This window comes from Dermacentor andersoni, chromosome 8 (assembly GCF_023375885.2).
Source record: "Dermacentor andersoni chromosome 8, qqDerAnde1_hic_scaffold, whole genome shotgun sequence".
Taxonomy (NCBI): domain Eukaryota; kingdom Metazoa; phylum Arthropoda; class Arachnida; order Ixodida; family Ixodidae; genus Dermacentor; species Dermacentor andersoni.
Window position 1 is genome coordinate 121,932,781 of NC_092821.1, and position 1,153,433 is coordinate 123,086,213.

At 46.5% G+C, this 1,153,433-nt stretch overlaps 41 protein-coding genes, 5 long non-coding RNA genes and 2 other non-coding genes across 89 annotated transcripts in view; 24 read left to right on the forward strand and 24 right to left on the reverse strand.

Annotated features, from left to right (window-relative positions):
* The window catches only part of LOC126529066 (acetylcholinesterase-like), a 36,106-nt gene extending 10,573 nt beyond the window's left edge, over positions 1-25,533 (reverse strand). For 2 of the 3 annotated variants that reach the window (XM_055069588.2, XM_055069587.2), the window contains exons 1-6: positions 25,317-25,533; positions 22,807-22,946; positions 21,525-21,671; positions 14,135-14,277; positions 9,197-9,422; positions 1,153-1,365 (exon numbers count right to left, since the gene is read on the reverse strand). In XM_055069588.2, coding sequence (XP_054925563.2) covers positions 1,153-1,365; positions 9,197-9,422; positions 14,135-14,277; positions 21,525-21,671; positions 22,807-22,946; positions 25,317-25,326 — 879 coding nt within the window. In that variant the 5' untranslated portion in view covers positions 25,327-25,533. Of the gene's footprint in view, positions 1-1,152; positions 1,366-9,196; positions 9,423-10,734; positions 10,832-14,134; positions 14,278-21,524; positions 21,672-22,806; positions 22,947-25,316 lie in introns of those variants that run through there. The other variant, XM_050176667.3, reaches the window with a different exon arrangement.
* Positions 25,534-28,315: 2,782 nt separating this feature from the next.
* Positions 28,316-40,447, reverse strand: LOC126529065 (uncharacterized). Its single transcript, XM_050176666.3, has 8 exons — positions 40,260-40,447; positions 39,372-39,514; positions 37,824-37,908; positions 37,541-37,707; positions 36,764-36,852; positions 34,150-34,199; positions 31,694-31,831; positions 28,316-28,406 (listed from the first exon to the last, which is right to left on the reverse strand). The coding sequence occupies exons 1-8, from the start codon at positions 40,404-40,406 to the stop codon at positions 28,338-28,340; spliced, it is 888 nt and encodes a 295-aa protein (XP_050032623.2). The 5' UTR covers positions 40,407-40,447; the 3' UTR covers positions 28,316-28,337.
* Positions 40,448-44,772: 4,325 nt separating this feature from the next.
* LOC126529419 (lysosomal alpha-glucosidase-like) lies at positions 44,773-51,619 on the reverse strand. Its single transcript, XM_050177020.3, has 4 exons — positions 51,103-51,619; positions 50,008-50,130; positions 47,941-48,116; positions 44,773-44,920 (listed from the first exon to the last, which is right to left on the reverse strand). Exons 2-4 carry the CDS (start codon positions 50,083-50,085, stop codon positions 44,773-44,775), a joined length of 402 nt encoding a protein of 133 aa, XP_050032977.2. The 5' UTR covers positions 50,086-50,130; positions 51,103-51,619.
* A 4,057-nt stretch (positions 51,620-55,676) lies between these two features.
* On the reverse strand, positions 55,677-68,333 carry LOC129384390 (uncharacterized). Its single transcript, XM_055069837.1, has 7 exons — positions 68,212-68,333; positions 65,157-65,250; positions 63,103-63,262; positions 60,621-60,787; positions 58,299-58,447; positions 56,503-56,677; positions 55,677-55,895 (listed from the first exon to the last, which is right to left on the reverse strand). The coding sequence occupies exons 1-7, from the start codon at positions 68,331-68,333 to the stop codon at positions 55,758-55,760; spliced, it is 1,005 nt and encodes a 334-aa protein (XP_054925812.1). The 3' UTR covers positions 55,677-55,757.
* A 484-nt stretch (positions 68,334-68,817) lies between these two features.
* LOC129384389 (uncharacterized) lies at positions 68,818-86,807 on the forward strand. The gene is made up of 9 exons (XM_055069836.1): positions 68,818-68,922; positions 70,817-70,945; positions 73,149-73,272; positions 75,043-75,342; positions 76,546-76,858; positions 79,817-80,060; positions 82,787-82,929; positions 84,970-85,135; positions 86,772-86,807. The coding sequence occupies exons 1-9, from the start codon at positions 68,818-68,820 to the stop codon at positions 86,805-86,807; spliced, it is 1,560 nt and encodes a 519-aa protein (XP_054925811.1).
* Positions 86,808-86,880: 73 nt separating this feature from the next.
* Positions 86,881-107,746, forward strand: LOC126529418 (lysosomal alpha-glucosidase-like). The gene is made up of 14 exons (XM_050177019.2): positions 86,881-86,972; positions 88,373-88,743; positions 91,074-91,184; positions 92,198-92,314; positions 93,699-93,901; positions 94,327-94,460; positions 97,664-97,815; positions 98,663-98,811; positions 99,789-99,873; positions 101,124-101,305; positions 101,897-101,985; positions 103,380-103,429; positions 106,171-106,317; positions 107,621-107,746. Exons 1-14 carry the CDS (start codon positions 86,909-86,911, stop codon positions 107,684-107,686), a joined length of 1,920 nt encoding a protein of 639 aa, XP_050032976.2. The 5' UTR covers positions 86,881-86,908; the 3' UTR covers positions 107,687-107,746.
* A 2,679-nt stretch (positions 107,747-110,425) lies between these two features.
* Positions 110,426-114,991, forward strand: LOC126529060 (uncharacterized). Its single transcript, XM_050176659.2, has 2 exons — positions 110,426-112,340; positions 113,822-114,991. The coding sequence occupies exons 1-2, from the start codon at positions 110,461-110,463 to the stop codon at positions 114,126-114,128; spliced, it is 2,187 nt and encodes a 728-aa protein (XP_050032616.1). The 5' UTR covers positions 110,426-110,460; the 3' UTR covers positions 114,129-114,991.
* A 16,202-nt stretch (positions 114,992-131,193) lies between these two features.
* LOC140219863 (uncharacterized) lies at positions 131,194-609,748 on the forward strand. The gene is made up of 2 exons (XR_011896126.1): positions 131,194-131,406; positions 609,584-609,748. It is a non-coding gene; the product is annotated as an uncharacterized lncRNA (long non-coding RNA).
* On the reverse strand, positions 148,371-148,443 carry TRNAS-GGA (transfer RNA serine (anticodon GGA)). The gene has a single exon. It is a non-coding gene; the product is annotated as a tRNA-Ser (tRNA).
* LOC129384220 (uncharacterized) lies at positions 170,955-174,646 on the forward strand. Its single transcript, XM_055069440.1, has one exon. It carries the CDS (start codon positions 171,236-171,238, stop codon positions 173,327-173,329), a length of 2,094 nt encoding a protein of 697 aa, XP_054925415.1. The 5' UTR covers positions 170,955-171,235; the 3' UTR covers positions 173,330-174,646.
* On the forward strand, positions 175,992-176,095 carry LOC126529509 (U6 spliceosomal RNA). The gene has a single exon (XR_007599246.1). It is a non-coding gene; the product is annotated as a U6 spliceosomal RNA (small nuclear RNA).
* On the reverse strand, positions 233,753-261,861 carry LOC126529417 (uncharacterized). Its single transcript, XM_050177018.3, has 15 exons — positions 261,596-261,861; positions 261,213-261,508; positions 254,718-255,070; positions 250,833-251,057; positions 250,372-250,617; positions 249,537-249,707; positions 247,866-247,985; positions 246,971-247,117; positions 244,988-245,212; positions 240,662-240,831; positions 238,192-238,540; positions 236,806-236,910; positions 236,587-236,730; positions 235,609-235,824; positions 233,753-234,214 (listed from the first exon to the last, which is right to left on the reverse strand). Exons 1-15 carry the CDS (start codon positions 261,859-261,861, stop codon positions 234,020-234,022), a joined length of 3,228 nt encoding a protein of 1,075 aa, XP_050032975.3. The 3' UTR covers positions 233,753-234,019.
* Positions 307,893-333,836, reverse strand: cta (Guanine nucleotide-binding protein subunit alpha cta). The gene is made up of 4 exons (XM_050176657.3): positions 332,584-333,836; positions 331,620-331,670; positions 328,883-329,083; positions 307,893-311,416 (listed from the first exon to the last, which is right to left on the reverse strand). The coding sequence occupies exons 1-4, from the start codon at positions 333,064-333,066 to the stop codon at positions 311,042-311,044; spliced, it is 1,110 nt and encodes a 369-aa protein (XP_050032614.1). The 5' UTR covers positions 333,067-333,836; the 3' UTR covers positions 307,893-311,041.
* LOC129384218 (uncharacterized) lies at positions 340,880-347,941 on the forward strand. The gene is made up of 3 exons (XM_055069438.1): positions 340,880-341,070; positions 342,102-342,275; positions 347,704-347,941. The coding sequence occupies exons 1-3, from the start codon at positions 340,901-340,903 to the stop codon at positions 347,786-347,788; spliced, it is 429 nt and encodes a 142-aa protein (XP_054925413.1). The 5' UTR covers positions 340,880-340,900; the 3' UTR covers positions 347,789-347,941.
* LOC126529473 (uncharacterized) lies at positions 349,640-358,407 on the forward strand. The gene is made up of 4 exons (XM_050177067.3): positions 349,640-349,896; positions 353,701-353,874; positions 356,494-356,757; positions 357,650-358,407. The coding sequence occupies exons 1-4, from the start codon at positions 349,730-349,732 to the stop codon at positions 357,924-357,926; spliced, it is 882 nt and encodes a 293-aa protein (XP_050033024.2). The 5' UTR covers positions 349,640-349,729; the 3' UTR covers positions 357,927-358,407.
* LOC126529057 (progestin and adipoQ receptor family member 3-like) lies at positions 363,926-365,888 on the forward strand. Its single transcript, XM_050176655.3, has one exon. It carries the CDS (start codon positions 364,003-364,005, stop codon positions 364,888-364,890), a length of 888 nt encoding a protein of 295 aa, XP_050032612.1. The 5' UTR covers positions 363,926-364,002; the 3' UTR covers positions 364,891-365,888.
* On the forward strand, positions 373,207-375,154 carry LOC126529058 (progestin and adipoQ receptor family member 3-like). Its single transcript, XM_050176656.3, has one exon. It carries the CDS (start codon positions 373,568-373,570, stop codon positions 374,453-374,455), a length of 888 nt encoding a protein of 295 aa, XP_050032613.1. The 5' UTR covers positions 373,207-373,567; the 3' UTR covers positions 374,456-375,154.
* Positions 387,422-394,331, reverse strand: LOC126529055 (uncharacterized). The gene is made up of 3 exons (XM_050176654.3): positions 393,823-394,331; positions 391,528-391,759; positions 387,422-389,459 (listed from the first exon to the last, which is right to left on the reverse strand). Exons 2-3 carry the CDS (start codon positions 391,751-391,753, stop codon positions 389,344-389,346), a joined length of 342 nt encoding a protein of 113 aa, XP_050032611.1. The 5' UTR covers positions 391,754-391,759; positions 393,823-394,331; the 3' UTR covers positions 387,422-389,343.
* lwr (ubiquitin conjugating enzyme lesswright) lies at positions 413,465-417,973 on the forward strand. 2 transcript variants are annotated; one of them, XM_050176653.3, is made up of 6 exons: positions 413,465-413,646; positions 414,054-414,110; positions 414,204-414,279; positions 415,041-415,124; positions 415,702-415,964; positions 417,701-417,973. In XM_050176653.3, the coding sequence occupies exons 3-6, from the start codon at positions 414,214-414,216 to the stop codon at positions 417,765-417,767; spliced, it is 480 nt and encodes a 159-aa protein (XP_050032610.1). In that variant the 5' UTR covers positions 413,465-413,646; positions 414,054-414,110; positions 414,204-414,213; the 3' UTR covers positions 417,768-417,973. The 2 variants fall into 2 exon arrangements, with proteins under 2 accessions (XP_050032610.1, XP_050032608.1); XM_050176651.3 differs by lacking the exon at positions 414,054-414,110.
* On the reverse strand, positions 422,041-547,970 carry l(1)10Bb (BUD31-like protein). Of its 13 annotated transcripts, XM_072289885.1 has the most exons (9): positions 547,731-547,900; positions 542,583-542,789; positions 541,628-541,684; positions 541,501-541,551; positions 532,018-532,110; positions 487,430-487,510; positions 425,940-426,062; positions 425,239-425,405; positions 422,041-422,172 (listed from the first exon to the last, which is right to left on the reverse strand). In XM_072289885.1, the coding sequence occupies exons 2-9, from the start codon at positions 542,773-542,775 to the stop codon at positions 422,122-422,124; spliced, it is 816 nt and encodes a 271-aa protein (XP_072145986.1). In that variant the 5' UTR covers positions 542,776-542,789; positions 547,731-547,900; the 3' UTR covers positions 422,041-422,121. The 13 variants fall into 13 exon arrangements, with proteins under 13 accessions (XP_072145986.1, XP_072145987.1, XP_050032605.1 ...); XM_072289886.1 differs by lacking the exon at positions 532,018-532,110 and having other exon boundaries at positions 547,731-547,898; XM_072289887.1 differs by lacking the exon at positions 422,041-422,172 and having other exon boundaries at positions 425,269-425,405; positions 487,416-487,510; positions 547,731-547,909.
* LOC126529029 (uncharacterized) lies at positions 433,052-509,773 on the forward strand. 8 transcript variants are annotated; one of them, XM_072289876.1, is made up of 6 exons: positions 433,052-433,321; positions 434,104-434,211; positions 442,269-442,343; positions 442,405-442,475; positions 488,955-489,161; positions 495,971-497,272. In XM_072289876.1, exons 3-6 carry the CDS (start codon positions 442,318-442,320, stop codon positions 496,873-496,875), a joined length of 1,209 nt encoding a protein of 402 aa, XP_072145977.1. In that variant the 5' UTR covers positions 433,052-433,321; positions 434,104-434,211; positions 442,269-442,317; the 3' UTR covers positions 496,876-497,272. The 8 variants fall into 8 exon arrangements, with proteins under 8 accessions (XP_072145977.1, XP_072145976.1, XP_054925555.1 ...); XM_072289875.1 differs by having other exon boundaries at positions 442,269-442,475; XM_055069580.1 differs by lacking the exons at positions 488,955-489,161; positions 495,971-497,272 and adding an exon at positions 447,312-449,413.
* LOC129384310 (uncharacterized) lies at positions 551,286-566,300 on the forward strand. Of its 3 annotated transcripts, none has more exons than XM_055069584.2 (4): positions 551,286-552,248; positions 560,205-560,411; positions 563,317-563,445; positions 564,508-566,300. In XM_055069584.2, the coding sequence occupies exons 2-4, from the start codon at positions 560,249-560,251 to the stop codon at positions 565,326-565,328; spliced, it is 1,113 nt and encodes a 370-aa protein (XP_054925559.1). In that variant the 5' UTR covers positions 551,286-552,248; positions 560,205-560,248; the 3' UTR covers positions 565,329-566,300. The 3 variants fall into 3 exon arrangements, with proteins under 3 accessions (XP_054925559.1, XP_054925557.1, XP_054925558.1); XM_055069582.2 differs by lacking the exon at positions 551,286-552,248 and adding an exon at positions 552,263-552,574; XM_055069583.2 differs by lacking the exon at positions 551,286-552,248 and adding an exon at positions 552,265-552,574 and having other exon boundaries at positions 563,320-563,445.
* Positions 573,724-605,279, reverse strand: LOC140219861 (uncharacterized). 5 transcript variants are annotated; one of them, XM_072289890.1, is made up of 5 exons: positions 604,674-604,919; positions 604,015-604,221; positions 598,055-598,273; positions 583,448-583,834; positions 573,724-577,129 (listed from the first exon to the last, which is right to left on the reverse strand). In XM_072289890.1, exons 1-5 carry the CDS (start codon positions 604,702-604,704, stop codon positions 577,005-577,007), a joined length of 969 nt encoding a protein of 322 aa, XP_072145991.1. In that variant the 5' UTR covers positions 604,705-604,919; the 3' UTR covers positions 573,724-577,004. The 5 variants fall into 5 exon arrangements, with proteins under 5 accessions (XP_072145991.1, XP_072145992.1, XP_072145989.1 ...); XM_072289891.1 differs by lacking the exon at positions 573,724-577,129 and adding an exon at positions 577,389-580,231 and having other exon boundaries at positions 604,674-605,274; XM_072289888.1 differs by lacking the exon at positions 573,724-577,129 and having other exon boundaries at positions 582,063-583,834; positions 604,674-605,275.
* A 440-nt stretch (positions 609,749-610,188) lies between the features above and the next one.
* LOC129384307 (uncharacterized) lies at positions 610,189-624,352 on the reverse strand. The gene is made up of 3 exons (XM_055069574.2): positions 624,269-624,352; positions 620,377-620,583; positions 610,189-613,198 (listed from the first exon to the last, which is right to left on the reverse strand). The coding sequence occupies exons 2-3, from the start codon at positions 620,567-620,569 to the stop codon at positions 612,366-612,368; spliced, it is 1,026 nt and encodes a 341-aa protein (XP_054925549.1). The 5' UTR covers positions 620,570-620,583; positions 624,269-624,352; the 3' UTR covers positions 610,189-612,365.
* LOC129384308 (uncharacterized) lies at positions 621,049-653,585 on the forward strand. The gene is made up of 4 exons (XR_008612040.2): positions 621,049-621,724; positions 623,277-624,895; positions 650,214-650,323; positions 650,533-653,585. It is a non-coding gene; the product is annotated as an uncharacterized lncRNA (long non-coding RNA).
* Positions 635,460-647,640, reverse strand: LOC129384305 (uncharacterized). Of its 2 annotated transcripts, none has more exons than XM_055069571.2 (3): positions 647,399-647,640; positions 646,091-646,297; positions 635,460-638,639 (listed from the first exon to the last, which is right to left on the reverse strand). In XM_055069571.2, exons 2-3 carry the CDS (start codon positions 646,281-646,283, stop codon positions 637,492-637,494), a joined length of 1,341 nt encoding a protein of 446 aa, XP_054925546.1. In that variant the 5' UTR covers positions 646,284-646,297; positions 647,399-647,640; the 3' UTR covers positions 635,460-637,491. The 2 variants fall into 2 exon arrangements, with proteins under 2 accessions (XP_054925546.1, XP_054925547.1); XM_055069572.1 differs by lacking the exon at positions 647,399-647,640 and adding an exon at positions 646,631-647,386.
* Positions 653,586-654,034: 449 nt separating the features above from the next.
* Positions 654,035-675,528, reverse strand: LOC129384306 (uncharacterized). Its single transcript, XM_055069573.2, has 3 exons — positions 675,193-675,528; positions 674,526-674,732; positions 654,035-656,951 (listed from the first exon to the last, which is right to left on the reverse strand). The coding sequence occupies exons 2-3, from the start codon at positions 674,716-674,718 to the stop codon at positions 656,056-656,058; spliced, it is 1,089 nt and encodes a 362-aa protein (XP_054925548.1). The 5' UTR covers positions 674,719-674,732; positions 675,193-675,528; the 3' UTR covers positions 654,035-656,055.
* A 21,356-nt stretch (positions 675,529-696,884) lies between these two features.
* On the reverse strand, positions 696,885-781,443 carry LOC126529030 (uncharacterized). Of its 4 annotated transcripts, XM_055069570.2 has the most exons (9): positions 781,093-781,443; positions 776,374-776,580; positions 765,755-766,141; positions 744,644-744,751; positions 742,803-742,835; positions 727,401-727,607; positions 721,218-721,310; positions 699,175-699,381; positions 696,885-697,413 (listed from the first exon to the last, which is right to left on the reverse strand). In XM_055069570.2, the coding sequence occupies exons 1-9, from the start codon at positions 781,121-781,123 to the stop codon at positions 697,286-697,288; spliced, it is 1,401 nt and encodes a 466-aa protein (XP_054925545.2). In that variant the 5' UTR covers positions 781,124-781,443; the 3' UTR covers positions 696,885-697,285. The 4 variants fall into 4 exon arrangements, with proteins under 4 accessions (XP_054925545.2, XP_054925543.2, XP_054925542.2 ...); XM_055069568.2 differs by lacking the exons at positions 696,885-697,413; positions 699,175-699,381 and adding an exon at positions 706,293-710,110 and having other exon boundaries at positions 766,049-766,141; XM_055069567.2 differs by lacking the exons at positions 696,885-697,413; positions 699,175-699,381; positions 742,803-742,835 and adding an exon at positions 706,293-710,110.
* A 101-nt stretch (positions 781,444-781,544) lies between these two features.
* Positions 781,545-809,680, forward strand: LOC126529031 (uncharacterized). Its single transcript, XM_050176636.3, has 15 exons — positions 781,545-781,678; positions 782,748-782,914; positions 783,969-784,108; positions 784,255-784,323; positions 787,121-787,281; positions 791,024-791,125; positions 798,700-798,978; positions 799,617-799,760; positions 800,297-800,463; positions 801,607-801,687; positions 803,360-803,662; positions 806,340-806,415; positions 807,390-807,534; positions 808,963-809,036; positions 809,494-809,680. Exons 1-15 carry the CDS (start codon positions 781,581-781,583, stop codon positions 809,645-809,647), a joined length of 2,160 nt encoding a protein of 719 aa, XP_050032593.2. The 5' UTR covers positions 781,545-781,580; the 3' UTR covers positions 809,648-809,680.
* Positions 809,681-812,626: 2,946 nt separating this feature from the next.
* Positions 812,627-844,944, reverse strand: LOC126529027 (VPS35 endosomal protein-sorting factor-like). The gene is made up of 21 exons (XM_050176631.3): positions 844,654-844,944; positions 838,798-838,894; positions 837,756-837,878; positions 835,501-835,663; positions 834,668-834,741; positions 834,256-834,384; positions 832,463-832,547; positions 831,906-831,983; positions 830,268-830,412; positions 828,566-828,659; positions 828,413-828,490; positions 825,374-825,655; positions 823,224-823,340; positions 821,268-821,321; positions 820,188-820,664; positions 819,038-819,115; positions 818,449-818,563; positions 817,835-818,167; positions 814,992-815,110; positions 813,666-813,812; positions 812,627-813,082 (listed from the first exon to the last, which is right to left on the reverse strand). The coding sequence occupies exons 1-21, from the start codon at positions 844,665-844,667 to the stop codon at positions 812,981-812,983; spliced, it is 2,904 nt and encodes a 967-aa protein (XP_050032588.1). The 5' UTR covers positions 844,668-844,944; the 3' UTR covers positions 812,627-812,980.
* A 158-nt stretch (positions 844,945-845,102) lies between these two features.
* Positions 845,103-847,483, forward strand: MED9 (mediator complex subunit 9). The gene is made up of 2 exons (XM_050176637.2): positions 845,103-845,208; positions 847,246-847,483. The coding sequence occupies exons 1-2, from the start codon at positions 845,147-845,149 to the stop codon at positions 847,481-847,483; spliced, it is 300 nt and encodes a 99-aa protein (XP_050032594.2). The 5' UTR covers positions 845,103-845,146.
* Positions 847,484-847,491: 8 nt separating this feature from the next.
* Positions 847,492-849,370, forward strand: LOC129380086 (uncharacterized). The gene has a single exon (XM_055069563.2). The coding sequence runs from the start codon at positions 847,492-847,494 to the stop codon at positions 849,202-849,204; it is 1,713 nt and encodes a 570-aa protein (XP_054925538.1). The 3' UTR covers positions 849,205-849,370.
* Positions 849,371-849,627: 257 nt separating this feature from the next.
* Positions 849,628-864,386, reverse strand: Sirt7 (sirtuin 7). Its single transcript, XM_050176638.3, has 6 exons — positions 864,096-864,386; positions 863,870-864,007; positions 860,289-860,467; positions 859,309-859,717; positions 858,204-858,391; positions 849,628-852,027 (listed from the first exon to the last, which is right to left on the reverse strand). Exons 1-6 carry the CDS (start codon positions 864,189-864,191, stop codon positions 851,709-851,711), a joined length of 1,329 nt encoding a protein of 442 aa, XP_050032595.1. The 5' UTR covers positions 864,192-864,386; the 3' UTR covers positions 849,628-851,708.
* A 1,337-nt stretch (positions 864,387-865,723) lies between these two features.
* LOC126529035 (lysophosphatidylserine lipase ABHD12-like) lies at positions 865,724-879,472 on the forward strand. Its single transcript, XM_050176639.3, has 4 exons — positions 865,724-865,857; positions 869,607-869,887; positions 874,456-874,660; positions 875,130-879,472. Exons 2-4 carry the CDS (start codon positions 869,607-869,609, stop codon positions 875,781-875,783), a joined length of 1,140 nt encoding a protein of 379 aa, XP_050032596.2. The 5' UTR covers positions 865,724-865,857; the 3' UTR covers positions 875,784-879,472.
* A 4,446-nt stretch (positions 879,473-883,918) lies between these two features.
* On the forward strand, positions 883,919-933,570 carry HDAC6 (histone deacetylase 6). Its single transcript, XM_050176650.3, has 30 exons — positions 883,919-884,243; positions 887,055-887,213; positions 888,604-888,644; positions 892,325-892,424; positions 894,652-894,723; positions 895,848-895,978; positions 898,825-898,893; positions 901,484-901,610; positions 902,790-902,855; positions 902,927-902,986; positions 904,105-904,194; positions 906,499-906,608; positions 908,476-908,799; positions 910,083-910,170; positions 912,236-912,276; positions 914,093-914,189; positions 915,207-915,278; positions 916,862-916,992; positions 919,039-919,107; positions 919,276-919,402; positions 922,469-922,534; positions 922,600-922,659; positions 923,200-923,289; positions 924,218-924,321; positions 925,196-925,263; positions 925,971-926,010; positions 929,334-929,394; positions 929,918-930,067; positions 931,947-932,075; positions 933,463-933,570. Exons 1-30 carry the CDS (start codon positions 884,193-884,195, stop codon positions 933,526-933,528), a joined length of 2,859 nt encoding a protein of 952 aa, XP_050032607.2. The 5' UTR covers positions 883,919-884,192; the 3' UTR covers positions 933,529-933,570.
* Positions 933,571-935,216: 1,646 nt separating this feature from the next.
* LOC126529036 (uncharacterized) lies at positions 935,217-946,748 on the reverse strand. Its single transcript, XM_050176640.3, has 7 exons — positions 945,776-946,748; positions 944,067-944,311; positions 942,233-942,387; positions 941,344-941,413; positions 940,824-940,889; positions 938,511-938,689; positions 935,217-936,211 (listed from the first exon to the last, which is right to left on the reverse strand). Exons 1-7 carry the CDS (start codon positions 945,887-945,889, stop codon positions 936,069-936,071), a joined length of 972 nt encoding a protein of 323 aa, XP_050032597.1. The 5' UTR covers positions 945,890-946,748; the 3' UTR covers positions 935,217-936,068.
* A 160-nt stretch (positions 946,749-946,908) lies between these two features.
* LOC126529042 (ADP-ribosylation factor-like protein 4C) lies at positions 946,909-948,149 on the forward strand. The gene has a single exon (XM_050176646.3). It carries the CDS (start codon positions 947,047-947,049, stop codon positions 947,650-947,652), a length of 606 nt encoding a protein of 201 aa, XP_050032603.1. The 5' UTR covers positions 946,909-947,046; the 3' UTR covers positions 947,653-948,149.
* Positions 948,150-965,131: 16,982 nt separating this feature from the next.
* Positions 965,132-966,592, forward strand: LOC126529415 (uncharacterized). Its single transcript, XM_072284122.1, has 2 exons — positions 965,132-965,273; positions 965,665-966,592. Exons 1-2 carry the CDS (start codon positions 965,132-965,134, stop codon positions 966,393-966,395), a joined length of 873 nt encoding a protein of 290 aa, XP_072140223.1. The 3' UTR covers positions 966,396-966,592.
* A 5,386-nt stretch (positions 966,593-971,978) lies between these two features.
* Positions 971,979-1,003,333, reverse strand: LOC126529043 (large ribosomal subunit protein mL62-like). 5 transcript variants are annotated; one of them, XM_072289893.1, is made up of 6 exons: positions 1,003,126-1,003,331; positions 1,002,524-1,002,650; positions 975,984-976,043; positions 973,647-973,729; positions 973,022-973,194; positions 971,979-972,526 (listed from the first exon to the last, which is right to left on the reverse strand). In XM_072289893.1, the coding sequence occupies exons 1-6, from the start codon at positions 1,003,249-1,003,251 to the stop codon at positions 972,439-972,441; spliced, it is 657 nt and encodes a 218-aa protein (XP_072145994.1). In that variant the 5' UTR covers positions 1,003,252-1,003,331; the 3' UTR covers positions 971,979-972,438. The 5 variants fall into 5 exon arrangements, with proteins under 5 accessions (XP_072145994.1, XP_050032604.1, XP_054925541.1 ...); XM_050176647.3 differs by lacking the exons at positions 1,002,524-1,002,650; positions 1,003,126-1,003,331 and adding exons at positions 978,988-979,030; positions 979,095-980,002; XM_055069566.2 differs by lacking the exons at positions 1,002,524-1,002,650; positions 1,003,126-1,003,331 and adding an exon at positions 979,450-980,002.
* LOC140219864 (uncharacterized) lies at positions 984,520-989,870 on the forward strand. The gene is made up of 2 exons (XR_011896128.1): positions 984,520-984,900; positions 987,935-989,870. It is a non-coding gene; the product is annotated as an uncharacterized lncRNA (long non-coding RNA).
* Positions 1,003,334-1,009,100: 5,767 nt separating the features above from the next.
* Positions 1,009,101-1,015,821, reverse strand: LOC126529041 (18S rRNA aminocarboxypropyltransferase). Its single transcript, XM_050176645.3, has 6 exons — positions 1,015,601-1,015,821; positions 1,015,321-1,015,516; positions 1,014,401-1,014,594; positions 1,012,489-1,012,659; positions 1,010,998-1,011,040; positions 1,009,101-1,009,234 (listed from the first exon to the last, which is right to left on the reverse strand). The coding sequence occupies exons 1-6, from the start codon at positions 1,015,719-1,015,721 to the stop codon at positions 1,009,120-1,009,122; spliced, it is 840 nt and encodes a 279-aa protein (XP_050032602.3). The 5' UTR covers positions 1,015,722-1,015,821; the 3' UTR covers positions 1,009,101-1,009,119.
* Positions 1,015,822-1,017,903: 2,082 nt separating this feature from the next.
* On the reverse strand, positions 1,017,904-1,025,693 carry LOC140219865 (uncharacterized). The gene is made up of 4 exons (XR_011896129.1): positions 1,025,605-1,025,693; positions 1,021,890-1,021,968; positions 1,021,107-1,021,234; positions 1,017,904-1,018,178 (listed from the first exon to the last, which is right to left on the reverse strand). It is a non-coding gene; the product is annotated as an uncharacterized lncRNA (long non-coding RNA).
* A 7,013-nt stretch (positions 1,025,694-1,032,706) lies between these two features.
* On the reverse strand, positions 1,032,707-1,071,177 carry ebo (exportin ellipsoid body open). The gene is made up of 19 exons (XM_050176632.3): positions 1,070,702-1,071,177; positions 1,068,346-1,068,461; positions 1,067,084-1,067,196; positions 1,063,144-1,063,332; positions 1,060,651-1,060,813; positions 1,058,283-1,058,455; positions 1,056,503-1,056,672; positions 1,055,080-1,055,203; positions 1,054,759-1,054,992; positions 1,052,512-1,052,663; positions 1,049,760-1,049,837; positions 1,048,585-1,048,693; positions 1,044,045-1,044,191; positions 1,042,766-1,042,919; positions 1,040,887-1,041,033; positions 1,038,566-1,038,828; positions 1,037,158-1,037,403; positions 1,036,381-1,036,656; positions 1,032,707-1,033,967 (listed from the first exon to the last, which is right to left on the reverse strand). Exons 2-18 carry the CDS (start codon positions 1,068,446-1,068,448, stop codon positions 1,036,387-1,036,389), a joined length of 2,835 nt encoding a protein of 944 aa, XP_050032589.1. The 5' UTR covers positions 1,068,449-1,068,461; positions 1,070,702-1,071,177; the 3' UTR covers positions 1,032,707-1,033,967; positions 1,036,381-1,036,386.
* On the forward strand, positions 1,042,926-1,054,877 carry LOC129384304 (uncharacterized). The gene is made up of 4 exons (XR_008612039.1): positions 1,042,926-1,043,299; positions 1,044,012-1,044,147; positions 1,054,588-1,054,686; positions 1,054,789-1,054,877. It is a non-coding gene; the product is annotated as an uncharacterized lncRNA (long non-coding RNA).
* A 3,090-nt stretch (positions 1,071,178-1,074,267) lies between the features above and the next one.
* LOC126529038 (small ribosomal subunit protein uS2-like) lies at positions 1,074,268-1,083,332 on the reverse strand. 3 transcript variants are annotated; one of them, XM_050176642.3, is made up of 7 exons: positions 1,083,227-1,083,332; positions 1,081,834-1,081,998; positions 1,081,036-1,081,235; positions 1,079,537-1,079,830; positions 1,078,754-1,078,876; positions 1,077,280-1,077,471; positions 1,074,268-1,074,845 (listed from the first exon to the last, which is right to left on the reverse strand). In XM_050176642.3, exons 2-6 carry the CDS (start codon positions 1,081,964-1,081,966, stop codon positions 1,077,280-1,077,282), a joined length of 942 nt encoding a protein of 313 aa, XP_050032599.1. In that variant the 5' UTR covers positions 1,081,967-1,081,998; positions 1,083,227-1,083,332; the 3' UTR covers positions 1,074,268-1,074,845. The 3 variants fall into 3 exon arrangements, with proteins under 3 accessions (XP_050032599.1, XP_054925536.1, XP_054925537.1); XM_055069561.1 differs by lacking the exon at positions 1,083,227-1,083,332 and adding an exon at positions 1,083,130-1,083,220; XM_055069562.2 differs by lacking the exon at positions 1,083,227-1,083,332 and adding an exon at positions 1,082,579-1,082,651.
* Positions 1,083,333-1,086,386: 3,054 nt separating this feature from the next.
* LOC126529037 (small ribosomal subunit protein uS2-like) lies at positions 1,086,387-1,093,577 on the reverse strand. Its single transcript, XM_050176641.3, has 6 exons — positions 1,093,474-1,093,577; positions 1,092,905-1,093,069; positions 1,092,157-1,092,356; positions 1,090,558-1,090,851; positions 1,089,902-1,090,024; positions 1,086,387-1,086,635 (listed from the first exon to the last, which is right to left on the reverse strand). Exons 2-6 carry the CDS (start codon positions 1,093,035-1,093,037, stop codon positions 1,086,441-1,086,443), a joined length of 945 nt encoding a protein of 314 aa, XP_050032598.1. The 5' UTR covers positions 1,093,038-1,093,069; positions 1,093,474-1,093,577; the 3' UTR covers positions 1,086,387-1,086,440.
* A 196-nt stretch (positions 1,093,578-1,093,773) lies between these two features.
* Ntan1 (N-terminal amidohydrolase 1) lies at positions 1,093,774-1,121,345 on the forward strand. 3 transcript variants are annotated; one of them, XM_050176644.3, is made up of 11 exons: positions 1,093,788-1,093,936; positions 1,098,586-1,098,673; positions 1,100,096-1,100,198; positions 1,103,211-1,103,276; positions 1,104,570-1,104,678; positions 1,107,782-1,107,855; positions 1,108,405-1,108,458; positions 1,109,205-1,109,258; positions 1,111,243-1,111,343; positions 1,113,163-1,113,276; positions 1,115,730-1,121,345. In XM_050176644.3, exons 2-11 carry the CDS (start codon positions 1,098,590-1,098,592, stop codon positions 1,115,898-1,115,900), a joined length of 930 nt encoding a protein of 309 aa, XP_050032601.1. In that variant the 5' UTR covers positions 1,093,788-1,093,936; positions 1,098,586-1,098,589; the 3' UTR covers positions 1,115,901-1,121,345. The 3 variants fall into 3 exon arrangements, with proteins under 3 accessions (XP_054925535.1, XP_050032601.1, XP_050032600.1); XM_050176643.3 differs by having other exon boundaries at positions 1,098,589-1,098,673; XM_055069560.2 differs by lacking the exons at positions 1,109,205-1,109,258; positions 1,111,243-1,111,343; positions 1,113,163-1,113,276; positions 1,115,730-1,121,345 and having other exon boundaries at positions 1,093,774-1,093,936; positions 1,098,589-1,098,673; positions 1,108,405-1,109,020.
* Positions 1,121,346-1,124,615: 3,270 nt separating this feature from the next.
* The window catches only part of Ca-alpha1T (Ca[2+]-channel protein alpha[[1]] subunit T), a 410,459-nt gene continuing 381,641 nt past the window's right edge, over positions 1,124,616-1,153,433 (reverse strand). For both annotated transcript variants that reach the window (XM_055069559.2, XM_055069558.2), the window contains exons 25-35: positions 1,152,036-1,152,162; positions 1,150,156-1,150,281; positions 1,148,999-1,149,088; positions 1,146,517-1,146,861; positions 1,144,530-1,144,639; positions 1,141,742-1,141,872; positions 1,140,323-1,140,472; positions 1,140,105-1,140,226; positions 1,138,610-1,138,858; positions 1,136,514-1,136,616; positions 1,124,616-1,133,116 (exon numbers count right to left, since the gene is read on the reverse strand). In XM_055069559.2, the coding sequence (XP_054925534.2) occupies positions 1,132,362-1,133,116; positions 1,136,514-1,136,616; positions 1,138,610-1,138,858; positions 1,140,105-1,140,226; positions 1,140,323-1,140,472; positions 1,141,742-1,141,872; positions 1,144,530-1,144,639; positions 1,146,517-1,146,861; positions 1,148,999-1,149,088; positions 1,150,156-1,150,281; positions 1,152,036-1,152,162 (2,308 nt within the window). In that variant the 3' untranslated portion in view covers positions 1,124,616-1,132,361. The remainder of the gene's footprint in view (positions 1,133,117-1,136,513; positions 1,136,617-1,138,609; positions 1,138,859-1,140,104; positions 1,140,227-1,140,322; positions 1,140,473-1,141,741; positions 1,141,873-1,144,529; positions 1,144,640-1,146,516; positions 1,146,862-1,148,998; positions 1,149,089-1,150,155; positions 1,150,282-1,152,035; positions 1,152,163-1,153,433) is intronic.

The following is a 1,153,433-nucleotide window of genomic DNA, read 5'->3' on the forward strand; positions in this document are numbered from 1 at the left end:
CACTGGTCGATTTGGACCAAACAACTCCGCGACAGAGCCCTTCTCTATGAACCGCCGAGGAGAGACGGATTTCACCGGAACTGCGGCGACGTCACTTCCGGATTGGCCGGGTGGCTTGGCCGTTTTCAGCTCTTTCTGATGTGTTGTCTGATACATCGGGATGATTCGGAGTCCACAGTGTTTCCCGCAGTAATTACTAGGGGAATCTTTCGCGATGCGATCGGTCGATCAGGCACCACGGAAACGATGGTTAGCACTGGGCAGTACATGAATATGTCTCATCTTCGTGCTTGTGGCTTCAGACGTTCTTGTGGCTTTGTTTGTTGCGCTTTATCTGCTTCGCTGTCCTATAGTTCAGAGCAATCTACACTTTTCTAAGTGCAGGAAGTTTGAGAACGCGCACAATCGCTACAAATTGCAGCGTTCCGGCCTGTCGGGACGGCCAAATCGAAACGCGCCAAGCTTCGCAACTCGCTGGCCTGTCCGCGAAAAATTCGCAACGGCATTCTATGTCGCCTGTCGATGCATGCGTCTATGTGGAGTAATGCTTTCGATATCGAGCTACCGAGCTAATGGTCATGCGTTGTCAAGTCGTGCCGTCGGAAAATTTTGATAACGTTCGTTTAATGAAGAATTACGCAGCCCCATGTCGAGAAATGACGAAGTTAGGAAGCCGTTTGAAGCCACAAGGACGAAGTTTTAGGCAGATATATGAACTGCTTGCTCATCGTTTCCATGTTGGCTGAACCGCTCAGGTCGGAGCTCTCGTAGAAACTAGCGCCACGTTTCTCTCGGTGATTGTATGAAAATCTATGGCGGGGCCGCAACTTTCCACTGCGCTCCCACCCGGATCACGTTTATTTTTCACTGGTCAATCCGGATAGAGTTGGTTTCTCGTGGATTCGGCACACCTCTCTAGATCGGCCGGTGGAATTTAACCGTAAGCATTTCTCTATTGTCTCCCATTAAAAGACTTTTTGCCCGTTGAAAAATGCGCAACGCAGCGAAAAGGTCAACTGAGTCTGCAAGAAAGACAAAGCGATCTACCAAAAAAATAAAAAAATAACGAATTGTGGACGTTCCTTTGTGCATTGCGTAAAAGCACACACTTTTGAACGGGTGCTCAAGTGACGAGACGTAAGGGAAGCTCACCACGATCTTGTCCGCTTCGACGCGCCGCAGGCATGATATGATCTGGCGAGAGTGGGTGGTGATGGTCATCCCTTCGACGGCGCATCCGACCAGCTTGGCGAGCTTGTCGGCCAGCTGCAGCGTGTCGGCGTTCCGCGCTATGATGGACACGCACGGACTTCCGCTCTGGATGATGGCGCGCTTGATCATGTGCCGCGTCATCGGCGACGTGGTCTGCAAGTCGCGATCGGGTAGCGTATGACGTTCACCTACAGTCACTGCACTAACTGAAACGAGAAGTCGATAGCCTATGAGGAAGGCGGACAAGTCCCTTGCTTGGAGTATGACTGCATGGACCAGATTTCTTTTTATATAGCCTCGTATACCGCGAGTGTCGGCCGCTCCGCTATATACCCTCGAGACCAGGCGCTGCCTTCTGGTGAGGAGCCAAGGTCGATTCAAATAAGTCGCAAAGCTTCGGGCGAAAAGCGGTTCAGTACAGATTGTCACCGACATCAGCATGGGGGGGGGGGGGGGGGGGTTATGGGAGCAGCGATTGAAGCGCGACTATGTTTGGAGGGAACAAACATTCAGAATGAAAAACGCATTTTTTAATTCAGACGAGACACAGTTAGATTCATTCAACGAAAATAAAATTCCTAGTCAATTTGATATATTCGTGACGAGTTAAGAAAATACAAGTTTAATTTTATTATTATTAATAAATGCATTTCTTTTCAGCGCCCATCGCTACAGGGGGCGTTGACGCCACTATCACTCGCAATGCAATGCACGTCTTGAAATGGGCAGAAAGGCGCACTCGTATCACGTGTTGAAATACGCCCCCCTCACAGTTTGTGCTTTCTTGCTTGTCGAAGTTTGTCTGAATTTGGTGACGCGGGTAGCTTCATTGCTTTTTAATCTGTTCAGTCAAAAGTAGTGAGTTACGACCACCAGATAATTGTGTAGTTGTTTTCGTGCGACTGCGCTGGCCGACGGGCTTGGCATCCAACAATAGGATCAGCACTCTACACCTGAAGCTTTCGTCGGCCTCCAAAGAAAGTATGTTCTGTGCAGGGATGCGATTTCGACAACCGTACGGCTGGCCTTTTCCTGCATCGCTTTCCACGCTGAAAGCTCGAAACGCCCATCAAATCGAATGGCGGGGCATTTGAATATATAGCTCCAAAGGAAGAACAACAAAACCAATTTCGCGCCTTCGAAAACATGACGTCACTTCTGCTTTTAACGGATATGGCGTCACATTATTTTTTTTTCCGCCGGAAGTGTTCCCACCACATACAGATGGCGCTAAGCCCCATGGACCGCCGATGGACCGCCATGTTTTGAACGTATGGGCTCCTATGGAAGCTTCGCTACCAGGTATATTTACCGTGGAGGAGCTGCGGCGACAGTGCGGGAGAGGGGGAGAAAATGGCTTCACTTGGAGTGTGCGTTGCAGACGATGCAGACGATGTTCTTGCCGCATCTGCTGATGTGTTTGCTTTTGGACGCGTTCTTAGCGCGTCTGCCGAGCAGGACGTACAAAAGGTTATTCGTCCCGGATTGGCGCTGCGGCGTTGCGGACTGCACCGACAAACCGCGAAAAAAAAAAAAAAAATGAAGCTGCTCGTACGAAAGTCCCGCGATTGACGACGTTCACGGAGATAACAAGACTGTCTTGTGCTCGTGTGTAGCGTAATCGCTCCACGCAAGCTTTTCTGCAGCGCCTGACAAACGACACTGTGGGATATAACGGCTCTAAATGGTAAAACGTCTTCGTGCACGGTAAGCTTTTGCTCGGGTGGGTGTTCGTTTTGTCGTAAACTACGAAACAGTGTTTGGTGTTGCCTTCCCCGCGCCGCGGGTCTGCGATAACAGCCGTAACAGTGGGGCTAGTTTCGGTATCGCCAATGAAGCGTCGCCATGACACTGGTATGTACGCAAAGGAAAATTCGATAACCTTTGCATATGGGGTCCTATCTTTTCAACTTAAATGGCAATAAGGTAACGTGATGCAGTGACGTGTGGAAATAAAAATGTGCTTTTGGTTATTTTATTTTTTCGGCTTCTCATATCTTTATTTTAGACGCTTCCCTTGTTGCGCCAACGAGCGGCGCGTTTGCTCTTGTCGCTTCGACTGACAGTATGTTCGTCTGCTCCTGCCTCCTGCCATGCGCGTGCACGTTTTTTTTTTTTAAATTTTCGTAAGCTCTGCAGCTAAATAGTTTCTTTCTGTGCCCCCGGAACGTTCCAGCAATGTCGGAAAAGGCTGGGGAAAGGGCACGAGGCCTGCTGCGGTGGCTATGCGGTGAGGCGACTCGAGGGAGGAATCGCAGGGCGAAAATTTTCCGCTTCCCAGCAGACGAGGTAAGCACGGTTTTTCTGCAGTCCTTAACAAAGTAACAAGCGCTATCCTCATCAAAACAGCGGAAAAATGTAACGAAAGATCTTCTGCGGTCGTTTTCGAGTGAATATCCTTTCTTTTTGCGCTTTGGCGCGGCGCATTTTTAGTGGTGGTGTAAGAAAGTGAAGCTATTTGTTGACAGTTGCACACGGGCCGATTGATGCTAGCTGACGAGCAGACGGAAATTTCACTTCGCTATATGTTAGAAAACTTACGATTTATATTTGCCGAAGATATTTGAATGCTTGTTGCACAAGCTAATTACGCTGGAGAGCATTTCGGTGATTAGATTTTGTTGTGACAACACCGCCTTCGAATGTGCGTGAACACGGCAGAAGCAAGAAAAAAAAAAACATTTCCGCAGCAGTCACCGTTTGCGTTGTGAATTACGAGATCCATTTACCTGCGCGACGACCAAGGTGCGCTTCTCTTTTCAACCTGTACGGTACAGGTTGAAAAGAGAAGCGCACCTGTCACCTTAGGCTGTGCCTAAGGTGACAGAATATTTCCGTCGCTTCTTCGTCCTCTCAACTTTGGTTTCGCTTTGAGGTGTTCTTTAATCATGACCACGCGGTGTTTTGCCCATCTTTAAGATGGAACGTACGGCGAAATTACGCTAACGGCGAAGTCCTGGCGGGGCTGACATCGGAGCAGACGTAAACCACATCTGCGCGGACCCCTCCATAGGAAGGGACTACGTCGACCCGGCCAAAACAAGACCTCTGTGGTCGGCCTTGCCGACTGTTGGGAGCGGAAGAGCGGACCCTGATCGATGAAGGTAACGAAAAGTTATTAGTGGTTGCCAATCTGTCCTTCTCTCGTTCGTTATTCTCGTACAGAAACCACTTGACAGGGCACGGCGCAAGTGGCATGAGCACGGTGAGCGCTGTCTTTTCCACGTCGTCTGCTACGGCGGCGGGAGCCATATGCGACGTGACGCAGCAAAATTTGGTCCGCGTTCGTCAAGAAACCACATGCTTATCAGTTTATCGCTTGCTCGTCTGCGGTGTGCGATGTCCGATATTATAGGCTGAATTCAAAGGCCGAACAGTTATCTCTGACAATGTGCGAATTCACGTTCGTAAAAAGTCGTGCCGTGCTTGGTGCTATGGCATACAATACAGCGAAGACAGTTCCTGCCTAGCACTGCCGTGTTCTCCTTACGCATGGCTTTCCGCATTACAGCAGGAATTCTTCCGGAGCAAAAATTACAATGCTCCTCTGTCCAGCGGCTTTAAACTATTTGTAGTTTTCCACGTGCGGGTATTTTGCAGAAAAGTGAAGCCGAAGTAAATAAAACACTCGATTACCGAATCCTTAACGAGATGAATTTAAAACATTCGTCGATCAAGAAAACTAGCTCTAAAAAGCTGATTCCTAGTATTTTCATTAAGCTATTGAGAAACCAGCGATGCTTAACATGTTACATGAATATGTAGCAGCACTAGAACTTGGAACTACGCTTATGAAATTTTGGAGGCGTACTTATACTTGAAATCCCGCAACCAAATATAATCAGAACTGACCTGCATGGATTGAAAGCACTATTTAACGAAAACAATTATCTTTTTGTTACGTGCACTAGAAAATTTGATATTGAACGGGCTTCTCGTGTCGTGTTTCCATAAATGTGAAGCGATGCGATATGACACGTTTTCGTCGCCAATGGAATTCGCTTTACAATGGAGCATGATGCTCGAGCATAGACAGGACGCTGCGCTTATCGCGTGTGCCTGTGCGTAGCGTTTCCTTGACACAACGTGCAAATTAGCCAACTAGCCTGACAAGTTGTTCTAATGATGTATACGTCTTTACAGGTTCTACACGGCCGCAGCGAGGCCAGAAGCGGAAAGCATGACTCCAGAGACCAGAGGCATAATCAAGGGACTGAGAAACGATACACAAAGGTATCGCAAGTAAGCGAAGTTAAAGGGACACTAAAGCGAAACAATAAATCAGTTTAGACTAATGAAGCATTGTCTGAGAACCCTGCAGGCAGTCATTTAAAAAAAAATAGTTTGATTATTAGATGAGATAATGAAGGCCCAAGTCTCAGTATTTGAATTTCGCGCCGAAACCCCAGCGCCGGTACGTCAGCGTGACGTCAGGTATTCTAAAGTATGTTTTCGCATTTGGGCCGCGTTGGCTGAGTAAAGGTTCCCGAAACTTGCCATGTTTAATATTTGGTTCCTTTAGAACACAATGTAGTCAATCTGTACCGCTATGTATATTTAGTAGGCCGTAGAAGATGTCATCAAAATCCAAGACGTCACAGCCCCCAAGTGCGGGAACTTGTGTAGGCGTCGCCACCCGTATTTCGTTCTTGCGCTCTTTCTGGCTTACCAACCGTCTTATCGTTGTAAGAGTGGTGTTTTTGGTGTTGTAGAACGGTAATTTACTGATGCAGAAGAAATCAATTTTCACTTTAGTGTCCCTTTAAAGAGCAGCTCGAGGGTTACCACGGCGGAAGCACTAGAGAAGTTGATGTATGATGTAAGCCCAGAGTTCTACCAACTCTTGCAGTGCCAGGTAACGCTCCATTATGGCAAGAGGAAGGGAAGGACACGGACAAATGTCTTGTGGAGCACGTTGGTGTGGTCGCACAGTTGTGCGGAGTGGTTCACTGTACTGAAAGAGCACCTAAACAGCAGTCTACCACAAGAAATGTTTTGGTCTAATAAGTGCCGCATATAACTGCCGCAGTAGTTCTGCTATGCGTGGCTTATGCTGCACATAAAAGACATCACTCTGAATCTCAAAGAAAAAGAAAAGAGAAAAAGACAGCGTGAGAGAAAACCCGCTCAAATAAAAAGCAAGCTCCAAAAGCTTGAAGAGTAAAAAACATTTTCGCAGTGATATTTTACTATTTTTATAATTCCGATCGCTCTTAGGGCGGTCTCCTGATTAGCCTTCCCTGAGAAAATATTTCGGCATAATTCAATATTTGGACAAACATCATGCAACGTATTCTTTGTGCAGATAGTCACTGCTGCCAAACTTGCACACTCCTCTTCAAAGGTGATTGCATAGCTACCATACACGGATCTTGTGATGCTAGAATCTTCTTGCGCTCACTGCAATAAAGTCGTGCAAGTACTAATGTGGCTCAGCACTCTTTAAGTGTTTTCATAAATATGGCGAAAGTGGGAGGGGGTCTCCTTTCGGAAAAATTACAATCTAAATAAGCAAATTAAGCGTGCCGTGCCAGAAACGCGTGTTCTAGAAAAGTTGAAATGCTTTCACCTCCTTATTGTGTCGACACCGAAATTCTCATGACGGCTGACCTCCAGACAATGATGAAACTCGCAACGTAGCTCTAACATCTATCCTATGCTTGAAACAAGTCGCACGAAAATGAACTGAGTTTATAGGCTCTGTTAGAGATAGCGCATAATGTACATTCAGCGTATCAGAGGAAGGTCATGAAAGCCATTCAAAAGAGATTTGTTCTGAGCAGGTTACCCGGATGGATTGAATGCAGCCGACTTGCGTTTCCTTTAGTAAAATATTTCTCCATGACCCGAAGCTACGTGTTCAACAGTACCCTTGTGCATGACTCTGTCCTTGCCCAACCTCTACTGACGACCAACCGCCAATTAACTGACACATGTTTCTCCTGCATTTGCCGTTTCTCAAAAGAAAGCTTAGCCTTATTTGTTGTTATTGTCTTGGAATTGTGCCGTTTATGCCCAGGCGTTGATAGAACAAACGAAGTGCATTTCAAATTTCAAGAAAAATCTGCAATATGCTCGCGAGGAATTTCGTATTGATACCTTGTCCGCAATGCTACAGATCTGAATGAACTTCTAACGGTCTCGCACGTATTGCGAGACGAAACCACATATAAAAAATGACAATACACATTTTTAATATAATTTCCTGGATATTTATTGGCCCATTAGCACAAGGAGAGCTATGCAGAAAATTTACCAGGTATAGCATATTTTTGGGACTGTGAAACATACTCTTTTGTATGGAATTTAAGTTGTTTTTCAGGTATGCGAGAAATGTGGATGTGCTGAGCTACAACGTGAAGCGTGGGCAAAAGATAGAAAATAACTTTCTTGTACTCATATCGATCGTCGTGTGGCAAGAGCACACGGCGATTGAGATGACAATGCAGGGTAAAATGCAGCACAATGTACGGTGGTATAGCACGTGGCACAAATGAGATAATCTCCTTCAGACAAAATGTGTAGTCTTACATGTCTTCCAGTATTTATCACGCATTTCTCCAAGCACTCCCAAACTACGTTTATAGTTACGTAGATCTCGCAGAAAAAAAAAGCAAAAAGCTTAGTCGATTACACGACATTGCAACAGCTGTGAAGCAGACGACGCTGCAGCTTCGTTGAAGCAGACGGTGCCACTAGATGCTATCACTAAATTATCTTCGTCCTATATTTTGGTGATCTGAAATGGTATGTTTCCGTGACGGCATTAAAGCAGTCACGCTTACAGGGGATTGAGAGACAACAAGGCTGCAGCGCTTTCGGAATCGGTCATCGCAAGCGACTGGTAACCGCTACAGCCCGCTGCCGCCCACGCGCCGTTCCCGCAGTCCAATCATCATCATCATCATCATCATCATCATCATCATCATCATCATCATCATCATCATCATCACCACCATCATCACCACCATTACCATCATCATCACCACCATCACCATCATTATCATTATCATTATCATTACCATCACTAAAACATGGCGGGCGCCTACAGGAGCTAGAAATTCTGGTTTATAATGTGTTGGAACTCCTATATATACGAAAAGAAATATACTCGTTAATGTTGCCTATAGACAGTCAGCATCCTGCTTTTTTGGCAGCTAGAAAGACTGGTTTGCATTCACAAGGCAAACCAGTCTCCGATTCGAAGCCTACCGATGTTCTATGCAGTGTCCAAGTTTATTTTTATAAGGGGTACATGGAGAAATTGACGGAACCCCAGTAGCAGTAAACCAATGTCTGATGGAAGTTGACGCTGAAACTTACAATTTACGCATATATTTACGTATTTGTAAAGCACAATTGTTTGATGAGACTATATTCAGATATGGCTGAAGCAGATCTAAACTCGTTAGCATCTCAACAGCCACCTCTGTAGGAGCTGTTGCACTTCCGCTTCTCTCATCCTCAAGCGTCTGACGTCATTGCTTGTCCTAGCGTAGCTGAATTGAGAGCTGTGATAACGCGCTAATGCTGCGAGTGGAACTGCACGGTCAGCGGCTAGTCGTCGCTCCTTCCATCTCGCAGGCCACGGGCGGTAAGTTAAGGCAGAGCACGGCCTCCGAGATTGGCCTGACAGCAAGCTAAACACGTTGAAGCAGCAACGCACATGCTGCTCATTTATTAACCAGGTTCGCCGAAGTGTAATTTCGCTAGAATAGTATTTAACTGAGCTAGTTCGTTCACAGTTTCGGCGAGCTTGAACCGCGGAAGTGAAATAAAGAAAGGGCTAAAAAAGACAGGAAGAGGGCGTCGCTGTTCTAAGTTGTTCGGACAGCGACGACATTTTTCTGTCCTACTTGGTCATTTGCTTCTTTCAGTTCGGCTGTTGAAACCAGGCTTAGAAACTTCGTTGTTAAAGCTGTTTCACAACTTTTATGAGATCGTGGAGTTTCGCGTGCCCAGCGCGAGGCCACACCTCGCTCACCATGAGGCCGATGGACATGGCGCCGGCGCTGTTCCCGAAGGCGGTGATCCTGTCGGGGTCGCCGCCGAAGAGCGCGATGTTGTCGCGGACGAACAGCAGGGCCAGGTATTGGTCGTAGAGGGCCATGTTGCCCGGCGCGTGCTCCTGGCCGCTGTAGAAGAAGCCGAACGCTCCCAGGCGGTAGTTCATCTTCACCACGACCACGTTGCCCAGTGCCGACATGTACCTGCGACGAACGCCTGCGTCATGCACTTGCGTGGTCACGCGCCTGCACGGATGGTGCACGCATGTATGTATGTATGTATGTATGTATGTATGTATGTATGTATGTATGTATGTATGTATGTATGTGTGTATGTGTGTATGTGTGTATGTATGCATGTGTGTGTGTGTGTGTGTGTGTGTGTGTGCGTGTGTATGTGTGTGTGTGCGTGTGTATGTGTGTGTGTGCGTGTGTATGTGTATGTGTGTGTGTGCGTGTGTATGTATGTGTGTGTGTGTGTATGTATGTGTGTGTGTGTGTATGTATGTATGTATGTGTGTATGTGTGTGTGTATGTATGTACGTATGTGTGTGTGTATGTGTGTACGTATGTGTGTATGTGTGTACGTGTGTACGTATGTATGTATGTACGTATGTATGTATGTATGTACGTATGTACGTATGTATGTATGTACGTACGTACGTATGTATGTATGTACGTACGTATGTACGTGTGTACGTATGTATGTACGTGTGTACGTATGTATGTACGTGTGTACGTATGTAGGTATGTGTGTACGTATGTAGGTATGTGCGTATGTATGTATGTGCGTATGTATGTATGTGCGTATGTATGTATGTATGTATGTATGTATGTATGTATGTATGTATGTATGTATGTATGTATGTATGTATGTATGTATGAGATTGGATGGAGTACCCCTGTTGCCGTCGATGAGTGCGAGAAATTGTCTGACTCAGTGGTAACTGGACGTAGGCCTCTAAAATTTGTAGAGTCACTGTAGAATTGAACTGTATACCTCTGCGATCAACAGCCACGTTGTTTACTTGCCATATTTTGTCGTGTACAACTTTTGTATGATTTTATTAATTATGGCCTGCGTGCCAAGTGGCTATTCCTTTTCCGCGCATTTATCTGATATCGTCGTTTTTTGTGTCCTGTCGAAGTTTTTATATTTAGAATGGCTACCGGGGACTCTTTTGCGGACTTTGCACAATTCAGCGCTATGATAGCGGAGGCACGGCCGGAGGCCAGGGAAGCTATCCCATGCGATGACACTGCAACTCACATGGATATGCACCTTGCAAATCTATGGCGGAAGGTCGACCGACTCACACAGCAATACCGGTATAAAGGAAAGCGTCACAAAGATCTAATGCGCCTTAAACATCAATACCGACTCATCAAGGAATACCAACAACAACTCGAAGCAGACACGTGGCACAATACGTGCGCGAAGCTTGGCGCCGGGAACCCGGCCTAAAAAGGCTATGGCAGATTTTAAGGAGCCTGCTTGGGAGCAAAAAAGGCGCACCTCCTCTCGCGGAGCTCTTTTTGCGAGATGAGCCTGCCGTGCTGGAGGACCGCGTCATCCACACTTTCTTCCCACATGCTGCCGAGGCGCCTCCTGAACCGCTGCCTTCTGCAACGATAGAAAACGCGAAAGAGGAGCTAGACACGCCCTTTACGCCGGGTGAACTCGTAGCAGCCCTTGCAGAAGGCAAAACGAAATCAACTCCTGGGCACGATGGAGTGACTTGGCAACAACTTCGAAACCTCAGCAATGAAGCTCAAGAACAGCTCTTAACAATTATCAATGAATCCTGGGAATCCGGACTAGTGCCAGATTCACTAAAACTATCTCTCATCTACCCCATACCGAAGCCGGGCAAAGACCACACGAAACCAGCTAACCTACGCCCCATAGCTCTAACGTCAACTGTCTGCAAATTGATAGAAAGAATGCTACACACAAGAATGCAGCACTACATCGAATATGTACAGCCGGGTTTGCATCCTGCGCAGGCAAGTTTTCGGCCGAACATGGGCACACATGACTGCCTCTGGTTGCTCCGCAGAGTGATCAACCGTAAGTCTCGCAAACAGATCCCTGACTATTTTCTTGCAGTCGATATGCGTAAAGCATTCGATAACGTGAAACAAGAGGCCATCTTACAGGAACTGGCAACCAGGTACCCTAGCCAAAGAACATACAATTGGATACGTAGCTTCCTCCAAACCAGACCAATTCAGCTCCATGGCAAGGCACCGGGATGGAGTCCGAAGACCTATTACTTGGATAGGGGAGTGCCCCAGGGCTCCATCCTCGGACCTATGCTATTCAATCTGGCCATGACACGTGTGGCAGAAAGTCTTGAGCGAGACACTTCAGCCCGTTTTACTATTTACGCCGACGATATAACAATATGGACGGAAGCGGCGGATTATTCCGACATACAGAGCATGCAAACTGAGCTGCAAGCAGCGATCCTGAGCCTTAGCAACACTTTAGATAACCTCGGACTGCAACTCTCGCCAGAGAAGACAGAATTGATCAGCGTAGACGGAAAGAAAGCAACCAATGTAAACAAGCAGATCACTTTACACATCGGCCAAAGCGATATTACGTCGGCCAATGGACAAATTAGGATTTTTGGAGCACAGATTGCTAGCTGCAACAGCCCCCAGCTATGGATTCGCACACTAAAGCAAAAATGGAGACCGCTGTTGCACGTGGTTAGACGAATATCGTGCAAGTATGGCGGAGCGCGTCAGAAAGCGTGGCAAACGCTTGCAAAAGCGGTCGCGGTTGGAAGGATTCTTTACGGGGCACCCTTGTACGAATTCTCTGAACGAGACCTCGGCGACATCGAAAAGTTGCACAGGGCCACCCTTCGTACGATCACTGGGCTACCAAAGCACACGAGGAACGAGGACCTGCTCAAGCTCGTCGCGATTCCACCCATACGGGACATAATCAGTGAAGCACGAATTCGAATGCGATCCCGGTTGGAAAACACGACCCAAGGAAAACAGATCATGGCATGGGATAAACAAGTCCATGCGAAGCCAGAGCCCGCGGAAGCGACCATAACGCCACCATGGGAAGCACCACTGGGCATACGGAGGCAACAACGCCCTATCGCCAGACGAAACGCGGAAGCTAGAAAAATATTTGAAAAGAGATTGGGATTAAGCACGCCGCAGCACACCACTGGCATCTACACGGACGCTGCAATCACAAACGACATAGCAAGCATGGCCTGGGTTAGCACATCTGCACCCCAACACAATGGCTATCACACATGTCAGCTTCCTGGAGGTGCAACCTTGCACGCTGAGGTCTTAGCTATATGGGGAGCGGTCAACACCATTCCCATTGACATGGGAGGCATTGTAGAGCAGAGTGTGCGAAATAATTATCGGATCCTTACTGATTCGTACGAAGCAGTGGCCGAATTAACGGGGCCTACGACAGATGATGCGGTGGCCAACGACACCAGAAAAAAGCTAAAGAGAATACAGGACAATGGGACAAATGTTGAAATCCTATGGACACCGGGGCACACCGGCACGGATGGGGGAAACGCAGCCGCTCACGCAGCTGCCGCGCAAGCGGGTGGGCTTGATTACGCGTACAGCTCCCCACACTCCATTTCCTCGCCAAACCCCGCGGACCAAAATCCATACCTAAAGATATTGGCCGCAGGCTCTCCTAGCAGAGCACTGATGCATTACATTCGTACTAAAATAAAAGCAGACAGTAAACGGAGATTATTAGAAGCTACACCAGTACATGTGTTTGACGACAAGGGCGGGCTTACCCGCACGGAGGAGGTTTTCTTGAATAAGGTTATGGCCAACGCTGCATACACACCACACATACTTGAGAAATGGCACCAACCCAGACAAGCTACGATTGCGAAGACTTACACCCGATGTACACATTGCCAGGAGTCATGCAGAGCAGACTTGCAACACCTCATTTGGAGCTGTGCAGCTTTTTCACAAGGGAGATCCAACATTCAGCATCTACTACACGGAGACATTAGAACACTAGGAATTGCACTACAAAGTAACCCTGAAACACAGAAAGCCATTGCGACGTACGGCAGACAAAGTGGCCTGTTTCGAGTAGTGTAGAAGGGGTCGATCAGCCCATTTGAGAGCGGCGGACCTGAACATGCACCTGAGCCTGCATAAAGCGGAAGATCCCAGACTGAGATGAAGAAGTGTTTCAGCCAACAGTCTGGGTACCCACATTCCCTTCCCTCCTACTCCCCATCAGCGGCCTAGAGCCGTCCCCTTCCTTAAAATAAAGGCTTTATTCATTCATTCATATTACGTGGCTGCCCATGAATACTGTTATTTTCGTCGTGATGATCCCCTCTCCCCCATGTTTTAATGCTCGGTAGAGACCCTTAATGGTAAATAAATAATGAGGTTGACTGATGTCGGATGGTTATACGGGTTTTATTATGCGAGTGAGAAGGGTGCATGGAGAAATTGTGACAGCATATTTTCATTGAAGAACACCTCAAGGAGGCTGTTTCACTGCCTCAGAAGGGCTCGATACTGATACAGTCCGACGCGGGATTCTAAGTGGTGCAGCAATTCGTAAAAACGAAAAAGAAGCCGAGACGAACAATGTATTTTAGAAATGACATCCATCACTTTTGCCATGAAGTGTGCCTGCACAATGTATTTTAGAAATGACATCCATCACTTTTGCCATGAAGTGTGCCTGCAGCACTGGTGCGCATGCGAAGTACGTAAACAATGGCGTAAACAATGTAAGCAATAAAGGGGTTAATCGTTAGTGTAACGAAGGGTACATATAGTATTCCTTCTCTTAATTACACTACGAGTAAGGTGCATACATAAACAAAACTAAACGTGCTAATCCTTTGGTACAGTGAAGCTCGTGGACATACCGGAGGTCTCTCTGGATAAGCGGTCTCTCGAAGGAGAACGCTCCCCCGTGGAAGTACACCATGACGTCAAGCTTCCGCGAGGTATTCATGGTTGGCGTCCACACGTTCAGGTAGAGGCAATCCTCCCTGCTGACAACGCCTTCCTGCGAGCAGGAGACGTTACGCGACAGGTGAGATTTGGTCATCGTGGAAGTGGTATACTGAGCGCGACAGGGTCGAATACGGCCACAATGCGAACGTTGTTTAGAGTTGCTTGGAAACTACCACATTTGGACGTTGAATAGAAAACCAAGAGAGAGAGAGAGGAAAATATATAGAGAGAGAAATAGAGAGAGAGAGACAGATAAAGTAAGGAGAGGAAATGTAGGGAGGCAGGGATAATCAAAGTGACGAGAAATGTAAGCGCAACTTTGGTCTGTTGGCGTCGTCGCAAAATGGTGCCCTTCGCAGGTGATCGGTGTTCTCACCTCCTATATGAACACAACAATCAAACCCCGGCCCTCAGTCCCCAGCAGCTGCGAAGCAACTGACCACGGCGGTGGTCAGACCTGCGACGCTGCAGAGGGTGCTAAGAATCTCTGGCTCCGGACAGGCCGCCATTGGAATATGAACCTGGCAACGTTTAACGCTAGAACGTTATCTAGTGAGGCGAGTCTAGCAGTGCTATTGGAGGAATTAGAGGGCAGTAAATGGGATATAATAGGGCTCAGTGAAGTTAGGAGGCCAAAAGAAGCATATACAGTGCTAAAAAGCGGGCACGTCCTGTGCTACCGGGGCTTAGCCGAGAGAAGAGAACTAGGAGTCGGATTCCTGATTAATAAGAACATGGCTGGTAACATACAGGAATTCTATAGCATTAACGAGAGGGTGGCATGTCTTGTTGTGAAACTTAATAAGAGGTACAAAATGAAGGTTGTACAGGTCTACGCCCCTACATCTGGTCATGATGACCAGGAAGTCGAAAGCTTCTATGAAGACGTGGAATCGGCGATGGGTAAAGTCAAAACAAAATACAGTATACTGATGGGCGATTTCAATGCCAGGGTAGGCAAGAAGCAGGCCGGAGACAAGTCAGTGGGGGAATATGGCATAGGCTCTAGGAATAGCAGAGGAGAGTTATTAGTAGAGTTTGCAGAACAGAATAATATGCGGATAATGAATACCTTTTTCCGCAAGCGGGTTAGCCGAAAGTGGACGTGGAGGAGCCCGAATGGTGAGACTAGAAATGAAATCGACTTCATACTCTGCGCGAACTCTGGCATCATACAAGATGTAGACGTGCTCGGCAAGGTACGCTGCAGTGACCATAGGATGATAAGAACTCGAATTAGCCTTGACTTGAGGAGGGAACGGAAGAAACTGGTACATAAGAAGCCAATCAATGAGTTAGCGGTAAGAGGGAAACTAGAGGAATTCCGGATCAAGCTACAGAACAGGTATTCGACTTTAACCCAGGAAGAGGACCATAGTGTTGAAGCAATGAACGACAATCTTATGGGCATCATTAAGGAGTGCGCAATAGAAGTCGGTGGTAACGCCGTTAAACAGGAAACCAGTAAGCTATCGCAGGAGACGAAAGATCTGATCAAGAAACGCCAATGTATGAAAGCCTCTAACCCTACAGCTAGAATAGAACTGGCAGAACTTTCTAAGTTATACAACAAGCGTAAGACAGCGGACATAAGGAACTATAATATGGATAGAATTGAACAGGCTCTCAGGAACGGAGGAAGCCTAAAAGCAGTGAAGAAGAAACTAGGAATAGGCAAGAATCAGATGTGTGCGTTAAGAGGAAGCTTTAGCTCGGGTGCTCCTATCTAAATACATGTAAAAGGAGAATTCGTTTTTCTCGGCAACCACTGCACCAAATTTGACGAGGTTTCTTGTTTTTAAAAGAAAAACTTAAAATCTAGTGACTGTTGGTTTCGAATTTTTGATTTAGGTCCTTAATTTTTTATTAAAGATTGACAAATATCGCAAATTTAAAGAAAAAGAAACTATCAAGTTTACAACTTTGTAACTCTAAAACGAAAAGCGATAATACAATTCTTTGAATTGCATCTAATAGTACATCTAAAGCGGACAAAATTGGTATGCTATACATGAATCTAAAAAAATTTAGTAACATGGAAATACAGCTTTTGCAGAACCTTTGTAAACAACGTAACAAATTCACGCAAAATATAAAATGACATATCAGATTTGTCCGCTTTCAATTGTCTAATGGATGCCGTTTACAAAGCCGCGATATCTGTTTTTGATGCAGAGTTATGAATTTGTAAACTTCGTTCTTCTATTTCTTTCGATATTCCAAATTTTTGAAAATTTTTTTCACAAAATCCAGGACCTAAATCGAAATTCCGCTTCCAACAGTCACTAGAATTTAACTTTCTCTCTCAAATGCAACAAACTTCATTAAAATCGGTGCAGGGGTTATCTCAGAAAAACGTTTTTGCGTTTTACATGTATTTGAATAGGCAACGTCGGAGTTGGGCCCGAGCTAAAGCTTCCTCTTAAGAGACAAAGCCCGAGCTAAAGCTTCCTCTTAAGAGACAAAGCCGGCAATATCGTTACTAATATGGATGAGACAGTTCAAGTGGCTGAAGAGTTTTATAGAGATTTATACAGTACCAGTAACACCCACGACGTTCCTCTAGAATAGTCTAGAGGAACTTGAAATCCCACAAGTAACAGCGGAAGAGATAAAGAACGCCTTGGGAGCTATGCAAAGGGGGAAGGCAGCTGGGGAAGATCAGGTAACAGCAGATTTGTTGAAGGATGGTGGGAACACTGTCCTAGAAAGATTGGCCGCCCTATATACACAATGCCTCATGACCTCGAACGTACCGAAATCTTGGAAGAACGCTAACATAATCCTAATCCATAAGAAAGGGGACGCCAAAGACTTGAAAAATTATAGACCGATCAGCTTACTGTCCGTTGCCTACAAAGTATTTACTAAGGTAATCGCAACTAGAATCAGGAATACCTTAGACTTCTGTCAACCAAAGGACCAGGCAGGATTCCGTAAAGGCTACTCAACAATAGACCGTATTCACACTATCAATCAGGTGATAGAGAAATGTGCGGAATATAACCAACCCTTATATATAGCCTTCATTGATTACGAAAAAGCATTTGATTCAGTCGAAACCTCAGCAGTCATGAAGGCACTACGGAATCAGGGTGTAGATGAGCCATATGTAAAGATACTGGAAGATATCTATAGCGGTTCCACAGCCACCGTAATCCTCCACAAAGAAAGCAACAAAATCCCAATAAAGAAAGGCGTCAGACAGGGAGATACGATATCTCCAATGCTATTCACAGCATGTTTACAGGAGGTATTCAGAGACCTGGAGTGGGAAGAATTGGGGATAAAAGTTGATGGAGAATACCTTAGCAACTTGCGATTCGCTGATGATATTGCCTTGCTTAGTAACTCAGGAGACCAATTGCAATGCATGCTCACTGACCTGGAGTAGCAAAGCAGAAGGGTGGGTCTGAAAATTAATCTGCAGAAAACTAAAGTATTGTTTAACAGTCTCGGAAGAGAACAGCAGTTTACGATAGGTAGCGAGGCACTGGAAGTGGTAAGGGAATACATCTCCTTAGGGCAGGTAGTGACCACGGATCCGGATCATGAGACTGAAATAACCAGAAGAATAAGAATGGGCTGGGGTGCGTTTGGCAGGCATTCTCAAATCTTGAACAGCAGGTTGCCACTATCCCTCAAGAGGAAAGTGTATAACAGCTGTGTCTTACCAGTACTCACCTACGGGGCAGAAACCTGGAGGCTTACGAAAAGGGTTCTGCTGAAATTGAGGACGACGCAACGAGCTATGGAAAGAAGAATGATAGGTGTAACGTTAAGGGATAAGAAAAGAGCAGATTGGGTGAGGGCACAAACGCGGGTAAATGACATCTTAGTTGAAATCAAGAAAAAGAAATGGGCATGGGCCGGACATGTAATGAGGAGGGAAGATAACCGATGGTCATTAGGGGTTACGGACTGGATTCCAAGGGAAGGGAAGCGTAGTAGGGGGCGGCAGAAAGTTAGGTGGGCGGATGACATTAAGACGTTTGCAGGGACAACATGGCCGCAATTAGTACATGGCCGGGGTAGTTGGAGAAGTATGGGAGAGGCCTTTGCCCTGCAGTGGGCGTAACTAGGCTGATGATGATGATGATGATGATGACGACTATAGAAAACAACAGTGCTTGGTGCTGTGTTGTGCGCAGTAAAGTTTCGCAGTGATGCCTCTCTTCTTTTTGTCCGAATCGTTCTGACAAAAGCATAATTATGCAAACACATTTGTGAACGCAAAAAAAGAGGTTGTTACTCTGTGATTATCGTGCAGAAGAACATGTAAAAAGTTGCGCACAAAAAGAGCAGAATTCCGTGCTTCTAGTCTTCACAAAAGAAAAAGATGTAGAGTTGAGTTAAAAATGTAAAAATAACAAATGAAACTCTACCCATCATTGCGTGTCTTTAATGTTGGGAATATTCAAGTGCTTTATTATGATACGATGAGCAACATCGATAAATCAAGTGCGCACGCATCGAGGCAGCCGTGCATGTGTGCAGGAGAGGTTCTTCGCGTCGGCCTCGAACGAACGAACGAACGAACGAACGAACGAACGAACGAACGAACGAACGAACGAACGAACGAACGAACGAACGAACGAACGAACGAACGAACGAACGAACGAACGAACGAACGAACGAACGAACGAACGAACGAACGAACGAACGAACGAACGAACGAACGAACGAACGAACGAACGAACGAACGAACGAACGAACGAACGAACGAACGAACGAACGAACGAACGAACGAACGAACGAACGAACGAACGAACGAACGAACGAACGAACGAACGAACGAACGAACGAACGAACGAACGAACGAACGAACGAACGAACGAACGAACGAACGAACGAACGAACGAACGAACGAACGAACGAACGAACGAACGAACGAACGAACGAACGAACGAACGAACGAACGAACGAACGAACGAACGAACGAACGAACGAACGAACGAACGAACGAACGAACGAACGAACGAACGAACGAACGAACGAACGAACGAACGAACGAACGAACGAACGAACGAACGAACGAACGAACGAACGAACGAACGAACGAACGAACGAACGAACGAACGAACGAACGAACGAACGAACGAACGAACGAACGAACGAACGAACGAACGAACGAACGAACGAACGAACGAACGAACGAACGAACGAACGAACGAACGAACGAACGAACGAACGAACGAACGAACGAACGAACGAACGAACGAACGAACGAACGAACGAACGAACGAACGAACGAACGAACGAACGAACGAACGAACGAACGAACGAACGAACGAACGAACGAACGAACGAACGAACGAACGAACGAACGAACGAACGAACGAACGAACGAACGAACGAACGAACGAACGAACGAACGAACGAACGAACGAACGAACGAACGAACGAACGAACGAACGAACGAACGAACGAACGAACGAACGAACGAACGAACGAACGAACGAACGAACGAACGAACGAACGAACGAACGAACGAACGAACGAACGAACGAACGAACGAACGAACGAACGAACGAACGAACGAACGAACGAACGAACGAACGAACGAACGAACGAACGAACGAACGAACGAACGAACGAACGAACGAACGAACGAACGAACGAACGAACGAACGAACGAACGAACGAACGAACGAACGAACGAACGAACGAACGAACGAACGAACGAACGAACGAACGAACGAACGAACGAACGAACGAACGAACGAACGAACGAACGAACGAACGAACGAACGAACGAACGAACGAACGAACGAACGAACGAACGAACGAACGAACGAACGAACGAACGAACGAACGAACGAACGAACGAACGAACGAACGAACGAACGAACGAACGAACGAACGAACGAACGAACGAACGAACGAACGAACGAACGAACGAACGAACGAACGAACGAACGAACGAACGAACGAACGAACGAACGAACGAACGAACGAACGAACGAACGAACGAACGAACGAACGAACGAACGAACGAACGAACGAACGAACGAACGAACGAACGAACGAACGAACGAACGAACGAACGAACGAACGAACGAACGAACGAACGAACGAACGAACGAACGAACGAACGAACGAACGAACGAACGAACGAACGAACGAACGAACGAACGAACGAACGAACGAACGAACGAACGAACGAACGAACGAACGAACGAACGAACGAACGAACGAACGAACGAACGAACGAACGAACGAACGAACGAACGAACGAACGAACGAACGAACGAACGAACGAACGAACGAACGAACGAACGAACGAACGAACGAACGAACGAACGAACGAACGAACGAACGAACGAACGAACGAACGAACGAACGAACGAACGAACGAACGAACGAACGAACGAACGAACGAACGAACGAACGAACGAACGAACGAACGAACGAACGAACGAACGAACGAACGAACGAACGAACGAACGAACGAACGAACGAACGAACGAACGAACGAACGAACGAACGAACGAACGAACGAACGAACGAACGAACGAACGAACGAACGAACGAACGAACGAACGAACGAACGAACGAACGAACGAACGAACGAACGAACGAACGAACGAACGAACGAACGAACGAACGAACGAACGAACGAACGAACGAACGAACGAACGAACGAACGAACGAACGAACGAACGAACGAACGAACGAACGAACGAACGAACGAACGAACGAACGAACGAACGAACGAACGAACGAACGAACGAACGAACGAACGAACGAACGAACGAACGAACGAACGAACGAACGAACGAACGAACGAACGAACGAACGAACGAACGAACGAACGAACGAACGAACGAACGAACGAACGAACGAACGAACGAACGAACGAACGAACGAACGAACGAACGAACGAACGAACGAACGAACGAACGAACGAACGAACGAACGAACGAACGAACGAACGAACGAACGAACGAACGAACGAACGAACGAACGAGCGAGCGAGCGAGCGAGCGAGCGAACGAGCGAGCGAGCGAACGAACGAACGAACGAACGAACGAACGAACCTATTGGTGGATTTGCAGCTATCTCCTGCCTACTACGTTAAACGAAACAAAAAAGGATTCGGTAATTAATTAAACATGGTGTTGTGTCGCGAGCCAAAGGATGCACATGTACGCGGTTAACACCCGCCTTGGCTTAAAAAGTCGAGTTTCACACCCAAACACACTCGTGGTTAACTCGGTGACTGCGAGCACTAGCTGCCACGACACTGGCATGATCAGGAGCCCAGTCACACAGGCATGCGCAAAGAAGCATGTGTACCTGTTTGCAGCGGGGTGGCATCTTCATGGCGGCACGCACATTCGTCCAGGGAGCGATAGGAACGGGCCTGCGGAACCGCAGTCGCCCCACTGGAGGCATGGCGAACGGAATGCCGAGGAAAAAGTAGATCGTCCTGTTCAAAACCACCTGCGCGCGACGTCGGACGACGAAAATGAAGAAACAGGAGTGTTTTCTAGGCACACAGAATATCTCGAAACGCGAAAATTATTGCGCCATCTCCGAGCCCAACTTTTTCACGTGACTATGTTCGCTTTTCCGTTTCGCTTGATGTTTTATTTGCAACGGGAACAAATACCGAACGTTTGTACTGATTTGTTAAATGACTTTTGTCCGAAGCCTCTTGCGTGTCATATGTGCCTCCGAGGTCTGTATTAGCGCCAAGCTTTAGTTGCAGTGCGTGTTACTGATACGTGTCATTGTCTGAAACCTTTTGTGCATCATGTGTACTTCGGAGATCAGCAATCAACAAACTGTTACTTGCGATGAGTCGTATCAGTGTTTGCGTTGGCTTGTGCCATCTTGTATGAATCATCTGGCGCGTCATGCCTGGTTCTTGGATGCTTAGTCACGCAAAATGTTGAGATCTCAGTTTGTGTTTTTTCCCGTGAAATGTTATTTCTCTGTAGTCTCTCGAGAGTTATATCGGTCGCGAGATGTCACGACAGAAAATTTTGACTTGCTGAAGGAAGTTATACTTGTTGTTTGCACCGATTCGTTTCATTGTCTGAAGCGTCTTGTGCGTCACGTGCTCAATGATGCGGGAAAATACGCAGGGAAAATCGAATTGGTAAAAAAAAAAGCACGAGCTATACTGCACGGCGAATGGTTGAAGACAGCGGCTGTAATTTGCAAAGTGCACACTAGATGGCAGCGCCATCTTGCATTTTTTCTTGCATTTCGCCACCACAGAAAAACGGGCGCCGGGGTTTCGAACGGAACTTGTGACCTCGTGCTTAGCGGCGCAGTGACACAGCCGCTAAGCCACGGCGGCTGATTCCGAGATAAAGCTTCCTCCTAAGCACTACTGCAGTCTTTGGGATTTTAGTTTTAACACGTACAGTCCGTAGACAACTCTTTGAGAAGGGAAAACGCTTTATTCGAAGACGGCAGAAAGTATATAGGCTGAGCGAAGCTCTAAGGAAGATGCGAAGAATATGCCCGGGGACGCAAGTAGAGGTCGATAACCAGTGAAAAGTTAACCAATTATTGGAATGCGACCGCACACTCAATAAATTTACGCGTCAAAGTTCAGACTCCTTACCTCGTGGAAGCCCTGCACAGGACCCAGCGTCGTGTTGACAATTTCTGTCCGGTTGATGGTTTTGCATTTTAGTGCCAGGACGGTGGGTACGGCGACTAAGGCCAGGATCCAAAACAGTACGCACAGGAGGGTTCGTTGACCTGTAAAAAACAAACAAACAAACAATTGCAGCAAATATAACGCACCTTCTCGGAATCTACATACAGCGAAGCTTTGTTCAAATGCACCAAGAGCGTAACAACGACAAGAAAAGAAAGCTGTGTTTGTTTCGCTCTTATTGCAATGCCAATGCAAGGTCACATCGAAGGCCCCTCGCCCACACCACATCGTTCACGTTACGAACTGTCCAAATTGCAGCCCCTTTCGCACCTGCTCGGGTGAGCGCGCATCCGTATCCGTGCTACACAGTGTGACGGCCGTGGCGATCACATCAAAGTGCTAGTTAGTGTCGGCGCGACAGAAGTATGCGTGTGGTCGGGGTCTAATGGTTACGGCATCGGGAAACTGTGCTAGGGGACCGAGGCTCGATACCATCGTAGGGCACAAAATTACTTTGGCTGCGAGCTCTTTGGCCAGACAGCAGTAGCACCCAGCAGCCACGCTCTGGAAAGTCCGGAGAGGGTCCACAAATAAAATTTCGCTTTCGTAAAAGTGGGGTGTGTGGTTTAGTTGTATCTGACGCCGGATCAAGGCTTGCTTGAAAGCTTAAGTTCTTCAACGTTTAGTCTAACATGAGAGTGGTTAGTAGAGGTTAAACGTTACCTTGCGTGCACCACTGATGTTTGTCTGCGTAGTACACAGCGCATAGGGAGAGGTGTTTGCTTAAGGCGTTGTTTTGCGCCATATCTCATAACCTCCGACAGGGATGAACATAGTCATTGCCTCACCCGGCTCATCGCATCGTGGCAGGAGTGTCAAACTTGAATTGGATTAAGGGGCTGTGCATGCTAAAGCCATAATCTTATTTGGAGCACGCCGTAGTGGCGGAGTGGTGGACTCCAGATTAATTTTGCCACCGTGATGTTCTTTAACGTCTCGCAAAATCTAAGTGCGCGTGCGTTTTCTATTTCGCCCCCATCGAAATGCGGCTGCCGCGGTCGGGATCAAATTCGCGACCTCTAGCAATGCCATAGCCGCTAAGCTACCGCGGCGGGCACAGAAGTGTGTATTTGACGGTCGACTGCTTCCGGTTTGTCGTCTGGGTCCTGCGGTGCGTTCTAATTAATGCGGTTCTGCTCCTGCATGCCCTCTGTAATTTGTCCGCTTGACATATTTGCGTTGTGTTTATTTTTCAGAAATAGCAGGAACGTACTATACCGTACCTTGAACTTAAGCTTATGCAGTTTCCCCGCAACCGCTGTCGTATAGTAGTGGGGTTTCCTTGCCTTCTCATGTCACCCCCCCCCCCCCCCCTTGTGTGGGAACTGCGTCTTCTCCTCCCTCTTCTCTACAGTTCTATCTACGTCTCCTCTGGACTCGCGCGTTAGTAGAAAGGGAAGCGCTGAAGTTTCCTCAGTGCTTTTGAAGTGGATCACGGATAATTACAGCTATCAAGAGGCTAATGTGGCCACGCCCGGACTTCTCCAGAGGGCATTGTGCACATTCGATGCGGTGGGGTCGAAACGAGTTTCTCGCGTCACCTTTCGTCTCTGACTCGCTCCTGCGATATATACACACGCTCTAAACTACCCCCCGACGTGGTGTGCCAGACAGCAGCAGCAGCAGCAGTGGGAAAGTGGAAGGAAGAGGCAAAGAAAGCTTCGCTTTAAAAGAAACTATCTGTTTGAGCGGAAGCAGTAAATAATTATTTCCCAATCCACAACGATTCCGAATAAACATTCCCCATGTGCACTTGAATAATGGTGCGTAAAACGCGTGGCCCTAACGACGCAAAGGTGGGGAGAAAATAATATTGCGGGATCTGCGAGCGCATTCGACTCTGCGCTCTACAAACACGTCCACTTCTGGCCAGCATGCTGTGGGATTGTCAGTGATGTCATCGTCATCTCGACGAGCGCAGGAGATTAGCGTTATAGGCGAGCGGGTGCCTGTTTAGAACGCTGGAGCGTGCCGTGCGCCGTTGCGCGGATCTCGGGGGCAACGCGACGGGATTTGCGTCATATCCTCTAACAACCATGGCCGCGCGTCGTCTGCTTGGGCGCCGGTTTAAAGGCTAGTAACGCGAACATTAGACATTAGCCTTGCGGCTTTGCCAATACGGCATCAATAGCGATTACTATACGTATGTTTATAATAAACAATTCATCGGATATAAAGCTTAGCTGCGGTTGGTCTATAAGAGGGCGTGTCGTCTAAGGTGCAACGAAAACTAATCGACAGAGTTCCAACAATCCAAACCGATCTCCGTGTTGCATTCCTATTGCTAGTGAAGATCCAAGCTGCGTGTTATAGGTAATTTTTTAATGGACATAATTTATGCCTGATGGGATCACGAACTTGTCCAAATAATTGCTTCTGCAATAATATAAAACAGAGCAGGCAACGCTTACCTCTGCCCATCCCGACTACTAAATCTTGCTTCTTCCTGCTATCTATGTTAACACCTCATCAAGGAACTGCCTCGAATTTCGATGCTTGTCGGCTGCACCCGGAGAGCTGTTTCGTCCCGTTACGGTCACATGGCGACCGACGCAGAATTTTGGCATGGCCGATTCGGCAGGCCTCCGAGTAGTCGCAGGCGACTACTCAGCAGCTAGTCTTCGTCAGGCGTCCATGTTGTTTTTTCGATTTACAACGCTGCGGATGGCCCTGTCGATGGCGACGAACATTCGGCAAAACAAACCACGTGCAATGCGAAGAGAATGAAAATTTAGGCTAGTTTGATTAGAACGAGTGTTATTCCGGTGATTACATGTGCTTTCCTTCGTTGAAATCAAATAACAAGTAGACGTATTCCTCGCATTCTAGAACATTTCTACAATCGATACTCCATCTGCACTCAAGACAGTGGCTGGTAGCGCTGCCCTTCGACAGAAGAGGTCACTGCGCTTCATTGACATTCAATGGTAGTGGCAGTATAAACTTCATTGGTTGTTCCGTTTCTGGGCAGTGGGTTGAGTCCTCAGATCAGGGCTCCCCTCATTGATATGATGAAGACAAGATGTATTTATTGATACAAAAAACGTAGCGTCTAGAAAAGCAGTCTGTCTGTCTGCGTCTGTCGCTGTCTCTGTCTGCCTGTCTGCCTGCCTGTTTGTCTGTCTAATCGTATGCCGACTCAGTGTGTCTAGCAGCGTGGGCCACCATTTTTGTGTTTTTAATCGTGATGCCGTCGCGGCTTCGTAATTCTGACTCGCGTCATGCTGTCGTCGTCAAACTTTCTACGTCGATCCAATGGCTCAAGTTTAATAGCTTCGGCCACAAGGTATGACCTCGGGGTCGCGATGCCGTCACGTTCGTTCCATCGCCGTCATTCCAGCTTCGTCAATCAACTCTCGTGATGCCGTCTTCGTTACGGCATCGTCGTCATGCGGACTTCGCGATACAGTCGTCGTCGCCCCAATGTCGTCACACATCGTCCTCATCTCATCGTACTCATACCTTTGTCGTGCCATCGGCGCCATTGTGTCGTCGTCATACAGTCATAGTCATGCATCGGTGCCATACCGCCATCGCGATGCCGTCACGATCATTCCGCCATTGTCGTTGTAACTTCGACATCCCACTATCGCCATGCCATCGTCGTTCGTTTAGCCGGGTGCGCGTTTTATCGCGTTTTGCTGGACCCAATAAAATTGACCCAAGTTGGCTTGATGGTTGGTTTCAAACTCTGTTTCCCTCAGCACAGCAGCCCGATGCGCCACCCGTGCGACCACGGACTAACCCAAGGATTCGGGAAGATGTAAAAACGGTTAGATACAAACATAGATAAGTTGGCTTCCGGGAAGTGTGTGAAATACGATAAGAAAGCTAACGCATTAGAAACTGTATCAAAAACAGATGCTTTTTTTTCATTAATATGACAGCGCGTTGAGGCCTGTTTCATTCCTGGTATGGGAGACCAAAGGTATGCTCGCGCATATGGTGCGCATGCGCGAAAGTTCGGCGTCTTCTGTAATCTCATGTGTGATACGGCCTTGGTCTTTGTTATATAAAGGATGGCGCATTCATCAAACGGGAGCTAGCAAGCGAAGTCGTGGCAGTGGAGGCGAAGGCTCCCTTTAAAGCTGTACAGTCGAACCTCAATATAAAGAACACCGATTAAAGAAGCAAATGTGAAATTTTTCTCGTCAGTATTAGTGTGTTACGAATATGTGATTATAACGAACATCGATTCGATATAACGACGACACAGTTCTGCCGCATGCGGCTTGGTTATGACCAGTTCTGACTGGAAATCACTTTCCTAATCTATTGTTATTACGTTATCCATTTTCCACATTGGATGCCAAGGTGGCCACTCGCAGCTTTGAAAGAGTTGTACAGTCGAACCTCAATATAACAAATCATGGGATAGAACGAAGTAAATCCAAGGTGTTTCTCGCCGGTATCAGCGTTTAACCTAAATGTGCTTACATCGAACACCACGGCTATAACGAGGACGCCTATTATGTCGAATGTGGTTCTGTTGTAACCAGTTTCGACTGCAAAAATTTGGAGGACGCTTAAGATTCGCCTTTAAGAGTGAAACGCGATAGCATTCAAAGATCCCTGACTACTTCTTACGCTTCCCGGCAATTGGAGCGGATGTAACCGTAATGTTTACCGGAAAATGCTGGCCGCGAACGCTATGCACGAAGGCGGGCTTTGCGGTAGAAGCGCGTCCTCTTGCGTGGGCTGCAATACGGCGGATGCGAGTGCCAGCTGGAGGTATTGTAAGGAACCGGGCGCGCCGCTCCATGGCCCCCGTGACGCCTACGCGCCGGCGTGCGCAAATGGCGGACGCCGCAGCCTGTTTGTCTGTGTGGTTTCTTTGAGTTTTTGCGTAATACAATTATGTTTTCTCATATAGTCAAATTACAATCAGAGAGCTACCATATCTGTAGGTTGCGTGAATGACGTAGTTTACGATTTCTCCAAGTATTTTAGCTTGACAAATCGAATTAGTCCAGTACATTCCCTGCGTCACATGGATGGCCTGGGTATGGGTGGTTCGATAACCCTTTTTTTTTTTGCCGAGATGACGTCGTACGCTAGACGCCATCGCCAGATTTTTTTTGCAACATGGGCTCCTTAACGCTGTCGTGTTAACAATAGTGCTCTCTCAATATTCTGTGCAATAATCAGCTTGTGCAACGCACCTTGGATCGCCCGAGAATGGCGCTATATACACAAACGCCCTCGGAGCATTGGAAGAGCTTCGTTCAACGTTATTGGTCCCGACGAAGTACTTGTGCCACCAGGATTCTTCGTCTGGCGTTTATCATCTCAGAATATAGCCGCGCTCATCGAACACTCTCGATGTGCTTTCAAGTCACAAGCATCCCAGTAATCACTATTTTCCAACATTGAGTGCTTGACTACAGGGCATCATCAGTAGATGGCGGTTACGAGCACGTTTATTGCGCTCGTCAGAGCCGTCCCACGGTAATGGCGAAAGGTTTTCGCAGGTTGTGGCCGATGTCGAAAAGGTACAGCGTCTGCGAGGGAGAGAAGGAAAGCGGACACATGAATAAATCGCCGAACATGGGGGCACTCTTCCCCGTTTAATATCGCAGCGCATTAGGTATGCTGCTGAATCGAACATGCGAGGTTTGTATTTAGGCCCTGTACACTAAGCAAATTTAGAGAGCGTATGTACATCACTGAGATAGATAGATAGATAGATAGATAGATAGATAGATAGATAGATAGATAGATAGATAGATAGATAGATAGATAGATAGATAGATAGATAGATAGATAGATAGATAGATAGATAGATAGATAGATAGATAGATAGATAGATAGAGAGGCAAACGACAACATGAGAGGCTAGTCAAGTCAGAAGTCCGACATGCTGAAAGGGTTGACTAGAGTGAACGATGTAATAAAAAAGACGAAAGAAACGAAGAGAATCCTGCTAGACTGATGTAAGCATGATGTTTAGGTAGGTTACCATTTATGCACCGTTGACCGAATTTTAAACAAATTAGGTTGCATAACAAGGTATGTCGTTAAGAGGTTTCGGAGATGCGAAGTTGATGCGAATATTTTTTGATAGATTTACCGGTTTCTCGATATATTTCCCAAACGTTTAGTCTCTTGACCAGAAAGCTGTCTGTAATGCAACAAATACAGCCTAAAGCGCCTAATCGACCTAGCTGTCACAGGGTACGGAAAATGTTATATTATAGTTCCCATTATTAACCTAACGGTCACGGTAGTGGCGTGCTTTGCAACAATAGGTAAAAATAGGAGTGCTGATTGCAGGTGCGCGAATAATAATTTTTTGAAACTGAATCGAATACGAACTGAGTAGTGCCATAAGCGAATCGAATAGAATACCGCACACCGTTGAAATAGTTGTATATGGCCAAACATCTGTGCAGTCTAAAGCAAAACATCCTGTATAACAGGATATATAGATCAGCAAAGTTTTGATGTAAGATATATAGGGTGTCCCGCAGAACTTGTGCAAAATTAAAGAAAAATATCCGAGCGCTACGTAGTTGGACACAACCAAGGTAATGTTGTTTGCCGTTGCCTAATTAAATAATTACTTACTATTATTTAATAAACTTCATTAAGCAATACATTCAGATCAAAATCGAACATAATGAAATTGTAGACCATCCTGAAAAATTCCCGGTCCAGCTTTCTGTTGTTTTGTACGTGCTACATAAACGTTTTTTTCTGAAGCTTGAAAGAAAGACCGCGAAACACGAAGATGGATCGGGAATTTTTCATGATGGCCTACAATTTTCCATATCACAAGTTCGCTTTCGTTATGTTTGAGACGTTAATTAATGTTGTTTAATTAGGCGAAATACAGCGACGGCAAACAACGTTACCTCGGTTCTGTCCGGCTACGTGGCATTCGAATATTTAAAAATTTTTGAGACATATCCTGTCTAAAAATTACGCAGATTAATCGTAATATGTGGTTCAACATTTTTGGAAGCATTCTGCAGCTAGCTGGCTGCCCAGCTTTGTTTGGGGATTCCGGAAAGGGGATTACCACGAGGACCAAGATGTTTGTTAAAGACTAAGACCTATAGTGCAAGGCCAGCAGCAGCAAGACGACGACGGAGGTGATAACGATACTATAGGACTTAAAATAATTCTGGGGTGTTTACGTCTCAGAAGCACGGTACGAGGCACACCCTAGTGAGGGTTACCGCCAGTTTGCTTTGACCTCTACGGGTTCTTTAACGTGCACCCAATGCATGGTACGCGGTCGTTCTCTCTCTCTCTCTCTTTAAATTTCCCCCATCGAAACGCGGCCGCTGTAGTTGGGGATCGAACCCCCCGACCTTATCGTACGATCGCCTACTCCGGCGGTTCGCTGCGAGCAGAAGTGCCGATTGTTCTGTTCTGCATAGCTTATGAATGAGCCTAAGCGAGAGAAACGAGGATTGTGAATACCATTCGTTCGATAATTCTGTTCGTGCTTATCTCAGTCCCTTATAATATATTAGCCTTACACAGCAGCAGTGAATATGTGTATGTTTGTATGTCTGTGTCTCTGCATGTTTTATCTTATGCATTTTTGTGAGTAAATATTGTGTTATTCTCTTGTTTCTTCTGTGTACTTCCGTGTGCCCGTCCCTCATCTGATGATACTACTCCCCCCCCCCCCCCCCCCCGCGCTCATAGGGGATCCTTGAGATAAACTGAAAGGAAATGAAATCTGCGTCGAAGCGATATGGAATTGTAAGTGTTTATATGATGGGGTGTGTGCTGAAACGACAATTTACATTCGTACTCCAGCGAAGAAACATTGAAACTTGTTCGACCTGAGCCGATCGTAAGGGCAGTTCGATCTCGTACTGCTTCTACGCAGAGTTAGCTGCCGCTATAGAAGGAATGGGGAGTTTGGGCCGATCCCGAAAGGGGGGAGGGGGGCAAGGTGCAGTCTATCGCGGATTGTCAAACCACTAGCTACCACGAGGGTAGGACGCGGGAAGCTGGTGGTACGTGACGCACGCGGCAAACGTCTCGAAGAGCTGCTCCGTTGCTCCGCGAGAGGGATACGCGTGCGATTGTTTGCCAAATGGTTAGAGTACTGGGCTGCCTGTGCCTTAAACCAGGAGTTTCGATCCCACCATCGGCCCCGCATTTCCTCTTACCGACCGAAACGAGACGAGTCGGGAACCCTCCTACCCCGTATACCGCAAAGTGCCCGGGATGAGGCAAATGGGTGTTTCGCACTGAGAGGAGATACGTCGCAACGTTTCACTCACGTTCAGTGCTTTCATAATCAGCCTGGCTATGCCCAACTGCAGGGCAAAGGCCTCTCCCATACTTCTCCAACTACCCCGGTCATATGCTAATTGTGGCCATGTCGTTCCTGCAAACTTCTTAATCTCATCCATCCACCTAACTTTCTGCAGCCCTCTGCTACGCTTCCACTCTCTTGGAATCCAGTCCGTAACCCTTAATGACCACCGGTTATCTTCCCTCCTCATTACATGCCCATGCCCATTTCTTTCTCTTGGTTTCAACTAAGATGTCACTAGCTCGCGTTTGTTCCCTCACCCAATCTGCTCTCTTCTTATCCCTTAACGTCACACCCATCGTTCTTCTTTCCATAGCTCGCTGCGTCGTCCTAAGTTTAAGTAGAACCCCTTTTCGCAAGCCTCCAGGTTCTTGCCCCGTAGGTGAGTATGCTAAGACACAGCTTTATTGGGGCTCTAATAACAGCATCCGTGCGTTTCGTGCGCGTTTACACACAGAAAAAAAAAATCGAGAAGGGTGCAAGGCGTGACTTTCGGGACCCGCTCACCGATCGCGCGAAGGCGAACTTGAGAGGCCTCTCGTTGAGTTGCACGCGTGTGGGCGCAGGGCCTGGGACGCCGAACACGGTCGCCGCTCGGAGCGTAGTCCCCCACCGGCACACCGAGCAGTGGCCCGTCAGGATGCCCTGGGAGGTGATCGACAGGGCACCCGATGAGAGCTTTTAAAGGCGCGTACTGGAGTGAAAAAACTAAGTCAACGCAGACGGATAACGATTTCTTGCAAGACTTTATTTTCGTTTCTAGAAATAGAGGAAAGAAAGAAAGCAGCGAAGCAACAGGGCCAATCAAAAACAAGACAGCAATGGTGCTCTAAATTGTAGTTTTATTAAGTGGAAGGCCTTGTGCATCCAATTTGTAATTTGGGGATAAAAATGAAGTGATCGTTCATCGGTTCTGTTTCTGCGCTTTAGCCTCCGTATATTGCTCAACTAAGTAGTCCACGTTTGCGCTCTTGTACGGTACATTTCCCTTAGTTTCGCCGTATGAGTCTGATCATCGAAAGAAAGAAATGAAGACCGAGCTTTCGCTTCTCGAATTCTGCGCCAGTACAATCACCGTTGGTACGTCAGTGGGACGTCACAGATTTCAATGTGCTTTCTCGTGTTCGGGACGTGTTTGGTGTCCTTGTAAATGGCCCTAGAAACTTCTCAAGATCAACTTTGGCTCATCTAGAGGACACGTAGTCAGTCGTTAACCATAAACAATTAAACGGGCGTGAGAGGACGTCGCCAATGTTTGTGGCGTCACAGATGAACTGGTGGGGAACGTGTCAAGGCGTCGTCGGAATACGTGTTGCGTTTTCACCTCTTCTCTTGCTTAGAAAGTAAGAGCGGCTTTTTGACTATTGTAGAAGCGTACTTGGCTAATATATCGATGCCGAAGCTTATTTTTCTCCTTATTGTGTCTTTAAGCTTGGATTCGTTGGTGACGTAGGATCGCAGCTTTCGAACTGGAATACCACAATAACTTATGCTGTTTTTGTTCTTGAAAATACAAGTTATATGCGATAGTTTGCGAAGCATCTAGTCCGAAGCCTCTTGTGTTTCATTTGTGCCTCTCAGATGTCTAATGGCGCGAAGCTCTACTTGCAATAGCAAGAGATAGCTTGTGTTGGCATTGGTTAGTGTCATATTGTCTGGAGCCTTTTGAGAGTCATGTGTGTCTCCGAAACACCTAAGTGAAAATAATCTAGAAATTAAAAAAAAACGAAGAAAACCATGACTCGATGCCGAGACAGAGAAGATGACACTTAAGATATGTGATTAAACTTGGTGTTTGCGCTGTTGTGTGTGATCTTGCATGAAGCATCCTACGAATCGCATCTGCCACTGAGTTGCCTGGACAAACTAATTTTCCCTTGCGGTAGCAAGTCGTGCTGGCCCTGACGAAAGCAAATTTCCTTTTCTGTATGGTAACTGGTCCCAGCCGGAGACATTGCCGTTTGCGCTGCACGAGAACCTCTTCGTCTATACGCAACATTTGCATAATTTGTATTATATACAATACGTTTGCGTGTGAATTTAGTTTGTGTCTCCTTGTCTGAAGCTCTCTTGCGCGTAACGTGTCTCAATACCGAACAACGAAAATCATAGAAAGAAAGACCGGAAAAGTTGCGACAGTGTGTGGCAATATCCAGAGGCAATCATTCTGTCATTCGCCGAGTACACGTTAGATGGTCCTATAATATTCAGCGCCGCAGCAAGAAGGTAGCTTCCAAAAGTTTTTTGGTTGTTGTTTTTGAGCACAAGCTCGCCGATGTGCATTTGAAGTGGCCGTTGGTGAGGAAGAACATTTATGTCAGTTGCGTCGTGTGCAAGGGAGAAGCGAACTTTTGGTCGCCGTTTGATAGGAAGTGACGTTCAATTTTCGTTTATTCATTCAAGCAGTAAGCTTAGGGAAAACGAAGATGGAGGTGCATAGATTTATGAAACGGGAATTACCAACCTTACTTATGTATTACTTTAAGATAATTGTGCGCAAATTTATTATATCTACATGATCTTGCAAATAATGGTGCGCGCACGTTAGATATTCATATCGCTGCATCATATCAGGTGGGTCTGGCGCAAGCTTGCATTCGTTCCTTCCTTACTTGAGGTCTCAGCAGAGAGACGTCGTCAGAAAGCTTGACTGGTTGTATTTTGATTGCATTTGCCAAACGTGGCTCTGACACGGAATATCCGAAAAAAAAGTATAATTTGTACCAATTGCGATAACATAAACAGCGCCGAATTATCGCTCCCAGGTCCTCACGAAGTTGAAGTTGATGGACACTACTCAAAAGCAGATGATAAACCTCAAAAGAATATGTACGCAACTAATATAAACAGCACCTAATTATGGCTCCTAGGTCCGTACGATGTTGAAGTTGGTGGACACTACTAACAAGCAGGTGATAAACCTGAAAAGGATATGCGCGCAACCGAAGGTTTTGTAAGGTTACCTTCATGTAAGAGAAGTGAAACACCGAATAGCTGCCGGCATCAAATGTTCCTGTAAAAAAAGAAGAATGTAAAAGACAAAGCGAATAGCGTTAGGTAGAGAACTCACAGAACTACAAAGAAATGTTAGGGGAGTTTTCCGCCGTTTCTCAGATGACTGACATTACTGAAACGGCCGTCTTGGGCCATCGCATGCTGTTGATCGAAGCTGCCACAGACATGGCTTGGCAAGAGCGATAAATACGACATTTGTCAACTGTAGCGAATGTTTGTTCAAACATTAACGATGCGTTTCCTAGACTATTTTTCGTGGAGACTTTCTCACGTAAATATGAACAGGGGAGCGGAGGCAATTTTTTTTGTGGACCAAGCTTTACAGCAGTCACGGACATTAAAAAATCGAGTAATAATAGGGATATGTATATGAACTTTATTTCACTGGTTAACCTTTTTTTAGTTCCGAACTTATCGGACATCTGGTATTTGCAGAATTGAAGTAAGCGAACATTTGAAGCGTGTAGAATTTCACCGAAAAATTCGTGCCTGGAACTGATCTCCAGGTATCAATAGTCGCGATGGCATTGGTGATCTAGTAAACAGACAAGTTAGCCCTTTGAACAGAGTACTTGTAACTTATGAGGACTTAAGAGGAAGCTTTAGCTCGGGCCCAACTCCGACGCGGCCTATTTAAATACATGTAAAACGCAAAAACGTTTTTATGAGATAACCCCTGGACCAATCTTGATGAAATTTGTTGCATTTGAAAGAGAAAGTTAAATTCTAGTGACTGTTGGAAGCGGACTTTCGATTTAGGGCTCGAATTTTCTTAAATCGATTTTCAAATATTTGACCGTTTGAAAAAAAATTACCGACGATTACGTTACTTCCTAATGCGAAATTTGAGCGCAGCAAATAAGCTGTTTCACCTTTTCGATAGATTGAGGCAAAGAAATCGAGCAACACATGTATGCGCTATCACATAATTTTTTTTTTATTTTTCACACGTATTCCTTTAACAAAGACTCCACTAACAGTTCTTGACAGTCATGAAGGAAGCTTTGTGGTCGGAGAAATAGACTGATATATGTTCGACTTGGTACACCAATGCTTGATTCTCAAAGACGAGATCTATACAAGTGCCTCGCGAGGTTGTCACAGCCGTGGGACGCGTTACGAGCGAGAGGAACGGGATGTTCTCCCGCATAAGTGTTAGGAAATTGCTGTTTGTCTTTATGTCAAGCCGCCACCGATCTGGCTCTCTGATTGCCACCGCACAGGGCGAACGGCAGCGGCAATTTCGGCTCGGGCGGTGCACATATACAGATCCGCCGCCACCGATCTGGCTCTCTGATTGCCACCGCACAGGGGTTGCATTGGAGGAGGAGCGAAGAAAGGAATTAAGTTCGAGCCGGCGCTTTGACAACCGGAGACTCGCAGGAAGAGGGGGGAGGGGGGCGGCGTGTACACCCAGCGGCAAACGATGGGGGCAGAAGCACGCGCAGCAAGCGGACAACACGATAAAGGGAGGAGGGAAGAGATAGCAGCGACTGACTGATGCCGCTGACGCCGATAGTGAGTCAACCCCAGCTGCGGAGTTGGTTTCAGGGACAACGCCGCCGATGCCGACACAAACAATATGATACCCTCGCTTCCGCAGCGCTAAGAACCAGGTCTAGCCGTGGGAAGGTGGTCACGTATTCGTCGACGTGCCGGGGCCTACGTGAAATAACCGGCGCGTCGGCAACTGAAGAGCACCCTATCCGCCACACAAGAACAGGGGGGGGGGGACCCTTTCCTCCTCTTTCTGCATGGCGGCGACGGTGTTCTATGCAGTCACGTTTCTTGACTCTCTAGCGGCGTCAGCGGCATCCAGCGGTATCAGTCGGTCGCTGCTAGCGCTGGGGGGATGAAAGGGGGGCGGAGCTGGTTACGAGGCCGACGACAACGCCGACGACAACGCCGACGACGACGCGAAACCCAGGAACGGACGCCAAAGAGCTGCGCTCTAAAACGGAAGCACGAAGTTTACAAATTCATAGCTCTGCATAAAGAACTGATATCGCGGTTCTGTAAACGGTATCCATTAGATCATTCAAAGCGGACAAATTCAATGTGTCATTTTACATCTTACGTGAATCTGTTACGTCGGTTACAACGGTTTTGCAAAAGTTGTATTTCCCTATGATTAAATTCTTTCTATATTCATGTGTAACACATCAATTTTGTCCGCTTTAGATGTACTATTAGATGCAATTCACGGAATTGTGTTATCCTGTTTAGTGGTTGAGTTACAGAGTTGTAAACTTGATAGTTTCGTTTCTTGAAAATTTTCGATTTTTGGCAATTTTTAATAAAACATTCACAACTTAACTCGAAAATTCGAAACCAACAGTCACTAGATTTTAAGTTTGTCTTTTAAATGCAACAAACCTCGTCAAATTTGGTGCAGTGGTTGCCGAGAAAAACGAATTCTCCTTTTACATGTATTTAGATAGGAGCACTCGAGCTAAAGCTTCCTCTTAATATGGGAAGCATTATATGGGAGCGCATCTTTAAGTTACTAGTTCGTCTTAAAAAAGCTTTCGCGCCGTTCATGCGCTTCTGTTAGTGTCTCACCTGCATTGACACCATTATCGCTGATCAGCTCCCCGTATGCGTAGTCGGAGTTGTCCGGCGACACTATCAAATGGATGTTGGTGACGGAGCTGAAAAAAAAAAAAAAAAAACCAAGCGTTTAAAATGAGTCCGCAGCAGTCATTGGCGGCAAACGTTGTCTGTGGACGACCGTCCCAGCTACCGGAGCCCACTGACGATGCTAATGTCCGTATATCGACACTACTTGTGGGCTTTGGGCTATAAGTTGTATGAACAGAGCTAAGAGTGCCTCAGACAGGCTGGCCTGTCTGTCTACATGACTTCATCCCTGTTTACTCAGATTTTATGCCACATCTGTCGCCCCCCCCCCCCATCCTGATTTTCGATTTACTTGTGTCCTTGTTACTTGTGTCTCGTGGTTCTTGGTCTTTAACAGCAGTGGCAGCAGCTACAGAAACTCTCACTCACTCACTCACTCACTCACTCACTCACTCACTCACTCACTCACTCACTCACTCACTCACTCACTCACTCACTCACTCACTCACTCACTCACTCACTAAATCAATCAATCAATCAATCAATCAATCAATCAATCAATCAATCAATCAATCAATCAATCAATCAATCAATCAATCAATCAATCAATCAATTGAGCAACAGCGATAACAACAGCAGCAGCTGCAACTCAATCAATAAATCAATCAATCAATCAATCAATCAATCAATCAATCAATCAATCAATCAATCAATCAATCAATCAATCAATCAATGAAAAGAGCATTAGAGCTCGCATACCGGTTGAGCGCTCTGCCCGCGATAATGGTGCCGCCGCGGGTAAACATTGCAGCCGTGGCGTTTGGCGACGGCACAAACACCGGCTGTCCGAGGCTGTCGACGCGCTTGCTGTTGTACCAGTCGTACCAGCGGCCCGCAGGGAAGTACACCTCCAGCAGGGAGGCGGCCTGCGCGGGTTGGTTAACCGTCGTTCACGTTAAAGTGTAGCTACCGCGGGTACATACTATGTGACATGCCGCCGCAGACTATATATATATAAAAAAGGCGTACTACATACACGCACCGTTTCTATCTGCGGGGTGACTAGGAGGCTCGGTCCGAACATGAACTGTTTAGGATATGCGTGGGTCTTTGAATCTCTTGGGAAGCTGCGAGATAAATGCGCATATAGAGGCAGATAATTAGATAATGGTAAATACATAAACACAGAGACATTGTGAGCGGTAAAGCGAAACAGATTGAGAAAGTGAGAGACAGATAAACACATACTAAACCGATATATAGAGAAGAAAAACACGCGCGAGAGGAAGTTTAGGTAACGAACATCGAATCATAATCCGGGGACAAACCAAGACGTCCCTGCGTCTATGCCTCTTCAATACATGTCTATTGCGTGGGAAGTCGACTGCCTTAAATGATTTGAGCACTCAAAGACGCCCGCGTCTTATTTCTACCTACACACTTCCGTGTTCCCCGGGAAGAAAAACGAACCGAAATCAACGATTTATGCACCCGCCGTATTTTCTTTTTTGCGCCATTGCCTGTCGCAGCTAATAGCTACACAGCAAAGTAACGTTCGCTCATGCAAACCGTGTTAATTATTGAAAGAAAACAAAATAAACAGGGATAGCATTCACAAAGTTCTTTTTTGTAGTTCGTATACGCCTTCTTTGCTGCTGGTCCGCTGCCACCGCTAAAGGACAAACATTTATGGTGCTCATGAGGACGAAGTGAGACACGAACGACGTACTATACACAAACGACATGTGTCCCACCTCGTTCTCGTCTGCTTAGCGTCGCAACTTTTTGTGCTTAAGAGGAAGCTTTAGCTCGGCTGCTCCTATATAAATACATGCAAAAGCAGAATTCGTTTTTCTCGGCATCCACTGCAGCAAATTTGACGAGGTTTGTTGCATGTAAAAGGAAAAACGTAAAATCTAGTTTCTTTAATAAAAATGGGAAAAACTAGCAAATTTTCAGAAAGCGAAACTATCATGTTTACTACTCTGCATCTCAGCAATGAAAAATGATATGTTAAACATGAATCTAAAAAAAAATTGTAATATGAATATACAGGTTTTGCAGAACCCTTGTACGCAACATAACGAATTGACGTAAGATTTAAATTGACATACGGAATTTGTCCGCTTTGAATGATCTAGTGGATGCCGTTTACAGAACCGCGATATCTGTTCTTGATGCAGAACTATCAATATGTAAACTTAGTGCGTCTATTTTTTTTCGTATTTTAGAGAATTCCCTTAGCAAAATTCAGGCCGTAAATCGAAATTCCGCTTCCAACAGTCACTGGAATTCGACTTTCTCTCTCAAATGCACCAAATTTCACTAAAATCGGTCCAGCGGTCATCTTAGAAAAGCGTTTATACGTTTTACATGTATTCGAATGGGCCGCGTCGGAGTTGGGCCCGAGCTAAAGCTTCCTCCAAAGCCACGAACCAGCTGTAGCTCGGCGACAAGTTCTGTCAAATCGCCTCCGCCAATGTGTCCCGCATCTCCGATTGGCTGGAAGTTCGCTCTTACGAAAAACCTTCTAGCGTAAGAGCTGTTTGCGAATACCGGTCCAGGTGCGTGTAGGTAAGCGGAGGCTCACTCGATGTAGGTGGGGCGCGCCAGCGCGCCTCCACTGCGCGATGCCTTCACCAGCTGTGTGTAGACGTACGGCAGCAGGAAGTGGCGCAGGGCGGTCGCCCTCGACGCCAGCGCCGCCACACGCCTCTGGATCGGCGTGGTCGCCTGGTGCGCATGCGCAGAACGGAGGGACGAGAGTGGTTAAAGAGAGGACAGAATTGCGCCGGCTAGGAGTGGGGGACTGCGCGGAAGGCTCGTTGTTTCACAGGGCGCGCTATGTGGAAGCACACGCGCGAACACACGCACGGCCACAAACACATTACAGACGCCCTCCCACACACGCTCTCCCACACACATAATTTTCCAATCACACACACACACATCGCCTATGTCACGCATGTCACGTACGTCACGTATATATCACGTACGTCACGTATGTCACATAAGTCACGTACGTATCACGTACGTCACGTACAGTCACCCGCAAAAGATTACGGGGCACGGGTTTCACGACAAATGCGGATTTCTGCCCTGGTAAGGTGTAGCACTTCTAATTTAATGGATCACAGCGCGGTTCGCAAGAACTGCTACGGATCAACGCTTTTAATTGGAGGCTACGTGCACAGGCTTCGCGACAATTTGCCTCTGTCGCAAATCTCGCGTCTCGTAAACTTTTGCGGCTGACTGTACATCACGTACACCACGTACGCACACGCACACGCACACACACACACGCGCGCACAGACGCTCGCATGACACCTAAATATGCGAAAATGCACCTCTCTATAAACATTTCGGCGATGAGAGTACGCTAGTCTATTCTGGCTGAACACCGATTCTGTACGTTTCTGCCGATTTTCAAGCAGTAGGTGCGCGGTAGACATAGCAAGAGGAAGTGGTTCGCCAGCACCTGTCCAAGAGTCTGGTGCACCGGGAAGAACACGGAGAGGGAGAACCAGCGCAGGCAGAGCTCGGCCTCCGCCTCCCTCGTTACGCTCGCCAGGTGGCAGGCCCCGACCCCGTACAGGTGGACACCCAGCATGCCGAACGTCAGCATCTCTGCGTTCGAGCGCTGGGATTGAACCGGCTGATCTCGAAACCGTTTTCATTATCCTTGGCCGTGATCCAGTACCCCTGGATCGTGACCACGCGCTGAAAGCAAGGACAGCGTGCTGCAAGTTTAACCAGTTCAAATGAGCGAGCACGCAAGAACACATATGCACACACAGGACCAGCACTGCGTTCTCGCGACGTCGTGTATTTGCGCTGGTTAAGCTTGCAGTATGTCGCACCAACTGGTCCATACTGATGTACTTCTCAACGAGAGCATTAATGCGGTACCTTGTGAGCAGAATCAGGTGTGCTCTAGCGCACTCTAGATCAACTAGTGATCGCTCTCTTCCTTTGTTTCTCCATTTAAACCTATATTATCCAATCACCCCATTATAGGGCAAGGAACCGAATGCTTGTCTGGTCAGTGCATCTGTCACGGTACTGTAACTGATCACAGTATCACCACAGAGGCTCCCATCCCAGCGCCTAGCGCTATAAAAAAAATTGTGCGAGAGAGGCGTGACAAAAAACAACAAACGCCATGTGCAGCCGCGTTAAACGTGAGCTGTAAGGCGGTGTATGCGTTTAAAAAAAAAAAAGAAACTGCACGTGTTCATTTTCGTGCGACCAAGCACGAAAACAGCTGAAAGAGCGAAAGAAAGCCGTTCGGTTTAAAAATATTGCACTTCGAGGCAACATGTTCCCTGTAAGAAAACTTCCCGAGCAAGTCGGAAGTAGGGTCGGCCGTGAGCGCCTTGGTCTCGCGTTGAACTCAAGGAACATGCCACTCAAATAAGATACCAGACAGCAAAACCGGCCAGTAGGCAGTGGTTGGGTTTGCCTCCCCTGCCTTTCCTCTCTCTCTCTCTCTCTCTCTCTTTGCGTTAGCCTGGGTGGCAAGCAGAGCGGCTAGTGTAGGACAAGTCGACTGGATTACAAGGAGGAGGAGACAAAGGAGAGGAAAGACAGGGAGGTTAGCCAGTGTAAGTACCGGCTGGCTACCCTGTGCTGGGGAAAGGGGTAAAGGGAATAAAAGGAGAAAGAAGAAGAAGAGGAAAAAAAATGGAAACTAGAAAATGCAAACAGTATCGCGAAACTACGCGCTACAACATTCAAAGGCGGTCGCACAATTCGCATGTCCTTAAAAACTTAAGCAAAGCCCTTAAGGCCTTGAGTGCCGAAGCCCGTCTGGACCAATGTCCTAGAGCTTTTCCCTCTGGTAAAGGGGCGATTGTTCAGTTTTTCGAGAGCGGTCACGAGCACCTTTCTTGGCACTTTGTAACGGGGACAGTCACAAAGGAGGTGCTCAATGGTCTCTTCGCAGCCGCAGGTGTCACAAGTAGGGCTGTCGGCCATTCCAATACGGAATGAGTAGGAGTTCGTGAATGCCACGCCGAGCCATAGGCGGCACAGAAGTGTTGCTTCCGCTCGTGGCAACCCTGGTGGTAGGCGGAGTTGCAGACGTGGATCCAATCTGTGGAGACGTGCGTTCGTGAATTCACTGGTGTTCCACAGATTCTGTGTAAGCTCGCGGGCGAGGGAGCGAAGACTTGTGGCTGCATCTGTTCTTGACAGCGGTATGGGTATAATCTGGGCACCATCATGAGCCGACCGGGCAGCGTCATCCGCATTGACTGGATTACAAGCTAAATAAGCTTGCATGCCTCGGCGGCGTATCTCGTGCCAAAGGGATAATCGTTTGATTTGCTGGCGTCGCCTTGCTTGAATGCTCGGCGCTCGCTGCTTCACTGTCACATTTGGCATGTTCCGCTGACAATGCGTATGTCGTTTGTAACTTGGAAGTACCGGCCGCGCAGCTCTAAAGAAAAGAAGGGCATGCATGACAGGTGGCGAATAGTGTTTGGGGACAAGGTGAGCCTCAAATTGTGCCGATTTTCTTCATACAGTTAGTCAATTGCCAGTCAATCGATCAAACAATCGATCGATCTTCGATACTTATGTGTAAAAAAAAAACACTGAGAATAACTCATGGGATGACGATGACCAAAGTCAAGCGACAGCTTTCTTGTAGAGCTACTGAGATATGCCCCGCGGCCCACTCGTTGGTCACCTCTATTGGTTAACGCCACGAGGCTTCGGACCGATTCAGATAAGTTTCACAGTAGCCAGTTGAATACAGTGTTCGGTTGTACGTGCGTAAACACAGTGTATTTAGGCGGTGTCCAAATTAACGCCTCATGGCGCGGCGCTCCTAGGATTCAAAATTACGGAACTCAAAGGCTATGCCATTTGGTGGTCGAGTACAGCGGAATCAATTTTCGGGAGCCGGAAACAAATCGTAGACGTCGGGTTTTCGACGCCGCCCATAAGCGGAATTCAAGCGCTTGGGCAAGACGGGCGGTTGACGAGGTAGAACAAGAACTTGAATCTGGGATCCTGGTCGTCGCCATCTTGCATTCGCGATTTAAGCTCGAATCATTACAGATTACCACCTGGCCCGCTTCAAAGCATAGGTACAAGTGGATTCTTAGACCCCCCCCCCCCCAAAAAAAAAAAAACAAGATGGCGCTGGTCCGTGGTCCGAGTGTACGGCGGTTGTACGAACTACACAGGCGATTTCTCTCACTCGTGGCGCTACAGTCACTTAAAAAAAGCTTTCTCGTCATATTCGCACGCTTGGAAGACAGGAAAAGGCAGAAGTGATTAGCAGTGGCGGAAACAAGGGATGCCGCAGGCTCGAATCAACGTTTCGACAAGGGCACATCGTTCTCGCCAGGGCGAGTTCATTGCCGAAATCTTGGCATGAGCCGGGGACATCACTTGTTGGACCACTACGGTTAATTTGCCGCCTTGGAGGATGCAATAATGCCGGTACATTAAAAGGGACAATATACTTCTCTGTTTCCCCATGATTTATGAACTAGTCGCCACTTCGCAATATTTGCCATACGCAGCTCAACGTCTTTGTTGAATGTTGCTTTTTTTATACGAGACCCCAGGAAGCAGGTGCCGCCGGGACGAATAGACGGCAGAAAAGAAAAAAAAGGAAAATATAAAACGCGAAAGGGACAGCTTATACGCCACGGATTGTCTTCCAACGTCAACCGTTGAACTCGAGTAAACAATGTAAATATACTTCGCTCCCCAACGCAAAGAATGCGGCGTGTTATTCTACAGGCCTAATTACGCTGCTACTGCCCTCCCTCTGAATACCAGCGAACCTGGGCCCAAACACACTTAAAACTTGCTGCGACTAAGTGCCTTGCTACGCGACAACGGACTTTCGTTTTGTTCGCGGTGGTTCTAAAGAACTCGATTAAGACATGTCGGTTCAGACCCTGAATGGTTCCGTACAGGCCACCTCTTATCCCAGTACATTTCTTTATTTTTGCATGCACTATACAAAGTTGGGTTATTTGTGAGCGGACACTGTTCGCTATGTGTACCAATAGCGACCGGCTAGTAGCACCGGATAAGTACCATACCTTTTCTTGCTTGGGTATTTCTTTCTTTTTGTAGTTTAACAGTGAGTAAGCCCCTCGTAAGCATTACGGACTGGGACCACCGAGTAATTCAGGCTTGTATCCATGGTTCACCGCCACTGGTAAAAGCACTCGACGACCTTGTTCTCGCGAGTCCAAATATGGCAATATAAGAACAGCTAGGTTCACTTGATTCCTGGCGATTTACCCAGCCGAAATCCTGAGCTGATTTCATTTTAAAGTGTTTATTAGCCGGCGTCTAAGTTCTTTTTGAAATCAATAACTTCACAATGCTTGCTGCTGGGCTAGATGTGTACTTCAGCCTTGCCCGTGTCCTTTTCTTGCGCGGTTTTAATTTTAATATATTCAGTTAACTTTTTCGACCGTTTCAATTTACTTAACCAGGTGCCTGTATTTTTCACATTTGTACTTTCGGCTTATTGTAGTTTTATTTTGCTGCTGCAAACTTAAACTTATGCTCTATATTTGTACCTGTTTGTACCTATAAGTACGATTTGTACCTATATTGAGATGCTCGTTTGTTATTGCGATCTAAGATATTCTGGAATTTGTCAAGCCACTTGCGCAGCTCACAGCTTTAAATTACCAAGAGACATTATTTTTTTCTGGCAATGAATTTGACGTATTGATTTGTAAATAGAGTTGACCTACTTGAGTGACTATTAGGTAAACTTAGCCACATGCCATGGGGAGGGGAAGCGGCCTCCTTCAGGAGCCGGCACGTTGAAAACGCATTTAAATCTTTCTTTTTTGTCCTGGCCCCCTTCTTTCTCCACCAGACGGGGTTCTGCCTCACACTCGACTTCATGCAATTTACGTACTTAACAATAGAGGCCAGCCTAAATGAGAAATTTCGACTGTATGTTGCCTCGACCATTTGTGGCACAAGTCATGGACTGCGCGTGTTCATTTCCTCTTGCCTGCCAGAGTGTCTCCGAGTTCGGCCCAGTTGCGAGGGGCCTGTGAACGCCAGTAGCCGCTCCATTTTCCCTGACCAGCGAAGGTGACATCCGACAGAAGCTTCTGCCGTTGTGACGTCTCCATCGTTCGATACCTGCGGCAGCACATTGAACCAATGTTTAAGCCTCAGAGACGCACAGATAAACAGCATGCTAGGCTCTAACCGTTATGCAGCGTGTCCCACCTAACGTTAGCCAAGCCGTCGTAAGGGAAAAACGAATATTTTTGGAAGTAACGGTGCAAAATAGAAAGATACGACCTATGGGGTTTCTAAGGTCTGACCACCGAACTCCGTAAGTCTTAAATTTTTTGTTTTCACCGTGTTCTTTTAAACAATTATTTTCTGTGAGCGGCTTGGCTAGCGTTAGCTGGGTCGTCGTTTGGAGTGCTGTCATTGCTACCTAAATAAGGCAGGTTAGCCCAATAAAAATTTTTGCAGCTAAAAAAATGAGACATTAAGAGAACGAAAGCAGTTTATCTTTTAAATTGGGAACAAAGCTTTCGTATGGAGTATTTTCGAGGTGTATGATAGTAGTTAAAGCCCTAATGGTTTTGCCTCTCGAAATTGAATAATATCCTTGCAGAGGCGCTTTCGTATTTGTATTTCTTTCTTGCCGGCAAAGATTGTGATACGCTATGCTATGCTATGTAGTGTGCTATGACCGTAATAAATATAATTCGATGAAGCTACCTTAGCCCTTACCTTTGTTTAGGGAATGGTGCATCATGGTAGTACAAATCTTAGCCTACAGCATTTGTAATATAAGTACTGTGACACGGCACTAATACTCATAACAAAGGAAAGCTGTTGAAGATTGGCCTGCAAAGGATGCAAGTCAATCGTGGTGCCGAAGTACTCTGTTTTGGGCTAGTTTGTTTGCAATGAAGTATTGTACTTACAGAAATGTCGGAATAGGTACTTACGACAAAATGAAGATTGTCAAAGTTTTCGGTTGTAAAAAAATGTCGTCTAGTGTCGTCTTTCTCGTTGCGTTTTGCTCTGTACACTGCTTGTTTTGCACGGCCGAACATTTTTTATATCCTGTAAAGGTTGCACAATAATACTATTATACATAATATGGCGAAGATACATCCAGAGCTTTATCCCTGTAAACAATGCACCACTGCGACTGCCGAGTTATCAAGCTGTGAATAATAGCGCACTATGGGCAATATTTATCCTAATATGGCGAAATTACCCAACGTGCATGCGCTTGCCGTGTAAAACCGGCGCCGTTGTAGTAAAAGCGCCGCATTTTGTCTGGAAATATTGCACTATAACAATCATTATTATAATGGCCCGAAGCTCATTTACTTGGAGACCGCTGTTATGTAATAAGTGCTGATCTGCAACTTCCACATTTTTCTCCTGTAAAGGGTGCACCATGGCAGTAGTTATCACACTGCGGCGAAGCTGATTTACACGGAAACCATTGCTATGTAATAAATGCTACTTTGCAACTTCCACATTTTTCTCCTGTAAACGGTGCACCATGGCAGTAGTTATCACAGTGCGGCGAAGCTGATTTACACGGAAACCATTGCTATGTAATAAATGCTACTTTGCAACTTCCACATTTTCCTCCTGTAAAGGGTGCACCATGGCAGTAGTTATCGCAGTGCGGCGAAGCTGATTTACACGGAAACCACTGCTATGTAATAAATGCTACTTTGCAACTTCCACATTTTTCTCCTGTAAAGGGTGCACCATGGCAGTAGGTATCACAGTGCGGCGAAGCTGATTTATGCGGAAACCATTGCTATGTAATAAATGCTACTTTGCAACTTCCATATTTTTCTCCTGTGAAGGCTGCACCACGCTAACAATAATAATGACAGTTCGGTGAAGCTGTTTAACTAAACCGTTTCTATGAAATAAATGCTCCTCTACAACTTCCACATTTTTCTCCTGTAAAGGGTGCACCACGGCAGTAATAATCATAGTGCGGCGAAGCTCTTTTATTCGGAAATCATTGCGATGCAATGCTACTGCTGCAACTTCCACAATTTTCTCCGGCAAAGGGTGCACCACGGCAGTAACAATCGCAGTGTGGCGAAGGTCTTTTATGTAAAATGTTTTGCCTTGTAAGGGGTTTAGTCAGGCGCGCACCCAGTTTTTTTTTCTAGGGAGGGGGGGGGGAGGCAGTTTGACGTTGAGATGATGATTATGATCAATAATAATAATAACTTTATTCGCATCTCAGTGAGCATTTCAAGGGCACATTAATTTTTTATCAAGAAATGTTGGCATTCAAACATGACTCTTCTCTGCTAGCCCCGATGCTACTGATTTCCTGAGGCATACAGATACAGCAATAACGGATATCCATGTCAGTTTTGGCTGGATATATAAGGAACAAAGATATTTTAATGTTTAGGTACGCAAGCCAGCGGTGTGTGCTCAGATAGTGAATGGCCAGTACTTGATATAGTCAATGTCAAATAGCATTTAAAATATTTTAGCTGGGTCTATCATCCATGCCAGCTCTCTTGACGGTGATTTTTTCTTTCCCGCTGCTAAGTTTTCTCCAATAATGATTAAATGCTTTTTGTTTCTCCAGAAGTAAGGAACTGTCACATCTGGGAAGGACTTAGTGAGTTTGTCACGTGCCATACGCTGGCGCTGCCCACAGAAACTTTATTGTAGGAGGAGGAAATCTGGTCATCCGGACATTTCCCTCCCCTTGGTCCGCGCATGGGTTAGTCACAATAGCAGTGCCAATTTTTTTATTTTTGTAAAGGTTGCAAGCCTTCAGTAGTAATTGTATTGCGGCGTGGCTACCTCCGCGCCGAAGCCTTTGTGAGGTAAGGAGTCCAAAAATGTAATATCAGAGCCGAGTAATCGTCCTGTATTAGGCGCACCAGAGTAATAATCTCTCTTGTGCGGCGAAGCTGCTTGACAGTGAAACGCTTGCCTTGCGATGAGCGTGGCAGCTATGAGTGCCAGTGAAGTCATATGAATGCCGAAACCTTGTTCATTGAAATATATCATATTATAACAACACTTTCGTCACCGAGTTACAAATGCGCCGTCTCTACTGGCATCCATCTGTCGTCAGGAGAACGGGCATTGCACTGTCTGGTTGGCGTCGTTTACCCGCACCGTATGCTTACCTGTTCGTCATTTCGGCCAGCATGTAGGGGTAGGAGTTTCTGAGGTCTGCGTACGTCGACAGGTGCAGGCGAGCCGTACCGCATATCTGATCAGTAGGCGTGGCGACGTCTCGTGGTGCGTGGGGGCACACTGGCGTGAGGGAGCCTCTGATCTTGCAACGGGGTGCCTCCAACAGCTGTCCAGAGAGAGAGAGAGAGAGAGACGCTAACAGGCTGAGCCACATAACGTATAGGCGGCGTTGAGATGGCAAATTCTTTTGGCTTGAGAAGAAGCTTGGGCTCGGAAACTGCTATCGGAATACATGGGGACGAAGACATCGTTCTCCTCAGCAACCACTGCACCGAATTTAATGAACCTTGACATATTTGAAAAAAAAAAGTTGAAATATACTGCCTGTTGGGGACACATTTGTTTATTTCGGCCGCCAATTTCCAGGTAAACATCGCGAAACACAGCAAAAGAAATACACTGATGCATGAAGTTTAGAAATGTGCATCTCACCAATAAAAAAAATGCGGTGATTCCGTGAACTCTCCTTCTTGAAGCATCTGACGCGGTCAGAATTCAAGCAGTATACATGGCTTTCAAACATACCATTAATATGCGAGGAGTACTTTCGCGAAATTTTCGCAAGCGTTGTGACAATTATAGGTAAGCTATTGGAGGAATAAATCATATTCTTTCTCGCTTCAGATGCTCCAGCAGATGCAGTTTGCAGAACTTCTGTGTTTAGTGCCGAGTACCGATTTATATACTTCCTGCCAAAGCTCCTTTCTTGAGGTTACCCATTTTGGGCAGTCCTTGTAGTAAACGTGGGCCACAAATGAAAATTCTCCAGCTTGAAATCGGTCGAGCTCGCATTTCTTTATTGAATGCAACAAATGTATTCTAATCAGTTCGGAGGTGATCGAATGAGAAAATTTATGCTCTTGTGAGGTATGTGAATGGAGAAATAGGAAGTGTCCCAAGCCCGCGCCCCAGCGACGGTTCTCACTGGACAACTGCGCCGGAAGCAGTTTTGGAGCCGGAAACACATAGAGGCCACTCTTTAAACACTATCTAACTGCAGTAGGCCTCACGGTAAGACACATTCTGAAGAGGAAACAAACTTCGAAACTAGCTTCGAAACCATGCAGAACGCTGATATGCTCGATTTGGCGACGTTGGATTAACAATCATGATACTTCTTGCGTTTAATGAAGAAAAAAGATCGAATGATGTTGGCTGTTAGGAGCAAGAATTTGATTTACGTTGTCGAAAGGAAATTTTGTCGCATCCACGATCTCCCGTTTCAGTTCGAACGCCTTTAAAGGTGGCCTTTGAGTCAGAGCTACTAACCACAAGTTATCTTCTGCAAACCAAGGCGATTGCATTCTTGCGAGAGAGGAAGAAAAATCCGAACGTGATCTGCATTCGGGTGGTCCCCCTCTAAACGTACACCCCTTCTGCGCGTCAAATTACGCACAACGTACGTCGTATCACATGCTTATCGATCGGCACATCGAAAATGTAATCGGAAATTCACGTAACTGTACGTATCCAAAAAATGCTCAGATTCACCGACATATTTCAGAGCCAGCGATAGCGTTTGGTAGTTAATTCCACACTTCCAGTCACATTACCGGGAATAATGAGCAGCAGGTTTGTCGCCACGAGCTATGCATGGTTAGATAACGTGATCGTGGTTAACTTGCGCATTCCTTTTTGTGTGGTACGTATAGATATTTATGGTTACTGATTAATTTGACCCTGTATAACCTAAACAGTTTTCTTTCGCCCGCAACGCAGACCACTGGAACGCGTTTCCTGGTCTTGTCGCAACTTTATCACCCTGCCGAATTCTTTTAATAAATATTACGAACCATTTGTTCTACAAAGCTTTTTGTTCCCACATTTACAGTATTTGAATCTCGTACTCTCCGTTCTCGCGATAGCCTGCACGCTATGGCAAGGGCCTGCAGTATGTCTGAATGAATAAATAAATAAATAAATAAATAAATAAATAAATAAATAAATAAATAAATAAATAAATAAATAAATAAATAAATAAAACGAGCAACACAGACCAGGTAATTGACGGTGTCGTTCACCACTTCGGAAATCTTGGCGATTCGTAGCGCCTCGTTCCAGTGTTGCTGCGCCATCGGATGCGTGAAGTCCACGAAGTACACCGCTTTGTTGTTCTTGTCCTGCGAGGATGGCGACGGGGGAAGGACAGGGCGTTCCGATGGAAGGAGGACAACGAGATCAGGAGAAAGATTAAGGGCAACGAAGCGCGCATGCCGTTCGTACGACTCTTGCGGGAAACATAAATCCTGTCGGATTCCACTAGTATTGGGGTTAGGGTCGGTTCGTTTAGGTTGGGCTAGGTTAGATTGGGTTAGGCTAGGTGAGCTGGGGTTGAGTTATGTTTGGTTAGGTTAGATTATGTTAAGCTTGGTTGATTTATATTGGGCACCCAACCGAACCAAGCCTAATCTAACTTGAACTCAGTTTGAGAGATTTAGAGTGGATTTATTTAGAGGTATTTGGGGGGGAGGGAAGAATTGCTGTGAAATTAGCTTTGCCGCTGCGAAGAACCATCCGCTGTTTGCTAGGCGCACGCTCCTCAATCGGCAGTAGTTAAAGGAGTACTGACACAATATTTCCAACTCTGCAGTTTTCTTTCATTTCTGGACAGAGAGAGGGAGGGGGTGTCAAACGAATGCCTGGGAACCTTACAACAACAAGAGAAAGCCAGGAAGCTTCGGAGCGCCATGAGTAATTAAATATTTTACCGTTTCTGAAGCCACTTTGGCTTTCGTTTCGCACGATGGAACTCTGTGGTGACGTCAAAGTGCCGCATATGGCACGTTTTTGGCATTTGTTCTGCCTCCCTCGGCAGTCTGTTGCTCTAGCTCGTCGTGAGGTCCGACGTAACAGCACAGCAGACGACTCAGCAATGCGTCATGACGTCACCACACAATCGCCTCATGCGAAACGAAACACAATCTGGCTTTTGATGATGGGAATGATGAGGAAGGAAATTTGATTATGGATACTATTGTTCTATGATTTAGAGGACTCGGAGCTTTACTGACGGCAGAAAAAAATGTATAACTTGAAATACCAGGTATGTAGTGCTTTAAAGAATTGCGAATTGCGGATAAGCGGAAGCTCACGTAGCAGGTGTAGGGTCGTTTTCCGGTGCTCTCCTGGATCACGACCTGGGGTGTGATGGTGACCGTCAAGTTCTGCTTGAGTTTGTAGAGGCCCAGTCGATGCACCGCGCGCTGCGAATGAGGTACTCGTTTAGACAACCTGCGGTATGCTAAAGCTTTCCATAGGCTACGCAAAGCCCACCGCCTTGCGGTAATGTAATGATTTAGGAAACGCAATGAAGCCTGGAGGCGTGGCTTCGTGTCGTCTGCTGCACCATAGCGTCACCGCATCGCAGGCTTGCGGGTCCAGACAACGTAGCAGACGACATGAAGTCACACTTGTAGGTGTAACTGCAGCTGCGTAGGAAAATAGCGGCTGAAAACGCCCCGCCTTAAAAAAAAAAAGAAAATGTGGCACCTTCGCGCCCGGGTCGAATCATCGAAAGCGATAGCAAGGTTTAGCGTTGAACTTGGACTCGTTTGTTTGGGGTGGTCCAGCGTGGGATTCAGCCACATGGGTATCTGTTCTACAGTCCAGGAATTCCTTTTGAAGAGCAACTGAATGGCCGTGCTTGATTTGTGCCTTTTTGTGCGTGTGTGTGTGTGCTTTTCAATTAGTAATTATTGATTCTTCCTACTATACTGTTTTCATCTTAACATGTAATTCCACCTTTCAACAGGCACTTACCCCCCCCCCCCCCACACACACACGCACACACGCACGCACGCACGCACGCACGCACGCACGCACGCACGCACGCACGCACGCACGCACACACACACACGCGCACACCCACACACGCGCACACGCGCACACGCACACACACACACACACACGCGCACACGCACACACACACACACACACACACACACACACACACACACACACACACACACACACACACACACACACACACACACACACACACACACACACACACACACACACATAAAATCACGTGGCGCCATTAGGCAAGAAAGGGTGCTCCATATCCGCCCACCATGGCGCGGAGTGGCGTTGGCTAACGCTCCCAGGGCTAGATATAGTACAACATAAAAAAACCCAAGTCACTGGACGGATTTACAACCGTAGCATTATATATATATATAATACACGACGGTGACGTCGAAAATTCCTCAAGCGCTGCTTCAAGAAACGCTCCCGTCGCCACTCACCGCCAGCTGCGCATTGGTGACGACGGTGTCCAGCCTGACGGGTCCACCGGAGGGCACCGAGTGCAGCAGGGTGCGCACCGAGGGCATGCCGGGTCGACCGACGAGGCCGTGGTACTGTTCCAGAACCGACTGCGGCGTCGGTCCGCCGAACACGAAGAAGTCGAGCTGGCCGCCGTCGACGCGGAATGTGAGCGTCCCTCGTGGCGACGTCACCAATTCTGGGGTGCGCAGTGAGTGAGAGAGACCTTGTAGACCTCATCGACAACTGCGACGATGATTGGCGGATGCCCTTCGAGACGGGGCTGTCGCACATGGCCTCAAAAGCCGGTTCGTCATTAGCCTTCCTGCTTGTCGTGAAAGGATCTCGAAACTACAGAGCAGGAATATGCTGGAAAAGCTCAGACCGCGACAAATTAATTTTATTTATTTGGTACGTACTGCCGGCCTGAGTGTCAGGCCTTGGGCAGGAGTGGGCATATATGAAACAATACAAGAATAAATGATCAACACAAGGGTACAAAGATTCATTATCAACACCATCCTAACATTACGCGTAACAGTACTTGGCCCTGCGCATAACAAAGTGAGCATTCGATATCGCAGCTCATATATGTAAAGCAAGAAAGAATGCAAGAACAAGTGAAACAATACAAGGACACAAGAATTCCGCATAAACAGCATCCCAACGTTGCGCATGACAGCCCCCGGCACTGTGCATAACAGAGAGAGAGAGTATTTGATGCCACAGCTAATTTACTATGATAGCTTGTCTATAGCCAGTTTAGCATTTGTTTACAAAGAGGTCACCTTGTGAGCGGGGGAGGGAAACTATGTTAATGCGTGCGGGTGAAGCTGGCGCGGGCGATCCCGCATTTGAGTCACTTGACAGCGCGGCGTCGTCCTTTTGTCTCAAGTTTTTTTTTTTGTCACTGTCACAGAAAATACCTCGCACTGGGTTTCACGAAACATGCCAGGTTTATTAAGGAGTGAACGTTTCACGAGAGGCGGCAGACTGATGCAATCCTACATCTTTCTTGTCCCGGTGGTGTTTGTCCGGACTTGCCTGTCTTCTTTTGTTGGGGTGGTTGTTGTTATCCGCTCCGTTGCTGCCGCGTTGATGCCGTTGCCGCTCCTCTCGCTTGGGTCGTTGATCCCGGCGGCTTAAGTTTACGATATTTTTCTACACACTTTGTGAATCCAGTGAGGTGGGCTCCTCCGCAGATCATGCAGGATGGTGCGCACTCATGTCCTGCAAGTCCGTCCGTTGTGGAGCCGGCTTGTTTGCCACGGAAGCCGCATCTTCCTTCCTCTGGGTGGGGGCAGTTATCCACCCAGTGGCCCGCCGTGCCGCATCTGTAGCACGTGGGTATGGCCTTCTCATACTGCCTGACCGGGACGCATTCATAATTATATTGTATGTAACGGGGGAGTCTTCGGCCTTCAAAGGTTACCACCGCCACGTTGGTGGTTCCCAATTTTCGGACCAAAGCGATTTCGCCCTCCCTGCAGTAAAGCTTGGGCTTGAGAGAGGCAGAGGTTTCATCCTCTCGGACGTTGATCACCCCCTTGCATACCTCTCCATTCAGCTTGAGATGACCGCGGAAGGGATATCAGTGTCCCCCTACTTGCAGGTAGAATTCTTTGATCAGCTTGTCAGCTACCGGTGTTGTCTGGGTTCCACACACGATAACGTTCTGCTCCCATGCGGGCCACACATTGAGATCCCCGGCGGCCACTTCACCCACGTATTGGGCCACCGCCGATCCCACGTCACCATGCTTGAAGGCCATTTTCAGGTCTAGGGTGCCTCGGGGCTTCAACACCACGATTAGGTCTTCTGAACGGAGTATTGGCGTCTGTTTCGGGCGCCAGTTGCGAGCCGTCTTCATTTGCAGCAGTGGCACAGCGCGAGCACCATCGGTATTCCCGGCGCGGAGGGAAATCCCCGCCGCCGCCCTTGGTAGCCATGTTCGCTTGTTGCTTGCGTTGCCGCAGGCGTACAAGTGCTTGAAGACACTCACTTTCGGTGGGCATGATGTCTTCATCTTGGTGTTTATGTTCGATTTCGGTCCAGTTCATGGATGTCGGGTCGTACCCGGTGATCTTCTGCGTCGCCATGTCCGGAGAACTTCCGACGCCGGCTGCGTCGAGCTGAGCCCTCATTAGGATCAGCTCAACCGCGGCATGATGAGATCTTCAGATTGGCGTAAGAGCTCTCAAAATTGGTCCACCTGCCTCAACTCGGTGTCTGCAGGATCCTTGCGATGTTCGGCATCGGATAAGACCAGAATTTGCGGTGTACCGTGTGTTGATTCGCGGTTCCAGTCGAAAATCAACGGAGCCGATGTGTAGCACGTCCGACCTCACGGAACCCTCCGTAGGGACGCGTTCCCAGCAGCTGGCGTTCCCCTTCGACCGCTCCGCATCGTCGAGACGCGCTAGGCCGGCTGTTCCGGTTCGATTGGTACATTTGCATTGAAGGCGTCGCATGTGACGAGAAAAATCTGACGATTATCTACTAAAGCCTCAGCATTCGTTGCCAACGGTAAGGCCATGGATAGCCGTGCAAAACCAGGAAAGCTAAGTAAGCAACACTAAGCGAAATCTTGAGTCACAACCTAGTCAAACAACGCTTACGCTTTAGTAGACAATTATTGTTATACAGTCACATAAGTATGCCACAAACACTGCGCACCACGTCTGCTTCGTTGACATAAACGAAAACACCTACAGCGTACACCGCCACAGTTGTACCATATCCGAGCGGACCTCCAGAGTGGAGCCGGTGTAACGCGATGCGACACAAAAATTGTGGATCACTGGCTAAAATAAAGCGCTCGAAATGTTGTCGTCCATTTGAGGGAGCCGTCCGCAAGGTAACCTTTATCACAGTCCTCTGCTATACTTTTTAATCAAATGACTCTGCCTTTATTTTATAATCTTTTATAATTACATTTCAAAGGAAATTCAAGGGGGCAGCGACGCAAATTACGTTCCCGTCTGCGTTTTGGAACAGACGGCAACGTTTGGAGCAGATTAGGAGGACGCTTAAGCTTCGGCTTTTAAGAGTGGAGCGCGATAGATTTCAAAGACCACCGACTGCTTGTCATGCTTCCCGGCAACCGCAGTTTTCTTGCGGATGCACGGAGCCGAGCCCGATGTTGTTTTTGCCGCGCTGCTCGAAAAAAAGGACCTGCGTTTGAGCTTCCGCGTAACAGAATTCCGTTTTCTCGTATATACAAATTAAAATCCGACGCTATCATGTCTGTAGGTGGTGCCTAAGCCGTACTTTACGATTTTCATGAAGTATTTTACTTTGACGAGTTCAGTTAGTTCAGTAACGCATCTGCGCTACGTGGAGGAGCCTGCGTGATTGTGGTTCGGAATAATTTTTCGCCAAGCGACGTCCGACGCTGACACCAGGTTTCTTGCTACACGGGACCCTTAACGCTTTCGCATTAATACACCGCCCAGCACGTCGCGCGAAGACATTTGTTTCGCTATACAAGACCAGACTCCAGCCACCCACCGATCTCGTTTGCGTTGTGTAGGTACACTCCGTGTGCCGTTCCTTCAGCGGCTGATGCCAGAAGCAGGAAGGGGTGGTCGGCCAAGTACGTCCCCTTGACAGCTCGGTTCTGCGCGGAAGAAGATGCCGATTCGGTACTGTGATTAAAGCGGCAAATTAATTTACCACACACAGAATAGGTGGGAACGTTAAGAGGCTCTCATATAGATTGAACGTGTCGTTTTCTTATTGCCTGCTAGTCTAGTATAGCCTGAGCCTTGGCGGTGAACCAACTGCCATGACGGCACCAATGACTCATGGTGCCGTCATCATTTTACTGATACTGTTCATCATTTTACTCTTCTATATAGAGTACGTTTTCCTCGCTGACCACAGTGGAATACAGCGTAGATTTCTAGGCGGCGGATGTAGAGACCTCCTGATGTTCTGCATGATTGGTTAAGCGCGTAGATTAAGCGCGCATTGTTTTACTCTCTCTCACACACTAGAAAAAGCAGAAAACCAATGACCTGAAGGTTCTCTACCTTTGATACGGGTCACGTTTCAGTAGTGATATGCGTCCCATATATTTAGTCGATGCATAACAAAGCAGACGCGGCAGCGCTGCAATAAGACGCCACGCGACGCCTGAAATACGCCGGAAATGCGCTTCAATGTGGCTCGTTATACAACTTCGGCAGGCGAGAATCTCTGGCAAGGGAGTGTAGTTGGCGCACCTTTGCCGAGCCGGAGCCCGCATAGAAGAGGTGTCTCGCCGATTCCGCGCTCAAATCGAGGAACGGCCGTGCTGACGGGGTGCTTCGGATTCCGTAGGCGTACCGGGCCTTGGGTCGGAGCGTCACGTACTTGTCCCGCTCTGTGTAGTACAGGTGCGGGAGGTCGAACTCCACCCTGCGGAAATTATCGAAACGAGGTGGGCGCCTCCAGCGAGAGCGGTGATGAGCACCTGCTTCGCTCATATTAATGAGCGAATGCTCATTATTAATGAACGTATTAATGCTTTGACGCAAATTAAAGCATATTAAAGCATATTAATGCTTTAGCATTAGCTAAAGCAATATATGATTCCAGAGGCGGAAAAATCCGGCGTTGGCGTGACCGTACGGCGATCCGAAAAAACGCTACGAACCCTCGATCTGTTGGTGGGAGTCGAACGCACGACCTTTGGTGTTAATTAAGGCGAAGTTAAATTAAGACGACTGAAAGAGTGTAGTTATCGAGCGGTGCCCACAATGCTTCGCATTCATCCACGTACATGGACAGCTAAGTGCCCGTTCAATTTTTTTAATAAGCAATACTTAGTACAGGCGAGACAGCCAGGAAGAACAGACGAGATAGGGCGTCTTCCTGTATCCCGTAATCTGTGTCCTGTATTCCGGAATCTGCGCGGTGTCCTACACAGTGAGAGAGGGCGCCAATTTATTTATCGCAAAAACTGTTTATCTCGAAGTCTTCCCGCAGTCTGTACACGGTTTCGTGGAAGCTACGTCATCGAAAGCACTGTAGAAAGACTGCAGGGTGGACGCTTGGAATTCTTTCACGATACTGCCGTGACGTAACCGATTTTGGGCGCGGTATGCCGGGGCGTAGTTCTATATTTATCGATAAAAATAGAATTCACGGTATTCTGAAAGAGCCAAGGCTTAAATTTATGAGGTTTCAAAGCGTTTTACTGAACCACAACGGCGCGAATATGACAAAAAAATTATTTGAAATTCATAGCGTCGCACTAACGTAATGGTTCTGGGGCTTCTGCGCGAAATTCAAGAATGACAATTTGACCGCAGTTTTTTTCTCCTCCAATAATTAACCCATAACGGGAAAATGAACAAAAGTAGATTTCAGGAACATTTTATCAATCTAAACGGATCCACTGTTTCCGCTTGTTGTCCTTTTAAATATATGCGAGCGCCTCCCAATGTGCACGAAGTCGCAAGCTTGTAGGAGATATGACGTTATAAACGTCACCTTGTGATGTCTCGACAGATGGGCATGCGCGCGCAGCTGTCGCGACATCATAATTATTAGATTCTATGTATTCTATCGGATACTTAATTAGCGATGCTAGGTTACAGCACTTTTTTTCATTTTCGAATTAATATGTCCCATCCACGGCACTGAAAGTAGCATTCTATCCAATCAGCTGCTCGAACAGAGCTGGCTGAAGACCGAGTAGAGGGAAACAACAGATGAGAGGACGGTGCTTCCTTGCCGTTCTTCGTTCCCACAATTTGCGCTGGAAGTATAGGAAGTTTTCCAATCAGCTTTAACCGTACAGCGTTGCTACCGAGACAGACGAAAAATTTATAGCTGCTGGCGCTAACAGACGACAACAGGTGCAGTTTGTTATCGTCTGCTCCGTACTTTGCGCTGAGAGTAAGTGTGTATCCAACCGGTCGGCAGCACAATTTTGCTTTCTCAACACGCGAATAAGAGAGAGAGAGAGAGGCAATCAAATGGGTGCCGGGCGCAGCATCTCATTTACATGGGTGGGGCCAGTCGGCTTACTCACAGAGCTCTGCGGGTCTCCTTGGCTACGATGCTAAGGATGTTCTTGTCGCTAAGCCTTGCCGTGTAACCACACGGCAGCGAAAGGTCCACGTATTCCTCTTCGATCACGGGCACCGGAGGCACGAACTCACGCCGACTTCTGTCCCTGATCTGTGTCATGTGAAAAAAAAAGAAATAAAGAACACAGATCTTACGCGTCGACGGAATGAACGTTATGCGATCACGTTGAAATGACGTCGCTGCTGTATACATAGTATGCACGTGACGTCACATCCGCTGCTGTCGTCTGCTTCCACTACCTTCCGCCATCTTGGGAAACCTTATCAACAGGCGCGCGCATAGGCCTATAGGTTCCCCAGCAGAGCGCCGCCGTAAACCGGAAGTCGATGAGTATCCTTGAATGACGTACGTGCATACTATGTATAGACGCCAGAAGTTTCCATCGTCGGTGTCGTCATCTCCTTGACCTCTGCACGAGTCCGATTTGTTGCCACGCTTCGATTTGTTGCAGCTTGTATACTATTATTATTATAATTATTATTATTATTACTAATATTATTATTATTATTGTACATGCAGATGACGTCAATTGGTCTTAGAAAGCTCACGCTGTTTATGACTGTCGCATCGTGTAGTCTGACCTCCTTTCTTTTTTTAAATGCTGCAAAGATAATAAACACGCCTTGAATCCTGCTAAGGTCGAACTCATGACTTTCAAACGCAAGTCAGCAAGCATTTCCATTTCTTATATTCTGTGTCATTACATATCTAAGGAAAGTGGAGTCAATGGTCTCGTTGTATATTTTGGTACAATCTTAACACTTTTCTGCTCCCACTCAACGCGTTGCAAAGCACGGTATGCACTTTCTTGGCTCTGTTTGCAGAATCTCGAGGGAATTCCATTTACCTACAACATTCTGCAAGCTGTGCACGATAATCTGTCTTCCTCAACTCGAGTACGAGTCGGTCGTCTGGAATGGCATTTCTAGATGCAACAGTGACATTGTAGATCGGGCCCAGGAAAAGTTTGTAAGCATATATCATCCCTACTTCGCTAGCACAGACACTAGACCTTGCTCTAGCACTGCTGGATTATTGAAGTTGCCCCTTACTTCGCTGCCGACGTAATCCCTCCGACCTGCTTCTTTCGAAACTCCATCATGGTATCCTCACCTACCCCGAACTTCTCAGTTGTATCATGTTTTGTACCAATTCAATTCAATTCAATTCAATTCTTATTTTTCCGGAAATAATAGGTCCTGGAAAGGGTCAAGAGCTAAAAGCTGTCTCGACAGCTTGACTAGGCCCATGACCCCCTCTACAAGGCAGTATTGATGTACAGCAACAGGTAGTGTCCATGACATCAAGACGCCGCGCAAGATCGCCAGAGAACATAGATTTTTCCGTGTTCTTGCCTGTCATCACCAACACTCAGCCATCCAGATAATACTGAGTCCTTATAACGCTTATTTTGATCATCTAGACATTTTTCATAACCTGCTGTTCTTTTTCGAGCTTTCCGTCGTTTTCGGCTGCTTGACGTTAATATCACGCGCATCATTAGGCAATCTTTCGACCCCACTCTTCTCTATACTTATGCGCCACCAATGTTCCAAGCGTCTCTTATGTTTATTGCAGCGATGCACCCATTACTTTCCTTAAACCCTACATCTGCATGGCAATGATGCGCCATCAAGTGAGGAATCGTACAAAATAAGGCGAGGTCGGACAGCAAGACAAACCAACCAAGAAAGGCCAAAGAATGCAATCGCCTAAAAAATGGCTAATCTATCAGTATTTCGGTATTCCGCTTAAACGTTAACGCTATTAAGTTTGCGTATACTGAGTAAAGCCTGGTATGACAAAGCTTTAACTTGTTTTATAATGTGTTAAAGTTTGTGGGATACCGCAATGGCCAACGACGCCAATGTCAGCAACCGCGTCTTGTTGCGTCGACTTTTTCCGAGTCCTAAGAGACCATGCGGAACTCTAGGCCGAGTGAGCGGCTATATTATATGGGGGTTTTTCGATAAAGACTGAGGTTGATGCTCTGAGATCTTTACAGAGCAACCTCGTTACAACGAAACGGGATATAAGGAAATAATGGATATAGCGAAGTAATTGAAATTCCCCTCGAAATCCTCATAGATATTCATGTTACAGTAGATGCGATAATGGATACAACGAATTATAGTATATAACAAAGTAATTGGCGGCGGCCGCCGCCGCCGCCACCACCACCACCACCACCGCCACCGCCGCCGCCGCGGCGGTGGTGGCGGTGCTATTGCGTTAAAGAAATTCGCAGAATACCGGAACTCACGCGTATTCGGATCGTGTCGTACGTGACCCTGGTGATGTCCACGGTGACAGTGGCCGACTCGCCTGGCACCGGCCTATCCGAGCGGTTCAACGACAGCCTGGAAGAGGTGCTTGTGACGTCACTATCGAACACCACGTACCGAAGGTACGACGGTGGCATGAAGCACCCTGGAGACGGCGAGTGAACGAAGAGGGGGAGAAAGTTGGAGCTTGGTGCATAATTATCTGGCGCGTATTTAATTTCGCTAGAATAGCAGCTTGGGCTTGTTGGTTTTCCATCCTGCTAGTAACAGCGCGAAATGTAGACAAGAGACGAGACAAGAAGACACCACAAGCGCTGACTTTCAACAACGTTTTTTCCGAAAGAAAAACGGCTTCTTATAACGATTGCCCACACGTGTCGCAGTCACGTGATCGCACATCATGTGAAACATGCACTTTTTTTTTGCACTCAAGATAGTGGTTGCACATGCAAAAGCTCAAGTTCTTTTTTTGTCAGTAACAAGGACAGCGTGCTAACGCATTGGTCACGAAGTCTGGTAATCTCGGCTGCCTCAATTATCTCCCGAATAAACGTTGTTGAAAGTCAGCGCCTGTGGTGTCTTCTTGTCTCGTCTCTTTTCTACATTTTGCGCTGTTACTAGCAGGGCGTATTTAATGTATTCTTCTGTGTTCGTTTATCAAGATAACTACATGCATACGGGTTTACAATATTTGCAGCAGGTATACGTTATGAACAAGGTGAGCACAAGAAGAAAGGGTTGAACAACCATATTAGAAAAAATATAGTGGAACGACCGTATGAGTGCGCAAAGATCACGCGTGTTAGTGAATTGTAGAAAAACGCAAAAATGATAAATTTACTGGGCGCCAGCGTGGTTACACATAGCTCTACATCATGATTGCGTTATAACACAGATGTCGCTTCGGAGAGGCGGCAGACTACTTGCTCGACCTACTAACTAGTGCTCCGACAAGTTGTTCTACTCATATAGTGCGTGTTTAAAAAAGGACGATTTAAATAATGCTGTGCGGTGTGGAATCTGTCTTATGTTCTTGCTGTTATATCTTCGTTGGGTGCAGTATGTCCGAGCCTTCAAGTACTCTGGCGTATGATTAAGCTTGCCAGGGTCTAACTGGTTGAGGAAGAAAGGCCTGAAAAGCACATAGACTATATTCCTTTTCGAGATATAGACTTTAAATGCTTTACGTTGAATAAGCCTGTAACATGTCCATTTCTTTTGGCCTGATCACCGCCCATGGATATCCAAAGACGATTCAGAGGACATGAAGACTATTCCGGAAATCTGCAAGGCGATATTTGGCCATTCTATCCCATTCTGTCCCGTTACATAGGCTTTATAAAATGACGGCTTTAAAGTCGCTTTTACACTGCTCAGAGAAAGTTTCTCAAGGGTGGAAACGCTTATTTTTTTCGACTTACGAGCAAGAACACCAGATGTACAGGGGCGGACACAGCCTGTCTTATGTTTCAGCGTTACACGTTTAAAGAGAGGAATAAGCGTTTTCACCCTCCGAAAACATTACGTAGGCAGTTCAGGAAGAGATTATAGACATATTTCTACGACATCTATAAGAAGTCCGTTGGCAGACTGGAAATATTGCCTTTCAGTTTTTTGTCCACTAATGTCTATAGCTTCTACAAACCTGCTTGGAGGTCCGTAGGCTAGGATTAGAGATATTGAAGGTAGAAATATTCATTCCCTTTTCCATATACCATTATACATTATGTTCCGAAAAGAAGTGTACAGGATAGCTCAAATATGTCTACTTGATGTCTATAGATATCTTAACAACTTTAGAATCGATGTTACATGGTTATAGAGTGCGCTCTGGCAGCTACAGATCTACCAGGCGTGCTCTCTCCACCCCAGTACACCACTTGACGGTACGTGGTAATACATAATAAGAGGGCCCCATTCAATGAATCGTAAGTTTAATAAATTACATTGTGGAGTATTTTGTGCCTTGTCGTTATTTAAAACCGAGTTTTATGTTGTGGTGTACCCCACTCAATAAGATAAAACCTAATCGTCGACAGAAAGACGTACACCGACGACTAAAAAGCTGATTCTTCGGCTAGTTGGTACGGTTTACTCATAATGGCGAAGTCGTTAGCGCAATTTAAAAGAAAAAACAGAGACATGCCAGAGACACAGGAAAGCGCTAACTTTCAACTGACGTTTAACCTGGACGGTAATGTACGTTTAACAAGGACGGTAATGGCGTGCGCATGCGTAGAGTGTGATTTATCTTTTGCATTTTTATATCTTTTGTATCTTTCATACCTGCTTCCCTACATATCGGCCTCTGTGTTTCAATAAACGTCAGTTGAAAGTTAGCGCTGTCCTGTGTCTCTGTCACGTCCCTGTCTTTTTGAGTTGTGTTTAAGGCTTTGCCATTATGAGTAAGACGTCTAAAAGTTGTCGAACTTCGACCTGTTCTAGACGTTAAAGACTTGCCTGCCTGTTGCCCTGCTCTGGCAATCCAGCAGCAACCACGGCGCCTGCAGTCTTGTGCGTCGGTGCCAATGTGGGGTGGACACTCGACGAGATCTTTTTGCTTGCTGAGCGAAGAGCAGACGGCGTCCAGGTCGGCTTTCGCGTCGTTGGCGGCATTCGCCTGCGGGGGCTTGAGACCAGGGAAATGATCGTGAGGACATCGCCATAATGAGAGAGAGAACAAAGGTGCTTGCGGCGCGCGGTAGGAATGAGCACGGCACCTTAGCAAAACTCTTTCTTTAGCTTAAAAAAGAAAATTTGAGACTTCTGCAAGCTCTTTGGATTCCGACATGACTAACTGCGAGAGCAGCAGACTCTCACAGCTGGCACCGCCGTCTACCGACGATACCAACACATCGCGACGATGCACGATACGTGGTATTCGTCTGCTGTAGAATTGGCTAGAAATTGGTATAGAAATACCAGCGCAGACGACACTACCTTCCGAGCATGCGTGGGGGCGGAGCACTTTTCGCAAACTTTTCGCGAATGTTCCAGTGCACGCTGGTTGGCGCGTCCCGCAAAGAGGTGCTCTGTTGCTGCACAGACATCGTTTCGGATTTTAGGGGCAGTTGTGGGTAATATCTCGTTTTACCTGTGCGATAGTTTATCTGGATACCGTGCACGCGTTTTTGTGGACGTACGTACTGCCTAATTAGCTGAAGTAATGCGATAGCTGAATATCACTACGTTCTTCTCACTAACAGATCTGTGTGCTTCGTAGATCTTTATGATGCGAATGTATGAAGGAAGAAATTATTAATGATTTATCATTTGATTTCGTGGAACGGAGAAAGCGTTCATTGTTACAACAGAACATAACGCTCTAGATGTATTGCCACCCCTTCCTGGCTATTTATAGAGTGTAACACCATGTGCCTGCGGTGCCTCATAATGGCAGGGTTGATATAGCTGAAGGCAGCATATTCGCCTATGTACAAGCAGAGGCATTGAGGGAGTTGGCGCTGACGCGTCGACCTACGGAGTGGCTCTACTTTGCAGTTCAGTAAATCATGCTATATGAGCGTGTTTGCGGTGGCTTGGATTGCCAGCGATCCCAGCCATGCAGTGATTTCGGGCGCTTTATTTACCCCTTATATAATGCCCCACTTGTTGGGCCATTTGATCTATGGAATCAACTTGAGCCAGCCTCTCTGACTGGCTCAAAAATGCCGACATTAAAAGGATTAGATAATCTGGGGAACTTGACGATGTCCGGAATGTCGCCCCAGCGTCAGGTTTCCCTGAGACAATTTTTTGTAGTAAACTTTATACAATAGCAGGCAGTGATGACTGCCTAGAAATGCCGAGCATTTCGCCTATTTACCTCGACAGATATGGCTCTGCGATGCGAAAGACAATTTTTTTTTGCGATGGCAATTGTGCGGACACTCCAGGCGAATTTCCGTCGTCGTCGTCGGCGTTGCCGTGAGGTTGCGCATATATTTAGTTAAATACACGCCACGTGTTTACGCGTGCTGTGTATGCAAAGTATTCATGCTATATATACCACTCAACCACCCAAGCTGCTCAAACCAGGTGTTACTTTCTCGAGCGAAATTATTGCTCAGAATTTTTTTTAGGAAGGTAGCCCGCTAAACAAATGTCACGAAGGGTAACATTCACAGGGCACGGCTTTTATCTCAATCTCGGACTAACAAATATTACAAAAAAGTGCAAAACAATAGCGCCTATACCTGAAAGTGACGGCAATTTTACTCGCGCGGTTCTTTTTTTAGGGGAAGCCAGCGTATATGGGGGGGGGGGGGGGGGAGGTTCCTGTGCGATGCCATTACAGGTCCTGCACACGGCGTGTTAAAGCTGTGTGCCAGAATATTCCAACGCAAACCTCAGCACACCGTCCGAGAAGCTTAAGCGCTATGGTAAGTCTTGCTATCTCTGTCACTGCTTCACGCTTGGCGCGAAAATGCCAATTTTTTTTTTCGATCGCTCGCTAATAATTAAGGCCCCGATACGAAAGATGGAATGGTGCAACGCACGCTGTGCGGGCTCACCATCGTAATCTCCTGCTTTACCGGGCTATCAGTGAAAGATTTTAGCTCTTCCAAAAAACGAGCATTCGGGATTTCTTGTCTTCGTTCTGGATTTCTGAAAAGAAAAAAAATGAAACAAGGGATAAAAGCGCTTATGCAGAAATCACACACATTGATTTTTAAGATTTTTTTTTGGCAAGTTTGGTATCAGATCCTTAAGAAGACGTGAACTAAATTCGTACGCAGTTCTTGTTATTCTCGCGCAAAAGTAAGTAAGAAATGTGCGTTTGGGAACATATTTTTAGGGATTGCCTACAAATTACTTGAAAAGGGCGTTCGATGTTAACTAATGAATGAAGCTGTTGCTCGGGGCCAGGCCTGATGCGTCCATTGTTACATGCAAGCCGAATAAATGCTTTTACGAGACAACCGCTTGGGGCCGATTTAAATTAAGCTTGCTGCGTTTGCGAGATAAATTTACGTTCTATGTACCACAAGAACCAGAATTTGAGCATTTGTGGCCATGTTGTCCTTGAAAACTTCTCAATCTCACCTGCCGACGTAAGTTTCTGCCGCCACCTGCTACGCTTCCCTTCTCTTGGAATCCAGTCCGTAACCATTAACGACCATCGGTCATCTTCCCTCCTCATTGCATGCCCTGCTCATGCCCATTTCTTTTTCTTGATTTCAATTAATTTTTCATTAACCCCCGTTTGTTCCCTCACCCGACTTGCTCTCTTCTTATCGCCCCTTAACATTACAAAAATAATTCTTCTTTCCATAGCTCGTTGCGTCGTCCTTAACTTAAGTACAACCCTTTTCGTAAGCCCCCAGGTTTCTGCCCCGTACGTGAGTACTGGTAAGACGCAGCTGTTATACACTTTTCTCTTGAGGTATAATGGCAATCTGCTGTTCATGATCTGAGAATGCCTGCGAAATGCACCCCATCCCGTTTTTATTCTTCTGATTATTTCAGTCTCATGATACGGATCCGCAGTCACTACCTGCCCTAAGCAGATGTATTCCTTTACCACTTCCAGTGCCTCGCTGGCTGTCGTAAACTGCTGTTCTCTTCCAAGACTGTTAAACATTACTTTAGTTTTCTGCAGATTAACTTTAAGACCCACTCTTCTGCTTTGCCTCTCCAGGTCAGTGAGCATGCTTTGCAATTGGTCCCCTGAGTTACTAAGCAAGGCAATATAAGCGAATCGCAAATTACTAAGGTATTCTCCATTAACTCTTATCCCCAATTCTTCCCAATCCAGGTCTCTGAATACCTCCTGTAAACACGCAGCATTGGAGAGATCGTATCTCCCTGCCTGACACATTTCTTTATTGGGATTTTGTTGCTTTCTTTATGGAGGACTACGGTGGCTGTGGAGCCGCTATAGATACCTTTCAGTATTTTTACATACGGCTCTTCTACACCCTGATTCCGCAATGCCTCCATGACTGCTGAGGCTTCGACTGAATCAAACGCTTTCTCGTAATCAATGAAAGCTATATATAAGGAATGGCTATATTCAGCACATTTTTCTCTGACCTGACTGACAGTGTCAATATGGTCTATTGTTGAGTAGCCCTTACGGAATCCTGCCTGGTCCTTTGGTTGACAGAAGTCTAAGGTGTCCCTGATTCTATTTGCGATAACCTTAGTAAATACTTTGTAGGCAACGGACAGTAAGCTGATCAGTCTATAATTTTTCAAGTCTTTGGCGCCCCCTTTCTTATGGATTAAGATTATGTTAGCGTTCTTCCAAGATTCCGGTACGCTCGAAGTCATGAGGTATTGCGTATACAGGGTGGCCAGTTTTTCTAGAACAATATGTCCACCATCCTTCAACATATCTGCTGTGACCTGATCCTCCCCAGCAGCCTTCCCCCTTTGCATAGCTCTCAAGGTTTTCTTACTTCTTGCGGTGTTACTTGTGGGATGTCAAATTCCTCTAGACTATGCTCTCTTCCATCATCGTCGTGGGTGCAACTGGTACTGTATAAATCTCTATAGAACTCCTCAGCCACTTTAACTCTCTCATCCATATTAGTAATGATATTGCCGGCTTTGTTTCTTAACGCATACATCCAATTCTTGCCTATTCCTGGTTTCTTCTCCACTGCTTTTAGGCTTCCTCCGTTCCTGAGAGCATGCTCAATTCTATCCATATTATAGTTACTTATGTCAGCTGTCTTACGCTTGTTGATTATCTTGGAAAGTTCTGCCAGTGCTATTCTAGCTCTAGGGTTAGAGGCTTTCATACATTGGCGTTTCTTGATCAGATCTTTCGTATCCTGCGATAGCTTACTGGCATCCTGTCTAACGGAGTTACCACCGACTTCTATTGCACACTCCTTAATGATGCCCGTAAGATTGTCGTTCATATCTTCGACACTAAGGTGATCTTCCTGAGTTAAAGCCGAATACCTGTTCTGTAGCATGATCCGGAATCCCTTTATTTTCCCTCTTATTGCTAGCTCATTGATCGGCTTCTTACGTACCAGTTTCTTCCGTTCCCTCCTCAAGTGTAGGCTAATTCTAGTTCGTACCGTCCTATGGTCACTGCAGCGCACCTTGCCGAGGACGTCCACATTCTGTATGGTGCCAGGGTTAGCGCAGAATATAAAGTCTATTTCATTTCTAGTCTCGCCATTCGGGCTCCTCCACGTCCACTTTCTGCTATCCCGCTTGCGGAAGAAGGTATTCATTATCCGCATATTATGTTGTTCGGCAAATTCTACGAATTCTACTAACCTAACGTCACCTCACGTAAACTAACCTAACGCTGCCTAAGGTCCCTTAACGTAAACTAACGTAACGTAACCTCACGTAAGCTAACCTAACGTAACCTAACGTCACCTCACGTAAACTAACTTAACGTAGCCTAACTTAACCTAACGTAACGTAGCCTAACGTAACGTGAACTAACCTAACGTAACCTAACTTAACATAAGGTAATCTAACCTAACGTAACCGAACCTAACCTGACCAGATCAATATAGGTGCGGTAGCTGGCGAGATTTTGCTTCATTCACACTTTACTTGGGTGGCAGCCGCCAAACTAAGCGTTACGTCACTCACGCCGAGAAGATTCGCAGCGTCAGCACCGCGAGAGGCACGAGGCATAGCAGCGGCAGGCAGCGGCGGATGACCAGGCGGCGTCGCACGAGAGACAGCGCCGCTGACTTGAGCGTGAGGGCCATGCCGCAAAGGAGCGGACACTCTTAACTGAGGCGAGACACTGCAATGGGGTGCTTTCGTCAGAATTCTGACTTCGATCACTCCAAGATAAGTAACTAAATAGAGCACTAAATCTAACACAGAAAAGTGAGCCCAAGAGCACATGTTCTCGACAGCCAAGGATGGCCTAGGAATTTCCTTTTTTTTTGACGACGTAGACGCAACTTACACCCCTATAAAAAAGTTGACTGTAACAAGGAACCTTGCAGTAGTGGTGATTCTTTTCTCTCTCCCTGGGGCTATACGTTCCAGAACCATAATCTGATAATGAGGCACGACTTTGGTGGGGATTACGGAATACATTTGATCCCCCTCGGATTTTTTAACGTGCGCCCAAATATCCATCCAAACACGAGCATTTTTTTTTTGTGGCATTTCGCCACCATCGAAATGTGGCCGCACTGGCCGGGTTCGAATTTGTGACCCCGAACTGAGTGCTGCAACGCCATGGGAGCAGGACTACAGCTTTGGGTCGCAGTCCTCGTGATGGCTTATTTGGGCGCCAATTGGTTTCGTGTCATCTTGGGCGTCTTGCACCTCGAAGTGACGAGGGTCGGGACAAGAAGACGACATACACGGCCCTGTTCGAGACAAACAGTCCGGTTTCAAAGTACAATATGGAAACTTGTCATTCCTTCTTTGGGATGGTATCACGTTTTATTATGTATTTATTGCGCGAGGTTTACTTAAGTACAGCATTCTGAATGTCTCGTTGGCCTTTTTATCAGAATACTATATTTACCACTTAGGTCACTGAAATCCGCCTTTTTCTCTATTCTCGCTTATTAGAGAATATTTGTCGTGGTTTCTGTCATCTTTTTGGATCCCCTCCCCGCCCACATAATGCCCTTTTGGGCTTTAGTGTACCTGCATTATTAAACAGAGAAGAACCTATCCATAATGCCTGTGATTAATCTGCACAAACTTTGCGAAATAACTGCTCCCATGTTTCGCCAGAATGACGTGTAAATTGTGTTGGCACCGTCCAGGTTAGTGCGCAGTACGCAGCTGTTTCGGACGCTGGCCAGATTGACGAAGGCCGTCAAAAGAAAAATAAAAGCGTAGTTTTGAATGCTTGGAAAGGCTGTGTTATGAGTTATCCTTGTTCTCCTCCGAAAATGCTTTAGTGGATCCACGCATAAAAAAATGACAGTCACTTAAGTAGTCTTACGTGATTTGAATGCGTCAGCTTTATGAATTTTCTAATTAATTGGTTACGTCCATGATACGTGAGGCCATACGTTATCCCATGTCCTTCCCAACTCTACCTTATTCCAGTTTAATCCACTTTTATCCACCTTAATGCACACTCCTCTAATTTGTATCAACCTCAATCCGCCTTAATTCACATTGCCCTAATTTGTAACAACCTTAATCATTATTAATCCACCTAGATCCACCTTGTTCTGATTTGTACCAACCTTAATGCACCTTAATCATCCTTGCCCTAATTCGTACCAACATTAACGATTCTTAATCCACATTGATCCACCTTGCTTCAATTTGTACCAACCTTAATCCACCTAATCCCCTTTTATCTACCTTAATATACTTTACTTCACCTTAATTCACTTTACTACACCTTAAGTCACCTTACCCTAACTTGTTTTAACTTCAATTATGTATTGCTGCTGCCGTCATACAAGATGCTGATGACGTCACTGATGATGATGATCTTTGTTAACACTCGTTACGGACAACGTCGGATTTTCTACCTCGTGGGACATATAATGCTTTGGCATTAATAAATGATGTGCGCTTTGCCAGACGCATCAAGATGGCTGAACTAACTTACTAGGTTACGGAAATGTGAAGAAGAAGGGACAGAAAAGGACACCATGTTCGGGGGAAGGCCATAGAACAAGATAGAAAACAGGAAAAATCAAGAGAAAGACTAAGACAAGGTATAAATCCAGGGAAAACACGGGGAATGCGGGAGATGGAAATTCAAGACGATGTGTAAAACGTGAACTACGTGAACCTTGTTCACGTTTGGTCATCGTCTAAGACAATGTATGGGTTTCTGCCTTCCTCTCCTTCCGACTTTCTCCTTCCTCACATTCCGGTCTTAATCTCGGTTTTCGTATTTCCCGTATTCTGTCTACTGATATTCCTCTGATTAGAACGATGTACCCACTCATCCCACAACATATACCGTCACGAAAACAAAGACATAACTGGGAACTTACCGGCTGGATGAAAAGCAACCTGCTGTACCTTGTTCTTGATCTTCTTCCTCAGCGAAATGGCGCAACCCACTCTGGGCGATCGGCCACGAATCGGGTGGTGAGAAAACTGTGATTATTACCTTTTTTTTAGGAAAACAAAGTGAGGCGAAACCAGCGTTTCGTAACTTTATTCAGGGCTCAGGCCCTTATTTTGCTTCTTCCTTTAGAATTCCCACTGCACGTTAAATTGCTCAAACCTTACTTCCCCCAAAATTCAGATCCGAGAAAGAAGAAGCAGGGGGCAGGCTAGCGCGAGGAGCATACCGGCGGTGCGTGGCTCGGGGCCAAAGGAAGAAGAAGCCGTCGCGCATCCCGGCCGTCCATCTCTAGGCCTCCGCCTCGAAACGGTGAGCGCGCGAAGCTAGGATTCCAGCCCGGAACGATTTCTGAGGAAGTCACTTCGGAGGAAAGTGATCGGTGATCACTGGGACCGAGAGAGAGAGAGAGAGAGAGGGAGAGAAGAATATAGGAAGGCAGGGATGTTAATCAGTCAAGGGTCTGGTTATCTACCCTACGCTGGGGGAAGGGAGAAGGGGAAGAGAGAGAAGGGAGGGAGAAGGTGTAGAGATGTCTATGGACAGTACTTGAGTTGGCTTTACGGCACGCGATGCGCATGGTGTTGCGAAGCCCTCTGCCTAACACTGGGCCGATGACGCAATGCGTAATCTAGGGCCTATCGGCGTCAAGCACAGGGACGGCAGAAGGATTTTGCTCAGTTGGAGGGGGTGGGGTGGGAGGGGGCAGAGCGAAATGTCGGAGTGGCAGGCGCAGTGTGACGTATCGATTGCGACGAGGCTCGAGCATTGCGAAACATTGCAGACTGACTGATGACGGTTGCTTTCAGCCACACAATTCGGTGGATAAAGAGCCTTTCGAGAGCCGATTTTGCTTTTGATCGGTCTTTGTTCAACCACACAACATCCAGAAATCGCAGCGGCTTGCTTTATTTCCGGCGTAACATTAGTCGCACAAATGTGTACGCACAGCTTTAGTTAAAAAAAAGAGGGCTCGGGTTCAGTGCCAGCGACGGCGAGTACGATGCCGTTGAGTTAATTGAAATGGTTTGTGCGCATCTCCTCCGAAATATGCGGCTGGCAGGAAAGAAAAAATTAGGAGAGCCCTTTTATGTGCCCCGTCATTAAACATTTTGGCTGACAGCTGGGATAGTTGAAGCTACAACCATATGAAAGCCCACAGATGACGCCAAGGAGAGCACAAGGGATGTTATTTGTTTGTTTTTTTAACTGTAGAAAGGATAACGTAAAAAGAACCTAAGATGGACGAAAAAATACTTGCCACCAGCGAGTGCCTAACTCGCAGCCTTCACATTTCTCGACTGAAGTTTTCCTTTTCCCCTCGTGCCCTGGAAAGGCCAGATATGTCTCGCTTCTGTCGTCGCTGGCATGACATGTAGCGCTGGTTGAACGGCAATGTACACATGAAATTGTCTCTTCATTTCGTTCTTTATTTTGTTTTACTTATTACATCACTGCCTGCACCGGTTCCCGAAGCCTCTCGGATGTCATAAGCGCCTCCGAGATGCCTAGTCAAGCAAAACTTTACATACTATAACGATGTACACTATTGAAATAGTGTCGCATCATATTGTGGGTAGGCCTATTGTGCGTGTAAAATGAGGCAAACAAGCGAAAAATTGACAAGAAGGTCGAGAAAATGCAGATATGTTAGTCGAAATCTCGGAGGCAACGTGTGTCATTTGACTAGCGCCTGCTAGACGGCACCGAAATAACACCGGCACAACAAACGTAATAGCTTCACCAAGGGGCGTAGAATCTGCGCCTTGATAGCGCTCAAGTGTTGAGACGTGCACCTGAAGCGGCGATTTGTAAGTAACAGCAGGAATACGACAGCGGCACCGTATCCAAGAGTCCTTTCTGTTACACTTCCACATGAATGACCTTCAGGCAACACTGCAATAGTCGCAGCCAACGGCGATGTAGATGGTAAAGCGATCAGCGTCTATCTTAAGTCTCGTTCTAATTCTAATCAAGACATCAAAGAAGACAGCTTCGTGAAGACAGCATCGAAGTCAGAAACGATGCAGGCTAGTTTTTCGTTCAAAATAAGATGGCGGCTGGGAAGGAAGCTTGAATACTCGATGGGAAGGTCGTCCGCGCAGAAAAAGAAACATAGCCACTCTTTCCTATGTGCTTAATGTAAGTCGTGTTTTTCATAGGTTTGCGCAAGCAAAAGAGTTAAAACACAAAAATATGAGCACTTAACTTTTTATTGCCACCGCTAGGTGGCGTCAAATCACATAACCGCCTTCCCAGCGTCTCCCAGACGGTTTCAGACGCGCTGCAATACTTGAGCTCGAAGGTGTCTCTTTAGCTACCTTTACGTAGGCTGTATCCGATACTCGCCAGAGTTGGGACGCACCTTAGTGTTTTTTTCTTAATGGCTCAGCCCAGACGCAACAGCAAGTGTACACGCGCATCTCGGAGGCCACTTGAGACCAACCTGAGCACTCGTAACAGATGGCGCCACTCGCAGTATGACGTCATCCTCTTTCTGCACTCACCTGCGCAGGCAGCGCAGGAGCAGATGGAGCGCAGGGCGTCTCGGCGCAACGTCGAAGACGCCAACGAAGGCGAGATCTTCCAGGAGGTGCGCCTGGATGACAATGGCAACATGGAGGAGGCACCCATCACCGGTATGATTGCACCACTGTCTTCTCGCTTTCTTACAATCAGACTCGCTGTGTAAAGTGATTGCCGTGTTCAACCTTGCTCGTAAAATTCAACTTAGACTAGCCGTAGGACAAACTGGGGACCCTTTGACTTCGCACAATCTGTCGTCAGCCTCGCACTTAAGATTGCTGGCGTATGAAATGTTTTCATCATGCAGTAGTCTAGTTTCTTTCGAAGATCAATTGGGGCTGTAGATTCATTGTTGTCCCCTTAACATCTCGCACAACTCTTTTTTTTTGGCTACGTGAGTGCTCGTAATCATCATCAGACGCAATTGGTCAATAAGAAGGGCGCTTTCGGCATGATTATTACTTTTCATAGACTTCGAGGGGCAGGGGGAGGTGTTGCGTAGAGTTCAGAGAGGCCATTTTTTGACATAACTGCCTATTTTTGGGCCTGTGGGCTGATGCGTCCGTGGCTCCACAGACTATAATGGGAACAATGTATTCATTTATCCTCGAATAATATCTTTACAGACTTCGTATATACATATAGTACTGTGGAAATACTTTTCAAGGGCTAAAAAGTTTAATTACAAAGTCGAACTACGTGCAGCAGTGCGAATTGGACAAGCACAATGTGATGCACAGATTGCACAGGACACGTGAAAAGTTCAAGCGCAGTAGCTTCAACCGTGAAATACGTAATAGCATGTTCAAATATTGTGAACCAACACCCAACATTGAAGGTGACGAGTCCGCAGAAGTTCAGAGGCAGCCTGTCTTGGTTCACGTATATATGCCCTGTGGGAGGGAGCAAACCGCGCATTCATTTGGGGCTGGTGTCTAATTATCTCGTGTGTACGTAGTCTAACTGCAGACTCTGCCACCCGAAGCTGCTTGGGCCGACGGTCATTGTTGCCTTTTGCGGGTTCTCCTTCGTGGGGGCCTTCCACACTGCTGGAAAAAAACTTAACCGCTAGAATTGTGCTTGACGGCTTGCATTGCATGTTTCTATACATCGTCACGCATTTCCGTTGGACGTAAGCCTTTGTCACAGCCAGAGAAACAGAGTATTTTGCCAAGTTCGAGTAGGTGGCGATCTTCAAGTGATCGTGGCCGGCGCAAAACGCGAATAGTGCGAATCCATCCCCTGCGTCCCACTGGAAGCAGCTGCCCAGAAATAAAAGTGCTAGACCCTCTGTCGCCTTCTCCAGACAGAGGGTCTGGTGAAGGCGACGTTAGGCGCCTATAGACAAACGGAAGGATGATATTGTTTTTGGCCCAATCGAAGCCGTGTCCTCAAATGCTTCGTGCTCCCTGTAGGACCTGGGTCCGCTGACTGCCTGCAGAGATGGATGGACTGCACAGAAAAGAAAACGTGCGTCCAGAATGTGTAAATGAACTCTGGGGTTCTACGTGCCCCAATTTTAGAAACACTGTCTAATACGTTTCGAGGGCTATGTGATAACGGTGCTTGTAATTTGGGCATGGTTCATTAATAAATATAATAATCTTGAAATTTACATTTGACATTTGACAATTACGTCAAAAATAAACGAATACAATCCGAGGCAAGGCCGAAACCGGACAAGCACCAGCTACAAGCGTATAGTATACGATTCCCTCTTCTAGCCCCACTTCCTTGGTCCCGTTGCAGCTAAGCTGCGTGATAACTGTCGCTGTAGTTTGCACATGGTTGGCGCGGAAGTTGAGATCGATGCAGAGGCGCGAAGCGTTAAACGCTATTCGCAAGGTGCAATGGGGGACAACGCCTCCTCGTCGCCGTTGCAGGTAAGCTCCTTTCGGGCGACGACAAGTCAGTGGGCGGGGCGCTGCGCATCCCGACGGCGGTGATGTACTCGTTCGGCGTCGTCATGCTGCTGTCGTCCTGCGTCATCCTGGTGTCGCTCTTCTACATCATGTCGGCGGGTCGGCCCTTCTCTCCGCGGGACAAGCCGCTGCCCAAGCCGGAGCCCACGATGACCATCAAGCTGCGCGTGGCCGACCTGCCCGAGAGCTTCCTGGGCGCGTTGCGACAGCGGGGCGCGGGACCTGGAGCGGGCAACGGGTCGGCGGCCGCCACAGCGACAGGTGGGCGCCATTTTTAGAAGAAAAGGGTGGATATATACAATCTGTGGACCTTCTTAATGCTTCCGCATTAGGAGTGTCAGAGTGGATGGACATATACATTCTGGGGTGGGGGGAGGTATACCTTCTTGATGCTTTCGCATTAGGTGTGTCAAAGTGGATGGATATATACATTCTGTAGACCTTCTTGATGCTTTAGCATTAGGAGTGTCAAAGTAGAAGAAGTGCGCGTATGGGTGCGTGTGCGTTTGTGATTTTCTACGTAATCGCCCATGAGTTTGCCGATCGCGCTAGATTTGTTAACGCCGCGCTCCGAACTTGAAACATGCCTGTTTTTCAAGTTTTGTAGTATACAACTTACAGAAGGGAAGTGATATCGTTGTACCTCGTTTGCGTTGTGGCTAAGTTGTGACCAAGTCTTCAGCTTCGAAATACTTACGTAGGTTATGCCAAACCGCTAGTTGGTCGGTATATTGGTCTCTAGTGAGTGGTGCCACGTCTAATGCGTGACTGTGAGTCTCGGTGAGTTTTTTCGGTGAATGAGGCTGGACGTGAGCGCGGAGGCCGGCGAAATAATATTTTACACGTGCGAGCGAGTGATTATACTAAACTTGCGGTGCTGTCATTTGCTGACTGGATTTCGGGTAAGCGTAACGTGCAAGGAGGCGTCTTAGAAAACGAACATTTACCTTGAAGAGATTTCCAGCTAACCCGAATAATAGCGACACACCACGTCCACCGATTTACACCCTTAAAGATCCTTAAATGTGCAGATTCGTCCGTAACTCACGTCCTTACGCCCTTTGGGTACAAAAGCCTGAGTTATAGGTACAATACATCCTTAATTGCGTTGCTCGGTTTAACAGTGCTGAAGTGACTAGCGCAAGAGTGGACACGGGACACTAAACAGGCGTCAAGGACGAGCGCTTGTCCTTGACCTTGCGCTTGTCCTTGTCCTTGTGCTTGTGCCTGTCCTTGTCGCCTTTTTAACGTCCCGTGTCCACTTTTGCTCTAGCCACTTCAGCATGAAATACCAACTAGCCTGGTCTGGGACCCTGTAACAGAGCTGTCGCCGTTTGCGGGGGAAAATGTTAGCGTTAAAAAAAACACAAGAACGCACATTGTTCGTCTCCTGAATCTGTTTGGAGATTGTGATAGGTTAGCAAAGCGGGTGGGACATGCCGGTCGTGATTTCTTTTTCGAAAGCCACCGACCTGAGTCGCGGTCACGGAGATGGTCGTCGGCACTCGCCGGCAGCGCCACCTCGCGTGGCCGGCAGCGCCAGCGATCGTCGCGCCGCGCCGGACCGTTCGGGCGAGCCGAGGATGATGTCCCAGGTGTACGGCGACAACGCGGTCGTCGACGACGAAGGCTACGCGAACATTGGCAGAGTTGGCCCAATGTCCAGGGGCGACGTCAAGGAGATCGTGGTCATCCAGAGCCCCATATGCAGCCAGGTGTGGGAGAGCCAACGCGTCGACTGCCACCCGGAGTCGGCTCCGAGCCACGAGTCCTGCCGGTGAGCCGCAGACCCTTCGCTGGGGGGTGGAGGAAGGGGAGGCAGCCTATAGGCCACTGATTCAATGCCTCTGTTTGAATGGCGTTTCTTCGTTGCACTTTGAGTGTCTTCATATTCATGGTCGTGATTTCTCGTACATAAATGCCACAGAACTGAAGGTACACAGTGCCGGCCAACTGGGAAGGACCCGGGGTGCTAATCTGGACACTCAGCTTTCGTCATGTTGTCGTTTCGTGTAAATGTGGGAGGCCGCCGCAATCTTTCCAATCCGTCCGATTGATCTAATCAGTTCAGTCGATCTGGTTCGATCAGAGGAAGATACATTATTTACGAAATGCAAGAGTAAAAGGTTTGAGGTTGACTTCTCTAGCTTGCTGTTCTGCGCGCGCTAGGAGGGGGAAGGAGCAGTGCGCATACCCTCCTGTACTCCGTCTGTGGCGGCTGAGCGCGGCCGACCATCTTGGAGGCAGTCTGTCGGTGGATTCGAAGGCTACGGAGCCCGAGATGACTGGTGGCTTCATGTGCGCTGTGTTCTCGCACGCCAGGTTCGCATTGAGGTAGCATGGATGGGAATTCGCTCGCCGCTGCTGCCGCTCTTCATCACGCCAGCTTTCTGACTTCGAGCGTCTGCGGTCATCAATTGAGATATGGTCGTGTTTGCTTGTGCACGCGTGACGGCAGCGTGCTCGGTAAATTCAATTTCTAAGCGAATGTCCACAGCAATTTATGCACCCGATCAAACTGCTAACCTTACGTCGTATAGCTGTCTAATAATTTGCTATCGCAATCAATGCGCCGCCTTTCAGGCGAAAACTGCAACTTTTGTGGCACAACTATGGCTAAGGATTTGATGGGTTTTTATGCACTTGTGTCGTGCTGTAACCGGTTAAATCGGGAATTAGTTGAGGAATACCGTATGCGAATTAGCTACAAAGCTTCCTTAGTCAACTTTCGGCAGCTTCGCATTGTAGGACAGGGAAGGAAGAGAAGAAACATATTTCAAACCGTTATCTGTTATCCTGAATATCTGTGAGGCCGGTTTTCTGAACCAATCTGTTACTGTTGCCAAGCCGCCAAAGCTACGGTAGAACTCTTCTCACGGTGAACTTCGACGTTAATGTGATTAGCATTGAAACAATCTTGCAATGCCGGAATGACACGCTGCGCCATCTTACGGCGCCGCCGAAAACATTGCGCGTCGGGTGTTTCGGAATATATATATATATATATATATATATATATATATATATATATATATATATATATATATATAATATATCAGATACTTTTAGTCTGTCGGTAAACGCCCTAACGTTTGCGGATTACCGGGTCACCGAAGTCGTGCGCGCAGTAGCAAATGTGGGAGTGACATCTTATGGCCTTTTGTCTAACCACAACGTGTTCGAGAAATGTTTGTGTCGAGCCAATGCTATCACCGAAAAGAAAACACGGTATAATTGCCGCACGTTAACCATTATGGTGCAACCAACACTCTTCACCAGCGCTGAAGCAAGAGATTTAAGTCACTGCAGTATTAGTTTTGCACGCTCTCTTGTCAGCCACTGAGTCAGCAGATGTCGCTACCAGCGTCATTGCTGCCCTACATCTCTGCTGAAACCCGGTATCCGCAAATGCTGAGATGGCGGGCTCACTGAAGCTCTCCATTGAAAGAAGAATGTCTGAATAGATATATAAGCGGATTCAATACCACCCAGCACTGGATAATATTTGGAGACCCTTTTTCTTTCGTCGTTGAAGAGCAGCGCGTACCCAGAGGTCGGTGAACCCAAGTTGGCGTCAAAGAAGTTCATTCAAGAGCGGCAGTGGCAGAGACCCAGTGGGACATGCCCAGAGCCCCAAGTGGGCATGAAAGGCGAGCGGTTAGTTGCAGGCACAGATGCAGGAAAGTGGTTTCAAGTGTCCTAAGAACACCAAAGTAACATAAGTTGCAATTTCTGTACCGGTAGTCATGCCAACGTCCGGTCGTTGCGGATGCGTGCGGTTTGCTCAGAGTTTGCCATAAGGGCTGCAGAAGCGATCGTCGCAATCGTCATCATAACTGACCGTACCATTAAACGATTATGCCTGAACTTGTGAGGTGCAGTGGAAGAAACGTCAGCAGCTGAAGTTCCTAGGAGATTTTACCCACAACGACTAGCGAGGCACATTGCTGCTTAGCCTAAATGATGTTTTCGAGACGTTCCGCGTTCAGCAACGGCATGGACCAATCAGAATGAACCAAGCCAAACACAATGTCACTTAGGTAATCTGGTGATGACCAACGCATTCAGCTATGGCTCGGGCTGATGACCGGACGATCGAAATGCATGTGACCACGAGCAAGCGTGTCTCGTTGCGTCAGAACATCGTTCGCCAAGTCTCGCGTACGCACCACAATTCTGAGCTCCCACTCCAGTACCGCATTATTTCGAATAAGTCTGTGAAAGTGAACCGAAAGGTAGTAAGTGTTTATTGGCTGAGCGTCCCCATCCCATGACCGTGCTACATTTATTGGTGCCGTAATACGCGCAGATCGTCACTGCGAAACCACGCGAAGTTCGGGTGAAGTAAACGTAGGGTCAGACGAGGATTACTGTAGTGGACGGGAGCGTTGTGGTTGTCTATTTATTTATTGACCCGAGCTGAGGTACTGTTTCAAGACACACACGCGCGCGCGCGCCCGCGCGCACACATACACACACACACACACACACACACACACACGCACACGCACACGCACACGCACACACACGCGCACACACGCACACGCACACGCGCACACACACACACACACACACAGAGACAGAAACACAGATACACACACACACACAGAAACAGACACGCACACGCAGACACGCACACACACAGAGAGAGAAAGGTAAGCGTCAACCTGCGCAAATTATCGCACTGCCTTCGCGAAAGACCTCGTGCTCGAACCACATGTCGCACGGTTTGCAGAACCCGTGGCTGCTGCTTCGAGCCCGTGAACGCGTCGGCCGAGAGCCTGGAGCCGGGTTTCCAGCTGCCGCCGGCCTGCTTTTACCCGGCCAATTACTTGGGCTACAAGGTGGACACCATCCAGCGGTCGCCCACGAGGACCGTCGTACGCGCGGTCCGCGTCACGCCGTCGGGGCTGCCCGACGACCTCCATGCCGTCCAGGTCGAGGTCATCAACTACAACGACAACACCGCCCGCATCAGGGTAAGCGAGCGTCCTGCACGTGCAACGGGCGCGTGCGTGCACTGTAAACCGATTTACGTCCTCAAGTGTAATTAAGGGTGCAAATCGGCCTATGGCTCGCACTCTTACACCAGTAAAAAGCGTAATGGTGGGAGTTATAGGCAGAAACACCCTTAAGGGTGCAAATGGGCGTATGTCGCCCACTCTTCTACCCGCAGAAAGTGTGATGTTGGGAGCTCTAGGCACAAAGCAGCCTTAAGGGTGAAAATCGGTCCATGTCTCGCACTCTTACACCAGCAAAAAGCGTAATCGTGGGAGTTATAGGCAGAAACACCCTTAAGGGTGCAAATCGGCGTATGTCGCCCACTCTTCTACCCGCAGAAAGTGTAATGTTGGGAGCTCTAGGCACAAAGCAGCCTTAAGGGTGAAAATCGGTCCATGTCTCGCACTCTTACACCAGCAAAAAGCGTAATCGTGGGAGTTATAGGCAGAAACACCCTTAAGGGTGCAAATCGGCGTATGTCGCCCACTCTTCTACCCGTAGAAAGTATAACGGTGGGAGCTCTAGACACAAAGCAGCCTTAAAGGTGCAAATCGGCTTATGTCTCCCATTCTCATGCTCGTAAAAGGTGTAAGGGTGGGAGTTATACACAGAAAGCACCCTTAAGGTTGCAAATCGGTTTACGGTGCACGGGAAACGGTAGGCTAGAAAAAAAGACTTAATTTGGACTCAAGAGGACCCATTAAGTGTGGGCTTCAGACTTCAAATAAGATTCCTGAGTTTTACGTGCCAAAAGACCATGATCTGATAACGATGCAGCCCGTAGTGGGGGACGGTGGAGTTATTTTGATCACCTGGGTTTCCTTAAAATTCACCTAGCGCACAATAAACGACCGTTTTTTATTGCTTTTCGCCCCGAGCGTAATGCGGCCGCCATGACTGGGACACGAACCCACGGCCTTCATGTCTATAGCAGCGCAATGCTGTAGCCAATAAGCCACCATGGCTAGTGGGTGTGAGCCTCTCGCGTGAATATGCGACACAAGAAACTTTCGAGTGTAACTCGTGCGTTCATCATTAACATTCAATCTCTATATATGGCGCCTCGAGCGAAAGCTTAAGAGGTGCCTCATCACGCGAATACACTCCAATTCAAATTAAGGCAATTGTCCGTAACGTTGCCCTTGGGCCCGCGAACATTGTGCAAGTGAAGGTCGACTTTGTTCTCTAGCAAGCAAGACGTTACATGCGAACTGTTGATTGGAAGATGAAATATGTTTGCACATCGCGCAGTTTGACTACTGAACACTAATCTCGCGTAATTTATTTGTATTTGACACAATTTTTTTCATCAGCTGTGGCCACTTGAATGCAGATATGGCTGTTCTCCATCACGTTGTTTTTAGGGTTATAAGCAACGTTGCTGGAAGCTACACAGTGGTTCCACCTACCCGTGGCCCTCCTAAAGGGTGGCGCGAGCGACTAACATAAGTTTCCATCCTTTCGCTATTTCCTGGCTTTAACTGACAAAAATACTGTTTGAAGTGGGGTTTTTTCGCTTCGTTTTATAACTGCGACTTGCTGCAGTGGCTGAATCTAGTGTGTAGCTTATTAGTCTCGTATGGCATGAATCTGCTTTGCAATGTTAGTTTCTATATAAAAATAATAAAGAAGGATATGAAACACAATTTATCTGCAGCGTTGCTGCACTGCCGAGCAGTTCCGTGAACGGCGTGGACAACAAGAACATTATTTTTGAACCTAGCGTTTTGTTGTAAACCACGAACATACACACAATATGCAAGAAAATCAATATCGCACCAAGTGTAAGAATAAGAAATTCAGGAATACCAAAAGTTCAGAAATGATTTATTGTGGTCCGGGCATATTTCATCGGTTATACAGAGCAGCCAAACAGATAAAGAAGGCATGTTTATTAAGATTCTTTCAGCAGTTTGAGTAAATTGCGCTTGACGTTGTATAGATGCTTCGCGTTTACATCTTCGTGGCCGGAATTTTAGGGTACGGGCACATCGAGAAGCTGCGTAAGCAAAAAACACAACCGTGCGACAGCATTTGACAATTGCAATCGTGAGTGAGTGAGTAGAAGGCACGGCTCGGTTGTGGAAAGGGCGGGTCTCTCTCTACCACCGGACACCCACCAGTTTATAAGACAACCTGCCGTGGTTGGTCAGTGGCTATGGTGTTGGGCTGCTGAGCACGAGGTCGCGGGATCGAATCCTGGCCACGGCGACCGCATTTCGATGGGGGCGAAATGCGAAAACACTCGTGTACTTAGATTTGGGTGCACGTCAAAGAACCCCAGGCGGTCGAAATTTCCGGAGTCCTCCACTACGGCGTGCCTCATAACTAGAAAGTGGTTGTGGCACGTAAAACCCCATACTTCTTTTATGTTTAAAAAACGAGTCACCCTCCCCCCCCCCCCCCCCCCCCCCCCCCGGAGGCATCCGGCGTTCCAGCGGCGCGTTGTAAGGGAGAGGTTTGTTCGAATCGCTAAGCTTGCTGGACCTCAACCAAGACAAAAAAAAAGGAAAAAAGTCCAGGATGGCTAATCGACAACAGGGATAATCCGTTGAAAATCGGTTACCGCCAAAAAAAAAGCAGAACAGAGCACCGATGTCAACGTGGCCACCATGCTCGAGTATTATTAGCACGATGAGAAGCAGGCGCGTCCATGACGTCACGTGAAAAAAATCTATCTATGCTCCGGCAACCATGCCCGCAGGTTTACGACCCGAGGTCGTCGCGGTACGAGGTGCCGCTGCCCAACGTGCCGAAGAGAGACCACTACTTCCCGGTGATGTACGACACCTCGGTCAGCCCGGCTGGAGACGTCGAGATCATCCGGCCAGTGTCCAGAAAAGTGGTGTACGTATCTGTTCGCTACGGTGATCCCCCTTGTGGATAGCAAACCTGACTGACGTGAAGGCCGACTTTCTGCATGAGTTGGACCGGGAAGGCAAAAAAATAATGCCGTTCTGCCAGCAGCTTCTAAAGACCTCTACCCGCTGCAATTTTTACATTAGATCGCAAGTACTTGTGCTATAGTTGGTAGAGAATCGTCAAAGAAAGTTGAAACAGTTTAAAAAATTGAGGTCGTGAGGAAAGTTCTGAAGATCTTGTCATCCAATGCAGTCTTTCGCCACCCTCATGGTGCATTCCCTCTGTAATGATAGAAATTAATGAGCTCAGTCAGTCTAGATGTATGGCGTCTCGTATTCACCAAACCACTAGATACGACCGCATAGGGGTAGTTCCACATGGAAGATATTTACATGAAGGTCCTGGATCTTGCCACTTGAACGCATATTCATATAGGAAATGTCTCCAACGTCAAAGAGGCTCACACAAAAAAGGCTTCTATCTCAATCCACAAGAGCTCTTAAGAGTAGGTCTCGCTGCCTGAACCGCAAAGGGACAGTGCACAGAAAGCTTGAAACCTTTGAAAATAGTGCAACAGCACTCGAAGGTGATGGTCAACATCCTCACAAATCGTTCTTCTTTGCTGGGACTCGAAAGGGCCGCAGGGTTGACATTGAACGCGTCCTATGGAAATAGTACACGCTAAGGAAAGGGTGTTTTTGCATCTCTGTAACCAACTTCCTTACACTGTGAGCTATGAACGTCGCATAATTGAAAAGGGTGTTTAAGCGAATTTATGCACCCGTTTGAAAGGGTGACTTTTTTTTTGGAATTGCAACTTTCTACCCTGATATGTGTTTTGTCGAAATGCACACTGCCTTTTATTTTTACGGAGATATCTTTTATTCTATCGAAGCCCAAGTCTTCTCCGACATCTGTATAAAGTAATCCCGAAGTGTCTTCCGAGGTGTGTATCAAAATATGAAGCGAGACAGAAAACTGGCGCAGCCTGCATGCAAGACTCGAACCTGCATATTCCCAGTTGGAATTGTTACCCCTGTAACACTCGGCCCACACAAACACGGAGAATAATACAGCACCTTAGTGGCGCAGTGGTGCCTCTACCTGCTCTGATAGGCTGACGTTACGCTTTCCAGTGCTTCAATTTATATAAATCCGCACCGAGGTTAAACAATTCAAGCGAAGTTAGCAGTGAGATTTGAAATGCAGGAAGGAGAGAAGAGGACAAAGTGGTTGCGTCTCATTCCAGTTTACGACCAGGGCGCACCACCCCTGCAAAATAAATGTGTTCGTATCGGTAGTAGTTTGTTCCTCGGGCACATACGAGCGTTCATTCAAACCGGCATTACATGAATCAGCGCAAGAATTGCTGACCTTAACACTGCGCCGGCGCCGATGCTGCACCTGAAAGAACGTGCGTCTGAACAGCTGTGATTGGCTGACGTGCTATTATTCGCGTACGATTCCCAGCTGGTCTGTAAAACATCGCCAAGCTAGAACTTAAACGTAGCCACTGGTAAAAAGTCTCGAAAGGGATGGTACAGGATGTAAAAGAAAACGCCGCGTATTTTCCACTTCACCGCCGGGGCCGCCATGTACATGAAGTAAGAGGCTCACATGCATAGACTACCGTCTACATGACGTGCTCTAACTATGACTTGAGGCAAACTGCTGGAAAATAGGAACGTGTACCTTGTTGTTACTTGCTTGAGAAGTGTAAGTGTCCGAGCACCCTTAAATTCCGCAAGGTGTGTGTTCCACACAAAACACCCTTCTAGTGCCATACAATTAATGAAAGGGTGCACTAAGGGTGTTCTGCTAACAAATACACTCATTTACGAGATTTTCAGGGAATGTGGGGATGGTGTGCAAAAATAGCGTTTCGACACGCAATCCACCCTCGAGGGTGGTATTCGTCTCAGCGTGTGTTGTTCTGGTACAACTAAAAAAAGTTTTCACATTGCGTTTGCTTCTGTCTTGGCATCTAAAAACGTCACGCGAAAGTTTACACGTCCACGCTTACAGGTTCCACACAAATTTGTCGACGCTGGTATTCGCCGACCAGTTCCTTCAGATGTCCACCTACATCCCGTCGCGTTACGTGTACGGAGTCGGAGACGTCAAGTCGCCGTTGCTACGGAGCACTGACTGGCAGAAGATCACCCTCTTCAACGCTGGGAGATCACCCACGGTGAGAGAGAGAGATTTTATGGATACCGGAGAGGGTTGCCTGGAGCCATGCCCAGCGTGATACTCCAGATGGAACGGATGCGAAAAATGAGATGACGTGCACAATTTGCAGCGGAGATACGCGACATACACAAAACACAGCACTTTAACACCCAAGTGGCTCATTGACATTAGTGTCTCTAAGAAAGCACAAAAGCGCCTTCGTTGCGCTAGGTTAGGCTGGGTTAGGACAGGCAGTGCTGGGCCAAGGACGTCTCTTGGTTCAAAGGATGACATGTGGCGAATGTTGAGTCCGGACATTAGGGCTATCCTTTGTAGTAGACCCACGGAGCGCTCGGTTTGTTACTGTACGCCTAGCACAGTTAAAGCGTGCTGCGAAACCCGGTGAGCTAGGCAGACGGCAAACAAGACCGTTTGACAAGTGAATGAGGAAACAGTGAAAGCACTGGTTGGACACCACGGTGGCGAGAGTACTTACGAATGCTACTGTCCCGGACGCGGACAGCATACTGTGATACGTCGAAAGCATTTTGTAATTGCACCTATTTCCAGGTAATTTCCGCAGACAGAGTCGACCTAACTTTGCGTGAAGGCAAGCCGGGTCACCAGACAAACATGCGTGGCGGGAGTTCGCCATTACCCCACACTTGACGCTACTCCAGCAGGCGCTATAGCATCTCGACTTTGCAGTGTCTGCCAAAGAATTTGTGTAAGCGCGGAAAGTAGATACAGTGGGCTTCGGTTGAACGAGAGTGGCTTAAACAGAAGTGCCAGATAAACGGGACGAGGGCGCCATCTTGGGTTGGCCACGCATAGGAACAATATTAACAAATTCCTATTAAATGGAACAGGAACCGAAACTTCACCTGCCTCATCGGCTGTCATGCTCCGTATGAACCAGGATTACAAGAAGTTCGATTGGTGATGCCAAATAGCCAGGAAAATTTAATGCATCAGTTATTTGCGCTGTTGTGGTATTCACCGCTGCTCGTGGAGCGTTCGCGTTGCCTAGATTTCGCTTTCTTTTGTGCATCAAGGTTGCGCTCGTCAAAAAAACAAACTGAGCAGCTACTCCGGGAATGTAGCTTTGATACTCCAGGCAGAGTACAATAGGTACAATAACGTCTTTTCTTTTCATCGGCAGGGAAATAAAACACCCGACGCTTTCGAAATAAAACAACTTTTCGTAATTCTTGTTTTTTTTTCGTCCTTCGCAGAAACTAAACTTCCGATAAACGGAACTCTATTTTCTGTCTCTTCAACTTCCGCTTCAGCCGAGCCTGCATATGTATGCTGTGTCTCGTGCTGCGCTGTTAAAACAAAACCGATGACTCACTGAGCCTTTTTTTGCAATGAATCCTCAACTATAGCCGTATCGTCTATGGATCCAGATGCTGACAGATATTTTTGTAGGCCTTTTACTCCAATACGATGAGCAAAACGAGAACAAGGTTGAAAGCGAGAGCCAACGTTCCGACAAGTGGCCTTGTCTTTTCCAGGGCCTTGGAAAAGACAAGTCCACGTGTCGAAACATTGGCTCCCGCTTTCACCTTGTTCTCGTTTTGCTCATCGTCTTCGATTTCCATCTCCCGCTTTCTCCTGTTTTAGTGCGATAAAAATTCTTGTTCTTCAACCAGTTGAAGAAGTCAGGTTACGAAGACCCTTCCAGGTGAGCGTATAGTTCGTGCAGGCCCAAATGACGGGTGTCTTCTTTTTTTTGTGTCTGTGTGTGTGTTCGCAGGAGGGCAAGAACTTGTACAGCAGCCACCCGTTCATGCTGGTGCACGAGGAAACGGGCGAGAGCTGTGGCATCTTCCTGCTCAACAGCAATGCCATGGGTGAGCGACGGGCTGGCACGTGGCGCAAAGGCCACCCTCGTCACAGCTGCTACAGACATCCCTGTTGCCGAGTGAATGCTTTGAAGAATGAATCCTGTCGACGTCCAATAGTTTTCTGGCGTGGTGTAGGCGATTTATTCACATTGCCACAAGATATATTACCCGGATCTTCGGAAAAAGAAATGTTGGGGAATAACCACTCGGCCCGTGCACACGGTTCGCAAGGTTAGGCAACTTGAAAACAATTTCGAGTGACAAGTTAACTTTTCTATTGTGATTTCGCAATTTTCAACAATTCTGGTGGAAAGGTTGCTGGCCCAAACTGTGAAACCGGCTTTCTACAGTCACATTCGCAGTTTTTTTCTTTAAATGCAGACATTTGTTTTCGTTAACATCATCATCATCCTATTTCTTTATGTCCGCTGCAGGGCGAAGGCCTGTCCTAATGATCCCGAATTGCACCTCTTTTGCGCTAGTTCGTTCCAACTTGCGCCTGGAGATTCCCTAATTTCATCACACAACGTGATGATCTGCCACCCTCGACTGCGCTTCCATTCCCTTGGCATTCTGTGACTCTAATGGTCCGCCGGTTACCTACCATACGCATTACATGGCCTGTCCAGCTCTATGTATTTCTACCCGCCGCGGTTGCTCAGTGGCTATGGTGTTGGGCTGCTGAGCACGAGGTCGCGGTATCGAATCCCGGCCACGGCGGCCGCATTTCGATGGAGGCGAAATGCGAAAACACCCGTGTACTTAAATTTAGGTGCACGTTAAAGAACCCCAGGTGGTCGAAATTTCCGGAATCCTCCACTACGGCGTGCCTCATAATCAGAAAGTGGTTTTGGCACGTAAAACCCCATATATTATTATTATTATTCTATGTATTTCTCTTAATGTCAGCTTGAATATCGGCTGTCCCCATTTACTCTGATTCGCACCATACTCTTCCCTCGCTTAACGTAATGCCTATCATTTTTCATTCCATCGCTCTTTTCGCCGTCCCGAACATGTTCGCGAGCTTTTTCAACCTCCAAATTTCTTCCCCATATTTAGCACCAGTTGAATACGATGATCGTAAACTTTCTTTTCAACAACAAGGGTATACGCCCCCAGTCAGCATTTGGTACTGCCTGCAGCATGCACTCCAACCGATTTTTATGCTTCTGTGAATTTCCTTCTCATGGTCAAGGTCCAGTGTGAGTAATTGACCTAGATAAACGTACTTCTGCAAATACTCTAGAGGATATGTTACAACAACTGAACAATGCAACAAATAAAGACTCATCAAATCAGGGGTGCCGAGGAAAACGTTTTTATTTCTTCTTCCCACGTAGACAACAGCTCCAAGCTTGCGCGACGCTTCCTCTCAACAACGTCCCGACGGTGACGTCTCGCAGACATCCTGCTCAAGCCGAGTCCCTCGGTGACCTTCCGCACGACGGGCGGCATTCTGGACGTGTTCGTGTTCCTGGGGCCCACGCCGTCCGAGGTGGTGCAGCAGTACACGGCGCTCGTGGGTCGGCCGGCCATGCCCCCTTACTGGGCCCTGGGCTTCCACCTGAGCCGCTGGGGCTACGCGAGCATCGACGAGGTCAAGGAGACCCGGCGTCGAAACCTGCGCGCTGGCATACCCGTCGAGGCGGTGTGGCTTGACGCCGACTACATGGAGGCCCTGCGGCCCTTCACCTACGACAAGGTCCGCTTCGCCGGTCTGCCGGAGTTCGCGCAGGACCTGCACAAGCGGGACATGAAGTTCGTTCTCACGCTGGTCAGTGGTGCGACCTCTTCGGACGGGCTGGCGACTAATTCTGGCCGCTGAGCTTAAACGGATACTAAAGAAGCAGCACTTGAATGGGACCTCAGGACGTTCTAGGCTTACCAAGCTAACCTAAACTAATTTTCTTTCATGTGGGGGGTGGAAGGGTTCGCTGTTACTGGAGAAGAAATTTGCGGCGTTTAACAGCGGTGCCTTGGAATAGGGGCCCGACCACACGGCGTTACCCCGTTTTAGGGGCAACGAAGTTCTTTCTACCAATAAAGTTTTGTTCTTCTTCTTAACGTCCATGGAAGAGCGCAGTGGGGTATGATGACACCACACGCAGTGGCAGTCTCCGGATTAACTTGACCAGCTGAATTTTTTTTATTGCGCACCCAATGCCCGATACTTGAGCGTTGTTGTCGTTGCCCCCCCTCCCCCCCCCCCCAAAAAAAAAAGAAAGAAATATCAAACTTACCTTTCCTGAATTTTTCGGAGAAACGCGAGTACGGGCACATCCCTCTGACGTCGCGGATTTCGCTGTATTTTCTCCTACTTGAGCCATTTTAGCGCAAGTTTAACGTGCTGGAAACCTGGAAACTAAAGTGCGGCAGGCCGAGTCTTTCAATCCTCCTTAACATGAAACAGTTTTCTCAGCGGTGTAAAGAAGCTGGACTCTAGCAGGTGCCGTGAAAGTTGATGACGTCATGGCGATATGGTCTAAGAACTTTAGAGCGGCGTCGGATCGTTCATTTCTGCGAATTTTTTTTGTGGCCTAACCAGGCATTTCTAGAATGGTGACAGAGTGTTTTACTAGTGTAAGAAACGTAGTTCACTATCAGGCCTGGACTAACTACTCCTCTTAACTTTTTAACTTAACAAGCTTTAATTCGGGAGCTCCAAGGGAAGAATCGTTTTTCTCGTTGTCCGCTGTGAGAAAAAAAAAAAAAAAAAAACGAAGTTATAGTGTAGTAACTGTAGGAAGCAGAATCTTGCCAACTTTTTGTGTGCATGTGTGTGTGCGAACGAGCTGTCTAAAATTGCAAAATGAAAAAAAAAAGTACTTACGTATCGACTTTACAACTATGCAACCCTGCAATTAAAGAACGATAACACAGTTTTGTAAACGACACATATTGAGACATCTAAAGCGGGAAACACTGATGCGTTTTACATCGCTCTGAAATATACCACTAATTTAAGCCCCAGCACTCAGTAGATTTAGACCTTAGCAAAACTATTGTAACCGTTGCAACGATGTTATGCAAGTTGTACAGTTATTACACCACCACCTGTAGGCTTTATAGACTCTAACGGATGTATTTTGCTGATGCTTTCTTTGCCGAGATACGGACTTGTGAAATGCGTACTTCAGTTGAACTTACAACATTCAGAAATTTTTTTGTGAAACTGTTCAGGCCCTAAATCAGAATTCTGCACCCTGCAACCGGTAGAATTAAGTATTTTCTTATGTTCAAAAATATTGTTCAAATTCGTTTTGGTGGTTGGATGCGATAGTAAAACTTTTTCAACGTATTTGAATAAGGATGTCATAGTTGACCCCGAGCTAAAACTTCTTGTTTAATGAGCTGTTACCACATTGCATTGCTGGAATAGTGAATTTTCGGTCATGCTAGAACGTGGATTCGTCTGCGCGTAACATGGCCAATGGCTGTGAAAATGAATGTTTATTTCGATCAGATCCCGAGGGCGGGCATTAGGTTCTCCGATAAGACATCTTGCATACAAGAGTTTCTGCCCCCATATAGCATAAGACGCCAGCGACATAAAAAAGTAGCTTGTGATTGGGAGCGTTCCAGAACACGATAAGCCCGGGTGCGCTCGTCTTTCTTGCAAACGTCTTCGAACACCTAAAACATTCCAAATATTTCTCCTCCCTCTTCCAAAACCTGACGTCACTGATATTGCAGGCGGTTGCGACACGATCAAGCACGAAACAGGTGATCGTCTTGTTCTTTTTGTTTTTGAGCGTAAGCGTAGAAATTTCGCATAGATGAACAAACGTACGTTAAGGCCACGTCAGTCAGGTGTCTAGCTGTTTTGTCACGCAGTTTTGCTTTAGAGTTATTGAATTTAGGGAGCAATTGCGTATACTTAATAGATTGCTAATCATGGCAACCATACTCCATCACTTTATGCTGAACGAGAAGATTCTCACTGCTGTGCCACGTCTCCGATGTAAAGAACTGAAAGAAATGATGGCAGATGGCGACGAGCGCCTTTTTTGTCGAGCATGCGATAGATAACGGCGATGGAGTTGACGACTGGGAGCTGACATTCTTAGCGTACGATCTGTCACAAACTGTCTCTTTATCCGTTAGCATCCGGGCATCGACGCGAACCTGGAAAGCGGCTCCTACCTTCCCTTCGACGAAGGTCACAAGACGGCCGTGTTTGTGAGGTCGGAAGCCGGCGACTACAACTACGGCATGGTGAGTGGTCATCGGGACTGAGGCGCAGTCCCTGTCCCATCTGCGACGGATAAGCGTGGACCCTTTATTAATGAGACTTGAAAACAAAACAAAAAACACTAGAACAAAACGCTTATTTTCTTTTAAGCTCGCAAGATGCACCGATAATGACGTTATCGAGTGTTCGACGGAAGCCCGTCCGGTCGGGAATAAACATGACAAGGTAAGACATACACCAACCAAATAAAACTCTTGCTTTTATCGTTTTGCTTTTAAGGTTTTATTTGGTCGGTGTACGTCTTTCTTTTGTCACGATAATGACGTTATTCAACGAAAAAAAAATATCTCGTGGGAATGTGGATAGGTGGGCAACCCCAGGCAGGACTGTTGTCTGTTCCCAGGCAATTGTCTGTTGCGATTTAGAAATCCGGAATCAGTATATATGCAGAGAACGCACCGTGACTGGTTAAAGGAGTTTACAGCTTCAAGACAGGAGTTTACCTATAGTATTCCCCAAACGGCCTCAACCTATGCCCTACAATAAGTAGCAGGACACGTGCTAGCAAAGCTAACATACACAATGCTAAGTTCCGCTAATGCCTTTACTTTAAACGGCGCATGGGAGGTCCCGATACAGTATTTGACTATGGGACCGCCTTCTCTATATGCTAAATATATGTAATATAACCCAGATTTTAGATATAAATTGATTCCAATAATACACCAACGCGTAGTATTGATGTCCGCTAACTTCGTCCGCGTCCTCTGTTAGGCTTCAGCACTGTTCAATATGTTTTATGGACAAAGTTGAACCCCTACGTTTATACCTCGAAAGTCTTGACACTCCGTCTAACCCTCTGCCAACCTCAACAGCCGTTAACCCTCCCTTCTTTGCAGTTCATCAAGGTTGCGATTAGGTTAGGCTGGGTTGAATTGGGTCAGGTTAGGGTAGATACGTAGGCCCTAGGTTGCTCGTGACGCGCCATTTTTTTTGAAGCTCTCGTGGCACCATTTCGCTCACGTTTGCACCGCAGGTGGGCAACCGCAGCCGATTGGTGTTTCCGGATTTCACGCATCCGGCAAGCGGCGAGTACTGGACCAAGATGTTGTCCTACTTCCACGACGTGGTGCCCTTCGACGGACTCTGGCTGGTAAACGGCCGTTCTGCGTTTCCTTCTTTCATCGAGAACGCCTTGGAGAAGCGCATAAATCGACATTCTACTCACTTGAGTTGATCCCCAAGAGTGAGAAGTGAAAAAGCTTGTCGACTGAAGAGATGAGATCGAAAAGAAAAGTCCGTCTTTACAGAAGAAAAAACACACGCGGCTGTTGTAGAGAGGAATCTGGATAGTTGAATTTCCATGGACTTGTTGTAAACAAACTTTTTTTACTTATGTAGGATGATTTCTCTTGAGAAACTCGTCTTTCTACCCACCGCTTTAGCTTATTGGTTTTGGCGCCTTCTGCTGCTGCGTGCGCAAGGTCAGGGTTTCGTCTCGGCCGAATATCGATGGGAGCGACATACGAAAATGCACCTGTACGTGGATTTAAGCGCACGGTAAAAACCACGTGTTTCCGTAACTAGCCGGAGCCCTCCACTACGACGTGCTTTATAGCCCCAGAGTGGATTTGAGAATATTAAACGTCATGACCCAATCAATCGATCAATAAATAAAATAAATAAATAAATAAATAAATAAATAAATAAATAAATAAATAAATAAATAAATAAATAAATGCTTCTATTGTTGCGAGAAAAGAAAGCATAATTAGGACATCAGGTTTGACGGGAGTGAGGTTCGCTTAGGCCGCACGCTCGCAGTTTACTGACGCCAGCCCCGAGACCGAATCTGCGACGGATGCTGCGTTCCCTGCAACGTTGTGACCGGAGGGCTTGTCATTCCCTTGCCGGTGCCCCGTCATCGACCAGCGCGTCGTTAAGATATTTCTATCGTTAGGGCAAAACATTTCGAGCTGTTATTCCACTGCAGCAGCTGACTTCGTTGCCTCGCATGACGTCCCTACACTATGCGTCGCCAACGTGTTCACGCGGAGCGGGAGACATGCGGAGTTATGGCGTGGGGTTCAAGTTCGCGCCTTTCTCGGGTAGCCTCGAGCAAAAGTTTTGGAAGTTGCAAATGTTGTTGAGAAATGACTCATTGATTAGAAATGACGGTACGAGTTGCCAATTATTTCAGTTCGCCAATCTTTTACTCCCCGTCTAGTTGTGGTGCGCGCAAGAAAATAGCATAATATAGCTACTTTAGATGTTCGCAGATCCCGCAACAATCGGAGACTGCACCCCCCCCCCCCCCCCACACACACACACACACGGCCTGTCGTTTGCCGATTAGCGCGGCCTCATTCTATCACGTAGATAACTGCCGGGGAACATCGGGATGTGGAGGGGGGAGGACGGCGGAGTTTCGCCACTAGTGTCATTGAAGAGTTATTTTTGTCTTTTACTGAAGGTGTCGCGATAATGGTGGTGTCCAGTCGCGCCACATGCTTTGCGCTCTGCCGTTGCGTTGTCAGGACCTGAACGAGCCGTCGAGCCTGTACAACGGCTCCGAGCGCGGATGCCCGGCTTCAACGCTGGAGGAACCGCCGTATCTGCCCGGCGAAGGCAACGAGGCGCTTCGAACCAAGACGCTATGCATGACGGGTCGCCACTACCTGTCCAGGCACTACAACTTGCACAACCTGTACGGGCTGACCGAGGCACTGCGCACATACGAGTGAGACTGACTGTTCGGAATCTATCCGCGACCTTGTTGAATCTTCTCTCGACTTTTGTTCATGTCTTAAGCCTCGTCTTCAGATGGATCAAATCCCGGCCGTGGCAGACACATTTCGATAAAGTAGAAAAAAAAAAAACGCCCTGTCTCGTGCATTGGGGGCGCGTTAAAGATCCCCTAGGGATCAAAATTAATCCGGAGTTCCCCCACAACGGCGTGCGACCGATTGTGACGTCGCGACCAATTGTGACGCCCCGACGTATGCCATTTCTCTTTTCATTCTTCCGGTAGTTCAATCCCATTGTTATGGTAAGAATACCACGGCTTGCGAGCATGGTATGGCCTGTGACATTAGTGCAGGTGTCATCTGCAGCTGTTTAAGGGACGTGCAAAACTAGAACCCAATTCTGCTTTTTTTTTTCCAGCTCCCTGCGTCAGATTCTCCTGCGGAGACCGTTCATCATATCGCGGTCAACGTTCTCGGGGCAGGGTCGCTACTCGGGTCACTGGAGCGGAGACATCGAGTCTGACTGGGACGCCATGCGATCGTCCATTCCGTGTACGTGAGAGCATAAGAGCTGTGGAAGTCTTTCTCACTTCTTTTCTTTTTTTGCTTCTAGACGGTCGCTTTCCCCCCAAAATATGCGCGCCCTTAAAATAATTTACACCCTTTTAAGCGAATATTTTTCGGCACCCACCATGCGTGCAGTGGGTGTGCAGCAAGCGAGGGAACAATTCTTAGCAGTCGCACGCACCGGCGCGAAAGGAGAAAAAAATAAAGTTAACTGTGGCCAACCCGCCTGCAGACGGTCTTGTCCCCGTCGTCTGCAGCCGCCCCTTCTCGCCTGCAAGAGCCGGCAGCGGGGGCGAGTTGTGACCGTGACCACGAAGAATCCTTGCCTTAACTTTGGACGAGGATACATCAGCGGCCAACCGGGGTCACACTACCGCAGTCCACCCAGCGAACAGCCCGAATCGGGGTGGCTATGAGGCCACCCCACCACAACACTAATCTCGAACCTTCCGCCTACCGACCAGACGACGTCGTGATCCTTGACCACTCAGTTACCGATCGGGTGATGACATATTACTCTTCGGCGACCAATATGCGTACCCAGTGTGCACTCGGTGTGTGGCAAGCGAGGGAACAATTCTACGCACTGGAGCGATAGCAAAAAAAAAAAATAAATAAAGTGAACTGTGGCCAACCCGCCGGCAGACGGTCTTGTCCCCGTCGTCTGCAGCCGCCCCTTCCCGCTTGCAAGAGCCGGCAGCGCGGGCGAGTTGTGACCGTGACCGCGAAGAACCCTCGCCTTTGGACGAGGATGCGTGAGCGGCCAACCGGGGCCACACTACCGCAGTCCACCCAGCGAACAGCCCGAATCGGGGTGGCTATGAGGCCACTCCACCACAACACTAATCTCGAACCTTCCGCCTACCGACCAGACGACGTCGTGATCCTTGACCACTCAGTTACCGATCGGGTGATGACATATTACTCTTCGGCGACCAATATACGTACCCAGTGTGCACTCGGTGTGTGGCAAGCGAGGGAACAATTCTACGCACTGGAGCGATAGCAAAAAAATAAAATAAAAAATGAAGTGAACTGTGGCCAACCCGCCGGCAGACGGTCTTGTCCCCGTCGTCTGCAGCCGCCCCTTCCCGCTTGCAAGAGCCGGCAGCGCGGGCGAGTTGTGACCGTGACCACGAACAACCCTCGCCTTTGGACGAGGATGCGTGAGCGGCCAACCGGGGCCACACTACCGCAGTCCACCCAGCGAACAGCCCGAATCGGGGTGGCTATGAGGCCACCCCACCACAACACTAATCTCGAACCTTCCGCCTACCGACCAGACGACGTCGTGATCCTTGACCACTCAGTTACCGATCGGGTGATGACATATTACTCTTCGGCGACCAATATGCGTACCCAGTGTGCACTCGGTGTGTGGCAAGCGAGGGAACAATTCTACGCACTGGAGCGATAGCAAAAAAATAAAATAAAAAATAAAGTGAACTGTGGCCAACCCGCCGGCAGACGGTCTTGTCCCCGTCGTCTGCAGCCGCCCCTTCCCGCTTGCAAGAGCCGGCAGCGCGGGCGAGTTGTGACCGTGACCGCGAAGAACCCTCGCCTTTGGACGAGGATGCGTGAGCGGCCAACCGGGGCCACACTACCGCAGTCCACCCAGCGAACAGCCCGAATCGGGGTGGCTATGAGGCCACCCCACCACAACACTAATCTCGAACCTTCCGCCTACCGACCAGACGACGTCGTGATCCTTGACCACTCAGTTACCGATCGGGTGATGACATATTACTCTTCGGCGACCAATATGCGTACCCAGTGTGCACTCAGTGTGTGGCAAGCGAGGGAACAATTCTACGCACTGGAGCGATAGCAAAAAAAAAATAAAGTGAACTGTGGCCAACCCGCCTGCAGACGGTCTTGTCCCCGTCGTCTGCAGCCGCCCCTTCCCGCTTGCAAGAGCCGGCAGCGCGGGCGAGTTGTGACCGTGACCACGAAGAACCCTCGCCTTTGGACGAGGATGCGTGAGCGGCCAACCGGGGCCACACTACCGCAGTCCACCCAGCGAACAGCCCGAATCGGGGCGGCTATGAGGCCACCCCACCACAACACTAATCTCGAACCTTCCGCCTACCGACCAGATGATGTCGTGATCCTTGACCACTCAGTTACCGATCGGGTGATGACATATTACTCTTCGGTGCCCAATATGCTTACCCAGTGTGCGCTGGGTGTTGGGCAAGCGGGGGAACGATTCTTAGGGTTCTCACGCATTGGCGCCAGAGCAAAAAAAAAGTGGACTGTGGCCAACTCGCCTGCGTCTGTAGGCGAGTTGGATGCATGGCTGAGCCCCAGCTGGGGCTCAGCCATGTGAACGGTGAATGGCTGCACCATGCAGGCCGTTCACCTTTGCTGGGGCTCAGCCATGTGAACGGTGAATGGCTGCACCATGCAGGACGTTCACCTTTGCACCTCCGCTCATCCGGTGAAACGCCCAGTCCGCTTGCGGTAACAGGAATACCGGCCACGGTAAATCTCTCTAGTGGCTGACGCTCCTTCCACGCTTGAAGCCTGTTTCCGCTTGTTTCATGTCGCGTCGCTCCCGCCTATTCCGAAGCCTGTTTCATTCGTTCAGCATGGCGCCACATGCCAATTACACAGCCTTATCTACTCCCCTCACCCATCCCTCCCCCCTCAAAGTCCAGAAAGAACATCCTCAGTATCTCACTCTTGATAATAAAAAAATATTTCAATTCGACGTTTCGGATAATTCGACCACAGCTCGCGGTACCGCAAGGGTCGAATGAGTGGCAGTCGACTGTATTTATTTAATGCGATGGTACACCAGACAAGTTAACGAATTGCTTCCATTTAAAAGCTCCTTAGTTGGCCGGACGTCCACGCCGGTTGCACGCATACATCGAATGATGAAAATGAACCAATTCTTTGCCACGTAAATTCCAGGCAAGGTTTCAGTTCTACTTTGTTTCAGAGGAAGAAACCTATTTCGGTATCCAATTCGGAAATTTTGCTGTTCGAACACCCCTGTTCTTCTATGAATGTGGCACTCGTACCAGGTGTATAAATGTCAAAATATGCACTGTTTTCACCTCTTGCGTCAATATAAAGCTTATATATATTAGCTACAGTAACATTAGCATGGTGCAGTGTGTTTCTTTCCAAACTAGGAGTGAAGAACACAAAGATACGTTTGTTTGCGGTGACCATCGCAGCGATGCTGACTTTCAACATACTGGGCATCCCGCTGACCGGCTCGGACATCTGCGGCTTCTGGGACAACACCACCAGCGAGCTGTGCAACCGGTGGCAGGCCCTGGGCGCCTTCTATCCGTTCGCGAGGAACCACAACGCCAAGGGGAACCTCGTGAGTGCAAGCTCGCGGCTACGGGAATCCAACATAGTCTTATTAGATTATTGCAGTCCGGGCTACGTGTGCGAAACTTTTCAGCGGCGTTATGTGTGTATAAAGGATGCTTTGTTAGTGCCACGACTAACATCCTTTTTTTTAAGAACGTTTTCCTTTTTATTGTCCGCTCTTTGTGGCGCTGTTTGCTGCGCTGTTGTTTGACCTGTGCAGTATCCTGGGCAAAGCCTGACTACAGTTGACATGAGAGATAATAGAAGTCGTTCATATTCAGCACTTAGCTGACAAGTACGTTAGCACTGCACCCCTGTCACTACGCCATAAGGACCTGGCTTACTTAAAAGGCCATGTACGCGTACCGCCCTTTCCATGGTGTCACACCTCGGCGTACATGCGTAGAAAGTCCGTCAAAAAAGACACGTGCCTTTTCCGAAATAAACAGTTGGAAGTTAGCGCCATGTGCGGTCGTGACTGTGTCTGTCTCTGTCTTTTTTAGCGCTATTGAGATTCTCACTGTGATATATCAACAAGGCCGAATCAATGCATTTCTGGCAGGTTAACATGACGCCGGTCTCTTGATTAATTCTGACCATATGGCTTTCTTTCTACCATCTACGTCTACAGAGCTGATAGAAGCGCAGTTTCATCGCGAAGTTTCAGTAGATGACGAACCTCGTGGTGTTTTTTCCCGTCTCTGGACCAGGATCAGACTGCGTGAGAACCACTGTTCCACGAGACACATATATGCACCAGCCAATCACGTTCGCCCATTTACGTGACGTCACGGCAGAGACGGGCCTTTGGTTTCACTGTAAAGGTAAACCTTGTGCACTTGTTTCGGTTGCAGGACCAAGACCCGGCGGCCATGGGCGGTGCCGTGGCTGCCACGGCAAAGAAGACTCTCAAGATCCGATACTGCTTCCTGCCCTACCTGTACACCCTGTTCTACCGCAGTCACGTGTTCGGCGAAACGGTCGCCCGACCTCTGTTCTTCGAGTGCGTTGTGGTGATCTGTTGCTTTCCCAGCGCCCCCCTTCTAGACGAAGTGAAAAAGAAATTTGGGGGGCGGGGGATCACGGTCGGAGTTCACTCAACAGTTGCGTACCGTTGTAGACAAATATCGCTATCACAACTCTATATAGAGATATCCCTACTTGTTCCATGTAGACCGGACTCTGATACTCTGGAACACGCGTTGCATGCAAGTGCACTTAATATCGACGCCCGTGTTAACAGTGGTCCGCGCAGCCTGCGTTGGACTGCTGCAGGAGCGATGACGGGGCAGCTCACGTCAGAGCCACGGCAAGCGAGCGCTGGCTCAAAGCGTGCGATCAGAATAGGCTTAGCGTCGTCGCGGTTGTTCTTTACCCGTTTCCGGCCAGTTCCCGCTTTTCCCGGGAAAAGATGGCTGTCCCCCAGGGACCCTGCTGATTCTACAGCGCTGAATTCGCAAAGCCTTTTGTTCCCGAGTGTCCTTTGTCCATTGGTCGGCCGCCAATAATACGTCTGAGGCTACCATTAGCTGTCGATTTGCACTCGCGATCAATTCATTCTAGCGCAGTTGCGTTTTGTTAATGTGGGCTTCTCGTCTACACGTGAGCCGAAGGTGGTCACTGTCTCTTTCACTACTCTGTATTGATCTTTCAACCGGATCGCGCGATAACCAGGTAATGAGGATACATTATCAAGTGGCATTCCTGGACACGTGTTTTCAGCTATCATTTCACCCACGCGAACGCCGATCGCAATAATTCGATTACACTGACGATAAACATCCCCGAAGGGATGGGTTCAGCCCGAATTTTCTTATACCATGTAAGTTTCCACTTCCTTGTGGTTCCCTGGAGGATGCGCCCTATTGGCCGTTTGCCTGCATGGCTTGTTGCGCTTGTGGTTATGGTTTCCGGTCACATACGATGACCAGCGAATATGAGAGACTGGCGCTCTACCCACTTGTCCTTCACTGCACGCAGGTTCCCCAAGGACGTCAACACGTACGCCGTGGACACGCAGTTCCTCTGGGGCAGCGCCCTGCTCGTCCTCCCCATCCTGGAGCCGGTCAGTTGCGTGCACAAACTCTTATCGCGGATGGTCGGCCACAAACAAAAACGCGATCGAGTCTTCAAGCGAGCGGTCCCGTTTCTTATGTGAATCTCTGTAATAGAGCCCCTTGCGATCACTGCACTGATATTCCTGCTTCTCGCTGGCATTGTTCTACACTGCCTTGGCACGAGTAAACACTTGCGTTAGCCGTAAACGAGAAAATAAAACAATTACAGGCATCTTGGGTCTCTCTACCTAGCTTTTTGATCGAACTTATAAAAGAAAGCTTCGCCTGGCATGAATTAAAACGAGCGTGCTGTATGTGCCATATATTGTTGGAATATGTATATATATATAAATATATATGAATTAAATAAAAACCACCGGAACGAATTACCCGACGATTACGATGCTCTCTAATGCGAAACTTGAGCGCAGCGTTATATGTGCTTTCATATCGCAATATATTGAGGCAAAGAATTTGACATAGACATGCAGCAGAGTCGGAAATCGTCGAAAATCTGATCTGCAGATCCATCGCTTCGGCTTTATACATGACTCGTCGAAAGTTCCAGTGTAATCGCTGGTGCTGCGTGGCTTCCATGAAGTACTACACAATTGGCGTCGCCCTTACAATGGGATTACAAAACACTAGCAGACAATGACAATCGAAACAAGCGCGAGCAAGACCAAACCAAGCAAACTAAAGAAGTGCGAGCGAGGACTGATGTAAGCAGACGATATTACGAAACTAGCGGTCCGGCTGAGACCAGATACAAGTACGCATCGGGCGGTCGGGCGGGTCCGCGTGAAACCAGTTTTCCCACGCGCACGTCACTGAAGGGTGGCGCTCACATTGGTGTCTGCCGTTCGCAGCTCGCGTCTTTCATCTGCCGCTCCGCGTTCGCTCTTTCATCTTTCGCTGTTGTGCTGGTTCGCTCGGTTACGCCGCCGACGCTCCACGCTACGGGCAATAAAGAGCTGCGCTCTAAAGGAACCAACAAAAAAGGTGGTGGTACACTTGTAACTTGCCGCATTCGTTGCAATTTCCCAGAACGCGACGAGCGTGAAGCCGTACCTGCCCCGTGGCATCTTTGCTGTGCATCTTTGTTTCATCTTTCGCTGTTGTGCTCGTACGCTCGGTTACGCCGCCGCCGCCCACGCTCCACTCTATGGGCAATTAAGAGCTGCGCTCTAAAGGAACCAACAAAGGAGGTGGTGGTACACTTGTAAATTGTCTTGCCGCATTTGTTGCAATTTCCCAGAACGCGACGAGCGTGAAGCCGTACCTGCCCCGTGGCATCTGGTACGATGTGATGCTCGGCCTGCCCTACCACAGCGCCGGCGAAGACTTCCAGATGTCGCCGCTCAACGACTCTATCTGCCTGCTCATTCGCGGAGGTCATGTGGTGCCATCGCAGGAACCAGCGCAAACCACTGCCGCCAGGTGGGGGTGTTTTTTTTTGTACTGGAATGTGGGCGAAGATGTGCACGTGGGATCGTCACAGGCGTACGTGGGTAACCTTTTTACGAGATAATGCAGATTGGCAGAGAGTGCTAGATTACGACAGGGCAGGACGTGCACGGCTTATAAAGGCCGTATAAGTGACGTATTTGTCGCCATCCCTTCCTTAAAGGCAATGGTATTAGATATCTTCGTGGGTGGGGAAAATGAGAGCAGTGGTGATCCTAAAAAAAGTTGAAAAAAAAGGATGACTATGTGTGTGTGTGTGTTCGAAATGTCTTTTTATTTCTATTGTTTGTTTTTTCTCTGCGCAAGCGTCTCTGCCCAGTCGGAACGTGACTGCAGGAAAATCTAACCCATGTGCTCAGTAGGGCAACGGCATAGCCACTGAGCCATGCGCGGCGAGTGTGCCGATGATGAAGGGTATAGTTGTGACGGGATAAACGCCAGGTGTTGCAGAGGGTCAGTGACTGCTGGCCGCATCCGGGCCACCTCAGAGAAGTGCCTACACATTGAGGCGTTGCGACGTGGACAACGTTTAGCGTAACAGTGTCTTTCACTGTGTACGTGCAGCCGGCTGAAGCCGTTCAACTTGCTCGTGGCTCAAAACCATGACGGGCTGGCGACGGGCGAACTCTACTGGGACGACGGGGAGTACGTCGGTAAGCACCGGATTACACGAACAGACGACGAACGCTTTTATCCCGTTTCACTCGGATCATCGACGAATGGAAGTTTTTCTACGCTGGGATTTCAGGGTTGAATTATGCATGACGTGCTGAACGTGCGGTGATTTCACTGTGGCAGCTGAGCTGATTTGAATTACCCGGTTTTTTACTCGAATGAAGAATTGAGTCACTCTGCATTGCCTGTTGGTAGTGCAGTGGTGAGCAGCAATATTTTTTTTATTTAGAAGCAATCACTAAAATCTCTCGGAGGTGTCATTGCACGCCTGTTGGTGCAAGTATAGAAGGTGGATCTTTCAGAACCTTGACGCATAGGCGGGAGGACATGTTAGGATGTGACGTCATGACATTTTGCATTATTTGAGCGAACCATGTTGCAAATGGATGCATGCAATTATAGCAGCATTATATACGAGCCCGCATATCATTTGTTTGTATTCGCATACGAATGGGCTTCAAACACCAAGTGTTTTAAATTACGGCGGTTTACGTGCCAAAACCACGATCTGATTGAGGCACGCCGTAGTGGGGGACTCGGGAAGTTTGGACCACTTGGGGGTCTTTAAAGTGCATCTAAATCTAAGTTACACGTATGTTTTCGCATTTCGGCCCCCATCGAAATGCGGCCGTCGTGGCCGGGATTCGATCGCGCGGCCTCGTGCTTAACAGCCCGACACCATAGCTACCAAGCAATCACGGCAGGTAAACAGAAAGTTTTGGTAGGAAGACTTGATTTAGCCAATAGCTTAGGAATTTGTACTTATCAAATTATTAATAATCTTAGAGGGGACACTTTGCGAACTCGAGGAAAGCAAATGCGAATGAAATGGGGTGAAAATGCCAGGAAAAAATCGAAACACTACGTCGTGGCCTCATACATTACGGAAACAAATAATTGGTGCTTCAAGTCGAGATAAAGAACGGGAGTTTCTTTTGAGAAAATAATTTCTTAGCTGAGCGATGACCTATATTTGCGTGAACACTGCAAAACAGGTGATGTCACGTGATTATGTCATCGGTCACCTGGTTTGATCGTAACAAAACCAATAAACAGTAGTTCAGTCGCTCGTATATCGTTGTCCCGCGCAAAGTTTGGGCAGTTTGAACAGAGACAGGCCTGTTTTGTCGAATTCTTAGGTTACTTGCTGCATTAGATTTCAGAACAGCCGCTAATGAAGAGTGCGAATGGAAACCTAAAGCACCTTGTTTCCTTCATAGTATTTTTCCTTGGTGTTGGCTGCGAAATTGATACATGCCTGTTCGCCCCTACTGTTCCTCCACACATAGATTTCCTTTTCTGTCGACAACGTATTCTTTATCTGCGACAACAATTGAATTCTTAACCTAATCGTCGTCACGGTGTTTGCCAGGTTCCTACGAAAAGGGCGAGTACAGCCTCATCAAGTTCGTCGCAGTCAAGGTGAGAGCTCTTCGCGATGTAACGACTGAATTGAGAGAAGGGGTCGCGGGTTCGAATGGCCTGCTCACACGGCCTCAGAGATTTGCAGCAGACGCCACGTCGTGCGCGTGATGTTTTCACAGGTTAGAAGCGCCTGCCCATTAGACCCTGGGTCAGGGTTGCCAAAATGCAGTCATCGCCGCGTGTTCGGAAGCGTAGGTTACATCTGAGCCCGCCGCAATGGCATTTGCACGCAAGGATACGCCACTTCGATGCCTGCGAAGTTCAATCATCGCCACCAAAATGTTTCGCGTGCTATAAGCAAAACAAATCAGTACACATGACTTTCGGGGTAACGTTACGTATGTTTAAGTGCATGGCATCATTCCATAACGTTCATTTCACCCAACAAAGTGGTGTTTGGCAGTATACGTATACGTTTTCGAAAAATAAGGGAATGCTGGTAACAACTCCTCTTCGAGAAAGACGCTACTTGTCCCATGTTTACTTCGCTTTAGAAAGAGTGCTGGCAAGGAGTGTTACGAGCAATCACCCCCGATAAAGCAGTCACCAACAAGTGCTTTGCACTGTAAGAAGAGTCATTACAACATTCATTACAGTTGATGGACATCACAACATTTGATAAAGGAGTCACCGGCATTCGCTTTAGAATTTACTCCCTTAAGTACTCCCTTACTTACTCCCTTAAGTAAGGGTAAATATGTTTAAAACTCGTATTCTTACATCTTTTTACGGGTGTAATGGTATAGCTTATATACCGACTTACACCCTTATGCGTCCTGAAGGGTGTAAATTAGTCTACAGTGTGCTCGATCGACCGTAGCCAGTTGTGACAGTAAGGGAGCGCATCGGGTGGCGTTAACATTGCTCCATGTTAGACAGTTCACATATACTGCCCAGTGGGAGAAAGTTTACTCCGATCGAGTAGGCTGACTGCGCTCATTGATTGGCTCCATCAGCGTATCGGGCGCTCATTGATTGGCTCCATCAGCGTATCGGAGATGTGTCGAAGATGAAAGGTTTCATTTACAGCTGCAAATATGTAACCCGCAATATGAGTTACACCCTGTTGTTTTTAAACGCATCGTACTTCTCAATATGCAGTACTAGTAAAACCCATTTGCAGGAGTAGTCGTTGCTCCGCATTTCTAGAGCTCCAAGCAGAATTTACGTTCTTTGGTACTTAAACAAAAATTGGAATCTCTGTGGCGTCCGTTTCCTTTCTGAACCTCAGCTCTTCCCACTTTCATGTGAGTAACGCTGTGTCACGCTGATACGTGCATGCCATTCACAACCTGAAAGCGCTAGGATCGTAGTATTAGATAATTTTCATATTGCGTCAAACGCCTGCGTTAGGTTTAGCGTTGCGTGCGATGCAACGTTGACGCTAAGATAGGCTGTGCCGCGCGGTGCAAACTAGTTCTTTTTGACAAGCGGAACGGAGCGAAAAGCTAAAGCTACTGCAAACATATACGCCGCCGTCTTTATGTCTGTTCGAATGAATTGAACCCGAACATTTCCTTCTGGAGGTTGCTGTCGTCTTTGGTCGTGAAGCACACCCGCATCGTGCCCAAATCACCTACCACACTTCACTTTGTTTTGCCTTGGAAAATGTGGCACGCTTTGGCCTAATTTTTGACTGTATTATTTGCAACGGAGCGAATGAACGAAAAACTAGACGCAGGTTTTGACGCCATCTCGACACGGTATCGGCAAACATGAGCTAAACTCTCTCGTTAAGCCTAACTTCTGCGTGGCTAATCGAAAACGTATGTAAAACAGTGCCCATTTGCCACCAGTACGTCACTGCGGAAGCATTGTTACGTAAATCTAAAGCAAATACGAGCGTTAGTAGAGGGGAACGAACGAGCCGAACAATGCGTGCCGACGACTTGATAGCTCCAAAGCGGGCGGCTCTCGCTTCGACAAGACGCTACGTAGGCTACGTTTGCGTGCGTTAACGGGGAATATTAAATCCCGAAAAATCCCCCAGCAGCCTTTACGTACAGCGCATGCATAGTGTGCAGCACGCAGTGCTAACACTAACTCCTTGTGTTTGCTGCTGTACGCTGTACTAAAACTCAATATTATAGCAAGGAAAGGCAGGCAAAATAATGATTATAACGAGATAAGTCCCCAAAGGTATAAATTAGAGTATATATTTTCCGAAAGAATACGCAATTCTTAAACTCTCTGCTAAAGCAAGGCAAGATACGGGAGATAACGATTGGCGTTTCTGGACACGATAAGCACCAAGGGTGTAAATTAGAGGGTACACTTTCCAAGACAATAAAGCTCGCACTCTTCTGACGAAGCCGCCTCCCTCTGCCTGCGAACATCTTTCATCAGAAAGTTCGAGAGCTGTAGAAAAAGGGAGTCAGTTACGGTGTGAAAATGTTGCTCTTTTCAACGTAGCAGAATTGCAACACGTGGTGAGTACCTCCAACTCCTTTCCGTAGAAATAACCTGCAGTGCCATATTTAACCGCATTTCGAATAGTTATTACATATTCCTCAACGGAGCCTGCTTTGCTCTCCATAGGGTGCAGGTGGACTTTTCTTCTGAAAGGTATTTATCAATGAGTTGGAGGCAAGTGCAAAAAAAGTGAGTTAGAAATTCTTTAGGAGCACTTGCACCCCAAGAACCCACCAGCCCTCCACCTCTTAGAACGTAGCAGTCTGTGACAGGTTCGCCCTCGTTAAACGATTGTGACAACGATTCTGCGACACTGTCACGTGCAGAACACGGTGTCGAGCATGTGCGTGCACTGCGGCTACGACAGCATCATGCTGCTGAACGCCGTCACAGTGTACGGAGTCACGGACAAGCCACGGGAAGTGCACTTCAACAGGTTGCCCACCAACTTCACCTACAACCCAGCCGGACAGGTGGGCAGCCGATCCGTTTGTGCACGGAGAGTACTTACTACTTCTGCGAACACTGCTTAGGGAATTGCAGTGCTCCACACATAGTGCGCCGCCTCTTACAGTTCAGGCTGTGATGGTTCCTTGCAGCCTGAAGCACTGAAGTCGAAGAAATCGAACGAAGGGTTAGCGAAAGGAGGACAATCGCAAACCCTTCGTACTGTTTCTTGCTGCATTTCAGCGATTCCAGCTGCAAAAATCACACGGTGAACTTAGGCTATGGGGGGTATTCTGTAAGTGCCCACCTAGCGGACAAGTTCATCTCGTCTGCAGCTCAAGTTCTGATTAGCTGGGCTTAGAGTACGCGTCAGAAGGAGACCGGCGCCCCAGACAATCAACACTTCAGCAGCAGACGAAATGGACATGTCGACTGGGTGGACACCTGCAGGATATGTCCTAATACCCACTACTATATAATATAGAATAAATTACACCATTAAAGTGAGTATACGGGTGTAAATACGTCTAAAACGCACACCGTTACGCCATTTTTGGTTGTAAGGCTGTGAGTTGAAGACACACTTACACATTCATTGAGTTTTATGGGTGTAAATATTTCACTTTATACACGCAGAAGCGAGAAACACCATCGACGATATCTGCGCAGAGCCGCCCGTCTCACTGTCACGTCAGTACATGATTTCTGAGGTGCTGCCATGCAACGTCCGCGAAAAACAACGGCGCCTGAAGCAGACATGAACATCAAGTTGTAAAGAAAAGAACGTGGAGACTACCACAGTTTGGATAAATACAGTATGAAGTTCGCGCACTTTGACAATTATCTTCAACAGCGTACTCATAAGTTGCTCTGTCTTATGCAGTGAATTATCGACGAAACGAAAGCTTGAGAGATTAATTAAGGAAAAATGAAACATCCACCCCATCGTAGCAATTGCTACAAAGGGAACCCGTACGGGTTCCTCGAAAGAAAAACACCAGGCAGTTGAATAAAAATTCGTACTGGTCCGGGACTCGAACCCGGGACCGCCGCCTTTCCGGAGCAGCCGCTTACCATCCGAGCTAACCCGGCGGCTAGCAGATGGCAGGGTGAAGAATAAATCCTCAACAACTCGAAGCAAAGGCAAGAGTTGGACGTAATAGACGTAATAACAGCGAGATACGGTATACGGACTGTTCCCAAATGCGCAGGTGTCCCCGCCAACGCAATCTGACTACGGAGGGAGATTATCAAAAGTAGCCAAGACAATGTGAAATATTCCGCAGGAGGAATTCCCTTAACTTTTGCTGCTGTTCGTGTTCGTTGCAGTTCATGAAGGTGTCGAGCCTGCACTACCAGCTCACCAAGCCATTCGTGCTGACGTGGAACCGCTGAGAAAGCATGGCACACCGCACTCCTTGCATTTTGGCTGGTCGCAATAAAAGAGCCTGTGTTCCGCGCGCATTATGGGAAATGTAGTTCAAGGAACAGGCTGCGGCTTCTAAGCCTGGCTGTTCCAAGTAGAGCATGCCCTTTTTTCGATCAAGTGTAGTCTATAATGTATCTACAATTGTGCATCGCGTATTCCTCTATACATCTTTCGAGAAAGCTCTTTCGAGAAAGCTGCCTGCGGCTAAACAATGCGCTAATCCGTTCTGGAAAACGCAAGTAAACGGAGAGCGTTTTTACAGTCAAGCTATCTAGGACTAGGATCTGGAAAAACGTGTCCGGGATGCTGTCAAAAACATCATGTGGGCCGATCCTGCTGATAGTGCAGAGAGGGTCCAAGATCAATGGCGCATACCCCTGGGGGCTCGGAGACCTGTAAAGCGCCATTGAACTACCCTTGCCACACGTGGGACTCAAAGAGATCCCAGGCACAAAAGCATGAACACATGTTTTTAATGGTGATGATGATGATGACCTTCATGTGTTGGGCGCATGCCCACTCGCCGCACAAACGCGCTAGTGCCTCGGGTCACGCGTTCGTCGTCGTAGTCTTCTTTCACAGCTGGTTCCGTTGTGTGAAAAAGCATCATAATCAGCTATGACTCGGGCGTCGTCGTCTTCCCCAGCTGGCTCCGTTGCCGCTCGTCATTCCAGCGTAGAATTTCGCTTACGTCGTCGTAATGGGGAGGCCGCGTTTACGGGGGTATGAGCCATTGCTTAAGGGGGTATGATCCATTCGTTGTCGTACGTCACGGACCCATTAGGTGGTACAAGAATGTGAGTGCGTACCTATATCGCCACGATGACCACAGATTAGGACACTCAATATGTAGGTACCTTTGTGCAGTATTCTGAGTCACCTCTGTGTCGTGCGTTAAACAGCTTCGCTGGTCATCCACCTTCATAGAGTGGAATGGCGGCAGATCTTTTTTTTTTTCATTACATACATTAGTGTAATGGAGCGCAGGCAAAGGCTCAAGTCAGCGAGTGGGGGAATAAAAAGGATTTTCAAGAACTCCTGCGGCTGCCGACGTTCAAGAGGGTGGAAACTCGCACTGTATGAGTATCTTGCCACACCGTGGTCTTGTTCTTACGTAACCACTTCCCCCTCCTTACCTCACGAGCACTCTTAAATCTTGGTATTTTTTTTTACCATGGTCTCTTCGCAACGACGCATTTTTGATGACCGATCGATTTTAAAGAGAACTGCAAGTTTAATGCGTCCGTCGGCAGCCATTTGATGTCGGGGGGAGGGGGGAGTGGAGTACATCGCTGTCACGTCAGACAGATACCCACATTGCCTTCGCGACGTTATCCTCCATGTAACGGTGACAGATTGACACTTACGTCAGTGCCAAACGGGGATGGCAAGCAATATTTGTGGAATGAATGCATCTTTCGAAGTACACGTGGTCACAGATGCACGCCGAACAGGTTATATTTGTGGAGATATTCCGTTTGATGAATCCACCGTATGCTCGAGGTAAAGAATAAGAGTTAATTATTATTGTTATTGCTGTTGTGAATTCGTTTTTGTGTTGTTTGAATCTTACTAGTTATTGAAGCAGAAACACATCAATCGTGGAAAATGGGAAATATTAGTAGGACAACCGTTTTGGGCCGCAGAGGTAGTTATATATATGGCTCCGCAAACATTTCTGTGGCTGTATCCTGCTGCCGATGCTCCAAGTGAGAGTAGATGAGCCCTACATAAATTCAGCCCGTGATTGCGAAGAGGTACGTCCAACCATCGTGTTTGCTGAGCGGAAAACCGCCGACACGATAGAAAAAAAAGCGATGATGCTGATGATGCCTAGAACCAAAGTTCGCTCGCTTCACTTCGTCTTTGTCTTCGGTCAAACGAGCAACGTGATCCGCCCATACTTTACTAATCTGTCGTCGCTTTTAACGTGTCATGTAAATAAGTTTGGCGGTCAGAGGAATTTCCTCAGTCACGCTCACAATACAACTCTTTATTTTCTCGCTTTTCTGAATCACAAGTTTAAAAATTCATCATAGGGCAGAATATAGCTGGGCGACGCGGCAAGAGGGCTCATCGAAAAGAATAAGACGAAGAAGACGAATAATTCCTAGCACGTGTGTGGTCTGCCATTCCAAGTGGTTGCAATTACCGACGCCCTTTTTTTTCGTACTGAGGAAGGTAAGAGCCACTGTATCGATCTTACGTTCTTAATGCAACAGGAGCAACATTGGTTTGAAATTCCCGGAATAACAGCGCCTGTCAAGACGTTACAACCAATTGCTCGATAGCGCGAACTTAGCTTTCTACCCGTCACAGTGCCATAAGAACAGTTGAGCAAAAGGAGGAAAGGGAGTTATAGTAAAGTGCAGTTTGCGTTCAACTAAGCGTTCCACTCACATAGATACAAGCGTGCTTACTGCTAGCAGGCCAGAACGCTCTTTGTCAGGCTGAGCTCAGTGCCTTCCATGGAGCAATTCCACACTTTCGCCTTCCTTCTGTGCCTCGATGTCAACAAAACTACAAAGCTGGGGGGAACTGCAGTCACGTAATGCTTACGTAACGCTCTCCAGGAGAGCCAGCTATGATAGAACAATTAACGTTGTATTGTGACTTGCCATCCACGAGCGCATGTCGGGCTGCATCCATCGCACCAGCTATAGCAAATGTATACCCACTTGTTTATTTTGTTGCCACACTAAATTGACGAAGCTTGACGCTCTTTCTCAACGTAGCTAAGATGGTGGACACCGTTGGAGGTGCAAGAAAGGCACTGCGACCAAACAGGGTGATGCCGAACTTGCGCGGCGTTCGCCTGGCCGACCTGGAAGGAATGAGGGGCGTAGTCACCGGCTCAACCATCGACTACAGGTCGCCTTGTACGGCGGGCGAGCACCGGACATGCCGCATCGTCTGCCAACTGTCCGTCTGGAACGACGTTCTCTCGGACGCGAACTTGGAACTGCGCAAGGATCCAGGCCGAGCAGGGTTCCTCTCTCTGGTGACCCTCGAACAGACTTACCCGTCCGCCGTCGAAGACCGCAAGCTGCACCGATGCGCCACGCTAGTTTACTGGCTGCTCAAGACGCACCGCTGCGTCGCCAGCGTGGACGTCAACTTGCGCAGTCTCGGCGCGCACTACGCGCTTGTCTTCGCGGCACTTCGAGGGAACCCGTCCATCAAGCACCTGAAGCTCGGCCTGTGGACTTACTGGAGCGATCACCAGGAGCCCCGCGCCATCGCCTCCTGCCTGGAGAACATCGAAGAGCTCGAGTGCCGCCTCTTTCCCGACTGGCCGTCGCAAATTCTCTCTGCGCTGACGATCCTCCTGAGGAACGCGACGTCCTGCTCGCTGAACTCAATCAAGATTCCCAAGTTACCTCAGCTGAACCACGAGGCCGGCGCGTTGTTGGAGGTGCTGGTGACGAACAAAGCGCTGAAGAAGCTGTCGATGCGCGGCTCCGACCTGACCACAGCTTGGATCAACCACCGCCACAAGTTTCGGAGGCACCTGGTCAACACTGGCTCATTAACAGCGCTGAGCGTCTCGGACCTGGTCGAAATGCCCAAGGACGTCTTCAAGTGGCTTCTCGAATGTCTGCGGGAGAACCGGACGCTAACGCACGTCGCTCTGCAACGCATCGTCGTCGACGAAGACAGCGCGACTGTCGTGGCGAAGATTCTCGCCGAGAATGGCGTACTGCGCTGCTTCAACATGTTAGAAATGCGAGCGGATTCCGCAGCCCGGCGGGTAGACTTCTTCGACAGCTGGCTGCCGGCGCTCGCCGATAACGAGACGTTGGAGGAATTCACGCTGCCCCTGAGCGCCTGGAATCAGCAGCTGTGGAAGCGGTTCTTCGGTACGCTACCGACGAGGAGGGTCACGAGAAAAATCACGATCGAAATCGCCCAGGACGACTACCATTCCATGCCTACGGTGTACGGAGTCCTCGAAGAAACGCCGGGAGTGGGACGCTTGGTCTTTTTCAAGCGCCTGAACCCGCTGAGTAGCTCCGACACGATGTGGAACGAGCCGTCTCAGTGTCACGCGTGGTTGTTCCACAACACTCGAGAAGTCTTCTCGGCGATTCTGCGGCAGCTGCCGTCGCTCAGTCACGTGACGTGCGCACAGTTTCGCATATCCGCCGACCTCCTCGATCAAGCCACGTCCGCGTCCATCTCGTCCTACGTCCGAACGACCCGCACTCTGAAGAGGCTCTGTCTCGCCTGCTTCTCCCTCGAAACCGGCGCCGACAATGCGGTGGGTTTTTGGAGCGACGTTATCGAGTCGCTCGCCGCTAATACGAGCTTGACGACGGTGGCGTTGAAGCCCAGGTACATTACGGAAAGCGCCATTCAGAGTCTGGCGAACGTGCTCAAGTCGAGTCACTACATCCACACGGTGCAGATAGACTTCGAGGAAAGCGCGGACGCTGACGCCTTCGTGCGGGCTTTGTCTGCCGGATTGGCGGAAACGTACGTGCTGCTCGGCATCATCTTGAGCGGCTACTGCGACAGCCGAGTTCCGAGAGAGTGGTTCACCGTGCGTGACACTGCTCGCAGGAACTCCTGCTTGGTGGCGCTAGCTGCCGAATTCGTGAGCGGCCATCGACGCGACAGGTACGTGAAACGTACGTGGGACGCGGGAATAGCTCCTTTTAGAGTGGGGCTGTTAGAACGTCCCCGGGTTTTTCTTGACGTTAGCAGCTTCGCCGAGCGGAGGGAGAGAGTGCTGAGAGAGAGTGAAAGCAGAGTATAAAAATAGCATCGCGTGACGCGGCGAGGGTGGGTGGAGCCTAGCGGGGTAGAAGGAGCGGTGTCCACCCGAGCGTGGAACGCGGCCCGGATGCGTGCCTTCTCCGGCGGTGCGCGAGGCAGGGGGTCAGGCGAGGGAGGAGCGGCGTTCTCCGGCAGCTACTACACTCAGTTTCAATCAAACATCAGGGGGGGGGGGGGTATTCTGTAAGAGTCTACCTAGTGGACTGTCCATTTCGGCCGCTGCTGATTGCCTAGGGCCGCTCGTCTCCTCCGCGCTCGCACAACTGCATCCAATCATCAACGGCCGAAATGGAGAATCCACTAGGTCGACTCTTACAGAATACACCCCACCAGGTGCAATGCTCTGGAAGGTACGCACGAAGTTCGGTGACGAAAATGTATCACTACACGCGTTCCGTTCATGCCTCGCTGCACGCCAAAGGCCTATGCTCACGTGAGCGTGCACATGAGGCTGCCATGGGGTTGGCAATAAAAAAAAACCCGAAAAGATACGCAGTTAAAGACAAATTGATCTAGAACAAAGCATTAGATAACCGTATACCACAGTGTGTTTTTTTCGAAGTATTAAAACGTTTTTTTTTCAACGCTGAGCCACTTTAAAGAACAGTTTCGCACAATTACAATCAAGAACGTCAAGTTATTTCTCAGTGGCCACGTGGCCACTGCAAGAAGCGTCTATAGCCTCCACAGCACTGCACCTGATGTCTCAAACGGAGTAGAGTGTGCTTTGCCCGGCCAACGCCACCTACGTTCGCCCGGCACTCCGTACAGAGTGGAGACAACCGCGGCGTCTACAGCGGTGTTGGCCACGCGAATCGCGGGTGCCGTAGGGACGCGTTGCCGGGGCTCGTGTGTCTTATGTTTGGTTGGGCACTACTTTACTGGCCTTCGCCCAGTTCCGCTCGTCTCTGGTGTTTGCGATAGCACAGCCACACATAATTTTCTTTACAAATCTAAAAAAACCGTTGGGGTGGGATAAAATGGTAGTTTTCCCAGAAGCACGTTGCACCACGCATCGCCTTTGCTATTATGTCGGCGGGAAGGTTATCGCACGTTGCAATCGTTATCATACGTTGCACATATTTTTGATAAGTTAGTGGAACACTTATCCATTAGGAATAGTTAGGAATAAAGAAAAGAACGTAATAGGCAGTTCGCCGCTTTGATTTAGCGTGCTAGGAGACTTCTGAAATGGCTAGGCTTCGCCACCACCACCACCACCTCTACTACTACTACTACTACTACTACTACTACTACTACTACTACTACTACTACTACTACTACTACTACTACTACCACTACTACGCGTGCAATTCCTGCAGGTACTGCGCCGGAGCCCTGGAACGCGTGCACAGCCACCCCGCTCTACTCGGACAGGTCGCCCAGCTGTCGTCCGTCGGCGAGGTCGACGCAGCCGCCTTGGTGCGCGAGGCCCTCGAGAGCATCCAGGGCATCCACGCGTTCATGAGGCTCGCCGGTGTGGTCAAGGAGCGGGTGCAGTGCCGCCCCGGCACGGAAGCCGGCGGCGCACAGCTGGACGGCCTCGACGACAACTGCTGGAGGCTCGTGAGGCGATACCTGAGGCTGGAGGACGTCGCGGACTCCGCGCCGTTGCCGTCGAGTTCGTAGGCTATCGCTCAAAGCCCAGCGGCGAGCGTCCGAGCTGGCAGCCCGACCGGACGCGTATATTCTATTGGCTAACAGCTCTCTCGCCTCTTCGTGTTTTTGTTTCTTCGTTTCTAATGAGAGGTAGACGCTTTGATCGACATTTACGACTGTTACGTGTGTCGCGTACGGAGAACGCCTCGGCTAATGAAGGCCTGTAGTCTCCGAATGTAGGAAACCCTTTAAATATGACACCCAAGGGGCACGCAATCAGCAATCCGCCCCATTTCAAAGGAGATGCCAAGCAACCGCCATCATCATCATCGCTGTGGAGAGCACGCGAGGAATTGCGGGTCTGTGTGACAGACGCGGGAGCCTGCAGCATCTCGCAGCTGCCAGAAGACAGCCGTGCCTGGCATGGGTGTCTCGTGCAACCGGTGTGAGACTTTCTGAACAAAGCGGTACGGACCCTGCGGTGCGAAAGCGTTTGTCAAAAAAAAAAAAAAAAAAGAGAAAGAACGAGCACCGAATGAAATAGCCTCCGCTATTCGATTCGTACTTGATTCGGGAATTCCGCATTTAAATCTGCCGAATATTCGTCTAGGGTAAGATCACGGATGTCGCATGGTTAACACCTGTTGTGTAAGCATGTCTCATCTTGGTTAGCCTATAAATTTGTTCTCTCGGTTTAGGAAACAAGACGCGATCTATTTTTTGTTGAGTCTCACCATGTTTGCATTTCATCTAAACTAGTCGCTGTGCTTTAGTATTGTCCTTAGCTATTTCGACAAGCACGACATTCTGCTGCTGCACCTGGGACGTTCTGTTCCATTTTTTTTTACTTTTTGCATTACTGTCATTACAACCGTGCTACAGATGTGATCGTACTTCGCTTTGTTTCTCATTTACAAGGTTCTCAGTTCACCTGACATCTAAGTGTTATCGCCATTACATGTATCGCATAATGTTAGGACGCCTTTCATCTCAGAACAGACTCCTCAACTCTTTTCAGTTCCCTCTTTTTCTTTCCTTACTTTTGAGAAATTGGGAATATTCTATTCGATATTCAAAGGCCGGTTTTTTCAAACATTCGCACTTGGTCTTACTCAATGATATTGCTATTAGAAGTCCTATTTCTGTACTTTCGCCCGTAGACGCTATGCCTGACAGGAAAAAGACACGCCAGAAACAGGAAGCGCAAAAAAAATTCCGCGGCGATTACGATACTCATTAATACGAAATTTGAGCGCAGGTGTATACGTGTTTTTATTTCGCGATACACTGGCTGGAGCGGACAATGTCTTGCGCGGCACGTCGTAAACAGAGCAATGTGTGGCGCGACTGCCTCACTAATAGTGAGACTGCGAGAGGCGGTGCGTGGGGGACTCGAGGGCGCAATTGACAGCAGACAGACGGCCACTCATGCAGCGCTTCGTTTCCGTATGGACGGCGCGCGCAATTCTGGCGCCAACTCGTGGCCATCGTCGCCGCGAAGCCCGCCTTGTTAGGCACTACGCTTCGACTGGTACGTGGGCACTTCTAGCTTGTCCGTGGAGCAGGCGGCATTCCCTGTTTTACTTGTTCGTCGTCTGCTACAATCAACCTCAAGACGCACGCACGCGTGATGGCAGCTGTATTAACAACAGACATGCAGTCAGAAGGCAGCGAAGCACCAGCCGCTTCATGCGCATGCGCGCCATCTTGCAATAGATTGTAGTCGGCAACGCAAAAGTGGATGCAGGAACTGAACCCGATGAATGGTGAAACTTCGCCTTCGCAATTTCTGCCTGCTCTTTCGAACGTCATGGGTCGATGTACAAATGGGCACCACAAAATGGGTAAAGATGCTGTGTGTGTCAAAAAGTAATGTATTATATGCGACGAAAATATGTCACATGCGTATGCCGCAAACTGTTAATGCCAGACTGGCCATAATCTAGGGGATCATTATTTTTTTCTTATCTTGCATAACGGCCGCAACCTTCTTCAGCACTTTCCTCCTCTCCTCCCATTATCCTGTACTTTGTCATGCGGAGTCATGCCGAGGCTTGACTGTGGTCGTTTACATTACCAAGGAACATTCTTTTTTCTTCCATTTATTTTCATCCAACAACGAAAGGCCGTTTTTTACGATGGTCTGATATATCTTCCTTTTATGTCTCGCAGACGCAGGCTAACAACACAACGAGTGTTCTAATAACTTCGCTTTTAGCAACTTTAGTATCCGCTAGGACATTGCAAGACTTAAAGATCCGACGCGACATTCGTCCCAGCGTAATTGCTCGTTTTAGTTTAAATAAAAATTTTTTCGGAATGTCGTCTGCTGATTACGCTGGAACGTGCACGGCCGGTTCGTGAGTAGTCGATGGCAGCCTGCCTCCCAACGTTCCAAACGGTTGCTTGATGCAAAGCCGGGAAGGACCACAACTTAACAGGTAATCTTTGGCACATCCGCATTCTCTCAGTACCCGCACGTCAGGATCGACGTCAGCTGACGGATGACCCCAAGTTGGCGCGAAAGCGGTTTTAAGAGCTGCACGTACCGTTGCACGTATACGCAATGACCCAAGTTGGTCTTTACTTAGACAGCTAGACAGTAAGCTAGATAGCCGGAAAGAAAACTGGTCTGACGATCGAAATAACGTTATTTGCGTTGAACGCTTAAGGAGTTAGGCCCTGCATCCGTCTGTAGACATTCTATGCAATTCTAAAGTTTTTTTTCTCTTCTGTTGGTATCTAAATAATCGCTTTAGTGGGACTTGTTGACCGTGCATGAAACAGCTTGAAGAACGAGAGACTATACAGATTGCTAATGCAAGAACCTTGCGCTTGGCGTTGTTTCTTTACGTTCTTTAGTGTGTGCTTGGCATGTTCCATTATAAACCTAAAGGGACTGACTACTGGCCCCAATGTGTTGTGATACGTTGATGGAAATGACCATGATTTATAGATATATAATTCAGCATGGTGTTCGCGCTTTAAATAGGAATTATAATATTAAATTGGCAAGGAAAGCTTCAAAAACGAATCGGTGGCCAGGCCTGGCAATGAAATTTTGGTACTTCGGGTGTATTCTATGACATTCGTGTACGTAAGTCGACTCTCATTAAGTACAGCAGAATTATTTGTTAGAATGGAAGGTGTTATATTTTATTAGACAGTGGCGCTTTATTCTAAGCTTTGGAAATCGAAAGCGCACGCATGGCTACGGCAACACACTCAACTGCGTGACACGTGAAAAAGCGTCGCGTCGTTCTCGATCCAAATGGCTTCGGTTAGGAGTGCTTAACCACCAAAGCAATCGGACGGAAAACCACGAAAACACGTAGCTATTATCGCAGATATACTTTTAACACTTCGGAAAACACGAATCGCAGGAACATCGAGTTGATAAACAAAATACTTTCTCACGGCTACGGCCGCCCCTGTCGTCTGCCACTAACTAATCTGCTTCTCTCTCTTTTGAGCATGCCACCAGTGAATGGCTACATCTTCACGGCAGATCGCAAAATCCTGATAAACATCATCGACCCTTCCAGACCGGAAAGATTATCGAGCAGCGAAGCTGTGTTAGTTACACCGAGTGTTGCACCCTGCAAGTCAAACTTCTCAAGCAGTCTACGCTGTAAATATTTTCTTTCACCATTCTTTCACCTCATTTTCGCTCCTGCAGTAGGCAGATTCTTTCTCAGGAGCATGCGCTACTCGTGGTGTTCCCATAGTTGTAGCTTCGGTGAAATGTGCGGATGCATTATTATTCAGAGCTCCATATTTTGGGCGCAAGGCCCACCACTACCCCCGGAGATGCGGGGTGCTGCAATCATTTTGACGATTGGTTGGATTGGTTTGACGATTGACGTGGCTGCCGGCACTTTTTGCGCCAGCAACAAGTTCCGTTCCAGGCAAAGAACAGACGTCACAAGCAAAGAGCAGACGTCACAAGCAAAGAGCAGACGTCACAAGCAAAGAGCAGACGTCACAAGCAAAGAACAGACGTCACAAGCAAAGAACAGACGTCACAAGCAAAGAACAGACGTCACATGCAAAGAACAGACGTCACATGCAAAGAACAGACGTCGCGACCATGCACGGCGAGCAGCGCGGCGTCGAACTCAAAAGGACGCGAACGCGGTCGCGGACGCTGATTTGATCTCGATCGTGCAACGGCGCTCTTCTTTGCCTGTTTAGCAATATGCGCTTTCCCTGTGGCACACCAGGCGTCGCACCATCGATTTCAACGTATATATCTGCGTTTGCAAGTTGACATAGGCGGCCTTACGCTCCCGGCACCGCTGAGTCCGCTACCTTGTATTCTAGTACACTGTAGCTTGGTGCTAGTAACAAAGAAGTTTCGACGCAGTCTATAATTTCTGCACCCCAATAGCATCCGAATAGCTTTCGCCATACCGTCCTCTTCCGCTTTCCACTCCACTCCGACGCCGAAGGACGACGCCGACGCAGACGCTCGCCGCAGGATGGGGCGTCTAAGAGCTGCGCTCTAAGGGAACTTCAGCAGTCAACCTTTGGCAGGACGGTAAGGTGTATGCAGTAGGAAGTGTTTCGCTGGCTCACTCGTAAGAAACAATATTTATCCACGATACAACAATAGCGATTTTCACTCCCTTGCGACAGGAATCCCCGAACCATTCAAGCTATGACGAAAATCAAAGCATGCATCAGCTGTTTACTCGTGCTGCTCCACTTCACCGGCTTGGAGCAAGCCTAGGTGTCACCGTTTTTATTCCGACCAACATTGTAGGAACAAGCAATGGCGCCGCTTCGAGCCAATGTTTTGTCAAGAGGAACTGCCTTCGATGTCCGGGCTCTGAAGAAGGCAAGTACAGCTTGGCACCAGACTGTGGCTTCCCTCTTACGTCCTGTGCTGATCGATTCGAGTATGTAGTGCCTGTGACACCTTGGTCTTGTGGGTAAGTGTTGACCTTTCTTTTAATTCTTCTTGCCTTGGTTTCAGTGACAGGAATACTGCTCCTGTAAAGAACTTTCTACGTGAAACGACAAGGTGCTCACGTAACCGTTTTTCTTTTGCGGGTAACGTTTTTGAAGAAAACGGTCACAGGTTGTCGCTCGCGAAAAACAATGCAACGAAAACGTGTTATAGCATTATTCGCTCACATCTTTGCAATCGTAATGCCCACGTACCTTTCTTAGGTCGGTACCTAAGATCTTTACCTTTCGGATCCTTTATTTAAGATTTAAGATTTATTTAAATATAAGATCTTTACCTTACGACCTTTTCGATCCTTTATTTCCATCTCGCCGCCCATACCGCAAATCACGGGACGCGGATGCAATCGTCGTATATGTTGGTCTCGGGGCGGTCCTGGTGGAGGAAATCGCGTAGCCTCAGCAGGAAGCGGAACCGAGACCAGGTACCGTTGATCCACACGGAGTCGCACGCAGTGGACCTTCGGTCGTAGTTGACGTCGTACACGGCCAGGCCCAATCTGATATCCGTAGCTGCGGGAGTCCAGGTGTCGCAGATCTGCGCAAGGTATGTGCACGTGGTTCCCTCGAAGCACTTTTATCCCTCAGACGTCGCCAATGATGCGGTCAGAGCTGAGTGCACTGTACGCAGATGGCTGTGTGCTCTTGTTGCACCTCTGTGAAGAGCAATTTTTAATCATGCACAGCCTTCTCCTTCGCTTTTGTTGGATAGTTTTGTTGTTATTATTATTTTGTTGGCGTCACCGACACCACTGTTCCCTAGTTTCAAGATGATTGAACCGGTTCAAATTCACAAATCAACACAGGAGCTGTCAGCGACGTCCTCCGTTTATATGGCAGTTTTCCGCTTTATAGCCAAAAATCTTATGGGTGTTGACCTGGCCTAGCTTCTTAACAAGCACTGAAATAATAATAAAGGGAAAATCAGAAATCCAGCCGTTCGTAGGATTTACTACAAAGGAAACCCATACGGGTTCCTCGAAAGAAACGCCTCGCAAGAAAAATTCGTCCTGGTCCGGGACTCGAACCCGGGACCACCGCCTTTCCATCGCCTCTAGCACCACCCGGGACCACCCGGGACCACCCGAGACCACCGCCTCTAGCATCTGAGCTAACCAGACGGCTAGCGGACAGCAGGGCCAAGTCAAATTTGTCAACAACTCGAAGCAAAGGCAAGAGTTTGACATAATAGTTCTCCGGAAACCCGCAAGGTGGAGTCCCGGACCAGGACGAATTTCTCTTCAACTGCGAGGCTTTTCTGTCGAGGAACCTGTATAGGTTTCCTTTGTAGCATTTGCTACGAACGGGTGGATGTCTGGTTTTCCCTTTATTAATTACTTCCCTCCACCTTGCGGGTTTCCGCAGAACTATTACGTCAAGCACTGAAATAACGGTGCGTATCCCCTTTTACTTCAAATTGTACTCAGTGTTCGCGCTGGTTCAAGTCGCTTTTGCCTATCACCTGTACACTCGAGATATCTACGGTCACGAAAAACCTTACGTACAGCAGGAAGTCGTATTTAGTATTGGTACTCGCTTCATAACCTAACCGTTTCTGACGCCTCTCGTGTACGACATACTATGGAGGCTTCGGAAACAGACGTTACCAGCGAGAGCTCTCAGAAAGTAGAACTTTCTGTCTAATCTGCTTAAATGGTTTAATCAGTGAGAAAGTAAACTGGGGAACAAAAAATAAAAGCCGAATACATGCCAACTGAAATATCGGAGGCAAGAGCCGTCATTCACCGACTGTGGACGAGATGGCGCTACAATACATGCTGTCTGAATGCAGCATATATTAGCCTGCACAGTAACCCTAAAGCCGCGGTAATCACAGAAGCATTAAGGTCAACTGTAACAACGTTGCGGACCGTGTAAGAAGTCTTGTTTCAGATAGTGTAGTTAAGCCACCGTGCCTAACTTCGCGTTCGAAGTACGAGTGGCTGCTTCAAGGAAAAGAAAAAAGAAACCAGATAAAACAATACCGAAACTTAATACCGAAACTTAATACCGAAACCTAATACCGAAACTGATACCGAAACTGAATAAAACTCCGCCATCACTGCTCGCCGGAAGTGACGTACGACCGAGAAGGTTGAGAACCAGCGCGGCTTCTCTCTACGACTTCGGAGGTTGGCTTGACCGCGGTGCGGTGAAAAAAAAATTTCGGTGGGGTGGGGACATTGAAGCCCTCACCGAGATGGTCACACAGCTTGCCAGCCAAATCGGCTTGATAACGTCCAAGATGGCCAAGTTCGACGCGCTAGAAGCTAATGTCAACCAGCTCATACTAACCACTCAAAAAGCTAAAAAGGGAGCCCCGTATGGGAAACCGTGCATGGGGAGTAGTCTCACGACTACCAACCTGAGCCAGGATTGCGGCCAGGCGTAAAAATAGGAAGGAAGATACCACGATCTTAGCCCAATGGAACTGCCGAGGAATTAAGGACAAAATAGGCGAATTACAGCAATACATAGATAATGCGGAACACAAACCGGATATCCTTGCAATTCAAGAAACGAACTCGCGACCAAAACTCGCGGGGTACGTCACATACACCGATCCCAGTGAGAAAAGCACAGCCATCCTAGTCCGAAGCAACATAGCTGCAACGCAGCACATTACCACCCAGAGAGGGTGTGAACACGTTCTCTTGGAAATTCACAGCAGAGGCATAGGAAGCAAAGACAACATCTTTATACTCAACGCATACTGTCGGCCCTCCAAGAAGAACCTCGACATAGAGGGCACATTACTCGACAGCAAGAGAGAGGCGGGCAGCCGACCCCTATTGATATTAGGAGACTTCAATGCGCCTCACACAATATGGGGTTACAAATTTTGCTCCAAGAGAGGCAGGGTGCTGGCGAACCTCATGGATCAGCACACATTAGCCCTACTCAACGAACCAGACACTCCCACCCGCATGGGCACAAGTACGACCCGGGACACCAGTCCAGACCTTACCCTGCTGAGTGGAACCTTGGACGTGTCGTGGCAGAACACAGGCGCGAACCTGGGGTCGGACCACGATATCCTCAATATTACGATCAGGGGGCCCGCGTTCAAGGCCCGAATGGGAACAACAAAGATAACTGACTGGGACAAACTTCGAAAAAGGCAAGCAGCCGATGAAGATGAGGACACGAACAGCACCAAATCGTATGGGGAATGGGCTAAGGAACAACTCGAGCTCGTAGAAAAATACACCCAGAAAATTGCGACCACACTGCAGACACCCTGTGTGGACGCAAAGCTTGCCCACCTTTGGGAAGCACGACACAGCCTCACCAGACGCTGGAAGAAACAACGACACAACAAGAAACTTCGCAAACGCATCCATGATCTCAACAAGCAAGCAGCTGAATACGCGTCCAAGCTGTGCAGAGAGAACTGGCTGAGCGTGTGTGATGGACTGCAGGGCACCCTTTCTACCAGGAAGACGTGGTGCCTCCTTCGTCACCTGATCGATCCTCTCGGCAGCAAGAGTGCCACTAATCGAAGCCTCACGCGCACCCTCAACAACTATACTGGGGGTGCCGACAAACTCATCAACGACCTGAAGGCCAAGTACCTGAAAACGGAGAAGGGTGATATCGCACCTCCCGACTACGCAGGACCTACCAATGAAGCGTTAGACAAGCCATTCACTGACACCGAGTTGATATCGGCAATCTCCGAGAGCAACAGGGGCAGCGCGCCGGGACCCGATACCATTACCTACAAGTTACTTAACAACCTCGGGCACAAGGCCCGCAGACAGCTGCTCGAGTATATGAACCGGGTCTGGGAGTCTGGCAATCTTCCACACGAATGGAAAGAGGCAGAAGTCCGCTTCATACCCAAGCCTGGGAAGACACCTCACATCGACAACATGAGACCGATATCCCTCACGTCCTGCGTGGCGAAGGTCATGGAACGTATGGTTCTTAAGAGGTTGCAGCGACATCTTGATGCCACCGATCAGATGCCAGAGACAATGTATGGCTTTAGGCAGCACCTGGGCACCCAGGATGTTCTCGTACAACTGAACGAACTGGTAATTAAGCGAGCAACGAAGCAATCGCCACGAGCGATACTAGCGCTAGACCTCACAGGTGCCTTTGATAACGTCACACATGAAAGTATCCTCCGCAACCTGCGCAACACGGGTTGTGGAGTGAAAACTTACAACTACATCCGAGACTTTCTTCGTGACCGAACGGCAAGGATCAGAATAGGAGAGGAGACATCCCAACCGATCTCCCTGGGGGATCGAGGAACGCCGCAAGGTTCGGTCCTTTCCCCCCTCCTATTTAACATGGCTCTCCTGCCGTTGCCCAAGCTTCTCGAATCAATAGATGGTCTGGGCCACGCATTATATGCCGACGACATCACCCTCTGGACTGCGAGGGCAGGGTCGGATGGCTGGATGGAAAACACGCTCCAAAAAGCGGCTGACACGATCAACAGCTATGTGAAGACATGTGGCCTTTGCTGTTCGCCTCAAAAATCGGAGCTGACAATAGTCAGACCACGTGCATCAAGGACACAAGCAGAAAACATAGAAATCACTTTGGAAGGGAACCGGATCCTCCCGGTACCTCAACTCAGGATCCTGGGTCTCCTGATCCAGGCAGACGGCAAGGCAACAGCCATGATTAGAAAAATGAAGCTCACGTCAGACCAAATCTTGAACATGATCAGACGAGTGGCCAACAGGCAGAGGGGTCTGAAGGAATCGGACACCTTGCGCCTCGTTGAGGCCTTTGTTATCTCACGAATCGTCTACGCAGCGCCGTACCTGCAGCTCCTCAAGAAGGACGTCTTACAACTTGACGCAATAATCAGGAAAGCCACGAAGCAGGCCCTGGGTATTCCCATAAATTCATCCACGACAAAATTACTTCAAATGGGAGTCCACAACACAGTAGCCGAGCTCGTAGAAGCCCACCTATCCAATCAAAGGGTACGCCTTAGCCAGACCAAGGCGGGCAGAAGCGTCCTCCGCAAGCTAGGATGGCAAGAATCGCACTACACCCGCCACGACCAATTACCCGAAAAGTTCAGTGAGAAGTTGCAATGCAAACCGCTACCACGCAACATGAACCCCACAAGGCATGTCGGACGACGCGACGCCCGGGCAAGAGCCATCTCCAGGACCCTGGAGGAAGACGACACTGTTTTATATACAGACGCCTCTCTATCGAAACGCTCCACGAGGGCAACAGTCGTGGTCACCGGGCTAGAAAAGCTGGTCACCTGCGCATCAATCTACACTCCGTCTTCGGAGGAAGCAGAAGAAGCAGCGATAGCTCTCGCACTCCTACAACCAAACGTCACCAAGATCGTCACGGACTCACAAGCTGCATACAAGAACTACAGATCTGGCTGGGTGTCCCTTGCGGCACTAAAAATTCTTGGTAAAGCTACGCCTCCTAAACAAGCGATCGAATTAGTTTGGGTCCCGGCTCACTCCTCAGTTGAGGGCAATGAATATGCTCATCAACAGGCCCGAGCGCTAAACTCCCGGGCCAACGAGGAGGAGGCAAGGGGATGGCAACCCATCACAAATTATAGAGATATAGTCAAATATTACAGGGACGGCAGGAAGACATTCCCGCACCCCCACCACTCCTTGACCAGAGCCGAACAAACAATATACAGGCAAATCCAGGCAGGATCCTTTCCCCACCCCTGCCTCCAGAACAAGATATACCCAGAGAGATATAAGAACACATGTCCTCACTGCAATGCATTAGGAACCCTTCAGCACGTCATAGGAGAGTGCAATTTTTCCATACACCACCCCCCACCTATACCCATAACTAACCCCCCTGCTATCCCCACCCTTTACGAGCGATGGGAGATCATGCTGTCCAGCCCCGCCCTGGAAGACCAGCTCAGACTGATCCACAGGGGCCAGGCGGCCCTGGAAGCATATGGAGCCCGCGAAGAGGGAGCCACCCCATCAGACGCTTAACGCGTTTCATTTCATAATGGACCAGTAAAGTTTCTCTCTCTCTCTCTCTCTCTGCACGGGCCGTTCGCTTAGGCGTTGTTTAAAGGTAGTTAGTAAAGAATTTGACAATAACCGCGCCCTGCAGCTTTGGCAAGATCTCTTTACCAGGCTATACTGCGCCACTCATTCATAACCAATTTAGTGAAAGTGAAATTTAATTGATCTGGACTTTAAGAGAGACGTGCAATTGGCTTCACCGTCTAACACAAGTTCGTAAACTTGCACACACCGAGGCTACTGATGAGCAAGAGCAAGTGCGTTCGGCGGTACAATGTGCAGAAAGGTACCTCAACTTCCTTAGACGTGAACTTTTTTTGTGATGAGAGTTGGGTGTTTGCTCCTCTTCACTAGGTTCTTTTATGAATGTAACTTGGACATTTAGTGTTACGCGACCATTGTGTAACGCAAAGCGAGATAACGGGGGTTTACTACTTGTTCGGTAGTCGTGAAGATTGATCTTCGTTGAATTTCTCAAAGCTTGTAGTATTTGCAAATTTCATTCCAAGTTGATCTGCTTCGGAAACTCCACCTGGGCTAACCAGTGCAGAAATTCACATTCAAACAAGAGCGCAAAGACAACGTACAAAGGACCATTTTTACGTCCTCATATGAATGTGGATTTCCGTTCTGATTAGCTGATTTTGCAATTCCATCTCACACTGCTCAGTACTTGATAACCCACCGGCATGAATTCGTTAGTCCCAACAGCTCTCATGAGGCGATTAGCCCAAGGCTAATGAAATACTTCTAATTAGCTAAACCATAAGAGCAACTTTTTTGTGCAAGCGATATCCACCTTGCGTCCACATCATGCGCTAGAATTGCGTTGTCTGCCACAGGCTAGATTTAAAATTTTACGGGTTACATCGCCTGCGACTGCTGAGCTGACTACAGGCTGGCTGTGATAAATCCTGCGTGAGCCATAACATCCCAACTCGGCGGGAAAGTAAAAGTAAGCAACTGTCATTCTCAAACATCCAGATGTAGGGCGTGCCGCGAATGCCCCGTGAACCATACCACACAGCCGAAGAACATAGAGGGTGAGAGCGCGGAATAGCCTGCACACTTTTGACAAAGACTGTAGTACATATCGGTGCCACTCTTCGACGGTGTGTAGCCCATTCTAGATGGCCCACTATACACGGCGTCGTTATACTCACCTTCCCACGTAAGGACACTCGGTTCTCAAACGTGATGGCGAAACCGCCCGCATGGTCGTAAGTGATCGCGGACTGGAAGTTGTGGTCGTAGTTTATGTTCCTACTGTACCCAGAATCCGGGCTGTCACAGATCTAGATTTAAGAAAGAAAGGAAAGTATGTGGACAAGATAAGTAGTTCCCCATAGACCTGAAATGATTAAAGTCAAACATTGTTCTACGCGCGCATTGCATAATTGTTACTCAACTCTATGGATGAGTCACGCGCTATTACACGCCGGCACTTCTTTTATCTGAATGTGGTCGATGGGACATTGAGTGAATGAGGGAGTGAGTGTTGACTTGGTGCTGGCGGTTACAGCATCGCGTATCGCTGGCAGTTAAGTGTTGTGAGGGACTCCTTCGCGGTATACTATGAGCTAACAAGTGACGAATTAACACGAATCCTAACACGTGACAAGTGATGAGGCTCCTTCTCGAAACATTGGTTCCGAGCTGCGTTTCCGAGCCTGTGGTACATAGTATATATATATATTGTGGGGATGCGTGACTCTCACGCCTCCCCTGAGATCTAGTTTTCCCGCATAGCTCGTCTCCTGCAGGGCGGCTTCGCCCGCCGCTTGGCCTGGCGCCCGCGGTGGTCGGAGTGGTTGAAGCGCAGTGCGAGAGATGGCGCTAGTGTTGCGCTGCGGCGGGGTTACTTAGGCGCGGGAAAGAAAGGCGCTGGGTCTTTCCCGGCGGGTCGGCGCACTGCGTGGACATTCCGCGCGCGCGCGGCGACCCATGCTTCTGCGAGACCGCCTCGCGTGGCCGCCTTGGAACGCGCCACCGTTGGCGTGACTGTACACGCGAACGACCAGGCGTTGGGATCCAGCATGGGGCGAACATATTCGCTCACAATGCGGTCGCGGTAAGTCGGACTTCTAGATTTGTCGCGCGCCCATCGGCATGTTTTGGGGGATAGCAACTCGGCTAGCAGGCATTGATCTATGAAAGGTGCAATAAATGCCATTGTGATTGTTTGCACTACTGTACTGTCGTTCCTTTGTCCCAAGAGTACGGAGGAGAACACCCATGTCTCCCACAATATATATATATATATATATATATATATATATATGTTCTTTCCTCCTCTCTCATTGATCGTGTTTGTGGCATTATAATTCGCCCTGTACTAACTTGCCCAACGGCAAATAGTGCAACCGTCATATCCAATATCTCACCATGTCACACTCATTTGCTACTGTTACGTGCGACATTACATCATCACGCACAAAATTACACTTTTTCCCTGTCACCGATTAAGACAGTGTCTGGCGAGTTTCTATGGCAATAGAAAGGTGCCAACACTACCGCGGCCATTAGGGCTCGCTCCTGTGTCCTCGGATGGTGCGCGTATGTCTACGATAGCGATCATGCGCTATGTGAAATCTCTGTTGATATTCGCATAAGATAAATCATTACTTCAGGGTCAACTGTGGTTCGCCAATACAAAAGCGTGCAATTGGCGGAAAAGCTCCCGTCAGTCAAGCACTCAACAATTTCTAAGAAATGTGTCGCGTTGAAGAGGGAACGCCATTTATCCGACAGTAGGAAGGTGAATTTCGGTTCCAGGTTTCGTAGAAGCAAAAAAATAAAAAATTCTGAAAATTGATCAGCACAAAAAAAAAATCACGTTTAAAAATTGATAGCTCTGGAACAAAGTCGGATATGATAGTTGTGAAAATTTCACCTTCTAGAGCTGCTGAATCCGAGAAATTAATTTACAAGTAGACCACTCTATTTACGTGATGTTGTTACGATGCTTACATATGTTCAGCAAATGTCCCACTCCGGATCAGTTGTTTATTTCAGGATGGTGTATAGCACATCAATTTACTTCGTTCTAATTGCCTCAATAGCTTTCTGTAATATAGTCATACTATTCAATTACTTATAGGGAATCTAAAGCAAAGCATCAACTCGGGCTATGTCGATACATTCTACCACCATAAGGCTCTATATTCTACTTTCCTTTGTCATTTTTCTTTCGGGTATATGAACCCTTCGATACGTAGAAAATTGCCGCCGAAGTTACCACTGCTGCCCCTTAATTTGAACTACCCGCGCCAAGACGAACGAGCTGACGTAATTAATCCCCCACGAAACGTTCTTCATTTGCCGCACTCAATTAATGGGCCAGTGTCGACGTCGCACGAGAGTTACCATAGTTAAACAACAGGTGGCGCCACATCAGAATTTTTCTTTTTCAGTTTGGTCGTTTTCTCCCTCACAAAAGCTCTGTTCACGGCCACGAATGGGAATTCGTCATAACAGAAGCCTATAATATTTTGATCTAGTTCGTCCTAATATATTCTGTTAGCGTCCCTTTAATTACAAAGGTCGCTAGCTTGGTTATTCAGTTTTCAGAATATTTACAATACTCAACAGTTTCTGTCGAAAAAAAGTTCATGGCCAATTATTAATATCCGCCCACAGATAAAGGTAGATCTGATTTTTTTTTTTTCACTCTCGCAAGGAACACCTTCAAATTAGGTGCAGTGGATGCCGGGGAAAACGGTGTCGCCTTCCACACGTAATTCCGATGGGAACTCCCGAGGTTGTGCGACCAATTAACGCATACTTTTTGCTTTCTGGATTGCGTCGATCGCGTTCAGGGTGGGCGTTGATTGCCTACGCTACGACAGCTATCGCCGTAGACGCAGAAACACAATGCGCGCGTACCTGCAGAGGCGTAATCCGTTGTTCGTACGCATCAATTTCGCAATCGCTGTAGAACGGCGGCTCTCCCTGGCTGCCGCTTTTAAGCTTGTACCGACGTGCTTGCATGGTGACGGACAGGGACATGTTGGTGCGGACGTTGTGTTTCCAGAGGCAGGCCACAGCCTTCATGGCGTCGCGCTGTGCAACGAAAACACCGCACGTGTTGATCAAGAAAGTAATAAAGACTACAGAGAACCGAATCAAAACTTATTACCGCCACGGAGTAAAGACAGTTCACCGTTTTTTTTAAAAGAGAGAGGGAATATCTTAGCAGCTGTTATCAATGAACGAATGAAGTTTTCTTTTTTTTTTTTTAAGGAGGGGAAGTTATTCGTGGCTTTCTAAATTGGAAGAACGAACATTTCTTTAAGGTATTCGCAGCCCTAACGTACCCTCGAGTAGATGACAACTTATTTTTTCTCCCTTTTTGTAATATTATTCTGCTGCCCTTAGCAAAGATGAAGAAGGACATTTTCATTAAGTTTATTTAACCATTTCGATACATGTGACATTTAGGAACGTATTGGCTTAAGCGATGAAGTGGCAGTTTGTGTTACAGTTCTTTACCAGTAAGCGCGTCGCCTCCATGACGAGACTGCGGTGCTGGTGTGCCACAAACATCGCGAGAGCGAAAGGTTGCAAGCGATATGCTACACAATATTTCGCCTGCTAGCTGTCTTCCACGCTACGAATTTTGGGAGCGCATTTCGGGTACTCTAGTCGGGCGTTTGTCAATGGGAGATGGCGAGACCCTGCATTCTATACCGTGCGAGCTCTAAACCATAACCTGTGGCTAGCTTTACGCAGATGAAAAAAAAAAAAGAGACAGCGAAACACCAAGAAGATGTACACTGAAATCGCTGACGTCTGTAAGACCGCAGCGGTCATTGCTTAGGCAGAAAACCGAAACGTTTCTCTACACGTTTTTCCTTTGATGTTCAACCTCATTAATCCAATGAAATGTTAATGAAGTTCAGAGAATACGTTTTTAAGGTGCATAACCGTATATGAAGTTGGGAAAAAAATAATATTTTACCGGTATTTCTAGCAAGAATCCGTGTTTCTATAAGGTCTCGCTTTGAAACAGATGCTTAGAATTTAAGACTCTTTAGAGATAAGGCTATGGTTTATGAATTGCCGTTTACGGAACGCTAGAATGGCGGAAACGGAAGCATCAGCGCTTGTAGCGATATCTTGTGGCGTTTTATTTAACTACAATGCCTTAGATCACCCCTAGGCAGTAACAACGTAGTACAGTTTGTTTTTCATCTTATGCAAAGAAATAGGGGCGTCTTGGCCACCTTAGTCTGACGACGGCTGCATCTTTTCTCTGATCAATAAAGAAGGGAAAGATTAAAATTATTGCTGGAATTATTTAAAGAAAATAGACAAATAGGTAGCGACGCATGAAACCAAGGCTTTCACGAAAACTTGCACCTGAATCGAAGCGGGTGTCGTATAGGTACAGAATTAGGCATCACGCAGACCCGCGAATGGGTGTTGTTTTGAAGAAATCCCACTTGCAGAAACAGGTATTTGCATGGCCTCCGACATGACCAGCCAATCACGGAGGTCACGTCATGCGCGGTGTGGTTGAGCTCAGTGTCACAAGATGACGTGACCAGCGCGACTGCTCCGGTTTCGTTACCCGTATGGCGTTATATTGTAGTACGATCTAAAAACAAGCTAGACCGCTAAAAACAGACGAACAAACAAAATTGTGCTCTTCCTACGCACTGTGGGAATCAACGTTACGCGAGGTATAGTTTGGGGTTTCGCAAGGCGATACCAGGGGGAGATATATTTTTGTGTAAATTGAGTAGTAGTGTGCGTGTGTGTGGGCGGCGAGCGTACCAGGCCCCCAACACTCTCAAGTTCAACAGATCGCCACAGAGGGCGAAAAAATCGACCGCGCGGCGCTGCTAAAAAGACAGGCATAGTACACCAATTAAAAAGGTTCTCCCATGAGCGCATTATCTCCGGCTAGAGGCACCGTAGTAAGCGCAATTTTAACCTACAAACTTTCTTCAAGAATAAACGAAGCGTCTTTATTACAAAGCAAAGAGTACAAAATTATCATTCCTAATTTTACACTGTGCTCTTTCTCACAAACTTTGTTGTTTTTTTGGCATTTTAAACGCAAAAGAGCGTTCAGCATCATCGACCTCCCACGTGACCTCTGGACTGGATTTAAAATTTTTACCGGTATGTTCGCGTGCACGGCATGTACGGATTCCTTGGTTTGTACGCCGGTTGGTTATTTTATGCTAATACCTGTTTATTGCGCTTCGATATCTCGCGTTATTTAACTTGGGGTGTAAGCCCGAAAGCTAGGTTTTAGTCGTGAGCCATGTGGAACACGTCTGCATGGAAATGGGAGCCGGGTCCTGCTGAAACTGGGGACAGCAATACCGGTGATTCGTTTAACATCGCTGCTTCAATAGCTATGTAATGTATTCGTCTCGTTAACTTGCAGGCGGAGGCAAGTTAACGAACTAGATGCTGAATTTCATATGGGCAGTATGGACCGTCCGTTGCTGTTTCCGAAATAAACTTTCACTTGCGAGGCCATCATTATACACACATTCACGAAAGAGAAAGCGATATCGGAACGCGCGTCACATTTTTCATCTCATTGTAGCCGTAGCCATGCGTGACTGAGTATAGCCTTATATTTTTTTTTTCGAGTCCGCCGGCAACTTCTTTCGTCCACAGAACCGAATAAACCATTGATAAACTGAAGCTAATGTACTGAATTTAATGTTATAAACAGTTGCACGCATGATCATTTACTTATATTTCGTATCTGTTGGTTCCAAATGTTCTTGCTGTTCAGTTTAGTTTACCTCAGGACATTTATTTTTGCAGTTTCAGCATCATTTCTAATAGCTTCATGTCTTCCATCTATTTGCTTGTGAAATCAACAGTGTGATCTCTTCTAGTGTATAAACGAACGCACAATTGTTCTCATTTTTGACCTTAGTAATAATTAAGCTGTTCACATGCATTGTAGTTAGGCAGACATCAATTTTACGGAGAGTAACAATATTTATTTACCATGCTGCTTAAGCCCCCTAGAACAAACAGTGTACATTTGCATGTGTTCTGTAGTCCCAAACCATTGTAATGTATATGTCGCACCTTTTCGCATTTTATATTGCAAAATTGTACTTATTCAATTTCTGATGCAGTCAAAATTTCTGTTCCAGGCATGCAGCAATGAGGACGGCACCAGTATAAAGCAACACACTCCATGCACTAAATAGAAGCTGCTGTCTGCTACAACAAGGTCATTGTGTGGACTTTGGCTGCTACTACAAGGTAAACAACACCTGGTTCAGAAACAAATATGCTTGATATATGCTGTATTGGCTTACTAGTGTTGAGATACATGTCATTTGTTTGCAGCAGATGATATGAACGTTTGTTCATGTTTAGTTCATCATAATTGGTTCGAACATAACAGAAAACGCTACATGAGTTTGGATAATCTCTGCTGTATCTCATGTGTCACTGTTCTGCCCCAACAGAGTCTGTGCCAAGTACATCTTGGTCATCACGGGAGCCCCCATCTACGTCAACAGGAAAGGGGCTGGAGCCGAATTCGTAAAGTTTTACACCACGAACAAAGAAGCCATTCCAGAATGATTTGGATGAGTTATCAAGTCTACGGATGACTGTGTCAAGAGTGAAAAGAGCCTCCGCCATTATTCCACCAGCACGGATATTGGCCGAGTCATGCAGGTACCTCAACAACAAAAATTCTGTGTCTTCATATGTACCTGCAACCTGTGAATAAGCACAGACGACACTGGCCAAAAGAGTTCCGTCAGCTTGCGCTTCCTTAGTGAGCTTCCCGGCCTTGCCAAATTCCATTTGTGCGAAGTATAATTTTTTTCAATCAATGCAAGATTTTTCATTCCATATTCTTGTTAGCCATCACTCCTCTTCCTCATCCAAACATTACAGGTAAACCAATTTTTTGCTCATAATAGCAGTCACTGTCTAGAGGCATATCTGTAGCAGTATTTTCTAGTGTACGTTGCCATGTGCAATTCCTCTCCTGGCATAGCTGATGCGGCATTGGCATGCGTCTTAAATTAACCTTTACACTGTGTGCTATGTAGCATTTAACTTTTCTTAATGTTTTTGGCTTTCAGTACTTGCAAGGTAGAGTGGCTTGTTTCTTGAATGCAAGCTTTCTCATTCCCATATTTAATTCCTAGCCTCCTTCAGGATTGCTATTCTTGCTCGACAGCCAGTGTTATTGCGCAAGCTACATTGAAGTGATTGACTGCAGAATCTGGATTCGCTGCTGTCCGACTTGGTACTTGTCACCGTGTTACGTCTCTCGTATGTGGGAGCCCCTTCAGTTGCACTGGGAAACAGTCTCGAGGCAAGCAGCTGCTCCTCCAGTCCGCACAGTGACATAGACTGCGAATTTACACACACCGTGGTTGGTGCTCCCCGTTCCGTCCGTTCCTGCTGCTGCCGTGTGCAAATTTTGCTTGTGGCATTCCTCGGCCATGATTTGGCGTGAACGGAGACTCTCATACATGATTACACGGTTCTAAGTGCATGAAGTTGATATCCACATGTGTGGAAAGGCCTGCAAAAGTGGCTGCAAAATGGTAATGCCCACAAAACCAACCATGCCCATATTTAGAGAATGTGGGACACCAAGTGGGATTTACACATTAGTGACATGCGAAAGAACAAAAAGAAACGTGCAGGTTGGAAAGGAAGGAACGCTAAAATCCCGGGTAGTCCATGTCGCTGTGTTGGGTGCGGCAGCAGATGCCCGAGTCACTCGATTGCTTCGTAATGCAAGTTGCTAATGTTAAGCGGCGACTGCCGGTGTAAACAGGTGGGACACTGTCCAATCTGTTTGCGCCGCTGGTTGTCGCTCATTACCAGGCCGTCATGCGCAACGCCGAAAGTGAGCAGTTTACGAGTTCGCGTTAATGGTTTCTGCGTATATCGCTACGCAAATTTTATTTATGCTCTTGTACGAGAACGCGCACTGCTTTTGTTCTGCCAATCAAGTCGCACGTTCTGTTCACTCACTTGTGGCCTGCTTGTATGGGCTTCAGTAGAGGCTCTTTAGTCTCCTGGCAATGAAAACGCGGCAGCTGAGGCATGCCGCAAAGCCAGCAAGGCGATCACGGCGCGTACCCAGCGTACGCCACCGCTAAAAAGCGGCCATATTGGATATTGCACTTCAAGAAAATTTCCGCTTCCTGTTAAAGTAGCGCCATCTGTCGCCCCCCCCCCCCCCCGCGGTAATTTCCATGCACTGTCGCTTCTTATTTTCGTACCACTGTGGAAGGTAGTTTTCCTTCTCTAAAGCTGGTTCTTTATTCTATGAGCGTCCGTCTGTGTGAGGAGAGCTGCACGACGACGACTGAGATGAAGACGACGGCATCGTTTCTTTTGTTTTTTACATATTTACATATTACATATTTTATTTTTTTTTACTACAGCGAGGGAAGGCAGAAACCTACCCAGCCATGGCTACCAACATGCAGCGAAGTGGCAATAATGAGGCAAATAGTGCTTCGCAATAGAAGGTCCCGCAGCGCTTGTATTCACAGGGAGTTTTCACTGCGAAGCGAAGATGCGAAAACAGCACGTGCCTTGCTGCTTGATGCGCGGCTTACCATGCTGTGACCGTAGCCGATGCCGTGTTTCTGAGCGCGTGGGTCGACGAAGTTCACAGGCGGCATGATGACGCAGTCGGACCTGGTGTTATCGCTGTAAGACAGGTGCCCCAAGACAACAACACCAGTCGGAGTGAAGATCCTCCTGCGAAGCGGAAGAGAGAAATGGGGGGGGGGGAGGGGGACGGGAGTTGGGGATATGGATATGAATAGACAACCCATATGTGTTATTGTATGCTATCAGTAGATTGATTGTAAAACTCTGCGCCTTTTCGCAAAACGTTTTTCGGTAGGTTTGTCAAGCTTAGAGGATGTAAATAACGGAAATCACTGACAACATTGTATGGTCTGTTGCGATTCATAAATATTTTAGTTGGATTCTAGCATGAACTCCCTAGACACATTAGTCAAAACAAATAAAAGACAGAGAGACAAACGGCAGGCAAGAGGCTTCTTAAGGACAATATACTAATAAGCCTTCTAAACAAATTTGCACAGATATATTCAATATAATCGTAGAGTACCACATCTCTGTCGTTTCTATAAAATGTCTAAACAACTTGCAAGGGCTATACATGCATCACACGAAGAGTATACATTTAGTAGGGACAGAGCTTGTTCTGGCAATACATTTCTTTGTTTACGATACGAAAACTGAACTGTAGAAGGACACGCTCATTTTTTGTTTAGGACAATGACGCACACGCACACGCACACACGCGCACACGCACACACACACACACACACACACACACACACACACACCAAACTTTTACGCGATACAGGCTGAAAACACTGTTGCATTGTACGACCGCATGCATTAAGCGGTGTTGAATGCATACGTAAGCGACCTGGTTTCTTTGCCTTTGTCGCGGACGAGAGAGTAAGGAAATTTCGAACATAATTTCGTCCTGCCTTTTTCAGTTTTCCCGAATTCTTTTGTAAGGTCTTCATGGTTGAAGGTCATATATATATATTGACACGTGTACTTATATTTATCGGGCGACCACGTTTCGCCGCCTAACAAATCTTATCGCCCCGCGCGGGACGCGCTTGCATGTATCCGAAGTTTCTGGAAAGTTATCGATGCTTCTATCCGCAGTCTGTTGTCGCCGCACCTTGTGTTATCTGATTTATTCGCCTGACGCTTATGGTGTAGAACTTTGTGGAAGGCACGCGGGTCCCAACGATTAGTCTGGAACATTCGACGATTCTGTATAAAAGCCGACGCGCTTGACCCGCTGATCAGATTTTCGACGATCGCCGACCGTGTTCGCCGCTATCGTTGTGCTATAAGTGTAGCCTCTTTTGTGGGCACAGGTTCGCCCAATAAAAGTTAGTTTTGTGTTCCGCAGTATTGCTACTGTGTTCTTTGACGTCACGACCACGTGACATCTGGTGGAGGTGCTTTTCGTCCATGTACCGGACGCCCCCGACAAGCCGTGATCCAAGCCCGGACCGCAAAGAGAGCACCAACGTAGTACTGGACCAGCGAGCAAGCCGTCGTCTACAACAGCTGCCCCCGGAGCACGGACTTCTACCTGAGAAGCCCAAGAAGATTGTGGCCAAGACAACCACGATGGCTGCCCCAGTGTCACCCATCGTACTTCAACAACCCAGGGAGCCCCCTACCTTCCGTGGAGCTACGTCAGAGGATCCTGAAACCTGGCTCGAAACCTTCGAAAGGATCTCGACCTTTAATAACTGGACCTCTGAGGATAAGCTACGACACGTGTACTTCTCCTTGGAAGATACCGCGAGGACTTGGTTCGAAAACCGGGAGTCCACCCTAGCAACATGGGACCTATTCCGCAGTAACTTCCTGAGGACGTTCACGAGCGTTGTCCGAAAAGAAAGGGCCGAAGTTCTACTGGAAACACGAGGCCAACTACCCAATGAGACCATCGCCATCTTCACAGAAGAAATGACCCGTCTTTTCCGGCACGCCGACCCGGAAATGTCCGAAGAGAAAAAAGTGCGTTTCTTGATGCGAGGCGTAAAGGAGGAACTTTTCGCCGGAATGGTAAGAAGCCCACCGAAGACCGTCGACGAGTTTCTTCGTGAGGCGACGAGCATCGAGAAGACACTGGAATTGCGGAACCGGCAATTCGACCGCCGCACCAAGCCAACAAGCTACGCCGGAATTCAATCACTGGCCACGGACGATCTGTGCGAGACCATCAGGGCCATTGTGCGCGAAGAACTGCGCAAGGTCTTGCCATCGTCGCAGCCTCAAGTGGCCTCGATCGCCGACATCGTGAAAAAAGAGGTTCAGCGATCGCTGGGAGCTCCTGAGGTGCAAGCTCAATTACCGCAGCCCCAGCCAGAAGCGATGACCTACGCCGCCGTCGCACGCCGTCAAGGTCCCCCGCCGCGACCGCGCCAGGGCCCTGTCACGCCGCAATTCCGTCGTCCGCCGCCGCCGCCGCCAGCACGACCACCCGTCGCCCAGCGCACCTACGCGAGGAAGACTGACATTTGGCGCGCTCCTGACCACCGCCCGCTCTGCTACCACTGCGGCGAAGCCGGCCATGTTTACCGCCGATGCCCATACCGCGAGCTGGGATTGCGAGGCTTCGCCGTCAACGCACAGCGCCCGAGGGAAGGTGAACGCCCTCGTGACATCGCCGACTACCTCGCCGCCACTCAGTGGAGCCCTCGACGACCGTCCCGTTCGCCGTCACCAGGCCGCTACCTGTCGCCACAGCGCCGACCATACACTGGCCCAGCCCGGGGCCGGTCCGTCAGCCCATATCCGGAAAACTAAAAGCAGCAACCGATGGAGGTGCGGTTGCTGTTCGTCGAACTGACGAAGATCCTCCGCCGCCGACGAAGACGCCGAAAAGCCTATCTCGACGACATAACAACGACGACACACCGCCGTCCCGACGAAGTCTGGCAGGAAAGAACACGCTGACGAAAGACCACCTAACGACGCCACGTACCAACCACAGGTCAACGCGACGCAGCCGTGATCCGACGCCGAGGCGTAACTGCAACGCAAGACAAAGAACCACCGACCTCGACGTGCTTCTCGACGGCCACGCAGTCACCGCCTTAGTAGACACCGGAGCCGATTACTCTGTCATGAGTGGACCCATTGCAGCCCAATTGAAGAAAGTTAAGACTGCATGGGAAGGCCCGTTAATTCGGACCGCTGGAGGACACCTAATCACGCCGAGTGGTATCTGCACGGCAAGAATTACCATTCATGACCGGACTTACCCTGCCACCTTCGTTATCCTGCAACAGTGTTCACGAGACGTCATTCTCGGCATGGACTTCCTGAACCAACACGGCGCAATCATCGACCTGAAGTCGAAGTCAATAACGCTGTCGGAAGATCAAGCGATACCGCCGGAGAGCTGTCGTAGTCACCACGCCTTGAGTGTGCTCGAAGATCAAGTGAGCATCCCGCCTCGCTCCAGCATTTTTATTTTGGTCGGCACCCAAACACCCGCTGACGTAGAAGGCGTCATCGAAGGCGACCAACGTTTACTGCTCGACCGTGAAATTTGCGTCGCAAGAGGGATCGCTCGACTGCACGGAGGAAACACGAAAGTGCTGCTGACAAACTTCAGCCAGGAGTTCAAGCACATCAACAAGGGCACGACGATCGCATACATCGAGGAAATTCAGGAAACCAGCGATGCCTTTGTCCTCTCGGATTCTGTTGCATCTACCCCGACGACCGTAGTTCCCGTGCCAGACTTCGACATAAATCCAAGTCTCCCCGTGATTAAGCAGCAACAGCTCAGAAGTCTGCTTCGACGATACAAAGACTGCTTTTCGACGTCATCGAGGATTCGACAAACACCAGTCGCAAAGCATCGCATAATAACCGAAGAGTGCGCTCGACCACTACGCGAGAGCCCTTACCGAGTTTCGACGCGAGAACGCGAAGCTATAAGACAACAAGTCGACGAAATGCTGCGCGACGACATCATCCAGCCGTCGAAAAGCCCGTGGGCGTCTCCAGTTGTTTTAGTGAAGAAAAAGGACGGAACCCTACGTTTCTGCGTCGATTATCGTCGACTGAACAAAATCACGAAGAAAGACGTATACCCCCTCCCACGGATAGACGACGCATTGGATCGGCTCTGCAATGCTAAATACTTCTCATCGATGGACCTCAAGTCTGGCTACTGGCAAATAGAAGTCGGCGAAAGGGACCACGAAAAGACCGCCTTCATCACGCCAGACAGCCTCTATGAATTCAAGGTTATGCCATTTGGACTGTGCTCGACGCCTGCAACGTTTCAACGCGTGATGGACACGGTTTTAGAAGGATTGAAGTGGCAGACCTGTCTTGTTTACTTGGATGACGTCGTCGTCTTCGCCGGAAATTTCGACGATCACCTTAAGCGGCTTGCGACAGTATTAGAGGCCATCAAGTCATCAGGGCTCACTCTGAAGCCGGAAAAGTGTCGCTTCGCTTACGATGAGCTTCTATTCCTAGGCCACGTCATCAGCAAATCTGGAGTACGCCCCGACCCGCAGAAGACAGCTGCCATCGCAAAGTTCCCGCAGCCAATCGACAAGAAGGCAGTGCGCAGATTCCTTGGCATGTGTGCCTACTATAGGCGCTTTGTCAAGGACTTTTCACGCATCGCGGAGCCGCTAACACATCTAACGAAATGTGATGTCGAGTTCAAGTGGGGAACGCCGCAGGCCGACGCATTTCAAGAACTCAAACGACGCATGCAGTCGCCGCCGGTACTTGCACACTTCGACGAGGACGCCGATACTGAAATCCACACTGACGCCAGTAGCCTAGGCCTCGGTGCCGTCCTAGTCCAGAGGAAAGACGGACTTGAACGGGTGATATCTTATGCTAGTCGGTCGCTGTCAAAAGCGGAAGGCAATTATTCTACGACTGAAAAGGAATGCCTGGCCATCATTTGGGCTACAGCAAAATTCCGCCCTTACCTCTATGGCACACCATTCAAAGTCCTCAGCGACCATCACGCTTTGTGTTGGCTAGCTAACTTAAAGGACCCTTCAGGACGGCTGGCCCGGTGGAGCCTCAGACTACAAGAATATGACGTCACGGTAATATACAAGTCCGGAAGAAAACACTCCGACGCCGACTGCTTATCACGTGCCCCCATCGATCCCTCGCCGCAAGACGACGAGGACGACGACGCCTTCCTTGGAATAATAAGCGCGGAAGACTTCACTAAACAGCAGCGAGCAGACCCGGAGTTAAAAGGCCTCGTCGAGTACTTGGAAGGGAACACCGACGTTGTCCCTAGGGCATTTAAGCGCGCATTGTCTTCGTTCACGCTACAAAACAACCTGCTCGCGAAGAAGAACTTCTCACCAGTCCGCGCCATCTACCTTCTTGTTGTACCATCAGCGCTGCGTCCAGAAGTACTGCACGCCCTACACGACGATCCAACCGCTGGGCACCTTGGTTTCTCCCGGACGCTGTCGAGGATACAGGAAAGGTATTACTGGCCGCGTCTGACCGCCGAAGTCGCCCGTTACGTCAAGACATGCCGAGACTGTCAACGGCGCAAGACACCACCGTCAAGGCCAGCAGGATTATTACAGCCGATCGAACCTCCTCGCCGACCATTCCAGCAGATTGGGATGGATTTGTTGGGGCCGTTTCCGATGTCAACATCCGGGAATAAGTGGATCGTCGTGGCGACGGACTACCTCACCCGCTTCGCTGAAACTAAAGCTCTACCAAAAGGCAGCGCAGCCGAAGTGGCGAAATTTTTCGTCGAGCACATCCTGCTGCGACATGGTGCCCCAGAAGTCCTCATCACCGACAGAGGAACGGCTTTTACAGCAGAGCTCACCCAAGCCATTCTGCAGTACAGCCAGACAAGCCACAGGAGGACAACTGCCTACCATCCGCAGACGAATGGTCTCACGGAGCGCCTGAACAAGACCCTCGCCGACATGCTAGCAATGTACGTCGACGTCGAACACAAGACGTGGGACGCGGTCCTGCCGTACGTAACCTTTGCGTACAACACGGCGGTGCAAGAAACAACGCAGATCACGCCGTTTAAGCTGGTTTACGGCAGGAACCCGACGACGACGCTTGACGCCATGCTGCCGCACGTAACTGACGAAGAGAATGTTGACGTCGCTAGCTACCTCCAGCGCGCCGAAGAAGCCCGACAGCTCGCCCGCCAGCGAATCAAGAACCAGCAGAGGACCGACAGCCGACACTACAACCTCCGACGACGCTTTGTCGAGTACCAGCCCGGTGACCGTGTTTGGGTTTGGACCCCTATACGCCGACGAGGACTGAGCGAGAAGCTCTTGCGTCGCTATTTCGGACCGTACAAGATCATCCGACGTATTGGCGCACTGGACTATGAGGTCGTGCCAGACGGCATTTCGCTGTCACAGCGGCGCCGCTCACGACCTGAAATTGTCCACGTTGTGCGACTCAAGCCGTATCACCAGCGTTGACGAACTTTGGGACTTCGCATAACTGACCTTTGGACTTGATTTCTTTTCGTTGTTTTGTTACTTATGTTTAATAAGTGTCCTTTTGTGTTTCGCTCTCTTATATTTGTAGCATCGGGACGATGCTATTTAAAAGGGGGGTATTGACACGTGTACTTATATTTATCGGGCGACCACGTTTCGCCGCCTAACAAATCTTATCGCCCCGCGCGGGACGCGCTTGCATGTATCCGAAGTTTCTGGAAAGTTATCGATGCTTCTATCCGCAGTCTGTTGTCGCCGCACCTTGTGTTATCTGATTTATTCGCCTGACGCTTATGGTGTAGAACTTTGTGGAAGGCACGCGGGTCCCAACGATTAGTCTGGAACATTCGACGATTCTGTATAAAAGCCGACGCGCTTGACCCGCTGATCAGATTTTCGACGATCGCCGACCGTGTTCGCCGCTATCGTTGTGCTATAAGTGTAGCCTCTTTTGTGGGCACAGGTTCGCCCAATAAAAGTTAGTTTTGTGTTCCGCAGTATTGCTACTGTGTTCTTTGACGTCACGACCACGTGACAATATATATATATATATATATATATATATATATATATATATATATATATATATATATATATATATATATAAAGACTTCTGCTTTCTTTTAGCTTGTTTGAAATACATGTAGGTAAACTTGCGTCAAATGCGACCAACGATAAGTTCGTCTAAGTTTATGGCACAGGAGGCACTAGAAGCCTCATAATACACACATTCGCATAGGAGGCGCTGGAGTTCTAGAGCCTGAAAGTGCACCTCCACTTACGGGGCATCTTATTTTGAGCTCGATAAGAAGCCAAGTGCAGTGAGTGACAACATTCAAGTGCTCGAAAACTCTTGTCACTACACTTCCGGACTGCACATCGATAGTCGCGTACAAGATGGCGGCGGACCTTACTTGATATAATCCGAAACTGCGGCGCAGACTGGCTCCTGCCTCGGGTAGATTCCCAAAAACGTGCAGGGTCGCTGGACATTCTTTGACACCGCGTATTCTTGCATCTCCTGAGGTGAAACAAAGTAAAAAAAAAAACGAAAGAAAGTTTAGCACATCTGCGCAAAACTCCCGGTAAGCATTCAACGAGCAGCAAATGGTCATGCGAAAGCAAGTTCCTGAACACCTCGAAATATTTCCAAATAGCAACACCGGTATCAAAGAAATATTTGTGTGCTAACCGATGCTTTGAACACTAGTGAACGTCCGTAGAAAGTCGTAAATAACTGTAATCTAAGCAAATAGTAAAAAGAGAGATGACAAGAGAGCACGAGGGATTGTCTCCGCAAGATGTTTCAACTATGGCGCTGTTAGCATGCTTTATTTACTCAAATGAATATTATTCGTGCATTTACAGTGCAGTCGTCGCTAATTCATTTTTTTGTGTATTTTCTGAAGTTTGTAAAGTTTGTATACGTGACCTGCACTCAACAACCGTTTTTCTTTTTTTGCATTTGCATATGTCCCTGTTTCTGTAATATGCTAAATAACTGTAGTCTCGCGTTGTCTACTGAACGGAAATAACTGCTATGGTAGAGAAAGCCTACTAAGACACTGTCTTACTTTTTTTTTCTGTCTAACTATGAGCGCAATTGGTCGCACACGTATATAAGCTTGAATTTGAAGCTTTTTAGGCTGCTGAAGTTTACACAGAGGTTACTCAAATCGGTACAAGCCTACACGAGGGTCGTTAATTAGACGCCCAGAGAAGACATTTCTCACTATCTGAAGCGGCGCTGAAATATTCTGGCAGAAAAAAAAAAGCCTTCTTATTCGTTTGGTCGAAAAGGATCGATTTTTTACTGAAGTGGAGACCAAACTTTTCCTGAATTTCGCACCCGATCCCCAGCGCCGGTATTATGTATTTTCGTTTTGCAGCCGAAAGTCGCAACTAACCAGCTTGTGCTGCAGTCCTCCTCTACTGAAAACCGACCAAATGGACCCGACCGGAGGCTTTCAAAGTCCCCAGCATTGTCATAGCGTGGCCTCAGAGATCTGGGGCCGCTCGGTGCAGGAACTTCACGGTGGCGTCGCCACTAGTATTTCGCTTGCGGGTCTGTTTCTTTTATTCTATTTCTTTTGCGTTTTTTTTTATTGCCATGCTCGCTAAGCGTATGACCACGTGGCTGCTTTGTTTCTGCGGGATATTAATTTACTAGCGAAACCTGATTTTATAGTCGTGTTTATTGTTGCTGCAGCACAGGTGACGCTACTAACGTGTCCCACTCGACAGTTTAGGCGCGAAATATCAACAGCGTAGCTCGAAGGTGCTTTCTGCCTTCGTTAATTTTGGCTCCTTTATATCACCGCCTGTATTTTGCAATGTTTTTCATTGACTAGTATTTTCCGTTATGGATCATTGCCTTTATCATAGCTTACTTAAGTTTACCGGTAAGTATATATGCACTTTTACTTTGCGCTATGTTTGTGGCAAAAACTGCGCGAACAAACGCGTTCGCTGCGGGGCTTCCTTTTTCCATACAGCCTCTGGCTACGTGTCTGAATATAGCGATGCATGTTTCATATATTGTACTAAAATCAACATACAATCAAAAGCTTTATGACAGTGAACACGGGAGAGCGCACCGCACTGTACAGGCACAGCGCTCTAGCGCGAAAGGCAGGAAGAAAGGGTAAAAAGGTGACAAAAGAAAAGATAGAGAAAGAAAAAGTCGGCAGAAAAGAACAAAGATCAGCATAGGGAAAGGTATGCCGATAAATAGATGAGCTATAGACAAAAGTGACGAAAAGACAAAGAGAAACGAAGATAGATATAGTCGGATACAACTTTAGAAAAATGGGGAGGCCCCGCCCATTTGACCCAAGCGCGACAGCCTATTGCCTCCGCGACTAAAATAGTCCCGCTCGAAAAAATCGTGCTCCTGAAACGCGTAATTTTCGGTATAAATAAAGACTTTTGTACGTTGATGACTGGTCTAGTAGAGCTCTCATGTGCTACAGCACATGCCGGACAGCGACAGAAAAATAACCGCGTGCCTTCTACTTAGCTGCCCGTCGTCTGCTCTTTAGCTTCATTGCAAGTGGCAAAAAAGAGCAGCTCTGCATGGCTGTTGCGCTTGTTTACATGTACACGGCGTATCTATACTACTCGTTTTTCAAGCTTAAAATGAATCAGTTGCGATTGAAAAAGTACTTATATAAAACAACGCATTTATCGCAACCATTACAAACCTGGGCCGAGAATACGGTCGAGGCAGGAAAGTACAAAAACGCTTCATTCATCGTTTTAAATAAATACTCTTGGCTTTAAATAGCATACAATTTATATTTTTTTGTGTTTTCACAATTTCACAGCGCGCATTCTACAGCTTGCGCGTGCAGCGAGCGCTGGTGGACAGCAATCAATCGACGGTGCTACACAACGCTCGAACACCGTCGCTAGACGCTCGGCTATGTCACTGCTGACAATGATCGTTCACGCTCAGTTGACGGCGACAAATCTTTGCCTTGAAGGCTTCTTCTGCAAATATTTTCTGTTGAGACACTCGTAGGTTTCTTTCATGCGCGTACACTTTTCTGATTTCTCCTGAGAATGGTTTCGCTCCATCACTTCACCCCGTCCGACGAAAAACGTAGCGACACAGTACACGAACACATCCGCCGCTAACACTAGGCACCAGTCTCTGGAAAACTTTTCTCGTCGTAACTTCACTCGGGAGCGGAATAAAACAACATGGAACAAACACGCAGGATGTGTGTTCGTAGCGGTCGGCGCGGGATCCTGTTTTCAGGCAAAGCGTAGCGCAGCGCCAGCGATGCTCGCTGCAATGTTCCTTCCCCGGATCACGGCTCTGAATAAACGCACGCGACACAAATGCCGCATCGTAAGCTCGTAGTAATATTTCCGGCATGATAGACCATCACAAACTGTTCTGGAATTCACTCTGACGAGGGGCTGAAGCACACAGCTGACGCGACCTCGCCCAGTTCGAAGCGCGGGCGGCCATCTTCTCCGTCGGCGGGCTCACCGGCCGTCCGGCTGATGACGTTAGCCCAGAGTGCGCGCCCATTGGTGGGTGCTCGTGTGCCTCCGCCTCGGAGGAGTAAACGTCCCCTTTTTTTCTAAAGTTGGATCCGACGATAGATAGATAGATAGATAGATAGATAGATAGATAGATAGATAGATAGATAGATAGATAGATAGATAGATAGATAGATAGATAGATAGATAGATAGATAGATAGATAGATAGATAGATAGATAGATAGATAGATAGATAGATAGATAGATAGATAGATAGATAGATAGATAGATAGATAGATAGATAGATAGATAGAAAACAAAAAGAAATGAAAAGCTTTTCTCTTAAGCACTCACCTTGAGGGTGGTCAGCGCGGAGATGACATCGGCGGACGGCCTCGCTTCGACCTGGAGCTCGTCGATCGAGAGGAATCCCCAGTCGTAGACGCTGAATTTCCAGTAGCTCTCGTAATCCGCCTTACCCTTGGGTGTGCGGAAGGCATCACTGAAGTTCTGAGCATCGCTGCGATAGAAGGGGATGTTTTTCCTTAAATTTACATTATTACACTCGTCGCGTAGTTAGGAGCACGTAGTTATTACTGCAAGCACCTATAAAAGTGCGTCTGCAGAACTCGCTACAACGCACAGGATGGAATTCGGCGAAAAATGTTTGCAGCTGAAATCCAGCAACCACGGCTGTACGTGACGTACAGCGTAGGCCACTGTTGAGGGAAAAAGTATTCTGGTGCTGATTATCGCCAAGATAAGTAGATAAACCTGCTGAAATTCTTTTTTTTTACGGACAGCGCATAATTAAGCTATCAGAACAGCCAGCTTTTACCACTTGGATTCGAAGAAATGTTGCCGTTATGTTGGCTTTATTACCGGTTGATTCCTGTAAGACTGAGGCATACTGAACTAGAAGTGACACATATGCACCACGAAAAAAGAAAGGAAGCTACCATCCTCCGCTCACCCTCGCGCTCTTTCACTCGTACCTACAGCCTGCGGCGCGTGGCCACGGTGTTGTCGCAATCGAACTTTATCCGGAACATCACTGCGACAGCAGAAATGCGCCTAGTCTCCATGCAATTGGCCATCGCAATTCAAGTGCAGAATTCGCGCATTAGCTTGCATGAGAAATATGACGGAAAACACAGAGTTTCTTTTCACGAAGCGATTATACTTCACAGTCGAACTTGACACGTGAGCGTAACGCACCCTACATATAAAATGCTGCGTTTACCACGGAGTGCCATGTATACGTGACACGTCAAGCTACAGCGTGGGCTCCTTCGCTCTCAAATTTTGCACGGAGGTGCAATATCAGGACGCATGAAGTTTAACGAAAAGGTTTGATGCATCAGTTAGCCGTCTCATCAGTAATAAAACCACAACACCGTGTCGCGTGTGGTGACGCTAAGACAAAGAGTTTCGATTTTGTTTCACCCAAAGCTCCCCTTCCCCAAACATCGTAAAAGAACAACCCCCTTGAAAAAGGAAAGAGACATGTCGGCATAAAGTCCCTCTACACTGCAATATTTTTCCCTTCTCCACGATCCGCGGCGCCCCTATTGGCCAACTGGCGTCACGTGGGAAGGGCGTGCCGTCATCGTTTGTTCACTCTCTCGCTGCGCCGCCATTTTCGCGGCAAAATCGTGAACGGGCAGGTGTGACACCCTTGTGGTTCGTTATTATTGTGCACGGTGCGGGTTGAGCGCGTCGTGGCTTTAACATTTCATGACGATAACGACCATGGTTGTTCTTGCCGCGGTGTTAATGTGTTCGTGCTGTCTCTATAGTCGTCATGAGCTGCGCTTTGTCTTTACACGCCAGAACCATTTCGGCGGAAACAAGAAGGTCTTCGCGATACCGCCCAGCAAGCGTGATATTTCGAGAACGATTACCTCGGATACACCAAACTGACCGGAAAAAACATCAAGCTCTGACACTCGTCGCGACTTCGCGAAGTAATTTTGCGAATACTATAAAGTAACAGTATAACTTTCGGTTGGAATTTTCTGCCATGCGCTATTACCTCTTGGTTGCCCTGCCGCTGCACGTTTAGCATGTCCCTGCCAACGATGCCATCGCCTCACTGTGGGAGATGTTTCCCTACTCTGCGCGTTCACGGGGAGAAAGCGTGTGAGCATGTCACAGCGCACACCGAACAAGGCCACGAGAAGCTGCGCGATGACGTCACACTTCGATGGGGACATTGTACCATCGGTGCTGCCATGTATGTACACCATCTGTATGGTGCGAGCTGCTCACCTGAAGGACACGGACATGCCGTATCGTGTTTGTTGGCCAGCTTGCCCCTGTTCGACGAAGCGGTGCACGGGGGCACTCTGTCGCTGGACCGCGAAATCGTTGTTCCTGGGAGACACAGCCAGCGAATCGAAAAACACGAAGTCGCAGAGGCCGTCGTCCGGGAAGTACAAGGGTTCTGGACCACCCCCGACGGTGCACACCGTCAGTGGTCGGACGTGACCTGTAAACGTTGACGTCGTTGACACATCAGGCGAATCCGCTCTCCGGAAATCAGGAAAGCCGATGCATGTTTTGCAAAAGCGAAAAAAGCAATGGGCCGAGGTCATCGGAGGACTATGGGCGAAGTGAAGCGATTACTTTCCGGCAAAGCTATTCAGACACGGTGCTGCTTCACAAATGTCTCGTTACTCTATCATAAGAAGCCAACAAACACTGACACCAAGGAGAACATAGAGGAAATTACTTGTGCTTAATAAGTGAAATAAAGAAACGATAAATAAATGGAAATTAAAGTGGATGAAAAAACAACTTGCCGCAGGTGGGAACGGAACCCACAACCTTCGCATTTAGAGTGCGATGCTCTAACAATTGAGCTACCGCAGCGCTGTTTCCCCATCCACTTTCTTTGGTATTTCTGTGCCCTAGTAGAACCCTGGGAGTGTTAGCCAGCGCCACAACTCACAGACCTTGGCGGCGGACGTGGAACGTCCTTTTTGCCGCAGGCGTCACGAGAACGTGAACTTTTTGGGTGAAGCCAACCGGTCAATAAACCTACACATGCTACCTGAAGGCATCAATGTAGCCGGATTCGAGACCCTCGTTATGTAATAAACGAGAAGAAAGGGGGTTAACCGAGGGGCCCGATTTTCATTAGTCATATCATAAGAAGCCAACAAACACTGACACCAAGGACAACATAGGGAAAATTACTTGTGCCTAATAAATGAAATAAGGAAACGATAAGTTAATGGAAAAAAAGTGGATGAAAAAACAACTTGCCGCAGGTGGGAACCGAACCCACAACCTTCGCATTTCCCCTGCGATGCTCTACCAATTGAGCTACCGCGGCACCGTTTCCCCACCACTTTCTTGGTTATTCATGTGTTCTAGTAGAACACTGGTTGTTTTTTCATCCACCTTAATTTCCATTAATTTATCGTTTCTTTATTTCATTTATCAAGCACAAGTAATTTCCCCTGTGTTGTCCTTGGTGTCAGTGTTTGTTGGCGTTTTATGATATGAGTAATAAAAATTGGGCCCCTCGGTTAACCCCCTTCCTTCTCGTTTACTGCGCTTAAATAAGAAATTTGAGGCATCAAACGGAAAAAAAAGAAGCACAAAAGAAGAAGCATATCAGTTTCCTCAACTGAGATTTTCTTTTCTTCTTTCTTTCTTTCTTTCTTTCTATCCTTATTTATTTCCTTCATTTATGATTGAGGGTATGGGCCCGGCATTGTCGCTGATAGCGGTAAAATTACGGCACACCATTCGTTCCTAAGGGAGTTTTAGATTTTGCGCAATCAATGCTCACACTCTCTCTCTTTACCTCTTTCTATTCCCCTTTCTTCCACCCCCAGTGTAGGGTAGCAAACCGGATGCTCGTCTGGTTGACCTTCCTGCCTTTCCTGTCCTTGCTCTCTCTCTCTATCTTAGGCAATCGCGGCAAATTTTCGCCGTCGCCGTGATGTCCCGCATAAAGTCGAAGTACAGAAGAATGAGCGCACGGCGCGCCGTTATCATTGCTACGGGTGCGAGGGGAAGCTTTCGAGGGTGAGCCGAGGGCCGAGCGATGCGCGCCCTCTCCCCACGCGCCTAGCGTTGGCTGTCACGTGATCAAGCGCGCGCACACTCATCTATAGAGGAAGAGAGCCAACAGTGCAACATCCCCATTTCGCGAAAACAATTGTTTGTGGCAAATAAACAAAAGCTCTGGTATGTTACACTTCATATTTCTGTCATCAGCAATGCTGAAATTTAACACGCAATCATTCAAAGGAGGTCTCTCTCAAATCGCCATTGAGTCGCGTGAGGTAAGGTTCCGTTCCCGATCACTTAATCACAGCTTGGCTACATTCTTGACTATATTATGTTTTCTGCGCGCTAGCCTGACTTGTTCATGGCCACGTAAATAAATCTCTCGAGTTTTCTTTCATATTTTGATACGTGAAAACCCTGGTGCGAAGACAGTGGGGGCAGACAAGATGCGCCTACCGGTTGTGGTCGACGGTGTCTTCGCTCTGTAGACGACCTGATTGACGACGTCTTCTTGACCACTGCCGCCACTGCCACCGATGCCGCCTCTTAGCACATCGTCGTCGTAGTCGGTTCCATGACCCGTTGCTGCAATAACAACGCGAGAGAATAAATCCAACCTCTAAGTTCACATTCACAAAGGAGCCTTAATGACCACTCGAAACCGCCCTTATAAACAGTGATCAAGAGAAACGCTCAATAAATGAAGCTTTGAGAGATGTTCGACGTTCTGAAAACCTCGAAGCGTTCTTTTTTCTCCTTCGTACTTTTTCTGCCTGGAGACCACTTGGTCGAAGAAACTTCTGTAGTAATACAGGCTCACTTTTTTGTTGCCGTTCGGCAATGTTTTCTTAACTCTTGAGAGCCGCCGCCAGTTAAAGGCAACCAAGAACCGAATCTCGAAAGGCTTAAATACACTAAGCTGAAATAGTGCGGATCACGGTGTCACTTTGCTTCGCCTTCGTCCCTCCTTCGAGCTACGAATCCGGCAGGGTCATCACAATAGTCATCCGACAGGAAGTCTCGACATTTCCCCAGCTGCCCTGCAAACAGCTATCGCTATAACAGCTGTCTCTGTGAAACGCTTTCCGCGATGTTCCCGCAGAAAGCGCTTCTCACGGACCCAATACATTGCTACACTCTGGCTGGGCACCGCGTCAAGTTCCGAGCGCGGAACAACGGACACATTCGCAATAGCGAACGAGGAGCCTTGCAGGCACTTCGCGGGACCCGAATATTCACGTGATCTGAAGAATCTTAGCTTACCAGACGGGAACACAAGCGCGAAGAGAACTTAACTGTACCTAGTGCCATCTGGTGTTTGCATCACATATGTCCAAGCCGAGGAAATCCATTGGCACCAAATGCGTCGCTTTCAAACAGAAGCATCTTGCCGAAAGGTGTCGGAGATTGGCTTGGCTGCTTGCCCGAAAATTGTGCCTCAATGAAAATGAGAGCAAGCGAAGGACTACAACGCTATTCACCCGCCGTGGTTGCTCAATGACTATGGTGTTGGGCTGCTGAGCACTAGGTCGCGGGATTGAAGCCATGGCGGCCGCATTTCGATGCGGGCGAAATGCGAACACACCCGTGTACTTAGATTTACTGCACGTTAAAGAACCCTAGGTGTTCGAAATTTCCGGAGTCCTCCACTACAGCGTGCCTCATCATCAGAAAGTGGTTTTGGCACGTTAAACACTATAATTTAATTAATTTACAACGCCATTCAATAACGATGCTTGATAGCATGAGTGCAGCTATAAATAAATGGGTAAATAAATAAATGGGTCACACTGCAACGAAGGCAACAGACGGCGCTATCGGTGGAAGTCCAGTTTTTATCTGCGACGGCAAGTTATTCCTAGTGTTTTTGCTGGTTCGTGAAGACTTTTCTATGAAGCTTCTTGTGTTTCATACGTGCCTTAGGGATGTGCAACCAGATCGAATTTCATTTGTAATAAAAATAAATATGTAATGATAGCACTCGCTCATGTCATGTTCTCCGAAGGGTCTTTGGCTGCTTCATCGATTATTTATGCGCATAAGCACGTGTGCCAGAACTACCATGTGCAAGAAAATCATTTCAGTCACATTTTTATGAGAAGAGTCCGCTTCGTCGAGCGTGGCATATGCAAACGGTAAGCACGGTGTCCTCGCCAAATACCCTCCGTTAGCTGATAGCATACGTAAATAGCAGAACCCCGCGTAAATACGGAGCATATAGAGTGCATCCTATGTTCTTACATAAGGAAATACCGCGATTTTCGTTGCGTATGCTATTCTAAATCTGCTTATTAACTAGCGTAGCACCGAGTAATTAAATTTTCGTCTTTTATTGTCCCTGTGGAGCTAGCGCAAAGTGTTTGCTCTCAACTTATTTTGTTTATGGCTGAATAGATTGTTACAATAGTTTACTCGGCCTTACGGATATTCAACACGAAAGCTAACCGAGGCGTTGTGGTGTGCGTTAAATAAACATATCTACTTTAACTGTCAAACCCGCCTGTGGTTTCGAGGCCGTTGAAGACAACACAATTCATTAGGCCCAATGCGGCGTTTTCATGCCAAGGCGCCTCGTGAGGCTTGTGGAAGCCAGGATTGCCGCGAACTACCCTGGAAATTGGGTGGGCCAGCCATTCATGACTTGCGACTCAAGTAAGCCGAGAGGAGGTGTAAGATTTATTCACATTTATCCGGCGATCAGCGATGACCAGAGCGTAGTAACATCGTGTATTGCCACTGAAGGGGGAGCCGCGGATGCCGACATGTTTCACAACGCTGCTTCTTGGCTTACGTAAACATTAACTACATACGTTGAACTCACCAAATGTTCTATTACAATCGCATTAAAGAGATATCGCTTTACCCGGACTATCGCTTTATTCAAACATTTCTGTTTTTCATACCAGGGTCCATGCATTTCGGGTCAGATTACTTGACGCGCATCGGCGGCGGACTGTGCTTAATTGAGAATTTTACAAAAGCATTTCCGACCAAACGTAAGTGCATTACGTACGTAGACAAATAGCGTTGGCCTCACTTCGCATGTTCCGCACGCGTTATCGGTTTCCGCGGTGTCCGCGCGCTGTGCTAGCGTACGTTGTTTAACGAATTTAAGCAAATTGGCTTAATATACGTTATGCTTGAAAGTAGAAATAGCGTTGTCGAACATGGAGGCCGCCTATGGCTCTCACTTCAGCGTGAATTCCCGCGGTGGCTGCGCTGTCGTTACCGTTGCTCATTAGTAAAAGTTCCAATGAACTTTTGCTTCCTCTAAACTCGGCATCCGTTGGGATAACGAGACGCGCCGGCATAGAAAGGAAAGCGCGGCTGCTACTGGACTGCCTTGCCTTGGATATGTTTAGCACGAGACACCAGAAAGCACGAGAAAGCGTTTGATTCAGTCGAAACCTCAGCAGTCATGGAGGCATTGCGAAATCAGGGTGTAGACGAGCCATATGTAAAAATACTCAAGCATATCTATAGCGGCTCCACAGCCACCGTAATCCTCCATAAAGAAAGCAACTAAATCCCAATAAAGAAAGCAACTAAATCCCAATAAAGAAAGGCGTCAGACAGGGAGATACGATCTCTCCGATGCTATTCACAGCGTGTTTACAGGAGGTATTCAGAGACCTGGATTGGGAAGATTTGGGGATAAGAGTTAATGGAGAATACCTTAGTAACTTGCGATTCGCTGATGATATTGCCTTGCTTAGTAACTCAGGGGACCAACTGCAATGCATGCTCACTGACTTGGAGAGGCAAAGCCGAAGGGTGGGTCTAAAAATTAATCTGCAGAAAACTAAAGTAATGTTTAACAGTCTCGGAAGGAAACAGCAGTTTACAATAGGTAGTGAGGCACTGGAAGTGGTAAGGGAATACATCTACTTAGGACAGGTAGTGACCACGGATCCGGATCATGAGACTGAGATAATCAGAAGAACAAGAATGGGCTGGGGTGCGTTTGGCAGGCATTCTCAGATCATGAACAGCAGGTTGCCATTATCCCTCAAGAGAAAAGTTTATAACAGCTGTGTCTTACCAGTACTCACGTACGGGGCAGAAACCTGGAGGCTTACGAAAAGGGTTCTACTTAAATTGAGGACGACGCAACGAGCTATGGAAAAGAGAATGATAGGTGTAACGTTAAGGGATAAGAAAAGAGCAGATAGGGTGAGGGAACAAACGCGAGTTAATGATATCTTAGTTGAAATCAAGAAACAGAAATGGGCATGGGCAGGACACGTAATGCGGAGGGAAGATAACCGATGGTCATTAAGAGTTACGGATTGGATCCCAAGGGAAGGGAAGCGTAGCAGGGGGCGGCAGAAAGTTAGGTGGGCGGATGAGATTAAGAAGTTCGCAGGGACAACATCGCCACAATTAGTACATGACCGGGGTAGTTGGAGAAGTATGGGAGAGGCCTTTGCCCTGCAGTGGGCATAACCAGTCTTATGATGATGATAACGATGACCAGCGGGTGCCCCACCTTTTGGCGCCTTCCTTATGAAGTGCCTCCCTTGTGAGGGCGCTAGCATTTATCGTACCAGGCGACAAACGCTATTCTGAAACTGTCCAATTACTAAGTGCGAAGCCGCAATACACGCACGGCAGTGCGCGGGGCAGCAGACACGGTAGTTCTTCGCGTTGTTTCGTTATCCACTCGGAGAGGCAAACACCGCTGCGACGGCCACACCGAAACGGGGCGGAAGCTCCTTGAACGCATCTTTCACGTGACGAGTACCGATAGACAAGGCAGCTGCTAACGAGCGCAATCACAAATTTCGCCGCCGTCGTGTCCTAATTCCCGATCGAGATGCGTTTCAACATGCGTTTTACGAGCTCCCACACTCTCGGAGTGCCCTCTACCCTACTATGGCTTCCTGAGAGCCCATGTGATTTGAACATTACACCGCTTATCAAGATGTAGTACATTTCGGGTTCCGATGACTTCTTTATGACGAGCGTTTACTGTACGAGTTGGTACGACACAGTTGGTAGTGTCGAGAGCAGCGATTCGCGCAGCACAGGAGAACATGAACCCACAAAGCGCAGCTCGGCGTGTGTGCCTTACTGCACGTCAGATTAGGTTGCGTAGTCCAGAGAAAGGAGGAACTCCTGGCGCATGCGCGTTGAGGTCGACGCGCTACTTCTACACGCAAGAAAAGCACTTGCGTTTGCTTGCCTATATACACTATTCTAAAAGAAAACGGCTACTAAGCGGTTATGTTGCTGCTTACGTTCTCTGCTCAAGATCACCACCAAGAAGACGGCGGCTATCAGCACGCAGAGGAGAAGGGCACCGATGACTGCACTCAGGCACCACTTGCGGGCGTTCTCCTTAGGGCTGGAGGAACACGAATTGAACAGGGTGTGTTATGAAGGCCTCTCGTCATACCACGTGAGAGAAACATATTAGGTAAACGGACAAGGGCTTGCCGCAAAAACTGTGCGCGTGCAACAGAAGTGAACACTGGTTTACTTACTCCACATCTGCGAAACGAAGAGGAAAAAAAGAAAACGCCATTAGTGACGCTGTTTCTACGAGCTACGTTTACATGCACTCTATTCCGTTTCTCTACAAGCAACCAACACTCCTAGATGCAGTCCACAAGACACTCGCGGTTTCTATTTTGTCGAGCAACCTGTCAAGCAATTTCAGTCCTGAGAAGCAGCGCAGCCATTTTTGTGAAGCTTGACGCTTATTTAGTTGTTTAAGCGCGTTTCAAACGCACGTTTTCGAGGATGACTGTAGCGACTCTGCTGCCCAAGGGATGCCAGGTTTTCCTACTTTGCTCAAATATGGCAACATTTCAGACCTCTTAGCTAAATGTCTTTTTGAATTGAGTAACTGATTAGTGTTTGGCATGCTTCGGGTATCAGCAACGAGTACCTTCCGTGGCGACTGGGGGCCCGAAGATGTAGTATATTCTTTCCTATCCGTAGAGGAGTAAGGTAACGGGGGGGCTGGGTCCGATATCGAAGACGTTTTACGCACAAGCTTATACTACATATTTACAAGTTTCAAAGAAGTACGGAGAAATAAGTTCATGAAGAAGTTGTAGCAGCCGATGACTCCAGCCGGCCGTCGCTCTTTTTATGCCCTGCGTGGTGATTGTTCAGTCGCCTCCACCAATCCGGCGTCAGGAGACCGACTACCTCAGGTCCCACCAATCCGGATGTCTGTTACCCATTCCCTCCGAAGGGAGCGTTGTCGGAAACACACGCACATCACTGGGCACAAACAAGGGATGGGGGATAGCACACTGACCCCGTCTCCGGCGTGGACGCGCCAATTTGGGCGCCTGAGAGGTGAAGGACCGTCGCCTCGCTAATTGCCCAAACCCCTCCTGACAGAGGTACTCCAGTTGTTGCCATAAATCATCCCATTTGAGGACAGTTTTGACGAGGCCGTCGGCCCGTTCCCCATAATCGCGCTATCCGTGACCGCAGGTCGTCGCCGGGGACGTGAGCGATTCTTCTTGACCTTGTGCGGTCGTGTGAGCTAGCGGCCGTCAGGGTGAACATGGTGTGGGTGAGCCTGTGTGTAAGTGAGTGTGGCTGTAAACGAATAATTATGAATGAGCGAGTGTCCGATTAAACATTGCAGTGAGACGTATGCCAAAGTCACAACAGCGTTGGCCGGCATGGAGACAAAATATTGCTGCTCTGTAGTGAATAGCGGCAGCTTGTCTGGTTACCTACTTGGCTATGTCTCCTTCCATCTATATTCTTTGATGATTAGTCTTTCTTAATCAGTATCGGGGATTATGCAGACTAGTCATTGAGCTTCGCATATATGAAAACCCTACTGCTTCCCTTTCTTGTGTTTCCCCCTGTTGACACGTTGCCCATTCACCGCGCGCGCTGACGCACTCATTTTTTAACATATTGCGGGCAAGGTAATTTAGGAAAGAAGCTTACCGAATCTTTCAGCTGGAAACAGACAACGCAGAACCACCGGTTTATAGTTGTCCATATTGTTTCGCGAGAGACAAGACAATGAAAAAGGCGGGTAGCAGATGGTCCTGCCATCCCACGATTCCGAGTGTCTGAACTAAATTACTGCGAACAGCGTTATCGCAACATGCACAAGCACCCAGAAATTACGCGCAACGTAACCAAACAGTAGCTGTACATATTTAAACAGACGAAGCTGCGCCCCCCACCTCCAACCCATTCCATAAGAAAAAAACCTGCAAGTTGCAATAAAGCGCCTTCTAACTATACAAGCATGAAATAAGTTTCTATAGTGCTGTGTATTCTCCAAGAAATATTAAAAACGTGTTAAATTTCGGAGCGAATGGCCAAGCGAATGAAGAGCGACGGAAGTATTCAGTCGCTTTCCGACGTCACAGCACTCATAGGCGGTCGCCTTTTCTTGGGATTCTGGGATTGCATCATCTCTTGTGCAGAGTTCTCAAAATAAGCAGGCATCTTGCTCGAAAGCATGATCCTCGCTGGATCGCAACCACATTGCCAGAGCCCTCTCATTCCATTCCCGCAGAGCGCATAATGCTGCTACGCGAAGACAATCCACCAGTCACCCAGCGACGCGCCCATGACGTCACTAGGCTCGGCGCGGTGATTAGGGCGGCGAGTATTGTGTACGGGAACAACAAGCGGGCACCCTCTGGTTCAGTTCTTGGCTGATTAGAACCCATGCTCACAAAAACTAACGCCCTAATCAGGGTTCACGAGATCGTAAATTTTCACATCATCGGGGGGAATTTTGCCTGTCCACAATAGCCGCCCAAGACAATTAAACGGCTGCGTTTATTTATTTGTTTATTCATTTATTTTGCAATATATAGGAAATAGCGAATACTATAAATGATTAGCATTGCTCCAGAAGATAAAAGAAGCTATCACAGAAGATAAAGAAAAATACACATCTTAAAGGATATTTTCAACGCCGGTTACAAAACTGGGCATCAACAATTTCCCGGGAAAAAGCATTCTATTAAGCAATCGTGTATTCCCCTGAAAAGGGGGATATTTGATTGCGTTAATCCCACTCTTGTGCGCACACTTTTTTTTTACTGTCCCTCCTGGGAGAACTATAATGGGGTGATCTTAAATATTTCTTTTTCGCAGTGCCTGTTTGGCGGTGGTAAGATCAGAAACAAAAAAATTTAGGCGAAGCATCTTCCGAAAGCGATGCGAACCGAGATCATCGACGATGTCATAGTTTCCATCTGAACTCTTTCTAGTTTGTCTATAGACATTCCGGTACAAAGGTCCCATGCTACGGATGTATACTAAACTACGGGCCCTTTAATAGTAAAATGCAGTGTCTCATTCTCATACACCACACTCTTTCTGGTAAGATCACTTAGATGAAACTCTGACCCTACCTCGTAAGCGAGTGCTCTCACGGCCACAGTGCCACGTTGGGACGCATGCATATGTAGATAAGGGTGATTCGGTGAGCTGGACAATGTCTTGGACTCGTATGGGGGTTCAAAATTACAAGTCGCATTTTCGGCCGAAAGGCGAAGCATCGATTGCGATAACAGATCAGCGGAGAGCTATACGAAGTAAGGATAGCTGTTTTATCTGCTGTATAAGCTTCTTAACAGAAACACACTAACTAAATTAACAGGCAGGGTGTCACGCGCGCACGAGCAAACACGAACAAATCTCACTCGATGACCGCGAAAAGTCGCTTCAAAATTCTGGAGAGAGGAAGCGCGGCAGCAGCAGCGAGCGAATGGACCTTCGCGCCGCGTCTCACATCGACGCGAACTAAGCCGCGGAAACACAGCGCGCACCGGTCTCTGTGCCCGTCGCAGATGGCTTTCATCATACAGCGGTACGGGTGCCGGAGTAGAATGCTACTCCCCTTCCCTGCGCTCCTCGCGGTGCCTTGCGCGCGACGGAAGACAGCGCGCTTCCTCCCTGCTTCCCTCCCCTGCGTGTGCAAGGTTGCGCCGCTAACGCCGGCACACCCTCGCTCGCTTTCACTGGCACACAGAGCATACGGCACGTGGCGACGATATTATTGCCCTTGGACTTAATACAGAACCTCACGGCGACGGCAACGGCAGAAATTCGCCTGGTGTCCCCACATAATTGCTATCGCAATAAAAAGAAACAGCTCTAAGTGAAAGCTGTCTTATAACAAAGTATTCGTAAATCTCTTGGTTCTTCGCCTACTTCTTGTCGAAATAAATAGGCGCAAGGACGAGTGAGAGAACAATTGGAGTCTGTGGTCTATTCAATTGAGACGCTATTTCAACAAATCTTAGAACCGGACACCATTCTGGCCACTTACTCTCTATTGAGGTCAGTCCTGTTGTGTAATCTGAAAGATGAAAAGTGTTTTGCAGATCGAAGCAACTTCCAGTAAAGTCGGTCGCGTAAAGCTGACGTGGAACCAGAACACACGGCTAAATACACTTATAAGTGTGCCCAAGCGTCGGTCACATCAACGGAACAAAACCTAGCGTATGCTTGACACGACAGACGGGAGAAGTATAAAAATGAGGAAAAGCCGGTAGAGATGCCATCTGCAATGTGCCACGCCAACACACCTTCACCTTCGCGACGCTGCAGCTTTGGGAGCATCTGCGCTTGTTGACGAAATGAAAAACGGTTGTGGTGAATTCAAAACTAAGCAATAGATTGCGCCTGAAGCTTTTCTTATTAAACTGCCGGCATGAAGGATGTTCAAATTTCCGAATAATGCTGCTAGTTCCGCGACGCCAGCTCGGTGTCATCAGCACCTTGGTTTGTGCGAGATATTAAAAAAAAAGGTGGAACCTTCGTCCCTAATTCTCTCCCCCGGAAAACACCTAAACAAGTGTGCAAATATCACCATGAAAGAATGGTCTTTCGGTTTAGGATCACTACGCTTTCGCATGAGTTTCCATATGGAGGCCCAGAATACCCGCAATATAGATACCGCCATAAAAACTTAGAAATGAACACCGCACTGTTGCCACTTACACATCGAACTGGTCGCTCCGCCATATTGAGCTGAAGATTGAACAAAAAAGAGAAAACAGAGGCGGCACAGTTGGTCACAGTGAAGAGATCGTGATGTGCGTCAAGCCTGCGTTTAAATACGACTGTACAGCTCTACGCCATGCAACCATAACATATCCCTGCGGTTAAACGCCTCTGCCCCAGTGCATGCATTTCTATGGTTGCTCGTAATAACACTGCTGCACTACAAGTATTGAACGATTTACTTACTCGGGAACCAAGTGGGAACGTAGGGGGCATCTGTAAACGAAAAGGCGGGGCGAATAGTTAAGGACATGCGTCATGGAAATGTATTTCTTTTTCCTAACATCTGCGAACCTGGTTTGCAGCATATATGTATACATGTTATGTACACTCTCGAAAGAAACATTGCGTTGTTAGTTTACCTCCCTTGGGCTACATTTAACGTTGTTACATCGAATATCTTCAACCCTGCTTCTTCAAAAACTCAGTGTGTTTTACGACGAAAGGAAAGGCCAGGTCAGAAAATTTGAAATTTTTTCAGGACTTCCTATTGGGGGAGGGGGGGAGCATTATGATTTACTTTAAAACAGCCGTCGACTTGCTGCGGTGGAGGCTCTGTGAAAAGCACGTTCTACTTCTGAACACAACGTCGGTGGTTCTATTCCCGACGCTGGTGGGCAGTTGTCCGATGACAAACAGTTTTACAACTGCGCAAACAAACGACCATGGAGAGAGAGAGAGAGCACAAAACGACAGGCGCAGTATCCTTCAAGGGCTGCGCCTGTTCTAGTGCGCTCCCTCTCTGGAGTCGTTCGTTCGCGCAGTTATAAAACTGTTCGCTAATATGCACCAGCTCGCCCAACAAGAAGTTCTCCTAAGCTACATTTGTCCGATGACGTTGATTCGACTCATTGCGCGCGCGCCATCCTTACGTTGCAGGCCAAAGAGACCCATCCCAGCTTGTCGAAATGTATCAGGAACCTTCCACTTAGGGGCGTCTAAATATAGCCTAGTGTAAGCTTGATACGTTACAATCCCACTCAACCGCCGATGAAATGAAGGAACTAATCAACCAAAAGTGCCAACGCACGCCCTCAACCAAGTCCCAATGATAGCCGTCAAGAGGCGTCCCCGACAACGAGACGTGTGCCCGTAAACGGCGTAAGCTGATTCAAAAAATGGCCTTGAGTGACAAACGGCTAATGTTGCGCAAACAGAACGTACCCATCTCGCTGGGAAAGAAAGGCGGTTGAAGCAGGCCTGGCTGACTCGATAAAAATGGCTTCCGCTTCTTGGCTCTTCGTTTTCGTTATTGTCGTTGCGTTTCTTTTAAATTTGGCACGTGCCCACGAGAAATGGTTTCGCCAAACGTTCGCCATCGAAAGAGCATAAAATTATTTTTCTTTTTGCCGCCAGCTTGATCCTAAATAATACAATTGCGAAAAGAAAAAAATGTGAAAATAAACCTAAATGTAACGGACAAACGCTGCTACATTGGGATGGTGTGACTGCTTCGTCGGTAGGTTCAAAGTGAAACCAAATGCAGCCCACATTGAGGGGATGACCAGGACAGGGGATTCCATGCAATCATCTTAATCCCTGCCACTGTTTCCAAAACTCTCGTTTACCGTACACCTGAATAGGAACAGCATGGTTGGACGTGAAAAGAAGAAAACAAGGAAGTGTACTCAACACATACCCACATTGGCAAGCGCCTTCAATAACCTGCAGAACAATTTTCCTTTCCACACCTAATAAAACGTTTTTTTTTTTCAAACAGGGCAAGTACTTCCCCAAGCAAAGCTTGTTCTTAAAAAAATAATGCCACAATACGTTGCAGTAAAAAAGGCTGAACCAGAAGATTGACAACATGCGCGCGTGAGAGCTACGCGTGACGTATACCCACGTCGCAAGCTTACGTGCGACGTATTTCTTATATGTGCAAGACTAAAGCATTCCACATAAGGAAAAGAAAAAAAAAAGACGTCTGATAACTCCAGTTCATTTCCCTTCTGTTTGCTTGATTTAGTGTCGAAATAGATTTTGCTCGAAGGAGGTCTTGATCGACCTTATACGTCGGCGCAGGCTGGCCTCGGTGTAATCTTGCGATGGCCATAACAAGGGCGCCGCTCGAAGCGCGCCTGCCGGCACTGCCGGAGCTGAATCGTTCTTCAGCACTGGCTGTGGCCGTGGCGCAATACTAGACGTCGTGTCTACTGGCAAATTGCCGCTTTCCTTGAGAAGTACGCTTTGCGCACGCGCTACGCCTTTGGTGGATGTGGACTGCCCGTGTCTTAATTCTAGTCGAAGCAACTTCATTTACGACTCATGCGACGATACACGAACGAGACTACGACACGAGTACACGACACCGGAACCACCATATTCTTCATGTATTAACGGGTTGTCTGCATTATTTTCTTGTTCGGATCACAAATAATTTTTTTTTTTTGTATCGGCTTCCGGGTCATTGCGCTTATGTCGTGGTTGACTCCTGCAAATAGTGACGAACACATTCACATGTCTGGGATTTTTTTTTTTTGGTGGTTCGTATATTGTCGCGCGCGTCCTCAGCGTTACCGCTCCCGAGGTAACGTGGTGGACGTGAGATAACCTGAGTGCGATCCAGCGGCGCTCGTTGAGGTCGTCGAGCTCTTTGCAACCCGTCCTCCCGGGGATGACACGTGACTCTTTCCTTCACGACTCCAGCGAGACGCATGAACTCGTGCTTGCCCTCGAAGTTTCCTGACTCCGGCTCGGACTGCGGCTCCTGCCTCGTCTTTCGCTCGTGGACTGCACATTGGCAAGTTCCTCCAGCAGGCCATGATGCTGCAAGAATCGCTTCGATGCCGCCGCTATGATTCTGTCAATAAGACGACACATGAGTCGCGACAGATATTAAAAACAAGGCGAAGGGAAATTTTGCTGCCTTGAAGAAGTTTCGCAGTAGCTCAGGGTGTCTTAGAGTCATCATGAAATGTCACTGCGGGAAAGATAGCACAAGTGATTTAGAATAATTGAAGAAATGCACCAGCTCTATATATAGTAAAGAAACTTGAAAGAAAATTGAGAACCTAAGAGAGAGGTAAAGAGCTATAAACAAAAAGTGAAAGTAGGGAAGTTAACCAAGGACGTACCCGGTTGGCTGCCCTACACTTCGGCAAGGGAAAAGGGGAATAGGTAAGAAGGAGAGAGCAGAAAAATAATAAAGTGCCACTCATTCACAGAGCCTGTCGCAGAGGAATGTCCATTGTCGCTCCGTGCAGCCCTCAAGAAAAACTATTGGCGGTTTCTGAACAAGACTTCGAACGACATGCACTTACTGTTATTCGCACAGAACTAATCCTTTCTATTTTTTCCAAAGTTTTGTGAAGGAAAGCTGGGATATCATGCATAAATGTGCGCTTACTTCGCTACAATTCGACCTTTGGCAATGGACAACACGTCCCAACGGGAAGTACATCGTTTTCCACAAAACAGCATCAAACGCGGCTGTTGTATTTTGCATGGCATAACATATCTACAAAATCGGTTCAGAAATATGATGTACTGCTGTTAACGAAACGTCGAGGACTCGACTTTCGCGAGAGACGACAGCAAATCAACACAGATTGAATGCGTACACTCTCGCGCACTTCGAATTCGTTGCTGGTTGGCGAAACTAAAACGCATGGTGAGCTTCATCCGTGCATGAACCTTCACACCCAAAACGGGTGTAAGTGTGCGAGTTATAGACTGATTTGCACCCTTTTTCGCTTTGAAGGTTGTGAATTATTAAACATTCCAGGCAGGCTCGAAGACAGAGCTTATGAGGCCACCAGCCATCCCGGCTCGCCCTGAACCCTTGCACTCGCCGCAGATTACTTAAAAGTACGACGCCAGAGGGCAGAAACTGGAAGCGCCAGCGCTGCAGTCTCTTTTGGGCGGAAAGTGATCACGTGACATTGCTTCACCGCGGCGAGATCGCACGTGGCGATTTTATCCCGCAATTGAGGACGTTTATTCTACGTTTTTTTTTTTTGACAAACGTTACCTCCTTGTTCATATGTAGGAATGACTGCCTTATTGGAACCGCAAATCGCTGATATCGTTCTCCTTAATGGGGGCGGTGGTAGTATGGTTGCAGAAATATAAGCGCAAATGCTATAGTTAACATGTTTTCGTTACGTGGGTTTCAGCAAACGAACCCCTTTGACCCTCGTTGAAGACGCTTCACGTCGAAACATAATAACAGAAAAGTATGTATCCTTTGTGTTATCGTGCCCCGAGGCGCATGCGATCGAGTCACAACCACAGGGCATGATCATCCGCTTCTTATGCCGGCTAATAAAGGCGTGCCGATCTCTAAGCCTCTGCATTTTTACGGGAAATAAAATTTAATCCGCTACAAATATTTATCGACCAACGGTATTGCTGTATGGTAAGCTAACTGCGGATGACACTTGCAGCATCAAGTTATGCAGATCAAACAGCCACATTTACAGGACGTAGACGGCCAACGATAACGATCCTATTGCTGCGAACGATGTGTTAGAGAAATGTGCGCAGATAATAAGTGTACGACTAATTTGCGAGTATGATTTATGCGAAACCATCGTAAGCACTGTAACAAGTTCCACGGAATTAGTAAACTTCTACATCACATGCGTTTGCTTCACATGCTTGAACACACAGATTTTCTAAAACTGGATTATATGAGTGTCTTGCAGAGTTACGAATTAACAAACATCGTGTTTCAGCTTTCCTTTCTTTTTTTTACCTCACCGGTATTCGGGGAATCTTCCGTAAAACATTTGAAGCCGTACATGAGAATTGCATTTCCTGCGGCCGGTATAATTCAGCTTTCTCTGCTACATAAAAAAAAAACTCATCCGCGGTTACCATACTTCATAATGCGGAATCTCAGCGCAACTCTACACGTGTTTTCATTTCGCCTATGTATAGACTTGGTGGACAATCTGTCTCGTGCGGCACATTGCAAACGGGGGGAACTAAGTGCGGTGCGACTGCCTCGCTAATCGGGAGATCGCGAGAGGCAGAGCGTGGGCGACGCGTGGGTGTGATTCACAGCAGCCGCCACAAACAGACCTCCGCTCATGCAGCGCTTTGTTTCCAGATATGGTATCGGCGAGCACACGATGGGCGTGCTACCGAAGCGCCATCTTGTAGCGGTCGTCGTCACAGAGCCCGTCTCTATAGTGCGGTACTACGCTTTCCTTCTCACACTTTCATTATACCCTCCTCCTTAGCTTTCCTTTTCGCTCTCTCTTCGTTGTCGCCGTCTTTCATCCCCCGCTGCGCTCCGCTTTTCGTCTTTCATCCTTCGCTGTGCTCGTTCGCTCGGTTACGCCGAGGGGCGTCCAGGCAAAACGCAGGAATGGGCGCCTTAGAGTGCTGCTCAAGAAAGTTTTTTTTTTTTCATATCGCTTCAGCGGCTTTCTATGTAGGGCACTTCTGCGATTAATATATCGTCACGTTGTTGCGAAGGCAAAGAACACCGTGGCAAAAACTGAATCATGAAACTGATTGGGCGAGTTTTCGCCCAGAAAAGCAAGCGGTAGTCAAAGTAAAACGATAGCGGCGAGTACAGTCAGCCATAGTCGAAAATCTGATCAGCGGGTCCAGCGCGTAGGCTGCTATACACGACCAGTCGAAAGTTCCAGTCAGCGTACTCGCACATCTTTCAGGAAGTACAACACATTTGCGACGCGCACAAACACAGAGCACAGGGTTCGGCGACAACAAAGGCAACAGAAAGAATCCGCTACATTAACCGAAAATGTTGTGATACATGCACACGCGTCTTGCACCAAGCGGCAACGTTTGGGATTTGTTAGTCGTTTGAAAGGTGCTCACGTGTAAAACACAAACAAAGTACATGCAATGCACGCGTCAATATATTTCAACAGGGTGTTGGGACATGGCTCAGAGGTAAAGCTTCCTCTAAACGATCCAACATCGGCTTCACGTGCGCTGACTTCAAGGAAAATGCAGCGCACGAACAGCAAGCTTCTCAGCTCGATGCACAGACTGGCACCAGGTTGTGTTTGCCGTTCGCTAGAATGCTTTAGCGTAATAGAATTACGCGAGATTCCCGCAATTACCGTGGAGACTTGCCACTCTTTGAGGATGTCCCCATAATATATTTCCTGCAGCATATCTCTCAGTTATATAGAAGGAAGGAAGGAAGGAAAAAGTAGAGAAGGAAAGGCAGGGAGGTTAACCAGTTTAGCGTAACCGGCTTGCTACCCTACACATGGGAGAGGGATGGGGGCGATGAAAGATGGGGAAGGGGGAGAGAGAGAGAGAGAGAGAGAGAGCACATAGCACAGCACACAAACATCGTCCGGTAGAGTCCATCAATCTGGCATTGTACGTGATAACACTGTCAGAGCCGCTTGTCCAATCCCGTCTCTTTCAAAAACTGAAGTAGTCCCTTCGTCGCCTTCACCTGCGATGTCTTCTGTCGGCGGCATGTGAAAATCGTGTCGAGGGACAATGGTCTAGTGTCAAGGTGCGCGAGAACGGATGCCAGGGACTGTCGCTGAACATTATATTCAGGACAGTCGCACAGAATGTGTTGCAGCGTCTCCTCGCAAAGACAGGCATTGCAGAGAGCGTTGTCGGCCATTCCAATGCGGAATGAGTAAGATTTCGTGAAAGCCACCCCTAACCATAAGCGATAAAGCAGAGTCGCCTCGCTTCGGCGGAGTCCAGTTGGCATATAGAGATGCATCAAAGAGGGCAGGTGGTATTGACGGTTGCTCTGGTTGGTCTGGCTGTTTGGTGTGCACCATGAAGAGAGCGTCATCTCCTGTGCAAGCACTCGAAGTCTGCTAGCTGCGTCGGATCGTGAAAGCGGTATGGCCTCTTCTTGTGCGTCTTCAAGAGCTGCCCGAGCGGCATTATCGGCGTCTTCGTTTCCAGTGACGCCGCAGTGACTTGGCAGCCACTGAAACGTCACGTGGTGTCCTTTCTCCTGTGATGTATGGAGTAGGCATCTAATATCGAATACGAGCTGTTCGAATGGCCCGCGACGCAGAGCTGATAGTACAGATTGTAGGGCTGCCTTTGAGTCGCTGAAGATGGACCATTGTCGAGGTGGCTCCCGACTGACGAAACGGAGTGCAGCGCGAAGAGCAGCTAGTTCAGCAGATGTCGACGTTGTCGGGTGGTCAGTCCTGAAGCTGATGGTAATAGCTTTTGCTGGGACAACCACAGCACCGGACGAACACTGGGTGTTTGTGGAACCATCAGTATAAATGTGTTCACTGTCCGCGTACCTCTCGTACAGAAGAAGCAGAGACAGTTGTTTGAGGACAGGCGACGACAGTTCAGACTTTTTTCCGATTCCTGGTACACTGAGATGTACTGTGGGGCTGATAAGACACCAAGGGGGTATCGATGGTTTAGATGCAGCGGTGAAGCCCGAGGGAAGTTTGTCGTTGTACTTGTTGATAGTTTTAGAGAATGATGATTGGTGCCTGTCTGAAGGTAGTGCTGCAAGGTGGTGATAGGGGGCACGTGCAAAATGTCTGATGTGCGTTCTCAGGGCTTCCACCGTAATGTGAGTTCGCATTGGATGGTCCCGAGCAATCGCAAGAGTCGCCTCTGTTGACGTACATCTGGGCAAACCAAGGCAGACTCTGAGTGCTTGAGCTTGTACTGCCTGCAGAACACGAATATTTGTCTTGCAGGTGTTGTTCAGTACAGGTAGACTGTATCTTAAAAAACCGAGAAAGAGAGCTCTGTAGAGTTTAAGCATTGCGTCTACTGACATCCCCCACGTCTTCCCTGTCAAGTATTTGAACAACTGGGAAGTAGCTGTCAGGCGCCGTTTCATGTAGGCCACGTGTGGGCTCCAACAGAGGTCTCGGTCAATAATGACGCCAAGGAATCTGTGGTTTCGGACATAGGAAATGGTCCGCCCATTGATTGAGATGACATAAGGCGTCATCGGTTTCCGAGTAAATGCGACTAGTGCGCATTTTTCAGGTGAAATGCTGAGACCCTGTTTACACAAGTAGTTCGCTGTCAAAGTGGCCGCTCTTTGAAGTCGCGCACGTATCTGAGGACGTGTGACTGCCGAAGTCCAGACACAGATGTCGTCAGCGTATGTTGAAATCTTGATGGTAGTTGGCAAGCATTCAGCAAGTCCAACAAGAGCGAGGTTGAATAGCGTCGGGCTGAGAGCACCGCCTTGAGGAACGCCCCTGCTGGTATAGCGTCGCGTAGTTGGGCCATCGTCAGTTAACACATAGAATGATCTTGCAGACAGGTAACTTGCAATCCACAAGAAAACTCGACCACCTAGGCCAACCGTCGCAAGAGCGTCGAGAATGGCCTCATGTAATACGTTATCATATGCCCCTTTCACATCTAAGAATAAAGCTGCAGATAAACGCTTACGGGACCTTTCGTGCTGGACATATGAAACGAGATCAACTACACTGTCGATGGAAGAGCGGTCACGTCGGAAACCAGCCATGGAAAGCGGATAAATCTTGTAAAATTCAAGGTACCATTCCAGGCGGCCAAGGATCATCCGTTCCATTATCTTTCCTACACAGCTGGCCAGTGCTATTGGGCGGTAAGAGGTGAGTTCTAATGGGGATTTGCCCATTATATATATATAGAGATTTATACAGTACCAGTAGCACCCACGACGATAATGGGAGTGAGAATAATCAAGATGAATTTGAAATCCCACAAGTAACGTCGGAAGAAGTAAAGAACGCCTTGGGAGCTATGCAAAGGGGGAAGGCAGTGGGGGAGGATCAGGTAACAGCAGATTTGTTGAAGGATGGTGGGCACATTGTTCTAGAACTGGCCACCCTGTATGTACAATGCCTCATGACCTCGAGCGTACCGGAATCTTGGAAGAACGCTAACATAATCCTAATCCATAAGAAAGGGGACGCCAAAGACTTGAAAAATCATAGAGCGATCAGCTTACTGTCCGTTGCCTACAAAGTATTTACTAAGGTAATCGTAAATAGAATCAGGAACACCTTAGACTTCTGTCAACCAAAGGACCAGGCAGGATTACGTAAATGCTACGAAACAATAGACCATATTCACACTATCAATCAGGTGAAATAGAAATGTACTGAATATAACCAACCCTTATATATAGCTTTCATTGATTACGAGAAAGCGTTTGATTCAGTCGAAACATCAGCAGTCATGGAGGCATTACGGAATCAGGGTGTAGACGAGCCGTATGTAAAAATACTGAAAGATTTCCATAGCGGCTCCACAGCCACCGTAGTCCTCCATAAAGAAAGCAACAAAATCCCAATAAAGAAAGGCGTCAGGCAGGATTGGGAAGAATTGGGGATAAGAGTTAATGGAGAATACCTTAGTAACTTGAGATTCGCTGATGATATTGCCTTGCTTAGTAACTCAGGGGACCAATTGCAAGGCATGCACACTGACCTAGAGAGGCAAAGCAGAAAGGTGGGTCTAAAAATTAATCTCGAGAAAACTAAAGTACTGTTTAACAGTCTCAGCAGAAAACAGCAGTTTACGATAGGTAGCGAGGCACTGGAAGTGGCAAGGGAATACTTCTACTTAGGCCAGGTAGTGACCACGGATCCGGATCACGAGACTGAAATAATCAGAAGAATAAGAATGGGATGGGGTGCATTTGGCAGCAATTCTCAAATCATGAACAGCAGGTTGCCGCTATCCCTCAAGAGAAAAGTATATAACAGCTGTGTCTTACCACTACTCGCGTATGGGGCAGAAACCTGGACGCTTACGAAAAGGGTTCTGCGCAACGAGCTACGGAAAGAAAAATGATGGGTGTAACGTTAAGGGATAAGAAAAGAGCAGATTGGGCGAGGGAACAAACGCGAGTTAATGACATCTTAGTTGAAATCAAGAAAAAGAAGTGGGCATGGGCAGGACATGTAATGAGGAGGGAAGATAACCGATGGTTATTAAGGGTTACGGACTGGATTCCAAGGGAAGGGAAGCGTAGCAGGGGGCGGCAGGAAGTTAGGTGGGCGGATGAGATTAAGAAGTTTGCAGGGACAACATGGCCACAAGTAGTACATGACCGGGGTAGTTGGAGAAGTATAGGAGAGGCCTTTGCCCTGCAGTGGGAGTAACCAGGCTGATGATGATGATGATGATGATAGCTTTAGTAGGGATTATCCAGAATGCCCGTCTGGAAGTCCATCAGGAAGCTCATCTGGAAGTCTTCGAGCAGTTGGCCGGAGTCGGCCAACTTCCAGACGGTCGTTAGCGTTGCCGAGCAGGGTGACACCGCCCCTCCCCGCCCCCCTCCTAGTCTCGACGAGGATTCCAGGGCTTCGACCCGCCCGCTTGTGCTCGCGCCCCGGTAGTTCGCCGCCTCAGAGACAATACGTCGGTGCCGTTTGAGGAGCCAGCGTAAGAGGGACAGGGTTCTTTTTTGGTTGTGGCTACACCATTCGCAATGTGGGAATCGGAGGCAAACGCCTGGCACTATCACGACGCTTAGGTTTCCGAGCTCCGTTGCTAGAATCTTCTCTGAGCTGAAGGCCCGCGTGCCACAACACATTGTTGCAGGCTGTCAGGTGTCGGAACCGATCACGGACGCGATTAAAAAATTATGGGGTTTTACGTGCCAAAACCACTTTCTAATTATGAGGCACGCCGTAGTGGGGGACTCCGGAAATTTCGACCACCTGGGGTTCTTTAACGTGCACCTAAATCTAAGCACACGGGTGTTTTCGCATTTCGCCCCCATCGAAATGCGGCCGCCGTGGCCGGGATTCGATCCCGCGACCTCGTGCTCAGTAGCCCAACACCATAGCCACTGAGCAACCACGGCGGGTCGGACGCGATTATGGTCCCGTGTGCACGTAGGGAGAATCATCCCACAACCAGCGACTTCACCTTTGCAAGAAGACCAGGATCTTTGGTGGATGGCGGGAATTCTTGAGCTGGTGCCGACGTGCGCGTTGTGTTGACCGGTTAACGTTGGTGAATTTGCAATGGCCGCTTTATATTTCCGCCGCTCATTCACGCACCTGCGCTGAACGTGAATTTGAAGCACAAGAAAGGCATGCGATTAAGCTGTTGATACGTCGTGAAATTTAGTAGGTATACGGGGTTAGGCGCTAGAGTGATTCCACGTGTCACTCTTTGCGTGTTTCATTGGCTGTTACGTGGCTGCCGGCTTGCATCATCTATACGCGGTAATAATTGCCGTTGAGTTACGAGTTGTGTCAACGGCAAAAAACAGAAAAAAAAGAACGCGGCTCGCATATTATGCGCTAACAGTGCACATATGCGTTCAGGACCCTCCAGGGGCTGGTAAGCACCAACGTGTACATGCAAGCGCAGAATATTCTTCCTTCGATAGAGAGTAACGGTTCAAAATGTTAAAATAAAGAAAAGTTTATCAATTTAGAAAGATAAATCCACCCGCTCTTGAAGAAAAGATGAGCGATACCTATCAGAAGTGGACGGTTACACTGCTGATGAGTCATTTTTGTTGATCCCGTGGAGTCGGCACAGTAAAGGGTGCAATAAATGTATAACGACGAATATCCACTAGCGCTTATAAGCTAAATTTGTAAAATTTCTTTGAAGTACTGAGTGAAACTAGAAAAACAAGACAAATTGATAACATATGTCGTTCTCGCGGTTGAATTTCGCGATGGCAAAATTTTTGACACGGCGCTGATGAATCGACTCAAAAATTCGCGTTCTGCGCATACGAACTGTGGAGACCGCGCAAAAACAAAAAAAACGAAACCACAGAAAGGAAAGGAATCTCGTGGTTTCTTCCGAAAGGCGAGACGTTGTTAACGCTAGAGATTACTTGAGGATGTGACGTAAGCTACATGCGTACACGTGGGGAAGGATTGCCGTCACTGCAATTAAGTGTGTGCTCGACGGTCTGCATTGTCAGTCTAGATTTCTTGTCGAGCTACCCCTCCCATGCTCCCTGACAATGTCGATGTTTTAACGCTCTTCCTACCTCTGCGTCTTGTGATTGGTTGAAGATGGGGCTACGCACAACGTGTGTGTGAAAAGCAGCCGGCATTGGAGTGACCATCGCGGACACCTTTCCCCACGAGAGACGGTGGCCGCATTGACCACGTCGGCACCGCGGCCATCACTTGGACAGCTCTGCCTGTAACGTGAATTTCCCAATGGAGGGCGAGTTAGTTGCTGGCGAACTGCTTCGTCTGAAGTGCACGCGAGGCCAGAAGCGCGTCTGTCAGCTGCTGCGACACCTGACAGCCTACAACGAAGTCCTGTGGTACGCGGGTCTTCAGCTCACAGAAGACAAGAGAGACGAGCTCGGAGGATTGAGCGTCGTGATTGTGCCGAGCGTTCGGCGCCGATTACCGAGCCACACCGAGCGGCTGGCCATAGACCTCCTCTGCCGCCTGATCGCCGAGCACCGGTGCATTGTGTCTGCGGAGCTGCACTACTCAGTGGCAAACGCAGGTCCGCTGGACGCAGTCCTGGCGTCTTCGTCGAGTCTGAAAAGGCTCAGAGTCATCGGAATCGTGAGAGACGAGCCGGCAATCCGCAAGGCGTGCGCCGACAGGTTCTGGTCCTCGCACTACACTGGCGAATTCGCGTGCCAGCATGTCAGCGGCCATTACGGTGAGAGAATGACGATCCCCAATTGCCTGCTCAGGCGAGACGGTGCCGCACTCACGTCGTTGGACGTGGCGGCAACGAGAATGAGCCGCCCCACGGCCGGCAAGCTCATCGACGCGCTCATCGAGAACAGCACGATCACGGAACTCGCCGTCGGAGCCTGCGTCTTTTCGTGTGGCCCCCGGAACCGACCGTCAGAGCGGTTTGTGCAGTATCTAACCAAGAAAGACGCGACGCTTCGTAAACTCGCTCTGAGTGCGGTCTACTTCGATACCGCACCCGGGTGGCCCATCCTCGTGCAGGCCATCTCCGCAATGACAACGCTGCACGAGTTCGCGGCTGAGTTTTATGTCGGAAGCCGAGACTGCGGGCTCTTCACGAGAGTGATTGCCGAGAGTCGTAGTCTCCGCACGTTGAGCCTGCGATTCACGGGCTTCGGCGATGGACTGATTAATCATCACCCACTTGAACGCGCGCGCGCGGTCAATGCTCGTGCTTGGGCATCGGCGTTGCAGAGAAACACAGCTCTGGAGCAGCTGGTCCTAGACATCTTGTGGTCCACAACCGAAGACTGCTGCCTTTTACTGCGAGCACTGACGCGCAACCGCTCAATCCGGAAACTGACCTTGCACAGTCTTCCCCATGACGGTGGCCTGCGGGATGTCTGCGGCACGATACGGGAGTGCGGACTCGCCCACAGGGTCTGCATCGGCGACCATCGCGTTGGAGCTCGAGATCTTCCGAAGCTTTCGGACTGTCGCGAAGTGACGGCCGTCATTCTCAGTCACGGATACCTTCGCGGCAGGACTGACCTCCGAAGCGCCTTGGACGTCTTGGGTACTTGCAGCCACGTCACATCGCTTAGTGTATTTCTCGACTTCTACCGCGACAGCGTTTATGCGTCACTTTTCACATACATAAGAAACGCGTCCGCGTTGAAAGCAATTGAGATCAGTGCCCGGATGGAGGACGTCGGCGACGACGAGTCTCTACGTGATTCTATGCTTGACTTGTGCGACGCCTTCTCTTCGAACCTCGGCATCGCCAAGATCGTGCTGGAGTCAACGGTGCAGTTAGACGATGATGTCTACCCGGTGCTCGCCCGTGCCGCTACGAATCCCCGTCTTTATGAGCTCTCTTTCAAGGACTTCGGCGAAATCTTCTGCGTGGCCTTCCTGGGACGTCTAATGCCCCGTTTGGCCCAGAGGTACAACTTGCTTCGCCTCGAAATCGACGACTGCGCACCTGCCAACGCCGAGATGTTCGTTGCCCAAGACATCGTGCGACGTAACTGCAGTCTCGTCGAACGAGCGACCAGATTCGTGTTGGGAGACCACGACCCCTACTGCGCGCGGGCCTTCGAGATCCTCTCCGAGCACCTGGTACTCGTCGACAGTGTTCGAGCCAGGGCGTCGCTAGGAGGAGAGGCCGAAGCTGCGGCCATGGTCAGTGGCGTCCAGCAGTGTCTGGCCCATAGCGACGTTCACGAGTACATGCGCGTGACCGGCGTGGTCAAGAAACGCGTCGAGTGCAATGCACGGCACGACGGCGGCATGCAGTTGCACCAATTGAACTACGACTGCTGGAGTCACATTCGCCGGTACCTGAAGGTAGCCGACGTATTGGAACTGTGAAGGGAGTTCGCCAAGTCATTCTTTGTGTAGCACCTTCGCCGAACGATCGTTTTGGAGTCTGCTCCCCGATGACCCCAATGCTGGCGTTCAGGGAGCCTTCACAGAGCCCCATAACGAGCGGTCGACATAGCATCGTGCTCTAATTATGCCTCGAATGGTTACACTTCCTGATGCAATGTGTCGTGCCCTCGCCAGAGTGACTTGTGTGTAGCAAACGGCTCCAATCGACACTCGCTCCCGCGTTGACTTATATCGTAGGCGACAAATGTGTCCGGAGATGAGTTTGAGGCGAAGTGTGATTTCGGGACGTTGAATGCACGTAGCCATCGTTTGTTCGAGCCATCCCGTTTCATTTTTCGGTATTCAGTATCATCATAGACATTTTAGTCTTCTCATTTGACAGCTTTCTTAGGACTCGAGTTGCAGGCTGTGGCTCGACACCGTGGTTTGTCCTCTACCGTTTGCTCTTGAAGCTTATTTTCAATCCGTCCTTCTGAGGAGGGAGAGAGAGAGGGAGCATTATTTGCGACGTCTGGTATAAGTTCACTATGTACACACCGGGTGCAAGTTGATAAAGACACCTGCTTTTAATGTCTTATCACTAACTTTCATCTGCCGCATCGGCGGCCTCCGGACAAGGCGATATGTCCAGCTGCAACTAATGACACATGGTGAAAGCAAGCCTATACAAGTTGTAATAAAGGTTGTTCTTAAAAATCGCTAATCTGAGCTTTTGAGTGTTCCCGTAGACTCCTGATTGGTTGCTTGCCATCGGCGTCTGTTGAAGAATCGTTGAGTCTGTTTCCTAAATGTAAAATCCCGACATTGCTGCAAGGCAATCGCGTCGAGAAACACGCAGCTTTGCATTTGTACTTATCCATCGGGCACGTTTCCTTCGCACAAATAGTGGTTCGCATCATCTTGTGCAGATTTGTACCAACGTAGGTCTACAGGATTGCCAGCATTATTTCAAACTCGGATTGGAAATTACTTGAACACAATTGACTCTTCTCGAGACAGTCGGAAGCGCGAAGAATTAACATGATCACGTGGATAAACAAAAACTAAATCTTCGACAGCAGACGAAACTTGAGGTCAAAGTCGGAGGGCACGTCCATTGCCGTTGCAAAGTGGCGTGCATGCCGGTAGGCAAAATATTGGACGACATAACGGAAACTAGTTTTAATGACGAAACTATTGACGATGCGACAGCGATACTTCGGACAAGTGTCAATATTTGCTTGCCACAAATTTCACACGGTTTCTTTTATACCTTGGTTATAACTATGTTCAATAAAACCATCTACAGGCTCAACACTTCTGTGCATTCGGCTCCTACATCTGCTGTACGCTCGTATCAGCTGATGTGCCTTGACGCTGACCAGTGCTACCGCAACAAAAGCCTTTACTGAGTTCAACATTTGTGGCTGTTGGTTAGTCTCCATCTCGGTGACGCCCCTCATACAGAACAGCGTAGCCAGCATAAATATCGGAAAATTGCAGGGAGAGTGTTCGACCGTAAAAGAGGAAAGCTTGCTGAGTGCACCGTTACTACAGCGCAAGGCTGACTCCTGAACCGTGGTCGGCACTGTCAAAAAGTAGGAAATAGGATAAAAAAGCTGATGCTAAAAGAAGAGTGTGCTCGTTAATATAGGAACTCGCGTCACATTAAGGGTGACACCATCCTGTGAACCACACGGCCAGCCGGATCCCGCAGGTCGAATGGAAGAATGTACGTCTGTGACTGGGAGATGACGGCCAGCTTTCCTGCGCACCGAAAGCGTTACCGTCGACTGGGAGACTTCGATCGGGTTCGCAATGACCATCGGGCTTTCTTTTGGAGTTAACACTCGTGATGACGATGCAAACGTGTTCATCAACAAAGAAAGGGAGTAGGGGAGGCAGTCCGGGCCTCTTATATGAAGCCTTCGGCGAAAGTTCGTGCCCGTCGGATCATTGCCAGGCGGACCTCGAAGGCGCCGTCGCGAAGGGCGCCTTCGCACTGCTCTGGGATGCAGTAGGCAAGAAGGTAGCCTAGCGTATGTGGAGTCGGTACTTGTAGTGTTTGCAGAATGCACCGTAACGGTGAATTCTACCGACGTTGTGCTCCGGATACATATTGCGCGGCGCGGGGACGTACCCGAAGCTTACCATGGAAGTTAGTGTGGCGGTGAAGACTAAGGTTTGTAAAAGGTTTATACTGGTCGGATGAAGTTTCATAATATTTAGAATGACACACCGGCGTGCGTGAATATGAGCAAGTGGGAAAATGCTTACGCACAGTAAGCATTATGATTACTGTGCATAACAGAGCAGTTTCTGCATGGAATTCAGGTACCACGCTTTGAATTTACGCGGCATGTGCGTTAACTCGAGTGATGCCCACGAGATGGTGGAACAAACAGAGGCACTGAAATTGGCAGCCGGCGCAGTTCCCTCGTTGTACAGGTAAATAATATGGCATACGAATCCTATTCGTTGAAATTAACTGTCGTCAGTATAGCAGTTGATTGCTAAGAATCCTAATACCTGTAAAATACGGCACTTTCTGTGATTTATTAACCGTCGGGGCCTCAAATATTTGGATATTAAAGAACTCTCACCGCTACTTTGGTACCGCCGAAATCATGGCGATATGTAGTTGAACGAAAGAATAGCAGGTGCGCTTCCAAAGTACATATACTAAAAATTGGAACGATACAGAGAAGATTTGCATCGCCCCTGCGCCAAGACGACAAGCGAAATCGTGAAGCGTTCCACATTTTTTTTATTGCGATAGCAATTACATTGACACTCCAGGCATATATCTCCCGTCGCCGTCGCCGTGAAGTTCCGTATGAGTGAAAGCATCTGAGGGTGAGCGGGCGAACGCGGTTCAATCTCGCATGCGGAGAGCGAGGAACGAGGCCCGGATGCGTGCCTTCTCCTGTAGCATGCGAGGCAGGGTGGTGAGGCGGGGCGGAAGGGCGTTCTTCTACGGCGGCTGTTACCGTACCTCGACGTTCTCCTCGCCCGCCGCTCCGTACAGAGTGGAGACAACCGCGGCGTCTACCACGGCGTTGTCACGGGAATCGCAGATGCCGTAGAGGACGCCTTTGGCGGACGCCATGGGGACGCGTTGCCGGGGCTCGTATGTCTTGAAAGCAGTCTGCAACGCGGCTGAAGAGCGCGCCCGTGCGGGACTCATCTTCAAACGGATCCACGATGTTTGCAGAGTGCGCGTCGTCCCGGTAGCTTCGTATGCGCTGTGTTTAAGACGTTTCGTACGCATTGGAGCGACAGATGCACGGAGGTCAATTGCCTCGCGACTACTGCCCCGATTCCAAGCTCCAGCGTTTTCACGGACAGTTTCCGCTGTCATCGAGCGATGTGTGTTCATGTTTACATGCGTGCGCGTGACGCCGTGCTGGTCAATTTAGTTAGAACACGCTGACTGGCTAGTTCGTTTGAATGCATGATAGAATGTGTCAGCGCGACTGAACAAGGACGTAGAAAGAAGCAGACAACGCTGTCTCCGTGTGTCACTTTCTTTCTGCATCCTCGTTGAGTCACGCTTGCATATTCTATCATGGTTAATTTAGTTAGTAAGTGAATGTTTACAAGTTCATACGGCTGATAAAACTATTACCTACACTTCGTAACACTATCTACTAATTTTCCTATCGCAATCCGTGCTTCGTCTTTCCGGCAGAACTCTGAATTCTCTGACAGAATCGCACAATATTTATTCATATTAAGCCTTAGGCGACTGTGAATATATTTGGTGAGTTATCACCAAGCCCGACTTGCACTTGCCGCAGATTACCCAAAAGTACCGAGCGCGATGGCCGAAACTGGTAGCAGCAGCGCGGAGGTCGCTTTTGGTTCGAAAGTGGGATCACGTGACATCGCTTCGCCGCGCCGACGTCGCGTGTGGCCATTTCATCCCGTGTTTTAGAACGTTTATTTTGACCCTTGGCCCTTGTCGTTACGTTGCCGCTTGTCGTTTAGTGGTAATTACCGCCCTACTGGCGCCGAAAACCATTGCTCCAAGCCTCCTAAATGATTTGTAGTAAGTTCATCGCGGAACTTATGAAGACAATTGGCCGGATTTTGTTCTTGTGTGGTCGGATTGCTCGTTTAAAGTCCAAGGATGAGACCTGGTCTGCGAAATAGCAGACCGGTTAGATATTCTTTTTCAACAACCTAAAGGTCTCGAGATCACTCCTCAAAATTTCGTTCTAAGTACGTTAACCCGCCGTGGTTGCTCAGTGGCTATGGTGTTAGGCTGCTGAGCACGAGGTCGCGGGATCGAATCCCGGCCACGGCGGCCCCATTTCGATGGGGGCGAAATGCGAAAACACCCGTGTACTTAGATTTAGGTGCACGTTAAAGAACCCCAGGTGGTCAAAATTTCCTGAACCCTCCACTACGGCGTGCCTCATAATCAGAAAGTGGTTTTGGCACGTAAAGCCCCATGATTAATTTTTTTAAAGAACGTTAACTTGTTGTCAAAGGCTGGCAGCGTTCTAGGCGCGGCCGGGTTACAGTTCGTGATAACGTTTGTCATGAAGAAAATAGCACTTGACTCATTTTTCAAAACGTCTTTTATTTTTTCATCAGCAGCACAAAGAAAAACGGCCATCCCTGCTACATGACACAAACGTAAGATAAAATTGTCGCGTTCTAGGGCTTCCTTGAACGAAGAGGCCGACTGAACTTGAAACATGCTTTATTGCATGGCAGAAACTTAGCGTGGCCGAATGACACACAAGGAATATAAAGGACAAAAAGAACACCACAGCTTTGCCATAGAGAAACTATGGCTTTGCGGCCAGCGATTATATACGCATTGTGGGCGAGGGTGACGGGATCGCGATATGCGCCTCGTGACAGAAAGGGAAACGCTATCACACAAGTACACGTGTACAGATATGCGACAAAAATTACGTAAATCTTTTACCCTACAAAAGCACATGACGTCCTCCGACCTCCTTTTCACTCACTCGGGGTTCTCATTTTTTTTTTTAATCGTCGTGCTTTATTGAACAAACTTCGGGTGGCTGCGCATCACTACGGCAGTGCGCCGGTGAGGAGGCGGAATGTCATTTCTGACTCCGTGTTTAGACTCAGTGACTGCGGCCTGAGGTGCCTTCTTACCACCGTAAGTGAAGCTTCGCGGAACCAAAGTTTTGCGATAGCCGGCGCACGGTGCAGAACAGTACGCGCGTAGAACCGGCCTACATATGCGACCATGGAACAGCCGTTTGATGTGTCCGCAGGCGTACGTTCTGTGGAGCCTTGCCGACTCTTCCAGCGCATCCGCTAGCCTCCACTTCCTTGCGCTTCTCGCGCGCACAGATAAGATACGCCTGCCGTAGGGAGGATTCGTTCCTTAAAGGGACACTAAAGGTTACTATTAAGTCAACGTGGACTGTTGAAATACCATCACAGAAACCTCGAAACGCTTGTTTCGTGCCAAGGAGAGACTTATTTTAAGAGAAAATGCGTTCTGAAGCGTCCGCGTACCGCTAGCGCAGTTCAAATCGCCCGCCCTCCGATCGAGGAGTACTGACATCATGGTCTCATAGTGACGTTGCGCCAACGGTGAGTAGAACGGCGTCCGCAGACGGCGCTACGGCTTTTCTGTGCAAAACGCAAACGCGCGGCCAGAAACAGAGCCAAGACAGAGCCGACAGCAGAGCGAAAGCGGGAGTATATGGTGGCTAGCGGAAGGAGAAACGAATTACGTCCCGCATTACGTCCCACGGCACACGGAGAGTCCGTTTTCGTTAAACTATAGGCTGCGGCGAGCTCGCAGCGTGGTCGGCGTGATCTGTGTGAAGTGACGAGCCTTTTCGCACTCGCAACAGGGAATAAAAAAGTGCGAATCGACGCAAAACTCGGCCTAGAAACGTGCTTCGCCACAGCCAGGCTCAATACGACCCAAGCTGGCGCGACCCAGATGTCGTTTCCCGCACCGCCACCAGGCGCCGCTACTATACCTCAAACTCCAGCGCAAGACGCCCATAAGCTGGTACTTCATTCTATGGCGCAAACTTCGATGCTCGTCGCAATGGACCCTGACACCGACAGATTGGCTCGCGATGGTGGGCTCAACTTCAGCGATTTGAGCACCGACGAGCGCGACCTGCTGCTGAGGGCTCGCACTGCCGGCGTCGTTGCGTACTACGACGGCGGCCTCGACACCGGCTCTCCGGAGCGGGAAAGCAACGAGGGCTTCCCACGACATCACATGGACGTGGCATTCTCGCTGCTTGTTCCAAATGAAAGTGTCGCGAGCCAGCAGAACCCTCACAGCACGACGCGATAACGAAAGTACTGAAACTCCAAAGCGTGCGCGGCGCAGAGTCGAGCGCGCAGAGTCGAGCGAAAACGAAACCTTTCGAACACCCATATTACTGAAGGGTAACGTCAAAATGTTATTTTTTCTTAGAGTCGAATAGACGTAGACAAGTAGCATTTTTTTCCGTCTTATAATCGAATGAAATGATATTTTTAATACGAGTAGTTGAGTATTAGTAACACAAATTATGAGGAGTCCTTTCGTCATCGGGCTAGTACCGGAATGTCGCTGGGGGGTCTCAAATCGTGTCATGCATTTACCTGAATTTCTCGGTTACTAAAGCTCTGTTCGCGATTAAATTGACGCCTTAGACGTTCTAGAACATTGCTCTACCACTTTAACTTGAGTTTCTGGTAACCTTTAGTGTCCCTTTAAGAGGAAGCTTTAGCTCGGGCCCAACTCCGACGCGGCCTATTCAAATACATGTAAAAACGCAAAAACGTTTTTCTGAGATAACCCCTGGACCGATTATAATGAAATTTGTTGCATTTGAGAGAGAAAGTTCAATTCTAGTGACTGTTGGAAGCGGAATTTTGATTTAGGGCTTGAATTTCGTTAAAAAGATTTTCAAAAATTCAGAAGTTTGAAAAAAATAGAAGCACGATGTTTACAAACTAATAGCTCTGCATCAAAAACAGATATCGCGATTCTGTAAACGGCATCCATTAGACCACTCAAAGCGGACAAATTTGATATGTCAGTGTACATCTTACGTGAATTTGTTATGTTGTTTACGAAGGTTCTGCAAAAGTTGTAATTACACATTACTCCATTTTTTGGAGTTCATGTGTAACATATCAATTTTGTCCGCTTTAGATGTGCTATCAGGTACAATTCGCAGAATTGCGATATCATTTCTTCTTGCTGAGTTACGGAGTTGTAAACTTCATAGTTTCGTTTTCTGGAAATTTGCGATTTTTGCCAAATTTTTATAAAAATTTGACAACCTAAATCGAAAATTCGAAACCAACAGTCACTAGATTTTAAGCTTTTCTTTTAAATGCAGCAAACCCCGTCAAATTTGGTGCAGTGGTTGCCGAGAAAAACGAATTCTCCTTTTACATGTATTTAGATAGGGGCACCCGAGCTAAACCTTCCTCTTAAGTCAAAGCAGCCGCTTCTTTCCCATCTTCCAGGATGAAGCGTCGGCTGGCAGGCGCACGGTGCCGAGGGCAGCAAAATGCACATATTCTGCGTAACGCTCTATCACCATGAGTATTGAAATAAACCTGTGCAGGTGTGCATGAACCTCGAACGCGCTCTGCTTAAAAGACTTCGTGCTGTCGCGAGTACTGCGAGGAACAAGCAACAGTTAAGCAACATGTGTTTTAATATGCACAAAAGCAAGTTGTTACTGAACACGAACTATGCATTCATAACGTACGTTTTACGCGCCGCAAATGCATCATATGCGCTGTCAAAAGCAGGAATCACTGACCTGCACGGCGTTCATTGTGCAAATTGTGAAACGCATCGGTTTCGGCCTTCGATGGCATGTTAGCGAGGGCAAAATTTTCCGCGCATATTCCTTCGTCCGTTGCCATTGCCGTGGCGCGGTACATTGCGTACAGCGTTGCATGCGCGTTCATTTCACGAACTTCAGTTCCTCCTGTCCCACCTGGCCATAGCAACATCCGGTAGAGCACGGTCCAGATAACGCAGCGCAACACAACACGGAGACCAACGCAAACCTGCCCGCACAGCGCCTTCGCCACGGCACGAAACCTACGGAGCAACACGTGTGAGCGCACAGAACCAAAACAAAGCCGCCATTGTGGCCCGAAAGGCGTGGCCGCTACAGCAAAGAAATAAAAAATCAGCAAAAAGAGGAGAACTTACAACGTCATTTCCTCCACACTTTCTCCTAGTGCTCGGAGGGGGTAGGGCCTCTCCTCAGTTTCCTTCCTCCATGGAGCAATGCTATGACCGTGGCCGAACAGGTGTTGAGCCCCACTGCGAGCCACTGCGAGCCACGTCCACAGCCGCAGCCACATTTTTCTTGATGTGCCCTGCCACCTGGCGGAATCGGCCAATCTACGTAGCTCGGCCGCGAAACGGCTCGAGTGTGCGCTCTGGTCATTTACTATGTTACCCTATACGCCTACCTCGAGCAGCAACGAGAGACGGGCCACGGGTTCTATTTCCAAGAACAGTGCGCGCAGTCCTTGCTTGCGGCCTGGTCATACACGAATAGACTTTCCCAATTCGTCATTGCGCGGATGCCCCGTGATAGCATCTGCAACGCAGCGGTTTGGAACACAAGTTGGTATTCTGTCACATTAAACTTTCGCAGCGTCCCGTTTTTCTGACCAGATATTCCGCGAACCAGACCGATGCGGCCTTGAGGGGGCCTGAAGCGAAGAAGCAGCCTCCGACAGCCAGTTCAATGATGGCCTCATTTTCTAGAAGAGCATCGATGAGCTTCTTCGCCATGACAACGTTCAGTTTCACCTCACTTCCAGCGAGACCAGCCTACCGCCGCCTTTTTCCAGCAAGCGGGTGGGAACATTCATTCGTTCCGCGGAAGACGCACGACCATTTGGGAACAGGTGTTTGTCACCGGAGTCGGCCAGCTGTTCGAAGACTTCCAGTTGGTCGCTTGCGTTGGTGAATAGGGTGAGCGTCTCGAGTGTAGACGAGGACCTACAGCACTGTAGGTCGCCGCCAATGAGACAATACATCGGTGCCGTTTGAGAAGCCAGCGTAAGAGGGGCAGGGCTGTTTCTTCATTGTTGGTGCACAATCCGAGGCAAGTCCTTGGCACTATCACGACGCTTAGTTCTCCGAGCTCGTTGCGACACTCTTCTCTGAGCTGAAGGCCGGCGTGTCACAACACTTTGTTGTAGGCTGTCAGGTGTCGCAACAGATGACAGACGCGATTGTGGTCCCGAGTGGATATTGAGGAAATCATCCCCGAACCAGCGACTTAACCTTTACAAGGTCAGGATCTCTGGACAACTGCGGAAATTCTTAAGGTGGTACCGACGTCTGCGTTGAGTCGACCGTCTGTCGATGGTGTATGTATTTGCAGTGGCCGCTTCAATTTGCGCCGCCCATCTACACCCCTCCGCTGAACGCTAATTTGCAGCGCACATAAATGCATGCGGTTAAGTTGTTGATACGTAATCAAATTGCAATAAATTGCAAGCGATGACATGTTTGATGGCGGCCCTAAGTAGCCCTTATCGACAATGTGGCACACCCCTCAGGCAACGCTAGCAACCAACCTTCGTTATGGCGAGACACGCATTGATCTCAATACCCATTAGTTCATTATAGCCTCCAATTTAAACCACGAAGCAGTTTTTTATAGCGCCAATTGCAATACATAAAGTATACCCAAGCAAACGGACAGTAGTACCATAGAGTTTCCTACAACAATTACTAGAGGGAAATTCGGCGCTGCGATCGCTCAGCCACCATGGGAATGATAGCTAGTACACGGAAGTGTCTGATCTTCGTGCTTGTGGATTCAGACGTTCTAGCGGCTTTGTTTATAACGCTTTGTCTTTAGGCCTAATTTGGACTACATTTCTAAGCAATTTATGCATTCTTTATATGCAGAACGCGATAAGATTCTCGCTCGATGATGCGTCCATAGCGCGAGATTTTTAATATTTGCCTTCTGTGCTAAGTGTCCCGACTTCTATATCTGCCGTCGGACAGATTTATTACAGTTTACCTAATTATTTATAAACGAGCACTTAAATAATGATCACATTGCAAAGTCAAGAAGCCGTTTGAAGCCACAAGGACGAAGTATATAGGCAAATCCATATACTGACCATCATTCCCGTGCTGGCGGAACTACCCTGCTTGCAGTTCCCGTATACACTAGCGCCATAGTTCCCACTGGTGGTGCTTGTACGAAGCTCTGTGACCATGACTCTATCCAAAATTTCTCTGTCCACAGGCTGTTCTCGGTAACCTTAATTATATACGCGTACGCAGTTCGTTGCTTAGCACCACGACCACATTGTCGTGCTCGGCGCTAGGTGTATGTGTCCGCTTGAAATTGAGAATGGGACGGCGACCAGTCTGGTCGGCAACATACATGACAATTGAAAACGGACACCGACCAACGGAAGTTTATAAAAGTAAGACGTTTCGGCTCCCACACGAGAAGCGTTGTTCAAAATGATGTTGAAGGGAGGCCCCCTTACGTTCGCTTTAAGATGGGACGTAATCATCTTTTTCTAGAATCCCTGACACTCCAGAGCACCCACTAGACACCTAAAGGGCAATGACGGCAACTTTACCCACGTGTACGCCCATTGCTTAAATCATATCTTAAAGTCAGCTGTAGCGTTAACGATGTCTCGCCTTTCAGGAAAAACTACAACTTTCAATTTCTCTCTTTTTTTCTTTTTTTCATCCTCGCAATTGCCGCAGTTCTTATGCGCAGAACGCATATTATCGAGTCGATATCTCAACGCCGTGCTAAAAATTTTGGCATCGCACAAAACCAACCACGAAAACGATAGGCCTTATCAATTTCGTTACCTCTCGAACTCCAAGCCCCCTCTCCCCCTCTGACATTGTCGATGTATTAAAAGGTATTGTTACCTATCCGTCTTATGATTGGCTGAAGATTCGGCTACGCACAACGGGTGTGTAAAAAGTAGCTGGCGCTTGAGTGACCGTCACAGACACCTGTCCCGACGAGAGACGGTGGCCACGTCGGCACCGAGGCGATCTCTTGGACAGCTGTGCCTGGAACGTTGATTCCCCATGGAGGGCGAGTTCGTTTCTGCCGAGCTGCTTCGTCTGAACTGCACGCGAGGCCAGAATCGCGTCTGTCAACTGCTGCGACACCTGACAGCCTGCAACAAAGTCTTGTGGCACGTCGGCCTTCAGCTCAGCGAAGACACGAAAGACGAGCTCGGAGAAGTGAGCGTCGCGACTGTGCCGAGCATTCGCCGCCGATTTCAGAGCCACACCGAGCAGGCGGCCATCGCCCTCCTCTGCCGCCTGATCGCAGAGCACCGGTGCATTGTCTCTGCGGAGCTGAACTACTCAGTGGCAAACGCAGATCCGCTCGACGCAGTCCTGGCGTCTTCGTCGAGTCTGAGAAGGATCAGAGTCATCGGAATCGTGAACGACCACCCGGAAGACCCATTGTCCCACTTGCATTACACTGACGAATTCATCTTCCGCCCGGCCTGCGGACATTCTTATGCAAGAATGACGATCCCGAATCGCCTGCTCACGCGAGACGATGCCAAGGTCACGTCGTTGGACGTGGCTGCAACGAGAATGAACCGAGTCTCGGCTGAGAAGCTCATCGACGCGCTTATAGAGAACTGCACGATCACTGAACTCGTCGTTGGAGCCTCTGTCTTTACGTGCGGCCCTAGGAACCGACCGTCAGAGCGGTTTGCGCAGTATCTGACCAAGGAAGATGCGACGCTTCTTAAGCTTACTCTGAGAGCGGTCTACTTCGATACCGCACCCGGGTGCGAGATTCTCGTGCACGCCATCTGCGCAATGACGACGCTGCAAGAGTTGGCGGTGCAGTTTCACGCCGGCAGCCGAGACTACGAGCTTTTCACGAGAGTGGTCGCCGAGAGCCGCAGCATCCGCACGTTAAGCCTGCGATTCACGGGTTTCGGCGATGGACTGACGATTCCGTACCCAATTGCACGCGCGCACGCGGCCAACGTCCACGCTTGGGCCTCGGCGTTGCAGAAAAACCGCGCTCTGGAGGAGCTGCTCCTCGACATTTCGTGGTCCACAAGCGAAGACTGCTGCGTCTTACTGCGAGCACTTGCGACCAACCGCTCCATCCAGCAATTGACCTTGTGCAGTCTTCCCCACGACGGTGGCCTGCGGCAAGTATGCGGCACGATACGGCAATGCGAACTCGCCCACAGGGTTAGCATCGAGGGCCATCGCGTGGGACCTCGAGATCTGTCAGCGCTTTCGGACTTTCGCCAAGTAACCGCCTTCGTTCTCAGTTACGGATACCTTCCGCACCCGAATGGCCTTCTAAGCGCCTTCGATGTCCTGGCTACTTGCAACCACGTCACATCGCTTACCGTATTTCTCGAGTTCTTCCACCTCGGCATTCTTGCGTCATTGTCCGCTTACATAAGAAGTGTGTCCGCGTTGAGATCAATTGAGCTCAGTGCCCAGGTCGACCAATTTCAAGCCGACTACTTTCACGCCCACATTCGCGACGAGTCTCCCCTCGTTCGCTCAATGTTTGCCTTGTGCGAAGCCTTGTCTTCGAACCTCGGTCTCACCAAGATCCTGATGGAGTTGACGGTGCAGTTGCGCGATGACGTCTACCCGGTGCTCGCCCGTGCCGCCACGAATCCCCGTCTTCACGAGCTCTGCCTGAGAGGTTTCAACGAAAACTCCTGCGCGACCTTCCTGGGTTGTCTAATGCCAGGAATGGCCCAGAAGTACAACCTGCTTCGCCTCGAAATCGACGACTGCGCACCTGCTGACGCCGAGATGTTCGCTGCCCAAGACATCGTGCGACGTAACTGCAGTCTCGTCGAACGAGCGACCAGATTCGTGTTGGGCGACCACGACCCCTACTGCGCGCGGGCCTTCGAGATCCTCTCCGACCACCCGGTACTCGTCGACAGTGTTCGAGCCAGGGCGCCGCTACGAGGAGAGGCCGAAGCTGCGGCCATGGTCAGTGGCGTCCAGCAGTGTCTGGCCCATAGCGACGTCCACAAGTACATGCGCGTGACCGGCGTGGTCAAGCAACGCGTCGAGTGCAATGCACGGCACGACGGCGGCATGCAGTTGGGCCAATTGAACTACGACAGCTGGATTCACATTCGCCGGTACCTGAAGGTAGCCGACGTATTGGAACCCTGAAGGGAGTTCGCCAAGTCATTCTTTGTGTAGCACCTTCGCCGAACGATCGACTTGGAGTATGCTGCCCGATGACCCCAATTCTGGCGTTCATGGAGCCTTCCCAGAGCCCCAGAACGAGCGGTCGACATACTATTGTGCTTTAATTATGCCTCGAATGGTTACACTTCCTGATGCAGTGTGGCGTGCCCTCACTAGAGTGACTTGCATATCAATCGGCACTCGCTCCCATGTTGATTAGTATCATAGGCGACAAATGTGACCGGAGAGGAGTTTCAGGCAAAGTGATTTCGGGACGTGGACAGCACGCGGCGATTGTTTGTTTGAGCCATCCCGTTTCATTTTTCGGTATCCATTATCATGATAGCCTTTTTATTCCTCTCATTTTACTCCTTTCTTAGGCCGCCAACTCGGAGGACGTGGCTTGTCACCCCGGGTCGTCTTTTACCATTTCTTCTTAAAGCTTATTTTCAATCGCTCATTGCGAGAAGTAGAGAGACAGGAGCATTATTTCCGCCCTTTGGTATAACTTCACTGCTTATATACGTCCCCGATGCAAGCTGATAAACACAGCTGCTTTTAATATCTTATCATTCATTTTCATCTGCCACCTCAGCGGCCCCCGGGCAAAGCGATATGTCAAGCTGCAACTACTGACGCATGGCGAGAACAAACCTATAGATGTTTTAATAAAGCTTGTTCTTTTTTAACATCAATCATTTGCATGGGCTTCTGACTGCTTGCTCCATTGGACTCCTGATTGGCAGTTTGCCGTCGTCTTCTGTTGAAAAAAACGTTGCATCGGTTTCCTAAATGTAAAATCCCGACGTTGCTGCGAAGCAATGGCCCCGAATCAGTCGCAACTTGGCCTGTGCTCATTTGAATCGGGCACGTTTTCTTCGCAAGAGTAGTGGAACGCATCACACCGCGCAGGTTTGTATCGGCGTACGTGCACATGGAATGCCGTGGCGTAGGTAGGCGTAGGTAGTAGGATTTGGACATTACTTGACAATTGACTCGTATTTCTTGTTGACCATTGCCATAAAATAGAAGAACGAAAATAGACAAGTGGATAAGCAAACACGAAAGCTTTGACAGCTGCTCATCAGGCGTGCGTGCAGCGCCTGATGAGCAGGCGTGCGTGCGACTAGTGCTGATGCCGTCACTAGTGACGACAAAGCAACGATGCTTCGGACGAGCCCCGATTTATAGTCGCGACAATCTTTATGCTGCTTTTCCCCCCTGAGTTCTAACCATGTTCAATAAAACCATCTTTAGCCTCAACAATTCGCTGCATTCCTCTGCTTTAACGGCTGTGCGCTCGAATCAGCTGATGCGCATTAGCGCTGACCAATGCTACCGCAACAAAAGCTTTTAATGAGTTTTTTTTATTTATATTGTGGCTGTGTTTTAGTCTCCATCTCGGCAGGTGTAAATATTGGTATATAGGAGAGAGAATCCGAATGTCAAAGAGGAAAGCTTGTTGACTTCACCGTAACTGCCTACAGCGCGCAGCTGACCCCAGAACATTGGTCAGCACTGTAAAAAAAAAAAAGGAGCAAACAGGATACAAAGACGATGGGGAAAGAAGAGTGCGTTCGGGGGGGGGGGGGAGGGGGGGAGGGGAATACAAGAAGTCGCGTCACATTAGGGTGACACGATCCGTTGAACCACACGGCCAGCCGGGTCGCGCAGGTCCGATGGAAACATGCACGTCTGTGACTGGGGGATGACGTCGCATGATGACGTCATGACATCGTGAAGCCTGACCGTTCACACCGACACTTGAATTCGTTTAGCAATGACAGTCGGGTTTTTCGAGCGAGGCTTGTGTTGGCTCACAAGTTTCGGAGGCGTTTTGTTCGAGCAAAAAAAAAAAAAGCCATTTATTTCCACAGCAGAGCAGCGGCGGGAAAGGGCTGTTTGAAGTGTTTGCAGCTGTGCCGGCGCCAAAGCGTGAATAATTAGCAACGATTAAAGCGGCATAGGCGCGCGATCACGCCACAAGCGCAACGAAGTAAAGCCATTTCGCTTCCGTCGGGAAGGGAAAGGGCAGAAAAGGCAGGAAAGCAGCTTTGAACATCACTTTCTGCTGAGTTCCAAGTCGTGTAGGAATCCGCGGAAGCGATGGAGCAGAGTTTATGACTTGCGGCACCAAAGATCTCGAGCTATATCATGATGGCCTACCTTCGCAAGATTATTATTATTAATTATGGGGTTTTACGTGCCAAAACCACTTTCTGATTATGAGGCACGCCGTAGTGGAGGACTCCGGAAATTTCGACCGCCTGGGGTTCTTTAACGTGCACCTAAATCTAAGTACACGGGTGTTTTCGCATTTCGCCCCCATCGAAATGCGGCCGCCGTGGCCGGGATTCGATCCCGCGACCTCGTGCTCAGCAGCCTAACACCATAGCCACTGAACAACCGCGGCGGGTAGCAAGATTATAAAGGCAAACTTAAAATACCAGTTGTAAAACACTGGAAGAAACTGTGGAGTCAGCAAGAACATAACAAACTTCATTGCACAAATCCTGTTTTACGAGAATGGGGCAGTTGTCACCACAGAGAAAGATTTTACGAGGTATTCATATGTCGCTGAAGTATTGCTTACGCAAGGCTGACCCACAGTTACCAAATAAATAATAAACCAAATGCAACATTCCAATACTGAGTTGAATTTTTAAACGTACTCCACATCTTAATAACATATCCTGGCTTAGATAAATGGAGACAAATATATTTAAAAATTTTTCACGAAAAAAGAATCACTTTCCATCCCATGCTCTTACTGAGCGATGAACCACTCGGGCCATATGAAGATACTTTTACCTATTAGAAAGCCACGGGAACTCTACAGGATGTGTATCACATTTCCTGCTCTTTTATTTTTACCTGGCGATTTACACCATTTTACCACATTTGAACAAATAAGCTACTTCGAAAAACATGCGCTTGCCGCATTGTAGCCTGTACAGCTGTTGCGCCATTGAAATCTCCAAATATCATCATCATCTTAGAATTATTTTGTGTGTGACCCCAGGAGACTTGCGCCTTCAAGTATTTACGGGCGTCCCGTGAAAAATCGCAAGGCACAGAGCGAGCTCTCTCAAGGCTTCGGACTGCAGTACTGGTATAGCGCCACATTGTGATAGTTTTTAACCAAAGTGAACACAACGATCATGCCGAAGGGGAGGGAATAAACTTTTAATGTAGAACCAGCACTTAATGATGGGCGGGCGTAAGCCTCCCATGAGGGGACGTCGAGGGCTTGCCTCGCCGCCGCCTCACGGGCGTGCTGGGTCGCCCAGATATGGTCGTCGAGGGCTGAGCTCCGCAGAGCCTCATGCAACCTCGACGAGGGTCGTTGTGGTAATGTGCGTGTACTGTGCTGGGCACTCCCACAGCATATGCGGAATCGTAGCCGGGGGAATGCCGCAGCACCGGCAGTTGGGGGTAGCGTAAACGTCTGGGAATATAAGGTGGAGGATGGCGGGGTGAAGGGTACGTGTTTTTTTGTAGCAGACGCAGTGTGGTAGCCTGGTTCCGGCTGAGGTTCGGCGATGAGGTCAAATGCATTAACGAGATCGTTATAAGTTGTCAGATTGTCCCTGGTGTCCAACCCGTCTCCAGTGACTCCGGCGCGGTTGACTAGGCCTCGAGCAATGGAGTGGGTGACCTCGTTGAGATTTGGAAGGTGTGGGTGGGACAGGGCCCGCATGGGCCGGGATCCGTGTCAGGGAGATCATGCTGTCTTTAGAGTGTGGTGCCTGGCAGAGGATGCGAAGAGCTTGGGGAGAAATACGGTCTTTGCTGAAATTAGTGACGGCTGAGCGAGAGTCACACAAGATGGTGTGACAGCTGGGACCTACAGTGACCAGAGCGATGGCCACTTCTTCAGCCGTCTCGACAGTGGGGGTATTGACGCTGGAGGCGTGGTGTATGACTCCATCGCGTGTGGCGACTGCCACAAATCGTGTGCCATGTGGAATATGGGGCTGCATCAACGAATGTGACGCCAGGTACGTGAGCAAGGACTTTTATGACAGCTCCGGCTCGATCTTGGCGCCGAGCCCTGTTATATTCAGGATGCATGTTTCTAGGGATAGGGTCTGTGTAGATCCAGCTACGGATGTCAGTCGAGATCGGTTGTTTGAGGCCCTGTTGCTGATGGTAGGTGAAGCCAAGCGTGGATAAAATAAAGCGTCCCGTTTCAGTAAGGGTGAGACTTTCAAGCTAAGAGTGTTGTTGGGCTTCAATGAGTTCGGCAAGGGAGTTGTGAATTCCCCAGTTGGTTGAAGAGTTCTGTGCTGGTGTAATGCGGGAGGCCAAGTGCTTGCTAGGCCTCGTATGAAGGTCTTGTATGAAGGTGTCGTGCTTGTTTTGCTCATCGCGGTACCAGTTGACGTACGCAGCAACGTAGGTAATGTGACATATGACAAAAGACTGCACGAGGCGGAGAAGGCTTCCTTCTTGGAGTACCCCTCGTCGGTCAGAGATACGTTCAAGAAGGCGTAGGGTGTTTTGTGATTGGGCACAGATCTTGCTGACAGCCAAGGCGTTCGAGCCGTTGGTAGGGATGGTGAGACCGAGGACCCGGATACTATGGACGTGTGCGAAAGGATTGTCATCTTGAAGGAGTAGAGTGATGACGTCACAGGGTCGGCGATCAGATTGGTGTTTGGAAAGGCGACCCCGCTGAATGGGCTTGTAGAGAGGCTCCGATTTAGCCGGCGAACAGCGCAGTCCGGTTCCTTGGAGATAGGCTTCAACCGTGTCAGTCACCGTTTGGAGGGCTGACTCCACTTGGCCATCACTGCCTCGGTACGCCCAGATGGGGATGTCGTCGGCGTAGATGGTATGGTTGATATTGTCGACTCGTTGTAGTTGCTGGGCAAGGCCAATCATGACTAAGTTAAACAGCATGGGAGAGATAACTGAACCGTGCGGGGTGTCTTCGCTGCCAAGAGGAAGCTGGTTTGATCGTAAATCCCTGGACCAGAGGGTGGCCGTGCGATTGCAGAGGAAGTCATGGATATCGTTGTAGGCTCGCTCTCCCAGGTGGAGGCAGGAGACCTGGTCAAGGATAGCTGTATGAGAAATGCTGTCAAAGGTTTGAGTGAGGTCGAGTCCGAGGGTGGCTTTCATGTTACGGGAACGGTCATTTAGCACTTGATGTTGGAGCTGCAACATACGTCTTGCGTAGAAAGGTGAGGACAAAATCCAATGATGGTGTGGGGATAGAGAGAGTTGTCTTCGAGGTGAGTGTTGATGCGTACTAAGAAGGCGTGTTCCATCACCTTGCCTACGCATGAAGTGAGGGAGATGGGACTTAGGTTGTTGAGGCTAGCTGGTTTCCCAGTCTTTGGGATTAGGATAACGTTGGCCGTCTTCCAGGCAGCTGGGAGGGCGCTATTGCACCAGCATTCGTTGATGTAGTCAGTCAGGTGGGACACGAACTCGTCATCGGGATTGCGAAGGGTTTTGTTAGTGATCCCGTCTGGGCCTGGAGCAGAACGACCGTTAAGCTTGCGAAGAGCAGTATGTATTTCAGATACGCCGAAATTGGTGTCTAGTGTAGGGTTGGGATTACCGATCAGATTGCTGGGTGGACTGACTTATCCCGTGGAGATATATCTGGAGCAGAGGTAGTCAAGCACCTGTTGTGGACCTTGCTTAAGGATCTCCGTATAAAGGAGTTTCTGCAGCCGATCCTGTTGCATGGGGCGGTGTCAGTATTGTCAAGCAGATGTTTGAGGAGTTTCCACGACGATGGGCGATAAAGTTGCCCATCCACCGCTTTACACAGCTCAGTCCATTGTTTCCGGCTGGTGGTTTGAATATGCTCCTCGATAGCTGTATTGAATCTAGAGATCTTACTTCTGAAGCAACGGTTTAGGCGCTGCCCCTTCCATCGAGCTAGGATGGAGGTCTTAGCCTCCAGAAGATGGGCGAGGGGGCTGTCCATGCGTTACACTGGGGCATCTGTAGTTACCACCGGAGTGGCCGTTTGAACGTCAGTGCGTAGCCCTTGCGTCCAGGTGTTGATGTCGGCAAGGCCTTCTTCTGAGGTAGCACCAATGCGTATCGTACGAAAAACACACCACTCGGTAATGGTGAATCCTTTAGTGGGGGGGGGGGGGGGGGGCAGGGGCGACAGCGAGTTTGGGTAGAAAGATCATATTGGTCCAGTGTGCATTGTTGATATGTTTGATGAAGGTGTAGTCGGGCGTAGAGTCTCGGGTAGTGGAGATACCGAGGCGTGTGAGAAAAGAGAGATCCGCGATAAGCGTGAAGCCTGAGTCATGGTAAACTTGCCAGAGGTTGCGAGCAGCAGCTTCCGTGCGAACGTAGCCGCAGCCTGTATGGGTGAAGTTTAAATCGCCGCCGATGAGTAGGGGGTGTGTTACAGCTACGTGAAGAGCCTTCTTAAGGAGGGTGAGGAAGCGACACTTTGCATTGTCCTTGGGGCTATTGTAAATATTCAGAAGGAAGATACATTCTTTCCGTTTACGATTGGGAATTAATTCGTGGAATAGATGTTCGATGTGAGAACTACTGAGATCATGTTTAATAACAGGGATACGACGCCGTACTAGGATGGAGACCCGGAGAAGAGGGTGAATTGTATGGAAGGTTTGATAACCGCGGAGCGCGGTGGGGTTGTTATTGGTTTCTTAAAGTAGGATAGCATCCGGGTGGCAGTGTTGACGTAGGTATTGACTGAGTACCGGTTGCTTCTGGTGAAAGCCTCGGAAGTTCCACTGCCAAATGAGGGTGCCTTGATTAGTGTGAGCCATGATGGGAGATTGTGGATGCCGCCATCGGCGTCCCGGAAGGGTAGCAGATAGGGGCGGCATGGCTAGGAGGCGAAGCATGTCGAATAATAACCAATTTTGAGCCAACCACAAGGTCACACAGACGGGAGAACAAAAGGACAGAACGAGTTCTTCCCTGTTCTTTCCTCCCCTCTCTGTGATCGCGTTTGTGGAATTATTATTGCACCGTAACCAACTTGCCCAACAGCAAGTAGTACAACCATATAATATCCAATACCTCACCGCGACACACTAATTTCCTAGGGTATCAGTGTCACGCACGACATTGTGTCACCACGCACAAAATTGTGTTTTTTATCTGTTCTAGAATAAGACAGTTTCTAGCAAGTTTCTATGTCGATCGCAGCGTCGCAAGGTGTCAACACTAACGCAGCCATTAGTGTTCGCTCCTATGTCGTCCAATGGTAGGCATATGACTATGGTGCCAATCATCCGCTATGTCAAATCTCAGTTGATCTTCGAGCAAGAGAAATCATTACCTCAGGGCCAACTGTGGTTCGCCTATCCAAATGCGTGCGAAAGGCGTAAATGCTCCCGTTTGTCATCATCATCATCAACCTGGCTACGTCCACTGCAGGGCAAAGGCCTCTCCCATACTTCTCCAACTACCCCGGTCATGTGCTAATTGTGGCCATGCTGTTCCTGCAAACTTCTTACTCTCATCCGTCCACCGAACTTTCTGCCGCTCCCTGCTACGATTCCCTTCTCTTGGAATCCTGTCCGTAACCGTTAATGAACGGCGGTTATCTTCCCTCCACATTACATGCCCTGCCCATGCATATTTCTTTTTCTTGATTTCAATTAAGATGTCATAAACTCGCGTTTGTTCCCTCACACAATCTGCTCTCTTGTTTTTCCTTTACGTTACACCCGTCATTCTTCTTTCCATAACTGGCTGCGTCGTCCTCAGTTTAAGTAGAACCCTTTTTGTAAGGCTCCAGGTTTCTACCCCGTAGGTGAGTACTGGTAAGACACGGCTGTTATACACTTTTCCCTTGAGGGATAATGGCACCCTGCTGTTCATGATCTGAGAATGACTGCCAAACGCTCCCCAGCCCATTCTTATTCTTCTGATTATTTCAGTCTCGTGATCAGGATCTGCGGTCACTACTTGCCCTAAGTAGATGTATTCCCTTACCACTTTCAGTGCCTCGCTGCTTATCGTAAACTGATGTTCTCTTCCGAGACTGTGAAACATTACTTTAGTTTTCTTCAGATTAATTTTTAGACCCACCCTTCTGCTTTGCCTGTCCAGGTCAGTGAGTATGGATTACAATCGGTTCCCATAGTTACTAAGCAAGGAAATATAACGCAATAAATTCTAAGAAATGTGTTGCGTCGAAGAGGGAACGCCATTCATCCGGAGTATGAAGGTGCATTTCATTTCCACCATTCTTAGGAAAAAAAATTCCGAAAATTGGTAAGCAAAAAAAAAAGCATTTAAATATGGGCAGCTGTGGAACAAGATTGGATATCGAATTTTTGGAAATTTCGCCTTTTTGAGTATTTGAAGCTGAGAAATTAATTTATGAGTTGATCACTTACGTCATGTTACAATGTTTACATATGTTCTGCAAATGTCCGGCTCCAGAATCAGTTGTTTATTTCAAATGGTGTAAAGTACATCAATTTCCTCCACTCTAATTGCATCCGTAGGCGCAGCCTATAAAACAGTCATACTATTTAATTACTTGAAAGGAACCTAAATGAAAACATCAACTCGGACTGAGACGTTACATTATTCCTGTATAAGTCTCTATAGTCTTTATTCCTCTATCATTTTCTTGCGGCTATATAAACCCTTTGATGCGTTGAAAAATGTCGCCGAAGATATTTCGCTTTCTTCGCTTATTGAACTCATCACATTCTATAAGGAAATGTTCCATCGTTTCTGGTTCAAAGCTATAACAACATCGGGGAGAAGGAGCCTAATCAGTCCTGTGGGAATAAAGATTAGGCATTGGTATTCGGTGAGGCATTCGTCGTAAACGAAATTTCCAACATTTCTAGTGAAACGCTATCGGCTGTGCCAAAGGAATCTCAGTTGCTCAAAATGAGTGTTACGTAATACGGATGATTTGGCATATGTCTCTTTACAGGAATGTTTTTTTAAAATCTTGCAGCAGTGATAGGTACCGAAGGTTGCAGAATCCTCAGTACTGGACCTTTAAAGAGATGTAAGTAAGAAGGCTGATGGTTTGGGCTACTTGGTGTTCCATTTTAGACTGTGTGGTACAGCGCGAAGCGGGATAGGAGACACGGGAAAAAGGAGAACAAGCGTGTACTGCCAAGTGAAATGTTATGGCCTGATACAAGGTGTGATATAGAAAACACATAGGGAACGCGACATAAAATTTACATATGTAAAACACAAACAATAAAGTTGAAAAAAGAATTAAGAAGAAAAACATTATAAAGATATCATCACCACTCACTGTTAGCGCTGCCATTGAGTAAGCATGCCATCTCCATTAGTGATAAGGCCAGGGATAGCTTACTTCTGCACACGCATAGGTACTTCACGTGCCATGCTAGTCGATTCAACGATGATGCGCGTTCGATCATCCATGTGTATGAAAGCTACTTTTTTAGAAACAGAGGGGTACATCCACTTGTGCCACACAACAAGGCTAAGAAACCTTCCTTTCCGTTATTAACATTATTCGCATGTTCATGCAGACGATAGTTCAGACACCTGCCTGTCCGACGTACGTACCATGCGCCACACTTTAAAGAGATGCCGTCGCTAGTGCATTTGGCCACTAGATTTACGTTAGTGCCATGTGCCGTGGTACCCATACTAAATGGGCGAGTCGCAAATGCTAGGGGATACCTGAATAACATTCTCCTAGAACAGCAGATGAATTTGGTAGTCATAGCGCAGAACAAGCGGACAATGCGTCGGTCAAAATTACGACTGAAGAAATGGACACGGCAAGTTTTCGCAGTGCTAGAATTGATGCAACGCGCACGTTGCCGTAAGGGATCTCGTTTTAACGTAGGTTACGATCCTCTACAACCCCCGCAATTGACATTTGGAACATTACAATATAAAAGGTAAACTAATCACTTTTAAATAACTAACGGGGGATTAGCGATTACAAATCTATTGGCGGTGTCTGAAGAAGACTTCGAACAACATGCACTTACTCTTATTAGGACAGAACTTACCCGTCTTTTTTTCAGACTTTCGTCTGTGATAGCTGTGCCATTGTGCATAAATGTGCGCTTACTTCGCTAGAATTAATTCGATCCATCGTAATATACCACCCAGATGTGTATGTTATGCACATCGTTTTCCCCAAAATAGCATCAAGCGCGGCTCCGATGTTTTGCGCCGTACAAATTATATAATTCCACAACACCGGTTCAGAGGATATGATGCACTGCGGTTAACGAAAGGGCGAGGATTCGACTTTCACAAGAGACGACAGGAACTCAACGGAGATGGAGTGCGTACGCTCTAGCACACCTAAATATCGTTCCTGGTTCAAGAAAAAAAAAATACGTGCTCAAGCTTCATCCGCCGGTGAACCTTCACAAATCAACCTTCACACCCTTTCATACCCGGCTGCAAGTTAGGTGCGAATTATAGATTGATTTGCACCCTTTTTCGCTTTTAAATATGTGATTAATTTAACCGTGTAGGCAATCTGATAGACAGGGCTCATGAAACCACCAGCAATCTCGGCTCGCCCTTAATCCTTGCACTCGCCGCAGATTACCCAAAAGTAGGGCACACGAGGGCCGAAACTGGAAGCGCCAGTGCTGCGGTCGCTTTTGGGTCGAAAGTGGGATCACGTGACATCGATTCGCCTCGGCGACATCGCGCGTACCGAGTTTATCCCGCGATTTAGGGCGTTTATTTTATTTTGACATTTCACAAACATTTCCCCTTGTCGTTGAGTGGTAATTAGCGCCGCATTGGAACCGAACAGCGTTGTTCCGAACCTACTCAACGATTTGTAATAATCTCACCGCGGAATATGCGAAGTAAGTTGGCCGGAATATTGTTGTTGTGTTGGTCGGATTGCTCGTTGAAAGTCCAGGGATAAGACTCGTTCTATGAAAAAGCAGACGGGGGAGATGTGCGTTTTCAGTAACCCAAAGGTCTAGAGATCACTCCTCAAAATTTTTTTCTGAGTACGTTAACTTATTTTCAAAGGTTGTCAAAGGTTTTAGGCGTTCTAGACGCGGCCGGGTTACAGCTGGCGATAACGTTTGTCATGAAGAAAAGCAGCATTTGCCCCGTTTTTGAATATGTGTTTTTAGCAGGGCAAGTAAAAGCGGCCTTGACTACTAAACGATACAAACGTAAGATAAGATTACGTAAATTTTTCACACTACAAAAACGAAGGACGCCCTCCCACCTCAATTTCGTTGACTCGCGGTTTCCTTTTTTATCTTCATTCCTTGGGTCATCTCATACGCTAGGCTATGGGATGCGTGAAACACCCTGCGCAGGCTGCGAACGGCGTATGGTCACTTGGGCACAGAGTGTACGTAAACAAATACAGAAATTACATTTATTCACGCATTTGAAAGGTATAGTCATGCCCAATTAATGTTCTGTTGGAGGGAGGGGGGATCTTACGGTATAAATTTTGCAATCGTACTTGCTCTTCATTCGTAGCGGGCCCACTTGTTTTGCAGAGAGTGTAGGAGCACCAAGGCACAAAAATTACCCCCTCGCTCCCTACTGGTGGTGCCCGAGAATTCCCTGCACTGCTCGAGCCCGCGCCGGACTCTACAGAGGGCTTTGGTTCCCTCTCGCTTGCTTCAATCTCCTGCGCTTACGATCCCCATGAAGACGGCCATGAACCGCGGTAGTCGAAAGGTTTAGATATCCCCCTGTCTTGTTGCCCAAATATCTCCATGCCATTTTAACCCGACAGCGTTAAGAAACTCGTGTCGCAGAAAAGCCGATGTCGTCGGTGGCGTTGGCCATGAGCAAAAAATCCCGGAAGGCAATTCATAAATAAAAACAACTTGCAAGATGGGCTGGGTGGGAATCGAACCAGGGTTTCCGGAGTGTGAGACGGCGACGCTACCACTCAGCCATGAGTTCTTTTTTTTTTCTTTCATGGTATTTATTACATTAGCAACAACCCGATATTAACCAGTTGTGCATAGTCACATAGTCAAAGAATGGAGAGCACAATGATAGTCACTCAGAGAAAAAGCACCGTTCATACTGTAGGTAGAAATGTGGTTTCACTTTAGAAGGGGGGTAAGGATAGGCACCTCACCAAAATGGGGTACTAGTCCGGCTGGGTATCAACTCCATCATAAACCTGCTTTAGGTGTAGTGTCATTTGGATGAAATTCACCCTTGTAGGTACAACCGTTTTGGCGTTTCGGTCCATCATTCGCGTTTTCCACAAACTGTGCATTCCGATGAGAAAAAACATATCGAAAGGTGCACTATTATCGGCGGTCGGCAGCAGGTATCGCACAGTATGAGCGTTAATGTCAAAGTCTTTTTTTAAAGTTTGTTGGAGGACATCCCAAAATAGTATGGCGTCGGTGGAGCTAATAAAACAATGTTCAATCGTCTCTGGCACGTCACAAAGGCGACAGTTGACAGAAGAGACAAAGATACCCTTTTTCTGTAGCCATGTTTTAACTGGTATGGTTTCACTATGAAGTTTATAAAAGAATGTTTTGCAGCATGGGGATATATACATATTACGTACTCGCTTTAGAACATCGTGACCTGGCCATTGAATGTATAGTGATCGGTAAAATGGAGGCGGAAAAAGCATGGACAATAGATCTTTGTATGAACGAACTCATGGCTCATAACGTTTTACGCGACACAGAATACTTGTACTCTGTGTCGCGTAAAACGCTATCAGCCATGAGTTCGATGGCTCAAAACGGGACAAAAGCGCCTCTAGTGAATGATGTGTTGCCTTAGAAACGTGCCGTAGAAAGTTATACTGCGGCGTATATCGGTAATTAAGAGCATGTAAATTACATAAGTCGCAGTTAAACGAGTAGTGAAGTACGTTTCCGCTACATTTCTTCTGCGCTTGGCGCACACGAAGAGCCATCTTGCGGCAAACACAGAAGACCCCCTCCTCGCAATGTACGGCGGTGCCCCGACAGATGGCGTGCCACTCGCCCGCTTGTCCCCTTCGTCTCGTTTGAGCGCATTGGGGCCGGGCGGGGACCGGTGCGAGGATGCCCCAATACCCTTGCGTTTAGTAAGTTTTCTCGCTCTTCCAACTTCCAGCTTGCGTCACTCGAACCCTCGTGTTTAGGCGACGCGGCTCCTCTTTCCGCTCACAGCGCGATTCCTAGGTGCAGCGTCCGATGCGGGGCGCCTCTGACGTGATCGCTGCGCCGTAGCGCGTCTGGTGGGAAAGCGTCCTCTGCGATGTGTGCCGTGCTGCTGGCGAGGAGTCATGCGTCTGCGTGGTGCTCCTGGAACAAATAATTAGAAAATAGTTGTGCTATGGACTTAGAAGTGTTGTATATGAAAACTATGTCTTTGTGTGACTCAAAAGCATGCCGAGTGAATGAGTGGGCGGTGCGAACGGGGTGCGATAACGCTATCGCGTTCCACTCTTGAAGGCGAAGCTTAAGCGTCCTCCAATTTTTGAACAGTATATGTCGAACGCAATGAGGAGGATGTCGATGCCCAGCACGCGTGAAATTCTTTATAACACATTGCACATTTATAAGCCTTGCACAACACGCGATAGGCGCAAGTTTCAGCTTGCTACGTTATACCTACTATGTCATGCTGAGCTCTCTCAAACGCCACCGTTCCTGCTCGGATGGACAAATGTATACTGCCCAGATACGCGCCTCCCAGAACGCGGCGCGCGAGGCTAAATTTAGCTCCGATTGCGCCATTGAGGACGACGCAACGAGCTATGGAAAGAAGAATGATTGGTATAACGTTAAGGGATAAGAAAAGAGCAGATTGGGTGAGGGAACAAACGCGAGTTAATGATATCTTAGCTGAAATCAAGAAAAAGAAATGGGCATGGGCAGGACACGTAATGAGGAGGGAAGATAACCGATGGTCATTAAGAGTTACGGAATGGATTCCAAGGGAAGGAAAGCGTAGCAGAGGGCGGCAGAAAGTTAGGTGGGCGGATGAGATTAAGAAGTTTGCAGGGACGACATGGCCACAATTAGTACATGACCGGGGTAGTTGGAGAAGTATGGGAGAGGCCTTTGCCCTGAAGTGGGCGTAACCAGGCTGATGATGATGATGACGCATGGGCCGAAAGCGCCGCCATTATCCCATGCGAGACGTGCACATGGCCGAGTAATGGCTTCTCTCCCATACACAGCGACGCCAAAGAGGGACATGAGTCTAGTATGGTTGCGAAGCTAGAAACGACAATGCCACAGTTACCGTATTTTCGCCGCATGGGTTTCAGCAAGGGAACCCCTTTGACCCTCGTTACAGACGTTTCACGTCGAAACATAATTACAGCAAGCTATATATCCTCCGTGTTATTGTGCCCTGAGGCGCATGCGATCGAGAAACGACTACGTGGCATGATCATCTGCTGCGTATGCAGGCTAATGAAGGCCCGCGTCAATCTCTGATGCTCTGTATTCTTACGAGCAATGAAATTTAACCCGCTATAGATATTTATTGATAAACGATATTGCTGCGTCGTAAGCTAAGTGCGGATGATACTTGCAGCAGTAAGTTATGCAGAACATGAAGCCGCATTTGAAAAACGTACACGGCCAATGATAACTATCCGATCGATCCCAACATGTCTCGCAGATGTGCGCGCACGTTGTCCACGAGAAAGTAAGAACATGAAAAAACACGCTAATAGATTCGAATCGCCTACTAGAAGATCCCTTCACATGTCCAAGTCCTTGCGCAGTTTCTTTCGCGTTCAAAAGTTGGCAAAAAGTATAGCGCTAATGCTGGAGTAGCATTTATTCAAACCGTAGTAAGAATTGCAAGAAGTTTCACGTAATTTGTAAACTTCTATATCATGCGTGTATGCTGCACATGCTCTAACACATACAATTTGTGAAACGAACATTCGAGCATTTTGCAATGTTACGGTTTGGCAAGCATGGTGTTTCAGCTAGTTTGTTCTTTTCTCTTTTCAACCGACCGGTGTTCGCGGCAATATTTACAGCTAAGGTGTCTATGGCTAGGATCTGGCGGCTCCAGTCTGCGCGTAGGCAATTTTTTTCTACGAGGCCAATCCCGAAGATAGTGCAATACTTAACCGACCCGCGGTGGAGGTGAAGCAGGCGTTAAGCGCTCCCGATACGTGGACCGTTCCCGAAGGTAGTGCAATGCCGGGCCGACCCGCTGAGGAGGTCGCCACATTCTGTCGCTGAACAGACGACGGCGCGTTACTCTGGCGCCATCTCATAGCGGTCGTCGCCGCAGAGCCCGTCTTGCACGGCACTACGCTTTCCTTCTCGGCGCTCTCTTCGCTATGCCGCCTTTCATCCCCCGGTACGCTCTGCGTTCCCTCCTTCCTTCCTCCTTCGCTGTGCTCGTTCGCTCCATCACGCCGAGGACGCCGACACTAAGTGAAGGAACGGCCGTCGAAGAGCGGCGCTCTAAAAACGGTATTCGTATAGATTCACCAGCTTTTAAATAGAACACTTGTGCGATTTTTATATTGACACCTTGTTGTGATGGCGAAGAACACAGTACGAAAAATAGTTAATCATAAAACTCTTTATTGGGCGAATTTGCTCCCAGAAAAGCAAGTTGCACTGAAAGTGCAACGATAGCGGCGAGCACAGTCAGCCGTCATCCAAAATTTCGTCAGCGTGTCCAGCGCATCGGCTTTCATTCATGATCAGTCGAAAGTTGCAGCGTAATCGCTGGCTCTCGCACATCTTTCAGGAAGTGAAACACATTCGCGTCGTGCATAAACACAGAAAACAGGTTTAGGCGACGACAAAGGCAACAGACACAATCGGCTACGCTAATCGAGAATGTTCCGATACATACAGACGCTTCTTGAACGAAGCGATAACGTTTAGGATTTGTTAGCCGTTCAAAGGTGGTCATTGGTAAAACACAAACGAAGTACATGCAGTGCACGCGTCAATATATTCCAACAACGAGTTCGGACATGAACCACGCAAGTAAAGCTTCCACTAAACAATCCAGCAGCGGCTTTACGTGCTCTGCCATCAAGGAAACTAAGGCACGAACACGAAGAGTCTCAGCTCGATGCACAGAGTGGCACCAGGGCGTGTTTGCGGTTCGCTAGAACGCTTCGTCGCACTGTAACTACGCTGGGTAGCCGCAATTACCGTGAAGACTTGCCACTCTTTGCGAATGTCCACGACATATTTACTGGAGCATTTCTTTTGTAGCGAATATCTAGAATGCTGTTGGAGAGGCGCGTAACACAGAGGACGCGACCTCGTCAAAATAGTTTCAAGCTTCCACGACGTCCGCTATCTTCAGGTACCGAACAATGTGCAGAAGGCAGTATTCGTTCAGCTGGTCCAACTGCTTGCTACCGTCTTCCTGGACCTCGCACTCGACCCGTTCCTGGATGACGCCCGTCAACTTCATGTAAGTGTGTAAGTCCGCATTGCGCAGAACCTGGAGGGCTTCCTCGATCTTGGACACGGCTTCGGCCTTCTCACTCCCGGTCACGTGCGCCCGGTCTTGCGCAAGCTTGCGCAGGACACTCTCGACGAGTACCGGGTGCTCCGAGAGGAGCTCGAAGGGGCGTGCGCATTCTGGGCCGTGGTCTCCCGTCACGAACCTGGTCGCCCGCTGTACGAGGCCGCAGTTACGCCGCGCGACATCCTGAGCAGCGCACATCTCGTCGTTGTGCTGCAAGCAGAAAGGAATCTCCAGGAGAAGTAGGTTGTAGTTCTCGGCTAACCGCGGCAGAAGACGCCCCAGGAATACAGGCACAGAGCTGCCTCTGACGGCAGGGAGAATGAGTTCGTAAAGCTGCCGGTTGTTCAAAGCGGCGTCGGCGAGCTTCTGACAATCTTCGTCGCGCAATTCGACCGTGGAGTCCAGATAGATATTACTGATGCTCTCATTCAAAGACAGAGCTTCGCACAAGTTAGACAGCGACTGACGTAGAGACTCGTCGTCCTCCTGATCAATTTCGTCCCCTTCATCGTCAGAGTCATATGTTTCGATAATTAGCTGAATTACCTTGATGGAGGTTGATCCCGTAATGTACGCAGCTAGCGATGCGAACGCGTCGTTATCGAAGAAATCAAGGTACACGCGAAGCAACGTTATGTGGTTGCAAGTAGCGATGACGTTAAACATGTTTCTCAAAGCAGCCACGTCTGCTAGGAAGATAAAGGAGCTGACAGTGACGGCTGTCACTGCCTCACATGCAGAAACCATCTCAACGTCCTCGGGGAGAACGACATAGCTTCCGATGCGCACCCTTTCGCCAACGCCGCAATCCCGTATTATGCGACAAATTTCTTGGACACCACAATCGCTCGGAACGGTTTTCAATGTCAAAATTTTAAGGCGGCACTTGTTTTCAAGTGCTTCGAGCAAGAGGTAGCAGTCTTCCCTGGTGGACCACGTTAAGCTAAGCTTTAAATACTGCAGCGTGCAGTTTTCCTGCAACGCTAACACCCAAGTAGGAACGCCGAGTGCGTCGACGTTTTCATCCGGTTGCGGATTAAGGAAGTCTTTGTCACTTCCCTCGAGCAGCAAGCGCACACTCCTCAGAGACGGGCTATGGGCTACGACTTCCAAGAACAGCGCGCAGTCCTTGCTCGCGGCCTGGCCTTCCACGAATAGATCTTCCAAAGTCGTCATTGTGCTGATCCCTTGTGCCAGCGTCTGCAACGCCGCGGTGGCGAACACGAGCTGGTGTTCTATCACAGTGAGGTTTCGGAGCGTCCCGTTTTTCTTGACCAGATATTCTGCGAACCACACCGATGCGGCTTCGAGGGGGCCTGAAGCAAAGAAGCAGCCTCCGACAGCCAGTTCAGTGATGGTGTCATTTTTTAGAAGAGCATCGATGAGCTTCTTGCCCATGACAACGCTAAATTTCAGCGCCGATACGTCCAGCGAGACGAATCCGGTGCCATGTTTTTCCAACAGGCGGGCGGGAATTTTCATTCGGTCGGCGGAACACGCATGGCCGACTGAACATCCGGCCGACTGCTCGAAGACTTCCACTTGGTCACTTGCGTTGCCGAATAGGGTGAGCCTCTCGAGTCTCGACGAGGATTGCAGGGCTTCGACCAGCTGGCTTGTGTTCGCGGCACCGTAGTTTGCCGCCACTGAGACGATACACCAGTGCTGTTTGAGGAGCCAGCGTAAGAGGGACAGGGCTGTCTCTTCGTTGTGGGTGCACAATTCGCAATGTGGGGATCCGAGGCAAACGCCTGGCACCGTCCAGACACCGAGCTTGTTGCGAGACTCTTCTCTGAGCTGAAGGCCGGCGTGCCACAACACTTTGTTGCAAGCTGTCAGGTGTCGCAACAGATGACAGACGCGACTGTGGCCACGTGTGCACGTAGTGGGAATCATCCCCGAACCAGCGACTTCACCTTTGCAAGAAGATCAGCGTCTCTGGAGAACTGCGGGAATTGTGGAAGTGGTACGCACGTCCGCGTTGGGTCGACCGTCTGTCGTGCGTGCTTGTATTTGCAGTGGCCGCTTCAATTTTGCGCCGCCCATTTACACCCCACCGCTGAACGTGAATTTGAACGGCGCATAAAGGCATGCGGTTCAGTTGTAGATACGTAATCAAATTTAGTAGGGTCACAAGGTGACACAAGCTAGAGTGACACGCGCGTCATTCTTTGGGTGTTGCGTTGGCTGTCACGTGACTACCCACCTCAGCATCTATACGCGATAATGACTGGCGTTGATTTACGGGTTGTGGCCACCGGACAAGTGTAAAAAAAAGGAACGTGACTAGAATATACTTCGGTAACAGCGGATTTATGCGTTCAGGACACCGTTTAGGGCCTACTAAGCGCCAGTGTTGGCAAGAAGGCGCGCAATATTCTAGCTTCGACCGGTAGTAAAGGATCAAAATGTAAAACGAAAAAAAAATAAAGTTATCCATTTCGTTATCGAATAATAAAGCGATGCGCTCTTGAAGAAAAGGTTAGCGATGTGTATCAGAAGTAATGACTACACTGCTGACAAGGCATTTTGGTGGATCCCGTGACGTCGGTGCAGTATAAGCGGAGAGAACTTGGAGTGGCGCCCTCTCGCGAGTGACGTCACGGCCAGGACGCCGCTTACTCCGGCTCGCTCGGCTGCCGGGTGCGCTCGTTCCCTTCGTGTATGTTCGGGGTATGGGTGGCTGGAGCCGTACTTATCTAAGGATATGTCGGCTTCTTTCTGCTCCCAAGCCTGAACCACAGGATTGCTTCTTCAAAAGCGCGTGAGTCGAGAACACTTATGGATTGGTTATGGCAAGGCATGTAGCGTTGACGGGGTCCACTGGTACTGGTACTGGTCTACTCGCAAAGCACATATGCGACGTGTCTGTCCATAAATTTTGCGTAAGAAGAATGCCTCGAAATTCAACACACGAAGTTGTGTACGATGCTTTGCTAAGCACTTAACATTCCCCTAGTACTTAGCTACGAGAGACATTGCATTTTACATGGAAAATAAATCGTGGTACCTGGTGTCAACATGTTATCCGTGTTAGAAAGACACTGTCCAGCGAAGCTGTCACCGTGATTCTTATTACTCTGGGGTGTTGTTCTTGTCAACTATGAAAGCTTTATTATTGCGTAAAAGAAACAGGCACGGATTTCGTATGAAAAGCTTGCTGCTACTTTCAGCACTCTCTGAAACAGGCCGCTGTAAACGAATTGCTCATGGCTGCGAACGCGACGGCGCGTCATGTAGAGTATTTACATAGTTAATCACAAATACCATAGTATCAATGACCTGAAAGAAAAGTTTCCTGGTTAAGATCGAGAGCCAATAAATTGCAAGCAGTGACATGTTTGATAGCGGCCCTCAGTATCCTTTGTCGACAATATGGCACACCGCTCCCGCAACGGTAGCAACCGACTTTGGTTATGGCGAGAGGCGCATTGTTCTCGAAAACCATTCGTTCATTACAACCCCCACTTGAAACCACACAGTAGTTTTCTGCAGCGCCAATTGCAATGCCTAAGGTGTAGTTGAGGTACTACATCGCAGCTTAGGGTACCTACAAAAGGAAAACTCAAGCACCTTCGGCCTCACCATATTTCGAACCAACATTGTTTACTTATACAAACGTAGAACTATTCGCTTCGTCTGCACATAAAATAGAACCTCGCAAGCCTTCATAAGGAAGACAGCACAAGCCTTACATATTTCACTTGGTTCTTGACCCTGCACTGCGCAATTACATCTTCACTATATCCCATACTACTAATGAATGACGCTTCGGCTTCTTTCTGGCTGCAACCAACGGTCCAAAATGCACATTTCACGGAAAGACTTGTGCCTAGCAGTCTGTATCACTTCGTCAACCAGACTCGTCATGTATATTCCTCAAGCAACAAACACCAGTAAATTGCTCAAGTGAGTTGAACGCGTTGCACGGAAAAGGGAATATATATTGGTACATTCCTTTTAGTATTCTGCAAACGGCTTGACGCCTCAATGGGTTTACTTCTAATTTCCGCAACTTAAATTAAACACGTGAAAAACCGCCTAATTTTGAGAAACAGTTAAAGTAGAAAGTGGTGCTAGTATAATCTAAACTGCAGTGTCAAGTCCTCGTGTTATTGCAGAGCGTTTCTGCGAAGAAATGAAAAAATTCGATATACCATGAACTCCTCGTCGTAAGCAAACCTGTTTTAGAGGACTAAAATGAAGGTAACTGTTGTATAAGTCATATATAGCCAGCGTTTGTGACATACTTGTTGTACCGCGGTATGTATGATATAAGTGCAATCTTATATGCTATGTTATTGCGGTTGCTGATTCCCGCAAGAAAAACCGCAATGGACTGGTCGGCGCTCCTTCGCCTGGCACTTAGCGTTGCCTTTGATAACTGCTTCGTCTAAGAAACAAACTCTTTGAATAAATTTTGCCGAACGAAGACGTCGCAAAAATGTATTTGAGACGACCGCCATTAATATGCAAACAGATGGAACGAGAATGAACAAACGAAAACACTTCAGAAGTCGTTCAGACACCGCCCGAACTGCAGCACAACAGGCGCAAGTCCGTGGCCTGACGTCACGCGAGCGCCGCTCGCAGCGCCCCCGTAGCTCGTTCTCGGTGCTTATACAGTGCAGTAAATGTGGAATAGCCAAATGCCGCTGCGCAATGTTACGGCTTGGAACAGCAAATACGAATTTAAATAATACTGTCATGAAGTGAAATACCTTCGCGCGCTCGTCAACGCAAGATAGAAACTGCGGCACAAGCACCTGCGTGAGAGAGAGAGAGAGAGACAACTTCATGTAGTCGCCTGCAGAGCGACGCCATGACTAAATGGCGCCGTGACGCGGGCCCTGACGTCTTCTCAGCGGGTGGTCTCTACTCAACTCCGGCGCGTGTTACTCCCGCGGTCGGTCGCCCTGAGGGGCAACGTTCCGTCGGTTTCGCTCGGCCTTTGTCTTTCAAGAGCCGCCGAGACCTGCTGGAAGCACCTGCGTGAAATCACTCGATTTATACAACGTTATGGGTCAAAAAAAAAAAAAAATAAAGGAAACGAAACTGAAATCATGGCCTCTGAGATACGGCAGCGTGCGGCGACCGTCTTGAAGGCTGGTGTGTTTCGCCGATTCCGCCAGGTGCGCTGAGAGCCAAAGTCGGCCGCAGGCGCCGACAGGAGTGTCTACTGTTTGCGTTTACTAATGCCCTACCTACACGTAATGTACGTTTACGTTTACGTGAGCCACGAACCAGTGAGCTGTTCCGCATGCCCCATTACGCGGCACGGACCAGGCGGAGCAGCTCTGGGCTCTCCAGCGAGCCCACGATGCGGCCAGGGAGTTACAACTCCCGGTCCCAACGTGGGAGTAGCCCGCTCTATGGGACCTTGCGCCCCGTAGCTCGTAGGACCTTTCAATAAAGTTATTCCATCCATCCATCCTTGCGAGTTTCGCCATAGAGAAAGAAATTTCAACAAGAGCGGACACTCCCATAGAGCCCAGCGGCCGAATTGACTGTAGCACACCAAGCGGATGTTGTTGACTCTCTCCGGTTTCGGTTTTGGGCGCGCGCGTTTTGAACACCAGTTGGTACACGCCGCGCCGGCTCCGCTGCTCGGCGCGGCATTAATTTCTTTTTTTTCGCTTCTGCTGAACCTCGCGTGGCCTTGGCGTGGAATCGTTTCATTATTAAGTAGAAATGATTGTGATTGACCTTTGCAAGACTGCACCGAATCTGTCAGGTGCAATTTCATAAAGAAAACGAAATACGTCTTCTGAAACGATGAAATGTTTATTTTGCTCTATATAAATGCTCGTTCCGGGCTTCTTCTGTATTCATCCAAAGTTGTGGCACCAGGTAAGCAGCAGTCGTTGCCGTACGATGCTCCACCGGATGCCATCAGCTGAAAGAAAGTAAATTACAAGCATGTGTCATTTTGGTATATTGACCTAACAGGAGTATTTCGTGCAGAGGCGAAACGTGCGTAAGTGGTGAATGAGCGGCATTAGAGATAAATTCACTTTTACGTACATTTCGCAGCAAAGACTCCTCCCAAACAATGCCATAAAATCTGAACATCCGATTTTCAAGCACCCCTCCTTTCCCGGGCATTATTTCCTGCACTTTAAGTGCACAAATACACGGGTGACTGCGCGTTTTTAAAACAACTTGGCCTCAGTCGACACGATGTTACGCCAAGTACACACACAGGCTCAGCCAGACCATGTTACACGCTCGCAGAATGCCTTTTCATCGCACTCAAGTCAGACTCATGAGTGCAAAGCCTGTTTTCAGTCGCTCAGAATACGTAAATGTCATGTTCTTGAGCTCCTCCGTGTTATCTTTTACGCGTCCTGCCGGCGCATGCAACACTCCCGTGTTATCACTCTCGGCAATCGCTCGTCGCGTTTTCGAGAAGCGTGAGTACCGAAATATGGTATATGTTGTTGCAGGGCTATAACATGCGTCACAAACTTGTCCCACTAAAATTCAGTACACGCACAACTAACTCGCTATGGCCGGCTTGCTTTTTTGCTAACACCTTCACAACCCCAGGCGCGGCGAGCAAGCCTCAAGATATCCCAAAAAGTTACCAAATAAATTACAATAGGGTCAGAGAATGCGTCACGAACTTCTACCAGTAAGATTCAGTACACGCGAAACTAACTGCGGCACACAGCCGAGCTGCTTTTCGCTAACTGCGTCAATAAGCCGGGCGCGGCAACCGTGCTTCTAAACTACCTCAAATATAACGACGCTGTTGGGGGCCACAGAATGCGCGAAAACTTGTCTGTCTTAGGCGCTACGACGTAGTACACGCATGTATACACACGCAAATGCGTCACGCGGCCGAGCCGGTTTTCGCTTACTGCGTCAATAAGCCGGGCGCGGCAAGCGTGCCCAAAAACTACCGAAATAAGTTACAGTAATGTTGGGGCTCATAGAAAGCGTCGCGAACATCTCCCAGGACGAGGCATTAACTCAAATTAACTGCGCCAGGACGGCCGAGCCGGTTTTCGCTTACTGCGTCAATAAGCCGGGCGCGGCAAGCGTGCCCAAAAACTACCGAAATAAGTTACAGTAATGTTGGGGCTCATAGAAAGCGTCGCGAACATCTCCCAGGACGAGGCATTAACTCAAATTAACTGCGCCAGGACGGCGGAGCTGTTTTTCGCTAACTGCGCCACTCTAACTAAGCCTAAATGTGCTTAAAATGCGCTGCACACTGTCAAACACAATTTCTCACCTTGCCGTAGTCCAGCAGTGCAGTGGTGCCGTGTCGAAATGCAGACGATACGCAAGAAAAGCATAGAGAAGGCCGGGAGCCCAAAAACATGGGCTATATCCAAAACAGACGGGTCGCCGAGCACGCGAGCTTCGCACGTACGAACGGCCTCGCTCACTTTTGCGGCTTGTCTGGCGCATGACGTATGCACGCGCGTCTGGCGTGCCGCTAGCTTGTTGCTAGGCAACGCAACAAAAAGTTGCAAAATATAAGTTCATTTACACGCAAAACTTTTTCACTTTTAGTGGGAAGGAATAAAAAAAAATAGAATGTTGTCTGGAAGTTTATTTGACATTCTTTTTTTTCTGATGCTCGCGTCAACTAACGGATGTTGTTGAAACTAGGCGTGACGTGTTTCCTGTTGCCAGTTTTTGAAGAGTGTTCCCTCTTGTTGAATTTCTTTCTCTATGGTTTCGCCTGGTTTCGCCCTCACTGAGGGCGCTCAGCGGGTCAGAGAGCTGCGATGCTGGGGATGTGGCGCTCTTGCAGGAGCGTTTTCTCGACATTAGAGACTTTTAGCTTGTACGCTATTCCGGTAAACGGGAGCGGTTTGGGCGGATTACCGGATGGTCGGGGCGTAAACGTGAGCGGCCGGAGCGGTGAAGCCGCCTGGTGTTGTAGAGCTCAACCAGACAAACGCATAGCTAAAACTGCAGTAACTCACCATATCCTGCTTCGCCACTCATGCAAATTTCTGGCAGTGGCGTAATTGTGAACACGATTACGCCACTGTCGAAAATTTACGCCAGCAGCTAAGCAGAATATAGTAATTAGCTCTGTGTTTGTGTGGTTGAGCTTTGCGCCACCTGCTGGCGCCACCAATCTGGCCGCTCACGTTGACGCCCCCGCTAAACCGGAAAACCGCCCGCGCTTGCCCGAATACCGGACACGCTAAAAGTCTCTATTATCGTGTTCCCGACGGAGCACTCCAGAGCTTTTTCGCCTCGCGCAGCTCACGTGTTGGGGTTGGCTTTGATGCACCAAAATGTTTCCAGCTAAAAAAAAAAAAAAAAAAAAATCGGACAGCTACTTCCAAAACATGCAGCGATGTCGACTTCAAAATCTTTCGTGTGCGGTTGGGAAAACCGCTGAGGTTGGTTCCCATTGGCACTGCTATCGCCTTTTGAACCCGAGGCTTTATCTCGCCAGAACACCCCGGTCGTGCGCTTAAGCTTCGCGCTACCAAACAGTAGGCTACGGAGCATCGCGGCATCACCTTGGTGGCAGCTCTTGCCCGCAGCCCATTCGCGCGGCCGAAGCACGAAAGGTAAAAGCGCCGATGACAGGCCGCACTAGCTGACGGGCCACTTTATGATTACCGAGCATATGACAGCGATAAAGCGAGAGTGGTTCCTTGTCCCTCTCTTTTATCCCCGAAACCAGCGAGCGTCTGAGAGCACCCTTGATGGCAGCGCCGCGATAACGGAGCGTCACTGCTCCGGGCACGGTCGCACTGCTTAGGAACTTTTGACCAACACTGCACGTTCCCCTTAACACGCCCAGATCAGACATCGAGTGTATCGTGCGAACGCACTCCATACCGGTCATCGTTGTCGGTGATATCAACGTTCGCATTGCCAAGCCACAAAACAGGTGGTTTGTTCAGTTAGTCGCCGAGAAATTCCCCACAATTGCAGGCATAAATAATAAAGTTCACTCCAATCCAATCCAATCCCACGATGAGCTTCACCGATGCCACTCAACCAACAACACATTGCACGTGCATCAAAATAAAATGAGCGCCCTAAATCGCTGGATAAAACCGCCACACGCGATCTCGCCGGAGCGAAGCAATATCACCCGATCCCACTTTCGACCTAATCACGAGTGCAGCGCTGCCGCTTCCAGTTTCGGCCCTCGCCCGCCGTACTTTCAGATAATCTGTGGCGAGTGCAACACTCCAGCCCGAGCCGAGATGGCTGGTGGCTTCATGAGCACTTTCTTTCAGCGTGCCAACAGTGTGATATAAACCACAACATTAAAAGCGAAGGAGGGTACGAATCAATTTAACTCACACCCTTACACCCATTTTTGGGCTGAAAGTGCAAAATATAAACCAATTAAGGGCCTTTTTTTACTTTTAAGATTGTAAAATATTTAGCAGTGTAGTGCTTAAACTCGTCTAATCTAGCTTTAGGAAACTTGACAAGAGTGTTTCCTACCCTAGAAGCCAGTTTTCCTCTAAATACGATAAAGTTTTCCCCTGTACGATTTTCTAGATCTTGTGCAAAATGTGATAGTTCACTTGGTAATACGATGTATGTAAGGATCAACTTTTGCTACTGCTATGCAAATAGACACCAAATCTTATCGTTTAAACATATTTTTAGGCTGACGTTAGGGTAATCAAATTATGAAGTCACTGGACTCAAGCTAAAATTATGTCACAGTGCGAGTTATGCTGAGGAAAGAGTAACGGTTTTGAGAAGTATTAACAAAATACGACGTCAACACGTACATAACTTGTTGTAGAAAAGTGCTCTGCATACAAATTCCGCATTGCCATGATTACGCGTAACCTTATTCGAATTGCAGGGATGATGGCCGCTGGACCTCCCATACCTAATGTAACAGTGCCAAAACAGTGCGCCACTTAACACCAATGTAAAGGTGTGCGTATATATACAGGATGTTTCAGCGAACACTTTCAAAATGTTTTAAAGGTTGCCTGTGGCAGATAGCTCAATTCTAGTTATGAGCCGGACACTACTTGCACTAAAAATTTTAATACGAAATATACAAACAGGAATTCACCAATTAAATATCTAGCTAATTATGACGCATACTGCAATTTACAAATTGCAGCAGCGGACTTCTCCAGGCGGACATACTTGGAATCAATTCTCGGGACGACACAAGTTGCGACATATAAATTCCCGAACTTTCCCGAAATTGCCGTTCCAGCTACTTATGAGCTCAGTGCATAAAGCGATGTTTTCTTAACAAATTAACTGGAACGCCAATGCATTTCTCCGCAAAGTTCTGGAATTTATATCTCGAACCTGGTGCCATCTTGGAAATTCGTTCCAATTGATACCGCCTTGCGAACTCCACGGCTATAATCTGTAATTTGCAATATGGGTCATAATGTAATTAGGTAATACCTAATTAGTGATTATTTATTAATTAGTCGATTTTGGAACTCAGTGTTTTGTGCAAGAGTTGTGAACTAGAGTTTGCTGATGTAGAATCAGCACACTTTTGCGTTTGCGCATCATATGCTGCAATGAACCAAGACACGCAGCTAAGTTTCTATATATCTATACTCCGAAACAAAACTCCCCCAACCACATGAACACTGGTACCACAGAGTTTACTACAGCAATTACTAGAAAGGAACTCTGACGCTGCGATCCTTCAGCCACCATGGGAATGATGGCTAGTACACGGATGTGTCTGATCTTCGTGCTTGTGGATTCAGACGGTCTTGCGGCTTCGTTTATAACGCTTTATCTTAAGGCATAAATAGGACTATACTTCCAAGCAGTTTACGCATTCTTTTTTCATGCAAAACGCAATAAGATTCTCGCTCAATCATGCGTCCGTAGCGCGATATTGTTAATATAATGCTTTTGTGCTAAAGGTCCCTACTTCTAGTCTCGCTGAAGCACACATTTATTAATGTTTACTTAATTATTTACAAAGCAGTACTTAAAAATGTATCGAATATGGAAGGTGTATCGAATGACTGTTTCGAAGTTTTTTCTGCCTGTCGGCTGTTCTCTGTAACCTTTATTATTTACGCGTACGCAATTGGTTGCTTAGTACTACGACCACATATTTTCGGGCTCGGCGCTAGGTATATGTGCCCCCTTGAAATCGAGAATGGGACGGAGACCCGTCTGGTCGGGAACATACATGACAACAATTAAAAACGGACACCGACCAACGAAAGTTTATGAAAGCAATACGTTTCGGCTCCCACACGGGAAGCCCTGTTCACAGTGAAGTTGAAGGGGGGTCGTGGTCCGCTTACGTTTACTTTAAGATGTGACGTAACCATCTTTTTTCTAGAATCCCTGACAATCCAGAGCTCCCAGCGCACACTTATATCGCAATGAGGGCAACTTTTCCATGTCTACGCACGTCGCCTAGGTCATATCTTAAAGTGAGCTGTAGCGTTATCGATGTCTCGCCTTTCAGAAGAAACTACAACTTTCCTTTTCTGTTCTTTCTATTTTTTCTTTTTTTTTCTGCTCGCAATCGCCACAGTTATGCGCAGAACGCATATGTTCGAGTCAATATCTCAACCTCGCGGTGAAAATTTCGGCATCGCGAAAAACGAACCACAAAAATTATATGCGTTATCGATTTCGTTACTTACCTCTAGACCTCCCAGCCCCCCTCTCCCTCTAACATTGTCGATGTATTAAAGGTCTCGTTACCTATGCGTCTTATGATTGGCTGAAGATTAGGCTACGTACAACGGGTGTGTAAAAAGCAGCTGGCGCTTGAGTGACCGTCACAGACACCTGTCCCGACGAGAGACGGTGGCCACGTCGGCACCGAGGCGATCACTTGGACAGCTGTGCCTGGAACGTGGATTCCCCATGGAGGACGAGTTCGTTTCTGCCGAGCTGCTTCGTCTGAACTGCACGCGAGGCCAGAATCGCGTCTGTCAACTCCTGCGAAACCTGACAGCCTGCAACTTAGTCTTGTGGCACGTCGGCCTTCAGCTCAGCGAAGACACGAGAGACGAGCTAGGAGAAGTGAGCGTCGCGACTGTGCCGAGCATTCGCCGCCGATTTCCGAGCCGCATCGACTTCGCAGCCATCGACCTCCTCTGCCGCCTGATCGCAAATCACCGGTGCATTGTGTCTGCGGAGCTGAACTACTCAGTGGCAAACACAGGTCCGCTGGACGCGGTCCTAGCGTCTTCGTCGAGTCTGAGAAGGCTCAGAGTCATCGGAATCGCGAGCGACCACCTGGAAGTCACACTGCGGTCATTGCATTGCACTGACGAATTCATCTTCCACCATGTCTGCGAACATTCTGTCGCGGTAATGACGATCCCCAATCGCCTGCTCACGCGAGACTGTGCCGTACTCGCATCGTTGGACGTGGCCGCAACGAGAATGAACCGGGCCACTGCCGAGAACCTCATAGACGCGCTCATCGAGAACTGCACTGTGACTGAACTCGTCGTCGGAGCCTGTGTCTTTACGTGTGGCCCCCGGGACCGACCGTCACAGCGGTTTGCGCAGTATCTGACCAAGGAAGATGCGACGCTTCGTAAACTGACTCTGAGAGCGGTCTACTTCGATTCCGCCCCCGGGTGCGAGGTTCTCGTGCACGCCATCTGCGCAATGACGACGCTGCAAGAGTTGGCGGTGCAGTTTCACGACGGCAGCCGAGACTACGTGTACTTCATGAGAGTGATCGCCGGGAGCCGCAGTATCCGGACGTTAAGCCTGCGATTCACTGGTTTCGGCGATGGACTGATGATTCTGTACCCAACTGTACCCGCGTTCGCGCTCAACATTCACGCTTGGGCCTCGGCGTTGCGGGAAAACAGCACTCTGGAGGAGCTGCTCCTCGACATTTCGTGGTCCACAAGCGCAGACTGCTTAGTCTTACTGCGAGCACTCGCGGGCAACCGCTCCCTCCGGAAATTGACCTTGCACAGTCTTCCCCACGACGGTGGCCTGCGCGAGGTCTGTGGCATCGTACGGGAGTGCGGACTCGCCTGCATGGTCGGCATCGGGGACCATCGCGTAGGACCTCGAGATCTGCCAGCCATTTATTACTGTCGCAAAGTGACGGCCGTCATTCTCATTTACGTATACTTTCTCGACGCGACTGACTTTTTATTCGCCTTGGATGTCCTGGCTTCTTGCAACCACATCACGTCGCTTACCGTATTCCTCGACTTCTTCGACGAAGACATTTATGAGGCATTGTGCGCTTACATAAGAAGCGCCTCTGCGTTGAAAGCAATTCAGCTCAGGGTTCGGGTCGACAGATTTCACGCCATCTACTTCCGCGCGCGCTTTGCTGACGAGACTCCCCTCGATCGCTGTATGTCTGCCTTGTGCGAAGCCTTGTCTTCGAACCTCGGCATCACCAAGATCACGCTCGAGTCGGCGGTGCAGTTGCGCGATGACGTCTACCCGGTGCTCGCCCGTGCCGCTACAAATCCCCGTCTTTACGAGCTCTGTCTGATAGGTTTCAACGAAAACTCTTGCGCGACCTTCCTGGGGTGTCTATTGCCAGGAATGGCACTCGAGTACAACCTGCTTCGCCTGGAAGTCAACGCTTGCGCACCGGCCAACGCCGAGATGTTCGCTGCCCAAGACATCGTGCGACGTAACTGCAGTCTCGTCGAACGAGCGACCAGATTCGTGTTGGGCGACCGCAATCCCTACTGCGCGTGGGCCTTCGAGATCCTCTCGGAGCAGCCGGTACTCGTCGACAGCGTCCGAGCCAAGACGTCGCTAGGAGCAGAGGCCGAAGCTGCGGCCATGGTCAGTGCCGTCGAGCGGAGTCTCGGCCTTGCCGACCTTCACGAGTACATGCGCCTGACCGGCGTCGTCGAGACACGGGTCGAGTGCAATGTCCGGCCCGACGGCGGCAAACAGTTGGACGAACTGGGCTACGACTGCTGGATTCACATTCGCCAATACCTGGAGGTAGCCGACGTATTGGAAACCTGAAGGGAGTTCGTCAAGTCATTCTGCGTGTCGCACTTTCGCAAACGATGGATTTCCATTCTGCTTCCCAATGAGCCCAGTTTCCGCGTTCACAATAGAACATTCTATACCGTCTAAAGTCAAACAAGGAAGCGCTTGTCGCCATGTGCTTCGATTGTGTCTCGGGCGGTTGCGCTTCCTGATGCATTGTGCCGTGCCCTAGTCAGTGACTTGCGTGTAGCAAACGGCTTCAATCGGCACTCGCTCCCGTGTTGACTGTTATCGTAGGCGAAAAATGTGACCGGAGATGAGTTTTTGGCAAAGTGTGATTTCGCGACGTGGACTGCACGCGACAGTTGTTTGTTTGAACCATTCCGTTTCATTTTTGCGTATCCATTATTATGATAGTCATTTTATTCCTCTCATTATATCCCTTTTCTTAGCACGCCTAGTCGCAGGCCCTGGCTTGACACCCTGGGCCGTCCTTTAACGTTTCTTTTAACGCGAACATTATTGTGACCTTTGGTATAAGTTGACTGTCTGTGTACGGTCCCGTGTGCAAGCTGATAAACAGAGGGTCTTTTAATGTCTTAGCACTCATTTTCATCTGCCGCCTCAGCGGCTTCCGGACAGGGCGATATGCCCAGCTGCAACTAATGACACATGGTGAGAGCATACCTAGAGAAGTTTTAATAAAGGTTGTTCCTTCTTAACATCAATCTTTCGTATGCGCTTCTGACTGCTTGTTTCATTGGACTGCTGATAGGCTGTTTGCCGTCGGCGTCTGTTGATAACACGTCGAGACGGTTTCCTAAATGTAACATCCCGACGTTGCTTCAATGCAATCGCACCGAAATATACGCAGCTTGGACTGTGTACATATGAATCGGGCACGTTTCCTTTGTACGAGTAGCGGATCGCATCATCCCGTGCAGATTTGTATCAGCGTTTGTGCACATGCGATGCCGCGGCTAAAAGGTTTGCCAGCATCACTTGAAACTAGGATTGGCCATTACTTGACAAATGACTCTTATTTGTTGTTGACACTGCCATGTGTTAAGAGAATGAAAATTACCAGGCAGTTAAGCTACCGCGAAATCTTCGACAGCTTCTCATACAAAACACCAGGCGTGCGTGCAGGTGCGCAAAATATTGTACGGCATAATGGCGACTAGTGCTAATGACGTCACTATTGACGACGCAGCAACGATGCTTCAGACGAGCTCCGATTTATAGTCGTGACAATATTCATGCTGCTTTTCTTCCCCCCGAGTTACAACCAAGTTCAATAAAACCATCTTTAGCCTCAACAAGTCACTGCATTCCTCTACTATAACAGTTGTACGCTCGTATCAGCTGATGTGCTTTGATGCTGAGCAATGCTACCGCACCAAAGCCTTTAATGAGTTCTTTGAAGATTATTTTGTGGATGTTTGTTAGTCTATCTCAGTGACACCCCTCATACGAAAGAGCGTAGCACGTGTAAAGATCGGAATATAGGAGCGAGAGAGAGAGTTCGAATGCCAAAAAGGAAAGTTTGCTGACTTCACGGTAACTGTCTGCAGCGCGTGGTTGACCCCTCAACATTGGTCAACTCTGTGAAAAAAGAGGAAATTGGATAGAAAGATGATGAGGAAAGGAGAGCGTGTTCGGGAATACAAGAACTCGCGTCACATTAAGGGGTGACACGATCCACTGAACCACACGGCCAGTCGGGTCGCGCAGGTCCGATTGAAGCATTTGCGTCTGTGACGGGGGCTAACGTCGAATATTACTACGCACCGAGGGCCTGACCGGTGACATCGACACATGAATGCGCTTGGCAATGACAATCGGGTTTCTCAAGCGAAGCTTACGTTGGCTCACAAGTTTCTGAGGCGATGTGTTCACGCAAGAAAAAAAAAGCCACTTGTTTCCACAGCAGAGCAGTGGCAGGAAAGGGCGGTTTGAAGTGTTCGCAGCTGTGCAGGCGCCCGTGCGTGAATTAAAGCGGCACAGGCGCGCGATCACGCCAGGAGCGCAACCAAGCAGAACTTGGCTTCCTGCGGGGAGGGAAAGGGCGAAGAAGGCAGGAAAGGGTTTCGCGCCTGCTGCTCAGGCTTCCTTTCCGTTAAGTTCATTCTCGAAAAACGGACGCGACGACCACGTGGTGTGCGCACCCCGAAGAACTGGCAGCCTTCGACGAGCGGCAGCGAGAACTCGCCCGTGAAAGGGCTCGCCCTGGGCGCGCCGATCCAGCCGTTAAAGCCGCCTGTGCTCAGGCAATCCGACAGCAACTAGAAGATCCCGGGCTGAGTGAGCGGGAGGCCTATGCAATTTGGCACCGTTATCTCTGGGTTACTTAATCGTGACGAAGGTCCGGTGCACGCAGGACAAGCTTCGTTTATTCCCATTTAACGGTAGGGGCAGGGTTGGTCCTTTTTTTTTTCTTTTTTTTTTGAGAGTTCTCACTCCAGATGTCTTGTCTCTCTCGTTGAAAAGGGCCGACCCGAAGAGGAGGTCGCCATATTCCTTTGGTGAACAGACGACGGCGCGCTACTCTAGCGCCATCTCATATAGCGGTCGTCGCCACAGAGCTCGTCTCGCACGGCACTACGCTTTCCTTCTCGCACTCTCATCGCTATTGCCGTCTTTCATCCCCGGCGGCGCTCTGTGTTTCCTCCTTCCTTATTCGCTGTGCTCGTTCGTATAGTTAGGCCGAAGACACCGACACAAAAGGCAGGAACGGCCGCCTAAGAGCGGCGCTCTAAAAACTGTATTCGTATAGATTCACCGGCTATCTATACAGAGCACTTGTGCGATTACTATATTGACATGTGGTTGGGATGGCACCGAACAAAGTACTAAAAACTGTGACTCATTAAACTAACTCTTTATTCTAGAAGCAAGTTGCATTCGAAGTACAACGATAGGGGCGAGAACACTCAGCCGCCGTCGAAAATGTGATCAGCGTGTCCAGCGCGTCGGCTTTTATGCATGACCAGTCGAAAGTTCCAGCGTAATCGCTGGTTCTCGCACATATTTCAGGAAGTACAACACATTCGCATCGCGCATAAACACAGAACACAGGGTTCGGCGACGACAAAGGCAACAGACAGAATCGGCTACATTAACCGAGAATGTTTTCATACATGCTGACGCGTCTTGAACCAAGCGATAATGTTTAGGATTTGTTAGCCGTTGAAAGGTGGTCACAGGTAAAACACAAACGAATTGCATGCAGTGCACGCGTCAATATATTTGAACAAGGAGTTCCGACATGACGCAGAGGTAAAGCTTCCTCTAAACGATCCAGCAGTGGCTTCACGTATGCTGTGCTCAAGCAAGATGTAGTGCACGAACACCAGGAGTCTCAGCTCGATGCCCAGACTGGCACCATGGCATGTTTGCCGTTCGCTAGAATGCCTCGTCGCACTCTAATTACGCGGGGTAGCCGCAGTTACCGTGAAGACTTGCCACTCTTTGCGAATGTCTACGATACCTTTACTGGAGCATCTCTCCGGTAGGGAATATCCAGAATGCTGTTGCACAAGAATGGAGCACAGAGGACGCGACCTCTTCAAAATAGTTTAAAGGTTCCACGACGTCCGCTAACCTCTTATCTAGCTGGTCCAACTGCGTGCTATTGTCTTATGAACCTCACACTCGACCCGTTCCTGGATGACACATGTCATCCTTGTGTACGCGTGCAAGTCAGCGTTGCGCAGAACTTCAAGGGCTTTCCTGATCATGGAAACGGGTTTGTCCTTCTTGGTCCCGGTGAACCTGCGCCGGACACTCTCGATGAGTACCGGGTGCTCAGAGAGGAGCTCGAAGGGGCGTGCGCATTCTGGGCCGTTGTGTGTCTCCCATCCCGAACCTGGTCGCTCGCTGGACGAGGCCGCAGTTACGCCCACGGAACCTCCTAACAGCGCACATCTCGTCGTTGGGCTGCAAGCTGAAAGGAATCTCCAGGAGAAGTAGGCTGTAATTCTCGGCTAACCACGGCAGAAGACGTTCCAAAAGTACAGGGACAGAACTGCGCCTTACAGCTCGGAGAATGAGCTCGTAAAGCTCTTGGCTGTTCAATTCGGGGTCGGCGAGCACGTGACAATCTTTGTCGCGCAATTCGATCGTAGAGTCCAGATAGATATTGCTGATGCTGTCATTCGAAGACAGTGCTTCGCACAAGTTAGACAGCGACTAACGTAGAGACCCGTCGTCCTCATGCTGTATTTTGTCCTCTTTATCGTAAATTATATATTTCTCATCAATTTCGAAAAGTGGCTCTATTTCCTTGATAGTGGTTGATCCCCTAATGAACGCAGCTAACAACGGGAAATTGTCGTTGTCGAACGACTCAAGAAGCACGCGAATAAATGTTAAGTAGCGATGACGTTTAACAGGTTGCTCAAAGTATCCGCGTCTAGGAGGAAGTAAAAGGAAGTGATAATGACGCCTGTCCCTGCCTGACAAGCAGAAACCATCGGAAAGTCACCGGGATAAGTGGCACAACATTCGATACACACCCTTTCGCCAAGGCCACCATACCGTATTCTGCAACAAACTTCTTGGAGACCACCATCGCTCGGAACGCTTTGCAAGGTCCAGCTTTGAAGGTGGTGGTTGTTTGCAAGTTCTTCGAGCAAGTGACAGCAGTCTTCGCCGGTGGACCACGTTAAGCCAAGCTCTAAATGCTGTAGCGTGCTGTTTTCCTGCTACGCTGACACCCAACTAGAAACGCCGAGTGCGTTGACGACCTCGAGAAGCGAGCTCGCACTCCTGAGAGGCGGGCTTGATTGCCTCTTGCACTGCGCGTGTTTGAGGACGTGGCGTACCGCGCGCGATGTCTGCCTATACGTGCGTGCGCGCGGACGTTTTATTCGAAGAATGACGCACACGCTTCTATTTGCCTTTAAGAAGATACGTACGTTTGACGGTTAGTTTTATGGCTGCAATGTGGCGAAAGGGCAGCGTCTGCTTAGGCATGTAAGTGATGCTGAGCAGGTAATGGGAAACGACATCGTATGTGCCGCCGGAAGAATCGTCGGCATATACGATTCGTGTTAGCTAAAGTCGTTTTTGCAGTCTCCCACAACATGTTTGCTACAAATCCGTGTTGTCTCTGATGGCGACAACGGACTTCCATCGACACTCTGCGGAAATAAACAAAATATATCGCCGCATAGCACTAGTACGACATGCGCGCACAACTTTAACTAGTACGTCTCCTACAATATAGAGTAGAGGCAGCAATGTAAATAGCTTGGCCATCTTTACCTAAGCTCAAGAGATTGAAGTATTAATATTAGCAGTCATTTCTGCTTCAGCAATGCCGGCGCCAGTAACCCGATCATCGGTGCCGTGGTGATGCAGGAATGAACTACGCTCATATTCAATGCATCGTGCACATATTCAATTTCTCGGCACGCGTGAACTTCGGCCACTACTAGAGCATGCAACAGAAGTGGCTTCCATTCTTGGGCAGCGCACACACAAACGAAACACGAGAAAGGAGACAGGACAAGCGCTGGTTATACCAATAAAAGGATTATATAGCGAGTAATCTTCGTCCGGCGCACCGCAGTAATCCATGTCTGTCGTCTGCTTTTTTTCGTACCATTTTCTTGTGAATCGGCAGAATTTCATTGGTGGCATTACCCCTTTCGTGTTTACATTGCTATCGTGACAGTAATAATTTCCGGTCTTCCGAAGAGGCGCCGTCGCAAACAGGAGACGCGGGCCCGACCGTGAAGGGAAGCGGCGGAAGCATACACCCGTTGGAGGTGAAATCGTTCCGCCAGAGGAGAAACTAGCGCTGGCGTCTAGGATGAAACTTGGCGTGCTAATGCTATTTGTATTGCTTGAAGCCTGCCCATACAGGAATAGACTTTCCAAAGTCGTCATTGTGCGGATACCTTGTGCTAGCGTCTGCAACGCGGCGGTTTCGAACACAAGTTGGTATTCTGTCAGATTAAGCTTTTGCAGCGTCCCGTTTTTCTTGACCAGATATTCCGCGAAACACACCGATGCGGCTCTGAGGGGGCTTGAAGCGAAGAAGCAGCCTCCGACAGCCAGTTCAGTGATGGTGTGATTTTTGAGAAGAGCATCGATGAGCTTCTTGGCCATCACAACGCTTAGTTTCAGCTCCGTTACGTCCAGTGGGACCAGTCTGGCGCCGTCTGTTTCCAGCAAGCGGGTGGGAACATTCATTCGTTCCGCGGAAAACGCATCACCATTTAAGAACAGGTGTTCGTCACCGGAGTATTTCAACTGTTGGAAGATTTCCAGTTGGTCGCGTGCCTTGACGAATAGGGTGAGCGTCTCGAGTCGAGACGAGGATTCCAGGGCTTCGACCATAGAGTTTCTCACTACATTACCTAGAGGGAAATCTGGCGCTGCTGCGCTGTGGTATGCATGGGAATGCCGGTATATTGTGGATTCGGATTGGCATCGTTCTCGTAGAGACAGGACACCTTGAAGACGCGCTTGGCAAGTACCGTTCCGTCTGTCACAATGATTCATTTTCTACTAGAACAGCACGTAAAAAGCTGTTTTAGCTTTATTATTACTCGAAAACATGTTTAGTTTAACTATGAGAACTTGTTATTGTGTGTACGACTACATGTTACGTAAAAAGAATCAGCGGGCCGCTAAAGTTGGAGAACAGACGACAAGGTTCGCGCGCGCTTTGAAACGGTTGGTCGTCTGTTCTTGCTTTTCTTCGCTTGGTCATGAATCGTGGGTGAGTAAAGATGTAATATGCCTGAATGGAAACATTTTATGAAGATTTTTCTTTGAGAACGCGTTATTTGCGTAGCCATATCCACGTTTTAGACGAAGCCTCTTACAACACCAGCCAACACGAGCCTCGCAGACACATATACCGTCATTCCCATGACGGCACGGTGCCCCCTTAAGAAACTCCCATGGACGGTGGCGCCAGATTACCCTCTAGGTGTTATAGTGAGAAACTCTATGGCTTCGACCAACCCTTCTGAGTTGGCCGCACTGTAGGTCGCCGCCAATGAGACAACACATCGGTGCCGTTTGTGGAGCCAGCGTAAGAGTGACACGGCTGTTTCTTCATTGTTGGTGCACAATCCGAGGCAAGCGCCTCGCACTATCACGACGCCTAAGTCTCCGAGCTCGTTGCGAGACTCTTCTCTGAGCTGAATGCCGCCGTGCCGCAACACTTTGTTGCAAGCTGTCAGGTGTCGCAACAGATCACAGACGCGATTGTGATCCCGAGAGCACGTTGAGGGAATCATCCCCGAACCAGCGACTTCACCTTTGCAAGAAGATCAGGATCTCTGTAGAAGCGCGGGAATTATTCAGGTGGTACCGACGTCTGCGTTGCGTCGACCGTCTGTCGTTGGCGTATGTATTTGCATTGGCCGCTTCAATTTGCGCCGCCCATCTACACCCCTCCGTGCAAGAAGGTTCACAATATTCTACCTTCCACCGATAGAAAAGGATCAAAATGTAAAACGAAAAAAAAATAGTTTATCAATTTAGCGTGGTAAATCAATGCACTCTTGAGGACAAGCTCAGCGATGTGTGTCAGGAGTCAGTGGCTACACTGCTGACGAGGCGTTTTTGTGGATCCCGTGGCGTCGATGCAATATTACTGAAGAGAACTTGCAGTGGCGCCCTCTGGCGAGTGACGTCACGGCTAGAACGCCGAAAATGCCGGCTCGCTCAGCTGCCGGGTGCGTTTGTCCGCTTCGTGTATGTTCGGGGTAATGGTGGCTCGAGCCACACTTATAAAAAGGGTATGTGGGCTTCTTTCTGCTGCCATGTATGAACCACAGAATTGCTTCTTCAAAAGCGCTTGACTCGACAAAATTTGCAGATTGGATATGGCAAACTATGTAGTGTTGAAGGAGTCTACTGGTCTCGCAACGCATATATGCGGCGTGTCTGTCTCTAAATTTTGCCTATAAAGAATGCCTGCAAATTCAACACACGAAGTTGTGTGTGATGCTTTGCTAAACACTTAGCATTCTCATAGTACTTAGCTACGAGGGACATGACATTTTACATGTAAGAAATATCTTGGTACCTATAGTGTCAACATGTTATCGCTGTTAGAAAGACACTGACCGGCGAAGCTGTCATCATGTTTCTTATTACTCTGGAGTTGTTCTACTCAAATATGGACACTTAGTATAGCGTAAAAGAAATACTTAGGCACGCATTTCGTATGAAAAAGCTTGCCGCTACTTTCACCGCTCTCTGAAACAGGCCGCCATAACGAACCACTCATGGCTGCTAACACAACGGCGCGTCATGTAGAGTATTTACATAGTTAATTCACAAATACCATTGCAGCAATCACCTGAAAGAAAGGTTTCGTGGTTGAGATGGAGAGCCAATAAATTGCAAGCGATGGCAGGTTTGGTGGCAGCCCTCAGTAGCCTTTGTCGACAATGTGACACACCCCTCAGGCAACGCCAGCAACCGACCTTCGTCATGGCGAGACACGCATTGATCTCGAAACCCATTAGTTCGTCACAGCCTCCAATTTAAACCACGAAGCAGTTTTTTACAGCGCCAATTGCAATGCATAAAGTATACCCAAGCAAACGGACACTAGTACCATAGAGTTGCCTACAACAATTACTAGAGGGAAATCTGGCGCTGCAATCGTTCAGCCACCATGGGAATGATGGCTATGTACACGGATGTGTCCCATCTTCGTGCTTGCGGATTAAGACGTTCTAGCGGCTTTGTTTATAACACTTTGTCTTCAGGCCTAATTTGGACTATATTTCTAAGCAATTTATGCATTCTTTATATGCAGAACGCGATAAGATTCTCGCTCGATCATGCGTCCATAGCGCGAGATTTTTCATATTTGCCATCTGTGCTAATTGTTCCGACTTCTATATCTGCCGTCGGACAGATTTATGGCAGATTATCTAATTATTTATAACCGGGCACTTCAAAAATGATCACATTACAAAGTCAAGAAGCTGTTTGGAGCCAGGAGGACGAAGTATATGGCCAAATGCATATTCTGGCCATCATTCCCCTGCTGGCCGAACTAACCTGCTTGCAGCTTCCATAGACACTAGCGCCACAGTTCACTGTGGTGGTGCTTGTACGAAGCTCTATGACTATGACCCTATCCAAAATTTCTCTGCCTATCGGCTGTTCTCGGCAACCTTAATTATATACGCGTGCACAGTTGGCTGCTTAGCACCATGACCACATTGTCGTGCTCGGCGCTAGGTGTATATGTCCGCTTGAAATTGAGAATGGGACGGAGACCAGTCCGGTCGGGAGCATACATGACAATTAGGACACCGACCAACGAAGGTTTATAAAAGTAAGACGTTTCGGCTCCCACACGAGAAACGTTGTTCAAAATTATGTTGAGGGGGGATCGTCGTCCGCTTACGTTGGCTTAAAATGTCACGTAATCATCTTTTTCTTGAATCCCTGACAACCCAGAGCACCCAGTAGACTCCTAAATGGTAATGACGGCAACTGCCCCACATGTACACACGTTGCTCAGGTCTTATCTTAAAGTGAGCTGTAGCGTTATCGATGCCTCGCCTTTCAGAAGACGCCATTTCTCTTTTTTCTTACTCTTTTCTTTTTTTCGTCCTCGCAATCGCCACCGTTCTTATGCGCACCGTCCTTATTTTCGAGCCGATATCTCAACGCCTTGCTAAAAATTTTGGCATCGCGCAAGACCAAGCACGATAACGATATGCGTTATCAATTTTGTTACTTACCTCTCGAACTCCCCTAGCTCCCCTCTGACATTGTCGATGTATTAAGCGGCCTTGTTACCTATGCGTCTTATGATTGGCTGAAGATTAGGCTACGCAAAACGGGTGTGCAAAAAGGTAGCTGGCGCTTGAGTAACCGTCGCAGACACCTGTCCCGACGAGAGACGGTGGCCACATCGGCACCGAGGCGATCACTTGGACAGCTGTGCCTGGTACGTCGTTTTCCAATGGAGGGTGAGTTGGTTTCTGCCGAGCTGCTTCGTCTGAATTGCACGCGAGGCCAAAATCGCGTCTGTCAACTGCTGCGACACCTGACAGCCTGCAACGAAGTCTTGTGGCACGTGGGCCTTCAGCTACGCGAAGACACGAGAGACGATCTCGGAGAAGTGAGCGTCGCGACTGTGCCGAGCATTCGCCGCCGATTTCAGAGCCACACCGAGCAGGTGGCCATCGCCCTCCTCTGCCGCCTGATCGCAGATCACCGGTGCATTGTCTCTGCGGAACTGAACTACTCAGTGGCAAACACAGGTCCACTGGACGCAGTCCTGGCGTCTTCGTCGAGTCTGAGAAGGCTCAGAGTCATCGGAATCGCGAGCGACCACCCGGAAGACACATTGTGCTCCTTGCATTACACTGGCGAATTCATCCTCCACCATGTGCGTGCACATATTTATGCGAGAATGACGACCCCCAATCGCCTGCTCACACGAGGCGGTGCCATGCTCATGTCATTGGACGTGGCCGCAACTAGAATGAACCGAACCGCGGCTTGGAAGCTCATCGACGCGCTCATCGAGAACTGCACTGTCACTGAACTCGTCGTCGGAGCCTGTGTCTTTACGTGTGGCCCCCGGGACCGACCCTCAGAGCGGTTTGCGCAGTATCTCACCAAGGAAGAGGCGACGCTTCGTAAACTTACTCTGAGAGCGGTCTACTTCGATACCACGCCCGGGTGCGAGGTTCTCGTGCACGCCATCTGCGCAATGACGACGCTGCAAGAGCTGGCGGTGCAGTTTCACGACGGCAGCCGAGACTACGTGTACTTCATGAGAGTGATCGCCGGGAGCCGCAGTATCCGGACGTTAAACCTGCGATTCACGGGTTTCGGCGAGGGAGTGATGATTGTGTACCCAACTGTACCCGCGTACGCGGTCAACATTCACGCTTGGGCCTCGGCGTTGGAGGGAAACAACACTCTGGAGGAGCTGCTCCTCGACATTTCGTGGTCCACAACCGCAGACTGCTTAGTCTTACTGCGAGCACTCGTGGGCAACCGTTCCATCCGGAAATTGACCTTGCACAGTCTTCCCCACGACGGTGGCCTGCGCGAGGTCTGTGGCATCATACGGGAGTGCGGACTCGCCTGCATGGTCGGCATCGGGGACCATCGCGTAGGACCTCGAGATCTGCCAGCGATTTGGTACTGTCGCCAAGTGACGGCTGTCATTCTCATTTACGTGTACTTTCTCGACGCGGCTGACTATTTATTCGCCTTGGATGTCCTGGCTTCTTGCAACCACATCACATCGCTTACCGTGTTTCTTGACATCTTCGACGCCGACATTTATGAGTCATTGTCCGCTTATATAAGAAGCGCCTCTGCGTTGAAAGCAATCGTGCTCAGTGTCCGGGTCGACCAATTTCACGCCATCTTGTTTCGCGCCCGCTTTGCCGACGAGACTCCCTTCGATCGCTGTATGTCTGCCTTGTGCGAAGCCTTGTCTTCGAACCTCGGCATCACCAAGATCACGCTCGAGTCGGCGGTGCAGTTGCGCGATGACGTCTACCCGGTGCTCGCCCGTGCCGCTACAAATCCCCGTCTTTACGAGCTCTGTCTGAGAGGTTTCAACGAAGAATCTTGCGCGACCTTCCTGGGGTGCCTATTGCCAGGAATGGCGCACAAGTACAACCTGCTTCGCCTGGAAGTCTACGCTTGCGCACCGGCCAACGCCGAGATGTTCGCTGCCCAAGACATCGTGCGACGTAACTACAGTCTCGTCGAGCGAGCCACCAGATTCGTGTTGGGCGACCGCAACCCCTACTGCGCGCGGGCCTTCGAGATCCTCTCGGAGCAGCCGGTACTCGTCGACAGCGTTCGAGCCAGGGAGTCGCTAGGAGGAGAGGCCGAAGCTGCGGCCATGGTCAGTGCCGTCGAGCGGAGTGTCGTCCTTGCCGACCTTCACGAGTACATGCGCCTGACCGGCGTGGTCAAGAAACGCGTCGAGTGCAATGTCCGGCCCGACGGCGGCAAACAGTTGGACGAAGTGGGCTACGACTGCTGGATTTACATTCGCCAATACCTGAAGGTAGCCGACGTATTGGAAACCTGAAGGGAATTCAAGTCATTCTGTGTGTCGCACTTTCGCCAAACGGTGGATTTGCATTCTGCTCCCCAATAAGCCCAATTTGCGCGTTCACAATAGAACATTCTATACCGCCTAAAGTCAAACAAGGAAGCGCTTGTCGCCATGTGCTTCGATTGTGTCTCGAGCGGTTGCGCTTCCTGATGCAGTGTGCCGTGCCCTAGTCAGAGTGACTTGCGTGTAGCAAACGGTATCAATCGGCACTCGGTCCCGTGCTGACTATTATCGTAGGCGATAAATGTGACCGGAGATGAGTTTTTGGCAAAGTGTGCTTTCGCGACGTGGACTGCACGCGACAGTTGTTTGTTTGAGCCATTCCGTTTCATTTTTGCGTATCCATTATTATGATAGTCATTTTATTCCTCTCATTATATTCCTTTTCTTGGCACGCCTAGTCGCAGGCCCTGGCTTGACACCCTGGGCCGTCCTTTAACGTTTCTTTTAACGCGAACATTATTGTGACCTTTGGCATAAGTTGACTGTCTGTGTACGTCCCGTGTGCAAGCTTATAAACAGAGGGTCTTTTAATGTCTTATCACTCATTTTCGTCTGATAAACAGAGGGTCTTTTAATGTCTTATCACTCATTTTCGTCTGCCGCCTCAGCGGCTTCCGGACAGGGCGATATGCCCAGCTGCAACTAATGACACATGGTGAGAGCATACCTAGAGAAGTTTTAATAAAGGTTGTTCCTTCTTAACATCAATCTTTCGTATGCGCTTCTGACTGCTTGTTTCATTGGACTGCTGATAGGCTGTTTGCCGTCGGCGTCTGTTGATAACACGTTGAGACGGTTTCCTAAATGTAACATCCCGACGTTGCTTCAATGCAATCGCACCGAAATATACGCAGCTTGGACTGTGTACATATGAATCGGGCACGTTTCCTTTGTACGAGTAGCGGATCGCATCATCCCATGCAGATTTACCAGCGTTTGTGCACATGCGATGCCGCGGCTAAAAGGTTTGCCAGCATCATTTGAAACTAGGATTGGCCATTACTTGACAAATGACTCTTATTTTTTGTTGACACTGCCATGTGTTAAAAGAATGAAAATTACCAGGCAGTTAAGCTACCGCGATATCTTCGACAGCTTCTCGTACAAAACACCAGGCGTGCGTGCAGGTGCGCAAAATATTGTACGGCATAATGGCGACTAGTGCCAATGACGTCACTATTGACGACGCAGCAACGATGCTTCGGACGAGCTCCGATTTACAGTCGTGACAATCTTACACTCGTGACAATCTTTACAGTCGTGACGAAGGACCGGTGCAAGCTGGACAAGCTTTGTTTACCCCCATTTGGTCCTTTTCTTTCTTTCTTTTTTTCAGAGTTCTCGCTCCATATGACTTGTCTCTCTCGTTAAAAAGAATTGGGAAAGAACTTGAAAAAAATTCACCGACGATTACCATATTACTAATGCGAAATTTGAGCGCAGCTAGTTACGTGTTTTCATTTCAGGATACGTTGGCTGGCGCGCAAATTAGGTCTCGTGTGGCACTTTGCCAACAGAGCGAAGTGTGGCGCGACTGCCTTGCCTATAGGAAGGATAGGTCTATAGGTCTTCGTGGACCTCGCACTCGACCCGTTCCTGGATGACACTTGTCATCCTCATGTACGTGTGCAAGTCAGCTGTGCGCAGAACTTCAAGGGCTTTCCTGATCATGGAAACGGCTTTGTCCTTCTTGGTCCCGGTGACCTTGCGCCGGACACTCTCGATGAGTACCGGGTGCTCAGAGAGGAGTTCGAAAGGGCGTGCGCATTCTGGGCCGTGGTCTCCCATCCCGAATCTGGTCGCCCGCTGGAGGAGGCCGCAGCTACGCCACGCAACCTCCTGGGCAGCGCACATCTCATCGTTGGGCTGCAAGCTGAAGGGAATCTCCAGGAGAAGTAGGCTGTAATTATCGGCTAACCGCGGCGGAAGACGTTCCAAAAATACAGGGACAGAACTACCCCTTACAGCTGGGAGAATGAGCTCGTAAAGCTGTTGGCTGTTCAAATCGGCGTCGGCGAGCACCTGACGATCTTTGTCGCGCTATTCGATCGTCGAATCCAGATAGATATTGCTGATGGTGTCATTCGACACACAGTGCTTCGCACAAGTTACATAGCGCCTGACGTAGAGACCCGTCGACCTCATGATGTATTTTGTCCTCTTCATCGTAAATTATATATTTCTTATCAATTGCGAAAAGTGGCTCTATTTCCTTGATGGTGGTTGATCCCCTAATGAACGCAGCTAACAACGCGAAATTGTCGTTGTCAAAGGACTCAAGAAACACGCGAATAAATGTTAAGAGGCGATCACGTTTAACAGGTTGCTCAAGGTATCCACGACTAGGAGGAAGTAAAAGGAAGTGATAACGACGCCTGTCACTGCCTGGCAAGAAGAAACCATCGGAAAGTCACCGGGATAAATGGCACAGCATTCGATACACGCCCTTTCGTCAAGGCCACGATCCCGTATTCTGCGACAAACTTCTTGGAGACCACCATCGCTCGGAACGCTTTGCAAGGTTCAGATTCGAAGGTGGTAGTTGTTTGCAAGTGCTTCGAGCAAATGGCAGCAGTCTTCGCTGGTGGACCACGTTAAGCCAATCTCTAAATGCTGTAGCGTACTGTTTTCCTGCTACGCTGGCACCGAAGTAGGAAAGCCGAGTGCGCTGACGTTTTCAACCGGTTGTGGATTAACAAAGTATACGTCACCAACCTCGAGCAGCGAGCTCGCACTCCAGAGAGACGGGCTTGATTGCTTCTTGCACTGCGCGTGTTTGAGGACGTGGCGTACCGCGCGCGATGTATGCCTACGTGCGTGTGCGTGGACGTTTTATTCGAAGAATAGCGCACACGCTTCTATTTGCCTTTAAGAAGATCCGTACGCTTGACGATTATTTTTACGGCTGCAATGCGGCGAAAGGGCAGCGTCTGCTTAGCCATGTAAGTGACGCTGAGCAGGTAATTGGAAACGACATCGTATGTGCCGCCGGAAAATCGTCGGAAAAGCGCTAGCACAACACCGCAGGAAACACAACAGCTTGCAACGTCGCTGCGCCGAGCTAAGGAGAAAAATGGCGCCTACGAAAAAAGAAAAACACAGGCAACGCGCAAGATCCACGCGTTTCCAAGGGCAACGGAAAGGAGACCAATCGTCGTGCAGAAAAACGGCCGCAGAACTGGTTCCCGCGGAGGGGACGCGCAAAGGGCGAGGAGGAGGCGAGGAGGTCGCGCGGCGGCGGCAGAGTTCAAAGAGAGGCGGTTCTTTCAAATTAACAAGGGACTTTGTTTGTACCACTGAGTATGTGTCTAAATAAATTGGGCACTGGGCACGTGCCATTGGGCAAGATGTAAATAATTCGGTAAAAGAGAGACGTGCACGGTCTGCGCGGAGAAAGATGCAAAGGGGACGGAATGGGACTCGAGCCCGCATGCAATGAGGAACTCTGACGTACAGAACATTTAGGAAGTCGGCTGCACAGAAGAGTAGAAATGGTCGTCAATAGAAACAGCCAGGTCTGGAGAATGAAGCTTATAAGGGGAAGAAATAAATGTGACCACAGCATGCTTTGCGGAAGGAGCATTCAGCTGCATACGAAATGAAGAAGCGAAGACATTTCAGCAAGCATCAAGGAAGGTTTCGCTTACATACGATTCTCACATATGCACCGGATAAGCGTATTTATTTCCCCTCTTCTCATTCTTGCCTTCAATGTTTTTATTTACAACGTCTTTATTTCGGCCTTATTTAATGTTTGTTCCGCCAAAGAAGTGTCTATGGCGCCTTTGCTTAGCGCTTTAAGCTGGGAATTGCACATTGTTCGGTGAAATGAGTTGACGTCCAAGGGTGGCGGCAGTGGTTAACGAAATTTTGACGCCATGAGTGACGTCACTGCTTGTGCCTCACCAGTCGGTAATTATGGCCAGCCAATGCGGGCTGGGGGCAATGGAACGCAATATGTCGAAATTGCACAAATCAAACATTGGCTACCCAAAATCACATTCTTTGGGGGTGCGAGGGCTTACCCCCTCCCAGGTCGCTCCTGCCAGCTCCCTCACAACAGACGTGGGAAGAGCTGCTCAGAACGCCGGATGAAAAACTACAAAAAGCCCTCGTTGCCTGGGCCGAAAGGGTCGCTCCTCGTGAGGGGCCATCCTAGGACTCGGGCCTGCCAGATAACTGAGCAGAATCTCAATAAAGTTGTTACTACCACCAGTCGGTAAGCATCAAGCGAGCGTCCTTAAATGTCTTGATCTCGGTCGAAGCTTTACGGTTGTTCCACGGTGAGATGCAAGCAGTCAAACCACTCAAGGGCGCTAGAGCAGTTGCGCTCTTCGGCTGCAAAGTTTCGCTTTTCTTCTGTGATATTGTTCTGAATGCATTACGCTGTAAAAATTGTAGCAGCGTGAAGCTATTGCATTTCTGGAAACGGTTACGAGCTCCTCGATCGATGGCGCACTTCGTGTGTTCATATTGAGAGCAATTGCGTGCCTTCTTGGTTAAAATTTTAATTAGTATTGTTTGCCTAATTACATGTCAAATTACTACATCGAGTATTTTCAAATGTACGACTATGGGGTTAAAGCAGTCCAGAGAAAAAAACATGTAATGATCTAAATTTCGAGTCTGTCTTTTGAAACGTTCGGTACAACCTCTTGAGAAAAGAACGAAAACGTAGAAGCAAATTAGCACGGTTCTTTTGGCGAAACCAATACGGTCACACGACTGTACAGTCATGATATTATTGGCGAATACTTATTGAGGCCTTGCAGTGCTGAACGTCGAAGAAAATAACCTTCGAGATCGAAAGGGCGCTTACAATTGTTTTTTATTTCTTCTATGTATTCACAGTCGCTTACAAGTTCCTCAGTGGAGCACAGTGTAAAAGGGGTAACGCGATTCAGTACGGCACATAAGTTGACAACTATACACCAAATATACCATATAACGTACATAATTACATACGCAAAAATCTATTATAAACGCGTGATTATTATTGTTCTTTATTTTAGTAGATTACGCAGAGAATCTAACGGCTCGATTGAAAAGCGTAGATATATGAAAGCAATTGAGCTACGCAATCAGCTCATCGCAGTTCGCGACTCGTGCTCTCCGAGATGGCAGCCAGCTGCGGCGACATGCGCGGGCTGTCCCCGGGACAGAGGCCCGCGAAGTCGTCCAGGAAGGCGTCGAACACCGCAACGGGAGCGTCGCCCATGTCGTCGTCGTAGGCGCGGTGCATCCGCTCCTGGAGCTGCTTCGGTCCCGCGTACGCAGCCACCTGCAGTGCACCGTTATTTTCCCAGTGATTGACGGGGCACCAATACCGACGAGTACAGCTTGAAAAGTCAAAGGTCTGTTCGACTCGCCCAGCCCTACGTGAACTATAGTTTGCTGGAGTTACGTGGCCATTTTTGATCGTAGCTCGTGCCGCGAACCGACAGCCTGGCATCTACCTGCACAAGCTCAACCCACCTGCGTCGATACCGCAAGTGCGGGAAACTGACTGCGAACTACTTCTGGCGAAACGCTTGCGTCAGGTGAAACGAAACGGCGACGTACGGATAACGCCGCGTAGCACTTTAGCGAAATGACTACAGTGAGCTGAAGCACCTTCCGGAACTGTTTCGGGAAATGCGGGTGATTCGAACGAACCGAAACAATTCGCCCGTAGAAATTTATTCGTCTTTGTATTTACCCGTAAGACCATAATATCCGGCACCGTTTGCAATAACTGCCAGCTCGCCACGAAAGGCGCGGCAACCACTGGTGCAGTAAAGCTAGAGTGTACTACACTCTAAGTAAAGCAGTGCCACCGTCCAACGCAAATTGATACTTGTCCTTGGGAGAGCAGGGCCAGCTTTCGTCGTGCGCTATACTCACTCCTGCTTAGAGTTGCTGTATATGCACCTCAAGGGGAATATATACGGTAACTCTACCCCCACTCATCTGGCTGCAGTTGCACCAACAAGCTACAAGCCGCAGCAAGATTTGGACGAAGGTTGTCGTCACACGTGACGCTGCAACATGAACTGTGACTGCATGTGAAAATATAGCACCCTCTGGTTTCTCTACTGGCGTCACCATGCGCATGCCGTAAGAGACAATCGCCGACAGCTCGTCGGACACTCGTCCTTTCGCAGTGCACCCGACAGCGTATTGGCTTTCGCGTATCGTGCGGTGGCTAGTCATCGGTCCATCTTCTAGCGTTTCCGCCATCGACTCTCTGACGCCGCTGGAGCTGCTGTAAGAAGATGGAGTCTCTTTCGAGATGCGCCGACCGTAGCTCGACGGTGCTACGAGCGTGAGTGCGTTTTGGTGGCATGCCACATGCGTTCCGACGTAAACGCGACGTCAAGATGGCGTACCCGTAGAGAGTTTCCCGCGTTCTACCTACAGGGGCACTTGGCGTCACCATCAATGAGATTTGCTAAAAGGGGTCTGTGATATCATAGACAAGCCCCTGCCTTCCCGGCATTCCCACGCATGCAGCAAGACGGGCGCACCACTTGATTATTTCCTCTGGGCAAGCTTCAAGAACTCCGACGGGAAAACAAGGCCTCCGAAATCGGGAGACGCGTGGTGTCGCGCCTCCCGATCTCGCAGGCCATGGTGGTCGCGCGATCGAGCCCGCCCGCCGTCGTAACCCATACTCCTATAAGGCGCTATACTCACGTAGTACAGATTGCTGGCGTCTAGCGACTTCTCGATCTGCATGATCGCTACGACGCACTCTTTATCGGCGGGGCTCACAATCACGGGCTTGACGTTGCACACGCTCTCGAAGCTCGTCTTGCTGGGCCGCAGAACGAGGCCGGAAGTGGGAGGAGGGGCCGCGTGCGCCGCCGCACCGAGCGCCACGCTTCTGGTGACGAAGGTGTCGCCCCCTGCCTGCGTGGAACGCGGCGAGGAGGGCGCAGTAGTTGCAGTCGGTGTGCTTGCTCGTCATAGCATGAATTTATAACCGCGAAAATCTCAGTTAAACGGGTTACACTGTATGTAAAGGGGAACGGTGGCGGCCTCTATGTTAGCTTTTGAATGGAGTAATTTTGCTCCCTCATGCATGGCATAAAAAGGATTTCACGTCTTATAAAACTATAATATATATATATTGTCACGAGCTCTGTTATGATCCACGGCTGCCGCGCAGACAACGGTGTGGAAGAAAGAAAACGACGTGAGCCAAGCTGCCTCGGGACCGATCAAAACGCGCCTATCAACCAGATTCATCCGTTTCCGCATTAAAAACCTCGTGTGTAACACTTGGTGGAGCTGTACGGGTTAACTCTCTCGACCCACAACGAAGCCATCAGCACAAGGACTACGCCGAAGCCGCCGCCTCGCCGGACTTTCGCCGTCGCGTTCAATCATGGCCACAGAGCAAACTACCCTCACCAGGAGTGCCTTGGCGCGCCCAGTCCCTATCCAGCACTACCGAGAGCCACGCATGTTCTCGGCGAAGGCAGAGGAAGATGTGGATGAGTGGCTAACCCCTTACGAAAGGGTAAGCCAATACAATAACTGGATCGCCCTTGGACTTTATACGGAACCTCACGGCGACGGCGACGGCAAAGTGTATCCGGAGTGTCCACGTTATCGCTATCGCAATAAAAAGCGCGGTGCTTAATCCGCACGTGCTTTTTTGTTCCTCACCGACACGCTGTAGGCGAACTTCTTGCGGTAGGCGGCGCTGTAAGCGTCGCGTATCTCGCGGAACCGAGGAGCAGCGTACAGCCTTGCGCCGCTGCAGTCCACCGACGACCGCGGCCGGAGCTTGTGCGTCGCCACGATCACGTGCTCCACGCTGTCCAGCACCGGCTCGAGGTCTTACGCGCCGAGGTAGCGCGGCAGCGGTGGCACCGTGAGCATCACCCTGACGCGACTGGCGCCGAGGCTCTCGACGAGCACGTGGAACAGCTGCGGCTGCCTCAGCACGTCGCACTCGTCGCCCGGGCGGTTCCAGTCCAGGTTGACGCCCTTGACGTCACACGGGGGAGGAGCCGCGGAGAATCGAGGCAAGGAAAGAAAAGAAAACAGCAGCAGGCAACGGTAATTAAAACACTCTAGCGTGCACGGAACTTACGAAAACAAGGGAAAGTAACGTCTACAACCTGCGTTTATTGCACGTATGTGTGTATATATATATATATATATATATATATATAGAGAGAGAGAGAGAGAGAGAGAGATTGTACTCTGCCGAAGGCTGGTCCAGCAGCCGAAAACGTTAAGACGTCGTACTTCCAAAAGGTTCGTCGTCGTCTCTCTTCTTTCCTGCATATGTTGTGTCGGGTCCTGCGTGCTGAACTTCGAAGAAACCCCCTATATATAGCTCTGTGCTCTCTTTTCCCATCAACACCATAGTCCTCGCCCATACGCTCTGGTGGAGCGCCTGCAGCGTTATAATGTGGTTCGTGTGAGGCGGCAGGATGCAGTTCTCAGTCCCGGCGTATGCGTTCCGGTGGGGTCCGAAGAACAAGAACCCTCGAGCCTGCAGCACGGTTTGAATGCACGCTAAAGAGCGCCACGTGGTCGTGATCAAGCCAGCGTACAGCGTCGCTCATAGGCCGCGCGCTGATATGGGAAATTGTAAAATCAATCAACTTTACCACCCCCTCCGTGTGGCAGACAACTCTAACAGAACCTTAACAAGATATGCACGTCCGTGCGATATGCGATAGCTTGAAGAAAGTGTTACATACGCCTGTAGGTTAAAACGAAAACATTCACATCCGTCCGTCTTGCAGCGCAGAAAGCTGCAAAGAAAGCCCCATACAGGGGACGTATGCTACGGTGATCCCTTCCGCGATACTATCGCCTTCGCATGACGTAGTGATCAACCAGCCAATCAGCTCATCCGATTTTGCTCAACCAGCCAATCGGCGCGCGCCTGACTGCGATTCCATCGCCGAAAGTGATCGCCGCAGAACACGTCCGCATGTTTCTCACAAAGAATTCTTCGCAATTGGAGAAAAATTCGTCCTGGTCCGAAATTGGACTTGTACGCCATGCTGCAAGACTGGTGGACGTCAATTTTTTTCTTTAGTTCACTTCCCTACACCTTGCGGTCTTCCGATGAACTGATTTGCAACTAAACTATAACATGTCATGGATAACGCATATCCCATCTGGTATTTACGCACAGAATCCTTATTTTCATCGAAAACGGAACTTCACCTTGAACCATTCGCCCCCTACGAAGGAAACGTCGCTTCGGCGTACCCAACACGAACGAGAAGCAATAAGGACTCTGCTTACGTCATATTTGGCTCTCTCGGACGAGCTCGTGTCGTTCACGATTCCTTCGACCGTGGCCTTTCGCCACGCGGAATCCCGGAGCATGCGCACGAATTCGGCGCTGTCGCTTCGGCGGCCACCGAAAGTGGCGTAGAGGGGACATCGCCTGCCCCTGTGTCGCAGCCGGCCGTCCAACCTCGAGGCCGACACGTTCTCGAAGAGCTCGGCGTCCAGCGGTCTTCGAAAGCCGCCGCCGACGCCATCCGAGCCCGCGCCGAAGCGGCTCAGGGACAGGCTGTAGAAGATCACCGCCGAACACAGAGGCGTCGGAATCTGGAGGGGAGTGTAGGGCCTCTTCGGATGGAAAAACCTGAAATTGTGTCGGGGACACGGGGTACACTTTTGAATTACAGAGCCGATCCCACTTTTAAGGATTGCCACCCGCTATAAGCGTCATGGCCATCAGCCCCTGATGTATCGACGTCTGTAATGTTGGAGGCGGTTTGTTGTCGGGCGCAGGGTATTAAAAGCACCTATAGAACATATCATGAGAAGCCAACCAACAAAGACATCAACTAAAACATAGGGGAAAATATTTGAGCACCGTTGCGCCGTTTCCACATCCACTTGCATGGGTACTTATGTGTTACTATTAGGACTAACATTGGGAATTTTGGCCACCACCACCACTCGCAAACCTTGGTGGCGGGTGTGGAACATACTTTCTGCCGCAGGCGTCACGAGTACGTGATCTTTCTGGGTGAAGGCAACTGGTTACATAACGGAACACGTTACATACATGCACGTGCATTGATCAGCGACTGAAACGCTTTATCGGACCGCATGGCGGTCTGTTTTTTGTTGTTGTTTTTTTGCGCTTCTGGTGGGCGCTGGTCGATATCTGGTTGATCACTGGGGCCCCAAATTCAGTCACAATGTGTCACAAAGGCCCTCGCTGTCATCGTGTGTAACAATATGCATCAGAGCTCGGTGTGCCATTGCAGCGCCAGCCGGAGCCGAAAAAAAAAACGCACGTAGTCATGTGCCACGAGTATCGCATTTCAATCGCTAAGAACTACATGTACAGTCTACCGCGAAAGTTTTCGGAGCACAGAATTCATGACGAATACAATTTTCGTCGCGGCTTGTCCACGCAGCCCAGAATTTACGCGAGAGATTTGATGGATCGTGCGTTAAGGCATCCACGGAACATTGCTATTAGAGGGCAGGCATACATCCACGGATAAGATTGTTTTTTTATTATATTGCGTGCACTTAAACTTTACGGGCGCACGCCCACACACGCAGATACAAATGTACACACGCACGCATTTTTATTTCGATAGAAATAATGTTTGTGCACATGCAAGTGTAAACTTAATGCAACAAAGGGGCATAGTAATAGGACAGTACAACATATTAATATAGCAGAACAGCATATATGTAAGATATAAGCGAACAGCTGCAGCAAAAAAAACAAATACACTTTCGCGCGGCGTGAAAGTTGCGTTTGTGCTAAAGTATATATACATATGCTGCATTCTCGTAATAAAATTATGTTGATAGCCAGCTGCGCTATGTCTGCGTTCTATACTCCTTTTTTCCCGCCAACATTTTGTGCTGTTTCAAGTGTAAAGCTAGAAGATGAACCAAATAGCCCACATTACGCCTCTTTTTTTTTTTTTTTGAGCCACGGTTATTCCCGAGCTGAAATTCTCGACTTTCAGCCAACGTCAAAATTTCCCACGACTTCTCGGTAAGCACTTTGCGATACCTGCGAAAGACACCGGCGAACATCAAGACGACTAGAGGATGTAAACCCAAAGAAGATCCTACCGTAAAAAAAAAAAATTGTATTTGGAGAATGCCGCTATAGAGTCCCGTACAATTAGTAGAAGGCGCTAGTGTCCAGTGGAACTGCAAACAAGGTGGATTCAGCCAGCGTGAGAAGGATGGTTAGCACACGGGTTTGCCCAAACATTGTCCTTTTGGCTTTTAAAGGGCTTCGTGACTTTGCAAACCGACGATTTTGGAGAAGGTATTTCGTCATCAATAGTTCAGTGTTATTAAGATTGTCCGACAGTAGGATTCGAACATAGGACCTCTAGGCGCGGAGGCCCGATACCGAAACCATTACGCCACGGACTAGCGGACAAGCGGAACCGCTGCAATTACCCAGAATTAGCAGCGGTTATGCGTGTTCGCAGAGTCTTATTGCCTTCTCCATTACAGAAAAAAAAAGGTATAGGTCGATTTGAAATTTAGGCCAATGAAGGCATAGAAAGCGTGATAATAAGTGAAGCCACAAGGACGTCTGAAGCACAAGCGCGAAGACCCCGCAAATCAATGCACTAACCATCATTCCCATGGTGGCTGGACGATCGAAGCAGTTCACTCTAGTAATTCTGCGAAACTATAGACGGTCGCACAGCCTCCGAGATTCGCCGCTCACCGCCCGATCTCGGAGACCATGGCTCGTTGCTATACTCACTCCGCGTCGAAGACGCAGAACACGGGCCGAAACTGGGGCCTCGGTTCGGCGTCGCCCCTGTACGGTGCGCTGTAGGCTCCAGCTACGGTCAGAGCAGATGCGTTCTCCAGCTGCCTAGATGCACTGCCGTTGCACGAGATTGGAGCGTCGGCGTCTTCCACGTACACGTCCTATCAGCAAGAGAGAGAATAAGCCCGGTCAGAACTTATAGCACCGCATACATAGACGGGGATGACTGCATTTCTAGACAGCTGCGCGCAGGTGTGCCACGGGGCGATCTTCCACAATCACTGCCCTACCCTCCATACAACACCCTACAGCGGAGCGATGGGAGGAGCTGCTGGCCAGCGAGAGCTTGGAACATCAGCTGAGTCTGATTGACCGGGCTTGCAGAGCAGCAGCCGTAAGCGGAACCCTGCGGAAGTATTTTGTAAGAGTTAAATTATGGGGTTTTACGTGCCAAAACCACTTTCTGATTATGAGGCACGCCGTAGTGGAGGACTCCGGGAATTTCGACCACCTGGGGTTCTTTAACGTGCACCTAAATCTAAGCACACGGGTGTTTTCGCATTTCGCCCCCATCGAAATGCGGCCGCCATGGCCGGGATTCGATCCCGCGACCTCGTGCTCAGCAGCCCAACACCATAGCCACTGAGCAACCACGGCGGGTTATTTTGTAAGAGTTCACCTGGTGGACTGTCCATTTCGGCCTTTCCTGATTGGCTAGGGCCGCTCGTATACTCCTCGCTCGTACAGCTCCATACAATCAGCAGCGGCCGAAATGAACAGTCCACTAGGTGGACCCTTACAGAATACCCCCGCCACCCCCCCCCCCCCCCCCCCCTGGACTGAGGGCCCCACCCATCGCAAGCCAAGAACCTCCGACCACTCGGTGTCTCTCCGCAGCGATTTCACTGCGAATAAATAAGTTTCCATCACCACCACGACACTCGTACTTATCGAAGTGATGTTTCTAGATACCTCGCGTTTCTTACAAAACTTGCGATTTCGCGCGCACTGTGACGCGCTCGCGTACAGACCCTTTTCACGGCGGTCTCGTGGGCGCCGCCATGTTTTATCACGTGGCGACGCCTCCATTGTCTGTGTCAGCTGCCTCCGTTGCCTCCGTGTTCACGATGGACGTGCATGACGCCGGTGCGGCTCTGCAAACCTCTGTTTCGGCGGATATCGTAGACGGTGACTGGGCGGACGGCGATAAGAAGCTTTGACTCCAGTTTCAGGGGACATGTAAGCGCTTTCGGAGCTCATTATACGCCTTCCCAAACGGCGCGAGCAGCGCATGCAGTGCTTGAGCTAAAAGCGGTGCTACAAGTCTGCTCGAAGCTGTCCAAACTTTTATGAACTAAATCAGGATCAGTCTGTTCTCTCTTTGTTTTTCATTTTGAAAACACCTTTAAGCAGCGGCTTGTCATGTTTCTGACTCAGTAAAGCTTCTCTGTGGGGTCCCTATCTGTTGCTTATTTTCTGCCTAATCGGTCGCGGGTGTGCTCAGTTACGATAGATCTTTCTTGCTGTGCTCAAGGCTTGGAACACAGACGTTCTGTACATTGTGATAGCTTGTAGCAAAGACGTATTATCGATAGTCACTTGGTGTCTCCGTGGACCGCCACGAAACGTTCAGCTTCGAACATCCGTGTGCTGATCGGTGCTGTCGCCGTCGCCCATGCTTCGGGTGAATTGGTTCAGATACGCGCCGAATCACTTATTTTTCATATCTTTGCGGTAACGTAGGCGTAAGTTCGCGTGTGAGTTGGGGTGCATACATGTAGATATAACGTGCAAGAAACTTACCATATGCCAAGAAGCGACAAGCTACTCCATTTGTCACTGTGCAACGAGGAGCACTAATTCCTGCCGGTTTTCAGGGGTTAAGTTCTTTCTTTGGAGGTCAGCAGTACATATACGCTGGCGGATGGGCGATTTTTTTATCCTCGAGGAACGCCGTGCATCTCGAAGTGCCGACAACATAGGCTGTCGTTATGTAGCAGCGGTTCGCCTAACTTGGTCGTCACACAAGTTAATTACATATTCCTAATAAGCTTGTCACTATTCCTGCAGCCATCTGCTGCCCACGTCTTCCCTCTAGGTCGCTACACATTTCGCGGCGTAAATGGAGCACAGTGCGCTGCAAACAGCCGACAGCTGATCGGCCAGTATAGCATAGCGGAAGCGCTAATGTATAGTTTCGTATTCGTGAGCTTTCGCTGCAGGCAACGTGCGGCACGCCGCCGAAAGCGCCACCTCGTTCCTGAAGAGCAAACTTCTCCTCGATGAAAAGGGTCGCTCAATACGCCTCCAGCTTTCTGTTATACACAACCCCCAAGTTGGTGAAGAACACCGCACATAATGCTCCAAATAAATGCGTGACCGATGGTGGGGATCGAATTGTCTTTTCCAGCGCAGCGTTAAAGATTAAGCCGCGATCGCACGCACGCTTCCCTCGTGCCAAATTCGCTCTTTCAAGCGCTTGGCGCGTGCGTAACGTGCAGTTTCCCGCATTCTCCTCTCGTGGCAGCTAGTACTCTGAGACGTCCCGTAAAGGCTGCATTGCCTTTGGGATACTGCACTGCCTCCGGCCGGAGATCGGTCCATACTTTCCGTTAGACACCTCCAAAGTGGGCGAGGCTCGCCTATAACGTTATCGCCTTAAAATAACCCACGCTTCCGCATAGTTCCATCATCATGTTTAAATAAGTTACTAAGAACCATCATCTCACTCAAGCACCCTTATGAGTACGTAGGCTGTGCGAACGCAAGAACTTCTAGGAAATCTTGCCACCGAATTTATATCTGCCTTCTTCAGAACGACGCGGAGGAGATAGACAGAAGATAACACTCGAAAGTGGGCTAAATAAATGAACCTCATAAAGTTGGGTAAAGTTGACCGAACGACTCCGAAACGGTAGGTTGAATAGAAAAAAAAAATTCGACAGAAACTAAGGGCGGACGATCGCCAAGGTCCAGAGACTAGCTTTCCCGTCAACCTGCTGACATATGCTGCTGGGGACACCGATTTGGTAGCCGCATTTGTTAGTACATGAGGCGTTGTGGCTGCCGTTAACTTTGAACTGCTTACACAATTTGCCAGAGTGTTAAAGCACATCACGAACCTTGACAATACACATGTGCTGCACTGACACCAAAGTCGGCCTATGAGTTCTCCACTTTGATTGCAGTGTCTCCAGGACCGGAGCATTTTGCTCGGCCTTACAGCGTCCGCGTAAAGCGGGGAGAACCAGAGAAAGATAATGAAATAACCTACATGGTAGCCTAATTTGAAACACTCCGCAACTAGACTGATTTCCACCATCGAGTCCACAAATTAACTTATCCAAAAGTGTTTGTGTGTCCCACGTCATGCGAAATTGTGCGCACGAGCATAGTTTCGAATTTTCAGAGAAAATTCTCCAGGCGGTTATAGTTCAGTCCATTTCCACGCCATCTCATAACTGCCACTTCTTTTTGAGTTTCTACGGCCACATCGCCATCTGCCTGGCGTTTTCGATGAGCAGGCTTCCGCTCCCGCGCGGTTTCTCGCTACTTCGTACCAACCCTGCTGGAGCATTTTTTTGCTTCCTTCGATTATACTGCGCATAGCTGTTTGCAACTCGAACACCCGAGCCTTCCTCCACCTCCTGTCGCTGACGTCACGAGTCTAGACAAACAAACACAGGCGATTACTGCAAAACGGACCCAAGAACGGACGCCAGCTCTGCCCATTTGCTGCAAACGGTGGTTCGCGGCGAGTGCATACGAATGCGTAAGGTTCGAATCAAATTCTTGGGTTTAATGGGGCTAATGTAACACACCGGGTATATGAGAGAGACACGTCGCAACGGGGCGGTCTTAGAGCCAGTCTTTGAACGACAGAGAGATGAGCTAGTTGGTAAGGATTCGTAATGCGAATAAGGGGTAAGGCGTGCAGACACGGACACGAGAGGAGAGAGGAGTGTCGTCCACTTCTCTCCTCTTGTGTCCGTGTCTGCACGCCTTACCCCTTCTTAGCCAGTCGCTGACAGAATTACCGTACGTGGTTCCCAAAGCGAGCCTACAGTAACTGTAGTCGCTGATAGCGTCGCTGTATTTGCTCCTCGGCATATACGGGGACTCTGGCCCCGAGTTCGCGACTCCCTGCCACGGCGGCCGCATTCCCGATGGAGGCGGAATGCAAGAAAATGCTCTTGCATTTAGAATCAGGCGTAAGCTAACGGATCGCAGGCGGTCGAGACTAACGCAAAAGGCTCGCCGTGTATATAACTCCAAACGTGGCAGGCGCATATATATACCGGGATGTTGTTGACTTGCCTGCTTTCGGACGGTCACGACTTGCGCGTCTGGTTCCGTGCCGTTGCGGGCGGAGTGCGAGACGGCGTGTCGCCTGGCACCGCCGGCGGCCGCCGAGGTGAGCAAGGGCACGAGAACGAAGGCCAGCGGCAGGAGTATCATGGCGCCCGCGGCCGAGCACAGGATCCAGGGCTGCCAGAGGCGAGTCCTCGCGACGGCCGGTAACGGCGATTCCGCCGGCGGCTCCTGCGAGACGATTCGTCTCCGCGTGTGTTGTGCGCGCGTGCGTTGTATAATACAGAGGTCATGAGCGATCGGGTGGCTAACTACACAGGGTGTCCAACTATCATGCACAAAGATTATTTTTTTAAATACGCAAATACTACGTAACTGAACATAACCGAGGTGACGTTGTCTGCCGTCGCTTGGAGATACTCGGATTATCTTCTTTTTCTTGCATTTCGCCTAATTACATAATTCGTCCTAAATAATTAATCAAGTTCTCGAATGGTATAATTACATGAAAGGTGTCAGTGAGAAAATTGTAGAACAACGCGAAAAACTCCCGCTGCAGCTTTCTGCTGCTCAATACGTGCCACATAAAACTGTTTTTCCGGGCGTGAAAGAAGCCCGCGAATGCACATACAAAATTGCCGCGCGACTGGCCGCTCGAGGCACTTTAATTAGGTGGCATGAAAAAAATAATCTGAGTATTCTGAGACTATCCATAGGGTCGAGAACTTTGTCTGTCTATAGATTTGTATTTTCTTCTGTATAAAAGCTGAAGGGTGCCTATAAACACAGCGGTTAGCAAGTCTGGACGGGCCCTTCATGGCGTGTAGAGACTGAAATACTTATTTGTTAACCGTCTATGCTTCATGAAATTCTTGGGAGGTTTCATTTTTGAATAAATGCACCGAATACTTCATGGAATCGCCGCAGCGAGTGTCTGTGGTGAGCGAATAGACGCAGTCTCTATGCATTTGAACCGCGGTAGATCGAACGCATGTGCTCCAAGACAAGTCAATCAGCTAACAACCCCGCCACTTTCAAATTGTAACTTTCGCGTTGTTTTCTCACTGTGCACACACTTTGTTGATCAACACGTTGTCGAATTCTGAACATGCCGACTGCGTGGTCCTTCTGATTTGTCGCACAAATAACTTGTGGTGTAATCTTAAGGAGCGTCTTAACCGAAAAAAAAATGACGCTAAGGAAAGCACAGAGGACGCGCCTGTGGCCGGAAAGGATGTTCTACATCCGAACCAACGGTCGCGCGATTTGTGCTGTTTGACACTCCCAGGACTATAGGTTTAATACGCGCACAGAAATACCCAAGAAAGTTGACGAGCTTGAATTAAATTGAATTCTGGGGTTTTACGTGCCGAGACCACGATATTATTAACAGGCACGCCGTAGTGGGGGACTCCGGGTTAATTTTGACAACGTGGGGTTCTTCAACGTGCACCCAATGCACTGTACACGGGGGTTATTGCATTTCGCCTTCATTGAAATGCGACCGCGGCGGCTGGGATTTGATCCCGCGACCTCGTGCTTAGCAGCGTAAACGCCAAAGCCGCTAAGAAACCACGGCGGATGGACGGTATAGCTCAACTCCACAGTTAGAACATAGCACTCGTCGGGCGGAGGTTGTAGGTTCAATTCCCACGCGCGGCGAATTGACTTTTCTTCTGCTTTACCTTCACGTTTCTCTAATAACAACCTGCAACATATCGTAGATTTAACCCTTGTTCGTGTTTACTCTGCATTTAATTAAAAACAGCCCGTTCATTTTTTTATAGTCTTTCCTTGGCTTCATCATCCATTCACTTCACACGATTGTTGCTAAAACTCTAGCGCTTCTATGGCCCCGTGTGGCTCCTATAGTAAAGACGTCATTCATAACGCGGTGTCTGTGATGCTAAACGTCTACACGGTTGACGCCGGTTGCAGGAAGCTCCTATCGAAAGAGCATGCGTACGACTCAGCGAGGGATTGACTCACCCGTATCGGCTCAGCCGTGACGGACCGGTCGGGCTGAGGATGAGACCTGAATTCTATTGTGGGGAGTTCTCTGTCTTCAATGTGCGGTGGTGAGGCCTGCAGCTTGGTGGTGCTATCCTCCGTCGGTATCGACGGTGGAATAACAACCTGCGAGAATAAAACGAGGAACCGATATGGCAACGTAGAATCAAGCGATTGACACACGAGGGTGAACAGTGATTTCTCACTCGCTGGCCGAGTTTGTGTACAGACCGAGTTGTGCTGGAACGCGCTGTGGCTTGGTTGGCCACCAACAGCAACGACAACAACAACAATGCCACGCAGTTAAAAAGATAGCAGTATCAACGTCATCATCGTCACCGCAGGCAGTCGCTGTGTAAGAAACTTTGTGGGTAACGCACGTAGATTTTGAGCCTGTTTTAGAAAACAATGCCCTGAAATTGGGGCAGGACACATAATCGTGCAGGTGATGTTCAGACTGCACCTACACGGCACCGTCCCGAACACGAGTTCTTAACATGTTTTCCTTTTTTTTTTTGAAACATGCGTTCAAGCCACGATGTTCCAGAGTTCATAAACCTGCCTGGATGGCCCAAGTCAGGAACTCATAGTCTAATGACACCTTGACTTCCCAACAAAGCATAATGTCGACGAAGCAACAACATGACAACAAAGTGAATTCAATATAATTGTTTCAACTTCTCGTTGAACAGGTACCTGCAACATCATAATCACCATCATCATCATCATCATCATCACCATCGGGACGTTCATCACAATATTTCCTAGTTATCCAACACCGTATTAGCAGGTGCTGTGCTCGATTCTATGTTCGTTCGGTTCGATTAGAGAGACACGCGAAAAAATAGCATCAGTGGCAATAAAGTGCACTCACGCCTACACCGAGATAACTCGAAGACGGCTCCAGTTCGGTTGCCACTGTTGTGGCAGGCTCGGTCTCTGTCGCAAGTCCCGTGTCACGTGCCCCGTAGTCGCCTGACGTCAGTGGGGCCGCCTTTTCGGGAACAGAAAAAAATAAGTGATGGTGGGACGAATTAAGCCGGTCATGACCGCGGGTTCTGCCAACACAGAAACTACAACTCCTCCATTAGTTCTCTTGTAACCAATGGCCTAGCTACGTCAGGTTTCACCCAGTTTAAAGAGAAAGATTTGCCTGGTGATCAACAGGTTTATTTCTACATTCAAATACGTGGGAAACGCAGAAGTGCTCTCATCACACATTGGCTCAGCCGATTCGAATGAAATCTCTCGCATCCGAGAGAGCAAGCTAAAATACATAAGACATACGTAATACGTCGATTTTGTGAGCTTATGGTGCCTCAAAATTTGCAGTTTCAAAAAGTTTGATATCATTGATCATTGTAAGTTGTAAACTTTATGCTCTCGATTTATTATTTTTTTTTGAAGTTTCCCTATCTTGAACAATTTTGGTAAGAAATTGATGGCATGAACCAAAAATCTCCTTGAAACAGCTGGTATATTCGAACATTTTCTTTTAAATGCCAAATCGCTCATCACATTCTATGCAGCATATGCTGAGCAAAACTATTTCTCCGTTCCGATGCATCTATATGAGGACCTGTGGTATTGCTTCCTCTTCACTGCTTGGAATTTATTAAACCCGATAATTCTATGCTATTACGTACCACTGCTGACAGCGCTTTAACACTTGATTGTGATCACAACGCTTCCATTGATTGGAATGCATACGCAGTATGTAGTAAGCATTCTCAATGTTCGAGGTCAGGAAAGAAGCTGTGACGAATGACGGCCTCGAGCATTGGTGTAACATACCCGAAAGATTTTGCTCGCATTACATTTTGGCAGGTGCAACTGGAGACGATATGGCGAATTAAAGTATTCTTGTATTCGAATGCGCTGTGGTTCCGTCTTCAGCGAGAACGCCCTCAAAGTTGGAACGCTCGACCAAATTCCGCCGCATAATCGTCACCATTCTCAATACGACAAAAAAGTTGTGAGTAACGCACGTACAGTCAACCGCAAAAGTTTACGGGACGCAGGATTTGCCAAGGAGCTGAATTCTCTCGAAGCGTGGTCACACAGCCTCGAATTAAATGTTCCAGCATGTAGTAGCCTTCGCCACCTGCACAGTGATTCATTACATACTAAGTGTCCTGCCTTGACAGTGGAGGAATTCACATTTGAAGGGGAAACCGCATCCTCTAAACTTTTGCTGTTGACTGCACATTCTTAGACCTGTTATCGAAGGCAATATACAGTGGAATGAACATTGCAAGTTAGGGATACACTTAGCTTGCTCACTGCACTTTGACGCTCTGCGAGACGTTTGAATTCTACCACACAAGAAAAAAAAAACTAGATGGGATTGGAACCACACTAACTTTTTTTTTCTCGACCTGCCTTTCGCTTTGGAATACAGCAGAAGCTTGCGCGAATTAATCACTCAGGTGTCGAATATTGTCATTCATTCTCACTAAGACATCTGTTAAAAACTTGCGCACTACTTGCGCTTCTTAGTTGAAGCCGCCAGTGTTCTCTATACGTGCGTTCGAGGCACACTTACGTCAGCGGAGGAGCTTTTCCACTGAGGCACCGTGGTCTCCCCTGTCTCGGTCTGCTTCTCCCGTTGCAATTCAGATGGTGGTTCTGAGTGCTCGGCAAGCTCGTCCACCTGACAAAAGTAAAACCGCCGCACCGCGTATCGTCCTAGAATTTTGACTGGTAATTCTATTCTCTACAAGCCTGAGTAATACATAAATAGGCTATGTTTCTGATGTAGCGGCAGTAGAACGTTCACTTCTATGTTGCGTATGTACGTGATCTACGAAAGAAACAAAACCAAAAATAGCGTTTGGAGCTTTACAAATACATCTAAATCCGAACCTCGCAAGATAAGCACGTATGTTGCTGCATAAAATGAAGTGTTACCCATCATACAGGCTGTCCCAGGAAACTTTAGTCAGTGTTTAAAAAATATGCGAATGCCACGTCGTTGGACAGAACCAAGGTGATGTTGTTTTCCATCGCTTGGAGGTACTCAAACTATTTTTTGCATTCCGCCTAATTGCATACTCAGTCTTAATCAATCAACTTCTCAAATATTATAATTAGATTAATAGTATCAATGAGAAAATTGTTGAGCAACGCGAAAAACTCCCTATACAGCTTTCTGTTGCTCAATACTTGCTACATAAAAGTGTTTTTCCGAGCGTGAAAGAAGCCCGCAAATGCACGCAAAATTGCCGCGCGACTCGCCGCTCCAGGAACCTTGCGTGTGTTCGCGGGCTTCTCTACATGCAGTGCCCTGTACTTTACATACAGTTTTTTAACTTTATATGCAAAGCTGTTCGCAAGAAGGCCAAAGGCATATTGGGGGCCGAAGATTATGGTGTCATTACCCGATCGGTGACCGAGTGGTCAGGAATCGCGGCGTCGTCTGGTCGGTAGGCGGAAGGTTCGAGATTAGTGTTGTGATGGGGTGGCCTCATAAGCCACCCCGATTCGGGCTGTTCGCTGGGTGGACTGCGGTACTGCGACCCCGGTTGGTCGCCGTCGAACCCTGGTCCAAAGTTTAGGCTAGGGTTCTTCGTGATCACGGTCACCAATCGCCCGCGCTGCCGGCTCTTGCAGGCGAGAAGGGGCGGCTGCAGACGACGGGAGCAAGACCGTCTGCGGGTGGGTTGGCCACAGTCCACTTTGCTTATCTTTCTTTTTTCGCAACAATCGCAGTTAAGAGCCATAGGCTACATATATGCATGCAGTGCCCGGGACTTTACATGCAGTTGTTTAACTTTATATGCAAAGGTGTTCGCAAGAAGTCCACAGGCATATTGGGGGCCGAAGATTATGGTGTCATTACCCGATCGGTGACCGAGTGGTCAGGAATCACGACGTCGTCTGGTCGGTAGGCGGAAGGTTCGAGATTAGTGTTGTGACGGGGTGGCCTCATAAGCCACACCGATTCGGGCTGTTCGCGGGGTGGACTGCGGTACTGCGACCCCGGTTGGTCGCCGTCGAACCCTGGTCCAAAGTTTAGGCTAGGGTTCTTCGTGGTCACGGTCACCACTCGCCCGCGCTGCCGGCTCTAGCAGGCGAGAAGGGCCGGCTGCAGACGACGGGAGCAAGACCGCCTGCGGGCGGGTTGGCCACAGTCCACTTTATCTTTCTTTTTTGGTTTCGCAACAACAGCGGTTGAGAGCCGTAGGCTACATATATACATGCAGTGCCCTGAACTTAGCATACAACTCTATGCAAGGAAACTCTATATAGAAGACCGTCTGCGGCCGGGTTGGCCACAGTCCACTTTATCTTTCTTTTTTTTTTGTTTCGCAACAACAGCAGTTGAGAGCCGTAGGCTACATATACACATGATGTGCCCTGGACTTAACATACAACTCTATGTAAGGAAACTCTATATAGAAGACCGTCTGCGGGCAGGTGTGGCCCCAGTCCACTTTGCTTATCTTCTTTTAAGGCGAAAGCTTTTACTGGCTCATACTCGCGGCGTCCGACCGTCCGTCCGTCCGTGCCCTGCAACGGTGCCTGCTGTGGCCTCTCCCCCTCACACTCTCCAGCAATCACGTGATGCCACAGCGACGCATAGCAACAGTTGCCTCGCCGCAGCTGTTGCCTCTCCCCCCTTACACTATCTCAGCAATCACGCGATGGCACAGCGGCGCTCGCGGCAACGCTCCTTCGTCAGACGCCTCGTTGCAGCAATCGAGTTAGTGGGATGGCTCCTAAGCGGCACGGTGATGATTCCACGGCAAGCGGTTCGGAGAAGCGCCCCAAGAATGTGGATTCCTTCGATACCAAACGCCAGAAGAAGAATGAGCGAATGCGAATGCGGCAGGCTAACATGTCACCGGGCACCAAGGCCCAGGGAAGCGGAACGGAAAGGATTAAGGCGAAAGCCTTTAATGGCTCATACTCGCGGCGTCTGACTGTCGGCACAGGCTTTCGCCGAACACACTTTAGAATTTGCGAAGTGTCATTCAATTTCGGTTTTTTTTTGTTCCTTTTCGCGGCAAAAACGGTAAAGAGCCGTATGCTACATATACAGGTTGTCTTAGCTAACTTAAGCCAGAGCTTTAAGATATGCAAATGCCACGTAGTTGGACAGAACCGAGGTAATGTAGCGTTTATTTCGGGTATAACTGTACAATTTTAGCACACCATTGGAATCTGATATGCTTAAAAATTCACTCGTGCCTAAGTATAAAGAAATATAACGTGTCATGCTAGCTAATGCTCCCAAGTCCTTTGTTTCAGCGAGAAAATTTTGTTACGACTACATAAAAAGACTAAACTTTAGTTCTAGATTTCTTCACCGTTCGCAATGTCGGGCGTTGTGTTGTTTATTTTCCATTATCATTCTCGTGCCGCAATCGTCACGAATTCACTCTGGCGGGATAACGACATATATCCGTATATGCCGACACCGAAGGCTCACCAGAGGCGCGCCAGTGGTGCTCTGACCGCGGTCTTCTTCGGGAGGCGCTCCTGCGGTGTCGCTGCTGTCGTCTACGCCTGTAGTGCTTGTAGTAGTGGCGTGTGTTAAGCCCGGTGTCTCGGTACTGACCTCTCGTCGATCTCGATCGCCCGAGAGAGTCGTCCAACGAGGCTGCGCGGCTACTTGACGTTCTCGAGGCAACAGCCTTTCCAGGACGCGAGCGACCTTCTCCGCGAACCGTTCCCGGTCGACGCTCGTCGAAGAGGCAGCGCCCGTCGACGCGACGCCTTCGGAGCCGTCTGCTGCGAGGGCGGGAACGACGACGACGACGGACGTCGACGGTTCGGCGCTGGAGACCCGTTCTATAGAAGGCGTCGCGCTGGCCGGTCCGGTGTCCCGGTGACGTCGCCGACTGGCGTCGAAAGCGGGAGACGCGGAGATCGACGCCGTCCCGGAAGCGCCGCTCGTGGCAGCAGATCTGCTGGCGGCTGCGATTAGAACGTCGCGCGTTTGACGGATGTAGAAAAACGGGCGCACCCGGGGTTTCAACGCGTGATCTCGCGCGTGCGGTTCGCGCGGAAGCCGTCGAGGCGACAAATTTGGGGTGACAACAGCGTGGTGAGAAGATGCGTGACCAATGAAAAAGAGCAAAAGAAAACGCGAGAGCGAGCGTTTCTCACCTGACAGCAGTATATAGGGCTACTGTATATGTTACCAAAGGTAGTGGTAACTAGCACATACAGTTGAACGAACACCTTGAAGGGGCGTTGCAGGACGACGAAGGCAGAAGGCAGGAATACACAGGACAGCGCTGATGTTCACACATGACAGCGCTAATCTTCAACCACTACCAACTCGCCCGAATTGGCGATCCTTCTACAGCACATACAGTAACTACAGCAGCACCACAACACGCCACCTAGCGAGCGGAATGGGCGAAATTGGAAGGCCGTATAATCACGACTCACGATGACGCTTCGCGACTCTGAAATTGCGAGGCGAGGCAAGAATCGCGCTCGAACGCGGTACCACGTAAATGACCAAGCCCATGGTTTTGTATTTGACAAACTTGGGCGTTGACCACTCAGATCGGCGCCTGTGCGCGTTTGAAAGGTAGGTTCGTTGCTTTTTTTTTCGTAGCCTCAGCAATTGGTGTCGACTATATACACTGGTCGTCGCACTGTCATACGAGCGGACGCTGCGACTCTTTCATTTTTAATGATCAAAGAAAGAAGCCCGCAACATCCACTGACCAGTGCACGGTGCTGCGAGACATTCCGAAACGCAGTTTGCGAGCGCCCATGCGATCGTGTTGCCTTTCATCGCGTGTTAAAGGCATTAGTGTTCCAGAAGTACAGCAGTGAGGTGTGGTCACACGGCATGTGCAATCATGCACAAGAACATAGTTATGTAAAAAAAAGGAATTTGGGCGAAGCTCCGACTTGGATAGCAAGGTTTAGCGCTTGAACTTATCGGACGGTGTCGTCACCTTTGATTACGACGTCGAACAGTGTTGCCGCCTGGCGGGCGCTGGATGAACCACAGATAGAATGGATCGGGCCGCGCGCGCCGTCTGCAATGACACTACGTGTTTGCATGTGCGTGCGTGTACGGTGTGAATATATTTAATAAAGACCATTTTGTTAACCCTATTCCTAAAGACCATTAATAAAGAGTTTTCGCCTTTCTAATCAGAAATATCTAATTCGACAAATCAAATTGTCGCGACCAACGACTACAGCGAATGCCACGAAATGTGATTGTGTACTCACTTTGCAAGCCAGTCTTCACTGGCCGGGAATAAGCGAACGTAGCTTGCGTTCGCTTGGGCCCAGGCGCACTCGATGGAGTCGGTCTGCTGACCACACGCTTCGCGGGCCTCAGGAGGTTCGTCTGGCTGGCTCTGGAAATGGACGCCGGACGTGACGTCAACGTCTCGTCAGTTTGAGCGGCTGTGGTCCTCTGCTCTCTCTTAGGGATCGCCGTTTGGTCCACGCGGTCCCTCGAGACCGTAGCGCCGTCCCGGCTGTGTTCAATTGAACTCGAACTGATGCTGGTCGATGATGTCGAAGACTCGCTTCCGGAACTGCTACTGTCGTCACTGGCGAAACGTTTCCTGGAGGAGTTGCGTACAGAGTGACTGGCCTGGCGTTCGCGACCGTCAGTTGTGGCACTTTCTCGAGGAATGCGCCTCCTCGGTGTTTTCGGGGTGTTCGACCGGCGCCTCTCGGGGATTCCTACACGTGACGTCAGCTTAGTGGGCCTCGTTCCACCAGCTTGCACGCGTCTTACGTTTTTCTTCAGTTCCAGCTCCGAGGTGCTCGAGCTGCTGGACGAAGAACTGTCGTCCGAAGACCCTTGGTTAGTGGGAATGAAGCTCTTCGTCGACGCAGGTACGGCGAACCTCGACAGTACTCTAGTCTCGGCTCTTCGTTCCTTGCTCCTGGGTGCCCTTTTGTACTTCATCCTGGAGAAGCGGACGCTCTGTGCGGGACGCGCCTGAGAGTCTTCGGTCCTGCTCCCTGCTCTCCGAGGCGACGATAGGATGGACGGAGTCCTGGCCGTGGTCGCTGAAGGGCCCACACCGCTTCTGGTACCAGGAATGGCGGACGTACCCCGCGCTCGCTTCAGGTCGAGTCGAAGCCCTGCGTCACGCCCAGGACTACGGTTGGAGCGATGCACCTCTGCCAGCCGTCTCGGCGATGCGTGCCTGGTCGGGTACCGCCGATCCGCGGGCGACAATGCGGCGATGCGGTCATGTGTTTGGGGAGTGACCTCACGCGTGCGAGGTGTTGCGGCAGGGGATTCGCGCCGTGATCGGATAACCGGAGTTCTCCTTCGTCGAGCCAGCGGTCTTCCGGTGTTTGGGTCAGCGGCTGTGCTTCCGACGCTCCTGGAAGTGCGCCCTGTGGCGTCCGCAGAACGCGACAGGAGCGTCCGCGCGTTCTCCCGGGCATCCGTGTCTCTGCGAATGCTGAAATCAAGGTATTACCGGAGAATGTGATCATTTATTTGTAAACACTACAACCTCCCTCGGTGGTTATTTTTGTGGGGTGGGATCCAACATACCCTGATACGTAAAAATTAAAATTATAGGGCTTCACGTGCCAAAACCACTTTCTGATTATGAGGTACGCCGCAGTGGAGGACCCCGGAAATTTCGACCACCTGGGGTTCTTTAACATGCAAATAAATCTAAGTACCACGGCTGTTTTCGCATTTCACCCCCATCGAAATGCGGCCGCCGTGGCCGGGATTCGATCCTGTGACCTCGTGATCAGCAGCCCTACACCATAACCACTGAGCAACCACGGCGGGTACCCTGATACGTAAGATGTGGCAAAATAAAAAACACTAGAGAAATTCCGAAATTTGTCTGCTTATGCGAAAGCCTCCTTTGCCTCGGCTGTTACTGCGCTTTTTGCTTACTTTCTTTTTCCTAGCTTATGAATTTCTACCCGTCGCTTTTCCGGCGCCACAGAAATGAAATCCGTGTACTGAACGGTGTGAATATGAGTTCCGGTGCCAAAAAATGAAATATGTGCACTGAGCGGTGTGGAGATGAGTTCCGGTGCCAAAAAAAAAATTTAATCTGTGCGCTGAACAGTGTGGAGATGAGTTGCCACGAAGCTGCATCGCCTCTTCAAATCAATCGTATCAAATGAGCCTGAACGCCGTCATAACCGGTTTCACCGTAGCTGTTTCTTGCCTTTCTATTTTTTTTATCTTTTTCCTTTTAGTTACGACCTTGAGGTGGCGACGTCACCCGTTTATTTAATGCCACCAGTCATTTATTTTTATTGCTATACTATTAACACATGTACCAATCTGTTATTATGTTTTGTACTGAGTAGTCCCACAGAAGGCTTCTCTGCACACACATCCATAATGCGGGAAAGTAAGCTTTCAAGGCGGCCTGACGAGTACGGTTTTCTTTCTGATCAATTTCATGTGTTTTTGTTTCAATCGTACCTTATCGCTTTTAATGCTACCAATCACCTATGCTTACACTATTATAGATATTAGATGTCTTAACTTCGCAAATCACGCATTTCTGTTTAGGTACAAGGCATTACACTTTTCGCGTGACAGACAGATATTGCTGGGCCAATCGCCAAAGAACGCCTACGCATTAAAAAACAAACACTCGGAATGCAGGTTTCCATGTCACGAAGTTCTAACATTGCAATACGGGACGGTCAAATTAGCACTGTTGAAACAGAAGTGTAGCACCGTTACCCAACAAAAATATATAAACTATAGCAATGACAACAAGACCCCGCTTTTCGTACATTGCAATCTAGTGCGTTGCAGTACAGTTTAGATACAACAAATACTGTTAAGATAACAAAAGTGGAAACTATAGTATTGAAGAAAGTCATTAATATTGAAGGCGAACAATCGTAGCTGAATTAGCTACAGGCCAAACTAGCTCAGTGAAATGAACTCCATGAATCTTACATTATCTTATTTCCTTTCATTTCAGGCTTGTTGAGCTGGAGTTCTCTGCCGTTCTGCACTCGTACCAACATTCTGCAATTTGGCTATGCCTCACTTGAACTGTGATGTTACTGTTGACAAGAGGACACTTACAATTTTCTGCATGGAGGTAGACCGTATTTAAAAGATGAATACAGAAACAGTTAAAGCAGACATTTAAATGACGTCGCTGGTTGTTTATCACATGATTATCCTGACACTGTGTCTTACGTTGGCTAATTCGGAAGGCTGTTGCGCGTAACTTCCGGACTATATGAATGATGATTGATCGAGTTTTATGCCACAAGGGCTACCCTGATTATAAAGAGCCTGCCAAAGTAGTAACTGCGTATCACAGAAACAAATATGTGACTTGTGGAAAAAGACATCTCCAGCAGTGATCGAAACTAGATGACTTGTACGGTATGATGGCTATCGGGGTTCATGAGCAAATTTTTTTTTATTGTTGCGAAACTGCACAATGGATTACGAAGGACGCCCCTGAAGACAAGCCTGGATTGAATTTGACGACCTGGCTTTTTTTTAAGTGTACCTAAATGAAAATGCACGAGTCTCTTCGCATTACGCATCTATAGAAATACGGCCAGTAAGGGCTGTAATTGAACCCGCAATCTCGTCCTGGGCAGCAGAACGCCATAACCAGTGAGAGGAGGTTTCACGAAAAAATCTGGAGTGGCAACTCCCGCAAATTCTTACCAGCAGAGGTGACGCCAGCGCTTTCCCCGACTTCATCGTTAAAAGCGTGCTGAATTAGGCGAAGAATAGTAGCAGTACATCTTCTCTTGCTCTGTGATAATAAATTCTGGAGTGATTAAAAAATAAAAGCTTGTTGTTTCGGGCTAGAATATTGCCATTGGCTTAGTCGTCATATCGCGATCTCCCATAACAAGTTGTCAAGACATTCAATTTTGATCCTAAAGCTAGTGACAGACAGACACGTTAAGAGTCACCTGCACGGCTGAATTGGCCGTTTCAAAACCGCTGAAAGCAAAAAGAAAACGCTTCCTCTACTCCGCCACATCCCAACGTTAATTGGTTCCCTTAGTAAGATGGCGGCGGCCGGCTTCGATTCCAGGCACGATCTCCACTCCAGAATTATTTTTTAAGCCTCCTTGGATCTCACGGCAGGCGGCGTTTGTGTTAGAGCGAGTCGCCAGAAACTTTCAACGGCGGAAAACTTTACGGAGCCGCTACCAAAAATGAGACCAAAGACCGCTGAGGTTGCGCGGAATGGTTTCACGAGAAAACCCCGGGGCATGGTCACAGACCAACAATTTCGGCTCTCACCGAGCAGGCTCGCCGGCGTTCTCACCTGGCTGACCTCGTCTCAGCGTAGCCCTCGCCTTCCGAGCCGCTGCCGAATTCATCAAAGCTGGGAGAGCTTTCTTCAAGGTGCTTTCTTCGACGATATTGGGGGCGGGGGGGGGGGGGGGGGGGCAAGCGACCTCGGGTGGGATGAGAAGGAAGAAGAGAGGTAGAGACAGGTATTTCATTTCACCTTCATTTTTTTTTAAACTGACAACAACTATAACTTTCGCCACCCGATTCATTACCGATCCTCCAGAGCGGGTTGCACCCTTTCACTAATGCACGAGAACAACAAGGTTGTCCAGACCCACTGACCTCCCCTAAAATTGCTCCCTCTATCGGACATCAGGGGCCAGACCGGCTCGTTATCGTGAGGTAAAGTAATGGGGCAAATGCATTTACAGACAACAAAGTGCGAGATGAACCAACATAAAACAAAAAATCTAACAGCAGAGAGAGACGTTTCTTGGCCAATCCCCCACAGTCACTAGAGGCCACGTTCTTCATATTTCCAACTAGTAAACTGGATTCAGCACTTACAACACCAGACATTTTGTTTATTGGTGCCTGTCAATTAGGCACAAGCCATGGTTCGAATATTAGTGATCCGCACAAGTTCATTGAAGCACCCGGAAGGTTACGCTGTTAGGGTACCGACCATGGGACATTTTATTTTCTTTTAATTTCTTTTTAGTTTTTCAGTTTATTTCATTTTCGTTTATTTAGTTTATGTATAGGCACTCTAGAAATCCGTGTTACCAGTTATATTCCAAATTATACGTTCTGAAGGTCCCCCTTTACCCCTTAGTTTTGGTATGTTGTTGGGTGGCCAGACGAGCATGGTCGTCTGGTTGACCTCCCACGACTGGGAGGTTGCAACCTCGGACGTGGGTTTACCGGACCTCAGTTCGGTACCCCGTGAGCCGTACGTACCGGGCCGGCGCTATCTTTCGAACAGGTCAAGCTGATCAGTTGGAAAATGTCCTCGTTCCAAGTTGGCACCGATGTGTTCCAAGTCGAGAGACACCCTGATCTGCCCGTTCTCCTTACGCGCGACGACGACACCACTGGCCCAATCAGTCGGTTTTTAGGCGCGTCGCAGAATCCCTGCCGTGTCAAGGCGGTCAAACTCCACTCTAAGTACGAGGAATACACGTCTCGCTGGCTGGACTACTGATTGGGCGCTCTCATGTTATGCCGTCTTGCATGGATGTTTTACGCATTCAATACCACTGAACGCCTCGAGACATTCCCAGACAACTGTTTCTTTCAACGCTGGTTGTGTAGGGTCTTGCAATGCACTGTTGATGATGCCGAGCTCTTCACAAGCGCAAAGCCCCATTGCTGCACCTTTGCGTTTCCTGATGACGAAGGATTTGATCAGCGCTTCGCACTCGTTTCACACAGTGCGAACTGTTACAGTGCCCAAGTGTTCAAGGGCCGTATACCACTGCATCTTCTCAGAACGGCGTTACTCCAGCTGACACTGGCAGCTATTTTAGGTACCGACGACTCAGTGAAGAATGTGTCCGAGTGGGCCGTGCGGTCTCTACAATAATCGCCGAGCAGGAACAGCGTTCGTCATAAACCCCAATAAAAGCTCCGCTTCGACTGCTTCGACCCGCATGAGGAATCGGCTTACGTGTATAGCCGCCAACACCATCTCCACAGATGTGCTGGTTGAATGGCTCTGTTCTATGCATAAATACGGAACGAGACAGCAAACGCTGTCGAAACGTTGTCACTGCAGCAAATACGCGCCTTTACGCCCATAATTTCCTTCATAAAGTAAAAAGCTTCCCAAAGGATTCGGCTACTTGCTTAGGCCTGCTTCACACAGCCGCGATTTGCCCCTTCCCTTCCCCGCCGCGAGAGAGAGAGAGAGAGAAAGAAGTACGTTAGGAGAGAGCGTTCCCTTGTAGGCACTGAGTTGTGCTTCCTGCGGGGAAGTAGAAATAGGGCCTCCTCTCATCTGTGCAACGTCACTTTCTCTCTCGGCAGTTTCTGCTTAAAATAAAGCGGGAGGCTGGCGACGTTCCGAGCATCGGCCAACATGGCCGGCGTCCCGTTTTTGACAGATCAACCGATGGACACCGGCGGCCGTGATTGTGACAGCTACGGGGCAAACCAGGGCAGTATATACAGACCGTGTACTTTGTTGGTGAATGTCGATGCATTCTGCACAAGTGTTATATTTCTTCTTCTTTTTCTTCCCTCGCTTATTATAGCGACAACAATTATATGGATGCTCGACGTGCATTCTCGCCGTCGCCGTTGGCGTTGTAGTGATGTCCCGCCATTGACGACGACGCATGCGCGCACCGCCCGCGATGGAATATAGACGGCATCCCGAGACGCAAAAAGCGTAACCTGGCTGCAAAAAAAAAAAAAATAACAATAATGACGACTCCACTGATGGCATTTGAATTATGCGCGCAGAGGAAGGAGCATTGGCAGCTGCACGCACGTCACAACCGGGGTGAAGTTTGAAGCAAAAAAAATTACGCAGTCCTTTCTTCGGACGCTGACCACAGTCAAAAGAGTTTTTTTTTTTTTTTTCCTTTTTAGTCTCATCTCGTGCAATGTCGAAGTGCGGCACCTGCCACACCGCCGGCACGCGCGCTCCTCACGTGGCGCACTGCAGCGCTCCGAGACGCCATCGGCGAAGCACTATATAAACCTTGCAATTGCGTTCAATGCTTCGCCTATAGGGCGACACACTCAATTTAACTATGCAAACGAAGAGAAAAGGAACCTAAGAAGGAACGCCCACGATAAGCACTTTTAATTTGCCGCGTTATTTTTTTAATGTTTTTTTTACGTCGTCACTCCACCTCTTCCTTTTCCTCGGCATCCGAACCGGCTGGCTGTCACTGGTGTTGTCGGCACGAGACGGTGCAAACGGGCGCCTGGCGTTACCGAGGCGTCAAAGTCTCGGCCTTCCGCGGTAGCCGAGCCCCGACCTTCCGTCGCTCTCACCGACAAACTGGTCGTCGACGTGGACGACGTCCGGTTGATCCTTGTCCGTGAAGACGCCGGAGAGACCGTACGCGTCTATGATGTTCTTGGGATAGTCGGGCACTTGCGCGTCGGCGCTCAGAAGGCGGCCATCGCGCAGGGCCGGGCGACGGCTGCCGCCACCGGCGACGGTGCCGCCCGCGTACCGGGCCTTGTACGCGTCCTGAAACGAGCTCGGGAATACGAGCCTCGTCAGTGCCCTGAACGCGCGGACAAAGTTGGGCAGCTGGGACATCGAGTTGATGCGGTACGTTTCCCTGGCGATGACGATGCAGTACACCCGGCACACGTCATCGATCACGCCCTCGCTCACCAGCTCGGCAACCTGCTGTTGGCTTTCTCACTCGACCTCCGGGTCGGCCGGTTCCCCGACTGGAACGCCGTCAACCAGTGGGGGACGACGATGCGGCGGCTCGACCCGGCGGTGCTCGACGGGCGACGGCGGTGACCCGAATCTGGACCCCGCCGTCTCCGAGACTGACGCGCTCGGTCCTCCGGCGTTGCTCTCCGCGGCAGTTGACTTACGCCGAGTGGACCCGTCGTCGCCGGAGATCTCCTCGTGTCCTTCCTCCTCGCTGCGTTCGTTTGAGCCTTTTTTCTTTTCGTCCATGGCGTGCTAGCTTGCCTGGACCTGGACGTGGAGCTTGAAATCAAGCATGCGGATCTCAAGAGTCTTTTGAGGTCATCGGTGCGCATTCTTGAGATTCACCGCCTGGGGCACTCCCGATGTATCAAGTTAATATTTGCTTCTTCGACATTACCAGCGTGTGTCAAAGTGGGCTACGTTATACACCGAGTACGACCATTCGTTCCGAGGCCTATTCAGTGCCGGAAATGTCACAAGATAGGACAGTTGAGCGCTGTTTTTAGAAACAAAGCCACCTGCTCGCGTTGCGGCGAAGAGCATGATACCACCGACTGTGAGGCGTCCTCATTTAAATGTCCCAACTGCACTGGCTCTCACGAAGCGACTCGAAGGAAGGCCTGAAGATGAAACAAGAGGTTTGTATTCTTCGAAAAATGGCAAGAGACCAATTTTCACGTAAAGAGGCTGCTGAATCTGTTCGTCAATGTGACCAACGCTCGCGACAGAAGCATCACAAAACCATTTCAGGAGAAATACCTAGCGTGGCACAGGTACCACGACCACCTTTGTCTGTGCGTGCATCGAGGACGGTAACGGAGTCTACTGATAAATCAAGGTCGACAAGAGCACGCGGCAAACATTCACCTCCACCGGCTGATACAGACACGGAATGGCCTTTGCTGACCTCTAGGCCCACGGCCATGCCAGCGGGCACTAGCGGTCCTCTGCGCCATGAAGCCAAGAATTATAGGGCCAATGAAACCGGTGACACTACGGGCAAGCAAGGAGATGAACACAATGAGAAGGAGAGTGTACAAAAAATGCTGAAGCACCTAGTAGAATCAATGCGCGTGATTCTCGGTGGTCTCGAGACTCCGGCCGCTAAAAATGCCCTACAAGTGCTCGCCGTGCTAGAGCCACTTATCGCAGCTCTTTATATGCTATAAAGATTTTGTTTGGCGCTTGTGCTGTTCACGCAGGGGAGGCCCACACCAGCTTCGTCCTAACGCCTCTATATATTAAGTTCACTCAAATTGGTGACTGCAGACTTGATGCGAAACCTGATTGTTGCTTCATGGATGACATTTGTGAATGTTTATCATCAGAGTGTTGAACTTGCTTTCACCTTTGCGCATTCCTCTTGCTATGTCATCATCCCTCATCACATCTTTATGTCCCCGTTCCCCCTCCCCCTGTGCAGAGTAGCAGGCTAGAGCACCTTAGCTCAGGCCGACCTCTCTGCCTTCTTTCAATTAAATTATCTCTTGCATTTCTGAAGCAGTTTGTCGGTGAGCTCTTGCTGCTTCTGTTGACTGCGGATAAGCTTGTCTATGAGGTTGTGCTGGCCTTGCAATTGGCTGTGCTGATTCTGCAGTTTGCTCTGCTGGTTCTGCCGTTTGTTTTCTAGGAGCCGTATGACTGTGGCTTCGGCCGATGCATCCAAGCTGCTCGTACCACCCAAGTCACTCGAGCCGCTTACCGCGTCGGCGTAGCTCGAGCGCTTGACTGAGCGGAAGCAAGAGCGGGAACGTGAGCGCGAAGCACTTCGCAGTATTGGCTTGGAGCTGCTGCGCCTGGGGAAGCTGCTCGATCTGACAATGCTCGAGCTGGTGGCCGAAGTGCCCAGCTCCGGGAACTCTTCAGTGCTGTAGCTCCAGCGGTTGTCTCTTTCTTGTAGTCTGTTAAGGCGCTGTTGCCGTATTTTGTAGGGTGGAGGGCTTGGCTGCAGTCTCTTCTTGAACTCTGTACTTGCAGTTTCGTGCGCTTCTGCGCACAGCTTGCAGGTCGGTTTGCAGTCATGGTCTTGTGATTGATTGTCCAGCCTTACCGCATTTGTAGCAAATATCTGGACAAAAAATCTGGATTCGGACAGACGTCTTGGCGGTGTCACGTGTTGCCACAGGTGCGGCAGTACAGCAGCGACTTGCGATATGGTCTGCAGCGGAAGTCTACGCTCTGGAAGATGATGTAGTAAGGAACGTTCGGTCCTTCGAAGAATACGACTGCCGCAGTCGATTGACCCATCATTCGGGCGTGAAGAACGGTGTATCGTGCCGGTGCTCGGATTCCTGCCATTCCTCGGATTCCTAGGTTCTGCGGTGCTTGTTCCTGGTATAAGGGCATTGATGACGCCTCGGTAGATGTGGTCAGGCGTTCGTATGCTGCCTTTGACGTGGTGGTAAGTGTCTCCGAGCTGTATTCTGTTGATGCTGACCAGCATCTTGGCGTCTTCCTTGTCGGCCGTGCTTGCGATGATTAAATTTTCGATTCTCTGTACTTGTACGCGTACTTAGTCATTGAAGTCCTGCTGCGATAGTCCACTCGCTCTACCGATGGCGTGCATGTCTGCGACAGTATTCCGTTTGGCGAGGTCGAGACCTGCTTGCGGGCGGTGGACGATCTTAACCTCGTCAAGTGGCACGGATGGCATCCTGGGTCTGCGTTGTTGCTGTGAAGGTGCTGGATTGGGCGTTTGCTCATCGGTTGGTTTTCTTGCCGGCGTCTTTGAATTCGAGGTGTCCTTCTTGGTTTTCTTGTTTCTTGTGATCCAAGTGCTTTCCGCTTCGATTGTTCCGCCGCTTTCTGCGTCCTAGTTTCAGGTGCCTCACCCGGTGTTTGCTTCCGTCCGGTCTGTTTTCATTGCATTTGCTTCATCTTCTTTCTGGTTGTTCGACATTTCACTTGCAGCAGCTGCCTCTCGGCTCATCGTAGGGGCTCTACGCCGCGGCGTGGGCGAGCGCTCGTGTGCTCGTGCTCGTGCGCGAGGGTGTTTCTGCCGATGAGATTGCGAGAGCTGGTTCTGGCGTTAGGCTTAGCCGGGCGGGCGGGCGGTCGTCAGGAATAACGCTCGATATCTTGAGATAAGGTGCACTCACCCGAAAGTTGCTAGTGCCCGCCGGTTTCTCTCGTCTCGCCGGTTGAACCGGTGCAAAACTTTCGTTCGTCACTGGCCTTGTTTGCGGGTGAGAAGCACGAGAAGCGGGAGCCCATGTGAGACATGTCTGTACTTCACCAAAACCTAGTTTCAAACGCCATGGAATGCTGCTAGTATGTTTTGAACACGTAAAATTGTTCGAGTGACAGCAGTCACTTATGCGTTATCATAATCGAAAATGAGTGGCTGCTTTTCTTCTCACACATGCAATTGTTAATCGTTTTTACAACAAGCAAAATGTTCTTGCGGCTTAGGGTGCCGTTCACGGCTGGGAATCCATCCATCTCTGCAACGTCAGGTTGTAGGAAATGATGGAAAAGGGTTTACTGGCTTAGTTACACGGCTCCAGTACGGAAGCCCACTTCATGCAAGAGCAAGTTAAACGTCCAAGTTCACATCAGGACCTTCTGTCCTCACTCTCGAAAAGTCTCCGCTTTTAATCCCGTCATGTTTCCTAGACGATTCGACTAGGGAATCTGAAGACTTTCCAGCCGCAAAGCACACTCCTCGACTTTGTGGCGATACCATGCCCATGCTCGCAATAACCCGCAGTAACTCCGCCACCGAAGAGATCTTTTGCTATATGTGGTAAGAAAGCAACCTGCACCTCTCAAGTCGTCGACGTCGTTCCCCTCCTTTTCATCCTTCGTTCAGGCTGCCAGGTAAAGGACGAGGTGATAGCCTTTTGTGGGACCCGTCAAGAGTGGGTGTCGACGCTGCGCTGACGTCTGGTTAGGCGCTGATGCATGGGTGATGGTTTGACTCGTAGTAAACGTCTAATTAACTGTGACTCCGAAATCGTCGTCGTTGTTCCCCTCCTTCTCATACTTGGCTCAGCATGCCAGATAAAGGGCGGGGTTATGGTCCTTTTGTGGGACCCGTCAGGTGTGGCTGCGTTGACGTCTGGATAGGCAATGATGGATTGCGAGTGGTTTGGCTCGTGGCAAACGTCCAATTAACGACTTTGTGGTGTTGAAACTTAAATATATGTCATATTTCACGCCCCCCCCCCCCCCTACTCCTAAGGTGGAGAATTAGAGTCCCGGTCCAGGCAACCACACAGACTCAGGCAGTGTCACGTTGCATGGTGACGTAGGTAAAGATGATCCCGGAAGCAGCGCCATTTCACCATGTGATGTGCGTGAAGAGCTCGGGTCAATACCAGATGCCCCGACGTGGCGTAACGAAAATGAATTGTCCACACGTGAGGTAACGAGTAGAAATTTTATTCACATTGTGTGTCTCAGAGTTTCGCCCTAGACGATGGAATAACATCGGAAACATCACACATCAGCTCAGACTAACCATTTGTTCCTTCAGATTTCAATGCAGAAAGATAAAAGCAGCCCTGACGTACCAACATCGTTCGTTGTTCTAAGCTGCTTATTTGACAGTAGTGTTTCTGTGGCATCTGTACAGGGCCCTGACATATCCCTGTGCCTCAAAGTGAACTCTGTGACAAGGGCACCATGCAGTACAGTAAAGGTGAACAGGTTCTCCCCAAAGGCATTCTGTGGCTACGAATCTCTTCACCTGGAGAGGAAAATGGTTAAGTCCTCAAGGACCTGAGTGGAGTCTCAGCGGCCCGCATTCCCATTTTTCTTGGAATGCAATCTCAGGTGCGGTCCGTTTCTGCCTTGTATACATATCTGTCGTTCGTCTTGCAGTTTTGGTCGGGCCTTGTCCTTAGGAAATGTTCAGAAAGGTTGCCAGGATGACTGCTTGGTGATGTTTAAATACAATGTATTTAGAAGTTTACAAAATCTGACATTGCATGAGGCTGGTGTGGAAACTTCAAGATACTGTAAAAGCCCGTCACACTTCCGAATTGAATCTACGCGTAATGCAGATGAAGACTCCTCGGGCAAGACATCACCGTTGGAAGCTGCCTGCTCCTTTTCCTCATGAAGATGAAGCATGGCCCTACGTTTCCTGCTCTCGGCACCCTCTTCAGTGTGCACCGCTAACCACTTCTTCCCGTGTGCTTTATGGTGTACTTTCTTGCTATATGCAAAACACGAGGTTGGCTTGTCCGGTTTCCGCAAATCGTACAAGAAACAATGCCCCTCTCATTTAGGGTAAAGTACCCCACATGCAGGGTAATTATAGATTGCACGCAGGTGACCATAGAAATGCCACCTGAAGTCGGCGACCAAGTGAACTGCTGGAGCAGTCACAAGAGCAACTTTACACTTCAGTTTCTTTCTGGCATAGCACCCTGTGGCTTCACTTCAATCGTCATAGAGGTGTTAGGTGGTCGTGCAAGTGATGCATATATTACGGTAAACTCTGGCCTGCTTGACCTTCTAGAAGAAGACGACTTGTTTATGGCTGGCAAAGGCTACCCCACATTCGCTCCAACCTTGATTCTCGCCAGGTTAGCCTAGAAATGCTCCCTTTCGCCCGCACAAACGAGCAATTCACTGCTTCGGAAGTGGCGTACACACATAAAGTAGCTTCTCACCGAATTCACGTTGAACGATGTATTCAAAGAATCAAGGTCTTTAAACATCCTCTCTGGAAGGCTACCACAAGAGCTTAGAAGGTGTACTGACAAGATTGTATCCGTCTGTTGCCTACTTACGGACATGCAGAAGCCAATACTCAAAGGTCAAGAATGACTGAATAGACAGTTTCATGGCGGTCCTACAACCAGCCATGTTCAGCACTTTTCATGCGATTTTAAATTTCAGAGGCTGCTAAATAGTTTGCTTGTTTAAAGATGAGCTTAGAACCATTTGTCCTGGGCATTTATCTTTTTCATTGGATCATCATTTCTACGTTCCGCAGTAACAGAAAAATTGCATATGTGCAGGTATGATCTCTGTTGTTAAATATTCGTGCTTTTCATGAGTGCCACTTGCCGAACCGGATGAATCGGACACAACTGTTGCGGACCAACCTATCCACCGGTGACTCAGCGTTCTGCTGCTCAAAGCAAGGTCGAGGGTTCGAGCTGCACGTACTATGGCGCTAATTGGACCGGTCAGGATCACGGAGATGATCGTCGGCCCGGGTCTCACTTGGTAGTCAAAATTATGCCGCAGTTCTACTGAACATGCTAACAGAGCTCTTGCGTCACTTTGTGATGTTAAACAGGTTCACACTGGTGAACCAACCGTCGCTGACAATCTCTCTAAATACACTCAGGCTTCATAATTTTCCGCGCTACCTACTCCGGCAGCGTCGTGTACCGACGATAGTACCATGATACTAGTCTGTAAATGCGCTTACGTAAAAAGAACTAAAAAATCTCAGTGCCATTCTACTCTGTCAAGGAGAACCAGCACTGCTGTGTATGTGCGCCCTTTAGTGGCGAACTGCACCTCCGCCGCGGGTCGGCTCGGCATTGCACTATCTCCGGGACCGGCCCACGTAAGGCGCGTGCTTAACGCATGCTTCACCTCCGCCGGGGGTCGGGCCTGTATTTCACATCTTTGGGATCGACTCCCGTATTGGGAATAATTAACGCCTCCTTCAACTCCGCCGCGGGTCGGCCCGGCATTGCACTATCTCCCGGATCGGCCCACGTATGGGGAGTGATTAACGCCTGTTTCACCTCCGCCGTGGGTCGGCCCGGCATTGCACCAGCTTCGGGTCGGCCCACGTATGGGGAGTGATTACCACCTGCTTCACCTCAGCCACGGGTCGCGCCGTTATTGCACCATATTCGGTATCGGCCTACGTATGGGGAGCGCTTTACGCCTGCTTCACCTCAGCCGCGGGTCGGCCCGGCATTGCACTATCTTCGGAATCGGCCCACGTATGAGAAGTGCTTAACGCCCGCTTCACCTCCGCCGCGGTAGGGCCGGTATTTGACTTTCTTCGGAATCGGCCCATGTATGGGGAGTGCTTAACGCCTGTTTCACCTCCGCCGTGGGTCGGCCCGGCATTGCACCAGCTTCGGGTCGGCCCACGTATGGGGAGTGATTACCACCTGCTTCACCTCAGCCACGGGTCGCGCCGTTATTGCACCATATTCGGTATCGGCCTACGTATGGGGAGCGCTTTACGTCTGCTTCACCTCAGCCGCGGGTCGGCCCGGCATTGCACTATCTTCGGAATCGGCCCACGTATGAGAAGTGCTTAACGCCCGCTTCACCTCCGCCGCGGTAGGGCCGGTATTTGACTTTCTTCGGAATCGGCCCATGTATGGGGAGTGCTTAACGCCTGTTTCACCTCCGCCGTGGGTCGGCCCGGCATTGCACCAGCTTCGGGTCGGCCCACGTATGGGGAGTGATTACCACCTGCTTCACCTCAGCCACGGGTCGCGCCGTTATTGCACCATATTCGGTATCGGCCTACGTATGGGGAGCGCTTTACGTCTGCTTCACCTCAGCCGCGGGTCGGCCCGGCATTGCACTATCTTCGGAATCGGCCCACGTATGAGAAGTGCTTAACGCCCGCTTCACCTCCGCCGCGGTAGGGCCGGTATTTGACTTTCTTCGGAATCGGCCCATGTATGGGGAGTGCTTAACGCCTACTTCACCTCCGCCGCGGGTCAAGCCGGCATTCCACTATTTTCGGGGTCGGCCCACGTATGGAAACTTTTTTGCTTACCACAACGATACGAAAATTTCCTTGGACGGTCAAGGTATACAGCTTCACTGTCAAAGAAAGAACGAACGAAGGAAAGGAAGAAAGAAAAGGAAAAAGAATCGTGGGCTCACCTCCGGTAATTCCAAGCACTTTCGTTGTTTTTTTTTCTCTAGCACAATACATTTAAGGGACTCAAATGCTGTGAGTTATACGTGAGTTATACCTTCGATGCGGGTTATTCAGAAATCTAGTAGTAAAGTGAAACAACTAACAAATACTACGACACTAAGAACAGCAACTATTTCTGAATAATCTTTCATTTCAATGCTTCCAATCAAACTAAAATCTTCCATCTTGATTACATCCTTGCTCAGACAACACGAGATATCTACAGAACCTTCCTATACTGCTGAAAGTTGTTTCGTGAAATATATGTATAGCTGCCTTCTGATCGACACCATTTCGATTCGCCCACTACGGGCCATATTGGGTTTTTATGCAATCTTTGCCCTGCGCCGATGCAATGGCAGGCAACTTTGTGCGATAAAGGCGCGTATGCGCAGTGCTGTCAATCATGTTTCTGCGTCGGGCAGTTCTAAATACGCTTAAAGTACGTCGTATACACAGAGCACGCGTGCTAGCGTAGATACGGCAAACCGGCAACACACATATCGCAGATCACGAAGCGCTCTCAAAAAGAATGCCACGTCTCTTATCATATTAGCGGCTAGCCTCGTGACCCGCCTCCTAAATTTGGCCGCATTACAAAGATTCGCACGCATTATTGCCTCATGCGCTGTTCACTGTGCACTGTTCAATGTAAGAAGCCAGAATTTCAAGCAACTGCACCACTTTTACTAAAGAAATACGCTCAGCAGAAGCGCACGTTGGATTTCCAAATGGCGAGGACTTCGGCAGTTCTTCCGTTATCCTTGCTTTCACTGAAGTGCGAGAACGTTGACGCCGAGATAGTTATCTTTACCTGCACGCTGGGCCAGACTCGCTTCTGTCACCTACAGCAGCACCTCAGAGCCTTCAACAAGGTACTGTGGAACCTGGGCCTCCAGCTCAGAGAAGATGCACGGAGCCAGCTCGGGGACGTCAGCGTCGCGACGGTGTCAGGCGTTTGCAAGATGTTCCCGCGTTGCACAAAATGCCAAAGCGACCAGGAAGCAGCCGTCGCCCTCTTGCGCTGCCTGTTCAGAGTGCACCGATGCATCGTCTCGGCGGAGATTAACTACGCCGTGGCGAACGCCGGCATGCTCGCCGAAGCCATGGAATCTTCGCTGAGTTTGGAAAGCCTCACAGTCTTCGGTATCGCAAGTGATCAGCCAAAGGTATTCGAGGAGTTGGCCACCAAAGCCTTCTCTCTGGAATGCAGGGGCGTATTCAAGTTCCCACAAGGCTACGTGCACTCCTTGGACAGCATGAAGATCCCCGTCCGCTTGCTGGAACAATGGGGTGCCCGACTGACGTTGCTAGACGTAGCGGAGCTGCAAATGAGCCCGCTCACGTCGAGGAAGCTCGTCGAAGCTCTCATTACGAACCACACCATCACGGACCTCGCCGTCGGAGACTGCGTCTTCGATTCCGGTCCGTTGGACTGGTGGTCGCCGTCGTTTGAGGATTATCTGCTAAAGCAAAACGCAACGCTCAGGAAGCTCACTCTGAGAGGGCGGCACTTCAATAACGAATTCGTCTGGTTGCAGGCGCTGGCCGAAGCCATCGCTGCAATGACGACGCTGCAAGAACTAGACGCCCAGTGGCTGGGGACGAGCCGTTACTGCAAGCGGTTCGTCACGGTCGTCTCGCGCAACCGCTTACTGCGGCGTTTAACGCTGCGGCTTGACGCGATGTACAACGTAATAGACGAGCAGCAGCGCCACGAAGAGGTAGAGGCCGCCGACGATCGATCCTGGATCTTGTCGCTGAAGGAAAACGACTCGCTGCAGAAGCTGGACCTCGACGTCTCGTGGTCCACAACCGAAAACTGCTGTCTCTTACTTGGAGCTCTCGCGAACAAGCTGTGCCTTCAAAGCGTGACGCTGCGTAATCTTCCGGATGTTGACAGGCTGGAAGAAGTCTGCAGCGCGATAAGGAAGAGCGGACTTGTCCACAAGGTCGGCATAGCGGACTATTACGTTGAGCGCATGGATACGCCAACGCTTTCCGACTTTCCCGAGGTGACAGCCGCCACTGTATATGTACCGCACTCCGAAAACGCAGCCGCTGTGCAGCGTTTCTTCCATCACCTTGTGGCTTGCAACGACATCTCATCACTTCGCGTGTCTGTAGATTTCTTGGACGAAATTATTTACGCAACACTGGCCACTTACATAAAAAGTGCGTCCGCGCTGAAGGAAATCCGGGTGGACATCGATGTTGATATCGACGACGACTGGGACGGTGAACCTCTGGCTCAGTCTATCTCCGACTTGTGCACGGCACTCTGCTCGAATCGAAGCCTTTCCAAGATAAGCTTGGAGTGGTCGGTAAATTTACGTGACGAGGACTGTCAAGCGCTCGCTGACGCCGTCTTCGGCAACCGACGCCTTCACGAGCTCACCCTCAAGCTCGCAGCACACGATAACAGAGCAGCCTTCCTACGCCATCTCTTGCCACGATTTCACCAAAACTACTGCCTGCTTCGCCTAGAAATTCCCTTCTGCTTGAAACCTTACGCCAACACCTTCGCAGTCCAGGACATCGTTCGACGCAACTGCAGCCTCGTTGAGCGAGCGACCAGGTTCGTGTTGGGAGACCAGCATCTCTACTGCGCATGCGCCGTGGAGCTCGTTTCGGAGCACCCCAAGCTCGTGGACAGTGTTCGACGCAGGGCGGCACTGAGCGACGAGGCTGCAGCCGTGGCCTTGATTCGAAGAGGCCTGCGGAGTCTACGCCTCACCGACGTGCACGAATTCATGCGGTTGACTGGCGTCGTCCAGAAACGAGTCGTGTGCCACGCCCGAGAGGACGGTGCCACGCAGTTCGACAGTCTGAACTACGAGTGCTGGCTGCACATTCGCCGGTATCTGATTGTAGCGGATGTGGTGAAACTCTGACGCGCCCGTTAACATCGTCCAACTCCGCCCCACGTATGGTACTGGTGTGATGTCAATCCAGTATATTCTTGCAAGAACGTCCTCCCAGACAACCCCTACTCCAGGGATGGCTCTTACAGTCGTGAAATTTTGACCTTCAATGCGCTACATCCACTGCCACTCGGTCTCGCGGTATACCACGAGCTACATGCGCAACCTTCTAGTTTGTTCACCGACCGAAATCATGCGGAACCGGCATGCTACACGCTGCATGAACGCTGCCGTGTCTTTCTGGCGAGCGCAGCGAATGGCTGTGAACTCGTCCTTTGCGAAGGCTGAACTGAATGATTCACGTGCGGCAGCATGCAGGTGCCGCCATGTTGAACTGGTTGAACGGATGGACGGGATGGAGTTGACCCGGTTAAGTAGGGCGGCGGCTCGCGTCAGCTAGCCGTGACTAGTGCCATATTTTATTCAGAAAGTGTATGTGAATCGGATGGACCTATAATCTACTGTAGGTCAAGATGCATGCACGTCAGTCCAGTGCTTCGCGGTAAACCTACATGCACTTGACGTATGTAGCCTAACGATACACTGGCGTCTTCTCGTGGGTGTGCACCGACTAAGTAACTTGCAGCAAGCGACGTACGAGCTTATACAGCCAGTGCTTCTGTTCACTGCTGAAACGTGGACTCGCCTTAGGTAAATGGCGCACGCTACTACGAAGGCCATATGTGACCGTGTTTCAAGTGCAGAGTGCAGCTGACGATAGCTGGAGCGCCTCGTACTGTACCTAGCGGTGCGGGCTCTCGCCTTTTACTTGTATCCACTTTTATTTCTATCACACCGACATGCCTGCGTATAAGACACAGTTCGTGAAGCAGGTGTACGCGAGGTGAAACTTTCGCCAATCATCTTGTTCTTTTTTTTTTTGTCGTGAGTCAGCAACGACGTCATTGTCCATCGTCTGCTTTTATTCTCCTCTCCCTTCTCATAGTACTTTGTCTCAAGTGCTCCACGCATCACGCCCAACGTGAATCATTTCTGTTCTCGAGAATTAAGAAATTCTTCGTCTTGGTGCGAAATAGCTGGAGCATTATGAGTAACGTTTCGAATACCTCTCATATCTTTCAGTCTCATTATAAAAAAAAAACTTGGCACAGCTGCTTTTGTACGGTCGTGACTTTCCACACTTTTCTCAAAGTCCACGGCTGTCTCACACAGTGGTATTGCAGAAAGTTTGGCTAGTTGATAACGTGACGAGGGTTTCGAACTTGTCATATATGTTTCACAGGGCATGGAGTGCTTTTAAAGCGTAAATAAAGACCTTTGTTGCTGCCGCCATTTTCATTCTCTGTTTTACATGTCAGTCTCTCTCCGCCGTCGCAGCAAGCAGTCAATGGTGTTGGGCTGCTAAGCACGAGGTCGCGGGATCGAATCCCGGCCACGACGGTCGCATTCCGATGGGGGCGAAATGCGAGAACACCCGTGTACTCAGGTTTAGATACATGTTAAAGAATCCCAGGGGGCCCAAATTTCCACAGTCCGCCACTACGGCGTGCCTCATAATCGGGAAATGGTTTTGGCACCTAAAGCCCCATAATTTAATTTAAGCAGTCTACACACTTGCCTAGTACGCTCCAAGTGTTTGCTTTTGGCTGAACAGGCGATGTCTAGATAGCCGGTGGACGCTTAAAAGTGGTCCTTGAATTTCTGGTTACATGTTGATATTGTTACGCGTGGAAAGACACAGACGAAAGAGGCTATTCACAGGCTATTTACACGAGCCAAGCAGCCAGGCCGACACTCGCTCGCGCCCAGGGCACTGACCAACTTCGTCGTTCTCGAGGCAGCTCGTCGCTTGAGCATCGCTCGATGATACAGTAATACTACCCCCCCCCCCCCCCCCCCCCGGTGGCAAAAGCGCCGTCACGGTGCTGTTAAATATCCAAGGCGCGTGGAGAGTTGTACGGCTTGAGTCAGGCGACGGGCACAATGTCACTGGTTGTCACGGCGGAGGACGTAGTGGGCGTGGTTAGAACGATCTCATATTGCGCGCGCCGGCGCGACCTGTGTCTTGAGTGCCACGGAGCGACGCGCCCGGTTACAATAATAACTCCAGCTGGCGCTCGCCTCCGCCGCATCGCGGCCCACGCAAGAGGCCGTGGTTCCACCACAAAGCTCGCCTTCGTGCATAGAGTTCGCAGCAAGCGTTTCCAGGTAAACATCACGGTTACGTACGCTCCAGTTGCCGGGAAGCGTGAGAAGCAGTCAGGGATCTTTGAATGCTATCGCGTTCCACTCTTAAAGGCGAAGCTTAAGCGTTCTCCAAATTTTTTTCTGTGTTCCCTCACTTCTGGCTGTCTCCAGCGCAATCGTGGTTCCAGATTGACCATATAACTTTTGGAGATATACCGACATGACTTGAGCTGAAGTGTACATGCTGGAATTGGTGCTTACGCCACTTCCCACTGAAGCCATAAAACCTAGCTTCAACCGCCATGGAAAGTTGCTAGCATGTTTTGAACATGCAAAAGTGTTCGAGTGACAGCAGCCACTTATGCGTTATCATAATCGAGAATGATTGGCTGTTTTTCTTCTCGCACATGCAACTGTTACTCCTCTTTACAACAAGCAGAATGTTGTTGCGACTTAGGGTGGCGTTCAGGGCAGGGAAACCATCAAGCCCATAGAGTGCTACGTCAGGTTGTAGGAAATGAACGAAAAGGGTTTACTGGCTTAGTTACACGGCTCCAGTACCAAAGTCAACTTCATGCAGGAGCAAGTTATACGTCCAAGTTCACATCAGGACCTTCTGTCCTCACTCTCGAAAAGTATCCGCTTTTAATCCCGTCATTTTCCCTAGGTGAGTCGACTAGGGAATCTGAAGACTCTCCAGCAGCAAATCACACTCCTCGACTTCGTGGCGATACCATGGTACCATCCACAGGTGAGGTAAGGAGTAGAAATTTTATTCACACTGTGTCGCCATGTTTCGCCCTAGAGAACGTGTGTAACATCGGAAACATCACACATCAGCTGAGGCCCCTTTCTAAACCTATCCATTTGTTCCTTCAGGTTTCAGCGCAGACAGACGAAGGCAACCCAGACGTACCAGCATCGTTCGTTGTGCTAAGCTGCTTATTTCACAGTCGCGCTTCTGTGGCATCTGCACAGTTAAAAATTAAATTAAATAGTGGGGTATTACGTGCCAAAACCATTTTCTGATTATGAGGCACGCCGTAGTGGAGGACTCCGGAAATTTCGACCACCTGGGGTTCTTTAACGTGCACCTAAATCTAAGTACACGGGTGTTTTCGCATTTCGCCCCCATCGAAATGCGGCCGCCGTGGCCGGGATTCGATCCCGCGACCTCCTGCTCAGCAGCCTAACACCATACCCACTGAGCAACCACGGCGGGTCATCTGTACAGTGACGTGACATCCCTGTCCCTCGAAGTGAACTCTGTGAGTGGGGAACCAGTACAGTAAAAGTGAACACGTTCTCCCCGAAGGCATTCTGTGGCTACGAATATCTCTCACCTGGAGAGGAAAATGGTTGAGTCCTCAAGGACCTGAGTGGAGTCTCAGCGGCCCGCATTTACATTGTTCTTGGAATGCAATCTCAGGTGCGGTTTGTTCCTGCCTTGTATACATATCTGTAGTTCGTCTTGCAGTTTTTGGTCGGGCCTTGTCCTTAGGAAATGTTCAGAAAGGTTGCCAGGATGACTGCTTGGTGATGTTTAAATACAATGTATTTAGAAGTTTACAAAATCTGACATTGCATGAGGCTGGTGTGGAAACTTCAAGATACTGTAAAAGCCCGTCACACTTCCGAATTGAATCTACGCGTAATGCAGATGAAGACTCCTCGGGCAAGACATCACCGTTGGAAGCTGCCTGCTCCTTTTCCTCGTGAAGATGAAGGAAAAGGATGAAGGATGAAGGCCTTGCATTTACTGCTCTCGGCACCCTTTTCAGTGTGCACCGCTAACCACTTCTTCCCGTGTGTTTTATTGTGTACTTTCTTGCTATATGCAAAACACGAGGTTGGCTTGTCCGGTTTCCGCAAGTCGTACAAGAAACAATGCCCCTCTCATTTAGGGAAAAGTACCCCACATGCAGGGTAATTATAGATTGCACGCAGGCGACCATAGAAATGCCAGCTGAAGTCGGCGACCAAGTGAACTGCTGGAGCAGTCACAAGAGCAACTTTACACTTGTTTCTTTCTGGCATAGCACCGTGTGGCTTCATTTCATTCGTTTCAGAGGTGTAGAGGTGTTTGGTGGTCGTGCTAGTGACGCACATATTACGGGAAACTCTGGCCTCCTTGACCTTCTAGAAAAAGACGACTTGTTTATGGCTGACAAAGGCTTCTTCCCACATTCGCTCTAGCCTTGATACTCGCCAGATTAGCATAGAAATGCCTCCTTTTGCTCACACGAACGAGCGATTCACCGCTTCGGAAGTGGCGCGCACACAGAAAGTAGCTTCTCACCGAATTCACGTTGAACGATGCATTCAAAGAATCAAGGTCTCTAAACTTCCGGTCTGAAAGGCTACCGCAAGAGCTTAGAAGCCAGGCACGTACCCAGGATTTTTTTTTTCAAGGGGGGGGGGGGGCAACACAAGGTAACTCTTGTATGCAAATTAGTGGGGTGGGGTACCTTTACTAGTACCAATGTGAATAACGCCCATCGTTGGCCATAAAAACGCGTACACCCACAAAAGAGAAATGAAATAAGGTGTATTTTACAGGTATGCCTGTGCGATACACCTCTACTTTACTTGGCAAACAAAGAACCACGCCAAATGGACTCGCGCAGGAAGAACACAACCAAGAACAAGTAAAGAAACGAAAGTGCAAAATAAAGATTACTTCAGTACAATAGAACTTTAAAAACAGTAGTTAGCAACAAAGGCACACGGACCGCGCGGAGTTGTGTTACTCCGCCAGCCAATGACAGAAGCAAAGAAAGTCGCCGTTATGCGGCCTTTTCGAAATGGCGTCGTACTTGATACCTCCGGAGCGCCTGCTGTTCTTCAAAACTCTTTTCATCGGCGGAAACAATGAGGTGTGCAACAGACACAGACAAAATGTATCAAGTCTGAGCATTTCACTCTTCAAAAGTCTGCTGTGCAGTTCATTTCACTGCTGAACCCGCTTTACTCATGAAACTTCACTGCCAACTGAAGTGAAACTTCACAACAAATAGTTGTAGCGAAGCAAGCATGTTATTTAAGTTCAATAATGAATTAGGCATTCGCCATTCCACTATAGTAGGCGAAAGGAAAGGTACAAAATTACGCGCTAATAATTTTATTTTTGTAGTTACCGCCTTATTTGGGTAACAGAAGAGGTCTGAAGTGCGAATTATTTGCAGCCTTGCGGAGGAACAGTGGCTGGCGGTTATGAGGGCGTGGGCGGGGCTTCATTGCAGACTTAAGAGGAAGCTTTAGCTCGGGTGCTCCTATATAGATACACGTAAAAGGAGAATTCGTTTTTCTCAGCAACAACTGCACCAAATTTGACCAGGTTTGTTGCATGTAAAAGAAAAACTGAAACTCTAGTGACTGTTGGTTTCGAATTTTCGCTTTATATTGTCAATTTTTTTTTTAAATTATCAAAAATCGAAAATATTCGGAGAACTAGACTATCACGTTTACAACTCTGTTCTTCGGCAACGAAAAATGATATCACAATTCTGTGAATTGCATCTAATAGTACATTTAAAGCGGACAAAAGTCATATGTTACATATGAATCTCAAAAAATTTAGCAATATGGAAATACACCTTTTGTAGAACCCTTGTAAACAACGTAACAAATTCACATAATATGTAAAATGATATATCGAATTTGTCCACTTTGAATGGTCTAATGGATGCCGTTTCCAAGATCGCGACATCTGTTCTTGATGCAGAGCTACGGATTTGTAAACTTCGTGCTTCTATGTTTTTTTCCAACTGTGGAATATTTGAAAATCTTTTTAACACAATTCAGGCATTAAATCGAAATTCCGCTTCAAACAGTCACTATAATTTAACTGTATCTCTCAAATACAACAAATTTCATTAAAATCGGTGCAGGGGTTATCTCAGAAAAACGTTTTTGCGTTTTACGTGTATTTGAATAGGCCGCCTCGGAGTTGGGCCTGAGCTAAAACTTCCTCTTAAGTTGTATCCGGCTATAGTAGCGTTTTTTAAATTATCTCTGGAAGAAATATACAGAAATATATATTTGCAGAACAATCACAGTTCTTTTGGATCCCTCATTTACTGATCTAACAAGTTAAGTGCCACAACCGACTCTTATTGTTATTTGGGAAGTTACGTAACGATGCGTGGCCGCCAGTCGCGTACAACCGCGTATGGCGCAGGAAGCTGCGACTCTACACGTACTGCGCCCACCGCGGAAGGTTAGAAAAACATCTACATAAGCACAGTAGAGAAGTGGCAACGTTAAGCGGCTCGAATGGTAACTGCAGAAGCGTCGTTCAGAACACACGGAATTGTCCTCCACTTCCGGCGGCGTTCTCTCTACTTCCTTCTTAAATAAAAAGATGTTGATCGATGAATATTTTAATAAACAACGGTTACATTTGTTAATTTTCGCTTTTCCTTCCTGTTTGGCTATTGCCTTGGCTCTCTCCCTTAGTAGATCGCTTAATTTCTCAAATCCTTGCGACTCTTGTTTCCAGCACAATGCGTTGGCGGGCTAGTTAGTCAGAATCCATGAATACTTTGTTTAGCGCAAAACAACAGACACAAGAAAGACGACAGGGCAAGGCGCTACGAGTAGCGCCTTGTCCTGTCGTCTTTCTTGTGTGTGTTCTTTTGCGCTAAACAAAGTATTCTTGATTCCAGTTGGCAACCTTGCACGAAAATTTAAGAGCTGTACAATTAGGGAAAAACCAGACGAGTTAAGAGGTGACAGTTATATTGCCTATGAGTTTTAAGGTTATTGCAGGGATTGATGGTGGATGCTATCTCGCATTATTTTATTTTCCACCTTATCTAACCCATGTCACGGGTGTATGGTTCCGAGGATCTGTCAGCGTCGCGGCGAGCCGTCACTCGAGGAAATAATGAAACAAAAAGACAAGTTAAACGCAGCTGGCATTTTCTCTGGCCGCAACTCGTTCCACGTGCATACAGACCAGCTGACGACGAACTGAATCCCTTTCCTGATCCCTGGATCAGTCTAAACGAGAAGGTTGAACTTACCAAGTAACAACGATGGGCGTGACCGTTGAATAGAAGGTAGCAACTGAATGCATATCGAGTTAATCGCGCGGGCACCGAATTTATGAGGAAACTGGCCATAACATCCCAGGAGACGCCGATAACTACCGCCATGCAAAAGGAGTGAAAAAGGCAGCAAAATGTTGACCGCCGAATAGCTCCCAAGTCTCAACATTGATTTGGCGGCGCTTTAGGAATGTGTGTGAGAAATGGTGGCGTGGGCGGGGAGCGGGGGGGGGAGTGGCTATGAGTCATAATTTCGGGGGTGGCCCGGGCCCCCCGGGCGCCCCCTTAGGTACGTGCCTGTTAGAAGCGATACTGACAAGATTGTATGCTAACACAGCTCTTGTGTCACTTTGTGACGTTCAACAGGTTGGCCCTGGTCGACGAACCGTCCTTGACAATCTCTCTGACTACGCTGAGGCTTCACAATTTCTCACGCTGTCTACTCCGGCATCGTCGTGTGCCGACGATAGTACAATGCATACTACTCTGTAAATGCGCTTACGTAAAAAGAAATAAGAAATCTCAGTCCCCTTCCACTCTGTGAAGGACGACTAGCGAAGCTGTGTATGTGCGCCCTTTAATGGCGCACTGCACCTTCGCCGCGGGTCGGTCCGGCATTGCACTATCTTCGGGATCGCTCCATGTATGGGGAGTGCTTAACGCCCGCTTCATCTCCGCCGCAGGTCGTGCAGGTATTGCACTATCTTCGGGATCGGCCCACGTACGGGTAGTGCTCAACGCCTGTTTCACCCTCTGCCACCAGGTCGGGCCGGTATTGCACTATCTTCGGGATCAGCCCACGTATGGCGAGTGCTTAACACCTGCTTCACCTCTGCCGCGGGTCGGCCCGGCATCGCACTAACTTCGGGATCGGCCCACGTATGGAAAGCTTTTGCTCACCGCAACGACAGGAAAATTTCCTTGGACGATAGAGGTATACAGATTCGCTGTGAAATAAATAAATAAATAAATAAATAAATAAATAAATAAATAAATAAATAAATAAATAAATAAATAAAGAAAAAGAAAGGAATACTTGCAATTCTACGGTCCTTCACAGAGCCTCCCACGGTCTTCAGTTCGTGCATCGTGGACTCGCCTCCAATAAGTTCAAGCGCTTTCGTTTTTTTTTTTTTTTTTTTTTTCTCTAGCACAATACATTTAAGGGACTCAAATGCTGGAAAACAGCCCTGATTCAGTGAGTCATACACTCGATGCGGGTAATTCAGCATTCTAGTACTAAAGTGAAACAACTAACAAATACTCCGTCAGTAAGAACGGCAACTATTGGTGAATAATTTTTCTTTCATATGCTTCCCATCAAACTGTTCTATCTTCATTACATCCTTGTTTAGACAGCGCCAGATATCTACAGAACCTTCCTATACTGCTGAAAGTTATTTCGTCAAATATATGTATAGCTGCCATCTCATCAACAGCATTTCGATTCGCCCACTACTGGTCATATTCGGTTTTTCTGCAATTTTTGCCCTGCGCCGAGGCAATGGGAGGCAACTTGGTGCGATGAAGGCGCGTATGCGCAGTGCCGTCAATCACGTTTCTGCGTCAGGCAGTTCTAAAGACGCTTAAGATACGTCGTGTACACAGAGCACGCGTAGTAGAGTAGATACGGCAAACCGGCAACACATATATCGAATATTACGAAGAGCTCTCGAAAAGAATGCCACGTCTGTTATCATTCCAGCGGCAAGCCTCATGACCCACCTCCTAAATCTTATTGCCTTATGTGCTGTTCACTATCACGTTCCGCGCAGACGTCTCAAGGGTCAAGAAATATAAGTTACCACAATTACAAGCAACTGTCCGCGTTTACTAAAAGAAATACGATCAGCAGGAGCACACGTTGGATTTCCATATGGCGAGGACTTCGGCAGTCCTCCCGTTAGCCTTGCTTTCACTGAAGTGCGAGAACGTTGATGCCGAGATAGTTACATTTACCTGCACGCGGGGCCTGACTCGCTTCTGTCACCTACAGCAGCACCTGAGAGCCTTCAACAAGGTACTGTGGAACCTGGGCCTCCAGCTCCGAGAAGATGCACGGAGCCAGCTCGGGGACGTCAGCGTCGCGACGGTGTCGAGCGTTTGCAAGATGTTGCCGTATTGCACAAAATGCCAAGGCGACCAGGAAGCAGCCGTCGCCCTCTTGCGCTGCCTGCTCAGAGCGCACCGATGCATCGTCTCGGCGGAGATGAACTACGCCGTGGCGAACGCCGGCATGCTCGCCGAAGCCATGGAATCTTCGCCGAGTTTGGAAAGCCTCACAGTCTTCGGTATCGCAAGCGATCAGCCAAAGGTATTCGAGGAGTTGGCCCGGTTGGCCGCCAAACCCTGCTCTCTGGAATGCAGGAGCGTATTGAAGTTCCCACAAGGCTACGTGGACTCCTTGGACAGCACGAAGATACCCGTCCGCTTGCTGGAACAATGGGGTGCCCGACTGACGTCGCTAGACGTAGCGGAGCTGGAAATGAGCCCGCCCACGTCGAGGAAGCTCGTCGAAGCTCTCATTACGAACCACACCATCACGGACGTCGCCGTCGGAGACTGCGTCTTCGATTCCGGTCCGCTGGACTGGTGGTCGCCGTCGTTCGAGGATTATCTGCTAAAGGAAAACGCAACGCTCAGGAAGCTCACTCTGAGAGGGCGACACTTCGATGACGAATCCGCCTGGTCGGAGGATCTAGCCGAAGCCATCTCGGAAATGACGACGCTGCAAGAACTGGACGCGCAATGGCTCGGCACGGGCCATTACTGCAAACAGTTCGTCACGGAAGTCTCGCGCAACCGCTTACTGCGCTGTCTGACGCTGCGGCTTAGCGCCATGGACGACGTAGCGATGGCACTGCAACGGCGCGAAAACGTAGAGGCCGCCGACGATCGATCCTGGATCTCGTCGCTGAAGGAAAACGACTCGCTGCAGAAGCTGGACCTCGACGTCTCGTGGTCCACCACCGAAAGCTGCTGTCTCTTACTTGGAGCTCTCGCGAACAAGCAGTGCCTTCAAAGTGTGACGCTGCGCGATCTTCCGGATGTTGACCGGCTGGAAGAAGTCTGCAGCGCGATAAGGAAGAGCGGACTTGTCCACAGGGCCTGCATCGCGGGACATTGCGTTGAGCGCCTGGATACGCCAACGCTTTCCGACTTTCCCGAGTTGAAAGACGTCATTGTACTTCTAAGGCCCTCCGAAGACGCCGCGCGTGTGCAGCGCTTCTTCCATTGCCTTGTGGCTTGCAACGGCATCTCATCACTTCGCGTGTGCCTAAATTACTTCGACGCAAGTTTTTACGCATCACTGGCCACTTACATAAAAGGCGCGTCCGCGCTCAAGAAAATCCGGCTGGACATCGATGTTCGCATCAGTGACGAACGTCAGGATGGGCCTGTGGCTCAGTCTATCTCCGACTTGTGCACGGCACTCTGTTCGAATTTAGGCCTTACCAAGATAAGGTTGGAGTGGTCGGTACATTTACGTGCCCACGACTGTCAAGCGCTCGCTGACGCCGTCATCGGCAACCGACGCCTTCACGAGCTCACCCTTAATCTCGCAGCAGACGATAACAGAGCAGTCTTCCTGCGCCATATCTTACCACAATTTCACCGAAATTTCACCCTGCTTCGCCTAAAAGTTCCCGTCTGCGTGAAACCTTACGCCAACACGTTCGCCGTCCAGGACATCGTTCGTCGCAACTGCAGCCTCGTTGAGCGAGCGACCAGGTTCGTGTTGGGAGACCAGGATCCCTACTGCGCACGCGCCGTGGAGCTCGTTTCGGAGCACCCGAAGCTCGTGGACAATGTTCGACGCAGGGCGGCGCTGAGCGACGAGGCCGCAGCCGTGGCCTTGATCCGAGCAGCCCTGCGGCGTCCGTGCCTCACCGACGTGCACGAATTCATGCGGTTGATCGGCGTCGTCCAGAGACGAGTCGCGTGCCACGCCCGAGAGGACGGCGTCACGCAGTTCGACAAACTGAACCACGAGTGCTGGCTGCACATTCGCCGGTACCTGACTGTAGCGGATGTGGTGGGACCCTGACACGCCCGTCCACCTCCGTACGACGCACACTACTGGTGTAATGTCATTCCATTATCTTCTTCCAAGAACGCCCTCCAGACAACCCGTACTCCGGGGAAAGCCTTTACAATCGTGAAAGTGTATGACGTTCAAGGCGTTGCATCCACTGCCGCTCGGTCTCGCGCGATTCCACCAGCGGCACGCGCAATCTTCTACTTTGTTCACCGGCCGAACTCGTGCGGAACCGGCATGGTACACGCTGCACGAACGCTGCCCTCTCTGGCGAGCGACGCGAACAGCTGTCCTCCACGAAGACTGAACTGAGTGATTCACGTGCGGTAGCGTGCAGGTGCCGGCATGTTGAACTGGTTAATTAGGTTATATGGATAAGGCTGAACCCGTTCCATCGGGCTCTAGCCGAGACTAGTGCTATATCTTGTTCAGAAAGTGCAGGTGAATCAAATGGACCTATAATCTATTGCAGGTCAAGATGCATGCACATCAGTCCACTGCTGCATGGTAAACCTATACGCGCGTGAAGAATCTGGTCTAGCGATACACTGGTGCCTTCGTGTGCGTCCGCACCCACTGACTTGAAGCAAGCGACGGACAGCCAGTGCTTCTGTTCAATGCTGAAACGTGGACTCGCCTTAGGTAAACGGCAGACGCTACTTCGAACGGCGTAGGTAGCCGAGTTTCCAGTGTAGAGTGCACCTGACTATAGCTAAAGCGCTTCGTCTGTACCTAGCGATGCGGGCTCTCGTCTTTTACTTTTTATTCAGTTTTATTTCGAACGGATAGATGTAACCGACATATAGACTGCTTGCGAAGTTTGACTTACATGGTGTAACACTCGGTTTAATCACCACAGCTTGTCCTTCACCTCTGCTACCTCGACATTTATTCGTCCGACGATTGTAAAGCGTGCGGAGCCAGAGCAACGCTGCAGCACATGCTGTGGGCATGCACCGGTACGGAGCAGCAGAAGTCCCCGACGAACGGGGTCGACGTGGCAGTCTCGAACCGAGGGGCGCGTTTGGAGGCGGCTCTGCTCAGCCACCACCTCGCTGACCAACTGTGGGCCGTCCGGCACGCCGAGGAAGCCTCCCGTGTCCAAGGACTCGAGGCCGTCGCCTCGGCTGAGGTGCTTATGGCCCCACCCCACCCAAATCGCCGGACATTTAGAATAAAGTTTTCAGTCACTCGCTGCTCGACCATATCAATGGACTAGAAGGGCCTGTGGTTGTTTGTCAATCAGCGTACGCGTCATTGCCCATTGTCTGCTTTTATTCCACTGTCCCTTCTCGTCGTGCAATGACTCCAGTGCTTGACGCATCAGGCCCGACGTCTAGCATTGTTTTCTCAAGAATTAATTCTTCGTCTTCATACGAAATGGCTGGAGTGTTACGAGCAACGTTTTGAAAAAGTTTCATGTCTTTGTGTATTAATCTAAAAAAAACTTGACAGAGTTGCTTTTATACGGTCATGACGTTACACTCCTTCAAAGGCCACCACTGTCTCACGACAATGTTAATGCAGTTTCGCTAGTTGACAACTTGACGAGGCTTTTGAATTTGTCATATTTGTTGGCCAGGGCATGGCAGTGCTTTAAACGCGTAAATAAAGACTTTTGTTGCAGCCGCAAGTTTGATTCTCTGTTTTACATGTCCGCGTCTTTCCGCCGTCGCAGTAAGCGATGAACAAAAACACTTGTCTAGCGCGCTCCAAGAGTTTGCTTTGGGCTGAACGGGCGATGTCTAGAAGGCATCTTTCGATAACGCCGATTTCGAGACACCTTACATGCAAGCATGCACCACCACATTGTATGATAGCAAAGCATTACACTCAGATTTAGACTGAGATAGCCAGCGGACTCCCTTACAAAAATGGTTATTGCATTTCTGGTTACGTCTTGACATGTTTTCGATGACGCGTCAGTGTTACCATAAGCTTAACAGCTAATGACTTTCAACATCAAGGCGGCAGCGGTCACTCAGTACAGAAAACACATCACGATTTTTTGGAAGGCAAACCTGCGCAGATTTCAATATTTACTTCCGCGCGAGGCGCAGCGATGCCACGCAAGAAACATTCCACTCTTTCAAGATGGAATGGCAGCGAAAGCTGACGACGGTCAAAGCTCTCAAACGAAAAGCATTGCTTTCGCTGCCATTCCATCTTGCAGAGTGGAATGGGTTTTCATTTTCTGCATTGCAAGTCTGGCGTCGTTGCTCGTTCGGAGGTGCCTGGGCTCGCGATTGTCGCTTTCACTCAGCATCGCGGGAACTTTCTTCGTCGGTGGTTGTTTCGCGCAGGCGCCGTTTACATTCTCGTTTCTGTTCCCTCCGGCGCTCCTGGTACGCACGTTGTTCTTCGGATGTACGAACTATACGTGTCCGCCCCATCTATAGCGCAGCTGTTTTTTGTGCCGATACCTCTCATGCTTATATATTGCGATAACTTAGACATCACACTATTGTTCCCGGCGTTCGTTCTAATCTGTTCCGCATATTGGCATTTGCACCGCCGCACTGCACCCCTGTGGGTTTCTTAAACATCGCTCTCCGTTTCCGTTGCCGGACGCCGAAAAAGTACGGAAGGTTAGTCACATACAGCTTTCACTGTACAAAAAATTGCGCAACTTATCTCAAAGAATATCGACGTTAATGTGATTAGCACCAAGGCGAAAAAAATTGGCAGTGGCTTAGCTCGGCTATGCCAGGATATAAGTAGCGAAAGGTAAGGCATAGCATGGTTAGCCTTGCTTAATATTGATTGCAAGTCCAGGTTAATCTGGTTGTATAGCGATGTTGCGGCGTTTAGCCAGTCGTACGGTGCGCTGTTCGTCTGTTTCCGGGGCGATTCGTTTCCTCTTCATCTCGTTCTGATGTCGATTCCAGGCCTCCTCCAGCTTATCAGAATTGTCGCCGTCCATACTGCCGCCTCAACTGCGGTTGAGACACACGCGAGCTCTCCTTTTCAATCCTCCGACATGTTATCAGGCATGCGACTCAGCTGGCGAAGCGAGCGGAGGCGAGCGCAACGACGAGGAACGCGGTGCGACGTCATGTGCCTCCTCGGAGCACCGCCATGGCGAAATCGCAAGTTCGAGGCCAGTAAGGCTATCGCTTTAAAAATTTGGAGGACGCTTACGCTTCGCCTTTAAGAGTGGAACGCGATAGCATTCAAAGATCCCTCGCTGCTTCTCACGCTTCCCGGCAACTGCAGCGTATGTAACCGTAATGTTTACCGGGAAACGCTCGCGGCGAACGCTATACACGAAGGCGGGCCTCGGTGGGCTTTCTGGTCGAAACGCGGCCTCTTGCATGGGCCGCGATGCGTCGGAGGCGAGCGCCAGCTGGAAGTCTTTCAAGTAGGGCGCCTCGATGCCAGCGCGCCACCCTACTTTCAAGGAAGCGGGCGCACCGCTCCGTGGGCTCCGAGATACTTACGCGCCGGCGTGCGCAAATAGCTGACGCTGTCTCCGATCTGTGCAATGTAGAAACGCTGGAAAAGGGGTTTGAGTTCTCAGGCAACAGAATTGTTTTCTGGTACATTCAAATTACAATCTGTGAGCTATCATGTGTGCAGGTTGTGTGTAATGCGTAGCTTACAATTTTTGCACGTAATTTAACGTGAGAAATTCAATTAGTTCAGTGAATTCCTGGCATCACATGAACGGTCTTGGAATGCGTGGTTCGAAAATCTTTTTGCCGAAGCGTCGTCCGACGCCGGACCAAAGTACACCTATATAAACTCAGAGAAGGGGAACAGTACCTTCCACAGTGCAACGAAAATAAGAGTAGTGGTGGCGTTGTGAACTAAAGTATGCGACCGAGAGATGGCACTGGCAAAAGCAAAACAATTATCGTCATTATTACGTACTGAGCAATATGGCCGCTGCGGCAGCGGCTCGTGGGGCTCATCGCGCTGCTCGCTTGCTGGTTTTCGGCGTTTTGTTACAGCTTTGCGGGCAGTATTTGTGTGTACGGTACTGTAACATCATACAGATATCTTTATTATGATGCTATGTGACCAAAAGGCCTCAACCGGCAAAAAAAAAAACACTTGAAACAAGTAAGCTTACATTGTTTATTGTCAATGGTGAATGAAGCCGTACAAGCTCAGTTTTCGTAAAGGTCAGGTGGACTGAATTCTGTCGGTCACTACGCTTACAACCTACAGAAACACAGGTAGCGATCTATTTAATGGAACTGAAAGCTAAAATCGAGCAAAGCTTTGTGTTTGGCGTGCCGGTACGGCAGGGAGAGCGATGCTTCAGACAACGATATTTATGCTGGGCTACCCACGCACTTGTAGTTGCGTAAAGTGCTGCTTGACGTGTTTCATACTATACGTATAGTGTCTGCATTCGACGATTTCGGGTAGACTTAAAGAAAAACATGATCGGCAGAGATTTACTGTCAGCAAGATAAGCTCTAGCTGCAATGCCTCATTGTTTTGACAAGACGTTGGTGAGAGGCACAAAGTGTAGGGGGAAAGTAACGCTGTGCTAATTTTACAGGACATGTTGTCTGCTTGATACTTATGCTATACATTTAGTGTTCAGATGCAGCAGTAAAGGCTTTGACACAAATGGAGTACTCGTAGGAAAGCAAGGATTGTTATGGAGACAACAGTGTTTACAAGGACTTCTGCAAATATTGTGTGAACAAGGAAACTAAATATATAAGTATGCTCACACATCCTTGCAAAATCACGCGATCCTTGGCACTTATTCAACTAGCTAACCGCCGTAAAGCCGCCAGTCCTTCGCTATTTCATAAAATTCTTATCACACCACACTTCACGACGACTTCATACTGCGGCCTCAGTGCATTTCAAAATGCGTTGATCGTTGCAGTAAGGTAGGAATTGATTCATGTTACATTAAGTCTTTCTTTCAATCATTATCCCACGTACATCTCAGGAATGGAACAACCTTCCCTCAAGTACTGTAGCCATCACCGATAAGAAACTATTTCTCAAAACATCGACTGAAATTGTATAAACAGGAAAACTATTAAACTGACAGAACTCACCGCACTTGTTTGTTTGCTTTAATACTTTGTAACCACTCCTCTCTCTAATGCCATATGGCCCTAAGTGTATATTAAATAATAAAACGAACAGTAACTGCCAGAGTTTCAGTAATCACGAAGTATCACTTCCTCAAGATTGCATTGAGCACGTTTGAGCGTTTTAAAATTCTTTGCATTTTCAAGTAACAAAATATTGTTGTGAGGGAGGAGTGATACTTAATGGTAACGCCTATCAAGCTGATTTTCAAAAAGCGGATGACAGAGTTTGTGCATTCGCAAGCTCGGTACGATACAAAACTGTAGACTGTTGCTTTCCTAATAGGGCTCACGCCCCTCTATCTGGTACACTTGCAAACATTTCATGGTGAGGCACATAGTCCTTGGGTCAAGTGATATTTGCTGTACCTCACAACGTGACCTTGAAACATAGAGATCTAAGGCTTTCACCTTAAAAAACCAGGCCACGCTGATTGTAGGAAAGAATTATTTTAGAAGGCCCTGAGTAGAACTTCTTGCGTTACACCCCAAGCGAATTTTCGCCGTCGTCATGAGCGTTGCCGCGGAGCTCCGCATATATTTATGTATACGTATGTATGCCCCATATTTATAAATGCCGTATGTGGCAAACGCCACGTTGTTCAAAGCGGATCTTAAGTTCTCAACTAAATTATTCCACAGAATTTTCAGAATGGCAGCCCACAAAAAGATGTCATGGAACATAATATTCACGGCGCATGGCTTTCATCTGAATCTTCTCAGACTAAAATAAATATTAGCAGTGTAAAGCAGTATCAGTGTAGAAAGCTGAACGTAATGTCATTTTACTGGCGCGGTTGCTTTTCTAGAAAAAAAAATTTAGGAAGAAATAGTATCTAGGGACTTTAGGAGTTCAGGCACAATGCTAAACCTTGCTATCACAGTCAGTGCTCATCGCCCTTCAGGCCAAAACTGCCACATATTTTTTTACAGCGGAGCTGTATACGTCTAATTTCCCATAGATTTTTCAATGTCCATGTCTCAAAACTCCCGCGCCCTCTATGAGGAGGCAAAGCAAACCAGTAAGGCATGTGCTGACACCCAGTGTAGCAGGAGGAAAGATAAGAAATGGCCGGCGAGTAACAGCGGAGATCGTGCACAAGAGGCTGCTGGTCAGCAGCGAACTCGACACAAAGGCGGGTGCTGCAAAGCGAAGAATGCGGCAAAGCGACACAGTTACTGCGCGAGTAAACGGGACGAGCACAAGGGACCCTATGTGAACCCAGGAAGCACGCAGCTAGCTAGTAGACGCCTACCTTCCAGCTTGATCTAGCTAAGGCCACGGCTAGTGGCCGTCTTTTGTAAGCTGTGCTCCAGACGTAGACCTCTACAAGCCAGCTGGAAGCTCAGCTAAGGCTTCCTCTACTTATGGCTAGCGGCCACCTTCGGAAGCACTACTGTAGCTGCGGTGTAGACATTCAATGTCCAGGCTTGTTTCAGCTTTGTAGAAGATAGTTAGGTCTGCTTACCATGTTTATGATCCCAGAAGATGGAATTCTTATTTTACATGTGACTACAAAAGTGCAAGAAAGGCAACAACCACAGTACAATTATGACTTTGACTGTGGTCAGTGCTTTTCTTGTGCCAAGTTAATTCCCAACCAAATGAGCTGTTATAAAGCTCTTGATTTCATGTCACTGTAATATTGCTACGGAACAATATGTGCGATCACGAAAAGGCGAGCAGTGCGAAGACGACGACGACGATGAGAAGCTAGCGCGGGCTGTTGCTTCTTGGCCAAGCGCAGCGTATTTTCTTGTAAATATACTTGTACATAGCTTTTCGTCTGCGTCTTCCTACGTAACATATCTGGTGGAGGTGGACGTTCCCTGTACCTCGTCACGGAGCTTCGCAGTGGACGGTACGTCGAGCCTTCCTTCATGGCTCCCGGCGACGACAACCGGACTCCCCCGGCTCCGACACCTGATGCCACTTCGACGACCTACAACACTCTCCCCGCTCCCCGTGATCGTGGCGTATTCTCGGGCAAAGATGGGGAAGACGTCGATGACTGGATCAGCCTGTATGAAGACGTCAGCCGCAATAACCGGTGGGACCCTACTATTATGCTCGCCAACGTAGTCTTTTACCTCGGTGGCACACCTAGAGTTTGGTATCGCACGCACGAAGATGAGCTCACCAGTTGGGATTCACTTAAGACACAGCTTCGGGACTTGTTCGGCAACCCCTACGGTCACCAACTTGCCGCGCAGAAGGCGCTTTCCGGCCGTGTGCAGACGTCAACAGAGCCCTATGTCACGTACATTTAGGGCGTGTTGGCTCTGTGCCGCAAAGTTGACACCCACATGACTGAGTCAGACAAGGTTGCCCACATCCTCAAAGGCATTGCCGATGACGCCTTCAACTTGCTCGTTTGCAACAACGTAGCGACAGTGGATGCTGTTATAAAAGAGTGCGCCGCCTGGAACTCGCTAAAAGCCGACGTATTGACCAGCAGTTTGCCCGTCTGCCCAACACGCCTGCGACATCTTCCTGTGCCGACACTCCTCGTCCCAACAACACTGCCGATGTTACCAGGATCGTCCGGCGTGAGATCGAGGCCGCCTATCCGGCTGCCTTCGACTCCAGTCCCACCAACACATCTGCAGTCACGGTCTCACTGATCCAGGAAGTTGTCCGCCAAGAGTTCGAAAACATGGGTCTTCACACCATCTGCTCGGCCCATCGTCCTGATACCCGCACGGCTTCTTCGATTCCGCCCCGTCCCGCACCTTCTTACCCACATTTCCGCAACCCATCTTAATGCCGCACTGCTGACAAGCCCATTTGTTTACACTGCCATCGAATCGGGCACATTTCTCGGCACTGTCGCAGTCGCTGGAGTTCCCCGACCCGGTCTACTTATACCGCCTACTCTCGCCCCCCAGGTGGCCCTTCTCGTTTCTATGCCGCACGCTCCGATAACGCCACCGCTGATTCTCCTGCACCGAACCGCTCCTATTCTCGTTCGCCTTCGCCCCAACAACGACAATCTCGCTCTCCCCAGCCCCGTCGCTCCTATTCGCCGACTCCCTTCGGACGCCGCTCCCAGCCGGAAAACTAGACGATGCAGCGCCTCGAGGTGACGCTGCATTGCTCCCTACGCCGCCAAATCCTCTACTGACGTTGCCCACTCATCTGAACCTTCTTGACGTGCAAGTCGACGGTGTTTTTGCGTCTGCACTCATAGACACTGGGGCGCATTTGTCCGTAATGAGCACTGACCTTCGTAACCGGCTCAAGAAAATTATCACGCCCACCACGACGCCTGTTGTCCGTGTCGCCGATGGCGGAACAGCCCCCGTAATTGGTATGTGTACCGCCCGCGTCTCCTTCGCCGATCGCTCAACAATCGTGCTATTCACAGTCATCGCCCACTGTCCCCATGACATCATCCTCGGCTTAGACTTCCTCTCCGCACATTCTGCTCTCATCGATTGTTCCGCCAGTACTCTCCGTCTTGACCTGCCTGTTCTGGATCCTGCTGAACCACACCCCAGTCGCCCCAGTTCCGTTGACTTCGTTCGCTTGCCACCTTCGGCACTGACCTACGTTGACCTAGTGTCTTCCCCACCAGACCCCGACGGTTACTACATCGCGGCTCCTATGCAAGACGTCCTCCTTACACACGGGATCACAGTACCTCATACAGTTTTATCTATTACGGCGAATTGCGTCTGCCTGCCAGTGGTCAACTTTGGCTTGACGACACAAGTGCTGCCACGCGGGATGTCTCTAGCCCAGCTTTGCTCATTTGCGGATCACTCAGTAGCATCCATTGCAGTAGACGACACTTCATCCGATGCTCCTCTACCATCGCAGTCGGCAAATTGTACCATCGCTGACTTACAGAAAATGACTGCGCCCGACTTGCCGTCCGAGCATGCTCGTGAACTCTACCGCGTTCTGTTTTCCTACCACGATATTTTTGACTTTAACGATCGTCCTTTGGCCCAAACTACAGCTGTCAAACATCGCATTAATACCGGCGATGCCCCTCCTATTCATCGCCGCCCGTATCGAGTGTCACCAGCTGAGCGTCAAGTTATTCACGCAGAAGTTCGCAAAATGCTTGCCAAGAACATTATTGAACCATCATATAGTCCATGGGCGTCACCTGTTGTACTGGTAAAAAAGAAGGATGGCTCATGGCGCTTTTGCGTGGGCTATCGGCACCTTAACAGGGTTACCAAAAAGGACGTGTATCCCCTACCTCGAATTGATGACGCCCTTGAGTGCCTCCACGGTGCTCGCTATTTCTCCTCTATTGACCTTCGCTCCGGCTACTGGCAGATTGCCGTGGACGATCTCGACCGCGAGAAGACTGCTTTTGTAACACCCGACGGTCTTTATCAATTCAAAGTGATGCCGTTCGGTCTATGTAACGCCCCTGCCACTTTCGAACGCATGATGGACTCCCTTCTTCACGGTTTCAAATGGTCCACGTGCCTGTGCTACTTGGATGACGTTATCATATTCTCCCCAACGTTCGCTACGCACCTCGAGCGCCTCTCAGCAGTCCTGGACGTTTTTCGTCGAGCCGGTCTGCAACTCAACGCATCGAAGTGTCAATTCGGCCGTCACCAGATTACCGTCCTTGGACATCTCGTTGACGCGAACGGAGTGCAACCGGACCCAGGCAAGATCCATGCTGTTGCGCACTTCCCTGTTCCGAAGTGTGTCAAGGATGTGCGCAGCTTCATCGGCCTTTGTTCGTACTTCCGCCGTTTCGTGAGAAATTTCGCCGCCATAGCACGACCACTAACCGAGCTTTTGAAAAAAGACGCCCCTTTCCAGTGGGGCGATAACGAGGCCTCTGCATTCTCACATCTAATCGACATTCTCACAACGCCTCCCGTTCTGGCCCATTTCGATCCTTCTGCGCCAACCGAAGTCCGTAAGGCCTAACGAAGTCCGGTCACGGAATTGGCGCAGTACTGGCCCAACGCCAGCATGGCCACGACCGTGTTATCGCTTACGCCAGCAGGCTCCTCTCACCCGCGGAGCGCAACTATTCCATCACTGAGCGTGAGTGTCTGGCCCTAGTTTGGGCGGTTGCGAAACTCCGCCCATACTTATATGGCCGATCAGAGAGCAAACAAGGTCTTCGTCATGCGAAGTTTTCAAAATGGCATCGTACTTGATACCTCCGGTGAGTCTGCTGTTCTTCAAGAGTCTTCTCATTGGCGGAAGCAATGAGTTGTGCAAGAAACATCGACAAATTGTTTGGAGTCTGAGCATTACACTCTCCAAAAGTCCATGGTACGGTTCATTTCACTGCTGAGTCCGTTTTACTCATGAAACTTCAATGCCAACTGAAGTGAAACTTGACAGTAAATAGTTGCAGCGAAGGAAGTGTTTTATTTCAGTTCAATAAGTAATTAGGCTTTCACCATTCCACTTAATAGATGAGTGAAAACGTATAAAATAATGAGCTTATAATTTTATTTTTGTGGTTACCGCCTTATTTACGTAACACGGAAAGTTTGATGTATGAATTATTTGCAACCTTGCAGAGGAACAGCGGCTGGCGGTTATGAGGGTGTGGGTGCGGTTTCACTGCAGATTTAAATTGTATTCGACTATAGGGGAAATTCATTAAGGGAGTACTGACACAAACATTTTGTGTCCCACTTTCGTGCTTTTTGACATGGAACTTTTGTGTTTTTGTGACATGACATGAAGCCTCAATTTCTTGAGCAGCGCAAATAACTATTACATCACATTTTATGCAGCTAGTTTAAAATGTACTTCAAGCGCAGCACTATTTTATACGTGAAGCAGGAGACTATTCACATCACCAAAACTATAGTTGCAATTCATGCGGCATCACAAAAAACTGGAGCACGAGACAGTTGGCTCAATGGTCGGGATATAAAATGCAGGAGGATTCTCTCCCATTAGTCTGTCGAGTGTTGAATTATCTGTTTTCACAGCATGGTCATAGCATGTGTGTCAGTTGTGTCTGGTACCATGAAGCCACCACATCAAGTACTGGTGACATGAATAGACTATAGCGTTTCACGTCCAAAGCCACACTACAATTTGTGCATATTTAGAGCTGTCACACTAAAAGGTAATGTATTATTAATATTTCTGTATTATTAAGCAATACAGGCTCTATAGCATAATTACTGAGTTGACAGCTATCCGTTCCTGGTGTAAAAATAAAACAAATTTTGTGGTATACTCGTAAAAAAAAAACTAAGTACTCTCTCGTCAGCACAAGCTATGACATACAACCTTATCATCGTTGTTTTGATGCGAAATTCACACTAGATATTGTAAATTTCAAAAGGGATAGGCCATCTTACTTATTGACGAATAACACAACATAAAATGCCCTGTGAAAATGACAGCATTTAAACATTGCAATTTGGAAGACTAGAGTTCTGACTTACATTTATAACTAAATTAAAAAGCTAGAGGTTCCCCAATAATAAATGCAAGCATAGCTCACTTTCATATATGCCACAAAACCCAGTAAGAATTATATGCAATCAAGGTTATAAAATATATCACATTTACCTTTGAGTCTCAAATGACGCTCACGCAGCAGTTTTGTCAGCCGGTCTGCAACTGTTTTGATAGTGAGTGACAGCATATTAGCTCACGTTGGGTTGTTCCTAGCCGCCTCTGAAATTGGCGTAATTGCCCAAACTACTTAAATTAGAATAGGAAAATAATAGCGCACTGGCTATTAACAGCGTGAAGCTGCACTAGCTTATGTAAAGGAAACGGCTTTAAGTGTGATAGCACTCTATTCAACAAACAAAATAGACATTGTTTTAACTTTGTCTCTTGTCACAAATTTATTGTCATTGCTTTCTCTCTGCAGCCATATTAACCCTACATTACTTCAAGCTCATATTCCATGACAACTATAAATTGCTTCAGCCAAGGTTTTCCTCTGGCAGTGAGAAAGGGACAATGTTATACGAACAGCGATAGCTTACACAGAATTTCAAATGCGACCTCCAGTGAAGACAGGCGCTCTGAAAAAAGAAAAAAAAAAGAATTAATATGCTCAGAACAAAAATAAAAAGGAACATGATGCAGACTACGTTGACTTCACACTACCCTCTGACTTCGCTGCAAGCGACACAGGTGTCTTGACAGTCATGAGTTAGTGCAGCGCACAAACCATTCAGTAAAAAGAGAATAAAGGCCAACTGACAGTTATTGACAACTGACAGTACTCACGTACGGGGCAGAAACCTGGAGGCTTACGAAAAGGGTTCTACTTAAATTGAGGACGACGCAACGAGCTATAGACCTCAGACTCTGCCCAGGCGGCGCTGCGGAAAAACCCGTCACCAGCGCCCTCATCGGAGCCTTGGCGCGAACTGAGTAGTGCAAGGAGAGTTGTCCGCAAGCGAAGGTGCATAGGCCACAATGGACCCTTCTCTTTCGTTTGTGTTGAGGCACGGTTTCCTAAAAATCAAGGACCTGGAAAGCGTCTTCCGCCCATCCACGCTTCGGAAAGGAAGCTCAGCAGGGCGAAGTACGTGTACAATATAAAATAAAGTCTCAAGTGTTATTTCGGCGTGCTGCAACTCGCAAGTACAGAGAGCATCAGGTTTGTCTATAGGCTGTTGGAGGTCTCGGTGCTGACGCCCGTTATTGCAAATGGGTCGCAAGCCCCAAGGGTAGCGTTGGCCTGGCGGCCTGGGGCACTGGAAGCATCCGAAGGTCCCGGCAAAGCATGAGAAGACTGGTAACAGAACAACTTGTTTATTCTAACAACGCAAAAGAGCGGCCGGTCAGGTCGACCGAAGTGGAGAGACGGGAGAGCACGTAACTCAACAGAAGAAATCGGAGCCCCTCCCTCGGCGTCCGGGGGCAGCTGCTCTTATACTCTCGGCGTCGTGGGCAAGAAGGAAGGTCACGGGATGAGCCCACGCGACGGCGGAGCACGGAGCCCACGCGACGGCGGAGCACGGAGCCCACGCGACGGCGGAGCACGGACGAGCTGAGAGACATGTGGAGACGAGTGTAGTGACGCATCGCCAACCCGCCGACGGACAGACCTCCTGGCTCCTCACTTGGGGAGCTCCGCTCCCCGGCTGCCGCGCTTTGACAAGCGTGGGCACACACACACACACGCACACACGAAGACACGTGGCACTGAAACACGCCTGGACACGCTTGGCGGGGAGGCGTTGCGGCGGCGTCGAACGGGCCAAAATGTCCGCCGCTTTGAACGAAGCCCCGGAGTCCGTTGCATCCGCGCCGGCATTACCGCGCGTCGTAGGCGAAACGTAACAGACCGCCCCGCCGGGGGAAGGAGATCCCGATGGTCAGGGGACTGCATCCGCTGTCCGGAGGGATGTCGCTCGATGATGCTCATAACCGAAGTCGGGCGTCCTTTGGCGTTTCTTGAGCGCAGCACACAGAGAAGGCCTCGTTCTCACGTTCAGGTTCACACAGGACACTGCAAAGTGACTTCGGGAGAGTTGACATTTTTGTTCTCGTTTCCGGCAAGCGTTAGAACTACGCCGAAAGTCAACCGCTCAGTCAGCAAGCACGGCACAACCCTCACTAAGCCCTGCCAGGCTCTTTCCCCTTTTATACTGCTGCCTAGTTCCTTACAGTAGTTTAGCAGCACTCAGAACGCGTCCACAAATCGGAAAATTGCACTAGAAAGCACATCATCACTTTGAAACACTACACAAAAGCAATAGGTTAAAAATCCTGCCTCAGGAAGAAAAACATCAGTAACAAGCAATTTTGAGGCTGATTCCCACGTTAGGGGCTTCGACTTAAGCCATCGGCGTTACCGTTGAGACTCCCCTTTTTGTAACGCACCTCAAAGGAATATTGTTGCAAAGCGAGGCTCCAGCGCAGGAGGCGGCCATTTTTGGGAGAGATGGTCTGCAGCCATTGGAGAGGGCAGTGATCCGTCTCAATGATAAACCTCGCGCCAGCTAGGTAACATGACAATTTCTGAACGGCCCACACGATACACGCACACTCTTTCTCGGTGGCGCTATACGCCTGCTCACGACTCGTCAGCTTACGACTAGCATACAGGACGGGGTGTTCTACTTCTCCATTTTCCCGTTGGCACAGTACAACGCCCATGCCTCGCTCACTAGCATCACACTGAACAACGAACCCTTTTGAGTAGTCGGGCGATCGTAGCACAGGCTGGCTTGTTAGGGCGCTCTTTAGGGCGCTAAAAGCTCTTTCCTTTGTCTCATCCCAGACGACTGTTTGCGGCTCTGTCTTTCTCAGAGCATCCGTCAAGGGAGCCGCGATATCAGAGTACCTGGGGATGTACCTCTGATAGTAGCCGGCGACACCTAAGAACGACCGAATATCGGTCTTCGTGCGCGGTTGCGGGAAGTCTCGCACAGCGGCCACCTTTATTTCAGAGGGGCGGCGACGACCCCGACCAATCACGTGTCCGAGGTAGACAACCTCGGCCTGTGCTAACTGGCACTTGGGAGCCTTGACTGTCAAGCCCGCATCGCGCAGGCGGGTTAGCACTGCCCGCAAGTGCGCCATATGCTCAGGCCAGGATGCGGAGAATATCGCTACGTCGTCTAGATACGGTAAAGCGAATTCTTGCTGTCCCCGCAACACTTTATCCATGAGGCTTGAAAAGCAGTATGGCGCGTTCTTCAAACCAAAACTCAAAACTTTAGGACGGAATGTCCCCATTGGTGAAATGAACGCCGCATACCTACTAGCCTCTTCTGTAAGTGGAACCTGCCAATAACCCCTGACAAGATCTAGGGTGGAAATAAACTGAGCGCTACTCACTCTCTCAAGGCGCTCCTCGATGTTAGGGATCGGATAAATTTGATCCTTAGTGATGGAATTAAGCCTGCGGTAGTCGACGCAAGGACGAGGTTCCTTGCCCGGTACCTCAACTAAAATCAAAGGGGAGGTATAATCACTCTCACCCGCTTCAATAACACCGAGCTGTAGCATTTTCGTTACCTCAGCCTCCATAATATCGCTCTGGCGGGGTGACACCCGGTACGCCTTGGATCGTACTGGCTCTGGGGAGGTAAGTTCTATGTCATGAGTAAGGACAGAAGTCCTACCAGGCCTCTCAGAGAACAGACCTTGAAATTCTTGTAAGAGCTGGTGTAGTTCGGTTTTCTGCTCAGGCGACAGCGATGCTTTACTTATTAAGTCACTAATGACTTGATCGGTGTCTTTCCTGTTCGTCACTGAGCCTAGTCCCGGAAGCTCGACCGGAAGCTCTTCGGGAACGTTTACCATCATGCACACCACTGCTTCCCGTTGCTTATAGGGTTTGAGCAGATTACAGTGGTAAACTTGCTGTGCTTTCCGCTTTCCTGGCAGACTCACCACGTAGTTAACGTCCGACAGTTTTTGAACAATCCGTGCTGGGCCCTCCCACTGCACGTCGAGTTTGTTCTTTAGCGATGTGCGCAATATCATGACCTCATCGCCCACCTCAAAACGACGGGCCCTGGCTGTCCGATCATAATAAACCTTGGCCATCTGCTGGGCCTTTGCCATTGCTTCACCTGACAACTCCTGTGCCCTTCTTAAGCGTTCGAGGAGCTTAAGCACGTACTCTACCACGACTGGGTCGTCGCCCCTGCCTTCCCATGATTCTCGAAGCATGCGAAGCGGAGATCGCAGCGAGCGACCGTACACCAGCTCAGCTGGCGAAAACCCCGTAGCCGCATGCGGCGCGGTCCTTAATGCAAACATCACTCCAGGCAGACACAGCTCCCAGTCAGTTTGATGTTCAAAACACAATGCTCTCAACACGCGCTTCATGACGGAGTGGAGCTTCTCAACGGAATTCGACTGGGGGTGGTGCACTGAGCTGTGTAACAGTTTTACCCCGCACCTTTCGAGAAAGGCTGTCGTCAAAGCGCTAGTAAACATTGTGCCCTGATCTGACTGGATTTCTGCAGGAAAACCAACTCGCGCAAATATGGACAGTAGTGCATTGACTATCTCAACTGAGCTGAGTTCTTTAAGCGGCACTGCTTCAGGGAACTTTGTCGCTGGGCAGATCACAGTCAAAATGTGTCGGTACCCCGTGGCTGTTACCGGCAGAGGTCCCACTGTATCAATAACGAGCCGTCTAAAAGGCTCCGTAATGATAGGTACCAACTTCAACGGCACCCTCGATTTGTCCCCTGGCTTGCCCACCCGCTGACAGGTGTCGCATGTCTTCACAAAGTGGTCTGCGTCCCGAAAACACCCTGGCCAATAGTACTCTTGCAAGAGACGGTCCTTAGTTTTCTTAACTCCTAGGTGTCCGGACCACGAACCCCCATGCGACAAGCGCAACAGATCCTGACGATAGCATTGAGGCACGATCAGCTGATCGAACTCCACTCCCCTGCGGTCTAGATACTTCCGGTACAGGACCCCACCTCTTTCCACAAAGCGAGCATTTTTCTTGGCGATACCTTCATTGATAATGCAGCGTATGTTTTCTAGGCTGCCATCCTTCTTTTGCTCGGCTATCAAAGCCGACCGGCTGACTTTTAGCAACCTGTTAAGTCCGTCTGACGTAGGCGCGATGAGCAAATCTGGAGACAGCTCTTCTAACTTTCCCGTGTCGGGATTTTCCTCTCCAGTATCTGGTGCCTTTAACGCTACAGGCTCAATTTTATTCAGTTCGGGCGTGCTCTGAATACCAGTTTGCTGCGCCTCTGACCCTTTCTCATCGTTCAACAACGTCGGCCCCGCAACTACCGCCTTTGCAGCGAGCTCCCGAACCTTCGATCTGGTTAAGGCCTGAACGCTAGCCTCACCAAACAAAAGCCCCTTCTCGCGCAGGAGGTGATCGGACCTGTTCGAAAATAGGTACGGGTACTGGGGGGGCAGCATAGATGACACTGCGGCCTCCGTCTCAAGTGCTCCGAAAGGTCCTTCAATAAGCACTTTTGCTACCGGCAGACACACGCTATGAGCTTCCACTGCTTGCTTGATCCATGCGCACTCGCCCGTGAACATATCGGGTTCTACGTAAGAGGGGTGAACTACATCCATTGTAGCTGCGGAATCGCGAAGCACTCGGCACTCTTTCCCGTTCACGAGGAGGTCTCGCATGTAAGGCTCGAGAAGCTTCATGTTCTCGTCAGTGCTGCATAAAGACAAAAACACGACTTTTGTTTTTGTTTCTGGACACTGCGCCGAAAAGTGACCCGGCTTCTGGCACGTATAACAAACGCGCGCTTGCCTCGTCTCGAACCGCTTTCTGCGTTCGGCTTCGGTTGCCGCCGTCTCCGTACGTTCGGTCGGACTGCTTTCACTCGCATCCGAACTACGTGTGTCCCCCTTTGCTCTCATGGGTGTGAACTTTGGCCTCTCAAACTTGGAGCCAAATTCACCCTTTTGACCGTCCTTAGCTCCACGAGCCCGACGCGTCACAAACTCCTCGGCTAGCTCAGCGGCTCGAGCCACCGTACTAACGTCTGGCCTATCCAAGACCCAGTACCGCACGTTCTCAGGTAACCGACTATAAAACTGTTCTAGCCCGAAACACTGCAGAACTTTCTCGTGGTCACCAAACGCTTTCTCTTCTTTGAGCCACTCCTGCATGTTTGACATAAGCCTGTAGGCAAACTCTGTATATGACTCACTTTTGCCTTTCTCATTTTCCCGAAACTTCCGACGGAACGCCTCCGCTGACAGCCTGTACTTTTTTAGCAGACTCGATTTCACTTTGTCGAAATCCTCTGCCTCCTCTCTCTCCAAGCGAGCGACTACGTCGGCCACCTCGCCGGGTAACAAAGTGAGCAAGCGCTGTGGCCACGTTTCCCGAGAGAACCCCTGCTTCTCGCACGTTCGCTCAAAGTTAACCAGGAACAAACCAATGTCCTCTCCAAGCTTAAACGGCCGCATCAGGTCAGTCATTTTGAACAATACTCGTTCTCCTGCACCGTGTGCCTGACTTCCATTACGAGCGCGTTCCATCTCTAACTCGAGACGCTTCATTTCCAAAGCGTGTTCGCGCTCTTCTTTTTCTTTCTGTTCTTTAAGTTCACGCTCCTGTCTCTCTTTCTGTTCTTTAAGTTCGCGCTCCTGTCTTTTTGCCGTCTCCCTCTCCTCAATGGTCTCAAGGCATTCCGACAGCTCGTCATCCTCAGCTTCTAACTCAAGAATAGCCCTTAGCAGTTCTGGTTTTCTGAGTTTGTCTGAGACATTCAGACCCAACTCTCTTGCAAGCTCCAGCAATTTCGGTTTGCGCAACGACTTCAAATCCATGGCTGCTCTGAATGCTGCTTTCTCTACTGCCTACTATTGTCTTGCCGCAAACTAACCCGGCAGCAACGACAACCACAATTACCAGCTCTGTTTCTGACACTAACAAAAGCCTGGCAAAACTCAGAAGAAGAAAGTCCCGCACTCACCAAACCTCGCAGCCAAGAATTCAGCGCAGTCGTTCCGCTGCAGGCAACCAGTCATCACACAGGGCTCGTTGCACTGCTCCCGGATGGTCGTTGTGCTGCTCAGCATACATTCAACCGCATCTCTTCGCTGCTGGCCTCCGTTGTCGCGATCTCACCGCTGGCAACCAGCTGTTGGGGACTCGGTGCTGACGCCCGTTATTGCAAATGGGTCGCAAGCCCCAAGGGTAGCGTTGGCCTGGCGGCCTGGGGCACTGGAAGCATCCGAAGGTCCCGGCAAAGCATGAGAAGACTGGTAACAGAACAACTTGTTTATTCTAACAACGCAAAAGAGCGGCCGGTCAGGTCGACCGAAGTGGAGAGACGGGAGAGCACGTAACTCAACAGAAGAAATCGGAGCCCCTCCCTCGGCGTCCGGGGGCAGCTGCTCTTATACTCTCGGCGTCGTGGGCAAGAAGGAAGGTCACGGGATGAGCCCACGCGACGGCGGAGCACGGAGCCCACGCGACGGCGGAGCACGGACGAGCTGAGAGACATGTGGAGACGAGTGTAGTGACGCATCGCCAACCCGCCGACGGACAGACCTCCTGGCTCCTCACTTGGGGAGCTCCGCTCCCCGGCTGCCGCGCTTTGACAAGCGTGGGCACACACACACACACGCACACACGAAGACACGTGGCACTGAAACACGCCTGGACACGCTTGGCGGGGAGGCGTTGCGGCGGCGTCGAACGGGCCAAAATGTCCGCCGCTTTGAACGAAGCCCCGGAGTCCGTTGCATCCGCGCCGGCATTACCGCGCGTCGTAGGCGAAACGTAACAAGGCATATCAGCATAAAAATCTAAGCATTTCAAATTGGTTCATATTGAATATGTCCTGAACACAAGACTCAAGTATCTCCTATATTTTTATGCATTTTATCGTAATGTTTTGTCTCGCAATTATTTACAGAGAGTAAATCCTTTCATAGCCTTTTCCAGGGCAGCAAACAGAAAACGTTTTCCAAGGCAGCAAACAGCGTGCGATCATAACGAAAGCAAGCTTCCTACAGTGCCTACGCGCTGCATCTTTCTCGCAGGAGCTACAGCATCGCTCGTACCTTAATTTGAACTTTTCGCAGACGCTTCCAGCAACAAACGCGCACAAATAAATACAAATAAACGCGACATTTTTTTCTTTACACACGTGCGTTACTTCGCAATTACTCATCCAGTGCTCTACAGCAACTTCATTGCTCACATTTGAAAAACGCGCGTCGAGCAGGCTCAGCACATTGCGAAGCGCGCGTGCTTGTTGTATCGGCGCAGGACATACAAAATACCGAAAGTAGAAATGAGCTCGCGATACAACGATGCTCTAGAACAGGATTTTGAATTCATAAACGAACCAAAATGTTTGATTAAGCTGACCTGCCAAATCTCTCCGTTCCACTTGTTGAGTCAATCGGAGGCGGACGTCTGTTAAAAGGTGGAGATATTGATGGCACATAAGCAGGATGGTTCGCAACGTTGTTTTTTCTGTTACCAACGAAGTGGCGGCTGCAGATTCTTGAGTGTTCGCTTGGTTACCACGGTCCTCCGTCAGGGCTACACAACACAATTACAGAAGAACAAAATTGTCGCACTTTCTCGTGCGAGCCGCTGTGTTGTGGGGAATGCAAGTAATTCCATTACCCAACAGGTTGAACGGCCCGTATCCAGCGCTCTCGCCTTACCCCTTCCTACGATCGCGATGGAAATCGGTAAAAGTGAACGTTGTTATTCAGTCCTTCACGTTCATCGCAATTTACAACACAACAGCAGCGTCGATTGCGGCGTTTCTTCGTAGCGCGCGGAGCTATCGAGGTTGCCGTCGTTTCCGCCGTCAGTCTGAAGAGTGAGCCAGCAAGCGCTTTATGGCAGTTCGGCGGCGCGTCCGACTAGCGTAGAAATTCATAGCTCTCTGTCTGGGTGTTAACTGCGCAAAACACTCGCAATATGGACCAAAATCCAGTCAAATCGTTGTTTCGCAGTCGCTAGCTGCATAGGCAACTTAGCAAGGGAGTCGGGCTTCGCACTACTCAATTACTGCCTCTTCGCACCGGCAGGTGGCGCTACGCGTCTTGCAAAACTCCAGAGTCTGACGTCTATGGAAAGAATGATGGGTGTAACGTTAGGGGATAAGAAAAGAGCAGATTGGATGAGGGAACAAACGCGAGTTAATGACATCTTAGTTGAAATCAAGAAAAAAATGGGCATGGGCAGGTCATGTAATGAGGAGGGAAGATAACCGATGGTCATTAAGGGTTACGGACCGGATTCCAAGAAGGGAAGCGTAGCAGGGGGCGGCAGAAAGTTAGGTGGGTGGATGAGATTAAGAAGTTTGCAGGGACAGCATGGCGACAATTACTACATGGCCGGGGTAGTTGGAGAAGTATGAGAGAGGCCTTTGCCCTGCAGTGGGCGTAACCAGACTGATGATGATAATGACCACTATTTTACTCAAAGATTCTTTTGAATAAATTATGCTCATTCAACCAAAACAATACATACAAAAGTAATTTAAAGTTCACCATGAAGCAGATAGGCTCACCCGCCGTGGTTGCTCAGTGGCTATGGTGTTGGGCTGCTGAGCACAAGGTCGCGGGACCGGATCCCGGCCACGGCGGCCGCATTTCGATGGGGGCGAAATGCGAAAACACCCGTGTACTTAGATTTAGGTGCACGTTAAAAAACCCCAGGTGGTCGAAATTTCCGGAGTCCTCCACTACGGCGTGCCTCATAATCAGAAAGTGGTTTTGGCACGTAAAACCCCATAATTAATTTTTTTTTTTTACATTTCACACAGGTACATTGAAATTGCAAGTTTCATTTAGCTGCAAGTTTCATTTAGATCATCTTGTTTTACTCTCTTGTGGCTTCCCTTGAAAGAGCATCATAATCTTCTGCTCTTTACTGGCATCAGTGTACAAAAGAGCCCTCAGCTGCAGGCGGCTGTTATCTTTGGTGTCCGCCCTTGCTTGCTGCCTGGCGCTGGTGTTATTTGCATTGCCTTCATGTTAACAGTAGAGTGAACACACTTTCATGCGCTAAATGTGGGGTCATGAGGAGTTTTTTTTTTTTTTTTTTTCGTCTTGGAAGGTCAACGAACGGTGTTGAGGCGACTCTCATGCGATATCTTTTGTGGTCTCGCACATTTTCGTCTGTAGTCACAGCCTGCGAGTATTATTTACGCGATCATGTTCGATTATAGTGCATAGTGATGAATATAGTATCGCAACCGCATATCGAGTCGGCAACCGAATTTCACAGCTCCCGTCGTAGCCTGAAAGCCAGTGCCATATTCAAGTTGCAAAGAGGCAAAGGAGGAAAAGAATGCTGCTAACAAACCAAAAAGAACTTGCAATCGAAAACAGGCTCCGTCAACAACTACATGAACGTGACAATCCGAAACGTTAAGTGCCGTTCAAATCGTGCAAATTATTTCCAGCAAAGTAGAAACCCTTCAATCATATAGTAAAATCACTTACCGAACCGAAATAAAGCGGTGTTGTTGCGGCCGTTCTTGCAAGCACGATTCCACGTTCTCCACTCAAAAACGCGTAACACCTTAAGCATAAAGAACCGTTAAATTAAGCAAGCGAAAGCACGAACGAACCGCCGCCGCCGCTGCCGAAAGTTTCAAAATCGACAAAAAACAGCGCGAAGTGGTACCGTTGCATGTGGCGTCACCTGTCGCTTCTGGCGCTGCGCTTGAAAAAAAAGATGTCTAATCTTTTCTCTTGCTTACATATAATCACTTTAACACAACTTCAGCGCACAGCTATGTATTTTTTTTTTTAACAGAATACATTTTCTTCTTTACTGGCTCTTCACGATGAATTTAAATTGCGCGCCCCCGTATGGGGGGGTGCAAGTCGCAGCATGACGCGCCAGATTTGAACCAGCGAAGGTGCGCGCTTCAGAACGTGCGTAAGCAATCTACGAGGAATCGGGTTCTGCGCGCTCCACTTGTGGTGCTGATTATGTTACAAGGGATTCCATATATGCCCTGTCAACGCAACTATCCCCGCAACTTTTGCGAAGCGTGCCGGCAACTTCCGCGCTCACAAAAATTGTCCGCGTGTAGTGGGGACTACCGAAGAACAGGCTGCTCACGAGGCCCAACTTTGGGACCGCAGACGTGAGCGAGAGCGGCAGGGACTGAGTGGAATATGCTGATGCCTGCGCGTGGTGCAGATGCGCGAATCCGCCAAAACTTCGTGGACAAAATGTTTGGCTTCATTTGTCCTGCGTGTGACCGAGTGCGGTTTGAAAACGACCTATCGATGATTGCGAACATTTCTTGCCACGATGTTTATACAGCTAGCTCCGCCGGTCATCCACCTTCGCGGATCGGAATGACCTTGAATTTGTTTTCTGTTCTAATACGAAAGTCGGTACTAGTCCACGACCAGCGGCAACGCTTATGAAAAATCGGAATAAAACAAACATGCCGAATCGCTGCGTTTCTAAAATCGCCATGCGCGCTCTCGCTGTGGCGAACTGATGTACGTCATTCCACTTTCGATGAACGGACGATTGCCAGCGCTTTCTTCTTTCTTTAAGGATATGTAGACTGTCGGGCTTGTTGCTGTATCATATTGATCATGGCACTGAGTGGAAAATTGCCGGCAGCAACTGCAAGGCTAATCCCACCAGTAGCCTACAACAACTCAACTCAACTCTGGAAAAAGCGTATGTCTTGTTGCGTAGCCTCTCTTTTAACTACATTTTTTTCCCGCTAAGCACAATGTTTAATACGCTCTTCCACCCCCGGCCCCCTCTGGGGAAAGATACTACTGCATCAACGTAGATGCCACGTGCGGCATATTCGCCCTTGCGAAAACGTGGCGGAGAAATTAATTTTCAATCATGTTTAACCGTCACTGGTGTACTTTTTCTTACTTTCCTGTTGCGAGTAATATGTTTTCTGTTCGGACAAGAATGTGTTTTTTTTTCTTTTTCAGGAGCGCCCTTAACTTGTGTGCGTGGTTTACTTGCGTAGCTTTCCCTTTATTGCCACAAAAATTTGCTTGCGGGACCGCATTAGCCAGTACCAAAACTTATCTCATCAGTAAATTACGTCACCTATCGCTTACAAGAAAATACGAACGAAATTCTGGGGAAAATTTCTTGCAACAGTGCCATAAATGTTTCATTTCTGTTTTGTCCTTCACTGCGTGCAAGAAAGTTTTCCACAAGTTCACCATGGGCAGTGTCATGGTGTTCCAATAGATTCAAATCCACAACCCAGTGGTGGCGCCCTCTAGATAACAAATGCAGATCTCCAAGGCCACGATTTTTCTGTCTGCATGCGGCAGAAGCGATTGAGGGAGCCAGAAACATGTCACATCAGATTTTAGACATCTATTGGGAAGTACAATATGAAACCAAAGCACCACCGGGCGGCGCCGTCGTAGCTCTGCGAAGCGACAGCAGAGTTTAAGCATCGTCAGATTTTCTCATACCATTTCTTCGGTAAGTGGTACATTTTCACTTGTGGTGTCAGTCCATTTGTTTTTCCATTGCTGTAATGGCAGCTATCAATACAATGGTAATGCCAAGCGTTCCTTTTCGGCACTGGCAAGGCTGCAGCCATTGCGAACAAGGCTTTCCACGAACTGTGCGAACATGATCCCGCAGGGCAGCAGTGGAAACGCACACCCACGTGAAGCGGGTGTGCCAGGGGAGGAATCAAGCGCTGGTGTCAGTGAAGAAACTTGAGTTATGGATGTCTATACGCTGCTTGCTCTTGCAACCCAAAGCACAAGCAAACATTCAAAGTAGAGAGAGCAATGCACATAAATAGCAGTGTTTGCGCATTTATTTTCCAAAACGTCTTAAAACTTAAAATAACTGCATATATTTTTTTGCATGAGTAACACTGCTCTAGTACTTATCGCACAAAATGAAAACTGGACCCTGGTCAAATGGCCACCCATCTGAACATACACAATTTCGCCGTAAACTTGTTTCCATTGAATCTCCGTTTAACGCTGTCCCACCAACTGCTAATGAAAGAAAAAAAAGCTCACTCTTCCAGCGTGACACAGAAGTAATAATAAAGTATGTTGCATACAAACAACACAAGAGGACAGGATAGCTCGGCAATGACATACCCAAGAAGTCGAACAGGCCTGTCCCCACAAATAACGCACGGCAGCAAAGAAAGAACAAATGTCAAGAGGACAAAATACATCTTTTGCTGCACGCACCAACCAGTGACCGCAATAATACTATCACTGCAGAGAGTGGACTGCCCGGGCCACCTTTCCCTGAGTGAAGCTTCCTGTGGCCTGCAGTGCCACGCCAGTGAAAGCGCACTGCTTCGAATGCTTGTCGCTGCATGCAATGGCCAGGATTGCACGCAAGCGAGAACAGTGGAACAGAGCTTAAGGCACGTGCGACTCTCATCCTCGTACGAGGCGCAGACAATTTGATCTTTCGTCTGCACCAAGACAGGACATTCTTGAAGGGTAACACGAGGCAGCCCAGTGCATCGACCTGTGCACCTCAAACCACCTAGTTGGGAACCGGGACATGTGCTCCAGTGATATCTATGTTGTTTTAATCCGACCGGACTTGCATCTAGTGCCCTTCGATGTAAGAGGACACATTCAATCTTTATAGTATCATAAAGAGACAAAAAAAAGAAAGTAGTAATGTCACGTCTTGCAAAAACGCTTTTTCAAGCCTTCGCAACACACTGCTGCAAGTAGCATGTCAGGCAGACCTTGAATGCACAAGTAAATACTGGCATCTTAAAGTGTGCCGCATATACAAGCTGCCCTGTCTCAATTTGTTCAGCTGCACAAGGTCATAAAAAGGAAGGCAACTTTCGGCACAGACACAACAGGCTTTACATAAGCCTACATACATCAAAGCTCCATGGTCACATAAGCTCTTGATGGTGCAACACACATGCATAAAAAGAAAGTGAGATGAAAAAATATATAAAATTTTTAGGAAAACAGTTAGGTATGTTGCTTCAAGAAAAATATATAATTGAACAGACCACCCACTGCTGCAAAAAATTAAAAAAATGTATTGGGCAACAGTCAGTTTTCGAGCGTACGCTGGCTTACAAGGTGAAAGCCTGACTGGTTGTGCCCACGAATTTCATTGCACTTTAGGAAAACGTAGGAGAGTTTTGAAGACATCACATGCATGTAACACCAAGCACAGAGAGCTGCAAGTGGACTACCGACATGAGAAATTGCAACAGAAACACACCGTTACTGCTTGCAAGGTAGAAACACTCCCTTGTTCCCACTTTCATACAGTATAGTAGTAGCACTCATTTAACATTACATATAATAACAGGAAGGAAACAGCTGCCATCAACAGCTCAGCAGGCACATACACACTGCAAACAACAAATTGCTTCGTGGGCTAGCAGAGTCACTAACATACAACATGTGCTAATGAAACTGTAGTCGCAGAAAAAAAAATGGAGGCACTGCTCCCTGCTCTCTGGAGGGAACTGTGATAACTTGGCACATGAAACTGCACTTGGCAAACGGACATACAGAAAACGGTGAGGAAAGAAAACTGAGTACGAGACCACCACTTGCATGAATCCCAAAAATGGCCACAGGCCACAATCCCATAAAATTTCCTCGGAACTCATGGCAAACTTAAAGTGAGTACGTCTTACCATTTGAAGTCTGGAAAGTTGAACACCTAATCAAGAACTCCAATCTTCATAACAGTTTCCTTGAGTATTTTTAATTAATACGCAATGTAAAAGCACCTGTAGACATTCAGCTGACATACAGAAATGCACGTCTGCTGTAAGCTCCAGGTTCGATGTTCGCAAATCACAGCTAAGAAAGTATGTTCACGGGTATCTCAACATAAGGTGCCACTTCATAGGCAGCATGTTGCATCAGGCAGGCGTTACCCCCAGGCTGTTCCCCGCATCTGGCTTCTGTCTATCTTCAAGCACACTTGATGCCCAGCATACAAGAATGCAAGTCGACAGGAATGGAATGGGAAAACAAAAGTAGCAACAGCATCTGCACTGTCTGCAAGGTGCTAGAATATAACAAGGTGCCAAAGAAACCATCATGTGTTGTTCTAACTCATTTTTCATGTTCAAATCCAACTAAAAAGTCTACGAAAGTGGCTGCATGAGCAAAACCATGCAAGAAGTTGTAACGCGCAAGCCTTGCCAGCTTCCAAAATCCTAGCGAGCACAAATTTCCTTTTCCAAGTTTAAATTTGCCTCCTCGCACCAGCACGAACACTTCGCACAAACCCTTTGGCAGACATGGTAGCTGTGCCGCAGGGCACAGTACTGAGTCACTGGTATGCAGCACAAGTTGACTCAAGAAGGTCGAGGCACTTTGTGTGTTTATTTACAATATGTACATCGGCAATTACCATTTGTACTCCCAGACGTGCCCCCAAGAAAGGTTCACTTAAAGCTGCACTTCAGACTAGAGCAGTGAACGCACTGCCATAAAAGTGCAGCCAGGCAGGCAGCTGCACATGTGCGGCATGAAGCACCCCTGCTGCAGCGATCTATGATGCAAGTTCTGCAAGTACATGCAAAATCAAAAGGCTTGCCAAAGTTAATTCCATTTTACAGTCACACAATCTCTTACAACTTAACTGACTGCTCCCTTTATAGTTATCCATGACATTTTTTTTCCCTAACAGTTTAGCTTGGTTGTCACTTTTCTGCAGTTTCAATGGCAAACCGAATGTGGCAAGCTCACAAGAAGCTGTGCATTGAGCGCGCACTCCCATACAGCGTATCAGAATCATACAACAGACGTTAAAGCTGTCCTAGCAAGAATTCGTGAAAAATGTACTGCCCCACCCACTTATGGTAACACTTAGCCAGATGCAAGAATAGCTGATTTTACAATATCCAACAGAACCCGCCAATAGATCACTCCAGTCGCACACACACGCGGACACACAAGAGGAGGATGGCCGGCTCCTGCGTCACTGCAGCATGAGCTGGGTGATGTTCTTCTGCAGGATGGTGTCGCGGACTGCGTTGAACACTACCTTGATGTTCTCCGTGTCCACAGCCGTGGTGAAGTGGTGGAAGAGCGGCTTGTGTTGGCTGCGGCGAGCCTGGTAAAACCAGTTCACCAGGAAGCGTTGCACGTCGCCAAGGTTGTGCGGGTCGCCACGGAAGCTCTCGATGTAGTCAGCGATGCTGGTGGCTCTCGAAAGGAGCTTCTCACGAAGCAAGTCTGTCTTGTTGAAAAACAGGATGATTGACACCTCGGCGAAACACCGATTGTTCACTATGGTCTCAAAGATGCTGCGAGACTCCACCAGTCGGTTCGTGGAGCGATCCTCCAGCAATGCCTGCATGGACAGAAAGCAGTCATCATTTGCACTCGTTTTTTTCTGGCCACAAAACTACAGACATCCCAAAACTTAGCAGTTAAAGAATACTGCAGTTGAAGCCAGAAAATGTTAATATTTAGTGAAAGACACTCAAAATTGTTTTATTATTCAGCATATCGACTGTTTATTTAAACAATTTGGAAACTATTCTGTAGACATTGTGAACAGGCATTTTGATCTTTTGTGGCAACGAGATTGATCTGCAGCAGACAAATGCTCATCTTTATTCATGAAGCATTCAGTAACGGCAGCCAATATTTTGGTTCGCAAAAGCGATAAGCGGATCATGGGTGTGTCTGATTATTCTAGCATGTACTAAAATATTGGGCTGCGAAACTGGTAGGGGACTCTATTCTGCTTTTAACGTGAAGCTTTCCTTGCGAACTCTCTCAGACTTTTCTTATTGTGGCTGCTTGCTGGGTGCTGTAAATGATGTCTTGCCAAATAGCTCAAAGTTAAAAAAATTTAATTATGGGCTAGACGCTTGGATCGAACCTCAGTAATCCGGCCCAGCCGCCCAATGCTCTAACCATTAGGCCACAATCACACTTCTTTCATTACATGGAAGACCACATGCAAACAGCAGTAACAGAAATTCAAAAACAGAGTGTACATAACACAAAATACTTAATAATCAGGTAAGCATAAGCATGCATTCAGGGCCAAGATAACAATAAACTATTGCAATTAGTTTTTAAACCGAAAGCCTTAGATCTCTATGTTTTAAGGTCGCATTGTGAGGTACAGAAAATATCATGTGACCAAAAAAAGACCAGAAGTGAACCAAAGCATGTCCAGCCATGTATAAGAGATGATTAATGAGTAGCAAATTTAAATAATCATTTATTAGTGACTGGATTAAGGTGGATGAAAGAGGATTAAGGTTAACTACAGTAGGCATTACAAGGCTTTCACCTTTGCATCTCTTAGGCAATAGCTAAGGAGACTTCGGACTATTTTAATCCAAATATGTCATTAGCTCTCCATGACAAGTAAAAATGGTTTGGGTGCCATGCCCATCAGGGCAGGGCCCGAGCTATTTGGACCTATCATGGAGTGCTAATGGCATATTATCTCAGCCTAGCATCAGCATCAAATGTGGCATCAAGGAAAGCCTCGCAGTTGAAGAAAAATTCATCCTGGTCCGGGACTGGAACCCGAGTTCGAGTCCCGGACCAGGACTAATTTTTTTTCAACTGCGAGGCTTCTTTTTCGAGGAACCCGCATGGGTTTCCTTTGTAGCAATCCTTAAGATGGGGTGAATGTCTCATTTTCCCTTTATTATATATGTATATATAGTCTGCTAGGCCACCATCAGCTGCACTTGCCTCCTCAAAGAGGCGTCACAGGTGTTGAGCAACCTCCTCAACAACACTTTGCAATGAGGTGAACGCAATCTAAATCATGGATCTGGAACCTGAAAGAGGTGCGACGTAATGCTCATGCACTTCTCTCCCATTTACCGCTAAATATCCACTGAATTTCTGCAACACAGATGGGGGTGCAAAAAATTTGAAATCTCGTAGAAGCACTTTTAAAAAGCAACAAGAAAATGATTGCCACAGTCGTCGGGTGGCACACCATCTTTTCTTTTTTTCAGTGTATCATCAGCCTACTTTTTATGTCCACTGCAGGACGAAGGCCTCTCCCTGCAATCTCTAATTACCCCTGTCCCGCACCTTTCAGCGTATAAGATGACGTTTTTCCAAAATTTCAGTCGACGTGTCTTACATGTGCATAAAACCTAAGCGCCTTGGCACAACCAATATATGCACATTTTTTTCACGAGTTATGATGGTGGCGACAGATTGGCGCCAGTTCCAAGGGTTCACTATGCAGACAGCACAGCTACCATAGCCCAGCTATCATGGCCTCCAATATAGGTGCCTCCATGACTAGAGGCCACGCATGCTAGTTTGCTGCTGTAGTGTACTTTGTTCATTTTTTTTTACAGATGTGAAACCCACATGACTAACATAATAAATAAGAAAAAGGCACCCCATTTTTTTTTATTGTAAAGTTGTGGCACCCAACATATAGTACTGGTTAAAAAATACGTTACTTCGTTATCGTCAGCATCAGTCGCCTGTGCAAAAAGTCTTGGCAGTTTAGCACTAGTCGCAGCGCTTCCGACTTCCGGTCACCATTTTGCTTTTGCAAGCACTTAAGGCATGACGCATATGCAGTCATTGTCCATATTATGATATTTGTGTGTTTGGCCCGTACAGGGCTGTGCTACAGAGGCAATGCAATGCGCGTCACGGAGCTTAAGACGTCGCGTAGGCCGCGGCAGTAACCCAACAATGCTGCTGGCCGAAGTGGCTGAGCTTTTTGACAGTTTGTCAAAGGCTGAAACCTTCGATGACTTCGAGTGACATGCAACAAATGTTGGTTTCCTGTGCCAGAAGTGTTTGTTCAAGTTTTATTCTACTAAAATTTGCAGCTTGTGAAATGTTTATGAAAATTTAGTATGCTAAAATGAGCAAGTACAACATTTTGCAATGAGTCTACAAGTGTGCATGATAAACACATTTGATCATGCCGACCAAGCCAAAATAGGTGCATCTTATACACAAGTTTTCTTTTCAAAGGTGAGAAAGGCAAGGGGTGCACATTATACACTGGAAAATACAGTAAGTGAGACCACACTAAGTGAGACTTTCCTATATGCTTAAGTGTGATCCTGCATGACAGTCGACTAAGTTGCAACTCTCATAGGACATGAATGTAATGTTTGGGACGTGCAGCTTTTTTCATTCTTTCTTTTTCTTCATAGGTGCTGAAAAAGCCAACTTCAAGTGATGCAGTGAAACAAACTTTCTTTAGCATAAAAATATATACATTGTTCTGAATACATATATTTCTGCTCTATCAAGCATTTGAAAAAGATTTGTATTTTGCGAACATTTCTTTGAAACTAATTCGAAAGGAATAAAGGGTTCATGGAGCAGCATGCTTCCTGTTGTGCATTCCCAAAGACACCACACGGGCAGCCAATAAGATTGCTCACGCAAATGACGTCACTCAACCACCCTGTGTAGAACTGGCAGAGGGCACTGAAAATTTGAGAAGGAACACTGCTGAAATTTGAGGCAATGTAGACGTCTAAAACCTAATATAAACTAAACACTTTATGCAGAACCCCTAAATATGGCCCTTGATGATCAGAAGGGCCTACCTTACCAACTCTGTGCACTTCTACAAGATCGTCTAAATCTTTTCAGGGTTCCTTTAAGAATATTCTGAAGCGCATAGCAGCAGACCATATTTGAGAATTTTCACCTCTTTAGTGGGTTCTGTAAAGCTTACAGAACATGGACACCTTACAAGGACTATGTAGGAACATCAGGTATGAGAACATCCGTCTAGCACACTCGGAAAATATGCTTGAGGTAAAACGCTGTGAAATATAATGAAAGAAGTTAAAACTTTACGGGCCGACGCACTGAAACCAAAAGCAAACAACCAGCCGTCCACAGTGAACTCGTTTTACTAAAACATTCACGCGAGTTTCTTGAAGTGCTCACTGACCTTGGGATTGCCATGCACCAGCATGGTTTTCCGAGTCAGAGATGGCAACCTACCGACATGCGACTGAATGGCTACGCATAGCATCCAAATTAGTATCTCTCACACTTAAGCGTCCTGTTAGTATTTAGGAGTTCAAATCTAACAGGCTAAAAGAGGTTAAAACATGTGGCACGTTCTCAGAAACATAGCAAACTGAACACAATGGCGAGCCTAATAACTGAAGTCTACATTAAATTAGCCGGTGTAAGTCACATTCAGCCTTATGCGGTGAGGGCATGGCTGGTCTTGCCTACCGAGTCTTCGCAGTGTTAAATACAAGCGGGATCTATTTAGTTTTGTAAACGGGTTCACATCAAAGGTTTAAATCACATGAGACTGAACAATGCAAACCCCATGCGACAGTAGATAACAGAGTCATAGCACCTTTCCTGGAAAAGCCACTTCAATTCACTCGATCAAATTACCACACTCGGTTTCAGCAATGCAGTCTGCATGAACATTACAGGAAGTCATCATCTCTCTAACTCGTTGCCAGTCCTTCATTTCACCAAACCAAATAGGGCCTTTTAATGTGCCAGTCAATGCATTACACGAAGAATGAAAACATAACTGCAGCTGATTGATAACTGCAAATGGAGATCTAGGATCATGTTTTGTATGAATTGTTTACTTTGGTCTTATTACTTTCTCATCTGCCATGCAAAATGGCCAATCCTGGCATAGCAAGAATGCGCGAGCAGTGCAAAACGGTAAAAGGAACACAGTTATAAAATCAAGTGGTCCCGGATGCAATCTGTTTCGGTTCGGACAATTTGCAGACATGCTACTGCCGTTAAAGGGCACCTGAAATGATTCGGACAAATTTTGTAGACACGTAGGGTACAGCTAAAGTTGATCATTCGCACCACAATTCGTGTGAAACGTCTCATATTAAGAGAGCTATGGACAATTACAGTTACCCTTCTCCATAGTCACACATTTTCTTCTCAACTCGTTCACTAGCCGCATTTAATTCAATACGGTAGAAGCGTATTGTATTATCTTGCCGTATCGCATTCTGCTGATGCACCTCCGTTTACATGTATGCGCATCTCACTGGCTGGCAAGCTAGCGCCATCTGGTGTCATATTTCAAAATGAGCCCCCTACTTCCGGTAAACATGCTTCCGCTGCCATACGGCCACGCCGCTGGTTGGTTGGCCGGTTGTAATCGCACAGCGAATGCTTTCCCATAATACCTGATGCGATACACTTTTCTTTACATGCACCGCTGAAATGCGCATTCTCCATCTCAAACTACCCCTTTTTGGCGTATTGGATGCGATACGCCTTCCTAGCGAATTACCTCGTTTACATGAGATGTGATACGCTTGAAAGTTGATACGATACGCTTCTGTCATATTCATGTAAACGCCGCTACTGAGTGATCGAGGCTAAGCTCTGCCTTCACTGGCTCTGCGTCAAGATGTCCCATCGTGTCGTCGACTTCCGGTTCTTTAGGAGCGCGCGCGCGAAGCCTCTCCAAACTCTTCGGCAGCTGCTTAGCAGTCGACCCCAAGTAAGAGCTATCGAAGCAGCGTGTACTGCGAGCATTCTGTTGCAGCGCCGAACGTGTCTGGTATACCGGTAACCACAGGCGAGCTGGGCGTTTCGATGGATGGCTGGAGGTATAAACTCAAGCTGATGAAGGAACTCTAGTGTAGATGTAAGTAAGCGACCTGATCGGTCTGCACTGTCCAGGCACCTGTTGGCGCAGAGCTTAACCAGCCAAACAAAGTGCTAATATTGCTCTAACCAAGTACAAAACATTTTAAACATTTACAAAAACAACATACTAACGATTACATCCCTGCGAAAAAGTTACATCAGCAGCAAAGAAGAATACATTTCGTTATTGCTACTGCGTGTGGTTGATCTCTGTGCCACCAGGTGGCTGCTCCGTGCGGACCATTCATATTTGCACTTCTGCTCATCCCGTGAAACAACATGGTCAAATGGTCAAACCCTGTCCCCTTGCGCTTGCATTTACCCTAATAACGGACTCGCGAAACGCTACTGCATTAGTAATCTTCCGGTGTAAAGTGACGGCTGCAAACGCGCAAATCTTAACGCCGATCGGATAGCAGCAGTCCAATGTGCTGCAGCCAGTCCGCTCGTCTGCTGCCTTGCAGAAGGACCTGATGTCGCAGCTTGACATATTGCCAGTCGCTATGTTTGCAGTCCACAAGGCAACAAAGTCAAATCATAGTGCTCACGAAAAGACTGAGACCGACTCTGACCGCGGAGCTCCTGTCAAGATGGAGCACGTTGTAACACCAGCACACGACGCTAGCTGTGTGCCGGAAGTGCTTAAGTGTAGTGAGAAATTGTTCTGCATTCTCTTTCTGTTACTTTCTTTTTATAGAAACAAATTAACTAACATTCCTACTATTACGGACATCATTTGTTCACCATAAATGGTTAAAAGCCAGCATTTCGTTAGACTTCCCTGAGCACACACCTTTTATAGCATACACACACATTAAATTAACAATAATTTACATTTAGACCGATAAGCAACGAATTTTTTAGGTCACAGTGACATTTTTAGTGACTATATTGATGTCGATTTCACCTGCTTCAGAAACTTCTCTGAATAAGCTTGCTCGAAGCAAGAAACCCTCTTGTATATGATAGTGTCGGCAAGTGCAGCCACAAAGGGGTAACACAGCCACTATGACAATTTCTTTCTTGTGTGCACTTCTTTTGTCATCTGGCAGCATGCCATTCTTTAACACCTTTAAATCTTTCTTGCAAACGACCCTATTTTTCGTAAAATCGTAAAATGACCTCAAGTTTTTACACATTACATAGAATTGGAAATATTTGGCAGGTATGCATTTTGCATCAGTTGAGCAAGAATGTAGTCCCCTTATAACGGCATCAAAAAGAATTAGAAATTCCGTCAGTTTAACCGATCATCACTCTATCTGGTCTGCCACAAAAAAAAGCTGCGGAACATACATTTGTACCTCCAAACCCAAATTTGCTACTTTTGTTAAAAAATAGATGTAGAAGTCGGGTGTGAAAAATAGAACATTTATTTAACCTCTGAACAGCAAGCCAAGTGTTAGGCACGTTGAAATAGTCTGAAATCTGCAATTGCTTTCGCAGTAGTTTCAGGTTTACAACCACAGGTGCATTGCGCCCAGGTGCTGCACGAACACTGGTAGCAATACTTTAGCATGCACGAAATCAATGAGCTACTCGAGTGACGACAGCACACTTTGAGTGAACGCCTAGGTCAAAGACGGGAGAATTGTCAATCTCGTCATCAATGCCGCTGCTGTCATTGCCTCCATAGCACAACGCCGCCGTGTCGCGACAATGATCGCCTCGTCAGAGATCTCTAAGCAGAACGAGGCAGCACTATGGAGCACTCAGTCTCTCATCGAAGCACCACATGTTTCATCAGCAGCAGCGATATGCTCCCAGAGTTCGGAGATGTTAGCGGTTTCCACCGTGTTGGTCTCACTATCATGGGGAGTTTGGCCTTGGTTCACAGAGCCTGCCTTTCTGAAACAGTCCTTCACAGTGGAAAAGGCTCCCTAACCCTTTTTCCATTGACTGGCATGGCCACTGGTTTCAGCCTTCATGATCGTAGCGCTCATGGTTTTCAGAATCATCAATATTGTCGACTGTGTGGGCTTATACTTCTCTGAGTCATGCAAAATTTGCAGCTTTGTCTCAAGCAGCACAGCCTTGTGCCTTGTCGGTGCCATCTTCAACAAACTGAGCTATCCACTGTCCACTGCTTTGGGGCTGCTTCCACGGCGCATATCCACACTTGCTGAGAGAGAAAGAGCTTGTAGAAAGAGTGGCCTGCGTCAGCGCCCCACTTCGCATTTCACTTTCTTTTTCTGTCTCTTTTGTGGATGCGTACAAAGCCCACCATCGGTGATGCGGACACGAAGCAGCTGGCACCTCTTGTGGCAGGCTACTGTTACGTTTCGCCTACGACGCGCGGTATAGCCGGCGCGGATGCAACGGACGCCGGGGCTTCATTCAAAGCGGCGGACATTTTGGCCCGTTCAGTGCTGCCGTAACGCCTCCTGCCATGCGCGTCCAGGCATGTTTCAATGCCACGTGTCTTCGTGTGCGCCTGTGTGTGTGTGTGCATGTTGGTGCCCACGCTTGTCAAAGCGCGGCAGCCGGGGAGAGGAGCTCCCCAAGTGTGAAGCGAGGAGGTCTGACCGGCGCCGGCCCGGCGGATGCGTCACCTTCTTGTCTCAGCGTGTCCGTGCCCGCATCACGTGCGCCTCTGACGAGGCGTTCCTTCTTGCCCTCGACTCCGAGAGTATAAAAGCAGCTGCCCCCGGACGCCAAGAGAGAGGCTCAGATTTCTTCCGTTGAGTAGCGTGCTCTCCCGTCTCTCCACTTCGGTCGACCTGACCGGCCGCTCTTTTGCGATGCTAGAATAAACAAGTTGTTCTGTTAGCAGTCGACTCATGCTTTGCCAGGACCTTTGGATGCTTCCAGTTGTGCCCCAGGCCGCCAGGCCAACGCTACCCTTGGGGCTTGCGACCCATTTGCAACAACTCATGCCAGCGGTGCGATTGCAACAACTGGTTGCTAGCGGTGAGATCGCGACAACGGAGGCCAGCAGCGAAGATATGCGGTTGACTGTATGCTGAGCAGCACAACGACCATCCGGGAGCAGTGCAACGAGCCCTGTGTGATGACTGGTTGCCTGCAGCGGAACGACTGCGCTGAATTCTTGGCTGCGAGGTTTGGTGAGTGCGGGACTTTCTTCTTCTGAGTTTTGCCAGGTTTTTGTTAGTGTCAGAAACAGAGCTGGTAATTGTGGTTGTCGTTGCTGCCGGGTTAGTTTGCGGCAAGACAATAGTAGGCAGTAGAGAAAGCAGCATTCAGAGCAGCCATGGATTGGAAGTCGTTGCGCAAACCGAAATTGCTGGAGCTTGCAAGAGAGTTGGGTCTGGATGTCTCAGACAAACTCAGAAAACCAGAACTGCTGAGGGCTATTCTTGAGTTAGAAGCTGAGGATGACGAGCTGTCGGAATGCCTTGAGACCATTGAGGAGAGGGAGACGGCAAAAAGACAGGAGCGCAAACGAAAAGAGCAAAAAGAGAAACAGGAGCGCGAACTTAAAGAACAGAAAGAGAAAGATGAGCGCGAACGAAAAGAACAAAAAGAAAAAGAAGAGCGCGACCGTCAACACGTTTTGGAAATGAAGCGTCTCGAGGTAGAGATGGAACGCGCTCGTAATGGAAGTGAGGCACACGGTGCAGGAGAACGAGTATCGTTCAAAATGACTGACCTGATGCGGCCGTTTAAGCTTGGAGAGGACATTGGTTTCTTCCTGGTTAACTTTGAGCGAACATGCGAGAAGCAGGGGTTCTCTCGGGAAACGTGGCCACAGCGCTTGCTCACTTTGTTACCCGGCGAGGCGGCCGACGTAGTCGCTCGCTTGAAGAGAGAGGAGGCAGAGGATTTCGACAAAGTGAAATCGAGTCTGCTAAAAAAGTACAGGCTGTCAGCGGAGGCGTTCCGTCGGAAGTTTCGGGAAAATGAGAAAGGCAGAAGTGAGTCATATACAGAGTTTGCCTACAGGCTAATGTCAAACATGCAGGAGTGGCTCAAAGAAGAGAAAGCGTTTGGTGACCACGAGAAAGTTCTGCAGTGTTTCGGGCTGGAACAGTTTTATAGTCGGTTACCTGAGAACGTGCGGTACTGGGTCTTGGATAGGCCAGAAGTTAGTACGGTGGCTAAAGCCGCCGAGCTAGCCGAGGAGTTTGTGACACGTCGGGCTCGCGGAGCTAAGGACGGTCAAAAGGGTGAATTTGGCTCCAAGTTTGAGAGGCCGAAGTTCACACCCATGAGAGCAAGGGGGGACACACGTAATGCGGATGCGAGTGAAAGCAGTCCGACCGAACGTAAGGAGACGGCGGCAGCCGAAGCCGAACGCAAAAAGCGGCTCGAGACGAGGCAAGTGCGCGTGTGTTATACGTGCCAGAAGCCGGGTCACTTTTCGGCGCAGTGTCCGACCGAACGTAAGGAGACGGCGGCAGCCGAAGCCGAACGCAGAAAGCTGTTCGAGACGAGGCAAGCGCGCGTGTGTTATACGTGCCAGAAGCCGGGTCACTTTTCGGCGCAGTGTCCGGAAACAAAAACAAAAGTCGTGTTTTTGTCATTATGCAGCACTGACGAGAACATGAAGCTTCTCGAGCCTTACATGCGAGACCTCCTTGTGAACGGGAAAGAGTGCCGAGTGCTTCGCGATTCCGCAGCTACAATGGATGTAGTTCACCCCTCTTACGTAGAACCCGATATGTTCATGGGCAAGTGCGCATGGATCAAGCAAGCCGTGCAAGCTCATAGCGTGTGTCTGCCCGTAGCAAAAGTGCTTATTGAAGGACCTTTCGGAGCGCTTGAGACGGAGGCCGCAGTGTCATCTATGCTGCCCCCCCAGTACCCGTACCTATTTTCGAACAGGTCCGATCACCTCCTGCGCGAGAAGGGGCTTTTGTTTGGTGAGGCTAGCGTTCAGGCCTTAACCAGATCGAAGGTTCGGGAGCTCGCTGCAAAGGCGGTAGTTGCGGGGCCGACGTTGTCGAACAATGAGAAAGGGTCAGAGGCGCAGCAAGCTGATATTCAGAGCACGTCCGAACTGAACAAAATTAAGCCTGTAGCGTTGAAGGCACCAGATACTGGAGAGGAAATGCCCGACACAGGAAAGTTAGAAGAGCTATCTGCAGATTTGCTCATCGCGCCTACGTCAGACGGACTTAATAGGTTGCTAAAAGTCAGCCGGTCGGCTTTGATAGCCGAGCAAAAAAAGGATGGCAGCCTAGAAAACATACGCTGCAATGTCAAGGAAGGTATCGCCAAGTAAAATGCTCGTTTTGTGGAAAGAGGTGGGGTCCTGTACCGGAAGTATCTAGACCGCAGGGGAGTGGAGTTCGATCAGCTGATCGTGCCTCAGTGCTACCGTCAGGATCTGTTGCGCTTGTCGCATGGGGGTTCGTGGTCCGGACACCTAGGAGTTAAGAAAACTAAGGACCGTCTCTTGCAAGAGTACTATTGGCCAGGGTGTTTTCGGGACGCAGACCACTTTGTAAGGACATGACACCTGTCAGCGGGTGGGCAAACCAGGGGACAAATTGAGGGCGCCGTTGAAGTTGGTACCTATCATTACGGAGCCTTTTAGACGGCTCGTTATTGATACAGTGGGACCTCTGCCGGTAACAACCACGGGGTACAGACACATTTTGACTGTGATCTGCCCAGCGACAAAGTTCCCTGAAGCAGTGCCGCTTAAAGAACTCAGCTCAGTTGAGATAGTCAATGCACTACTGTCCATATTTGCGCGAGTTGGTTTTCCTGCGGAAATCCAATCAGATCAGGGCACAGTGTTTACTAGCGCTTTGACAACAACTTTTCTCGAAAGGTGTGGGGTAAAGCTGTTACACAGCTCAGTGTACCACCCACAGCCGAATTCCGTTGAGAAGCTCCACTCCGTCATGAAGCGCGTGTTGAGAGCATTGTGTTTTGAACAACAAACTGACTGGGAGCTGTGTCTGCCTGGGGTAATGTTTGCATTAAGGACTGCGCCGCATGCGGCTACGGGGTTTTCGCCAGCTGAGCTGGTGTATGGCCGCTCGCTGCGGTCTCCGATTCGCATGCTTCGAGACGGATCACTGCCCTCTCCAATGGCTGCAGACCATCTCTTCCACAAATGGCCGCCTCCTGCGCTGGAGCCTCGCTTTGCAACAATATTCCTTTGAGGTGCGTTACAAAAAGGGGAGTCTCAACGGTAACGCCGATGGCTTAAGTCGAAGCCCCTAACGTAGGAATCAGCCTCAGAGTTGTTTGTTACTGATGTTTTTCTTCCTGAGGCAGGATTTTTAACATATTGCTTTTGTTTAGTGTTTCAAAGTGATGACGTGCTTTCTAGTGCAATTTTCCAATTTGTGGACGTGTTCTGGGTGCTGCTAGACTAATGTAAGGAACTAGGCAGTAGTTTAAAAGGGGAAAGAGCCTGGCATGGCTTAGTGAGGGTTGTGTCGTGCTTGCTGACTGAGCGGTTGAGTTTCGGCGTAGTTCTAACGCTTGCCGGGAACGAGAACAAAAATGTCAACTCTCCCGAAGTCACTTTGCAGTGTCCTGTGTGAACCTGAACGAGAGAACGAGGCCTTCTCTGTGCGCTGCGCTTAAGAAACGCCGAAGGACGACCGACTTCGGTTATGAGCATCATCGAGCGACATCCCTCCGGACAGCGGATGCAGTCCCCTGACCATCGGGATCTTCTTCTCCCGGCGGGGCGGTCTGTTACGTTTCGCCTACGGCGCGCGGTATAGCCGGCGCGGATGCAACGGACGCCGGGGCTTCATTCAAAGCGGCGGACGTTCTGGCCCGTTCAGCGCTGCCGTAACGCCTCCTGCCATGCGCGTCCAGGCATGTTTCAATGCCACGTGTCTTCGTGTGCGCGTGTGTGTGCATGTTGGTGCCCACGCTTGTCAAAGCGCGGCAGCCGGGGAGAGGAGCTCCCCAAGTGTGAAGCGAGGAGGTCTGACCGGCGCCGGCCCGGCGGATGCGTCACCTTCTTGTCTCAGCGTGTCTCTCAGCGTGTCCGTGCCCGCATCACGTGCGCCTCTGACGAGGCGTTCCTTCTTGCCCTCGACTCCGAAAGCAGCTGCCCCCGGACGCCAAGAGAGAGGCTCCGATTTCTTCCGTTGAGTAGCGTGCTCTCCCGTCTCTCCACTTCGGTCGACCTGACCGGCCGCTCTTTTGCGATGCTAGAATAAACAAGTTGTTCTGTTAGCAGTCGACTCATGCTTTGCCAGGACCTTCGGATGCTTCCAGTTGTGCCCCAGGCTGCCAGGCCAACGCTACCCTTGGGGCTTGTGACCCAGATGCAACACTACACAAACTCACGGCTCCATGGCTTTCACCCTTTCACAACTGTCACCAAGGTGGGACCTACTGCCTTCAAACTTTCTTTAAAGTTGCATACACATATGCATTTCTGGCAGATACGAACTCCCGCAGGCAAGCTTTGCACCCCATCTCAGTACCGTTCGTTTAAGGGAAACTTAGCAATGCAAATGCCAAGCTCAGTCTGCGTGGAACGCGCCATCCAGAAGAAAAAATTTTGATTGTTATATCCGACATCCTGTCGTAACATATCGTTGCATGTTTTTTTTTCTCTTAGCTGTAAACATAAGTAAATACTTTTAAGTTGACTCATCATTATAACTGATATATCATTCTACGTGGTATCGTCATAAGTGGACTGTGCTGTATCTGTAATCAAATGCTGCTACAGCCGTGCAGCCTCCCATTATTTGCGTCACTAGAACTGCGCTCAAAGCTGTGGCACCATGATCACATGCAAGAGAGCCACCATGCTGTGCCCATCAATTTGCCCAACTTTTGTTTCAGCATGTCCTAGAAATTCAGTGGCCGCGCTGCTTGACCTGTGAGGCCATAGTATTGACATCAGTACTACCCTGCCACCCCCCCCCCCCCTTCCAAGTGGTGGTACGACCTTATAACTGATGAAACTTGTTTGGTTTTGCTACTGCCAGACAGATAGTAGTTACCACTTTTTAGTACTGCATGTAAAAGTAAAAATAGAATAAAATAACTGATACTATGCCAAGTGTAACAAACGAGAAGAAAGGGGGTTAATCGAGGGGCTCGACATTTATTAGTCATATCATGAGAAGCCAACAAACACTGACACCAAGGACAACATGGGAAATTACTTGTGCTTAATAAATGAAATAATGAAACAATATATAAATGGAAATGAAAGTGGATGAAAAAACAACTTGCCGCAGATGGGGGACGATCCCATAACCTTCGCATTTCGCATGCGATGCTCAACCAATTGAGCTACCATGGCGCCGTTTCCACATCCACTTTCTTGGGTATTTATGTTTCCTAGAAGAACCCTGGGAGTGTTAGCCAGCGCCACCACTCACAGACCTTGGCGGCAGACGTGAAACATACTTTCTGCCACAGGCGTCACGAGAACGTGATCTTTTTTGGGTGAAGGCAACTGGTCAATAAACCCACACATGCTACCTGAAAGCATCAATGTTGCCGGATTTGAGACCCTCGTCTTGTAATAAACAAGAAGAAAGGGGGTTAACCGAGGGGCCCGATATTTATTATTCATATCGTGTGGGATCGTCCCCCACCTGCGGAAAGTTGTTTTTTCATCCACTTTCATTTCCATTAATTTATCATTTCTTTATTTCATTTATTAAGCACAAGTAATTTCCCCTATGTTGTCCTTGGTGTCAGTGTTTATTGGCTTCTCATGATATGCCAAGTGTAAACGTTGCACAATTGAAATTCATTCGAAGGCTTTGTGTAAAACTTGGCACAATTTAAAAATTGGCCTGCTGTTGTTGAAAATAACTCATGGGTATAAGCGGCACATAGAACCTTGCAATACACATACCGCTGATGAGCCAAATGACACTATAAGAGGCCACAGTGGGTGGTCGGTCAGTAGATTCATCATCAGAGAAGTGTAGCGGATGCGATCGGACTCGTAGAAAAAAGCTCAGAAGGAACAAAAAAGCAAAGGGATCGACTATTCAGTATCGCAACTTCGGACAATGTGTCAGTGAAAAGCTTAAAGAAACAGTGATGGATCCACTTGCGAGAGTTCAGTAGTCAACACACCACTTGAGATGCAACTTGTAATGTTTCAATTAATGGAGAATGGGAAAACCAGTCAATGGTATGTTGGTGACCGGTTTCAACTGGAACCTGGCGCCATAAGGGAGCGATTGGCCGTGTTGGTGGAAGACTGGCCAGGTGCCAGTCACGTCATCTTTACATTGTCACGTTCTTTACATTTGTCACATCATCTTTACAAGTCCCGCAAATGAGAATTGTGCTTAAAAGTGTTGATACGTATATGACAATATGAGAAAAATGCTGCAGATTTTTTAGGGGCTTGAAAGAACATGTAGGCGTGATATTTTTTAGCACTATTTCATTCATTTTCTAACTTTGGCACCAAGCAGCTGATCCTGGCATTTATGGGGACACAGCAGCATCATAGTTTACAATGAAGAACAAGAATAATGTGAAATTAAATGGATTTCTGCAAAGCACAGTCCAAGGCTGCCTTCTGAATGCAACTTACAACTGCAGGCTCCCTGTCGAGAGTGTTGGAATATTAACACCCTTAGGCGTTCATGAAAGTACTGTCACGAACATTCTAGAATGAGGTGATCCGTGGCGAACCCTCGGATACTCTCGCTCTCCTAACTCGCTGCATAGTGAGGGTCTCGAATATGGCAGTGTTGATACCACGAGGTAGCTTACAACAGGTTTATTGGCTCGTCACTTGCTCCCAAGTTCACATACTATGCGACACCTGCGGATGAAAGTGTGTTCCACATATGCAGCGATGGATGTGAATGGCAGTGGCTAGCACTCCCAGAGCTAATTCTGTACGCACACCAGAACACCCAAGAAAGTGTACAGGAGGATAGATACCATGGTATCTCACTTGTTAAAGCACCGCATGCGTAATGTGGAATATGTGGGTTCGGCAAGTCATCTTTTCATCCACTTTTATTACCTTTTACCTTTTTTTTTTATTTCTACATTTCAATTAACATGTTCACCGGTTTCTCGAAGTCTCGATTCTTACGCGTGGTGACCCACCAATGGGTCACTCGTCATATTTCTTTTGAGCATCCCAACCCAACAGTGAGTCCGTAGGGAGTTGTGCTTTGTCATCTTTCTCAAGGTGCAGAGAGAACGCACCATGACATGTTGCCATAACACGCTCGAAATGGCCAGCACTAAAAAGGTTTAAGATCAATGTGGTAGTTAGCAGCCTTGACCATTTTGACAGGTTTCTCTTTCTTTTTTTAAACTGTTCCTCATCCCTTAACATTACTTTCTTTCCATTTTTTTCTTTATTTTTTTTATCCCAAAGGTTTCTGCAGCATACATTTCATGCCATATAGAAGCTATTATCATCATTGCTTTCGTCCAAATTGCTTTTGTCCAAGTCCATGTGCCGTGCTAACTTGGCGTGGCTTCCCTACCGAGACAAAGCAACAAAACCACTGACAGATGTGTTCCACGTGCTGTCAGAAACTCGATCTACAAGTTCTAAGCATTTGGCAGATTACTATACAGATGGCATGAAGGGTCTGCAATATTCTTTGTGCTTATTGCTTCTTTGTTCATGTAAAGCTGCATCGTTTTCCTGCTATACGTCTCCACTAAATCACCCATATGTCATCTCTCAAATGTCATTTCTAGTACAGTTAATTACATATTGTATATTTTTCGAGTCATGAGTCGGCACATGCATGTGTCTCTTCTTTCTTCATCCTTGTGAAGTTGTGCTGTTTCTCAGCCACTCATTCATTTTTGGCCAGGTTACATTGAGAGAAACAGGGTGTGTTAAAAATGCAAAATGAAATGTTATTCGGCAAATGTTAATTTATATTTGATGGGAGCCGCCAAAATGTGAAACTGATCGGGAGTCCAAAATATCGAATTTGCCAGAAAATAAGCGACATAACTTCACAAACGTCCAAAAACTAGTCAATTCATTGTTGTGCGCTAATTCACGTGCCTGCGACCTAGTCAGTCCTTATTTTGACCACTGTCATGCTGCCGCTACAGATAGACAAAATTGCAGTCAATGAATGCACCAAATTTTATTTCCCTGTTAACATAATGGACGTCAACCAAGCTATGTTAGCTGAATGAACATGGATGACTTTGCAACAGTCATTGTCTAGCACTTCTCTCACTTAATCACTACCCTTGTCGATCCAGACGTCAAGGATGGCAGATGAGTACGCATTTGGGCTGGTTGGTTCACGATTACAAGCAGTAAAACAGTGCTAAACAACAGGATGAGGAGAGGGACACAGACACCAGTGCTGACTAACAACCAAGTGTCTTCACTCTTTCAGTCAGCATATATATACTCCGCCGCTATCTCAAAGCATAGAATCAACAGAATTCAGCATGCGCAGGGGAAAAAAAATGCAATTAATGCGATAGGAAGGCAATCTCCTTCGGAAGGAGGGAATTAGAGGGAAGGCTTACACATGCTTCGCCGCTAACATGAATGTGGAAAGCTTTGGAAATAAGACTTGCGCGGTCATCGCGGTATTTCAACAGGTAGGTCACGTCTGTCACATCTTTAAAAGGCAGTTGCAAGCCGTCTTTTAAAGATATATATGCTGATTGAAAGAATAAAGACACTTGGTTGTTAGTCAGCGCTGTTGTCTGTGTCCCTCTCCTCGTCCTGTTGTTTAGCGCTGTTTTACTGCCCGTAGTCAAGGATGGAGTTCGTGTCGATGATACCGGCCGACCAAGATTCACAAAAGCAGTCAAGGAAATTGCCGAGGACCTTGTCACCATTTAAATGTAAAAAAAAAAAAACACACAAGTTACGTGGAACTTGTACGACAAACCATAGGTGCAGTCTTAAGAACTTAGAGGCTTGGCTTGTGTTGTGCTTTGGGTGCAGCTGACTAGGCTTTGCCAGTTTCACTTTCGAAAAGGCAGCGTCAACATGGCTGATGACCATGCCAGTGACACATCAAGCCAAAAATATCTTTTTCTGCCCGACTCGGAGGTCAAATTAGCATGCGGTTATGTAGGCACAGTCCAATACATCGAACGGCATACTGTAACATGTCTGAAATTTTTTTCATCCTTCAGCACTGACGCTCAGTGGCAGCACGGCAAACCTGTTTCGACTAACCGAGTATGTGGGAATTATCAGCCAGCACTTGTACTCAGGAGTAGCAGGGGCTATGAGACAGTGATGACTTATTTGACTTATCTCAGGAATGACAGTACAAGATTTGAGAGAGAAGAAAATGCCCACCTGATCAAATTCGCTGGACGACACGAGGAAGAGGATGGAGGTGACGCTGTCAAAACAGCGAAACCACTTTTGGCGCTGTGACCTCTGGCCACCCACATCGACGAAACGGAACGGCACTCCATTAACGGGCACCACGAACTCCGTGATGCTCTTGGTGGCCTTCCGCGCGTGCAGAATGTCCTGGTTGGTGGGTATGTACTCCTGAACACCAGAAGCACATGGGAAATTCAACATTCAGTGTCCACTCTTACAGCAAGGACCAGTCTTGTCTAGTACAAACTGAAAATAAATTGGTGTTGGTGGATGACTTCATTCTTGGATGCCATGATAGCATAGATGCATAAATCACACACAGAAGCAAAGCTATCACCACGGAAGAAATACTGAAGCATTTTATAGCCTTTGTCAGTCATGCAGCAAACCCCTTCCGACAGGCAAGAAAATCGCTCCCAGTCAGATGTAAAGAAATTCTCTACATACGCATGCATCTGCTGTTCCTTTTATGCGAAGCATATTACTAGAGCTCAAACCAGCTCCTCAGGCGCGGCAGTGTCGCCTTCAATGACCTTTAGTGACCCCATGCCAAACCACGTGACACCGTGACGTCACGACAGAGGAGAAACGGGCCTCCAACTCGCGCCGTCGCTCGCGGCGTCGCCTTCAAGGCTGACCACGTGACACCGTGACGTCACGACAGAGGAGAAACGGGGCTCCGACTCGCGCCGTCGCTCGCGGCGGTATATAAGCAGCTGCGCTTGTTTCTAGGTGGCTTTGGCTCAACTCTTGCAAGATGGGCTGGGTGGGAATCGAACCAGGGTCTCCGGAGTGCGAGACGGAGACGCTACCACTGAGCCACGAGTACGATGCTTCAAAGCGGTACAAAAGCGCCTCTAGTGAATGCGGTGTTGCCTTAGAAACGAGCTGTTTCTAAGGCTCAGGCGTGCGTCGCTTGCTCAGGCGCACATTTCGTTGCCGCGCCGAACGCTGCGTTGCTCGACGCTCACCGCGTCCAATGCAGGGCGCGTAGTCGCTGCGCCGAAGCCCATTGTCTTACACCCCTTGGCGGGTCGACGGGAACGCTGTCGCGTTCCACTCTTGAAGGCGAAGCAGAGTAACGCATGAGTTGTTTCTTCGTCTAGCCGAACCAAATATAGCCAAGCAACAGCAGTTCACCAGGCTAAACAGTGGTTCAACAACTAAAATAAAGGCTAGTATGCTTCACATCCTGGGCTTAACCTTAGCTATGCCACAGACATTTTTTTTCTTTGTCTTTGTTACAGCCCCCTTAAAGAACTTTCTCAACTAACGATAACAGCACACTGCTATGTCTGCACTTGAGGACAGCACTCTATGTTAAAGCGGAGCTGTCTTAGGCTAGTTTGCAGCGTTTCATAGTGTGCGTAGGCAAAAATGATGCCTTCTATAGAGCTAAAATAGCTTAAGCATAAGGCAAAATCATATCAGCGTATGTGTCAAAACTGCTGATGGATGATGGTTTGATGCATTGCGATCGACGCAAACAATGACAGTGCAGCCGTTTCACCCTATACTTTACCGACGACCGGTCAGAGGCTTGCCATGGAATGTGCTAACGCATGCACCATACAGACTGGGGACAGAATCATTGTCGCCACCATATACGTTCATCCTGGTACATCAAAGAGGGACCTTGAAGACTTTATGATCGTAACATTTGGCTGGATCCTCCCGGTGAACCCCAATCCCATTGTCATTGTAGGTGACTTTAACGTCGATGTGTCTCGTCTCGACAGAAAGTGGTCCTTGGTGTTCCTCTTGGAAAGGTTCGGCCTTCAATGTTACACCAGGACCAATGTTTCCACGACACGCCATCGGTCGTGCATAGAATTAACGTCTGCTAAAAACATCTCCAGTGTCGTCACAGAGCCCATGGCTATCTATGATAGCGACCATAAAGGAATAATTACTGTGGTCATGAGATAAACGTAAATTCAAATAAACATAACAACATGCATATTTGCGTTATATTGTTTTGTTGTTTTATTTTACTTTATTTATAGTTATATACAGCTCCAGTGGTCATTCACCTTCACAGAGTGGAATGTTTCTGAATTTTTAGTGGCACACTTTTTAAGCACACTTTTTAAGCCAGAAGTTCAGTGGGATTTCAGAACCCAAATGGTTTCCTTGTTCCAAATATATCAGTTAACTTTTAATCTGGTCAGCAACCACAACACTCATTTTTTAACTGCCAATCAATGTAGCAAGAAATGATTTTAGTTTATATGGTAGTAGGTGGTTTGCTACAACCATGCAGGCCAAATTTCCCAAGCTGAATCTAAGTTCATAATGAAACCACTTGTCATTGTCACAACTTAAAAACCCCCTACAAACAGGGGATACACCGTAACATGTGCCAGCACTGAGAACACGGGTGTCAACATCGTCATCAGCATGGAGGACACATTGTGTATATAAACCATTATTTCAAGCTTTATGGGCATCTGACTAGCATGCTTGACAGTCACCTGAAGGAAATGTAAAACACACACTGTGCCGTGAGCAATAAACCTGCACGATACTTCCCATGTTTTAGGCTTTCAAAACATGTCATTGGCCGTCATGGCATGGTAAAGTGCCAGTGTTTAACAGAAATCTTTACCAGAAAACCAACTGCAAGGTGAACGACCTCGTGGCTGGTACTCTACTTGTGCATATGTTTATGTCCAGGATGTTAATGTAAATATCGACTACTTACCTTAGTAGCAATTCGGTCCAGGTGGTCGAAAAAGTAGCGAACTCCATCGCCCTGTGAAGAAGGCAAGAGTGTGAATACAGGAATGTGACAAGCTGCACAAAAAAGCACTACGACAACCCGCTGGCAACCGCGAGTAAATGTCCGAAATTAATCACAGAAAGCCTTAGCACAATTCCACATTAAAAGACAATTAAAATAACCTATCATTTTAATTCTGCCCATGGAGTGGAGATTCGTACCGAAAATGAAACAAAGAAATTCAATGAAATTTTATTCAGGTTAAATGTAAGGTAATTATTACTTTGCCTTGCTGAGCCATACTTAACTGAAACTTCGCTCCAGCGTATCAGAAAAGCTACAGTGGCTATTCCGTTTTCCTGCTTAGATCAGCATTTTGTGATATTAAACGTCGTGTATCGAATATGAAACGTTCGGCTTCATGGGGCCACTCAGTAGTTTTGGGGTGTGGCGAAAGTTTATCGGATGGCTCGCGATAGAAAAAAGAAAACTGGACGATAAGCTTACGGCTACAACGTGTTCACCGCAAGATAAACGATTGGCGACAGATAATCAGCCGCTTCGCGGTGCAGATTGCTACAGCAAAGTTAGAAAGTTCTTTTGTAACCCGCGTTTACTAGCGGACAATGCGCGGCTTGGCCATCAATAAATTGAGCTAGCCCACAACGCCGATGATTTCCGGAGCCAGGCAAACGCGAACGTAGTGCGTACGCTTCAATCGCGCTGATTATCTCGCCCTTCCAGTCGCCCTCCGGATAAAAGTGCTCGATGCCCCGCGCGAGAACACCCGCGCAATAAATTACACCGGCGGGCGATAGGCCAGACGTTATTGACACAGCGCGCCTCCGGGGACACCTGTCAAAAGTTCCACGAAGTTTCGCGACGTCGCAGAAAACACTACACAATCGCACGCCCGTATCGAGCAAGGAGGTGTGGGGGCACTGACCAGTTGGAACTCGATGCGACGCTCGAAGGCGGCCCGGATTCCGGCGTCCTGCCACAGAGCCCGCACCGAGGGCGCGTACCGGCCGAAAGTCTCGGCGTCGGCGGGCTCGAGGGCCGACTCGTAGCCCAGCAATCGCTGTGCGTGAACTTCGTTCGCGGGCCTCTGCCACGGTATGGCCAGCTTCTGTCGGGCGTCCGCCAGCACCTTCATGCCGCGAAGCACGTTCTGGAACACGACGGCCCGGTACTCGAGTAGCTGCTCGGGCTCGAAGTTGCAGTGGTGGATGATGCGCATCTGCTTGAGGAAAGTGCTCTTGCCGCTTTCGCCGGCGCCCAGTAGCAGCAGCTTGACCTGGCGCCGAATCACCTGCTTGTCCTTCTGGATCATTTTGTCGATCTTGTGACTGCGCTGCAGCGACTCCAACTCCTCGGGCCCGTAGCGCAGCCCGTAGAGGCAGCCGCACTGCGCTAGCAACTTATCCATGACAGCGGCGGCTGGAGCGGGGTGGGGGGGTAGCTGTCTTGACGTGACCACAGCTGCGGCGCTTCTCAGCAGTCCCGCTTTTTGATCTCGCCGGCCGTCTTTCTCCCTCGTCGCGGAACTAGCGGGATCCACAACATGCCACACGGGCGGCTTTAGCGGTGCTCCGATGCGCGGGGAGTTCGGTGGCCGGAGCCCCGCCGTGCCAATGACACACACACGCACACAGCCAAGCCAGCCAGCGCCTATAACCCGCGGCCCAGGGAACCCCCACACGCCTTCCTTCCTTCAACAACACACGCTTGGGCCAACCGGAAACCATGTGACCAAAAGTTTTTTTTTTTTTCGCATGCGTAGTTTGCATGTAGTCTGTGTGATGGCGCTGGGATCGCTCAGGAAGTGTGAAGTGAATAGTGGATCGACCGCACCAAAATCTGTGATGCGGTACCCTTCCACTACTTACAAACGTAGCGCTGCGGGCGACTTTTCATTAAGGAGCCTTCATACATACACGCCGGGCGGAGGCGTGTGTTTATGAAGGCTCCATACTTTTCATGGTAGAAAATTTTACGAAAATAGGTGGTGTCCAAATCCAGCGTCCACTTCCCTGCAATAACAGAAGCTAATCTCGAAGGCGATCATTCGGCAAACAGGATGCTCCGGGTAACGGAAACGCGTCGATCAGCAAAATGATTTAGCGCTTACCTCTGCTTGGTTCTTGCTCAAATTTCGCAGTACGATAGCATTTTACGGTCCGGACTGTTGAATAACACACTTGGCACAATTACTTGCCTGATTTTCAAGCGGTAGAGGGGTACGCAGATCCATGACACATATAGGAATCTATGAGAAGCAGAGCTTTAGTTAAACGGTTATTGTAATGCTTTGCAACTATGTAACTGCGATGCGTACAATTTTGTTTAATTTCATGATATACCACGTGTAATATAATGAAGTGTTTATGATTACCAAACATAAAGGTTGCAACTTAATTGTTATGCAACTTTATGTCTATGCACTGCATATATCACTCAACTGCTATGCCGAAAAGGCGATGTATGCATGCATGCTTGTCGAGATACAGTGGCGTAGCCAGGAGGTGGCACACCGGGCACATGCCCTCCCCCCACCTCGAAATTTCTGTTTTAATATGTCGCCTGCCATATCCTCACCCGCCGTGGTTGCTCAGTGGCTATGGTGTTAGGCTGCTGAGCACGAGGTCGCGGGATCGAATCCCGGCCACGGCGGCCGCATTTCGATGGGGGCGAAAACACCCGTGTACTTAGATTTAGGTGCACGTTAAAGAACCCCAGGTGGTCGAAATTTCCGGAGTCTCCCACTACGGCGTGCCTCATAATCAGAAAGTGGTTTTGGCACGTAAAACCCCATAATTATTATTTGCCATATCCTCATTGTCCCCCTCAAGCTCAACGTCCTCGGTCAAGCGCCTGCCATTCCACCCCCTCCGCCCAAAATTTATTCCACCGCCCGTTGTACCAGTCAGCGTCCCCGATCACAGTGGCGTGCCCCTCCACCCCCCCCCCCCCCCGAAATTTCTGCCGCCTGCCCAACCCCTCCTCGCACCCCTCACCGTCTCCGGTTAGTGCTTGTCCTTCCGCCCCCCCCCCCCGAAAAAAAAGAAACATGTCTGGCTACGCCGCTCTTGAGGTAAGAGTGGTGACGACAGGTGTATGCACAGAAAAGTAAGAGACGTAACAAGCAACATTTAGAGATTCTGTGCCGCTTGTTTAATAGCAGGACATGCCCGCTCTGGAAGATTGGCTAACGGGCCCGCACCCAGTGATACATATATATACTGAGCGTCTAAATTAAAAAAAAAAAAATAAAGTAGATCATGAAATGTGATAAACATAATTATTTATTGCATTAACAGATGGGTGTGCTTTAGGGATGCCTGGGAGCCGCCGTCATATGTTCAGGTTTTATCAGGAAGAAATTTTTTTAATGTTGTGACGCAGAACAGAGCTCGGCATACGTGGTCAGTACACAAGGTTTATATGAGTCACTTCGGGGGTACGTTCAGATAGCGATTGGTTGATCATCGTCGTCATCACCATCAGCCTATTTTCAAGTGAAGCTTGTATTGGTTCACAAGTGGCATTGTCGGGGTCACGCAAAAAAAAAAAGAAGAAACCAGTTGCTCCCAGAGCAGAGCAGCTGTGGGAAAGGGCAGTTGGATAAGTTGACAGCTGCGCCGGCGCCAGAGCATGAGTCATTAACAAGGATTCCAGCTGCGCAAAAAATATCAGAGCCGTTTCGCTTCCGCCGGGGAGAAAAAGGGCAGGAAATGGTCCCGCGTGCTCTGCGCCGGCTTCGTTTCCGTTCAGTTCAGTCTCGGAAAACGGATGGGACGGCCACACGTTGTACGTTTCCACCGAGGAACGGGCAGCCTTCGACGAGCGGCGGCGAGAGCTCGCACATGAAAGGGCTCGCCGTCGGCGAGCCGACCCAGTTGTTAGAGCCGCCCGAGCCCAGGCAATCCGACAGCAACGAGAAGATCCCGAGCTGAGGGAGCGGGAGGCCGAAGCAATCCGGCACCGTTACCTGTGGGTTACTTAAAGGTCAGGTGCACGTAGGAAAAGCTTCGCTTGCCCCCATTTACTTGTAGGGGAAGGGTCGGTCATTTTTTTTTTAAATCTCCACTGCAGGACGAAGGCCTCTCACAGCTTGATCTCCACTCACCCCTGTCTTGCTCTTGGCATACATATCTGATTGTATACATGCCACAAATGTATACGCCGAGATAGCGGCCGACCCAACAGCAGGCACGCCAAGCCGGTGAAAGTAAACCAAGAAAGCTCTGCTTTAAAAGGCGATGAGGAGGCGATGATTCCTTCGTCTATGAGAAAGCAAACTGCGGCCAAGTCAGCGCTATAGCACATAAACTTGTATTGCAGCCTGTCCGCAGCTGCGGAAAGCAGCCGTTCCGGGAAGGTTGCCACTAGAGAATGGCTGCCGCGTGCTGGCTGCGTTTCCTACAGAGCGTTCCAGAGGGGCAGGCAACACGCGACAACCCTCTCAGAACGGCTGCCTTCCGCAGCTGCCGACAGGCTGCAACAGAAGTTTATGCCATCGGCAAACATCGCTGAAGCTTCGCGTGCCGTCAGCAGCGCCGTAACACGCAGCCTAGCAAGCGATATAGACACAGTTTCCAGTATAGTACATGCGGTGATTTCGTGTCAGCAAATTCACCGATCGTCTTGAGACACACTTTTCACGGCTCCTAACACGACCGGGAACCGGTGTTCTAGGACGTTGCAGCGCATGCGCTCAATGCGACGAGCGTGGCCATGGACAGAACTGAAATGTTGGACGTCAGGCGATAAAAGCACGTGCAAGTGGGGATGAAGGCAGGTGGGCGTGCAGGGCACAAGAACAGGCTCGCGCAGCCGAGCGCAAGTAGCAATTGCGTGCCGAGGATCCGGCAGCCAAGCCAAGCCGCCGTTTAATGAACCGTTGGGATTAACCCAGTAATAAACAACGGGGCCGCACGTTTAAGCTTCGCTGGTTAACCATCTGTACGGAGTGCTTGGGCGGTAATTGTTTTTGTTTTGTAGAAAGAACGCGATAAATTCAACAGGCCTACATTTAAAGGGACACTAAAGTGAAAAATGATTTCTTCTGCATCAGTAAATCACCGTTCTACAACACCAAAAACACCACTCTTGCAACGCTAAGACGTTTGCTAAGCCAGAAAAAGCGCAAGAACGAAATACGGGTGGCGACGCCTACTTAAGTTCCCGCACCTGGGGGCTGTGACGTCTTGGATTTTGATGACATCTTCTAGGATCTACTAGTTATATATAGCGGTACAGATTGACTACATTGTATTCTAAAGGAACGAAATATTAAACATGGCAAGTTTCCGGAACCTTTATTCAGCCAACGCGGCCCAAATGCGAAAACATACTTTGGAATCTCTGACGTCACGGTGACGTACCGGCGCTGGGGTTTCGGCGCGAAATTCAAATACTGATACTTGGACCTTCACTTTATCATCTGATAATCAAACTATTTTTTTGAAATGAATGCCTGCAGGGTTTTCAAACAATGCTTCATTAGTCTAAACTGATTTAATGTTTCGCTTTAGTGTCCCTTCAAAAATTTGGATAAGAATGTGCTTGAAAATTACAGTTCTGTTTCAGTTCCGAGTTCTATTAATACTGTATTCGAAAAACTAATTGCTAAATGGATGTACTCGTTCTCTCGAGAGCGAATGCGTTCTAAGTAAATGACAGCATTTTTGTTTTCAGGCTTAAAAAGCCCACAGATACTTATCTTGTAACCTTTTCTGATATTGTGAATTCGCATCTAAACGGCAACAAAACCGAGCCAGGCGTTAGATACTGTAAACCGTAATATACATTATTAGGTAAGTTGAAAGACAACGGTTTTCGGAGTGTGCCACATTTTTTTTTCCATAGCTATCTTGTTAATAGAAAACACCTATATTTACTTCATTAAATACTGCATGCTTCCGGTCTCTCTGACGTAACCACAGGTGCACCCCGTGACTCGATATTGGGGCCATTGCTTCTTTTTTCTTGAATGTGAATGACGTGTCAGAAGCACTATCCACTTTCTCTGCTACAATGCATTGCAGATGACACTGTTCTTCTTTGTGCACAGAACTCTCCAGTTCAGGCGATCCGTATTGCAAAAAAATAACTTTCTCTCTTTAACTAGCGCTTCCTGTCAAATAACCATGCTCTCAACGCAAAGCAAAAACGAAAAATACATAGTACTCGGAATGCGTCGACAGTAGTTCCGTTTCCACTGGAGATTAAAAGCAACGAGCTCCATTGCGTAAGCGCTGTACAATAGCTGAAGCTTATATTAGTCGTTTCACTGGAAACCTCGTTATTTGTAGGGTTTGCAATAAGCTGAGAAAAGGCCTGTCATATTTTACTGAAGAGGCGAAATTATTTTAATACGGAAGCCCTTCGTTCGCCGTCGGCGTTGCCGTCGCCGTGATGCTTCGCATATTTTTATTTATGTGAATTTCAGACGCCACGCCACGCTATATAACATGCGGTATATGCTTGAAATGTCGATATAATTGCTATCGCAATAATAATTTATTTCAGCTTGTACCACAGCGACCTGTCGCACATCTTGGCGAAATGCTTATTGTTCGTGCAAGTAAACCAGTTATGGAACTTCAACAGAGGGCTGTTCGCTTCACGGCTTCTTCACATTGCAATGCTAACGCAACGGCGTTCTTTCAACTACTTAAATTTTGCCATTCCCCTGAGTAATAAATCTTAGAACTCTCGAAATTTTTTATGGTAGCGTTTTCACCAACATGCCCATTCTCTGCGGTTGACTTTACGGATGGAGTCCGGATGCAATACACACGGCGCGCTAAAAAAGTAAGCTTTTTCAACTTCCAGAGGGCCACGATGGGAACGGTAAACGAAATATTTCAAGTGTTGGCGTAGTCCAGCGGAACGCTCTACCCACAGAAGTAAAACAAGCAGGTAATTTTCAGACAGCATTAAAACTGTATTTCACGGCCTTCTTTCGTCTGTTTATTACTACAATCACCGCATCTTTTGCTGGTGCACTTCCCTCTACTTGTACATGTTCAATGAGTGTACTGTCTGCATCGTGAAGATCAATTGCGTTGCATTATCGACCTCGCCTGACGTAAAGGTGCTTCTTGTTGCCTCTGCTGCCTGTATTTTTTCTTTGACTTCTGTGCATATTTTAATGTACTCTACTCTGTACTATACGCAAGAAAATAAGCTTTGGATTCAATTCACTGCTAAAGCCATGGTGGAAGGAAATAACCTAGGAGGGAGCATGAGTCTACACAGCCATGGCCTTCATAAACGAACTCTTCGTGAAACCGTCCCATCTGTCACGGATAAGACAGTAAGATACTACAGTATCACTTGACGATTTCGAAGTCTGCATGAGGCGTTACATCCGGAACCTTGTCAAATTCCGCCACCTCGCCACATTCTGCAACGGCGGCATCTTTTTTCTGCCAATCAGAGAAGCCGCGGCAGTTCTCTGGGCCAATCAGAGCTGGCAATATGGTGAATTCGACATTGTGACACGATCGAGCACACGATGCAATGGAGAAGACCACAGTCGATCTTCATCAACATTGTTGTCAGCGTCGACGATGTACCGGTGCAACTTCGCTTTTGCTGGGCCACCTCCTGTGGTCTATCACCAGTCCACTCCTCCGGTCGAAGCCACTGGGCCTTCCCGGCCGGCCTGCCCCGCTGCTGCCATGGCGACTCTCTACCTTTCTCCCTCCTTCTATCTCCTTCACTCCCACACCCATCCCCCTGCTGGCGCTGAGCCGTGCTCCCGCAAGGGTTGCAGAAGATAGTGCCAGCCTTTCCTCCTTTCCCCACGAGAACCACTTCTCTGTTCCGTAAACTGTAAGGCTTTCGTATCGCGTGGTCGTAGCCACTGTGTGGTGTCTGTACCCTATATATACATAGTGGAAGACCAAAACTATCATCATCATCGTGGCTGACGACGTGTTCCGTGAAACATTAACACCCGCTTAAGGGAAGAAATAAACCTTTATTGTTTATCCGTGTATATGGCGTACTGCAGGGTTTATATGGTTCTGTCCAGTTTGGCTATAATACCTCACTCGCCGTGGTTGCTCAGTGGCTGTGGTGTTGGACTGCTGAGCACGAGGTCGCGGGATCGAATCCCGGCCACGGCGGCCGCATTTCGATGGGGGCGAAATGCGAAAACACCCGTGTACTTAGATTTAGGTGCACGTTGAAGAACCCCAGGTGGTCGAAATTTCCAGAGTCCTCCACTACGGCGTGCCTCATAATCAGAAAGTGGTTTTGGCACGTAAAAACCCAATAATTAATTATAATACCTCCTGCCACCAGATTCGTTCGCCTATATATCCTCTGCGGTGAGTATACTTGCCAATACTGAGGGTGATCATCCCTGTTTGCGGAATGGCAAGCAAACAAGTTTGCGTTGGTTTTGCAAACCTCGTGGAAAATGCGAAGGGGACGAGTAGGGAGCGATGAAACTACCCAAGTCTTGGAACCTATAATTAACGGATTTAACTGGTCACCGACACCTCGTATTCCCTTGGAGTTAAAAAAAACTTCTGCCATACTCGAAAAAAACATTGAAGTCCTGTTCATTAGATTCCGCTGTCCATGCACCTACCGTAAGCTATCATCTGCATAAATCCGGCCTGGCGTTGTCCGCCTTGTGCTCATATCGTACAGATGATGAGACGAGTGAGTACTTATCATTCCGCCGTATCTAAAATTTAAACAAAATTTGCCCGACTATTCCACTGTGTTGGATTGAATCTTGCCGTTCTCGATATTCTGTCCTTGGGGGGGCCTCCTGTCCAGGACATCGCTATGGGGATGTCGGTGCAGCTTTTGTAAAGCTTATAACCGCATGAAGACGATTTTCGTGGCAATTCAATTTTCAGATCTTCGTCTTATTTTACTATTCTTTTTAATCTATTCAAATTTCTCGGTAGAACTTCTTTTTAGATTCTACTAATCATTTTCCTAGCTCACCCGATTATTTGCCAATCCACCACAATGGACATGATGCACTCATAAAGGAAGTCAACCAACCTATACAAGCTTACCCTGCCTCTCCCCCTCCCCCCGCTCCATTCCCTTTAACTGCCGGCTTCTTGGCTAATCACCCGCAGGGGGTAAGCACCCCAAAAATCAGGACAAGCAAGCAATTTTGCCATCTTCCTAATACCATCGAAATATTGGCCAATCCCCCGCAGTGGGTATGCGCCATCGTAGAAGCAAATCCAATCCAATCCAATTCAAACGAGCAACCAGCCATGGAACTGAACCTTAGCTTCCTGGACGAGGGCTACCACCTGGTCTGCGTGGTGATGTCCCTCATGGTCATGGCGCACACCGTCCTCGACGTGGGCGTGAACAGCGTCGACATGGTGACCAGCCTCGTTCAGGAGTGTCTCATGTTCGCTTTCCACGTGGTGCGGCTCAGGTGAGCCTGCCCGTTCACACTGTAGCGATTTTTTGTTTCGCACAATCATCCGCGAAAGCGACAGAGAAAGTTGGGACGGATGCTAATTCAGCGCTGGCCGCTTACTTTGCATCCGTGTCTGTGGCCACGTCTAGCAAGGCGCGTAGAAGCGTGCTAGATTGGGACGCGGGCAGACCGCTGAAGGGTAATGCCCAACAAAAGACTTGGCCTTCGCAAAAGTAATTTTACATGCATCGCCTCGACCTTCTAAGCCGCACCACCGCGGATGAAATGCGATCCATGACAGAGCAGACGGCCTCAACGCACCCAGCACTCGCCGACGAGTGTACATTGCAGTCATATATGTGCCTCTGTTTTTGCTATACATGGTTTGTACATCACGTCACATCTTCGCAGGTGTTACAAGTGCACGCCTACCATAGACAGGACAGAGAAGTAGAAGTCCTGTCTAAGGTGTGCGTTTGTAAAACCTGCGAATACGAACCAACTAGCCCTGATAAATTTTCTATTAAAGGTCACCTATAGCCTGCCGTAATTGTAGTAATTGGAGTGGGTAATTGGAGATCGCAAAGAAAGGCCTTCGTCCTGCAGTTGACATAAATAGAACGATGATGATGATGATGCTGAAATGCCAGAACGCTTCTGCATACTTAGATTTAGAAGTACACTAGAGAGCCCCGGGCGGTGCAAGTTAAAACGGAGACCTCCCACTAAAGCGTGGCCCGCGAATGCATCGTTGTTTTTGGCGCGTTGAAACCTCAGATCCTTTTTTTCGTTTACTGAATGTGTTGAAAGTGCCGTTATAGTAACTTTACATTGACATAAACAACACTCGTGGTTGCTTGGCAACGGCGTGCTTCACTTCCGGTATAAGGTCGCTAACACTCTCGTTTTTTCGTTCAATTTACCGGCGTGCGTCGTGTATATATATATATATATATATATATATATTCGAGCCGTCCGCAACGCTATATCGGCCGTCCGAGAACTGCCGGTGTGTCGCGAATGGTCCCTCGTGACGTCACACGCAGGCCCGTCTCCGGCGTGCTGCTCGGTGTGGCCGTCTGGCTCCTGGACATGACCTACCACCTGTGGTTCCTCCTGGTCAACGGAGCGCGAGTCGTGTCCAACGTGTACTTCAAGAGCGAATCGCTGGACGCGCTGCTCTACGCCAACTTCTTCCTCTTCCACCTGCTCATGCTAAGGTGGGCGCCCCGTCTCGCTCGAGAACCATATACCCTAGAGATCTTCAGTAATGACTTGCAGCCATCGTAATTAGACCAGAAGCATTATACAGGCATTTCCGCTTTACGCATCACCCCTAATATGTTCAAAGAATGTTAACTTGGTGCCACGTATGATTAGTTATCCTATGACGCTGTTGGAAACAGCAAATTAACAGCTGGCTCACGCTTTCAAGCACTTACTAAAGAAATTATTTTTGCTGAAGACTGTGATTCCATAACACTTATTAACACCGCTAAACTGGTTGGCCATGCTTTACGGTCCTCCCATTTTTACCAAATTCATTCTTGGTGGAACTTAACAGTTCTCTTAACATTACAGCGGGTAAAATTCTGCGCCGTTCGCATATTACACACCTACAATCAACGCGGCGGCGTGCTTGCATGCGTAATTTGTTGTAAAGACTGTAATTAACCCCCGCACACACATTGTACTTCGCCTACCCCCGATCACCCATAACATTCCGCTTATTTTCACCAAATGTATAGACAAGGTAAATCGTTTAGTTCACCAAACACGCCGAGAAAACTCATAAGAATTTCGTATAACACGCGAAAGAAATCGGGAGAAAATAGAGAGAAAACGAGGGTTCGATAATTACTTAGAAATCTCGCAATTCAGCCAGAAATGCTAAAGTTTTTCACTGCACGTTGCACTTAACGTGTCCCACGTTTTCACCAAATGTAAACTTGGCCTGACGTGTGCATATATAACTCACTTGTGACATTAGGAAACACAGGTGATATTTTCCAGCACTTGCAAAAGCAATCTTTTTTTTTAATAAAGGTTTTAATAAACTGGAAGTTCATGAAAATTTGGCCACGCATCACGCAAAACATTCCTTCAGGATGGCAAATTTTGGGCACGTTGAGTTCTTTACAAGGACACTGGACAAACTTCACGTACTGTTTGTATAATTACGCTGACGAAGCTCTGAAACGCTTGGATAAGCAATTTTCTACAGAGGCATCTAATCGGCTCACACGCTTCAAAAGTTCAGTACACGTGACCGATATCACCCATTTTATGCAAATGAAAAAATATTACTAGCGTTGATTCTCTTGGAGCAGGGGGAAATATGTAAGCGTTTCAATAACGCCTCTATAAACACTGAACGAGAAGGATATATCAATTTTCATTTAGCCGCTTCTTAACCCGCACAATTAAACAAAAATCAACGCATCAGCCTCAACATTCAGTATATTCACTTTAAATATAAGCGCCGTGAATTATTTAGTGCTCCCAGGACATGGTGCGAGTTCGTATATAACGTTTTCCAGCGCTTCCATCGCCGCAAAACCAGGCAGAGCAATTTGGAAGCAATGTGAACGTGCATAGCAACATATTCATTCCCTAGTATAGAAGCTTCGGCATTGCCGGGGTCTGCCTCCTCCGGGAAATTTGTGAGCTGGGGGGGTCTTGGGCCTCCGAGCCCCTCGCGCCCAACCGACATGGTGCGACATGGCGTACGGTAATAGGTAGTTGGAAGAACTGATGCGCAAAGGAAAACATGCATTGAGACGAATTTTTTTTATTTTGAAGAATGTAGTATAGCGTAAAAAGAAAACGGTCGAAATATTTTGATACCTCGTAAACGTTATAAAAATGAGCTTGCTGTCACGTGCCATCACCCCGTCTCGAAGGACACGCTCACATCCACATCGTCATCACGATCATCTTAATCATCAAAATCATAATCAAAATTCTCATCATTCGCGTGAATACAAGGGGGGGGGGGGAGGTGCTATTCTGCAACACGTTGACGTTTTAGGCCACTTCGATGCCCTCTTCGAGTCAATATTAAGCTAACAACACAGTGATCGTTGGGCAATATGGCGGGAATCGGACCGTGTTCCGGGGTGCTTTTTTTTCTAAACAGTCGAAATCTGGCTTATTGTCCAATAAATATGTAGCGTCCAAATCCACGGCCCATGAGGTGGCGCCTTTTGGATTCAAAACGCGGATCTTGGGTGCTATTCTCGACACGCATGGCGGCTGCACGGCCGCCATTATCCGCCATGTTTACTCTCTGATTGGCTGTCGAGAGGTCACGTGTTTTGAAATTTGTGCCGGGAAGCGGAAGTATTGCAAAATGCAATTTTGCGTTTTCATCAAGATGACGAAACGTGACGTGGAGCTGCAAATTTTATGGACTAATACATTTTTTTGGTCCTTGGAAGCTATATTGCGATGTTAGCGCTTCAAAAAGAATGTGAGCGGTAGCATGAACAACCTGGGGCCGAATCTTATAACGGTTCGGTTGGGGAACCGTTCCTTTGGCCTCACCTGATTGGCCGAAATTTTGATACGTCACAGGTTGTCAGAGGCAGCGGGGCGGTATCGCAATTTTCGAATACGTCACGCATGTGTCAATCATCTTCAAAGCGAACCGGTCGTAGGAACCGGCGAAGGGGTAGTCCGCTTTGGGTTCCGTTGCTGTGGCTTGGCTTTGGCTTGTGACTCTGGCCGCGCGCGCCGGTCGCGCGACCCCGGAGACACGCGGGCGTCGCCATGGCGTCGCGCGCGCGTGCGTTGGTTGCTTCGGAGGCTATTACTTGCCTTCGTTGTCTGCTTGGCGTTCCTCTTTCGGTGTCGACCACGGCTGGAAGCGCGATACGCGTTCGAAGAAGTGACGGATAATGAGTTGCACTGCCCTTACTGGCTTTCTAAGTAAGCCTTATGCAGGCTACGCTATCAAATGGAGGGACTTGGGTGCAAGCGTACGAGTGGCCATTCCACGCAGAGGAAGGAATATTGCGCGCTGCGGTTCATCGCCACCGGCCTGCAGCTCCCAGAGGTCGGTCGGACGTGAAGCATTCATCGGAGTGACCTAGATCTCTGCTGCCGACACTGTCCGCAAAGTTGCTCTCGCAATTACTGTGTTGGCCGGTTGAAGGGCTGGGTCAGCTTTCCCGTGACCTCAGCTTCAAAGCCAATGCCAAGGAGATATTTGCATGGTGAGATCGAATTCTCAGTGCTATCGCCAGCGTGAATAGCTCGCAGATCGCCGTTCAGCAGTCAGAAGGGTTCAACCTAGGCTGTTTCAGCACTTCCTTCGTTCGGCTGATAAAACTATACAGTCAGGACGGGAAGATATTGTGGAGATCTCTTATTAGGCCGCCTTCTTTTTCCCTGGTTCGGGAGTGCCGCACTTTGTTACTCAATTTTACGGCACAGCGCGCACCGTCAGCACCACACTCTTCGATTTGACTTCGCGCAGGCAATGTAGGGCCCGTGTATCGTAATGTTCGATTTCAAGTTCCATTGCTTTTATCACGCGACGCGCCGTAGGGCTTATCGCAGGGACAGCGGCAGCGCGGCGGCGAGCGAGTCATGTCCGAGCCGATGACGAAGGGCGAAAAAAGATGAAAAATTGATATAGTCGGCTAGTAAAGGTGTCCCTAAGAACCAGTTCACGGTTTTGTCGCGCTCGCTACTTGAGAAGTGCCGGCAGTGCGTTCCTGTTGCGTGCATCGTGCGAGCTCCTGGTAGCAGACGACATAGCTTTAACTCATTTACGCTTGCGATACCACCTGTGGGCTGAGAATAAAAAAGAATGACATTAATAAATTACTTCTGCATTGCGTAAACGCCCGGCACCACACGTTTATACTTCAGAACTTGGCGTATAATATTTAAATTATATTTTACATTTATTTAGCAAGCAGAAACATTCTGCAATTCCTCGATTAGCTCGTCATATAATGACGTACACTTCAGAGGTGGCACCCTCTCATCTATTGGTCGCGTCCTCCCCTTCTTCCACCGCCGGCTTGGGAGTGGCACATCTAGTGACGTAAGCGGCGAAGCGAACGGTTCGTATTCCGAACCGTTATAAGATTCGGCCCCAGTGCAATGCATGTGCAATTGCACGAATATGTGGTGGCGATCCAAGATATGCGCCATGCCAGCTTGCTGATTGGCTGAAGGAATATCTCGTGAGGAGCGTCACAGGAAGGGCTGTTTCGTAAACGTCATTTTGACGATGCGTGACGTTGCGCTGGGCCGCCATTGCTGAGATTTTCCGCCATAATTTTTGCTGCGACGAGCCGCGCGAATTGTGCTAATGAGCAGCCATATGCAATGGCAGCCGAGAGGAATGCGTATCGCCACATCTTCCCCGTCGTTTGGCACCACGAAAATCTTTTGTTCATAACGCGTGCTCATAGTATTTGCATCGCGCTCGGGTGGTGTTGGCATTTGTGTTTGGGGCCATCATTTTTTAAAAGAACGCGTTTATACGAAATAATATTTGTTGAACATAGCAAACTTTCGGCAATGTTGTCCACTTTTCACTGCTGCATTTGTATTGTAATCAAGATTAATGCCTTTTCGCACAATCAAAAGTTATGACAACGGCCTCTTTCTAATTTATAAAAAGAAATGTACGCAAGGCGGCGCCTTGAAGTTTCCTCCCTCGGTGCGAGTAACCAGCGAAATGAACAAGAGATGGCAGCGCCGGCACTTGCGTCGCTCTAGTGGATATCTCTGGCGCGCGCAACGCTATCGGTGATATCGGCCGTTTTTCAGCCAGCCGAGTCGGGCTGAGTCACTTGCGTTTCACGAGATAGCGATAACGTGGCCTAGAACGTGCGCGCATCACCACTGGTAGGTCGCGTATGTTGTCTCAAGCAAGAAAACAAGCGCGTTGGCGCCAACATGCGATGACTCATTCCATTTTTCGGGAACACGCATCCTAGCTATTCAAGCAGACGATGGCTTGTACGCAGCAGACGACGGAAGCGAGAAGCGTTTTCGACGGAATAATCATACACTTTGAGATAGCTGCTTTATTTTTACTGCGGAGGAAAACTGTTTTGCTTTACCGATAACGCTATATTCAGTGCCTTCATTTCAATTTCTTAGGCGAAACGTCAAGATGACGTCATGTTACATAAGCAAAACTGGGCCACCAGCGCCATTTTGTTTGCGTCGCGCCTACGTCACGCACCGAAGAAAATGGCGGAATGTCCAGAATAGCGCCCCTTAAAAGGCTACGCTTTTGCTGGTTTAATGGCGGCGTAAGCGATTCAGGGACCCGGAAGCACGTCATAGACGTCGTCATAAACACGTCGACATAAACACGTAAAACAAGTCATAACCACGTCACATAGCCTATTGGCTATATCTCCGTCAGTTCTGACCTATACGAGCTCCCTGATTGGTTCAACACGGCAACATCGTGGAACTTGGCGGCGTGCCCACAATCACGCTCTCGGAAAGTGGAAGTTTTCAGCACTGGTGGCGGTGATGATGATGGTAATGATGCTGACGATGACGATGCATGACTACAGCTCCATCTGCAGTACGCGCGCGTACCAGCAGGTTGAGCTTGGATGCCAGGCATGGAGTCTCCCACAATAATTACGCGTGAAACTATCGACGCAGGGGCCTGTCTGCGGGCATTCACGGCACGGGAGACAACGTGGTCGCCGACGACTCCAGCCCGCAGCAGGAGATGTCTGGAGGATGACCGACACCGCGGCGACAAACAGATTACGTCCTCACTGTGGTCTCGAAGACTAGGTCTCGAGATCACAGTGAGGTCTAGGTCTCGAGAACGTTCTCGGGACTAGGTCTCGAGAACGACATGATGGTGCTATTAAAAAAATTTTGTTTTACTATATTTCTGGTCTCCGGAAACTCTTTTTTTTGCGTACTTCCGAGTGCCGCATATAGACATAAGAGTATACCTCCGGCGAAATACTTTCTCCCGAGAATTCTGTCAGTGAACTGTGTATCATGAGCTACAAGTGGTTAAACATTACCGTCGTCTAAAGTCGCACCGTCCCCCCCCCCCCCCCCCTCAGCCAGACTATACAGGTACCCTTGCTGGAACACGAAGCTCGCGCAAGGCACGCCTTGCGTTTGCCGCGCCTTGCAAGGACTGACGTTTCGAACTTATGGAAGACGAGAATGGACATCAGGCATGGTCATATACAGGCTCACTCAGCAAGACACTATTTTGTTGAGAGCATTATATACACACGCGACTTGTTCAGAGCACTATGTGAACCCCCGGAATGGCTTCCTGTACTAGACGAATTGGCTTCTGTGAAGCCCTTTTAAACACCTTACACTGGCCGAGCTGTGGCTGGTGTTTTTAGAATATGTACATGTCGTGTATTTGATCTTTTTGTTTGCGTTTGTGAAAAGGCAATAAAGAAAAAAAAAGAACTTATACAGCACGTTCGTCCTCTTGGCTCCATAGAGTTTCTCACTACATTACCTAGAGGGGAATCTGGCGCTGCTGCGCTGTGGTATGCATGGAATAAGGCCGCTATATTGTGACTTCGGATCGGCATCGTTCTCGGAGAGATAGGCAAGCACCGTTCCGTCTGTCACAATAATTCATATTCTACTAAAGCTGCACGTAAAAAGCAGTTTTAGCTTTATTATTACACAAGAACATGTTTTGTTTAACTATAAGAACTTGTTATTGCCTGTACAATTATATGATACGTCAAAGCTATCAGCGCGCCGCTAAAGTTGGAGGACAGACGACAAGATTCGCGCTGCTCTTTGAAACAGTTTGTCGTCTGTTCTTGCTTTTCTTCCCTTCGTCATGCATTGTAGGTGAGTAAATATGAAATTTGCGTGAATGGAAACATCTCATGAACATTTTACTTTAAGAACGCGTTATTTGTGTAGTCATATCCGCGTTTTAAACGAAGCCTCGCAGACACATATACCGTCATTCCCATGACGGCAGAAGTGAGTAAATCAGACAGGTTGGTATCCGGGGTCCCGGTAATCTGTAAACTTCAACAGCACTGTGACACCTGCTTGTGGGAACTATGAGGTGCCCACCAAGAGGACGACCACAACCATCGTCATCATTGTCGTCCTTGACGGGTCCGGTGCCCCGGTAATATGTAAACTATAACATCCCCCCTTCCCCCGCCATTTAGGTGGAGATAAATCCCCAATATTTATTCATATGTTGTGGCCTCAAAACATGCCTCGTACCCACTAGGGGTACTAGCCACACTAGAGGTGCTTAAACGTGCACCCAACAATAGACCAAAGAGGGCTAAAAAGCAAACAATCCAAAAAATAAAACACTGGGTAAATTAAAAGCGTTAAAAAATTTTGAGAGCCATATAGGGCTTATTCGTAAAAAAATAAAGAATAAAGTACACTACAGTTTGTGCCCTAGCAGCGTTATCTTCCACGCGCTTTAGTGAATGGACCCGCGGCTTGTGCCTAATTGACAGGCACCAAAGGACAACAGGTTTATGTAGCGTATATACTCGCTGATTTTGTTTCCCCGTACCAGCCAGTTCTTCGCCTATCCATGTGATCGGCACGCGCCACGACTGGGGATCGTCATCGCCATTCGGGGAGCATCAGACAAGCAAGGCATGCTGGTGTGCACACTTCTGGAGAAGGCAAAGAGGACGAGGATGGAGCCATGGACCTGATCCTGAGCGTCATGGACGAGGGCTACCACCTGGGTTCCGCGGTGGCGGCCCTCGTGGTCATCATCCACACCGTCTACCTGGGCCTGGACAGCGTGGACGAGGTGACAAGCCTCGTCCAGAAGTGTCTCCTGCTCCACTTCCACGTGGTGCGGCTCAGGTGAGCCCGCTGTTCACACTATAGCGATTTCGGTTTCGCACGATCATCCGCCAAGCCTTCGTCCGCAAAGGGGACGGGGATACACTTGGACGGATGCAAATTCAGCGCGAGTGGTTTATTTTTTACGCCCACTTCAGTGGACCTGTGTAGACAGACTCGTGGAACCATGCTAGATCGCAACGTTGGCACAGTGCTGAAGAACAACGCGCCACGAAAGGTACCGCTCTTGTTTTTTGTTTTTTTTTCAAATTGAAAGCGACTTTTTTTTGTCAAAATTTACATACAAGAACTTTGACCGACTGCACCGGTGCTACACCGCGGACTAAAAAGGAGGTCCAGGATAACGCGAAGTACTTCACCGCGCCCAAAACTCGCTAACGTGCAGGCAAGCATGCACGTGTTCTTCCTGTGTACGCTGAAACAACCTTGGACCATAGTAATCTTTGCTGCAGCTTCATGGCGGGATTGACTTCTCGCTCAGTTACGTGTATAACTGTCATCTTAGTAGAAGCCTTGAGGTTGAAGGCGTTTTGAAGTGCCAGATTTACTTCAGCAACAGCATGAGAAAAACTGGCGAATTCAAATCCTCCAATGCATCTCTTCGTGCTGCGCTTGAACTTCTAATGAAATCGCACACGAAATCCACGCGATGCTACGAATATCCTGCAGCGACGTGTACCTAACATATTGCGAGCGTTAAACATGCGGCCGTTTTGCAGCAGTTGAAGCACTAGTTGTGCCTATAACCGTATACTCGTATGGAGCCGTCTACTGAATGCGTTAGCCGTCGTGGTACCTTAGTGGCTATGGCGTTGCGCTGCTAAGGTCGTGGGTTCGACCCGTGCCATTGTGACCACATTTCTATTAGGGTAAAAAACAAAAGCTCTCGTGTACTTAGATTTCAGAGGGAGCTTTAGTTCGAGGCCAACTTCGATGCCGCCTGTTAAAGTACATGTGCGAAAGGCAGAAATACTTTTCTTGCAAAAAATGTATATCGCAGTTTCGACGGAAGGGCGAAGCAATGAATGCGATAGCAACGTGTTAGAACGACACACAAAGTGTAAGACTCGCAGCTGTATACTTGGCAGTACGAATTGAAGTAAACGTAAGCGTACTAAGTAAAAACAAGCTGCCGTACGTGCTCGGGGTCCTTCGAATACTTCCATCGGACAATTTCATTTATGTTTATTACTTAGAGCCAACGTCTTTTTTATAGCGACTTTACCACCACCTTTCTATACCGGCTACCCTTCAAAACTCTTTCCTGGGCCCATTCTGTAGGTTGTGCACAGCCGTACCAATAAAATTGCGTCATTTTCAGGTTTGAGCTCTGTCGTTGTTTTGTTTCATGACTTTACGTTTCTGTGCTGCCATTCTCGAAATTCTGAGGAATAATTTTACCAAGAAATGTTGGACCTGGTCTGAGCAATTTCAACCATAGAATGGTGTCGGAATATAACGAATATAACCCCCATATACCGCATGTCACATAGCGTGGCACGGCATATAGCATACATATACCTAAATATATATACGGAACCTCACGGCGATGCCGGCAAAAATTCGCTTGGAGTGTCCATATAATTGCTATCGCAATAAAATTCTGGTAGAACCAACGTTGCGTTGACATTTCGTGAGCGATAGCTTTAAAAGGGCGTCCCTCAGCGTATCATGCTATGTCGTAACGACATGCATATATATATATATATATATATATATGGCGCTGGCTAACACTCCAAGGGTTCTACTAGGACACATAAATACTCAAGAAAGTGGAGGGGGAAACAGCGCCGCGGTTGCTCAATTGGTAGAGCATTGCACGCGAAATGCGAAGGTTGTGGGTTCGGTTCCCATCTGCGGCAAGTTGTTTTTTCATCCACTTTAATTTCCATTAATTTATCGTTTCTTCATTTCATTTAGTAAGCACAAGTAATTTACCCTATGTTGTCCTTGGTGTGAGTGTTTGTTGGCTTCTCATGATATGACTAATAAAAATCGGGACCCTCGGTTCTCTCTTCTCGTTTATATATATTACATATTTTGCGCATGTCTGTGTTTATTGTTTTTCACAATAGTTCTCATGAAATGTCCATGCCTTCTTCTTTTCTTTCTTCCGTCTGATTTTCCTTTCATAACTTTCAAATCAGAGTTTGTTGATATTGCAAGCAGATCGATCTAACGCACATGCTGTAATCAAAGTGAAGAGCAGCATTGTTTATTGATGATGCCTGTGCGATGCTATACAAAGGCTGGTTTGGTTTGGTTTGATGAGTTTTATGTAGAAACAGTTGAGGGACATGGTGCATACTAAGTGACTATAATTCGAAGAAAATAAAATTAAAAAAAACGTTCAGTATAATTCACCATTCCATTAACAGATCGGTGCGCTTCAGAGGCGCCGGCTAGCCGACATTATGTATGTTCAGGTTTTATGTGGGAATGTAATTTTTGTGTTACGCATAGCTAAGGTTGGCGCACTTGATCAACACACAACGGTTATGCAGTACCTTTCGCTAGTTCTTACGCTTCATTCTTGCAACTAAGGGCAGCAACTAAGGACAGCTTTCTGTGGCAAGAGCCACAGAAAGCTGTCGCTTTAAAACCGAGGGACCGATATCGAGCGAACTTTGTTGCACTTGAGAGAGAAATAATTTTGAGTTTTGGCCTGGAAAGCTTTGCACAAATTGCCGAAAATCGGCAGGTATAAAAAGATAGAGCCACGAAGTTTAAAAATTCGTAACACTGTACCAAAAGTACACATCACAGTTTTATAAAGTGCATCCGCTAAAGCATCTAAACGGGAAAATTTGATGAATATGTAAGTTTGCTGCTCACGTGGATTTGTGACAACGCTTACGAGGGTTTTGCAAAAGGTACTGCTCACATATCCGTGATGCATTCCTGAGCGGTGTACAGTACATAAATATTGCCCGCTTTTGATGCGTTATGAAGTGCACTTGACAGAATTGCGATATCCGTTTTATATTGCTGAGTCACAGAGTTGTGCATTTCATAGTTTAATTTTCTCGATGTTTTGATACTTTAAGCAATCTTTTCTTATAATCAAAACTCGACAATGTAAACGAAAAATCTGCTTCATACACTCACTAGGTATTTCACTTTTTTTTTTCAAGTGTAACAAGCTCCTTAAAGTTCTGTGGAGTGGTACGTTGCTGAGAAAAACGATTTCTCCATTCTCACTTATTTCGACAGAAGCACCTGACCTCGAGCTTCCTCTTACGAGAGCGTTAAGGAACCCGGGATGGATGGATGGATGGGTACAACTTTCTTGAAGGAACCCGGGATGGTCAAAATTAATTCGGAGACCCTCCCTACGGCGTGGCCCCTGAATGTATTGTGGTTTTGGCACGCGAAACCTCGGACATTTCTTTTACTGAATGCCGTTGAAAGGGCAGTTATAATACTTTTATGCGTTATATCCAGCCACAATAATATCGGTTTCAGACGGGGCACTTTCGATCGCGATCGGGCCCAAATCGGATCGAATTTCGATTTCGCGATTGTCTCCCTTCCTCGACCCGCGCAAATGAACCAATCGCGATGGAGAAATTCCATCCCGATCGGGCTCGTTCGCGGTCGAAAGTGTGTTCCGTGTGACACCGGTGTTCCACTCGTGGTTCACAGGCATGGCGTTTTCACTTGTGGTAAAGTGTCCCTAACACTCGCATTTTCGTCCACCTTACTTTCTGCGAGCACTAATTTTTATGACCATTCACCGCGTGATCAGACAAACGTTCGAGAACTGCCAGTGCAAATAAAAAAATTACCCTCATGACGTCACAGGCCGGGTTCTGGCGTGTTGCTAGAGGTGGCCGTCTGGCTCCTGGACATGGCCTTCCACATGTGGTTCCTTCTGCTGGATTGCACGCGAGTCGTTTCCAGCTTCTATTTCAACAGCAAACCACTGCATGTTCTGCACTGCGCCATCCTCTTCCTTTTCCACCTGCAGATACTCAGGTGAGCGCCCGTGTGCCCGAACCATGATCTCGGAGGCCTCCGGCGGTGTGCGCGCGCTGAAGATCTTCGGAGGCCATGCTGTGACAATATACCGTGTGTCCCAGCTAACGTTAGCCAAGCTGTTCAAAGGGGAAAGAAAATATTTAAAAATCAAGCTGCAAGATACGATTGTAAAACCACCAGCATCCGGTCGTCCGAGAGAGGAGAACCGAACACTGTAGGTGTCAAAATCATATCTTTCACGGTGCTTTTTAAATCTTCGTTCTCTTTTGACAGCTTGACTAAGGTTAGCTGGGACACCCTATGTAATTATAGCCATCTTGCAACACTGCCTGGAAGTACATGTGGCGCTTCGGTGTTGTCGCATTGTTGTAGTGCGCAAGTGGTGCGCAAGCTATCGAGCATGTGTTCCGGTAGGACGTCACGCTATCCATCCAGTAGTAGTTGTGGAAGTAGTTAGCCTGCTCATGAACTTTTCGCCCAGTGGCCTTGTGTTTTAAGCACGACAGGTGAAAAGTAAATTAATCTTGCCCGGTGCATATTATAGCGAAACATGACCGGAAGAATTGGTGGCGAAAAGTAAGTGAAAACTTGCAACTAGGCGAATTTTCTCATTTTGAATAATGTAGCTTATAGTGTAAAAAGGAAATCCGGCAGAATCCACCTCACGATGAATTTCGAGGTCAATGCGATTAGCATCGAAGCAATGTAACGACACACCGTGCTGCCCCCATACCGAAATGCACCGTGTATGAAGTGTGTATGCAGCTGGGTTACTAGCTATCTCGTGCTTCCCGCTGAACACGCTGCGCCATCTGGCGCCGCCGCCACGAAATCCGCGCGTGGCGCTTGTGTGAGAATAAATTGAGTCAATATTGTCTCAATGTATAGGTTGCGGGTCCGATTGCGCCAAGCACCGCAGAAATAATAAAGGATCTTTTTTGTCATATAGGAGCGGTATATACCCAGTGAAACATACCGAGTGGGTCAAGTTGGTATCAGAAGCTCATTCAGGTGCGGCATATGCCCGGTTGCCCAAGCTGCCATGAACGAGGTTCATTGAAGAGTGGTGCATACCTATAGTTATTGAAATTGATCCGCTGGTTGGTTTCGAGCCCTGTTCCCGCAGCACAGCAGCCTGAGGTCGTATCCATTAGATCATGGACTACGCAATGATCGACTCAAGTTGGCAGGAAAATGGTTAAAAACCCAGACACGCAGATAGACAGAAAGATAGGCAAATGAGCAGACAGATATACAGTCCCATCAATGTGCATCAAGTTCCCAAAGAATGCCAATCGCATTAATGCTATCGAAATATATTGATACGCCAGAACCGTAATAAAAATGAGCTTGGTGGAAAGTGCAATCACCTAATGTCGAAGATGATTCTCACTTCATCATCAGCATCCTCATTCGCGTGAATACCGGGGGTGATATTCCGGGGCGCGATCTAATAACGGTTTGCAAAGCAAACCGTTTGCTTTGCTCGCCTAACTGGGCGGAATGGTGCTTTCGTCATCAAAATCGCACTTTTGACATATCACGCGAGGCGCCAAGCGTTTTATAACCCTTTATAATATCGCACCCCTGGAGACCGGCGAGTTCCGCCATATTGTCTGATACACCATGTTGTCAGCTCTGATTGGCCCAGAAGGTTGTTACGACCTCCTGATTGGCTAAAAATGCCGCCATTGCAGAATTTGAGAACATGGCAGTATTAACCGATGTCCGGAATAGCATCTCAGGCTGCAATTCTGAACAATTTCTCCATGTTGGCGCTTTAAGTCAATCGGAAAATCCCTAAATGACCTCTCAACGAAGCAGAGCTGTCAAGAAAGCAAATTAGACAATATTCGACGATATTTGACAGTGTCCCAAAGTGCTTTTCTAAACAGTTAAAATCTGCGCCATGTTGTCTGCCGAATTCGCCATCTCTTCAGTTCTGACTTTCAATACTCGCCGTAGACGGCAAAGTAGACGGCTAAGCGGACAGTGGTCATCTTAAGTCTCGTTCCAATTTCCACGAGGACGTCAAAGCAGACAGCTTTGCAAAGACAGCATCGAAGTCAAAAACGATACAGGCTGCTTTCCTGTACAGACAAGATGGCGGCTGAGCACGATGCTTGGGAAATCGATGGGAAGGTCGTTTGCGCATAAGAAAACGTAGACACGCTTTTCTATATAGCCTTAATGTAAGTCACATCGTGTTCTTAATGGGTTCGCAGGCGCAAAGCATTAAAATACAAAAATGACGCCGCGAGGTGGCGTCACGTCGTAGAAGCGCCTTCCAGACGCCTCGAAACGCGTTCCATTACTTGGCTTCGAAGCTGTCTCCTTAGCTGACTAGTATACACTATCTCCGATGCTGGCCAGAATTGAAACACACCCAGATGGCCCACGCGGCAGTGACTTACGGCCTCTCGGATTGGCTCGAAACGGCTGCGTAACGGAATTTGACTTTGACAGCGTCTTGACAGCGTCCCGAATGGCGCCCTCCAAGAGTGCGCCCGCTTCTAAATGGTGACGATCAGTTCCATAATGCCTGTATACAACTTCATCGGGCAGTGTAGTATACAGTACACGTGTACGCGTACCAACGGCCGAGCTTGGACGCAGGCGCTACTGCACGGGGATCCACGTCACGGTGGACAACGTGATCGGCGACGACGCCAACGCACCGCAGGTGCCGGCTGACGTGGTCGCCGGAGTCGCCGAGGTCCCGGCCGTCGAGGGCGCGGCCGCCGTCGCTGCGCGACGCATCGACGTGGACGCCGGCGAGTCGTCGCTGATGCCCGGCTCGCAGTCGTCGGCCACTAAGCTGACCTCGCAGTCGGCGCCCGTCGCCTGCAGCCACGACGAGCTGTCGCTGGACTTCATCAGGTGCGCGCCGCGGCCTTGCCTGTAGAACAATGTTTGCACGCTGCATGCCGGAAATGTGACGCTTGTGACGCGCGACGTCACAAGCGTCACACACACGCACACACACACGCACGCACACACGCACGCACGCACGCACACACACACACACACACACACACACACACACACACACACACACACACACACACACACACACACACACACACACACACACACACACACACTTGTCTGTAAGAGAACTTACTCGGTTGCGCCTACATTCAACGGGGGTATTCTGTAAGAGTTCACCTAGTGGAATGTCCATTTCCGCGGTTGCTGAAGCGGTGATTGGCTGGGTTGCAGTACGAGCGAGAAGATGACAGGCACGCCCCCAGCCAGTCTTCTTATCGCTGGTTCAGCTCCAGCCAATCAGCGGTGCTGCCGAAATGAACAGTCCACTAGGGCAGCCCACTCATGAATCAAGAAAGAGCTGCCGCGTTGAATGGAATAGGTGACATCCGCGTTATACGCACTAAGTTTCGGCTAATACTTCGCCACTCTCTAGCACGTCGTGGATCAAGCGAATGCGCGTGGTAGATGACTGCCGACGTCATCCGAAGGCATATTCATACACCCGCCTGAGTATTTTCAAAGGACGTATTCAGACATCCAACCTGACTATAGTCACACACGGCATAGTCGCACGGGAATACGCCCTCGAAGGACAAGATCCCCCGCACATAGTATGGGCCTCAACTGTGAACATGTTGTCGAAGAACGTATTTACCGTCAGTTTCGGCTGGAGCAGGGCACGCGGTAACTGGAGATCGGATTGGGAGAGGCATTCGGGGGTCCGGCACTGGATATAGCCAGGCTTATGGTCTCAAGCTCAGCATTTCACGGTTCTCTGCAGGGCTGAGTCGGAAAGCTCGAGCCCGGCGTGCCGCTGTTTCCGCCACCAGGGGCTAGACGGCGCCTCGTCGCAGGCGGAGGACCTGCAGGCGTGCCGCCTCGGCTGCGGCTGGTCGCTGGACCGCAGTGCGCACACCGAATCAGACGGTGGACCGCCCGCCAACAAGCCGCCGCCGCCGCTGGACGCGGCCATGTTCCTCGAGGGGCCGCCGGCGTCCTCGTGCTTGAGACGGCGCAGGAGCGCCGTAATCGAGCCGCAGCCGCAGCAGGCCAGCTAGGTGGCGCCCCGACGACGCTTCGCAAGATGGCGCCGTTTGAGCGGAATCGCACGCGCGCCGGCGCCAGCGCCTCTACAAAATTCGGACACCTAGCCACCGCCCCGCTGTGCAAAGTTCTCGCGGCCGACGGTTGTTCTTTTTTTGGCTGATTCGATAAAGGCGTGCCCAAGATTTCGGCGCGCAATCGAGCACGATTCGGAAACCCAGCTGCAACATAAAACAGCGACGCTTCGATGTCGCCTCGCGTGATCTTATGAAACGGCCGTAAGCGATTCGCGCTTGCGCCCGAGACGCTTGCATGTTCGTGATCGGAGACCGATATCGATGGAATGTTAAAGAAGATTAAATTTTAGATAAACGCGCTTTCACTTGTGAAGCGATTACAGGGCAGCGAAGCCGAATTGCACGCCAGTTCTGTTTGCTTTCACGCTGCATTTGACGGGGCGTCCTTCAATAAACGGATGGGAGATTTAATATTTCACTTTCCAATAAGCGTTGTAGTTCGTGTAAGCTGATGGCATGCTGCTTGGCGCAGTGATCACGTGGAAAAAATAACGATAACCTAGACAGTTGAGCGATGTCCGAGTACATTACAGCCGAATTGACTATAGACGATTCTGCGCTTGTTGGAAGAGAGAATCGTGTGAGACACCAGCCATAGAGATTCTCACTATATTGCTTAGAGGGTAATCTGGCACCACCGTCTATGGGCGTTTTCTAAAGAGCACTGTGCCGTCATGGGAATGACGATATCTGGCTGTGCGAGGCTTGTGTTGGCTGGTGTTCTACGAGGTGTTCCGTCTGATACTTGGATATGGCTAAACAAATAATGCATTCTCAAAATAAAATCTACATAAATGGTTTTCATTCAACCAAACTCCATCTTTCAATGAAGTTTGCTCACCTAGAACGCAGAATCAAGCGAAGAAACGCACGAACAGGCGACAGACTGTTGCAAAGCGAGCGCGAATCTTGTCGTCTGTTCTTCAACTTCAGCGGCCCGCTGGCACTTTCTTACGTTTCATATAATTGTACATCCAATAACAAGTCCTTGTCTTTAAACAAAACATGTTTTTGTGTAATAATATAAGCTAAAACAGCTTTTTACATGCTGTTTCAGTAGGAAATGAATCATTGTGACAGACGGAACGGTGATAGCCAGGCGCGCCTTCAAGGCGTCCTGTCTCTCCAAGAACGATGCCAGTCCGAAGACACAATATACCGGCCTTCCCATGCATACCACATCGCACCAGCGCCAGATTCCCCTCTCGGTAATATATATATATATATATATATATATATATATATATATATATATATATATATATATATATATATATATATATATATATATAGTCAGAAGCTCTATGGTTCTAGACATTCTCAGCGCGGAAGACTTTATAAACCTTTTTATCCGCTCTTCGAGAGCATGCGAACTTTGTGATGTACTTGGGTTTGTCGCTTGCTGCATCGCGTCCAAGTGTATATATTTTGCTACTTTATGTGGCCTATAGCTCTCCTGCCATCTTAAGTTTCCTTACCGCATCATAGAGCAGCCAGCATTTCTTTACACTGGCTATTATTCCTGTATTTCCCTATATTCTTCCTCGCGACAAATCTCGGTACAAGTATGAACCGGACGACGCCGTCAGTTTCACAGCAAATGGTCCCCCCCCCCCCCCCCCCCCAACCAAAGCCTGGGCATCTACCGCTACGGAGCAGCCTGTTCGGACAGTCAACAATGCAAAAACGACCACCGTGCTTGGTGACTCAGTCATCGACGTCCTCTGTGCTGAAAAAAAAAAGTTCGCATTCAGTCGTGCATATAGACCTAGAAACAAAGGGGGCACTGTCTCCTACTCCTCCGGTAGTAACTGCTTACTCACTCCGCAATCTCAAGCATGGGCTCTACACCACTTGTGGTGCACTTTTGTCCCACAACAATCTGCATCAGCCTTATGTATGAATTTCAAAAGAAAGCTTTGCTTGACTATACCCTCGTTGCTTTGGCGGGACTGCGGCTGCTGACTGCTGGCGACTTTCTGCCGCTGGGCCGGTCGCTGCCTCGGCTGATACCTTTGTGGATAATAATGAGTCTGATATGCTTTTCAGAGAGAGAGAGAGAGAGAGAGACTAAACTTTATACAGAAGACCACGCGAGCGAAATGCGAAAACACCCGTGTTACCCAGATTTAGGTGCACGTTAACCCCAGGAGGTTCAAATTGTTCCGGAGTCCCCTCCTACTACGGCATGCCTCATCATCAGATCGTGGTTTTGGCACGTAAGAGCCCATAATCTAATTAAATTTTAACCTGCGTAATACTCTTAACGTTGCGCGCCCAGCGAATTTTCCTCGCACAAACACCACACGTGTCTCAACGTGCATTGTCGTTCCTGACAACAAGCGCATTAAGTAAAGCAAATACAAAGCAATGTGCAAAACGATTGACGTAAGCGTTGTAAGAAGAATTTGAACCCTATAAAGGGGTTCGAACATGTGAGAAAATATCTGCACCCCCTTTCGCGCTTACAGTTTAAACTGGGGAACTTTCGTATTCCCCGATGCTGGATATACACCCCAAAAGAAGTTTACGCGCTTTGGGTTGCATTTTGTCCCCAAACAATAATCGTCATCTGTCTTGCACGCATTTCTTTTCTTTAACGCTGCGAGCTCGGTAGTTCCTAGTCACGAAAGGCTTGCGCGTTATTAGCTTGACACAGCATTCTCGACAGGAGAGTAGCGAGCGCCGAGTTTTCAAGAGAGGAAGCACAGGCAAGGCAGATGATTATTGTTTGGGGACAAGATAAGCCCAAAGGGTGTAAACATTTTTTAGAGTGTACGCTTTGCATAGGAGATAAATGCTTGTCCCATCTTTTGATTCCGTTGCACGAGAAATGTAATCCCCGGTAAAAGGTAACTCTATACGCGCCGTGCACGCCGACGGACGCGCCACTGGTGGCGGCCTTGCGCAGAAAATGCGGGAGAGGAGCCTGGCGCGCGCCGTAGTGTAAAAAAAAAAACATCGAGAGATCGCATCACTCAACAAAATTTATCGGCTAGTTAACATGAGCTCCACGTCATGTAAATGGGGTCCATGGCGTTTGTCTGCGGGACGCACCTTGCACGTATGTGGACCATGTTGTCCCAAACACCGGTAGCATCGTGTTCATACCCGCTCGTACCGAGGTCAGCGTCTTCCTTACAGCTGTCACCGCAGAAGAAGCAGCCTGGCACCCGAACAAAGGAGAAATCGCAGCCGCGAACTTCAGCCAACTTCAGCAGTGGTAAACCACACGGGAGAACCAATTAGCTGCGCGACCCTGAGAAACTGCACGGTAACGGAGGGGGAGGAAGTCGCCGTAGCTCTAGCGGCGGTTGATGGTTACCGCAGGAACAAATCTCTGATAATTCTAACGGACTCCAAAGCAACATGCAGGAACTACACACAAGGCAGAGTTAGTAAGGAAGCACTGAGAATCCTCCTCAAAACAGAGCCTCCTAACAAAAAGATAAAACATAGGATCTTCTGGATACCGGCACACACCGGGATAGAGGGCAACTCAAGGGTGGACCGCCTAGTTCGCGAACTCACGCACCGAGCAGGGCAGTCGGAAACCCTAGAGGCCCCCTTAACGGTGGAGCCGACGTATGCAGAAATACTTAACTACTACAGAGGAAGGAGACTTAAATACCCCCCACCCCACACATCGCTCACACAGCATGAGGCAGTAAGCTGGCGAAGACTGCAAGCAGGTACTTTCTTCAACCTGCACACATTACACAAAATGTTCCCTACCCAGTACAGGGATACATGCCCGTGGTGCGGAACAACCCCCACGTTATACCACATCACGTGGGAATGCAAGCGTAATTTCGCATTCCATAAAGTAAATAACCCAAGTGCGGAACAATGGGAGGGTCTGCTCACCAGCAGCGAGCTCGCAGCCCAACGGGCAATTGTGCAGCACGCCTGCGAGGCAGCAAGACTCAGCGGTGCCCTGGAATAGGGGCGCCGACCTTGTGAAGCGGCCGGGACTCAAGACATGAAGACACCGGCCCACCGCCAATCTCTCTGAGATATTGAGAAATAAAGTTTTTCCATTCCATTCCATTCAGCCATCCTTGCTGCAAAGGGTTGCCGTCTGCTACTAGCTGCTCCCATGTGTACTGTTGGAAGCGTCCGCTAGGTGGCTTTCAGTGGCGCCTCTATAGGCGGTGCACGAGGCGTATACAGCATCGGTGTAAATACACGTCTCGTAAATGCAATTACTCCCTTAGAATGGGTGTGTATCCGGTACTCGATCCCCATCTGTGTAGGCTGCGTGACACGGAGTTACTATACTAGCAAAATTACCCTGAAGGACCATGGAAATTATGCAATACCTTTATTTGGGCGAGTTGGTTCATCTTGACAGTTTTCACAAAAACGCGCTAAAGACGAATACGAAGGAACGGAAGACGAAGTCCCGTCGTATGTGCTCCTTCGTCTTCGTCTTTAGCGCGTTTTTATGAAAACTGTCGCGTAAATTATGGATAGCGCACGGGGTTGTCTAATTTTTTTTGTGCGTGGTTTCAGATCTCTCGTCGCGGTATTGGTTACATCTTATTTTTCAAATAATTGCGGCTTTTGACGTGCCCGAAACCACACAGTGGACAACGAGGGACTCCGCGCAATGAGGAACTCTCGATTCGTTTTGACCACACGGGGTTTATTTATACGTGCACCTGTAATGGGTGGTGCACGTATCTGCGTTTTGCCCCCATCGTAACGTGGTCGCAGCGACTGGGATCGAGCCCGCGACCACCTCGCACTCAGCAGCGCGACGCCATAGCCACTGGGCTATCACGACAGGTTTTCTTTTTATTTTTTCTTTATTTCCAAGGAAACATATTTGCTTTCTAAATGCCATCGAGGTGAAAAATCTCTACAGACACGTGCAATCATTCCGAATCGTTGCAGATATGTTCTGTCTAAAATTGTCAATTTGCGGTGCTACTAAGTCGTTCGATCAAGCTAAGGGGAACGAAGCTAGTCAATCTATCTATACATGCTACACATGCTTTCCCCCGAATCCATCACATGCGTACTTGTTTAGCTCCCGTAGACACAAGTTCCAGGTTTACATCTAGTGATTTTTTTTTATGAAACTCTATATGCCTCGTGAAACCCGCCGCATGGGACGCGGCTATGCAATATATGATCGATAGCCTAAGGCGAACAGGCGCGGCGGAGTTGCGTGAGAAGGCAAGAATGGACCCGCACCTCTTACGAAACCCGGCCACCGTTCCACTGCAGTCGACGATCGCGCCGGCGACTTAACGTCGACATACATTCTCGACGTTGCTTTGACGAGCGCCTTTCTTCACTGGATCTTTCCGACTTGACGCGTGAGTTGAGCGCGTGTACCACCACAAAAGAATTAAAAGAAGTGGCACTCGTTTGGCATACGCGAGCGATTGTGGGATCAGTAACCACTGCAGTGTCACATAGGTGACGTCGCTCTAACGACACCGTCGCCGTATCATTGTTGCCTTGTGTAACGCACGCCAATTCACTCGCGCTGTTTATGTAAACGTCGTCGGGCCACTCCGCCGCAACTGCCCGGGGCGGCGTATCGACGTACGTCGTTCCCGTGGCCCCGATCCGGACACACGCCCGAGAAGCAATGTCGGCCGGTTTCGTAATCGTTGCGCGACTGGGGAGATAATATGCAAACGCTCCGAAAGCGCGATGCAATCGCGCTAATCCGCGATTGCTATCGGGGTCACGCGTTGGTCTCCCCGCGGTAAGCGAGCGGAGACCTTGCTGTATACCGGCAGCTCGAGATTGTATACAGGGGCAGTATGAGGAAGAGGACGACCGATGGGAATCAATACGTCAAGGTCATCATCATTATCATCATCGTCGTCGACAGCCGCGCGCAACACCCTCGCGCCGAGGGGACCTTGGCCGAGGCCGCCAACGCCGCAGCTCCACGAGCAAGTCCCCTCTCCCCCCCCCCCCCCCCCCCTTCCAGAACCGGTGAACGTAGTGGGCGGTCTGTAGCGCCTAGCTATAGCAGGCACAACCTTCCATGGAGCCCATGTTCGCGTATGCCCGTTCGCTACGGCTGTGGTGGACGGCCAGTCGCTTCCCGCTACCGCTGCTCTGGGGAAGACGTGGCCAGCTGTGCCGCCTCGAAGACCTGCCGCCGGAGCAGCGCCACAATCCGTACATCCTCACGGGATACCGCCGATGCCGCCGCCGCGCCGACTGCCTCCTGAGCGTACTGCAGTGTCACAACGAGACGGTGAACATCTGGAGCAACCTGCTGGCTCTGGCGATCCTCTTCGCGCTCCTGGTCGAGGACCACGCCGGAGGCCGCTTCGCGCGCTTGGGCGTCGGGCTCGCGCACCGGGCGCTGCTCACCGCCATGGCGCTGGCGTACGCCGCCATGCTGCTGCTGTCGGCCGTGTACCACACGTTCAACTGCACGGCCGAGGCCCGCTCCTGGTACCGGCTCGACTTCGCCGGCGTCTGGCTGAGCGTGGTCGCCTACGTCCTCGGATTCACGGCGCTCCAGTTTCGGGGCGCCTGGCGCGTCGCCCACTTAGCGGCCGCCATCTTGGCCGCTGCTCCGTCGCTAGCGCTCGCGGCGGCGCCTTGCTTCCGAGACCAGCGCCACGATGCGACCAGGGTCAGAGCCATGGGCGGGTTCGCGCTGTACAGCCTGCTGCCGCTGTCCCACCACGCGGCGTACGGGGACCCGCGGCTCGTGGGTTGCACGCTGCCGGGTCACCTGACGGTGCTGGTGCTCCTGGCGCTGTCGCTGTTCGTCTTCGTGACGAAGCTGCCCGAGCGCCGGTGGCCGGGCTCCGTGGACCTCCTGGGCTCGAGCCACCAGATCTGGCACGTGGGCGTCGGCGTCTGCGTGCTCTTGGCGCACGAGCTCCAGTTGGTCTACGCGACGACGACGCCGTAGCCGACGCGCTGCTTCGATGGTGTCCTCGTGCCCGTGTGCGTGATATCGCGAAGCCATTTTGTGCTGTCGTGCGCGAACGCTGCGTATACGGGCGAAGAGGCTTCAATTTGCTCCGAAGGCAGTGCGGACAGGAGCGATGACACTGCCATTTCCTTCGACAACAAACTATATATAGCATCGCCACGTACCGGTACCGCTGTCTGTTACTGTCCTTGCAGCTAAATAATTGGCTTACGGCCACTAATTACACTTAAAGAACTCGTTTCCATCGGAAACGAGCCTCAGTATATGATCACTTGGAAATCTGTGAAACTGGATTCTAACTATACAAGAGGGCGTGTCAGAATTCAGAGCGGCTTCAAATCCGCGATTGCTACATATGTCTATACTGTAACTATATAATAGAAATGCTAGTTAGCTAATATTAAACTGAGGTAATCCATTATTAATAGCGATCACTGCCGCCTCTAATGCACCGCCGAAGGATGTACTTTATACGCTCTCCGTCTGCACTGTCTTCGAGAAAATTGGTTCAGCTCCGCCGGAGAAGTTCGTGGTGCCGATTCGTGCCATTACCGACTGGAACGGCTGCAGCCCCATGGTCTCTCACCGCAGCTATATATTCACTGTGATATATCCACGGCTCCAACCTCCGCATCGGATTATATAGTGCGTGATGATTTCGTCGAAGTGCGATCGCCTTGAGGCAATACACTCGCGAGCAGTGCCCTGTGTACCCTGAAACGCTCATTCTGGAAACGTGTGGTCAGCGTGCGACAATTTACTGCATAAAAGTCTTCTGGGAGTTATAAAGGTTGAAACATGCCCAAGCACGATGTCAGTGAGACAACGATATAAAGACATATATACGTCGACTCTTACGAAAGCCGTGCTTCTGCGGTCTTTTTTACTGACTTCTAGTTGGCTTTTGTACACTTATTTTGAGATGCAATCGAATATCATGAATCGACTTTGCAAGTATATGCGATTCCCCTTTTTTTGTTCACGGGACCGTAATGTAACTGGAGATTCTGCGAAACGTAAATCTAGCCAGGTAGTCACACGAACGTTGGCACCGCATTTTATTTAATTGGTTATTTTTTCCAACCTGCTGGTCGAAGCTTAGTAGATAAAGTCGGATTGACGTGATTGTACGCAGACGTTATCGCGATTATTGTGTATTACGATCACGTGCTTCCTGCTTTCCCGCAGAATGTGGCGGTGGGAGCGGGGGGGGGGGGGGGAGGGAGGGGGTAGGTTTGCGATATTTACTAGACTAGCCGATGGCAATCGGATAAGACCGCGCTGTGGGTAGTCCGTGCTACCATCGCAAAATATTATTTGAATAGCCTGCATAGCTTATTCCAGGTTATTTGAAGTCTGTCGGATGTCGATACAAACGCGAAATGGGCGCTGTGCATTGGACTTTTTTTAGCGAATACTTGCGCGAACGTCTTCTATCGGAAGAGTCTCTTGCGCTTTCTCGGGCCCTTACCACTGCGAGACAGCATGGTCAAGCGACTAGAGAAGCGAGAGAACTTCCACGACACGAAGCACAAGTGCATCACGTTGAAAACACAAGCACTTCAAATACGAGAGAAAAGCACTGTGGAACGTGCACATGCTGTTAGACGCCAACTGAAAGTCGTCGAGCTTTCAAAGAGCAAGAATGTCATCGTTGTGGTTCTTTGGAACATCTGGCGAATAGCCCTCACTGCAAAGCTAAGACACATAAGTGTCGCAGATGTGAAAAGACTGGCCATCTGGAAAAGGTGTGCAAGTCTCTTCGAAAGTCTGAAAAAAAAATTCAGCGTGTCACGGGAGACGGCACTTACAGCTGACGCGGACGACCACATAAGTTTTCGTCACATCTGGAGCCCTAAGAAGGGAATTTTTGCAGTGTTGGAAATTGAAGTCGTTTCCGTGTCGTTCCTAATTGACACTGGATCATCGATTTCAATCCTAGCCGAAGAACTTTAACGACGTCATTTTGCTACTGTACTTCCTCTGACGTCAACATCCGTCCAGCTCCTCGATTATTCTAAGTCAGCAATTCCTATACAGGGATGTTCCATTTCCTGGTCGATACACTTCTGTTCTTCTGTACGTTGTCTCACGAGGACCAACCATTCTTGGTTTAGATGGTATCGCGGCTCTGAATATGAAGATTCAAGGGTCGCCATTCAGGTGTCTGCCAATGACGCAAGAAACTCCTGTACTATACCTCCTGATTTCCGAGTTCGAGAACTTGTTTGAAAAGCAGCTAGGAACTGTCAAAGGTTTCACTCACAAGGTCATAGTTCGCGCGTCTGTTCAACCGGTGGCCAGCAAACTGGGACGACTACCCCTCGTCATTCGTGAGCAAGTCTCGGCAGAAGTACAAAAATCAGAAGCTCAGGGCATCATTGAGCGCGCCGATTCCCCAGAATGGGTCGCACCAATTGTCGTAGCCAGAAAAAAACGATGGCTCGATTCGCATGTGCGTAGACCTACGAGAGTCAAACAAAGCTATAGTAGTGGACACTCTTCCCCTGCAACAAACTGAGGAACTTTTGAACAGCTTGGCTGGTGCACAGCGATTCTCCAAGCTAGATTTAGCTTCTGCATACCATCAGTTACCACTAAGTCCAGAGAGTCGTGATCTTACGACGTTTATAACGCACGACGGACTATTTCGCTTCAAGAGGGTTTACTTCGGACTGGCATCGGCACCGTCAGCGCTTCAGAAGATGATGCATATGACCGTCAGAGGCTGCAAATGCGTCTTATTTTACATGACGACATAATCGTGTATGGACGCTCCCGAGAGCATTACTTGGTCAATTTGCGCATTGTTTTGAAACGGCTCTCTGATAGTGGCCTCACGCTAAACTATAAATGTATTTTTGACGTTGACTTCCTATAGGCAATGTTGTCAGCGCCAAAGGGTTATTCCCACTGATGTCATCTATCGAGGCGATTGCAAGGCACCATCACCTACAAATATTGTTTTAACTCAACTGTTATGACTGCTACCGGGCGGGAACGGCATCCGGCCGGACGGCCAGGAGCATAATAACGCTCACACAAGAACGGGAACACTGCGCCCGTTTATTCAGTGACAGCCCTTTTCTTCAGACGTTCTGAAGTCGCACCAGCGCGTGTGATGACGTCAGTCTCACGTCACGGCAAACGTGGTTGTTCTGTCTTCGTGGTCGTTTTCACTTTGCAGCACTCTTCCCTCCTTAAGGTGAGTACCGCTGTACGGATTTTCTGGTACGGGTCGATCTACGAAGCACATCTGGTTCAGCCTCTTTTGGTAGCGTCGGCACACCAGCTGGTTGATCTTGCGAAGGTTGCGCCGGCACAGGACTGTATCGAGGACGGACTTGATCTATGTGACGCTGAAGCTCACCTTCTGCCGTTTCAACGGCGATCATTCGGGATCCTCTTGTTTCTTTTACTGTGCCTGGCAGCCACCTTTCTCCCTCTCCGAAGTTGCGAGCCCAAACAGGAGAGCCCGGGTTCAGCTTGCTTTCTTGATCTGCCTGTGGACAGACAGGAAAGGTTACGGGCGGTGGAAGGCATGTGTCCAACCGAGAACGGATCTGGTATCCCAAAAGTCGTTGAGATGGTGATCGTCCATCATCCAGGGGCGTTCTACAGTAGCTAAAGAGCAGTTTAGCCAATCACTCAGCCAAGTCACCTGACCAAACCTTCTTGAGGCCATCTTTCAGCGTCCGCACGGCGCGTTCAGCAAGCCCGTTCGATTGGGGGTGATATGGTGCCCTACGAAAGTGCCTTATGTTATTTCCTGTCAGAAACTTCGTGAAAGCCTCTGACGTGAACTAAGTTCCGTTGTTTGTCATGATAGTTCTTGGTATGCCCAGCCTGCTGAAGATTTCACGCGAGGATGTAACTGTCGACTGTGATGTGGCATCACGCACTGGAATTGCTTCAATTCGTTTCGAATGTGAAGCTATAGCCACTAGGATCATGGTGTTATTCATTGGACCAGCATAATCCAGATGTACATGTGACCAATTCTCATGCGTTAGTGGCCAGCTTACTGGTATTTTCGCCGGTGGCATTGCGCTTGCTTGTATGCATGTAGTACAATTCCTACTGATTTGTTCGATAGCTCCATCGATACCGGGCCACCACACGACCGTACGGGCCAATGTATTCATTGCAGACATTCCCTGGTGCGTCTGGTGCAGGAATTGCAGCATGTCACCACGAGCAGCCTCGGGAATCACGACTCTGTGACCCCAGTAAATGAGACCTTCATAGACGGTTAGCTCACTCTTTCGTGCGAAGTATAGGTCCAACCACAGATCGGGTGCTTTGTGCTCCTTTGGCCAACCATGAAGCACGTAGGACTTGACATTTCTAAGTACTTGATCTCTCTCGGTCAACTGTCTCATTGCTTGCGACGAAAGAGGCGTGTCATCCAGCTGCTGCAGCGAGTGCACGTACTCGCGTAGCTCCTCTGATGTGTCCTCGGTGGTTTCTAGAGGAAGCCGACTGATTTCGTCTGCATTCAGGTTATCCGAGCCAGGTTTGTACTCATCACTGGTTGTACTCTTGTACTGGTATGCTCCCAATACCAAGGACCACCGCTGAATTCTTGCGGCAGCCATGATGGGCGTGGGACGATCTTCGCGAAATAGACCCACCAGCGGCTTGTGATCTGTGATCAAGGTGAATGTTCTTCCCAGTAGGTAATCCCGAAGCTTCGATACCCCTAACACTAGGGCCAACGCTTCACGCTACAGTTGGGAATAATTCCTTTCCGCTTTGGTAAGTCTTCGAGAGCGAAAACCTATAGGCTTGTCAACATTGCCAGTGCGATGGGACAGTACCGCTACGATTCCGTTCGGTGACGTATCGCAGTCCAAGCACAGTGGCAGGGAGGGATCGAAGGGAGTGAGCATTTTGGCATTGCATAAAGTATTTTTTTTACTTCTGAAATACTTCCCGTTGTTGACAGCACCAATTCCAGCGACGTTCTTTCGTTAGCAGATCGTAGAGCGGGGATAGCAGACTGGCCATATTGGGAAGGAACTTACTATAATACGTGAGAAGACCCAAGTAGGAACGCAGTTCACTCACGTCCTTGGGTGTTGGCGCCTTCACGATAGCGTCCATGTTCTTCTCCAGAGGTTGCAGCCCTCCCGTACTGATCTTGTGGCCAAGGTACGAAACCTCAGGCATCCTGAAGGTGCACTTGTCCTTCCTTAGCTTGACGCCGTACTCTCGAAAACGTTGAAGAACTGCCTTGAGGTTCTTTCCGCCGTCATTCCACTTCTCGGCAACCAGAACGTCGTCCAAGTACGCCTGGATTCCCGGCAATCCGTTCAGGACGCTGTCTATTATTCACTGAAAGATAGCTGGGGCCGAAGACACACCTAATGGCAGGCGATTAAAGCAGAATAATGCCCGATGTGTGTTAATGAGCATCAGCTTCTTTGACTGCTCATCCAGGATAACCTGGTTGTAGGCGTCTCGAAGGTCTAATGTGCTGTAAACGTCACCCTCGTACAGTGCAGCAAAAAGGTCATTGATTACCGGGAGTGGGTACTGCTCCGTCACACAGCTGGCATTTACCGTTAGCTTCTAATCGCCATACAATCGAACTGTTCCGTCTTTCTTCATTACCAGAACTATCGGCGTCGCCTACTCCGAGTGAGCCACAGGGGACAGTACTCCGGATTTAACAAGCCTGTCCAGCTCGTTAGAAACCTTTTCTCCCATTGCACATGGAAGTGGCCTGGCTTTGAATAACTTTGGAACCGCATCTTCCTTCATGTATAGATGAGCGGGCGGAACCTTGAACAGACCCAGTTCAGGTGCAAACACGTCCTCGTACTCACACAGGATCGCTTGCAAGTTTAACCCTTGTTCCTTAATGCTGGACACGCTCAAAACCTTAAGGAGGGAAGAGTGCTGTAAAGTGAAAACGACAATGAAGAAAAAAAAAACGCGTTCGCCGTGACGCGAGACTGACGTCATCACACACGCCGGAGCGGTTCCAGAACGTCTGAAGAAAAGGGCTTTCACCGAAAAAACGGGTGCAGTGTACCCGTTCTTGTGTGAGCGTTATTATGCTCCTGGCCGTCGGGGCGGATACCGTTCCCGCCCAGTAGCAGTCATAACAATTGAGTTATAACAAATAATAATGAACTTCGCTCGCTGCTGGGACTCGCACGCTTCTACTCCAAGTTCATCCCGCATTTTTCTGATGTTCTGGAGCCAATCCGTGCTTTGCTTCGAGGAAATACGCCTTTTGCTTGGACTGCGGCAGCACAAAGCGACTTGGAGCAGCTGAAAACGTTGATAACATCTTGCGAAGTTCGCCTTTTTGATCCTCAGTCACCTGCATACGTTACAACTGATGTATCAGGATATGGATTAGGTGCTGTACTGCAGTAGGATAACGGAAAATCACTGCGAACTGTCGCGTTCGCCTCACGTGCTCTCCAACCGCATGAACGGAAGTACTCGGTCTGTGAACGTAAGGCCCTTGCGTGCGTCTAGGTCTGCGAGCACTGACACGTTTACCCGTGGGGCCCACCTTTCATCTTGCGGACACATCACGCTGCTTTGGTTATGCTCCTTTCGACGAAATGCATATCACCGTCCGTTAAGGATTGTGCGCTGGTCATCACTGTTGCAGTGCTACAACTACATCATGGAATACAGGAAGGGTAGCGAAGACGTCGCGGATGACGCACTCTCCCGGCTGCCCGTATAAAGTTTCATCTGCCATGCACCCGACGAAGAAATTGTCTCTTGTCCCCAGTAGTTACCATGGAAGAGCTTCAAGAAGCAAGTGCCGCCGATCGGGCTATCTCTCAAGTTAACCAGTTTACCTTCTTAGCGCCTTGGCCTGACAAGAAATCTTTGTCAAAGAGCTGCTACCTTACTTTCACGTGCGATCTGAACACTCCGTTGTTAGCGACATTTTGTGCCAGGGCGACAGGATTGTCGTGCCTACAACTTTGACCCGCCCTCTCATGGATCTGGCTCATGAATCACACCCAGGAATTAGTCGTACCCATGCTCGTCTTAGAGAGTCGTATTGGTGGCCATGCATGGATAATCACATTGAAGATTTTATGCGCACATGTGTAACCTGCCAGTCATGTGACAAATCAACAAGTACACCTGCAGCTCCAATGCAACCCGTCACTCTTCCCGAGGAAGCCTGGGAAAAAGTCGCTATCGACATTGTGGGACCTTTCACGCAAGCTTCAGCTGACTGCCGTTTTGCCATTACAATTACTGACTATTACAGCAAGTGGCCAGAAGTGCCTTTCGTACTGGATGCGACCACGTCTACAGTGGGAAAATTCCTACTTGAACTTTTTGCAAAAGAATGATATCCACGTGGTATCGTATCTGATCATGAGCCACAATTTTCTTCAGCGAATTTCGAAGACTTTCTCACAGAGCGCAGAATCATGCATTTCAACTCTTCTGTGTATTACTGGCAAGCGACTGGTTTGGTTGAAAGATTTAACACAGTATTAAAGTGATATATTCAATTCGCCCTGTTAGAACGTCCTGATATAAGAACAGACATGACTGATTACCTGCAAACATATCGCTGTACGCCTCGTGCGACTACAGGTGTTGCACCCGCTGTTCTTCTTCATGGACGCCAAGCTCGAACCAGACTTGACATTGTGAGATTTCCTGACAAATTTTCAGCATGGACAATTTAAAGGCGCTACAGCATTTGCGAGAGCGCATCAAGAACAAACAAATGAAATCGAAGAGCTACACCGATGAAAAACGCGTTGCCAAGGAACCCAACTTCGTCGTTGGTGATTAAGTGCGGCTTAAATTACCTGCAGTTCATCTGAAGCTATCTCCACAGTTTTCTGCGCCCAAGAAGATTATTGCAAAACGCGGACCCGCCTTTTACCTATTGGAAGATGGGCGTGTGCGGAATGCTTCCAAATTAGCGGCCGTTCACCGTGAAGCTATCAGCAGAATGAAATTTGGTACCTCTTCTGTCATGAACTGGTCACTGGCATCCGATTATTCAGCCATTGCGGCTGCAAATCATCCGTCACAACCTGACACATCAAGCGCTGATAACTGTGAAAATGCACCCCTGAACCGTGAACCATGCACCTGCTACAGAGCGCACGCAACAAGGTTCATTTAATTTGCCAGAATGCCAAGCGCGCGTGTGAAACGCCCGTAACAAGAAGATACCGAACAAGCTGCAGGCCAATGTTAGCCAATGACGGACAACCATTTTTCCTTTTCGATGTTACATAAGGCGTCACTGTCTACTGCAGCGCTGTTAGAAGGCGCGTGCTTGGAGCCGCCTGAAAAGAAGGAAAAGAGGATGAAATAAATGGAGGGACTGAGTAATGTCTCCATTAATATCGTACTGCACGATATAACAGCTACGTCACGCTGATAACGCGCAAGCCGTTCGTGACCTGGAAGTACCGGGCTTGCAAGCAAGGCAGATGACGATTATCGTTGTCGTCTGCTTATCGAAGGTCATCATCGTTATCATCATCGTCGTCGACAGCCGCGCGCAACACGCTCGCGCCGTGGGGATCTTGGCCGAGGCCGCCGCCTCAGCTCCACAAACAAGCCTCCCGCCCCTCCACCCAATACCGGTGAACGTCGAGGGTGGTCTGTAGCACGTAGCTAGCACGCACAACCTGCCATGGAGCCCATGTTCGCGCATGCCCGCTCGCTACGGCTGTGGTGGACGGCCAGTCGCTTCCCGCTGCCGCTGCTCTGGGCAAACGGCAGCCAGCTGTGCCGCCTTGAAGATCTGCCGCCGGAGCAGCCCCACAATCCATACATCCTGACGGGATACCGCCGATGCCTCAGCCGCACCGACTGCCTCCTGAGCGTACTGCAGTGTCACAACGAGACGGGGAACATCTGGAGCAACCTGCTGGCTCTGGCGATCCTCTTCGCGCTCCTGGTCGAAGACCACGCCGGGGGCCGCTTCGCGCGCTTGGGCGTCGGGCTCGCGCACCGGGCTCTGCTCACCGCCATGACGCTGGCGTACGCCGCCATGCTGCTGCTGTCGGCCGTGTACCACACGTTCAACTGCACGGCCGAGGCCCGCTCCTGGTACCGACTCGACTTCGCCGGCGTCTGCCTCAGCGTGGTCGGCTACGTCCTCGGATTCACGGCGCTCCAGTTCCGGGGCGCCTGGCGCGTCGCCCACCTGGCGGCCGCCATCTTGGCCGCCACTCCATCGCTGGTGCTCGCGGCGGCGGCTCGCTTCCGAGACCGGCGCCACGACGCGGCCAGGGTCAGAGCCATGGGCGGGTTCGCGCTGTACAGCCTGCTGCCGCTGTCCCACCACGCGGCGTACGGGGACCCGCGGCTCGTGGGTTGCACGCTGCCGGGTCACCTGACGGTGCTGGGACTCCTGGCGCTGTCGCTGTTCATCTACGTGAAGAAGCTGCCCGAGCGCCGGTGGCCGGGCTCCGTGGACCTTCTGGGCTCGAGCCATCAGATCTGGCACGTGGGCGTCGGCGTCTGCGTGCTCTTGTCGCACGAGCTCCAGTTGGTCTACGTGACGTCACCGCCTTAGCCGACGCGTTGCTTCGACGGTGTTTTCGTGCGCGCGTGTGAGATCGCGAAGCCATATTTGTGCTGTCGTGCGCGAACGCTACGTCTGTGCGGTCGAAGAAGTTTCAATTTGCTTCGAAGGCAGTGCAGATAGGAGCGATGACATTGCCTTTTCCTTCGGCAACAATTAATATATAGCATTGCAGAGCGGCTTCAAATCCGCGATTGCTACATATGTCTATAGTGTAATTATATAATAGAAAGACTAATTAAGTGATATTACACTGAGGTAATCCATTATTAATAGCGATCTCTGCCCGCCTCTGATAACGCGACGCCGAAGGATGTGCTTTATATTGTCTCCTCTGCGCTGTCTTCAAGAAAATTGGTTAAACTCTGCCGGAGCAGTTTGTGGCGCGGATTTGCGCCACTACCGACTGAAACGGCTTCAGCACCACGATCTCTCGTCGCAACTATATACTCACTGTGATGTATCCACGGCTTCAACCTCCACATCGGATTATAGTGCGTGATGATTTCGTCGAAGTGCGATCGCCTTGAGGAAATACACTCGCGAGTAGTGATGTCTACCCTAAAACGTTCATTCTGTAAACGTGTATGGTCCGCGTGCGACAAAGTAGTGCGTACAAGTCTTTTTGGAGTTACAAGCACGATGGCTGTGAGACACCGATATAAAGACGTACGTAAGTCGACCCTTACGAAAGCCGTAATTCTGCGGTCTTTTTTTACTGACTTCTAGTTGGCGTTTGTACGTAGTTATTTCTAGATGCAATCGAATATCATGCATGGATTTTCAAGTATATGCGATTCTTTTCCCCGGGACCATAATGTAACTGGAGATTCTGCCAAACGTAAATCTAGCCAGGTAAGCACACGAACTTTGGCAACACATTTTTTTATTGATTATTTTTTCCAACCTGCTGGTCGAAGTTTAGTAGATAATGTCAAATTGACACGATTGCACGGAGACGTTATCGCGATTATTGTGTATTACGATCACGTGATTCCTGCTTTCCCGCACAATGCGGTGCTAGGAGCGGGGGGTGGGGGAGGAGGGATGGTAGGTTTGCGATAGTGCCTCATGGTGTGGCACAGTAAGGGCACTGAAGAAGAGGAGAACGAGGTTCGTCTCGACATCGCGCGTCACCGCTTGCGCTTCGTAAAGTGCAAATGCCTGGATCTTCATTCAGCGTGTATACTACAGCAGGGTATACGCGACAATTTGGTGGAGCTTGCGGGGTACACTCAACTTACGCAGGAGACCCCAGCAGCAATAACCTCGCCCCACAATTGGAGTTGACTCCAGCGCACAAGCCGGCGAATCCGAGGCCTCGCCCCAGAATTTGGAAACACCTCCGGGAAAAAGTGATGACTGCGACCACTGTGACTTCTACGGGAAGGGTGAGACCATCTTACCTAACGCTGCTGAACCCCCAAGTGCCGACGGCTTTTCATGGCGACACATTTGAAGACGTGGAAGACTGGCTGGCGGAGTTCGAGCGCGTGGCTGTGTTTAACGAGTGGGACGACAACGCCAAACTCAGGAACGTCTAATTCAGCCTCCAGGATGGTGCTCGCACGTGGTTTATGAACCGCGAAAGCGCCCTGTCATCCTGTCCTGAGTTCCAGCGCAAGCTACTGGGGACTTACTCCAGCCCCAATCGCCGGGAAAAAGCGGAGCGAGCCCTTCAGTCACGCGTCCAAAAGCCCAACGAGAGCGTCACGATGTACGGGAGGACATGACGCGTCTCTTTCAGCGGGCCGATCCGAGCATGTCGGAAGAGAAGAATGTTCGTCATCTGACGAGAGGCGTAAAGGAACAGCTCTTTGGCGGTCTTGTTCGGAATATCCCCAAGTCTGTTGCGGAGTTCCTCACCGAAGCCACCGCGATGGAGAAGACGCTTCAGCAATGGCCGAACATGTACAACCGACAAGTAAATTCCGCCTGCACTCCGGGTACGCCGGTAGGCTTCGGGTACGACGTCACCTTGCTTTGAGAGCTGATTCGCTCAGTAGTTCGCAACGAGCTGCAGAAGCACCGTGGTACGTCGCCACCTTCAGTCAGCTCCCTCGCCAGCGTCGTACGCAACGAAGTACAGCAGGCACTGCAGGCATCTCTTTCCAGCAGTTAAGCACCACCTCTGCCAAGCGAGTCCCCGCGCAAGACTTACGCAGAAAAATTACTGAGCCCCGCCCAAGCTTTCGCACCTACTTATGTTGCGTCGCCAGTCGCGTTGCCAGTCGCGTTGTAATCGGCGCAAGCCGCTACGACAACTCCGCTACCGTACTTCGACGACCACCGAACACCCGCGAGGAAATCGGAGGTTTGGCAAGCACTCGATCGACGACCGCTGTGCTACCACTGCGGCGAAGCTTTTCATGTGTACCGGGAGTGCCCCTACCGACGACTCGGACTGCGGGGTTTTTCTATCGATTCCTCTCGACCTAGGTTCCGCGAAAGGCCTTCCGACATCGCAGAATTCCTCGAACAGCAGCGCAGGTCGGGCACATCGCAGCGGCAGTCCCGCTCACCCTCACCGCCGCGATATTTCCCTGCTCGTGATACCACCTCGAGGACGACACAAGGGAGATCACCAAGTCCACGCCGGGAAAACTGACGTCAGCGACCCTCCGAGGCGGGGCCGCTGATACTCGACGCGCTGAAGACCCCGTATCGTGCCGACCCCAGAACAACGAGAACACGATGACGCCAGAACCAGTTTCCGCGAACAAGATTTCACTGGACATACCTATGTTGATCGACGGCAGAAAAAGGAGTGCACTTGTAGATACCGGCGCCGATTACTCTATTCTTAGTGGCAAACTGGCGATCGTTCTGAAAAAAGTTACGTTGCCCTGGAATGGGGCACCAGTTCGCACGGCAGGTGGCCACGTCGTCACACCGCTTGGCTTAAGCCCGGCCAGAGCAGAAATACGCGGTGCTGCTTTTCTCGCCACTTGTCTGGTTCTACGCGAGTGTTCCCGCGATTTAATTCTTGGGATGGACTTTCTCCAGGAATATGGCGCCATTATTGACCTCCGCGAGCGCTGCATCACTTTCTCGACACAAAGGGCAACAACACAGACCGACGCCATTGGACACAGATCCGCACTTCGCGTTTCGGACGACAGCATCACGATACCGCCGCGTGCGAGTGTTATGGTTCCGGTCAAGTCCGACGAGCTACAAGACGGTGAAGCCATCGTAGAAGGCAACATTTCTATGTTTTTGTGTAGCGCGAAGCCTTGTGGAACTTCGTGATAGCCAGACAGCGGTCCTCGTAACCAACTTTACCTTTGAGCATCGGCACATTTTTCGTGGCACTGCCGTCGCCTATGCCGAACCATCAACGGACATCGTCGAGTGCTTTGCTTCTGAAGTGGACACAGACGACGGTTCGCTCGGAGACATCGATGTAAACTCCGAGCTTACGGACGACCAAAAGAGCGCACTGCAGGAACCCTTGAACGAATTCCACGCGTGCTTCGCTCGGTCTACTAAGGTGGGCCAAACGCCAATCACGAAGCACCGAATAACGATATCCGCCGACGCACGCCCCATCAAACAACAGCCTTATCGTGTCTCGCCGAAAGAACGTGAGGCAATCCAAACCGAAGTCAAGGAGATGCTATATGATGGTGTCATTCAGCCTTCGCACAGTCCGTGGTCCTCCCCGGTCGTTCTGGTCAAGGAAAAGACGGAACGCTTCGTTTCTGTGTTGATTATCGACGATTCAACGATGTAACCAAGAAGGACGTGTACCCACTACCACGTATCAGTACCACGACTCTTTAGGCAGGTTGCGGCGAGCTATCTTTCGTCTCTCGATCTAAAGAGCGGTTAGTGGCAAATTGAGGTAGATGAAAGAGACCGCGAAAAAACTGCTTTCGTCACTCCGGATTGCCTTTACGAATTCACAGTACCTTCTTTCGGTCTCTGTTTCGCACCAGCAACTTTCCAGCGAATGATGGACACCGTTCTCGCTAGTCTGAAGTGGCAGAGCTGCCTCGTCTACCTCGAAGACGTGGTTGTTTTTTCGGCGACATTTGACGACCACCTGAAACGACTGCGGCAAGTTCTCGAAGCCATCCGATCGGCTAACCTCACCCTTCAGCCTCAGAAGTGTCATTTCGGCTACAAGGAGCTGATGTTTCTCGGACACGTGGTCAGCGCGAAAGGCGTTAGCCGCGATTCCGCGAGAACTGCCGCTGTAGCCACATTTTCAACACCGACCGACAAGAAAGGTGTCCGACGCTTCCTGGGCCTTTGCGCATACTACCGGTGTTCCATCGAAAATTTTTGAAGATGACGGAGCGGCTGACTCGCCTCACGAGGGACGATGTATCGTTCGTCTGGACCTCAGAGCAAGAGGCTGCTTTCACCGAGCTTCGACAGCGTCTGGTGTCAGCATCAGTTTTGGCCCACTTTGACGAGGAGGCGGACACGGAAGTTCATACAGACGCCAGTAACGTTGGTCTTGGTGCGGTGCTTGTACAACGGCAGGAACGTATTGAAAGAGTGATCGCCTACGCAAGTCGCACACTATCGCGTGCAGAGACCAACTACACCACCACGGAGAAAGAGTGTCTTGCCGTCGTATGGGCGCTGGCCAAATTTCGCCCGTACCTCTACGGCCGCCCATTCAAAGTTGTAACCGATCACCACTCGTTATGCTGGCTTGCAAATCTGCGGGACCCTTCTGGACGACTGGCATGGTGGAGTCTACGTTTGCAGGAGTACGATGTGACCATCGTGTACAAGTCGGGCCGCATACACGAAGACGCTGACACACTCTCGCATGCCCCTATCGACACTACCGACCAAGACATTGAGGACGACGGCGCTTTCCTTGGGGCCGTAAGCGTTACTGATTTGTCCACACGGCAGCGCGCAGACGACGCACTACGGCCTATATTCGAACATCTGGAAGGACGAAACCCATCAATACCCCGGCATATCGCTCGAGGATTGTCTTTTTGTTTACGACATGGCGTCTTGTATAAGAAGAACTCCACTGCCACCAACAAGACCTACATTTTGGTCGTTCCAGCAAACCTTCATGCCGAAGTATTGTTCCCCTGTCATGACGAGCCTCCGTCTGGCCATTTGGGTTTTACGCGAACGCTTGATAGAGTGCGCAAATCCTACTACTGGCGAAAACTTGCCGAGTGTGTTAAGCGGTACGTCCAAGCCTGCCGTGAATGCCAGTGCCGAAAGTCGCCAGCTGTGAAGCCTGCGGGATTGCTGAATCCGATTGACCCACCTGGAAAACCTTTCGACCAGGTCGGCATGGATCTTCTGGGCCCGTTTCCACTGTCGTCTTCTGGCAACAGGTGGATAATCGTCTCCACAGGCTATTTAACGCGGTATGCTGAGACAAAGGCGCTGCCTCGAGGCACAGCTTCCGAGGTTGCCCAGTTTTTCATACAGAGTATCGTCCTACGGCATGGCGCCCCATCGCACGTCATGACAGACCGAGGCAAAGCCTTTACAGCACAGCTCATTGAAGATGTTTTTAAACTCAGCTGCACGACCCAACGAAGGACAACTGCCTATCATCTGCAGACAAACGGCTTGACCGAACGACTGAACAAAACGATGACTGACATGCTGTCTATGTTACATAGACGTACAGCACAAGACGTGGGACGAGATACTCCCTTACGTAACGTTTGCCTATAACACTACTACGCAAGAAACAACACGCTTCACGCCCTTTTACCTCGTTTACGGCCCTGAAGTGCAGACTATGTTAGAAGCAATGCTGCCGTGCGACAACATCGATCATCTCGACCTCGCCCAAGACGCCGAACTTTTCGTGCAACGCGTGGAAGAAGCCCGTCAGCTTGCCTGAGTGCCCATAAAGAAACAACAGAGCATCGATGCGCGCCGTTACAATCTCCGCCATCGACAAGTCGAGTTCCAACCTGGTGCTCAAGTTTTGGTCTGGACTTCCGTGCACCGAAAAGGACTATCCGAGAAGCTTTTGAGTCGCTGCTTCGGGCCTTACAGAGTGTTGCAGCGAATTAGTGACGTGAATTACGAAGTCCTTCCTGACGGAAGCCAGCCTCCCCGACGTCGACAACTGCAACCTGTGATTGTGCACGATGTGCGGTCGAAACCATACTATAACCCCTAATATTCAACGTTTTCAGTCGCTCGTCCCTCAGTGCCTTGCGACTATATCGCACACCACAGTGATTGTGACTATAGCCTATGTGTTCGTCCTAGGCCATCTCTGCGCTCTCACGTCAAGTCTATGTATGTTTTCCTTCGTTTTTTTTTTTTTTGAAGAGAGGGTAATGCCACATGGTGTGGCACAGCAAGGGGACTGAAGAAGAGGAAAACGAGATTCGTCTCGGCATCGCGCGTCACCGCTTACGTTTCGTAAAGTGCAAACGCCTGGATCTTCGTTCAGCGTGTATACTACAGCAGGGTATACGCGATAATATATACGAGACTGGCCGATGGCAATCGCTGTGGGTAGTCCGTACTACCATAGACAATTATTATTTGAATAGCCTACATAGCTTGTTCCAGGTTATTTACCATGTGAAGTCTGTCCGATGTCGATACAAACGCGCAATGGACGCTGTGCATTGGACTTTTTGGTTAATTATTGTATATGGACTTTATGAAAAATGTCCCCTCTTGAAGTGCATGGACTGTAATAGACCGAAGTAAATATATTTAAAAATGCTATATACACCTGTGGACTATTGCCTGCGCATAAGTTTGTAACGTAAAAGAGCCCCTACCAGAAGGCAAGGCAACCTGCTGGAACTCCATGGACAATCTTGTAAACTGCCGCATCTCATTTTTATGTCAACATATAACTGTCCATATACGGTACCGCGCGCTGGGAGGATTACGTGTGTCACTGAGCCCGGTTAGTCCATCATGTATTTAACGTGCCACTGAACACCGTCAAATTCGCGTGATCGTATCGCCAAGAAATGCAAAGATGCGGGTGAAACATCGGAGAACAACGACGTTACAAGTGATGGTCTAAGAGCTTCGCGCCGACGCCGCGACAACGAAGCGTAACATACGAGAAAACGCAACAACCGGTCATGCGTCAATATGGTTCTCTTGCTTTTTTTATATTCAGTGGCATAAAACACGTGGTAGCAATTACAACTTGTAGCCATGAATTTGATAACAAAAGGATATCCTCACACACCTTCAAACAGAGTGATAGACTCGACTTGTGCGCAAAGCCACCTTTTCACGCACTATGTGTTGTATTGAAGAAAAAGTAACAGCTGAAGTTACCATATCGGCGGAGGGACTGAGAGGCTGGTTCCAATAAATATGTATTGCTATACACAATGAAATAAAAAAAAATTAACTCTTAAGTGTGCTCTTGGATTGTGACCTAGCAAAACTACAAAAGATGGGTGTTGAGGAAGCACTCTATAAAAAGGTCTGGACTGATTCGAAATCCTAAATGTTGAAGGAAGGTTGTTTGGTAGAGCTAGGAACAAAAAAGAAGAAATGTGTCTTCTTTAGCTTGTCGTACCATCCACCACTTTTTGACATTACAACGTATACTCGATCAAAGGACAAACTCATGATACGCAAAGCCCAACCGTATAGAGAGCTTGCCGAATAAACGCACGGAGATGGATTCGAACCTCACGTGTAAGCTGCACTCTATTCACTGCGTTATATGTAGATTTTGATTTCTTTAATGCATGCAATTAATGTGAGTAACGTACACAGTGAATATTATTTACGTTACATTTACACACGTGCGCGCGCGCACCAAAAGGGTGAAATACATGGGGTGTTTTGTACCAGCACCAAACTTTTAAATGTTGCCCGTGGTAGGTTGCACTATGTTAAACCTTGATTTAAGTGACTCTGTGAGGCGGCCATTACGTCTAGGAGAAATCAAGACCCGTAAGTGAATAATTAACATAATTACGCTCGGCGCTAAGTTAACTCTCGTAGCTCCTGCAGCGTTTCGCCGCGTAGCATGCCGGGAAGCTCGGTGACGTAATAAAGTTGGTGCAGTCGTTCATTCGGTCACTTAAAGTGTGCACAAACAAATTGGCGGCTTATTCCACTAAGTCTCTCTGGAATTCGCCTTACATGTAAAGGTTTTCTTTTGTTAATCGGGATTACACCCGCCGTGGTTGCTCAGTGGCTATGGTGTTTGGCTGCTGAGCACGAGGTCGCGGGATCGAATCCCGGCCACGGCGGCCGCATTTCGATGGGGGCGAAATGCGAAAACACCCGTGTACTTAGATTTAGGTGCACGTTAAAGAACCCCAGGTGGTCGAAATTTCCGGAGCCCTCCACTACGGCGTGCATAATCAGAAAGTGGTTTTGGCACGTAAAACCCCATATTTAAAAAAAATTAATCGGGATTAGCCTGCTCTACGTGCGAGCGGTATCCGGTGCGCTGCCTTTACCACGAAGTGACCTGTGTAAGGAAGAATTGCGGAGGTCCCAGGTTTTTGGTTATATAGGCGTTCGACTGTAGTGGGTAAGATCCATCATTTGGAGCCTCAACTCTGCGATAAGCCACAGGCATGTTTGCCACCGCCGTCCAGGAATTCCTTATAAATTCCAACCGATTGCCGTGTATTAAAAGGTTGCACCTCTTCGCTCCTGTTTTCTTTTTTTTTTTGTACCCTTCAAATGCTTATTACTTTGCTGTTGCTGTTCTTTCCAGTGTGAGATGTAATTTTGGCTTTCCACATCATTTATTTATTTTTTTTATCACTATACTGAAACCTTATTTCCGATTATCAAATTCGAATATTCCGTTCAGTTCTTGGTCAATCCTGCATGCCCTTACAATAATTGTTATACAAATTAGGTCGCGTTTCTTTCGAGTTTCTGCTGCATTCACTGTAAGCTTTGTGTGTAAATGCAGTTGAATATATTGCATGCTTTTTTGTCAGAGTGAGCCATATTTTCGTTAGACGACGACAACAACAAGCTGCCGTTCCAGATGCTGTGGCTAATTCTCACGCGGCACTCTGTTGTTGTTGATGATGATGATGATGATAATAATAATAATAATAATAATAATAATAATAATAATTATTATTATTATTATTATTATTATTATTATTATTATTATTATTATTATTATTAACTTTTATGACACGTATTCACTAATTAGGATAGACCAAGAACCGGTTGGCAGGAGGTATCGTAAAGGATATTCGAAACGGAGAAAAGGGAAAACAAAAGGAAAGAGCGGGAAAAAAAAACTAGGATAATATGCGAGTGAGCTACTAAGTGAAGTAAAATTATGAAGGAAGTAATAAGATCGGCGAGAGTAAACACAACGTTAATAAAGGATTTGGAGAAACAATTTCAATGGAGTAAGTAGCGATCACAGAATATTAGAATCTAGCTACAAAAAGTTAGAGCGGCAATCGTTTCGTTTCTGACATGTGGCTTTGACACTTAGAACGGAGGCTCCGATATTTATGGTGCTTTAGCCGTTAGATTTTAGAAGACGAATCGCAGCATACGAGGAATAAATAAATACATAAGAAACCTGGACCATAGAAAGAAAACGTGATCACAGAAACGCAGCCGAAGAAATAAGTGAATACATGCGTAAAAACAGATCACATAATAATACATTAATACATAAGTAGGTACGTAAAGAAACGAACAACGGAGAGGCGAAGGACCTGCAGTCTTAAGGCAGTTGCGTCGAGTTGTAGCCAAGTCTACAAGCTAACGTACTTAAAAAGTGAGACACTGCGTCCTCTGGCGGCCACGCAAGGGATCGCCGTCCTTTCGTAGCGAGCAATCAACGACATAAATATATCTCTCTCTCTCTACGCAAGCCTTCGTTGAAACAACCCCCGTGAATCTCGCATACCTCCGGCGAAATCTCCTCGATCCTGCCGTTCCGAACTGGAGTTAATTTCCCGTTTCGGTCGTTTTCGTTTTCCCCCGGCATCTCTCGTTCGTAGAAAGAGCTCTTGCCTCAACCATGCGGACCTCGAAATAACCGCAAGACCGCGAATTATCAACCTGGCGAGCCCCCGCTGCACAGATTTGTCTTATCTCTTCCCATCTCCGCAACGCCGTGGGGAGGTCAGCAAGTGGAACGCCGTCACCGTACCAACGCCGTTCCGTCCTGCACGTCGCTTCTTGTGTATGTAGTTACGTATAAGACAAAATATCTTGATTATGTCGAGGCAGGCACGTACCCAGGATTCTTGTTCGAGGGTGAAAAGGGGGGGGGCAATCCAAGGAAACATTTCTATGCAAATGAGGGGCGGGGGGTACCTTTACTAGTATAAATGTGAATAACGCCCGCCATTCGCCATAAAGACGCGTAAACCCGCAAAAGAGAAATGAAATAAGGTGTATCGCACAGGTGCGCCTCTTCTTTACCTGGCAAACAAGGAACCACACTCCTAAGCAAAGTTACACCCTTTTGCGACACAACGATAATCGTCATCTGTCTTGTCCGCATTTCCTTTCTTCAACGCGGCGGGCCCGGCACTTCACAGTAACGAACGGCATGCGCGTTATCAGCATGGCATAGCATTCCCGAAGGGAAAGTAACGAGCGCAGCGTTTTCAAGAAAGGAAATGCGGGCAAGACATGACTATTATTGTTGTGTGGCTAATATACACTCCAAAGGGTGTAAACTTTTCTTACAGTGTAAGAGCGCACACCGAATGGACTCGCGCAGGAAGGAACCGCAGCAAGAGCACTGCCAAGAACAAGTATAAACAAACGAAAGTGCAAAATAAAGATTTCTATCATCATAAGCAGCAGCCTATTTTATGTCCAATGCAGGATGAAGGCCTGTCCCAGTAGATTTCTATAGTAGCATACAACTTTAAAAAAGAACTGCAGTTGGCAACCAAGGCACACGGACCGCGCGGGGTTGTGTTACTCCGCCAGCCAATCACAGAAGCAAACAAAATCGTCGTCATGCGGCCTTTTCAAAATGGCGTCGTACTTGATACCTCCGGAGCGTCTGTTGTTCTTGAAGAGTCTCTTCATCGACGGAAGCAATGAAGTGTGCAGCAGACATGGACAAAATGAATGGAGCCTGAGAATTTTACTTTCTGCTTAGTGGCTATGGTGTTGGGCTGCTGAGCACGAGGTCGCGGGATCGAATCCCGGCTACGGCGGCCGCATTTCGATGGGGAGGAAAACACTCGTCTACTTAGATTTAGGTGCACGTTAAAGAACCCCAGGTGGTCCACATTTCCGGAGTCCCCCACTACGGCGTGCCTCATTATCAGATTTTGGCACGTAAAACTCCATAATTAATTAAATCTTCAAAAGTCTGCGGTTCATTTCACTGCTGAGCCCGTTTTACTAATGAAATTTCACTGCCAACTGAAGTGAAACTTGACAATAAATAGTTGCAGCGAAGCAAGCATTTTATTTCACTTCAATAAAGAATTAGGCTTTCGCCATTCCACTATGATAGGCGAGGGAAAACGCATAAAATTACGCGCTAATAACTTTATTTTTCCGTTTACCGCCTTATTTGCGTAACAGGAAAAGTTTGAAGTATGAACTATTTGCAGCCTCGCGGAGGAACAGTGGCTGGCGGTTATGATGGCGTGCGCGGGGCTTCACTGCAGACTTAAGTTGTACCCGACTATAGTGGCGTTCTTTTTATTAGCTCCGGAAGAATTATAGAGAAATGTATATTTGCCGAACAATCACAGTTCTTTTGGATCCCTCGTTTACTGCTCAACCAAGTGAAGTGCCAAAGTCGACTAGTATTGTTATTTGGGAAGTTGCGTAACGACGCGTGGCCGCCCGTCCCGTACGTATACAACCACGTAGAGCACAGGACGCTGCAGTTCTAGACGCACTGCGCCCACCGCGGAAGGTTAGAAAAACACCTACGTAAGTACAGCAGAGAAGTGGCTACGTCAGGCGGCTCGACTGATAACTGTAGAAGTGTTCTTCGAGATACACAGAATTGTTCTCCACTTCGGGCAGCGTATTCTCTACTTCCTTTTTAAATAAAAAGATGTTGATTTATAAATATTTTCATAAACAACGGGTAAATTAGTTAATTTTCGCTTTTCCTTCCGTTTCGGCTGTTGCCTTGGCTTAATTTCTCAACTCTTTGCGATTCTTGTTTCCAGTTGCCAATTTTACACGAAAAGTGCTGTACAATTAGGGAAAAACCAGACGTAACGGGTGACAGTCATATTGCTTATGGGTTTAAGGGTTATTGCAGGGTTTGATGATGGACGCTGTTTCGCATGATTTTAACTTGCACTTTATTTAAGCCATATCGCGGGTATATGGTTCCGACGATCTGCCAGCGTCACGGCGAGCCGTCACTCGAGAAAATAATGAAGCAAAAGTAAAAGTTAAACTCAGCTGGCGTTGTCTCCGGCCGCAACTCGTTCCTCAAACATACAGACCAGCTGACTACGAACCGAATCCCTTTCCTGGTCCCTGGATCAGCCCAAACCAAAGAAGGTTGAACTAACGAAGCAACAGCCATGCGCGTAACCGTTGAATAGATGGTGACAACTGAACGCATCTCGAGTTAATCGTGCGGGCACCGAATCGATGAGAAAAGTGGCCTTCACACCACAGGAGATGCCGATAAATACCGTCATACAAAAGGAGTGAAAAAGACAGCAAAATATCGACCACCGAATGTCTGTCAAGTCTCAACATTGATTTGGCGGCGCTTCAGGAATGTGTGTGAGGATTGGTGGCGTGAGCGGGGAGAGGGGACCTGTGTTGAGTGGGCTCCTGAACAACGCGTTGCCATGCGTTGAACGCGGTTTAAATCATGGATCCGGGACCTAAAAGAGGTGCGACGTAATGCCCAACGCATTTCTCTCGCGTATACCGCTAAATCGCCGCTGAATCTTTTTCCTGTCTGTTTTCAGCAGGTGGTCTCCCAGAGGGACAACCGTTCGGCGACGTCGAAGACGAAAATAACATATTTCGCGAACTAGAGCAGGTACGCAGTAAAAAAGCACATTGTTCAATACATTGTATTTATTCAGTTCTTTCTTTCGCCCTCGTCATTCTAGTGACATGCGTTCACTTGCTAACGACTCAAAGAACGGTGACCTTTGAACACTTTCGAGAAGTCTGAGGGAGGGCCGACGTTTAATGCGCACGTTCTTGGCGAAAAAAAAAAAAATGTCCCGCGCAAGATGTGACCACATTTACAGAACGCTCTGGATGATCCATCCACGAACGCGGTCGTGTATGTAGTCCGGGATGATGTTCACTGCATAGAAGATGATTTGGTGTCCTCCCATCCATAGATGTGATGAAACAACGGCGCTGTCTTGCTCGTACGGCCTATGGAAAGTTTGTTGGCAGCAGGTGCTTCCGTCCCAGGCTTTTGTGATGTAAACACCACTGCTGCCCTCTAGTGCTAGTGATGATGATGAGTGCTTCGGAGGACGTAGATAAAATATTGGGGAGGGGTGGTGGTTCTGCAATCCTTGTAGAAGCACTGATGAGTGTTGATTACAGTGTTATTACTTTGAGCTAGAAACGTTACTGAAACTATCGCAACGTTATTGCACCGTTATTGCGACTGCAATGTACCTAATGCCCAAATTTGTGAAGACAATTTAGAACACGAGCGAGCGAAACGGTCCGGAGCATATTGCTCGGAGCAGACCTGCCACTTGTGCTGACGTCACCACGCACCACCGCTGATCGTTCAGCACGGCGTGACGTCAGCGCCGATTCCTAAACTAGCCGTGAGCTGCAGCAGCTTGGGCGGAAGCCGCGGACACGCGGTTAATCTACGCGTTCGAAGTTTCGAGTAGCTGGCACAAACGAGATTGCAAATGTTCAGGTCGTCAATACGAGTGAACTGTTACACGTAACAGCCGCGAGAAATAACTGTTGGCCGCCTTCAGCGTGCAAGAAACCGCCGTTATATAAAGCGCCGTCCTTCGCCATCGGACGGTGGGATAAGCGCTGAACCACGACTTTCTCGCCCTCTAGTGCAGAAGCATTGCCTCCAAGATCGTTGGTGCAGTACGAGTATAGAGTTTCTAATGCTATGAGTATGAGTTTCTTCCGATAACGGAGGACATGGCAAGAAAGAAGGCTGGTTGCAGCTGGTGTTGCTGGCGGCACAAAGAGCACGGCGATTATAATATCGGAATGTCATTCTTGAATACTGCGCAGTTAGAAAACAAAAAGAAGAAAGCTTATCGGACTACCGTGTAAGTTGTGCCAACATTTCGAAGTCACTATCGCGGTACGCTATACGTACTGCACTCGGCGAAGGACTGGCTACCTGCCCAACTCCCGTGCCTTCTGAAGCAACGCGAACGCATAGCCGTCAAGGTCTTAAAACGCCCGCAGGTATACTCTTGTTGAATCTGTAACGGGGTAGGACGTTCATAACCAAACAGCGAGCTTAACGCACCCTTATCTGTTATCTCGCTTACACCTTCCGACCTACTCAAGAGACGATAAAACCGAGTCTTACACAGGGAACACTTGGCAAGGACATGTGGCCACGTCGGTCATCTAGGGGCATCTATATAGAGCGCTGCATCGAACAGCAGATTGGCCCTGACTTCAAATTAAAGGTGTCGAGAAAACACAGCGCATCTCTCTCTCTCTCTCTCTCTCTCTCTCTCTCTCTCTCTCTACCCAAATAACCCATTCTTGCGCGGCTTCGCTCCGGGGCTACGGCTCGAACACGTGACCAGCACCGCGAAAATGCCCATCGTAAAACAGCGTGCTCATACGTCACGGTTCATAGGGAAGTTAATGAAATTGCGCCCGCAAGAGGGGGCGTGTAGTCGATAGCGAGACGGGGGGGGGGGGGGGGGAGGGGTTAATTGTAGCTATAGTATGTCATCGGGCGTGTTGTACTGATGTGATGCGCGCGCGTAGTGCTGGCTTCTTCGGTGAGGGCGGCATCAGGCGCTTGGCGTCGCAGCAGGCGCCGACGGAACGTCCGGCACGTCCGCATCGTCCACGTCATCCGCCTGGGAAGGAAACGCCGACACCACGCCGCCGTCCACTGCTGCAGACCCTGCGACGCGCGGATGACCACAGCAAAGGACGAAGCCGGTTATGCGCTGATCGTCGCGCAGCTCATATCTTTCTCTTGGAACTCGTAAACTACGCGCGCAAACAGAATTCACGAGAACACACAGCGAAGAACGGCGGCAACCGGAAGGCCGAAGAAAATAGGCGCAAGGCGCCAGGGAGTTCCAACAGGGAATAATGCAGTCACGTGTCCGAGAAATGTACGGGCCACAGGCAGGACAGTGGCAGGGTCATCAACACAGACACTATAAGGCGACAAAAGTACATCGAGCTAACCACAGGTTATAGGTCCATATTAGAAAAACAAATTCTATTTTTCTTTCTGTCAGCCGACTCACACCTTGGTCACCTGACTGGTGAATGGGGTAACGCTTCTCTATGACTCTATGAACGCTTCTCTATGAACAGAGTGTGTGTTTTCTCAAGCCACATCGTTACACACTTAAGCGATCTGCCGTCTTGACCTATAGGTGGGAGTACGCGTTGTTTGTAACCGACAGCACGTGCCCGACTTGAAGCCGTTTCTACACTCACTTTAGGTTACATGTGCAGACGCCTACGCTCTTGCTAAGAGCTATGGAGCACCGGGCTGGGAAGTTTATAGAAAGCGATACCAAAGCAGCCATAGGTTCAGGACACCGGTACCACGCTGAACACAGTGTGACATACGTGACCAGAGCCGGTATAGTGTAACGGATTCATTTTGCTCGATTCTATTACTCATTCCTTTCTGTTCCTGTCCACCGATACGGAACCGGCCAATCCCGACGATGATGATAATGATAAGCAAAACGATCTTTATTCCCAATCCCTTTGAAATGGAACGGTGACAAATATTAGCCTAGCTTGCTTTAGCTAATTAATTATCTCTGCTTCTACTGCAATCTAGCATTTTTCACATCTGCGTTGTATTATTTCGCTTCATTAAATACTCCATACCTATAATGTAAAATTACCTGCGCCTGTAACGACTTCGGTTCTTTCTCATTCTTGTCCCTTTCTTTTCTTCGACAATACTCTAAACGTCTCTTCCTTATCTTGATTGCTGAGCACTTAACGCTCGCGTTACCGTTGGATACCGGTACTGTGGAAGATGGAAGGCCCCTATATGGTCCTGGCTGGGTGAACATCCTGGCATTTCGTCATAATCAGTTGGTTGCGTCATCTTGTTGCGAATATTTGCGCCAGTATGTTTAGGTCCTCGCGCAAACCGGATGAGGCCTCAAAATCGCAAGTCACTGCCCTTTCGTGATAACCTGTTATCTGCTAACCCGCTACTTTCGTGATGAAGTCGGCGGGTACGTAATTCAAAACACTGACGAAGCACGAAACAGAATAGCACTCTAATGGAATCGTTACATTTTCCCCACCCAGGTTACTTACTGTTGCTCACAGGCATATAATCTTTCAAACTCTTGAACCAAGCAGCAACACAAGAATAGCGCTTTCATCGCCTCGCAGCACCACTCAAGCGTCAAACAAGTAAAATGAAGTTCAATAATTTCAGTGAGAGAGATGCGTTTCCCCGTGTGTGAAATAATAATAATAATAATAATAATAATAATAATAATAATAATAATAATAATAATAATAATGGACTCGCCTCTCTCCCTCCTGTTGTCAACAAACTCAAATTCTTGTATCAGCTAGCAAACGTCTCATCATTTATACTGGACGCAGTTAAAGCGTGTGACAATACTTCAGACAACAATTAATCATAAGTGATCCCGTCAAGTGAATGCCCAATTGCGTGTGAGTGGTAGTGAAAAAAGGTTCCATCAATTTAGCACACTCCCATGATGCCACACTCCGTATTGCTCTGCACAGTTTGTGGGGAGGAATGGTCATTGCATACTCCTGTGACGCACGCAACTGTGATGCGTACTCCTGCTTTGCGTACTCCGTGTTAGCATACAGACGACGTGTGCCAAGGACTTCGGCGGGGCACTCGGCACGTGTCGCAACAACGTCCGTGGAAACACCAGCGCCATGTAATCAATCGCGAACGCAGCTTCACAGCGAAGCAGCTAAAGGGTATACAGACCACTTACCCGCCGTGAGTAATAGAGACGCCTGTTCCTCGCAGTACCGTGGTCGATTGCAGGTGTAGTAGCACTTGCGACGGTTGCAGTTGTCGAGGAAACAGAGGTAGTGGCAGTCGCGACCGCTTCCTCCAGGCCGTCCGGGAGGCGGGTACTCTTGAGCAGACGACAGCGCCACCACCAGGAGAATCACCATCAACAGAGCCGCAGCGGCTAGGGACATTCTGGACGCCATGTTCTTCTGCGCGTGGGAGGGAGAACACTATGGCCATTGTAGGCGTAAGCAGGCAACGTCGAGCATACACTTAGGGTTGCACGTTAGGGCTCGTTGGTGCATCACACCGGAGAACTTGGGCGTAGCGCACCCGAAGACAGAAGTGCTCGGTCGACGAAGAGTGCTCAATCCTATAACACCGTCTGTCGGTGTCGTCTGGAACCCTGTGGAATTCCGCAGTGTTGTCGTCGAATACTCGCCATCTTTTCGGCACTTACTGGCCCGCGGGGCTGCTATATATCGTCTTCCTGATTGGCTCGACGTGTCAAAGTGACGCGGAATTTGACAGCGTTCAGAATGGCTTTCCGGATCATTACTTGTGTGACACGAAAATTGTCCCTCTACCGCGAGCGTTGCAAAGCTACAAGATACAAGCGTAGAATAAGAAAGAAAAGGACAAGCAGTCTTCGAAAAAAAAAAAAAGAAAATTGTTCTCCACCTCATCAGCGCGCTACGTGACCTACGCTGCGGTCTGGTGCACACCCCAGTAAGCTGATCGCGGAGTTATTTGCAGCCAAACGTCCGGCACTTTGGCCCAGTATAATGCGGCTTGCAGATTTATCTTTTGCGAGACAAAGTTGTTCAGCTTACTTGAGTCCTTGCTTTCTTAAAATGGCACTAAAGAAGACTATTGGATTAGGCTGCGTTATCAAATTGCATTTCTGCAATAGCAAGACGTCTGCTTAATTACTTTGAGAAGAGCCTTAGTAAGACAGATAAGGGCGCAAACATAAAACACGGGTGGCGACGCCCCCTGAAGTTCCCGCACTACATCGCAGTGACGTCATTGCTTTCTTTAAAAACCTGTACACGTGCTCAGTCAAGTGTTTATCGGTAAATAAGGACATCGTTGGGGTTTAAAACAACCACACACTCAACGTAACAACTTTTGAGAATATTTCCGATGCTGAAAAGGCCTCTACATACGAGTAAATTATTTCAAATCTGTGACGCCACTCCGACGCATCGGCGCTTCAGGCTTCGGCGCGAAATTCAAGAGAAAGAAATGACTGGCCTTCACTTCCTCAGCTATAGAAATCGACTTTACATTGCCCATCATGTACCCTAGAAACTAGAAAGCATATTTTACCAGTTCAAACTGATTTATAGTGTTGCTCTTTAGCACTTCTTTAGGACTATGACACCATGTCCTTCAGCAGGAACTTCAAGTACCGCGCGAGCCCGAGTCACCAGACCAAAACACCCTTCCAACGGGAGCCGCCGGGTGTCGGCAAAATGTCCTATGGTCTCTTAGTGGTTGGCACAGGTGAGTACCTGCTCGAACACGTATTCTTTGTACACACTGGCGACACAGTCCAGAGATGGGAACCGCGAGACTCGATGGGAAGGTCTAAAGACCGAGGGTCCATACAACATGATTATTGGGCCAGCCTAAGGACAGGAGGACAGGAACCCGAAGACACAACACTAAACGAGTAGAGCGCAATATAATTACCAACCGGCGTTTGTTGACAACGCGAGGCAAGAAGAAGGGCGACATAACGAAGAAAAAAAAAAAGGTCGTAAAGGATATCACGTGGCATGGTCTTGCCGTTCAGATATTCCTCATCTTCGTGAAACTGACAGAAGATGCGCTGACGCCCTCTCCGTTCGGTTCCAGAGAGCGCGACGCATTACGCTTCCAATATTCCCATCTTTATCCTTATCCCTTCATCTTCCTATAGATTGAAGTGCCAAAAAGAGATAACCTCACATTTGCATGTGGCATGCAGTGCTCCGCCAAGTTAAGCTTAAGATCCTTAAGATCCTTAGGCAAGCGCTAGAACTACGATGGAAACTCGCCAACTATAGCCTGCAGCTTCAAGCACTGGTCCACGCAAAGTCCTTCCCTTCTCTACCGTACAAAACTATTTGACATACTAAAAGATTCGCATTGAGTTTGTGTAGTGCTCGATGAACATTCTTGAGAGAGAAAAAAAGAACAGAAAGCTGCTGAATTTCAGTGTCAAACTTTCGCTAGGGTCCCGCCGCGCTGAAAGGGACCGCGGCACCCCGGCATGCATGCTCACCTGTCGTTCGCTTGCCTGCTGTTGCGCTAGCTGTGACGGCAACGAAAACTCTGATGGGCGCGGCTATAAATAGCCGGGTCCTTCTACAACCTCCTCCTCCTTCTCCTCTTCGCATCTTTCTCTCTTCCGCGCTGACCAGTTGCATTGCTCGGACGGTGGACGGATTTTTTTTCTTTTTTTTTAAACGCGATGGCCGCCGAAGATGCGGAGAGGAGACGGACAGGTCCCCCCTAAAGAAAGTCGCAGCCGACGCCCTGTCGCAGCGCCGGCGGAGCTTTCACATCTTGCGGTCGGCGGTCATCGCGTGACCCCTTCCGCTATCGGGCAGAGCTTCCGGCTCCATCTCGGGGCCAGAGAAATACCGGTTCCCTTCCCCATGGCCGGACTGGAGGGTGGGTTAAGGCCGCTGCCCCTGCCGTATAAGAAGGGGTTTTGTGTACGCCACGTAATACGTTCTTTTTTGTTGCGAAAGCTTTCTTCGCCGACGGTGGTCGACCAACAGGAGCCGCAACCCCTTCCCCCCCCCCCCCTTTTCTCGCTGATGTACGACCGCGGTATAAGCCGCCCTGATTTACGTCGACGAACGCGCACGAATTACGTATACAAGCAGAACTTTTTGTTGGGGTAGTTGATGCATGTTACTCAAGTACTAAAGCGCCAAACAGACGACACAAGAAGAGCTCGTCCGTGTCTTTTTTTTTTTTTTTTTGTCGTCTGTTCGGCGCTTTAGTACTTCAGTTACGTATACGTCGGCTTCCCTACATACGAGCGGAATACAGCTTTTGGCCGCTCGACATGGTACGTATCTCGTCGGTCACGTAGCCTCCAGAGTTTGTCCTCCGTTTTCTCTCGGGGCGCATGAAAGCACGCAAGGCCTGTTTGTTTCGTTTTGTTTTTTGGCGGACGCTCTGGCGCCGTCGTGATGAAAGCAACGTCGCCACCTTGCGCTTGCTTTTAAGTGACTGAGGCATAAGCAGCTTGCGACCGGATTTTAACGCCGGCGGAATGGATCAGTTTATTTAACTACGTTGAGTGATAGCGTCACCAAGGAGGCTTGTAGGCGACTTGCAGGCCTGCAGGCATGAAAATACTAATAGGTTGTAATGCTATACTGATGGGCGAACGAGCGATATCGCACGTACGTTAGGTTTATGCGATTCTTTTCCTATGGTATTTACAGGTTATAGCTGCCGTGAAATGGTGTCGGCATTATCTAGCTGTCGACTGCAAAAGTAGCGGTAGAAATTTTGTCGTTTTTGTCTTTCTACTGGCTTTTTGCTGCCTTTTTGCTGCCTTTTGTATACGTAAATTATCTTGAGGTGCAATAGACTATCAAGAATTATGTTTTTCTTTTTTCTTTCTTTCTTTCGAAGGGGATATCGGTGTTAGCAGAATGGCGAGATTGTTGGAGTTTGATTAACTGTGTCTACTTGGGCTGCACGTCACCGTGTCACGAGTTAATTGGCTTGCTCCGTGCCAATGAACCCCTTTGAATCCAGTCTGTAGATCATCGATGAACTTCTCGAAGACCGATTTCTTTTTTCTTTTTTACAAACTTGCCGTTTTGACGACGAAGTCTACACGATATAGAGAGAGAGAGCAAAAAGACATTATTACAAGTTTGTTTCTTCTTATCTGCTAAAAAAAATCATGTGGCTTTAAGTGCCAAAACTGCGATCTGATTATGAGGCACGGCGTAGTGGGGGGACTCCGGAATAATTTTGACCACCTGGGGGTTCTTCAACGTTCACCTAAATCTGAGTGCACGAGTGATCTTGCATTTCGCACCCCCCATCGAAGTGCGGCCGCCGTGGCCGGGATTCGAACCCGCGGCCTCGTGCTTAGCAGAGCAACACCAAAGCCACTAAGCAACCACGACGGGTTTCTGATCTGCTATCGTGGTTCATAGATTGGTACGAGGGTTACTTCCAGAAATGTCAGTCATTAGTCCAGAAAATTCTATAGGGCCATTGTCCTTGCATTCATTATGATGCTGTAATGAATGCCAAATAAAGCTATTTATTTCTTTCTAAGTTCACAGGCAGCCTGTAGACACTCTTTAGGCTTTTTTCATAAGCAAGAGTCCATGGATTTTCCAAATGGTCTGTCTAGGTAAATTTGTGCGAAGGAATTGTCACCGGTCGTGAAAATAAAAATGAGCTGCCCCTGGAAAGGGTTGCACAGGATGCCTTGAAGCATCCCAAGTTAGTGCGTAAAAATATAAAATATGCATACGGTCGTACCTCTCTATAGATATGACGGAAACATTGGTTCCCGGCCGAAATTGTCCCCTAAGCGGGTCATTCATCTCTTAATTAAAAGCAATATATTTTTCCGAAAATAAACTTGTAATTCTACTTTTGCATGTAACAGTGGGCAGCATGTACACAGTTTTCAAAGCCTTCACGTGACCGATGTTATTCCGATGTTGGCCGCGTGCTGCGTAGTTAGTTAATGCGGTGCAGTCATCGGGATTTCTACTTCTCTGTGAACTAATACCTAACTCTCTCCCTCTCTCTCTCTCTCTGTTTTATTAATGCTTGTCTACATAAATGGCCGCATGAGCATTATCGGACGGACTGTTGTTATCCTCGCGCAGCTTCTCTGCAAAAGAATCTCTGGAGCACGTATATATATATATATATATATATATATATATATATATATATATGACAAGCTCGTCGCTATATATATATATATATATATATATATATATATATATATATATATATATATATATATATGTATAGCCCGTTGCGGGACTCTGCGTTCGCGCGACTGCCGGGTCCGGAACGCAGTACAGTCAAATCGGCAAAGCAGTTTTCGGCAAGCGCTTCTTTTCAAGCACATATGCTTCTCGTTTCAATGCTGATCAAGTATACGCACCAGCAAATGAAAAGACGCGCAGGTTCAGTTTATTCACGCTGACAGCAATGAAAACTTCAAACGTTTCCATCCGCGCCTTCTTCGAGGCTGTATTGCACTCGATATTGCACGGGTGTAGTACAACGCTCGTCTTGAAGTGATAGAACTTCCGACGCTGCCCGTGTATTGACGGGAATTAAAAGTACACGTAGGCTTTGGATGTCTGTGGCGTTGCATATATGCGCATATTATATTACACTGTGCTTTTGTTTGGAGGGCAAGAGTCCGCAACGATTGCAATGGCCAGAGTGCAGTAATCTTTAAATGGCAGTTTAGTCCTCGTTTTCTCAGTTAATAATACATCTTTATTTTTGTTAACGAAATGAGAATTGCCCATAACGCTCTAAATATTCGGGGCCTATAACGTCCCGAAACTGCACAGTGTTTATGAGGGACCATATACTAACAGATATAGCGTTTTCTTATTGTCCGTTCGAACTCTTCTTTTTTTCTAGACTGTGCTGACATACATTTGCAGGGCCTGTCACAATAAATACGCCTCGAAGTCCTTGACTGAGACGTGTCTTCGGTTCTGTTGAACGGACGACGTCAACATGACGATGACGGCGACGGCGGGATAACGGCGAAAAACGGGGACCGCAGCAGTGTGACGATGACGGCACGACGGTTCCCTCCTCGCAGGGTACTCGGAGTCGAGCTTTGGGTGGGAAGGAGCGCAATGCTCTTCTCGTGGCCACTTCCGTCAATGACGCATATGGCGTGATGACATCGACAGACTCAGCGCACGTGGACGATGAACCTGAGAGTCTGCAGACACGACAATGACAATCAATAGGGCGTGACGCCCGAACATTGATTTGGCCACAAGGGCCATCCACTGGAAAGAGACGGCGGCGCTGCTATCGCTGTGACGTAGGAAGTGACATCACGTGACTCGCGCCTTTGCTGCAGCCGACGCAACTAACTCGCCCGACTGCCATGGGCGATTGAAGCCTCGGTTGTAGACGTAACGCGTTTCACTCCCAAGGCAGCAATGTATGGTCGCCCGCTCTTACAGCATGGTTTAATTACTGCTCGGCACCGCATTGCCGGACGTATACTCGACCGCTTCCAGTGTAAGTTCTCGCACTTGCCCCAAAATTATCGAAGCGGTTAGCGAGATGCTTGGCCGATAAAGTCGCTGAAAACAAAGTAAAATGGGTGTCTTAAGAATCGAACAAGCGAGGCACACGGGGCTTAATTATGGCGTGCTCGCCCCTTCGATGTGACGTCAGTGAAACATGCCCTGTGCAGAGATGCACGTGACTTGCACGTGTTCGCACACGGTGGAAGCGCGGAAGGCGGAGATAAAAAAAAATGTAAGAGGTTCGAAATTATAATAGACCGGTGATAAGTCATCATCCCGCGATATAATTCCATAGGGAAAGTGGCGAAAGCTGCACTCCCCGCGACGAATGCTAAAATTAAATTAAATTGTGGGGTTTTACGTGCCAAAACCACTTTCTGATTATGAGGCACGCCGTAGTAGAGGGCTCCGGAAATTTCGATCACCTGGGATTCTTTAACGTGCACCTAAATCTAAGTACACGGGTGTTTTCGCATTTCGCCCCCATCGAAATGCGGCCGCCGTGGCCGGGATTCGATCCCGCGACCTCGTGCTCAGCAGCCCAACACCATAGCCACTGAGCGGGTGCGACGAATGCTGTGAACAGTACTGGCTGCTATTGCGGCAAAAAGTGGTGCGTATTGCTACTTTTCATGGAAGCTAGATCACGCGCGAGCTGAATAAACAACACGAAAACATCAAGTTGCTCGCTAACTGTCATGCCCGCGGGTAGAGGGCTGTTTGTCACCACCCAGCGAGCATCCTTCATCAATTGCCATCAAGGCCACTGCACGTCATTTTTTTTTTACACATGCCCCCTTTTTGACTGTTTGTCAGCTTTTTGCATGCCTGAAACCATTTATGAAAATTTTCAGACGACGAGCTTGTCAAGCCTTGCGTTTAAAATCAATCATGTGAGTGTATATGTTTAAGAACGAATTAGTCTAATCTTCAAAATTAGCTGGCTATAATTACTAGCGCGTGTCGTCTTTGTGAGCATATGCCACTGTGGTGAAAGCAACCCCGAGAAAATCGCTTAGTTATTGCATCTTTCCCCATTTCCCCAATAATTTCAAAATATTTTTTAACTTATTTCCGAAACACCCTGTAAATGGCAAATCAATTCTGCGGAATCCCACAAGGGGTAGAAAGTGTCATGAAAGTTGTAAAAAAAAAAACGCAAAAAGGAGATTGATACGACCGGATCCGTCACAGGCATAGAAGCGGTACAAGGTAGACAGAGAAGTTTCGAGGAAGAAAAAACAAGGTTAAGAAGATGTACACAAAAAATTTGGAGGACGCTTAAGCTTCACCTTCAAAAGTGGAACGCGATAGCGTTATCGCACCCCATTCGCACCGCCCACTCATTCGTTCGGCATGCTCTTGAGTCCCACAAAGACGAAACGTGCGCCTGAGCAAGCGGAACGAACCAAAGAACTCGGTGTCTCGGAGGGAGAAACGATCTACGCGAGCCAAACGCCGTGATTGGCACGGACAGCCGGGCCGCGACGCGTCATGAAGGCGGACGCGATCACGGGGCTGACGCCTCGATGGGATCGTCCTCTATCTCGTTTGGGAGCACCACGCAGACGCATGACTCCTCGCCAGTAGCACGGCACACATCGCAGGGGACGCTTTCCCACCAGACGCGCTACAGCGCTGCGATCACGTCAGAAGCGTCCCGCATCGGACGCTGCACCTAGGAATCGCGTTGTGAGCGGAAAGAGGAGCCGCGTCGCCTAAACACGAGGGTTCGAGTGACGCACGCTGGAAGTTGTAAGGGGAGAGAGCGAGAAAACTTATTAAACGCAAGGGTATTGGTGCATCCTCGCACCGGTCCCCGCACGGCCCCAATGCGCTCAAACGAGACGAAGGGGAGAAGCGAGCGAGTAGCGCGCCAGCTGTCGGGGCAGCGCGGTACATTGCGAGGAGGGGGTCTTCTGTGTTTGCCGCAAGATGGTTCTGCGTGCGCGCCAAACGCAGAAGAAATGTAGCGGAAACGTACTTCGCTACTCGTTTAACTGCGACTTCTGTAATTTACATGCTCATAATTACCGATATACATTGCAGTATAACTTTCTACGGCACATTTCTAAGGTAAGCCCGCATTCACAAGAGGCGCTTTTGTCGCGCTTTGAACCATCGAACTCATCGCTGAGTGGTAGCGTCTCCGTCTCACACTCCGGAGACCCTGGTTCGATTCCCACCCAGCCCATCTTGCAAGTTGTTTTTATTTATGAATTGCCTTCCGGGATTTTTCGCTCACGGCCAACGCCGGCTTTTCTGCGACACAAGCTCCTTAACGCTGTCGTGTTAAAATGCTAGAATGAATATAGCATACCGTATTAAATTAAGCAGGCTATATGTGACAATTTGTCACCACTCCTTTTCAAATGGTATGCCAATCGATCATAGGAAAATTGTCATCCCATCGAATGCAGCACGAAGCTACAAAGAAAGCGACGGATTTCGTGAAAAGAGTTTTTCAGTTGAGAAAAAAAATTCCCGCGGGTCCGCGGGATTCGAACCCGGAACCAACGCATTTCCGGAGCGGTCGCTCCACCGTCTGAACTAACCAGCATAGTTTCCTGGACCGCCCGCGGAAAGGCCTTGTTCTCTGGTCGATCGCTCTAACGCCTGAGCTAATGAGGGTCGAATCCTGGACCGGCCGGAAATGCGTAGGTCCCGGGTCCGAATCCCGGACCGGGGCGAATTCATCCTCAACTGCGAAGCTTTTCTTTAAAATTAAATTATGGAGTTTTACGTGCCAAAACCACTTTCTGATTATGAGGCACGCCGTAGTGGAGGACTCCAGAAATTTTAACCACCTGGGGTTCTTACGAAGCTTTTTCTGAAAACCAGTATGGGGTTTCCTTCGTATAGCTTCGTTACTAGCGCTGCATTCGGTTGGATGATAAGGATTGGTTGCAGCATTTGTTGGCTGCTCGAAGCGTGTATGGGCTATGGCATATAGGATTGCCAGGCAGTTGCAGACAGCCTCCAAACGGTTCCCCAGAGGAACCAAGATCAACGGATAGATGTGCGGCAGCGCCGCGAGCGAACATTTCCTCACGATAGCGATCGAGCGACCACGACGAAACAGGTGGCGGACGGCACGTGAGAGAATCACACACGATAGACGTGCATGCGATAACGGCTCAGCGCGCGGGCACCGAGATATGCGCGTCACACGAGCGCGATGTGTGTACCTACGCGACGGTGAGATAATATGCGCGTGGCCCAGTTTGCAGCTTTTACTTAATTAGCAAATAGTACTGTTCGGAGCTGCGAAAAGCGAAGAAGAACGCGGCATTCGAAAGACGAAGCGCCAACAGAGAGCTCGCTGAGAAAAAACGACAGGACAAGGCGCCTTGTCCTGTCATTGTCCTTTCTTAGTGTGCTGTCTCTTTCGGCGCTTCGTCTTTTGAAAAGTATGAACCAACTAGCCCCACAACGTGTTCTGCTGCAAGAACAGTATGGAGGGGTCCATGGTTATATTGCGCTCAGTTTTACAAACACGATATATTAAGGAAGGACAGGACGTGGACGGACGTAGCGCAAACTACCAACTGTTTAATACTGTTAAAGAACGCGCTTATATACAAGGAGATATGGTGCGGGGGGGGGGGGGGGGGTACATATAAAAAGATATGACAAGGTGACGACATGTGACCATAGTTTGGGTCAGGCATACATCGTTCACATGCACCCGTTCGCCCTGGCAAACTCGACCTCAGCTTCGATAAGCGCGATGGACGGAGTGCTTACGCACACCTCTTTTTCCTTAGCTTTCGCAAGCGCCTCCCATATTTCTCGCTCCGTTTTTGTTTTTGATGTTCCAATGACTGTGGTGCTTTCTAGTAGCGGAGAGCATTTGCATTGTTTGCAATGTGCGGCTAAGTTGCTAGGTGCTGTCAGAAGCTGGCACGTGTATTTGTGCTCCCGTAACCTATCATTTAGACAACGGCCAGTTTGTCCAATGTATACTTTCCCGCAATCTAGTGGGATTTGGTAAACAACTGAAGTAGCACATTCCACGTACTTTTTCACGTGCTTAGTCTGACAGACCGTAGCACTAGGGTTGGCCTCTTTGGATCCTGCGTTCACCCTCTTGCACATGCCTTTTAGTTTTTTTTTTTTTTAGTTATTTCGAGTAGATCGGGCTTCTACATCCCTAACCTTCCTCCGCTTCCTCGTACTTCATATTTCGTCGACAACATTGCGAAAGCCAGGCACAGAACTCGCACCCTCACGTACGCCCTGAACAACGGTCTGTCTTCACCTGTGTTGGCTGGTCTACTCGGAAACGTCGCCCCTACCGAAAGAACGGCAAGACGCCTCTGCAAGATACTTTGAGCGGAAACGTGGCGACAGATTCGTCTCTTCCGAGACCACATTACGGCGATATGCGAGGAAACAATGGACTCAGCGGCTTCAACAGCAATGATCAGGTATTTCTACAACTTGGCAGAGTTGCATGCCGAAAGCTTGTGGAAAGGCTCATTCAAGAGCCTCCCTAGAAGAGGGAAGCGTAAGCCTCAAGGAAGCGGTGCTGTCAACCTATCCGGTAGAAAGATCCCAGACGATGTGCAACAGACCCTAAATAAGGGACCAAAATACGCAATTGAACCTCCAGTAACGGCAGTACAGTTCCTGGCCATGGTACGCTCAGTCGCGGAAAGAACCCCTGAGCCAGAAAAGTGACTTGCATCCAAGAAGTTGTGACGGGAGTGTCGAAAAAGAGCCTAGTAGAAAAACCCAAACCTACAGGAACAAGCAGAGTGACTAGGTACCTCAAGAAAGAAAATCTAAAACTGCTCCTCTCGGACAAAACAGGCGTGTTTGTCGTGATGAACACTCCTGAATACGAAAAATCCGCCCACGAAGCGATCTGCAAGAATTTCGCAATAAGCGAAATTACGTACAAAGCAATTTCAAAACTGAAAAATGAAGCAGGCAAAACATGTGAAAGCATGGGCTTGACAAGATTGGCAAAGCGCGTGAAAGAGAGCAAAGAACTCACTCTGAAGCCATTTTTCACGGTAAAAACGCACAAATAGGGAAACCCTTTGAGGACGATTGTTGAAGATCGCGGAACCTGGCAAAGATGCATCGCGGACTACCTTCAGGCCTGCTTGAACTCCTTACCTTTCAACGACCCGTTCTTGATCCGCAACTCTGACGAAGTTATTGCAACACTAAAGAGTAGCCCGCCGACGTCTTGTTTGTCAATCGACGTGAAGGACCTGTTCTACAGTGTCCCGAGGCCAGCGGTGGTACAAGCAGTAGAAGAAGCCATCGACATGTTGGGCTACACCAAATTTCAGGACGTGTGCAAGTGCAGTATTTCTAGTTTTGTGAACTTGTTAAAACTGTATCTACATGGTGCGTTTATCGAATATGGTGACAGTGTGTATGAGCAGAAGGATGGCATCGCTATTGGTTCTTGTATAGCTCCCGTGCTTTCCGACTTATTTTTGAGTGTGGGAGACAGGAAACTTGCCGCCTTGTTTGAAGAAACTAACATAACTACCTGTTTCAGATATGTTGACGATTATTTGGTGTGCATGAAAGAAAACCAAACCGATCCATTTAGCGTAGAAACTGTCATCAGCATGTTCAAAAAAGCGCATGAAGGTTTAGAGTTCACGTACGAGACTCCTACCAAAGGTCGATTGCAGTACCTTGATATAAACATTAGGCTCAGAGGCTCCCACATCTGCTGGTGCTACAAAACTAGAAGAGAAAAGGAAATCCTGAGGTATGACTCTTGCCATTATAAAATCATAAAAAGAGGCATCGCTAAGGCTTGCATCAGTCAAGCAATTGAAAAATCATGCCGCCATGCTGTGAGGGAAAGCATCGATTTGCAAGTAAGCCGCTTAAGAAACAGTGGGTACCCGAACAGCATGGTGGTGCAAATCTGTGAAAACTTGTTGCCCGAAATCAGAGCCAACAGGAAAAGGCAGAAAACACAGGAAAAATTGAAAAAAAACGCGTGGTGTTGCCTTACATCCATGGCTTGTCACATAGGATAAAAAAGACAGCCCAACGCCGTGATGTTCAAGTACTGTTCTCCGCCCCGCAAAAACTAAAAGGCATGTGCAAGAGGGTGAACGCAGGATCCAAAGAGGCCAACCCTAGTGCTACGGTCTGTCAGACTAAGCACGTGAAAAAGTACGTGGAATGTGCTACTTCAGTTGTTTACCAAACCCCACTAGATTGCGGGAAAGTATATATTGGGCAAACTGGACGTTGTCTAAATGACAGGTTACGGGAGCACAAATGCACGTGCCAGCTTCTGACAGCACCTAGCAACTTGGCCGCACATTGCAAACAATGCAAATGCTCTCCGCTACTAAAAAGCACCACAGTCATTGGAACATCAAAAACAAATACGGAGCGAGAAATATGGGAGGCGCTTGCGATAGCTAAGGAAAAAGAGATGTGCGTAAGCACTCCGTCCATCGCGCTTATCAAAGCTGAGGTCGAGTTAGCCAGGGCGAACGGGTGCATGTGAACGATGTATGCCTGACCCAAACTATGATCACATGTCGTCACCTTGTCATATCTTTTTATATGTACCCCCCCCCCCCCCGCACCATATCTCCTTGTATATAAGCGCGTTCTTTAACAGTATTAAACAGTTGGTAGTTTGCGCTACGTGCGTCCACGTCCTGTCCTTCCGTAATATCGTGTTTGTAAAACTGAGCGCAATATAGCAATGAACGTTCACCAGCTAGCCCCCTTCATTGCTTTACTAAAGGTATGGAGGGGGCTATACCCAAAAAGTAACCGAACTTTCTCGAAATAAACATCGCACTTAGTAGCCTCCATAGCAGTCTTCTTGAGTTGCAATGCACTTGTCAGTTCATTTTTTACTATTGTTCGACGCATCCTAGAAGCTCTTCACTTGTGATGCTGCTGTCGAGCGCCACCTGCGAAGCTGCTTTTAAGGCCGGTATGCGTTATCGAAACGCTGCCCGTTCAAATATCTCTTTTTTTTTTGCCTCCACTGCAATTCCTCAGTCAGATCACTCAAAATTCGTTGGCATGCACTCCAACTAATGCCCGTGTTCTCTGATCACTCGTCAATTGTTATTCGGCGATCTTGGTTGATCTTTTCACGAACCAAATCATCATGCAGTTTCGTCTGTCCGACTGGTTGAAGGGAGACCCGAACGAGCTTCGTCTTCGATGCTCAATCTACCATCACCGAATCGACAATACCAGTCGCAGACTTGAGTACGGCTCAAGGCTTGTTCCTTAAAAGCTTCTTGAAATAGTTCATTAGTTTCCGTAAACGTGTTGTTTCTTTTTAGAAAAACAACCTGATGCAGGGACTCTGCTCCTTAAGGTCGCACATGATGGTTTCGCAGACGTGTCTTGTTTAACCTCTTCTAAACAAGGCGATGCGCAGAACGACTTGCTTCTACAATGGCCTCCATCAAGGCACTTATAGCAAATGGGCACCACACACACACACACGCACGCACGCACACTACGGCTTTCTCTCACACGACCGGTTTTCTATACGAAAACAAAGGCGCTACCTAGCTGCAGTGTCGGCGTTGCAGCTCGGCCTCCTCCTTATAGAATCTGTCGAGAAATCGAATAGATCAATAATAACTGCATTGCCATTGCCAAAGATGCTGCAAACGAATTCCTGAACGCTACGCACTATCAAGACAAGTAAAATATGCATTTTTTTCATAAAAGAATATACTCGTATGTCCCAAAAATTGTGCCCGAAAGAACTGGTATCAATGCTTCCATATTTTTGTCTACTTAATAAGTAAAGAAAGTATCACGCGAAGGGTTGAAATCTGGGCCAGTTGGTACATACTTGAAAGAAAAAACCAGTCAAAAACACAAAGGACAAGAGGAGAGGTACACACCACAACGACTGGACTATCAACTGCCCCTTGTAAGCTTTCGGGTCTGTGCTCGCGCATTTCTCGAGGCAGGGCAAGGAACCACGTTTGCACAACGCAGCATGAAAACCGTTTTACGGCATGTGCTGCAGGGGTTGTCTAAGTTCCCTCTCACGTGCGAAAGATTTTACATAGGTCAAACCGGTCGATGTATTAATGACCGCCTGCGTGAGCACCACTCCTCCCTGGGTTCAGATAACGGTGCAAACTTGCCTCGCCATTGCAATGAGTGTGGTTGTTACCCTTTGTTCAGCAATGTGACGATTCTTGGTAGGGGCAAGGGCAAAGAAGAGCGAGAAATCTTGGAAGCGTACTACATAAGTTTATTAGGCGATGACTGCGTTAGTACAACCTCGGTGCGCTTACTTGAAAAAGAATTTGAATTTCTAGGTCGGTCACGATAGAAGCGTTTCTTGTCTTTTCATGCTATGTGATTAGCGATGATGCAGTTGCGCATGCTCTGCTGGCCTTGCTGGGACTACACCGATTCTAATAAACCTCAGTTGATAGTCCAGTCGTTGTGGTGTGAACCTCTCCTCTTGTCCTTTGTGTTTTTGACTGGTTTTTTTCTTTCAAATATCACGCGAACTTTGGATCTATATCAGTTCGAAACCAGCAAAGCAGTGCATACCGCTCATACGAAAAATGTACAGGCTGTGAAATGAAAAAGTTAATGACAGATATGTTAATGAAACTTTGTCATTCAAGAATCTTGTTGACATTTTTGTACATATGCAACGGCCAGGGAAAAATCTCAATGGCGCTGTACTTTGTCCCAGTGTATTGCGCAGGAGCAGCTGTCACCGGTCGTGTATTGAGTAATCGCACCGAAATTATAGTCCCAACAGAGAGCACATATAAAAAGCAGGAGTTCTGAAAGATATACGAGGGCGAGTCAAATGAAAGTGAGCCAATGCGAATATGTGACAAACGGGGTACTTTATTTAAAAGTAGTATCCATCAGGATTTAGACATTTGCCCCACTGACTAATGAGTCGCGTGATTTCCGTTTCATGAAACTCCTTGCGTTGCTGCTTCAAAAAGTCTAACTGATTTCTTTCGTGTCATCGTCCGATACGAATCTGGTTCCCTTGAGCTGTTTTTTTTTTTTTTTCAAATGCTCCAAAATGTGCATGCCGGAAGGCGGCAGGTCTGGGCTGTGTGGCGGATGTTGCAGCGTTTCCCACTTGAAACTTTGCCAGTTTTGTGTTAACCACATCAGCGGCGTGTTAACCACATCAACAAGATGACCCAATTCGTCAATTTTCCACATCGTTTGTTCTTGATTGCGACACGCAGCCGATCCGGCGTTTCACAATATCGAAAACGATTGATAGTCCCTCCAGGTTTTGCAAATTCGATCGATAATAGCCCCTGACGATCGAAAAAAAAAAAAACGTCAACACCTTCCCGGCGAAAATGACGGCCTTTGCTTTCTTTGGGGGTGGTGAATTCGAATGTTTCCACTGTAAGCCTTGCCGCCGTGTTTCAGGCTCGTAGTAGCGGCACCATGATTCGTCCCCGGTCAGAATTGCAGACAAGAAGTCGTCATCCTCATTGTGATACCGGATCAGATGAGTCAAGGCAGTGCCGCACCTCTCCGTCTTCTGGCGGTGGTTCAAAATCTTGGGCATCCATTGCGCACACAACAGGCAATAACCGAGATGTTCATGAATTATTGTGTGAACTGAAAAGTGACTGATGTTCAGACGCTCTGCCAGTTGATGAATACTTGTCCTCCGTTTTTGCCTAATCAGCTCATCAACCTTCGCAATTGGGTTGGAAGGTGGTTGCGCGGTGAATTTGGCCCGCGGTCTTACATCGTCTTTGCAACTTTCAAGTCCTTGTTTGAACCGCTTGCTCCAACGCTTCAGTGGCCAATGAAATGCAATGTTCAACGTACACGGCAGCCATACAGCGACTAAATTTTCGGGGGGAAACACCTCCAGCTGTCAAAAACCTCACGACACCACGCCGTTCAGCTTTTGGAGCGTCCACTATGTCATGCAACCATGTTCAACCCAGCGCATGAGAGCATTAAAGAACATTTATCCTCTCACACCTGCGTGTCACTATCGTAAATTCGAAATGTCTGTGTGCTACGCGCATGCCTCGCCGATAATGAACCGAACCATTATTGCGCGAGGTGGGTTGGCTCACTTTCATTTGACTCGCCCTCGTACATTAGAAATGCGAAGATACAACAGAATATACAAATGCGACGATACAGCTTGATAAAGGGCAAAAAAAAGTGTCAATGGGAACAAAGTTCAATGCACGTATACAGAAAACCTTGCAACAAGATATTTAAATATACGTATGGGTCTCCAATAAACCGGCGTATATCTAAGAAAAAGTGACTGTATAATGCAATGCGTCAAACAAGGCAAATATACATGTTGCGCAATCACATATTTATAGATAAGAGAATCCTAAGGTCCGCCCCCTCCCTCCGCTGCCCCCGATGTACCGCGCGCGACGGAAGGCGGCGCGCTTCCTTCCTGCTTTTCTCCCTCGCGCACGCAAGGCTGAGCAACAATCGTCGGCTCACTCGTGCCACCCCCTCCCCCGCTACGCTACACCCGCACATACAGCGCGCGGCGCGCGGTCACGATGTTATCATGAGGGCGATGGCGACGGTAGGAATGCGCCTAGAGTACCCTTATAATTGCAATCGCAATAATATATTAAGAGTATCTGGCGAATGAAGCGTCCCGTGGCCCATTATACTCTCCGCAAAAGAAGAAGTAACAAAATCGAGCTTTCACGACGCGACAATTCCTTGCGCCGCAACAATCTCCTTTTTTTTTCCTTTTGTGAAGACGCGGCACCGAAACAAAGAAACGCAAAGGAAAGTATGTTGGGCACCTAATGTGGCTATACCGAAGGAATTTCGAAGAAAAAGAAATTCTGGGGTTTTACGTGCCAAAACCACTTTCTGATTATGAGGCACGCCGTAGTAAATTTCGGAAATTTCGACCACCTGGGGATCTTTAACGTGCACCTACATCTAAGTACACGGGTGTTTTCGCATTTCGCCCCCATCGAAATGCGGCCGCCATGGCCGGGATTCGATCCCGCGACCTCGTGCTCAGCAGCCCAACACCACAGCCACTGAGCAACCACGGCGGGTGAATTTCGAAGAAAACGCGAGACGCTTGGTCCACAGAGAACCATACGCACGCGCTCTGGCTGGCTCTAGCAGCCCGCGTTAGCGAGAACAAGAAGATTGAAGGGACTCAATGTGGGCTCGCGAATAAAAGTCAACGTAGAAAAATAAATAAGAACCTTTGCTGGCTTTAGTGTCTTGACATGGATGCTTTGGCGCAGGTGAAAAGAATGTTGATATTCTTTTCTGTGACGTAGCGGCACAAATGAACCACCACAACGCTTCGTCTCATCGGACCTCGCTGCGTGCTTTGTCAACTTGTCTGATAGTGTGTTGATTTGGCTTGTCTCGTTTTATGGTCCGATGTACGACTTCAGAAAAGTCAATGCACCCAACTTTCGCGTCAAATGTTTATATCAACATTAAACCCACATAGTTCCGGAATTGAAAATCTAAAGCGCGACTTTGGAAATGTCAATGCACCTTTCGCATGAAAGTTTATGAGAACTTTATGCCCATAACGTTTCGGAATTGAAATCCATGCGCTCCGTAGATTTCGCGGCCCCCGCGAGATGCGGCGACGAGCCCGCTCGCCATCAAAACGCCCTTGAAACATTGTGCTCGGAAACTTTGTCCTTGGACGTTACGTGACTCTCGGTGCATTGGCGCTGCCGCGAAATCCGGTTCGAGTTCGCAATGTTCGCGCTGAAATGTCTTTTCGAGCGTGAAAAAGACATTCTAGACAAAATCCAGAATGATTTCCTCCGCCGAGGGTTGTTTTGGTCGGCGGTACGTGCATGACAGCACGAAAAAATTTCGGCGGGGGGGGAGGCGGTTAAAGACCCTCCCCCCCGCCCCTTCTGGCTACGCCCCTGCCGGTGCGGCGTAGCACGAAGCTTTGGCCACAGCTTCAGAGAACATGTAAAAGCGCTTCGGAAGCTGATTCAGCTATGCCCAAGCGGCGCGAGCATGCGCGTATGGTGCGTGTTTTAAAAGCGAGGCTAAATGTGCATTCCAAGCTATCCAAAATATTCCGCTCGTGAATTGAATCAGGATTAGTGTGTTTTGCTCTATCGTTCTTAATTTGGTAAATGCTTTGAAGCAGTAGCTCGTCACGTTTCTGACTCAGTAAAGTTCCTAGGTGGCGTCACTATCGCATTCTTTTCTACCTAATCGCTCGCGGGTGGAGCTCAGTTCTGATAGATTTGTTCTTGCTACGCGCAAGGCTTGAAACGTAGCCGTTTTGTACATTGTAATACCTTGTAGCAAAGATGTATTATCGTTAGTAACTCGTTTACTCTTGTGGACCGTCACAAAACATCCAGCTTCGACCATACGTGCACTGTTGGTGTAGTCCGTCACTTCTCGTATATAGTCAAGTGTGCCCCCAGCCACTTACTAACACGTTCGCGATAGAGTGTGTCTAGGATTCCGTGTCAGCTGGGGTATAGATGTGTGTAGATACTGTGTGTTAAACGTACTACGACAGGAAGTGGCGCCATTCCCTGTGACGAGCGGTACTCACTCTTGCCGACGTTTCGGGGTTGAAGCACTTCCTCTGGAGGTTAGCGATACAACGCTGGCGGATGGGCAAATATCTGTATCCTCGAAAAAATCCGTACATCTCGAAGTGCCGGTAACACGTGCAGACAGTTGCTGCAACGGTCCGCGAACTTGGCTACACAAATTCATTCCGTTCCTTAATACGCCAATCACTATTTTTGCAGCCAACTATTGCACGCGTCTTCGATCCCCATGATTCACTCCGGCATGACTGGAGCACAGTGCGTTAGCGAAAACTCAGTTGCATTTCAGACAGCTGATCGTACAGAAGCAAGGTGGATGTGGTAATGGCTTCGTATTCGTGCGCTGAGGCGACGCGAGGTGCGCCGCCGAAAGCGCCATCTCGTTTCTCTAGAACAAACTGCTCCGCGAAAAGGGTCAATAAGTGTTGTTATCAACACCGGGGACGGGCTGTGCTTTCTTCTTATTCGATGCTTTGGTCATCCACTCTTAAACAAATGCACACCCTTCGGGTTGTATCTTGCCACACAACGATAATCGTCATTGCGTTGCTTGCGTTTCCTTTCTTGAAAGCGCTGCGCTCGCTACTTTCCTGTCGACAACACTGTGTCATGCTGATAGCGCGCATGCCGTTCGTGACTTGGAAGTATAGGGCTCGCAGCGTTAAAGAAAGCAAATGCAGATAAGACAGATGACGATTATCGTTGTGTGGCAAGATTCAACCCAAATGGTGTAATTTTGCTTAAGAGTGTATACAGCTAGCCTACGTCCGATTGAATAATTAACGTAATTACGCTCATTAACTTTTTAATTAATTACCTTACGCCGCATATTTCAGTCCAAGAATTATAGCCGCTGAGTTCGCACGGCGTACTTAGTTGGAACGAACTCTCTGGGTAGCACCAGTTCCGAGATATTAATTTTCAAAGTGTCCGTCAAAATGCACTGGTGTTCCAGTTAGTTTCGTACTTCAATGCATAAAACAGCGGTTTCTTAAGGAAGAACTGGACGCCGTGCGAACTCAGCGGCTATATATAATACAGTAGGTTAGATTAAGGTTATAAAGGGCTATTATGCTATCTGCCGTGGGCAATATTTAAAAAATTTGGTGCAGCTAAATAAAAGAGCACCCTGTATACCTCCTTGACCTCTTTTTTCTCTCTGTCTATTCCTAAAAGCTTCTCCATCTACACTCTAAGAACAGTTTACACCCTTTGGAGTACCCCTTCTGCCACACAACGATAATCGTCATCTGCCGTGATGCCGTCGTCCACGCGCGTTATCAGCATGATAGCATTGCCAACAGGAAATGCTATCATGATGATAACGCGCATGCCGTTCGTTACTGGAAAGTACCATACTCTCCCATACTTGGAGAAGTATGGGAGAGGCCTTTGCCCTGCAGTGGGCGTAAACAGGCTGATGATGATGACCGGGCTCGCAGCGTTAAAGAAAAGAAACGCATCAAGGCAGATGACGATTATCGTTGTGTGGCAGAAGGGGCACTCCAAAGGGTGTAAACTGTTCTTAGAGTGTACATTGTACCGGTATACCTACACTCTACACTCTTAAAACGGTTGCACCCTTTGGGGTGTATATTTGTCCCACAACAATAATCGTCATCTGCCTAGCTTGCGTTTCCTTTCTTGAAAACTCGGCGCTCGCTACTTTCCTGTCGAGAATGCTGCGTCACACTGATAACGCGCTTGCCGTTCTTGACAGGGAAGTACCGGGCTCGCAGCGTTAAAGAAAGGAAACGCGGGCAAGACCGATGACGATTATTGTTGTGGGACAAGATAAGCCCCAAAGGGTGTAAATTTTTTAAGAGTGTAAAACAAAATTACACCCTTTGGGGATTATCTTGTCCCACAACGATAATCGTCATCTGTCTTGCCCGCGTTTCCTTTCTTTAACGCTGCGAGCACGGTACTTCCCAGTCACGAACGGCATGAGCGTTGTCAGTGTGACGCAGCATTCTCGAAAGGAAAGTAGCGAGCGCCGAGTTTTCAGGACAGGAAACACAAGCAGGGCAGGTGACGATTATTGTTGTGGGACAAATATACACCCCAAAGAGTGCAACCGTTTTAAGAGTGTACACTCTTATAAAAATTTACACCCTTTGGGGCGTATCTTGTCCCACAACGATAATCGTCATCCGTCTTGCCCGCGTTTCCTTTCTTTAACGCTGCGAGCCCGGTACTTCCCAGTCACGAACGGCATGCGCGTTATCAGTGTGACGCAGCATTCTCGACAGGAAAGTAGCGAGCGCCGAGTTTTCAAGAAAGGAAACGCAAGGAAGGCAGATGACGATTATTGTTGTGGGACAAATATACACCCCAAAGGGTGCAACTGTTTTAAGAGTGTAAGAAAAGTTAACACCCTTTGGGGTGTATCTCTGCCACACAACGATAAAGGCTAAACCCCATGAGCGCGATTTTGTGCGCGACGGGTTCGAGCGACGGATTGGGCCGTCGCGTGAATCGTCATCTGCCTTGCTTGCGTTTCCTTTCTTGAAAACTCCACGCCCGCTACTTTCCTATCGGGAATGCTATGTCATGCTGATAACGCGCATGCCGTTCGTTACTGGAAAGTACCGGGCTCGTCGCGTTAAAGAAATGAACGGACAAGACAGATGACGATTATCGTTGTGTGGCAAAAGGGTGTAATTTTGTTTAAGAGTGTATGCCTGCAGCCGATCCGGTCGCATCAATCTTTTCCCTACTTTTTTTTTTTCACCGATAAACTGAACGTCTTTTGCTTATCTCGACGACTGATGACCTATAATGCTTCCATTCAGTTTAAATTCAAGCGCTTCTGGAAGGTGTTACGCGCGCAGCGCCACGAGTGGTTGTGCTTGAGACCAAATACAAGTGTCTATTACTAGAAAAAAAAAAGGAGCTCAACTATATAATGTAATTTTCAATCGCAAAATTATATTTTTATAGCAAGTAGTTTTTTATATATATTGCGCATTTTGTTGATCGCAGTTCCGCTCAGCGGCTGTTTGTGTAGATCGCACGTGACTCACATTTTGCACCTAGCTGCGGCGCTACGAGCGTTTGCAACGTTATTTTGTTACCACTTTCGCCCTGCCTCATGTGTGGCTCGCTTGGCTCGATTACCTATCTTTATCGCTGTCGACGCCGCCAGCGTTGTGGTTGAGCCCGTTGAACGTCTCTTTTTTTTATTCTTTTTTCTTTGACCTTCCAGGCTATCCGAGCTGGAGGGTTTTCGGCGCAAAGTGAGCTGAAAGTGTTCCTGGCCAGGTACGTAGTTTATTGCTCTCGTACTGCACTCAAAAACTGTCGTGGCAATTTCAAACTGACCAAGCTTTTTCTTCCAGTCATGGTACTGCTGCTTGGTGTGCATTTTGCCAGTAAATTGCATCGCTTCTCGCGGCAGCGGCTAGGGTTAGCGTTACCGTCGGCGTCTCTGTAGGCATTGGATGGGTTTTTGTATGACAGCTGAGCGCGTGCTCGTTTGAAAACCAGAAAACTTTCAAGCTTGCTCTAGTGTTTCGGTATCGGGAACACGCAACTCCTAAGATTAGTGCTAGGAGTGTTGGGCGCGCGGCGGATGAAATCGGCCGCGTCCATCGGAAGTCTTTTCCGAGGCGCCTGCACGAGTTGACCGCCATGCATGTCTAATCGCTGTGTTATTTGTAACGTTTTAGTTGACGCTGACCTGCGAGGTTGAGCGAACACCTTCAAGAGGCATGTGTGCCGTGCTTGTAAGCCCTCGAATTGGCTATTTGTACCGCTGCGTGCTTTTCGGACTGTGCCTCCAACGTCGTACGCTTATTTCGGTGCTTTATAACTCGCAGGGGAACTGCCATGTCTGGAATTGCGATCGCCCGACTCTCGGAAGAGCGGAAAGCGTGGAGAAAAGACCACCCGTTTGTAAGTAAACTCATAATTTTTACATCCCCGACCTGCGCTATTGGTCGTACTTCGTCATTTTATTTATCACTCCGCTTTCTTTCTTTAGAAGAGGAGCTTGCAGCAGATAGAGCCGGTAAAAAAAGGACAGCGCAGCATTTCGTTGTATGAACGGTAGCGAGTTCGTGCGATTTGACCGCTCAGTCGTTTTTACCGGCAAGCTGTTGTCGGCAAGGTGGCCACGGACCTTGCTTGTGGAGCGCAGGATCGCTAGTGTTCAAAAAAAAAGAAGAAAGCCTACACGCTACCACGGAGTCAAGGCCCATAGATCATGGTGTGAAGAGCCGGTGTAGTCTGTAGGATTGAGGCAACACACATTCGCTCAAACGGGCACAGCTCGGTGTGTAAGCAATGCACGCCAACGTTGCTGTGTGTGTAGAATTTTCTAGAAACACCTATGAGTGAAGTTTGCGCTGCTTGCGGTTAGCCGGAACGGCGACCTCGATATCGATGGCGATCTACTGCCACCGTTCGCAAGATGTGCCGAGCAGGCCGAGCCATATGCCGCAGACAAGCCAGTACGCGCCCGGTGCCCCTTTAACGGCGTCAACGTGAAATTTAAAAGCTTTTGAGTGTACCGGAGCACACAGAGCTTGGTTTATTTGGGCGTCAGCAGTCGACATTCCAAGTGTCCACAAATAGTGGTGCATGTGTGCATTCATTATTTGTGTTTGAGAGGCATCCGTGGCGTGTAACTTCATTCGGTTTTACCCATTCCACAGGGGTTCGTTGCCCGACCGACAAAGAACTTGGACGGAACATTAAATCTGCTCAACTGGGAGTGTGCCATCCCAGGAAAACAGGGGGTGAGTATAAGTGACCTTGTGCATTTTTGCCACTTATGCAACAGCAGTTTGTCACGTGCAACGCCTTGCAATTGTTGGGACCAGCCTTTGCAGTAGCACATCATTCAATGAAGATGATGCTAAGGCAAGCGAGATAAACTGGTCGGTAATCCACAACTACATTTTGATACAGGCAACACATGAATGAGAAAAAGGGACAGCACCAGAGTTCATCTTGTTCATTTCTCTACCTTCTTCATGCTTCATCGTGCTTAATTAGTATACTAGGCTTGTTTGACTGACGAGTGAGGAAGTGAACCGTAATTGGACATTGCCAACCCTGTAAATTAAGGTGCATTTTCCTGGTCTCATTTCCGAATTGTAATAATGTGTGAAAGATTTGCCTGTATTGATTCTGCTGTACACATAATAAACAAAACCTGTTCTATTTATGTTGCGAGGGCACTTCTTCTGCGGCAACTTTTAATTGCATTACTGGCACACTCCTTTGCTATAATCGCTGCTTTGTGCAAATCGCATGAGGTGCATCAATCGTTCCACGGTAGACATATTTATGGATGGTACACTTGCAATACAGACACCCTGGGAAGGAGGCCTCTACAAGCTGCGCATGGTCTTTAAAGATGACTATCCCTCAACACCACCCAAGTGCAAGTTCGAGCCTCCTCTGTTCCACCCAAACGTGTACCCGTCGGGTACGGTGTGTCTGTCGTTGCTGGACGAGGAGAAGGACTGGAGACCCGCCATCACCATCAAGCAGATCTTGTTGGGTGTTCAAGACTTGCTCAACGAGCCCAACGTCAAGGACCCAGCGCAGGCAGAGGCATACACCATCTACTGGTGAGCACTCCCACTTATTCTTTCCACTGCTGTATGGTTCTTCATTGCACAGGCATGACACCTGCCTGTGCAGTATCACTTTTGTGAATCATTCCATACATTCAGGGCCGCCTGCAACTAAATTTTACTTTGGTAATTTGGTTGAGTTGTATATGCTGTTGAAGCAATTGTGGCAAAGCTGTGGATGGCTATTGTCTCTAATCTTGCTAACAGCCTTTAAACAGCACCTTGGGAGACAATCCATACACCTGGTGGTTTGTGGACATGACACAGTAAGCCATGGATGCCACCCAATTTCTGAGGCCATGCATTTCGTTTTCTACACGATTTCGGCCGTGCAGTAATCGCGGCGTTAAAAGTTTTGGTGTCGGAAACTGTCTTGTGAGCTTTTCGTGATGTGTCTACACTAACTGAAACTATGGTCTTTTTCACATGGTCCAAAGTTTTATTGAAGTTGGCCATTAAGCTTCCAGCTGATTTCATTGCCACCTCTATTGATTGTGGCGGTTCTCAAGCAATGTATAATTGGTATTCTACGAGGTACACAGTGCTTGCTCGTAATTAATTGTTGATAATAAGGCTCCCGATAAAATTTGCTAAAGCAGTGTCTGTTAAATAAATTTTGGCTACACCACATACTGTCAAATTGCCATGCTTTTAATTCCCACTCTCAAAGCACTGGTTTCACGTGAACACTATCTGAGGTCCGAGACATTGTCAAAAAGGTGCAATGAGCAGTCGTCACTGCAGCGCTCATTAACAAACTTAACATTGAACCGCTACAAACACTGCGGTGATGACATTCTAGGGTGCCACTCGCAACTGTAAATTTTGGTTAAAGGGGCACTAAAGGCACATTGAATCAAGCTTAAGTTGAAGATTAATGCTTGAGAACATCTAACGCATCACATAAACGGAACTTTAGCTAAATGCAGGACTCGATTTGAGACTCCCCGGGGCATTCAAGTACTAGCCCGATGACGTAGACATTACTTATTATCATTCTGTCACTATTACAAAGACAACCATTTGTAATAAATCGATAATTTAATTGTGTGAAAGGACGAAAGAAAACTCTACTTGGGCAGTTCTATTCGATTTTTAAAAACGGAACGCAGTGACATTACTTTTGTCAACATGAGCAGTCAGAAGTGTTCGTTTGTGCTTGACTCTGCGTCATCTAAGTTTTCGAGCTTCAGTAGTTCCATTATCGTGTAGTGCTGTGCTGGTTTTGCTCAAACAATCTGTATATAGTAGAGAATGCCACGTCCGTGTGATGTTACGGGATGCCCAATCAATCCACACCACTTGACCAAAAGCCGCTGCTGTGGCAAATCGAATGTTCAGTCTTGGTTTCTGCGTGGCCCTGTGTTTGCATTTTGCACAAAGAAACCATAGCACCCTCTGTTGGGCACTGTTTTACTCATCGACAGCAGAAAAGGGTGGTGGTGGCGTACACAATATCTCCATTCCCCGTCAGGGGTAGGCTATTTGAATTGCACTAAAGGTATGCGGACCCTTCATATGCAAATTTATTTTAAACTAAGTATTTGCTCGGCACGAAACAAGCACTGCAAAAGTTTCTGGAATGGTATTTAACAGTGCCCGCTGTCTCAATATTTGACTTTAGTGTCCCTTTATTCAGTGTTTAAGCTAACTGTTGGTGCTTCTTGGAGTCACAGGTGTAAAGGTTTTCTTTGGCGTGCATTCATTAAACACTTCACATTTCCTTGCAGCCAAAACGCCCTGGAGTACGAAAAGCGCATCAGAGCACAAGCAAAACAAATGGCATCGTCAGAGTGAAAGGGAAAAAAAAAACTGTCCTTGCTGTCCCAACCCCAGCAGCAGCCTTGATTCCACTGGCTGTCACTCGGAGAGCTTCACGATTGGGCCATCCTGCACAACCCGACTTTGCCACTGGTTCTGACTGGCATCATTTGGCGCTCTTTGTATCTTAAGTTACTGTAAATAAAGTCATTTTTTTTACTATAATAATTTAACACATTGTACATTGTAGTGTGTTGTGCCTGACTCAACAAGGTGCCACATATGGTGGTGGTCGTGGTGGTAAAGTCGAACCCGGTTGTGGCGAATAGGCACTAGAACATCTTTGATACATAATTCAATATTCCCAAGCACCACCTCTGTAACAAACTTTTGCGATTCAGTCCTTATGGTAAGATTTGTTATATAGTGGAGGAAAGAAGCAAGGAGGAATCGTTTCATAAAAGTGACTCGTAAGACTCAATAATTTTGGGCTGTGCATTTAGCTGTTTGGCATTTAGCAATTGCTCCGTCTGCGCATCCTGGAACACATCCAGCTAACCAGTGCCACTTGGGAGTGCATAAAGAGAAACGTAATTCGGGACGGAATGTGACCAAGTGGGTTGCTCCTACACTCTGCAGTGGGTAATTCCCGCGGCCTAGGTGTCGATAGCTGCCTTTCGTGCTCAATCGGTTCGAGCTGGTCTGTCAAGTCGGCTAAACTGCACTGTTTCCCGCTGTCATGTGTTGGTACTATATGGTACGGGTGCGAGCTCCGGTATGCTTGTGCAGGCCATACTATGTGGCAGAGAACACATTATAGGGGTCCTAGAGTCTCGCAGGAGTTCTGACCACTGCGGGTTCGAGCGTAGCAAACCACAGGGCTGTGTCGACCATTGCACACATGCACAATGGTGCTACCTAGCGCTACGCACACAGGAAAACAGTATTTAGAGTTGGCAGAAACCGTTTGTCTCTGGTGGCTCATTGACACTGCGCGAACACCTGGTCCCGAGGTTCGTGGAAACCAAGGGTGCGATCTTGTACGCGTTCCAAGATAGAACGGAGGCGGTCCGTTCCACCGAGCCGCACACGATTGGTTAATTTGAACCGTGACAAACATATCTACTGTCAATCATTCCGTGTCGTCTGCTATTAGACGAACGGAACGGAGCGCCCATTTCGTGACAAAGAACGGACCACCTCCATTCGATTTTGGAACGCGTACAAGATCGCACCCCAAAGGGGCCAACTTGCGAGAGCTTGGGCCTCCAATAAGTTCAGCTCTGCAGTTTGACCATGCACAAGCACTAAGCACTGCTGTTTGGCTTAGCATCTGGACAAGATCAACACAACACAAGCACGCGAAAGTGTGGCTGGCTCTGTATTATTCGTCGCCCAAATTCATAGAAGTCCCAAATTCATAGAAATGAATTGTTTCCTCATTTGAATGTGCTTTCTTTCGTTTGCCCGATAATTGGGAAATTCTTGGGACCCTTTCGGAAGTTTCCGTGCAAGACAAATCGATTGGCAACTGCAGTTATTTGCATAAAAGGGCGAATTTCAATGCAACAAAATTTTGATATAACGAAGCAAATTGCACATTTTACTGACATCGTTATATCAAGCTTTAACTGTATAGTGTTTATACACTTGCATTTCAAGCTTGGTTCCACCTCTCAAACATTAAAATAGGGTCTCGCAAAAGTATGAGTAGCTAACTGTGTCTCAACTTTTTAAAAGTGCCCAGCGAAATTTGTGATTCAGTTTATGAAAAACCCTGCATCTAAAGCGATTTATTGATTAATGGCTAAAATAATGAACGATTAATGGTTAATCGAATTTAAAAAATAACCTACCATCCTTATTTTGAAAACACACATGCAGGAGGTCTTTCTTCTATAGGTTATCCAAGAGCTTCCCTGTCATCGCAATAGCTTGGCCACGAGTGTAAGAAGTATTCATTGTCTCCCATCTCATTACATGAAGTAAAAAGCAGAGCACTGATACACCCCATTTTAAATAATCATGCTTGCGTATAGACAGGTCCTGTCCTTATCCGATGCAATAGGGAAGAGCATCCACTTGAAACCGCTTGGTTACCCATGGTGAATGTGGCAGAATCCGAAGTGGCCGAAAGAGAGCATGAGTGTCCAATTTCACGACTTATTCACTTATTCTTTCAGGGCGTTTAGATTTGGCAGGGGGTCATGCTACGTATGGACGAGCAATATCAAACTTCACTTCCAGCAATACCAGAGTCAGATGAAATCCACTGAAACTTCAGCATGAACTCTTTGCTGCCAAGGTCAATCGCGAATGCTAGTGACTTGCACGGGTGTCATTTGTTGGGACCAAGTGGTAGTGTGCAGTAGCACAATGTTCAGTGCGTTATAAAACCGGTGGTTCTGAATGCACAGATTTGCTTTGTTCATATATACATCTGCACCTTTTTCAGAAGTTCACTGCTTAGTTCAAAGCTCGTGCAGCACCAGTTCAGAAGTGCAGCCACAGTGTGACACTAGGGCCCCCTCGAAACTAATGGAAAAGTTCCTGCGTGCAGCTCTTGCGCTTCTGCATTCATTGCTGGGGATGTCAAGCTTGTGCAATGTTGGGAATGCGTCCCCTTTATTTTGTCAGATTCAAAGCTGGTGCACCTCAAGGAAAACGATGGTCTGTGGCTTTTTATTGTCTATGGCTAGGATCCAGGATATTATGGCGTCCGTCACTCTCCTCTAAAAAGTGAGAGTGAAAGAGCCAACAACAAAAGCAAACGCATATCACAGCTCGCGTCGGAGCTCGGTTTAATGGCCACCAGTGTCTAAAATGGTGCTCCGTCACAGCTGTGTCTCTGTGAATGTGTGACGTAGTGTGCACCTGATAAGGCGACCAAGGAGAATTTTTGGTACCATTTCACTTCAGCGTTGCTATCGGAAACCACGGGTGACCCGTACGCCTGAAGAGCAGCGTATCTACGAGCGACAGTGAGAACAGCAGCAGGAGAAAGACCTCCACGTCATGTCAACCCAGTGGCCCGAGAGGAGCATGCCCGTAATGCGGTACATAAGCAGTGAGCAAGAGCCGACAATGCATATCGCAACGCCAAGAATGCCGCAAAGAGACAATGCCAAAAGGGCACAGAACCGGGATTCGACGGCGCTTACACAAGGTTCCAAAGAGACCTTCTCAATCATTACATATCTCAATTACATATTGTATAACTACTAAATAGGGAGCAAGAGCTCTACCAGCCATGGCCATGGGTGCTGTCATTGCCAATTAACGCTGCAATTTTTGTTGGTAAATGGTTCAGCACCATGGCCACATTTCTTGGAGTGTTGTCAGCTGCTTCATCACTGCGCAACATTGGCACGGTCAGTATCAGCGGTGAAAAACATTTGGCAGTTTGTTTGATCCACCTGCACCACCTGAACCAGCTCACGAGGTGCTGCACACTGCCTTTCGTTTCACCGATGCAGCAATGGCACCCTTTGAACTACACTGTTCTTTTCAAAAAGCGCAAGGCTGGTTCACCATTTTGCTGCATCCTCTCTACTGTCGGTGCCAACATGGAGCAGGTGCGAAGTAGCAGCGCAGCACACAACACAGTACACGGGTGAAAGCGCCGTTCCAAACCCGCTTACGTGCATCTGCTGTGTCGATGCAAGCCCATATATTCACACCTCTGAAGCCATTATACCTGCAGTTCAGGACTCATCAAAAACTTACTCATACTGTGCACATTAGTCAAAACAAAACATAATGGCTGCACAATTTCTGAACTTCTTATGAACTGCCGTTAACTGGTTCAAAGTGGTGCAGGCAAATCAAACGGACCTTAGTATAATGGAATATGGCAGCACACTTCAAAACTAGGACGTAACACAGTGAACAAACATGAGCGCTGTACTACAACTGTTCCGACAGTAGCAGTATAGCACTTCGTGTTTGTTCGCTCTGTGTTATGTCCTTGTTTTGAAGTGCACTGCCATATTCCATCATGATTAACCAACTAGCCCATCAATACGTCTTATCGATCTTATAACGGCCATGAACTTTAGGTGCACTTTTTGAAACGAACGGCACTGTGCAGAAGGTACCATGCTTGCACTGCTGAACGGTGAAGCGCAGCACTGCTTGAACTAGTTTGCAGGTGAATTGAACAAACCTATTGTTGCCATTCAGTTTTCAAGGACGAGGCTGTTGAAACTCTGCAGCCATGTCCCAGTGAAGGTCGAATGCAAAAAATGTCATAGAGGTATTGGCCCATATGAAAAGCCTACGAGGCTGGCCAAAAAGGCAGCAAACACAATTTGTGGTTGTAGAAATGGGACAGCTTTATAGGCAACACTGCATATCAACTTCTGGTAATGGTAGCGATGAGACAAATTCTTCATCCAGAGCACCCTCGGCAGCCACAGTGGACACACTCGACTATCTTGCCCTGAAAGCAATTGGAAAAAATTCCTGTTAAAAATGCTCTCAATTATGCATGATGCAAAAGGAGCCTTTCAAGCCCTTTTTAAAGATACCCTGAAACAATTTTGATGATTTTGCACAAGCGTATTTATTGAGTTGTTAGGTTTGGCTCTTGTGATCATTAAGCGACACATTTTAGCGCTCTGCATAAAGCGTGCAATTTATTCCAAGCTTTTAAAAATGTAAATTGCTACCGATTGCAGCATGGCACTTCCCCCAGTTTTCAGCTGCCCCTGACCAAGTGACCAAGGCGACCATATGATGCCAGCAGGGCGAGCTATACAACTGGCTGCCCAGGGCTCATCATAGGTTTTTCCCAGCTTTATGGAGAACAAATGTTGCTTGTAATAGTTGCCATATTAGTTAAATTGTTTCTATAAAAACAAAGCAACAGAAAGAGAATGCACAAGGACACTGTATCACCACACTCAAGCACTTCTGGTACACAACAAGTGTTGTCTGCTTGCATGTGAGCGGAGTGGCTCCAGCGCTGGTTGTCGGTATCCGATCGGCACCAGCATCTACGCATTTGCAGCCGTCACTTCACACTGAAGGATTACTATATACCACAGTAGTGTTTTGCGTGTCTGGTATCCAGGTAAATGCAAGCGCATTGAGCCTGGATGTTTTATGGGATGAGCAGAGCCGCAAATGTGAACGGTCTGCACGGTGCTGCCACCTGGTGGCACAGACCTCAACGAAACACAGAACTAATATATAGCAGTAACCAGGTGTATTCTACTTTGCTACTGGTGTAAACTTTTGGCAAGAGCGTAATTGTGAACACATATTTCTATATGTTTAAAATGTTTTACACTTGGTTACGGCAATATTAGCTCTTTGTTTGGCTGGTTAAGCTCTGCGCCACCAGGTGGCTTGACCGTGCAGATCGATCATCCCGCTCATGTACGTCTACGCTAAAGCGCCTTCATCACAGCAATAGTAGTCTGGAGACGCTTTAGCTTACACCTCCGCCCATCCGTCAAAACACCGAGCTCGCCTGTGGTTACCAACACGCCCGGTGCTGCAATAGAATGCTTGCGATGCACACTGCTTTGATAGCTCTCACTTGGGATCAACTGTCAGGCAGCTGGCAGAGAGGTTGGAGAGGCTTCACGCGCTGGCTCCAAGACAACCAAAAGTAGATGACACGATGTCCCATCATGACACAGAGCCAGTGAAGGGGGAACCTAGTCCCAATCACTCAGCAAAAGAACTGAGGAGAAAAAGCATGTCTATGGAGGAGGGTAACTTGTAATCATTCGTAGCTCTCTTAATGAGACACTTCACTTAAATAGTGGAGTGAATGTTTTACTGTAGCTGTACCTTATGCATCTATAAAATTTGTCCGAACCACTTCAGGGACCCTTTAATATCCTCATGAGACCAAGTTCCCTGTACATAATGCCTTAGCTTGCCTTAATACATTTCAACATTTATTTACAAGTGGTTATGCAGAGTTCGTGAAGACTTCCAAGACAGAACTTTTTAAGGCTCTTTCAAGAAATTTTACAGGAATACTATGGCACACATGTCAAATATTTATTGTACATATTTTTCGCTTGTGTACTAGCACGTGCATTACAGTTTCTTTGATAATACATGAATTACATTCATAATACAACGTAACATGGCTTAGCCCTGTGTCAAGTCTCATGAAGTTCTTTGTCTATGCACCAAGGAAGGGTGCCGGCTACCTGCAGCAGTCTTGTCGTATGACAAGAGCCCGAAACCGAAACGAACGATGGGACAAGGCGGTGAAGAAAGGAGCGTCAAACATGAAAAGAGAAGTGTGATGTCAAAGAAAGCATATGGCTTATTGGCCACTTGCCAGCTCTTAAGTTCATGTACCACGCAAAGCGTGCGGTTGAAACAATGTTTGCTGCCATGGTCACGAGTGGTGCTGCGTGAGTGAGAGCTTGTATGTTTCCACTTCCTTCATGTTTCATCGTTCCAGTGCTCTAGTTTCCCGATGATGAAATAGAATCTAGCCAAAATTATCCAACTCAATGCTTAACACTGCCAGGGCTAGGCCGTATTACACATACACAAAGACCCAAAGTGGACAGATGGGTAGCCACCATTAATTATATGCGAAAGTTGTGGGTTTGGTTCATACCTGCGGTCAAGTCGTCTTTTTCTCAACTTTAATTTTTATTTTCCTCATTATTTGTACATTTCAATTAGAAGTATCCAGTTAATTTGTCCAGTGCTTCGCTTGGCCTCATTGTCTGTTGGCTTCATGTGGATCTAACTGTGTATGAGGTGACTCTTAGTGATTAGTAATTCATATAAAGTGCACACAAAGACATATGAAGCAGGCAGAATGACGCGGCACATAACTGCATCAGTTTGCCTCGTCTGTCACCTTTTAGTGTGCTTCTGTTTGGTCATAGTCTTAGAAAATTTGCTTTACGCTTTATATTTTTCTAAGTTTCCAAGCAATCATAGTTTTTTAAACGTAGCCAGGCAATAAATCCTTATGCACATGAATAATCATTACAAATGGTTGCACTCATAATGGAATATTTTGTCGATAATGAATAGTTTGCAAAGTCATAAGACCGTCTGAAGCCTAACAGACAAAGTTTAAGCAAATCCGTGTGCAATAGATGGCTCGCACTAATGTCAGCTTAGCCACCGTGTTCAAGGTCCAGCACAGCTTGTTGGTGTCTCGCATGGCAGTTATGTCGTGGTTCTGGCACAGACTCGAGCACCGTTCTCACCACGTTTGTAGGACACTGAAGCAGGTTGCCCACGGCAGTGAATATGATACACTGATGTCATTCTAGCTGCGATAGAGGACCGGCACTGTGAGAAGCTGCATCCATGACATCACGTGCAAGTCATTTACACCCATCATTCCCATGTCAGCTGAACCGCCACATTTTCAACTGCCATCAACATTAGTGCTGCCAGAATTCTCGAAAGTAATTTTTGCAGCAAACTCTATGGGTGGTTCGGTCACAAGTCTGTTCCGACTCGCCCAACTTCCAGTTCTATTGTACAAAACGCAAGGGCGTATCAGTACCTCTTCGAGCTTTGCCTTGGGGACGCGGCAGATGCAGTTGGTGCCGAAGTTGGTGTCCCTGGTCTGGATGCATCGCAGGCAGCACAGGTTCTCGTAGCCCTGCTTCTTCCACTTGGCCATTAGGTTGCGGTCAGCAAGGCCCTCCCGGATGCAGTACTCGTAAAGCTCTGCACATACACATAATGCATACATCATGTGAGCACTAACAAGACTTTTTTTTACTTTTTATAAGAAATGAAAGTGGTAGAAAGTGAAAAAAAAATTTGGACTTTTACAGAGGAGCTGTTACTGCCACTACAACAGCCCCAAGTCAAATGCAAAACGTCCCATGGGCAATGGGGAAAGTAAACATTGTGGGCTCTATATCTCAGTTACAATTAGGTCCTTTTCAAAAATTCTTAGAGAAATAGTCATTGAAAGGCGTCACACACAGTCCAGCGTGTTCTCAGCTAAGAAGAAAAAGTGCTGCAGGGCTTTTTTTTTAAGGTGCACCTAAATTAAGTACACTTTTTTTTTCCATTTTTCCCCCATCGAAATGCAGCCATCACAGCTGGGAATAGGACCTGCGACCTCGTGCTCAGGAGCAGGATGCCACATCCACTGAGGCAGGTAAAACAAGCAAACACGCTCATTTTGTGCCCTGAGGAAAAGGAAGAAGAGAGGAGACATGCAAGAACCTACGCGGTTGAAGTTGTCCGCACCTTTGCTGATGGCCTTCCGCTTGTGGAAGAGGTCAAACACGTATCGGGACTTCTGGTGGTGGATCTTGAAGATGGGCCACAGAGACTCCACCTTGCGCTTGCCTTCGTGTGACTCTGTCTCACCTGCAACCAAATGGCTTCTTAAGGCATTGGATGACAAGGCCATTTTGCAGAAGGCATGCCACGAGGTTTCATTCTCTCTCTAATCCCTGTGACGCAATAACGGCCACTCTCCTCTGAACAACAGCGGCTGACCAACAGAACACCCAAACCTGACCAGCATTTTAACTAGGGAACTTGTGAAGTTCTTGCTCAGACAAATTCGAGAGCACTAGTATAAATGCTGCCTTTAGGCTGAGAATTCTCTAGGTCTACCACTGCTGATCACTTCAAATCTCCATTTACCTGTGAGCCCATTTTCTACTCTGCGCTGAAGTCGTATGCTGACGAGTACTCCTCTCCACAATTATTTGACAAGAAACATCGATTCGGAGAAACTAACTAGGTTGTGTTTCTGTGTTTTCAGAGCTTTCACAAGCAAACTCTCTCGATGAAGACACACAAACAATGTCTTTTTTGCACGGAGCCTCGAAACGACCAACATCTACAATCAGCAAAGAATGATGCTATGCGCACTACAGAGTGTGCCCCTGCCAGAAATGTATGGGTTGATGATGATGTGGTGCCTTTCCCTTTGTAAAGGGTCACTGTATTTACAGCCGCTTGGCAATAAAAGAGAAAAGGAACAAAAAAGGGGGGGGGGGGTGAGGGTAGGGCAGAGGCACATTATGGAGGAGCAGCTCACTTCACATACTTCTGTGAGCTTTACCGGGATCACGTCCCCACAGTTGCGGCTCTGCATCTTTCAAGGCGCCACTTAGTTCGCTCTGCCACTCCTCTGTTAACCTAACTACGATCACCGTCGGAGCCTAGTGCAATATGTACGGGAATGTCTCCTAGACACTGGGGTTAAATTTTCTTGCACTGCATAACAATGTGTAACATAGTTTCGTCAGCACCACCATATATGCGACACATCACATCCGGCTGCTCACTGTCAATCCTCCATTGGCGTTCCAGCGTGCGCAGTCCCCCAGCTCGTGCCTCGAAGAGCAGGCAACTCCCAAGGCTATAGTTGAAAATCGACACTGTGCCGATGGTTCCCTTGTGTCGGCCACATAGGGCCATTGTGGTTTCTTTGCTAATCACTTGTAGCCATAGCACCTCCTCCTTTTCCTTGACGCAGTCACGCATATCCTAGATATATTGTTTCATTTAGTCCGCCTGCATGGGTGCCGCAATGAACCCATATTTTTTTCTCTAGGCAGTACATGCAGTTTATCCAGTAAGTGCGCAAACATGTCGCAGTCAAGTATTCAAAGACCTGCCTGGCCAATCGTTCCTTCCGCATAAAATTCAGGTGACCATGGTAGGTCAGTTTGCTTGCCGTCTCACGTGCTTCGAAGGTGGACCACCCGAGGTCTCCCTGAACCGCTTCGTTGGCTACCGTCCCGTGTGATCCCTAAGCAATGCAGCCGACCTCCCATGGGTGTCACTCCAACCATCCCCTAGTTTCATGTGACAAGCAGACAGTGGCATTGCAAAAAATCAGCGCGGGCACATGTACAAGCTTCCACATGTCGTGCACCATAAGGTATCAGTTGAAGCCCCACAGGCTCCTGCGCCGGAGAACACATTGTGCCCTCAGAGCCGTCCGTCTTATGTTGTCCTCGTGCTGTCTATACATGTCACCACCTGAGCACAGCATCACACCCAAGTATTTGTACAAAGAGGCTACTTCTAGCATACTTCCTGACAGTGTCAGGGTTAGTGTTCCACTACCCAGCATCACACCCGCCAGCTGGACAACAGTCATTTTCTTGACATCGTAGCAAAGCCCCAGCTTTGTGATTTCTGATACACATATGTTCACCAGAGCTAGCGTGATTCTTGGAGTTTCTGCCATCAGAATAATGTCATACGAAAAGGCAAGACCCGATGGATGTTATGAGCGTCCCCTTTGGAACGGGGCGGTGGGTTGCGCCACCAAGCTCTTGCTATTATACTGCCTTATGTCCTACCTAGGTTAAACAATAAAAAAGAAGAAAAAGAACTATGAACTACCACACCCAAATTTTCTGATCCCCTATTGCGAACCGTGCTTTTGTACGTCTCCGTCTTTTGCCGTTTCCATACTTTTCTTTCACCGATCCTCCAATCACCTCTTACTAATCCCCATTGCGGACATGTTTACTTTACCACTGCTCCTGCTGAACCCAAGGGCTTCGAGGATGCCAGTGGTGCCTAAATCGACCGCTGGGTAGACGTCTTCCCATTCTAATAAAACATGCTCCATAGTTTCCCTAGCTTTACTGCACAAGCACATGCTTCTTCTTCCTTCTTATATCTCGCTTTATAGGTGCGTGTTCTAAGGCTACCCGATCTCGCTTCGAAAAGTAATGAGCTTCCCTTTGAGTTATCATAAATGGTTTCTTTCCTGATTTCGTTTTTTCCTCTTAAGTAGTCACTCATGGTAGGTTTCTTTTCCATTGCCACCACCCATGAGATTATTTCAGCCTCTCTGACTTTCCACTTGACCTTCTTTGTTGCTGTGTTGCCCATCCTACAGGCCGCATACTTGCTGGTAAGCTTCCTAGTTCTTTTCCTCCACTGTGAATCAATGTTTTTCCTGTACAGATACCTGAACACTCTCCCAGCCCATTTACTTTGTTCCATATTCCTCAGCTGTATTTCATGCTCAATTTTACTGCAAGCTTCCCTCACTTCAAAACTAGTCCAGCCCATATCACCCTGCACAGCTTCATTTGTAGTCTTCCTGTGAGCGCCCAGTGCGAGGTGAACCACTGACCTTTGGTTCGCGTCGAGTCCTTAATGTACCCCTGATTTAAAGCAAACAACCGCATTTCCAAAAGTAAGTCCTGGAACTGGTGTACGACGATGCAGCGCCATCTAGGGAATGGCAATTCTCGCATTGGGGAAACTTATTTATCATGCATGTTACCATGAAGATTAAGGTTGGTGCAAGGTTATGCTAGCTTAGGTTGGGTATAATTCGGTTAAAATAAATCATTACTGAAGCTCCCGGATTGGGTCATAAAGGTCTAAGACAGATTTGGCATCCCCAGCGAGTGTACGTTTCGATTGACAAATCCTGCTGAAATGACAAGCTTTCCACGGGATGTGGCAGCATCGCCTTGCGACAACTGTGCGTCGTGCACCCAGCCATTTCCGGCAGGGGCACACTCCGTAGTGCAAAGAGCCTGGTGGCGCAACCCACCGCCCCGTTCCACAGGGGACGCTGATAACATCCATCCATCCATCTATAGCACCATCCATCAGCAAAAGCGACCACTGCCAATTTGTACCGCCACGTCTATGCATCACGCCCAGTTCGATTTTTCCTATATACAGCGACTGCGCATTACTGAAAGCTCCATCACATGATGGGTTAATTCGCTGCTGTATATCTCACTTTCCAAAAAGGTACGAAAGAATCTATCCTTCCTTCGTCAAGCGGATGTCTGGAGTCGCAAAAAGGCGCAATTTCTTGCCTCTCTAACTTACCACCGAAGAATCTAACTAAACATTTCACGTCATCACTCAGTCGATAACCAGCTATGGCAAACTTTTACACCACAGCACAACCCTACCCCCCCCCCCCCCCCCCCCCACTTTTCCTCCCCGCAAAAAAAAAAAAAACACAACAATAACACATTAACGCTCGACAGAGGAAATAGGCTGCGCCCTACTCCTGCTGCAGCCTTCACAATAAAACAATACAAACAAATATCACCGCTCGCTTACATTCGCGCATTTTTTGCTCCAGTTCGTCCAGTGTGGGCTCGATCAGCTCCCAGCCTTCGGGAGGGGGCTTCTTACTTCGTCTCACCTTACCCATGTCTCACTCAGGGCACAACAGATGCGGAGTATCACACCAACTGCTTCGTCTAATCAATCACACAAGCACAACACCACTAGCAAGGCCGACCACTACATGTTGAAACACCACCATTGAGCACTACAAACGCACCGTCAACGCACAGCCACCATAGCACAGCTAGAGCAACGCCTTTGGCTAGAGCATTGGCTATTGGCTAGAGTCGTAGTTTGGTCACGTGACAATATTGACGCCTAATCATGGATGGATAAGTGGATAAATGCTATGAGCGTCTTCATTGAAACGGGAAAATCTGTCGCGCCACCAAGCCCTTGTTATTATTTTACTCAATGTTCTAAGGTAGGACCGGGTAGGACAAGTTTTTTTTTTAAAACATAGGTCTATGTTAAAAAAAGAAGGAGAATACCCAGCATTAATTTTCTGAGCCTCTATTGGAAAATTTGTTTTTGTACGCCTCCGTTGTTAAGTCTCCCTACTTTTCTGCTACCAAGCTTCCAATCGCTTCTTTTACTCTAATCTTATTCTCCACCTTTACTTTCCCCCTGCTATCGCTGAGCCCAAGGGCTTCAAGGAGGCCGGAGGGGCCCATAGAGTTTCCATGCATAGAGCATAAAGTTGATAAAGTGTCATTCAATCTATGGAAGAGGCTGGGCAGATATCTTCACATTCTAATAAAACCTGCACTATCCTTTCCCTAGCTTTACCGCAGCAAGAACCTGCGTCTTCCTCGTTGAGGTGTTATCATGAAATTCTTTCTTTCCTGATTTCGTTTCCTCCTCTTAAGAGGAAGCTTTAGCTCGGGCCCAACTCCGACGCGGCCTATTCAAATACATGTAAAAACGCAAAAACGTTTTTCTGAGATAACCCCTGGACCGATTTTAATGAAATTTGTTGTTTTTTAGAGAGAAAGTTAAATTCTAGTGACTGCTGGAAGCGGAATATTGATTTAAGGCTTGAATTTTGTTAAGAGATTTACAAAAATTCAGAAGTTTGGAAAAAATAGAAGCACGAAGTTTACAAACTAATAGCTCTACATCAAGAACAGATATCGCGGTTGTGTAAACGGCACCCATTAGATCATTCAACGCGGACAAATTGTATATGTCATTTTACATCTTACGTGAGTTTGTTACGTTGTTTACGAGGGTTCTGCAAAAGTTGTAATTACATATTAACAAATTTTTTGAGATTGATGTATAATATGTCAAATTTGTCCGCTTTAGATGTGCTATTAGGTACAATTCACAGAATTGCGATATCACCTATTCTTGCTGAGTTACAGAGTTGTAAACTTGATAGTTTCGTTTTCTGAAAATTTGCGATTTTTGCCAATTTTTAATAAAAAATTGACGACTTAAATCGAAAATTCGAAACCACCAGTCACTAGATATCAAGTATTTCTTTTAAATGCAACAAACCCCGTCAAATTTGGTGCTGTGGTTGCCAAGAAAAACGAATTCTCCTTTTACATGCATTTATATAGGAGCACCCGAGCTAAAGCTTCCTCTTAAGCATAGCTTACGCTCACAGCCATCAAAAAATATAGACGGCGCCATCTTCCTTATTCTTCCTTATTCTATTTTGGACGTGGTAGTTCATAGTTTTTTTTTTTTTTTTCATTGGTTAACCTAGGTAGGATATTAAGCAGCGTAGTAGCAAGAGCTCGGTGGCTCAAGCTCAACCATGGGCGTCTTGCGCTGGAGTTTGAGGTATAGTAGCGGCGCCTGGTGGCGGCGCGGGAAACGACATCTGGGTCGTACCAGCTTGGGTCGTATTGAGTCCTGGCTGTGGCGAAGCACGTTTCTAGGCCGAGTTTTGCGTCGATTCGCAATTTTTTCTGCCCTGTTGGGAGTGCGAAAAGGCTCGTCACTTCTCACAGACCCCGTCGACCACGCTGCGAGCTGGTCGCAGCCTATAGTTTAACGAAAACGGACTCTCCGTGTGCCGTGGGACGTAATGCTGGAAGCAGAAGGAATCGGCGACGCCGATCCGGAGGGACCTAGCTCAGCATCGAAAAAGCGTCACCGTCGATACTGCTGCGTCGTGGGCTCCCATGAACAAGAAGGCCTGAATCCCAACATCCGATTCTATCGTTTCCCTTCAAGGCCTCACGAAGCGGAGCGTCGGGCGCGCTGTATAACTGCAGTTCGTCGCGCTGGGTAAGCGAAACTTCGCGCCATGCTCACTGCTTCACCTGTGTTGAAGCTTGCTTGTTTATAGATCTGCGTTCTAAAATTCGGTCTTTTGCACCTACAGTCCCGACGGCAGACCGACATAGCAGCAGGCATGGCTGGTGATTCACGATTCGAAACCCGGCCACAGCGATAATTAACAATTCGACCGGTGCGAAGTGGTGAAGTGCCCAGGTGTGTGCAAATGACCACAAATGGCCGGGTTGATTCGTGATAATTCACTAACTACGAGCAGCACAGGTTAGAGAGTTAAATGTGCTCATACTTGACCTCAAGCCAGCATGTTGAGGCAGCGCAGCAAGATAGTATTGATTACAGCAGATCGATTTTCGAGCGTTGTCATTAAAAGCTACATCAAGCGAGCAGCGCCCGAGCTCGCGCTGCGCGATTCGCACGTACGTGCGAGCTCATATGCATTGCATCAGTTATTACCAGTTACTAAAAGGGACAGATGGCCGCTACTACAACGCAGGCCTAACTACTTGTTTAGCGGCATGCAGTCAACAAAGATTGCAGGAGACCCGCCGTTTCGCGGCATGTCGAAAGACCGCTGCCGTCGCGGCGCGTACCGTCGTGTGCTCGAGCAGTTCCGTACACATGATGTCTCCTTATCGCTGCTGTGGATTCATTTATAGCAAGCATTTCCTCGCGTTTGTGCGCCTGAATCTAGCAGCGTGCAAACCTTACCTGAAGTTCCACTTCGTACGCGACTCGCTTCACTTGCGATTGACACCGCGCTAAAACTTCGCCGCTTAATTCTAGAACGGCATACACGTATTCGGCACTGCATAATTTCTTGCCTTTACGCAGCGTGCCACTCCTGAAAAAATCTTAAGCGCCCGATATTCGCTGCAGGCCGTGATACAACACAACCGAAAGTGGCGGGTCCATATTGTAAACGTGCTTTCCGAAGCAGACGACCGAGCTTGGTACGACCCATTTTAGGACAGAGGGCGCTTTTTAGCACCTTTTTCGCAGCGCCCCCTGGGCAATGCAAGAGCCCCATAGAGTTGGCTCAACCCACCGCCCCGTTCCAAAGGGGACACTCATAACATCCATTCATCCATCCATCTACGCACGTTCCATCATAGAGTTTCTCACTAAATTACAGTGAGAAACTCTGTGAGTTCCATGCGCTTCCGATCGTCGTACCATCGGCATAGTTGTTCTATGGTTGTTCTGTGCCACCGCTACGTGCTGGTACCACTATGGTACCACTGTGGACGGTTTCCCTTCTCTAATGTGCTACCACAACGCATCTGGGAAAAAAGGTAAGAGTACCTTGAGGCGTTTTGTTCGTTTGTTGACACTTGGAACAACCGCGTTTGGTAATTCCGGTCGTGGCGGATTCATGCGGTATGCTAACGCGAAACAGCTAACGCGAAATAGTTGCCGCAGTCTCGCAGCAATCGCAGATCCACCCCAATTGATCCACCTATCGTGCCTTCGATGGGCACTGCTGCAGGTCGTACGCGCTGCCCTTGGTTGCAACAGCGGAATGTAATGTGCGACAGGCGCCAACACATCCATATGCACTGGTAGTGACAGTCAATTTTCTTCACTTAAAGCTTAGCAGCCCTTATGCGTCAACTGTGGAGTTATGCCGTGCAATATGTGCGTGGTGAGCGAGCACGTAACCACACTCGCTTCCCTGCTGCTGTTGCTTACGGTCACTTTCAGAGGTATCCGAGTGCACGAATCGGCTCGTCCCTCTATTGTGCACACGGCCGTTCCTTTCGTTGTTCATATATGACGTGCGTAACTTTGCATCCGTGATCGAAATTGTGAAAACACCAAGAAGGCAGATGGCACAGGCACTGTGTCTGCCTTAATTTTTATCTGTGCTGTTTTTAGGATATCAGTTTCGAACTACCTAGACCAATTCTATACACTCGTGATGCTTACAGCTAAATGAACGTTTTTCCCGGTTGTGTGAGGATCATATGTTTCAATTTGTGGCAGTTACGTGGTTAAGTGCCCTAGGCCCATATCCCTGGCTGTGTGTACAGCCATTTGTCTAACGTGTTTTACTTTGCTGCTGCTGTCTTTACAGCTTCTGCTGATGTTTGTTGTGGCCATGAAGTTCTAGCCTGTCTCTGCATCGTTGACAGCAAATAGCTGCAAGTGCTGATTGCTGCTGGTTGGCTCAGTCCAGAATTTGGTGTGTATATCCATTTGCTCAAGGCGTGTTGTTGCTTCTATTACATGTACAGCTCCACTAAAGGAGGAGTTCAATAATGGTGGCTTGAGTGATGTATGACACCCTATCACTATTGTACTAGGCAGGTGACAAGCCTTGTTCACATATTTGAGCTATTAAGGTTTGTCATTTAAATGTTGGATTAAATAACAATTAAATAATGCATTGCACATGATGCCTGGTGCCATCACAAAAGACACAGTAGAAGAATCCAGAAAACTTGCTTCCAGCTGTCCCAAGACGATAAATCGTAGAAAAAGAATTATATACGTCTGAAGACACCCGGAAATTGTTGATATCCTCGCCTTCCTCGACTACACCCTGGGGGTGGGCGGTGACAGAACACCTATGGGCCCCGGGTGCCAGACGACCTAGCTACGCCACTGCTTGAACCCCTTGGTCCTCCCGATTCTTCTTGCTCACTGTCGCCAAAGGTCTCGACTTTGGTTGCCTTGATGCCTCAAGGTCACACATAACGATCTGTTGGCCACTTGCCTACTTCTAAGATTATATGCTACGTACAGTGCAGTCCACTTATAATGATACCACATGTAACGATATGTCGGTCATAACGATGAGTCAAGTTAGGGTATACACTTTTGCATTAGGGCTTTGAGGAAAGTAACCCTATATAATGATATTTTATGACTGCATGTCAGATACAACGATAAAAGTATTGCCTTCTGAATAGTATTTTCAAAGCAGACTGACCTTGACATTTGAATTGCTAAGTTTCCTATAAACGAATGACACCGAGATAGGTCAGAAAAGTTGCCTATGCAAGTTAGTATCAGCCACCATTTCCGCGCAGCGTGTCTCGCCTGCACGGCGATTACAAAAGCCAAAGAGAACTTTAGACTTGGCACCACCCACATTGCATCCGCATCGCTCACAATGATGCTTCATCTGCATCCAGACAGAGAGAGAGAGAGAGAAAAGGCTAACAGTAAAATGTGAAGTGGTGCGGTGGCGCTAGCCCTTTCTAAAACCTCTCTCTCTCAGCTAGCACAGAAACTATGTGGGAAATGCACCGCAGAAGCAGGCCCAAAGCAGTGGTCAGTCCAGTTTGTAGACGATAGTGTCGACAAAGCAGAAAGCTATGCTGTTTGAGACGAAGCTGCAAATTTTGCAAGATTCGAAGAGGTATGAGCTCATGCAGTCGACGATATTGATGATTCTGAAAACCAGGAGAGCAGTGATCATGAAGACTGGACCCAGTGGCCATGCCGACCAATGGAAAAAGGGTTAGGGAACCCTTTTTCACCATAAACAACTGTTTCGAAAAGGCGGGTTTTGTGTGCCAGGACGTAACACCCCATGATAGTGAAACCAACACAGTGAAAGCCACTGACATTACTGAGCTCTAGGAGTGCGTCATTACTTTTAGCCTCTATATTGCTACGCACGATGAAACAAGTGTTGCTTCAATTGAGGAGTTTGAGTGCAAGTTGTGCTGCGTCTCTTTGCGAAGGGATCTCCAACGAGGCAAGTCATGACAACGAATCATGACAAATCGCGGCGTTGTGCGACGACAGCAGCCGCAGTGACAATCAGATTGAAAATGGCCCGTCGTTGACCTCGACCCCGATGTTTACACAAAATGCGCTGTCATTGATAAAGTTCCTCATTGATTTCGTGCACTCTTAAGGATGGCCACCAGCATTCATGCAGCAGCTGGATGTGATGCAGACTACAGTTGTAAACACGAAACTTCCGCAAAAGCACTTGCAGATTTCTTACTATTTCAGTGCACCTAATGCTCGACAGGCTGTTTAGAGGTGTAAATAAACATTTCATTTTTTTCACAGCCTACTTTCTACAATGTCTGTTTTTTATCTCAAGTGCCAAATTTGTGTTTGGAGCTACAAAGCAATGTTTGACAGCTTTTTCTTTTTCTTTTTTGCAGCAGTCTAGATATAGCGATGATCGGTTGTAATGATCACATTGATTGAAAAAAATTAATGAAACAGAATTTTTCGTTATTTTTGATATTGTTGTAAGTGGACTGCATTGTAATCCCTATGGCTGAAACGGAAGCTTCACATCTGCGATCATACTTGTAAGGGGTGCTGGCAAGCACTCGCATGTCTAGGTTCAATGCACATACTAGTTTCATGTAAATATTATAATTTTTTTAATAGTAGTTTTTAATATATTGCTATTTGATGGCTGCCTTAAAAAAAGTTCAGTGGCAAATACAAGAGAAATTGTTAGGGGGCGTTTTTGAGCTCCCAGATCCAAAATTTAAATCCCCATCACATTGGAAAGTTGTTCAGGAGCTTACTTGACACCTCCTGCCTCTTAGAGGAGCGCAATGCCACTAACGGTTCTCCAAAGTAGACCACAGTCAATCGCACCACACACACATGCGCTCGCGCACGCACACACATTGTCCTTGAATGCAAAGTGCAAAGCATTATTAGGATTGGTGTCCGAGGTCTTTGCACATCTAGCCAGCTAGGTTCAATAATAATGTGATGTCTGATAGTGTATTTGCTGTTAGGCCTAACTAGCGCTGCTTTGCCGGGTGTCGGCGGCCAATGTTTCGGTTTTGTACCGAGTCGTGGCGTATTTACTTGCAGTGATTGTATGGCTCTCAAGAAGTGGAGAAACCATCTTGCCTGTGAAAGTGGGAATACAGGAACAAACTTTCTTCGTGGCCGTCATTTCCAGCGGCATCGCGCTTGCATCTAATGTCTGAAAAGTTTATCCAGACAACTTAGGCATCCCGAACTTAGGTTGCCGTCATGCACTGGATCAAGCGAGAAGCTAGTGGTATCGTAAGATCAATATTCAAATAATCACTCCACCTGTGCCCACTCTCGTTCAACCATTGGCCATTCGCGCCGCTTTTGTAACCTGTTTTTGTAACCTGGTTGACTGGTGCGGCATTGTAATTATTATGGCGGCTGTTGTGACGAACTGCTTGCATAGTTGATTTTTGTGAATACAGTAACAGCGATGTCACAAGGCTTTTATCGCTCACATGGCTCCAAAGGGTGACTGCCAGAACCTGAAAAATGTTAGTGCGTGTAGTTTGCTGCTTTCTAAAATAGCATTAAATAGCTGCTCCTAGTGCCTTTTTCATGCAGTAGCAAACTACACAGATTTTGCAAATTAAGTCACATTGTTTAAGAGTTCGTAAAGTTCACAACACTTTCGTTGTTTACGTTGTAAGGTTCATTTTCTGCACTTTTTAGAAACTAGAAACCACCGTGACGTTCGACGACAGTACGAATTACCACTCATTTTAACCCTTAAATGTTGCCCGTGAGTTCAAAAAGAGAGCTACACTTACAGCTTCGAATTCACTGCATACATATCTTTCGCACCGCCATTGTGCTGCCAGCGTAGCATGCAGAAAAGCTAGCTTTGCAGTTTGGAAAGAGTTCTGTGACACGAGGCCTGCAGTGCAGCACGTTGTAAAGCACTGGGATCCCTTTTGCAAGCGTTCAACTCACCTAGACATCAATTAATATTAAAGGAAAAGCTGTGCTCACCTTTCCTTGAAGCAGACGACCAATTTCTTGCACACGTCAGGCGCAGGAATTACATGTGAAATGTTTTGCCAGATCTTCTGCCTTTCATTACGGTGGACAGCAGTAAATCCTAATGTTATTTCTGACATTAGGCTGTCTGTAATCAACCCAAGAAAGCTAGTTTATCGTGTGCCACCAATACTCGTATACCTTTCTTATTCAAATGCAGAACATTGGCAAATTTTGTTTTCTTTCTATGTTTTTGAATTTATTCAATCACCATCAATACAAGCGCTTCGTGCCTGTCAAAATGGCAGCACGAGCGTTGGAACAAATCGCGGAAGCAGACGAAAGCGAACAGGTTATGGCTAGCTACACTCTACCCGTACGTTCTGTCCCTAGTGGAAAAACAGTTGTACTAGGTCAGGGGTGCTGGGCAAGGGGCATTTGTGCAGGTCTGGAGTTCAGTAGGTCATGGTGTTGATTGGCCATGTTTTTAAATGCATATTTGTTCATTCTGAGTGCTTGGAAAACTTCAAATTCCAAATTTGAGCCAAAGAAAATATTGAATAGCATAATATTCTATTGAATACCAAAAAATATTGAATAGTCACACAAGCCTAATAGTACAGTGAAATCCTGATAATTCTAATTGAAGGATAACTAAAAAGCCCTGTTAGTCCCAGCAAATTCTTAATTATTGGAATTGAGAAAAATGAGCGAGAATCCAAACTCCCGAAACTACACAATTGAATCTTTCACCCCAATACACCACTTTATGGACAAACCTGAGCCAAAGGCGAAGGTTCAATTTGTCGCTAGTACTTTAGTTGCTAGCTAATGTTGCGGGCCATAACAATGACTAGGAAAGATCTGCGAGAAGCCGAGACCGTACCAGAGCAAGCAAAGCACGCGCCAGAGTCCGTCCATGTTTTCTAGTCACGAAACTCCGCCATCACACTATGGGAGAGGTTCGTACGTTGCTCAAAGCTGCCTTCGCGGGGCGCCACTGTGCCATAGAGGGCATCGTTCGCGTACAGAAACGCTTGCGCGGTGAGAGGCGCTGGTCTCACCGCGCTCTGTGCAGGTGTTGCACTATTTTTCGAGTTCTGTCTGGACTGTTTAGCTGAAGTGGCGGGGTCAGACAACGATGTCATACACGTGTTGCGTGCCGGGGTGCCGTTCCAGCTACGAGGGAACGACTGAAAAAGTGTTGTTGTTTTGTTTACCGAGTGACAAGGAGCAGCGCGAGGAATGGAAGCTGGCCATACCGCTGCAGGAAAGTGGCGGTTTTAAGTTTGAATTGAAGTATATGCGTGTGTGCACGAAACACTTCGACGCCTCAGACATCATCACTGCTTACACATCAATATCAATGACGAAGCCATGTCCCTGGTGCGTGAAAAGCCGACGTTGATGCCTAACGCCGCCCCAAGGATTTTCTTAGGCCTTCCAGCGTGTCTCACGGAGCCCAAACCTCGGTCCCATTCGTCGACAGTGCAACCCCCGTTCGAATGACCACGAGTCGTCGGGTGCAATTGAAGAGCACCAATCAATGCATGTTTCCCATGTTGTGATGTTTTTTTCTTTACGCTTCTTATATCAGTGCCATGCTTCTAACAAACATCTTGCATTGTGAATGGTGGACCATTTGTGACTGGACGCTTCATTGTGCTGTCTGTGTGTCGCTTATTTTACATAATAAATAAAAAATCATGCTTGTATATTGTTTTTGCACCGACACAGTTTATTTCCTTTTCTGACCGAATTATAAAAATTGTTTTTATTATTATTTCTTGACCATAACAAGAATATCAGGACCGGTGATTAGAATATTTCAACCTCTTGTAAATAGTTTCGCATTAACAACCAAAATACTTAGTCTCGTCGTTTCTACATCCGAACCACGAGCAACGTGAATAAGTGCTGGGCTTAAGGACACTTCTAAATGACTGCTTGCTAAGACAATTACATAAGTACAATACAGTTTCAACTGTGCAGGTCCTAACACTTTACGTTCGCCTTAATGCTATGCTAAAAGCCGCACTGAAGACATTTAGTTGTGGGGTTTGCCTTACAGGTGCCACGAGGCACACTTTTGATCGCGATCAAGCCCGATCCGGATCGAATTCGTATATTCGAAAGCGTATATAAACAGCTGCCGAGAATCCCACGAGGCCACAATACTGCTGAGTGTTACCCCTTTTACTTGCTCTTCGGTCGAGACCCCCGTATTACTCTGGACACTTCACTCCCCTTGATACAGGATTTGAGGACCGAGTATGCCCCTGACGCCATCGCCCACGCTGACCATGCGCGCCAGCTTGCCCGTACTCGTCTGTTGGCATCGCAGGAATCTCAACGGCACGCTTACAATCGCCGCCATTGTGACAAATATTTTTCACCGGGCTCTCTCGTGCTACTTTGGTCCCTTTGCCGCCAAGTGGGGCTCTCCGAGAAACTTCTTCCATACTACAAAGGCCCTTATCGTGTTCTTCGTCAAGTGACCAATGTCACTAACGAGATAATCCCTGAGACCTCCGCCATGCCACCCGGTTCCACATCACCTGACGCTGTACACATCTCTCGGCTTGAGCCTTACTATGCCCTTACCGACGGCCCCGTCTGAAGCACGGGGACGGTGCTTTTTCTGCCGGGCGTCGTGTTACGGTGGGAAAAGAGAACAAGGTCGCTGACAGTGAAGAGGATGAAGTGGCAAGAGCCTCTCGGCATTCTCTGAAGCTGTTTATATACGCTTTGTAAATACACCGTGAAAATACGTTTTATACGCATGACAACACATTTTATACGATGAATAATATGAAAAGTGCACATACCGAGTGGCGCATGCCCAAAGACCCTAGTTGGTGTCAAAGTGGTTCAGTAAAGAGCAGCACGTAAACAGTGCAGCTGCGCTGCAGAGCACCTGAACAAGGTGGCCGTCAGACCTGCCAAGCAGCAGCGCGTGCTAAGGATCTCTGGATCTAGACAGGCTGCCACTGGCAATTGAACCTGGTGCACTGAAGCAGGCCGACCTTCCCTGCCGGTTGCCTTGTTTGGCTATGGATGCCGCCTCCCAGATCAGATGACAAGAAACCAGATACGATGCTCTGCACAGCCCTAGGCCTGCCCCTGTCAACCTCTACCGAGAGACTACTGCAATGCTGGGTGCCCATAGCATAGTGCAGAATGTAGAAGTGTTAGATATGGTAAATGGTAGTGTACATAGATTAGTTAGGTCTAGGATAGTTCTCAATTTGAAGAGGGAAAGACCAAATAAGTCAAGAGGGAACAGACCAACCTAGACACACTCAGGGTAAAAGCAGATGAATTCAGGCTGGTGCTCTCGGACAAATGTGCAGCTTTAGAACAGAAAAATAAAGATAACATTAAAGGTAATGAGTGAAACCGTAACTAGGGTGTAACTTGGAGAGACGGGAACAGAGCAAACAAGCGTAGCTGACGTAGTTACATTAAGGGCAAAAAATGGAGCTGGCCAGGCCTTGTAATGCATAGGGCAGATAATCGGTGGTCTATTAGAGCTACGGCATGGGTGTGAAGGAAAGGAAAACACAGTCGAGGACAGCAGAAAGTTAGGTGGGATGATGAAATTAAGAAATTTGCAGGCGCAACTTGGAATCTGCCAACACAAGACGGGTAAATGAAGATCACTGGGGGAGGCCACCCAGGATCATTGAAGAGCAGCACATACAAAGTGCCAGACACCCAGTGACCCAACTTGACGTCAAAGAGAAGAGCAGCACATATCCATTGTTACATGCTAAGTGACCCAAGCTGGGCCAACAGTTTGTTTTCAACCCAGTTCCCTCAGCACAGCAGCCAGATGCTCTGCCCATTTGACCGTAGACTGCTCAGTGTCCCAAGTTGGTGGGAAAGAGGTTAGGTGCATGCATGCATGCATGCATACATACATACATACATACATACATACATACATACATACATACATACATACATACATACAGCTAACTAGGGGAAGTTCTTAAAGAATGCTGTTGCATTAAAATGAACTTTGGCAAACAATTTGATGGGTTGGGCAGGTAACTCACAGTCTGTTGGGGATCCTGAATGGGTACCAATGGAAGTGATGTGCAGTTGTGGACAGCAGTCAATTAGGTAGTGTGATGAAATAGAAAATTAGCAAGCATAGGATGGTATCGGCTGGCCCAAGACGCGGGGCGATTAAGGATACCGCAGCGGACATTAAATAGGCTGATGGTGATGACCTTAGGATCTTGCAATCGCTTTAAAATGTATAAGATGAAAAAAGAAAGTCGGAGATACGTTCTGCTGTCGTAAACCTCGCACAGAAGAAGCTTGCCGTGCTTTTGAGTATTCAGTCTGAATTTTCCCTTGTAGTGTAAAGACCATAGTTGGTCTTTAGGAATACTGAACCGAAAAGGTTATGTTGTTTTCCATGTCTATGCATTGTAAGTGCATCTGCATTTATTCTATTGTCAGATTTACCACTTCTTGATGCTGTAACGGGACTGCAATCACTCCAATTATTTTCTGCAGGCCTCACAAATGCAATGAGCCTGGCTGAGGGTATCACTGCCACAATGGTATGCCACGCCCCTTCCAAGGTCATCGGTGAGGTTGAGGTTGGCACACAGTGCAGCTTGCCTTTGGCTGACAAGTCTGTTGGGTGCAGCTTCAGAGCAAGCAGCGAGTCGAGGAGCGTGCAGACCATAGAGACTGTGGATCAGTCAAGCTCATCTACAGGTGGGTAGTGACCGGCACCTCTCTTACTTTTACTAGCTTGTGTGAGTTTGTGGTAAATAGCCAAGTCTGCCTAGCTTCGTACGACCTGCTCAAGTGTGTATTACCTTCTGTTGCTGACAACATATTAGTTGGTTTGTCATTCTTTGCTGCATTCTGAGTGGAGGCAAAATGCAAAAATACTGCTCTACTGAACATATTGAAGCACCTTAGGTGGTAGAGCTTAATCCAGAGCCTTCCTGCCCTGGTGTTGCTGATCGAAGCCCTTGCATTGCTTTAGGATAACGTTAAACCCAGTGAGTCTCTTAGTTATGCATAAATCAGTATGTTAGTGTAAAAATATGAATGTGGATCAATGCTGAAGGTAAGCCGGCCCCTGTGTTTGAGGTGAATAAAATTCAAACAATATGCTTTAATGCAGTTAACTGCAACACATACTTTGTATTATCAATGTGCTCATTCATTGAAAGGAGGCGAAAACCACACGGGAACTGTCGAGATTCTTGTTCAGGGACAGCTTTCAGTCATGACATCCCACAGCACGTGACTATTGATTGAATCTGTTGGTATCAGTAGAACTCGTGTGTGGTGCTCACAGTGAAATCCCACCACAGTGTCTCCACGTTCACTGTTAACAGGGTAGCCATTGCGCAACAAAGCTTCCAGTGAAAATCGACCGTTACACTGCTTCTATTTCTAATCACTAAAACCAGACTGTGAAGTGCCACAATCGCACTGTACACTTCCACCTATGTTATCACATTGTTTGCAGAGGCAGTAATGAAGTCAAATCCGGAGATGTTATTTTTGTACCCCTAGCTGCATTAACACATGTTTGCACAAAGTTTGTAAAGTTGGCATTTTGGCCATAGTAAAAACAAATATGATGATGCTTACTCCATTTTGACAACTACAAACAAGAAAACACAGTATACATGGCAAACGCAGGAAGACTGTGCTGAAGGTATTTTACGACACCTGCGCCAAGGTCCAGCCTCTCCTTGGTAATTCAGTCGCATGCGGTTGCAGCATAAGATTTGCAAAATAGTTTACATAATGTTTATTGGCACGAAGTGGAATTCAGATCTTTTATTTGTCATGTTATAGTAATAAAGTCGCCGATTTATTTTATTCGGACACTCGATTTTCTGTACCTGCCAGAATATCCAGATTCTGCCATGGTACCGTCACGCGCTCCATGGAGCCAATGTATAACAGCGACCAAGATTTTGCATGTTTCAGACTCTTCTCGTTCAATTTTCCGGACTTTTTCTCTCAATCGCAAGTCAGAAGCTACCGAAAACACTAAGCACATCACCGTCATTTTGTTTTTCTGCCGCTTCAAATCCTCATTGCACGCATCTCGCATGCCCATTCAGAGCTTGCGTTTCCGGTACAGCCTCGATAGAAGGTACCACTTGCTGTAGCCGGCCCTCCTGCCAGGCTTAGCGTTGTCGTGTTTGCGAGATGTCGTTGCTGTCGGCGCTTGTCAGATGCATATGTTCAGTTGTACTGTTCCTATTGCCTCTAGTGCACATTGTGGTTCTCTTCGGCTGGATACCGCTATGCTAGGCTCAGCCGCTTCAACAACCAATCGTCTTCAGTGATGTCATCAACAGCTGCTACCTATGGCGCCCACACCACCTTCCTCGTCCACCTCCATCTTGACGAAGGCTTCGAAGCGAGGAAATTATAGCAGATTGATGATGGAAAAGAAGGTCGCCATTATCAGGCAAATGCAAAGTGGCCAATCGCAAGTGGACGTCACAAAAGAATTTGAAATCTCGAAGCAGGGAATGTCAGACTACCTAATAAACAAGGTGAAGATTTTAGAAGCCGCAAGGAAATCTGCTGGATCCCAACGGAAAATTGTCAGCCAAGGTGCCTGCCCAAAAATTGAAGAAGCTATTCTGATGTGACTGAAAACCACGATCGCCAACAAGTGCCAGTGTCCGGTGACGTCTTTAGTCAAAAGGTAGAAACCTTGGTGCTTCAGGTGAGGGCTTTAAATTTAGTCATGGCTTGATATGAAATGTCATTGTCCGAAATTTACAATGGCCCGTCCTTGACACCTACCCCAACTAAAGGAGATGGACTAGAGGCCATTAAAAACCCCTGGTGGTCAAAATCAATCCGGAGTCCCCCACTATAGCGTGCCTCATAATCAAATCATGTTATTTTGCACGTAAAACACCAGAATTCAGGAAAATGGCATGCCGCAGGGTTCTATTTTAAGCACAACACTGTTTGTGCTGAAAATTAACTTTAGAAACAGAATTACACCATTTTCTGTTATGCATTCTTTATACCTTGTTGATTTCCAATTTGCGTGCTACACATCAAACATGCTAAATTAAGGATGGCAGATTCCAATGATTTTAAACAAACTGATACAATCAGCAAATAAAGGCGTCGTCCGTTCCTCTACTAAAGAAGCTGTCGCTGTGGTTCATTTGCAAGAAAGCGGTTTACAACTGGACCCTGTCATGAAACTGCATGAATCCGTACTACCATTCAAATAGGATTACAAGTCTTATTTCATAAGAAGCTGAACTTCCTAGTGCACATATATAGTCTGAAGATTAAAGCAAGCAAGGCACTTAATGTTCTCAATATCCTGTCCTGGGAGCACTGGAGCTTTGACCGCCAATGTCGTCTGTGTATCTGTCGTTGCTTAGTATGCAGTAAAATAGATTCTGGCTGCATAACTTATGGCTCGGCCAGACAGTCATACCTCCAGCAATTAGATCCAATTCATAATCAAGGGCCATGTCTAGCAATCGGTGCCTACAGGACATCACCTGTTCCCAGTTTGTACTCGGATAGTGATGAGCCATCCTTGGAACATAGAAGAACACGACACATGCTTACCTCATTCTCAAAGTTTGATGGTCGCCAGAGCACATTTGCAATAACATTATGACCCGCTTCGATACAAGACTACACTGCGCGAACTACATGCAACTAGGCTTCTCATACTATGGTGCGAGGAAAAATGCTGAGAATACGACGTCCCTAATGAAGCAGTTTCTGTTGCTAACAGGCCAACCAGATTACCGCATTGGGGTGGCTTTACACAGTTGCTTGATTTTTCATCGACACACTTAAAGAAGTGCGATAATCCCACATGAACTCATAATACACGTCTTGCTGAGTACAAGAAACATGCCACACTTACACCGAATTTTACACCGACTAGTGAGAAGTGCAAAATTATGAGGGAAGCAGCATCATCGAAGCTACGTGGGAACATACTGTTAGGCTACCACTACTTGTCTCTGTTTTCATAGCTGAATGTTATGCTCTGAAGATGGCAGTGGAAAAAACTACATGAGTAGTAGTTTATTTCTAGGCCAATCCATCCACTTCTGCTCGGTCCCAAGCCACATCGCGATTCCAGGAAATGAGAGGGCGGATGAGTGTGCAGCTAAGGCAAAACACCAGGCTATTTCGAAAATAACAGTACCAGTTAGCAATGGGCTTCAAGCTATTCACCAAACGCTGACCTTCAAATGGCAAAGTGAATGTAGTTTGAGAGAAAACAACAAACTGCAACTTAGTTAATCACATAATGAAATAAAGAATTATACAATTTACAAATATTGTTACCTACTCCCCGCTTTGATTTTGGGAGCTGAACCACTTGTGCCCCTTCAGAAGTCCTAAACTTTCTCGAAGAAGCCGGTTTTATGAACATGCTTTAGAGCAATGCAGCTTTTGCACCCTCTACCATTGTTTTGTGAATGCCTTGTGAATGCCTTGTGTCTGGTGCATGGCCCATGTCGCTTTTGTGCCATTAATCTCGATTTATCTAACTGTACCTGCTAGTGTGTTGATTTGCATTGCGCTTTGCAGAGGGAGAGGTTTGTTGAGACTATTCCTTGTCCATTTCAGCAATCACTTGTCACAATTTTATGATGGCAGAGCAAAGTGCACGTCAAATAGCTTACACTTTAAGCAAAACTGAAGATGTTGTTATACATTGTTAAGCCTATACGGACGGCACTGAGTAAAGCCCAGGTCGCCAAGTAGTTTCCTGTGATAAAAATGGTTTGATCACTCAAAAAGAAGTCATCATACATTTTTGATGTATAGCCTGGACCAAAAATATAACGAAAGTTTGGGTGTGGATCATATGCAAATTTCGCTTTGAGGTGTGCCTTCACCGCAGTGTAGCGCACGCTATCGTGAAGCCATGCTACAGGGCAATGTTCACGATTGAATGTCATCACCTTGTTAACCCATTCATCCTCCCCTGCGTGTTGAGGCTCCCTTCTCCCCTTCTTCATGGTTGCTTGTTATCGTTCACTTTATGGGTCGTGAAATGGCACTCTACCATTTGGTTAATAGTGCACGCACTCAACGGCTCAGCAGCATCACCGAAAAGGAGGTTTTACATGTTGCTGGGTTATAAGCGGAAGATTATGTCCTAGCTGGCTCTTTACAATCTAAACTTGTGAAAACGTTGCCAAAAAAGGCCTTCAAACCTCAAGTGCTGGTTGAGGATGAGAGGGCAAGCTGAGTTAAAGCTTTTTGACACTGTCCTCTAAGGGTCGTAGAAATCCGTGAAAGTCTTCAAACACTCCAGATTCTATCACTTTGTAATTTTTTACCTTTCTGAAAAATCATTTGTATGGATGGATTTCAGAGTCATGAAGCATTAAGATGCAGAAATATTGAGTAAATTAAAAAGGGCTACTAGGCGTCATTTGTTCCAGTTTACCTGAAATCACCCTCAAGACCTCCCAAATCAAAAAGGAAAAGAAAGCTCATTAATTTTAATATCTGTGTTCATTTTTCACATTTCATAATACTACTACCTTTGTTTCATTTGTGCAGCACCGAGGCCTTCTATTTCTCTATCAACAGCCAATGGTGGCAATTCACAGCATGGATGCCTCCCCCAAGATAGTCTCTGTGACTATGAGGCTGATAAACTATTTCATCTGGAAGCCCATGCTAGCGTACATAGTGACGAGCGTCTGTTTAAGTGCCATTTGTGCCCTTGGAGCTTCTCTAGAAAAGATGCCCTGAAGAGGCACTTGTGCATCCACACGGGTGAGCGGCCATTTCAGTGTCCTTCATGCCTTCAGAGATTCTCACATAAGTCCCAGGTCAGGCAACACATGCGTACCCACACAGGCGAGAAGCCATTTCAGTGCCCTTCAAGCCCTCGGAGCTTCTCACAAAAGGCCCACCTGAAAGACCACCTGCGTGTGCATACAGGTGAAAAGCCATTTCAATGCCCTACATGCCTTAAAACCTTCTTACATAAGTCCAGCCTGAAAGATCACCTGCAAAACCACACAAATGAGAAGCCATTTCAATGCCCGTCGTGTTCTCGGAGTTTCTCACGCAAGTGCATCATGCAGGAACACCTGCACACCCACACAGGCGAGAAGCCATTTCAGTGCCCTTCATGCCTTCAGCACTTCCCGGGAAGAACCCACCTGAAAACCCACCTGCGCACCCACACAAGTCAGAAACCACTACAGTGCCCTTCATGCCCTCGGAGATTCTCACAAATGACCCATATGAAAGACCACCTGCGCACCCACTCAGGAGAGAAGCCATTTCAATGCCCCTCATGCCTTCAGAGTTTCTCACAAAAGAGCCACCTCAAAGTCCACCTGCGCACACACACTGGTGAAAAGCCATTTCGATGCCCTTCATGCCCTCAAAGCTTCTTGCATAAGTCCAGCGTGGAAAACCACCTGCGCACTCACACAGGCGAGAAGCCATTTCAATGCCCTTCATGCCTTCAGAGCATCTCACAAAAGGCCTACCTGAAAGACCACCTGCGCATCCACACAGGAGAGAAGCCATTTCAATGCCCCTCATGCTTTCACAGCTTCTCACGAAAGAGCTACCTGAAAGCCCACCTGCGCACCCACACAGGTGAAAAGCCATGACAGTGCTCTTGATGCCCTCAAAGCTGCTCGCATACATCCAGCATGAGGGACCACTTGCGAACCCACACAGATGAGAAGCCATTTCTATGCCCTTCATGCCCTCGGAGCTTCTCGTGCAAGTCCAACATGAAGGAACACCTGCACACCCACACAGGCAAGAAGCCATTTCATTGCCCTTCGTGCATTCAGAAATTCTCGCTGAAGAGTGCCATGAAGCAACACCTGAGTCTTCATTCATTCCTGAGTATTCAACAGTTTTCTGTGGGAGACTATGTTCTTGTTTGAAACTACAGAGGACCACCGAGATTGCTTCCGGGTTCTGTGGTACGGCAATAAGGACCTGTTTATTGTGCGGTTATGGTGCACATGCCGCAGGGCTTCGTAGTGTGGCATCATCACCAAGATCAGCTTCTCCCGGTGGCGCTGGCATCTCCAAATCCGAAAACAACAAGGGCAGGTTCTGGGAGTTCTCAGACACACCTGCGGAGACGACTACGGCAGTGCACATCGCTTCAGAGGCTACACCATCTGTGCGAAGATGTTCTGCCGGCTATCGACAACCACCAGATCGCTACACACAGCCTTAGTTTTGTATAACCGGTAACTCCCCACAAATTAAGCACGAATGAATGTCATGTATGTGATAGCGCCACATGCTTTCGATAGCTTCAGCAAGTCAACCTTCCAGGTAGGCGCATGAACTGACTGCGATTGCTTATAAGGCTGGCATGAATGTCTTCTGACACTTGAACTTGTACTTCTGTTCTTGCTGCATTATGTAGCAATAAACTGTTTGCTACTGTTCTACGTTCGTTTGCAGATTCCTACAACGCACAAGTGACACCATTGCCTTTGGCACCAATGTTCTCGGCATCGGGTGCATAATTCTCATGATTGCAACACACTGTTCGTTACTTTAAATGGTTGTAAAATGTAATACCCTAGCTTTTATCATAGCACACCAAACCTTTTTGGGAAAAAACGCTAGAAAACACATTCTAACTAGGCAAACATACTATCTGAAGTCAGTGAAACGTTCAGCAGACTCGAATGTAGTTATCTATGCATTGTGCAAATTGTTGCAGCACGAAACGCTGACACATGCTGAACTGGTGGGGCCCGAGCGACATGAGACGCGTATTGTCTTTTTTGCTGCTTCACATGCTCGTGTGCATTCTTCAAATTCGGCCTGGGTCAGGAGTTTAGGGTGGGGCATTATTTTGGTGGGAAGATTTAACGTGCCGACTTCGCGAGAATCGTTTTGGCCTGAGCATCCAATTGCAACAAGCAGGGGTTGCTCGAGCAGACCTAGATACATTATGTTGTTTTCCGATTGAACAGTATTTAAAAATATTGACAGGAAACCAAAATGAAATCGAGCTGGTTTGTGATGCCAGAATACGAGGCTGCCAGAGCAAAACATGACTCTCACTTCATGCCGCCTGCAGCAGGGAACAGTGGTGTGTTTGGGTTATCGCATATTAAAAGCATGCATTACGCTTCCAATGACAGTATGTTACAGGTGCTGTGAAATGTATAGTAGGTGAAAATGCTTATCGCAGTAGGGTTAGCTGCAGTAGCTGTGAATGCAACGTGCGAAGGCTGACAAGATTCGCTGGTATCAGAATGGGAAACTAAGCAGGTGCCATCATTTTCACTTGCCACGGGCAAGTGAGTACTGTGGGGGAAGCTGCTGTGGCGACTGCCTACTACTCTGAATTGCGTTAGCCTCACACCTTTTCTTGTTCACATAAGATCTAGCGGCGGAATGCAGTTTGGCAGTTCACCGAACGCTGGTGTCGAAAGATCTAAATTTCCGGGAACGTATGAAAGGGACCTTGGAATGATTTTGACAGCTCTCTACAAATGCGCTGATTTGTTGGGGTAGGTCCTTCTAATCCCTAAGTGGTGCAGTTAGGTGCTCCACATAAAGTGCATAATTGATTATAAGTAGGGGTGTGCAAATAGAAACTTTTTAGACCGCATGAAATTCGAATTGAATAATTCCAGAATCGAAATGAATGTCAACACTTTTCTAATAGTATTCGAATAAGCAGCCATTTTCATAATTGATGTAAAACGGTATTGAGGTCGTAGTAGCCATACATGTAGCATCTTTCTGTCATGACATTGTACATTACCAAGTGTTTATCAAAATGCAGAAACGGAGCATTAGATACAATTAAGGAGTTTCTTTGCATATACAGGACTTTCTGAAATATACAGGACTTTCTGGACGCTGCATTGCTCCCTACGCCGCCAAATCCTCTACTGACGTTGCCCACTCATCTGAACCTTCTTGACGTGCAAGTCGACGGTGTTTCTGTGTCTGCACTTATAGACACTGGGGCGCATTTGTCGGTAATGAGCGCTGACCTTCGTAACCGGCTCAAGAAAATTATCACGCCCGCCACGACGGCTGTTGTCCGTGTCGCCGATGGCGGAACAGCCCCCGTGATTGGTATGTGTACCGCCCGCGTCTCCTTCGGCAATCTCTCCACTGTCGTGCTATTTACAGTCATCGCTCACTGTCCCCACGGCATCATCCTCGGCTTAGACTTCCTCTCCGCACATTCTGCTCTCATCGATTGCTCCGCCAGTACTCTCCGTCTTGACCTGCCTGTTCTGGATCCCGCTGAACCACACCCCAGTCGCCTCAGTTCCATCGACTTCGTTCGCTTGCCACCTTCGGCACTGACTTACGTTGACTTAGTGTCATCCCCACCAGTCCCCGATGGTCACTACATCGCGGCTCCTATGCAAGACGTCCTCCTTACACACGGTATCACAGTACCTCATACAATTTTATCTATTACGGCGAATTGCTTCTGCCTGCCAGTAGTCAATTTTGGCTTGACAACCCAAGTGCTGCCACGCGGGACATCGTTTTGTTTCCTACCACGATATTTTTTACTTTAACGATCGTCCTTTGGCCCAAACTACAGCTGCTAAACATCGCATTAATACCGGCGATGCTCCTCCTATTCATCGCCGCCCGTATCAAGTGTCACCAGCTGAGCATCAAGTTATTCACACCGAAGTTTGGAGAATGCTTGCCAAGAACATTATTGAACCGTCATGTAGTCCATGGGCGTCACCTGTTGTACTGGTCAAAAAGAAGGATGGCTCATGGCACCTTTGCGTGGATTATCGGCACCTTAACAGGGTTACCAAAAAGGACGTGTATCCCCTACCTCGGATTAATGAAGCCCTTGACTGCCTCCTTGGTGCTCACTGTTTCTCCTCTATTGACCTTTGCTCCGGCTATTGGCAGATTGCCGTGGACGATCTCGACATCGAGAAGACTGTTTTTGTAACACCCGACGGTCTTTATCAATTCAAAGTGATGGCGTTTGGTCTATGTAACGCCCCTGCCACCACTTTTGAACGCATGATGGACTCCCTTCACGGTTTCAAATGGTCCACGTGCCTGTGCTACTTCGACGACATTATAGTATTCTCCCCAACGTTCGCTACGCACCTCGAGCGCCTCTCGGCAATCCTGGATGTTTTCCGTCGAGTCGGTCTGCAACTCAACGCATCGAAGTGCCAATTCGGCCGTCGCCAGATTACCATCCTTGGACATCTCATTGACGCGAACGGAGTGCAACCGGACCCAGGCAAGATCCATGCTGTTACGCACTTCCCTGTTCTGAAGTGTGTCAAGGATGCGTGCAGCTTCATCGGCCTTTGTTCGTACTTCTGCCGTTTCATGAAAAATTTTGCCGCCATAGCATCACTAACCGAGCTTTTGAAAAAAGATGCCCCTTTCCAGTGGGGCGATAACGAGGCCTCTGCATTGTCGTATCTAATCGACCTTCTCACAACGCCTCCCGTTTTGGCCCATTTTGATCCTTCTGCGCCTACCGAAGTCCGTACTAATGCCAGCGGTCACGGAGTTGGCACACTACTGGCACAATGCCAGCGCAGCCACGACCATGTTATCGCTTACGCCAGCAGGCTCCTCTCACCTGCAATGCGCAACTATTCCATCACTGAGCGTGAGTGTCTGGCCCTAGTTTGGGCGGTTGCGAAATTGCTCCCATACTTATATGGCCGACCCTTTTCCGTTGTCACAGACCATCAAGCGCTTTGCTGGTTATGCTCACTGAAAGATCCTACAGGAAGACTTGGTCGCTAGGCCTTACGCCTCCAAGAATATTCATATACTGTCACCTATAAATCTGGCCGACTAGACGAAGACGCCGACAGTAGTAGCGCCAACGGCATTTTCTCTGTGTCTGCCTTCACTAACATCGCCGATGAGCAGTACCGAGACCTATCGCTGCGAGCACTCATCGAGCGTCTGCGCTCTACACCTACCGACGCATCCGTTCGCCGATATGTCCTGCAGGGCGGCATTCTGTATCGAAGGAACTTCCTCCCTGATGGCTCTGATCTTGTCGTGCCAAAACATCTACGGCAGACTGTGCTCTTTGAGATGCACGATGCACCCACTGCGGGACATCTTGAGGTAACCCACACGTACGACCGCGTCCACCGCCGCTTCTATTGGCCTGGTCTCGCTCGCTTCATCCGACGCTATGTTGCTGCCTGTGATCTCTGCCAGCGTCGGAAAGCACCTCAGGTGCTACCTGCCGGTCATCTCCAGCCGATCACCGTCCCTGTGGAACCGTTCTTTTGTGTTGGATTAGACCTCCTCAGTCCCTTTCCCACGTCATCCTCTGGGAACAAACGGGTAGCCGTCGCAACTGATCACGCCACCCGATACGCTATCACGCGGGCTCTCCCTACCAGTTGCGCCACTGACGTCGCGGAATTTCTCTTGCGTGACATCATCTTGCTTTATGGCGCCCCGCGATAGCTGCTTACTGACCGTGGTCGAAACTTCCTCTCGAAAGTTATCGCCGACATTGTGCGTTCCTGCTCCATTCAACACAAGCTGACTCCCTCATACCGTCCTCAAACCAATGGCCTGACAGAGCAGTTAAACTGTACTCTTACCGATATGCTGTCCAAGTACGTTTCCAAGGACCACCACAACTGGGACATTGCCCTTCCTTACGTAACATTTGCGTACAATTCTTCCCTGCATGACACCGCCTGGATTTTCTCCATTTTATTTACCGTACAGTCGTGAACCTACCTTGCCCCTAGACACGGCACTTCCTCTGGCTGCGATCTCAACAAGTGAGTATGCACACAACGCCGTCGCCCTCGCCGACCATGCACGCCAGCTTGCCCGTGTTCGACTGACGGCCTTACAAACCACTCAGCAGTGTCAGTACAACTCCCGCCATCGTGACGTACAGTTTTCGCCTGGTGCGCTCGTGCTCCTGTGGTCGCCCTCTCGGCACGTCGGACTTTCAGAGAAGCTCCTTTCGCGATACACAGGGCCCTACTGCGTGCTGCGCCAGGTGAAGCCTGTGACGTACGAAATTGCTCCTGTGGGTTCAACCTCGTCCTCTCATCTGGCATCTAGTGATGTCATGCATGTCAGTATGCTCAAGGCCTACTATACTGCTTCCGAGTCCAGCCTTTAGTCGCTCCGGGACGGCGCTTTTGCCGCCGGGGGTAGTGCTACGGAACAGTATTTGCGATCACGAAGAGGCGAGCAGTGAGAAGACGACGACGACGATTAGAGGCTAGCGCGGGCTGTTGCCTCTTGGCCAAGCGCGGCGTATTTTCTTGTAAATATACTTGTATATAGCTTTTCATCTGCGTCTTCCTATGTAACAATATCATTTAAACAACCTTGAGTTCATGACGAGTTGTTTTTTTTTATTAAACAAAGGAAAAGAAAGCCTGTAAAATAAACAAAAAAGATTTTAAAGAAGGCACCAATGTGACCATGACGACGCTTCTGCGCACCAAAGATTGTATCAATCTTTACGCAAGCCTTGTCAAATAGCGACACTTGGAAGAAGCGCCTGCACTTTTTGCTCGATCCGTCAGCAGTTTTTGGCTCGTATCTTCGGTCCTTATTAAGTCCTTATCAAATGTGAGGTTATGCAATCTTGTAACGGCTTGCTTTCCGAACCCTTGTAAGACCACGACCCAGGTTTGCACATCCATAATATACACAATGTAGTATGACAACATTTGCCATTTGCCACCTTTTATTACAGGTGCAGTGACACATTGCGACGTGAATTTTTGTAAATATCGCAGGCTTTTTCTTGTGTTTTCTTTTTCTGTGTGTGTGTGCTTTGTTGTAGAAAAAAAAAAGGACCACACAAGGCCTAGGTTGCTGTATATACTGTTACTGGTCATTCCTCAATGTATTGCACAAGCTTTGCATTGGAACTTTATTGAATAAATACGATAATATATGTTACCTCATTAACCTAAATGTTTATTGCTTGTTCACAATGAAAAGACAAATGCTAGTCTAGTCTAGTCTAGACAATTGCTTGACTAGCCTATCAACATAGGCGTTGTTCACAGAAAACCCTTGGTTATTTTTTTTTCTTTACCATTTAGTTAGCACATCTGGTCTGTAACTTAATGGTGCTTTCTGAAAAACGCCTGTAGGAAGGCTTCCTTTGTAGTTTCATGCTACAGTCGGATGTATGTCAATTTTTCTTTGTCATGAATTTTGCTTGCCTAGCGGGCTTCCGGAGAATTGATTTACCGTAACCTAATAATGTTCTTCAAAGTCAGATAAAGCATGCCTTTTCTTTGTCTGCCTGTATTTTACTTATATTGACCTTTACCGTGCTGTGCCAAGATGCATATTTACAGTTCCAAAACAGACAATTCATACTCCAAACCTGCTCCAAAGTGCCAAATTTGCTGCTGTGAGAGCAGCGCCAAAACTTCCTGGCCACTTCCATCCCTGAATGCCTTTCTACACAAACAGCAGTCTCACAATTTTTTTGCTTGGACAAAGCCTATGATGCGCATGGATATTTGGTATATTGCAGGATTTGGCAGACCTAGGGATTCGTGGCAAGATGCTGAGGTGTCCAGCAGACTTTTTGTCCATTCAAACATTTCAGGTGCATCTGGTCACTGTGCTTTTGCACATATTCAACCAGGAAAACGGCACCTGCCATGGTGGCTGAGCAGCTATGGTGTTGCGCTGCTAAGCATGAGGTCACGTGATCAAATCCCGGCCGTGGTGGCCGCATTTCGATGAGGGCAAAATGCAAAAACACTCTATCCCATACACTAGAGGCCGGTAAAGATAGTCGGTGGTCAAAATTAATCTGGAGTCCCCCACTACGGTGTGCTTCATAATCAAATCATGTTTTTTGGCACGTAAAATACCAGAATTCAGGAAAATGGCATGCTGCAGGGTTGTATTTTAAGCACAACACTATTTGTGCTGAAAATTAACTTTAGAAACAGAATTACACCATCTTCTGTTATGCGTTCTTTATACCTTGTTGATTACCAATTTGCCTGCTATGCATCAAACATGCTAAATTAAGGATGGCAGATTCCAATGACTTTAAACAAACTGATACAATGAGCAAATAAAGACGTCGTCCGTTCCTCTACTAAAAAAGCTGTCGCTCTGGTTCATTTGCAAAAAAGGGATTTACAAATTGGACCCTGTCATGAAACTGCATGACGCCGTACTACCAGTCAAACAGTATCACAAGTCTTTAGGGGTTTTATTTCATAAGAAGCTGAACTTCCTAGTGCACATATATAGTCTGAAGATTAAAGCAAGCAAGGCACTTAACATTCTCAATATCCTGCCTGGAAGCACTGGAGCTTTGACCGCCAATGTTGTCTGTGTATCTGTCGTTGCTTAGTATGCAGTAAAATAGACTCTGGCTGCATAACTTATGGCTCAGTCAGACAGTCATACCTCCAGCGATTAGATCCAATTCCTAATCAAGGGCCATGCCTAGCAATCAGTGCCTACAGGACATCACCTATTCCCAGTTTGCAATCGGAGACTAATGAGCTGTCCTTGGAACATAGAAGAATGCAACATTTGCTTACCTACGTCCCTAAAGTTCGAGCATCGCCAGATCACATTTGCAATAACATTATCTCCTGCTTCGATACAAGACTACACTACACGAACAAAACACATGCAGTTCGACTTCTCATACTACGGTGCAAGGAAAAATGTTGAGAATATGATGTCCCTAATGAAGCACTTTCTGTTGCTAACAGGCCAACCGTATTACCCCATTGGGGTGACTACACAATTGCTTCATTTTTTCATCAACACTTAAAGAAGCGCGATAACACCACATACATACATACATACATACATACATACATACATACATACATACATACATACATACATACATACATACATACATTATTTCAGCAGCTCACAACTTATTGCACATATCGAGCCCGCATAAACGCAAGTCGCTTGTGGGCGGGTCACGGCAGACATGAGATGCTAGCTCGCTGCTAGCAAAAGAAGTACGACGTATATGTTACATATCGCAACAGCTTGAAGAGAACACTGAACAGGAATATTTTACTGTGTTAGTAGCATGAGAAAGAAAACTAATTTGAAAAATAAAATTTCCCTCCCTGAATACATGAATATATAACACACAAGTCTGGCGCAGTACAAGAAACATGCCACACTTACACCGAATTTTCCACCGACTAGTCAGAGGTGCAAAGTTATGAGGGAAGCAGCGTCATCGAAGGTACGTGGGAACGTACTGTTAGGCTACCCCTACGTGTCTCTGTTTTCATAGCTGAATGTTATGCTCTAAGGGTGGCAATGGAAACAAGTACAAGAGTAGTTTATTTCAAGGCCAATCCATCCACTTCTGCTCGGTCCCAAGCCACGTCGCAATTCCAGGAAATGAAAAGGCGGATGAGTGTGCAACTAAGGCAAGGTGCCAGGCTATTTCGAAAATAACAGTGCCAGTTGGCAACGGGCTTCAAGCTGTTTGCCAAGCACTGGCCTTCAAATGGCAAAGTGAACGGAATTTGAGAGATTGCAACAAAATGCAACTTTTAAAATCTGCCGTCAGTGAACGAAAAACATGTCACCATCAAGAACACGTTATCGAAATAATTGTATAATTCGCTTCTGCAGATTATACAATTTACAAAGACCTTTACACCCCGCTTTGATTTTGGGAGATAACCACTTGTGCCCCTTCAGAAGTCCTGAACTTTCTCGAACAAACCAGTTTTATGAACAGGCTTTAGAGCAACGTAACTTTTGCACCCTCTACCTTTGTGTTGTGAACACCTTGCGTCTGGTACAGCACAGCCCAAGTCACTTTTGTGCCATTAATGCCGATTTAACTAACTTTACCTGCTAGTGTGTTGATTTGCATTGCGCTTTACAGTGGGAGAGGTTTGTTTAGACCATTGCTTACCCATTTCAGCAATCGCTTGTCACAATCTTGTGATGGCAGAGCAGTGGCAGGTCAAATAGTTTACACTTTGAGCAAAACTGAAGATGTCGTTATACTTTATTAAGCCTATACGGATGGCACTGAGTAAAGCCCAGGTCGCCAAGTAGTTTTCTCAAATACAGAATGGTGTGATCGCTCAAAAAGAAGTTACGGTATTTTTTTTATGTATAGCCTGCGCCAAAAATATAACAGGAAAGGTGCGGATTATATGCAAATTTCGCTTTGAGGTGTGCCTTCGCCACAGTGTAGCACACGCTATCATGAAGCCACACTTCAAGGCAATGTTCGCCATTGAAAGTTATCGCCTTGTTAACCCAGCCTTTTCCCCCCACATGTTGAGACTCCCTTCTCCCCTCCTTCATGGTCGCTCGTTGTCCTTCTCTTTATGGATCGCCAATTTGCACTCTACCAATTGGCTGATACTGCCTACAGTGCCACCAAATTCGAACTCGGATCACGATAAGGTGCGCTCAACGGCCCAGCAGCATAGCCGTAAAGGAGGTTTTACATGTTGGTGGGTTATAAGCACAAAAATACAGTATGTCCTAGCTGGCTCTTTACAATCTAAACTTAGGAAAATGTTGCCAAAGAAGGCCTTCAAACATCAAGTGCTCGTTGAGGATCAGAGGGCAAGCTGGGTTAAAGCTTTTTGAATCTGTCCTCAAAGGGTCGTAAAAATCTGCGACAGTCTTCAAACACTCCAGATTCTCTCTTCGTAATTTTTTACCTTTCTGAAAAATCATTTATTGGATGGACTTCAGAGTCATGAAGCATTAAGATGCAGAAATATTGAGTAAATCAAAAAGGACTCTGAAGTCCATCCAATAAATGATTTTTCAGAAAGGTAAAAAATTACGAAGAGAGAATCTGGAGTGTTTGAAGACTGTCGCAGATTTTTACGACCCTTTGAGGACAGATTCAAAAAGCTTTAACCCAGCTTGCCCTCTGATCCTCAACGAGCACTTGATGTTTGAAGGCCTTCTTTGGCAACATTTTCCTAAGTTTAGATTGTAAAGAGCCAGCTAGGACATACTGTATTTTTCTGCTTATAACCCACCAACATGTAAAACCTCCTTTTCGGCTATGCTGCTGGGCCGTTGAGCGCACCTTATCGTGATCCGAGTTCGAATTTGGTGGCACTGTAGGCAGTATCAGCCAATTGGTAGAGTGCAAATTGGCGATCCATAAAGAGAAGGACAACGAGCGACCATGAAGGAGGGGAGAAGGGAGTCTCAACATGTGGGGGAAAAGGCTGGGTTAACAAGGCGATAACTTTCAATGGCGAACATTGTCTTGAAGTGTGGCTTCATGATAGCGTGTGCTACACTGTGGCGAAGGCACACCTCAAAGTGAAATTTGCATATAATCCGCACCTTTCCTGTTATATTTTTGGCACAGGCTATACATAAAAAAAATACCGTAACTTCTTTTTGCGTGATCACACCATTCTGTATATGAGAAAACTACTTGGCGACCTGGGCATTACTCAGTGCCATCCGTATAGGCTTAATAAAGTATAACGACATCTTCAGTTTTGCTCAAAGTGTAAACTATTTGACCTGCACACTGCTCTGCCATCACAAGATTGTGACAAGCGATTGCTGAAATGGGTAAGCAATGGTCTAAACAAACCTCTCCCACTGAAAAGCGCAATGCAAATCAACACACTAGCAGGTAAAGTTAGTTAAATCGGCATTAATGGCACAAAAGTGACTTGGGCTGTGCTGCACCAGACACAAGGTGTTCACAACACAAAGATAGAGGGTGCAAAAGTTACGTTGCTCTAAAGCCTGTTCATAAAACTGGTTTGTTCGAGAAAGTTCAGGACTTCTGAAGGGGCACAAGTGGTTCATCTCCCAAAATCAAAGCGGGGTGTAAAGGTCTTTGTAAATTCTATAATCTGCAGAAGCGAATTATACAATTATTTCGATAAAGTGTTCTTGATGGTGACATGTTTTTCGTTCACTGACGGTTCACTTTGAGCAAAACTGAAGATGTCGTTATACTTTATTAAGCCTATACGGATGGCACTGAGTAAAGCCCAGGTCGCCAAGTAGTTTTCTCATATACAGAATGGTGTGATCACTCAAAAAGAAGTTACGGTATTTTTTTTATGTATAGCCTGCGCCAAAAATATAACAGGAAAGGTGCGGATTATATGCAAATTTCGCTTCGAGGTGTGCCTTCGCCACAGTGTAGCACACGCTATCATGAAGCCACACTTCAAGGCAATGTTCGCCATTGAAAGTTATCGCCTTGTTAACCCAGCCTTTTCCCCCCACATGTTGAGACTCCCTTCTCCCCTCCTTCATGGTCCGCTCGTTGTCCTTCTCTTTATGGATCGCCAATTTGCACTCTGCCAATTGGCTGATACTGCCTACAGTGCCACCAAATTCGAACTCGGATCACGATAAGGTGCGCTCAATGGCCCAGCAGCATAGCCGAAAAGGAAGTTTTACATGTTGGTGGGTTATAAGCACAAAAATACAGTATGTCCTAGCTGGCTCTTTACAATCTAAACTTAGGAAAATGTTGCCAAAGAAGGCCTTCAAACATCAAGTGCTCGTTGAGGATCAGAGGGCAAGCTGGGTTAAAGCTTTTTGAATCTGTCCTCAAAGGGTCGTAAAAATCTGCGACAGTCTTCAAACACTCCAGATTCTCTCTTTGTAATTTTTTACCTTTCTGAAAAATCATTTATTGGATGGACTTCAGAGTCATGAAGCATTAAGATGCAGAAATATTGAGTAAATCAAAAAGGACTACTAGGTGTCATTGTTCCATTATACCTGAAATCACCCTCAAGACCTCCCAAAGCAAAAAGGAAAAGAAAGCTCATTAATTTTAGTATCTGTGTTCATTTTTCACCTTTCATAATACTACTTTTGTTTCATTTGTGCAGCACCGAGGCCTTCTATTTCTCCATCAACAGCCAACACTGGCAATTCACAGCAGGGATGCCTCCCCCAAGATAATCTCTGTGACTATGAGGCTGATAAACTATTTCATCTGGAAGCCCATACCAGGGTACATAGTGACGAGCATCTGTTTAAGTGCCATTTGTGCCCTTGGAGCTTCTCAAGAAAAGATGCCTTGAAGAGGCACTTGTGCATCCACACGGGTGAGCGGCCATTTCAATGTCCTTCATGCCTTCAGAGATTCTCACAAAGGTCCCAGGTCAAGCAACACATGCGTACCCACACAGGCGAGAAGCCATTTCAGTGCCCTTCATGCCCTCGGAGCTTCTCACAAACGCCCCACCTGAAAGATCACCTGCGCGTGCACACAGGTGAAAAGCCATTTCAATGCCCTACATGCCTTAAGACCTTCTTGCATAAGTCCAGCCTGAAAGATCACCTGCGAAACCACACAAACGAGAAGCCATTTCAATGCCCCTTATGCCTTCGGAGCTTCTCGCGCAAGTGCAACATGCAGGAACACCTGCACACACACACAGGCCAGAAGCCATTTGAGTGCCCTTCATGCCTTCAGTGCTTCACGCGAAGGACCCACCTGAAAACCCACCTGCGCACCCACACAGGTGAGAAGCCATTACAGTGCCCTTCATGCCCTCGGAGCTTCTCACAAACGACCCATCTGAAAGACCACCTGCGCACCCACACAGGTGAGAAGCCATTTCAATGCCCCTCATGCCTTCAGAGCTTCTCACGAAAGAGCCACATGAAAGCCCACCTGCGCACACACACAGGTGAAAAGCCATTTCAATGCCCTTTATGCCCTCAAAGCTTCTCGCATAAATCCACCCTGAAATACCACCTGCACACTCACACAGGCGAGAAGCCATTTCAGTGCCCTTCATGCCTTCAGAGGTTCTCACGAAAGACCCACCTCAACGCCCACCTGCACACCCACACAGGTGAAAAGCCATGACAGTGCTCTTCATGCCTTCAAAACTGCTTGCATACGTCCAGCATACGTTTATGCATTCAGAAATTCTCGCTGAAGAATGCCATGAAGCAACACCTGAGTATTCATTCATTCCTGAGTATTCAACAGTTTTCTGTGGGAGACTATGTTCTCATTTGAAACTACAGAGGGCCACCAAGATTGCTTCCGGGTACTGTGGTACGGCAAAAAGGACCTGTTTATTGTGCGGTTATGGTGCACATGCCGCAGGGCTTCGTAGCGTGGCATCATCACCAAGATCAGCTTTTCCCGGTGGCGCTGGCGTCTCCAAATCCGAAAACAACAAGGACAGGTTCTGGGAGTTCTCAGACACACCTGCGGAGACGACTGTAGCAGTGCACATTGCTTCAGAGGCTGCACCATCCGTTCGAAGATGTCCTGCCCACAATCAGCGACCACCAGATCCCTACACGCCATCTTAGTTTTGTATAACCGTAGCTGCCTACAAATTAAGCGAGAATAAATGTTGTGTATGTGATAGCGCCACATGCTGTCAATATTTTCAGCGAGTCAACCTTCCAGGTAGGCGCATGAACCACTTGCGATTGCTTATAAGACTGGCATGTATGTCTTCTGGCACTTGCACTTGTTCTTCTGTTCTTGCTGCATTATGTAGCAATAAAATGTTTGCTACTGTTCTACGTTCATCTGCAGATTCCTGCGGCACAACAGTGACGCCATTGCCGTTCGGCACCAAAGTGCTCGGCATGGGGTGCATAATTCTCATGATTGCAACGCGCTGTGCGTTACCTTAAATGGTTGTAAAATCTAATTTTGTAGCTTGTATCGTAGTACACCAAAGCTTTTTGGAAAAAAATGCTAGAAAACACATGGCAACTGGGCACACATACCATTTGATGTCAGTCAAACGCTCAGCAGACTCATATGTAGTTATCTACGCATTGTGCAAGTTGTTGCAGCATGAAACGCTTACACATGCTGAACTGGTGGGGCCCAGAGCGACATGAGATGCATATTGTCTTTTTTGCTGCTTTGCAAGCTCTCGTTTGCACTCTTCGAATTCAGCCTGGGTTAGCAGCTTTGGGTGGGGCATTATTTTGGTGGGAAGTTTGACATGCTGACTTGGCGAGAATCATTGCAGCGTGAACGTCCACGTGCAACAAGCTGGGGGTGCTCTAGCGGACCTAGATACATTATGTTGTTTTCCGGTTGCACAGTGTATAAAAATGGCGACAGGAAACCAAAATGAAATCGAGCTGGTGGGTCATGCCAGAATACGAGGCTGCCAGAGCAAAACATGACTCTCACTTGATGCTGCCTGCAGCAGGGAACAGTGTTGTGTTTGGGTTATCGCGTATTAAAAGCATGCATTACGCTTCCAATGACACTTTGCCACAGGTGCTGTGAAACGTATAGTAAGTGAAAATGCTTATCGCAGTAGGGTTGGCTGCAGTAGCTGTGAACGCAACGTGCGAAGGCTGACGCCGCTCTCTGGGAAGTTATCGGGTCGCTGAACGTTATCTGCAGTTTTGTTGAGTGCCATGGTGGAAATTCTCAAATGCTGCACAAAGAGTGCCAACTAGAAAACATGACCCTTGGAGCCTCGAACTACAGGGCGCGGCAAACCAGCATCTCTGATTAGCTTAAGCAATCCAAAAATCGCCGAATAAAGGTAGCGCATTCCTGCAGCGGTTAATTCATGTTCGGTTAATTCGAAAATCCACTTAATTAGAAGATTTTTTGTGGTCCCGATGACTTCGAATTAACGAGGTTTTACTGTATAACAATGACCAAACTTTTGCATGTTTCAAACTCTTCTCGTTCAATTTTCCAGACTTTTTCTCTCAGTCACAGGTTAAAAACAACCGAAAACGCAAACAGCATCACCATCGTTACATTTTTCTGCAGCCTCAAACCCGCATGCACGCATCTCTCATGCGAACTCAGAGGTTCCATTTCTGGTACAGCCTCGATAGCAGGCACTGCTTGCTGCACTCTCCTGTGAGGCTTCACGCTGTCATTGCTGTCGCCTTTTGTTAGTCGCAAATGGTCAGTTGTACTGTTCGTATCGCATATAGTCTGCATTGTAGTTCGCTTCTGCTGCATACTGCGACGCTAGGCTCAGCCGCTTCAACAACCAATCTCTACAGTGACTTAATCGGCAGCTGTTACTGATTGTGCTGACACTGCCTTCATCATTTGCCTTCAACTTGACAAAAGCTTCGAAGCGAGGAAATTATAGCACACTGAAACGATGGAAAGGAAGGCCACCATTAACAGGCAAGTGCAAAGTGGCCCTTCGCGATCGGACGTCACAAAAAAGTTTGAAATCTTGAAGTAGACAATATCAGACAAGAAAACTCGGCAAAGATGTTATAAGCCGCCGAGAAAGCTGCTGCATCCCGACAAAAGAATGTCGGCCAAGGTGCCCACCCAGAACTTGAGGAAGCTATTCTGGTGTGGCTGAAAACCATTATCGCCAAGCAATTGCAGGTGTCCGGTGATGTTTTAAATCAAAAGGCAGCAACCCTGGCGCTTCAGATGAACATTGAGGGTTTTAAATTTAGTGATGGCTGGATCCAAAAGTTGGTGTCCAAGATAGAGAATGGCCCGTCTTTGACACAGACCCCGATGCTTACCCAAAGTGCTCTGTCATCAGTCGAGTTGCTCATTATTTTCATGCACGCTAAATTTTAGCCACTACTATTTGCACAGCAGCTGGACGCGATGCAAACCACACTTGCAAACCTTAAACTTCTGCGAAAGCAAGTGCAGATTTCTGACTATTTCACAGCACCTAATGCTTGACGTGCTGTTTAGAGGTTATATTTTATACATTTTATCTTTCACAGTGTACTTTCTAAAACATTGATTTTCTTATCGTAAGTGGCAAATTTGGTTTCGGAGCTACAAAGCCATGTTTGGCAGCTTTTTTCTACAGCAGTTCAGATATAGCGGTGGTGGTAACAATCGTATTTTTTGTTCTTGATATTGTTATAAGTGGACTGCACTGTACATTTCTATTGTACAAGAACTTCACTGAAAAACAAATTACGAACTGTCAGTGCTTTGAATGAACCGTATGATGCTCCCCTGACACTGCTGGAATTAAACAGAGTACTTCCTGCCGGCAAGATAACGGCAGCATATCTTGACCGCATCCACTATTCAATGCTTGCCCATTTATCACAAACATACGTAGCGTCTCTGCTGGAAATTTTTAGCATGATATGGGAAACCTCGAAAGCATGAAAAAGCAAAATAGTAGTACCGTTCTTAAAAGCTGGAAAACTCCCAACATCCTTCTTCAGCTACTGACCTATCGCTCTCGCTAGCTGTTTGTCGAGATCCTATGAAAGTATTCTAACACCAGTCTAACATTCACATTTGATACACAAAACCTGTTAGACAATTATCAATGCAGGTATAAAAAGGGTTTTCAAAACTGATCCCCTTGTTTGATTGGAACATGAAATACGGAATGCCTTTCTACACAGCACCGTCTCACAATTTTTATTGACCTGGACAGAGCCTACTATCCTACATGGATAATTGGTACATTGCAGGATTTGGCAGGCCTAGGGATTCGTGGCAAGATGCTGAAGTGTCCAGCAGACTTAATGTCCAATCGAGCATTTCAGGTGCATCTGGGCACAGTGCTTTCGTGCATCTTCGTCAAAGAGAATGGTGCACCGCAAGGTTTTATTCTAAGCATAACACTGTGCTTAAAGTGAGCTCCAGAAACAGAATTATGCGATCTTCTCTAATGCATTTCTTATACATTGATGATCTCCAAGTTGTGTGCTGCCCATCAAACATGCTAACTTGCAAATGGCAGATTCAAATCACTTTAAATAAATTGATACTGTGGGCAAATAAAAACGTCTTCCGTTTCTCTGCTGAAAACCTGTTGCTGTGGTTCATTTGCAAAAAAGTGGTTTACGACAAGACCCTATCTTGAAACTGCCTGAAGCCGTACTGCCAGTCAAACAAGACCACAAGTTTTTAGGGGTTTTATTCTATAAGAAGTATAATTTCCTAGCGCACATAAATCGTCTGAAAATTAAAGCAAGCAAGGCACTTAACATTCTCAATATCCTGTCTCGTAAACACTGGGGCTCTGACCACCAATGTCTTCTATGTTGTTGCATAGTACACAGTAAAATAGACTCTGGTTGCATAATTTGTGGCTCAGCCATACAGTCGTACCTCCAGCGATTACACTTAGTTCATAATCAAGGGCTATGTCTAATATCTGGTGCCTACGGGGCATCGCCTATACCTAGTTTACTCGGAGAGTAATGAGCTGTCTTTGGAACATAGAAGAATGCAACACATGCTTACATGCATTCTCAAAGTTCGATCTTCGCCAGAGCGCATTTGCAATAATGTTATCACCTGCTGCGATACACAGCTACACTATGCAAAAAAACCACATGCAATTATACCTCTTATACTATGGTGCCAAATTATGTGAGAAGCACCATCGTTGAAGGTACGTGGGAACATACTGATAGGCTAGGCTACCACAACTTGTCTGTTTTCACAGCTGAATTTTATGCTCTGTGGATGACAATGGAAAAAATTATAACAGGCAAACACTCAAAAGCAGTTGTATATACAGCTTCTGAGTGCACTAAATTCATTTCATTTGCAAGCTGAGCATGAACCCTTCATAGGTGATATTTTAAACATGTGACAAGTATGTCAAGGCCAATCCATCTGTCTGCTGGTTTCCAAGCAACGTCGGGATTCCAGGAAATGAAAAGGCAGATGAATGTACAGCTAAGGGAGAACACCAGACTACAGTGGAATGTTGATAAATGGAAATCCCTTAAACAGAATCGCATTTTAAACGGAACACCGTCCTCATGGTTGGTTGGTTTTGCATTTATGCAATTGTGTTCAGCTTTGTCCATCAGCAAATGGAGCTCCTAATAAATGGAACCAACTTGCCTGGTTCCTTGAGGTTCCGTTTAAAGATAGTCAACTGTATTTAGAAAATAAAGGTACCAGTTAGGGACGGGCTTCAAGCTTTAAGCGCTGACCGTCAAATGGCAAAGCGAATGGAACTTGAGAGAAAACAACAAACCGCAACTTACTAACTCTGTCTTTGGTGAATAGAAAACATGTCGCCATCGAGAATGCTTCATCAAAGTAATTTTCTGCCGACTTCAAATAGGGCACACATCTGGGGTGCGATCTTGTACGCGTTCCAAAATAGAACGGAGGCGGTTCGTTCCACCGAGCCAAATACGATTCGTCAATTTGAACCGTGCCGAACGCCATGACGTCAATTATGACGTGATATCTGCTGTCCATCATTCCGTGTCGTCTGCTATCGGACGAACGGAACGGAACATACCGCCTATTTCGTGACGTAAAGAATGAACCGCTTCCGTTCTATTTTGGAATGCGTACAAGATCGCACCCCACATGCACAATTATTTATTGAAACAGGAAGAACAACCCAAGTGATAATTGCCAGGAACCATTAATAGTGATGCACAGTCTAATCATATGTCCACATATTGAAATAAAAAAGATGCTTCTGCAAATCACATATTACACATAACTTTACACCCTGCCTTGATTTTGAGAGATGAATGAGTTGTGCCTCTTACAGAAGTCCTGAACGTTCTCGGAGAAATTGGTTTTATGAACAGGCTTTAGAGCAACACAGCTTTTGCAGCCTTTACCATTGTTTCTTCAACACCTTGTGTCTGGCACAGCATGGCCTAAGTAGCTTATGTGCCATTAAACTAGATTTAAATAATCGAAGGAAATCTTGGTTTAGACTGCACCTTGTCCTTTTCAGCAATCATTTGTCAGAATCTTGTGACGGCAGAGCACAAACAGAGCACAAGGAGCAGGGTGCGTGTCAAATAGTTTCCACCTTGAGCAAAACTGGATGTCATATTCTGTTAAGCCTATAAGGACGACACTGATCGAGTGTAGCCTAGGTTGCCAAGTAGTTTTTTCAGATAAAGAATGGTAAATATTAAATCACTCAAAAAGAAGCTACCATATTTTTGGCCTTATAACCCACACCAAAAATATAATGGGAATGTTGGTGTGCGGATTATATGCAAATTTCGCTTTGAACTTTCGCGCTGCCGTGAAGCCACATTTCAAGGCAATGTTCTCCACCACTGAAAGTATAGTAACCCCATCCTACTTCCTCCCCTGCATGTTGAAGCTGCCTTCTCCCCTCCTTCGTGGTCACTCGTTATCCTCCTCTTTATGGGTCGCTATCTTGCACTCTACAAGTTAGCTAATAGTGCACACAGCACCACCATGCATATTAGAACTCGGATCAGGATAAGCTGCGCTAAACGACCCGGCAGCATCGATGAAAAGGAACGAACAGTTGCTGGCCGAAGATGTACAACATGGACAAGTCATTTGTACCAGAGAAGAGACTGTTTCTGTAAACATTTGAGGGTTGCAATGCATTTACATTGATGAAAATGCTGCATCAAACTGTGCCAAACGGCACCGTGAAGAAAATCCTGCTATATGCTGCGCAAAATTTTCGTTTATGGCACGTATTGCACCAGGCCTGTGCCCATATCCGCACCTGCTTCGAATTGGGAATACATGTTCTGCGCGCGCGAGAAGGCGCCGCGCATGTCTCCCTTCTTCGGGACTCACGCTCGCTGGCTTTCCACGACAGCTACAGCATATATACCTAAACATGTTTGCAAACGGTAGGTACCGTCGATGTATTCTAGGCACATCGCTAGGCTCCGTCCACATTCACCGTCCCCGCTTGCATTATCTTCCTTCGTTTTCTGGGGGGGGGGGGGGGGGGGGGGGAGGTGCCGAAGCCACGATTTATTTATGAGGCACGCGGTAGTGCGGAACTTTCTGTTAATTTTTACTACCTGGGCTTCTTTGATGTGCACCCAATGCAGATTCTTGCATTTCGCACCCACTAAAATGCGGCCGAACGAGACGGTAAGCCTATCTCACTGACCACCGCAATGATGACGACCGACGGCGCCTGCGATCTGGCCGCAGCTCGTCATAGTGCGCTTATCTTTGACAACACGATTAACGTGAACTCAAATGAACTGGTTTTCTCGGTTTTGCCGATGCGAATACCAAACGAAATGCAGTACTTGCAAGCCACCCGAGGCTGCCTCGCTGATCGGTGTTTGCTTTCCATCCGCGAGACGAATTATGCCGTCGGATCATTCCTGGCGATCACGCCAGTGGTTTAGTACTAGGCGCTGCTTTACGAAAGACTCGCACATGTACATTTGAAGTAATGTTGTTCTAGTAAGTACTGCTTTATCTGAAAGAAAAAAATACACCGCCCATGCACCTCGAACAGATAGTAAACCAGCGAAGCTGAAGTATGCGGCCCCGATGTTTATTGCTGGTTTAATTCTGGTGGTTTATTAAACTGTTTCTCAATTACTGGTTCCGTCTTTGTGTTTCTTAATCAGGTTGCACACATGTTTGACTTGGGTTTATAACAGTGTTTATTTGAAATGTCGCACATTACGGTTCGCATAATCACCATTATGGAGGGGTGCAATGAGCGGTTCATTGTGTTAATCCAGCGGGTCCATTTCTGAATTATGTTGCGCATTTGTGTTTTGTAATGCGTTATTCATAGTGTTTATGACTCGGCTGTGCAGTGTAGTTACCAAGTGACACACTGGGGCCACACATTTCATTTAATTGAAGACAGGGACACATATTTATATGGAGAAAGACTGCTGCACGCGTGCTTTGCTGCGAGAGAGAACAACGTCACTATCGGCGTAGCCAATGGCGCGCCGCATCTTCCGCCGGAACGTTTCTGTCCATGGTCGGACCGCGAGCGTTTCAACTAAGCTGCTGTAAAAGTATTTCTTTAGTTATGTCATCATGATATTGTCTTAAACCTGTCCCCCCGCGATCTGTGTCCCTTCTCTGCAATAATACGTAGGTTTCTGTGCCTGCTTAACGAGAAATTTGTCCGTCCGTCACGTAAGACGAATGCGACGACTCATACCCCCTAAACAATGGCTCACACGCCCGCATTTTCTGTGGTCGGACCACGAGTGTTTTGCCTAGGCATATATAGTTTCGCTTTTGAACAAACTAACATATTTCTATGTCGCCGTGAGGGACCGGTGAGGTACCGGCCGTACAGTGAGCAGTCGGCCGCGGCTGTCGAATCACTCCACTTTGTAATAAACTGTACATTTTATTTTGCGAACAGAAATTCATTAACACGTACGCGTAGGCGTACGGTTCATGGCACGCACACTGCAATTTACGTAGCTGTGACCGTGCCGCCCGCATACGCGAACGTGTGATAGGCTATCCACTGCAGGTGGCTCAATTCCTTGAGATGAAAATAAATTTATTAAATTCTTTATCGAAATGCAGAATTAACTGTGAATTAATTAGGATTAGGTTGGCACTTATCTTCTTAAATAACAACAATAAAATGGAGCAGCAAGTTGTAGAAAAAATACTTCCATCTTAGTATGATATATTGAATGCAATGTTTAGAAAGTACTAACTTATACAAAGTTTCCTCTCTGCACCAGAGCAGTAAGGTACTGCTCCAAAGCATTCTTTTCTTGCTCCAAACAGCACATTTTTCTGCTCCGAAAGCTGCTCCAAAAGACCAAGTGCCACTTCCATCACTGCAGCTAGTTATTTCCGTTGGTTATACATGAATAACTTTTAATGCGACAGCATTATATGCCCCATTGGGCGAATATCCAGTGGCAGCAGCTGCGCCAGTGAGCGATTGTACCAAAAATGGCTGACGGCGCAAAGAGTAAAAACACATTAAAGATGCTCTGATTGACGTCAAACTTCTCAGGGAGGTTCCTGTAAAAGAAAATTTCGTAAATTTCGGTCTGGGTGGGAATCGAATCCAGACCTCCGAGGTGTGGGACAAGCACGCTTGCCGGCTCCACAGTTCTGGTTGAATAAACATGTGCCTAGTGTGTGCATCATTGGGCATATGACGGTGAAGCCAATGGGGAGGAGGTGGCGTAACATCATGAGTGTATAAAATAGAAAACATTAATGTCCAATTGAATGCCGCTGTGCAGTCCTTTGAGTTATGAACTCCTCGTGGGCAAGTGAGCGCGTTGAGACACTTGGTGTATCTTTATTTGGCCTTACCGAGGCACAGTTAGAGCGCATGCAAGAGCTTGTGTGAACGAGGAGCGCGCGGAAAAAACATTTCACCAAAGGTACTATAATGCTTTAGCATTCTCACACGTAAGTAGTCTGAAGTGTCTCTGCCAAATTTTTTTTAAATCTGCACGAGGTGTTGCATAATTTTTCTGGGCTATTCTGAAAGGGGGGTGCGAGTTTTACGTGTTGGTGGGTTATACCTGTTACGGGTATAACCCACCTAGCTCGCACTTTACAATCTCTACTTACGAAAACGTTGCCAAGTTCGGCGTGTGGTCAAGAAGAAACCCACTGATCAAGTCTCATGAGAAATTTGTCGTGCCAATGAATCATGCATTTTGCAAGTGCGAAATGTGGCCTTCAAATGTCAACTGCTTGTTGAGGATCGGAGAGTAACATTTGTCGAAGCTTTTTGACACTGTCATCTAAGGGTCGCGGAAATTCGTGAAAGTCTTTGAACATTCCAGATTCTCTCACTTCCTGATTCTTTAGCTTTCTGAAAAAATATTTATACAGGTGGACTTCTGAAAGAGTCGTGAAGAATTTAGATGCAGAAATATTGCGTAAATCAAAAAGGACCACTAGGCGTCATTTGTGCTATCATACCTGAAATCACCCTCAAACCTCTCAAATAAAAAAAAGAAAGGAAATCTCATTAACTTAAGTATCTGTTCCTTTTTGCATTTCATAATACTACTTTTGTTTCATTTGTGCAGCATTGAGGCCTTCTATTTCTCCATCAACAGCCAACGGTGGAAATTCCCAGCAGGGATGCCTCAACCAAGATCATCTCCGTGACTATGAGGCTGATAAACTGTTTCATCTAAAAGCACGTGCCAGGGTCCATACTGGCGAGCGTCTCTTTAAGTGCCATTTGTGCCCCCGGAGCTTCTCGAGAAGAGACACTCTGAAGAGGCACTTGTGCGTCCACACGGGTGAGCGGCCATTTCAATGCCCTTCATGCCTTCAGACATTCTCACAACGGTGCAAGGTCAAGGAACACCAGCACACCCATACAGGTGAGAAGCCATTGCAGTGCCCTTCATGCCCTCGGAGCTTCTCACAAACATCCCACCTGAAAGACCACCTGCGGATCCACACAGGCGAGAAGCCATTTCAATGCCCATCATGTCCTCGCAGCTTCTCACGCAAGTGCAACATGAAGGAACACCTGCACACCCACACAGGTGATAAGCCATTTAAATGCCCTTCATGTCTTCAGAGCTTCTCACGAAAGACCCACCTCAAAGCTCACCAGCGCACCCACACAGGTGAGAAGCCATGGCAGTGCCCTTCATGCCCTCAAAGCTTCTCACATAAGTCCAGCATGAAAGCCCACCTGCGCACCCACACAGGCGAGAAGCCATTTCAATGCCCTTCGTGCCTTCAGAGATTCTCACGAAAATCCCACCTGAAAACCCACCTATTCAACCACACAGGTGAGAAGCCATTACAGTGCCCTTCATGCCCTCAAGCCTTCTCACGTAAGTCCAGCATGAAAGACCACCTGCGCACTCACACAGGCGAGAAGCCATTTGAATGCCCTTCATGCCTTAAGAGCTTCTCACGAAAGACCCACCTGAAAGACCACCTGCACAACCACGCAGGTGAGAAGCTATGACAATGCCCTTTATGCCCTCAAAGCTTCTCAAACAAGTCCAGCTTGAAAGACCACTTGTGCACCTACACAGGCGAGAAGCCATTTCAATGCTGTTCATGCCTTCAGAGCTTCACACGAAAGACCTACCTGAAAACCCTCCTGCGCACCCACACGGATGAGCAGCCATGACAGTGCACTTCATGCCCTCAAAGTTTCCTTCATAAGTCCAGCATGAAGGTACAACTGTGAATCCACACAGACGAGAAACCATTTCAATGCCCTTCATGCCCCCGGAGATTCTCACTCAAGTCGAGCATGAAGAAACACCTGCACACCCATACAGCGACAAGCCATTTCATTGCCCTTCATGCACTCAGAAATTCTTGCTGAAGGGTGCCACGAAGCAACACCTGAGCATTCATGCAGGTGACCGACCATACCGTTGTGCCTTTACCTCCAAGTCCTTTGCGCGGGCTGGTTACTTGAGCAGGCATAAGAAAACACAACACCATGATACTATAGAGTAGATCAACAGCTATGTAATGCATTGTAATGCTTATTATTACATTATGGATGTCTGAATGATCCGCTTTCTAAGTTCTGTTATGAAATGCCGTCTGTATCTTTGTGTACTGTTTCTTCATATACAGTCGAACCTTGATACAACGTACATGGGTATAGCAAATTATGGGATATAAAAGATGAAATATAAATATCGGTTTTTCATGCTTTATGTGGAGCTCTCTTCTGCTATAACAAAGTCAAAAATGAGGGATCTGTCGTAGTATTGACTATAACGAAGCAAATATTTGTTAGTACATGCCCTAAAATACATATTCTGGCAGAAAAAAACATCAAATACAGCCTCGCAAACCTTGGAGCGGCCGTCATGATGAAGGCACAGAACATTGGCAGGCACACAGCTGGTGGTATCAAGGGCTAAGCCTGCACAATCAGGCTTCGGACAAGACTCGCTATTCCAGCCTTACCAGCTATGAAGCAATTATCATTGTGGTGAGAGATACATCTGCATTCTATGGTGAGAGATCCATCTGGATTCTATGTGCTGTTCACTTCGAGGGCTAGGCCTACAGGATGGATATGTCACTGAAGAAATTGATAGTCCCAGCCTTGCAAGCTTCAAAGTTGTCATTGCAGCTGTCGTTCGCATTGATAGACAGGCCACAGGCTGCCGTGAGGGCTGTGCTGGCCATTCATCTTCGGGAGCATCCTGGCGTTCTGAACTTTGGGCCATCCTGATGAAGGGCAAAGTCAGACAGGAGCTGAAGGAAGCGGAAGGTGATCCCACCTCACGAAGCTGCAGATGACGCCTGCAGCTGCAGTAGGAGTCCTGGGTATCATGGCACCAAATGTAAAAAACCGAAGCATATTCCAAGGCTACACTGATCTTCCTATTTTATTGGAGCTGTGTTGGAGGGGTCTGTGTTGAAGACGTGCCGTCCCTTTTTGGAACCAGGCAGCCAAGACTTCACTGGACCAGTGCAACTAGTCAAGGCCTGTCCAACACATTGCTACAAGAGCACACTTTGCAACTTCACCAGGCCACAGAATTCTAACACAGGACCTGTGAGCTTCCATTTACGTGGCCGTTTTTGTGACCGTTTCTGTGGTCCGAACTTGCAGACAGCTGCCGTGCCAGGACACCTTCTCCTGGCGTACTGTTCAAGGTTCCTGATATGGCCATCCATTCTTTGGCCAAGTGTGGACATGACGTTCATGATGTCTTGGACCCTTTGATCAAGTCCATAGCTGCAGGACCAAGCGCATTGCTGCTTCCCTCATCGTCTCACCTTGCTGCAACGGTGGACTGTATTCTTTGGCTGAACAATGTTTTTCTCATTTGCTTTGTTTTGTACTATTTTATTTGTTGTAGTCTGTTGTTAATTTACATCAGGTCAAGATGTCTTACTCTTGCTTCTTATTTAAGTCTTTACTATTTGCTTTCCCTTCCATGTGTACATTAAATGTTTTGTTGGAGATATGCAAATGGCTTTATCTTCTTTTGGGTGCTCCAAGGTTTTGCCTGAGTGACCCATTCCAAATATAAAGAATTTGCATCACAGCTACTGATTCCGGGTAACCATGTAGAAAGCAGGCAAAAGCAGTGTTAAAAATCGCTCCACATGGTTAGATAGTCTGTTGAGACTTTTAGGACCAGCTGCCTACCTTAGAAATGAGAAAACACGACAGTGGAAGTGAAGAAATACTTAAATTTAGTAAAAATACTAAAAGTCATTTGATTATTTGTTATGTTGACTGTTTATTAAGTAAAGACTGGAAGATCTTGTTCTGTAATAATGCTCTGAATAGCCATGCAGCTCAATATAGTCGCAGTAGCAATGGGTCTGTGCCGCAGACATGGAGAAACGTTTATAAAGCTTTTTAATGAACTATTCACATAACATCTGTCGAGGGCTCAGTTGCCATATACATTGGTTCTATCATTGATGTTGCAGCTGCGCACGTAGCTCCACATAATCAATGAGTCCGAAAAATCAGGTCATAAAAAACACTGAATCATTCTTGCCTTTCTTCAAATTTATTTTGCCCAAACTACACGCAATTGAAAAGTGATCCAATATTTGTGTCAATATGACAAACGTAAATGAAGGGGGAAATGGCTAGACCAAGAGAACAAAGAAAATGATTGGGCTTGGTTCAAGATCTGACAGCAGCTTCAAAGCATAACTAGAAGGTTGGTCCAGGATGCTATAGACAGTAGACGTATGTTCGAAAGAGTTTGAGGGCATTACGGTCAGCTACATGCTTTATCCATAATACTATCTGCAATGTGTGTGTCAACAACAGGCCTCATGAAAGATGTTTCCTATGTAAGTAAAACTCTTGCTTGGGCTAGTTGGTTCATGCTTCATCTACATGAACCGTCTACATGAACGTCGTCTACATGAACCAACTTGAGCATATTTGAGCAACTTGAGCATGAACTACTTAAGCATATTTATTCTAGATTGGGCCCTTTCTTTCAACAAAGCTTTCGCACTGATCCTGCCATTTTGTGCATTAACGTAATCACCGTCTCCGCTTGCCAGCCTCGAGTGGCGCCGGTCCTGTCGTTTGTGTTCTTCTGTCCTGGTCTATTGCGCCTTGCTCTTTTCATTCCTATGTAAGCGTGGTTGTGTATGTTGCAGCTTAAGAACTGAAGTTTTAGTTACCCATTTCCGTGCCAGACTTGACAAATGAGCACGCTTATGATTAGTACAAGTAAATCAGGATGTCTCAATAGTGTACTGAGTAGACGTATGTTAACAGGCTAGGATTTTCTTTCTCTTCAGTTATTTTTCACATTTTATTTTACTTGTTGCACAATGTAGACTAATAAAGGCCTAAGCACAAGAGGGAGGATGAAAAAGTAGATGCATACATGACTTTTTTTAATTACAAAATTTGTCTCCTGCTTCGATGTCATAATACATAACTGCCAATTTTCACAATTTTATCACAAGATGTCATATTTCTAGAGGTTGCTTACGATTGTTGTATTGACACCAATAATTTTATGAATTCTTTCATTCACGTCCTATTAAGGGCAAAACTGATTTCAACAGAAAGCAAATATAGTTATTGGGCAATTTTCAGATCCACAGTATTCAGATCCGCTCGGTTATTCGGACTTTCTGGCGGCAGTGCCACAAGTAAAACGGCAGATGAAAATTTGGCCGACGTTGAATGGATATATCGCAAATAAATATTATGAAGATTTATTTTTCTGTGACGCCGATTATCTTTACTGTGAACATAGAGCAGCATACCTTCTCATAGCGCCTCTACATAGTGAATTCAGGTTACAATCCAAGAAGCGTTGCATAATTCATTGTCCTAAAGTCAGCTTCGCTGGAATACAATCGTCTTATGCTGCGAAGCATACGCAATGTACTGCGGTGAAGCACACTTGCGAGCGGAAAGGGGCCACTGTCGCAGGACATGCGGGAACCTGCGATCTACTGTCGGTAAAAGCACCGAGACGCCTATTACATGTACTAGCAGTCTTTCAGAGCTACTTCAGACATGGCTGTTGCTATTCGAGCTCTTGTTCCCACCACCTTGCCAGGACGTAGCTAATATTCGAGAAATAACACTTCAAAAAACATGAGCAGCATGAACTTCGGCTTGATGAACAAAATGTTACTTTCTTACAGCTATGGCTGCACTTTTCACCACTGAACATGGAACATAAATCGCCACAGAAACAGGTTTTAGTGGCTGCCAGTACAGTTATTACAGGCCTTGGTATTCATACTGTGAGAGGAGATGGCAGGCGCGCGTGAATGTATGTGTCAATAAGGAACACATGTCCTGTGAAAGTGTCAAATAGAACACAAAAGCAAAATGACATACAAGACTGAAAAACTGAAATTTGGCCTAGTCAGCACCAACTAGCATGAATTTTAGTTCTTGTGTAAATGTATTTTGGCCATAAGTGGAAAACCCCAGAGTACTAATGTTGAAAATAAAACCTATAAGAAAAAGAAATATTGACAAAGCTTTAAAGAATGAAAATTCACAGTGTAAGCTCATCAGAAATTATGTGCTTTGTCTTTTAGTTGAGGTTTTTTCACAAAAACTTAAATGTGGTTTGTAATGAGAGACAGTCCTGAATGCTGACAATCCTAACTATGCTGTCACACTACAGTCACTCAATGTGGATCTAGCTTCTTTGCTTCTTCCTCCAAGCTTGGTGTCAGTGTCTTAACAAGTAAACGCAGCGTGGGCTTTCTCATACAGCTGTATAAAGGAAAACATAGACATTTACAGGACAAAGGACTCCTATCGGATAGACTTAGCAAAAGGTCTCTGCACTTGCGTGATGGGGGTATTTAATAGCTCATGCGATTCAGAGATGTTTCAAGCATTAAACAGGTTTAATAGTTCTTTGTACATGCACCTCTGCTCACAAGCTTCCATCAGAAGTCACAAAACATTGCGTTAGCCTGCAAGTCATTATTTCACTCACATAATTTACCATGAGGCCTTGTGGATTTGTATTTATGAAGAAGGATTAAGCAGTTACACGAAGTGGAAATTAAAACGAAGCAGCTCTCATGTATTGTGCGAATCAATGCTATAGGAAACATTTTGCTGGTAACTGCCTATTCAGCATCGATACGGTTTATGTGGAGTGGTACCAGGCAGACAAACCTGTTTCTATAAAATTAACAACTTTTTGTATGTTTTTATCGCTTTGAATGTTGCTATTCCAGCAAAAAAAGACACATTATTTCATGCTGAGAGTGTGTCCAGCGGCGTATGACATTTGTCGTACGTGAAAGCGAATAATTCTGCTATTGGCTTCAAGTAGCAAAGCAAAATTCATGCCATTTCTGTTGCTCTAAGCAAAAGCACGCATGCAGTTTGGATGCTAGCACAATGCTGGCAGATTGATCTCTCCATGCCAGTGTTGACCCAACTTGCCGCGTGAGGCACTGATAGTTCTTGCTGCGACACGGCGCCTGGGCAGTGTCAGTAGTCCATACGCTATTATGAAGAAAGGCAAATTTTCTTTTAAGGCTACTATTAATGAATTTGCACAGGATTATTTTTGTACACTCTCAAAACTAAGAAAAGTAAAGACATTTGTTCTCCTCAGCTTAAGGAATTCCAGATCCAAGTTTCTGCAGGTAATGTGACGGCATCCCTGTTTTGGGACCAAGAAGGGCATACCTTGGTTTAGCTGTAAGTGGGTGCTACAGTAACAGCAGTCAATTATTTATCATTGATGGTAAAATGAGGCAGATCAGATTGACAGGCTTTTAAAAGCACGTTTATCCTATAGGTTATGCATGCCATGGCCGAATCCATTCTTTGAAAGCTGAAGAGCAGCTCGATAAGGACTTGCCAATCGGACTTAACAGGAACAGACTCCACTAGACCTGAGGTTGCCATCTGTACACAAATACAGCCACAGCTTGAAGAATGTGCCTGCTAGATATGGTGTCAGAGCTGTGTTTTTTTTTTTTTTTTACACACCCATAAAATTAGCCCAACTGTTCTCGTACCATGATACAAGGGTGTATTAAAAATCATGCCAACCATTTTGTGCATTGTGTTGTGGGGTGGTCTATGAGATACTTCTCACTTGTGTCAAGTTCAATGTGGGCCAAACAGACCACTGCTTAAATGGCTATCGGAGGAAGCATTCAAACAATATAAATTGGATGGTGCAGCGCAAATTGCAAGGCCTGCTCACATCAGCCATACTTTCGCACATTATGATCCCGGGCAGGAGCAGCAACAAAAGAGCATGTGAACTCATGAAGGCATATTTTATCAGGGAGATCACACTACCAACCATAAATGCGCTGCAAGGCAAGGCATAAGGGAACGAGCTCTTCCAGGAATGCGCCCAAGTGTTGCTAGTGATCGCAAGCTCGGACACCATCTGGTTCTTCCAGCGCAATTAACTAGAATAATATTCTAGCACACAATACAGTAATACATAAAGTTATGTTTTAACTAAGCTCAAAAGTTGAAGCAGCTCTAGCAGCGTGTGCAGAACTATAAACCGGAACACGCCATACTTGTTTCACAAACATCACTATCACGTGGTTACAATTGTGAGCAGCGTTTTGGCCCATAATTTCACATCTACCATGCATGTGTCACCAGTTATCACCTTTTCAATACGTCGAAAGACACTTAAATGGAACAGCTCCAAAAGTAGCAGTTCATGATCAGCTACAGCAATGTTTTCTTGAGTGGCCAGGGCGGCAGACAGGCTGCTTTTTAACAGCGGAGCTGTTTAAGGTTGAGCTCCAGCCGTGCCCGGCGACCGCTCAAAACTCGGCGCAGCTATGCAAAGCGAAGTGGAGAGAAGGAAAGGCTAGGCGAAGCATAGAGAGGCAACAGCTAGGAGCGCGCGTCGCGGCGCAGGTGTTTGGGTGAGGAGGCGCGCGGTGGGGGATTGCCTGCGCCTATCGATGACGCAAGCCCTGACGTGCACGTGCACTAGTTGGCGTGCGCCGGCGGCATCAGTGCCCGATCCACCGATGATTAGCATGGGCAGACCTAAGAAGGTGCTCTCCCCCGAGGAACAAGTGGAGCGACGGCGCAGTAAGCGGGAAGCCGAGCGTGAGCGGTCTAAGCGGCGTCGGGAAGATCGGGATTTCCGGGCGAGGGCTGCCGAAGCTAAAAGGCAGAGGAGGGCCGACGATCCCGAGTTGCGGGCCAGGAGACTTGCTGCGGAACGGCAGTACGATGCAACCCATCGCGAGGAGAGAAGACGGGCAGCCCAGCAGCGAAGAGCTTCCGATCCTGGCTTGCGCGTAGTGGAAAGCTTTAGGCGGACACAGAGACGAGCCACGACTGGCGCCGACGGGCGATTGAAACGTGAGTTTCTCAACGTTGAGTTTGAACATAGTTGTGCAGTGTGTTGTTCTAATGCATGCGATCTGCATGATAACTTTTTAAAAGCTAACGAAGCTTGAGCGAGCAAGCAAATTCTTATATCCCGGTCACACGGGGCACTTTCGATCGCGACCGAGCATAATCGGGATCCTTTCGCAGCTTGCGCAAACAGAAATTCAATTACGATCGGGCTCAAATTCCCGCGTCAAACGTCCTTGAATATGATGTCTAGATGCGCACTATCTGTGTATTGAGTTCAGCCTGCATCGACCCAAACGCCCAAACTCGCCCTGAAGCGCTTTAGACACAAGACCAATTTGTGCGCTCCGTACATTGAGTTTCCTTCAATGTTTGAATGGAGTGGGGCGAACGGCGCTCTGCCGATGAGGCGCCGCGTGTGGAAAAATTGTGCGAGGGCGCTGCGAGCGAACTGGATTGGGGCGGAGACGCGCTTTGCGGCATATTCAACGCAATTTGGCTGCGGCCGCTGAAACCGATTGCGCGCGTACGCTCTTATAACGGTGCTTTAGTTCAACTGCAAATTTATACTGGCACATGTTTACTATGTATACATATTTGAAGCCTAGGTTATACAACATGGCGTCTTCAATTTTGCTGTCGTTGTCATGTGCGTCGTCTGCTAGTGAGCGCGCGTTCGTTGCGCGGACGCTGGCGGTCGCCCAGTTTTTCACGCAGAAAGCCTGTGCAGTAATTTTTTTATGGTTTTACTTGCTTTGGTGCGCCCGCGACTCTTGTCAGCCGGCACAAATTGTAGTTTTAGCCAGTTCAACTGCCATTTTTAACATTGACACGTAATTTTTGCCACACAAGCCGCCTAATTGCAACATGTCATTTTACGCGCGCTTCTTGTTGGTGGAATATTGATCAGGGACAACGATCAAAGAAAACAATATTATAAGGAAATATACCAGGTTTATTAACTGCGCTGTTCTAGCCACCATAAGTGCGCGGCGCGAAGAGATGCGGATGACCAATGCACTTCTAGGTAAATCTATGGGTAGTACATAGATATATACAATTTGTCGCACATAACTTGAGCCAAAGTATCAAAAATGAAAGGCACTCCGAACGCGAGTTGAACCGATTGCATATTGTTGGCATTGAGAGTTACCAAGGCTATCAATTTTTAAAGCAGGTGCACTCCAATCTGCGCTCAGAAAAGCGCGCGCAAGCACGTAGCGAGCCGCGCCAATCTCATGCAGAAAACAGAAGAGGAGGGGGAGTGTGGCGCCACTTGTGACACTGCTCATCGTTACCCGTAATGTGAATGATGAAAAGGTTGAATCTGCCCCCGAGATTACAGATTTGAACGGTCCGTTGCAGTTGGCTTGTGCATTGAATGCCGGTAGCCGAACGATGGTTTACGACGATGGGGTAGGTAGTAAGCTAATGGACGGTCGGCACTACTTGGATGTGGCTCCAGGTGAGGGAAAAGTTCCTATATCCCTATACTCTTCGATCACCATGCCGAGGAATGGTTTCCCCAGATATACTTGGGCCCACCAGGGTAATTACACCTTTGCATCCCTCTCCGTTTGCTACATCTAGTAGTGAGATTAGGAGAACCGATCGGCGGGGAGTTGAGCCAAACCACGTTCTTGACATGGCCATGACAGTGATACACCACAATTTGGTAGAGAAGACTATGACGTTTCCTTCAAGCAGCTCTACCAAGGACATTATGCGTCAGCAGTCAGAGAAGAATGCGGTTTACAGGAAGCTATTACTAGAGACATTGCCGTTAAGCGTGGCGATCCCAATACGATTCAGTACTGGTAAGATCGGAAAAAGGAGGTATTTGCTATGATTACACGGCTTGGGAAACTCCATGCATTCCTAACCCTTTGAGCTTAGGGAGTTCATTGGGAGAGGCCAGTCGGAGTGCTCGAAGTTGCGTGCACGAAGTGTTGCCGAGCGGGTTAGAGAGATTGAGGAGTTGACTAACATGGGATAGGGTCGATTTGTGCAATAACGAACCTGTGGCTTGCGCCATATACTGCAATCTAATATTTAGTGACATTCTAAATATTCTGGAGGATAGAATTAGGTGTTATCCTTTTAGCGCCTACGTAGTCGTTGATTACTCTAAGAAAGTTGAGTTCCAGCAAAGGGGAAGCCCCCATGTGCATATACTACTTTGGCTTGAAAATGCTCCCGAAGAGGAATTGTCTGGCGGCATGCCTGACACAGTCAACATGATTACCACCTTGGCTTCGCTAGACATTTCGTTGCTTCGCGGAGAACGTACTCGGATGCATGCTTACACTCATACTTGCTACAAGAAAGGACAGACCAAGTGTTGCTTTGGCGCTTCATTCATGCCTAGCAATATCACTAGAGTGGTTGTGCCCTTCCCACTTGCCGAAGATCAGAATGAAAAGAATCAAATTGAGAAGTTGAAGGACAAGTACAACGGAATGCACAAGTCGCTTAAGCACACTCAGTAGGACAATATACATCAGCTTGGTGTGCATTTAGTGTGCAAGACGACGACCACTACATGGAGATTCTGTGCGCTGGTGTATCTAGACCATGCATTCTGTATAAACGAACACCTGCCCAAAAGTGGGTCAATCCGTTTAATGTGTGTATAGCTTTGGTTCTCGATTCCAACATGGATTTGCAGGTGATTCTCGATCATTATGCTTGTGCTACGTACGTGGTTGACCACGTTAATAAGGCTGATAGAGGCATGCCTAGCTTGCATAAGGCTGTCCACGAGATGGTCCAAGAACAGTTAGACATGCATTATCCACAGATACATGAGGTGCTTGGGCTTAACATGCTGAAGGCTGTAGAACTGTCATCTCAAGAAGCTGCTTGGTTTCTCCCAAGACAGAAAATGTCTGAAAAGAGTCATGAAGTTGCCTACATACCGACGTGCTACCCTGAAGAGAGGGTTCGCATACGGAAGACAACCAATGAGCTTGTCAATCTACGAATACGTGAATACTTTGTTTAGCGCAAAACAACAGACACAAGAAAGACGACAGGACAAGGTGCTACTCTCAACTGACATCATTTCATTGCGTCACTCCTTTAGAGACAGCTTTATAGACAAAGCTTTATAGACAGCTTTATAGACAAAGTATTCATGGATTCGCACCAACTAGCCCGCCAACGCATTGTGTTGCCAATCTACCTCCTTATTCTACCGACGTGAGGAAGGAGAATGTCATTGAAAAAAATGAGAAGAGACCCCATAGAAATGCAGAATGTATGCCTGGCTGAGTTTATGAGTTCGTACACTTACAATAACCGTCAGAAAACCTACGTTATGCACAGGAAAGATTTTGTCATTTGCTACAGACATTACTTTAACAACACCTGCATACATACCAGATGGTGCATTGCAGATCGACGGAAAATAAGCGCACTGGAAAACACGCACAACAGCTGAAAAAGAGACAGGACAGGCGCTCGTGTGTTTTCCAGTGGGCTTATTTTCCGTTGATCTACAGACATTACATGCAAGAAGATGTCATGAATTATTAACGAGAACAAGTCATGCTCTTCATTCCATTCCGGAGTGAGGCAATTGAGATTCTGGATGGAAATGCTTTTCTTCAGACTTGTAGTGAAAAGGCACAATTTATTGTCACTTGCAAAATAAGTACATTTACGATGCAGGTTGTGACGCCATGTATGAGCTTGCAAAGAGCACTGATATACGGCAGCATGGGGAATTTGTCGACACTAAAGAAGTTCGGAAGAAAACAGCAGTTTACGATAGGTAGCGAGGCACTGGAAGTGGTAAGGGAATACATCTGCTTAGGACAGGTAGTGACTGCGGATCCGGATCATGAGACCGAAATAATAAGAAGAATAAGAATGGGCTGGAGTGCGTTTGACAGGCATTCTCAAATCATGAACAGCAGGTTGCCATTATCCCTAAAGAGAAAAGTTTATAACAGCTGTGTCTTACCAGTACTCACGTACGGGGCAGAAACCTGGAGGCTTACGAAAAGGGTTCTACTTAAATTGAGGACGATGCAACGAGCTATGGAAAGAAGAATGATGGGTGTAACGTTAAGGGATAAGAAAAGAGCAGATTGGGTGAGGGAACAAACGCGAGTTAATGATATCTTAGTTGAAATCAAGAAAAAGAAATGGGCATGGGCAGGACACATAATGAGGAGGGAAGATAACCAATGGTCATTAAGAGTTACGGAATGGATTCCAAGGGAAGGAAAGCGTAGCAGAGGGCGGACGAGTTAGGTGAGCGGACGAGATTAAAAAGCTTGCAGGGACAACATGACCACAATTAGTACATGACCGGGGTAGTTGGAGAAGTATGGGAGAGGCCTTTGCCCTGCAGTGGGCATAACCAGGCTGATGATGATGATGATGATGATGATGGGTGTGCACGTTAGTTGGTCTGCTGTGAGCCGAGCAGTGATTCCTTTGATGCTGACTACTGCCCAAGTGCCGAATTTGAATATATTTCAGTGTATTTTATTTTATTCTTATAAATGTTTGTGCAAGCCCACCTGTACTCATGAATAAACAATGCATGTTCACCCATGGAAAACTTTTTGTCACTGATGTGACTCCTAAAAAAGTTGTGGCAACTTTTTTGCAAGATGGGTCAGTCTCAAGATTATAAATGTGTAATAAACAAATTCGACCCTGGGGGGTCACATTTGGCAAAAAAAAGAAGGACCCTCAAAGGGGAAAAAAATTGGTGGTGCATCCATTCTTTAGAGATGATTGGTGACTTAAATGACATTAGCAATCATATGATTGGTGCAGAGTTGTTGCTTGTGTGATTTCATCATCATCATCATCATCAGCCTGATTACGCCCACTGCAGGGCAAAGGCCTCTCCCATACTTCTCCAACTACCCCGGTCATGTACTAATTGTGGCCATGTTGACCCTCCAAACTTCCTTATCTCATCTGCCCACCTAACTTTCTGTCGCCCCCTGCTACGCTTCCCTTCCCTCGGAATCCAGTCCGTAACCCTTAATGACCATCGGTTATCTTCCCTCCTCATTACATGTCCTGCCCATGCCCATTTCTTTTTCTTGATTTCAACTAAGATGTCATTAACGCGCGTTTGTTCCCTCACCCAATCTGCTCTTTTCTTATCCCTTAACGTTACACCTATCATTCTTCTTTCCATAGCTCGTTGCGTCGTCCTCAATTTAAGTAGAACCCTTTTCGTAAGCCTCCAGGTTTCTGCCCCGTACGTGAGTACTGGTAAGACACAGCTGTTATACACTTTTCTCTTGAGGGATAATGGCAACCTGCTGTTCATGATCTGCGAATGCCTGCCAAACGCACCCCAGCCCATTCTTATTCTTCTGATTATTTCACTCTCATGATCTGGATCAGCAGTCACTACCTGTCCTAAGTAGATGTATTCTCTTACCACTTCCAGTGCCTCGCTACCTATCGTAAACTGCTGTTCCCTTCCGAGACTGTTAAACATTACTTTAGTTTTCTGCAGATTCATTTTTAGTCCCACCCTTCTGCTCTGCCTCTCCAGATCAGTGAGCATGCATTGCAGTTGGTCCCCTGAGTTACTAAGCAAGGCAATATCATCAGCGAAGCGCAAGTTACTAAGGTATTCTCCATTTACTCTTATCCCCAATTCTTCCCAATCCAGGTCTCTGAATACCTCCTGTAAACACGCTGTGAATAGCATTGGAGAGATCGTATCTCCCTGCCTGACGCCTTTCTTTACTGGGATTTTGTTGCTTTCTTTATGGAGGAGTACAGTGGCTGTGGAGCCGCTATAGATATCTTTCAGTATTTTTACATACGGCTCGTCTACACCCTGATTCCGCAATGCCTCCATGACTGCTGAGGTTTCGACTGAATCAAACGCTTTCTCGTAATCAATGAAAGCTATATATAATGGTTGGTTATTTTCCGCACATTTCTCTATCACCTGATTGATAGTGTGAATATGATCTATTGTTGAGTAGCCTTTACGGAATCCTGCCTGGTCCTTTGGTTGATGGAACTCTAAGGTGTTCCGGATTCTATTTGCAATTACCTTAGTAAATACTTTGTAGGCAACGGACAGTAAGCTGATCGGTCTATAATTTTTCAAGTCTTTGGCGTCGCCTTTCTTATGAATTAGGATTATGTTAGCGTTCTTCCAAGATTCCGGTACGCTCGAGGTCTTGAGGCATTGTGTATACAGGGTGGCCAGTTTTTCTAGAACAATCTGCCCACCATCCTTCAGCAAATCTGCTGTTACCTGATCCTCCCCAGCTGCCTTCCCCCTTTGTATAGCTCCCAAGGCTTTCTTTACTTCTTCCGGCGTTACTTCTGGGATATCAAATTCCTCTAGATTATTATCTCTTCCATTATCATCGTGGGTGCCACTCGTACTGTATAAATCTCTATAGAACTCCTCAGCCACTTGAACTATCTCATCCATATTAGTAATGATATTGCCGGCTTTGTCTCTTAGCGCATACATCTGATTCTTGCCAATTCCTAGTTTCTTCTTCACTGCTTTTAGGCTTCCTCCGTTCCTGAGAGCTTGTTCAATTCTATCCATGTTATACTTCCTTATGTCAGCTGTCTTACGCTTGTTGATTAACTTCGAAAGTTCTGCCAGTTCTATTCTAGCTGTAGGGTTAGAGGCTTTCATACATTGGCGTTTCTTGATCAGATCTTTCGTCTCCTGCGATAGCTTACTGGTATCCTGTCTAACGGAGTTACCACCGACTTCTATTGCACACTCCTTAATGATGCCCACAAGATTGTCGTTCATTGCTTCAACACTAAGGTCCTCTTCGTGACTTAAAGCCGAATACCTGTTCTGTAGCTTGATCTGGAATTCCTCTATTTTCCCTCTTAGCGCTAACTCATTGATCGGCTTCTTATGTACCAGTTTCCTCCGTTCCCTCCTCAGGTCTAGGCTAATTCGAGTTCTTACCATCCTGTGGTCACTGCAGCGCACCTTACCGAGCACGTCCACATCTTGTATGATGCCAGGGTTAGCGCAGAGTATGAAATCTATTTCATTTCTAGTCTCGCCGTTCGGGCTCCTCCACGTCCATTTTCGGCTATCCCGCTTGCGGAAGAACGTATTCATTATCCGCATATTATTCTGTTCTGCAAACTCTACTAATAACTCTCCTCTGCTATTCCTAGAGCCTATGCCATATTCCCCCACTGACTTGTCTCCAGCATGCTTCTTGCCTACCTTGGCATTGAAATCGCCCATCAGTATGGTGTATTTTGTTTTCACTCTACCCATCGCCGATTCCACGTCTTCGTAGAAGCTTTCGACTTCCTGGTCATCATGACTGGATGTAGGGGCGTAGACCTGTACAACCTTCATTTTGTACCTCTTATTAAGTTTCACAACAAGACATGCCACCCTCTCGTTAATGCTATAGAATTCCTGTATGTTACCAGCTATATTCTTATTAATCAGGAATCCGACTCCTAGTTCTCGTCTCTCCGCTAAGCCCCGGTAGCACAGGACGTGCCCGCTCCTTAAGACTGTATATGCTTCTTTTGGCCTCCTAACTTCACTGAGCCCTATTATATCCCATTTGCTGCCCTCTAATTCTTCCAATAGCACTGCTAGACTCGCCTCACTAGATAATGTTCTTGCGTTAAACGTTGCCAGGTTCATATTCCAATGGCGGCCTGTCCGGATTTATACGATGAATAATGTGAAAAGTGCACTTACCCAGTAGCACGTACCCTGTGACCCCAAGTGGTTCAGTGAAGAGCAGCAGGTACCCAGTGCGGCTGCGGAGCACCTGACAAAGGCGGCGGTCAGACCTGCAAAGCAGCAGCGGGTGCTAAGGATCTCTGGATCTGGACAGGCTGCCATTGGAAATTGAACCTGGCAACATTTAACACATGAACCCTCTATAGTGAAGCTAGCTTAGTGGCGCTCTTTCAGTAGGGCATGGCCCGAGATGTCATCGGCCGTAATGAGTTTATAAAAACGTGAAGCTTATACGGAGCAGACTAATGGCCACATCCTATGCTGCAGAGGTCTAGCAGATAAGAGGTAATACTATAGGGTAGGATTTCTAATTCATAAGGACACAGCAGGCAACAGTGATTAATTCTACAGTATTGAGATGCATGTAAATAGTTTGTTATTGGTGAACGTTTTTCACAGGCCAATCTATGTTACAATGTTGTCGTATGTTGTCACTCAGCTTAAGGCACACCTTCCGGTATAGGAAGTTTCTCGAATGTTATCGCTGGTTCTAACCGTTGTCTGTTCTCATCAAACCTTGTCTAATTAGATTGTATGTGCAGCCCAAATTGCGTACTACCTTCTGGTAGGCATGAAGGCACCAGCAATTACGCTGGAACATTTGACGAGTCATATATAAGCGCCAATGCGCTTGACTTGCATATCAGATTTCGACGATTGTTGAGCGTGCTTGCTGCTATCATTGTGTTGAGCGTTACTTGTTTTGCTGGGCCTGGTTTGCCCAATACGCTGTCACTGCTGTTCAACATTACTTCAATGCGACTCTATTAATAAAAGGGTAGCAGTCGTAATAAAACTACATACATACATACATACATACATACATACATACATACATACATACATACATACATACATACATACATACATACATACATACATACATACATACATACATACATACTACATACATACATACATACTGCTAACTGGGTGAAGTTCTTAAAGAATGCTATTGCATTAAAAATGAACTTTGGCAAGCAATGTAATGTGTTTAGTAGGTAACTGGTGGTCTATCGGGGCTGCTGAATGGGTATCAATTCAACTGATGTGCAATCGTGGACAGCAGACAATTAGGTAGTGTGAAGAAATAGAAAATTTGCAAGCATAGGATGGTATCAGCTGGCCCAAGACCTGGGGCAAGTGGGGATCCCACAGAGGACATTAAATAGTCTGATGGCGATGAACTTAGCATTTTGCAATCACTTTGCATTATTTAGACTCCGGCAATAGCTTTAAGATGTATGAGGTGAAAAAGAGTCGGGGAGACATTCTGTTGTCGTAAACCTTGCACAGAAAAAGGTTGCCCTGTTTTTGAGTATTCACTGTGGATTGTCCCTTGTTACCCTTTAGGAACACTGAACCGAAAAGGTTATGTTGTGTTCCATGGCTGCGCATTGTATAGTAGTGCCCTGGCATTTATTCTAGTGTTGGATTTGCCACTTGTTATCGATGCTATAACAGGACTGCAATCACTTCAATTATTTTCTGCAGGCCTCAAAAATGCAATGAGCCTAGCTGAAAGTATCACCGCCATAACGGCTTGCTCCGGCCCTTCCAAGGCCATCGGTCAGGTTGAGGTTGGCACGCAGTGCAGCTTCCCTCTGGCTGACAAGTCTGTTTGGTGCTGCTTCAGAGCAGGCAGCGAGTCAAGGAGCGTGCAGACCACAGAGGCTGTGGATCATTCAAGCTCCTCTTCAGGTGGGCAGTGACCGGCACTTCTCTTGCACTTGCTTGCTTGTGTGGGTTTGTGGTAAATAGCCAAGTCTGCCTAGCTTGGTACAACTTGCTCAGGAGTGTATGACACTGCTATTGAGGACATATTACCTTGTTTGTGATTCTCGTCTGCATTCTGATTGGGGGCAAAATGAAAGAATACTGTTCTACTGAGAACATTGAATCACCTTACGTGGTAGAGCTTAATCCAGAGCCTTCTTTGCCTGGTGTTGTAGCCCTTACGTTGCTTTACGATAATGTCAAACCCAGTGAGTCTCTTGGTTATGCCTAAATTAGTATATTACTGTAAAAACATGAATATAGATCAATGTGGAATGAAAGTTGACCCCTGTGTCTGAGGTGAATAAAATTAAAACAAAATTTGTTAATGCAGTTGAGTTCGAAACATGGTTCGTTTTATCAATGTGTTCATTCATTGACAAGAGGCAAAAAATGCACTGGACTGTTGGTATTCTTGTTTTTAGTCATGACATTCTGCAGCACATGACTAAGCCATACTAGGCATACGCAACACTACTATCATGCAATGAGCAATGGCGTGCACTTCAGTACCTGAAGTGCACGCCAGTTATCATTTCAGCCGACCTGTAGTTGTCTTCAGGTGACTGCTGGCCATACACCCATTTCGATCCTCTCCTGCGATAAGAGCTTCGGGATTTTTGTGCAGTGTTTGCAGACTGCAGTGGCTGATGAGACCTCTCCCATACGATCATTTTATCCCAGTGGATAGTTGTTCTTTCGCAGCACTCTTGTTGCAATGTGCTAAACCTCGTCCACCTATGCCAATGCGAAAAGTCAAGCCTTTTCACTTCGAGAAGCGAGACACTAGTGAACAAATTGAATTGCCTTTGCAATGAATTGAGTCTGCTGCTATCAGTAGAAACCGTTCACGGTGCTCACAGAGAAATTCCACCACAGTGTCTTCAAGAAGAGTTCACTGTCAACAGGGCAGCTGTTGTGCAACAAAGCTTCCAGTGAAAACCAACGTTTACACTGTTTCTATGTATTTCTATTCATAGAAACCAGACAGTGCGCTGCCACAATCCTACTGTACGCTTCCACCTAATTTACCACATTGCTTGCAAAGGCAGTGATAAACTCAAGTTTAGAGATGTTATTTTTTGCACATTTGCACAAAGTTTGAAAAGTTGGTGTGTTGGCCACAGTAACGACAGAAATGGTGACGCTTTCGCCATTTTGACAACTACAAACAAGCGCACTTCTTTATTTTAATTCAAAGCATACGTGGCAAACACAGGACGATTGTGCTGAAGGTATTTTCCAACACCTGACCAAGGCCCAGCCTCTCCTTGGTAGTTCAGTCGCATGCAGTTGCAGCATAAGATTTGCAAAATGGTTTATATTATGTCTATTAACACTAAGTGAAATTTGAATAGTAATTTGAAGGGTAATAATAATACAGTTGCCGACTAATTTTTTCGGACACCCGATTTTTCCGGACCTGCTCGAATATTCCGACTCTGCCAAGGCACTGCAATGCGCTCCATACAGTCATTGTACAACAATGACCATAGTTTGGCATGCTTCAAACTCTTTTCGTTCAATTTTCCGGACTTTTTCCCTTGATCGCACATAAAAAGCTACCGAAAATGCAAGCAACATTACCATGACTTTCTTTTTCTGTAGCCTCAAACCCGCATTGCATGCATCGCGCATGCTAGTTCAGAACTACTGTTTCTGGTACAATCTCAATAGCAGGCACAACTTGCTGCACCCTCCCACGAGGCTTCACACTGTTGTTGCTGTTGGCACTTGTCAGTTGCATATGGTAATTTGTACTGTTTGTATCGCCTCTAGTGCCCATTGTGATTTGCTTCAGCTGCATACTGCAATGCTAGGCTCAGCCACTTAAACAACCAATTGTCTGCAGTGGTTTCATCGGCAGCTGCTACCTATGGTTCCGACACCACCTTCGTCGTCCGCCTCCAACTTGACAAATGCTTTGAAGCGAGGAAATTATAGGATATTGACGATGGCAAGTGACGTTATCATGTTATCAGTGACGTTATCAGGCAAGTGCAAAGTGGCCAATCACAAGTGGACGTCTTGAAGGAATTTGAAATCTTGAGCCAAACAATGTCAGAGTATATTTAGAAAACAAGGTGAAGATTTTATAAGCCGCCGAGGAACCTGCTGGATCCCGACAGAAGAATGTCAGCCAAGGTGTCCACCCAAACCTTCAGGAAGCTATTCTGATGTGGCTGAAAGCCATGATCACCAAGCAAGTGGCGATGTCAATGATGTTTTAAGCCGAAAGGCAGAAACCCTCGTACTTCATATGAACATTGAGGGTATTAAGTTTAGCGATGGCTGAATCCTAATTGTCAGTGTCGGATATTGATAATGACACTGACCCCGATGCTTACCCAAAGTGCTCTATCATCGATTGTGTTGCTCATTGGTTTCATGCATGCTAAATTATAACCACCAGTGTTCGCGCAGCAGCTGGACACGACGCACGCTGCACTTGCAAACCTGAAACTTTTGTCAAAGTGTTTCAGAACTTAACGCTTGACACATTGTTTAGAGGTATAAATAAATATTTCACTTTTCACAGCCTGCTTTCTTCAATATTGATTTTTTACTGCAAGTGGCAAATTTGGTTTCGGAGCTACAAAGGTATGTTTGGCAGCTTTTTTTTTTTATGGCAGTCCAGGTATAGCAATGATCAGTTATAACGATAGGATTTTTCATTCTTCTTCATATGCTTATAAGTGTACTGTACCGTACATTCATATTGTACAGGAACTTCACTGAAAAATAGAAGTTACCAACTTCCGGTGCTTTAAATGAACCATTTGCTGCTCCGCTGACACTGCTGGAATTAAACAGAGCACCTTCTGCCAGCAAGAAAACGGCAGCGGATCTTGACCGCACCCACTATTCAATGCTTGCCCGCTTATCACAAGCATACGTAGAGGCTCCGCTGGAATTTTTTAACATGGTTTAGGAAATGGTAGTATTGCTGAAAGCAAGGAAAAACAATAATAATACCGTTCTTAAAAAGCCAGAAAACTCCCGATATCCTCCAGCAGCTACAGACCTATCATTCTCACTCGCTGTTTGGCAAAATCCTATGAAAGTATCCTGAACACGAGGTTAACATTTACCCTGATACACAAAACCTGTTGGACAATCATCAATGCAGGTATAAAAAGGGTTGTTCAACAACTGATTCCCTTGTTTAATTAGAACATGAAATACGCAATGCCTTTCAACACAAACGACACTGTCTCACAATTTTCTTTGATTTGGACAAAGTCTAAGATACCACATGGATATCTGGTATAGTGCAAGATTTGGCAGACCTAGGGATTCCTGGCAAGATGCTGAGATGTCCAGCAGACTATGTCCAATGAACATTTCAGGTGCATCTGGGCACAATCGTTCACACATGTTCATCCAGAAAATAGGCACCCGCCATGGTGGCTTAGTGGCTATGATGTTGTGCTGCGAAGCGGAAGGTCAAGGGCTCAAATGCCAGCCACTGCGGCCACAATTTGACGGGGGCGAAATGCAAGAAAGGCAATGTTCCGTGCATTGAGGGCATGTTAAAGATCCCCTGCTGGTCAAAAGTAATCCAAAGACCTCCACTGCAGTGTGCGTCATAATCAAATTGTTGTTTTGGCACACAAAGCCCCAGAATTCAGGAAACCGGTGTGCTGCGGAGTTGTATTCTAAGCAGAGCGTTGTTCGTGATGAAAATGAACTCAAGAAACAGAATTGTGCCATCCTCTCTAATGCATTCTTTATACTTCGATGATCCCCAATTTTCGTGCTGCACGTCGAACATGCTAACTTGCAAATCCCCAACACATTTCGGCAATGTGGGAAGGGCTTGTCCTTCACCCACGAGTTACCGTGTGACAGCTCACTGCAGCATTTAGATTTATGCCTGTTTTTAGGTGATCATGTATGTTGGGTGTAAGCCCCCAGGGCACAAGAGGCGCTGCTGCCATATGATTCTGTGCAGTCTAAGTTAGTTAAGCAGGGGATCGCTAAACTTTGACTGGGATCTGCTCTCAGGAAATTGTGCTCACATGCAATGCAGAGTGGTTTTAACAATCAGGTTCGGCGATTGGTTAATGCCGGATAACCTTGCGTGGTCATAACGAAAATAGCAGAGATCCTTCTGAATGAAACAAAAGCAGCCCGTTCCAGAGTGAACACCGGGCGGCTAAGTAGGACTCGTCCAGAAGTGCTGCCATATATGCATCGCCTATTCCGCAACCTGAAAAAGGTAGCCAGCAGGCACAACATGCCGATAATTTTTTTCTGCCCCGCACAAGCTGGCTGGGCTTTGCCCCAGAATCTCTTCTGAAAAGAAGAATCTGGAGGTTGCAGCCAAAAGTACGTTCAGGGGTATGTGAAATGTGCGGTCGGCATTGTCTATGAGATTTCGCTACCTAGTGGAAAGTCTTATGTTGGGCAAATCGGATGTTGTGGCAACGACCGCGCAAGGGAACATGAATTTTCAAGTAAAAGTAAAGGTAATGTGCATTTGTCTGTACGCTGTCAAGCTTACGTGTGTGTTCCAGATTTCCGAAAAATAAAGATATTGGGTAAAAGCCAAGGTACCATAGCGCGGGAGCTGATGGAAGCTTTCTATATATCTCTTAGAGAGAAGGCATGCGTAAGTGACACAAGTATTTCTTTAATAGATAGCGAGAAGTATTTTTGCGCGGCTTGCTCTAATCTGGTAGTGACAATGTGATTACATGTTTTGTACATGTGCGACTAAAGACAATGACAAGCGACGAAGAATAAAGTTAGTTGAAAGTTAGCTCTTGTCTGTGTCTCTTACTAAGTCCTTGTCTTGAATTCTGCGCAGTCCCTTTATTTCCTCACAGTATGAACCAACTCGCCTAACAATAAGTCCTAACAAATAGTTTTCACTTTGAGCAAAACTGAATATGTCGTCACACTTTGTTAAGCCTATAAGGACAACACTGGGTAAAGACCAGGCTGGAAAGTAGGTTTATCAAATAAATAATAGTGAGATCACTCAAAAAGAAGCTACCGTATTTTTGGCAGTACAACCTGCACCAAAAATAACAGTAAAGTTGGTGCTGATTATGTGCAAATTTCGCTTTGAGGCGCAACTTCATGTCAGCGCAGCACGTGCTGCCGTGAAGCCACACTTCAGGACAATGTTCATCGTTCAAAGTTATCTCCTAGGCAACCCAATCCTCCTTCCTCTCTTTCACATTGAGGCTCCCTTCTCCCCTCCTTAATGGTGCCTCATTATCCTCCTCCTTAAGGGTCGGCAATTTGCACTGTGCCAGTCGGCTAATAGTGCATACAGCACTGCCAAATTAGAACTCGGATCCCGATAAGGTGTGCTCAGTGGCCCAGCAGTATCACCAAAAAGGAAGGAACAGAATCGCTGGCCGAAGATACGACATGGACAGGTCGTTCATCCCCAAGAGGAGACTGTTTTTGTAAACATTTCAGGCTTGTATGCGATTATCTCCTTGGCTTATACACACTTAATTTTTAATGCAAAAGCATTATATGCCCCATTACATGAAAATCCGGCGGTGGCGGCACCACCGAGCGGTCGTGCCAAAAGTGGCTGACGGTGCAAAGAGGAAAAACACGGGAAAATTGCTTGTACTGGTGTCAAATTTCTCGAGGAGGTTCCTGTAAACAAGGTAAATTAAGGGCTTTGAAAATAAAATTTTGGAATGGGTGGGAATCGAGTCCGGGCTTCCGAGTTGTGCGACACTTTTTCCGAGAGCATGTGGCTCCACCGTTCTGGTTGACCAAAGGGGTGTCTGGTGCACGCATCATTGTACGCCTCACGTCGTACTAAAGGTGTGGCCTAGTGCATGCATCATCGGGCACGTGACGGTGCAGCCAATGGAGAGAAGGAGGTGGCGCAGCGCCACAAGTGTATAAAATAAAAACCATTAAAGACCATTTGAACGCCGCTGAGCAGTCCTTCAAGTTATGAACTCCTCTCGGGCAAGCAAGCATGTTGAGACGCTTAGTGCATTTTGATTTGGCCTTACCAAGGCACAGTTAGAGTGCACACGAGAGCTTGTGTGGACAAGGAACATGAGGAAAAAAACATTTCTCCAGGGCAACTGTAATGCTTTCACATTCTGACATCTAAGCAGACTTGAGTGTCTCTGCCGAATTTTTTTTTATGTCTCAGAGGTATTGCATATTTCAGCTCAGGGCTATACTAAAGGGGGTTTACGTGTTGGGGTTTGTACGTGGAAAAATAGTGTATGTCCTAGCTGGCTCTTTAAAATGTCAACTTACGAAAATGTTGCCAAAGTTCGGCACGTAATCAAGAAGAAACCCATTGATGAAGTCTCGTACAAGAAATTTGTTGTGCCAGCAAATCCTAAGTTTTGCAAATGCCAAATATGGCCTTCAAATCTCAAGTGCTCGTTGAGAATCGGAGAGCAAGGTAGGTCGAAGCTTTTGGACACTGTCCTCTGAAGGTTGTAGAAATCCATGGAAGTCTTCAAACACTCCGGATTCTTGCACTTCGCAATTCTTTAGCTTTCTGAAAAATTATTTACATGGTTGGACTTCACAAATACAGTCGTGAAGCATTCAGATACAGAAATATTGAGTAAGTCAAAGAGGACCAGTAGGTGTCATTTGTTCCGTCATACCTGAAATCACCCTCAAGACCTTCCGAATGAAAAAAGAAAGAAAGGAAAGCTCATCATTAACTGTAGTGTGTATTTCTTTTTCGCATTTCATAATACTATACTTTTGTTTCATTTGTGCAGTATTGAGGCCTTCTATTTCTCCATCAACAGCCAACGGTGACAATTCACAGCAGGGACGCCTCTCCGAAGATCATCTCTGTCACTTTGAGGCTGATAAACTGTTTCGTCTAGAAGTACGTGCCAGGGTCCAGACAGATGAGCGTCTGTTTAAGTGCCATTTGTGCCCTCGAAGCTTCTCAAGAAGAGACCACCTGAAAAGCCATCTGTGCACCCACACAGGTGACAAGCCATGGCAGTGCCCTTCATGCCCTCAAAGCTTCTTACAAACGTCCCACCTGAGAGACCACCTTCGCACCCACACAGGCGAGAAGCCATTCCAATGCCCTTCATGCCCTCGAAGCTTCTCACGCAAGTGCAACATGAAGGAACACCTGCACACCCATACAGGCGAGAAGCCATTTCAATGCCCTTCATGCCTTCAGAGTTTCATACGAAAGACCCACCTGAAATTCCACCTGCGCACCCACACAGGTGAGAAGCCATGGCAGTGCCATTCCTGCCCTCAAAGCTTCTCAAAGAAGTCCAGCATGAAAAACCACCTGCGCACACACACAGGCGAGAAGCCATTCCAATGCCCTTCATGCCCTCGAAGCTTCTCACGCAAGGGCAACATGAAGGAACACCTGCACACCCATACAGGTGATAAGCCATTTCAATGCCCTTCATGCCTTCGGAGCTTCTCACGAAAGGCCCACCTCAAAGGCCACCAGCGCACCCACACAGGTGAGAAGCCATGGCAGTGCCCTTCATGCCCTGAAAGCTTCTCACATAAGTCCAGCATGAAAGCCCACCTGCGCACCCACACAGGCGAGAAGCCATTTGAATGCCCTTCATGCCTTAAGAGCTTCTCACGAAAGACCCACCTGAAAGACCACCTGCACAACCACGCAGGTGAGGAGCCATGACAGTGCCCTTTATGCCCTCAAAGCTTCTCAAACAAGTCCAGCATGAAAGGACACCTGCGAACCCACACAGACGAGAAGTGTCCTTTAGTGCTTGCACGGGTAGGACGCTTGCTCAGGATTTTACGTTAATCAATGCAGAATGTAAGTCGATCCTTGTGTTTGGGGTGAATAATGTTGAAACAAAACTTTGAATGGAGTTGACTACAAAACATGCTGTTTTATAAGTATGAGACAGGCGAAAACCGCTCGGGAACTCTTAAGATCATTGTTCTGGGACAGCTTTGAGCCACGACCTCCCACAGCATGTGACTAAGCAGGGCTAGGCATGCGCAACGCTGCCATCAGGCAATGAGCAGCATGTATTGGGCACCTGAGGTGCACGCCAGCTATCACTTCAGCCGACCTTTAGGCGTCTTCAGGTGACTTCTGGCCATACACTCGTACTGATCATCTCCTGTCGATAGCAACTTCAGCTTTCTTGCGCAGTGTTTGCAGACTGCTGTGGCTGACGAGACCTTTCCCGTGCCGCCAATTTATCCCAGCGGATAGTTGTTCTTCCACAGCACTCTCGTTACCATGTGCTGAAACCGCATCCGCCTTTGCCAATGTGAAAAGTCTAGCCTTTTCACTTTGAGAAGCGCATTTATAGCAGATTGACGATGGAAAAAAAGGCCGCCATTATCAAGCAAATGCAAAGTGGTGGATCGCGAGCGGACGTTACAAAGGAAATTGAAATCTTGAGGCAGGCAATATCAAACTACCTAAAAAAAGCAAGGTGAAGGTTTTAGAAGCCAGCGAGAAATCTGATGGATCCTGACAAAAGAATGTCCGCCAAGGTGCCCACCCACAACTTGATGACGCTATTCACATGTGGCTGAAAGCCATGATCGGCAAGCAAGTGCAGGTCTCCGGCGATGTTTTAAATCAAAAGGCAAAAACCCTGGCACTTCAGATGAACATTGAGTTTTAAATTTAGCGGTGGCCGGGTCCGAGATTGACAATGGTCCATCTTTGACACCGACGCCAATGCTAACCCAAAGTGCACCGTAGTCGATCGAGTCTGTCATTGATTTCGTGCACGCTAAATTATAGCTGCCAGCTGTTTGCGCAGCAGTTGCATGCGGTACATGCCGTAATTGTGAACCTGAAACTTTTGCAAAAGCAAGTGCCTTGCTTGACATGCTGTTTAGACGTATAAATAAACATTTTATTTTTCACAGCCTACTTTCTACAATGTTGATTTCTTTATCGCAAGTGGCAAATTTGGTTTTGGAGCTGCAAAGGTACGTTTGGTGGCCTTCCTTTCACGGCAGTTCAGGTATAGCGATGATCGGTCATAACGATCATATTTTTCATTCTTCTTGATATCATTATAAGTGGACTGCACTGTACATTCCTATTGTACAAGAACTTCACTGAAAAACAGAAATTACAAACTACCATTGCCTTAAATGAACTGTACGATGCTCCGCTGGCATTTCTGGAATTAAACGGAGTACTTCCTGCTGGCAAAAAAACGGCAGCAGGTCTTGATCGCATCCACTATTCAATGCTTGCCCACTTGTCACAAGCAAATGTAGAGGCTCTGCTGTAATTTTTTAACATGACGTGGAAAACAGTAGTAATGCTAAAAGCATGAGAAAGGCAATAATAGTAGCGTTCTTAAAAGCCGGAAAACTACCAACATCCCCTAGCAGCTACTGACCTATCGCTCTCACTAGCTGTTTGTCAAAAGCCTATGTAAGTATTCTGAGCATCAGGCTAATATTTACCTTTGCTATACAAAAACTGTTGGGCAATCATCAATGCAGGTATAAAAATTTAGAGCACACTTAAAGGGACCCTGAAACGATTTTGACGATTTTCTACAAACGTACTGAGTCGTTAGAGTAGGTCCTTCTGATCATAAATTGACACATCTAAGTGCTCCGCGTAAAGCGTGCAATTTATTATAAGGTTTTAAAAATGCACATCGCTGCCGATCGGAGCACGCTGCTCGGCGGAATTTTAAGCCGCCCCTACCCATATGACGAAAATCACCCATATGACGTCAGTGGGGCGAGCTATGCGATTGGTTGACCAGGGCGCGTGATCAATAATTTTTCCAACTTTATGGTAAACAAATGATCTTCGTAATAGTTGGAATGTTAGTTCATTTGTTTTTATAAACAGAAAGTAACATAAAGAGAATGCACAAGAACAATTTTTCAATACAATTAAGCACTTCCGGCACACAGCAAGTGTCGTCTGCTTGTGTTACAACGTACTCCATTTTGACGAGAGCTCCGCGGTCAGAGTCGGTCTCAGTCTTTTCGCGAGCACTATGATTCGACTTTGTTGCTTTGTGGACTGCAAACGTAGCGACTGGCAATATGTCAAGCTGCGACATCGTGTCCCTCTGCAAGGCAGCATACGAGCGAGCTGGCTGCTGCGCATCGGGCTGCCGCTATCCGATCGGCGCCAGGGTTTGCGCGTTTGTGGCCGTCACTTTACACCAGAAGATTACTAACGCAATAGCGTTTCGCGAGTCCGGTATTAGGGCAAATGCAAGCGCAAGGGGACAGGGTCTGGCCGCTTGACTGTGTCGTAACGGGATGAGCCATGGGATGAGCAGAATCGCAAATGCGAATGGTCTGCACGGTGCAGCCACCTGGTGGCACAGAGCTCAACCATACACAGTAGCAGTAACGAAGTGTATTCTTCTTTGGCTGCTGGTGTGTATTTTTCGCAGGAGTGTAATCATCAACACTTTGTTTTTATAAATGTTTAAAATGTTGTACATTTGGTTAGAGCATATTAGCGCTTTGTTTGGCTGGTTAAGCGCTGCGCCAACAAGTGGCTGGACCGTGCAGACCGATCAGGCCGCACGTACGTCTACGCTAAAGTTCCTTCATCAGCTTGAGTTTATGCCTCCAGTCATTTGCCGAAATGACCAGCTTGCCAGTGGTTACCGGAATACCATACACGTTCGGCGCTACGACAGAATGCTCACAACGCACGCTGCTTCGATAGCTCTCGCTTGGGTTCGACGGCCAAGCGGCTAGCGGAGAGGTTTCACGCGGGCGGGGGCGGGCTCCAAAACAACCGGAAGTGGACGATGTGACGTCGCATCGTGACGCGAAACCAGTGAAGGCGGAGCTTAGCCCCGATCGCTCGGTGAACGAGTTGAGGAGGAAAAGCATGACTAGGGAGGAGGGTAACTTCTAATCGCTTGTAGCTCCATTAATACGTAACACTTCACTTAAATTGTGGTGTGAATGTTCTACTTAAGCTGTACCCTACGCGTCTACAAAATTTGTCCGAACCGTTTCAGGGGCCCTTTAAGCTTTGCCTTTAAAAGTGGAATGTGATAGATTTCAAAGATCTCCAACTGCCTGTCATGCCTTCCGGCAACCACAGCTTTCTTTCGGATGTGCGGAAGTGAGCACGATGGTGTTGCTGCAAGGAACCAAGGGGGCCGCTCCACTCGAAAATAGGTTTGTGATTGTGTTTCTGCGTAACAGAATTAAGTTTTCTGGTATATTCAAATTAAACTCCGACGCGATCACGTTTGAAGGTTGTGTTTAGGACGTACTTTATGATTTTTCTGCTGTGTTTTACTTTGAGGAACTCAATTAGTTCACTAATACCTCTGCGCCATTGGGAGTGCCTGCGTGGTTGTGGCTTGGAATGATCTTTCGCTAAGCAACGTCTTATGCCGACATTGGATTTTTTTGCGTCACGGTACCCTTAATGTTATCGCGTTATAAGGGTTGTTCAATCACTGATCCCCTTGTTCAATTAGAACATGAGATACGCAATGCTTTCTACACAAACAACACTGTCTTACAATTTCCTTTGACATGGACAAAGCCTACGGTACTACATAGATATTTGATATCTTGCAGGATTTGGCAGACCTAGGGATTTGTGGCAAGATACTGAGGTATCCAGCAAACTTTATGTCCAATCGAACATTTCAGCTGCATTTCTATACAATGCTTTCACACATATTTGTCCACGAAAACAGCGCGCCGCAGAGTTGTATTCGAAGCACAAGACTGTTTGTGGTTAAAATGGGCTTTAGAAATAGAATTATGGCATCTTCTCTAATGCATTCTTTATACATTGATGATCTCCAACTTGCGTGCTGCCCATCAAAAATGCTAACTTGCAAACAGCATATTCAAACCATCTTAAATAAATTCATACCATGGGCAAATAAAAATGTCTTCCATTTTTCTACTGAAATAGCTCTTGCTGTGGTTCATTTGCAAAAAAGGGGTTTACAACGAGACCCTATCTTGAAACTGCATGAAGCCGTACTGCCAGACAAAAAGGCCACAAGTTTTTAGGGGTTTTATTCAATAAGAAGTTGAGCTTCCTAGCGCACAAATATAGTCTTAAGATTAAAGCAAGCAAGGCATTTAGCGTTCTCAATGTCCTTTCCCAGAAGCACGGGGGCTTTGACTGCCAATGTCTTCTATGTATCTGTCGCTCCTTAGCACGCAGCACTGTGGCTGCATAATTTACGGCTCAGCCAGACACTCGCACCTCCGGTGATTAGATGCAGTTCATAATCTAGGGCTACACCTAGCAACCGGTGGCCACAGGACAACACCTATTTCCAGTTTGTACTCGGAAAGTAATGAGCCGTCCTTGGAACATAGAAGAATGCAACACATGTTTACCTGCATTCTCAAAGTTCGATCATTACCAGAGATTGCAATAACATTATCACCTGCTGCGATACACGGCTACACTACGCGAACAAGCAGCATGCAGTTAAACCTCTCATACTTTAGTACAAGGAAAAATGAGGGGAATGCGATGTCCCTATGAAGAACATTCTGTTACTAAGAGGCCAGTCAGATTACCCCATTGGAGTAACTTCAGACAGTTCCTTGATATTTCGTTAACACACTTAAAAAGGGGATTACCTGTCGTGAACACAATACACCAGTTTAGCACAGTATAAGAAACATGCAACACTTACACCGAATTTTACATCAACGGGTCAAAGATGCGAAATTGTGCGAGAATCAGTGTCGTCGAAGGTACATCGGAACATACTATTCGGCTACAACAGTTTGTCTATGTTTTCTTGCTGAATGTCAAGCAGTGTGGACAGCAATGGAAAAAAAATTATAACAGGCAAACACTCCAAAGCAGTCGTTTATACCGACTCCTTGAGTGCACTAAAGGCACTTAATTTGCAATCTGAGCAGGATCCCTTCATAGACAATATTTTAAACATTTCACAAGTACACCAAGGCCCATCCATCCTCTTCTGCTGGGTCCCAAGCCATGTCGGGATTCCAGGAAATGAAAAGGCGGATGATTGCGCAGCTAAGGCAAAACACGAGACTATTTCAAATAGAAAGGTACCAGCTAGGGACGAACTTCAAGCTATTTGCGAAGCGCTGACCTTCAAATGACAAAGTGCATGTAGTTTGAGAGAAAACGACAAACTGCAACTTACTTAATCACACAACGAAATAAAGAAGAAAATGCTTCCGCGAATTACACAACTTACAAATACCGTTGCACCCCGCTTTAATTTTGGGAGATGAACCACTTGTGCCCCTTCAGAAGTCCTGAACTTTCTCGAAGAAACCGGTTTTATGAACAGGCTTTAGAGCAACACAGCTTTTGCAGCCTCTACCATTGTTTTGTGAACGCCTTGTGGCTGGCGCAGCACGGTCCAAGTCGCTTTTAGGCCATTAAACCCAATTTAACTAATTTTACCTGCTGTTGTGTTGATTTGCATTGCGGTTTGCAGAGGGAGAGGTTTGTTTAGATCATGCCTTGTCCGTTTCAGCAATCATTTGTCACAATCTTGTGATGGCGGAGCAGAGTGCGTGCCAAATAGTCTTTTCACTTTGTGCTAAACTGAAGATGTCATACTTGGTAAAGGGACACTACAGGCAAATACTAAATCAAGCTAAAGTGATAGATTAGTGCTTGAGAATCTCTACGGTGTCAATATTATTGCCAACAGAGCCTTAATAATCGAGAAACTGAGGTAAATGCAGGACATGATTAGAGACTTCCCCAGGACATTCAAGTACTTGCCCGATGACGAAAGTACTCCTCAGTCATTCTGTCACTAGTACTCGGCCACTCATTGCAAAAAACATCCTTGCGTTGTATTACAAGACGAAATAAAAAGCTACTTGTTCAGCGCCATTTCATCTTTAGAAAGAACTCACTGAAATTACTCTTGACAATGATGCAGGCGGTCGAAAGGTTTCGTTTTCACTCGACTCCGTGCCGCCCACGCTTTCGTGCTTTATGGTACTTTCGTACTACATAGTGCTGCATTGGTTTTGCTGGCTCGCGGAACTCGCACAAACTGCAAGTAGCAGAAAATTCAGCTTCTATGTGATGTCGCGGGATGCCCAAACGGTCTACGCCACTTGACCAAAAAGCAGCTGCAGCAGCAGATCTACCGCTCTGTCTTGGATCAGTACTGCTGTTTGTCAGGCACCGTTTTACTCGCTGACAGCAGCAAAGGGTGGTGATGGTGTATGCAACATCACCACTCCCCTGGTCGGGTGGCGAGGGATTTGAACTACGAAAAAGGTACTCGGACTCTTGAGATGCAATTTTTTCGCAAACTAATTCTTTTCTTGGAACGAAACAAGCGTTGCGAGCTTTCTGGAATGGTATTTAAACACTTCACGTTGACTTAGTACTTGCCTTCAGTGTCCCTTTAAGCCTATAAGGATGGCACTGAGTAAAGCCCTGGTCACCAAGTTTTCTCAGATAAAGAATGGTGAGATCACTCAAAAACAAGCTTTTGGGCATATAACCCACGCCAAAAATATAACAGTAATGTTGGGGTGCAGATTTGCAAATTTCATTTTAAGGTTATACTTGGAAAAATACAGTATGTCCTATTGACTCTCTACAATCTCAACTTATCAAAAAATTGTCAATGTTAGACATGTGGTACGAAGTCGTATATGAGAAATTTGTTGTGCCAGCGAATATGGCCTTCAACCTAGAGTGCTCGTTGAGGATCAAAGCGCAAGCTGGGATGTAGCTTTTTGACTCTGTCCTCAAGTGTCGTAGAAATCTGTGAAAGTCTTCAAACACTCCAGATTCTCTCTTCGTAATTATTTAGCTTTCTGAAAAATGATTTATACAGGTGGACTCAGAAACAATCATGAAGCATTCAGATTCTGCAATGCTGACTAAATCAAAACGGACCACTACGTGTCATTTGTTCTATCATACCTGAAATCACCCTCTAAACCTCTCAAATCAAAAAAGAAAGCTCAGCATTAACTTTAGTATCTGTGTTTTTTTGTTGCATTTGTGCAGCATCGAGGCCTACTTCTCCGGCAACAGCAAGCGGTGACAATACACAGCAGAAATGCCTCCACCAAGACCATCTCTGTGACTATGAGGCTGTTAAACTGTTTCATGTTGAAGCACATGCCAGGGTCCATACTGGTGAGCGTCCGTTTGAGTGCCATTTGTGCCCTCAGAGCTTCTCAAGAAAAGACACCTTGAAGAGGCACATGTGGATTCACACGGGTGAGCGGCCATTTCAGTGTCCTTCATGCCTTCAGAGATTCTCACAAAGGTCCAAGGTCAAGGAACACTTGCGTACTCACACGAATGAGAAACCATTTCGATGCCCTTCATGCCTTCAGAGCTTCTCACGAAATACTTACCTGAAAATCCACCAGCGCACCCACACAGGTGAGAAGCCATTTCAGTGCCCTTCATGCTTTCAGAGCTTTTCACGAAAGACCCACCTGAAAACCCACCTGCGCACCCACACAGACGAGAAGCCATTTCAATGCCCCTCATGCCCTCGGAGCTTCTCGCGCAAGTCCAACATGAAGGCACACCTGCACACCCACACAGGCGAGAAGCCCTTTCAATGCCCTTCATGCCTTCAGAGCTTCTCACGAAAGCCCCACCTGAAAGCCCACCAGCGCACCCACACAGGTGAGAAGCCATGGCAGTGCCCTTCATGCCTTCAGAGCTTCTCGCATAAGTCCAGCATGAAAGACCACCTACGCACCCACACGGGCGAGAAGCCATTTCAGTGCCCTTCGTGCCCTCAAACTTTCTCGCATAAGTCCAGCATGAAAGACCACCTACGCACCCACACAGGAGAGAAGCCATTTCAATGCCCTTCATGCCTTCAGAGCTTTGCACGAAAGTCCCACCTGAAAACACACCTGCGCAACCACACAGGTGAGAAGCCATGACAGTGCAATTGATGCCCTCAAAGCTTCTTGTATAAGTCCAGCATGAAGCAACACCTGCACACCCACACAGGCAAGAAGCCATTTCAGTGCTCTTCATGCACTCAGAAATTCTCACTGAAGAGTGCCTGGCACCAACACCTGACAAGTGACCGACCATACCGCTGTGCTGTCTGCTCCAAGTCATTTGCACGGGCCAATCACTTGAGCAGATAAGAAAACACAACACCGTGGTACTGTGGGGTAGGTTAATAGACATGGAGCGTGCTGCAAGGTGTCCTGCTGCATCAGGTAGCACAAGTGTCTCCATATGCTCTTAAAGGGGCCCTGGAACACATTTTCTGGGTCACCATATTTGCTCTAGATCTTTTCTCAGCGTGTCCTAACACAAAGAGCTAGCAGAAATGATGAACATCGACCCATACAAACCCATGTTATCGCTCATAATATATTCAAAATACAACCAAAATGAGAGTTCGTGCTACTTTGACTGCTGTCAGTTTAAGGAATGTTCCACAAATTTAGTTAGAAGCTTTCAGGGTCTATGTTCACAGGTGAGCTTCCACTGTTCTCAGCAGTGTGCACACACGTGTGCACCAGTGTGCACATACTAGTGTGCACAGCATGATAGGCGTTCACAGTAGTTGTGGTGGCTGATTGCCCAAGAAACCAAATTCTGCTTTACACGCACTGCTGTCAGTTCAGCCTGCGCATGCCCAATCTCTATCTCATTGTCTATGGGTACAAACATTTCAAAGGCGAGCTTCCTGCGATGGTATGTTGCCGGACATCCCTGCTGCCTAGGCCTAATCAGCGTGCCTCATTGGGAGTCGGCAACCAAAGTCGTGCTGTTGTGCCGAATCACTGCAACGATTCAGTGACTGTACGGCACTTCGAAAGTGAAGAAACCGCCTCAACAACAAACGGGAAGGCGCAGGTGGCTCAGGCAACACTCGAATGACAGCAGCTTGGGGTCACAGTCACCGTGTTTTCGATATTGCTTGCGCTCGAATCAGTGCAAGAAATAGCACAAGCTACTGTACGGCATCCGAAATTTTTATCACAATTCTACTTTAGTTCCATGGAGTTGATGGTGGTGCTGGGGGAAATTCGAATAATCTGGCAGATGTGAAAATTTAGTCAGCGACTTACTTTCCTCCATCACATTTTACTTTGTCTGCATCATGCCAAGTCCGTGGGTCCTCAGACTTTAACCTGTCAACATTCATAAATTTAAACGGATCCAAACATCGGGGTCGCATGCTTCGATTCTAAGATGCGCGTGGCACCTTGGGCTACATATTTTGCACTTCCGCAGCCTTAGAAAAACTTTTTTTTGCTTATAGTGCGGACATTTGCTATTCTGGTGACTTTTGCTATAAGCGGTCTGCACTGTGTTGTAAGGGTATAAGGATTATTATTATTCTACTATAACTATCAAAGTAACCTATCTTAACCATCTTGTGACTTAAGGGTTCGATCCGATAAAGCATGGTGCAATCAGGCAGTACTGTCTGAACATTCCAGCAACATTTCTATCATTATGGGTAGTCCACCTGGTATTGGCTGTCAAGAAATCAATGCATCAGAGGTTATCAACATTATAAGGCCCATGACATTACACAAGACATCTAGGCATGGTCAATGAGTAAACATAATAAAACTAACATTTTTATGCCCATCATTAGAAAAGATTTTTCATCACAAATTTCTCCCAGACATATCTGCTAAAGATAGGGTAATATTAATTTACAAAATCTGATCTGGAGACATTATACATCTACCATCTTATGACCCGTTATTTATAAACAAATCTTTTTCTTTAAAAGCACATTGTGAAACGAATCATAACATTTCTTGAGCATTATAACATAGTAACTCTCTAAAGCAACAGGGTATTTATAAATGTGAACTTATGTAGTGGAGCCGGCCATGCTGCCAAGAGAATCGGGCTTTCTTGGCTCTTAAAGCGATCACTTGTACTTTCCAAAGAGTCCTGTGTATGTGAATGAGCTGTTTGTCTGTTTTCTGGTGCTCTGTTTATGCTGTTAATAAACAACATTTCGTAACACACAGTGTAATGGCAGAAAGTTGCTAACCTTATGAGAACTAGGACCTGATCACTGTTTTATAATAATACCTGTGCAAGTGACTGTTCGTTGTACGAAAAGTATTCAATACTTGATTCCATTTGATTCCTTTGTCACACTGTTCGGATGTAAAAAATGACGGTCTGCACGCTTTTACAAAGTATGTATGTTCTGTAATGCATTGTAGTGCTTAATATTACATTACAGATGTCTGACTGATTTGCTTTCCAAGTTTTGTTATAAAATGCTGTGTGTTTCTTTGTCTTTCTTTGTGTAACATTTCTTCATAACCTGGACATTACACGGGTACAAAAAATTATGGGAGATAGAAAATTAAACATAAATATTGGTTTATCATGCTTTTTATTTGTGTGGAGTATTCTGTCGTTCTAACGAATTAAAAAATGAGCGATCCATCACAGTATTGACAATAACGAAGCAAATATCTGTTAGCACATGCCTGAAAGCATATATTTTGGTAGCAAAAACATCACATACAACCTCACAAACCGTGAAGTGGCTGTCGTGATGATGGCACAGAACACTGACAGGTGCACAGCTGGTGGTTTTAAGGGCTAGGCATTGTTACGATTGGCCTGCGGAGGCTGGCGATCTTCGGAGAAGCGACCTCCGAACCCTTCCCAGCCCACTGCAACGACTCGCTTTGTAAAGACAACAATGCGCCTCCTCGACAGCCCAATGGTGCCAGCATGTCTAGCCCTGTTTGGCAGACCGAGTAGTGTTGGTTCATTCGCTGTGGCCTTCACGGTTTGCTTGGAGCAAGAGAACTCCTAGAACAGGGTGTTTTGCAGTGCTTTCTCACGGGCCCCAGAAGTCGTCACAATCTATGGACAGACGTGGCGGCTAGCTGCGGGGTCAGCTCTGGGATCAAGAGGCGCCTGCTTGGGTCAAGACCCCTGTCTACGAGAACCCTCTCACCTCGGTGTGTTCAGTGAAACCAAAGTGCGGAAGTGAGTGTGTGGACTCTCCCCCTCAAAGGTGGGTCAACTACGACTATGATGGCTTTGGACGCTCCCATTGGACAAAGGTTTAACGGCAGTTTTTCCTCACCTAGGGATCTAAGGAGGACAGAGGGTTTTTAAGCAGCCGTGTACGGCTGCTGTGTGTGCTTTCTCTTTCAGTCATGCTAGACTGATGGAATGTAACGTTCTCCACCTCTTCATGTAGATATTGTAAATAAATCCCATATTCCTCGTTCTCGATGAGAACAAGTCCCTCCCTTCAACGTCCTCAGTGTGGATGAGTCGGGTGACGGCGTGGACCAGCTACCACTTATTTCATGCCTGACCCCAACTCTAACAGCGTGCACAATCGGGCTTTGGTAGAGACCCGCTATCCCAGCCTTGCGAGCTATGCAGCAGTTATCATTGTGGTGGCAAGATTATCTGCATTCTATGTGCTGTTCACTTTGAGGGCTAGGCCTACAGGATAGATTTCACTGAAGAAATTCGTATTCGCAGCCTTGCAAGCTTCGAAGTTGTCATTGCAATTGTTGTTCGCATTGATAAGCAGGTCACAGGCTGCCGTGAGGGCTGGGCTGACAGGCTGTCTCATTCATCTTCGGGAGCATCCCGGCCTTCCTGCTGAAGAGCAAAGTCGGACAGGAGCCGAAGGAAGCAGAAGGTGCTCCCACTTCACGAACTCGCAGATGACGCCTGCAGCCGCAGTAGGAGTCCTGGGTATTGTGGCACCAAATGTAAAAAGCAGAGACAGATGCTATGGTTACCTAGATCTTACTTTCTTACTGGAACTCTTAATGAAAACGATGATGATAGGTAAGAGATGTTAGTCTTCTTATGTTTGCAACAAGTAGCAGGGAATGCAAGGCAAGAAAACAGAAACATTAAGGGTCCTTTATGTACCTATTAAGTAAGGGACTAATCATTTAATCACTGGGGACTGTTGAGCTCGGAAGAGAGTGATCACTGGGGTCCACGGACCCTTGGAAGAGAAAAATGAAGGGGATAGTTGGAACATGGAGGAAAGCCACGTGGGAAGCAGGTCGCCCAGGGGTCTATGCTGAAGACATGCTGCCTGTTTTTGGAACCAGGCTGTTAAAACTTCACTGGATCAGGGCAACCAGTCAAGGCCTGGCCAACACATCGTTACAAGAGTATGCTTTGCAACTTTACCAGGCCACAGAATTCTGAAACAAGACCTGTGAGCGCCCATTTCTGTGGCCAGAACACAAGCTTACAAGCTTTGTGTCCGAACTTTCAGACAGCTGCCGCGCCAGGACACCTTCTCCTGGCATCCTGTTCAAGGTTCCCGATATGACCCCCCCATTCTTTGGCCAAGTGTGGACATTACGTTCATGATGTCTTGGACCCTTCAGTCAAGCCTGTAGCTGCTAGAGCTACTGCGTTGCTGCTTCCCTCATCGTCTCACCTTGCTGCAACGGTGAACTGTGTTCTTTGGCTGAACAATGTCTTTCTCATGCGATTTGTTTTGTACTATTTTATTTGTTCTAGTCTTTTGTTAATTCAAGTCATGACAAGATGTCTTACTCTTAGCTTGTTATTTAAGTCTTAACTATTTACTTTCCCTTCCATGTGTACATTAAATGTTTTGTTCGAGATATGCAAATGGCGTTATCTTCTTTTTGGTGCTCCGAGGTTTTGCCCGAGTGACCCATTCCAAATATAAAGAATTTGCATCACAGCTACTAATTCCGGGTAGCCATGTGGAAAGAAGGCAAAAGCAGTGAATATATGCATGGTTAAGAAATCACTCCACATGGTTAGACAGTCTGTTGAGATTTTTAGGACTGCCTACCTTAGAATTGAGAAAACATGACAATGGAAGTGAAGAAATACTTAAATTTAGTGAAAATACCAAAAGTTATTTGATTATTCATTATGTTGATATTAAGTAAAGACTAGCAGATTTTGTTCTGTAATGATGCTGTGAATATAGCCATGCAGCTCAATATAGTAGCAGCAGCAATGGGTCTGTGCCGCAGACACACAGAAATGTTTATAAAGTTTATTAATGAAATATTCACATAACATCTCTCCAGGACTCAGTTAATTGCCACATACATTGGTTCTATCAGTTGTCGCAGCTGCACGTGTTGCTCTGCCTAATCAACGAGTCCGAAAAATCGGAATCACTCTTGTCTTCCTTAAAATTTTATTTTGCCCAAACTACATGCAAATGAAAAAAAATCCAATATTTGTGTCAATATGACAAACGTAAATGAAGGGGAAAATGGCTAGACCAAGAGGAGAACAAAGCAAGAAAGTGATTGGGATTGGTTCAAAATCTGGCAGCAGCTTCAAAGCATAACTAGAAGGTTGACCCAGGATGCTTGAAAGTAGACGTATGCTCGAAAGAGTTTGAGGGCATTATGGTCAGCTCCATGCTTTATCCATAATAATATCTGCAATGTGTGTGTCAACAACAGACCACGTGGCAGCAATGTGCAACATGATCAATCCCTACTGAAAAGGAAATAAGCAGTCTGTCTGTAAGTAGTGATTCATGTTAAGGTGAATATTTGTTGTAAATTCGAGTAGCTGTGTCTTGCACGAAAAGCCTTTTCTGAAACCGTATTGATTGTGAAAAAAAGAAGCTCTTAGATTAAAAATGGTTATAGATATTCAAAGCAATGACATGTTCGAGCATGTTGCAGCAAATGCAAGTAAGCAAGATGGGCCTGCAATTTTCACTCGAGTTTTTACTACCAATTTTATAAATTGGTACAATTCCCTCCGTCTTCGGTCGGAGAGAAGCATACCAGACATTAAGCACTGCTTGAATATATGAACCAGGACGACGCTTGAAACAGAAGTAGTATTTTTTAATATCTTAGAATTTATTCCATCAATGCCATAAGAAGACGACACTTTAAGGTTGTTTATAAGCGAAACGAGTTGGAAAAGTATAAGCGAGTTGGAGAAGTATAGGAGAGGCCTTTGCCCTGCAGTGGGCATAGCCAGGCTGATGATTATGATAAGCGAAGCAAGGCCCTTGACCGTGATGTTTATCGGTGCCATGTAATCGTAGTTGAAATCAGGTATGAAGGGTACATTTGAGCTATCCTCAATTCTGAACACAAATGTGAAAAACTGAAAGGTTAGAGAATTTATTCTGTGTTCTGGGGAATTCAATTCGCTTCTTTCTGACCTGCCGAGTTGCCTGCGAAAATTCTTCTCGGATTGAGAGAGCTGTCCCCTCAAGCCTCAGTCCGCAAGACAAAATGAACTCTTTATCTTTGAAGAAAGTTAGCTTGGCGATGACAGGCCTTCATTTTCTGGCAAAAAATCTACCAAGTCAGTGCGCATGCTCAAATTGTGTGTGTGTGTGTGTGTGTGTGCACGTGCAACAGACTAGACTCAACCAGAGCAGCTAAACCATTTGCTCCAGCTAATACAATAGCAGCCATAACAGCTGTGCTCATACTCAACGCGCTTGGCACTCCAGCCAACCGTGCACTTGCACTCGTTTCGTCCCCATTGTGTCTTACAGTACTAAGTGCAAGAAAAATGAATGCATGCACTTGCGGCGTCAAATCTGGAGCACGAGTGCCTGGACTTTGATGCAAAGTGGCTTCTCAAGAGGTGAATTGATCTCATGGTTGATAATTCAGTCATATGCAAGTGAGTTTGTGAAGGAATACTCAGCGTTCTATGTTCTCCATGCGACCTACAACACGACATCGACTTACTTATGTTGCTGATGGCACGGCATGATAGCACGATATGTAAAAGCACAGTTTTGCTTTCGAAAAATTAGCTTTGGCTCGATCACAACTGAGTGACATATGACATCCATATTAGACTCTTGATTTAATTAATTTGTACTGTTTTTTAGCCTCTATATGTGTCGACACATTGGAAATGTTGGTTATTGCAAGTTGTTGCTCAAATCAATTGAGAGTCTCCTTATTCTCCAGGTATCCTATCCAATGCCCGTTTCCTTTGCTTGTTTTTAATATATTTAGTACAATCTTCCTCGCAATGTTCGTCTGCCGAGATGAACGATGCTCCATGCACACGAATAGCAATGTCGCTGACATGGTTTCAACGGACCGTTGTAACTGATCGGTAGAATTTGCGTACCTATAACATGTGGAGGAGCACTCATACAAAGGATGAACACCTGAAAACTGGACCGCCAGTGGAGACTCGACCTTTGCCGAGAGCACATCTGTGTAGAATGTGCTAAAGTCGGACAGAAACTCTTCCGGGCTGTCTCTTAATTATCTGGTTAATCGTTGCCAAACAGTTCCTTCTGAGCACATGACACAATCACTTTGCCAGCAGGTAAACCATGTCTCCTCACAACTGAGATGTCGATCAGTCTCGTATTGATGCAGCCCCTGACTCGAACCCTTCCGTGACGCTTTTCATATGACTCGCTTTCACATATGAAGAGTCATTGATCCTCCGGTCAAAAGCTATTCTGTGTTGATTTTATAAGCATCCTGGCCACTGGTATATTATATATAAAGTTAAGTGCAGCTGTCCCTCTACTTCAAGCTTCCTCGAGAGACCTCTGCACGCCATTAATTGGGAAGCTCGCAACAACATCCCCATAGACATGTCTGCGCACTAATTCCACAACGTACGATGCTTTAGCTTTTGCTAATGGAATAAGTAAGATGTTGGAATACTTTACAATGCATTTGATGAATTGAAGGCGCAATTAAGCGATACATATATATGCCGTTGTGAATTCATTTCCCCATTCTGAGCTGAAATAAAAATCCTTGTTTGCTTAGTTGGCCAATGAACTTGCTCCTGGCAGACCTTTCTTATGCTTTATTTTGCAATCGAACTGTGAAGTTATTGAGGTACAATAATGGTGCCATGTAAGCACAACACTTATAACCCACTGAATCTACACTAACGTCTGCCCTCGCCACTCAGTGGTTCAAGCTGATCCAATGGTTGGTTTGGAACTTTGCCACCTCAGCACAGCAGCGGTATGTGCTAACCATTCGACCACGGACTGCCGAGTGACCCAGGTAGGTGCAATAATGGTTGGATACAAACATAGATATGTCCGAACATAGATAGGTCCCAGAAATAAGAGCGTGAAGTACCTGAAAGATGCAAATGCATTAAAATACCATAGGCTTTTGTCTGTCCAACATTTCGTTTGCATGCACGTGCCAAGGTGCGGTAACAATATTGTTGGCGTGCATAATGCATTACCCTGCGCGGACACAGAATTTCTTGTCCATGCTGTTGCGAGTTCCTCATCAAGAGAAATGGCCTACGAAAGTAAAGATAACACGATGAATTGTGATTAATGGAGGCCAAATGCAGACGCATGGCAACAATACTTCGGTTAGGTGAATCTAGAGGCAATGCTTCCCCCCACCCCTCCATGCTTCCCCAGAGACGTGCAGACTTCTCCGCGCTCGCAGTACTGAGCGTGCAGCAAGATGCCCTTTAGCCCCCTTTCCATTTTCTGTAGAGAGATGTGAATGACAGAAAGGCAAGGAGGTTAACCAGAGTTAAAACCTCCGGTTTGCTACTCCATTTTCTATAAGCATTAATGAGCCCTCAGTGTAAGTCTGTGTGTAGGCAGGATGGTGGAAAAAGGCAGAAGCGAGGGATTCTGCAGCACCATGGAAAGGCTGGTAGGGTATCCCCAAGGCCAAAAATTTTTGAAAGCCCCTGCCTTGTGCAACTGTGCACCATTTCATGTAAGAAAGGCCTATATGGTAGCACAAATCCCAAGTGAATCTGAAGTAATCTGTCAGGCCTTCAATATGTCGCTTATTGACATGACAAAAATGATGTCAACATAGAACAGAAGTGGTAATGTCATTTTGCTTCCACACAACTGTAGAGGAAAGGGTTGCTCACAGCAGAATGAGAAGATTCCAACAAAAATAAGTAGGTTCATTCACAAATGCATTAACATTCTCATGTTCTAAACGTCATAAAAATATAGCTTAGCTCCAACTAAAAAAGGCATCAACATAGTGGGTCTCCTTAACCACGCAGAACTTTCCAACAATTCAGGATGTTAAGAACACGGAAAGGCAATATGCAATTAGCTTTTCTTGTGCACCTGCAAATGTCATTTCATGCACAAGGACGTTCAATTAGGCAACAGACTACTTGGAGAACATGTCCTAGCGAGATGTACAACATTCACAATTTAGTGCTAATGAGCATTTTACTGTACACACGAGTCTTTTGTAGGCACACTGAATAAACAAGTATGTACTTGTAACTTTGTTGAGCTGTTACATAAATAAAGGAATAGATTATCACATGATCATGGCTACTGCAATATGCGCTGTAAACTGTTTAACAGAAATGCCTCTGGAACCTTTGTCATTGCTGGCCTCAACTATATCTTAACATAATAAAACAACTTAATTAATGTATTTATTTCCACAACGTGTACCTACACGACTGGTACGATACTTGACTGGCATCATGGTGTTGTCATTGTCATGTGTCGCCTCAGATCAACATTCTCAAATTGTTTCATTATGTCTTGAAAACACAATGAGACAACCTCTCAGATTATGCTGAAACAAGGTATGAATTACCTTGGCAGCTGAACATATCAGACCATACGGAAACACCTGCGTACAAGAATGCACACGTATGCAGATTATCAGTTCAAATTTTACTTAATACATGAAGGACACCTACACGGCTCAACTGTGTGGAAGGTGTTTTTGTTTAGTTTATGGGTTACAAAGAAGCTTTCAAAACAAAGCAGTCACTGAAATCGTCACTTTCGCATTTTTTGGTGCGAGTGCCTCTTGGAGTGGCTGTAAAATGCAGAAGTGTGAAGGCCTAAGAGGCACCAAAATGGTTGTGTGGAAGCCATCGGTGTGAATTCCTTATCACAAATGCAAACAACACTGCTTAATGCTCCCATGTTTATTTATTCCAAGTAGGTGCAATGTTGCCCAGTATAGACATCAAAACTAGAGGCATGTAAATGGCAATTTTCAAGACTGAATCTGCTAAAAATCCAATAGTCCTAGAAGTGAGTCATATATCGAATACATTTCAAATAGCTTTAGATAAAATTAACATCTATTTTCACATTTTATGCCACACAATGCCCACAGAGACGAAGTTTACCATATTTTTGTTCCAATTTGATGTTTCATAGAGCACAGTTAACATTTTAAACATTAGAAGGTTATTAGGAAAATATTTGTATTGATGGAGTGCCTATTCAAAAGTTTTGGATATTGCCACATCCTTAATCAAACCATCACTAATTATTGGAGTTACTGATTTCAAAGATACGTCCGGCGCACAGATTTTGCCGTTCAAGAACTCTCCCATGAAAGATCGGTACAAGTGCAAATCGAGAAGAATATTTCGAGTGCGAAAAAAAAATAGAAGATTGGACAGTTTTCTTGCCTCCTGTACAGTAACATTTCTTACAGTGCAGGTGCCATCATATGCTTGAGTCAAACTGCAATTTAATAAAAATATTTCTACAGATTTCTACAGATAAATGTCAGTAGCTTAGAAGAGTTAACTGAAGAGTTAAGCGCCCATGGTGTCGTCGTCTTTCTTGTGTGTGGTGTTTTTTTGGCGCAAAATATTTTCAGTATGTCAGATTAGTGCTTACAGAAATGCCAATACAGCAGTTGAAAAATCTGTAGGAATGAAGTATAGGCATGGGGCACCTGACATTTGACACAAGACTTAAATTATTCATGTGTATCTGTTGTAACAAGTGCATTCAGTGTTAATAATGAACTTTCAGCGGCCATCACTTAAGTTCTCTTGGAGCCACTAATACAATAGAATGCTAATATCACTACATTGTATGCTGTCATGAGAGCATTAAAGTACCAACAAGAACAGACAACAAATACTCATTAAACAGAGGCATTTATTTCATGCTCTAATGAAACAGACAGGGGCCAAGTGAACACTTTAAACAATCAATTGCTGTAAATAAGCACCTATTTACAACAACAAAAAAGCATGAATAGAACAACATCAGAGTCTCCAGGACAACCCACACATAGCAGAACCTAGAGGGAATGAATACATGAGCCTAGAAGAACAAGTTCATATGAAAAAAAAAGCGAAATACTGAAAGAATTAGTCACACAGATGTAGAAAAAATTCACAAAGGTACAGCCACTAAAAATAACATCACACATTCTAAAGCTGCTACACAGCAGCACTGCAAATATAGGCAAACCTCGAAATAATGAACCTCAATTTACACAACCTGCGATGTAACAAAATATTTTATTACCCTATCTTAGCTCCACTGAAAATCATGTAGCTTTTTTGGCGATTTAACAAAGTAAATTTATCGGAAAGTTTTGACTGAACAAAGCTTTCCACTGTTTCAAGCATGTATATGAAACCTCTATGGCTATAAATATAGCGAAAAACTATCAAAATGTTGGCCCAGGTAGAAGTCATCAATTGCCCGTGTGTCTCAGCATGAAACATTCGAGCAGCAAAAAAAAGCACAAATGAGACAATTAAGTTTCCTGAAACACATGCACATGAGAACAAATGCAGGTTAGGGTGCCTCGATGTCGGTGCCCCCCTCCCACTGTTCAGGGTAGTGACGGCCTTTCCCCAGAGCTACACCGCCGCCACATTGTGTCTGGCAGCTGAAGTGGTCATCATATATGTAGGTGCATTCGTCAGTGTGGCGCTGCTACGCTTCCTGGTGTTTGCATTTTCATGGTGCCACGCATGTATTTACTAGGTTTACTTTTTGGTAACATAACACAAGATGAAAGGTGTGTGATAGCTTTATCACAAAAAAACACTCCATCATGTGCAGTAGATGCACACCTTCATGCACAAGTGCAACGATTAACGACACCTATGTATTGGATTTTGCCGCGATTTGGAACATTGAAAAAATTGGGCAAGAGCCTTGTTCGTGTAAGCTTTATGCCATACATTTTTTGCCTTAGCGTGAAATGGTGTCCAAGAGATTTTCTGACAGACTAGGCATTTGCCGACTAAATCATTAATCAAGGCGATGATAAGCCTGCTCAAACCCAATGTGTAATTTCCAGCAATTGCTTGCACTAAGCATATCACTGTAATGAAAAAGTTCTTGGGGAGTTTTATCACATTGCAGCTCAACATGTACTTGCACAGATAGCACTAGCCAGATGTAACAAGGAGGATGGATATGTCAGTAAAACCATTGCAGGTATAAACTTGCAATACATAGATACATACAATACCTATACATTTTTATGTTTGCCAGAAGAGTATGTATAAGATAAGCTTTGTTTTGTCAATGCGCTCAAATTTATGTGTATGGCCTTCTGTGGAGAATGTGTTCTTGACCTGCTGATAATCACGTCTCGTGTATTTCCAAGCTGTCTTCCTGCAGTTTTACTCAAGTGTCAGTCATATATTCTGGCAATAAACTTTTCCTTTGTGTTGGCAAGATGTGTCACTATGCTGCTCTTTCTCACATGGTTGTACTCATCTAGGGGTAGCTGCATAATGAAATGTACAGCGAACGTGTTTTCCAGCAAAACATTTCAGCACTAAACTTAGCTAACACACAGAAAACATTCGCAAGCCAGACACATGGGCTTAGACACTAAGTAATCAGCCAATGCAAAGGACTTGGAGCAGATGGCACAACGGTAAGGTTGGTCGCCTGTATGAATGCGCAGGTGTTGCTTCATGGCAGCACTCTTCAGCGAGAATTTGAGTGTATTAAGGGCACAGAAATGGCTTCTCATCTCTGTGGGTTCACAGGTGTTCCCTTCATGCTGGATTTTTGCGAAGTTTGAGGGCATCAAGGGCATTGAAATGGCTTCTCGCCTGAGTGGGTGCGCAGGTGGTCTTTCAGGCGGGCCTTTCGTGCGAAGCTCTGAACGCATGATGGGCACTGAAATGGCTTCTCTCCTGTGTGGGTACGTAGGTGGTCTTTCATGCTGGACTTATACGAGAAGCTTTGAGAGCATGAAGGGCATTGAAATGGCTTCTCGCCTGTGTGGGTGCGCTGGTGGTCTTTCAGGTTGGCCTTTAGTGAGAAGCTCTGAAGGCACGAAGGGCATTGAAATGGCTTCTCACCTGTGTGGATGTGCAGGTGTTTCTTCATGTTGGACTTCTGCGAGAAGCTTTGAGGGCATAAAGGGCATTGCCATGGCTTCTCACCTGTGTGGGTGCGCATGTGTTTCTTGACCTTGGACCTTTGTGAGAATTTCTGAAGGCATGATGGGCATTGAAATGGCTTCTCATCTGTGTGGGTTTGCAAATGTTCTTTCATGTAGGACCTGCGTGAGAAGTTCTGGGGGCATGAAGGGCACTGAAATGGCTTTTCGCCTGTGTGGGTGCGCAAGTGGTCTTCCATGCTGGACTTGCGCGAGAAGTTCAGGGGGCATGAAGGGCATTGAAATGGCTTCTCGCCTGTGTGGGTGCGCAGGTGTTCTTCCATGCTGGACTTATGCGAGTACGTTCGAGGGCATGAAGGGCACTGCCATGGCTTCTCACCTGTGTGGGTGCGCAGGTGTTCCTTGACCTTGGACCGTTGTACAAATCCCCGAAGGCATAAAGGACATTGAAATGGCCGGTCACCCGTGTGGACGCACAAGTGCCTCTTCAGGTGGTCTTTTTTAAAGAAGCTCTTAGGGCACAAATGGCACGCATACAGATGCATGCCAGTATGGACTCTGGAATGAGCTTCAAGACAAAACTGTTTATCAGCCTCATAGTCACAGAGACGATCTTGGTGGAGGCATCCCTGCTGTGAATTGTCACCATTGGCTGTTGATGGAGAAATAGAAGGCCTTGCTGCTGCACAAATGAAACAAAAGTAGTATTATGAAATGCGAAAAAGGAACACAGGTACCACAGTTAATGATGAGCTTTCTTTTATTTCTCATTTGGGAGGTCTTGAGGGTGATTTCAGGTATGATGGAACAAATGACACCTAGTGGTCCTTCTTGATTTACTCAATATTTCTGCATCTGAATTCTTATGACTGTTCGAGAAGTCCACCCGTATAAATTATGTTTCAAATAGCTAAAGGATTGTGAAGTGAGATAATCTGCAGTGTTTGGAGGCCATATTTGACAGTTGCAAAACTTGAGTCACTGGCACGACAAATTTCTCATGAGACTTCATCAATGGGTTTCTTCTGCAGCCGCCATGGTTGCTTAGTGGCTATGGTGTTGGGTTGCTGAGGACGAGGTCGCGGGATCAAATCCTGGCCACAGCAGCCGTATTTTGGTGGGGGCAATATGCGGAAACACCCGTGTACTGAGATATAGGTGCACGTTAAAGAACCCCAGTTGGTTCATATTTCTGGAGTCCTCCACTACAGCGTGCCTCATAATCAGATCGTAGGTTCGATTTTCTTGACCACTTGTCTCACTTTGGCAACGTTTTCACAAGTTGAGATTGTAAAGAGCTGGCTAGGACATACCATATCTTTCTGAATATAATGTGCCAAGACGTAAAACCAGCACCCCCTTTCAATATAGCCCAGAAAAATACATTCAAAACCTCTGGGAGATTCTAAAAATTCGGCAGAGACACTTAACACTGCTTACATGTGGGAATTGGAAGCATAGTCCCTTTGGTGGAATGTTCTCTTCCATGCATTCCTTGTCTGCGCAAGCTCTCACGTGCACTCTAACTGCATCTCGCTAAGGCCAAATCAAAATGGGCGAAGCATTTCAACACGCCCACTTGCCCGCGAAGAGTTCATGACTCGAAGAACTGCTCAGAGGCATTCAATTAAACACTAATGCTTTTTTATTTTATACACTCATGACGCTACACCATTTCCTCCCCATCGGCTGCGCTGTCACATGCCCAATGAAGCACACACTAGACCACACCTTTAGTATGACGTGATGTGTGCAATGACACGTGCTAGGCACACCTTTAGCCAGCCAGAACCGTGGAGCCGCTTTGCCGTCAGGAAAGCGTGCTCATCCCACACGTAGGAGACCCGCGTTCGATTCCCACCCTAACCAAAATTCACGAAATTTTCTTTTCAATGCCCTTGATTGAACCTCCCCGAGAAATTTGGTCACTCTGAGCATTTTCGACATGTTTTTACTCTTTGCACTGTCGGCCATATTTGGTACAACCACTTTGTGTCACCACTGCCACTGCCAGATTTTCGCTTTATGGGGGATATAATGCTTTCCCATTAAAAATTATGTGCATATAACTCACAGAAAGTCTCCTCTCGGGGATAAATGACTTGCCCATATAGCTTCTTCTTGAGTGATCTCACCATTATCTGAGAAAACTACTTGGTGACCTGAGCGTTACTCAGTGTCGTCCTTATAGGCTTAACAAAGTATGACAACATTTTCAGTTGCAGTTTTGCTCAAAGTGAAAATTATTTGACATGCATTAGATTCTGCTCCTTGTGCTCAACCATCATGAACTGTGACAAATGATTGCTGAAATGGACAAGGAACGGTCTAAACAAACCTTATTGATTGATGTACGAGGTTTTATGGCGCCAAGGACAAATATGGGCAAAGAGCGTCATATACAAGGTGATGGGTTTTAAATGAGTCGTTCATGAAATAACGAAGTGTACTGTGAACGGTGGATGTAGCATGGCTGTAAACAGGCCCACAATCAGTCACTGTAATTTGCGTAAAATATGCAAGTATTAAAACAATGACGATGACCAGAGATGTGAGCTATGACCACACGTGTTGTTACGCAGGGATGACATAATAAAACGTGTAGGTGAACGTAGCACTACAGTCTCATGAAGGCTCTTGAATACGAGGTGTACCTAATGCAGCGGCAGCCTCTAGTAAGAGGCTGTCCTAAGTAACTTCTGGACTGATAATTTGCAATGCAAGAATGTCGTTGAAACAATTTAAAACAGATTTGGAGTCGTCTAATGGTTTTGTGCCAAGAAACTATGCTAGGTGTAATGAGATAAATTACTGGTATGCTAAGGGAAAGTGTTTCTTCCTCTCGATTTTTGCTTCCCGACATTCAACAAGGGTGTGTGTGGATGACGGTCAGCCTTTCACCACCTATGCCGCATTCGGGTGGTTCACCACCAGTCAGCAAGTTGTGTGTTGAATGTGTGCCCTATTCTTAGTAGACATAACAGCAAATTGGTTCGCCATTATTGTGTTATTAATGTGGAAGTGCTTAACTGTGGTTTAATTACATTAAGTTTATTAGAGGTTGGCCGTCCCACAAGCATTGCCAATGGTGTTAAATTCTTTTCAAATGAAAGGTTTCAAATCTATGGTGGGAATAGCTATGGATGAGTTGAAATCTTTTGTTGTGGATGTGGCTATTACGTCAACGAGCATATTATCCTGGATGCCTCTGGGCCCCGGCACCCAGCACATTATGACATGTTGATTACATGCATAAGCAGTGCACAGGAGTGTATAAAGGTCAATAATTACAGGATTTTTATGCTTTTGTAGCAATACTAAAGCCTTGACAACACTTAAAGAGTCTGTAAATATAATTGCCTTTTCTAGATTTAATTCTTTGATGTGTTTCACAGCCAACATTAACGCATAGACTTCAGCCGCAAATATACTTGTTTGGTAATGCAGAATGCAGGACTCCTAAAAGGACGGACCGACTGCTGCATAAGACAAACCGGATTGTGACTATGATGCATCGGTGTAAAACTCCGGGAAGCACTACTTCGATCAAAGTTCAAGGATGTTCAATTGTATGTGCATCTCAGGAACATGCTTAGCGACTTCAACAGATGACGTCACATCCCACGAGCTGCCACTGCCACGGCGGTGACAGCTTCGCTGGAAGCAATTCTCGACGTCCTAGAAATGGGACACACATTTCTTCACCGGGATTCCTCACACGCAGTGAGAAGGGCTCCCTCGCTGTGGGCTGATTATTATAAAGTATGCTACAGGACACATTGTTTACAGTTGTGTAACAGAGATGTTCAGGATTCGAGTTTACTTTCAGATGTGAAGCTGGAATATGACCTCTGTAGACAGAGTGACCACTCGTTTGATTCTACACAGAGGCTCTCTACAAGGCTCGTCGTGAAGGCACTAGTCACAAGGCGTATACTTAAATGGTGCACAGGGTTTAGGATTTTAATGCACTTGATGTTGCAGAATGATAGATTATAGCACCACAGTCAAGGCGAGAGCAGACAAGGCTTCTGTACAAGTTCAGGACGCATTTTTGATTACTACCCCATGTTGTGTGGGACAAAATAGTTAAAGGTTCATCGTCTTCAGACAGTATGCCTTCAGACATTTAAGATGGGGGATAAAGGCAAAGTCTAGAATTATTCCCAGGAATTTGTTCACTGCTCACAGATAGTTCCTCTCGATTGACCGCAAGATTTGGCACTGGTGTTACGCCTCTTTCGTTTGAAAAGAGTATGCATGTACTTTTCCGCAATTTAATACATTTATATTCAGCCATTTAGAGAATTTGCTTAATCCGAGTTGCACCTGTCATTTGCAGATAGCAATGTTACATGATTTGAAATATACCTGGACATCATAGGCATACGCAGAAAAAAGCATAGTGCGTGGAATGACTCTATACAGGGAATTAATTTTAGAACAAATAGTGTTCAGCTAAGCACACCCACTTGCGGCACGCCAGCTGCCTGAGTGAATGTTCTAGATAAAGCACTGCCCACTTTTACACGAAATGTGCAGTTAGACAAGTAGCTTTCAACTGTGTTTAACATATTTCAACGGATCCTCATTGCACAAAGATCTCACAGAATCCCGAAGCACCATGTCGTGTTGTGCGCTTTCTCTAGATCTAGAAACACCGAAAGTAAAAACTGCTTATGTATAAATGCATCGTTGATGTTTTCCTTGATGCAAACAAGGTGATCTATTGTGGACCTACCTTCTCGGAAGCTACACTGAAACGGGTCCAGTATTTTGTTGTTTTCTAGGAAACACATAGAGTGCTGGTTTATCTTTTTTCATACAGTTTGCACAGTGGGCACTCTCGTGCACCCCCCGATATACTGTTTTCCAGCTTTGCCGCATAGCTTTACGACGGCAGTCGCTGTGATTACAGCTGCAGAGTAGTACAAGAGGTGGCGCGAGTGTTGTGCTGCTAATGCCACCTAACCGCGGGGTTAGTGGGGCACGACAGGGTGTAGGCTTTTCCTCTTTGGCTCGGGTCCGCAAGCAGTGCGGACATCCTGTGTGTGCGTCGATCCATGCTTCTGCGAGATCGTCTTATGAGGCATGATCGTGTGCATGTCCGTACACACGAACGACCAGGAATTGGTGTCCAGCATGGGGCGAACACACTTGCTCGCTATTGATTCGCGGTGAGCCAGACTTCCTAGATTTGTTGCGCACCCATTGGCACGTTCTGTGGATAGTAATTCGGCTAACAGACAGTGTATGAAAGGTGTAATAAATGCCCTTGTGATTGTTAGCGCTACTGTGTTGTTGTTCCTTTGTCCCAAGAGCATGTGCGAGACCCCACAGCACAGTCAGCTTCTTAGCCCAACAGGCCTATAGTTGGTGGCTAAGGACGGGTCCTTACGTTGTGCAAGTATCAGAATGACTATGGCTTCTTTCCACGAAGACAGACTATATCCAGCCGCCCACATGTCATTAAAGAGAGACAAGTGTTTTCAGTGCTTCAGGATGTAGGCATCTAATCATTTCATACATAATACGATCGCCACCTGGTGCCGAATTGTTGCAACAAGTGAGAGATGCCTAAAGTTCGGATAAGCTAAATGGGCGATTGTAAAGCTCATTCGATTAATTTTTACAATTAAGGAGCTGCCGCTCTGCATTCTTTGAACATCAGGAAAGCTTCTGTATAGTGCAATGCACTTGAGACATATTCAAAGCGTTTGCCTAGACAATCCGCCTGGTCTTCCAGGCTATCACCTTAGCTACTTACTAAGGGTAGGGAGTGTGACTCACAGCCTATTAATTTATTTACGCTACTCCAGACTTTCGTTTCATTGTTACACAAATTTATACTGGAGCAGTATCTTTCCCAACTCTCTCTTAGCTCGTTGACGCGTTATCCGGCCCTATGAATTTGCTTGTTAAAGTTAATCAGGTGTTCAGCTGTTGGAGAGTCACGAAGCAATCCCCAGGTTATTTGCATTTTATGTGGTTTTTGGCATTCATTGTTTTACCAAGGCAAAGGACGCTTATTAGCCAGTCCATTTGGTTGTTGCATGCATTTTTCACCACCATCAATGATAAAACCTGTAAAATAAGCTACAGTGATGTCATTATCAAACGCAGCAATTTGATTTCTGTCTAAGTGCGAGCTCTGAAATGAGCTCCCATTTGGCTGTGTCGAATTTCCAGCTGGGAAAATGTGAGAAGCATCCACCTTGTTTTCCTAAACTTAAAATTATCAGGAAGTGATCACTCCCGTAGAGATTCTTTAAAACGCTCCATTCTAGGTGGGGCATGAGCATACTTGATGCTGTGCTTAAATCTATAGACGAGTATGTTTTGTGTGGCAGGTTACATTATGTTGGCTCTTTCTTATTAAGCAAAGATGCACTAGATGAAAACAGGAAGTTTCCAAATAAGCGTCCTGTTGCATCAGTGAGAATCTCCCCAAAGAGTGTTGTCTGTGCTGACATCTCCAACAACAATATACGGTTCAGGAAGCTCATCAATGAAGCTCTCAAAATTGGCTTTATTAAACTGATAACTTGGAGAAATGTATATAGAACTTATGGCAATGAGTTTAAGGAAGAGCACCGCCCTCACAGCAACTGCTTCCAGGGTGGTTCAATGTTGTAACTACCCTTATCTACTATTATAGCCACACCACCTGAAGAGGCAGTGGCGTCGTTGCGCTCTTCGAGAAAAATGGCATGTTGCCTGAAGAAGTTCGTGTGCGCCAAATTGAGATGAGTCTCTTAGACACACATCCTCCGACTATATTTATGAAGGAACTGTTTGACATCATCAAGGTTATGGATAAGTCTGCCGACGTTCCTCTGCAATATTTACGTGTCCATATTGAAAAGAAGCTTGTGCTGTGTGCTGAGGAAGTTAAATTTCGGTTACAGAACCCTTGACAGGCCCTGCGATACACAGTTTTTCTTTTTTGGAGTGATCGAGAGATCGACACTCCTTAGGTGCTGGTGGTGTTGTCTGGCTGTGAGTTGTGTCCAGTGCCTCATGCAGGCTGCTAAACACCTGCTTTTGCGAGCGGTTTGTTTGCGGGAAAGGTGTCGCCTACAAATAAGAAACATGAGAGGCCACCAGCCCAGATGTTGATCGGCTGTCCTTGGATGGCGGAGAAGCACTGGCTGCATCCGCCGAGTTGGTGTCGCTGCCGGCTTGCTGCAAGCGGGTTGGACAGCCACTGAAAGCCATTGCGACGTTGTCCCTTGGTGCGCCATTTCAGCAAAGCGATTCTTCGGGAGGTACGATACCTGCCTGCATGCCTCCTTAAACTAGATGTGTGTCAGGGAACCATCGTACGGTTTATGTAAGGCACTGGTAATTGGTAATTTGTTTTCCAGCGAAGTTCTTGTACAAAGGGAATGTGCAGTATAGTCCACCTATAACAATATAAATTAAGAACAAAAAATTTGATTGTTATAACTGATCATGACTATATCGGGACAGCCGTAAAAAAAGAAAGCTGCCATAACATATATTTGTAGCTCGGAAAACAATTTGCCACTTGCGAGAAAAAACCAACGCTGCAAAAAGTAGGCTGTGAAAAATAAAAGGTTTATTTATACCTCTAAACAGCATGCCAGGTGTTAGGCGCTCTGAAATAGTCAGACATCTGCACATGCTTTTGTAGAAGCTTCAGGTTTGCAGCTGCAGTTTACACCATGTCCAGCAGCTGCGCGAACACTGGTGGCTATAATTCAGCATGCATGAAATCAATGAATGACTCGATCGACGACAGTGTGCTTTGGGTGAGCAGTGAGGTCGGTGTCAAAGACACCTCGGACACTGTCAACTCTGACACTGACACATTGCACTGAGCCATCACTCAATGTTCATCTGAAGCGCCAGGGTTTCTGCCTTTTGATTTAAAACATCACCGGGCACCGGCACTTTCTTGCCGATCATGGCTTTCAGCCACATTAGAATAGCTTCAAGTTTTGGGTGGGCACCTTGGCTGACAGTCTTCTGTCGCAATCCAGCAGATTCCTCGGCGGCTTCTATAATCTTCACCTTGTTTTCTAGATAGTCTGAAGTTGTCTGCTTCGAGATTTCAAATTCCTTTGCGATGTCAGCTTGTGACCGGCCACTTTGCACTTGCCTGATAATGGTGGCCTTCTTTTCCATCGACAATCTGCAATAATTTTGCTGCTTCGAAGACTTTCTTAAGTTGAAGGTAGACAACAAAGGCAGTGTTGGCACCATTGGTAGCAGCTGCCGATGAAACCATCGCAGACGACTGGTTGTTGAAGCGGTTGAGCCTAGCATTGCAGTATGCAGCTGAAGCAAACCACAATGTGCACTAAAGGTGATAAAACAGTACAAATGACCATATACAATTGACAAATGCCCACAGCAATGACAGCCAACAGCAACGACAGCCAACAGCAACCACAGCCGACAGCACGAAGCCTCGCGGGAGCGGCGGTTGCAGCAAGCGGTGCTTCCTATCGAGGCTGTACCAGAAACGTCAGGACTGAATCCGCATGCGATATGTGTGCAATGCAGGTTTGAGGCTGCAGAAAAACAATATGACGGTGGTGTTGCTTGTGTTTTTGCTAGCTTTTAAGAGGGAAATACTCCGGAAAATCAAACGAGAAGAGTTTGAAACATGCAAAATTTTGGTTGACGTTACGCACTGACTCCATGGAGCATGTTGCGGTACCATGGCAGGGTCCGAACATTCAAGCAGGTCTGGAATATCATGTGCCCGAAAAATAAGTTGGTGATTGTATTATTATTATGCTGTGACAAACAACATATTCGAATTCCACTTAGTCCCAGTAAATATTATGTAAACCAGCTTGCAAATCTTATGCTGCAACTGCATGCGACTGAATTACCAAGGAGAGGCTGGGCCTTGGTCAGCTGTTGCAAAATACCTTTAGCGCAATCTTCCCGGGTTTTCCACGTATGCTGTGAACCAAAATAAAGAAGTTTTGTTGTTTGTAGTTGTCAACATGGAGAAAGCATCACCATTTTGGTTGTTACTGTGGCCAATACTCCTACTTTGCAAACTTTGTGCAAACATGTGTTAATACAGCTAAGGGCACTAAAATAACATCTCCGGGCTTGGCTTTATTACTGCCTTTGCAAACAATGTGATAAATTAGGTGGAAGCGTACAGCAGGATTCTGGCAGCACCGTCTGGTTTCTGTGAACAGAATTAGAAACAGTGTAAATGTCGATTTTCACTGGAAGCTTTGTTGCGCAACGGCTACCCTTATGACAATGAACGTGAAGACATTGTGGTGAGATTTCTCTGTGAGCACCATGCACGAGTTCTACTGATAACAGCAGATTCAATTCATTGCAAAGGCAATTCAATTTGCTCACTAGTGCCTTGCTTCTCGAATTGAAAATGCTCGACTTTTCGCATTGGCAAAGGTGGACAAGGTTTTAGCGCATTGTAACAAGAGTGCTGCAAAAGAACAACTGTCCACTGTGATAAACAGGTGATACGGAAGAGCTCTCGTTGGCCACTGCAGTCTGCAGATAATGCGCAAGAAACCTGAAGCTGCTATCGAGTGGAGCGTATGAAAACGAGTGTATGACCAGCAGTCACCTGAAGACAACTACAGGTCGGCTGAAGTGATAGCTGGCGTGCACCTCAGGTACATGCTGCTCATTGCCTAATGGCAGTGTCGCGCATGCCTAGTGCTGCTTAGTCATGTGCTGTGGGATGTCGCGACTCAAAGCTGTCCGAGAACAAGAACCCCCAACAGTTCCTGTGCGGATTTCACCTCTCTCAGTGAATGAGCACATTGATAAAACAAAGTAAGTGTTGCAGTTAAGTGCATGGGGGGTGAGGTGTGCAGTTAACTGCGCCCCCCAGCGTATGCCAACGGTCTGTCTATGCCAACGGTCACCAAGATTAGTCGAAATGCCATAACACGCTTATTTCACTAATGAGTGCTATTCTACTAATGCATGTATAATTGTATTTCTTTTTTTCAGAGCACGTTATGCATACCACAGGTTGTGGATTTAGGTGAACCGGTGAGCCGTTTAAATGAAAATGAAAGAAAATGAAATGCATTTCAGATCATGCTGACCCAGGTCGAATTCGAAGACTGCAAACGAGAACTTGCGAAGCAGCAAGAAAGACAACACACGTCTCAAGCCCCCCAGGCCCTGCCAGTTCAGCCTGTGTCATTGTTTCATGCTGCAACAGTTTGCGCAATGCCTAGATGTCAACAACAGTTGAGCCTGCCAAATGTTTCAGTGGCTTCAGATGGTGCGTTTTTCCAGTTAGATTGTGTTTTCTAGTGTTTCTTTTCTTTCCCAAAAAGGTTTGGTGTACTACGATAAAAGCTGTGGCATTACATTTTACAACCATTTAAGGTAACGTACAGCCATGGGCAAGGTGTTGCAATCATGAGAATTATGCATCTCATGCCGAGCACTTTGGCACCAAAAGGCCATGGCATCAGTGTTGCAGGAATATGCAAGCGAACGTAGAGCAGTAGCAAACAGTTTATTGCTACGTGATGCAGCAAGAATGGGTGTACAAGTGCAAGTGCCAGAAGAGAAACTTGCCAGCCTTATATGGAATCATGGTCGGGTCATGTGACTACCTGTAAGCTTGACTTGCTGATGCTATTGACGGCAGGTGGTGTTATCACACACGTGACATATCTTCCAACTCAATTTGTGGGGAGCTGCCGTTGTACAAAACTAAGATGACGTGTAACAATCTGGTGGTCATCGATAGTGCACAGGATATCTTTGTACAGATGGTGCAGCCTCTGAACCAATGCGCACTGCCGTAGTCGTCTCGGCGGGTGTGTCTGAGAACTCCCGGAAAGTGTCCTTGTTCTGCTTGCACTTGGAGACATCAGCTGTACCCAGGAGAAGCTGATCTTGGCAATGATGCCACACTACGAAGCCCCGTAGTGTGTGTACCATGACGGCATAATAAACAGGTCGATTTTGCAGTACCACAGTACTCAGAAGCCATCTCAGTGGCCTTCTGCAATTTAGAAACGAGGACATGGTCTCCCACAGAAAACTGTCGAGCCGTCGAGCTCCGTTGGCTAAACTGAAGATATTGCTGGTGCTGAACTAGTTCTACTGCCGGTTTGAGAATGTCCAGATTGGAACGAAGACAGTAAACAAAAATAAAGAAGGCAAGTGCTTCCTTCGTAGTAGCATGAAGTGTATTAGTTTACGCTAGTAAGAAATAGTGAAGGTCGGCCTGCAGGTTTCCCATGTTTGATTCTTTCTTCAATGCTGTCTTTAGGGACTGAACAAAACATTCTGCCAAGCCAATCAAACTTGGGTGATTAGGTGCTGTTGTGACTTGATGTGCGCCTATCTCTTCAACAAAAGTCTTGAACTCTGTTGATGTAAACTGTGGTCCGTTGTCAGATACGATTGTCGTCAGGTAACCAAACTGGCAAAACATTTTGCAAAGATGATCAATAGCTCACTTGTACGTTGTGTTTTTCATAATGCAGCCATCTAGCCATTTAGAATGAAACATCAACGACAACTAAGAACGTGGTCTGCAGAGAAACGATAACTGCTTGTCATAGCAAGTCCAGTCGCTTCATGAACAGTCAAAAGGCTCCACGTGGCCAAATCGTCCCACCTTCGTCGGCAGTTATTGCATCGTAGGAATCCGCAGATGAACGCAGAAAAGTAGCAAAAAGTTAATTGCTGCATGGTGCAGCAAAAATGAAAGTACATGTGCAAGCCATTTGAAGCATTCTTTGTGGGTCAAAGTGGGTTAGGACCTCTGTTGACGCCAGCACAGCTTCGATGTCGTCAAAGGACCTTCGGCGGGCACTTGTCCACGCTCATTTGTGGTTGTTATGCAGTAGCGTGTACAAGGGATGGGCAAGTGTGGCCAGCCGAAGGAGGAATTTACGTAGTAGTTTACGGCTCCAACTAAAGAATGAAGCTGCTGCTTGTTCTCTGGTGCTGGCGTGGCTACAATGGCATCCGCCCTTTCTGTGATGGGATGTATGCCATGTGCGTTCAGTCACCAGATCTTGGAGGCCATGGGTACGCAATGAACAGACCTAGAAACTGTGGTGTGCTGACTTTTGCTAACGCCCTGCTGCTATTTGTCGATGTCAGAATGTGAAGTCATGGCAAAGTGTAATGTGGAATTTAGAGCAGTTAAGGTTCCAGCAGAGGTTGAGATTAACTCTTGATTTCTTTGTATATCTTGAATTATTTTTTATGAGTGATAATGTGTTTGTGTGGGTCAATTTTCATCATTTCTCGTTTGGTCTTTGTCTTAGGACATGCTGAGAATAGATCTATAGCAAATATGGCGACACAAAAAAAGCATTCCAGGGCCCTTTTAAGAGCATATAGGAACACATGTGCTACTTGATGCAGCAGAACACCCCGTAGCATTCTCTATATATATAGATTCCTAAGTGTAACTTTAGTTCAACATAGCTGTTCACCTACACTACTGTATCACGGTGCTGTGTCCTCTTATGTCTGCTCAAATAACCAGCAACTGCAAAGGACTTGGAGCTGATGGCACAATGGTATGATAGGTCACCTGTATGAATGCTCAGGAGTTGCTTCATGGGACTCTTCAGTGAGAATTTCTGAATGCATGAAGGGCGATGAAATGGCTTCTTGCCTGTGTGGTTGTGCAGGTGTTCCTTCATGTTGGACTTGTACGAGAAGCTCCGAGGACATGGAGGGCATTGAAATGGCTTCTTGTCTATGTCAGTTCGCAAGTATTCCTTCATGCTGGACTTATACGAGAAGCTTTGAGAGCATGAAGAGCACCGTCACGGTTTCTCACCTGCGTGGGTGCGCAGGTGGGTTTTCAGGTGGGTCTTTTGCGAGAAGCTCTGAAGGCATGAAGTGCATTGAAATGGCTTCTCCTCTGTGTGGCTTCGCAAGTGTTTGTTCATGCTGGACTTATGCGAGAAGCTTTGAGGGCATGAAGGGCATTGAAACGGCTTCTCACCTGTATGGGTGCGCAGGTGGACTTTCAGGTTGCTCTTTACTGCAAAGCTCTGAAGGCATGAAGGGCACTGAAATGGCTTCTCACCTGTGTGAGTGCGCAGGTGGTCTTTCAGGTTTGTCATTTGTGAGAAGCTCCGAGGGCATGAAGGGCACTGAAATGGCTTCTCACCTGTGTGGGTACGCAGGTGAGTTTTCAGGTCAGTCTTTCGCGAGAAACTCTGAAGGCATGAAGAGCATTGAAATGGCTTCTCGCCTGTGTGGGTGCGCAGGTGTCCCCGCATGGTGGACTTGCGCGAGAAGCTCTGAGGGCATGAAGGGCATTGAAATGGCTTTTCGTTTGTGTGGTTTCGCAGGTGATCTGTCATGCTGGACTTATGCGAGAAGCTCTGAAGGCATGAAGGACACTGCCATGGCTTTTCACCTGTGTGTGTGCGCAAGTGGCTTTTCATGCTGACCTTATGTGAGAATCTTTGAGGGCATAAAGGGCATTGAAATGGCTTCTCGCCTGTGTGGGTGCGTAAGTGGCTTTTCATACTGGACTTGTGCGAGAAGCTTTGAGGGCATGAAGGGCACTGCCAAGGCTTCTCACCTGTGTGGGTGCGCAGGTGGGCTTTTAGGTTGGCCTTTCGTGTGAAGCTCTGAAGGCATGAAGGACACAGAAATGGCCGCTCACCCGTGTGGACGCACAAGTGCCTCTTTAGGTGGTCACTTTTTAAGAAGCTCTTAGGGCACAAATTGCACTTAAACGGACGCTCGCCAGTGCGGGTCCTCGAATGAGGATCCAGACGAAACAGTTTACCAGCCTCATAGTCACAGAGATGATCTTGGCGGAGGCGTCCCTGCTGTGAATTGTCACCACTGGCTGTTGATGGAGAAATAGAAGGCCTCGATGCTGCACAAATGAAACAAAAGTAACATTATATAATGAAAAAAAAAGGAACACAGATACTAAAGTTAATAATTAGCTTTCCTTTTTTTTACACCTGGGGGGTCTTGAGGGTGATTCCAGGTTCAAAGAAACAAATGACGCCTAGTGGTCCTCTTTGATTTACTCAACATTTCTGCATCTGAATGTTTCATGACTGTTTAGGAAGTCTACCCATATAGATTATTTTTCCGAAAAGTAAGAAAATTACAAAGTGAGTGAATCTGGAGTGTTCGAAGACATTCGCGGATTTCTACAATCCTTAGGGACAGTCGCAAAAGCTCTAACCAAGCTTGCTCTCCCATCCTCAAAGAGCACTGGAGGTTTGCCGCTGGCAGGACAAATTTGTCATATCAGACTTCATTAGTGGGTTTCTTTTTGACCACATGCCTAACTTTGGCAACGTTTTCGTAAGTTGAGATTGTAAAGAGCCAACTAGCACATACTGTACTTTTACAGAAATAGTACTTTTGCAGAAATAGCCTTTATATATAGCCCAGAAAAATAAAATGCAATACTTCTGGGAGATGAAAAATTCGGCAGAGACACTGAAGACTGTTCACGTGTGGAAATGCGAAAGCGTTATAGTCCCTTTGGTGAAATGTTTTCTTCCACGCACACTTGTCCGCGCAAGCTCTCAAAAGCACTCTCAACTGCACCTCAATAAGGCCAAATCAAAATGCACCAAGCGTCTCAACACAGTCGCTTGTCCACAAGGAGTTCATAACTTGAACGACTGCTCAACAGCATTTAATTGGACATCAATGCTTCTTATTTTATGCACTTAGACAAGCAGCTTTCCACTACGCATATTTCCACGGACTCCCAATGCGGAAAGATCTGTTGTACACTTTCTAGATATAGAAATACTAAAAGTAAAAACTGCTTATGTATAGACACATCTCTGACGTTTGCCTAAACGCAAACAAGGTGATCTATTGTGGGCCTACCTTCCTGAAAGCCACACTGGAAGGGATCCAGTATTTTGTTATTTTCTGGGAAACAGATTAAACGCTAGTATATCATTTTTTTCATACAGTTTGGGCAGATAGCTTGTTAGTGCTATTGGCCTGTAGCTGCTGGCTAAGGATGGGTCCTTGCCTCGTTTAACTATCAGAATGACTATGGCTTTCCATGAGGACGGAATATATCCAGCTGCCCACATGGCACCAAAAAGAGACAGGAGCGTTTCCAGTGCTTCAGGATGTAGGCATCTAATCATTTTGTACATAATACGATTGCCACCTGGTGCCAAGTTGTTACAAAAAGTGACAGGTGCCTCAAGTTCGGCTAAGCTAAATGGGCATTTGTGAGCCTCACTTCATGAATTTTTGCAATTAAGGGGCTGTCGCTCTTCACATTCTTTGAACCTCAGGAATGTTTCTGTATAGTGTGATGCCCTTAAAACGTATTCAAAGTGTTCACCTAAACAAACCGCCTCGTCTTCTAGGCTATCACTTTGGCTGCTTACTTAGGGTAGCGGGTGCGACTCCCAGCTTCTTAATTTATTTACAGTACTTCAGACTTTGGTTTCATCATCGTACGAATTTATATTAGAGATGTATCTTTCTCAGCTCTCTCACTTAGCACGTCAACGCGTTCGCCTGCACTGTGATTTTGCTTGATAAAGTTAATCAGGTTTTCCTGTTGGAGAGTCGCAAAGCATTACCCAGGCTCTACTTCATTTTTTATGTGATTTTGGCATTTGTCATTTCACCAAGGCAAGCGATGCTTATTAGCCAGTCCATTAGTTTGTTGCATGCATTTTTCAGCAGCGTCAATGATAACGCCTGTGGAATAAGCTACAGTGTTGTTTTCAAACGGAGCAATGTGATCCCGGTCTGAGTGTGTGAGCTCTCGAATTAGCTCCCGTTTGGCTGTGTTGACTTTCCATTTGGGAAAATATGAGAAGCATCCACTCTTATTTACGTTACAAGAACAAGAAAAAGTGCCTTTTTCATTCTGCCAAGCTGTTTAACACTGAATGCATGAGGCAGAAATATCACACCATTGCCAAACGATACTCTGCTACCACTACCCAAGCTAAATGCCAGTTCTACTCTACTACCCTCCCCGAAATGTTACAAACCAACCCAAAGCATTTCTGGAAAACTATTATCCCCTGTGTAAACACTACTGTTTCACTCTGTGACAGCAGTGGCTCGCAGGTATACATATCTAATGTACCTCATGCACTGAACCACACATTCTGTTCAGTTTTTACTAACGAAACAACTCACAATGTTCCCGATCTCCCACCATTGCTTCATCCACCAATGGACAGCATCACCTTCAGCTCCCATGGTATTGTCAATATAATCGATTCAGTGAAGTGTTCATCTTCCTGTGGTATCGATGGAATTAATTCCAAAGTTTTAAAAGATACTAAACATGTGTGCAGTCTTATTCTTTCCATCATTTTTCAGCAATGATTTGATACTGGTTCCGTTCCACATGACTGGCGAATCGAGAAGGTCATCCCAGTTTTCACGAAAGGTGACCGATCATCCCCAAGTAACTACCGACCCATTTCACTCACTAGCATATGCTCCAAGATCATGGAACATGTGATTTACTCCAATGTCGCAACATTTCTAGCATCCGTCAACTACTTTCATTTTAACCAGCATGGATTCCGGAAAGGCCACTTGTGTGAAACCCAATTAGCTTTGTTCCTGCATGACATTCATTACAATCTTGACCTCAATATCCAAACCGATGCACTGTTCCTAGACTACCAGAAAGTATTCAACAAAGTACCCCATTCCCACTTTTTACTCGAACTGTCTCTTTTAAACTATCATCCACATGTAAGCAAGTAAGTACTTTATTTACAGTAAGCAATTTACAAAGCTCACTGCATGACCTTAACTGTATTTGAAACCTTTTAACCGATTGCATACAATCTGTTTTCGCTAATGGCTTCTCGTCTTCTTACTTACATGTTCTTTCAGGAGTACCCCAAGGCACAGTTCTTGGCCTTTGCTCTTTCTAATATACAGTAATGACCTGCCTTCCGTAGCAACATCTACTATGCGCCTTTTCGCTGATTAATGTGTAATCTACTGCCCTATAACTAACACCGATGATTCTTCTGTCCACCAAAATGACCTGAATAACATACACAAATGGTGCGCTACTTGGCTAATGCCCCTGAATACTGCAAAGACTGGATTAATTTCTTTTCACTGCTTCCAAAATCATAATCTACCTACTTATAGAATCAAGGATACCACCATTATTTCCACTAGCTCTGTTAAATCACTTGGCATTTACATCACTAGTGATTTATCATGGTCTTACCATGTCAACCACATAATAAATTCATCTAATCGAACAATTGCGTACTTTCACCGTAACGTGCACATGGAACCTCCTTCCTTAAAATTACTGACTTACAAAACACTTACGCAACCTCAACTTAAATACGTTAGTGCAGTCTTTGATCCACATCAGTCTAACCTTATTTCAGCTCTTGAATCAGTTCAAAATCGTGCTACACACTTCATTCTTTCAAACTACTCACGATACTCTAGTATATCTGCTCTAAGGAATCTGTTACAATTGCCTTCTCTCGCTTCCTGTCACCGTATTACACGCCTCTGCTTTTATCAAAAGTTTTTCCATTGTTCACCCTGAGACAGCCAGCTCATCCAACCGGTGCGTTGAACACCACACACAGGCCATCCTAACAGAGTCATCCCGCATCGTGCCCGCACTACTACGTTCCAGAAATCATTCTGGCTGCGAGTTGTGCCCATTGCCTCATGTGGGGCGCTGGACTCCTGCTCTTGCGAGCGGTTTGCTCGCAGGAAAGGTCCTGCTTCCAAAGAAGAAACACGGGAGGACACCAGCCCAGCACTGGCTGCATCTGCCGAGGGGCTGGTTAGCGTTGCTGCCGGCTCACTGCGAGCACGCCGGACAGCCGCTGGAAGCCGTTGCGATGCTGCCCCTTGATGCGTCATTTCGGCAAAGCTATTCTTCAGAAAGTAGGATACCCACTTGCGTGCCTCTTTAAACGAGATGTTCTCCTCGACTCTTACTGTGACGGTTTGTTACTCTTTCTTCCATGATGGGCAGGACTGCGAGTGTGCGGTGTGCCTCGCATCACAATTCACACAGTGTGCAGTGTTTTCGTACGCTTCAGAGATGCGTTCATGGGCACTACACTTGGCACAAGTCAATTGGCCTCGACAGTTATGGGAACTGTGGCCGTATCTTTGGCACTTAAAACATAGGAGCAGGTTAGGCACGTATGGGCCGACACAGGTATTGACATACCCGGCCTCAATGATCTCGGGTAGCATACTCAGGAGTGGGACTGCCCAAAGTCATTTTGGAGCAATTTTCGGAGCAAGTAAAATTGCGTTTTGGAGTACTTCGGAGCAGACTAAATTTCATTTTGGAGCAATTTACTGCAATTACTATTTTTTCCCAAATCAGGTTAAAAATTCCAGCACAGCCTCTTAGTATGCTTGTGATAAGTGGGTAATTATTGAATTGTGAATGCGGTCAAGACCCGCTGGCATTTTCTCGCCAGCCGGTCTGACCTGTTTAATTCTAATTCTAACAGCGTCAGGGGCACATCATACGGTTAATATAAGAAATCGGTACTAGTTGGACATTTGTTTTTCAAGGAAGTTCTTGTACAATAGGAATTTGCATTACAGTGCACTTACGACATCAAGAAGAATGAGAAATCCGATCTTTATATGCGATCATCGCTATACTTGGACTGCCAAAGAAAAAAGCTGCAGATCATAGCTTTGTAGCTCCAAAACCAAATTTGACAGTTGCAATAAAAATCAACGTTCTAGGAAGCGCGCTGCAAAAAATAAAATTATTATTTATACCTCTAAACAGCGTGTCAAGCATTAGGTGTTCTGAAATAGTCAGAAATCTGCACTTGTTTTCACAGAAGTTTCAGGTTTGCCACTGCAGTGTACATCACATCCAGCTGCTGCGCAAACACGGGCACCCATAATTTAGTGTGTTTGAAATCAATGAGCGACTCAATTGAAGACATTGCAGTTTGGGTGAATACTGGGATCGGTGTGAAAGAATGGCCATTGTCAACCTTGGACATTGACATTTCGGATCCAGCCATCACTAAATTTAAAACCCTCAATGTTCATCTGAAGTGCCAGGGTTCCCAACTTTTGACTAAAACATCACTGCTACCGGCGCCTGCTTGGCGATCATGGCTTTCAGCCACAACAGAACAGCTTCCTCAAGATTTTGGTGAGCACTTTGGCTGACATTCGTCTGTCGGCATCCAGCAGATTTCTCAGTGGCTTCTATAATCTTAACCTTGTTTTAACATCTGAACATCTTAACATTGTCTGCTTCGAGATTTCAAATTCCCTTGCCATGTCCGCTTGTGATTGACCACTTTGCCCTTGCCTGATAATGTGGCCTTCTTTTACGTCATTAATATCATATAACTTCCTTGCTTCAAAGCTTTTGTCAAGTTGGAGGCTGAAGATGATGGTGTCAGCACCATCGGTAGCAGCTGCCGATGAAATCACTGCAGACGTTTCGTTGTATTAAGCGGCTGAGCCTAGCGTTGTGGTATGCAGCTGAAGTGAACCACAATGCACACTAGAACCGATACGAACAGTACAAATGAACATGTGCACCTGACAATTGCCAAAAGCAACCACAGCGTGAAGCCTTGTGGGAGGGTGCAGCAAGTGGTGCTTGCTATCGAGGTTGTACCGGAAACAAGTTCTGAACTGGCATGCGATATGCATGCAACACGGGTTTGAGGCTGCAGAAAAACAAAGTGACGGTGATGTTGTTTGCATTTTCGGTAGCTTTTTACTTGTGATCAAAGGAAAAAGTCCAGAAAATCAAACGAGAAGAGTTTGAAACATGCAAAGTCTTGGTCATTGTTATACATTGACTCTACAGAGCATGTTGTGGTACTGTGGCAAAGTCGGAGTATTTGAGTGTCCGAAGAAATCAGTCAGAGACTGTATTATAATACGCTCTGACAAAGAACAGATTCGAATTCCACTTATACCGCTTTCCATTGGGTGAACAGGAGCACTTCTAACTGTGCTCAAAGTGCTCTCGCGAGTTCCGGTGCCTTTTAGTGGTCGGGCAGGAGCAGGGGCATCATGATTCATTGGTCGAGGAAGAGCACTTATTCGGCGCCGAGAGCAGATCTCGGTGATTCAAAAAATGCAAAAATATTCAATCTGTCATGAAACCGCTATCAAGATATACATGTAAGTCTTTAAGAAAGTAATGTGCTCCATTATTTTGCACGGCACTGAGGTAATTGACCTGGGCTTGTAGGTAAAAGGATCGAGAGTTTTGCCAGATTTGTGGATTGCGAGACATTCTAGGGTCAAATACTGCATGGCTGTACCAAAGGTGTGTGATGAACACATGTGAAACTTGTTTAGACAACTGGGCAGATGTGGATTTTTTTCGATACTTCACTGCAATTCTTGATGGTAACATAAAATGCTAGTTTAGCCATTTTTAATCACTACAGAATGAACACATTTTTTGCAGGTATGCTGCCAACAAATCCTGCATATGGGATGTTGCAGGCTGGTTCGAGGTTGGGGAAGGCACACACCACAGGATGACATACTGCGTCATGGATTTCCTTTCCGACTTGCCCCCTGCATCGTGACCTTCCCAGATGACTTGGAAAAACTAGCCAATGAGTTCAAGCAGGTGAAAAAAATCCCTATTTTCAATTTGTACTGTTAATAGGTTTAATCAAAACAGCATGTCAGTCGTTTGCCATCTGTACGACTCTTCAAAGCTGTGTTTTTCTTCACAAAGTTCATGTAACTTCTGGAAAACATGGCATATACTAGGACACTTTTTAATTTGGTTTTTTACAGTAAAGTTGGGACAAGCAGTGACTTATTTATGCTGTAAGCTGCATGGAGATGTTGAAGAGCTCGCAAAACCATTGTTTTCAGTTAAATCTATTAAAAGAGTTGTCATTTCTTCACTTACACACATTAAAGTTTGCAGAAACACGTGAAGCTGAAGCTCTCAGCTACTTTGCCTAAAGAATCATCGCTAGAACTGTCGATGCATTTCATGCCTTATTGTGCTCATAACAATTACAATGGATTTGCGTTAGTACAATATAAAACCAACAGCCAAGGAAAGCATACGAAGCTGTGTTTGAAGCTTGACGAATTTGGGCATGACTTCACTTGCTACTTTGTTAGATCCTTTTGCGCTTTCTGTGAAACTAACATTTTTCTTTCTCCCAGGCTTTTAGGTTTTGGAGTTTCCAGACGCTATTGGGTGTATTGACGGGAGCTATATTCCGGTTAGGTGCCCTGCTTGTAAGGTGCGACCCAGTGTATGTAAACAGGCACCACTACCCATCCTTGACTCTGCATGGAATAGGTGATAACCGGAAAAGGTTCCTTGATGCCAGCACTGGTGCACCCAGTAAAACTCACGACTCCAGGATTTTCCTGCTTTCAACGATTTAGAAAAAACTGTGAACTCTGCACTGGAAAATACCACATTCTTGGGAATGCAGCATACCCATCTCGAGAGTTTCCGATGACTTCCATTCGAGACAATGGAAGCCTCCACGCCTCTGACAGGGCATTTAACACCAAACTTTCATCTTCCAGAGTGAAAATTGAAAATGCATTTGGGGAGTTAAAGGGTAAGTTTCGGCAGCAACAGCATTTGCACCTCATGACAGAAAACAACATGGTGAAATTTATTCTCGCATGTTGTGTCCACTGCAACATCTGCATTGGCAACGGTGACTCGCCTGATAGTATAGTTCAGGACATGCATCAACTCTCAGGCTAATAATAATCAAAACCCTACTGCAGCTGCAGTCCGCAGTGGAACATCTTGAGAAGAGAGCCTCTTACGGACACTTGCAGAAGTTAAACGAGAAAAAGTTAAAGTCCAAGATGGGGCCAAAAAGGAGGCAGCCACAAAATCTGTCATAATGCAAGCATAATGCAAGCACAGTGCTCAAACATGAAATGTAAGCTTGAACCAACGCTTAAGCAGAATCTATTTTTGGCCATGTACAGGAACATTTTTGGTGTGTATGAAATAAACAGTCATGAAAAACATGTTTATCCAAAGTGCACTTCTTTATTGCTTGAAACCCAGGGCCTCGTGGATGAGCTGAAGTTTGTCTTCGTGCATCTTACGGCACTCCTAGCATTCTTGAATGCACTCAGCTCACCACTTGGCAAGCTTCTTCTCCTTTTCTTTTTCCAGTTCTTCCCCGCAAGCCACTCGCTCTGCACTAATAGCCCGCAATTGGTCAAAAAATACTGCATCTGCTGCATACGACTAGTACTATTGCGGACTTCCCTTTTCTTGACTTCTGCTGGCCCTTTCGTGCGTTCCCCGCTGTCTGAACTGCTCACCAGAGTACTGGAGCTTTCAGCTGAAGTTGAGGGTGCATCAGTTGAATTGTCGGAGCTTGATGAAGTTGCCTTGTAAGTCAATTCAAAAGAGTCTCTTTGGACTTAGGGTTGCAGGCTGTCATAAATGCTTTCAATTTTTCTCATTTCATCATCAAATGGGACAGGGCAAGGAGGAGCACTTGATATTTGTTATTATCACATGCCTTTTTCTTCTCCCTCCTTACCCTTTTCATGCGATTTTCACATTGATGTGGTGTTTTGTTGCATCCAAACACATCAGCCAGATCCAGGTAAACCTGTTTAAAAAGCATCTTCTTGTTCTTACACTTCTTGAAAGGGCCAACCTGAGGAAAGTACTTGTAATAATAATCTAACAGTACTTTAGTTTCTCCTGGTGTCCACTCGGGAGCAGAAATATAAATAAGGCAATAGTTTACTCAAAGTATAATATGTGTCGGGCACTGCAGCCGGTAGAAGCTCACCTCCGCCACCTCTTTTCACTTGTGGCGGTGGGTCCATTACCCTCTCGCCAGCGTTTGACGCCGTGGTGGTCTCTGCTAGTGAAAAATAAGCTGCGACTGTAAAAACTCTGCCGAGGTGCCTATTCTGTGTGACATGCAATGATAAGGTTCTTTTTATTCCCATAAGTAAATGCCTGCTGTCACGATGGATGGAGCATGCTGAACACAAAGATAAAGAGGCTTGCTTTGCATAGTCAAACAAGCATACAAAGTAATTTCAAAGCGCCAACTGATAGAAGTAACGAAAAACCATACAAGAAGTTTGACAGTACAGCAAAGGAGTGCCGCCCCGTGACACACACATACATAAATTACGTGCCCCATTCTCATCCTCACATGTCGCCACTCCCTTTACCTGAAATGATTCATTCAACACAAACAATTAAAATAAACTGTTGAAAAGTATGTGAAACAAGGCCCCATGCCTAGTAGTTATTGGCGCTTACCATCGGGATTCTCGTCAATGCTCTCCCGCGTGGCCAAGGCGTCGATAACAACTGTAGTAAGCACAAAGTCGTGAGATTGACACTGTTATTTTTCACAGCTAATTTTTCAGGGGGACACGATGCTTACCTAGTGTGGCGGGTAGCGATGACCCCTTTATCATGGCTATGAACATCCGCTGAGCTTCTTCAATCATCATCATGCAGAAGGCAGACACAAGATCACCAACATGTACTGACCAAACTGGCGTGGAATAACTGCGTGTGGACAGTGCGAGCGCGCAAAATTTTGCGCGAAGCGAGCACCGGAAAAGTTTGCTCACATGACGCGTGACATCATGCGCTCCTCCTATTTGCTCTGCTCTCGGAGCAGTGTGACTGTTCCATTCGGAAGACAAGATAGAGCACACGTCCCCGCCACTCCTGTGTGCTGCTCTCGCGGCTCATTCCCCTTGCTCCTGTTTGCCCAATGGAAAGCACTGTTAGTGCCAGTAAACATTATGTAAACATTATGTAAACCATTTTGCAAATCTTATGCTGCAACTGCATGCGCCTGAATCACCAAAGAGAGGCTGCGCCTTAGTGAGGTGTTGCAAAATACCTTTCACACAATCTACCTGTGTTTGCCATGTATACCGTAAACGAAAATGAAGAAAGTTTTCTTGTTTGTAGTTGTCAAAATGGAGAAAGTGTCGCCATTTTTGTCATTCCTGTGGCCAACACGCCAACTTTGCAACCTTTGTGCAAACATGTGTTAATGCAGCTAGGCGTGCAAAAATAACATCTCCGGGCTTCAGTTTATTACTGCCTTTGCAAACAATGTGATAACATAGGTGGAAGCGTACAGCAGGATTGTGGCAGTGCACGGTCTGGTTTCTGTGAACAGAATTAGAAACAGTGTAAATGTTGGTTTTGACTGGAAGCTTTGTTGCACAACGGCTACCCTGTTGACAGTGAACCAGCTGATATGTCCTCAGCAGGAGAATGCCATACACACCTGAGCAGGTCATAACAAGCAAGGCAGACTTGGTTATTTACCACAAACTCACACAATCAAGCAAATGTAAGTGCCGGTCACTGCTCACCTGAGGGGTAGCTTGACTGATCCACAGCCTCTGTGGTCTGCACGCTCCTTGACTCGCTGCCTGCTCTGAAGCAGCACCCAACAGACTTGTCAGCCAGAGGGAAGCTGCACTGCGTGCCAACCTCAACCTGACCGATGGCCTCCGAAGGGGTGTGGCATACCATGAGCCTAGCGATACTTTCAGCTAGGCTCATTGCATTTGTGAGGCCTGCAGAAAATAATTGGAGTTATTGCAATACCATTACAGCATCGAGAACAAGTGGTAATGCCAACAATAGTATAAATGCAGGGGCACTTTACAATGCATAGCGTGGAACACAACATAACCCTCTTGGTTCAGTATTCCTAAAAGGTAACAAGGGACAATCCACAGCGAATACTCGAAAGCAGGACAACCTTTTTCTGTGCAAGGTTTACGACAGCAGAACGTATCCCCGGCTTTTTTTTCACCTCTCATATTTTAAAGCTATTGGTGGAGTATAACAAATGCAAAGTGATTTCAAGATCCTAAGGTCATTGCCATCAGCCTATTTAATGTCCACTGTAGGATTCCCAATTGCCCCATGTCTTGGGCCAGCTGATACTACCTTATGCTTGCAAATTTACTGTTTCATCACAACACCCCGTTGTCTGCTGTTCACTATTGTGTATCAGTTCTATTGCTGAAGGGAATCATGGTCACTGACCAATTCTGATGAATAATCTGACGTTTCAGAACCGCGTACAGGTTCCTTGTTCACTGAGTTGGACAGGAAATCGTCGTTACTTATATAGCCAGCATGTGGCGCAACGAACGTGCATAAATGGCACGCATAGTCCCTGGTGTCCGGTTCATCGTAGCTGGCGTCGATTGAATGATTAGAGATTCTAGCAGCCGTCGGGATAACAAACACGCTCTTTTCTTTGGCAACAACAGTGGCATCGTCCCAGTCAACCTTGTGATTATGTTCTTGCGCATGCTCGGCAATGGCGTTCGTCGTGTGACTATTATTTTTTACGTCACGTTTATGTTCCTTGAGGCGTCTGGAGAACGTCCCTGTTTCGCCAATATATACTTTGTGGCAATCAGCGCATGGTATCTTATACACAACTCCTGGGAATGATTCAACAGGTAACCTGTCTTTCACATTCATTAGCTGATTCCGGAGCTTGCTGGTCGGGATGGGCACTTCCGGAAGAAGGAATTCACAATTCGAAGGCAATTCCTTTCCGCGAACTCTACCAACATCTCTACTATTTCTAGAGTTGATGCCATAGTTGCCAGTTACCCATTCTCCCACCCAATTTCCGCCCACTTTTGCATTAATGTCACCCATTACTACAGTAAATTGAGTTTGCACCTTTCTCACAACTAATTCAACATCCTCATATAACTGCTCTATTTGTCCATCACCACCACTGGTGGTTGGAGAGTAGGCTTGTACAACATGTAATCTATAGCTCCTTTTAAATTTTATTACGACGGCTAACCTTTTGTTAATAAGTGGTCTAACCTGAAGGTCATAAACGGATGTTCCACATTTGCTGTCATGGCGTTAGGAACACTGACCAACGCTTCTAGGGCTAACAGTGTACACAAACAAAAAAAAGGGGGAGTAGTTTAATTGCCATAAGGGCCAACCAATTAATTAAACAAACCCTTAATAAGTAAAGCACTACACAGATAATCTGGAAGATGTGACCACCCCCATGGCATATTATCTTATCATTTCCCTTTTCCTCATTCAACATTTCTGCAATCAACATAATTATTTTGCTCTATGCTTTTTACGGCTTTGTTGTCTATTGCCTATGCATATTTTTAAGTTAAATTAGGCAGAAGTATCACATATTCAGCCTTTTGAGGGCATATCTGTTGGATAAGCATTTATTTGTTGTGCCCTTACAGGAATGAATACCACATGAACATGACCACTGCAGTGGACCGCAATCTCATTGCTAAAGATGCCCCCGCAACTGCATAGATTAGGCAGGAACATTGTGCAATTAGACTTGGCAGTCCCACATTTAAAGAGGCCCTAAAAACGCACCATGAAAAGCTTGTTGAGCAGCACTGACGGCGATTTTGTGTACTTCATAGACAGAGTGATGCTATTATCATTGGCTAAAAATGTGACATGCAATTTACGTTTGCACGATATTGCAAGTACAGTAGAACGTTGTTGATACGATAGTGTTTTGTACAGGTTCCCGAAGCCAACATTTGCGACCATGAACACAAAAAATGACCCGATACATTTATGCTTCTTTTTTATGAGTTAATGGGTCCCTTGAATGGTGTGGACAAATTTTGTAGACACGTAGAGTAAAGCTAGAGTAAAATATTTGTGCCACCATTTAAGTGAAGTGTCATGTTTAGAGAGGCACGAACAATTACAAGTTACCCTCCTCCCTACCCATGCTTTTCCTGTTCAACTCGTTTGTCGAGCAACTGGGGCTAAGCTCAGCCTTCACTGGTTTTTCATTATGACGCGACGTTGTGATGTCTACTTTTGGTGACTTGGAGCCAGTACGCAAAGCCTCTCCAACCTAAACTATAGCCGCCTGGCCGTTGATCTCCAACGGGAGCTATCTAAGCAGTGTGCGTTGCGGGCGTTTTGTTTAAGCACCAAGCGTGTCCGGTATCCCAGTAAATGTAGCCTAGCAGGGCATTTTAACGGATGGGCGGAGGCGTAAACATGAGCGACCTGCACGCCGAGCAGCCACATGCTGGCGCAGGGCTCAACCAGCGAAACACTGAGGTATGTTGCTGTAAACAAGTGCAAAACAGTTTAAACATTTAAAAAGAGGTGCTCACCATAATGCTGCAGCTGAGAATTTATACCAGCAGCAGAGTAGAACAAACCATGTCAAGCTGCGACACAATGTCCCAGCTTGACATGTCATCGCCGGATTTGCAGCCCAAAATGCAACAAGGGCGATTCATAGCCGTCGCGAAAATAAGCCTCGAGATCAACATGGAGAAGGTTATAACACAAGCAGATGACACTTGCTGTGTGCTGGAAATACTTGAGTGTAGTGATAAATTCTCATGTATTCTCATTCTGTTACATTTTTTTATAGAAACAAGTTAACCAACATTCCAACTATTATGAATGTTCGTTCACGATTAAAGTTGGAACAATTATCAATGACGCAATGTGGTTAGTCAATCGAATAGTTTGCTCAACTGATGTCACGCATTCCCGCTACGTAGATGGTGACAGGGTGGCTGAAAGCTCAGTTAGCTGGCGCCGCTGCAGTCGGTAGCAATGCACGTTTTTAAAACCTTATAATTAGGCGAGTGCAACTATTAGAAACTTTTGAATAGTTTTCAAATGCTTTAAAATGTAAACTCTGCGCAACCAAAAATAAAACTGGGGCAAAACCACAATAATTTTCATCCCCGTAGGCATAAAATATGTATAATCTTGAGAACCTACATAGTGCTACAGGCTACGTTGCAGGTATCATTCTCACTTTCGGAAAGTCCTGTATATGAACTGCTAAATTGTATCTAATGCTATGTTTATGAATTTTGACAAATGCTTGATAATGCACAATGTCACGACAGAAAGATGCTAAGCTTATGACTACTACGATCTGAATACCGTTCTAAATCAATTGTGAAAATGGCTGCTTATTATTTGAAAACTATGACAAAAGTATCAATATTCAATTCGATTCTGGCACTACTCAATTCGCATTTGATACAGCCTCAAAAATTGTGATTTGCGCACCCCTACTTATAATAAATTACGTGCCTTACGTGGAGCACTTAAATGTATCACTTAATGATCAGAAGGACCTCCCCTAACAACTCAGTGCGTTTGTAGAATATTGTCAAAATTATTCCAGGAACCCTTTAGTACGTTTGCGGAAATTAAGCTCTTTCGCCAGCAGTGTTCAGTAAATCTACAAACTGCAAATGTTTTGCAGCCGCTAGACCTTAAGTGAACAAGAAAAGGTGTGAGGCACACACAATTGAGAGCAGTAGGTGTTTGCCACAGCAACTTCCCCGGCACTACTCACCTTCCTGTGCCAAGTGAAAATGATGGAACGCACTTTTCCCATTCCGATACAAGCAAATCTCTTCGGCCATTGCATTCACAACTATCGAAACCAACCCTGTTGCGATAAGCATCTTCACCTATACATTTTACAGCACCTGTGGCATAGTGTCATTGGAAGCGTAATGCATGCTTTTAATAGATGATAGCGCAAACACACGGTCATTACCTGCTGCAGGCAGCATCTTATTCTGGCACCACCTACCAGCTTGATTTCATTTTGGTTTCCGGTCACTATTTTGAAGCTCTGTAAGTCGTAATTTATCCTAAAAACAGCACAGATAAAAAAATTAAGGCAGGCACAGTGCCTGTGTCATCTGCCTTCTAGGGGTTTTCACAATGTCGATCAAGGATGCAAAGTTACGCACATGATATATGAACAACGAAACCAGCGATGAGCTTATTCGTGCACTCGTATATGTTCACCTTTGAAAGTGCTCGTAAGCGGCAGCAGCAGGGAAGTGAGCTAGTTTAAGTGCTCGCTCACCACGCACACATAACATGACATAACTGCACAGCTTACGCATAAGGTCTGCTAAGAAGATTTAAGTAAAGGAAATACTGTCGTCATCTGAGTGCAACAAATGGAAAGTGCTGATGCCCCAGTTGGTGTGGTCAGCACAAGCAGTGAGGAAGGTAAATAAATGCTGTCACGTGTGTGACCACTGCTGAGCACAATAGCACAACTATCCCGTGACCTCCGCATATCAGAATAAAGGTGATTTTTGGATTTAAAAAAAAATAAAGAAAGAAGGCCCACGAGGGCGCGTGGGAGGTGCCACCTTTTTGACATTGCGGCTGACACACGCCTGTTGCACTTTACTAACAGTGGTGGTACTCTATTAATAGTTTCAACTAAGGGCAGCACATAGGCACTACAGCAAAGCTCATCGAAGGCACGAACAGGTGGATCTGCGATCTCTGCGAGACTGCGGCAACTGTTTCGCTCTAGCTCGCATTTTGAGATCATTTTATACTGCACGAATTGGCAAACACGGTTGATCCTACAAGTGTCAGCAAAAGAACAGGTTCTCGTACAAAACTCCTCGAAGTACTCTCGAGATGCGTTGCGGCAGCACATTAAAGAAGGGAAACTGTACCTTCCCCATTGGTGGTGGTGGTACGAATGCAGGATGCCTTGGAACGCGAGGTACTGTACAACAACAACGATGAAGCATGTGCTTTCTAATGGTTCGATACATAGAGTTTCTCACTATAACAGCTATATGGTTCGATAAACCCGGTTCAGAACTGTTCCGTGCCCTCTCCCTTTTTGCGTATCCGGTTGGATGGATGGATGGATAAGGCTCAACCACCGTTTAAATCGGGAGGCGGCACACGCCACCTAGCCGTGACCAACAATATATTTTGTATTAGTGGAGGGCTGGTGGAGGGTGAAATGTCACTCTTGCCAATGCCTACCGCGTCGCTAGTTTTCCCATTGAAGCGGAGCATAGAGTTTCATATTAGTATTTATTTAGAAACGCTATGGAGCGGAGGTTTCTGTAGTTCGGGTATAGTCGCGGAGAGACGGCGCTCGCTGCCGACCCTACTTTTACAGTTAAAAATAAAAAGCTGAACATGGTGGCAACTGCCATCATTGAATGCTTTGCAACAAGCCAATGAGATGTATCTGTGTAAGGGTGCTGCTGCGAACGACGAGGTCCTTTTGATAAGCAGTCTTACAGACCGCTTGCGTAACCAAGTAGAAAACAAGTGTATAAAGCCGCTTTCAGCATAAATTGCCTTGGTAGAACGACCAAGGATGGAATACCGTGCGTTGCGTGCAAATATTTGAGAAAAGCGCTTCTGACCCGCCGGTCACGTCTCCAAAGTCGGAAGTCGCCAAAATGTGCGCCTAAAAAACATTGCAGAAGTTGCAAACATGCACGCGCAAGAACAAGCGCCTTACATCAAAAAATAACGAAGCTCAGCGAAGATCTCAGTAAGATGAAAGCCGATAGTGCTGCGACCAAAGAAGAAGTGCTTGCCGAGAAGATTAAGCATCTCTCATCGAAGCAGCAGCTTGCTGTTCGGCAGTGCTTTGAAGCTTCAAAGAGGAAAAGTCCACGTGGTATGATCTACGAGAAAGAGTGGATTTTGGAGTGCGTACTAATTAAAATTCGTAGCCCAAAACTTTACAAATACATGCGAAAGCAGGCAATTCTAACCCTGTCAAGTGAAACGACTATAAGGAAATACACAGCTGAATACAGGGGTGGTTATGGGTTTAATGAACAAATGCTGGTCGCACTAAAAAAGAGAACGCGGTGAGATGAACTTCACAGGCATGGAGGCATTATCATTAATGAAATGAAGCTCTCCGAGCACCTTTCAGTGACCATCAGGAGGAAAAATTGAAGGTTTTGTACACACTTGAGGACCAATTAAGCGTACACAACTGAGGACCAAAAGACCTTGCCATGCAATCATGGCCTTGTTGTGATGTTTGTGCCCCTTGTAGGCAATTGGACGCAGGTGCTTGGTGTCTTTGGTAGACGAGAATGTCAAGGGTGAATTGCTTGCGAAAATTCTACTTGAGGCCACAGTACTCGCAGAAAAAGCTGGGCTTCTTATCAACTATATAACGTGTGATGCAGCCTCTTGGAATAGGAAGATGTGGAGAGTTTTTAATGTAAAGGCATCAATGAAAGAAGTTATCTGCAAGAAGCAACACCCAGTTGACAGTAGCCAGTTCCCTTATTTTTTTTTTCTGACTTCCCTCATCTTGTCAAGAATATTCGCAACCGGCTTCTAGGCACAACTTTCAAGACAACGGATGGACAGGTGTCCATACAGTTTGTGAAGGAAGCCCTCACACTTGACAACAGTGCACTTGCATTGAGGGCAATGCCTGGTATATCAAGTGTTCATGTTGCACCGGACAACTTTGAAAAAATGAGAGTGAGCTATGCTTTTCAGCTCTTTGGAAAGGGACCTCTGCAAGCATTCTTTATCAGACACAACTGGAGAGAAGCTGTGGCAGCATAGAAGCTACTGCAAAATTCTTTTCAAGAATGAAGTCGCTGATTGCTCTAATGACTTCTAGGTATCCAGCAGAAGCTCTAGCACCCAATTCTACCAGTGTACAAAAGATCCAAGATATGCTTGAATTTCTGAACACATGGGAGCGTCACACTGACAAGAGGCATATTTTCTCAGTGACTCAACTGCAGAAGGACTAAGGGTAACACTGACAAGTATGCTCGAGCTTCTTGACTACCTGAACAAAAAAGTGGGATTAAAATATTTGCTAACTTCAAGGCTTAGTCAGGATAATTTAAGTTGAGAACTTTTTCGGTATACTGAGACTTTCGTCGGGCTGCAACAGTCATCCAACGCCGCAGCAGTTTTTACTGACTGTTCATTGTCTTTCTTTTTACAACTTGGCACGAAGCGTCACGGGCAGCAATGTGGAGGATGATGTGATCAACTCTCTTCCTGAGGCAACCTGAGGCAAAGTTTTTGGAAACAGTGAAGTTGTACACAGATGAAAATACAGAGGTTCTGACGTATTTGCCAGCAGAAACTGATGAACATGTGTATTATATGTGAAGAGAAGCGAGTCAAGGTTAATATATTACATTTCAGGCTATGTGGCAAAAAAGTGCGTGCTATACTGACCAAATGTCCTGATTGCATTGCCCGCCTCTTGCTGTCAACTGAGCAAGGGCGCTTGTTGGCTGCTTCTGCATTTGTGCAGTTCAAAGATCAGGGTGGTTTGTTGCACCCTTCAGTTGAACTTTTTACATTTATTACACGCCTAGAGGATGTTTTCACTAGTTGTTTCTCTACTAATAAGGTGCACAGTGAGAGTGTAATGGATATCCTGGAGATGATTCATTCTGCCAGGCCCTTGAGTATTGGTTGCAAAGCACATGCAGAATATGCTTGATACCCCGTGTTGTCGGCTTTTATGTCACAACCAGGCTCCACTTTTTTTGTAAAGGGGCTGAACAAAGCCAGCACCTATCCAAGCGGAAGTCATCTAAGCAATTGAAGTTATGCAGGCTGAATTGATTGCATATTAAACCAATAATTTGACTGGTATGCCGGCATTCCTGAATGATAGCTGCAGTTTAATTAATCTTTGTATTGTGTGTACAGCACAGTTGCTGATCTGTATTGTGAATTTCTTTAAATCCTTCAGTGGGTGTCGCTATTGTGCATTTTTGTATTAAGTTCTCAATTTTGTCATACCATGGAAAACCTCTTGATGTATTTCTAATATCACTGTATGTTTGTGTATGTTAGTAACTTCTGCATTGTCTTGACCTGGAACATTTTGTTGATTTGTGTTGTGCATTCTAATAGTATGTGAATTCTTGGCATCCTTATGCCACGGAAGTGTGCAATAAAGCTTTGAAGATAATCATTATCTGTTGCAGTTTTTTTATTTATTTCGTCTCATCTATTCATACCAGTAAACGCTGCGCATGGCGTGTACCGTCATTTGCAATCGGTGCAAGCAAGCATCTTTGCATCGCAGTTTTGGCCAAAATAGAGAAAGAGTAAATTTCAAACGCTGGAAAATTCATTTCGCTTAACGGGCGCGTCCTGGGTTAACGAGAAGAGTTGCGGAAGTAGCCTTTAGAGTCCACACAGTCCACATGCCGCATAGGCTTCGACGCGCGCCTCCCCGCAGTCGCCGATCACAGCGCCGCCGCTACTTTTGCTGCCGCGATAAGTCGCCCAAGGAGCGCGGTCGTTCCACAGCCTATTCTAGTACACTGTAAATGAAGTTTGGAGCAGCCGCCGCAACTAGCGCTCGCAGCCGACTCGGGTGGAGAAGAGGAGAGAGGCCGGAACCAACTTCTCGCGGCAGACATCTAGAAAAGGAGGCATTGCTCTTGCCTTGATTTTACCCATCAAACAGATAACCGCTGTCTGGCTATTTCTACCCGCTTAAAGGTCTATTTTTCCTGCACTGTCCCTAAAGCCCAATGCTTTGAAAAAGTCCACCCCGTTGCTTTGAACTGTAGGGTGAACGTAAGCTGTCTTCTCGTGTACTCAATTTGACTATCCGTGTACGAGGGATGAGTACATGCGCTATACTTGACCCCACAATCGCAGGGCCACACCATGCTGCACATTGCCCGCAGGCTGGATAGTTGTGATCTTGTGCACATTGAAGCGGCGGCCCAACTTCGACATTTCGCTGGCATAGATGTCAAGAAGAGCTTGCAAATCGTGTGGATCCTCCGTCATCAGTATGAGGTCGTCTGCATAGGCCAAGCCTGGGATGCGTCTGTTTTCGCCAATTCCCGTTGTGCTGTACTTCAGGCCGAAACCCCGAGCTGATTGTACGAGTGCTTTCTCTACTCCTGACACGTACAACAGATATAGGATTGGCGACAAGGGCATCCGTGACGCAGACCTCTGCCTAACTTTGACGTATTTCGTTTGCACGAGGCTGAATTTGTCGCGACCGTGTTCCCCAGGTACAATCGCTGAACGGTTGGTTGACTGCAGAGCCACTGGCAAGCCCAAGGCCGACAGCAAAAAAAATAAAAAAATATAAGCGGTGCCATCTTTCGTATTCCTACGTAAATTTCAGTTGTGTAAGGCACTGTCCCATCTGTAGTGTGCTACCACAACGCATCAGGGAAAAAAAAAAGGTGAGAGTACTTCTAGTTTTGCACAATTACCTGTTCTTTGATGACACTTGTGGGAACAACCGCGTTTGCGAATTGGCGCGTTATAACGTTATCTCAAAATGCGAGATAAAAGTTGCCGTAGTCTCGCAGTGATCGCAGATCCACCTATTTGTGCGTTCGGTGAACATTGCTGCTGTTCATTTGCGCTTCCATTAGTTTAACAGATATTGAAAAGCTTCGCCTATAAGAATGGAACGCGATAGCATTTAAGGATCCCTGACCGCTCCTCACGCTTCCTCGCAACTACAGTTTTAGGGAAACGCTGGCGGCGAACGCTATGCACGAAGGTGAGCTTTCTGGTTGAAACGCGGCCTCTTGCGTGGGCCGATCCCGGTGGTAGTGGACAATTGCGCCAAGAAAGTTGCACAATCTTCAGGTTTTTGTTTCGCACCTTTAATAGTTAAGTCTGAGAAGGTTTACCATAAAACGCATGCGTTGTCGGCGTTTTGTTTCATGTGATTTGTTTGTGGGCTGTCATTCTCAAAATTCCGAGGAACCACTTTGTCAAGAATGTAAGACAAGGTGTGAGCAGCTTTAGTGATAGAATGGTGTGGCAATATAACCCACATATACCGCATGCCATCTAGCAAAGCGTAGCATATACATACATGCTTAAGTGTATATGGAAATTTTCTCTAACGGACAAAGACACCAGATTTTTTGCGACACGGGTGCCTTGACGCTGTCACATTGAAAGAGCGCCACTGTTGGTAATGTGCAACAAGCGTACGCTTAGTCGCTACAGAAAAAGGGTGGCACCTCCCACGCATATGCACTGAATTGTTGGTGCTGTAAATGCTGTCTCGTAGAAATTTTTTTTCTCCACCTTTAGGAGATGACTATAGGTTACGCATCTCTTATGTAGAGGTCACGGGATAGTTGTACTATTGTGCTGAACAGTGGTCACACACATGGCAGCATTTATTTCCCTTCCTCATTGCTTGTGCTGACCACACCGGATGGAGCATCAGCACTTTCCATTTGTTGCACTTGGATAGGGACAGTCTATTTCCTTCACTTAAATCTTCTTAGCAGCTCTTATGTGTGAGCTGTGAAGTTATGTCATGTGTGCGTGGTGAACGAGCACGTAAACAAACTCACTTCTCTGCTGCTGTCGTTTACGAGCACTTTCATATGCAAACATATTGTGAGCACAATATTTGCATCTCATCTGTACATATCACCATCAACTCATCATCATATCTGTACATATAATCATCAGAGCCATGAATTCCTTGTCACCGTGGCGCGGAATCTTGGAGAATCTTGAAGTTCCTCAGAAGTGGTGGAGGTTGCTTCTCGTTCCCCAAGTCCTCTCTCCGTTTCTCACTGGAGCTCCTCTCAGGTCGTCACATTAACCCACTGTGTGCTGCAATGTCATGACCCGCCTTGTACAACTGACGCCACCATCTCTGCCCAGTCTTCTTCCGCCTGGACAATCAACAGCCCCCAACCAACGACCCCCAAATATTCGCAGGCTTACGTGGTGAGGATGTTGAAGACTGGCTCGAGAACTACCATCGAGTTGGTAACTAGATATGACCATTCTCATAAACTTCGCAACATCCCTTTCTGCCTCTCTGGCATCGCTAAAAGTTGGTTCTGACTTCCCTGACTGGACCACTTTCACGCAGAAGTTTCTTCCTATCTTTGGCATTCCTGCTATTCGCACTGAAATTGCAAACAAGAAGCTCGACCAGCATGTTCAACTTTCCCGGGAGTGTGACTGGTGCACGAAAGTTTTAGTTTAGGTTAGGTCTTGTAGTCATGGAATGCCAGTCAGCCAAAACAAATGCCTAAACTATAATAATAATAATAATAAACTGCCCCAGCCGCATCTGAAATAGCTCTGTAGGCCAGCAGATATGCATGAATGTCTCAGTGTTTGTCTGAGTTGTGTATCAGAAACTGTTGGTCTATTGTTAGTATGGTCATATATTGCAGCTTTGCCACTTGCTCTGGACTATATGTGTAGCAGTGTGGTGTACTCTGTACATTTCATTCTTGCATAGACGTGTGGCTGCAATGAACGTTTTTTGAAGTGGATAGCTTTTTCTTTGTGCCTTTCGTCCATTTTCATTGTTAGTTAGAGATCTGTGATAATTGGTGGTCGTAATTGGCAAGGAAAACATTCATTCGTTCTCTTTTGTTCTTACGTTCGCTTGTTCCCTTGTTCATTCGTTCGGCCTATTCACTTACATTGACAATCATCGCCTATGGTTTCTGCACAATTTCTTTCACACAAGTTCACACTCTAATTTGCTGAAGAAGGGGTCAGCAACGTCACCAACAAAAGTTTAGGGCTTGCACTCTTGTTTGCTAAGAATGTGGAAACTTCAAAAGGTCAAAATGCGTCTTTGGTATAGTGTTGTCTCTCTGCTCTTATTGCAGCAATCAATTTCTTGTTCTGGTGTTCATTACATGGTGTTCTTACTCATAATTTATTACACTATCTCTTCTTTATTGCACTTAAATGCCTGAAGTCTCCCGTCACCTTTTGGAAGCTGGGATTATGACAATGAGACCGGCTGATATCAACACAGCAAAGGCTGACATTATGTTGCCACATCATATGTGTTTCTCCCCTCCTCCAACCACACCAGCCATGTCATGCAAAATTTCTCTATATTAAGGTGCCTTGCCACTGTTTGTTAGGCTAATTTTATCTCGACAGTTCATCTAATTGCCTCCATGGAGGCAATTTTTTCTTCCCTTCCCATTATCTTGTCGAAACACCTTAGTCTTCCCTTTTTTAAATGGGTTGCAATGCTTGCAGTCTAGGATGTTGTCATTCCAGATTCTCTCTCCTGGTAATTTTACACATTGGGAGCGGCCCGTTTCGGGCTAGGAAACTAGCGTGACCTAATGAACCGCAATAAAGTTTTTCCATCCATCCATTCACCTCAGTGTCCTCATTCAGTCCTTTACATCATATTGAATTTTAGACTTGTTAACACTCATTTACCGTGTATACATCATTCCTCATCTTCACTTTAGGTACCTACAAGTAAATGCTTTTATGCTTTCCTTGTCTTTATTGTCACTTGTCTTTGTGTGGTTGTTAACAACAAATACTTGAACCCCTTGGCTCCCCCAATTCTCCTCGCTCACTGACTGCAAATGTCTCGACTTTGGTTGCTTTGATGCCTCAGTTAACACTCGAGGGTCTGTTGCGCACTTGCCTACTTCTAAGATTACGTGCTACGTACAGTGCAGTCCACTTATAGTGATACCACATATAACGATATATTAATCATAACAATGTCTTAGCGTATCCACTTCTGTATTAAGGCTATGTGAAAAAACCCATGTATAAGAATATGTTAGGACCACATGTCAAATATAACAATCAAAGCTTTTCCTTCTGGACGGTGTTTTCAAAGCAGACTGAGCTTGACATTTGCGTTGCTAAGTTCCCTTTAAATAAGCGATGTCAAGACAGGGAGAGAAGGTTGCCTATGCAAGCTAATATCTGCCAGCATTTCCGCACAGCGCATCTAACCTGTGCAGCAATTGCAAAAGCTGTGGTGACTTTGCAGTTAAGATTAACAGCGCAACACATTTGTTGGCAATATAACCCCAGGACAAGCAAACCAATTCTAAACTATGCCTCGGCACACTCAAAACTAGTGAAAACTAGTGAAACTAGTTCCGCACTTAGAAAGTCATGCCACCACCTCGCCAATCTGACCTTTTTGTAACAACTCAATTGTCTAGAGAAGGCCGGTTTTCCTAAATCTGTTATTGTGTCAATATGTGAAGGGCTAGTGAAGAAAAAAAAATGGGGGGGGGGGGGGGGAAAGCACCCCAAACACTGATTGAAAAAGTTAAAAAGTACGCAATCATCCCTTATGTACATCAAATGGGGCATGGGTTAAAAAAGACAGCCATGAAATATGGTGTTCAAGTAGTCTTTGTAGTAAAGAACTTAAACAAGATTTGCAATCTTTTCAATAGACCTAAACAGGCGTCCAAAGCTACATGCCGTGTCAAACACCCGGGGCAGCTTGTGACATGCTCGGTGGGAGTGGTCTACGTCATTCCACTTCCGTGCGGCAAAAAGTACTTTGGGCAGACGGGATGCTGCCTTAACATCCGCCTTAGGGAGCACCAAGGTGCGATCAGGAATGAAACAGGTTCTAATCTGGCCGCCCATTGTAGAGTTTGCTCATGCAAACCCATGTTTGAACAAACGGAAATATTGTATAAAAATATGAATCAAATCAACCGCGAGATTGTAGAGGCCTACATCATGCATGTTAACTCAGGCGCTTCTATCAGACTCTATCAGACTTCTATCACCAGGATAAAGAAATTGATTTTTTGAATGGCAAGATAGGCTAACACCCTTGTAAACGTCACTTTACATGTGTTTACATGTTCTGTATATTATAGTTCTGTTGCTTGAAAAAATAAACCAGTTGTTAGTCTGCGCTCGTATTGTGTACTTCCTCTTGTCCTTCGTCCGGTAGGGGCTGCCCACCCATAGGAACATGCTGAAACAAAGCCTCATACCTGTAGTCATACCTGTGAGGGGTGCTGGCAAGCAATCCCAGGTCTAGGTTCAATGCACGTACTAGTGTCATGTAAATATCAGTATTTCCGAATAGTGGTTTTGAATATTTTGCTATTTGATGTCTGCCCTAAAAAACTTTAGTGGCGATTTAGTGGTAAATACGAGAGAAATGCATTGGGGCATCACTTTACGCCTCTTTGAGCTCCCAGATGCACAATTCAAATCTCCACGACATTACAAAGTGTTGTTCAGGAGCTTACTCAACACGTCCTGCCTCTTCAAGGAGCACAATGCCACTAACGGTTCTCCAGAGTAGACCACCATCAGCCGCACTACATATTTATGCACATACATCCTCTTTTAAGCTCTCTCATCCCCTTTCTACCTCTACCTCGTGATCGGCTTTCTACACTTTACACAAATACACACTCTTACACTTTGATGCTCCTAATGCCAACACATTAAAAAGAATGTTTGATTTTGCAAACTGCAATAATCGGTTCTCTATATTTAGCTTCGTTGCAATACAGCTTTGTTATGCAGTGAAGCATTTCTGCCATACAGTGAAGCATGCCAAATGTGGAAAGAGGCCTAGTACACGTTCCTTATACATGTGTGCACCTCCTTTTCCAGTCACATTATGAACACCGAGCCGTCTAATCAGAATAAAAGCTATGGTACGGCACTATCTTCTGTTTACACTTCCTCTGGTCGTTGCAATATTCTATCTTTTCAATTTATGAATCATTTCACTCTTGCATTCTTGGTGATCTTTTTTTTTTTTGCACAAAGGCAGTTGCATTATGCTTTCCCATTCATCAACTTCTTTGTACCTTTGAGATTTAGTTAACGATTTCTACTGCACTAAGTTTTGGTCTCGTTCTCCCACAGAACAAGTCCTTAATTCCGACATGCAATAGTTCCTATGCATATGAGCAAATATTGAATAGCATAATATTCGATCGAATACTTTAATATATTGAATATTCACACAAGCCTAGTACATTGAAATACCTATAGTTTTGATTGAAGGATAACTTAAACAGCTCTGTTAGTCCCGGCAAAGTCATATGTATTGAAAGCTAGAAAAATTACTGAGAATTCGAACTACAAAAACCATAATGGTTATTTCACTGCTGCAACGTGACGTGTGCAATGACACATGCGCTAGGCCACACCTCTAATGCATAGGGCAAATAATTGGTGGTATATTAAAGTTACAAAATGGGTGCTAAGGAAAGCAAAGCACAGTCAAGGACGGCAGAAAGTTAGGCGAGATGATGAAATTAAGAAATTTGCAGGCACAGCTTGAAATTGGCTAGCGCAAAACAGGCGTAATTGGAGATCGCTGGGAGAGGCCGCCAAGGATCATTGTGATGGAAACAAACTTACTGTTTCCGTTGGGCCCAGGATCCTTTTAATAACAACATGGCAGATGGGAGCTTTTTACATGCAACACAGACTTTATACAGACACGATACAGACAATTTACATATACACGGACTAGAATTCGGAAGTCATTTGTCCTATATAAGGACGTGCCTAGCACTCCAGCCTCATGACTCGCCGGTGTGCGTCGTCGTTGCGGTGACCATGACGGTTGTCATTGCGTAGTGCGTCACTGCGTCATCTGACACTTGAAGACAGCTGGTGTGTTGCTTGTGACGGCCACGTCTTCCACCATCATCATCACGCCACACCTTGTTGCAACGTGGAAGCAGGGGAACAGCAGGCCGGCAGAACACCAGGCGATTGCTGTAGCTGGCCCATAACACCTGGCCTGTAACGCCTCGGCCGCTAGAATGTTGGGCTCGGTCAGCAGACAGGTGGCTCAGGTGCCCCGGTGCCCAGCAGAAAGCACTGCACCAGGCCGCTTTAACGCCAGGCCGCTGGTACACAGGAGAGCTCAGCCACGAGCCGGATCTCCGACCAGGTCCGCACAGTAGCAGGACACCCGGGTCGCCAGTCATCGGGCTCGCTCAGCAGGCAGGTAGCTCAGGCGTCCCGGTCCCCAGCAGGAAGCACTGCACCATGCCTTTGGTACGCAGGAGAGCCCAGCCACGAGTGGTATTTCCAACCATATCCGCACGGCAGCAGGACACCCGGTCGCTGGTCATCGAGCCTTGAACTGCCATTCTGCCAGCTGCCGTTTGAGACTTCCGCTTGCTCTCACACTCTGCGCGCTCTGCATGCCGCTTCCTTGTTGGTGGCACGTGGTCTTCTTCCGCAATCACCATCACCAATTCTCTTCTTGTTGCCACAACACAATCATCATTCCAAGGTGGTCTTGTCACCACCACACGCCACTATCCACATTATCACAATCATTGAAGAGCGGTACATACCATGTGACCCAAGTTGGTGTCAAAAAGGTTGATTGAAAAGTGGCACACAAAATGCCACATACCCAGTGACCCAACTTGGCTTCAAAGAGGTTTGTTGAAAAGCAGCACGTACCCAGTTAAATTAATTAAGTTATGGGGTTTTATGTGACAAAACCACAAGCTGATTATAAGGTACGCGATAGTGGGGGAGTCCAGAAATTTGGACTATCTGGGGTTTTTTAACGTGCACCTAAATCCAAGTACACGGGTGTTTTCACATTTCGCCCCCATCGAAATGCGGCCACCAAGGCTGGGATTCGATCCCGCGACCTCGTGCTTAGCAGTCGAACACCTTAGCCACTAAGCAACCACGGCGGGTACACATACCCAATGTTACATGCTCAGTGACCCAAGTTGGACCAACAGTTGGTTTTCAGCCCAGTTACCTCAGCACAGCAGCCAGATGCTCTACCCATTTAGCCATAGACTACTCAGTGACTCAAGTTGAAAGGAAAAAGGTTACACACACTCGGTGGAGTTCTTAATGCTATTGCATTAAAAGTGAACTTTGGCAAGCAATTTAATGTGTTGGGCAGGTAACTGATGGTCTGTCTATTGGGGATACTGAATGGGTACCTATACAGCTGATGTGCAATTGTGGACAGCAGGCAGTGTGACGAATTAGAAAATTTGAAAGCATAGGATGGTATCAGCTGGTCTAAGGCATGGAGCGATTGGGGATCCTACAGTGGGCATTAAATAGTCTAATGGCGATGACCTTAGAATCTTGCAATCACTCTGCATTAGTTAGACTCTGCCAGTAGCTTTAAATGCACGAGATGAAAAAAAAGTCAGAGATACATTCTGCTGTCGTAAATCTTGCACAGAAAAAGGTTGCCCTGCTTTCGAGTATTTAATGTAGATTGCCCCTTGTAGCTCTTCAAGAATGCTGAACCAAAAGGGTTATGTTGTTCCATGGCTATGAATTGTAAAGTGCCCCTACATTTATTCTATTGGATTTACCTCTTGTTCATGATGCTGTAACAGGACTGCAATCACTTCAATTATTTTCTGCAGGCCTCACAAATGCGATAAGCCTAGCTGAAAGTATCACTGCCAAAATGGCATGCCACGCCCCTTCCAAGGTCATCGGTCAGGTTGAAGTTGGCACGCAGTGCAGCTTGCCTCTGGCTGACAAGTCTGTTGGGTGCTCCTTCAGAGCAGGCAGCGAGTCGAGGAGTGTGCAAACAACAGAGACTGTGGATCAGTCAAGCTACACCTCAGGTGGGTTGTGACCAGCACTTCTCTTACATTTGCATGCTTGTGTGAGTTTGCGGTAAATAGCCAAGGCTGCCTACTTGGTACGATTTGCTCAAGTGTGTATGACATTATTATGCTGAGGACATGTTCAGAACTTCTCTTTCCGGTACAGCCTTGATAGTAGGCACTGGTTGCTGCACCATTTTGTGACGCTTTGCGCTGTCGTTGCTGTCAGCACGTGTCAGTCGCATATTGTCAATTGTACTTTTCTTATCGCCTGTGATTCGCATTGTGGTTCGCTTCAGCTGCATACCGCAATGCTAGGCTCAGCCGCTTCAACAACCGATTGCCTGCCATAGTTTCATTGGCAGCTGCTACCGATGACGCTGACACTGCCTTCGTCGTCCACCTCGAACTCGACAATGGCTTTGAAGTGAGGAAATTATAGCAGATTGACTATGGAAAAGAAGTCCACGAGGCAAGTGTAAAGTGGCCGATCGCAAGTGGACATAACAAAGGAATTTGAAATCTCGAAGCAGACAATATCAGACTACCTAAAGAGAAGGTGAATATTTTAGAAGCTGCTGAGAAATCTGCAGGATCCCAACAGAAGAATGTCAGTCAAAATGCCCGCCTAAAACGTGACGAAGCTATTCTGATGTCATTGAAAGCCATGATTGCCAAGCGAGTGACGGTGTTCGGTGATGTTTTAAATCAAAAGGCAGAAACCCTGGCGCTTCTGATGAACATTGGGGGTTTGAAATTTACTGATGGCCGAGTTTGAAATGTTAAGGAGAGAAACAATTTAAGGGCCCCTCACCAGGCCCCATAGGAAATTTTGGTTATGTGCTAGAAGCAGTTATGTGTCCTCTAGGGAGTGTTCTGCTGCAAAAATTTTTCAAATCGGCTCATCAATAGCCAAGACAGAAATATTTCAGTGCCGCGAACCCATGATTTCAGGAGGTGAGCTCCAGTGCCAAGCAATACACTCTCTTCACTCGCCCTGTCTAGCCTCCGCAAGCGAAATTCCTTCCATGCGTTCTGCAATACCGGACCTCGAGGATCATGTGACACATATGTCACGGGCTCCACCTTCACCCCCCCCCCCCCCCCCACCACACACACAAACACACACTTTTTTTCCCCAGAGCTGCGCACTTTCGCTGACCGCGTCGCACGCGAGCTGTTCTGATTGTCTGGTTTCACGCAGAGCATGATTTTGCGCGCTGTGCACAAGGACACGTGACTAGCGGTATAATTCAGTGCTACATGAATGCTGAGGCAGAACAAGTGGATTGCAGAGCATGATCACGCGTTGGAACACCGTAGAAAATAGCATCATTTCAGTACTTGCACACATGACTGAATGACCGTGGGAACGAGCTGACGAATCACGAGTACATCTCTCTTGCTTCGCTGCGAAGTAAAACAAAAAACATGCAGACATTCCGTTTATGTGTTTTATTATTTCTCTAAACTTCAATTCGTCAATTCAAGCAACAGATCACACAAATGACAGATGTTGCCTTGAATAATTCTCAAAGTCACATGTCACCACTAGTGACGTCACACTGCGGACACGAGTACAAAGGCGCAGGGGCACGAGCACGTCACCGTCCCGCTTGGAGCACAGTCGCCACTAGGGAAAGGGAAAACGGTGTTTGGATAGAAATTTCAGACGTTTCTGCAGCGCGTAGCGATGTAATTCTTTGTAAACACGATCGTTAGCACGCATAGTATGTTCTGCACTTGTCAGCTCAAAATGGCCAAGCCTGGTGAAGGGCCCTTTAAGCTTTAGGAAGATGTGCAGTAAAGGTGTCGCTGTCAACGATTTGGCTGCTGAAAGTTACTGCTGCGCTAGGCTTCAGTCATGCATGTGCTTGCCCTGTACCAACACTTCTGCAGGAACATGGAAGGCTTTGGCCTCGGCATCTCTGAATACTTGAACAACACGGAAGAATGGGTGCCAACAAAGATATTTCATTAGAAGGAGGATCACGACTATTTCGCAGCACAGTAAACCGAAACTAATACGAGTGTCGCACGATGCACTTTTGATCATGATCAAGCCCGTTCCAGATCGAATTTCTCTGTTGCGATTGGCTCCTTTGCTAAAGCTGCGCGAGGGAGCCAATCGTGGTCATGAAGTTCTATGTGGATCGGGCTCGAACGTGATGGAAAGTGGGCATGTAACACCTGCATTGGCCCATTTCGTGAATAAGGTGCTTCTACAAATGGTGCATGTTTTTATGTGGTCCAGTTATTTACAACACTTATATTGAATTGTGCCCTATATCAAAGTGGTCAGTGTGTTTTTGTGAGTTCAATATAATTGGTTTTGAGTGTACTAGTATTAAGGTTGATACATATCTCTACAAACTAAGGTTTCTTGCAGGAGTGAGATTGGATACAAGAGATGAAAGAGTATATTCGAACCAAGACATGCTCGTTGTGCCCAAGAGGAAAAATTGTACCCAAAGGGAGAAATTTGTTCAAAAAGCAATGTTATAAACATAATCAAGAAAACAAGGGTGTCCATTCTTGAGCTGAACTGAGCAGGACAAGACTGATGACTAAGGAATGAGGCTGAAGACTCATTTAAAGAAAGCGATTCAATAGTACTAACAGTGGTGTACCAAGAGTTTACTGTGCAGAGAGGAGGCTTAATTGTCCTTTGTCTTGCCATCTTACGTTAAACCAATGTGACCAAAGTGAAGTATGGTAATAGAATTCCAGTGATCTCTTCCTGCCATGCATGCTTGTAGCAAAGAAATTTAATTTCCTCCATGACACTGTAAATCTTGGTTATTTGCCGTAAGTGAAGAATGAGCCCGATATTAAGATTTTGTAGGATATTTCCTATAATTTTGTGTTGCAAACAAAATTATGTGTAATTGGCTGATCCATTTACTTTTTATGCTTCTGTCAGCAGAAAGGCATCACGACTTCTCATTAACAGTCAAACACGAGGACTTGCAGCAGAGCCGCCTCAACCATTGTGACTGTTCTGGCTATGTGACTTCCAGCCTGCCCGCTCTTGTTATACACAAGCACACGGGTGAGAAACCACACGATTGGCACTTCTCTCGTCAGAGCTTTTCGCACAAGAATAGCTTTAAGTCACAGCACTGCAGGTTACTCGTGTGAATTGGTGCATTAGTATGTGGAATCACAATACTGCAGGGCCCTGTTGATACGTCCCTCACTGTTACATTTTCTCTGCTGCTACATCGCCTTTTCGTGGTCCCAACATAAATTTCACTGACTCCACATATTAGGTTCCCCTTTGATACATTGCCATTCTGCAGTGTTCCGCACCTAATGTTGAATTTTAACGTGGCGATCACATAAATGTAGCCGTGCATCCTGCCAGTATGTTGCCAGAAGCAACTGGCACATTGCAATAAGTGAGCTACATGTTTTGTGTGACCAAAATTGCACAAGCCAGGTGCTGCACAAGCAAATTGGGAGAAAGCTTGCACAAAGCAGTTGGTGAAGCATCCAAAGAAGTGTGCAACGATGAACACCTATAAGTACCACGCATAGTGGGCCCGATACATGGAGTGAGGGGCTCCATTTATTTTGAGGACTGCAAGGGTCTTATATGCATTGCGTACTCGCCACTCCTCTTTATTCAGTTGTGTTATGCGGTGAAGCATGTGCAACATATTCCAGTAAAAAACGAGAAGAAAGGGGGTTAACCGAGGGGCCCGATTTTTATTAGTCATATCATGAGTGGTTGTTGGCTTCTCATGGTATTCCAGTAAAGTATATCAAGAGTTGAAAGGGGCAACTGTCATGGTACATTGAATGTGTCTCCTAGTTATACACGTGCACACTCAGTGTCCCGTCACAATGTGAGCGCTGAGATGTCTAATGGCTATACTGACAGCCATGCAGAGCTGCTTCTGACATTGCTGTGGTGATTTGCAGCTTTTCTAGAGGCTGTTATGTTCTTCTTACGCGGTCCCTCGGTCCTATATGAAATATAGGATGCGGTTCCTCTATATGAATATCCAAATATTTGCACACTGCAAATAAAAAGAAAACTGATCATTGACTTTAGCATCTGTGTTCTTTTTTTGCATTCTATAATACTAATTTTGTTTCATCTGTACAGCTTCGAGGCCTTCTATTTCTCCATCAACAGCCAACGGTGATGATTCACAGCAGGGTTGCCTCCACCAAGATCATCTCGGCAACCATAAGGCTGATGAACTGTTTCATCTGGAAGAACATGCCAGGGTCCACACTAGCGAGCGTCCGTTTAAGTGCAATTTGTGCCCTCACAGCTTCTCAAAAAAAGACACCCTGCAGAGACACTTGTACGTCCATACGGGTGAGCGACCATTTCAGTGTCCTTCATGCCTTCAGAGATTCTCACAAAAGTTCAAGGTCAAGGAACACCTGCGCACCCACACAAGCGAGAAGCCATTTCAGTGCCCTTCATGCCTTCAGCGCTTCTCACGAAAGACCTACCTGAAAACCCACCTGCGCATCCACACAGGTGAGAAGCCATTTCAATGCCCTTCATGTCTTCAGAACTTCTCACGTAAGTCCAGCTTGAAGGAACACCTGCGAACCCACACGGACGAGAAGCCATTTCAATGCCCTTCATGCCCTCGGAGCTTCTTGCGCAAGTTCAACATGAAGAAACACCTGCACATCCACACTGGCGAGAAGCCATTTCAATGCCCTTCATGCCTTCAGAGCTTCTCACGAAAAGCCCACCTGAAAGCCCACCTGCGCACCCACACACGTGAGAAGCTATGGCAGTGCCCTTCATGCCCTCAACGCTACTCACATAGATCCAGCATGAAATACCACATGCGCACCCATACAGGCGAGAAGCCATTTCAATGCTCTTTATGCCTTCAGAGATTCCCACGGGAGATCGACCTGAAAACCCACCTGAGCACCCACACAGGCGAGGAGCTATAAGAGTGCCCTTCATGCCTTCAAAGCTTCTCGCATAAGTCCAACATAAAGTAATACCTGCAAACCTACACAGGTGAGAAGCCATTTAAATGCCCTTCATGCCCTCGGAACTTCTCTCACACGTCAAAAGTTGAGGAAATGTCTGCACACCCATGCATGTGAGAAGCAACTTCACTGCCCTTCATACACTCGGAAATTCTTGCTGAAGAGTGCCAGGAAGCAACACCTGAACATTCATACAGGTGACCAAGCATATTGTTGCACCGTCTGCACCAGATTCTTTGTGTGGGCAGATTACTTGAGCAGACATAAAAAAAAAAAAGAAATACAGCGCCACGATACTGCAGAGTAGGTCAACAACTATGTTGAACTAGAGTTTCAGTTAGAAATCTATAGACATGGAGCATGATCCAGGGTGTTGTGCTGCATCAGGTAGCACAAGTGTTCCTATATGCTCTTAAAGGGACCCTAGAACGCTTTTTCTGGTTCACCATATTTGCTCAAGATCTACTCTCAGCGTGGCATAAAACAAAGAGCAAAAGAAATGATTTAAATCGACTCACACAAATCCATGTTATCATTCATAAAGAATTCAAAATACAAGCAAAATGAGAGTTAACCTCAACCTCCATCAGAATTTTAGCTGCTCTAAATTCTACATTTCACTTTGCCATGACTTCATGTAGTGACATCAGTAGCAGCAGGGCGTTAGCAAAAGCCCACACACCACGGTTGCCAGGCCTTCTCAGCCTGTTCATGTCGTACCCACAGCCTTCACAATCTGGCGGCTCGCTGTCTAATCTGGGTGCATAATTCTCATGATTGCAACATCTTGCCCATGGCTGTGTGTTACCTTAAATGGTACTTGTACTTGTTTAAATGGTACTTCTTTGCAGCAATTGATTGTTTAAAGAGTTTACTTGCCCCCTCTCTGTTTCATTAAAACACCAAATAAATGTCTGTGTTTCATGAGTATTCATTGTCTGTTCTTGTTGGTATTTTAATACTTGCATGACTGCATGCAGTGTAGTGATATTAGCATTTTATTGTATTGGGGGCTCCAAGAGAAGTTAAGTGATGACCATTGAAAGTTCATTATTAGCACTGAATGCACTTGTTATAACAGATACACACGAGTAATTTAAGTCTTGACTCAATTGTCAGGTCCCCATGCCTACTTCATTCCTACATAAGCACTAATGCGACTTATATCTGTAGAAATATCTGTATGAAATTACAATTTGACTCGAACATATAACAACAACTGCACTGTATAAAACATTATTGTACAGCAGATAAGAAAATGGGTCCATGCTTTTTTCTTTTCAGCACTAAAAAAATTCTTCACAATTTACATTTGTACCAGTCTCTGATGGGAGAGTTCCTGAACAATGAAATCAGTGCACATGACATATCTTTAGGATACCTAACTCATAGAATTAGCATTGTTTTGATTAAGGGTGTGCAAATATTCAAAACCTTCGAATAGGCATTTCATAAGTACGTATATTTTTCTAATAACCTTCTTATATTTAATATGTTGACTGTGCATAATCCAACATCAAATTAGCCCAGAAATACAATAAACTTTATCTCCATGCACATAGTATGACATAAAATATGTGAACTTCTGTAGTTGAGAAGGCTGTATAGGTTGTTTCGGGAGACGGACATTCCCAGCTATACAGTGATCATTTATGCCATGAATGCAAGATATGCAAGAAACTTCTCATTTGTTCCTAATGCCCAATGTGTGCTTTTTATAAACAATGCTTCATACTGTGCCATGCAATGACAGAAGCTTGCTAAGTTACGAATACTAGGATGTGCACATTGTTTTATAGCAATTTTGAAAATGGCTGTTAACTCTATCTAAAGGTATTCGAAATGCATTTCATATTTGATTCGCTTCAGGACTATTTCATTTTTAGCCGATTCAATCTCAAAAATTGCTGATTGCATACCCCCAGTTTTGATCTCTGTGCTGGGCAACATTGTACCCACTTGGAATAAACAAACATGGGAGCATTAAGCAGTGTTCTTTGCATTTGTGATAAGGAATTCACACTGAAGGATTCCACACCACCATTTTGGTGCCTCTTAGGCCTTCATACTTCTGCATGTTACAGCCACCCCCAAGAGGCACCCGCACCAAGAAAATTTGGAGAACGCTTAAGCTTTGCCTTTAAGACTGGAACGCGATAGCATTCAAAGATCTCTGACTGCTTCTCACGCTTCCCGGCAATTGCCGCATATGTAACCGTAATGTTTACCGGGAAACGCTCACAGCGAACACTGTGCACGAAGGCGGGCTTTCTGGTCGAAATGTGACCTCTTTTAGGGGTCGCAATGCGGCGGAGGCGAGCACCACCTGGAAGTCTTTCGAGAAAGCGGGCGCACTGCTCCATGGATTCTGGGATATTTACGTGCCAGTGTGTGCAAATGGCAGACGCCATCTCTGGTCTGCGCATTGTAGAAATGATGGAAAATGGGTTTGTTTGAGTTTTTGCATAACAGAATTATGTTTTCTCGTATATTCAAATTGCAATCCAAGAGCTATCATGTCTAGGTGGTGTGTAAGTTGTAGTTTACAATTTTTCCACATAGCTTGAGAAATTCAGTTCACTGAATTCCTTGCGTCACATGAACAGCCTGGGTATGTGTGAGTAGAAAATCTTTTTGCTGATGCGACATCTGACACCAGGTGCTGGACGCCGACACCGGATTTTCTGCAACACGGGCTCCTTAACGCTCTCTGATTAAAATGTGAAAGTGACCATTTCAGTGCATGTTCTATTTTCAAAGCTTCTTTGTAACTTATAAACTCAAAGAACACTTTCCACACAGTTGAGCCATGTAGGTGTCCTTCATGTAGTAAGTAAAATTTTAAGTGGTAATCTACGTATGTGTGCATTCTGGTACGCAAGTGTTTCCGTATGGTCTGATATGTTGAGCTGCCGAGGTAATTCATACCATGTTTCAGCATAGTCGGAGAGGCTGTCTCATTGATTGGTGTTTTCAAACCATAACGAAACAATTTGCGGATGTTGATCTGAGGTGACACACGACACTGACAACACCATGATGCCAGTAAAGTATCATACCAGTCATGTACGTACACATTGTGGAAATTGAGGAAACGGATGAAGTGGTGCTGATTCTAGATGATCATCTTTTTGCCACCCAGACTTCCTACTGATCTTTCTAGCAGAATTTTTAGCTGTAATTCTAGCCCTTCATAAACTAAATACATCAACATGTTCCACAGTGCTTGTGAAGGATTCTCTGTCTCTGTGCTCCTGCCTCACTGCTTCTGATGACTCCTAGGTTTTGAGAGCTTTGAAATCGTTAATGCCCCCTCATTTAGCTTTGATGAGGTTGGGTTGGGTGCCAGGAGATAAGGGCCTCTTTCTAAACGAAATGGCAGATTTGTTGGCGAAAGTGTCCCTGAATGGCCCAGTCATTGAAATCCTACCGACATCAGCTTTCATCATAGAGGCAATATTTCAGAGGCAAATGACACTGCGTGAATTTCAACCCCCTTCTTTAACAAAGTCTTCAGAATTTCAGCACTTGTCACATTATTGGTAAACTCTGTCAAATGCGAGCACTTGAACTTGCAATCACTAGACTACGCTGCTGGATTACATTTCTAAATTTTTACCAACACAGAGCTGGTCTGGCTCCCTCTACCAAACTGTCCCTGTTGTGGGGAACATGAAACAATAGATCATTTTCTCATTGATTGTCAGAAGTATTCTGAATTGCAAAAAAGAGCATTAGAAACGCCATTCTGCCTTCTTAGATTAGGCTTAAATGTTCAAAATTTACTATCCTGTTGGGCCTCGACTTTTGGGCACAGTGACATGAAGGTTGGCAATGCCATTCAGGATTTTATTGCAAGGTCAAAGATTTCGACTATATAATCAGAACTCAGGGTTTTGTTATATTTCTACAAAATCCATTAGCTGTATTTTTGTTTCCATTTATGCCTACATTCTATTAAATTCATAAGCTAGAATCTATATATTACCTCCCATATACCTATTCAATTTTGTTTACAGTACTTTATCAATCTTTTTCTTATTTTTATATGGCACTACCCGGTTCTTGACCAAACCTCCAGAGTGAGTATGTGCCACTAACGTCTAAGTTCTACATCTGCCATCTTGGTCGCATTTGGACTATTGTGTAAATGTACCTTCTACATAGCCTTCTATCTGAGGTAGGTATACATATTCTACATGCATTATTGGTGTAAACATTCCCCATAGCCGCCATGGAACTTTGAAGCTGTCACAATGCGGACATTTCCACCTTGGCTCCTAGTGACGAAACATCATCTAGGCCAGCTTTTTGCACCTGTGGCTACCGACTTTGTCACAATTTCACATCGTCATATTACTGGCATGAACATTCCTGATGTTGACAATTGACTGAGCTTATATGAATGTGCCAGCACGAACGGCAGGTGGGATCCGATGGTTATATACTTGAAAATGTCCTTTCCTTCGGCGCCACTCCACTGGAGTGGTTTCGAACGCATGAAGAAGAGATCACTAACTGGGATCTTTTCAAAGAGAAGCTCTGCGAACTTTTTGGTGATCTGCTTAGCCTGCAGCGCCCTGGGAAGAAGGCCACCTGCATACGGGTGTCGCCCTAACCCTACATCTCTTACATTCTGGTTGCATTGGCACTGTCGCAAATCCACCCAGCACATGTCGGAGGAAAATAAAGTTGCGCATATTCTCCAAAAGATTGCCGATAACACCTTCTAGTTACTGGTGTTTAACAATGTCACCGGCACCTGATTTCTAACACACCATTTTAGTATGTCGAGTGCAGCGTTGGGGTGGTATGAAGCACAGGCTCTTTGCAAGAACCCAGAGTGCGGGGTTCTAGCCCGTTGATGCACGAGGAAGGCTTCCCATGACGTGCCGTGATGGGAAAAGTCTCTCCACTGCTATGCTGTGTATCTTCGTGGTGACCAATGGGCCTTGGAGCATAGGGTGGTCTCCATTAGCGTTGTCCACTAGCAAGTGGCAAAGCATATGATCACTCACAAGCTCCGAGGTCCACTCGGACTTGCACATGCACTTCGAGCAAATAGGATGCAAATGAAAATGACGTGTTGAACAATTGAAGAGTGACTATTTGTACACTAGTAAGGAAGCGAACCTGTTGTAAAATGGTCGCCAAAATAATTGTTTCGAGAAGCTTGACGTTTTGGCAAGTACAACAAATGTCAACATGCCACATAGCAGAACAAAATTCAGATTCAAGTGCCGCAGTTCACAAGAAAACGACTACTGTGTGTGCACTGCACTTGGTAGACTTTTATTCCTTTTTCCAGCTCAAACATTCTGGACTGGTCGCTTGTGAGCAGCACAAGCTTGAACTTATGAATAGCATCATCAAGCTAACCCACTGCTCTCCTGCACTTCCTTGTAACAAGCAAGAATTTAATTGGCCCTTGAGCCTACTGAAGGAAAGTAAACAAATTGCACAGATGATTACGATACTCCCTAAAGCAAAATTTGAGCGCAGCTTTATACATGTTCTCATTTCGTGATATATTGGCTGGCACAGACGATCTGTCTCATGCAGCACGTTGCAAATGGAGTGAAGTGTGGCGCGACTGCCTCGCTAATCGGGAGATCCCAAGAGGCAGCACGTCGGTGATGCGTGGGCACAATTCACAGCAGATGCCACAGACAAACCTTCACTCATGCAACACTTTGTTACCATACAGACGATGCATGCTACTGTTGCGCCATCTCTTAAGCACCGTTGCCACAGAGCCCGTCTTGAGCACCGCACTACGGTTTTCTTCTCATGCTTTAGCCATACCCTCCTCCTCGTGCTCTGTTCACTATCGTCTTTCATTTGCCGCTGCGCTCTGCATTCACTCTTTCATCCTTTGTTGTACTCATTCGTTCGGTTACAACGACGTTCGCCGTAGAAACAGGCATCTAAGAACTGCACTTTAAAAGCACCTTATGCTATGCTGCATGTATTGTGAGCACTGTTATGTAGTGCTGTGTTTCCTTTTGCTGTAAAAACTTTATGTTGCTGGTTTATATGTGTGATCTAAGAATTGCCTTATTACATTCAAATATACGTGTAGAACCATCAAGAGTCCAGATTATTATTTTACATGCTACAAGCTGCTACTTATCATATATCATATCATCAAACAAGGTAAGTAGCTTTTTTTTTTTTTCAGAAAGGTGAGTTTAATTTTATTGGCCAAAAAGATTGACATATATATTGCAAACGTGCATGTACAGCAACACAAATCACCATACATATCGTTTATAACACCCATATGAGCAAAGAAATAACACCAAGGAGTTTTCCGAATATCAATATTTATTCGATTGCATTTTACATTCCTTCAGACCAAGTTATTTTCATTATGCATTTCATGCTGCAAGGATACTCCCTACACAAATTATGTTTGCATACAGCATCTGCACGCTTATTCGTAAAACAAATTTCGACTCTATCTCTCCCTTTATAACTGATGAAGGGCTATAGCCAGTGAAGAAATTGTGCTGCTCTTCGTAGGCTCAAATTTAACATGGTTGCCTAACAGCATTACACGCTCTTATATTTTTGCACCTCAAAGAGGGAAACGGCCTATGGGCAAGGCAGGTGCATTACCTTTGCAAGTCGCAGAGCTCTACTGCATTCAGAAATTTTTAACTGTCTGCAATCTCATTCCCAGTGAACTATTGATGTCCCATTATGTCCATAGAACATCATGTTTTAGACATTGCACACATCCTACAGATACCTATATTTCTCTAAACGACATAACAAATACGTACCAAGCGTATAGAGTACGTCCCATCCAGATCATGATGCTGTAAAATTGAAACGATATCGCAGCTGGACGTAAGTGACCTCTAATAGATGTTCACTTAAGGGATGCAGGAGGTCCATAGAACATCTAGTCGGTCCTTCCTGTTCACGCTATTATGAGCTGCATGCCTGCAAGTGCCACAGCAGGTGAGCTATCAAATACAAATTAAATGCGAACAGCAGACGGTGTGGCCGAAGCATAACTGAAAGCACAGTGTGCAGCGTCGGCCAACCATCATTGTACACATGCAAGCATGAGGTTTCGACGCGGAGTGTGGGGCCACTTGTCATAGCACGATTACGTCGTGTATTTCGTTTGAAGCTTGTATCCTCACTCTGCCATTGCAGTGCCATTCCTATCTGCAATTACTGTTAAGATGGCTAGCACTGTTGTTGCTTCTCCAGTGCAACACATTTTTGGTGCTATTCAAATTAGACACTGACAACTTTGATAGTGGTAACAAAAGCAAAGCAATGCACATTAGGAAACTGGGTGCGTGCCAGCTGTGTTGTGCCACAGATGCGTTGATGGTGCTAGCCACCATAACAGTGTACTGCCAGGTGGGCATGGTACTGCCACGGTGGAATGAGAAAACTTTCAAAGAAAATACGGGTGATGGTTTTCACAGTAGGGCGAGCAGTGCTGCACATTGCGCAAGAATCACGTGCCCATGCATGTGCACAATGACTGGCCAACGAAATGCATTTTACCTTTAGTTATGCTTTGGCCACACGCTCCGCTGTTCGCATTTCATTTGTCCTCGATTGTACATCTGCCGACGCACAGTAATGCCACAGTTACTACCAACGTTGGTAAGTAGCCAGTGACCTTGTTCGGAATGTTTTGTTAATGTGTAAATGTCAAAACAAAAATTTTAACTCGTGAGGTATCTTTGTCAAGGCGAAATCCTTAGATGGCTCGTGGGTTGAAAAACACGATGTCCGGCATTATGGCACCAAAATTCAATGTCGTAAAAACTGGGAGGTCGGACTCTCGACCTATGGTGAGAGTTGGACCCACGATTTTTGGTATAAATTAGGGCAAAGCAAATTAAGGCACAGTTCATTAAGATAGCACTAATTAAGGCACTCTAACCCACTTGGAGATGTGGATGAACCAGCCATATCTTCAAGTTGAATTCCAACTGACATTGTGAAGGTTGAGAGTGGTACCCACGACCTTTGGTGTTAAGGCGAAGTTAATTAAGGCACTCTAACCCGCAGCCATTGGTTTTAATTAGGGCAAATTAATGTACAAGTGATTAAGGTCGAGCTACTTAAGGCACACGAACCCACAACCTTTTGTAGGAGAAAAGAAGAAATAGAAACTAACTACACATTCAAATGAGAGTGGCAAATAATGTGATTAATGTCTCACGAGTGCACAGGCTTTTGCCTTTATCCTCTTTAGCATATGCTATCATACAAAATCGTAGATCTGTATTTTTGTTTTGAATTATTACAAATGCTGCAATGGCTAGTTGAAAAAGTGTTCAGTAAGCATTACGTAAAGCATACAAGGGAGACAGTGTGATACAAACATTACTTTTTATTTATACAATTGATAAAGCTTTATTGCAAAAATGATTGGACCCCAGAAAGGCATATGTATGAAAATATTCATTGCAAGTTCTATCTGTATACAAACAGGTTAAAGGTTGATCTTTAAAAAAAAAAGGAAAGATAGAAAGACTGAAGAACTTCTATAAAAAAAATACACATAAATTCAACTTCACTAAAACTAATGAGAAAAGGGTTTTAACACTCACAAAATGACTAGCAGCCACAATGCCACAATTATATTTAAAAATATTAGAATTGATCAGTAGGAGGTAATATCACCTATTAGTGCATGGCCTACATGCCAGCACCTGCTTGTGGGCCACGAGATTGAAAATGGAAAGCCAGTACTTTCTAGCTATCTTTAAAAATATATACTAAAAGGAAGCAGAACACCGAGATGAAATGTTAATCTTGATAGCTTGACAATGCTAGCTTGCTCAGGCAGCCTGTACACCACGATAGTTCCAAGCATATAACGTGACCAGATACTTAGAAATAAGCATTGCAAATGAGAAATATCCCTGAAACTTGAAGAATAGTTCCAGAAACCAAGTGATACAAATATCTCTGGAAATGAACCACTAAAATGTTGCACTCAGACATTTCTATAAGCGCTTCGCAGGGTGATTAAACGTTCCACAAATAACAGTCAGAAGCACGGCTCTAAATTTCAGTATGCAACTGCTGAACTGATATCAGTGGCAATGTGAAGTCAAAGGTATTGCGAGTTCAAGCTTCTTTTTTTCTTTATAATCTGTCATAATTGGTCGTAATATATCAGCAAGTTAAGGATTATATATTTTTAACAGCGTACTAATAGATCTAACTAAAAAAAATGTTTTTGATGAGAAAAAGATGATGTAACCGAAATCAAAAGTTTTGGCTTCTGACACGCAAGACCTCTGCACACACTGCGTGCAGAGGTCTTGCGAAATTGCTACTCATAACCCCCTCAAATGACCGTTTCGTCTCATAGCCACATTGAAAAAAATAAATGTGATCATAAATGAAATTCTAGGCTTTAATGCTACAATGGGGTCTTTTCAGAATGAACAGATGGATATATCGCAATTCGGGAACACATTCTCCCTCTCGAACATGCACAGTGATGAGGATGGGGGAAACCAAAGCAAATGTGCCGCCGCAGGGCTGTAACAGGCATCAGCACAACTTTCCTCTCCCAGTATCCGACTGTTAGGCATTGAAGACAATTTGCTTGTATTTCTGTGGCACGGTGTGTTCACATAGTCGCAACGCACAACGTATGATCAATGCGCCAAGTTTTGACTGTGCAAGAGACGTCCAAATCACAAAGACATTCAACATTTTTTTGGATGACCCTTGACTGCCATGTACTAGTGGAACATATTATAGATGTGAACTAGACGTCGTTAAATGCCTTTGATATTTGGTCTCTTGTGGTACGCCCACTGGATACTCGTGGTTTGTTGGGGAGTAACACAAGCCACTGTCTAAGGTCATATTTTTGTATCTTAAAGGCACAGGAAGCAATCTTTAGAGCCAGAAACCTGTTTCACCCCAGCGACAGTTCCTTCAGTGCAAGAGGGGGAGGGCATATTTGGAGAGAGAGAGCATAAGCCAAATGTATCAGCTCAGCACGTGATAGTCTTGTTAGAGTGCACAGAAGGCATTAGTGCTCCCACACTAAACGCGGAGCTACAGCAGGGCCGCCGAACAAGCGTCATCAATAAAAAAACTAGCAGGAACCAAACATTCCGAGCCAGCATCCAGAGTCTCTGAAGTCGCATGCTGCATTGATACTGCGAGGGCAAAAAGCCACCAGATTGGCTTCACGGAAGGTTCGCGGGCAAAGGCTGGCTGCGTGAATTAATGCTCTCTCTCTCATAGTTAATTTCTGCCCCCAAGGGAAGCAGGAGCAAGGTTAGCTTCTCACCCGGCCATGGCAGCATACAGTTGTCTAGCTGTGTGCATGAGCTATCTAGGAGGTAACACACAGTGGGTGCTGAGGCAGCCAAGGAAAAGTCAAAATGGGTTGTACCTTGGTGCGCACTGGGTTCCCACATGCCTAGTGCTGGAGGTTGTGTAATCTCGTTTCATAGAGGGGGTGAAGCAAGAGGCAGCACGAAGCGTGTACTCCCCATTGCAGGCTCTTTACATCGTGCCAGTGTTGTGGAAGCAAGATTTCGTGGTCATAGAGCGAGATCTATTCATGTTTGCTTGTGGTGCGTGACACTATGCTTGTGAATTTATTAATGCGAAAGCATTATATATCTCATGAGGCAGAAAATCCAGCGTGATCAAGTGACAGTACCAAAAATGGCCGACGCTGCAAAAAGTAAAAAAAAAAAAAAAATGCTCAGATTGACATCACTATTCTCAGGGAGGGTCCGGTAAACAGAGTATATATTAATGGCTTCGAAAAGAAACCTTGGCACATATCGGTCTGGGTGGGAATCGAACCCAGGCCTCCGGGGTGCGTCACAAGCACGCTTCCCCAACAACACGACGACTCCAAGGTTCTGGCTGGGTGTGCCTAGTCTGTGTGCGATTATTAGACATGTCACATCGCAATCATGTGGCTGACTATAGGTGTAGCCTGGCATGTGCATCATTGGTCACGTGACAGCACAGAGAATGGGAAGGCCACCATGCCCCGAGTGCCTAAAATGAATGTGCAGCTTCCTGTGCATCGCTTGCTTTTCAAGTTTCATCAGTGTTGTCTCTACTGCGATGGACTCTGAAGCGTCTACCTCTGCGGCAGCTGTGAAACGTGAAAATGAAGAAGATGACAATCACGACAGACCTACCATTAGACAGCGGATCGCACAGCTTGAAATAAAATTCGTCGTTCTGCAGCAAAATGGTCCAAATGTTTCCGGTATGCAGCTAACGCACATGCAAACACACACACTGAATCATCAGAAAGGACTTTAATGCATTTCAAAAACATCAATTGAAAACATTTCATTCACCAAAGGGACTGTAATGCTCTTGCATCCCGCACGCAAAACATTAAGTCTCCCCTCAATTTTTTAATAAGTGAACATTTACTGAAATTTATGAGGCTGATAGCACCACAAACCTGACTTCATGTAGTTGTCTAATATTTTACTATTGCTATCAATGCTTTCGTATGCCTTCGGTTGGAACTGTACACCTGGTCTCGCTCCTGAATGCCAATAAGGTCTACGAGTGTGAACATGTTGGCAGCAGGCTTCCTGCAATGCCTTACTGCCAGCCACTCCGCCGGCTGCACTAATTTGGCTGCTAGGCCAAACCGCCGCCGCTTCGTCGGCAACCAGTTGTAGTTTGCAATCGGTTGACATGACAGCACCTATATTCAAAGCTGCCATGTTTATGACATCGCAGGCCCGGTTTATGGCTGAAACCACCTGCGGCATCCAAAATATCAGGTACTGTTATCACTGGTGCCAGGGGTAGGTGCTGGTGTCGCAGATATTGTGCAAGTACAAAAAATTCGGGCATTTCAAAAATCGGTCCGCACCTGTATTTGGTGTTTTGCTGCCAGAATATATATTTCCAGGCATGGGGGGGTGCTAACAAATATCTGCTTCGTTGTAGTCAATACTGTGAGGGATCCGTCATTTTTGACTCCATTATGGCAGCAGAATGCTCCACACAAATAAAGCGTGATAAACAGATATTTATATTTAATTCTTCATATCCCATAATTTGTTATACCTGCACACGTTTATCCAGCTTCTACTGTATATGAAGAAACATTACACAAAGAAAGACAAAGAAACACAGCATTTTATAGCAAAGCATAGAAAGCAGATCGTTCATACACCTTCAATGTAATATTAAGCATTCCAATGCATCACATTGAACCCACATATTTTGCAGAGGCATGCGGACAGTAATTTTTGATATCCAAAGCAATCAAATTGAATCAAATAATGACTAGTTTTCCAACAATGAACAATCACTTATGCAAGGACTAACATAAAACAGTGATCAGATCCTAGTTCTCATAACATTAACTTTCTGTCAACATTGTTTATTAAAAGCATAAACAGCACAAGAAACAGACAAAGAGCTTGTTCATATACACAGGGCTCTTCGGAAAGTGCAAATGATCGCTGAAAGAGCAGAGAAAGCCTGACGCACTCGGCAGCATAGCCTACCACTACACAAGTTTACGTTGATAAATACCTTGTTGCTTTAGAGTTACTGTACTATAATTCTAAAGAAATGCTGATTCGTTTAACAGTGCGCTTTTCAAAAAAGTTGATACACAACAAGATAGTCATAAAACGGTAGATATATAATGTTTTCACACCACCGAATATGTAAATAAATCTATCTTCAACATTTCTAGATATATGTCTACAAGAAATGTATAATAAAAATCTTTTCTAATGATAGGCATAAAGATTTCATAGTTTTATGTTTACTCATTGACCATGCCTGGACGTTTTGTGTTATGTCATTGGCCTTATAATGAATTCATAACCTCCGATGCATTCATTTCTTGATATAGAGATGTTATATTGATAAGCTAGGAGCTTGGATATGCATTCGTTATAGCCAGTACCATGTGGACTACCCATGATGATGGAAATGTCGCCAGAACAGACAGAGAGTGTTGTCTGATTGCACCATGCTTTATCCAGATTGATCCCTTAACTCACGAGAAGATTAAGACGGCTTACTTTGATAGTTATCATAGAATAATAATAATCCTTATACCCTTACAACACAGCATAGACCACTTATAGCATAAGTCACCAGAATTGCAAATGTCCACACTATAACCAAAACATTTTTCTAAGGCTGCAGGTAATGCTTCATAATGCACAATGTCATGACAGAAAGATGCTAAGCTTATGACTACTACGATCTGAATACCGTTTTACAATTGTTAAAATGCCTGCTTATTATTCGAAAACTTTGAGAAAAGTATTGATGCTCAATTTGATTCTGGCACTATTCATTTCCTATTTGATTGGGTCTTAAACATTTCTATTTGCCCAGCACTACTTACAATAAAATACACGCTTCATGCAGAGCAGTTAAATGTATCATTTAATGATCAGAAGGACCTATCCAAACGACTCAGTGGATTTGTACAATACTGTCAAAATAGTTCCAGGGTACCTTTCACACGTTTCCAGAAATTGAGATCTTTCACCATTAGTGTTCAGCAAATTGACAAACTGCACATGTTTTTTTATGTGAACAAGAAAAGGTTTGAGGCACACACAACTGAGAGCAGTAGGCGCTCGCCACGGACACTTCCCCTGCAGTACTCACCCACCTGTGCCAAATGAAGATAATGGCACGCACTTAGTTTCCTATTCTGGTACTAGGAAATGTCGTCGGCTGTCACATGTTGCATTCACAGCTACTACAGTCAACCCCATTTCAATAAGCATTTTGACGTACACATTTCTCAGCAGCTGTTGCATGGTGCCGTTGGAAGCGCAGTGTACGCTTTGAATATGCGATAACCCAAACACACTGCTGTTCCCTGCTACAGGAAGGATGAAGTGAGTGTCGTGTTTCACTCTGGCAGCAATCATATTCCAGCATTACCCACAAGCTCGATTTCATTTTGGTTTCCCATCACCATTCTTAAACACTGTGCAAGTGGAAAACAACATAATGTATCTAGGTGTGCTCGAGCGCCCCCACCTTCTTGCATGTGGATGCTCACGCTGCAATGATTCTCCCAGAGTAAGCATGTGAAATCTTCCCACAAAAAAATGCCCTACTCAAAAGTGCTGACCCAGGCCAAATTCGAAGAGTGCAAACGAGAGCTTGCGAAGCAGCAATAAAGACTACACTTGCCTCACCCGCTCGGGCCCCATCACTTCAGCACGTGCCAGCATTTCATACTGCAACAATTTGCACAATGCGTAGACGTCACCTACAGTTGAGTCTGCCAAATGTTTCAGTGACTTCAGATGGCATGTTTGCCTAGTTCGAAGTTAGAAAGGAATCCGCAGACGAACACAGAACAGTAGCAAACAGTTTATTGCTACTTGTTGCAGCAAAAATGGAGGTAAAAGTGCAGATGCAAGAAGAGAAACATGCCAGCCTTATAAGGAATCACGGATGGGTCATGTGACTACTTAGTAGCGTCGACTTACTGATGCTATTAACAGCCTGTGGTGCTATCACATACATGACATTTCCTCCCACTTAATTTGTGGGATGTTTCCGTTATACAAAACTAAGATGACATGAAGCGATTTGATGGTTGATGACTGCGCACGGAATATCTTCGTACAGGTGGCGCAGCCTCTAAAGCAATGTGCGCCCCCATAGTCTTCTCTGCAGGTGTGTCTGAGAACTCCCAGAAAGTGTCCTTGTTCTGTTTACACTTGGAGACATCAGCTGTACCCAGGAGAAGCTGATCTTGGTAACGATGCTGCACTACGAAGGCCCATGTAGTGTGCAGCATGGAGGCATAATAAACGGGTACTTCATGCTGTACCACAGTACCTGGAAGCCATCTCGGCGGTCCTCTGCAATTTCGAACATGCTGCATTGGCTTGACTAAATAAATTGTTGATGCTGAACTAGTTCTACTACTGCTGGTTTGAAAATGTCCAGTTTGGAATGAAGATGGTGACCGAACATTAAGATGGGCGGTGCTTCCTTCGTAGTAGCATGAGATGTATTACGACAAGCTAGTAAGAAATTGAGAAGGTTGGCCAGCAGGTTTCCCATGTTTGATTCATTCTTTATTGCCGTCGTTAAGGACTGAACGAAACGGTCTGCCAAGCGATTCGACCTTGGGTGATAAGGCGCTGTTGTGACGACGTGTGCATATCTCTTCAACAACAGCCTTGAACTGTGCTGATGTAAACTGTGGTCCCTTTTCAGATACGATTGCTTTCGGGTAGCTAAAGCAGCAAAACATTTACACAGACGATGGATAGTTCCCTTGTTGGTTGTGTTATTCATAATGCAGACTTCTGGCCATTTAGAGCGAAACATCAACTGCAACAAAGAACATGGTCTGCCGGAAGGGCCCTATAAAATTGATGTGCACTTACTTCCAAAGAGCTGTTGGCCACGACCACGGGTACAAAGGGGCACTGTTGGGGGCATTATGCTGTTCCTGGCAAGGTTTGCATAGCGAGATTCAAGATAAGCATCAATAGGAGGCCACAAAACGTAGCTGTAGAACAATGTTTTGGATAGCACTATTCCTGGATGACCGTCACGAAGTTCCTGTAGAACCAGGGTCTTCAGATTTCAAGGCATCGCCACATGTACTCCCCAAAGGAGGCAGCCTTGATATGTGGTAAGCCGCGTCCACAAAATTAGGCTATCCCGCACGTGAGTTCGAGTATTCTGTAAAAAAGTTGGTCTTGCTAGGTTGCGCATGCAATGTCCTTGTTTGTGATCGGCATTGATTGCAAGCGTAGCGAGTCGACTGCTTCTTCTGCTTTGTGAGCGGGCACCTGACAAACTAGCAAGCGCGAAAAACAGATGGCCTCTAAATTTTTGTTTGCCGATAGAAACCTCAAGGAGTACGTATAGGCAGACAAAATAACAGCCCAACATTGAAGTCATGCTGCTGCCAAAGTAGGTATGCCAGACTTTGACCCCAAGATGGATTGCAGCAGTTTATGATCTGTTATCAGTGTGAAAGAGCGTCCGTAAAAACAGTAGTGAAACTTCTTAAAACCTAAGATGATTGATAATAATTCTTTCTCGATCTGCCCATATTTTTGCTCTGCAACAGACGTCTTGGAAGCGCAAGTAACAGTACCAATACCATCAGCAAAAATGTGCGGAAGCACGGCGCATACACCATAATGCAAGCAATTTAAAGCATACTTTGTGGGTCATAGTGGGCCAGGACGTCTGTTGATGCCAGCGCAGCTTAGATGTCATCAAAGGATCTTTGGTGGGCACTTGTCCAAGCGCATGCGTTGTTGCCACGCAGTATATTGTCCAAAGAATCAGCCAGCATGGCTAGCCAAAGCAGGAATTTACCGTAGTAGTTTACAGGTCTGAGCAAAGAACGAAGCTGCTGCTTGTTTGCCAATGCTTGCGCGGCTACAATGGCATTAGTCTTTTCTGTGGTGGGATGTATGCCATCTGCACTCAGACGCCAGATTGTGGAGGCCATGGGTGTGCCATGAATAGGCGGAGCAGGCTTGGCAACTGTGGCGAGCCGAGTTATGCTGATGCCCTGCTGCAATTTGTTGGTGTCACCACATGAAGTCATGGCAAAACGAAATGTGGAATTTAGAGAAGCTAAAATCCACTGGAGGTTGAGGTTAACTCTTGTTTTCCTTGTATGTTGAATATTTTATGAGTGATAACATGGGTTCGTGTCGGTTGATTTTCATCACTTCTTTTGCTCTTTATTTAAGACACATTGAGAATAGATACTGAACAAACATGGTGACCCAGAAGTAGTGTTTCAGGACCCCGTTAAGAACATATGGGGAGACTCATGCTATCTGATGCAGAACTCTTTGCTGTTTGCTCCATGTCTATAGATTTCTAATTGAAACTCTAGTTTGACATGGCTACTGACCTACTCTACAGTATCATGGTACTGTGTTTTGTCTCTGTCTGCTCAAGTAACCGGCCTGTGCAAAGGACTTTGAGCAGACGGCGCAATGGTTTGGTCGATCGCCTGTAAGGTGTTGCTCCAAAGCACTCTTCAGCAAGAATTTTTGAGTGCATGAAGGGCATTGAAAAGGCTTCCTGTCCATGTGAGTTCGCAGGTGTTCCTTCATGCTGGACTTAAGAGGAAGCTTTAGCTAGGGCCCAACTGTGATGTGGCCTATTCAAATACATGTAAAATGCAAAAACACCTTTCCAATATAACATCCAGACCAATTTTAATGAAATTTGTTGCATATGTGAGAGAAAGTTAAATTCTAGTGGCTATTGGAAGTGGAATTTTCCTTAGGGGCCTGAATGTCATGAAAAAGATTTTCAAAAATATGAAAGATTGAAAAAAAAAGATGCACAGAATTTATAAATTAATAGCTCTCCATCAAAAACAGATATCGCTGTTCTATAAACGACATCCATTAGATCATTCAAAGCGGACAAATTCAATATGTCAATTTATATCTTACGTGAATGTGTTACATTGTGTACAAGGGTTCTGAAAAAGCTGTGTTTCCATATTACTAAATTTTGTTATACTCATGTGTAACATAACAATTGTCTGCTTGAGATGTACTTTCACATAAAATCCACAGAATTACATAATTTTTCCTTGCTGAGTTAAAGATTTGTAAACTTTATAGTTTGGTTTTCTGAAAATTTTCTATATTTAAGTTTTCCTTTTAAATGAAACAAACCTCGTCAAATCTGGTGCAGTGGTTGCCGCGAAAAAGGAAATTTCCTTTTAGATATATGTAGCCAGGAGCACCCGAACTAAAACGTCCTCTTAAGCGAGAGTCTTTGAGGGCATGAAGAGCACTGTCATGGCTTCTCAGTTGTGCGGGTGCGCAAGTGGATTTTCAGGTGGGTTGTCAGGTTGGTCTTTCGTGCGAAGCTCTGAGGGCATGAAGGGCATTGAAATGGCTTGTCGCCTGTGTGGGTGCGCAAGTGGTCTTTCATACTGGACTTGCGCGAGAAGCTCCGAGAGCATGAAGGGCATTGAAATGGTTTCTCGTCTGTGTGGGTGCGCAGGTGGCCGTTCAAGCTGGACTTATGCGAGAAGCTCTGAAGGCATGAAGGGCACTGCCATGGTTTCTCACCTGTGTGGATGCGCAGGTGGGCTTTCAGGTGGGTCTTTCGTAAGAAGCTCTGAAGGCATGAAGGGCACTGAAATGGCCTCTCGCCTGTGTGGGTGCGCAGGTGTTCCTTGACCTTGGACCTTTGAGAGAATCTCTGAAGGCATGAAGGACATTGAAATGGTCGCTCGCCTGCGTGGACGCACAAGTGCCTCTTGAGGGTGTCCTTTTTTGAGAAGCTCTGAGGGCACAAATGGCACTTAAACGGACGCTCGCCAGTATGGACACTAGCATGTGCTTCCAGACGAAACAGTTTGGCAGCCTCATTGTCACAGAGATGATCTTGACGGAGGCATCCCTGCTGTGAACTGTCACTGTTGGCTGTTGATGGAGAAATAGAAGGCCTCGATGCTGCACAAATGAAACAAAAGTAGTATTACGAAAGGAAAAAGAATATATAACAGATACTAAAGTTAATGATGAGCTTTTTCTTTTCTTTATTTGGGAGGTCTTGAGCTTGATTTCAGGTATGATGGAACAAATGACACCAAGTGGTTCTTTATGATTTACTGAATATTTCTGCATCTGAATGCTTCACGACTCTGTGAAGTCCACCCGTACAAGTTATTTTTTTCAGAACGGTAAAGAATTATAGAATGGGAGGATTTGGAGTGTTTGAGGACTATCACGAATTTCTACAACCCTTGGAGGACAGCGTCAAAGAGCTTCGACTCAGCTTGCTCTCTAATCCTCAACGAGCATTTGAGGTTTGAAGGCCATACTTGGCATTTTCAAAACTTACGATTCATTAGCATGACAAATTTCTCACATGAGACTTCATCAATAGGTTTCTTCTTGACCACATGCCTTACTGTGGCCACACTTTCTTAAGTTGAGAGAGTAAAGAGCCAGGCAGGACATACTGTATTTTTCCGGATATAACCCACCAACACATAGAACCCGCCTCCTTTTCAGGAAAGCCCAGAAAGATATATGTAATACCTCCGAGAGATTAAAAAGATTGGCAGAGACAATTAAGACTGCTTATGTGTTGGAATGCAAAAGCATTATAGTCTTTTTGATGAAATGTTTTTCCATGCATTCCTTGTCCACACAAGCTCTCGCATGTGCTATAACTGTGCCTCCGTAAGGCCAAATCAACACGTGCCAGGGGTCTAAATGAGTTCACTTGTTGATGTGGAGTTCATAACTGAAAGTATCACTCAGCAGTGCGCAATTGGACATTAATGCTTTTTATTTTATACAATCGTGACGTTACCTCACCATCTCCCCATTAGCTGCACCGTCATGTGCCCAATGACGCATGAACTAGGCCACACCTTTCATATGGCGTGACGTGTACAATGACACATGCACTAAGCCAAATAAGCCTTTAGCCAACGAGAACCGTGGAGTCGCTGTGCTGTTGGCGAAGTGTGCTTTTCTGACATCTTGGAGGCCAGTGTTCGATTCTCACCGACCAAAAATTAGAAAATTTTCGTTTCGAAGCCCTTGATTTACTTTGTATACAGGAGCCTTAGAAATTTGAAGTCAACCCAAGCATTTTCTGACATGTTTTTACTCTATGCACTGTCGGCAATATTTCGTACGATCACGCGGCGTCACTGCTGCCTCTAGCATATTTTAGCATAATGGGGCATACAATGCTTTCGCATAAAAAATTACGTGCATATAACCCATCGAAATAAGTGCTTACAACACTCAAATCTTGAGAAGAACAGTCGCCTCTCGGGGATAAACGATTTGTCCATGTAGCTTCTTTTTGAAATACAGAACCTTTTTGAGTGATCTCGCCATTCTATACCTGAGAAAACTACTTGGTGACCTGAGCTTTACTCAGTGTCGTCCTTATAGGCTTAACAAAGTATGACAACATCTTTAGTTACAGTTTTGCTCAAAGTGAAAACAATTTGACAAGCAATAAATTCTGCTCCCTGAGCTCTGCCATCACAAAATTGTGGCAAATGAATGCTGAAATGGACAACGAACGGCCTAAACAAACCTCTTTAATTCGTTGATGTATGGGGTTTTATCGCACAAGGCCAGATATGGCCAAATACACACGATGATGAGTCTTCAATGCATCGTTTATGAAATGGAGGAATGTACTGTGAATGGTGGATATGCAATGGTTTATGCAAATGTTTATGTATCAAAACAATGACATTGCCCAGAGATGTGAGCTATTAACATAAATATTTTGTTACGTAGGGATGATGTAATAAAATGTGTGGGTGAACGTAGCACTACAGCCTCATGAAGGCCCTTGAATGCAAGGGTCTGGAGACACGTGCTATACTAGGTGTACCTAATGCAGCTGTAGCCTCTGTTAAGAGGGTGTCCTACACAATTTTTGGACTGGTCATATTGTCACGTGGTGGTGACGTTGAAGAACACAGTAGCAACACCGTGAACGACTAAGCTAAATTTTATTGGGCGAACCTGTGGCCACAAAACAGGCTACACTTATAGCACAACGATAGCGGCGAACACAGTCGGCGATCGTCGAAAATCTGATCTGCGGGTCAAGTGCGTCGGCTTTTATACAGCAGTCGTCGAATGTTCCAGACTAATCATTCGGACCCGCGTGCCTTCTACAAAGTTCTACACCATTCGCGTCAGGTGATGAAATCAGATAACATAAGGTTCGGCGACAACAGACAGCGGATAGAAGCATCGATAACTTTAGAGAAACTTCGGATACATGCAGGCGCGTCCCACGCTGTGCGATTACATTTGTTAGGCGGCGAAACGTGGTTGCCCGATAAAGATAAGTACACGTGTCAATACCCCCCTCTTAAAAAGCATCGTCCCGATGCTACAAATATAAGAGAGTGAAACACAAAAGGACACTTATTAAACATAAGTAACAAAACAACGAAAAGAAACAAAGTCCAAAGGTCAGTTACGCGAAACCCCAAAGTTCATTAACGCTGGTAGTACGGCTTGAGTCGCACAACGTGGACTATTTCAGGTCGTGAGCGGCGCCGCTGTAATAGCGAAATGCCGTCTGGCACGACCTCATAGTCCAGTGCGCCTATACGTCGGATGATCTTGTACAGTCCGAAATAGCGACGCAAAAGCTTCTTGCTCAGTCCTCGTCGGCGAATCGGGGTCCATACCCAAACACTGTCGCCGGGCTGGTACTCGACGAAGCGTCGTCGGAGGTTGTAGTTTCGGCTGTCGGTCTTCTGCTGGTTCTTGATCCGCAGGCGGGCGAGCTGTCGGGCTTCTTCGGCGCGCTGGAGATAGCTAGCGACGTCAAGATTTTCCTCGTCAGTGACGTGCGGCAGCATGGCGTTGAGTGTCGTCGTCGGGTTCCTGCCGTACACCAGCTTAAACGGCGTGATCTGTGTTGTTTCTTGCACTGCCGTGTTGTAAGCGAAGGTTACATACGGCAGGACCGCGTCCCACGCCTTGTGCTCGACGTCGACGTACATTGCTAGCATGTCGGCGAGGGTCTTGTTCAGGCATTCCGTGAGACCATTCGTCTGCGGATGGTAGGCAGTTGTCCTCCTGTGGCTTGTCTGGCTGTACTGCAGAATGGCTTGCACGAGCTCTGCTGTAAAAGCCGTTCCTCTGTCGGTGATGAGGACTTCTGGGGCACCATGTCGCAGCGGGATGTTCTCGACGAAAAATATCGCCACTTCGGCTGCGCTGCCTTTTGGTAGAGCTTTAGTTTCAGCGAAGCGGGTGAGATAGTCCGTCACCACGACGATCCACTTATTCCCGGATGTTGATATCGGAAACGGCCCCAACAAATTCATCCCAATCTGCTGGAATGGTCGGCGAGGAGGTTCGATCGGCTGTAGTAATCCTGCTGGCCTTGTCGGTGGTGTCTTGCGTTGTTGACAGTCTCGGCATGTCTTGACGTAACGGGCGACGTCGGCGGTCAGACGCGGCCAGTAATACCTTTCCTGTATTCTCGACAGTGTCCGGGAGAATCCGAGGTGCTCAGCGGTTGGATCGTCGTGTAAGGCGTGCAGTATTTCTGGACGCAGCGCTGACGGTACAACAAGAAGGTAGCTGGCGCGGACTGGTGAGAAGTTCTTCTTCACGAGCAGGTTGTTTTGTAGCGTGAACGAAGACAATCCACGCTTAAATGCCCTAGGGACAACGTCGGTGTGCCCTTCCAAATACTCGACTAGGGCTTTTAGCTTCGGGTCTCCTCGTTGCTGTTCGGCGAAGTCTTCCGCGCTTATTATTCCAAGGAAGGAGTCGTCATCCTCGTCACCTTGCGGCGGCGGGTCAATGGGGGCGCGTGATAGGCAATCAGCATCGGAGTGTTTTCGTCCAGACTTGTATGTTACAGTGATGTATTCTTGTAGTCTGAGGCTCCACCGTGCCAGCCGTCCTGAAGGGTCCTTTAAGTTAGCTAGCCAACACAACGTGTGATGGTTGCTGACCACTTTGAATGGCCTGCCGTATAGGTAAGGGCGAAATTTCGCTGTAGCCCAAACAATGGCGAGGCATTCCTTTTCGGTTGTAGAATAATTGCCTTCCGCTTTTGACAACGACCGGCTAGCGTAAGCTATCACGTGTTCATGTCCATCTTTTCTCTGGACTAGGACGGCACCGAGGCCTAGGCTACTGGCGTCAGCGTGGATTTCGGTATCGGCGTGCTCGTCGAAGTGCGCAAGTACGGGCGGCGACTGCATGCGTCGTTTTAGTTCTTGAAATGCGTCGGCCTGCGGTGTTTCCCATTTGAACTCGACATCACATTTAGTTAGCTGTGTCAGCGGCTCAGCGATGCGTGAAAAGTCCTTGACAAATCGCCTGTAGTAGGCACACATGCCAAGAAATCTACGCACTGCCTTCTTGTCGGTGGGCTGCGGGAACATTGCGATGGCAGCTGTCTTCTGTGGGTCAGGGCGGACTCCAGACTTGCTGATGACGTGGCCTAGGAACAGAAGCTCATCGTAAGCGAAGCGGCACTTTTCTGCTTTCAGAGTGAGCCCTGATGACTTGATGGCCTCTAGTACTGTGGCAAGCCGCTTAAGGTGATCGTCGAAATTTCCGGCGAATACAACGACGTCATCCAAGTAAACGAGACAGGTCTGCCACTTCAATCCTGCTAAAACCGTGTCCATCACACGCTGGAACGTTGCAGGCACCGAGCACAGTCCAAATGGGATAACCTTGAACTCGTAGAGGCCGTCTGGGGTGATGAAGGCGGTCTTTTCGTGATCTCTTTCGTCGACTTCTATTTGCCAATAGCCAGACTTGAGGTCCATCGAGGAGAAGTATTTAGCGTTGCAGAGCCGATCCAATGCGTCGTCTATCGGTGGGAGGGGGTATACGTCCTTCTTCGTGATCTTGTTCAGACGACGATAATCGACGCAGAAACGTAGGGTTCCGTCCTTTTTCTTCACCAGGACAACAGGGGATGCCCACGGGCTTTTCGACGGCTGGATGATGTCGTCGCGCAGCATTTCGTCGACTTGTTCTCTTACAGCTTCGCTTTCTCGCGGCGAAACTCGGTAAGGGCTCTGGCGGAGTGGTCGAGCGTACTCCTCGGTGATTATGCGATGCTTGGCGACTGGTGTTTGTCGAATCCTCGATGACGTGGAAAAGCAGCCTTTGCATCGTCGGAGCAGACTTCTGAGCTGCTGTTGCTTAATCACGGGGAGACTTGGATTAATGTCGTAGTCTGGTTCGGGAACCATCGTCGTCGGGGTAGATGCGGCGGAATCCGGGAGGACAAACGCATTACTGGTTTCGAGAATTTCCTCGATGTACGCAATCGTCGTGCCCTTGTTGATGTGCTTGAACTCCTGGCTGAAGTTTGTCAGCAACACTTCAGTTTTCCCTCCATGCAGTCGAGCGATCCCTCTTGCGACGCAAATTTCACGGTCTAGCAGTAGACGTTGGTCGCCTTCGATGACACCTTCTACGTCAGCGGGTATTTCGGTGCCGACCGAAATAACAATGCTGGAGCGAGGCGGGATGCTTACTTGATCTTCGAGCACACTCAAGGCGTGGTGACTACAAGGGCTTTCCGGCGGTATCGCTTTATCTTTCGACAGCGTTATTGACTTCGACTTCAGGTCAATGATTGCGCCGTGTTGGTTCAGGAAGTCCATACCGAGAATGACGTCTCGTGAACACTGTTGGAGGATAACGAAGGTGGCAGGGTAAGTCCGGTCATGAATGGTTATTCTTGCCATGCAGATTCCAGTCGGCGTAATCAGGTGTCCTCCAGCGGTGCGAATTTGAGGGCCTTCCCATGCAGTCTTAACCTTCTTCAACTGGGCGGCGATGTGTCCACTCATGACGGAGTAATCAGCACCTGTGTCCACTAAGGCGGTAACTGCGTGGCTGTCGAGAAGCACGTCACGGTCGGTGGTTCTTTGTCTGGCGTTGCAGTTGGGTCTTGGCGTCGGATCACGGCTGCGTCGTGTTGAACTGAAGCTGGAACGTCGCGTCGTCAAGTCGTCTTTCGTCGGTGTAGTCTTGGCTTCCCGACTTCTTCGGGACGGCGGCGTGTCGTCATTAGGTCGTCGAGATGGTTTCTTCGTCGTCTTCGTCGGCGGCGGAGGATCTTCGTCAGTTCGACGAACAGCAACCGCACCTCCATCGGTTGCTGCTTTTAGTTTTCCGGATATGGGCTCACAGAGCGGCCCCGGACTGGGCCGGTGTATGGTCGGCGCTGCGGCGACAGGTAGCGGCCTGGTGACGGCGAACGGGACGGTCGTCGTGGGCTCCATTGAGTAGCGGCGAGGTAGTCGGCGATGTCACGTGGGCGCTCTCCAAGCTGTGGACGCGGCGCGTTGACGGCGAACCCTCTCAGTCCCAAGTTGCGGTATGGTCATCGGCGGTACACATGGCCGGCTTCTCCGCAGTGATAGCAGAGCGGGTGGTGGTCGGGCGCTCGCCAAATGTCCGTCTTCCTCGCGTAGGTGCGGTGGGCGACAGGTGGGCGTGCTGGTGGCGGCGGACGACGGAATTGCGCCGTTACAGGGCCCTGGCGCGGTCGCGGAGGGGTGCCTTGATGGCGTGCGACGGCGGCGTAGGTCATTGCTTCCGGCTGGGGCTGTGGTGATTCTGGTTGCACCTCAGGAACTCCAAGCGATCGGTGCACCTCTTCTTTCACGATGTCGGCGATCGAGGCCACTTGAGGCTGCGACGAAGGCAAGACCTTGCGCAGTTCTTCACGCACAATGGCCCTGATGGTCTCGCGCAGATCGTCCGTGGCCAGTGATTGAATTCCTGCGTAGTGGGTAGAGCTTGTACGGCGGTTGAATTGCCGGTTCCGCATTTCGAGTGTCTTCTCGATGCTGGTGGCCTCGCGAAGGAACTCTTCGACGGTCTTCGGTGGGCTTCGTATCATTGCACCGAAAAGTTCTTCCTTCACACCACGCATGAGATGGTGGACTTTCTTCTTCTCGGGCATATCCGGGTCGGCATGGCGGAACAGACGGTTCATTTCTTCCGTGAAGATGGCAACGTTCTCGTTAGGTAGCTGCACTCAGGCGTCCAGCATGGCTTCGGCCCTTTCCTTGCGCACGACGCTTGTAAAGGTGCGCAGGAAGCCGCTACGGAACAGGTCCCACTTTGTGAAGGTCGATTCTCTGTTCTCAAACCAAGTTCTGGCGGCGTCTTCTAAGGCGAAGTAGACATGCCGCAGCTTGTCGTCGGACTCCCAGTTGTTGAACGTCGGGATGCGTTCGTAGATCTCCAGCCATGATTCCGGGTCTTCAGCCGCTGCTCCATGGAAGGTTGGTGGGTCCCGAGGTTGTTGTAGGATAACGGGGGACGCCGGGGCAGCCATTGGGATTGTCTTGACTACAATCTTCTTAGTCATCTCAGGTAGAAGTCCGTGCTCTGGGGGCAGTCCTTGCAGTCTGCGGCTAGCACGCTGGTCTTGGGCGATGTTGGTTCTGTCCTCGGGCTTCGGGCTTGGATCGCGGCTTTGTGGGGGCGTTCGGTACATGAATGCACAAGCACCTCCACCAGATGTCACATGGTGGTGACGTTCAAGAACACAGTAGCAATACTGTGATTAAGGAAACGAGCGTTTTATTGGGCGAACCTGTGCCCACAAAACAGGCTACACTTATAGCACAACGATAGCGGCGAACACAGTCGGCGATCGTCGAAAATCTGATCAGCGGGTCAAGTGCGTGGGCTTTTATACAGCAGTCGTCGAATGTTCCAGACTAATCGTTCGGACCCGCGTGCCTTCCACAAAGTTCTACACCATTCGCGTCAGGTGATGAAATCAGATAACATAAGGTTCGGCGACAACAGACAGCGGATAGAAGCATCGATAACTTTCGAGAAACTTCGGATACATGCAGGCACGTCCCACGCTGTGCGATTACATTTGTTAGGCGGTGAAACGTAGTTGCCCGATAAATATAAGTACACGTGTCAATATGCAATGTAAGAACGTCAGTGAAAAAATTTAAAAGAGATGTGGTATCAACTAATGGGGTTTTTGTCAAGAAACTATGCTGGGTGTAATGGGATACGTTACGGGTATGCTCAGGGGAAAGTGTTTCTTCCCGTCAATTTCTGCTTCCCAACATTCCACAAGAGCATGGATGACGGTCAGCATTTCACATCTGCCACATGCAGCAGGTTCGTCACCATTCAACAAGATGTTGTGTGTACAGCATGTGTGCCCTATTCTTCCTAACATAACAGCACATCGGTTTGTCGTGAATTTATTAATGGGGAACTGCTTAACTGTGCTTTAATTAGATTAAATTTATTAGAGGTTTGGGTGTCCCACAAGCATTCTCAATAGTCTTCATTTTTTTCGAATGAAAGCTTTTTAAACCTATGGCAGGAACAGCCATGGATGTGGCTATATTATTGGCGAGCATATTACCCTCAACATGCCTCTGTGCCCAGGCACACAGAATTGATCACTTGCATAAACAGTGCACAGGAGTGTATAAAGGTCAATAATTACGTAATTTTTATGTTCTGTAGCGATAGTAAAGCCTTGACAATGCTTAAAGAGTGTAAATATAATTGCCTTCTCTAGATTTAATTGACGTATTTCACAGCCGGCAATAATCTATAAGCTTCAGCCGTAAATATACTTGATTGCCAAAGGAGAATGCTGGACTCCAAAAAGGATGGACCGCCTGCTGCATAAGACATGCTTGACATCAGGCTTGTGAATTTGATGCATCAGTGTAAAACTCCGGGCAGCAGTACATTGAGCGAAGTTCAAGGAACTGCATTTGAATGTGAATCTCAAGAGCACGCTTAGCGACTGCAACCAACGACGTCACATTCCACAAGCTGCCATTGCCGCAACAATGAAAGCTTCGCTAGAAGCATTAGATGGTGTTCTAAAAGTAGGACACGCATTTCTTCGCTGAGGTTCCTCACGTGCAAGAGACATGGGCTCCCTTGCTGTGGACCGATTATAAAAAAGCATGGCAAGGGACGTATCGTTTACAGCTGAGTTTACTTTCAAAGGCCCCTCAACAGGTCTGGCCATTATGAGCTGACAAGCGCAGAGCATACAATTCGTGCTAACAATCGTGCTTGCAAACAATTACATCACTACACGCAGCGGAAAGGTCTGAAATTTTCAATCCGAACGCCGTTTTCCCTTTCCCTCGCGGCAACCACGCTCCCAGCCGGACGGCACAGAGCAACACAGAGCAAGCTGTAACGCAAGCGGACGACACTTTCTGTGTGCCGGAAATACTTGAGCGTACCAATAAATTTTCCTGTACTTTCCTTCTGTTACATGTTTTTTATAGAAACAAGTTAACTAACATTTTAACTATTACAAACGATAGTTCACAATTAAATTTAGAACAATTATCAATGACACAACGTGAGTAATCAATCGGATAGTTTGCTCGACTGATGTCATGGGTTCCCACTACGTAGATGGTGACAAAGCGGCTGAAAGCTGCCGCCGCTGTGATCGGTAGCAATGCACACTTTTAAAACCTTATAGTTAATATAGCTGCTTATTATTTGAAAACTATGAGAAAAGTATTGATATTCAATTCGATTCTGGCTCTATTCAATTCGTGTTTGAGTGGCTCTCAAACATTTCTATTTGTACAGCCCTACTTATAATAATATACACGCTTCATGCGGAGCGATTAAATCTATCACATAATGATCAGAAGAACCTATCCTAACGACTCAGTGCATTTGTACAATACTGTCAAAATAGTTTCAGGGTACCTTTCACACGTCCCCGGAAATGGAGATCTTTCGCCATTAGTGTTCAGCAAATTGACAAACTGCAAATGTTTTTTTATGTGAACAAGAAAAGGTGTGAGGCACACACAATTGAGAGCAGTATGCACTCGCCACAGCAGCTTCCCTTGCAGTACTCGCCCACCTGTGCCAAGCGAAAATGATGGCATGCACTTAGTTTCCTATTCTGGTACTAGCAAATGTCGCCGGCTGTCACATGTCGCATTCACACTACTGCAATAAGCATTGTCACCTATGCATTTCACAGCAGCTGTTGCATAGTGCTGTTGGAAGAATAGTGCAGGCTTTGAATATGCAATAACCCAAACGCACTGCTGTTCCCGACTATGGGGGCGTGAAGTGAGCATCATGTTTCACTCTGGCAGCATCGTATTCCAGCATTACCCACCAGCTTGATTTCGTTTTGGTTTCCCATCACCATTCTTAAATATTGTGCAAGCGGAAAACAATGTAACGTATCTAGGTCTGCTCGGGCGCCCCCACCATGTTGCATGTGGATGCTCATGCTGCAGTGATTCTTGCAGAGTAAGCAAGTCAAATCTTCCCCAAAAAAATGCCCTACTCAAAGGTGCTGACCCAGGCCAAATTCGAAGAGTGCAAACAAGAGCTTGCAAAGCAGCAATAAAGACTACACTTGCCTCACCCGCTCGGGCCCCACCAGTTCAGCATGTGTCAGCATTTCATACTGCAACAATTTGCACAATGCGTAGACGTCACCTACAGTTGAGTCTGCCAAATGTTTCATCGAATTCAGATGGTATGTTTCCCTAGTTCGAAGTTAGAAAGAAATAAGCAGACGAACACAGAACAGTAACAAACAGTTTATTGCTACATGGAGCAGCAAGAATGGAGGTAAAAGTGCAGTTGCCAGAAGAGAAACATGCCAGCCTTACAAGCAATCACGGTTGGGTGATGTGACTACCTAGTAGCTTCGACTTACTGATGCAATTGACAGCCCGTGCTACTATCGCATATATGACATTTCCTTCCGCTTAATTTGTGGGGTGTTCCCGTTATACAAAACTAAGATGATATGTAGCAATCTCATGGTTGGTGATTGCGCATGGGATATCTTCGTACAGGTGCTTGATTCATTCTTTTGTGCAGTCATTAGGGACTGAACAAAATGGTCTGCCAAGCAATTCGACCTTGGGTGATAAGGCGCTGTTGTGACGATGTGCACATGTCAATGTGTCAACAAAAGTCTTGTACTCTGCTGAATTGTGGTCCGTTGTCAGATGCGATTGTTGTCGCGTAACCAAAGCAGCAAAAAATTTCGTGAGGACGATCCGACAGTTGTCTTGATGGTTGTGTTTTTCATAATGCAGACTTCCGGCTGGACAGAAAGAATGTCCGCTGCAACTAATAACATGGTCTGTCGGAAGGGCCCTGCAAAATCGATGAGCACTCACTTCCAAGCAGCGGCCACGAGTGCAAAGGGGCACTTTAAGGGGCATTAAGGTGTTCCTGCCAAGGTTTGCATTCCATCATGTGAGATTTGAGATCAGCATCAATAGAATGCCATAAAACATAGCTGTGGGCCCATGTTTTGAATGGCACTATTTCTGGATGACCGTCGTGTAGTTCTTGTAGAACCAGGGTCCTTGGATTTCAAGGCAACGCCACACGCACTCCCCAAAGGAGGCGTACTTGATGCACGGTCAGCCGTGTCGTCCGAAGTTAGGCCATCCCCTACTTGTGAGCTCGAGTATTCTGCAATGAAGTCGGTCTTCCGAGGTTGCGCGTGCAATGTCCTTGTTGGCGACCGCATCGATCGCAAGCATAGCGAGTAGATGGGTTCTTTTGCTTTGTCAGCGGGCACCTGACAATCTGACAAGCGCAAAATACAGTTTTTCATTTGCCGGTAGAAACTTCAAGGAGTATGTATAGGCAGACAAAATAACAGCCCAACATTGAAGTCCTGCTGCTGCCAAGGTAGGTATGCCAGACTTTGATCCCAAGATGGATTGCAGCAGTTTATGATCTGTTATCAGTGTGAAAAAGAGTCCGTAAGGATAGTAGTGAAACTTCTTAATGCCTAAGATGATTGATAATGATTCTTTCTCGATCTGCCCATATTTCTTCTCTGCATCAGATGTCTTGGAAGCGGAAGTAAAAGGATCGCCGCCATCAGCGAAAATGTGCAAAAGCGTGGCACATACCCCATAATGTGATGCGTCGCAAGGGATTTGAAGCATTCTTTGTGGGCCATAGTGGGCCAGGACGTCGGTTGATGCCAGCGCAGCTTAGATGTCATCAAAGGATCTTTGGTGGGCACTTGTCCACGCGCATGCGTGGTTGTCCCGCAGTAGCTTGTACAATGAATTGTCCAGCATGGCTAGCTGAGGCAGGAACTTACCGTAGTAGTTTACAGCTTTGAGCAAAGAACGAAGCTGCTGCTTGTTTGCCGGTGCTTGCGCAGCTACTATGGCATTAGTTTTTTCTGTGGTGGGATGAATGCCATCTGCGCTCAGTCGCCAGCTTGTGGAGGCCATGGATGTGCCATGAATAGGCCGAGCTAGCTTGGCAGCTGTGGCGAGCAGACTTTTGCTAATGCCCAGCTGCTATTTGTTGATGTCACCACATGAAGTCATCGCAAATTGAAATGTGGAATTTAGAGAAGCTAAAATCCACCGGAGGTTGAGGTTAACTCTTGTTATCCTTGTATCTTGAATATATTATGAGTGATAACATGGGTTCGTGTGGGTAGATTTTCATCACTTCTTTTGCTCTTTATTTAAGACATTCTGAGAATAGATACTGAGCAAATATGGTGACCCAGAAGTAGTGTTTCAGGACCCCTTTAAGAGCATATGGGGAGACTCGTGTTATCTGATGCAGTACTCTCTGCTGTTTGCTCCATGTATATAGATTTCTAATTGAAACTAGTTTGACATGGCTGCTGACCTACTCTACAGTATCATGGTACTGTGTTTTGTCTCTGTCTGCTCAAGTAACCTGCCTGTACAAAGGACTTGGAGCAGACGGCGCAACGGTTTGGTCGATCGCCTGTAAGGTATTGCTCCACAGCACTCTTCACCAAGAATTTTTGAGTGCATGAAGGGCATTAAAAAGGCTTCCTCTACGTGTGGGTTTGCAGGTGCGCCTTCATGGTGGACTTAAGAGGAAGCCTTAGCTAGGGCCCAACTGTGACGGGGCATATTCAAATACATGTAAAATGCAAAAACGCTTTTCCAAGATAACCCCTGGACTAATTTTAATGAAATTTGTTCCATTTGCGAGAGAAAGTTAAATTCTAGTGACTGTTGGAAGCAGAATTTTCTTTAAGGGCCCAAATTTCATGAAAAGGATTTTCAAAAATATGAGAGATCGAAAAAACTAGACACAATGTTTCTAAATTAATAGCTCTGCATCAAAAACAGATATCGCGGCTCTGTAAACGACATCCATTAGATCATTCAAAGCATACAAATTCAATATGTCAATTTATATCTTACGTGAATGTGTTACATTGTGTACAATGGTTCTGAAAAAGCTGTATTTCCATATTACTGAATGTTTTTAGATTCATGTGTGACATAATGATTTTGTCCACTTTAGATGTACTATAACATAAAATTCACAGAAGTGCGATATTTTTCCTCGCTGAGTTACAGATTTGTAAACTTTATAGTTTTGTTTTCTGAAAATTTTCTATATTTGCCAATTTTTAATAAAAAATTGATGATCTAAATCAAGAATTGGAAATGAACAGTTACTAGATCTTAAGTTTTTCTTTTAGATGAACCAAACCTCATCAAATTTGGTGTAGTGGTTCCCACGAAAAACAAATTTTCTTTTTACATGTATTTAGACAGGAGCACCCAAGCTAAAGCTCCCTCTTAAGTGAGAGGCCTTGAGGGCATGAAGAGCACTGTCATGGCTTCTCAGCTGTGCGGGTGCGCCGGTGGATTTTCAGGTGGGTTGTCAGGTTGTTCTTTCGTGTGAAGCTCTGAAGGCATGAAGGGCATTGAAATGGCTTGTCGCCTGTGTGGGTGCGCAAGTGGTCTTTCATGCTGGACTTGCGCGAGAAGCTCCGAGAGCATGAAGGGCATTGAAATGGTTTCTCGTCTGTGTGGGCGCGCAGGTGGCCGTTCAAGCTGGACTTATGCGAGAAGCTCTGAAGGCATGAAGGGCACTGCCATGGCTTCTCACCTGTGTGGATGAGCAGGTGGGCTTTCATGTGGGTCTTTCGTGAGAAGCTTTGAAGGCATGAAGGGCACTGAAATGGCTTCTCGCCTGTGTGGGTGCGCAGGTGTTCCTTGACCTTGGACCTTTGCGAGAATCTCTGAAGGCATGAAGGGCACTGAAATGGCTTCTCGCCTGTGTGGGTGCGCAGGTGTTCCTTGACCTTGGACCTTTGTGAAAATCTCTGAAGGCATGAAGGACATTGAAATGGTCTCTCACCTGTGTGGATGCACAAGTGCCTCTTCAGGGTGTCTCTTCTTGAGAAGCTTCGAGGGCACAAGTGGCACTTGAACAGATGCTCGCCAGTATGGACATTGGCATGTGCTTCCAGACAAAACAGTTTGTCAGTCTCATAGTCACAGGGGTGATCTTGGCGGAGGCATCCCTGCTGTGAACTGTCACCGTTGGCTGTTGATGGAGAAATAGAAGGCCTCGATGCTGCACAAATGAAACAAAAGTAGTATTATGAAAGGAAAAAGAATATATAACTGATACCAAAGTTAATGATGAGCTTTTTCTTTTCTTTATGTGGGAGGTCTTGAAGTTGATTTCAGGTATGATGGAACAAATTACACCTAGCGTTTCTTTATGATTTACTGAATATTTCTGCATCTGAATGCTTCATGACTGTGAAGTCCACCCGTACAAGTTATTTCTTTCAGAACGGTCAAGAATTATAAAATGGGAGGATTTGGAGTGTTTGAGGACTATCATGGATTTCTGCAACCCTAGGAGGACAGTGTCAAAGAGCTTCGACTCAGCTTGGCATTTTCAAAACATACGATTCACTAGCATGACAAATTTCTCACATGAGACTTCAATAGGTCTCTTCTTGACCACATGCCTTACTCTGGCCACATTTTCTTAAGTTGAGAGAGAGAGTAAAGAGCCAGGTAAAACGTATAACCCATATAACCCATCAACACATATAACTCGGCCCCTTTTCAGGAAAGCCCAGAAAAATATATGTAATACCTCTGGGAGATTAAAAAGATTGGCAGAGACACTTAAGACTGCTTTCGTGTGGGAATGCAAAAGCATTATAGTCCCTTTCATAAAATTCTTTTTTTTCCACGCATTGAAGAGGCCGGCATGGGCGCATTGCGAGCCTGAATGGAGAGCGGAGCATACATCTATGCGCATATGGCGGGCGATGACTAATAACCATTTGCGGCCATCGGAAGCGTAATTTCGACGATACGGAACACCATCCTGTAACTCAAAATGAGAAGCTTGGCAGCGGATTGCGCCTGAAGGGCGTGTTGTTGAAGTGTCAGAAATGCTATCCATAAGTGCCGCAATCCAGGGACCTTTGCGTCGCTTTACAGCCATGTTGACGTGCACAGGCAACGAAAACGCCGATTCCATGACTGAAATGCAAGTCATGTCACTTGGTGTGGGCGACCGAGAGAGGGCATTCGCGTCAGTGTGTTTACGGCCAGACCGGTAAATAACGCGTATGTCAAAGTCTTGTAACCATAGAGCCCATCGTGCAAGGCGGCCAGACAGATCTTTTAAAGTCGATAACCAACATAGAGCATGGTGATCTGTAACGATGTCGAAGGGGCAGCCGTACAGGTAGGGTTGGAATTTTCCAACTCTACCTGAAGAAGGGCACACACATGATGATGATAATATACAGGTGATGAAGAAGTGCACAATAAATGCCAACATTAACTTCTATCGCGTGAGAGCGGCCATCCTGGCCGCAGGCTAAGGGTACAGGGAACACCGCGTGAAGGGCTTCATATGAGAAACGTGGACCACTTCGGTAGAGCGGCTATAACGGTCAGTTGAGGGAACAACAGGGGTCACATGATAATTAATGGGAGAAGTCATTTCCAGGACCGTGTATGGGTCAATAAAGTGGGACTGAAACTTTTCGCACAACCCAGGATTGTGAACTGGTGTTCAGAGCAGCACTTCATCGCTGGGCTGGTAGAAAATTATGCGATGAGATGCATTATAATGATCCTTGCGGTCCTGTTGTCTAGCTTCGGTGTTGAAGCGGGCACACCGGCGACAATGATCAAGGTGGGAAACATATTCTTCGCAGGAAGATGGAGATGGACTGACAGGGGCAGAGAAGAAAGAAACGTTCGAGAAAAGAACTGGGTGAACAGCCATAAACAAGGTAGGATGGCGAGTAACCGGTTGTGCGTTGAACAGCGGTGTTATACGCGAGGGTGACGAATGGCAAAACTGCGTCCCAATTTCTGTGATCTGGTTGAATGTAGGCGGCTATCATGTCAGAGAGCGTTCGACGAAACCGCTCAGTCAGGCCGTTGGTCTGAGGATGGTAACCTGAAGTAGTCTTGCGAGTTGTGCCAGAGGCTCTGAGCACTTTGCCTACCAGTACTGAAAGAATCCGCTGTCGCTCTGAAGGACACGAAGGGCGCCGTGACGCAGGAATATGGCTTGAAGAATAAAGGTAGCAACTTCGAAAGCAGATGCAGAACTGACACAAGCTGTTTTGGCAGAGCGCGTGAGGTGATCGACGGCTGTAACTATCCATCGGTTACCGGCGGGAGTCATGGGAAATGGCCCATAGAGATCAATGCCAACAACCTCGAATGGTTCCGCAGGACATGAGACCGGTAGTAGCTGCCCAGCAGGAGCTGATGTTGGCCGCTTTCGATGCTGACAAATGACGCAGGAAGAGACATATCTCGCCACACTGGTAGACAGGCCAGTAGAAGCGGCTTCTTATGCGGTCGTAAGTTTTCTGGATGCCAAGGTGGCCAGCAGTCAAATCATCATGAAAGGCCTGAAGGACACGAGCACGAAGGCAGCGAGGCAGTACGGGCACCCAGCGTTGTCCATCAGGATGATGGATATGGCGGTACAGCACGGTGTTTTGTAGCTTGAATTGTGCCAGCTGTCGACAGAGCCTGGCGTTAGGTGGCCGCGAAGCTCTACGAAGGCGGTCTATAATACGTCGACAGTACGAGTCGGCAAGTTGTTGAGATGAAAATGATTCATGATCGTCTGAAGTGAGGTGGTCAAGAGTAGCGAAGGACGAAATCGCTGTTGAAGAGATGTCGGGGATTGCGTCCCTGGAGGTGGTTGCGGAGTTATCGATGAGTGCGGCTGTAGGAAGCGGGCAGCGAGGAGCGTCTGTGTCTTGGTGCTTTTTACCAGTCTTGTAGGTGATCTCAAAGTCATATTCTTGCAGACGAAGAATCCAGCAACCAAGACATCCTGACAAGCTCTTGAGTGTTGAGAGCCAACGTAAGGCGTGATGGTCCGTAACAATGGTAAAATGGCGGCCGTGGAGATAAGGGCGAAACTTCTGGACAGACCAAACGACAGCTAGGCATTCCTGCTCGGTGACGGTATAGTTCTTCTCAGCAGATGTGAGTACGCAACTGGCGTATGCAGCGACTCTCTCACGCAAAGAGGTGTCTCGCTGGAGGAAAACAGCAATTCCATGGCCGCTAGCGTCGGTGTGCAAGATTGTGGGTGCAGTCTCATCAAAATGACATAGGATAAGTCCAGATGTGAGGGCGCCCTTCAGCTCGTCAAAGGCAGATTCACAGTCCGGTGACCACACGAAGGGAGCACCAGAATGAATTAGGTTGTGTAAAGAAGCAGCTATAGAGGCAAAGTCGCGTATAGATCGGCGAAAATAGGAAGCGATGCCAAGGAAAGTGCACAGTTCTTTTGTCTTTTCTAGTCGAGGAAAGCAAAGCACCACCGAAATTTTGTCGGGATTAGGTCGAATACCATCCTTGCTCACAATGTGACCTAACACCTTGATTGTCTTGCTTGCAAAACGGCACTTTTTGGTGTTGAGCTGAAGACCAGCCTTGGCGAGGCATGTGAGAACCTTGTCCAGACGTCGCAGGTGCTGGGCAAATGTCGATGAAAAAATAATGATGTCGTCCAGATAGCACAAGCATGTTTTCCACTTCAGGCCGTGCAGAACAGTGTTATTCATGCGCTCAAAAGTTGCGGGAGCATTGCAGAGGCCGAAGGGCATAACGAACTCGTAAAGACCATCTGGGGTTGCAAACGCTGTCTTTTCTTTGTTGTCTTCGTGCATCAGAATTTGCCAGTAACCTGACTGCAGATCAAAGATGGAGAAGTACTCCAAGTTGTTATACACGGGCTCTATAGAGCGCGTTGCGGTACAGTGGCAAAGTCCGAATGTTTGGGTGGGTCCGGAAAATGCGTGTCCGAAAAATCAGTTGGTGACTATATTATTATTATTATTATGCTGTGACAAACAACATATTAGAATTCCACTTAGTGCCATGTGAACATTATGTGAACCATTTTGCGAATCTTTTGCTGCAACCGCATGCACCTGAATTACCAAGGAGAGGATTAGGGAGACGAGGAATAATAAGCATTAGCCTTAGTCAGGTGTCGCAAAATACATTGAGCACAATCTTCCTGTATTTGCCATGTATGTTGTCAACCAAAATAAAGAAGCCTTCTTGTTTGTGTTTGTCAAAATGGAGAAAGTAATATTTTTGTCGTTACTGTGGCCAACACGCCAACTTTGCAAACTTTGTGAAAACATGTGTTAATACTGCTAGGGGTGCAGAAATAACATCCCCGGGATTGACTTTATTGCTGCCTTTGCAGGCAACGTGATAAAACGGATGGAACCATACCGGAGGATTGTGGCAGTACACCATTTGGTTTCTGTAAACTGAAATAGAAACGGTGTAAGTGTTGATTCTCACTGGAACCTTTGTTGCACAACAACCACCCTGATGGCAGTGTGAAGACACTGTGGTGGAATTTCTCTGTGAGCACCATGCACGAGTTCTGCTGATAACAGCAGATTCAATTCATTGCAAAGGCAATTGAATTTGCTCACTAGTGTCTCGCTTCTCGAAGTGAAAAGTCTTGACTTTTCACATTGGCATTGGCAAAGGTGGATGACGTTTTAGCACACTGTATCAAGCATGCTGTGGAAGAACTATCCAATCAGATCAATTGGTAATATGGAAGAGGCCTTGTCAGCCACTGCAGTCTGCAAACACTGCACAAGAAACGTGAAGGTGCTATCACCAGTAGAGGACTGAAAAGGGTGTATGGCCAGCAGTCCCTTGAAGACAACTACAGGTCAGCTGAAGTGATAGCTGATGTGCACCTCAGATTTCCAGTACATGCTACTCATTCCCTGATGGCAGTGTTGTGCATGCCTAAACCTGTTTAGTCACGTGCTGTGGGACGTCGCGACTTAAAACTGTCCCAGAACAAGAATCCCGAGAGTTCCCGTGCAGTTTTTACCTCTCAATGAATAAGCATACTGTTAAAAACGTATGTTACTGCATTCAAGACTTTTGTTTGAATTTTATTCCCTTCAAACACAGGGTTTAACTTACAATCCATGTTGATTTATTTATTTATTTATTTATTTATTTATTTATTTATTTATTTCAAAGTACCTTACAGGCCCCAAGGGGAGCATTGAGTAAGGGGGGCGTCAATGAACAAATGGCAAGAGAAAACAGATATATGAGCACTAAAAATACTTATAATGATCACGTGCTTGCAAAACAGTGTAACAAATAAAAATGCTAAATCAAACAAAGAGTTGTCGGGAAAGGAATGAAAAGTACAGTTCACGGTAACATAAAAAGCGATGCAACACTCTCGCAAAATAACGTACAAAGCCCGAGCACATAAAGCAAACAAAATTGAAAAAAATAGAAAGGACATGGTCCATGTGTGACACGTATTATATGACATGACATATGTACAGATGAATAAATTTGTTATGATGAAGACTGCAGGTTCAGTAGTTGTCTGAATTTATCATTGCTCATTCCATAACCGAATCGCTCGTGGTAGAGCCAAGTTAAATGCGTTATAAATGCGAGTGAGGCTTAAATTCACGTTTTTACAGTAATACACTGATTTAGGCATAACTAAGAGACTCACTGGGTTTAACATTATTGTAAGGGCTATAACTACACCAGGGCAAAAGGGCTCTGGATTAAGCTCTACTACCTAAGGTGCTTCAGTGTGCTCAACAGGGTAGTATTTTTGCGTGCTGCCCCCAATCAGAATGTAGACAAGAATCACAAACCAGCTAATATGTCCTCAGCAGCGGAATGTCATACACACTTGGGCAGTTCGCACCAAGCAGGCAGACATGGCTATTTATCACAAACTCTCACAATCAAGCAAATGTAAGAGAAGTGCCAGTCCCTGCCCACCTGTAGTGGAGCATGACTGATCCACGGTCTCTTTAGTCTGCACGCTCCTCGACTCGCTGCCTGCTCTGAAGGAGCACCCAACAGACTTGTCAGCCACATGCGAGCTGCACTGTGTGCCCACCTCGACCTGACCGACGACGATGGAAGGGGCGTGGGATGCCGTTTTGGCAGTGATACTTTCAGCCAGGCTCATCGCATTTGTGACGCCTGCAAAAAATAATTGGAGTGATTGCAGTCCTGTTACAGCACAGAGAACGTGAGAATAAATATGGATAAAAAAGAGACACACGAAGCAATTTTAACAGTTCAGTGCATATGTATGTGTTGGCGCGTAGGAGGTGCAACCTTTTTTTTTACATCGCAACGTAAAACAAGCGGGTTGCACATTACTAACAGCGACACTCTATTGATTCAACTAAGGACAGTGCAAAGGAACTGCAGCAGTGCTTATCGAAGGCACGAATCGGTGGATCTGCGATCTCTGCGAGACGGCGGCAACTGTTTCGCGCTAGCTCGCATTTTGAGATCATTTTATACCGCACGAATTCGCAAACTTTCCTACAAGTGTTAGCAAAATAACAGGTAATCGTACAATACCATCGTACATAACTCCTAGAAGTGCTCTCACCTAAAGCCCCTCCATACTGCTTTACTCTCACCTTTTTTTCCAGATGCGTTGCGGTAGCACATTAGAGAAGGGAAACTGTACCTTCTACAGTGTTGATGGTACGACTGCACGATGCCTTTGTACGCGAGGTACAACAACAACAACAACGAATAAGAAGCATGTACATACTTGCTGCGGTAAAGCTAGAGCATTTTGAATTTTGAAGGAAGAAGCTGGAGGATGGCTACAGGCACGGCTACAGGAAAAGATGGAGCTATGGCTGCGGAATGGCTATTATTGGCTATAATGTAATTAAGTTACATGTTTAATATAATATTATCTCACCCGTAGCGCAGGTGCACCCGTCCCATTTGAACAAATAAGTGGTAGACACAAAGCAACGGCTTTACGTTGACTACAGTTACTGAAAGTCGGGCCATGACTGCTGCCACCCTACTGCTGCGAACGTCACAGCAGACAAAAGCGACCCAGAACGTTTACTTACGCCTCATACGTATATTCGCATACCGTGTCTTTTTCAGGATAGGTAGCACTGCGAGCAGTGGCGTAATTAGGTCGTCTGGCACCCAGGGCCCATAGGTCTTCTTCATATATGCATGATGACACCGCGCAGGAACAGAAATACGGACGGTAGCACTCGCGTCTAGACCTAACCATTTCCCTTGTAGCTTAGCACTCTGCCCCCTGTTGGATCTGGAGGACAATCCCAATTGCTGTCCCCCAGATTTTGGACCTTGCCGTTGGGCGCGGGAGTTGGCCGAGGTTGAGGAGGACTTTGCGATGAAAACTGGAGGTTTATGTACATTATTTACAGTTAGAGTACAAATAAATTAACAGTCATAAAGTCATTACAGGCCGGCAGCAACTCGGACGCTGCGGCCCGTGGCAAGAAGCTCGAAAGAGATGAATGAAGGAAAGCTCCCTTGATGCTCCCCGTCTCTAGCTTTTAACCCCTTCGGTGTCTCGAAGTCACGTCATTTTTGGCCAATCGGCGAGCCCGCTCAGGTGGCGTCATTTTCGGCCAATGGTAGGCGCCCGTGCGAATGTGTCACACCCGGCGCAGAGGGTCGCTCCTTGGGCTCAAATTGTCCGAGGGCTTACTTCTGTCTGCGGTATTGCCTTCCCGATCTGCAACTGCCTTCACAAAGGCGGATAGGGGGATTGCTGCCAGGGCTTCACGGTGCATTACAGCCGTCTTGCCTCAGGACCCACGTTATCTGGAACAGTGCCAGGCTCCCGCTACACTTTCGGGAAGAGTCAAGCAGCGAGTAGCTCCAGGTGCGGGCCGCCAACTTGTTTGCACGTGCCGCGCCTCGAGAACGTGGTAGATGTGCTTCTGCGCTCCTTATTAGCTGCGACGTGATTCGATGTGGTCTGGTGAAAAGGTCCCGTATCTAACACCCCGCGGTTCCGCTCAGTACCTGAAGATGGTGGCACCTATCCCAGTAGCAATCGCATGTGACGTCGGTGTAAACCATGTTTCTTTTCTAAGACCGTCTCGGTCGAGCGAGGTGGTGTTAGAACAGCTTTGTTACTGCTTTTTTACAGCTTTGTTGCAGCTCATTTACCCATCACCTGCATTCTCTTTAATACGACAAATGCCATCACTGCGCGGAAGAGCATCCTTGAAGTTTCCCAACAAGAGCCAGTGCGGCCGGCCTGCTGCATACACGCTTTCCTAACGCAGTTAAATGGATGTAAGACGCGGCATCACCCTGCTTGTGCGTGATGCAGGGTCTCTGTGATATGAAAGTTAAAAAGAACAAAAGAAATTAATGCAGTTAGAATGGTTAAACATTGCTAAGCCTCGTAAGCGGACCTACCGCGTGAGATAAGCTGAATAAATCGGCTTCCTAAAGTCAGCTTCGCTGCAGTAGATGTGTGTTAGCGGTGAACCATACTCAGCAGTAGTGCAATAAAGCATGCCAAAAGTGAAAAAGGGCCACGGTCACGGGCCATATATATTATGTGTTCCTTAATGATGTACACGCGCACCCGCCGTCACCTGTCACATTACGCCCGCCGAGGCGCCTAATAAGTGTACCGGCAGACCTTCAGAGCTATTTCGGACGTGCTTGTGAGGCTTTGAACCATTGTTTCGTCCACCTCGTAAGCAAATGTTCACGCGGGTGGGTCAGTTTCACAGCGAAGCTGTATATGGCTAGGCGATTTGTCTGTCGACAGTACGCCGAAAGCCCCGGCGTAGCCCCCCCATGCGCATGCATGAAAAAAGAGAGAGAGAGAGAGGTGCGCCATTAGCCAAGTCAAGTGCGCCATTAGCCAAAATTAGCTGCGCCAACCAGCGCAGCTAATCGTCACTACTAGCCAGTAGTGACGTCGTTGCTCTCCATTGCAGCCGAGCGCGCGTGCAGCAGTTTCTCCCCGGCTCGGAAATGGTTAGTTAACGCGACATACATACTCATTAGGAGCAGGCAGCTCTTGATCAGCAGTGCCGCAAGCAGAACCGAGAACGAGCTCGTCTACACTGTGCCCATGCTGCAGCCTGGGGACAAGCACAGGCTCATGCAGCTGAGCGCAAGCAGCAACTGCGTACTGAGCATCCGGAAGCCCTGTCAAGCTGTCGTTTAATGAACCATCGGGATTAACCCAGTGATAAACACCGAGGCCGCACATTTCAGCTTTGCTTGTTACGGAGTGCATGGGCGGTGATTTTTTTTTTTTTGCTGAACTGTTGAGTTCTTGAAAAATAGCTACGCCATTCGCAGTTTCCTGTGCCACTGCCTTGGTCATATGCAAATCAAGCTTTGGACATATTCAAATCAACGTGTTTTTAGCCAAGAGCACTTTTCGAATGTGAAATGATGCACTTGCACCACTAGTGTCGTCACCCATTTACAACACAGTCAGTCATTTTGTCACTCGGAGACCACCGAACGCGATGTACTCACTCGCACGCTTGAAATTTCGTAACTATCCGTGAGATCAGCATGCCTCTCAAGAAGCTGCTTTGCATCCACCCTTTCTATGCTTCACCACAAGACATTGTGTGTCTAATCGCATAGCATACTTGTACTGCGGCGAAGCCAACCTTACGAAACCGAATTTTGCTACACTTTTTAGAATCTTACCTCTCTACCAGCCACTACCAAACGCTAGTCGGTACGTCGCTTGGCAGAGGTCTTACCAGCTAATTCTCCTCTGTTTGGAATGGGGGAGACTCACATACATGAAAACAGCCAAGGAAAGCAGTTGCCCTGATCCAGGCACGCTCCCTTGTCGAAACGTTTCCACAAGCCCATTCGACCACCATTATCACCGCAACATATTTGTTTATTGCGGTGAGGCATGCCGAGAATGAAAGGTTCACATGAATCGGGAATGTAGTTTCAGTCAGCGACGAACGTATTGATTTTCGCTAGAGGATGATGTTTTGAAAACTTTTGTTGGTTAAAGCCATACATGCCAGTTTGGCTCGTCACTATGAATATGCATTACCGCAATACAGAAGATTCCTCACTCCAGGACACGTCAGCCGTAGTTAGCCGAGACCTTAGGTGACAGGTTCACCCTTGCCGCTATTAGCATATCTCAGGAAAACACAGTGTATTGCGGTGAAACATACTACAGCACATTTATCAGTTTAGAATGCAAAGACCTTTGCCTTTCACTTTTGTGATGCACTAGGTATATGAGGACATATTCACTGCTAAAAACATCCACATGGAAATGAAGACATGAACATTGATGGCAGCATGTGTGATGTTTCATCCTTTTGCTTTGTTGTGTATGTCATACTGCCATTATTAAATTTTCCTCTAATTTGAAAGGTGCCGACGTGCATAACATCACATTGCAAGGAGTCTGTGTAATTAGTGTTCAAAGACCAGTGTGATGGCTTTTCTGAAGAGAGGTTGGGGTTAAGCTGCTGTTAATATTTTTTTTAGAGGGGTAGTTTTTCGTGAAGAAATCGCATATCAGAAAACAGACCTGTGGTACCCTGGGTTTGAGCATGTAACGGTGGAAATGATGCAGAATACATTAATATTCTTTTTTTTTGCCTGAAACCAAGAACTAGCTGAAATATGTAAAATATTTTAAATAGCACCCATGAGCAACTGCAAGCTGCGCACACCTAGACTCAAAACACACAATTCTCTTGCTTCAGTCCAAGGAGGCTTTTAGCTGCTTTGTTGAAGCCTCAAGTACATTCTCAGTGGCACAGTAATTTCTGTCTACCTTTCGCTCAAGTGTGCCCTATACATAAGAGCGATTTACACTTGCAACTGGGCAGCAGCCTTACCTTAGCAGACCAGTGGTAGGGCATATTTTATAAAACTAGGTGACGCATAGCATTACCAGTCTGAGCAGAGACCTGTTTGAATATGAGTCACCTTAAATACCCTTTAATAAAAATCTCTAGCACAATTAGATCCTAGATTTTCAATGCTGTATAAGTTGTCTTGTTCACTGCAGTTGCAGTTGGCTCCTGTCCAAATGTGAGCGCACTTATGCATAGCTCATCAGGGAAAATTTTTACTTACATACCTTTTTTTTATCTCGCCTACAATCAAGAGCAAATGTATATAGCAAATGAATCTGCTGTGCATGAACCTAACTTGCATTGCCACGTTCAACAGCACAGTACATGTAGCTTGTGTTGGTTCATTCAAACTATGCATTATTACAGCCTTTAACTGTATATGTTATGGTGTGAGAGCAGACAAATGGATATGCAAAGAGAGTTGGGCACGTTAAAACAGCATCACTTTGTATGTGAAAAGGTGACATACACCAAATGAGACAGAACACATGCGCTTTCATCTTTTCTTGCACACAAAAAAGCTGGAGCAATAAGGCTTTTTTCACTATACCATCTTTGTTCTCAAAGGCAATTCTTATTTATTGGATTACCTCTTACGCCATGTTTATTTTCTTGAGTGATTTTTTAACGTTAATGTTTAAAACATTTTATTTTCACAGACTGAACATACCATGTATTGGATTGACTTCCCAGTACAGGATACTTCCACTTGGCATGGAGTGATAAAACAGAACAGTGTACCTTTATTAAAAGCACAGATTTTAGCAGTATAACAGCAGTTCATCAAAAACATGTCTGCTGTAAATAAAGTGTTCCTACCCACATTCCTTGTTTAGTTATGCTTGTATCCCTGTATTTTCCTCAGCTAAACCACTTATATTAGGAATTTATCATGATAAGTCCTCATGAGCATTTTAAGGAACAGCATTGAACCTTTTGTACTGGTGCACTGGTAAAATATATACATGCAGCAAAATTGAAATAGAAGGAGAAAGAGCAAGCACCAATGCTTCAAGCGGCACTTCTCAGACTTGTATGTCACGAATTTTCGCATAAGACAATATACTCAGAGCATAGTAGCGCTATCACATCATCCTCACTCTCACAAGCCCGCGCGCGGCCCATATCTCTCTCTCTCTCTCTCCCCACTGAGCTTAGCTGCTGGCCATCACTTTACTTCTCCTGGAGCCCCGAATACAATAAAATGCTAAAATCACTGCATTGCATGCTGTCATGACAGTACTAAATTAAGAAGAACAGACAATGAACACTAAAAAAACACCGGCATTTATTTGTGCTCTGATGCCAAGTAAACTCTTTAAATGAGTACCTATTTGTGAAAAAAAGAATGAACAGAACAATATCAGATGAGCCAACACCATACATAGCAGAACCTAGAGGCAACGAATACATGAGCCTAACAGAAAAAGTTCATATGCAAAAAAAAAAGAACAATGCTAAAACAATTAGTCACACAGATGTAGGAAAAATTCACAAACGTACAGCCAATAAAGATATCACACATTCTAAAGCTGCTAGATAGCAACAATGCAAATACAGACAAATCTCACTTTACGAAACCAGCGATGTAACAAAATATTTGTTTGATTTCACCATGACATGGTACAGAGAAAAAATTGGACAAGAACATTGTTCATGTAAGCCTTCTTGTCGCACATTTTTTGCCTTAGTGTGCAGTGGTGTTCAAGAGATTTTCTAAAAGGTGCATTTGCCGACTAAATAATTAAAGTGGTAAAAAGCCTGCACAAACCCAATCTGCAATTTCCAGCAATGGCTTGCACTGAGCACACCACATTTATGAAAAAGTTCTTGGGGAGTTTTATCACACAGCGGCTCATTTACTTGCACTGATAGTACCAGCCAGATGTAACAAGGATAGATATAGCAGTAAGAACACTGTAGGTATAAACTTGTACCGATCCGTTTTTATATTTGTCAGAAGAGCATGTGTAAGTTTAGCTTTGTTTACTCCATGCGCTCAAATTTCTGTGTATGGCCTTCTGTGGTGAATTTGTTCGTGACCGGCTGATGACCAGATCTTGGGTATTTTCAGGATGCCTTCCTGTAGTTTCACTCAAGTGAAAGTCATATTTTCTGGCAATAAACATTTCCTTCTTTGGTGGCCAGATGTGTCACTATGCTGCTCTGTTGGACCTCTGTTGACGCTGGCACAGCGTTGATGCCATCAAAGGATCTTTGGTGGGCACTTGTCAATGCCCACATCCGGTCGTCACACAACAGTCTGTACAAGGGATGGGCCAGCACGGACACAAGAAGCAGGAATTTGCCGTAGTAGTTTACAGCTCCAAGCAAAGAACGAAGGTGCTGCTTGTTCTCCGGTGGTGGCGTGGCTACAATGGCATCTGTCTAGTCTGTTGTGGGATGCATGCCATCTGCGTTCAGTCACCAGATCATAGAGGCCATGGGTACGCCATGAATAGGCTGAGCAGACTTGGCAACTGTAGTGTGCCGACTTTTGCCAACGCCCTGCTGCTACTTTTCCATGTCATAACATGAAGTCATGGCAAAGTGGAGGTTGAGCCTAACTCTTGTTTTCCTTGTATATCTCGAAATTCTTTAAGAGCGACGTGTTTGTGTGGGTTGATTTTAATTATTTCTTTTGCTCCTTGTCTTATGACATGCTGACAATAGATCTAGAGCAAATATGGTGACACAAAGAAAGCATTCCAGGGCTCTTTTAAGAGCACATAGGGACACTTGTCCTATATGATGCAGCAGAACACCCTGTAGCATTCTCCATATCTATAGATTTCTAAGTTCAATGCCTGTTGTGCTGTGTCCTCTTATGTCTGCTCAAGTAATCAGCAAGTGCAAAGGAAATGGAGCAGGTGGCAGAACAGTAAGGTCAGTAACCTATATGAATGTTCATTTGTTGCTTCATGGCACTCTTCAGCGAGAATTTCATAGTGTATGAAGGGCAACGAAATGGCTCATCGCCTGCAAGGGTGTGCAGTTCCTTCATGTTGGACTTGCATGAGAAGCTCCGAGAGCATGAAGGGCAATGAAATGGCTTCTCGCCTGCATGGGAGTTCCTTCATGCTGGACTTATGCGAGAAGCTTTGAGGGCATGAAGGTTACTCAAATGGCTTCTCTCCTGTGTGGGCATGCAGGTGGTCTTTCAGGTCTGGCTTTTGTGCGAACCTCTGAGGACACAGAGGGCATTGAAATGGCTTCTCATTTGTGTGGTTTTGCAGGTAGTCTTTCATGCTGGACTTATACGAGAAGCTCCATGGCAGGATATTGCCATGGCTTCTAACCTGTGTGGGTGCGCAAGTGCTTTTTCATGTTGGGCTTATGCACGAAGCTTTGAGGGCATGAAGGGCATTGAAATGGCTTCTCGCCTTTGTGGGTGCGTAGGTGGGCTATTATACTGGACTGATGTGAGAAACCTTGAGGGCATCAAGGGCATTGAAGTGGCCTCTCGCCTGTGTGGGTGCGTAGGTGGTTTTTCATACTGGACTTAACCGAGAAACTTTGAGGGCATAAAATGCATTGATATGGCTTCTCGCCTGTGTGTGTGCGCAGGTGGACTTTCAGGTTGGACTTTAATGTGAAGCTCCGAGGGCATGAAGGGCACTGAAATGGCTTCTCACCAGTGTGGGTGCGCATGTGGATTTTCACTTCGCCGCTTCGCGAGAAGCTCCGAGGGCATGAAGGGCACTGAAATGGCTTCTCACCTGTGTGGGTGCGCAAGTGGTTTTTCATGCTGCATTTATAGGAGAAGCTTTGAGGGCATAAATGGCATTGAAATGGTTTCTGGCCCGTGTGGGTGTGCAGGTGGGCTTTCATGCTGGACTTATGTGAGAACCTTTGAGGGCATGAAGGGCACTGAAATGGCTTCTCACCAGTGTGGGTGCGCATGTGGCTTTTCACTACGCTCTTTTGCGAGAAGCTTTGAGGGCATGAAGGGCATTGAAAAGGCTTCTCGCCTGTGTGCATGCGCAGGTGGGCTGTCAGGTTGCCCTTTAATGCGAAGCTGGAAGGACACGAAGGGCACTGAAATGGCTTCTCACCAGTGTGGGTGCGCATGTGGCTTTTCAGGTAGTCTCTTGTTGAGAAGCTCTTACGGCACAAATCGCACTTAAACAGACGCTCGCCAGTAGAGACCCTACCATGTGCTTCCAGACGAAACAGTTTACCAGCCTCATAGTCACAGAAATGGTCTTGTTGGAGGCGTCCCTGCTGTGAATTTTCACTGTTGGCTGTTGATGGAGAAATAGAAGGCCTGGATGCTGTACAAATGAAACAAAAGTAGTATTACGAAATGCAAAAGAGAGAACACAGATACTAAAGCTAATGATGAGCTTTATTTTTTTTTTTCATTTGGGAGGTCTTGAGGGTGCTTTAGGAGTGGTGGAACAAATGAAGCTGAGTGGTCCTTTTTTATATACTTAATATTTGTGCACCTGAATGCTTCATGACTGTTTGTGAAGTACACGCATATAAATTATTTTTCAGAAAAGTAAACAAGTACTAAGTGAGAGAAGCTGGAGTGTTTGAAAACATTCACAGATTTCTACGATCCTTAGAGGACAGCATCAAAAAGTTCCAACCCAGCTTGCTCTCCTATCTCCAACAAGCACTCGAGGTTTAAAGGCCATATTTGGCATTTGCAAAACTTTGGTTCACCGGCACGACAACTTTCTCATAAGACCTCATTAATGGGTTTCTTCTTGATCACATTTGTAACTTCGGTAACATCTTTGTAAGTTGAGATTGTAAAGAGCCAGCTAGCACATGCTTTATTTTTCTGTGTATAATCCGCCAGCACGTAAAACCCAGAGCTCCTTTCAATGTCACCCAGAATAAATATAAGCAATACCTCTGGGAGATTAAGAAAATTTGGCACAGGCACCACGACGGCTTACATGCGGGAATATGAAAGCGTTACAGTCCACTTAGTGAATTTTTTTCTATGCGTTCCTTGTCTGCGCAAGCTCTTACTTGTGCTCCAACTGCGCCTCAGTAAGGCCACATCGAAATGCACCAAGTGTTTCAATGCTTCCTCGCGAGGAATTCATAACTTGAAGGACTGCTCAGCACCATTAAATTAGAGATTAATGCTTATTTTATACACTTATGACGTTACGCCACCTCCTGCCCACTGACTGCACAGTCCAGTGATGCATGCATTGGCCACAGCTTTCATACAACATGACATGTGCAATGATACACACACTAAGCACACATTTAGCCAACCAGAACCGTGGGGCCACCAAGCTGTAGGGGAAGCGTGCTCATGCCAAATTTCACAAGCCCGGGGGGGGGGGGGGGGTCAGCATTCTACTTCGGTGGCCCCTGCGTATCACGTGGCAAGTGTGGCAACACGCACCCTATTTTGAAGGCAATCTGTGGAGGGGACAGAGGCAAGTGCTGAGTGCTGATAGCTTCGTGTACACTACATTTTCACTGCTTAGTTTCCGTTGAAGCGAGGCAGCATGAAAGTCAATTCGCCCACAGCTGTTAGTGCGCTTCCTCACTCCAGCGTTTCAATGAGAGTGCGTGGTGATCGAGTAAGAGGTGTTCATGTTTGCTTGCGCACGTCACACCTTCTTAATTTAGTTAGTAAGCTAATGATTAAAATTTTATGCAACTGATAAAACTACTATTCTTACTTCATATAGCTGCCTCCTAATTTGCTATTGCAATCAATGTGTCGCCTTTCGGGCAAACCTACTATTTTTTTAAAAGTATTTTTACTTAATAAACCAGGGCGATTCCAAAGAACCTTATGTTCAACTTCTGGTAGACTGTAATATTATTCCAATATGTTTTTATTCCAGATCTGCCATTTGCCTTCATGATAGGTCACAATGGCTCAGACTTCGCTCATATGAGCATTAACAGAGACTGGAATAGTTTTATGCTATACCAGCCTTTGCGAAAGAGATGCCCACCCTCTGGACTCTCTGCAACATGCGCCTCCCTAATATCTAGTTGGTTTGCAATACCCTCTGCCTACTTTTCATTCTTCTGCACCTCGGCTATAGGACGCACTGCGCAGTTCAGCGCGCTCACCTGTATTCCAATGCACACTCAATACAATCACTTTGGCCATTCTGACAGCTTGCCGGAAGCACTGAAAAGTCGTAATAGAAGCGCGAAAATTGTGAGAAACTGTGCAGGCAGCAGAGTCGCATGGGGTGAGGAACGTGAACAGCTGTACTTTTCATGTCTAACACAGTTTGGCGCAGGAATTTATGTTTGTATCAAAATGGCGCAAGTGGAGTCCCACCCCTGCACACTTGATCCAAAGGTAAGAATATGTTTCGTCTGAATTTATTTTGCGTCGCGCCTCGTCTAAATTTGTTTGAAGTTAACCACATTTTGTTCTTTCAGTCCTTCCAAAAGCGCTTCCTCAGTGAGCTTCATCATGTTATCGTCTCAGATTACTCCTCGGATGGTGTTGATGATATGCTGAGGGGTGACCGTAACTCGGACTTGTCCAAAACAAACTAGATTACGTAGCTTTTAATACTGAAACAGGGTGCGAGACCGGGCTAGTTGGTATTCCATGCTGAAGTGACAAACGGAAAAGTGGACACCGAACACTAAAAAGGCGACAAGGACAAGTGTTTTCATACTGCTATCGTGGAGCTCCAAAAGGAAGGTGCTGCTGCCGAACTTCGTAGCCTTGTAGCCTCTGCCTATAGCTTTGGTCATACATTTACAAATGAGAAACAGTGAGATCACCCTCACGGTCTTATCTAGTTCATCACAATATACTACATGGTAGCGCGGGAAATTCTCTCTTTGTTGTCAAGAAACTTGAAAGCTTTTGTGCACCCCAGTATTTGGGGGTGACCTGGGAGTAAGAGGAAAGAACTTTGAGAATGCAGCTAAGCATGTGCTGCATTCTTCTGTGTTCCTAGGGTGGCTCATTACTCTCAAGAGTACAAACGGGAAATAAGCGATATCCTATAGGCACCTGTTGGTAGGTGTAGCCCTTGATCATGAACTGGATCTGATCGCCGGAGATATGAATGTCTGGCTGAGCTGTAAATTACGCAGCCACAGTCTATTTTACTGTGTGCTAAGGAGCGACAGATTCATAGAAGACATTAGCAGTCAAAGCCCCCATGCTTCTGGGAAAGGACACTGAGAACCAGTCCATTTTACTGTGCCCTAAGGAACGACAGATACAGGGTGTTTCAGCGAACACATTCAAAAAATCCTAAAGGTAAGTTTTTCAAGAAAAATAGGAATTCTCTTAAAGAGCAAGCTTTCAAGTTCGGCGGAAAGTAAATTATGAGAAACATGTAATTACATAGTTAATTACCTAAAATTACACAACGATATGTTTAATTGGCGACTATCTGCAGTTATTGCCAATGGCAAGTTTGTAGCCACGGAGACGAGGGTGCCGTATTAGTTTTTAAAGCAAAGAAAAAGTCGCTCCGTAAAGCCCTGCAGCGTGCGAAAATGAAGTATTTTTTTCCCGCATGAAACCAAAACGCGGCGCCAGAAATCTAGTGCAAATGCAACATCCGCTGATGACGTGTTGCGGTGACTGCGATGCCCAACTCGAAATGTCTGTACTGATTCCCAAAGGTAGGGAGCCTCAACGCTCGGCTTAGACCATGGCTGTCATTTTCTTTTGTTGGTAGGTGCAAGAAAGAGGCTAGCCATCGCCCACTGCACGATCACATGTTCCAAGAGTTCTGGTAGGCATTACCAGCAGGTTCGCGCTTTCTTTCTTTCTCTCGACCACATCTGACGTGGCTACCTGACAACCTAAATGTGAGGAGTCACTAACTGTTCATTTATTCGTTAGGTTCATGTGCTGTTCGTTTATAATTACTGCGTGTTAGGAAGCGCATGAGACAAAGGAAAGGTTCGTTTGCGGAGCAAGGAGGACTAGGTACGTTCCCTGTACCTCATCACGGAGCTTCGCAGTGGACGGTACGTCGAGCCTTCCTTCATGGCTCCCGGCGACGACAACTCGACTCCGCCGGCTCCGACACCTGCTGCCACTTCGACGACCTACATCACTCTCCCCGCTCCCCGTGATCCTGCCATATTCTTGGGCAAAGATGGAGAATATGTCGAGGACTGGATCAGCCTGTACGAACACGTCAGCCGCAATAACCGGTGGGACCCTAGTATCATGCTCACCAACGTAGACTTTTACATTGATGGCACACCTCGAGTTTGGTTTCGGACGCACAGAGATGAGCTCACCAGTTGGGATTCACTTAAGCCAAATCTCCGAGACTTGTTCGGCAACCCTTACGGTTGCCAACTTGCCCCGCAGAAGGCGCTTTCCGGCCATGTGCAGATGTCAACAGAGCCCTATGTCACGTACATTCAGGACGTCTTGGCTCTGTGCCACAAAGTTGACGCACACATGACTGAGTCAGACAAGGTTTCCCACATCTTGCAGCACGAACAGTGGCTGGAATAATTTAGTGTGCTTAAAATCCATAAGTGGCTCGATTGAGAACAGTGCAGTTTGCGTGAACATTGGGGTCAGTGTCAAAGATGGGCCATTGTCAATCTTGGACATTGACATTTTGAATTCAGCCATCACTAAATTTAAAAATCGCATTGTTTGTGTGAAGCACCAAGATTTCTGCCTTATGACTTCAAATGTCATGGACACCGGCAATTGCTTGGTGATCATGGCTTTCAGCCACATCAGAATAGCTTCCTGAAGGTTTTGGTGGACACCTTGGCTAACATTCTTCTGTCAGGATCCATCAGATTACTTGACCAGCTTCTAAAATCTTCAACTTCTTTTTGATAGTCTGATATTGTCTGCTTCGACATTTCAAACTCCTATGAGGTATCCGCTTGCGATTGGCCACTTTGCACTTGCCTGATAACGGTGGCCTTCTTTTTCATCGTCAGTCTCCTATATTTGCCTCACTTCAAAATTTTTGCCAAGTTGGAGGCAGATGACGAAGGTGGTGTCAGCACCATTGGTAGCAGCTGCCAATGAAACCACTACAGAGAATTGGTTGTTTAAGCGGCTGAGCCTAGCATTGCAGAATGCATCTAAAGCAAACCACAGTGTACATTAGAGGCAATACGAATAGTACAAATCACCATATGCAACTGACAGGCGCTGACAGCAATGACAGCGTGAAGCCTTGTGGGAGGGTGCAGCAAGTGATGCCTGCTATAGAGGTAACGGAAATGGTAGTTCTGAACTGGCATGCGAGATACGTGCAACGCAAGTTTGAGGTGGCAGAAAAACAAAATGATGGCGATGTTGTTTGCAAGGGTTCAGGATTGGGCGAGTGTGTATTGCATTCTAGAACTGGTACAGCGCAACATACAAAGGAAGAAACAAGCCGAGCCGGCCAGATAAAGGAACAGAGTGCTGACTTCCAGCTGGTTTATTAGCGAGTTGCACGAAATATATACCTACAAGAAAGCATCAGGACAAATCATCACAATACCTCACAAGATGTCACACCAATAGAAGGCTACACCATCATGGGTCACAGAATGCGCAATTTCGTCATGCAAGGTTAAACTAATCAAGAAATCTTCTTTCCTGTGGAGATAGGCACAAAGATGGCGCGCTAACGCACATGCTGCCAGCCCTTGCTATGAGATCAGCTTCAATTGTCTCCCGTGTAAGTTGTGATCGGTGCTTTTTTAGCACTTCACACGGATAAAAATTCGGTTTACATCCACAGTCGCAACAGTGAATTCCTATGTGTCCCTGTATAGCCCAGTGCACATTGTAATAAACCAGTTAGAAGTCAGCACTCTGTTCCTTTATCTGGCCGGCTCAGCTTGTTTCTTCCTTTGTATGTTGCGCTGAGCGAGTTCTAGGATGTTGTTTGCATTTTCGGCAGCCTTTGAGTTGCAATTTAAAGAGAGAGTCTGGAAAATCGAACGACAACAGTATGAAAGATTAAAAACTTTGGTCGTTGTTACACGCTATAGAGCGTGTTGTGGTACCATGGCAGAGTTCGAAAAATCAGTCAGCGAATTTATTATTTTTACGCTGCGACAAAGAACAGATACGAACTTTACTTGGTGCTTGTAAAGATTATGTAAGCCATTTCGCAAATATTATGCTCCAACAGCATGCGACTAAATTACCAAGGAGAGGCTGGGCCTGGGTCACGTGCTGGGAAATGCCTTTAGCACATGCTTCCTCTGTTTGCCATGTATACTGTGAATCAAAATAAGGAAGCTTTCCTGTTTGTAGTAGTCAAAATAGAGAGTCATCATTTCTGTTGTTCCTGTGGCCAACATGCCAACTTTGCAAGCGTCTTAATATAGCTACGGGTGCAAGAGTACCACCTCCAGGTTTGACTTCATTATTGCATTTGCAAACAATGCGATAACATAGGTAAAAGTGTACAGCAGTATTGCGGCAGTGCACCGTCCGGTTTCTGTGAACACAATTAGAAACAGTGCAAATGTTGATTTTAACTGGAAACTTTGATGCTCAACGGCTACCTTGTTGACAGCGAATGCGAAAACATTGTGGTGGAATTTCGCTGAAAGCACTGTGCATGAGTTCTACTGATGAATGCAGATTGAATTCTTTGCAAAGGCAATTCAGTTGCCACACTAGTGTCTCGCCTCTCAAAATGAAAAAGGTTGACTTTTCGCGTTGGCAAAGGTGGATGAGGTATTAGCACATTGTAACAAGGGTACTGCAAAAGAACAACTGTCCTCCGAGATAAATTGGTGGTACAAAAGAGGCCTCGTCGACCACTACAGTCTGAAAACACTGCAAAAAAACTGAAGCTGCCTTCAACTGGAAAGGATCAAAACGACTACGCCCAGCAGTCACCAGAAAAGACCTACAGGTCGGCTGAAGTGATAGCTGGCGTGCACCTCTGATGCCCAGTACTTGCTCGTCATTGCCTGATGGCAGTGTTGCGCATGTGTAGTATTGCTTAGTCATGTGCTGCGGGAATGTCGTGACTCAAAGGTATCTCAGAACGAGAATCCCGACAGTTCCAGTGCAGTTATCACCTCTCTCAGTGAATGAGTATATTGATAAAACAAAGTATGTGTTGCAGTTAACTGCATGAAAGAATTTTGTTTTAATTTTATTCACCTCAAACACAGTGGTCACTTACACTCCGCATTCATCTATATTCATGTTTTTACACTAATATACTGGTTTAGGCATAACTAAGAAACTCACTGGGTTTAATGTTATCCTAAGGCAACGTAAGAGCTATAACAACACCAAGGCAAAAGGGCTCTGGATTAAGCTCTACCCCCTAAGGTGCTTGAATGTGCTCAATAGAGCAGTATTTTTACATTTTGCCCCCAATCAGAATGCAGACAAGAATCACAAACCAGCTCAGATGTCCTCAGCAGCAGAATGTCACACACACCTGAACAGGTGATACCAAGCCAGGCAGAAGTGGTTATTTACCACAAACTCACACAAGCAAACAAATGTAAGAGAAGTGCCGGGCATGCCCACCTGAGGTGTAGCTCGACTTATCTACAGTCTCTGTAGTCTGCACACTCCTTGACTCGCTGCCTGCTCTGAAGCAGCACCCAACAGACTTGTCAGCCAGAGGGAAGCTGCACTGCGTGCCAACCTCAAGATGAACGATGGCCTCTGAAGGGGAGTGGTACACCATTTTGGCAGCGATACTTTCAACTAGGCTCATCGCATTTGTGAGGCCTGCAAAAAATAATTGGCAAGCACTAACAGTTCAGTGCATATGTATATGTTGGCGCATAGGAGGTGCCACCTTTTTTTTACATCGCTACTTAACATACATGTGTTGCACATTGCTAACAGTGACACTGTTTCAACTAAAGACAGCGCAAAGGAACTGCAGCAGTGCACGAATAGGTGGATCTGCAACCTCTGCGAGACTTCGGCAACTGTTGCGCGCTAGCTCGCATTTTGAGGTCATCTTACACAGCACGAATTCGCAAACTTTCCCGCAAGTGTCAGCAAAAGAATAGGTAATTGTATAATATCGTACAAAGCTCCTAAATGTACTCTCACCTAAAGCATCTCCATACTGCTTTAAGACACGTTCACACCGAAGGCGGAGCGGACAAGCGGATCCGGCCAAGTGGCTGCGGATTTTCCGCTTTGCGGAAAATACGCGGCCGCTTGGTCGGATAGCGCCCGGACCGATTTTTTCCGCGCGGACAAGTTGGCCGCTTTGGCCGCAGCCAATCAGTAACCGACACTGAGGAAGCGCTGGTGAACCAATGTAAACGAATGTCTTTCTCTGCGCTTTTCGCTTCTGTTCTTGAAAAGCGTCAAAACGGCATGTTGGGCCAGTTGGTTGGGACAAGGACAAAAGAAGCTATAAAACGACGGCACGGCGCCGTGTCGTCGCTTTATGCCTTCTTTTGTCTTTGTCTTGTGTTGCGCTGTAACAAATCTTGAAAAGCGACTCTACAAGTGGCGAGTAAAATGCCAATGATCTCGTCTTCTTCATCTGAGCTCATCATTTTGCAGAAGTACATAGACGAGGCAACCTAAAGTTCGCCCGCGCGGCACCAGCGCCGAATGCTCCCTAGCGGACCGATGGAAGTTTCGAGGGTCGTCGCTGCGCGAGCGTGCGCCCGTGATCTGTTCGGCGGGAGCGCTCGTGCTGGCTCGGGCGCGTTGTTTTTGCGATGGCGAGTGCGACCTCATCAGCCAGGAAAGGTGGCACGCAATACTGCTGTATTGTTGATTGCCATAACAGCCTCGAAAACACGAAAGGTCGAACGCCGCCCGTGAAATTCTACAGATTTCCGGGGAAGTGGTACGAGAAGGTCAGACGACAAGCATGGATAATTGCAGTGCGCCGAGTCAAGTAAGCACCATAATTTCGTATTCGCGTGCAATATCGCGGCTGCTCGATGAAACGGAATAGTGATATGCCTGTTTTTAGCGCCCAACCGTTTGTTTAGTCATGCCGCGTTGTTGAATTGTGTTGACATCCGCTGCTTGTTAGCGGTAAATGCATGCGTGTTGCGACGCTGAGCTTGACGACGCGAGCTCGATTCCCCGCCACAGCGGCCGCATTTTGATAGGGGCGAAGTGCAAGAACGCCCTTGTTACCGCGTGCTTTGATTTTTGTGCACGTTAAAGAACCCCCGGAGGTAATAAGTATTCCTGAGACTAACCATTACAGCGCGCCTCATAATGATTTAGTGGTTTTGCATGGTTTTGGCAGTTAAAACCCCCGAATTTATTTGATTCTACTGTGCCTTCACTCGCAATCGGCATGGACGAGCTTTAGAGAATTATTTCCATTTTCCAAACGCTGCAACTTAATTTACTAGTTGTGCAGGTAACGAAAGGGGACGCGCGCTAGTTTTGTCTGATAGCAGACAGCATTTAATGCAAGCCGCGGTCGTCGCGTGCGTCGGTAAGCGGCAGATCGGAAAGCAGCCGATCGAGACGTGCGCGTTATGTTTGTTGTTTGGCCATGCTTTCTAAGTTCACAATATCCAAGCTTGCTTTAAGGTAATTACCACCTTGCACATTCTTGCTGATTCACTCTTCCTGCCAAAAACCTTCGTTTCCTGTAGTAGCCGGCCATCGGTGCAAGCTTACTTTAGCTGTTCGCCCGACGAGGCACTAGATTTGCTTTGGTGAGGCATGTATCTCTAATGCTTGCGCTCGTGCTGTTGGTCCTAAGGCCTGTTAACGTGGTCTAGGTTCATTTCGCGGAGCAGTCTGTACGAGCCAATCCTCATTAGCAGTGAAAACGCACCTTGCTGATTAATGCGATGAGTTGCAATGACTCCAACATCTGCATTGAATAAGGCGTGATATACACTAAATATTTATTTCAGCATGATTCAAAGCAATATGCGCCTATGTAGTATTTAAATTGTTAATTTTGAGCAGATGTGTGTTTTGGCTGTTGTGTTCTAGGATTTCGTGCATCCTGGGAAGGAAACTGCTTTAGTGTTCTGGTGAAGCAGCGTACTGACCAGGACAAGGCAGACACACACATGAATACAAGACACTCGCTGTGCTTGTGTCTCTCCTATTTGTACTGGTCAGTGCGCTGCTTCACCAACGCGGTATGATGATTAATCACCAACTCGCCCAACTTCCCACATTACTGCGTTAGCTTTATAATGCAGTTCTCTTCGTGCCACGCAGTGACGTTATTGCGGCAAGAAATAGGCATCAGAAGTTACAGGCACTAGCATCTCCGAATCACCATGTATTAAAGGCATGTACAGTTTGCCAAAAACAGCTTAATTTGTGATTTGCCTGAACCTAAGCCTGAGAGGGTATAATGAGCTATAGGCTAGGCCACGTTGTTGAAGGTGGGAAGATGGTCTTTCTCGTTAGTAACGTTCCATGCTCATTTGTGCCTAATACATGTGTTCTTTCTGTGCTCGCAGTGCTGATGACACTCCCTGGGAGCCATCCAAAAGCATGCGAATTTACAAAAACAAGCAGGATTTGCGAAGCGAAGACATCGATAACGCTTGCCGTTGTTCGCTGACAGCTCCGCGCAAATCAGAACGAACACAAACGTGTAATTTACTAATGCTCCAGCCAAGAAATTTAGCAGCAAAAGGCGGAAGCACAAAATGAGAGCAGCCGTGTGCGCGCACTCAGTTACCGAGGAAACTAACGGCAATCGTCACCGTCCCTCCACATCTCTGCAAGTATGCATGACCGCTTTGTGCCTGCATCATATAGAAATAAAGTGGCTAAACTTCTGAACTTGGTGTATACCTCTAAATCGACATCGTATACGATCTTGGACACCTGTGACACGCACTTGGCTTTCACTGTCACATCACCGTCCACGATTTGTTGAACGCCGTACACGTGCGGAAGCAGACGCTCCCCTTTCGTGAGGTTGCCGCCACGAAAGAATCTGTCCGCGTCGGCAGCCTTCTTGAAACCGCATTGCAATCTCTGCGTCGCTGTTGCGCAAGCAGGCGATCTGCCGCCGTCGAAAACTGAGCGCCGTGAGAACGAGCAGCGAAGAAACGCGCGGGCGAACCGGTGTAAACAAAGCGGAGACCGCGCCACGGCACGACCGCGCTGCATCACGTTTCCACATTGGGGGCGCTGTCAGGAGGCGCAGTAGCGCCGCCTGGCCATGGTTTTCTCGTCTATAGCGGACGGGAGCGCGCCAACCAACGTCGAAAAAAAAAATAAATATCGAAAGTGCGCGTACAAACCCAAAGTTCCGCGAGATGGCGGCACGTCCCTGAAATTGTTAAAGATATTGCGAGATGCCCCGCCTTCCCGGCGGCGCGGACAGCGAGACAACGCGGCTGGTCAGAACAAGCGCGGGCGCTCGCCGCCGCGCCGCTTTGAAAATCCGCTTGTCCGCATAGACGCTCCGCTTTCGGTGTGAACGTGCCTTTACTCTCACCTTTTTTCCAGATGCGTTGCGGTAGCACATTGGAGAAAGGAAACTGTGCGTTCCACAATGGTGGTGGTACGACCCGAACACTCTCAACTTCAAGGAAATTGCGACAGAGAACGAAAAAAATCGACTGCACGGCGCCGCTAAAGAAACAGCCATAGTAGACCAATTAAAAAGGTTCCCTCGTGAGCACATTATCTCCCGCTAGTGGCGCCGTAGTAAGCGCAATTTTAACCTACAAACTTTCTTATACAGTAATCGAAGCGTTTTTATTACATGACAAAAAGTAAAAAATTATCATTGCTATTTTTACACTGTACTTTTTTTTACTAACTTTGTTGATTTTTGCCATTTTAAACACAAAATAGTGTTCAGCATCATCGACCTCCCACGTGACCTCTGGCCAGAATTTCAAATTTTTACCGGTATGTTCGCGTGCACGGCAGGTACGGATTCTTTGGTTTGTACGTCGGTTGGTTATTTTATGCTAAAACTGTTTATTGCGCTTCGATATCTCGCGTTATTTAACTTGGGGTGTAAGCCCGAAAGCTAGGTTTTAGTCGTGAGTCATGTGGAACAAGTCTGCATCGAAATGGGAACCGGGTCCTGCTGCAACTGGGGACAGCAATACCGGTGAGTCGTTTAACATCGCTGCTTCAATAGCTATGTAATGTATTCGTCTCGTTAACTTACAGGCGGAGGGAAGTTAACGAACTAGATGCTGCATTACATATGGGCAGTCAGGACCCTCCGTTGCTGTTTCCTAAGTAAACTTTCAATTGCGATGCCATCATTATACACATATTCACGAAAGAGAAAGCGGTATCAGAACGCGCGTCACATTTTTCATCTCATTGTAGCCGTGGCCATGGGTGACTGAGTAGCCTTATCAATATTTTTTTTTTTTCGAGTCCGCCGGGAACTTCTTTCGTTCACAGAACCGAATAACCCTTTGATAAACTGAAGCTCAAGTACTGAATTGAATGTATCAAACAGTTGCACGCATGATAAATCACCCTTATTTTGTACCTGTTGGTTTCAAATGTTCTTGCTGTTCAGTTTGGTTAACCTCGGGACATTTATTTTTGCAGTAGTGAAGCGGTGCATCACGTTCACGCAGAAAAAGAATGCATCATTTCTAATAGCTTCATGTCTCATTTGCTTGTGAAACCAGCAGTGGTTTCACAAGCTCTTCTAGTGTATAAACCAGCGCACAAATGTTCTCATTTGTGACCTTAATAATACTTAAGCTGTTGACATGCATTGTAGTTAGGCAGACATCGATTTTACAGAGGGTAACAATAATTATTTACCATGCTGCTTAAGCACCCTAGAACAGTGTACATCTGCATGTGTTCTATAGTCGCAAACCATTACAATGTATATGTCGCACGTTTTCGCATATTATATTGCAAAATTGTGCTTATTCAATTTCTGATGCAGTCAAAATTTCTGTTCCAGACATGCAGTAATGAGGGCGCACCCAGTTTAAAGCAACACACTCCATGCATTAAACAAAAGCTGCTGCCTGCTAACACAAGGCCATTGTGTGGACTTGGGCTGCTACTACAAGGTAAACAACACCCGGTTCAGAAATAAATAATGCTTGATATATGCTGTATTGGCTTGCATGTCTTGAGATACATGTCATTTGTTTGCAGTAGATATGAATGTTTCTTCAAATTTATGGTTCAGTATAATTGGTTCGAACATCAAAGAAAACACTGCATGCGTTTGGCCAATCTGTGCTGTATCTCATGTGTCACTGTTCTACCCCTACAGAGTCTATTTCAAGCACATCTTGGTCATCGCAGGAGCTCCCATCTACCAACAGGAAGGGGCTGGAGCCGAATTTGCAAGGCTTTTACACAATGAACAAAGAAGCGAAAACAGAAGAATTTGGATATCAAGTCTGTAAAGGACTGTGTCAATACTGAAAAGAGCTTCAGCCACCATTCCACCAGCACAGACATTTGGCCGAGTCATCCAGGTAACTCAAAAAGCACTTTCTAGAAATTCTTCGTGTTCAGATGCACCTGCAACTTCTGACCAAGCACCGACGACGCTGGCCAGAAGAGTTCCGTCAGTTTGCCCTTTATCAGCTTCCTGGCCATGTCAGTTCCGTTTGTGCCAAGTGTAATTTTTTTTTCTCTAAATGCAAGATTTTTCATTGCCCATTCTCGTTAGAGATCATTTAATCCTCACCCAAACATAAAGGTCAACGGATTCTTCGCTGACACTTAATAACTGTCACTGTCTGGTAGGGTACCATATCTGTAGCAGTATCTTCTAGTGTATGTTGTCATGCACAATTCCTCTCCTGAAATAGCTGATGCAGCATTGGCATGTCTTGCATTAACTTACGCACCGTGTGCTATGCACCATTTTACTTTTCTTGATGTTTTTAGCCTTCAATGCTTGCATAGCAGAGTGGCTTCTCTCTTGAATGCAAGCTTTCTCATTTTCCATATTCCTAGTCTCGATGATTGCTCTTCTTCCTCGATAGCCTGGGTCTTTGCGCAAGCTACACTGAAGTGATTTATTGCAGAAGCTGGTCTTGCTGCCCCACTTGGTTGTGGTTGCAGTGTTAAGTTTCTCTTATCTGGGGTCCTGGTCAGTTACGTTGGTAAGCATCTGCTCCTGCAGTCCGCACAGCAACATAGACTCCCAGCATACATGCACTGTAACTGGTGCTCTCCGTTTGTTCTTTCCTGCTGCAGCCATGGTTAAATTGTGCTTGTGGCCTACCTCGGCCATGATTAGCTCATAACGGAGACCAGCATATGTGCTTACATCATTCCAAGTATATGAAGTTGATAGCCGCATGGGTAAAAAGGCCCGTAAAAGTGACTGTCGAAGGTGATGCCCATGGAACCGATTTGTCCATATTGAGACAAAGTGGGGCACCAAGTGCGAGCCACAGCTTAGTGGCCCCCGAAAGAAAAGAATCGTGCAGGTTGGAAAGGATTTAACGCTAAAATACCGAGTGTCCATGTCGCTGTGTTGGTTGCAGCAGCAGATGCCTGCATCATCTGATTGCTTCGCAATGCAAGTTGCTCATCTTCAACGGCAACTGTCGGTTCAAACACGTGCGACATTTTGTCCAATCTGTTTGTACTGCTGGTTGTTGCTTGTTACCAGACCACCTTGTGCGACGAAGGCAAGCATTCTGCCTGTAGCTACGCGGCTGAATGTACCGTAAGAGACCCGGCCGTGTATGCGAATGCTCACTGTTGCCATATGGTTCGTAGCCAATGTATATATGTAATGCCTGAACCCTATGCAGTGATTGATTGCTGTTTAATTTCGCTGTTATCTCACTTGGTCATGGTCGCCGTGTTATATGCTTCTCGAATGTGGCGGCCTGGTCAGTTACATTGGGAAGCAGTCTCTCGAAGTAAGCATTCGCTCCTGCAGCCTGCACAGCGACATAGACCCCCAATTCTCATGCACCATAATTCGTGCTCCCCGTTTGCCCTTTCCTGCTGCAGCCATGGATAAATTGTGCCTCTGGCCTTTCTCAGCTGCGATTAGGCATGAACGGAGACCAGCATATGTGCTTACATAGTCTGACACGTGTGAAGTTGACAGCGACATGACATGGCTGGAAATGCCCACAATAGTAGCTGATGAAGGCGATGCCCACGAAAGCTACTTGTCCATATTGAGACAATGTGAGACACCAAGTGTGGGCCACATATGAGCGGCCCTCGAAAGAAAAGAAACGTGCAGGTTGGAAAGAAGTGAACGGCTAAAATACCGGGTAGTCCATCTTGCCGTGTTGGCTGCGGCAGCAGATGCCTGCTTCACCCGATTGCTTCACAATGGAAGTTGCTTTAACGGCGACTGCCGCTGTAAACAGGTGAGACACTCTGTCTAATCTGCTTGCGCCGCTGGTTGTCACTCGTTACCAGACTGCCATGTGCGACGACGGCGGTGAGCCGTTTATCAGATCGCGTCAATGATTCCAGCGTATCTCGGCATGTAAAATTTTATTTCTGCTATTGCATGAGAATGGTACACTGCTTGTCTTCTGCCAATAAAGTCGCACGTTCTGTTCACTCGTGGCTTGTTTGTATGGGCGTCAGTAGAGGCTGTTTGGTCTCCTGGCAATTAGAACGCACCAGCTACGCAGCAGCCAAGGCACTGAAGCATGCCGCATGGCCGGCAGGGCAAGCACGGCACGTACCCATAGAATAAAGAACCAACTGCTTAGAACTCTGCCCCTGTGGTTCGGCTCAGTAGCTAAAGATGGTGGCATGTATCCCAGAAGCCTGCGTAAACATGTTTCTGAAGACCATCTCAGTCGAGCGAGGTGATCATAGAACGGCTTTGCTACTGCATTTTTACAGCTCATTTCACCATCACCTGCATTCTCTTTGAAGGGAAGCTGAAACACTTTTCGAAAAAAAAAATGAGTTCCCTGCGGCATTCTACGGTTTTGAGTCCACTGAACACGAATATCTCGTTTAAAAGGGGCGGAAACAAACGCAAGCGGCTGTATTTTGCATGAATACGCGCCTCAGGGCATCGCGCAAACTTCGCTGTTGCCCGTGATTGGTCGGGACCGCTTTGACGTCATTCACGGGGATCGCCGGTCGGCGCTGCCGTTTCAGAGCGTAGCACGCTGTTCTGTTCTGGCTTCACAACTGAGTTGTAAGCATTATGGAACATTCTCGCTGTCTCGGAGAGCTTGTATTTTCGCCGTACATGTTCGAACCAACAGCCGATACAGAAAACGATGGCGGCAACGGGGGCAACGACGATGTTGAGTGTGCCAACAGCGAGAGCGATGTGTGCACCTTCTCGCGCATTGAAAATCTTAGCTGGCACATATGTCTTTTCATGTAGCTGCACGTGTCACTGGGAACTTACTGTCAGTGTCACTGGGAACTTAAAATGTCATTAGATTGTAAACATGGGTGCGATTCCGCAATGTCATGCACCTTGCCGCTGCTTGTCCAAAGTTCCGTGGTTTTTTGCGTGTTGATACACGATCGCGAACATAGGTGCCGCATTTGGCTACTTCAAACTCTTCAACATTATCTGCCTGTGTCACACTGGCTGCTTCAAACTCTTCGATTGGTGATGGTAGTGGAACAGGTTCATCAGGGGCTTGGTTCTCAAGGTGCTCTGCAAGAATCTGAGTGCAAGGCATGGATGTCATGGATTTCAGCATATCATGCATATCAGCAAATATGACAACAGTTGGATTACTTACAGTAATTGAAATACTTTTTCAGTAATTTATGTGATGGATTAGTTGTCTAGCAATTTATTAATTGCGTTAAATATGAACCAGTAAGCTGTGTACGGCGCCAGAACGTTGGTAGCGTCGTGAGGTGTCGTGGAGGCACATGGGGGGGGGGGGCATGAAATGTTGGCAAGTGTATGTTACCTTGAAGAAAGGTTGGTGTTCCTTTATACTTTACTTTTTGCTTCTCGTGTGCATGAAAACTTTTTGGAAGCAATCGTAAAGTAGTACTATTACATTTCTGAAAGCGGTAATTGGTAATGTAAATCAAATGAATAAGCATAATGAGAAAGTAATGAGTAATGTGTTATATTTACTTTCAAATAATTTTGCCATGCGTGATGCATAGCTAGTTAAAGGTAAGAAAACATTTTTTGTCCAGCAGCGATGCCTGTATTGGGCTAGACCACGTTGAACGCTGACAAGTTCAATACCAACGTTACTTCATTATTTGAGTCCGTTCGCCTGGCCACGGGCGCGGCTGTGCCGACGCTTGTTTTTGCGGCATTTCGATGCTGGTAGCAAGCTGCGAGTGCGAAATCTACGAAACGAAGTTTTTACACGACGAGTTCAACTACTCTTAACGCGAGCATGAAAATATTACCGTAACGCCTTATGTCGTGCGATTTGAACACGAATGCTGAACAGCTAAACCTGCGGGCACCGCCTGGCAGGACGAATAGCAAATATCACGGAATGCGCAAGCATACCCCCGGCCAGCTATTTCACCGTACCAAAACAACGCCGAACAAACAGCCGTAGTACAGTGTTCCGTGACAAAGTGGAGTGGCAAAACAGGATGAAAACGGTAAGCACTTTGCAGACGTGCATATTCCCGGCTGTGCCTCCACCTCGCTTCGTCATAGGCCGCTGTAAGGCCGTTTGTTCAGCACTCAGGTGATCATCCGTTAAAAAAATTGCCCGTGTGCACATTAAAACCCTTACCTCACCCTTTCTCCTCTTGGCGAAGGCCGCTCTTGGAAGTAGCGAGGTGTTTCTCTTGTGGGAGAATATAGACGGAACAACGCCAGCCTTCAGTCGCGCCGATTTAATTGGAATGCCGATTGCCCGCATCGTTGTCACGCTCCGATGATAATCACTGTCGCGGAAATGGTACGAATACAGCACAGTTGATTTCGTCCACAAGAAATTATCTTTCCTCACCGCATGGACCCACTGCGCTGCAAGTTTCTTGTACTTTGCGAACACGTGAAACACCACATCGTCTCGCCCGCCTGTGTTCACACAGCCGAATGCTGCACAGAACGAGGACATGTTGGGCGCCTTCGGCTGTCTTCGTAGCCTCGAAGAAACATGCCAGCACACCGGCCCGGCACTACGGTCACAGAACACCTATACAGGTATGGTCACTCCCGCTGGTTCTCTTCTCCGGCTGCCTCCTCACCCGGCGCTCCGGGAAGCGACGGGGGCGTGTCCGCAGGGGGGATTTAGAAAGCGATTTCTGCCCCTTATATTGACAATAGAAAGAACAAATTTCAGCACCGTAAATTAATAGGTCTGTTCTTCCCAACCCCAGCAATTCATGGAAATTGAAAACCATTTCAGCTTCCCTTTAATAAGACAAATGGCATCCCTGCGCGGAAGAGCATCCCTTGCTGCCGACATACTGCATACATGCTTTCCTTATGCAGTTAAATGGATTTAGGACGCGGCATCACCCTGCTATTGCGTGATGCTAGGTCTCAGTGATAAGTTAAATAAAAAAAAGAAATTAATGCAGTAAGAGTGGTTAAACTTTGCCAAGCCTGGTAAGCAGACCTACCGCGTGAGATACACTGAATAAACCGGCTTTCTAAAGTCAGCTTCGCCGCGGTAGACGTGTGATAGCAGTAAAGCATACTCAGCAGTAGTGCAGTGAAGCATGCCAAAAGTGAGAAGGGGCCACTGTCACGGGCCATATATATTATGCGTTCCTTAATGATGTACACGCGCACCCGCCGTCTCCATTCAGATTATGCGCGCCGAGTCGCCTAATAAGTGTACTGGCAGACCGTCAGCGCTATTTTGGACATGCTTGTGACACTTTGAACCATTGCTTCGTCCACCTCGTAAGCAAATTTATGTTTACGCGGGTGGATAATTTGTACAGTGAAGCTGTATATGGCTAGCCGATTCATCTGTCGAATGTACGCCAAAAACTCCGGCGTAACACCATGCGCATGCATGAAAAAAAAAGAGAGAGAAAGAGGTGCGCGATTAGCCATGTTGGATTAGCTGCGCCAGTAATGATGGCGTTGCCCACCCTCGCAGCTGAGCGCGCCTGCAGCAGTTTCTCTCTGGCTCCGAAAAGGCTAGGCCACGCGTCATACGTACTCTTTAGGATCAGGCAGCTCTTGATCAGCAGTGCTGCAAGCAGAACCGAGAACGAGCTCGTCTACACTGTGCTGATGCTGCATCCTTCGCACCAGCACAGGGTCGTGCAGCTAAGCGCAAGCAGCAACTGCGTATCGAGCATCCGGCAGCCCGATCAAGCTGTCGTTTAATGAAACGTCGGGATTAGCCCAGTGATAAACACAGGGGCCGAACATTTCAGCTTCGCTCGTTACCGAGTGCTTGGGCAGTGATATTTTTTTCTGAACTGTGGAGTTCTTCAATATATTAGCTACGCCATATGCAGTTTCCTGTCCCACTGCTTTAGTCATATGCAAATCAAGGTGTTTTTAGCCGAGCGAAGTTTTCAATCAATCAGTCATTTTGTCACTGGGAGACCACCGAAAACGAGGTACTCACTTGCACGCTTGGAATTTCGTAACTAGCCGTGAGATCAGCATGTGCCTCTCAAGAAGCTGCTTTGCATCCACCCTTGCTATGCTTCACCGCAAGACATTCTGTATGTCTAATCGCATAGCATACTTGTACTTCGGCGAAACTAACCTTACGAAACCGAATTTTGCAACACTCTTTAAGACTTAGACTCTTGCCTCTCTACCATCCACTACCAAATGCTTGTCGGTACGTCACTTGGCCGGGGTCTTACCCGCTAATTCTCCTGTTTGGAATGGGGGAGACTCACATACATGAAAACTGCCAGGGAAAGCAGTTGCCCTGATGCAGGCAAGCTCCCTTGTCGAAACGTTTGCACAAGCCTATTCGACCACCATTATCACCACAACATATTTGTTTATTGCGGTGAAGCATGCCGATAATGGGAAGGGTTCACGCGAATTGGGAATGTAGTGTTTGAGTCAGCGAAGAACGTAACATTTTTGTCTTAACAAAGCAGATTTTCGTGGGAGGACGATGTTTTGACAACTTTTGTTGGCTAAAGCCATACATTATGCATTACCGCAATAGAGAAGATGCCTCACTGGAGGACACGTCCTCCGTAGTTAGCTGAAACCCTAGGTGACAGGTTCACCCTTGACACTATTAGCATATCTCTGAAATACACATTGTGTATTGCAGTGAAACATAAAAAAGCACATTTGTCAGTTTAGAATGCAAAGACCTTTGCCTTTCGCTTTTGTGATATGACACTAGGTATAACAAGGACCTATTCACTGCTGAAAACATCCACATGGAAATGAACACATGAACATTGATGGCAGCATGTGTGATTTTTTATCCTTTTGCTTTGTCGCGTATCTGTCATACTGTTGTTATTAAATTTTCCTTCACTCTGATAGGTAGTTACCTGCGTAGCATCACATCGCAAGGAGTCACTGTGCAATTAGTGCTGAATGACCAGTGTGATCGCTTTTCTGAAGAGAGGTTAAGGTTAAAAGGAAGCTTTAGTGCTTCAGTAGCTCTGGTGATCTGGCAGCGGCGCTCTGCACAGTGCACTTCTTCCTTACATTTCTAATTTAGTTAGTAAGCTAATGATTTACAACTTTATACAACTGATAAAACTACTATCCTTACTTCGTATAGCTGCCTACTAATTTGCCATTGCAATTGATTTGTCGCCTTTCGGGCAAACCTACTTTTTTTAAAAACATTTTTACTTAATAAACCAGGGCGATTACAAAGAACCTAATGTTCAACTTCTGGTAGACCGTAATATTACTCCAATATGTTTTTATTCCAACTCTCCCATTAGCCTTCGTGATAGGTCAAAATGGCTCAGGCTTCGCCCATATGAGCATTAACAGAGATTGGAATAGTTGTACGTTATACCAGCCCTCGAGGATATGAAGCAACGTGTGAGATTTTCCCTCGACATTTCCAGACAGATGCTTTTATCTACTAATGACTCCATGAAAGCCTTCGTCTGTCCATCGCAATGGACGGAAAGCAATTCGAGCACATCATGTAAATATTCTGTGTTGTCGTCCAAAATGATATTACTCTCGTGGAGTGCCCGAGTAGGCCTACAACCAAATGAAAGATTGAAATAAGCAATTTTTGTTCATTGATGTTTGTCACATCACTCAAAACTGCTAAACATAGTATGAAGTCAGGATTTCCTAATCCTAGGCCAGCACTCACAAATGGGATGGCAGCTGGCACCAAACAATGTCACGCTACAATGCCAAAAAGTTGTCAGCTACAGATACCTTGTTTATTTTAGCTGTCAAGCCCATACCACGTAAAAATAACTCCCGAGAGTTCCACATCACTATACCGGCATCGCTGAAGAAAACTCTGCACTGTAACAAAAGTGTGGCTTTATTCTTTCAACAAAGCTAACCTAATTTGAATAGAAATTAAAGGACGGTTTCTGGAGGTAACTGCACTGGCAGAGCGCCAGGTCAGCACCTAGCATAGCATTACCAGTCTGAGCAGAGACCCGTTTAAATATGAGTCACTTTAAATACCCTTTAATAGAAATCTCTAGCACATTTAGATCCTAGATTCTAAATGTACAAGTTGTCTACTTGTTCACTGCAGTTGCGGTCAGCTCCTGTCCAAATGTGAGCGCACTTATGCATAGCTAATCAGCAAAAATTTTTATTTACATACCTTTTTTTTATCTCGCCTACAAGCAAAAGCGAATTATATAGCAAATGAATCTAACTTACATTGCCACATTCAACAGCACAGTACATGTAGCTCGTGTTGGTTCATTCAAACTAGGCATTATTACAGCCTTTAACTGTATATATTATGGTGTGAGAGAAGACATGGATATGCAGGCAGTTGGGCACGTTAAAACAGCATCATTTTGTATGTGAGAAGGTGACATACACCAAATGAGACAGAACACATGCGCTTTCATCTTTTCTTACACACAAAAAAGCTGGAGCAATAAGGCTTTTTTCACTGTGCCATCTTTGTTCTCAAAGATAATTTTTATTTATTGGATTACCTCTTACGTCATGTTTATTTTGAGTGATTGTTTACACGTTAATGTTTCAAACTTGTTTTTATTTTCACAGACTGAACATACCACGTATTGGATTGACTTCCCAGTAGAGGATACTTCCGCTTGGCATGGAGTGATAAAGCAGAACAGTGAACTTTTATTAAAAGCACAGATTTTAGCAGTATAACAGCAGTTCATCAAAAACATGTCTGCTGTAAATAAATTGTTCCTACCCACATTCCTCGTTGTTTCATTATGCTTGTATCCCTGTATTCTCCTCAGCTAAACCACTTATATTAGGAATTTATCATGATAAGCCCTTATTAGCGTTTCAAGGAACAGCATCGAACCCTTTGTACTGGTGCACTGGTAAAATATATATATGCAGCAAAATTGAAATATAAGGCGAAATAGCAAACACCAATGCTTGATGCGGCACTACTCAGACTAGTATTTCAGCAATTTTTGCATGATACAATATACTGAGAGCATGCTAGCACTAGCACATCATCTTCACTCTCACAAGCCGGCACGTGGCCTATATATCTCCCCCCCCCCCCCTCCCACTGACTTTAGCTGCTGGCCATCGCTTCTCCTGGAGCCCCGAATACAATAAAATGCTAAAATCACTGCAATGCATGCTGTCATGACAGTACTAAATTAACAAGAACAGACAATGAACACTCAAAAAACACAGGCATTTATTTGTGCTCTGATGCCAAGTAAACTCTTTAAATAAGTACCTATTTGTGAAAAAAAAAGCACAAATAGAACAATATCAGATGAGCCAACATCACACATAGCAGAACCTAGAGGAAACGAATACATGAGCCTAACAGAAAAAGTTCATATGCAAAAAAAAGAACAATGCTAAAACAATTAGTCACACAGATGTAGGAAAAATTCACAAAGGTACAGCCAATAAAGATATCACATGTTCTAAAGCTGCTAGATAGCAACAATGCAAATACGGACAAATCTCACTTTACGAAACCAGCGATGTAACAAAATATTTGCTTGATTTCACCGTGACATGGTAAAGAGAAAAAATTGGACAAGAACATTGTTCATGTAAGCCTTTTTGTCGCACATTTTTTGCCTTAGTGTGCAGTGGTGTTCAAGAGATTTTCTAAAAAGTGCATTTGCCGACTAAATAATTAAAGTGATAAGAAGCCTGCACAAACCCAATGTGCAATTTCCAGCAATGGCTTGCACTGACCACACCACATTTATGAAAAATTTCTTGGGGAGTTTTATCACACTGTGGCTCATTTACTTGCACTGATAGTACCAGCCAGCTGTAACAAGGAGAATAGATATAGCAGTAAGACCACTGTAGGTATAAACTTGTACCGATCCGTGTTTATATTTGTCAGAAGAGCATGTGTAAGTTTAGCTTTGTTTACTCCATGCACTCAAATTTCTGTGTATGGCCTTCTGTGGTGAATTTGTTCGTGACCGGCCGATGACTAGATCTTGGGTATTTTCAGGATGCCTTCCTGTAGTTTCACTCAAGTGAAAGTCATATTTTCTGGCAATAAACATTTCCTTCTTTGGTGGCCAGATGTGTCACTATGCTGCTCTGTTGGACCTCTGTTGACGCTGGCACAGCGTTGATGCCATCAAAGGATCTTTGGTGGGCACTTGTCAATGCCCAGATCCGGTTGTCACACAATAGTCTGTACAAGGGATGGGCCAGCACGGACACAAGAGGCAGGAATTTGCCGTAGTAGTTTACAGCTCCAAGCAAAGAACGAAGGTGCTGCTTGTTCTCTGGTGGTGACGTGGCTACAATGGCATCTGTCTAGTCTGTTGTGGGATGCATGCCATCTGCGTTCAGTCACCAGAGCATAGAGGCCATGGGTACGCCATGAATAGGCTGAGCAGACTTGGCAACTGTGGTGTGCCGACTTTTGCCAACGCCCTGCTGCTACTTTTCCATGTCATAACATGAAGTCATGGCAAAGTGGAGGTTGAGCTTAACTTGTTTTCCTTGTAAATCTTGAAATTCTTTAAGAGCGACGTGTTTGTGTGGGTCGATTTTCATTATTTCTATTGCTCTTTGTCTTATGACATGCTGACAATAGATCTAGGGCAAATATGGTGACACAAAGAAACCATTCCTGGGCCTTTTTAAGAGCACATAGGGACACTTGTCCTATATGATGTAGCAGAACACCCTGTAGCATTCTCCATATCTATAGATTCCTAAGTTCAACGCCTGTTGTGCTGTGTCCTCTTATGTCTGCTCAAGTAATCAGCAAGTGCAAAGGAACTGGAGCAGGTGGGAGAACAGTAAGGTCAGTCACCTATATGAATGTTCATTTGTTGCTTCATGGCACTCTTCAGCGAGAATTTCATAGTGTATGAAGGGCAACGAAATGGCTCATCGCCTGCATGGGTCTGCAGTTGTTCCTTCATGTTGGACTTGCATGAGAAGCTCCGAGAGCATGAAGGGCAATGAAATGGCTTCTCGCCTGCATGGGAGTTCCTTCATGCCGGACTTATGCGAGAAGCTTTGAGGGCATGAAGGATACTCAAATGGCTTCTCTCCTGTGTGGGCATGCAGGTGGTCTTTCAGGTCTGGCTTTTGTGAGAACCTCTGAGGACACAGAGGGCATTGAAATGGCTTCATTTGTGTGGTTTTGCAGGTAGTCTTTCATGCTGGACTTATACGAGAAGTTCCATGGCAGGATCCTGTCATGGCTTCTAACCTGTGTGGGTGCGCAAGTGCTTTTTCATGTTGGGCTTATGCGCAAAGCTTAGAGGGCACGAAGGGCATTGAAATGGCTTCTCACCTGTGTGGGTGCGTAGGTGGGCCTTTATACTGGACTTATGCGAGAAACTTTGAGGGCATGAAGGGCAATGAAATGGCTTCTCGCCTGTGTGGGTGCGTAGGTGGCCTTTCATGCTGGACTTATGTGAGAAACTTTGAGGGCATGAAGGACATTGATATGGCTTCTCGCCCGTGTGGGTGCGTAGGTGGTCTTTCATGCTTGACTTAAACGAGAAACTTTGAGGGCATAAAGTGCATTGAAATGGCTTCTCGCCTGTGTGGGTGCGTAGGTGGACTTTCATGTGAGTCTTATCTGCGAAGCTCCGAGGGCATGAAGGGCACTGAAATGGCTTCTCACCAGTGTGGGTGCGCATGTGGCTTTTCACTTCGCTCTTTCGTGAGAAGCTGTGAAGGCATGAAGGGCACTGAAATGGCTTCTCGCCTGTGTGCGTGCGCAGGTGGACTTTCAGGTTGGCCTTTAATGCGAAGCTCCGAGGGCATGAAGGGCACTGAAATGGCTTCTCACCAGTGTGGGTGCGCATGTGGCTTTTCACTTCGCTCCTTTGAGAGAAGCTCCGAGGGCATGAAGGGCACTGAAATGGCTTCTCACCAGTGTGGGTGCGCAAGTGGCTTTTCACATCGCTGCTTCGCGAGAAGCTCCGATGGCATGAAGGGCACTGAAATGGCTTCTCACCAGTGTGGGTGCGCATGTGGCTTTTCACTTCGCTCTGTTGCGAGAAGCTTTGAGGGCATGAAGGGCATTGAAATGGCTTCTCGCCTGTGTGCCTGCGCAGGTGGACTTTCAGGTTGCCCTTTAATGCGAAGCTCCGAGGGCATGAAGGGCACTGAAATGGCTTCTCACCAGTGTGGGTGCGCATGTGGCTTTTCAGGTGGTCTCTTTTTGAGAAGCTCTTACAGCATAAATCGCACTTAAACAGACGCTCGCCAGTAGAGACCATCCCATGTGCTTCCAGACGAAACAGTTTACCAGCCTCATAGTCACAGAAATGGTCTTGTTGGAGGCGTCCCTGCTGCGAATTTTCACTGTTGGCTGTTGATGGAGAAATAGAAGGCCTGGATGCTGTAGAAATAAAACAAAAGTAGTATTACGAAATGCAAAAGAGAGAACACAGATACCAAAGCTAATGATGAGCTTTTTTTTTCATTTGGGAGGTCTTAAGGGTGCTTTAGCAGTGGGGGAACAAATGAGGCCTAGTGGTCCTTCTTTATATACTTAATATTTGTCCATCTGAATGCTTCAGGACTGTTTATGAAGTACACGCATATAAATTATTTTTCAGAAAGGTAAAGAGGTACTAAGTGAGAGAAGCTGGAGTGTTTGAAGACATTCACAGATTTCTACGATCCTTAGAGGACAGCATCAAAAAGTTCCAACCCAGCTTGCTCTCCTATCTCCAACAAGCACTCGAGGTTTAACGGCCATATTTGGCATTTGCAAAACTTATGGTTCAACAACACAACTTTCTCATAAGATTTCATTAATGGATTTTTTCTTGATCACATGTGTAACTTGGGTAACATCTTTGTAAGTTGAGATTGTAATGAGCCAGCTAGCACATGCTTTATTTTTCTGCGTATAATCCGCCAGCACGTAAAACCCGCAGCGCCTTTCAGTATCGCCCGGACATAATATAAGCAATACCTCTGGGAGATTAAGAAAATTTGGCAAAGCCACTCAAGACTGCTTATGTGTGGGAATACGAAAGCATTACAGCCCCTTGGCGAATTTTTTACCATGCGCTCCTTGTCTGCGCAAGCTCTTACTTATGCTCTAACTTCGCCTCAGTAAGGCCACATCAAAATGCACCAACTGTTTCAATGCTTCCTCGCAAGGAATTCATAACTTGAAGGACAACTCAGCACCATTAAATTTGAGATTAATGCTTATTTTATACTCATGACATTATGCCACCTCCTGCTCACTGACTGCACGGTCCAGTGATGCATGGATTGGCCACAGCTTTCATACAACATGACATGTGCAATGATACACGCACTAAGCACACTTCTAGCCAGCCAACCAGAACCGTGGGGCCACCAAGCTCTAGGGGAAGCGTGCTCGTGCCAAATTCGTAAGCCCGGGGGGGGGGGGGGGGGTCGGCATTTTACTACGGTGGCTCCTGCGTATCACGCGGCTAGTGTGGCGACACTCACCCTATGTTGAAGGCAATCTGTGGTGGGGACAGAGGCAAGTGCTGAGTGCTGATAGCTTCGTGTAGACTGCATTTTCACTGCTTAGTTTCCGTTGAAGCGAGGCAGCATGAAAGTCCATTCGCCCACAGCTGCTAGTGCGCTTCCTCACTCCAGCGTTTCAATGAGTGTGCACAGTGATCGAGTGAGAGGTGTTCATGTCTGCTTGCGCGCGGCACACCTTCTTAATTTAGTTAGTAAGCTAATGATTAAAATTTTATACAACTGATAAACTTACTATTCTTCATATAGCTGCCTCCTAATTTGCTATTGCAACCGATGTGTCGCCTTTCAGGCAAACCTACTATTTTTTTAAAAGCATCTTTACTTAATAAACCAGGGCGATTCCAAAGAACCTAATGTTCAACTTCTGGTATACCGTAATATTACTCCAATATGTTTTTATTCCAGATCCACCATTAGCCTTCGTGATAGGTCACAATGGCTCAGGCTTCGCCCATATGAGCATTAACAGACTGGAATAGTTTTACGCTATACCAGCCTTGGCGAAAGAGATGCCCACCCTCTGGACTCTCTGCAGCATGCACCTCCCTAATATCTAGTTGGTTTGCAATACCCTCAGCCTACTTTTCATTCTTCTGCACCTCGGCTATAGGACGCACTGCGCAGTTGCGAGAAATTGCGAGAAACTGTGCAGGCAGCGGAGTCACATGAGGTGAGGAATGTGAACAGCTGTACTCTTTTACGGAGAACGAACTTTCCATGTTTGGCACAGTTTGGCGCAGGAATTTATGTTTGTATCAAAATGGCGCAAGTGGAGTCCCACCCCTGCACACTTGATCCAAAGGTAAGAATGTGTTTGGTCTGAATTTCTCTTGCGCCACGCCTCGTCTTAATTTGTTTGAAGTTAACCACATTTTGTTCTTTCAGTCCTTCCAAAAGCGCTTCCTCAGTGAGCTTCATCATGTTATCGTCTCAGATTACTCCTCGGATGGTGTTGATGATATGCTGAGGGGTGACCGTAACTCGGACTTGTCCAAAACAAACTAGATTACGTAGCTTTTAATACTGAAACAGGGTGTGAGACCGGGCGAGTTGGTATTCCACGCTGAAGTGACAAGCGGAAGAGTGGACACCGAACACTAAAAAGGCAACGAGGACAAGTGTTTTCATACTGCTAACGTGGAGCTCCAAAAGGAAGTTGCTGCTGGCCAACTTCGTAGCCTTGTAGCCTCTGCCTATAGCTTTGGTCATACATTTACAAATGAGAAACAGTGAGGTCACCCTCATGGTCTTATCTGGTTCATCACAGTGTACTACATGGTAGTGCGGGAAATTCTTTCTTTGTCGGCCAAGAAACTTGAAAGCTTTTGTGCACCCCAGTATTTGGGGGTGACCTGGGAGTAGGGGGGAAAGAACTTTGAGAATGCAGCTAAGCATGTGCTGCATTCTTCTGTGTTCCAAGGGTGGCTCATTACTCTCAAGAGTACAAACTGGAAATAGGCGATATCCTATAGGCACCTGTTGGTAGGTGTAGCCCTTGATCATGAACTGGATCTGATCGCCGGAGGTATGAGTTTCTGGCTGAGCTGTAAATTACGCAGCCACAGTCTATTTTACTGCGTGCTAAGGAGTGACAGATACATAGAAGACATTAGCAGTCAATGCCCCCATGCTTCTGGGAAAGGACATTGAGAACCAGTCCATATTACTGTGCACTAAGGAACGACAGATACAGGGTGTTTCAGCGAACACTTTAAAAAAATCCTAAAGGCAGGTGTTTCAAGAAAAATAGGAATTCTCTTGAGGAGCAAGCTTTCAAGTTCGGCGGACAGTAAATTATGAGAAACATGTAATTACATAGTTAATTACCTAAAATTACATAACGATATTTTTAATTAGCGACTTTTTGCAGTTACTGCCAATGGCAAGTTCGCAGCCACGGAGACGAGGGTGCGATATTAGTTTTTAAAGCAAAGAAAAAGTCGCTCCATAAAGCCCTGCAGCGTGCGAAAATAAAGTATTTTTTTCCCGCATGAAACCGAAATGCGGCGAACCTTGTGTACCGGAAATCTAGTGCAAATGCAACATCCGCTGATGACGTGTTGCGGTGACTGCTGTGCCCAATTCAAGATGTCTGTGGCGATTCCCAATGCTAGGGAGCCTCAACGCTCGGCTTAGACCATGGCTGTCATTTTCTTTTGTTGGTAGGTGCAAGAAAGAGGCTAGCCATCGCCCACTGCACGATCACATGTTCTAAGAGTTCTGGTAGGCATTACCAGCAGGTTTGCTTTTTCTTTCTTTGTCTTGACCACATCTGACATGGCTACCTGACAAGCTAGATGTGAGGAGTCACTAACTGTTCATTTATTCCTTAGGTTCATGTGCTGTTCGTTTCTAATTTCTGCGTGTTAGGAAGTGCATGAGACAAAGGAAAGGTTCGTTTGCAGAGCAAGGAGGACTTTCGCGGCAGTGGCTGCATGCTGTTAGTTCTTGTGGCTTGTAGCGCCAGTTTTACAAATGCGTTTGAGTTTCCCCTTAAAGTGCTAGTTTTCGAGGTGCGCATGCAACATAGCCATTGCATTACCACTGGTTTGACCTCGTCCATTTGAGGATGCAGGTTTCAACGCCGCAGTGTTAATATTGCTACGGAAAAGTATTTGCGATCACGAAGAGGCGAGCAGTGTGAAGACTACGACGATTAGAGGCTAGCGCAGGCTGTTGCCTCTTGGCCAAGTGCGGCGTATTTGCTAGTAAATATACTTGTATATAGCTTTTCGTCTGCGTCTTCCTACGTAACATATCTGGTGGAGGTGGACGTTCCCTGTACCTCGTCACGGAGCTTCGCAGTGGACGGTACGTCGAGCCTTCCTTCATGGCTCCCGGCGACGACAACTTGACTCCGCCGGCTCCGACACCTGCTGCCACTTCGATGACCTACATCACTCTCCCCGCTCTCCGTGATCCTGGCGTATTCTCGGGCAAAGATGGAGAATATGTTGAGGACTGGTTCAGCCTGTACGAACACGTCAGCCGCAATAACCGGTGGGACCCTACTATCATGCTCGCCAACGTAGACTTTTACCTTGGTGGCACACCTTGAGTTTGGTTTCGGACGCACGGAGATGAGCTCACCAGTTGGGATTCACTTAAGCCAAATCTCCGAGACTTGTTCGGCAACCCTTACGGTCGCCAACTTGCCCCGCAGAACGCGCTTTCCGGCCATGTGCAGATGTCAACAGAGCCCTATGTCTCGTACATTCAGGACGTCTTGGCTCTGTGCCACAAAGTTGACGCACACATGACTGAGTCAGACAAGGTTTCCCACATCTTGCAGCACGAACAGTGGCTGGAATAATTTAGTGTGCTTAAAATCAATAAGTGACTCGATTGAGAACAGTGCAGTTTGCGTGAACATGTGGGTCAGTGTCAATCTTGAACATTGACATTTTGGATTCAGCCATCACTAAATTGAAAAACCGCATTGTTTGTGTGAAGCGCCAAGGTTTCTGCCTTATGACTTAAGATGTCATGGACACCGGCAATTGCTTGGTGATCATGGCTTTCAGCCACATCAGAATAGCTTCCTGAAGGTTTCGGTGGACACCTTGGCTAACATTGTTCTGTCAGGATCCATCAGATTACTTGACCAGCTTCTAAAATCTTCACCTTTTTTTGATAGTCTGATATTGTCTGCTTCGACATTTCAAACTCCTATGAGATATCCGCTTGCGATTGGCCACTTTGCACTTGCCTGATAACGGTGGCCTTCTTTTTCATCGTCAGTCTCCTATATTTGCCTCACTTCAAAGTTTTTGCCAAGTTGGAGGCAGATGACGAAGGTGGTGTCAGCACCATTGGTAGCAGCTGCCAATGAAACCACTACAGAGAATTGGTTGTTTAAGCGGCTGAGCCTAGCATTGTAAAATGCATCTAAAGCAAACCACAGTGTACATTAGAGGCAATACGAATAGTACAAATCACCATATGCAACTGACAGGCGCTGACAGCAATGACAGCGTGAAGCCTTGTGGGAGGGTGCAGCAAGTGGTGCCTGCTATAGAGGTAACGGAAATGGTAGTTCTGAACTGGCATGCGAGATACGTGCAACGCAAGTTTGAGGTGGCAGAAAAACAAAATGATGGCGATGTTGTTTGCAAGGGTTCAGGATTGGGCGAGTGTGTATTGCATTCTAGAACTGGTACAGCGCAACATACAAAGGAAGAAACAAGCCGAGCCGGCCAGATAAAGGAACAGAGTGCTGACTTCCAGCTGGTTTATTAGCGAGTTGCACGAAATATATACCTACAAGAAAGCATCAGGACAAGTCATCACAATACCTCACAAGATGTCACACCAATAGAAGGCTACACCATCATGGGTCACAGAATGCGCAATTTCGTCATGCAAGGTTAAACTAATCAAGAAATCTTCTTTCCTGTGGAGATAGGCACAAAGATGGCGCGCTAACGCAGATGCTGCCAGCCCTTGCTATGAGATCAGCTTCAATTGTCTCCCGTGTAAGTTGTGATCAGTGCTTTTTTAGCACTTCACACGGATAAAAATTCGGTTTACATCCACAGTCGCAACAGTGAATTCCTACGTGTCCCTGTATAGCCCGGTGCACATTGTAATAAACCAGTTGGAAGTCAGCACTCTGTTCCTTTATCTGGCCGGCTCAACTTGTTTCTTCCTTTGTATGTTGCGCTGCACCAGTTCTAGGATGTTGTTTGCATTTTCGGCAGCCTTTGAGTTGCGATTTAGAGAGAGAGTCTGGAAAATCGAACGACAACAGTATGAAACATTAAAAACTTTGGTCGTTGTTACACGCTGACCCTATAGAGCGTGTTGTGGTACCATGGCAGAGTTCGAAAAATTAGTCAGCGAATTTATTATTTTTACGCTGCGACAAAGAATAGATACGAATTTTACTTAGTGCTAGTAAAGATTATGTAAGCCATTTCGCAAATCTCATGCTCCAACAGCATGCGACTGAATTACCAAGGAGAGGCTGGGCCTGGGTCAGGTGCTGGAAAATGCCTTTAGCACATGCTTCCTCTGTTTGCCATGTATACTGTGAATCAAAATAAGGAAGTTTTCCTGTTTGTAGTAGTCACAATAGAGAAAGAGTCATCATTTCTGTTGTTCCTGTGGCCAACATGCCAACTTTGCAAGCGTCTTAATATAGCTACGGGTGCAAGAATACCACCTCCAGGTTTGACTTCATTATTGCATTTGCAAACAATGCGATAACATAGGTAAAAGTGTACAGCAGTATTGCGGCAGTGCACCGTCCGGTTTCTGTGAACACAATTACAAACAGTGTAAATGTCGATTTTAACTGGAAACTTTGATGCTCAACGGCTACCCTATTGACAGCGAATGTGAAGACATTGTGGTGGAATTTCGTTGAAAGCACTGTGCATGAGTTCTACTGATGAATGCAGATTGAATCCTTTGCAAAGGCAATTCAGTTGCCGCGCTAGTGTCTCGCTTCTCAAAATGAAAAAGGTTGACTTTTCGAGTCGGCAAAGGTGGACGAGGTATTAGCACATTGTAACAAGGGTACTGCAAAAGAACAACTGTCCTCTGAGATAAATTGGTGGTACAAAAGAGGCCTCGTCGACCACTACAGTCTGAAAACACTGTGCAAAAGAAACTGATGCTGCCTTCAACTGGAGAGGATCAAAACAACTACGCCCAGCAGTCACCAGAAAAGACCTACAGGTCGGCTGAAGTGATAGCTGGCGTGCACCTCAGATGCCCAGTACTTGCTGCTCATTGCCTGATGGCAGTGTTGCGCATGTGTAGTATTGCTGAGTCATGTGCTGCGGGAATGTCGTGACTCAAAGGTATCTCAGAACGAGAATCCCGACAGTTCCAGTGCAGTTTTCACCTCTCTCAGTGAACGAGTATATTGATAAAACAAAGTATGTGTTGCAGTTAACTGCATGAAAGAATTCTGTTTTAATTTTATTCACCTCAAACACAGTGGTCGACTTACATTCCGCATTGATCTATATTCATGTTTTTACACTAATATACTGGTTTAGGCATAACTAAGAGACTCACTGGGTTTAATGTTATCCTAAGGCAACGTAAGAGCTATAACAACACCAAGCCAAAAGGGCTCTGGATTAAGCTCTACCCCCTAAGGTGCTTCAATGTGCTCAATAGAGCAGCATCTTTACATTTTGCCCCCAATCAGAATGCAGACAAGAATCACAAACCAGCTCAGATGTCCTCAGCAGCAGAATGTCACACACACCTGAGCAGGTGATACCAAGCCAGGCAGAAGTGGTTATTTACCACAAACTCACACAAGCAAGCAAATGTAAGAGAAGTGCCGGGCATGCCCACCTGAGGTGTAGCTTGACTGATCTACAGTCTCTGTAGTCTGCACACTCCTTGACTCGCTGCCTGCTCTGAAGCAGCACCCAACAGACTTGTCAGCCAGAGGGAAGCTGCACTGCGTGCCAACCTCAAGCTGAACGATGGCCTCTGAAGGGGAGTGGTACACCATTTTGGCAGCGATACTTTCAGCTAGGCTCATCGCATTTGTGAGGCCTGCAAAAAATAATTGGCAAGCACTAACAGTTCAGTGCATATGTATGTGGTGGCGCATAGGAGGTGCCACCTTTTTTTTACATCGCTACTTAACATACATGTGTTGCACATTGCTAACAGTGATACTGTTTCAACTAAAGACAGCGCAAAGGAACTGCAGCAGTGCACGAATAGGTGGATCTACAACCTCTGCGAGACTTCGGCAACTGTTGCGCGCTAGCTCGCATTTTGAGATCATCTTACACAGCACGAATTCGCAAACTTTCCCGCAAGTGTCAGCAAAAGAACAGGTAATTGTATAATATCGTACAAATTTCCTAAACGTACTCTCACCTAAAGCATCTCCATACTGCTTTAAGGCACGTTCACACCGAAGGCGGAGTGGACAAGCGGATCCGCCCAAGCGGCTCCGGATTTTCCGTTTTGCGGAAAATACGCGGCCGCTTGGCCGGATCGCGCCCGGACCGATTTTTTCCACGCGGACAAGTTGGCCGCTTTGGCCGCAGCCAATCAGTACCCGACACTGAGGAAGCGTTGGTGAACGAATGTAAACGAATGTCTTTCTCTGGGCTTTTCGCTTCTGTTCTTGAAAAGCGTCAAAACGGCAAGTTGGGCCAGTTGGTTGGGATTTATAGTAAGGTTTGTTATAGCGCAACACAAGACAAGGACAAAAGAAGCTATAAAACGACGACACGGCGCCGTGTCGACGCTTTATGCCTTCTTTTGTCTTTGTCTTGTGTTGCGCTGTAACAAATCTTGAAAAGAGACTATACAAGTGGCGAGTAAAATGCCAACGATCTCGTCTTCTTCATCTGAGCTCATCATTTTGCAGAAGTAGATAGCGGACGGGAGCGCGCCAACCAACGTCGAAAAAAAAATAAATATCGAAAGTGCGCGTGCAAACCTAAAGTTCCGCGAGATGGCGGCACGTCCCTGAAATTGTTAAAGATATTGCGAGATGCCCCGCCTTCCCGGCGGCGCGGACAGCGAGACAACGCGGCTGGTCAGAACAGGCGCGGGCGCTCGCCGCCGCGCCGCTTTGAAAATCCGCTTGTCCGCATAGACGCTCCGCTTTCGGTGTGAACGTGCCTTTACGCTCACCTTTTTTCCAGATGCGTTGCGGTAGCACATTGGAGAAAGGAAACTGTGCGTTCCACAATGGTGGTGGTACGACCCGAACACTCTCAACTTCAAGGAAATTGCGACAGAGAACGAAAAAAATCGACTGCACGGCGCCGCTAAAGAAACAGCCATAGTAGACCAATTAAAAAGGTTCCCTCGTGAGCACATTATCTCCCGCTAGAGGCGCCGTAGTAAGCGCAATTTTAAGCTACAAACTTTCTTATACAGTAATCGAAGCGTTTTTATTACATGACAAAAAGTAAAAAATTATCATTGCTATTTTTACACTGTACTTTTTTTTACTAACTTTGTTGATTTTTGCCATTTTAAACACAAAATAGTGTTCAGCATCATCGACCTCCCACGTGACCTCTGGCCAGAATTTCAAATTTTTACCGGTATGTTCGCGTGCACGGCAGGTACGGATTCCTTGGTTTGTCCGTCGGTTGGTTATTTTATGCTAAAACTGTTTATTGCGCTTCGATATCTCGCGTTATTTAACTTGGGGTGTAAGCCCGAAAGCTAGGTTTTAGTCGTGAGTCATGTGGAACAAGTCTGCATCGAAATGGGAACCGGGTCCTGCTGCAACTGGGGACAGCAATAGGCAGGTTGCGAACGTAGTTCCCGCGCCTACAAGGGCGCCCCTGGCGGCGGCGCGCGCGGAACCGGCAGGATACGACCGGCGCGCTTGCGTTCGGAAAGCCTGTCTGCGCTCTGTTTCGCGCGTAGCTGTTGCCTTTTCTGGGCAATGGCGAAGTGCAGCACGAGCTGTTGCGTAGTGGGCTCCAACAGCACGTACACCAACTCACGAGGAACAAAGTTTTACAGGTTTCCAAGCCGACCGTATGAAGCAGAACGGCGTCAACACTGGATAGCGCTCCTCCGACGGCATAAGCTGTTTTATGTTCCGGCGTTATGCCAAGCGCGTTAACGCTGAATTCTTTGCTTTTACAGCAATGATGGCAGCAACGGGACACCTGCAGTGCGTACCAGGATATGCAGCAAACAAAGTAGTTTGTTCCCACACTGTATCGCAGTAAAGCAGTGGAACTCTTTCCCAATCCTCTCCCATTCAAAGAGCGCTATAGGGCTTGCTGAGAGATTTGAGGAGGGGTTGCAGCTCTTTGAGCTGGCATACACCCTTCTGCGCCCGGCATATCAACTAAGGGGCAGTTGAGATCAAAATTTTTGACGGCGTGGTTTATTGGAAGCTCCTTTGCACGCACTGAAAAATCGCAACATAAAAGTATCGCACTTCTAGTAACTTGGGCGAAAATATTTTCCCAGCGTAATCTAACACAACTGGTAAGCTCCTCCCCCTTTTTTGTGTTTGGGGAGAGCAACGTTAGAATACTTCGGGTAGGTCTTACGAGTCGTTCGTACGCCCCACGTTCTTGGATGAGATGTTTTGGATTCGTATTTGCCGTCCTGTATGTACAGGGAAACTACCGCGACGTCCTTGCACTTCCCTGCGATGCCAGCACGGCAATCGCAGCTCTCCGCTAGGATTTGTCTGCTGTCGCCGATCTTCAAGAATCAATGTCGCCTATAATTTCATGCGTCCACACCGTAGATTATATAACGAAGTACCTTACGCTGAGCTTCACGCATCTCGCTGGTGCGTTATTTTTCGTTTGCGGAATACACCTAGCAGTCACTTCCGATCAGTGCGAGTTCAACACTTCCCTCACGTCATAGACGTGCCCCACTTCAATTAGACGGCTTCCTTTCTGTAAATTCTTTTCATGGGAAAAGCTGTGGAGATCTTGTAATTCCCGAAACCAGGCTAAAATTAATATCGGCACGCTGTTTCGCGCCATCGCTACCGTTTGACAGGGCGCCAAACACGCAGCGCGGGCTGCTGACGCCGTGAGTCATCCTACCGCATTCGCGCAACTATTCGTCAGATGGCGCTAGGGGTCGGAAAGACAGGGCGCCGCCTAGCACTTGCAACGTGCCCATACCGGTGAGTCGTTTAACATCGCTGCTTCAATGGCTATGTAATGTATTCGTCTCGTTAACTTACAGGCGGAGGGAAGTTAACGAACTAGATGCTGCATTACATATGGACAGTCAGGACCTTCCGTTGCTGTTTCCTAAATAAACTTTGAATTGCGATGCCATCATTATACACATGTTCACGAAAGAGAAAGCGGTATCAGAACGCGCGTCACATTTTTCATCTCATTGTAGCCGTGGCCATGGGTGACTGAGTAGCCTTATCAATATTTTTTTTTTTTCGTGTCCGCCGGGAACTTCTTTCGTTCACAGAACAGAATAACCCTTTGATAAACTGAAGCTCAAGTACTGAATTTAATGTATCAAACAGTTGCACGCCTGATAAATCACCCTTATTTTGTACCTGTTGGTTCCAAATGTTCTTGCTGTTCAGTTTGGTTAACCTCAGGACATTTATTTTTGCAGTAGTGAAGCGGTGCGTCACGTTCACGCAGAAAAAGAATGCATCATTTCTAATAGCTTCATGTCTCATTTGCTTGTGAAACCAGCAGTGGTTTCACAAGCTCTTCTAGTGTATAAACCAGCGCACAAATGTTCTCATTTGTGACCTTAATAATACTTAAGCTGTTGACATGCATTGTAGTTAGGCAGACATCGATTTTACAGAGGGTAACAATAATTATTTACCATGCTGCTTAAGCACCCTAGAACAGTGTACATCTGCATGTGTTCTATAGTCGCAAACCATTACAATGTATATGTCGCACGTTTTCGCACATTATATTGCAAAATTGTGCTTATTCAATTTCTGATGCAGTCAAAATTTCTGTTCCAGACATGCAGTAATGAGGGCGGACCCAGTATAAAGCAACACACTCCAGGCACTAAACAAGCTGCTGCCTGCTAACAAAAGGCCATTGTGTGGACTTGGGCTGCTACTACAAGGTAAACAACACCCGGTTCAGAAATAAATAATGCTTGATATATGCTGTATTGGCTTGCTTGTCTTGAGATACATGTCGTTTGTTTGCAGGAGATATGAATGTTTCTTCAAATTTATGGTTCAGTATAATTGGTTCGCACATAAAAGAAAACACTGCATGCGTTTGGCTAATCTGTGCTGTATCTCATGTGTCACTGTTCTGCCCCTACAGAGTCTATTCCAAGCACATCTTGGTCATCGCAGGAGCTCCCATCTACCAACAGGATCCCATCTGCGAACAGGTGGGACATTCTGTCCAATCTGCTTGCGCCGCTCGTTACCAGAGCGCCATGTGCGACGGCGGTGAGCCGTTTACGAGCTCGCGTCGATGATTCCAGCATATCTCGACATGCAAATTTTATTTCTGCTATTGCACGAGAATGGTACACTGCTTGTCTTCTGCTCACTTGTGGCTTGTTTGTATGGGTATCAGTAGACGCTCTTTGGTCTCCTGGCTACTAGAACGCACCAGCTACGCAGCAGCCAAGGCATTGAGGCATGCCGCATAGCCGGCAGGGCAAGCACGGCGCGTACCAGCGTACGTGACTGGCAAAAAGCGGCCATATTGGATTTTGCTCTAAAAAAAGTGCACTTCCGCTGGATGGGTGGATAGATGTTATGAGCGTCCCCTTTGGAACGGGGCGGTGGGTTGCACTACCAAGCTCTTTCAATCCGCTTCCGTATTGAGCAGCGTCATCTGGCGTCCACCTAGGTAAGTTCCATGCGCAGCTGCTGCTTATTTTCGTACCACTGCTACAGTGTACTAGAATACTAGTTCCATGGAGTTTCCTACAAATTTTTGTAGGAAACTCTATGACTAGTTCACTGTACCACTGCAGAAGGTACAGTTTCTGTTCTCTAATGTTAGTTCGTTATTCTATGACATGGCTGCAGTGGCAGTCAATGGCCAGAAGTGCTGCAAAGACTCATTTCTGTGTTTGTTAGAAACCATCGCTCGGCGCTACCCTGTATGAAGACTTTTCTGCGCTTGTTAGAAGCCATCGTTCGGTGCTACCCAGTGTGAAGGTACATCACAAAGTAAAATAAAGCGTAGTTCTCTGACCCTTTGCTTTTGTATGAATGTTTTCTGACATTGCTGTGCTGCGCTTACATACACGGCACAACATTTCCGTACACGGATGGATGGAAGGTAGGAGCGTCCCCTTTGAAACGGGGTGATGGCAGTTGCCACCGTGCTCAGATTTTTATTTTGCCTTTTATTTTTATTGTTATCTGTGTTGTGTGTTATTGAAATTCTCAATTTTCTTTAAATACGTCGTCCTACCCTTTTAACCTTATGTCACCTCTCTGCTTTTGAGCCACCAATACCACCGCATATTTATTTACATGACTTATCTCTGAACCTTAGGGCCTCAGGAAGCGTGACTGTGGCCGCATCGACATCGGGATTGATACCATCGCATTTTAGTATGAGGTGTTCCATTGTTTCTACATATTTACCACACACAGTACATGTCTTCTTCATTAAATTTCTTTTTATAGCTTCGCGTTCTGAGACGTCCTGATCTAGCTTCAGAGAGTAGGGCACTGCCTCTTGAGTTATCATAAAACGCTTCCTTCCTGATCTGCTGTTTCCAGTATCGATATAGTTCCACACTATGCTTCTTTACTGTTGAATTTATCCAATTTTTACCTTCCGCATTTTTAACCTGTTGTTTAATACTCTGTCTTTCTTCGTCCTCGTGTCTGCCATACTTGCTGGTTAGCTTCCTAGTTCTTTTCCGCCATTGTGAGTCAACACTCTTTCTGTATAGGTATTTAAATACCTTAGCTGCCCACCTGTTTTCATTCAATTTTTTCAGACGTTTTTCGTATAGGATTTTACTCTGAGCTTCCCCTGCTTCGAACGATGCCCAGCCCATATATCCCTGTACTGCTTCGTTCGTGGTTTTCACGTCGCACCTAGTGCTAACCTTCCCACAGCTCTCCGATTTACTTCTGGTCTCGACTGAACCTCTGCCCTTAAACACAAGACCGCATTCCTGAAAGTAAGCCCCGGCACCATTAGTCCCTTCCAAATACCTCTCAGTACCTCATACCTGTTGTACCCCCACAATGCCCTATGTTTAATTATCCCGGCATCTCTTCGCCCTTTTGCTATGAGAGACTGTTTGTGCTTTTCCGTGTACATCTGCCCTTTGTTTATCCATACCCCGAGATATTTGTATTCGGCCACTCGGGGTATTTCATGGCCTTGTATTGTAAGCTCCTGATTAGTTGTATTGTTGAAATACATCCCACCGGAATTAGCTGTACTAAAACTGAAACCTAAACTGTCTCCTTCATCTCCACAGTAATTAACCAGAGTTTGCAAATCTTCCTGGCTATCTGCTAACAGTACAATATCGTCTGCATACATTAAACCCGGTAGTCGTTCCTCAACCTTTTCGCCTAATCTGTACAACAGATTATACCCTAGATTGCTTCGTTGTAACCTTCTTTCCATGCTTATCATATACAACCTTGCCTTAATCCTTTGTGTACCTCGACAGTTGTACTTACTCTTAATTCCTTCCCATGTTATTTCGACATTATTTTCTCGATATATTTCCTGTAGAAAATCTACAGTACACTTCCGCACTAACCGACGCCCTCTTGCAGCGAGCGATCTGTTGAAAGCACAGTGGCAAAAGCAGGCGCACACCAATCAGTGCTCGGAAAAGCACGCAGCGAGCCGCGCCAATCAAATCCAGAAGGCAAAGTTCATTCAAACTATGCATTACTACAGCCTTTGACTGTATGCATTATGGTGCGAGAGCAGAGAAATGGATATGTAAAGACAGTTGGGCACGTTAAAACAGCATCTTTTTGTATTTGAAAAGGTAACACACACAAAATGACAGAACACATGCGCTTTCATCTCTTCTTACACACAAAAAACCTGGAGCAATAAGGCCTTTTTCACTGTGCCATAGAAACTGTGCCATTTTTGCTCTCAAAGATAATTCTTATTCACTGGATTAGCTCTTGTGCCATGTTTATTTTCTTGAGTGTGCTTTTTTTACACGTTAATGTTTCAAAATCTTCTTTTATTTTCACAGAATGAACATCCCATGTCTCGGTTCGACTTCCTAGTACAGGATACTTGCACTTGACATGGAGTGAAGAAGCGGAGCAGTGTACTTTTATTAAAACACAGAGTTAGCAGTATAAGAGCAGTTCATCAAAAAAAAGTCTGCTGTAAATAAAGGGTTCCCACCCACATTCCTCGTTGTTTAATTATGCTTGTATGCCAGTATTCTCAGCAAAACCAGTTATATTGGTAATTGATCATAATAAGTGCTCATGAGCGTTTTAAGGAACAGTGTTGAACCCTTTATACTGGTGCACTGGTAAGATGTTTACATGCAGTAAGATTGAAATGGAAGGCGAAATAGCGCACACCAATGCTTGATGCAGCACTTCTCACACTAGCATGTCAGAAATTTTTGCATAAAACAATATACTCGGAGCATACTAGCACTAGCACATCATCCTCACTCTCACAAATCTGCGTGCGGCTCATATCTCTCTCCCTCTCTCTCCCCCCACACTGGGCTTACCTGCTGGCCATCACTTAACTTCTCTTGGAGCCCCAATACAATAAAATGCTAAAATCACTACACTGCATGCTGTCATGAGAGTACTAAAATAACAAAAACAGACAACACTCATTAAACACAGGCATTTATTGGTGCTCTGATGCCAAGTAAATTCTATAAACAATCAATTGCTGTAAACAAGTACCTATTTGTGAAAAAAAAAGAAGTATAAATACAACAATATAAGAGCCTCCAGGATAACACCATACATAGCAGAACCTAGAGGCAATGAATACATGAGCCTAACAAAAAATGTTCATATGCAAAAAAAGAAAATAATACTGAAAGAATTAGTCACATAAATGTAAGAAAAATTCACAAATGTACAGCCAATAAAAATAACATACATTCTAAAGCTGTGAATAGCAATGGGAATACAGACACACCTCGAAATAACAAATCTCAATTTACAAAACCAGCAATGTAACAAAATATTTATGTTACCCTATCACAGTGCCACTGAAAATCATGTAGCTTTTTTGGTGATTTAACAAAGTACATTTATCAGAATCTTTCGATTGAGCAAAGTTTTCCACTGTTTCAAGCACGTACTTCAAACCTCTACGGCTTGCAAATCTAGTGAAAAACTATCAAACTGTTGGTCAAGGTAGAAGTCATCAATTGCCCGCATCCTTCCGCATCCAACGTTCGAGCAGCAACAAATGCTGCAGCACAAATGAGATAATTAGATTTTCTGAGGCGCATGCACAGGTGAACATCAGCATGTTAGTGTGCCTTGATGTCAGCGCCACCGTTCACGGTAGTGATCCCCTTTTCCCAGTGCTACACCACCGCCACATTTTGCTAGCAGCTGAAGTGGTCTTACTATATGTAGCTGCATTCGTCAGTGTGGGGCTGTCATATTTTCCAGCAATAAACTTTTCCTTCTTTGTTGGCGAGATGTGTCACAATGCTGTTCTGTTGGACCTCTGTTGACACTGTCACAGTTTTGATGTCATCAAAGGATCTTTGGTGGGCATTTGTCAACGCCCATGTCTTGTAACAAGGGATGGGCCACCACAGACACTAGAGGCAGGAATTTACTATAGTAGTTTACAGTTCCAAGCAAAGAATGAAGCTGCTGCTTGTTCTCTGGTTGTGGCGTGGCTACAATGGCATCTGTCTGTTCTATTGTGGGATGTATGCCATCTGTGTTGAGTCACCAGATCGTGGAGGCAATGGGTATGCCATGGCTGAGCAGACTTGGCAACTGTGGTGCGCCGACTTTTGCTAATGTCCTGCTGCTATTCATTGACGTCACCACATGAAGTCATAGCAAAGTGAAATGTGGAATTAAGAGCAGCTAAAATTCCAGTGGAAATTGAGCTTAACTCTTGTTTTCCTTGTATATTTTGAATTTCTTTATGAGCGATAACACGTTTGTATGGGTCGATTTTCATCATTTCTGTTGCTGTTTGTCCTATGACATGCTGCGAATAGATCTAGAGCAAATATGGTGACACAAAGAAATAATTCCAGGGCCTTTTTAAGAGCACATAGGAACACTTGTGCTACTTGATGCAGCAGAACACCCTGTAGCATTCTCCATATCTATAGATTTCTAACTTAAGTTCAACATAGCTGTTGACCTACTCTACTGCATCATGGTCTTGTCTGCTCAAGTAATCAGCAAGTGCAAAGTACTTGGAGCAGGTGGCAGAACAGTAAGGTCGGTCACTTGTATGAGTGGTCAGTTTTTACTTCACGGCATTCTTCAGCGAGAATTTCCAAGTGTATGAAAGGCAATGAAATGGCTTCTCGCCTGCATGGGTATGCAGTTGTTCCTTCATGTTGGACTTGCACGAGAATCACAGAGGGCATGAAGGGCATTGAAACAGCTTCGCGTCTGTTTGGTTTCGCAAGTGTTCCTTCATGCTGGACTTATGCGAGAAGCTTTGAGGGCATGAAGGCCACTGAAATGGCTTCTCTCCGGTGTGGTTGCGCAGGTGGTCTTTCAGGTCTGGCTTTTGTGAGAAGCTCTCAGGACACAGAGGGCATTGAAATGGCTTCTCATTTGTGTGGTTTCACAGGTGGTCTTTCATGCTGGACTTATACGAGCAGCTCCGAAGGCATGAAGGATACCGCCACAGCTTCTAACCTATGTGGGTGCGCAAGTGGTTTTTCATGCTGGACTTATGTGAGAAGCTTTGAGGGCATGAAGGGCATTGAAATGGCTTCTCGCCTGTGTGGGTGCGTAGGTGGTCTTTCATGCTGGACTTATGCGAGAAACTTTGAGGGCATGAAGGGCAATGAAATGGCTTCTCACCTGTGTGGGTGCGTAGGTGAACTTTCATGTGGCTCTTTACTGCGAAGCTCCGAGGGCATGAAGGGCACTGAAATGGCTTCTCACCTGTGTGGGTGCGCAGGTGAGTTTTCAGGTCAGTCTTTCGCGAGAAGCTGTGAAGGCATGAAGGGCACTGAAATGGCTTCTCGCCTGTGTGCGTGCGCAGGTGGACTTTCAGGTTGGTCTTTACTGCGAAGCTCTGAAGGCATGAAGGGCATTGAAATGGCTTCTCGCCTGTGTGGGTGCGCAGGTGGGCTTTCATGCTGGACCTATGTGAGAAGCTCTGAAGGCATGAAGGACACTGCCATGGTTTTTCACCTGTGTGGGTGCGCAAGTGGTTTTTCATGCTGGACTTATGGGAGAAGCTTTGAGGGCATGAAGGGCATTGAAATGGCTTCTCGCCTGTGTGGGTGCGCAGGTGGTCTTTCATGCTGGACTTATGCGAGAACCTTTGAGGGCATGAAGGGCATTGCCATGGCTTATCACCTGTGTGGGTGCGCAGATGGCTTTTCAGGTGGTCTCTTTTTGAGAAGCTCTTATGGCACAAATCGCACTTAAACAGACGCTCGCCAGTACAGACCCTGGCATGTGCTTCCAGACAAATCAGTTTACGAGCCTCATAGTCACAGACATTATCTTGTTGGAGGCGTCCCTGCTGTGAATTGTCACTGTTGGCTGTCGATGGAGAAATAGAAGGCCTGGATGCTGCACAAATGAAACAAAAATAGTATTATGAAATGCAAAAAAGGAACGCAGATACTAAAGCTAATGATGGGCTTTCTTTTTTTCATTTGGGAGGTCTTGAGGGTGATTTAGGTATGGTGGAACAAATGAAGCCTAGTCGTGCTTTTTGATTTACTCAATATTTCTGCATCTGAATGCTTAATGACTGTTTATCAAGTCCACTCGTATAAATTATTTTTCAGAAAGTTATAAAAGTACTAAGTGAGAGAAGCTGGAGTGTTTGAAGACATCCACGGATTTCTATGATCCTTAGAGGACAGCGTCAAAAAGTTTCAACCCAGCTTGCTCTCCTATCTCCAACGAGCACTCGAGGTTGAAAGGCCATATTTGGCGTTTGCAAAACTGATAATTCACTGGCACAACAACTTTCTAATGAGACTTCATTAATGGGTTTCTTCTTGATCAGATGCCTAATTTTGGTAACATTTTTGTAAGTTGAGATTGTAACGAGCCAGCTAGCACAAGCTTTATTTTTCTGCGTATAACCCGCCAACACATGAAGCTCGCAGCGTCTTTCAGAATAGCTCAGAAAAAATATATGCAATACCTCTCAGAGAAATTTGAAGAAAATTTGGCAGAGGCACTCAAGACTGCTTACGTGTGGGAATACAAAAACATTACAGTCCCCTTGGTGAATTTTTTTCCGTGCGTTTCTTGTCTGTGCAAGCTCTCGCTTGTGCTCTGACTGCACCTCAGTAAGGCCACATCAAAATGCACCAAATGTCTCAATGCACTCGCTTGCTCGTGAGGAGGTCGTAACTTGAAGGACTGCTCAGCAGCATTCAATTGGACATTAATGCTTATTTTATACACTCATGACATTATGCCACCTCTTGCCCACTGACATGTAGTCAGGTGACCGATGACGCACACACTAGGCCACAGCTTTCGTACGACAAAGCACACCTTTGGTGGGGCCACCATGCTGTTGGGGAAGCATGCTCGTGCCAAATTTCAGGGGCCAGAGGGGGGGGGGGGGGGCGTATCGGCATCCTACTATGGTGGCTCCTGTGTACGACGCGGCTAGTGCGGCTACGTGAGCCCTGTTTTGAAGGCAATCTGTGGTGGGGACACAGACAAGTGCTGAGAGCTGATAGCTTCGTGTACACTGCATTTTCACTGCTTAGTTTCCGTTGAAGCGAGGCAGCATGAAAGTCAATTCGCCCGCTGCTGCTACTGCGCTTCCTTACTCCCGCGTTTCGACGAGTGCGCATGATGATCGAATGAGAGGTGTTCATATTTGCTTGTGCGCTAATGATTACAATTTTATACAACCAATAAAACGACTATCCTTACTTCGTATAGTTGCCTACTAATGCACCTGCCTAATATCTAGTTGGTTCGCAATATCCTCAGCATACTTTTCATTGTTCTGCCCCTCTGCTATAGCAAGCACTGCGCAGCTCGGTCCGCTCAAGTGTATTCCAATGAACACTGAATACTGCCACTTTGGCCATTCTGACAGCTTGCCGGAAGCACCGAAACGTTATGGTAGAAGCGTGAAAATTACGAGAAACTGTGCAGGAAGCGGAGTTGCGTAGGGCGAGGAACGTAAACGGGTGTACTCTCTTAAGGATAACAAATTTCCCGTGTTTGGTGCAGTTTGGCGCAGGAATATATGTTTGCTCATTTGAATATATCTCTGCTCATTACTCTCAAGAGTACAAACTGGTAATAGGCAATGTCCTACAGGCACCGGTTGGTAGGTGTAGACCTTGATTATGAACTGCATCTGATTGTGACAGGCATGACTGTCTGGCCGAGCCATAAATTATGCAACGAGTACATTTTACTGTGTACTAAGCAACGACAGATACAGGGTGTTTCAGTGAACACTTTCAAAAAATCGCAAAGGTAGGTTTTTCAAGAAAAATAGGAATTCTCTTAAGCAGCAAGCTTTCAGGTTCAGCGGACATCAGAAATTATAAGAAACATGCGAATTACATAGTTAATTAACTAAAATTGTCTAACAAACATTTTATTTAGCGGCGTTTGGCAGTTATTGCCAATGGCAAGTTTGTAGCCGTGGAGACGATGATGCCGTGTCAGTTTTTAAAGCAAAGAAAAAGTCGCTCTGTAGCGCCCTGGAGCCCGCAAGAATAAAGTACTTTTTCCCGCATGAAACCGAAATGCGGTGAACGTTGTGCGCCGGAAAGCTAGTGCAAACGTAATGTCCACTGATGACGCGTTGCGGTGACAGCAGCTTCAATTCAAAATGTCTGTGATGATTCCCCAGGCTAGGGAGCTTCAACACTCAGCTTAGACAATGGCTGGCATTATCTTTTCTTTTGTTGGTAGGTGCAAGAAAGAGGCTAGCCATCGCCCACTGCACGGTGACCCGTTTTGGGAGTTCTGGTAGTCATTGCCAGCAGGTTTGCTTTTTGTTGTCTTTGTCTCAACCACATCTGACGTGACTACCTGACAAGCTAGATGTGAGGCGTCACTATCCGTTCATTTATTCGTTAGGTTCATGTGCTGTTCGTTTATAATAGCTGCATGTTAGGAACCGCATGAAACAAAGGAAAGGTTCATTTGCGGAGCAAGGAGAACTTTCGTGGCAGTGGCTGCATATTGTTAGTTCGTGTGGCTCGTAGTGCCAGTTTTACAAACGCGTTGACGTTTCCCTTTAAAGTACTTGTTTTTGAGGTGCGCTCGCAACATAGCTATTGCATTACCACTGGTGCGACCTCGTCCATTTGAGGATCAAGGTTTCAACGCCGCAGCGGTAATATTGTGCAAATAGCCATGCCAGCGCAAATCCAGTACTCTGTTGCTGAGAAAGTGGACATTGTGCTGGCTTACGTGAGTGTGCAAAAGGACGCGGAGCTGGCATCGATGATGTATGCTGTCCAACATCCTGGCTGTCGTGTGCCAGATCGCCCCAGATTTGTATCGATATTTAATCAGTTTAGGACCACTGGATCAGTCCATGCACAGAAAAGGAAGCAACCAGCCAGTGCAACCGATGATATAGCTACACGCGTGTGGTATTTGATTGTTTGAACGAGGCGCATGGGCGCCATCACTCAAGAAAAGAGGAGGAAGACCGCTCTCTGGCTCTCGATCTGTCGGCTGAACTGGCCAGCGCTGCATTATCCCTTGTAAATATATTTTGTATACAGTCTCCACTTTGAATCCTTCGTTCACGTAACATTTTGGTGGAGGGTGCCTTTCCCCATCCTTGCCACGAAGCTCCACAGCGGGCCGCACCGTCCTGCTTTCTGCCATAGCTCCCGGTGACGACACCTCGTCTCCTTCTACTCCTGCGAGGAATACCACCGCTTTCAGCTCACAAAAAGCCGCCACGTCATTCCACAATTCTCCCGGCTCCCTAACGTGGCTGCAATGTCGTCTTGCGTCGACCTTACCGCTCCACCACCTTCAAAGCAGCACGTCACACATATTGTTCGCCCCGAGCTCGAGGCCACAAGTCCTGCGCCGTTCCATCAACGCCCCCTTGACCCCACCATTGACCAACCAGCCCCAGCGATCTCTCTCATTCAGGCAGTTGTGCGGCAAGAATTTGCAAACCTTAATTTTCCTGCTGCCTGCTCCGTCTCCCGACCTGACGCACAACCGGTGCCGACTGCTACGCCTCACGGCAATCTCTATTCCCCTCCCAGATACTGTAACCCTACCGAGTAGAGAACTCCGGACGACAAGCCATTTGCTTCCGTTGCCTCCGCATTGGCCACGTCGCCGTATTCAGGCACCTTTCCCCGTCTCCTCGCCCCCATATGCCGACCCGCGCCGTTGCTTGCCTTGCCGTATGCCTCCTACCCCTGACGTATCCGTCGATGTCAGTCATCCTGCTCGCTCGCTGTCACCTCAGTGCCATCAGTCCCTGTCGCCCCAACCACGCCGCTAATTGTCGCTGACCAATTATGGACCCTCCCGGACGAAAAACTAGGCCATGCAGCTCTAGGAGGTAGTGCTGCATCACGTTCGTCCTGTCCAAATCCTCCGTTGAAGTAGAATCTAATTAGAAACGTAATTGAAGTAGACCTAGATGGTATTCCGTTGACGGCATTAATTGATACTGAAGCCCAAGTGTCCATAATGAGCGCTAACCTATGTCGTCGCCTCAAAAAAGTTCTTACGCCTGCCATCACTCGAGCCGTAGACGTCGCCAATGGCGCCACTGTTGCCATCAAGGGTATGTGCACTGCTTGCATAGGAATTGCTGGCTGCCAAGTTCCAGTCGTGTTCACCGTGCTGACCAGTTGCCCTCATGACCTAATCTTCGGGCTCAACTTTCTGATGATGCATTCTGCCCTCATTGACTGTGCCACCGGTACACTGTGCCTCGGGCTTCCGCTTCTTTCAGACGTTTGCCCCGAACAACCGAACACCCTCTGCACTACAGCGTTTGTTTGCTTACCTCCAAAAGCCCTAATGTTCGTCGAATTGGCCTCAAGGGCAACCGTGCCTGATGGCGACTATGTCGTCGCACCTATTCGTGATGTCCTCCTGGCATGCAACATCTCTGTGCCACATTCCGTCGCAACCCTTGCCGCTAATCGGATGCGTCTCCCCCTTATCAATTTTGGCTCGACGAAGCAAGTGTTACCTGAAGGCATAGCAATGGCCACGCTCCGGTCAGTGACAGACGGCCATGTCACTGCTTTTGCAGCAGACGCGTCTCCAAATCCTCCTGATCACCCACAGGATGCCTTGAACCTCGACAGCCCATTACGTCCCATGGTTGCTCCGGACCTCGCACCCGACCAAGCAGCCGCCCTATATCGCCTTTTGCTTTCCTACTGCGAGATATTTGACACTGACAATCGACCACTTGGTCAGATGTCCCTTATTACCCATCGAATAAACAGTGGTGATGCTGTTCCCATTCACCGCCGACCGTATCACGTGTCCATGCCAGAGCGGCAAGTTATTCAGCAGGAAGTAAACAAGATGCTCGCCAGAGGCATTGTTAAGCCCTCGTAGAGTCCTTGGGAATCGCCTGTCGTGCTCGTCAAAAAGGAAGATGGCACGTGGCATTTCTGCGTTGATTACCACAACCTAAACCGAATTACTAAAATGGACATTTACCCTTTACCATGAATCGACGATGCTCTTGATTGTCTTCACGGTGCCAAATACTTTTTGTCCATCGAACTTCAATCTAGTTATTGGCAGATTTCCGTCAATGAGCAAGACCAAGAAAAGACCGCTTTCGTCTCTGCTTCAAGGTTTCAAATAGTCAACTTGCTTTTGTTACTTTGACGATGTTCTTGTATTCTCTCCTACATTTGAGACGCACCTTGAGTGCGTCACAGCTATCCTTGACGTCTTCTGCAAGGCTGGGCTCCAATTAAACACATCGAAGTGCCACTTCAGGCTCCGACAGATTACAGTGCTAGGCCATCTCGTCGATGCTTCCGGAGTACAACCCGACCCGGAGAAGGTTCGAGCAGTAACGGCTTTTCCTGTACTGTCAAAGACGTCCGGACTTTGTGGGGCTCTGTTCTAATTTCGGACGGTTTGTGAAAGATATCGCAGCGATCGCTCGACCACTCACTGAACTTCTGAAGAAAGACGTGCCTTTTATGTGAGGTTCCCCTCAGGCTAATTTCTAACCAATGCCAGCGGTTATGGGATCGGCGCCATCTTATCGCAACGCCAACATGGACATGACCACGTTATAGCCTATGCTTGCCGGCTCCTGACAACTGCAGAGAGCAACTATTCGATTAGAGAGCGCGAATGTCTAGCTTTCATCTGGGCTGTTTCAAAGTTCCGCCCATATTTATATGGCAAGCCCTTCTCAGTAATCACAGACCATCATGTGCTCTGTTGGCTTTCGTTGCTCAAAGATCCTACTGGCCAGCTCAGTCGTTGGGCCCTCCGACCCCTACACAGTGACTTACAAGTCGGGACGCCAACACCAGGACGTAGATTGCCTTTCTCGCATACCCAGTCAAAGACGCGACCTCTACGTCTGATACTGACACCGACGCCCGTGTTTTCTCTGTTTTTCCACTGCTCCTTGTCGCCAACAAGCAGCGCTGTGACCCGTCCTTGCGTATCATAATTGACCGCCTGAAATCGTCACTTGCTGACAGTTCCCTTTGCTTATTCACACTTCAAGATGGCGTACTCTACCAACACAATGTTTACCGCGACGGCCCTGCATTACTCCTTGTGATCCCTAAACACCTTTGCTCGGCTGTTCTCTACGAACTTCACAACCTCCCCACTGAAGGTAACCTGGGTGGGTCATGTACCCATGACTGGATCCGCCGACGCTTCTCTTGGCCAGGGCTTGCTCGCTCCATTCGAAGATATGAAGCTGTGTGTGAGAAATGCCAGCGACGCAAGACCGACGCTTCCTGCTGGGTACCTTCAACCACTCGACATTCCTGCGGAACCATTCTTTTCGGTTGGTTTGGAGTAACTTGGCCCTTTTCCTCTTTCTACCTCTCGGAACAGGTGGATCGCTGTGGCCACGCATTACACCATGCGCTACGCCATCACCCGAGCGCTTCCTACAGGCTGCGCCACAGATGTCGCCGATTTTCTTCTACGCTACGTGATTTTACATGGAGCTCAGCGACAACATCTCACAGACTGTAGCCGGACATTCCTATCCAAAGTTATCACAGACATCCTGCAGTCCTGTGCCACGAGGCACAAGCTATCCACGTCATACCATCCGCAAACAAATGGCCTCACGGAGCGTCTCAATCACACTCTCACAGACATGCTCACAAAATATGTCTCTTCAGACCACACTGACTGGGACCTCGCTCTACCATTTGTCACATTTGCTTATAATTCCTCGCGCCACGACAAAGTCGGTTATTCCCCCGTTTTTCCTTCTGTTCGGCCAAAAACCAGCACTGCCCCTCGACACAACCCTCCCTGTTCACGCAGCACCGACCAGTGAATATGCAATTGGCGCCATCGCCCGCTGTGCCCACGCAAGGGAAATTGCCCGTGACCGCCTTCTGAAATAAGCAAGAAAGTCAAAGGCGTTTGTACGACCGGCGACACCGAGACGTGCACTTCCCGCCTGGTTCTTTGGTGCTTCTATGGTCTATGTCACGTCAGGTCGGCATGTCAGAAAAACTGCTGTCCCGTTACACAGGCCCATACCGAGTGCTTCCTGCCGTGACTCCCGTCACCTACGATATCACCCCTGACGCCTCATCTACATCCCAGTCCAGTGATATTGTGCATGTTACACGACAGAAGCATTATCAGCCTCTCAGTGATGACATTTAGACACTCCGGGATGTTGCTTCTGCCGTCGGGGCATTATGCTACATGCGTGTGGTATTTGATTGTTTGAACGAGGCGTGTGGGCACCATCGCTCGAGAAAAGAGGAGGAACAACGCTCTCTGGCTCTCCAGCTGTCGGCTGAACTGGCGAGCGCTGCATTATCCCTTGTAAATATATTTTGTATATAGTCTCCAGCATTAATGCTTCATTCATGTAACAATATTGACACCGATGTGCTTGCATACGTCGCTGTCAGACCGGAAGCAAGCGTCAGGGAAATTGCCAGCACATATGGAGCGAGCCCAGCCTCAGTTTGGAGGTAACTTTCAAGAGACATCTACCACCCATATCTTGTGTGTCTTCACCAAGAGCTGAGACCAAGCGACTTTCAAAAACAGTTCGATTTTTGCAGCTGGTGCCTTATTCAATGCGACGAAGATCCGGAATTACTCAAAAGAGTGCTTTGGACCGACGAGGCCCAATTTTGTAGGGATTCAAATGTCAATTTGCACAACGCACATTATTGGTGTGATCAGAATCCCCATTGGCTTCACGAGCATAAGCACCAGGTAAGGTGGTCAGTGAATTGAATGTATGGTGGAATTTATAACTGCCGTATTGTGGGTCCTTACTTCATCGACGGAAACTTTACTGGAAAGAAGTACATAGAGTGTGTTTTAAAGGGCGTCATCTCCGAGTTTGCCTCAGAGTTACCATTGGCTGCGCTGAAAAAAATATGGTTCCAGCACGACAAATCCCGGCCGCATTTTCATTCAGCAGCTCATAAATTCATTGAGTCCTTTCCCAACCAGTGGATTTGGCAGGGTGGAAACACATCCTGGCCGCCTAGTCACCCGATTTGTCACCCTTTGACTTCTTTCTCTGGGGATATGTTAAAAATGAGGTTTTTGAGATGGAACCAGCCAACCTCGAGGATATGAAGCAGCATGTGAGAATCTCCCTCAACAACATTTCCAGACAGATGCTTTTATCTACTATGAACTCTATGAAAGAGCGCCTTCGTCTGTGCATCGCAATGGATGGAAAGCAATTTGAGCACATCATGTAAATGTTCTGTGTTGTCGCCCAAAATGATATTCTTGTGGAGTGCCCGAATAGGCCTACAACCAAATGAAAGATTGAAATAAGCAATTTTTGTTCATTCATGTTTGTTATATCACTCCGGACAGGCCGCCATTGGAATATGAACCTGGCAACGTTTAACGCTAGAACGTTATCTAGTGAGGCGAGTCTAGCAGTGCTATTGGAGGAATTAGAGGACAGTAAATGGGATATAATAGGGCTCAGTGAAGTTAGGAGACCAAAAGAAGCATATACAGTGCTAAAAAGCAGGCACGTCCTGTGCTACCGGGGCTTAGCAGAGAGAAGAGAACTAGGAGTCGGATTCCTGATTAATAAGAACATAGCTGGTAACATACAGGAATTCTATAGCATTAACGAGAGGGTGGCATGTCTTGTTGTGAAACTTAATAAGAGGTACAAAATGAAGGTTGTACAGGTCTACGCCCCTACATCTAGTCATGATGACCAGGAAGTCGAAAGCTTCTATGAAGACGTGGAATCGGCGATGGGTAAAGTCAAAACAAAATACAGTATACTGATGGGCGATTTCAATGCCAGGGTAGGCAAGAAGCAGGCCGGAGACAAGTCAGTGGGGGAATATGGCATAGGCTCTAGGAATAGCAGAGGAGAGTTATTAGTAGAGTTTGCAGAACAGAATAATATGCGGATAATGAATACCTTTTTCCGCAAGCGGGTTGGCCGAAAGTGGACGTGGTGGAGCCCGAATGGTGAGACTAGAAATGAAATCGACTTCATACTCTGCGCGAACCCTGGCATCATACAAGATGTAGACGTGCTCGGCAAGGTGCGCTCCAGTGACCATAGGATGGTAAGAACTCGAATTAGCCTTGACTTGAGGAGGGAACGGAAGAAACTGGTACATAAGAAGCCAATCAATGAGTTAGCGGTAAGAGGGAAACTAGAGGAATTCCGGATCAAGCTACAGAACAGGTATTAGGCTTTAACCCAGGAAGAGGACCATAGTGTTGAAGCAATAAACGACAATCTTATGGGCATCATTAAGGAGTGCGCAATAGAAGTCGGTGGTAACGCCGTTAAACAGGAAACCAGTAAGCTATCGCAGGAGACGAAAGATTTGATCAAGAAACGCCAATGTATGAAAGCCTCTAACCCTACAGCTAGAATAGAACTGGCAGAACTTTCTAAGTTAATCAACAAGCGTAAGACAGCGGACATAAGGAACTATAATATGGATAGAATTGAACAGGCTCTTAGGAACGGAGGAAGCCTAAAAGCAGTGAAGAAGAAACTAGGAATAGGCAAGAATCAGATGTGTGCGTTAAGAGACAAAGCCGGCAATATCGTTACTAATATGGATGAGATAGTTCAAGTGGCTGAAGAGTTTTATAGAGATTTATACAGTACCAGTAACACCCACGACGATAAGGTGAGAGAGAATAGTCTAGAGGAACTTGAAATCCCACAAGTAACACCGGAAGAGGTAAAGAACGCCTTGGGAGCTATGCAAAGGGGGAAGACAGCTGGGGAGGATCAGGTAACAGCAGATTTGTTGAAGGATGGTGGGAACACTGTCCTAGAAAGGTTGGCCGCCCTATATACACAGTGCCTCATGACCTCGAACGTACCGGAATCTTGGAAGAACGCTAACATAATCCTAATCCATAAGAAAGGGGACGCCAAAGACTTGAAAAATTATAGACCAATCAGCTTACTGTCCGTTGCCTACAAAGTATTTACTAAGGTAATCGCAAATAGAATCAGGAATACCTTAGATTTCTGTCAACCAAAGGACCAGGCAGGATTCCGTAAAGGCTACTCAACAATAGACCATATTCACACTATCAATCAGGTGATAGAGAAATGTGCGGAATATAACCAACCCTTATATATAGCCTTCATTGATTACAAAAAAGCATTTGATTCAGTCGAAACCTCAGCAGTCATGAAGGCACTGCGGAATCAGGGTGTAGATGAGCCATATGTAAAGATACTAGAAGATATCTATAGCGGTTCCACAGCCACCGTAATCCTCCACAAAGAAAGCAACAAAATCCCAATAAAGAAAGGCGTCAGACAGGGAGATACGATATCTCCAATGCTATTCACAGCGTGTTTACAGGAGGTATTCAGAGACCTGGAGTGGGAAGAATTGGGGATAAAAGTTGATGGAGAATACCTTAGCAACTTGCGATTCGCTGATGATATTGCCTTGCTTAGTAACTCAGGAGACCAATTGCAATGCATGCTCACTGACCTGGAGAGGCAAAGCAGAAGGGTGGGTCTGAAAATTAATCTACAGAAAACTAAAGTAATGTTTAACAGTCTCGGAAGAGAACAGCAGTTTAGGATAGGTAGTGAGGCACTGGAAGTGGTAAGGGAATACATCTACTTAGGGCAGGTAGTGACCACGGATCCGGATCATGAGACTGAAATAACCAGAAGAATAAGAATGGGCTGGGGTGCGTTTGGCAGGCATTCTCAGTTCATGAACACCAGGTTGCCATTATCCCTCAAGAGAAAAGTTTATAACAGCTGTGTCTTACCAGTACTCACGTACGGGGCAGAAACCTAGAGGCTTACGAAAAGGGTTCTACTTAAATTGAGGACGACGGAACGAGCTATGGAAAGAAGAATGATTGGTATAACGTTATAAAGGACAAGAAAAGAGCAGATTGGGTGAGGGAACAAACGCGAGTTAATGATATCTTAGTTGAAATCAAGAAAAAGAAATGGGCATGGGCCGGACATGTAATGAGGAGGGAAGATAACCGATGGTCATTAAGGGTTACGGACTGGATTCCAAGGGAAGGGAAGCGTAGTAGGGGGCGGCAGAAAGTTAGGTGGGCGGATGACATTAAGACGTTTGCAGGGACAACATGGCCACAATTAGTACATGACCGGGGTAGTTGGAGAAGTATGGGAGAGGCCTTTGCCCTGCAGTGGGCGTAACTAGGCTGATGATGATGATGATATCACTCAAAACTGCTAAACATAGTATGAAGTCAGGCTTTCCTAATCCTAGGCCAGCACTTACAACAAATGGGACGGCAGCTGGTATGAAACAATGTCATGCTACAATGCCAAGAAATTCTCAGCTACGGATCCCTCGTTTACTTCAGCTGTCAAGCCCATACCACGTAAAAATAAGTCCCGAGAGTTGCATGTCACAATATCGGCACTGCTAAAACAAACTCTGCACTGTAACAAAAAGCATGGCTTCATTCTTTCAGCAAAGATAGTGTGAATGGAAATTAATTAAGGGACTGATTTTGGCGGCAACTGCACTGGCAGGGCACCAGGTCAGCACCTAACAGCATCTTGATATCAACAGCTGCATAGTTGGCGATGACTGGCCTCTGCCTTCCGCCGAGTAAGTAAAAGATAACGCTGGCTGCTCCCTATGCCGAGTGTCGAGGCTTCCTAGCTAGGGAAAACAGCACATACATTGCAAATTCGCCGCCACAGTCAGTGCAACACGTCACCAGCGGAAGTTGGGTATGCTCAAGACTTCCGGCTCTCCTCAAGCGCCGAGTTTCGTTTATGAGCGGAAAAAACATCAGGCTTTCTCGTGCTGCAGAGCGGTAGACAACCACTTTTTCTTTGTTTTAAAAACTGATATGACATCCTCTTCTCCAGGGCTACAAACTCAAGATTGAGTAACCACAAAATTTTGCTAATTAAGAACTGCGGGCTCAGGTTAAAAAAACTCCAGAGAGCGACCAATTACACACTAGAGCTCATTCGCCGGGCGGCTAATCGGCACCTCGGCATGGGCAAGGGCGAGCTGCTTCGACTTGTGCAGGCATACATTACCAGCAGAACCATGTACTTGACACCATATGCCACACTCACAGCCACGGACTTGGCTAAAGTAAACACAATGATCAGAAGAACCACAAAGGCAGCCCTGGGCCTTCCAAACCATGCGGCCACCACAAGGCTAGAGGCCTTAGGCATGCACAACACGATCGAGGAGCTCTTAGACGCTCACCACACAGCCCAAGTCCGTCGTCTCTTGCAAACCCCGGCTGGCCGCACAGTCCTCCGGAAGCTCAGTCTCGAGGCCATCCCCGAGGTTACAGAGTACATGACGATTCCGCGAAAGGTCAGGGGGCATACTTATGCCCTGCCTCTACCCCGCAACATGGACCCCGAGTTCCACCAGGGAGTCGGTAGGCCCGTAGTGAAGTCATTTGGCGACACTACGGCTCGCAAGATGGAGTGGTCTACACAGACGCAGCGAGACACCCTTGCGGCGACCTCATGACCGTGGTTGTAGCGGATCACAACGGAGGATTGATAGATCAGACAACAATCACGGCTGGTCGAGTGGTGGAAGCGAAGGAAACCGCGATTGCCATGGCCATGCATGCGGAAGCAAATACCATCATCAGCGATAGCAAGCAGGCCATCGGCAATTTCATCCGCGGTAGAATTTCCAAACGCATACCATGTCCTCACGAGGTGCCCCGTAAGCGGCTTGAAAACCCTCATGTGGACCGCCGCTCATGCAGCTGCGCTCGGCAATGTGTCAGCTCACAGTTTGGCTCGATCTTGTGCACAGAGCCTCGTCCGCAGATACGGACAGCGTGAATGAGGAAGAGAGACACGAGGAACCCTGCGAGACTTACCTATCATGAAATAGCCCATAAGCATCGCGCACTCCCACCACCGGCCAAGAACTCGATACAACGCAAATGGTCGCGTTTAGGCGACTCCAGACAAACACGTACCCACACCCAAAGTACGTTAACAAAATCACAGGGGGCAAAGAAAGCGACCTATGTAGGCTTTGTTCACAAACAGGGACACTCACACACATAATGTGGGAATACATCTCACTCCCGTTTTCTCATCCCCCGTCAGCAGCGAAACTGACTGGACAGCCTGGCTCAGTTCTGGGGACGCCAACCGACAGCTTGAACTGGTGGACTGGGCGGAGAAGGCCACGCAGGCCCAGGGTCTTACTTGAGCCCGATCCCTCAGCCACCTCCCCCTTTCCCCTTCCCCTCTTCAACAAAGTTTACCACCACCAAGAAGTTAATTAGTGCAGTTTAATCAATCAGTTAACTAATGAGCCCGCCCTTGATACCTCCTGGTGTCTGCCGCAGCTAGCAGTTTCCTTCTGAAGAGGTTTCCTTTTTTTCTCGAAGAGTATATTTTTTTTATGTTTGAAAGTGTTCACTGAAACACACTGTATATAGAAGACATTTGCAGTCAGAGCCCCAGTGCTTGAGGGAGAGTACTTTCAGAATGTTAAGTGCCTTGCTTGCTTTCTTGCTTTAATCTTCAGGCTATCTTTAATCTTCAGGCACAGGAAGTTCAGCTTTTTATTGAATAAAACCGTAAAACTTGTGGTCTTGTATGACTGGCAGTATGGCTTCATGTAGTTTCCAGATAGCATATGGTTGTAAGCCCCTTTTCTATGTGAAAGAACCACAGCAACAGCTTTTTCAGTGGAGAAACAGATGTTTTTATTTGCCCATTGTGTCAATTCATTAAAGGCGATTAGGATCAGCCGTTCACAAGTTAACGAGTTCGATGCACAGCACACAATAAAGGTATAAAAATTTAGAGATAGCTTAAAAAGTTAGAGAAGATGGCATAATTCTGTTTCTGGAGTTCCTTTCCTCTTCGAACAGTGTTGTGCTTACAATAGAACCTTGTGGCATGCCGTTTTCTTCAACGAATATGCGTGAAAGCACTGTGCCCAGACATGCCTGAAATGTTGAATTGGACAAAGTCGGCTAGACACTTCAGCATCTTGCCACAAATCCCCAAGTTTGCCAAATCCTGCAATATACTAAATATCCATGTAGTATCGTAGGCTTTGTCCAAGTCTAAGAAAATTGAGGCAGTGTTTGTGTAGAAAGGCATTGCATACTTCACGTTCTAATCAGACAAGGTGATAAGTTCTTGAACAACCCTTTTTATTCCCAAATAGATGACTAACACGTTTTGTGCATTGGTGTAAATTATGGGGTATTGTTATGAGGCATGCCGTAGTGGGAAATTTCGGAAATTTTTCGGACCAACGAGAGTTCTTTAGATTGCACCTAAATCTAAGTACATGTGTGTTTTTGCATTTCACCCCGACCAAAATGTGGCCACCGTGGCTGGGATTTGATCCAACGACCTTGATCCAACACCATAGCCACTAAGCAACCATGGCGGGCGTATCAGGGTAAATGTTAGCCTTATTTCAAGAACCCTTTCATACAATTTTGCCAAACAGCTGGTGACAGCAATAAGTCAGTAGCTGCTGGGAGATGTTAGTACTATTGCTGCGTTTTTTCCATGCTTTTGGAATTACTACCGTTTCCGAATTTATGTAAAAAATTCTAGCAGAGCCTCTACGTGTGCTTGTGATAAGTGGGCAATCACTGAATTGTACATGCGGCCAAGACACGCTGGCGTGTTCGTGCCAGCAGGCCTGACCTGTTAATTCTGGCAGTGTCAGGGGAGCATCATAGAGTTTATTTCAGGCCACGATAGTTGGAAATTACATTACAGTCCACTTATAATGACATCAAGAAGAATGAAAAATCCAATCATTATAACCGATCATCGCTATATCTGGACTGCCTTAAAGAAGCAGCCAAACATAGCTTTGTAGCTCCCAAACCAAATTTGCCACTTGCAATAAAAATTCAGTGATGCAGGAAGTACGCTGTGAAAAATAAAATGTTTATACCTCTAAACATCATGCCAAGTGTTAGGTGCCCCAAGATAGTAAGAAAGCTGCACTTGCTTTGCAGAAGCTTCAGGTTCGCAACTCCGATGTGCATCGCAGGCAGCTGCACGAACACTGGCTGGAATAATTTAGTGTGCTCGAAATCAATAAGTGACTCGATTGAGAGCATTGCAGTTTGCGTGAACATTGGGGTCAGTGTCAAAGATGGGCCATTGTCAATCTTGGACATTGACATTTCGGATTCAGCCATCACTAAAGTTAAAAACCGAAATGTTTGTGTGAAGCGCCAAGGTTTCTGCCTTATGACAAAATATCATGGACACTAGCACTTGCTTGGTGATCATGGCTTTCAGCCACATCAGAATAGCTTCCTGAAGGTTTCGGTGGACATCTTGGCTGACAATCTACTGTCAGGATCCATCAGATTTCATTCCGAGCTTATAAAATCTTCAACTTTTTTTTTGATAGTGTGATATCGTATGCTTTGAGAATTTTCAACTTCCTGTGAGGCATCCGCTTGTAATTGGCCACTTTGCACTTGCCTGATAATGGTGGCCTTCTATTCCATCGTCAGTCTTCTATAATTGCCTCACTTCAAAGTTTTTGCCAAGTTGGAGGCGGATGATGAAGGTGGTGTCAGCACCATTGGTAGCAGCTGCCAATGAAACAACTACAGAGGATTTGTGCTGAGCCTAGCGTTGGAGTATGCAAATAATGCGAACCACAGTGTACACTAGAGGCGATACCAATAGTACAAATCGCCATATGCAACTGACAAGTGCCGACAGCAATGACAGCGTGAAGCCTTGTGAGAGGGTGCAGCAAGTGGCGCCTGCTATACAGGTTGTACCGGAAATGGTAGTTCTGAACTGGAATGCGAGATACGTGCAACGCAAGTTTGAGGCTGCAGAAAAACAAAATGACGACAATGTTGTTTGCATTTTCGGTAGCTTTTGAGTTGCGATTGAGAGAAAGAGTCCGAAAAATCAGACAACTGTTTCAAACATGACTAACTTTGGTCGTTGATATATGTTGACCCTATAGAGCGTGTTGCGGTACCATGGCAGAGTTCGAAAAATCAGTCAGCGAATGTATTATTTTTACGCTGTGACAAAGAACAGACACGAATTTTACTTAGTGCCAGTAAAGATTATGTAAGCCATTTCGCAAATCTTAACAGCATGTGACTGAATTATCAAGGAGAGGCTGGGCCTTGGTCATGTGTTGCAAGACGCCTTTAGCACACTCTTCCTGTGTTTGCCATGAATACTGTGAATCAAAATAGGGAAGATTTCCTCTTTGTAGTAGTCAAAATTTAGAAAGAGTCACCATATTTTCGTTCCTGTGCACAACACGCCAACTTTGCAAACTTTGTGCAAGCATGTGTTAATATAGCTACGGGTGCAAAAATACCTTCTCCAGGTCTGACTTCATTTTTGCCTTTGCAAAAATGTGAAAACATAATTGGTAGTGTACAGCAGTAGTGTGGCAAATGCACCGTCCGGTTTCGGTGAACACAACTAGAAACAGTGTAAATGCCGATTTTAACTGGAAGCTTTGTTGCTGAACGGTTACCCTGTTGACAATGAACCTGAAGACATTGTGGTGGGATTTCTCTGTGAGCACTGTGCATGAGTTCTACTGATGAACGCAGATTAAATTCATTGGAAAGGCAATGCAGTTTCCTCACTAGTGTCTCACTTCTCAAAGTGAAATAGCTTGACTTTTCACATCCGCAAAGATGGAAGAGGTCTTAGCACATTGTAACAAGAGTACTGCAAAAGAACGACTGTCCTCTGTGATAAATTTGTGGTACGGAAGAGGCGTCGTCGACCACTGCAGTCTGAAAACACTGTGCAATAAAACTGAAGCTGCCATCGACTGGTGAGGATCGAAACGAGTACGCCCAACACTCACCAGAGGAGACCTACAGGTTGGCTGAAGTGATAGTTGGCGTGCACCTCAGATGCCCAGTACATGCTGCTCATTGCCTGATGGCAGTGTTGCGCATGCATAGTATTGCTCAGTCATGTGCTGCGGGAATCTCGTAACTCAAAGGTGTCTCGGAACGAGAATCCCGACAGTTCCAGTGCAGTTTTCACTCTCCTCCATGAATGAGTATATTGATAAAACAAAGTATGTGTTGTGCTTAGCTGCATGAAAGAATTTTCTCTGAATTTTATTCACCTCAAACACAGTGGTCGACTTGCATTCCGCACTGATCTATATTCACGTTTTTACACTAATATACTGGTTTAAGCATAACTAAGAGACTCACTGGGTTTAACGTTATCGTAAGGGCTATAACACCAGGGCAAAAGGGCTCTGGATTAAGCTCTACCACCTAAGGTGCTTCAGTGTGCTCAATAAAGCAGTATTTTTGCGTTTTGCCCCCAATCAGAATTCAGACAAGAATCACAAACCAACTAATATGTCTTACTCGTACTAATATGTCTTACTCGGGCAACTCGTACCAAGTAGGCAAACTTGGCTATTTACCACAAACTCGCACAAGCAAGCAAATGTAAGAGAAGTGCCGGTCACTGCTCACCTGTAGTGGAGCATGATTGATCCACAGTCTCTGTAGTCTGCACGCTCCTCGACTCGCTGTCTGCTCTGAAGGAGCAGTCAACAGACTTGTCAGCCAGAGGGAACCCGCACTGCGTGCCAACCTCGACCTGACCGATGACGATGGAAGGGGCGTGGCATGCCGTTTTGGCAGTGATACCTTCAGCTAGGCTCATCGCATTTGTGAAGCCTGCACAAAATAATTGGAGTGATTGCAGTGCTGTTATAGCATAGAGAACATGAGAATAAAGGTGCGTAAAAAAAGACACGCACGAAACAGCATTTGCAGCACTAACGTTTCAGTGCATATGTATGTGTTGACGCGTGGGAGGTGCCACCTTTTTTTACATCGCGACTTAACACATGCGTGTTGTGCATTACTAACAGTGACAGTCTATTGTTTCAACGAAGGACAACGCATATGAACTGCAGCAGTGCTTATCGAAGGCAGGAATAGGCGGATCTGCGACTTCTGCGAGACGGCGGCAACTGTTGCGCGCTAGCTCGCATTTTGAGACCGTCTTATACAGCACGAATTCGCAATCTTTCCGACAAGTGTCAGCAAATGAACAGGTAATCGTACAATACCATCGTACAAAACTCCTAAAAGTACTCTCATCTAAAGCACATCCATACTGATTTACTCTCACCTTTTTTCCAGATGCGTTGCGGTAGCACATACCAGAAAGGAAAGTGTACCTTACACAGTGGTAGTGGTACGACTGCGATGCCTTAGAACGCGAGGTACAACAACAACGAATAATAAGTATCTGCTTGCTGCGGTAGAGCTAGAGCATTTTGAATTTTGAAGGAAGAGAAGCAGAAGCTAGAGCTGGCTAGATCAAAGTTGAAGCTATGGCTGCGGAGTGGCTATTGTTGGCTATAATGCAAAAAAGGAACATATTTAAAATAATATCTCAGCCGTAGCGCAGATGCACTTATCTGATTTAAACAAATCACGAACGGTAGACACAGTGCAACGGCTCTACATTGAATGCAGTTACAGAAAGTTGGGCCTCGACTGCTGCCATACTGCTGCAACCAGGTCACAGCAGACAAAAGCAGTCCAGCAGAACGTCTACATTATGACGTCGCATCCGCCTATTTGTGCACTGCCGGCTGCATGCCCACTTACAGCGTGCGTTATTGACATGTTTCTTTATTCTATGTTGACATTTCCACAGAAAAGGTTGGGGCTGTCACCCGCTTGATGCGTTACAGTCGAGTATATTGCGCGCGCATAGTTTGCCTCATGGCCATGTCAAATTGCAACAGGCCTGGGGAGTGGGCCGTGGACACCGTGGCATTGCCTCCGTCAGGATCGCCATCTCGTTCATAGAACTATTCAGTAATCTTTTTCAGGGAAGGATGCGCTATAGAACGAGGACGTAAAAAACCACTGGCATGAGCAGCTGAATTCCGCCAGATCGTGTTATATCGCGCTTGTTTTCTCGCTTTAATCAGCTTTAAATTTGCTACTGCTTTTTTACAGCTTTCTTGCAGCTCATTTAATCATCACCTGCATTTTCTTTAATGAGACAAATGGCATCACTGAGCGGAAGAGCATCGCTTGACGTTTCCCAACAGCAGCCATTGGCGTCGTGCCTGCTACACGACGCAGCTAAAAGGATTAAGACGTCGCATCACCCTGCTACTGCGTGATGCAGGGTCTGTCTCTGTGATATGAAAGTTAAAAAGAACAAACGAAATTAATGCAGCAAGTGTGGTGAAACTTTGCCAAGCCTGGTACCGAGTAAGAAACGCTGCATAAATCGGATTCCTAAAGTCAGCTTCGCCGCAGTAGATGTGCGTTAGCGGTGAAGCATACTCCCAAGTAGTGCAGTGAAGCATGCTAAAAGTGAAAAAGGACCACTGTCACTAGACATAAGAGTATGTTTTCATTAGGTGAAGTGCCAATAGTGACGGCACACAAGAAGGAATACAGACAGGACAAGGCGCACCTTGTCCTGTCTGTATTTCTTCTTGTGTGTCGTCACTATTGGCGCTTCACGTAATGAAAGCTATGCACCAACTAGCCCCACAACGTGTTTTACTGTAACACTATGTGGATCCTTAATGATGTGCACGCGCATCCGCCGTATCCTCTCACATTACGCGCGCCGAGGCGCCTAATAAGTGTACTGGCAGACCTTCCGAGCTATTTCGGACGTGGTCGTGACGCTTTGACCCGTTGTTTGGTCCACCTCGTAAGCAAATGTTCACGCGGGTCATTTTTAGAGCCAAGCTGTATATGGCTAGTCGATTCGACCGCCTGTCGGGCGCCTGCATGTACGCCGGAAACTCCTCCGGTGAAACCCCATGCGCATGCACACACACACAAAAAAAAAAGGTGAGAGAGAGGCGCGCGATTAGCCATGTTGGATTAGCTGCACCAGTATTAATTGACCTCGTTACTCTCCGTCGTAGCCGAGCGCGCGCGCAGCAGTTTCTCTCCCGCTCCGAAATGGGTAGGCCACACGTAATACGTACTCCTTAGGAGCAGGCAGCTTTCGATCAGCAAAGCCGCGAGGAGAACCGAGAATGAACTTGTCTATGCTGCGCCGATGCTGTAGCCCTGGCACAAGAACTGCAGGCTCTTGCAGCCTAGCGCAAGAGCGAGAGACAACTTTATTCGTTAGAGTGGGCAGCTAATTCATATGCTCGTCAGGTAGGCCAGATGGCCGCCAGGCGATGCGTGACGGCGACCTCTTCAGCTCGCTCCACGGATCGGAGTTGCACGCATGGGCTGAAGCTAAGCAGCACTTCATCCCACGATGAAGGTGAGGGAGAGGCCAGGGGATTGGATGAATGGGGGTGGGGTCCTTCTCACAGTCCCAGAGATGCGACTTGGCGAAGCTAGCTCGCCGCACAGGTGACAGTACGGAGTTTCCGGATAAATGTGCGAGTATACGTAGGCGTTCGGGTATGAGTGTGTCTGTGCATGACCTGCGCCAGGCACGTGATCTCCCTGAAGCTTGTTTAGTTTACTGTGTGGTACGGACGTAGTATGTCGTGCAACGCACAAGCAGCAAATGCGTACCGAGAATCCGGCAATCGAGCCGTCGTTTATGAACCGGCCGTCAGGATTAACCTGGTGATAACCACTGGGGCCGCACGTCTCAGCTTCGCTGGTTAGGGAGTGCTTGGGCGGTGATTCTTTTTTCCCCTGAACTGTTCAGTTCTTCAATAGCTATAGGTCATTTCGCAGTTTTCGAAAGCTAAACGACGCTTCTGCACCAGTAGTGTCGCCACCCATTTACAACACAATCAATGTCATTTTGTCACTGGGAGACCACCAAACGCGGGGTACTCGCACGCGTGGAATTTCGTAACTAGCCGTCAGATCAGCGTTCCTCTCGAGGAGCTGCTTTGCATCCATGCTATGTTTCACCGTAAGACAATCTGTATATCTAATCGAATAGCATACTTGTAACTTTTTACTCCTGCTTCTCTACCAGCCACTACGAAACGCTTGTCGGTACGTCGCTTTGCAGAGGTCTTACTACCTAATTCTGTTTGAAATGGGGGAGACTCACTTGCGTGAAAACTGCCAAGGAAAGCAGTTGCCCTGATGGAGGCAAGCTCCCTTGTCAAAACGTTTGCACAAGCCTATTTGACCACCCGTATTTGTGCACGATGAAGCATGCTGATATTGCGAAGGGTTCACGCGAATCGGGAATTAGGGTTTCAGTCAGCGAAGAAGGTAATGTTCTAATCTCAGCAAAGCAGATTTTCGCGGGAGGATGATGTTTTGACAACTTTTGTTGGGTAAAGGCATACATGCCAGGTTAGCTCTTGTCACTATCAGTATGCATTACCGTAATACAGAAGATGCCTCACTGCAGGACACTGCCTCCGTAGTTAGCCGAAACCCTAGGTGACATGTTCACGCTTGCCGCTATTAGCATGTTTCACTGGAAAACACATTGTGTATTGCGGTGAAACATATTAGAGCACATTTGTCAGTTTATAATGCAAAGACCTTTGCCCTTCGCTTTTGTGATATGACACTCGGTATAATGAAGACATATTCACTGCTTAAGACATCTGCATTGAAATGAAGACATGAACATTGATGGCCGTATGTGTCATGCTTTATCCTTTTGCTTTGTTGTGTATCTGTCATACTACCATTGTTAAATTTTCCTCTTTGTAAGGTGATGACGTGCATAACATCACATCGCAAGCAGTCTCTGTGTAATTAGTGTTCAAAGACTAGTGCGATGGCTTTTCTAAAGAGAGGTAGGGGTTAAGCTGCTGTGAAGATTTTTTTGAGAGGGGTATAGTTTCCCGTGAAGAAATCACGTATCAGAAAACAGACCTGTGGTACCCTGGGTTTTAGTATCTAACGGTGAATTGATGCAGAATACATGAAAATTCTTTTTTTGCCTGAAACCAAGAACTAGCTGAAATATGTAAAATATTTTAAATAGCACCCATGAGCAACTGCAAGCTCTGCACACCTAGACCCAAAACACACAATTCTCTTTCTTCACTCCAAGGAGGCTTTTAGCTGCTTTGCTGAACTCTCAAGTACATTCTCAGTGGCGCAGTAATTTCAATCTACCGTTTGCTCAAGTGTGCCTTAGACATAATTGAGCAATTTACACTTGCAACTGGGCAGCAGCCTTACCTTGGGAGGGCTTACCTCCTTACCTTGGGAGGGCTTACCTTGGGAGACCAGTGGTAGGGCACATTTTAGAATCAAGCGTCTTTCCTTTCTTTAGATCACTATCTATCTATCTCTCTGCCCGTGCCGATCACGACGTTTGGCTGGCATAGATCATTTCCCCCTCCGAGACACCCAATTCTTTGGTTCGTTCCGCTTGCTCAAGCGCACGTTTCGTTGCCGCGCCGAACGCTGCGTTGCTCGACGCTCACCGCGTGATTGGTGGGTGCAAAGTCCGATGCGGGGCGCCTCGTAAGTGATCGCTGCACTGTAGCGCATTGTCGTACACCCCTTGTCGGGTCGACGGGAACGCTGTGGCGTTCCACTCTTGAAGGCGAAGCTTAAGCTCCAATTTTATGCGAAGCATATTACTAGAGCTCAACCCAGCTCTTCAGGCGCCGCGGTGTCGCCTTCAATACCACGTGACACCGTGACGTCACGACAGAGGAGAAACAGGGCTCCAACACGCGGCGTCGCGGCGGTATATACGCAGCTGCGCTTTTTCTAGGTGGCTTAATTGGCTCAACTCTTGCAAGATGGGCTGGGTGGGAATCGAACCAGGGTCTCCGGAGTGTGAGACGGAGACGCTACCACTGAGCCAAGAGTACGATGCTTCAAAGCGGTACAAAAGCGCCTCTAGTGAATGCGGTGTTGCCTTAGAAACGAGCCGTTTCTAAGGCTCAGGCGTGCGTCGCTTGCTCAGGCGCACACTTCGTTGCCGCGCCGAACGCTGCGTTGCTCGACGCTCACCGCGTCCAATGCGGGGCGCGTAGTCGCTGCGCCGTAAGCCATTGTCTTACACCCCTTGGCGGGTCGACGGGAACGCTGTCGCGTTCCACTCTTGAAGGCGAAGCAGAGTAACGCATGAGTTGTTTCTTCGTCTAGCCGAACCAAATATAGCCAAGCAACAGCAGTTCACCAGGCTAAACAGTGGTTCAACAACTAAAATAAAGGCTAGTATGCTTCGCATCCTGGGCTTAACCTTAAGCCACAGCCATTTTTTTTATAAATCTAGGCAACGCATAGCATTACCAGTCTTAGCAGAGACCAGTTTAAGTATGCATCACCTTTGATATCCTTTAATAAAGAACTCTCGCACATTTACATCCTAGATCTTAAATGCTGTATGTTTTCTTGTTCACTGCAGCTGCGCTCGGGTTCTGTCCAAATGCAAGCGCACTTGCATAGGCATAGCGCATCAGGGAGCATTTTTATTTACATACCTTCTTTTTATTTATTTTGCCTAGAATCAACAGTGAATACATTTAGCAGATGAATCTGCTGTGCATGAACCTAACTTACATTGCCATGTTCAACAGCACAGTATATGTAGCTGGTGTTGGTTCATGCAAGCTATGCATTACTACAGCCTTTAACAGTATGTACCATGGTGTGAGAGCAGAGAAATGGATAGAAAAAGAAGTCTCCTGTAAATAAAGTGTTTCTACCCACATTCGTCGTTGTTTATTTATGCTTGTATCCCTGTATTTTCCAGCAAAACCAGTGATATGGGGAATCCATCATGATAAGTTCTCGTGAGCATTTTAAGGAACAGCGCTGAACCCTTTCTCCTGGTGCACTGGTAAAACGTATACATGCAGCAAAATTGAAGTGGAAGGCGAAATAGCAATATCGCGTTTGTTTTCTCGCTTTAATCAGCTTTAAATTTGCTACTGCTTTTTTTACAGCTTTCTTGCAGCTCATTTAATCGTCTCCTGCATTTTCTTTAATGAGACAAATGGTATCACTGCGCGGAAGAGCATCGCTTGACGTTTCCCAACGGCAGCCATTGGCGTCGTGCCTGCTGCACGACGCAGCTAAAAGGAATAAGACGTGGCATCACCCTGCTACTGCGTGATGCAGGGTCTGTCTCTGTGATATGAAAGTTAAAAAGAACAAACGAAATTAATGCAGCAGGTGTGGTTAAACTTTGCCAAGTCTGGTAAAGAGTAAGAAACGCTGCATAAATCGGATTCTTAGTCAGCTTCGCCGCAGTAGACGTCCCTTAGCGGTGAAGCATACTCACAAGTAGTGCAGTGAAGCATGCTAAAAGTGAAAAGGGGCCACTGTCACTAGACATAAGAGTATGTTTTCATTAGGTGAAGTGCCAATAGTGACGGCACACAAGGAGTACAGACAGGACAAGGCGCACCTTGTCCTGCTGTATTCCTTCCCTCACCTAGGGATCTAGGTAACACGAAGTGGATATAACCAGCTGTTGTCGGCAGCTAGTGTGTGCTCGTCGTCGTGCTCTGTGCTCCCCAATGTACTCGTGAGCTGTGTGCTCGTAAGCTGTTTGCTGTATGCTTCGCCTTGTGTGCTCCATTTGGGAGCCACGCTAGACTGTCGATGTATCTCATATTCAAATGTAAATACTGTAAATAAATCCTGCTCGCCTAGTCCTGTCACCCCAAGTTCCTCCGATCATCCTACAAGCCCGACACCAAATCAAATAGAGCATATTTATTTACATACCTTCTTTTTATTTATCTTGCCTAGAATCAAGAGTGAATGCACTTAGCACATGAATCTGCTGTGCATGAACCTAACTTACATTGCCATGTTCAACAGCACAGTGTGTGTAGCTGGTATTGGTTCATTCAAGCTATGCATTACTACAGCCTTTAACAGTATGTATCATGGTGTGAGAGCAGAGAAATGGATAGAAAAAGAAGTCTGCTGTAAATAAATTGTTTCTACCCACATTCGTCGTTGTTTACTTATGCTTGTATCCCTGTATTTTCCAGCAAAACCAATTATGTGGGGAATTGATCATTATAAGTTCTCGCGAGCATTTTCAGGAGCAGCGCTGAGCCCTTTCTCCTGGTGCACTGGTAAAATGCATACATTCAGTAAAATTGAAGTAGGAGGCGAAATAGCAAACATCCATGCTTGCTGCAACATTTGTCAGAGTTGTATGTCAGCAATTTTCGCATAAAACAATATGCTCAGACAGAGCATACTAGCACTACAAAGCACCCATCTTTCAGGTTAGGTATACATTAAAACAATATATTTAGTGGTGGTCACAAGAGATATGCTGGCTTTAATGAGAAACTATAGACATTAAAGGCAGCTGTGAAAATGTTTTAACTTATGCAATATGTAGCGTTTACTCAGTTCAGAGAACTTCCGAAGCTGCCATAAGACATTGATAACTGTGGATGAGGGAACAGTGGTAGCCCTATTTGGAGCATGAAAAATAAACAAATTAAGATGAAAACAAGAGAACAACTTGTAATGCAATTAAAGAATCTCGCTATACTTTTAAAAAATGATGCAGCGAAATGAATTTAGTGTCACAATTCCCTTTTTTTGTTTTACTTCATTTGGGTTGCATAGACTGATTGTAACCACACGAGAAAGCAGAGGGAGTGGGGCCCATTAGAAAAACGCTAGTGTGTCTTTATATTCTGCCTTGTCTACATTCAAAGTTCAGTAAAGCTAATTTAGAAAGCTATGGTGAAGCCATTGGTTGAACCTCTATGGTACGTAACAGTTTCATTCGCTAACCTCACTGCTTGGGTTTACAGTGCCTTATTTATAGTGCATACCTATTTAGGTGTTGAGCTATTGGAAGATTAAGGTGACCAACATGCTGAAAAAGTAGTTTACCGAGTAGAATACTTGGAGAAGGGCGGAAACTTGGGACAGAGCACAGGGAGTGTATTCTGCAAGTGTCCTCCATCTAATGGAAATGAACACTTCATCTGCTGCTGAGTTCTGATTGGCTCCACTAGGGTATGCATGAGAATGAGACAGGCACCCCTAACGAAATGGACATGTCCACTAGGTTTACGCTTACAGAATGCCCTTCCCCCCAACATCCAACCCCAGCTACCCGCAGCTCTCTAACATAGTATTTCTGTGACCAACATGCTTGCTATGCCACCCTTGCTTTCAATGTCTTTGTCAGCAAAAGTGTGAAAGAACCAGGTTTGTGCATGAAAAATTTTCCTGAGGGTGTGTGGCTTGAAGCCCATAATGGTAACTACAGGAAACAGGGCTGGATTCACAGTGCTCCAAAGGGAAAGCCTTCATTGAAACAAATATGGAGGGGGGTGACTGCATGCTCAAATTTGTTGGCTCACAAGTTTTCCAAGAACGAGTCATGCCAGAAGTTGATGCAGACTACATGTTTGGTGAATAACTGCATTGGCTAAAATTATTTAGGTAGTTTTTATGAGGACTGCATGTTTACTGGAAATATCAAAATAATTATGTTAGCGCAGAGGAATACCCTCCACTAGTGGTGATGTCCTTGAAAGAATGAAAATGTATGAGTTGAACTTGTGTGGTGAATGAAGTTACATAAAAAAAAACTCTGCAATTAAAACAAAATGCAAAGATTAGTACTCCAAATATATCACCACCTCTTCATGACTAGATGAATGCGAATAATAAGCAGTTGAAAATTAGGCACCATCCACAAAAACAGAAAATATGAGATGTTCCGGCTCACACACGAGAGCCTTGTTCACAATGATTGTGAACAAAACTCCACTTGAACAATCTTTTCATTTTTGTGGTCGGCGTCCAATTTATATTACCATGTCATACCATGCGATACTTTATTAGCAGATGGAAAACAGTAACAACTTTAACACCCCGTTATTGCAAAATATCTGGCTAGTTTTACATAATCAAAAATGCCAAATAGTTAATCATTTTAGCATACAAATACTTAGCGTGTAATATACAATTGATATGCAATACTTAAATATTCGTCCACCCCTACAAATAATGCTTCCTTTACCAGTGTTCAAGGATTAAAACAAAACAACTACTTCACCATTGCTAACACAACAGAGCATTGAACATGTGCCAAAAATTGCCTCTGTCATGTGTAGCAGTACTCTGCAGTCTGATTGAGTCAACTGAAGTAACATTGGGTAAGTAGCATCAATTGACCTGAGCTCAGTTTCTGTGGGTTTTTTTTATGCCGCTATACTGGACAGAATTGGCAAAAAAAAAATTTGCACCCATGAATGATGCGGACATCATGACTCGAGGAGCTACCCCCCCCCCCCCCCCCCCCCACAAGATATACACATTTAAATCTCAATCTAACGAAATTTTCTGTTCTCTACAAGGGTGGCAATGTGGGCCTCTTGGTCAATCATGGAATGTAGTGTAGTGCAACAAAAACAAGGTCGCAAGCAGAAATGAAACACAGAGACACAAGCGCCAAATTTTCTTTGTTCCATTTCTTGTACTGTATCCTTGTTTTTGTTGCACTATATTAGGTGCCGTTCGATACTCTGTCACATTTATGTGCAATTAAAACCTAGAATCAACTGCCTTGCCTGATTTACAATAATTAAAAAGCAAAATGTGGATATAGTAAGTTTAATTGAGTTCTGGTGATTTTATTATCATTGCCGTATAGCTTTTAAGAATGCTTAACTGTTTCTCCCGGGAAGGCAGACTACGTGCTCAACTGCTACAATAAGTGTTAATGGAGGCAAAAATGACATTTCTGGCTCTTGCATAGATTTTATGGTATGTTGCTTGATCTAATCAAGTAATTTTGTTTTAACCAAGTTCTCAATTTAAAAAAAATATAAAATCTCATATCCCAATAAAGTTTCTTAACTAGACTAACTGTACTTTATAACCAAAGTACTGTATAACCAAAGCAGCTACAGACGCCGTGAGTGGCGAGCAAAATAAAATGACATTGCTTTAGTCTAAACACACCGAGCCCTGCTGTGAAAGTACACGTTACGTGCATTGGGCAAGAAAAAGTTTGAGGGAACCACAATACCGCACGCATTCATTCAAAGCAGAACATGAAAGTGCCATGGACTTGAAATGGTTATGGGCATTTGGGAGCAGTCTTTCGATTACCCATTCTTACTATCAGCCACACGCTAGCATAGCACGGCCATGTGGGAAATGCAACTGTGTGGGCACCTTGCCGTGCGCGAATCAGCAGGTTGTAATATAGTGGCACTCTAAGGGTGCATGTTTAAAACACCGCTTTTGCTTTGCCTATCACCTGAGCTTTGCGGCTGCTCCATGGTCGCGTGCCTTGCCCAGTACAGAATTGGCCCCGGTACTGAGAGTACATGGGTCGGGCAGACCTTGCAGACGAAGCGCGATCGTGAGCTCAACATAAACATGTCACTGTTATTCTCTAGAGATTATTTATGAGAAAGCATCGAACTGTGCATTGAGTGAAAAAGCTGGTGTCTATAGCCTCAGCGAAACGGCACCTAAAATCCCATTGGCTGCGACACGTACCTCAAGAGCGTGCCGCGACGGAGCAGAGCAGGTGAACAGGCACACCTGCCGTTATGTAGGACACTAGGAGTTGCGTGAGGGGAAAGGGCATCGTCGTGACGTTACATCATCCTCACTCTCACAAGCCGGCGTGCAGCCCATATCTCTCTCTCTCTCTCTCTCTCCCTCCACTGGGCTTAGCAATGCTGGCCATCACTTCTCTTGGAGCCCCATATACAATTAAATGCTAAAATAACTGCATTGCATGCTGTCATGAGAGTACCAAAATAACAACAAGAACAGACAATGAACACTCATTAAACACAGGCATTTATTTGGTGCTCCAATGCCAAGTAAACTCTTTAAAAATCAATTGCTGTAAACAAGTACTTATTTGTGGAAAGAAGAAGCATAAGTAGAAATATATCAGAGTCTCCAGGATAACACCAGACATAGCAGAACCTAGAGGCAACGAATACATGAGCCTAATAGAAAAAGTTCATATGCAAAGAAAAAAGAATAATACTGAAAGAATTAGTCATGCAGATGTAGTAAATATATACAGAAGTACAGCCACCAAAGATAACATCAATTATTCTAAAGCTGCTACATAGCAACAATGCGAATACAGACAAACCTTAAAATAGAATATCTCAATTTACAAAACCAGCGATGTAACAAAATATTTTTGTTACCCTATCTTAGCTTCACTGAAAATCATGTGGCTTTTTTGATGATTTAACAAAGTACATTTATCAGGAGGTTTCGACTGAAAGAAGTTTCGGCTATATAAAGTACGTACTTGAAGCTTCTATGGCTAGTAAATCTAGCAAAAAAGTATCAAAATGTTGGCCCAGGTAAGTCATCGATTGGCTGTGTCCTTTAGCATCCCACCGTTCAGGGTAGTGATGGCCTTTGCCCAGTAGTACACTGCCACCACATTTTGCTAGCAGCTGAAGTGGTTACACTATATGTAGCTGCATTTGTCAGCATGGCGCTGTCATGTTTTCTGGTGCTGTCATGTTTCTTGGTGTCTGTATTCTCCATGGTCCCGTACACGTATTCACTAAATTTACTTTTCGGGCACATGACACGAGATGAAAAGTGTGCGATAGTTTTATAGCAAAAAAACCTAAATCATGTGCAGTAGCTTCGCACCTTAATGCACAAGTGCAACAGTGAACCACACCTATGTATTGGATTTCACCGTGACCTGGTGCCCTGAAAAAATTGGACAAGAAACTTGTTCACGTTAGCCCTTATGTCGTACATTTTATGCCTTAGTGTGAAGTGGTGTTCAAGAGATTTTCTGAAAGATGCATTTGCCGACTAAATAATTAATCAAAGTGACAAGAAGCCTGCTCAAACCCAATGTGAAATTTCCAGTAATTGCTTGGACTGAGCATATCACTTTCACAAGAAAGTTTTTCGGGAGTTTTACCACATTGCAGCTCAACATTTACTTGCACTGATAGTACCAGTCAGATGTAACAAGGAGGATAGATATAGCAGTAAGACCACTGTAGGTGTAAACTTGTACCGACACGTTTCTATATTTGTTACAAGAGCATGTATAAGTTTAGCTTTGTTTTCTCCGGGCGCTCAAATTTGTGTGTATGGCCTTCTGTGGTGAACGTGCTCGTGACCAGCTGATGACCACATCTCGGGTATTTCCAGAACTCCTTCCTGTAGTTTCACTCAAGTGACAGTCATACTTTCCGGCAATAAACTTTTCCTTCTTTGTTGGTGAGACGAGTCACTATGCTGCTCTGTTGGACCTCTGTTGACGCTGGCACAGGTTTGATGTCATCAAAGGATCTTTCGTGGGCACTTGTCAACACCCATGTCTGGTTGTAACACAGTAGTCTGTACAAGGGATGGGCCAGCGCAGACACTAGAGGTAGGAATTAACTATAGTAGTTTACAGCTCCGAGCAAAGAATGAAGCTATTCCTTGTTTTCTGGTGGTGGTGCGGCTACAATGGCATCTGTCTGTTCTATTTTGGGATTTATCCCATCTGGGTACAGTCACCAGATCATAGAGGCCATGGGTATGCCATGAAAAGGCTGAGCAGACTTGGCAACTCTGGCGTGCAGACTTTTGCTGATGTCCTGCTGCTATTCGTTGACGTCACCACATGAAGTCATAGCAAAGTGAAATGTGGAATTTAGAGCAGCTAAAATCCCAGCGGAGATTGAGCTTAACTCTTGTTTTCCTTGTGCTGTATATCCTGGAATTTCTTTATGAGCGATAATGCGCTTGTGAGGGTCGATTTTCATCATTTCTTTTGCTCGTTGTCTGATGACATGCTGAGTATAGATCTAGAGCAAATATGGTAACACACAAAAAGCATTCCAGGGCCCTATTAAGGGCACATGAGGACACTTGTCCTATTTGATACAGCAGAACACCCTGTAGCTTTCTCCATATCTAGAGATTTCTAACTTAAGTTCAACATACCTGCTGACCCACTCCACTGCATGGTGGTGCTGTGTCCTCTTTATGTCTGCTCAAGTACTCAGCAAGTGCAAAGGACTTTGAGCAGGTGGCAGAACAGTAAGGTCGGTCACCTGTATGAATGCTCAGTTGCTGCTTCATGGCACTCTTCAGCGAGAATTTCTAAGTGTATGAAGGGCAATGAAATGGCTTCTCGCCTACATGGCTGTCCAGTTGTTCCTTCATGTTGGCCTTGCACGAGAATCTCAGAGGGCATGAAGGGCATTGAAATAGCTTCTCATCTGTTTGGGTTCGCAAGGGTTCCTTCATGCTGCTCTTATGCGAGAAGCTTTGAGGGCATGAAGGCCACTGAAATGGCTTCTGTCCTGTGTGGTTGCGCAGGTGGCCTTTCAGGTCTGGCTTTTGTGAGAAGCTCTGAGGACATAGAGGGCATTGAAATGGCTTCTCGTGTGGTTTTGCAGGTGGTCTTTCATGCTGGACTTATATGAGCAGCTCCGAAGGAATGAAGGAACCGCCACGGCTTCTAACCTGTGTGGGTGCGCAAGTGGTTTTTCATGCTGGATTTATGTGAGAAGCTTTGAGGGCATGAAGGGCATTGAAATGGCTTCTCGCCTGTGTGGGTGCGTAGGTGATTTTTCATGCTGGACTTACGCGAGAAACTTTGAGGGCATGAAGGGCATTGAAATGGCTTCTCACCTGTGTGGGTGCGCAGGTGGACATTAAGGTTGGCCTTTATAGCGAAGCACTGAAGGCATGAAGGGCACTGAAATGGCTTCTCACCTGTGTGGGTGCGCAGGTGGGGTTTCAGGTCAGACTTTCGCAAGAAGCTTTGAGGGCATGAAGGGCACTGAACTGGCTTCTCGCCTGTGTGGGTGCTTAGGTGGTCTTTCATGGTGGACTTATGCGAGAAACTTCGAGGGCATAAAGGGCATTGAAATGGCTTCTCACCTGTGTGGGTGCGCAGGTGGACTTTTATGCGGCTCTTTACTGCGAAGCACCGAGGGCATGAAGGGCACTGAAATGGCTTCTCACCCGTGTGGATGAGCAGGTGGGTTTTCAGGTCAGGCTTTCGCAAGAAGCTTTGAGGGCATAAAGGACATTGAAATGGTCGCTTGCCCATGTGGACGCACAAGTGCCTCTTTAGAAGGTCTCTTTTGGAGAAGCTCTTAGGGCATAAATGGCACTTAAAAGGATGCTCGCCAGTACGGACCCTGGCATGTGCTTCCAGACAAAACAGTTTATCAGCTTCATTGTAACAGAGATTATCTTGGCGGAGGAGTCCCTGTGGTGAATTGTGACCATTGGCTGTTGATGAAGAAATAGAAGGCCTGGATGCTGCAGAAATAGAAGAAAAGTAATGTTATGAAATGCATAAAACACAGATACTAAAGCTAATGATGAGCTTAGTTTTTTTTTTTTTCATTTGGGAGGTCTTGAGGGCGATTTCAGGTATGGTGGAACAAATGAAGCCTAGTGGTCCATTTGATTTACTCAATATTTCAGCATCTGAATGCTTCATCACTTTGTTTATGAAGTCCAACCGAACAAACTATTTTTCAGAAAGGTGAAAAATTACTAAGTGAGAGAATCTGGTGTGTTCGAAGACATCTGCAGATTTCTCCGACCCTTAGAGGGCAGCGTCAAAAAGCTTCGACCTAGCTTCCTCTCTGAGCCTTTAAAAAGAGCACTCGCGGTCTGAAGGCAATATTTGGCACATGCAAAACTTCTGATTCGCTGGCACGAAAAATTTCGCATGTGAGAATTCATTAATCAGTTTCTTCTTGACCACATGCCTAACTTTGGCAATGTTTTCATAAGTTAAGATAGTACAGTGCGAGCTAGGACATACAGTATTTTTCGTGTATAACCTGCTAACACATAGAACCTGCGCCCCTTTTCAGAAGAGCCGAGAAACACAATATGCAACACTTCTAGGAGATTATTAAGTTCGGCAGAGATGCTTAAGAGTGCTTACTTGTCAGAATGCGAAAGTGTTATAGTCCACCTCTTTCCCATTGGCTGCACCGTCTCATGCCCACTGAAGCACACATTAGGCCACACCTTTAGTAAGACTTGATATATGCAATGACACATGCACAAGGCACACCTTTAGCCAACCAGAACCCTGGAGCCACTGTGGCATCGGGGAAGCATGCTCTTCCCATTCCTCGGAGGCCCAGGATCATTTCCCACCAAGACCGAAATTTACAAAATTTTCTTTTCATAGGCCTCGATTTACTTTGTTTACAGCAACCTCCCTGAGAAATTTGAAGTCAATCCGAGAATTTTTGACGTGTTTTTACTCTGCACCATCGGCAATATTTGGCACGACTGCTCGGTGTCACCGCTGCCGCTGGCAGATTTTCGTGTACTGGACATACTGCTTTCGCATTAAAAATTGCGTGTATATAACCCCCACAAATAACTGCATACAACCCTCAAATGTTTGAAAAAACAGCCTCCTCTCAGGGTGAAACAACTTGCCCATGTAGCTTCTTTTTATTGATCTCAAAATTCTTTATCTGAGAAGACTATTTGACTTCCTGAGCTTTATTCAGTGTCGTCCTTATAGGCTTAACAATGTACGACATCTTCAGTTGCAGTTTCACTCAAAGCGAAAACTATTTGGCATGCATTATATTCTGCTCATTGTGCTCTGCCATCGCAACATTGTGGCAAATGATTGCTGAAACGGGCAAATAATGGTCTAAACAAACCTGACTGCTTGATTGATGTATGGGGTTTTATGCCGCAAGGGCCAGATATGGCCAAAGTGCACCATACACATGGTAATGGGTTTTCAATGAATTGATTATGAAATGGAGTAATGTACTATAGAATGGTGAATGTAGCAGGGCTGTATATAGGCCAAAAATCAGTCACTTTAACTTGCATAAAATATATAAGTATTAAAACAACAATGACCAGAGATGCCAGCTATGATAAATGTTGAATGCAAGGGCCTGCTATATAAGGTGTACCTAATGCAGCAACAGCCACTGGTAAAGGCTGTCCTACATATTTTTTTTACTGATAACTTGCAATGTAAGAATGTCATTCAAAAATTTGGTGTCGACTAATGGGTTTTTGCAAAGAAACTGTGCTGGACATAACGGGATACGCTGTCGGTAAGCTAAAGGAAAGTGTTTCTTCATGTGAATTTCTGCTTCCCAACATTCCACAAGAGCATAGATGATGGTCAGCATTTCACCACATCTGCCACATGTAGAAGGTTCGTCGCCAGTCAACAAGATGTGTGTACAGTATGTGTGCCCTATTCTTACTCGACATAACAGCACATCGGTTTGTCGTGATTCTATTATTAATAGGGGAGTGCTTAACTGTGCTTTAAATAGATTAAATTTAATTGAGGTTTGGCCATTTCACATGCATTGCCAACAGGGTTTAATTTTTTTTAAGGAAAGGTTTCAAATCTATGGCGGGAACAGCTATGAATGAGTTGAAATCTTTTGTTATTGTGAATGTGGCTATTTCGTCGGCGAGCATATTACCTTTGATGCCTCTGTGCCCTGACATCCAGCATATTATGACATGTTGATGAGATGCATAAACAGAGCCCAGGAGTCTATAAAGATCACTAATTACAGGATTTTAATGCTTTTGTAGTGATACTAAAGCCTTGACAGCACTTAATGAGTCTGTAAGTATAGTTGGCCTCTCTAGCTTTAATTGTTTGAGGTGCCTCACAGCCGACAATAGCGCATAGGCTTCAGCCACAAATATACCAGTTTGGCAATGCAATATGCCGGACTCCAAAAAGGACCGATTGCTGCATAAGACACGTCAGCCTGTGAATTTGATGCATCAGCTTAAAACTCCTGACAGCAGCTCTTCGACAAATTCAAGGAAGTAGATTCAAACGTGCATCTTAGGAGCACTATTAGTGACTTCAACAAACGACGTCACATTCCACAAGCTCCCATTGCCGCGGCGGTGACAGCTTTGCTGGAAGCATTCGATGGTGTTCTAGAAGTGGCTCACGCATTTCTTCATTGAAATTCCTCACATGAAGTAAGAAGGGCTCCCTCGCTGTGGACCGATTATCAAAAAGTACGGCACAGGACTCATCGTTTACAGTTGTGTAACAAGGATGTTCAGCATTCGCGTTTGCCTTCAGATAATATGTGACGCTGGAATATGGCCTCTGTAGACAGAATGACAATTTGTTTGATTCTACATAGTGGCTTAATACAGGGCTTGTCCTGAAGGCACCAGTCGTGAGGTAGATACCTAAATGGTACCCAAAGTATAGGATATTTAGTGCGCTTGGCATTGCAGAATGACAGACTATAGCACCACAGTCAAGGCGAGAGCGGACAAGGCTCCTGTACAAGTTCAGGAGGCATTTTCCATCACTACCCTATGTTGTGCGTGACAATATGTTTAAAAGGATCATCTAAGATGGACAATAAAGTCTAGAACTATTCCCAGGAATTTGTGTTCGCTGCTCACAGATAGTTCCTCTCGATTGATCGTGAGTTTTAGTACTGGTGTCACGACTCTTCTGTTTGAAATGAGTATGCATGTACTTTTCTGCATTTTAAATCCATTTACATTCGCCCATTCAGACAATTTATTTAATACAAGCGGCACCTGTCATTCGCAGATAGAAATATTACATGATATGAAACCTATCTGCACGTCACAGACATACAAGTTGTCTCCAAGTTTGCCTCAGAGTTTCCATTGGCTGCGCTGAAAAAAAATATGATTCCAGCACGACGGATCCCGGCCGCATTTTCATTCAGCGGTTCGTAAATTCATTGACAAGTCCGTTCCCAACCAGTGGATTGGGCGTGGTGGAAACACATCCTGGCCGTCTAGTCACCCGATTTGTCACCCTTGGACTTCTTTCTCTGGGGATATGTTAAAAATGAGGTTTTTGAGATGGAACCAGCCAACCTCGAGGATATGAAGAAACGTGTGAGAATCTCTCTCGACAACATTTCCAGACAGATGCTTTTATTTACTATGAACTCTATGAAAGAGCGCCTTCATCTGTGCATCGCAATGGATGGAAAGCAATTTGAGCACATCATGTAAATGTTCTGTGTTGTTGCCCAAAATGATATTCTTGTGGAGTGCCCGAATAGGCCTATAACCAAATAAAAGATTGAAATAAGCAATTTTTGTTCATTGATGTTTGTTACATCACTCAAAACTGCTAAACATAGTATGAAGTCAGGATTTCCTAATCCTAGGCCAGCACAAATGGGACGGCAGCTGGTATGAAACAATGTCACGCTACAATGCCAAGAAATTCTTGGCTACAGATCCCTCGTTTATTTTAGCTGTCAAGCCCATACCGTGTAAAAATAAGTCCTGAGAGTTGCATGTGACAATATCGGCACCGCTAAAACAAACTCTGCACTGTAACAAAAGCATGGCTTCATTCTTTCAATGAAGCTAGCGTAATGTGAATGAAAATTCTGAGGCAACTGCATTGGCAAAGCACCAGGCCAGCTCCCAACAGCATCTTGATATCGACAGCTGCATAGTTGGCGATGACTAGCCTCTGCCTTCCACCGAGTAAGTAAGTAAAAGCTAACACTGGCTGCACCCTATGCTGAGTGTCGAGGCTTTCTGGCTAGGGAAAACAGCACGTACATTTCGAACTGGCCACCGCAGTTATTACAACACATCACCAGCGGACGTTGGGAATGCTCAAGACTTCTGGCTCTCCTCAAGCGCCGAGTTTCGTTGATGAGCGGAAAAAATGTCAGGTTTTCTCACGCTGCAGAGCTGTAGACAACCACTTTTTCTTTGTTTTAAAAACTGATATGACATCGTCTACTCCGGGGCTACAAACTCAGGATTGACAATAACCCCAAATTTTGCTAATTGATAACTGCGGGCTCCAAAAACTCAAGAGGGTGACGAATTACACACTACAGCTCATTCGCCGGGTGGCTAATCAGCACCATGGCATGGGCGAGGGCGAGCTGCTTCGACCATGCACTCGACACCATATGCCAAACTCACAGCCACGGAATTGGCTAAATTAAACACAATGATCAGAAGAACCCCAAAGGCAGCCCTGGGCCTTCCGAAACACGCGGCCACCGCAAGGCTAGAGGCCTTAGGCATGCACAACACGATCGAGGAGTTCTTAGATGCTCACCACACAGCCCAAGTCTGTCGTTTCTTGTAAACCCCTCCAGAAGCTCAGTCTCAAAGCCATCCTTAACGTTACAGAGTACATGACGATTCCGCGAAAGGTCAGGGGGCATATTTATGCCCCGCCTCTACCCCGCAACATGGACCCCGAGTTCCATCAGGGCCGTCGGCAGGCTCGTAGTGAAGCCATTTGGCAACGCTACGGCTCGCAAGATGGAGTGGTCTACACAGACGCCGCGAGACACCCTCGCGGCGACCTCATGACCGCGGTTGTAGCGGATCATAACAGAGGATTGGTAGAACAGACAACAATCATGGCTGGCCGAGTGGTGGATGCGGAGGAAACCGCGACTGCAATGGCCATGCATGCTGAAGCGAATACCGTCATCACCGATAGCAAGCAGGCCATTGGCAATTTTGTCTGCGGTAGAATTTCCAAACAGGCGTACCATGTCCTCACGCGGCACCCCCTAAAGCAGCTTGAAAACTCTCGTGTGGACCCCCGCTCATGCAGCTGTGCCCGGCAACGTGTCGGTTCACAGTTTGGCTCGAGATCTTGCGCCGAGCCTCGTCCGCAGATACGGATGGCGTGAATGAGGAGGAGAGACATGAGGAACCCTGCGAGACTTACCCATCACGAAATAGCCCATAGGCATCGCGCGCTCCCACCACCGGCCAAGCAACTCGATAAAATGCAAGCGGTCGCATTTAGGTGACTCCAGACAAACACATACGCACACCCAAAGTACATTAACAAAATCACAGGGGGAAAGAAAGCGACCTATGTAGGCTCTGTTCACTAACAGGGACACTCCTACACATAATGGGGGAATGCACATCACTCCCGTTTCCTCATCCCCCCGTCAAGAGCGAAACTGACTGGACAGCCTGGCTCAGTTCCGGGGACGTCGACCGACAGCTTGAACTGGTGGACTGGGCGGAGAAGGCCACGCAGGCCCAGGGTCTTACTTGAGCCCGATCCATCAGCCACCTCCCCCTTTCCCCTCCCCCCTTTCAATAAAGTTTACCACCACCAAGAAGTTAATTAGTGAAGTTTAATCAATTAGCTAACCAATGAGCCCGCCTTTGACACCTCCTGGTGTCTGCCACAGCTAGCAGTTTCCTTCTGAAGAGGTTTTCTTTTTTTCTCGAAGAGTATATTTTTATGAATATTTGAAAGTGTTCACTGAAACACATTGTATATAGAAGACATTTGCAGTCAGAGCCCCAGTGCTTGCGGGAGAATACTTTCAGAATGTTAAGTGCCTTGCTTCCTTTAATCTTCAGACTATGTGTACAAGGAGTTCAGCTTCTTATTGAATAAAACCCTAAAACTTGTGGTCTCGTATGACTCGCAGTATGGCTTCATGTAATTTTCAGATAGCATATGGTTGTAAGCCCCTTTCTATTATGAAAGAACCACAGCAACAGCTGCTTCAGTGGAGAAACCGAAGATGTTTTTATTTGCCCACTCTGTCAATTCATTCAAAGCAATTTGGTTCAGCCGCTCACAAGTTAACATGTTCGATGCACAGCACACAATAAAGGTATAAAAATTTAGAGTTAGCCTGAAAAGTTAAAGATGGCATAATTATGTTTCTGGAGTTCGTTTCCATTTCGAACAGTGTTGTGCTTACAATAGAACCTTGTGGCACGCCGTTTTCTTCAACAAATATGCATGAAAGTACTGTGCCCAGACGTGCCTGAAATGTTGAATTGGACAAAGTCCGTTAGACACCTCAGCATCTTGCCACAAATCCCCAAGTTTGCCAAATCCTCCAATATACCAAATATCCATGTAGTATTGTACGCTTTGTCCAAGTCTAAGGAAATTGAGGCAGTGTTTGTGTAGAAAGGCATTGCGTAATTCACGTCCTAATCAAACAAGGTGGTAAGTTCTTGAACAACCCTTTTTATTCCCACATAGATGACTAACAGGTTTTGTGTATTGGGATAAATTATGGGGTATTACGTGACAAAACCAAGATCTCATTATGAGGCATGCCATAGTGGGGGATCCCGGAAATTTTTCCGACCAACAGGAGTTCTTTAAAGTCCATCTAAATCTAAGTACCAAGGGTGTTTTTGCATTTCACCCCCACCGAAATGCGGCCACCGTGGCTGGGATTTGATCCCACGACCTCGTGCTTATAAGCCCAACACCATAGCCAATAAGCAATCACGGCGGGTGTATCAGGGTAAATGTTAGCCTTGTGTGCGAATACTTTCATACCATTTTGCCAAACCGCTGGTGACAGCAATAAGTCAGTAGCTACTGGAAGATGTTAGAGCTATTACTGCGTTTTTTCTATGCATTTGGCATTACTACCATTTCAGAATTCATGTTAAAAAATTCCAGCGGAGCCTTTAGCTATGCTTGTGATAAGTGGGCAATCACTGAATTCTATAAGCGGCCAAGGCACGCTGGCGTGTTCGTGCCAGCAGGTCTGACCGGTTAAGTCCAGCAGTGTCAGGGGAGCATCATACAGTTCATTTCAGGCACCAACAGTTGGAAATTATATTACAGCCCACTTATATTGACATCAAGAAGAATGAAAAATCCTATCATTATAACCGATCTTCGCTATATCTGGACTGCCTTAAAGAAGCTGCCACACGTAGCTTTGTAGCTCCCAAACCAAATTTGCCACTTGCAATAAAAAGTCAACAATATAGGAAGTGCGCTGTGAAAAATGAAATGTTTATACCTCTAAACATCATGCCAAGTGTTAGGTGCTCCAAAATAGTAAGAAAGCTGCACTTGCTTCGCAGAAGTTTGACGTTCGCAACGCCGGTGTGCATCGCACGCAGCTGCTGCACGAACACTGGCTGGAATAATTTAGTGTGCTTGAAATAAAAAAGTGAACAGTGCAATAAGTGGACAGTTGAGGACAGTGCAGATTGGGTGAACATTGGGGTCAGTGTCAAAGATGAACCACTGTCAATCTTGGACATTGACATTTCGGCTTCAGCAATCACTAAATTTAAAGATCTAAATGTTCATGTGAAGCGCCACGGTTTCTGCCTTACGATTTAAAATATCATGGACACCGGCACTTGCTTGGTGATCATGGTTTTCAGCCACATCAGAATAGCTTCCTGAAGGTTTCGGTAGACATGTTGGCTGACATTGTTCTGTGAGGATCCATCAGACTTCTTGCCGAGCTTCTAAAATCTTCAACTTCTTTTTGATAGCCTGATATGGTACGCTTCAGGAATTTTCAAATTCCTATGAGGCATCTGCTTGTAATTGGCTACTTTGCACTTGCCTGATAATGCTGGCCTTCTTTTTCATCGTCAGTCTCCAATATTTGCCTCACTTCAAAGTTTTTGCCAAGCTGGAGGCGGATGACGAAGGTGGTGTCAGCACCATTGGTAGCAGCTGCCAATGAAACCACTAAAGAGAATTGGTTGTTTAAACGGCTGAACCTAGCATTGCAGCATGCATCTAAAGTGAACCCCAGTGTACATTAGAGGCAATACCAATAGTACAAATCACCATATGTAATTGACAGGTGCCGACAGCAATGACAGCGTGAAGCCTTGTGGGAGGGTGCAGCAAGTGGTGCCTGCTATAGTACAGGTTGTACCGGAAATGATAGTTCTGAACTGGAATGCGAGCTGCGTGCAACGCAAGTTTGAGGCTGCAGAAAAACAAAATGATGGTGATGTTGTTTCCATTTTCGGTAGCTTTCGAGTTGCGATTGAGAGAAAGAGTCCGGAAAATCAGACGACAACTGTTTCAAACATGAATAACTTTGGTCGCTGTTATACGTCGACCCTATAGAGTGTGTTGCAGTACCATGGCAGAGTTCAAAAATCAGTCAGCAAATGTATTATTCTTACGCTGTGACAAAGAACAGATATGAATTTTACTTATTGCCAGTAAAGATTATGTAAACTATTTCAAAAATCTTACGCTCCAACTCCGTTCCTGTGGCCAACACGCCAACTTTGCAAACTTTGTGCAAATGTGTTAATATAGCTACGGGCACAAAAATACCATCTCCATGTTTGACTTCATTTTTGCCTTTGTAAAGAATGCGATAACATAGGTGGAAGTGTACAGCAGTATTGTGGCAATGCACCTTCCGGTTTCTGTGAACACAATTAGAAGCAGTGTAAATGCCAATTTTAACTGGAAGCTCTGATGCTCAATGGCTACCCTGTTGACAGTGAATGTGAAGACATTGTGGTGGAATTTCTCCGTGAGCACTGTGCATGAGTTCTACCGATGAACACCGATTGAATTCTTGGCAAAGGCAATGCAGTTTCCTCACTAGTGTCTCACTTCTCAAAGTGAAAAGGCTTGACTCATCACATCAGCAAAGATGGACAAGGTTTTAGCACATTGTAACAAGAGTACTGCAATATAACAACTGTGCTCGGAGATAAATTGGTGGTACGGAAGAGGCCTTGTCGACCACTGCAGTCTGAAAACACTGTGCAAAAAAACTGAAGCTGCCATCGACTGGTGAGGATCAAAACGAGTACGCCCAGCACTCACCAGAGGAGACCTACAGGTTGGCTGAAGTGATAGTTGGCGTGCACCTCAGATGCCCAGTACATGCTGCTCATTGCCCGATGGCAGTGTTGCGTATGCCTAGTACTGCTTAGTCGTGCTGCGGGAATGTCGAGACTCAAAGCTGTCTCGGAACGAAAATCCCGACAGTTCCGGTGCAGTTTTAACCTCTCTCAGTGAATCAGCATATTGATAAAAAAAAGTATGTGTTGTAGTTAACTGCACTAAAGAATTTTGTTTGAATTTAATTTACCTCAAACACAGAGGTCAACTTAAATTCTGCATTGATATATATTCACATTATTGCATTAGTATATACTGGCTTAGGCATAACTAAGAGACTCACTGGGTTTAACGTTATCGTAAGGGCTATAACACCAGGGCAAAAGGGCTCTGGATTAAGCTCTACCACCTAAGGTGCCTCAGTGTGCTCAATAGAGCAGTATTTTTTGCGTTTTCCCCCAATCAGAATGCAGACAAGAAACACAAACCAACTAATATGTCCTCAGTAGCATAATTTCGTACACACTTGAGCAACTCGTACCAAGTAGGCAAACTTGGCTATTTACCACAAATTCGCATTAACAAGCAAATGTAAGAGAAGTGCCGGTCACTGCCCACCTGAGGTGGCGCTTGACTGATCCACAGTCTCCGTAGTCTGCACGCTCCTCGACTCGCTGTCTGCTCTGAAGGAGCAGTCAACAGACTTGTCAGCCAGAGGGAACCTGCACTGCGTGCCAACCTCGACCTGACCGATGACGATGGAAGGGGCGTGGCATGCCGTTTTGGCAGTGATAATTTCAGCTAGGCTCATCGCATTTGTGAATCCTGCACAAAATAATTGGAGTGATTGCAGTGTTGTTATAGCATAGAGAACATGAGAATAAAGGTGCGTAAAAAAAGAGACGCACGAAACAGCATTTGCAGCACTAACGTTTCAATGCATGTGTATACGTGTTGACGCGTGGGAGGTGCCACCTTTTTTTACATCGCGACTTAACACATGCGTGTTGTGCATTACTAACAGTGACAGTCTATTGTTTCAACGAAGGACAACGCATATGAACTGCAGCAGTGCTTATCGAAGGCAGGAATAGGCGGATCTGCGACTTTGCGAGACGGCGGCAACTGTTGCGCGCTAGCTCGCATTTTGAGACCGTCTTATAAAGCACGAATTCGCAATCTTTCCGACAAGTGTCAGCAAAAGAACAGGTAATCGTACAATACCATCGTACAAAACTCCTAAAAGTACTCTCATCTAAAGCACTTCCATACTGATTTACTCTCACCTTTTTTCCAGATGCGTTGCGGTAGCATATACCAGAAAGGAAAGTGTACCTTACACAGTGGTAGTGGTACGACTGCGACGTCTTAGAACGCGAGGTACAACAACAACGATTAATAAGCACCTGCTTGCTGCGGCAAAGCTAGAGCATTTTGAATCTTGAAGGAAGAGAAGCAGAAGCTAGAGAGATCAAAGTTGAAGCTATGGCTGCGGAGTGGCTATTATTGGCTATAATGCAAAAAAAAAACATATTTAAAATAATATCTCAGCCGTAGCGCAGATGCACCTATCTGATTTAAACAAATCACGAACGGCAGACACAGTGCAACGACTCTACATTGAATGCAGTTACAGAAAGTTGGGCCTCGACTGCTGCCATACTGCTGCAACCAGGTCACAGCAGACAAAAGCGGTCCAGCAGAACGTCTACATTATGACGTCGCATCCGCCTATTTGTGCACTGCCGGCTGCATGCCCACTTACAGCGTGCGTTATTGACATGTTTCTTTATTCTATGTTGACATTTCCACAGAAAAGGTTGGGGCTGTCACCCGCTTGATGCGTTACAGTCGAGTATATTGCGCGCGCATAGTTTGCCTCATGGCCATGTCAAATTGCAACCGGCCTGGGGAGTGGGCCGTGGAGACCGTGGCATTGCCTCCGTCAGGATCGCCATCTCGTTCATAGAACTATTCAGTAATCTTTTTCAGGGAAGGATGCGCTAAAGAACGAAGACGTAAAAAACCACTGGCATGAGCTGTTCCGCCAGATCGTGTTATATCGCGCTTGTTTTCTCGCTTTAATCAGCTTTAAATTTGCTACTGCTTTTTTTACAGCTTTCTTGCAGCTCATTTAATCATCACCTGCATTTTCTTTAATGAGACAAATGGCATCACTGCGCGGAAGAGGATCGCTTGACGTTTCCCAACAGCAGCCATTGGCGTCGTGCCTGCTGCACGACGCAGCTAAAAGGATTAAGACGTGGCATCACCCTGCTACTGCGTGATGCAGGGTCTGTCTCTGTGATATGAAAGTTAAAAAGAACAAACGAAATTAATGCAGCAAGTGTGGTTAAACTTTGCCAAGCCTGGTACCGAGTAAGAAACGCTGCATAAATCTGATTCCTAAAGTCAGCTTCGTCGCAGTAGATGTGCGTTAGCGGTGAAGCATACTCACAAGTAGTGCAGTGAAGCATGCTAAAAGTGAAAAGGGGCCACTGTCACTAGACATAAGAGTATGTTTTCATTAGGTGAAGTGCCAATAGTGACGGCACACAAGAAGGAATACAGACAGGACAAGGCGCACCTTGTCCTGCTGTATTCCTTCCCTCACCTAGGGATCTAGGTAACACGAAGTGGATATAACCAGCTGTTGTCGGCGGCTAGTGTGTGCTCGTCGTCGTGCTCTGTGCTCGCCAATGTACTCGTGAGCTGTGTGCTCGTAAGCTTATTGCTGTATGCTTCGTCTTGTGTGCTCCATTTGGGAGCCACGCTAGACTGTCGATGTATCTCATATTCAAATGTAAATACTGTAAATAAATCCTGCTCGCCTAGTCCTGTCACCCCAAGTTCCTCCGATCATCCTACAAGCCCGACACCAAATCAAATAGAGCATATTTATTTACATACCTTCTTTTTATTTATCTTGCCTAGAATCAAGAGTGAATGCACTTAGCACATGAATCTGCTGTGCATGAACCTAACTTACATTGCCATGTTCAACAGCACAATGTGTGTAGCTGGTATTGGTTCATTCAAGCTATGCATTACTACAGCCTTTAACAGTATGTATCATGGTGTGAGAGCAGAGAAATGGATAGAAAAAGAAGTCTGCTGTAAATAAACTGTTTCTACCCACATTCCTCGTTGTTTACTTCTGCTTGTATCCCTGTATTTTCCAGCAAAACCAATTATATGGGGAATTGATCGTGATAAGTTCTCGTGAGCATTTTCAGGAGCACCGCTGAGCCCTTTCTCCTGGTGCACTGGTAAAATGCATACATTCAGTAAAATTGAAGTAGAAGGCGAAATAGCCAACATCCATGCTTGCTGCAGCATTTGTCAGAGCTGTATGTCAGCAATTTTCGCGTAAAACAATATGCTCAGACAGAGCATACTAGCACTACAAAGCACCCATCTTTCAGGTTAGGTATACATGAAAACAAGATATTTAATGGTGGTCACAAGAGATATGATGGCTTTAATGAGAAACTATAGACGTTAAAGGCAGCTGTAAAAATGTTTTGAGAATTTATGCAATATGTAGCGTTTACTAAGTTCAGAGAACTTTTGAAGCTGCTATAACACATTGATGACTGTGGATGAGGGAACAGTGGTAGCCCTATTTGGAGCATGAAAAATAAGTTAAGATGGAAACAAAAGTAACAGCTTGCAATGCCATTAAATAATCTCGCTATACTTTTAAGAATGACGTAGTGAAATGAATTTAGTGTCACAATTCCCTTTTTTTTTACTTCATTTGGGTTGCATAGACTGATTGTAATAACACGAGAAAGCAGTGGGAGTGGGGCACATTAGAAGAATGCTAGTATGTCTTTATATTCTGCCTTGTCTACATTGAAAGTTCAGTAAAGCTAACTTAGAAAGCTACGGTGATGCCATTGGTTAAACCTCTATGGTATGTAACAGTTTCAATTGCTAACCTTACTGCTTGGGTTTACAGTGCCTTATTTATAGTGTTCACACCTATTTAGGCATTGAGCTATTGGAAGATTAAGGTGACCAACAGGCTGAAAAAGTAGTTTACTGAGTAGAATACATGGCAAAGGATGGAAACAAGGGACAGAGCGCAGGGAGTGTATTCTGTAAACGTCCACCTAGTGGAAATGTCCACTTCATCTGCTGATGAAGTTCTGATTGGCTCGGCTGAGGTACGCATGAGAATGAGACAGGCACCCCCAACTAATCAGCACTTCAGCAGCAGTGAAATAGACATGTCCATTATTAGGTGTACACTTACAGAATGCCCCCCCCCCCCCCCCCCCCCCAACACCCACGCCCAGCTACCCCCAGCTCTCTAACATAGTATTTCTGTGACCAACATGCTTACTATGCCACCCTTGCTTTCAATGTCTTTGTCAGCAAAAGTGTGAAAGAACCAGGTTTGTGCATGAAAAATTTTCCTGAGGGTGTGCGGCTTGAAGGCCGTAGTGGTAACCACGAGAAACGGGGCTGGATCCACAGTGCTCCAAAGGGAAACCCTTCATCGAAACAAATATGGAGAGGGGTGACTGCATGCTCAAATTTGTTGGCTCACAAGTTTTCCAAGAACGAGTCATGCCAGAAGTTGATGCAGACTACTTGTTTGATGAATAACTGCAATGGCTAAAATTATTTAGCTAATTTTTATTAGAACTGCATGTTTACTGGAAATATCAAAAAGATTATGTTAGTGCAGAGGAATAACCTCCACTAGTGGTGATGTCCTTGAAAGAATGAAAATGCATGAGTTGAAATTGTGTGGTGGATGAAGTTACATAAAAAAAAAAAACTCTGCAATTAAAACAATATGCAAAGAATAGTACTCCTAATATATCACCATTTCTTTAGGACTAGATGAATGCAAATAATAAGCAGTTGAAAATTAGGCACCATCCACTAAAACAGAAAATATGAGATGTTCTGGCTCACACACGAGAGCCTTGTTCACAACGATTGTGAACAAAGCTCCACTTGAACAATCTTATTTTTCATTTTTGTGGTTGGCGTCCAATTTATATTACCATGCCATACCATGCTGTACTTTATTAGCAGATGGAAAACATTAACACCCGGTTATTGCAAAACATTTGGCTAGTTTTACATAATAAAAAATGCCAAATAGTTAATAATTTTAGCATACAAATACTTAGCGTGTAATATACAATTGATATGCAATACTTCAAATATTCGTCCACCCCTAAAAATAATGCTTCCTTTACCAGTGTTCAAGGATAAAAACAAAACTACTTCACCATTGCTACCACAACAGAGCATTGAACTTGTCCAAATATTGCCTCTGCATAGTCCTTTTAATGAAGCTGTCATATGTAGCAGTACTCTGCAGTCTGAGTGAACTGAAGTAACGTAGGGTAAGTAGCATCAATTGACCTGAGCTCAGTTTCTGTGGTTTTTTTTCGATCCCGCTATACTGAACAGAATTGGCAAAAAAAAATAAAAAATTGCACCCATGAATGATGCGGACATTGTGATTCGAGGAGGTACTCCCCCCCCTCCCCCTCCCAATATAGTATACACATTCAAATCTCAATCTAATGAAATTTTTTCTTCTCTACAAGGGTGACAATGTGGGCTTGTTGGTCAATCATGGAATGTAGTGTAGTGCAACAAAAACAAGGTCACAAACAGAAATGAAACACAGGCCCAAGTGCCAAATTATGTGTGTTCCATTTCTTTTTCTATCCTTGTTTTTGTTGCACTATATTAGATGCCGTTCGATACTCTAGCTGTCACATTTATGAGCAATGAAAAGCTAGAATCAACCGTCTTGCCTGATTTACAGTAACTAAAAAGAAAAATCTGGATATAGTAGGTTTAATTGAGTTATGGTGATTTTAGTATCATTGCTGTATAGCTTTTAAGAATGCTTAATTGTTTCTGCCGGGAAGGCAGAGTACATGCTCAACTGTTACAATAAGTGTGAACGTAGGCAAAAGTGACATTTTTTGCTCTTGCATAGATATTATGGTATGTTGCTTGATTTAATCAAGTAATGTCGTTTTAACCAAGCTCTCAATCAAAAAAAAAATATAAAACCTCATATCCTAATAAAATTTGTTAACTAGACTTGCTGTACTTTATAACCAAAGTACTGTATAACCAAAGAAGCTACAGACGCCATGAGTGGTAAGCAAAATTAAAATGACATTGCTTTAGTCTAAAAAACCGAGCCCTGCTGTGAAAGTACACGTTACGTGCATTGGGCAAGAAAAAATCTGAGGGAACCACAATACCGCACGCATTCATTCAAAGCGGAACATGAAAGTGCCACGGACTTGAAATGGTTATAGGCATTCGGGAGGAGTCTTTCGATTACCCATTCTTACTATTGTTAGACACGGGACCGTTTCCTGAGCCTACTTCGAGTTCCCCAGACCACATCGAATCGCACCACAGCTAATTAAGCAGCGCAGAAGCACAGATACCACATTCCTGAGGCGTTGGCGGCCAAACAAGTTGGCGGCCCCCACTTCGTGTGCCGCCGGTGGAGCAATTCATTGCTTGACTCTTCCCGAAAGTGAAGGGAGAGCCTGGCACTGTTCCAGGTAAGGTGGGTCATGAGGCAAGACGGCTGTAAGGCACCGTGAAATTCTGCCCGCCTTGGTCCGCCGTCGCCCCACCTGGCTATTGTGACGGCGTGTTGCAAGTCAGCAAGGCAAGACCGCAGGGGGACCAAGCGGCGACTCACTTCGCCGGGTATGACACCATCGCACGGGTGCCTACCATTGGCCGAAAATGATGACACTTCAGCGGGCTCACCGATTGGCCGAAAATGGCGTCATCTGAGCGGGCTCGCCCATTGGCCGAACGTCGTTTTAAGCCGAGACACCGAAGGGCTTAAAAGACGCAGACCGGGAGCAGCAGAAGAGCATTCCTAGAGCATTCCCTGGTTCACTTCTCTCGAACTTCTTGCGACGGGCCGCAGTGTCCGAGTTGCTGCCGGCCCGTAATGACTCTAAGACTATTCATTGACTCTCACTGTAAATAATGTAAATAAATCTCCCAAGTTTTTCATCACGACGTCCTCCTCTACTCCTACACTATCAGCCACACGCTAGCATAGCACGGCCATGTGGGAAATGCAACTGTGTGGGCACCTTGCCGTGCGCGGGTCTGCAGGTTGTAATATTGTGGCACTCTAAGGGTGCATGTTTAAAACACCGCTTTTGCTTTGCCTATCGCCTGAGCTTTGCGGCTGCTCCATGGTTGCATGCCTTGCACAGTACAAAATTGGCCCCGGTGCCGAGAGTACATGGGTCGGGCAGACCTTGCAGACGAAGTGCGAACGTGAGCTCAACATAAACATGTCATTGTTATTCTCTAGAGATTATTTATGAGAAAGCATCGAACTGTGCATTGAGCGAAAAAGCTGGTGTCTATAGCCTCAGCGAAACGGCACCTAAAATCCCATTGGCTGCGACACGTACCCCAAGAGCGTGCCGCGACGGAGCAGAGCAGGTGAACAGGCACACCTGCCGTCACTCTAGGACACTAGGAGTTGCGTGAGGGGAAAGGGCATCGTCGTGACGCCACATCATCCTCACTCTCACAAGCCGGCGTGCAGCCCATATCTCTCTCTCTCTCTCTCTCTCCCTCCACTGGGCTTAGCAATGCTGGCCATCACTTCTCTTGGAGCCCCATATACAATTAAATGCTAAAATAACTGCATTGCATGCTGTCATGAGAGTACCAAAATAACAAGAACAGACAATGAACACTCATTAAACACAGGCATTTATTTGGTGCTCCAACGCCAAGTAAACTCTTTAAAAATCAATTGCTGTAAACAAGTACTTATTTGTGGAAAGAAGAAGCATAAGTAGAACAATATCAGAGTCTCCAGGATAACACCAGACATAGCAGAACCTAGAGACAACGAATACATGAGCTTAATAGAAAATGTTCATATGCAAAAAAAAAAAGAATAATACTGAAAGAATTAGTCATGCAGATGTAGTAAATATATACAGAAGTACAGCCACCAAAGATAACATCAATTATTCTAAAGCTGCTACATAGCAACAATGCGAATACAGACACACCTTAAAATAGCAAATCTCAATTTACAGAACCAGCGATGTAACAAAATATTTTTGTTACCCTATCTTAGCTTCACTGAAAATCATGTGGCTTTTTTGATGATTTAACAAAGTACATTTATCAGGAGGTTTCGACTGAAAGAAGTTTCCGCTATATAAAGTACGTACTTGAAGCTTCTATGGCTAGTAAATCTAGCAAAAAGGTATCAAAATGTTGGCCCAGGTAAGTCATCGATTGGCTGTGTCCTTTAGCATCCCACCATTCAGGGTAGTGATGGCCTTTGCCCAGTAGTACACTGCCACCACATTTTGCTAGCAGCTGAAGTGGTTATACTATATGTAGCTGCATTTGTCAGCATGGCGCTGTCATGTTTTCTGGTGCTGTTATGTTTCTTGGTGTCTGTATTCTCCATGGTGCCGTACACGTATTCACTAAATTTACTTTTCGGGCACGTGACACGAGATGAAAAGTGTGCGATAGTTTTATAGCAAAAAAACCTAAATCATGTGCAGTAGCTTCGCACCTTAATGCTCAAGTGCAACAGTGAACCACACCTATGTATTGGATTTCACCGTGACCTGGTGCCCTGAAAAAATTGGACAAGAACCTTGTTCCCGTTAGCCCTTATGTCGTACATTTTATGCCTTAGTGTGAAGTAGTGTTCAAGAGATTTTCTGAAAGATGCATTTGCCGACTAAATAATTAATCAAAGTGACAAGAAGCCTGCTCAAACCCAATGTGAAATTTCCAGTAATTGCTTGGACTGAGCATATCGCTTTCACGAGAAAGTTTTTGGGGAGTTTTACCACATTGCAGCTCAACATTTACTTGCACTGATAGTACCAGTCAGATGTAACAAGGAGGATAGATATAGCAGTAAGACCACTGTAGGTGTAAACTTGTACCGATACGTTTCTATATTTGTCACAAGAGCATGTATAAGTTTAGCTTTGTTTTCTCCGGGCGCTCAAATTTGTGTGTATGGCCTTCTGTGGTGAACGTGTTCGTGACCAGCTGATGACCACATCTCGGGTATTTCCAGAACTCCTTCCTGTAGTTTCACTCACGTGACAGTCATACTTTCCGGCAATAAACTTTTCCTTCTTTGTTGGTGAGACGTGTCACTATGCTGCTCTGTTGGACCTCTGTTGCCGCTGGCACAGGTTTGATGTCATCAAAGGATCTTTCGTGGGAACTTGTCAACACCCATGTCTGGTTGTAACACAGTAGTCTGTACAAGGGATGGGCCAGCGCAGACACTAGAGGTAGGAATTACCTATAGTAGTTTACAGCTCTGAGCAAAGAATGAAGCTATTCCTTGTTTTCTGGTGGTGGTGCGGCTACAATGGCATCTGTCTGTTCTATTTTGGAATTTATCCCATCTGCGTACAGTCACCAGATCATAGAGGCCATGGGTATGCCATGAAAAGGCTGAGCAGACTTGGCAACTCTGGCGTGCCGACTTTTGCTGATGTCCTGCTGCTATTCGTTGACGTCACCACATGAAGTCATAGCAAAGTGAAATGTGGAATTTAGAGCAGCTAAAATCCCAGCGGAGATTGAGCTTAACTCTTGTTTTCCTTGTGCTGTATATCTTGGAATTTCTTTATGAGTGATAATGCGCTTGTGAGGGTCAATTTTCATCATTTCTTTTGCTCGTTGTCTGATGACATGCTGAGTATAGATCTAGAGCAAATATGGTAACACACAAAAAGCATTCCAGGGCCCTATTAAGAGCACATGAGGACACTTGTCCTACTTGATGCAGCAGAACACCCTGTAGCTTTCTCCATATCTAGAGATTTCTAACTTAAGTTCAACATACCTGCTGACCCACTCCACTGCATGATGGTGCTGTGTCCTCTTTATGTCTGCTCAAGTACTCAGCAAGTGCAAAGGACTTGGAGCAGGTGGCAGAACAGTAAGGTCGGTCACCTGTATGAATGCTCAGTTGCTGCTTCATTGCACTCTTCAGCGAGAATTTCTGAGTGTATAAAGGGCAATGAAATGGCTTCTCGCCTACATGGGTGTCCAGTTGTTCCTTCATGTCGGCCTTGCACGAGAATCTCAGAGGGCATGAAGGGCATTGAAATAGCTTCTCGTCTGTTTGGGTTCGCAAGTGTTCCTTCATGCTGTTCTTATGCGAGAAGCTTTGAGGGCATGAAGGCCACTGAAATGGCTTCTGTCCTGTGTGGTTGCACAGGTGGCCTTTCAGGTCTGGCTTTTGTGAGAAGCTCTGAGGACATAGAGGGCATTGAAATGGCTTCTCGTGTGGTTTTGCAGGTGGTCTTTCATGCTGGACTTAAAAGAGCAGCTCCGAAGGAATGAAGGAACCGCCACGGCTTCTAACCTGTGTGGGTGCGCAAGTGGTTTTTCATGCTGGATTTATGTGAGAAGCTTTGAGGGCATGAAGGGCATTGAAATGGCTTCTCGCCTGTGTGGGTGCGTAGGTGATCTTTCATGCTGGACTTACGCGAGAAACTCTGAGGGCATGAAGGGCATTGAAATGGCTTCTCACCTGTGTGGGTGCGCAGGTGGACATTAAGGTTGGCCTTTAATGCGAAGCACTGAAGGCATGAAGGGCACTGAAATGGCTTCTCACCTGTGTGGGTGCGCAGGTGGGGTTTCAGGTCAGACTTTCGCAAGAAGCTTTGAGGGCATGAAGGGCACTGAACTGGCTTCTCGCCTGTGTGGGTGCTTAGGTGGTCTTTCATGGTGGACTTATGCGAGAAACTTCGAGGGCATAAAGGGCATTGAAATGGCTTCTCACCTGTGTGGGTGCGCAGGTGGACTTTTATGTGGCTCTTTACTGCGAAGCAACGAGGGCATGAAGGGCACTGAAGTGGCTTCTCACCCGTGTGGATGAGCAGGTGGGTTTTCAGGTCAGGCTTTCGCAAGAAGCTTTGAGGGCATGAAGGGCATTGAAATGGCTTCTCACCTGTGTGCGTGCGCAGGTGGACTTTCAGGGTGCCCTTTAATGCAAAGCTCTGAAGGCATGAAGGGCATTGAAATGGCTTCTTGCCTGTGTGGGTGCGCAGGTGGACTTTCATGCTGGACCTATTCGAGAATCTCTGAAGGCATGAAGGGCACTGCCATGGCTTTTCACCTGTGTGGGTGCGCAAGTGGATTTTGATGCTGGACTTATGCGAGAAGCTTTGAGGGCATGAGGGGCATAGAAATGGCTTCTCGCCTGTGTGGGTGCGCAGGTGTTCCTTGACCTTGGCCCTTTGCGAGAATCTTTGAAGGCATAAAGGACATTGAAATGGTCGCTTGCCCATGTGGACGCACAAGTGCCTCTTTAGAAGGTCTCTTTTGGAGAAGCTCTTAGGGCATAAATGGCACTTAAAAGGATGCTCGCCAGTACGGACCCTGGCATGTGCTTCCAGACAAAACAGTTTATCAGCTTCATTGTAACAGAGATTATCTTGGCGGAGGAGTCCCTGTGGTGAATTGTGACCATTGGCTGTTGATGAAGAAATAGAAGGCCTGGATGCTGCATAAATAGAAGAAAAGTAATGTTATGAAATGCATGAAATACAGATACTAAAGCTAATGATGAGCTTAGTTTTTTTTTTCATTTGGGAGGTCTTGAGGGCGATTTCAGGTATGGTGGAACAAATGAAGCCTAGTGGTCCATTTGATTTACTCAATATTTCAGCATGTGAATGCTTCATCACTTTGTTTATGAAGTCCAACCGTACAAACTATTTTTCAGAAAGGTGAAAAATTACTAAGTGAGAGAATCTGGTGTGTTCGAAGACATCTGCAGATTTCTCCGACCCTTAGAGGGCAGCGTCAAAAAGCTTCGACCTAGCTTCCTCTCTGAGCCTTTAAAAAGAGCACTCGCGGTCTGAAGGCAATATTTGGCACATGGAAAACTTCCGATTCGCTGGCACGAAAAATTTCTCATGTGAGAATTCATTAATCAATTTCTTCTTGACCACATGCCTAACTTTGGCAATGTTTTCATAAGTTAAGATAGTACAGTGCGAGCTAGGACATACAGTATTTTCCGTGTATAACCTGCTAACACATAGAACCTGCACCCCTTTTCAGAAGAGCCGAGAAACACAATATGCAACACTTCTAGGAGATTAATAAGTTCGGCAGAGATGCTTAAGAGTGCTTACTTGTCAGAATGCGAAAGTGTTATAGTCCACCTCTTTCCCATTGGCTGCACCGTCTCATGCCCACTGAAGCACACATTAGGCCACACCTTTAGTAAGACTTGATATGTGCAATGAAACATGCACAAGGCACACCTTTAGCTAACCAGAACCGTGGAGCCACTGTGGCATCGGGGAAGCATGCTGCTCTTCCCATTCCTCGGAGGCCCAGGATCATTTCCCACCAAGACCGAAATTTACAAAATTTTCTTTTCATAGGCCTCGATTTACTTTGTTTACAGCAACCTCCCTGAGAAATTTGAAGTCAATCCGAGAATTTTTGACGTGTTTTTACTCTGCACCATCGGCAATATTTGGCACGACTGCTCGGTGTCACCGCTGCCGCTGGCAGATTTTCGTGTACTGGACATACTGCTTTCGCATTAAAAATTGCGTGTATATAACCCCCACAAATAACTGCATACAACCCTCAAATGTTTGAAAAAACAGCCTCCTCTCAGGGTGAAACAACTTGCCCATGTAGCTTCTTTTTATTGATCTCAAAATTCTTTATTTGAGAAGACTATTTGACTTCCTGAGCTTTATTCAGTGTCGTCCTTATAGGCTTAACAATGTATGACATCTTCAGTTGCAGTTTCGCTCAAAGCGAAAACTATTTGGCATGCATTATATTCTGCTCCTTGTGCTCTGCCATCGCAACATTGTGGCAAATGATTGCTGAAACGGGCAAATAATGGTCTAAACAAACCTGACTGATTGATTGATGTATGGGGTTTTATGGCGCAAGGGCCAGATATGGCCAAAGTGCACCATACACATGGTAATGGGTTTTCAATGAATTGATTATGAAATGGAGTAATGTACTATAGAATGGTGAATGTAGCAGGGCTGTATATAGGCCAAAAATCAGTCACTTTAACTTGCATAAAATATATAAGTATTAAAACAACAATGACCAGAGATGCGAGCTATGATAATAAATGTTGAATGCAAGGGCCTGCTATATAAGGTGTACCTAATGCAGCAACAGCCTCTGGTAAAGGCTGTCCTACATATTTTTTTTACTGATAACTTGCAATGTAAGAATGTCATTCAAAAATTTGGTGTCGACTAATGGGTTTTTGCAAAGAAACTGTGCTGGACATAACGGGATACGCTGTCGGTAAGCTAAAGGAAAGTGTTTCTTCATGTGAATTTCTGCTTCCCAACATTCCACAAGAGCATAGATGATGGTCAGCATTTCACCACATCTGCCACATGTAGAAGGTTCGTCGCCAGTCAACAAGATGTGTGTACAGTATGTGTGCCCTATTCTTACTCGACATAACAGCACATCGGTTTGTCGTGATTCTATTATTAATAGGGGAGTGCTTAACTGTGCTTTAAATAGATTAAATTTAATTGAGGTTTGGGCATCTCACATGCATTGCCGACAGGGTTTAATTTTTTTTAAGGAAAGGTTTCAAATCTATGGCGGGAACAGCTATGAATGAGTTGAAATCTTTTGTTATTGTGGATGTGGCTATTTCGTCGGCGAGCATATTACCTTTGATGCCTCTGTGCCCTGACATCCAGCATATTATGACATGTTGATGAGATGCATAAACAGAGCCCAGGAGTCTATAAAGGTCACTAATTACAGGATTTTAATGCTTTTGTAGTGATACTAAAGCCTTGACAGCACTGCACTTAATGAGTCTGTAAGTATAGTTGGCCTCTCTAGCTTTAATTGTTTGAGGTGCCTCACAGCCGACAATAGCGCATAGGCTTCAGCCACAAATATACCGGTTTGGCAATGCAATATGCCGGACTCCAAAAAGGACCGATTGCTGCATAAGACACGTCAGCCTGTGAATTTGATGCATCAGTTTAAAACTCCTGACAGCAGTTCTTCAACAAATTCAAGGAAGTAGATTCAAACGTGCATCTTAGGAGCACTATTAGTGACTTCAACAAACGACGTCACATTCCACAAGCTCCCATTGCCGCGGCGGTGACAGCTTTGCTGGAAGCATTCGATGGTGTTCTAGAAGTGGCTCACGCATTTCTTCATTGAAATTCCTCACATGAAGTAAGAAGGGCTCCCTCGCTGTGGGCCGATTATCAAAAAGTACGGCACAGGACTCATCGTTTACAGTTGTGTAACAAGGATGTTCAGCATTCGCATTTGCCTTCAGATAATATGTGACGCTGGAATATGGCCTCTGTAGACAGAATGACAATTTGTTTGATTCTACATAGTGGCTTAATACAGGGCTTGTCCTGAAGGCACCAGTCGTGAGGTAGATACCTAAATGGTACCCAAAGTATAGGATATTTAGTGCGCTTGGCATTGCAGAATGACAGACTATAGCACCACAGTCAAGGCGAGAGCGGACAAGGCTCCTGTACAAGTTCAGGAGGTATTTTCCATCACTACCCTATGTTGTGCGTGACAATATGTTTAAAAGGATCATCTAAGATGGACGATAAAGTCTAGAACTATTCCTTCGCTGCTCACAGATAGTTCCTCTCGATTGATCGTGAGTTTTGGTACTGGTGTCACGACTCTTTCGTTTGAAATGAGTATGCATGTACTTTTCTGCATTTTAAATCCATTTACATTCGCCCATTCAGACAATTTATTTAATACAAGCGGCACCTGTCACTCGCAGATAGAAATATTACGTGATATGAAACCTATCTGCACGTCACAGACATACAATAAAATATAGTGCGTGGAATGACTCTATACAGGGAATTCATTTTTACATCTCTGATTTGTGCCTCAACGTGAACAAGGTGATCTACTGCGGACCTACCATCTCAGAAGCTACACTGGAAGGGGTCCAGTGTTTTGTTATCTTCTAGGAAACAGATTAAGTGCTCGTTTATTTTTTCATACGGTTTGCACAGTCAGCTTGTTAGGGTTATTGGCATGCAGCTGGTGGCTGAGGACTGGTCCTTGCCTTGTTTAAGTCTTAGAATGACTATGGCTTCATTCCACGAAGACGGAATATATCCAGCTGTCCACGTGGCATTAAATAGACATAGGAGTGTTTTCAGTGCATCAGGATGTAGGTATCTAATCATTTTGTACATAATACGATGAGCACCTGTCTCTTCAAGTTACAACTAAGCTTTTTCATCCCATTGCTTGGAAGGAGGATGGTTTAATTGTCCAAAGGGCTAATTAAATAATTAAACAAAGCCCTATAAAGTAAGGCACTACACAGGTAATCCGGAAGATGCGACTACGCCTGTGGAATATTATGGTTTTTTTTTTTCCCTTTTCCCCATTATTTCTACAATCAACATAATTATTTTGCTCAATGCTATATCCGGCTTTGTTGCCTATTGCCTACATATATTCGTAACTTCAAATGGGCAGCAGTATATTTGGAGATTACCAATACAGCTGAGTAAGTCATCTAATTATCAGAATTTATCATGACTTGGTATATTATCACACATTCAGCCTTTTGAGGGCATACCTGATGAATAAACATTTATTTGTTGTGCCTTTACAGGAATGGATATCACATGAACATGGGCACTGTAGTGGACTGCAATCTCAATGCTAAAAATGCCCCTGCAGCTGCCTAGATTACGCAGGAACATCGTGCGATTGGGCTTGTCAGTCCCACATTTAAAGAGGCACTAAATACACACCATTAAAAGCTTGATGAGTGGCACTGATGGCGATATTGTGTACTTCATAGACTGAGTGATGCTATCATCATCCGCTGAAAATGTAATGTGCGATTTACATTAGCACGATACTACAAGTACAGTAGAACCTCGTTGAAACGATTGTATTTTGTATGGTTTCCCGAAGCCAACGTTTGCCATCAAGAACATAAAAAGTGACCCGATCCCTTTGTGCTCCCTCTTTACCAGTTAACGGGTCCTTGGAATGGTGTGGACAAATTCTGTAGGCATGTCGGGTACAGCTAGAGCAAAACATTTTCGCCAGAATTCAAGGGAAGCACCTCATAATTAGAGTCACGGACAATTACAAGTTACCCTCCTCCCTACCCATGCTTTTCCTGTTCAACTTGTTTGCCGAGCAACAAGGGCTAAGCTCCGCCTTTACCGGTTCTTCATTATGATGTGATGTACGTGAAGCCCACTTCCAGCGACTTGGAGCCAGCCCGCACAGCCTCTCCAACCTAAGCAGTATCCGCCTGGTCGTTGATACCCGCAAGAACTATCCAAGTAGCGTGTATGGTGAGCATTTTGTTGGGACGCTAAGCAGGTACAGTATTACGGAAAACACAGGGGAGCTGGGCATTTTTACGGATAGGCGGAGGTGGATACCGGAGCAACTTGCATGCAGGGCAGCCACATATTGGCGCAGAGCTCGACCAGCCAAGCATTGAGGTGATATTGCAGTAACCAAGTGCAAAACATTCTAAACATTTAAAAAGACGTGTTCACCATTATGCTGCTCCCGAGAACTTATACTAGCAGCAAATTAAAACATACCATGTCAATCTGCGACAGAATATCTCAGCTTGACATGTCGTCAATCACCAGATTTCCAGCCAAAAACGCAACAAGGTCAATTCAGGACGGCCACGGAAAGAAACTTCAAGACCAACAGGATGCAAGCTGTAGCACAAGTAGATTATACTTGCAGTGTTTCGGAAGTATGTGAGTGTAGTGATAAATTCTTGTGTACTGTCTTTCTGTTACATTTTTTATAGAAATAAGTTAATCAACGTTCCAACTATTGTGAATATTCATTCACCATTAAAGTTGAAACAATTATCAATGATGCAAAGTGAGTAGTCAATCGGTTAGCTTGCTTGACTGATTGCATGTGTTCCCGTTACACAGATGGAGACGGGAGGCTGAAAGCTCAGGGGACCAGCGCCAATGCGATCGGCAGCAATGCACATTTCCAAACCTTCTAGTTAGGCATGTGTCAATATTAGAAACTTTCAAATAACGAATTAAATAGCCACAATTCTTGAATACCAAAATTTTTCGAATACTTCTCAAATGCATTAAAATGTCAACTGTGGGCAACCAAACAGAAAATTGGGGCAAAAGCACAATAATTGTCATTCCCGTGAGCATAAAATACATATAAACTTGATAGACTACATAGTGCAACAGGCTATGCTACAGAAGTCATTCTCACTTTCAGAAAGTTCTGTATATGCGAACAAACTGTTAAATGGTTTCTAATGGTGCATTCATGAATTTTGATAAAAACATGATAATGCACAATATCATGGCAGAAAGATGCTAAGCTTATGACTACTATGATCTGAATACCGTTTTACATCCATTATGAAAATGGCTGCTTATTATTAGAAAACTATTAGAATAGTATTGACATTCAATTCGATCCTGGCACTATTCAATTTGTATTTAATTCGGTCTCAAAAATTGCCATTAGCACACCCCTTCTAATATATTACGTGCCTTGCGAGGAGCGCTTAAATGTATCATTTTATGACTAAAAGGATGTGCCCTAGCCACTCGGTGTGTTTGTATAATATTGTCAAAATCGTTCCAGGGTCTCTTTAATATGTTCCCGGAAATTAAGATCTTTCGCCACCAGTGTTGAGTAAATCACATAACTGGTAATGTCTTGTGGCCGCTAGATCTTAAGTGAACAAGAAAAGGTGTGAGGCACACGCAATTGAGAGCAGTATGCGCTCGCCACAGCAGCTTCACCCCGCAGTACTCACCCGCCCGTGCCAAGTGAAAACGATGGCACGCACTTAGGTTCCCGTTCTGATGCAAGTAAATCTCCTCGGCTGTTGCACATTGCATTCACAGCTATCGCAGCCAACCTTAATGCGATGAGCATCTTTACCTATACGTTTCATGGCACCTGTGGCATAGTGCCATAGGAAGCGTAATGCATGCTTTTAACAGGCGATAACCCAAATACACCGCTGTCCCCTGCTGCAGGCGGCATGAAGTGAGCATTATGTTTCACTCTGGTGGCATCGTATTCTGGCATCACCCACCATGGATGGATGTAGTTCTGCACGAGCAGCCCCAGCTCTTAGCATGTAGACGCTCATGCTGCAACGATCCTCGCGAAGTCAGCATGTCAAACCATCCTACCCACATAATGCCCCACCTAAAGCTGCTGACGAAGGCCAAATTCGAAGAGTGCAAAAGAGAGCTTACGAAGCAGCAAGAAAACACAACACGCACCTCAAGCCGCTCTGGCCCCACCAGTTCAGCATGTGTCGGTGTTTCATGCTACTACAATTTGTGCAATGCACAGATGCCAAGAAAAGCTGAGCCTGCCAAATGTTTCACTGACTTCAGATGGTATGTTTGCCCAGTTAGAATGTGTTTTCTAGCGTTTTTTTCCCCAGAAGCTTTGGTGTACCACGATAAAAGCTATGGCATTACATTTTACAGCCATTTAATGTAACACACAGCCATTGGAAAAATGTTGCAATCATGAGAATTTTACATCCCAGGCCGAGCACTCTGGTGCCGAAAGGCCATGGCGTCATGTAGCGTCGTAGGAATGCGCAGGCGAACGTAGAACAGTAGCAAACAGTTTATTGCTACATGGTGCAGCAAAATGGATGTACAAGTACAATTGCCACAAAAGAAACTTGCCAGCCTTCTCTGGAATCGGGGTTGGGTCATTTGACTACGTGGGATCTTGACTTGCCGATTCTATAAACAGCATGTGGCACTATCACGTACATGACATATCTTCCCACTTAATTTGTGGGTAGCTACAGTTATACATAACTAAGATGGTGTGTAATGATCTGGTGGTCGCCGAATGTGCGCGGGATATCTTCGTAAGATGGCGCAGCCTCTGAAGCAATGTGTGCTGCCGTAGTGATCTCTGCAGGTGTGTCTGAGAACTCCCAGAAAGTGTCCTTATTCTCTTCGCACTTGGAGACGTCAGTGGTGCCCAGGAGAAGCCGACCTTGGCGACGATGCCATACTGCGAAGCCCTTTGGTGTGTGCACCTTGACGGCATAATAAACAGGTCCATTTTGCAGTAACACAGTACCCGGAAGCCATCTTGGTGGCCCATTGCAATTTAGAAACAAGAACGTAGTCTCCCACAGAAAACTGCCGAGCCATGGAGCTGCGCTGGCTGAACTGAAAAAAATTGCTGGTGCTGAACTAGTTCTTCTACTGCCAGTTTGAAAATGTCCTGTTTGGAATGGAGACGGCAACCGAACATTAAAGTGGCCAGGGCTTCCTTCGTAGTAGCATGAGGTGTATTACGATAAGCTAGTAAGAAATTGTGAATGCTGGCCAGCAGGTTTACCATGTTTCATTCTTTCTTTAGTGTCTGAACAAAATGCTCTGCCAAGGCATCCGAACTTTCGGGATAAGCCACTCCTGTGACTTGACGTGAGCCTATCTCTTCACCTAATTTTTGAACTCTGTTAATGTAAATTGTGGTGCGTTGTCAGATACAATTGTTCTTGGTGAACCGGAGTGGGAAAACATTTTGCGAAGTGGATAATTGCCTTGCTGGTTGTGTTATTCACAATGCAGACTTCTGGCCATTTAGAATGAAACATCAACTGCAACTAAGAACATGGTCTGCCGGAAGGGCCCTGTAAAATTGATGCGCATTTGCTTCCAAAGAGCTCTTGGCAACGACCACAGGTGCAAAGGGGCACTGTTAGGGTCATTACGCTGATTCTGACATGGTTTCCATTAATTCGTGTGAGATTCCAGATCAGGGTCAATAGAAGGCCACCAAATGTAGCTGCGCGCCAATTCTTTGGATCGCACTATACCTGGATGACCGTGGTGAAGTTCTTGCAGAACCAGGGACCTCTGCTTTGAAGGTATCACTACGCGCATTCCCTGAAGGAGGTAGCCTTGATGCGTGGTCAGCCGTGTTGTCCACAAAGTTAGGGCATTCGGTACCTGTGAGCTCGAGTACTCTGCAAAGTTGGTCTTGTGATGTTGCGAGTGCAATGTGCTTGTTTGTGACCGGAATCGACTGCAAACATAGCGAGTAGAGTGCTTCAGCTTCGTCAGCCGGTGAAAAAATGCGAAAAACAGTAGGCCTCTACATTTTCATTTGCCAGTCAAAACTGCAAGGAGTACATATAGGCAGACAACGTAACCGCCTAACGCTGAATTCATGCTGCTGCCAAGGTTTGTATGCCAGACTTTCGCCCCAAGATTGATTGCAGCAGTTGATCTGTTATCAGCGTGAAAGAGCGTCCGTAAAGATAGTATTGAAACTTCTTAACAGCTAAGATGATTAATAATGCTTCTTTCTCGAACTGGCTATATTTTTGCCCTGTATCAGACCACGTCTTGGAAACACAAGCCACAGGACGGCTGCTACCGTCAGCGAAAATGTGCGAAAGCACAGCACATACCACATCTTCTGATGCGTCGCAAGCCATTTGAAGCATTCTTTGTGGGTCATAGTGGCTTAGGACTTCTGTAGATGCCAGCGAAATTTTGGTGTCATCAAATAATCTTTGGCATGCACTTCTCCACGTCCATGTCTGATCGCGATGCAGTAGCTTGTACAAAGGAGGGGCCAGTGTGGCCAGTCGATGCAGGAATTTACCATAGTAGTTTACAGCTCCAATGAAAGAATGAAGCTGCTGCTTGTTCTCTGGTGCTGGCATGGCTACAATGGCATCCATCTTTTATGTTGTGGGATGTATGCCACCTGCACTCAGTTGCCAGGTTGTGAAGGCCATGGGTACATCATGAACAGGATAAGGAGGCTTGGCAGCGGTGGCGCAACAACTTTTGCTAACAACCTACTGCTGTTTGTCGGTGTCAGCACATGAAGTCATGGCAAAGTGAAATGTGGAATTTAGAACAGCTAAAATCCACCAGAGGTTGAGGTTAATCTTGTTTTCCTTGTATCTTGAATATTTTATGAGTGATAACTAGGGTTTGTGTGGGTCAATTTTCATCATTTATTTTGCTCTTTGTTTTATGACACAGAGAATAGATCTAGAGCAAATATGATGACCCAGAAGAAGCATTCCAAGGGCCCTTCAAAAGCATATGGGCACACTTGTGCTACCTGATGCAGCAGGACACCCTGCAGCATGCTCTATGTTCTATATTTCTAACTGAAAATCTAGTTCGACATGGCCGTTGACGTACCCTGAAGCTGCGTTTTCTTATGTCTGCTGAACTAATCAGCATGCGCAAAGAACTAAAAGCAGACAGTGCAACAGTATGGTCGGTCACTTGTATGAATGCTTAGGTGCTGTTTCCTGGCACGCTTTAGCGAGAATTTTCGAGTGCATGAAGGCCACCGAAATGACTTCTCACCGGTGTGGCTGTGCAGCTGTTTCTTCACGTTGGACTTCCACGATAAGCTCCGAGAGCATGAAGGGCATTGAAATGGCTTCCAGTCTGTGTGGATTCACAAGCGTTCTCTCATGATAGACTTATGCGAGCAGCTTTGAGGGCATGAAGTTCACGATCATGGATTCTCTTCTGAGTGGGTGTGCAGGTGGGTTTTCAGGTTCGTCTTTTGTGCAAAGCTCTGTTGGCATGAAAGACACTGAACTGGCTTCTCGTGTGTGTGGATGTGCAAATGGTCTTTCATGCTGTACTTATGCGAGAAGCTCTGAAGACATGAAGGGCACTGCTATGCTTTCTCACCTGTGTGGGTGTTCAAGTGTTTTTTCATGGTGGATCTATGCGAGAAGCTTTGAGGGCATGAAGGGCATTGAAATGGCTTCTCGCCTGTGTGGGTGCGTAGGTGGTCTTTCATAGTGGATTGATGCGAGAAGCTCTGGAGGCATGCAGGGCACTGCCATGGCCTCTCACCTGTGTGGGTGCGCAAGTGTTTTGTCATGCTGGATCTATGCGAGAAGCTTTGAGGGCATGAAAGGCATTGAAATGGCTTCTCGCGTGTGTGGGTGCGTAGGTGGTCTCTCATAGTTGATTTATGCGAGAAGCTCTGGAGGCATGCAGGGCACTGCCATGGCTTTTCACCTGTGTGGATGCGCAAGTGGTTTTTCATGCTGGATCTATGCGAGAAGCTTCGAGGGCATGAAGGGCAGTGAAATGGCTTCTCCCCTGTGTGGGTGCGCAGGTGGACTTTCATAGTGGATTTATGCGAGAAGCTCTGGAGGCATGAAGGGCACTGCCATGGCTTCTCACCTGTGTGGTTGCGCAGGTGGTCGTTCAATCTGGACTTACGCGAGAAGCGCTGAAGGCATGAAGGGCACTGCCATGGCTTCTCACCTGTGTGGATGCGCAGGTGGGCATTAAGGTGGGCCTTTCGTGAGAAACTCTGAAGGCATGAAGGGCAGTGAAATGGCTTCTCATTCGTGTGAGTGCGCAAGTGTTCCTTGACCTTGGACTTTTCTGAGAATCTCTGAAGGCATGAAGGGCATTGGAATGGCCGCTCATTAGTGTGAATGCACAAGTGTCTCTTCAGGTGGTCTCTTTTTAAGTAGCTCCGAGGGCACAAATGGCACTTAAAAGGACGCTCGCCAATATGGACCCTGGCATGAGGTTCCGGAAGAAACATTTTACCAGCCTCACAGTCGGGGAGATGATCTTGGCGGAGGCATCCCTGCTGTGAATTGTCACCATTGGCTGCTGACGGAGAAACAGAAGGCCTCGATGCTGCACAAATGAAACAAAAATAGTATTACGAAATGCAATAAAAGAACAGAAATACTAAAGCTAATGATAAGCTTTCTTTCCTTTTTTTTTTCATTTGGTTCATTTGGGATGCCTTGAGGATTTCAGGAATGATGGAACAAATGATGCTTAATGGTCCTTTTTGATTTGCTCAATATTTCTGCATCTGAATGCTTCATGACTCTGTTTATTAAGTCCACCCATATAAATTATTTTTTCCAGAAGTTAAGAAGTTATGAAGTGAGAGAATCTGAAGTGTTCAGACTTTCACGGATTCCTACGACCCTTATAGGTCAGTGTCAAAAAGCTTCAACCCAACTTGCTTTCTGATCCTCAACGAGCACTCAAGGTTTGAATGCCATATTTGGCCTTTGCAAAACTTACAAATCCCTACACGACAAATTTCTCATATGAGACTCGATTAATGCGTGTTTTCTTGAACACATGCCTAAGTTTGGCAACGTTTTCATACACTGTGGTTGTAAAGAGCCATCTAGGACATACTTATTTTTCTGTGTATAACCTGCCAACATGGGAAACCCACACCCCCTTTTAGAATAGCCCAGAAAAAAGAATATGCAATACCTCTGGGAGGTTAAAAAAATTTGGCAGACACACTTAAGACTGCTCACGCGTGGATTTGCGAAAGCGCTATAGTCCCTTTGGTGAAATGTTTTTTTTGCCCGTTCCTTGTCCGTGCAAGCTCTCGCGTGCGCTCTCACTGCACCTCGCTAATGCCAAATAAAAATGCGCCAAGCATCTCAACAGGCTCACTTGCCCTTGAGGAGTTCATAACATGAAGGACCGCTCAGTGGCGTTCAATTTAATATCTTTATTTTATACACTCATGAAGTTACACCACGTCCTCCCCATTGGCTGCACTGTGGATGTAGTATGCCTATAAATAGGCCTAAAATCAGTTGCTGTAGCTTGTGCAAAATATTTAAATAGCAAAACAATCACAATGACCAGACATGTGAGCTATGACCATAAATGTTTTGTTACGCATGGGTGCTGTATAGGTCAACGTAGCACTGCAGCCTCATCAGGGCCCTTGAATGCAAGGGTCTGGAGACACATGCTATATGAGGTATACCTAACACAGCTGCAGCCTCTGGTAAGAGGCTCTCCTATGTAACTTTTGGACTGCTAATTTGCAATGTAAGAATGTCAGTGAAAAAAATTTTAAATAGATTTGGTGTGGACTAATGGGCTTTCACCAAGAAACTGTGCTAGGTGTAATGGGATATGATGCCAGCATGCTAAATGAGTGTTTCTTCCTCCAGACATTTTTAAATTTAAAGCCCTCAATGTCTATATGAAGTGTCAGGGTTTCTGCCTTTTGATTTAAAACATCACCAGACACTGGCACTTCCCTGCCGATCATGGCTTTTAGCCACATTAGAATAGCTTCCTGAAGTTTTTGGTGGGCACCTTGGCTGACATTATTCTGTCGCGATCCAGGAGATTTCTCGGCGGCTTCTAAAATCTTCACCTTGCTTTTAGATAGTCTGATATTGTCTGCTTTGAGATTTGAAATTCCTTTGTGACGTCCACTTGCGATCGGCCAGTTTGTACTTGCCTGATAATGGTGGCCTTCTTTTCTATCGTCAATCTGCTATAATTTCCTCATTTTGAAGCCTTTGTCAAGTTGGAGGCGGACAATGAAGGCGGTGTCAGCAACGTCAGCAGAGAGAGAGAGAGAGAAAGCAAGGGTAGGAAAGGCAGGGAGGTCAACCAGAACAGCATCCGGTTTGCTACCCTACACTGGGGGTGGGGGAAAGGGGAATAGAAAGAGGAAGAAAGGGAGAGAGTAAGTACTGAGTACGTGTGGGAGGGACAGCGTACACAATGACACTATAAGCGGTCTCTTAAGCCCGTGCACTTCAAGTACCGCACTAGTGCACGAATCGCTTTTCGAGCCAGTGACGGTTGTGGCCACGGTCCGAGTATCTTTGACTCGGTGAACGGTCTCGAGTCTAGTCTGCGTAAAGTTGCCCGCAGAGAGAGGCGTTGGACATCGTAGCGAGGGCAGGTACACAATAGGTGCTCGATGGTCTCCTCGCACCCACAGGAGTCGCACATCGGGCTCTCGGCCATTTCCATATGGTAGGAGTATGTGTTCGTGAACGACACTCCCAACCACAAGCGACACAACAAGGTTGCTTCGCCACGGGAAAAGCTAGATGGCAGTTGTAGCCGTAGCGTGGGGTCCAGTTTACGTAATCTGCAGTTGAAGCCACTTGAAATGCTTCAAGAGTATGACTTCAAGGCTTCAAGAGTATGACATTACTGTCGTATACCGATCCGGGAGGAAACAGAGCGATGCCGACTGCTTGTCACGCGCACCCGTCGAGACAACTGTGTCAGAAGAAGAGGATTTCCCGTTCCTTAGTATTGTTGACGCGTCACAAATTGCTCAACAACAACGAGATGACCCGGAATTGCTTCCACTCATACAGCGCCTGGAGGGACTCGACGTTCAACTCCCGCGTATTTTCTCTAGGGGGCTATCCTCATTCTGTCTGCGAGGAAGTGTCCTCTACAAGAGAAACTTCGAGAACAGCGAGACAAAGTTTTTACTTGTCGTACCCACATCTATGCGAGAAGAAATTTAGCATGCATGTCACGATGAGCCGACGTCTGGACACATGGGCGTGAGCTGTACAGTCGCCAGGATTCGTCTGAAATACTACTGGCCCAAGTTATTAGCATCAGTGCAGCACTACGTCAAGACTTGTCGCGAGTGTCAAAGGCGCAAGACTCCATCCGTAAAACCGGCCGGCCTCCTCCAGCCAATAGAGCCACCAAAAGCCCCATTCCAACAAGTCGGTATGGAAGCCGTCAGCAGAGCTGCCGATGAAACCACTGCAGACAACTGGTTGTTGAACCGGCTGAGCCTAGCCTTGCGATATACAGCTGAACTGTACCGCAATGCGCACTAGAGGCGATATGAACAGCACAAATGACCATGTGCAACTGACAAGTGCCAACAATAACAACAGCTGACAGCAACGACAGTGCGAAGCCTCACTGGAGGGACGGCTGCAGCAAGCAGTGCCTGCTATCGAGGCTGTACCAGATGCGAAAGCCCTGAATTAGCATGCAAGACGCATGCAATGCAGGTTTTAGGCTGCAGAAAAACAAAATGACGATGATGATGTTTGCGTTTTCGGTAGCTTTTGACTTGTGATTGTGAGAAAAACTCCAGAAAATCGAATGAGAAGAGTCTGACACATGCAAAATTTTGGTCGATGTTATACATTGACTCTATGGAGCACGTTGCGGTACCGTGGTAGAGCCCGAACATTAGGGCAGGTCTGGAAAATCAAGTGTCTCAAAAATCAGTCGGCGATTGTATTATTATTATGCTGTGACAAAGAACATATTCGAATCCCACTTAGTGCCAGGAAACATTATGTAAACCATTTCGCAAATTTTATGCTGCAACCACATGCGACTGAATTACCAAGAAGCTGGACCTTGGTCAGGTGTTGCAATATACCTTTAGCACAATCTTCCTATGTTTGCCATGTATGCTGTGACCTAAAATAAAGAAGTTTTGTTGTCTGTAGTTGTCAAAATGGAGAAAGCGTCAGCATTTTGGTCGTTACTATGACCAACATGCCCTGAGGGTACAATAAATAAATAAATAAATAAACTTTGCAAACCTTGTGCAAACATGTTAATGCAGCTAGCAGTGTAAAAATAACATCTCCGGGCTTGACTTTATTACTGACTTTGGAAACAATCTGATAAATTCTGTGGATGATGATGATGAATAATCAATATTTATTGGGCCCGAAATAAATCGGTGGTGCAAGCAGGCACCGGACAGGTTCCCTAGTTACGGAACCCATATGTTCCCAGCAGCTCCTGGCCCCTGTCCGTTAGTGCGAGCTGAATCGGCAAGGCGGGCCTGGATAACAAAGTCTCCCATCGCTCAAGGGGTTGGGGATTGGGGGTGTTGGTGGGAAAGGGAGGAGGGGGGGGTCTTCAGTTTAGTGCACTCTGCCAAGACGTGCGGCAGAGTACCCTTTTCTCTTTTGCAAAAAGGACAGAGCATATCGTGTTCCGCAGGGTACATGTGGTTCATCAGTACGGGATGCGCTCGACGCAGGATCATCTGTTGTTGCCTGGTGAGTTTGGGGTGTGGTTCTGGCAATCTGCACCTTTCCTCTCAGTACATCCAGGTAATGTCCCGAAAGCTGGTAACCGGGTGCAGTAGCTTTTCCGGCTCGTGCTCGGCCCGGATTGACATTTTTGTGGCATGGTAGTCGGCGATGCTGTTGCCTGCTACCTGCGAGTGAGCTGGGACCCACATGAGCTCTATGGCTCTTCCCGGAAGGTTGCGCTTGGATAGAATGGCTCGGGCCGCGGAGGAGATTACCCCCCTGCGGAAGCTTCCGTAAGCTGTCTTTGAGTCGGCGACCATGGCATCCACGCTCGGCTGTGCGAGTGAGAGGGCCACGTCCGCTCCTTCGGCAACTGCGGGGTCTGTTACCTTCAGGGACGCACTGACGATCAGCCTGTCTGTCTTTGGACGTAACCACCACCGCTGCACGGTCACTGTGTTTTCGGAGCGAGGCATCCGCGTAGAGGACCCTGGGGTTCTCTTCCAGCTTCCGGGCTATGGCTTTGGCCCACGCAGTGCGCCTCTCGTCGTCCTTGCCCGGTCATGTTCCGGGGAAGGGGGTTTGGTCTGAATGGTCGTCTTCCAGTCTTCTGGAAGGGCCGCCTTGATGGGTACTGGCTCGATCTGCCATCCTATCTTGCGTAGGACGGCTCGCCCGTGTTCCGTGTGACTGAGCCGGATTCTCTGATTAAAGAGGTGGGCTTCGATGAGCTCCTCCACTGTGTTGTGGGCGCCCATGTCTAGCAGTCCTTGCGTGGACGAGTATATGGGCATGCCCAGTGCTTGCTTCGTTGCCTTACGAAGCATCGTGTGTAGGGTGTCCCTATTCCACCTCGTAGAAGGTGGAAGCGTACAGCAAGATTGTGGCAGTGCCCCGTCTGGCTTCTATGAATAGAAATAGAAACGGTGTGAATGACGGTTTTAACTGAAAGCTTTGTCGTGCAGCAGCTAACCCTGTTGACAGTGAACTTGAAGACACTGTGGTAGAATTTCTCTGTGAGCTGCATGCGTGAGTTGTACTAATAACAGCAGATTCAATTCATTGCAAAGGCAATTGAATTTGCTCACTTGTGTCTCGCTTCTCAAAGTGAAAACGCTTGACTTTTCGCATCGGCAAAGGTGGACAAGGTTTTAGCACATTGTAACAAGAGTGCTGTGAAACAGCAACTGTCCGCTGGGATAAATTGGTGCTACGGAAGAGGTCTCGTCGGCCACTGCAGTCCACAAACATAGCGCAAAAACAACTGAAGCTGCTATCGACTGGAGAGGATCAAAATGAGTATGCCCAGCATTCACCTGAAGAGACCTACAGGTCGGCTGAAGTGATAGCTGGCGTGCACCTCAGATGCCCAGTACTTGCTGCTCATTGCCTGATGGCAGTGTTGTGCAAGCCTAGTTCTGCTTAGTCATGTGCTACGAGATGTCCTGATTTAAAACTGTCCCAGAACAAGAATTGCAAAAGTTCCGGTGCAGTTTTCACCTCTCTCAGTGAATGAGCATATTGACCAATGTGTTGTAGTTAACTGCATTAAAGAATTTTGTTGGAATTTTATTCACCTTGAACACAGAGGTCAACTTACATTCCTTATTGATCTCTATTCACGTTTTTACACTAACATACTTATTTAAGCATTACTAAGAGACTCGCTGGGTTTAACGTTATCGTAAAGCAACGTAAGGGCTACAACAACACCAGGGCAAGAGGGCTCTGGATTAAGCTCTACCACCTAAGGTGCTTCAATGTGTTCAGTAGAGCAGTAGTTTTGCATTTTGCCGCCAATCAGAATGCAAACAAGGATCACAAACCAGGTAATATATCCTCAGCAGCAGAATGTCATACACACTTGAGCAGGCCGTACCATGCTAGGCACACTTGGCTATTTACCACAAACTCACACAAGCAAGGAAATGTAAGAGAAGTGCCTGTTACTGCCCACCTGAAGAGGAGCTTGACTGATCCACAGTCTCTATAGTCTGCACGCTCCTCGACTCGCTGCCTGCTTTGAAGGAGCACCCAACAGACTTGTCAGTCAGAGGCAAGCTGCACTGCGTGCCAACCTCGACCTGACCAATGACCTTGGAAGGGGCGTGGCATGCCATTTTGGTAGTGATACTTCCATCTAGGTTCACTGCATTTGTGAGGCCTGCAGAAAATAATGAGAGTGATTGCAGTCCTGCAACAGCATCGAGAACAAGCGGTAAATCCAGCAATAGAATAAATGCAGGGGCAACTTACGATGCACAGCTATGGAACACGACATAACCCTCTTAGTCCAGTTTTCGTAAAAGCCAACAAGGGACAATCCACACTGTATACTTGAAAGCAGGGACACCTTTTTCTGTGCAAGGTTTACAACAGCAGAATGTATATCCGACTTTTTTTCACCTCGTACATTTTAACGCTATTGGTGGAGTCTAATGCAAAGTGATTGCAGGCTCCTACAATCAACGCCATCAGCCTATTTAATGCCCACTGTAGGATCCCCAATAACCCCATATTTTGGGCCAGCTGACATCATCCTAAGCTTGTAAATTTTTTTATTTCATCACACTACCTAGTTGTCTGTCCACAATTGCACGTGAGTTCTATTGGTACCCATTCAGTAGCTTCACAGACCATTATTTACCTGGCCAACACATCACATTTTTTGCCAAAGTTCATTTTTAACGCAATAGCATTCTTCAAGAACTTCACCCAGTTAGTAGTAGGTCTGACTGTGTGTGTGTCTCTATGTATGCTTGTATGTATGTACGTATGTATGTCCATACCTAAACTCTTTCCCACCAACTTGGGTCACTGAGTAGTCAAATGGATAGAGCACCTAGCTGCTGTGCTGATCGAACTGGGTTGAAAACCAGACATCGGCCCAACTTGGGTCACTGAGCATGTAACACTGTGTACGTGCCACTCTTTTATGCCACTTTGACGTCTACGGTCTACTTTGACGCCAAGTTGAATCACTGGGTATGTGGCACTTCGTATGTGCCACCCTTCAATGAACCTTTTTGACACCAACTTTGGTCACTTGGTAGGTGCCGCTCTTCAACAATCTTGGGCAGCCTATCCTAATGATCTGCACTTACCTCTGTCTTGCGCTAGCTGATTTCAAGTTGTGCCTGCAAATTTCTTAAATTCATCATCCGACCTAACTTTCTGCCGTCCTCGATAGTGCCTTCCTTTCCTTAGCACCCATTCCGTATCTCTGATAGACCACCGATTATCTGCCCTATGCATTACACGACCTGGCCAGCTCCATTTTTTCCTCTTAATGTCAACTAGAATATTGACTACTCTTTCTTGCTCTCAGACCAACAACGCTCTCTTCCTGTCTCTCCAAGTTACACTTAATCTTTCTCATTCCATTGCTCTTTGCGCAGTTCGTAACTTGTTCCCAAGCTTCTTTGTTAACCTCTAAGTTACTGCCCCATATGCTGGTACCAGTAGAATGCAATTTTTGTGCACTTTTCTCGTGAATGATAGCTATAAGCTACTACTAGTCATGATTTGATGATGTCTGAGTTATGTGTGCTTTCATGGTTTGTCATTCCTATATTAAGTTCTTTGTTGCTTGGGTTAGCTTACATAGTACTTGTTGCCCTTGTGCTTTACCTCCGACTTCTATTGCTGTTTCTGAAATTAGCCTAATTACGGTTTCATTCATTACCTTTAATTTTATCTTCATATTTCTGTTCTAAAGCTACATATTTGTTGAGAACACCAGGCTGACTTCAGCTACTTTTACCCTGAGCGTTTCTGGGTTGGCCTGTTTCCTCTTAATTTTGTCTTTCTCTCTTCATATTGAGAACAATCCTAGATGTCACTAGCCTGTGATCACTGCTAATTACCATATCCAACACTTCTACATTCTGCACTATGCTAGGGTCAGCACAGAGTACAAAATCTATTTTATTTCTTGTTTCCCCATTCGGGCTTTTCCAGGTGCACTGCATGTTACTGTGCTTCCGGAGGAAGGTATTCATCATTTGAAGGCGATTCCTTTCCACGAACTGTACCAACATCTCTTCTCTACTATGTCTATATTCGATGCTATAGTAGCCAGTTGCCTGTTCTCCCATCCAATTAACCTCCGACTTGTGCATTAGTTACCCATGAGTAGTGTAAATTCAGTTTGCGCCTTTATCATTGCCAGTTAAACATCCTTATAAAGCTGTTTTATTTCTCTATTATCATCACTGGAGGGTGGAGAGTAGGCTTGCACAACGTGTAATCTATATCTCCTATTATGTTTTATTATAACGACTGCTACCCTTTTAGTAATGCTGTCACTTTGAAATGATGGTGAACAACCATAGTGGCAAAATGCATTATGCAAACCTGTGCCCAGCAAAACAAGTAACACTCAACACAATGAGCGCAGGGAGCACACTCAACAATAATCGTCAAAATCTGATCAATGGGTAAAGTACAGTAGCTTTTATACATGACTCGTGGAATGTTCCAGGATAATCGCTGGTGTCTTCATGCCTTCCAGAAAGCACTACAATTCATGTCGCGCACACAATCTGATTACACAAGGTTCGGTGACAAGAGACAACAGATAGAACCGGCGATAACATTCAATGTTCAAAGAAGTATATTTTTGTTTCCTAAACAGTTTGCTTATATTCCTATTGGCAGTGATTTTCGATCGCACTCTGTAGCTTCAAACAGGCGTCAAAAAAAAAAAAAAAAGGAAACCAAAGAAGGCCACCAGAAGGCGGTGCATGCATGCATAAGGAACGCATACTAGGCCTCTTTCCATATTTGACATGCTTCACTGTACAGCTGATATGCTTCACTGCAAGACGAAGCTGTATTGCGACAAAGCTAAATACAGAGAACTGATCATCGCACCTCGCAAAGTCGAATATTACTTCTTTTAATGACTTGACATTAGGAGTGTCAAAGTGGAAAAATGTGTATTTGTTTAAAGTGGGCAAAGCCGATCATGCGGTAAAGTTAGAAAGGGTATGAGAGAGCTTAGAAGAGCATGTATGTGTATATGTGTATATATGCACACATAGTGCAAGTGACAGTGGTCTACTCCTGAGCTTCATTAGTGGCATCGCACTTCTCTAAGAGCCAGGACGTGTCAAGTAAGCTCCTGAACAGCAATTTTCAATGTGGTGATTTAAATTGTGGATCTGGGAGCTCAAAGAGGTGTGAAGTAATGCACCCTAATGCATTTCTCTCATTTTTACCACTAAATCACCACAGAATATCTTTTAAGGCAAGCATCAAATACCAAAACATTCAAAACCGCTATTCAAAGATTCTGATATTTACATGCCACAACTATGTGCATTGAACCTGTTGTGAATCAGCATGCGCCGCTGACATGTGTTTGTTTTGTTAGATTCACCGCCCTTGCCTCTTGTGAATCGGCAGTGGCTGCGGCTGACGTCACAAGATAAAGACTATAAAAGCTACACTAACCTTTAATAAAGCGTTCGTTCTTTGCCAACTGCTTCTCGAGTTACTTCAGTGGCGACGAGGCTGCCCACCACCGGGCCGTGCCTGCTCCATGGCAGCCCACGCCGGACCACCGGCTTTAGACGAAACGGAAGACAGTTGGGACGCCTACCAGGTGCGTCTGCAGTCCTACTTTGAAGCTTACGATATCGTCGACTCGAAGAAACGACGAGCCCTGCTAACGGCAGCCTTAAGCACGGCAACAGTCGGCATAATAACGGTACGGTGCGCGCCGGCGAAGATTCAAGACCTTACCTACGAGAAGCTGCTTGAACTGCTGGCAGAACACTCTGCGCCACAGGGCAACGAAATAGCGGAGTCCTACAAGTTCTTCACGAGATGCCAGCGTCCCGACGAGGCTACGAAGGACTTCATTGTGGAAATTCGGAAGAAGGCCTGCAGTTGCAACTTTGGCGAGGCACGGGACAGGATGCTACGAGACAGACTTGTTTGTGGTCTACGTGATGCCGGCGTTCGTCGGAAGCTTTTGGCCAGACCTTCGCTGACGCTGAAAGAAGCCGAAGATATAGTGTTAGCAGCAGAGATGGCAGCTCTCAACGTTGATCACATGGAGAGGACACAGGATTATGGCGACGTCCATGCCGTGAGGAGCAAGGTGCAAGGTCAACCGTATTACCACAAGACTCATCCGAGCACTTCTCGACCAAGCGAAGACGTCGTTTGCCCGTGCTCTGGTAGCACTAAGCACAAGGCAGCAAAGTGCAAGTTTCGCGGGGCGGAGTGTTTTCGCTGCCGACGTAAAGGGCACCTAGCTAAGATGTGTGTATGGAAACAAGGGGTGGCCCTTTGTGAAGAGCATTCTTCAGAGAGCGACGGCAACGAACTTTGTCTACTGAGTTTGTACACTACGTCGGTAAACTTGGTCAAACCTGTGGTTCGCACCCTCTGCTGGAGCGGAATTCCGCTGACAATGCAAGTGGACACCGGATCGCCTGTCTCCATCATTACGTGGAAAACATACTGCAAGCATCGGCATGCCTGACCTGCGCTCCGCGAGATGTCCTTGCACTTGTCCTGCTTTCTTGGCAAGCTTCCCGTGTGGGGTCAGCTGAAACTTCCGGTCTCATACGCGGGAAAGGCCCTAGATGCAACTCTAACCGTACTGCAATGCGATGGCCCGAACTTGTGCGGGCGAGATGTCATCAGCGCATTTGAGCGTAGCGGAAGGCCCGTCTTCAGCATTCTCGGCGAGGAAATCTCCGGTGAGCAAAATGTCCCTGACAGTAGTTTGGTTAGCGGACTCTTAGTGGAGTTCGGCGATTTGTTTACGCCAGGTCTAGGGCTAATTGATGGCCCCGCAGTCCATTTGCGGTTGCGGGAAAATGCGATGCCGCGGTTCTGCAAAGCACGTTCTGTGCCGTATGCAATGCGGGAGCAAGTGTCAAATGAAATAGACAGACTTGTTAAGCATGGCATTCTCTTGCCTGTCGACAGTGCAGAGTGGGCAACGCCTTTGGTTCCTGTTATCAAAAAGAATGGTTCCATTCAGTTGTGTGGCGATTTTAAGGTGACCGCAAATGCTGCGTGTGTCACGGAGCAGTACCCATTGCCAAAAATAAGGGATATCTTTGCAAACCTAAACGGTGGTGAAGTATTCAGCACCATCGACTTGAAGGATGCTTACAGTCAGTTGCCACTTGACGAGGAAACGAAGAAGATATTGGTCGTAAACACTCCGAAAGGCCTGTTTTGCTTTAATAGGCTTCGTTTTGGTGTAGCCTCTGCTCCTGCGATTTTTCAGAGACGTATGGACGGCATCCTGCAAGGCATTCCGGGCATTCAAGTGTACCTGGACGATGTGGTAGTCGCGGAGAAACGCGGCAACTGCGAGACGCTGCGTGAAGTTTTCAGACGTTTCCGGCAACACGGGGTCAAGCTGAATCCGCAGAAATGCAAGTTCCGACAAGCAGAAGTTGAATTTCTGGGACATCGTATAAATACGAACGGATTGTTACCTAAGATGGACAACATTGCTGCAATAATGAAAATGCCGAAGCCAACCGGTGTTGCGGAACTACGGGCGTTTTTGGGCTTCGTGACCTACTACCACTCATTTCTGGGAAACTTGGCTACTGTTCTAGAGCCACTGCATGAACTGCTAAGAAAGAACACACGCTGGCAGTGGGGAGCAAGACAAGATAACGCGTTCCGAGCAACAAAGCCGCTGCTAGAGGAAGCTAAGTTCTTGGCGCACTACGATTCAAGTAAGCCGCTTATATTGGAAACCGATGCGTCGTCGTGCGGCGTCGGCGCAGTGCTATATCGCAGAATGAATGGGCAAGATTCCCGTTGATCGCGGACTTGCAATTTTAATTCGGAAAGGGACAGTAGTGCAAGAACACAGCGTAAGCGGCACACATGCGGAAAACATGCTTGTAGAGCTCCTTCCCTGTAGAACACGCAACCACAGTGTATTTCTCCTCAACGTATATAGTAATCCGGCTCACTCACGGGCTTGTTTCCTCTCTCTGTTCCGAGGGGTGCTTGCCTTGGCGGGCGCAAACCCGTTTCTGGTGGGGGGAGATTTTAACGCCCCGAACGAGGCCTGGGGCTATGGCTACACTACCGCCAAAGGTTGACGCCTGTGGCAGGACCTACATGATGCCGAATTAACTCTTATTACCGATCCCACGGCGCCGACCCGCACGGGCACGTCTACGGCACGGGACACGACACCAGACCTGACGGCGGTCCGTAACATCCCTCAAGCAATGTGGCGCAATACCTTTGAAGATCTCGGTAGTGACCACATGATCATAGAAACACGAATTCCTCAGGCAGGTACACCCCCTTTTCCTAAGCTATTCAAATGGACGGACTGGGACAAATTCCGAAAGCAGCGAGCTGAACAGAGAGGTGAGGAGAACATCGATGACATCGAGGCATGGATGGAGACGCTCAACGACGACATGAACAAGGCGACGCAGACGCTCGCACCCGAGGTCCAGGTTGACAAGATCGACAGCCGACTAGCCCACCTCTGGGAAGCCAAGACGTCACTAAACGCAAGATGGAAAAAGCAAAGGCACAACCGAAAGCTTCGTAAGAAGATCGCACATATCAATCACCAGCTGGAAGAACATTGCCAGACCTTAAGCCGCCAACAGTGGTATGACATCTGCAACGCGGTCGATGGGCAGCTCCACAATGGCAGCACGTGGCATCTCCTTCATCACCTCTTGGGGGAAACGCAGAGCAAGTCTGCTCAGCAAGCAAACCTGCAACGCCTTTTGCACAAGGAACAGGCTACCACGAGTGATCAGCTCGTGACACGCCTGCTAGCCAAGTACTTCCCTCAACGGCCTGATGTTCAACACGGAGATTACACTGGAGAGAGAAATGTGACACTCGATGAAGAATTTCACGAGTCAGATCCGCGCAGCTCTCCACGACCTTAATGGCAAATCAGCACCTGGTCCCGACAAGGTTACGAACAAGACTCTAAGAAACCTCGATGATGCCTCGATAACCGCTCTTACGGCATACATCAACAAATGCTGGCGAGCAGGTTGCATCCCAGAGGCGTGGAAACGCTCTAAAGCAGTCCTGATACCGAAGCCAGGCAAGCCGTCCAGCCACGACCACTTGCGGCCCATTTCCCTCACGTCCTGCATCGGCAAGGTGATGGAGCACGCTTTCCTCTCCCGCATCAACCACCACCTCGAGGACACTGGAGCCTACCCACCCACTATGGTGGGCTTCCGGTCACACCTGTCCACTCAAGACGTCATGGTCCAGCTCTACCACCAGATTATCAATGACCCAACTAGTGGCAACCGGGCCATCCTCGGCCTAGATTTGGAAAAGGCATTTGACAATGTAGCACACGCAGCAATCCTGAGCCGCATAAACAAGCTCAACTTGGGTGAGCGAAGCTACAACTACGTCAGAGACTTCCTCTCGCGCCGCACAGTCACCCTCGCGGTCGGCAGCATGACATCCGACGAACATACACTAGGAAGCACCGGCACTCCTCAAGGATCGGTCATATCCCCGCTCCTTTTCAACCTCGTGATGCTAGGTCTCCCGGCCTACCTCGACGAGATCGATGGCCTCCATCACGCCTTGTACGCAGATGACATCACCCTGTGGGTCAACAAGGGCAGTGATGGTCAGATAGAATGCACCTTACAAGCAGCGGTCTCTGCAGTCGAAACCTACCTCCAAGACACAGGTCTCCGAATATCTCCACTGAAATCGGAGCTGCTCGTCTACCGCTCGCGCCGCCGGCCCAAGCCTACAGCCGAATCGCGCCAATGTGACGACATAATCCTCTATACGCAAGACGGCTCCTGCATTCCCCGAGTCACGAAGATACACATCCTAGGCATGCATATAACAGCCAACGGGTCAAACATAGAAGCTATTCGCAAAATCGAAGGCAAGGTTACAGCGGCTACCCGCCTGATCAAACGCATTACAAACAAGCACACGGGCATGAAGGAGGACAGTGTCATGCGCCTCATACACTCTTTCGCAATCAGTCACATCACTTATGTGGCTGCCTTCCACAACTGGAATGTCACTGATAGGGAGAAAATCAACACCCTTATACGCAAGACTTACAAGATCGGCCTTGGCCTACCGGAGTCCACAAGCACTGCTCGTCTGCTACAGCTGGGGGTATACAACACGCTTGAGGAAATCGTGGATGCGCAAAGAACCTCTCAACTCGAACGCATGTCTCTGACAGCCACGGGCCGGTACATCCTGCAGAAACTCGGCTTCAACTACCACGTCCAACACGGTCAGAAACAGGTCATTCCACCTGACCTCAGCGACACGCTGATTGTCGCCCCTATACCTCGAAACATGCACCCCGAATTTAATCGGGGCCGACGCCAGGCCCGTGCCAAGGCACTGCTGCGCTCCTTGGGTGGAAAGAGGACTACGCGCTTTGTAGACGCCGCAGAATACACACGAGAACACCGATTCACGGCGGTAGTCGTAGACGTTAGCTCCCGGCTTACGCACGCGTGTAGTGTCGCAACGGAATACCCCGAAACAGCAGAAGAGGTAGCGATTGCGCTTGCGCTTACCGACCCCCTCTGCGAGGTAGTTTTTAGCGACTCACAATCCGCAGTCCGCAACTACGCGCGGGGGCGCATTTCCTCCGAAGCTCTCCAGATTCTAAGGAAAGCTGGTCGACAGCACTTCGATAACACCGCCATCATATGGTTTCCAGCGCACGTCGCCACCCCCACCGATGAGGGCCTCATTAACTTGAACGAGGTAGCACACCGCTCTGCGCGAGAACTGACCCGCCGCGCAGAATCGGAGACCGCCTCTTCGAGTTCGGAACTGCTGGCTCAAAACACGCGAGAACGCCTGGTCAGGTACAATGACATCACCAAGCACTACCAGCTAGGCAGGCGGTTGCTGCCCCCACCTCACCCCATGCTGAAACGTCGCCAGGCAGTCATCTGGCGACAATTGCAAACACAAACGTTCCCCAGTCCGGTGCGATTGCAGCACATTTTCCCCGCGCAATACCAGACTGCTCTTTGCAAATTATGTCAGGACACTAGAGCGACGCTGTCACACATGTTGAGGGAGTGTCGGGTTGCATCAGCTACAATGGCAGTAGCTCCGGAGGCTCTTGCGTCGAAGTGGGCCGCCGCTCTGCGCAGCTCCAACCTCAAGACACAAGAGTGGGCTGTCCAGCAAGCCCGAGAGGCGGCGATGAGGCAAGGCCTCGAAGTCCCCTCATGGGAGACCTGAGCCCGGGTCGTCAAATTTGCCAGATTCAGAATAAAGTTGTTTCCATCCATCCATGGGCAAGATCGACCAATTGGGTTCCGGTCGCGAACGCTTTTAGCTGCTGAGCGTAATTACACGCAAATTGAAAGAGAGGCATTGGCAGTTGTCTTCGGAGTTACAAAGTTCCGGGAATATCTGCTCGGGAATCATTTCACACTTGTTACAGATCACAAACCTCTTCTGAGCCTTTTCAGCCCTGACAAGCCCGTTCCCGCCATGGCCGCTGCCCGGATTCAGCATTGGTCCCTCTTGCTAAGCACCTACAACTACAAAATTCAGTTCAAGCCAGAAAAGACGTTGATTCCTGCAGACACCCTCAGCCGTTTACCGGTGAGGCAGGAGCATAACAACACTAAGGCTGCAGAAGATGACGCTCGTGAGTATGTTCTTCTGACCGATCACCTCAATACCTGTCCTCTGTCGGCGAATGACTTGGCTAAAATGACTGTTGACGACAGCGACCTCGCGCAAGTCCGCGATTACATTCAGAATGGCTGGCCACGGTACTTGCAACCGGCTCAGGAGCCGTTACGCGTGTACATGCACAGGAAAGACGAACTGACGTACAGCCACGGAATTGTGTACTGGGGCCATCGAGCGGTTATTCCAGCAAGTGCGCGGCAGTCAATGCTGCGTATGCTGCATGATGCACATCAAGGGATAACGGCTATGAAGAACCTGGCACGTTCTGTTTTCTGGTACCCAGGGCTCGATCGAGACATTGAGAAGCTGGTCAACGCGTGTCCAACATGCATAGAATGGGGCAGCATGCCTCCTGCCCGACAACCCGTGCCTTGGCCGGACACAGAGGAGCCATGGTCTAGGGTCCATGTCGATTTTGCGGGTCCTGTGGAAGGTAACATGTTGTTGATCGTGGTTGATTCCCATATGAAATGGATCGAGGTTACCACCATGAAGACCGCCAGTTCGGCAAAGACAATTGAAGCACTGCAGACTATGTTCAGCCGGTTCGGTTTGCCGAGGACCCTGGTGACAGACAACGGGCCGCAGTTTACTAGAGAAGAGTTCAGGGCATTTATGAAGCGCAATGGCATCGCTCATTTGCGGACAGCTCCCTACAAACCGCAGTCTAATGGCCTGGCGGAAAGAGCAGTACGAACTGTCAAACAGGGGTTAAACAAAAACACACGTGGCAGTTTGCATGCTCGGCTGGACCCCATTCTTTCGCATTATCGGCGCACTCCCTTGCCAAATAGGCAAACCCCAGCTTCTATGCTTCTCGGATATCAGCCACGTTCTTTATTGCACAACGTCGTGTCACGACCATTCCCTTCTGCAGGTGCGTGCAACAGTGGCCCACCGCTGAGCAAAGACGTCTGGTTCAAGAACTATGGAGTGGGTGACAAATGGAAACCAGGCGCGGTAGAGTCCACCGAAGGCTCGCGAATGGCAACGGTAAAGACTGCAGATGGGGAGCAACATCGCCGCCACCTCGATCAGCTCAAAACCAGGAGGACCAGCGTGGGAGGAGAAGTGGTGGAACCCGACGCCCCCATGCAAGTACCGACTAAAGGCAGTCAGAACGCAGCGGCAGACTCGCAGTCACAAGGACACGACAGCAGTCACAGTCAGGCTCAAGTAGACACCGACGTTCGAAGGCCATCAGACGGGCCGGCCGAAGCAGAGGTTGCTACCAGCGAGCCGCAAGTGACTGACCGGGCTGAAGTGACACTGCGTAGGTCGAAGCAGAAGCCCCGGCCCCCGGACCGCTTCCCTCCTTAAGGGGGAAGAATTGTTGTGAATCAGCATGCACCGCTGATACGTGTTTGTTTTGTTAGATTCACCGGCCTTGCCTCTTGGGAATCGGCAGTGGCTGCGGCTGACGTCACAAGATAAAGACTATAAAAGCTACACTAACCTTTAATAAAGCGTTCGTTCTTTGCCAACTGCTTCTCGAGTTACTTCAGGACCCAGACCTGGGAATGCTTGCCAGCACTCCTCACTGGTATGATCGTAGATGTGAGGCTTCGTTTAAGCAATAGGGATTACAGTGCAGTTCACTTATAAAAATATCAAAAATGAGAAATTCGGATTGTTACAACTAAGCATCACTATATCTGGACTGCTGCACAAAAAAGGAAGCTGTCAAACATACCCTTGTAGCTCTAAACACAAATTTGCAACTTGCGACATATGGTACACATCATAGAAGGTAGGCTGTGAAAAATGAAATGTTCATTTATCCCTCTAAACAGCCTGTCAAGCGTTAGGCGCACTTCAATAGTCGGAAATCTGCACTTTATTTTGAGGTAATTTAATGTGTACAACTGCAGTGTGTACCACATTCTGCTGTTGTGCAAACACTGGCGGCAATCCTTAACCCTTTCCCTGCCGAGTTTCTTGGCCAAAAATAATACAAAGATACTTATTTTTTTATTTGCCTACCATCTTTTTTTTTTACTTACCTAAATAATTCCAAGTATTTTGAAACAACCAAAAGATATCCTTAAAAGCACTTTATTTGTAAGATAAATGGAAAATATTTTTTTTTAGAATATGGAGTGAAGATCGGCTTCACTGCGCTTCACAGCGGAGAGTCTCCGACTTTCTATAGTCCTCATAGCAAAAAATGTCTCATTAGAAATTCAAAAACAATACTGTGACAGGCGGGGCTCATACTTGTGGCAAGGGATGTCAGATCCTTACATTGTAGACTTGGTGTGGTAAATTTCAAAGCACAGAATAGTGCAGAGTGCTACTCCACATTCCTCACACCAAACGTGTTTCGTTCCTGGACGTCTTTGTGACATCTTTTCCTGAACACTTTGAACAGTGAAGCAGCATTCCATGGGCTTCTGGTTGTTGTAGGTATTTTTTTTTTTTTTTTTTCAGTGGGAGGGAGGTACCTTGGAAAGTGGTGGGTGAGGGGTCTTGGTACCAAATTGTCAGCCACCCTTCCTTTCTCGCTGCGAGTTTCACTTCGGAGGTTCCCTGCGATTAGCACCTCCAAAAGATTCAGTCGAAAATCTATGGGCATGCTTTTCCCACCTTCAGCTTTCTTGAAAATGATGAAAGCATTGAATATGGCCAACTCCAGAATGTGACGGAACACCTTCTTATAGATTAACTCTTTTTGGTGCTGCACAGACGGATAATAAGAAAGATTTTGATCGTTATTATCTACACCTCCCATTTTATGATAGTGGTCAAGCGCTACATGTGGTTTTGTGAGCATCTCTTTCCGCTTGTTTCTCGCTTCTGTGGCTGTTGCGGCATGAACAGTGCTCAAGAGAGAGATGCGCTTACCTTGCCATTGAAGGGACAAGCATTTCTGCCGTTGAAAAGCAACCAGGTCGCTTTTCTTCAACTTTTATTTGCCAGAATAAGGTGCGTCCTTGCGTGTTGCACGCACGGTACCATACACATCCATTTTCTTCGAGATCAGAGCATCGACCAGCTTCAACCAGCATCGAAAAACTGAGGAGAGCAGTTGAAGTTATCTGCTGTTAGGTAGTACCTACAATCAAGATGGTTCTCCATCAGTGGAAGAACCGCCTTTTTTCCCATACAGATGCTCTTATCACTCTCTATCATTCCTTTTCTGGTTTATATAATAGCATTGGACACATACTAGGATGCCAACTCGCAGAGCAAAAAAAACTGCTTGCAAATGAGGCACCCCTTGTACAAAGGCTCTCATCAACAGAGACATTCGCATTCTGGCATGTAAACAGTGCGACAACGTTCCCTTATCATCTCTAACATAGGCCAGATCTCCCAGTCTTGGCTGAGGATGATTTTCTTTGTGAAGGTCAGCTTCATTCTCAACAAAATGAAGGAACTTCATTATCATCTGAAACTGGTTTCATTTGAAACTGTAGGATAGCTCTCCTCGACCAATACATAGAAATTTCCTTTTTTTTATTATCCCCTGAAGAATAATTAGCGCTTGAAACACGCTGAGCTCTTCCGCAGTTAACCTCTTCCAAAATATGTCGCTCAAGTTGTGCCGAGCAAGAAACTGCTCAGCGTAGCAGTTGGTTTCATGGAGAATGAAATCTGTAATTTCATTCATTAGAAACGATTCAAAATACTGCGCAATGTTCCCATCCTTTTTCACAGGTACTTTTATTTCCAGGCACAACCGTGAAAACAAACCTTGGAGGTACCGGTAGGGGGTTCTTTACATCTATTGGCATCCAGTGCCAACCCATTGAGGCACTGCCGTCGTCCGAATCCAATGACTTGAGAAGAAGATATGCTGCTCAGTATCGTCGCTGTCAATCTCGGAAGAAAACTGAACGTTTTTTTTACTATCCGAGTCCAACAAAACTTCCGCAAACAAATGTTTTTTCCTTTTTTCCAGAGCAGAGCCATTGCCGGCACACGCACGCACAGAGGATGATGCCATTTTTAAATTCCAGTTGCCAGCATAGAAAAGTTTCTCGACAAAAATGCAAGCTTTGAGCAAATTTAAAATTTTTTTTACTGCAGCATCTGTCGAAGCCAAAAAGAACTAAACAAAATGTATCAAAGTAGCTTGACATCAGCAGTACGCAAGCGCTTGTTTCAGCATGGACGAGCCCAGCTCGTCTTCGGTGGTAACGGTACAAACCGTGTGGATGAGCTCAGCTCTTCTACAGTAGGGAAAGGGTTAAGAGTGCAGGAAATCAATGAGAAACTTAATAAATGACAGCGCATTTTGCGTGAACATCGGGGTCGTGGTAAACGATGGGCCATTGTCAGTCGCACTGTCACTGCAGCTGCCGTCGTCGCGCAACACCGCCATCTGTTGCGACAATGGTCACCTCATTGGAGATCTCTTCGCAAAAAGATGCATCAATATCTGCAATCAAACTCCTATATTGAAGCACCACCTGTTTAGAGGCTAGAAGTAATGAGGCACACCCAGAGCTCAGTAATGTCAGCAGCTTGCACCATGTTCATTTTACTATCATGGGGGGTTACGTCCTGGCACATAAAGCAAAGAAAATAGCAGATTGGGTGAGGGAACAAATGCGAGTTAATGATATCTTAGTTGAAATCAAGAAAAAGAAATGGGCATGGGCAGGACATGTAATGAGGAGGGAAGATAACCGATGGTCATTAAGGGTTACGGACTGGATTCCAAGGGAAGGGAAGTGTAGCAGAGGGCGGCAGAAAGGTGGGCGGATGAGATTAAGTAGTTTGCAGGGACAACATGGCCACAATTAGTACATGACCGGGGCAGTTAGAGAACTATGGGAGAGGCCTTAGCCCTGCAGTGGGCGTAACCAGGCTGCTGCTGCTGATGATGATGACATAAAGCCCGCCTTTTTGAAACAGTTGTTTATGGTGAAAAAGGGTTCCCTAACTCTTCTTCCATTGATCGGCATGGCCACTAGGTCTAGCCTTCATGATCACTGCACTCCCGGTTTTCACAATCGTCAATATGAGCTCATACTATCTAGAGCCTTGCAACATTATCAGCTTCATCTCAAGCAACACAGCTTTGCGCTTTGTTGGCACTATCATCTACAAACTAGGCCTACCACTGCGTTGGGCCACACAGTTTCTGCATTCTCAGAGAGAGAGAGAGATTGTAGAAGGGTGGGCACCACTGCGGCGCTTCGAATTTCACTTTTACCTTTTTTTTTCTTTCTTTCTCTCTCTTTCTGTCCGAATGCATATGAAGTGCCATTGGGAGTGACATGCGTGAAACGCAGCTGGCGCCATTTTGTGGCATGCTGCGCCAAGTCGCGAAGCTCCCTGTGGTATTCGCAAGCGCCACGTGGGCAGGATGTGCTGCGTGGAGATGGTGGCAGATACTACGCTGCGTAGACAACCTTTCCGCCCTGTCTCGGGATCATTCATTTAAAAGGAACTCGCTAACGCAAATGTCAAGCTCAGTCTACTTTGAAAGCACCATGTAGAAGACAAAGCTTTGAACGTTGTAGTCGACACGCGGTCATAACGTATTGTTATATGTGTTTTTTATAGCCCTAATGCATAAGTGGATACTCTAGAGTGACTCATAGTTGTGACTGATATATTGTTATATGTTGCGTCATTATAGGTGCATTACACTGTATGTAGCATGTAATCTTAGAAGTAGGCAAGTGACCAACAAACCCTTGTGTGTTACCTTTAGGCGTCAAGGTGACCAAAGTCGAGACCTCTGCAGTCAGTGAGCGAGAAGAATAAGGAGAACGAAGTGGCTCAATTATTTGTTAGCGACAGCTACGCAAAGACAAGAGACAACGATGACAAGGAAAGCATAAAACCATTTACTTGTAGGTACCTAAAGTGAAGATGAAGAATGATGTATACAAAGCAAATGAGTGTTAAATTAAAAAAGATGTGAAACACTGAATGAGGACACTGAGGTGAATGTGCAAAATTAAAGGGAGAGAAAATCTGAAATGACGGCATCCTAGATTGCAAGCACCGTAAGCATTACAAGATTGCAAGCAATGAAACCCATGTACAAAATGTGAAGACCGAGATGGTTTGACAAGGCAATGAGAAGGGAGGAAAACATCGCCTCCATGGAGACAATTCAATAAACTATCGAGATAAAATTAGCTTAACAGAAAATGACAAGACACCTTAACATAGACAAATTTTGCAGGACGTGGCTGCTGTGGTTGGAGGAGGGGGGAGAAACATGTATGACGTGGTAACATAACGTCAGCCTTTGCTGTGTTGATATCAGCCGAGCTCATTTTGTCATAATCCCTGATTACAAAAGGTGACGGGAGACTTCAGGCATTTAAGTGCAATAAAAAAGAGACCGTTTAGTAAATGATTAAGAAAAGCCCCATGTTTTGAACACAGAATGAGAAATGGGGTACTGCAAAAAAGGGCAGAGAGACTAAACTATATCCAAGATGCATCTTGACCTCTGAAGTTTCCACATTCTTAGCAAACAAGAATACAAGCCCTAAGTTCTTGTCAGTAAGGTTTCTGGCCCCTTCTTCAGCAAATTAGAGTGTGAACTTGCATGAAATAAATTGTGCAGAAACCATAGACGATGACTGTCAATGTAAGCAAATAGGCCGAACGAACGAGAGGGTGAATTAATGTTTTTCTTGCCAAGTCCGACCACCAACAATCACAGTCCTCCAACTAAGAACGAAAACAGCCAAAAGAGCCAAAGAAAAAGCTGTCCACCTTAAAAGATTTCGTTGCAGCCACACATCCATGCCAGAATGAAATGTACAGATTACACCACGCTGTTACACATAAAGCCCAGAGCAAGTGGTGAAGCTGCAAGAATATACCACCCTACCAACAATATACCAACAGTTGCCAATCCCAACTCAAACGAATATTGGGACATTTAAGAACACCTGCTGAACTGCAGAGCTATTTCTGATGTGTTTGGAGCAGTTTAGGCACTTGTTTCAGCCGACTGGCATTCCCTGTGCATGAGACCTAAGCTAAACTAAAACTTTCGCGCACCATTGCTCATGGTACAGCCATTGCATCGTCCAGATGGAGTCTTACAACTATAAGTCAGACGCTGAGAATGCCACTGGCAAGTGATAGGGCCCCTGATGCAAAGGATGTTGGTGAACAACAGTGGTCCCGTAGAAAAATGGCTCACAGATGACAAAATCTGTTGGTAGTTGGCAACACTATTCTTTTTTTAGGATTTATTGTCTTGGGACAGCTGCAAACAAGTTTCCTGGATTATTCTTCCACTGTGTCTTTTGTGATGGCACCAGGCATTAAGTGCAATACACTATTGTATGTGTTCTGGCCTACACAATTTTATTACGAGTTTAACACATTGTGGGAACTTCCAACCTGTAAATGGCAAACCTTAATAGCTTAAATGTGTGAACAAGCCTTGCCACTTGTCCAGCGCGCAGTGATAGGATGTCATACATCACTCAAGCCACTATTAATTAACTCCTCCTTTACTGCGGCAACACAAGTTATAGAAAAAACAGCATGCCTTGAGCAAATGGATATACATACCAAATTCTGGACTGAGCCGACCAGCAGCAATCGGCACTTGTGGCTGTTTGTTGTCAACGGTGCAGAGACAGGCTAGATCTTCGTTGGCACAACAAACATCAGTAAAAGCTGTAAAGACAGCAGTAGCAAAGTAAAACACATTAGATAAATGGCTGTACACACAGCCAGGGATATGGACCAAGGGGCACCACATAAGTGGTGGACCTTATGTGGTGGACCTATGGACCACCACATAACTGCCACAAATTGAAACATATCCTCCTCCCGCAACTGGGAAAAACATTATTTGACCTGCAAGCATCACAATTTTAGAGAGTTGGTCTAGCTAGTTAGTGATTGACATCTTAAATAAATTGCGGGGCTGCAACATTCATTCGGGTACAGATTACCAGCCGAGCTGTTTGGGCTGCACACATTATGAAACCATACATTATTTTGCATACATGACACTCATACACACGTATACATATATACAAATTTTATTTCAAAACGCTGGTGATCCCTGCTTTATGATTCCGTCTTCACATAGGACACATTCTTCACCAAAGTCAAGTTGATGCACGAACCGTGTATGGTCATTGCTTTCAATGTGGCAGTGTCACACACGAAACAAAATTCGTAGGTGCAATATTTGACAAACCACTAATTTTGCAGTTTAGAAATGTCCACGTTGAAATTGCCAAACACCACGATTGCCTTGTGTTGTGTCGGCAGCGGCAGGCAAGTGGGGGCCCCCGGCCAGCGAACGCGCGGCGAGCGCCGACGCAGAGAGGGAGACACAGAGCCAACTGCTCCTGATGAAAACCGGACGAAGACTCAGCCGACCCGCGGCCGTTTATTACTAAAAAGGACTTCACATGCCAGATGACACCTCCTGATTGGTCCCAGCTCATCACATGACAGAAGGGGGGTGCGCCATCTAGCTGAACCACTATGAAGCATAAATGTATGATCAACACAGAGATCTGGCAGGGGGCGACACTACACTACATCATCCCCCCCTGGAAACAAAGCAAGCATACAGTGAAACACGCACACAAGACGCGCACTTAAGTCCAAAGACCATTCAGTTCGTTCCCCCCCCATGTTCACACACGCGCACCAGTCACACAAAGCACGCACTTAAGTCCACAACAAATTCAGTCCGTCCCCGCCCAAGTTCACATACACACGCACCAGTCTTGGGCACCAAAACACAGGCAGTCACTCAAACAAAGTCCGACAAGGAACACGGCACAAGACTCACTGCACCGCAACAAGGAATACATTTTATACCTGTGTTAATGAAACATGTGAACTGCCTCCTAAATGTCACAGCGAGGCAATACGCTCTACATTCAAGAAACAATCATCGAGCTACGGAGGCCGTTTTTTGACACGATGAGGACGCGTGCGTACCTCAGAAGAACTTTGGGGGTTGCGACGCGTATTGGTCGACTTTAAAGACCCAGTCGTCCCACTACTATTTCCCTCCCCCTGGTTGGACAATTGAATGTGGTTGTCGCTCAAACGCTCAAAGCTGGAGAGGGTTGCCCAGGAAGCTCCTCTCGAAGTCCCAACAAGTCCTGGGAGGCTACCGATTCCCCCACGGAATCAGAGACGACTGCTGACTGTGTAGACTCGGAAGTGATACAGTCAGACGAACTACTTAGCTGATGCTTATAACTATGAGAAGACGACGTCACTACAGACGAGTCATCGGAATGACTATCCAGATTTGAATACGAGTACAAAATGTCTCTATCACTTGTACACAATGTACTATCTGCTAAATCCTTTATCACTAGGGTTAACTTAGACACATGCCACGTCTTCCCATCACTGAGTAGAAAAGTAGATGGTCCCATCTGGGCCTTAACTGTACGAGGTTTACTGTACTTAAAAAATCCTTTCCTGTTAAATCTAATTCTGACGGTGTCTCCCACCTTGACACGAGTTGCCTGAGCACCTCAACGTTTGTCTACGTACTGTTTAGTCTGCCACTGTTTCTGCAAGACTCTTTCTTGAACTTGAGGCACAAGACTGTCCTGTTCCCGTAGATCCACACAGAGCCGCATGGTTCCATCCTTCTTGCGCACCACCACGAGTGGAGACACCCACTAAGAAGCCTCGACGCGCTCGATGACGTTGCAGTCCTCGAGACGTCGCAATTCATGTGTGACCTGGTCACGGAGAGCCAGGGGTAGTCGGCGCAACTTTGAAGATACTGGTTTCGCATCCTGCTGCCAATGAAATCGGTGCACAAAGTTGTTGACGAGACCCAACTCGTCACTGAAGAGGTGATCAAAACCCGGAGGCACACCTGTGGGGCTCTGTACTGAAGGAAGCGATGGTAGACGACATGTCAGTGACGTACCGTCGATCTGTATGCCCAAGCGTTGGATGGCGTCTAAACCCAGCAGTGATGTTCCTGTAGTCGTTACGTGGAACGTGACGGAGCATGACTTTGGAAAAACTGGACAGTGGCTTGAAACAGGCCTTGAATGTCGATGCGTTGCTTGGAGAGGTTTCTAAAGTCCACTGTTGCTTGTGACAGCCTGTGCTGTCGACCAAAGTTATTTCTAAAATCTTCGGCCGTCATCAATGACACAGATGCTCCCGTATCCATGAGCAGTCGCATGGAGACGCCGTTCACTACGACCGGAACTTCCAAATCTTTTTTAGTTTCAAAAGCGCTTACTGTCAAGACAGACGTGGACGGCTGCCCCGCGGAAGTTGAAGACAGCGTCTCTGCGGAAGAGACGTGTTGAACAGTACGGGTTTTTCGGCATACTGATGCAAAATGGCCCAACGTGTGGCAGGCGTTGCACCGCCGGTTCCTTGCTGGACAATTCCTGTACGTTGCAATATGTTTCGTGCTGCCACACCGATCGCATGCATCACGGTTCTCGGAGGAGCCATGTGCGAAATGTCGGCCCTCTTGGCGGCCTCTCGGAAGAAGTCGGCCCTCTTGGCGGCTTTACGGAAGAAGTCGACCCTCTTCATGGCCTGCCGGACTAAGTCGGCCATCTTGGCAGCTTCCCGGAAGAGGTCTGTCATCTTGGCCCGTCGACGGAACGCCAAGTTGAGATGCCTCAATTCTTCGTACATTTTCGGAGCCGAACGCGCGGTTCGCTCGATGCAAGGCTTCTAAAGAGCGTCCAACTTCTTCTGCCTTGTCCAGGGACAGGGTTTCGCCATGAGCCAATAACTTTTCGCGAACGCTGACGTTCACTACCCCATGTATTATTTGGTCTCGGACGTGCTCGTTGTAGGTTGTGCCGAAGTTGCACTGTACCGCCTTCTCCTTCAATGCGGTCACGAATTCCAGGAATCCTTCTCCCTCGAACTGCCTTCGACAGGTGAATTCGTGCCTCTCCGCCAGAACATTTGTTGACGCGGCGAACGGCCGGTCAAGCCGCTGCAAGAGTTTCTGGAACTCTGACGCTGGCGGGACCGCATCACTTGACGTTGACGCTGCGCCGGTCGACTGCCTTGCTGCTTCCTGCTCCTCGTCTGCAAAGTACTTTCGTTGTCCCTCACGCCTGAGAGCGCTGACGAGCGCGGACGCTCGTCGCGCGTCCGTCCAGCCGCCACCGCCGGCCGCTTCGAGGTGGGCCTGAAAAATTTTTTTCCATCGATACTATGGAATTAACGGTGGCCCGGGCAATTCCAGAAAAACGGTAAGGTTCGCCGTAGAAGACGCCATGCCCGGTAGCGTGCAGGAGACAGTGCAGAAAACAAGCCGGAGCTCGCAGCAGGAATGGGGCACGGAAGAACAAGGGGGCGAGTAGGCCTAGGCTCGGAAGCCTCGCGACGCCAAGGGCGTCGGCGGCATTTGCATGCCGTGCGGACACAGGAAGGGGCGCATCACTTACGAAGCTCGTTGGTTTCCCGGGGCTTCGGTCGGAACCGCTGCGGGAATCCCATCCTCGTCGCCAAAAAATGTTGTGTCAGCAGCGGCAGGCAAGTGGGGGCCCCCGGCCAGCGAACGCGCGGCGAGCGCCGACGCAGAGAGGGAGACACGGAGTCAACTGCTCCTGATGAAAACCGGACGAAGACTCAGCCGACCCGCGGCCGTTTATTCCTAAAAAGGACTTCACATGCCAGATGAAACCTCCTGATTGGTCCCAGCTCGTCACATGACAGAAGGGGGTGCGCCATCTAGCTAAACTACTACGAAACATAAATGTATGATCAACACAGAGATCTGGCAGGGGGCGACACTATACTACACCGTGCCCTGGTCCATCGCACGACGCGGGAAGTGGACACACAGGCACTTTTCCACGTCCACCTTTGACGTATTCAGCGATGTGGACACAGTGCACACGACGGTTCCGTCGGATGTCCTTGTGGTGCGCACTTCAAACAGTAGACGGAGTTCGACCAAAGTTCATATCCTTCCATTTCGACTGCATCATTGGCATATATCGCAACTCCTGCAGACCGATTGCCCCTTGTTTTAGCACACACAACTTAATTATGGGGTTTAACGTGCCAAAACTACTTTCTGGTTATGAGGCACGCCTTAGTGGAGGACTCCGGAAATTTTGACCACCTGGGGTTCTTTAACAGGCACCTAAATCTAAGTACACGGGTGTTTTCGCATTTCGCCCCCATCGAAATGCGGCCGCCGTGGCCGGGATTCGATCCCGCAACCTCTTCCTCAGCAGCCCAACACCATAGCCACTGAGCAACCATGGCGGGTTAGCCCACGCAACTCCGCCATACCTTTTCACCTCGTGAAATGCAACATCTGTCCACGTCTCGGAGAAGCACAAGATGGGTACTTCGCGGAGGACAGTCGGGCACATCTCTCGAATGCAGCGCCAACGAACGGACTTTAAGAGCCGCGAGTGCAACGGGACGTGGTTCTTTCAGGTATAAGAGGCACATGCTGGTGACAGTATGTAACCTATGGTTCTCGAGTCGCCAAAATTCGTCACTCATTTCCCAGTCGACAGTGTGTTTGTAGTTGTAGAATTTAAAGTTGTTTTTTTGCACGGGTAAGATACAGACGATCGACATCGGCACACCTACTCAAGGCAACAAACACCAATTCGAGTCAATGCGATGTCCTGCACCAACAAAAATTGTGTCCGCTTACATCACATGTCGTTTTTCACGTGGATGGTGACAGTGCTTGTCTGTACTCGATGCGCATGCCAGGTCTATTAGCCACACCCCTTAGCGGCTTTGCCTTGAGATGGGCTAACCTACTGCTGTTGTTTGCATTTAGCTTGAACCAAAGTCGACAGGGGGTGTCAGTGGAATTGTTGGTGTACTCCAGAATGCGTAGAAAACGAGCGGCACCATTCACAAGTCTGTCTTTCACATCGATGTTCAGTGTTATCATGGAAGGCCTTCCGACCACAAGAATAATCGCAGGGGGCAGAGTACCCAACTCCGCAACCTTCTTCTTGACGATCTCGACCATCCGAGACTGCTGCGTGTTCGTGTGCCAATCCACATACTGATCTTTGGCTCCTGCCACAATGACACCATCAATTTTCACTCACTACCACTTCCACATTAACCTTTTGGGATTGTTCATTGTAGCAGTACAATCTCAGCACATTGGGAGCGAGTGCCATTGCGTGGTTGGCGATCATGAAGCTGCTTTCGGCTCCCATCTGCGATCTTGGTCAGAATCGCAGAGAATGTAGCATCCTTCTGCTACACCACCTGGCACAAAGGGAAGTAGCCCCGGCGATTCCACCTCACCCTGTGCAGAATGCTTTGTTTGTATCGTGTTCTCATCTGTATATGGCGCTCGCTCTAATGGGTGGCAATTGGTGCAAATCCTCACACATTATGACATCAAGCCCCCCAAATGGCTCGTCGTAGTTGTACATGATTTGTCTTAAATGCAATAGTTCTGCGGAAACCCGCAAGGTGGAGAGAACTAATTAATAAGGGGAAATGAGATGTCCACCCAAACACAGCTAAGTGCCTTCCTTTGTAGCACTTAGCTATGTTTGGGTGGACGTCTCATTTCCCCTTATTAATTAATGATTTGTCTTAATCAGTCATCCATTCTGGCGAACATGGCGGTAGATATCACACTAATTTTGTCAATAAACATGCACTTGACATTCCTGAAGGCGGCCTGATACGTGTTGAGATTGCAGTCCAACAAACCAACATCGTTTAATTCATCTTGAATGCCACATGTACCGAAGTGCCTCCAATGGCAACTGCCATTTTACTATTACTGGCACATATGCAGTACGCGTTGGTGTTGTATTTACCTAGGGAAACCACACTGCAGTACCTGTTGTACGTGTCCATGATCAAATGAAGAACAAACGTCTTCCCCCCTCCAGCAGGCCCGGTCAGAAAGATTCAACGTGAACAGGGTCCTGACATAGTAATGTAATACATGACTTTTCGGATAATTTCGTACTGTTCCTGATTAGTCAGTCTCAACATCGTGTATATATCACTTCCTTGGTGTAGATATAAGTCCTCTTGCACACGGTAGCACAAGACATGTCGCTCTTAATGAGCACTTCGTACTTGGTGTCTCCGAGGATGTCTGCGTCTTGGTCCAAGTCGATGTCCACTGACGCAACCAGTCTCTGTTGAATGCCATTGTCTCTTTGCTGATCTTGCAAGTCATGTTCTTCGGAAATGACGGTTCTCAAAATTTCCATAATCTTTCGACAATCCATTCCCATCACATACTCTCCGCTTTTTGTCACTACAGTTTCAACGTGTTGGTCGAAAATTATGTGAAACTTGTTGCCGTCGTGGATGTCCACTTTTCGTCTGACTGCAAAGAAGAGAACCTGTTCTCTTTTGTAGATTGAAACGTCTCCACTGCTGTATTGCCTCGAGAGTATGGGGCATGGATTCTCTCTGAGTTTATAAGTGTGTGTCTTGGCATCATATGTATACCACAATATGTAATCGGCCAGGCATACATGTTCAAGGTCTGATGGGCGATCCTAATACTCTGGACCACATTATGTTGCCAGACCTGCGTCAACGTTCCATCAATGCCTTCCCTGGTTCGTGGCTCTTTTCAACTTTTGTTCGCTCTTTGGGATATGTAGGTACGTACAGTACGGCCAGACTCTTCTCCGGCATGTCTTGCTTGAACAGAGACCATGCCGCCTCCTGTGCAGACATCTCGATAGTCTTTCAGCATGGTTGCACCTAGCACCTTCAGCGTACTGCTTCTCCAGCTTATCTTCCATAATCTTAAGTATGGCTTTATGCAGATGCAAAATGCTTCTGTCTTCTTTGTTGACGTAGTTGACCACATAGTTCGCGTAGTGATTGAGAATAATCTGGAGATCCATGTTCAAATTAAGGATCAAACCAATCCAAGGGTTAAATGCATTCGTCTACTTTTCCTTTACAGTGCATTTGTGAAGAATGCACAGTCTTGCAAACACAGACCTGAAGATGTCGACATACTCTTCCTTGATACGGACATTAAAATAATCAAAAAAGTCCTCGTTTGTTTCATATTCAACGTCTTGTAATTTTGCGTGCATGGCATGATACTTTTCTTTCAACACATTTTGTCTGTCTACTTCTATGGGCAACTCCGTTGGTGGAAATAGAACAATAACCATAGTGTGGTCACTCAGGATGAACAGAGCTCTGAAACTACAGATGTTCTGGTTCTTCCTGTACCAGGTGAATGTGTGATGGTAGATCTGACACGCCTCTCTAGGCAACACCGATGAGTCCAAAGCAATCAATCAGCCAGTGAACCATCGTGTCGAGCATGTTCATACTGAATTCCTCAGCAGGAGCTCCATTCAGCCACCGCAGAACATGCATGTAGGAGCTGCCGTGGTGATGGTGCTTAAACTGGGACACTGTCTTGTCTTTCAGTATGCTGAGAATTATGTCGAAGATGCAACTGCAGTAAATGGCACACCTCACAGGATCATTATTGACGAGGTCTGTGACACCCATAAGATTCAACTCCTCGAGGAACCGCGATGAAAAAGGCTCATTTCCATTCACTTGCAATTACTCCAAAAGTATGAGCAGGCAACCCCAATGCAGTTCTGATGCAGACAATGTGAGAAATGCAGTGGGCTTTCCGGGTTGTTGAACCATCGCAAACACCTCTTTCTTGTTCGCTCTTGATCGATGGCCAACTTCACAAACTCCATCTTCAAGCTGATTATGTGTTCTGCAGTTCGTAGCATGGTTACTCGGCGACATCACCATCTACTCCACCATGTGATGGCGAATCACCTTTATTACCATATACACCACGTGTGTAGGGTGCATGCCCCGTCGATCCACAAGACGAATCTCACTCGTGGACAGCAAAAACGGAGTTGTGTGGTCAATTTGGATTTTGCATGAATGCCGAAGCTATATCTGGGAAAATACAACTTCTACATTGGAATCATACCGCAGAAAAATCGGCATCTGACCTTTGCCAGGAGCAATGACCACATGCTCAGTCCCGTTTACCACATTCAACATACGCATGCTCAAAATAATGTCTGCAATCTGCTGTTCGTCATACACCACGTCTCGCTTGTTGCATTCAGTGTTTTCACACAATCGCACCAGTCGTTCCCGTCGTCAACATCTACCAGATGTTCGACTTCATCCTCGTTGATGGAGTCGGTGTCTGTGGAGAGATCTTTGAATGTGTGCGGGTATGTTGTTCTATCTATAAAGAGAAATTTCTATGAAATAGTCAAGCCACAGCTATATTTTACTCTTTTGCATGGTGCCAGCCACATACATCGATCTTGAGAGGCGCTGACACTTCGAATGAACATTTATTGCAATGTCGTCTATCTTGCATGGAAGTGTCTGCAGCATTTACAGAATGTCGATCTGCATCCGTGAGACAGACATGGAATTGACATGAACACAATCCGCAGAGCAACGAGGAGTTCTTCCAAGACGTTCAAGGGAGGAAGATGGGCCGATACGGGCAGGTACACATAGCCGCGAGCCGTAGACAAGAGAGGAAACTTCCCGTGCTAGAGAGAGTCCTTGCACGAACTGCACACAGTAAACGCACTCACATCTAAAGATGGGTTGTTCAGGAGCGAGCCAGATCTTTTGAGCCGCTCTTTTTAAAGAACAAGTGAGCCATGGTTCAGTACAAGTGAACCACAGTTCTTTTAGAGAGAAAGACGTGCTGAGCCGTTCCCTCTTAGCCAGCTCTTTGCGATTTCGTCAGTTGTCTTTCTCCAGGTTCCAAATGTGCATTTCTGTTCCAGTCAGCTCAGCTCGGACTCGGCTGCTGTTCTGTTTTGGCCCTCTGCCGTCGCTCTCACCCAGTTACAGAGAGTGCAGCTCCACTCAGCTTGTTGGCTCATGGATCACAGGAGGCGAGATCGCACAAGCATCTTGTTTTCGAAATTTTCGTCTGTGCACTAGTGTATCGCTAGCAACACACTTTCGTCTGCGGACAATTGTCAGCATGGCAAGGTACGTGGCAGTGAATGCCGCCTACTCAGTAACATACCAGTCACAGTACAATTTTATCGCCAATATCAGAAAAGAAAGGTATTATTAAATAGTTACCAACAGTGGGCTAGCCAGAAATTTATTTCGGGGTGGGGGAGGGGGTTTCTGCCAACAACTACTGCTCCTTCCCCTCTCTCTCTCTATACATGTGTGTGTGTGTGTGTGTGTGTGTGTGTGTGTGCGCGCGTGCATGTGTATGGAAGTTGTACATCATGCAAGGACAAACTCCCCAGACAAGAATGCTTTAACAACGAGGGTGCACGTTTGGCAGCCACTTCGAATCAATTATGCTATCATCCTTAAGCTATTAAAAAAATGAAAATTTCGTTTACGAATTGATGCATCTATATAATGTATGTCGATGACGTAACTGGTACATGTCTTGGAAAAATAAACAGTGCTAGAAACGGGGCCACACAAAAACAAGACAGCACAATATCATGTGACTTCTGATTTGTAGGCCAGACTTGCTGCAGCCCAAATAACAGTGGAGATCACCATTTTTTGCAGTCAGACCTTCTAGTGAGTCCTACAGCCACGGCTACGTACGGGAGAGGCCCGGCACCAATTTGCAGTTATGCAAGTCGTTAGCATGCTATATTATTTTAGATTTAAAAATAAAGGAACAAAGCTTTGCGCTAGAACTTCGACAGTATCATATGATGCAAGTTTCAAGCACTTTTGGCGACCTGCTGTCCGACTTTTTTGAAGAGATGTTTGAAAGTAAGTTGCGAACATGGTATTGTAGTCTTCACACAATGCATATTGTTATTTGATCACCCTCGGGAATGGATGAGGCAGACAGTCCCAAGCAGGGCTGCTTCTTGTTTAGAAGCCTTTGTGAAAATTACGGCATCCATTGTTCGCAGTAAAATAAGAACAGGTAGCTCCGAGGGACTTGAAAACGTAGTGTCTCCTGACACCCGCTCATTCTGAACATTGCCAAGACGTTTAGTTAGGATGGGCTCTCCACAGCAAGCAGCACATGTTACCACGTGGTAGGTGAGCCTCAGGTAGGGAACCGGCCACATCTGTCTGGGGTTGAGCAATCGGGCAGTGACGATGTGCTCTCCCTACATCCATAATTATCCGCCAAAAGAGGCAGCTGTTGTGGTGGCATTTGCTTAGCCTCCCTGACCCAGCACCCCCATCATTGATGGGGGTGCTGGGTCAGGTTTGCCCGAATCGGGGGTAGTTCAGAGTGGGTATATAGATGGAAAGAGCGTGGCAGAGAGGAAAGAAGATGCGGGAAACTTGTTTGGACCTTTGTACCACGTCAAATATGCACAATGCCCTCTGAAGCTCCCTGGGCATTGATTGCCACATTAGCCTCTTGACAGCTGTAATTATTTGTGACCCCCCCGCAAAACCACTGCAGAAATTACAGCACTTACCTTTCTACTATACCCAAGTCCAGAAGGAAGCTAGATAAAATGGTAGAGGGGGGGAGAGGAGGCAGAGAATGGGTAGAACCGGCGCAGTCGCGAAACGAGTGATTAACAGCCTTGCCACTCTTCACTCACAACTCCCATACCGGGCGGGGAGGCGAGGGGACAGGGAAAAGGTGACGTGAGAAGGCAAGAAAATGCTACTACTATAGACGCGACAGTGGTTGTGGGCAAACTGGATAAAGTTCTAGGTACGGTGACATGACAACCCCCTCCTCCTCCTTTGGACTTTCCTTTTCATCCATGTCACTCTTTCGGAGTCCACGGCCTGAAACTTTCTGCTCCGTCAGAATGATTTCGGGGGGGAAGGGTGTCTCGACAGCCCCCCCGCCTCCACCCCTGTCTACGCCAATGGTCCCCAAGCATAGTCACAATACTATAACATGCTTATTTTACTACTGCGTGTTATTCTACTAATGCATTTAAAATCTTTTTTTTTCTTTTTTCAGAGCACGCTGTGCATACCACAGGTTACGGATTTAGGCGAACCGATGAGCTGTTTAAATGAACTGGTTCATTTCAGTGAGCTGGGGCCGTATTCTGAAACAATCCACTTCGACGATACTGTCGCCGTCAGGTGCGTGCCGATAGGCTGGTTGCACAAAATCGGATGACGTAATGCTTAACCGGCCAATCAGATCATCCGAGTTTTCTATGACAGCCAAACAGCGCGCGCTGACGGCGAACGCGTTGCCAAGCATTGCCAAAAGTGATCGTTCCAGAATACGGTCCCTGAGTCGTTCCGAGCCGCTCAATGAAGTGAGCCCTCCTTCCCATCTCTACTCACATCCACGTTTCCGCCGAACGATTCCGATAGCACTCTCGTTGCAGCTTCCCTGTCATTCTCGTCGGTCACGGTTCAAATACATTTCAAATCATGCTTGAACCACACAGTCGATTGCAGAGTGAATAGCTATGTCCAAACTCCGCGTCCAGAAAAATTTTCTTGAATTTGGAATTTGCCCCGATAAAACTCGGCGGAGGTCGCAACTCACGTTTCTGTCGCTTGGACACGGCCTCGGACGCCTGCGCTTGACGCTCACGAGTGGCTTCCTGTGCACGATCTTCATCGGCAAGTTGGGCACGACGTCGTCGGCTATATTCTCGCATCTGACTGAGGCGACGTTCCTCGGGGTCTTTGGGTGCATTGTCCGCCAATGTCTCCGCTTTTGCACGGTCCCGCTGTCGCTGGCTGTATTCGCGCCTCTGTTGTCGGCGCCTCTCCGCTTGTTCCTCCGGCGTGAGCGCGCTGCGACGTCTCCCCATCTCAGATTTCTCGCACTCACAGAATAAAGAAACAGTGCTATAGACCTCAGACTCTGCCCAGGCGGCGCTGCGGAAAAACCCGTCACCAGCGCCCCCATCGCAGCCTTGGCGCTAACTGGGTAGTGCAAGAAAAGCTGTCCGCAAGCGAAGGTGCATAGACCACAATGGACCCTTCTCTTTCGTTTGTGTTGAGGCACGGTTTCCTAAAAATCAAGGACCTGGAAAACTTCTTCCGCCTATCCACGCTTCGGAAAGGAAGCTCAGCTGGGCGAAGTACGTGTACAATATAAAATAAAGTCTCAAGTGTTATTTCGGCGTGCTGCAACTCGCAAGTACGGAGAGCATCAGGTTTGTCTATAGGCATATCAGCATAAAAATCTAAGGATTTCAAATTGGTTCATGTTGAATATGTCCTGAACACAAGACTTAAGTATCTCCTATATTTTTATGTATTTTATTGTAATGTTTTGTCTCGCAATTATTTACAGAGAGTAAATGTTTTAATAGCCTTTTCCAGGGCAGCAGACAGAAAACGGTTTCCAAGGCAGCGAACAGCTCTCATAACGAAAGTAAGCTTCCTACAGTGCCTACGCGCTGCATCTTTCTTTCTCGCAGGAGCTACAGCATCGCTCAGTACCTTAATTTGAACTTTTCGCAGACGCTTCGAGCAACAAGCGCGCACAAATAAATGTAAATAAACGCGACATTTTTTTTTCTTTACACACATGCGTTACCTCGCAATTACTCATCCAGTGCTCCTATACAGCAACTTTATTGCTCACATTTGAAAAACGCAGTCGAGCAGGCTCAGTACATTGCGAAGCGTGCTTGTTGTATCGGCGCAGGACATGCAAAATACCGAAAGTAGAAATGTGCTCGCGATACGACGATGCTCTAGAACAGGATTTTGAATTCATAAACGAACCAAAATGTTTGGTTACGCTGACCTGCCAAATCTCCCCGTTCCACTTGTTGAGTCAAGCGGACGCGGACGTCTGTTAAAAGGTGGAGATATCGATGGTACATAAGCAGGATGGTTCGCAACGTTGTTTTTTCTGTTACTAACGAAGTGGCGGCTGCAGATGCTTGAGTTTTCGCATGGTTACCACGGTCCTCCGTCAGGGCCACGCAACACAATTACAGAATAACAAAATTGTCGCACTTTCTCATGCGAGCCGCTGTGTTGTGGGGAATGCAAGTAATCCGATTAACCAACAGGTTGAACGGCCCGTATCCAGCGCTCTCGCCTTTCCCCTTCATACGATCGCAATGGAAATCGGTAAAACTGAACGTTGTTATCCTGCCCTTCACGTTCATGGCGATTTACAACACAACAGTAGCGTTGATTGCGGCGTTTCTTCGTAGCGCGCGGAGCTATCGTGGTTGCCGTCGCTTCCGCCATCAGTTTGAAGAGTGAGCCAGCAAGCGCTTTATGGCACTTCGGCGGCGCGTCCGACTAGCGTAGAAATTCATAGCTCTCTGTCTGGGTGTTAAATGCGCAAAACACTCGCAATATGGACCAAAATCTAGTTAAATCGTTGTTTCGCAGTTGCTATCTGCATAGGCAACTTAGCAAGGGAGTCTGGCTTCGCACTACTCAATTACTGCCTCTTCGCAACGGCAGGTGGCGCTACGTGTCTTGCAAAACTCCAGAGTCTGACGTCCATAACGCGCGCATCCCAGTTTTTAGATACGGCGGCAACTGGTCACATGCGTGTGGTTGAAAAAGCCTGTGAAATGCAGCGAAATGCCCGGCCAAAACGCTGCTGCCACGCGCGGAAGTGACGTCACAGTTATGACGACGTAATCGTGACGTCTTATCACACAAGTATAGCGTGTTCCGGTTTGTAGTTTTGCGCGCGCTGCTTGAGCTGCTTGTATTGAGCGTTATTAGAACACCATTTAATGGTTTTTTACTGTATTGTGTGCTAGAATATTCTCCTAGTTAGTTACGTTGGAAGAACCGGATAGTGTCCGGTGGTGGTAACAACTTTATTGAGACTGGCAGGTCCGAGTCCTAGGATGGCCCCTCACGAGGAGCGACCCTTTCGGCCCAGGCAACGAGGGCTTTTTGTACTTTCCGAGTTTGCGATCACGAGCGACACATGGGCGCAGCCATGGAGCAGCTCTTTCCTTGTGCCTTGCGGCGCGTTTATGGCTATAGTAGTGTGGTCTTGTGCAGCTCCTACTCCGTATGTTGATTTTGTTTGTTGAATTTACTGTTGTGAAAGGGGCACATGTGTGCTCTCGGCTAGGCAGCACGTTTTTCTCTTATGGCGGAAAGGTTTCAACTCGTTATTTATTTATTTTGTTTATTTATGTAATTATTTGGTACAAATGAATAAACGCTTGAGATTTGTGCATCAATCGCGAAAAAGTGTTTTTTTTTTTCTTTACCCCTTCGTGGTTACCTGGACTGAGGAGGCCACCCATCTTTAGGCGCAACTCAACAAGAAAATTTACTCACCCGTCGCGGTTGCTTAGCGGCTGTGGTGTTAGGCTGCCAAGCACGAGGTCGCGGGATCGAATCCCAGCCACGATGGCCGCATTTCGACGAGGGCGAAATGCGGACGCACATCTTGGTATTAGATTTAGGAGCCCGTTAAAGAACCCTGGTGTCACGAGGATCCCATCCTCGTCGCCAGTGTCACGATCCACCCCGGGTCGTGAACAAGGGAGGGCGCATCCTCCGATAGCCGGACGCTCCGCAGCGTGGTGGTGCTGAAAGATTACTGACCGGCGAGCCGCCGTGCTCACCACCAGGCTCTTGGGCAGCGACCGCAGCTCAATCCGCAGCCGCTCCACCGTCTTCAGGGCCTCCTTGTGGTCAAGCTGAAGCTGCTCCAGCTCCAGCAGCCGTGCCGATGCCAGCTCCCGCTGTTCCTCGAGCTGGCTCTGCAGGTCCTCCAAGCGCAGGGAGGCTGCTCCGCCACCACCGCCACAGCCCCCAAAATCCACATGTAGGCGGGACCAGGGTCTCTGTGGAAACGGCCAGGGGGTGCTTTCCACATTACGCGAGGCTCGCTGATGCTCCTGGCAGATTTGGCAGCTCTGCATCACATGCAGGCTGGCTTCCGGGTACTCTGGCAGACGAATGCCTAGTACCTGAATCCAGTTTCGGCCCAGCAGCGTCGGCGACGACCCCTTCGTTAAGTAAAGGGGAAGGGTTGCCTCCCTGTCGCCAAAACGAACGCTGACCTGTGCCTGACCCTGGACCTGGGAGAGTTGCCCGGAGGAGCTGCGCAGCATCACGCCGGAAGCCTCGACGGACACGCAGGGGAAAGTCCGCTTGAAGAGCTTCCCGGCCATTACAGACACGCTGGCCCCCGTGTCCAGCTCCATGGAAATGGGGTGCCCGCAGATTTCGACGGTCAGCATGTATGGCGGCACAGACGACGGTACAAAGCCTGTGTGCCACATGTAGAAAATCGGCGGGTTCTCGGCCACGACGTGGAGCCTGGCCGCGGAAGAACTTGAGCTTGCTGCCGCATGCCTCCGCCGCGTACCCTAGCGACGGCTACCCTGGCCACAGGCTTGTGTTGTACCTGGGCTTGAATCAGGCTGCTGCTTGCTGTTCGTCCTCCCACTTCGGCATACACGTGCCAGGTGCCCAGTTTTCCCGCACGTAAAGCATTGTGCTTGAGAGAACTGGCACTGTGAAGGGGAGTGGGCACCACCACAGCCACAGGGGCATTGGAATCGGCTACCAGAAAGTCATGTAAGCATGCCATACGGAGCAGCTTCCATCAGCAGATTGAAAGGTTAAAGGAGGCGGGGTTGCCACAGAAAGTTCTAAGTTCTGTAGTAGAGAGCCTGCTCCAGAAGATAAAAGGGAAAGCAAGAAAAAACACGCAAGAACAAACCAGGAGACTTAGACCTGTAGTTATACCGTACTCCCACCGTGTAGCCCACAACCTGAAAAAGGTCGCAAGTAAATTCAAAGTCCCGGTTGTTTTCTCAGCCCCTTCAAAACTTTCTACATTGTGCGCCCGCGTTAACAACCAAAAAACAGAATGCGCGACCTGTGGAACCCAGCATACCAATCCACTTGTCAGTTGCAAGGAAGGGGTAGTATATCAAATTCCGCTCTCATGCAAAAGGGTTTACATAGGACAAACGGGGCGGTGTCTAAATGAAAGGCTGAAGGAACACGAAAGGTCACAGGAAAAAGGAACTGGTTCCAATATGGCCATCCACTGCAAAGAGTGCGGGTGCAAGCCTCGCCTAAGAGAGACCATCATTCTGGACAGAAGTCGAGACAGCGTGGCCCGCGAGCTGAAGGAAGCCTTCCACATTAAAAGGAAGGGCCTTGAATGCGTAAGCGAACCATCGAAAATTCTCTATAAAAGTGAGATGTCATTTTTAGAAGCCCATAGTTAAATCTGAGCATGTTGCTGCGCCGCACGCGCCTGGTGAATATTCCTAATCTTATAGTTTTTATGGGGTACTCCCTTACGGCGGTGTTTGTGTATCGCGTAACCATTATCATTTATAGTCATTTGGCCCTGTACACCATGTGTCATCTTCACGAACGTCACCTTCACAATCGTTCTATCGCCTTTTACAACGTTACCATGTGATGTGTTGACAATGCGCATGTCGTGCCGCCAAATTTGCGTATACATATTGTTTGTTTCCGTCATTAAAGCATCAGTTGTCAGTAAGCGCTCGTCCGTGTCTCTTCTTCTTGTGTCGTCTGTTTGGCGCTATAGTACTTCAGTAAATATGCACCAACTAGCCCAACAAAAAGTTCTGCTGGTCATCACAGAAAGATGCTACACGTGTGACTACTATGATCTGAATACCGTTTTACATCTATTATAAGAATAGCTGCTTATTATTTGGAAAGTGTCTATATTCAATTCGATTCTGGCACTATTCAATTCGTATTTGATTAGGTCTCAAAAATTGCTGTTTGCTCACCCCTACCTACAATAAAATAGGAGCTTTACCTGGAGTGCCTGAATGTATTACTAAAGGTGTATTCAGACGACGGACCACGGACCTGTCCTGGCCTGCGGATCTGGTGACACGTCGCATTTACTTCCGGTCCTTCAGGCCCGTGGCAGTTCCGCGGGCTGGCACAGGCCAGAAATGCGAGCGAATTTTTTCTGATGGTGGCCCACGGACTCTTTAGAGTATTTGCAGTCACCAGGTCTAGCAACAGTACAACGCCGGTTGTTTTCAGCAACTGAATCAGCAGCGCCACTATACGCATGAGCTGCAGCACGAGTGACAAGCTGATTTTTCACGTGTTGCTGCGACCATGGTATCATGGTCAAATGATGCCACATTTTACTTTTTTGACCTTGGTCCAACAATTTCCTACTTTGTAGGACAGCAGCCGGGATGATTCCTTGAGGTGTCCGAAAAAAGAACTTTTGTGGATAAACATTTGCAAGGAAACACCATCGCAGCATCCGTCATGTTAATCTTGGAAGCAGTGAGCTGCATCGAGTTCGCGGAGCTACGGGGTCGAGAGTATCCCTCCTGGGCCGTGCTGTCTGCTCATCGGGCTCGCTGTGTGGATGCTATTGCGGGCAGGGCCAAGCATGGTCAACCCCACTTAGCTGGTCTGTGGCCCAGTCCATTGTGGTACGCGGTCCATCATCTGGATACACCTTTAATGATCAGAAGGACCTTCCCTAAAAATAAAAGAAAGAGACATGGTCACCTTATAATGGTGACGGCTACTCCTTTTCTCATAGCGGAAACAACAATATAAAAAATATGTAGGAAAATGAAAAGACACCACTTCATACGGTCAGAAATTCACAGCACAGTCCTATATGCCCATGAACAGAACAGTATAAAAGTCAAATGCAAGTTGCACCACAATAAGTTCGTAAACAAAGTCATAAACACACACAAACGGCCGACCACTTTGGTGTGGCATCATAGGAATCCACAGGCAAACATAGAACAGTAGCAAACAGTTTATTGCTACATGATGCAGCAAGAATAGATGTACAAGTGCAAGTGCCAGAGAGAGAAAACATTTATTTGGGCCATCGAGGTCGTTGCTCTTGAGGTCGAGTGGGTGGTGTCCTCACTCCAGGACTCCACTGGCCATGGCTGCTCGACGTACTTGCTGGACGAGAGCTTCTTGTCTCACCAGGGTATCGCCGGCCAGCTGTACCTACAACTGCTTAAATGACGTGCTAGGCATCTTTAAGTGCTTTAAGCGCAGTAGCTTGTACAAGGGATGAGCCAGCGTGGCCAGCTGAGGCAGGAATTTACTGTAGTAGTTTACAGCTCCAAGCAAAGAATGAAGCTTCTGCTCGTTCTCTGGTGCTGCTAAAATGGCATCCGTCCTTTCTATGGTGATATGTATGCCATCTGCACTCAGTCAGCAGATCTTGGAGGCCATGGGTACATCATGAACAGGCTAAGCAGGCTTGGCAACGGTGTCGCACCGACTTTTGCTAATGACCTGCTACTGCTTGTCGATGTCAGCACATGAAGTCATGACAAAGTGAATTGTGGAACTTAGAGCAGCTAAAATCCACCAGAGGTTGAGGTTAACTCTTGTTTTCCTTGTCTCTTGAATATTTTATGAGCAATAACATGGGTTTGTGTGGGTCGATTTTCATCATTTCTTTTGCTCTTTGTTTTATGACACACTGAGAATAGATCTAGAGCAAATATGGTGACCCAGAAGAAGCGTTCCAAGGCCCCTTCAAGAGCACATGGGCACACTTGTCCTACCTGATGCAGCAGAACATCCTACAACATGCTCCATGTCTATATTTCTAATTGAAACTCTAGTTAGACATGGCTGTTTACCTATTCTACAGTATCACATTGCTGTGTTTTCTTATGTCGGCTCAAGTAATCAGCCTGCGCAAAGGACTTAAAGCAGACAGCCCAACAGTATGGTCGGTCACTTGTATGAATGCCCAGGTGTTGTTTTTTGGCACTCTTTAGCGAGAATTTCCGAGTGTATGAAGGCCACTGAAATGACTTCTCGCCGGGGTGGCTGTGCAGCTGTTTCTTCAAGTTGCACTTCCACGATAAGCTCCGAGGGCATGAAGGGCATTGAAATGGCTTCTCGTCTTGTGTGGGTTTGCAGGTGTTCCTTCAAATAAGTCGTATGAGAAAAGCAATGAAGGCACGAAGGGCACCGCCATGGCTTCTCACCTGTGTGGGTGCGCAGGTATTCTTTGACCTTGGTCTTCGTGAGAATCTCTGAAGGCATGAAGGAAGTTGAAATGGCCACTCACACGTGTGGACACACAAGTGCCTCTTCAGGGGGTCTTTTTCTGAGAATCTTTGAGGGCACAAATGCTTTGGTGTACTACGACAAAAGCTATGGCATTACATTTTACAACCATTTAAGGTAACGTACAGCCATGGGCAAGGTGTTGCAATCATGAGAATTATGCATCTCATGCCGAGAACTTTGGTGCCAAAAGGCCATGGCGACACTGTTATGTCGTAGGAATTCGCAGGCAAACGTAGAACAGTAGCAAACAGTTTATTGCTACATGGTGCAGCAAGAACAAAAGTACAAGTGCAAGTGCCAGAAGAGAAATATGCCAGCCTTATAAGCAATTGCTGTCAGGTCATGTGACTACCTGGAAGACTGACTTGCAGATGCTATCGACAGCATGTGGCATTATCACATACATGACATTTCCTCCCGCTTAACTTGTAGGGTGCTACCTTTATACAAAACTAAAATGTGTAGCAATCTGGTGGTCGTTGATCACGTGCGAGATATTTTCATACAGGTGGCGCAGCCTCTGAATCAACGTGCTGTCACAGTCGTCTCTGCTGGTGTGTCTGAGAACTCGCAGAAAGTGCCCTTGCTCTCTTCACACTTGGAGACATAGAGACACACATGCTACTCGATGCTGCAGAACACGCTGCAGCAATCACCATATTTATACATTTCTAACTGTAACTCTAGTTCAACATAGCTGTTGACCTACTCTACAGTATCATAGTGCCGTGTTCTCTTATGTCTGCTCAAGTAATCAGCCAGTGCAAAGTACTTGGAGCAGACGGCACAACGGTATGGTCGGTCATCTTTATGAATGCTCAGGTGTTGCTTCATAGCACTCTTCAGCGAGAATTTCTAAATTCATGAAGGGCAATGAAATGGCTCCTCGCCTGTGTGCGTGTGCAGGTGTTCCTTCATGTTGGTTGCGCAAGAAGCTTCGAGGGCATGAAAGGCATTGAAATGGCTCCTCATCTGTGAGGATTCACAAGTGTTCCTTTGTGCTCGACTTATACGAGCTTTGAGGGCATGAAGAGCACTGTCACAGCTCCTCACCTGTGTGGGTGCGCATGTGGGTTTTCAGGTGGGTCTTTCGTGAGAAGCTCTGAAGGCATGAAGGGCATTGAAATGGCTTCTCATCTGTGTGGGTTTGCAAGTGTTTTTTCATGCTGGACTTATGCGAGAAGCTTTGAGGGCATGAAGGACATTGAAATGGCTTTTCACCTGTGTGGGTACGCAAGTGGACTTTCATGTGGCTTTTTACAGCAAATCTTTGAAGGCATGAAGGGCACTGAAATGGCTTCTCGCCTGTGTGGGTGCGCAGATGGTCTTTCAGGTGGGTCGTCTGTGAGAAGCTTCGAGGGCATGAAGGGCACTGTAACGGCTTCTCACCTGTGTGAGTGCGCAGGTGGGTTTTCAGGTGGGTCTTTCGTGAGAAGCTCTGAACGCATGAAGGGCATTGAAATGGTTTCTCGCCTGTGTGGATGCGCAGGTGTTCCCGCATGACATACTTGCGCGAGAAGCTCTGAGGGCATGAAGGGCATTGAAATGGCTTCTCGTTTGTGTGGTTTCGCATGTGATCTTTCATGCTGGACTTATGCGAGAAGCTCTGAAGGCATGAAGGACACTGCCATGGCTTCTCACCTGTGTGGGTGCGCAAGTGGTTTTTCATGCTGGACTTATGCGAGAAGCTTTGAGGGCACGAAGGGCATTGAAATGGCTTCTCACCTGTGTGGGTGCGCAGGTGGTCTTTCATGCTGGACTTATGTGAGAACCTTTGAGGGCATGTAGGGCACTGCCATGGCTTCTCACCTGTGTGGATACGCAGGTGGGTTTCCAGGTTGGCCTTTCGTGTGAAGTTCTGAAGGCATAAAGGACATTGAAATGGCCGCTCACCCGTGTGAACGCACAAGTGCCTCTTCAGGTGGTCTTTTTTAAAGAAGCTCTTAGGGCACAAAGCACACTTAAACAAACGCTCGCCATTATGGACCCTGGCCCGAGGTTCCAGACGTAACAGTTTACCAGCCTCATAGTCACAGAGATGATCTTCGGAGAGGTGTCCCTGCTGTGACTGGTCACCACTGGCTGTTGATGGAGAAACAGAAGGTCTTGATGCTGCACAAATGAAACAAAAGTAGTATTATGAAATGCAAGAAAAATGAATACAGATACTAAAAAGCTAATGATGAGCATTCTTTTCTTCTTTTTCATTTGGGAGGTCTTGAGGGTGATTTCAGGTATGATGGAACAAATGATACCTAGTTGTCCTTTTTGACTTAGTCAATATTTCTGCATCTGAATGCTTCATGACTGTTTACAAAGTCCACCTGCATAAATTATTTTTCAGAAAGGTAAAAAATTACTAAAGGTAAAAAATCACCAAGTGAGAGAACCTGGAGTGTTCCAAGACAGTTGCGGATTTCTTTGATCCTTAAACGACAGTGTCAAGAAGATCCAACCCAGCTTGCTCTCCGATCCTCAATGAGCACTCGAGATCTGGAGGCCATATTTGACATTTGCAAAACTTATTATTTGCCAGCACGACAAAATTCTCAAACGAGACTTCATTAATGGGTTTCTTCTGGAAGCCATGCCTAACTTTGGCAACGTTTTCGTAAGTTGAAATTGCAAGGAGCCAGCTAGCACATACAGTATTTTTCTGCATATAACCCAACAACACGCAAAACCTGCACCATCTTTCAAAATAGGGCAGAAAAAAATATGCAATTCCTCTGGGAGGTTAAAAAAGATTGGTAGAAGCTTACTTAAGACTGCTTAGGTGTGGGAATGTGAAAGCATTACAGTTCCTTTGGTGAAATGCTTTTTTTCCACGCATTCCTTGTCCATGCAAGCTCTTACTTGCACTCTAACTGCCCAAATCAAAATGCGCCAAGCGTCTCAATGCACCCGCTTGCCTACGAGGAGTTCATAACGTGAAGGTCTGCTCAGGAGCGTTCAAGTGGACATTAATGCTTTATTATTTTACACACTCATGCCATTAGTCAGCAAGAAGTTGTGCGTACCATATGTGTGCCCTATTCTTAGTAGACATAACAGCAAATCGGTTGGTCATCATTGTGTTATTAATGAAGTTCTTAATTGTGGTTTAATTAGATTAAGCTTATTCAAGGTATTGGCGCCCCACAAGCATTGTCAATAATCTCTAATTTTTTTCAAATGAAAGGTTTCAAATCTACAGTGGGAACAGCTATGAATGAGTTCAAATCTTTTGTTGTAGTGGATGTGGCTATATCATCGGCGAGCATGTTGTCCTCGATGCCTCTGTGCCCAGGCACCCAGCATATTATGACAAGTTGTTTACATGCATAAACTGTACACAGGAGTGTATAAAGGTCAATAATTAAAAGATTATTGTGTTTTTGTAGCGACACTAAAGCCTTGACAATGCTTAAAGAGTCTGTAAATATAATTGCCTTCTCTAGGTTTAATTGTTTGATGTGTTTCCCAGCCGGGAATAGCGCGTAGGCTTCAGCCATAAATATACTTGTTTGGCAGTGCAGCATGTCGCACTCTAAAAAGGATGGACCGACTGTTGCGTAAGACATGCCGGCTTGTGACTTTGACGCATTGGTGTAAAACTCCGGGCAGAAGTACTTCAACCGAAGTTCAAGGAGGTGCATTTGAATGTGCATCTCAGGAGCACGCTTAGTGACTTCAACAAATGATGCCACATTCTGGAAGCATTAGATGGTGTTTTAGAAGTTGGACATGCATTTCTTCACTAAAATTCCTCACACGCAGTAAGAAGGGCTCCCTAGTTGAGGGTTATTAAAAGATATGGCACGGAACACATCGTTACCAGTTGTGTAACAAGGATGTTTAGGATTCAAATTTACTTTCGCATAACATGTGAAGCTGCAATATGATCTCTGTAGACGGAATGACCACTTGTTTGATTCTACATAGAGGCTTTCTACAGGCCATGTCCGACGGCAACAGTCACAAAGCTTAATGGTGCACAGGGTCTAGGATTTTCAGTGCGCTTGGCGTTGCAGAATGATAAGACTACAGCACCACAGTCAAGGCGAGAGCAGACAAGGCTTGTGTACAAGTTCAGGAGGCATTTTCAATCACTACCCTACGTTGTGCATGACAACATTTTTAAAAGGTTCATTGTCTTCAGACATTTTGCCTTCATATGGTTAAAGGGCCCCTGAAACGGTTCGGATGAGTTTTGTAGACGCATAGGGTACAGCTAAAGTTAATAATTCGTACCATAATTTGCGTTAGTCGCCTCGTATTAAGAGAGTGACTGACGATTACAGGTTATTCTCCTCCATAGCCATACATTTCTCCTCAATTTGCTTGCTGAGTGATCGGAGCTAAGCTCTGCCTTCACTGGCTCTGCTTGCATCATAATGGCACATCGTGTCATCTACTAGCGGTTGTTCAGGGGGGCACACGCGAAGCCTTTCCAACCTCTCCGCCAGAGCTGCTTGGCTGTCGACCCCTAGCGAGAGCTATCAAGCAGCATGCGTTGCGAGCATTTTATCGCAGCACCGAGTGTGCCCAGTATTCCGGTAAATACAGGTGACCTGGACGTTCATCGGATGGGTGGAGGCATAAACTCAATCTGACAAAGGAGCTTTAGCCACCTGGTGGCGCAGAGCTTAACCAGCAAAACAAAGAGCTAATATTACTCTAACTAATTGTGAAATATTTTAAACATCTACAAAAACAATGTGTTCAAGATTACGTTCCTGTGAAAAATTTACACCAGCAACATAGACAAATATACTTTGTTACTGCTACTGTGTTAGGTTGAGCTCTGCGCCACCAGGTGGCTGCACCACACACACCATTCACGTTTCTACCCGAAATGAAATGGTACGGTCAAATGGCCAGGCCCAATCCACTTGCGTTTACCCAAATACCGAACACACGAAACACTATTGTGGTAGTAATACTCCAGCATAAAGCGACGGCCGCAAACACACAAATCCTGGTGCCAATTGGATAGTAACATTCTGATGCACTGCAGCCACTCCTCTCGTCTGCTGCCTTCCAGAGGGATGCAATGTTGCAGCTTGACATATTGCCAGTCTTTAGGTTTGCAGCCCACAATGTAACAAGGGCGAACCATGGAGCTTGCGAAAAGATATATAGAGATCAACATTTTGCATGGCGCTCTCCTCTACACGGAGCACATTGTAACACAAGTAGACGACACCTGCTTTGTGCCAGAAGTGCGGAATTGTCCTTGTGCTTTCTCTTTCTGCTACTTGATTTTTATAGAAACAAATTAACTAACATTCCAACTATTATGAACATTTGTTTACCATGAAGTTGGAAAAATTATCGATGATGCACCCTGGGCAGCCAATCAGCTACCTCACCCTACTAGCATCATTAAGGCAACCTGCGTCAAATGGTCAAGCAGCTTTCGACTACACATATTTCCACGGACTCCCAACGTGGAAAGATTTCGCAGAACCCCTAAGCATCATGTTGTGTTGTACACTTTCTCTGTGCTTATGTACAAATGTGCTTATGTAAAAATGCATCTATGATGTTTGCCTTGATGCGAACGAGGTGATCTATTGTGGACCTACCTACCTATTGTGGGCGGGCCCTTGCCTTGTTTAGGTATCAGAATGACTATGGCTTCTTTCCATCAGGACGGAATATATCCAGCCACCCACATGGCATTAAAAAGAGCAGGAGTGTTTTCACTGCTTAAGGATGTAGGTAACTAATCATTTCACACATGATACAATTGAAAGCCTCACTTTATGAATTTTTGCAATTAAGGGGCTGTAGCTCTTTGAACCTCAGGAAAGTTTCTCTATAGTGTGATGCACTTGAGATATATTCAAAGTGTTTGACTATGACAACCTGCCTGGTCTTCCAGGCTATCACCTTGGTTACTTACTCAGGATAGGGGGTGCGACTCCCGGTCTATAGTTTATTTACCTTACTCCAGGCTTTAATTTCATCATTTTATGAATTTATACTGGAGATGTACTTTTCTTAACTCTCTCTCTTAGCATGTCGACACATTCTCCTGCCCTGTGATATTGCTTGTTAAAGTTAATCAGGTGTTCGGCTGTTGGAGAGTCACGAAGCAATCACCAGACTTTGTTTTGTTTTTTTACATGCTTTTTCGCATTCGGCGTTCTGCCAAGGCAAGAGCGCTTATTAGCCAGTTCACTAGTTTTGCTGTATGCATTCTTCAGCAGCGTCAATGATAAAACCTGTAAAATAAGCTAGTATTGTCGTTATCAAACGCAGCAATGTGGTCTCAGTCTAAATGTGTGAGCTCTCGAATGAGCTCCTATTTGGCTGTGTTGACTTTCCACCTGGGAAAATGTGAGAAGCATCCACCCTTATCTGCTATTATAGCCACACCGCCCGAAGAGGCGGGTAGCGTCGTCGCGTCTTCGCAAAAAATGTCATGTTGCCTTCATAAGCTTGTGTGCGCCTGTTTCAGATGAGTCTTCTAGACACACAGCATCCTCGGACTATATTTATGAAGGAGCTCTTTAACGTCATCAAGGTTACGGAGAAGTCCCCGGACATTCCACTGTAATATTTGCATGTTCATATTGAGAAGAGGCTTGCGGTGGGTGTTAAGGAAATTAAATTTAGGTTACAGAACCTTCAACAGGCCCTGTGATACACAGCTTTACATTTTTGGAGCGATCGCGAGAATCTCGCCACTTCTTAGATGCTGGCAGTGCTGCCTGGCTGTGGCTTGTGTCCATCGTGGGTTGTGTCTATCGGGGCGCTGGCCACCCGGTCTTGCGAGCGGTTTGTTCGCGGGAAAGGTTTTGCCTCCAAAGAACAAACACGGGAGGACACCAGCCCAGTTGATGGACTTTTCTTGGATGGTGGAGCAGTGCCGGCTGCATCCGCTGGGGGGCCGGTTGGCTTCCAGTGGACAACGGCTTACAACGGCTTACAGCGGTTGTCCACTGGGTCTGGATTTTCAAGCTACCCTTTGATACGCCACTTCAGCAAAGCTATTCTTTGGCAGGTAGGATACCTGCCTGCGTGCCTCCTTAAACAAGATGTTCTCCTTGACTTTTATTGTGACTATTTCTTTCTCTTTCTTCCATGACGGGCAGGACTGCAAGTATGTGACATGCCCCCCATCACAATTCACACAGTGTGCAGTGTTTTCACATGTTTCAGAGGTGTGTTCGTGGGCACTACACTTAGCATAAGTCAATTGGCCTCGACAGTTCTGGGAACTGTGGCCGAATCTTTGGCACTTAAAACATCGAAGCTGGTTAGGCACATATGGCTTGACACAGATCTTGACATATCCGGCCTCAATGGTCTCGGGTAGCTCTATCAGGGGTGAGACTGCCCAAATTCATTTAGGTGCAAATTTTGGAGCAAGTAAAATTAAGTGTTAGAGCACTTTTGAGCAGACAAAATTTCATTTTGAAGAAGCTTGGAGCAGGCCAATTTGAATTTTGACGGAATAACGAAATATGGCAGCGTACTTCGGAACCACAACAAACTAACACGAGCTGCTGTACTGCAACTGTCTTTACTAACGTCTTAAGCTGAATTTTAAAGCAGATTACTCCAATACTCAAATTTTCCAGTGCATGGAAATTTTAGTAATAGTGCCTGTAGACCTTTAATTAGTGATAGCAATCACAAAAACATGCATTCTGCAATAGTGAGTCAGAAATTTTGAAATGTTGCCCAAGACATTTTTTTATAAATACAATTTGCTTTAACCTCTTGACAGTGCGGGTGAAGTGCCTGGTGCTGCGGCTTGAGGTGGTGTTTGGGCGAGGAAACCACCAAGCCCAACAATGAGTACGTCCAGTAGTAGGAATGAAGGAAAAAGGGTTTATTTTACATTAGTTACACTGCCTCCAGATACAGAAGCCCACTCCTTGCAGGAGCATATTAAATGGCTGAATTCACATAAGGACACGTCAGCATCTGCACAAGAAGTCTCCGCTTTTAATACCGCCGTCTTCCCTAGGCGACTTGACTAGAGAATCTGACGACTGTATCGTGGCCAATCACAATCGTTAAATCGGTTGCGATACCCCACCCACGATATCACTTCATTCTGCTGCAATCCACCTCCGATGCTATAGATGACCGAGAATAGATGACTGTATGGGTACCTGGGAATTCAAGGTCAAAGCTGTTCCCATGGCAACATTCGACGTTGGCCCTTTTCCATCATTAGTTCTGGCTGTCAAGTATTGGTAGGGGGTGGGGGCCTTTTGTGGAATTGTGAGTAGTTGGTGTCAATGCTGCGTTGACTTCTGGGTATGCATTGATGAATGGCTGGGTTTGCCTCGTGGCAATCGTCTAATTAATGTCCTTGGCCCAGTTGAAACGTAACACTGGAAATGCACTTCACCAAAAGGCCATATGGAGAAGCCGGAGTTATGAACTACTCTGGTTTATTATTGATATAGCAATTACGCAGACACCTCAGGGACATTTATGCCGGCAGTGCCGTGATGTCCCGTACAAAGTCCAAGGGCAATAAAATCATCGCCGTAAGCTGTATGTGCGACTGAAAGCGTGCGAGGGTGAGCCGACGATGGTGGCTCAATTGCATACGCGCAAGGGAGGAAAACTGGGAAAAAAATAGGAGGACGCTTAAGCTTCGCCTTCAAGAGTGGAACACGATAGCGTTATCGCACCCCGTTCGCACCGCCTACTCAAACGCGCTACGCCAGCCAAACGTCGCGATCGGCACAGATAGCCAGGCCCCGACGCGCCATGAAGGCGGACACGATCATGGGGTGAGTGGCGCGCCACGTGTCGGGGCAGCACCGTACATTGCGAGGAGGGGGTCTTATGTGTTTGCCGCAAGATGGCTCTGCGTGTGCGCAGAGCGCAGAAGAAACGTAGCGGAAACGTACTTCGCTACTCGTGAAACTGCGACTTCTGTAAGTTACATGGTCATAATTACCGATATACACCGCAGTACAACTTTCTACGGCACGTTTCTAAGGCGACACCGCGTTCACTAGAGGCGATTTTGTCCTGTTCTGAAGGAACGAACTCGTGGCTGAGTGGTAGCATCTCAGTTTCACACTCCGGAGACCCTGGTTCGATTCCCACCAGCCCATCTTGCAAGATGTTTTTTATTTATGAAGTGCCTGCTGGGAATTATCGCTCACGGCCAACGCCGCTGACGCCGACGACACCGGCTTTTCTGCGACACGAGCTCCTTAACGCTGTCACATTAAAATGTTCCATCTTCGGTAGCGCGCAAGGCAACTGGGGGGAAGGGGTTCTACTACGGTGGCTGTTGTGTATGGTGTGGCTAGTGCAGTCGCACAGGCCCTATCTTGAAAGCGATTTGCAACGGGGACAGAGGCAGGCGCTGAGTGCTGATAGCTTCGTGTATGCTGTATTTTCGCAGCTTAGTTTACGTTGAAGCGAGGCAGCATGAAAGTCAATTCGCCCACTGCTGCTACCGAGCTTCCTCACTCCAGCGCTCTGACAGCAAGTGCACGTGCTGATCGAAATGTGTTCATGCTTGTTTGTGCGTGTGTGACACCACACTTGTTAATTTAGTTAGTAAGCTAATGATTACAATTTTATACAACCGATAAAACTACTATCCTTACTTCGTATAACTGTCCTCTAATTTGCTATTGCGAGTAATGCTTCGTCTTTCGGGTGAAACTACTTTTCTTGAAAGGCAATTTTACAAAGTAGATGAGGGCGATTCCAAAGCACCTAATGCTTAGCTTTTTGGTATAATGTAATATTATTTCACGCTGTTTTTATTCCAAATCTGCCATTAGCCCTTCGTGATAGGTGCCTTGCTTACTTTAATCTTCAGGCTATCTGTGTGCACTAGGAAGTTCAGCTTCTTATTGAATAAAACTCCTGAAAACTTGTGGTCTTGTTTGGCTCGCAGTATGGCTTCATGTAGTTTCAACATAGGGTGTAGTTGTAAGCCCCTCCCTCCCTTTTTTTTTTGTGAAAGAACCGCAGCAATAGCTTTTGCAGTGGAGAAACAGGAGACGTTTTGAGATGAATGACGAAGATAAATGATGAACCCTCAATGATCATCTAAAGTGAAAGGGTTTCTGCTTTTTTATTTAATACATCACCAGGCACTGGTACTTAAATGCCGATCATGGCTTTCAGCCACACCAGAATAGCTTCCTCAAGTTTTGGGTGGGCACCTTGGCTGGCATTTTTCTGCTGGGATCCAGAAGATTCCTCAGCAGCTTTTAAAATCTTCACCTTGTTTTTTAGATAGTCTGATATTGTCTGCTTTGAGATTTCGACTCTCTTTGTGATGTCCGCTTGTGATCGGCCACTTTGCTGTTGCCTGATAATTGTGGCCCTCTTTTCTATCGTCAAGGTGCTATAATTTCGCCGATTCAGGGCTTTTGTCAAGTTGAAAGCGGATGACAAAGGCGGTGTTGGCATCATCACTAGCAGCTGCCAATGAAACCACTGCAGACGAATGGTTGTTTAAGCGGCTGAGCCTAGCATTAGGGTACGCAGCTGAAGCAAACCACAATGCACGCTACAGGTTATACAAATAGTACAACTAACGATATGCGACCGACAAGCGCCAACAGCAACGACAGCGTGAAGCCTTGCAGGAGGGTGCAGCAAGCGGTGCCTGCTATCGAGGCTGTACTTGAAACAGAAGTTGTGAATTGGCATGCGAGATGCAACACAGGAATAGTCCGCAGAAAAACAAAGTGACAGTGTATTGTGTGTGTTTACAGTGGCTTTTGATTTTGATCGAGAGAAAAAGTCTCAAAAGTTGAACTAGAAGAGTTTGAAACATGCCAAACTTTGGTTGTTATACACTGACTCTATGGAGCATGTTCCTGTAGCGTGGCAGAGTCCAAATATTTGGGTGTGCGAAACAATTAGTCAGCGACTGTATTATTAATATGCTGTGACAAAGAGCAGATTCAAATTCCACTTAGTGTCAGTAAACATTATGTAAACCATTCTGCAAATCTTATGCTCCAACTGCATGCAACTGAATTACCAAGGAGAAGCTCGGCCTTGGTCAGGTGTTGCAAAATACCTTCAGCACAATCTTCCTGTGTTTGTCATGTATGCTGTGAACCAAAATAAAGAAGCTTTGTTGTTTGTAGTTGTCAAAATGGAGAAAGCGTCACAATTATGGTTGTTACTGTGGCCAAAATGCCAACTTTGCAACCTTTGTGCAAACGTGTATCAATACAGCTGGGGGAAAAAAAGATAACATCTCCGGGCTTGACTTTATTACTGCCTTTGCAGACAATGTGATAAAATGGGTGGAAGCGTGCAGCAGGACTGTGGCAGCACCATCTGGTTTCTGTGAACAGAATTAGAAACAGTGTAAATTTCGATTTTCCCTGGAAGCTTTGTTGCGCAACGGCTACCTTGTTGACAGTGCACTTGAAGACATTGTGGTGGAATTTCTCTCTGAACACCATGCACGAGTTCTACTGATAAAAGCAGATTTAATTCATTGCAAAGGCAATTGAACTTGCTCACTTGTGTCTCGCTTCTCAAAGTGAAAAGGCTTGACTTTTCGCATCGGCAAAGGTGGACGAGGTTTTAGCACATTGTAACAAGAGTGCTGTGAAACAACAACTGTCCGCTGGGATAAATTGGTGCTACGGAAGAGGTCTCGTCGACCACTGCAGTCCACAAACACAGCGCAAAAAAAACTGAAGCTGCTATCGACTGGAGAAGATAAAAATGAGTATGACCAACAGTCACCTCAAGAGACCTACAGGTCGGCTGAAGTGATAGCTGGCGTGCACCTCAGATGCCCAGTACATGCTGCTCATTGCCTGATGGCAGTGTTGTGTAAGCCTAGTCCTGCTTAGTCATGTGCTGCGGGGATGTCATAACTCAAAGCTGTCTCGGAACAAGAATCACGACAGTTCCGGTGTGGTTTTCACCTCAGTGAATGAGCATATTGATAAAATAAAGTATGTGTTGTAGTTAACTGCATTAAAGAATTTTGTTGGAATTTTATTCACCTTAAACACAGGGGTCAACTTACATTCCTATTGATCTGTATTCACATTTTCACACTAACCTACTTATTTAGGCATTACTAAGAGACTCGCTGGGTTTAACGTTATCGTAAAGCAACGTAAGGGCTACAACAACACCAGGGCAAGAGGGCTCTGGATTAAGCTCTACCACCTAAGGTGCTTCAATGTGTTCAGTAGAGAGTAGTTTTGCATTTTGCCACCAATCAGAATGCAGACAAGAATCACAAACCAGGTAATGTATCCTCAGCAGCGGAATGTCATACACACTTGAGCAGGTCGTACCCTGCTAGGCAGACTTGGCTATTTACCACAAACTCACACAACCAAGCAAATGTAAGAGAAGTGCCGGTCACTGCTCACCTGAGGTGTAGCTTGACTGATCTACAGTCTCTGTAGTCTGCACACTCCTCGACTCGCTGCCTGGTCTGAAGCAGCACCCAACAGACTTGTCAGCCAGAGGCAAGCTGCACTGCGTGCCGACTTCAACCTGACCGATGACCTTGGAAGGGGTGTGGCATGCCATTTTGGCAGTGATACATTCAGCTAGGCTTATGGCATTTCTGAGGCCTGCAGAAAATAATGGGAGTGGTTGCAGTCCTGCTACAGCATCGAGAACAAGCAGCAAATCCATCAATAGAATAAATGGAGGGGCACTTTAAAGTACACAGTTGTGGAACACAACATAACCCTTTTGGTTCAGTATTCCTAAAAGGCAACAAGGGACCATCCACACTGCATACATGAGAGCGGGGACATTTCTGTGCAAGGCTTATGACAGCAGAATGTATATCCAACTTTTTTTCATCCCATACATTTCAAAGCCATTGGTGGAGTCTAACTAATGCAAAGTGATTGCAGGATACTAAGATCAATGCCATCAGCCTATTTAATGTACACTCTAGGGTACCCAATCACCCCATGTTTTGAGCCAGCTGATATCATCCAATGCCTGTAAATTTTCTATTTCATCACACTACCTAGCTATGTGCTGTGCAGAATTGCACGTCAATTCTATTGGGGCCCATTCAGTAGCCCCAATTGACCGTTATTTAGCTGGCAAACACATTACATTTCTTGCCAAAGTTCATTTTTAATGCAATAGCATTATTTAAGAATGTCACCCAGTTAGCACTGAGTGTGTGTGTGTTTGTATGCATGTGTGTGTGCATGTGTGCTTGCATGCACGTGCGCACACGCACCTAACCTCTTTCCTGCCATCTTGGGTCGCTGAGTAGTCTATGGTCAAATGGGCAAAACATCTGGCTGCTGTGCTGATGGAAATGGGATCAAAGCTAGGGTCACTGGGCATGTGCCGCTCTTCAACGATCTTGGGCAGCCTATCCTAATGATCTCCACTTACCTCTGTCTTGCACTAGCTGATTTCAAGTTGTGCCTGCAAATTTCTTAATTTCACCATCCTACTTTCTGCCAGCCTCAGTAGTACCTTCCTTTCCTCAGTGCCCAATCTGTAACTATAATAGACCACCAATTATCTGCCCTATGCATTACATGACCTGGTCATGGCAACCTGGCCATGACCCTTGCTTGCTCTCGTCCCGTCTCTACAAGTTACACTTAACCTTTTTCGCTCTGTTGCTCGTTGTGCAGTTCTTAACTAGTACCAGTAGAATGCAATTATTGTACACTTTTCTTTTGAATGATAGCAATTTGATGATGTCTGCAGTATGCGTACTTTCACGGTCTGTCATTCCTTTATTTGGTTCTTTGTTGCTTGAGATAGCTTACATACTTGTAACACAGTGCCATGTTACATACTTGTAACACGGCACAGAGAACAAGATCTATTTCATTTCTTGTTTCCCAATTAGGTCTTTTCCAGGTTCACTTCATGTTATTGCGCTTCTGGAAGAAGGCATTCATAATTCGAAGGCGATTCCTTTCCACAAACTCTACCAACATCTTTTGTCTACTATTTCTAGAGTTAATGCCATAGTTGCCCGTTCTCCCACCCAATTTCCCCCCCACTTTTGCATTAATGTCACTCATGAGTATAATAAATTGAGTTTGCACTTTTCTCAATGCTAATTCAACATCCTCATAAAACTGCTCTATTTTCTCCATCGTCATCACTGGAGGTTGGCAAGTAGGCTTGTACAACATGAAATCTATAGATCCTATTGAGTTTTATTACAACTGCTAACCTTTTATTAATAAGTGGTCTGACCTAAAGCTCATAAAAGGACGTTCCACCTCCACCATCAAGGCGCCAGCAACACCGGCCAACACTTCTAGGGCTAATGTGCCAACACTTTTAGGACTAATGTACACTTACAAAAAGAAGAGGGAGGATGGTTTAATTGCCCAAAGGGCTAACCAATTAATTAAACAGAACCTTAAGAAGTAAAGCACTACACAGATAATCTGGAAGATGTGACCGCCCCCGTGGCATATTATCTTTTAATTTGCCTTTTCCTAATTCAACATTTCTGCAATCAAAATAATTATTTTGCTCTATGCTTCTTCCGGCTTCATTGTCTATTGCCTACACATATTCGTAACTTCAATTAGACAGACGTATATTTGGAGATCACCAATACAGCTGAGTGAGTCATCTAATTAACAGAATTTATCATGACTTAGTATATTATCACACATTCAGCCTTTTGAGGGCATACCTCATGGATAAGCATTTATTTGTTGTGCCTTTACAGGAATGAATATCACATGAACATGGGCACTGTAGTGGACTGCAATCCGATTGCTAAAAATGCCCCTGCAACTGCCTAAATTAGGCACGAAAATTGTGCAATTGGGCTTGCCAGTCCCACATTTAAAGAGGCCCCAAGAACGCACCATGAAAAGCTTGTTAAGCGGCACTGATGACAATTTTGTGTACTTCGTAGACAGTGTGATGCTAGTATCAATGGGTAAAAATGTAACATACAATTCACACTTGCACGATATTGCAAGTACAGTAGAAGCTCGGTGATACGATCGTGTTTTGTACGGTTTTCCAAAGCCAACGTTTGTGACCAAGAACAGAAGAAATGACTTAATGCATTTACGCTTCCTTTTTACCAGTTAATGGGTCCCTCGAATGGTGTGGACAAATTTTGTGGACACATAGAGTGCAGCTAGAGTAAAACATTTGCACCACAATTTAAGCGAAGCGTCTCATGCTTCGAGAGGCACGGACAATTACAGGTTACCCTCCTCATTAGCCATGCTTTTCCTCTTCAAGTCATTTGCCATGCAACTCTGCCTTTACTGGTACTTCGTTATGATGTGACACACGACGTCTACTTCCGGTGACTTGGAGCAAGCATGCAAAGCCTCTCCAACCTAAACACTATCAGCCTGGCCGTCGATCCACCCCCTCATGTAATACCCCTTCAATGGGGCCTTTGAGGTACTAATAAATAAATAAAAAATAAATAAACGCAGGCTAGCTGGGCATTTTTATGGATAGGCGGGGGCGTAAACATGAGTGACCTGCACGCAGTGCAGCCACATGGTGGCCCAGAGCTCAACCAACCAAACACTGAGATAATATTGGCGTAACCAAGTGCAGAACATTTTAAACAGCTAAAAAGACGTGGTCACCATTATGCTGCAGCAGAGAATTTGCATGTGATTCAGTCTCAAAAATTGCTGTTTGCACACCCCTACTTATAACATATTATGTGCCTTGTGAGGAGCGCTTAAATGTGTCACTTAACGATCAGAAGGGCCTACCCTAAGAACTCGGTGTGTTTGTTGAATATTGTCGAAATCGTTCCAGGGTCTCTTTTGTACGTTCCCAGAAATTAAGATCTTTTGCCACCAGTGTTCAGTAAATCGCCAAACTGCAAATGTTTTGCAGCCGCTAGATCTTAAGTGAACAAGAAAAGGTGTGACGCACACAGAATTGAAAGTAGTAGGTGCTTGCCACGGCAGTACTCATCTGCCTGTGTGAAGTAAAAATGATGGAACGCACTTGGTTTCCCACTCTGATACAAGCAAATCTCTTTGGCAGTTGCACATTGCATTCACAGCTATCGAAGCCAACCCTACTGCGATAAGCATCTTCACCTATACGTTTCACAGAACCTGTGGCATAGTGTCGTTGGAAACGTAATGCATGCTTTTAATAGGCGATACTGCAAACACACGGTCGTTCCCTGCTGCAGGCGGCATGAAGTGAGCGTCATGTTTCGCTCTGGCGGCATCGTATACTGGCACCACCCACCAGACTGATTTCATTTCGGTTTCCCATCACCATTTTTAAACACTGTAGGTCGTAATTTATCCTAAAAACAGCACAGATAAAAAATTAAGCCAGGCACAGTGCCTGTGTCATCTGCCTTCTTGGTGTTTTCACGATGTCAATCACGAATGCAGAGTTACGCACATGATGTATGAACAACGAAAGCAGGGGCCGTGTGTATAACAGACGGATGAGCTGATTCGTGCACTCATACGTGTTTACTTTTGAAAGTGCTAAGCGATGGCAGCAGGGAAGTAAGTTTACGCGCTCGTTCACCGCGCACACATAACATGACATAACTGCACAGCTCACGCATAAGGTCTGCTAAGAATATTTAAGTAAAGGAAACACTGTCATTATCTGAGTGCAACAAACGGAAAGTGTTGATGCCCCAGCTGGAGTGGTCAGCACAAACAGTGAGGAAAGGAATGCTGTCACGTGTGTGGCCACTACTGAGCACAATAGCACAACTGTCCCGTGACCTCCGCATATGAGAATAAAGGCGTATAAAAAAAAAAGAAAAAAAGACCCACAAGGCAGCATTTGCAGCGCTAACAGTTCAGTGCACATGCATGTGTTGGCGCGTAGGAGGTGCCACCTTTCTGACATCGCGGCTAAACACAAGCCTGTTGCGCTCTACTAACAGTGGTACTCTGTTAATAGTTTCAACTAAGGGCAGCACATAGGAACTGCAGTAGTGCTCATCGAAGACGCGAATAGTTGGATCTGCGATCTCTGCGAGACTACGGCAACTGTTTCGCGCTAGCTCGCATTTTGAGATCATTTTGTACCGCACGAATTCGCAATCTTTCCTACAAGTGTCAGCAAAAGAACAGGCAATCGTACAAAACTCCAAGACGTACAACTCTCACCTTTTTTTCCAAATGCGTTACGGCAGCACATTAGAGAAGGGAAACTGTACCTTCCACGGTGGTGGTGGTGGTACGACCATAGAGAAAGATAGGACTGCAGGATGCCTTAGAACGAGAAGTACAACAACAACAAAGAAGCATGTGCCTGCGGCGGTAAAGCTCAAACATGGCTAGTGAACTAGAAAATACTAGAATACATGATAGAGTATATTCTAGTTGCTAGAGTATGAGCCAAGCATGAGCTACAGAAACTACAGAAACGGAGGAGTTATGGCTGCGGACTGGCTATTATTGGCTACAATGTAAGACACAGACAGAACATGTTTAAATATGATATTATCTCACCCGTAGCGCAGGCACACCCGTCCCATTTAAATAAATTACGACCGGTAGACACAAAGTGACGGGTCTACATTGCCTGCAATTACTGAAAGTTGCTGTTCTTCACGCCTCAACATGCCTCAACTTTGCCGGTCTGTAACTCAAACATGGCCGCGCTCATGTGGTCTTCGCGCAGAGCCGTGATCGCTGCGGCGCGGCGATTTGGCGTAGCCAACACTCAGAAAAGACACAAGTATATTGTTCTGTAAGTGTCCGCAAGCCTTTACACAATGCGCTCTCATGTGCTGAAGCGAACCCCTAACCGGACCTTTGTGAGCGTCAGCACGCCTGAAGAAAACCAACGCAGTTTCGCCTCCACTGTGTCCGGAAAAAAGCGGAAACGAATACCGCCGCTTTCAGCAAACGCTAGAACCAATCGTTATGCTTAATTAATTACCTTGCCTCTGTGATGGGATGCGTGCGAGCAAGCTAGCGTGTTCATAGGCTCTCAGTTTAACCCACTCAAAATATACGCGATCGCGAAGAAAGGACAATTTAATAAAACCTTGAAGGCCCACCGAAACTGCTCACTAACTCGCCTACCGGCCGTTGCTTAGCCACTGCCTATGGCTCAGCATATTGACTATATTAGTGCTGCGCGAAGAATTGAACAACTCGAGTGAACGTGTTTTTCACTGGCTTACAGGACGTAAGAATTAGCCGATGTCTGTTGGAGTGTGGACACAGTATCGTTATTAACGATGTTATGAGGGAGAAAACAAGGTGCCAACCGTTTTTTAGGCAGATGCTAGGTAGGTGTCAACAATTATTAACCTCATGGTGCAGTATATGACCTTTTGTCATCATCATCTCAAGCCTTTAATCAAGATGCACTGCCTGACAACTGCTTCTTCCAAAGATATTTGCTATGTCTGAATAATATGCTCTATAGTTTGTGTATTGCATTCGCCCTTTGTCAACCACACTTGCCGATACTAGCCTGTAACATAGCTAAAAAGCCAAATGGCAAAATCAAATGATGTTGCCACAAACCACTCTTGTGAACCTCTGTTCAGGGCGTATGATTGCTTGTTGGCTTGTTGACGTCTGTGTGTCTTCAAATTAAAAAAAGATTTCGAAAAAAAAAAGCAGAACAGATGCAGATGCTTTATTAGGTAAGGGATGCAGCAAATGTGAGCAGTTGCATTCCAATCCCACCCACTAGAGTTGCGGCAATCAAACCCCCAACTTCGTATTCAGCAACAGATAGCACTACTGCCACAGGGGAGCATTTGAGCAGTGTAAAATCAAGTACATCTCTGGCCACTGCGCAGGGTGCCTGAGGTGCCCGAGGACACGGCCGACACCAACCCGCTGCTGCGGTTCACAGCTGCGCCGCCAGAGTATGTGCACCTCACGGGAGCCCAGTGCTACAATGCTGTTGGCAAGCTGCTCGTCGAGTTCGAGGCGGGTGTGTCCCAGCTGGAGGAACAATTGCAAGGTGCTTGTTTCATTAGCTGCAGTCGCTAATAAAAGTTAGGGAGATGCATGTGTGACCTGAAGTGATCAGTGACTGTGTGTACACCTTCCTTCTCATCTCTCCCTTCCTTTTCCTCAGCAGCAGTTTAAAACTTGAATCCAAGTTTGCTCTGTCTGTCCATCACTATTATGTCCATTTCCTTATCAGTTAAACCGAAAGTTGGGCAAGTTGGTACGGATTCATTTTCACATGGAATGCAATGCGCAGAATAGATGAGAGCACAAAAGGATGGAACACACTGTGTAAGCAACTCATCACCGGCACTCTATGATGAAAAATCCAAATTTTTGAACACCTGACTTGCTTTTACTGACTTATAATTATTGCCTCGGTACTGCATATGCTAAGATGGATTAGTTGTTTTTTGTGTACTTATCATACTCAATACTGGTTGCAACGCAGCGTGCATGCTCAAAGGTGCTCTGAGACTTCACAGCAGCACCGACGTACAAAACAATTGGTGAACTGAAAAACAGTTCACCGCTATTTTGTATGTCGGCACTGATTAGTGGTATTTTTCAGGGTGGGGCATAGTACATCGATTTTGTCTACTTTAGATGCCTTGATAAGTAAAGTTTACAGACTTGTAATTTCATTGTTTACTGCTGAATTACAAAGTTGTAAACTTGATGCTTCAGATTTTTTTTACTTGCATATTTAAAAAAAATTGATGGCCTAGATAAAAAAATATACTTGCTACTATCGGTAGATATTATAATTATTTCTCTTAAATTCAATAAACCTCCAATTCGGTGCACTACATGTCAAGCAAAACCGTTTCTGTGTGCCCATGTAGTTAGATAGAAGCTCCCTAGGTAAAGCTTTCTCTCTTAGGCTGTATCATTTTGGTACTACACTAGAGGTAACTAGAACACTTGTTTAAATCAAGTGTTCTTAAAGAGCAGTCTTAAATGTGTAGCAAATCAACTGAATTGTGGAGATGTACCCATACAAGCTATAGTTTACAAATAGTCTAATAATCACAGCTCAACTGTGCTCTGCTACTCCACTCCAGATGGAGCCTACGTGAAGACCTTTGAGTCCGTCATGGAGCCCTTGGAAAGATTGGCTGCCCCCTTGGAGTCAGCTTGGAGCGCACTCCGCCTGTTGTACCTGGTGAATCAAACAGAACAGATTGCCGAGGCATATGAAAGGGTTAGTTCATTGTGCACATTTTATTTCATGTTTGTAACTCAGGTCCACTGGCGGATCTGGAGGGGGCCCCCGGGAGCTCAGCTAGATGTAAGAGCTGCAGTCCACAGCTGGATATAACGAAGGTTTGTGGGTCTCTGTCTTTGCAGCTACAGGCGCGGGTGCATCGAGCACTGTCCAGACAGTACCAGAGCCTGCCCATCTACCACGCTGTCAAGGTGAGCTACATCTAAGCTCGTCTGCTTTCCTGGGTGTGTCTTATACCCACGTCATAAGAATGAATTTAGTGCAGTCAAACCTCATTATAGTGAAGTCGCATCTGACAGAAAAAAAGTACTTTTATTATTTCTAATAGCCATTATAAGCATGTATTTCTTACACAATAATAGCAGTGAGAAAAAATTATGGGTTTATTTCATTATATTGTGTTTGTTATATAGAGCTTTGGTTGTATGAACCGTATGAAGCCAAAAAAATCTCAAGAAGGCGTAATAGAAATAAGCCCAGGGGCACATCTACCTACTCTCCCGAAATTTCCTTTTCCTAAAGTTTACGAATTTGGGCTCGTTCTGAAATCTTACGAATGTTTTGCAAAGCTTTATGAAAAATAAATCCTGCTTGCAAAAAAATTTCACTAATCAGTATCTAACCTTGCCTTTAGAACTCTTTTGACCGTGAAAGCATAGGAGAGGAGCACTTTAGTACCTGCTTCGAGCAACTTTATTTAGACAAGCCCCTGAAGCAGGCAAAATAAGAGACATCAAAGTCGCCAAAGTTGTAGTGAGTTGCTTCTCGGTTTGTGCAGTTCCAAGTTTGCTATTGTTTGTGTTGCTTGTGTAAAATCGTTAGTATAGTGCATGTGTATCACACGAAAAGAGTGTGCTATGTGCAATCTAAAAAAAAATATTTTGTTGCTGCCCCCTCCCTCCCCGCTCTGCCCCTTTCTTGTGCAGTGTTTGCAGGATTTTTACAAATTTTAAGGTCTACAGGTTGGCATGCATGCAAGGAGCTGTGCAGACTGGGAATGTATTGGCAATGTACCACTGCATTTTTATATGCCATTCTTTTTTGCAGTATTTTCCCTGTAAGGCCAGCACTTTGGTCTGTACGGCCTCTGAGGTGAGCAGCACCTATGTGTGCCAGTGCTGCAGAATGGCCCTGGATACATGCGCTGCAAAGTTGTGGATATTGTGGATAGATAAACGAAACTATGTTTGCAAACTATTTGCAATGTGTCGCTCAGTAGTCAAGACGGCAGACAGTCCACCTTACTAACCTTGTGCCATCTTCATCGCATCGTCATAATACTTGCAGTACCGTGGCACTCTGAAAGTGAGAATAAGCTATGCTCCGTTGCATATATAGCACGCAATGCTGCAGAAGCAATCCTAGTAGTGCAGTCGTAGAAGTCTCGCCCCGTGCATCGCACAGTGAAGTTGCTTTTGATCCGCAACGCTTTCTACCAATTCACTGCACCCGACTTCCATTAATTTGATCCTTACGGGACCGACGAAATTGATCGAATTATCCGGTGGGTCGAATTAAACAAGATGCAGGGAAAAAAAACGCCAGTATACACAGCTGATTCATTTGGCACAAAATAATAATAGAAAATGCACCTTTAATAGAAAAAGGCGCACGTTACAATCGGGTAAATACCCTAATCAAACATTGTGAGTTACGATTATTGCTTGAAAATCTTCCTGGGCGGACCGTAAATAGGCGTTTTCGACAAGAGATGATGTGTGCTCAACCAATTACCGATCTCTAAGCTCTGTCGGCTCAGATGCTGCCTCTAAAGGGGTCACTGTTGGGGTCACCACAGGGGTCGGGTGCGTGTGTGCCAACTGGTCAAATTCAAATTACCCGGAAATGGCCAATTTTAGAGTCGAAATAACTCAATTTTGGGCCCATAGACCTGGACCTTCGGCCGGGATCGAATTAGCGAAAGTCTGCTGTGCCTGATATGTGACAACTATACAAATTGCGGATGTAAGCTTACGTCGAATGATATATTATTTGTGCAGCTTTGTGCATCCAGTTTGCGACACACCATCTTTGGATCGCGAGTGCATATGGTGCACTGTGGCCTGTGGTTGCAGAAATGCGTCATTGGTAAAAAAGCTCAGATCTGCGACGCCTTCCTCGTAACATTGACATCATGTTTTGCAACCCAAACGTATTAGACCTAACATCACGTTGAATTACAATGGCCTGTACCTATGTCTTTCTTTGGTGTGTGACACCACATATTTTGGCCACAAATGCGAGCAGGAAGGGAAGTCGCTCTAGCATCTTTTGCATTGCTATGCATGGAGCGGAATGAACGGTTACTGAACGGCGTACCTCTAGATTTTGTGTTTCTTACTCGCTGCTGAAAGGCAGCGCCAGCAAGGCTAGCTCCGCCTGCAGCCAATGACATCCTCCTACACAGGTTTCTTTGATTAGCCCATGTAGCTTCCTACAAAGAACATTACCAGACAGAACTGGCACTAGTGGCTATAGTAACTGCAATGACCAGTGGCTCAGCCAGCATAGTAACAAGGGTCAGTACATGCAGTTGCCTGAACTTCGTTCTTCTGGCTTCAAACAGCTTTCTGACATTGCAAATTCGGCACTTTCACCCAAGTGTTGGGCTATAAGTGCAACCTTTGGCAACGATACATATGTACGCAGAGTCTGTCTCATTGCATTCTGCGTTTAGAGAAATATGACTGCCTCGAAATTTAGGCCAATAAAGCCTAAACGCAGATGAAGGATAGCAAAAAAAGCCGCAAGACCATCTGAAGCCACAAGCCATTCCCCTGGCAGCTGAAGTTTCCTCTAGTAATTATTGTGGTAGCTATGGATTAGTCAACCTAGACTGCTTGAGACGATGCACACGCCAACGCTTATTAGCTGAAGGCAGCACCTCGGACGACCCTGAGCACTTCGGGATGTCAAATCAAAGACGCCCGCTGTGTGGAAAGCAGTTACTGACAAGTGGACGCACTATGTCTTTTTTTTTTTTTTCAGGAGCTGATCGAGGATGAGAAGCGCTATTCGGAGGAGGAGCAACGCATCGTTCAGCGCCATTGCCTCGAGGCTAGGCTCATGGGTACTGACCTCCCAGTGCCGCAGCAGAAGTCGCTGGGGCAAGCTGTAAGCCGCATCGAGAAGGAGGCGCAGACCTTCCGGTCAGTGAACACTGCCAAATGAAATCTAGTAGAAGCCAAAAATCTTGTGTGTAGGGCAACACTTTCAAAGTTTCAACTCAAGAGGCTATGACGCCAAATTTTCAAGCTTGAATTGTGCACCACACGGTAAATTGTGTGGCATCCCCCAACAGGCTGAAAAAATTTCACTGCATCCGGTGCAGTAGAAAATTTGTATTTGAATTTCTTTGTTTTATTGTGGTGTTGTAGCGACAGTGATGACCGAGACAGTAGCAAAACGGTGAGTCACAAATGGAACGGTTTATTGGGCGAACCTGTGCCCAGTAGAGCAAGTGACACTCAAAGCACAGCAATAGCGCTGAGCACAGTCGTCAGTTATCGAAATCTGATCTGTGGGTCAAACGAGTCGGTTATTTTTACGTGGCTCATCGTATATTCCAGCCTAATCGCTGGTGCTCGTGCGCGCTCTAGAATGTGTCGCACATGCAGTCGGATAAGACAACATTCTTTCGCGATAAAATCGTCGACAACATTCAAGAAAGTTCTTGTGCACGAAGGCACATGTTGCACCTTGCCATAACTTTGTAAAAGTAGTTGGGAGGTGAAAAAAAGCTACCGGGAAAAGATAAACAATGTGCATGTGTCAATATCATAGCTATACCATACAGCATCTTGCTAACATGGGTTACAAACTGATGTGCGCTCCGCGTGGTCAGTCGTATGCGGTATATACGTGGTTTCGTTTTTGCATGTGTCTCTCGGTGGTTAACCCTAAAGCCCCTCCATCCACGCGCTACCACTGCTTTCTTAAGTAGCGACAACCTTTGTTGTGCGCCGCCTTTTCCCCTCAAACCAAATCCGGTTCTGGCATTTCCAGTTTCAAAATTTCCGTTCCGGCGTTTCCGCTTCCTGGAGTTGCGCTGCGGGAATTTCCACTTTGACTGCGGTTAGATTATGTTAAGACGCCCGCGCGTGCTTAGCAGAGCTGTGGCAGTCACCATAAGAAGAATGCAAAGGGGACAAGCTATTGTATTCCGCTGAAGTATAGTTCGCGGTCGCTGTTTTCCAAATTCACAAAAAACAGCAGTGGTCTCCAAGCTTACAGGCACTACATTCCATTGTACGTTGTCTCTCGTGCCACAACCCGTCGCAGGCTGACACGAAGCAGCGAACACGACCAGATCGCTGATTACAATAGGCGGTGGTTCTTGGATGGAATCGCATTCACAGTTCAACCACAGCTGGTGCAATTAAAGCCTCTCCATCGACGCGAAAGTAAACAACGCTAAAAAACATAGCGTCACTTCCACTCGGAACAGGAAGCTGCAGCTACGTAAGTTCCGCTTGACGCTGGTAGCTAAGGGGGTTAGTGGGAGAGGAGTGTGGAGGAGGAGGGTAGGTTGGCGGTACTTAATCTGGTTGACGGTGGCGCGTGGATGGAGGGGCTTTAGTGAGGCCGAGATAGTTTCTGCAGATATTCTCTGGTTTTTTCTGCTTTTATGTGCTGCCTTTATTAGTGAAATAAATGCAGGCACAGTGCAACAATGACACCCTTGCTGCTCCCTTAGGTGCCTGAGCAAGCAGAGTCCAGCACATTGCGCACATGATTTCAGAATGTTTTAGAGCAGACATGGCGAGTGTGCAGGTGAGCGTGCAATAACATGATCAAGCGTGAGCTAGCTATGAGAAGGGGGTAGGTGAGTAGGTGAGCACGCAGCAACGTGATCAAGCATCCGCTGGGGACTATTTCCTGCTGCTTCTAAGCAGGATGGGAAAGGAGGGCCATGCTGCTCTGCTTGCTCCGGATCAGTATTGGCTACCCATGCGTCTTTTGTCATTTTTACTGCATGCGACATTACATTATGGTACATGGCATCAAACCTTCGCCTTTGACTTGGGTTTGTCGGGAGAGCGGTGCATGGGAGTGAGAGATCTTGTTCGAAATAACCATTGCATGGTTTTACAAGTTTGAATTCGTGGAGTTTTTCTCTATTCCAATACATAGGACTTTACCAGGACCAACGAAGCAGTTTGAATTATTTATGAATTCGAATTCAAGGATTTCAAGTCATTGGGATTCCTCTGTATGACGACACACACTCATTGCATGGCAACCTTGGATGTCTCGATTTCACATATAGGGGTTTATTGGCCAATTGCCTGCCCCCGAAATTCATGTACTACGTGGTTGAAAGGATGTTCCACATCTGCTGCCATGGCCGTGAGTTGCACTGGCTAATACTTCCAGTGCTATGCTCACTACACACACACATCTGCCTAAGTAACTCAGAAATTGGATGGCATAGCTCAATTGGGAGAGCATCGCATGTATCGCACAGAGGTTGCGGGTTTGAATCGTGCTGGTGGCAAGGTGTCTTTTCTTGCACTTTCCTTTTACTTTTCCTAATTGTTTCCACATACCAGTAACAAAACACTTACCGTATTTACTCGAATCTAACGCGCCCTCGATTGTAACGCGCACCCGTTTGCTGTGACCTAAAAAAAAGTCCTTTACAATACCGCGCACCTCATTCTTTATTCAGAAATACAACTTTCTCTCATTTGGGAAAAACAAGGATTTACTCCCAATGCACTAAAGTTGCGATAAATAAAGAAAAGAAATAAAGAAAAGGGGAAGCGTTGATTACAATAGCAAATTAGTAGCCCCTATACAAAAAGTAAGAATAGTAGTTTGATTGGCCCTATAAACTTTGAAACATTCGCTTACTAGCTAAATTACAGGCCATGGTGTCACGCACACACAAGCAAACATGAGCACGTCTCACTCAACGGCCGCGGAAACTCTTTATAAAAATGCTGGAGCGAGGAAGTGTGGTAGCAGGAGCAAGGGCATTGACCTTTGTATGGCCTCTCACTTCAACGCAAACTAAGGGACAAGAACACAGCGCGGTGCGCTTAGATGTGTAGACTCTTGTCTCCGTCACAGATCGCTTTCAGGATAGGGGCAGCGCGGCCGTGCCTTTCATAGCAGCCGCCGGTGCAGAAAGCCTCTCCTGTTAGCGCCAGTCCCGCACTCAAGTTTTCGGGAACTCCGAACGCCTGTGATACGGCCCGATTTCCGTCCGTCTCCGCATGCGTGATCGCTTTCCTTTTAATCGCAGGATCGTGATGAAATCAGTATGTCTTTGCAGCTGGCACTTCCAAGCTGATAGAGCAAACACAGAAAACAGGAAGACGAACGGTGTACTAACCTAGGCCAAAGGAAGCATTGCCTAACCACACGTACTGCAGCACACGGAGGAAGCTGTGGCAGCTAGGCTCGAAGCGCATAGGAGGCAGACATTTTGAAATGCCGATGGCGATATGGTAACGCAGATTTAAGTCGTACTCGATTCTAACGCGCACGCAATTTCTGGACCCGTTCTATCTGAAAAGAAGTGCGCATTAGATCAGAATAGATACGGTAATTTGCCCCATGCTTTCTTTGGCCACTGCTTCTGTTGGCCCCAAAAGGTTATTAGTTGCAAGAAACGTAGCCCCTCAGTTCCCCGATTCTTCTCATTCATCGTATAGATTGAGCAGTCCTCTGTGTTTTACACGGAATTGTTTCCGTGTTGCTTCCGTGTAACATAATTTTCACTTTCCCAATGACACATACAAAAATACTTCACTGTGTCTATGACGGAAACTGGTGATGAGGGTGCCCTGCTTGTCTCTAAGCCGATTGCCACTATCTTGCATTTAATGCACTGGTTGAGCTACTTACACTAGTTGTGCACTGATCCCAGTCTGTCTGGTGCAGGCAAAACATGCAAGCGGCCACCAACGATTTCAGGCACCAGGTCGACGGAGACCTGGTGAAGCACTTTCCTCAAGATCTGGTCAGGCGGATGGCAGCCGACAAGTGAGTGACGTTTATTTGTTCACAGTAAATCAACTAGTTCATTGCCCATTGCTTAAAGGCGGTGGTGGCGAGTACAGTTCTTTTGCAACAAAACTGTTAAGGGGAGTTCCACAACGGTTTGCACGTGGCCTGTGGCGTCGTCATCGGTATCAAAAGTCAAAGAAAAGTCGGCAACGCTACCTTCATCGAAGCCCCCAAACCACCCACATGACTGAAGCGTCGAATGAGAATGCACATTCAGACGTCAGAGCCAGTGCCAAATCATTACTGGTCGAAATATCCAGCACACGGCTGATTTATTTGGCACTATTTGCCCTGACTCTTAACATGCCCCCAAATCGAATGCGCACCCACTTTTTATGGGTTTAAATGTAGAAAACTAACATAAATATGACATTAAAGTTCCTTGTCAAAGTAGAAACCAAATGGGCACCCAATATTTCAGCAAGAAAAACTTGCTTATGTCTGCTACTTCTGTCTCTAAGCCAGTTCGGGTTTTGGTACCCTTGAGAAGGATGAGTCATGATGCCATGAAACAGTAGTTCGCTCTATTCCTGAAATCACTACAGCTGCCACATGCAAGTTCAGCCCGAAGAAAAACATGCACAGCACTCTTTTTTTAATTTTATTGTATCAGCAGCATCATCATACCTAAGCTCGCTTGCTGTGTGAATGTCCCCCGCAGGGGCGTCTGCGTGAGCAGGCGTTTGGTGTGTTGCGACACCACGGACCCGAGCACACGAGGGCTGGACCCTCCCGCGTGTAGCCGTGCGCGGCTTAGCCATGTCTGGGGAAAAGGGGATCCTGGCGGTTGAGCCGATGCTGGGTGTTTGGACCATTAAGGCCCCCCGGCGGAGGCAACACACCTCTTCGGCCTCTGCTTCACATAGACGGCACCCCCGGACTGACCCACCCGGGGGAAATCGGTAGTTGCCCTTTCCTGTCTCTCTCTCTCCCTCCAATCTTCGTCTTTCTCTTACTTTTCATCTTTCCTGTCTTCTCCTAGCTTCCGCTTACTTCCAATTTTTCCAGGCAGCAAGGGTTAACCTTGTGTGAATAGCCAACCTAGGTTATTTCATATTTGGTTATAGCGGTAATGTACAGCTGGCGTTTGCAGGCCGTGTTTCACACGCCCTGCAGCGTCGCCTTGTAGGACTCCACAGTGGGTGGCTGGCGTTACTGCCGAAATATCACATCTATTTATGGATAGCTCCTTTCCTCGACTCCCTGATCGCCCTCCGAAAAGAGGGCGCACCGATGAAGTCTTTCAGTTTTTCGGACGCCAAGTCCACAACTTCCCACGTTTCCATGTTATTCATTCTGCAAAACCAGATAAACCAGTAAGAACTATCTCACCCTTCCTTGTTTCCAAGTCATTGACCGAAGTCTTTGGTCCTGGTTATAAGGCGTCGAGGATGGCAAGCGGTGATCTTCTCTTGGAGCTCCGCGATCAAAAGCAATATGAAAAACTGTCAAAACTAGAGTCATTTGGGGAAAACCAAATAATTATAACCCCGCACCGCACGATGAACACCACCCGTGGTGTGGTCTCTGACGATGACTTGATGGAGCTCACTGAGGCTGAACTCTTGGAGGGCTTCAGTGACCAGAATGTTATCAATGTTAAACGAATTAAGATGAGGAGAGACGGAAAAGAAATCAAGACGAAACACCTGATACTCACTTTCGGCTCAAGTGTCCTTCCCGAGTCCATCGAGGCCGGTTATATCAAACTTTGTGTTCGGCCATACGTTCCCAATCCTCTCAGATGCTTTAAGTGCCAACGTTTCGGCCATAGTTCACAGAACTGTCGAGGCCGGCTGACTTGTGCCAAGTGCAGTGACAAAGAACATTCCTCCGAAACATGCCAGAACACTCCACATTGTGTCAATTGCGATGGCGAGCATGCCGCATACTCGCGGTCCTGCCCGTCCTGGAAGAGAGAAAAAGAGATTGTGACAATCAAAGTCAAAGAAAACGTATCTTTCAAGGAGGCACGGAGGCGGGTGTCATACCTGTCTAAGAGCAGCTTTGCCGATGTGGCGCGTAAGGGGGCAGCGCCACAACGGCCTCCGGCGACTGACCGACCCACACCCAGTGAGTTGGCAGTTACGCCTTCTGCCCCCGCGGCGGTTGCAGCTAGCGCTGCTCCACCAACCGAGGAGAAGGGATCGTCGACACCGAAGGTGGGCGTAGCCGAGGCTGCCTCATCTTCCCAGGTCCCTTCGAGCGCTGGCAACAGCCGGCGCAGCCAAATCCCGCAGGGTGCCCCATCGACCTCCGGGCTGGTGGGTGCAGGGGTCTTGCCCTCCAAGGCGGGGCTCCTCCTGAAAACCTCTCGCTCGCAAGAGCACGTGTCCGGCGCCTCACAAGAGGCAATGGACACAACACCTGTCCTCAAGGCGCGCCTAAGGAGCGGCGAGGCTCGCTCGAACGCTCCAGAAAGGGCAAAACTCCCGTTACAGGGCCTCGAAAGAGCTCTGTAATTTAATCACTGTAATTTCTATAATCATTACTTCTGTTTCTGTACACACAGCACCTATTAACTCCCAATATGGATACACAAATAATTCAATGGAACGTCAGAGGTCTCCTCAGAAACCTCGATGATGTGCAGGAACTTATACAAAAACACAATCCAAAAGTGCTGTGTTTACAGGAAACACACTTAAAATCTATACACACAAACTTTCTCCGAAAGTATGTTACGTTTCGCAAAGACCGCGAGGATGCTGTCGCATCATCTGGCGGTGTAGCCATTATTGCTGACAGAAGTGTAGCGTGTCAACATTTAAAGCTCCAAACGGCCCTTGAGGCAGTGGCCGTTCGAGCCGTACTTTCAAATAAACTCATAACCATCTGCTCCTTGTATATACCACCACATTATCACCTTCACAGACGAGACATAGAATCGTTAATAGATGAGCTCCCGGAGCCATATTTGATTCTTGGTGATTTTAATGCACACAGTAGTTTGTGGGGCGATTCACGCTGTGATGCGCGAGGTCGCGTGATTGAACAGTTGCTTTTTTCTTCTGGAGCATGTCTCTTGAATACAAAGGAGCCTACATATTTTAACCTGGCTAACAAGTCATATTCTGCCATAGATCTTAGCATTTTATCGCCGACACTTTTACCTTATTTTAAATGGAGTGTGCTTAACAACCCGTATGGAAGTGACCACTTTCCAATAATCATAAGTACGATGGAACAAGATCAACTTCTCCCCCAGGTCCCCCGGTGGAAGGTTGAATCAGCCGATTGGGAACGGTACCGAGCTCTTACTAACATGACGTGGACTGAGATGTTCGGTATAAGCATAGATGATGCTGTCAGATATTTTACAGCTTTTATACTTGATGCCGCCTCTAAGTGCATTACTCAAACGAGCGGCACTGGTTCTAAGCGGCGTGTTCCCTGGTGGAACGATGCATGTAGGCAAGCGCGGAGGATCCAGAACAAAGCATGGGCGCTGCTTCGCGATTCGCCAACAGCAGAAAACCTGGAAAACTTTAAGCATGTCAAATCCCAGGCAAGGAGAACGCGCCGACAAGCAAGACGAGAGAGCTGGGCAAAGTTTATATCAAGCATCAACTCGTATACAGATGAGAGAAAAGTCTGGAATAGAGTGAAGAAAGTAAATGGGCAACAAACGTATTCCTTACCTCTAGTAAATAGCCACGGAGAAAGCCTTGAAGACCAAGCCAACCTTCTCGGTGCACATTTTGAATACATATCGAGCTCTTCACACTACTCCGAAACCTTCTTAAAGTACAAAACACAAATAGAACAGCAAAAATTAGAAAGAAAATCTGCTAAAAGTGCGACGTACAACGATCCATTCTGTATAGCAGAACTGCAGGCAGCACTGAACTGTTGTAATACATCCGCCCCAGGTTCAGACCGCGTAATATATGAGATGTTAAAACAACTACCATCCGAAACACAGAAAACCCTTCTTTACCTATACAACGTGATATGGTCTTCCGGCGAGATCCCCTCTGTTTGGAAGGAGGCTATTGTAATTCCAATTCTGAAGCACGGGAAGGATCCTTCCTCTGTATCAAGTTACCGACCTATAGCGCTAACAAATTGCCTCTGCAAAGTATTCGAAAAAATGATTAACTGTCGTCTACTACATATCCTCGAATCAAATAAATTCCTCGACCCATACCAGTGCAGGTTTCGCGAGGGTCGAGCCACCAGTGATCATCTCATACGTATTGAGGCACGTATCCGTGAAGCTTTTGTCCATAAGCAGTTTTTCTTATCTGTATTCCTTGATATGGAGAAAGCTTATGATACTACGTGGCGGTTCGGGATATTGAGAGACCTCTCACACTTCGGTATACACGGAAATATGTTCAATGTTATCGAAAGCTATCTGTCAAATCGGACATTCCGTGTTCGAGTGGGCAATGTTTTGTCACGGAAATTTGTACAGGAAACAGGAGTGCCACAGGGCGGTGTGCTCAGCTGCACGCTCTTTATAGTAAAAATGAATTCTCTTCGTCTACACATACCACGTAACATCTTCTATTCAACATATGTTGACGATGTGCAGATTGGTTTTCAATCAAGTTCTCTTGCAATCTGTGAACGACAGATCCAGCTTGGCCTTAACAAGGTCTCCAAATGGGCTGATGAGAACGGGTTCAGACTGAACCCACAAAAAAGCACATGTGTCGTTTTCTCGAGGAAAAGAGGCCTGCACGCTGATCCTGAAATTGTATTGCATGGTGAGCGTCTGCCTGTAAACAAGGAACATAAATTTTTAGGCATAATTTTAGACGCGAAACTAACCTTTGTACAGCACATAAAATATCTTAAAAACAAGTGCATGAAAACAATAAATATCTTAAAGGTTCTCTCACGCACAACCTGGGGCAGTGATAGAAAATGTCTCATGAACTTGTACAAAAGCCTCATACGCACACGACTAGACTATGGAGCCATAGTTTACCAGTCTGCTACTCCAACTGCTCTAAAGATGCTAGACCCTGTCCACCACTTAGGAATTCGCCTGTCCACAGGTGCCTTTAGAACAAGCCCAGTGGAAAGTCTGTACGTTGAATCGGAAGAATGGTCACTTCAACTGCAGAGAACATACTCGTCTTTCATGTATTTTCTTAGAGTTAACGGAAACAGTCAGCACCCTGCGTATTACACCATAAACGATTTGTCCAGTTGTCAACTTTTTCGAAACCGGCCCACAGTGGCAAAGCCTTTCTCACTCCGTGTCCGAGACATAGCTGAAGAAACAAGGGTTCCCCTGCTTGAATACCACCTTATGTCCCCAGCTATACGGCCCCCACCGTGGCAGTGGCAACCAATAGAGTGTGATACATCCTTCATAACTGTTACAAAGCGCACTCCTCTCGCGCATATACGAATGTACTTCCTGGAATTACAACACAAATACTCCTGTCCTGAATTCTTCACAGACGCATCAAAGTGTAATTCTGGCGTATCTTACGCAGCAGTCGGTCCATCCTTTTCGGATACCGGTGTTCTGCACACGAGCGCAAGTATCTTTACAGCAGAGGCCTACGCCATTTTGGCTGCCGTTAAACACATTAAAGAATTGAATATCCCAAAGGCAGTTATATATACAGACTCTTTGAGCGTCGTAAACGCATTGAAAACTGTGAAGAAATATCAAAATCCTATAATTGTATCTCTCTATTCAGCATTATGCACCACCTATGCGTCCAGGCAGCATATCGTAGTATGCTGGGTGCCGGGGCACCGCGAGATTGAAGGAAACGTGTTGGCTGACCAGCTAGCCACATCCGTCCACGCGAACGCTGATGACACTTCCACGACTGTCCCTGTAATGGACCTTAAGCCCTCCATAAGGAAAACGCTCAGGGCTTTCTGGCAGCGGTTGTGGGATAAAGAAACAGAAAATAAACTGCATGTCATCAAGCCATATCTTGGCAACTGGCCGCCGGTATCCAAGAACCGCCGCACGGAAGTAATACTTTGCAGACTTAGAATAGGACACACACGCATACCTCTTGTCAGGTGGTGATCCACCCATGTGTGATAAGTGTGGCGAGCCACTTACCGTGCTTCACATCCTGATGCAATGCAGAGAATTAGATGCAAATAGAAAAAAGCATTTTCCATTACCTCACCGGCAACAAACTCCACTTCATCCCCAAATGATTATAGGTATGGAACCTCTCTTTAAACATCAATCACTGTTTCAATTTTTAAAAGCTGTACATAGTTTTCATATTATAGCCCCAGGAAACCCGTAGCACAGCCTCTTAACAGAGGTTTCTGCTGCGGTAGCTGCATTGAAAGAAAGCACCTGCCTCCCAGCCTTCGGGCTCAAAGGCTTTAAGGAGACATATGTGCTATTTCCATATTCATGCATTTTAGCCCCATGATCACTTATCACTCCTACTATACCCAGAGACCACTCCACGTATCACTGTCATAATTTTATACCTATATATCATTTTATGCTTCTACGATAGCGATTAATTTTAGGCCACTTTACAGCCATGCTACACCCCATCATCTTGACTCACCAATCAGCGCTTAACACATCATTACCAGTCATGGCGCTCTTTGGCCACACCTGGCCCTTGCGCCACTAAACAACACACATCCATCCATCCATGTGAATGTCAGCTGACTTTGCTCTTTGTTATGACGTTACGACAATGTCGATGATGACTGGTTCGTAATTTCAACACCAACTTAATTACTAATCGAATTGAGGTACAGGCACACATTGATGGAACGAACACGGATATAATGAATTATCAGATGTCACAAGATAAATCCAAGGTGTTTCCAGCCATGTTAGTATGTAACGAATAGTATATGCTTATAATGAATATCAGACATACTAGCGGAGGTATATTCATATTGCGTGCAACTTTGCTGTAACAGTGATGTTTTACTGGTATCCTAGAAGTGTTTTCTAACCTGTGTACTAGCACTAGCTAAGTATCGTTCTTCTGTGAGCAGGAAGCCTGTGGTAGAGTTTCTTACAGCTTTGAGAATGTGTAGATGCTCCTCTAACTGCTGTTGCATGTCACGTCAGCGGCATGTCCGATTCTTGTCAACAGGGTTCATTTAGATAACTTGTAGGGGTGTGTGAATAGTCATTTTCTTGAGCGAGGCGAATACGAATTGAATATCGCCAGCAGCAAATCGAATTGACTATTGAATGCCTTGCGAAAACATCTCAAATAATGAATTTCGGTTGTCACTGTAGATTTTCACATCCTAGTGTGTTCGCAACGTTAGCAAATCCCTTGTGATTACATGGCAAGCTATGAAAAGCACAGGTGGAGCATTCGGAGCAGGCAACCACTGCCCACCCGTAACCTCTCGTGTTTTACATCTGCTATGGCCGCCGGGACAAAATTTATCGCACGGTTGGCGACATGAAGTATTAGAAAACTCTTTTGAAAAACATTCACATTTACAAATAGTGACTATTCGATTCAAAGGCCCAATCTGAACAGGGCAATTATTAGAAAGTTTAGAATACATGTATTCACACACCCCTGTGGAGAAAACGAGTGGCAAAGTGTGGCCGCACTTTGCAGGAGTCAACCGTCTCGAGGTCCCTGGCTCGCGACCTTGGAGGAAGAGACGTACCAGGGATTCATGCAGCACTGTGGCAATCGGCTGCAGCGGTGGAACCTCTGGCAGGCGTACCACGCGAGGGCCACCTCAATCAAGCGCAGCAACAGCCTCCCCATCGAGGAGATCCGCTCCCAGAGGCAGATGCAGGCCCAGGTGCTTGGGTACCCACATTTCGCCGCCCTCTCCATGGAGACCAAGATGGCGGGCTCCACGGAGCGAGTGAATGCCTTCATTGACAGGTTGGCATCACTGGCGTGTGCAGCACTACTTGACGAATCGTTTTTGGGCCTTGCGCTGGCAGATTTCTCACTCCCCACAAGTTTTGTGTTTTACTCAGACAACAATCATTATGAAAGCTCCTTACTACAAGCAATTTATTCAGAATAACAAAGGTTTGAAAAATTGCCGCCCAGAAGCCTATTCTTCTAATGGGAAGGTGAAAGGCAGAAACGCTTGTGTGCGTAGATTTAGGTGCACGTCAAACAACCCCAGGTAGTCAAAATTAATCTGGAGTTCCCTCGTAATCTAGGTCGTGGCTCTGGCACGTAAAATTCCAGAATATAAATCATTATATCTGGCCAGCAAGCGGTGACATAGTGTGTTTTGACGGTCTCTGCTCGAGTCTAGTCAATTTTTTCAATGGTAATGATAGACTGTATTTTATTCTGAAAGAGCCAAAAACAGAACTTGGCAAGTTTGGGTAGCGTTTACTGCACCATGATAACCTAAATACAAGATAACATGACGTCACTTTGATTGCAGAGTGACGTCAAAAAATTACAGGTTGGTCTTCATTTTCTGTTCTATTAAATGTAGTGCTCCTCTTCAGTGACCCTTAAGCCGTGCGAATCAATCAATATCTCTCTCTCTCCCCCAGCTTAGCGGAGCAGGTGCGGCCAAAAGCGGAGAAAGAGCTCGAGACGCTCGCGGGTTTCTGTCAGGAGCGGGGATTTCGAGACCAGCTGCAGCTGTGGGACGTGCCCTACTGGCGACGAAAGCAGCGCCAAGCCCTGCTGGCCAGGTGGGAACTGGTTTAACCTGGTGTCACTGTGCAGCTTTAGAACAGCACCTGTAACCACTCCTCGGATGTCGTAAACCGAGAGTTTTCGAAATGGTGCAGAATTTTTCGCAGAACCCACGCACGAGCTCCTGCATAACTTTCTACATTGATGCAACCAGTGTGTTTCTCAGAGTTGTCCTATTATTGCCCTATCTTAGCGTGTCTTCATTTCAAAGCTTCCGGCTCATTTGAGAGCATTCACGGTGCTGGACACACGTCATCGAGAAACTTCTGCATTACGTATAGTAGCAGAGAGCTGCTTCAGTTCCGAGTCATTCACAGCTACTGTGCTTGTCACAGTCTTCACCACCGAGCAGGTCCCAGTTTTTTCGTATGCAAGTTCGCCCAGTAAAAGCGTTTTACTGTGTGTTTTCCTTTTTACCCAGTGAACTGTTTTTCTGTCACCTCGTTCGTACACTGCATGACAAACTGTAGCTTGCTTTTGGATGCGTGTTTTACACTTGGAATTCTTACACAGCTGACTGTGGTGCACGCAGGTACGACGAAGCAGCGGTGCGGGAGTACTTCCCACTGCCAGCTGTGCTAGAGAGCCTCTGGCAGGTGCTGCACGATCTGCTAGGCATTACTGTCAGGGAGTCGTCGCAGTTGGCAGCCAAGGCCTGGCACTCTGACGTGCGTGCTTATGAAATCCTGCATCCATCAGGTAGGTGTGATGTGCAAATGCTGGTACTAGTGTGCAAATGTTGCCTCCGGGTGTATGAAATCCTGCATCCATCAGGTAGGTGTGATGTGCGAATGCTGGTAGTAGTGTGCAAATGTTGCCTCCGGGTGTATGAAATCCTGCATCCATCAGGTTGGTGTGTGTGCAAATGCTGGTACTAGTGTGCAAATGTTGCCTCCGGGTGTATGAAATCCTGCATCCATCAGGTTGGTGTGATGTGCAAATGCTGGTACTAGTGTGCAAATGTTGCCTCCGGGTGTATGAAATCCTGCATCCATCAGGTAGGTGTGATGTGCAAATGCTGGTAGTAGTGTGCAAATGTTGCCTCCGGGTGTATGAAATCCTGCATCCATCAGGTTGGTGTGTGTGCAAATGCTGGTACTAGTGTGCAAATGTTGCCTCCGGGTGTATGAAATCCTGCATCCATCAGGTTGGTGTGATGTGCAAATGCTGGTACTAGTGTGCAAATGTTGCCTCCGGGTGTATGAAATCCTGCATCCATCAGGTAGGTGTGATGTGCAAATGCTGGTAGTAGTGTGCAAATGTTGCCTCCGGGTGTATGAAATCCTGCATCCATCAGGTTGGTGTGATGTGCAAATGCTGGTACTAGTGTACAAATGTTGCCTCCGGGTGTGGCTTCATGGCAGCACATTCTTGTGTGGTTCCATTGAATCCTTGGGGTTATTTTTTCTTTACCTACGCTGGCTACACAAGTGCAGCTGGTGTAGGAAGTCAGCATTTTTTAAAATTGGTGTAAGCTAAGTGTAGCTACGCCAACTTTCACGAAGCCATTTTACAGCGTGAGCTGTCGCATTTGATATTTGTTATAAGCATATATATTTGTTGCACGCTGATATCAGTGAGAATGCTTTAGACTTACTTCATTATATCCATGTTCGTTATATTGAGGTTTGAGTATATTTGAGTCATCATATATACTTGTGTAATGAACACACTTTTTTCCCCAAAAACACAAAAGCAAAGTTGGGGGTGCATTTATTATGCGAGTGCATCCATTACACGAGTATACCTATATACAGTATCTCACCGCCCTACTGTACTGCCACTTCAGGCAATGTAGGTTCCTGCATAAATAATTTTTCTAACTTGGCTGTGTTCTTTCAGGTGAGGTAGCTGGCAGCTTCTTCCTGGATCCTTATGCAAGGGCAGGCAAGCACAGAGGCAGCTGGACAGAGCCAGCCAGGGGTGAGTGGAGTTTGGCACATTCAGCGAGCGTTCTGCTGCCCTTACCGTGGGTGCTTGTTCGCATTCATGTGGTACGACACCTGCCGTGTTATCATTCGTGAGTGCAGTGCTTACTGTGTTATGCACGTCAACTGTTTTTGTAGGGGCATTGTACTAGTTTCTTTAACGAAACCTATCTTTGCACTTGCCGCCTGATTGTTGTGTAATGACAGAGAAGGTTTAACACAAAAATCTCGGCCAACTGTGCCTGCCTGCAATCTTCTCCTGAACGTAGGCAGCATTGTCATTGCGTGGAGAGACAAGGAATCCTGGCAGGATACACGGCAACCACTGCAGGCAGCAACATGAACCTGGTTACTATTATTTCAGGAAAACATGCATAAGCGCACAAGCGTGTGAGAAGGATAGAAATACTTTCCTGAAAGGAACATCACGCCCACTCACATGAAGAGGTTCTGAAACACTTTTTATTGAAGTCGAGAAATGCATTTGAAGCTGAAGTAGGCTATTTCAGAAATGCATTGCAGCAAAATGTACCTCAGTGCATTCAGTCAAAGTGGAGTCAAAGATTGCCTTTCATCCCCTTTGCGGTGCTCCCGCTCCTTCTTCAATGCCTCGCACTGCGAAGGCTACGGTGGAGCAAAGCGACGGCCACAACGCTCTGCTTACTGAACGCCACCGTGGCAGGCAGTTCAAATTTGATTTTGCATGTTCACATAGGCGCTACTGCTTCCGATTTTGGCACCTACGACGCGCCAAAACTCACAGGCTTGAGTAGGTGCAACAGAAACGAGAGTCAAATCCCATAGCGGAAGACACATCATGGAGAAATGTTGCTGCGTACCAAAACTGTACCCTAAAGAGTGTAAAACATGAAACAAGAAACTACACTAAATATGCTACACACTTTGAGGTTTATCTTGTTCTACAACAATAATCATCAATCTCGTGTGCACTGTCTTTATTTAACACTGTGTGCTCTCGACTTGCCTGTCTGCGGCATTCTTAGATGCGAGTGCCGTTCCTGACTGGAAACTACCAAGTGCGCTGCATCATTGAAGACGTAAGATGCACCAAGTTAAAGGATTATTGTTGTGGGAAAAGATAAAGCCCGAAAAGTAAACTTTTTAAAGTATGCCTCAAAAGGTGTAAAGTGCAGTTTCGACGCACTGGACATTCCTTTTGACACCTCTGTGCAGGATATAGTAGAGCCCTGGTTAGCAGCAATGTAAAAAAAGAAAAAGCTTACACCCCTTGGGGCACATCTTGTTCCCAAAGAATAATCATGACCTGTCTTGCTTGTGTCTCCTTTTTTGAAAGGTATGCACTCTTTACTTTCCTGTCTAGAATACTATGTCACACTGATAACATGCACGTCATTCAGAATCTGGAATTACGGGGCATGCAGCATTAAAGAATGGAAAGGCATGCAAGATAGACAACGATTATTGTTTGGGGGCAAGATAAGCCCCGAAAGGTGCAAACTTTTCTTACAGTAAGCCTGCCACTTACATTTCTCACACTCATTTGATGCCTCTGCATCGCAGCACCCTTTCTGGTCAGCCTGCCACTAACACCTCCGACACCTCCTTGACACCTCTGCAGGGCGCAGCACCTTGCTGAACAGCCCGCCAGTGACACCCGTGACACTTCCTTGACATCTCTGTTGCAGGGCGCAGCGTCCTGTTGGGCAGCCTACCAGTGGCCAGCGTGGTGCTCAGTGTACCGGGACCGCCTGTGGCGGGCCTGTCGTACGGGGAGCTGGGCCTCTTGGTTGGCCAGGTGGGCCATGTGTTGCAGCAATGCCTGAGTCGGTCGGTGCACAGCCATCTGTCGGGCAACCGGGGCCTCGAGTGGGACCGGGTGCAGGTGTGCAGCAACGTGTTGCGCCTGTTGCTGCTGGGGCAGCATCAGTTCACCACGCGCCTTGCCGGCCAGCCTCTGTCCACCGAGATGCACGATGCTCTGAAGGCAGGTGCGGCACTCGAGCTACTGCAGCTGCTACACTAGGGAATTGTGTTTTTTGCGCTGAGGCACGAGGAAGGAAGAGTGCTGTAAATGTGGATGCTAAGCTAATCGCCTGGTTTGGCTCCAGTGCCGTGGCGTAATACGAACACTTTGATCAGTGGTTCCCAAGCTTTTGTCTGTGACAGACCACTTAACCACTTCACCGGACCACTTAACCAAGCGGCAGGTCATGCAGGAATTTGTTTAGGCTTTTTCTCTCCTTCTTCTCTTTTGTGCATAAAACATTTTTGTGCCAGGATTACATTTTAGGTCCTTTGTACAGTAGAACCTCATTGATACAATCCCGTTGCATACGATTTCCCGGCGCTAACGTTCACGATCGAGAACACAGAAAATTACCCACAACAGTTACACTTGTTTATTACCAGTTTATATGGTCCTGGAAAACGCAGTCTTTCGACAGCAACATTGTGTACATTGCCTAACTATGATTGTATGATACCTTTTCTGGACACTAGATCCTGTGTGAACAAGAAAAGCCATAAGTCGCACACAATCGGGAGCAGTAGGCACTAGGCGTGTGCGAATATTGGAAAATTTTTAATATTATCGAATATCACATTTTTAATGTTCGTATTTGTTTCGAAAACTAACTATTTGAATATTTTTGAATATTGTTTGGATACAAATATTCGAAATAAATCGAATATACTGTTGGCTGTGCGGGAGCCCACGTGGTTCTTAGCATTTATATTTCTATCTGATCTAAAAAAGCGTGTGTGATTTTGTGCTGAATTTTGCTATAATTTCATGCTGGACTTTTAAGATTTGCAGGAACGCCAGCGTCTCGGTAGCAAGGGGCACAGTTTCGTGAAAGAGGGTGCACTCCTTTTTGCAGGTTCCACCCCCATTCCTGAGCTTATTGCTTGACAGCAAATGCGATGAGTGACAGCTGGTACAGGGTGAAATGCCTCTAGGTTTATGGGAAATTGATGCAGTATAATAAGGCACAGGTTGGTGAGAACACACAACTAGTGGAAATAACTCAACCTTCCAACTGGACAATCTTTTGGTATGACGGCCTACCAGCTTAATTTTTTTTTACCGATGACAATGTAATTGCAATGTTTCAACACGTTAGCATACACCAACTTGCCAATCAATGTATGTACATATCATTATTCGAAATTCGATGTTCAGTGTTCGTATTCGATTCATATCTGAAAATTTTGATATTCGCACACCCCTAGTAAGCACCCACTATGGCAGCTTCCCCGCAGTACTCGTCCGCCCATGCCACCCCAAAATGCCAGCTCGCGCTCAGTTTCCTCTATCGGACCAAACTAATCTCCTTGTGGGTCGTCGCACATTGCATTCACAGCTATCTCTGCCTACCGCCTATTTCGCCTATTTCTTTCACAGTGCTCATGACGCAGTGCCGTTGGAAGCATACATACCGCATGCTTGCAATAGGCAATAGCCCAAATGCACTGCCATTCCCTGCTACAGGCGACGCTAAGTGAGTGTCGCGCTTCACTCTGGTGGCATTGTGTTCCGGAGTCAACCACCCTCTTGATTTCATTTCGATTTCTAGTCGCCACCTCAAAACACTATGCAAGAGGAAAACAACACATCTCAGAGTGCTCGAACCCCACCAGCTCGACGCGCGTCGGTGTGTCGTGACGCAATGATTCTCACTGAGTCGGCAAGTAAAAACTTCCAGCCAGATTGTCCCCCCCGAAGATGCTGCTGACCCAGGCTGAATTCGAGGAGCGCTAACATAATCTTGCGGAAGCCGCAAAAACGACAATGTGCGTCCCAGGACATTCGAGTCCAAGAACGTCTCGAGACGTTCGGGACCAGCTCGGTGCATGTCAGCACTTCATGCTGTAACAATTCGCAAAATGCTTCGCATTATGTGGATGTCAGCTACAGTCAAGTACACCAAGTTCTTTTGTGAATTTGGATTGCAAGTTTTCCCGGTTAGTATGTTCTCTTATAATGTTTTTTTTTCTTCCCAAAACGTATCAGTAAGGTTCTACTGTACATCATCCACGACCTGCTAACAGTGAATGAAAAAGGGCTTAAAGAAGAAATAAATACAGAGAACCACCAGAAAACCACCGGAAAACCTCATGTTGGGATCAGTGGAGGACAGTGCAAGTTTGAATTAGTGTCAGCAGCCCAGTTTCTCATTTTTTGATTTCGTCAGAAACAAGCACAACACTTGTCAGTGTTGAGAACGCAGTTTCCTGTGAACGGGTCATTGCAGACGCAATGGCAAACTTCTGTCACAAATCTGTCGCGCCAGACCCACTGCTTTCAGCTATCAGATTTTAGTACGCCAAGTATTCTAGATGAAAAAATAGCGCTTCACTCTTTGTCGCAATGGAAGCCATCGCACAAAGACCGCAGAAGTGACACCGGTGATACTAGGACTTTCGGTTGGCTCTGTGTCTCGACGGCGGAGCGATATCCACTATGGAGCAAGTTTGTCTGCCGCAACTCTCGGAAAAGACGGGCTCACTCTGATTCGGCCGCGGTAAAATAATTATTCAGCTGTGGAGCAAGAAAGTGTGCTAGTGGTTGACAAGTGGAATTTGTCTCAAGTTGTCCAGCGAAATGCGTAATGCTCCGATTTCCGTGCCTCTTTGCTCTCCGCATGGCTTCCTTGGCTTTGGCAGCTGACAGGCACATGGTGGCGTGGGACCTCTGCTGGCAGCTGTACTACTCCAAGTTGGACCTTGAACTGCACTCTCGGTGAGTGCAGTCCACTGCAGTCCGATTCAATATTGACTCAATAGAATGCAGCTCCATCATGGATATTTTCTTTAAATGCGAAAGCATTATATGCCCCATTATGTGAAAAACCGTCAGCATAGTCGGTGTGACTGAAAGATGGTACCAAAATGGCCGACAGTGCAAAGAGCAAAAAGGTTAACTGTATTTCACGTTGTGTATTTAATTCCATCGTGCAACGAATTCAGTGTTCAGTGGATTTGCTTGGGCAGCTCATAGTGTACATGTGCATATGTAGGAGCTACTTGTGGTGATAAATAAACATTTACTACAACGAAGTCAAAATTAGAGCTTAAATTACTTCACTATGAATGTTGTCCACCCTCGTGGTTAGAATTTCCTGCCTGTAAGGTGTACACTACCACCAGATAAGGTGAATTTGACCGCCGATTAAGCAAAGTTACGCACTAAGATATGTCTCCTCTGCCAAGCATCGATAATGCGGACTGCTTGCAAGGAGCCAAATTCTTTTCATCACTAGACTTAAGGAATGATCATTGGCAGGTCCCTATGGCGCCATCCGATCGCCCGAAACTGCCTTTGTGACTCCCAATGGGCTGTACGAATTCAGTGTTATGCACTTTGGCCTCTGTAGTGCCCCAGCAACATTCGGAAGGATGACTGACAGTGTTTTGCATTGGTTGGAAATGGAAGACACACCTGCGCTACGTGGAGGACGTCATCGTTTTCTCCCCTAATTTCGGCAGTCACCTTCATCATCTTCTCTCAACAGTTCCTGACTCTCTTCCCCACTACACCATTAGTTTGATGTAACACGCTGCCAGTTACCGCAGTGTTCAAAGATCCAGGCCGACATTTTCTCAGATGAAGCCATTGGCTCATGCGTTCGCACTGGCTCGTTTGCTGGCTCCAGGAATGAAGAAGACTGAAGGAGTGCCCCTCCTGATGTAAATGTTTGTTCGTGCGACTCGCAGGCGTGACTTCTGGCGGGACCTGAGCCAAAGCCTGTGGGAGCAGTTCTTGCCAGTGGCGAACGATACGGTTGCCCAGGGACGCCTCTGCTCGATGGACAGTTTCCTCACAGCTCCAGCCGCCCAGTTCTGCCCCCTGTGGGCTCAGGTTAGTTTTTGTTTTGGTTTCATGCACAAAGTAACAGCATCGAGCCTGCAGTCCCAAGAAACTTCTGGTCACACACCTTATCGGTCTACTGTGTCGTAACAAAAAGCATGTTTTTAAGCTGTTTCGATGTGCAGAAAGTCTCTCTTTGCGTTTTCTTGTAAAAGAAGGCTGCATTATGCCTGAAGAATAACACGTATAATTTTTCATACAACCTACACAACCTTGACTTGTAATATTGTAATTACGGACAGGGTAAAAGCATGTAATATCTGTAGGCTTCCAGTTTGACACACTCCTGCTGCTCGCCCTTGTATTTATTTTGCCCCCCAAAACTTGTCAGGCTATTTCAGTGTGCAAAACCGGAAGATGTCCAGGGCCTGTATTTGTAAAGAGCAAAAAGGTCTACAGACAGATGCATACGACTAGCAGTAGCAGAGCATGTTGTGTGCATTCCGCGATGTTCATCTTTGGCGAACATTGCAGCTCTATGCACTGCAGAGAAGCCAGAAATTAAAAACAAAATAACATTCTGGTGCTTCTCTTCAGAATTTCCTTGTCCTTCCGTTGCACATTGTGATGCCAGCAGAATCTCACGCTTGACATCACGAAGGCAAAAGTTGTCGATTGGTGAAACGACAGGAGCGCCAACATAAAGAGTGCAGCTGCACGTTCCGAGAAGGGAGCGGGGCTCGTTCATTGTGCTCTGCTGATCCTTCCGTGAAGCTTCCAGTTGTTGTCCTGTGGAGGACGATGGACAATGAAAGAGCTCGTCTTTTCGTTCACTATTCTGGTTGGCCAACATGGCGGAGAGGGCGCATGTGGGGAGGGGAGCGTAGCAAAGGTGAGCAGGAAACCAGTGGCCATATAGCCGTTCAAATGCCTGTGACTTCATTGTTATGGCATTGTTTCAAAAAAGTGTTTGCGTCTGCATGTTCTCTGTAGACACAGTTGCCGGTTTATAACATGTTCTCGAGCTCCGGATGTTTAGGGGCTCTTTAATGGCACATCCACAGGTTACCATTCCAGCTCGGAATGGAATTCCAGCTCGGAATGCCAGCTCACCTTTGAGCTGGCTGTGCAGCCGAGACCCGATAGAATTCTGACCACATGGCTCCTCTGATTGCTCTGGTAGTCGCAGAATGTCTGGCTCAGGTGTGCTTTTTTTTGTCGCCTGAGCCAGGTAATCTAGCAATTTTAATCGAGTTTGCCTTTTCGCATTATATCAGTGATCTGAGTAGCCCTCCGCCAATGTTATCACCAGGACTGGCCGTTCTTGAACAGTGGATAAGAAAGAAACAGATTTGAGTAGAAGGAATCTTTGTGTCATAATTGCTCTGGGTTGTTACGAACAGTCCCTGCTGTGTGCCCGTCTTGTCACTTATGTTGAAGCCGCTCAGTAACACCTGTGTTGAAAATCTGATGCTGCAGATGATAGCTGCGGATGTGCTGGGGGCATTCCAGAAAGCCGAGACCTCATCCGACATCAGCAGCGTAGGAAAACGGTAAGTCTGCTTGGTGTGGCCACAACGGTCTCACACCTTTAGCATCGAATGGTGCATCTTGAAACAGTGGCAAGACACACGCTTGGCCTTTGCCTCAAGCTGCATTGTTCGACACTAAGGAAGCTGAACCAGCAGCAACTTTAGCATTGCTTATAGTAACAGCTCTCACCGGCGGCATGTTGTCATTTCTTCCCCTTTTCATTGTTCTTTCCAACTAAAAAATGCAGTTAATTTTCCCTCTACTTTCTTTTGTTCCATTTTCTTTTTGGTTTATTATGCTTGTTAGTAACAAAATATTGACCCCCTTGGTTCCTTTCAGACTTCTCGCTAATAACAGGGGCAGCATCATTTTGGAACCCAACTGTGCAAATTACTGGTATCACTGCAGTGCTAAAAAAAAACGGTTTGCCTGCCTTGATGGCGTGCTGAGCACTGATCTGCCACCCGCTGTGCGCAGGTTCCGGGAGACCTTCTTGGAGCTTGGAGGTAGCGTCAACGGAAGCGAGGTTTTCCGGCGGTTCCTAGGTCGTGACCCATCTTCAGACTCTCTTCTAGTCGTGTATGGCTTGCAAGAGGAGCAGCAGCAGCAGCATATGAAAGATCAATCATAGTGTAGAACAATAAATATGTATTCTAGAAAAACATTTGCCGCTCTGTGAGTCAATTGGGAAAAAAAGGCTGCTAGTACTCTGCTGCACTCTGCCTTTGGTGCACAGTGGATGGCAGGGGAGAAGCCAGTGGAAAAGAATAAGAAAATGACATCATTGCTTCCCCACTTTAACATATTGCAGTGTGACCCACGTTGCTTCCATTCTTTTCACCCTTCGTCACTGGCTTGCCATTACAAGCTGCACTTTCCACTGCTATTGGGACAGGCACCATAGATCGGCACACTCATGAGTATACTCATTTCGAAGGCATCAGTGCGAGTGAGTGACAAAGGGTGTGAGTAGATGTGAGTATGAACATGAATGAGTGCGAGTTGTGGGGACACTCTACTCTCATGTCCCCACATGGCTCGCACATTTCCTGTAATCCGGCTTCGCTGCGTAGCTAAGTGCCGGTGGCGGTCGGTGTAACTGCAGAATAGCACGAGATGGCACGAGTGTTGCGCTGCTAACGCCACTTAACAGCGAGGTTACCTGCATCGTCGTTCCTTTGTACCAAGAACATGTTTCGGACCTCACAGAGTGGACACGAGTACGGACAAGAATAAGCACCAATGAGTCTGAATAGATGTGTGAACGTGAGTGAGGACCCATGAGTGTGAGTCAGAACCCGTGAGTGTAAGTGAGAACCAGTGAGTGTGAGTGACTACCTGTTGGTGCGAGTAGGTTCAAGATGTAATGTGAGTGCCGGTGACCACTACATAAGTGCCGGCGAGAGTAAGTAGACGGTATAACTGTGAGAAAATACACTTGACTCACTGATTCGACCCTGAAGAGACCGACAAAATTGATCAAATTGTCCAGTGGGTCGAATTAGACAAGACGCAGAAAAAAATGTCGGGACACACAACAGACTCTAAGGCACCCACCTGAGTCCAACGCCCGAACGCTTTCTGGGTGTTCAAAGTAGGAAACTAATGTAGAGATAACATTAAAACTCAATAAAGTAGAAGTCTACTCTACCCCAGACTTTTTAGCTAGGAAAATGGACAAGGGTCTAACATATGTTACACAATGGTGACCAGTTTTCTCAGCTTCGCCACAGCAGTGTCATGGAGAATTACGTGCTAAAACCACGATACAATTATGAGGCATGCCGTAGTTCGGGTCTCCGGATTAATTCTGACAGCCTGGGGTTCTTAAACATGCACCCAATGCACGGTACACAGGTGCTTTCTGCATTTTGGTCCCATCGAAATGCAGCCGCTGTGGCCGGGATTTGATCCCACACCCTCGGGCTTGAGCAGCGCAACACTAAAGCCACTACGCTACCACGGCAAGTATGCTACCAGTAAAGGGGTCACTGTTGGTCGTGTACGTGCGTGCTGACTGGTCAAGTTCGAATTGCCCACCGAAGGCCAATTTTATGGAAATAAAGTTTGGGCCCAATGATATGCATGGACACCGGGAGCTTCAGTAGGGATCGAATGAACTAAAAGATTGAATTTGTCGAGAGTTGAATTAATGAAAGTCTACTATGCCAGTTCTTGAGAGTAAACGAGAGTGTGAGAGTATGAACACAAGCGAGTACCGGTGGGTGAGTGGGTATCGTTGAGAGATGGTCAACACAAGTATGAACACTATTGGGTGCTGACAAGTGTGAGTAGACGCAAGTGTGACTGTGGGTAAATTCAGAAAGATGATGGTGAGTGAGTGAGCTTATACTGCCAATCTAAGACGCTGTTAAGAATGGCCAGCTGCAGTGCAAGTTTGCCAGCCATTTACGGCAGCGGTGGCAACCTCATCTTGGAATGCCGCCGCCAACCTCTAGCCACGGCGTGACTAAGTAGACTTTGTGTCGGGAACAATACGCACATCCTCCACTCTCCGTCGCTTCAGCTAGGATGCATTTGACGAAGCAGGCTTTGTGCTGAAACCGCCACCGTTACGCTCTAGCCTCGTCGCCGCTGTGACGGAATGAGTTCGGCGGGCCAACTATTGTTGCCAAACTCCCCAACGTGGACCTGATCTGCTACGGGTGGGGGATTTGCCATGGGAACGTTGTCTTAGGCTCCTTCCCACGCGCCGACCAAGACGCAAGACAATGTGCTACCCGGGCACGCTACCCGGGACAGCTCCGAGTTCTACGAAGCCCCTCCGACGTCAGCTCCGGACCATTGAACCTGTGTGTGTGTGTGTGTGCGTGTGTGTGAGTAACCCGTCCCGGGGAGAGGCGGCCTGTTTACAATGACTGGACGAACGTTTTTCCGTCCCCTTGGAATCAAGGGGGAGACTGAGTGCTTATAAGCCGCTGTTGTGCAGATACTCGACACACTTTCTTAAGCGGTCATGTTAGACTGAGACAATCTCTCAAGCAGTCGTGTTAGACTGACGTACTTTCTCTCGCAGTCATGCTAGACTGATGAACTGCATGTAAATACTGTAAATAAACCCTTATTCCTCGTTCTCTATGAGAAACAGTCCTTCCCTTCATCAACGTCCTCAGCGTGGATAAGTTGGACGACAGCATGGGCCAGCTACCTTCGAATTCATGCCAAACTCCAGTCTTGACTACGGATCACGAGTGATGGGATTGAGCCCCCAATCCTGACAACGCGCAGAGCAGGAATGACGTGTAATGAGGATGCATGTGCTATCCACTGCAGTTTGCTAGCGACATCAGTACTCGAAGACTTAACGAACGCACGTTGAAGTCGCTCTTACCAGCAGTAGCTGGCATTAGCTATGTTCCTAGCTTAGCATCTGCATTGTTTATACCAAACAACTGTAGCTGCAACGTTTGGCTACAGTTGCACAAAAGGCTGCTTCAGTTATCTGAGAAGCAGTATCCTTGTTTACGTGCACTTGTGTGCGTTGCACCATTTCTTAAAAATCTGAAAGGATGCAACCCACTAACCCTTTTTGTCTTATTGTAAAAGCATTACAGGGCTCACACTTTGCATGACACAAGAAATCAAACAGTTCTGTTGTAAATGTTTATTTTCCAAGCTCTTCGAACTCCCGACCCAAGGCCACTGACGTGGCTCCAGCAGTCCAGTTCATCTCTACAGAAGAACCTTGTTCCAATTCAGACGCTTGGAGTGGGGAATGTTGCCAAATGCCCCATTTGTATAGTACATTTTTCGTCAGTATTAATTATTTCTGCGTTTCCGTATTCAAAACGTATTATAAGAGAGGTCTACGGTGCATGCATAGCCTTCATTGCTCAAGATGGGTGAGGAGACTGCAGCTGGCATAGCTTTGGCCTTGCCAGGTTTGTGGAGGAAACGCGACCAGGTCTGGCTCTAGGAGGAGAATACACAGACGAGATGGGCCTCAGACTGGTGAAGGGATCTGTAGCTTGGTGGCTAGCTCGGCATAAGGACCTTTGTTTCCGGCCCTGCTGGCTCGCTTCTTGACAAATTCCAGACAGCGCACCTGAAACAAGTGAAGGTGTTGATTGGACGTTAAAGGCAAACTTAAAGTGGGCTTTCTTTCACAGTTTCTTCGCTGGGCAGTTTAATTTGTTGCATGAACACTAAAAGCTTTGCATTATAGTACATGCTTGTAGCTGATAGCTTCGGGCTGATATGAGGAAGCGACTACCCGAGCCTGAAAATTTTAGAAAAAAGGCCCCACTACGTTAAATAAACAAAATTATACTGCGGGGCTTGAGGACCCAAGACTGCACAGTAGATTATGATGCACATCGTAAATAAGAAAGGGGATGTGCAGTGGCATAGCTAGGTCATCTGGCAGCTGGGGCCCATAGGTCTTCTGTCAACCCCCTCTGGTGGTCAGGAAGGTGAGGATATCAAAAATTTGCAGGGAGGGAGTGGGTGATGTTTTAGCACACAGCTGCCTTGGACATCACGGCAGACGTCACGCTATCGTTAGTGCTTGCGTCACGCACCCACTAACATGCGTCACGCACGTTACGCACGCACGTCATGCTTGCGTTAGTGAAAAACTAGCGCAAGCAAAGCAAATCTTTCACTCCTGATGGGAAGCTAGCACTGACCGAGGCGCGGTGATCCAGGGCAGCATTTCGGTGGGCCAGGCTCCACAGACTGACCGCCAGGGAGAAGAGAGGGCGCCGCTCCAAGTTCGCCCCAATCACTATCCTCTGCAGAAGCTCCAGGGCCAATCGGGCTTGCCGCTCCACATGCTGCAACAGCAAGAAAGTCCAAACTATTCCAAATTGTACGCGTAAGGAAGACAAGATGCAGCAACTACTACACCTATCACAGGGTCGTACCCTTGATTGATCACTTAAGGAGATACTTTTACTTTTGCAAGAAGTTGCATATGGTGCTCACTGGAGCAATGGGCATCCTATCTGATGGTTGAGCCAATCAGCGTTGCCTGAAAGTGATGTCACTAAAAGCAATCGATCAAACATGCGGCCCACAGTTGACTTTTGTGCAATCTGACTCACACCGGTACTGCTTATTATCATTATTTTGTTATAGTACTTACCATCAGTGTTTCCATGTATGACAAGATCATACCTGGTTATTGCATTATGTTATATTACAATCACGGTTATGTAAGCTAGTTTTGTGTTAGGTAATCTGTTTGCTGCTACTATACTGAATTTTGTATGAGTTCTGGTTTGCTTACATGCAAATAGTGAGAACCTCAGGCCTGTAAACTAGCCTATGGCTATAGCTCCAATGATGTGCATTCTTGCAAAAGAAAAGAAATTTAAGTTTAATAAATTCAAATTCAAAATTCTGAAATGAACATTTGTGAAGAATGGGCAAGGAGGCAATGATAACGAGATTAGGAGAAGGTAAAACAATGTTGCAGAAGCAGGGCTGACAAGACACCCATGGCATCGAACTGTACCACTAGCTCTTTCAAATAAGCTGCTGGCAAATACAGCAATCCAGCTGGCTTTGGCATCCAGCTGAAGATTACCTTAATCCTAAGCACACTGGGGAAAGTGGCAAGGACTAACATCATCATGGTGTTGCCAGGACAGGAGCACCTACACTTCGACCATGGTAAGATTTACCTATTCAGTCAATCCTCGAATTATCCTTTGAAACTAGCAAAGGATTCCCTTAATGCAGTAGCTTCACATGCCATTCTTCATGATACCTACAGGCGAAGCGTGCCATGTTTTCAACTTGCTCAACGACTCAATGTGACAGAGTCAGGCACACTGCAAACTGATCGCCACGATGCCTGCATACTGGGTACTGCAGCTCGGAGCACCAGTGGGTGCATTCTTTCTTCAATGCAAACACCATGCGTGGGTTCTGAACCTAACAAACAACGCAATTTGCAAGACACATTGAAAGTTATCGAAAACTGACCTAAGAAAATCTGTGGCACTCACCCCGGATTCCCCGAGGGCACGCAGGTGTGCGAGCAGCTGGTCTAGCACGCTGGTGCATAGCTGCTCCAACTGTGCCCGGAACTTTGGGTCACCACCATACAGTGCATCGTTGGAGTCCACTGTAAGCTCAAGTGCACGGGGTGTTCAAGACGCACCAAAGCATCAGATAGTTTTAGCTTGCCTTGCAAACTTCTCACTGTTTGCGGTTTACCAAAGAGGCGAACGGCAGGCACAACACTGGCAGTGACACTGGCATAATTTACCAGAGAACAAGAAAAGCTAATGCTGCAATGACCTACCACATTCTACTCAACTGCTAGTGTAAATCATCATAATCAACAAAGCGACATAATCGTTAGCATGCAGTCCTACTATTATGATTTTCCTTCGACAAGAACACTCAAGCAACACAAATAATTTTCAAACACGTTGTAGTTAGACAAATCATCACAAGGTGTCTCTTCCAGCTTTGCTACTAATACCTGATGAGCTCAAGCAGGCTAGGGGACTATTTGTCATCACTCCGTTTCGAAAGGGATGCCAATAAAGATCATCAACATCATCATTTCCTGTCTAAGGCTCCGGTAAGTCAGTAATCCACAAACGGTAAGAAGACAAGCTAGCACACACTATTAGTCCACCAATCATTTCTGGTGCCCACGATTGCTTAACGCTGGCCCTTAAGGCAGATACCCAATGGGTGTTTTAGAGTTTACTTTTGACTGACCATGATTTCAATGTTACAGGCTCAATGCGACAGAATAATGTTGGCTTTTCATTGTGCATTTTCGCTCCTGCACAACGCATTGGTGACGAACATAATTTGAAGAAAACGTGGCCTCCAAGACTGCGTCACAGCACACAGTAGCAACAGCAGGATGCCAGCATTTAAGGCCATGCAGAACTGACGCACGTGCAAAGCTTTGCTACAGTCGACGGCACAGCTGCTTCATTAACAAAAATATCTGCTTTTTTTTTTTTTTTGCTACCATCACGGATGATACTACTTGCAATTTGCCCTCGATAAAACAGGCAAGCACTTCATCCAAACTTGATGTCAAACAAACTTTCTGCATTTCCAGCACAAGACACTCGGAATCGCTGCAACAAACAACTGCCCCGCATACAAAACACGAACCTCAGTAAGTGCCTGTCATCTTCTGCAGGATTGATTGTGCGGCCGCCAAGCATAAGCTCCCCGAGACCCTGCCTTTGAGACTTCTAACAGACAGTTTTGAACAGTGGTGTCCCCCCAAGCATCTGCCGGATGAGGCCAAGATTGTCCTGGACACGACACTGGTCTTTATCAACCAGGCAAGACACCCTTTTTCGACCAGGCAAGACACCAAGAGATTATCTGAATGCATTGCCCTGATCGCTATGAACCCAACTAACCCACCCCTCTGTCCATGGATGAGGCCAGTCAAGAGTGGACAACATAACTTATAAGTATTCAAGACGCTCCTAAAACTTCTTGTACAACAAATTGCACATTGCCGTCGGTCTTTCTTTTTTTAAATTAACTCAGACGTTATTACTCAAAATATTCAACCCAGATATGAAGTCTGGAGCATGGGGAACTGTACGAAAGTGGTTTGCTCATATCCACTTTCGAGAAATTTGACATTTCTTTGATCTAGACCTCTGTGGTCTAGACCTTGAAGTGTGTTTTGAATTCCTTGAGATTGCATGAAAATCCAGGATGCAGCAGCAACATGGCAATGCACTATGCATACTAGTTCCATCTTCATCTCTGTGTTTAGGCAATGAAATGCTGTTTTTTAATCATACCAAACATGACAAAATGGTTACTTCTTGCACATTCACAGAGATGCAGCTTTTGGCATCTAACCACGGCACAGGAGAATCTTGTTAATTCAAATTACAAGGGGAATGGAAATTCGTTAGAATAAAATAAAATAAAGGTTGAACTAAAGAGAGTCCCTTTAAATTTAGCATTCGATCAAATGCGGCTTGCAGCGCACAAAACCAAAGCTGTCGCTGGGCTCACATTGAAAGTCTTATCTTTCCTCCACCAGTGCGCGACAACATATGCCGGAGGAAGCCCAAGTTCCGTATAATTCCAAGTGCGATATTTGCTGTGGGCGTGAGGGAAAACGTATGATGGCGAGCCGAGAAGGATGGTAGCTTGATGTGCACCGTGCTTGTCCTTCCGCGTGCCCTATGTTGGAGATGACGTGATCGTATGTGCGGTAACATAATCATGCACACACTAAGGTCTCCTTTCTGCTCTTTTTAAGGCGGATGGGAAAGGAGGGCGCACATCACTCTGCTTGTTCCGGTTCAGTCTCGGCTTCCCACGCATCTTTCTTTTCTCGTCATTTTTACGACACATGACATTACAATACCAGGCAACGCATTGAACCTTCGTCTTTGGCTCGGGGTTGTCCGAAAAGCGGTCCATGGGAGTGCGAAATATTGTTTCAAATAACCATCGCACAGTTTTTAGAATTGTAATTTGCGCGTGTGCGGGAAGTTCCGGGACCAATAGAACAGTTGAAATTATCTGTCAATTTGAATGAAGAGATTTCAAGTTATCGAGATTTCACTGTATATAAATTTAAAAAGAAGACAACCTTTCACGTGATTATGTCCCGTGACTGTATTCGGGCCTCTAGAGAATAAATATGCCTGTCCCTCTTTCTCAATGCGAAATGCATTCTGCGAGAAATCTGAATGCAAACGAGGTGTCAATTTAGATGGAACAGCTATGCTTACTTGGCAATGTTACTTGTGCAGCATTTGGTGGGTAGCTCGCTTAATTATGTAGCAGTGGCATCATGTAGTAAGAAACAAAGCGCACTGCATGAACCGCGACACACCTTTGTCCAAGTGGTAGAGGTAGTGCTCCTGCCCTAGTGCCACGAGCAGGTTGAGCGCGTTGAGAAAGATGCGGGCCCGGCCGTCGCCCCCCGAGCTGGTCCACGTGGAGGCCGGCCGCTCGTGCAGCACCTGGAGCAGGCCCCGCAGCAGCCGCACCGGCTCGTGGTCCGGATGGTCCGGCACAATCAGCAGCGTCGACAGCAGGCTGCTTGCATAAGACACCAGGAAGGGCTCGGTGCTCGTTCGCTGTGCCACCGTGCCACCCCCTTCGGGCTCCACAAAGGGCGGCAGCTCTGGAAGGAGCTCGATGGCTGCTTGCAAGAAGGCATCACCTACAAAGTCATTCGTGTCATCGTCAGACTTTCGTATCCACTGCAGGACGAAGGCATCTCCCAGCGATCTTCAACATTACCCATACTTTATCTCGTGTTAAAAGCCAACTGCAACAAAATTTGACTTTGGCGTAAAATTGGTCCATAAAGGAGTAGCACACACTACTGCAGCGATCTCACCAAAGCTGCAGGTTTGATAATAGTCAAGTTGGCCCTTCTTGCCCCCTCTTCCTCAGAAAAAGTTTTTCAAGTTTGCTCATTAAAAATTAATTGGTGGTCACCTTGCGAGAGGCATTGGTTGAGATATGCTGTCTGTCCCGAGAGAAGGTAGAGCTCCAGCCGTGACTGTACACTGCTCAGGGACGGGATCGTGATGAAGCAATAGGCTGCACACGCCTGCAAGTGTGCACGGCAGTGAAGGCAAATGCGGTCAGCGAGACTAAACCCACCCACAAGGGCAGGCACGGCTTACCGACTCATTTTCCTGAAGATATACCACTCACATGTGGCGTTTACTGCACGTGGCACTTACCACATGTGACCAGCTCTTATTTATTAAGCGACATATTCTGTGCGTGCTTGTTTGCCAGTTGTAAATAACAAGCCCACGTGTAATGAACACATCACCTAAGTTCACGATACCTTTGTTCAAATATATTATTTACTTGCTGCATCGAACTGTTCTTACCACACGAACCAGTCGATTATGGCCAAGCTTGACCATACTTTATTGTAACACACAAATATTCTCCGACTGTTTCCAACCGTACTTTCGTCTCCTCCCTGCCGCAATACGCCATGCCTTATCATTCAAGTTGTTAGCAAGCATGCATGCAAAAAGCAAAAGAGGACCAAGAAAGAGCATCATACCCGAACAAAGGCAGCTGTCTTGCGGGTGTGGTGGCCCTTGACCACCTGACGAGTACGCATGGCCAGCAGGTTAACGTCCTGCGCAATTCAAGTCTTTCAATTCAATATTCCAACACTGGGGTTCTCAGTGACAAAGCCACAATCCGATGAAGAGGCGCACCATAGTGGGGGGAACTCCAGTATAATTTTGACTACCCGGGATTTTGTAATGTGCACCTAAATCTTAAGTACGCAAACGTTTTTTACATTTTGCCCCCATCGAAATGCGGCTGCCAAGTCCGGGACTGAACCCACGACCCCAAGCTTAGCGCCGTAACACCATCGCCACTAAGCTACCGTGACGGGTGCATGAAGAAGGTGGTGGGACACAAAGTTCTGTCACATGCATGCAGACCTTTCTGTACAAGGTCAGAGGTAGACACGTCTATACACATGGAAGACACAAACACTGCAGCATTTTCTCCGTAGGGTACCGTTTGGAAAAAAATCAGTAATCGTGAGACCTTAGTCTAACACCGTGGCAAAGAACACCCAACACAAGCATGCATACTGTAGTGTACCCGTACACTGGCCATCATACAAATGGAGGCAGAGCGCTAGCTGGTTGTCTCTTGTGCATGATTTCATCGCAAGAGCCCTGCCTACATTATCCATGTCATAACACAAGCAAACCGTGCTTGCATGCACCGTATGGGAAAAACGACAATGGTGCCACTGGTTGGGCCGACTGCCTTGCTGGAAAGCTAGCTTATGAAAAGGTTGTATCCTACAAATGAAAGAAGCGAGCCTAATCAGACTGCAGATGTGACAAAAATGGTGTTGCACATACTTGAGTGTACACAAGTACCGGCAATTACTCAGGAATGTATGATGATACGCATATAGACAGAGGACAGATTTGACTTGCAAATCAGGCGCAAATGATCATGCTCACTACTAGTATCACTGCAAGGAGAGTGTTGCTTGCCTTCTGGGGCACAAGTTTGAGCCCGATGAAGAGTTAGACTTTTAACTCACACACTTTTTTTCAGTATCCTGATTTCTTCAGCACCATTACAATGTGACAGTGTCGTAAGATTTTTGGTCGATGCCATTTCGCAGAAGGCAGTCCACTCAAGTTGAATTTCTCCAAGCTGAGAAAAACAAGCACCTGCACCAGCTGCACGAGCACGGGGTCGAGCGCACTGAACGCGGCCCGGGCGTCTACATAAAAGGCCAGCTGCTGCTCGAAGTCGCGCCCAAAGCCGACCCGCTGCAGGAAGCCGCACAACAGCTGTCCGATGTGACGACGCTCGTCCTCCAGGGCGAGTGCGTTCAGCGAGGCATGCAGGGCCTGCCCGACATGCATCAGCGCGTGCAGGACCAGGGGGTCGCGGGTGGGCTCTCGCTGCTGGGCTAGGAAGGCGGCCATGACGGCCTTGCAGCCCCGGACCCGGGCGTCTCCCTCGCGAGGCAGCAGGTCCAACAGGGGCAGGAAGTGCTCCATGGCGCAGAGCCGGCCGAAGTCTGTGACGTGCTGCAGCAGCCGCTCGACAATGCGCGCCAGCTGCTGAGGGTGCTGCTCGTACGCTCGGTCGGGCATCAGGTGACGCACCAGGGCACCCAGCAGGATATCCACCTCACGCACCTGTGCGCACGGCAGGGTGTTGACTGTCAGAGGGAGCTCACAAGTATAGGGACAGTATTCTCAGTCGTTCACTTACGGCGATCCAGTCACTTTCGCATGGCCAGGACCAGACATGTCGCCCATAAATGTCAACGCATCCGATGCTAGTCACACTTCGTTATGGCAAGGATTTCGTTATGTTGAAATTCGTTGTATCAAGGTTTAACTGCAGCTGTTTCTGTCCGTCATACTTGTGACTGACTGCAAACAGTGCCAGAGAATACGAAGGACAAATAAGAAGACCTAGACAATTACAAGGCACCTTGTCACCACAAGGCGCCCAGTCAGGCAGTGGTGAGATTTCAGAACATTGAACTCGCAGATATACACACTTCATTATGCTGAGCTAAACATGAAGTTACGAAAAGTTAAGTGCTGCATTACATTGATGATTTTATTATACCAAAGTTTATTACATTGAGATTCGACTGTATTCCAATCTACTCCACCGATTCGACTTTGCGTAAAAGTGCCAAGAGGCACCCAAGCTTTTCCAAGCCGAATGACCAGCAAGAGCGCCAAGTAACCAACAAAACAGAATTTAAAAAGACTGTGCGCTCTCACCGTGAAGTGCTTGCAGGGGAACTCGATCCACACCTCGACGCAGCTCAGATAGTCCTGCAACGAAACACCCCTATTGTCAACACACAGCAGCAATAGCACAGATGGCTGCAAGTTCAAGGAGCCATGCCACCTCACTGCAGTTCCAATCAACACTTCTAGGTTACTATCAGTTTCTCAATTACTGTGCCATGAGTGACCTTTTCTTGCCTTTCATGCCCATCAGGAAACAAAGTGTGAACTTTGCTTCCCGGTTGGCCCATACAGACAACTTAAAGGGGTGCGGCAATGCCTCCAAGATCACAGCATAGAATTTGCTACAATATAAGCCGATGAGAACATTTGTGGTGCCACCTTTGCTGATGATTCATGCAAACTAAATCATGCTCAGAACGAGCCATATTTAAATGTGACGTCCTATTGAAAAATTAAAAATCGGTGAGGCATTTTACAATGAAATGTAGGTAATCTGTGTTCAGTTTCAAAGCTACTCTGCGAGTGGTTACAAGGTTGACTGCTGGACTCAAGGCAGTGTTCCAGTAACACAGCTAGCACTCTGAAGCTTAGTACATACATAACATCCATCCTGTAGCAGGCATCTATTTTTGATAGCAGAACTTGTTTTCAGTGCAAAACTTTGGCATACCCAATGTATTCTTAGGCATGAAGTCATCACTTGCATCCTCTGGCACCACCGACTACACAAGTTGGCTTTGAGCAATGATGGACGCCATCGTTCCGCCAGCTCTTCGCTCAATAAAAACAAAGATTCTAAAGATAAACCAATCAGCCCCATTGAACACACTCTTCACTCAACTTGTCGGAACACGTCTGTCAGCCCGCACCTTAGTGACTGCACATGCGTCTTCTTACACCACAATGCAGCTTGTCCTGCGCTACAACTGCCCTATGACGGCCAGTTCAAGGTCCTAAGCCACACACCGAAGCACTTCACCAATTTGATTAACAGACAGGAAGACAACGTGTCCACTGACCATCCTAAAAGGGTTCATCTGGACAACGGCTCGGAAACCCCTACACTACCACTGACCCCTTCCAAACCGTGCCTTAGCATCGTAGAGTGTGCTTCACGAGGGAAGAAGCCTACATTTTCTCAGTTGTCCCTACTCAGCAGCCTCACAACTTCCTCATCAGGGGTAGGGCGCCTATTGTCTAGGCGCGTTGGCTTCAGTGACAAATACAACGCAGACAGCGTGCACACTTTGTGTGTGCCGTTCTCTTGAGTGCCATGTTTGACAGTGATAGTCCACAATTTGTGAGTAACTGCAGTTTTCGTGAAGCGATGTACAGTTGCAGTCACATCTAGCGGGAACATGGAAGCCCGTGGCATCGCTCTGTGGAGTGCCCCACCACCGGCGCCTCATGAAGTCTTGCGGAGCAGGCGCAATCAAAGCGATTGCTGAAAACCCCGGCAAGTCGTCTGCTATGTTGAGTCGTCGGCCAATACTTCAGAAGGCGCTAATAGCAGCACTCCGCAGAGTGCTGCCATGGGTTCTTGTGCTCCCGCTAGCAGTGGCAGCACATGTAAATACTCCGAATACTTCAACTATGTATCGTGATTGATTGCATCGTTCAACTTCGTACGATCAGCCTATCTGTATGTCTAGGTAGCCGACTAATCTGAACTTTGCTATCTTTGGAGGGAGGAAATCTCCGTATACCTGTCAGTACAGACCCTACAACAGTGGCTTCCAATTTTTTGACAGGGCCAATACACTTTAGTTGGTCCACATCAATAATCAAGTGATGATGGCAGGCAATGATGCCGGCGAAAGCTGCAGAAAAACCTCGGCACAGGCCTGGCAGCAGTAGGTTCAGTCACGCACATAATGGCTTCAAAACTTCTGACAAAAACCATGCAAGGACGGTTGGTTTTGTGTCAGTAAGGGAATGATAACGGGCATTGTCACACAGGCCAGTGCCTGCGACAGGACTCACGGCAGGACTGCGCAGCTTGGCAATGGCCTTCCATGCCTGGTTGAGCACTTGTACGCGCTGGTCCTCGGGTGGGTCGGCCAACACCAGGCACAGCCCCAGCGTGCGCAGCAGCACATGCTGGCAACATGAAAGGAAGGCACAGTTAAAAGGCCAGATGGGACGAAATTCCACATTGGCTGCATTAGTCACAAATCAACAGTACATACTATTCAAACAATCTTGGCAAAGCTGCAGGGCTGGTAAAAATCTCGTTTTCTTATCGGCAACCTTTAAGTAGCACCTAGGCGGACGACGCAAGTCGTAGCGGTCGGCGCTCCACGAGCAGCTGTGGGTGCTGTTTAAGGGCAAGTTATACTCGAACGTAATACATGCGCACATCAGACTCGGCGACATCACAGTGGTGAACAACTGACTTCTATACTCCAGCGATACAACGCAGCTGGCATAACTGGCACTGTCAGGCAGGCTCTAAGGTCACTGACGCGTGGATAGCTCTTTCCTTATTTTTCATTTGGCTGCGCCAGGCGACATCAGCCAGGCAACTCGGCATTCCTTGCGCGGAGCTGGAAAGAGTGGCCCAGCGAAAGCGCATGCCCGGAGGTGTGGCTCTCTGCGTATGTGCGACAATTTCTGTGGCAAAATGTGCAGCCGGTGCAATTGCAGCTGGTTGTAGGGTACAATTTTCGCGCCATCGCTGCCGCTGTGTAGCCAGCTTTGGTCGGTGTAGTTCGGCGAGCAGAAAACGCTGGAGTATAACTTGCCCATTAACCTCGTAGATCATCCTAAGCAGCCATGCTGGTTCTCAATGCGCTTGGTCATGCGTCACTTCCATCAAGTGGTAATGGCAGTGTTTTGTTCAGTTTCGGAATCAAAAGTGTATATTTTTGCTAGCTTTCCGTAGCACATTCAACACATCCCTAACACATCCGTAACACATCCACCTATATCTAAAACATAAAATTTTGCATGGAGGCTCTTCTATATCTACACTATTTAACTTAAGCTAGGCTTTTTACACAGTCCAACATTTCGTTACAGTTGGCCTTTAAAGGTCATTCACACAAGCGATTCACGGAGGTCGCAGGAGCATGTTGGATGCAATGTGACCGGTCCCAAGCAGTTGCTTTGGTTGAAAAGAGGCTGTTATGGGTCAGTCCCTCACTGCTCAATTTTTCAGTCACGCAACTGCAGTCGCAAACCCTCTCAACCAATCAACGATGCAAGAGCAGGACGTATGTATATGCGGATGCTTATTTTGCTTGGTGATGGTGGTGATAGTGAACAGCATCAATCGCAAAACATTTTGGTGCAGCATCAATGCAAATATGGGTCACCACAAGTCACTCCAAGGTCGCCAGTCATGGTCGGTCACACAACCTTTGTTAATCACCAGTGTGAATTCGCCCCAACCCACTTGTGCATGACCCCGAGACTGGGATTATTACACATTCACAATAAAGAGCCTAGCACAAAAGCCAATGTCCAAGAATGCTAGCTCTTTCATCATGGATCACCTTCGAATAACCTAACTTGTTCTTTCTGTATGTCGTAGATACATAATGCAAGCATCCAGTGACAGTTTGAAACAAAGCCAAATCAAATCAAATTACGGGGGTTAACATTGCAAAACAACATGCTGGCTATGAAAGATATTGTAGCAGAATTTATTTTAATTTCGACTGCCTGGGGTCTGTTAAAGTGCATCAAGTCTATGTACACCAGTGTTATTGCATCCCGCCTCAATAAAAATGCAGCTGCTACTGCGCTAATGCTGACCTGCTGCTGTGCTACTGAGGTAATCGTAGCAGGCCCGGATATTTCACCACAGATCTCTTCTAAACAACCTAGCATTTAATTTTGTCATTCTTCCCGAATGTCATAGACACAACATGCGAGCACTCAGTCACAGTTTGAGCAAAGCCAAGCTGCTGTTAATTGTTTATCTACAGATATGCATGTCCAGCTTACATGCTTTGGTCATCGCCTTGCTGGCAAAGTCAGACGCTCTTGAGCACTGTGCAGGTAATCCTACTTTGGCAGGAGCATGCAGAATGCATGGACATGTAGAACAGGCCTCAACACACTACTACGGACAATGAGAACAAGCCCGTCTCTCATTCTCAGAAACGAGCAGCGGTGCTCACACACACCTTGGGGAACGAGGCGTCATCGCAGTCCCTCATGAGGCTGACGAACTCAAGGGCCCGATTGGCCACAAACTCGGGCCGGAAGGCAGTCATGATGGAGTTGAGCAGCAGGGCACTGTTGCACTGCGCCTTGCAGCGTGCCAGCACCTGGTCCAGCAGATCCTCAGAGGCCCCGTGGGCAACGCACTGCAGGATCCAGTCCAGCGCTGGGCAGTACAGCGTCAGGTAGGTGGAGAGGTCCAGCTTCTGCTGCCTCAGCAGCTGCTGCACTACCGGGCGCTCGAGCTGTGCAGGGAAGCACAAGGAAGCAGTGTCTTGCATGTGGTGGTGCAGAGAGCGACTGCTGGACGAGGCGCACAGTGGAGTAAAGGACCATTTGATGTGATGACAGATGAAATATGCCTAATGGCAAAGCTAGTGGAACACAACATTCTCATGACAGCCCCCGAAACTGGCCCTATCAGAGCTGTACATCCCTTCGGGGGTACAGTTTGGTGAATGGGCGGAGTCAATGAACAATACAGAGGGCACCAAGGGGTGGGACTGCCCAAAGTCATTTTGGAGCAATTTTTGAAGCAAGTAAAATTTCGTTCTAGAGCAGGTTAGAGCAATTTGGAGCAGGCCAATATGAATTTTCGTGGAGTAATGGCAGATGGAATATGGCAGTACACTTCGAAACCACGATGAAATACAGAACAAACCAACACGAAGCATGTAGCAAAAGCGCGCTTTGTATCTATAGTATACTAGAATATAGCAGAGTGGGTCGAGCGGCAGCACGGCACATGCTTTCCTGTAAAGCCGAAAAGATTCGTGCACTACGATTTAAACATATACCCGCGCCGATGCTCAGGATTATAGCAGAAAATGTTCTCAAACTGTGCGGTCCAATCAACGCGGCAACATAATTTCAGGGTCACTATATGTCACCGCAGACCCACAGAGCCGCAATCAACCCTGGGCTCGTTTAACATAAAACTACTGTAATCTGTTTCTACTGCGATAGCAATTATATGCACACTCCATGAGCATTTCTGCCGTCATCGTCGCCGTCACCGTGTTGTTTTGTATAAAGTCCAGGGCCAATAACATTGTCGCCGCACGCCATATGCTTTATGTGTGAGTGAAAGCGTGTGAGGGTGAGTCGACAATTGCTGCTCAATCTCGCATGCGTAAGGGAGCAAAGTGGGGAGCAAGCACACCGTCTTTCGTCGCGCAGAAGGCAATGGGCAGAGGGGACAAGGTAGGGGTTCAACTGCGGCGGCTGCTGCGTATGGCGCGGCCTATCTAGACAGCAACCTGTGATGGAAACACAGTGCAAGTGCTGAGAGCTTCGTGTGCGCTGTATTTTCGCCACTTAGTTCGTGTCGGAGCGAGGCAACACGAAGGTCAATTCATTCGCTGCTGCTGCTGCTGCCATGCTTCCTCACTCCAGCGTTTTAAAAGCGAGTTCTTGCGGTCATCGAATGAGATGTGTTCATGTTTGCTTGTGCGCACGTCGCACCATACTTGTTAATTTAGACGCCCGCTCTCTGAACCCGCTGCAGCTTGCGTCTTCCTAATATCTAGATCACTTGCAGCACCTTCAGCCTACTTTTCGTTGTTTTGCCCCTCAGCTATATTGCCACACCGCTCGGTTCACTCAACCGTATTATAGCACACTCTAAATACAGTCGCCCTGGCCACGCCAACAGCAGTGACAACAGCCGAGCGTGGCAGCAAAGCATGCCGGAAACTAGCCGGAAGCACGGAAAAGTCTAGTGCTACAAGCGCGCAAATTATGAGAAACTGCACAAGAGGCTCCATCGCACCGTGTGCAGAATTCGAATGGCTGCACTCTTTTTCGGAGGATGAACCCGCTCGCTGTTCGTAGCCACTGCCGGAGCATACGTGCCGAAGCCTTTCCGGTGCAGTGTGGTGCAATCTCAGTCAATTTTCTGTGTTTGCGACAGTTTGACACAGAAATGTGTGCTTGCATCAAAATGGCACAACTGGTGCAATTGTGCCAACTGTGACTGGGCACCCTAAGTGCAAAGAAGCACTATATTAAGCAGATGCAGAGGTTGCGATGGGTTGCTGGCTTAGCCCTTCACAAATGTCTGAAATAAACTGTTTCTATTAAAAAACATTTTTTTTTTTTTTTTTTGAAGTCTGCTTTTTGAGAAGTCTGATGAACTGAGTGCATAGCACAGTTTCATAGCTAGCACTGCATGCACCAGAAGGTGGTATGGGTACTGGTGAGCTACACGTCAAACTTGGGACTGCCAGCTTGTTTTAACTGTCTGGCACAGCCTTGTTTGGGAAATCTCGTGTATTATGGTTAAACAGTCCTTGTCGTGTTTCTTAAGCTTCGGGAGGCTTAGCTTATAGCTTTGAGCCACATGGACCCATGGACTATTATGGCACCGTTTTTCTGTCAGAAGCGTTGGCTGTTAACGCGTTAAGGTGCCTTCCTGCTTGTGCAATGTCCACACAAGATGGCATCTACTGGCACTGAAGCTGCAAGTTTGGCTGAATGCAGCTTTTATGGATCTAAATTCAATTCAATTTAATATTGCCTTCACATACACACATCAGATTTTTGTTGCTGTTAGCCAAACCACAAGACATTTGGCGTGGCAGTGAACTTTCAGTGAACTACTGAACTTTTTGTGGCAGCTAGCATCATAGCAGAGAACAGAAAGGTCCAGCCCAGCAAAGCGCCTTCAGCCTGCCTACGATGTGCACCATTTTTACTGTCGGTAACATGGTAACACTGCGTAACTGTGGGCAAAGGATGTGTACCACCACTATTGCCCATAGACCAACTCATTTCCTAATCAGCAACGATAAACACCGATTGGCAGCAGCTAGCCAAGGCAACTCCAAATCATGGCCTTCTGGGCAATACACTGGAACCGTCCATCTTTTTTTTTTTTTTTCATTCTGTACGCTCTTACAGCAAAGAATGTATAGCCTCAGAGATTTCACACTGCCTTGTGTTTTAAACACGATGCCTCAGTGGAGCAGCTGCATTTGGAAAACTGCTTCTCAACCTCTCACCTGAGGATAGGTGAGAAGGAACTGCCAGAAATTCTCGAGGACATGCTCGTGGACCTCCGGGGCAACCGACATGCCAACCTGAGCAAAACAATAGGAGGCACTCAGTAGTGTCCGGCTAAAGCCAGAGACGAAGCCGCAGACGAGGCAACCTACCCTGCAGAGATAGCACCGCGCGTAAGCAGCTACCAGGGGATCGCCGATACCACAGATTGTGCCCGTCAGCCGAAGCAGCACCCCCGAATATTCCCTGGAATAAAGAAAAAAAAAAGAGTCAAGCTATAGTACTTACTGCACGAACATCTTACAGTTAAACCATGATATAGTGAAGCCGGCAGAATCGCCAATTTGCTTCGTTTTATTGAAATTTCGTTATACTGAAATTCAATCTTTTATGAAAATAAGTACAGTTGTCGACGTGTTTTTGTTACACGGAAGGTGCCGCAAAATTTTCTGACTTATCGGGCAATCAGTTAAAGCAAATTTCAATGGGAAAAAAAGATCATTTTGTTGAATTTGAGAGTCGGCAACAAGCTTGCTCTAAGCAGATGCCTTTTGTGGGATACATGCGGACTTCATTAAAAATAATTTAGCCTAGGATACAACACATTAGCAGCAGCAGACATCAAACATGGAACAGCAGAGACTGAAAACAGCCCATTGTTTTTAGATAACGGCAACTTTTTTCTGCAGTGTAGCTGCTGCCAATTTCGCCTGCTTCGGGAACTTGTCTGTTCCTGAAGTAAGTAACCCTCTTGCGGACTTTCACCATCACAAGTATTCCAAATGAGGATTTGGAGACCAACAAGCAAAAGTTTCTTGTGACAAGAATTAAGTTTTCGTAAAGCTTGACACAACACCATTTGTAACATCAGAAAACGAGCCAATTGGTACAGTTCATAAAAATTTGGGAGAGTTTAAAAGCATGGAAAACCCAATCAAGCGCTCTGCCTCCGCCCACCACCCTCTCCATCGCAGTGTGTGTCATGCTCAGCGCCGATGTGCCTCTAAGGTTGGTACTTCAAGTGTACCTGCACATAGGTACACTTGTAAAGTTCTGCAGCACTTGTGTGGCCTAAATAAGAAGCTAGACTGTGCAGGACTTACATAGGAAGTTTGGGCTGGTTTATGCAAGAGAACTTCTACAAAATAGACCTAAGGCAGGACACAGTCAACAGGGCACTGACTAAAAAAGTGACAGTTAATTTTATAAGAGAGAAACTATAACATGGAAGTGCAAAGCACAAGTAATCGGGACTGAGATTACAAACAACTGTTGTAAAACGATAAAACAGCCAAATGACAGGCAAGGCAGAGCAGAAAGAACTAACATAAATAAGTTACAGAACAGTTAGGCTTAATCTCAAAGCTGCTTTTGAGAAAAGAACCTTTTGCAACCATAAATTATGATTATGCCTCTCATCTCACTCATTGTCTGAGCATACCCCAAAGCAAATTAACAAGAAAACTGTTTTACCTTAGCATGTTGAGAAAATTACTAGGTACGCAAATCTAACATAAAAAAGTACAACTTTGACACAAGAGTACACACGAGTACATGCACTTTGTCAGCAGTGAAAGGTTAGGCTACCGATGACGAGGCGTTGAAGCATAAGAACTTCAGTGGCAAAACGACAAGTTTATTATTACATCTCCTCCCCCATTGTTCACCACGCTGGGTTGTTTTTTTTCCTATGAAAACACATTTTAGATGCCCTCATACCCTCGCTTGGTGGCACCTGCCCATACCCATGTGAATTCGTGGCATTTAACTTTTTTTTTAAAAGTAAAATACGATCACCGACAAAACTGGAAATTTCGTTTTGCGACAAAGCTGCCTGCGTGCGGCAGAGCTGACCTGCGGGTGAGGAAGCTGCAGCAGCGAAGGATGGCCGTCTCCACGTAGAAGCGGGGGATGAGCTCCCGCACCGAGGCTATCTTGAAGAACCAGTTGCGACAGGTCTCCTTGGCAGACTCGGGCACCTGGTCTGGCGTGAAGTCCGCTGCATGCGAGCACCACTCTCAAATAAATGTGCCGTCGTGCACAGAAACAAAACTGTACGAAGCACACCACAACACGCAAAGCACTTCGTGTGATGCGTGCTTCAGCTCTTCTTAAACGGGAGATGCATGGTATAATGTGGCATCCAATACAATGTGCAATAACTATTGATAGTACAGAAAAACAAAGACGGACAGAAAAAAAGGGCTAACAGACCAAGTGCCAACCTGCAGCTCCTCTGTCGAGTTCACCTGTCTTTCTGCACTACGAATTGCCACGATTTCGAACCAACAATCTCAAACAGCCACAAGACGTGTGAGGTGTCGGAATGATGGCTGCTCTCGCTATAGGAATGCATTAGAAACTTGCAACCTGCTAATGGGTGCAGAAAACTTGTCGGACAGAGTTGTTGCTTCATTTGGTCATACATGAAACCATGCACAGATTGTGCTGTGCATGCCCCATTTTAGTGTCAATATTGTGCACATAGAGTGAAAACCAGACGCTTTCTCTGCATATCTTAGGATATGTGCGAAGAAAAATGCAAAAATTACGTTGGTGCTAAACTCCCGCTCACTCATGCTTGCACCACGGAGAAAATATATAGTACCCGTTCCACCCTGTGAGTTTCATGCTGTTCACAACTCTGAATCAGCCAACAACCACACTGGCACCTCGCATCAGAACCGAAAGATAAGATGTACAGGAAAAGGAGAAAGCTATACAAGTGGCATGACATAGTACTGTGCAGTAATAATAACATGAGCTGGTTAGTAAGCCTCCAAATGGTATTAATACCTTTACTGGCGACAGCTGACATGTACGGACCTTTTTGAAGCATTGTAATGTTTTTGAAGGTTCCAAGTGAAAGTTGCCATGACAACAGGATTCTTCTCATGGCAGGCAGCGGTGGAAATTCTGCTCACCGCTCCATTTTACTGTCCTGGTTTACTGTCCAATGCACAATGTTTACCACCCACCACTTAGGCTGACCGGTCAAAATTCCCAATTCTTCTTTTTCTCGCGATCCTCGGATTTTCCTTTGTCACGTTGAGGGAAAGTATTAAAAAAAAATTGCGCAGAAGTTGAGAAAGTCAAATTTTTCTAGTGCGCTGTTGATAAAAATCAGGTAGAAAATATGGCGTCAGAAGGTATCATTGCATCGCGGACCACTCAGCTTGCCGTTGATGCAACACTGCCACTTTGGAACCATCGTAAAGAGGAGAGACCTGACCTTGAAATAGCCATGATGCCATATTTCACAGTGCAGAAATAAAGCAAAAGAAGAACGGTCGCATTGGAAAAAAAGAGAGAGAGAGGCTTAGTCACATGTACGGCACAGTGGTTTTGATAATGTGAGCACTTACAAGTTAGCCCGGGTATCTGTACTTATATATACCATGCCAGTCCCCCTCTTAGTTTTCCTCAATTGAGCTTTTACACTCCTTTTCAAGAGCCACGTTAGAGCTGCGTACAGGACACGGTGTGACTAACCAGGCAGGGGGACGGGCACCTTGCTTCCAGGCTTGAGGTACTCGGCCTTGGAGTGGATCCGCTGGTACACCAACTGGCCTGCACACAAGGTACCAGACAAAAACAACATTTACCCGTCTTTCAATGTACTATTGCTTTGAGAGCAAACGGCACCACCCGGTGAAAGTGCAGTGGACATTTGCCAAGAGAACAAGAACACCGCACTGCTATTTCGACTCTTATCTGAACTCCCTGACCACTGTACATTCGCTGCAAAGTGCAGTTCGAGTGCGCGGATGACTTCCACTGATTAGATATCAGTTAATTCTACGTGCCTTCCGATTCGGAATTGTTTGAAATTCCCAAAAGGAGAGCCCACACATGTTGAGCACCCCCCTCGATGCGAGTGCCAAGGAATTTAGACCAATTTTCTTCTTGCGCCATCATGGCTGCACTAACAGAAGTCAAGTGTGCCGTTGTGTACCTAAAGATCTCAGCTCGATGGCCTCAAATAATCAAGTGCTCACAGCACAGGCACCGCTCATCATGTGCTATGGTGCTGCATCACCAGGGCTCACCAAAGTTGTCCAGGATGTCGGTGATGAGGACAAACTTGCTCGGGTAGAACTGCACCACCGACGTGTCCACCAGAAGTTTTGAGCACTGCATCAGTATGCACACATGTCACCACATCACTGCTTGTCTTTGAGAACATGGTGGATCTACACCATCGCCCACAGGCATGTTAGCACAATACAACATACACAGTGTCAAACTAGCATCTTGTATCAGCTCCCTGCAGCGTATCCCAGAATGAGCAGCTTCGCAAAAATCTCAACTTCAATAGTGTCATGCTTTTCCATAAAACCCTTCCCAACAACACAATGGTTCAATCCTAAAGCCTCTGCAAGGAGCTGCAAGGGAACTGGGCTCATGTTCACAAACCTTCTCCCACATAATTATTGTCTGCAAACTGGCCACTGTAGCGCCGATTTTCACACTGCAACAGCATCTGTATTGTTTTTTTTCTGCAAATAAAGCAATTCCTATTTCTATCATGAGTCTATCATTTCTATCATGGGTGTACAAACATTGGCCAATCAGTAAACACTTTATTGCATGAAAAGTTTTGTTATGAAATGTTTCCTACTTCTGAAGTGTTAAAAAAACTAACATGCTCAGGTGCCAACAACTTCCTGGTCAACCCTTATGCGAAGGTGCATCATAGTCACTCATACAACAGCCATCAAGAAATATTTTTGCCAGCAATGCTTGTCATTTCTCCATCACATCACCTTAAAATGTACCATGCCAAAATGTCAAGTTCACTGAAGGTAAAGGCCCCAAGGGGAGACCGCCTCAGAGATTATAATAATAATAATATATGGGGTTTTACGTGCCAAAACCACTTTCTGATTATGAGGCACGCCGTAGTGGAGGACTCCGGAAATTTCGACCACCTGGGGTTCTTTAACGTGCACCTAAATCTAAGTACACGGGTGTTTTCGCATTTCGCCCCCATCGAAATGCGGCCGCCGTGGCCGGGATTCGATCCCGCGACCTCGTGCTCAGCAGCCCAACACCATAGCCACTGAGCAACCGCGGCGGGTCGCCTCAGAGATTCCTTTTTGTTAATAATTAAGCTAATTGGATGGAATTTATGCAAAATATAGGACTTATTCTCCCATTTTCGAATATGATTTTAATTACTGACTCTCTTATCTGGTTATTTTTTTGCACTCCTAGGAAGTCGGAAAAGTAGGGTCTCTTGTGCAAGGTTTGGGCTTCGCACCAGGCCTAGCCAAAGTGTTATAATATAACCTATACTGCCCCTTACAAACAAATAATTGCAAGAAAGCTCTCGAATTACTTTTGTTCACTTTCATTAGCTAAAGAAAGACTTCAATTTGGACTGTTGTTATCGAGAACTATCGTGACTATTTCTCAGATTAACATGACCAAAATTTCTGCAAATTACAATAAAACCTAGACATACTTGCATTCTAGACGTCCTTGTGCATATGCAAGCAAAATTTGGCTGAGGTTGGGTGATATTACGCACAATAATTTGTGTGCACAAATTTTAAATATAGCATATGAATGAAAAAGAGAAAAAAAACACAGAAAAAACGAAGTTGGAAGTTTCTAAACATGCTTACTACCTATTGCAGACGCTCAATTTGCATGAAATTTAGGCGGAATGCAGGCTATAGCCTTTCCAGAAAAGGGGTAAAGCTTCAACATTCTCCTGCTGCATAGGAGAGGCAGCAGCAGTGGTGTGACAGGAACTATGTGGCAGTTATGGTAGTGGTCCCTCGCCATACATTTAAGTATGCATTATAATTACAACGTTGCGTGGAGAGGCAGGTACCTGAATGGCAATCTTCAGTGCGCGCACACGCTGGTCCTGGTCCCACGCTTGGCGTAGGGCCTGATGCAGCTCCTCGATGCGTGTGGTGTACTCCTGCTGAGACAGGTTCAACATCTCCCGCACCGAACCCTGCACCGAGCAAGGGGGCAGAGGACCCTCAGGGCAAAACAATGCTTTGACACTTCTGTGTACTTAAACGCATCTGCGTTGCATCGATAGCTCACTACAAGGCCTTGAATAAACAAAAGAAGATACAAATCAGAGGGAACATTTGCAGCCTTGTCTATTGTTTTCTTTCCAGAAAAAGAGAAATTGCATCAGGACTGCATGACACACTTTGAGGTCAAAGGCTTGTCATGGAGCGGACATAGAGACGTGGACGTCTTACGCATTTTCAAGACAAGAGACTCACCTCTTCGAAGTCATCCAACTGCTCGAGCCGGTTCTTGACCTTGTCCGTGACGGAACTTTGCGTCTTCACCACCACTGCGCAGACACCATCAGGCACGGAGCACATGGCTCAGAGAGGGAGTGACAAGACAAAATAAAAGACAGTGAGGTTATTAAACAGGGGATATCTCCAGTTGGCAACCCAATACCGGGGAAAGAGAATAGGAGTAGGAAAATTTGAGAAAAGGAAAGAAGGAACTAAGACTGTCTGTGCATGACTATCACAAGCAGTCTGTCTAAGTTTTACACAGTCACACACAGTGATAGCGTCACACACAGATATACAGCATCAGACTGTACACAGCGTCGCACAGTCACAGTCCACCGTACAATCCAGTCTCCTTTAGGGTGCACTAACACCGGCGATCCACAGCGGAAATGCGACCAACCACAAGTCGCAACCAAGGAGCGACTCGCAGTGGCTGATCCACTGGCAAGCGCGACCTACCTGTTGCCCCACTGAAATGCCTGGCAACTGGTGGCATTTGCAACTGCCCAAACTGCCATGCCTACAGCATCATCATTTTCCCATGCTATTCCAACAATCTACTTCTGTGCTGCTGATTGGTTTAGCAGCTTTGCAAATCCAATCACAGAGCAGAAAAATCAGGCAGCGAGTGACTGACCTAAAACGGTCACTTTTCGACCAATGTGAATATTTGCGACCAACTTGGTCGCACGATCGCCGTGACCTGCCCGTGTGAATTCGCCCTTATGTGATGCAGAGCAACACACACATACAGATACACACTCATGCATGTCATTAATCCCAATGTTCACTAGACGGGGCATTACCTTTCTCACCACCCGAGAGGAAGCTTGTGGCTATGGAAAGCTTCTCGGCAGTTGAGTACTTGGCCAGTATGGCAGCCTTCTTGTTCTCCCACGGTTCGAAACGCGGCGAGACCACCTGCCTACGACCCTCCTCGGCTGCAGAAGAACTTGGCACGTCCAGGTCCTGCATGAAGCCATAAAAGCAGCATTTGCCTAAGGAAATTGCACGTATAAGTCAGACTCATCTCCGGGCCGGTTGACAACCGCACAAGAGCGAGATTCTCCATTTTCTCTGTGATAAAGAAAAGAGAATCTTTGGTGAGGCAGATTTGCCTTGTCAAAAATAGGTATTGCTGGCATTCTCATCTATCGCCCTAAGGTCGACGATGAAATCCACATAAGTAAACTCAAGGGACACTAAAGAGAACAATTATTTGAGCTATATTCGTAAGTTACCCTTCTACAGTGCGAAAAAGTCCCTCTTACTGTGAGAACAGGCTTGGCAAGGCTGGAAAGACACAAAAACGAAAGGTGGATGTGCCACCACTCGTGCTTGTAGGTGTCCCCGCACCAGCTTGCTGTGATGTGAAGAATTTTAACTATGTCTGCTCGTACCTAGTTATCGTTTAATCATTAAACATCGACTACATTTTATTCTAATGAAGCCCAAGAGTGAAGCTGGCAAATTTCTAGAACTCTTACTGAGCAAAAACGGCCAAAAAATATTTTTAAATAATTTAAATTCGCGATGTCACACTCACATACCAGGGCTGCAGTTTTGGCATGAAATAAAAAAAAAAGAACCTTGGCCTTTATTTTCCCTTCTGATAATTATCTCTTACCGTGAAATTATTGTAAAAAGAATTTCGGAGGAATGCTTAATGAGTCTAGGTTGAGTAAACGCTTCTCCTTAGTGTCCCATTAATGCATTTTTAAATTGTTCCATCAAACAACAAAGAAATTTTGTATGCCCTGCCACTTTAAAAGCATGCAGGAGGTCACAAACAGAATCAGTGCTTTAATGCTAATGCCTTATGATAAGCAAGTCTTCCAAAACACAAACTGAGGTTCTTTTTTGTATGTGCTAGTGTCCTTTGCTTGTCTTGACACCAGCACGAACAAACTGCAAGCTCACCTGTACTTACAACTTGTGGGACTTTGAAGCTTAGAACTACAGTGGACAACACGGCGTTCGTGTTGTCCACTTCTCTTCTCTTGTGTCCTGTCTGCACGGCTCACCTTTTTTGCATAATGAATCCTTACCAACTAGCTCAGCTTTCTGTCGTTGGCGTTCGTGTTGTCCACTTCTCTTCTCTTGTGTCCTGTCTGCACGCCTCAACCTTTTTTGCATAAGGGACTTTGAATTTCAGTGGTCTTTGGTTGTTCAGCATATGGAGCGAATTGTGAGAGCACAAGAACATTACATAAAATTATGTGCATTCAAGATGCAGAGAGCCCAAGAATGGAAGCAATATGTCCATGCGATTGCGTATTACACTGTCTCCAGGATAGGCCCAGTTTACTATTGCACTGTTTCAGGGATCAGCCTAATTTACATGGCGGGAAAGTGACTGCGCAGAGAGGCCGAACCTCGGACAAGAAGGTATCGAAAGATTCCCTTTAATAATATAATTATGTGCCTGAAGGCATACATTTGTTGCATTGAGGATATTTAAGTACCCTTGTCATGCCATGGCACCCCTACTCATTATGGCAACTCGTGGCGAGCACAGTATGCTACACTACGCAACATGCCACTGCTATCTCAGAGGCTGCACAGACCAGACGCATCTATGAGCAAACGATGTGTGTAGACCGGCAGTACAATGATTAAATTCTTCTTCTCTCTTTTTGAGATTGCAGATATATACATTTTTCATTTATTTCACTTAATATTAGCAATAATAGTGTCACTGAGAACATTCTCACGGTCACAAAATAAGCCAATAGCAGTCGATGGGCATCGCTGCTTGATGACATTGCGGAGGAAAGGGCAAGCAACGTTTTCCACTGTTTTTGACACGAAATTGTTAATTCCCTGCAGCATGCAGTGTAATAACATTTGGCTCACATGTTCACAGGAGCCTCTTCTACAGATCAGGAATGTTTTCTTACTATGTTCAAAAAGTGCTCCAGGGCCCCTTTAAAACATGTTGGTTATGATTATGCCACACCTTTCCTTCCCATCAATAAGAGGACTGCATCACACAACAAACCCCAGTCGCAAACTCCTGCTATTACCAATCGCTGGAAGAAAGGTCGCTCTACCTACGTACCGGCTGTTCACTGGCCATGGCAGACAAGGGGTCGGCACCATCACTGATAGACAGTGGGTCAGGACCGCCCCACGATGTGGTGGATGGACGCAACCGCTCCACCGGAGTCAGCCGCCGCTGCTCCTGCAAACACAGCATGGCATATGCTTCACTGGACAGGGAACGGTCATACTAATGAAAACCAGTAAAACTGGGCAAGTTGTTGCTGGCTTATAGTTGACAACAGTGCACTTTGCGAAAATGAAGGAATGTGTACCTTGTTTCTGTCGTCCTAACAGTGCTGCTGTTAATTATAATAATTACTTTATTTTCATTCAAATGCAAGACGGTGACGGTAGAGAGAGAGAGAGAAAGAGAGAGAGAGAACTCGAAGTGGCTTGACTAATTCTCCTCTACTATGAAAGAAAACATTTGTTTTTTCCCTTTGGCTGACAGCGTTTAGTACACCTCATGCTGGATGTTGATTATAGTATTAGAAAAGGGGGTAATGCTTCGATAATGTTCAATATGGGTGCCATAATAATACAAAACACAAAATGAGTTGTAAATGCTGTACATATCACATATATTTGCTACTAACACATTTAGTGATTTATTTCTTTTTCATTAATTGATTCTTGGTTGACTACCTCAACTTGTACATTTTTGTCAGCCTCCCCCTCACTGTAATGAAATCATTTGGTGCTGTGGGTATGCAATTAATAATTAATTAATCATACAATAGCATCATTACAAAAATAAGTACAAAGGAGCTCACAGTAAACATAGCTGTCAGTGCAATCAACACATGAATATCCTATAATATTAGCCACATATGCAAAGACAACTAACTAATATTCTAGAACACTGTGAACTCCTATCGAATACTGCAGTGCAAATGAGCTGGTAATTTACCTGGAACTGTAACTTCCTGCAACGACACCTGCAATTCCTGTTCATACAAGACTCAGTACAAGCAGTTGTTGAACTGTATACACTTGCTATTATGAGTGCTGCAAAGCCATCGTGACTTCAAGTTCACTGAGGGAAGGTGTGTTCTTACCGTGATGACATTTGACCTCAGCGGGTGGTCTGAAACTTCCTCGAGAATACCTCGGCGTTCCTTGCGCTCTGCCTCATAGTTGATCACTCTGCTCTCCCTAAGGAAGAAATGCATACAATGTAACAGAATCTGTACTAATACCTTCCTATTATTGTTATTTTTAGGTGTGTATGGATATTTGAACCTTTCAAATAACAAATTGAATGGTGTCTTATTCGATTCGAGAATCGAATATACATTGTTTGCAAATACAAATATATATTTTTAATAGCTGTATAACATTTTGTAATGTCAATTGTGTGCAATGAAACATAAAAATGGACCAAAAGTACAACTAATTTCATCCCTAAAGGCATGAAATTTGATAACTTTGGTAGTGGGCTGGGCTACGTCACTCAGGGAGCTAGACTTTATAGGCTATTCAGTGATTGTTAGCCCTCTCCAAAAAGTCATGTTGTAAGCAAGCAAACTGCCTACTTGTTCCCCAATTGCTCCATTTGTGCTTTTGGTAAACAACGCTTCATAATGTGCAGTGCAATGAATGGAACTCACTAACGTCATGAATATTAAGACGTGAACACTGTTTTACATTAACTGTGAAAACTGCTGTTCATCACTCGAAAGCTACTCAAAAAAAGCATTTAATATTCGATTCCATTTAGTTCTGGCTCTATTGAATTCGTATTTGATTCGGCCTCAGAAGTTTTCATTCACATACCCCGAACTATTATCATTTGCACACCCCTATATTGCCCTGCTTATCTTTCAGTGCAAACATCTTGGCTTGTCCTATGACAAGTTTTCTTCTCACTGATTTCATGCTACGTCCATTTATGACTACTTCCTCAGTCTTTCTTGCATTATAATTTCAAGTATCCTTTATTTTCTCCTTGTTGATCAGTTTTGACAATTCCACAAATTCTATCTGATCTCTCGACTTTGACTGTTTCATTCTTTGTTGTTTCTTTATTACGTCCTTTGTTGCTTGGTAAAGCGCACCTACTGGTTGCCTTGGTGCGTTGCCTCCTACTTCAAGTGGCTTCTGAAGCCAGCCTAGTTACAGCTTCATTCATTACCTGTATGTCATCTACATCTCGCTGTTCTAAGGCTGCATATTTGCAAGTACCAGCCTGAATTGGTCTCCTTTTATCCTTACTGCATCTAGGTTGGCATGTTTCTTCTTGACCAATTTTACTCTTTCTCTCTTCAAATTCAGGTGAATCCTAGACCTCACTGACCTATGATCACTGCACTTTACCCCACCTAACACTTCTACATCCTGTACTACGCTGGGATTGGCAGAAAGTATGAAATCGATTTCATTCCTTGTTTGACCATTAGGCCTTTCCAGATCCACTTTTCTGAAGAAGGTGTTCATTATTCGTAGCTTATTCCTTTCCACAAATTCTACCAACATCTCTCCTCTAGTGTTTCTAGAGCCGGTACCGTAGTTGCCAATTGCTTGTTCACCAACCTGCTTTTTCCCTACTTTTGCACTGAAGTTGACCAGTACCACAGTGTACTGAGTTTGCGCTTTTCTCATAATTCCACGTCTTCATAAAGGTGACCTACTTCACCATCATCGTCATGACTGGAGGTTGGAGCGTAGGCTTGTACCACCTTTAATCTATACCTCTTATTAAGTTTTACTACGACTACTGCTACCTCCTGATTAATGCTGTAGAATTCGTCAATGTTGTCCGCTATGTCCTTATGTGTTATGAATCCTACCCCATATAACTTCCTATCTGGGAGTCTTCTATAGCAGAGGACATGGCCGCTAGTCAGCACTGTATAAGCCTCACCAGTTCTTCAAACCTCGCTAAGGCCAATGATATCCCAAACAATGCCTCATAGTTCTTCAAAGAGTCCTGCTAAGTTAGCCTCACTCGAAAGAATTAGGGTGTTAAGGGTTGCAACGGTCAGTTTCCATAGGTGGCCTGTATGGGTCCAGAGATTTTTAGCACCCTCTGCTGCGTTACAGGTCTGACCGCTGCCTTGGTCAGGTGCTCCGCAGCTGCTGGGGACTGAGGGCCATGGGTTAATTGCTACAAAATAGAAAAATAAGACAAATGACAATAAAAGGCCTTGTATCTCACAAAAAAAAAAAGACAGTACAAATAGAAAGCTGCGTCAGTTTCTTGTGGGAAAGTAAGCAGGGGAGCCTGGTAGCATTGAGAAGCAAAACCACTCGAATACAGCCTCCCGAGCTGACAGTGCCATAACACACAGTTCGATTCAAATGGCCCGAGGCAGAATGTCTTTTGGACAGCAGCATCTGTGGCTCTGCGGTGCCATCTACCACCACTTTTTTCGAGGCGCCAGGACTAATGTCTGAACCTGAGCTCGTTGGTACAGGTTTCCCGTTAACCAAAGGGGCAAAAGACTTGGATTATTTATTTATTTATTTATTTATTTACTTATTTATTTATTTATTTATTGAACATACCTTACAGGCCCTTTGACAGGGCATTGAGTAAGGGGGGTAATAAAAAAGTACAAAGTAACTTGTCGGTGTACAACGTACGGCTCAAATTTGCAGTTTAATATGAAGGAGAGGAATCGATGATAATGTGGTATGGCGGCAAGTACAAGGTTGGGCGGGAAAAAGGATAACATGAAGAGAGAAAAAAATATATTGGCTGGCATTATACATATGGCAAAACTGGATACAAGAACTATAAAGTGTACCGATTACAATGACAACAGTAACAAGAAAAGAAACTACAACCAAAGATAGACTGACAAATATGTGGAATCTAGGAGCATGAACAGTTGGCAGGGTTTAAAATACGCACCATGGTAGGGCATGATAAAAACGCAGGAACTAATGGCGTGCACAGTAAAAACATTTATCAATATAAGGAATGCAGTCGGGCACAAAGTGGGATACTGAAAAAACAAAAAAAAACACGTGCAGTGGTACAAAAGATGACAGATGTCTTTGGTCTTAAAGCTGTCAAAATAACAAATAAATAAATACATGGGTGGTATACAGAACATGGCACTGGAAGTAAAATAAAGCTGGAAATACTAGTGGCAAGTTTTTATTGCGAAAAGAAAGAGTCCAGGAGTTGACGGAAATTATCGTGGTCTGGTTCGGATGCAATGTTGTCTGGAAGACCATTCCACAAACGTATGGCACGAGGAAGAGCAGATGCGTTGAAGGTGTGAGTTGACCCATATAATCGCGTGAAACTTAAGTGATTATGCAACCGACGGGATGTGATGGAAGGAGCATCAAGGTGAAGTGGGAATGGTCTGTTGCTGTATGCGTATTTGTGAAAAAGGCATAAAAGGGCAATGTCGCGACGAGCACTAAGGGGTTCAAGTGAAAGATTGAGCTTAATTTGCGTTATGCTGTTATGGTTGTCATAATTGCGTGAAATGAAACGGGCAGCCCTATTCTGAACCGCTTCAAGCATGTTAATCAAATAATTTTGGTAGGGGAACCAGATAGATGCGGCGTATTCAAGCTGTGGGCAAACGAAGGTCTGATAAGCTAGATGACGAACGTGAGTGGGACAGTTATGTAAATTTCGACGTAAATTTCCTAAAGATTTTGAAGCTTTTGCACATATGGTGGTAATATGGTAAGACCAGGAGAGGTTGGGTGTGAAATGAATACCAAGGTACTTATAAGATGATGCCTGCGACAGTTGGTAATTGCTAATGGTGTAGCAGTAGTTGGAAATGTTTTGCTTGCGTGTGAAGGAGATTATTTTGCATTTTTCTGTATTCAGCGACATAAGCCATTTTTTACACCAGTTGTTAATGCGGTAAAGGTCGTTTTGCAGCGTTAAGCGGTCATCGGCACAGGTTATTGGACGATATATGATGCAATCGTCAGCGAAGATTCGCATGCAGGAATCAATGTTTTCTGGCAAGTCGTTTATGTACAATTAAAAACAATAGGGGGCCGTAGGACAGGACAAAGTGCTGCCTTCTACCCTTTGGATAAAGACAAGACATTGCTGCGATTAAGTATCAAAGTTCCATTTTTTTGCACCATTTGGTTAGTGGCGAAGTGCCAGTAGCCATACCCTACACACTGGGTATGTGCATGGAGCGGTTAATTGTTAGCATAAACACAAGCAATTCAGAATGCCAACTTATTTTTTCAGTTGAACCATATAGGGCAGTTGGCAGTAGGTGCCCTCACCAACGCATTGAAAAAAAAAATTGCACTGCCACCTGGCCAACACTGGTTCGCTAAGCAGCTAGCCGACAAATGTCGACTTCTAAATCCAGCTCTCTTTACTGAGATAGCCCCGTTCAGCAGCATCCCTATACAGGATGTCATGTGGTGATGATGGTGATGCAAATGGTCTAATGAACAATCAAGACAAATAAATGGACAAACCACACGCGTACTTCAAAAGCCATGCACCTCGATCGCTGATTAAACTTTAAAATGTAGTGTTCCATTAGCCCTTTCATAGAATAGCATCTTTTGGACAAAGACGACTTCCAGTGCACTGAAAAATGTTCCATATACGGTGTGCCTTTCCGCACGCAGGTGGCGTTTTTTGTTTTTTTTTTGTGATGGGGTTCTCATACCTCCAGTATGTTCCCAATCGCCCATAACAATTATGAGCCTGCCATTACATGCACTATCGAGTTCCTAAACTAGGTAACAAGTGCAGCTTGGTTTGGAGCTGTCCGTCATAGGCCACAATATTTTTGGTTCGAAGCAGCTTGCTGCGCCGCCAATCAACTGTTATTAAATTTCTACCCAGCACTAATTACTTACCACGTGTCAACAACATCAGCTTCACACGCAGGACTTCCCGCAAACACTTAAACCCAACATAAGTGCTGGGTATGGTGAGCAAAGTGTGGTGTGGTGAAGTATATATAGTTTCTGCATAATTAAGGGCAAAGCAATGAATGCAATAGCAAAATGTTACACTATTACACAAAAAGTAAGACTCGTAGTTGTAGTGGCAGTATGAACTGAAGTAAACGTAAGCTGACTAAGTAAAAACGAGCTATTGTGCTAGAGGTCCTTTGTTTGGCCCTAAATGGACATTGAATAATTTCATTTATGTTTACTAATTAAAGCCAATGTCTTTCTTAGCGACTTTACCATCACTTTTCCGTATCGGCTATGTTTCAACCCTCTTTCTTGGGTTGATCCCAGATGTAGTGTACATCCGAGGCAATAAAATTACATAAATCATTTCAGGTTTGAGCTCTAGATTATTATTGTTTTGCACTTTTAATATCTAAGTTTGAGAAGATTTAAGATAAAAGACACGCGCACTGTCGGTACTTTGCTTCATGATCATTTGTTAGTGGACTGCGATTATCACAATTCTGAGGAATATAATTTTGTCAAGAATGTAAGACCTGGCATGGGCAACTTTAGTGAATGGTGTGCGGCAACATAATACCCGCATATACCGCACTTCATGGCGCACATATACCTAAACATATACGGACCGTCACGGCGACGCCGATGACAAAAGTTCGTTTGGCGTAATCGCTATCGCAATAAAACAGTAGTAAATTTCGTCTCGACGTATCTCTGCCGCACTACAGAGGCACCGGCAAAGAGTTTCCGACACCGCTTTGAAGGCACAAGTGCATGGCTGACAGCAACAGATCGTTGTTCTCAAAAAGTGATACATGCTACGATACCGTTTTTCCGGAAAAGTAACCAATGGTTGACAATTAAACGCGTCTTGAAGTTACCGCCAACTCTATACTTATGCCGCAATTCATCTTGATAGACTTGCCGGTAGATAGACTGCACCCAGTCGATCGAATGAAACTTCGGCTGCTACATCAGCATGTATTGGAGATACCTAGAAAGTAGAGCCACGTTGCTGAAGAAGACGCGAAAGGACTTACCAAGTTATTGTCATAGCCGTGCGAAAAACCGATGAAGCGCTGAGCACATCGACACTTCAGGGCAGCGCCGGATGACTGCTAGGAGGGATCGTCTTCGCCTAAAATTAACGCTCTCTCGATCAGAAACTGCACGCCACTAAATAGTTTAATCAGAGTCAAATTACTTAACCATGCGCCCACCACATAATTCGTATCTCGGAAAGAAATTACCCGCTTCAAACGTTGCACAGAAACAGAAACCACTTCACACAGAATGCGCACCTCCCCTCCTAGACGCGCGTAAAGCGAAGGAAGCGCCTCCTGGAGCTTAGCACTAGTCTTGAAATGCACTCATCAACAAATACAATAATAATAAACGTGAAAAAATTACAACTTGTGCACTGTATTGTTTTCACGTTACGTTTCTGGCTTTATGCGCTCACTTTTTACACTCGCAAGTCGCTGCTCTTGGCGATCGACTAGCCATCATCGACATCGTGCGAAAGTGTGCAAAATGGCAACGATTGAAGAAGTGAGCAGCGAGATCTTGCACCTTATTTACGACGTTATCAGAAGGTATGATTTCGGTGCACTCTATTTTACAGCGAAGCTGTTATGTGGAGTTCTGCAACGGTTTTCGTGTAGCAGTGAAGGCCAGCATGATACGCTGTTGTCAAATCTAAATGCAATGCAACATGTGTCGGAGACTGGTCGGAGCCATCGTTGGTCGGAGCCCCGATCTTTGCTTTGAAGCGTCGCAAGTTGGCGGCTCGGCGAGCCGTTGTATCGCTGCCTGGTCTGCTTTCATCTCATTGCTCGCTTTCTTTTTTATTTAACACGTTGTAGCAACATCTCATTACTAAGTGTACGGTGCTCAGCGATTGAAACGCGATACCCGGGGCGCGTGGCTGTCGGCGCTTTTTGCGCCGCTGGTGGGCCCAGGGGACACCACGCTGATGCATTTTTTTACTGCATGAAAGCGAGAGCGTTTGCGATGCATTGTGACTGCATTCGGCCCATCAGCAATCGCGTAGCGCTCACACCGGTGGCGAAAAGAAAGAAAGGAAAAGTGCCGGCCGCCATGCCATCCGTGTATATCACGTTTCAGTCGCCGAGCACTGTACTTTGGCAGCGCCAGTTGGAGCTCGGGCTGGCCCTTGGGTTGCTGGCTCGCCGAAATCTGCTGTCCGTTATGGCGAAAAGCTGGTCTTGTATACGAAGAAAAAAAAAACCGCCCGATTTATCGAGCGATGTTCCCAATGGTGCTGCTGATCACTTTTCTTTTACTAGTTGCAACAGGGTATCATTGTTTCGTACTGTTGACGGCGCCTCCAGGACAACAAAGCGGCAACGGGGACACCAAAGCTGGAGCCAGGATCGCCCTGCTTTGATCCCCCCGCTGCCCCTAGGGCCGCCTCTGCTTTATTATAATCTCAGGTGTTCTCCTGAAGCCTCTGTTTCCCAGTTACATGTGCCTTCGTGAAGCAGTAGCTAAAAAAAATTAAATCTATCGTAGCAATGAAAAAAACAAAGCACCCTGCAACTTCTGTAACGCAAGTCGGAACATGGTCGAATATCATTCACTGTCAATACTGTTCCGTGACGTGAGAAACTAAGTTTCACACTTTGTGTGTGAAGATAATTGTTCTGTGTATTACACATCTCAGCCCTTCCCGGCATTCAAATTGCTTCACTTCGACGATTAACCAAACTGCTGTCCATTCATATAAGTGCACAGAGGCGGGTGAGTTGGTACGTAACCAACTATGATGAATAACCACACTGAAGCATGTGTCCAGGACCGCGATTTTGTGTCAATGCCTTTTTCCCAATGCTACCTTGGCGTTTCGTTGCTTTGACCACTCACCAACGCGAGTACGGTCGAAAGGCATTGGCGATCGGGAAAAGGCACGGCTACAAAATCGTGGTGCGGCAGTCATCCTAGCTGTGTGCTACTTGTTTCTTGTGTGTGCAGTTCTTTCCCTGGTTTTAGTCGTGATTCACATGCACAGAGACATCACCAGGGTTTGCTGCACCTGGAGGGGTATTCTGTAAGCGCCCACCTAGCGTACATGTCCATTTTATCTGCTGCTGTAGTGCCAATTGACTGGGGGCGCCTTTCTCCTTGTCACATGCAGTGGCGTAGCTAGGTCGTCTGGCACCCGGGGCCCTTAGCTCTTCTGCCCCCCCCCCCCCTGGGTGTAGGCGAGGAAGGCGAGGATATCGAAAATTTTCTGGTGCCTTCAGACGTATATGACACCCCCCCCCTCTGGCCCCGTGCACCCGGGGCCTGGGGGTGCATGGCCCCGGGTGCATGGACACCCCCCCATTGCTACGCCACTGGTCACATGTACCCCAGCCTAGCCCATCAGAACTTCAGCAGAAGACAAAACGAACATGTCCTCTAGGTGGACACGTACAGAATATCCCCACTGGTTTGTCGCCTGCCATCCTCGACATGCTTTACTTACTTTCTTAAAGACAATTTTTAGAAGCCACTCCCTCAGATTGGCAAGTTATTGACCCGATGTCTCTCTAGTGATGTCTCTGATAGTACGGTCTGCATGCTACCTGTCTGAAAGCATTGTGTTTCTGTGCCTCTTGCCTCCGCAGTATCGAGAAGGACTCACATGACCCAACGCAAAAGCGGGATAGCTACGACAGTGCTGCCAAGATCCAGGAGCTGCGCGGCAAGCTGCAGCTGTGCCGCGACCTGATCAACAAGCTGCCGGGCATTGAGCTCACGCGCGAGGAGCAGCTGCGTCGGGTGGATGCACTGCGGCGCCAACTGGCACGAAAGCGCGAGCTGCTGGTCAAGTACAAAAGTATGTGCCACTTCGACATGAAGTAGCATTTACCATGACGAGGCTGTTCCTGCACCGCTTGCTACAACTGCGCCCTATGGTGTGGGGCATTACAGTCACAGGCCGCCGCTACTGCCGCAGCTACGTCAGAGACCACTACTTCGGCTTCTTTCGGGAAAGTGGTGTCTATCACCGGACCGTAGCGACAACCAATGCTCAGCTGGGACCTACAGCACCGGAGGCGTCTGCTCTCTCAGCCCTTGGCGACGACCATTTAGTCGGTGCTGTGCTGTCCTGTGCCTCTTCTGCAGGAGGAGGACGCGCACATGCCTTGGAAAGAGAGTGCTGCCGTAGAGTAGGTCACCTCGCACCTGAACTTGCGATTCGTGTTATGGATGCCTGGGCGACTGGTTCACCTCATTGCGGAGGCACCTACGTACGGCAGCTGTTGCGCACTGTTGACTTAAGGCAGCTGCCCCGGCCACATCTGGTTCATTTGATTTACCTTTTGGCTCTCAAGAAATGCAGTGTTCCACCTGACTTTGCGAGTGCTGTTGAACATCGACTGCCAGAGTTCAAGCTGGAAGGAGATTTCAGAGAATTGGCTGTGCTGTGTAGTAGTCTGTTCAAGTTAAAGATCAGGGTCTCCAATGATGCCTTTCTCCATGTCGTGTCTCAGCATACAGCCAGTGCATTGGCATTGTGCAAGGACAGGTTTGACATTCTAGCCGCGCTGAAATTCTTGCGACTTTGTGAGCATTACAGTGCCGACGTTCTCAAGAACCTGGCAAGTTACGTCGCTGGTCACAGCCGCGAACTAGTTGTCACGGAATGTGCTCACATGTTGGCTGCCTTCTCCAGCGTTGCTGCGTATGACAGAGGCACGTTTGACCGTCTCGAGGACAGTGTGGTTTCCTTACTTCGCGTACGTTCATCAATCAAAGGCGACTCGTCTAAGCTGCACCCTTCCTTGCGTCCAAGAGTGAAAGATGTGGCTAAGGTGCTGTGGACATTTGCAGCTGTAAACCATCGCGCCAAGAACGAGAGTTTGCAAACGACAGTCCAGTTTCTCGAGCAGAACCTTACGTTGAACAGAGATCTCTACCACGTGCTTGACGCCCTGCAATCTCTCATTTGTCTCGACTGCTACCCGTGGGGCCTCATTGACAGAGCGACTTCGCCCAGCGCAGAGCGCGCAGTCTCTCTCGATGGCAAGAAGAAAGCGACTCTGCGGCTGGCATTCGTCACAGCATCCGCACAGTTGATGAGGGGCGCTCCACTGACTGCGATGCTGCCCAGTAACAGAGAGCAACCCCCAAGACGTGACAGCTTTGGAGACCTAGTGGCCGTGTTTGGAGAACGTCGGCTGCGCGCCAGCTGCCTCTTGCCACACATCCGCATCGCCGGCGTGGCTTTTGCAGTGTGTCCACAGTCACTGCGCGTCAGCCCCGTGCTGGACGTGGCAGACGTGAAGCGACAGACGACGCCTGCCAGCAACCACAAGCCTCGCATCGTCAGCGTAGAGCTACTGGACGACAGCGTGTTGGTGCGAAACAGTGGGGAGCGCCTTCGCGGTATCATGGCAGCCAAAGTGCGCCAGCTTCGTGCGTTGGGTGTGTTTGTGATTGGCGTGTCACCAGAGGAGATCGTGCGTCTCGCTGCACTCCCAGACAGGCGGCAGTGGTGGGATGCCTTTGTGCGTGCGTGTGCTCTAAATGAACCTCCCCCTGCAGGCTTTAAAACCATGCTAGTGAGTGAACCTGCTTGACGGCATCATTGGTTTCTAGCAGTCTTACAAATATTCCTCCACCTCAAGTCAAGAGTAGGATGACAGCTCTGCATAGACTCAACTACAGTCGAACCTTGTTGTAACGAGCACGGATACAACAAATTGTTGGGCGTACTGGGATAAATATAAATTTTGGTTGACCATGCTTTTCTTTAATGAGTATTGTACTGCTGCTTATGAAAGCAAGATCCGAGACTACAGTTAGGCGGAGGAACATTAACAAATACAGGAGCGTGTCTGAGGAACTGCATTTTAACACAAACGCCTGTCCGTTTTGAGAAACTGTTGCACACCTCTTGTGGAGGCTACATGTTTCATGCCATTGAAACACCAGCATTTTCTTTTTTCTTATCAAGGTCCACAAAATTGGTGCACATCACCAAAGAATGAAAAAAAGAAACCTTGTACCAGTGCCTTCAGACGTTTACTGATGTACAACATCCGCCACGCCACGATACAGAGAATTCTGGACAGAGCACCATGGGAAAAGGAAATGCATTAACACACTGCGTCGTAATTGCAGGAGATGCCACTTGAAGAGTCAGTTTGCCAAGAGGCTTCAGTTAATGAGACAGTCTCCCAAGCTCCCCGTTTACGAGCCGGAGCAACAGTCATGGCTAGTTTTTGGCAAACTACTGCTCTTCAGTAAAAACTGCACACTAGCAATCAAAAGTGAAGTAATTGCATGATTAACCATCAATAAAGGTTTTGCAATTCCCCTCAGTCCACACAATGTCGACATAGCTACAGTAAAAGAAGTTCCATAGCAATTGCAAAAACACGACCCTTGTTACGGCACGAAAAAGAGAACCTTTACATTACAAACTTCACCGGCAATCAAAAACTAGGTCGCTTAACACAGCATTTCGCACAACATTACCACCTTACTAAATCATTGCATATTCCAAATTTGGTCAGAAATGCCATCGGAAGACAAAAAATTTGCTGGTCACACAGGTTGCCCACGCGTGGCTGCAGCACAAAACAGAGCTCTTGGCAGCCTGCACTGTTTGTAGACCGCAGCGTACTGTCACTATGCAACAGCTCAAGTGGCGCCATCTGCCATGAGCACTATGAAGTTGCAGAGGAACCTCGGGATGCCGTTACATGTAACGGGATCACCGCTGCACAATCTTAAATTGTCATAACAGTCGTACCCCAAGGAACGACTGAACCCCCAACGGTGCAGTCTGGTCTAGTCTACTTGTGGCACTTCGCCAAAGCTTCTCGCGCTTTTCTACTGGTGCCACCCCATATAATCACAGTGCCTTGGTCCTTAGTCTGTTAGCAAGGTGTATTTCGACGGTTTGAATTCCAGAAAATGTAAATGAGCAGACCCTTTGTCCATTGAAATACAGGTCCTTTTCCCAGTCTGATAAGAAAAGGATTCCTTCCTTATTCCATCACATAGCCAACAAGTTCAAAAGAACAATGAATGCCGCCTGTAAACATGCTACCACACTTCACGTATGCAATTATTATAATTTGTGATTTGTATTAGTTTAGTGTGGGATGTAAAATAAGCAACTAATTTAATTTTCAAAGGCAGGCTTTAGAAGCAACAAGAGTTGCACTCTGCCCAGCTGTTACAAATGAAAGGGTGTAAACACCATCTTCGAGTCAATGACAGCCCAAACTTGTCAAGGTAAATTCTACAAGTGTAGCTAATGAGAAGCCTCACCTAATGACCAAGTTCTCCAAGAGCTCGGCTCATTTACGATCCATCCCGCAGAGTTAATCTGCAAGACCTCTTGCAGAACTCATCGGCAAAACGTCTTGCAGGGTTGGTCTGTGAGACGTCTCGTGGACAAAAACCACACACTAGCCACACTTGCTCCGTTTTGTCAATTATGTTGCGTATGCCTTCCGCTGAATTTTGATGGGTGTCAAACTGCCACTCTCGTCGAGAAAACTGAAAAATGCGCACAGGCTTAAGCAATTTTACGCTTGTTTTTCTATATTTTCATGCAATCAGCTTCCCATACAAGTTTTACCCTCGCTGGTCACAAATGCATGACTACCTTCAGCTTCCTCGATATAAAAATGAGCCATGCTGCCAAACATGATAAAATCCATGCTTCTACACTGGCCTCGCTAACGATGAGTGCACCGTATCTATCAACGCGCGATTGGTAGATGGTGTCTCACACAAAAAAGACTCTTGGGAACAAAATGTCTTGCACACTCTACCCACTTCTAGTTGCACCTTGACGTAGCAAACACACTGTTCACCTGTTCACAGGACAATTGCACAAACACGTCATGGGGGCAACACACAAATGCACAGCAAGCAGCAACTTTTCGCAAAGCCACCCTTATCCGATGCCGTGGCTCGCCCAATCTGCATCCCTTTCATTTCACAGGTGTCGGGGGAGGGGGGGAGTCCACGCGTCCTCGAGCCAGCATCCACCACAATCACTCTTTGCAACCAGTGGCAGACAACGAGACTATTTTCTTCATACCGATGCCACGGAGCTGGTCTGCTAGCGTTTTCGGCGCCACTTAGCACACCCTTTCCCGTACCAGCCGACGAGCCTAGGTTGTTTCTTGGGGTTTTCGACCTCTTCCTCCTCCTCCTCCTCCCTCTCTTGCACTGTGTCCTCTTCTCTTTCCTGCTCGACAATCCCCTGCTTGTCGTCGTCTTCCTCCTCATCACCGTCCTCGGCTTCCTTTTTGATTGTCATAGCGTAACAGTGGTCCTGATGTGGGGGCTCCTCAACCACCACCAGGGGCAACCTGGTGAATGTCCGCAGCTCCTTGGGCCGCACAGGCGTGTGCAGCTTCCACAGTGGGTCGTTGTGCCTGCACGAAAGCGTTGCGTAAATACAATCAAACCCAGTTACGACGAGCGGGCACTCTAACCAGTTTGATACACGAGGCATTTTCATCACACCGAAGCTTGCCTTACACAGTTGCACCCAATGCAAAGGTAGCTTTGTTATATCCGACATTCATTATAAGCATATACTATGTGTTGGCCACTGGTGTCAGTCAGACCTATCTTGGAGCTACTTTGTTATATACGATAATTCGTTACATCCATGTTTGTTATACACTTGAACCTCGATATAACGAACGCGGGCGTAGCGAAGTATCGGATATGACGAAGTAAACAAAAACACCTTACTGCTATTCCAATGTAACAAATATGTGTTTATAACAATTATCAGATATAACGAGGTTATTTTTGTGTCAGGTGCAACTGTTGTATCTAGGGTCGACTAACGAATTTGAACAAACTTTCATAATGTGGTCATTATATGCGGTTTCATCATAGGACGGCACACTTCATACATATTCGCTCCACCCTCGATTCACGGGCCTGAGACGGAGCTTTAGCGAGTGTCGAAGAGCACAAGGAGACACGAGTATGGGAACGCAAGTGTGTGCCTGCACTCGAGCAAGCTTGAGTGTATGCGAGTAGAAGGAGCAGAGTGTACCAGTTGATGTAATTATGAACGAGTCAGTGATGGTGAGCTTGAGAAGACGTCAGTGTGAAATTTTGTCACTGTCGGCGAGTGTGGGTGGATGCACGTATTTACGTATGTGAGTGGGAGTAAGCGCGTGAGTGAGAAAGTGAGTGAGAGTAAGCGCGAGTGAATGCCAAAAAGTGTGGGTGAGTACTTATCTTGCAAAAATATTGGTGAGCGAGTACAAGGGAGTGCCCGCTTATTCTGCCAGCCTACAAGAACTCTAGTGAACTATAAAGCAAGGAAGGAATCCATTTATTGAGAAAAATGCAACGCACAGTAAGTAGTACTGTTTGATGGCTGTGCCTTGGCACAGTTTCTCATGGTGACTAAGAATGGCATTCCCGATGCACGAGATTGTGCAGACCTGCTCCAGCCAACTTCGCGTAATGTTGGCAGAGTGCCAGTACAATGCATCCACTACAGGAGGTGCGTCCTTAAATGTTGGGGTATGCGCCAAGCGGACACCTTGAGAGTTCAATTTATCTTTCCGATTCATTATGAGGAACTTACGTTAGTATCAGTCAGCAAGTTTCATGTTCAATATAGAAGATAATTCACTTCCAGGTTTGTTTGAAATGGATTCGACTGTGGTCATTGCCGATTCCTTCTGTAAAAGGGGCTAAAAAATCTGAGCATGAAAATTTGAGAAAATTTTACAGCGAACGGCTGCCAACACTTAAACACAGGTCGCTGAGCTCGGCACACATGACTAGGGTGTCGAGCCATACCCCAACCGGAATTCTAGCCGAAACTGAACCTGAACCAATGTTCTTAGAACATGCCTGATCCGGAACCAAGCCTGAACGAAAAAAAGAAAAGAATAATGGTTACCAGTTCGGCACAAAATGGTTCAAGCATACAGGGTACAAACAAGCACTCAATAGATAAATAGATTCTTCAATATACTTAATTTTTCAGTCAGTGCACCCCACGAGCAGATTGTTGCGACTCGTGAGTTGCATTATGTGCAATAATGGGGATAAACGATTGGTGTGTGTTGGTAAATATACGGCCACATAGGAAGAGATGCTGGCGCTTCTGAACTGGTGTGTTCCGCAGCCCAAAGGTTGTTTCAGGGGCCCTGCAGTACAGTATCGCCATTTCTGTTGAAGCACCCATTTCTGCCGTTAGGCCAGCTCGCTGCTATCACTCGATTAACCGTAAAATGCACACCCCAGGATACACGGATAGCAAAAAAAATGGTGTCCTTGAGAATGGAAAGTAGGAAAACCAGCTAGTTCGCCAGCACAGCTTCTTGTAACCGTAACACTGGTTGCTAATGAATGCCGTCGCTTTCTCGGTGTGCGGTAACAATGGCTGTAAACGGCACAGGAAACATACTTTTGTTGCATGCCATGGTTCAACGCATGTTTGGCACCTTCAAGCAGAGTAAAATCCTATTCGATTTCTGCAATTATTTCCGGGACAATATGCAAGATTCCTATGTTTTTTGTCCTCACCTAGTCGGTGCAAGACTCGGCACCACGTGCCGTCGTGAAAGAAAGATTGCTGCGGTGTTTACCAAGAACTGTCCTTGTTCATGATTCAGAAACATAAACGTCCTTACCTGCTTTTATTTTAAAAAAAATTGAAAAGTGAGCAGAATCTCACTTGTTTTTTTTTCTTTGCTACAGAGTAGTAGTTGTAATTTATGTAATACAATATGAATACTGGCTGTGTCGTATGCCACAGTTTGCTCACCACCAGATGGTAGTTAGCTAAAACGAAAAAAGTTAACTATACTGCCGTCAAAGGCATGGAAGTTAAGCCCGCTGCACATAGACACAGGCATTCACACTAATCAACCCCGCCTTTGTTAGGTAAAAGAAAATTTATATCTGTGCAATCCCTCCATATACTGCATGTTCTAGAGAACAACATCGTTACTTATGCGTATCAAGGTGCCTCAGTAGTGCAAAAAGCTTACCCAAGAGACATGCATCGTGCTTCAAATGAGTGTACAAAAGAAAAAAATGACCCAGGACGGAATTGTGCGGCTGCTGTTCGCGTCATCGGCATCTCGACGGCCTGATCTGCACAATGCATCTTCAAGGCCAATGCAAGCCTCTGTTGTCGACTATTTGTTTCATATGAAAGATATGAGGGACAACACCAGCTCTTGCAGTCTACAGGGACGAATGACTGACACAAATGGAGGCTCATCGGAATGATTGTGGTTTAGCAGGAACGCAGCTGTAGCACAGACTGAGTTCCTGAACAAACACGTGGAGGACGCCACTTATACACAATAGCTACGAGTCTTTGCGCACGCATGCCTCAACTTAGGCAGCCTATGAATTCGGTGCTTCAGTTTGGACAAATCAATTTATTATTTCACCAATCTTGCCCTGTTAGGATTCTTGCAGAACGACGCGTGGCACTATAGCATTGCTCTTCCCTCGTTCAAATAGCACAATACGCTCTAGTACATGCATTTGGGGCGTCCTGTTTGTTCTTGAAGACAAGGTCTTCTTAGCTGACTTCAGAAGGATTTGGCGTATCTGGGTATCTTGTATCCGCTTCTAGAAAGAAACAGTTGCTTAAGTGACTTGTAGATGTCATATGAACATGACAATTGTGTTAAATGATATCTCATCATGCCAAGAAACGTAGCAATGGTCAGCAACTGGGGATATAAAAAAAATGAGTGTCGGTAGCCATAGATGGGGTGGTATGAGAGTTTCTCTGCTGCTGCTGCTGCCCTCTGCCATGTCATCGCCAAGTTTCATCTAGCTTAGCTGCCAAAGGCGCGAGGCATGCATGATCGAGAACAGAAGCCTCCCACTGCCGCAACTTGCCCGCAATACTCGCCTGCCAGTCCCATGTGAAAACATCGGCGTGCCCTAAGTTTCCCATTCTGGTACCAACAAATATCCTCCCAAGTCCCGTCGTGGCAGGCCGCACTCACAGCTATCGTCACCAGCCCTCTCACGATAAGCATCTTCACCTATCTGTCTCACGGTGCGTGTTTCATGGTGCCGTTGGAAGCATACGGCACTTTTCATAGGAGATAACCTAAACGCGCTGCCGTTACCTGCAGCAGGCTGCATGAAGTGAGCATCATGTTTCCTTCTGGTGGCATCATAGGCAACATATTCCATCGTCACATACCAGTTTGATGTGATTTTGGTTTCTCGTGGCTATGCAATAGAGAAATGACAAGGTGTGTCTTGTGCTGCAATGATTAGTGCAACACTTTGACTTTGCCAGATCCGTTAGTGACTGTGGATTAAACATTTCCCTGTTTAGCATATTTTTCCTTTGCTCATTCTCAAAACGTATAAACGATGCTCTACTGTATACCGTATTTACTCGCATAATGATAGAACTTTTTTGTCAGAAAAATTGACGCAAAATCAGGGGTGCGATCATTACGCAGGTTAAATTTCCTGCGAAAAGAACAATTCTTTTCGTCCCGCGTTTGCTGCGGGACACCAAAACAAGAATTGCGGCCGGCGGAGCAAGCCGAACGCGCCGAACGCAATGTTTTATTATTCTCGTGAGTACATTACGTGCATTGAAACAGTTTCTTCCGTATCAGTAATGAATAATAACGTTAATATCGGCAAGCTTGCGGCAATAACATCGCCATGTCCACTTTGAGCGGACAGAAACAGATGGGCGCTCTCAGCTGCCAGTGACATAGAAATACATGGCCGGCATGCTGCGGAAACTGTGGCATCTGTCTTCACTACTGTCCTAATACGGCACGTTTCCTCTAGGGGTGGGTGAATATCTTAGCTGTGTTACAAGCGTCGGCGTATGAATAGGGTACACTTTTAACGTATCAGTGTAAACGTGGCTACTATTGTTGCCACTCGCGATTTGTTGCGTGCCCACAAGTGCAGATGAGAAAAATTGAAAGGTGCCTTTTTTGTTGTCGTTGACAACCATTATAAAGCCTACACATAATAACAGCAAGTTTGGTTGCAGCTTTTTTTTAGTCATGGATGTGCGGAAAGTGATGAAAGTAATGAAATGAGGCATCTACTTAAGAATGTTTGGTGCGTGCAGACCGCTTGGTTTGTCTTGAGGAGTCGTTCGCGTAGCATTCGACAGATGGTAAGGGTGATCAATATTAGCTAGACTTAGCACACGACATATCGCTGCGGCAAGTTTGGGGTGCGATCATTACACGGGAAATAAAAAAAATCGAATTTTGACGACAAAATTCAGGGGTGCGATCATTACGCGAGTGCGATCATTATTCGAGCAAATACGGTATGTGCTTCACTGTCTCTGGTACATAGAACATGCACCACAGTCCGACAAGTTCATGTGTCAGATGTTATTCAAGTATTGTTGCGTTAATAAAACACCTAGTCTGCCCTTCGACACAATACGCTGAAAACTACCAAGTGTGCTGCTACATGTAAAATCACCAGAAGATGATGTGTTTATAGATGAGTTAGCACAGCTGGGCCACAAATACAGGCAATGCATGGCTGAAAAACTCCAGAAAAGGTGGCCAACCTGAACTGAAAACTTATTGTTTCCCTTTGGTTTTACTGCGGAGCGGAAAAAATGGTAATGTTATGGTTCAGTCACAGTTCGAGCAAACGTAAAATTTTTTTTTACTGTTTTCGGTTCAGTTTCGGTTCAAAACAAGAAAGGCAGTTAGGTCGGCAACAGAAAATTGAATAACTCAGCTACAAAGTAAAGAAGTCAGCATCAAAAGCAGCCAAGTGTGGAGAAAGAGGTGAAGTGAACAAAATGCCTATTTGCCAACTGTCCCGAGTTGTCCGGGAGAGTGCCGAATTTCAACCAATCCTCCCAACAGTACAGACACGGCCATAATAAACCTTCATAAACACGGAGGCAAGTGGAGAGAGTGTCTATGTTGGCAGAGACCCTCGCATCCTGAAATCAAGGGTTCGTGGTGCTGAAATATTTCTATCTTGGCTATTAAAGAACCCATTTGCAAAAATTATTACGATAGAGCACTCCCTAGAAGGCACGTAACAATTTCCAGCGTATAATGAAAATTTGCTATGTGGCCTGCTGTGCTATGTGACCTGCTGAGGGGCCCATTAAGTCAGCTTCATTTCAATACGTTGTTGTTATGAATGTGTCATGCGGTGAAGCATATTAAAGGAGGAAAGGGGGCAGCCACTCTCGCTGAAATTCTGCTGGAATTTTTCAACCTACAAGATTCCTTCACAGGTACACATACAGGTATTTACACCATTACGGTGCAGTCATGCTGATGACATGTGCTTTCATGAATGTAGCACTGCTTGGCAGATTTTTTGCGGTAATCGCATACCTAATTACTCACGCTGATCAACAAGTTGCCACGCAAGCGATGGCCAGCGTTAAGACAACTACACTTGTCTTTGTCATGAAGACGAGCTCCTTTGTCGAAACACTGGCCTCAGCCCGAGTCCCAAGTCTTCATCAACCTCTGTGCAGTTCGAATTGCTTGCACCCCATATCTGTATGCTCGAGATGGCCTGCACCTTCGCTGCGAGAAACGTGCCGCTGAACGTGGCACGGAAGCCTCACCGCTCATATTCGGGGACGCAGATCTTCAGGTGCTCCATGACGGCTCGCATGACGTCGTCGCAGCGGCCGTTGATCTTGAGTGCAGCGGAGTCGTCCTTCGGTGTCCACTGCAGGTTCACAATGTACAGCTTTGGCCTCTCACGCACGGGCCGGTCGAGCCCCCATAAGCACCGGTATCTCCGAAGCACCTGCACATAATGGAGAGTAACGCATTTGTGCTTTCTATTCCTTTATTGGTGAAGCTAATATAGGCGACATTCGTGCAACAATGTATTTAGGGGGACGGGCGCACGGGAAGCCCAGGTCCTACAGTTGCCACCTTTGCAGAGAAAAGTTAACAGCACTGAAAAAGGGGTGGGGGAACCATGATGAGGACACAACAAATTGCACAAAGAAAGGCAAAGAAAGCTTTGCTTTAAAAAAAAAAGCAAAAGAATGGAGTGGTTCAGTACAGAAACTTCTGATAACAAAAGGTGAAAGTTTAAGGACCTAGGAAGGAGTTCACTTGTGCACTAACATTGAAAGCAATGCTGCTTACACTGCACCAATTTAGGGAGAACTAGAAAACTGGCAAATGGCAGGCCATTGTGTAGTCAAGCAGGCAGGCAGCATGCAAGACCAAAAATGGCTGCACCAGCGGTAAGCCAGCCAGGTGGTGACCCTACCCATTCAGAACAAGTCTTCATTTTCCGCTGGTAGCTTCAGACCAATTTACTCTTGCTGCAACCGTTGAGACAGGGATTCCACTGAAAGTTTGACAGAGCATCTAGCATCCCTGACATCTGGTGGCCACATGCAACAATTTCCACTGTGATCCAGCAAGGAGCATCACCTTTCACTCTGAGAGGATTGGATCTGTGAAATACGAGCGTGTTTAGATACCTCACTCGAGAATTCACATAGTTCCCAGGAAGCCATCGGTAGAACTCCCTATAAAATAATTTTTTTCACGTTTGCCACCCTTGGCTGTAGCATCAACAGACCAGAAACTAAACAAGTCACTGGGTCATGCTTAACCTGCCTCTGGCTGATGAAATGTGCTCTAGAAATGAACACACAAACACAGTTTATGCACAGTCCGTCAAGTGCGGAGGAACACAAATACCTTGAGGCTGGTGCCTAGGCAGAGGATGGCATCGCACCGGTCGGCCGCGCGTCCCGCACCCTGCCAGTTAAGCGGCCAGCGCAACCGACCCTTCTCGCCAAAGTGCACAATGGTGTCAACCAGGTCGGCAGAGCAGACATGGCACTGGCGGCCAGTGCGGTGCCGTCGCAGGGCCGTCCGCTCGGTGACGTCGAAGAGGCGGAAGTACTGCCGCAGCGGCTTGCAGCGCGGGCACACCTCAAGGAACATGTTGCCGTGCACCTCAGAGAGGCACTTCCGGGACAGGCCGCTGCGAACGTGGAGGCCATCACAGTTCTGTGACACGACGTGCTTGACATGTCTCATGTGTTGCAGCTGCGCCAGTGCCATGTGAGTGAAGGTTGGGCAAGCCTGGCTCAGGTCCTGGACCCTGCAATGGAAAATCAGTCCTTTGAGTGAAAGGAACACTGGCGCCATCTGTCACAGAGGAGAGCAAATCACATGTTGCAAAGAACATGTGGAGTTGTTCTACTTTTCAGTCAGCAGAAAGTGCCACTGTTCCCTGCACTGAGAAAATAAAATATTTTTTACGGCACCACTGCAAACAACATGTAGAGTACTTCTGCTTTACGCTATGTGAAACAGGCATGCACTGCATCCAAGCATGGCGTTAAACAAAATGCACTACACAGTCACTTGCTTTCTGTAGTGAGTGAGAGAGAGAGAGCAAATGATAAATGAAAGGTAGGGAGGTAAACCAGGACAGAGCCTGGTTGGTTAACCTACACTGGGGAACTGGCTTTCTGTAGTGAATTTCACACAGAGAAAGCCATTTGGTTTCTCCGAGTGTAATTCGGGCGCAAACAAGCCATAAGTTGAGTCTGAGCGGCTGGTTATACTGGGCTGCCGTATCAATGCAACATGCTGTAGTTTCGAATATGGCAGAGGCATGCTGTGGTCATAATCCAGTGCAAGAGACAAGCGAGCGAGGTGGCACGTACTCAGGAAGTCGCAGGCCCTTGTTCAGCAAAGTCCAGACGCCTGCTGGACCCCTGTAGTCGGGGATGCGTGCTGCCGTGCTGATGCCGGCACCCGTGTACACCACAAGGTGACGCGCCTCGGCAATAGCCGTCGCCAGTGCCTGGCACTTTTCGGCCAGCACAGCTGGTGGATCTTGCACCTGCGCGGTTCAAGGGATCACATTCATATACTGTTGCCTTTCAGTATCTGTTGGGGCTTTGGAGCAATCGGTGGCAACGAACATTACATACGTGTTGTTCATCAACAGGATCAACCAGATATTTCTACACAAGAATGGCCCATAAAAACAGTTTATAATACCTGGGCTCATATTACGTGACGATTCATTTCAGTTTCCATTATTTTTGGCCATTTGCTAGCATAACACCTTGCTTTCTCATCACTAGTATTGGCCACTTGCTTTGACGGGTGTTAAGAAATTAATAGAATGGGCCACGGCTGCTCACAGAATCCTCACAAAATATGGCCCCAGATTCCGATAAATTTTTACAACAAAGGATCCAACAGCAGAGGGGTTGGTCAGTGATCAACAGTTATAGCGAAAAAAAGAAAAAAGCTGTCTATCTTCCCCTTACGATCAGAATAAGGTGAATGCATCAACACATCCGATAACATGACATAAACTCAATATGTATCAGACATGCCATTTCACAGTCCATATACAATACATATAAGTTTGCAGAGAAGACTGCCTTGAAAAGCCCGGTCACAAAACTGCTCATAATGCAGTGACCCCAATGTCCAGCAATGTACTGAAAAGCAATTCACTTGAAATGACACCGAGCTAGATAAGTGCAAATTCATTCATCAATTAGCAGCTATTTTGAATTGGTACTACAAAGCTTGAGCCATCAATATGAACCTAAAGCGCCAAAGAAGCTCGTGAGTACATACGCATGTACAAGCAATTTCTCTTGGCTTTGTACTGCAAAAAGCCCTTTCACTTTTTACATCACAGAGCCAGAATGCATGCTTTATGGACTTCTACAACCTGGTACAGAAGGTAACTGCTGTGGACTTCCTAGAGCTTTCAAAAGCACACACGTTTGCAACAGTAAAGGTACAACTAGTTGGCTCAGGAATGAATTTTTCAAATGGAACAGTTAAAACTTGCAGACAAGGACGGTTGTTGTGTTCCTTCTGATCCAGTTCACACATTCGCTCACAGCAGTCCAACACAGATCATAGCAGCATTCAGACAGCTCCAGTACGAAATGTCCATACAGATATGATCATATTCCGTGGAGCTTTCTCACTAGCTCAATATGTTTCCCCAATACTTCATCACTGCACCAACATAACTGATCAAGGATGATGCAGGAACTTACAATACATTTAAAAAAGGGGTGTGTTTAAGGAAGTCAGTACGTTCGGCGGATGCGCGATCATGAACATTCAATGGACACTTTGCAAAAAAGTGAGCGCCCCCTGCCGTAGGTCTGAGGAAGCGTTCGGGGTGCTGGGTGCGAGAGTATTTGTGTGGAAAACATTCCCCGTCGTTGCCTTGTTGCTACCTGTGCCATCGAGTGTCATGGCGAGAAATTTAGCTTGCGTTGTTTGTTTAGTCTCCTTAGATCATATCAGAATTACGGAGGAAGACTGAATTCCATTTTCTTTTTTGGACACGGGATGGACTTGGGACTTGTCGCAATGCTCAATAGCCAGCGACCAGGTGTGGAGCCCCCTGCAGTCAACGACCGTAAGTCAGGCTCTTCGTGGTTGGGCATTTAAAAAAGAGGGTTACGTGAAGAATGTTATGCTCAATCTGAGCGTCAGTGACCCACAAGTGCTTCTTGTTCAGGCATCTTGCAACTACCCCATTGGATTTGACATCTGTAGATTCACTCTTGGTTTTCTCTTCCAGCAGTGTTGTAGAAGCTGAACTATATGCATTACAATGCACATTTAGTGCTGTGCAAACTGTTACATGTATGAATTAAAACAAAGCTAAAATGAAGTTCAGGGATGAACTGGATCGAGTGGCTTGGGTAGACGCTAGCACATACAACCTGTCGCATCATCAGCTGTTGAAGCTGGCAGCATTCCGTCGGCTAGCCTTTGCTTCATATCGCTCACTTATCTCGCACTTTGATTGGCAACGTAGAATGATCGCGGACTTTGCACCCTATGTTCCAACAGACTGCATTTATGTCATATAACTTGTCGCATCAAGTAGCCAATCTATGCGCTATCGAATGTGTAGCGACGTGCGAGACGGTAAGACATGATTTTAAAAATAGTCGTTAGCGAATATGGCCCTTGATTTTCATTTCCTCTCGCAATAAAAATGCGTGCATTAGCTGGCGTGCACGCACACGCGCACGGTTTAAGCTGGCGATATGCCGGCGGAGCGAGCCCGCGCGCTGAGAGCTGTGTGTGTACATCGAGCACAAAAGTGCGCTCTGAAACCACTAGCCGACGCCGAAGCGCACATGCCACACTGAAATCCTACTTCGCTGTCACTAACATGCTCTTACATGCTTCTTTATCCATGCAACAACCGTGCCACTGCACTGCAGCCTGACCAGAAGTTCGGGTGTATGTGAAAACAGTTGGCACGTAGTCAGGGTGGCTAGAAAAGTTTGAAGGCTGGCCTAAAATTGAAGAAGGGCAGATATTAATGCAAAGGACTCATTACAGACAAAAATTCATGACGTATACTTGTTATAATGTGCTCGCTGCAAATCTAAATCCCTGAGTCACCAAACTGAGCCGTCCGCATTCAACCGCTTTACGGCGTTCACCCATAACGCTCTCTTTAGCGGGTACTGCTACTCTGGCGGAAACGATAACAAAAATGACGTTATTATTGCCGCAATAATTCGTACATCCCTACACGACGCACTTCGCTGGCATGGCATTCAGAAACGTGGACACGGAAGCTTGCCTGAGCCAACACCTCCTAGCCAGGCGGGGAGTCATCCGCTAGCTTTGCAGCCGCATAGGGGGCGCTCGCGAGCGGCGCGCTCGCGCATGCGCAGCAGCTTTTTCGCAAAGCGTCCATTGTGGTAGGGCCGACTCGGGCTGGCTCGCAGCAGCTGGCACTTCATCCACATCGACATATTCGCGCCGGCAAAACAGCTGTCCAGGGTGAACAGCTGCGCGAATGCTGCCATGTTCCTCCCAAACGCTGGAACGCGCTGCGGAAGGTTCTGCCTTGTCGCCAGTGAAACACAACAAGCTGAAGTCCACTTAGTTTCGACATCAAAACTACATCAGCAAGATCGAGTCATCAGTAAATACTGAGCTGGCTGGAAACTTTTGCCAAACGAATCACCACAAGTAGCAACGCGAACGCACAGCGTCGGTCAGCGACCATAGTACGGCATCCCTGCTAAACGCAGCTCGTAAGCGGTCACTGTACGCTTGTTGTTGCACACGTACGGAAATACCGACAAGTGCAGGATGCGTACCTAAACTGCTGGTACCAACTGGCTGTAGATGTTGTCTGCTAGCACTATTACGCTGCGTAACCCAATGCGAATGCTGGACGTTCAGTTCGACTTTACACCCCAAACCAGCTCACGCGCCGCATACGCACCTCTTGAAGGCGCTGCTCGTTGCACTGGCGTTTCCGCGACCTCTCCTGCAGAATTTGGACCAGGTCACGCGATTTCTCCAGAATGCACTCTTCGTCGGCACTGCGCTCCCAGGCTGGCTTGTTCATCAGCTTCCGAATCTGCGAACGCAAAGCAATGCATATGCGTGGCCCTTCGCCTCCAAAGCTTCTCTCCACACATTAGCGCCAAAGCAATAAAGCAACCTACGTGTCTCGTTTTAGCCTGCTCCTCTTCTTTGAAAAGTATCCTTCTAAGGTCCGCCGACTTGCGCAGCTCGCGGCGAGAAGATTCCAGGTCCGCCATGCTGCTCCTCCGGCGAGAAAAACTCGACCGGAGAATGTTTTCCAAAACCGATCCCCCCTAAGACCGACAAGTCAACAACCAGATCTGCCTGGCAGACGCCATTGCCGGACGGGTTTTGTTTATATACATACGGCGTCACATTGGCCGCTTGTATGGAAATGGCAGTCAGCGCCACGGCGGGCTCTTCACACCGCGCTTCACGCTAGTGGAGACATGCTCGTAAAGTATGCTGGCTCTATGCATCAGCTGACAGCTGCGAAAATATTGCTCAGCTGTTCGAGATGATAAAAGCTCTCCTTGAAACGCGAGCTCGATGAAGCTATTCGTGTTGCATTTGCCTCTCATTTTAGCCTCAATTCGATGCTTTGGGCAACCTCCCCAACCCGGCGGTTCGTATCAAGTGATAGTGATCTAAAGAAAAGAAAGACGAATCAAGTTCGCAATTATTAGGCCACGTTCTTTACCTTTCTCTCTGCAACTTATAATTATTGTTGTTCAAAGAGGCGCTAATTCTTCCTACATCGGCGTGCCCAATTTATACGTGTATCACACGGCGCACTTTCAATCGCGATCGAATTTCTCAATTGCGATTGGCCTCTCTGCGCAAGCTGCGGGGATAAGGCTCAATCACGATCGAAAGTGAACGCGTGTGAAACCGCAGGAACACGTGCTCGCGCGCATCACTTGATTGACTTTGATAGAAGGGGACACACGTTGAATTACGTGCGTTCAGGTTGTAGATGCAGGTGGATACTCGGTTCGATGTAGATCGATCCTTGTGATCTCCCACTCGGGAGATTGGCCAAGAATCGGGTACGTTATATATAGTAAAGTGTAAAATAAGGCAACATTTTATAATAGGTAAGCTATAATCGAAAGATAGAGATTGTAGAGCCTGCACGATTTTATAAAACTAAAATTCTACCATGGCCATAAAGTAACAACAACAGAAGTTCAATTTTGCTGAAACAAAAGCTTGCTTGGAAGTTCTTTGTCTTCATTTTTGGGCATTGCGAGCCGCAAGGTATGGGCGAACTTGGTATGGGGCGTAAATCCTGTCACAATCGCCGAACTGTTCTGAAGTAAAATGAAACATACCATCCGTGGAGCTTTGTCACTAGCTCAATACCACGACCTACTGTCGTGCTCAATACATTTCCCCGATACTTCATCACTGCATCAATATAACTGATCAAGGATGATGCAGAAACTTGCAATAACATTTAAAGAAGGGGCGAGTTTCAGAGAGTCGGCATAGAATAAAGAAGCAACTCGGCGGATGCACGATCACGAACATTCCACCGCCCTGCATACCATATACCAACCAAAGCTTATCCACAAAGATAAAACAGTGTAGATAAGTATCACAAATAATATCAATCTTTCTTTTTTTCTTTCTTCGAAGCAGCGCTACTTTTTCATTTGCATGCGTGAATAGGAGTTGGTTATATTAACTCTATGACCAGTAGTACAGCGAGTTAGAACTGTACCAGTAGCGTTCGTCACGCCATCTGTGATTGACTATCATCATCACCACCACACAGCTGCCGACGAGAGAGTTGTCTGCTGGCGGAGGCGTTGCCAGTAGGTAGTGCGGTACGCGCTTTCCTCGATTCTAGACGGTGCCCGACTGCCCTGACCTCGGGGCGACGACGCTTGCGGGAAGGTGAGTTCAAAGGGTCGCGAGCGCGAACCCTCCTTCACCGTCACTTCACGGCGAACGCTGCAGTCGAGCACCGCTAACCATGCCACCCGCGCGGTGTACTTGATTTGGCTCTCTAATGGTCATCCACGTTTATGCGCCCCCTCCGATGGTGTAAGCTGCTTACCGCAGTCAAACACCAGCCGAGAGCAACTTCCTCGTGAGATAGGAGAAGCGATTGTTCTCTTTGCGCTGCGTCACGCACCGACCTGTCACCCGAGCGCGGAGTTGCATCAAGGTCTGGGGGCTGTCGGACAAAGGCTGCGCAAAAAAATAAAATAAAGGCAGCGGCGCTGTTTCGCGTCTGTACGCGTTTGCATGCGAAACAATGGGCTCGCGTTGCGCGATCCGCGAAGTCATTCGTGCACAATTTGCTCCACTCCGCTCGTAATTGTGCACCCGGCCGTCGCGCTAATCGATTGGCGTGATCGCGACCAGCTGATCGAGCGAAAAAAGAAGCGATCGTGGCACTGGTTTCAAGTTTACGTATGTGCGCATCACGTCATTACGAAAAAGAAAGCGTGAAAGATCGTAAGCGCTTCGAATTCTGTACCAGAAACTCGAACAATTCGGCCTGTATACACATATATATCTACACCTGTTGCGCATCTCCTAGAAGTACGCAAGAAAGCGTCTGCACTTCTTTTTTTTTTTTCTCCTTTCTCTTTCTTCTTCCTTTTTTTTTTAACTCCTCAGCACGATCAAGACTCGGTGCATCGTGCACGTTGAAACGGCTTTGATTGACGGGAGTGATTCAAGGCAGTGTACGTGACAAGGAGCGCCAGGCATCCCGACAGGGTGCTCATGATTGTAATTAAAAACATAGTTCTGCATGCAGTGCTCTTTTCCGGATTTTTTTTTTTTTTTTAGCATTTTAGACAGCTAATGTGGCGATAGCAACCTCCTCTTATCGCTGTGCACTCCCTCGACCCCCTCCCCGGGAAGTGCACGAAGTCACTGAACTATGCGTCATAAAATTGCATTTCCTAACAGATGCATGGAGTCAGCTGTGTTCACACAGAACACTTGTGTGGGAAAATGCGTCTGCCAGGAAGACAGATCACTTTGTGCTGTAAGAAGCTTAAAAAACAGGAACTGCTGTAGAAGTGCATAGAAATTCAACATATGACCCTTGGCATTGCACGGCCTAATTGGTGACACGTCTTTCCTCTGCGGCCATTATCGCAGATCTTTCTCTGCAGTTTCCAAGCATCAAAATTCGTCAGTAAATATGTAGCTTGCATTTGTATTATTATAGGCAGCATTTTTATCATTCGATCTGCCCTTGATATGCATATTGGCTTGTAGACGCCAAACATGAATATGTGCTTGGATCACTGGTGCACTTCCATGAAAGACATCAGGGTGCGAGCATTCTTTTGAGCTCGTTTAATGCACTATGATGTGCAGCCTACCTTATCTTTCAGCAAGCCCAAGATATTAGAACTTATCAGGTGTGCGCTATGATATGCAGCCTACCTTATCATTCAGCACACCCAGGATATCAGAACTTATCAGGCATTTTTGTTGCATGGTAGACAATCTGATGCCAACCTACTTTGTTCAGGCACACTTATGGCCCCTTCCACATTGACAAGATCTTTTTTTTTAAAGAGGAGCTTGCGAAAGAATTTCGAACATTTTCTATGGAGGACGTCATCTTTTTAGATATACCGCAAATATTCTTTTTGTTCGTGAGCTCGTTTTTTAAGAATATCATTTCACTGAATGCAACTAAATAGTTCAAGGAAACCTAATTTTCCAAGCTGACCTTGCTTCTACTACAGGGAAAATTTGGCACATGAATTGTTGAGGGACGGATTAAGTCATTTAAGCGTCTGTCTGCTTAGCAGCAACAAACCAGAAACCGATTCATTCAAACATCATTTACAAGCATTCTCTCGCACTCTAGTGCATTTTTCCAGTTGTATGGACTAAAGCATCAGCCTAGGTTAGCTTTAGTGCACTAATTAATTTCTGATTAGTAGCGATTGTACTAATGTGTATGCACACACATACACACACACATAGATATATATACTATTGCAAGTGGATGCATGTCAGTAACGAAATATAAAAGGTGCATTTTTGCAGCGTCCTCATAACTTCCGCTCGATTTTTCCTAGTTTCATGTCTGATAAATTGCATATGGGGACAAATGCTAATCCCTGCAGCAAAGGATGATGTGGCACCTTCTGAATTCAAGCCTCATGATTGTGCACACATTAGAGAGCTTGTGCGTGTCTGGTCCTTTGGTGTATGCAATGGCATTTGCCTAATACCAGATGAGCAGAAGGCATAAACGCGAGCAATCGGGTTTTGTGGCGCAGAGCTCAACCAAACAAACACAGAGCTATTATTGCAGTAACAAAGTGCATTCTACTTCCCGGTGGTTGTAAATTTTTTTTGTAGCATCATAATCGTGAATGTGGTGCCTTTTTAAGTGTTCCCTCGACAAGAACACTCGAGGAGCACAGAAACTTGTCTACGAGGCATTGTGGTTAGACAAAGCGTCACAAGATGTCGCTACCAGCATCCGGCAAATGCCACTGCGTGCACCAGAATACCGGAGAGGACAGCCTTTGTCAGTCTGAATAATGCATGCCCAGCATGATTGGGAACTTTCTGCATTTGTTGGAAACTCGCGCATAAGCATCAGGGTGCCTTCTAAAATATGAATGTGCAATTGCACAAATAATAATGCAAATCGAAACAAGACGCCAGAATGAACTTGAATACATCTTTGCACTTCTCTGTGTTAAGGTGTATGTGTGCGACGATTCCACGTTTTGGAACAGCATGCTCAGCAACTGACCATGCAGCGATCCTGCATTCACAGCACTTTTACAGTGTCATGCTTTCTATACATAGTCATTCATTGCTGTCCCTCGACATTTCCATTTGAAGGCGTCAACAGAATCCTGACATTGTGTAGGTACTGTGATGAGTAATGTAAGTAATGTGATCATAAGGAATCTCATCAGTGGACAGATGCTGCAATGTTCACTATGTAGCATGCAGTACCTAAGGCACAGTGCATAAGTCATCTTGACAATGTGCAGACACTCTGATTTTCACTGTGTAATGTGCACTACATAAGGAATTATAAAACTATGAAGATTCCGTAACTTTCACTGCATGATGTGTTGTGCTTATGGTATTCTGACTCTATGAATAAAAAATCCCAACAATGCGAAGATGCTGCAATATTCGGTGTGCAATGTACACTCCAAAATCTGACGTTGTGAAGATGTTGCAATCTCTAATATGCAGCACATAAAGAATCCTGACAATGTGAACATGCTGCTATGTTCCGTGCATAATGTGCACTACGTACACAAGTAATTCCTGACATTATGCAGCTAGAATGTTGCAGTATGTTGTGTTTGGCACATGAGGAATCCTGACAATGTGCAGACACTGCACTTTTCCCTGTGTAATGTGCAGTATACAAAAGGAACTGTGACACTGTGAAGGTGCCGCAGTGTTCAATGTGTTATGTGCACTGCATAAGGAGTCCCAACAATGTGTAATATGTGATGTGTAATGCACAGCACATAATCCCAATAATATGTAGGTACTGCAATTTTCACTGCGTAACATGCAGCACATTAAGAATCCCAACACTGTGCAGATCGCTACGATGTGTAATGCACAGTGTGTAAAGAATCCTGGTAGATGTGCAGTTCATAAGAAATCCCGGCTATGTGCAGATGCTGCGCTGGCGCGGCTCCACTACCTCGACTGTGGCCGGAGCGCCACAGGAGGCACTGCAGGAGGACCAGAGTCCCACGCGCGTGTCCCCGAAACGGAAGCAGAGAAGTACCCTGTCCGTGCTTCTGTTGCTGCTGGTGTCGCTAGCCATTGGTGTGCTGGTGATAGCACCTGCAGTCTTCTACGCATCGCCCTGGATTCGACGCCACACGGTCTTTCTGACCTTCGTCAACCTGCCACCCTTCCCCCGGCTGAGCGACCCACGATCGTACGACCTCAGGTCTGGCATCTGTCATCAGCTCAACCAACTATATTTTTGTTGCTCTTAGCATTGTGTGACAAGCAGTGTGCGATCTGGCTTCACTGAACGTGTAAGCTGTCTGTTTAAAGGACACTTTTACTTGGCCACACAAATTTTGCATAGACTAGTCACCATATTATGTATTGCATCGTTTTTCTTGCGTGCTTGATTTGGATGTTTTACTTGCACTATGTTCACTGTGAAGCATGGCTTGCTTTGCCATCTCTTTAGGTTCCTTTGCAGTTTCTTCTCAACCCTTCCTTCCAGCCTTCCTCATTTTTATTAAATCCTCATTAAACTTACTGTTCTTGGGTTCCCTGTTCTCACCAAGGTTCCATGATGACATCACTCTTGCCATCTACATCTTCCCCCTGTGTTCCTGCCTCAATTCTTTCCATCCTTCTTTTTTTTTAGTTTTGCTTCTTTTATCCTAAATAATTTTTGAGTTGCTTTAATTCCTGCATTTCTTTCATTTTCAAATTAATTTTAAGCCTGCTATAGCTAAGTGAAGCTGGCACTCTCTTGAGTATTTATTTCGTTTAAATAACTTCAATGGAGGTCTGCCAACCCACTGCGGCACGGTAGCTTATAGTGGCTATGGCATATCGTGGCCAAACTCAGTCACAGGTTGCATCCCAGCCACGGTGGCCAAAGTTTGATGGGGTGAACGAAAAAAAAGCACTCATGTACTTAGATTTGGGTGGCACATTAAAAACCCCTCAGCAGTCAAAATTAATCTAGAGCCCCCCACAACAGTGTGCTTCATGATCAGATTGTGGTCTTGGCATGCAAGAACCCAGGATTCAATTTTTTTAGAGGTCTGGCATGGGCCGATAGACTTGTGATTGAACATTGCGGTCGCATTACCTAGCGAAGGGTTTCCACAAAAGTACGCTGTAGATGCCTGCTCAAAGTAACGTGGAAGTTTGCGACTAAGCGGCAGAGTTAAAAAAAAGTTGATGGGCAGACACGATCACGAATAGAGGGAAACAGACTACACAAGCACCACGCTGTGCTGGGCCCTGTTAGGTCACTTGTCACATTTTCTTATCAGTTGTCGTGCATGTCTTGCCAAACGTACCCCAGCGTTTGTGTTGCCCGTATCCCTCTGCTTGTGTTCTTGTCTGCACGCCTACCTTTCTTTTTTTCGCTAGCATGAATACCTGCCAACTAGCTGAACTTTCTGTCATTCTAGAAAAAAAATGCACCTGGACACCTCCACACAACATAGTGAACAGTTTAGCAGGATGCGTTGTTGGGCAAGCTGGTTCATTGTATTTGGAAAGACTGGAAGCGCTTTGTAGATGATCACAAGGAAGAAGACGGGACAGGTGCAAACTAACAACTGAGGTTTATTCGAGGGAAACACTTAAATATCATATCATATTATAGTATATTTAAGTGTTTCCCTCGAATAAACCTCAGTTGTTAGTTTGCGCCTGTCCCGTCTTCTTCCTTGTGATTGTCTACAAAGTGCTTCCAGTCTTTCCAAATAGTGAACAGTGCTTGAAGTTGGACTAATTGGCTCGAGGTTCTGTCTTCTTACCCTAGCGTAAACACAGAGTAACGATACAGAACGCAGGTGAAGCACAAATGGTAAACTAATAAGACATGCAATAACACAAGACGTGTACCAGACAAAAGATCAGGTATGTCTTGATAAGACATATGGGATGACTGATAAGCCAAATGTGACGAGTAAATGCACAGGATGCAGCGCATTTGCCCTGTTTCGTTCAGCTGTCCCATGAGCTGCGTTGTTTGCCATGTCGAACGTAAACTGACTAGCCAAGCTGAGAACCCTCTTGCTCCACGCAAGTCATGGCTGCAAACACTTTGGCTGCCAGTCGTGGGCACCAGACCACTTGGCAAGTTTTTGCTGGCAGTTGCAACTTATAGTTCAGCGCAATCATTAATTAGTGCACTCACTCACATATTCACTCACACTCGCTTCACAGTATTGAGTGTGAGTTTGCGTGAAGAGCCTACGTTAGTTTGAACATGACACTGATTACGTGTGAGTGGACGCAAGCGAGTATGATAAATTCGTTTACTGTGATAAACACGAGTAACAGTTTTTTGCCTTTCTTACTTGACCAGTGCTCAGTTTGGGCTAAGTACATGTGTATGCTCTCCAGCACATGCGTGCCTCTGTTGTTCATTGGGAAGGTTTCACTAACACTACTGTTCCTAGTGGGCGCCTGTCCTGTCCGACTTGCCCCTCTTCTTTTTCATACACATTGATCTGTCATTGCAGTGTTCAATACATTGTTGGTGAATGAGAGTGGGTGCATATAAAAAAAAAGAACTATTTGTGTGTGAATGTGAGTAAGTGACCACTTATTCTGCCAACCTAGGTTGCATCTAGTGAGGTGGGCCTTGTATGGAGGCCAACTGGCCACCGCAGTAGCGACCTGGAGTAGTTCTCTTGTATCTGCATGAACCAGAGTGACATGACATCAGGTCTGACGTGAACCACTTGACACAACGCTGCACGTTTCCCTAGCAAGGTGCTTCTGGAAAGTACAGCTTACACTTTGTTTTTAAAGAATTACTTTTTGTCTTCGTTGTTGAAGTTCTTTTTAAGTGTGGCAGTTCCCTACCTATGCATGGTGTGGAACAGCGTTTGTAAAAAATGTGGCCCGCCGACTTCAAGGAGTCCTCAAGAGGCGGTGGCTCGAAAAACACATAATTGCAAGCATAATCCATCAAAAGATCACACTTAAATGTCTAGCGAAGCATTTGGAATAAGCTGTGCGATGCAGAATATTTTTTTATGCTCTCTTTCAAATGAACAAATAGGATTAAGGTTGAGCATGTGTTGAAACCTTGAATGCCTTCAACAGAACTTGATGTGAGCGTAACTCCTTCTGTGCCGTGGACAAGCTGGGTTGTTTTTCCACGCATTTCTGGTAAAAACAGCCAAGGATGAGCTCAACTCGTCGTCAGTACTTAATTTTCCAGCAATGCCATGGACACGCTGGCTTCATTTCGGTGCTTTGTCGTGCTTCCGGTAGATGGCAGCACAAGATCCGTGGGGCAGCACAAGCAGGAGCAATAGTCTTCTGGCAGAGGAAGCAACATGTGTCGCCAACTGGGGTCCTTAAAGATGACTAATATATAGTGTATATTATGTGTTAGGATAATAGCGTGGCATGGAAGGGGTTAATAGGGCATATAACGTGCGAGTACCCTATTTTTTTTGCAACACATTCTTTCATACAGATCCCGGACAGCGAGTGCCTGAAATGAAACACTGTCAGGTTGAAACATAACACGTTTATGAGGTCTGATGTCCCCAGTGGGACATAACTTTCTGCGAACGACTTATGTTCTAACGTAAACAATCATCCTGCAGCTTCTTTAAAGAGTATGTGAAGGCTAGAAGTCTGTGAATCACTGGTGTAAAGTCTGTTTAAGCACAGAGTAGTCTGTTTAAGCACAGAGTAAGGCGCAGAGAACAGCTGTAAGTAATTAGGAAGATTGTGACTGCACGGATGGCACTGCAAAAGGCACACAAGATCCACCGTGCAAGCCATGGCTGCCACTCTCCAGGATTTGACTGCTGGTCAGGAGCATCAGATAGCGTAGCAGTTCTTGCTCGCTGTTGCAAGCTAGTGAGTCAAGACCTGACACGATGTTGCATGCCATAGAGATCTTAGTGGTGCTTTTGTTGGCCATGTTCTATGCATCACCTTGGATCCAGCACATCTTTCTCACTTGGGTACCAGACTTTGTCTCACTGATATTTGTAGCTAGCGAGCCAGAGTTGATGTCACGGTGTAGTGAGGGTGACAAAGCAGAAAGCCTGCCAGAAGGAATTAATAAAGAATCAAACATTTTGTTGGGTGCACAGAAAGAAAAGCAACTCTCAAATGACAATAGTAGCAACGAGCAGGGTCGTCATTTGTCGAGTTCAATGTCGCAGCTAAAGTCAGTCTGGCCTTTACAACATGCGTCACTGTACATTCCATAACAATCACTAGTGGTTGCATAGATTTGGGAAGTTAGAACACTATCCACATTGCATTTGCAATCTGATTAGACATGCCTGCGTCGTCAATTTGGCAACAACATAACAGGACTTGCTGAAGGTCTAGTTGCACTTGTCCCCAGTCCATTTATTTCCTTCGTGTTCTTTGTGTGTGTGTGTGTGTTTTTTCCAATCGCTATGTCAAGTTGGTGACAACGTTCACAAAATTTTGGATACACCGAGTGCATCTGGCACAATAACTTGTGACAGCCGCAATCTGGTGAAAGCAGTCATTGGGAGGAGTCACATTGTATTCATGGCAATATGCTACCAAATTCTTTTTATTCACTTCTATTCTTATCCATTAATCGGGCGATTCTGGCGGTAAGATAGACGTGACACTTCTGCAGGCAAATAAAAGCGACAAAAAGCACCATTCTTTAACAAAATTATAATGGAATCTTATTGCCTGCACAGAAGTTGGTTCTAATATTATAAGAACGTGGTTGCAAAAAGTTTCAGGCTCAAAGCTGCAACATCGATAGAGCTGTGACGGGGCTATGCCTGCTTGCAGGTGTGCACACAACTTCTACATAGACTCCGAGGAGGCGGGTCTGCGCCTCGGAGCCTGGCACATTCCACCGGCTTCCTCCGTGGATCGGCTCGGCTGCCAGCAGCTAGACCAGGACTGGTTCGCACACGACAAGCGACCCGCAGTGCTGTACCTGCATGGAAATGGTGGCTCCCGTGCTGGTGGGCACCGTGTTAGCCTCTACAAGGTATGGACTGGGGCACGGATGAAAAGCCTGTTGATGCTCAATGAATCTTTGGTAAAGAACTGGTGCCTAAAAGATGGTACAAGTTTGTGACCCTCTACCCCATATTCCTAAGTAGGCCACTCTTTGTAGAATGATGGTATTAGGTAACTGTCATTTCCTTCTTTGTCTTTGGCAAATTACTCATCAATTTCCGGAAGTATGTGAGAAACCTTTTTGTGAAAGCTAAACATGATCTGAAGCCAATGAACAAACCCGTGAAAAACATGCTCCTTGCAGTCCTTTCTACCACTCCCAAGAAAGGTGCAGCTTTAGTTGAAAAGAGGTTCTGATCCAATTGACCTAAAGCAACCAGAGATCACTCTTATATCTTCAGTCGGAATTCTTGAGGAAATTAGGTCGTCTTGTCAAGGAGTCACTTTGGCGTTGCTGCAAGTGCAGGGGGAACATTGATGCACTTGGCCGCATGCAGGTGCTGACCGGTTCTCTGGACGCACATGTGCTGGCACTTGACTATCGGGGCTATGGTGATTCCGGCTCGGGCCCCATGGGACCATCGGCAGAGGCGCTGGCACAAGACTCCCGCACCGCATTGCGCTGGCTCCAGGCACGCACGACAGGCCGGCCATTGATCGTGTGGGGCCACTCGCTCGGCACAGGTGTCGCCATACGCCTTATGGAAGACCTGCAGCACCGTGGAGAGGCACCACCCGCGGGTCTCGTGCTCGAAGCCCCGTTCGACGCCCTGCACCGTGTCGCCGCCACGCACCCGCTATCACTGCCCTACCGCTGGCTGCCCTACTTTGAGCTCACCTTCGTTGCGAGCCTCAAAAACGACCCCGTCGTCGAGTTCAACAGCACCACCCGTGCCCGCTTCGTCTCGCCCAAGCTGCCAGTGCTGGTGCTGCATGCTCGTGATGACGCGACAGTGCCGTTCGCATTGGGTGAGACGCTGCACGAGGCCTTCCGCGAGGCACGCCAGGGCAACCCGAGCGCGGGACCACTGCTACTGCACGCCTACGATGGCCGGTTAGGGTACGGCCACAAGCACTTGCACCGCGACCCGGAGTTGACTGCCATAGTGGCCAAGTTCTTTGCCCTCAACCGCACCGATATACGGCCCTAGAGTGCCGACCTGCCGGCAGTAGCATTCCGCGATGCCTTGATGCCACGGGCATTTTGGAAACGCAGGGGCAATGGCCAATTCGGGACCAGCGTGCTTTCACTGACTCATCTTGTTAATGCGTGGTGGGAGAAACGCATACAATATTCCTGGCTTCTCAGTGTCACGAGCTTGCATGGTTGCCACGTCTGTGCCCACGATCAGTTTCATGAATTTGCAAAGCGGTGGCGACTTAACGTTGTGTGCAGAGGCAGATCGCTTTCTTTTACTAGTACGATTCATATCAGGTCCAGGGTGACTAGTCTAGAGCAGGGCATTCTTTGCGAGTGTTTCGATTGCAGGTGCGATGCGTGCTGAGGTGAGTGCCCAAGTCCAAAAAGAGAGAGAGAGAAAGTAAGTCGGGGCCTACTGTTCATAACTTGTACGTAGACATGTTACAGGGCTTAAGCTAGATGTCATGTGAAAACTTCTGAATGACATATGCATTGCAGTCCCAAGTCCAAGAAGGCAAAGAATAGTTTTTGGCATAACTTAAAAGGTCCGCCGTTCTCAACTTACATGTGGACTGTTTAGAGGCTTGAAGCCAATGCAACAGTGTTTGATTGCGAGTTTGACATGATGGAGACCAGCTGTTCTGTTTGTTGTACCAGATGTAGCATTGTTGTACCAGTGCCTTTGTGGTCCCGTTCACTTTTCGCAGCTTCCCCTTGTCATGCAGTCTACGTATCTTGCACCAGACAGTCTGTGCGCAGCTGTGTTGGATGTAGCAGCGGACTGGCGTGTCTATTACTTTTTGTTCATGAAACTGAAGAGCGCTTGTGTGGGTTGTGTTTGTTGGCATCCCTGTGCAGCTGTGGTTGTGCGAGGAGTATGGGTTGCTCGGATCACTAGTCTTTTGCAAGAATGACGCGTTGTTGTGGTTTTGCATAACTCTGCCACCGCCGCCGGTGGCAGCGTCAAGCAGAATATAGACTAGCTCATGGAAATCTTCAGGTGTGTTGATATTCATATGGGCGGCTCACACATACGTTAAAGGAGTACTGACACAAAATTCTGAAGCGGAGATAATGCGTGAGGACAATTTATGTCGGCGCACACACATCGTCTGCAAAATTACAACGGCAAATATTACTTAGAACACATTTAAAATCAATTTTAAAGTATGTGCACGCAGCCAACTGCACAATGCGGCGCCTCGCGACATTGACATCAAGGAAGGATTGTAAATAACCGAGAAAACGTTACATCATGTATTTTCGTTGGCTGCCATGCTGCTTGCATGTGCTCTTAGTTGTTGCTTGTAGTGGGACGCTTTCTGTGTTGCTGCAACTGAAGCATTAAGTGGCAGTTTTTGCCGCGTCCGCAGATTTCCCACACAATCAGCTTGACTCGTTGCACTGACTATTGAATGTGGCCAATGCGAGAGTCTTGAGGTTCGTCCTCGCTGTTGCTGGCCACAATATCAGAGATGCTGCTTTCTAGTGCGTCGAATTGAAAGTGATTGGCCATGTCTAATACGGCAGCAACTCCCGCCTGCAGGAAATCGTCACCACTGGACGATCAGAACGAGGGCGACGATAGTGCAAAGCAAGTGCAGGCATAGTAGACAAACTAGCAACACGAAGCTTGCGTGCCAGCGTTTGCGTTCGCGTCGTAGCATAAGTCGGAGGTTTTTGCGATCACGTGCCCAGCTGTGTTTACATTCCTTCTCTCGCCCATCTCGTAGCGTTCTGGAACCAAAACTTGGGTTGGTCACTACAAGAAACACTCCAAATTACCTGTCATGCTCTGAAGTAAATGAGGTTTCGTGCCGTGATTGCTTGGTCATTAGCTTGTTGTAATTAGCTACTTATTAAAGCAGAAACACATTTTTTGTCAGTACTCCTTTTAGCTAACAGGCAAAGAAAGAGATTATGTAAGTCCATAGATGGTCTTTGGGCAAGTTGCTTGAGTGTTGGGTTAGCACCCAAATGCATTGTACGTGGAGCTCTCTGCAGTGGTTAGCAACCATTAGTTTTAACTGGTTTTTGTGCCATTTTATGTTATGCGAGCCTTGGCAGGTTTCTGGCAGAGTACATTGCATGTACAAGTCTACATTAAAGGGAACATGTAAGTGAGCATTGTGGATCTGATTACCACCGAGATATGGCATAAGAGCTCACAGACTAGCTTTTTATGTATAAATGTATGTCCAGTAAATTATATCGGCTATTTCTTTTAAATGAAGGCAAAGAAAAGTTCCAGTTATATTGGCTTTATTAATGAATAAGTGTTCCCTTTAACAGTGGACCATACTGCACAGCCTCCCAGATTCTTTTAATTGTGCAAGCGTCGACCACGTGGCATGTCAGCGCGTTATAACGGCAAGAAATGACGAGATTGGCAATAGTATGCTTACGCATACAGGGCACGCTTTGGTGCCGGCATCGTCTGCTACGCTGTTAGGTCTAGGCGAACACACCCCCTTCCTGGGTTATCAGTGCAGTCCTGTTGACAAAAAAAGCCTGTGTGAAGCAGAAAACGTGTGCGACACGATATATTTCTTTCATATTACTGGGCCAATGCATATGCCATAGAATTGCGATAGGGGGGGGTGTGTATTTATCAGCACGTACGAGGAATTGCCTGTGAACTATGGGTCTTGAGAGATAACAAAGGCAGAGCGTATGCACTCCTGGAATGAATAGCGTAGCAGACGTTTGCACTAGTAAGGCGGAACGTATGTGCTCCTGGAATAAATAGCATAGCAGAAATGTTCACCTTAGAAGTTGTTTTGTGCACTTGCACATACCATTGCCGATCTCACTACTACTCGCCGATATAAGGCACTGGAAGGCTGTACATTCAGTCACCATAACTTTGTCCAGTTTGTGTGTTCTTTAAGCTAACTTTATGTAAGCCTTTTGTGCATAATCAAAGGTAACAAAATTTAATTCTGGAAGTGAAAATTGTCATCCACCAGAATGTAGCACGAAGCTACAAGGGATACCCACATGGGTTTCTTTGAAAGCTTCACGGTTGAGGACAAATTTGCCCTGGTACGGAATTCGAACTTGGGACCCAATGTGTTTCCGGGGCAGTCGCTCTACCATCTGAGCCAACCTTGCCGAGGAACCCGTATGGGTTTCCTTTGTAGCTTCGTGCTACATTCGGGTGGATGACTATATTCCCTTTCGTGACACTTCCTCCACCTTGCGGGATTCCGCACAACTGATTTGCCAAATTTAGATTTTTTTTTCTCACAAATTGCAGTCAGTTCATGGTGCTGTTATCAGAACACAATGGCACCGTACTGTGTGCTGATAGGATCTGGCATAATCTCATCTGAACTGGTCGAAAGGTTTCAGAAAAGTAGAATACCAATATTTCTGCTTTTTTTAATTACCAAGCACAGCTTAGCTCACACCATTATGTAAGCCCTATGATAAATGATGGAGCGCTAACTGCATGGGTGGAATGTCAACTTGGTGATATATTGAAACTTGGAGTGGTGGTAGCTATAGGCGTTAATCAAATTTTTGAGGAGTGCCTTATAGGAGAGTGTGCCAAGCATAATGCCCGTTTACTCCGCGAGTGAAATGAATATGTTTACACTTCCTGTATGTAATAAAAAAAACATATTTTTGCAACGTGTTCGTAAAAGTTAATAAAAGGACACTGCAATTTTATGTATTGGCAGTGCTCACATGTGATGCTTCGTGTCTTTCTCAGATGCAGAGCATTTTATTTCCCAGCTTTATCGTAACTGGGGGGTCACACTTATATTGCAGTCAAGCCCTGATCATGATTGACTCCTCTGTGCAAGCTGTGGAAGGTAGCCAATCGCAGCCAAGAAATTTGATCGCAATCAAAAGCGCCCCATTTAACCAGGCTACTGGTACGGCTAATAGGGAGAAAAGAATTTAGGATCACTTGAGACAGTGCCTCAAGTAACAAGTCGCATTAGCTGACTTAATGGCGTTAACTATAGCATAAGCATGAAAGGATTTGCAACGTCGCGACTCCAACAGAGGCATGGCAGCTTTTATGATACAGAAATCCTGGGTGGGGAAAAATTGAGCTTTTCCGGTGACTTCCATTGTGGAGCAAACATGGTGATGGCTATGAGGAAAAACAAAGAAACAGGACAAATAAAAGGACACCGTTCACACTGCATTTTTTGTGATCACTAGCCAACTAGCTTGCCTTTATATTCTACTATGGTGATGACGCCACCAACAGGGGCTATGGAAGTTGGACGGTGTTGGTGATGTTGGGACAGGTGGACTTAGCCTGCTGCAGTCAATGCTGGCAACTGATCTGCCTGCGGCACCTTTTTCACGGTGTAAATATAGTTTACCACACGACCGAAAGTCCGCTATCTCAAAGAAACTCTAGAAGGCACAGTACTTCTCTTTGGCCATTCTGGTGGCCTTCTGGAAACATTAGTCGTACACAATTACTCCGGTATGTACCACAACACACTCGTGCGGAAATCCTCTTCTCATGGCGCCAAGCAATACATTTCACTCCACCGTGTAATGCCGGAAGGACTCTTATCACCCACTTGCCACAGTCTGCGCAGAACGGGGAAGGCATGCTACCAGTCTTAAATGACAAAGATGGGAGGTACACTGAACCTGTTCTGTAAGCGCCTTTGACAGGTGCTGTTGTTGAAGTTTGTGCATAAAGATTTCTGCAGGTTTCACGATTTCAAGTAGCAAGGACTCCGTGACAACAGGGCTGATGTGGGCACTAAGAAAACTACAGTGTAATCTCGTTGCTCCGATCTTCACAGGAACCGGAAAACAATGTATCATCCGAAATTCGTGATATCCAAAACAAGCTCCAAAAAGTATGAAAATAGGCACACTCGGAAACAAATGCAATAGCAAAGGTTCGTGTGGTGTCTAGTGATACCGCATGATGTGTTGCGTGAAGCGGTGTCACTCGATGGCACACAAATTGCAGCCGATGCGCTTTTATTCAGCAACAATGAAATAGCTCTTCTATTAGTGCTGAACTTTCTTTGCAATGTCTTTGAAAAAAGTTATTTTGGAAGTTAAGAAAGAAACTGCCATTTCCTCTCTTCACTGAGCAGCGGTGCTCTGCCAGTCTGTATTGCCGCACTGCGACAGCTGCATTTTACCACTGCCTCCATTTTTCCTCTAGTGTGGCTAGGGATCAACACATTTTTTGTGGGTCATTGGAATGTTATTCGAGCGAATACGTTGGAATACAAAGCTACGAGTTTTATAAATACCAGTAAAAGCCCACTTCTGCAGTCGTGTTATCAAATTTCAGGTAAGAACAATATCGCAGCAATTGTACAGAGAAAGAGTGGGAGAGGAAAGGCAGGGAATAACCGTATAAAAATACATTGCTCCTATAGGACATTGGCCGGGAGAAGAGGGAAAGAAGTGTATCCTAAAATATGTATTATGCAGAGTCGTGTCAACGAGATTCCACTGTATAACTACCTGAAGTGCACCAAAGGACATGGCTTGTATAATCCAATCAGTAAAGAGAGCCAGCTGCGTGTTCCAGAAAGTGGAGGAGGAGGGTTTGCCCATTGGGGGACACTGATCCTTCCTTGACTATTCCATGCAGTCAGAGTTGCATAAACGGTGATTCAGCGACAATGTAATGGCACACTTCTGGTTCTCTCTTGTGGTTGGCTGAAATGACCTTTTTTTTTTTTATTGCGCTACATGGTGTCATAGTGATATGGATTATAGGTCACATTCAAGACCTTGGCACTAACTGGAGGATGGCCGCCACCAATGACAATGATTATCCTTGGGGAGTCATCATTTAACCCGCTATAAACCGCTGAAGTTTGCATGGTTGCCTGAATATGGTGACACAGATGAATAAATGCAGTAAATATATCAACATTTCTGTGTTCCCACCATTTGTTAATACTATGAACACTTCATTCAGTTAATGAAGGTATCTGGGCCTTTGGTGAAACTCTATTGCTGACAAAGTGTACAATTAGCTGTGTTACAATTGCTTTGCTGTGCTTGATTTCTATAGTGCAATGTAAAATTTTGCTTTGAGAAATTTTAAAGCAACTGTTGTGGGAAATTAGGTGGCACTTTCCTTTGACAGGACATGCTGCGATTGCTGTAATTATTTTCCATGCTGTGAGAAAGAGAGCGATAACTGAAGAAGGAAAGACATGGAGGTTAACTAGACTTTTTTCCAGTTTTCCAGAGAGAAGGAGGGAGAAGACACTAGTTTTGATCACACTTTCAGATGCACTAAGCCAGGCGCAGCATATCTTTAGTTGGACACACGAGTCTGTCGCCTTCAGGCATTGTTGAAGAGCTTGAGTGCTGAAATTTTCTTCAACTGCGAAGCTTTTCTTTCAAGGAACCTGTATGGGTTTCCTTTTTAGCACTTAGCTACATTTGGGTGGATGTCTCATTTTCCCTCTATTAATTACTTCTCTCCACCTTGCGTGTTTTCTGCAGAACTATTATTTCATGCAAGTATGTTGGACTGTCGTCGTTCATTAATGGAAGCAAATTCTACCTGTTTTCAGCCCCAGGAATCAATTCTGGAGCTTTCCCGAAGCAAATATTGAGCGTTGAAGTCACCAGTTGTAATCCAGGGTCCATGAAGTCACCATCAGGATGTCTTGTAGTCTGTTGCCGTTGAAGAGACCAAATGGGGAGGTGTAGGTGCCAATAATGGTGAAGGCCACTTTATTTTTTTTAATGCGGAGATACACGTAAATTGGTTTCCGTCATGAGGTATGCACCAAGTGGGAAATTAAGTTAGTTCTGTGTGGCTATAAACAATTACTTTTCTGGATTCCCTGCATGTCGATGACATAAAGGCTTCATACCTAGACAGCCTTATTGCTTTCGACACATTGGGTTCCCCTATTACCAATATAGGAAATCGGTGAAAACATATTGACGAAAACACGAGATCAACACTGTGAGCATTGTCCTATATTACGGACCTGATTTTGATTCAGATATGTTATCACAACTCGGCTCTCAGTGTGAGAAATCTGTTCTTGCTGCATTTATGTGAAATTGGCTGTAAACACACTTTAAAAATTTCAACTGAATATCAAGCTGGTTGAATGCAGTGAAATTCCCAGTTTGTATAAACTAGTGTTCCGTTTCTCTTGTAATTTAATGTGAGCTATCGTTCTTTCTTTTTAGTAAAAAAACAATGGCTACCATGATCAGTGTGTTGCAGAAATTTGTGACGTCATTGGGAAGAGACGTTGGAATTTGAATGTGGCGTCGCCACCTGTCAATGGCGTGGCCTGGGCTGGCACGCCGGGCCCGTACCCTGCCCTCGACCCCCGAATTTTTTTGTTAGTATGCGGCCTTCCTAGACCTTCTCCTTTTTGGTCAAGTTGGTGCCTCCGTCCCCCTCTAAATAGAATGTCTGGCTGCGCCACTGCAACCTGTCTCATCATTCCACGTCATATAAAGCGTGCCTCGAATGTTAGTAAAAGAGTAACCCACTGCAACCTGTCTCTCACATCATTCCACGTCATATAAAGCGTGCCTCGAATGTTAGAAAAGAGTAACCCATTTGCTTGTCGCACAATTAATCATCTTACCGGGCCAAATTAATGTCACTTTACCGTTTATTGCAAGCGCTAAGTACTCGTCAATAAACTCGGACCAAAACAGCGGCTAACGCGGAATATATCTGTGGATGTACAGACACTTTTATGACCGGCACAGCAATAAAGTACTCGCCATATGGCGAAGATCGTAAAAGAGCGTGCGAATCACAGAGCCGCTTGTCAGCAAATGGGACATGCGTACGCTTGACGCCTTCCCCCAGCGGTGCCCGACGTAGCGATTATCTACTGCGAGCTCGTCCAGAGAATACACAACTGAAATAAAATGCACGCATGTACGTCATTTTGGACGTAACTGATAATGGCTAACATTAACCGATAATGCTACAAACAACCTACAACAGAGAATTCCGTCGCTCCAAGGGCTTTATCAACTTGGCTGGCTCGCCGTAGCCAATACGACGACAGCGCCACCTGACTACATTTTTCGCAAATGCTCTGCAAAGTTTTGACGGACGATAAGGCTTGTTGATGCACTCGTCTTGCACTCGACCGTGAATTTTGATTGTTGCGGTCACGTGTACTTTTGACTTTTGTCACGTGCAAACAAACGCATATGAGAGAGCAATCGGATGCCTGCTGCGGTGGTGGGCTGCTGCAGCCGCATGCCCTGCGAAGCCCTAGCTATGCGGCAACATCTGTGCGCTTATTGCTGTTCTCGCGTAAAATACGCCAGCGCAGAAGCATCCTGAGCGCTGTGCGGCATCGCTGAAGGAAGCGGCAACGCCTTCAAATCTGAAACTACGGCGACGAGGACCCCTGTGCGATTCTTTCGTTTTTCCACGCCGTGCATTGGGTCCCTCCAGTGAAGGATGGCCGCAGTAAATGACGGAGGCGACGGCGATCATGCCGCCAAGTCGGCGGTGAGTTCACTTGGCCGCAAACTAGATGCCTACATAGGTGCTGCGCCCCAGCATGTTTGTTAGAACTACAGTGGTAAGAAAATGGTTGTAGTCTAGAAGCATTTCTCGACAGCATTTCTTGTCGGCGGACAGCAAGTTGTACCGCCTTTTTTTATACACATGAACGTTGCTTTCTTTTATATTCATTTCATGAAAGCTTGTGGTGCACACTGCACTATCCTTAGCAGTCATTGGGCAATCAGGTTATCGAGCACCGAGAAAAGATATCTAATGTCTCTGTGGTCTTAAATATAACATTGATAAGCCGGTCCAAGACCACTGCGATCGGATAAATGAGGCAGGAAAGTGATAATAAGGGAGCACCCTGTGTTTGGAAAATGCCCAGTGATAAGTGAAGCAACAAAAATGTTACAGAAACTGCATGTTTACGATGTGAATCAATGAACTTCCTGTTCCGGACAACACATGCTTGACACCCTCACCCCTTCTTTCCCCCGATCTATACTAAACATTTAAATAATTCGTGAAAATTTGCGAGGCATCCTCAATACCCATATGTTACTGATAGCATAATTCTCCAGGAACACATCACCTGGTATGTTCTGCTTCGCTGTATTTTTGTGCTAGCACACTTGTATCTGCCTTGACCATTTACATCTTCAAATTACCTTTGCTTGAATATGCATCTTCATCAGTGACAGCATGGATATTCGAGCTGTATTGCCATTTTAATTACGGGAATTTCTCGGCTACCTTAAAATTCGTGGTCAGGATATCTTGCCCAGAAACATATCTTGCAATGTGGTCAGGCCATGCTGTGGTGAATCTTTTTAAACATTTTTTTATCTGACTGGTTATCAACTCGTCTGCAAGATGTCATTCTGATAGCTTCACTATGTATCTTCTTGGGTCCCTTGGCAATTTGCCCTGGGCCCCAGCTTTTTTAACGGTAAGAGTGACATCCCTCACCTTACCACTGTCCTCACCATGAAATATACAGAACGAGACTGTGCTCACCATAAGCATTGATATCTGACAACCATAGTTTGTGACAGCTGCATCTTCATGAAGTGTCTGTTATCTGTTACGACTACCATGTCAACATCGACCTAGGTGAGCCTACTGTCATGTGCTTCACTTCATGGGGGCCAGCCACAGTTCTATACAAAACACAGTGTCACATCCGGAGAGGAAATGGTGGTGCCATCAGTTTGAGCATTGCTGAAAGGGATGGTCGTTGATATTGGAAGAGGTGTCCACACATGCTTGTTGGCACACTGGTGCAGTTACGACAAACTCAAATGTTTTTGTTGTTGTTGTTGTTGTTGTTGTTGTTGTTGTTGTTGTTGTTGTTGTTGTTACCCAAGGATAAATTCTGAAAAATCTGTGCTGAAGGTATTCTTCAGATTAGTGGAAGTTGAAAAAGAAATTGAAAGTCTGCTCCCCTTGCCTAGAAGCCACCTTTCCACACATGCAGCTTGTTCATATAGCATTGTGGCATCCTTTACTCCAACTCTTAACCGTATGCCCAGCTTTGTAGACAGCCATAACCTCCTGTATTGTTCACTGCCTGCTTAGTGAAGCCAAAACTAAAGATCACTTCGCCTTTTTCGAAGCAGTTTATCACAGTTTATGGGCATATTAGGGTCACATCAACTTACTTTTATCTCATTGTTCCAAATCAATGGAGTGGTAGAAGACCATGACAAAAGTCGTCCATGCTCTAGCAACAACAGGTATCGAATGTCTGGGAACATGTCCCGGCTGCAGGAGACTGCTGGCTCCCCTGCGTTGTGGAGTGACTGGGTGGACAGTGTAAAATATATAGGAGGCTGTTACAGGGCTTATAGCAAGCGGAACCTTGTGTCCATGCTACCTTGTTTCAGGCAGGAGACCTGGAGCTGAAATACCCCGCTCAAGGTCTCATCCATCAAGAATAATGCTCCTCTATAAGTGCAAATAATTTTCATCTGCCCTACTGTGGCATGAAGCTAGACAGGTTCCTCAGAAATAAAACTTCATGGCTGAAGAATTCTTTCTGGTCTGGGGATCGAACCTGTGGCAAACGCCTTCTCAGGACAGATGTTGTACTGTCTGAGCTAACCAGAAGGCTAGCAGATCGCAGAGCAAGGGTGAATTAGAGAGAAATTTATTTACAGAAAGGCAGAGAGGTCGGCCTGAGCTATAACTTGCTCTGGCCTGCTACTCTACACTGGGGAAAAGGGACGGGGAGGAAAAGGGCTGATGAATGATGATGGTATAAGGAAGAGATGCGTATATACAAATTCACAGAGTTGTGGCATTTCTAAAGCCGTGCGTCCAGCCCAGTGGCTTGGAGAAAAGCTATAGCGGCTCTTGTTACCAGGGCTGCGCGGGTTGCATTAGGCCAAGGACCTAAAAGAAATTCGTCCGATAGCGGTCTCTCATGGAAGGGTGAATTAAATGACAACTTGAAGCACAGGGACGTTGAATATGAAAAATCTGTTCTGCGAAAACCTGCAAGGTGGCGGAAGGTTCATGAAAGTGAAAAAAAAAAAAAAAATTGTCCTCCACCGAACTGTAGCACCAAGCTGCAAAGGCTTGGTGCTACAGACAGTGACAATTTTTGTCTTTCATGACCATTCCCCCAGCTTGCAGCGCTTGATTTACCAAATGCTCCTCTGTCTATGTCTGTCATCAATTCGATCAGTCATCAATTAGTCTATTTAGGTACCACACCATTTTGAGCACTGCTTTGTCACGACCCACTTGTGGAGTCCTATGCATGCCAGTTGTATAACTTGCAGTCTAATGTAAAGCTTGACTTTATAGGTGCCTTTGGGCGAAGACACAGGCTTGATCTATGATGAACGCATGGCAGAGCATCAGAGCCTGTGGGACAGCCGGCACCCAGAGCGGCCCGAACGGCTGACGGCTAGCTACCAGCGCTGCGTCGACTATGGCTTGGTCGACCGTTGCTTCCGTATACCTGTGAGTTTTGGTGGTAATTCGATAGTGCATCATATCTTGCATGCATGCATGCCATAGTATCATGCACATTCTGTGTCAAAAGTTTACAAACTATTGGAGCTGAGAAAATATTGAATTTCCAAGAAGTTTGTGAGCATAACCAGCGAAGCTATGTCACACCATCTCTTCCACGCGTACCAGTAAAGACTGGAAATTCTAATACCAGACTGTGGAAATAGCTTTTTCTCTAATCCTGTGGTCTGTAGACATTTGATGCTAACTTTGCCTGTGTTTACAAGAAACAGAAGACCTCACCTCTGTTTTGACTTACATTTCTGCATGAACTAGCGCAGGACTGGTAATCAGTTCTAGTTGAGAATGCTCTTCAAGCATATGACTGTGCTGAACTGTGACTGTTCTGTAATGTCCAGTCACAGTTTAAAAAAATGCTGGGAAGCTTTTTACTTTTGCTCACAAAAGTACATGCCCCTTGAATTCTGGAATTCTGAGTCTGCAACTTTACACATAACTTCAGGGTGTGTTAAAGAGCGGTGTTAAATCAATTGAACTGGTAATGCGTTCCTTCAGAACTCTGCTTCCATTTATTTGGTGGGGAAGAGTTGTTTTAATTGTTAGCAGAAAAAATGAATTCCGCACCCACCAAACTGCAGCACACTAGTGGGAAGTTGTCTTTTCTTTCACTTTTATTTTCCGTTTATGTTATTATTTCTAAATTTCAATGAACCCTTTAGCTCCCAAGTTCTTTTGTGAAGAATGAGTAAAATTTACCTATTTTTCCCCAACAAATTCTTCCACATTATATCTGGTGTTAGTGAATATGGTACATGTGTGGCTTATATCTTCTATTGACCCGAAATATTAATGCAAGACATCTATATACTTTGAAAAGGAGGCCTTCCTTTTACACACATGTGAGGTTGGGCTATCATCTGAGCAGGTGGCTGTGAAACGAATCAAAAGCATTGAAGAATACGTTCAAGCATCGAAAGTAAAATGCACAACATGAACTGCGCCGACAAGTACGGCTCATCTTTGGCAACATTGGTAAAAAACAGCAAAGACAAACACAGCTCAATATTGAAAGTTGAAGGGTCAAGAAACACAATTATTTTTCACTATGCTTTTCTTGGCTTCATTATCTGTTGGTTTCATTTGATTGCTACAATAAATTGAGCCTGCTGGTTTCCCTGATTGCTTCATTTCAATATAAAACGTTGCTCATAAATACAAGAACAGGTAGCTATAACGCCACATAGCATTGGTGGGGTGTATCGTTCTGGCTATCTGTCCTAGTTTCTATGTGTGCTGTTTTATATCAAAATGAGACACTATTCTCACATTAATGACTGTATTCTGCAGTTGATATAAGTGTCCTTTTCTTGCTCTGCAGGCCCGCATGGCCGAGGAAGCTGATATTCTGCCTTTACACGAGTGAGTGTCTGCCTTGGTTACGCTGGCTTGTTTGGGATTTCTGAAGTACGAAAACGACAAAAGAGTGCAATTAAGGATGTGCGAATGTGTTTGAAGTGATGTGAACTGAATTCTTTTTCTTTCTCAAATGGGGAAGTAACCTGATTTGGTATTTTGGTGTGTGGTTTTTGAAAATATTTAATTAAGGAAAACACAATTTCCTATAAGCATTAGTTGCAGTCGGCTGCACGCATGAGAGTTGAAAACACAGCTAATGGGGGGTTTTCATCCAACGTGGCGAATGGCACGTATTCCGAGGCAGGAAATCTGCAGTAGAACCTCGTTCAAACATTTTACAAAAAGAAAAGAAGAAAATACTGAAATAAACATACAGACGGGGAAAGCATAAGACCCAAAGTGACTAAAAAATTCAGGAGACTCAACTGTAGCTGACATCTACATAATACAAAGCATTACGCTAAGCGTTGCAGCACAAAACACCATCGTGTGCCGAGCTAGTGGGGCTGAAGAGGCACTTACGCATCGTCATATTTGTCACTTTGGCAAGATTTTGTTTGCACTGCTCAAATTTAGCTAGAGTCAGCAGCTTCTTCAGGCTAAGTAATTTCTGGAAAGTTTTGATGTGCCTACTCGGTGAGAATCCTTGCAGCATGAGACGCCTATTTGCCTCCAGCTGGCGGGGCTCGAGGAACCTGAGATGCCCTTTGTTGTTTTCCTATTGCATGTTGGTGACGGGAACGAAATTGAGCTGGTTGGGGACGAAATACGATGCCGCCGAGTTCCACGCTCGCTTCGGGCCACCGCGTGCAGCAGGGAACCACCGTGTGTCTGCGTTATCGCCTATTAAAGTGTGCAGCAGGGTTCAGACGGCTCTACGTGACACTCACTGTGAGACAGATAGCTGAAGATGCTTATCACAATAGGGTTGGGGTCGCAGTATCTCTGAATGTAATGTGCGATGACTTGCAAGGATATTTGCTGGTAACGAAAGAGAGAACTGAGTTCGTGCCGGCATTTTGCACTTCACACGGGCGGGCGAGCACTTCGAGGAACCTACCGTAGCAGGCATCTGTTGCTGTCGATCATGCATGTCTCATGCCTTTTCTTTTTCAGGGGGTCTGGCAGCCGGAAAACATTATACGATTGCAGTTTGGCGATGTAGAAAGATTGTGTTTTCCAGGAATGTATTAATCAGTAACAAAGAAGTTTAATGTAGTACAGTAGCGTCTCAATGATCTGAATCTGAGGACAGCACAAGAATTCTTACCAACCAAAATTCGTATCACCCAAAAACATTTTAAAAAGTTGGGAAATTAAGGGGGGACGCTGCAATGAATTGACTTACTCAATTTCTTAATTTAATTTTTTTTTACACGGTCCAATCACATTCCTTTATCTCGTGGCAAAATATTTGGAACATGTGCGCAGCAGAAGTTCAGAAAACTGCACTTTTTTAGGGTGTTGTCTTCGAAATCGGGAAGAAAATCGGGTTCCGGAATTGCTATCGCGCTGTTGATTGGGTGACCGCAGCTTTTTGTTGATGCAGTGCCGCCATCTTGGTATCACCGTCAACACAAGAGATCGAACATTTAGATAGATGCAGAGCTGTATTTCTCCATGTAAAAATTAAAGCAACAAAAGTGAATGCAAAAAAGAAAAACTACCTTCGTGATTCGTTGCTGCAGTCACTTGGTGCATAGGGAGCACTCCTATTGGCCGACTCAAATTTGAAACACCTGCGTACTTGTTTCGCACACATTTTGGCAGCAGTGAGCTATGCACTTTGCATGTTTCGAAACTGACATTTCAAGATCTGCCTGGTTATCTCGAGATACTTTCGTTGCTGCGTCCTACCTACCGCCTGATGGTGACAAGCACATGATTTGCACAAGATAAGGGAATTTGTTCACTTTCCTTTGTGGGGGTGAAGCTACTTGGTATGATGTAATCTGAAGGCCGCAAAGGTAGAAAAGTTTCTAATTGTCATCGGGTGCCAAAAACAATGGAAGGCATGGAATACAGAGATAAGGATGTCTGTGGAAGTGATGGCTGGCTCACAATAAGGTTACAAGGTGTTTGAAAACAGCCAACAAGTTGCATGATACTGCACAAAGCAAAACCTTTTTTTTCTTTCGACTGGGGGGTGGGGCGGGGGGGTGGGTGGATGGGAATGTAGTCAAGGCGGAGTGGCGTAGGTCACTCTGGCTGCTCTGCCGGCCTGGCAACAGCCAGTATCTGGTGCTACCAGCCTGTCGGAGTGTTCTCACGGGGGAGCATGCGGCAGCTTGATTGTTCGCGTCACTCGCCGTGGCGCTAAAAGTTGTTCGTAACGTTTGAAATTTAGCACATTGTAAGCTAATGGGCTTAGGCAGGGACTTTTGAAAAATTTGTATGATCCCGAAATTTATATCAGGTGGTATCGTATCACCAAGATTCTAGTGTATTGGGTCAAATTTTTGTGTTCTTGCTCGCAAATGTTGGCGCCAGAAAATCGTAAGAAAAGGCATCGTGTCAACAAGGTTCTACTGTATATACAAGGAAGACAGACACACTGAATAACATTCTTTGTACAGCTGTATGTTTGTATATTTCTCATCCTGTCATCTGTGCACTCAGTGCATTTTTCATATTTTTTATTAGAACTTCTAGTTGAACTAGTTGGTGCAAAATTGCTAGCTTTAGGTTTAGTGTGAAGCAAACAACTACATATACAAGGAAAAATGACACAAGCACTAGCACTCACTTGTCCTGGGTGTTTTTGAATGTGTGGTCATTGGCTTCGTGCTGAATGTGTCAAGGATTGTCCCGCATGTGCATGCAATTGTTTGCTTTGTGCTAAACCTCACGTAATTGAGAAGTAGTGAATGCTGGAAGAGTAGGTATTCTATATTGACGAAGAATAGTGTTTTTTTGAGTTTTATTCATCTAAAGGCTTAAGGATTAGCGGCTAAGTTACCAAGCCGTAGCTTATGCATCGTCACGCGGGTTTGTGCTATGTTGCAGTATATTCACGTTTCTGACAATAAACCACAGTTACCAGTCTGCACTTGCATAATGTTTCTTTCAATTTTTTGTTTTCTCATTTTTCACGCTATTCTTCGTCGGTACCTAATGTAAGCAGCCCTACTCACATCTTGTTTCCCGTCCTCCGCACTCGGCAAATCTGTCCTGTTCACTCCTCTCGTTGCCGCATTTTAGCGTATCCTTCCTCCCGTCGTGTGTGTGGTCCATCATGCTGAACATGCTATGCCAATATGAAAGGAAGCACCGGCTTTGTGTTGAAAGCTGCTAATTTTCTTGCGTGTGTGCTTGTAATGAGGAAAAGTTTCACGAGTGGGATGCCTCAACAGGTGAACAACATAAATAGCTCGCTGCGGACGAGGTTCTGACTTGCATGTTTGTGAGAATTACTGTTTGAAGACAGACGAAGTGTTTTCTTTTTGTATTGGCAGAGAACGTTAAAGCGATGCATAACCGGTCAAGTTCGTGGTTGCAGGCTCAGGAGCTCGCCATGTTGCTAAGCAGAATGACGAACTACAGCGTGGTCATTGCCAACCTTATTTCCTTTTATTGGTCGTGTGAATGATGAACTGTAAGTGTGGTCTTTTGTTGAAGTTGGCATGGGTGTCTGTGACGTTGTGAAGCAATGCCTATGAGAGTCAGCACAGTGTTTGATGCAGGGCAGCACACTTGGGGCAGCTGAAGGATACGCACGGAGAAACGGATGCCGATGCTCTGGAGGCCCTATGTGCACGCTTTGACTCGATCTACATTCACCCGGTATCATACTTTGTTGGTCCTTCGTGATTTACCTGCCACTTTAACCTGGTGGCTATGGCGTTGTGCTGCCGGGCACGGGGTCGCAGTTCAATCAAGGCAAAATGCGAGAACACCTGTGTACTTGGATTTAGGTGCACGTTAAAGAACCCCCAGGTAGTCAAAATTGACTCGGTGTCCTCCCACAACGTAATCATAATCATAAGCCTCATAATCAGATCGTGCTTTTTGGCACGCAAAGCCCCAGACTTTATTTTATGAATCCTTCGTGATTAAGAGAAAGCTTTACCTCATGCACTACTGTCTAACTATATGGGAACAAAAAAAAAATTTTTTTTTTTCGTCGTTTGTGGCACTGAATTTACTGAGGTTTGTTGCATATAAAGGAATTAAATTAAAACCTGTCGACTGTTGGGAGGTTTTTTTTTTTTTTGCAGTTGTTCTTTTTTGTTAGCAAATGTTGGTAAAAATAAAAAAAAACTGATCCATCAAGCTCACAGCTCTGTAACTTGGAAAAAAAAATTGATATCGTAGTTCTATGAACTGTGTGTATCGATACTTCTAAAGTATGCGAAACTGATGTATCCAAACCTCCTGGAATACATAACAATTTGAGATTAATTAGTACTAAAGTTTCTTATAAGTTGTAAACTCACACATCAGCTTTGTCTACTTCAGATGCTCTAGCAGTTGCAGTTTAGGGAACTGTGATATGTTTTTGATTCAGAGTTTTGATTCAGAGTTATGAATTTGTGAACATTCTGCTTCAACTGTTTTGAAACTTACAAATTCCTGGCGATTTTTGTTAAAACACCATGAGACCCTAAATCAAAATTCCACTTCCAACAAGTGATACAATTTAGCTCTCTTTTAATTGCCATAAATTTCATTCAAATTGTTTCAATGGCTGTTTATTGAGAACATTGCTGGCATTTCACATATCTTTAAAAAGAGAAATCATATTTGGTTTCAAGGTTAAGCCTTTTAAGGGCAGCACAAACAAGGAGGACAGAGAAGTGATCACACATGATGAGAGCTGAACTTCAACCAAACATAACTGCAGAAAAAAAAATGCTCAGTTATACTTATGACACTCACATGCTAAACTACTGTCATATCTTGTCATTTGCTTTGCACATAGGCAGTGTCGTACCCTATGAAGTGTCATTTGCGAAGGAGTCCTTGCCTTCACTTGTCTTTTGCACTGTTTATTATGAAAGATGTTGAGCACATTTAGTTGCCTTCGGACCTTTCTTCTCTGGGAAAAAAGTTCCTGCTTTGCTGTGAGCCTATTAGAACTTAAGGTTGCATTCTAGTGTAAACATCAGTTTTAGCAGGCAGAGTGACTCGGTTTTCCTTGTTTAGCTGAGGTAGGGTTGTGGACGAGAACTGTTTCTTTAAGCGACGCTTCCTAGGCAAACCCTGTCACCTTTGCTGTTGGTGGATGCTGCTGCTGCTGCCGCCAGACGGGTCTTCATATAAGCAGTTTTCTGATTTGTTATGAACGCTGTCCTGTGTGCAAGCTGCTTGGTGAGATGACGCATATGATAGCAGTGGCGGTGACATACACTGAATTATATATTGAACTTGTATAATGAATAGGGAACTGGCTTACTTGTAGCCCAATCTGTGCCAGTGGCTACCTCTCTTCTTTATAGAATCACACAGTGAAACAACAAATGGTACCTTAAGATCCTGTGTGCAACGAATGTACACATATGAGCACGTAATTCCTTTGTTAAAGTGTAGGTTTATATGCCTTAATATAAAAACAGTGTGCTTTAAAAAGCCACACACAGTGGAGAAAGAAAAAAAAAGAACCCTGACTAAATAGTTCCTGAATAACTCCAATAGGTGGTGCTAGCTGTCCGAGAGCACCTGCAAAGTGGCAAAATACGAATTGGCAACCGTTGGTAGCGTGCTATCAATGGGAGTAGGTGCAGACAGGAAGGTGTTAATTAAACGCTTCAGGAAAGCTTCATATCACGCAGATTTGAAAATATGCGTTAATCTGCATATATATATATATATGACCTCAATATGAATTCATTGGAAAGGAAGGTCAACAGACAAGTGGCCTGCAGGTCAGTTGTTTGAGACTGCTGTACTGTGTGCATATGTTTCACATAGTCTTCTACAGCCTACTCGAGTAGTTGCTGTACAAGGGGATGTTTTGGTGGAATAAAGCCAGCCGACTTTGCCAAGACTGATTTTTTACTTTTGCTGCCAGAGGACGTACGAACTGGCATTGCTCGCGGCGGGCTGCACCAAGGACCTTGTGACAGCTGTCGTCCAGGGAAAGGTAGGTGTCTTTTTCTTTTCTTGGCTGTCATTTTCGGTTCTGTTTCTTGCTTGTCTCAGAAGTGCAGAAATGGCCCTGTAAGAAGCATAGGCTACAGAACTTTACAACATGGCAGAGAAAGATAGTTGTTCTTGCTTTGTTTTGGACTCAAATGTTTTCACGATGTGTTCCAATTGGGTAATGCTTCGTAGACGCGACAGTCGGTGCTTGATCACCTACACATCGTGCTTGTGTGTTTGCAATACCCAAACCTGGTGGGAAGGACATTTAGTATATTAGAACCTCAATATCGTAGAACCCCGTTGATACGTTTTTCAAGGGACTGCAGAAATTAAAAAATGTAGCAGCTGGGAATACGTAACGTAACAGTAAGGAAGAGCTCAAATCACGACAGCAACATCAGAAACAGCTCTGAATGGCTGCCAGGCAGTTATAAGATATCTCGGCGCTTGTACTGTGACTGGAGACGGCACGTGTGTAATTAAGGGACTCGTGTGATGTTCTGTGACAGTGGCCCTTCTTTACTCTTGGCATGCTTCGCCGCAAAATGTTGCTTTGCCAACTGCTCTGTGCAGATTTTTTCGTGCTGCTTGTCTAGCACCTGGCTTGTGCAACTTCGGTCGCTTGTTGCAATGTGCGAGAGCAAATTTCCCTCTCCATTGCTAAATTTTAAGTGATTACTGCATTCAAATGCAGTGTAAAGTGCAGGACCATTACAGAATGGCAACATATAAAAATGGGAACGTAATACATGGTAGTCAGTTGACTTTAGGTCGGGACCATGTAAATGCCACATATAAGCCGGGAATATGCATCAGTGAGGAATGTATCAACTGCGTTCCACTGTCGTACGTTTCTCATAAATACACTTTCCCCACTTATAATGTCTGTGGTGTGTGGTGCCCGAGACACGAACAATGTTCAGCACTATAGAGCGTACGTTTGCACAGTTACTTCATTCAAGTCCTATGATCCCATGAAAAATGTACCATTAAATGTAATTTAATGTCGCTCGCACAAGAAGCTGCACATGAAATTGATGCACGAAACACACAAACAATTGTACATTCCCGGAGAGAAGGAGCTTCTCTTGGCCGTTGTATGAGACTGCGTCTCGTGTGCAGGTGAGAAATGGTATGGCCCTGGTCCGTCCACCTGGCCACCATGCCATGCGCAATGAGTACTGCGGCTACTGTTTCTTCAACAATGTGGCCCTGGCGGCGAAGCATGCAGTCGACGACCTCCACCTGAAAAGGTGCGGCCCTAAGATTATTGTGTTTCTTTTTCTTTTCTTTCTTCTGTGAATAATCATTGGTGCTGTAATATTTAGCACAAGATGGTTCAGAGAAGTACGAGTGTTGATAACCATAATCTGTTATAATTTGCCCTGGTTAATCATGATCAGGTGCAACAACCTCTGTTTGATGATCTTAGGGCGCACCTGGGCCCTTAAAGCTGTAAACAGATGCCAAATCAATTCAGCAACTTATGGCATCACCATTCGGCATGCATTGAAATGTACACTACCCCTGTTTTAAGTGACTATACCTTTTAGGCACCTGTACAGCTAGGGAATTTTAGGCGTCTTTAATGCCATGGTATACTGACTACGTAAAAGGTCTCTTACACATATGCCACTGTTAAAGTTAAAAAAAAAAAGAACCTTGTGGCACTCTTTGGTTATACCTGTACCACAAGAATTTATGCATCATTAGGACAAATAGAGGAGGAGGAAATGAAAGATTATGGTGCGAAGTCGCATGTCTCCCATGCTGCTTATGTGTACGTTCAATTGTCTACTTTTGTGCCATGGTCACTCAGTGACTGTGGCATTTTCTCTGCCATTTCTGCAATCTGGTGCTAGAAGGTCGATGCAGCCCTAACCGTGCCTGTAATCTGTGACTAAATACAGTAGACTTCCATTAATTGAACTCCAGTTACTCCAATTTTTTGGTTAATTTGAACTCTGAACAAAGGTCCTGGCCAGTGCCCACGGGTGCAGTTTTGTGTTATTTCGATCCTGAAGTTGTCCTTCACCGCATGTTTTGAACTTTATGAGTGAGCTTGCATGTGCCTGACCCCAATATTGACCTTAATCGCTGTAGTGTCTGTCTTGGCAGCACTTAAGGTGCATTCACACTGAGAAATTTTCCACCACATGAGGCCCCATGTGATAGTCTGCGATGAAATGCACGTTGTCGCCTGCCAACTCTCACGAGATGTGCTGAAGGTCGTCGGGTCACTTCTCGCAGGTTTGTTCCAAATTAATGGGTAATGCAAGAGCATTTTGTATGTGTCTATAAAAAGGAAATGCCAAATACACTGCACACACAACATCACAGACATTATATTACGTGGGCAAATACGAAAAAGATTGTGGATCGCACTTGCATCTCGTTTTGCTTCTTGCCGCTTCATCATTGCAAACACTCACACTGTAGGCTCGGTGGCTACAATGACGGTGTGCTAGCCCACAGCACCGTGTTGATTGTGCTCACAGCTAGAGTGTATGCATGACTATACCGCCGGTCTCGACTATTCGCTACGTAAAGCAAGACGTCGTTAGGGTTCACCACTTGCATTGCACTGCATTTGCATATACAGAGGGCAGGATATAAACCACGTTCTTACTTTGCAGACCAGTGAATTTTGCGATGGGCTAGAATGACCACATTAACTTTCTCCGACACAACAGTGAAGAGAAGAAAGAAATGCTCCGTACTCACAGTGAAAGCCGGATTTGGCTCGTACCAACACTGCAAACACACTTGCAATCTCAATCCACAGTTATTGTAATGCACATAATGTCCATGTACTACAAAGTAAACTTGTCCTGGAGACTTCTCTTCGCATGAAGCATGGCAGAAATGCACAAAATGCCAGCAAACTACTTGCAAAGAATGATGTGACTGGCCATGCTTGTGCCATTTGCAAAATGGCTCACCAGATGTTTACAACTACGAGCAGCTTCCGCCTGTGTTCCCTCCATTCTCTCGTAATCCCACATTTTTATTGGCTTGTGAGAAGTGATTTTTTTTTTTATGTTCACGAGAATCAGTCTCAGACTGATAGGTGCGACGAGGGCTTTTTTCTTTCGTGCGGCGAGCGCTTTTTTCTGTTGTGCGACACAGCTTTTTCAATCACTGACTGGAAATTTCTCTGTAAACAGGGGATTAGGGTGTGGTTAAAGCATCGAAGACACACAATCTCCCCCTGAAAACGCAGATTTCTCGCCTGGAATCGGGCTAACACTGTCAAATGAAGCATTGGTTTGTTTGGACACTTTTAATGTCTCTTCTTTTTGATTCGGCCTGCTGGCTAATTTGGTCAATATTGTCGGTCCTGTCAGATTGAATTAACGCAATTCAACTGTTCTGGGAAAGTGGCTCTAGCTAAGTGACATCTCCGAACATCTCTATTCATCTCCGAACATTGAAAAATATACAGGAGGCTGGGGTTAAGCCACGGAGCAAGAAACATTTAGGAGTGGAAACTTTTGCGGCAACCAGAAAAGGTCACAAGCCCGCGGAGCCGTTATCGTGCTGGCGGCCTGGAAAGAAATTACCGCCGTTGAGAGCGCGCCGAAGCCGCCTGCCCGGGCGCTGGATTTTTTTGTTTCGCTGCGGCTTCTACGACGCGTTGCATGGCGCCGCCACTGTATACGGCCCCGTCGGCGCATACAACAATTGTGACTTTATCTGGTCGCCCGCGCTCGCTCGCACTGACGCGACTTTCACCTCCTAAATGTCTTACTTCGTGGGTTAAGCTAAGCAATTGAGCAAATAGTTTGAAGATGTGCAACGATCGCAGCATGCTTTTTTTAGTACCATCGCTGAAGTGCTCGTTTTCAAAGCCCGTGTGCATTCTTTCTTTCTTTCTTTCTTTGTTTTTGTTTTCTTTTTAATTTTGAAAACATTCTTGTACTGCCTTCATCTATTTTTATTCTGCTGCATTCTGTTATAGATATCCTCTGTGAGATAGTTTTGTTTTGCACGGTGTGGAATAAAACTCAATAAGCTGACGTGACCTGGAAGAGCGACGAAAGTACCTGTTTATTTTCACAAGCAGCACATGACCTGTTTTTGCACATGTGCTGTACAGGGTTCTGATTGTGGACTGGGATGTGCATCATGGCCAAGCCACACAGTATGCCTTCTACGAGGACCCCCGGTGAGCCTGTCTTAGTGTCGCCTTTGTTACTTTGCAGACTTACCAAAGAAAATAATTCCCTGTAGTCTGTAAAAGAACCGCAAAAATAAGTATTCTCAAAAAAGAAAGCACAAGATTTTCAATTTTTAATATCTCCCATAAATTTTTTTTTTCAATTTGAATTAGGTGTTATATGTATAATTTGTATTTCCATTATCCCACAGGGCCGAAGCAGGCAGGTAGTTCTAAAAGAGATATTTTCCTGGAACTACGTGCAAGTTTCAAGTGCAAGTGCCTAAACTCTAAATGGCCAAGTAAAAATGCACAACTATTTCAGCTCTGTTGTATTACCTGAGATGAGTTGGCAAATTTTGTTTTGTTTCCAGGCAAAGTCCATGGTCAGACATGCTTTATTCATTCACCTTGTGCAAGTCCTTTTCAACATGGTGCTTTATTTATGTTAACAACATTTATGTGTTCACCATAAGGCGAAGAAAAACAAAGCTTTGCATACCGGCATCGCGGTGCATTGGATGCAGGCTGGTGCATCCAGCTGCAGCTGGTAGCCTGACACTGAGCTACCATCGTTCAAACTATTGGCTTTGCCGTTCGTGCTATGTGCAAAACGTGTGCGAGGTGCCATCAGAGATTTGCAATGCGTTTGCACGTATTTGGAAGCCAATAGCAAACAGTACACTTGCGCAGACACTTATGGCACTGCCCTAACCATGCTAAAAGCAGAGTGGCAGGTGTCCATATAGCTAAGACTTCCACTTAATTGTGCAGACACATAAGAAGTTGAATATTCTGCAAGCAGAACACTATTACACAAGTATGCTGACAACGTGGATTATCTCTCACTTCGTTGCAATGTAGTAATAGCTTTAGCACAGTCTGGTAAACACAAGCGGACTGGGTGTTTCAGCGGATGAGGGGAGGCACAAACTTAAATGGCTTACATGGTGCAGCTACCTGGTGGTGCAGAGCTCAACCAAATGTAGAGCCAATATTGCAGAAAACAAGCGTATCTTACTTTACTGTTGGCGTAAATTTTCGGCAGCAGTACGACTACACCACTGCCAAAAAGCTACGCCAGCAGTGAAGTAGAATTGATTACTGCAATATTAGTTTTGTGTTTGTCTGGTTGACCTCTGTGCCACCAGGTGGCTTCACCATGCAGGCCATTTACATTTGCACCTCTGCTCATCTGGTAGAACGCCCAGTCCGCCTGCATTTAGTGGAATACTGGACACGCTAAAACTCTCTAATGACTCTAGTAGAGACTGTGGGGATGCGTGACTCTCACGCGTCCCCTGATATCTTGTTTTCCCGCATAACTCCCGTCTCCTGCAGTGCGGCTTCGCCGTGTGGCCTGGCGCCCGCGGCGGTCGGAGTGGTTGAAGCGCAGTGCGAGAGATGGCGCGAGTGTTGCGCTGCTAACACCACCTCACGGCGGGGTTACTTGGGTACGGGTAACACAAGGCACTCTCTCTTTGGTTCGGGACGGCAAGCAGTGTGGACGTGCCGTGCGAGACCGCACTGCTTCTGCGAGACCGTCTCGTGAGGCCTCGTGCGAAAGAGCCACCGTTCGCGTGACTGTACGCGCGAACGACCAGGCATTGGGATCCAGCAAGGGGTGAAAATATTTGCTCGCTATCCGGTCGCGGTGAGTCGGACTTCTGCGATTTGTCGCGCGCCCATCGGCATGTTTTGTGGATAGCAACTCGGCTAGCAGGCATTGATCTATGAAAGGTGCAATAAATGCCCTTGTGATTGTTTGCACTACTGCGTTGTCGTTCCTTTGTCCCAAGAGTACAGGTGAGAGAACCCCACAAGACTTAACTTTAACTGTGACTACCTGTGACTGCATAAGTTGCTTGGCCTACCATGCCTAGCGTGCTGTGTGCCATGGCATACATGACGCCACAGCTGCAGCCTTTGGTTGTTTCCCACATTACCACTGTGTTATGCAGACACCCTGGTGTGCGCAGGTCTGTGATCTACCATGTAATTCAAGGACTGAGATAAGACATGTTCATGCGAAGGAGCATTTTGTGCACACACCTTAATTCTTGTATACAGGGTAGACTAACATTTTTGTGTCAAAGTTTTGGAGTTGTGAAAGTTCCGTGTTAGACTCTGAGGCCTAGATCGTTCCCAGGTGCAGTCAAAGTGCGTGCAAGTGATTGTGTGCATCAGTGCTGGTGCCATGCTTCGGAGCCAAATGCGAAGCCCTTTATGGGACACTCCCATGAAGTGCACCAATGACTGCACAGTTGGTCTGCACATGGCAGCATTCTCAAGTCAAAGAGGAGTACTCGCACCATCTCTCATCGCAGCCACACAACTACGATACTGGCTCTTGCCATCGCATGCACTATGGTATGCGGGAAAGGCGAACCTCCAGAGATGAGAGCATGGTGCAGGGAAGACTAACATTGAGGAACGCGTAAAAAGCCAAGTGACTCCACAGCGTGCGTGTGAAGGTCGTTGACAATGCTTGTCTCCTGTTTCTGTGTGTTCTTCATGTGCCAGCATGTTTCGTGAGTTTTAATCTAATAATGATCAACAGGAGGCATGTTCCTAAGCCTTCCCCGTGCATCTTGTACAGGGTTCTGTACTTCTCCGTGCACCGCTACGAGCATGGCGAGTTCTGGCCCGAACTGCGAGAGTCGGACTTCCCTTATGTGGGCAGGGGTGCTGGTGCGGGCTACAACATTAACGTACCTCTCAACCAGGTAGGTCCTTTGTAAGAGAATCTCGGGCTGAGTATACATGCCTATGCATTGGTGAACCTCATTCTAATGAAGTTGTGTCCAACACAAAATTACCTTCATTACATCTCAAGTAGCACTGTTGTCTTCCTTGTTCTTCAGCTCCAATTGGACACGCTTCTGCTCCATGCTTGGGTAGCACGCAGCCGCACGCTCTTACACATAATTCAGTGGCCTCTGGCTGCTGCTCTGATTGGTCGCCTATGTGTCTGCCTCGCCTATGTGTCTGCCTTCCCTATGGCATATCCTTTAGCTGTAGCACTTCGCTTCAATCCCTATAGGCTTTTGACTTGTAACGCAACTTGAATATGCAACATATAAATTTACAGGGACTTCAAGGTCTCTATATATCCAGTATTTGTTATGAGCATATAATTGTGGCACACTTGTATCGTCGAGAAAACTTTAAATTTTCTTTTCCAGCAATTCATTACATCGATGTTCAACAGTATTCTGCTAGTACTAAAAATATATGTAGCTGGAATTTGAAGGTTAACAAAGAAATGTGGATTGACACTAAGGACTGCACAATGGACAATGAAACGAAATATAATATGCATAACATATAGAGGCAAAAAGACAGTCATGTGGATCATCGATGAAATGAAGGTCGGCGATAGTATAGCTGAGATTGAGAGGCAGAAGTGGGGTTATTGCATTGAACAGTTAGTTAACTGGTGTATTAAGGTAAACAAACGGGTGCCAATAGAAGGGACTTTCACTTGTGTGCACGCAGCATAGGCTGGAGGAAGTGAAGAGATTTGGGAGATTTGGGAAGTTCTCTGGCATAGGATAGTTTCATTTTAGCCTTCTAACAGAGAAAAAACAGACAGTATAAAGGACGTCGATGTGTCTCTGTCTTTTTGTTTGCTGAAAGACGAAAAGGGAACACCAATTTGCCCAAACTTACATTCCTTTAAGGATAATATCAGTTAACGTTAGAAAGGGTTAACTGGTGATCCCTGGTATCTCCAATGCCCTTGTCCAGAAGTTGACTGAAAAGTATACTGCTACTCCTTGTGCTGTTGATGGTGAGGATGTCTAAATGAGCCCAGCTTCGACAGGAGCTTTGTCACTAAAAGTAGCCTAGTAAGTACTGTGACCATGAATGACTGTAGTAATGATTGTGACTTGTGCTGGCAGGTGGGCCTTGGGGACGCCGACTACCTGGCCATCTGGCACCAGTTGCTGCTTCCGGTGGCTTACGAGGTCAGTTCTGGCATTTCTGACATTCGCCACCAAGAGCATCGGCCTCCAAGCCGATGCCCAATCTCTTGCAGTTCCAGCCAGAGCTGGTGCTGGTATCGGCGGGCTACGATGCTGCTCTTGGATGCCCTGAGGTGAGCAAAAATAGATTATCGTGTTTAATGTCCCAAAGCATGCACGAGCTATGAGAGATGCCGCACAGGTTGTGTTGGCGACAGGTCAAGTTCCACCGTCTGGGTTTCTTTAAAGGGGCCGTGACACCGAATTTTCAAATTTTGAATTATGCATTGCATGTTAACCCGTGCGCGCATCCAACAAGCCGGCAGGATTTTAGCGCACATTTCGGTGCGATACAAAATTTGTGTTTCAAATTTTTCTTTTGTATCTCGGTTGAGAAATGTGCAACAGTATAGCAACACCGACGGCTGATGAAATGAAGCTGATGTTGCATCTTTCCACGTGTGCATTTCAGCAGTTTGGCGTGAGATAGTTTCTGCAGGCGTTCTCTGGTTTGCGCCGTTTTTATCACGTCGGTGAAAGAATTTTGACCACAGTGTAACTGCGATGACTTTCCTGCGCTGTTGGGTGCCAGAGGACGTGGAACAAGGAAGGGTCCGGTCTTGGGAGTGTGTCGGAGAAGGTGATGCAGTGGTGCTCCAGGAGCTTTTGACGTCGTGCAAGCCATGCCAAAACGGGGATAGCTGTCGATAAGAACGGTTTAGGGGCAGCAATGTAAAATCAATATTTCAGGTTAGCAGGTGCGCAGAGAGCCCCCCCCCCCCCCCCTTTTTTTGTGCACATAATCACATTGCCTGCTCTACTCTCGGTGATAAACCGAGAATAGTTTGACGACCATGTCATGGTTTCTTTAGTGTGCCGCCAAAGTGCAGTACACGAACATTTTTGCATTCTGACCCCATTGGGAGGGCACTGCTAAGGCGAGCTAGTTGGGCAATGAGGGCATCGGAAGTGGTGAGCAGGACTAACATAAAGCTTCACAGTCTGCCTTTGCGTTATTCTGCATAGCAGTCCGAGTGTAGTTCGAGGCTTCGGTGATTTGCCAGAAATGTGGCTCGTGTAAGGCCCCGCACCTTGTAAAAAATTTATTTAAAGAAGTTCGGAGCTTACGCGAGTTAATACAATATGTGCAATTAGCACAGCATGTCAGGTGCGGAGTACATTGTATCACCAAGTTGCTTTTGGAGCTACATGTGAAAGCCTGAACATTTGGAGTTTGCTGCTGCTTGTGCAGGGTCTCATGCGATTGTCACCGGCCACCTATGCTCACCTAGTCCACCCACTGATGGCCTTGGCAGGAGGTCGCGTTTGTGTCGTGCTTGAGGTAGGTGCTCATCTTTTTCATTGATTTATTGATTAAGGTTCGGTATCCTAAAACAGCACAAGAGCTACGAGGGACGCCGTGGATTAGTCTTGACCACTTGGGGCTCTTTAATGGGCACCTAAATCTAAGCACGAGGGGTTTTGGATGCTGTTTTCATCTGCACTCTTAAGGCACCAGCTGTACATTGTTTCATACGCAGTATGCAACGCTATCAAAGCTAGAGAGTTTTCTTTTGCTGCTCACATTGAAACAAAAATATAGTGCGTTGCATATGAAATGAATGTGTTGGAAGGCAACATATACTTTGACGTAACGTTAAGTCTCATATACTGTCATGTTGCAAAATACGACGTAATTATTGTATGAGAGGCGCCACAGACTCAGTGACAAAATTCTGCGGCTAGTGGCCACTGCGCATTGCTTGCACTCGCAACCAGACAATACCGTATAAGCCGTAACATAAGTCGAGGTATTTTCTTGAAAAAGACAGGCTTAAGTCACTCCTTGTCTTATATAATGGTCTTTAGCAGAAAATGAGTTGTCTAGCAGCCTACGGCGGGATGGACGCGCATGTTGGCAAATGCATAGCCAAAGCTGCATCCACATCCAGATATGATTGCTGGAATTTTCTTTTCCTTATCACTGTGTCTCCTTGTGTACACACTCCCGATCGACCTCGTGTGCGATTTCTTTTCTTCCTTTTTTTTTCTTCTGGTTAGCGATGCATAGCGATACGTGGGAACAGTTTTGAGCAGCATTCAAAATAAATGTTGTGGACTTCACCAAAGTGAATGGCAACATGGCCGCTCAGCGCCAACTGTCAGCATGCAACTAACAGAAAATGTCACTTCGTTGCCGTCATACAGTGCATCTACGGCGTCGTACAGCACGCTTGCTACTTGTGACGGTGCAGCCAATTCGCTGCAAAGCTGCAGCACTGTTGTGAAAATAAACCTGTTTTGGCAATTTTTCTTTTGTTGCTTCATCTTTCTGTCTCTTTCTCTCCCTTCTTTTTTTTTACTTCCGGTTTAAGAGGTTGACATATATTACCATTTGATCTATATTCTGGTTTATTCGAAGTTTCTTTCATGGACTAAACACATCACCTCCATTTCAGCTAACGCCTCCAGATCATTGGGATATCTGCGCCGCAACTTAAGAAGTGCGCCTTCACCGCTACGAAAACTAGCTTACGTATCTATTGTACGGCCACAAATTGAGTACGCCTCTTGTATATGGTCTCCTCATCAAAATTACCTCATCGAACTCCTGGAGAGCATCCAGAATAGAGCGAGCCGTTTCATTTCTAAAAATTATAGTAACCAGTCAAGTGTAACCCAAATAAAAATCGCTCTTTCGTTGCAACCACTAACTACTCGCCGTGATATTTCCCTTCTATTATTATTTCATAGATTTGTTCACACAGTTGGCCTAACATTATCAAACCTGAAGAAAGCATCCTCGACGTCACAACGACTGAACAATCAGTTCAGCTACACCCGAATTTATGGCAACACGCACGCTTTAAATTTTTCAGCTTTGCCCCGTGCGGTCCGCTTATGGAACGCACTGCCAGATACCATTGCATGCCAAACTAAACACACTGCATTTCGCAATCTACTAACCAATCAATATGCCGTTTCAACCGTCTAAACGTGTCATGTCTTTTGTAATTTTCTTACATTTTTTCTGCAATGTTAAAGAATTTCAGTGCTCCCATTTTTTTTTTTACTATACTTACTACTGTATAACATGCAAAAACGTTTACGATGTTATTATGCTATTATGTTATTGGTTACCATTTATTGTTATTGCTCTACATATTGTATTTGCTAACGTATTAATTTTCCATGTTCTGTTGCTGATGTTTATTTCTTTCCCGACTCCATACTAATATGTTACCGTATTTCCCCCCTTACACTATGCCTTCTCGAAGGCCTGTAAGGTACATGTAAATAAATAAATATGATAGTATGTCACATACTAGAAGCACAGAGGTGCACGAGTGATATGTCGTTTGGCATCACCTTGTGTCCGCGAGTTGTAACTTGAATATACATAAAGTAGTAGTCCGTAAAAAGCTTCACAGGTCCAAGTCAACTGCATTGTGAAACGTGCAGAGGGAGACTTCCTTGACCTCACTACTTGCGTATAACTTCCGCAGAGCTGCCTGCTATATATATGGAAACAGAGTATCTTCTGCTTACATCTGTCGACGAGGTATAAGCAGCACCGTTGCAAGCTCAGTCAATTTTTCAAGAGCGAAGATGTTAGACACAGTTCCGCACTGTTGTGTCTGTGCAGGGCGGTTACTGCGTACCATCCCTTGCGGAAGGCGTGGCGTTGACCCTGCGCGCTTTGTTGGGGGACCCCTGCCCAAGCCTGCCGCAACCGCTCGGCCACGTCAGTGACAGGTGGAAATCTTGTTTTTTTTTTTTTCTCTGGCCACAGTGTGAATGTGTAGGCATGGTTTAGGATTGGAGCAAGCAAAGGCAACTGACAAAACAAGACGTCAACTTTCTGCTACCCACTATGTTGTTTGTTGCTTCCCTATGTTGTGCTGTACATCGCAAAGCAAACAGGCGCGAGCTGGCAAGCGAACACGTTGCTTGGCCTTAACACTTCCAAGGCTAGGTTTAGTAAAGCCCCCCGGCTGTCTATAGCACAGGAGTGGTGTGCTCCGGGGAGTTAGTTGTCTGCTTCTGTAACTGAGCACGAGGCATTTCACACATTTTTCAATGTTTGCGCCTCTTCAACTTCAAAATTACTTGCGACCATTTACTTCAGTAGTTTTTGGACACACCTACTACCAGCTGTCCAGCCACATGATGCAGTTGTGTTATGTCTGTAAAGCTTGGAGAATTTTGTAAAAATAGTCAAGATTGGTGCAGAATCTCCACATTGCTTTACCACAAAACACATTGTGAGACGAAATAGCAGAAGCAGACGCCAATGAGAGCGAATAAGAAAGCACAATTCTTTTTCGAGCAACCAGCTGATCTTTAAGCTGCTCAGTGTATTATGGTATTTTTGCTGGCGTTTTTTTTTTTTGCAACCTAGGTTTCGCCACCATGACAACATTCAGATCGCTGTAAGAGAAAGAAAAATTTTTTTTCTCGCAAATGTTGTTTATGAGGGCAAATAGTGAACCAAAATGATTGACCACAATTTTTTGTAATGGAATCAGAGAGGGTTGAGTGCAGTGTCAGGGAAGTTTGCCGTGGAATGACCCACAAGTAATTTGCATAACATTTTCTTGTCCCAAGCACCGAGAGCACTGCTCTTAGCATAGTCGCGAATGGCAACCTCGGTGCATGACGTGCGAGATTGGGTGACGCATGCTGGTTCATTGAAGATCTCAGAAATCATTCCTATGTGCGTTCTGCCAGCCTTGGAGGCAATGCTCATAAGTGCTGCTGATTACACGTGGCGAGGTTGGCGTCGTACAAGGTTCACCATGCTGGAAAACATGTTGAAGTGGAGAGCTCGGACATATCTGATAATGTAGCGCTGGCCTTAAATGATTTTTCTCGTGCAATTTGACCTATGCCAAGCTATTTCACACTTTTTGCACTTTTCTTTATAACGACATTTAACTGTACCACCCTACCACAAGCTCGGTTCGATTTTCGCTGTCTCAATTGTGACCGCTCCTCTGCCTGCTTCACTACGACTCAGGAGCTTCTGCATGCAGCCCTCCTAAACCCTTTTAAGGCTCTACGTTCCTCTCTTCTTTGTGCCTTTGTTTCCTGGCTTTAAAGCCTTTTTCTGTCTATTTGACTATTTATTGACGAATGTTTCCTACAGGCAACATAACAGAAAAATTTGTTTTCTTGATGAGCTTGGGTTTCTTGACGAAGTTTCTGACTTAATGTCTTCAACCAACACTGAGTCAGCGTCATTTGTTGGTTTAGAGCAGTGAGGTAGAAGAAGTTCGGCGCGCAACCAATGCTTGCTCTCCAGCTGCAGTGGCGTCACACACGTGATGTGAAGCAGATGAAATGCAGCTGTGGCTCACATATGTTGAGGACTGTACAAATTCCAAGCGAAGCCATAGGTGGCTTAGGGTGAAGCCCACTTCTTTTCCAACCCTATTGCTAAAATGTTCCCGTAACATAGTTTTAAATTTTCGTTGATTATGGCGTTTACTAGAGTAGTCATTGTGGTTTCTCGTGATTTCTCTGCGTTTCTTGCACATTTAGATGGCAGATAAACATTTCGTTCTGGTGTTTATATGTCCTGTCATTAAAGGGGTTAACGGGGGCGGTGATCCGAGTGCAGTGTGACGGAAACCCTGCTGAACTGCGTGTCGGTGCTGAGACCCCACTGGAAGAGCCTCCGCATCCAGCGCACCAGTGGCACGAAAGGAGCCGTCGCCGGGTCAGCGCATCTGCCACGATCCGAGTACCGGGGGCAGCTGGGCGTGCACCGACCCGAGAAGTTCCCCACGCGCAGCTGCTACTATGAGCACCCACCCGAGGACAAGGAACGGCTGGAGAGGGAGGTGGAAGCGCTGAGATCCAACACCAACCTGGAAGTGCCGCCTAACCGAACCGCCCTGGCATACGACGAGCGTATGGCAAAACATCGCTGCCTTGACGAGAGGTGTGTGGCTCTCTTGACACTTCGTGTTGTTGCCAGTGGCCACAAACTGCCTCCCGCGAGCTTATTTGCTGTCGTGTGCTCGCAAGAGCTCATTGAGATGAGACAATGAGTGGCTTGCCGGTAGTGCCTGTGCACACTGCTTGCTGTTAGTGGTAGTGCTACTGCATAGGAATGCAATGGAGTTTCTTGCATCCCTGTTCTGATTGGGCACGCTTCTAAATCTGGTGCCAAGTGGTGAAGCTGTACTGGACCTATGTGCTCTGTCGTCTGCATTTCTTAACTTATGCCGATGATTGCCATAATGAGAGGACGAAATGGCAGCGCCAAATTGTGCCGAGGCTGGGCGTTTTACAGCCTCCTGCTCCGAAACGGCATTTTAGCAGAAGTTTACAATGAACCTGAGCCAAGTAAAGCTTCAAAGCGAAAGATTTGTTCCATTGTTGCTGACTCGTTAGTAAAACTGAAAGCAAGACTTTAAGGATGCTGTAATTCTCGTGGAAGTCAGTGGAGCGGCCATAGCCACAGATAGAGCTGACACAGCCGGTGTTTCATTAGCTGTTTTCGCACTTTTGGGTTTGCTTTGCATTGCTCTCCGGCAGACGACGTTCAGAGAAGGGAATGTGCCAGTTAGGATTAGAGAGCAAACATGGGCATTAGAACTTCCTTCTTTCTCGCATTTCAGCAGACGGCCACTCATCATCATGTAATTTGCTCCTCACGAGCTGCTAGCTTGCACCATTGCAGATGTGGCTCACCAGTTTGTTAGATCTGTTCTGTGCCGTTCCGCTGTGCGGTGTCTTTCACCTCTGAAGACAGCGCAGTAGTCAGCGAACCCAGAGCTCCTCCCCAACGGGTAGCTGATATTCTAGTTGAGATTAAGAGGAAGTAATAGAGTTGGGCAGGTCATGTGACACATAGGGTAGTTAACCAGTGGCCTGTTTGAGTGACAGAATGGAGTACGCACCAAGGAAAAAGAAACACTGTTCATGGTGGCAGAGGACGAGATGGAATAACTAGCTTAGGAAATTGTGCAGCCAGCCTAGGGTGGAATTGACTGACACAAGAATGGAACATTTGGAGATCGCTGGTGGGGAAGTGTCTGTCCTGCATTAGTCTAGTATATAGGCTGGTGATAATGACGGCATGTTTTTTGTTGTTGTTGTTGTCCAGAACTTACACGATGGATTTGACTTCAAAGATGCTGGTAAAGGTAAAGGCACTGTCTGCCATAGGGGCTGTGTAGAGTGTGACATTGAGCTCAGAAAGCCACTCTGCCCGTGCAGGGGCCACCCAGAGCGACCCGAGCGCATACTCAAGCCCTGGCAGGTGTTGGAGAGGCGTGGACTGCTCAACCTTTGCCTCTTGCTTGATGTAAGCCCTGTGTTTCTTCTGAAGTAGAGAATTGGCCTTGTTGGTGTGTTGGTGTTGGTTGTTGCAAGGAATAGTACGGATGAAGACATGGATGAAACCAGTGCATCCTGTCCGATGCATGTCTTCATGCGCGATTCCTTGTAATATGCCTCTTTTCCTTGCAGCACCTAGTCTTGGACTCCTAATTGAGTGTTGGTTAAATACGAGTGCCAGGTGCCTGTGATCAATCCAGCTAGAACACTGGCTGATTTCCGCTCAAGTTTTGCACGGAGGTAGCATTCTGCAGTAGGTTCAGTTTGATGCAGTCTCTGACGGATAATTCGGATATGCTTAATTATTCGTAGAGCTCCATCACACTACTACTGGCCCTATAGAGCTAATCTGTGAGGATGACCGGACACCTGGCAGTGCGCCGTGTGATAATTTGGGCTCCAACTGCGTGACCGTGTGCTGATTTGGCCATTGCATCGAGCAGAAATAGCGATATTTTTGTGTTGATGTGTTGCCGGAAATCTCATTGGCCATGTCACTGGCGCCTTCTTGAAACCGAAGCTTCCGAAGCCTAGTCAGTCTATTAGTCGCCAGTGAAGATTCGTAGGCATGCATTGACGGTACGTTGGCCTTCTGTAGCGACAGCGTAACAGTGGTCGAGATATGGGTCACGATTTTGTAGCGAGCGATGCCTTTCGCTTGATTCTATGCCACTCTTACCATCCATCGTTGGTGGCCAGCTGATCCCGTTGATAACGTATGCAGAACATCACTCTGACCACTGCCGAAGCATGGAAAGTGTGACAAGGAAAAACATCAAATACATTGCTAGAAAATGCAGCCACGAAATATCTAGGCTAAAGGAAAGTGTGTGTGAACTCAGCAACGCGTTGACAAACTAGGGACGTGTTTTTGATGATAGTTGCATTTTTCGCGATATTTAATGTGACTAGCACTGGCCATGTCAACGAGTGCCAGTGTTTCTGCACTGTAATAAGATAGTGTGCCTGGCACTGTACTAAGAATGCCGTCGCTCATAGATGTGGATGTGCCTCGCACTAGTCATGCAAAATATATATGGTACCCCCGAAAGTGACGATCCGAGAATACGACACATCTTTTTTCGCCACTTGTGGAACAGAGTCGCTTATTTTCGGGCGAATCCAGTATTTCGGACTTCTGCTTACTCTTGACTTCCTTGCGGTCCCCGTCGAGTTCGAATTATCCGTTGTCTACTCTACTATGTTTCGAAGCATTACGAGCATGTTTTGTGAACAATAAAGCTCTAGGGCATGCCATCTGTGTTAATGCCACTAAAAAGAATGTTGTCCTTGGTGCACTGGATAAGTGATGCCTTCTGTCACTGCTATGGTGAAATGTGTACTCCACTTTAGCAGTGAGAGGTGGTGCCACAATTCCATTGCAGCACAATAGACATTTTTTTTAGTGGTGTCCTCACAGACGACGTGCACTTTGGCTTTATTGTGAGCGAAACAGGAAAGTAATGTCTTGTCTGACCACTTAACAGATTTTCGTTGTAAGAGAGAAAGGGATTACAATTTGTTCCCACTTGGAAAAAATTATTATATCAGAGCAACAGTAGACTAAGCAACACTTGCCGTTGCCGTCGGAGGCTTCTGTATCGCTACGTCAAGAATCCATAGCATCTCCTCATTGTCATCTGAAATGACAGCATTTCTTAAATGCCTTGCAGACTATGGAAACCCAGCAAACTTACAAAGCGGGCATAGACAATGTTCCTGCTGCCGTAGCTGCAGCCGACACGTTGATTGCTTTGAATTACAGCCATCTTGAATACCAACAGTGACAGCCTGTCCCAATTGCAGTGTTGTTTCTTACTAGATGTTGAAGTGTGCGTCATAATTAATTAAATTCTTGCAGAAAAAAAAAGTGCCATTAGGATCAAGTAAATACGGTATTGCATGCTTGAGTTTGGAAAAATTGGCTTGCTGAGGTCTAAATCTCTGAACAGTTAGAAACCAAGGAGAAGGAGGGATTTCGGGTGGACCCTTGGAATCAAAATGTAATACAGTTCCATGCTCTTCTTTTGCAGTCTCGGTCGGCCACTGTGGATGAGTTGCTGTTGGTTCATGAGTAAGTGAGCGCACCATCCCCTGTGGGCTGGAGTTCTTCCACATGCTAATTCACCCTAACCTAACCTGACCTGTTTGCCTCATTTTGTTGAAGTCTTAGTGAACCATTGCACCTGAATTAAACGATGGTGCGGGCCCTGCACACCTATTAGATTAATGCCCGATTACTGATATTTGCAGTTGACAGAATTGTGACCGGTTTTTATTATGGAGCTGCTCTGATAGAAACTTGATGCTACACGTTTTCGAAAGTTTCAGATTCTCAGTAGTGCATGTTCTCAACAACAAAAGAAAAGACAAAGATGGAAGGGCCTAGATCGGGAATCTTCTTGTGATGGTATAACGAGCTGGCAAAAAAAAGTTCAAGTTGGTTTATCAGCAACCAGAGGACATTTTTTCTGAGTGTCACATCCATCCAAGTTGCAGGAGTCTTGTAGGTAAAGCTACTTCTTAATGAGGCAGTCATTCAAATATTTAATAGAGTGTTTTATCACAGTGGCAGTCTTCTGCTGTTACCATTACCACGACCATTACCACTACCATTTCCCCTGAACCGCATATGCGCAGTAAATTCCATGCATGCGTAGTTGGCAACAGACAGCATTGGTAACAGTAGAATGGTAATGCTGTGTTAAATATTGTTACCTGCTCATTTAATGATACCACTCTTTTCTGTAATGCCATTGAACTTTCAAGGCCTTGAATTAAATAATAAGTGATTACAGCAGAATTTCTTTTAATTCGCCTCTGATTAATTTGAACCGAAGGCCCTGGCTGATGTACATATGTTTCTGTGGGCCAAGGCTTTCGTTATTTCAGTCATCAAATTTGCCCTTGCCGAATAATTTGAACTTGACTGATCAGCACGCATGCGCCTGAACCCATTGGTGAACTCGATGATGTTAGTCTTAGTGGCGTTGGAGGAAAGCAAAGGCATCAACTGCACGCCTATCTCCCAATGAAAACGCTGGTTTTTGGCCTGCCCTCGGCAGAGCATCAAGTGAAAACAGCTCACTATGAAGGATTATATCTACCCAATTTTAATGCAGACCTTTTTTCCTGAAGTATGGGTCGGAAAATTGCCTGCACGTTACAGTAGGGATACCAATATGAAACCATGTTCGCTGAGTTGGAGAACCTAATAGACAGTTTTAGAATAGCATTCAGTGCCTTAAGTATGTTAAATGCAAGCTTGTGTGTCTGTTGAAAACCTTTTGCTTTAATGTATGGGAATGGAAAATAAAAAGGAAATATTCACGCTAAGCAAGTCCAAGCCAAGACAGTCTATTAGCAACCATCCTATCGTTTCTATGTCTACTTGTCTCATCAGGCTTATGGTTGTCACGATCGCCGCACGATCTCAAAAATTTGATGCACTATGAACTGAAAAGTAGCCTTTAAGGTGAAGCAGAAAAAGCTGCTTTGACCATTTGTTGCCAATCACCAGAGTGTAGCTATCATGAGAACTTGGGCTGAAGCCACGGATGCCGCCATGTTTGAAATTGCTTACCACATGTAAACATTATTTATGTTAAGCTCTCCAAAGAATGTTCATTAATGTAGTGTATGTAAACCACAGAAACTCAATAACATAACGGAGCATGCGCAGCGACAACAAGGCTATTTCTTTACGCACGTAATGAGTTTACGTTTGCTTGCAAACGTCACTCCAAAACTGCCTGCTGTTGAAAACAATGCACTGAACACCCTGCAAGCCATCCTGGCTTGATATGTAAACGTTGTCCCACCCGTTTGTTGTAGATCTCTTATCAACTAGGGAGCCTCACAATCTCCCTCAGCTGATTTTCTATGCGCAGCAAGAAGCATGTGCAGAAGATGCGCAGCTGCCAGGAGATGGAGAGTGCCAATCTGATAAAGCTGCAAGAGAAGTACTCTTCAGTCTACCTCTGCCGTGTGAGTGCTCGAGCCAGCTAGCTGGCATGTTAACGCCTTAACTACCGTTGACGCGATCACCATCACAGCAAGCATCCTCTGGTCCCGATGATGAGTTAACATATCATGAATTTTTTTGCAATTCTTGCACTTGTGTGTGTGTTCAGTTTCTTCCAATTTTGACAAAAAAGTAATACACAATGAGTTTTCCTTTATTTTTTCTTCTGCTCTTAAAAATTCATAAAAAAATTTGCCGTGGCAATTAAGGGGACCTTAGAGGGGGGACACTAAATCAGTGTAGATAGTATAAAGAGTTCTTTGAAAACTCCATTTTCATTAACTTCACGGTTACAGGTTAATTATTAGAAGAGAAAATGAAGGTGAAATTTTCATTTTCTTGTACTTTTGTGCCAAAACCCTAGCACTGGTGCGTCAGTGTGATGTCATGGATTTCAACGCATTTTATTTGCACTTGGGCCATTGTCACTAAGTAAGAACTCTTGAAACTTGCCACGTTCGTTTTGTGGCTCTTTTAGAATACAGTGCAGCTCATGTTTACTAAAGAAATAATAAATAATCAATTGGGCTGTACAAATAGCTCTAAAATCAATGACATCATAGTGAGTTGGTGCAGAGACTGGTGCTGGTGCAGGGAACTGGTGCAGGGACTGTGCAGAGGCGGGTTCACCAACCATCTTTTGTTTTGTGTCTTCTTTTTGCTTAGCCTCTTCTCATAGCAGGAGCGACTTTTTTGGTATTGTAGACGCACAATTTTACTTCTATACCCGTGTTTTTTATCTTTGCATAGCCTTTTGCATGTCTTTTGCATAGTCATGGAAATATGCACATTCTGCAAGTTCCTGCAAATCGCTGTGATTGCCTTTTCTTTTCGGCTGACTAGTCTTGGTTCTTTCATTATTCGCAGTTTCTTGCTGCTCTGTTAACTTCTTTCTCCATTAAATTTTTGTTTTGTGACTCCTCTACCTCTATCCATATCTTGTATAGAAGTAAATGAGTTTGTGATTGTGATTTTTGCAGGAAACCTTCTCCAGTGCTCTTCTGGCAGCTGGCTCTTTGCTACAGCTAGTCGATGCTGTCTGTACAAATAAGGTCTGTATTTTATCTCCACAGTAATTGCACCCATGTGCCTTGTAGACCTCGTTATAACTACGATATCAAAACTTGCAAAACAGTTTGGCGTAGCTGAAATTTGTCACGTAAAATTATGTCATAAAAATCATGCATGGCCATCATAACTTCATCGCATACGTCAGAGCTCTCCACTTCTTACTTAGTATTTTCCACCTAGCCGAATTATGCGTGACGACACCAACTTAGCCACACACAGCACCCACAGCACTTGTGGAGCGCCGCACATTGCCTCTGAGATTGGTGACACACAGGTGTTTGGCCTCCGGAATTTCCAATGTGCCAGTGCCTGCCGTCTAATTTTGGAGGCCATGCACTGATGCATGGCCTCCGATTGTGCCGTCTTGTGTTTGCACTGCTATGCTCACGCCTGTGTCTGAGGAAAGCATGTTCAAGCACTGAAGTTTGGTAGATCCATAACGCACTTGTGTAGGTTCACTACATTGAGTATCAATAAAATGCATGTGTATCTGGTAAAATTTGAGCAAGAGTTCAGTGTAGCCATAAATTTGGTATGTCCATGTTTAGTATAACAACTTTCAGCTGTATTCTCTATGGGCGCTGTTGGGCTGTGATGAAAACAGTTATGTCATTTCTTCATGGGGGCAGGCATGTGGTGAAGAACTGTGTGTATTAATCAGAAATAAGGGAATCGTACAGGGTCACTGCACCTATGAAGTTTAGTTTACCAGCTCCTGTCGAACTGACGGTGGTCGTGTTAAAAAAGGAAGTGAAGCTGCTTTGGCCCAACGCGTAAAAGTGCCTTGTCACGGCAGACACATGTGAGGCTACACCTGGTTTCCAGGTGGCATCTAAAACAAAGTACCGTGCGCATTTAGACAGCAGAATGGATGAACAAATTCAGGTTACTGATATTCTAGGCGAAAATAAGTGCAAGATGTGGAGCTGAACAGGTGCTGTAATGCATTGCGCAGACAGTTCAGCAGTCCATTAGGGCTCGTGTACACTGGCAACCCACAGCGATTGCCGACCAAGTTGGTCACTTTGGGACCGGTCCCTAATAATCGCTTTGATTGAGAAGCTTCTCATTTGGGTCAATCACACGCTGCTCAATTTACAAGTCTCAAACCAACTGAACCAAGCAGGGCCACAGGAGCAGGACGTCCGTGTATGCTGACGCTTATTTTACGTGGCAGCAAAGGTGTGAGCAGACGTGAACGGCATCAGTCGCGAGGCATGTCGGCATGGAGGCCAACAGGTCGCGCTTGCCTGTGGGAACATCAATGGCTGCGAGTTGCTCCTTAGTTGCCAGTCACGGTCGGTAGCGTGACCTCTGTCAGTGTGCCAGTGTGAATGCACCTCCAGAGTAACAGAATGGAAGCAACAAGGGTGGTCAAGCACAGTAGAGGGAGGCCAGGGATTGAGTCAGATTAATGATAGCGAGGAATTGGAAGGCATGGCATGGAGTCACCTGACGCGGGACGTCGGTGACTGGAGATCGCTGAGAGAGGCCTTTATACTGTAGTGAACGGAAGTAGGCGGACGGTGATAATGATGACTGTGCTATCCTGGCTCGGACGCAGTGCCAAAATGGCATGGCTCTCATACGGCCTCCTGGGCACCATGCGGAGCGGGCCGAGGCTGGTGGCTTCTGCATCTTCAACAATGTGGCCATTGCTGCGAAGCACGCCATCGAGACACACGGACTGCAGCGGTGAGTACAGCCTGCCACACAGGCAGGAAAACATGGCTACCAGTATAACTGGGAGACGGGTTGAAGGTGCAAGCAGATGAGGTGCAAAAAACTGTGGTGTGTTGACACAGTCTCCCAGATTGCACCTTGGTCTCCTTTGGCAGTAGTATCAAAATCACATTTTTGTTTTCAAGTTCGAGTTTTTATTGATTTGTTATTGGGACTGGTTACATTCAGATGTCCCAGAGGGGAAAACCATCAGGGGACCTCCTAAAATGAAACACAATTACCATATAATCTGCAAATTGCAGTGTACCGGTAAAATTCAATAGAGTGATAATGTTACATAATAAATGGGCAAAGTGCTAGAATACGAAAAGCAAACACTGCAAAATATTTTATGAACAAAATGAACAAAAGCATATGGTAGCATCGTCATTTAGTGTATGTGTAACACTTGTGCAGTTGCATATTTACAATGCAAACAATGCAAATTGTTCTGCAGTGCGAGTTCAACAATGCAAATCATTGTACAAAAAGGCAATATAATAAAAAAAGCAAGCTAGTATACACCAGGTATGGTTATCCATTATACAGCTGCGAACTCAATTCTGTGTGTGTAACATTTTGCTTCACTTTTTTTTTTTTTTGGCAGACAGCATTATCTGTTCCCAGTGCAGGACACACTCGTGTTATCAGTAGTAGGTTTCCTTCTTTCTTTTTTCGTTTTGCTTTTTTTTCTCACTGCATGTGTATGGATGCAACTTTGTATAAAAGATAAATGCTATCTGAGAATATGACTTCCAGGTCAGAGAAAGGAGACGTATATATTGCTAGAAAGTTTCATTGTCACAGTTCTAATAACTCGTCAGAGGGATGGACGCGAATTTACACACTATTGCTCAATTCTTCAAACTTAAGGTTTTTTTGGATCAATACTAAAACATGTGCAGAAAATAATACCTTCTAGAGGCTTTGCAACAAACATAATACATAAAAGATGTTGGGCCCAGACAGAAAACTTTTGAGCAGGCATGATGTGTAGTGATAGAAGGTAAAACTTGTGCTTGGCAGCAGGTGAAACAAATTTTTTTTCTTCACAAGGCAATCTTTTTGTTTTTTTTAAACTAAGCACTAATTCAGTGTTCTGGCAGTATGAAGGCCAACATATATTATCTTCATGAAAACTAAAAATGTCGACCGGACGTGCTTGTTCGATCTAACATGGAATCGCCCATCTGTCATGAAAATACATCCGTTATATCTGATATTCGTTATAAGCTTATACAGTGGAGCCCTGTTAATATTTTCCTCACTGTTGTGTTTTCCCGGCTGCTGCGTCACATTTTCGTGGTCCCGACCTAAAGCCCATTGACTGGAATGTGTCATGTTCCTGTTGCATAAGTCGCCATTCTGTAACCTTCCTGCATCCTGCATCGTATTCAAATGCAGCGGCCACATAAATTTAGTGCTGCAGAGGCAAGTTCAAAAGTACAAAAAATATACGATTGTCATTTCCGATAAGCGTGTCGCAACAAAAGTGTAGTTTTCGCCAGCTTTTAAAGACAGCTTCGCCGCTATACAGTTGTGTTATGCGGTGAAACATAAGAGTAGATTGGGGTTACTGATCAGAACATTGTCCGTCTCCCTTAATTATGTGTGCACACAGAGCCGGTTCTGACCTTGCTGTGGTGATTTGGGGCCTTCCTTGCTGTTATGTTTCCCGGCTGTTAAGTCATTGTTTTCCGTGGTTCCTTGGAAAATGTACCATAGGGTGAAAAATCGGGCCAGTTGGTTTTGCATTCTAAAGTCAAAGCAGCGTGAACTAAACCATATACACAAAGAAAGAGACACACGGGGACAAGCTCTATCATAGGGGTTCTGTATTCATTGCATGCTGATATTGACTGGAAGATTTTTATGTTTACTTCATTACACCTCGTAGTTCTTTCTACCCATCTTCGTTATATCGATGTTTGACTGTGTCTGGTTCGTTGTGTTGTTGTACAAGTCCACTCTCTGGCCTAGAAGCTTTATGTGCATCTCCTAAGTATATGTTTTCTTCAGCATACTGCTGCTGGACTGGGACGTGCACCATGGCAACGGAACGCAGCATGCCTTCTACGATGACCCCCGGTAAGTCCTTGCTCAACAGTGGACACCATTGTTGAATGCAAATATTCATCCTTGTCTCATGTCTAGGTGAAGTTAAAGTTGTCTTGGTGAAGTTGACCTTTGCTAGAATCCCGGTGACGGGTGTTTTAGCAGACTGCTGGTTCTCAGAGAGCAGTGCGGTTGGTGCAGGGTGCTGTACCTGTCGATCCACCGGTACGACAACGGCACATTTTTCCCGTGCCTCCCAGAAGGAGACTATGGGGCCGTTGGCGAAGGTGCTGGCCAAGGTTTCAACATCAATGTGGCCTGGAATGAAGTTAGTCACTTTCTTCTTTGTGCAGTTGGACTTGCAATGCGGCACAGTTTGCTTGCTGCTTCGATCTCAGCCTAAAGCAAGGTTACTGAAAGTTTGTGGGGCTTCTCTTTGATAAAGCATGGAGCAGCAGAGTGATACCAGAAACTTTATCACTTCAGTTTTACTGTTTGTATGCATGCTCTATGACCTTGGCTTGATAAGGTGGTGTTCTTGAGGTCATTGCGTACTTTGTTGCCCATGGTGACTTGCGGCATTCCATTTGTCTTGGTGAAACGTCTGCTGGCTTTCTGCTAGAAGCGCTGCACTCACTTTTCAGCCCGGCGCTAACAATAGTTTAGTGCATAACAGAACACCATTGGCAGCATTTCGTTGGCATGGACTAGTGAGGATGTTATTCTCAGCTAAATGCTTCTGGCGATAAGTCTTTTCACTTTGTCATAATTGACTACCAGCATGGTGCTCCGTTGTGGCGAAGAATGTTCGCTCGCATTGCTGTGTTTCTGCTGGTCATCCCACTAGTGGCATCAATCAAGATGCAACATGAAAATAATGCCGACAAAGACTGTTCCGGTGTCCGCTTACTCTTGTTTAGCTTATGGGAGCACAGAGTTATCAAAGGCCAACTGCAAAGAAATCTTGGGCCACATAAAAAGCCTCAGTTCAGATAGTGTACTTGTATAGCAGCCTTCACGCACAATTGTTCATTTAAGTTACCAGTGGTGTGTCAGAAAAAGCTCGTAAAGGTAGACATTTTTGATGCTGAAATTGTGTAAAAGAAAAAAAAAAAGCCATTTTAGCTAGCGAGAATTTATGCATGACTAAGAAAGCCCGACTCCTCAGCATGACCCCCAAGATTGCCGTTTCGCCCTGGGCTTTCCACGCTGTGCTTAAAGATCTTGGAGGTGTCATCACCGGGACTTGCACCATAGCTGCCAATTGCCAGTGCTTAATTGCTTAAGTGCTTCTTAAAGGCTGCTAATAAGAAAATTGCACAGTTACCAGCCCTGCAGCTTTGCCAAGATTGCTTCAGTAGTGCAGGCTACTCATTTACAACCAATTCAGCAAGAGTGAAGTTTAGTTGCATTTGGCCTTTAATTGAGACAACAGCCCCAAATTAACCTGTCGCTGTAGCTCGTTGGCTACGGTGTTGTGCTGCTAAACACAACGTTAAATTCTCAGCAGCCGTGGCCACATTCGAATTGGTGCTGAATGCAAAAGTGCTCGTGTACAACTGTGAGCTAAAGTATACGGACTACAGGCTCACTGAAAAAACTTAATTTCTTTGTGAAGATGCTCACACTGAAAGTGATGAGTGTACTGGAAACTTCCCAATGGCAATTTTGGACTGCTGTCCTCAATTTAAAGCCACATTCATTGCCGGAGAAGAAAATTGCCTTTATAACGAAAACACTGGTCGGTATACTTTTGCTTGGGGGAGAAGCGTGATACGGGTTCATGTTAAAGAACCGCAAGTCGACAAAATTAATTCTCAGCCCTCCACTATGGCATTCCTTGTAGCCTGTTGCATAGCTTTGAGACATTAAAGGGGCCCTGAAACACTTTTTGAACGTAGTGAGAAAAACGTTGCCCTTCCGTTCTCTGCCTGTTCCCTTTACAGTACATTTCCGGAAGGTAGTGAAATTGATTCCAGAAAGCGTATTAAAGGGAAACACTTTTTGAACGTAGTAAGAAAATGTTTGCCGATCTGTCGTAGAGGCTGCTGTAAACATGTGCGCCAAATATTGCTGCACTGCGTGAAGCAGGGAATTCACAGTCTACTGTCGAACACAGTGAAAAATTGCTTGCTCTCGCTTCTGCAATGTCGCCATACAAGGTCATCAAAAGCAGCTGGCTTACCAATGCTATTGGCTGATTTCGTGATTCCAAGAGCATTCTCAGTAATACACAATTGGTAAACTTGAGGTGAATAAATGAAAAATATATACGTCTGCGATCTCAGAAAGTCTGAACACTCATTTCATCTTTGCACTGTGCGTAGCTGCGTCTGCTGTGCATGGCCCCCAAGATGGCAGCGGAGTTCTGTGTAGCATAGTCTACTGTGGCTGCCACAGGTTGTTACGACGAACCCATTTGCTGTCACAACAGTGGAATTGTGGCCGGGCTTTGCCCTCTTGGCTGCTCTGCGGTGTAGCTTCCAGCACGCTAGCGGAGATGAAAAGAGAGACAGAAATCTTCGTATCAGTGCGGTAATTCCACTTATAGTTGAAAGATTGGAAAAACTTCTTACGTCATAAGATTCGCGAGACAACATCCTTTAATAGTGAGGCCATTCTATGATTAGTTAGCAAAGTGTTTCAGAGCCCCTTTAAGGGAAAGCTATAGCTTGGGGGTTCCTACCTTAATGCATGAGTACAGAGATATTGCTTTTCTTGGTAACTGTTGGAAGTGGGTCGTCAATTTAGGCAACAAGTCTTTTAGAAAAGTACTCGGAAATTGCAGAAATTAAAAGAAAAGTTCAATTGCAACTCTCATTCAGCAATAAAAAACTATACCACAACTCGGGAAGCTGCACCTAATAATACATCTAAAGCGGCCGAAAATTATGTATTGTACAATACTTAGAAATGTAATACAACGCTCAGTAATGTACTACTCACTCATCAGTAGGACTTTTGCAAAACCCTTGTAAGCATTGTAACAATTTCAAGTAATTGTTACAATGCCCTAACATATGCAGTGTACAGAACTGCGATATCCGTTTTTGGTACAGGGTTACGGGAGTTACGAATTTCTTAATACTTTGGTACTTCTTTTTCTTTAATTTGTTGATTTTGTCATTTTGACATTCTGCTTTCTCGAGTGGCTAGAATTTACATTTCTCTCTCAAAATCAACAAACTTAATTTAAATCGGTCCGGTGTTTGTGTCATAAAAGCGCTTCTGCATTTTCCATGAATCTGAATAGGGGAAATTGGAGTTGGCTAAAGCATCCTCTCAAACCCCTCCAATTTAATTCAAATTTAACAACGCCAAGTTTGACTAACAAGCCAGCATGCTCTAAGCAGCATTGCACTTCTACACTGACTGAAGCCTCGCTAACATGCAGGAGGGGATGTCAGACGGTGACTACCTGACGGCCTTCTTCCAACTGGTGCTGCCTGTTGCCTATGCGGTGAGTTGCCGGGGGTAACTTTTCAGTGTGACCCTGCTGCACACACTTCACCGCGTCTCTTGCAGTACAATCCTGAGCTAGTCCTGGTGTCCTGTGGCTTCGACAGTTGTGTCGGGGACCCGCTGGTGAGTGGAGCACATTTCGCTCATCATTGAATGTAAGGTTGCCGCACGAATCGACAATTGACCCTTTCCTTGCCAAGCACGAGTCTTGCTCAGCCAGGCATTCCCCCCCAAAATATGTCAGTGACGAGTCTAGCTTGTGCAGGGATTTCCTTTTGTCTACTGAGTACCACAGATGTGTGGAAGTTGTTTCATTATTTTGGTGTGAATGGCTGGCCTACTATATGGCACGAGCTTCCCAGAAAATGTGACTTTTTGAGGGTGTAGTTGGCGGCATCGAAGCAGAAGTGATCTAAAAAAAAGATGAATGGTAAGCATTAGGCAAAAAAGATAAACAGTAAGTCTTTAAGAGTTACAGGATGGGTGCATGCAAAAAATAAAACACACTTGGGATTTGCTGAGGATCTGAGGGATCTGCTGTAATTAGTAGTTCGACAGCACATAGGGCGCGCCGAATGTTAATGCTGCACCAAAGTACAGAAGAGCATTTGGGAGGGGAGGGGGCGTGGTCCAGCTGGTGATCACTACGATGACGGGGTGCAGGGATACTGTCGGGTGACGGCCGAGGCATACGCCCAGCTGACACACCTGCTGCTGCCCTTGGCTCGAGGCCATGTCATCCTCGCACTCGAGGTGAGTTAACGAGCGGCCATGACGCTTGCAGGCAACCTTGTTTTCACATCACCTTTTCTTTTTACTTTCTTCTTTTCTTTCTTTCTTTATTTATTTTTAATGCCAGTTTTGGAACATACAGTATCGTTAGCAAAAAGACCAGAAGCTGGGCATATTGGTATGGATCCGTGCTCGAAAACAAAACAGCATAAGAAGCACATGGATGCAGAAAAAAAAGTAGAGAACCCAGACGCTGAATATCATTTTGTGGGACTGAAATAAAAGGCAAGCTCGGTAGAAATACGATTCGTATGAACCATATGTATTATTAAAGGAGTACTGACACATATATTATATTAAGTTATATAAGGCATTTTGATGTCATCCAGTATTTTTTCTAGTGTTTTGAGCGTTTTTATTTTTATGTAATGCAAAATGAAATGACAAGTCCAAATGATAAGATTTGGATGGAACACTTCATTATTATCCGAGTCCTTACTACAACTGAGATATTAACTTGCTATGATAGATAACTAGATATTGTGCAATACTGGTCGCTTTCTGTACATTCAGATGAAAGGTAGGAGCACATCGTGCTATTAATTAATGTAAATTGGGCACACCAACTCTGTGTTTCCTGTTTATATGCAGTCTTTTGCTTGTTGCCGAAAAGGCTGTTAATGACTTTCTTAGTCAGGTAAGAGAAAGAGGACCTTTAAGGCTTTAATTAGGCACAGCAGAACCCTAACTTGAGAAATCCGGAAAAATACATGAATTCAATTACGCATTTCCTGCCAAGTACATAACAGGCAAATAAGGTGGACTATGAGCACATTAAAAATGAACTATCTTTTTCATTAAGAAGTAATCAATCAAGAAATGTGGTTCACTGCCCACAGCAACAAACGTTATGACTTTTGCTTGTCCTAAATGGCTATATCCGGCTCAGGGCGGCTACAACCTGTCCAAGCTTCCTTCTGCTGTCTGCCACTGCGTCAGCGCCCTCCTGGGACAACGTCCGCCTCAGCTGCGATCCTCTGCCCCTTGTCAAAGGCAAGCTGTGTCCTAGGGCTCCGCACTGGAGTCGCACTGGAGTCGCACTGCGTTTGCACAGCATGCACTAGGCGCAGGCAGTGCCACTTCGTAACAGAAGTATGCAAGTGTCTGGATCGCAAGCCTTTGCCTAGGCCACTGCATCTCTCACACATTTGTGCAGAGTTGCTTGTCATAGAAGGCTAGCTTCGTAAACGAGTTTCTCGTACAGTTGACCTCAGTGTAACAAGCACGCACATAAAGAATTAGTGGCTGCAACAGGGCATTATCTTTTGTCCTGTCAATTTCCAGTTTTTCTTGGCTAGCCCACGCTGCAATTGTGTTTTCTGGAAGCCGACTGCCATTTACGTAGAAAAGAAGGAGTTCCTCTGGAGTTAACAAAGGCTTTGGTTTAAAGTGCCGTAATTCCATTGGCCATTGACACTTAACAAATTGCTCTGATAATTTGACATAATAGTATCTGGAAAGCACTCTCCCACAGCTGGGCTGTTTGGTGCACATAGGCACAATTACTTTAAACGCTAAAATATGTGCCTGTGTGAAGATCTTCATTCTGAACACTTTTTACAGTTGTGTAATGCACTAGATCCACGTAATTTGCTTTTGCACACGTATTGGAGGCAGTTGATGTTTTGCGCGTGTTTGGCACAAGCGCTCCGAACGGCCACCTTTTCATGCTGCAAATTTAAAACGTCGAGAGATTGCATTTACAGCTTACGACTACCGTGCGCATACCGAAAGAGTGCTTCGTCTTGATTTGTAACAGAGGGCTTTCTGTCTTGTTGGTTTGAACAAGCGAAATCAGGTCCGATTGCTGTTGAGACACAATGAGAAAACAATGATGTATGTTGAGCCAGTGCCATGTTTTTTCCAGTGCAGTGCAGTCCATTAGGCGAACACTGGACGCCCACCGGAGCTACTGGCCCTGTCTCCGCTACTCTGGTCAGTCAGTGTGCCCTCTGCTTGCTTGCGAAAATCGAAGAGCGTGAGGAAAACCATCTGGGCTGATATAAGACGGATGGATGGGACAAGTGTTTCTAACTAGTTCTATTTATCCTCTGTCGTGTGTTATTACGGCAAAGATTTCTCTGTAGAGTTGGTCGGGTTTTGATGCCGCGATATGTGGTTCGATTGGGTTACTGCAGCAGTCGTTCTTCTTTTTTTTTTTTTTTCCGGTCACCTTTTTCGAGTTAAATAGAGTGCATGGGACAGGACAAATGGAAGGAAACGGGCGAATTGAATACTTTCAACCAAATTTTATTCCAGATGCGACCGTATATAAATGCCTTTTTTTACACTAATCATTAGTTTTAAAAAGTTATTGATGCTATGAAATTTTGGACATTATTGTGTCACCAGTTTGATCACCAGGCGAGGATGAATTCATTGAAGGCAAAGTTGTAGGCCCAAACTGGAGCTTAAACACATCTGGTGAGCTTGTTTCACACCTGAAAACAAGAAAATTGGCAGAAAGAAGTTATGACTTTTTTGCCGGTTGTTTTCCCGACGAAGAGCATCTTAAGTAAGGCTTCATTCTCCATTTGCTGGACTGGCACAGCGGGACCACGCTCGCCTGTCTGCACGTATAGTCATAGGTAGTCACTAGCAGTGCTGGCAGTCATAGTCTCATGGTTGGTGTTGCATTACAGGTTATGACCTGCCATCAGAGGAGTGGCTGGCATCCAATGGGTGAGCGTGCTACTATCTTATAAGTCTTCCTTAAGAAAGATGATGTCCAACCAGCATGCAGAAAGTAAAAATAGACAGGACAGATGGCAGTATGTCGTCTTTTTCTACTTTCCATGTTGCCACTTTTCGTGTTCTTGCACTGTGTTCCTTCCGTGTTTCTGTCTTAAAGCAAACAGCTTTCTTTGTCTATTTTCAATTCGCTGCTGCAGCCCAGTGGCTATGGTGTTGCACTGCCGAGAGAGCTCATGGTTTCGATACCGCTGGCAACATTTCGATGGGGCAGAATGCAAGAATGCTTGCGTACTTAGGTTTAGGTGCACGTCAAGAGAACCCTAGCTAGTTGAAATTGATCTGGACTCCCCCACTACAGCATGCTTCATAATCACATGGTGGTCTAAGTGTGTAAAACCCCAGGATTTAACGCGTTTTGCTCGTTCCCCTCGTTCTCGGGGTTGGTGGCCGCACTTTCTCCACTGATAGGACGAGGAAAGGGCAGCCACAGAGGTGGATGGACAGAAAGTGGGTCATCGAGGGAGAGGCGCAACTGTCTTTTGACAGTGTTAGTTGTTAGTTAGTTGTAGGTGTTAGTTGCTAGACCTACCAGGGAGGCACTGGCATCAATGGCCAGAGTTTGGTGAACTTTGCGGGTCGCCGACTCACCAAGAGCTGTTGCAATCAGTGTGACAGAAAAGGAACAGTAGTTGGAAAAGTTGCCGAATGCTCGATGTCAGCGGGAGCCTGCCATGACATATTTTGAGGAAATAAAAAAATAAAAGTGCAGAATTTTTTTAGACCTACATATTTTGCGCCACTTTTTTTTCTACGAAACGTGATACCGGGAATGCCTGTCGCATTTTTTTACTGGTCTTGACGAAAAAACAAATGGCAGATGTCATTGCATTCATTTAGTTGTCAGAATTACAAGAAACGGTGCATACTATACCCACGTCCGAAAATTTCAGAAATGTCACGACGAGTTATCTGTCATCGGCAGTTAAAGGGTTTAAAGACAATTCAGCAGATTTGGAAAGTTATTCCATATATTCTGTGGTTTCTGCATATTCCCGCCCCCCTAAAAGCAACCGGCTTGGCTTCCCTTTTGTAACAACATTCTTCATTTTTGCACTTACACAGTTTGTGCAATGAATGTCGAGACCGCTGACTAATTATCTCCATATTTAAGTTGGTGCAACTTGCACTCAGTCTCCTGTCCTTACTGCCTCGCTCCACTCTTTGTTATTGTTCTACATTAGTCTTTGAGACGTGTCATTTTGTTTTTGCAGCTATAGCTGTTACGGGCTCACTGCCGTAGTTGTTTTTATGTCACAGAGGCCACTTAAGTTCATCATTAAAATCTCTGAGTGCTTTGCCAGAATTTCTTTTAATGAGTAAAGAAAAAAAATCGCAGTGTCCCACTAGGATTTGCACTGTGTACCCACAAATTGCCAGTCGAAGGTTCTACCTCTCAGCCACTCTGCCGATGCTGCAGCAAAAAAATAATTCACCTGGACATTACTGTGTCGTCTCTTGAGTGTTAATTAAATTGATTGGCTGACAACACTTGGGCAGTTTATCTATGAACCAACACCGTGGTGAAAGAAAGTAAACGAAGCCAGTGGCCAGAAGCGATGGCCAGGGTAGGAAATAGGAGGAAGAAATAGTTGTGTCTGTCCGCTTCTTCTCTAACGGGAGTTCCACCTACACAAACGAAAACTCGGCCCCAGACCACTGACTAACTTTTCCCCTCTCCTTCTCAAAATGAGATTGCTCGCGTGCATCTGTTAAATATTTACTCCGATAGAGCACAAAATCGTGGTAGGCTAGTAACACATAATACAGTTAAGCTTCGGTATAACAAAGTAGGTAAAATCGCCAATTTGCTTCGTTATCTCAAAATTCCGTTGTATTGAAATTTTACCTTTTATTCAAATGAGTATGGTCACTGATCGATTTTTCTTGCAGAGAAAGGGCTGCAGAATTTTGCTAATTATTGGGCAACTGAAAAAAGAAAATTTGAATAAGAAAACAATTTATTTTGATGAATTTGGGAGTCAGCAACGAATGATACGGTTTCATGCCACATTAACGATATCTCTTTACATAGACGGTAGGAATTAAGCAAAGCCAGCCACACTTTCGCGTGCACTCCGCCCCCACGGCTGATAGCGTCGTCGGCACTGGGACGCCTCTCGCTCCAGTGGGTCACCGAAATTCGAGATTATGCAACCCTCAATACTAAACGCGCAGGAAGACAGCTTACATGATGCCACGCTGTCTCAGCATGCCCGCTCTTTGCACACACGGCAGATTACCTCTATAGTAGGGTGCGCAGCTGCGTGTGCGCTCAGCCGCGCTTGCAGCCATGTGCAGCCACGGCCAAGACGCGCGTCAACTCACCCCCGCCCCTCGCGCGCGCTTGATCGCATTAACGCAAGCTCGCTCCCCTCCCCCTCTTTCCCTTTGCTTGCACGGGGAGGCAGCACTCGTGCGTGAAGCCACCATCTTTCTTTCTCACCCTTGCATGCTTTCACTCACACCTAAAGCACAAAGTGCGTGGGGCGCTATAGGATCTTATCGCACTTGGACAGTATACGGAATGTGATGCAGCTTCACTTCAGCAGTCGCTCTTGTTGTGCCGCGCATGATTTGAGAGGTGCGTTTGTAATTCAATCATTTGACCATCTGCATTCGCGGAAGTTTCCATTTATTGTCTCATCATTCCTTTGCTGCAGGAGTGAAATTTCGATATATTGAAATTGCATACAAACACACTTTGTTTTATTGAGGTTCTAATTACATGGTGTTCTATGGACAAGAGGTTATGAAAAGTTAAATATTTCGTTATATGGAGAAGTTTGTTACATTGAAATTCGTTATATGAATGCTTAACTGTGTAGTGCAAGCTATCATGTTACTGCTCCACATTTTGAGCGAAACTGCAACTTTCTTTAAAGTCTTCTCTCTTTCCATCTTCCTATGTTTCTGTCCTTTTCTTACCGAAAAAGCTTGGAAGGTGTTGCGATCCTTCTCGTAGCAGTTGGCAGCTTGCTCCTGTCTTTCTTTTCCTTTCCGTTTATTCTTCGTATGTTTTTTTTTTTTTTTTTTTTTAAATCCAACCTGGGACACCAGCAACACAGTGGGACACTATTCTTGAAAGCCAGCAATGCTGACCTTGCAGCGCTTGTCCTGTGTACATCTGTTATGTTGTCATCATTTTCCAGCATTGATTACAAGTGTGCGTTCACTCCTACTATCCCAACGTTCTATGTTACCGCAGCTTCATTAATGCTTCCTTTGTGTGCGTGTGTTTGTATCCTCTCCAGCCTTGTACCTGATGGCGAGCCAACGTTGAACCTGGAAGGCCTGAGCCTCGAGGACAACGAGGTGAGACTGCATGGTCATGATAGTGGTGTTGGTGAGCTTTCATGCCAATAAAAAGTTCAAACTGAATCAAGCTTTTAATGGCGTGCATTGCACCAGATACTGGTGGATGGGGGGAAGGAGTGCTAAGAACGTCTACGAGAAAATTTAGATACATACTAATATTTCGTCTAGCAATCCAGATCTTATACTCTACTAATCCGTTGATCTGGATTCAGAAGAAATAAGTAAAATAATAGTGCAGGAAATGCTAAGGACAAAGTATAGGTATTCATTTAGTGATTCAGATGATTTCCTAGTCTAGTCATCTGTGCACAAGGCTAACCAATTCTTTTATTCACTTCGTTTTATCGGATAACTTGTGTCGGCTTACTGTCTGGCTTCATCATAGCAATGTGATACTCCTTTGAAATAAAACATGGCCAACCAAACTCTGCGTACGTCAGATTTGATAATTTGTTATAGTACTGCCCACGTTCACTGTTTCGAGATTTCACAGCACTACGCTTATCAATGTGGTGCACAGGAGGCTCCATTCTGCATCCAACCAGAGACATGGTGCCCACACCTGGAAGGCCTGCCCCCTCTGCCACCGGCAGGCCTGTGCGACCCCCGCAGCCCTTGCATGACGTGCGGAGTGCGCCGCGAGGTCTGGACCTGCCTCCACTGCTTCAAGGTGAGTTTGACCGACGCCTTTGGCCCACAAAGCATGCGTTTCATCCTTTTTTGAAGTTTGGGAGGTTTCACCGGAAGCCCGTGTTGTAAGGACGAAATGGGGCACTACCAATACCTGTGCCACGCAGGCATAAAAAAAAAAAAAACACACCACTGCCTTTGGCATCAAAGTCACCGGAAGCGCTGCTAACAGTTTTGTTCTTTCACTCTTGGACGATGAGCCGAGTGCATCAAGAAACTCGGTGTCTTCTTCGCTCAAAAAGCTGAACACGCCATCTTCAAAATCGCTCATTTAATCGCTGAAGTTGTCTTTTCTTTTCGGCGACAAAGCCAACAAAAATTCGAGGTGCCTGTGGCACCATTTTTAAAGACCCTTGTTGCCAAGACATTTTACCTTCTCCACTAGAATAAACTCGCTCCTGCCTGCACTGCTCCATGGAATGAGTGCTATTATCTACTAGAAGCTCGACAAAGCACTGACACAAAATCAGCCCGTCCGTGGTATTGAAAGAAAATTGAAAGTACTGTCGACAAGCTTGACGACAAGCACTGTCGTCATTGGCCATTGCACCAGAAACCTATAGGCGAACTGAGCTCGTCTACGGCACAGAAGGGGTTAAACTCGGGTCAATCGGTCGGCTTTCTGTATCAGGACTTCCAGATATTTTTGGCATTTTTGTTACATATATGCGATGATCATGCTAGGTATCATGTCCTGCTGCATTGTATTCCAGCATGTGCACTTTGGGATAATTATTTTTACCGTGGAAGAAGTAGCCCTCACTCCTGTGTATTCAACCCAAGGAGTTCCCAAATTTTTCTTCCGTCAGGCAACTTCCTCATTTGTCAAAGAAAGCGCGCTTCTTTCAGGCTGAGCTTGCAATATAGGACACAGATGCATAGCACCTTAGGAGTGGTTGCACTACGTTTGTTGTTCAGATCACAAAATTCGAGGGTGTCTATAAAGTGGTACTGACAGGAAAAATCTTGTGTCCTTCTTTTTTTGCTTCTCTTTCATGTGGCCTTCAGCTCCTTAATTACAATACAGAGCCCCGATACCACGAGCTCGCTACAAATAATTACAGCAAATTTTCTGCGACCAGCTCATAATGTGTGCCAAGCACAGCACATATAGTCTTATTTTTTTGCCCAAAGCCATGCTGCACTCCTCACACATTCTCAATGTGTCACATAAAAGGTGCTGTAATTAATTATTTGTGGCACCATAATTAAGGCTTTGTGCCTTAATTATGGAGTCAACAGGTACCTATAAAAGCAAAGAAAGAAACAAAATAAACATGCAGGATACAATATTTTCTTCTCGATACTCAGTCTTTTGGAAGGGTAAAAAGTTATCTTGAACCTTCCACAAGGAGGTCCCTTTAGCCTAAGTGTAGTTCAAGAGATTTAGCTTAAGGTATACAGACACAAGAAAAATGACGGGATGTAAGCTGCGGACTTTCTTGAGTCTGTCTGTCTCTTACGATACGTTTTTTTCTTGGAACTGTGGACTGACTGGCCTAATAGGGCACTGCTAAATTCAGGTGTGGCTTTAGGACATGAATATCATAAGCTAATAACAATGTGACAGAGGGGTCACAGGAACTGCAAAAGAGCTGCAACGTGGTGCTATTTGGTATTGCATCTTGTAGTGGGAAAACAGCGTGAGAAACAAGGACTGACTGAGGCGGGTGCACCACATGAGCGTTGTGTTGGAGATGAAGTGATCAGCAGTGTGCAAACAAGGGAAGCCTCAGTGTGGAACCGCTGTTTCAGGACAGGAACATGTCATCTTCGTCTTTATTAAAGCAAAAAAAAAGCGATGACACGAGAAAATGCTAGAACAGAGGTGCGAATGTGCGTCATCACCTTTCGTGCAGGTGTTCTGTAGCCGCTACGTGAATGGCCACATGGTGACTCACCACGACGAAACGCAGCACCCTCTGGTGCTGAGCTACTCGGACCTGTCTGTCTGGTGCTACGGCTGCAACTTCTACATTACGAATCCGGTACGTGTTCCCACACATGCCCGACGCCGCGATGGCCGAGGCGTGAGGTCACCTGCTTCAGTTGTGGGAGATACGGGGTTCTCCTCCGTACTCTTGGGACAAAGGAACGACAACACAGTAGTGCAAACAGTCACAAGGGCATTTATTGCACCTTTCATACATCATTGCCTGCTAGCCGAGTGCTATCCCCAAAACATGCTGATGGGCGCGCGACAAATCTAGAAGTCCGACTTACCGCGACCGCATTACGAGCGAATATATTCGCCCCATGCTGGATCCCAACGCCTGGTCGTTCGCGTGTACAGTCACGCGAATGGTGGCACGTTCGAAGGCGGCCACGCGAGACGGTCTCGCAGAAGCATGGTCGGCGCACGCGCGGGCGGCACGTCCGCTCCCGCTCGCTTCCCGAACCCAAAGAGAGCAAGCGCCTTCCTTTCGGCGCCCAAGTAACCTCGCCTGTCGGCGCCGTTAGCAGCGCAACACTAGCGCCATCTCTCGCACTGCACTTCAACCACTCCGACCGCCGCGGGCGCCAGGCCACGCGACGGGCGAAGCCGCCCTGCAGGAGACGAGCTATGCAGGAAAACTAGATCTCAGGGGAGGCGTGAGAGTCACGCATCCCCACACAGTCGATCACCGGATTTTCTCGCCTACCAGATTTTTTGTGCTGCTCACACCGTAAATTCGAGAAGATTGAGAACCAGAGTGGAGGTTCGAGTTGTTTGCAGATGTAGCCTTCGGGTCTGACTTCGCGGCAGTAAGGAATGCATTGCCACGAAATTGGACATGAAAGCAAGCTTTGCAAATAGCTCACATTAATGCAGGGCACACAAAACATGATTGTCTCTTGAGCTCTCCTCTGTGCTAGCAATGTTACCAGGTTACTTGTACAAAGATTTGAAGACTGTTACATGCAGTTATTTGTGCAACCGAAACATGCAATGTTTTATGGTAGTTTGAAGTGCAATTGGGTTGTGTACACAGAAATACAGTGAATATTTGCTGTTGCGCCATGACTCCACTGAACTGCGCGTGAATCTCACACATGTGCAGACCTGTCAACAGTGTGAATGCCTATGTTGTTTTGAGGTGTCTAGCCTGAAACCAGCAATATGGGTGTCAGGTCTTGCTAGTGAAATGTATCAATGGACAAATCGGGAATTTTAAATTACTTATGATAGGCAAGTCCCACATCTCCCAATTAGTTTTCTGCCATTGCTTCTAATAATGATTCAAGTGCGGACTATGCAGCCGTATCTAAACTGACTTTGTTTCGGGATAGGCGAAATTTTTCAGTTTTTCTCGTGGGGTAACTTTGTGGTGTGTTTGCATTACACGTGTGGGAAATGAGGGACGTGACTGGTTTTCACTGTCCTGTTGTTTGCAGGTCCTACAGGCCGCCAAAGAAGATGCCTACCTGAAGAAGTTCGGCACTATTGAATTTGTTGCGTGATTGCAGAGATTGTTGTGTGCAGTAAATATTTCTACTACTAAGTGAGACCTTGTGCTCCAATTGTTCATGAAAGGAGAACCTCTTAAAAATATGTGTAATGTGCCAGCATATCATGTACTCCTGCCTTGCAAAAAACACACGAGTACGGTGCATTGGGTGCACATTTTTAAGAACCCCGGGTGGTCAAAACGAATTTGGAGTCCTCCACTACAACATGCCTCATAATCATATTGTCATTATGGCCCAGAATTTAATTTTTTTAATTTATGGAAATGAAAAATGAAATGCCCTTGATTTTGACGTGCAACCCGATTTTCATACTTGAAAAAAATTACAAATGCAATGCTTTTCATTGTTCACTCACCAGTTTTTCACTGTGGGAGTGATTTGTTCTAACTTGGATGAAGAAATTTTATTGCATCCGATCTACAGTGAACTGGGCATCACACATCTGTCACTGTCGGAGGAGTCTTATCACCATCAACAAGCCAGAGCATCTCCTCTATGGTGCCGTCTATAGCGTTTGATTATGTCATACGTCTACAACCAAGGGAAGGGAAATGCAGTCGAGGACAGCAGGAAATTCGGTGGGGTGACGAAATTGGGAAATTTGCAGGCACAAGTTGAAATCAGTGAGCACAAGACAGGTGGGTAATTGGAGATCAGCGGGAGAGGCCTTCGTCCTGCAGTGGACATAAACATAGGCTGATGATGCTGATGATATTTGAGATACCGCATTTCTTAAATGCCTTGCAGACCATGGGAGCCTGACGGAACTTATGGAGCAGGCACAAAGCTTTCACAGCTACAGTGATGTGTGGATTGGATTACAGAAATTTCTAATGCCAACGACGATAGCTTGTCACCATTGTAGTTTTGGTTTCGAACTCGGACCTAACACTCATGCCTTTTTTCTTACTTTGAACTGTGCGTTGCATTAAACTTGCCAAGGGATGTAATTGTGAGTGGCAGTACTAGTATGCCTTTTACACTTATTAGTTTTTAGGCTTTGATATACCATTCTGTTTTTAGCCTGGACAAATTTAAAATATTCAATGGAGCATGTAGCACAGCTTGGCCTGTTCAGGCCAAGCTGTTCAGGCTACATCCACCTGGGGAAGTAGATGTTACTTGTGTGAGAAATGTCATTGTCCAGGTGGCTAATTAAAGATTCACTAATTGTATTTTGTAGCACACTTCAAAACCAGATATCTCGAAAGGGGTGCTAGTGTACTATATTTACTAAGCAAGCGTGACTTCACTACTACTCTGCTTCAATTTTGCAATTGCAACATGCGTACTAAAGTGAAAAATCCCCCCCCCCCTTCAAAAAAAGTGCACGACAATCAAGTAACCATGGCTATGGTTGCTTACTCTAGAATGGAGAAAGTTGGGGCACAGGGGGGAGGGGGGGGGAAGGCAACTGGTGACGACTGACGCTGTTGGTGGCTGAAGCCACCAGTCTTTACGTACACAAATTCTGTTGTCCTACCATGTCGCAGTATACAATAAGAAAGGTGCAGTAGTTGCCTGGCTAACACAGCTGCCGATACAAATGCATAGATGTACTGGAAATGGTTTGGGCCTGCAACAGAACTAGAACCATGACAAAAAGCGAAAACTCTTTTGTGTTTATGGCAATGCAACAGAAGACAAAAGAGAAGAATGCGGAGCCAAGCCGTCAGGCATTATAGAAATGAAATCTGGTTTATTTGTTGTTCTCCAACAACCTTTATACACTCAAAAGGCCGGGACTGGTCCCGCTAAATTCGGGATGGTTGGCAACCCTAACTGTGTGACTGTTGTAGTTGCGGCTGACCAGCTTTACACCAAAGGTGGGAACAAACACCACAGCAGCAGCAGTGGTTTTACAAACTTGACATTTTGTTTGCCTTATGTTTTTCATTTCGCTGTGAGGTTTGTGCCGCCATTTACTTCGTGGCGTGGCCTGTTGGCAGTAGTGTGCCTGCTTGGCCCCTGTTTTTGTGATCCACAGGTAATAAATAAGGCATGCATTTAACAATAATGGAGGTACAAGGGACTTTCTTTTTTTAAATCCATACAAGGTGTTTCTGCTTCTGTCAAGTAATCTTTTTTAGGCATATTTGACTGAGAAAGTGGCAGTGACTCTTGAGAGAGTGCTGGGGTGGTATTCTCAAGCGATCACTTTCAGGGATACAATCACCTTTGCGAGATTTTGCGTGACTTGGCACTGGACGTGTCGGCTTGTACGGCGGACAGCATTCCTGGCACTTTGCCACACTCGCTATCTTTGTGTGGTGCCAGGAACGCCGTCGGCTGTATATGCATTCGGTGCTGAGTCGTGTGAAATCGTGCGAAAGTGATCGTATCCCCGAAAGCGGTAGCTCGAGAATACCACCTCTGCCATTGATTGCCATGTCAACAAGAGGCGTAAAAGAATAATAATAATAAAAAAGAAGTAAGAAAAATGCAAAAACACAATAACATTCTGCTCGGGCAGTTTGTGGTTAATTGGTTGCTCATAATCTTGTAATGCTGCATAATTTGTGGCACAGCCGTCATTCCCGGAGGGTGTCGTGCCGCCACAGCGCTAGGTGCTTGTCGTAGAAGGAACATGACGCCAGAGTGTCCTCGCTTGCCCAGTCGATGCCATACACCATGGACTGGTGGCCACCATAGGCGCACACAATCTTCAGGGCATCTGCGTGGTCATAATCGTTCGGGACTGAAACTCTGCAAGTGGACTTGGAAACCAGCTTAAGAGCAAACATTAACTAGTCATCACTGATACTACCTTTAAGATTTATGGTACATAAACAAATCAATCAAAGTTTAGAGACGCAATGTCGGAGCATCAGCTGTTGTCTAAATGTCATATTTTACCATTGAAGGGACAAATACACAGTAAGGAACAAAGCAAAGACACAGGCAGTCATCATTTATGCCTCTGTCATTACGTTCTTTATTGTGTATTCATCTTTCCTGCAGAAATTACGTCCGTTGTCAAATACCTGCTAAGCCAATGACAAGACCTTTTGGAAGATTATTTGTCATGTCACAGGTGACACTCTAATGTATTGCCTTGAAAATGTATGTTGGGGATGCGCCTTTAAAACGCCTGTTATTGCACACTGAGTCATCACTGAGCCACCACAGTGTCTCTGACATTACGTAATGATTACCTCCTGGCAGATGCTGCCTCGATGGCAAGTACAGGCACCACTTACTCCGTGTCTGTATCCTTTTAAAGGAGATGCAAACTTACAGAACAGGTTGTTTGCCGTTTTTCGAGCCAAGCTGAGACCTGCTGTTTTCATTGCATTTTGTGAGAGAACAGTGTCAATGAAGTGTGATGCTAACTACAAGGTGGCTACCTGGGCTAGTTGGTGATCCATATTGACAGTAAATGGCGTGAGAAAAATAATAATAAATAACCATGGGGACAAAAAGCAACCAGACTGGATAAAGGCCAACTTCCAACTAACAAATTTATTGACAGGAATGCGAATATATACACATGTGCGGGACAATCTACATCGAACCTATTTGCAACGAGAAAGAAAAAAGAGAAAAAGCCAACAAAAAGCGAAAGAGTGAAAGCTTAGACAATCGCAGACGCCAGCAGCGCTAGGTGGAGGTGTGCACAGCGGGCGTCTGATTGTCTAAACTGCTGTGTTTTGGTTTTTGTTGGCTCTTGTTCATTTTCTTTCTCGTTGCAAGTTGTCTTCATGTAAATATTTCCGAGCATGAGTATATATTCGCATTACTGTCAATAAATTTCGTCAGTTGGAAGTCTGTGCTTGTCCTGTCTGGTTGCTTTTCGATACTGTGTTGTTGTTTTTTCGTACTATTTACTATTCGTGTGTTTACTATTTACTATTCGTACTATTTACTATTCGTGTGTTTTTCGTACTATGTACTATTTACTATTTACTACCCAGCACCTAGCTGTAGCCTGAATTAGGCTAGCTGACCATAGGCACTGCCCTAGGCAAGCGCAAGAGAGTTTTAAAACTGCACCTATGACTCACATGGATCACACAGCTTTAACCAATCAAGTAGTTTAAAAGGGGAAAAACAACATTTGAACTGAGGAAATGATAGGACAGTTAGTCATCATCAGTCTATTGCCCTGTGTGCTAGACGAAGGCCTTGTAGCAAAAACATTGGCATCAGACAGACACCAAGGCCTCTGACTGAGTCTTCATCTTGCAGCTATTGAGTGAGCCAGCACCTATGGCCACTGTTCATGCTTGGCACACCTTCCCTTTTGTTATTTGCAACAGGCCTCTCCCAGCGACATCCAAAATGACCTTGAATTTTGCATCAACCAACTCCATCCTATGGCTGCGAATTTCCTAATCTCATCACGTCATCTTATTCTCTGCAGTTTTTGAAACTAGCACTGTCACATGCACCTTCCCTTTCCCTGACGTCCATTCTGTTTTACTCTAATAGACCGCTGGTCACCAATCTGTCCTATGTGTTGCATGGCTTGCCCAAATACCTGTCCACACACGCACGTGGGCGTACACACACGCACACACACACACACTGCACTGTACTTGGTCTCCTCTCAAGTTTCATTTGTTGTCCTCCAAGTTTTGGACTAGCAGGTTAGCAGCAATTACATACTTATCTCTTCAATTATATCTGTAGGCTATGGTGTTGGGCTGCTGAACACGAGGTCGCGGGATCGAATCCCGGCCACGGCGGCCGCATTTCGATGGGGGCGAAATGCGAAAACACCCGTGTGCTTAGATTTAGGTGCACGTTAAAGAACCCCAGGTGGTCAAAATTTCCGGAGTCCTCCACTACGGCGTGCCTCATAATCAGAAAGTGGTTTTGGCACGTAAAACCCCAAATATTATTATTATAATTATATCTGTACGCTGCTGGTCATAGCTTGGTAGTGCCTGCCATATGATCCACCCAGTTCACTCGCTCAATGGCCCAGTCCTAATCGCAAGATGTAGTTCAAACTGCGGTGGGAGTCCTACCTGCAGAGCTGTAGGCAAGCACGCACGCCCCTCCATGCATTGCAGCAACTGCCAGCAACTGCTGCTGATACGCGAGGCCCGTTCTCCAGCGAAGTCGCCAGACACCGCCTCCTGCTTGGCACTCGGCCAAAGGCTTGGAGAAGCTTCGTGTGTCCCACAGCAGCACTTGCTCGTCATAGCTGCACGTGACGTGGCCACCCATTTGGTTATGCCAATGCTCAATATTGTCATGGTGGCATTTTTATTACGTAAATAACTCCCAATACGCACGGCCGACATTGTGTAAATCAAAAGAGAATCGCTGGAGTAGTAAAGAGAAAAATAGGTTGGGCTGTATCAGTACATTAAGCCTCCACAATACCAAGAACTGCCACTTTTACCATGATGAGAAGCTTGATGAAGCCAGGAAAGATGCAGAAACGAAAGACTGGTGGAAACAACCCCTAGCAGTTTCTGCCATGAAATCATGGATTTTGATGGTGTCTATTCAAGCCTAGCTAATCCTTGATAAATGAAGGTGAACTATATTGTGCAGTCAAACCACAATATAAGCATGGATATAACGAATTATTGGGTATAACGAAGTAAAAAATTGCCTGGTTATTAGTGTAACAGATACATGCTTATAACGAATATAGGACATAATGAATCCATTTTTGTGTTGGATGCGACTTCGTTATAAGGAGGTTCGACTATATTGTAAAGGAATTGAAGACTGAACACCAAGTTTTGACAATGTTAACTGCCTCGCAATGGCCCAAATTCAAGAAAATACTTTGAAATTCATCGTGTCACACTGACATGCTAGTTCTGAAGTTCTGGCGTGAAATTCAAGAAATAGGAGTCTGGCCTTCATTTTCTCTTCTCATAATCAACCTCTTGCCTGTGGAAGAAAATAATTTGTAGGTCTAAATTGATTTACTGTTCCTCTAAGACGTCCACTGCGGCAGCACTTTTTGAAGTCTCAATTCCTGCGTGCCATGACCCGCCGGTGGGTCACTTGTCACGGTCCTCAGGTGTGTCTTGCTTGACCCACCGGTGATTCGCCAGAGAGCTGTGCTTCTTTGAAACTTTCTCGAGCTGGAGAGATATGGAGCCACGATGCATTGGATCAGAAGTAACAATAATTTTTCCTCTCCGTTGATTTCCAGCAAACCCGCCGTGGTTGCTCAGTGGCTATGGTGTTGGGCTGCTGAGCACGAGGTCGCGGGATCGAATCCCGGCCACGGCGGCCGCATTTCGATGGGGGCGAAATGCGAAAACACCCGTGTACTTAGATTTAGGTGCACGTTAAAGATCCCCAGGTGGTCGAAATTTCCGGAGTCCTCCACTACGGCGTGCCTCATAATCAGAAAGTGGTTTTGGCACGTTAAACCCCATAATTATTATTATTATTTCCAGCAAAGATGTTGCTTGCGCACTACAGGAAAGCATTGTACAGCTACACAGCGGGAATAAGTGCCGTGGCCCACACTGCAGCAAAAGGTTGAAGGGGTACGGACATTATATTTCTGACTTTGTCATTTTAAATGAAGGTGTCAAAGCCTCTAAACCTTAGCAAAATATATAGGAAAGTGTCCGAGCGGTCCAAATAATTGACTATAATAATTGTTTCTAGAACAATTTTTGGTTTCAGTATCCAGGAGGTGAATGCATCATGGCGTCATGACACACTGGCTTGCTTCGCTCCTGTGATTGATTCGGCTGCCACACACAAGCACAGCTAGAACAAATGCACCCAACGCCCTTGGTTATGTTTGAAGGAGCAATGCTGCCCTACCTAGCCTTATCGCAACGAGAAGCCGACAAATTTCTGCCATTTGTCATGATGTCATAATGCCGATGGTGCCAGGTCCAATATTTGGAGGCCAGCTCTAGCACCAGATCAAAACATCTCAAAGGTGTTTCTGAACCTTCATACCTGCGTGAAATGCACGATAGAGTTTCAAAAATTTTGAAGATCAGCGCTCCATTAAGGCCTCTTATTGTGGGGATGCCAGACCCATTTAGCCTGAATGCTGGTAGGCATCTGCACAACGCTCACGCAAGCAGTAGAACGGAGAATGCTTTCTCTGCTGAGGGAAGCGCGCTGCCCTAGCACATTGCGAGCGACTTCTTGGTCGTTTTGCAACCAAACTGCTTGTGTCCTGGCAAGGCGTGCTTATCAAAAATATTAAATGTATGCTTCTCTTCAGTGCCTCAGTGCGTGAAATCTGAGGGGAGCATAAGGAGACACTCTGCTAAAGCTTTCCCGCGACTTGCACCTGCGCGAAGGCTTCACAGACATGCTCAGATTTGGTGGGAGAAGCTTACCTGCCCGACGCCAGCACGTGACCCTGGTTGGGATGTGGCGCGATGGCTGTCACTCCCATGGTGTGCCTGCAACCAGGTTGAGCCTCAATGTTACCGTATTTCGCATGTTTAGGCTCTCCCTGCACCGGTGTCTTAAGTGGAGAGAGGAGGTTTGTAGTTGCCACAGAGATTTGTACAAAATTTACTAGAGGGAACTAGTAAATTTACTAATATCTAGAGCAAACAAAGCTGTGGGCGTGTTATGCGGCACAACAGCGTCATGTGCACAGCAAAACCTGTTTTGTTTTGTTGTCCATTAGATTTGTTATCATTTAGCTAAGCAATCGACGATCTGCACCAATGTGTAAAACATATGACGATGTGATTACAGAAGTCAAGGTAACGTATGAGTCGGTGACAAGCTATCGATGAAATTAATTGTGCATTCGTGAACAGCCACGGACTAGCGACAGATGACAGACTGGCTGCCTGACACACTACAATAACTTGCACACTACTGCACAAGGCTTCTTTCAGCTACCTGCGCAACGTGCGGACAGCCTGCGCAGGACTTCGCTCATCCCAGCAGCAGAATCGGCAGTCGTCACCTCCTGCATCGCAATGAAAGCAAAAAAAAAAAAAAGGCTCACTGTTACAAGAAGGATAACTTCGGAGCTCCCTCTCCTATGTAAGTACATGTGAACAGAGAAACCATTTTTCTCTGAAACCACTGCACCACTTTTGATGAGGTTTACTGCATTTGAAAGAAAAAGTTAAAATCTAGTGACTGTAGCTAGTACATCTTTTTATTTAGGCCATCAATTGTTGTACAAACATTTTTGAAGAATTGCTCAAGGACTCAAGCACCAATTTTTCAACTCTAACTCGGCGATAAATAATATCACAATTCTGTAAACTGCACCTAATAAAGGATCTAGAGCAGACAAAATTGATGCAACATATACTGTTCCGAAATATACCTGTAATCTGTGAGTAGGACTTTTGCAGAGCACTTGTAAATAACTTTTTCACATACGTTGTGAACACACATCAAATTTGTTCACTTCAAATGCCATAAAGAGAGGTAGTTTACAGAACTGTGCTATCTTTTTTCTGTGGATTATGGATTTGTAAACGTTGTGTTTGTTTTTTTAACTTGCCAAATTTAGGTAATTTTTGATAAAAATTCGGGGCCCTATATCAAAATTCTGGTTCCTACGTACGGTCGGGTTCGGCTTTCTCTTAAGTGCAATGAATTTCATTCTAATCGATTCAGCATTTGTGTGATGAAATCATTTCGGCGTTTGATGTGTATCCGAATAGAGGAACCTGAAGTTGGCCCTGACCTAAGCTTCCTCTTAAGCCTACAACATGGGCCAAGTAATTGCAGAGTCTGCCAACGTCTCGAGAGGACTGTGTAACATGTGTACCAGTGTAGAAGACTTGCGGCTGTGCGGCATCCCAGGCAACGCTCCAAGCTTCAAAGTTGTGGCACTGGATCTCCGCCATGGACTCCAAGGAAGCCGAGCCACAGCTCAGTATCGAGACGGACCCGTTGGAGCAGCTTGCAGCCAATTTGTCTCCCCTGCGTTGGACGACGCCAACTTAGAAGGGCTGTTGCCATCGCTGCAACCAGCACAAAGTCTATGCTCTCTGTGGTTTGGCTGCCAGCTGAATAATGCAGGGTACGGAGTTGTTAAGGTGTTCTGCCACTGCAAGGCAGACAGATTGGAAGCAAATGAAATTGGGAGCCACAAACACAAAGACAGGAGTCTTTGTTCTGTACAATTACAATCGCCAGCATCAGCTTACAGACTTTGGTATTGCAATATCTGACAGTTGATACTTTGTTTGTCTATTGCTAAGAGTGTGCATTATCTCTAAACTCTCCCTCTTTCTTTTAGATACAATATGAAATATGAATTAGGCGACATTGTTTGAATCCTTTCGGGTTGTGCAACCTATTGCTTTCTGTTTCAAACGAAGTAAACTTGCGCATAAGAGGTCCAGTCACACAAGCCAACATTCGGTTTGTGGTGGGATGAGCATTATTATCGCTTTTCTTTTCGCAAACGCATAATGATTACAAAGTAAATCGTTGGCTGGCTCCTTGAAAGTATTCCTGAAAGTATCTATCAAAAGTGCAGCTTGTGGCTACTGTGGCATGTTTCTAAGCACAGATGTCTGTCGTTGTTCAACTTGTTCCTTCAGAATAGTAGGGCTAGCCAAGATTTCCAGCGGACTACTTGCCTCCAGTGTTTTTCCAATTGCACCAGTTCTGAAACTTCCACTTCAAACTCCTAGCACCCTCCGGGCATATTCTGCAGGGATAACTGGTGTTCCGAGCCTATACAGTAACAGTAAACTGACTTGACGTGCCACCAGTGGGTGATAAAACAAAACTCTACTTCTATGTGCCATTGCTAATTACCTGCTAAAATGCACTTGAAATGGCAGATCTGGCTTAAAAAGAAAAGTAGCTGATTGGAAATGCTGTTTACATTGTTGTTCTTGCTATGTGTCCATAGACCTGCTTCATTTTCTTCTTTGTATGGTGCCCGAGAAATGTGTGCTTTATAAGGTCCATATTCCAATTTGCCTGCTCTTCATAAAGTCACTTGTCTCATCCAATGCAGAAGCTATGCATTTCGCTATCTATTTTTCCAGTGCAATAGGGCGTTGTATGCAGTCGCCATTCGTTTGGCCTGGGGCTGTATTCTGAAACGATCACTTTCGGCAACACTATTGCCTTGGCCACGCTTGTGCCATCGACATGTGCTGATTGGCTCTTTTAGAAAAACCAGATGAGCTGATTGGCTGATTGAGCACTATGTCATCCGATTTTGCCCAACCAGCCAATCGGCATGCACCTGACGATGATACTATCACCGAGGCAATATTGGGAGTGGGTCGTTTCAGAATACGTCCCCTGGTGCAGTCATAGTGCAGACTGAGTTCGTGCCACTCCTCATGGGAAAGGTAGAGTGCAGAGTTTATGTCAAGTGATGGGCCAACTCGGTGCAAGTGCAGAACTGGCACCAAACTGCAGTGAAATAGTTCACAAAGTTCTGGACGAGTCGGATGGTCCTGTGGGTATTTTCATTGTCCATAGGTGAGGCAACAATAAACATACCCCCACTCTTTTTCGCTAATCACTCTGCTTGGATTATGTATGAAATGTGAAGCCCATGGGGACTTCTGAAACTGGTGACTGAAGGGCTCTCTCTGGTTGCCTCGTGAGTGCGTGAGCGGGAAAGGACTGACCCCGGTGCCCAAGCCACAGCCAACGCCAGGCAGTTTGCGGCCTGACAAGAAGCCTCTGGTTCCAGCTGTTCCTTCCGCAGCTGGCATAGCCGCACTGAGCCATCGGAGAAGGCGCCTGCCAGTATGTTGTCCTTCCACTTGACATCGAGCGCTCCCGGCAGAGAGCCAGAATGGCACAACAGCTGCACGTCTGCTCCCCCATGCCACTGAAAGGTAGTCAAGGCACCGTGGCGCTCGCCTGCCTCCTGTAAAACAAACGACGCAAGCTATTTGTAGCTGGAACCAGTGGGATGGAATATCTATCTTTGCAAAAGGTCTATCGACCAGAAAAAAAGACACGAGGACAGACTTGTGACGTCATGTTGACTAGCATTCCAACGTTTGCCAAGACACACAATATAGCAGAACTTGCGATAGTGGAAAGACATTTCGGCAGTGGCTCCGCGTGTCGTGCCCATAATTCCGCTTCTAACGTGGCAGCCCTGATCAGGCTTTCTGCCAATAAATGTTTTGGAATGTGCAACTAACTAGCTCTGACACAGATGGGCAGACCCTTGCCTAAAATGTTGCCACTCGCGTCATGCCATTTGCTCAACTGTCGAAGGCGGATTAGCATATGACGAAGAAAATGAGCATGCAAACCACTTCCATTATGTACGTCACACCATCCTCTGAAAACTGCTCGGGTAAAGTGGCAACTGGTACTGGACAGAGTGGAGTGAAGGGGTACGTGATTATCTAGAATGTCTCGTTACTGAAAACCATTAATGGGTCACTGTAGGCATGCAATCAAAATAGGAACATTTTCCTCTACTTCTTTTTCCCTTGGCGACTTCAATGTTTGTACTAAACGTCCATTTCATTCTCTTCTGTCGCACATCTTTTATGTGCTCCCTTATCAGGTATTAACCAATCTGCAACGCAGTACACCTGTAAATTGGGCCTTGCTGGCACAATTTTTCATGTGAATCCGATCCATAGGAAACAGTCAAAGCCTGCCGTGAAAACATAATGGAAGTGTGTAGCTGAGAATACGCAGGAAAAAAAACAAACAGCAAAATTGGGATTGTAGCACCAGAAATTGTAGAACACAGACACAGAAAGAAACGAACACACATGGACGTAGATGCAGCTACGTCCACATCTCTTTGTTCTTTTCGGTGTCAGTGTTCTACAATTTTTGCTGCTACAATCCTCAAAGAATGAACCAACTAGCTCAGTTCAACACCCCTTTTGTCAAAATGAAATAGCCATAAATTGTCAGGTTTAACGACTCGAAACTGCACTGCGAGTTATAAAGGTGGAAGGCTTCGGATTAAGTTTGAGTTTCTGGGTGCGCTTAAATCTAGGTACGGAAGCGTTTTCGCATTTCGCCTCCATGGAATTCGAACCCGCGATCTAGATCTCGAGCAGCAGCAGCCACTGAGCCATGGACCGCGGCATATTCTTGCTGCATCATTGGCTGCATACGTACATGCCGTGAGCCAATCAAAGAAAGGCTACTGCAGTGTGAAAATTACTCGTGATTTGCCCGCGCCATCCAATCGCATGGCGTCCTTGTTCGGTCGGGCGGCCAATCACAAAGCACTTCTGCGCGCGACATTTTAAATTTGACTCCCGGTAAGGTGACGGTTTTCTGGCTGTGATTTACGGATATCCGTCCAAAACACCCACCAGAAAAAGTGCACTGTGAGGCGTGTGTGACTTACTTCATTCAACTTGTACATCCCAACGACGAACAATTCGGGTCTAACTGGGCAGAACTCGACGCAGTCAGCCGGCAGACCGAGGTCCGTGGACCACAGCTTAGCCGGTTTCACCATGACCGCAGAGACGGCAGTTTGAGATGTTTACGATGATTGCGAAAATCGGAAGCGTCCACTGTAAACAACTTCAAACGACCACATAAACGCGCAGGTGGAAACCAAACAAGGGGGAAAAACCACGTGCACCATGTGTATCCATGTGGTCCGTGCAGCTGTCTTGGTGATACGAAAGCTGTCTACTGATTGGTCAAACTAAAAAGACCTACCGCACAATAAAATGTTGTGCTTTTTACTGCTTGTTGCGTCATCTGTGAGTGAAGGAGTAAACTAAAATATCGAAGCTTCACATTGCTTAAACATTTTTTATATATACATTCTTATGAGTAGGTAACGCTTATGTCTGGAAACTCCAAAAATAAAACACAGGGAACTGGCTCTGCTAAAAGTAAAATTTCACTACTAGTGCGATTTAAAGACTACATTGCCATCGTCTGCTCGCTCCGCATAGTTTTCCATACTTTTGAGAAACTCTATGGCATCGAGGACCAATGTAATGGAGAATCTATGAACTCTACATGCGTTGAACAGACTAGTGCAATCGAGTTGTTGGGTGTTAGAAAGCACAAACACAAACTAATACCCGCACATTTTACCTTCGCCCGTGTAAAACGGCGCTTTTGAGAATATTGCCAAACGACTGTGAGTCATCAGGTCTACTTGTAGTGTCGCGTGCCTACATATAATTTTATTTTCGCTTTCATGTTCAGCGAAATCATTTGCATGCCCTTCGAAAATGTCGGCGCGCCATGGAGTTTTCATTCCTCCATGCGGCGCGCGCACGCGCTTTTCTGCGTAGTTTTCCTTATTCTGGTTAAGTGTACGAATGTTTGTATGCGTGCACTATACTGCGTATGCGCAAACAACCTTCTGATTAATCCAAGTAGCCTGCAAACTCTACAGCTCTACACTCTCGAGTTACGAATTCTCGTTCGGCTTCGATTGAGGGCACGCGAGAAGACTCATTAGCGGGAGGAGCGCGCGCGCGTCTTCGGCGTCTGGCCACCGTGGCGGCCGCCTGCCGTGCTGCTGTCATGGCGGCCGTGCGATCGGGGTGGAGTACTGTCGCTGGTGAAATCGTCGCGAGACGCGATTGCTGTCGGGCGGGGATGCAGCGGGGCCGCCGCGGCTATGGCGGCCACTAAACAAGCACTGCCATGGGCTCGGCGATGGGCAAGGGCGCCGCCTCGCTGCTGGACAGCCTGCCGCCCAACCAGTCGCTTCACGTCGTGATGCTGGGCCTCGACTCCGCGGGCAAGACCACCGCTCTGTACAGGCTGAAGTTCGACCAGTATCTCAACACGGTGCCCACGATCGGCTTCAACTGCGAGAAGATCAAGGGGACTTCGGGACGCGCCAAGGGCACCAGCTTCCTCATCTGGGACGTGGGAGGTCAGGACAAACTGCGCCCGCTCTGGCGCTCCTACACCCGCTGTACCGACGGCGTCGTGTTCGTGCTCGACTCGGTCGACGAGGAGCGCATGGAAGAAGCACGCCTCGAGCTGCAGCGCGTGGCGCGCGAGAACCCGGGCGTGCCTCTCCTAGTGCTAGCCAACAAGCAGGACCTGCCCGGTGCCAAGGAGCCGCGCGTCATCGAGCGATTGCTCGGCCTGCACGAACTGTCAGCCAGTCACCTGTGGCACGTACAGCCGGCCTGCGCCATCATCGGCGAAGGACTGGACGACGGCCTCGAGCGACTCTACGACATGATCGTGCGTCGACGGCGCCTTGCCAAGCAGGCAAAGCGCAAGCCGCGGTCCTAAAAAAAAAATTGAGCCCTGTGGACTCGCCGAGGTTGAATGTGCGTGTGTGTGTGTGTCTATTTTACAGCCTCCGCTGCTGCTGCCCTCCAGTGACGCTGTGTACTGTTGTGTGCATGCCGCAGCGGTGCGGCCTCGCTTGATCCGTCGTTAATATTTACCTCGCAGGGTGGCGCCACCCGACCAGAGTGCGCATAGCGACGGCAGGCTTGCCCGACAAAGAAAAAAAGAACAAGAAAGACGCCGCGTCCCGTCACCGTGCTCTAGTTTTTTTGTCTTCGTGATGGTGTGCGCGCGTTCCAAAAGTGTTCCTGTTTCTTCTATTGTTTTTGTTCTCCCCTCCCGACCCCGTGGTAGTAGTCATGTTCATCGTTTCCCGGGGCGGGCGACGAGCTTTTACCGCTGCCGGTCGGCGATCGCTGCTCGAATTCGACGCGTGTGTATGTGTTGTACGCACAATTAACGCCACGCCGCCGCAATAAAGAAAAACGAAAAAGAAACCTCGGTGGCCCATTGATTTCTCACTCTCTTCCGCACCGAGCTCTCAGAAATGTCTTGGGATCACGTGCTGTGCCAGCCTGTGGTCGGTCGTTATGGTGATAGGGGGGGACAACAAAACTCCGTAACCCCCCCTCCTCCGTGACGGCTGCATGTCTCTGTCCATTCCACGCTGCCTGCGGCGCATACCGTGTTGTGTGGTGCCTATCAACAGGTTCGGACGCGAGGCGCGGGCTTCGGCTCTGCTTGCATCGCCGGTGAGGATGCGCAGCGGTTGATTGCGACACATACTCTCGCTAATCGCGTGCACCCAACTGCAGCGCGCTTTTACTTGCTCGACCGCGCTTGCACGTGCCTTCTGCCTCTACAGATTGCGGTAGTTGTGTGCGCACTTCGAAGCAAACGTGCGTTTAGTGCAACCGAATGTGAGTGGCCGTAGGCGGATGCTTGCCTAGCTGACATGGCACAGCGCGCGCATATATGTGTATGGGGAGGGGGGGGGGGCGTTTAGAAACAAATTTATACGGATGTCACACGGCGCACGTTCGATCGCGATCGAACCCGATCCGGATCGGGCTCGATTGCGATCGGCAGCCGTTGTGTGACACCGACATTATATACTTGTGCGACCCATTGTGCGCTATACAGTCAAGCGCCTCTATACGACGAAATTACCTGTATAACGAATGATTTCGCAAGCCCCAAGTACTTCGTTATATAGGAGTTCGCCTGTAATGTGCATTGACTTCAGCCCTTTTCAACGTTAATTCGGAAGACATTACGCAATATATCCATCCCGAATGGAAAATCGGATGCACGCAGAACTGTATATATGTATACGTATGCAGCATATATCGACGTGCCAACCTACCACGCGACGTTGCACCACGCAAAGCGGTTTTAGCCACAAGGGACATCGTGAGGTATCGGTTACTTTCCTCAGATACATGGATAATGTTGCCTTCGCAAGCAGGCAATTTAAGGGACGACTATAAACCTGAGCTATGTGTGAGGAGAATATACGGCCAGCTTTTAGGCCAAACAAACTAAAAAAGAAAAAAGCTTATGTGCCGTGCCTCCTGCATGTAAGTTGAATCCCGGTCGCAGAGCGAGGTAATGTATACCGGCGCGCTTTTTCGAATAAAAGTAACAATTACAAGCGGCTTGTCATCAAGTCCTTCTGGTCTGTATCCACCTTGCGGCAGCCGGATTTCTTTTACGTACGCACTTCAGCTCTGAAGTCTACTTAATTCATGGCGTGCATCAGGTGCAGGTGACTTGCGCGGCCCTTCGCTCATATCCACGCAGCTACCACGTGGAACACGACGTCTGCACCACTTTTGCATCGGGGACGCGAAAGCACGTATCCTTACCGAAATCTCTTGCACCGTTAAAATCCATGTGTTGCCACGTAGTTGCAGGTGCTTTTGAGTAATGCTCACACGGGCGCAGGCTCGGTAGTCTAGACGGCGTCATCCGAATGGCTACTGTAGCTCTCGTTCGATAGCTCTAGCTTCGGGGGTGGGGGGTATTCTGTAAGTGTTCACCTAGTGGACATGTACATTTCGTCTGCTGCTGAAGTTATGATTGGCTAGACTGGGGTACGCGTCAGGAGGCAGGCGCTCCCGGCCAAGCAGAAGTTTAGCAGTAGACAAAATGGGCATGTCCACTTGCAGAATGCCCTCGCTCCCCTCTTCCCCCGGTCGGTTCACTGCCGCTCGCTTTCATCGTCCGAGCTTTCAGCGTCCGTGAAAGAGACGGAACGCCGTCACAGCGGTTCATGAAACGAAGTACAGAGCCTAACTGAGGGAGGTGACCAAGAATGAGAACGTAGGTGACGTAGAATTGGTGTGGGCGTAGCAAAACGCGATTGAGAAATCGTTGCATGATCAAACTATCGATTGTGAATGGGATATGAAGCCATCGGATACAGAACCATGGATGTTGCCATGTGGCCGCCATCTGACTGTAGCCAGGGGGTGACACACCGGTCACCTGACCCGAACCCTCGCCCCGTTCCCTGAATTTCCTGTGTTAGCATGCGGCCTGTCCAGAACACCCTCGGCCCCCTCGCCGTCTCCGGTCAAGTGCGTCCTGTCCACCGCCCCCCCCCCCCCCCCCCCCGAAAAATATTTCGCGCTACGCCACTGGCTTTTTCCGTCTATTTGCACGTGGTTGTAGGGGAACTGATGCTCCTCCAAGGAACTTGCGTTTGAGCGAGTTAATCTGGCTTGCTAAAGAGTACCTAAAGGAAAGAGGACATACGAGCGCCTCTACCGTTTACTGTGGGTCAGATCAAAAGCGCATTCTTCGGAAATTACTTTTCTTTTATCAGTACATGCACTTACACGCTCAAGAAAGAAAGAAAAAAGAACTCGGTGCCCTTCCACTCTGTGAAGAAGGATATGACCAGCGAAGCTGTGTATGTGGGCCCCTTAGTGGCGAACTGCACATCCGCCGCGGGTCGGCCCGACATTGCACTATCTTCGGGATCGGCTCCCGCACGGTTTTCGTCTGTCCCAATACAGTGGGTCTACGGGGTAGCATCAAGGAGGGCAATCCCGTCGAAGTAAATTGACAACAGAGGTGTGTGTGGGTGGGGTGGGGGGGGGTTGGACTCGCATGCGCACTCAGATTTGGTTTCTAAAGGTGAACGTTCCAAGTCATGGCCATGTGTCAGATGAAGCGTCGAAACCTGAAGCTACACTAAGTAGCAAAGGTGCAGCGAAAATTTTGCAGAAAGCTAGAACAGTTTCACACGGCCGCTTCTGCGGGGCTAAAAAAGAACCACTGAAAGATATGAGTGCCCGAACAGACCATATAGGACAGAGGCGCATCGTAATCACGAAGCGATGGTCAGCTCAAGTGACTATATGCAGACTTTAATCTTCGCTGGATAAAGCCAAGCATACCTGTCTTTAATTCAGGACAATTAAATAGGGGCGTTAGTTGACATTAAGAGGGGAAAAAATATGGAGCTGGGCAGGCCATGTAATGCGTAGGGCAGATAACTGGTGGACCATTAGAGTTACAGAATGGGTTCCAAGGGGAGGGAAGCGCAGTCGTGGACGGCAGAAAATTAGGTTGGGTGATGAAACTGGGAAATTTGTTGGCCGAACCTAGAATCAGCTAACACAAGACAGTGGCAATCGGAGATCACTGCTGATTCGTCAGCAGTGGACACAATTAAAGAATAGGCTGATGATGATGATGGTGAAACTAGGGGCAGAATTTCCTGAACGTATACTCTCTTCGCGGACTATCTTGAGCAAAATTCAGAACAGTACTTTTTTTTTTCGCATTTTGTTTGCAGAACCCTCGCCGTAGCCAAATGGAGCCAGTAACTCCATGCGGGGGAGGAGCGTGACACTATATATATATATAGTGTCTCGGGGGTTTCCCTTACTTGCCCCTCTTTTGGATCCACCCTTCTGCACGCCTGACCTATTGCCGCACATCGGCATATTAGAGGAGGTTAACAACACGATGAGGGAGCCAAGAAAACAACAGGAAGTCTTAGACATCATCAGCAGCAGTTGCCCAGTTTACATCCACTGCAGGACGAATGCCCCGAAAGTTTCACCAGATGGTGGCGGGGGAGGGGGGGGGGCGGAGGCAGCCTACCTTCTTCTCTATCGTGCAGTTCCAGCCAATCAGTGGTGGCCGAAATGGACAGTTCACTAGGTAGACCCTTACAGAATACCCCCCCCCCCCCCAGCCCGATGCCTGCAGATTCATTCAACATCATCGCACCATGTAATCCTCTGCAGCAGACCTTGCTTACGAGTTTTTTTTTCAATTTATTTCAATTATTATTATTATTATTATTATTATTATTATTATTATTATTATTATTATTATTATTATTATTATTATTATTATTGAATGCTTGAAGCCTGCTTTATCTTCGGTATCGGCCAACGCTCACTTTTGTTGGTGGCCTTGAAGCACGGACACGAAAACTACATAGAACGTTAGCCATATACAGCTTCGCTGTAAAAACCCAAGATCCCTTGCACATGTGCATTTTGTCCTTCGCCTCGCATCGACTCCACCGTCGCGTCTCTATAAGCAGCACACGGCGCCGGGCCCATTTCCAGCCGCGGCTGCATGGCATAATAAAAACGAAACGTCCTTCAAGATAAGCATCTACATGGTCCAGGAGCCTGTCGTGTTTACGCCGTTGTGTGCGCCATCGCCGTTATACCGCGTGGTTACTAGCAGTTTTCGTCATCGTCCAACTCGCGAACGAGACAGATATGTCCACGCAAGCGGTGCGGTGGGATGGGGTGGCGCGCGCGCGTACGCGTTCGACCCGGGTCGCGGCCCCGTTGAGTGCATATACACATGCACGCGCCTCGGCTCATCGAGCGGCCGGTAAAAAGGTCGTCCCTCTCTCAACGTTTCTGCCCAACGCGATTCACCCAGCGTATAGAATTGCACCCCATATGAATGCCTTATTCACTAAAAAAAAAAAACGAAAAAAAAAACGCGTCAACAGTCGTGTCACGGCACTGGCGTGTTCTTTTCTTTCTTTTTTCGTCTGCTCCCTCCCTGCCTTCTGCTTTTTTCCTTCCTCCTTTTCGTCTGCTTTTGCAGAGCAAACGAAGCAGTGAAACGAGCACGTCGATGGTCATCAAGGACCGCGTAATCGCGGTTGAGTGGACGCGAACTGTTTTTTTTTTCTTTTTTTTGTTCCTGGTAACGACGCCTCGCACGCTTCGTAGAACTGTGGCTGCTGCGAATGTGCCGACGGAACGTACGTCGATCGCGCGTCGATGTCCCAGCAGCTAGCTCATATGTAGAAGCACGCTGGATCTGGCGCACCGCCGGCCTGTCCGTCTGCTTGCATATACATGCATGCAAGGCTTGATGCACATTTAATGCACTCGTTTAGCTATAATTACCTGTAAGCCCGCGTGCATTATAAATGTAACAATTACCTGGTTGACGGATAAATTGTGTGGCTTTTCTATATTGTCAAATCACACGTCAAGTGCAACGTCGGGATGGCTGGTCGTTCGGGCATAGCTCTTCGAACTACATACAGTCGAATATGCCATTTTGTGAAATAACTAGCGAAGTTTTTTTTTCTGCACACTTCGTCTGACAGAACGTGCAACAGCGCGTGCAACCTTAATTATTGCATCGATGTTCAACTGTATATAGCTCCACGGCGAAACGCAGAAGGCGCGCAAAGTGAAGCTGCAGATTCGTCGAATGCCACTATCGCCTCAATTTGCCTTCAAACTTCTTGGTTCGTTTACGAGATATCTTATTCACTGTTGCCTTCGTCTATACACTCAGCCGTTTACATTTACAGCATCGCGTCATCAAGTGCAACGTATTCGTCAGCCGTCGCAAGCCGCTGACGCGTGTATACAAGAAGTTGAGCGATTCCTGGAGCAGATCAGAGCAGCCTGACAGCAGGACTATACATATTGTGACATCGGTCACAATATGTATAGTCCTGCGCTGCCGTTGAATGGCGCGAGGCGGGGCTGACATCGAGGCACCCTTATAATGCATGCGGCCACAGTCACCCTTCCAGAAGCCCTAGGGTTCAGAGATAATAATAGCCATGTAAATAAATATGCAGTGGAAATTAGCAAAAGGCGATTGGAGGATTGGTGGCTCAAAAGCAGAGAGGTGGCATAGGTTAAAAGGGTAGGAAGACGTATTTAAAGAAAATCGAGAAATTCAATAACACACAACACAGATAAAAATAAAAATTAAAGGCAAAATAAAAATCTGAGCATGGTGGCAACTGCCATCACCCCGTTTCAAAGGGGACGCTCCTACCTTCCATCCATCTATCCATCCATCCATCCTATGCTTTATATGATAAGTATGGAAAGAAGGCTGCAAGGAAGAAATCTAGGGTATAATCTGTCGTACAGATTAGGCGTAAAGGTTGTTGAGCAACGACTACCGGGTTTAATGTATGCGGACAATATTGTACTGGTAGCAGATAGCCAGGAATATTTGCAAACTCTGGTTAATTACTGTGGAGACGAAGGAGACAGTCTAGGTTTCAGTTTTTGTGCAGCTATGTCCAGTGGGATGTTTTTCAACGATGCAACTGATTACTGATCAGGAGCTTACAATGCAAGGCCATGAAATACCACGAGTGGCCGAATACAAATATCTCGGGGTATGGATAAACAAAAAACAGATGTACACGGAAAGGCACGAACAGTCTTTCATAGCAAAAGGGCGAAGAGATGCCGGGATAATGAAACATAGGGCGTTGTGGGGGTACAACAGGTATGATATGTACTGAGAGGTATTTGGAAGGGAGTAATGGTGCCGGGGCTTACTTTCGGGAATACGGTCCTGTGCTTAAGGGCAGAAGTTCAGTCGAGACTAGAAGTAAATCAGAGAGCTGTTGGAAGATTATCACTAGCTGCCCACGGGAAAACCACAAGCGAAGCAGTACAGGGGGATATGGGCTGGGCATCGTTCGGAGCACGGGGAGCTCAGAGTAAAATCCTATATGAAAAACGCCTGAGGAAATTGGACGATAACAGGTGGGCAGCTAAGGTATTTAAATCAGGGTGTTTACCAAGTTGACATTTCCAAATTCCCCGAGTTTTCCAGGTTTTCCCTGAGTGCCATTGCGAATTTCCCGGAGTGATGCAGAACTACGTTTTATGTCAAGACGGACTGAAACCATATCGCCTGATGCTGTCACTCTCTAGTAAGCGCATGAAAAAAATAAAAACGTGACTTAATCCAATTTGAATACTAAGGAGCAGTGTTTATGTTATCCAAAAAGAGAATAGAAGGCATGGGTTAGTAAAATGCACAGCAAATAAAGTGTCTTCGAAAAAGATTGCAAATGGGGTCGGACATTATCAAATACGAATAAAAAGGAGATGCATATAGAAGCAAATATTTTCGAATGTGAGCTATTTCTATCAACTGAAAGCAACCTCAGCGGGATGAGGCCCGGACTCTGTCACAATTGAGATTCTCTCTCAACAGCTCGTAAGTCAACCTCAACTGTCCTGACGTACTCTCAGCCCGCGCACGACGCCCGAGTGTTGTGTTTCACTGCTTTAAAGAGTTTATTTTGGTTTGGATGAGGGACACCTGCATCTCGGCATCAGCCAAAACTTTATTTTTTGAGCTCAAGCTCTTTCAGAACGGCGGCAGCAAGCTTCTATACCCGTTTATTACTCACTGCGTAGGTCATTTCTGTTCTTGTCCGCCTTCTGCCACTCGTTCGCCCCAAGGACCATTTGAAGCATCTTGGTCAGTTGCACAGTGCACGACCAATTTTTCGAACTCCCTAGGGGCCGCGAAAACCTCCGAAAAATCGGCCAGCTGGAAAAAAATAAATCCGTGTCATTTACTTACTGCCCTTAAGGGCTCAAACCGCCACAGGCACGTTCGAAAACGCTCTGAAGGCCTGTCGGTACACATATTAGGCATATAGATGCTCGTACTGTGACTGGAAATACCGGGTGCCTGCGTGTATAATTAAGGAATACATACTGTGTTCCGTGGCCCCTTCTCATGCTTGTTATGCTTCACTGCAATACTTTTGCGTAAGCTTCAGCAAGTAACACTTCTGTACAGAGGCGAAGCTGACTTTCAGGAACCATCATTATGCAACGCACCATGTTTTCCAAGTTTCCAAGCCAATCGCGAGGACCACAAAGGCGGAGTCCGTGCCATTGCTGACAGCAGCTAATTCTTTTAATAAAAAACTCGGCACCCAACGGCAAGAAGCTTAGCGAACGTCGAAGCAGCTAGGCCTAGCGTTGCCGCAGTGGTGGCAACGGCTGCCAGCGGATCTGCGTGCGAGAGTGCCGGTTCGAGGTGGCGGAGTAATCAAAACGGCAGTGGTGGTGCCTTTGATTATTGCCGCTTCGGACCTGCGGTCACGGCAAAACGTCCGGAAATTCGGACGGCGAAGAGTTCTTGCGTCGGAAATTTCACACGTTTTTATACGTCGACTCTATGGGGTACGTGGCGGGGCCGCGAAGCCGTCCAAATTATCGGGAATCCGGAAAGTCGCTCGTTGACTGTACACTGGCAACTCCTCCTGCCGACGACAGGGCATCAAAGACGATTCATTACGATTCCTGTCTGTTACTCGATCCACCATTACCGCGACTTTCGACCCTTTCAATATAATTGCCGCTAATTTTCCTTGATAGAGGCCCAAATTTCCTGAGTTTTCCCTGACTTTTTCCAGACTACTCAAAATCCCTGAGAATTCCCGGTTTTCTCGGTTTGTAGACACCCTGTAAATACCTATACAGAAAGAGCGTTGACCCACAATGTCGGAAAAGAACTAGGATGCTAACCAGTAAGTATGCCAGACACGAGGACGGAGAAAGACAGCATTAAACTAGGGTTAAAAACGCGGAAGGTAAAAATTGGATAAATTCAATGGAAAAGAAGCATAGTGTTGAACTATATTGGTACTGGAAACAGCAGATCAGGAAGGAAGAAGGAAACATCTTTCGCATCTAGTTGCGAACAAGCCTTCTAAGAATGAATGGCTGCTGTCCAAACAGCCATTCATTCTCAGAAAATGTGTAGCTTTCCAAAAACATTAAATAAATGGTTGCCAGAAAAAAATTCAGTAGTTGAAGAAAAAGTAAAAAAAAAACTTCTGAATTAAGTACTTTTGTGGGCCTTAATTAAGCGCATATAAAAGGACCAGTTGCAATGAAAAACTAACTGGTTGTCAAATTGCTACACGACTAGAAAGCTGAAAACATGAAATGACAGACTAAGAGGTTGACATGTAGGCTTCCGCCGCGAAACCGAAAGCAATGCTTAACTGCAGTACTCGTTTTGTTTCTGCATTGCTTCAAATACCTTTGTCGTTGTTTGATCTATGCTGATATAATTTCCGACACTTTGTTTAGCAGACTGAGAACGGTAGTGGTACTTAACAAGACGCCGTCGCGAAATATTTGACTTGTTTCAAGTATTCGAAAATACCCAGCATTTCATTTTCGAATACGACTACGAATAGTTGGTGTTTAATATTTTCGATTCGCATTCTAAACTTCGAACGTTCGCGAACCCTTAAAAAAACATCTAGGAGGGACCGCAGACAAATTGAAAATGCGTTGTATACTGACTACTTCGCTCTAGCGAGCTCAATTCCGTCGTTTTTCTTTAATTAATTAATTAATTAGCTTATTTATTCATTTATTTATTCATACTTCAAATACCCCATTTGGGGTTTTACATGAGGGGTGGGCATATCAAGGTCGTTTGTTCAATGAATGCCTTGAACGATGAATGACTGGAGTGGTGCACCGCTTCAGCAGGTAGATGATTCCAGTCTTTCACTGTTTGAACGAAAAAAGAGTTAAGATGAGCGGTGGTGCGAGCTTGAGGGGGGATAAACAGCATTTATATGGCTATGACGGGATGAAGTGCGATGCGGAGGCGTGATGTCTGACTTTTTTTTTTTTTTTTTGATGATCTGAGTGATTCTAGGCATATCTATATATTTTCGGGAGGCTCAAGAACCTATACACCTCACCATTTCCGTCCTGAATTCTGATGTAGCAAATGTGTGTTCGAGCCGCATTGCTTAGCTATTTTGCGCCGATATAGTAATGTCTCCGTAAGAGTATGGGCTTCGATATTTATTTTTTTCAAAAAAGAAAAAGAAAAAAATTTAGACGGATATATCCATACAGTGACGTGCGTATTCTGCCGAGCAACGGTCAGCAACAACGAATTAAATTCTTGTCGTGTAGCTGCGTCGTTAGCACTGAAATTTTGCACAAGGATGGATTTTTGTTCTTTTTTGTAACCCGCATCGTAAAATAAAAATCTCGTACGTCACATATTCAAATAATCTCGTATGATCACACGATAACACATATGAAACATGTATGTTCTCATAAGGAGATTATTGGATATGTGTCGGAAGTGTCGTACGAGATTTTTTCTTTTTCATTTTGGGTAGGGTATGTAGACACCAAAATATAAAGGAGGTCATCTTTGAGTGCAAGGGCCATATGTTGATTCTCATATGATGCATAGTAGATTATAGGATATGTGCCATAAGTGTCGTACGAGAGTTTTTGATAGGGTATACATAGAAACAAAAAAGAAAAGATAAAGGAAGCCATCTTTGCGTGCCATGTCAGCGCTAACAATTAGCAGCGGTATAAGCACGAAACTGCTCTGTAAAATGAAAAAAAAAAATGAAAAACCGAGTAAGTTTGGCCTGCAGTGAAGTAGTGTTTCAAGAACCTGCATGTCTTTACTCCATGCGAAAAACGAGCTGAGAAAGTTTGGGCAAATATTTTTCAATTTGTTGAATTTCGCGCCAAGCAGCAGTGGGCGGCACATACGCGTGACGTCACAAATTCCAAAGGACTTTCACGTTTTTGCCTGCTCCCCCCCCCCCCCAATCCCTCTGTGTTCTGGAAACGTTTACAGTGTTAAAATCTGACGTCACGGAAGCTAACTAGCGCGGAAGCCTCAAGGTGGTGTAGCCTGCAGTCTTTACTTCTAGCATGTTTAAACACCCGGGAACGGAACAAGTTTAGCTGAAACTAAGCGAGCTTTCTTTCCATAGCAATGTATGTTCTTTTTCTTCCGCAGATATAAGTTTCCGGTGCGTTCGAATCAAGCGAAAAGTCGAATTAACCGAATTTGACAGTCCACTGTACGACAAGCCTTCTGGTATCTGAGAAGTGTAATATGTGCCGATACCTTTTCAGTGTCTATTGCGCAGATATAAGTTTCTGGTGCGTTCGAATCAAGCGAAAAGTCGAATTAACCGAATTCGACAGTCCACTGTACGACAGGCCTTCTGGTATCTGAGAAGTGTAATATATACCGATACATTTTCATTGTCTATTGCGCAGATATAAGCTTACAGTGCGTTCGAATCAAGCGAAAATTTGAATTAACCGAATTCGACAGTCCACTGTACGGCAGGCCTTCTGGTACCCAAGAAGTGTAATTTGTACCGATGCCTTTTCACTGTCTATTCGAACGCACTACGCGTAACCTATCATTTTCGCCTCATTCGGAAACAAAATTGTAATTTCAAGTCGTTCTACTTTTCTTCTTTGAGCTTCTTTGCTTTTTTTTTTGTACTGGCATCTTAGACGGCACCATTTCGATGCTCCTCACACGCTTTCAAAAGACGCCGGTCAGGTCACGCCGCGCACTGCAGCGAAGGAGTCAAAGAGCGCGTTATTATGCTTCCTTTGTCGACTCGGCATTTCGAAACGTCTCTCGCCTGGCTATGTATGCGTCGGCTGACCACGATCGCTCGATCGGAACATGCTCGCTTCAATCAAGCAAGCTATTCCGCAGTGCCCGTGAAGCCCATTCTAATTGTGCCCCCTCTCGCGACAATTGTGCAAGACGCCCTTTCCTTCTTAACAAAAGAAACAAAAACTACACTGATCGAGCTTACAGTACGCCCAGATTTGAGTGATAAAATTATCTGTCTTTTATTTTTTCGGACTCCGTGCCGTATTAGTCGAGCAATTAAAAAAAATAAGAAAGGAGTCAAATTGAAAAGACGTCGTCGCGGACTTATACAATAGCCGCGAGTTCTGCAATGGTTTCGCAAGATTGTCATAATCCCCCCCCCCCCCCCCCCCGCCCCCGATGAAAAAGCTGGCACGTACAGACGGCATGATGTGGAGCGATCGATTTCATATTTCGCACATGCGAATGCACGAAGGCGTGCCAACGCGAAAGTGCATATATGTCTGCACTCGCAATCCGGCTATACGTTCGACTGATTTATTGAGTGGATGATCAAGAAGAAAAAAAAAAAAACTGCACCACCCGTGCCGTGTTGGGCGCCGCTTGTACGGTGGAGGTATTCCGATTTCTATGTCGCATAGGTCCGCTTAGTCATGCATCAAATTGTGCGAGGAATATTAAACTACACGCTGTATTATAAAGTACATCATCATCGTATCACCACGCTATTTTTTATGCCCACTGCAGGACGATCTCAATTACCCCTGTCTTGCACCAGCTGACACCATTTTTGGGCCCACACATTCCCTCATTTCATCACACCGCACCTACATCTACCGTCCTCGAGAGCGCTTCACTTTCCGGTTCTTTTTTTAAATTATGGGGTTTTACGGGCCAAAACCACTTTCTGATTATGAGGCACGCCGTAGTGGAGAACTGCGGAAATTTAGGCCACCTGGGGTTCTTTAACGTGCAACTAAATCTAAGTACACGGGCGTTTTCGCATTTCGCCCCCATCGAAATGCGGCCGCCATGACCGGGAACTTTTCGGTTATTTGTACTACGCATCACATGGCCGCATTACATGGACTGTCCATGCAATGCCCATTGTCATGTCACGCTTCTGCAAAGTGTTCACACTTACTGTGAAACGAGGCTTGATAAGGTGCGTGTTGCTTCCCCCCTCCCTTTTTTCCCCTTCAAACTGTAGCATAATCAGCTCCCACAAAGATAAATGTGCACGAGAAATTACAGAGGCAAAAACCACAATCAGCGAAGATACCAAGTGCACCAGTATGTCATATTATTCTTGTAAGTCGGAAAAAATGTTTTTTTTTAACTCGGCAGGTAACGCAGATGGGGCATGTCACATGGCTTTACGATTACGGGTATATGAACACGTGGAATTTTCAGCAAACGTCAGTTGCTATAGGGCGCTTCCGTGTGTGCCTCAGTGTGCCTCATCCTGCCGTTGTTTTCCAAGCGCACCCCACCAGCACGAAAACCAGAGGGCGCTTTCAATGCCGGCGCGGTCACGTGTTCAAAAGATGGCAGCGCCCATGCAGCGACGCTGTAACTGCGCCAGCTCGCAGTAAAATCTTTGATTTTGACGGAGTCTATTCGTGTTACGTGTATACCGGCAAAGAACGACGTGGCAATTTAAAGCGACCAAAGGCTCAACCAAGTAAGTTGTGAGACAGTTATCGAGGGGCAAAATGACCCAAAATAAAAGAAAATGCTTTGAAATTCGTGATGGCACACGCGTATAAAGACGCCAAAACCTTGGCGTCTTTATACGATTAGTTTTTACCATGCAGCGCTGGTTTTATCTTCATTTGATCCACGTTCGTAAACAGCTTTTCAACAAATCAATGAATATTGAGTTTTCAAAGACAACTTTACCGGTATAAAACGATCTTGTTTTGCACTTTGGTGGTGCTTTTAAACTAGACAGGTTAGACTGATATTTTTGGATCACAAAACGTCGCAGTATGTCATGACGAAATTTGAGGCTTATCCGGGACGCCTCCAAATATACATGGAAAATGGCGACGGCGATACGCGGTGATGGTATCGATAGACCCAACCAATCGATTAATTAATTATTCAATCAATCAGCCGGTCGGTCAAATCATATATCTATCATTGTGGTTGGCAGGTTTCCTACAGCACGCGTAGGAAAGCTGCCGAAATACAATTAAAAAAGAACTGCAGTTGGCAACCAAGGCACACGGACCGCGCGGGGTTGTGTTCCTCCGCTAACCAATCACAGAAGCAGACAAAATCGTCGTCATGCGACCATCTCAAAATGGCGTCGTACCTGATACCATAGACTCTATGCCTGATACCTCCGGAGCATCTGCTGTTCTCGAAGTCTTTTCATCGGCGGAAGCGATGAGGTGTGAAACAGACATGGACAAAGTTTACGGAGCCTGAGCATTTCCCTCTTGAAAAGTCCGCGGTACAGTTCATTTCACTGCTGATCCCATTTTACTCATGAAACTCCACTGCCAACTGAAGTGAAACTTGACACTAAATAGCTGCAGCGAAGCAAGCGCTTTATTTCAGTTCAATAACGAATTAGGCTTTCACCGTTTCACTATAATAGGCGAGCGAAAACGTATAAAATTACGCTCTGGTAATTTTATTTTTGTAGTTACCGCCTCATTTAGGCAACGGGGAAAGTTTGAAGTACGAACTACTTGCAGCCTCGCGGAGGAACAGCGGCTGGTGGTTATGAGGGCGTGGGCGGGGCTTCACTGCGGACTTCAGTTGTACTCAGTCGCGCATGTTTTCCGCAGACGAACCAGCCTCCCTCTTCCACCAAATGCATGCCGCGAGTGGCAAGATCTCGCGCCAGCGTTTACCGAGCTTCTTTTACACTCTTGATCAGTTTAATTATACGCATGCCGTACGGCGGCTCAGCGCACGTTAATTCACTCACTCCGTCGCAATCGACGACCATTTCACCTATTCTGTTTTTGTTTTGTTTTTACACTATTCCGAATATACAGAGAAGTGGTTCCTGTGGGGAAGGAGAAAAGGCTCGCGCTATTTTCTGCAACCCATGCGGGAGCACGGCACAGCGCCAGCAGGGTGGAGGAAGATATCCTCTTCCCCTGTCGTAATCAGCTACCAGCCTTCCTAAGTGTCGTCGAGTACCTCGACTCGTCGGGGCTCTCGGCGAGACTATAGGACATTTCTACAAAGACGGATGGCCTAACGGCCATCCCACCACCTCGGTCTTCCTGATCGGCCACTACTTCGCTTCCATCTCTACGACCCTCTACCTTTCTCCCTCCTACCCTCTCTCTCTTTTAACCCCATCCGAATATACAGACTTCGCGTATGTGCCAGTGCACTCTTTCCGCGCGCTGCCATCGCAATCCCTTGTCGCAGATTGCGTGCCACTGTGCAAGTAGCGGGTCGAACTCTACGGAGGACCGCGCACGCGAAGCAGTCGATCGATAAACGCCAGAACTGCGCCGTAACCGGTATACACACGCACACAATGCAGTCGAAGGAGTAAGGTCACAGAATAAAGAACCAACTTTCGGTAAGGTCAGGAGGCGCCCCAGTAACCCAGCAAAGCAAAACAAAAAGAAACGCAGGCGCCATCTTCGAAACCAGGTGGCAGCACTATAACTGAGGACTAAAAGAAGAGCTCGATTTCTGTACCCGTGTCGACTGATCGGCTGTACAGTTTATGCACGCTTAATTGCGCCATGTCGACAGCCAGTAAACCCCACAGACTAAAAACGCGAAATCCGTACAGATATATCGAGCTCCGCTGTGTGACATATACACGGCGGCGATCGCCGAGTCGACTATGCGGGAAAAAGGTGCATTCCTGAATCTCGACTAGATCCAGCAGTACGAGTCACATCTGCTCCCTTTAGTTTCGCCTCGCACAGCACCTGGCCACTGCTTTTGTGGTTCCAGGGGCGCGGTACTCTCGAACTATCACTTTCGCGGAGATACGGTCATTGCGCGAAATTTCGGGGAGGGGGGAGGCACGTGCCCCCTCCCCCTCCTGGCCACTACGCCCCTGGCTATAAAAAATGCGTTTCGACAGCCAACACATAGGCCTCTTGCAGACCACTTTGCCCTGCCCAATTTGGCCCAAATAATTCGCAGCGAATTGTTCGCGTATATATCATGCAAAAAAAAAAAAGCAAATTGACCGCCCTTCCTCTACTATGACGAGGGCTACAAGCGGAGCTCGGGATCCGCGGCTCTTCGTTGTCGCAACACCTCGGCTTCGCGCTCTCTCACGACGAGCCCGACGAGTTCCCGGCGGCATTCATCAAACGCCGCCTGTTCTTCGGCAGAACTGCCGGGTCTGAATTTGCGGTAAACGGTGGGCACAAGGCGAGCGAACACGTGCTAAAACTCTTTCCCTTCTCCGGAGGGAGGAGACGCCTGTGATTGGCTCGCACCTTGCGCTGAGTCTACTTCTTCATGCATATAAAACCCCGCCTTAAAGGGCGCGTATTACGAACCGGCAGTGACTGAATGAAACTACTCATAATTCCATGCAATAAAGAAAGAAAACCGACAGTGACTGAATAGGTTAACGGTGGTAGTCTCGTAACACGGAGGTCGGTGGTTCGAATCCGCAGCGCGACACGCCAGTTTTATTTTCGCGCTCCTTGGATTTTTTTCGTACGGCAACACCGACATGAGTGAGGCAATACAAACTTTGCTTAAAAAAAATTTCATGTGAACTACTTGTTGCTTAGTTTGGCAAGATATTTTTAGATGAAATACTTAGCCGCGTTGAGCGCCCGTAGCAGAAAAAAAAAAACGCGAATCAAAGTATGCGATCACACAGAATTATAGCACCACTTATGCGCTTCATGCTGGAACGCGTTGATTTGCTTTCCCTCTGTGACAACAGCTGGAATTCTAGAATATTCTGGGCCCGGTTTGGCACCAATTTCTATTCTCCGCGCATCGCGAGAATAGACTGCGAATGGAGCCGAGGACAATTATTAAAAAATAGCACCTCTTCATTACGACAAAATTAACAACCTTCCAAATTGCTCTGGCAGTAGGGCAGTTTCTTACAAAATATTTTAAGAACGGAACAATGTTTCTTAACCAATATGAACAGTCATCAAAAGCTTTGTACTCGACTACATTATTTTAATGTAATGTATTTTACAAGACATATGGTGTTGGGCTGCTGAGCACGAGGTCGCAGGATCGAATCCCGGCCACGGCGGCCGCATTTCGATGGGGGCAAAATGCGAAAACACCCGTGTGCTTAGATTTAGGTGCACGTTAAAGAACCCCAGGTGGTCAAAATTTCCGGAGTCCTCCACTACGGCGTGCCTCATAATCAGAAAGTGGTTTTGGCACGTAAAACCCCAAATATTATTATTATTTTACAAGACAGAAAAAATTAAAGTGCCAACCAAGTGTCGACGCTGAGGAGCGTAAGGTCGACGTGCATAGTTGCTCAAATGATTCGATGAAAAATTGCCGTAGTTGAACGCGGTCAAACCAAGTTTGTCGAGCGATAGCACGGTTTTGTTTGCTTTGGTAGAGGACACAGAAGGTGCTCGGCGCCGTCAGCAACTACTGCATCTACAATTGCATCACAGCACACAGACGCTGCTCGGCGCGGCAGCAGCAGCGAGCGAATTGGCCTTCAGGCTGCGTCTCGCTTCAACTCGAAGTAAGCGTCGAAAGCACAGCGCGCACGGAGCTACCAGCACTCGGCTCACTTTGTACAGTCAGCCGCAAAAGTTTGGGGGATGCAATGCGTGGCGGTGCGACGCAAAACTATGGTCCCCGAATAACGCAAAACTGCATTGCTGTGCCGTCTACCGTTACACAGCGTGGTGTCGAGGCTCCTGGCACTTCCGCGCCAGGCGCGCTTTGTGCAGCCTCGACACCACGCTGTGAGTGACGGTAGACGGCGCAGCAATGCAGGTTTGCGTCGCTTCGCCACGCATTGCAGATCCCGCAAGCTTTTGCGGCTGACTGTACACATCGCAGATCGCCTTGAAGGGGGGCCCGAGCGACCGCGAACTTTGTCCACATCGCAGATCGCTTTCAAGATATGGGCGCTCACGCGGCGTACGCAGTAGCAGCCGGTATAGCGGCAAGCTCAGATTGACCTTGGCTGAGTTTGAAGGTCAGGTTTACGGAACCAGGGCGTTTTCTGGGTTTGTACCTGTAGCAGTAGAGCTATCGCTCTAAAATTAGCAGACAAAAGCGACCAGTCCTGTCTGCGCGCAAGGCTTCTCAAAAGACATTGCCATTCACAATTTACGTCATCTCAATCCGCAGGCGCAGCCGTGGCGTCCCTGGCGCCGGGCGGTCTTCCGCCGCCGTCGTCGCCTCCGCCAGCGCCGCTGGACCCCAGCGACCCGCTCCTCACCAACCCGACGGTGGCGTTGGCCGTCAAGTCGTTCCGCAACATGCGCAGCGCTGCGTTGACGCCCGTCGCCCGGCGGCTCCGAGACATCATGATCAAGCGCCAGCAGCTGAGACAACAGCAGCAGCAGCAGATGGCGCTGCAGCAGCAAGTGAGCCCGGGCGGCGGCCAGGACTGGACCGAGGTCAGCATCGCCTGCCCGCCGCCCGGCACCAACCTGGCCGGCTGGAGGCCCGTCAAGGGCCGCAGGCCGCTCATTCCTCCGGGCCAGCTGCTTCGGGAAACCCTCGGAGCAGACGTGCTGCTCCTGCTGGGCGCTCTGCTCGCGTTCCTCGGCTCGGCCGTCACGCTGCTCGCAACGTACGGCCGGTTCGGCAACCCGGAGTCCCGGCCGACCGTCCTCGGACTGGGGCCGCCCCTGGTCGGCATCGGGTTCGTGTTCTGCCTGCTGAGACTGTTCTTCTGCAGGCCGCAGAAGATCAAGAACGCCTGCTGCGGTTGGCTACTGGCCGCGCGCGTGCATCCGAGTCGCGGGGGAAGCCGGACGCCGGTCAACGTCGCCACTGCCGCGGCGCCTCGGGTGGCCGACCACGCCGTCTCGTACGACGCGACGCGCTTCAGCCAGACTTGGACTATCACGTGACAGTCGGCTTCCGTGTCGCGTGTGCCCTTTCCTTCTGGATGATGGCAGTGTGTATGTCTACGACGCGTCAGTTTTGTGTGCCAACTTTTAGCATATACCTACTTGCCTTGGCTCGAGGAAGGTGCGAAGTGCTTGGACCGTTTTGGGCAAGAGCAAAGCTGAAGCAAAACACGGAAATAATTGGCGTTCACAAGGAGCATGCATCTTCCTTGCGAAACGTATCTCCTTACACTGCACCAGTGTTTCTTAACGGGTGCTGTTGGCAACTGTTTTCGCGGCAGGTTGTTGGGCCTGCGTCGCTGGTCGGCAGGGACGAGGAGAAGCAATGGACGAAACCTCACGAGGCATTATTGTCCACCACACACATTTAGTTAAATGCCGTCGCTTGTACTCTTGTCTTTCTATGGAAGATGTTCCTGGTGCTGTTAATGAAACTCCCAACAGTAGATTGCAGGAGCCATGATTTTATAACGAGTACCATCCAACTGCCTAACTGGGATACCACGCAAGTATGTAATGTTGACTCAAATCAGTCTAGTCCGTCGTCATATTTTAACCGCTATATTGAGTGATATATGCCGGCACTTGATGTCCGTGTGGATATAGGAGTGTTTTAGGCCTTCGTAATGCTTTTAAAATCTCTCCCCGCCCGCTTTATGTATTTGTAATGAAAACGAGATTCGAGCAGTCTAGACATGAAAGAAACCTGATATTACTCCATTTTAATCATCACTAGCTGGCCTTTATAATGGCGTTGTGGTTAATGGTGTTGACTTTTTACCGTGCCACCAGACTCCATTGCGCTAGGAGATGCAAAATATGGTTGGAGCAACTTGTCATTACCACGGCGCTTTCCGATCGAGTTGTCCACTATATTGCTGCTTCTACAATACTACAACATATAGGGCTCTGCAGCGTGAAGCTGCTACAGTCGATACCGGATATATCGAATTACTGTCTATATCGAACAACTGGGAATCCCATGCAAAGTACAGCGCTGTACCACGCGTGCACCTCGTTTCCGTTCACCGCCACATACACAACACATCGAACGCTGCGTCGCGATATACTCCTAACGAAAAAAAAAGATCACTTCTCGCGCCGTCGGAAATACTGACATTTCGAAACGGCACTATTTAAATGAGCAGATACTGTCAGACGAGACATTGAACTGAAGGGCAATACATGTCAAGGAGTAAAAAAATGAGCAGGGTGCGCACGTGTCTGAATTTTGCTCGCACTGCGCATATGCGGATGGCCCGTTCAAACTGCGGTCGTTCGTTATCGACAAGGGCAGGTCGCCGCGTTACTTATTTCGAGAACGAGAAAGGCACGTGGCGAAAGGCCTCCCGGTTCGCGTTCGATACGCATTCCACGAGAAGGCGCGGATGCAATTCCGTATTTACACTGAGTGGCTCCGTGCATATACAGGATGTCGAACTGGAGACGTCTGCACCACCGGATTTCCGGGAACGCCATTTTTAATAAGGTTCCGCAGAACGCCAAGACGAATCCTACTCGACTCGACTTGAAACATCCATGCACGGATTTTTACGTCACAGTGCGGATTTACGAAAACCTACGCACGCCTATCCGCACTTCGCGGAAATCCCACCGCGCGGCAGCACCGCCGCGATAGACTCAATTCGCTGTGCGATTCGCAGGCCCGTCGTATACGCGCTGAACGCGTTTCATTCCGCCTTTGCAGTGTTGTATACGTGAGTGGGAATGGGCTCGGATGTTCTGCAAGCCGAACGTCACTTTCGAATCTATGAAACAGCGTCTGTGTCGCCGACACAGCGGCCGGAGGGCAAGGGCGAAGTCACGTGATCGCGAGGCGTCGACGCAGGGCCCGCCGAGCGGCGCACGCGAGATGTGTGGAATCGGTAGGGCGGACGAGATAGCGAGGCCGCCGCCTGGTTACAACAGGAAGCCGGTTCCAAAACCCGACACTACAGTCTGGCTGGAATACTCGTCGCCTTATCGACGTACGACGATCGGCCGTTTAAACGGACACACGCGGCCGCATGCAGACACGTTCGCGCGCGATTCTCAGTACAAGCCTTGCGCTGCATGGCGGCACGGCACAAATCCACACAAAGACATGTCGGTTCGCTCCCGCACTGCCTCCATTTCTACTTTATCCTCAACGAACAACGCGCAACAAGAATCAATTTGACGCGCGAGAGGCGCATGGCGGCCGGTCTCGCGTCCGGCGACGCGGACTTTTAGGTTTAGCGTTGCGGTCCAAAAGACCGATCCGCAGCGCGGGCGACATTCGTGCGCACAATGGGGCAAGTAAAGTTCTGTGCATTCGACGCGGTCTTTGCAGAAGCGAATCGGTAAATTTGCGCTTACCGAAATCTCGCGAAAGTGTCGATTCGAGACGTGCGGATGTTTATTCAGGTGAGCTTCGGGGGCATGTGTTTGGTATTTCGAATTATCGGTACATCGAACTATTTCGCGACCCCCTTCGAGTCCGATATATCCGGGATGGACTACTACATAATTTTGACATGGCCATTTGAAGCGGTTTTGACTTGCTTCAGCTAGTTGAAATTAAATTATGGGGTCTTATGTGCCAAAACCATGATCTGCTTATGAGGCACGCTGTAGTGGGGGACTCCGGGAAATTGGACCACCTGGGGTTCTTTAACGTGCATTTAAATCTAAGTACACGGGTGATTTCGCATTTTGTCCCCATTGAAATGCGGCCGCCATGGCCTGGATTCGATACCGCGACCTCGTGCTTAGCAGCCCAACACTACGGCCACTAAGCAACTACGGCGGGTAGCTAGTTAACAACTCCTTTTTATTTTTAAACCTTACTAAAACATATATGTAAAAGCCCTTATGTGATTGAATTCAGTTAATGTTTGCATGCAGTTATTAGCTACATGTTGGCTTTGAGGGATGCACAAGTTCTTAAAAGGTTGATTTACATGTTGTGCGGTTTGTGTGGCATCATGCATTTGAAAAAAATTGGTGTGGTTATCGCATTTATTGTTGTAGAGCAGAATGACAGTGACTACAGCATTACTTCGAATGGCACGCATAATGTGCATTATGTTCCAGCATACTGACAGAGTTGCTGAGAATGTTCTTAAACAATAGGGATATCTAATAACTATGTCAAGCCACCTGTAATTAAGTGATCAACACAATGAAGCTATGATTAGCACCTCCCACAGAAACTGTGCATTTAAGCTTAGTTGCTTCACGAAACTATCATCAGGTTGAGTTTAAGTTGAAAGTGAAACAACAGATGCCTTTCCTTTTGTGTAAATTGAGTCAAGAAAGGCACGAAGTAAGCGTGCAGTTGTTACCAATTAAATGAAAGAACTTGTGAAAGCTACTGCAGCATAGTCGGTTTTCAGCAATAAGTGCTATCTTGCTTTAGTTTCTTTCAATTTTAGTTGGCTTTAAAGTATAACTAAGTCCTGTGACAAGTTTGTAACAGCTGGCAGATACATGTGCATGCTCTAAGAAAAGAGCGATAATATGGCAATGAAGCCCTGACAATTAACAGCTCTTAGTAGTGTATCTGCCTGCCAATATGAGACATAGCAATCAACATGCCTCAAAATTCTGGGCCAGTCAGCATTTCATGTTTTGAAAGTATAATCAAGTGTGATCAAAAGAGCTTGTGCTTGTCATAACAAGTAATCACTGACTTTGATGTGTCTTTTTTAATCATGCATTCAATATCCCTTGACAGTGTCGTCTTCTTCAGTGGGCGATGGCCACGAGCTAATCAGTAAAATGAGGGCGTTTTCATATTCATGCGCAAGTACCTCAGTTGTGATGTGCAATTAGCACAGAAAACATAACATCAACAATTGTATTACATGTTTGTGTCAATCTAAAAAATGACATGTTGTTATATCATTATCTAAATGATTCATTGTTATATCATTCATTGTCATATCATATTGTTATATTGAGACTAATTATCAATTTCTTTTTGAAAATTAGCAAAGGTTTGAATATTGTTGATAGTACAAAAGGCAAGCACTATTAATGTTTTCAAGAACTGCTGTGCCATACTGTACTGTGACCAATCACGATTGTTTCGTTGCGCTACCTCTATGTTGTGACCAATCATTGCATAAGCGCAGCACTATTTGTACTAGTCTCACTGCAATAATCAGCATCTATAGCAGAAAGAACAAAATTTCTTGCTAGTGATATGTGCCATTTAGAGCTACCGTAGTTGAGCAAGTTCTTTTACATGTCTTGTAAAACACATTACAGATAAAGTCAAAGTTGATGTTCTGCATGCTGTCCTTGTAGCTCACACAAAAGATGATGATGATGTTATTTCATCTCTTCAATGAAAGAGAAGTAAAAAAAGGAAGGCAACTCTACAAGTAGAAATCTGGCCAACTTTCAGATGCACTGTGGACTATCCAGCACTTCAGGCACACTAAAAATTTTTGACCAACCATTTTGGCAGAGTTCATGTTGGATCAAGTTTTACAAGTAGGACCTGCATTTCTTCAATTCTGGTCCCAAAGACGACTCCAAACACCACGCAATGATCACCAAAACATGCCTGTCCCCTCGCGGCAAAAAGTATCAATGGACTGAACAGAAAGAATAGGTGCAGTCTGCATTTCCGTAACTCCCAAGCTAGGCTTTTTATGCCTTGCACCCCCCATGCACACAAATGTGCTACAACAAAGTGTGAGCTCCAACAGTTGCACAGCAGCTACAGCTGCAGAAATAAGCTGTAAAAGCTTTCTTTTTGTTTTCTTTGTTTAAGAGTAGAAGACACTTGAGGAAGTCATTTTAATAACAAGAGTTTTATCTATTTCGGCCTGCATCAACCAGTTATGCAACCTTCTGTATTTTTTCTCCAACTACAATTCACACACCTTCAGGGCCCATATATTGTACAAACGGGTTTCATTTTTCCTTCATTTGACCCTTCACCAATGACCAGGGTGCCGCCACTCTTATTCACCATGATCAGCTACTCAGTGTGATAGGTAATAAGAAACAGAAAATTAAAATCAAGTAGATTGCAATTAAGTTGGTAATGCTTAACTTCAGATAAAGAACAGCACAAATAGAGAGAACAAGATGGACAGACACAGACTTGCAGTGAAAAGGCAGACAGTGTTAGCCAAACTTCAATTGATTTTCAAAGCAAAGGAATTATGTTTCTGCAGAAGACAATATTAAAAGCTTGTACAAATCAGAGAGCTGTGGCAACTCATGTCACATGTATATTTGTGCTTGTATTAACAAGCACAAATACATAAATGATCTAATAAACTGGTCAGTTGTGAGTCAGCACTGATGGTGTGTGTTGTTCTATCAGTCCACCCTAGTTTTCCATGAGCGCTGCAGCATATGAGACATTAGATGGATCATTACAAAATATGGCCCCAACAAGCATAACTGAACTGACAGTGCAGTTAAAAGAGATAAATGCAAGGATTAAGCAAATAATTATTATGCCGCAGCATGAAGTTGCTGGAAGGCACAAGAAGTATGCAACATGCTTGTGTAATGTAACAATCGCAGTGACCACTCAGCAGGTTTAGAATGAACAGGAGCATAAGGGAAAGACTTAAATTCAGTTTGGGAGCTCTGCGCACCATGTGTGCATACACCTTTATTCAAAGCCTTTAAAATAGCGGCACAGAGGCCTGTCTTTGTCAAAAGCTTTGATGTCACTCTGCAAGTGATACACTGCCGTGTGACTATCTGGAGAGTGAGGACAACACTCTCTCAACCTCCGAGGCATTACAGTGGTACAAGCTCTGCAACGGCTGTAGCACTCTATTTGGCCAGACAACAGGTTTGGCTGCACATTCAGCAGATCTGAAGCAGCAGTCAGGTAACGTGCTACAACAAAAGTAGGCTGTTGTGCCACGGAACTATATTTCCACGCAAACTTCTGCGCATTAAAGCTGCATGTTGAAACACATGCAAACATGACTAGTGGCAGCAGGCAAACTGCCCAACAGAGGCAGTTTTACACACAATTGGATTGTCTCGTCAGATGAGCGATTTGCAGTGTCGATCCATCGGCCTAGAGGATACGAGATGGCTCCTTGAAACGCCGCCACTGAGACCTGGCCCGCTTCTCCTCCACTCTTCGGGCCGAGGCTCGAGCCCGCCTGCAATACAGCGCCACCCTTGTGAGAGCTGGTTCCATGGCCGAAGCAGTCAACTACCATTAATTATGCCTTAAGGTGCTGATTTAGTCTGGCGTTACGGGGCGCGTGGCATGCACGGGGCAGTTACGCTGCGCTGCCACGAAGTGGACGCCTGTACAGTTTAGCATCGTTTAGTTCACATTTTTGCAGGTTGCAGTTTAGCATCGTTTAGTTTAGCATGGCTGGCAGCGTTCGCCGTGCTTTGGTGTGGCCAGTGCGGGAATAAAGCATGTCCTACCTCGTGCAGGAGCCACTAGACCAGTGTATTGCGCATTATCTCGACTGGCCGGCTTGTGTTCTGCTTGTGTTCCGAGCTTTGGGGGCCCATATAGTCAAAATTAATCCAGAGCCCATCTGGTACGGCATGACTCATAGCCACATTGTGACTTTGAGATGTAAATTCCTGTAATTTATCATTACATTCTGACTGCACAGTCAAAGCACACAAATGCCAACCTCTTTTCGTGCAAGTGTTGTGTGGCCTCGTCGGGACCGGAGGGTGGTGGGCGGCAGGCCTCGGTCACCAGGGAGCGCAACCGATCGAGGCAGATGCGTGTGTTGGCCAGCTGGCTGCGCTGCTCGTCGCAGTTGAGCACAAGCTGCCCTCGACGATTCACTAGGTGGCCCCACTGAAACGGCAAGCAGAGCGTGGCCATGGTACAGAATGCCACGTCGGCAGGCACAGGACTTACCGGAACATCGCCACATTATTGTTTGCTTCTAAATGGGTTCAGACAATTTTTTTTATTTGATCTCGAATCAACATCAGAGGGTACCTTTCAAGCTTGCCTTCCGAGACAAATTCTGCGCTACCCATAGCTCAGCAGCAGAGAGAAATTTAGAGTTCCTAAGCTCCTTGATCGCCCATTGGGCAGAAAGAAAAGTTGTTTTGAGTAGAGAAATAATGGTATGATGGCGGCTTGAGCATCTTTACCATGCAGACAATGGATGTATGATTTGATGGAGATTACAAGTTACTGCTATATACAAACAAAATAAAATCCTCCCAGTAAACCTTTAACAGGACTACGTGCCTGGCGCGTGTGCACCATGGAAATTCCGCTCGTATGTGCGCAGTTACCTGGGTCTTTAGTCGCTCCCGACCGACAGCAGGTATCCAGGTGGCCGTCTCAAGATGGAGGCGAATCTCGACCTTGCTGTTCACTGCATGCAGGGCAGTCAAAGAAGAGAGAATTCCCACAGACCACAATAACCTTTAGATATTCAATGAATAGCATCTCTCAACAAAAGGTAGGGCACCAAAATTTTCAGTGTTTCTTCTTTTCGCTGCTACAAACTGCACCTAACTTCTGCGTCAAATTACAGCTTACACTTTCCAACACAGAAAACATGTAAAAAAAAAAATGCTTTAACACAAGAAAATAATTTTTAATTATATTTTCATGACAACGATCAACAATTTCATGGTAACTGAGCCAAGATTACAGGCAACACAACACCCCAAGGACCAAGAGAAGAATGATCTCAAGACGAACAAGTGCTGAACTTCAGCGAAATTTCATTGACAAAATTTTCTGTCAATAAAATTTAGTTGAAGTTCAGCACCTGTCATGTTTGAACTCTTTCTTCTCTCAGCCTTTGAGGTTTTACACTGCCCGTAATCATGAACTGGCATCAACTTGGATCAAGCTGGGCGGGTCGTGATGGCCACTAGAGTCTTGGAATAGGGACCCACCCTGCACCGCTTCCTTCCGCCATTTTTTTCCCTCACCAAAAAATATTTATTCCTCCTCCTCCTGTTCATTAACAAAGCAATGAAAAGAGAAGGACCTCAAAGAGCTCTAGCATTTGTGGAGGTCATAGCAGAGGAGAGCTGTCATCAAGCTAACCCTAGGTGTAAATAAACAAATATAAATACCTGCACATTCCTACTCATAAAATAAAATGTCCGGACGCTGCTGCCTACCACTCCAAGTATCACTGTGAGCGGGACCCACGTCAGACCAACACTGTTCTAATTATGTCTGGTGTATACCAATGTTGGTCAGATGTAGACCAATGTTCGGCATACATTAGCACTGCTTCGCATGCTACTACTCTCGCAAACATGTTTCTGTGGAAATGGAGGGAAAGGTACCGGGGCAGAGCTGCTTCTGCCTGTGTTACCATGCCAGGTAATCTGGCAGAGTTTGACAGCGCTTGCTTTTTCAGTATGTCGGAGCAGATACTGAATCAGTGTAAACTGCTACTCGCAAAGATTTTGGATTCGCCAAAATGCAAAAGAATAAAGAAGCAGAATAAAAGAATCCTAACATAATGAGTGGTGCAATTTGTTTTATTTTAATGTAGGTGAATATTTAAGTTAGCTTATCAAGTAAGACATTTGCGTGTTCTGCTCTCGAGCTTAAACAAGCACGAGTGGGACAGTATTCAGGAACACTGCCACACATGCGTTGCATGCCTGTAGCTTTCGCTTAATTGCCACAGAAAGTTGTCCACCATTATACAGTAGGTGCCCTTTCACTGTTAATTGGGTGCTGTTTCGTACTCCTTCATTATTTATGTACATAACACCCGTTTTCTATGTGATTTACACCTTGCACATTTCTCAATATAGTTTGCCACATGAGATATCGTTCAATAGGTCTGTGAGCTAATGCTGATCCCTGTTCAGGCTACACGAGGTGAGAGCTTTGTCAACATTTTTCTATCAATCCTCATGTTCTGTATTGTAAATGAAACAGTAAACTTCCACTTCTACATGTCCTTTGCAACATCCCTTGTACAAGCAGTGTCACTTATTGAGTTGACATAATTTTATTTAACTTGCTTGTGCATAGATGCATTGTAAAGTGCATACGGTCAACTATTCTTGCAGTTAAACAGCTAGAGGGCCAGGTTTTAGGATGAGGAAATGTTGCAGATTTCGTATAGAATACGGCACACTTGAAAAATGGCTGCCTAATAGTTGGAAACCTGCCTGCTACAGTTATTAGTACAACTAGTTATAAGATTCCACATGTAATCTTATCACCCATCTTCTGTTTAATCTGTTCACCTGTTTAAGTTGTTCAGGTTTAAAAAATCGTTGTGACTTGATCATTGTCAAGAATGCCAATCCATGCAAGTTGAGCTAGTATTCGTCATACAATTGAACATTTCTGGCTCCTGCGATTGGGCCTTTACTAGATTGCCCACTACTTTAGGTTTACACTTTAACAGCCAATGTGCTTTTAAGCAATGGAAAGTTACTAAAAGTGTTCCCACATTTCTTTTAGGTACATAGTTGCCTGTGCCATTTCCCATATAAGCCATGTGTGGGGCGTTCGAAAACATATGCTTGGCTAACTTCATTGTGTGCACATATTTTCACCTATTAGTCAGTCAGGTGTACCTCACACTAAATTTGCTCCAGAATTCTCTCCGAGCCATTAGCATGGTTCAATAAGTCACTTACCTTTGTTGACATTCTGACCACCTGGTCCACTGCTCCGGCTATAGGAGATCTCCAGTTCTCCTAGAAGGAATACCCAGAATGAGGTGGAACTCAATTTTGACATAGGGACACTAAGGTTTTCAGTCACAAGTCCTGTGCTCTAGCCAAATGCTAGCTATTGTCTCTTCAGCTATTTATTTCAGAGTACTGTCATCACCGAGTTGATAAACAAGACAAAGTGCGCACCCCAATGACATAGAAAAGCCTTAAAATGAGCTTGCTATGCAAATTATGAGATTGTTATAGTGAACCTATAAACACTTTAATTGACTTTAGACAAAGTAAGACATAACAATGGCAACAATGAAGCCTTCATAATATGGATGAAGTGGTGCATACAAGGAGACATATTCTTGGACGATCACTTTCGGTGATACTACCACTTTCGCATTAGATAGTACGCAGAGCGTTGTATGATTCAAGCGGATTTGCCCAACCAGCCAATCAGCACAGGCCGAAAGTGATACCTTCAAAAGTGACCATCCAAGAATATGTTTCCTGGTGTACATGTTCTCACAATCTTAAAAAATATGCAATGCAAGGCAATGTTTACGAACTAGCAGTGCTTCAACAAATATTGCGTGAAAGCACAGTAAGCTTGACATTCTACTGCTAACAGCAGTTATTAGCACGAAAATGGGCTGGCCTTGCTCATTACAGTTTTTAAGGATTGAATGACACAATGCAACGTAAAAAAGACATCCAAGCAGTTACACCTGAGTGTGAAGCAACAATCATGCAGCTTCAAGCAGAGTGATCTGCTTTGCACCAGGGGACAGATAATACTGGCACCAGTAAATCGTACTCCAACGTCAAAAAATGCCCAGAATGAGCAAAATTAGCCCCTTCAGGCACTGTGTGCAAGCCAAAATAGTGCATCGAAAGTAAGAACACTGATGAAAATAACATTGAAAACATGTTGCATACATCTTCAAACACTTCATTTTGGATCGGTGCTGCAAGTTTGAATAACATGAGTAAAGTGTTTCAGTAAAACAAGTTGGAAGGCAGAGAGCCGGGTGTATAATTTCGGTGTAGTATGCCATCGTGTAGTGGGTTGGTTCACGTCTTTCATTATTCTTCGGTGTTTTACATCATGCACATTTCTTAAGTGGCTGGACAGGTGTCCAGCCACTTACTGAAACTGACGAAACTTACTGATACTGAAAACTTGACGGAACTCACTGAAGAAGTGAAAAATATTTACACATTGTGCAACTGTGCATGTTTCACGATTTTTAATATGCATGGAAATGTGGTGAAACTAAATTTTCAATGGACAGAATTAACTGTCACCCGAAGGGGTTAGGCATCATAAAATATGTCTCGCATATACTTGTGTGAAGTGAAGAGAGGGCGTGGGATATGGATAAAGATCATGATTGGCCGTAGCAAAAAAAGTTGCTGAGTCCAAGAGTCAGAGTGAACCTGCCAAAGTCTTATTTTTGCGAGTTTGAGTTTGGCAGGGTCTGACTTTGGCCCATGATCAATAAGCTTGGTCGAGTCCTACTTTGATGACACGAGTCTCAGTAAGCCCCAAGCCAAAATATATTTAATGAGTAAGTTTACCTTTCCTTAACAAAATGTGCTGCTGGGCTAATCAAATGGTTCATTATGAATGGAATAAAGGAAAGCTCAAACTTCAAAAGGGATGGAAAGAAGCAGTGCCTGTCCTGTGTCTCTGTCTTCCTTTCATTCCTGGTTGAAGTTTCCGCTATCGTTTATTCCATTCACAAGTTGATCTTTGTTTCCTTTGCCAACCTGTGCTTATGAGCGAGTTCACTGACCTATGCTGATGGGTGGGAACTGTCACCTTCTCACTCGCATTGGATATAATGTAGGCTTGAAACGTCACTTGGCAAATGAAGGGAAAAGAGGGCAGAAAGATAATTTTGAGTGTCTTGTGTTCAACAGCTGCTTGCAGTAATCTTAATTAGGGGTGCTAGAGTCTGTTTAGTTATTTGCATGTTAGTAAGCAAGCACAGCACAATACAGTGTGAAATAGGTCAGAGTGCATAAATACTGACATGGCTAGGTAGAATGTCTAGTGTCCTTGGCAATTTCCACCGATTTCTCAAAACAAGCAGCATCAAACTTTTCCAGCTTGTGGTACTTCCATAAAAGTGGATACCAACAGTTTATAAGAAACATTGTAGTCTACAGTAGTAACGAAGACACATAGTAATTATATGCTTAAAATTAATCTAAACAGGCTAATTAATCTAAACAAGCTGGTCATATGACCAAAATAGTGTTTTTTGAAAGCAGAAACCTATGAATGATGTTATACAGTTGAATGAATTCGTCTGAATATTTGTTGTCTGTTGACTTTCGGCATTCTTGTGCGAATCACGGGACTCGAAAGACACCCAGCAAACTTGCTGTACCTAACGGTCTACCTATGTTCCGAGGGCATGGTAGATGCACACAATCACTAGATATATAGTGATCATCCACTGTTCAGTCCATTTCACAACCTACGTTTGCACACTGGTGTCACGTACACAATGTGTAACTTATTGAACTTCTTTGAGGAGCAAACGACGCATTGAAAATCATTAAAAGAAAGAAAACAAGCATTCAAGTAAATTCTACACAATAAATTTTATGATAAGGCCGCAGAACGCAATACTGATGGACAGTTAATATTCAAAGGAAATGTATTACGCAGAATACGCCAAGACACACTGTAGAACAACGTTCAGCGCTTAAGGATGGCCTGGAGACGAGCAAAACAGACTTTGCGATCGTACGTCATGTCAGTGCCTCCTCTAGACTGGTTGCACGAATCGTTGCACGAACGTATCGGAATGACTAACATGAATCCTAGCGTCATAAAACTTCTTGCAGTTCTAAGAAATCTGCGGGGTGCTTTCCCACACAGTTCTAGCCGACACCCGGCAGAACGCCACCTTTCCAGAACGCGCTATAATGCACTTTCCTACTCTTTCTTGTGGCATCTCACCTTCAGGTATGTGCCCCTGGAACGTGCTTTCATCGCCGCACACCTGTCGAGAGAGTAGTCGCACACCACATAAAATCCGAGTCAAGTTAATGACTACCACTAGTTACCTGCCGGTCGTTCGCCGTTGGTTCACCCGTATGCCGGTCACTTGATAGACATCGAGCGCGACACATCAAGGCGCCGACGGCACGATCACACGAAACCAGTCGTCGAGCCACATAAGCGCACGCTAACATCGCACGTCAATGACGGAGTGTTTATTCACAGCACGAATAAAGTGACAAGCAACATTTGCGCGACAAGAAAATGCAAACCCGCGCTCAAGTTCAATGACCATGCACATGCCACGGCTAGCTACAACGTCTCCGGCAACTGCCCAACTGCCTCGGAATCTTCCGCGGTCTATGCATTAAATAGTAGTCAATGCTAGGAGAGGCTGTCATGTGTTCACATTTTTCTTACGTATGATCGTTGTCATCGAAAAGAACGAAGGCAAGAAAGGAGCACAGCGAGCAAGATCACTAGGCGGCATGCACTTGCAGATCACGGATGGATGGATGGATGGATGTTATGAGCGTCCCCTTTGGAACGGGGCGGTGGCTTGCGCCACCAAGCTCTTACTACTATGCTGCCTAATATCCTACCTATGTTCACCAATTAAAAAAAAAAAAAAAAAAAAAAACCACTATGAACTACCACGTCCAAATTTTCTGATACCCTATTGCGAACTGTGCTTTTGTACGTCTCCGTCTTTTGTCGTTTCCCTACTTTTCTTCCACCAATCCTCCAATCGCCTCTTACTGATGTCTATTGCGGACCTGTTTGCTTTACCACTGCTCCCGCTGAACCCAAGGGCTTCAAGGAGGCCAGTGGTGCCTAAATCGACCGCTGGGTAGACGTCCTCACATTCTAATAAAATATGTTCCGTCGTTTCCCTAGCTTTACCGCAGCAAGCACATGTTTCTTCTTCATTCTTATATCTCGCTTTATAGGTGCGTGTTCTAAGGCATCCCGATCTCGCTTCGAAAAGTAATGAGCTTCCCTTTGAGTTATCATAAATGGTTTCTTTCCTAATTTCGTTTTTTCCCCTTAAGTAGTTACTCATGGCAGGTTTCTTTTCCATTGCCGCCACCCATGAGATTAATTCAGCCTCTCTGACTTTCCGCTTGACCTTCTTTGTTGCTGTGTTGCCCACCCCACAGGCCGCATACTTGCTGGTAAGCTTCCTAGTTCTTTTCCTCCACTGTGAATCAATGTTTTGCCTGTACAGATACCTGAACACTCTCCCAGCCCATTTACTTTCCTCCATATTCCTCAGCCGTTCTTCGTACTCAATTTTACTGCGGGCTTCCCTCACTTCAAAACTAGTCCAGCCCATATCCCCTTGCACAGCTTCATTTGTAGTCTTCCCGTGAGCGCCCAATGCGAGGCGACCCACTGACCTTTGGTTCCCGTCGAGTCCTGATTGTACCCCTGATTTAAAGCAAACAACCGCATTTCCAAAAGTAAGTCCTGGAACCATTACCCCTTTCCACATACCTCGGAGGACCTCGTACCTATTGTATCCCCATAGCGCTCTGTGCTTCATTATGGCTGCATTTCTCTTCCCCTTGACTGTTATGGTTTTTTCCTGTGTTTCCATATATCCGTTGCCTTCGTTTATCCATATACCAAGGTATTTATATTCTGTTACCCGAGGTATTTCTTGGCCCTGTATCTCCACTGTCTGTTCACTGTTTTCATTGAATACAATAACACCTGATTTTCTAACACTAAATTTCAAACCTAACTTGTTGCCTTCCTGTCCACAGATATTAGCCAGACGTTGCAAATCACTTTGCTTGTTTGCGAGCAACACAATGTCGTCCGCATAAAATAAACCTGGGAGTTGCTGCTCTATTACTGTACCTGCCTGTTTGTATGAGAGATTAAACCCGATATTACTTCCTTCTAGCGCCCTCTCCATCCTCACCATGTACATCATAAACAGCAGCGGGGATAAAGGGCACCCCTGCCTCAGTCCCTTGTTGATATGAACTTTCTCCGCGCTCCTCATCCCTTCCCATTCAACGCAAACAGTATTTTCTAGGTAAATCTCTCTCAAGAGCTGTATACAATCGTTACCTAAGCCTTCCCCTTCCAGAATATCCCACAAAATGCTGCGGTCTACGTTGTCGTATGCTCCTGTAATGTCCAAAAAGGCTACATACAACGGTCTGCTTTCTGCTTTTGATATTTCAATACACTGAGTAAGAACAAACAAGTTATCATCCAAACGCCTACCTATTCTAAAGCCATTCTGAAGCTCTCCCAAAATGCCATTATTTTCTGCCCATGCTTGAAGCTTTAATTTCACTGCCTGCATTGCTAGCCTGTATATTACCGATGTAATGGTCAACGGTCTATACGAGTGAATTCTGTCTTTCTCCCCCTTACCTTTATAAATTAAATTCATTCTACTTTGTCGCCAACTGTCTGGTATTCGTCTATCTTTTAAAGTTTTTTCAACTGCTTTCACATCAGACGTCACATCAGACGTCCGCGCCGCCGCCGCTTCTGCGTGTAGAGAAAGTGCAGCCACAGAACACCTATACAAACTGTGCAGCCGCGGGAAGACTCGCGACAGTGTCGGCGTGGACGGCCGCACGGGCGCGCCCTCGATGGCAAACGTGCGGCCTGTGGGGTGGGCAACACAGCAACAAAGAAGGTCAAGCGGAAAGTCAGAGAGGCTGAATTAATCTCATGGGTGGCGGCAATGGAAAAGAAACCTGCCATGAGTAACTACTTAAGGGGAAAAAACGAAATTAGGAAAGAAACCATTTATGATAACTCAAAGGGAAGCTCATTACTTTTCGAAGCGAGATCGGGATGCCTTAGAACACGCACCTATAAAGCGAGATATAAGAAGGAAGAAGAAGCATGTGCTTGCTGCGGTAAAGCTAGGGAAACGACGGAGCATATTTTATTAGAATGTGAAGACGTCTATCCAGCGGTCGATTTAGGCACCACTGGCCTCCTTGAAGCCCTTGGGTTCGGCGGGAGCAGTGGTAAAGCAAACAGGTCCGCAATCACGGAGGAAGGAAACTAAGGAGAGGCGCTGACGTCACTCTTTGTGAAGCAAAAGTGAAGCCGGAATTTGGCGTTGCTCATGGCGATGCTCCGCCTTTTGGGCCACCCTCCTCTCTTGTTGACATCTTTCGTGAAACCACGCCACGCTGCGCGTGGTGTCGCGCGCGGAGCGCGCGCGCTCGCGCCACATCTGGCAGAGCACGGTGCAGGTAACACAGCGCAACAAGACACGACAAGACAAGACACTAACGCAAACCCGCCCACTCAGTGCCTTTGCCACGGCCCGAAACCTACCAGAGCAACACGTGTGAGCGCTCAAAACCATAACAACGCCGCCATTGTGGCCCAAAAGGCGTGGCCATGCAACAAAAAAAAATAAAAAAGCAGCAAAAAAATGAGAACCTACTACGTCATTTCCGCCACACTTTTCTCCTAGCGCGCGGAGGGGGTAGGGCCTCTCCTTAGTTTCCTTCCTCCGTGTCCGCAATAGACATCAGTAAGAGGCGATTGGAGGATTGGTGGAAGAAAAGTAGGGAAACGACAAAAGACGGAGACGTACAAAAGCACAGTTCGCAATAGGGTATCAGAAAATTTGGACGTGGTAGTTCATAGTGGGTTTTTTTTTTTTTTTTTAATGGGTTAACCTAGGTAGTATATTAGGCAGCATAGTAGCAAGAGCTTGGTGGCGCAGGCCACCGCCCCGTTCCAAAGGGGACGCTCATAACATACATCCATCCATCCATCCATCCGTGGATATTAGGCAGCATAGTAGCAAGAGCTTGGTGGCGCAAGCCACCACCCCGTTCCAAAGGGGACGCTCATAACATCCATCCATCCATCCGTGCGGAGCAGCGCATCACCAGCTGTCGGAAGCGCCTTCCTTGCGTAGTATGAGGGATCACGCGGCGCACTCCTCACAGGTTTCGCTTACGGCGCTCAATAAAAACACCACGTGGCAGCCCTCCTGGACATTTCTGTAAGTACTATGAAAACGAGGGAAGTTTTTTACTGTCGAAATAATATTCTTGGGCAAATTGAAAGCATAGAATCGTTTACACACGCAGTCTCTACCGAATACGTACAGTGAACTCCACTGCGCGCGGCCGCCGCGATGGAGTCTCCCGAACCGGCTTCGTGCGCGAAACGTCCGCAGTTGCTGAGAGCAAATTATGTGCGTTATGTTCTGATAGTGAGCTCTCTGTATAACCAAATGGAGCACAACAGAATGCAGCGATCGCACGGGACCGCAGTGACCGACTGCGCGTCTGCATGCATGTCCGCGAACAATGTTTCGCTTTCGCTGTGAACGCGTTTTCGCACCATGCCGTGAGCTTTAGGCCGCTGCATATGAGCATATTACAGTACACTAGCAACCACTGTTGCGCGGACGCTATCGGAATTAACTGCTGAAAAATAATTTCGTTATAGACTTCGACGCGTAGACGGCGACTGTGATATGCCGTCGCGACGATTCAATGTGTTTTTGTCTTCTAAATTCCTGGACATTTCAGTATTATTTCTCAATTTGCGTCGCACTGTGTGTTTATCGGTCTTCTCAGCGTGCGATTTCCCTCTGCTTCTTTTTCGTAATCCAGTGCATTAATTCATAACACAAACATGACCATATGCCATGCCTTTTTTTAATGTGCGTCTTACCGCTCCCTTTCCGTTCCAGTGAACTTGCCAGTATCTAGCATCAACAAGTTCATAGACCAAACCGTCACAACATTAGCCGGGCAACGGGCGAGCGTCTGTCTCAGTGCGCGTTTTCTGTATACTCACCGAACATCGCAATCCCGGCACCAGCAGAAATCTTCCTCACGTCTGTGCTTGCTGCATGCCTGAGTTGTAGCCGACGACTGTCTGCCGGTTCTAAGTTTCGCGAGCGAATTAAGCTTCACGCAGCTTGTCCTGCGGCTACGTGTGCTCATACCGGGCTCCGTTGCGTGCATTCGGCACTGCGGCACCGAGCAATAGCCTACCATGCTGCAAGCTTCCAAAGGCAGCCACTACCTATTAGAGTGCTTTAAAATGTTGTCAAGCAGACAGGTGGGACATTAAACTTTCGCTTTCAGTCCGCTTCGGCGCTTCCGAAGCAGCCGGCGCGGCCGATGTGTATGTCCACGTGATCCCTCATGCCACGTCACGCCGACGGTGGCGCCAGCTTTTTCAGTGGTGGAGCTCGCCCCCAATATCGTTCGTGATAACTTCTCGTACGCGCAACCATACTAGAAACGTTCTCAGCAAATGACGGTGCAAATACCCTGGTACAGGCTACAAGGTATGACCCGTGAGCTTTAAAGCCCAGACCACACGTACGCTTGCGCAGACGGTGCGGCATGGCTCGTACGCATCCATTGTAGAGTTAATATGACCAAAAGTATAGCAACTATGTACGCGTCGAAACGCGGCGTTATAGTGAACTAGAACACTTTAGCGGCGTCATAGTTTCTTGTAGCTTAGCACTCTGCCCCCGCGGTTCCGCTCAGTACCTGAAGATGGCGGCGCGTATCCCAGAAGCCCTCGTATATCCATGACGTGCGTGTAAACTACGTTTCTTTTCTAAGACCGTCTCGCTCCAGTGAGGTGGTCTTAGAACAGCTTTGCTACTGCTTTTTTACAGCTTTGTTGCAGCTAATTTAATCATCACCTGCATTCTCTTTATTAAGACAAATGGCATCACAGCGCGGAGGAGCATCTCCAAGTTTCCCAACAACAGCCGGTGCCGCCGTGCCTGCTGCATACACGCTTTCCTTACGCAGTTAAATGACGTGGCATCACCCTGCTACTGCGTGAAGCAGGGTCTCTGTGACAAGCAAGTTTAAAAAAAAGGAAATTAATGCAGTAAGTGTGGTTAAACTTCGCCAAGCCTGGTAAGCGGACCTACCGCGTGAGATACGTTGAATCGGCTTCCTAAAGTCAGCTTCGCCGCAGAAGATGTGTGTTAGCGGTGAAGCATACTCAGCAGTAGTGCAATGAAGCATGCCAAAAGTCAATAGGGGCCACTGTCACGAGACATACTATTAGTATATGTTCCTTAATGATGCACACGCGCACCCGCCGTCTCCTGTCACATTGCACGCGCCGAGGCGCCTAATAAGTGTCCTCGCACCCTTGGAATTTCGTAACTAGCCGTGAGATCAGCACACCTCTCAAGAAGCTGCTTTGCATCTACCCTTGCTATGCTTCACCGCAAGACATTCTGTATGTCTAATCGCATAGCATACTTGTGCATCGGCGAAGCTAACTTTACAAAACCGAATTTCGCAACTTTTCAGACTCTTACTCCTCTACCAGCCACTACCAAATGCTTGTAGGTACGTCGCTTGGCAGAGGTCTTACCAGCTACTTTTACGTTAGGAGTGGGCTAGACTCATATACATGATAACTGCCAAGGAAAGCAGTTGCCATGATGCAGGCAAGCTCCTTTGTCGAAACGTTTGCGCAAGCCTATTCGACCACCATTATCACCACAACATTTGTTTATTGCAGTGAAGCATGCCGATAATGGGAAAGGATCGGGAATGTAGGGTTTCAGTCAGCGATGAACATAATGTTCTAGTCAACAAATTAGATTATTGTGGAAGGATAATGTTTTGACAACTTTTGTTGGCTAAAGCTATACATGCCATGGTTAGCTCTTGTCACTATCAATATGCATTACAATACAGAAGATGCCTCACTGCAGGACACGTCTTCCGTAGTTAGCCGAGGCCCTAGGTGACAGGTTCACCCTTGCCGCTATTAGCATATCTCTGGAAAACATTGTGTATTGTGGAGAAACATACTAAAGCACATTTGTCAGTTTAAAATACAAAGACCTTAGCCCTTCGCTTTTGTGATATGGCACTAGGTATAATGAGGACATATTCACTGCTAAAAACATCCACATGTAAATGAAGACATGAACATTGATGGCAGCATGTGTGATGTTTCATCCTTTTGCTTTGTTGCGCATCTTTCATACTGCCATTATTAAATTTTCCTCTACATTGAAAGGTGCCGACATGCATAACATCACATCACACGGAGTCGCTGTGTAATTAGTGTTCAATGACCGCTGTGATGGCTTTTCTGAAGAGAGGTTAGGGTTAAGAGGAAGCATTAGCTCGGGCTCAACTCTGACGCTTCAAATGTATTCAAATATATGTAAAATGTAAAAACGTTCTTAGATAACCCCTGGACTGAATTTAATGAAATTTGTTGCACTTGAGAGAGAAAGTTAAATTCTAGTGACTGCTGGAAGTGGAATATCAATTTAGGGCCTGAAATTTCTTGAAAGGTTTATTAAAAATTCGAAGGTTTGAAAAAAAATTAAAGCATGAAGTTTACAAATTAATAGCTCTGCATTAAGAACAGATATTGCAGTTCTGTAAACAGCATCCATTAGATCATTAAAAGCGGACAAATTCGATGTCATGTTATATCTTGCATGAACTTGTTACGTTGTTTACAAGGGTTCTGCAAAAGCTGTACTTCCATATTACTAAATTGTTTTAGATTCATGTGTAACATATCAATTTTGTCTGCTTTAGATGTACTATTAGATGCAATTTACAGAATTGTATCATTTTTCATTGCTGAGTTAGAGTTGTAAACTTGAGTTTCGTTTTCTGAAAATTTTTTATTTTTGTCAATTTTTAGTAATACGTTGATGACCTAAATAAAAAATTCGAAACCTACAGTCACTAGGTTTTAAGTTTTTCTTTTAAATGCAACAAACCTCAAAAAATTTGGTGCACTGGTTGCCAAGAAAAACGAATTATCCTTTTACATGTATTTAGATAGGAGCGGCCCACCTAAAAGCTTCCTCTTGAGTTACTCTGAAGATTTTTTTAGAGGGTAGTTTTCTGAAATCAGGTGTCAGAAAACAGACCTGTGGTATCCTGGGTATGAGTATTTAACAGCGGAAAGGATGCAGAATACATTAACATTTCTTGCCTGAAACCAAGAACTAGCTGAAGTAGGTAAAATATTTTAAATAGCACCTATGAGCAACTGCAAGCTGTGCACACCTAGACCCAAACACACTTCTCTTGCTTCAGTCCATGAAAAGCAGTCAGCTGCTTTGTTGAAACCTCAAGTACATTCTCAGCAGCACAGTAAATTTCTGTCTACCTTTTGCTCAAGTGTGCCCTAGACATAATTGAGCGATTTGCACTTGCAACTGGGCAGCAGCCTTACCTTAGGAGACCAGTGGTAGGGCACATTTTATAAAACTAGGCAACGCATGGCATTACCAGTCTGAGCAGAGACCTGTTTAAATATACGTCACCTTTAATATCCTTTAATAAAAATCTCTAGCACATTTAGATCCTAGATTTTAAGTGCTGTATAAGTTGTCTTCTTGTTCACTGCAGTTGCGGTCGACTTCTGTCCAAATGTGAGCGCACTTATGCTGCATAGCTCATCAGGGAACATTTTTATTTACATACCTTCTTTTTTTTAATTTGACCTACAATCAGGAGCAAATATATATAGCAAATGAATCTGCTGTGTATGAGCCTAACTTACATTGCCACGTTCAACAGCACAGTACATTCATTCAAACTATGCATTACTACAGCCTTTAACTGTATGTATTATGGTGTGAGCAGAGAAATTGATCTGCAAAGACAATTGGGCACATTAAAAAAGCATCGTTTTGTATGTGAAAAGGTGACATACACAAAATGAGACAGAACACATGCGCTTTCATCTTTTCTTACACACAAGAAAGCTGGAGCAATAAGGCTTTTTTCACTGTGCCATAACTGTGCCATCTTTGCTCTCAAAGGTAAATTTTATTTATTGGATTAGCTCTTGTGCCGTGTTTATTTTCTTGAGTGTGCTTTTTTTTACACTTTAATATTTCAAACTCCTTTTTTTATTTTCACAGACTGAACATACCATGTCTTGGTTCGACTTCCTAGTACAGGATACTGGCACTTGGCATGGAGTGAAGAAGCAGAGCAGTGTACTTTTATTAAAAGCACAGATTTTAGCAGTATAACAGCAGTTCATCAAAAAAAAATGTCTGCTGTAAATAAAGTATTCCTACCCACATCCCTCGTTGTTTAATTATGCTTGTATCCCTGTATTCTCCTCAGCAAAACCACTTATATTGGGAAGTGATCATGATAAGTGCTTATGAGCGTTTTAAGGAACAGTGTTAAACCCTTTGTACTGGCGCACTGGTAAAATGCATACATGCAGTAAAATTGAAATAGAAGGCAAAATAGCAAACACCATGCAATGCTTGATGCGGCACTTGTCAGACTTGTATGTCAGCAATTTTCGCATAAAACAATATACACAGACAGAGCATACTAGCACTATCATATCATCCTCACTCTCACAAGCCTATATCTCTCTCTCTCCCCACCAACTGGGCTTAGCTGCTGGCCATCACTTAACTTTTCCTGAAGGCCTGAATACAATAAAATGCTAAAATCACTGCATTGCATGCTGTTATGAGAGTACTAAAATAACAAGAACACACAATGAACACTTATTAAACACACGCATTTATTTGGTGCTCTGATGCCAAATAAGCTCTTTAAACAATCAATTGCTGAAAACAAGTACCTATTTGTGAAAAAAAGAAGCATAAATAGAACAATATCAGGGTCTGCAGGATAACACCATACATAGCAGAACCTAGAGGCAATGAATACATGAGCCTTACAGAACAAGTTCATATGCAAAAACAAAAAAACAATACTGAAAGAATTAGTCACACAGATGTTAGAAAAATTCACATACAGCCAATAAATATAACATCACACATTCTAAAGCTGCTACATAGCAACAATGTGAATACAGACAAACCTCGAAATAACAAATCTCAATTTATGAAACCAGCAATGTAACAAAATATTTATGTTACCCTATCTCAACGCCACTGAATATCATGTAGCTTTTTTTGGTGATTTAATAAAGTACATTTATCAGAAGCTTTCTACTATTTTTCCACTATTTCAAGCACGTACTTCAAGCCTCTATGGCTAGTAAATCTAATGAAAAACTATCAAAATGTTGGCCCAGCTAGAAGTCATCAATTGCCTGCGTCCTTCAGCATCAAATGTTTGAGCAGTAAATGCTGACGCACAAATGAGATAATTAGATTTTCTGACGCGCATGCACAGGTGAACATAAGCACGTTTGTGTGCCTTGATGTCAGCGCCACCTCCCGCTGTTCACGGTAGTGAACCCCTTTTCCCAATGCTACACAGCTGCTACATTTTGCCAGCAGCTGAAGTGGTCATACTATATGTAGCTGCATTTGTCAGTGTGGCACTATCATATTTTCCGGCAATAAACTTTTCCTTCTTTGTTGGCGAGATGTGTCACTATGCTGTTCTGTTGGACCTCTGTTGACATTGTCACAGCTTTGATGTTATCAAAGGATCTTTGGTCGGCATTTGTCAACACCCATGTTTTGTAACAAGGGATGGGCCACCACAGACACTAGAGGCAGGAATTTACTGTAGCTCCAAGCAAAGAACGAAGCTGCTGCTTGTTCTCTGGTGGTGGCGTGGTTACAAGGGCATCTGTCTATTCTGTTGTGGGATGTATGCCATCTGTCTTCAGCCAGCAGATCGTGGAGGCCATGGGTACGCCATGCTTAGGCTGAGCAGACTTGGCAACTGTGGCGTGCCGACTTTTGCTAATGTCCTGCTGCTATTCGTTTATGTCACCACATGAAGTCATGGAAAGTGAAATGTGGAATTTAGAGCAGTTAAAATTCCAGCAGAGGTTCAGCTTAGCTCTTGTTTTTCTTGTATATCTTGAATTTCTTTATGAGCGATAATTCGTTTGTATGGGTCGATTTTCATCATTCCTGTTGCTCTGCGAATAGATCTAGAGCAAATATGATGACAAAAAAAATTAAAAATTAAATTATGGGGTTTAACGTGCCAAAACCACTTTCTGATTATGAGGCGCGCCGTAGTGGAGGACTCCGGAAATTTTGACCACTTGGGGTTCTTTAACGTGCACCTAAATCTAAGTACATTAAAAGAAAGAAAAAAAAAAAAAGAAAGAAAAAAAAAAAAAGAAAGAAAGAAAAAGGGGCGGAAAAAAAAAAAAAAAAACGGAACATAACAGGTGATTTGAACTCGTGACCCTTCGATGTTGCCCGGAAAGATAGCTCAGTCGGTTGGTTCGTCAGGCCCCAGGCTACTTTCAAGCGCCACAGCTCCTCCTCCGAGCCTCACACTTACGTGGAAAGAGACTCATGTTGTCCGCGATAGTCGGTTTTTGCTGATTCCGAGTAGTTGGAAGGCATACTTTCTAGGAAAAATGGCCGCTCAAGGAGAAGAGCGAACTCGAGCGGCTTTAGAGGCTAGGAAAACTGCCTTAAAATATTTAGACTTGAGGGAAAGCTTCGTTAACAAACTATAACACGGCAATCAGCACTCGAATACGACGAGAGAAATTACTGAGACGTGGAAAATTCCCTTGAAAAAAATCTGGTTTGCTAGACAAATGCTCGTATGTATTGAACCTCTTAAAAGATGAGGGGTGAAATATGCGCTCACCGAGAGGGCATCTTCAGCGCGAGACATCCACAAGGCACCTTACAGAGATGTGGAGAGCTTCGCGGCCGGAACGAAGCATCCCTTCTCCGCCGGCCAAGAGGGGGAAACGTGCTTTCCGATCGCTCAAGGTTGCGCGGACAACGCATAGCTCTAGCGTCTAGGAAAAGCTTAACCAGGTGCGATGGCGGCACGCATAGCGTGGGAAGCTAGCCGCCAGAATAACTATACCAAGGACTGCTGCTGATGAGGGCGAAGTACCTTCGTGTAATTATAATAACCCTAATAGGACTACTTTCGAAAAAAAAAAGGAAACGGCCCAGAGGGCTATACTACGAGAGCTATGACTGATAGTTTTCTATATATATATATATATATATATATATATATATATATATATATATATATATCGCAGGAGACGAAAGATCCGATCAAGAAACGCCAATGTATGAAAGCCTCTAATCCTACAGCTAGAATAGAACTGGCAGAACTTTCTAAGTTAATCAACAAGCGTAAGACAGCGGACATCAGGAACTATAATATGGATAGAATTGAACAGGCTCTCAGGAAAGGAGGAAGCCTAAAAACAGTGAAGAAGAAACTAGGAATAGGCAAGAATCAGATGTGTGCGTTAAGAGACAAAGCCGGCAATATCGTTACTAATATGGACGAGATAGTTCAAGTGGCTGAGGAGTTCTATAGAGATTTATACAGTACCAGTGGCACCCACGACGATAGTGGAAGAGAGAATAGCCTAGAGGAATTCGAAATCCCACAGGTAACGCCAGAAGAAGTGAAGAAAGCCTTAGGAGCTATGCAAAGGGGGAAGGCAGCTGGGGAGGATCAGGTAACAGCAGATTTGTTGAAGGATGGTGGTCAGATTGTTCTAGAGAAACTGGCCACCCTGTATACGCAATGCCTCATAACCTCGAGCGTACCGGAATCTTGGAAGAACGCTAACATAATCCTAATCCATAAGAAAGGGGACGCCAAAGACTTGAAAAATTATAGACCGATCAGCTTACTGTCCGTTGCCTACAAAGTATTTACTAAGGTAATCGCAAATAGAATCAGGAACACCTTAGACTTCTGTCAACCAAAGGACCAGGCAGGATTCCGTAAAGGCTACTCAACAATAGACCATATTCACACTATCAATCAAGTGATAGAGAAATGTGCAGAATATAACCAACCCTTATATATAGCTTTCATTGATTACGAGAAAGCGTTTGATTCAGTCGAAACCTCAGCAGTCATGGAGGCATTACGGAATCAGGGTGTAGCTGAGCCATATGTAAAAATACTGGAAGATATCTATAGCGGCTCCACAGCCACCGTAGTCCTCCACAAAGAAAGCAACAAAATCCCTATAAAGAAAGGCGTCAGACAGGGAGATACGATATCTCCAATGCTATTCACAGCATGTTTACAAGAGGTATTCAGAGGCCTGGAGTGGGAAGAATTGGGGATAAAAGTTGATGGAGAATACCTTAGCAACTTGCGATTCGCTGATGATATTGCCTTGCTGAGTAACTCAGGAGACCAATTGCAATGCATGCTCACTGACCTAGAGAGACAAAGCAGAAGGGTGGGTCTGAAAATTAATCTGCAGAAAACTAAAGTATTGTTTAACAGTCTCGGAAGAGAACAGCAGTTTACGATAGGTAGCGAAACACTGGAAGTGGTAAGGGAATACATCTACTTAGGGCAGGTAGTGACCACGGATCCGGATCATGAGACTGAAATAACCAGAAGAATAAGAATGGGTTGGGGTGCGTTTGGCAGGCATTCTCAAATCATGAACAGTAGGTTGCCACTATCCCTCAAAAGGAAAGTGTACAACAGCTGTGTGTTACCAGTACTCACATATGGGGCAGAAACCTGGAGGCTTACGAAAAGGGTTCTGCTGAAATTGAGAACGACGCAACGAGCTATGGAAAGAAGAATGATGGGTGTAACGTTAAGGGATAAGAAAAGAGCAGATTGGGTGAGGCAACAAACGCGGGTAAACGACATCTTAGTTGAAATCAAGAAAAAGAAATGGGCATGGGCCGGACATGTAATGAGGAGGGAAGATAACCGATGGTCACTAAGAGCTACGGACTGGATTCCAAGAGAAGGGAAGCGTAGCAGGGGGCGGCAGAAAGTTAGGTGGGCAGATGACATTAAGACGTTTGCAGGGACAACATGGCCACAATTAGTACATGACCGGGGCAGTTGGAGAAGTATGGGAGAGGCCTTTGCCCTGCAGTGGGCGTATCTAGGCTGATGATGATGATGATGAAATCTAAGTACACAGGTGTATGGTGACACAAAGAAATCATTCCAGGGCCTTTTTAAGAGCACATAGGCAACTTGTGCTACTTGATGTAGCAGAACACCCTGTAGCATTCTCCGTATCTATAGATTTCTAACTTAAGTTCAATATAGCTGTTGACCTACTCTACTGCATCATGGTCTTGTCTGCTCAAGTAATCAGCAAGTGCAAAGTACTTGGAGCAGGCGGCAGAACAGTAAGGTCGGTCACCTGTATGAATGGTCAGTTTTTACTTCATGGCATTCTTCAGCGAGAATTTCCAAGTGTATGAAGGGCAATGAAATGGCTTCTCGCCAGCATGGGTATGCAGTTGTTCCTTCATGTTGGACTTGCACGAGAATCACAGAGGGCATGAAAGGCATTGAAACAGCTTCGCATATGTTTGGGTTCGCAAGTGTTCCTTCATGCTGGACTTATGTGAGAAGCTTTGAGGGCATGAAGGCCACTGAAATGGGTTCTCTCCTGTGTGGTTGTGCAGGTGGTCTTTCAGGTCTGGCTTTTGTGAGAAGCTCTGAGGACACAGGGGGCACTGAAATGGCTTCTCATTTGTGTGGTTTCACAGGTGGTCTTTCATGCTGGACTTATACAAGCAGCTCCGAAGGCATGAAGGATACCGCTATAGTTTCAAACCTGTGTGAATGTGCAAGTGGTTTTTCATGCTGGACTTATGCGAGAAGCTTTGAGGGCATGAAAGACATTGAAATGGCTTCTCGTTTGTGTGTTTTTGCAGGTGGTCTTGCATGCTGGACTTATACGAGCAGCTCCGAAGGCATGAAGAATACCGCCACAGCTTCTAACCTGTGTGGGCGCGCAAGTGGTTTTTCATGCTGGGCTTATGTGAGAAGCTTCGAGGGCATGAAGGGCATTGAAATGGCTTCTCGCCTGTGTGGGTGCGTAGGTGGTATTTCAAGGTGGACTTATGCGAGAAACTTTGAGGGCATGAAGGGCATTGAAATGGCTTCTCACCTGTGTGGGTGCGTAGGTGAACTTTCATGTGGCCCTTTACTGCGAAGCTCCGAGGGCATGAAGGGCACTGAAATGGCTTCTCACCTGTGTGGGTGCGCAGGTGAGTTTTTAGGTCAGTTTTTCGCGAGAAGCTGTGAAGGCATGAAGGGCACTGAAATGGCTTCTCGCCTGTGTGCCTGCACAGGTGGACATTCATGTGGCTCTTTACTGCGAAGCTCCGAGGGCATGAAGGGCACTGAAATGGCTTCTCGCCTGTGTGCGTGCGCAGGTGGACTTTCAGGTTCTTCTTTTGTGCGAAGCTCTGAAGGCATGAAGGGCATTGAAATGGCTTCTCACCTGTGTGGGTGCGCAAGTGGTTTTTCATGCACGACTTATGGGAGAAGCTTTGAGGGCATGAAGGGCAATGAAATGGCTTCTCGCCTGTGTGGGTCCGTAGGTGGTCTTTCATGCTCCACTTACGCGAGAACCTTTGAGGGCATGAAGGGCACTGCCATGGCTTATCACCTGTGTGGGTGCGCATATGACTTTTCAGGTGGTCTCTTTTGGAGAAGCTCTTACGGCACAAATCGCACTCAAACAGACGCTCGCCAGTAGAGACCCTGGCATGTGCTTCCAGACGAAACAGTTTACCAGCCTCATAGTCACAGAAATGGTCTTGGTGGAGGCGCCCCTGCTGTGAATTGTGACTGTGGGCTGTTGATGGAGAAATAGAAGGCCTGGATGCTGCACAAATGGAACAAAAGTAGTGTTATGAAATGCAATAAAGAGAACACGGATACTAAAGCTAACGATGAGCTTTCTTTTTTTTCATTTGGGAGGTCTTGAGGGTGATTTCAGGTATGGTGGAACAAATGAAGCCTAGTGGTCCATTTGATTTACACAATATTTGTGCATCTGAATGCTTCTTGACTGTTTATGAAGTTCAACCGTATAAATTATTTTTCGGAAAGTTAAAAAAGTATGAAGTTAGGGAAGCTGGAGTGCTTGAAGAGTTAATGAGAGCAGCATTCCGGGCAAGTTGGTAATCCATTACTCAAACGATATTGCGCAACAAAAAACGACACGTACGTAAGAGATGACACACCAAGTGCTTGGTGTGTTGTCTTCTCTTACATCCATGTCGTTTTTTGTTGTGCAATATCATTTGAGTGTTTGAAGACATTCATGGATTTCTACAATCCTTAGAGGACAGCGTCAAAAAGTTACAACCCAGCTTGCTCTCCTATCTCCAACAAGCACTCGAGGTTTAAAGGCCATATTTGGCATTTGCAAAACTTATGATTCACCGGCCCGACAAATTTCTCATGAGACTTCATTAATGGGTTTCTTCTTGATCAGATGCCTAATTTTGATAACATTCTTGTAAGGTGAGATTCTAAAGAGCCAGCTACCACATGCTTTATTTTTCTGCGTATAACCCGCCAGCATGTAAAACCCGCAGCACCTTTCAGGATAGCCTCCAAAAATATATGCAATACCTCTGGGAGATCAAGAAAATTTGGCAGAGGCATTCAAGACTGCTTACGTGTGGGAACACAAAAGCATTACGGTCCCCTTGGTGAATTTTTTTCCATGCGTTCCTTGTCTGCACAAGCTCTCACTTGTGCTCTGACTGCGCCTCAGTAAGGCCACATCAAAATGCACCAAGTGTCTCAATGCACTCGCCTGCTCGCGAGGAGGTCATAACTTGAAGGACTGCTCAGCAGCATTAAATTTGACATTAATGCTTATTTTATACACTCATGACATTACGCCACCTCCTGCCCACTGACTGCACAAGTCATGTGCCCAATGACGTACGCACTAGGCCACAGCTTTCGTACAACATGACAAGCACCAAGCACACCTTTGGCCAACCAGAACTGTGGGGTCACCGTGCTGTTGGGAAAGCATGGTCGTGCCAAATTTCAGGAAACGGGGGGGGGGGGATTGCAGGTCGGCATTCTACTATGGTGGTTCCTGCATATGATGCAGCTAATGCAGCCACGCGAGCCCTATTTTGAAGGCAATCTGTGGTGGGGACAAAGGGGCAAGTGCAGAGTGCTGATTGCTTCGTGTACACTGCATTTTCAGTGCTTAGTTTCCGTTGAAGCGAGGCAGCATGGATGTCAATTCGCCTGCTGCTGCTAATGCGCTTCCTCACTCCAGCGTTTCGACGAGTGTGCGTGGTGATTGAATGAGAGGTGTTCATGTTTGCTTGCGCACGTGTCACACCTTCTTAATTTAGTTATTAAGCTATGATTACAATTTTATACGACCGATAAAACTACTATTCTTACTTCGTATAGCTGCCAACTAATGTACCTCCCTAATATCTAGTTGGTTCACAATACCCTCACCCTACTTTTCATTGCTCTGTGCCTCGGCTATAGGAAGCACTGCGCAGCTCGGCCAGCTCAACTGTATTCGAATGTACACTGAATACAGCCACTTTGGCCATCCCGACAGCTTGCCAGAAGCACCGAAAAGTCATGTTAAAAGCGCGAAAATTACGAGAAACTGTGCAGGAGGCGGAGTCACATAGGGCGAGGAATGTAAACGGGTGTACTCTTTTAAGGATAACGAATTTTCCGTGTTTGGGGCAGTTTGGCGCAGGAATTTACATTTATATTGCTACGGCACAATATGCGCGATCACGAAAGGCCAGCAGTGTGAAGACGACGACGACGATAAGAAGCTAGCGCGGGCTGTTGCCTCTTGGCCAAGCGCAGCGTATTTTCCTTGTAAATATACTTGTTCATAGCTTTTCCTCTGCGTCTTCCTACGTAACATATCTGGTGGAGGTGGACGTTCCCTGTACCTCGTCACGGAGCTTCGCAGTGGACGGTACGTCGAGCCTTCCTTCATGGCTCCCGGCGACGACAACCCGACTCCGCCGGCTCCGACACCTGCTGCCACTTCGACGACCTACATCACTCTCCCCGCTCCCCGTGATCCTGGTGTATTCTCGGGCCAAGATGGGGAAGACGTCGATGACTGGATCAGCCTGTATGAACACGTCAGCCGCAATAACCGGTGGGACCCTACTATTATGCTCGCCAACGTAGTCTTTTACCTCGGTGGCACACCTCGAGTTTGGTATCGCACGCACGAAGATGAGCTCACCAGTTGGGATTCACTTAAGACACAGCTTCGAGACTTGTTCGGCAACCCCTACGGTCAACAACTTGCCGCGCAGAAGGCGCTTTCCGGCCGTGTGCAGACGTCAACAGAGCCCTATGTCACGTACATTCAGGACGTCTTGGCTCTGTGCCGCAAAGTTGACACCCACATGACTGAGTCAGACAAGGTTTCCCACATCCTCAAAGGCATTGCCGATGACGCCTTCAACTTGCTCGTTTGCAACAACGTAGCGACGGTGGATGCTGTTATAAGAGAGTGCCGCCGCCTGGAACTCGCCAAAAGCCGACGTATTGACCAGCAGTTTGCCCGTCTGCCCAACACCCCAGCGACATCTTCCTGTGCCGACGCTCCTCGTCCCAACAACACTGCCGACGTTACCAGGATCGTCCGGCGTGAGATCGAGGCCGCCTATCCGGCTGCCTTCGACTCCAGTCCCACCAACACATCTGCAGTCACGGTCTCACTGATCCAGGCAGTTGTCCGCCAGGAGTTTGAAAACATGGGTCTTCACACCCTCTGCTCGGCCCATCGCCCTAATACCCGCCCGGCTTCTTCGATTTCGCCCCGTCCCGCATCTTCTTACCCACCACGTTTCCGCAACCCATCTGAATGGCGCACTGCTGACGACAAGCCTATTTGTTTCCACTGCCATCGAATCGGGCACATTTCTCGGCACTGTCGTAGTCGCTGGAGTTCCCCGAGCCGGTCTACTTATACTGCCTACTCTCGCCCCTCAGGTGGCCCTTCTCGTCCCTATGCCGCACGCTCCGATAATGCCGCCACTGATTCTCCTGCAACGAACCGCCCCTATTCTCGTTCGCCTTCGCCCCAACGACGACAATCTCGCTCTCCCCAGCCCCGTCGCTCCTATTCGCCGACTCCCTTCGGACGCCGCTCCCAGCCGGAAAACTAGACGATGCAGCGCCTCGAGGTGACGCTGCATTGCTCCCTACGCCGCCAAATCCTCTAATATGGCCCAATTGGCGCAGGAGTCCTACCCCTTGTACATTTGATCCAAAGGTAAGAATATGTTTGGTCTGAATTTCTTTTGCGTCGTCCCTCATTTTAATTTGTTTGATGTTAAGCACATTTTGTTCTTTCATTCCTTCCAAAAGCTCTTTCTCAGTGAGCTCCATCATGTCATCGTGTGAGATTACTCCTTGGATGGTGTTGATGGTATACTGAGGGGTGACCGTAACTGGGACTTGTCCAAAACAAACTAGATTCGGTAGCTTTTCATACTGAAACAGGGCGCAAGACTGGGCTAGTTGGTATTCCACGCTGAAGTGACAAGCGCAAGAGTGGACACCGAACACTAAAAAGGCGACAAGGACAAGCGCTTTTATACTGCTTTCTATCGCGGAGCTCCAAACGGAAGCCGCTGCTGTCCAACTTCGTAGCCTTGTAGCCTCGGGCTATAGCTTTGGTCATACATTTACAAACGAGAAACAGTGAGATCACCCTCACGGTCTTATCTGGTTCATCACTGTGTACTACATGGTAGCCCGGCAAATTCTCCCTTTGTCGGCCAAGAAACTTGAAAACTTCTTCTGTGCACCCCCGTATCTGGGGGTGACCTGGGAGTAGGGAAAGAACTTCGAGAATGCAGCTAAGCATGTGCTGCATTCTTCTGTGTTCCAAGGGTGGCTCATTACTCTCAAGAGTACAAACTGGAAAGAAACGATGTCCTATAGGCACCAGTTGGTAGGCGTAGCCCTTGATTATGAACTGGATCTGATTGCCAGAGGCATGACTGTCTGGCTGAGACAAATTATGCAACCAGTCTATTTTATTGTGCACTAAGCAACGATAAATACAGGGTGTTTTTGCGAACACTTTCAAAAAATCCTATAGGTTTCTCGAGAAAAATAGGAATTCCCTTAAGGAGCAAGCTTTCAAGTTCGGCAGACGTCAGAAACTATGAGAAACATGCGAATTACATAGTTTATTAACTGAAATTTTCTAATGAACCTTTTAATTAGCAACATTTGGTGGTTATTGCCAATGGCGAGTTTGTAGCCACGCAGACGATGATGGCATATCAGTTTTTAAAGCAAAGAAAAAGTCACTCTGCAAAGCTCTGCAGCCCGTGAAAATCAAGTACTTTTTCCTGCATGAAACCGAAACGCAGTGAACATTGTGCGCCAGAAATCTAATGCAAACGCAACGTCCGCTGATGACGTGTTGCGGTGACTGCGGTACCCAATTCGAAATGTCTGTGGCGATTCCCCCAGGCTAGGGAGCCTCAATGCTCAGCTTAGACCACGGCTGGCACTTTCTTTTGCTGGTAGGTGCAAGAAAGAGGCTAGCGATCGCTTACTACACGGTTAGCCATTTTGGGAGTTCTGGTAGGTGTTGCCAGCAGGTTTGCTTTTTTTTCTTTGTCTCGACCACATCTGATGTGGCTACCTGACAAGCTAGATGTGAGGTGTCACTATCCATTCATTTATTCGTTAGGTTCATGTGCTGTTCGTTTATAATCGTGGCATGTTAGGAAGCGCATGAGAAAAAGGAAAGGTTCGTTTGTGAAGCAAGGAGAACTTTCGCAACAGTGGCTGCATGCTGTTAGTTCTTGTGGCTTGTAGTGCCAGTTTTACAAACGCGTTGACATTTCCCTTTAGAGTGCTTCTTTACAAGGTGCGCGTGCGGCATAGCCATTGGATTATCATGGGTGTGACCTCGTCCATTTGAGGATGAAGGTTTTAACGCCACAGCGTTAATATTATGCAAATAGCCACGCCAGCGCAACTCCAGTACTCCGTTGCCGAGAAAGTGGACATTGTACTGGCTTATGTGAGCGTGCAAAAGGATGCGGAGCTGGAATTGATGCTGTATGCTGTCCAACATCCTGACTGTCATGTGACTGCTCGCCCCACATTCGTATCGATATTTAATCAGTTTAGGACCACTGGATCAGTCCATGCACAGAAAAGGAAGCGACCAGCCAGTGCAACTGACAATACTGACACCGGTGTGCTGGTATACATCACTGTCAGGCTGGAAGCAAGCGTCAAGGAAATTGCCAGCACATATGGAGCGAGCCCAGCTTCAGTTTGGAGGTCACTTTCAAGACACATCTACATCCCATATCATGTGTGTCTTCACCAAGAGCTGAGACCAAGCTATTTTCAAAAACGGCTCGATTTTTGCAGCTGGTGCCTTACTCAATGCAACGAAGATCCGGAATTTCTCAACAGAGTGCATTTGGACCGACGAGGCCCAATTTTGTAGGGATTAAAATGTCAATTTGCACACTCCACATTAATGGTGCGATGAGAATCCCCCCTGGCTTCATGAGCATAAGTACCAGGTAAGATGGTCAACAAACGTATGGTGTGGCATTTATAACGGCTGTATTGTTGGTCCTTACTCCATCGACGGAAACCTTACTGGAAAGAAGTACATAAAGTGCATTTTAAAGGGTGCCATCTCCGAGTTTGCCTCAGAGTTACCACCAGCTGCGCTGACAAAAATATGGTTTCAGCACGAGGGATACCGGTCGCATTTTTCATCCGCGGCTCGTAAATTCATTGACAAGTCTTTTCCCAACTAGTGGATCGGGCGTGGTAGAAACAGACCCTGGCCACCTAGTCAATCGCTTTGTCACCCTTGGACTTCTTCCTCTGGGGATATGTTAAAAATGAGGAACCAGCCAACCTCGAGGATATGAAGCAACGTGCGAGAATCTCTTACGACAACATTTCCAGACAGATGCTTTTATCTACTATGAACTCTATGAAAGAGTGCCTTCGTTTGTGCATCGCACTGAATGGAAACCAATTTGAGCACATCATGTAAATGTTCTGTGTTGTCGTCCCAAGTGATATTATTCTCATGGAGTGCCTCAATAGGCCTACAACCAAATGAAAGATTGAAATAAACCATTTCTGTTCATTGATGTTTGTTATATCACTCAAAACTGCTAAACATAGTATGAAGTCAAGATTTCCTAATCCTAGGCCAGCCCTTACAACAAATGGGACGGCAGCTGGTACAAAACAATGTCCCGCTACAATGCCAAGAAGTTGTCTATGGATCCCTCGTTTATTTTAGCTGTCAAGCCCATACCACATAAAAAAAACTCTGCACAGTCAAAAAAGTGTGGCTTTATTCTTTTAACGAAGCTAGTGTAATGTGAGTGGAAATTAATTAAGGGACTGCTTCTGGAGGCAACTGCACTGGCAGAGTGCCAGGTCAGCACCCAACAGCATCTTGATATCGACAGCTGCGTAGTTGGTGATGACTGGCCTCTGCCTTACGCCGAGTAAGTAAGTAAAAGATAACGCTGGCTGCTCCCGATGCTGAGCGTCGAGGCTTCCTAGCTAGGGAAAATAGCACGTACACTTCGAACTGGCTGCCGCAGTCATTGCAACGTGACACCAGCGGACGTTGGGTATGCTCAAGACTTCCGGCTCTCCTCAAGCGCAGAGTTTCGTTTATGAGTGGAAAAAACGTCAGGTTGTCTCGCACTGCAAAGCTTTAGACGACTTTCTTTTGTTTTAAAAACTGATATGACATCGTCTTCTCCAGGGGTACAAACTCAGGATTGACGATAGCCACAAAATTTTGGTAATTATGAAGTTAATTAGCAAAGTTGAATCAATCAGCTAACTAATTAGCCCGCCCTTGATACCTCCTGGTGTCCACCGCAGCTAGCAGTTTCCTTCTGAAGAGGTTTTCTTTTTCTCTCGAAGAGCCCATTTTTAAGAATATTTCAAAGTGTTCACTGAAACACCCTGTATATATAGAAGACATTTGCAGTCAGAGTTCCAGCACTTGCAGAACAGGACTTTCAGAATGTTAAGTGTCTTGCTTGCTTTAATCTTCAGACTATCTATGTGCACTAGGAAGTTCAGCTTCTTATTGAATAAAACACCCAAACACATGTGGTCTTGTATGACTGGCAGTATGGCTTCATATAGTTTCAAGATAACGTATGGTTGTAAGCCCCTTTTCTATTGCGAAAGAACCACAGCTACAGCTTTTTCAGTGGAGGAACAGAAGACGTTTTCATTTTCTCAAAGTGACAATTCATTCAAAGCGATTTGGATCAGCCGTTCGTAAGTTAACATGTTTGATGCACACCAGTGAATGAGCATATTGATAAAATGAAGTATGTGTTGTAGTTCACTGCATTAAAAAATTGTTTGAATTTTACTGACCTCAAGCAGAGAGGTCGACTTTACATTCTGCATTGATCTATATTCACGTTTTTACACTAATATACTGGTTTACGCATAACTAAGAGACTCACTGCGTTTAACGTTATCCTAAAGCAACGTATGAGCTATAACAACACCAGGGGAAACAGGCTCTGGAGTAAGCTCTACCACCTAAGGTGCTTCAATGTGCTCAAAAGAGCAGTAGTCTTGCGTTTTGCCCCCAATCAGAATGCAGACAAGAATCACAAACCAGCTAATATGTCATCAGCAGCAGAATGTCACACACACTTAGGCAACTCGCACCAAGCAGGCAAACTTGGCTATTTACCACACACTCACACAAACAAGCAAATGTAAGAGAAGTGCCGGTCACTGCCCACCTGTGGTGGAGCATGACTGATCCACAGTCTTCGTAGTCTGCACGCTCCTCGACTCGCTGCCTGCTCTGAAGGAGCACCCAACAGACTTGTCAGCCAGAGGCAAGCTGCACTGTGTGCCAACCTCGACCTGACCGACGACGATGGAAGGGCGCGGCATGGCGTGAGGCCTGCAGAAAATAAGTGGAGTTATTGCAATCCTGTTACAGCATAGAGAATATGAGAATAAAGGTGGATAAAGAAAGAGACCCGCGAAACGGCATTTGCAGAACTAACAGTTCAGTGCACATGCATGTGTTGGCGCGTGGGAGGTGCCACCTTTTTTACATTGCGACTGATCACACGCGTGTTGCACATTACCAACAGTGGTACTAAGGACAGCGCTTCGGAACTGCAGCAGTGCTCATCGAAGGCACGAATTGGTGGATCTGCGATCTCTGCTAGACTGAGGCAACTGTTTCGCGCTAGCTCGCATTTTGAGATCACTTTATACAGCACGAATTCGCAAACTTTCCTACAATTGTAAGCAAAAGAACAGGTAATCGTTCAACACTCCTAGAAGCACTCTCACGTAAAGCCGACCGTCCATACTGCTTTACTCTCACCTGTTTCCCCGATGCGTTGCGGTAGCCCATTAGAGAAGGGAAACTGCACCTCCCTCCCACAGTGGTGGCGGTACGACTGTGGGATGCCTTAGAACGCGAGGTACAAAAACAACGAAGAGTAAGCATGTGCTTGCTGCGGTAAAGCTAGAACATCTTGAATTTTGAAGGAAGGAGCTAGCTAGGATGTCTTGAAACAAGATGGAGCTATGGCTGCGGAGTGGCTATTATTGGCTATAATGTAACTAAGGAACATATTTAATATAATATTATCTCACCTGTAGTGCAGATACACTTGTGCCATTTGAACAAATTACTAACGGTAGAGACAAAACAATGGCTCTACATTGACAACAACTACTCAAAGTTGGGCCGTAACTGCTGCGACCAGTTCAGAGCAGACAAAAGACCCAGAACGTATTTTACATAGAGTTTCTCTATGGAGTTTCTAAATAAATACCCTAGAGGTAAATGTGGCGCTAGTGTCTACGGTGGTTTAAAGCATATGGTTTAAAGTCCCTTGATAATTTGAAAGTACCGCCACTCTTTGAACTCTGCCGCCGCTACGCGACTTTTTCGCCTCCTCCTCGCTCCTTGCGCGTACACCCCCCCCCCCCCCCCCCCCCATCCCGCGGCAACCCGTTTTTCTGCATGACGATTGGTCTCCCTGCGAACCAGCGCTGGAGTTTTCACGACGCCTGTAGCGCCGCCCTGGCGGTCAGAACGTGCACAATGCAGCCGCTCCAGCAGACGAAAATTGCGACTGGTAGTGGCGTTGCGTGCGCTAAAAGTAGAAGGAAAACAAAAGGACGCGGACGATACTGTTGCGTTACAAGTACCACAACTACGGCGGGACGAGGAAGGATGTATCCTTCTGCGTCTTTCCATCTAAACCCTACGAACAAGAACGGAGGCGGCGTTGGATCCAAGCATGCAGTCAGGCGAGTGGAGTAAGTTCCCGTCTTGTCGCCCTGTCAAGCGGTGTCGGGTTGGTTTCTAAATCGAATTTCGCATGTGTGCTTGGTTTATTCGATAGTGAAGACGGTCAGCCGTGGCAGCCAGTACCAAACAGCAGAATCTTTTCTTTCTTTATTTGTTTCCGTTGCTAAAATACAACGACGGGGGCTAAGATAAAAGCTGCAATGAGGCAGCTTGAGGTGCCCTTAGCCCCCGTGTTACATGGTGGCAGTAAGTAGCGCAATCAACCGTACGCAAAGAACATTACGTATAAATATTAATTACAACCATCAATCAATTCAAGAGAATTTTCTATAACGGAACAAACAAAAAAGGAACAAAGAAATGGGATAAGGACAAATAAAAGCAATGCAGACAGTACGCACCACCACATTACATACACTTGGTAATACGTAAATAAAAGTGAAAATCGTGTACACTTGACGATGCATAATTAAAGGTGAAAAGATACGATGGTCGATTAATATTGGAATAATTAAGAGAAAGAAAAGGACGAGCAAAAATTATGTCATTACAAACATTTAACAAGACACACATGTGCAGTCGGCATTTCGTCAGAAACAAAATGAGCAATAGCATGCACCATCCGGCATATGTACCAACCATTTTTCCTTCGCAATTAATACCACCGCCAAGCCCCTTCCAATGCCACCGCACCAAGCGAACGATACGAAAGGTAAATATTATCCATTCATTCCCAAGAATTATGTGGGAGGGAAGCTGCCTTGTAATACGAGTTGTGTGCGCATACTGCCGGCGCACGCGCGACTAAGCCGCCTGTGTGTTTTTAAAAATGCGCACGCGGAGAGGACTCGGTGCTGAGATGCATCCGGTAAATTTATGTATATTATAGTGCTAAATGTAGCCAGGGTTGTTACGGATCAAGCAGCGAAGCACTCAAACCTTTGCTTGCGCGAGTCAGCTAATGCGATAAAGCTTTCTTCTCCATTGACTGCTGTGGCGAAGTAACATCAGGATTTTTATGTCCAGCCAGAGAAGTACGGAATGTCTTCAGGCCAACTAATACTTCCGAAACCATAGCGCAGCACGACCGGCGCCATAGCTGCTAGATTTGCGAGGCAGGCTGCCACACAAGCATGGCAGCGGCACACGGCGCAACCGTTAAAGAACCATACGTGCTCGCCGCGACACACTGTGAAAAACATATAAAGCTTAAAAAGCTTCTTTCGTCATTTCTTCACTTCATGGCGCTAGCTTCTTTACGAAAGATGTCCACTTGAAGCGGCGCGAAAACGGAAACATACAAACGGCCGCGGACGTGTCGTCTGGTCGAGCGGCTGGAATATGCCGCGTTTCGTCGGCAGGGCGGCGTGCAACGCACTCTTTTCGACGCGCTCGTTCCTCATTGCCCTTGGAAACGCGTGGATCTTGCGTTTTGCTTGTGTTTACTTGCGTTTTTCTTTTTCGTTCGCGCCATTTTTCTCCTTAGCTCGGCTGGCTCGGCACTTTAGGTCGGCGTAGCGAACATTGTACGCTGTGTTTCCTGCTCTATGTGCTAGCGCATACCGTGCTGTTGCGCATATAACTGCAGCAAGAAGCCTGAAGATGAACCCGCCGTGGTTGCTCAGTGGCTATGGTGTTGGGCTGCTGAGCACGAGGTCGCGGGATCGAATCCCGGCCACAGCGGCCGCATTTCGATGGGGGCGAAATGCGAAAACACTCGTGTGCTTAGATTTAGGTGCACATTAAAGAACCCCAGGTGGTCAAAATTTCCGGAGTCCTCCACTACGGCGTGCCTCATAATCAGAAAGTGGTTTTGGCACGTAAAACCCCAAATATTATTATTATATTAAGCCTGAAGATGGTTATATATGTCGTTTTTATGATACCACAAGGAAAGCGTGAAGGCTTGCGCAGGAAGCAGTGGCTGCATAACATTGGCCGAAAAAACTTTGCTCCGACAAAGAACGGCGTTGTTTGCGAGCTCAGGCATCTTTCTTATTCCTCGTAGCAAAGCATCCCGCAATGCTGCATTTTTTTTTTTCATTCTTCCGGCCTGCTTACCAGCGTTTCTGTTGCGGCAATTCGTACGTTGCATGAACATGCGGTTGTCCTCAGTATGCTTAATATCCTGTGCGACGGCTTCATCAGCTCGCACGTTATGCATATAATATGCAAATATTATTATGCAAATATTATTCCGCCGGAAACGTAGCACTATAGATTCTGCTTTCCGCTGTGAAAAATTATGTGCGAAGATACAGCCTCTCGATCGCTCTTTTTAGGATCCGCTGCCAGTTTTACTGAAAATTGATATAGCGGCTTATACAGGAGCTACTATTTCTAGCTTATGTCGATCTGTGCGTCAGTCAGCTACATTGAATGCAAGCCCTGAAAAAAATTGGCGGCAAGTATCTGTGGTATTGAATGTGATGCGCACTAGCTAGTCCACATTACGTTTTTTTTTTGTTTTTTTAGTTTTAAGGTGAAAGCCTTTAGATCTCTATGCTTCAAGGTGGAGCTGTGAACAGAAAATATTAGGTGCTGCAGTAGAACTGCTTTAGATTGGAGCAATCTCGTTTACAGCCAACAGGTCCGTATCATGAATCTGCTCCCCCTTCTCTCCCTGTCAGGCTATGGTGAAAGACCAAAACAAACAAACAAACAAAAACCAACGACTGCCAGATCTCTTAAGACGAGAATAAACAGACTCGATTTTTGTTCCGCATGCAAATTGGTTCCCATGCTGCACACTTTGCGCGTTTGATCACTACGGAATGACTACATGCACTGCTGTTTACTCCCAACTACGCACAACTCTAAGTGAGTGCGCACTTCGAGTGGCGCCATCTGGATTTTCAATAAAAAAATGCCTCAACGCGGAGCCTTCGTTGGACCCACTCTCCCAATCTAGTACAGACTAGTAGGCGCTTCGCGCGCGTCCGCAAGCGTACGTGTGGTCTCGGCTTAAGGCACAAATATATGAACTTGAGTTTACATTTAGCTTATCTCCTCCGATTGCGCGAAGTTACTTTCACGCCCCCTTTAACGTCACTTTCCACTTCATGTGACAGCACAATCCGCTGTTGGCGCCTACAGGCAACGCCACTTATATGTTCTAAATGGTGTTGCAATACTCCGCGCGTAAAATCCTGTCGTTGTGCTCAAGAAAGGAACACAGCTTTATTGCAATAGCAATCATATGGACACTCCAGACACATCTTTGTCGTCGTCGTTGGCGTCGCCGTGATGTTCTGTATAAATTCGAGTGCGCTCCCGCACGCCGCATGCTCTGAGCGCGAGCCGAGAAGGTTTGTGGCTTGAGAGAAAAAGTGACTGTGAAGCGAAAGAGGTGCTATTTTCTGCAAGCTGTGCACTGTCTTTCACGCACGCAAGGAAGAGTAGGGTGGGGAGGAGGTGAGCACACGTCTCCTCTAGCCGTGCGCTCTACGTAAGAGACAATCTCCGGCGGAGGCAAAGGTTTGGGGAGCCAAGATGGCTGGAGGCTTCATGTGCGCAGTCCTCGTGCACACCTTGTGCTCGACCTTGCGTAATCTTAAGTTTCGGGGGTGCACACTTTGAAGGTAGAATCAGCAGAAGCGTTCACGCCCCTCAGTTTGGGCTCGTCATGCCAACATTGTGACGTGTTTGCGGTCATAGAGTGGTAACAGTTCATGTCTGCCTGTGCGTGCGTGGCATCATGCTTGCCAATTTAATTAGTAAGCGAATGTTTACTGCAATTATACGGCTGATAGAACTATGAGTGTGCTGCAAAGTGAAAACGACAACTAAGAGAAAACACCGCGTTCGCCGTGCGAATGTGCACTGCTGCTTCAGAACGTCTGGAAAAGGGATGTCACTGAATAAATGGGCGCAGTGTTCCCGTTCTTGTATGATTGTTATTATTCTCCTGGCCGTCCGGCCAGATGCCGTTCCTGCCCGGTAGCAGTTGTAACAGAAAGTTACTTTATGCAGTTGTGTGATAACCTTGCTAATGCTTAGTCTTTCAGATGAACTGCAACTTTTTTCTTCCATTTTTTTTTCTTATTTACATTTCCACCTTGGGCCTGTGTGGTACCACGAGGTAAGGTTTTATTTCTACAGGCAAGACAACTTTCAGGGTTACTGCTATGGGGTGGGACCATTGCATAGCCTTGCTAATGGTACATTCGACTGGTTCCTACCACACTCCAACTCGGTTTGCAGCGACAAGTAGCCCTCTCGAGAGTGGAGCCAAAGAAAGCCAGCCAAATGTGCTAGGTGCTCCCAGAGCAATCGGAATAGCCGCGTGATCAGGATTCTGTCGAATCTCAGTCACGCTCTCAGCTCAAAGGTGAGAGTGCCTCTGAGCACTCAATTTCGATCAGCCGAATGTAAACCACTCCGCGAGAGCATTCCATGGTGCTTGAAAGCGGCCAGTCAAATGCACTGTTAATAACTCCGACATTTGACTCAATTTGCAACTTACCAAGCCAATGCAAGTTTTACAAGCACATCACCATATAATTCATAACGTGTCCTCACTCTGGTACAGATGTCCGTGATCAGCCAATGAACTACGAGACAGAGACTGTCATTTCAGCACAGTTGCTGTATTTAGGACACGTTGCCTGTGTCTAGAGGCTGCCACTACGACATGCAAGCCACAAAGTTCTAAGCCCAATATTTAGAACTTTACAGCTGATATGAAATGTAGACTATGGCTTGCGGCACACCGCTCAAGCGTTCTAGACAGTAAGTGTGGGTGTCCGTACATACAATGAGACACAGCACACCCTTCAGCCACTGCAATGCTGTCACGGTAATGGACTGTCTAACTCATATAGCTGCACCGCATATAACATCAGCATGTCTCAAGGTTAAAAAAAAAAGCAAAAACATCTGGTTCTATGGCTTATGGCTGATGAGACCATGTTACCAAAAGCAGGAAAGTTTGCAGGGAAGCCAGCCAATGAGCATACTTTTGGCTGGCTTGTAAAAATCGTGAAACACCAATTCAGACTGTATCAAGTCGTAAAAGAACACTAATTAAACAAGTGTTGTCTGTACAATATGCGTTTACTCTGTTGCTTTTAGTCCCGCAAGCGAACATTCAACTGCAGGGTCTTTGTCCATGATCTTTTCCTCCTGGGACTGATTTGATACGGGTTCATCCACTGCTTCATCTTCTGAACTGCAAGGACACAAGGTGCACATTTTTAAGGGCGCCTGAAAGTGAAATGTCCCATAACACATTTTGCATTCATAGTTTTAACGCACTAAACTCAAATGACATTGTTCATGGCCTAGCCAGCATGCACGCCGTCATCAGAGAGATTGCTCTGTCCTACAGAACAAAATTGCAGGCATCGGCAATGGCCCTGGTTATATTGTTATGAGAAGACATGTGTTTATTGACATTCATAAATAATAGGCGGTCACAATAAGGGGAAAACAAAACGTCTTCGAAGTCCGTACACAACTCGTATTTCACTTCATCTGGGACAGCAATCTTCTTCAACCGCATGACACCATATAAGAAGGCCCATTTGGCAAGTTTTGTCCTCAGATGCAAGCTTTATGCGCTAAGCAAAGTTTTAGTGTACACAAATATTGTATAACTGTTGCACAGTTAGCAAGTCAGCAGAACTTGTGGAACCGAGGGGCCCAATTTTCGTTAGTCACACTCGTACAAAGCGATAGACAATGACACCAGAGAAAGTATAGTGGAAGTAAATTTTATGTTTCATTGAAACGTAGAAATAATAAGGTAAAGAAAAAAAAATAAAAGTGGATGAAAAGATAATATGCTGCAGGCAGGAAGGAACCTGCAGAAACTCGTAGGAGCCAGAACCCATATTTCTGCATTACATGTGCATTACTCTGCCAGTTAAGCTAGCTCAGTTCCATCCCTCCGACCATTTTCTTGGGTGTTTGCGTACAATATTAGCCTTGGGAGTGTTAGCCAGTACTCATGGCCAAGGCAGTAGATGTGGAATGCTCTCTCAGCCACAGGTGCAACGTAGTGCGCGAACATAGGAGCGGGCACCCCACCAATAAGGCCTCGTAGCTGAACAGGTAGAGCACAGCGTGCATAATGCAAAGATGTGGGTTTGGTCCCCACCTGCGCAAGCCTATCTCTTCGTTCACTTTCATTTTTCCTTTTTGCTATTATTTCTACATTTCAATTCAACAATACAGTTAATTTTCCCTATGCTTTCTTTCTCATCATTTGTCTGTTACTTTGTATGATTCTTACAGTAAATGGCATTAAAAATATTGTTTTTTCCTTCAGATGCATCAGTTTGGTTGTATTTAAAAGAGCCCAAAAGTAGAACTTAGCTGCCAAATCTATTTTTTTTCATACTCTCAAGGCCGTGAAAGCATTTCAGAGAGGAATAGGTAATCACACAATATCAATGACAGCATTTTTCAAGGCAACCGTCAGTGATGGCAGCGACAGAAGGTAGTTACAATCACTGCTAGTTTGGGGCACGAAAGACTCTTAGCATGCATCAGTACGACACGTGGCAATACGAACTTTGAAGTGATAATCACTGCGGGATGACATTTAACCACTTGGGTGGAAGCTAGTCTTTCAAAACTAGGTTAGTGTGATAAAGGTTAATTAAACAGATACAGCTTGTGGTGCAACTTACACAAACTTATGGTGTAACGACAGGGTAGGGTAGCATGGACATTATCATAGGATGTGCAATGTGTGACCACAAGCTAATTAGCTTTATGGAGCTTGATATAAAAAAGTGGACGGTCGCTCAAAGCCAGAACGACGAAGTTGAGGCAAATCCACGCACGACCCATCGATCTCGCACTGGTTGAAGCACCATAGCGATGCCATGTGCATGCACTAGCATCAGGTTTTCCTCTAGTATGTCACTCTATACATTGAACAAAGGGTCTCCTGAACGTGGATGGCATTTACGTTCGCGTTCTTACCTGTCAGTGCTGCTGCTGTCAGTTGGCGGCAGCTCCATGTCACCTGCACAAGGGGAGTGCGGCCAGTACAAGTTAGTCACCTGTGGCCAAGTCTGTTTCGAAATGTACAGAAGGTACCTCCAATACGTCATGGGCATTCACTTCTCTCCCCAGAACACATAGGCACAAAAATGAGTGTCATAGATGTATGCACACCAAATGCACATCATGAGATACATTGGTGCTTGTAGTGAAGCGGTGTACCATCACTATCCTCTGGCCCGATGAAGGATTAACACAACTGCCAGCACGTGCCTTGCTCATTTTAACATGTGCACAGCACGGCAGTACACTAGCACATAACGCAACGTAATGAGTTCGAAAGAAGGCGCTTGACAATGTCTTTCCAGATGCGTCTTAACACATTTTTTGAAAAGTACTTCCTACAACGAGAATTTCCAGTCAATGACACAGGATGGCCCCCTTTGGCTTTGAAAGGATGTGAGAAAGTCACTCTGCGAATAGGCTTTCTCTAACGGAGATTTGAAAGTACACAAAACAGGAATAATAACTTAAGTTAGCTTGGTAGATTATACTTTTTCAACTGCAAGCAGGTCAGTTATACTTTGATCAGAGCATCACTAAGTGAAAAAGAAAAAAGAAGAAAGATCTGCTGTTTTGTGTGCCAAAACTACAACCTCATTATGAGGCACTCCATAGTGGGGACTCCGCATTAATTGTGGCCACTTGGGGTTCTTTAAATGTGCACCTAAATCTAAGCACCACTTATGGATTTTGGCAGCGTGTTCTCGAAGCTTGATAAGTGTTCAGTAATAAAAAGATAGATTACATGATATTAAACAGTAAGCAAGGAGTCAAGCTAACAACTTTTGTCAATTTCTTGAGCTCAGGAAGAGGGCCCAGAAAGACAAAGATACCCCAAAGTTCGCAATGTTCTGCTGAGATTATCGGCATCAGTTCAAAATTCAAAAGGGAAAGTTTCATGCTGTCCTTTTTTTTTTTTCTATTCTGTAATGATCACCATTTCTTTCCAAAGAAGTGCAAACAACAGTTTTCGAAGAATGGCGGCCTAATCTGAACTAATTCTACTTCCGCTGTGGAGGACAAGAGAGCTCGAAGGGATAATCTGAGTGAGGAACAACAAGAGCTTCGATAGAGCATTTAATCAAATTATGAGGAGTGTTACTTAAAAAGAATGTTGGACGCAGAAGTCGCCAAGAAGCAATCACTGATATTTCGCAAAATGTGTTGCTGCTTCTCATGTTCTTCCTATTCTTAAAAAAAAATTTTGCCTGCTTTTCACATAAACGGTCACCCTTGCACAATAAGTTGCAAGGATGTTGCATGTTTTCTTGAGTGTATGATTATACCAGTCTTTTCTTTTTGTCTTCTCTCGTTATTCCCTGAACAATAGTACAGTCCTTTGCCAGAGTAAGTTCTGGTTAACCTCCAGCATTTATTTTAGTGTTCCTTGAAAGGAAAGAAGCTTGCCTCGGTTTTGTCTGTCCCAGCGAGCCTGGTCCAAATGTCGTTGCTGTATCTCCAGGACAGCCGCGCCATTAGCGGCTGCACTGTAGGCTTCCAGAAGCTCCTCGTTAAGCTCCAGGAAGGCATGCCCCCACTTGAAGGGCCTCAGACACTCTCTCGCTAGTTGCTCAAAGCCTGCGTGGTAGGTTCCCGAGTCAAGGTAGGTTCCCGAGTCAGATCGGTAAGACAGCAGTTCTGGCATGGTTACACTTGCTCAATTTAAAAAAAATGAGAATAATAATACAGTCACACACATCTATAACAATATTCAAGTGCCAAGAAAATCTCATTGTTATAACCGCTAACTGTTACAACAGGGTTGCATGAAAAAGGCAGAGGAGCCAAACACTCAAACATTTTCATTAGACAGAAGGGAGTACAGTTGAAGCTCTTTATAGCATTACTGGTTTTAACATTACTTGGATGTAACAATGAGCAGCTGCTGCATTGTGAACGCATGTGTGGGTTCTATGGTTACCACTTACTACAATATTCCCGTGTCCCATTATCGGCTACAACAATTAAATCTGGCTACGGGGTGTCTGTGCCCCCCCTCCTCCCCGAAAGATGAATGCGAAATCAAGGGGAAAAAAGTGCAAGCCACTTTGCCAGGCATGCCTTTGTGCCGCACAGCCCGCCTTCGTCGCGCCTCTCCCTTGCACCCCTCCAGCGTCGGTGAGAGGGTGGAAGGGAGACGGGGGGGTCGCATTGGGTCGGCAATGAGAAATTACGTGCTGTAGAAAAAAAAGAAACAGTAACATTCTCCATTTTCCAAGCAGGAAAACGTGAACGAAACCATGGGACTACTTCCAGCAGTAATGCATCAGGCATGCTTTGATTTCGTAGCCTTTGCTTCATAGTCGAGAAACGTTCGCAAGTATAGCCTCACTGGACATCAGCAAACGTTGTGCTGTGTCATGATGCCAAGTACAGCTTTTCGAGGCCAACTTTAGTACCACATTATCTCATAAGCATTGCTCAACCGTCATACACTTACTAAGCACCACCCTCTCATGAGCAAGAAGTGCATGGTAAAGTTTCTGAAACTTTGAAAATATGCCTCAGTATTCCTTTAAGGCACAGCTTTTTCACTGTGCTAGTGGACCACCAATATGGCAGCCACGACGATTAGTGCAAGCCATCATACATAGCACAAAAGGAAGATGCAGGAAAGTCTACAAGCTCCTCTTATTGTGCCCCTCCCCTTAACACTTTATAGATGACAGCTGCCTACAGGCAACAACCCCCCCCCCCCCCCCCCCCCGCCCCAAGAAAAAGTAACTTTTCTTTTGTGTGAGTTTCGGTTTTGTGTGCGAGGTATCCGGCTAAATGTCTTTGGCCAAAATTGAATTATAGGCAGCAAGTGCCATTTTGTTGGATTAGAGCAGGCACAGAGGACGAGGAAGAACAAGTTTGGTGCACAGCTCCCTTTCCTTTGAAAACACGGTCAAACAAGAAAGACCAATGCAAAATCCCCAGCTGCAGTGGTATCATACAGGTAATGTAGTCGAAATGCAATGTGCGCCTCTGTTTCCTGACCGACGACAACTGTCTGTACAAGTTCCAAACGAAGCCATAGGGGGTGTTGGAGTGAAGCTCGCTTCCAGTGTTCTACCTGGTGTTGCCCACAGGCATCAAACCTATTACTGAAGAAGTTTCCACAAAGTGATATTTTCTTTTCATTGAATATTCCTATTATCGGTGTATTTTCCACATTACGATTAAAAATAAACATTTCGTGCAGGTATTATGTCTCGTCCTTAAAGGGTTAACTTAGTCAATTGCTAAATGCTCAGAGTGCATGATAAATCGAAAACAATGCTGCTGTCCCATCACGCACTGCACCAATCGATAAGCAACCGCAAAGTATGCACACCTGTGATGTAGCAGGCAGCAGCCAATGCCTCGACGCACGACAACTGTAGGGGTCGGCCGTAGTTGACAGGGTTTGCAGCCACGAGATGGGGCAGCAGTCGTGGATGGCCTCCACGCATCTGACTGAACGGCACCTCATCAAGCCGTGCCCATGAGCAGTCGACAAGTGCCACGCCATGCTGTGACACCACTTCCCTGAAGAATTACATTTTCTTGTTAGTTGCTTTGCCAAAGGCGCACAGCTCTAAGGACAGCTCTGAATATGACCTACTTTGCTAGTCTACCTATAGCTAATAAATAAGGCAGTGTCTATTCTCCTGGCAGCCGGGAGAATTTCTGAAACGAGTTTCTTCCGGCAATCGACTTCAATCGGCGCTCAGAAGTCACGTGACAAACTTCCGGGAAAAACTGCCTGCAGGTGTGCCCAACGCTCTCTAGTAACGTTGGGTGTGCCCTACTCTAACCTAACCTAACTTCCGAAAGCCAATATAGGAGGTGAATTCGCTTCAGAAATTCCCCCGGCTGCCGGGGGAATAGACACTGCCAATAAATATTTGCCTTTGAGTCAACGTTTTTCATCACGTCACTACGTGGAATGATAACCAGCAGCAGGTCGTCATGACTTATTTGACGGCGTTTACAAAACGCCTGAAGGAATACACGATAGCCACGAATTCCGGGGACATTTCAAACAATTGATACACGCAGTTTCTCAGTGACCATCTCAACTTCCTCAGTTCGATTAGAAAAAGTTCGCTAAATCGGGACTGAAGCTACGCTAACTTCGTTTTTTCGAGGTTACAATACCCCCGAGCGGCAAGAATACGCGAACGTGCCGACCACTCGGACAATCCCCGCTCGATCTACGTACACCGCTTGGCAGCCCGGCTACTGTACGTCTGCATACTTCTTCAAGCTCACCTGTCCTCGGGTGACAAGCAGCGGGTAGCCGACGGCGTGAGCACGACTCCGGGAAATCGCTGCCCCAGTCGCAGCAGCCGCACGAGACCCTTGCGCGCTAGCTTGCGTCCGGTGCATCGCTTGGGATCGCAGTGGCCCAACTCCCACATAGCCGCCGAGAAGGGCCAACGCACTCTCTCCTCGCCCTTGTCGTCATCTGAAAAGTGCAGCAAGACTCCTATCATTCACAATTCACACGCGAGGCCACCGCTCCTATTCAACTTCGCGCCTACCGTCTCACCGTCGGAGTCTCTCTCCGGTCTCGGGTCCGAGGTGTCATCGCAGCTCAGCCGCTCTTGCTTGTTTACGCGGCCCGCCGAATATTTGCCTCCTCTACTCTTGCCGTGAAAGCGCTTCTTCATGACGACTCGTTGTCAGGATCACGACCATACGAGACGGAAAAACCACAAGCGACAAGCCGCAACCACCACAACCCACAGCTATACCACAGCAGACAGAAAGCGGAACATGTGTCGACGACGGTTCAAGACCGGAAGCTCATCAGGCAGCGTCAGGATCATCGACAACAGCCTCAGTTTCTCTCTGGTTTCTCTAAAACTGCGGAAACTAACTAGGGCGTGTCGTGAACCAACAATCTGCGGTATCTGCAAACAAGTTTTTGTCGTTGTGGCTTCAAGTACGCAAGTTTCTGCAGCGTACGTGCGATAGAAATTCTAGCCGTTGCGTGTGAGCACCATAGAGTTAGTAGAACAACTCTAGAGGAAAAGCTGGGCCGGAAAAGTGGGAACCTCTAGGGCGCCGCCCTGTTGCTACTGGTCAATGTGGCCAGCGCAGTTGCTATTGAAAGGGCTGAAAACAAGTACAAGTTACCTTGTGCTTCGTCATTTAAAAACGCATATTTGATGGCTTTATGAAGGTGATACTTTCATATTAAGTTTACAGAAAGCGCTTGCTAAGTGCTTGACTTATGTAAATGATAATGTACGCATTCATGCAATAAAGGATGACGCGAGTTTCGGTTTCGAATCTCTTTTGTTTGTGTTTTCGTGTGCCTGGTAGTTTCGTTTGGTACAGTTTAGGTTTGACGGGCGATCGCGCAACATCGGTTGACGCGATGGCACCTTCGTGTCTTTTGTGCAAGACCAAAGCCCTGAAAGGCTCTGGCATCTCTCTTCACATGTGAGTAAACGAGTGTATCTTCTTGTTGAATACCACGCGAGCAGACAGCTCTCGTGATGTATCGCAATCGTTTATATTTGAGAAGCGTCGCAGTACAGCACTTTTTTTGTTACCTGTCGCTTTGTCTGCGAAGTACAAAGAAAAGACAATGAACGTGCTGAACGACTTTTTTATTTGCAGGTTTCCTTTCAGTAATAGGGAATTGCTGAACAGGTGGATCACTGCAGCCGGAGTTGTACTTGCTAATCTAAAAGGAAGTCATCGAATCTGTTCGTTGCACTTTGAAGCATCATGCTTCTATAAAGGCCACAGTAGAAAGACGTTGAAGCCTGATGCGGTGCCGAGTATTTCTGTGCCAGGAAGCAATCAACAGGCGAGTACCTAATACCGATGGGATCGAGTGCATGAACCCATGTATTAACGGCGTAGGCGTTTTATTAACTGTGCAATATTTTCAACTCTTTCTTGCATGACATTTCATGTGACATATGTTCTGTCACAAACGTGTGCAGCGAACGATTTGCTTGAGCGACTCCGGGCCTGTGGCACCGTTGACTTGCAATTGATGCCGAGTCTGTTGCATGTGTATCCATAAACTGGCACATCATATATCACTACGAGCATCTTCAAATTTTATTTTTTAGACAACATGCACATACATAATACTGACAAACTAAAATACCACTAAATAAGCAGCTGGGGCACAAATTTTGGATGGGTAGACTCGCAGGTAAAATAAATAGATCATGCAGGCAAATCCAGCTCCTTTCCCTTAGATCAGTCTACAAGGGGCATGAAAAAAGATTTTTCTCGCACACCAATTATTTTCCTGTAAAAGCAAGTGGACCCACCACATTAGTGTGTCAATGTATGTGTTTTACATCATACTAAAATTTGCTTTAATTTACCAAGTGGGATGAATTACCTTGTGGCTCATTCAGTCTAATCGCACTGCACGCTGCATTAATCAATCTTCTGTTGGATCTTTGCAAATGTTGAATGAAATATATTTCCCTGTTGTTATGGGGTTGACATACAATGACAAGCCCTTCTGTGTGTGCCAAAGGTAAAATTTAAGCTCTAAATTAAAGACATTTGTAGTCAGAAACAATAAGAAAAAACGGTGAATGCACCGTATTGGAGGTGCATGGTACAGAAATTACGAGAAGTATCCAATGATCTTGTTTAAAGAAAGAATGGTATTTCAATTAAAATGCAAGACTCTATAATGGAGGTCAAGCAAGTCATTTAGGTAGACTACAATGAGATTATGCAAGTAATGGGAATGTGCACAATGGGTCAGGAAATTTCTTTTTCTGCAAGATGAAAGTTGATGACCGTTGTGACATGGAGTCAATTTAGCATTATGGGAGCTGTGTGATAAATTCAGAAAGAAACCAAAAATAAGCCACGCATAAAAAGGAACAATTTAATGATGCTCTCTCCACACTAGGGTGAATAAAAATATAGATCACATCTGTACATATCAGACACCTTGTGAAACAATAAAGGAAGAATTCAATTTAAAGCTATGGTACGTGCCACATAGATGAGGGAGGCTTTGCACGAATAGTGATGCAGACAAGGATAATTGTTAATATTTTTCGCTACCACTTCAAGTGCTTCCACCAAGTGTTACAGTGCTGCACACAGCCATACCAAGGAGCTCACAGCAGCACCTGCAGGTAAAAAGCAAAAATCAGTTAGAGTGCTGGTGTATTCTTGAAAACATTTAGGCAAGAACAGTGCAAGCATACATAAAAACTGCATTTATTTCCACAGTTCCCCATTTTAATGCCCTTTTCTTCTCACTTAGACGATACCTACACCTCGCCACCACAGCTCCCTTGCGGAAAGTCCAACAAGGACGCCGCGCAGGCACATGCAGGTAAGAGGCAAGAAGCAATGGCACTGGTGCTGACATTCACCCAATTTCTTTCTTTTGCTTATGCTTAGGCAGCCAGCACGCCCCCAGCAACCACATTGGCTTCGGGTGTGTCACCCATGTCACCAAGGAGGCATTTGAGGGTAAGCCACAGGCAATGAAAACAGCCACTTCTCCACGTAAGCGATGCTCTTTCTCTCAGATGACTCCTACGCCTCGTCGCGGCAGCTCCCTTGCGGACAGTACATCAACAAGAACGCCACGCAGGCACATGCAGGTAATATGCAAGAAGCAATGGCAGCAGTGCTGACATTCACCTAATTTCTTTCTTTTGCTTGTGCTTAGGCAACCAGCACGCCTCCAGCAACTACATTGGCTGCGGGTGTGTCACCCATGTCACCAAGGAGGCATACGAGGGTAAGCCACAGGCAATGAAAACAGTCACTTCTCCATGTAAGCGATGCTCTTTCTCTCAGATGACTCCTACGCCTCGTCGCAGCAGCTCCCTTGCGGACAGTCCATCAACAAGAACGCCACGCAGGCACATGCAGGTAAGATGCAAGAAGCAATGGCAGTGGTGCTGACATTCACCCAATTTATTTCTTTTGCTTATGCTTAGGCAGCCAGCACGCCTCAAGCAAGCTCCTTGGCAGCGGGCTTGTCACCCATATCACCAAGGAAGCGTTTGAGGGTAAGCCACAGGCAATGAAAACAGCCACTTCTCCACGTAAGCGATGCTCTTTCTCTCAGATGACTCCTACGCCTCGTCGCGGCAGCTCCCTTGCGGACAGTCCATCAACAAGAACGCCACGCAGGCACATGCAGGTAAGATGCAAGAAGCAATGGCAGTGGTGCTGACATTCACCCAATTTATTTCTTTTGCTTATGCTTAGGCAGCCAGCACGCCTCAAGCAAGCTCCTTGGCAGCGGGCTTGTCACCCATATCACCAAGGAAGCGTTTGAGGGTAAGCCACAGGCAATGAAAACAGCCACTTCTCCACGTAAGCAATGCTCTTTCTCTCAGATGACTCCTACGCCTCGTCGCGGCAGCTCCCTTGCGGACAGTCCATCAACAAGAACGCCACGCAGGCACATGCAGGTAAGATGCAAGAAGCAATGGCAGCGGTGCTGACATTCACCTAATTTCTTTCTTTTGCTTGTGCTTAGGCAGCCAGCACGCCTCCAGCAACTACATTGGCTGCGGGTGTGTCACCCATGTCACCAAGGAGGCATACGAGGGTAAGCCACAGGCAATGAAAACAGCCACTTCTCCATGTAAGCAATGCTCTTTCTCTCAGATGACTCCTACGCCTCGTCGCGGCAGCTCCCTTGCGGACAGTCCATCAGCAAGGACGCCGCGCAGGCACATGCAGGTAAGATGCTAGAAGCAATGGCAGTGGTGCTGACATTCACCCAATTTATTTCTTTTGCTTATGCTTAGGCAGCCAGCACGCCTCAAGCAAGCTCCTTGGCAGCGCGCTTGTCACCCATATCACCAAGGAAGCGTTTGAGGGTAAGCCACAGGCAATGAAAACAGCCACTTCTCCATGTAAGCGATGCTCTTTCTCTCAGATGACTCCTACGCCTCGTCGCAGCAGCTCCCTTGCGGACAGTCCATCAGCAAGGACGCCGCGCAGGCACATGCAGGTAAGATGCTAGAAGCAATGGCACTGGGGCTGACAGTGCTCGCTTTTTTTAAAAATCTATTATGCTGCAACTATATGTGAAAATTTCACAGAACCTGCAGGTAGGCTGCCGTTGAAAATACTGTAGCTTTATGCAGTACTCTCATTACAACACATTCTCTGATGTGTAGTATTTATCCTTGCAACAGCAATTTAGCTTGTAATATTAGCTGTATAGTGCAAACACAATGATAGATGTCCTACATTCCAAATGTTGCACCTATACCTATACTGGTGAAACCTCTTTCATTACAGACAGCAGCACCTTCCCAGCACCTCGAAGGGAGTGATGATCACATGTATACCACTTTGCAATCACCAAGGACAAAGCTTCTGGACACAAGCAAGACACTGTCTGAAACAAGACGAAAGCTGAAAAGAACAAGACATAACCTTAAAAAGAAGAGAGAGAAAATAGCAACCCTTAAGGGACTTATCAGTGAGATGAAAGAAAAGCAGCTGCTCTCTCCTGAAGGGGAGCTGGTACTGGAGTCATTTGGTGAGCTACCGAAGGAACTAATTAAGAATTGGAGCACCAACATCAGCCGAGCACGAGGTCGAAGGCGCTACAGTGAAAAACTTCGCAAGTTTGCAATAACGTTGTACTACCATTCACCCAGTGCCTACAATTACGTCTCAAGCATATTCTGCATGCCTAGCAAACAGACAATCCGCACATGGCTGAAAGTAGTTGATGCTTGGCCAGGGTTTACCCACGAAGCCCTTGAACACTTGAAAATATCCTTCGAAGAAAAGAGTGGAAGGGAGAAACTCTGCTGTGTGATGGTAGATGGCATGAGCATAAGAAAAAAGTGTGATGTTGACACTGCAAGTGGCCGGCTGATAGGCTACGTTGACTTGGGCAATGGCCAGACCCCGATTGATACAGATGACACAAGCCTAGCTGGAGATGCACTTGTTTTGATGGCAGTGGGAGTTGCTTCCCCATGGAAAATGCCATTTGCTTACTTTCTTAATAACGGACTCAGTGGAGAAGTGCTAAAGAACATTATTATTGAGGCCATTGTTCAGCTCACCGAATGTTCACTCGATGTAGTTGCCATCGTTTGTGATGCCCTTGCTGCAAATGTTGCAATGGCAAAACTGCTGGGCTGCCGTGTCCATGAGACCAACAGCAACTCCTTCAAGACATCCTTCACCCACCCTGTGGAGCCATCAAAAGAAGTGTCAATTGTATTTGATGCAGCACATGGCCTCAAACTGCTCAGAAATCTTCTTGGAGACAAGAAAGTTCTGCAAAGCGCCAAATACGGGGTATGCATAATGTATCTGATGAACTATTGTGAAGTCTAACATATAAATTCTATTTTACAGAAAATTGAATGGGGCTACATTGAAAAACTTCAAGACCTTCAAGAAGCCGAAGGCCTTCGAGCAGCCAACAAGCTCAGAAGGGCCCATATTGAATATTATCAGCAGATAATGAAAGTCCGGCTGGCTGCACAAACGTTCAGTTGGTCGGTCAGCAGAAGCCTGGAGCTGGCACGGCAACTAAACTTGCAGCAGTTTAAGGGGTCTGAGGGAACATCAAAGTTTGTTGCTGATGTCGATCGGTGAGTCATAATGCAAGCCTATGCTACATTCAACTAACAATCTGCCTTTTCTAGATTATTTGACATCCTGAACTCCCAGAGACCAAGAGCATTGGGGTTCAAAGCTCCACTTCGAGCAACAACAATTCACCACCAGAAAAAAACTATGCTAGATCTTTCCACCAATCTGATGGCCTTGCGACTACCATCTGGAGACCTAGCCTGTACATCTGGGAGACGAATGTCAATAATCAGTTTGGCATTCACCTTAAAGAGTGTAGCTGAACTTGCAGACAGGCTTTTCAAGTCGGCACTGTGTAGGTAAGTCTGCAACTTCCACTTTTCCCTGAAGTAAATGGTCAGTGCACAATCAGACATATGTTAGGAAATGAAATGTCACAAATGTACACTATATATGCAGCAAGAATAAAGCACAGTTAACTAAATTTGGCTGCTCAAGTCATTGCACTTGGTGACGCCACACCTGCAACCATAGGATTGATATGGTGCACCTGTTACAGCAATTTGTTAGGGATGGACGATTGATCAAATGACCTTCTAATTAATGGATTAATACTTTATGGACAAAATTTTAATTGCAATTGATCAGTCAAGTGCACACAACCAAAATCAGGCAACCGCTGGCATTGACGTCCTCTCACACAACAGCAAGGAAAGATGCTTGCCCCCATGACAGATTAGTCATACAGCTAGCCCTTCATCACTGGCATCTGCTGCCTAGCACAACAGCATAAGAAAAAAATTGAATAGAATAGAACAGCTGTGAGATATAGCCCCTGTTGTTGCTACAACATAAGTTATAATTTCCAGGTTATATTCATCTTATAAAGCATAGGTCACGTATGTGAACTGTGACAATTAAGTACCCATGGAAATTAAATTACTTTCAATGTGCAATAAAATTGTGATATTCTCTTTCTTGCAGCTACATTTGCACATACCGCCTGAGCCAAGATCACCTGGAAATGTTTTTCAGTTGTGTGCGCCATCGAGGAGGGTGGAACAACAATCCTTCTGCCATGCAGTTTCGATATGCTTATCGCAGCCTCCTCATTCATGCCGACGTAACGCCAGTGAAAACGGGAAATGTCGCTCCAGATCTTGAGGGCCTCATGACAGTGCCACATCAGAGGATGCAGCGGAGCCGGGATGAGGAGAGTGACGAATCCCTTTCACCAGAGGCATCTATTATTCTTGAGGTAGCTGACCATGACTATGGAAACCTCAGCTATGGCCTTACAAATTTCAGTAGTGAGGTTGTGCAGTATGTTGGAGGCTTCATTGTCAGAGCAGTGGCAAAACGTGTAACATGCTCTACTTGCACTGATTTACTTGTCAAGGACAACATCACTAGTGTACTGATTTTCATTAGAAATAATGGGGGATTGATCATGCCGTCTGCTCTGGTGCACCATGTCCTTCACACTGCTGAACATGTCTTTCGTAATAATTTGGCCAATGTTAGAAAAATGACAATACAGCGGCTGGTCCTACTATCATTCCGCCAGTTTTGTGAGAGGCATGAAAGGACCTTATCAAGCGTTGAACATTACAGAGACAACCCTGAACATGTAATTGGATTGATTAAACTTTTGCTTAGGACATACTGCATACTTCGCCTCAGAGAGCAGGCAAAAAGGGTGACAGAACACTCGAGGGGCACTTATGTGCGAGCACTGCTCACAAAGCAAATACTGTTCCAGCACCAGTAGATGCTATGCTCAGATACTACTAATAGTAACTTCAATGCAAGTATAATCCGTTTTATACACAGCAGATAAAGTTCTGGAAGCTGCGCAGGTAGTGCAGCCATTGAAGTCTCGCTCTCCACGTTTCAAAGTGCAGTAGCTCTGGATCTGCAATACTTTTCTAAAGAATATTCTTCTTCATATGTTACAATTGCAACTTGTAGACATAAATTCATGCCAAATTATGTATTATTTGTGAACCCTCTGTAGACATTTTCTAAGATATTTACGTAAGCGTCCTGTACTCCTTGATTATGCAATGCCTTGATGACTGCTGGTATCTCTACTGAATTAATTAAATGCCTTTTCGTGATCTATGAAAGCCACATAGAGAGGCTGATTGTACTCTAGAGATTGCTCGATTACCTCATTGATGAGATGGATGTGATCCATTGTAGAATATCCCTTCCTGAAACCAGCCTGTTCTTTTGGTTCACTGAAGTCCAGTGTTGCCCTTATCCTATTGGAGATTTTCTTGGCGAATATTTTGTATAATACTGGAAGTAGGCTAATGGGCCTACTATTTTTCAATTTACATAATTTACAGTTTACATAATGTTAACACAAAACAGACTATGGTGAATGGAATGAGAAAAATTGTGTGCAACAGTTCTTTTTTACAGCGACTAATCTTGTTGATTATAAATATACTGTATTTCATATATCTTTACTTTTTCAACGAGATGTTGGCTAGGAACTACTTGGTATTATCATATGCTTAGTCATTCATTTTTCCATAATGTTATATAAAGCATGTTGCTTCTTTTATTTGTTCTACTTCTTATCTAGTATATTTATTTCGAACATACACTGAGCAATTTCGAATTATTATCATGTGTAGTGTTTCTGTAGTATATTTTCATATTGTTCTACAACATAAATGATATGATACAAGTTATTCTGCAGTTGTGCTATACTACGCGCCCAGCTGAAGTGCAAGCACCATATGTTTGGTTGGCTAACAGATTCTTGTTGTACATGTGCTGATAATAAACTTGATAATAATCCTGATGGTAATGGGACATTGATAGATTGCTTTTTTTAAGATATAAGGTACATATATAGAATATATGTTATACTTTGCAGCGCAGAGCATATTTTTGAGCTTCCCTCTGTGTTTTTCACCTTTAATTATGTATCTGTTGCATAGCCCTCAATGTCGCAATTTATGTTGTAACAGCTGCATTACGCACCGAATTAAGCTTGTGATACCCACATGTACAAAAGGCCAATGCTTTCCGGAGAAATAAAGAAATAATGTTTTACCTACATTTCTCAGTGTCACAGGAAAAAAAAAAGTCGATCTCGTCATGGAATTGTGTTCATTATGGTAATGTGTATGGCAGTTATTTTTATTGACAAGGTGACAATTTTAACAGTTCGATCCGTCATGGGAAGGGATTATATGCACATATATATAAAAAAAAACAGGGTGGGGTTCGGATAGACGCGGCATGAACAAACGTAACAAACGAAAACGTCCTTTTGACCCATTCGTTTAAGGTACCGCAAGAAACGCATTACGCGTACAGTTCATACATCTGACTGGCATTATTTGAGCAATATCAGGGTCGCTATATAACCAAGCAGCATGAACTACACATACGCGGGCTGCTGACGCAAGCTATATATGCCATTTCACTCGCATTCGCGACTGCACCCGATGCCCACCATCCTTCTGCTGGTTCATTGTGCTCACTGCACCGATACAAAAGAAAGATAATGGGCGCAGCTGTCTTTGAAGCACTTCGACCTTGCGAGACACCGCTGCGCGTGCCAAGGGGTTATGAGATCGGCTGTCCGCGCATACAGCCAATTATGTATGCGAACATATCCTGGCACGCTTAGGCCTTGGTGGCCCCAACCCGCGGACCGCACTGCTTCAGCTTCGATCCACTCCACTGCCCCTGGGGGTGCCCTAGTGATCCTGCGTCGCCTGCTTTACCGTTTGTCGGTTACATGTGCCCCAGGGTCAGTACTTGCAAAGAAACCGATCTGTCGTCACGAGGGGAAAGGAATCCGTAACAAAAAAAGCGCTCCGTGACTTGTGCAATATACCGCGCCCGCGGGTACGGAACGCCAACGCGGAATCTGCCGACCGTGCACGGCTTCGAGCTCGTAACCCCGTCGAGTGAAACTTGCGACAGCGAGCAGGGAAGCCTTAACAGCTATACGGCATTTTCACTGGTGCGTGATCATTGAAAGCCACATACCCGCCGGAACTTTTAACAGGATCATCCTTTGGTTGCACAACTGCCAGTTGCAGGACCAACGCCACCACACCACCACACCCACTCGCGTTCTCTCTGCGCTGCAAGCTATCCGTTGCCAGATTAAAACTGACTACTGTCGCCAAGTCTAGCAAGCGTTTCAGGGGCTGGCAACCTCGGCGCGTAGCAACATGGCTGCGCTCTTGCGGTTCCCGATTTTAATGCATGGGCCCTATGGGTAGCTTGTCCTCTAGAGTTAGTATAGTAACTCTATGGTGAGCACACCTTAGATCATTTGTCATCATCATCATCATCAAATAACGAAAGCGGGAAGTTTGAACATGCGATAGACAGCTGCTTCCATAAGAGAGAGAGCGAGGAGGAAAGGCAAGCAGGTCAACCAGACGAGCACCCGGCTTGCCATCCTACACCGGGGGTGCGGGAAAGGAGGAATGAGTGAGCACTGAGTGCACGTGGGTGAGGCACAGGGACACTATACGCGGTCTCTTAAACCGATGCACTTCAAAAAGTGTACTAGTGCACGAATCGCTTTTTGTGCCAGTGTCGGCTCTAGCCACGGTCCGAGTATCTTTGACTCAGGGTACGATCTCGAGTCCAGTTGGTTTAAAGTTTTCCTGAGTGAGCTACGTACGTCATAGCGAGGACAGGTACACGATAGGTGTTCGATGCATGGTTTTCTCGCACCTACAAGAGAAAGCTGTAGTCTATGTTGTAGACTACGTGACGATGCAGCTGAGCATGCAATAGACAGCTACTTTGATGGATGGAAAATCAGGCTTTGTTGCAGGCTATCTAACAATACAGCTAGTGCAACAGAACACATGGCAAATTCCCGATTCTCTTGACGGCCGGTGCCATAGAGTTTCGGAATACATTACCTAGAGGGAAATCTGGCGCTGCTGTGCTGTGGTATGCATGGGAATGCCGGTATATTGTGACTTCAGATTGGCATCGTTATCGGAGAGACAGGACACCTTGAAGACACCTTGAAAATTATTCATTTTCTACTAAAACAGCATGTGAAAAGCTGTTTTGGTTTTATTATTACGGAAAAACATGTTTTGTTTAACTATGAGAACTTGTTATTGCGTGTACGATTGTATGTTACGTAAAAAATATCAGCGGGCCACTAAAGTTGTAGGACAGACGACAAGGTTCGCGCTCACTTTGAAACAGTTTGTCGTCTGTTCTTGCTTTTCTTTGCTTGGTCATGCATTGTAGGTGAGTAAAGATGTAATATGCGTGAATGGAAACATTTTATGAAGATTTTACTTTGAGAACGTGTTATTTGTGTAGCCATATCCACGTTTTCGATGAAGCCTCTTACAACACCAGCCAACACGAGCCTCACAGACACATATACCGTCATTCCCATGACGGCACAGTGCCCCCTTAAGAAACTCCCATAGACGGTGGAGCCAGATTTCCTCGACTCGAGCATAACTTCCTGTACACTAACCATTGAAGCAAAAGTTATCGAGGCACAGGCATTCGTTTATTTCTTATAAATGTAATCATACATTCATCTGGTTCGTCTGCCAAACTAGACACTACATTGTTCCCAGTTTTACCATTTCCAATTCTTCACTCTTTCTTGCACATGTCCGTGCGTACAAATACCCAATTCACGGCCAATTACAATTTTGGATATGTACCATATGCTTCAAAGGCTCATAATCTTAGCATTAGCCCTTAACGACCGGCCAACATTACATCGTAGCAGTCCTACACCATAGCAAGACATAGCATTGCTGCACAAGATTATTCTGCAGAACAATGTGCTGCACAGTTTAGCTATTTCAACGCTACAAGTCTCCGCTTCCATCATACATGTTTTGCTGGCTTTTGCAATTATTGGCATCGTTATCAGCCTTTTTCAGGATCAGCAAGGGACTAGAAAAATGACCTTCTCAAGCCATTGCTTCTTTTCTTGCTTTGCAGGAAAAGTTATTCCGTGCACCTACGTGTACGGAACTATTCCTTGACATTTCTTATCTTTTTCTGCCATTTGTTTACAGTGAATTGCTTGAACGCCTACGAATGTTGTTTTGTTGTGTGCAGCATTATGTGCATAACTATTACATAACAGCAAGCTACAAGCTCCTGATAACATGCCATCTTTTTCAACTGTTTCCCACTTATGTTAAACCCCCCTTTTGACAAATTGTCGTTGAAGACTAGACAAATGCTTTGCTGTACGGTTTTGCTTGAATCCAACTGCACACCTGTTTAGGCTAAACAATTATGTATCCATGCGAACAGTTTGGAATAGTCCTAGGCGCCAAAGCAGGAACACATAAACAATAACTTTTAACTTATGCATGTACAGGCAAAATGACTGAAAAAGTATGATTGCACCTCCATCCAGGCTTGCAAACGTATACCAGATGCTGAAAACCTGAAACTCAGCTGCCCACTGTAAGGCATTGCCCTTTATTTATTGTCATCTGCAGCAAATCCTCATTCTGAACAGATTCACAATGCAGTCTGACCTAACATAAATAAAGTTTGTCCAAATTCAGTCTAGAAACCTGCAAAATAAATGAGCAAGAATGACGGTAAGTAATAAAGCTGAACACATCCTGACAACCAGATATTTTACTGATTCAACAGCGACAATATTTTTGTTTTCATGCAGTGATGGCGTGCTCGGTATCAAATATTAATCAAAGAACAGTCAGCAGCGCAACCTGCGTCGGAGTCCCACACTTTCGCTTTGAAGCGTAACTGTCAATGATAAAATAAAAGTTGCATTGCGTTCACCTCACTCGAAAAGACAACAGATTCATAGCAAGTTTTTTTTTACCCAGTGATACATAAATTTTGTTTCCCATGTCGCGTCTTACTGGCTCCACATCGGAGGTCAGCTAGTAGTTTGTGTGGCTGTGGTGGCAAAAGCCCAATCTGGTTCAGCACCGCAGCCTGCGTGGGTGCCTCGATGCGGCTGCATGACCAGGGTGTCGTTAGTGATGAATCATCACTAAGGACGGTCAGTAAACAGACCTCTAGCACTTCCAACTAAGGGTGCGAGAACTCACTCACGATACTTTAAAGACTGCTTTGCTGCCTTTGACGCATCAATTGCTTAGGTTGCCATACTTCTGCCAAGGCTCTTTCCAACTTTTCTTTAAAGAAGATGCAGGCACACGCAGCGCCAAAAGTAAAAGCATCCCGATAAACATCTCACATTTTATTCTTCCCAGAGACCACTTTAAGACAGCACTCTCATTTTGCATACCTTCATATGAAAATTATCACAAAAGCAGTAGGTATATATACTCTCAGGATGTGTTAATTAGTTATGCAGTTTGGCATGGGTAAAGATAGAAAAGGACAACACAACCTATACAGCAGAAAAATTGATAGGACTAGTTCAAAGATAATATACATTCAGCAGTTTAAGATCCTAAGGAAGTGGCTCGCATTAGATCAAAGAACATAACAAAGGGACAGATAAAAGCTCTTGAAGCTGGTATGCTCGTATGGCTGCTGCCAGACAGCTTGTACAACTGAATGACTCCACTGCAAACATTAAATCGGTTTATGTAGCTGTGAAAGACATCCACAACACAAACTGCTGCTCACAAACACAGTGCTTATAGAATATTTGCACATCAACAGATAAATACTATTTTACTCAAACAACACAAATATTTCAGTCAACAGTGCCAACATCATCAGTACTGCTGTGCAATTCGTGTTTGCTGAGAAACAAGTGGCTTAGCCCAGCACATAGACACCAACAAAACCCTGGATAGCCTTGACTTGATCTCCACATATTAGAAAGCAAAATGCCGCTAGTGACATCTTGTGGAGCAGTTGCATAACCAAAATGCAACAGGGCAGTGCAATTCAGGCCTGGTAAATCCATATGGTGAAAAAGTGTCTCTAAAGGCAACATAGTCACTTATGTAGATTTCCCACCAAGCTACAGCTATTAATGAGAGAGTCTAATACAGGTGTCACACAGGCACTTTCAGCTGCGATAGAGCCCGATCGGAATAGAATTTTATTGCACTTGGCTCCCTTCCGGAGCTTGCACAAAGCAGCCAGTTGGGCTTGATACCAATTGAAAGTGGCCAGTATGACTGGCATACAAGCAAAATTATACCCTTTTGCCACACAACAATAATTGTCATCTGTCTTGTCTGCATTTCCTTTCTTTAACGCGGCGAGCCCGGTACTTCTAAGTCACGAACGGCATGCCCGTTATCAGCATGACAGAGCATTCTCGACAGGAAAGTAGCGAGTAGCGTTTTCAAGGAAGGAAACACAAGCAAGACGATTATTGCTGTGTGGCAAATATACACCCCAAAGAGTGTACATTTGTTTAAGAGTGTATAACCCCCAAAACGTACCCATTTCAGCTGTACAAATAGCATGGTAATCATATGCCTTGCAGCTGCTGCATTCAAACGTACAGAAATGTCTGCTAATTGCCAGGCAATTTTCTGCACGGCAATACATCACGAATGAAACAGCACTGAAACAGTAGTCCTGCAACAATTTGGTCTGGCCATTGCCTCCGAGATATGCACGCACTGGCTGGAAAACCTGCCGGCGCGCGATAATCTCGGAGGCCATGGCTTAGCACTCTTGCTTTAGCGCATGTCCACAGGATGTCTCTCTATTGGCAGTGTACTACTAAAGCACGGTGTTGTAATGACAGTGCTGCAACAGCTCAATTCAGAACATTTGGTATAGAAAATTTTGGTTCAGCAGTTCTCCACCAGATGTCTCCACGTGCAGTGCAACTTCATATCTACACAGGAACACATTAACAGTAGTATGTCTGTGTAGTACTAACGCTCTTCACTACAGTGAGCGTGTAGTACACAACATCTAGAATTCTGGACACATAAAGTTCACAAAAGCCCTAGTGAACCGTGCCACAAACATTATTGAAGAACTGACGCTGATGTGCAACTGCAGAGAAGGAACTTGTGAAAGTAGCCACTGCTGGTTCACTAATAGTCTAGAAATTTTCATTCTGGCTCTTGAGGGCAGTTGGCTAGCCTTCCTGACAACTATGGTCGATTTCCTAAGCTTGTGCAAAGGCTATTGTGATAACAAACACGTACACATATTGAAAGGTTGTGTGAAGTCTATTTGACTATTCATCATGAATTTGAAGTTGCGCTGCACGAACCTGAGTGTACGATCCGTGTTTCTCCTTTGGTGTCTTGTTACACCAATGCACCACAACTTCTCACATCCATGATCAAACACACAGCACTTCCCAGATCATTTCGAATGTGTGCGTGCAATTTCCAAATGAAGTTTCGCGTTTCTACAAATGCTCGCTGACGTACCTTGTCGAACGTGACGCATTTAGGATGCTTCAGACACGCACGTGCACATACAGCCATGCACACACTTCAGAAATGCAAGAACCTTTGACTCAAAATAATGTAAAGAACCATGCGTAATCCACATTTCCTACTTTAAAGAGAAGCTAGAGCCATGCTAGTACATTAGCAAGTTAAAGCCATCCTCCTGCGGGGGCAAAAAAAGCAACAAATAATAACTCGGATCAGTTCATGTTGAATTCAGGGTGGAAGAACAGTACAAAAATTAGGACAAGAACATCAGAGACTGGACAACAAAAGCATGAGCCACCTCAGCTGTCAATGTTAAAACGTTACTTTGAGCATAATTGGTGCATTTTGTAGCCAACAACGTTATGCTTTTAAACATATACATGGTTTTGCGGTGGTTTAACTGCTTGAAAACAAGAAGGCCAATTATTTATAAAATTGTCGTAATAAAAAAAAAAAAAGAAGAAAGGAGAGAGAAGAAATTGATGCTTTATCAATTGATATCTTGATAAAAGAGTGCACATGCTGAATGAATCTATAGAGTCATCAGAATGCAGTATAGTTGCAAGAAGTTTCTGAAGTTTTGTGAGCACATCAAACAATTTCGTCTCAAATCACGACAGCATATGTTGCGCCAATCAACTTGCATTCCACCAGCAGTTACTTTGAGCATAATTGGTGCATTTTGTAGCCAACAACGTTATGCTTTTAAACATATACATGGTTTTGCGGTGGTTTAACTGCTTGAAAACAAGAAGGCCAATTATTTATAAAATTGTCGTAATAAAAAAAAAAGAAGAAAGGAGAGAGAAGAAATTGATGCTTTATCAATTGATATCTTGATAAAAGAGTGCACATGCTGAATGAATCTATAGAGTCATCAGAATGCAGTATAGTTGCAAGAAGTTTCTGAAGTTTTGTGAGCACATCAAACAATTTCGTCTCAAATCACGACAGCATATGTTGCGCCAATCAACTTGCATTCCACCAGCTGTAGCACAGTGACAAAAAAACAAACATGAGCCAGGCTGCTGATGGTGAAATATGGTTAAGCTACCATTCCCACACCCCGAGAAAATGTACCTGGTACCAGTTAAACCTCGATATAACTAAGTCGGTAAAATCGGCAGTTTGCTTTGTTATATCGAAATTTCTTTCTATTGAAAATCAACTTTTTATTAAAAGTACAGTCGCCAATGGATTTTCCTTACATGGAAGGGGCTACAAAATTTTCTGACTAATCGGGCAATCGTAAAAAAAAGCAAAGTTGAATGATAAAAAAAATTCACTTCGTTGAATTTGAAAGTCGGTGACAAAGCGTGCGGCTTCATGCAGTGTCGACGATATCTTCACATCGGCGATACAAAGCAAAGCCAGCGACGCTTTCGCGTCCATTCCGCCTCTGTGGTTGACAGTGTTGCCCACAGTGGGACGACGCTACCAGTAAAAGTGCCGGCAGCGGAGAGCGAATGCTTCGTCTGTTTGTCGCTTCAACTTGCCCCCGAAACTCGAGATTACGGAACCTCCAGTACTAAACGCGTGAGAAGACAGCACACATGATGCCACGCCATCTCGCCACGCCCACTCTTTGCACACACCGCAGATTGTCTCTAAAGCAGGGTGCGTGGGCTATGTACGTCCTCAGCCACGCTGACAGCCATGCGCAAAAACGGTTGTGCGACTGGCCCCAACTCCCTCCCTCCCATCTGAGCACGCATTTGATGGCGTTAAGGCGAGTGGACTCCCACCCTCCCCACCCCTTTTCCCCTTACTCGCATGGGAAAGCGGCACTCATCAAGCCACCATCCTTCTCGGCTCATCCTCTCACGCTCTCACTCGCAACCAAAGCATAGAGCGCGCAGGGTGCGATATGATCTTATCCCACTTGGACTTTATACAGAATATGATGCTGCTCCGCTTTGGCGTTTGCTTTTGGTTGCTCAGCACACGATTTGAGAGGTGCAGTAGCCACTTGTTTTTCAACTATTTGACCATCTTCGTCAGCGGCAGTTTCCATTTACTGTCTCGGTATTACATTGCGGCAGCAGTGGAATTTCGTTATACTGAAATTATGCATAAAAACACTTCGTTATACAGAGGTTTTAAATAGATGGCGTTCTATGGACAAGAAGTTACAAAAAATTAAATACTTTGTTACATCAAGAGTTTCATTACACTGAAGTTCGTTATATCGAGGTTTAACTGCATATGATATGATATATCATATATACTTGCAATATATGATATGGTGTGCATTTTTAAGAACTGTCAATAACTTCATGTTTCACTGACACAAAAAGGTTGGCACAATGGCAAATCTTCACCGTGACACGTGCATGAAGTAAAGCCTCTTACTGCCACTCAAAATACAAATGTTCCATGAACGCAGTTGCCACTTTTGCTTTTGAACACGTGCAGCAGGTCTCGAAATCACAAATCAACAAGTTTACTACTCAACAACAATAATAATAATAATATTAATAGTAATCAAACAACACACTGGCTAAGAAACAAGATCAACGAGGCAGGCAGTAACCATGTTCTTCAGTAAATACAAATGGTAGCACAAGAACGAGTTCTTCAAACCAACTTGCACGACTCATAACGAAACACGCCAGAATGAATTTTCCAACCAGAAGGCACGTAATACACTGCACGGCAGGCAACGCACACTCGGATTCTTAAAGCTGTGCGACTGGTACTGTTCATCTGTGTTGCAGATATATAGAAGAAGTTCTTCATTCACGTGGCAGTGAACTCACTGGCATACTTTGCAGTACACTGAGTCAGATTTACACACAGCAGGCTGGGATCATCGAAATTTGAGGGGTTGATCAGGAAAGAGCCAGCAGTGCAACGCTGATCTTCACGTGACACTATGCACAGGCTGAGAAGCATCGCAGTGTACCACTGCACCCGATTTGGCCGCAGACAACATCAAAGTGCCGTGATCACTTGGTCAGTTGCCTGGACCGACTCCATCGGCGTTGGAGCCATTGACGTGGGAAGTCGCTCGACCATGGAATGCTGCAAAGCAAGAAGCACGGCTCTTGCTTCAGAAGCAAGAAGCATGGTAACAACCGCTTCATGTGCTAGTTAATGTTGCACATTTAGCAGTGTTAATTCATTCACATCACAGAAAACTGTTAACGTAACCTAATGCTCTTTAATGAGCAGCATTAGGCCAACAGCTCTTTGTAGCGCACTTTTCCACAGCGTGGAAACATATTAACCGTAACAGCAACACATTTCGTGGCACATTTTGGGTGCGTATTTCCCGCAACTAGTGCCAGGCATAAAGTTCATAGCAAGAGATTATGCTTTGAGCACTGGCTGACTTCAAATGCGCCGATTACAACATAACTCATAAAAATAAAATGAATAGTAGTTTAGAGTTAATTAGAGATATTTTATTCTTTATAACAGTGATACGTCCATAAAATGAACATGGATATAAAGGAATGAATGTAAAATGTTTCTCCCCGATTACTGAATGCAACGAATATATGCTTAAAACAAATACTGGATGTACCATGTCATTGTTGCTGCAGTTCTATACTGCAGTTCGTAGGTGCATACCTATGTGTAGCTGTCTTGCAATTCATATTGTTACTGGCAGAAAATATATGTATTTACAATATATACAGTTAGTACAAGGTTGTAGCTCAGCAGCCAGTGTAACACTATCTACCGATCCTCGAGACACTTCAACCTCCTCTTCACGTCCCAACGTCTTTCTGTCCACGGCAGCACAAACTCATATGTGACAATATCTTGCTTTGTTTTACTTGATTTGGCCATATCCTTCAATCGCCTTTACAAGGAGGCTAGCAGTATGTATTAAATAAATAACTAAATATAACAACGCTACTATCATGCTCAGTATCAGCTAGAGTGTGCGAGTGCGCGGTGAAGCGCTCTTACGTGTTGTATGACGCCGATCGGTGTTGTGTTCTCATGAAAAGAGAGAGGGTTCTGACATTCTTGTTCCGAACTTCGGCCCTTCATGCCTCATGTAGCCCTCTCCCCCAGTTTAGTAGGCAAAATTTTGGAACCTCAAGAAAACGATAATGACAGACGGTGGAGTCATGCTTTGCGCAAACTATGCGTCATTCACTGTTCTGCGCACTTCAACCAGTAAAATACTGCAGCTGGGACTCGAAGGGCTAACAAATATTTCGGTGTGCCTGGCCCAGCTAAAATTAGAAGCTACTATAGGAAGCAGTGCAGGAATGTGGTCATAGAGAAACATTCAACTCAGACAAGCACTGTAACTAACAGCTGAGGATTTATTAGCATGCGAGGGTTACAGTTACGTAGGGTTAGAGTTCCCTTGCTAGCAGTGTAGAAACAAGCCCAAGTGATGCTTTGGCCTCTTACACGAAGTGACTTTGTGAACAATGAACACAAAAGAAGTTGGCACCAGAGACCGTGCTAACGACGTGGAAGCGAGAGACTAAAACAACCATGCGTTCGTAAACAGAAGATGGATCACGAACACTGTACAAAAGTGAGTGTGTACGTACTCCCATCTCTTCACTGTGTTTCTAGTCACCGTACCAGTAAAAATCTGCCATTGGGAAGAAAATCTGCTGTTACGATGTACCAATAAATCAGAGTGTAGTCAAACCCACTGATAGCACATGTGCTAGTTCTTCAAGAAGCGGTTGTTATGCCAGTACTAATTGATTATATCTGACCCTACAGCAGTATAATACTCCAGTCGGACAGGCAAGACTTAGTGACGCGAGAGCACTTCGCCTTGCACTTGAGTGTCACTTCAGCAGCGTGGTGCTAGGCACCAAAACGAAGTGTCATTCAGGATTGATGACGATGACAATCTTCGAAGCCACAGGGTTGATATGAGTCGTGAAATTTTGAGTTTTATAAATGGCCTTACTACAAAAGAAATGCTTATGTACAAGAGCCTCCGCAATCAAAAACCGATATGCTGTAATCCCATTAACACGTCTATTTGTTTTGAGCCAATACAAGCAAGGAACATATCCAAAATACACAGGGTCAAAATGGTACAATCCACAGTGAATGAATGTTTCAAACCTTTTTTGGCTTCACTGATGTCACAGAGACACTCGTAGCACTTGAAATCTCGAAAAAGTAGTCTTAGAATTAGTGCCAACTCTGCTGTGAGCATTTATTTATTTATTCTTGAAGCATTGCTATCAAGGCTACACACTTCAACACAGCGAAATGGATTCCTCGAACAAGCGCACTCCACAGCAAGTGTCACTAAACCTTTCCGTCTGACAGCCTGCGAATGGCACGAGCGGCGAAGTGCACTCGTTCAAAGTGTCACTAAAATTGCCCGACTGACTGGGGTATAACTGATTCATACCGCAACTCAAACATGGTCCTCCAACTTCACATTTCATTATACGGGGAAGTAGGCTACAAGTGGACTGAGCCTTGCTGAACCCACCCTTTATCAGCCAGCGGCACGCCGCAAGTCGCCGATGAGGCGCTCCATTTGTCGAGAGAAAGAAGGAAGGTCACGCTCCCAGGCGAGTCCCGCCAGTGGCTCGGGCGGGATCAGGGCCGGCAGCAGGCGGCCATAGAAGGCCTCGAAATCCACGGCAGCCAGCTCGAACAGCAGCTGCTGAAACTCATCCCTGAGCAGATCGCGCACGGGCGATGACACCAGGCAGTTAAGCAGGGCCTCCACGAACTGTGCCAGAAGGCATTCCCGGAAGGCCAACTGCGTGGAAAGGACGATGGCTGTGAAACACCAGTGCCTCCTTCGCCATCCATCTTCAAACGTCTAACAGAACTCCTTCAAAGCTGAAGAAAACTATACTGGCAACTGGCAGCTCATAATACCGGCAGCTCATTACGCCAGCAGTGATCACTACTAGTACTTACAAATTGAAAACAGTAGCTAGATCACCGAAGGTTCCTCATAAAACTTTTGTCATAAATTGCAGTGAATCAGTAGTGACACTTCTTTCCGAAGGCCCAGCATGAACTTCTGCACAGTGAGCTTCTAATGTGTATCGAGGTTGCTTGAACCCAATAATGCGCCTTACCCGGTGCATGTGTTGGGAGCGGCTGCAAAGTGCATTGAGGGCTTGTAAAGAAGCACAAGAGTTGAAACGAGACACATTTCTTGTTAGAAGTTTTTACCTCCTGCGCAGCTGCTGTGACAAGGCACACCCACACTGGGATTCTGCTCTCGTGGAAAAATGTCCCCCGAGCTGACCTTGTGAAAGAGCCGACACCGGCGGTTGAGTGCCGACAGGGCCAACAGGTTCTGGCGCATGAGGCCAGGTTCGCCCATCCGCAGGGACCAGCCGTAGGCGGACAGCAGGCGGCCGAACTCGGGCCCATTGTGCAGATCCTCGGGGGCTGCCACGCCACCGGGAAAGAACCGGCGCCAGTGGCACACCAGGCACTGCTCCAGCAGCTCAAACAGGGGTGGCCCCAGCACGGGCACAAGTGCAGGGCACTGCGTGTTGGGAAATGTGCGTTTAAACTCAACATAGTGACTAAGTAGTAAGTAGTAAAGTAAAGTAAAGTAGTAAAGTAGTAAACTCAAAGTAGCGAGTGGGGGAGTGATTTAAGAAAGTGAGTCAGTAGGTAGGTGAATGAGGGAGGGATAGCGAGCGTGTAGGTGGTGGGATGAGTGAGCAAACAGTGAATGGGTGCATGGGTGAATAAGTCAGGAAAAGTGAGTGGGTAGATAGGTGAGTGAGGGTAGTGAATGGCTGGATGGGTGAGTAAGTCAGGGACAGTGAGTGGGTAGACTGGTGAGTGAGGAATTGCAAATAAGTAGATGTGTGAGTGACTGAGTCATACGGAGTGGATAGATGTGCGAGTGAATGAACGTGTGAGTGAGTGAAACTTCAAGCAAACTCAACAGAGATGGCTGACAGAGTTTATCGGAGATCAGTGCCAGGAGCCACATCAAAGGGCAGTTCCACTGACATTACCCTATTAGTACCCCTATCTTGCCCTAGCTGATTCCAAGTTATGCCGGCAAGTTTTGTAATTTCATCAAATTACGTGATTCTCTGCTGCCCTCGGCTACACTATCTTTCCCTTGGCGCCCATTCTGTAACTCTAATTGTCCACCGGTTATCTGTCCTATGCATTACATGGCCTGCCCAGTTCCATTCTTTCCGTCTTAATGTCAAGTAGAATATCGGCTACACTTGTTCGCTCTCTAATCCACACCGCTGTCTTCCAGTATGTTAATGTTACGCCTAAAATTTTTCATTCCATTGCTCGTTGCACAGTCCTTATCTCTTTCTCGAGTTTCTTTGTTAACCTTGGAGTTTGTGCCCAATAATATGTTAGTATTGGTAGAATGTAATGGTTGTGCACTTGTCTTTTCAAGGATAACGGTAAGCAGCTGGCCATGATTTGATAATGCCTGCCGCATGTGCTCAAACTCGTTTTTATTCTCTAAATTTCCTTCTCAGGATCCAGGTCCCCTATGAGCAACTGACCTAGATAAACGCACTCATGCACAGATTCTAGGGGCTGACTACCAATCATGAACTCTTGTTTTTTGTCGCCAGGGTATTGAACGTTACACCGAACACTTGTGCGGTGACAATCACAATCCCACAAAATAAGGCACATTTGGGTTTCTATTTGATGCAAACCTGGGCAAGTCGTGGCTGGACCTGGTCCAGGCAGAGCCTCAGAATGGCCGGCAGGAACTCGCCCAGGCTCGGCTCCCGGACCAGGGGCAGCAGGAGTGCCAGCAGCCACTCCAGCCCGCTGGCGGCCTTCGCGTCCTCGGACTCTTGGGACACCCGCTGCTCCAGGGCGGAGAGCAGGGGACCCACCCGGCTCGTTCCAAGCTGTGCTGCCATCACTCGCACGAGGCATGCCAGCGTGCCCAAAACTGGGTCCTCCCCACCGCCTGCAGAACATCCAGCCTCTTATGAAGAGTAGGCGGGCGTCGTAACCCCTACCGGAGGAAGTTGACAGCCTGCTTCTTGTTTTCCCTTTCTTCTGTTTCAAGTGTGTGCGTGTGTTTTCCCACAAAATAATGGCAATAATGACACACACACAGACGCATGCAAACACAAACCGAAGACGAAGAAGTTGAGTTGGACTACTGTGAGATGGCCCAACAGGCAAAGTTGCGCAGACAATATATTTTGGCCAACCTACTTCCAGAGACCCGCAGCAGCAGCCCTGCCGCTATGGCGTTGCACTGCCGAGCTCAAGGTTGATGGTGCGATCCCCGCCAAGACGGCCACATTTCAAAGGGGCCGAAATGCAAGAACGGTCGTGCAGTTATATTTACGTGCGCGGTAAAGAACCCCGGGTGGTCAGAATTACTTAGGAGTTCCCCACTATGGCATGCCTCATAATCAGGTCATTGTTTTAACATGCGAAAACCCAGAATTTAATTAACTTAATTACTTCCACAGAATGATAATTGCATCCAGAAAGGCTACGGTGGAGCAGCTAGTGTGATTCTATGCTGCCTTTGAACTGGAGCGTCACGCCTGCAGTAGTGGAGTGCTTCGCAATAGCTGCAGATGTATCCACTGAACGTTACGAGGAGACACAACTGCTGCCGAGTGCGACGACCCACTGCTGGACGGAACTTGCCCAAGATGTGACCTGGTCACCATTCAGCACCTTTCGTGGGACTGCCCAGTCAATTCACGTCACCGCGACTGCTTTTTTTGGGTCTTCTGTCAAATATCACACCATCGTACTGCGGTGCTCGGTCCTCGACTGCACTTCCCTGCCCTTGGCACCCACTCTGTAACTCTAATAGGCGACCCGTTATCTGCCCTACGCATTACACGGCCTGCCCAGCTCCATTTGTATTTCTTTAAATCTCAACTAGTGTACCGACTGACCCCACCTGCTCTCTTGACCAACACCGCTGTCTTTCTGTTTCGTAAGCCCTGTAATTGAGAGGCATGCATCAACCCTGAAAGACACGTGTCCACCTCTGTCCACAGGGCAACATTGGATTCGCTTCTCTAGTTCGTCTATGAAGCGCAGCAGATGAAATACATAGAATACAGTCAATTACAGCTGCAGTTCCCTCCATTTGGTTATAAGCAACAGAAAGAACCTTGTTGATACCATCCCATTTTGCACGATTTCTGAGCATCACGTTTCGCTCTGGTGGCATTGTAATTCGGCGTTGCCCGCCAGCTTGATTTTGTTTCAGTTGCCCGTCGCCGTCTTAAAACACTACGCAACAGAAAAATGACAACACACTTGTGGGGCCGCTCAGGCCCCACCAGCTCAATGCGCATTGGCGTCTCACAACAATTCTTGCCGAGCGGGCACGTCAAAGCTTCCTGACAAAATGCCCCACCTGTAGAAGCTGCTCTACCAGGCAGGATTCGAGGAGTGCAATGGTAAGTTTGCTGAAGCCACAAAAGCGAAAACGTGCATCCCTGCCATCTCTAGCACCACTGGCTTGGGGGGCGGCGGCGCCTCATGCTGCAACGATTCGCACGTGTGCTTTGCACTACGTAGATGTCAACTGCAATTGAGTCTGCCAAATCTTTTAGTGGCTTTGGATCGTATGCTTTTTTGGTTAGTACGTTTTTTCTCGCGTTCCTTTTTTCCTCTCTCTCTCTCTCTCTCCCCAGAAAGGTATGAATGAGGTTCTACTGCACTGAATTACCTAAGAGACTGCAACAGCTAGCATACAACAGCAGTTCTGCTAGTGTTCAATCCTACTCTTCCATCCTAAGTCCTTTCCCAAACCATTCCCGGATGGCAGCGTGTAAAAATGAAGCTCGAGGAAGCGGCATTCCATTTTCCCAGATGCTGGCGCTGTATAACCAAGGACACAAGACCGTCAAACCGCCTCAAGCTTTATAGCTCGTGGCAGAGTGTGTTACGCAAGCTCGCTTGCCTGCAGCCACTGTGGCCCCATGGCATTATACTCAAATACACAGCATGCCGGCAGGCAGTCCTGCCAAGGAAGGCCACATACTGTGCAGGGTGGGTGGCAGGCGCTCCAGAAGCAAGGGCCATACTGGAGCCAGACCTGTGCTCGCGACCTGCTTCGATCGACTTCCCGCACCTTCCAGCACTTCCACCAGGGCTCGCAGCAACCTTAGGCTATGCTCCACTGCCTCCCCTGCGGCAGTAAGGAACATAAGCATGGTAAAAAAGAAACGCAACAAGGATGCTTTCTGCTAGACTTGACCTCCTGTTCACACATATGTGTACACTACAACTGCTTCCTCAACTCCAACCGACCCTCAACGAAAGTTGTCACACCTTTTAACCCCTTAACTGCCCTGAGAAATTTCAAAAACATTTTTAAAAGTGGGGAATTTCTTTTTTTTTAGACCTGCACATTTTGTGCTAATTTCTTTCTAAAAGAATATGACACCAGGAATGCCTATTGCATTTTTACTGCTCTTGTTTAAAAAAAAAAAAGAGATAACAAAAGTAATTGTGCATTACTTATTTGTCGACATTACAAGAAGCTGCACATATACACATATGCAAAAACTGCAGAAAGTTCACAACGATGCGACGACACCAGAGGACGCTTGTTGCTAGGCGAGTTACCTCGTCATCAGCAGTTAAGGGGTTAAATGACACTGTTCAGCGATTCATCGCCAATGTATTAGTAACTAGGCACTCTCACTGCTTACTGAGAGCAACTGCACAGGAGGTGTGTTTTTTGATCAACCATTCATCACGCAGCATCATTGTCTCTGAGGAGCATAACTGAAGAGCAGCGCCTGCCTCCATAAATGGCACAACCGCCCTCTTCTCAGCAGAGTCGAGGCAGAGGTTCAGGTTGAGGAGCATTTGTCATCACTTTGCAGCGCCAGCACCAGATGGCACTACTTGTGCACTTTAAAGGGGTAACTAAAAATAACGTTTATTTGAGCTGTGTTAGTAAATTACCCTTCTACAGTAATAAACACACCACTCTTACCACGAGAAAAGACTTGGCAAAGGTAAGCCAGAAAAGATGCAGAAACCTAAAGACAGGTGGAGAGACTGTCTTAAATTTCCCGCACCAACTCATAGCGATGTAACACGTTTTGAAGGCGCCTGCTCGGCCCTGTTAAATTTATGTCGACAAAGATGCACTACATTGTATTCTAAAATACCCAGAGACTGAACTCGGCAAAGTTCAACAACATTTACCACGTGACAGTGGCGTAAATAGGAAAAAAAATACTTAAAGTTCGTGACATCACAGTGACGTATCAATGCTGTGGTTTCGCCTGCAAAACATTTTAAAAAAGAGCTGACCTTCGACCTTCATTCTTTCCTCTTACCGTGAAATAAATGAAAACTGAGGTGCATAATAAATAAATGAAAACTTGTATAGTCTTGCTTCTGCATGTGGCTCGTGACATCCCAAATGAAAAAAATAAATAAATATATGATGCCCAGACAAGGAAGGTAATGAAGTCCATACACATCCATCATAATCAGCTCTCTACTTCAGCTAGCACAAGCTTTAACAATGTACGTCGTATTGAGCAGTTCAGGGCAAACCTTGACAGATGAAGGCAACGTGACAACACAAGAAGCTTGTGTTGTGTTACCACCTTGTGCTGTCATACTTCCTTCTGGTGTCTGTGTTCAGCCTAAGCAACTCAATATGAAGATCATATAACAACAAGCCCAAAATTCCTACCATTTTGACAATGTACCACATTTTCTCGACTACTGTCCTGCAAACCCTACCCACCTGGGACCTGAAGGCAGCTCAAGGGCGTAATCACTTTTCCAGGTATGTTCTTATTACGGACTATAGTGTGGGTTATAGTCCAGAAAATACTGCATATGGAAGACTTTGTCCTGGTCAAAACTCAGAGAGTGCCCTGCAGTGTTGGTACCTGGTGGCTGGTTCTGCAGCAAGGGTCGTGCCAGGGAATTCACCAGGCTGCTCTGCGCAATGGCCCTCTGGTCCCAGCACTGGGCTGCAGCGGGTACTCGTGACCAAGGCAGGCACAAGGCCGCATGCGCCGCCTGTACCACCAGCTGCTCACACTGCACACAACACGCGAAAAAGGCAGTTTTTTTTTCTGAGCCAGTTCTTGTTGGTGTGAAAACTCGTCACATCAAGAGGTAGTGGGTTTGAGTGAAGTGTCAGGTATAACGGTTAAGCCTTTACAGAGTGCAGGTCACTTGTCAAGTGCACAGCCATTCGTGTTCTGTGTCAAGGACAGCTGTGCTGCACCGTCCGTCCGTGATACGACGCCCGTCCGGCCACCGCTCTCTTGTGCCATGCATACGCCGCGGACCAATGGGCAGAGAATTGGGAAACTCCGCTGTGGGACCTCAGTTCAAGTCCCTCCATCGGGCACGCTGAAAAGGCCCCGTGCGGGGCGAGGCTGGAACCTACCCACCAACTGACCGCAAAACGCCTGGTAAGAGGCAAAGAAGGCTTCGCATTAAAGGAACCCTGAAGCTCTTTTTCTAACTAATCACAGAATGGCCTCAATATTAAAGGATGTCGTCTCGCGAATCTCACGGTGCAAACATTTTTCTAATCCTTCAGTTATAAGTGGAGTTAGCATACCCAGTACTTGGCTTTCTCTCTCTTTTCGTCTCCGCTAGCCCACTGGAAGCTACACAGTGGTGAAGCCAAGCCCGGCCAAAAGTTGAGTATCGCAGGGGCAAAAGAGATCATTGCAGCAAGCCGCTGCCACTTCGGATGCCATGCGCAGCTGACACAGCTACAGGCTGCGCAAAGAAAAAATTACTTTCCCAACACTTTTGAGATCACCAACACGCATATTTTTCACTTATTTAACTCAAAATGAGCAGTTAGGTATTACTGAGAATGCTATCGCAATCACGAAATCAGCCAATGGCGTTGGTAGGTCCAGCTGCTTTTGACGGCGCTGCATGATGGCCTTGCGGAAGCGAGAGCAAGCGATTTTTTCGCCGTGTTGCACAGTAGATTGTAAATTCCCTGCTGCATAACATTTCAGTAATATTTGGCTCACATGTTCACAGTGGCCACTACGACAGATCGGCAATGTTTCTTACTGTGTTCAAAAAAGTGTTTCCCTCTGATACATTTTCTGGAATCAGTCTCGTTAACTTCCGGAAATGTACTGCAACGGGAACACGCAGGGAATGGAAGGACGGAAACGTGCGGTCTCGCACCTGGGGGCTCAGCGGTCGAAGGCTTCCCTGGCACAGCTGCTCACACAGTCGCTGCATTGGTGCCAGCGACAGAAGCTGCGCTGGCCGCACGCTGGAGCTCAGGGTGAGCAGCAGGCCACACGCAGCTTGACACACATTCTCGGGACTCTGCAGAATGAAGGCAAAATGTCAGCTTGTCAAATTCGTGTGGGACTAGGCTAGCATGTGCACTGTTATACAGTCGAACCCGGATACATCGAATCGGAAAGGAATCACAAAATAGTTTGATATATAGATAATTTGCTATATAGCTAATTTGATATGCAAAATAAAAAATTTTATATGAGAACTTTCAAGGGGATTTTACAGCTGTTTGATATACCGTATTTACTCGAATCTAATGCACACTTGTTTGTCCAATAAAATGGGTCCAAAAATTGTGTGCGCGTTAGAATTGAGTACGACCCTAAATCTGCGTTACCAGATCGCCATTGCCATTTCAAAATGGCCACCTCATACACGCTTTGAGCCTAGCTATTGTAGCTTCCTTCATGTGCTGCAGTATGTGTTGCACCAAATCTTTCTGTTTTCTGCACTGGTGCTATCAGCATGGAAGTGCCGACTGCAAAGACATGCCGACTTCATCACGATGCCGTAATTAAAAGGAAAGTGATCACGTGTGCGGAGACGGACGGAAATCGGGCTGCATCACGGGTGTTCGGAGTTCTCGAAACTTGTGTGCAGGACTGGCGTAAACAGGAGATGCATTCTCTACGGCGGCTGCTACGTATGGCGCGGCTGCGTGTCACCTATCTTGAAAGCGATCTACGATGGATACACTGTCTACGCATCTAGCGCACCACGCTGTACTCTCGTCGCTTAGTTCACATTGAAGCGAGAGGCCACACAAAGGTCAATTTGCTCCATGATTCATTCACTCCTACTACGGCTGATAAAGAGTTGCCGCGGTCACTGCGCCAGACGTGTTCATGTTTGCTGGTGCGCACATGACACCATATGCTTGTTAATTTAGTTAGTAAACAAATGTTTAAAAATTAACACGGCCTATAAAGCAACTATCCTTACTTTTTGTATAGCTGTCTAGTAATTTCCTATCGCAATCGATGCGTCGCCTTTCAAGCGAAACTGCGACTTCTTAAAAATTTATTGCTACTTTAGTGTATTGGGAGTAAATCTTCGTTTTTCCAAATGAGAGAAAGTTGTATTTCTCAATGAAAGAATGAGGTGCACGGTACTGTAAAGGACTTTTCTTTTTTTAGGTCACGGCAAACGGGTGCGCATTACAATCGAGGGCGCATTAGAATTTAGTAAATACGGTACACAATGATTCGTTAAATGTGGGTTTGATATGTCCGGGTTTGACTGTACTCATAAGCAACAAGGGACAGCACTATCAAATGAACGATTGGATGATATACCAATCTTTTGGCTCACCTGACTTACTGATTCATTGCCAGCTTCTCTGACTGACTGGTTGATCAGCTGGTTGTTTGACTGATTGACCATAGTAATTTCATTTGTTTATCGTTAGATTTATTGACCAATAGAGTCATTGGTGTATCACTTTAACGACTGATTGGTCGATCGGGTTTAACGTCCCAAAGCAACACACATTCTATGGGAAATGAGGGCTGTGGTAGCAGTACAGTTAAATTTTGAACTGGGATTCTTCAGCATGTACCCAACTGTTCGGTGCATATGCGCTTTTTCTGGATTCTGCCCTCATTAGAATGCCTGCTATCGCACCGATGACCTTGGGGCTTAGGAGTGGAAGGCTGTGGTCACTGAGCTACGATGGTGTGTATGCAGTGCTGTCTTGAAAGCAAACTTTAGCGTTAGGCCAATCACGAACTTTCCTATTCAAATATAATAAAACGTTCATTTGGATTTTGCAGAGAAAACAAGAAATTTCTAAATCAACCGAATGCCAAATTACTACAGAATCTATAGAAAAAGAAGAAAGGTAAACAAATGCTTACTACATTAACGTGTCTTTTTACTGAAAAAATCTGCCACCATAGTTTCTATTCTGCCGAAGATTAGCACGGAAGCTACGGTTTTTGTCACCTTGTGACCGATTAGCACCCACAGCAGTGAGGAGCTCACAACTTCCTTCGCAGTGCGGTGCCAGAGGCGCGAGACGTCATTTTATCTGAGTATACATGCTTTTCGCCACTGCACACACACACACACCCTTGTTATTTTGTCACCAGCCAGTCAGAGTGCCACTCTGGACCACATCACGCTCTGCCATGCTGTCACATTTGCCTTCTTGACAGTTCTGCTTAGCCCACGATGCCAACTTGGTGGAATTAAAGAGACACTAAAGGCAAATATACTAAGTTGATGTGGACTGCTTAAATACCTTTCCAGAAACCTTACAATGCTTGTTTTGTGCCAAGAAAAGACTTAATTTATGAGAAAATTGCGTCTGATGGGTCCGAATACAAGCTGCAGCGGCAGATTCGCCGCTGCAGCTGCTTTTTGGTCAAGTGGCGCAGACCGTTGGGGCATCCCGCGAGATCACATGGAAGTTGAATTCTCTGCTACTTGCAGTTTGTGCGAGTTTTGCAAGCCAGCAAAACCAGCACAGCACTACGCGATAAAGTACTGAAACGCGAAAGCTTGGGCGGCGTAGAGTCAAGTTAAAACGAAACCTTTCGGCCGCCCGCATCATTGTCAACGGTAATTTCAACGAGTTCTTTTTTCTGAACATGAAATGGAACTGGACAAGTAGTATTTTATTTGACCTTATAATACAATACGAGGATGTTTTTTGCAAGGAGTAGTTGAGTACTAGTGACAAAATTTAGCCGAGGAGTGCTTTCGTCATTGGCTGAGTGCTTGAATGTCCCGGGGGGAGTCTCTAATCACGTCCTGCATTTACCTCGATTTCGCGATTATTAAGGCTCTGTTCGCGATAATATTGATGCCTTAGAGATTCTTGAGCACTAATCTACCACTTTAGCTTGACTAGTATTTCCCTTTAGTGTCCCTTTAACCCTTTGAGGGTCAATGACGTAAATATAAGGCGCTGCGAACAAGTCCAAAAATGGTCGATGCCGTATATTTATGGCGCCGTCTGTATGTTTAAAAAGCATGCCAATTTCCAAACTTCTTCTTTTCTGTCATGTGCTGCCACTATGTGAGAATACAAGGAATTTTTTTCACGTGCCTCCCGCTCTCGGTTTTTGTTGCATGGTTTGTTTTAGCGCTAGTTTGCTCCCGCGTGTCTATATACTACCGCGCTCGCCTGGGCGGCGGTTAGGGTTTTGTTCCGCATGCGGTTTTAGCTTCTTGCGCTTGCAAAACTGATTGCTATTTCGTTACTAATCGCTCAAAGGGCGACCGCCTCTTTCTCACTCGTTTAGTGCTCACAGGGGTGCGCATAGGATGGATGCCACCGTGCATGCGTTTCAGTTGCTTCTTTTCTTTCTTCTTTTTTTTGACAATCGCGAAAACTAATTGCCTTTGGTTGGCAATAAGATGAAGACTAGCGGAAGTTTGTCACAGGTAGCACTTTTTTGACGGGCACACAACCACACAGTTTTCTTGAGTGCGCGCACCTATGCAGTTCAATTACGCTATGGATGTACATACTAGATATTGGCGTGAGAGCAGGAACATTTGAGTCTTGCGAAATATTCTCGTGTGCGCACATTCAAGGCCTTGAACTAAGTGTATAAAAATGCATCAAATTTTTTATTCTTATAAGTTTATTTCCTTTTTTATTGTTGTTATTCATGAATGAAGAGTACATATATACCAACGCAAAATATCTTTTTCTCACTTTACGGTCACCCTAGAAAAATTGCGGTAAATTTTTTTCGAAATAAGTCTCTAAGAAGAATAGGAATCTGCAATAAAAAAAATTGACCCTGGGTGGTCGCATAAGGCGAAAGAAATCAACCCTCAAAGAGTTAAGAATAGTGTCTCTGGTAGAACATTACAATGGATGGTCATCCATCACTACGTAGTAGCAGAGTTGCTTTTCGTCCTCGATGGCTTTTGACGTCCTGCGTGTTGTGCCTTGCGCCGAATCAAAACGACGCCACTGCTTGCCACAACCGCTGTGAATGAATCTGTGGTTGCTGCTGATGCAATCGCCAATGGTGACTGTGCGGTCCTGAAGAGATGCAGTGTTAAATGCAAAAATAAAAAGGCGTGAAGCGCTTTCATGTTGTTTCCATACGGTTCCTGTGGATGAATATGGCGATGTGGACTCCACTGCCTCATTTTAATTGGATGCTAGCACTGCTTTTTGCTCTTCTACGTCGCACCATTCGCCATGCCCTGTACTAGGCGCACCCCAAAGGTGGTCAGAGTCAACCGCTACGCGGCCAAGTATGTCCAAATTGACGAGTTTGACGCGATTAAACAATGCATACACTTGCCGGGACCAGAAGGAGAGCCTAGATTATCAGATTTCTTTAATTATTGATAGTCGAATCGTCGAGATTTTACGGTACACCTCAAGCACAGAAAAGGTGCTAGCCAATTAGTGAGGAAAAGGCCAGTGAAGCTAAACACGTCAACCCACCTGTTCGAGGATTGGAGGCAAAGTGGCCTCCACCAGGAGTTCTGTGGGCGGGGCCTTGCTTCCCAGATAAGCACACAGCAATCGCAGAGAAGCCAACAACTGTGTCTGTCTGAGCCGCATGAAAGGGGGAAAGCCACACATAGTAGCTCACCTTTACATTTGAACTAAACCTTGCGCTCAACAACAACTCTGCTTCATGTCATGCAAAGCAATCAATGCAGAGAAGCTAAGAGGGACACTAAAGGCAAAACATTCTGTCACACTTGTTACAGAAATAGTGCTAAAAGACGTCCACCGTGTCCCTTTTAGTGAGGAAAGAGCTTTTGTAAGTGAGAACATGGTGCAAACATAAAACACTATTGACGCTGCCACTGCAAAAACACAGTACCTACCACATGTAATTTCTTGCGTCACTGAAAAGTGATAAACAGTGGTCGATCGATCATAGTCCCAAGACATTAATTACACTGCATTTCATCATGCAAGATGATGAAGGGTTTTCCCTAAATTTATTGTATTTTCCTGTGTCATAACTCGCCGGTTTAACCTCTTCACACAGATCTGTATAGGCACTATCTGCAGGGGTGCAGCACCGTCTATGTGAGGCCATTTGACTCAAAGCAGGCAACAGCACCGTGCAAAGCATGGCCTCTCAGATTGCGGGCTCAGCGTGGAATTCATGAGCTGTGGGAGCATGAACGTGGGCCACTGTGATGAGTCTTTGGAGATGAGCATTTCAAAACATGCGTGTGCTTAGATGGTGCGCTCAGTAATGTCACTGTCTCTGTTTCCTGCCACAATTTCGCCCTTTCTATTTTGCAAAAGCTGTAGTGCCCTCGTCGTGGTATCACCAACTCGACGATTGTGTGGGAGATGGCAGAAGGCGATGTGTGCTGACGTGCGGCCCTCTATTTGTCACAAGCAAACTTAACTGTGGAAGAAGAGTGCAGCTCTTTCACATACAACCTTCTTCGTGGCTAAGTCATCTCCTGGCACAAAATGAAGGTCATGAAGTTTCTAGAAGGGCAATTTAATAGCCAAGCCTCACATTCAATGCCTGGCTTTGGTGATCCTTCAAAGGGAGGAGCTACTGCAACTCGTAAGAATGGTCTCACAGTCAGCACTGCAGCAATTACATAAGATCATTCCTCGGCATCTATCAACAACACACTCACACATTTGCGATGTCAGTCGTTCGCATAGCATCTGTGTTCGCAAGCAGCTGGCGTCCGTAGATGGCAGCCTGGCACAACCTGCAAGTAAAAGACGTCTTCAGTGGAAGCTTCAAGCTGCAAGTGAAATGTTTCACTACCCAGTCATCTCTGAAAGCGGAGACATTTTTCATATCAGTGGTTCGGGAAAAAGGTATGCGATACAGCAGGGCTTATTGTATCATTCTGACTCCTAGAGTATAACTGTTAGACAAGGCAGTTTGGTACCGCTGTGCATGAGAAGGCTTTTTTTTTATGATGCACAATGACACTTTACTTCAAAAGGTGTATGCAGCTAAGCTGAAGGCAAAGAAAGTTAGCAAGAATAGTCCATGCTATACAAGCTGCACTTTAAGGCTACATTGTTTAGGATGACACCAGGTAGTATACAAACTGTTTAAAGTCCACTTCCGTTAATCTGACTCTGACGGTATTGATGAAACTGTTCGAATTATCTGGCAAGTCAAATTAAATAAGATGTAGACAAAGCACCAAAACACAATGCCAATTCATTTAGAAGTGTTTGCTCGAGTTTAACACACCCCACAATCAAATGCACGCCTGTTTTCTGTGTGTCCAAAGCAGAAAACTAATGTAGAGATAACATTAAACCTCCTAAACAAAGTAGAAATCTAATGTGGACTGAATTCTTTAGCAAGAAAAATTGGCAAGGGTATAATATCAGTTGCACAGTGGCAGCCAGCTTTCTAAGTTCAGCTTCGCAGCAGTACGTTTGTGTTAAAGCATACTAAAGTTGCAAGGCAGTTTTGGTTTCGTATCCGATTGCACAATTTTCTTAAATAAAGAAAGAGTCGCACCTCTTAATTGGGTAAATACCATAATCAGCCATTGTGAGCTACGGTTATTGCTTGAATATATACTTGGGCAGCCAAAAATTGACGTTTTCGACAAGAAATGACATGCGTTCAAAGCATTCACTGCCTCATAAGCTCTGCCGAGACAGATGCTGCCAATAAAAGGGTCACTATTGGGGTCACCACAAGGGTCAGGTGCATGAGTGCTGACTGGTCAAGTTCAAATTATCCAGGGAACGCCAATTTAGGGATCGAAATAATGAAAGTTTGGGACCATAGAAGTACATTGGCATCAGCCGGGACTATTGGTGGGGATCGAATAGACGAAGAAATCGGATTAACCGGAGTCCAGTTAACGGAAGTCTACTGTATATCTAAATGGCACTCAATAAGCACTGTCCACAGTAGAGCTGTGCATGGGCTGTATTAATGGGTGAGGGGCCTGACCTGTTGCTTGCATCATAAGCCCAGCTGAGCCCAACAGTAATGAAGAACGAGCCCAGCTGGAGCCCGGCTCAGTTAGGCCTTTGTTGAGGTGATATTCTTCCTTTTTTAGATTAAGTGAAATTTCATTTACCACTTCGAATAAATCTAATTGAACATATAAAGAAGAGTATATTTGTAAAACACACTGAACCACATAAGTCAACACGCAGCAAGTTGTTCAGTGCAAACAAATTCAAAGTCTTCAAACAAATTATGCATGTCCTTTTTGAGGACCAATTTGCCATGTTCAGAACTTGACTCGGGCTCTGTACTTGACCTGGGCTGCTCGATAATAAAATGCAGTCTACTGGCCTGGGCACAAGTCGAGATGAAGTCGGACTGCCCGAGCCTGGCCAGCAGGTCTAGTCAGATCCAAGCTTTTAGGCCACCCGGAGCCCATGCAGACCTCTAATCCATAGCACAAAGTAGTATCAGTGCACTATTAATACCATTTACTGCTTAATGAAGGCTTTGCTGAACACCATAAACATAGACATATTCAAAATTATTTCTGCAGCTTATAAGTATTTGGCGGTCTGATATTTCCTCTGCATTTATGTGCCTGATGATCCGGATGATCTGGATGTGCCTGATGATCCGGATGATCTTTAGTTTCTGATAATCTTCTGCATTTGTGAAAAGTAGAAACGTAAATGCAGGACAGCTGCTGTCCATCACCTGTCATCAATGTACGTCTTCTGTTGTCCTTTGTGACCATCATGAACAGCAAATACCACTTGTTCTCAATGTGCATACCTTGCTCTGCTGTGTTGCGAGCATGGATGGTATCCATCATCTGTTGTCTATGTCCACCATCTGCTACACTGTGTGGCCACCATGAACAGTATCCATCGTTTGTTGTCAATGCCCATGGTCTGCTGCATTGCACAGCTTCCATGAACAGTATCCATCATCTGTTGTCAATATCTATCATCTGTTACACTGTGTGGCCACCATGAACAGTATCCATCGTTTGTTGTCAATGCCCATGGTCTGCTGCATTGCACAGCTTCCATGAACAGTATCCATCATCTGTTGTCAATATCTATCATCTGTTACACTGTGTGGCCACCATGAACAGTATCCATCGTTTGTTGTCAATGCCCATGGTCTGCTGTCTTGCACAGCTTCCATGAACAGTATCCATCATCTGTTGTCAATATCTATCATCTGTTACATCAATGCCCATGGTCTGCTGTACTGCACAGGTTCCATGAACTGTATCCATAATCTGTTGTCAATATCTATCATCTGCTTTGCTGTGTGGCCACCACGAACAGTATCCATTGTCTGTTGTCAATGCCCATGGTCTGCTGCATTGCACAGCTTCCATGAGCTATTTTAATGCTCTTCACTTATGTGTCAAAGCAGTGTCGGCTTTACCAGAAGGAACAGGAGCACATCCAAGAACTGACCTTGTGGCGGTAATGTGCACCAGGTTGGTGTCTAGATGAGGAGCCAATCGCCCCAGAGCTTGCAGCAGGGCGGATAGGTTGTGTAATCGTTCAACGGCAGTAGCCCCATGTGGTGACTGGTAATGGCTGAGCTCTGGATCCAGCAGCTCCATCTGTGCAAACAGCCACAGCACCAGTTTTGAACACTACAAGCTAAGCTGTGTGTGCCAAGTGCGCACAATTATGAGTTCTCGTTTTTTAATGCATGCATGGTGGGCGTAAGGTTGAAGCTGCCTTTAGTTTTTGCTTCATACTAGGTAAGATGCACGCCTTGCACATAGTCTGAGGAAGTATATACCATTAGTGTCCACCCAGTGGATATGTTCATTTCATCCGCAGCTGAAGTGCTGATTGGCTGGGGGCGCCTGTCTCCTTCTCATGCATACCCCAGCCCAGGCAATTAGAGCTTCAGCAGCAGATGAAATGGACGTCTCCACTAGGTGGACACTTACAGAATGCCTCCCCCCCCCCGCCCCCACGGGAAATGGAAACAAAGGTAATTTGATTCCCGTTTCACAAACACTGGGCTGAATACCACTTAGAACACCATTCCTAGATCAATGGCATTAATTACGTGTCCATACTTCTGGTCCTCGAGGTTATCGTCATCACTGCCATCATAATCACCATCATTGGGAACCACAGCAGAGTGCACCAGCACACAAATATTGCTGCTCCGATGCACACAATGCGTGCACGTGATGAACCTATAAAGAAAGGGGTCAGACAAGGAGACACAATCTCTCCAATGCTATTCACTGCGTGCTTGGAAGAAGTATTCAAGCTATTAAAGTGGGAAGGTTTAGGAGTAAGGATCGACGGCAGATACCTCAGCAACCTTCGATTTGCCAATGACATTGTTCTATTCAGCAACACTGCAGACGAGTTACAACAAATGATTGAGGACCTTAACAGGGAGAGTGTAAGAGTGGGGCTGAAGATTAATATGCAGAAGACAAAGATAATGATAAATAACCGGACAAGGGCACATGAGTTCAAGATCGCAAGTCAGCCTCTAGAGTCTGTGAAGGAGTACCTTTACCTAGGTCAACTAATCACAGGGAACCCTGACCATGAGAAGGAAATTCACAGAAGAATAAAAATGGGTTGGATTGCATACAGCAGACATTGCGAGCTCCTGACAGGGAGCTTACCGTTATCATTGAAAAGGATAGTATACAATCAGTGCATTTTACAGGTGCTGACATATGGGGCACAGACTTCGAGACTGACAAAGAAACATGAGAACAAGTTAAGGACTGTGCAAAGAGCGATGGAACGAAGAATAACAGGCATAACTTTAAGAGACAGAAAGAGAGCTGTTTGGATCAGAGAGCAAACGGGTATAGACAATATTCTAATAGACATTAAGAGAAAAAAATGGCACTGGGCAGGTCATTTAATGCGCAGATTAGATAACCGTTGGACCATTAGGGTGACAGAATGGGTACCAAGAGAAGGGAAGTGCAGTAGAGGACGGCAGAAGACTAGGTGGTGCGACGAAATTAGGAAATTTATGGGTGCTGCTTGGAATCGATTGGCACAGGACAGGGGTAATTGGAGATCGCAGGGAGAGGCCTTCGTCCTGCAGTGGACGTAAAATAGGCTGATGATGATGATGATTTCTACTGGCATGCCCTTTGAAATGTGGTGGCGACAAATAGTCACATAGCCTTCTTCAGCTAATCTGATATATTATATACACGCATAGCAGTTTAGCATTTTGCCTATCTCTCTTTGTTCTCTTCATTAAAACTTCTATCTCTACATTGTACAGTTACTGATGCCTGTAATGACTACAGTTCTATGAATCTATTTCTTGCAGTTTTTTCCTACTAACAATATAAATGTCTCTTTAATGCTTCCATCCACATTGAATCCCAATGCTTCTGGAAGGTAGATGTTTCCTTTTGGTCTTTCTGGGTGAATATCTTGGCATTCCATTGTGATGTGCACAGTCGTTTCTGGACTTTTTCTGCTGCAGACACATGCCTCATCCTGTGGCGAATATCTGCTCCGGTATGTTTTTGTCCTCAGGACCGAACCAGCTTGGGTCTCCAATACATCAGGCAGCATTGTGGCGCCATCTATGAGGCTCTAGTACCACACCAAGGCCAAAAGCCCGGATTCATCAAAGTGGGTATAGGGCAGGCAAATAAATGCTCCTGCACAAAAAACAAAAAAAAAGAAAGAAAAAGCAGCTCTCACCACTTGTGTGCAAATGTCCTGGGGCGACAGTTCAGCTGCCTTGGAGACCAACGCCAGCTGGGGTTCCAGCAAGGACTCGGCTGCGCTGCCCTTTCCCTGGCAGCAGCGGGCCAACAACCGGGCCACCAGCGTCTGCAGCAGCGGCCGGTAATTGTCGGCCGACCGGTGCGCCGCCAGCCGGGTCAGCAAGGTGCCCCACATCTCCAGGCACACGCAGTACCGCTCCACACTTGACTGCAGTCACAGGGCAGCGTTTCTTGTGCACGGTGAACCCAGCAAGTAACATTTCATTTCGAGGCTCGAAAGCAGCGGGCCACTCACCTCTCGGAAGGTGTAGTCGAACAAGAGAGACAGCAGCTGGAGAAGTGCGGGACTGTTGTCTTCGAAACAGGGCAGGCTTGCCCCGACGAAGAGGCGCAGGAACTCGATCAGCTTGTCAAGGTAGCTGCACACCACAGCTCGTCAAAACAGGGGAGCCGACTTGGGTAGTAATAAGCTGTTGCACACAGAATGCTTAGTTAAATTCTCACGGCTTGGGTTCTTCTGAAAAAACACTTGAATCGTGCATAAGGGGAAGATCTACCTCGGAAGCTCCGATGTATCCTCCTATACTATGCATGAGAATGGAGACAGTGCGTTGTTCGGCATGCATTGCACCGTGCGATGAGATTCGTTGCATTTAAAAGAAAGGAGTTAAGATCGGTCAACTGTATGGAACAAATCTTTTAATCAGGCCATCATTTCTTTTTTATTATATGAACTGTTGAAAGTTGTAAACGTTAAGAATACCCAAGCGTCAAGCTTACAACTCTGTAACCGCTCAGTAAAAAAAGAACAATATTGCATTTCTTTTAACAGCACCTGTCCAAACATCTCAAATGGACATAATTACTATTATTAATTACATAAATGTACTATTATGTACCACTCTGTAGTATACCACTAATTTGTGAGTAAGACTATTGGAAAAACCTCGTAAACACTGTAATAATTTCACATAGACCGCAAGTTAATATATTGCATTTGTCCACTTTTGATGCTCTAACAAGTGGAATTTACAGAACTACATCTATTTTTGATGCAGGGTTAGACATTTACGAACTTCGTGCTTCAGCTTTTATTAAGCTTACTGATTTTCCACAATTCTTATAAAGAGCTATGGAACCCTAAATCAAAGCTCTGCTTCCTACAGCCAATAGAATTAATCTTTCTCTCTTAAGTGCAACAAATTTAATTAAAATTGGTTAAACAGTTGCCTAGTGAGAGTATTTCTACATTTCACACATATTTGAATATGGTAGTTGGAGTTGACAACAAGGTAAAGCTTCATCAAAGGGGGATCCACATTTATATAAAAAGTACAAATGTAATACAGTCGAACTTAATTATAACAAAGTTGCATCAGACACGAAAATACCCTCGTTATATCCCATATTCGTTATATGCATGCATTATTTATATGCCAATATCGGCTAGAGACAATTTATATTTGCTTTATTATCTCCGACGATTCACTGTATGTTCTAATATCAAGTTATCAGGTTACCAGTGTAACTTGAAAAGTGCAAACTGTAACAACACGTGGTTGCAGAGAAATAGAAAGAGGGTACATTTAAAAAAATATTTTAGATGTTGTAGCCAGAGTAGTTCCATTTGTCACCAAGAGGTGGCCCTGCTGCGGCAACTGAAGCGCCACCTATAAACTGTAACGTGCCATACATTGCTATGCCTGAATGCTGCCGACCTGTTCTGTGCAGAGACAGCAAAAGTGGGAGAAGTGGCAGCCTGCAGGGCACCGACAGCAAACTGCTGAAGCAATTGAAGGCAGTCAGATCCTAGGTCAGCTGCCGTAGCCCGTGCCAGGGCCTCGCACAGGCAGCTTAGAGATAAGACGCCCAGCTCCTCGGCATCAACCTGTCATGGAAAAACACCACCAACAGTAAACGAGTTTCAAAAATGTTTACGAAGCGTGCACGTTGAAGTTTCAAATGAACATAACAAGCAATGCTTAAGGCCTCATCTTTTGTTTTTGAGAACGCGACAGCACATCATCATCGATGTGTATTATGACGCAATTCGCAAGCTTGTATATGTTTATTGTGGCTCAATCTAGCGACACTTGTGATGATTCTGGTGCTCTGTGGCAGAAGATTCAATGCCTATGACACCAAGTAAGGAACGGTGCGTGCTAAGATATGCAACATACCTTCCCTAGCAAAATTTGGGCTTGAAATACAGTCTACGCTCGTTACAATGGACTCACGTGCAACAGACTTTCCGATATAACAGACCATATTTCAGCCTTAGTTTGTTCCACCTATTTTATTAATGCAACGAAGATTGCTTTTAACGGACTGCACTACAGCAGATTATCGGCTACAGTGGACGAAATTAGCAGCAATTTTTCCTGTGTCATACTTTTGCCGTGTCGACATGACACGAGCTGACATGACATGACACGAGCGCGAGGCATGGGAGGGGGCGGAGGCGGGAGAGAGAGGGGGTTGCTAATCAGGCGGCTGCTGCTTACGGCATATCTTGAAAGCAATCTGCAATGTGTACAAAGTGTGCCCAGTGCCAGTAGCTTCGTATGCGCCGTGCTTTCAACGTTTAGTTCACATTGAAATGAGAGACAGCATGAAGGTCAATTCGCTTGCTGCTGCTACTGCGCTTATTTTGCTTAATTCGCTACTGCAATCAATGCTTAATCTTTCGGGCGAAACTGCGACTTTTTCGTCTGTTTTTTACTTTGGCCGTTTGTCACTCACTCTCCGCAGTAAAGGTGTTAGACATTGCGACGAAACTTTCAGAAGTGAGCCGTTTCGTATATTACGGACTTCGGATAAAACGGACGTTTTTGTCAAATTATCACAGTCCGTTGTAAGAGTCGGCTGTAGTTGGTTGTTCATGTTGAAGAAAAACGAGTGGCGCAAAACGAGGCAGACAAGAACACAAACAGAGGGGGCGCACGGTTATGTTTTTGTCCCTGTACTATGGCATCAGCTTTCACTGCGACAGCCATACAAACTCATAGCTGACCTCAAACATAGAGCCAGCATAATGCGACGTGAGGAACACAAATGAAGGATTACTGGTAAAAAAAAAACAAAAAAACATGCATACAGGTTGCTGTCTGTTTGAATGAGATATACACAAGGCAAAGTTTATTTTATGATAGTTGGTAATCGTTTGTTAAAAAGCAAGAATCAGGGACTGTGAGACTAGTCGCACTGCTCGCGAATTTCAAGCATGCTGCTACACGCCGACCTTCACCAGACAAAAATGACTGTGAAACTTCTAACAGCATAAGAGCTTCGCTGTAAAAAGGAAACAGTTTGAAACGTTTACAGTTGAACCTCATTGTAATGAAGTCGTATCTGACATGAACACACCTTCACTATATGCGATATTCGTTATAAGCATATGTACAATATGCATTCATACTGGTGAGAAAGCTTTTATATTGTGACGTTATATTCGTTAATTCGTTATATCCATGTTCGTTATACCGAGGTTTGACTTACCTGTGCTTGTCCCTCCAGTGAAGACGAGGCCGCAGCCGCAGCACAGCAGCAACACAGGGCATCCATGAGCTTGGGGTCCACAGCTGACAGGGGCAACCAGCTCAACAGGTGCTCGGTGCAGCGAAGAGCCTGGTGCGCGTTCCCGCTGTCACCAGAGCTGCTCTTCAGCACACCTGGGTTCACATAACGTGGAAAAAAAAAAAAAATTGGCAGTGGGGCAGCTTTCCATCTTTCCATTGACGCTAGCTCCAGGTGCACTCTTTCCTGTGCCCCACACAGCTTGCACCACACAGTTCGTGAAAGTCCAGCACACACGCTGGTACTATGCGACAGGAAACAGCAGATATGCATTTTACGATACTCAGTAGCAGCCCACATTTTAAGTCCCCCCGCAGGACAAAGGCCTCTGCCAGAGAATTTCAGTACAGATTAGTAGCTTGACCAGTTGGTTGATCATGACAGTGTTTGATTAAACGAGGACAGAAGAATAGAATGACGAGAGACACACACACACAGTGCTTGTGTTGTTTATTAAGTACACCGTGCATCTTATCCCCAACTACTCCTGCCCTGCATCAGCTAAAATCATCTTACGCCTGCAAATGTCCTAGTCTACTCACATTGTCTAAACTTCTGCATCGCGGATCACGTTTCTCTCCAGCATAGATCACTATATTTATCAGTGGTCCATCAGAATTTACCCTTTATAGATAGGACTTGTTAGGTTATGGGGCTTGGTAACGTGTTTTAAGAGTGGCCAAACTAATCCTGGGCCCATATTTTGTAACGTTTCACTTCATTTCCCATTCTTTTCTTATTATGCAGCATGCTGAGTGACCAATGCCAGCGATAAAGATGGCTGAGCCAATAACGAAGAGCGAAAAGAATAGAAATGAAATGAGACATAAAATATACGGCCCCGGACCATGATTAAGAGGAGGCCTTAGCTAGTGGCGGACTCTAACTTCTCTATTCAAATACATGTGAAAATGGCTGCAACATTAGAAAATAGAGCCGTTGTGTAAATTTTATGGCATTTTCTTCTCACTCGTGAAAACTCGGTTCTCAGTGAAAGGGACACCTCAGAAACCTCAGAACACAACAGCCAAACCTCGTTATAACAAAATGGGATCTAGCAAAATAATAGACAGTATAAGAAAGTGTGTGAAATTTCCCTTGAAATCCCTACAGAGAACCATGTATTTAAAACCTCGTTCCAACGAATAAAGATTGTCCTGCCAATGGATGTAACGAACTAGATTTCTTTCCGAAACCAAAAAATACCCGACCCTTACAAGCCGAATGTGTATATCATTTTCTGTGGAGTTCAGTGCACATCCGAGGCAGATGTTCAAAACCCCCACGTTTCCCACATTGCATACACCATTGAGAAACACTGGTCTTTCTCGCTACAGTGCATAGCAGCACATAAACTGCAGCTCATTATCACCAGTCTTTCACTGCGGCACCGTGCCGGCTGGTCCAGCTAGGCATGGCCTTCGAGATCGCACTGATGCAATCTCTGGGTCCATGCCGAGCTGCGCCTTTCCCACGCAAGCCTGCTCAACGCACTACACTGAGACAGCGAAGTGCAATGGCCTTCCTTCGTGGCGGTGGTGAGTCGTAGTTTGAGCGTGGCAGTGCGAATGACCAGTGCCGCGCATTTACTTCTCTCCCTCATCACGGCATGCCGGGCAATCTGGTGCGGCTAGGCGTGGCCTCCAAGATTGCAGTGGTGCCGGTGCAATTGTGGAGGCCACAAGTTGGCCAAGCCAAGCCGGCACGGCGAGGTTCATTGTCCTCCTCATTCACACAACAGAGATGTGAGAACAGGGAACCAGCCTGGATCAACCGCGTAGTAAGCACACCATGTTGCGTGCTATGCGCTGCTTGACCATGACAGATTTGTGTCACAGCGTCCAAGCTGTTTTCTTCTACCCTGTTGCCATTTCACAGGTTTGATGGCGCTATAGACAAGTAGAAAGCAGGAAGACCCTCAAATTGGAACGGAAGGCAGCTATTGTAGAGGCAGTCCCGTCAGCCACTAAGAAACTGCCCGCTGCTGTTTTATTAAAGTTTCATTGCATACGTGGCTGTGTAGCGGGTTCCACAGGCCACAAGGTTGTCTTCTTCAATGCATGCTTAATGTTGTGTGCCCCATCGGGCATATATTGAAGTAAAGGGCTATAATAGATGTAGCAAAGTAATGGATATAATCATGCAATTTTGGCTCTCCCTTCAACTTCGTTATAAACGAGGTTTGCAATTAGTTGGATGCATCCTCCCGATTCAAAACCAGCCTTTAGTGTCACTTTGAGATAAGAGCAGGATCCCGTGTACTTCACCCCAACCTCTTCTGTAACCACACCTGTAATCAATGCCCAGGTGCGAGGCATCTGTTGTATGACTAAGTGACGCAGCTCGTCAAGGCGGGCAGTGGTCAAGTTCCCGCGAGGTGCGGTCGCCACTTCCTCCGATGTCATCTGCAGCAGCAGCAGCCCCAGTGGCCGTGTCTCTTCAGACTGGCACAGCTGCAAATTGAGCATAAGATTACTATTTTCATTCTCCCTCCTTCACTCCTATCGGTAATACGCCATATAGAGATGTGCATATTTGCTCTGTTCTTGCTCAAATTTCACAGAAAGATGGCATTTTACTATACACGTCATTCAATGTAACACTTGGCACACTGACTCATGCGGTTTCTAGGACAAAAAAAAAAAAAAAATCATTTTTTGCAGTTGCAATTGGGGAAGCTTATATGGGGAAGCTTAGTTGCTGGTGAAGGCGGCGGTCAGATAAACTTGTGTCGCTACCTGTCGGCAGCTGAGAAATGCAGCTGTTCTCGGATGGTTACCGCGTGTTTCAGAGGAGCGGGAAGTACGCGGAAACTCTCCCAGAACGGCTGCCTTTCACAGCTGTCGACAGGTAGTGACACAAGCGCCATCTTCGTAGCCAGTAAGCTTTCCCATAGACAAATGCCAACTTCGCACGTTTTTCTTAAAAACCAGGCAATTAAGTGTGCTAGGTGCCGCATTGAATGCTCCAGGTTATAAAATGCTATTTTCCTGTGAAATGTGAGCAAGAATAGAGCAGCAGTAAGTGCAAGATATTTTTTTCTGTGATTTTAAGCGAAATATGCACATCCCGTAATTGGGCTTGTGAAGCATGCATGATGCTGAGGTGCACTGATGCTAACATGACTGACTGCCTCATTAACCACAAATTACACATGCAAGCATGGATGTAGGGGAGGTAATTCTGGTTATTCACTTTCGGGGATACAACCACTCTTGCGAGATACCACGAGACTAGCACCCCGTTCGTCGCCATCTATGGGCAACAGAACAATATAGCACTGTGACAGGAATGCTGTCGCTCGTAAATGTTGACGAGTACAGTGCTAGTCGTGCTATATCAGCTGGCACAAGAGAGGCAATCGCCTATCGTTGGGAGAGGCCTTCGCCCTGCAGTGGACATAAATATAGGCTGATGATTATGATAATTTTTATCCTTTTAAGTGCAAGAAGCATGTGGTAAAGTTTCTACAACTTTGAAAGCACGTCATATATACTCCTTTTAAATGAGTTTATGACATGACATTTTCGACTTCTCGTTTTTGTCCTTTAAAGGGCCCCTACCAGGTCTGGCCATGTTGAGCTGACAAGCGCAGAGCATTAACTGCGCAATAACAATCGTGTCTGCAAAGTATTACATCACTACGCGCCGCGGAAAGATCTGAAATTTAAATCCGAACAATGGTTCCCTCTTCACTCGCGGCTGCCACGCTTCAAGCCGGACGGCGACATAAACGTACCCCTGTGCCTACGTAATCATGTCCGCAGTGTGACGTCGCTCATGGTGACATGTGACTTCGAGAGTCATTCAAGGCAACATCTGTTATCTGTGTGATCTATTGCTTGAATTGACGAATTGAAGTTTAGAGATAATAAAACACACAAATGGAATGTCTGCGGGTTTTTTGTTTTACTTTGCACCGAACCAAGAGAGGTGTACTTCCGCTTCGTCTGCTTGTTCCCACTGTCGTGCGGTCACGTGCACAGGTACCGAAACTATGCCATTTTCTACCGTGTTCCAGCACATGACCACGCTCTGTGATCCACTTGTTCTGCCTCACTATTCGCGTAGCACTGAATTATATCGCTAGTCATGTTTCCTTGTGCACAGCGCGCAAAATCGTGCGCTGCTCTAAGGAGACAACAACTTGCGCGCGGTGTGGTCAGCAGAAATGCGTGGCGTAGGAAAAAAGAAAAGCGAGGAGAAAAAAAAATGAAGGCGTGTGCGTCACGCGATCCTCAAGGTCTGGTGTGGGAGAACGCAGGGAAGGATTTTCGCTTGCGTAGGCTAGACGGGGTGAATGGAGTGAGCGTCTTGCTTGGCAGTGGAGCCCGCCTGCTGAAATCATGGGTTCGCGGCACTGAAATATTTATATCTCGGCTATTAATGAGCTGATTTGAAAAATTTTTGCGGCAGAACGCTCCCTAGAGGACACGTAACAACTTCGAGTCTATAACCAAATTTGCTATGGGGCCTGGTGAGGGGCCCTTTAGATGTAAGCATTCGGCCTTGAAACCACAGAAAAAGATGCACAAAAACAAAAAGTCAGAAATGCCACTTCAGTACTCCTTTACAGTGCGCTCATCAAGCAATAAAATCAAGGCTGCAAACACAAAATTTCAGCTCCAAGCAAAGTGAGTCATATGAAAGACATCATACGGCTATTATTGCTCATAATGAAACAGTACGACTCGACTTGCCATTGTGACGGAAAGCTCCAAGTACACATGAATGCACGGTCACACACACACGATGAGTTAGACATGCATGAACATGAAATCACCTGCACAATGTCATCGAAGAAACTTGGCTCATTGTGTGGCCAGTCGACGCAAGCAAGGTCCACGAGCAGCTTTGACAACTTGTTGCGCACGAACGCTGGCTGCTGCTGTGAGGACAGGAGCAGGTGCTGCAGGCTGCTGCGGAGCTGCCTACGAGCGGACAGGTCCAAGCCGTGCACTGAAATGGCATCCTGACCGGAACACACCGCATTCTGAGAACACAACGACCCTGCTCTACTTCTCTGCACCTTATTGCTCGCAAGACTTCCTGGAGAAATTGTGAGTAAAAAAAAAGCACAACTTCAAAGATGTGCCGAGCAGGAAGCTTAGTGATGCAAGGACAGGCGGGTCAAGAAATGCCAGAAAGACAAAGCGATGTGGTGGCAGAACCTAACCATGCAGGAATCTAAATATCTGCAGATGCTTTGTACAATACAGTCCGATCTAAAAGGAAAATCCGGGTTAGTTGTTACTTTGCCATCGATTACGGCCAAGGCACGACATGAAGCCCTTCAGACAATGTTTCTGTGTGTAGATCTTTGCTCGATACTTTATGTTAGACTACCTTTCCTGATAAAGATGGACAATTTTTAACAGTGGACCATATTGTACAGTGCTCAGCGATTCAAATGTGATAATCGCGCTGCACGGCAGCCGGCACTTTTTATCCCACTGGTGAGCACTGGGTGAGTGTTGGGGTCTAAATGCAGTCATAACGCATCACAGAGGCCTCTCGCTTTCATCGCATATCACGATGCATCAGCTCAGTGTCCCCGACATCCACTGCTGGCCCAAGAAGCGCTGGCCGCCATTCGGGCTGATTACCTCGTTTAAGATCGCTGGGCACTGCGCATACTGTAACAGAGGCTAGTTAACAAGCCGAACAGGCAAGAAGTGAGCAGGAAACCAATGTTGTCAGCGCCAAGCTCAGGATTTGGTCTCGCGAGTGACCAGCGACTGTGTGGGGGTTCCACTCTGCGTGCGGCTAGGGCTGAAGGCGAGCTCCGGATCTAGCCCCACGCAGTGGCTTTGCGTTACTCCCCAATCCGTAGCGCGGGAATCGCGGCTACGTCGGGTTCGAACGAATAAGGCAACCAGCGGCGTCAACTGTAAGAACGTTTATTGCTACCGGCAATAAAGAACACTGGCAGAGGGATGTCCTCTCTGTAATAGTAATAAATAGGCTGGCCTCGTTGCCCGGGATAGTCAGGCAACGTGGTCACTCACGGGTAGCGGCAGGTACTCCAGTCCGGCAGGTTATGGGTCCGGCCTCAGAGAGAGAGAGTCTCCCCCGGTCGCGCTGTTTTGTACCTTTTTACCTGGGCGAGGGGAATGTCCTCCTCACCCGTCAGCTACCTGCCCGCGAGTCGAGGAGGAAGGGCGCGCGCGCGTCGCGAGAGCGAGGGAGAATCGGGAGAGGGCATAGTGCGCCTCTCCCCTGTCTATGCCGGCTCTTGACGCGACGGCACGGGGGAAGATGGGCGCGTGTGCTCCCCACAACTGGTGGCACTGCAGCTGAATTTCAGCCTCTACTTTCTTCATTACAGCACTAATTAAGCCTAATTAGGTTAAGGCACTGGCATGTGATGGCAGTGTAACAAAATCGAAGGTGACCTGTACGATGATTGTACGAGCCAACGATGAAACAACACATCTACCACATACCCTGCTAAAAAGAGACCCTGCACAGCACAGGTTGCATTGCCATCGTACGTGGCAGGCTATGCAACCATGCTGCTTGCATAAGCATGGGGACTCGATTAGCTGGTACTTGTGAGCAGTAGCCATGCGCAGCCAGCTGCACTTCATGCGGCTGACTTGTTGATGCACTCTGTGCCTCGTACCAGGTTCAAGAAATAAACATTCTCGCAATGCGCAACAAAATGCATCCCTTTTCAGAAGCAATGCTTCAGGCGTCAATTCATTCTGTCCATGGAAAGTTCGGTTTCACCTCAATTCTTGCATCTTCAAAATCTTTAGAGATGCACGGCAGCAGAACAGGTTCAGAATTTTCAATTCTTCAGCGAGTTTTATCAAGCTTACAACATGTGAACTCGATACGTGAACCCTCTACAGGAAGGCCAGATACGAGAACATCAGTGTCCAACACACAGTGGAAACCCATTGAAACACTCCTTGCTATTGCATTTTCCCATCTGCTATGTCACATTTTCACGGTCTCAACCTAAAGCCCATTGAGTTTTATGTACTAAACAGATGGCAATTACATGGGCACTCCAGGCAAATTTCTGCCGTCAGCGACAACATGAGGTTCAGTATAAAGCCCAAGTGCGATAAAAATGCGACGGTGCCATTTATACTGTTTGTGCAAGGGAAAGCGGGGAGATGAGAGCAGAAAGATGAGCACTCACTAGGAGGGGGGCACAGCTGTTTCAGAGCTGTTTCTGACATTGCTGTGGTGACTTGGGGCCTTTCTCACTGTTACGTTTTCCCGGCTATTACATATTTTTTTCTCGGTTCCTTGAAAAACATACCAACAGGGTTCTACTGTACTCAGAAAGCACCTATCCAGACATATGAAAAATATGACTGATCTAAAGCATTGCCAGAAACAATGTAAGAAGTGAAATGGCCACATGATGATATCCTTGCATCGAGATTAAATGCCCAGACGTTGACCTTCCAATTCCTTTCACTAAAGCACTTTGTACATATTATTAAAACCAGCAGCAAAGGTCCAATTTAGTGTAACTGTCTCAACATGTATGTGGCACGTTTTAAACATAAATATTTGCATCAGAGTTTTTGCTTTTGGTGCCTTACCTTGGCGTGTACAATAGATGACATGCAAAAGTCTGCAAGTAGACTTTTCCGCAGAGCTAACTTTCCCTAACCAAGATGGCTGTGTTCCTGCTAGTAGCGCTGTTAAAGCTGAGACTCGCGTTTTGAAACCTTGGGTGGTGCAGGAAACAGACGGTGCAAGGAATGATGTCACTGACCAGCATGTCAATGCTTCAATTACGATTGCAGCCTGAGGTCCACCATCTTTGGTGTCAAAAATGGTGCGTGGAGAAATGTGCTTGCTGGTTTTGCATATTGTCTATTGTTTTTATTTATTTATTTATTTATTTATTTATTTATTTACTTATTTATTTATCAGATCCCATTGAGCACCTGTTCTGTACCGTAAACAGGGCACAGGCTCACGTACAACCAAGTTGAGGGGCACGTTTGTAGACATATCTGATTAAAAGAAACCTTCGGTGAGAACGTAGTTCTCACAAACACACGAGACTATATATGGCACTTTCAACAATAAAATCAATATTTGGTAATATTTTATTAACCATCCAGGGCTATATCGGAGGTTGTGAAGACTGGCAACGTACACAGCGTGTAAAGAAAATCGAAACTGGCACTGAAAGCAGCTGCTAGCTACAGTACTACTTGGCGAAGTAACCTGATAAGCTTCGCCCCCCTAGCCTTCACTTCACTGCCAAAATAAGTTGTTCCATAGTATAAGCCCCAAGCAGACACCATCAAAATCCATGAGGCTGTGGCAAGCTGAAGTGGCCACTGCAAAGCAGCGAGGCCACCCATTTTTCGTTCTTGTGTCTTTTCTGGCTCATCCAGCTGCCTCCCACAGTAAGTGTCATTTTCTTGGTGTTGCAGAAGTGCAGTTTACTAACAAACCTATCTTTCTGTTTAGTGCCCCTTTAATGATCCGAGACATTCATGGCAGGAACATGCGGTACACCCAATGAACGTCATCACTTTTGTTTCATTACTTGAATAAAAGAAAGAAAGAAAGAAAGAACAAAAAAAGTGGCACACAGCGCGACACAATGCCGAAACATGTCGCGATTGTGGCGCACCCTGTTTCCTTTGTGCAGAAGAATAGGAAAACACCCACACAAAGGCAACAGAGCACACCAAAATCCCGATAAACACAGCACCCTTTATTTGGTGCAGAGTACTCACCTGGAGGGCAGAGAAGGCAAAGGCCAGCAGTCCAGGCTCTTTGCGGCAGCAGACTAGCTGCAGCCACTGTCGCCAGCTGCCCTCCCGCCGATTGAGCTCGGACAGACGACACTCTGCGAAAGAAGCAAGGGGCAGCTGATAAACGAGGATGTGGAACACTTGTTCAGGACATCCAAGGACATCGCAGCGATGGTACTCCTTATACAGAAACACTTCAGCCCCACAACAAAGCACACCAATCAATAAGAAGGATAAACTGTTGAAATTCATTGTGGTTGCCTTTTGTAGAGAGCACTAGACACATGCACCTAAGTGGCTACATAATGACGCCCTCTGAACGTATATATAGGTGCAGTGAAGATAAAGTGCGGGTCTTTGAGTCACGGCAACGATGTGGTGCTGCTGTTTCCAGCTGGCGAGCTTAGGTTAGCTTGACCATGCCGCTAACCACACCCCTTCAATTTTCAGCAGAGCCAAAGGGACGAAGCTGACTTCATTGTGTGGCCAATCTATGCAAGCAATATTCACAAGCAGCTATGAAGAACAAAGTGCTTGTCCTGTGTTTCCAGGGAGCCTTGCTGCATTTGTTGAGCTAAAAAGCCCACTATACAACAGAATATTTGATCAGTAAGGAAGACTGGTGTAAGCAGCTCTTCGAGTTACATTTCCGACTTCTTTGTGCTCGAATGTCACCCAGAGGCGGCACATTGCAAAGCAGTGTGCTCGATCCCATGCTTAGATGCACTACACTATTTTCCTGTTTCTTTCAACATAAGTGAGAAGTACACGTTGTCTGCAATGGTAATGAATAAAAAAAATGTGGATTTTCTTAGCTAAAGAGATGCTGGTGTCATCTTCTGCCCAGAGAGCAAAGCGGCTCCGCGTCGTGCTGTCACTGAAACAGGCATTTCCTGTACGTGCTGTCGGCCTGGCCGTAAAACGACAACGAAATCGAGAAGACACACACTCGCGCTCCGCTCAATTAGCTTCGTAGCAAATAATCGGTGGTGTAAGTAAGAGCGCTGTTCGCACGTGCCCTGTCATCCCCGCTGAGCGACTGTGTGCAAATTGTTGGCATTCACCGGTCTAAGCGGAACGCGAATGCTCTAACAAATATGTCTGCTAGCGGGGCAAGCTTGCAAGCTTGCAGAAAAGCTAGCTTTACAATTATGAAAATGGTCTATTACGTTAACTACATAGACTGACACTCCCTGGTGAATGAAACATGTCCTCCTAAGGTCACATTTACGAGAAAAATGCACCTATTTCATGTTTTCGCTGGTTGCTGGTGCCGTCACGGAAGAACTCGTTCACCAGGGATTCCACTTCCTGGCACAGAGCTCCTTGGAGTGCATCACAGGCCATGGTTGCTTCGACTCTGCACACGAGTAATACAACATAAAATGCGACATTTCAAAAAACAGTTTAGGCAGAGGGAAAGGAAGTGCACATTTCTCTGCAGAGTTTTCAAGCAGTAAACTCAACGCAATAGCAAAATTGCCAGCGAAACAAGAAGTCTACATCTTTTGGTTATCATTAGTCAACTACTTTTATAGCAGTTGATATAACAACTCCATGTAACAGACCTTGCAATAGTTTACTGTGAGAGAGAGAAAGAGTTTATTGGAAGCTGAGGATGTCCGTATCTGTATATGCAGAGCTAGCTATTTCAGATGAGGTGTTTGAATTGACATGTAGAAGAGAAGAGTAGAAAAAGAAAAGCAAAAGATAAAAACCAAGATTAAACAATTCAATCAAGCCCAGATGACCAACAAGAGGTCAAAGAATGTCTATAAGTCCTGACTAGAGTAAATAATAACAGCAGGGCCTTTGCAGTGTGTATTGTGTCTTCACTTCTGTCCTGAGCCTTAGGAAATCAGTAGTCTGTATATTTACCTACCGTTTATCTGCTAGCCACATGGTGGCATAGAGGCAGCAGCGACACGGGACGTTCGATATCACCAGGTGGCTTGCACTCGGAGTGAAGCGACAAACTGGTTTGCCCAAGCCTCGTGTAGCCTACACCAAAATGCTACTGTGAAAGCACAATAACACGTCGTGCTGTAATAAGTGGTGTACTATTGTGCTCAATATGCATTGCAACATGGTATACATCTGCCATTTTTCCATCATCAAGAAAAGTTGTACAAACCTGCCACTATTCCTGTAAACAGGGTGCTACCAGCAATTGGAATGGTGTTCAGTTCACCAATTTTTTACACGGTGGCAACGTCATCCAGTCCCAGAGCTCCTTGAGCTCTTGTGTTGCAATGTATAATGAGTGCGATAGTACAATCACCGTCAGACTTAAGCCAAAAACACATGGTGATTTATGGTTTGGATATGCTAACCTTGCATATGCTAACTTAATGAGTCTTCCTTTGAAAGTGTTCTATGTTTGCCCTTTTCAGCCAATGTATGCTGAAGTTAAGCCACTATAGATGTGCCTTTATTGTTTGGACCAAGTCTGATAGAAGCTGTACTCAGAGCGTGCTTAGTCATTCTTAGTTGTGTATAAATGTTTCCTACAGTGTGAAATCCTATAGGAACGTGAACTCTGCATTACTCAGGCGTGCCATGCATATATGTATTTCCGAGGAACTCTTCCAGTGGTTAAAAAAACAAAACAATGTAGATGCATGAGTGCCTCCAGTGCGATTTTACTATGCTGAAGTCAGCAAGTTGGTCTATACATTCGTGATTGAACTAACAGCATGGTCAGAAATGAAGATTAAAGCGATTAACACACCACTGTAGGACACAGTGCTCGTGGTGTGTTACACAACTTCATCCTTATCATTTTGTTTGTTCCGCGGTTATGTATGGTGTCGTGGAGCTACATATTGGTAGCAAGTTCGGTGAGTAGGTGCCAGACTTCTAAGTAAAATGTCGCTGAAGAGACTTGGCAGCAAGGTAGTACTCATGTCAGATTCCAGCGTCTACAAGCACAGAATTTTTCAGTGGCCACAGCTCGAAATTAAGTATTCGTGTAGAGCCTTCATGTGCGTAGCATGCTACAATTCAGCGTACAATAAGTGCATTCATTCACTATAAACTACAAGTTCAGTGCCCACTTCGAACATAGTCTTATTACATACCTCTTACAATGTGAGTGTGCTTCTGTGTAAACCACAATGTGCTTTTGCAAATCTCTGAGGGATATGTTCCAGTTTTTAGGAGATAATTCGCACCACCCTGAATGCACAAGTTCGGCCATTTATCTTCTCCCTACTGATAAATTTAACTATGTCTCACATTTAAATAATCCGTTATCATTATCAATGAGCACATAACGTTCACTTTGCACACTAATCGGTTTATCTTGCACGCAATCTGGACTCCGCGGTGAAAACTGACCGTGAAGGCGTCCTGCTTTCAAAGGCCTTGTACATCATAATTTTGAGACCTTCAAATATGTGTCGCACAATTAAAGCTACGAACGAAGGCGCACAAGCAATACATGGAGTACACCGAGAATGTGCTTTCGCGTAGCGGTTCCTTTCGTGCCGGTGACTTTATACAGTTTACGTTCGTAAAACCATCTGTGGTCGATCGCAGTCCGATAGCCACTAGCTCGATCAAGCTGCACGCCCACGTCAGGTGTTACGAAACGTTTACCTATGCTTCCTGTCCAGGCATGGTGACAGTTGTCGATGGTGTCGTGCCCACAGCTTCGCCGAACAAGCACGGTCCCGGGCGCATCAGCAGTCCAAATATACCGCCGCGCCGACTGCCGCAAGAACGAGTTTCAGTCATAACACAGCCGTGCTTCTCTGTCCTGTACAGAGCGACGTTGGCCGACAAACCAACCGTACCGCACAACGCCACACCTTCGCTGACACCACGCACAGACACGGCCTGCTCGTAGACGCAACACTGCGTTCCACTGAAGCGAGCATAAACAATGATACTAAACACGCACTAACGAGATGAATGAATTGCAAATACGAATTACAAACGCCGATTATATGTGTCCGGCACCCGCCGATTCAGTTCAGCCGACACACACGCACGGCAAGCAAGTTCCGATGTTACCGAAGTTGCCAAAGGAGGATTTTGAAACTTGGCCCAGAGCTTGGCCCACTGACCACGAAAAAAAACGGGTGCTCCACTGGGACGCTGCAGTCGGCAGACCGCGTCGCGCTAATGAACGTGTTCCGCATCATTGCCGGCAAATGGCAGCACCGATTGTAGAGGCACAAAGGCGGGAAATTTGAACGGGTGAATATGCGGCAACGAAATCTTGCAAAGACCGTGACCCCGTTTCGGTAGAAGAAAACGGCGCTCAAACGTCTGCAATACCTCATACCTGTGAGAAAAAAAAATTGCAGCGATTTTCATAATGTGGAAAGCAAGTCCTGCTCGATAAGCAGGTTCAAAAGATTTAACATCCAGTTTGGATGTATATTGTGCAAGTCATGCCAGTTCCACGAGGTACGAATCTGTGTATACCTGAACGTATATTCTGCAAACTTTATCAATGCGGGGGATGTGGAGGTTATCTGGACATGCAACTACATTTTCGTTGCTTACTGGTCTCTCGTTTGGCAATAGAAATGCAACCTTTCAGACATACAACCAAGCAACGTAAAACGAAATGTAAATTTATACCATGTTGTACGTTAATGTGCCCAGATCATTACACTAGCAAGTATAGTACGGGCTTCTGCTTCTACATGAAATGCATCTAATGCTATGCCAAAATGAAGGATGCTACTTGTGGCATTCAAAACATTACCTGAACTGTGTGCCTAACCAATAGTGCACACAGCACGTGAATGATCCCAGGGCAAGTAGCCTCGTATCTTCAGCCTGGTGAAGCTTGGCACCTCGGCAGCTAAGAGCACAGCACTACAACTGTGACCAACTGTAAACCTCGATACGTTCGATTCGGGAAAGGCGCAGGCGGTGCCAGATGTGGTGCGTCCTGGGCTGCACCCACTCACTGCAAGGTTCACGGGCGCGCTGCACCGAGGATGCACCTTAACTAGGAACCCATGAAATCAAGCACGGGGGTGCATGGCGCACTGCTGTAGCTTGGAGAATCTAGGGATTGGGTGCAGCTGCAGAGAAACTTGGTTGAATCGAACAGACCTCCCGAGAGAATCGGGAAGCCTTGAAATGTTGAGACAGCTTTTGCTACAGCAGCACTAATCAACGAGCTTGAAACAAGGTATGCTGTGCGCGCGAGTTTTTTTTTCCAGTTCTCTGATCTCGTTGCATCATCTTCGGCCCACCTCCTCAGCGTCACTCTTGCCCCATGGTGAAGAAAAATGAAAGCTCACACACATAAATGCCACTGGGAATTGAACTCTCACTCCTGTGGCAATATGTAGTTAGGAGCCAGAAGTGTAAACCACTGGTTGCACTGTAGCAAAACAATGCGCAGAGTTTTTTGCGCCACTGACTCTCACAAAGTGGCGATGCCCGTGTACGCATTTTGGAGGCTACAGTGGGCAGTAGTGTAGCAGACATGTGCATCACGAGTGTACTTGGGAAGATAGCAGCAGCCACCGCTGGCAGGACAGCCCGCTGCCGTCACATTAAATGAATGCAGAAATAAAGTAATTTCAGATTTTTTTTTCTGACTGAGAAGCACGTACAACTTCGCGGTTATTGTTGGTTTATGTATGCAACACTTTCGGTCCGTAGACTGACCTTAAGTAGGAAGATGCTGGTTGAAGCATTTTATGTGCGAGGGCAAGTCAGAAGATGCCCACACTCCCGTTATTCTTGGCCACACTGCCTTGCACATGCCTTCAGTACAAGGCTTTTCCCTTCATGGCTGCGTAGCTTTGAAACGTGCTAGTACATTAGTACAGCTGCAAATGTAGAGAGAAAAACAATGGCTGCTCCGATTGCGATTTCTACGAAAGTCACAGTAGCATGGAGTAGTTCAGTTTTACAGTACAACACGCATGTCCGGAGGTGATGCAGAGGCCAGTATACAGTTATGTTTCTTACACAGCAGGCAACACTGTGGAAGTACTAGTGTGGGAATACTTGCAAGTACTAGTGTAGTCATCAAAATATCACATTGCATGTTTCACAGTGCAGTTCTTATTTTGTGACCCCTTCATAACTATTTCGTACTATATATACAACTTGTGCATGTAAAGCTACATCAAATCTCTTATTCTTGCACCTTTGAGTGTCCGGTAGTATGCAACATACTGCATTTTGGTCAATAGCACTGTGGTTACTGAAACGCGACCCTCCACTTGTTCGGTGATGCAAAGAGGTTCAGATTTGTGACGCCTCCCACGTAATAATTACGGCACATTTTGAAACAATACTACAGGACATACTACATAGAATCGCATGATGCATATTATTCTATTATAAGAGTCTTTTTTCGGGTGGTAAGGTCCGTGAAAGTGCTCAGTGAGAAATGCCTCTTCAACCTTCATAGCCTTACCTGCTATACATGAAACGGAGTATAATCAATGCAATTTCCTTGTCCTCTTTCTTGGAGACAGTTTCAAAGTTTGCTAGATACCGTATATACTCGTTTAAAACCCGCAACCCCACACTGAAGCGCAAATTTTTTTTAGAGAAGTTTAAGCATCATGGGCATTCTCGGGTGCGTCGCCTCCAAGATTGCAATGGCATGCCGTTGCAATCTCAGTGGCCTCACCCACATGCCAATTAATTTCTGCAAGCTGCTATCGGAAGCACTAGTTAATGTCCTGCCGATGACGGCATCGTCACCCTATCCAGCCAAACCGTAACGACACAGAATAGATACGGCGTGCTTCAACATCGACAGTGTTGAGGCGCGTTCAGAGGTTTATCTGCATCGTGCTTTCGGAATCGCTGCAAGGGTCCGTATGGATTTGGAAAGTGTGGCACATTTTTTTTGTTTGAGACTGCCGTCAAGAACTTCAAGGTGCGTGATGACCAGCTTTAGGAGGGCTTCGATGAGGCGAGCTCATCAAATGACAAGGGCAACTAAATCATATTCAGCCAATAGTTGTTGCGTTATTGTGCATAGCACTCCGGGTCCTGTCGGAGGCTTCCGTGAGTAGCCGTGAGCCTGCCTCATGCAAGGCCCGCACCCTGTAAAAAAATTCGATAGCGAAAGTGCAGGCCTTAGCCGATTAAATACGGTATGTCACTTAATCGTCAACGAATGTGTCAGCAATGTCAAAAAGACTCGTAAAGAAAGTGACAAAACACCGGGGTATCTCAATGAAAACAGTTCATTTGTCAATGAATAAATAGTTTGTACCCTGCATGATATGTGTGAAAAGACAGTTGGACATGCCTCCCGCCTTTGTTTTAATAACACATTTCTATCTTTGGCAGCAAGTGTGTTGCGAAAGGAGCTTAGATTGGAGGGTTCTCTCGCTTTCGTGCACCTGTTTCGGGAGAAACTGGTCCAAAACATTCCTGGTACAAGAGCTTCGCAGTTCACCGGGTAGTATGCGCAGCTCGGCGCGCAATGCTCACGCTTTTGGAACAACAGGACCTCTACACAAAAACAATTTTAAAAAAATGACTTAGACAAACACATGCTCATGCTTTTGGGGCAACAGGACCTCAACACAAAAACAATTTAAAAGAAAATGACTTAGATGAACACATGATGAGCACGAGAGGAGAGTGAATGCAAGTATCTTCTCAAAAGTGTGAGCTCTCCTGGACAGCGCTTCCTTTTGGTAACAGATTGTGTGACTAGCATGATGCAATGTTTAAAAAAAACACCATTGTGCGGCAAAATTTGGTTCAGCTTCCGACTTGTTCCCACTGAGATCAGGACCTGCATATAGAAAAAAAAAAAGAGAAAGGCGATTAACAATCATTTAACAGGCAAAACGACATTCAGGCACTGCAATGGTTATCTGGGCACTGTTGCACAATTACAATACATCCCCTTCAGTTGCCGATGAAATATGTCTATTGAAGATCGAGTTCCGAGAGAGTTTTATCTTCAGCATCAATAAAGAGATGCAGCAGTGCAAGAGATTGGGAACCTTGAACTTTTCAGCGAGTTTTGCATTATCTACAAATATAACTCCACAACACCTGCACTGCTAAAAGTACTTGAGGTGCGGGAATATCATTCCTTTTCTAGCATAACTGTGCGTGGAATGGCCAGCCATGCCAGAGATCACGCCAGTAGATATCGGTGCTGTAAGAAGCAGAAGAGAACAACCCACATGCTGGTGAACTGTTATCATAGCAAATTCACATCTCGCTGATTTTCTCTCAGACTTCCTTTGCACATATGAGCAATTTTTTTAGAACACTTATCTGAACTGTCTTTGGAAAGCTTTGCATTAAATAAATGTCCCCCCCCCCCTGCTCTGCATAATGTCTTCATTCACCACATGGCAAAGGTAGCTTAACTCTGCTAAAAGAACTGAAAGATATGCCGCGCAAAATTTGCAAAAGCACGTAGTGGCTGAAACAGAAGTACACGCAAACATCATTGCAAAGGCATGTGATGAGACCACATTCAAAGTGAATGCTAAACTAAGTTTAGCAAATGAGTGCACTTGCTTATGCTGAATATTAGGCCTATGAAAGCTGAACTTGAATATTTGAGGAGCGGTGGCCGCTGAGAAAGACTAAGCCTGTTGTAGCCAGTGGCATTTGACGTAGGCACTTGCTCATTGCCAAGTCTCTTCAACTACATTTTCCTCAAAGTCTGGCACCCAGTTACTGTACTGGTGCCGAATGCAGCTCTATCATTTCAGCTCCACGACAGCATACCGTATTTACTTGCATAATGACCGCACTTGCGTAATGATCGCAACCCTGAATTTTGTCGTCAAAATTCGATTTTTTTCCTTTTCCGTGTAACGATCACACTCCGAACTTGGCCACAGCGATATGTCGTGTGCCAAGCCTAGCTAATGATGATCGCGCTTACCATCTGTCGAATGCTAAGCGAACGACTCTTCCAAGACATACCAAGCGGTCTGCACGCACCGAACATTCTTAAGCAGATGCCCCATTTCATTCCTTTCATCCCTTTCCGCACTTCCACAAAAAGAAAGCTACAACCAAACTTGCCTTGGCTTTATTATTTGTAGGCTTTATAACGGCTGTGGCCAACAACAACAACAAAAAAAGGTGCTTTTCGATTCTTTTCGTCTGCACACGTGGGCACGCAACAAATCTCAAGCGGCAACGATAGTAGCCATGTTTACACTGATATGTTAGAAGCGTACCCTACTCATACGACGACGCTTGTAACACAGCTAAGATATTCGCCCACCCATAGCAGAAGAGTGCCATATTAAGATAGTAGTGAAGACAAATGCTGCAGTTTCCGTAGCATGTCCGCCATGGGTTTCTGTCACTGGTAGCTAAGCGTGCCCATCTCTGTTTCTGTCCCCTCAAAGTGGTCATGGCTACGTTATTGCCACAAACTAGTCGATAGTAACAATATTATTCATTACTGATATGGAAGAAACTGTTTCAATGTGCGTAATGTACTCACAAGAAGGAAAAAAAAAAGTCGTGTTTGGTGCGTTCGGTTTGCTCCGCCAGCCGCCATTTTTGTTTTGGTGTCCCGCACTGTTACATCGGCAGCCGCCTATCTGTTTACCCATTGTCATCCCGCAGCAAAGGAGGGATGAAAAAAAGTTTTCTTTTTGCGGGAAATTTAACCTGCGTAATGACCGCACCCCTGAATTTGCGTCAATTTTTTTTCTGGACAAAAAAGTGTGATCATTATGCGAGTAAATACGGTACATTATTTTTTAACAAACAGCATGGCGAGGACAAAGCTATGCAAGACACCACAAGCACTGTGCTGTTTTTACAGCGAAGCTGTTTATGGCCAGGTTCTGGTGGACCTCGTCTCCATGGGCATAGACCAACAATTTTTCATACGCGAGCCGATCCCGAAGATAGTACAATGCCGGGCCGACCCACCGCGGAGGTGAAGCTGGCATTAAGCACTCGCCATACGTGGGCCGATCCCAAAGATAGTGCGGGCAGAGGTGCAGTTCACCAATGAGGGGCCCACATTTACAGCTTCACTGGTCATCCTTCATCACAGAGTGGAATGGCCCTGAATTTTATCTTTCATCTTTTTTTTTTTCATGCTGTTATTTCAGTCATGAATCCATACCAAGCTGCTTGCTTCATCATAGTGAAAGCACTGGATGCACTTGTGCAATGCCAAACCCCGGGGAAGGTGCAAATAAAGCTTTGCCACGAGACGATGCACTGTTCCTCACTCAGTTCCAGTTGGTGTCATTGCCAGCCCCCCACTCGGCGCCAGTCCCGCTGGCCGGAGCAGGTGGCGCGGCAGACCAGTCTTCAATCGCAGCTGCCGACCAGTCTTCGGCTACCACGGGTGGCGGTGGCACGACCACGGGTGCTGCCGTCACGGTAGCTGGGAAGGTTGGCACATCGGCAGCAGCAGACCACTGGACCATGGGGAGACAAACGCAGCCTTACGAGAGTGCAGCAAGCAATCAACCAATAGGCCTCAAAAGGATTTTTAGTGTCCCCGCTTGCATAATGTCACATCGCAGTGACTGTACGGAAGGACACATACGCTACCACGAGCGGGAGCCAAGAACCTAGCTCTCTTTATTGAGCAAACTTGTGCCCAGAAAAGCAAGGACCACTATAATCACAACGGTAGGGGGGGGAGCACAGTCTGAACCTGCAAGTCGAATCCATTCACTTTGCATATACACTGTAATCTTGATAAACGGAAATAGTTTACAGGGAATTGCCCCTTGAACGGAACACCATCCTAATGGTTGGTGGGTTTTGTATTCGTGCAATTGGATTCAGCTTTGTCTCTCAGTAAATGGAACTCCTGCCAAACAGAACCCATGTCCCCGGTCCCTTGAGGTTCTGTTTAAAGAGAGTCCAGTGTATGTCCCATCGTAGATTCCAGACTAACCACTAATGCTCAAAATACTTAAATAGGTGGGTGAGTAGTAATGGTAGCCAGTGAGGCATCGTACCTTTGCTCTTGGCTCGGGTTTGTCAAAAAAAACGGTCGACCGGAGTGCGAAATTTTGTTCAAAATATAGAATGCACAGACATTGGAGTTCGAATTCGCAAGAATTTTTTTTCCATTCAAGCACATGGACTTTGCCGGGACCAACAGAGCAGTGCAGGTTATTGGTCAATTCTAGTTACGAAATTTCGAATTATCAAGATTTGACTAATTCCTATCGCAATACAAACAAAAGGCTAAACATCACAGCCGCCACCACTCACCATGAGCACCCATAGTGAGCGCTCTTTTGTTGGTTAATATTTGTAGAGGAAAGAATTGTGAATGCAAAGATAAGAACAACATGAATGACAGTAGTAAGGATGACTACTGTTCACCCGTTTCATTTCTGCATCAGTAGTCTAATGGAAAATGGATGCGCTTATGCTCTACGATGCGACGCACGTGCCACTGGGTCAAAACGTTACTCCACACTGGCACGAGGGATGCCTGCGCGCAATTATGGCTCGATGGTTAGAGCATCGGGCTGATGCGTTAGAAGACCTCTGATCCCACCAGTGAACACGTACATCTTTCCATTTTCTGTGCGTGGAACCTATTTGGCAAGACTGTAGCAACAGCAGCCACGGTCAGTGAAGTCCTGGTGGGCTTGCAAAGAAAGTTTCAATTGAAGAGGAAGAAACCCCGCATTGTATAGGAGGAAATGCCTAGAATCGCTAAGAGGAGTCACTCACATCTGCGACATCAGGCTGCGCTCCGGTGATGTCTCCTCCGCCCCACTGCTCGGTCGGGTACTCTACCGTCTCCTTGAGGCCGCGCTCGGGCAAAGCTTGCTGGGCCTGCTCCTCTTTCTCGGCCTGGAGAGAGACAACGCCAGAAGTTGCAGGGGCCATCGGAGAAGCAGGTAATAAATAACAAAGTGCGCACGGTGCTGACAAGCTTGCACTGCACACAGTGTAATAACAGACGATTTCAGTAGAAGCTGCACCCATTAAACTACACTGTGCCAGCCCTCTGTACCTTCGTGCTCCCGAACAAGATTCCCGAGAGGAGTTCACCTCCAGCTAATGTCATAGAAGTGAGGGAACTTAATCGACCGACGCGTCAATAGCAATGGACAGCGGCGTATTTGTCGCTGTATTCTTAGGTTGTTACCAACCATGGGCAACCAAAACTGAAACTTTGCATGCCAACAGCAACGCCATAAAAAACAGCCTAGCAGTCAGAAGGAAACAGCTTTTTGTAGGACATGCTGCGGTCTCACCGCTCCTGCTGAGCCATGCATGTCCTGCGTCTGAACTGACTGGGCATTGGCGTGCTAGAATGTATAGTAGCACACATGCTGCTCGGAATGTGCATGCCCTTGGATAGACCATGGCTGCAGTTTGTCTGGCAGCACTTAGCATTTGAATTTCTTTTTAATTCCCTTGGGATCATCTCGACAGTAGAGACGCTGGGAGGCCTGGCCAAACCAACCTGCCTCAACGAACACACGCAAAGCGCCAGCAAACACTTGCCTCCTCGGGATCGCGGTAGAAGAACAGGTCAACCATGATCTCCCAGGGGATGTCGCGCAGGATGGATCCGCGCATGCGGAGCACCTCCCGTGTCAGCATCCACCAGAGCAGTCCGATGGAGTGCTGGCTCTTGTTGTTGCATGGGATGGCGATGTCCACGTAGCGCAGGCTGGCATCCGTGTTGCAGAAGGCTATCACCGGCAGGTTGACGTACGATGCCTCCGTGACTGGCTGGTGGTCCGCCCGTGGGTCGCACACAACCAGCAGCCGCGGCTCGCGGAATGCAGCTTGGATCTGTGTGCACCAGGAAGAGGTTTTGACAATCAGCCTATGGAAAACATGCACCAGTAACTTGCCATAGCATGAATGCAGCACACATCACGAAAACTTGAAGTGAACACAATGCGGTGCCAATATCTAATGGCACTTTCTGGTGCGAGTACATGGCACTGTTAGTAAAGGGCTCTTAACTAGCTTGCACCAGTCCATGTGGCAACATAGAGGCCAGTGCCATCTCTGAAGAGAGGACGTCTGGAGCCGTTGCCAAGTGTTGCTGTTCAACAAGTGGAAAGCATCTATGAGCACTGCTGCTCGGTGGCATGGGAACTGAAGAAACATGTCTATCACATGTGACTAACATTATAAATGCTTATGCCCATTACAAATGACCACTTTTGACTCAACTAGTGCATTGTCAGATGCTTGGAATAGATGTTTCTCCATAAGACAGAGTTCGCTCAAGATTCTGTCAGCCAACGCAACTTTACTAACCCTTCATTGTGTCACTTCAAGCATCATTACCAGTGTCACCTGAAGCAAAAGCAGCTTGAAGTCCATCTGGAATGCAGCAGGGACCTCAGGGCATGTCAATCACAGTGGACAACCATCGCAAACTAGAGCGGCCTACCGATTAAGAACTCTGCAAAAGCTGCATTCAAAGGGGCAATTTGCAATTTGAGCTTGTGGATTGCCTATCACGGGGTCACACATCACCCATTCTTGCAGCGCTCATTCGGTCTCTGCGAAGCTTTTTACAATACGGCTCAAAGCCAAATCACCGTTGAGATTTTCAGAAGGCAATACCTAGACATTAGTGGCAAAATGCCTGGAAGTAACCATCTTCAATCCACACCACTTTACTAATTAAATTGAAATGCGTGCAACAAACAAGTAGCTCGTGTCATTAGCTCTGCAGTTGTGAGGTGAAGCGTGCACAGTGTTCCAGCAGGTTTGCACCACTGTCCGTGCATTTAAGAGTTAAAGTAGGATTAGGTTGTATGCGTCATCTTTCTTCCGCTGCCGTGTGAATGGCAGCGTTGCTGGCTGCGAAGTGGTTCAATGTACATCATATGTCACACGACTGACTTGTCCACGATCACGTCCATTGCGTGAATCCAGCTGAACTAGCAGTGCAGTTTAAAACCACCTTCGCTACTGCAACATAGGAAACAAAGCCACCAAAGGCTCTCCCCTAAGGTCGCCATCCGAGTTTGACATACCTGGTTAGTGAAGGTTCCAGGCGTGAAGCGGCCAGCAATGGGTGTAGCACCTGTGAAGCTTGCAAACTTGAGCACCGCCCGCTGTCCATATGGACGCGACGAGATGGCGCACACCTCGGCAGGATTCTCAATGGCCACGATGGCGCGGGCAGCCAGTAGCAATTTCTCCCAAGTCTTCTTAATGTTTATTAGATGTATGCCTAGAATGAATGCCACATGACCGTGCACATTAAAGGCTAACTGCAACGACACGACACTTCGGCTATATTGGCAATAAACAAGCAGCATATGCTAATAAAGCAATCTTGGAAATGCTACAGTGTTGGTCATTGCCTAATTTTTATTGCCTAATAATGGTGCCCCTCTTGACACCTTTGCAAGAGCCCTTCTCCCACCAAACTTCACTCTCATGTGACACAACCCTCAGCATGGTTTTATTTCACGTTTATTTTCTCCCAACAAAAGTTTACTTTTAGTACTCGAAACATTGTTGGACCATATAGCCGTCACGGCCAGTGCCAGGTCCATGGAACGAAATGCACATTTTAATTACACCCTGGCTACAGGAATAAGAATTGTGACAATCACATCATAATTATTCCACAATAAGTGTCGTAGGACATCACCGGAGATAAGCTGGAAATGGTTGGACTAAAGCGGGCCCCGTTTTCACCGTACTATTGTCGCGTCAAAACAGTGGCGATGTCGTGCATGCTTACTGCGGTCACCGCGATAAGAAAGCCTTAAGGTAGCCTATCGAAGGCACCGTGGCTTCGATTGAAAGCGACAGCACCTCACCGTCGGAACGTCGTTTGAAGCAGTACTCCTTCATTTGGAAATCTAGGTTCGTTGTGCCAACATGAGTCTTGGCCGCCAGGAATCGCCTCACATCATCCTCCTTGAGGGCCAGCACACTGGTACCTCCAGACATTGTGCCAAATGGTGGACAGCAGTGACAACACGCTGAAATGCAAGAAGTCATGCCATGCTACTCAGCTTAGAGACACGCACGGCTCCCGAATATATGCGCAAAATGCAATCGTCACGCCACTTTATATCAATCGCCTTTACCCGCTGTTCTTAATGAATATCCCGCAGTGCCAAGGCCCTGACAAAAAAATGCCCTTCCCTAATCAACTGCTAAGTACGGCAACGCTTGGCGTTACTACATAGGCGCCAAACCACTTTCAAGCGTCAGTTCGGCCGCACGTGGACGCAATTGTACCAGTTATGAAAGGCAAAAGCGCCACACTGCGTCGCGACGAGACTGACAACTGTCAAGTTCCAAACGACGATGTACCCAGCTGGCGCACAAACGAAATGCCCAGGCGATACAGGTTCAATATAACTTCCCGATTAACGATACCGCCGAGAGTGAGGCACTTGGCTACAAACACCTCGAGACAATGAAGCCACTCAACACCCACGCGCGTCGCTGCAATGTGTGGAAGTCGCTCACGGTTATTGTTGCTTTCGCTTTCTTAATTTCACTATGCGAAGCTCGTGTACAGAAGGCCGAGTTAATTCAGTTAGATGTATTTACCGTCTTTGTCTCTCGTTCGGCGATAAGGTTGATGGCTCAGGAGCGGTGAGCTACAAGGACAAGGTAGTTCCACAAGACGCCACAGCAACCATGCGCGTGCGTTCGAACACTCAAGTCACCACGACGCACTTCGTGTCACTTTTAGGCGTTCGGACGCTACGTGCTTTTGACAGCTTAAAACCGAAGGGGCCGCTGGGGATACTTGTACGCCGTAAACAATAAACGTTACGAGGTCTCTATGCAGAAGACGCCATCGAAAGAAGAGCGTTCTCATTTGCACGGCGCGAGCTCCGACGACTTGCATGTCACGTAACGAGTTCTGCTGGTCCGACCAGCCAGGCGGCTTCTCAACGACCATTGCTCAGACAACTACCTCAATTATCGTTTCGCAAGTGAATCCGGAAAAGGCAAAACGTGAACAGGTAAATGAGCGACAAAACAAAGGTACGTCGCCTGCGTCTTGTTTACAAACGTCGAACGCCGGCAAGCTGTCAAAAGTTCCATAGCGAGATATTAATCTCGGTATACAGAGCGCGCGCACACACACTTACTGCGTACAAGCTGATTATTTCTGCCGTAACGAATACCCGTTCGCGTGTCGGTGAGACACACAGCTATATTAATAATAGAAAACTTCGGGACACTTACGAGACACCTAAACTTGTGACAGGATCACGACGATCACGTTGCTATAAGAATCGCTAGCGCTCTGGCGCCGCCTGGAAAGAAGCCACGCCAACCCACCAACAAAGCCAAAGCATGCCAAAGCCTGCCGCGGCTTATATTCGCATTGCGATTTCTTATGGATCGTCAAAAAAATCCTTTAGAGCTTGCAGATGGCATATGACGCCTGTAAGTGTAACATCATACGATGTACTAACAAGAAGCACGACTATCCTCGGCGCATGTAACGTTCAACTTTAACCGAGCAACAGGTGTCCTCTACCTTAAAGCAAAAATTATCTAGGGACCACGCACGTGCTTTAATCCACCCCATGACAAAATACTGTGAACGCGAACTAATATCCCGATAGGCCGAGCAAAATAAAATGTTAGCACATTACTCGTGAAGCGACGTAAGTCATGAATTGTCTTGCTGACAACTGAATAAGCAGGTGTGGTACCGCAGGTTGCGCAAAGGGAACAATCGCAATCGAGCTCGATCGAAAGTGCGCCGTGCGACACCCGAATGTCCTTCCACGGACTGATTTAATTTTCTTCAACTGCATGTTTTACCAGCTTTCACGGCAGGATTCTCAGAATTTACGAGCACGAAACTCAGCTTTGCAGAAAAACGAGCTCTATATATATATACGTATACATTATGGCATAGTGTAATGTGGCAAGATTCGATACTCCATAATGCGAAATTTGAGTGCAGCTCTATACGGGTGTTCATTTCGCGATATACGTGGATATACTGTCTGGCGCGGACACTCTTGTCTCGTGAGGCATGCTGCAAACGGAGCGAAGCGTGGGGCGACACACATCGCTAATCTGGAGAACGCGAGAGGCAGCGCGTGGGTGCGATTCACAGCAGCCCACGGCAGCAGACGACAGCAGCCACTGCAGACGGGCCTCCCAGAGGACATACGCTACGTACTCCGGCGCCATCTCGTAGTCATCGTCGCCACACTACGCTTTTCTTCTCGTACTTTCGGCACACCCTCCTCCTCCGCTTTCCTGCTTCTGCTCTAAAAGCAGCAAGTTGATTTACTAGTACCCACGAAGAGGTCGTAACACAACCAATCAAGAGGGACTAGTGTTATATTGAAAATCATGCCACCTCAATGGGATGTGCCAAAATTGAAGTGCCAACTTGTTTCGATCTCTCGGTAATTTCTGGTGAAGCAAACGTCACTCTTTCAATCTGCTTACATACATTTGCATGTTGTAGGAAATCGTATGATGGCTAATATTCTGGTCAACCGTGCATACCTGAACATGGAAACCTAACAGCTTTCCACCAGCCAATTCTGCTTCAGTGCAGTGTGCTTCAGCTAAGTGCAAAAATTTGGAATGAACTTTAACTAGCCCCTAAATATCTTTTTGATCAGCAGCTAATGGATTGGCTTCACCCAACTCACCTACTGCAATTGTGCACTGCTGTTACAGCGTCCCACATCATAAGTGACTTATACCCCTGTTAAGCGGGCAAGTTAAGTGCACTTACGTTGAGTGCACTTCGGGACCTTGAGTCACACTTTAGGCAACGCGCTTCTTAACGGGAAAACAAGAGTGCACTCGCAGTAAAAAAAAAAAAATGGCGACAGACTAAGAGCGCGTTCTTAAAGATGTAAATTAACAAGAGAAAGCTGCTAAAAAGCGATTGTTTCAAGTAGAATTATATATAAAAACAAACTTCATCTATTTGTCTCAACAAAAAACGAAGATGTTTTTATTATAAGTGTGTTGCAAGTCAATGCTGGCCAAGACGAATGCCTAGCCAATCCAAAACAACACGGCGGTGTGCGGCAGTTGATCCTGCTCATGATCCTGCTAGAACAGAATATGAGCGAGTATATATGAGCAAGGACGGCGAGTTCGATATTTAGCTACACTGCAAAATGCCACGCACACGGCTCAAAGCACGACTAACGTGGTCAGCACGCTTTCACACCATAATAAACACGAACTGAATGAACATGGCGGCGCCGCAGTGCCGCATCATTCTGGCGCCGTTAGTTGCGTACATGATAAATTCGTTTCTTTATTGTGCTGTTTCTCTTCTCGCTAAACACAAATTATATTGTTAAAAGCTGTCCAATAACTGAAATGAACTTTTGTGTCCTTTTTCTATGCATTACATTTTGCGTCGTTGAAAGCGTTGGTGGCGAGGCTAGGCACTCCTTCAAACCGTTGGCGGCGAGGCTACGCACTCGGCCAGCAAAGTGCGTTCCGTGAACGTACTCCGACTTGAGTGCACTCATCTGAGAGTACACTCCGCTGCGACGTTAAGATTTGGGAAAGTGCACTTAAAAACCGAGTGCACTCGCCGTAAGTGCACTTAAATTGCCCGCTTGACAGGGGTATTAATGGTGAGACTTCATGCACAGAACTTAATACATTCAGTTAGATATACATATTGTAAGAAATTGAAAATCACATTGCCAATTTTAACATTGGCATTTAATTTGTATTCGAAGCATCAAATATTTACCTCTCCTTGGGCAGCTTTAGCAAAGAGCTTGCACAATAACCCCGGGCTCTCAAGAAACAATTTCTCATCACATGCAATAAAAAAAAATTAAATTATGGGGCTTAACGTGCCAAAACCACTTTCCGATTACGAGGCACGCCGTAGTGGAGGCCTCCGGAAATTTCGACCACCTGGGGTTCTTTAACGTGCACCTAAATCTAAGTACATGGGTGTTTTCGCATTTCGCCCCCATCGGTCACATGCAATATGCACTGGGCTGAGGGTGCATGTGCGCACATCACATGCACCCTCAGCCTCCATTAAAAAACAAAACAAAAGTCGTCATCAAAGTTATTTTTTACAATGCACGCAACTGCACAGTGACATTTTGCAGCAAAGTGCCAATGTAGCAGTAAGCTCCAGAGACAATGTAAGCGAAGCCAATAACATTAAAAGATGAACTGAAACTTGATCAGTAGTGCCGAACATCGAATAAAAAAGTTTATTGTGTGGCCAAAGTATGCATTATTTGTTAGTGGTTTTAGCCAGTCACATGTCCAAATGGTAAAAAAACATTCTTTTTTTGTTCTAAAATGAAAAAGTGCAGGTTTTACACAATTTAAGTACAGTAGTAGTCCATAATGAAGAAGAAAAAAGTGCCAACGCAACTGTACAACCACATGGGAATCTTTATTGCCCCCGTGATGACAGCAGAGGAACAACTTAGGTCCAGTTGGTGTCAGTCCCGGCACCCCATTCGGTAGTGGTGGTCGTGGCCGGTGTTGCTGCAGCCGGTGGCGCAGACCAGTCCTCAACTGCTGGGGCAGCGGACCAGTCCTCCGTCGGAGCTGGCACACCCACGGCAGCGGGTGCAGGCGCAGCAGCGGCGAAGGGAGTCACGTCGGGAGCCGCGGACCACTGCAGAGAACACCAACACAGGCACCAGAATCAAGCTTAAGTGATGCAAAAATGCTCGAGACCATCTAAGGTGTCAGTGTTATCATGAACAGAGCTTTAGTAATAGAGAAATTGAGGCGAATACCGGACACAATTTGAGACTCCGCCCGGGCATTTAAGTACTAGCCCAATTACACAGGAACTCGTCATAATTCTGCAACTGGTACTAAACCCCTCATAATAAAAAGATCATTGCAATGCTTTACAAGAAGGACAAAAAAATGATACTTGTCCAGTCCTATGTAATTTTTAGTAAAAAGTAACCTATTGACATTACTCTTAAAAACGACGTGGGTGGTTGGCAGGTTTCACTTTCACTCGACGCTGCGCCACTCGCGCTTTCACATTTCAGTAGTTTCATCTGTCACGTACTGCTGTGCTGGTTTTGCTGGCTCAGGAAACTCACACAACCTGAAAGTACTGTAGCAGAGAATGCCACTTCCATGCATGTTGCGGAATGCCCAAACATTACTCGCTACTTGACCAAGAGCAGCGGCAGCAGTGAAACCAGTGCTCTGCCTTGGCTCAGTTTGTACGTGGCTGCGCGTCTGTAGTTTGTGCATCAGGCAGGAGGTGATGGCTTATGCAATGTCACCAGCAGTTCCCGCTTGAGGATCAGGCGATTTGAATTACGCTAAAGGATTGCAGACCTTTCAGACAGGACTTTCTCTTAATTAAACAAGTCTATATTTGAGGCGCACGAAACAAGTGTGCGAGGTTTCCGAAATGGCATTTTAATAGTCCACATTGACTTAATTAGTATCCCATTAAGAAATAACAGCAGCCCATGTAGAGTTGGCCACATAGTTTACGGGACACATAGCCTCAAATTATCTGTATGTAGTAGTCTTTGTGATCTACACAGTGACCCATTAAAAACAGTGAGCCGTGCTCAGAGGACTAGATAAAGACACCTTTCCTGTGTTTCTCATTTACAAGCTTTTCAGTCGAGCCAAAGTGCTGTTGATAAAGGCATTATCATTAAATGATGCAAATAAGCCTCTTACTGGCAAACAGTTGTATTCCACATTGTTTAGAAACGAGAAAATATTTTATATCCGACACGATAATTGGAGCTCGTTTTTTTTTAGGACAGTCTACACTCGTTATAACGAACCCACGTACAACAGACTTTCTGATATAACGGACCATATTTCAACCTTAGTCTGGTCTAACAATTTTATCAATGCAACAAAGTTCACTTTAAACAGAAAGCACGCACTACAGCGGACGAAATTAGTGGAAATTAGTGTCAATTTTTGTCAAAATCGGGTGTTTAAAATGGACTTTTGCCGTGTCGATATGGGCTGACAACTGACTTGTGAGGGTCAGCAAATGACCGTGGCTCTATATCTTGCGCGCGAGAGAGGAAAGTGGGGTGGAAGCGCGCCGTCTAACGCGCACAAGGCACAGAGGGAGGGGGGTCGAGGGAAAGACGTAGGTGGGGGTTCTACTCCGGTGGCTGCTATTAGTGGCGTGGTCACCGCATCTTGAAAGCGATCTGCGATGTGGACAAAGTGTGCCCAGTGCCGGTAGCTTCATATGTGCTGTGCCTTTTGACGTTTAGTTCGCGTTAAAGCAAGAGACAGCCCGAAGGTCAATTCGCTCGCTGCTGCTGCTGCGCTTATCTCGCTTAATACGCTATCGCAATTGATGCTTTGCCTTACAGGCAAAACTGCGACTGTTTGTTTTTTACTTTGCACATTCGTCACTTACTCTTTGCAATAAAGTTGTTAGACATTGTAACGAAAGTTTTGGAAGTGAGGCGTCTCGGATATTACGGACTTCGGATAAAAATGGATGTTTTTTGTCGGATTACCAGGGCCCATTGTAACGAGCCAACTGCATTTGTATTCAATTAAATATTTTGGCTACTCGAACACCCCTAATGTGATATCCAGTCATGGACAATTGAATACTAACAAGAATGCATTTCTTTCTCACTTCTGCCTTCGCCAACACATGCAATACCAGCATGATTTCGTCTTGCGCGCTTGGTGCTAGACCTCGACTACCTCTGGCGACTGACTGGACATAAAGTGGCACGAGATCATGATCCCAAAGATTACTTGTGAAAGGTGTTCAAGTTTGCAGTTCCTTGTTTGCGTCTTGCTTGTACATGACTGTACATGCATATTACAACTAGAGCAAATGGATGAGAAGACAGCTGCCGCCATAGTTCAACTGACAGAGTGTTGCACAGATCGTAAAGGGGTTGTGTGATCGGCTTTCACCGGAGCAGCACATTGTCTTTCGGCCACACTTTCACTTCCATATTTTTCTTTAGGAAGAATATCAGATTTTTTGTAAATCTGGTGACGTGATGCGGCCCTGTTCCATTACTGTCGTTGTAATAACACACCAGATAACCAAAAGCACTTACTTCTCACTTCGAAGCTGTTCATCTATACGGACATCTAGTATTAAACAATATTAAATGCAGGCATCATATAATGTCAATGAGCCTTTCATTACCGTGCTGACTTCACACAGATTTTATATTTCATGTTGTTTAGAAATCGGATAATATTCAGAGTTCAATTCAATATCTGAAAGTGACCTTTTGGAACTTGGCTGGAAACTAAAGTCAAATAGTGACGCAAAAAGAAAATGGAGGGTTCCTCTCAAAAGAAGTGCGGGTTCCTCTCCCACTTGCAACTTGCCGCAAGTGGGAGAGGAACCCGCACTTTCTTTGTAACACATGTGCTGCTCTGTCAAAAGACCTTCTTCCTAATTTGCAACAGAACTTCCCTGCATTGCACACTGACTCAACTAATCAGCTAATGATAGCGCCGGTTATCTTTCATACGAAGACCAAGTGCTAGCCGCACCCATGCTGGGGCTTCTCTCTTGTGCACCGTTCCATCACGAGCCACACCTACGCTTTCCCATGTGAGAACACAAGGAAACTGTGCTTGTATGCGCCAAAGGGGGGGGAAGAGGAGGGTAACTACTACGACGCCCTTAGATGGGCAAACAGCCTTGCAGGAAAGCTAGCTTTACAATTATGGAGTCTATTGAGCTACTGCAAGGGCTGTCTTCAGGCACCCCGCCCCTTCCTTGGAGTATTCGCACACTAGGTCAAGCCCCAGTGTTAGCCACAACCCTGGCGGTCACAGCGGCAGATGCGAGACACTTCGCAACAGCAGGTGTCACGTAGTAAATGAACTTAGGACCAGGTGAGTGGTCCGCATGGGAGGAGGAAAAAAGGGGAGAGAGTCACTCACGTCGGTGACCTCGGCAGGGGCCGCAGTCACGTCGCCACCGCCCCACTGCTCGGTCGAGTACTCGGCGGTCTCCTTGACAGCCCGCTCGGGTACAACCTGCTGGGCCTGCTCCTCCTTTTCGGTCTGCAACGACAACGGCGCAGGTGAGAACTACTCTCGGCCACAGGCACCCAAGTTGGAACACTTTAGAGCAGACACCAGAGATTCCTTTGTATCCACTCTAGAGTAGACTCCACTGTACAATCAGATGCAGCAAATCACGCCTTGCCTAGAACTGCACGCCGCAAGCACTAATAATGCAAAATAAGCCCTTCATACCAAACTAAGCACCGTGTACACACTGAGCTTGAACCTCAAACAATTGAACACTGAGAATTCGAACAGATGCTTGGGCCTCTCCAATGTTGTATGCATTTCCATAGCCCCAATGATGAAACAGTCTTGAACTTTTTTGTCTAGTTGTAAATAGCATAACTATATGGCACGTGTTAGCAGTACCTGAGCGTATTCTGTTTATTGATCATTTTGTGCTGTAACACTGTTCAATTTTGCATTTCTTTATGTTGCCTATCCTGCTTGAGCCTAAATATAGGCCTGCAGTACTTGTAAATAAATGGTACACAGTGCAGTGTGCCCAACGAAAAAGTCACACTCACCTCTTCAGGATCACGGTAGAAGAACAGGTCAACCATGATCTCCCAGGGGATGTCGCGCAGGATGGATCCGCGCATGCGGAGCACCTCGCGCGTCAGCATCCACCAGAGCAGTCCGATGGAGTGCTGGCTCTTGTTGTTGCACGGGATGGCAATGTCCACGTAGCGCAGGGTGGCATCCGTGTTGCAGAAGGCGATTACCGGCAGGTTGACGTACGATGCCTCCGTGACGGGCTGGTGGTCCGCCCGCGGGTCGCACACGACGAGCAACCGCGGCTCGCGGAATGCAGCTTGGATCTGCACACGACGCGGAAGATGTGCTCAGAGTCCTTCCACACAACATAAACGCGCAAGAAAACATTTAGAGTGCCTCGTGTGTAAATGAGTGGACCGGGAGGCTTGTGCACTGTGGAGGCCAAGAGTGCCCTGCACCGACTACCACAGGTCAGTAAACTCTAGAGTCTCATCACTCTGGTTCTCACCGCCTAGTGAGGGAGCAAATCTAACTGATTTCGAGCATGAAGGAGCCCTAATTTACATATGTATTTTGCGAGTGATTTGAGCTGTTTATTTTGCTGAGAGGGGGAGAAAATAGAGGCACACTTCTGAAACTTCTAATCAATTTAGAGGTCAGTATTTGCCTCCTTCACAGTAGAATTAGTCTATCTTTACTGATAAAAAAATTAAACCATGCTAGGGCAAATGCTGCCGAAATCCATAGTATCTCCACCTGTTTTGTTCTCCCTCGTTCTTTTTTGGCTTACCAAACTTCTCACGGCAAGGGCGACTGTTTTTGGGATTGTAGAAGGATAATTTACAAATACAGATGAAATAACTTTTCTCTTTAGTGGTTCTTGCAGAACATGCCACTTGTGAAAACAGCCCAGCAGACATTACCACCCAAGCCAGTGATACATAAGTTGTTTTTTGGCCGACTTGGTCAATGCGTATTCAGTCCCTCTCACACCTATTTCAACAGTATCATCATATACAAAAGCAAACAAAAATACATTCCCATGACTTATGTGCAATGACGAGCAGTGTCTTCGGAATTAAAAGTATGCTCTATAATGACTGAGACACTGTACACAGTTCTATGAAAATGGCAGTACATGCCACTGATGGCAAACTACAGTGACTTCTTCGGCTCTGACCTCATTTACTGTGACAGCAACGAGTCCCTCAACTCCCGCCAACATCCCACAACCTCGTGTGAGCTTCCCCAATTGTATACGAGAACAAAGCAAGACGACACGAAGACACCTACGTTAAAACTATGACAGCTGCATGGTGGCGATGATGGCTGTCATAGTAGAATTTGCAAGTGGTATGTATAACTCATACAAGATAAACAACGCATGAATTGTGGCATATCAACATATGCTGCGGTACGACAGAATAGACAAGCCGTTTAGAAAACCCTGTTTAGAGCTCCTTGACTGCTGTGGCAGTGTTTTTTAAAATATGAGTGTCTCCAGCAGCAAGAATGTGTCTATGGGCCCACACTGCGCAATGCAGAGCAAAGCTATCCCCACAATCCAAGCAAGCTTCAAATAAACAGTTTGCTGGTTCACTGCCTTTAATGAGCCTCTCTCTACCTACCTGGTTAGTGAAGGTTCCGGGTGTGAAGCGGCCAGCAATCGGAGTTGCTCCGGTGAAGCTGGCAAACTTGAGCACGGCCCGCTGTCCGTACGGGCGCGACGAGATGGCGCACACCTCGGCTGGGTTCTCGATGGCCACAATGGCGCGGGCAGCCAGCAGTAGCTTCTCCCACGTCTTCTTGAGGTTGATCAGGTGGATGCCTGCACAGACAGTGGCCAAACGCAACAAGTGTAAAAATTATTTGCGACAGTCTTTATTTCTATGCAATGTAAAACACGTGTGCTTTCCTTTGGGCAGAACGTCTTCTGGGGGTCGACTAGGCAGTTGCCTGAAAGGAGTCGCGCAACATGGGGCACCGAGTATGCAGTGAGCGTTTTCATCAAGTGATCGCACAAGATTTTTACCACACGCACACACAAACATTCTAGTGCAACTCTCAGTGACCCCTAAGACAGGTTAGAAAAACTACAAACTCGACTTCTGCCTATTTCAACAGCAGACGACGTGTACACTTTTAATGCTCATGCACTCACGAAGTGAGCAGTCCCGCCTGGCGATCTTGCGTGGCTAAGCGCTTCACGTGAGTAACATCATGGGATAACGACGACGTACCCCAAGTACTGCGGCAGCACATCGCACCAACAGCTTGCAACCAGACGTGCACGAAAACGTCCAATTCGACAACCCCGACCGCGTTAACCCCAGCCCTGTACTAGCGTTAAGACTCGGCACTGCTACATGCACTCACCATCGGGCCGGCGCTTGAAGCAGTATTCCTTCATCTGGAAGTCCAAGTTGTTAGTTCCCAGGTGGGTTTTTGCAGTCAGCATACGTCTGACGTCATCCTCCTTCAATGCCAAAACGCTGCTGCCTCCCGACATCGTGGTAGGTACCGATAAGCAACGGCGGTCTCCTACAGTGCGGAAAGAAATGACACGTGCGGGATGATTGAAGGAGTTAGGCCTAAAGCACCCGGCCAAACACGTGGACTTCTAACGGGAGATACGACACTAATATTCGCACGACCTCGTTAGCTCTTCTACTTTGTCGTGCGAAACTTACGAGATTGCAGGCGGCGGATCTGACCGAGAACGCTACGTCAAAATAGAATCTTGACGACGACAAATCATGCTAGCACAAGGTTCACACCGGCGCGAATGCCGACAAGAACGACACAATTTTTTTTTACTATCAGCATATAGCGCGCATGTGCTATTATTTGATAGTACATACATTGATCTAAGTTTATAGCTGTCCTAGAAGATGAAATTATGTGTCTAAACAAAGGAAAATTTGCAAAACAGTGGGACTACGTACTGAACAGATGCCACTTGGGAGGCGATTGCGCGTGAAAGGACTCTACAGGAAGTGGAAAGCAGAGTTCTCGCTTTGCCGGTTGAGTCCTAATACCTACCGTTGTTTGCGTGGCAAATTTGGCCCCAGATAAATGCAAGAACAAGTCCTGCATCTTTTACTCAATTATTTCTTTTTTTTACAAATTATTTTTATTAAATTTTTAAATTTTATAACTTTTAAGCTTATAAAAGACATACAACAAGTATAGGTATTAGTGTCAACCTTAAGAGAGAGTGAGGGATCCAACAGCACCAACAGGTTGAAGGGGTTGGGGGAGGGAACCGGAAGTGGGTTCAGACAGCGTGGTGTATGTCAATCTCGCTGGTTGCGAACTTCGGTGGGAATTTGTTTACATCGAGCTGGGAGGACTTCGACGAGACTCTGCACATTCCGAGTAATGAAGACAGCGTAATACAAGCAACAGGTGCGTAGTTCAACTTCTGACAACTTAGGTCTCTCGTTTTTTTCGATCCAAGTGTCGGAAGCGTCACCCAAGCCGAGAGTCTCGAGGGACGCTTGACACGATCCCGTGGAGGCGTGACCGCCGTGGTCGCGCCGTCGTGATCCGAGCAATCTCGGTCTGTTATCTTGTCTATGCCGCTTCATTCAAGCGTGCTTTTATTCGATGCTCGTTCTCTTCGATCGTCGTGTTTTGGACCCCGCAGTCTGTCGCGCTATGTACGTCATGGGGGGTCGAGCTGCTGAACGAAAGAAACCATCTCATCCCAAGTCAACTGGCGCATCTTCGCTTCTCTTGAAATCGAGCGCTAGCACATCATCTGATGGATCAGCGGCTGAATTTGAAACGTAGTTTCGATTGCGCTGCCAGCTTTGACAGTTTTTCGTCTGACCGAAGAGTTGCACGGCTTTACTATGTTGAAAGCGGGCACTGGCTGTCTCATCCCGCCGCCTCCTTTCTTTTAACCGTCGGCCAAAACAAAGAACCGTATCGGCTGCGCGTCCGTCCTGCCTAGGCCTAATTAAGGTGCTTAATTATCGCTGAGCGCGACGTGACAGCAGCATCGCGCTTCGGTATCCGTATCGAGAACCACTTCGAACCTCGGAGACACTGAAACATTGATTAAACTGTCGTTCTTTTTGACGGCGCTTTCCTTAGTTCCGTTCCCTCGGAACTTCCTTTGCCAGCAAGTGGCGACTCTCTTGGTGGGTTGGGTGTTTCGACTGCGACTCATCTACAAATTATACCGTGCTTGTTGTACGCTCGCATCGGGACGGTAGGTAACTTTAAAAAAGTATCTGAGGCGCCGTAGCGGAAGCGCCTCTGCTATACTAAATTAATTCGGATCCATTCGAAGTGGTGCTGCTAGTCGGCGAATGCAAATTGTTACATCTAGACACGCACGGCTTCCGCGCTTAAAATTCCAAGTTTAAAACTGGTGTCCGCTGAAGCTGAAAAAAAAAGAAGAAAGGGTCGATTTGACTTCTGCTCTTCGCAGAAGCTCGATCGGTAGTGTAGCGAAGGTTCGTTCGCCGTCGACGATGGGATACTTCCTCGTACTACCAGCTGATCCTGCGCGACCTGGTTCCTCGGCGGGCACCTGTTGACCCTCGGATAATAAACGTCGGCGTATTGTGTCTTCTTTTCATTTTATGCGTAGCCGAGCCCGTCTGCTGGTCTTCCTCGTTAACTGGCCCGTTGTTTTCTGGGCGCCGGCTCGCGCAGCGCGGTGTACGGAACGGTTCTCGAATGGGGTCGCCGCTTCGCGTGATGAAGGATGTGACATTACGCGTGGGGCGCGTTTCATCGCTGCTTGTTTTAGCAGGACTGGTTTTTTTTTTTTGGAGAGCCTGGCACTGGTGTCCCCTAAGTGGTCGCCTGCACTTGCTCTGTGTTGCCGTCAGCATCCCTCTCGTGCTGCACTGAAAGGAAGGTGCACTTTGAATCAAAACTTCAATGAAACCCACATGCAACATAAAAAAAAAGATATTGATGTTAATGCTCCAAAGCAACACCCAACGAAGCTGTCAGGGATGTCGTAGAGGAGGAAAGATGGATTAATTTGGGCCACCTCGGGTTCATTAACGTGCACCTAAATATAAGTACGCGGACATTTTTGCATTCCATCCCCTCCGTCACCTTGTGATCAGCAGCAGAGTGCCATAGCCAATGAACTGTGCTGGATGTCAGTTCTCGCCTCGTATAGCTTGTGTCCCAGCTAATGTTAGCCAGGCTGCTAAAATAGAAAGAGATGAAGAAATTACGGTGTTCGATCGTCAAACTTCTGACAACCGAGCACCATAGGTCATAAAATCGCATCTTGCACCGTGTCTTTTGAATCCTTTTTTCTTTCAACAGCTTGGCTAAAGTTGGTCGGGACATCCTTATTTTTGTTACATTGTACAATTATAATATATAATGAAATTGGGCAGAAGCCACTGGAGGGTGATTGTTAAAGTTCAGCGTTGGCTTCCCTGTAGACCTCCTGAAACGTACTGCTACTGAGACGTACTGACACATAGGTTGGCTGTGTTCCTTATTGCAACGAGGCATGTGGGTGCTGCGAGATTAGAAACTGTGTTAGGATGTGAGGACACTTATCGTGCACAGGTACCATCAAGATTGGCCCACCAAGCCACCACCTCTGATTACACTGTCTCTGGGATCGGCCCAGTTTACGGGGCTAGACAACTGCCCACGCAAAGTTGGGGGAAAAGCCAAAGAAAGCTTCGATTTAAAAAAAAGAAATCCGCAGCTCTGGCCCTAAGTCTAGTACTGACCTGTAACAGATCCATCTGCTGCATACACCTCCTGCACAAATGTGGTGAAACGTGAGAGTGAAATGACAGAAACAGACAGTCGCTGTGTAATGAAGAAGACCGGCGCTACTCCGACTGACACTGCCAAATGCTCTGTTATGGCCGTTTATGTGCTTAATGCCTCCTGTACACATGAATACATATTGTAGATTAAAAAAATTTTTTTTTCATCTGAACCAGAAAACTTTAGGAACAAGGTTCAGGCTCAATTAACTTTACTGCAACATTGTTGTTATATTAGGAGGTGTGCGAATACTAGAAATTTCAAGTACGAATCGAATAGCCCCAGCTATTTGAACTGTATTCGATTTGAGAATTCGTTATTCAAAGTTGGCAAATATTCATTTCTTTCGAATATATAAAGGAATGAAACACCTGTTGTAGTCTTGATGGAGACAGAATTATAGATGAGAGCACTGTTCTGAATGATTCTGCTGCAGGATAGCTGCAGTTGTTGCACAGGGGCACAAATTTCGGGAGTGAATGTACTGGACAAATAACTTCACTTTTAGGCAACCTATAAGGAATGTGTTCCAATTAATTATCTGGCCAGTCTCATCATTCTTGCATTCCTTTAAAACTATGTGCGGTGTTGTAGTGTAACCCTTTTGCTCTGCTAACGCAACACTGTTTGCCTATTTCATCACTGTTATTGCTGTGGTACCCCAGATAATGGAAAGCAGTTGTTTATCCTTCAAGTTATTCAGCCGTCCGTAACGCTTATTATGAATGGTATTACCTTCTTGTGTCAATGCATATAAGCCTGATTGCTGTTTTTTACCAAACTGACTCCATGCAAACTTTGGAATTTGATGCTGCTCTAGAGATGAGAAAATATTCGTATCTGGTTCGGTCTGGAAAATTCATATTTAAAAACCCCTAATTATTATGTTTTTTATGCTGTGTGTTGGACCTGTGAGCCTGTGTAATGACATCAGGAATTCCAAGAGAATGTAATGCTTGAATGTTGCCAGCAATACCATTAAGACGTTACTAAAAATCTCGGTGACAAAGGGTTCAGCTACTAATGACTTCACTCTTTCTTTTCTTTTTTTGAAATTATGAAATGTGTCATTACACCAATTTGACTGGTGTTATGAAGTGACTGCTTGAAGTGCATTAGAACTTTAAATGAAAAGAAAACTAATAGTTTGTTTCCAACAACACCATTTCGTTGTTCTGTGTCGCATTTTCTTTTCAGGACAATGTTGGAAGCAGGAATGCCGAAGTGCTTAGATCTCGGCGCATTTGGCTGACACATACACTATCCTGTTCTTTCGATCATGCTGTACACATAATTGCACTGCATTTTGCTGGTGTTAATTTTTCACCAGTTTATCACTGTTGTCAAGTTATCGCTTGGCACAATACTGTCGCATTGTCGTGATGGTGAAGAATGAGACAGTGCCTGAGACCTGACTTAAAAGAAGTTAGCTTTTCATTGGGCAAACTGGTGCCCAGAGAAACATAACACTCGGAGCACAACGAAGCAACGAGAACAATTATCAACCACGGAACCTGATCTGTGGGTGAAATGCGTCGGCTATGTATGCATGATTTGTCATACATTTGCATGTGGTCGCTGGTGCTTGCGTGCATTCCAGGGTTAACATTACTATTCACTTCACACATGCAATCTGATTAGGCAAAGACGCTGTTGAATCGGCAACAGCATTCAAGAGAGTTTTGATACAGGAAGGTGCGTATTTCGCTGGGCAGTACAATAACTTTGTAAAACTTTATAGACGGAGAAAAATTTTACGAAAAACATAAACAGTGTACAGATTCTTCACATTTATTGTGTGTAAATTTTTAAAAATGTTGCCATTTTTGTAGCGAGAAAGACTTGTTTAGCCAGATTGTGCATGCGATACGAATAGCGCACATGAGCACCAGTGGTAACTCTGGAATGTATGGTGAGATGTATAAATAGTAACAGATGGACTTGACCTGTGAGTTTGAATTTGACGACCAATGACTGTGGGAATTGCTGTCATTGCATTTTGATGTTGCTTGTCTTTCTGGACACAAGTTGGCCCACTAAAGAGTTAGATTCCTAGATAACACTTTTTTGCAGTGTTTGGTTCTTCGCTGTTGCTATAATGTGACAATAGTAGCATGCTAGAATGAGAATTCGAAAACGAAGAAGATGCTAACACATTGCGCTTATTTCCAAAGTTTGCAATCTGTGTAGTGTTCTTCTAATGTTGTTGTCTCGTGCTATCTTGTCAATGTGCTGCTGTGATCACTGTGTCGCACCAACTGCCCCAGCAACTTCCAATCTTTCTGTTCTAGCAGGATGCCTCTCGTGATCAACGGGGCTGTGGTAGACCAGCTTCCACCCGACACACGGACACTGTTCGAAACATACCCGCACTTCAAGGTGGGCATTTATATTCCCGTTGGCTTCATATGAAGCCAACGGGACAACAAATCCAAGGAGTTCACAGGGAAAATAAACATTAAAGTGTATGCAGATGAGAGTGAAATTTAGAAACTTGATACCCTTCGTAAAGGAAAAATGCGCTACGTGTACATCGGACAAACTGGGCAATGTTTTAATGGTAGAGCAAGCCAGCACAAAGACAATGTAAAATATACGTACTGTAGCCATTTAGCTGCGCATTGCAGCAAATGCTCATGTACCCCAATGTTCAGTGACACCAGGTTTCTGAAGCACGCAAAGAGTAAAAAAAAGAAAAATTGTAGAAGCTTACTACATTACCAAAGGAAATAAATGTGTTAGCACAGAGTCACTCAGCTTAACAAAACTTGAGATAAATTTTCTAGATAAGCGCCTCTACTTGTGGGCAGTATGCATGCCTTTCTACCTTTTGGTTATTTTTGGTGTTTTTTCGACATGTTATAAAAGCTGGTTGATCTTTCAATAAATTTTCCAGTTGGCAGCACAGCGCTCCTATTGTTGTGTTTGTTGCCGATCGCTGTCCTCATCTTTATTGCGCTGCTTCATGTTTTCCTTCATATGATGGTCCTTAATTGTAAACTTATTTGTTTAGCAAATACTGCTGGCGTGTATTACAGGTCTTAGGCAGGAGTGGGGTACTGAAATAATAAAAACAGAGAAAACGTACATTGCAACAGAAGAAGCAAATGACGAGACTTGACCAGAGTCCAAAACGCAGTAAAATCAAGTACAAAAGCAAAGCACTTGGCTCCAAACAGATTACATGTGTGCCCTATTCTTCACTCAAGGCTTGTAGAAACAAGTTCACCATTTCGGAACTGACCGCGTTCCAGGCAGACCATTCCATTGAGCAATGATACGGGGAAAAAATTAGTATTTGAAAACATTTGTTTCACATGAAAATGCAGCAACGTTTTTAGAATGATAGGAACGCATTGGGCAGTGGGTAACGGGCTCAACTAAAATGCCTTCCTCTAGTTTTATTTTATCACGATAATGTAAGTAAAATTTTCTTTGGAAACACGCGGCTTTGAGTGTGACACATAGAGTCAGCATCAAAATTTTAGGTTGAAGGACCTAAGAAAAAGCAATATACTCCCCAAGCTCGGATTTCAGATTTCTACATTAGTGTACATGACCAACATTGTGTGCTGTTTTATTGCCTGCAAGACAACTAAATTCCTGCTTTTTTACGAACCTGCATCCCACAAATTTTTGGCCCCTACTGCATATGCACATGGCAAGTGGAAATGGCATTTAACCTAAAGCCTCGTAGAGCTGATTTATAAGCCCTATTTTTTACTCTAGAGCTGTTGGCTTTTTTTTTGTTATCATAGCACCTGTGCTCTTCTGATGTTTCCATGCAATATTTTTCCAAAGGAAATTGCGGCTGCTCTGATTTCCCAAGTACCCAAGGTCATTGGACCACTAGGACTGCTGTACATCCACCAGCGTGAGTTTGCAGTGACTGTGCCTCAAGACAGTGAGTTCTTACTTTTGTGTTTCTTTTGTGTACGGAGAGAGATGGGGGGAGGAGGAAAGGCAGGGATATTAACCAGAAATTTGTCTCCGGTTTGCTACCCTACACTGTGGTTGGGAGATAGAGGTTAGAAAGAGGACAGAGAGGAAAGGGTAAAAAAAGAAAAGAAAAAAAAAACGTGACACACTTGAAATGTGGTCAACAAGCCATCAACAAGCCATTTGTTGATGTTAGTGCGTGTGTCCTTTCTGTCCATATTTATGGCCTAGGACTGCAGACCTCTGGAACATATCGTATGCACTGCATGATAACTTTTTTTTTTCCCCACATTAGGTACCCCACACTCTCTAACAGTCCATAATTTTGCACTTCACTTTTTGTACAGACCTTTCCAGTGAGAGCTTAAGCATCACCATAATGCTGGAACGGCATTATAGCAACGTAAGTTGTATGAAATAGACATTAAAGTGGCAGCCTGTGCACTTCTTATGTGCAACAGTCCAAAGAACAGGTGGCCCATTTGGATTCCATGTCTTGACTGTTGTGTGTTTTTAAACATTTTTTTTCTTCATTTTAGCAGTCACAATGGATGTTTTCGTTGTTCTCTCTATGCCACACTTGGCAAGGAAAATATGAGCTGTGCAGCTTTTGCATCACTGCAGGCCTTGTAAAGGATAGGTGGCCAGCACCGGGCTCTAATGCACGAGATTTAAAGGGACACCAAAGCAAAACACTAATTCAGTTTAGGCCGATAAAATATTATTTGAGAATGCTGTTGTCGTTAATTTTGATATAATAGGTTGATTATTAAGAGAAAAAATAAACGTCAATGTTAAAATTGTGGAATTTCGCGCCGTAACTCCAACCCCGGTGCACCAGTGCAACGTCACAGATTTCGAACAATTTTTACGCGCAAGCGCACGTGTCTTGTATGTAAAATCGCCGTGATAAAGTCCGAGGCCACTGAGCTGGGAGAGGGAAGCCGGAGGAGAAGGAGGACACTTGGAGGTGGAGAGGGGGAGTGCTCGGAGGGTAGGCGGAGATGCGCTGGGATCACCTCTTGTGGCATTTGCTACAGACTCTTTATGTGCTATGGATATATCGGGTTTGTGTGGTGCTTGAGAGGCCAAGTGCCGAGTGAGAAGGATGGAGCAGCAACTCAAGTGGCGAGCAGGCCGAAGTCGTTGGCGAGCACTGAATACAAGCTGAACAAGAGCAGCAAAAGGTGCAGGCTAGGCGTGCCCAGGACACCCTTAAACAATGTGCTAGGTAGCTTGCAACAATGGGGGTGTGTCAGGCAAGATGGCATAGCTTAGAAACACCAGAACAGAACCCATACGCTTGCATGTAACCCTCTTACACAAGGGGAAATGTCATTATAATTTTTTGTATTTGGGCTGCGCTGGCACAGTAAAGTCCCTGAAACTTGCTATATTCAATCTTTGACTCTTTTAGAACACAATGTAGTCTATCTTGGCCGCGAAAGAATTGACTAGACCCTAGCAGATGGTGTCAAAATTCAGGATGTCGTGATGAGCTGATGCGAGAACTTAAGGCACCATTGCCATTAGTCTTTTGTTTTTGCACTTCTTTTTCTGACTTACCAGGCGTCTTCTCGCATTAAGAGAGGTGTTTTTGGTATTGTAGAAGGGAAATTTTCCAATACAAAAGAAATCATTTTTCTCTAAGTGTCCCTTTAGAGACACTGAAGTGTTAAGTCAAGCTAGATTGAAAGATAAGGCTTCTGTAATAAGGAATTTATAATTCGTAGTGAGAACAGAGCTTTTGTGTGCAAGAGAATGAAAAAAAAAAGCAAAATGAGAGCGGCAGCACCTATTGTGGACTACTTTTGTACCTCGCATGTGAGGTCAGCACTGGCTGGTTCACAGAGTGGCAGAGAGGAGGGTAATCCCGTGGGGATTATGGCAACTTGTTTGTCTTGGTGGGCGCCGTCAAATTGGAGGAGCACCAGTGGCAATTTCCTTACGCAACAAAGTTGCACATTGGCACATGCAAAACGATGATAGACTTCCAGATGAATAATTTATCAACCTAACTCGGTTTAATATTTTGTCCCTAGAAAAAACTTGAAACTGGTGCTTGTTGGCTCAGTGAATGTATCAGTATGACCAGTAGACTAGAAACAAAGGCAGTAAAGGATGAAGTGAATGAGGGTAGTGCTGGTCCTTGCTCGCTCAGTCCCTGATCCTCATTCACTTCGAATATCTTCTGCCTGTTTCTGTCCACTTGCTATGCAACTGTAAATGACTGGACAGTGATAAGATGCTTGATTAATCTCTCGTTTATGTATACTCCATTTCATACATAGCAGACAACACTATGTGGGCTATAGAGAGGCTTCTCTCACAGCCTGCATTCACAACCAAAAAAGAAATTATGTGTCACTTGTGAATGAGAGATATAGGTGCGCGTCATGTAATTCAATGTAACATTAAGTCTCATACCGTTATGTTGTGTAATGTGCCATAATTGTTACATAGAAGGCATAGAAGACCTGAACCTATTTATCCATGAATGAGTCAAATGGCACCTTTCTGCTAACACAGGCCTTAGCGCACCGCTTGCACTCATGACCTAAACATGGCACATCATGTGCTTGAAGCACGAAGGTGCACAAATTCGTAAGTTGACATAACCTTACGTCAACAAGTTGTAGGTGTAATATGCAAAGTAGTTATTCCGCAGAAGGTGTTGCAGATCAAAAGCAACTGCTCTGCGAAATACAGGACGTCAGGCTTCTGCGGGTGGCACTTGTGTAACTTTCGTGGCATTACCTGCTAAGTATGAAATAGAATATAGTTTGACGATAAGCCATCTAGAAACCATAATATTTTCCCTGTTTTCAGCGAGAGAGACGCTTCTGGATTTGTAGGTTAGATTCATATGTACATTATTTTTGTATTTCTCATGTTTAAGCTGATTTCTGTTGCAGTTTGTTCTCGTGGGGATTCTTTTTTTTTTGGCATCGCTGATTTCGTTTTTTGTGCACTGCAGAAAATGTCAGCGTCCTTGGAACAGATGAAGCCACTACATGCATCATGGCTATCATCCGGCACACAGGTAGCACAGTACTGCTTGGAGATGTTGATTTTTTTTTTCCTTCACATTTTCTGGGGCTTGAGAATACTTGTGCATGTAGGTTTCTTGGTGTGTTTGAAATAAATCTAAACTGGCATCCTTGTTCTTAGCACCGTCACTAAAACAAAATTCATTTTTATGCTTGGATTAGTCGTCCTATGTTTGTTTCTTAAAAAGCTTAGGCTCAGCTTCCCGTAAAAACGTTTGTAATATTTGCTTCAAGAGTACTGTTCCTTTGTTGTAAGTTGTACAGGGTACACTGTGCATACAGCTAGATCAGGAGACAAGCTCCAGTTCCAGCAACTTGCTCGGTAATGTATTTCTAACCCATAGACAAAGTAAATTTCAATGAGAGGATGCATTTTTCATGCCTGTATTGCTTTGTGTCCGTAAGAGGACTGTTTTGTTAACGGAGGGATGGATAGCTTTTTTTCTTTCTCGTCTGCCTCGTGGAAGCGCGGTTAGATGACGGGAGGAATGGGGCATTGTGCACTTTCGTGTGTTGCCACAGTACACTGGAGGAAATGGGCATGTGTGATCCTTTAAGTGTCGCAGTGAAAACTAGCACATATTGTTTGTCAAGAAGGGAGTACTGTAAATTCTCACGACAATGTTATCTTGTGATCTTTGGATACTCTGTTTACAGTCAAGCTGCACATGTGTCAACATGCACATCTGATATTTCTATTTTACACAATTAGAGCCTTCAAGTTGTTCCAGAATTTATGTCGAGCCAGGAAAACAGAAAAAATATTAGGCTCATGAGTAAAAAGTCATTTGCAGCATTCGCAACATTAGAAAACTGTTTTTTTTTTACTGCTTAGTTGTTGCCTTAGCTGATTACATGTGAACGTTTACCCAAATTTCTCGATTTTGATTGATTTCCCAGGGACATTATGTAACCTTGAATCTGCGTGGTACATTTAACTGGTCACCTTAGAGTGCTCTGGTGGCACGTTTTTCATTCAAGCTGGTTTAAATTGACAGCTCGAGAAACATTTGTGTGTTGCAATCAATGTGCTGCGCTCCAGCTCGGAGCATTCGCACCTTCAAGAGTGCGACCGAGATCCGGGAGAATGCTAGGCATGTGGCTTGAGCTGACTTTCTCTGGCTTCATTCTCCAAGAAGCTCTGCATTGCTGCAAACAGAGCCGCAGTGCGATAGAAATCAGTCAAAAGTACCACGAGCTTCATCTTTTATTTATATCTTTTTTTTGTACTGGAAACTTTTCACATCCTGAAGGTGGTCACAGTGAAAGAGAGTATTGTGTTCCAGGTTCCGGGGCTGTGTCGTTAGCACACTTCGATGGCTCAGGCCTTGAGCAGGGTGTGGCATCCACTGTGCGCAGAGTGCAGGAGCTTTCGCTTCCCATTCCAGAAGGAAGGTGGGCATGTTTCAATTTTTTTTAAATAGGTGTTCGCCATCTGCAGCCTCCGTTCTTTATCTGCACTAATGTAATACCCTGTAACACGCAAAGGTACCTCAGTGGCGCAGTAAATGCGCTTGTAGAAATAACAACGTACTTGAGAGAATAATGAATGCGCAAATGTGAATTCGTAGTATGCGTTGCCCACGTGTTCCTTGTATCACAGCTAACAGTTTTACTTTTAACTAACCCGCCGTGGTTGCTCAGTGGCTATGGTGTTGGGCTGCTGAGCACGAGGTCGCGGGATCGAATCCCGGCCACGGCGACCACATTTCAATGGGGGTGAAATGCGAAAACACCCGTGTGCTTAGATTTAGGTGCACGTTAAAGAACTCCAGGTGGTAAAAATTTCCGGAGTCCTCCACTACGGCGTGCCTCATAATCAGAAACTGGTTTTGGCACGTAAAACCCCATAATTCAATTTTAATTTTACTTTTAACTAGTAAAGTGCCTTAGCTATGCTTCAACGCTTTGGGCAGTTGCTGTGGTGCCTTATGCCTGAGGAATGCCCTTCGTTAGGGCTTGGCGACTCCTGTGCTGAGGAGTATACTGAGACACACTTCTCATTAACACTTATTGGTGATTCCTGATATTAGGAGCAGCTTGAAAAACGCCCTCAATCACACTTTTACATAGAAGCTGTTAAGGGCTAGTTCCCCCAGGATCGTCTCCGTGTGTAGACACAAAACTCCTCATACGTGGGCCGACACCGAAGGTGGTGCGGTGCCGGGCTGACCCACGGCGAAGGTGAAGCAAATTTTAAGCATTCCCCATATGTAGGCCGATGCCAAAGATAGTGCAATGCTGGGCTGGCCCGTGTTGGAGGTGAACCAGGCATTAAGCATTCCTCATACGTGCGCTGATCCCAAAGATAGTGCAATGCCAGGCCGACCCGCGGCATAGGTGCAATTTGCCATTAAGAGGCTCACATACAGAGCTTTGCTGGTCATCCGTCTTCACAGAGTGGAAGGGCACTGAGTCTTTGATAACTCCTGTGCTGAGGAGTATCCTGAGAAACACTACTCATTACCATTTCTTGGTGATTATTGCTATTTGTATAGGAGCAGCTTGAGAGACGTCCCTCAATGACAGTTTTTGATGACTCTTGTGCTGAGGAATATCCTGAGAAACTATTGTCATTAACACTTCTTAGTGATTCCTGGTATAAGGAGCAGCTTGAGAGATACCCTCACTTGCAAATTTTGATGACTCCTGCCCTGAGGAGTATCCTGAGAAATGCTCTTCATTAATATTTCTTAGTAATTATTGCTATTAGGAGCAGCTTGAGAGACACTCCTCAGTAGCACTTTTTGGTCACTTCGTGCTGAGGAGTAGGTTGAGAAACACTTCTCATTAACACTTTTTGATGACTCCTGTGCTGAGGCATATTCTGAGAAACACTTCTTATTAACACTTTTTGATGACTCCTGTGCTGAGGAGTATTCTGAGAAACACTTTTCATTAACACTTTTTGATGACTCCTGTGCTGAGGAGTATGCTGAGAAACACTCCTCATTAACACTTTTTGCTGATTATTGCTATTAGGAGAAACTTGAGAGACACCCCTCAACAACCCTTTTTGATGACTCCTGTAATTAGTAGCTTGAGACAGAGTCCTCAATAACACTTAATAATTTCTGTGACCACGGCTGCTGCATTGCGCCCCCATTGAAATGTGCAAGAACTCGTGTACTTTGATTTAGGCGCACATTAAAGAGCCTCTGGTGGTTCAAATTATTCCAGAGTCCCTCACTATGGCATCCCTCATACATGTACTCGGATTGTGATTTTTCACGTAAAACCACATAATTTAAATGACGTTGGTTTATGTGACGATGAGCAAGCTTGAGAAATGCCCCTAAATAACACTTTTTGTTGACTTGCAATTAGGAGTAGCCTCAGAAGCAGACTTCAATATCACTTTGTGGCTTCTGTGATGAGCAGCTTGAGAAATATACCACTTCCGGTGTTGAATTGTAGTTTGAGAAATGTTCCTCAGTAGTTCTCGGTGATTCCTGCAGTAAAGAATTGCTCAAGCAAACACCTTACTCTGAGGGGACAGGTCTGTCAGCGAATTGAAGCCGGAAAATGGCAGACACAAAACTATAGCCAAGGAATCACTGATGAGCATTGTTGAAGTAAAAGTTGAGCTAAGGGGGCAGGGCGCTGTCCTCTGCTTCCAGAAGACCAGGTGGCACATTAGTTAGAGGTGCATTTATGAATGCAGGGGTAGTGCTCTCTAAGAGTTCGTGGTTTCAGGGTTATTAAGCAGTCAAAAAGCAAGTTTAGAGTGTTTAGTGACAAGCTTGAAGTGCTAATGAAAAGAAAAGGGACGAAAGGACAGACATGGACAAGCATGCAGAAGAGTTGAAATCCGGGCCATTTGGTACATAGTTGAAGGAAAAGGCCAGTAAAAAAAACACAGGACAAGAGGAGACGTTCACACCACAACGACTGGACTATCAACTGAGCTTTATTAATAAAGCTCAGTTATTAATAAAGCTCAGTTGATAGTCCAGTCGTTGTGGTGTGAACCTCTCCTCTTGTCCTGTGTGTTTTTTGACTGGTCTTTTCCTTCAGCTATGGGCAAGCACTAACTTCTAGCTAAACATTATTTTAAAATGGCACAATTGTATACACGAAAAAAGGAAAAGCAGGAAACAGGGGAAAACACAGCAGCCACTACAGCACAAGCACATCCAGGGCTAAAATTCAGGAAAGCTAGTTCCTTTCAAAAAAGACTGATGGATGTCGTGCTGATGCACCGATCCTGTGCACCACGAATTCCAGTAGCCTCTGCTATCTCCCGCATTCTCTGGCACGTATATTTGTGCATGATAGTGCCCTCCTTGAATTGTGGTTTGCATCTGTACATGCGACAGTGGCCCACCGAGTTTCCTTCGTGTGCTTTACTTCACGTGCTAGTCCACTCCTAAGCCTTGTTCAGTGACAGCTGAGTGTGCAGCTCATTGCTGTTTCGTGTACGGAGTGTCTCCATTGTCTCGTGTGTATGTGCTTGCAATGAGACAGTGTTGAGGCAGAATGTGTCCATGGCATGCAGGTTTGAGGTCTACCTCGTTGGCGGTTTCCTGGACCGTAGGGGTTACTCGGAAAGTCTGGCCAATCAGCTTCTCTGTGAGTGGTCTCATAGTTGGCTTGGCGCTTGGGTATCCTTTATTCTTGTTCTGTGTCACGCTGGTCGCAGTTCATGTTAATGATGGCCTTCTTTACTTTTTGGCAAGGAAACGCTGTCATAAAGTAAAAAAAATAAAAATATGCAAACATATTATTAAAAGATGAAAAGACAGGTTTGTGAATTAGGGCACACACGGGAGTAACTGATATTCCAGTTATGATTTAAGAGGGAGAGTTGGAGTTGGGCAGGCTATGTAACACATAGAACAGATCGATAACTCGTTGAGTTACAGATTGGGTGCCAAAGGAAAGGAAGCACACTCGAGGATGACAGAGTATTAGCTGGTTTGATGAAATTAGAGAATTTGCAGGCATAGAATGGAATCTGCTGATGCGAGACAGGGCTTGGTAATTCACTGAGACAGGTTTTTGTTCTGCAGCAGATTTAAACTGATGATTTTTGCAGCTAACATCAGGACTTGGCCGGTTTCTACAAGCCCAGAATGTGGCTGAGCGTAAAGACACCTTTTTTTTTTTTTTTTTTTGCAGATGCCTTGCACAAGCAGCCTGTCAACCTCCACTTGGTGACTGCCTGTGTTTGTGGTAAGGATCATGGCAGCTTGTTTGCTGGGCCAGCAACCTGGCTGATGTTTCGTTGTTTAAGTGAACACATTATCACTGTTTTGTACAGCGACATACTGATTTTTTGCTTGCTCGTGCAGCACCAAGGGCATCTGTATGCAACTTTCGGTTCTGTTGACTTGACTGTGACAATGGAGCATTGGAACAGTTACAGCAAATGTCCATGGTTAAGCTTAAGATTAACAATGCGCCGCAGTTTCTCTACAATTGTAGACATGCCTCATTGAGTAGCTTGATGTATGCTGCACACACTGTTTTAGCATATGTGTTGCATGCTATTTAATGCTTTGATTACTCAAGGTTGCATGACAATTGCGAATGAGCGTGATTCTGAAATGGGGGTAGGAAAGGTGAATTCATAAGTGAGGGTGATCAGCATCTACTAGCATTGAGAAAAATATTGACAATAATAGTGCACAAAGTGTGCATTTAAATAGTTTGCCACATTGGAGCTAAGTGTGTAGAAATATCACCATTACTGTATCAAAGACAAATATGGGCCCACATTTTTTTGCTCTGAAACTCTGATTAAACTATTTCTTTAAAACTGTAAGATTGCCGAGGCAGCGTTTGTGGAAGGTTATCTCAGAATTTTCTTAACCCTGTGGCTGTAGATTGATACTTGCCTGTGTGTTCACTTGAAATAGCCTTGGCATTTTGCTGAGGTTTCTTGAAGTCATCTTCTTAGCAAGCCCTTTTCGTTGCAGAGCTGAACAACGTTCTTCGCGGGAATCTCAATTGGCCGACCATCTATGGCATCGGTGAGCAGATGTCCTTGTCTCGAACATTTACTCGGGCTGCGTTGTCGCAAACCATGTTGACAAGCTCATTAGTGCCATATTTTGCTGAGTGCACCATTTCTTGGTGCCTACTGTGACATATGTGCCCCGTGAACCCCTGTTTTATTACAGACAGCTGTCCGTGCCTGAAAAGCCCTTCTGCCTTGCTTCATGCCTCACTCGAGGCTGTTAATCATGAGGCAGTGGACAAGGCAAATGTAAATCGATGATGAAATGAAAGATGTTAAGCAGTGTACTGACTAGGGCTGCCAACTCTTGAGCAGACAAAGTCGGGACAGGGATGGGGAGAGGGGCAGGTGTTTTTGGGCAGCTGGCGACGATTGGCCCTGTTGAGCCAGGTGCCTCCACTATGTACTTGCACCAAAGCTAAACAATTCTTTTTTAGTCCTACTGTGTTGTAATTTACATCAAGAAAGGTGCAGTGTAGTTGCCTAATTAATGTGAGTACCAATATGGATATATAGGTACTGTGAATGGTTAGAGCTTACAGCTGCACTAGAACCACGACAAAAGTGAAACCGCCTTTATTCTTATGACAATGCAACGGAACATAAAAAAGAAGAATCGGCGAACAAGCTGTCAGGCATAGCAAAAAGGAAAGCTGGTCTATTTATTGTTATCCATTAGGAAAAAGAAAAGCTTGAGTTGGGACATTTGGTCGTTCCAAATGGGTCAAGTCAGAACACGGTACATTTATGCAAAGGTCGGGACTGCCCCACTAAGTTCGGGATGGTTGGAAACCCCAGTACTGGTGGCTATATTGCTGTCTATGATGTGTCCTTGCAGAAGGCTTATATCAGTGCGTCCACATTTTCAAGAATAAACTGCACACACTTTACTCATCGGAATATTTTGTAGCTTTGATCATAATTATTATAATACGCAATTTTTTTTCTTGGAGTAAGCTGCTCTGGAAGTTTTCAATCGGCGGCACAAAAATCGACACTAGGTGTTATGGAAGAATGACTAGGGGTTATGACTGATGCGCTTTCTGCGCTTCGGAAGAAACAGAAGAAGACGGGAGAGTAAAAGAGAACAGGATTGGGAGAACGCTGGTTCTTCCTGTCATGTTCTCTTTTATTTTGTAATTTTTTCATTTATTCACGACACTAGGGGGTTGTATTTGTCTTAAAAAAAAGATTTCGACCCTGAAAGGATGAAGCAATAGGCACCTCCATAACATGAAAAGGCTGGCATGCAAAGCATGGACGCAAGGAGAATGAGTAGTGCAACACGAGCACCTTTCTTTGAAGCATGCCAGATAGTTCTTTTTTTGGATCTTCCTTCATTTTTGCCACTATGCGACCTTTCAGTTGATTAGTCAATGTTTGCACTGTCCTTCTTGTTCCTTATGCGCCCATGGTTTGTGCTCTTTCTTGTCTTTCTGTATTATGAATCCCTGCCATCTCGCTCAGCTTTCTGTAATTCTGAGCTTCAACAGACACCTGTTTTCATTTTCTGTGCTTCAGTTGGCTGGAGGTGAGTGTTACGGGCACATTCGACTGGTTGCTTTTGAGCACTCGAGAGCACTCTCATGGTGAGGTTTGCAATCAGCAGGCCAAAGTTGAGCATTGGAAATATGTTCGCCCGGTTCATTCAGAGCACCGTGCTCCAGCTCAAGATGCTTGGAAGCACCCTCACCTTCTAACTGGTAGCACGACTAAGATCAAGCATGATGCCAATCACATGGCTCCTCCGATTGCTCTGAGAGCAAATGAAAGTTTGGCTGGGGCAGGCTTTCTCTAGCTTCAATCTTAAGAGGGCTTTGCACCTCTGCAAACTGGATTTAGTTGGAGTGCAGTTGGAACCAGTCAAATGTACCATTAGAGGCAAGTTTGGGTTGTTAAGGCACGAATGCCAGTTTCTTGGTCTCACGATGACCACAATCGCCTAACCTGCATTTTATGGCTCATCAAGCGAATCTTGCTTTCTTCTTTAAAATCAGGTGTGAACATCAAGAGCGGTGAGATATTTCCAGCCACATTCCCGGACAAAGGTCCTGAGCTTCCCCTTCGTTCGGCGAGACACTTCACTGGCTGCCATGAGGCAAGTGGTTGCAAAAGTCTTTTTCTTGCGATTTTGACTCTCACAAGGTGCCATAAGGACTGCCTTCAACTCTTCTTTTACTGCAAGCATAGTTATAAGCTCGAAATTGGATTTGATGTTTCTGTTTGTCTGTGTTTTTTTCGTTGTGCTTTGTCATGTTGTTTTTGTTGTCAGGCCGCCTCCACATTCTCATCTTCAACCTTGGCATGTAACCTCTCTTGACCTTGACCATCACTGCCACTGGGGATTGAAACTCATGCCCCTGCAATTGAAATCCGAACACACTAACAACATTAATGCGCAACTTTGGTATCTGCCGTGTTGTCTTTGACATTGCGCTGTTAATCCTAGGGCTGCGGGATCAAATCTCTGGCCACGGCGGCTGCGTTATGACGAGGGCGAAATGCAAAAAAGCTCGGGAACCGTGCATTGGGTGCACGTTAGAAAATCCCAGGTGTTCAAAATTAATTCGAAGGCCCCTAGTATGGCGTGCCTCGAAATCATATTGTAGTTTTTGCACGTAAAACTCCAGAATTTAATTTTAGCTTTGGAGCTTGGACATCTTGTGTGCGATGTTGTGTGCTACTTAGACCGAGAGCAGTGGTGCTGCATTTATTTCGGGGGCCAAAGTGGCCGAAACGTCAGTTGCCGAAGACAATGTTGTGTGCATTGCAGGAAAGTTGTTCACGAGAAGATGTAGGAACTAGTTGTTTGTCAAAATAAAAGAAAATATTGGAAAAGGAAGGAAGGAAGGAAAATTACTGCCAACCCCACTGTAATGGCGAACTCACACCGGCAGTTGATAGAGGCTTGATCAACGGGCCGCGAGTGGCGATCAAGGTTCTAACTCGCGGTGACCGATGTTCACACCGGCAAGTGTGACCTGCCGTCGCCGCACTGAAAAGTCTTGCGACTAATGCCGTTCGTGTCTGCTCGCACCGCTGCCGCTATGGAAAATAGGTGCCGGCACGTGCAGGTGTCCTCCTCCTGCGCTGCTGGTCGGTTCAGCAGCAGTCGCATGACTGAAAAAAAGTAACAGTGAGCAACTGACTGGGAACAGTTGCTCTTCAACCAAAGCAATCACTGGTGTTTGGTTGCATTGAGACCGATTTGCTCACATGACCTCAGGGATTCATACATGTGATTGAGCCGTATTTAGCATCGGCTGCATGCACCTAAACAGTGGTCAGCAGTAGGGGAGTAAATGGACAGGTGCAGATGAGAGGCGGTGTTAACTGTGAATGCTTGCTCGCCTTGCAGTAAGTCACTTCACAACCATAGGAATCGCTGAAATCTGCTGATACCCGACTTCTGCATAGGAATTTCGCTGCTTCCTTTGACCATCGAAGCAGCATTTTGGTGACTTAGAGTCAGTGGTGTGACTCTGGTGTGTCACAGGCTTGTTGGTGACCTGTCTTGGAATTCTGGTGCACTATAAGCAGAATATTAACACAAGAAGAGGACACGCATTCAAGTTCACACAATGCCTGCTCCATTGTTCTTTGAATAATGAATGAAAAATTTTACTCATTCTAAAAGGTGCCGCTGCTATTCTAAAGGGCTTTCATTCCAGGGCTCCACTGGCGTACTTTTCCAGGTAATTCTGGATGTAGTCATCGGGATAGCATTGGTTGTTCCAGGTTTTAGCCAGAATGAGCCAGTTTTGTATGGGCTCCACAAGCCTTTTAAGCTGGGAGTCTGCAAGCTTTTGAGATTTGAAATGTGAACGGACCGCTTTGGCTTCAAGTCGTAGCGTTCCCTTCGTAACCGTGGTTTTGGCATGTGCAGAGAAACCTTACCGAGCCGAATGGCATTGCAGATGTGCGACATCTACGACTGCTCGTTAGGAATGATGCGCATCGGCCCCTTCAACTATGAGCCAATGCGAGGAGTCGACCTGTGGCTGTCACAGAATGACGACTTCATTCTGCAGGTACGATTCATCTTTCTTGCACCATCTTTTAATGCCCGTGAGAACAGCTTGTCGCCACTGCCGCTTTGTTAAAGAGAGAAAAAATTGTCATCCACCCACCAGTACTAGCATAAAGCCAGAAAGGAAACCCAAAGGGTTTCTTGGAAGGCTCCACACTTGGACTCACCGTCCTCAATGCGCGGGGACTGCTTCGCCCTCCCCCCCTACCAACGTTTAGGTTAAGAGGCGGGCACCCCAGCTCAGTGGAATAATAAAGTTTTCAATCATTCAATCAATCAATCAATCAATCAATCAATCAATCAATCAATCAATCAATCAATCAATCAATCAATCAATCAATCAATCAATCAATCAATCAATCAATCAATCAATCAATCAATCAATCACACTTGGAGAGAAATTCGTTTTGGTGAAGGAATTGAAGGGACCAGTGCCTTTCCGGTGTGGTCGCTCCACCGTCTGAGCCAACCAGGAGGCTTGCAGATCACAGAGCGAGGAGGAAATACCCTATTTATTTGAATCTAGGCCGGCTCCTGAAATCTGGAAGGCAAAAATAAAAAAAAAAAGAAATGTGGCCTCCATTCCGCTGTATGACAGTGTATGTGCAACGAAGCTGTTGCTGGCATTGGGCAAGCACATCCGACGTTAGATGACGTTGCACAAGCACCATTACCTTAAGCGACGTATGTCACGCGCACACACGCTTCTACAGAAGTGCAGCATACACCCTCATTTTTTTAGGCCCTCCACCGTGCGCAATGGCATGATTTAACTGAGTGAATGTTTAAAAGTATATAGTGTCAGAAAATGTGTAAAGTACGAATTACGCACAAGCTGCAGACGTGATTGTTATTCGAATTTATGAGAAAACATAAATCTGTTATGCGGAAGCTGAAAGAAAAAGCCCTTTTCCAGCTGTTTAAAGTTTGTCTGAGTGGCTGCGGCCATTAGCGACCAATACCATTAGCACAGCATACATCCTCAGCCCTTCCGCCTAGTGCAAGTGCGTTATTGAATTAATCTCAAAGTGAAATGTGGCAGGAAATTTGTAGAGTACGACTTGCACTCAACCTGCAGACATGATAGCGTCGGATTGCAATTTGAATATATGAGAAAAAATAATTCTGTTGTGCGGAAACTCATACGCAAAGCCTTCCAGCTGTCATTTGTTTTTGTGTGATCGCACGCAGACACGAAAAATCACTACCAACTAGGGGCTAAAAGCTTCGCTGTAAAAGAAATCTTTCCTTCAATGGAACGAAGAAAGCCATTTGGCTCTGAAAAGAACATGTCGCATCGTCGAGCTGTTGCACTTTCGGAATGGTTGCATTATCGCATCGGATGGAATTTCATCCCATGCCGCATGACCCAGTTAACTGTATACAGGAAAACCTTGTTAATTCGGATTTCACGGGACCAAAAAAAAAGAAAAGGTTCGTATTAACCGAATGTCTTTATAGAGGGTATCAAGAAAACAATAAGCAAATGCATACCACATCAACGCATAATATATTTACTGAATGAAAAGCAAATCCTGTTTTGGAAGCTGCAATTCCCATCTCTTCATCTCGTGCCTGATTAGCGCTCGCAGCAGCGAAGGCCTCGCGACTTCCTTCACAGCGTGGCCGCGGTGTGTGTCTTAATCTGAGATGCTTTTCACCGTAGTGCGCACATCCTGATAATTTTATCGCCAGTGTTGCCAGGTCGCCACCCATCACGATGTAGACTGTGCTTTTCATTCTCGGCAGCTTCACACTGAGTAAAAATGTAACTACTGTTTGCCGCAACTGCTGCGGATGAAACCGCAGCCGCTATCGATGCGATCACGTATGGCAACTAGGCAGCCGTAAAGGTGCGCGGTCAATGAGGTGCTAAGCATGGCGGTAAATGCAAGACGAAAGGCTTTAAATGCACAAATAGGCAAGACGCATGCTGGTGTTGCTATCATTCACGCACGATTTTTAGTGACGACTATGGCGATGCGAACTCCGCCGCTTCGTTTTGGTGGATGCTAATGCCGTTTTTGCTCTTTTGCGTCGCATGTTTGTGGCTTGCCGAGCTCTGAAAGTTGTCCTAGTTAACTGATGTACGGCCAAATGCATCCGAATTAACGAGAGTTTCATTGCATTTCATAATGCATATGATACGCCTGCCGGGACGAGAGGACGAGTCTGAATTATGCAATTTCCCGAATTAACGAGGGTCAAATTAATGAGGTTTTACTGTATATCTGACTAAAGTGAAGAAAAGTATCGGCCTAGATTCAAGTAAATGTGGTTATCGACGACCTTAAGCATGGGGAAACTTGGTTACCGTATTGGTTTCTTTTTCTGGTTTCATACTCTAATCTAAAGCATGTGACAATTTGTGTAGTCTTCTTATAGAAGAAAGTGCTTGCTTGAATCAAGCAACTGTGGTACATACGGCCGCACCTGTTTGCGCTGTTGCTGCAGCACTTGTCAACATCGCCAGAGGTGGAGTCACCCATGTTTGTGATGCAAGTGCGGGCAGCCCTGAAGTACATCCAGCAGCACCCGTTCCCGGGCGTCACCGTGTTCCCTGACAATCGACCCCACTACTTCCGCAAGGACGAGGGTGGCGCCTGGATCCCATTCTGCTACTGAGCGGCGTTTTGGCGCAGTGTCGGCTGTCGTAGAAAACGCAGCTCGCTTTTTTTACATGCACTGTAACTCGGATGTTGCTGGACGTCTTTCCTTGCAAGCATCATTAGTATTACGGTGGAGTCGTTCGTGCTTCCACGACCGAGTGTGGTTGGCCTCGAGAGATCTTGTTTCCAGTGCTCAAATTTTAAGTGGTGGTGTTGCAATGAGAGTGGCTGCCAAATTGGCGCTCCAGATTTAAATACTCCATTTAGAGTGGTGTAAGTTCATGCCTTGAATCTCTTGTTAGTTGTGCTGCACTGATGGTACGACTGTCACAGTAGCATTTTAGACGGGACACGACCTATTAAACCCAGGAATCTCTGTTCACTGTTGTTCCAAGAAGTTTGGCTCTGCTTGTTAGGAGCCTAAAAGATTTAATACTATACTATTACTATTAATACTACTAAGGAGGGTTAGTGAGTGCAATGAGCTGCTGCGTGCTTAGTTTTTTAATCACGTTGCACGCATTAGCTGAAGGTCATGTGAAAGCCCAGTGTGTGGAAATGGCATTACTTGCCTGACCACATCATTCTTGCCGTCAGGTGGCTGTGGTGGTGCAGTTATAGCCCCCCCCCCCCCCCTCCCCCCCGTCCCGGTGGCAAAAGCTGCAATTTTGTCAGAAGTGGCTCACGCTTCTGCATGGTTCTGTGGGGAAGGCAAGCCTCGGCAAAGACGACAGTGCTGCCGGTGTCCCAATGGGTGGTGCCATATTTACATGAGAGAGAGAGAGAGAGAAAAAGAAAATGGCTGCCTTTTACGAAATTGCGAGTTGGAGAGCGATTCAAGTCGTATGCGAGGCAGCTTATGAGTGTAGTTGTAGTTGGCGACCTTATTTTTCTGAGCTTTTTAGTTACGCAGGAATGTTAACCCGTGCACGTGTCAGCTTATGTAAGCGCTGAAGCCAACTCATTTGGGCTAGTGGTTTTAATTTGAGTACAATGTCGTGCTTGTATATCACGGTGTTTAAGGTTCAGCATTTTTTAAAAGCACAACTATAAGAGCATTTCTAGCCCTCAGACCCTATGTCTCTGTTCCCGTAAGGTCTTGATTTGGTTTTTCATTGAGCAGCAAATTGTGTGGTAAGCGTGTACTGCACATTAGAGCATAAGCCTCTTTTTTTTTATTGTTATTATTTCTTTTTCTCTGGAACGGTTGCTGTTAACATCACATTTTGAATGTTGTGTCAATTAGATATTATCATTCCATAATATGGTTATGTGTTTCGATGCTTCTCAAGCCACGGACAGATTGTTAATGCAAGAAGTATGCAACTCACAACAAGGCATGCAGTGAAGCATGCCCTCTGCAGCAGTTTTCACTTCCCAGGGGCAAAGTGACAACACATGAGCCAGTGTGAACTTAAATTATATTTGAGTAGTCATGGTGTCTGAGCTATGTATTTTTGCTAGTAGGTAGCTGGCATGATTGATCTTGTTTGTATGACTTGAGAGTACGGGACCTTGAGGCCACAAGTTCAAAACCCGGCCACAGGGGCCACGTTATGATGGGGTCTGGTGCAATACTCTTGATGCGCCACCCCTACAGTTAGTTTTTGGGAATGGGATCAAAGAGGAAACTTTTTTTTTTTCTTTTTGAGCCAATGCCTCCATCTTCAATTTGAAAGGCACGGTAAATATTTCCCTGCAACCTCCACATTGTTCACATAAATTTTGGCCTGTGTGGCGAAGTTGCTAGGAAAATATCTTTTTCACGGATCCCATGCTCTTGAAATTCTTACAGCCCACTGTACCTTGGTGTAGTTGCATGTTGTAAAAGTCGAGGTGATCAAAATTAATTCATAGCCCTCCACTATGGTGTCTCTTGTAGCCTACCGCGCTTCCTTCGGAAGGTTGAACTCGACAATTAAGGTGTGTGTTCTTGTTTCAATAGGGATATGCGAAATTCTGCAAGCAGGCTTTCCCACGCACCTAGTTTGACCTAACTATGATGGTTGATATCGGGTCAGAATTGTAATGTGCCAACATGCGGGTTACTGACACTATTCCTGCTGCGTTCCCTCCCTTGCACCGTCCAGGCTTCGAAAGACGTGTCTCAGGTTTAACAGTGCTACTAGCTGGAAATGGCCATCTTGGTTAGGACAAGTTAGCAGTGTCGAAAAGCCTGCTTATGGAATTTCACATATAAACCTATTGGGAATGGTCGCAAGCTATGTTGGGCCAGAATGTGAGACCAGAGTAAAAGGTGGAAAGAAAAAGTTGGGCTACCTAGTAGGAGCCATCTTGGTAAGCGGTGCTGCAAACTTTGGAGAAGAAAAAAAGAAAGACAGTGACGCGTTAGTTGTTGATTCTTCTAAGTGTATTATTTGATTGCGATAGCACTTATATGGACACTCAAGGTGCATTTCTGCCGTCGGCATTGCTGTGATGTTCCGTATGAAGTCTAAAGGCGATAAAATCATCACCGTACGCCATATGCTGTATGTGTGAGCGAAAGTGTGCGAGGGTAAGCCGGCGATTGTGGCTCAATCTTGCACACACAAAGAAGGAAAGTCGAGAAGAAGCACGCCGTCTTCCGTCGCGCGCAAGGCTCCATGGGGAGGGTAGGAAGTGGGGGAGTGTTCTGCTTCAGGCAGCCCAGGCTACTGTATCTTGGAAGCTATCTGTGACGCGTGCAGAGTCCGTGCTGCGCTGCGTTTTCGTGTCTTAGTTCGCACTGATGCGAGCAGCAGCATGGAGGTCAATTCGCTCGCTGCCGCTGCGCTTCCTCCCTGCAGCATTTGACAGTGAGCTTCCGCAGTCGTTGAGTGAGATGTGTTCATGTTTGCTTGTGCACGTGTGACACTATGCTTGTTAATTTAGTTAGTATGCCTTCATTTAAAAGTTTATATGGCCGATAAAACTACTATCCTTACTTTGTGTAGCTCTCCACTAATTTGCTATCACAAGCCTTTCGGACGAAACTGCGTCTTTTCAAAAATTTTTGTTATTTCTCCATGTCAGCTGTCGTTGATAGTTAAGAGATAACAAGAGCCAGCTCAGCATTAGTCAACAAACGGCTGTTCGGGGAGCTATGGGAAATTGAGAAAGAGGCGCTGTGTCTTGTTCAGCCGAAGCTTTGGTCTTGTCCGTGACACATAAAAAGTTTGCCCTGTTGTTATGACAGGAAAAAGTTGCAGTTTCGCCCAAAAGGTGGAGCGTTGATTGGGATAGCTAATTATTAGACAGCTATTCAAAGTAAATTTAGTAGTTTTATTGACTGTGTAAACTGCTGTAAACATTTGCTTACTAGCTAAATTAACAGGCATGGTGTCACACGCGCACAGGCAAACATCAACGCATCTCACTCGATGACGACGGACGCTCATTGCCACAACATTGGTGTGTTGAATTATGGTGTGCGAATTAATTCCCATTCGTGCTTCTTTAATGCGAGCTAGGCGTGCGAAAACACAGCGCACATGAAGGCCAACAGATTACCTCCAACGTAGGGCGCACGCGGCCATGCTCAGCAGCACCATCCGTAGCTGTGGACAGAGTTAAAGATGAGATGCACGCTAAGCAGAATTCTTTGTTGGGCTTGTTGTTGAACAAACATGACAGAAGTAGCTCAAGAAATTTGGGGAAAACAATGGGAGAGTGGTGACAGGACAGAGTGCACTGCCCTGTCACTTTGCTTAGAATTTTTTTTTTTCGATACTTCCATCATATCTGTACTTTCATGTATCATCTTCATTTCCATGGGTAATTTCTTTCTGCATTAGAACAGACATCTGAAGTACCAACTCACATAGGTGTTGGTGTGACTCCTTTTGTGTTGCTTTAGTTAATAGGGAGGATAGCGGTGACATACTGTAAAACGTAGATGTGTGCACTAGTGCTGGTGGTGCCACCCGGCAGAGCTACACTTATTAACTAGGTTTGCACAGAACTTTTACCACGGTGACCCAACTATATTTCATTTATGTGCTGGGGTGAGTGTATTGGCAGCCACATAATAAAGGCATCTTTGTACCTTTGCTCTTTCCAAAGAAAACAGTAAAGTGACGCACTTGAGCTTTCAGCATGTTAAGGTTGACACGGTGCTGTTGCCACCAGTACTTCTGTTCCCAGGTGCATTGTCTGCTCTTGCAGCATAGCTCTACAGTAGGGACGTCTCCATTGCATTTAAGCCTCTCCCTGGTTTCATGAGCTGGTGTCTCATTTCATTTCATTGGTGTCTCCGCTTACCAAAGCTCTTTTCCATGGCCTGTCTGCATCCAAATGTGGCGAAGCATCATGTTCACTCATGACCATTGCCATTTTTTAGTGCAGTTTGGTGTCGTGCTTCTCTTTTCTGAATGCTTATTTGTGTTCATGACTTCATAGAGGCATGAAAATCTCCCATCACCAGTGGATCAAATTACCTTCTTTTTTTAAATGTCATTGTTTCACATGCTTGTAGTGTAGTTTATGTTCGGTGAGCTTTTTTTGTGTGTGGTGGAAGAGACGTGTCGGTGGATCATTATGTCTTATATATAGTTGTGCTGCTCGTTTTCATCTGGAATGGTGGGTCTGTTAGTGCTTCCGTGTGAAACAGTATTCTTGCCTCAGTGTCCTCTTGCATCATTCATAATGAAATGAACAGTTTGTGCACTTCCCTGTGAAAAACTTGACTGAAACCTGTAATGAGCACTGTAGTGGTCTTATATTTTTGTATGCCAAGTTGCTAACTGCGAACTGATCATTTCTTTTCTTTGCATATCGTTAGCTTCCCAAGTTTAACACTGGCCAGCTAGCTTGGCATTCTGCATTTTGTTTTAAGTTCGTAAGTTTTACTATTTGAGCAACCATTGTTTGAGTATTTACACAAAATATTTAACCATCAATTTGAAGCAGTGGTTCCCGCGGTTTGACCCATTTTGCATTATACATCTATTTTTGTTGTGTTCAGGCATACAAGACACCTGTGACTATTCTCGCACTGCATTAATTTTGAGAGTGATCATCGCCGTAATTATGACATGACGAGCAGGTCTGGTGATCTAATCTCAGTACTTTACTTTCTGCTAGTGCTTACGCTCAACGATGTCAACATTTACACGTTGTACATGAACTTTAAATGTTGTATTACTATGCACTCGTGCTGCTGCATTACATTACATGACTGTTATGCTTTAAACATTCACCTCATATATGTGCCTTAGCTGCGGCAAATTATGTTATACTTCTAGTGTAGCACACATTAAGGGAAGTGGCCTTTCTATAATTGTTTCTCTCTTTTAGTCTTGTATATTTAGATTAGTTCCACAGAGCTCGATCGAAGCCGGTGGGTTTGTCGTGGCCTGCAATCGTTTTTGCTCTCATCTGTGTTGGTGCTCTTTGGTGCAATGATGAAATCACATGCAAGATGTTACTATAACATTACATTTTTTTTTTCACACAATAAAGTTCCTTTACATTTTTCTGACCTCTGTGCCTGTAGCATTACCTTTGTTTGGATGTTTACACACACACTGTGTTCGCTTTCGGACATCTTGCTCTGTGGTGGTCCAGTTGTGCCTTTTGCTAACCCTACTTGCCCGTGCCTCGCTGCGCCCACCCAAATTCCACCTGAACCAACTGTGCTGAAGCGTGCGATTTCCACCTGCTACACGACAATAGGACGTTTTTAGCGTAAATTGTTTTTGGTCTGGCAACTAGCACCAGATGAAGCCAATTCAATGCAGTTCTGTTGGTCAATTTGCTAGCCTTGTTTTACAGAAAAGTTAGGTGTGCAGAAACGAACACAAGAAGAGGGAAACGGACAACTCAAGCATTAGTTTCCTTGTGTCTGTGTTTGCACACCTAACCTTTTTTCGATGCAAACCTGTACCAGCTATATTCTGTTTCAGTAGTTCCGTGCAGCACTGGGGAAGCTACGGGCTTCTTCGACCAATCAGAGGGGCGAACACATCTCAAAGGTGCCCCTCCCTGCCCTGTCGTCTGCTAGCGGCAAGCACTGCTGGGCAGGTGGCGTTGGCATCTACTAACACTGAAACTGTGCAGCGAGGTCAGCTGCTGTGACAGCGTCAGTAGAAAGTTCGTTCCACATTCGCTGTGACACTAAAAAGGCGCGTGTCATCAAGATATTCCCAGATACAGAGGAGAAGGAGGGTTGCAGAGATGGCAGAAGCGGAGGGCCCAGAAGGAGCACTCGGCCGGTGTGTGTGTTGCACTGCATGGTGCCGCCATCTCTTATCCCTCTTGTCACATCCACTTGTACACGATGCGCTCGCTGACATTCGTAAGTGTGGCTGTTTTCCTAATTAGAATTCATGCACGTTTACCACACTCCTTCCCGAACTGTTCCGAGCACGTTCAACACCGACCTTTTCATTCCTTTTGCATCAAAGAGCAGCTTGAAACGATACCACACAATCAAGTCTGTGTATATCATTTTTGCAAAGGACGAAGTACATACTACTGAGGAGGTCCGCAGTGGGGCTGTGCCGACTACACGTATGAATTTGGTGACTGTCAAAGCAACTAATTGTTTGTACTTTTTAAATGCAAATTATTATCTGTATGGCAACATTGCATTAATTTCGTTTGCTCTGTGCACATTTTCGTTCGAATAAGTGGAGAGCTCTATTTTCTGTACCATAGAGCCTCAATAAATGTTTCATTAAAAAGCGAAGCAACATTCTGCGATAAACTGCCCAGTGACCTGCAGAGAAGCTTTAAACAGCTGCCGACAAGGCCGCTTGTCAAGGCCATTTAGTCATCCAACGGGTTCCAAACTGAAGCGCCACATCTTGCTGCACAAGAATCTGTGCTCGTGGGTCGCGTAGCCTTGGCTCTGCTGCACGGAAATGCCGAAACGAAGTACAGCCTAACATTCTGTCGTTCTTGTTTTGTAGTTTTCCTACACATTTCTAGGCAGCAGCACATCCGTTAAGCATTGTTGCAGTCTTCTAACGATGTAGCTGGAAAAATGAACAAATGTTGGTAATCTCATTACTACACACGTGCCTAAATAAACTGTAACCTTTGGATTCGCGCGGTGTTGCATGCAGCCCAAATCTGGTTTTGTTAGCACGCGAGTTGAGGGCTGGCATTGAATAATGTTTTCGTAGCAATGTGCTCTTCACTAGTACATATTACAGGGGTCTGTCCGTGTGCACACCTCTGTCAAACGTGAGCTGTGTGATTACACCAACGAAAGCCGGGCCCCGGTCACATATTTTGAATTCCGCTATCAGCGCGCATGTGGTCACTCCACGGGCCGCCGCCTGCCGTGCCTCTTGCGCTTGTAGGCGTCGGGGGCGCATGCACCCGTTACGGTGAAGGGCCACACCCTTTGCTTTCAGCACTGCGCGTGTTCAAGGCGAGTCGATGACATGCGTTTCTTTTCAACTATTTTCAGCTTTTATCCTGAGCAACCTTTAAGACTTCGGCTGTTTGTAGAATTATTATTCCCTTCCTGGCAGATTAGTGCTGAGTACACGTCTAGTTACTTTAGGCAAATGTCTTATAGGCGTTTGAATGTGGCAGATGGGCTTTAATCGCTTCAAAGCAATGTACAAGATGTGTATTACGGTGAAGCATATCAGTAGTGGCGTTTGCGGTCCACCGTGCGGTCTCGTATGTGTGCATTATTTGCTTGCGCCAACGATGCTGTCATGTGATCTATTTCAGACTTTCCAACCATGCTAGACATGAAATAGTTGACGATCTCGTACGTGAGGTGTTTGTTGAAAGTTCTTGCATGTAGTCAACATTCTGCAAACTTAATGAAACTCACAAAGAGATTGAAAATTCTTAATTCGTCTCGCAGCTGTGTGGTTTTCATGATTCTGGATATGCAAGATGTGTGGTGAAACTAAATTTTAGCTGGACGCATTTAAGGAATCAAACTGGCAACCCTGTACTGAGAAGTGGGATGATTATCTTGCTTTGTCACTGTGAAATGTTGCTCTTGTTATTGACTTTGCCAACTTCTTATGTAGCCACAGCACACCAATTTCGTCAGTAAGGTAGGCAGATCAATACAGAATAATGCAAATGATTTGGATCAGATTCTGATAACACATTTCAGGATGTCAACAAGCGTCAGTCACAGCTGCTGTGACAAGTGATCTTTCAGTTAGGGCACTAAAGCTGTGTTCACACACTAGAGCAAATTGTGATCACAGCTTGCAGATTGTGTATCACGAGATCATACGTGCGTCACCTGTTCCTGCTGTGCTCATGAGGACCCTGTGAAATGATTCACGATATGACCGAAAGCCAAATCACTGCTGGGATCGTCGGCGAGAAATACTGAGGTAGTGATGGCAAAATGCCTTAGTCTGGCGGCAGCCATGTTCAGTCCAGTTCAATTTGTTCATCGTATGTGCGCACTACAAACACTGGTAGCTCGGTGGCTCCCAATGACCACGTGAAGTGTTCAGATGCATTGAAGAGCAAGAGCAGGGTTATGTCCTACACCATTCTTGCCCGATTTTCGCGATGTTCCGTAACGCTAGCTGTGAAGTGATATCCGATATACGTCATCCTTCACTGGACTGATTTGTCCATGATCACATTTACCGTGTGAATCCAGCTTTTCTTACCCGGCTGCCCGTGTGAGCTGCTACGTGACAACCCACCTGTCACGCATGTTCGTCAAAATTAATAATAGTGCATTTGTAATGTGGGCAAGCTTTTTCGGATATGTCTGCGACCCGGAGAAAAAGTGAAGAAGCAGTACAGACAGTGAGCTTGTGGAATTTGTTATTTTAATAACGACATAACAAAAAGAAAAAAAAAGGCTTGTTCCCCCAGCGACACATTTCTCATTTGAATTAACAGGATCACAGCTTACTCGCTTCGGCCACAGAGCGAGTCACACCTTCAGCCACACGCATTTTCCGCATTCGGCCACCAACTGTTAAGGCCAACAATAGCATTATGTCAACTATTTCTGGCATGCTTGAAGTTTCTCTTCACCACAACTCCCACGAAACGAGCTTGACAGAAGGTGCCGTTATCAACTTTAGCAATCGCATGTTTTCGTGGAGGTCGGAATCTGCGTGGAATAATTTTCGTGCCTAGCCATGTCGTCTGTCGGTGTGCAACTGAACATCTTGGCTGATAAGCAGGGAGCACTGAGAGAATTCTGGAATAGGGCTTGCAAACATCGTCCTGACTTTGCAAGATGCACGTGACAAACAGGTCAAAGGCAGTAAGGCAAGTCGACAGCGGGTGACCCTATCCAGTATCTGTATTGAGAGAAGCTTGACGAGTAACACTTATGTGGAGCAACGCAAAAGCACTGGGAACAGTACGTGAAGATATGAATACCTGTACAGCACTCTGTATTTCACAAACCCAGTTATGCTGACTAGAGAATATGTTACAGGTGCACTCTCTGAAAATTGTAATATTGAAGACGACCTCATTTGTTTTTTTAGGTGGGTGGGTGAGGGGGGAAGGGTTTTGGCTGTTGTTAAGAAGAAGAATTGCACTTTGCCTTATGACCTTTCACAGCGATTCGATATGCTGGAACGCAAATGTGGAAGCAAAACATTCCATGCAATCATTCTGTCACCTGCTAACGCAGTTTTGTTTTCAACTGCACTTAGAGCACGTGTTTTACCGCACTTTGGGTCAGGGTGATGCGAAGATAATCTGTGCTGCTGCTTCTGTACAGATTCCAGGGAACGGCATTCTGATTGCCACCTTTGGGAGGCAACGAAAGGGGTCTGATTGGCTTAAGCACTGGAATTAGATAGACAGGTTCAGACGTAACGATAAGTGTTGGCTCAGTGGCCGTCGATGGCACTGATACATCCTACAAACTTTGGGATTTGTTAATGAACTAGGGCCTCAGATGCAATATTTCCACAACTTCTACGGGAGCGTCTGCTAGAAACTTCTGCAACGAAAGATGTCATTAGAAGGTAATCAAGAGTAGTCAAACAAGGGATGTTCCTGGAGGCAATAGTTTAACAAGTGGGCTTGTCTTTATCAGGGGCCCTGACAAAACAAGCCCCTTTGTCGAAACGTTGACTGCAGCAGCATTTTTTGTTCAATCCCGTTGATCACTTCGTCTCCATTCTCCTGCGAACCTCAGTCTTGTCATTAGAAAGTAGGCTCACTACATTTGTTTAGGAGCTACAGCTGTAAGAGTTATTCTAGAACTGTTTTTCCTAACTCGTTCTATTCTGCTATGAGTAGTTCCTTGGCATTAATTGAAAATATATTCATGCATTTGTGAGCAGAACGAATGTATTACAAAGAGATGGTAACGAAAAGCGTGGTACGCATATTTACAGTTTTCGCTACACATTGTGAATGGGCTCTATTGCCTCTGCTGTGTAAGCCAATCGGAATACATTTCTGAAGGATCGTCTCTGCGGAGATGGAAATCAGACTACAGCCCCCGAGTTGTACATAGCGAGTGCACGGTTCATCTGATGAACAATTTAGCTAGTCGCACAAAGAGTCAAGTATCGTAACAAAAATGCATTGTCTGTATACACAAATGGGCTTGGCTACAACAAGCCAATGTAGATCAAAACAACAAACAAGGCATTCATGAAACACATCTTGCAGAAATGGCGATGTCGTGTCACAGCTGGTTTCAAAGTGAAAGTTCAATATGTCTAGACGGTTCCGCGGCGTTCGCTACACCCTTGCTGGAGAAGCAAACCCTGAAAAGTTTGCGATTTTCTACTAGTGCTCAGGACCAAACATAAGAATACAATGAAAAGCAAGCAACGGCTATCAATTTACAACTTTTGCTAGGCAGCTGTGCTTGCAAGATAGGTCTGCTTTTTTATAAGTGACGACACACAAGAGTCACTAAACAATTTTTAGTTGCAGCAAGACTGCACACATATTGAACATCACAGTTGGGGGGGTAGGCAGTGAACAAATGCAAACAACAGGGGGATGTGACAGAATAGTTCTGACAAGAGTTATTTCAAGATTTCAGGGAGGTTGAGGTCTGGCTACAGTGGATTGCAACATATAAGATGCAATTCCAGCACCTGTAACACTCCCGGAGGTGCGCGTGTGATGCACACAACTCGTGACAATCCGCACACCTGCGTTGCATAGCAGTGAGCTGCATGAAAAGTGGCAGCACACTGTCTCTTGCAGGAAAGTACCCTGCATTGCACTCAGCAACTCTGTTTCCTTGCACAGCATTCTTTGTCCCACAGGAAAAAAAAAAAAAACAGAATTATAGAAAAAACAACTCCATCTACATGTCATCTTTGTTAGGTGAAACCAGCGTACCTTTTATGTGACTTATTTACAGCCCTCTAGTGACGATTTAAAATACTGGTTAACTTGAACGATTATCAAAATACTGGTTGGCCTTTTGTGTGTTTAATGCATATTGAGGTTGCTTAATTCTAACAATGATTTCGTTTTGTGCATTTTTTTTATTCCCGGGATGCAACACTGCTGCTGAAAACGGCGGAATAGAGGAAGGCATTCGTAAGGCATGAATAGTAATGTGCCCGCACTTGATATTCAGGTTGTGTACATTGGTGGGCGCAACTACAGGAGAGCGCCACCGATCCAGCCTAATGCCAAATATTAAATGTTGTGTGCCTTAAGGAATCACTCAGCTGTACATCCACATCTGTTTCTATTTAAGGTAACGATGGCAAGGGACAAACTTGTGCTGCATGTCTATTTGTATTGTAGCTTGCAATTTTGTTTCAAGGTGCATTAAGTTCAATTAGTTCTAACAGAAATCTGTGGCCCCTAGGAGATTGAATGAACATGAGTCGACCACACTTAAGTTCAATGCCTTCGTCTTCGTAAGGTGCTCTAGTGAACTGGCAAGAATTAACTTGACACTCAACAGTACATAGCTGGAGACAGTTTAACAGCTGGGACATTACAATGAAGTGGTTTGTAGAAATAGTGATGGCCTGAAAGAAAATAAAAAAGAACTTTGCATGCAGCACTGCGTGACTTGACAGGTCAATGAAGACATGGCAGCTCGTGGCAGAAAACATGTTCGAGCTATGAAAATTGTGTGAGGCACGTGGGAATTCTAGCATCACATAGCAAAGCCTGAGAAAGTGGCTATGTGGTGTTCTGAGAGGCTTGTGGTTTTTAAGCTCTCCAAGGACACCAACTGAAACACGTGAAAAGTGATGGAGTGGTCCCAAGGAGATGTGTCATTGGTGCCGACAAAGAGAGGCTACGTTGGCCCGAGGCATGTCTTTACACATTTAGAGAGGTCGGGTTGTTTTGACGATGGAAAACAAGATGCATCAGAGAATTTATGCAAACAAGAGGCAATGCTTTACAAACAGAAGGCTCGGCTTAAGTCTGGACAGAGCTAGATCACACTTATGAACTTTAACCAGCTTTAGCACACAGGCCTGAAAGAATGTACTGTCAGCACGAATTCAAACACGAATAAGTCAAGAACAACTAGCACACATTGTTGCTTTTTCGGTCTCAGCTGTGTTTTATAACAGTGGCTTAATTGTGGCTCCGAAATGTGAATTTGTGGCTACGCCATGCTTCCAAACTGTGTGCAGAGTGATTCTATGTTGCACTTCCATGTTACCATGAATAGCTGAAGTTCTGAAAAGTTTGTTTTATTGTTCGTGTTTCAATTTATGCAGATGGTACTTTGGTGTTGCAGTAAACATTTCAGCTGTGTTTCAATGTCCATTTCTCTTCTTGCTCAAATTTCTAACGTATTATTTTAAGGTGACACGCACAAACATCATGGAAGGGGCTTATGAGAGCGCACAACCTCTGTGCCTCCAGTGGTCTTTTTTGCCTCTCTGTGTGCTTTGTGGGCACCCACCATTCAGTTCATACAGCACAAAGCATAAACCACACTTCTACACCACTTTTAACAACTGACAAAGATGGACCTCGCACAAGGATCGGTTTGTAACGTGCCATATAGAGGAGGTGTCGAGACAGACTACAATCGCGTCGACATACACATAGAACAACGTACTGTAGTCGGCCAGTGAAGCAAACTGTGCCGTAGAAAGCACCGTAATTGTACTTGCCACGTAAAACAATCCTTGCTCATGAGTACTCTTTGCAGGACATGCATACTCACACACTTGGAGAGGAAAAGAAAGAATGCTTGTAAGAAAGCTAGGTGGGGTGGTGCGCGCTTCGTTTGCGTCGGAAATTCAGGAAGCCGCTTTCCTTCGCAATGCTTTGCAGGGGTCAAGCCTGGTTGATAACCCCAAACGCACACGTTTGCGATTTCAGGATATGCGGTGAAAAGCGTAGCGTCGGCGCCGTCTGGTGGCGGCAGCAGCGACAACTGAGGAAGGCAACAACACGCAAGCGACGACAGCGCGAAAGTGGTTTTTGCTGAGCCCAGCAGGAGAAGGGGAAAACAACAACAACAACAGCCCTCCCCCCAAAAAAGAAAGGATGTCCTTTCCAGGAATCCCTCCACACTTTAGAAAGCGACTTCGCTCTGTGGCCTTGGCTTGCATATCTTCTTCTGCGTTTCGAGTCACCCAACACAGCACTGTGGGATGCAGCGAATGCTTGTTATAACAACAACAGCACAAATGGAACTAGAAGATGCGTCTTTCTCTCTTTCCATAATCGCTACGGAGACACATATAAGCCTTTGCAAGAGGAGGGGGTTTCACAATGTTTCGTTTACAGCAATCAAAAGACTTCTTTGCGTTTGCAGCTTTTTTTTGTGGCGTACTCAGCATTTTATATCAAACTTCTAGAGACTCTACATGCACCTTTGCTCCAATGAGGCGGGGGAGAGTTCCTCTCTTATTTCTTACAGAATTTACACGATAAGAAGAGCTAGCGTATGACTCGTTTTAAGTCGGTGGCTGGATGTCGCTTTCACTTGCCTGCGTGTGCGGTTACACGGTGAAGATTACGAAAGTGTCGGTGTGGCATCCGGACAGTGTGTGTGCATGTGGGTGCGCATGAGGCGGATTTATACAAAGTGTGCAGCGTATCTTTTTTTTTTTTCCATCATGACACAGCCAACTTGGGTTAGGAGTTGGAAAGAATGCTGCTATGGAGCCTAGAAACGGAGGGACCCAGAGAATGGCACCTTGGTTTCATGAAGATATGACGGTGGCTGGTCTTCTAAGCTAATCTTGTTTGACGTCGCTGAACTCGCTAAATTGTTGTTCTTCGAAAAGAAGGAAAGAATGAAATTGGCACAGTCATTTGTGAAATTTTCATCCATTTCTTTCCTACTCTGTTTCTTTTTTTCTGAACGGCGAATGCAAACATGACACAGTGTGAATTTTGTCGAACCAATATGTTTAACAGGAATTCTTTCCAGTTAGAAGATAATGATTTTTGGAAATTCCTGTATCAAATGTATTCACTTACAAGCAAACTACAACTCCCAGACATTTCTATGCTGAAAGGAAAAGAATAATAAACACTGAAAATTTGCGAGTTATGAGGGCTTTTGCAAGAACGCGTGATCTGGGACTCGGCATTTCGTCTCGCAGCTGCACTTGCATGCCTGACTTTGAGCCTTGGAGAAGTTGCCGAACCGAGCGATGGCGAGATTCTGCGGGCAAAGTTAAGTGCTGTGAGAGAGCTCACCATTCGGTCGATTGTTGAGTGCACGACTGAACACCGTTAAACACCAACATGTTAAAATCATGTACAACATCGTTGGAGCCAGCAGAGCTTTTTTTCTTTTTTTCGATCTGCGGCGCTCAAAAGAGCTACATCACTCGACAGAGGTGTCGAGGTTTTGTAAAAGATATCTTTTTAAGACCTGCTGCTGCTGCTGCAATTCTGTTTTACATACATGTGACTCCTGCTAGGCAAACCACGGCCTAACGAAAGCTTTTCTAGCCGTTTGTGGAACCATGCCATTTTAGTCAAACCCAAACGCTCGAGCATCATGAGCGGTACTCAAAACGTGGTCAGCAGGTTATTTGAAACAAGATACCGCTTGTCTACTGTACACGGGGCATTCTACCATTTGCGTTGCAGGCAGGCTACCAACACGAGCGCACCGCACCGTTTGCTACCGGGGCAAACGAATGGCAACATTTATAAAACTGCCTAGTGTTTTTGTATCCTTGATTAATGTACTTAATTCAGCATCTCACTAAAAACATTAAAGTACGAGTTAATTCCACGCTATTAAAAAAAAAAGACTATAGATACTATTTATATATATATATATATATATATATATTTATAAATGATTGCTGGTGAGTACGATGCAAAGGCAAGGTCAGCACCATTCTCGGGACTAGCCTTACCTTAGATTGGCAGAAACAGATATTTTTGACCCAGTGAGTCGTATCTCACTTTAACTAACATGGCACATGTGGGCTGGTTCAACAACTCGGGTTGTGAAAAAATACGAGTGGCTCCAACACGCAGGGTTTAATCTAAGCACACCTGCTTCTCCTCCTCCTGGTGGCTCTACAATGTCGTCGTTCACTTTTCCTTTTGCTTCTCCTCTACTGAAAGGAGCACAGAAACCAGAATGACTAACAATATTTCTTCAGGCTTTGTTCTAAGGCGCTAGACACCGTCCAGCTTACCACAAGATCGACTGAAGGCCTATTATGTACCATTGATATTTGAGCAGATGAAACACATAGCAGTTGATAGAACAGTTCCTAAAACGTGAAGCTGAGTAGTGCGACAAGAGTTGTCAACAGAGTTATGAACCCAATGCAACGTAAGATGCAACATGAATTTCGTTTCTAAGAAACAGTTAACCCTTCAATGATGCGACAGAAATGAGGTGTTGGTCAGTTCTAAATCGAGCGAATGAAACATTGCGCTTTGGCGTTTCTTGTACGAAAACTGCTGCGACAGTTGGGCCTTCCAGCAAATGCATCTTGACGCAAGTCAAGTGGCTGCAAAAAAAAGAAAAACCTTGTGGCACGAAACAAGCGGGGCTCCGAACGTGCGACTACGACATATGAGCTCAAAGGTCATAACTGGAGAGAAAAAAAAATGCTATCGATCATCTGGACAGAAATTTCCATGTCATCACAGCTCACAATAAACAACAGTCAAACGAACAAACAAACAAAACAGTAGAAACGAGGTTAACATTGGCAGGCACCACGCGTGGCTCATTCATTCGCCTCTCACATGCAGCTTGGTCAGCAAACGGTTCTGAAGGAAAAACACTATGGAAACAAAGTATGTTGATAGTGGGACACGAGCTCGGCTTAAGAGTCTGTCTTTCTCTGTTTTTGCATGGAGCAGCAAGCCGGGCTTGTCGCATGGCCCGACAGTGATGTGCCCCCACTTTCACCCACACAGAGGAGCATGCGTCGTAGTTGACAAACTAAACAGTACTGAGAGCGCTGTGCTGGGGACAGTAAGTGTGCTGTGAAGGTGTCCTCCTGCAGAAATCCCGCCGCATGCGGCGGCCTCCTCGGACACATCCCTTTGTTACTCGAGCAGATGGCGTAGCAGGGACTTCTCTTCACACGGCACAAGAGAATTACAACTGGTTCTAAGAGGTGAAGCTGTGCCACGGTCACGACACGGAGTCACTTCTGGGCTGGACTCCAACAAGGTCACCATTGTTCTCCTCGGCGACAACAACAACAGGTGCCACAGTCGTCGCGTCGCTGGCAGCAGTCGCTGTGGTCGTTGGCGTTCGGGCGTCGGCGTCGTCGTCCTCATCGTCAGTTGCGTCGGCACCCACTGTCGTTCGCAAGGATGACGGAAACTCGGCTGAAAACGTCCAAGACGTCGACTCACTCGAGTCGGGGTCGACGGCCTTGCTCAGTTCAGGATAATTTGGGAGCAGGTAGCGAAGCTTGGATGTCGATGTGCTTGTCGTGTCCGACTCTTCGTCGGACCCGGAAGGCGATGTGCTTCCACTAGTCAAGGTGGACCTCGATGCTTGTGGAGGCTCCGCAGCAAACTGTTCAGAGTCGATGGGGTCGACAGACCCCGGCTCTGCAGTCCCCTCTGCCTCATAAGGACCTTCCTCTTTGGTAGGCGAGGTCATTTGCAGGTTTTCAGGCTCTAGGGCACATGATCGCAAGTCTGCAACGGCCACTTTTTCGATTGATCCGCTGTCGGGCGATGCGCGTCGAAGGTTGATGTCAGGCGGAGGAGCCATTGGTTCAACACAGGCAAGCGCAACGTCGGTGACATCGATGTCTTCAGGTCCGACTCCTGAGGATGATGATGATGAAAAGCTCTTTTCTCTGGACATAATGTCCGGTTGGTCTGGAATGCAGATGTTGATTACCGGTAGCGTTGATGATGTGGACTCGCCACCTGAAATAGTGATGACAGTCAAGCTCTCCTCTGTGTATAGTAGGTTGCTGATTGCTGAGTGCTTTCAGGTCTCCTAAATTTGACTTTTAAAGAAAGGACGGCAGATTTAAATTAAAGTTTATTCATCAGAATCTCTAAACTAAAGTTTAAGCACAGGCACGCAGGAGTCAACAATGAGGACTCCCGATACAAGCCAAAAAGCAAATTGCATATGCAATCAATGCTTTGTGTCCATAAAGCATAACTGAAAGCTGCCAAATAATGCTGAGTTAGAAACAAGATTGTATTTGCTAGTCAATACCTCTATCGAAAGTGTGCTGCTGTGCGATTATGAGTGATCATTGGCATAAGGTCCACATGTGTAAACTCCACAAAAAGATATTTTATACTAACATTACTTCGAATAATCAATGGCATATTTTACAAACTGGGAGACAATGTCATAGCCGCTTGTCAATGTTCTAAGTTGAGCAAGGACTCCCTCAACTTGGTCTAAGAAATTAGAAACTTTGTACTGTGGTGCAGCTACCAAGAAGCAGATATGCGACTACAGATTTGAAACCAACCAGCAAAATCAAACTGCAAAGAGACAAGATCCGCTAACCCACGCCCGTGAAACAAGCCGATTCTAATCAATGGCATTAAAAGCATTCGGACCTTTGCCTGACTGCAATCGAACAGCAGCCAATGTGGTACCTGCACTACAAAACTGTGGATTGTAAATAGGCGATGCTCTGCACCAATCGGGGTTCTGTCCGTCACAATTCTGTGCTCAGCACGAGGTGGGGCACTGTCCGTCCTGAATTCTGCCATTTCGCGTGTTCAGCACCGAAAACTCAGTTCAATGCGTTTTGTAAAGCACAGGCATAACCAGAATATGAACACACTGCCTCTTCACGGAATGGAAGAGCTCAAAAGAATAAAGAGCAGGAACTTGCTGGAATGTAATCACCCCCACCTCCATTTTTCTACGTATGCTATCAGTGTTCACGCTGCTGTCACTGCAATATGACTTAGATGCGTGGCATTACCAGGGCGCTCAGTGGAAGGAAAAGTATGTCATGTTCAGTAGTTAGCTTGGTGCGAGTGATTACACTGGCATATTTGCATGATGGCTAGTAAAGACTCACTTAGCGTACCATGAGCTTATTTTTGAGTTTGAAATTATTTTCACTTTCATGTAAAATTGATATGTTTTGCTTGGACAGTGCAATATCATTTCATTCACTTTGAATCTAGGCACCCTTTCTTGCTTTGTTCGTCATGAGCATCGTGAAAAAGAAGAAATGCTTACATATAAACAAATAAGGTAATATGAAAATGCTGCCTAATCTAGAATGGCATAGTGTGCAATTTGACATGCAGCCAATGCAATTTACCCTGTAATTCAGAGTCACGCGTGCAAGTGGCCAACAAGTTTTGCTTCTCTGACAGCCACTTCTTACAAGTCTTTCATGTGGTAGTGCGTGAGACAATGTAACATGTAAAAAGTCGATGTTTTAATAGTGTTTTCCATTAGTGGGGGGGCCACCCTGTAGCACTATCAGGCAGGCCCAATGCTGTGCTTATCATGAACACTGCTAGCATTTCTATTTTCTGACATACATAACAATTAGGGTGCTAAGAAGCAGTGTGCCCTGTATAAACATACCTGACCACCAAATTTATTCACTCACGAGGAAATAACTCGACTCCCTTCCACAAAACAGCCCGTAGCTGCACATGGTACAGCAGTTACAGTTGAACCCACTTATATATATACTGGTTTTAACAATATATCGGATATAACAATGAGCAGTAGTGGTATCGTTAACTTTTGTGTCTGCTCTACGGTATAAACTGCTTACTGCAACGTTCACATACCGTTACTGGCTATAACGAAAAAACGCAGAAGATGCAGCGAGTTGGAATCTATATACAGTGAAGCTTTGTGTGAGTGCATAAAGAATCAAAACACGAGTACATGCACACCCCCCCCCCACCCCCACATGCACACACGCACACAAGTGCAGGTGCACACAGATTATACCGAGCGTTTTGTTAAGCGGTGTTGCTGCTTACTAGCGAGTACGACGGACGCTTTGAATGCATCATGGTTTCATAGGCAGCATGCGTGTACATACACAGTGCAATTCGAATCTATGCAATCTGCAAGAAGCGTTCACTTCCTCATTACCGCGCATCTGCAGACTTGTGGAAGCGAGCTTTCTGCTTTTTTTTTTTGCACCTGCACGGGAGGCGTCGCCGAGACCAGAACCATTTGGTGGGGATGCAAGGAACTTGGCGGCGGCGATGTGTACGTCCTCCGCTGTGACTGATTGGCTTATTCGGTGACAGAACAGCCACAGGGCTTCCGCAATCACAAAAACCCGACGATGTTTGCAAAGAAAAGCTTCATTTTTAGAATCTGCCTACTGGTTGTCCGTGCCAAAAGAAAAAGAAAGCAAAATCCCCCCCTCCAAAAAAAAAAAAAATTAAGTGGCGATTTTGCAGTAAATGTGAGAGAGATACGTTAACATTATGTTGTGCCTCTTTGAGGTCCCAGATCCATGATTTCAACAGCGTTCACCTCGGTGCAAAGCGTGGTTCAGGAGCTCACTCGACACACCAACCTGCCTCTTCCAGTAGAGAAGCACAACTGATGGGGGTCGGGGGTAGACCCAAAGTTGTACTGCGCTTCTGGTATTTACTGATGTTTATTTTCTGATCTCATAAATTGATATTTATTTCCTCACGACAGGTTAAACTAGGTGGTGCTGTTACAGGCCCATTATTTCTTAAACCATTATTGTCATGAATGTGCAAGAAAATGGAAATGCTAGCAACATTCATGATAAACATAGCATTGAGCCTGCCTTGTTCCAAGAGCTGATGACAACAGCAACAAAGAACTCATGGCAGAAGTGCATTCTTCTGGCTTGCATTCGTCTTCTAAGACTGCAAAACCGACGTTCACAGAAAAGGAAGCACTCTAAAGGTTCTGGCCTAAATTTTGGAGCTGGAAATTAGCCAGTCAAGGATACTATAAACAAGTTTTAAAAAACTTGTACTAGGTGGAGCTGCAAGGAATATGCTCCATTTTTTACAGGACAGTTTCAGGTTTTTCTAATGGGTGAGATATTTTTGCAGGTTTTCTGCAATTCCAGTGCCTTTCCGTGTGGTCACAAAATGTGCCTGTAACAGCATGGTGTATCGTATATAATATGCAACTTTTGCTCATAAAGTGACAACTATGCATTCTTTTAGTTGAGGTTTGTTTAGGCATAACTGGCCTAAACGAAAGCTTGCCTAATTTTTTCACAAGAAAACAAGAATTCATGCAGTAAGGAAAGTGTCAAAAGGACGAGTGTGAAACTAGTAACAAAAGTATTATTCATTCCTTCACGATTTGACTCACCAGCATCATCACACTGGAAGTAGAATGTGAAATTGGCTGGCAATGATGACATCTTGACAATGGGCCTGTGGAACTCTAACTTGGCTTCCATTGCCAGTTTGTTCTGGAAATAAACCCACCATTTCATTAGCACATCTCCTGTTACATTCCCCAAGTTGGCGAGACAATAGCGTAAATTCTTATACAGAGCTACCAGACACCGATGACAAAAAAAAGCATACGGGAAGTGAACATATTTTGTTCCAATTGAAGTGTTCAGTTGTTGTTGGGGAGATTGAATTTAGGATTACTTTTATGTTCCTAATAATGAGACAAAAAAAAGTGGAAGAAGGTACAAGTCACTGCTGGTAGGGTGTGAATGTGCATTCTGGACAGGCTGTAATTTTGCACTATTTGACTACCATGGTCTGTGAGGTTAAGGTTGTAAAGTTGAGAGACGTTACCTTTACATCTGTAGTGCATCAAACACTACAAATTTAGCAGCAAACATTGCCTCAGAGGGTGTACACATTAGCTAGCTACATGCTGAATATTGCGTATATAGGAGCAACACCAAATGCGCAACTCTTCCGGCTAAACTGTTTGCTTATTCATGCTAAAATGGCCAAGAGGTGCTGTTTAGCGGTGTGTTCAGTGCGATACCTTATTAGGGCGCTATATTAGTGCGCATTACTTGCTGCTTTGTCCTGAATAATTCATCATATTGTGTTCTCTGCGGCGACGCCAGGCACACACAAAAAAATTCACCTCAACTTACCTTTTCACCGCTTTATTCACCATTTCATTTCTCTGAATTCAGGATTTTATTGTATGGTGTTGACACAGGCGACAGGTGCTTGTGATTTAATTTAGGTGAAGTGGGTAGGTAATGCTCTCAAACGTGATATTTAACTACATGCGCCGGGAAATGACACGGACTGCATGCAAAATTTGAGCATGAAAAAGCCAGCGTTTTAGCCAGGAGACTCGTGTATTCTGAGTGCTATTGTTTATGCAACACTTCATTACATTCTCGCGTTTTTCTAACACGTGCACTGAATCTTCCCTTGCTGACCGAGTGAATTGCCTCGGCTGATCGACTGATTTCTTTTAGGTTTACCGTCTCGAAGCAACACCAGGGGCAGGAGTGAGATGCCGTAGTGGAGTGCTTTCGGATTAATTTTGACCACCTGGAGTTCTTTAATGCATATCTAAGTCAAAGTGCAGAAGTGTTTCTGTATCCCATCCCTCCTCCCCTGGAAATGCGGCCGCTGGGGTAGGGAGTCGAACCCTCGACATCACGCAGAGCAGCAGACTGCTGCAGCCACTTGTTGCGGTGTAACATTACACAAAACAAAGTAAGACCAGAACAGAAAAGAACGCCAGAACAGAAAGCAGGGCCCACATAGAGGATATGTAACATGTCACTACTTGTTGCTGAGCTAGTTGGTTCATGCTTGCTACGGTGCAATAGGGCGTGAAACAAAGTAAAGTAGCACCAGTACAGAAAGGAGCATTGTTGCAGTGTAATGAAACACGCAACAAAGAAAAATAAGACCAGGACAGGAAAATAGAGCCATTGCGGTGTAATGGGACACGAAACAACAGTGAAGCAAGACCAGGACAGGAAAGAGCGTCATTGCGGTTTACTACAACGCAAAACAAAGATGAAGTAAGACAAGGACAGGAAAGAGTGTCATTGCAGAATAGTAGGACGCGAAACAAAGTGACGTAAGGCAAAGAGAGAAAAGGGTGTTGTTGCGGTGTAACAGGACACGAAACAAATTGATGTATGACCAGGACAGGAAAGAGTGTCGCTAGGGTGTAAGAGGACGCAAAACAAATTGAAGTACGACCCGGACAGGAAAGAGTGTCATTACAGTGTGATAAGATGCAAAACAAAGAGCAGTAAGACCCGTACAGGAAAAAGCGTCCATTGCATTGTAATGGGGTGCGAAACAATATGCATAAGACCAGGACAGAAAAGAGCATCTTACTCCTCTCTGGTCTTATCTCACTTTGTTTTGCCTCCTAGTACACTGTAATAAGTATTAACCAAGTATGCCAGCAACAAGTAGTGATATGTGCCATAGGCACTGCAGTGGTGGGACGCTTGCCTTGGCCTCGAGGAGCTCCCTCTCCTCCTGTTCGATCTCCTCCTGGAGTTCAGCCTCCATGTCCAGCTCGTCGTCGGCTTGCTTGTGCGACTCTTCCAGGTGCTTCATGAGCACCGCCACCACTACGTTCACCAGCACAAACTGTGCCATCAGCACAAACACCACAAAGTACAGCGGTGCAATCACTGCCGAGACGCAGCAGTTGCGCACGCAGTCGCTCCTCGAGTCACACTCGTCGCGCAACGTGTCCTGCGCAATGGGGGAGCAGAGATTGCGTAACAGTTTGTGCCAGTGCTTGTCTGGAGCAAGTGTACTTGCTAATGACAGCTCTAACGGCTAAATTATTTACATTGAAAGGATTGAAAGATGACACTTTTGAGGAGTGAGCACAGACAAAACCATTGTATTCTCAATATCATGAATTCTGAGCACAGACAAACCATTATATACTCATTCTCATCGACTCCGTGCAATGGAACAAAGCCTATGAGCGGTCGTTCTGTTATGTGTGTTCTTTTCATCCTCCTCTTTAGCATTGTTTTATGAACACTGTCAAGATGAACCACCTCGCCCAAAATAAGTACTGCACAATGGATGAGCAATCCTCCCTTTCATAGAACGCACATCTGTCTCTCGATACTAACCGAGTGACATAAGCTCTAGCCTTTGCTGCACCGTGAAGAGTTGGTGAGCCGGAGTATGATCATGAAACGCGATAAAACAGAAGTTCTGCAAAACAAAATTAGTTCTGCGGAATCTCGCAAGGTGGAGGAGAATCCATGAAAGGGAAAAGTGTCATCCACCCGAATGTAGCAGGAAGCTATGAAGGAAACCCACATACGTGTTTTTCAGCGGAAAGAAAGTGCTGCAGTTGAATAAAAATTTGTGCTGGTCCAGGGACGGAAACCTGGGCCAAAGCCTTTTTGGGGCAATTGCTCTACCATCTGAACTAACCTGTAGGTGAGCAGATTGCAGCGTGAGGCCAAATCAATCGGCAACTCAGAGCACAGGTTTCTCTTTCTCAAAAAGAGAAACTGATATGGGACTCTCTGTCTGAGAAACATGTATAGGATATCATTATGAGAAATCCATACGGTGATCCTTTGTAGCTTAGTGCTACATTCAGGTGGATGACAATTGGCTCTTGCACAGAGAAGGCATGAAGGTACTAGTGTTGCCATTTTTATTCATGTCGCTGTTGTTGCCCGATATGTCTGCTTTACTTTTGTTTTCCTATCATTGCTGATGCATGGTCTTATCGTTTTATATATTGAAGCTTGAGTTGCAGCCTGATGCAGCTGATGTGTTCTCGTGCCTGTGCTCTAATCACCCTATTTGAGTTAGTCTTCTACTCAGTGCTTTCAGCTCCTTCGTGAACATTTGTGAGCAGCACCACTGCTCTGTGATAATATAACAAGTCGAAATATATTAGGTGAGCAAGGCAAATTCTGTCGTGTCTATGTTAGTCTAAACATCGCACAGCGACCACACACACCTTCATGATGCCATTCCAGTTGTCTCCTGTAGCGACTCTGAACAAGGTGAGGAAGGCCATTCCAAAGTTGTGGAAGTGGGCGTGCTCTCCAAGGCCCTGACATGGGTGGCTTTCGTCGCACTCTGTAAACAAAGCCATACACAGAAATGCTTAGGCAAACGGAGAATGGCGGTGAGCGCACTGTCGAGATAAAGAGAGCAAGAAGCTTGTATACTGACCGAGCCTGCCAAAGAGCTCAACGCCTAGTGCAGCGAAGATGAAGAATAGAAGGAAGAAGAGTAGGCCGAGGTTTCCGACCTGCGGAAGCGCTTGCATCACGGTATCCAGCAAAGCACGGATTCCCTTGGCCATCTTCAGCAGTTTCAGCACTGCAACAGAAGTCAACACGTGGCAGTGGTTGGTCAAGGACCTCGGGAGCTCAGAGAAATCTGTTTCTGCAACTGTTACTTGTCTAGCCTGCTCCTACTAGTGTGCTCTTTACTGTTCTACTCTTGATTACAACGAAGGTACCAAATAAAACAACGGACGAAGAAAGGGGACATGAGACAACCACGTAGGCGCACTAACAACCACGTAGTCACACGTCTCGTGTCTCCTTTCTTCGTCCATTGTTTTATTTGGCGCCTTCATTGTAATCATGCATAACCAACTCACCCACCAACACGTGCTCAGTGTTCTATTCTACTGTGTCATATAATCCTATTTTCGATTGTGACAGTGCATCATATGTAGCCTGGATAATATCAAAACTTGGAAGCTCAAAGACCATGACACAAAGAGTTCACAGAAAGATGGAGACGGATGAAGAAATGGAGAAGTGATCAACTGTGGACAAACAAGAGAAGCATCAAGGTGAAGGCAAGGATTATTCTGCTTAAAAGAGAACCTTTTCGTCCCGATGAGGACAAATCCTCGGAATGTTCTCTCCCGCGGCTTTTCTTGTTTGCCTGCTGTCTATCATGATACGAAGAGGAAACACAACAGATGACACAGCCGTTGATGTTCTGTTGCTGCTTGTCTGCTGTGCTTTCTCTTTGCATTGTGTTGCGAGTGCCGCTGACAACCTGGCCCACCGAAGCTTGCTAAAGCTGATAATTTGATTCCTATACTGAGACATTTGTTAAATGAAGAGGGGGCTTCGACTTAGGGCTAGTTGCATGGGAGTTCAGGGTAGAGAATTAGTTTGCTGGCATGCCGTAATTTACTGTATCGCGCGGAGGTCAGACCTACAGACGGGACAACACATAAGTGCCGTTGTCACCCCCTATGCCTGTTTGTCCTGTTTTCAAATACATGTACAGTAATCTTGTGCAGGAGCTATAATCTGTTTTCTAAATTGGGAAGTTAGTGCAATCAGGTTTTATCAAATTGCGACCTCATTTCCTGCTAAATTTTAATATGATTCAAATTTAGCAGGAAATGTGGTCATGCATGTGACTTATGTACTTATGCGTGATCAACTGAGTAATGGCTGCTGAGTATGGCATAAAATAATTTGTGCTTCCGTGGGCTTGCAAGACTGTAACTGTAAATGAAGTGTGATAATGTTACAATGATGATGATGCAGTTTGACCGTAGTGATGAAGGTTAACTGGCATGACTGGAAAATTGCGAGCAACCACAATTAGTCAACTTGCCTCGGGCGATGCGAAGCACACGCATGACACGTATTATGGTCGGGTTGATGGGAATCAGGTCTGACTTCATCTCCTCCAGGACAATCCCCATGATGGACAGGATGACGATCAAAATGTCCAGTTGGTTCCACCTGGGTCACCAGAGCAGCACATGTGAAATCGTGAACATGGGATGCAGCATGCCAATGTACTAACATTATGTGTAGTTGTGATGACTCTCGGAAAGGGCACGAAAGTCAGTAAATTAGGTCAGTGGAGGCAGCTGAAAACCATAAGACAAAGTGCAGGTGATTTTATGTTTACACAGCGAACCTGCTACTTTCTTGAAATAAAAAGGGGCGAAATCCACCTATACAGTATCTTGCCAAACAGGAATGTACATGGGACTGCCAATCTGTTGGTCGTGAGTTGGAATCCTTGGGGGACAATTTGAATTTTTCTTGGCAGTATTCTAACAAATGATGTTGGGACTCTAGTGACGAATGGTGGCAGACATTGGCGGGCATCAAAACAACCAGGGAAGTCAGCCCATAACAGCTGTTGCTGTAAAAGGTTAATGTCGGCACCATGACATGGTTGTGCAAGAACACAGATGCCAACCACATAAAAAACAGGAGTGTTAAAAGAAGGAGCAAGTGACGTTTTCGGCCATTTGGTTGACAACTACCACACCATCATACTTGACAAAAATTGAATTACAACTAACACTGCATCAAACTTATCGCGTTAGCTCTTAGTAGAATAAAAATTAAATTCGTGGGCCTACCTCTGCATTTTGACATGAGAATTAAGAATTTATTCTGCAGTGTCAATGATCTCTGGCAGCTACTGAAAGAAAATTGACTGGCGGGTTGTAATGGGTTGTTGGATTATTGCCAACATTCTTAAGAATAATACTGAACTCGGGGTGTAATTTTTTTCACAATACAATGTTCCTTTGGACGTTTTGCCAAACACTTTGTGCAAGGTGCTTTCCTAGCTGTAGGAAATACATGTGCTCATAGTGCCCTGACTGAAAAGCACTGAGCATCCAGCATTACGGAAAGGAGGAAGTGCCCAAACTACTGATAATGATGACTGATGATGAAACTATGAAAATTTTGCTTTAAACAATATTTGCCATCTATCTTGCATGCCTTTTCTTTCGTTATTGCTGCCTGTCTGGTACTTCCAGGTCATGAGTGGCATGCATGCTACAAATGTGGCATAGCAGTCGTGACAGCACAGCAGTGAGCACGAAGTTTTCAAGAAAGGGAAAGCAAGATAAATGACTGTTATTGTTGTGGAACAAGATACACCTCAAAGGGTGTAACAGTTTGAAGAGTAAACTTCAGGTTTACCAGGAATATTGCTTGAAAGTGTGGTATTACATAACACTGGAGGCCATACTACAGCACAACATCGGTCACATTACAACATGAAGGCTTATGTCATCAGCTCCAACACTAGGATGGACACAGATTTACCTTTTCCAGACAAGAGTCACATATAATATTGGCTTCCACACCATGCTTCAATCGTTAATAAGTCTTCCGACTTTAAGACAGTACCAACTAACCTGCTTAGATCTGACCACTGGCAGATCCAGAAGGGGGTGGAGGCTCTGGGGCTTCGGCACCTCACACCCCTTCTGACACATGCCAGCTGACAGTATTTAGCATGCAGCAAGCCAACCTCATCCCCCATTCCCGCAGCTCCCCCCTCCCCCCACCCCCGCCTTCTGGAGGCTACCCTGGATCATCCCCTGGTTCTGACAATTGCTTAGTATTATGTTCCTATACCTAACTATGCATTTGTCCTTAACTCGTCCTGTTTTCTAATTGGATGTTCCTGCCTTTATGCTCAGCTGTTTCTCTGTCTCATTTGCAGCTATGCTGCTACTGCGCAGTGATAAAAATCACAAGGATTGGCCAGAAAAACCACACTGTTGATGCAAATGAAGAACACAGCAGTTAGTTAAGGCTTGCTGGAACTTTGAAGACAATTGCAACATCTGACAAGGCCGTATTTACTGCTAGAGAGATGCACACTCGGTAAGGAACATAAGCAACGACACGGGCACTAGCTTCCGACTAGTCTATTCAGAGCACAAACGTGGGAATATGTCCTGAATAAACTACTTGAAAGCTACCACCCATGTCATTGTTTATGTTCCTTACTGTGTATTTGTCTCTGTAACAGTATAAATATGTCCCTTAGTAAACACCTACTAGTCAAAGAACAAGTTCATTTGGCAACTACTAGAACATCATCTATTGGAATGTTTAAGAATGTTCCGATTGTGCCCCACTGCCCCTTCTCTATATAAGTCACTGCAACTGCAATGTTTGACGAACTGTGTGTTACTCTATGTGTATGTGCAAGAATCATTACCTTATCATTACCCTTCACTTTATTATTTATACATTTAAATTAAACATAACACTATCCCCTATGCTTCATATGCCTTAATTGTCTGTTTCTTCGCATGGTTGTGCCTGTGTATGTGTGGTGTTACACACGAAAGCATTCAGTGATGGTACATTCTTGCAAGGCTAATGGCGCTATATTTATTGGCATGTTGTAAACATGCGAACCATGAACCACTGCTGCAGGCAATGCCATGGGATGATCCTGAAGAGCGTAAGGATACTTTTTTTTAACAGATAGTCTCTGAAGTAGTCCTGCCAACCAGCTAACACTGGTAACGTGAAATTACAGGGTGTAAAGTTCTCATTGTTGAGCATGTAGTCGCGCTACACATTTCTTAGATTTGAGACCGCCAGTGGAGCAGATACAGTGCACTCACTTGTCGGTGAGGTACCGAGGGATGCCAAGTGCAACCACTTTCATAGAAAGTTCCAGCAGGAAAACGGCGGTGAAAAAATAGTTGAAGATCTTCAAGGCATACTCCAGTTCCTGCGTTTAATGGGAAGAGCAGTAAAGATTAACAATCAATTGCAATCCCTTCATGAGAATTAGAATGTGCACATGCAGCGTCTCTTGATTACATGACCAGGTGGACATTGTTCAAATAGCTGACTGTAGTTGCTTACATTGCGTGCTTTTTTTGACATTTTAAACAATTTACTGTAGCACACACACACGCACGCACGCAATCATGTGCATGGGGAAAACGATGGTTGTAATGATGACGGTAAGCAATAGGGATTAGAAGTTAAGCATAGGCATATGATTTTCCATTTGACATTACGAGAAATAGGTGGAATTGGGCAGACGAAGGTGTGTAGACTGGATGATTGGTGGTCTTTTGTCGAAATAGAATAGGTGCCAGAGAAAGGAAACAGTCTAGGCTGGCAGAGGTTACAGACGGAGTGGCGAGGTTAAGAAATTTGCAGGTGTAGGATGCGTTCAAATTCATAAATGCATAGATCTTTACACAGCAAGGACATTGCAAACATGCTGCCGGATGCCTTGCCAGCTCCTGCTCTTAACATGTTCACTGCGATATGGGCCTCGTTGGAGAAGACATATTCAGGCTACAAGGAGAGAGCAGAGGTTGAAGGCAAGGGAAGTAGGTGGGACTGTTGGATGAAGAATGAGAGTGAATTACCTCATCAGCTGTAATACTGCCACATTGTGGCATTACGGCATTATTGTAATGTAATTGTGGCATTACGGCATTACCCGTAATGTAATGTCACATTGTGGCATTACATTACGGGTAAAGCATGTCGGCTACGTGTACACAACTTATTATACATTCCACCACCCAATTAAGCGTTAGATTTGTGACTCTGAGTGCTACTGTCTTGCTCTTAAATGTCACTACATTGTGACAATATTATAGCAGTCGTGAGTGTGCCCCTGAATGCTAAGTTGTGACATGCCTGTCCTGTCTTCGTTTTATACCTTGTCCCAAAACATAAATCATAGAATGAGAGACAAGAAAGGGGTGGAACAAGGAAGATGTGGAGCAGTGTACAGGTTTGGGTCATTTGGTTGGACATAACTATATTTAACAGCACAAAAGTAATAAAACTTGGACACCTGAGAACACACCGGACGAAACAAGATATTCCAACTAATTCATTTCTTTTCGAATACGTGTAACAAATGCATCAATGTATGTCTTCTATTACTCTATCTGAGAAAGAACTGAAGTTTCTAAACTGGGTATTTGGAAGCTACATAACGTAGCATGCGTATAATAATTTTTTGATGTGTCATTATCTTTCAGTTCCTTATGACTCGTTAGGTATGTGTGTTTCAATGTTCATTTAAGTATCATGTTGGTTAGCACACATTTGTATTCCTAAACTCAGCTTCTAACTAGTTTTGTATTACCATCCTTGAACAATTTTTGTTTCTTTTTAATTTAGCTTTTTCTGTTAACTGTTCTTACTAGGTGTTCTTTGACCACATACTGCCTTTTATGAATATAAACCGTATTGCCCAAATGCTACGCTCTTGAATGAGAGCAGCGGTATATTGTAAATGAATAAAAAACATATATGGTTGCCTTGCTGTATTTTTGTGCCTTTCATGCTTATTTTGTTCATGTCGCCTTCAGTCTTTTATTTTTATTAGTCTTTTCATTTGTTACACATATTTTTGTAGTTGTCCGCAAATCGTATAAAACGTCTGTTTAATACAAACAAACAAGCAAACCAGTTTGCACTCAGCGCCATGTCTTGTTCCTTCTCTCTTCTGGTGTCCGCGTTTTACTACTTTCGCGCTGTTAACTTAAAATTAAGGGGTGGAGAGAGAGAGAGAGAGAGAGAGAGAGAGAGAGAGAGAGAGAGAGAGAGAGAGAGAGAGAGAGGCGTGCTCACCAGGGGCATGCGGTAGAACTCCATGGCCATGGTGACCACGTTGAGTCCGATGACGGCGGCAATGGCGAGGTCGAAGTACTTGCTGGTGACAATATTGTGGGTGAAGAGGCGAGGGCGCGAGTAGCCCGCATAGTAGGGCGTCTCGCGCATGCGTCGTCGCTTCTTCTCCAGCTTGCGAGCCCTCTTTGCGGCGCGCTGGGCCCGTTCCTCCCGCTCTTGTTCCTCGCGGCAGCGGTGGAAGTTCTCCACCACGACGCCGACAAACATGTTCAGCACAAAGAAGGCAACCAGGAGAAGGAACGAGATGAAGTACAGCAGCCGCCATTCGTTATAGTTCTCGACGGGCTGCGAGAGATGCGCCACGCACACCCGGTTGACACCTTGCCCCGTTTTTGAGGCGTTGCAACGCCCATGCACAGAAGCTGTGTACTCCAAACTTTTCGAGCGAGCGACCTCGTATTGGCGGGTGCTTTGTATTAATTTCTTTTCTCTCACTGAGCAACCTTCTCTGTAACAACTGTAACTCCGGCGGGAACCGTAGTCCATATAATGCTTCCCACAAAACTTACTGCAGGGAACTCTGGCACTGGCATCTATCTATGGGAGCTGCCACAGTGGCCTCAGCTGCAGGAAGACGTGCGTTCAAAACCACGCGGTTTAGCCAGTGTGGCAATGATAGTACACGAATGTGCCTAAACTCCGTGGTTCTGTCTTCGGATGCTTTCGTGACTTGGCAGATCGATCATTTTCAACAAAAAAAAAAAGTCATTCGATAGGCGAATTCTTGATTGCGATAGCAAATCATTAGACAGCTATACACGAAGTAAGATTAGTTCTTTTATAAGCTGCATAAGCTGCTGTAAACAGTTGCTTACTAACTGAATTAACAAGAATGTCGCGCGCACGCAGACAAACACGAACGCCTCTCATTCGATGACCGCGGACACGCAGTAGCGGCGAGTGAATTCCCCTTCGTGCTACCTCTCGCTATCAGTTATCAGCTATCATCAGCTATCAGCTATCTCAGGTCGGCTAGCCTTTGAATCCAGCGCAAATTGCTTTGAAGAAGGGCGCACGTGGCCGTGCTCAGCCGCCGCAGCTACAGTCGAAGAGAATATGTGCACTAACCTGCTCTCTGCCAACGGCCCTCCTCGGGTTTGCACTCTCCCCGCCTTCCTCCCTTGCGAACACGAGAATACATTACCGCATCAAGCCATCATCATTATCGGCTTACCCTTACCAGCTTTCAATCCCACCTACAGCATATATCGTGCGGACACGATGTTATCGCACTTGGACTTTATACGAACAGCACGGCGATGCCGACGCCAACGGCAGAAATTTGACTAGAGTGTCGATATAATTTCGATTGCAATAAAATATTGTTACGAGGCATCGCGTATATGAGCATGCCATTAAAGGACTGCTTCGCTCCGCGAAGAGAAAGAAGATGGGACATGCTGCATGATATACTGTCAGTCGTTCTGCCGGTAACGGCAGCCTGTAGATATTGTAATATACGATTTCGTCTCTTCCCCGTGTACTCGTGAATCCCCGTGACAATAGTGCGTTATAAATGCCACAATTGCAATGATTATGCAAGTGCTACGAGTTATTTTTATCTTAATTGTGCATCTGAAAAAGGGGTTGGTTGAAAATGTAGGGCAGTAAGGGCAGATAAGGCATAGTGAAAAATGTTTGCAGGTCCAACGCACGTGTTGGAATCTTTGTGAAGCGAAGCTTTCTAGAAGCAATCAGTTATAAGTTAAATGTTATAAAACATAAAACGCTTTGCATACAGTTGTCCTTGTTGTCCTCCATGTAACATCCTGCAATTTTTTTATGTTTATGCATTGCCACCGCTCACAGTTTTATAGTGACGCAACGTTTCATGCTAGTGCACTGTACTCGTCCCAACTTTAATGTGATGCAATGTTTATGCGCTACACCGTTCACAATGTGAGCCGAGATGCAAACAGCGGTTCACATGAGTCCACACTGTGAGATGTCGATGCAGTGATGCTGCGAGGACGAATATGTGATCTTTGTCGAAGGAAAGAATGGTGCGGACAGAAGTGTGCTAAGAGGAGTACGACACAAACGACAGGGGATAAGGTGGACCAACATTTTTTCCCATTTTCATTCCTGCGTCCATGGCCTGATGGAAGCTGCTGCACGTGCACGTGTCCACGCGAAAACGTGGTCTCGTGCGCACGTGTTATGCGACGTGAGGCTGCTGCTGCCTGTCTTGCCAGTTCGGCATGACAGCGGCTGCCACGGTTACGAAATTATGGGAGACTAAGACAGCTTCGCTTTAGTAACACCGCAAGAACGTCTGAAACCACAAGCGCGAAGTTCATAAACATCAGTGTACTAACCGATGGTAGTCGAACGATTGCAATGCCAGGGTTCCCTCCAGTAATTTTTACTAGGAAAATACCGCGGTTTCGATCGTCAACACTAAAGGTATACACACACTGACCTGTATGCCTTCTCCGACGGCATCCAATCCTGAATACATGATGTTTACCCATCCGTCTTTTGAGGACAGGACAAACAGGGCCATGAGTGCCTGTGGTAAGGAGAGAGAGAGAAGTGGTTCTTGTGGGGAAGGAGGAAAGGCTAGCACTATTTTCTGCAACCCATGCGGGAGCACGGCTCAGCACCAGCAGGGTGGAGGAAATGGGATTAAAAGAGAGAGAGGGTAGGAAAAGGCACAGAACAGCACTGAGACCCTCTTCGCAAAACGTTTGTGACACTGTAGATTAGCATACTTTGCAAAGGCATGTTAAACCCCTGCTTTCAAACTCTTAAGTAATTCGCCATCTGAAAGATTGCTTGTTTGTTGATGCTAAGTTTAACGGCTCCTTTTGTGTCGCCTGTCAGCGATGGTAACATTATAAGGGGCAGAAAAGGACAACAATCAAGTTCGTGTGAGACCTGCATTCACAAACTATGCATTCAACGAAGCCTCATTGTCTTTGACTTCCTTTATGAATATACATGATAAACTAAGGTTTGAATACAAAGACAAGCACATCACTCCTAATTGCTTCAATACAGGCTACTTAGGGCCTATACTTTCCCAGTCTAACCTTTGTGCTTAACGGAATGAAACATTACAGATACGCAAATTTCTAATTCCACGAACGAGCAAGGCATGTTAGCAAAGATGTTCATCGTTTTTTAAAATTCTAGGACAGAACAGCTCAATCCTGCTGCAAAATTTTAGCAAAAGCAAAGCAGTTGTAAGCGCGAGCTCGATTGAGGTTGTCAGGACACACAAAAAAAAGTGTGTCTTTGTATTGGCAATGCAGCATTTCCTTCTGTAAACCTTAGTCATGAGCGAACCGTGCTCTGCTCTCGGTCTTCCTCTCACACGTGCTACTTTTGCACTTCGAGACTTCGCCATGTGCAATACAGCTATGCACAATAGAAAAAGAAAATATTTTTCCAGAAGGAAGGTGTTGTGGCCTGTGCTGTCATGCTATACTCTACAAGTGCTTTGGGGATGTTGGAGATGAAAGTGAAAGAAGCGATGAATGACACTGATGAGGATGACAGAGACAAAGTACGAGTTTACAAAGGTGACATGCCGTCTACAAGCACACGGGTCAAGTCAGATCGACCTATACAAACCTGGCCCAGATGGTCAAAGTTGTATTTTCTGTTTGTCCAGACCATGCCCCTCTCCAGGCAGTCTTCTTTTGTGCGTACGCCTTTCACATCCGGCCCTTCGCAGAAGTAAAAAGAGCCCTTGAACAGCTGCAATGAAGGAAGAACCCCACAGCCAGGGGAACACGAATGAGCATGTATTTTCATATGTCTGACGTCCGCGCGATGGCCAGCTTTCGTTCTAAACGAATACACTGCCTGTTCAAAAGAAATAGCTCTGGAGTCATACTTCCTAGCAATTTACTTTTAATTTTCTATTCTTTTCATATTACGTCATTGGCTCAGACATGCATCGTTTGCTGGTCTGTCAGTGTTATCGCTGGTATCAGCTGCTTGATCAGCGTGATGCATGACAGGAAAATAATGAGAAAAAAAAATGAAACGGAACATTTAAAATTACGAGCCCTGTGCAGCCTCACATGACACAATCCCGCGCATGAGAAGCTATGTCTGCGCATTTAGGTTGGCGTACCTTAACAGTGAAGTGAAAAAATTTAGCAAATAATTCTAGCTTTGTAAATAGAGAAAACAACAACAAATTGCTCTTTCGTTACAGGTGCCCCCAGCTACATTTAAGTGGTGGCATGATCAAAACCAAATTGATACTTTCATGACGTTGCCATTTTACCTGGATCCCACTTTCCTCGATTCAAATACATTATTTTCAAAAATGTGAGGGTCAGATAGTCTTCAACACAAATGTATGCGTATACCAGGTGTTATTTCTTAGCTGAAGCAAAATTTTAAATATTGAATGTGGCAGATAGCACAATTCAGACCTTTGACAAAGCTAAATTACACTATGATGGGGCCCATTACTTCTACGAGAAATCAAAATGCTTAATTGAATGTTTAACATAAATGTACCAATTAATGTCTTAATTAATTAATTACTTCACTGCACCTATTTCACTCTATGAAATATAGCTGGTAAGTTCACAAAGCGTATCAACTTGGAATGAATTCTCAGGACTACACCAGTTTTGAGATCAAAATTTGCAGTGTCTGAAGAAATGCATTGAGGTTCCAGTCACTTTCGTGCTGCAATGCACAAAACAGCATTTCAGAAGGAAGTAGGTTGAACAGCAGTGCATATTTGTCGCATGTTTGACGGCATATACTTCGAAACCGGTGCCATCCTCATGATTTGTTCCAAGTCGATATGCCTTGCAAGCTCGCTAGCTAACATTGGTAGATTTAAACACGTGGTGAAAAATAATTAGCGAGTTCATTAGTGTAATTATGTTCATTATTCAACTAAGCTTTTTGATTTCTTGTAGTGGTAATGGCCGTCTCATCTAGTAATTTAGCTCAAAGGTTACAATTGCGGGACCTGCCACTGGCAATTCTTTAAAATTTGCTGCAGCAAGAAAGCACCTTGCATATGTATGCAATAAAATTTTTCATCTCTGCATGACAATGTTTTTTTCAACCAACATAGACTTTCTTCAACAAGGAACCTGCATAGATTTCCATTGTGGCTACATGGTACTTTCTGGTGAATACTTAATTTCAATTTCACTAAGATAACTCTCCACTTCGCAAATTCCTACAGAAATCATTTAAGTTCATTGCATTAGCGAGTCTACGAGAGCAAAACTAACAAAAGTGTGTGAAGTTAGGAAAGTTATCGTGGTTCAAATGAGGTGGACACAGAGAACAAAAGAGACAGGGTGGCATGGGTGCACCAGTGTTCTTTTTGTTACTTATACAGTTCTGTCTTTTGCATCCATCTTATTTGCACTATGAGAACTTCCCCAAGTATGAAACAACTTGCTTGATAACTTATTTTGTCTTCAAAATCGCGCAGCCCCCACTGGACAGCTCGGCGGTTTGTTGCGCACCTGTACTCCAAGGATTCCAAAGATGATGAAGAAGGTGCAGCAGATAAGGACAATGTTCCCGATAGGCCTCAGGGAAGACATGAGGGTCTGGACGACTAGCTTGAGTCCTGGTGCACGGTTGATAACCCTGTGCAGTAAAATCGGCAGCAGTAGCACAGGTAAGCGCCGGCTACAAATGTTTTTCCCAGTGTCTATGAGGCCTGAGGACTTAGGCCTAGTGCACTTTGACACACGACACAAGAGTGATACACACACACAGTGCAATTTTAAGCGCCTTTACTTTCAAATCACAGATATATATATATATATATATATATATATATATATATATATATATATATATATATATATATATATATATATATATATATATATATATATATATATATATATATATCTTTCACCAGACGACACTTTGGTGTCACGGTGCTTCACTGCATACAGTCATCACTTCCTTCCTCTTTTCGTCTTTCTATTCCCCCTTTTCCTCACCCCCAGTGTAGGGTAGCAAACCGGACGCTCGTCTGGTTGAGCTCCCTGCCTTTCTTCTGTTTGCTATCTCTCTCACTGGATGCATCACTGAACTTGCGACTCAAAGCAAGAGTAGCTTTGTACCTTAATATAGAGACATTGTTGAACGTACGTATATAGGGTATCGCAGCTGCTGAACACTGTTGCCGCTTAAAAACTTGCAGGGCAGCAATGTAGTCATTCGCTGCGCTTTTTTAAGCCAGCGATGCGCTTCCCTCGCAGCAGTTCATGATAGCGATAAGGAGATCAGGCAGCTTACCAGGCTAAATGTGCAGTTCGTTCTCAAGCAGCTCGTTTGAGAGCACTGCAATCGCAGCACGCGTACGGGCATGTCACAATTTTCTTTTCATACTTTGTGGGCTTTCTTTAAGACGAAGGAGAAACGGTTACTTGTAAGGAGAAAGTTAGCAGCTGCTGAAAGGAGATATTTCCTACAACTTTGTACAAGTTTTCATTGACAGTGTTGACTTAAATTTGATACTTGCAAAGTTGGTTAATTAGTCTTGACTTTTCATGCAATTAAGCAGAATGCAAAACAAATGTGTGAGCTGCCCCATACAGCAGCCAACAACATGCATTTTGATGCCGGGATATTTTTTAAGCTTGGCTAAAGTTAGCTGGGACACTGTGTATAGTGCTATGTGCATGAGTGTGTTTGTGTAGGACTTGTGTCCTCTGTTGGGTGCACTGTTTAAACCCTCTAGTATGAGGTACCAACAAGTGCCCACATGAAAGTGTTCACCAGAATTCTGTCCTTCAGGATGATCAGCACATTACTTGTCGTGTGGTCTATAGCATGCTGTAGGACAGAAGCCACATTCAAGAAAGCTCCTGATCTACAAGGAAGCAATCTTTGAATGACAGCGA

What these genes read in the sequence shown, in the direction of transcription:
- LOC126529035 (XM_050176639.3), top strand. Translation starts at nt 869,607, where the DNA reads ATGCTGCGCTGGCGCGGCTCCACTACCTCGACTGTGGCCGGAGCGCCA. An exon ending in CCACGATCGTACGACCTCAG is followed by an intron (nt 869,888 to 874,455) that starts GTCTGGCATCTG and finishes GCCTGCTTGCAG; the next exon opens with GTGTGCACACAACTTCTACA. An exon ending in ACCGTGTTAGCCTCTACAAG is followed by an intron (nt 874,661 to 875,129) that starts GTATGGACTGGG and finishes GGCCGCATGCAG; the next exon opens with GTGCTGACCGGTTCTCTGGA.
- HDAC6 (XM_050176650.3), top strand. Translation starts at nt 884,193, where the DNA reads ATGGCCGCAGTAAATGACGGAGGCGACGGCGATCATGCCGCCAAGTCG. An exon ending in ACCTTTGCCTCTTGCTTGAT is followed by an intron (nt 910,171 to 912,235) that starts GTAAGCCCTGTG and finishes CTTCTTTTGCAG; the next exon opens with TCTCGGTCGGCCACTGTGGA. An exon ending in CCTGCCTCCACTGCTTCAAG is followed by an intron (nt 930,068 to 931,946) that starts GTGAGTTTGACC and finishes CCTTTCGTGCAG; the next exon opens with GTGTTCTGTAGCCGCTACGT.
- LOC126529038 (XM_050176642.3), bottom strand. Translation starts at nt 1,081,966, where the DNA reads ATGTCTGGAGGTACCAGTGTGCTGGCCCTCAAGGAGGATGATGTGAGG. An exon ending in CTGGAACCTTCACTAACCAG is followed by an intron (nt 1,079,831 to 1,081,035) that starts GTATGTCAAACT and finishes TGGTGCACACAG; the next exon opens with ATCCAAGCTGCATTCCGCGA. An exon ending in CGCAGCCTGATGTCGCAGAT is followed by an intron (nt 1,077,472 to 1,078,753) that starts GTGAGTGACTCC and finishes CCCATGGTCCAG; the next exon opens with TGGTCTGCTGCTGCCGATGT.
- LOC126529041 (XM_050176645.3), bottom strand. Translation starts at nt 1,015,721, where the DNA reads ATGAAGAAGCGCTTTCACGGCAAGAGTAGAGGAGGCAAATATTCGGCG. An exon ending in ACCGGAGAGAGACTCCGACG is followed by an intron (nt 1,015,517 to 1,015,600) that starts GTGAGACGGTAG and finishes TGCACTTTTCAG; the next exon opens with ATGACGACAAGGGCGAGGAG. An exon ending in TGCTTGTCACCCGAGGACAG is followed by an intron (nt 1,014,595 to 1,015,320) that starts GTGAGCTTGAAG and finishes GTAATTCTTCAG; the next exon opens with GGAAGTGGTGTCACAGCATG.
- LOC126529058 (XM_050176656.3), top strand. Translation starts at nt 373,568, where the DNA reads ATGGAGCCCATGTTCGCGCATGCCCGCTCGCTACGGCTGTGGTGGACG.
- LOC126529419 (XM_050177020.3), bottom strand. Translation starts at nt 50,085, where the DNA reads ATGGCGCAGCAACACTGGAACGAGGCGCTACGAATCGCCAAGATTTCC. An exon ending in ACGACACCGTCAATTACCTG is followed by an intron (nt 48,117 to 50,007) that starts GTCTGTGTTGCT and finishes CTCTCTGGACAG; the next exon opens with CTGTTGGAGGCACCCCGTTG. An exon ending in CTGGCCGAAATGACGAACAG is followed by an intron (nt 44,921 to 47,940) that starts GTAAGCATACGG and finishes GTGCTGCCGCAG; the next exon opens with GTATCGAACGATGGAGACGT.
- LOC126529042 (XM_050176646.3), top strand. Translation starts at nt 947,047, where the DNA reads ATGGGCTCGGCGATGGGCAAGGGCGCCGCCTCGCTGCTGGACAGCCTG.
- ebo (XM_050176632.3), bottom strand. Translation starts at nt 1,068,448, where the DNA reads ATGGCCTGTGATGCACTCCAAGGAGCTCTGTGCCAGGAAGTGGAATCC. An exon ending in GCTGTCTCTGCACAGAACAG is followed by an intron (nt 1,055,204 to 1,056,502) that starts GTCGGCAGCATT and finishes TGTGGTGTGCAG; the next exon opens with CTACCTTGACAAGCTGATCG. An exon ending in GTGCACATTACCGCCACAAG is followed by an intron (nt 1,049,838 to 1,052,511) that starts GTCAGTTCTTGG and finishes TTTTACTTGCAG; the next exon opens with GTTGTGCCAGGCTGCCATCT.
- LOC129384305 (XM_055069571.2), bottom strand. Translation starts at nt 646,283, where the DNA reads ATGAGCCTAGCTGAAAGTATCGCTGCCAAAATGGTGTACCACTCCCCT. An exon ending in TCAGTCAAGCTACACCTCAG is followed by an intron (nt 638,640 to 646,090) that starts GTGGGCATGCCC and finishes TTATTTCTACAG; the next exon opens with CATCCAGGCCTTCTATTTCT.
- LOC126529065 (XM_050176666.3), bottom strand. Translation starts at nt 40,406, where the DNA reads ATGCTGACGTTCGGCATGCTGGGTGTCCACCTGTACGGGGTCGGGGCC. An exon ending in TGCACCAGACTCTTGGACAG is followed by an intron (nt 39,515 to 40,259) that starts GTGCTGGCGAAC and finishes CATGCGCACCAG; the next exon opens with GCGACCACGCCGATCCAGAG. An exon ending in TTCACTTCTCTTACATGAAG is followed by an intron (nt 31,832 to 34,149) that starts GTAACCTTACAA and finishes ATCACCTCCCAG; the next exon opens with GGCATCCTGACGGGCCACTG.
- LOC126529043 (XM_055069564.2), bottom strand. Translation starts at nt 1,003,251, where the DNA reads ATGCTTACTCTTCGTTGTTTTTGTACCTCGCGTTCTAAGGCATCCCAC. An exon ending in GCAACGCATCGGGGAAACAG is followed by an intron (nt 1,002,651 to 1,003,125) that starts GTGAGAGTAAAG and finishes GTCGTCGGTCAG; the next exon opens with GTCGAGGTTGGCACACAGTG. An exon ending in TCAGTCATGCTCCACCACAG is followed by an intron (nt 994,582 to 1,002,523) that starts GTGGGCAGTGAC and finishes CCATTTGTGCAG; the next exon opens with CATCCAGGCCTTCTATTTCT.
- LOC126529055 (XM_050176654.3), bottom strand. Translation starts at nt 391,753, where the DNA reads ATGGCGTCCAGAATGTCCCTAGCCGCTGCGGCTCTGTTGATGGTGATT. An exon ending in GTCTCTATTACTCACGGCGG is followed by an intron (nt 389,460 to 391,527) that starts GTAAGTGGTCTG and finishes CGCGCGTCGCAG; the next exon opens with GGTCTGCAGCAGTGGACGGC.
- LOC140219861 (XM_072289888.1), bottom strand. Translation starts at nt 604,704, where the DNA reads ATGTGCTACCGCAACGCATCTGGAAAAAAAG. An exon ending in CAACGCATCTGGAAAAAAAG is followed by an intron (nt 604,222 to 604,673) that starts GTGAGAGTAAAG and finishes TATTTTTTGCAG; the next exon opens with GCGTCACAAATGCGATGAGC. An exon ending in TCAGTCATGCTCCACTACAG is followed by an intron (nt 598,274 to 604,014) that starts GTGGGCAGGGAC and finishes TCATTTGTGCAG; the next exon opens with CATCGAGGCCTTCTATTTCT.
- LOC126529418 (XM_050177019.2), top strand. Translation starts at nt 86,909, where the DNA reads ATGCTGGTGCACGAGGAAACGGGCGAGAGCTGTGGCATCTTCCTGCTC. An exon ending in CCTTCGACGGACTCTGGCTG is followed by an intron (nt 92,315 to 93,698) that starts GTAAACGGCCGT and finishes TTGCGTTGTCAG; the next exon opens with GACCTGAACGAGCCGTCGAG. An exon ending in TCAAGTTCGTCGCAGTCAAG is followed by an intron (nt 103,430 to 106,170) that starts GTGAGAGCTCTT and finishes TGTCACGTGCAG; the next exon opens with AACACGGTGTCGAGCATGTG.
- LOC129384307 (XM_055069574.2), bottom strand. Translation starts at nt 620,569, where the DNA reads ATGAGCCTAGTTGAAAGTATCGCTGCCAAAATGGTGTACCACTCCCCT. An exon ending in TAAGTCGAGCTACACCTCAG is followed by an intron (nt 613,199 to 620,376) that starts GTGGGCATGCCC and finishes TCATTTGTACAG; the next exon opens with CATCCAGGCCTTCTATTTCT.
- LOC129384389 (XM_055069836.1), top strand. Translation starts at nt 68,818, where the DNA reads ATGGGAGCAGGACTACAGCTTTGGGTCGCAGTCCTCGTGATGGCTTAT. An exon ending in CCGAGCCACGAGTCCTGCCG is followed by an intron (nt 76,859 to 79,816) that starts GTGAGCCGCAGA and finishes CACGGTTTGCAG; the next exon opens with AACCCGTGGCTGCTGCTTCG. An exon ending in ACAACACCGCCCGCATCAGG is followed by an intron (nt 80,061 to 82,786) that starts GTAAGCGAGCGT and finishes CCATGCCCGCAG; the next exon opens with GTTTACGACCCGAGGTCGTC.
- LOC129384390 (XM_055069837.1), bottom strand. Translation starts at nt 68,333, where the DNA reads ATGGCCCTCACGCTCAAGTCAGCGGCGCTGTCTCTCGTGCGACGCCGC. An exon ending in ACGCTGCGAATCTTCTCGGC is followed by an intron (nt 65,251 to 68,211) that starts GTGAGTGACGTA and finishes TTTTCTTTTCAG; the next exon opens with AAATCCAGAACGAAGACAAG. An exon ending in CGGGCTCCGGCTCGGCAAAG is followed by an intron (nt 55,896 to 56,502) that starts GTGCGCCAACTA and finishes TCTTCCGCGCAG; the next exon opens with AACCGAGCTGTCAAGGGGAC.
- MED9 (XM_050176637.2), top strand. Translation starts at nt 845,147, where the DNA reads ATGGCAACGATTGAAGAAGTGAGCAGCGAGATCTTGCACCTTATTTAC. An exon ending in ATTTACGACGTTATCAGAAG is followed by an intron (nt 845,209 to 847,245) that starts GTATGATTTCGG and finishes TTGCCTCCGCAG; the next exon opens with TATCGAGAAGGACTCACATG.
- LOC126529415 (XM_072284122.1), top strand. Translation starts at nt 965,132, where the DNA reads ATGCGTGGCGGTGCGACGCAAAACTATGGTCCCCGAATAACGCAAAAC. An exon ending in TGCAGCCTCGACACCACGCT is followed by an intron (nt 965,274 to 965,664) that starts GTGAGTGACGGT and finishes CTCAATCCGCAG; the next exon opens with GCGCAGCCGTGGCGTCCCTG.
- Ntan1 (XM_050176644.3), top strand. Translation starts at nt 1,098,590, where the DNA reads ATGCCTCTCGTGATCAACGGGGCTGTGGTAGACCAGCTTCCACCCGAC. An exon ending in AAACATACCCGCACTTCAAG is followed by an intron (nt 1,098,674 to 1,100,095) that starts GTGGGCATTTAT and finishes ATTTTTCCAAAG; the next exon opens with GAAATTGCGGCTGCTCTGAT. An exon ending in ATGACGACTTCATTCTGCAG is followed by an intron (nt 1,113,277 to 1,115,729) that starts GTACGATTCATC and finishes CTGTTGCTGCAG; the next exon opens with CACTTGTCAACATCGCCAGA.
- LOC126529473 (XM_050177067.3), top strand. Translation starts at nt 349,730, where the DNA reads ATGGACCTGATCCTGAGCGTCATGGACGAGGGCTACCACCTGGGTTCC. An exon ending in TTCCACCTGCAGATACTCAG is followed by an intron (nt 353,875 to 356,493) that starts GTGAGCGCCCGT and finishes GCTTGGACGCAG; the next exon opens with GCGCTACTGCACGGGGATCC. An exon ending in CTGTCGCTGGACTTCATCAG is followed by an intron (nt 356,758 to 357,649) that starts GTGCGCGCCGCG and finishes GGTTCTCTGCAG; the next exon opens with GGCTGAGTCGGAAAGCTCGA.
- LOC126529037 (XM_050176641.3), bottom strand. Translation starts at nt 1,093,037, where the DNA reads ATGTCGGGAGGCAGCAGCGTTTTGGCATTGAAGGAGGATGACGTCAGA. An exon ending in CTTCAAGCGCCGGCCCGATG is followed by an intron (nt 1,092,357 to 1,092,904) that starts GTGAGTGCATGT and finishes CTGTCTGTGCAG; the next exon opens with GCATCCACCTGATCAACCTC. An exon ending in TCTACCGTGATCCTGAAGAG is followed by an intron (nt 1,090,025 to 1,090,557) that starts GTGAGTGTGACT and finishes TTGTCGTTGCAG; the next exon opens with ACCGAAAAGGAGGAGCAGGC.
- LOC126529030 (XM_055069567.2), bottom strand. Translation starts at nt 781,123, where the DNA reads ATGTGCTGCCGTAACGCATTTGGAAAAAAAG. An exon ending in TCAGTCAAGCTACACCTCAG is followed by an intron (nt 766,142 to 776,373) that starts GTGAGCAGTGAC and finishes TCATTTGTGCAG; the next exon opens with CATCAAGACCTTCTGTTTCT. An exon ending in TCAGTCAAGCTCCTCTTCAG is followed by an intron (nt 721,311 to 727,400) that starts GTGGGCAGTAAC and finishes TCATTTGTGCAG; the next exon opens with CATCGAGGCCTTCTGTTTCT.
- LOC126529027 (XM_050176631.3), bottom strand. An exon ending in CGCGGTGCTATCTCTGCAGG is followed by an intron (nt 828,491 to 828,565) that starts GTAGGTTGCCTC and finishes TGTTTTGCTCAG; the next exon opens with GTTGGCATGTCGGTTGCCCC. An exon ending in ATGACGCCTCGTTCCCCAAG is followed by an intron (nt 823,341 to 825,373) that starts GTGTGTGTGAGC and finishes TCATGTTGCCAG; the next exon opens with CATGTGCTGCTGCGCACGCT.
- LOC126529036 (XM_050176640.3), bottom strand. Translation starts at nt 945,889, where the DNA reads ATGGTGAAACCGGCTAAGCTGTGGTCCACGGACCTCGGTCTGCCGGCT. An exon ending in GCCGCAAGTCTTCTACACTG is followed by an intron (nt 941,414 to 942,232) that starts GTACACATGTTA and finishes ATTGCGATGCAG; the next exon opens with GAGGTGACGACTGCCGATTC. An exon ending in GCTTGCCTACAGCTCTGCAG is followed by an intron (nt 936,212 to 938,510) that starts GTAGGACTCCCA and finishes ATGACCACGCAG; the next exon opens with ATGCCCTGAAGATTGTGTGC.
- Sirt7 (XM_050176638.3), bottom strand. Translation starts at nt 864,191, where the DNA reads ATGGCGGACCTGGAATCTTCTCGCCGCGAGCTGCGCAAGTCGGCGGAC. An exon ending in ACGAGCAGCGCCTTCAAGAG is followed by an intron (nt 860,468 to 863,869) that starts GTGCGTATGCGG and finishes TGAACCGCGCAG; the next exon opens with GTGCAAGATCCACCAGCTGT. An exon ending in AAGGGCCTGCGACTTCCTGA is followed by an intron (nt 859,718 to 860,288) that starts GTACGTGCCACC and finishes TTTCCATTGCAG; the next exon opens with GGTCCAGGACCTGAGCCAGG.
- LOC129384220 (XM_055069440.1), top strand. Translation starts at nt 171,236, where the DNA reads ATGGAGGGCGAGTTAGTTGCTGGCGAACTGCTTCGTCTGAAGTGCACG.
- LOC126529060 (XM_050176659.2), top strand. Translation starts at nt 110,461, where the DNA reads ATGGTGGACACCGTTGGAGGTGCAAGAAAGGCACTGCGACCAAACAGG. An exon ending in AGCGGCCATCGACGCGACAG is followed by an intron (nt 112,341 to 113,821) that starts GTACGTGAAACG and finishes CAATTCCTGCAG; the next exon opens with GTACTGCGCCGGAGCCCTGG.
- LOC126529417 (XM_050177018.3), bottom strand. Translation starts at nt 261,861, where the DNA reads ATGGACGAAAAGAAAAAAGGCTCAAACGAACGCAGCGAGGAGGAAGGA. An exon ending in AGCTGGAACTGAAGAAAAAC is followed by an intron (nt 251,058 to 254,717) that starts GTAAGACGCGTG and finishes CTCGCCTGCTAG; the next exon opens with AGCCGGCAGCGCGGGCGAGT. An exon ending in CGAGTTATCTCGGTGTAGGC is followed by an intron (nt 247,118 to 247,865) that starts GTGAGTGCACTT and finishes TTATTCTCGCAG; the next exon opens with GTTGTTATTCCACCGTCGAT.
- LOC129380086 (XM_055069563.2), top strand. Translation starts at nt 847,492, where the DNA reads ATGACGAGGCTGTTCCTGCACCGCTTGCTACAACTGCGCCCTATGGTG.
- LOC129384306 (XM_055069573.2), bottom strand. Translation starts at nt 674,718, where the DNA reads ATGAGCCTAGCTGAAGGTATCACTGCCAAAACGGCATGCCACGCCCCT. An exon ending in TCAATCATGCTCCACTACAG is followed by an intron (nt 656,952 to 674,525) that starts GTGAGCAGTGAC and finishes TCATTTGTGCAG; the next exon opens with CATCCAGGCCTTCTATTTCT.
- LOC126529057 (XM_050176655.3), top strand. Translation starts at nt 364,003, where the DNA reads ATGGAGCCCATGTTCGCGTATGCCCGTTCGCTACGGCTGTGGTGGACG.
- lwr (XM_050176653.3), top strand. Translation starts at nt 414,214, where the DNA reads ATGTCTGGAATTGCGATCGCCCGACTCTCGGAAGAGCGGAAAGCGTGG. An exon ending in CCATCCCAGGAAAACAGGGG is followed by an intron (nt 415,125 to 415,701) that starts GTGAGTATAAGT and finishes CTTGCAATACAG; the next exon opens with ACACCCTGGGAAGGAGGCCT. An exon ending in GAGGCATACACCATCTACTG is followed by an intron (nt 415,965 to 417,700) that starts GTGAGCACTCCC and finishes ATTTCCTTGCAG; the next exon opens with CCAAAACGCCCTGGAGTACG.
- LOC129384310 (XM_055069582.2), top strand. An exon ending in TCAGTCAAGCTACACCTCAG is followed by an intron (nt 560,412 to 563,316) that starts GTGGGTTGTGAC and finishes TGCTTCTGTCAG; the next exon opens with CAGAAAGGCATCACGACTTC. An exon ending in TGTTATACACAAGCACACGG is followed by an intron (nt 563,446 to 564,507) that starts GTGAGAAACCAC and finishes TCATCTGTACAG; the next exon opens with CTTCGAGGCCTTCTATTTCT.
- cta (XM_050176657.3), bottom strand. Translation starts at nt 333,066, where the DNA reads ATGGATAAGTTGCTAGCGCAGTGCGGCTGCCTCTACGGGCTGCGCTAC. An exon ending in TGGACCGAATTGCTACTAAG is followed by an intron (nt 329,084 to 331,619) that starts GTAAGTAGTCGA and finishes TCTGGTGTTCAG; the next exon opens with GAGTACATACCCACCAACCA. An exon ending in CGTCCAGCGAATTTGATCAG is followed by an intron (nt 311,417 to 328,882) that starts GTGGGCATTTTC and finishes CTGTCCATGCAG; the next exon opens with GCATTGCTGGAGGATCGCTC.
- LOC129384218 (XM_055069438.1), top strand. Translation starts at nt 340,901, where the DNA reads ATGGAACTGAACCTTAGCTTCCTGGACGAGGGCTACCACCTGGTCTGC. An exon ending in TTCCACGTGGTGCGGCTCAG is followed by an intron (nt 341,071 to 342,101) that starts GTGAGCCTGCCC and finishes CGTCACACGCAG; the next exon opens with GCCCGTCTCCGGCGTGCTGC. An exon ending in TTCCACCTGCTCATGCTAAG is followed by an intron (nt 342,276 to 347,703) that starts GTGGGCGCCCCG and finishes CTATCGACGCAG; the next exon opens with GGGCCTGTCTGCGGGCATTC.
- LOC126529031 (XM_050176636.3), top strand. Translation starts at nt 781,581, where the DNA reads ATGGCCGCGCTCATGTGGTCTTCGCGCAGAGCCGTGATCGCTGCGGCG. An exon ending in AAGGAGGCGCAGACCTTCCG is followed by an intron (nt 787,282 to 791,023) that starts GTCAGTGAACAC and finishes TGTCTGGTGCAG; the next exon opens with GCAAAACATGCAAGCGGCCA. An exon ending in GTGAATGCCTTCATTGACAG is followed by an intron (nt 798,979 to 799,616) that starts GTTGGCATCACT and finishes TCTCTCCCCCAG; the next exon opens with CTTAGCGGAGCAGGTGCGGC.
- LOC126529029 (XM_055069575.2), top strand. Translation starts at nt 479,305, where the DNA reads ATGACGCAAGCCCTGACGTGCACGTGCACTAGTTGGCGTGCGCCGGCG. An exon ending in CGCCGACGGGCGATTGAAAC is followed by an intron (nt 479,714 to 488,954) that starts GTGAGTTTCTCA and finishes TATTTTCTGCAG; the next exon opens with GCCTCAAAAATGCAATGAGC. An exon ending in TCATTCAAGCTCCTCTTCAG is followed by an intron (nt 489,162 to 495,970) that starts GTGGGCAGTGAC and finishes TCATTTGTGCAG; the next exon opens with TATTGAGGCCTTCTATTTCT.